General features: G+C 42.8%; 13 protein-coding genes, 3 long non-coding RNA genes, 1 other non-coding gene and 2 pseudogenes across 38 annotated transcripts in view; 10 read left to right on the top strand and 9 right to left on the bottom strand.

Annotated features, from left to right (window-relative positions):
* The window catches only part of kmt2ca (lysine (K)-specific methyltransferase 2Ca), a 297,312-nt gene extending 266,836 nt beyond the window's left edge, over positions 1 to 30,476 (bottom strand). The window contains exons 1-2 of the mRNA XM_052484247.1: positions 29,798 to 30,476; positions 8,536 to 8,712 (exon numbers count right to left, since the gene is read on the bottom strand). Of these exons, the coding sequence (XP_052340207.1) occupies positions 8,536 to 8,711 (176 nt within the window). The 5' untranslated portion in view covers position 8,712; positions 29,798 to 30,476. The remainder of the gene's footprint in view (positions 1 to 8,535; positions 8,713 to 29,797) is intronic.
* A 6,992-nt stretch (positions 30,477 to 37,468) lies between these two features.
* Positions 37,469 to 39,282, bottom strand: xrcc2 (X-ray repair complementing defective repair in Chinese hamster cells 2). 2 transcript variants are annotated; one of them, XM_035739778.1, is made up of 3 exons: positions 39,146 to 39,282; positions 38,567 to 38,648; positions 37,469 to 38,467 (listed from the first exon to the last, which is right to left on the bottom strand). In XM_035739778.1, the coding sequence occupies exons 1-3, from the start codon at positions 39,182 to 39,184 to the stop codon at positions 37,662 to 37,664; spliced, it is 927 nt and encodes a 308-aa protein (XP_035595671.1). In that variant the 5' UTR covers positions 39,185 to 39,282; the 3' UTR covers positions 37,469 to 37,661. The 2 variants fall into 2 exon arrangements, with proteins under 2 accessions (XP_035595671.1, XP_035595672.1); XM_035739779.1 differs by lacking the exon at positions 39,146 to 39,282 and adding an exon at positions 38,769 to 39,100.
* A 12,035-nt stretch (positions 39,283 to 51,317) lies between these two features.
* On the top strand, positions 51,318 to 61,806 carry LOC118361191 (actin-related protein 3-like; annotated as a pseudogene).
* A 78,876-nt stretch (positions 61,807 to 140,682) lies between these two features.
* Positions 140,683 to 493,319, top strand: dpp6a (dipeptidyl-peptidase 6a). Of its 6 annotated transcripts, none has more exons than XM_052483757.1 (27): positions 140,683 to 141,382; positions 141,489 to 141,563; positions 395,747 to 395,861; positions 433,343 to 433,441; positions 447,586 to 447,680; positions 448,091 to 448,165; positions 449,490 to 449,542; positions 450,039 to 450,120; positions 453,358 to 453,478; positions 468,580 to 468,734; positions 469,019 to 469,116; positions 470,061 to 470,184; positions 470,296 to 470,334; positions 471,170 to 471,277; positions 471,765 to 471,856; positions 472,649 to 472,696; positions 472,912 to 473,030; positions 479,907 to 479,954; positions 481,407 to 481,505; positions 481,667 to 481,736; positions 483,921 to 484,115; positions 484,960 to 485,014; positions 489,054 to 489,153; positions 489,757 to 489,815; positions 489,915 to 489,987; positions 490,085 to 490,158; positions 490,311 to 490,899. In XM_052483757.1, the coding sequence occupies exons 2-27, from the start codon at positions 141,507 to 141,509 to the stop codon at positions 490,311 to 490,313; spliced, it is 2,256 nt and encodes a 751-aa protein (XP_052339717.1). In that variant the 5' UTR covers positions 140,683 to 141,382; positions 141,489 to 141,506; the 3' UTR covers positions 490,314 to 490,899. The 6 variants fall into 6 exon arrangements, with proteins under 6 accessions (XP_052339717.1, XP_052339713.1, XP_052339712.1 ...); XM_052483753.1 differs by having other exon boundaries at positions 140,684 to 140,917; positions 490,776 to 493,319; XM_052483752.1 differs by having other exon boundaries at positions 140,684 to 141,382; positions 490,776 to 493,319.
* On the top strand, positions 412,091 to 412,147 carry LOC118361810 (U7 small nuclear RNA). The gene has a single exon (XR_004821073.1). It is a non-coding gene; the product is annotated as a U7 small nuclear RNA (small nuclear RNA).
* Positions 493,320 to 493,442: 123 nt separating the features above from the next.
* On the bottom strand, positions 493,443 to 496,254 carry LOC118361749 (gamma-glutamyl hydrolase-like; annotated as a pseudogene).
* A 1,641-nt stretch (positions 496,255 to 497,895) lies between these two features.
* Positions 497,896 to 503,359, bottom strand: LOC118360534 (thioredoxin domain-containing protein 6-like). 2 transcript variants are annotated; one of them, XM_035739775.2, is made up of 16 exons: positions 503,167 to 503,359; positions 502,751 to 502,783; positions 502,540 to 502,597; positions 502,285 to 502,388; positions 501,848 to 501,919; positions 501,433 to 501,552; positions 501,261 to 501,342; positions 501,040 to 501,116; positions 500,829 to 500,921; positions 500,456 to 500,598; positions 500,035 to 500,216; positions 499,635 to 499,779; positions 499,185 to 499,292; positions 498,924 to 499,075; positions 498,551 to 498,695; positions 497,897 to 498,269 (listed from the first exon to the last, which is right to left on the bottom strand). In XM_035739775.2, exons 2-16 carry the CDS (start codon positions 502,778 to 502,780, stop codon positions 498,050 to 498,052), a joined length of 1,731 nt encoding a protein of 576 aa, XP_035595668.1. In that variant the 5' UTR covers positions 502,781 to 502,783; positions 503,167 to 503,359; the 3' UTR covers positions 497,897 to 498,049. The 2 variants fall into 2 exon arrangements, with proteins under 2 accessions (XP_052340163.1, XP_035595668.1); XM_052484203.1 differs by lacking the exon at positions 503,167 to 503,359 and having other exon boundaries at positions 497,896 to 498,269; positions 502,751 to 503,153.
* A 9,749-nt stretch (positions 503,360 to 513,108) lies between these two features.
* LOC118361747 (neutrophil cytosol factor 2-like) lies at positions 513,109 to 548,296 on the bottom strand. 4 transcript variants are annotated; one of them, XM_035741929.2, is made up of 15 exons: positions 548,057 to 548,296; positions 547,740 to 547,822; positions 547,253 to 547,361; positions 546,884 to 547,018; positions 546,508 to 546,615; positions 546,208 to 546,267; positions 546,034 to 546,077; positions 545,459 to 545,600; positions 545,238 to 545,303; positions 544,975 to 545,047; positions 544,815 to 544,858; positions 544,521 to 544,681; positions 544,318 to 544,429; positions 544,042 to 544,159; positions 513,109 to 514,226 (listed from the first exon to the last, which is right to left on the bottom strand). In XM_035741929.2, the coding sequence occupies exons 1-15, from the start codon at positions 548,228 to 548,230 to the stop codon at positions 513,817 to 513,819; spliced, it is 1,839 nt and encodes a 612-aa protein (XP_035597822.1). In that variant the 5' UTR covers positions 548,231 to 548,296; the 3' UTR covers positions 513,109 to 513,816. The 4 variants fall into 4 exon arrangements, with proteins under 4 accessions (XP_035597822.1, XP_035597821.1, XP_035597825.1 ...); XM_035741928.2 differs by having other exon boundaries at positions 513,117 to 514,226; positions 544,815 to 544,861; positions 548,057 to 548,294; XM_035741932.2 differs by lacking the exon at positions 513,109 to 514,226 and adding an exon at positions 541,512 to 543,384 and having other exon boundaries at positions 548,057 to 548,288.
* Positions 522,988 to 536,831, top strand: mcur1 (mitochondrial calcium uniporter regulator 1). 3 transcript variants are annotated; one of them, XM_052483749.1, is made up of 9 exons: positions 522,991 to 523,365; positions 523,915 to 524,025; positions 524,125 to 524,228; positions 531,952 to 532,053; positions 532,790 to 532,831; positions 533,369 to 533,440; positions 533,593 to 533,646; positions 533,831 to 533,945; positions 534,351 to 536,831. In XM_052483749.1, the coding sequence occupies exons 1-9, from the start codon at positions 523,062 to 523,064 to the stop codon at positions 534,404 to 534,406; spliced, it is 960 nt and encodes a 319-aa protein (XP_052339709.1). In that variant the 5' UTR covers positions 522,991 to 523,061; the 3' UTR covers positions 534,407 to 536,831. The 3 variants fall into 3 exon arrangements, with proteins under 3 accessions (XP_052339710.1, XP_052339709.1, XP_052339711.1); XM_052483751.1 differs by having other exon boundaries at positions 523,004 to 523,053; XM_052483750.1 differs by lacking the exons at positions 532,790 to 532,831; positions 533,369 to 533,440; positions 533,593 to 533,646; positions 533,831 to 533,945; positions 534,351 to 536,831 and adding an exon at positions 532,313 to 532,761 and having other exon boundaries at positions 522,988 to 523,365.
* A 7,494-nt stretch (positions 548,297 to 555,790) lies between the features above and the next one.
* Positions 555,791 to 562,749, top strand: LOC118361745 (GRB2-associated and regulator of MAPK protein 1-like). Of its 3 annotated transcripts, none has more exons than XM_035741926.2 (6): positions 555,791 to 556,204; positions 557,210 to 557,350; positions 558,209 to 558,339; positions 558,526 to 559,698; positions 559,964 to 560,124; positions 560,461 to 562,749. In XM_035741926.2, the coding sequence occupies exons 1-6, from the start codon at positions 556,084 to 556,086 to the stop codon at positions 561,314 to 561,316; spliced, it is 2,583 nt and encodes an 860-aa protein (XP_035597819.1). In that variant the 5' UTR covers positions 555,791 to 556,083; the 3' UTR covers positions 561,317 to 562,749. The 3 variants fall into 3 exon arrangements, with proteins under 3 accessions (XP_035597819.1, XP_035597818.1, XP_035597820.1); XM_035741925.2 differs by having other exon boundaries at positions 555,792 to 556,204; positions 560,458 to 562,749; XM_035741927.1 differs by lacking the exons at positions 555,791 to 556,204; positions 557,210 to 557,350 and having other exon boundaries at positions 558,488 to 559,698; positions 560,458 to 562,749.
* A 39-nt stretch (positions 562,750 to 562,788) lies between these two features.
* Positions 562,789 to 607,334, bottom strand: prkdc (protein kinase, DNA-activated, catalytic subunit). Its single transcript, XM_035741924.2, has 86 exons — positions 607,057 to 607,334; positions 606,035 to 606,111; positions 605,815 to 605,919; positions 605,636 to 605,710; positions 605,422 to 605,530; positions 605,044 to 605,156; positions 603,899 to 603,998; positions 603,675 to 603,730; positions 603,523 to 603,553; positions 603,218 to 603,375; positions 602,054 to 602,200; positions 601,687 to 601,851; positions 601,309 to 601,477; positions 600,904 to 600,953; positions 600,465 to 600,608; positions 599,888 to 600,037; positions 599,593 to 599,711; positions 599,184 to 599,343; positions 598,538 to 598,603; positions 598,313 to 598,432; positions 597,990 to 598,149; positions 597,717 to 597,823; positions 597,537 to 597,627; positions 596,993 to 597,156; positions 596,584 to 596,736; positions 594,493 to 594,600; positions 594,046 to 594,272; positions 593,818 to 593,912; positions 593,506 to 593,608; positions 593,247 to 593,380; positions 591,764 to 591,994; positions 591,362 to 591,588; positions 590,799 to 591,007; positions 590,443 to 590,575; positions 590,083 to 590,241; positions 589,561 to 589,764; positions 589,193 to 589,381; positions 588,950 to 589,054; positions 588,421 to 588,588; positions 586,704 to 586,831; positions 586,403 to 586,610; positions 585,845 to 586,026; positions 585,481 to 585,649; positions 584,787 to 584,852; positions 584,628 to 584,691; positions 584,350 to 584,498; positions 583,909 to 584,046; positions 583,471 to 583,590; positions 583,157 to 583,300; positions 580,305 to 580,456; positions 580,039 to 580,173; positions 579,416 to 579,527; positions 579,190 to 579,317; positions 578,479 to 578,628; positions 578,130 to 578,303; positions 577,841 to 577,939; positions 577,547 to 577,757; positions 577,052 to 577,235; positions 576,651 to 576,845; positions 576,300 to 576,415; positions 575,493 to 575,624; positions 575,109 to 575,291; positions 573,095 to 573,306; positions 572,779 to 572,917; positions 572,244 to 572,429; positions 570,874 to 571,098; positions 570,571 to 570,679; positions 570,283 to 570,385; positions 570,003 to 570,168; positions 569,666 to 569,840; positions 569,247 to 569,440; positions 568,972 to 569,152; positions 568,520 to 568,680; positions 568,193 to 568,404; positions 567,770 to 567,857; positions 567,500 to 567,643; positions 566,776 to 566,986; positions 566,580 to 566,647; positions 566,160 to 566,380; positions 565,861 to 565,953; positions 565,657 to 565,749; positions 565,403 to 565,474; positions 564,807 to 565,008; positions 564,256 to 564,444; positions 564,031 to 564,170; positions 562,789 to 563,594 (listed from the first exon to the last, which is right to left on the bottom strand). The coding sequence occupies exons 1-86, from the start codon at positions 607,223 to 607,225 to the stop codon at positions 563,390 to 563,392; spliced, it is 12,378 nt and encodes a 4,125-aa protein (XP_035597817.1). The 5' UTR covers positions 607,226 to 607,334; the 3' UTR covers positions 562,789 to 563,389.
* A 1,505-nt stretch (positions 607,335 to 608,839) lies between these two features.
* LOC118360532 (uncharacterized) lies at positions 608,840 to 624,863 on the top strand. The gene is made up of 3 exons (XR_004820887.2): positions 608,840 to 608,974; positions 624,265 to 624,358; positions 624,810 to 624,863. It is a non-coding gene; the product is annotated as an uncharacterized LOC118360532 (long non-coding RNA).
* A 67,035-nt stretch (positions 624,864 to 691,898) lies between these two features.
* On the bottom strand, positions 691,899 to 694,536 carry LOC127912885 (uncharacterized). The gene is made up of 3 exons (XR_008083915.1): positions 694,234 to 694,536; positions 692,163 to 692,695; positions 691,899 to 692,059 (listed from the first exon to the last, which is right to left on the bottom strand). It is a non-coding gene; the product is annotated as an uncharacterized LOC127912885 (long non-coding RNA).
* Positions 694,537 to 760,785: 66,249 nt separating this feature from the next.
* LOC118361743 (receptor activity-modifying protein 3-like) lies at positions 760,786 to 798,008 on the bottom strand. 2 transcript variants are annotated; one of them, XM_052483746.1, is made up of 4 exons: positions 797,718 to 798,008; positions 774,067 to 774,096; positions 773,545 to 773,707; positions 760,786 to 762,140 (listed from the first exon to the last, which is right to left on the bottom strand). In XM_052483746.1, exons 1-4 carry the CDS (start codon positions 797,767 to 797,769, stop codon positions 761,885 to 761,887), a joined length of 501 nt encoding a protein of 166 aa, XP_052339706.1. In that variant the 5' UTR covers positions 797,770 to 798,008; the 3' UTR covers positions 760,786 to 761,884. The 2 variants fall into 2 exon arrangements, with proteins under 2 accessions (XP_052339706.1, XP_035597816.1); XM_035741923.2 differs by lacking the exon at positions 797,718 to 798,008 and having other exon boundaries at positions 774,067 to 774,145.
* Positions 798,009 to 810,929: 12,921 nt separating this feature from the next.
* Positions 810,930 to 891,093, top strand: LOC118371119 (LIM zinc-binding domain-containing Nebulette-like). The gene is made up of 8 exons (XM_035756440.2): positions 810,930 to 810,966; positions 811,637 to 811,999; positions 813,597 to 813,691; positions 840,809 to 840,893; positions 852,778 to 852,885; positions 886,915 to 887,092; positions 888,534 to 888,685; positions 888,893 to 891,093. Exons 2-8 carry the CDS (start codon positions 811,931 to 811,933, stop codon positions 889,067 to 889,069), a joined length of 864 nt encoding a protein of 287 aa, XP_035612333.1. The 5' UTR covers positions 810,930 to 810,966; positions 811,637 to 811,930; the 3' UTR covers positions 889,070 to 891,093.
* On the top strand, positions 852,906 to 886,906 carry LOC118371120 (nebulette-like). 4 transcript variants are annotated; one of them, XR_008083913.1, is made up of 10 exons: positions 852,906 to 855,189; positions 860,571 to 861,112; positions 864,521 to 864,623; positions 866,036 to 866,140; positions 866,579 to 866,689; positions 866,898 to 867,004; positions 868,826 to 868,936; positions 879,392 to 879,490; positions 884,926 to 885,379; positions 885,691 to 886,906. XR_008083913.1 is itself a non-coding variant. In XM_052483745.1 (9 exons), exons 5-9 carry the CDS (start codon positions 866,629 to 866,631, stop codon positions 885,025 to 885,027), a joined length of 480 nt encoding a protein of 159 aa, XP_052339705.1. In that variant the 5' UTR covers positions 852,906 to 855,189; positions 860,571 to 861,112; positions 864,521 to 864,623; positions 866,036 to 866,140; positions 866,579 to 866,628; the 3' UTR covers positions 885,028 to 886,906. The 4 variants fall into 4 exon arrangements, 2 of the variants coding, with proteins under 2 accessions (XP_052339705.1, XP_035612335.1); XR_008083914.1 differs by lacking the exon at positions 885,691 to 886,906 and adding an exon at positions 884,176 to 884,374 and having other exon boundaries at positions 884,511 to 885,063; XM_052483745.1 differs by having other exon boundaries at positions 884,926 to 886,906.
* Positions 891,094 to 896,063: 4,970 nt separating the features above from the next.
* On the top strand, positions 896,064 to 904,210 carry LOC118371118 (translocon-associated protein subunit alpha-like). Of its 2 annotated transcripts, XM_035756438.2 has the most exons (9): positions 896,064 to 896,312; positions 898,823 to 898,956; positions 899,045 to 899,141; positions 899,479 to 899,741; positions 900,037 to 900,113; positions 900,254 to 900,332; positions 901,408 to 901,501; positions 902,434 to 902,448; positions 902,892 to 904,210. In XM_035756438.2, the coding sequence occupies exons 1-9, from the start codon at positions 896,243 to 896,245 to the stop codon at positions 902,957 to 902,959; spliced, it is 897 nt and encodes a 298-aa protein (XP_035612331.1). In that variant the 5' UTR covers positions 896,064 to 896,242; the 3' UTR covers positions 902,960 to 904,210. The 2 variants fall into 2 exon arrangements, with proteins under 2 accessions (XP_035612331.1, XP_035612332.1); XM_035756439.2 differs by lacking the exon at positions 902,434 to 902,448 and having other exon boundaries at positions 896,073 to 896,312.
* An 8,307-nt stretch (positions 904,211 to 912,517) lies between these two features.
* The window catches only part of LOC118371121 (ras-responsive element-binding protein 1-like), a 79,400-nt gene continuing 31,917 nt past the window's right edge, over positions 912,518 to 960,000 (bottom strand). The window contains exons 2-13 of one of the 3 annotated variants that reach the window (XM_052483742.1): positions 954,097 to 954,200; positions 937,801 to 937,917; positions 937,305 to 937,540; positions 935,016 to 935,105; positions 934,767 to 934,930; positions 927,728 to 927,872; positions 927,450 to 927,592; positions 921,761 to 921,950; positions 918,871 to 921,586; positions 918,403 to 918,594; positions 917,502 to 918,284; positions 912,518 to 916,239 (exon numbers count right to left, since the gene is read on the bottom strand). In XM_052483742.1, coding sequence (XP_052339702.1) covers positions 915,545 to 916,239; positions 917,502 to 918,284; positions 918,403 to 918,594; positions 918,871 to 921,586; positions 921,761 to 921,950; positions 927,450 to 927,592; positions 927,728 to 927,872; positions 934,767 to 934,930; positions 935,016 to 935,105; positions 937,305 to 937,540; positions 937,801 to 937,915 — 5,469 coding nt within the window. In that variant the 5' untranslated portion in view covers positions 937,916 to 937,917; positions 954,097 to 954,200 and the 3' untranslated portion in view covers positions 912,518 to 915,544. The remainder of the gene's footprint in view (positions 916,240 to 917,501; positions 918,285 to 918,402; positions 918,595 to 918,870; positions 921,587 to 921,760; positions 921,951 to 927,449; positions 927,593 to 927,727; positions 927,873 to 934,766; positions 934,931 to 935,015; positions 935,106 to 937,304; positions 937,541 to 937,800; positions 937,918 to 954,096; positions 954,201 to 960,000) is intronic. The other 2 variants (XM_052483740.1, XM_052483741.1) reach the window with 2 other exon arrangements.
* On the top strand, positions 944,340 to 945,841 carry LOC127912884 (uncharacterized). Its single transcript, XR_008083912.1, has 3 exons — positions 944,340 to 944,572; positions 944,687 to 945,029; positions 945,372 to 945,841. It is a non-coding gene; the product is annotated as an uncharacterized LOC127912884 (long non-coding RNA).

Raw genomic sequence — 960,000 nt, 5'->3', positions numbered from 1 at the left:
CACCGTAGCATTGCTATGGTCGACATGGTCACTTTAGTGTTGATATGCTTGACTGCACAATGTATTCTCAGTTATACTCTGGAAAGTTGGCTCCCAAACAACTGAAGTAAAAGGACTTGACAGGTAAAAGTGGAATGGTGGAAGCCAGACCAGAAAAGTTATGATGAAGAGAAGGTTTCCTAGGGTACTGGGGAACCTGAAAACACTTCTAAACAGTGGCTTAGTTGAACAATATGTTGGCATGAATGTCAGTTTAGGTGATGGTGGAGCTGCGGCTGCCCCTAGAATAAATCAAGATTTCCACTTGACAGTTTATGTTATCGGTCACTGTGTTGTTTTTCCAACGGTGTTGGAAGAGTTGACCATAACCACCCCTGGATAGAACAACAACTATGTCGAGTAAGCCCGGTTTGCAAAAAGAATGCAAGGACTAATCTTAAGTCACAAGACAAACATATCAGTCAATGTATGCAACCTTGACGTTTACAACAAGATAAAACAACAGAGTCTCTCAAAGTCCTCGTAGGGATTCGTTGAGTAATCCATGCATGAAGCCAAACAATGCCGAACCCCATGAGACCTTGAAACAAACTAGAAGAAAGCCAGATGTACGGTGATGCTCACTGTTAGACAGGCACTGCATAATACATGCGTCATGCCCATCTGACTACCCACAGTCCTCGGGTTTTGCCAAGCCGGGACAACCAAATGGATTTTACGTGTACCCGTCGTACCTACTTTGCAGAACAGAGGTTAACAAGTGATGAAATGTGGGCTAATGAGTAACCCAAAGGCAGATAAAACACCCGCTAGCCAAAGCCAGAGTGACAAGAGCAAACCACTGGGACCTGTGTAGCTTCCCTCTCTCCCTCCCTGTGATGTCATCTGGAACTCTTGGGAAACTCTGGTGTACAGTCTCACAGGGGTAGGCTGGTCCTAATCACAAGCCACCTCTGGTACAATAGAAGGTTCATAAAGTAAGAGTCATTATGACAAGTTATGAGCCCAAGTTCCAGGTTCAGGCTCCCGTTAGACTGATTCTGAAAAAAAATTGAATCACTGGTTCACATAAAAAGTTTCTCGTCACCAAACACCAAGCTAAATGCTGCATCTCGTCCTGATGATCCCAATTCTATGCATGATCTTTCACTTTAGAATCACTAAAAATCATGTGGTACTGAACACAACCAGTCACAAAAAACATCCAGTGAGTTGGTCTCTACTACAGTGAGACACACAGTGAGACACACAGTGAGACACACAGTGAGACACACAGTGAGACACACAGTGAGACACACAGTGAGACACACAGTGAGACACACAGTGAGACACACAGTGGTAGTGGGGGAGTGAGAGAGGGAGAAAGAAAAAAAATTATAAACTGCTGTTGCAAGTAGTTCCACCTCCCAAGGCAGTGACGAAATCCTGGAATGGGTACACTGGCTGGGCTGAGGCACACCACCTTCTCTTGTAGCTACTTCCATGCATGCCATTTAACCATTACCTCTCCGGTTTTACATTTCCAGCTTACAGAGCAAGCTTCTTACAAGCAATTGGTTAACAGCTTCAACAACAATCCCAATGTTAGAGGCTAGAAACCTCTGAAATGCTGACTCAACACAGGACATACCTTCCCTCCAACCAAAAGCAAACAAGGGTCAATGAAATGAACCGTTAACCCATCCAGAACGTGCAAGAGACCCCTTAGAAATACGTAGACCTAGGACTTTAGTTGAAACTCCTCCACAGAAAACAGTGGTATGGTTATTACTGTCCTAGGTTGGGCTTTGGGCGTGAGTACTGGCAACCAGAAAAACTACTATAATGCACTACTGCAACACAGAGACACAAAGCTCACGTGGGTCAGTGGGAGTTTGTCAGACCGATAAAGTACAACACCGACGAGGATATCTGTGTTTGTGAGAGAGTACTGGTGTTATTTTAGGCCAAATCAATAGGAACTAGTCTGACCACAAAAAAAAAAAAGGGGGCACCCATTTCACAGATGACATCAATCACATTTCACATAACATCCTGCACTGCTATAGCTTAATAAGGATCCATATTACATTTAGAAACGTCTCATTAGAATTTGTAAAACACTCATGATTGACAGCTGTTCCCAGAACGAACCAGGCCGGCCATTTAGATGGTCAGGTAACAGTCAGTGATTCATTGCCCTGACCCCTTGGGCATAGCCTACACAGGAGACATTTCCACATGCAGCAGCCATTGGGTTATGCAAGCCACTCAGAAGAGGTACTCCAAGCTTTTGCACTCTTTGTAAACAAATAAATCAAATAAAAACAGCCTGGCTTGCTGCTGGCAGAGAGACACTTCAGTGACATAGTGGGTCTAGGGACAAACTTGCCTTCAGAACAAAATGAGGGACAGGAGGAAAAGGGAACAGTACCCTTGACAGCAAATGGTGCAATATCCTTTATTTTTTAGTAGGTTGATCAGCTTTAATATTGCAGATAGATTGTGGCTTCAATGTTATTGTCTGCATCATTGCCAAAAAAATTAAATAATTAAAATAGACAGACGTTTCTCAAATTAGACACTAATGTACTTGTCTTCCTGCTCAGTTGTGCACCGGGACCTCCCACTCCTCTATCTATTCTGGTTAGAGACAGTTTGCGCTGTTCTGTGAAGGGAGTAGAACAAAGTTGTACCAGATCTTCAGTTCCTTGGCAATTTCTCGCATGGAATAGCCTTCTTCTCTCAAAACAAGAAGACTGACGAGTTTCAGAAGAAAGTTCTTAGTTTCTGGCCATTTTGAGCCTGTAATCAAACCCACAAATGCTGATGCTCCAGATACTCAACTAGTCTAAAGAAAGCCAGTTTATTGCTTCTTTAAATCAGTACAACAGTTTTCAGCTGTGCTAACAGAATTGCAAAACGGTTTCTAATAATCAATTAGCCTTTTAAAATTAGACTTGGATTAGATAACACAACGTGTCATTGGAACACAGGAGTGATGGTTTCTGATAATGGGCCTTTCTACGCCTATGTAATATCTGCCTTTCCATCTACAATAGTCATTTGCAACGTCTACACTGCATTTCTGATCAATGTTGATGTTATTTTAATTGCCCACATTATTTTTGCTTTTCTTTTAAAAAAAAGGACATTTCTAAGTGACCCCAAACTTTTGAACGGTGTGTATATAGTATGTGTATATAAACTCAGCAAAAGAAGAAATGTCCCTTTTTCAGGACCCTGTCGTTCAAAGATAATTCGTAAAAATCCAAATAACTTCACAGATCTTCATTGTAAAGGGTTTAAACACTGTTTCCCATGCTTGTTCAATGAACCATAAACAATTTATGAAGAAGCACCCGTGGAACGGTTGTTAAGACACTAACTGCTTACAGATGGTTGGCGATTAAGGCCACAGTTATGAAAGGACACTAAAGAGGCCTTTCTACTGACTCAAAAACACCAAAAGAAAGATGCCCAGGGTCCCTGCTCATCTGCGTGAACGTGCCTTAGGCATGTGGCAAGGAGGCATGAGGACTGCAGATGTGGCCAGGGCAATAAATTGAAATGTCCGTACTGCGAGACGCCTAAGACAGTGCTACAGGGAGACAGGACGCACAGCTGACCGTCCTCGCAGTGGCAGACCACGTGTAACAACACCTGCACAGGATCGGTACATCTGAACATCACACCTGCGGGACAGGTACAGGATGGCAACAACTGCCTGAGTTACACCAGGAATGCCAAATCCCTCCATCAGTGCTAAGAATGTGCGCAATAGACAGAGGCTGGACTGAGGGCTTGTAGGCCTGTTGTAGTAAGGCAGGACCTCACCAGACATCACCCGCAACAACATCGCCTACGGGCACAAACCCACCGTCGCTTGACCAGACAGGACTGGCAAAAAGTGCTCTTCACTTAAGAGTCGTGGTTTTGTTTTACCAGGTGTGATGGTCGGATTCACGTTTATCGTTGAATGAATGAGCGTTACACCGAGGCCTGTACTCTGGAATGGGATCAATTTGGAGGTGGAGGGTCCGTCATGGTCTGGGGCAGTGTGTCACAGCATCATCTGACTGAGCTTGTTGTCATTGCAGGCAATCTCAAAGCTGTGCATCATGTCAACCTGACATGACCCTCCAGCATGACAATGCCACCAGCCATACTGCTCGTATTGTGAGTGATTTCCTGCAAGACAAGAATGTCAGTGTTCTGCCATGGCCAGCGAAGAGCCCGGATCTCAATCTCATTGAGCACGTCTAGGACCTGTTGGTTCGGAGGGTGAGGACCATTCCCCTCAGAAATGTCCGGGAACCTGCAGGTGCCTTGATGGAAGAATGGGGTAACATCTCACAGCAAGAACTTGCAACTCTGGTGCAGTCCATGAGGAGGAAATGCACTGCAGTACTTAATGCAGCTGGTGGCCACACCAGATACTAAATGTTACTTTTGATTTTGACCCCACCCTTTGTTCAGGGACATTTTATTCCATTTCTGGTCGTCACGTCTGTGGGACTTGTTCAGTTTATGTCTCAGTTGTTGATTCTTGTTATGTTCATACAAATATTTACACAAGTTTACACACACACACACACACACACACACACACACTCAGAAGAATACTACTAGACAAACAGACCAGGAGCACACAGCATCACCCATATACACATTTTCCTAGGAAGTCAGTGGTGACATCATTTTAACACCAGTCATGTGTTTATGGTCCATAATCAGCCCAGGTGACATTTTGTCTAGGCCAGCCAAGCTGTTACGAGTTTTCAATACCACTAAGTTGCACCCAGGAGTTTTAAGACAATCTGGGACATTTTGGAATGTCCAATGGCCTTGTCAAATAATAATAATAATAATAATAATAATAATAATAATAATAATAATAATAATATAGGCCTACATAAATACCTTATACAGTCATTCCGAAAGTATTCAGATATTGACTTTCCCACTTTGTTACTTTAGACTTATTTTAAAAAATATATTCTTCATTTTTCTCTTCAATCAAAACACAATACCCAATATTTAAAATAAAAAACAGAAATACCTCATTTACATAAGTATTCAGACCCTTTGCTATGAGAGTAAATGTAGCTCAGGTGCATCCTGTTTCCATTGATCATCCTTGAGCTGTTTCTTCAACTTGATTGGAGTCCACCTGTGGTAAATTCAATTGATTGGACATGATTTGCGAAGGCACACACCTGTCTATATAAAGGTCCCACAATTGACAGAAATATCCGTAGAGCTCCGAGACAGGATTGAGCCTAGGCACAGATCTGGGGAAGGGTACCAAAAAATATCTGCAGCACTGACAGAGCTCTAGAGTTCCTCTGTGGAGATGGGAGAAACTTCCAGACCCTCAGACTATGAGACACAACATTCTCTGGTCTGATGAAACTAAGATTGAACACTTTGGCCTGAATGCCAAGCGTCACGTCTGGAGTAAACCTGCCACCATCCCTACAGTGTAGCATGGTGGTGGCAACATCATGCTGTGGGGATGTTTTTCAGCAGCAGGGACTGGGAGACTAGTCAGGATCGAGGGAAATATTAACGGAGCTAAGTACAGAGAGATTCTTGATGAAAACCTGTTCCAGAGCGCTCAGGACCTCAGACTGGGGTGAATGTTCACCTTCCAACAGGACAATGACACTAAGCACACAGCCAAGACAACGCAGGAGTGGATTTGCGACAAGTTTCTGAATGTCCTTGAGTGGCCCAGCCAGAACCCGGAATTTAATCCGAGCTAACATCTCTGGAGAGACCTGAAAGACAGGTGTGCCAAGCTTGTAGCGTCATACCCAATAAGACTCGAGGCTGTAATCGCTGCCAAAGATGCTTCAACAAAGTACTGAGTAAAGGGTCTGAATAATTATGCAAATTTTTTTAAACCTGTTTTTACTTTGCCATTATGGGGTATTGTGTGTAGATTGATGAGGACAACAAAAACTATCAATTTTTGAATAAGGCTGTAACGTAACAAAATGTGGAAAAGTCAAGAAGACCGAATACTTCCCGAATGCACTGTACATACGCGTACACACACACACACACACACACACACACCTCATTAGCTTAGTACAGCTGTCGTAGCCAATCATATGACTGTTGGTTGCATCCATAGCGCATGAATTTGAATGGTTACATTTCTCTAGCCTCATCCCTTTATACCAAACCAAGTGGCGGGGCTGTCAAAAAGGACCTCAGGATTGTGGGTTCTCAGTTGCCGTTTCTATCCAATACTATTTATATGAAGGGCAACAAACTGGAAATACACAAAGGCCGCTTGTTAGGCAGTCGCCCCCAAGGCAGAGTACATACGGTACTGTGACAGTGTTAGCGTGCAAAGCGCCATCAGCTATTCAGCCCCATGGCGTTTCTACCTGCAGTGTCAGGTGCCATGCTAACCAAACTCAAATCAAATTTTATTTGTCACACGCGCCGAATACAACAGGTGTAGTAGACCTTACTGTGAAATGTTAACTTGCAAGAACCTTAACTCTATTTCTTGAAGTGCGTTGTTGGTTAAGAAAATATTTACTAAATAAACTAAAGCATACAATAACAATAACAAGGCTATATACAGGGGGTAGCAGTACCGAGTCAACGTTCGGGGGTACGGGTTAGTCGAGGTAATATGTACATGTAGGTAGGGGTGAAGTGACTATGCATAGATTATAAACAGTGAGTAGCAGCGGTGTGAAAAACACCTAGCATTTAGGTCCAGGATGGCAGGAGGCTAGGCCCCAGTGATGTACTGGGCCATACGCACTACCATCTGTGGAGCCTTACGGTCGAATGCCTAGCAGTTTCCATACCAGGAAGTGATGCAACTGGTCAGGATGCTCTCGATGGCGCAGCTGTAGAACATTGAGTATCTGGGGACTGGGGTCTCCTGAGGGGGAAAAGGGGTTGTCGTGCTCTCTTCACGACTGTCTTGTGTTTGGACCATCATAGTTTGTAGGTGATGTGGACACCAAGGAACTTGAAACTCTCGACCAGCTCCACTTCAGTCCCATCGACGTTAATGGGGGCCTGTTCGGCGTGGCTTTTCCTGTAATCCACGATCATCTCCTTTGTCTTGATCACATTGAAAGAGAGGTTGTTGTCCTGCCACCACACTGCCAGATCTCTGACCTCCCTATAGGCTGTCTTTTCGTTGTTGGTGATCAGGCCTAAAACTGTTGTGTCGTCAGCAAACTTAATGATGGTGTTGGAGTCAGGAAGTCCAGGATCCAGTTGGATCCAGTTGCAGAGGGAGGTGTTTAGTCCCACAGTCCTTAGCTTAGTGATGAGCTTAATGGGCACTATGGTGTTGAACGCTGAGCTGTCGTCAATGAACATCATTCTCACATAGGTGTTCATTTTGTCCAGGTGGGAAAAGGCCTATGATGTGGCCGATATAAGCGTGGTGCGTATGAGGAACATTACTCTATCTATAAAGAGGAGGCCCCAATGTTCCCCTGTGCAGCTATCTTAGCTAACAAAGGCTTGTTGCACGTCACTCAGTGGATGTCACATTAGTAGGAAGTAACCAAGCACACCCTCCATCTGAAGATCAAACCCCCTCCCCACAAAATCACAATGTACTCCTTCTCCATGTCATTTGAACAGTCCATCTCCTACAGTTCTTCCGAGTTGGTTTTGTTGTACACTGATAGAAGGTAGCTACATAGGAATGACAGACAAATAAGACACCAGGATGAAAGCAATACTTTCTCTCCTTTACAAGTCTTGCCACGTGAAAAGATGAAAGTGGGGATATCTCGGAGACATAGATGTAACAACCAAAAGAGAAAAACATTAATAGCCGCCCGCGTACATTGTTTGTTTCTAGGCAGCATCTCCTTGTGTGCCTCGCGGGCGCTCAGCTTCCTCAGTGCTAATGCACCTCGAAACACTTGAGTGGCTCCTCGAGGTGGAATCTGTGCATAGCTTAGATCCACGTCACGCTTCGTGATTCTCCTTCCCTCTCCAAACACACACACACACACACACAAATCCCCATCCCCACGTGTAATGTTCGGGGTTAACTTGGGTTATCCCTGCAGTCACATCAGCTCACATGCCCTTCCATGCACTCGTATGATTCATTTGGGAAGCCTAGTAGGGAGTAGCAGATTTAATAATTCATGGTACTTAATAAATTGATTTAGTGGACCTATGGGGTTGTGGGGATGAGGCAGGGCGATTATTACCAATTGAAGAAAAAAAAAATGATTTGAAAGAAATGGCAAGATTGAGCTTGAACCAGCCACAGAGAGATCAGTCGGTAGACTTAATGGTGTTTTTATCCTCTACAATATGAATTAAACCTTTACATCTCACTTCCACCAAAAACAAAGACCCCCTACAGAACAACGAAACTGCTTCGTAAAATACACCAAAAAGGATAACATAAGACTGGCCAAATGCCACACGGCCCAGTGAAACCATGGAGGGCGACACCATCAGCAAAGCAGTCAAACCCAAACCCAAGCACAGGCACAGGCACCCCCCACTAAGCGTCACACCAAGGTTAGAGCGAATGGGACCTACTTCTTTTGTGTGGGTACTCGCGTGGGCGCGCCTGCATCCTTACGAGGCCGGCCACGGGGGCGCCTGTCTGTGGAGGCAGGGGAGGGGCTGTCTGAAGGGGAGCCCCCCCCAGTGCTGCTCAGGGGAGGAGACGGTCCGTGGTCAGAGGGATCCAGACTCTTGTACTCTGATGACATTCTGTGGACCGAGATGGAGAGCATAGGGAAGAGGAGAGAGAGATTATTTATTAAACCATGGACAAAAGATATGCAAAATGTGTCTTGCTAGTGAAGATGACGAACTGTATTGTCAATGTGACCTATTTGAGTATACTATGAGACAGTGGACTTCTGAAATCCCAACAACCACCAATGTCTGTCATCTGTGTCCACCAGTTAGACACATGGATAATGGCAATGAATGCCAATATTTCATACCATAGGGATCTTTCAATGCAACATATTCCATTTCCAAACCTGCTTGGACCAGTGCCCAGGCTAGTTCAGCAAATGAATGTTTGTTCCATTCCCCCACCAGCCAATCTAATTGAACTAATCAAGAGCATGATGATTAGTTCACTAGGTGAATCAGGTGTACTGGTTCAAAAGTTAGAGAAGTTTCTTTCAGTTGACATATGTTAACCTTAAGATAAGAAACAAAAACACACAAATAAAAGGGGCCAGGATGTAAGTCACCGTCACATCACTCCTACTCCTAACTTTGACTAGCAAATTTGCTGAGGTTACCGCCACCTCGCTAGCCCACTAACAACTGGTTTCAAGTTCATGTCACATGCACAAGTACAGTGAAATTATTTTTTTGCAAGCTCTAACTCAAACAATGAAATAATCCAGAACAATATATACAGAACAAAACAAACAAACAAAACAATGCACATTTAAGATTTTAAAGAGTTAAAGTTCATATGAATAAATCAGTAAATTGAAATAAATAAAGTAGGCCCAAATCAATAGATTTCACAACTGGGAATACAGATTTGATGATCACAGAATGCTTTATTTTTTTAATGTATGGGCCTCACAATGTGTCTCAAATTGCCATTAATAAAATGCAATTGTGTTCATTGTCAGTAGCTTATGCCTGCCCATACCACAACCCCATCATGGGGCACTTTGTTCACGTTGACATCAGCAAACCACTGGCCCACACAATGCTATACATATGGTCTGCGGTTGGGAGGCCAGTTGGACGAACTGCCAAATTCCCTACAACGACGTTGAAGGCATCTTATGATAAAGAAATAAACATTCAATTCAGCCCTCATTTACCTGTAGTCCTCGATTATCTCCATTGTCTTGCTCACCTCACAACTTGAGACATCTATGTGACAAAACTGCACATTTTAGTGGCCTTTATAGTCCCCGACAGAAGGTGCACCTGTGTAATGATCATGCTGTTTAATCAACTTCTTGATATGCCCCACCTGTCAGGTAGATGGATAATCTTGGTAAAGGATGGATGCTCACCAACAGGGATGTAAACAAACTTCAGCAAAAAAAAATGGAGAAAAATAAGCTTTTTGTGCGTCCGATGGTTTAAATAATGCAAAAGTGTTGGAGAAGAAAGTAAAAGTACAATATGTCCCATGTAAAAAAGCTAACATTTAAATTCCTTTCTCAGAACATGAGAACATATGAAAGCTGGTGGTTCAATATTTGCAGTTCTTCAATATTCCCAGTCAAGAAGTTTTAGGTTGTAGTTAATATCGGAATTATGACGCGTCAACTATTTCTCTCTATACCATTTGTATTTCATATACCTTTGACTATTGGATGTTCTTACAGGCACTTTAATATTTCTAATCTCGGGAGTACACAGGCTTGAAGTCATAAACAGTGCTATGCATCAAGCATTGCTAAGAGCTGCTGGCAAACGCAGTAAAGTGATGTTTGAATGAATGCTTATGAGCCTGTTGCTGCCTACCACTGCTCAGTCAGACTGCTCTATCAAATCATAGACTTAATTATAATAAACACAGAAATACGAGCCTTTGACAATTAAGATGGTCAGATCCGGAAACTATCATTTTGAAAATAAAACATTTATTCTTCCAGTGAAATACGGAGCCGTTCCATATTGTATCTAACAGGTGGCATCCATAAGTCTAAATATTGCTGTAACATTGTACAACCTTCAATGTTATGTCATAATTAGTTAAAATTCGGACAAATTTATTACGGTCTTTCTTAGGGTGAAATGGTCTTCAAACAGTTTGCAACGAGCCAGGCGGCACAAACTGTTGCATATACCCTGACTCTGCTTGCACAGAACGCAAGAGAAGTGACACAATTTCCCTAGTTAATATTGCCTGCTAACACGCATTTCTTTTAACAAAATATGCAGGTTTAAAAAAAATATATACTGATCATTTTAAAATCAATCACCCATTTGGCGAAGTAGGCTGTGATTCGATGATAAATTAACAAGCACCGCATTGATTATATGCAACACAGGACAAGCTAGTTAACCTAGTAATATCATCAACCATGTGTAGTTAACTAGTGATTGTGTTAAGATAGATTTTTTTGATAAAGATAAGTTTAATGCTAGCTAGCAATTTACCTTGGCTCCTTGCAGCCACAAGGTCCTTTTGACGCTACACTTGCGTAACAGGTGGTCAAGCCTGCCACGCCATTTCCTCGTGGATTACAATGTAATCAGCATCCAAAAAGGCTGATTACGATTGCTATGAAAACTTGAAAATCGGCCCATAATTTAAAAAATTGACCGTGCCGATTAAGTCGGTCGACCTCTAATTCAGAAACTTGTCCTGAAGCCACTCCTGCATTGTCTTGGCTGTGTGCTCAGGTTCGTTGTCTTGTTGGAAGGTGAACATTCGCCCCTAGTCTGAGATCCTGAAAGCCCTGGAGCAGCTTTTCATCAAGATTCTCTCTGTACTTTGCTCCATTCCGCTTTCCTCGATCCTGACTAGTCTCCCAGTCCCTGCCGCTGAAAAACATCCCCACAGCATCATGCTTCCACCACCATGCTTTGCTGCAGGGACGATGCCAGGTTTCCTCCAGACATGACAATTGGAATTCAGGCCAAAAAGTTCAATCTTGGTTTCATCAGACCAGAGAATCTTGTTTCTCATGGTCTGAGAGTCCTTTAGGCTGTCAAGCGGGCTGTCATGTGCCTTTTACTAAGGAGTGGCTTCCATCTGGCCACTCTACCATAAAGGCCTAATTGGTGGAGTGTGGCATAGATGGTTGTCCTTCTGAAAGGTTCTCCACAGAGGACATCTAGAGCGCTGTCAGAGTGACCAACGGTTTCTTGATCACATTCCTGACCAAGGTCCTTCTCTCCCGATTTCTCAGTTTGGCTGGTCGGCCAGCTCTAGGAAGAGACTTTGTGGTTCTAAACTTCTATTTAAGAATGATGGAGGCCACCGTGTTCTTCAATGCTGCAGAAATGTTTTGGTACACTTCCCCAGATCTGTGCCTCGAAACAATCCTGTCTTGGAGCTCTACGGACAATTCCTTCGACCTCATGGCTTTTGCTCTGACATGCACGGTCATCTGTGGGACCTTATATAGACAGGTGTGTACTTTTCCAAACGTTTTTTTTTTTTACTTTTCGTTTCGTCATTATGGGGAATTGTGTTTAGATTGTGCTATTGCCATTTGGGGCGGCAGGGTAGCCTAGTGGTTGGAGCGTTGGGCTAATAACCGGAAGGTTGCAAGTTCAAATCCCCGAGCTGACAAGGTACAAATCTGTCGTTCTGCCCCTGAACAGGCAGTTAACCCACTGTTCCTAGGCCGTCATTGAAAATAGGAATTTGTTCTTAACTGACTTGCCTAGTTAAATAAAGGTAAAATAAAAAATACCAAGCAGTGATACAGTCAGACAAGATGCTCTCAAATGGTACAGCTAAGGATTTGAGGGCCCTTGACAAATAGTTAACCTCCTGAGGGGGAAGAGACGCCGTTTCACCTTCTTCACAACTGTGCGGTTGAAGGGACCTTTTTAAGGTTAGTGACTTGGACACAAGAACTTGAAGCGCTCCACCTGCTCAACTGCAGCCTCCCCCGTAGTACACAATCAGCTCCTTGGGGTTGTTGTTCTAGCCCCACACTGCCAGGTCACTGAGACGACTGACCTCCTCCCGGTCGTCTCATCGACGCCAGTGATCAGGCCTACCACCATTGTGTCGTCACAGTGGTGACGTCATGGGTGAAGCACACGCCCCTGTGTTGAGGGTCAGTGTGGCGAAGGTGATGTTGCCTAAATTCACCACCTGGGGTCGGCCCGTCAGGAAGTCCAGGATCCAGTTGCAGAGGGAGATGTTCAGTCCCAGGGTCCTCAGCTCGGTGACAAGCTTGCAGGGGACAATTGTGCTGAACACTGAGCTGTAGTCAATGAAAAGCATTCCCACATAGGCATTGCTCTCATCTAGGTGGATGAGGGTAGTGTGGAGATTGTGAGATTGCATCGTCTATGGATTTGTTGGGGCGGTATGCAAATTAGAGCTGGTCTAGGGTGATTGAGTTGATGTGCGCCATAACCAGCCACTCAAAGCACTTCATGATTACAGATGTTAGTGCTACAGGGTGGGAGTCAGTGGCATGAAGCTTTAAGAGTTAATAGAAACAGGAATGATGATGGTCATCTTAAAACATGTTGGGATTATAGACTGGGACAAGGAGAAGTTGAAAATTACCATGAATATACCTGCCAGCTGTTCCGCTCTGAGAACGCGCCCTGGAATACCCATCTGGCCCCCCGACTCTGCGGGTATTGACCTGATTGAAGACTTTTAGTACGTCGGCCTCAGGAGAGCAAGATCACCCAATCTTCTGGGTTAGTGGCGGCCCTCACACCCGGCACAATGTTGTTACTGTCAAAGCGTGCATAAAATGTATTGAGTTTGTCTAGTAGAAAGGCATCGGTTGGGCAGATCACGTCTGGGTCTTCCTTTTTAACCGATAATGGGCTGTAGCACCTGACAAAAGTGGCAGGTGTCAGAGCCTGTGTAATATGATTCCACCGTATTCCTATATTGTCCTTCTTGTTAGATGACTCTGGAGGTCATAGTGGGACTTCTTGTATTTGTTCCTGTCCTCGGCCGTAGCGTCAGGGTTGTCTGCAATAGCCCTGTGTGCGGTAGACCTACCCTTTAGTTTTAACGCCAACCTCAGTTTTAATCCAGGACTTTTGAGTGGGGAAGCAGCAAACCTTAACTGTGGGGACGTCGTCGATGCATTTCCTAATGAAGCCGGTGACAGAGGTGGTTAGCTCGATGTTATCGACAGAGTCCAACGCCAGCGAAGAGGTCCTGGAGACTATTTCTCAACTGAGCGAGTCATGGGTGATTCCTGTTTGAGCTACTTATTGTAAACAGGAAGCAGGAGTACGGAGTCATGATCTGATTTGCTTGTGGGTAGAATAACAGTAGTCTTTATTGCCCCTAGTGGCGAGGGAGACGTGTTGATGGAAGTTAGGCATCACGTTTCCTAATGACACAGAATTTAATTAGGCGGCAACCAGAAAAGAAGCCTCAATGTATGTTTTCCTGCTTGGTTATAACATTGTACAACTTGTTAAGTGCCAGCTTGTTATTTTTCTTGTCCTGAGGTGAAATGCATACAACAGTCACGATAACAGCTGAAAACTCCCTCGGGAGGTGAAAGTGTTGGAATATCTGATGGCATTTAACCAAGACGGGTGAACAATGGGTCGACACTAACAAGTTGATGTAGAGGCAAACCCACCCATCCCCTCGTTTTCCTCGACTACGCAGTCCTATCGTTATGGTGAGTGACGAATCCATTGAGTTGGACAGCCATGAGGGGGTGATCTTGTCCGAGACCAATGTTTCAGAAAAGCAGAGAATATTGCAGTTGAGTGTCTCTCCGGTAGCAAATCTGCAATCGGAAGTCATCCATCTTATCATCATCAAGTGGCCAGTAGAATGGAGGGAAGAGGTGACCGGTTCTCCTGTCGCCTTAATCTAAACCCGGAATTGAGTTAAGCAGCTGCCAATCTGACGTTCAAAAGTTCTTGTCAGTTGTAAGAAATGATAGCTGATAATTCCTCTAAATGTAAGGTAAAAAATAAACAACAAAAGATCAAGTTGGGTCAGCGCTTGCAAAACGGCCACCATCCAGTACGGTGCCATTTCTGTATTTTTAACCACAGAACACAGCCACCACTATTAGTAATTGAGAAAATTGACAGTAGCAACTGCAACAACTGCTCGGTGAAAGGCACAACTGGAAGAGCTCTTCCACAAGAAAGAGGGAAAGAAGGAAAACCTTACAACAACAAAAAGACAACGAGGTGAGGGCAGCGTTACCGAGACCAGCTGTGCAAAGCCTCGTGTTGGTGGACTTCTACAGGGACTGCTTCAGAAAGGATTCATAACCATTGACTTATTACATATTTTGTTGTGAATTCAAAAATATTGTGTTTTAGAAAAAAACTAAACCCCATTATTACAAAGTTCTTTAGGAAATGTATTGAAAAACGAATTTACGTAAGTATTCACACCCGTGTTAATACTTTGTAGAAGCACCTTTGACAACGCTTACAGCTGTGAGTCTTTCTGGGTAAGTCTTAAATCTTTCCGCACCTGGATTGTGCAACATTTGCCCATTATTCTGTTTCAGAATTCTTCAAGCTCTGCCATATTGGCTGTTGATCATATACAGACAACCATTTTTAGGTCTTGCCATAGAATTTCAAGTAGATCAAAGTCAAAACTGTAACATTGCCACTCAGAAGCATCCACTGTCTTCTTGGTAAACAACTCCAGTGTAGATTTGGCCTTGTGTTCTAGGTTATTGTCCTGCTGAAAGGAATTAATCTCCCAGTGTCTTTTTATCCAGAAATACTCCCCAGGCCTCAATGATTATAAGCATACCTATAACATGATGCAGTAATGTATTGGATTTGCCCCAAAACATACATTTGTGTCCTGAATTTTTAAAAAGTGTTAATTGCTATGGCACATTTTTTTTGCAGTATTTGCCTAGTGCCTTGCTGCAAGCAGGATGCATGTTTTGGAATAAAACAAATCTGTACAGGCTTCCTTTTTTCAATTGTCAATTAGGTTAGCATTGTGGAGTAACTACAGTGTTATTGATCCGTCCACAGTTTTATCCTAAACTAGCCAATAAAAAAAAACTCAAACTGTTTCAAATTCACCAGCAGCCTCAGTGAAATCCCTGAGCAGTTTTCTTCCTCTCCGGCAACCGAGTTAGGAAGGACACCTGTATCTTTGTAGTGACTGGGTGTATTGATACACCATCCAGACCATAATGATTAACTTCATCATGCTCAAAGGGATATTCAAAATGATTGCTTTTCAATCTTTTAACCCATCTACCAATAGGTGCCCTTCTTTGCAAGACATTGGAAAACCTCCCTGGTCTTTCTGGTGGAATCTGTGTTTGAAATTCACTGCTCGACTGAGGGACCTTACAGGTAATTGTATGTGTGGGGTACAGAGATGAGGCAGTCGTTTAAAAAAATCCTGTTAAAACACTTATTGCACACAGAGCGAGTCCATGCAACTGATGTGATATATTTAGCACATTTTTACACCTGGACTTATTTAGGCCAAAACAAAGGGGTTGAATCCTTATTGACTGAAGACATTTCAGCTGTTCATTTTTTATTAACTAAAAAAAAAATTCCACTGACATTAAGGGTATTATGTCTAGGCCAGAGACAAAGAATCTCAATTGAATCCATTTGAAATTCAGGCTGTAACAACAAAAAGAGGAAAAAGTCAATGGGTGGAAATACTTTTTGAAGGCACTGTACGTGCTCTACTGAGCACTGCTGAAATTAATTTAGCCATTTAGTTCAGCACAGTCATCCTGGGGTGGAGAATGAAAATCAGAAAGAGAGAAGAAATAGAAGGGCGCCCCGCTGTGCGTATGTACCGGCGCTTATTTTAATATTGATTTAACACGAGGGTTAACAGGTTTCGAATGCACTGCTAGAGCCAAGTGGCTGCTCAGCCTCACACTGTCGCTGGGCAGACCACAAACACCCTAAGACATGAGCATGCTGGTTTGTTTGAAACGCAGGCCTATGTGCCTATGTGCCAACGGAAGTTGGTTCGTACACGTCTAACACATCACAGACCCAATCACACCCCCCACCCCTCCCCCCTCAGCATGTTCTTTTGGGACATCACTGAGCATATTAGCATGGGTTCCCACATTTAAGGACAGATGTGGTAGTTTGTGACATGTGGCTGCCCTGGCCCTGCTAGTTTGCTATTGCAGAACACACCCTCTTCCCTTCTTTTCTCCCCCTCGCTAGACTCTCAGCCAATCAGAGTAAAGAAATGTTGCTCTTGTTCAGTCCCTCCTTGGCTCAGTCTGCACAGATCTTATCTGAGGTAGTGTTGTAGATTTGGACAACAGAAGAGGCCGGTGCTAGAGATAGTAATCTATTCCAAAAAGGGAGAAGGATATTCCACAAACTTGGGGAAAAAAATGTTATTAAAGATAGATGAAAAAGTGATATTTCCTAAAGACGTATAAAACATAAGATGTAGTGTAACAAACATTTGGTGTAAATCACGCACCATAAAGGCCTATCGTGGCACTAAGCCCCTTGAAATTGTATGAGTAAACAAAAATATTAACATCTTGGATGTATAGGTATTTGATGTAGAGGACCAGAAGAAAGTTTGGACACACCTACTAATTCAAGAGTTTCTCTTTATTTGTATTATTTTCTACATTTTAGAATAATAGTGAAGATAGCAAAACTATGAAATAAGACATATTGAATTATATAGTAACCAAAAGTGTTAAATCAAAATATATTACATGATATTCTTCAAAGTAGCAACCCTTTGCCTTGACATACTCATGGCATTCTCTCAACCAGCTTCTCCTGGAATAATTTTCCAACAGTCTTGAAGGAGTTCCAACATATGCTGGGAACATGTTGGCTGCTTGTCCTTCACTCTGCAGTCCAACTCGTCGTTGGAACCAAAAAAAAAAACATTTGGACTAATCAGACCAAAAAGGACAGATTTCCACCGGTCTAGTGTCCAATGCTTGCGTTTCTTGGCCAAAGCAAGTATCTCCTTATTATTGGTGTCCTTTAGTAGTGGTTTCTTTGCAGCAATTTGACAATGAAGGTCTGATTTACACTCTTCTGAACAGATGATGTTGAGATGTGTCTGTTACATGAACTCTGAAGCATTTATTTGAGCTGCAATTTCTGAGGCTGATAACTGAGGATAATGAACTTATCCTCTGCAACAGAGGTAACTCTGGGTCTTCCTTTCCTGTGGCGGTGCTCATGAGAGCCAGTTTCATCATATCGCTTGATGGTTTTTGCGACTGCACTTGAAGTTCTTGAAATTTTCCAGATTGACTGACCTTCATGTCTTAAAGTAATGATGGACTGTCATTTTGCTTTGGTTATTTGAGCTGTTCTTGCCATAATTTGGACTTGGTCTTTTACCAAATAGGGTTATCTTCTGTATACCATCCCTACCTTGTCACAACACAACTGATTGGCTAAAACGCAAATGAACTTTTAACAAAGCACACCTGTTAATTGAAATGCATTCCAGGTGACTACCTCATGAAGCTGGTTGAGAGAATCCCAAGAGTGTGCAAAGCTGTCATCAAGGCAAAGGAAGGCTATTTTGAAAAATCTCAAATATAGTGTGATTTGTGAAACCCTTTTTTGGTTACTACATGATTCTGTGTGTTACTAATCTTGACGTCTTCACTTTTATTCTACAATGTAGGAAATAGTAAAGAATAAAGAAAAACCCTGCAATGAGTAGGTGTGTCCAAACTTTTGAATGGTACTGTATATGTATTTGATGCGTGTGTGTGGTCTGCCAGGTTGCATGTCTCACTCGTGAACGAGATCATCCCATCGAACACAATCTGTTGTGTTTGGCAATTTGTCCTGAAGGATGGTCAGGAAGTGTGTTGCATTAGTTGAACCCGAAAAAGGCAAACATTATAAATAGAAAAACACATTTCTTAAGAGTCATTCTGGGGTGTATTCAGCAAGGTGAAACAATTTCATAAACATAAATGTAATGAAATGAACTATTTTACGTTACAAACCAGAACCCCTATTCTACACTATAGGCCTACCGTTCTTCCTCAACGTATTGTAACGTTGCACTCTTAAAACAGGCACCTCAAACTACACATTTCTTCTTACTGAATGCAGCAAAGGTTGCACAAGCATTGGTAGGAGGGGCCTGCAAGCAGCAAGGTGGGTGCGGACAGTTCTCTCAGCTAATTTAACAAGCACGACCATCACTGCAAGCAGCAAGGTGGGTGCGGACAGTTCTCTCAGCTAATTTAACATGCACGACCATCACTGCAAGCAGCAAGGTGGGTGAGGACAGTTCTCTCAGCTAATTTAACATGCACGACCATCACTGCAAGCAGCAAGGTGGGTGCGGACAGTTCTCTCAGCTAATTTAACATGCACGACCATCACTGCAAGCAGCAAGGTGGGTGCAGACAGTTCTCTAATTTAACGACCATCACTGACACCACCGCTTGCAGACCGCTCTTGCAACGATAGCTTTTCAGAGTGGAAGACCAAAGTGCACATTTTAAAACTCAAGGCTTTCCTGAATGTAATTTTGTCTTTCAAAGACTTGTTGGAAACCACTGCAAAGCCTACATTTAAGTTAGCAATTTGACACCCTAAGGATGACACATTTCGCCAACTTCGCCATTAAGGGTACAGTGGGGAGAACAAGTATTTGATACACTGCCGATTTTGCAAGTTTTCCTACTTACAAAGCATGTAGAGGTCTATAATGTTTATCATAGGTACACTTCAACTGTGAGAGACGGAATCAAAAACAAAAATCCAGAAAATCACATTGTATGATTTTTAAGTAATTAATTTGCATTTTATTGCATGACATAAGTATTTGATCACCTACCAACCAGTAAGAATTCAGGCTCTCACAGACCTGTTAGTTTTTCTTTAAGAAGCCCTCCTGTTCTCCACTCATTACTTGTTTTAACTGCACCTGTTTGAACTCGTTACCTGTATAAAAGACACCTGTCCACAAACTCAAAACAGACTCCAACCTCTCCACAATGGCCAAGACCAGAGAGCTGTATAAGGACATCAGGACTAAAAATTGTAGACCTGCACAAGGCTGGGATGGGCTACAGGACAATAGGCAAGCAGCTGGGAGAGATGACAACAACTGTTGGCACAATTATTAGAAAATGGAAGAAGATCAAGATGATGGTCAATCACCCTCGGTCTGGGGCTCCATGCAAGATCTCACCTCGTGGGGCATCAATGATCATGAGGAAGGTGAGGGATCAGCCCGGAACTACACGGCAGGACCTGGTCAATGACCTGAAGAGAGCTGAGACCACAGTCTCAAAGAAAACCCATTAGTAACACACTACGCCATCATGGATTAAAATCCTGCAGCGCATGCAAGGTCCCCCTGCTCAAGCCAGCGCATGTCCAGGCCCATCTGAAGTTTGCCAATGACCATCTGGATGATCCAGAGGAGGAATGGGAGAAGGTCATGTGGTCTGATGAGACAAAAATAGAGCTTTTTGGTCTAAACTCCACTCGCTGTTTTTGGAGGAAGAAGGAGGACGAGTACAACCCCAAGAACACCATCCAAACCGTGAAGCATGGAGGTGGAAACATCACTCTTTGGGTTTGCTTTTCTGCAAAGGGGACAGGACGACTGCACCGTATTGAGGGGAGGATGGATGGGGCCATGTATCACGAGATCTTGGCCAACAACCTCCTTCCTTCAGTAAGAGCATTGAAGATGGGTCGTGGCTGGGTCTTCCAGCATGACAACGACCCAAAACACACAGCCAGGGCAACTAAGGAGTGGCTCCATAAGAAGCATCTCAAGGTCCTGGAGTGGCCTTGCCAGACTCCAGACCTGACCCAATAGTACATCTTTGGAGGGAGCTGAAAGTCCGTATTGCCCAGCGACAGCCCCGAAACCTGAAGGATCTGGAGAAGGTCTGTATGGAGGAGTGGGCCAAAATCCCTGCTGCAGTGTGTGCAAACCTGGTCAAAAACTACAGGAAACATATGTCTGTAATTGCAAACAAAGGTTTCTGTACCAAATATTAAGTTCTGCTTTTCTGATGTATCAAATACTTATGTCATGCAATAAAATGCTAATTAATTACTTTTAAAAAATCATACAATGTGATTTTCTGGATTTTTGTTTTAGATTCCGTCTCTCACAGTTGAAGTGTACCTATGATAACAAAATTACAGACCTCTACATGCTTTGTAAGTAGGAAAACTTGCAAAATCGGCAGTGTGTCAAATACTTGTTCTCCCCACTGTATATATTGTTATTGTTTTTTTGTAATAAACATTCAGATCGGTTCCATCAGCCTCATTAATTGATACGGCATATACCTCCACTACACTACTTTGATAAACATCGTGGGGATTAAGTGAGTATACATCATGCCCAATGAAAAATAAGTGGGTATACAACGTATACCCCTCAACCACTGGAAACCACAGTTGGGTTTACAAGATTGGACAGCACAGTACACAGTAGAGCACACAAATACAGTTCAAGTCGGAAGTTTACATACATTTAGTTTGGAGTCATTAAACCTGTTTTTCAACCGCTCTACAAATTTCACACAGATAATTCTTAGGTGGTAATAAACATCTTCAAAACTGCCATACTGTAGGGGAAATATCAAACGAATTTATGAAATAGGAACAAATATATAGAACATTTGTATTTGTTTCTGTAGACCACTGTAGGCCATGCAGCAAAATGATACAATACAGAAACACATTTGGTCTTCAGACAAGCTCCCTCAAAGAAACACGTACAGTTGAAGTCGGAAGTTTACATACACTTAGGTTGGAGTCATTAAAAACGAATTATTCAACCAGTCCACAAATTTCTAGTAAACAAACATTAGTTTTGGCAAGTCGGTTACGGCATCTACTTTGTGCATGACACAAATAATTTCTCCAACAATTATTTACAGACAGATTATTTCATTGTATCTCAATTCCAGTGGGTCAGAAGTTTACATACACTAAGTTGACTGTGCCTTTAAACAGCTAGGAAAATTCCAGAAAATTATGTCATGGCTTTAGAAGCTTCTGATAGGCTAATTGACATCATTTGAGTCAATTGTAGGTGTACCTGCGGATGTATTTCAAGGCCTACCTTCAAACTTAGTGCCTCTTTGCTTGACATCATGGGAAAATAAAAAGAAATCAGTCAAGACCTCAGTAAAAATAATTGTCGACCTCCACAAGTCTGGTTCATCCTTGGGAGCAATTTCCAAACGCCTGAAGGTACCACATTTATCTGTACAAACAAAAGTATGCAAGTATAAACACCACGGGACCACACAGATGTCATACCGCTCAGGAAGGAGACGTGTTCTGTCTCCTATTAACGTACTTTCGTGAGTGCAAATCAATCCCAGAACAGCAAAGGACCTTGTGAAGATGCTAGAGGAAACAGGTACAAAAGAATCTACATCCACAATAAAACAAGTACTATATCGTCATAACCTGGAAGACCGCTCAGCAAGGAAGAAGCCACGGCTCCAAAACCACCATAAGAAGCCAGACTACGGTTTGCAACTGCACATGGGGACAAAGATCCTAATTTTTGGATTAATGTCCTCTGGTCTGATGAAACAAAAATAGAACTGTTTGGCCATAATGACCATCGTCATGATTGGAGGAAAAAGGGGGATGCTTGCAAGCCGAAGAACACCATCCCAACCTGAAGCACGGGGGTGGCAGCATCATGTTGTGGGGGTGCTTTGCTGCAGGAGGGACTGGTGCACCTCACAAAATAGATGGCAACATGAGGTAGGAAAATTAGGTGGATATATTGAAGCAACATCGCAAGACATCAGTCAGGAAGTTAAAGCTTGGTTGCAAATGGGTCTTCCAAATGGATAATGAACCCACGTATACTTCCAAAGTTGTAGCAAAATGGCTTAAAAACAACAAAGTAAAGGTATTGGAGTGGCCATCGCAAAGCCCTGACCTCAATCCCATAGAAAAATTTGTGGTCAGAACTAGAGGTCGACCGATTAATTGGGAATGACCGATTAATTAGGGGCAATTACAAGTTTTCATTAACAATCGGAAATCGGTATTTTTGGACACAAATTTTTTTTTTTACCTTTATTTAACTAGTTAAGTCAGTTAAGAACATTCTTATTTTCAATGACAGACTAGGAACGGTGGGTTAACTGCCTTGTTCAGGGGCAGAACGACAGATTTTTACCTTGTCAGCTCGGGGATTCAATCTTGCAACCTTACGGTTAACTAGTCCAACGCTCAAATCACCTGCCTCACGAGGAGCCTGCCTGTTACACGAATGCAGTAAGAAGCCAAGGTAAGTTGCTAGCTAGCATTAAACTTATCTTATAAAAAACGATCAATCATAATCACTAGTTAACTACACATGGTTGATGATATTACTAGTTTATCTAGCGTGTCCTGCGTTGCATATAATCAATGCGGTGCGCATTCGCAAAAAAAGGACTGTCGTTGCTCCAACGTGTACGTAACCATAAACATCAATGCCTTTCTTAAAATCAATACACAGAAGTATATATTTTTAAACCTGCATATTTAGCTAATATTGCCTGCCAACTTTTTTTAACTAGGGAAAATGTGTCACTTCTCTTGCAACAGAGTCAGGGTATATGCAGCAGTTTGAGCCGCCTGGCTCGTGGCGAACTTTGTGAAGACTATTTCTTCCTAACAAAGACAGCCAACTTTGCCAAACGGGGAATGATTTAACAAAAGCGCATTTGCGAAAAAAGCACAATCGTTGCACGACTGTACCTAACCATAAACATCAATGCCTTTCTTAAAATCAAGACACAGAAGTACATTTTTAAACCTGCATGTATAGCTAAAAGAAATCCAGGTTTGCAGGCAACATTAACCAGGTGAAATTGTGTCACTTCTCTTGCGTTCATTGCACGCAGAGTCAGGGTATATACAACAGTTTGGGTCGCCTGGCTCGTTGCGAACTAATTTGCCAGAATTTTACGTAATTATGACATAACATTGAAGGTTGTGCAATGTAATAGGAATATTTAGACTTATGCATGCCACCCGATAGATAAAATGCAGAACGGTTCCGTCACTGAAAGAATAAACATTTTGTTTTCTAAATGATAGTTTTAATGTTAATGTTTAATATTAATGACCAAAGGCTCATATTTCTGTGTGTTATGTTATAATTAAGTCTATGATTTGATATAGAAGTCTGACTGAGCGATGGTAGGCAGCAGCAGGCTCGTACGCATTCATTCAAACAGCACTTACATGCGTTTTGCCAGCAGCTCTTCGCAATGCTTCAAGCATTGAGCTGTTTATGACTTCAAGCCTATCAACTCCCGAGATTAGGCTGGTGTAACAGATGTGAAATGGCTGGCTTGTTAGCGGGGTGAGCGCTAATAGCGTTTCAATCGGTGACGTCACTCGCTCTGAGAACTTGAAGTAGTTGTTCCCCGCCGCGGCTTTTGTGGAGCGATGGGTAACGATGCTTCGAGGGTGGCTGTTGTCATTGTGTTCCTGGTTCAAGCCCAGATAGCTTCCGTCCCTCTCCTCGCCCCTATCCTGTTACACTGGCAATACTAAAGTGCCTATAAGAACATCCAATAGTCAAAGGTATATGAAATACAAATGGTATAGAGAGAGAAATAGTCCTATAATTCCTATAATAACTACAACCTAAAACTTCTTACCTGGGAATATTGAAGACATGTTAAAAGGAACCACCAGCTTTCACATGTTCTCATGTTCTGAGCAAGGAACTTAAACGTCAGCTTTCTTACATGGCACATATTGCACTTACTTTCTTCTCCAACACGTTTTGCATTATTTAAACCAAATTGAACATTTCATTTATTTGAGGCTACATTTATTATATTGATGTATTATATGAAGTTAAAATAAGTGTTAATTCAGTATTGTTGTACTTGTTTTTGTTCCTCCAATAATCGGTATCGGCGTTGAAAAATCCTCATCAGTCGACCTCTAGTCAGAACTGAAATGGCGTGTGCGAGCAAGGAGGCCTACAAACCTGACTCAGTTACACCAGCTCTGTCAGGAGGAATGGCCCAACAGTCACCCAACTTATTGTGGGAAGATTGTAGAAGGTTACCCGAAACATGTGACCCAAGTTAAACCATTTAAAAGGCAATGCTACCAAATACTAATTGAGTGTATGTAAACTTCCGACCCACTGGGAATGTGATGAAAGAAATAAAAGCTGAAATAAATAATTCTCTCTACTATTATTCTGACAATTCACATTCTTAAAATAAAATGGTGATCCTAACTGACATAAGATAGGGAATCTTTACTAGGATTAAATGTCAAGAATTGTGAAAAACTGAGTTTAAATGTATTTGGCTAAGCTGTATGTAAACTTCCAACATCAACTTTAGGTTAAGCACATTAAAGAAAAGTAGAGTACAGTAGAGCACAATAGAGTTGAGTACACTAATGTACTGTACTGAACTACTGTTCTGTGTTGTTCTCCACTGAGCTCTACTGTGCTGTACGTTGAGGTCAAAACATGTTAAACATAGACATCTATGGTTCAGATTTGCTCTGGACCAGACCAACCAAATTTGGTCTGGTTTTGGGGGCAGAGTTCAATAAAATATTAGACAGTGTGTAGAATAATACCCAAATATGCAAAGGAGGATATTGCATATTTATACCTACAGTGGGGCTGAACAAGTATTTGATACACTGCCGATTTTGCAGGTTTTCCTAATTACAAAGCATGTAGAGGTCTGTCATTTTTATCATAGGTACACTTCAACTGTGAGAGACGGAATCTAAAATATGTATGTATGATTGTATGATTTTAAGTAATTAATTAGCATTTTATTGCATGACATACAGTGGGGCAAAAAAGTATTTAGTCAGCCACCAATTGTGCAAGTTCTCCCACTTAAAAAGATGAGGCCTGTAATTTTCATCATAGGTACACTTCAACTATGACAGACAAAATGAGGAGAGAAAAAAATCCAGAAAATCACATTATAGGATTTTTAATGAATTTATTTGCAGATTATGGTGGAAAATACGTATTTGGTCAATAACAAAAGTTTCTCAATACTTTGTTATATACCCTTTGATGGGCAATGACAACAAGGTTTTCACACACTGTTGCTGGTATTTTGGCCCATTCCTCCATGCAGATCTCCTCTAGAGCAGTGATGTTTTGGGGCTGTTGCTGGACAACACGGACTTTCAACTCCCTCCAAAGATTTTCTGCTGATGGAAGGAGTTTTCACTCAAAATCTCACGATACATGGCCCCATCCATTCTTTCCTTTACACGGTTCAGTCGTCCTGCTCCCTTTGCAGAAAAACAGCCCCAAAGCATGATGTTTCCACCCCCATGCTTCACAGTAGGTATGGTGTTCTTTGGATGCAACTCAGCATTCTTTGTCCTCCAAACACAACGAGTTGAGTTTTTACCAACAAGTTCTATTTTGGTTTCATCTGACCATATGACATTCTCCCAATCTTCTTCTGGATCATCCAAATTGTCTCTAGCAAACTTCAGACGGGCCTGGACATGTCTGGCACTGCAGGATTTGAGTCCCAGTGGTCTTGTATGTCTTCCATCTCCTAATAATTGCTCCCACAGTTGATTTCATCAAACCGAGCTGCTTACCTATTGCAGATTCAGTCTTCCCAGCCTGGTGCAGGTCTACAATTTTGTTTCTGGTGTCCTTTGACAGCTCTTTGGTCTTGGCCATAGTGGAGTTTGGAGTGTGACTGTGAGGTTGTGGACAGGTGTCTTTTATACTGATAAGTTCAAACAGGTGCCATTAATACAGGTAACGAGTGGAGGACAAAAGAGCCTCTTAAAGATGTTACAGGTCTGTGAGAGCCAGAAATCTTGCTTGTTTTTAGGTGACAAAATACATATTTTCCACCATAATTTGCAAATAATTTCATAAAAATTCCTACAATGTGATTTTCTGGATTTTTTTTCTAATTTTGTCTGTCATAGTTGAAGTGTACCTATGATGACAATTAGAGGCCTCATCTTTTTAAGTGGGAGAACTTGCACAATTGGTGGCTGACAAAATACTTTTTTGCCCCACTGTAAGTATTTGAATACCTACCAACCAGTAAGAATTCCGGCTCTCACAACCTGTTAGTTTTTCTTTAAGAGGCCCTCCTGTTCTCTACTAATTACCTGTATGAACTGCACCTGTTTGAACTCGTTACCTGTATAAAAGACACCTGTCCACACACACAATCAAACAGACTCCAACCTCACACAGCTCTCTGGTCTTGCCCATTGTGGAAAGGACATGAGGTCTAAAAATTGTAGACCTGCACAAGGCAGGGATGGGCTACAGGACAGTAGGCAAGCAGCTTGGTGAGAAGGCATCAACTGTTGGTGCAATTATTATAAAATGAAAGAAGTTAAAGATGACGGTCAATCACCTGATCACCCCTCGTGGGGCATCAATGATCATGAGGAAGGTGAGGGATCAGCCCAGAACGACATGGCAGGACCTGGTCAGTGACCTGAAGAGAGCTGGGACCACGGTCTCAAAGAAAACCATTAGGAACACACTACGCCGTCATGGATTAAAATCATGCAGCGCACGCAAGCTCCCCCTGCTCAAGCCAGCGCATGTCCAGGCCCGTCTGAAGTTTGCCAATGACCATCTGGATAATCCAGAGGAGGAATGGGAGAAGGTCATGTGGTATGATGAGACAAAAATAGAGTTTTTTGGTCTAAACTCCACTCGCCGTTTTTGGAGGAAGAAAAAGCATGAGTAGAACCCCAAGAACACCATCCCAACCGTGAATCATGGAGGTGGAAACATCATTCTTTGGGGATGCTTTTCTGTAACGGGGACAGGGCGACTGCACCGTATTGAGGGGAGGATGGATGGGGCCATGTATCGCGAGATCTTGGCCAACAACCTCCTTCCCACAGTAAGAACATTGAAGATGGGTCGTGGCTGGGTCTTCCAGCATGACCACGACCCGAAACACACAGCCAGGGCAACTAAGGAGTGGCTCCGTAAGAAGCATCTCAAGATCCTGGAGTGGCCTAGCCAGTCTCCAGACCTGAACCCAATAGAACATCTTTGGAGAGAGCCAAAAGTCCATATTGCCCAGTGACAGCCCAGAAACCTGAAGGATCTGGAGAAGGTATGTATGGAGGAGTGGGCCAAAATCCCTGCTGCAGTGTGTGTAAACCTGGTCAAGAACTACAGGAAACGTATGATCTCTGTAATTGCAAACAAAGGTTTCTGTACCAAATATTAGGTTCTGCTTTTCTGATGTATCAAATACTCATGTCATACAATAAAATGCTAATTAATTACTTAAAAATCATACAAAGTGATTTTCTGTATTTTTGTTTTAGATTCCATCTCTCACAGTTGAAGTACCTATGATAAAAATTACAGACCTCTACATGCTTTGTAAGTCGGAAAACCTACACAATCGGCAGTGTATCAAATACTTGTTCTCCCCACCTTATTTAGGATACATCACCATGAAGAGAATGACATTCATATCCCTAATTATGCATTTCTCTGTAGTAGAGACCAGGGACCCATGATGAAATTCTGTTTCTGGGTGTAAATCCACTTCACTTACTGTAGTTCAATAAGAGAAATCAATTTTTTTCCCCCAAAGTCAATGTGTCATGTCATAGCTCGCACCCCATTCTTTCTGCAGACATCATTGACTTGTATACTTTGTTAAACTTCGACATCAATGGCTTTTGTTTGGCATACATTTTAAGTGAAAAATCAGATTCAATGCAATTCCATTACCTTGGAATTGCCCTCCGTTTATGTGGAGCCTAGTCAGAATTTGCACTGAAAGTGCCAAGACACAGGAATATGGGTTATGAAGGTGGTATGAAGTGCTTACATATTAGGAACCCTTCAAACAGTGAAAATAGTGATATTGAATAATCCTCCTTGACGTTTTGCTCTCCTTTCAGCTTGGCAAAACATCTTGCTAAAAACCAACACTTCAACTATGTAGCCCAATTGGCTGTGCTTTAATGTGCAAGGTCTCCAAAACAAATATTAAAGGTATTACAAGTGGGGTGGTGAGACCCATCCTTTGAGAGAGGCTTGACTTTTTTTGGCAACACTCATCTTCGCTAGGATCTTAGTATGCACTACAGGACCACGACATGTATCAGACTGATGGAGATTAATTGAGCATTTCTATGTCCTATATTCAAGGATCCGCTCATTCTTTCACATGACTTATAAAAGCTTCAGGGTCAGTTTCCCAAACACAGATTAAGCCTAATCTCAATTGAAACAACTTTTTAGTCCAGGTCTAGGCTTAATCTAAATCCAATAAAACTCCTACCCGTCTACAGCATTTGGTCTCAATCTTCATTCACTGAACAACATGATGCACATAGATTCTCATAACATTTTCCTGTTCTTTGCTCACATAACGCTGTGGTCCAATGACAAATTTTGTTCAAAATTAAATGAGACATCATATGATAGCAACTGGATTCCTTGGTTGTCAATGGAAGGACCTGAAAGCAGTGTTGGCTTTAAAGTCACACCAAGAGTTATGCATAGTTATTGAGGAAAGATAACAACAACACTGGGCTCACCTCATGTCATACCAATAGCCATAGGAAATGTGTGGTTCTCCAATTTAGGTCCTGGAGACCTTACATTACATGGGTGATCAGGGATTTATTCCAGCCCATTACCTGACCTGATTCAAATAGTCATCCAAACATGCATCTTCAGTCTGGGACGTAATTTGTAAAGTCAGGTGTGTTACTGAAAGGCTGAATACTGTACACCGAATATAGTGGACTAGCGTTTGAGACCTCTGGTTTAAAACGTCCAGGCTCTGTGATCTGCTTATGTCAATTCCATTTGTACAGTTCAAGAGTGGGCATTGGGGTTGAACGTATGTTGTTCAAAGCTCTGTAAACACACACACAAAATAAGTTTTTGACCGCATCATTAGTTGATAGTCATAACCATGCCAAACACTGACATTGATTGCCTCTTCTTGCGTGAGTAGCCTAACCATAGCGTTAAAGTCTCATATTAAAAAATGAAATTAAGTTCAATTTAAGCAGTATGAGGCCATATATTAGCATCGAAATAATAACAGAAACCGAGCGCTCTACACTACGGTGACATGAGTGGCCACACGGAAATCTTGAGGGTGGCTGGTTCTCGATGCGCAAGAAACAAAACTACGAGTAAAATGTCGAGATATACATTACAACTTACCTTTTAAACCCTAGAAGTGTAGATGAATTTCCTTCATGACCTTTAAAGCCATATGAGAAATGTAATACTTTCGTTTATTATAAGTGGGGTGGGGGGGTATCGTTGACTCGATCTTCCACCAATTCAAAAATATGGGGAAACGACCGGTGCACTTTCGGCGCCTCAAAACCATACATGAACTGATATATTCCTTTATGTATTCTTCGGTTCTTGGCTTATAAAAGTACGTCAACCAGTTAACACAAACGTTACTTCTCTCCTTTCGACCACCAAGATTCACTTTCCACTGGAAAACGCATCAAAATGATATTATACATCCCAATCGTTTCTTGAATTCTTCACAGTAAAATGATTGCAATAATGATATATCCACAACTTGTAAATTCCCACAAAAGGTTTGTTAAAGCTTTAAAACTATCGAGAGAAAAGAAAACGCTTACGGAATTGATGCAATTCTTTTTTTTCCTTTCCAGCTTCCAGCCAACTTAAACCAGTATTAAATCCAACAAGAAACTTTCTTCAAATATTTCATATGGATTATGTTTGACATAATGTCTTCCGTTGGAACATTCCTGTTAGAATACAGAAAATTAAGTTTTCTTCTGAAAATGTGAAATTTAAAGTTGAAGCATTTACTCCATCATGGTGGCCATGTTTAGGAGAGACCTAAGCACTGCCTGTCAACGTTAGGCGCGGAAATAGGTCCAATGAAATGTTAAATTACACGTATTATATAAAATGATGGTCCAGGAGGAATAAACCATTTATAAAAAAAATAAGCTTATGCAAAGGCTCAAATACAAATATATGTCAATTGCAGCGTTTTGGGTCAGATCGCGTAATACATGTTTTGAAAAAAAAGTCTCACTGACCCTGCGGAGTGATACATTGGAGCACTATCCAGGTAAAGAGACTTCTCAGTCATCAGCCAAGAACTCTCAAACCATGGACCTGGAGTTTTTACGTAGAGTGGATGGGATTCTGTTCGCGTGGCCATGCATTCTCTCTATTTTGATTAATATCCGCTGGTTTTATTCAAGAGAACCCAGTGGCAAAATACCTATTATTTTGTGATTAGTTATTATGGTTGCAAATAAGTTTTTAAAAATGTGTTTTATTTCTGTTGCTATAAAAGTCATTATTCTCAGAGTTATCACATAAGAATATTATACTAGCTGGCAGAAGTGCATAACATCATGAATTACATTTTGCCTTTCGCTGCAGAAAATGATTAAGGTAATTGTGGGAGTTCTAATAGAGTTATGAATTGTGTACTTTGCTAAACATATTATGAGTTGATTATTAAACATTAAGGTATCAAACACACTTAAAGCACATCCTAATGCATCCATTTCTTTTTTGTCAAAGGGAGTCACAAATTACATTTAAACACCAGGCATCAACTTCCTTGAGGGGGCAAATAAGACACCCATACATTCACTTACATCCGCCTATCATAGTGTTACTTTATCTATTGATTCTGCTCAGCTCTTTTCTTTAGATTTCTTTTTCTCATTGATCAGTGGGATGCACTCTGGGGGTCAAGGAGGGGATGGAGGAAGTCCAGACTGGTCCAGGTGCAGGAGGAAATGAGCTTCATGGGTTGAAAGAGGCTCCACTGTCTCATAGGACAGTGCTTCACTGATTCACTGAGTGCTCAGACCTCACATATATCCTCCTCTTGTGTCCTTAGTTCTGTGTGCGTTTGTGTCAATGAAAGTGTGCTTCTTCTCTGCCCTGAAGTGATTTGAGTAGGGGTAGGACTCGTATAAATATAGTCTGCACTACTATGTTTCCCTACCCACCATCAGCACACTAAGCCATCACTGTATATGACAATAATGTTAGATTTTTTTTAAATAATCTATGAATAACCTTCCCCAAAATGCATCCAGTATATATTCACATCCATATAACAGACATTGGGACTTGTTCTGATGGATGACACATGGATACAGTTAGATGATATCCCTCTTCACTCATATGGTATACCACAATAACACACAAAGCTTTTGTTGCAATTATACAGCCTAAATCAAGCTAAAGGTTCATTCAAATGTTACCTTTTGTCATCCCAAATCCTTTCTAATTAATTCAAGGAGGTCTTATTTTGAGACAATATTGGATTCATTTTGAATTGCTAATTGCAGGACCTTTCTCTTTCAAGCCCAATTGTATATACCTTGAAAGGGACTGCACCACTCTCTTCCCTGTCATATTATATAATCCTCATGGAGCCCCCTCTCCCTAACCCAAGCCCTTTGAAACTTTAGAATTCAAAATAACAAAATAATAATAATTGAATTTGCACCAATCTATATAATTGGTCTGAATTAGCCCTTCATTTTCTCACGTCATGCAGTGGTTTAACATTGAGAGACTTGGGCAATACATTTACAAATGACTCCAGCTGGAGGTCTCCTGTTGAAGCAACCCAGTGGCTACCACTGTTTCACACCCGTAACATAGGCTACCTTAGGCAGTGGCAAGTAGAAAATACTGATTCTATCCCCTATGTATCCTCTTTTACTCTAATATTTGATGATACAACATGACTGGAGTGAGGTTTTATTCATAAACCTCTAACACCATGGTAACTTTGCTTTTTTTTTTAACCAGGACAATAATTATAGAGATGGAATGGAATGACAAATGCATGCCACATACGAGACTAGTTAAGACCATTCACTCTGGATTTCATGGAGTTAGGTTAAATGGCAACTTCCATTATGTTTTACCTTACAGTATATATATCACAATTTCTCAAAGCTTAAATACAATACACACACACATCTGTTTAACACCTAAACACATAGCGAAATAACAAACTAAGAATCATTGGTCTCATGTCTTCTAATTAAGGATATGTTGTTGAACACACTGCTTCTTCACCCCAGGCTTGGACTACAAAATGGTATCATTCAGAGCCATAAGTCCTCCCCAGGCGTCAAGCCTTTTGCTAACTGCTGAAGAACACAAAGAAAAAATCAACAGCAATAAACAGATCAATTAAGAAGAACTGTCTTTCTTTTGTGCTGCTTGGCATCCATTTGGTTTTCTGGGCCAAAGTTAAAGGCTACTGTGCTGTCTTGGTCTTGAAGTCTGTCGGTTGAATGTGGGCAAGGAGACCCAGTTAAAATCAGTAAGTAAGCAAATTCATAATAAAATAATATTGAGCCTGTGTGTCATCATGTAACGTGCATTACATTGATTGATCGTTTGTGCTGACTAAATTAAATCTAGTGTTTGAGCTATCCGGCCTCTGAGTGGGAAATAGTATGGTTGCTGGTGCTTCAGCAAGCTAGAATCAAGGTGATGCCTTTACAGCCAAGATCAACACCTTGTCAATGTGGATTATGAAGGAGAGTATGGGTTAGTATTGATTATCAAACATGACAGAGGATATTAATATGCATAATTGTATCCTCATGCTGAGAGAGACATTCAAATTGGTTTTGACTAAATGGGATGCAGATCAAATCAGAACTTCGTAGCAGCTTAGAAGAATTAACGTAGCAGGTTAGGAGAATTAACATAGCAGGTTAGGAGAATTAACGTAGCAGGTTAGGAGAATTAACGTAGCAGGTTAGGAGAATTAACATAGCAGGTTAGGATAATTAACATAGCAGTTGGGATAATTAACGTAGCAGGTTAGGATAATTAATGTAGCAAGTTAGGCGAATTAGGTTAAAGTTAGAAATTGGGATTAGGGTTAGCTAAAATGCAAAACAATTGCAACTTTTGAGGTGACTTTGACATCAGCTGCATCCCTTTTAACCATGATCATTCAAGGTGATTGCCAGTGTATCTATCTATAAGGCAGCCAATTCTGAAGAACAACACAGTTGTGCCCTTGACCACACTTGCTTGTATAGAAAATCTAAATTGCTACATCAAAAATCTTCAAATCCAACCTTTTTGGCAGAGTAAGGGTGAGTCGGAGAGATCAGAATTTTGCTTTGCTCTTTCTATGATAGAAGGGAATTGATCTGAACATTTTCAAGAAAATAGGAGCCTTAAGCCATATCGACCAGGAGCAAAGCTTAAAGGGAGAGCACAAAGAATACAATGTGAAATGACTTGGCAACTGCTGGGCGATCAGCACAGACTTGTACTGCCATGAGGCCATTGTGGTTAATGCTTATCGACTGAAACCAACTGCACACTCCAAATACAAAGGATGTCATCATTATAGGTGGGCTATTTATCCCGAACTGAGGACATCCAGAACTGAGGACACAATATAGTTTCCTCGGTTCTGGATGTCAGTTCATTCTAATGAGAAAAATGTGTATTTTTACAGATTTCACCTTTAATATTCATATTTCTTCTTACTGTTGAGAATTTTAATTAAACAAGCCCAGCTGTCACTCAACAGAGGTCTGAAGTTGAATGTACCTTTCAAACACAACACACAACAGATTTTCACAGCTCATCTACGCAGCAATTTGTCCTAAAGTTGGATCGGTTGGGGGATACATACAGTATGTGCAACAGTCCCTGTCCTTGTGGGCTATTTAGTTAATACCCTGAGGGATAAATCACATGACATGGGACAATGGTGGACCAGAGTGAACAGCTGCTGGTGGGGTGGGTACTTTTACCATCTCCTCTTAGAGTAATAACAAACCATTCAGTGCCTAATTACTCAGTAAGGCTTGCCTTATAGAACAGAGAGCCGTGAAACAATACAGGGATCCACAGGGAGGGAACAAAACCCTGCTATTATGTACAGTACAGCTGGTCTCCGTCAATGAGCTACGAGCAGTCTGGGTTCCACAGGACGCGTGACTGATAGATAATTACTGTGTAATTAGTTGTGTTTCTCCAGGGCATCGCTATGGGATGCTGGCTGGGTGTCAAAAGTCAAAGGATAATTGGGTAGGGTGAGAGTAGTCCTGCTTGAACATGAAGACCCCATTTAAATAGTAGTGCTTGCCAGCTTGACCAAGCACTCCCCATATTACAAGCTAGGTAATAACCGAGGAATGAATGAGGCTCAACAGTCCATGAAACTGTTTTAAACTATCACCCTAAACATTTACTAGAATAGAGATTAAGGAAGTCCTATAGAGGGCGAGTTTGGATTGACAGTTATCCCAGACTGTACATGAATCTGGATGACTGACATACAGAGGCTCTGCTCCATCCACTCTACCCTTGAACTGTCTGTGAAATATACTCTACAAGAGTGTTAACAGACATACACACAGACATATTTCTACACGCAATCTATTGATGGCTTATTTTATAGAAAACTCTCTCTTTCTAACTGTCATACAGTATATCCTCTTTTCCAAAATACTTTAGACTTAAGAAGATCTGTCATATGAAGGGTAATTTCCATTTTTAGAGTCTACAGTATTCACACCCCACATTTTGTTGTGTTACAGCCTGAATTTAAAATGGAGTCAATTTAGATTGTTTTGTAACTGGCCTACACATAACATCCCATAATGTAAAAGTGGAATTATACTTTTCTACATTTTTGAAAATTAATAAAAAATGAAAAGCTGAAACTTCTTGAGTCAATAAGTATTCAACCCCTTTCTAATAGCAAGCCTAAGTAAGTTCAATAATATACAATTCTTAACAAGTCACATAATAAGTTGCATGGCCTCACTCTGTGTGCAATAATAGTGTTTAACATGATTTTTGAATGACTACCTCATCTCTGTACCACACACATACTATTATCTGTAAGGTCCCTCAGTTGAGCAGTGAATTTAAAAACAGATCCACCACAAAGACCAGGGAGGTTTTCCAATGCCTCGCAAAGAAGGGCACCTATTGGTAGATAGGAAAAAAATAAAAACATCAGACATTGAATATCCGTTTGAGCATGGTGAAGTTATTAATTCAACTTTGGATGTTGCTTCAATACACCCAGTCACTACAAAAATACAGGCATCCTTCCTAACTCAGTTGCAGGAGAAGAAGGAAACCATTCCGGGATTTCACCATGAGGCCAATGGAGACTTTAAAACAGTTAGAGTTTAATGGCTGTGATTGGAGAAAAATTAGGATGGATCAACAACGTTTTTTTTTTAACCTTTATTTTACTAGGCAAGTCAGTTAAGAACAAATTCGACGGCCTAGGAACAGTGGGTTAACTGCCTGTTCGGGGGCAGAACGACAGATTTGTACCTTGTCAGCTCTGGGATTCGAACTTGCAACCTTTCGGTTACTAGTCCAACGCTCTATTCCACAATAGTAACCTAATTGAAAGAGTGAAAAGAAGGAAGCCTGTACAGAATAAAACCATTCAAAAACATGCATTCTGTTTGCAACAAGGCACTAAAGTAATACTGCAAAAAATGTGCAACGCAATTATCTTTTGTCCTGAATATAAAGTTTATGTTTGGGGCAAATTCAATACAACACATTACTGAGTACCACTCTCCATATTTTCAAGCACAGTGGTGGCTGCATTATGTTATGGGTATGCCTCTAATCGTTAAGGACTGGGGAGTTTTTCAGAATAAAAAGGAAACGGAATGGAGCTAAGCACAGATAAAATCCTAGAGGAAAACCTGATTGTGTGCTTTATACCAGACAGGGGAGATGAAATCCCCTTTTCAGCAGGACAATAAACTAAAACACAAGGGAAAATGTACACTGGAGTTGGTTTCCGAGATAGTGAATGTTCCTGGCCGAGTTACAGTTTTGACTTAAGTCTTCTTAAATCGTCATGCCCCCCGCCCTCCTTATTGTACACTGCTGCTACACGTTGTTTATGATCTATATGCATAGTCACTTCATGTACAAATTACCTCACCTCACCTGTACACTGACTCGGTACCCGTACCCCATGTATATAGTCTCGTTATTCTTGTGTTATTTTTCAGTATTATTTTTTACTTTAGTCTACTCTTCTTGAACTGCACTGTTGGTTACGGGCTTATAAGTAAGCATTTCACAGTAAGGTCTACACTTGCTGTATTTGGCACGTGACAAATAAAGTTTGATTTAGGCTGGGTTTCTATATAGCACTTTGTGACATCAGCTCATGTAAGAAGGGCTTTATAAATAAATTTGATTGATTGATTTGATATTCTATTGCAAGACCTGAAAATGTTTGTCTAGCAATGAGATCAACAACCAATATAAGAGACCTTGAAGAAATTTGAAAAGAATAAATAGGCAAATGTTACACAATCCAGCTGTGGAAATATCTTAAGAGACTTACCCAGAAAGACTAATCGCTGCCAATGGTGCTTCTACAAAGTATTGACTCAGGGGTGTGAATACTTATGTAAATTAAATATTTCTGTATTTAATTTTCAATACATTTGCCAGAATTTCAACAAATATGTTTTCACTTTGTCATTATGGGGTATTGTGTGTGGATGGGTGAGATTTTTGTAAATCTTAAATTCAGGCTGTAACACAACATGTGGAATAAGTCAAGGGGTGTGAATACTTTCTGAAGACACTGAATGTGCAGTGTATGAAAGTATTGAGACCCCTTGACTTTTTCCTAATTTTGTTAAGTTACAACGTATTCTAAAATGTATTAAATAGTTTTTTCCCCCTCATCAACCATCACAAAATTCCCCATAATGACAAAGCAAAAACAGGGTTTTAGAATGTTTTCTTCTAAAGCATACAGTTATTCAAAAGTATTCAGTGTTCCAAAACATTTGCAACCTCTGTGACAGTTGCTCTATCTTACTTATTTCGTATTGATTTATTATTTTACAAATGACACAAACATAAAACATAATAGCATCCACATTTGGTTGATTAAAATAATCCAACAAATGTAAGAAATAAAATCACTAAAAGTTGCTGTAGCATCTAATATCAGTTTAACACATCCAGAATCAGAATAGAATTCAATCAATTGAGTTCAACAACATCTTCATAAAAACTGAACACCCCCTTCCATAACACAAAAAGATGAGCATTTAGTGCCTCTTGTACTTGTGGTGGTGCATGCAGCTGAAAACACCTGCTTTCTGTCCTTGGTCACCTCTCCTTTGGAGAACAGCACTCTGTGTGTCACTAGCCTCTGCCAGGCCCTGCTGAGGTAGGCCTTGTCAAAGTTTGAGGCATGAGAGGAGGACCACTGTCTCCAGGAGGAAGACGATGAGGATGGCTCAGAGGGCCCAGGTGTCATGGCCGCCAAGTCAGCCTGAGCCGAGTGCCCGTAGTTCCTCATGATGGCGTGCGTGGTGGCGAACACCACTATACGGTAGTCTCTCAGCAGCCGATCCAGGAGCTCTGAACACTTCCTGAGGTTGGCTTCCTGCTTTGCCACGCTCTCCCCTCCCCCACTTCGGTCCACCCAATAGAAGGCTGAGATGCTGTCGATGACCAATAGGCACAGAGTGGGCCGGCTGCAGAAGGTATTCTCCAGGTAGTGCAGTGTGAGAAGCAGCTGGACTGAGCTGGAGCAGTGAACCACAAAGAGTCGGCCTAGGCAGGCTCGCACCCTCTCCTCAGGCTCTACCGCCGCACCACTATCCTCTCCTTTTGCGTCCTCCCCCAGGCGCTGCTCCAGTACTGTCACCAGCCTCAGCATGTCAAAGTGGTAGTTGGTGTCCACGTACATGACTTCCACTTCCAGGCCCCCCCGGTCGGCTGGGAGGATGCAGTGGGTCACCAGATGGTACATGGTCTCAGTCTTTCCACTTCCCTCGGTGCCATGGAACTCCACTACGTCACCTGGAGAATGAATGTAAAAGAAATGTCAACTATGTGACTACTGTAATAATTTCTTTATATGGCCTGATGATGCCATGTTTATACACCAGGGCAAACTACCTTGAATAGGTCCAGCACCATCAGGAAAGATGTGAGGTTCAATGTCCCTCAATGACCGTCTCCCCTCCAACCTAGCAAACAACTGAAATAAAATACATACTCATTTAGAAAACAACATAATATATTCATGACCCTTAAGCTACTTCTGATTTTACTTTGATAACAAAGTACTACTAGCTGCTAACTTGAAGTTCTGGTTTACCTTCGGTATTCATATCTGGCCCAAAGCAGGAAAACAGCTGATCAGAACCAGGAAGTGACTGTAAAATGTTTGTTAGAACTAAGCTAACTGCGATGTGTCTCTGTGGTTACTAGATCGTTGTATGGAAGTGCGTAAGTGTTAACAATGTTAGTTATCGGGTACATACTCGTTAACCTGTATGGAGTGTGTGTCGAAAGCGACAGAAAAGCACGAAAGGGTTATAAAAGAGCACATACAAAGAAAAGGTTAGTTAGCTAAGCACATGGGGATATACTTGATGGAAAGGTGCACATCGACATATACATAATGTTACTTTATTAAAAACCTTTCGTTAGATACTTATTACACTTATAGTTTAACGTTAATTTGCAACATACTTGTGCACCGTTCTCTGTCATTTTGGCAGTAGTTGTCATCCCCTGTGTCTGTCAGGAAAAAAAGAACGCGCTTTTTCAAATCGACTTCCTGCTTTTGGTATTTTACCGTAATATCTGACACAGAGGAGCTATATGCATTGTTACCCAATCTTTGGTACACATAATGAAAACTAGTTAAGCATAATTGCTATTAATCCTAACTTTATAAATAATAAAGTATATTAGCTCGTGTGACATAATATTATTTTCCTGCTTTTCATTGGGCGCGTGAGGAATGGTTACAGCATAACAAGGTTGCCAAAATTTCGCGTCCAGAGAGGAAACAGTAGAGTTCAGATGCCACCTTGCGTTGTTTATATTGAGATACATTGGTGGTGTTCTGGCAGCGTTTTACAGGCAGCCCAATTCTGATATTTTTTTCCCACTTCAGATGATTTTAAGAGCTGATCTGATTGGCCAAAATATAAATTAGTGAAACAAATATCAGAATTGGGCTGCCTGTCTAAAATCATACTTAGATGTTTTTACGGCTTCTTCATTTAGGCTACCGAGTGGCGCAGCCATTTAAAGCACTTCATCTCCGTGTTAGTGTAACCGATGTGAAATGCCTAGCTAGTTAGCGGGGTGCACACAAATAACGTTTCAATTGGTGACGTCGCTCGCTCTGAGACCTAGAAGTAGTAGTTCCCCTTGCTCTGCAAATATTTTGTGGCGCGATGGTTAACGATGCTTCGTGTGTGTGTCAGTTGTCTATGTGTACAGAGGGTCCCTGGTTCGAGCCCAGGTAGGTGCGATGAGAGCAATACTGTTACACTAGAGACGTCAGACCTTGTTTCGATCCCGGGCTGTATCACAACCGTCCGTGATCGGGAGTCACATATGGTGGCGAGGGTTAGGCCATCATTGTAAAATAAGAAGTTGTTCTTAAACTGACTGGTTATTTCATGTTGTGTTATAAGAAAATACATTTCACAGGTTTCAATAAAGTATTTTTTTCTGTAACAGCTGATTTATTCAGCAACCATTCTACATAACAGAGCATTTTGGTATGAGAAACTGAGTCACGGTCAGGTGTGCGAGTTCCCATTACTACGCTCGAGTGGGGAACGGAGCCAGCGCGTTTAAATTTTTTCCATCTTCCCTTTGACTCTTCCCTTTGACAATGGAAATACGCTCGCTGTCAAACTACTAGGAATATAAATAACGGTAGAGGGAAATAAGCGAGCACGGGGCAGAGCAATCAGCCTTCCACCCAACCTTCAATAATACACTGTATTTAAACGAACTTTTTGATACAGTTGTTGCAAATAATCTATGGTGTTTTGGGGACATTCTTTCGTCATCATGAGCAACTGGCAAGTCCACCCACCACTTTGCGTGATAGATTGTGGGATTGGGTGAGTTTGTTTGCTCGAAAAAGCTGAGCTTGCATTGAAGGTATGTGATCTGTCTCGAAAATGACAGTTACTAAGGTTATGTTGCCAGGTCGCAGTTGTAAATGAGAACTTGTTCTCAACTGGCCTACCCGGTTAATTAAAGGTGAAATAAATAAAACATGTTATGCCACCAATCGACACAACCTTTTGCCATCCGACTCTGTTCCACTCTGCAAGTGGAAAGCACCTTCTCAGTTAATGGTAACATAATAATAAGATTAATAATATATTATGACAATATATTATAAATAACAAGAGTTTAGGTTAGGTATGCTTTTAATGTAAATACAGTGCCAGTGCCTAACTGTAGTGGGCTCCTCGATTGAGATAGTAATACTGTAGGACAGAATAGTCTAAACTAGTTTTGAAAAAGTTAAGCTGAAGTTTGTTATTATTGGTTCATGCAGGACACATGACTAAGGAGTAAATAGGTCAAATAGCATGTCAGTTGGGGGGGGGGACCCCATCAGAGATGGGTTATGGTGGTATGATTTTGCTGTGGCTTTGCTACATGGGTTGTTCAAATTCTCTTTCAGGGTGAAAATACATTACTTTTTTACATTTTATAGCAAGGCTACACATAATTTAAAATGGATTAACATTAAATCGAATCCAGGCTTGTTGCAAAAACATTACATCTATTAGTGGTATGAGCCTGCAGTAAATTACAGTATAGAATCAAACAAATTAAAAATGTTGCAGACCTTCAGCATTCTGAATCTGAAGGCTAGGCCTGTACACTCACAGGTGTGATTAACTTGATGAATAACTCAGCCAGTAGGCAGTACATTAGTTAAGGACTCTATTAATTAAACCACTGCATGTTTTGAGTAACAATATCAATTTTAGAGGAGATTACTTTTTCCTCCAAGATGAATTAGAATGGTTAAACAGGAAGCTATACTCAATCAGAAAGGCTGGGATTGAGACACAATCTGGTGTTGTGAATATATAATAGGGAACTAATTACAAAATGTTTCAGTTGTTTCTGAAATATTTATTGCAAATTGATTGGGGTAGAAAATATTGCCAAATGCATTCTGCTTTGTCTGTGGTACAGACCATAAATACAGTGCCTTCAGAAAGCATTCATACCCCTTGACTTTTGCACATGTTGTTGCCTGAATTTAAAATGGATTAAATTAAGATTTTGTGTCACTGGCCTACAATACCCCATAAAGTCAAAGTGGAATTATGTCTTTAGAACTGTTTTTGCATGGACTCACTGTGTGCAATAGTAGTGTTTAACATGATTTTGGGATTTTTGGACTACCTCATCTCTGTACCACACACATACAAGTATCTGTAAGGTCCCTCAGTCGAGCAGTGAATTTCAAACACAGATTCAACTACAAAGACCAGTGAGATTTTTCAATGCCTCCCAAAGAAGGGCACCTATTGGTAGATGGGTAAAAAGAAAAATAGCAGACATTTAATATCCCTTTGAGCATGATAAAGTTATTAATTAAACTCTGGGTGGTGTATCAATACACCCAGTCTCTATATACAGTGGGGCAAAAAAGTATTTAGTCAGCCACCAATTGTGCAAGTTCTCCCACTTAAAAAGATGAGAGGCCTGTAATTTTCATCATAGGTACACTTCAACTATGACAGACAAAATTAGGGAAAAAATCCAGAAAATCACATTGTAGGATTTTTAATGAATTTATTTGCTAATTATGGTGGAAAATAAGTAGCTGCTAGCTAGCTGCCTATCAAGCCAGCAAAGTTTTCTTGAGGGCTTGAATGCAGCCCCTGACACGGTTAGCCATTGTGGCTGGGACCAAGGATTGTCCCGGGCTTGTGCTGTCTAGACCCCTGCTGTTTGTTGTTGTTGTTGTTGTTTTCAATCTTCCCTGCGATCTGCCCTGTCTGGAACTGCAAGGAGTAACAGTGTAACCTACGTTGTTACCGTGACAAAGACCAAAGCCGGCAGGAGTACCGTTGAAGACAGCGGTGTCTCTCTGTCACAGGTGAAGGATCTTTTAAACAAACAAAAATAAGCAACTGTTACAACAACAAGAAAATAGCTTCAAGTGTGTTGTGGAAAATCTACACTCAAAGTTGATCTTAAATGAATCAATGTTTATTAACAGCAAGCTGGAGAGATCACAGTCAAACTTAGATGCATAAAGTACCGGTATTCTGCTTACACAGACAAGTTACATAGGGTTGGTTCCTGTATGTGTCTGTCACCGTCTCCTATCTTAACTTATAGAACATATTCTGAGAGTTCTGCCAGATGGTCCTAAGGTGAGGGAAATCAGGTCCTCCAGCATTCTGGTGCCCAGAAGGTGATTCTCATCCTCGACCAGGAGATGGTGGGGTTATGATATTGAAGGGAGATCGAAGATGTCTTTGTGCGTAGGTGCAGTGAAGATAAGGAAGGGAAAGCTTTCCTGATGCATACAGTGCCTTCGGAAAGTATTCAGACCCCTTGACTTTTTCCACATTTTGTTACGTTACAGCCTTATTCTAAAATGTATTAAATTGTTTTTACCCCTCATGAATCTACACACAATACCCCATAACGACAAAGCAAAAACAGGTTGTTAAAAGTTTTGGGCTAATTTATTTAAAAAACTTAAATATTACATTTACATAAGTATTCATACCATTTACTCAGTACTTTGTTGAAGCACCTTTGGCAGCGATTACAGCCTCGAGTCTTCTTGGGTATGATTCTACAAGCCATCCAACGCTTGAACCGGAAATTGAGAGGAGAGTATGCAGAGATGTTTAGTGAGGAGGCAAGGGCCTGGTCAAGGAAATTCCCTGTGGCACCGGAGTCCACTAGAGCTGTAGATACAACATATGAGGGACATCCAGCTAGTGATATAGAGACTAGAAAGGGACATCCGTCTACTCACGCCAAACCCTGGAGACGGATGATCACGGGACCGTCCCTCTGCTCTTGTGAACCGCAGGTTGGGACATAGCGGACACTGCTGAAGCTGGTGCCCCTCCTGTCCGCAATAGGGATAGATGACAATGTCGAAATGTCCTTGTTATGTATGCTTAGCTAGCCAGTCTAATAGAGATCAATACAATGTGGGGTGGTTAAATTGTGTATTGTTCTGTATTTTGTTGTAGGTGGTACAGAATCTGATTCCACCAACATGCGCTTCCAAGCTTAGCACTGTACTGTACACATTTCAGGTAAGACCCAGATGCAGACAGTGTCAAAGTAACAAAGTGTATTACTTATACAGGGGCAGGCAAAACAACAGGTCAAGGGCAGGCAGAGGTCAGTAATCCAGATAGGGTTTAAAAGGTCCAGAGCAACAGGCAGTCTCAGGGTCAGGGCAGGCAGAAAGGTCCAAACTAGAAAACAGGAACTAGAACTATGCTGGTAGGTGTCACAAAACAAAAGAAACCGGCCACAGACAAACAGAGAACACAGGTAAATACATTGGGGATAATGGGGAAGATTGGCGACACCTGGAAGGGTGTGGAGACAAGCACAAAGACAGGTGAAACAGATCAGGGTGTGACAGTACCCCCCTCCTCTAGGGGCGCCACCTGGCGTCCCACCTGGGTGCATACCTGGTTGACCGGGGTGCTGGCATTGGAAATCAGCAATGAGATCTGGGTCCAGGATATCTCTAGCACCTCTCCTCCGGACCATAACCCTCCCAGTCAACCAGGTACTGGAACCACCTGCCCCGAGGTTGAACCTTCAGGAGACGCCTCACTGTGTATGCCAGTTGGCCATCGATGACACCGGGAAGAGGGGTAGGATTGGAAACAGGAGACAAAGGGCTGTGAGACATGGGTTTAATTCTGGACACATGAAAAGTGGGATGTATATGGAGGGTACAGGACAAAAGATAATGATCAGCAGAGGGGCTTGGAGATGGGGAGAGGGCCGATAAACCAGGGGGAGAGTTTGCGGGATTCCTCCTGGAGGGGCAGATTCCGTGTGGACAGCCATACCTTCTGCCTGAGACGATACCGGTGAGATAGTGTCGATACCTGGGGGTGGTCTTGAGAAGGGCCGACCGGGCTCTCTTCCAGGTACGATAAGAGAGGTGGACAAACATCTGGGCCGAAGGTATGCCGACCTCTTCTGCTCAGGGAAGAGAGGGGGCTGATACCCCAGGGTAGAAAGGGGGCTGATACCCCAGGGAACAATCGAAGGGTGATAGACCCGTGGCAGAGCAAGGAAGGGTGTTGCGGGCGTATTCGACCCACACTACTTAATGGCTCCAGGTGGTGGGGTTGGTGGGGACCAACCAGGCAGCGCAGAGTCGTCTCAAGTTCTTGGTTGACTCGCTCCGACTGGCCATTGGACTGGGAGTGGAACCCGGAAGACAGGCTGACCGACTACCCAATCAGTGTGCAGAACGAACTTCCAGAACCAGGACGAGAACTGAGGAGCCCGGTCAGAGACCATGTCCACTGGCAGTCCATGGATCTAGAAGACTTGCCACACCATGAGCTGGGCCATCATTTTGGCAGAGGGTAGCTTGGGGAGAGGAATAAAGTGGGCGGATTTGGAAAACCGATCCACTACGGTCAGGATGGCAGTGTTGCCATCAGACGGCAGGAGACCCTTGACAGAGTCCAGGGATATGTGAGACCAGGGACGATGAGGGACAGGCAGAGGTTGAAGTTGGGGCTTGCAGAGGAGTCTTGTTCTGTGCACAGATCGTGCATGCGGCGACGAACAAGAAGACATCAGGAACCATGGTAGGCCACTAGAAGCGTTGTCACACAAAGGCCCCGGTGGCAGGCAAACCTAGAGGAGTGGGCCCACTCAAGGACCGAGGAGTGGACCGCATTAGGAACGAACATCAGTTTATCTGGCTCCCCCTGAGATTCTTTTTTACCCCCTTTTCTCCCCAATTTCGTGGTATCCAATTGTTAGTAGTTACTAACTTGTCTCATCGCTACAACTCCCATACGGGCTCGGGAGAGACAAAGGTCGAAAGCCATGCATCCTCCGAAACACAACCCAACCAAGCCGCATTGCTTCTTAACACAGCGCGCATCCAACCCGGAAGCCAGCCACACCAATGTGTTGGAGAAAACACTGTGCAACTGGCGACCTGGCTAGCGTGCACTGCGCCAGGCTCTCACAGGAGTCGCTAGTGCGCGATGAGACAAGGATATACCTACCGGCCAAACCCTCCCTAACCCAGACGATGCTAGGGACCTCCCGATCACGGCCGGCTGCGACAGAGCCTGGGAGCGAACCCAGAGTTTCTGGTGGCACAGCTAGCACTGCGATGCAGTGCCCTAGACCACCGTGCTACACACAACAACAATGTTTTATGGTAAAAGTAACATGCAAAAAAAATGCATGAACAGTGTTCAGTGTATCCAAATGTGTCTCAGGTGTAGAGACACAGAAGTGCAGAGAACTGTAGCTACAGATTGTTACACCAGATAATTTACCCAAAGATTTTTGCAGACATCTTTTTAATTTCAAGCCTTCTTTCATTGATCGAGACAGGTGGGTGTCCACCCCAAAGTGCTGCATGTCATGATGACAAAGACCTGTCTCGATCAATGTGTGAGAAGACTTGAACTAGACGCGATGGCGGCACACATATTGTTGGATTACTTTATGGAGCAAAAAATGTATTTATTTTATTAACAGATCATTTTCTAAATTCGAACTGACCCCCTACAAATGGACACTGACATGTTATGAGACTCGTGTTTCTCAAAATTGAGGACAAAGATGGCATCGCTAAGGTTGGTCAAATTCTCTGTGCTACACCAAACAGTACCTACCATGTAACTCCCAGTCATGGATACCAAACATCTTTGGTTAAGAAAACTGTCTCCGACATGGAACAAAGCTTGTCAAGATGCTCAGGCGACACGCCTAAGCTGCAAACCACAATTAAGAAGCTCGAAACTGATGGGGCTAGCCTTGAGGACCAATGCATACCTTTACAAGCTTATATGTGAAGATCCAATATCAGGATCTTCGTCAGTCTCAAAGTTATTGAAGGAGGCCCTCAGATTGGATAAAGACGTCCTTGTAGACCACTCACGTTGGGGCTCACAAGCAAGAAAGCCTGGCGGAAACCCTCTCGTCGTTGTTGCTAAACTACACTACTATCAGGATTGTATTGATGTTCTTCCGTGTGCCAGAGAATTTGGCCCACTTCGATGCAACGGAGTTCCCATTTCTTTCTTGCCAGACTATGCCGACTGCGTTGCTCGTGACCGTGCCGCTTTCAACGATATCAAGAGTCTTCTACGTGGACGGACCTACGTTCGGTATGGTGTGGCTTTTTCTGCCTGGCTTCGTATAACATACTGTATGTTCCAAGACATCCATAAGGCAATGGCCTTCGCAAAGGTGAACATTCTACAGAGGTTGGACGAAGCAAATGGCTGAATGTTCACCTATTTGGCGATAAGGGTAATGGACGAATGTGTCTACCACTGCAGACTGTCTCTCTTTTGTAGATACTGTATAGCTTTGCCAGTGCTATCAGTTGATACTGTTATTATTAGGTAACGTTCGTGCCTTAGTTCTGGTGCGATAATTCTCTTTTTTGGTTTATCATTCTATTTTATAACCATGAAGTGGCTCGTTTCTATTTATCGATGATACCCATATCCAGGGTAGATACAGCTCAGTTCTATTATTAGTTTACGTCATTTCTTTAAACACGTTGCTGCTAACTTAGTGGTATTGCTGTAAGATGTGAAATATAATATGTTTTATACTTTCTTTTAAAACAGCCTAGTTTTGAGTTGTAAGTATTTATTATTTATTATGTGCAACTTTTTTTTAAAATCCTTCACTATTTCAGCAGGACTCTCTACTCGATAGGTATAGTGTTCCCCACTACAAGCACAATGTGTGGATATTGTGAGCGGACCCAGTACTTTGAGGTTGCTCTAAAGCGGAAAGGTAGAATAAACGAGTCAGGAGCAGGTTTTCTTAATTGAACAATGTTCTCTTTTGAGGTATTTCTTTCATCTTAAACACTCCAACATAATCGAGGATGCTTTCCCAAGGAAAACATTTTTTTTTCTCAAGAACAAGGAACATAAGGAGAGTGTCTTTAAACTATATCATAAATCACGGGTGTGTCACCGCCTTCACTATCCGTCCGTGGAGAGCTCCCTTCGAGTGGTCATACAGATCCATGGTGACCATTCCCAAGAGGTGGTGTCCCCTTCTTCTCCCTTCCAAAAGGTATGTCCTCTCCTTTGTAGAAGCAAACACTCTTTTCCTTCTTCCTCTTCTGCTGGTTCCCTCCTCTCTCTTGTTGGGGAAAGAGAATAGCTCAGCTGTGCTTAATTGCCTCTGATCACCTTGACTTACATGCCGGGCTGGGCTACTGTTCGTGGGAGCAGCCTGCCCTCTGGTGGTCCTTCCACAATATCTTTTCATGGGGATTAGCGTTTACCTTGTTTTATTAGGTGACCAGGGTGGGTTTTCTTTTTCATACCAGACTTCAGAGTATTGTTTGTTTATGTTTTCTATTTTTCTTCAACTTTTGTTTTTATTTATTTGTTATTTTTGGAAAAATGTTTAATGGATCAGTTGTTGTAATCTGGGATCTATCCTTTTCTCACCTGAATTACATGGCTAGGCCTAATATCATGAGGGACAGCTGCTTGCTTGATCACTTTTACTAGCTGGAATGTTAAATCTTTAAATCATCCAGTGAAACGTAAAAGGGTTCTTTATCATTTAAATCACCTTAAAGTAGATATTGGCTTTTTTCAGGAGACACATCTCTGCACTTTCAACCACTCATTTAAAAGGAGGTTAGATCGGTCAATCATATCGTTCCAGTGTTCATTCTAAAACTAGAGGAGCAGCCATTTTAATTAGTAAAAACATACCGCTCGCAATGTCAAGTGTAGAGGCAGACTCAGCAGGCCGTTTCATTATTGTAGTAGGGTGACTGTATAATACACCTGTTATCTTAGCTAACATTTATGCACCAAATTGGGATAACAATGTATTTTCTTGATTACCAAATATGGACACACACCACCTAATACTAGATGGTTATATGAACTGTGTACTGGCTAGAAGGTCGGTGACTTCGAACGCTGCCCGAACAAGGAGAGGGACCAACTTTGGCGGAAGTCATGACGCTTATACCAAATACACAGTCCCGTTAAAGCCCTTGACGGCTTAACTCACTACTGATATCAGAAGAAACCTTTAGCTTTTTATCATCTCAAATTTAACTATTTCTAAAGCTTAATCAAACCCCTGCTATGTCTCCTACAACAGTATGGGAATCTCATGGAAGGCTTATCTAAGGGGCCACATTTTCTTGTACAGAGGAAGATTAAGGAACTGAGTGTAATATTCAACATCTAGGGGAATTTAATCTTGGATATGGCTTTTTCACTTACTAAAACATTTGGCTTATTCATTTACTAAAACATTTGACTCTTCAGTTTGCTCTTCTTTCAACTCGACAATCTGAACATCTTATTAGTAAATTTCAATACAAAGGTTACTATAGTGTTGAATGCTGAACCGTAGTCAATGAACAGCATTCTTACATAGGTATTCCTCTTGTCCAGATGGGATAGGGCAGTGTGATGGCGATTGCATCGTCTGTGGACCTATTGGGCAGGTATGCAAATTGCAGTGGATCTAGGGTGACGGGAAAGGTGGAGGTGATATGATCCTTGACTAGTCTCTCAAAGCACTTCATGATGACAAGTGAGTAGTACAGGGCGATTGTCATTTAGTAAAGTTGCCATATGCCTTCTTGGGTACGGGAACAATGGTGGCCATCTTGAAGCATGTGGGGACAGCAGACTGGGATAGGGATAGATTGAATATGTCCGTAAACACACCAGCCAGCTGGTCTGCGCATGCTCTGAGGACGGACGAGGGATGCCGTCTGGGCCGGCAGCCTTGCGAGGGTTAACATGTTTAAATGTCTTACATCGGCCATGGAGAGTGGGCTGCATCGGTGTTACTATATTATCCTCAAAGTGGGCAAAGAAGGTGTTTAGTTTTTCTGGAAGCAAGACATTGTTGTCTGTGACGTGGCTGGTTTTCTTTATGTAGTCCAAGATTGTCTGTAGACCTTGCTACGTACCTCTTGTGTCTGAGCCGTTGAACTGCGACTCCCTTTTGTCCCTATACTGACATTTCTTTTGTTTGATTGCCTTGGAGGGAATAACTACACTGTTTGTATTTGGTCGTATTCCCGGTCACCTTTCCATGGTAAATGCCGTGGTTCGCGCTTTCAGTTTTGCGCGAATGCTGCCATCAATCCACAGTTTCTGGTTAGGGTAGGTTTTAAATGCACTTTCTTATAAACTCACTCACTGAATATGTGTGTAAATCCGGGATGGTAACTGTGGGGTTATAGCTGCGAGACAGGGCATCTGGCTTGACGTTCTTGGACCCCGGCCGGCAGGAGAGGGAAAAATTTAACCAGGTAAACAGCAGGGCCCATCTCGCTTGCCTGGAGTTGAGGTGCTTGGGGGTGCGGAGATACTCCAGGTTTTTGTGGTCGGTCCACACAACGAACGGATGTTCCACCCCTTCTAGCCAGTGCCTCCATTCCTCCATTCGCTCTCGTCGGCCCCAGAGTCAATGAGGACCCAGACAGATTTGGACTGGTTTCCCCACAGCAGAATGACATGAAAATGGGTGCAAGTAAAGGAAGCAGGAAAGTTCTCCATATGACCCACCAGAGTACTTGCTCCTACCGGTGAGCCTGATCTTATACAAGGGCAAGAGGACACAAAATGATCAAAAGTCCTGCAATACAGACAGCTCCATGTGTTGATCCTGTGTTGCCGTTCCGCTTGTTGAATGTTTTATCCTTTTAAGCTTGGAAAAGAGACCCTTGCACCCAGATTTGGACCACACACCCACTCCACTGAATAGCAGGCTAGTGATTGCTTTGCAATGCTTGCAGTTAGTTACCGATTCCTTCCAAACCAGTCATTGTTGAATTTTCGATTTCCAACTTCTTGTGTAATGTTTTTGTCCAATATTTTTTTATATATTTATTTTAACCTTTATTTAACTAGGCAAGTCAGTTAAGAACAAATTCTTATTTTCAATGACGGCCTAGGAACAATGGCTGATGAGCACCGATGCATTTTGTCTATAATTTCTCTCTTCATTATTTCTCTTCAAATGACAAGGATTGAAAAGGACTTGCCAGTAGATTGTCAACTTGATTCATGATGATGACTGCTAGCTTGCTAGCTAAGATTTTGAAAGTATGATGTTGACATGATCAGTCTAATCAAAGCTACGGTAGATATAATATAATGTGATTTGACGTCATTTTATCTGTGGCCAAAGACCTTGAGCCTTCTTGGATAGGCACTTCTAATGTAACTCTATGGCAGCACCCAAGGGGCTTGAATTTTCGAGCTCTACCTGTAGATTTTGCGGTGACGTAGTGTCTCATGAGTGACAGAACACTTAGCCAATCACGGCGCAACTAGAGAACATTACCAACACCTACGCTCCGTATTTTCTGCTGGCTGCCCCACCACCACAGACAAAGCACTGAGCTAGGCTGAAATACCTGCATTTTGGAGCTGCCTTACTCAAGAAAGCAAAAGAGACCAAGTTTGTATGTGGCTTTATGAACTCAATGCTAATTTTTTTTTTTTACATTGTTTGTAAACTGATACGTGACAGGTATTAATGCCCAAATAACATGCAAAACAGGCACAATTTTGTTTTTTTATGACGAGTCGTCACTGAAGGGGACGATTTATAACCATCCCTTCCCTGATAGAAACAGCCCTGTACCATGGGTTTGTTTACCCAAGTGAGGTACTGCTACATCAGTCCAGACATTGTGAAGGAATTCACCAAACATGACAAGGACCCTGGGAAATGGACAAAGTGGTACAAAGGCATAAATGCCATCAGTAAATCTGAATCCAACATAGAAAGCGTTAATTTCCAACGTCTATGTCCAGAAATATTATTTAATCCAGATCTATTTATTGATATTCTGATTTCTGAATATTGGATTGCATTTATTTTACACTACACTATTCATAAGTATCTAGTGAGAACTAACATGACAACAGTTATCAACTAATGTTGTTACCCAACAATGATCACATTTTTTATAAATCGCTCATTTGAAATAAGTATTTTCGAAGAAACACCAGTTGTTATCATGTTAGTTATCAGCAAAAAAAACAGAAATGATTGTTATGCAGAATGAAAATGTTCGATTATTCTCATTTAAACATTCCCTTTTAATACCCACTAAATCTGCTCCTGTGTTTTACAGTTGCCAACCCCGATTTCATGCAGCCCATCTCAGAAATAGTCGATGAGGTTATAATGAACTGTCCAATAGATGTCAGAAGACCTCCATGTAATGTACGATTTCAACACAGCGCATTCGACAGAGTGGTTAAATAGGGAAATGCATATCTTTCAAGTTTAACCATTCGAGAAGGAATATATATATTTTTTTTATATGTCAGACTTGCTCTACAATACATTTAGTACAATCATTTATTGAATGTCGTGTTGAATTTAAGTGTGAATTGAGAATAGTTTTTCATATTTTGTCCACCAGGCGTCAGTGTGTACCTTGTTGACTTACTGGCAGATGCCTGTTGGCCTTGGTTAGAACTAAGGAAGGCTCCCAGACTTGAACACGCAAGCTGACTTAGTCAATGACCATTTCAGTTCAATTTCTACTCTTCATGATAACTTAATATCTTGGCATTTAGCTTGGATAATACCAACACAACATAAAACTCTTCTAACACAGAATGAGTGAAAATTATCTTGCTCTCATGTATTGTACATTTTTATGACCCTGTGCCACTCATTTGCATATCAAATTAAAACATAATTTACAAGAGGAAGATCTGTGTTATAATACTAGAACAGTCACTGCATCTCTGCAAGGCAACGAAAACAAACAAATATAAAAATCAACAAAAATAGGGATTATATCTTATGATCAAACCTGGTAAACAAACCATTATGCAAAAACGAACACTAGAAAATAAAACATTTACAAAAAAACACTGAAACATTGAGACAAGTTAATGAACTTGTAATAGCCCAGTGAGCTAACTGCCTGAATGAAAATCCTGATAATCGTCTGGACAATTTAGTACATTTAACAATTCATTGACCATCCTAGCTAACAAGCAGCAGAGTCATAACATCTGAGGTGGACTATAAGCCCAAATTGAAAGGAGGTAATCTGCAGTAAAACGTTCTGCTGCTGGGCTTTCATCTCCTCTGACACTGGTAGTTAATGGCTTCAGAAAGGCAAAAACATGATTGGAAAGAGGGATGAAGGAAGGAGAAGGATGAAAAATAATGGGAGAGAGGAACTTTTTTTATTCCAACCCATCTCAATCTAAACAACAGGATACACTTCCTCCCAAAGCCTCCAAAGTTCGTTAACAAAGGATTTAACCTCTCGACCTGTAATGACGAAGGATCGCTGGTCGATCCCCTATTATCGCTGGGCGTTAAATATTTCATTTGGGTCAAATGAGCAGGTCCGGTTATCCCTGAGCCTTGTCATCTCTCTCTCTCTCTGTCTCTCTCTGTCTCTGTGTTTGATTAATGACCACATTCTGAGACCTGACTTGCATAGCCTTTAAACATGATATCAGAAACTTTTTTCTTCACTTCTGTCTCTTGATTATTGTGTGTTTAGCAGGGTTGGGATCAATTCCATTTCAATTCAGAAAGTAAACCCAATTCCACATTTTCCTAATTGAAAAGCATTTGAGAATTGTAATTGTAATTTCACTATACTTCGTGAACTGGAATTTAAATAGATTTTGACTGCAACCCTGGTGAAGCCAGATTGAATAGTTCCTGGTGAATGAAGGGGTTGTCATTGTTTTGATGTGCTAGAAAACTGCTGCCCTATAATAGTGCTGTACCTGACACATAGCAGAATATTGTCCTGTCCGGCGGTTCCACCATGTTCAGAGACTTTGGCCGGCGGCTGCAGAGGGACCTGAAGTAGTCGGTAGAGGACCGGTCAAACTGACTGAGGAGCTCAGTGGAGAAAGGATAAAGGTGTGTGTATCTGTTTGGAAGGATAAAGGTGTGTGTGTGCTTTCCCTCCAACTCCTATGGTCTTTGTCATGTTTGGCTTAACAATGAGTTGGCAATACAGATCTGACATTGTCCAAGCTATTGGGATGCAGGGTAGAAACTGGGCTCAGGGGATGGATGGTAATCTGTATTCTTTCATGTTGTTTTCAGCCCATGGAGGCCTGGGTGGTTACACACGCTGCACTGCGCCATGTGGTTTGGAGGATTCATGCTGGCCTCCACAGTAAGACTACACACAGTCTACATGCGCACACACACACAAACACACACACACACACACACACACACACACACACACACACACACACACACACACACACACACACACACACACACACACACACACACACACACACACACACACACACACACACACACACACACACACACACACACACACACACACACACACACACACACACACACACACACACACACACAGAGAGTACGCAACCACACATGTACGCATGCACACAGATAGACACTACATTTTTTACATGGTCATAATCATTCATTTGATTTGGGAGTGAGTTTATTGGAAAGTTAACAAGTTTAACAAAACTGTTTTTATTATCATATTTACTATTACAATTGTCTACTGTAGTAATGTCTGTATTGAACCTCTGTCTAATGTAGTAATGTCTGTATAGAACCCCTGACTAGTGTAGTAACATTGCTCGTCCATGCATAACATTGATCTAAAATTGACCCTAGAAATAGTACTGTTGGGAGATCTGGAGAGACCGGGTCAGTCAATTACTAATATACTAATACTCTTAGTAAAATAATTTATCTTCAACTCGCAATCTGTGGATTGTATTCGATTAGATAGATTGAAATTGTATGTTAAACATCACAGCATAGTTGAAAGATATATGGTGTGTAGAAATCTGAAGAGGGTGGCCAGCAGAAATAGGTGGGATGGGCTGAGGGAAGCTGAGGGTTGTGGAGCTGGAGACAAGTGGGAGTGGAGTTACTGGGCGGGGGATAGAATGACGGTCAAATATAAAAGTATAAAAAATAAAGTTAAAACTTAACAAAAAAGTACGTTTGAATGACCCATGACCCAATACCCATCTTAAATAAGCATGCCCCATTCAAGAAATTTAGAACCAGGAACAGATATATCCCTTGGTTCTCTCCAGACTTGACTGCCCTTAACCAACACAAAAACATCCTATGGCGTTCTACATTAGCATCGAATAGCCCCCGTGATATGCAACTTTTCAGGGAAGCAATATACACAGGCAGTTAGAAAAGCCAAGGCTAGATTTTTCAAGCAGAAATTTGCTTCCTGCAACACAAACTCAAAAAAGTTATGGGACACTGTAAAGTCCATGGAGAATAAGAACACCTTCTCCCAGCTGCCCACTGCACTGAGGATAGGAAACACAGTCACCACCGATAAATCCACTATAATTGAGAATTTCAATAAGCATTTAAAAAAATATTTTTTTACAACTGGCCATGCTTTCCAGCTGGCTACCCCTGCCCCGGTCAACAGCACTGTACCCCCCCACAGCAACTCGCCCAAGCCTTCCCCATTTCTCCTTCTCCCTAATCCAGTCAACTGATGTTCTGAAAGAGCTGCTAAATCTGGACCCCTACAAATCAGCCGGGCTAGACAATCTGGAACCTTTCTAAAATCATCTGCCGAAATTGTTGCGACCCCAATTACTAGCCTGTTCAACCTCTCTTTCGTGTCGTCAGAGATTCCCAAAGATTGGAAAGCAGCTGAGGCCATCCCCCTCTTCAAAGGGGGGGACACTCTTGACACAAACTGCTACAGACCTACGGTATATCTATCCTACCCTGCATTTCTAAGGTCTTCGAAAGCCAAGTCAATAAACAGATTACAGACCATTTGGAATCCCACCATACCTTCTCCGCTATGAAATGTGGTTTCAGAGCTGGTCATGGGTACACCTCACCCACGCTCAAGATCCTAAACGATATCTTAACCGCCATCGATGATAAACAATACTGTACGGCCGTATTCATTGATGTGGCCAAGGCTTTCGACTCTGTCAATCACCACATCCTCATCGGTAGACTCGATAGCCTTGGTTTCTCAAATGATTGCTTCGCCTGGTTCACCAACTACTTATCTGATAGAGTTCAGTGTGTCAAATCGGAGGGCCTGTTGACCGGGCCTCTGGCAGACTCTATGGGGGTGCCTCAGGGTTCAATTCTTGGACCGACTCTCTTCTCTGTATACATCAATGATGTCGCTCTTGCTGCTGGTGAGTCTCTGATCCACCTCTTCGCAGACGACACCATTCGGTATACTTCTGGCCCTTCTTTGGACACTGTGTTAACAACCCTCCAGATGAGCTTCAATGCCATACAACTCTCCTTCCGTGGCCCCCAATTGCTCTTCAATACAAGTAAAACGAAATGCGTGCTCTTCAACTGATCGCTGCCTGCACCTGCCCGCCTGTCCAACATCACTACTCTGGACGGTTCTGACTTAGCATATGTGGTCAACTACAAATACCTAGGTGTCTGTTTAAACTGTAAACTCTCCTTCCAGACTCACATCAAACATCTCCAATCCAAAGTTAAATCTAGAATTGGCTTCCTATTTCGCAACAAAGCATCCTTCACTCATGCTGCCAAACATACCCTTGTAAAACTGACCATCCTACCGATCCTCAACTTCGGCGAGGTCATTTACAAAATAGCCTCCAATACCCTACTCAATAAATTGGATGCAGTCTATCACAGTGCCATCCGCTTTGTCACCAAAGCCCCATATACTACCCACCACTGCGACCTGTACACTCTTGTTGGCTGTCCCTCGCTTCATACACGTCGCCAAACCCACTAGCTCTAGGTCATCTACAAGACCCTGCTAGGTAAAGTCCCCCCTTATCTCAGCTCGCTGGTCACCATAGCAGCAGGTATATCTCTCTAGTCACCCCCAAAACAAATTATTCCTTTGGCCGCCTCTCCTTCCAGTTCTCTGCTGCCAATGACTTGAACGAACTACAAAAATCTCTGAAACTGGAAACACTTATCTCCCTCACTTGCTTAAAGCACCAGCTGTCAGAGCAGCTCACAGATTACTGCACCTGTACATTGCCCATCTATAATTTAGCCCAAACAACTACCTCTCCCCCTACTGTATTTATTTATTTTGCTCCTTTGCACCCCATTATTTCTATCTCTACTTTGCACATTCTTCCACTGCAAATCTACCATTCCAGTGTTTTACTTGCTATATTGTATTTACTTCGCCACCATGGTCTTTTTTGCCTTTACCTCCCTTATCTCACCTCATTTGCTCACATTGTATATAGACTTATTTTCTAGTGTATTATTGACTGTATGTCTGTTTTACTCCATGTGTAACTCTGTGTCGTTGTGTGTCGAACTGCTTTGCTTTATCTTGGCCAGGTTCCAAATGTAAATGAGAACTTGTTCTCAACTTGCCTACCTGGTTAAATAAAGTTGAATAAAACATTTTTTTTTAAATGACACTGAGGGACAGTGTTTTTACAGCTAATGCTGGTTTGCCTGAGGATGATGCTGTGCAGGTGTTTGTACACATGCATATACACACAAAGTCATTAAAATGAAATACACGGACACACACACACACACACACACACACACACACACACACACACACGTAAATAGTGCCATACATGCACTCAAACATATTCAGTTGATCTTGCTGTTATGATTTTTGTTGTACTTCATGTGTTTTGTTTTTTGCATTGTTTTCTGTTTGGGCCGGTGGCTGATGGATCGCTGGTTCGGGTCCCTGTTTGCTCGTCTATGTTTACATATTCTTAGTTCCATTCCTTTACTAGATTTGTGTGTATTGGGTATACTGTATGTTGTGTAAGTGTTATATATTACTGCACTGTTGGAGCTAGAAGCATTTTGCTACACCCACAATAACACGTGTTAAACACGTATATGTGACCAATAAAATTGGATGTGATTTGATTTTATAGAATCGCTGTCTACTGTAGTAATGTCTGTATAGTGCCACTGTCTAATGTAGTAATGTCTGCATAGAACCACTGTCCACTGTAGTAATGTCTGCATAGAACCACTGTCCACTGTAGTAATGTCTGCATAGAACCACTTTCTACTATAATGCCTGCATAGAACCACTGTCCACTGTAGTAATGTCTGCATAGAACCACTGTCTACTGTAATGTCTGCATAGAACCACTGTCCACTGTAGTAATGTCTGCATAGAACCACTGTCCACTGTAGTAATGTCTGCATAGAACCACTGTCTACTGTAATGTCTGCATAGAACCACTGTCCACTGTAGTAATGTATGCATAGAACCACTGTCTACTATAATGTCTGCATAGAACCACTGTCCACTGTAGTAATGTCTGCATAGAACCACTGTCCACTGTAGTAATGTCTGCATAGAACCACTGTCTACTGTAATGTCTGCATAGAACCACTGTCCACTGTAGTAATGTATGCATAGAACCACTGTCTACTATAATGTCTGCATAGAACCACTGTCCACTGTAGTAATGTCTGCATAGAACCACTGTCCACTGTAGTAATGTCTGCATAGAACCACTGTCTACTGTAGAAATGACTGTATAGTGGTTCTATACTGTCATATCTTTTAAATTGCCCTGTTGTACACTAATACGCAGTTGTGGTTCCTGAGTTAAACAATTAACATAATGCATTGCACTAATCTCCCAGACTATCACAGATCAAACACTATATCCTTCAAAGTGATCATCTAGTATTTGAGCAGGCTTTTGACAAAGTTCCACCATCAGTGTGGTATGTACCCTGAAAAAGAGGAATCGCTATCCATGATGACATCTTTTCTTGGCAGTTCATTGTATAAAAAAAAGTCTATCTGAAATGACATGGTGGATGGAAGTTGCAGAGGGAAGCCGGGTGCTGATGCCAGACAAGAGGGATGTAGCCCTGGCCATTGAGCAATGTGTCAAACTGAACTGTCATTTGTCTATGCTGTGAAACCAGTGGACAGAAAAATGTGGGGCTTTGTCAAATAACATGGTGAGTTCCAATGAGTTACGGCTATTACAGTATAACTGTTAAAAGTGCCGGTAAGCTCTTGATACCTGACTAAATAACAGCCATTTTGATTCAGTTGAACATTTACTGAGCTGCTCCTGACATACCTTGGAGAAACGCTAAGTATACAGATGTAGGATCTCAATTTGAGCCAGGAAACAGCAGGAAACTAGTTCTGAAGCAACAGTAAAATTTGAATTACTTCAGAAGCCTTTTTAAACCTCTAATACACTACTAAGTTACTAAGTTTAAAATGTTCTGCATTGCAGGAAAGTTCTCCTGCAACAGGGCGATCAAATTAAGATCCTACATCTGTAGCAGTCTAATGTTGCAGACCAGGCTGTACAGAGACATACCATTATTCTATGCCTTACAATAAGACACCATAACAAGCTTCCAATAGGTAATAAAGTATTATTCCTGTGATCTTTAAGTAAAGTGTCCCCAAAGTTTTTCCATTATTTTGTTTCCCCTTCCTTCACTGATTAACTTTGTCCTCCTTTATCAGGCCTGGCTATTATTTCTCTCCTCCTATTAGAGGTGTGGAATCTGGATGCTCCAGTCCAGTCCAGTGGGACTCATTACAGAAGAGAAAGTCTGGGTGGATGTCACCCTAGGTTTGGAGCTCATATCTAATTAGAATTAGTACATAATCAGACCCTAACAACATACTGTTACCCTGAACGCAGGGGGGAAATGGTGGCCAATGAATCCCCATACAGTCAAACACTGGCCTAAACGGTATCTGGAAACATTTCCTTGTTTGAATCATTTATTACATTTTGTCCATATTTTCTTTACTTGTTTATTGGGACATTTTTAAGGGCAAAAAAAATAGTGATTCTCAACAAAAATAGTGCCTGTCTGTCTGTCTGTCTGTCTGTCTGTCTGTCTGTCTGTCTGTCTGTCTGTCTGTCTGTCTGTCTGTCTGTCTGTCTGTCGTGATTGCACACGTGCATATGTGTGTGCTTCCATGTACTGTCAGTCTGTGTGTGTGTGTGTGTAGCGATTAGTCTGTCATATCTTCTCTCCTCCCACACCAATAAATCTGGTTATTATATTCTGCACAAATTACCTCACATCAGCAGAAATGTTGTTGGTAGCAGAGCAATTTCATGACCTGCACGGTCCACAGGGAATCATTAAATCAGTGTGACAAATATTTAAATCAAATGTTTTTTGAGAAGGAAAGGAGTCTCTGTGAAATGGCCAAACTCAGCAGAATGTTCATTGTTTTAATACAGATATATTGTGGGACAGCTGTCCCCGAAAGCTCATGGATATCTTTACATTAATATATATATGGGTATATACTGTACGTGCAAGGTGCAGGCTGTCGCAAGATTGTCATGCATCATGACATATTATGCAAATAATAGAGTGGGACATTCAGATAAGATGTGATGTGTTTCAGCAGTAATATGCCATGTTAGGTAATCATTTGAATTTAAAAGTATAGGAAGATTCATATGTAAAATGAACCAAGACATGATATGAATCGAAACAGACAACGTGTTTGTGTAGCCTATTCCCCACAACACTGATTAGCAGACAAACTCACTTTATCTGCATTTCAAATACAATGGGGGAAACCATGGCCGTGTGTTGCTCATCAGACGTGTGCATCAGACGTGTGCTGCTGAGGCTATTATTTAATAGCCAATTATTTAATTACATGTGAATATATTTAGTATAGTTTTATCTAAAAAGGATCAATATATACATATATTTTTATATTCAGTGAGGAGGATGGTCCTCCCCTTCCTCCTCTGAGGAGCCTCCATTGCTGTAATTGAAGTGATCGATTTAGGCTTTCAGTCAGTGGGACAAATATTTAGACTCTCAGCCACAAGCTAACCTCACATAATCGTAATCACATAAAGAGCCAATCCGCGGTTGAAACAATAACAAGCACACGCACCGCCTCTGTTTTGGTAAAGAGCTGAGGGATGGGGCAGGAGAAATGTAACAATTCTCAAATTCATAGACCGAGCTATGGATGCAAGGACTGACCATCCATGAAATCAACAATTATAATTTTAAACATTTAAAGCTAAACCGTGTTTGTTTACATTTACATTGTTTACAGACATTGGGGTAAACCAAGTTTAGAGTATATGTTTGCATCAAGGCACTGAAGTAATACTCATAAAAATGAGGCAAAGCAATTCAATTTTTGTTACGTTTGGGGCAAATCCAACACAACACATTAGGGTGTAAGGTAGTCTACTGGTTAGAGCGTTGGGACATAATCAAAAGGTTGCTTGTTCAAATCCTGCAGCCAGCAATGTAAACAAATATGCCCTTGCGTAAGGCAATTAACCCCCACAACTGCTCCCTGGGTGCTGATGATGTGGACATTGATTAAGTTGTTTGGTTAAATGCAGAAGACACATTTCAGTTGAATGCATTCAGTTGTGCAACTGACTAGTTATTCCCATTAATGAGTACCACTTTCCATATTTTCAAGCATAGTGGTGGCTGCATCGGGTTATGGGTATGCTTGTAATTGTTATGGACTGAGGTGTTTTTCAGGATGAAAAATAAATTGAATGGCAAAATCCTAAAGGAAAACCTGGTTCAGTCCAAAAAATGCTTCTACAAAGTATTGACTCAGATACTTCTTTATTTCATTTTCAATACATTTGCAAACATGTCTTAAAATATGTTTTCGCTTTGTCATTATGGGATATTGTGTGTAGATGGGTGAGAAATAAAATATATTGAATCCATTTTGAATCCAGGCTGTAACACAACAAAATGTGGAAGGGGGTATATTTTCGTTTTTATGGTATAATTATGGTATAATTGTTTTCAGGGTATGTTTTCATACATCTTGAAGTAAAGGGATATGTGTTGTACTCTCCCATGAGGGAAGTTTAATAACAGGACTGAGCCAACATATGCTGTGGTTTTGAGATTTGTCTTAATGTTTTTAAAGCTTACAGCCTATGGGTTTCTGATCCCTGGATCATTAGTTAACTATTTTGTTCCCGTATGTAAAATGATTCCAAAAAGATTGTATCAAACATTATATCATCTGATTAGTTTCTATGTGGTCCTCATCTCTTGCATATTTCTAGGACACGTGGTTTGAAGGAGATGCCAGAGAGGATCAGTGCAGTAGTGGGAAGGACATTAGGTGAGTATCTGAGATGTATGCTCCCAAAGGGGGATCATATTTGGCTGTGAGACTTCCCCTACCTACGCTACAGTAGTAATCCTCCCAAGACCCACATGGGCATGCTACAGTATGTGGAATGTTAACCTAACATTTTCTTTGTCCTACATGGCCAGTTATGGATACCCACCCTTTCCGAGCACACATCTATGACATGGTCCTATTGGACAGGAGTTGGTGCCATGATACATTAGTCAACATGACATATGTCAATTAGATGCATGTCCCTCAAATTGGCAAATGGGAAGTAGTGTACACAGAAGAGACATATTATTCTCAACAGATCTGGAATGAGGCCAAATTATTTGATAATTTTATTCATGTATTCTATAAATGTAATTTATTATGCAAGGAAATTGTTCTGTTTGCAATCATGCCACTGAGGAATGCCCAATACCGAGAGTACTCTGTTACAGTAGTTATTCTAATCTGTCAGTGATGCTTTCTTCCTGTTTGAAGAAGCAACTTCATCCATACACACACATTGTCAAGTTGACTGATCCTTTTAGAGTCTATTTTTGGCCCAGTGCAGTCAAAAACATGATTTAACTGTGGTTTTATATATGTTTCCACAATACGAGGTTGGAATAATGATTATAATTCTCTTTTAGTGTAAGAGCTGTTTGAAAAGACTGCCTGAAATTTCAGCGTGTTTTGGTGCGATGGAGTTTTTGCCTGCCTGGTGACATCAAGAAAGACAGTTCAAAACCTCTCTGCCAATAAAAGCTCGTTTTCAGTTTTCCTCCCCACTCAGACCACTCCCAGACAGTCCTAGCAAAATTCTTGCTTGAGAAATTGTTCTTTGCTAAGAAGATATTTTTTAAAATTATTTTTGACAGTTTTAATTGAAAACAACCATAGTAACGTATTTAATTGTTACCTAAATTTGATTATATGATATTGAGATAAAAAAAAAATGCATTGGACCTTTAAGCATTAGGGTGGCCTCTTATCAAACAACTAAGTTCAACAACCCAGTTTTGAGCTTAATGAAAGACATCTAAAATGACTATCAAATGTTCCTCAACTGAACTTTGGTTTAAGGCCTCGAAAATTACATTCTCAGCACTCATGTGTCATCAGGCCCAGACAGAAGGGGGGTGATAGGCAGGTTCTTTCTTGGCAGAATGATAAAGCTCCATTTGAATTGCAGATTCAGAAAGGGCATCAATCGTTGCAAAAGCCTGTTTGATTACATGGCTGTGCATTGATCAGGATTTAGAGATGGGCTATCTGGACTCACGGGGCTTACTGAGACTCTGTCTGTCTGTGTCTCTCAGTGCCGGTGTTAGATACTCGTTACAGTGTTTAAATGCCTGGGTCTGTGTTATTAACAGTAACAGTCGGGTTCTTCACAAAGCTACTTGGGTCATTTAATGAAGGCATTTGGGTAATTTGTCTGAAAGGCAGCAGAAATGGTTTTTAAATGATCTGCCGGCTAAATGCCTCAGGCACTGTTTTAGACTCTCGACACCGTCCAAGACTCTGTGGGGAGAAGAATCAATTCAAAATAATGGAGGACAATAATAAGCACTCACAGAATTTTGTTTCCAAACTTGATCATGTTTAGTCTTACAGCAATGCACACTTTTAAAATGGTTACAGATGAATTTGGGGCAGTGGAGAAAATGTTTTCCTATTATACTGTTAGTCAAGCCCCAATTTGACAGGACAAGGTTGTGTCTTTATGTGTGCAGAGTGGAGTTTTCCTTATTACATCTCGCTGTAAGGGCGTGAACAGAAAAAAATGATTGGATAAATTTGGGCATAAAATGTGATTGGTTAATTTATGGCAAGTCATTCCAATTGGTATGATTAGAGTTTGGGTTATGTTTAGGTGACTAGTTAAGATTCGGGGATGGGGTGGGACTTGAACCAGCAACCTTGTGTATAACAATCCATGTGTTGCGAGCTCTACCAGCAAGCCTTTCATTTATTTCACTCTCACCAGGTGTTGTAATCTCAGCCACTGACTGTATTGAGCTTTCATCCAACCAATCACATTCATTCTACCCTCGAGGCACAGCTGTCCTCAAAACAAGTTTGAGTGAGGAAAACACCACTGAGTTTATATGCACAACCAAACAAGTCCCGACTCATGCTAAACCTATGAAAAATACAGTTAATGGTATTTGCTGTGCACTCAGTCACCAGGTTTTTGAACCCAAATACATCACCAACATATTAACATTCACTTCCTCTGCCTTCAACTGTGCTTGAATGGTGTTTCATCAAATCCTCTGTATTCAAACAAACACTTCCGCACGGTTATGACATGCCCTTTTATTCCATATGCGACTAACTTGGCGCTTTAGAAAGCATAACAACACAATGCTGATTATCCGCTCATGGCCGTGTCTCGCTCATGTTTCGCCACACACATTCATCACGCCACAGTGTAGAAAACATCACCTGAAGGAAACAGTCTTTTCAAGACGAGGACACACATCTGTCACCCACTCTTTCTTCAATGTTATTTAGATTCCTACTTAGCAAGATGAGCCTTCTTCCATCACTTCTTTGACATTAAACAGCCCAAGGGTTGCCTTGGTATCTGGTATCCATGTAGGTCTACATATGTTTTTGCCTTGGTATCTGGTATCCATGTAGTATACCTGTCACCTGAATGCTCTCTAGATATGCAGGTAGCCGAGCGTTTAAGAGCCATGGGCCAGTAACTGAACGGTCGCGGGTTTGAATCCCTGAGCCGCCTCGGTGAAAAATCAGTCGATGTGATTTTGAGCAAGGCACCTAACCTTAATTGGTCCTGTAAGTCACTCTGGATGAGAGTATCTACATATGCTAAATGTAAAATATGAGCGAAGTAACACTCAGGTACTGTATGTGTGTCACGCCTTGGTCATTGTATTTTGTGTTTTCGTTATATATTTGGTCAGGCCAGGGTGTGACATGGGTTTATGTTATTGTATTTTCGTATTGGGGTTTGTAGTATTTGGGATCGCGGCTGATTAGGGGTGTTGTATAGGCTTGGCTGCCTGAGGCGGTTCTCAATCAGAGTCAGGTGATTCTCGTTGTCTCTGATTGGGAACCGTATTTAGGTAGCCTGGTTTCGCTTTGTATTTCGTGGGTGATTGTTCCTGTCTCTGTGTAGTTTCACCAGATAGGCTGTAATTAGGTTTCACGTTCCGTTTGTTGTTTTTGTATTGAGTTATTTCATGTATCGTTCCGTTTTCCTTCATTAAAGATCATGAGTAACAAACACGCTGCATTTCGGTCCAACTCTCTTTCGACAAACGAAGAACGCCGTTACAAAGTGGTTGGTGACATTGAGAGTGAAGTGGTTATTGAGAGGGAAGTGGTTGGTGGCATTGACAGGGAAGCAGTTATTGAGAGGGAAGTGGTTGGTGCCATTCACAGGGAAGTTGTTGGTTGTAACGATCTTCGTTGGAGGGAGAAAGTGAGGACCAAGGTGCAGCGTGGTAACTGTTCATGATGTTTAAGGAAATAAACAGAACACTAAATGACCAAAAACAACAAAGAGCGTGAATGACACGAAACAGTTCTGTATGGTAAACACAGACAGAAAACAACTACCCACAACTGAAGTGGGAAAAACAGGCTGCCTAAGTATGGTTCTCAATCAGAGACAACGATTGCCAGCTGCATCTGATTGAGAACCATACCAGGACAAACACATAGAAATGGAAAACATAGAATGCCCACCCCAACTCACGCCCTGACCAAACTAAAACAGAGACATAAAAAATGAACTAAGGTCAGGATGTGACATTGGTTCCATTGACAGGGAAGTGGTTGGTGACATTGAGAGGGAAGTGGTTGGTGACATTGAGAGGGAAGTGGTTGGTGACTTTGAGAGGGTAGTGGTTGGTGACTTTGAGAGGGTAGTGGTTGGTGCCATTGAGAGGGAAGTGGTTGGTGACATTGAGAGGGAAGTGGTTGGTGACATTGAGAGGGAAGTGGTTGGTGCCATTGAGAGGGTAGTGGTTGGTGACTTTGAGAGGGTAGTGGTTGGTGACATTGACAGGGAAGTGGTTGGTGACATTGAGAGGGAAGTGGTTGGTGCCATTGAGAGGGTAGTGGTTGGTGACTTTGAGAGGGTAGTGGTTGGTGCCATTGAGAGGGAAGTGGTTGGTGACATTGAGAGGGAAGTGGTTGGTGACATTGAGAGGGAAGTGGTTGGTGCCATTGAGAGGGTAGTGGTTGGTGACTTTGAGAGGGTAGTGGTTGCTGACATTGACAGGGAAGTGGTTGGTGACATTGACATTCCCCTCTAGCGAACACTCTGAGTTATGTTTCCTATAATACTTAATTTCACTTCTGGTTTGTTAGGGTTGATCCTCAACTAACCAAATAAATAGTTGAATCAACTACTAACACTTGACTTTAGGTCACTGTCATAAGACTGCATTATGATATAGCGCCTATCATAAGACACAATTACAAATACTTTTACTCATTATAGTGATATTGTTTGTCATGGTCTATTTTAAAACAGCAGATATTACCGTCTTCACGACATAATGCCATCGCAACATTTTCAGCTTAAAGAACTGCAACTTAGCCACACATGAAGATGCAATAATAAACATTCAACTTTTTAGGACAGGCAATTTTTCTGTTGCTATTGAAGCCTGTAAAGGCTCCTGTCTCATCATATTCTGTATAATGACACTTGTGATATTTCTGTGACATTTATGGTGATACCTTTTTCACATTGCGATCCCTGTGTCCCATTTTCAATTACAACTCTGTGTATCTGTAGACAGCAGCATAGAGGGACAAGCCATTTTTTTTTTTTTTTTTTTTTTTTTACCTTTATTTAACCAGGCAAGTCAGTTAAGAACATATTCTTATTTTCAATGACGGCCTGGAAATAGTCGGTTAACTGCCTGTTCAGGGGCAGAACGACAGATTTCTACCTTGTCAGCTCGGGGGTTTGAACTCACAACCTTCCGGTTACTAGTCCATTGGCTTCATTTGTTGGCAGACAACCTATTAATTCAGGAAATCAGTTTGTCATGGTGAATGAGGGCTAATAAAACTCACAGGGATTAAAGGACATTTTAATCACGTCTCTTTAAAATAAAACAGATAAATCCTAATTATTTGCAGGCAAGTCTTGAGATTGTCCATTGGGAAAAGTAGCTGATCAAAAATGTGGAACATTTCTCAAATATGATGATCAATTATGTTATGGTATACACACATGAACAAAGAAGAAACATTGACAAACTAATAATATATTTAAAAAATACTCTCTATTGATGTCAATTTTGTAGTTTTTCTTTTAGGTTCAGTGTATTGTAATCTCAACCAATTTGATTAGTAACCAAGCCAAGGGTTAAATCGATAGTATACCTTCTTGTTGTTACGCTTTAATGTCCTTCTGTATTTTGTTAAAATTCCTCAAAAGGTCCGTATCTGTAGGAGGCTCAGTGAAATATTAGTTGGCACATACCCAGGACTCTATGAGGCAAGCAAAACTTTACTACTCCTAGAATACAAATTGAGGCGTCCTAGCCTTGAGCAACTGTAGCTAGGTAATTGTACTAGGTTATGTGGGTAGGGTCACTGGTTCAAGGCTATCTATCTGCAATTTTTCCACAACATACTGAATACAGTTAACCTACATGCATTGTCTGGAGTTTAGTCCTAACTTCGAATAACGTCACGTTTAAGTTCGAGCTAGACATGGCACAACCATAAATAAGCGCTCGCTGAAAGCCTCAGCCTAAATCCCTTGCACAGAATACGGTGGCAATATCTTCCCCTCGAAAGCATTACCTTCAGGCAAAGCTTTTAAAATGTCCCATCCCTCGTGCTTTGCTTTCAGACTAAAAATAAAAAGTCAATTTGAGAGCGAATCTATTGTATATAAGTGAGCGGTTAGTGCTGGTTACATGAGTTCTTATTTTATGATATCAAATATGGACAGCTTGTGCCCTAAACTTGACTTCCCTGGCAATGGCAAAAAAAAACATCCTGTAATCTCTTCAGTTGCGTGATGTTCCACAGTGAGTGAAAGTGATGCACTGGGGTCCACTGCATAACCCCCCCACCCCAAACAAATGACAGAGAGAGAATTCAGATTTGATCTTTCAATAGTAGCAGGGACAGTTTGTGTATTATTGTACTGTACTGTGTCCCTCCAATTTGTACAACTCAGAGGTGCCTCTGAGTGTGACGTATAGAATAACAAGTCATCCGTCAGTGAAGACAGGTTGCCGTGGAATTTTTACAATCACATTATATAGTAAATATAACGTAAGTGCTCATGCATAAATCTTTTAGCCTATGCATTAGTGGCTATACATCTTCTCAGAAACTCTTTATTATGCTCACCATTTTAAATTGAACAGAATATGACCTTTACACAAATACAATTGTTATAATAACAGGAAGGGGCCGGGTTTCTTTTCAACTCTCTCTCCATTGACTTTTTAAAAGCTTCATGACCCACAAATCTAATCGTGACAGATTAGGTTGCCATGGAATATCAATCCGTACCATAAGTGTCTTCAGGAAGCACACAAACCCTTCAAATCAATTAGACCGTAATGATTTGTGCTAATTTTCCTAACTGTAAAGAATGGACTGATGTGCCGTTATGGTTTACAACCATTTTAATTAAGAAGAAAATCGATATGTTCATCAATGGTGTGATATTTCTCATAGAAACTGTTGTTAAGTGCGGTATTGGAATGAGGCAGCGTGTTGACCAATAAGCTATTATAGGTTATTATATGGGAGAGACTGTAAAACCAATACAACAGGTAGGTAGGTAGCCTAGTGTTTAGAGCGTTGGACTTAAGTAACCGAAAGGTTGCAAGATTGAATCCCAGAGCTGACAAGGTAAAAATCTGTTGTTCTGCCCCTGAACAAGGCAGTTAACCCACTGTTCCTAGGCTGTAATTGAAAATAAGAATTTGTTCTTAACTGACTTGCCTAGTTAAATAAATTAAATCTGTTTTTGATCATTCCAACCCTCTTTATGCTTTACCTGTTTTAAGTGCAGGGTTGGATAGTAACTGATTACATCTGATTACATCATCTGATTACAAAAAATGAACTGTAATTAGATTTTAACAGCAAAAATATTGTAATCAGATTAAAACTAGATGATTACGTCTTGGATTACTTAAAAAATATAAATAACAATATGACACCTTTCTGTTTTCTCAATTACATTCAATTCAGTATTGAAAAAAGGTGCAAGTTTACTGTAAGTTTGTTCCACCTGAGCGAGTCGGACCAAACGTCAGAGACCACTATGACACACAAAATGCGTTTGATGGATCCTTTGTCTTCTTCTAATCCCTTTTATGGTGAAAATAATCCAAAAAAGTAACTGAAAGTAATCCGATTACATTGCTAAGTTTGGGTTATCCAAAAGTTACGTTATTGATAGAAATGTTGTATAGGTAACTAGTAACTGTAATGGATTACATTTAGAAAGTAACTTACCCAACCCAAGTGCATGAGAATTACCATTGTAAATGACAATGTGACCATTTTAATGGCTTTACCGTAAATACCATAACACTGTGTAAACACATATTCACTCACAAAGGCTGACATAACAAAATGGCTTTGAGGTTTGCACTTCAGAATCCCATTCTTCACACCCTCAGAACTCCATGTATCTGTCACTATGAATTCCTAACGTGTCATGGTCAAAAATAAATATATTTCCGCAGTGTTTCTTTTCCTAGCACTCGGAACGATATTAGGCAAACCAGTTGACTCTTTTCAATACACGTGCTCATTAGTTGTTATTTATTTAACCTTTATTTACAATGACAGCCTACCCCGGCCAAACCCTAACGATAGTGGGCCAATTGTGCGCCGCCGTATGGGACTCCCAATCACGGCCGGTTGTGATGCAGCCTGGAATCAAACCAGGGTCTGTATTGACGCCTCTCGCACTGATATGCAGTGCCTTAGACCGTTGTGCCACTTGGGAGCCCATTGATGGCTTTCCTAAGCCATAGAATCTCAAACTTTATTATTATTAAAAGGAAGAAATGGACTATGGAAAAACCACCATTTTCATTTAATTGAATACAGTCTTGCCATATTCTTTAAAAAAATTTTTTACCCCCATTTCTCCCCAATTTCATGGTATTCAATTGTTAGTAGTTACTATCTTCCTCTGAAACACAACCAAGCCGCACTGCTTCTTAACACAGCGTGCATCTAACCCGGAAGCCAGCCGCACCAATGTGTCGGAGGAGACACTGTGCACCTGGTGACCTGGTTAGCACGCACTGCGCCCGGCCCGCCACAGGAGTCGCTAGTGCACGATGAGACAAGGATATCCCTACCGGCCAAAACCAGGTGACGCTGGGCCAATTGTGCATCGCCCCATGGACTTCCCGGTCGTGGCCGGCTGTGACAGAGCCTGGGCTCAAACCCAGAGTCTCTGGTGGCACAGCTAGCACGGCGATGCAGTGCCCTAGACCACTGCGCCACCCGGTAGATCCTGTCTTGCCAAATTCTATTGTTGGACAGTCTTGATAGGTCTGATTTGACGTTTGCTGTTTGCCACTGACTGACAGTTTCTCTTCCACCTGCCCTCTCAAATAACACACGAAAGACGGTGTGTGTCTACTCTGCTCTATGGTCTGAGAGGTCTGATATTTGCATGAAGGTCTGAAAGTCTGGAAATGTGGATCCCTAGGCCCCTGACATCAGGCTCTTCACCCTCATTATAACTGGAGTTGTGTGAGAGGAATGTGAGTTATGGACTGCAGTGTGTGTGTGTGTGTGTGTGTGTGTGTGTGTGTGTGTGTGTGTGTGTGTGTGTGTGTGTGTGTGTGTGTGTGTGTGTGTGTGTGTGTGTGTGTGTGTGTGTGTGTGTGTGTGTGTGTGTGTGTGTGTGTGTGTGTGTGTGTGTGAGAGAGAACGAGAGAGCGAGAGTAAAAATTAGAGAAATAAGGTGGGATAGGGAGAGAGGGCTCTGATAAAATGAAAGCACTCTTTAGACTGTGAATCTGTGAACAGTGGGATAAAAGGCTTGAGCAAGAGAATCGACTACCTGTTTCTGTCTCCTCATGTGTTTCTGAAGGATGACTTTGTATCAGAGGTCAGTGTATGTCAGAATTCATAACCATTAATGTAATGTCTGTCAATGTGGGAGTAGCGATGTTCTTGTTAGAGTATACTAAGGTCGCGTAACTTTGACATTGTACACGAACGGTAGACTAGACTGAAATATTTCCCCTTTCCCTCCCTCTCCTACTTCCTTGTTTTTGAAGAGCATACTCCATAGTAGGGTGTACATGGTAAATCACTGTGTTCAATTACCACAGGCAGATTTACATGAAATAGATACGAGGACATGTGTAGTGCTCAGATAAGAGAGGCCCTTAAGTAACATATCATAAGTTTAAAAAAAAAAATGTTTTTTAAACATAGATTCCAATCTGGTAGCCTCAGCGCTAGAACGCCAGTGTGTTAATCTTAAGGATCTGCCCCTTTTTTCCATGTTCACCTTAAATGACCCAAATCTAACTCCCTGTCAATGTAATAGTCCAGTGGCCATTTGATTAACTGTTCAACAGTCTTACAGCTTGGGGATAGAAGCTGTTAAGGAGCCTTTTGGTCCTAGACTTGGCGCTCCGGTCCCGCTTGCCGTGCGGTAGCAGAGAAAACAGTCTATGACTTGGATGACTGGAGTCTCTGCCAGTTTTATGGGCTTGGTATATAGGTCCTGCTTGGTATATAGGTCCTGCTTGGTATATAGGTCCTGGATGACAGGAAGCTTGACCCCGGTGGTGTACTGGGCTGTACGTACTACCCTCTGTAGCCCCTTACGGTCAGATGCCGAGCAGTTGCCATACCAGGTGGTGATGCAACCATTCAGGATGCTCTCGATGGTGCAACTGTAGAACTTTTTGAGGATCTGGGGACCCATGCCAAATCTTTTCAGCCTCCTGAGGTGGAAAAGGTTTTGTCATGCCCTCTTCATGACTGTCTTGGTGTGTTTGGACCATGATAGATCGTTGGTGATGTGGACACCAAGGAACTTGAAACTCTCGACCCGCTTCACTACAGCCCCATTGATGTTAATGGAGGCCTGCTCGGCCCGCCTTTTCAGGTAGTCCACGATCAGCTCCTTTGTCTTGCTCACATTGAGGGAGAGGTTGTTCTCCTAGCACCACACTGCCAGTTCTCTGAATAGCGACAATGTTTAGTACAATCTGGAATATATTTGATTTCAACAGTTTTAGAACTGGAACAAATATATAGAACATTTGTATTTGTTTCTGTAGACCACTGTAGGCCATGCAGCAAAATGATACAATACAGAAACACATTTGGTCTTCAGACAAGCTCCCTCAAACAAACACGTACAGTTGAAGTCGGAAGTTTACATACACTTAGGTTGGAGTCATTAAAACGTTTTTCAACCACTCCACAAATTTCTTGTTAACAAACCATAGTTTTGGAAAGTCGGTTAGGGCATCTACTTTGCGCATGACACAAGTAATTTTTCCAACAATTGTTTACAGACAGATTATTTCACACCTCTTTGCTTGACATCATGGGTAAATCAAAAGAAATCAGCCAAGACCTGGTTCATCCTTGGGAGCAATTTCCAAACGCCTGAAGGTACCACGTTCATCTGTACAAACAATAGTACGCAAGTATAAACACCATGGGACCACACAGCCGTCATACCGCTCAGGAAGGAGACGCCTAGAGATTAAAGTACTTTGGTGCGAAAATTGCAAATCAATCCCAGAACAACAGCAAAGGACCTTGTGAAGATGCTGGAGGAAATGGGTATAAAATGATCTATATCCACAGGAAAACGAGTCCTCTATCAACATAACCTGAAAGGCCGCTCAGCAAGGAAGAAGCCACTGCTGCAAAACCGCCATAAAAAAGCCAGACTACGGTTTGCAACTGCACATGAGGACATCGAACCTGGTTCTGTAGTGACACCTCAAGCACTTACTGAAGAAAACACAAGATTACAAACTGCATGATGTATCGCAAAAACAGCTACATGTAGGACGACATTTTGAAGCCCCACATTAGATTCCAGCATTACCACACAGGATTACCTGGTTTCATAAACAATCCAAATATGCTGTTATGATGATTGTCTGGAGTGAAAGAACAGTGTTAAAACTAGGACATCGCCCCATTCGGCATTCTCCGGGGACCGATCTTCCCCAGTGTGACAGTGACAGACTGGGGAAAACAAACACCCCCACAGGGCTTGCATACCGCAGTGTTTCGACTACTGACAAAGATACAGTATACTGAGGACACATTCACTCTCCTAATTCTCTCTCCTACGGTGTACATTTTAGGACAACAAAGGGTGAGACTGTGGGTGTCCTAAAATATACATCGCTCTTCCCACCAAAAAATAATCTCCCCTTAAATTCCTTCAGAAGAAGCCATGGGTTCAAATAGTCATTTGTGTCTTTCAAATATGTTAGCGGTGCTTGATTGAGCTTCTCCGAAGCGACGGAACCAATGGAATAGTCCCAAAAGTGCAAATCCCGCCATATCTGAAACTCTAGACTAGGCTTTAGCAGACTCTCAAAGTATTTGAAAGAAAACAAATACTATTTGAACCCAGGTTTGCTCAGAAGGCCTATAGTATCACAGAAGGCTTCTAGTATCCATTGATCCAGGTTAATTCGACAAAAGCAATGTCGCAAAAATAATCATTGCGACATGTGTGATGAAAACGGCAGATATAAGAGAAATGTTCTACACATCTGTAACATTTATATCCGTTCGACAGGGGTGGATTTTTTTCTCTTTATTGAGTCAAATTATGATTGAAACTGTGTTTTTCAAATAAATTGTTATTGGTGAATACTTTTGAAGGTACACTAGGCACGTGATGTCATGTCATAACTTTCACGCCACATTTAATTCTAAATGCCTACTGTTTGCAAAATAAAAAAATGGAACTATAAAAACAATGTTTCTTTGCAGCACAATGATTGTCCTGACTTTCAAGAATGTCTGAATTGCTTCACCGAGCTTTTCTGGTTGACTGGCAGGTTTCATCGTCCAATCATTTTTTGAGTGCAAGTCTCACCATGGCACGGACTAGCCTAGGGAACCTACTTTCGCGGGCTACCTTGGGTTTCGCGGGCTACCTGAGACATGAAACAGATAAGTGGGAGGGCAAACAGACTGTTTCCAATTTATTCACACTCAATGTGCCTAAATGCGTAATGGAAACACTACATTTTTATTCAACACTAGGTGTGTAGTCATTACGTCCTGACGTTTTTATCAAACATTTTACTAGGCAAGTCAGTTAAGAACAAATACTTATTTACAATGACGGCATACCCCAGACAACACTGGGCAAATTGTGCGCTGCCCTATGGGACTCCCAATCATGGCCTGATATGTTACAGCCTGGATTCGATCCAGGGACTGTAGTGACATCTCTTGCACTAAGATGCAGTGCCTTAGACCACTGCACCACTCGGACACAAGATAGTTAAAATGGAAACGCACATTGGCAGGCAATTGTCACATTTAGTTTATCTAAATGTCCACATAAAAATCACTGGACAAGTTAATGGAAACATAGCTAGAGCCTTTGTTTTGTGTTTTCAACTGATGTTCTCATCTTCCTAATGAGAAGGGTTTCATTCAGTAGCTGCAGAAAGAAAGAGAGCCCTAAAGCCACACCATTTGATTACACAACAAACACCAGTCCATTTTGCAGTCCCTCTATCTCATGTTGAATGTCAATGAAGCACTCTATAGCGCGTTGTTCAAGGCCATCACATCAGTTCAAGTCTGAGTCTCTTGTGTCACTTTGATTTGGCGTTATAACATGTTGGGAACTGTTTGTGTGAAACCGATTGGGTCTCATTTTGAAGAGGCTCGTCTGAAATGTAGCAAAGGTATTTCAAAGACTATACCCACCTTTGTTCTTGGAACCTTCCATCAGACACCAAATATAGACAAAAGGTGTCCTTTTAAAGAACCACACACAGATTTGAAATCATGCCTCAGTCATGTCCCGAGGTATTCAATGAAGAGTGATAAGATTTCAGAGTATAAATGAGAGTCGTTAGAGCCTCGCTGTGTGAAAGCAGTTAGTTCATGTTAACTATAGCACTGTATATTGGTGTCACATTATCGAATAAGCCATTTGTGAGCATGTCTGCTGTAAAAAGGTTAGTGTTAGGAGCAGGGGCGCAACTTTGGTTTTAGAAGAGGGGGGACATTATTTGTATTCATTTTTCATCTAGTCGGATGAACACTCCAAACAGCCTACCGGACCACTCGGCGGTGTCCGCATGGTTCTAAAGCACACTGTTGCCTTGTTGTGTATCACATTCCAATGAAAAAACTGGGGGGGATGCAATTTCCTAACCCCTGGTTAGGTGTTTAGTAAAGATCAACTGTAACTTAGAGAAGCGTCCTCTAGAAGGGGTGCATTCAAGGCCGACATTGTAGAATTGTTAGTGTTGTTGTGTGTGTGTGTGTGTGTGTGCGTGCGTGCGCCTGCCTGCGTGCGTGCGCCTGCGTGCGTGCGTGTGTGCGTGTGCGTGTGCGTGTGCGTGTGTGTGTGCGTGCGTGCGTGTGTGTGTGTGTGTGTGTGCGTGCGTGCGTGCACACCTGTGGATGAACAGTTTGACTGAAGACCCTGAAGTAATATACAAAATCCTCTTGTTCTGAAGCCTCAATTCCCTCCACCACCATCCAAATAATATTCTTCCTTCATTTAGATGCATCCCACAGTCAGGTGAGCTTTCATAGTGTGACAATCCTAAACAAATGTTCTTCTTCAGGAATGTTTACAATCTCATCAGACCATGTTATGATAGCGTGGGAGGATATAGATATGTATTAAGGACCCTCTGGTGGATAGAACAGAAACAAGCATCTGCAGATCCAAGGCCTTTGGTTATGATAAATCAACAATCCCAATCATCTGAAGAGTATTGTCATGGTTAACGTCGTTTTGAGCCTTGAAATACGAGCGGCTTCTAGCCAAAAGCTAAAAGAATTGGATAATAGTTTGATAAGTATATTTGTTCATGTACAGTATATGCCTTGGGAGAGATTCTGAGTTTGAAATATTAAGTATTTCCCTTTGATTCATTTGGTGGGACAGTATGAAAACATATTTCTCTAATTCTGCACACCCACAATCATTTCAAGATAGGCATATTAAAGTGAAATGTAATTTAAGCTTGAGACAAATATATTTTCATAACATTCCTCCGATGATTAAACATAATCACATAAACAACAACAAGAGAAGACTCGAAACCATATCTGAGTGATGAAAGCGGTGGGTTGTTTTGCATTTCTAAAACATTCCCGGACACCATATTCTATTGATGACAACTGTGCATACAATTCCCAAAGACCCTGGCGTGACAGCTTTTATTTCACGGCTGATAAATCTCAACCTGTACACGTTGCAGTAGAAAAAGCAATATGGCACTACAGAAAGGCATCTCCATAAAGTCGTTTTTTTTGCTGGCAGGATTTGTGTTATATAGTAATAAAAGTAGTAGAGTGTGTTATTTATACACATTAGCATTGATATTCAACCACCACACAGCAAGGACAATGCTTTGTAACAGAGACAAAGTAACAGAATGGAGCTTGTACTACACATTAAATCAGTCCAATGGGTCTTTGGGTATGAATCTAAAGGCATAAAGGTGTGAGTGAAATGATCCACAATGTTTTCCACTCACAACAAGTATGAGTTCAACCAAACTTTTTTGTTTTGTTAAATTACCTTTGTAGCCATGTAATTAGCAAAGTACTTATTATGGTCATGAAGCTTGAATAAGGTTTTAATGTCATTAAGTATGATTCATGTTATTGGAGTATGATCAAATTTTAAATTAAGGACATAGTCCCAGAGGCGTAATTCCATGTTGGGATTATTTATATTTCTCCAATGCTGTTTGCATATAACAACTGGGACGCCATCAAGCCCATCCCAACGGGTACACATTTTAATATATCTCTTGACATCAAATAAATAGGATATTATGTGCTTTCAATAATAATACATGTGCTGGAGGTTTGTTTCATAATACAACCTTAAGACATGTGGAGTCAGGTGAAAGCTTGCTGCTACACAGACATATTAGAAGTCAGCCTGGAATGGCTAAAAGGGCAGGGTTTGAACTTTTGGGGACATTTTATTGGTTCCAATGCAACAGACAAGCTCAACCAAGCACAGCTAAAGTATTGAAATGATTTAATTTGCACCCAGATCCGGAATTCTTAAACATTTCATATAATACATCCTACAACTTGTCTTCAGAATGCATCACACTGCTATTATGAGAGGATATAATGAAACATACAGACCTGACCTTATTATTATATATTATTATTCCATTACAATATTATTACACTTAGGGGAATAAGGAATGGGATTTAATGTCACCCACTGAGGAACATATATTTTGAAACACCCTGTGGAAAAAACAAACCTTCAAAACAGAAGCAGAATGAAACAGCTCTATTTGAAACTAAAATCCCTGGCCTTAGGCTAGCAGACAGACAGACAGACAGGCAGACAGGCAGGCAGGGTGCGAGAGAGAGATTCACTACATGGCCAAAGGTATGCCTGCCTGCCTGCCTGCCTGCCTGCCTGCCTGCGATTCACTACATGGCCAAAGGTATGTGGACACCCCTTAAAATGAGTGGATTAGGCTATTTCAGCCACACTCATTGCTGACAGGTGTATAAAATCGAGCACACAGGCATTAGATTTCCATAGACAAACATTGGCAGTAGAATGTCCTGTACTGAAGAGCTCAGTGACTTTAAACGTGGCACCGTCATAGGATGCCACCTTGCCAACAAGTCAGTTCATCTAATTTCTAGAACTGCCCCGGTCAACTGTAAGTCCTGTTATTGTGAAGAGGAAACGTCTAGGAACAACAACGTCTCACAAGCTCACAGAACGGGACCGTCAAGTGCTGAAGCGCGTAGAGGGTAAAAATCGTCTGTCCTCGGTTGCAACACTCACTACCGAGTTACAAACTGCATCTGGAAGCAATGTCAGCACAATAACTGTTTGTCGGGAGCTTCAGGAAATGGGTTTCCATGGCGGAGTAGCCGCACACAATCCTAAGATCACCATGCGCAATGCCAAGTGTCGGCTAGAGTGGTGTACAGCTCGCCGCCACTGGACTCTGGAGCAGTGGAAATGCGTTCTCTGGAGTGATGAATCAAGCTTCACCATCATTCACCATTTTCTTGGAGAACCCTACCTGCCCGAATGCATAGTGCCAACTGTAAAGTTTGGTGGAGGAGGAATAATGGTGTGAGGCTATTTTTCATGGGAAATATTAACGCTACAGCAGACAATGACATTCTTGATGATTCTGTTATCCCAACTTTGTGGCAACAGTTTGGGGAAAGCTCTTTCCCGTTTCAGCATGACAATGCCCCGTGCACAAAGCGAGGTCCATACAGAAATTGTTTGTCGAGATCGGTTTTGAAGAATTTGACTAGCTTGCACAGAGTCATGATCTCAACCCCTTCAAAAACCTTTGGGATGAATTGGAACGTCGACTATGAGCCAAGCCTAATCGCCCAATATCAGTGCCCAACCTCACTAACGCTCTAGTGGCTGAATGGAAGCAAGTCCCCGCAGCAATGTCCCAACATCTAGTGGAAAGCCTTCCCAGAAGAGTGGAGGCTGTAACAGCAGCAAAGGGGGGGACCAACTCCATATGAATACCCATGATTTTGGAATGAGATGTTCGACGAGCAGGTATCCACATACTTTTGGTCAAGTGGTGTAAATAACAATGTCTTTTTCTGTTTTGTGTATGTATACAGTTGTAGTTGTCCTATTTTGAGCCAGTCTCCTACAGCAGGAAAATAATCCCGCAGCAACAGGAAATTATGTGGATTATAATTAATGGACATTTTTGTAACGGTTGATAGATTTTTCGTAAGGGAAAATTAAGTCTGAAATTTCCAAGTGGAAATTAGGAACTTTACAACTCTTTTTAAACCTCAAATACACAACTACACGTTTCAAATATCCTGATCTCCTGCAACAGGGTGATCAAATTTAGATTCTACATCTGTAGATGTGTTCTAGTCACCCTCTACAGCTGTTGTTTCTTAATGTCTGGCAAAGGCCAATCTGTTCCCGAACTCGGTCTCGTAATTGCCGGAGGAAAGACATTTGGTTTCATGGAGCGTAGGATAGAAGGTAGAATGAGATCGTACATACAGTTGTGGCCAAAAGTTTTGAGAGAGACTCAAATATAAATTTCCACAAAGTTTGCTGCTTCAGGGTCTTTAGATATTTTTGCCAGGTGTTACTATGGAATACTGAAGAATAATTACAAGCATTTCATAAGTGTCAAAGGCTTTTATTGACAATTACATGAAGTTGATGCAAAGAGTCAATATTTGCAGTGTTGACCCTTCTTTTTCAAGACCTCTGTAATCCGCCCTGGCATGCTGTCAATTAACTTCTGGGCCACATCCTAACTGATGGCAGCCCATTCTTGCATAATCAATGCTTGGAGTTTGTCAGAATTGTGTTGGTGCCGTTCTTTATTCATGTCTGTGTTCCTAGGCAAAATTGTGAGTGAGCCCACTCCCTTGGCTGAGAAGCAACCCCACACATGAATGGTCTCAGGATGCTTTACTGTTGGCATGACACAGGACTGATGGTAGAGCTCACCTAATCTTCTTCGGACAAACTTTTTTCCGGATATCCCAAACAATCGGAAAGGGGATTTATCAGAGAAAATGACTATACCCCAGTCCTCAGCAGTCCAATCCCTGTACCTTTTGCAGAATATCAGTATGTCCCTGATATTTTTCATGGAGAGAAGTTGCTTGTTTGCTGCTGTTCTTGACACCAGGCCATCCTCCAAAAGTCTTCCCCTCACACCTACCTGCTGCCATTCCTGAGCAAACTCTGTACTGGTGTTGCCCCGATCCCGCAGCTGAATCAACTTTAGGAGATGGTTGAGTTAGTTGCAATCTTTCTGGCAGCAATATCCTTGCCCGTGAAGCCCTTTTTGTGCAAAGCAAGGATGACGGCACGTGTTTCCTTGCAGGTAACCATGGTTGACAGAGAAAGAACAATGATTCCAAGCACCACACTCCTTTTGAAGCTTCTAGTCTGTTATTCAAACTCAATCAGCATGACAGAGTGATCTCCCACCTTGTCCTCATCAACACTCACACATGTGTTAATGAGAGAATCACTGACATGATGTCAGCTGGTCCTTTTGTGGCAGGGCTGAAATGCAGTGGAAATGTTTTTGGGGGATTCAGATAATTTGCATGGCAAAGAGGGACTTTGAAATTAATTGCAATTCATCTGATCACTCTTCATAACATTCTGGAGTATATGCAAATTGCCATTATACAAACTGAGACAGCAGACTTTGTGAAAATTAAAATTTGTGTAATTCTCAAAACTTTTGCCCATGACTGTAGAGAAAGAAAGAGAGGTGTAAATCTACCTTCATTGTATTCCGTCCAAGAACCAAATCACAAGTTGTGTTTCCAAATCAGTATCAAGGATAAGTGATAAAAATGACTAGAATAGAAAGAGGAAAAGGGCTAATTTAGAAAGCACATGTACACTTTCATTAATCAGACACAAACACAAGCTATCAAAAATCAATTAAGGAATGTAAAGAACATGGAAAACATTCTAGTTTCTGCCTTGCTGTAAGAGAAATGAAGAGCCATCCACTTCTTTCTCATGGTGTGCTGTGACAATGTGACAATGTCATCTACGTCTGACACTGAAAATAAAGAGGTTCTGGAAAGAAACAGTATTGAAGGAAAGAGGTCTGCATTAGAGGTCGACGATTAATCGGAATGGCTGATTAATTAGGGCCGATTTCAAGTTTTCATAACAATCGGAAATCGGTATTTTTGGACACCGATTTGAAATGGTTTTAATAAAATAAAATAAAGTCTTTATTTAATCTTTATTTAACTAGGCAAATAAGTTAAGAACATTCTTATTTTCAATGACGGCATAGGAACGGTGGGTTAACTGCCTTGTTCAGGGGCAGAACGCCAGATTTTTTACTTGTCAGCTCTGGGATTCAATCTTGTAACCTTACAGTTAATAACTAGTCCAACGCTCTAACCACCTGATTACATTGCACTCCACGAGGAGCCTGCATGTTACGCGAATGCAGTAAGCCAAGGTAAGTTGTTAGCTAGCATTAAACTTATCTTATAAAAAACAATCAATCAATCATAATCACTAGTTAACTACACATGGTTGATGATATTACTAGTTTGTCTAGCGTGTCCTGCGTTGCATATAATTGATGCGGTGCGTATTCGCGAAAAAGGACTGTCGTTGCTCCAATGTGTACCTAACCATAAACATCAATGCCTTTCTTAAAATCAATACACAGAAGTATATATTTTTAAACCTGCATATTTAGCTTAAAGAAATCCAGGTTAGCAGGAAATATTAACCAGGTGAAATTGTGTCACTTCTCTTGCGTTCATTGCACGCAGAGTCAGTGTATATGCAATAGTTTGGCAGCCTAATTTGCCTGAATTTTACGTAATTTGACATAACATTGAAGGTTGTGCAATGTAACAGGAATATTTAGACTTATGGATGCCACCCGTTAGATAAAATACGGAACCGTTCCGTATTTCACTGAAAGAATAAACCTCTTGTTTTCGAGATTATCGTTTCCCGGATTCGACCATATTTATGACCTAAGGCTCATATTTCTGTGTGTTATTATGTTATAACTAAGTCTATGATTTGATAGAGCAGTCTGACTGAGCGGTGGTAGGCACCAGCAGGCTTGTAAGAATTCATTCAAACAGCACCTTTGTGCGTTTGACAGCAGCTCTGAAACATTGCGCTGTTTATGACTTCAAGCCTATCAACTCCCAAGATTAGGCTGGTGTAACCGATGTGAAATGGCTAGCTAGTTAGCGGGGTGCGCACTAATAGCATTTCAATCGGTGACTTCACTCGCTCTGAGACTTGGAGTGGTTGTTCCCCTTGCTCTGCATGGGTAAAGCTGCTTCGAGGGTGGCTGTTGTCGATGTGTTCCTAGTTCGAGCCTAGGTAGGAGCGAGGAGAGGGACGGAAGCTATACTGTTACACTGGCAATACTAAAGTGCCTATAAGAACATTCAATAGTCAAAGGTATATGAAATACAAAAGGTATAGAGAGAAATAGTCTTATAATTCCTATAATAACTACAACCTAAAACTTCTTACCTGGGAATATTGAAGACCCATGTTAAAAGGAACCACCAGCTTTCATATGTTCTCATGTTCTGAGCAAGGAACTTAAAAACGTTAGCTTTCTTACATAGCACATATTGCATTTTTACTTTCTTCTCCAACCAAATTGGTTTAAAATAATGTTTTTGCATTATTTAAACCAATGTTTCATTATTTATTTGAGGCTAAATTGATTTTATTGATGTATTATATCAAGTTAAAATAAGTGTTCATTCAGTATTGTTGTAATTGTCATTATTACAAATAAATAAAAAAATAGTCCAAATAATCGGTATCAGCTTTTTTTGGGTCCTCCTATAATCGGTATCGGCATTGAAAAATCATAATTGGTCGACCTCTAGTCTGCATGGTTCATTTCAGCCCCCAAAGAGACATGAAGAGTCAAAGTGGTATCCATTTGAAACTGCCGGTCACATATACACATCTTAATTTCACAAATGAACTTATAACAAGGCTCACCTGTTAATTGAAATGCAGTCCTGGTGACTACCACATGAAGCTGGTTGAGAGAATGCCAAGAGTGTGCAAAGCTGTCATCAAGGCAAAGGGTGGCAACTTTGAAGAATTCTTGTAACACTTTTTTTGGTTACTACATGATTCCATATGTGTTATTTTACAGTGTTGATGTCTTCACTATTTGTCTACAATGTAGAAAATAGTAAAAATAAAGAAAAACCCTTGAATTACTAGGTGTGTCCAAGCTTTTGACTGGTACTGTACATTCAGCCATGCATGTGAGCACACGTAAACACCCACGACCACTCCTTCATCTAATCTCTGGTTCCCTGGAAAATCACCATCATTGTTGTATTTGTCGACTCACCAAGCTTGAAATCCAATGACAGGATAACAAATTTCTTGATTTTGCACACCCCTGGCCTTCTTCACCAGTAGATGAAAGCCACCCTACTGTATGTCTCTCGTGAATAAAGAAAGTTGTTGGACAGGTAACCAAAAAGTTGCTGGTTTGAATCCCCGAACCAACTAGGTGAAACATCTGATGATGTGCTCTTGAGCAAAGCACTTAACCCTACTTTCTCATGTAACTCACTCTGGATAAGAGTGTCTGCTAAATAGTTTTTAAAAAATGTATTTCACCTTTATTTAACCAGGTAGGCCAGTTGAGAACAAGTTCTCAAATGACTAACATTTTAAAATGGATTTCGATGAGTGACAGTTGAGTGACAGACCTACAACCTTTATGCGTTTTGGTAATGGAATGTGAATTTGCTATCGAGAAAAATGGTTTTGATCTAGTATTAAAATGCTGTCAGCCAGGTCAGATGGTTCCCAGGAAGATTGATGGTAATGTTTATTACTACATCCTGTCATATGTTATTCCAAAGTGTAAACATTTTCCTAACGACCCCTTGTTCCACCAACAGAAAGTAAGTCCTGAAAGCAAAAACTGTGGTCATCATAAAAAATTGACTGGAGGTTGGTGCCACCTTAGTTGGGGAGAACGGACTCAACCTAATGACTGGAGCGGAATCAGTGGAATGGTATTAAATATATCAAACACAGGGTTTCCAGGTGTTTGATTCCATTCCATTTGCTCCGTTCCGGCCATTATTATGAGCCGTTCTCCCGTCAGCATCCTCCACTGGATTATACAGTATATGATGGTGATCATCTATAATTGATAACCTTTCCATAGGCCTCAGACCGCATAGCGCTCCATACATATTTTAGCAACCCCTTAAGGTGATATGTCAGGTTCTAATGTTCTAATAATATATAATAATAATAATAATATAATAATATAATATAATAATATATGCCATTTAGCAGACGCTTTCTAACCCCTGGGACCTCTAAATGGCTTATTCCTCAACATCAAACCGATCAGGAAAACCTGTTTTTTTTTCTATGCACTGCACTGCTTGAATAAGCTATACATTTAAAATTATTTATTTTTAGTTTGAAGTCAAGTACTTGAGCTGCTATCTCTTGAAGATAATTGTCAAGTAGTGGACACACTGTAAACTCTCCTTCCAGACTCACATTAAGCATTTCCAATCCAAAGTTTAATCTAGAATTGGCTTCCTATTTCGCAACAAAGCCTCCTTCACTCATGTCGCCAAACATACCTTCGTAAAACGGAATATCCTGCCGATCCTTGACTTTGGCGATGTCATTTACAAAATAGCCTCCAACACTCTACTCAGCAAATTGGATGCAGTCTATCACAGTGTCATCCGTTTTGTCACCAAAGCCCCATATACTATCCACCATTGCGACCTGTATGCTCTCATTGGCTGGTCCTTGCTACATATTCGTGGCCAAACCCACTGGCTCCAGGTCATCTATAAGTCTTAGCTAGGTAAAGCTCCGCCTTATCTCAGCTCACTGATCACCATAGCAACTCCCACCCATAGCACCGGCTCCAGCAGGTATATTTCACTGGTCTTCCCCCCAAAGCCAACACCTCCTTTGGCCGCCATTCCTTCCAGTTCTCTGCTGCCAATGACTGGAACAAATTGCAAAAATCACTGAAGTTGGAGGCTTATATCTCCCTCACTAACTTCAAGCATCGGTTGTCAGAGCAGCTTACTGATCACTGCAGCTGTACACAGCCCATCTGTAAATAGCCCATCCAACCAACTACCTACCTCATCCCCATATTAAAAAAATAAATAATAATTACTGCTCTTTTGCACACCAGTATTTCTACTTGCACATCCTCATCTGCACATCTATCACTCCAGTGTAAATTGCTAAATTGTAATTACTTCTCCACAATGGCCTTTATTGCCTTACCTCCTTACTTCATTTGCACACACTGTATACAGATTTTCTATTGTGTTATTGACTGAATGTTTGTTTATCCCATGTGTAACTCTGTTGTTGTTTTGGTAGCACTGCTTTGCTTTATCTTGGCCCGGTCGCAGTTATAAATGAGAACTTATTTTCAACTGGCCTACCTGGTTAAATAAAGGTTTTGCTTTTCTGGAAAAACTGGTCAAATGACATTTACCCCTGGTTGATTTACTGTATATTGCCAAGTGCTGTGGTAGCTCTTTTCCCAAGATTCTCTCTTTCTCTCTCTCTCTCAAAACATCTAGTGCTCTTGAGAATCCTTCATCCACACTCTTTCATAGCAACTTCTCCAACAGTGGAGTCAACGACCCAAGGAGCTGAAATTTAGTCCCACGTGGACCTCCAATCCATTCACCTAAACACCAGTGCAAAGCTTGGTCTGGCTTGTCTGATCAGCATGCTGTGCCTTGAACTCACAAGGTCAGAACTGGCACAACTGTTGTGCACATTTAGAAGCACACATCTCTTCATCTTTCTAGTGTGAAAACAGAGTCCATCTGTTTAGTTGTGTGGAGAGGACACATTTTAAAAAATGGGGTATCCACAATCCAGTAAAAATTGAGTGTTCTACATTATAAAGACACTAACCTCCGCTAAAGTGCCTCTTCAAGTTTGCCTGGAGTTTTGGCAAACGAGTTGTGGTCAGTGCGAGGTCGTTTCTATACAGGGCCATTTTTAAAACAAGCTTTATGAGCTCTCCAAGGTCTAATTACATACCCTCTGCAGGTCTGATGTTATGGGTGGTTTTCTGATGTGCAGTGTTCCATTATAATTGGTAACATGGATTACATGAAGTCCAGGTCATTAATGTTTCATCTCACTTTTTCTAACTTTTTACTTTGAAGTTGCTTTTAATGTTGCTCTAGCCATACTGTGATAGCTTTAAGTTAAAAGGTAGACCTTAAGTGGCTTAATTATCACTGGGGTTTGCCTTTTCAAGTATTTTTCAGCATCTAACCAATGAGGTCTCTAATAAGCTGATCATCGTTTCTGCCTCGTCAATATCATTAGACTTAGAAAAACAGGTGCTATCTAGAACCTAAAAGGGTTATTTGGCTGTCCCCATAGGAGCACAATTGGAAGAACCCTTTTGGTTCCAGGTAGAACCCTTTCCGCAGAAGGTTCTACACGAAACCCAAAAGGGATATACCTGGAACCAAAAAGGGTTCTCTTATGGGGACAGCTGAAGAGCCCTTTTGGAGTCCTGATCCTCACTACTAAGCTACAGAGGCCATAACCTTGTTCAAACAACTTTTGGTTTGCTTACAGTATAGGTAGAAACATGTGCTCTGTACTCCAAGAAACATGGTCATAATCTAATTATATGTAACTTGACCACTTCTTTGACCTAATTTTAAGAAGTTGAACATCTCCTTATCTTCACAACACCTACAGTACTTGCACAGAGGCAATTCAATGTTACCAGCATATTGCACCATTGTCATATTGGTACCAAGAAGCTGTGCCTTTAGTATCAACAGATTCATCTTTGAGTGGCCGTGATGTGCAGCTCTACGCTACGAAGACCACATCTAGATTAAAACCTCTCTGGGATAGGGTCTAGTTTCCTGAATTTCCGCCTGACTGATGTGCCCAAAGTAAACTGCCTGTTTCTCAGGCCCAGAAGCCAGGATATGCATATAATAGCATTGGATAGGAAACACTTTAAAGTTTCTAAAACAATGTCTGAGACTATAATAGAATCGATATAGCAGGCAAAAATCCGAAGAGGTCCCAGGCTCTTATAATGGAAACCTATTGTTCCTATGAAATTCCGTCTCCCAGATTACAATTCCTATGGCTTCCACTAGATGTCAACAGTCTTTATTCAAGGTTTCAGGCTTGTTTTTTTAAACAAGCAAGAATTTTGAGTTTTGGTGCGGAGATCACCGAACAATATCAGTTTTTCGGCGCACGAGGGAGAGGGCGCGCGTTTACTAGTTTTACTTTCCTATTGAACATACTACTTCCCGTATGAAATATTATAGTTCATTTACATTTTAGACTACCTATGGATTAACTAGAAATGTTGTTTGACTTGCTTGGACGAAGTTTATCGGTAGCTTTTTGGACTCCTTTGTCTGCATGTTGAACGAGTGGATTACTGAAATTGATGGCGTCAACTAAACAGATCTTTTGGTATATAAAGAAGGATTTTATCTAACAAAATTACCATTCATGTTGTAGCTTGTACCCTTGGGATTGCAAACAGAGGAAGATCTTCAAATGTAAGTGATTTATTTAATCGCTATTTGTGATTTTATGAAGCCTGTGCTGGTTGAAAAATATGTTGATCTGGGATGCCGTCAATCGCATGGTATGCTTTCGCCGTAAAGCCTATTTGTAAATCAGGCAACGTAGTTAGATTACCAAGAATTTAAGCTTTTAAATGATATAAGATACTTGTATGTTCATGATGTTTATGTTTAATATTATGATTATTTATTTGAATTGCGTGCCCTCCAATTTCATCGGATGTTGTCGGCTATCTCTATCAATCAAAATATCAGTATCAGGACACGATAAAAGTAAAATTATACTCACATGTAGAAAAGTAATGCAGAAGTACAATGTAGAACTTTATATACTCATCTCAATGCTCAAGGCTGCCCATCTTTAATGCTAATTTTTATGATTAAAAAAGATGACGGTATTATTTGATCAAATTGAATTAATCGGACCAGAAGAAGATCAAATTAAATGCATAAACAAGGCAGGCGTTTTATATATGCAGAGATTTATATTTAGAGTGCAATAGTCTTGAATTGCCAAATTACATCGAAGAGATAGTTCAGAATACCCTATACTGGCATGCTCACTTCACAAGAATTTCTGTACAGCTCGTGCAACGGTCATCGACTCATGTTAGCATCAAACCTCAATGGTTCAAACTAAAGATGTGTGAATGAATACAAACAGACTCAGGCTTCAAGGGCATCCATCTTGTACGTTGCTCAATTGTGTGTTCTCCAGAATGCCTCTACAACTCCCCCAGAGTGCCTTTCTGGCTTAGTACTGCAGCCAAAGACTGGTCATTGATCAAAGGGACAGAAAAAGGCCCCGAGCCCCACTCAGCTTCAATGCCTTGTTATTCCTCCAACACAAACCAGCTACGGCAAAAAAAGCTAATATCATGACCACAATTGAGACTGGCCAGTCATTCTTTCAGCTGTTTTCTGTATAAACATTTGATTAAAGGCTCAGAGTTCGTTTTCTGTCATTTCTACATGAGTACAGATTTCATGGAGACATTAGACTCTGCATGCCTCAAATAATGAACACCTCCAATGGTCTTTCGTTTAACCATATTCATTCCTTGCAGAATATTGAATTCATTTTTTTCAAATCCCCCTGTAATATTTATGCCCATGTCTTTCGAGGCTAGTCCCACAGCATCTCAGATTCCTCTGCCAGCGATGGCATGAATTTGATAAGGTTTTATTTGAATTATTTATATGTTGCATTTGGAATGAACAGAGTATTGGCTTCTGATTGCTGGATCAGAAGTCATTGGATTTTTTCAATGTTAAACCAATGATGGGAAAGATTAAGACAGAGAACCCAGATGACTGATGGGATTATTCTGCGTTGTCATTCAATGCCTCATTTCACCAAATGGGCGTGCGTTCATTCGGTTAAATCAGTTGATGAGTGACGGAGTAAGTAAATGTAACTTATTGAGGGAAGCCGTTGTCAAATCAAATCAAAATCAAATCAAATACAATTTTATTTGTCACATACACATGGTTAGCAGATGTTAATGCGAGTGTAGCGATGCAACAATGCAGTAATAACCAACAAGTAATCTAACCTAACAATTTCACAACAGCTACCTTATACACACAAGTGTAAAGGGATGAAGAATATGTACATAAAGATATATGAATGAGTGATGGTACAGAACGGCATAGGCAAGATGCAGTAGATGGTATAGAGTACAGTATATACATATGAGATGAGTAATGTAGGGTATGTAAACATTATATTCAGTGGCATTGTTTAAAGTGGCTAGAGATACATATATTACATAAAGATGGCAAGATGCAGTAGGTGGTATAGAGTACAGTATATGGCTAGTGATATTTCTTTTTACATGTATGGCAGCAGCCACTCAATGTTAGTGGCTGGAGTTGAGTCAGTGTGTTGCCAGCAGGCACTCAATGTTAGTGGTGGCTGTTTAACAGTCTGATGGCCTTGAGATAGAAGCTGTTTTTCAGTCTCTCGGTCCCTGCTTTGATGCACCTGTACTGACCTCGCCTTCTGGATGATAGCGGGGTGAACAGGCAGTGGCTCGGGTAGTTTTGTCCTTGATGATCTTTATGGCCTTCCTGTGACATCGGGTGGTGTAGGTGTCCTGGAGGGCAGGTAGTTTGCCCTCCGGTGATGCGTTGTGCAGACCTCACTACCCTCTGGAGATCCTTACAGTTGTGGGCGGAGCAGTTGCTGTACCAGACGGTGATACAGCCCAACAGGATGCTCTCGATTGTGCATCTGTAAAAGTTTGTGAGTGCTTTTGGTGACAAGCCAAATTTCTCCAGCCTCCTGAGGTTGAAGACGCGCTGTTGTGTCTTCTTCACCATGCTGTCTATGTGGGTGAACCAATTCAGTTTGTCCGTGATGTGTACGCCGAGGAACTTAAAACTTACTACCCTCTCCACTACTGTCCCGTGCTGTTTCTTGAAGTCCACGATCATCTCCTTTGTTTTGTTGACGTTGAATGTGAGGTTATTTTTCTGACACCACACTCTGAGGGCCCTCACCTCCTTCCTGTAGGCCGTATCGTTGTTGTTGGTAATCAAGCCTACCACTGTGGTGTCGTCTGCAAACTTGATGATTGAGTTGGAGGCGTGCATGGCCACGCAGTCGTGGGTGAATAGGGAGTACAGGAGAGGGCTCAGAATGCACCCTTGTGGGGCCCCAGTGTTGAGGATCAGGGGGTGGAGATGTTGTTACCTACCCTCACCACCTGGGGGCGGTCCGTCAGGAAGTCCAGTACCCAGTTGTACAGGGCGGGTTCGAGACCCAGGGTCTCGAGCTTGATGACGAGTTTGGAGGGTACTATGGTGTTAAATGCTGAGCTGTAGTCGATGAACAGCATTCTCACATAGGTATTCCTCTTGTCCAGATGGGTTAGGGCAGTGTGGTTGCGATTGCGTCATCTGTGGACCTATTGGGGCAGTAAGCAAATTGGAGTGGGTCTAGGGTGTCAGGTAGGGTGGAGGTGCTATGGCCCTTGACTAGTCGCTCAAAGCACTTCATGATGACGGAAGTGAGTGCTACGGGGCTGTAGTCATTTAGCTCAGTTACCTTAGCTTTCTTGGGAACAGGAACAATGGTGGCCCTCTTGAACATAGAACGAACATTGTCACGTCTACTCCTGCTCCCCCTCACCGGTGCTCAACTTCGCTGGTCTACTAACCACCGGTCCTGGCAACCCATCATTACGCACACCTGCGTCTCATCATCAGTTTTTTTATTTTATTTTATTTCACCTTTATTTAACCAGGTAGGCTAGTTGAGAACAAGTTCTCATTTGCAACTGCGACCTGGCCAAGATAAAGCATAGCAGTGTGAACAGACAACACAGAGTTACACATGGAGTAAAACAATTAGCAAGTCAATAACACAGTATCACACCTGGACTTCATTACTCCCTGATTACTTACCCTTTATAGGCACTATTTTGTTATCAGTTATCAGGTAGTATTGGTTATGTTTCCTTGTCAGACGTTGCTCTTGTTTTGTATCGTTCTATATTCGTTATAATTAAACTCACTAACTGCACCTGCTTCCTGACTACCTGCATCGACTTTAACGCCTTGTTCACCCCAAACCTATAACATGGTGTGTTTCTCAACAAACTGAATCAATGAGTGAGCAAGATTACTTTAACGTTTCATTTTCAAGAGTTGTGAGATACAGTATTATTCACACTTACGCAACTTTGAGAACACATTTAGTTCAGTCTTGCTTTCATTCCCTATCTTGCTAATAATGTGTCAATACTGATCCATCTTCAAATACAGAATCCGCCCCTGAAAGTAAACAAATTGAATGTTCATTAGATTGTGCCTCTTTTCCTGCGTATGCAGACTGCATTCATACTTTGTAAATAAGGGTTGTGATTAAGTCAGTTATCACACGTCCCTTATTAATGTCTATTCAGATTGTAATCACTGGACTGTTTACCCTGAGGCTTCACAAGGTAGGGCGATAAACAGCAGTGAGCGCACAATCCCAATTAGTTTGACTGATCAGCAGTACATTAATTTGAATTCAATAAAAACCACTGTGTCGGAAAAAACATAGTCCCTGCATTACAAAATGATGTTACAATTTTAGGTAATCTGACAAAATGTATTGGAAGAAACAGTTCTAAACTACCAAAACTATCACTCTCTATTTTGTTTTAATCGACTGTGTTTTGTATCTTAATGTGTATTTAAAATAAAATCAAATGTTGTGTCACATGAGCCGAATACAACAGGTGTACTTACCGTAAAATGCTTACTTACAAGCCTTTAACCAACAATGCAGCTTTTAAGAAAAATACGTGTTATGGAAAATATTGACTGAATAAACTAAAGTAAAAAATATAAGAGCAACATTAAAATAACAATAACGAGGCTATATACAGGGGGTACAGGTTAGTTGAGGTAATTGAGGTAATATATACATGTAGATAGGGGTAAAGTGACTATGCATAGATAATAAACAGTGAGTAGCAGCAGAGTAAAAAAGGGGGGGGCTGTCAAAGCAAATAGTCCGGGTGGCCATTTTATTAGCTGTTCAGCAGTATTTCTATTTATTATGGATCCCCATTAGCTGCTTGGGTCCAGCAAAATTAAGGCAGTTATACAATTTTAAAAACATTACAATACATTCACAGATTTCACCACACACTGTGTGCCCTCAGGCCCCTACTCTACCACTACCACATGTCTACAACACAAAATGTATGTGTACGTGTGTGTATAGTGCGTATGTTATCGTGTGTGTGTATACATGTGTCTGTGCCTATTTTTGTGTTCCTTCACAGTCCCCACTGTTCCGTGTTTTTTTAATCTGTTTTTTAAACCAGTTACTTGCTGTGGAATTGAGTTCCAAGGAGTCCTGGCTCTATGTAGTACTGTGCGGCTCCCATAGTCTGTTCTGGACTTGGGGACTGTGAAGAGACCTCTGGTGGCATGTCTTGTGGCATATGCATGGGTGTCCAAGCTGTGTGCTAGTAGTTTAAACAGACTGCCATAAAATGTCAATACCTCTCAAACATAAAAGTAGTCATCAAGTCAATCTCTCCTCCACGTTGAGCCAGGAGAGATTGACATGCATAGTATTAATGTTAGCTCTCTGTATACATCCAAGGGCCGGCCGTGCTGCACTGTTCTGAGCCAAATGCAATTTTCCTAAGTCCCTTTTTGTGGCACCTGACCACGCGACTGAACAGTAGTCCAGGTGCGACAAAACTAGTGCCTGTAGGACCTGCCTTGTTGATACTGCTGTTAAGAAGGTAGTGCAACGCTTTATTATGGACAGACTTCTCCCCATCTTAGCTACTGTTGTATGAATATGTTTGACAATGACCGTTTACAATCCAGGGTTACTCCAAGCAGTTTAGTCATCTCAACCTGCTCAATTTCCACATTATTTATTACAATATATAGTTGAGGTTTAAGCTTTAGTGAATGATTTGTCCCAAATACAATGCTTTTAGTTGAATACATATTTAGGACTAATTTATTTAGTGCCACCCACTCTGAAACTAACTGCAGCTCTTTGTTAAGTGTTGGAGTCATTTCAGTCACTGTAGTAGCTGACGTGTATAGAGTTGAGTCATCCGCATACATAAACACATTGGCTTTACTCAATGTCGTTAGTAAAGATTGAAAAAAGTAAGGGGTCTAGACAGTTGCCCTGGGGAATTCCTGATTCTTCCTGGATTATGTTGGAGAGGCTTCCATTAAATAATTCCATTAAATGTTCTGTTAGACAGGTAACTCTTTTCCCCCAATATAGCAGGGGGTGTAAAGCCATAACACAAATGTAAATGCTATGCTTTGTCACGCATCCCCCCAGCTCATTTCGTTCACCGGCTCCAGAGGTCCATGTCACCAGCCTTCTAGATGTCACTGAACTGGATCATTACCACCAACCCTGGACTCTCTTGTCTCATTACGCACACCTGGTTCCCATTCCCCCTGATTAGTATGTGTATATATGTGCCCTCTGTTCTCCATTGTCCTTGTCGATTATTATTACATGTCCATTGGTCTTGTGAGTACCAGTGCTTCCGTGCTACGTTTTATTGTGCACTTGTTATTACGGGTCTCGTCCCGTGTATTATTTAGAGGTTTACACCTCACTCTTTTGTTTGCTTTACATCCCTATGTTTTATATATATATATATATATATATATATATATATATATATATATATATATATATATATATATATATATATATATATATATATATATGTGTGTATATATATATATATGTGTGTATATATATATATATGTATATGTATATATATATATGTGTGTATATATATATATGTGTGTATATGTATATATATATATGTGTGTATATATATATATGTGTGTATATATATATATGTATATATATATATATATGTGTGTATATATATATATATGTGTGTATATATATATATATATATGTGTGTATATATATATATGTGTGTGTATATATATATGTGTGTGTATATATATATGTGTGATATATATATATATATATATATATATGTGTGTATATATAGACACGTGTTTGTTTTGGGCTTCGTCCCCGTCGTTTTCATGACGTACTTTATTTTGGGTGGAGAAAGACAAAACCCTATTACGTATTCCTGAGCCTGTCTCCTATCATTATACAGCGTGACATTCTTGTTGAGTGTCCTTCCCTATAAGCATGCTGAAAGTCTGTTGTCAATTTGTTTACTGTAAAATAGCATTGTATCTGGCCAACTTTGAATATTTGTATTTAACCTTTATTTAACTAGGCAAGTCATTTAAGAACAAATTCTTATTTACAATGACGGCAAACCCGGACAACACTGGGCCAATTGTGCACCGCCCTATGGGACTCCCAATCACGGTCAGTTGTGGTACAGCCTGGAATCAAACCAGAGTGTCTGTAGTGACGCCTCTTGCACTAAGATGCAGTGCCTTTGAAAGCTGCGCCACTCGGGAGCCCTAACACAATTTTTTCCAAAAGTTTACTAAGGGTTGGTAACCGGCTGATTGGTCGGCTATTTGTGCCAGTAAAGGGGGGTTTACTATTCTTAGGTAGCGGAATTACTGGAGGAAAGCAGAATTGCTTTCCTTCAGGCCTGGTGGCACACACTTTCTAGCAGGCTTAAATTGAAAATATGGCAAATAGGAGCGGCAGTATCGTCCTCTATTTTCCTAGTAATTTTCCATCCAACTTGTCAGACCCCAGTGGCTTGTCATTGTTGATAGACAACAATTTTTTTTCACCTCTTCCACAATCCCTTTACGGAATTCAAAATGACAATGCTTGTCTTTCATAATTTGGATGTGTCGTGTCAGTGTTTGTTGCTGGCATGTCATGCCTAAGTTTGCTAATCTTGCCATTGTAAAAATCATTAAAGTAGTTGGCAATATCAGTCGGTTTTGCAGCTGTAGAGCTTTTTCAGGATCTGAGGAACCATGACAAATCTTTTCAGTCTCCTGAGGGGGAATAGGCATTGTCTTGCTGTGTTTGAACCATGGTAGTTTGTTGGTGATGTGGACACCAAGGAACTTGAAGCTCTCAACCTGCTCCACTACAGGCCTGTCGATGAGAATGGGGGCGTGTAATGTTTATATTGTCTATATTTATGTTTAGCTATACTTGCCTGTTGATGTGCTGTTTTGTATTGCGCAAGGCTCATTTGCAAAATATACTTTAGTCTCAATATGACTTCCCTGTTTAAATAAAGGTCAAATAAAACAAATAAGTACAGACTCGTGTGAATCATTTTGGGGCTTGTCTGTGATCTGTGCTGAATTATTAGTCCCAAGCTGCTATCAAACTTGCGACATTTGGCTTCCAAGGCTAGTATACTATGATTGATTAGATGTTTATTTTATTTCAGTGCCATACACACACACACAGAAATAAAACAACACATAGCCACACGGATGGTTAACTTGGTGTTCTTAACACTTTGGTCACATTCCTGTAGCCCAAGAAACAAACACTTAGCTTCGTAGTACATAAAGAGGTTGAGAAAATACTTTTTGGGGGTTACTGTCAAAATGATTCTGAAAAAAAGTAATAAATAGGCTGTGGGCGTGTCCGGTAAGCCAGTGACTGAACAACATCTGTTAGCCCATGGATGTGCATCTTGGCTCTCATTCCCTCGATGGACTGTCAGTCTCCTGTTTGTTTGTTTTGTTTGTCTCTCTGTGATTGGCACAAATCCACTCAGCCGCACATTACAATGATCACCCTCTGCAAAGCATCTTGGGAAATGTCTGGATTCGCACCCGTTCGCACCCAAAAGGAACTATTGAACAACACTTGTTATTCTGTAATTATTTAAACATATTTAAAGGTATTCCATTTTATTCCATGTTAGTTTTATGAGATGGTGTTACAGCCACACTCTAAAGTTGTGATGTTTGACAAGTAGTCTCATAACAGATTTTAATGACCCACTCATCTCAGTGGACATGGTCCCTAAACCTTTTAAATTCGAAATGAGTGTTTGAATTGTCAACATCTGTCACTTTTCTGCTCTCCAAGGATAGGTGGTTCAATTCGAATGTGAATGAATGAGAACAGATTTCTCTTGGAATGCAAATTAAGGATCTAAACACAAGCAAAGGTATCAATCATGCGTGTTTCATTATGTGGAATAGATGTTGAAATTATGTCTGTGCTCAGTGGGAAGGCACATTATGTCAAAACCCATTGTTGAAGGAATCATAGAATTTCTTACACATTTATATGGTGGCAGTACCGTCTTATGCAATCCACCACATCACAACAGCCTGGCTAAGAGCTGCTTTCCTCCTCTTTTCACCACAGACCAAACCGGTATTTGTTTTGCTGCAGACAGCAGCTATCTCCTATTTTCAGTGAACCAAATAGAAGAGGGAAGGCATCAAATGGGAACTATATGCCTTCTCACCACCTCCCATTTAACTCTCATCATGCTTCTTCTCACACTTGAGCAGTTTACAACGATGCAAGTCATGTAATTGCAGTTTTGCTGGCTGGTGTTTCTACCACAGAGGTCGATTGGTCAGTGGCAGTGCACATTTGCTTTTCTGAGGTATGGATTAATATGATCAGGGCCAGTGGTGTGTAAAAAGTTTGCCAATACATCAATTTAGTAACACCTCAATTATCGTCTATTTGCCCAGTAGACATTTTCCATGTAATAGTGTGCCCAGGAAGAAAATATAGGAAAGGTGGTGCAGGAACATTTACACCAAGTTTACATTTTAGTCAATCTGCAGAAAATCTTTTTTTTTGTGGTACTTTTACCCCTTTTTCTCCCCAATTGGTAGTTACATTCTTGTCCCATCGCTGCAACTCCCCTACAAACTCGGGAGAGGCAAAAGTCAAGAGCCATGCTTGCTTAACTCAGAAGCACCAATATGTCGAAGGAAACACCATCCAGCTGGTGACCGAAGTCAGCTTGCAGGCGCCCGGTCCAACACAAGAGCACCATGGGACAAGGAAATCCAGGCCAGCCAAACCCTGCCCTAACCCAGACAAACCCTCCCCTAACCCATGAGTCTCGGCCGGCTGTGACACAGCCTGGGATCGAACCCGGGTCTGTAGTGAACCCTCAAGCACTGCTGCACCACTCGGGAGGCCAATTTAGCAGGCACTCTTATCCAGAGCGCATACATTTTCATACTTTCTTTATACTGGTTTCCCGTGGGAATAAAACCCACAATCCTGGTGTTGCAAACACCATGATCAACCAACTGAGCTACACGGGACTGTCTTGGTTTATGATGCACTCTGAGAGACAAGTCACATCTCTGTGGTCAAAAGGAGAAGTACCTACAACACCAATACAGGACACTAATGGTGCACCTCAGGCATTCAAGAAGACATGAGGATCTTTTGTGAATTAATCAGGTTGGATGGTGAAGTGTGAAATTACTTCAAAGGCATTACATCATAGCTAAGGCACCGATACAGCTGCACCATCGAGAGCATTCTGACGGGTTGCATCACTGCCTGGTATGGCAACTGCTCGGCCTCCGACCGCAATGCACTACAGAGGGTAGTGCGAACGGCCCAATACATCACCGGGACCAAGCTTGCTGCCATCCAGGACCTCTATACCAGGTGGTGTCTGAGGAAGGTCCTAAAAATTGTCAAAGACTCCAGTCACCCAAGTCATAGACTGTTCTCTCAGCTACCACATGGCTAGCGGTACCGGAGCGCCGAGTCTAGGTCCAAGAGGCTTCTTAACAGCTTCTACCCCCAAGCCAAAAGATTACTGAACAGCTAATCAAATGGCTACTCAGACCATTTGCATTGCCCCCCTGTCTGTCTGTTACTTGTATGAAAACACTTAATAAGTCCCCAAGTCAAGAGAAACGTGAACTAAAGTAGCCGACTGAATATCGGGAAGAGGGATTATAATGAAATAGACAAAACTGAAAGCATTGCAGAAATTAGCATCATGGCACATACTGTCATATTTTTGTGCTAGCTTTAAGGATCTATTTTAGTTTAAAATGAGAGAAAGTGTCAACAAAGCCCAAAGCTGAATGAAATATTCATTTCATTGTTGAAAAAATAACAAATGTGAATCCAAGCCTCCACAGTGCAGTCACTGCATGTCGGTTGTGACAAACAAACACCAAAAAGTTCATTTTCCCACCCTGTATATCAGAAATGTATGGAATTTTATTTGAATCAAGGCTGTTTCCAGCTGGGCTCTCACTAAATGGTTGCTAATGGTAGGGTAGGAAACGTTTGGAAATGAACGAGGTACAATTAATTACAGTGCCTTGCGAAAGTATTCGGCCCCCTTGAACTTTGCGACCTTTTTCCACATTTCAGGCTTCAAACATAAATATATAAAACTGTATTTTTTTGTGAAGAATCAACAACAAGTGAGACACAATCATGAAGTGGAACGACATTTATTGGATATTTCAAACTTTTTTAACAAAGCAAAAACCAAAAATTGGGCGTGCAAAATTATTCAGCCCCCTTAAGTTAATACTTTGTAGCGCCACCTTTTGCTGCGATTACAGCTGTAAGTCGCTTGGGGTATGTCTCTATCAGTTTTGCACATCGAGAGACTGACATTTTTTCCCATTCCTCCTTGCAAAACAGCTCGAGCTCAGTGAGGTTGGATGGAGAGCATTTGTGAACAGCAGTTTTCAGTTCTTTCGACAGATTCTCGATTGGATTCAGGTCTGGACTTTGACTTGGCCATTCTAACACCTGGATATGTTTCTTTTTTAACCATTCCATTGTAGATGTTGCTTTATGTTTTGGATCATTGTCTTGTTGGAAGACAAATCTCTGTCCCAGTCTCAGGTCTTTCGCAGACTCCATCAGGTTTTCTTCCAGAATGGTCCTGTATTTGGCTCCATCCATCTTCCCATCAATTTTAACCATCTTCCCTGTCCCTGCTGAAGAAAAGCAGGCCCAAACCATGATGCTGCCACCACCATGTTTGACAGTGGGGATGGTGTGTTCAGGGTGATGAGCTGTGTTGCTTTTACGCCAAACATAACGTTTTGCATTGTTGCCAAAAAGTTCAATTTTGGTTTCATCTGACCAGAGCACCTTCTTCCACATGTTTGGTGTATCTCCCAGGTGGTTTGTGGCAAACTTTAAACAACACTTTTTATGGATATCTTTAAGAAATGGCTTTCTTCTTGCCACTCTTCCATAAAGGCCAGATTTGTGCAATATACGACTGATTGTTGTCCTATGGACAGAGTCTCCCACCTCAGCTGTAGATCTCTGCAGTTCATCCAGAGTGATCATGGGCCTCTTGGCTGCATCTCTGATCAGTCTTCTCCTTGTATGAGCTGAAAGTTTAGAGGGACGGCCAGGTCTTGGTAGATTTGCAGTGGTCTGATACTCTTTCCATTTCAATATTATCGCTTGCACAGTGCTCCTTGGGATGTTTAAAGCTTGGGAAATCTTTTTGTATCCAAATCCGGCTTTAAACTTCTTCACAACAGTATCTCGGACCTGCCTGGCGTGTTCCTTGTTCTTCATGATGCTCTCTGCGCTTTTAACGGACCTCTGAGACTATCACAGTGCAGGTGCATTTATACGGAGACTTGATTACACACAGGTGGATTGTATTTATCATCATTAGTCATTTAGGTCAACATTGGATCATTCAGAGATCCTCACTGAACTTATGGAGAGAGTTTGCTGCACTGAAAGTAAAGGGGCTGAATAATTTTGCACGCCCACTTTTTCGGTTTTTGATTTGTTAAAAAAGTTTGAAATATCCAATAAATGTCATTCCACTTCATGATTGTGTCCCACTTGTTGTTGATTCTTCACAAAAAAATACAGTTTTATATCTTTATGTTTGAAGCCTGAAATGTGGCAAAAGGTCGCAAAGTTCAAGGGGGCCGAATACTTTCGCAAGGCACTGTACCTCTTATATTTCCGCCTTTGTGAACATTGGACGAAATAGAGAGGAAGCTGCCATCTCACTACTCAAAGACATGATGGATTCCTCCTACCTATTGCATGATGGCCACCTTCCTTCATCCAGACCGGGCATTGGGAGTTCATTGCAAAAATTCCCTGCTTTCTAGTCTCTAGTCCACCTACCATCTCCAATAATACTGTATATTCTACTATCAGACAGCAAAGAAATTATAGAAGACGAGGCTTGGATGTTTTGTGTTTATTTATGTACTGTGTGATGTATTTTTGTACAGTACTTGACAGCGTAACTGTGTGTGTGTGTGTGTGTGTGTGTGTGTGTGTGTATATGTGTGTGTGTGTGTGTGTGTGTGTGTGTGTGTGTGTGTGTGTGTGTGTGTGTGTGTGTGTGTGTGTGTGTGTGTGTGTGTGTGTGTGTGTGTGTGTGTGTGTGTGTGTGTGTGTGCACCTGACTATCCTAGCAGTGTGTCATAGGTAAGTGTGTGAGGGGTCGCAGGGACTGCCTGGTCTGGGACGTCATGGTTTTTGGAACCGGTCACCTGACCAGGGAAACAGGAAGTAATCATTTATCTCTATCCTTACCGCTCATAGAAACTACAACTCTGCCACCCTACACCCCAGAAAACGTTTGGCGAAACCATATTTCAAAATCCAAAAAAACTTGAAGGAATGAAATCTGAACAAATTGTAAGAATATATAATCTTGTTTGTGAGATAAGCTGTAAGTACTTACTGGTGTGTTCTTCAGGACAATGACGTAGCTAGAATCTCTGGGTTGTACTTTGTAGTGCCTTAGAACTGGTCCCACCACTAAAACAAGAGCAGGACAACAACACAGGCTTAAGAGTGTGTGTGTGTGTGTGTGTGTGTGTGTGTGTACTAACCTGGAGCCTGTGTGCCTGACAGTCAGGGCATAACTGTTGCTCTCTGTTGCTGGGCGCAGGATGATCTGCTAGGGATGAAATGGAATGGCAAGAAAATACTTACCTGTAAATTGATATTCTGGTCGGGAAGGGAGAGGGTGGGAGAGAGAGAGGGAGGGAAGAAGATGAGAGAGGGAGGTAAGAGAGGGAGGAGAGAGATGGGAGGGAGGGGAGAAGGTGAGAGAGGGAGGGGAGAGAGGGAGGAAAGAGATGGGAGGGAGGGGAGAAGGTGAGAGAGGGAGGGGAGAGAGGGATGAGAGAGATGGGAGGGAGGGAGGGGAGAAGGTGAGAGGGGGAGGGGAGGGAGGAGAGGGAGGCAAGTTATGACTAGAGAAAAAGAGAGAAGTAGAGAGATTTAAAGCAGGTAACTTAGGGGGAAAAGCTGAGAAATAGTTAGTAGAACATTTTGGGTAACAGATAAGACCATGTAGAGCACTACTGTCAAAATGAAGATGAGAGAGGGAGGTGAGAGAGGGAGGAGAGAGATGGGAGGGAGGGGAGAAGGTGAGAGAGGGAGGGGAGAGAGGGAGGAAAGAGATGGGAGGGAGGGGAGAAGGTGAGAGAGGGAGGGGAGAGAGGGAGGAGAGGGATGGGAGGGAGGGGAGAAGGTGAGAGAGGGAGGGGAGAGAGGGAGGAGAGAGATGGGAGGGATGGGAGAAGGTGAGAGAGGGAGGGGAGAGAGGGTGGAGAGAGATGGGAGGGAGGGGAGAAGGTGAGAGAGAGAGGGAGGAGAGAGATGGGAGGGAGGGGAGAAGGTGAGAGAAGGAGGGGAGAGAGAGAGGGGAGAGAGGGAGGAGAGAGATGGGAGGGAGGGGAACAGGTAAGAGGGGGAGGGGAGAGAGAGGGGGGAGAGAGATGAGAGGGACGGAGGGTGGGAGAGAGGGAGGGGAGAGATGGGAGGGAGGGAGGGGAGAAGGTGAGAGGGGGAGGGGAGAGAGAGGGGAGAGATGGGAGGAAGGAAGGGAGGGGAGAAGGTGAGAGGGGGAGGGGAGAGAGCGAGGGGAGAGATGGGAGGGAGGGAGGGGAGAAGGTGAGAGAGGGAGGGGAGAGAGGGTGGGAGAGAGATGGGAGGGAGGGGAGAAGGTGAGAGAGGGAGGGGAGAGAGGGAGGAGAGAGATGGGAGGGAGGGGAGAAGGTGAGAGGGGAGGGGAGAGAGGGAGGAGAGAGATGGGAGGGAGGGGAGAAGGTGAGAGGGGGAGGGGAGAGAGGGAGGAGAGAGATGGGAGGGAGGGGAGAAGGTGAGAGAGGGAGGGGAGAGAGGGATGAGAGAGATGGGAGGGAGGGAGGGGAGAAGGTGAGAGGGGGAGGGGAGGGAGGAGAGGGAGGCAAGTTATGACTAGAGAAAAAGAGAGAAGTAGAGAGATTTAAAGCAGGTAACTTAGGGGGAAAAGCTGAGAAATAGTTAGTAGAACATTTTGGGTAACAGATAAGACCATGTAGAGCACTACTGTCAAAATACCCTGCAACTACCTGAACACAACAATTCTCTCTCACTACACTCTGGAGTGACTTCCTCCAAGCAATGCCATGGAAATCCCCAGAACCCAACCCTCTAACTGAACAACACTGCTACCAACATATTATGCTCGTCTTGACACACGGAACAACACTGCTAGCAACCAACCATTACACCTCTACCTGGCTACATTTTATTCTGCTCCACCACCCTGGTATAGTTTGGTCCCTGTAATAAGAGATGTGCCAGGGGCTTATGGACTAACTGTAAGAGTAATATATGTAAACACACATACACACACAAGCAAGCATGCACACACACACAACACACACACATTCCTAACATCCACATCCACGTTCATTCCTAACATCCATAGCTCAGTTTATGAATTTGAGCGTGGTGGTTACATAAGCACTAAGAGCGCACTCAATGAGCTGTATAAGGGACATAAGCAAAATATAAAATGCTCATCGGTGTAATGGGTGTCGTCGTCGGATGAGGAGGAATCGGACCAAAGCACAGCGTGGTGAGTGTTCATGAATTTTGTTGATCTGAACACATAAACAAAAATAACAAAGTGAATACACGAAACCAAAACAGTCCTGTCAGGTGAAGAACACTAAACAGAAAACAACTACCCACAAAACATAGGTGGGAAAAAGCTACCTAAGTATGGTTCCCAATCAGAGACAACGATAGTCAGCTGTCCCTGATTGAGAACCATACCGGGCAAAACAAAGAAATACAAAACGTGCCCACCCAAATCACACCCTGACCAAACCAAAATAGAGACATAAAAAGCTCTCTAAGGTCAGGGCGTGACAATCGGTGAATGGTGTTTTTAATGCAAGATAATTTAAATCTATTTTACCTAACTTCTACATGTCACCTAGAGGCCAAAAAACTCCAGATCACCTAGCCTAGTGGTTGGAGCGTTGGGCCAGTAACCGGAAGGTTGCAAATCTGACCATAACTCTGTCCTCCTGATTCCTGCTTGCAAGCAAAAATAAACAGGATGTAACAGTGATGCGCTCAATACGGAAGTGGGCTGATGAATATGGCTGAATATAAACAGTGTAGTTATTCCCTCCGCAAGGCAATCAAACAAGCAAAGTGTCGGTACAGGGATAAGGTGGAGTTGCAATTCAACGGCTCAGACACGAGACGTATGTGGCAGGGTCTACAAGAAATCACGGACTACAAAAACAAAAACAGCCACGTCACAGATACCGACATCACGCTTCCAGACAAACTAAACACCTTCTTTGCCCGCTTTGAGGATAATACAGTGCCACCATTTCGGCTCGCTAACAAAGTCTGCGCCCCCCTCTTCTTCTCAATGGCTGACGTGAGTAAAGCATTTAAACGTATTAACCCTTGCAAGGCTGCTGGCCCAGACGGCATCCCTAGCCGTGTTCTCAGAGCATGCGCAGACCAGCTGGCTAGTGTGTTCACAGACATATTTAATCACCCCCTATCCCAGGAAGTTGTCCCACATGCTTCAAGATGACTACCATTGTTCCTGTACCCAAGAAATCAAAGGTAACTGAACTAAATGACTACCGCCCCGTAGCACTCACTTCTGTCATCATGAAGTGCTTTGAGAGACTAGTCAAGGATTATATCACCACCACCTTACCGGCCACCCTAGACCCACTTCAGTTTGCATACTGCAACAACAGGTCCACAGATGACGCAATCGCCATCAAACTGCACACTGCGGTATCCCACCTGGACAAAAATAATACCTATGTAAGAATGCTGTTCATTGACTACAGCTCAGCATTCAACACCATAGTACCCTCCAAACTTATCATCAAGCTGGAGGCCCTGAGTCTCAACCCCTCCCTGTGCAACTGGGTCCTGGACTTCTGACGGGCCTCCCCCAGGTGGTAAAGGTAGGAAACAAAATCTCCACTTCACTGACCCTCAACACTGGGGCCCCTAAAGGATGTGTGCTCAGCCCGCTCCTGTACTCCCTGTTCACCTCCGACTGTATGGCCATGTACGCCTCCAACTCAATATATCAGAGGTTCTGATACCACGGGTCGTCACAGTGAGCCAGTCCCCCAGCCTACCCAGCCGTCCGCCCAGGTCAGTGATGCCCTACTGTCCCTTTCGGAGAAGTATAACGGTACTCCATCGAAATACCATGGCTTCCTACTCCAGTGCTCCCTCTATTTTGCCCATCAGATGGGAGCCCCAACCACCGAAAGGTTCAAGGTTGCCACAGTCATTTCCCTTCTGACCGGGCGGGCGTTGGAGTGGACTACGGCCTTCTGGGAGAGAGGAGAGGAGGAGCTGGGTTCCTATGAGAGGTTCATGGCTCTGTTCAGGGCGGTCTTCGACCATCCTCCAGAGGTCAGAGAGGAAAGTTAGAATTCTCAGACTCCAGCAGGGTGCCCAGACCGCTGCGGAGTACGCTCTCACCTTTTGGACTGTGACAGCCTCCAGCGAATGGAATAAGCAAGCGCTCCACACTCTCTTCCAGAGAGGACTGCATGAAGAGGTCCAGACGGGTTTGGCGTGTCTAGATGACAATCTATCCTTGGATCTGTTGTTGTGGACAGATTTTCCAAATACTGCCATTTTATCCCTCTCTCTAATCTCCCTACCTCTCTCCAGGTCGCTGAGGCACTGTTCCAGCAGATTTTCCGGCACTATGGCCTTCCGGAGGACATTGTCTCCAACCCTGGCCCCCAATTCATGTTGCAGATATGGAGAGCCTTCATGGAGAAACTGGGGACCACCGCCAGCCTCACATCTAGGTACCGGCCTCAGTCCAACAGGCAGGTGGAGAGGAACAACCAGGAGCTGGGAAGGCTCCTCAGGAGTCACTGCCAGGGGAGTGGGCTTGGTTCCAGAACTCACTTAGTCACTTCTCCACTGGGCTGACTCCCTTCCAGTGCGTTCTGGGATATCAGCCAGCCCTGGCTCCATGGACTCCAAGCCACACTGAGGCCCCTGCAGTGGATGAGTAGCGCCGTCCTGGTCCCCTGGATGCGACCTATGCCGTCAGGTCCCTACTGGACTCCTGACGTCGTGGGGGTCGGCTTCAGTACCTGGTGGACTGGAAGAGGTATGGCCTAGAGGAGCGCTGTAGGGTTCCGGCGGACGACATTCTGGACCCTAACATTGTCCGGGATTTCCATCTCCACCGTCCAACCTGTCCGCTCTGAGCCCTCGGAGTCATCCTCCTAGCAGGTGTCATCCTGCGACTGGAGCCGCGCATAAGGACAGGGGTACTGTCACTCCTACTCTTGCTCCCTCTCTCCAGTACTCAATATAGCAGGTCTACCACCGGTCCTGGCAACCATCATTACACACACCTGGACTTCATCATCACCTTCCCTTTATTTAGCCCTCAGTAGCCTCAGTTATCAGGTAGTATTGGTTTGTTTTCATATTCAGTACGCATCCCTTGTTTTGTTCATTTGTCTTCCATCATTGTTATTAAACTCTCCTTCTGAACCTGCTTCCTGACTCCCTGCATATACGTGACAGTCGGTAAGTAAGGATTTCACTGTTAGTTAGTTCACACCTGTTTTTTATTTACAAAGCATGTGACAAATATATATATTTTTTTACATTTCTCCAGAGCGATCCCTAAGCTGTTTAGCAAAACTAGTGATGGGGCAGCCATTGTGTTGTTTTTCAAGTCCCTGACTGTACCTTTAAGAATATTCTAAGACGCTTCATACATATGGGCCCAGATGGCACTAAATCAAATCAAATCAAATGTATTTGTCACATACACATGGTTAGCAGATATTAATGCGAGTGTAACGAAATGCTTGTGCTTCTAGTTCTGACAATACAGTAATAACCAACGAGTAATCTAACCTAACAATTCCAGAACTACTACCTTATACACACAAGTGTAAAGGGATAAAGAATATGTACATTAAGATATATGAATGAGTGATGGTACAGAACAGCATAGGCAAGATGCAGTAGATGGTATCGAGTACAGTATATTACATGAGTAATGTAGGGTATGTAAACATTATATTAAGTAGCATTGTTTAAAGTGGCTAGTGATATATTTTACATCAATTTCCATCAATTCCCATTATTAAAGTGGCTGGAGTTGAGTCAGTGTGTTGGCAGCAGCCACTCAATGTTAGTGGTGGCTGTTTAACAGTCTGATGGCCTTGAGATAGAAGCTGTTTTTTAGTCTCTCGGTCCCTGCTTTGATGCACCTGTACTGACCTCGCCTTCTGGATGATAGCGGGGTGAACAGGCAGTGGCTCGGGTGGTTGTTGTCCTTGATGATCTTTATGGCCTTCCTGTGACATCTGATGGTGTAGGTGTCCTGGAGGGCAGGTAGTTTGCCCCAGGTGATGCGTTGTGCAGACCTCACTACACTCTGGAGAGCCTTACGGTTGTGGGTGGAGCAGTTGCCGTACCAGGCGGTGATACAGCCCGACAGGATGCTCTCGATTGTGCATCTGTAGAAGTTTGTGAGTGCTTTTGGTGAAACTTACTACCCTCTCCACTACTGTTCCATCGATGTGGATAGGGGGGTGCTCCCTCTGCTGTTTCCTGAAGTCCACAATCATCTCCTTTGTTTTGTTGACGTTGAGTGAGAGGTTGTTTTCCAGACACCACACTCTGAGGGCCCTCACCTCGTCGCTGTAGGCCGTCTCGCCGTTGTTGGTAATCAAGCCTACCACTGTAGTGTCATAAATGGACTTGTGCATGCTACAATATGCCCTAAGGAGTTGGGTGGGCAGTAACATGAAGTAAGTCATGAACACTTGTGCAGATATAGACAGATTGGGTTTAATTAAGCAACTGATTCAGGGTTTTATGCGTTTGGTCTCAGGTCAGAGGCCAGTGCATAACATGCAATATCAAAGTATTGTTAGCATCAGCCTAGCGTGCTAACCTCTAATGCTAAATATTGTTGACATCAGCCTAGCATGCTAACCGCTAATACTAACGCTAACTAAAATATGATGAATCAGAGGTAAGGTTTGCATACAATTTATCACACTCAAATGTTTGTTTATTTTTGCTCTTTTGATAAATGAGAGACCTTGATCGTAAGGCTCTGATTTAAGTGCTCTTCAGTGTTAAATAGGAATGTGGTAGTAACATCTTTGATGCAAGGAAATTGGTCATGCCATACCATAGGTCCTCAGGGAAACAGGCCCACTCCCCATCTAAATGTAGGTCACCTAGTCTAAAAATACATCTGGTACACAGCCATTTAAGTGTTCAGCTGTAGGCTTAGACAGGGAAAAATATGTTTTAAAAAAAGGTTTTCCTTTTATTTTGAGCACAAAGTCATAGGACAAGAAATAACATTTTAAAATGGGCTAAAGCATCTAGTCCCATATTAAATTAATTTTTTATGGGACATACAGGAATATTTGTCAAAACGAGTTGGTTTCAGAGCTGGGAGGGACTCTCTAGATATAATTTATGCAAGTTTATTTGTGCCAAGTGTCTCATTGACCTATTGAAAAGCCATACTCCTACTTCATTTATTTCCTGTTTAACAAAGTCATTGGCTGGGTGTTTATTATGAATGCTAATTAATTAGGTAAGTTAGGGTTTCCCTCCTTTACAATGTGTGCTTTGGAGCACTGGGATGTTTGGTCTTCCTCCTCTAGAGATAAGAATGCACTGTGCACAGGTTTGTCTGCGGGTACCATTTCATTTAATCCAATTGGTCCAATGTTGTTCGAGAGTCAGTTTCAGATTCATGAAAATGATCTTGTCTGCTGCATTTTAAATGTTTGCTGAGCTTCTCAAATCTGTTTCCTTGTCTACTTCCATCTAGTTTCTCAATTAACAACATATTTTACCCACCCCCTAATTTGGTTTCGTAAAACATCCAGAATACACTCATGTTGTCTTACAAGGAGTCAAGTTTCAAACTGATTTAAAAATTCCAACATCTTACAAAATGGATTGTCTTTGAACCTGGACTGTTACAACATAAAACAGTAATAAACATGCACACAGTATTGGCACATCTCTTCGTACTCTTCTTTGAAAAGAAAGGCAGTGCACCAAAGAGAAATATTTAAGTCCAAGTTTTCATGTATGCCAAACACTACTGGTCGCCGCTTTGAAGTCTATGACCTGTGGGCTATTTACACTCCAAATAAAGCTACAGTATTTTCTCTCAGCTAGGATTTAGATTGGCTGTGGGTCCACTGGGTATAGGTTAAGGCATTGAAGATAACAAGCCAGATAAGGATATCCACATAATCTAGTCAGTCATCAAACAGTAGAGAATGAATTGGAATAGATTTTCATGATCGTGACTTGAAACCACAGAGCAGACTGTTTTGTTTGAGCAAAACGAGCCTGAATGGTTGACAACAAAGACTAAAAGTACACTTACAGGATGCATGACAAGTTCTAATATCTGCCATGGATTGGCTACAACTACAAGTCTTGTAGTACTACACGCATGCAACAATTGTCCAGGTATATGTCACGCCCTGACCATAGAGAGCCCTTGTTTCTCTATGGTGTAGTTGGTCAGGGCGTGACAAGGGGCATTCTAGCTTATAATTTCTATGGTGTGTTTTAGTTTATATTTTCTATGTTAATGTTTTGTATGATTCCCAATTAGAGGCAGCTGGTAATCATTGTCTCTAATTGGGGATCATATTTAAGCAGATATTTTTCCCACCTGTGTTTGTGGGATATTAATTTGTGTTTGTGCATGTGCACCACGTAGTCACGTTCCGTTGATCGTTTATTTGATTTATTGCTTTGGCTTATGTTTCACTTTGGAATAAATATGTGGAATTCACTATCCACTGCGCCTTGGTCCCGTTCTTACGACAACAGTGACAGTATAGTACAAAAATGTCAAATAAACACCTGAATACTGCTGTTACTTATTTAAAAAATGCAAACCCGAAGCATATATAAAGGTGTGTCAATAACTACAGTGCCTTGAAAAAGTATTCACACCCCTTGACTTTTTCCACATTTTGTTGTGTTACAAAGTGGGATTGAAATGAATTGAATTGTCATTTTTTGTCAACGATCTACACAAAATACTATGTAATGTCAAAGTGTAAGAAAAATTCTAACATTTAAAAAAAAAAATAATAATCATATCTTGATTAGATACAGTTGAAGTTGGAAGTTTACATACACCTTAGCCAGATACATTTAAACTCAGTTTTTTACAATTCCTGATATTTAATTCTAGTAAAAATTCCCTGTTTTAGGTCAGTTAGGGATCACCACTTTATTTTGAGAATGTGAAATAGTAGAGAGAATGATTTTATTTCAGCTTTTATTTCTTTCATCACATTCCCAGTGGGTCAGAAGCTTTCAACACCTTGATTGAGCAACATTTGCCCATTATTCTTTTCAAAATTCTTAAAGCTCAAAATGGTTGTTAATCATTACTCAACAACCATTTTCAGGTCTTGCCATAGATTTCCAAGCAGATTTAAGTCAAAACTGTAACTCGGACACTCAGGAACATTCACTGTCTGCTTGGTAAGCAGCTCTAGTCCAGATTTGTCCTTTTGCTTTAGGTTATTGTCCTGCTGAAAGGTGCATTATCTCCCAGTGTCTGGTAGAAAGCAGACTGAACCAGGTGTTCATCTTGGATTTCACTTGTGCTTAGATCCATTCCATTACTTTTTCATTGTGAAATACTCCCCAGTCCTCAATGACTGCAAGCATACCCATAACATGATGCAGCCAACACTATGCTTTCCAATATGGAGAGTGGTACTCAGCAATGTTCTCTATTTGATTTGCCCCAAACATAACAATTTGTATTCAGGAAAAAAAGTTTTTTTTTTTACCCATCTACCAATAGGTGCCCTTCTTTGCGAATTACTGGGAACTCTCCCTGGTCCTTGTGGTTGAATCTGTGTTTGAAATGCAGTGCTCGACTGAGGTACCTTACAGATAATTGTATGTGTAGGTAGTCATTCAGAATTCATGTTAATCCCTATTATTGCACACAGAGTTGAGTCCATGCAACTTATTATGTAACTTATTATTGTCACGTTCTGACCTTTATTTTTTGTGTTTTGTATTTAGTTAGTATGGTCAGGGCGTGAGTTGGGTGGGCAGTCTATGTTTGTTTTTCTATGTTTTGGTTATTTCTATGTTTCGGCCTAGTATGGTTCTCAATCAGAGGCAGGTGTCATTAGTTGTCTCTGATTGAGAATCATATTTAGGTGGCCTGGGTTTCACTGTGTGTTTGTGGGTGATTGTTCCTGTCTCTGTGTGTGCACCAGATAGGACTGTTTTGAGTTTTCACATTTTCTTGTTTTTGTTAGTTTGTTCATGTGTACCTTCACGTATTAAAAAGTACCATGGACAATTACCACGCCGCGTATTGGTCCTCTGATCCGTTTCGCCTCTCCTCTTCGGAAGAAGAGGAGGAAATTCATTACAATTATGGTCATTTTTACTCCTAAATGTATTTAGACTTGCCATAACAAAGGAGTTGAGTACTTGACTCAAGACATTTCAGCTTTTTATTAATTTGTAAAAATCATAATTCTATTTTGACATTATGGGGTATTGTGTGTAGGCAGGCCAGTGACGAAAAACTCAATTTAATCCATTTACAATTCAGGTTGTAACAACAAAATGTGGAAAAAGTCAAGGCGTGTGAATACTTTCAGAATGGCACTGTATATTCTTTTCATTTCTCATAATTTGTCATTATGGAGAGATTCTCTGTGACGGTAAATTGATTATTGCAATGTTTGCCATTTAAATCTCTACCCATAAATCAAACCAATATCATGACTTCAACTCTATATGCTCAAGTATACAAGAGACAGTTAGGCTAAAGATTACTTTTATAGACTGTCATTGAAGTGCAATGAGTCTCTCGCCCAGACAGATGTTCCAGTGGGGTTGCACATTTCCCTTCCGTATCTACACTGTCACTTCCCATAACTATGTGGGAGATTAGTGTATGAGGAGGCGACTGCTCATCCAGGAAGCCATTATGATTCCCTAGGGTGTAATAACGAATATAGGAAAGGAACTGCAGTGGAGAGGAGGATGGCCGTTACCAGAGCCATATACAGTACCAGTCAAAAGTTTGGACACACCTACTCATTCAAGGGTTTTACTTTATTTTTACTATTTTCTACAATGTAACATCATACCTATGAAATAACACATATGGGATCGTGTAGTAACCAAAAAAGTGTTAAACAAATCAAAATATATTTTATATTTGAGAGTCTTCAAAGTAGCCACCCTTTGCTTATAAGACAGCTTTGCACACACTTGGCATTCTCTCAACCAGCTTCATGAGGTAGTCACCCGGAATGCAGATAGCCCTATTTGGTAAATGACCAAGTCCATATTATGGCAAGAAGTGCTCAAATAAGCAAAGCGAAACAACAGTCCATAATGACTTCAAGACATGAAAGCCAGTTAGTCCGGAAAATGTCAATAACTTTTAAAATTTCTTAAAACCATCAAGTGATTTGATGAAACTGGCTCTCCTGAGGATCACCACAGGAAAGGAAAACCCCGAGTTAACTTTGATGCAGAGGATAAGTTAATTAGAGTTAGCTGCACCTCAGATTGCAGCCCAAATAAATACTTCAGAGGTCAAGTAACAGATACATCTCAACATAAATTGTTCAGAGGAGACTATGTGAATCAGGCCTTCATGGTCAAATTGCTGCAAAGAAACCACTACTAAAGGACACCAATAAGAAGAAAAGACTTGCTTGGGCCAAGAAATATCAACAATGGGCGTTAGACCAGTGGATATCTTTCCTTTGGTCTGATGAGTCCAAATTTGAGATTTTTGGTTCCAACCGCCGTGTCTTTGTGAGACACAGAGTAGGTGAATGGAGGATGTCCGCATGTGTGGTTCCCACCGTGAAGCATGGAGGAGGAGGTTTAATGGTGTGGGGTGCTTTGATGCTGACACTGTCTGTGATTTATTTAGAATTCAAGGCACACTTAACCAGTATGGCTACCACAGCATTCTGCAGGGATACGCCAGCCCATCTGGTTTGTGCTTAGTGGGACTATCATTTGTTTTTCAACATGACAATGACCCAAACACACATCCAGGCTGTGTTAGGACTATTTGACCAAGGAGAGTGATGGAGTGCTCCATCAGATGACCTGGCCTCCACAATCACCTGACCTCAACCCAAGATTGTTTGGGATGAGTTGGACTGCAGAGTGAAGGAAAAGCAGCCAACAAGTGCTCAGCATATATGGAAACACCTTCAAGAATGTTGAAAAGCATTCCTCATTAAGCTGGTTGAGAGAATCCCAAGAGTGTGCAAAGCTGTCATCAAGGTAAAAGGTGGCTATTTTGAAGAATATAAAATATAAAATAGATTTAGATTTGTTTAACCCTTTCTTGTTACTACTCTTGTTTTTTTTAAATGGTTGAATGAGTAGGTGTGTCCAAACGTTTGACTGGTACTGTATTTAGAGCGTTAAGCGAACTTTTAGAATTTGGAATATTGTTCTAAATCAAGACATTCAGCTACATAGCTAGCATTGTTTAAATATTCTCCATGTGATGTTAATGGGGAGCTAACATCGCTGCCATAGAATGTTGAAGTGTCATGTAAATATGTCCTAATGTATTTTTTAAAACATTTTAGTAGACATTGGTAGGCCGTCATTGTAAAATAAGAATTTGTTCTTCACTGACTTGCCTAGTTAAATAAAGGTTAAAGAAAAAAGAAAAAAGCCTCCTTATCCAGAGCAACTTACAGTAGAGTGCATATATTGTCATACTGGGTCCCCTGTGGCAGTCAAACCCACAACCCTGGGATTGGTAGTGTCATGCTCTACCAACTGAGCAAGGTGGGACAATCATAGAAACTGAATTGGCCCAACTCTCTTAATATATGTCTGGTCTTGTCTCAACTTGAAGATGACATCACCGACTAATAAGTGAAGAGCATCAAATTATTCTGATGAGAGATGAGTTGTTCTGAATGTATTTCCAAATAGGTACACCTGATGAGTGTAGATTGTAAATCCGTCCATGATTATTCAGATAATGAGATTTACAACATAACAGAGTTGTGCATAAAAATGCACGTTCAGGATTATGATTGTACCTGCTGTTTTGTAATGCAATCCAATTTACCTTAGAAAGACATCATACCGTAGCAATGGCTGCTTTATTAATTTGCATACTCAACACTACGCTTTCAGTTTCTTAATCCAGTTTAGAAGATATGGTCAATTAGACTTGTTGTGGTAAAACAATGTTGTCCTGTGGGATATGAACATGCAGAGCTACAGTGAACAGTAATTTGAGGTCCAATTTATGTCCCCCTCTCAAAGCTACTGTCTATTGTAGCACTATGATACAAATCATATTCTCCATATGTTTATAGAGCAGGGGTGGCCAATCCTCCTCCTGTTAGCTTAGCACTGTGGCTAGTTGCCCCCCTCCTCCTATTAGCCTAGCGCTGTGGTTAGCTGTCCCCCCTCCTCCTGTAAGCCTAGCGCTGTGGCTAGCTGTCCACTCCTCCTGTTAGCCTAGTGTCGTGGCTAGCTGTCCCCCCTCCTCCTGTAAGCCTAGCGCTGTGGCTAGCTGTCCACTCCTCCTATTAGCCTAGCGCTGTGGTTAGCTGTCCCCCCTCCTCCTGTAAGCCTAGCGCTGTGGCTAGCTGTCCACTCCTCCTGTTAGCCTAGTGTCGTGGCTAGCTGTCCCCCCTCCTTCTGTTAGCCTATCGCTGTGGCACTAGGTGTCCCCCCTCCTGTTAGTATAGCGCTGTTGCTAGGTGCCCCCTCTTCCTGTTAGCCTAGCACTGTGGCTAGGTGCCCCACCTCCTCCTGTTAGCCTAGCACTGTGGCTAGGTGTCCCTCCTTCTCCTGTTAGCCTAGGGCTGTGGCTAGGCGTCCCTCCTTCTCTTGTTAGCCTAGCCCTGTGGCTAGGTGTCCCCCCTAGCTGTCCCCCCTCCTACTCTAACACACCTGATTCAGGATGTTGCTCTAGCCCTACTCTAAAGCCTTGTTCACATTGGCAGTTTGAAGTGACTCAAATCCTTTTTTTTTCATGTCCAATTAGAATCTGTTATTTTTCCTGCAGTCTGAACAGTTAAAAAGCACATGGAATTGGATATTTCAAGCCACATTTCAAATCACCTTCGTAAGGGGGTTCTAAATCAGATACAAATCTTATTCCTGGTGATGCAACTTGTGTCTGACTGGTCAAATCTAATTTATTTACACTCAAGTGGTTTTTACAGTGTTACGTGGCATATCTTGTTGCTTGCTAGCTACTCTGTTGACAGTTTGACAAGAACATGTGGTCGCTAACTACAATGAACAAAAATATAAACACAACATGTAAAGTGTTGGTCCCATGTTTCATGAGTTGAAATTAAAGATCCCAGAAATGTTCCAAATACACGAAAAGCTTAATTCTGTTGTGCACAAATTTGTTTACATCCCTGTTTAGTGAGCATTTCTCCTTTGCCAAGATAATCCATCCACCTGACAGGTGTGGCATATCAAGAATCTGATTAAACTACATGATCATTACACATGTGCAGGTGCTGGGGACAATAAAAGCTTACTCTAAAATGTGTTGTTTTGTCACACAACACAATGCCACAGACGACTTGAAGAAGTTTGCATTTTGAATGCTGACTTAAGGAATAAGAGCTGTTGCCAGAGATGTGAATGTTAATTCAATGTCAATGTTGTTTCAGAGAATTTGGCAGTACGTCCAACCAGCCTCACAACCGCAGACCACGTGTATGTTGTTGTGTGGGCGTGTGATTTGCAAGTGCGATTTGAGAGTGCCCCATGGTGGCGGTGGAGTTATGGTATGGGCAGGCATATTCTACGGACAACGAACCCAATTGCATTTTATCTATGGCAATTTGAATGCCAAAAATACAGTGATGAGATCCTGAGGCCCATTGTGAGGCCCATTTGTTTAAGGTATCTGTGACCAACCGATGCATATCTGTATTCCCAGTCATGTGAAATCCATAGATTAGAGTCTAATGAATGTATTTAAATTGACTGATTTCCTCGTATAAACTGTAACTCAGTAAAATAAATGAAATTGTTAAATGTTGCGTTTATATTTTTGTTCAGTATAGCTTGTTAATTGTTCACAAACAAATTAGTGAATGTGCTAGAAAGTGAAACCGCTACCTAATTAGCTAGCTGACTGCGGTGGCTAGCCAAAAAATACTTGTTTTCAAAGTTTGAACATCTTATCATTTGAGACTTTAAAAGTGTTCTAACACTATTATTTTGAACATTAAAGGCAACTTGGAAACGTCCATGGCAGGCATTGTTGTAACCTTAGCTTGCTACATAATTTCTGCATGATAGGAAGCACAAGCACCACCACCTGTCTGGCTAAACCACCATGCACACACCGTTGTTACTATGACAACTAGCATTGCCATATTAGCACATTACTGCTGTCTGAACACACCCACATCTGATTTGGTCACTTGTAACTTGCTGTTTGGACAGTCAGTATTCCAAAACTAATTTGAAAAACAAAACTGATTTGAGCATTATGGCCTGCAGTGTGAACAAGGCACAACACACCTGATTCTACTTATCAGCTACACCACATGATGAAAGTATGTGGATACCTGCTGGTTGAACATCTCTTTCCAAATAATGCAGGGGGGGGGGGACTTGCTTCAATTCAGCCAAAAGAGCATTCGTGCTCTTGTGGCAGAAATGTGATGAACTGACTTGTTGGAAAGGTGGCATCCTATGAAAGTCACTGAGCTCTTCAGTAAGGCCATTCTACTGCCAATGTCTGTCTATGGAGATTTCATGGCTGTGTGCTCGATGTTATACACTTGTCAGCTGAAATAGCTGAATCCACTAATTTGTATATATAGTGTACTTTTGAGGGCCTTGATAAAGCTGTATTAGGTGTGTTAGAAATGGGCTGGAGCAAAATCCTGCATACTATAAGTAGCTCCCTTGGAGGACGGTTGACCACCCCTTGTGGTTAACCGTCCTAGGAACAATTTCCCTCCCGGAGGACCTGGGACAATTTTTATTTTATCTTTATTTAACTAGGCAAGTCAGTTAAGAACAAATTCTTATTTTCATTGACAGCCTAGGAACAGTGGGTTAACTGGTCTAGGAACAGTGGGTTAACTGGTCTAGGAACAGTGGGTTAACTGCCTTGTTCAGGGGCAGAATGACAGATTTGTACCTTGTCAGCTCAGGGATTTGATCTTGCAACCTTTTGGTTGGTAGTCCAACATTCTTACCACTAGGTTACGCTGCCACCCAAGGACTGCCTGGCCTGATGACTCCTTGCTGTCCCCAGTCCTCCTGGTCATGCTGCTGCTCTGACCTGTTTACCGGAGGTGCTACCTTGTCCTGGACCTGCTGTTTTTGACTCTCTCTACTGCACCTGCTGTCTCTAACACTGAATGTTCGGTTATGAAAAGCCAACTGACATTTACTCCTGAGGTGCCGACCTGTTGCACCCTCTACAACCACTGTGATTATTATTATTTGACCCTGCTGGTCATCTATGAACGTTTGAACATCTTGGCCATGTACTGTAATCTCCACCCGGCACAGCCAGAAGAGGACTGGCCACCCCTTAGAGCCTGGTTCCTCTCTTGGTTTCTTCCTAGGTTCCTGCCCTTATAGGGAGTTTTCCTAGCCACCGTGCTTCTACATCTGCATTGCTTGCTGTTTGGGGTTTTAGGCTGGGTTTCTGTATAGCATTGTGTGACATTGGCTGATGTAAAAGGGCTTTATAAATACCTTTGATTGAATTAGCTGGAAGACCAACCAGGAGATTTGAATACACATGCTTATGATGCCAATGATTGATCACTGCCAAGTGAACCACTGCCAGGTAAAGCACAATCTGAATGAGTGACTAATTGTGTTATTACACTTGCCTGAATAGTTACCTTTGGATAGTCTAGATGTTAGCCAATTAAACCCTATGGCCTAATATCTGGTAGTATGAGCTGAGTCTTTCATCCACCCACCTACACCCACCTTCATCCACCCACCTACAAAGGCAGCTATGAGGAGTGTCCTGGGAGGCAACAGATTCCGGGGGACATGAAAGGAGTTCAGGGAAGAGAGTCCTGAATAATTTCAGGTCAGTTCTAAGGCCTCATGTTAAATTAAGAGGGTTATCGGATATAAGAAAGCTCCTGAAATGTAAAACCAGAAATGTAAATAAACCTTTATCGGCTTCTGGCGAAGTCATGGGAATTGAAATATATACTGAATGTACAAAACATTAAGACCACCTTCCTAATATTGAGTTGCACCCCCCTTTTCTGTCAGAACAGCCTCAATTCGTCGGGGCATGGACTCTTCAAGGAGTCGAAAGCGTTCCACCGGGATGCTGGCTTGCTTCCTACAGTGTCCTTTGGGTGGTGGACCATTCTTGATACACACAGGAAACGTTTTACTTTTAATAAAAACTTTTTACTTTGAAATTTATCATAGTCTTAGTTTTGTCCTCGCTCAACTTATTTCGTTCAACTTTTTCACCCAGGACGCTTTATCTGGACATGGTTCTACAGGACCTTCACGAGCCGAAAAAGCTAAATAGTAACATGAACGCTATGCCCTCTAATTTCAGCTGCTGTATTAGAGTTAAAAATGATCTTCCAGCGATCATACACTGTTAACCAGGGGGCTAGGCTACCGAAGATGGTGCTGGCTGAGGCGAAAACCGGCGAGTGTTGAAAGTATAGGGATTTTGTTTTCTACAGTACGTTGGCACCAACAATGTTAGGATGAAAAAGTCAGCAGTCACCAAGCGCACACATAGCTTCAGCATGTAAATTCGCCAGAAAGATGTGTTGGCATTGAGTAATTGTGTCTGGCCCCTTCCCAGTTAAGGGTAGTGATGAGAACTACAGCACAGTCTCACAACTCAATTGCTTGTGGAAACCTGTTTCTGCCCCTCCTAAAAGATTGAATCTGAAGATAATTGTCCCTCTATCTGGGACTCACCCACAAACAAGCCCACGCCTGGCCTGCTGAGAAGTGACAGACTCCATCCTAGGGGTTCTCTCATGGTGCTCTCATCTTATAAATCAACATAGACAGGGCTCTAACTTCTCTAGCTCCACATTGAGATAGGGTGCTGGCCAGGCCGCAAGCTGTTAGCTAGCCTGTGAGTCTTCCTCTAGCACAGTCAGTGTAGTCAGCTTAGTTTTCCCAATTGAGACCATGTCTGTGCCTTGATCTAGGTTGGGAAAATCTAAACATTGCGATGTTCGCCTTAGAAATCACCTTGGAAGAAAGACCTCCTCCATCCCTGTCATTTTTTAAATAGATTGTGATAATACCTCACATCTCAAAATAGGACTTTGATTGATTGATTGATATAGCATACAAATGATTGAATTAGCCGGAAGACCAACCAGGAGATTTGAATACACATGCTTATTTCTTCTGCCAATGATGGATCACTGCCAGGTGAACCACTGCCAGGTAAAGCACAATCTGAATGAGTGACTAATTGTGTTATTACACTTGCCTGAATAGTTACCTTTGGATATTCTAGATGTTAGCCAATTAAACCCTATGGCCTAATATCTGGTAGTATGAGCTGAGTCTTTCATCCACCCACCCACATAAAGGAAGCTGTGAGGAGTGTCCTGGGAGGCAACAGATGCCGGGGGACATGAAAGGAGTTCAGTGCTGAGAAGTGACAGACTCCATCCAAGCTAGAGGGGTTCTCTCATGGTGCTCTTATCTTATAAATCAACAGGGCTTAGACAGGGCTTTAACTTCTCTAGCTCCACAATGAGATGCTGTGCTGAACAGATAGGGTGCTGGCCACATCTCAAAATAGGATTCCTGATGAATTTACTGAGTTAAATGAGGCCTCTCCACCTGGTTACACTAGTGACCATATCCCCCGCGCATCCCGCATAGGCAGAGGTGTTGGTTACATTTTTGACAGCAAATAAAAAATAGCTGTTTCATCTTTTGAGTCATGAAATCCACGCAGCATACCCAATTACTTTTTAAAGCTACTGTTTACAGGTCTCCTGGTCCGTATAAAGTGTTCCTCACTGAGTTCTCTTGATTCCTATCGGATCTTGTAGTCATGGCAGATAATATTTACATTTTCCCACATTCCACAGGCTTTTAGCACCATCATCGACTCAGTGGGTTTTATCCAACATGTCTCGGGACCTACACATTGCCACCATCATACTCTTGGTATAGTTTTGTCCCGCGGAATAGATATTGTGGATCTAAATGTTTTTCCTCATAATTCTGGACTATCGGACCACCATCTTATTACTTTTCAATCACAACAAATCCTTTGCTTAGATCCTAACCAAGGATTATCAAAAGTCATGCTAGAAATTCTTGGACAACCCAAAGATTATTTGATGCCCTTCCAGACTCCCTCCACCTACCCAAGGACGTTGGAGTACAAAAATCAGTTAACCACCTAACCAAGGATCTGAACTTAACCTTACCATAATACCCTAGATGGAGTCGCACCGATAAAAACAAAAACAATGTGTCACAAGAAACTAGCTCCCTGGTATACAGAAAATACCGTGCAATATCGAAAAGCCCTCACTGTTGCCCGATCAGCCTATTTTTCCAACCTGATTGAGAATAAAAACTGTTGCAAAGCTAACTAAAAAGCAGCATCAAACAAGTGAGTTTGGCCTTCACTTCAGCAGTCAACGAAAAAAATCATGATCATTAGAAAACTAATTACGGACTCCTCCTTGAATAGGGCAATTTCTCCAGTTCCTGAGTCTGCACAGAACTGCCAGGAACTCGGATCAATGGAAACACTCAAGTTTTTAAGATCGCGTATCTCTCGAAACATTCACAAAAATAGTAATGACCACTCAACCTTCCAGCTGTCTACTGGACACTATGCCAACCAAACTACTGAAAGAGCTACTTCCTGTGCTTGCCCCCCCCCTCCCCCTATGTTGAACATAATAAACGGCTCCCAATTTTTATGGAATGGTCTGCCAATCCATGTGAGAGATGCAGACTCAGTCTCAACCATTAAGTCTTTACTGGAGACTGATTGAGTCTAATCTGGCCCAGGGGTGCGAAGGCGAATGGCAAGGCACTGGAGTCAGTCAGTCTGTTATATTTGGTGTAATTCCCCTGTCTTACCTGGTGTCCTGTGTGATCTCGGATATGCTCCATCCAATTCTCTCATCTCTCTCTCTCACCTCTTGGAGAACCTGAGCCCTAGGACCATGCCTCAGGACTACCTGGACGGACGACTCCTGGATGTCCCCGTCCCTAGTCCACTTGGTTGTGCTGCTGCCCCAGTTTATTCTGTTCTGCATGCGGCCATAGACCCTGATCACCCCCCCCCTGCCCGCACATGTTGTCTCAACTTCTAAATGCTCAGCTATGAAAGCTAACTGACATTAACTCCCGAGGTGCTAACCTCTTGCACCCTCTACAACCACTGTGATTATTTGAACTTGCTGGTCTTCAATGAATGTTTGAACATCTTGAAGAACAATCTGGCCTTAATGGCCATGTACCTGGCACAGCCAGAAGAGGACTGGCCACTTGATTCCTCTCTAGGTTTCTTCCTATGTTCGTGCCTTTCTAGTTTTTTTTTCCTTTTTGCCTCTTTTAATGGATTGCTTACTCTCTGGGGTTTTAAACTGGGTTTCTGTATAAGCACTTTTTACATCTGCTGATGTAAAAAGGGCTTTATAAATACATTTCATTGATTGATTGATTGAGTGTGAAAAACTCAGTAGCGTTGCAGTTCTTGACACAAACCGGTGTGCCTGGCACCTACTACTATACCCTGTTCCAAGGCACTTAAATATTTTGCCTTGACCATTCACCCTTTCAATAGCACACATACACAATCCATGTCTCAATTGTCTCAAGGCTTAGAAATCCTTATTCAACCTGTGGATACATCACTCCTCATCTTCAAGAGTCCATGATCTGTGACATACAGTATCATCATAATACCCACACGAAACACAAAACTAATTTCAGTCAGAACAAAATATCAACTAAAGACAAAATACAATCCCCCAGATCAACAGAAATCTCACAGTAACCTTTTCACAACGTACACACTGAATATATTAAACCTTTTCAATACAGCTTTTCTGTGACAGCCATCCTATTTCTGGAAAAACTGGAATTTATTAAGACAAAAGATTAGATATAATTCCAGACACTGCTAACTTCTAACAGAAATGTAGTATTTATCCCGTTTTAGCTGCCCTGTTAGAATGTTAAGATTAACTTTCAAAACATCTTAAGGAAGTTTGGCCATTACATTGACAACTGTTACCATAGGTATGCATTCCCCTCTTGACCAATTACATTTGAGTTATTTACAGACATTCTCATCCAAAGCAACTTACAGTTGTGGGCACATACATTTTTGTATTTTCTTGTACTGGTCCCCCATGGGAATTCAACCCATGATCTGGGGTTGCAAGTGACAAGCTCTACCAATTCAGCCACACAGGACCCAACAGGGATTGGTTAAAACCCTGGATAGAGCCTCCCGAGTAGTGCAGTGGTTTAAGACACTGCATCGCAGCGCTAGCTGTGCCACTAGAGATCCTGATCCAAGTCCAGGCTATGTTGCAGCTGGCCCGCAACCAGGAAACCCATGGGGTGGCGCACAATTGGCCCAGTGTCGTTAGGGGAGGGTTTGGCTGGTAGCGATGAAGTTGTCCCATCGTGCTCTAACAACTCCAGTGGCGGGCCAGGTGCATGCACGCTGACATGTTTGCCAGGTATACAGTGTTACCTCTGACATATTGGTATGACTGGCTTCCAGGTTAAGTGGGCATTGTGTCAAGAAGCAGTGCGGCTTGGTTGGGTTGTGTTTCAGCGGACTGCTGTTGACCTTTGCCCCCCCTGAATCCATACAGGGGTTGCAGTGATGAGACAAGACTGTAAATACCAATTAGTATGGAAGACCAAAGGGACAGCTGTAGATAGATACATATAGATAATGTTGAAGATCTGAAATTGTTTCAAAGATTTTATACAATGTTTGTATTTGTTGATGTTATAATCCTATTGTTGAAATTTCAACTTCAAAACAATAGTTTGCATTGATTCCATGTCACAATACATTGACAACTTGCATAGAATCAACGTTGATTCAACCAGTTTGTTCCCAGTGGATGGATCACAGACCTACAGTTGAAGTCGGAAGTTTACATACACTTCGGTTGGAGTCATTAAACTTGTTTTTCAACCACTCCAAAAATGTATTTTAAACAAATTATAGTTTTGACAAGTCGGTTAGAACATCTACTTTGTGCATGACACAAGTAATTTTTCCAACAATTGTTTACAGACAGATTATTTCACTTATAATTCACTGTGTCACAATTCCAGTGGGTCAGACATTTACATACACTAAGTTGACTGTGCCTTTAAACAGCTTGGAAAATTCCAGAAAATGGTGTCATGGCTTTTGAAGCTTCTGATAGGCTAATTGACATAATTTGAGACAATTGGAGGTCTACCTGGGGATCTATTTAAAGGCCTACCTTCACACTCAGTACCTCTTTGCTTGACATCATGGGAAAATCGAAATAAATCAGCCAAGACCTCAGAAAGAGATTGTACACCTCCACAAGTATGGTTCATCCTTGAGAGCAATTTCCAAATGCCTGAAGGTACCACGTTCATCTGTACAAACAACAGTACTCAAGTATAAACACCATGGGACCACGCAGCTGTCATACCGCTCAGGAAGGAGATGTGTTCTGTCTCCTAGAGATGAACGTACTTTGGTGCGAAAAGTGCAAATCAATCCCAGAACAACAGCAAAGGACCTTGTGAAGATACTGGAGGAAACAGGTACAAACAAATCTTTATCCACTGTAAAACGAGTCCTATATTGATATAAACTGAAAGGCCGCTCAGCACGGAAGAAGCCACTGCTCCAAAACCGCCATAAAAAAGCCAGACTACGGTTTGCAACTGCACATGGGGACAAAGATGATTCTTTTTCGGGAAATGTACTCTGGTCTGATGAGAAAAAATTTGAACTGTTTGGCCATAATGACCATCGTTATGTTCGGAGGAAAAAGGGGGATGCTTGCAAGCCAAAGAACACCCTCCCAACCTTGAGGCACGGGGATGGCAGCATCATGTTGTTTGGGTGTTTTGCTGCAGGACGAACTGGTGCACTTCACAAAATAGATGGCATCATGAGGCTGGAAAATTATGTGGATATATATTGAAGCAACATCTCAAGACATTAGTCAGGAAGTTAAAGCTTGCTCGCAAATGGGTCTTCCAAATGGACAATGACCCCAAGCATACTTCCAAAGTTGTAATAAAGTGGTGATCCTAGATGACCCAAGACCAGGAATTTTTACTAGGATTAAATGTCGGGAATTGTGAAAACTGAGTTTTAATATATTTGGCTAAGGTGTATGTAAACTTCAGACTTCTACTGTACACAAAGTACCCTTTGATGTCAAAGTGGAATATTTGTTTAAAAAATGAGAAGCTGAAATGTCTTGAGTCAATAAGTGTTCAACCCCTTTGTTAAGACAAGCCTAAATAAGTTCAGGAGTAGGAAATTGCTTAACAAGTCACATAATAAGTTGCATGGACTCAATAATAGTGTACAACATGATTTTTTAATTACTACCTCATCTCTGTACCCCACACCTACAATTATCTGCAAGGTCTCTCAGATGAGTGGTGATTTTCAAACACTTTCAACTACAAAGACCAGGGAGGTTTTCCAATGCCTTGCAAAGAAGGAAGCTGTTGGTAGATTTAAAAAAAAACATTGAATATCAGACATTGAATATCTTAGCATGGTGTAGTTATTAATTACACTTTGGATGGTGTAGCAGTGCACCCAGTGACAACAAGATACAGGTGTCATTCCTAACTCAGTTGTCGGAGAGGAAGGACACTGCTCAGGGATTTCACCATGAGGCCATTGGTGACTTTAAAACAGTTACAGAGTTTAATGGCTGTAATAGGAGAAAACTGAGGATGGATCAACAACATTGTAGTTCCTCCACAATACTAACCTAAATGAGTGAATAGAAGCCTGTACAGAATAAAAATATTCCAAAACATGCATCCTGTTTGCAACAAGGCACTAAAGTAATACTGCAACAAAATATGGTAAAGCAAGTGTTGTGTTTGGGGCAAATCCAATATAACACATTACTGAGTACCACTCTCCATATTTTCAAGCATAGTGGTGGCTGCATCATGTTATGGGTATGCTTGTCAAACTGGGGAGTTTTTCAGGATAAAAATAAACTAAATGGACCTAAGCACAGGCAAAATCCTAGAGGAAAATCTGGTTGTCTGCTTTCCACTAGACACTGGGAGATGAATTCACCATTAAACAGGACAATAACCTAAAACACAAGAGTATATCTACACTGGAATTGCTTACCAACAACAGTGAATGTTCCTGAGTGGCCGAGTTACAGTTTTGACTTAAATCTGCTTGAAAATATATGGCAAGACTTGAAAATGGTTGTCTAACAACCGATTTGACAGAGCTTGAAGAATTTTGAAAAGAATGGGCAAATGTTACTCAATCCAGGTGTGGAAAGCTCTTAGAGACTTACCCAGAAAGACACACCGCTGTAATTGCTGCCAAAGGTGCTTCTACAAAGTATTGACTCAAAGTTGTGAAAATTAGATATTTTATGTTCAATGCATTTGCATTATGGGGTATTGTGCGTAGATGGATGTGGAAAAAATATTTAATACATTTTGAAGTTGGGCTGTAACACAACAAATAGTGGAATAAGTCAAGGGATATGAATATATTCTGTAGGCACTGTAGGGCACATTATACAGTACATCCTACATCTATACCAATGCTCATAATGAGCAGTATCATTATTAGTGATAGTGATCTGCTTAATTGATTTTGCATTTAATCTTGACCACATTCAAAGTGAAATACATGGCCAATTTAGGTCCACACACCACTGAAATAAATCTGATTTCCCAAAAGACCAGCTCCTACCGCCCACCACATGCATGTACGCCATCAGGTGAAGAAATGGTCTGACTGTTTTGGTTGTTTTCTTTCAGCAGAGAACAATAACCTTCAGGCAGTGTTTGTTCATCCCCTGTGTGTAAAGCAGGCTAGTGTTAGCCTGCCATGGAAAACCCAGATCTGAGCCTCCCTCTGGGGATAGGGATTCAGGACCATGAAGATTTCCATTTGATATTCCCCAGGCTGTATGATGCTCTGCCTGTTTTCCCACACTGTGAATATATTACAGGACAACAAAAAGAAAGGGAGTTGAATTGTTGTGTGTGTGGGGGGGAAGGGGGGGGGGGCAGTGCAGTGCAGTGGAGGCTTCTGTAGGGAGGACAGCTCATAATAATGGAATGGAGTCAAAGGAATGGTATCAACCACATACTGTAGAAACCATGTGTTTGATGTGTTTGATAGCATTCCATTGACTCCATTCCAGCCATAATTATGAGCCGTCCTCCCCTCGGCAGCCTCCACTGGTCACAGCCCACTAATAGACCACTACAGCCCCCACTGGTTACTGGCCATTACTAGACCACTACAGCCTCCACTGGTCACTACTAGACCACTACAGCCTCCACTGGTCACTGGCCACTGGCCACTACTAGACCACTACAGACTCCACTGGTTACTGGCCATTACTAGACCACTACAGCCTCCACTGGTCACTACTAGACCACTACAGCCTCCACTGGTCACTGGCCACTACTAGACCACTACAGCCTCCACTGGTCACTGGCCACTACTAGACCACTACAGCCCACTGGCCACTACTAGACCAGTACAGCCTCCACTGGTCACAGGCCACTACTAGACCACTACAGCCTCCACTGGTCACTGGCCACTACTAGACCACTACAGCCCACTGGTCACTACTAGACCACTACAGCCTCCACTGGTCACTGGCCACTACTAGACCACTACAGCCTCCACTGGTCACTACTTGACCACTACAGCCTCCACTGGTCACTGGCCACTACTAGACCACTACAGCCTCCACTGGTCACAGGCCACTACTAGACCACTACAGCCTCCAATGGGTGAGTGGTGGTAAGAAATAAGGATGATAAAAATGCCAATAGAATGCAATGGTATCATTTCCAACGCTTTAACTGTGCTTGATTGTGCTTGCCTGGCACAGTGCATCAAATAGAGCAGATTCAACCAATCAAAATAATTGGAATATACTATTTGAAGAAAATTCTATTTGAACACAGGTCTGGTATTAACATACATCACTATTGATAACTTGTTTTAACAATTCTCTTTAAAAACTGGTCTGGGACAGTCTGATCTTAGAAGGAAACTAGAAAGCGAATGCATTGCTACTAGTTATTAATGAGCATTCTTATTGTAAATAATGTGTTTTGCCACATCGGCAAACAGTTGTTTGCATGCATCACAATGAGTGGTGTAACCACCCACCATAAGGATTATTTTCAGACATATCGTGAAATGTAAAAATGTTCTTGTAAACATAACTCAAGCTCCCACACGTTATGGCTCACACATTGTTTTTTATTATGGATATCCTCCATGTAAAGGACATCTCCCAGTTTCTGCCCACAGCTGCACTGCAATCCTGTAGAAGGGAGTGTGACCGTGTTGTTTCCATGGCAATGATGTTATGAAAAATGGACCAACAGTGTTAGAGGAGCAGTAAGCATCACTGATGTTTTTGCTTACAAAGCACACACATACTTTATGTTTATTGTTACAAAATGCTGCAGTGTTTGGATGTGAGACGTTCGTTCTTTAAAGTAAGCAACTAAACCTGTGTGATAGCCCTAAATTGATGATGGATGGAGGATCCCTATATGAATAAATGCAGGTACTGTAAAAATGACAGGGTGAAAATGAGTACAGATGGTTTCTTTGAGTTTAGGCCACACAGATTCATGAGATGTCTAGTTTCAGGCCATGTCTCAATATTCTCTGCAGCACAGGGCAATTCAATGGACAATGTCAAACTACAGTATGAGGTTGCTATTAAAGTTGTGTCTTTAAAAAGTCTTCTTCTTTTTATATATACACAACATAATGTAACTAAAGGATTCATCAAAAGCTGAGAAGAAATCACATGAAAGCCATCAGCCCTCCTGGGACATAAGAAGTGTAGGTATAGGAAATTGTGTGGGTGGATGAGGTTTGCATAAACCAATTTTCACACTTTCGGCCCTAATCTTGTTGGGCTCCTGTGTGGGCTCCCTTTGAATAACCTCCCAGATTGACAGCTTTCTATGCAATAGATTAGTCCCACTGCGGATATTATGAACAGTAGCTATGTGTTGCCAAACTATACTGAACAAAAATATAAACGCAACATGCAACAATTTCAAAGATTTTACTGAGCTACAGTTAATTTAAGGAAATCAGTCAATTAAAATAAATTCATTATGGATTTCATGACTAGGTATACAGATATGTATTTGTTGATCACAGATACCTTCAAAAAAAGAGGCAAGGGTGTGGTTCAGAAAACCAGTCAGTATCTGGTGTGACCACCATTTTCCTCATGCAGCGCAGCACTCTCCTTCACATAGCGTTGATGAGGCTGTTGATTGTGGCCTGTGGAATGTTGTCCCACTCCTCTCCAATGGCTGTGCGAAGTTGCTGGATATTGGCGGGAACTGGAACATGCTCTCGTGCGCGTCGATCCAGAGCATCCCAAACATGCTCAATGGGTGACATGTCTGGTAAGTATGCAGGCCATGGAAGACCTTGTCCATTTTCAGCTTCCAGGAATTGTGTACAGATCCTTGTGACATAGGGCTGTGCATTATCATTCTGAAACATGAGCTAACGGCAACGGATGAATCTAATCACGGTATCTCAGTCTTCGATAAAATGCAATCGATAAAATTAAATTGTGTTCATTGTCCGTAGTTTATACGTGCCCATTCCATAACTCCACCGCCACCATGGCCGGTTGAACGTACTGTCAAATTCTCCAAAATAACGTTGGAGGTGGCTTATGGTAAATCAAATCAAATGTATTTATATAGCCCTTCTTACATCAGCTGATATATCAAAGTGCTGTACAGAAACCCAGCCTAAAACCCCAAACAGCAAGCAATGCAGGTGTAGAAGCACGGTGGCTAGGAAAAACTCCCTAGAAAGGCCAACACCTAGGAATAAACCTAGAGAGGAACCAGGCTATGAGGGGTGGCCAGTCCTCTTCTGGCTGTGCCGGGTGGAGATTATAACAGAACATGGGCAAAATGTTCAAATGTTCATAAATGACCAGCATGGTCAAATAATAATAATCACAGTAGTTGTCGAGGGTGCAACAAGTCAGCACCTCAGGAGTAAATGTCATAGCCGATCAGGGGCGGCAGGGTAGCCTAGTGGTTAGAGCGTTGGACTAGTAACCGGAAGGTTGTGAGTTCAAACCCCCGAGCTGACAAGGGGGTTCTGCCCCTGAACAGGCAGTTAACCCACTGTTCCTAGGCCGTCATTGAAAATAAGAATTTGTTCTTAACTGACTTGCCTGGTTAAATAAAGGTAAAAAATTGAGAGTATCTCTACCGCTCCGGCTGTCTCTAGAGAGTTGAAAACAGCAGGTCTGGGACAGGTAGCACATCCGGTGAACAGGTCAGGGTTCCATAGCCACAGGCAGAACAATTGAAACTGGAGCAGCAGCGTGGCCAGGTGGACTGGGGACAGCAAGGAGTCATCATGCCAGGTAGTCCTGAGGCCCCTAGGGCTCAGGTCCTCCGAGAGATAGAGAAAGAAAGAGAGAATTAGCGAGAGCATACTTAAATTCACACAGGACACTGGATAAGACAGGAGAAATACCCCAAATATAACAGACTGACCCTAGCCCCCGACACAAACTACTGCAGCATAAATACTAGAGGCTGAGACAGGAGGGGTCAGGAGACACTGTGGTACCATCCAATGATACCTCCAGGCAGGATATAACCCCACCCACACAGCCCCCACACCCCTAGAGGGATATCTTCAACCAACAACTTACCATCCTGAGACAAGGCCGAGTATAGCCCACAAAGATCTCCGCCACGGCACAACCCAAGGGGGGGCGCCAACCCAGACGGGAAGACCACTTCAGCGACTCAACCCACTCATGTGACGCACCCCTCTTAGGGACGGCATGGAAGAGCACCAGTAAACCAGTGACTCAGCCCCTGTAATAGGGTTAGAGGCAGAGAATCCTAGTGGAGAGAGGGGAACCGGCCAGGCAGAGACAGCAAGGGCGGTTCGTTGCTCCAGAGCCTTTCCGTTCACCTTCACACTCCTGGGCCAGACTACACTCAATCAAATGATCTACTGAAGGGATGAGTCTTCAGTAAAGCCTTAAAGGTTGAGACCGAGTCTGCGTCTCTCACATGGGTAGGCAGACCATTCCATAAAAATAGAGCTCTATAGGAGAAAGCCCTGCTTCCAGCTCTTTGCTTAGAAATTCTAGGGACAATTAGGAGGCCTGTGTCTTGTGACCATAGTGTACGTGTAGGTATGTACGGCAGGACCAAATCGGAAAGATAGGTAGGAGCAAGCCCATGTAATGCTTTGTAGGTTAGCAGTAAAACCTTGAAATCAGCCCTTGCTGTCACGTCCTGACCTTAGTTCCTTTTTTATGTCTCTATTTTGGTTTGGTCAGGGTGTGAGTTGGGGTGGGCATTCTATGTTTTGTGTTTTGTATTTCTGTGTTTGGCCTGGTATGGTTCCCAATCAGAGGCAGCTGTCTATCGTTGTGCTAGCGGCTATAAACAGTAGCGTGGCTACGTACAGACACCGGTTAGTCAGGCTGATTGAGGTAGTATGTGCATGTAGATATGGTTAAAGTGACTATGCATATATGATGAACAGAGAGTAGCAGTAGCGTAAAGATGGGTTGGCGGGTGGTGGGACACAATGCAGACACAATGCAGGGTAAATACTGTTGAGATGCCTTTTTGTCCTAGACTTGGCACTCCTGTACCGCTTGCCATGCGGTAGTGGAGAGAACAGTCTATGGCTGGGGTCTTTGACAATTTTTAGGTCTTCCTCTGACACCGCCTGGTGTAGCGGTCCTGGATGGCAGGCAGCTTAGCCCCAGTGATGTACTGGGCCGTACGCACTACCCTCTGTAGTGTCTTGCGGTCAAAAGCCGAGCAATTGCCGTACCAGGCAGTGAATGCAACCAGCCAGGATGTTCTCGATGTTGCAGCTGTAGAACCTTTTGAGGATCTCAGGACACATGACCAATCTTTTAGTTTCCTGAGGGGGAATATGCTTTGTCGTGCCCTCTTCACAAACCAGGCCAAAGATCCCTCAGAGACACCAATACTCCTTAGCCGGCCCACAAGAATGAAATGGTCTACCGTATCAAAAGCTTTGGCCAAGTCAATAAAAATAGCAGCACAACATTGCTTAGAATCAAGGGCAATGGTGCACACATCCATAACCTGAGCGGAAACCAGATTGCGTACCCGAGAGAATACTATAGATGTCAAGAAAGCCAAAAACATTTGCCTCCACCCTATGGCAAAACGTGTAGAATTGCTGGAAATTAGCTGTAAAACTGAAAAATCCTCTCTGGCCAATGGAAATACATATAGAATAGTAGGAAATTAACTTTTAAACAACAAAAAAAGTATATTCTGGGAAGGTGGTGGGGGATGGGGTTAGATGTGGTTATTCAGACCGACCAGCCGCTGCGGCCCCTCGTGAGTTCCGTTTTTTGTGGTCCCCACCCCCGTCAAAGTTGCCCATCCCTGAGCTACAGTATACAATAAATTTGACACTTTTGGATGATTTGGACATGGAACTTGAAAATACTTATACAAATCTGGGATATCTACTTGCATTGGTTTTGTGCTATAAATACTAAACAAAACCAAAGCATGGATTGCTATCTTACAGGGTAAGGAAACCAATGTAATTTTGTAATGTGGGAAAACTATTCACATAACACTACTTTTTAAAACTGGCCTTCTTTGGACTAGTATCTGGAGCATCAGCATTTGTGGGTTTGATTACAGGCTCAAAATGGCCAGAAACAAAGCACTTCGTCAGTCTATTTTTGTTCTGAGAAAAGAAGGCTATTCCATGCAAGAAACTGCCAAGAAACTGAAGATCTCGTACAATGCTGTGTACTACTCCCTTCACAGAACAGCGCAAACTGGCCCTAACCAGAAGAGAAAGAGGAGAAAGAGCACAACTGAGCAAGATGACAAGTACATTAGAGTGTCTAGTTTGAGAAACAGACGCCTCACAAGTCCTCAACTGGAAGCTTCATTAAATAGTACCTGCAAAACACCAGTCTCAACGTCAACAGTGAAGAGGAAGCTGGCCTTCTAGGTAGAGTTGCCAAGAGTAAGCCATGTCTCAGACTGGCCAATAAAAAGAAAAGGTTAAGATGGGCAAAAGAACACAGACACTGGGCAGAGGAACTCTGCCTAGAAGGCCAGCATCCCGGAGTCGCCTCTTCACTGTTGACGTTTCCAGCTACAATAGTCATTTACAATATTTCTGATCAATTTGATGTTATTTTAATGGACCATTTTTTTTATTTTCTTTCACAAACAAAGACATTTCTAAGTGACCCCAAACTTTTGGATGTTAGTGTATGTCATATTGCTGAGTCTACCTTTAACAGAATATTAACTTTTAAAAGTGATATTTTCACTGAACAGTAACTTTAAGTTTAAGGTTTGTGTTAGAAACTACAAGCTTTACAAGCTTTTTTTTAAAGAAAAATGTTTCATAGTTCCGGCTTTTAAACTTGTCTTGATAGTGACAACCCCCCACCACCCAACCAACTGCCTTGCAAAGCATTTCCAGTTATAATTATTTCTCACCACATAACCACTCTCAGCTGCATGAGGGCTCAGCATCACAAAAACAGGTTCATAATTAGACGTACAATTAATTGGTATTTTGTTATGCCTCAATTTGATAATCGTCCGACCCTGATCAAACTTTAATGGCATTGCAATCAATACACATGGCAAAGTAAAAGCTTTACTTCCAAGCTGCACTAATGCGGACATTTTGTAAACAAGACTTTCTAATTATGGCTTTATGATTTCCTCTTAAAACCCAATAATCAACAGAGTTCACTGGTTTCTATCACTGGGAAACATGCTGTGTCATCCACATCATGCATCACAGGCCGACTGCGGTAATCAGAAAAGTGGGTACAATTTAGAAGTAGACAAGACCCATGCTGTGTGATCCTCTCCAATGAGGGTTCTCATGAAGGGCTGCCTGCACTGTCGGTTCAGGATGTTTTGGTAAACATGAACAACATAACAGGATACAGGAAGTAGCCTCTAAATTGATTTTCGGATTTATTTCTAAAAGAGAGAAGTCGTTTTACAGACTTCACACCGTTTATCTGGCATTTTAGTCTAAGGAAAAATGCTTTTGAAGTAGATTCATTTATTTATTTATTTAAATATCCCTTGATCTCCTACTGTAGGTCAGAATCAGTCAATAGGATCATTTCTAAAACAGTATGGACTCAGATTCAAAGAATTCACCCTTATGTTGAGCTAATCTAAAATTGCATGAAGTGCAAGTGACGTCCTCTCTAATCGAAATGAACTCTATGCATTTCTAATGACTTTCAGTGCGGTTGTGGTTAAACATTGGTAGACATGGCCTCCCGGGTAGCGCAGTGGTTAAGGGCACTGTACTGCAGCGCCACCTGTGCCACCAGAGACCCTGGGATCGCGCCCAGGCTCTGCCTCGACCAGGAGGTCCGTGGGGCGATGCACAATTGGCCCAGCGTCATCCAGGTTAGGGAGGGATTGGCCGGATTGACTCATCGCGCACCAGCGACTCCTGTGGCGGGCCGGGCGCAGTGCACACTAACCAAGATTGCCAGGTACACGGTGTTTCCTCTGACACATTGGTGCGGCTGGCTTCCGGGTTGGATGCGCGCTGTGTTAAGAAGCAGTGCGGCTTGGTTGGGTTGTGTATCGGAGGACACATGACTTTCAACCTTCGTCTCTCGTACAGTTCCCGTACAGTTGTAGAGATACTAAACAATTGGAAACTATGAAATTGGGGAGAAAAAGGGGTTTAACATTTCATTTAAAAAATATATAAAAAAAACATTGATAGACATTTAGGGCTGATATTTGTAGAGAAATTGAAATCTTGTCCTTACTCACCTCTCAGATTATGGGTATGTATGTAAAAGTTATATACAATAAGAAGTGTTGTTACACTCGGCCACACCAGCTCGTTAACTCTCCTCATTATCACACTGCCTACAAGATAAGGTATCATGGAGCTTCAAAGCCAATACCAAACCAGATAGAAATTCAGCTGCTCCATCTTCATGCATATACTCTCTAACTGAGTGTGAAGGTGGTTATCTCAGGGTCAAATCAAAAGGAGCATGTGTTGACAGTTGGCCTGGTACCAGTTTCACTCAGCATGCTCAGCTGCAGGGGAATAGGCTAGTTGGGCGCTGTCCAAGGTCCTGAATAGACAAGATGAGGGCTCTAATTTCCCAGATGCACGTTTTGGTAATCTGGACCTAATGCTAATTTTCCATTCTAATATCAACTTGTTTGTATTGACATGGGAAGGGTAGCATTAATGGAGTTAGCTATGTTTTTGATAATTGCCTCATAAAAGACAGCTATCTTAAAAAGAGCATGTCAGAGAGGCAACATGGACCCTATCTTTTTTTTTAAAGAGACCAGTTTGAAAGTCTAACACAAAGACCAGCACTCTGCAGCAGCAGCAGCAGTCTGATGTTCCCAGAAGCACAGTCCAGAAGCCCAGACTAGAAGCACAGTCCAGAAGCACAGTCAGTATCAGCCTCAGCCAGCCTCAGCCAGCCACACTCCCTATGGAAAACCCTGGTGAGTGCAGTTTCAGTTGGTGTGCAGTGCAATCAACAAACCAGAGGGAGACAGACAGAACAATCAAATAAAAAAGGACATTGTCATCAGAATTTAAAGTTGTGATTGCCCATAGGTGATACAGGGGGCAGTGTTATTAAATGAATGTAATCTAATTGTGTATGCAGAGCAGATGTATGCCGTGCACGGGAGGCTGGTGAGCGGAGAAGGGCTCATAATAATGTCTGGAATGGAGTGAATGGAATAGAATCAAACACATGGTAACTATTGTTTGATACCATTCCATTTACTCCATTCCAGCCATTACTATGAATCCGTCGATTGCACTCCACACCAACTGAAACAGCCACTCCATTCCATCCCCAATTAAGGTTCCACCAGCCACTTGTGAGGCCAAGTAATCGTAAAAAGAAATCAACCTCCATCAAAAGCCTATTATGGTAAATGAATCATAATGGGTTAAACATATTAAAAAAGTGTTAGGTATGGTAATCATTGCGTTTCATATTGCTGCTGGTCTCAAATGGATTGTAAATAGCAGTGCAGCTAGGAAGGCTCCAAAGTACACTGGATCAGTTGCAACATTGAAAGCATGGTTATAGCTTTGGAACATAAAGCCTGACATTATAGATGGAAACAAATTCAATGGTCGGCAATGGTAATTACTTTACTGTGAGGAAAGACCTACTGTTGGAGGTTTGCTTGTGAGCAGGGAAATTCCAAAATTCCAAACAATAGCAACTCTACTTTCAGTTTGGTTTCAGATCCATTTCCACAAAAGTTTGTCCGTTTTCCAAGACATTTTCTTATATATACAGAAAAGTATGGGGACACCCCTTCAAATGAGTGGATTTGGTCATTTCAGCCACACCCGTTGCTAACAGGTGTATAAAATCGAGCACACAGCCATGCAATCTCCACAGACAAACATTGGCAGTAGAATGGCCTTTCTGAATAGCTCAGTGACTTTCAACGTGGCACTGTCATAGGATGCCACCTTTCCAACTAGTCAGTTCATCAAATTTCTGCCCTGCTAGAGCTGCCCCGGACAATTGTACATGCTGTTATTGTGAATTGGAAACTTCTAGGAGCAGCAACGGCTCAGCTGTGAAGTGGTAGGCCACACAAGCTCACAGAACAGGACCACTGAGTGTTGAAGCACGTAACTTGTGAAAATTGGCTGTCCTCGGATGCAACACTCACTACCGAGTTCCAAACTGCCTCTGGAAGCAATGTCAGCACAATAACTGCTTGTCGGGAGCTTCATGAAATGGGTTTCATGGCTGAGCAGCCGCACACAAGCCTTAGATCACCATGCACAATGCCAAGCGTCGGCTGGAGTGGTGTAAAGCTCGCTGCATTGGACTTTGGAGCAGTGGAAACGAGTTCTCTGGAGTGATGAATAAAGCTTCACCATCTGGCAGTCGGATGGACGAATCTGGGTTTTGGCAGATGCAAGGAGAACGCTACCTGCCTGAATGCATAGCGGTAACTGTAAAGTTTGGTGGAGGAGGAAGAATGGTCGAGGGCTGTTTTTCATGGTTCGGGCTAGGCCCTTCCAGTGAAGGGAAATATTAACGTTACAGCATACAATGACATTCTAGACAATTCTGTGCTTCCCACTTTGTGGCTACAGTTTGGGGAAGGCCCTTTCCTGTTTCAGCATTACAATACCACAGTGCCCAAAGCGAAGTACAGAAATGGTTTGTCGAGATCGATGTGGAAGAACTTGACTGGCATGCACAGAGCCCGGCATACAATGACATTTCACTTCATCAACCCTGTCTCACCGTTGGGATTAATTGGAACACCGACTGCGAGCCAGGCCTAATCACCCAACATTAGTGCCCGACCTCACTAATGCTCTTGTAGCTAAATGCAAGCAAGTTCCAGCAGCAATGTTCCAACATCTAGTGGAAAGCCTTCCCAGAAGAGTGGAGGATGTTATAGCAGCAAAGGGAGGACCAACTCACCACATATTAATGCCCATCATTTTGGAATGAGATGTTTGACAAGAAGGTGTTCACATACTTTTGATCATATTGTGTATTTCTGTACATTAAAAACATACAACAAGGTAGGTCAACCTATTATAACATAGCAAAACATTTTAATAATTTAGTTGAATTTGAGTTTAACCCTCATTGCATGAAGTGAAATCAGACTGAAACAAGTGTTCCACAACTCAGCAGTGAACTAAATTGAAAATAGAAATCCCTTTTTGATACGAGTTACAACCTTCTGCAATGGATGCCATTACTGAGCATTACCATGGCCACAATAACACACTTATAAGTCGGAAGGTTGACTTTGATAACTTCTGTAAATCGGCCCAAAAAACAACTCATGGATTGCTAATGCAGAATCAAAACATTATAATTTGCATCAGTTGTTTATTGCCTCCACACTATCATCACTGGGTGGTGGTAGCCCAAAATTGAATGAACAAATATAATGACCTCTAAAGTCATTCATTTTTGGACTTGGTTTGCTGCAAAGCCTTCATCTTTGCTGCGGAAATTGCAGTGAAATAGCTTTGCACAAACTCTCACTGAGAGGAGAATGGGGTTCTTCTTCTCCTTTGTATGCCAGACGCCTGATCGGAATAAGATCACATACCTTATTTCCATATGTTGTGGTATTGGGGCCTGGCAGTCTGAGCATCTCCATATCACTCACTCTCCAGTCACCACCATTCTCTAGCAGCAGATACTGTATCCAATACTAATTAATGCCAAGTTGTTTTATAAATCAACTGAACCGTTTTGATACTAACAAATGGAACATCTTCATTTAAAGTAGAATTATATATTATTACTTATTGACTACAAATGAGATCAGATTGCCACTATCTATGTAAAACTATCTGAAATAAAGTATATGAATATATAATGTGAAATAAGTCCTGTTTCATGAGGATATCATTATAACTCTTAAAGGACAATATTTTACATTTAGAGCAGAGATGAGGATTTTCACTTGCATGTAAAATACTTAATTTTCTGCAAAGTGTACTGTATGTACTTTGAGTTGTGATTGAAAACTTGAATGACTGACAAAAATAATGAAACTAATAAAAATGTTATCTGCTTTGGCATACACCCTTATCATACCCTATAATGGTTTTATTAGTATGTAATTGCTACAAAGCTGCATTGCTTGCCTTTTATATGAGGCTAAGCTTGACAGTACTGCTTAATAAGGCGGATCATATAAAGGTAACTGCCAAAATAAAGGAAACACTTGAGTAAATGAGGAATACAAAGCATATTAAAAGCAGGTGCTTCCACATAGGTGTGGTTCCTTAGTTAATTAAGCAATTAACATCCCATCATGCTTAGGGTCATGTATAAAAATGCCTGGTTGCCATTATTTTGGGTACCATGGCTAGAAGAAGAGATCTCAGTGACTTTGAAAGAGGGTTCTCAAAGGAGCATCGGGAGTTTAAAGTGTGTGTGTGTGTTGGGTTTCTTATTCACCAATTCTCAACTCAATTGAACACTTGTGGGAGATTCTGGAGCGGAGCGTTGTTCCACCACAATCAACAAAACACCACACAATGGAATTTCTCATGGAAGAATGGTGTCGCATCCCTCCAGTAAAGTTCCAGACACTTGTAGAATCTATGCCAAGGTGCATTGAAGCTGTTCTGGCTGCTTGTGGTGGCACAACACCCAATTAGGCTACTTTATGTTGGTGTTTCCTTTATTTTGGCAGTTACTTGTAGATGACTTGAGATTTGCATGTGGTTTGCATACCCTGAGTGTTCCAGCATTGTCTGGATGTCAAGCATAAAAACATACATGCAGTGCACACATCCACTCAGGTCCCATCCTGGGACTGGCTAAATATACATGCAAAGCAGTTGGCAAAGAGGTTCAGGATTATTTGGCCATCCTGTAGGTTGCTGTGCAACCAGAGGTAGAGGGATGCAGAAAACAGCTTTGCGAATGGGGATTCTCCCACCCAGCATCTGGTACTATATTCTGCCATAAGTGGTGCAGGTTGTAAGGATCACCTGCCATCTGTTCCGAATCAGAAGGACACACCTTTGTTGAAGATTCTAATGCAAACATGCACCCTGACAAAATGTCAAACTGGAGCCAACAAGTGGCTTCTCTCAATTCCATATGGGCATCTTTCTTCCTACATAATGTTTGTATGTGTGTGTGTGTGTGTGTGTGTGTGTGTGTGTGTGTGTGTGTGTGTGTGTGTGTGTGTGTGTGTGTGTGTGTGTGTGTGTGTGTGTGTCGAGGCATCATGTTAACCATTGCCCTTACAATACCATGACTGGGGTAACTTGGGGGTAACAATACTTCAAGTCACAGTGCAGGTGAAGTCACTGCACAATGGTTCCTAGCACTCACTAGCCAGCTTGTTCACACATACCATTGCTACACAATAACTTGTCTTAGTACATTTCCAAATCAACCTCATGAGATGTTGTTGTTACAAAAAATCCAAGTCTTTCACATCAACTTAGAGAGTCTAGAGAGTTTGGAGGAACAGAAAAAGTCTCTGAAATAACATTCTAATACTATCAGGGACAAGACCAGGCTCTAAAATGAGATTATACCCAGGAAGCATTATTATGCATAAATCCATCATCTGGTTACAGGGACATAGTGAGAGGAGATTCGCATTAACATTCCCAATATAGGAGTGAAAAGCGCAGAGAATTATCCAAGGACTTGCTTACCTAAAGGTTAGCAAATCAAGACAATCTCTGCTGTGCAGATACAGTACAGGGACTTTGGGGAATTAGGTGTCCTTTACACAAACGTCCCATGTTTACTGAATTTAACTTTTGGCTTTTAAAACTTCATCCACTTATTTTTGTATTTCCTGATCGGTTATGCACTTTTGAATGTTTGGTCTCAATAGACCTATATTATATTTTCAGAGAGATATTGTAGCTCTAGGAAATAACATTTTTTATAATATGATTTTAGATTCTGACAGTCAATATCATCATTATGAGGAAAACACTGTTTTTGGCCTGAAAGCTAGTTCTATGGCTGCTGCCCAGGGTCCAGATTTGGATGTCGAGTCAATTCCCAGATGCAGGAAAGACATTTGGAGAAGTGACAGTGGCAGTTGCTCCAGCAGAAGCTACTTCAGAAAGTCAGTTTCAAGTGAAAAGTTTGGCCCAAAGTTTTCATCAAGTGTCAAATTCAAAAGGAACCTAGATCTTCTGCCTTCCAAAAAAAATGTGTCTCTCAAATTTAGTGTGGATCAGAGATCACACATTTGAGAAGATAATGATGCGGAAAAAAGTGCTTACCTTCCCTTGAAAGAAACCTTTAGAAAAGACTGCAAGGAAGGAAATGAGATAAACAAAATGAGTGTGATCCTAATGAAAAGTGTTTTCAAAAGAAATCAGCCGTCTACTGCTATCTAAAGTATTTAGCAAATGCATGTAGAGTCAGTTCGTGATACTATTTGTGTAACCTCTTGGTTTACTATGGCCTGGAAATCTTGTGGGGACGTTTGTTGGTGCAAATCTGTCTAAAACAGGTGTTCACAATCCCTGGAGTCTCAACATAGCCTTTTTAAGATAGTTTGGAATTTAGCCAAAATGTATAGATGCTGTTATTTGGGAATAGATTGGTCCTCTCGTCTGATTAATTGGTTCCATACAGCACCTGCTGATTTGACAGTAAATTCTGCACACAGGAAAAACATCATGAACTCAGCAATCAATAGTGTGTTAATGGTAGGAGGGTTGAGATCCTGTCTAGAATGAAAATCCTCGGCGGGCAGAGTGGGAGGCTGTTCAAATGCAGTTAAAATCCAGCTTCTCAGTGTGACCTGGGATACTTGTCTGATGTTATGCTGATTTAACCTCAGTTAACTTACATACTTTTAAAACTTCTCATTCATGAAAATGAAAATGGTGTTTTCATGCTCTGTGTCAAATGTGAAGAAAAGGATTAGGATATTCTGATGCTCATGCATGTGTCCCTGGCGATGACAGCGAGGCTTATGGGTGATGTGTGTGTGCCTGCCCTAAGTCTCCCTGCCCTTGGCTGTCAACACGCTCTCCTCTTCCTTTCTGAAAAGTAGCTCCAAGGGCTCACTGTGTAACTTATCTGGGTTCTCACAAGACAGGGAGAGTTTTGAAATGTGGCTTTGCTCATATAAAATCCATGGTATAGTCCAATACAAAACACAGAACTTTCCTTTCTGAAATGCTCCAGATGAAAATAGAGCGTACTAGTGCCAGGAGAGCAGATATAACATTGCGTTTCAATTATTTAAAATGTAACTTTAGTCATTCAGCAGACGCTGGTATCCAGAGTGCATACATTTTCATACTGGTCCCCCATGGCAATCGAACCCAGAACCCTGGCGTTGCAAGAACCATGCTCTTACTCTGGTCTAATGCTTAATAATGAATGACTCATTGGCAAGCATGGAATGCTCTGGCTGGGTTGCTGACAGACGTGAGTGACAGCAACAGCGGCACACCTGTCCTGACCCTTTATTAGTTACTTCTCAGTAGTCCAACATTCTTTCCTTCCAACATTCGTTACACTTCATTGCTATTGTTATGCTCTAACATAGCATCCCATTAATTAATTAATCACTGGAGATTTCAGATATGCCTTATAATAGATTCCCCTCAGCTCATCTACACTATGCCAATCAGAAGGCAAGAGGCAAAAAAGGTCACTCATGAGTTCCCATTCAAACTATATCTATTTGTTTTAACACTTCTAAGATTGCTGGGATGCTAGGCTTACAATACAAATACCATTACTATCACCACTAAACGGAAACGGACATGTTTTTTTATTTTTTATTTTTACAAATACATTGGTAAAAAACGGTTGTCATTGGTGTGCAACCATTTAAGACAGTACAGTTTCCAAATTACTACGTTTGTCGAGATACAGTACGTAGCCTACATATGTGGTTACAAACACAATAGTAGACTTCCTTATACATGGAATGTCTATCATTACTATAGGCTACATCAGCAGCGCAGTAATCTGTCCCCTCCGGTTTATACCGTAGTTTCGCGTGCCACCTCTCGACAGAACAGCGAGTAGAATGGAAAAGTATAGACAGTAGCATTTCCCAGCCCATGCGTTACAAACCAAGGCTGGTGTCAGCACAACGTCCATCCTTCTTCGATGATATTTTCGTATAGCGGTCACACCATTGACTGTAGCCTATATAAAGGGTCACGCAGGTAACTAATTTTTAAAAAACATTTGTATAGCACTTTTCATGCGCGTCCGCTTCAGGTGCAGACCTGCACATGATGATATTCCAGGCATCTAAGTTTGGGATCTCATTTCGTCAAATGAAAAGTGGAGTATATAAATAATTCCAGCTCTACAAGGATAAACATAGGAAAGTAAAGCCATATTGTGGTTTTCGTTATATTTGTTGGCTTGATAGGCTATTGGATGGAGTTTGTTTCCAACGAAAGACGTAGAGGGAGCTTTTGCCGCCAAAGAAACGCTTGAGCTGTTTTTAACAACTGCGCAAGGTTGTCTAACCACTCCTGTAAATATTGTGGAATACATTTGGGAAAACTTTGTCTCTGAAACGAAATAACTTACTAGCTTAGGCTATACCGAAAACTTTTTCAAACCAAGGAGACGCCAATTTAGGGAGATAACCTAAAGCGGCCAATCAGCCTATATCTACTGTAGGTATAGTATGTTTTAATTACCTGAATTGTCCACAGTGAAAATTACCTCCAACTTGTAGCCTAACGTTACTTTTTAGACAACAGCTTCTCTTTCATTTCACAGGAGTTTTACTTGTCAACCATGAACCAAACCGCAGGAGTAACACAGACATACCGGAGGTGTTCTAAAGCAGGAAAGGTAAGTCTTTGTTAAATTATTGGAAGCGGGTTTGGGGTTTTGCGATGTAGGCTATCAAATAATCAACCACCAACTGAACTGAGAATGTGACGTTGTTTCTATATTTCCCTATGCTAGCACTTTACTGCTTGTTTTGTTGCGGGGATAACTACCAGCTAGCACATTTGGCACCTTGGAAGTTGTGGGAACGTTTTTGGTTTTCCATTAGTTCTGGGAATGAAGCCATACGTTTCCTGATAGGTAAAAAATAACTTAATGTCGCCTTTTCTGAGAATTTAAATGTTTTAAGTTGCAGGAAGTTTCTGAGAACGTTTTACTATGGTTCCCTGAAAGTTTTTCTGGGAGATTTTATTAACGTTCTGAAAACAGAAACTATGGGTATTTGTAGGTAAGTAAGTAACACCCGTGGTGGAAACTGTATCTAATTGCCATGCTTGCGTAAAAGTAAAGATACCTTAATAGAAAATGACTCAAGTAAAAGTGAAAGTCACCCAGTCAAATAATACTTTAGTATTATTATATTTTTTTTTAACATATAGACAGTGGCACACTCCAACACTCAGACATAATTTACAAATTAAGCATTTGTGTTTAGTGAGTCTGCCAGATCAGAGGAGTAAGGGTGACCATGGATGTTCTCTTGATAAGTGTGTGAATTGGACCATGTTCTGTCCTGTTAAGCATTCAAAATGTAACAAGTACTTTTTGGTGTCAGGGAAAATGTATGGAGTAAAAAGTACATGCATTTCTTTAGGAATTTAGTGAAGTAAAAGTAACAGTTGTCAAACATATTAATACCCCCCAAAACTAGTTAAGTATTAGTTAACCTGTTAAGGTATAGGGGGCAGCATTTTCACTTTTGGATAAATAGCGTGCCCAATTTCAACTTCCTGCTACTCATGCCAGGAATATAAGATATGCATATTATTAGTAGATGTGGATAGAAAACACTCTGACATTTCTAAAACTGTTTGAATCATGTCTGTGAGTATAACAGAAGTTATGTAGCAGGCAAAACCCAGAGGACTAACTGTTCAGAATTGTTTTTTTTGTTGCTTCTGACTGTTCCCTGAGTTGTCATTGCCATGGAACATTTCTTAGGAACCTGTTTTCAGTTCCTACCGCTTCTACTGGATGTCACCAGTCTTGAAAACAGATTGCGCCGTCTACAATTTGATCGATTATTAATGTTTAAAAATACCTAAAGTTGAATTACAAAAGTAGTTTGAATTATTTTGGCACAGTTTATAGGCAACTTTTGAAATATTTTGTAGTGACGTTGTGTTTTTTGGAAGCTGTTTTTTTCTGGATCAAACGCTTCAAATAAACGGACATTTGGATATATATGGACGGAATTAATCGAACAAAAGAACCAATTGTGATGTTTATGGGACATATTGGAGTGCCAACAAAAGAAGCTCGTCAAAGGTAATGCATGTTTTATATTTTATTTCAGCGTTTTGTGTAGCGCCTGCAGGGTTGAAATATGCAGCTCTCTTTGTTGATATTGTGCTGTCATCAGATAATAGCTTCTTATGCTTTCGCCGAAAAGCCTTTTAAAAATCTGACATGTTGGCTGGATTCACAACGAGTGTAGCATTAATTGAGTATCTTACATGAGTGATTTAATGATAGTTTGATTTTTACATAATATTTTGAATTTGCCGCGCTGCATTTTCCCTGTTTTTTTCCCCAAGTGGGACGCAACCGTCCCCTATACCGTAAGAAATTAAGTATTAGTTAAAACTAGTTAAGTAACTATATAGTATTTTTACTTAAGCGCTTTACACCACTGGGAACATGTTTCAATTAGATTTTCAATAAAACTGCTAGCTTATTTTGGGTTAACTGCAAAGGAAACAAGCACTCATTAAGGTCAGGTGTGGCCTAGTGGGAACGGCCAACACACCTAAACACACTTAATAAGGTAGAGGATAGATAAGAAATGTGTTGTTGCTGAGAAGGGAATGTATATGTTTTTAAATAACATTCTTATAACTTTCTTTGAACATTACAGGACTTTAAATAGAACCATGGGGAAACCTGCAGAAAATGTTTTACTGAAATTTCAACAGAAGAAAGTTGTTTCTTAACGTACTCTGAACATTCTGAGAACATGATTTTAAAAAGAACCACAAGGAAACCTGTATAAAACATTATGTGGAAGTACTGAAATTCCCATAGAAGAATGTTGTTATTTAACATTCTCTGAACATTTTGAGAACATTACTTTAAAAAGAACCACGAGGAAACTTGTAGGAAATGTTATACAGAAGTACTGAAATTCCCATCTAATGTACATGCAGTGCATTCGGAAAGTATTACACACAATACCCCATAATGTTAAAGAAACAGGTTTTTAGACATTTTTGCAAATATATTAAAAAGAAAAAATGTAAAATATCACATATACATAAGTATTCATACCTTTTACTCAGTTCTTTGTTGAAGCACCTTTGGCGGCGATTACAGCCTTGACTCTGATTCGCTACAAGCTTGGCACACCAGTATTTGGGGAGCTTCTCTCCTTCTCTGTAGATCCTCTCAAGCTTTTTCAGGTTGGATGGGGAGTATCGCATCACAGTTATTTTCAGGTCTCTCCAGAGATGTTAGATCGGGTTCAAGTCCGGGCTCTGGCTGGGCCACTCAAGGTAGCCTAGTGGTTAGAGCGTTGGACTAGTAACCGGAAGGTTGCACGTTCAAACCCCCAAGCTGACAAGGTACAAATCTGTCGTTCTGCCCCTGAATAGGCAGTTAACCCACTGTTCCTAGGCCGTCATTGAAAATAATAATTTGTTCTTAACTGACTTGCCTAGTTAAATAAAGGTAAAATAAAAATACATTTGCCCCAAAGCCACTCCTGTGTTGTCTTGTCTGTTTGCTTAAGGTCATTGTTCTGTTGGAAGGTGAACCTTTGCTCCTGTCTGAGGTCCTGAGCACTCTGGAGCAGGTTTTCGTCAAACTCTCTGTACTTTGCTTCATTCATCTTTCCCTCGATCCTGACTAGTCTGTCAGTCCCTGCCACTGAAAAACATCCCCAAAGCATAATGTTGTCACCACCATGCTTCACCGTAGGTATGGTGCCAGGTTTCCGCCAGATGTGACTCTTGGCATGCAGGGGAAAGAGTTTAATCTTGGTTTCATCAGACCAGGGAAGCTTGTTTATCATGGTCTGAGAGTCTTTAGGTGCCTTCTGGCAAACTCCAAACGGGCTGTCATGTGCCTTTTTACTGAGGAGTGGCTTCCATCTGGCCACTCTACCACAAAGGCCTGATTGGTGGAGTGCTGCTGAGATGGTTGTTCTTCTTTAAGTTTCTCCCATCTCTACAGATGAATTCTGGAGCTCTGTCAAAGTGACCATCAGGTTCTTGGTCATCTTGCTGACCAAGGCCCTTCTCCCCCGATTGCTCAGTTTGCCTGGTCAGCCAGCTCTAGGAGGAGTCTTAGTGGTTCCAAACTTCTTCCATTTAAGAATGACGGAGGCCACTGTGTTCTTGGGGACCTTCAATGCTGCAGACATTTTTTGGAACCCTTCTCCAGATCTGTGCCTCGACACAATCCTGTCTCGTAGCTCTACGGACAATTCCTTCGACTTCAAGGCTTGGTTTTTGCTCCACATAATATGTGGAAACGTCAAAGGGTCTGAATACTTTCCGAATCCACTGTGTGTGTGTGTGTGTATATATATATATATATAATAACATTAAGTTGATCAGAAATACAGTGTAGACCTAGTTAGTTGTAAATGACTATTGTAGCTGGAAACTGATGATTTTTAATGGAATATCTACATAGGCTTACAGAGGCCCATTATCAGCAACCATCAATGGCACACTAATCCAATTTATCATTTTAAAAGGCTAATTGATCATTAGAAAACCCTTTTGCAATTATGTTAGCATAGCTGAAAACTGTTGTCTGATTAAAGAAGCAATAAAACTGCCCTTTAGACTAGTTGAGTATCTAGAGCGTTAGCATTTGTGGGCTCGATTACAGGCTCAAAATGGCCAGAAACAAAGCACTTTCTTCTGAAACTCGTCAGTCTATTCTTGTTCTGAGAAATTAAGGCTATTCCAGGCAAGAAATTGCCAAGAAACTGAAGATCTCGTACAACACTGTGAACTACTCCCTTCACAGAACAGCTCAAACTGGCTCTATCCAGAATAGAAAGAGGAGTGGGAGGCCCCGGTGCACAACTGAGCAAGAGGACAAGTACATTAGTGTCTAGATTGATAAACAGACACCTCACAAGTCCTCAACTGGAACCTTCATTAAATAGTACCCGCAAAACACCAGTCTCAACGTCAACAGTGAAGAGGCAACTCTGGGATGCTGGCCTTCTAGGCAGAGTTCCTCTGTCCAGTGTCTGTGTTCTTTTGCCCATCTTAATCTTTTCTTTTTATTGGCCTGAGATATGGCTTTTTCTTTGCAACTCTGCCTAGAAGGCCAGCATCCTGGAGTCACCTCTTCACTGTTGACGATGAGAGAGCCAGTCCTCATGAGAGACAGTTTCCAGGCCTACAAACCTGACTCAGTTACACCAGCTCTATCGGAGTAATTGGCCAAAATTTACCCAACTTATTGTGGGAAGCTTGTGGAAGGCTGCCCGAAACTTTTGACCCAAGTTAAATCATTTTAAAGGAAATGCTACTAAATACTAATTGAGTGTATGTAAACTTCTGACCCACTGGGAATGTGATGAAAGAAATAAAAGCTGAAATAAATCATTCTCTCTACTATTCTGACATTTCACATTCTTAAAATAAAGTGGTGATCCTAATTGACCGAAGACAGGGGATTTTTACTAGGATTAAATGTCAGGAATTGTGAAAAACTGAGTTTAAATGTATTTGGCTAAGGTAAACTGTAAACTTCCGACTTCAACTGTATATATTGTTGTAAACCGTGGGGTGTTGGGTTGAGCGTGCAGAGATTGACACAGAGACAGGGAGGTTTTAGTCCGCAAAAACAACTTTACTAAGACAGAAAATAAACATAACAAAGAAAATCACTGAGATTTGGCTCTGTCCTTCTTCTCTTCTTTCGCTTGGTGTCAGTCTCTCCCCGTTCCCTCTCGCGGTGTGCCACCGGGCTCCTTTTATTTGGCCTGCCCGGCTGGTTGACACTTAACTCTAATTACCTCCACTTAGAGCTGTCTGTGTCGGGGTGCCCAGCTCCCATATTCCGAGCATAGGGAGTCAACGTCTCCTCACGTACCTCCCCTCTATTACCATCCCCCGGGGTAGACCTCGTGGGATACCACATATATATAATTCCTGACATTTAACCCTAGTAAAAATTCCCTGTCTTAGGTCAGTTCTATTTTTGTTTCATCAGACCAGAGGACATTTCTCCAAAAAGTATGATCTTTGTCCCCATGTGCAGTTGCAAACCATAGTCTTGATTTTTAATGGCGGTTTTGGAGCAAGGGCTTCTTCCTTGCTGAGCAGCCTTTAAGGTTATGTCGATATAGGACTCGTTTTACTGTGGATATAGATACTTTTGTACCTGTTTCCTCCAGCATCTTCACAAGTTCCTTTGCTGTTGTTCTTGGATTCATTTGCACTTTTCGCACCAAAGTACGTTCATCTTTCGGAGACAGAATGCGTCTCCTTCCTGAGCGGTATGACGGCTACGTGGTCCAATGGTGTTTATACTTGCATACTATTGTTTGTACAGATGAACGTGGTACCTTTAGGAGTTTGGAAATTGCTCCCAAGGATGAACCAGACTTGTGGAGGTCTACAATTTTTTTCTGAGGTCTTGGCTGATTTATTTGGATCTTCCCACGATGTCAAGGAAAGAGGCACTGAGTTTGAAGATAGGCCTTGAAATACATCGACAAGTACACCTTCAATTATCTCAAATTATGTCAATTAGCCTATTAGAAGCTTCTAAAGCCATGACATCATTTTCTGGAATTTTCCAAGCTGTTTAAAGGCACAGTCAACTTAGTGTATGTACACTTCTGACCCACTGGAATTGTGATACAGTGAATTATAAGTGAAATAATCTGTCTGTAAAACCCCTACTGTGACGGTTTAAAATGGATATTGGATAACGACAACCTCGTTAGATAATGGTGCTTCGCATGAGTTACTTATTTGAGCGGCCTTTGCAATTAATGGCTGTTTTTTTATAGATTGTATGTTACGATGCAAGTCATGCGGCCATGCAAGCTCTTTTGTCCCCTGGTTTGCTGCAGCATTCATTAAGATGTTTATTGATCTGATGCATCCATGCGTAATGTGTAAAGCCTCCAAGTGACATTTCTTGCTTATTTCTGCTTATCTTGTCACTGTTGAGCTTGTTAACTGTCATTACTGAAGTGTAAAATTGTTGTAGACTAGTGCACTTGTATTATTTTACTAGCGTGAATATTAAGTCTCCTTGATGCAAATAAAAACCCTTAAGCACTCTCCATACCCTTCATCAGTAACAGTAAATGTGTGCAATCACCTGGCCTTGCTATTCTACCTACCTGCAGCCATTCTCTTTGTAAAGTAGGCTAACAACTTTAGTCATCTGTTGTTTTTCATGTTTTGAAATGTTCTTTGCATTGAGAGTTTTCTGATGCAGTGATTTCCTAGTAGCCTAATGTTTTCATTATATGCTATCTCTACAGATATTTTTCTCCAGCTTGTGACCCACATTATGGGTCTGTGGGACTGAGTCACAAGGGAAAGGGAGAGGAGAGAAAGAAGGATGGTGTATGGGGTGGAGAAGGGGAAGGGCAGCTGATTAAGTCTGTGCTTAATGAGACCATTAGGGGGGGCAGACGCTTGGGTGAGAAGGGGCCCCTCCAACTCCCTCCACATATGCTACAATGTCAACACACAGGATTCACATTAACTTATTCCAGCAGGAGGGGAATAAGAGCTGACTATCCCTCTCCAGACACGACTGTCGTCAGCCAACAGTATCTATCTTAGCCCACGGTATCATATGTTAATGGTACTCAGATTGTTTTGATTCCTATTATGTCTATTTAAAACTCCAAAGCTCTGGAGGCTTTCTGTTTGGTCAATCTCTCTGTAGCCATTCTATTTTCAGACTGTTGAAAGCCACAGATTGATCCGAGATGAAAGATACACTGATTGCAGTAGGACCGCTGAGTTTGTAAGACTCTTTAAAGCAGGGGTGTCAAAGTCAAATGGACGGAGGGCCAAATAAAAATGTAGCTACAAGCCGAGGGCCGGACTGTTCGAATGTTCATTGAAACATTTTTAAATGACGCATATAGTCTAGTGAACCTAATTGAACCTACTGAAAACCTAACAAATATATTCCAATATGATCAGATAAATAAAGCAATATTTTCTTATGGCTCTGTCAGTAATCTTTAATTTTCAACAGACACAAAAGACAAATTTCCTTTATATAAAAATCCCCATAACATGAACATTAAATGAAAGAAACCGGTATTCAAGGCACCATCAGTAGCCTATATTTTCTATTTTAGCAAAAGTGGGCTAAATTTACTTCAAAGAAAAAAACAATAATAGCAATTTTCTATCATCCACTCAACTGAAATATTTTTAAAATATAATTGGATTGAAATACAATAAAATAAAGTGCAAAAATCTATTAATCAAAAACAACACTTTGTTTAAGGAGAAGTAACATGCAGTGAAAACAAATATTAAACTTTAACTTTTAAACTTGAACTGAGTAAAAACTCTAAATATGTGATTGCACAGTAATGTTCACTTGTTTGAGGTTGAGGGTGATACTTGGTGGTGTCCCATCTTTTCCACAAGTTCATCAATGTTCGGGGTAAGGCTCTGAGCTGAGGAAATCCTCAGAATTGAGTGGAGGTGTTCAGCAGTAAGTCGACTTCTGTGTGATGTTTTGTTCAAGTTCATCAAAGAAAACAGTTGTTCACACAGGTATGTGCTGCCAAACATAGACAACGTTTGAGCAGCCTGGATGCGCAGCTGGGGCATTGTGTCGGGAGGAAACGGGCGAACTCCGCAGCACCCACTGCCGCATATTTTGCCCTCAGTGCATCATTGCATTGGAGGTCAATCAACTCCATTTGGAGGTTTGGTGGTGAGCTTTCCACGTCAACAGCAAATGGGTTACCGAGCAGTTCCAACCTGCTTTTTGTGCTTCAAAGTCAGCAAATCGGCGTCGAAAGTCAGCGGCAAGCATACCTATTTTATCAGCCAACTGTGCGCTCGGGAACGCACTGGTAGAGAGCTTCTCTTTCATGGTCTGGCAGCTGGGAAAGTGGCTCAAATTTTCTTTCCGCATCTGCGTCTCCCACAGAGTCAGTTTGGTTTTAAATGCCTTCACTGTACTGTACATATCAGAGATGACACGATCCCGACCCTGCAGCTGCAAGTTCATTGCATTCAGATGACTCGTAATGTCACACAGAAAAGCCATTTCACACAGAAACATTTCGTCTCGGAGTTGTGTTGTGTCTTTCCCTTTGCTGTCCAAGAACAGACAAATCTCCTCACGAAGCTCGAAACATCTTTGAAGCACCTTTCCCTGGCTTAGCCATCGCACCTCTGTGTGATAAGGCAAATCACCATGCTCCGTTTCTAACTCCGTCAGAAATGCCTTGAACTGGCGGTGATTCAAACCTTTGGCTCTGATAAAGTTAACTGTGCGCGTGATGATGCTCATTACATGCTCCATTTTCAAGGCTTTACCGCACAACGCTTCCTGGTGTATGATACAATGATAAGCTGTCAGCTCACCTGTCGCGTTTTCCTCTTGCATCTTTTCCCGTATCTTCGCCACCAGTCCGCTCCTGTGTCCACACATTGCTCCGTCGGTTGTCAAACCCACGAGTTTTTCCCAAGGCAGCTCCATCTCATTTACACATCTTGACACCTCTTCATACAAATCATGCCCCGTAGTTGTGCCATGCATAGGACGTAAAGCCAAAAACTCCTCTGTCACGCTTAGGCTGGAGTCCACTCCGCGGATGAAAATTGACAACTGGGCAATGTCAGAAATGTCGGTGCTCTCATCCACAGCCAAGGAATATGCAATGAAATCTTTTCCCTTTTTCACAAGCTGCTCTTTTAGATTGATGGACAACTGGTCTACTCTCTCGGCAATGGTGTTTCTGCTCAGACTCACATTTAAAAAGAGTTGCCTTTTTCTGGGCAAACTTCGTCACAAACTTTAATCATGCAGTTTTTGATGAAATCCCCCTCCGTAAATGGCCGGGCTGATTTAGCGATCTCTTCTGCCAAAATAAAACTGGCCTTGACAGCAGCCTGGCCTTGTGATTTGGCTTTTTTGAACAGAGCCTGTCGAGATTTGAGGCCTCGTTTTAATTCCTCTGCCTTTTGTAGCCTTTGTTCCATGTCCATATTCTTGTTTTTGTCCGCGTGTTTCGTTTCATAATGTCGTCTCAGATTATACTCTTTCAGTACCGCCACACTTTCTCCACACAGAAGACACACAGGTTTTCCAGCTACCTCCGTGAACAAATACTCCGACTCCCACCTTGTTTGAAACCCCGGTTCTCAGTGTCCACCTTCCGTTTTGCCATTTTTGATGGGTATCTGAAAGTTAATTTTACTGTGATGCTGACAACTGCTGTGCCAATAAATATTGAAATGAAGCAGCCTACTGCTCGGTGCGTCACCGTTGCATTGTGGGAAATGTAGTATTGGTGCGTGTAAAAGATCTGCGGGCTGCCGGCTTGCTGCGGTCTGCGGGCCGGTTCTAATAATAAATCAAGATCATCCCAGGGGCCGTAAAAAACCTTCTCGCGGGCCGGATGTGGCCCGCGGGCCTTGACTCTGACATATGTGCTTTAAAGGAAACACATCTCATTGCAGGTCATTATCTTATGACATGCTTAACTTTGACGATTGTAGGAACACCTGGAAATATGATAAAATGTTTTATTAATTAGCTGTTCTGTTCCTTAGAGAAGGGATTGTGTTGTGCTTACTTTGTGGTGTACTTTAACCCTTAGAAAACTGGACCCAGTTCTCCTTGCATGAAAACATGTAGTGATTAGGACTGTCCAAGGAGACCCCAAATAACATATTTCTTAAGTAACAAGACATTGACATGATTTGACTAACAAAAAATCTATGCAAATGTGTGGTTTGCATCACTTAGGCTGTGTTTACACAGGCAGCCCAATTCTGATATTTTTTTCACTAATTGGTCTTTTGACCAATCAGATCAGCTCTGAAAAAGATCTGGGAAAAGACATGATGCGATGGGTCAGAAGACCAATTAGTGGAAAAATATCAGAATTGGGCTGTCTGTGTGCACGCAGCCATAATGTCGATGCCTTATATACATCACAAACATTTGAAGTGACTATACTTCGGCAAAAATTAAGTTATTTAATCGAAAATTTACTCTGACATCTTGTGAGCATTTTATATGCATTGAATTTCTGAAACTCTTTTTGACAACGCACAAACCATTCAGAGGAGCAGAATTCCGTTTTTACAGGCTGGTGAGATCAGACATTTTCTGGTGTATTGTTTGATGGTGTAATTGCAAAGATCAGCCAACAGGTGGTTTATTTTATGTATTGTTTGTGTACAGACACTTTACCAGTTGTTTAAAGACACTAACCAGGTTTCCGTTCAACCATTTAATGCGGAAAAAGTACCTGACGCATGAAAATAGTCACGACCGGGCTGATGGAAACAGGAAATGCTGGTACTATATTATAAATCTTAACAGACAATTGGTTTGTTCGACATGAGGGGATCTTTTTGTGTCTGTTAAAGTAATTATGCCTTTATGAAAAAATGATGAAATGCCTTTCTGTGCAAATATTGGTATTAATAACCATCATATCGAAAGTAAACTTGGTCACGTGATATGTTGTGTGTTTCTTCACAGATTGTGGAATTTTGGGTATCGATTCATTGTCATGCAAACTTTTAGTTCACCGTTATTGTCCATAATTGTCGGTAACACAATTATACGATAATTGTGCCAAGCCTAGTTGTCCCACTAGGACTCGGGAAAGCATGCAGTTCATTAGGCTACAGATTAAATAAGTTATGATAAACTTCACAGGGTGGTGAAAGTACACAGTGGCGTGCTTGATGCTCCTTTCCAATAATTATCGAGGGCATTATTCTGGTGACATGATGATCAATGCTTGGCTGCCATTTGACAAATTTATTGATCCGTTATTTTACCAGGTAAGTTGACTGAGAACACATTCTCATTTGCAGCAATGACCTGGGGAATAGTTACAGGGGAGAGGAGGGGGATGAATGAGCCAATTGTAAACTGGGTATTATTAGGTGATCGTGATGGTTTGAGGGCTAGATTTGGGAATTTAGCAAAGACAACTTGTTATGGCTGCAATGTTAATTGTCATCAACAACCGCTGAATTGCATAGCGCTACATTCAATTAATATTACTAAAAATATATTTATTCATGAAATCACAAGTGCAATGTAGGAAAACACAGCTTAGCCTTTTGTTAATAATCCACCTGTCGTGTCAGATTTTGAAAATGTGCTTTACAGCAAAAGCAATCCAAGCGTTTGTGTAAGTTTATCGAATGCTCAACAAAACATTAAGTACACTTAGCATCAAGTAGCTTGGTCATGAAAATCAGAAAAGCAATCAAATTAATTGTTTACCTTTGATGATCTTCAGATATTTTCACTCATGAGACCCCCAGTTACACAATAAATGTTCCTTTTGTTCCATAAAGATTATAATTATATCCAAAATACCTCCGTTTGTTTGGCGCGTTATGTTCAGAAATCCACAGGAAAGAGCGGTCACGACAACGCAGACAAATTCCAAATAGTTTCCGTAATGTCCACAGAAACATGTCAAACGTTTTTTATAATCAATCCTCAGATTGTTTTTAAAATATATAATCAACAAGATATCAACCGCTATCAACCGCAAATGTCTTGATAAAAGCAATGGCTGTCCAAACTCTGTTGCGCGAGCAAAACTCATGCGACCACTTGACGCGATGTTATCTTTCTGGCTCATTAAAAAAAATAAAAGCCTGAAACTATGTCTGAAGACTGTTGACGCCTTGAGGAAGCGATAGGAAAAGGAATCTGTTTGATATGCCTTTAAATGGAGCAAAGGGAGCCTATGGAACATGGGAGTTTTCAAAATAGAAGCCACTTCCTGGTTTGATTTTCCTCAGGGTTTTGTTATACTCACAGACACCATAATTTGCAAATAAATTCATAAAAAATCCTACAATGTGATTTTCAGGATTTTTTTTCTTGTTTTGTATGTCATAGTTGAAGAGAAATGATGAGGGAACAGCAATATGTTATAAGCTCCACCTACAATTTTGATTGACCAGGAAGAGTTTACACCATTTTGCTACTATGACCTATCCAATCATATATTGACTGTATGAAATAAAATGCATTGGCTTTTGAAAGTGTCATGATATTCTCCCAAGTGACTGTGAGTAGCGTGTTCAATTATGTTGCACTGGCAATTGTGGATAGGCGGCAGAGACCTTTAAGTCTGATAGATTTAGGCCTTATTCTGTAGAGCTGAGCATTGGTTGGACTCATTAAACTTGTTAGATAGTAACAATTTAAGTAGTAGAGCTGACTATTTCATTTGCATGACCTTCATCAGAAGACATGGCATCTCCTCAGATCCACTGTGACATTTTGTCCAGGGGCCTCACCTCCTGTTTTGACAGAGCTCAGCTGACGTGACCTTTTGTGTCGATCAGCATGTTCCCTCATCATTTCTCTTCCACACTCCCATCACTTGCTTATCAAATAGTGGATATCATTACACCTTCATCATTCTCATCTCTACCTGTCCTGCATTGTCTGCCCTTTAAGAATATCTTCCACCCAATAGTGCCCTGAACCCTGTTGAATAGACATTGTGTGTCCTAGGGGTGCTGAATGTATTTCACTGACCAACAGAAACAACCACCAGAGGTCCCCATTGTAATATGTACCAGCATGTATTGAGGCAAGCTACTGTACTTTAAACTGGTGAAAATTATTTGTTGTGCTCTGTGAAGATGTCCTTGCATTTTCCATCCTATTGATTTAATTGTATGATATAACCTTTTATAGTAAATGGGTATAGGCCTAATCTGAATTTGTGCTTGTTTGCAGTATTTAGTTGTCTGGTCATAAATATGCAGAAGGTAGGTTGTCAGGTCAGAAATATGTAGAAGGCACGGTGTCGGATCAGAAATTCCCTGCGCTGTGATGAAACTGGCTGGTAGTGTTTTTCTGAGCATATTGACTCGTTGTCACTGCTGGACGTACAGTACTAGTCAAAAGTTTGGACACACCTACTCATTTCAGAGTTTTCTTTATTTGAACTATTTTCTACATTGTAGAATAGTAGTGAATACATCAAAATGATGAAATAACACATGGAATCTTCAGTTCACTCCTGTCGAGGACATGTTTTGCATAGAGTTCTACCTGTGATTAGCCATAGTTTTACATTTGTGTGCCCAGAGCTCAAGTCAGAAAAGTGCAGGGTGACAGACATTGACTTGTTATACAGAAACATTTTTGCTTATACACATTCACACAGTACATTTGACTGATATAATATTATCCAATACTATTGAGAGGGCCCACGTACACATAAAGTATCATTATTCAAATAGTGGATTTAAAGCATTATCTTTTAACATCAGACAGCCATGCACTCCTGTGTGAACTCCAAAGTTGTAATTAGCTGACTTAGTTTGAGTCATTTTAGAGCTACGCTAATCTTCCCATCTGCAAAGATCTCAAAGCTTAGAAGGCCCTTTTTTCTCCCTAATTACAATGTTATAATGAGATAATAAAAGTTAAATTTTGTCTCTCAGCTGGCACACACAAAAACAGAAATTATTAGCCTCTCGTAATGAATATGTATGAACTGCTGTTGTCCAAAGAAAGATCACCAAGCAAAGTCTTCATCTGCTGAAAGCACATATTGAACTTTTATCAATTAAATTATTTGAAAATGCCCCAGGCCTATTATCGGTCTCTTTCAATACTATCATTACATATTGAATTATAAAAAGTCATTTGTTTCTGGAATTATCGAATTCACATTAGAATATACAGATGCATTGCTTTGGAATCCAGTTGAACAAGGAGTTATTTGTAATAAATAATCTTCCAAGGAGCACAAAAGTGAAACTGAAGAGGTATTAAGGGTTGAGAGTGTACTTCTTAATTACAGAGGGTTTGTTGGCCAACAACGAGGCATAACACCCACAGAACTGTGCCAGATATCGATCCATTTCTCATTACGAAGTTGGCCCATTGTAATTTTCTAGTTATCACTCAAAAGTTCCACACTGGAGTCTATGGAAATGACCATTGATTTTTTAAATTATTTTTGTGAGTGCAGACAGATGAGGTAGTTAGGCGTGAGTCGCCCATCTCCATCTTTCCACTTCTAAAGCGGACCTTTTTTTACAATGAGTACGTGTGCGCCTAAGTTGAAAAATGTAGGCGCACAAGGAAATTTAGGAGCACAATGAAGAATATTTGATGCAGTATAGCTAGAATCCACATTTTTCAAGGCAGACTTGTGCTTCTAAATTAATTTCAGGTCACACAACAAAATATTTAGCTGCATATATGAGTAAAATGGTTGCCTTGTGGAGCCCTGCATCAGCAGTCCTCTCGTTCTCGTGAGCCCTACCCTTTTTCTGCTCATGATGGGATTAGTGGGAGCTGTGCCATTGGCTAAATGGAGTTAACGGCCCAGATGTCCTAGTTACCTTGTCTTTGATGGTGATCTTCTAAATTAACACAATGTTATTTTTTTTTTAAATTCAGTCATCTTTCAGGGTTACATAAATTAGATATCTTAGGGGGTGTTTTTAGCCCACATAAACCTAAGCACTAACAGGGTATGTTAGATTATATTACTTGCATGCAGAGAGAGGTGCCAATAAAAGTAATCCATTGATCGATATACTGTATAAAGTGATACTTTTATTATGACTCTGTTGTGTTGTTGTCCAGCTACACCAGTGTTACACCTAATGCACTTGGCATTAGTTGGCAACAGAGACTGGTTGAAAGGGGCTAACAATCTTAGGTTGAGTGGATGCAGGGATTTACAGTTGAAGTCGGAAGTTTACATACACTTAGGTTGGAGTCATTAAAACTCGTTTTTCAACCACTCCACAAATGTATTTTTAACAAACTATAGTTTTGGCAAGTCGGTTAGGACATCTACTTTGTGCATGAATCAAAATCAAATCAAATTTATTTATATAGCCCTTCGTACATAAGCTGATATCTCAAAGTGCTGTACAGAAACCCAGCCTAAAACCTCAAACAGCAAGCAATGCAGGTGTAGAAGCATGGTGGCTAGGAAAAACTCCCTGGAAAGGCCAACACCTAGGAAGAAACCTAGAGAGGAACTAGGCTATGTGGGGTGGCCAGTCCTCTTCTGGCTGTGCTGGGTGGAGATTATAACAGAACATGGCCAAGATGTTCAAATGTTCATAAATGACCAGCATGGTCAAATAATAATAATCACAGGCAGAACAATTGAAACTGGATCAGCAGCACAGCCAGGTGGACTGGGGACAGCAAGGAGTCATCATGCCCGGTAGTCCTGAGGCATGGTCCTAGGTGCGCAGGTCCTCCGAGAGAGAGAAAGAGAGAATTAGAGAGAGCATACTTAAATTCACACAGGACACCGGATAGGACAGGAGAAGTACTCCAGATATAACAAACTGACCCTAGCCCCCCGACACATAAACTACTGCAGCATAAATACTGGAGGCTGAGACAGGAGGGGTCAGGAGACACTGTGGCCCCATCCGATGACACCCCCGGACAGGGCCAAACAGGAAGGATATAACCCCACCCACTTTGCCAAAGCACAGCCCCCACACCACGAGAGGGATATCTTCAACCACCAACTTACCATCCTGAGACAAGGATGAGTATAGCCCACAAAGATCTCAGCCACGGCACAACCCAAGGGGGGGGCGCCAACCCAGACAGGAAGATCACATCAGTGACTCAACCCACGCAAGTGACGCACCCCCCCTAGGGACGGTATGAAAGAGCGCGAGTAAGCCAGTGACTCAGCCCCTGTAATAGGGTTAGAGGCAGAGAATCCCAGTGGAAAGAGGGGAACCGGCCAGGCAGAGACATCACGGGCGGTTCGTTGCTCCAGAGCCTTTCCGTTCACCTTCACACTCCTGGGCCAGACTACACTCAATCATATGACCCACTGAAGATATGAGTCTTCAGTAAAGACTTAAAGGTTGAGACCGAGTTTGCGTCTCTCACATGGGTAGGCAGACCATTCCATAAAAATGGAGCTCTATAGGAGAAAGCCCTGCCTCCAGCTCTTTGCTTAGAAATTCTAGGGACAATTAGGAGGCCTGCGTCTTGTGACCGTAGCGTACATGTAGATATGTACGGCAGGACCAAATGAGAGAGATATGTAGGAGCAAGCCCATGTAATGCTTTGTAGGTTAGCAGTAAAACCTTGAAATCAGCCCTTGCCTTGACAGGAAGCCAGTGTAGGGAGGCTAGCACTGGAGTAATATGATCAAATTTTTGGGTTCTAGTCAGGATTCTAGCAGCCGTATTTAGCACTAACTGAAGTTAGTGACAAGTAATTTTTCCAACAATTGTTTACAGACAGATTGTTTCACTTATAATTGACTGTATCACAATTCCAGTGGGTCAGAAGTTTACATACACTAAATTGACTGTGCCTTTAAACAGCTTGGAACATTCCAGAAAATGTTGTCATGGCTTTAGAAGATTCTGATAGGCTAATTGACATCATTTGAGTCAATTGGAGGTGTACCTTTGGATGTATTTCAAGGCCTACCTTCAAACTCATTGCCTCTTTGCTTGACATCATGGGGAAATCAAAAGCAATCAGCTAAGACCTCAGAAAAAAATGTGGTTCTCCACACATCTGGTTCATCCTTGGGAGCAATTTCCAAATGCCTGAAGGTACCACGTTCATCTGTACAAACAATAGTAAGAAAGTACAAACACCATGGGTACCACACAGCTGGCATACCGCTCAGGAAGGAGACGTGTTCTGTCTCCTAGAGATTAATGTACTTTGGTGCGAAAAGTGCAAATCAATCCCAGAAAAACCGCCATAAAAAAGCCAGACTATGGTTGGCAACTGCACATGGGGACAAAGATCGAACATTTTGGAGAAATGTCCTCTGGTCTGATGAAACAAAAATAGAATTGTTTGGCCATAATGACCATCGTTTTGTTTGGAGGAAAAAGGGGGAGGCTTGCAAGCTGAAGAACACCATCCCAACCGTGAAGCACGGGGGTGGCAGCATCATGCTGTGGGGGTGCTTTGCTGCAGGAGGGACTGGTGCACTTCACAAAATAGATGTCATCATGAGGCTGGAAAATTATGTGGATATATTGAAGCAACATCTCAAGACATCTGTCAGGAAGTTAAAGCTTGGTCACAAATGGGTCTTCCAAATGGACAATGACCCCAAGCATACCTCCAAAGTTGTGGCAAAATGGCTTAAGGACAACAAAGTCAAGGTATTGGAGTGGCCATAAAACCTCAATCCCATAGAAAATGTGTCGGCAGAACGGAAAAGCGTGTGCAAGCAAGCAGCTCTATAAACCTGACTCAGTTACACCAGCTCTGTCACCCAACTTATTGTGGGAACGTTTGACCCAAGTTAAACAATTTAAAGGCAATGCTACCAAATACTAATTGAGTGTACGTAAACTTCTGACCCACTGGGAATGTGATGAAAGAAATAAAAGCTGAAATAAATCACTACAATTATTCTGACATTTCACATTCTTAAAATAAAGTGGTGATCCTAACTGTCTTTAGACAGGAAATTGTTACTAGGATTAAATGTCAGGAATTGTGAAAAACTGAGTTTAAATGTACTTGGCTAAGGTGTATGTAAACTTCAGACTTCAGCTGTATATGCATAGCTGACTGCTAAATGTGCTGTACCAGCACTCCAGTATAACACTACCCCATACACTTCATCATCGGTGGCTACTGCCGTATTTTGCTTTGTGCATCGAGGCTTGTTAAAAACGTCTGTGTCAAGTTTGGTCTCTGAAGTAAAGGGAACATTATATTGTTATCATTATGTTTTGACAAGAACATGCATACATCGAGCAGCTGTCAGAGCAGTTGTTTAGAAGAATGACCTGTTAAGGTCTACATCGGTTTTAGTTTATTTAATTAAAACAGCAAACACTACACATTGCAAACACACACATTACAGTACTCACACACACTGCTCAGACACACTCACTAACTGAATGGCCGTTAGCGCTGGTGGTCCCTGTGTTCATGTCACTTGGCTCCTCCAACTTCAAATGGACTTGTATCCTTTGCTTGAATGACACCACTGGGAGTGTAATCGTATGAGCCACTGAGACCTGCTGACCCTCTGAGTGAACGGCTGCCTCCAAAACGCTTAGGTCATGATAGCCCGTCTGGCGGCGTATCAAAACCAGTCAACAAGGCCTCGGAGACAAATGGAGCTTCTACAGTAAACAGCTGTGATGGAATGAGGGGGAGAGAGAATAGACACGCACTGGAGCAGAAAACCAGTCGGGTCCATTCTCTCTCAAGAACTCAACACCAGTTATAACAGAGCTAAAGCAACTATGAAGCACCTCCCCTGTGGCAGGAAGTCAACCCAGACATTTCATCTGCCAAATTGCTTTAACGTTAGCACAACAATTCTTCAAACCCTGGATGTCACAGAACACACTTTATTCAGTTGCAGAGTTGCCAACATTTTGAACTGTTGCCTGCATGCAGAAGTTTTGTACTGCAAAAATTTGGATCCACAGTACACAAATCTGATGTGAAGAGCTTGTGCTGTTTGGAGACTAAGGGTGTTCAGGTCAGAGTAAGCTTGCCCTCTGCTGGTAAAATGGACACACCAGCTGAAGAGTTTGACAAACACCTCTTAATAGTAGTGATGGGGGGGGTGATCTATACAGTTATATATCGGGATATTATTTTTGACGATACATCGTATAGTATCATTTTGACAATATCTACACTACCGTTCAAAAGTTTGGAGTCGCTTAGAAATGTCCTTGTTTTTGAAAGAACATTTTAAAAAGTCAGTTAAAACATCAAATTGATCAGCAATACAGTGTAGACATAGTTAATGTTGTAAATGACTATTGTAGCTGGAAACTGATGATTTTTTAATGGAATATGTACATAGGTGAACAGAGGCCCATATCAGCAACCAGCTAATCCAAGTTTATCATTTTAAAAGGCAAATATTTATTTTTAAAATTTTTACCTTTTATTTAACTTGGCAAGTCAATCAAGAACAAATTCTTATTTTCAATGAAGAGTGGGTTAACTGCCTTGTTCAGGGGCAGAATGATTTTTTTTGCCCTGTCAGCTCGGGAATTCAATCTTGCAACACACTAACCACTAGGCTACCTGCCACCCCCAACTGAAGACAACGCTGTGTACTACTCCCTTCACACAACGCAAAACTGTCTCTAACCAGAATATGAAATATACATTAGTGTCTAGTTTGAGAAAAAGATGCATCAAGTCCTCAACTGGCAGCTTCATTAAATAGTACCCGCAAAACACCAGTCTCAACGTCAACAGTGAAGACGCGACTCCGGGATGCACGGTTTCTAGGCAGAGTTGCAAAGACAAAGCCATATCTGACTGGCCAATAAAAATAAAAGATTAAGATGGGCAAAATGACAGACACTGGACAGAGGAACGCAGCCTAGAAGGCCAGCATCCCGGCGTCTTCACTGTTGACGTTGAGATTGGTGTTTTGCGGGTTCTATTTGTTGTTATGTTAATTGACAAAAAATGAGCTTTTCTTTCAAAAACAAGGACAATTCTAAGAGAACCCGAACTTTTGAACAGTAGTGTACATATCATTTTGCCCCATCTTTTTAAATAGCAAATTTGTTTTCAGCACTTTTATTTCCATGACTGATCCAAGCTTGTTTTCTCATGACTCTCTCTTGTCGCTCTGCAGCGGAGATATAAAGTAGTGAGCAATATGTTTGAATCGCCATAAATTCACAGTATGAATCGCAATACATAATATTATAGAATTGTGAGAATCTCATATAAAATTGCAATTCCCAGCCCTACTTAATATGTTTACCCTGTTCTTTATCAAATATTCTTTATAGTTACCGACATGTTCTGCAGTTGGTCTGGAAATGCTGAAAAGATGATTCACAAAAACTTGGATTTCATAATTAAGCAATAAGGCCCGAGGAGGTGTGGTATATGGCCAATATACCACGGCTAAGGACTCTTCTTATTTACGACGCAACACGGAGTGCCTGGATACAGCCCTTAGCCGTGGTATATTGGCAATATATCACAAACCCCTGAGGTGCCTTATTGCTATTATATACTGGTTACCAACTTAATTAGAACAATAAAAATAAACGTTTTGTCATACCCATGTATTACGGTCTGATATACCATGGTTGTCAGCCAATCCGCATTAAGGGCACGAGCCACCCAGTTAAAATGCCAAATATTCTCTGACCCATTTAATATTTTATGGAAGATCCTTTGATGATCTGTATTATTTCTTAGGAACTAGCTTTATCTTTACAGTGATTGTTGAATTCAATATAGTTTTGTGTAGCAATATAGGGCAATATTTGTGAGTTCTCAAATTTCTATGTAGTTAATAAAAAACGACAGAACATACCTATCATGATGCTGTGTAGTGTAATTCAGATAGTGAGGCAAAACAAATGTATTTCTTAGGAAGAGGGTACTCACCAGATCCAATCAAGGTCTTAATAATATTTAATGAATTCAGTCTTTGTTTTTATCTCTCATTTTAAAGGCTAAATACAAAATGGAGATGAAAGATCTGCTCTTTCGCTCATGCTTTTAATCCTCATATCGCAAGACGTCATGGCCAACGTAATTAACCTGATTTTGAAAACACTGATAAACAACAAGCCAGCAGAAAGAACCACAAGCTTTAGTATTGTACAAGTTGGAAGCAGCACAGAATCTCAGCTGTCTGTTTGACAATTCTGACTGTATGGATGTAATGTATTCACTTACCTGTTATAATGGGTGTAACGGCCACTGTTGGTGGAAGAAGGTGAGGACCAAGGTGCAGGGTGGTATGTGTCCATATTTATTAAAATGAACACGGAAATAACAAAAATACCAAAGAGAAACGACCGAAAACAGTTCTGGCTGGTGCGTGGACACTAAACAGAAAATAGAAAATAATCACCCATGAAATACAATAGAAAACCGGCTACCTAAATATGGTTCTCAATCAGGGACAACGATAGACAGCTGCCTCTGAGAACCATACCAGGCCAAACATAGAAATAGCAAATCATAGAAATACTAACATAGACAACCCACCCAACTCACACCCTGACCGTACTAAAACAAAGACATAACAAAAGAACTAAGGTCAGAACGTGACAGTACGCCCCCCCCCTCCCCCCTCCAAAAGGTGCGGACTCCGGCCGCAAAACCTGAACCTATAGGGGATGGTCTGGGTGGGCGTCTGTCCGCGGTGGCGGCTCTGGCGCGGGACATAGACCCCACTCCACCATAGTCTTTCTCCGCCTCTTTTACCCGCCTCCGTGGCCTCTTAAGAGCGGCAACCCTCGCCGCCGACCTCGGACTGGGGACCCAAGCCATGGGTCCCGACTGGACGGGAGACTCCGGCAGCTCCGGACGGACGGGAGACTCTGGCAGCACTGGACAGGCGGGAGCACCTGTAGGGAGGAGACGGAAAGACAGCCTGGTGCGGAGGGCTGCCACCGGAGGGCTGGTGCGTGGAGGTGGCACCGGATAGACCGGACCGTGAAGGCGCACTGGAGCTCTCGAGCACCGAGCCTGCCCAACCTTACCTGGTTGAATGCTCCCCGTAGCCAGGTCAGTGCGGCGAGGTGGAATAACCCGCACTGGGCTGTGCTGGCGAACCAGGGACACCATGTGTAAGGCTGGTGCCTTTTACCCCGGCCCGAGGAGACGCACTGGAGACCAGATGCGCTGAGCCAGCTTCATGGGACCTGGCTCGATGCCCACTCTAGCCCGGCCGATACGAGGCTCTGCTATGCATCGCACCGGGCTATGCCTGCTCACCGGGGATACCGTGCGCCTCACGGCATAACATGGTGCTTGCCCGGTCTCTCTCTCTCCGTGGGAAGCACGGGGAGTTGGCTCAGGTCTCCTACCTGACTTAGCCACACTCCCCGTGTGCTCCCCCCAATAAATGTTTGAGGCTGCCTCTCGGGCTTCCTTGCCAGCCGTGTTCCCTCAAAGCGCTGGCTCCTTTTAGCTACTGCCTCCGCTCTCCTGGCTGCCTCCACCTGTTCCCATGGGAGGCAATCCCTTCCAGCCAGAATCTCCTCCCATGTGTAGCAACCCTTGCCATCCAGAATGTCCTCCCATGTCCATTCCTCCTTATAGCGCTGCTCCTGATGCTGCTGCCCGTTACCACGCTGCTTGGTCCTTTGGTGGTGGGTGATTCTGTAACGGCCGTTGTTGGTGAAAGGTGAGGACCAAGGTGCAGCGTGGTATGTGTCCATATTTATTAAAATGAACACGGAAATAACAAAAATCCCAAAGAGAAACGGCCGAAAACAGTTCTGGCTGGTGCGTGGACACTAAACAGAAAATAGAAAATAATCACCCACGAAATACAATAGAAAACCGGCTACCTAAATATGGTTCTCAATCAGGGACAACGATAGACAGCTGCCTCTGATTGAGAACCATACCAGGCCAAACATAGAAATAGCAAATCATAGAAAAACTAACATAGACAACCCACCCAACTCATGCCCTGACCATACTAAAACAAAGACATAACAAAAGAACTAAGGTCAGAATGTTACAATGGGTTTTAAACTATATGGCAAAAAACATTTTTATTGGGAAATCTGATGAATGTATTTGCATAAAACATTCTCATTTAAATACTAATTTAATCTGTGCCCACACCGAAGTGTGTGTGTAATCACTTGCAATACGGAGGTGTCCAGAGACTGGTATGCATGTCCTCTGGGCATGACTCTACATATTGTTTTGTGGAGATGCGTCCTCATCCCATTGCACTCGCAATCTGTAGCCTTTAATTGAAATGCATTGCATGGCCCCACAGAATACCCATCTTCATATAACTGCTGCCGAGAATTTTATTGACTTATTGCGAAATCACTGATGTATAACTGTACACGGTTAGGCTGCCCGCATGACCCTGCCCGTTAACAGATTTGTGGTGTATTATGCTTAACTCTGCTGATGTTCTACACAACCCCAAATGAGCGGCTGTTCCACTTGACAATGAACGCTCGCGCCCGAACATAAACAACTATTTTTATTGTCCCGGAGGCAGTGTTCTCCCAGTCAATGTGTTGTAAATCATCTGCAAGCATGCAAACATACCTTGATAATTTGTCTTGTAGTCGAACCTATGTGACCAAACCCAAATCAGCCCCTCCACCAGTTAGGGAGGGCCCAGCAGAGTCCCATCCTGGTAACAGTATCACAGGTTACTGTCAGAGAAGAGGTTTTATAGGAGGGCATCAATTACCTGTCAACCGGGCGCCGAAGACGTGGATGTCGATCTAAGGCAGCCCCCCGTACCTCTCTGATTCAGAGGGGTAGGGTTAAATGCGGTAGACACATTTCAGTTGAAGGCATTCAGATGTACAACTGACGAGGTATCCCCCTTTCCCTTTTTCCTTTCCACTTGAAATACACTCCTACATTCTGCCATGCAGTTCATGGTCAAAACATGAATTTAAAAAAACTAAAATCCCTAATTAATCTCTCGCTAACATATTCCCCTAAACCAAAGTGTGCAGGTGTAGCATAGATGGTTCTGTGAACTATGCTCTTTTAATGAGCAAACTTGCCTGAGACCTGAAGACTCGTTATCTTGCCAAGCTAATGTCTAGGCTTCACCACAACAGGTTAACAGAGTCGTGTGACGTGTAGACAACCCAGGTTGAAACTCAGTCCTCACACTATCTATCGCTCAACGTGTTCTTTTGGCATACTGTTTGTCTTTAGTCTGCATACTCTGTGGCTACCTTGGCATTAAATAAGTGCCTTCAATTTGTCCCTCAATGATTTTCACCCCCTCAGCTTTGGGACACTCTTGAAAATGGTGGAGGATACGTGACATTAGGAGATGGGTAGGGAAAGTAGAGCCTGGTTTGGGATTGGCCAAAGATCTCAAATAAACCTGTAAATTCTCACACAGAAAGTAGAACAGGTATGTAGGTGAGACTTGGAAAACAACTTAATTCTCTCTGTCCTTTGGGATAAACCATTCACTATTTTATTTAATCTAGGCCTGCATGTTCAAGCTCAAAGCCTAAGATCACTGTGCCCTGCAATCACACCTGCAACCTTGTACCTGTGACTTTTAAGCACTCTGAATCTCTGAACTAATTTATTCATGAAGCTGGACTCCTACAGATGTAGGATCTTAATTTGAGGCAGTTTGCTACAGCTGAAAAATAATCTGTCAGCAACAGGAAATGAGAATTATTATGTGGATTACAAACTTTAGAAGCCTTTTTTAACCTTGAATACACTACAAGTTTGCATTTCTTGCCGTGCAGGAAAGTTCTCAGTAATAAAAGAACGATCGAATTAAGGTTCTTCATCTGTACCAACAACAGCACAGCCTGTATGGTTTTGAACAGCTGTATCATTATTTCCTGCCCACTACCAACCCACTGAGGGAGACACATTAAGGTTGAGCTGTATCTTTCTTTTCTAAAACGAATATTATGTACCATCTTTATATGGTAGGCACAGCAGTGATGTAACTAGTAGTTTGGGGAATTCACAAAGAAGATATAGGAGATCAAGATAGAAAACTCCTGTTGTCCATCAATCTCGTCTTGATTTATGATTTGCATCTAGGAATACAGCCAAATGCTTTGATGTTAGACTCTAGCCTTTGATTTCCAGAAACGCTATACAATTTAACGTTGGGCCATTCTTAGATATGAAGCCACTCTCTTTTTATCTTGGCATATTGGTTGACTTTGTACTGCATTTGTGTTATGATATCCGTGAGGGTTTTACACATACACATCCTTGCTGATCATTCAGTTTTGTCCTACGATGCCCCACCTGTAGACTTTTAATTATTTATGAGACATTTTGCAATAAGTGTGCGGTGTGTTAGGGCACGTGCTCCGGTGTCACTAATTTACATGCTGAAAGCGATTCTCTGATTGTTGGCCACCCTGTTGCCCCAGAAACCACCTTGGGGAATATGATATGATTTGTGTGTCTCTCCCGGTAAGACAGTAAACATAATACTTGTACTCAATCATTCCAAATGGGGTGTTTACAAGAGGTATCCGGCATCCGCAGGCTGTGACACTTGTCCCAGCGGTAAAGTAATGTAATGACCTATCTGAATGCAGCCTGTTTCAAATTAGCACCGCTGGGACTGGTTCTCAATCGGCCAAAAAACAACTCAAATATTTTCTGCTGAATACATTCCACAACATTGTGTTAGCTCACTGAACTGAAGCCAAAGCATTAGCTTGGGAAGCTAATGTGAGTCTTCAGGTCTCCAGAAAGGTTACTCATCACATTACCACGGTTCACCAAAACTCAGCCACCCCTGTTATAAGGTAATTGTCAACAACAACAAAAAACATTTCTACTACCGCATCTATTTTTGTTTACACTGAACTCTGGTTTTAAGATTTTGAGAAAGGATCTAAAGAAAAACAGCTACTGTGCCAGGAATGTCCTGTTAGACACTGTGTTCCCAGTTACAGTATGAGAGTACCTGGGGCCTCATTTATAACCGTTGTGCCAGGAATGTCCTGTTAGACACTGTGTTCCCAGTTACAGTATGAGAGTACCTGGGGCCTCATTTATAACCGTTGTGCCAGGAATGTCCTGTTAGACACTGTGTTCCCAGTTATGAGAGTACCTGGGGCCTCATTTATAACCATTGTGCCAGGAATGTCCTGTTAGACACTGTTCCCAGTTATGAGAGTACCTGGGGCCTCATTTATAACCGTTGTGCCAGGAATGTCCTGTTAGACACTGTGTTCCCAGTTACAGTATGAGAGTACCTGGGGCCTCATTTATAACCGTTGTGCCAGGAATGTCCTGTTAGACACTGTGTTCCCAGTTATGAGAGTACCTGGGGCCTCATTTATAACCATTGTGCCAGGAATGTCCTGTTAGACACTGTTCCCAGTTATGAGAGTACCTGGGGCCTCATTTATAACCGTTGTGCCAGGAATGTCCTGTTAGACACTGTGTTCCCAGTTATGAGAGTACCTGGGGCCTCATTTATAACCGTTGTGCCAGAAATGTCCTGTTAGACACTGTGTTCCCAGTTATGAGAGTACCTGGGGCCTCATTTATAACCGTTGTGCCAGGAATGTCCTGTTAGACACTGTGTTCCCAGTTATGAGTTAGTAGCTGGGGCCTCATTTATAACCATTGTGCCAGGAATGTCCTGTTAGAGACTGTTCCCAGTTATGAGAGTACCTGGGGCCTCATTTATAACCGTTGTGCCAGGAATGTCCTGTTAGACACTGTGTTCCCAGTTACAGTATGAGAGTACCTGGGGCCTCATTTATAACCGTTGTGCCAGGAATGTCCTGTTAGACACTGTGTTCCCAGTTACAGTATGAGAGTACCTGGGGCCTCATTTATAACCGTTGTGCCAGGAATGTCCTGTTAGACACTGTTCCCAGTTATGAGAGTACCTGGGGCCTCATTTATAACCGTTGTGCCAGGAATGTCCTGTTAGACACTGTGTTCCCAGTTACAGTATGAGAGTACCTGGGGCCTCATTTATAACCGTTGTGCCAGGAATGTCCTGTTAGACACTGTGTTCCCAGTTATGAGAGTACCTGGGGCCTCATTTATAACCGTTGTGCCAGAAATGTCCTGTTAGACACTGTGTTCCCAGTTATGAGAGTACCTGGGGCCTCATTTATAACCATTGTGCCAGGAATGTCCTGTTAGACACTGTGTTCCCAGTTATGAGAGTACCTGGGGCCTCATTTATAACCATTGTCCTGTTACAGTATGAGAGTACCTGGGGCCTCATTTATAACCGTTGTGCCAGGAATGTCCTGTTAGACACTGTGTTCCCAGTTACAGTATGAGAGTACCTGGGGCCTCATTTATAACCGTTGTCACAGGAATGTCCTGTTAGACACTGTGTTCCCAGTTATGAGAGTACCTGGGGCCTCATTTATAACCATTGTGCCAGGAATGTCCTGTTAGACACTGTGTTCCCAGTTATGAGAGTACCTGGGGCCTCATTTATAACCATTGTGCCAGGAATGTCCTGTTAGACACTGTGTTCCCAGTTACAGTATGAGAGTACCTGGGGCCTCATTTATAACCGTTGTGCCAGGAATGTCCTGTTAGACACTGTGTTCCCAGTTACAGTATGAGAGTACCTGGGGCCTCATTTATAACCGTTGTGCCAGGAATGTCCTGTTAGACACTGTGTTCCCAGTTACAGTATGAGAGTACCTGGGGCCTCATATATAACCGTTGTGCCAGGAATGTCCTGTTAGACACTGTGTTCCCAGTTACAGTATGGGAGTACCTGGGGCCTCATTTATAACCGTTGTGCCAGGAATGTCCTGTTAGACACTGTGTTCCCAGTTATGAGAGTACCTGGGGCCTCATTTATAACCGTTGTGCCAGGAATGTCCTGTTAGACACTGTGTTCCCAGTTATGAGAGTACCTGGGGCCTCATTTATAACCATTGTGCCAGGAATGTCCTGTTAGACACTGTGTTCCCAGTTATGAGAGTACCTGGGGCCTCATTTATAACCGTTGTGCCAGGAATGTCCTGTTAGACACTGTGTTCCCAGTTACAGTATGGGAGTACCTGGGGCCTCATTTATAACCGTTGTGCCAGGAATGTCCTGTTAGACACTGTGTTCCCAGTTATGAGAGTACCTGGGGCCTCATTTATAACCGTTGTGCCAGGAATGTCCTGTTAGACACTGTGTTCCCAGTTACAGTATGGGAGTACCTGGGGCCTCATTTATAACCGTTGTGCCAGGAATGTCCTGTTAGACACTGTGTTCCCAGTTATGAGAGTACCTGGGGCCTCATTTATAACTGTTGCTTTAATTTCACACTAAATAACTGCGTGCACCATATCTGGGAAGACTGCGCACAAAAATATTGAGATTTCTAAATTTGTCACGTGCCATAGATACACATTCCCATTTTAAATCAGACCTTTCCTAAAACTGTGCACTCGTGTACGAGCATTAAAACGTCCCTGAAACTATGGTGACAACGCCCTTATTTGTTGTATACTTTGGAAATATTGTAATTAGAATTAAAAAACAACTCTTTACAGGTCCACAACAATTCAGAAACGGTCAGGTACAACAAATGGCACTGCAAAAGAAAACATACTGCTAACACCTCCAAAGACATTTGATCTAGTTTGCCATTGCTATTTCCTTTAGATACTGTCTGGACCTCAATAATGTTTTGCATGAATTTTTCCCCCGAATATACATAAATATGCTGCATTGTCTTCTCTGATAAAAAAGACCTGCAGTAGGCCTACACACTTCAATGCAAAATATCAACGGTCTGTTCACCTACCTACCTACCTGTGTGTTATTTACCACACTCCCTTTTAGATGCATAGAGCAACAACTTGAAATTATAATAGCCTTAATAGGCCCAATTAAATGAGAGATGGTCATTTGTTATATGGCTACTTCAGAAATATGAACTCATCATGGCCAGTCTGCAATGGTTATGATATATATATACAGTTGAAGTAGGAAGTTTACATATACCGTAGCCAAATACATTTAAACTCAGTTTTCCACAATTCCTCATATTTAATCCTAGTAAAAATGGGTCAGAAGTGTACATACACTCAATTACTATTTCGTAGCATGGCCTTTAAATTGTTTAACTTGGTTCAAACTTTTCAGGTAGCCTTCCACATCCTTCCCACAACAAGTTGGGTGAATTTTGGCCCATTCCTCCTGACAGAGCTGGTTTAACTGGGTCAGGTTTGTAGGCCTCCTTGCTCGCACACGCTTTTTCAGTTCTGCCCACAAATTTTCTATAGGATTGAGGTCAGGGCTTTCTGATGCCACTCCAATACCTTGCAGGGGAGCAGCAACTCTGTTTTTCATTGTTTGGGAACATGACAATTCTGTGCCTAAACCCAAGGAGGTCTCCACCACAAAATCTCCTTCTGGAGGAACTTGTGTGGTCCCTCAGTTACAGAAAGAAGGGACTGAAACATCAGTAGCAAATACACAGTGGAGAACCTATGAATCTTTGCTCTCAGGCCAACAGCCATGGGGGATTCAATGGCAGATAGACAATCAAAAATAGCAGTTAGTGTCCACGACTGCATTAATGGACCGCAGCTGGCATGCCCAGCGAGTGTTTGAGAACTGTACAAATTCACCTGATGCTATTCCAAGTTTGGACTGAGCTTCTTTGAACTTGTGGTGGTTAACTAGGGATGTACTGAAAAATGAATACACATTTTCCAAGAAACTGAAAACCCAGCAGCCTCCGGAATAGCCCTGCAAGTATGACACAACACCAAATTAAGCACATGAGCAAAGCAATGTTTATAAATTGCCTCCGGATGCAGCACTCTGGTATGTGCTTGCACACCTCCTTTGGACCCACTCATGACAGCTGCACCATCATAGGTCTGTGCAACGCACTTAAGGCCTGCTACCCCTCTCATTTGGAGCTACTGTTGCAACTCATTTGCAATTGATTGGCCGTCAAATGACTTGATTTCTGCGAGTGCTAGTAAACGCTCCTTAACTGTCCCCTCTGTTACATACCTAACACACAGTGCCAACTGTTCAGACTGGGCATCCCTGGCCTCATCTGCCATAATGGAAAACATTCCAGACATTGACATCTCAGAGACGAAGGTGTCCGTAACCTCTTGAGCACAGCAATCGATCATGTCCTTCTGAGATTCTGGAGAGAGATACGTCGCATTTGATGGAGTATTGTACCTTTGCAGGAAAGGGTCAAACTCCTTCAAAAGCTCCATAGATTCAAGAAAGTTCCCTCTATTTGTGCTTTCACTAGATTCATCATTGGCACGGAAGGAGAGTCCCTGTCTTCCTAAAATCGAGGTGACCGCAACAATTCTCCTCAGATATTCCCTTCTCTCTGCATTATCACTAGCATGGGCAGATGTTAAAATCTGAGCAATGTTCCCATGATTGCTTATTGCCTGGTAGCTTTGCCATGCCACAACACTGTTTCTGTGTTTGTGCCATCTTATTTTTCAGCCATTACTTACAAAATAATCAAATGTACTGTTTTTGCCAAAAACTATACATGGAAAGCAGAAAGCTGTGTTTTTGTGGAAAGAGTACTCTACCCAATTGTATTTCTCAAACCAGCAGTGCTGAAATACCCTTTTCTGGGTTCCAAAACTTTCGTGTGGGTAGCTATTCAGCTTCACTTGTCTGGGCCCAGTGTCTTTGTCACCTAAATTGCTCTAATTTTTGGAAGGAGTTGCTGCAGCGGCTTGATTACTTTCTTTCACTGGATCTGTTTGTTGTCCCTCCCTCTCTGGATCTGTTTGTTGTCCCTCCCTCTCTGGATCTGTTTGTTGTCCCTCCCTCTCTGGATCTGTTTGTTGTCCCTCCCTCTCTGGATCTGTTTCTTGTCCCTCTTTCACTGGATCTGTTTGTTGTCCCTCCCTCTCTGGACCCGTTTCTTGTCCCTCTTTCTCTGGATCTGTTTGTTGTCCCTCCCTCTCTGGACCCGTTTCTTGTCCCTCTTTCTCTGGATCTGTTTGTTGTCCCTCCCTCTCTGGACCCGTTTCTTGTCCCTCCCTCTCTGGATCTGTTTGTTGTCCCTCCCTCTCTGGACCCGTTTGTTGTCCCTCCCTCTCTGGACCCGTTTCTTGTCCCTCTTTCTCTGGGCATGCTTGCTCTCGCTCACTTACACAGCTCGCATGTTGTGCTCTGCCTTGCACAGAAGCCTCTTTCTGTATGACCCTAGGCATAAATAAAATGAGGTTCAACAAAAGTAAGACATATGGTGCCCAGCCGATTGTGTTTTTTTGTTTGTTGATTTGCGTTGTTTGAAAATATTTTTTAAAACTTATTTTGCACATAATGTTACAGCTAGCTACCATGTCTTATGACCAAAAATAACTTCTAGACATCAGGACTGCGATTACTCACCATGGACTAGCAGAATCCTTTTTTTTCCCTTTCACGACTCTGACGAGCCCGATGCGAAGGATATACTGCTTCCTCGGGAAGAGGCCCTGATCCCCATGATCTGCATGAAGAGGTGGTGGAAAAAGAGGGGCCGAGGGGCGGGATGCCTTTTGAGAATTCGTAGGCGATCAAATAAATCCTCACTTCCCTCCATTCTGCTAGCAAACGTGCAATCCTTGGAGAATAAAATCACAGTTATGCGGAAGATTAAACTACCAACGGGACAATAAAAACTGTAACATCTTATGCTTCACGGAGTCTTGGCTGAATGACGACAATATCAACATACAGCTGACTGGTTATACGATGTACCAGCAGGATAGAACAGCTGCGTCTGGTAAGACAAGGGGTAGCGAACTATGTATTTTTGTAAACAACAGCTGGTGCACGATATCTAAGGAAGTCTTGAGCTATTGCTCGCCTGAGGTAGAGTATCTCATGATAAGCTGTAGACCAGATGGTTTCATCTGTATTCTTTGTAGCTGTTTGCATACCACCACAGTCAGAGGCTGGCACTAAGACAACATAGAATGAGCTGTATTCCGCCATAAGCAAACAAGAAAACACTCACCCAGAGGCGGCGCTCCTAGTAGCCGGGGACTTTAATGCAGGGAAACTAAAAATCAGTTTTACCAAATTTCTGTCAGGATGTTAAACATGCAACCAGAGGAAAAAGAACTCTGGACCAACTATACTCCACACACAGAGATGCATAAAAGCTCTCCCTCGCTCTCCCTTTGGCATATCGGACCATAATTCTATCCTCCTGATTCCTGCTTACAAGCAAAACATTTTAAGCAGGACTAGATCAATAAAAAAAAGTGGTCAGATGAAGCAGATGCTAAGCTACAGGACTGTTTTGCTAGCTAAGACTGGAATATGTTCTGGGATTCCTCCGATGGCATTGAGGAGTACACCACATTAGTCATTGGCTTCATCAATAAGTGCATCGATGACGTAGTCACCACTGTGACTGTACGTACATACTCCAACCAGAAGCCAAAAGCTAAAGCCCCCCTAAAATAGGCCTAGCGACGTTCCTGATGTTGTGTGTATATATAGTGTTTAGTAGTAGCTTTGTGCAGGAATAGTCTACTGTTGCCTTCTTGCAATGCAATACTTCAACCACTAGAACTGTCCGTACGCATGGTCTAAAGTTTGCGCGAGGATAAGCACAGTCTCACGTCAAGTTCAGTTTTGATAAATACCTACTTTTGAATGAAAACTGGCACATGCATGTTTTGGGGCATCTTTTGTGCGTATGCAACTTTTATAAATGAGGCCCATGGTCCTATGAGCAGTAACTACTAAACTAAGTCAGTGTTTTTTCTGTTTTGAATCAAAATTCTCTTTGCCCCATACTAAGCAGATAAAGTTTTAACTGATGAGCTGGTGAATGCATTAGCCAGGTAGGCAGAGTTCCTCTGGCCAATGTCTGTGTTCTTTTGCCCATCTTTTATTTTTATTCGCCAGTCTGAGATATGGCTTTTTATTTGCAACTCTGCATAGAAGGCCAGCATCCCGGAGTCGCCTCTTCACTGTTGACGTTGAGACTGGTGTTTTGCGGGTACAATTTAATGATGCTGCCAGTTGAGGACTTGTGAGGTGTCTGTTTCTCAAAGAAGACACTCTAATGTACTTGTCCTCTTGCTCAGTTGTGCACCGGGGCCTCCCACTCCTCTTTCTATTCTGGTTAGAGCCAGTTTGCGCTGTTCTGGGAAAAGAGTAGTACACAGTGTTGTACGAGATCTTCTGTTTCTTGGCAATTTCTCACATGGAATAGCCTTCATTTCTCAGAAAAAGAATAGACTGCCGAGTTTCAGAATAAAGTCTTTGTTTCTGGCAATTTTGTGCCTGTAATCGAACCCACAAATGCTGATGCTCCAGATACTCAACTAGTCTAAAGAAGGCCAGTTGTATTGTCACTTTAATCAGGACAACAGTTTTCAGCTGTGCTAACATAATTGCAGGAGGGTTTTCTAATGATCAATTAGCCTTTTAAAATCATAAACTTGGATTAGCTAACACAATGTACCATTGGAACACAGGAGTGATGGTTGCTGATAATGAGCCTCGGTATGCCTTCTCCAGATATTCCATAATAATTCTGCCGTTTCCAGCTACAATAGTCATTTACAACATTAACAATGTCTACACTGTATTTCTGATCAATTTTATATTGTAATGGGCAATTTTTCTTTCTTCTTAAAAAACAAGGACATTTCTAAATGACCGCAAACTTTTGAACGGTTGTGTGTGTGTATGTGTGTGTATTTATAAAGTTAGAAGTTTACATACACCTTAGCCAAATACATTTAAACTCAGTTTTTCACAATTCCTGACATTTTAATCCTAGTAACAATTCCCTGTTTTAAGACAGTTAGGATCACCACTTTTATTTTAAGATTGTGAAATGTCAGAATAATAGTAGAGTAATTTATTTCAGATTTGATTTCTTTCATCACATTCCCAGTGGGTCAGAAGTTTACGTACACTCAATTAGAATTTGGTAGCATTGCATTTAAATTGTTTAACTTGGGTCAAAAGTTTCAGGTAGCCTGCTACAAGCTTCCCACAATAAATTGGGTGAATTTTGGCCCAGACAGAACTGGTATAACTGAGTCAGGTTTGTTGGTCTCCTTGCTTGCACACGCTTCTTCAGTTCTGCTGACACATTTTCTATAGGATTGAGGTCAGGGCTTTGTGATGGCCACTCCAATACCTTGACTTTGTTGTCGTTAAGCCATTTTGCCACAACTTTGGAAGTATGCTTGGGGTCATTGTCCATTTGGAAGACCCGTTTGCGACCAAGCTTTAACTTCCTGTCTGATGTCGCGAGATGTTGCTTCAATATATCCACATTTGCCTTTCTTGTGGTGCCATCTACTTTGTGAAGTGCACCAGTCTCTCCTGCAGCAAAGCACCCCCACAACACGATGCTGCAACCTCTGTGCTTCACGGTTAGGATGATGTTCTTCGACTTGCAAGCCTCCCCCTTTTTCCTCCAAACATAACGATGGTCATTATGGCCAAACAGTTCTATTTTAGTATCATCAGACCGAGGACATTTCTCCAAAAAGTACGATCTTTGTCCCCATGTGCAGTTTCAAACTGTAGTCAGACTTTTTTATGGCGGTTTTGGAGCAGTGGCTTCTTCCTTGCTGAGAGGCCTTTCAGGTTATGTCGATATAGGACTTGTTTTACTGTGAATATAGATACTTTTGTACCTGTTTCCTCCAGCATCTTCACAAGGTCCTTTGTTGTTGTTCTGGAATTGATTTTCACTTTTCGTACCAAAGTACGTTCATCACCGAACGTGTCTACTTCCTGAGCGGTATGACAGCTGCGTGGTCCCATGTTGTTTATACTTGCGTACTATTGTTTGTACAGATTAACGTGGTGCCTTCAGGTGTTTGGATATTGCTCCCAAGGATGAACCAGACTTGTGGAGGTCTAAAAATAAATTCTGAGGTCTTTTGATTTATTTTGGTTTTCCCATGATGTCAAGCAAAGAGGCTCTGAGTTTGAAGGTAGGCCTTGAAAAACATCCACAAGTTCACCTCCAATTGACTCAAATGATGTAAATTAACCTATCTTAAGCTTCTAAAGCCATGACATAATTTTCTGGAATTTTCCAAGCTGTTTAAAGGCACAGTCAATTTAGTGTAAACTTCTGACCCACTGGAATTGTGATGAGTGAAATGGTCTGTCTGTAAACAATTGTTGGAAAAATTACTTGTGTCATGCACAAAGTAGATGTCCTAACCGACTTGCCAAAACTATAGTTTGTTAACAAGAAATTTGTGGAGTGGTTGAAAAACTAGTTTTAATGACTTTAATGACCAACCTAAGTGTATGTAAACTTCCGATTTAAACTGTAAATATGTGTGTATATATGTGTATGTATGTTTGTATATATGTGTTTATTTATATACACTGCTCAAAAAAATAAAGGGAACACTAAAATAACACATCCTAGATCTGAATGAATGAAATACTTTTTTCTTTACATAGTTGAATGTGCTGACAACAAAATCACACAAAAATTATCAATGGAAATCAAATGTATCAACCCATGGAGGTCTGGATTTGGAGTTACACTCAGAATTAAAGTGGAAAACCACACTACAGGCTGATCCAACTTTGATGTAATGTCCTTAAAACAAGTCAAAATGAGGCTCAGTAGTGTGTGTGGCCTCCACGTGCCTGTATGACCTCCCTACAACGCCTGGGCATGCTCCTGATGAGGAGGCGGATGGTCTCCCGAGGGATCTCCTCCCAGACCTGGTCTAAAAGCATCCGCCAACTCCTGGACAGTCTGTGGTACAACGTGGCATCGGTGGATGGAGCGAGACATGATGTCCCAGATGTGCTCATTGGATTCAGGTCTGGGGAACGGGCGGGCCAGTCCATAGCATCAATGCCTTCCTCTTGCAGGAACTGCTGACACACTCCAGCCACATGAGGTCTAACATTGTCTTGCATTAGGAGGAAACCAGGGCCAAACGCACCAGCATATGGTCTCACAAGGGGTCTGAGGATCTCATCTCGGTACCTAATGGCAGTCAGGCTACCTCTGGCGAGCACATGGAGGGCTGAGCGGCCCCCCAAAGAAATGCCACCCCACACCATGACTGACCCACCGCCAAACCGGTCATGCTGGAGGATGTTGCAGCCAGCAGAACGTTCTCCATGGCGTCTCCAGATTCTGTCACGTCTGTCACGTGCTCAGTGTGAACCTGCTTTCATCTGTGAAGAGCACAGGGCGCCAGTGGCGAATTTGCCAATCTTGGTGTTCTCTGGCAAATGCCAAACGTCCTGCACGGTGTTGGGCTTTAACCACAACTCCCACCTGTGGACATCGGGCCCTCATACCACCCTCATGGAGTCTGTTTCTGACCGTTTGAGCAGACACATGCACATTTGTGGCTTGCTGGAGGTCATTTTGCAGGGCTCTGGCAGTGCTCCTCCTGCTCCTCCTTGCACAAAGGCGGAGGTAGCGGTCCTGCTGCTGGGTTGTTGCCCTCCTACGGCCTTTTCCACATCTCCTGATGTCTCCTGATGTACTGGCCTGTCTCCTGGTAGCGCCTCCATGCTCTGGACACTACGCTGACAGACACAGCAAACCTTCTTGCCACAGCTCGCATTGATGTGCCATCCTGGATGAGCTGCACTACCTGAGCCACTTGTGTTGGTTGTAGACTCACGTCTCATGAAAGCACCGCCAGCATTTAAAAGTGACCAAAACATCAGCCAGGAAGCATAGGAACTGAGAAGTGGTATGTGGTCCCCACCTGCCTGAACCACTCCTTTATTGGGGGTGTCTTGCTAATTTCCTACAATTTCCACCTGTTGTCTATTCCATTTGCACAACAGCATGTGAAATTTATTTTCAATCAGTCAGTGTTGCTTCCTAAGTGGACAGTTTGATTTCACAAGTGTGATTGACTTGGAGTTACATTGTGTTGTTTAAGTGTTCCCTTACATTTTTTGAGTGTATATACAGTGGGGCAAAAAAGGGATTTAGTCAGCCACCAATTGTGCAAGTTCTCCCACTTAAAAAGATGAGAGGCCTGTAATTTTCATCATAGTCACACTTCAACTATGACAGACAAAATGAGAGAAAAAAAAATTCCAGAAAATCACATTGTAGGATTTTTAATGAATGTATTGCAAATTATGGTGGAAAATAAGTATTTGGTCAATAACAAAAGTTTACCTCAATACTTTGTTATATACCCTTTGTTGGCAATGACAGAGGTCAAACGTTTTCTGTAAGTCTTCACAAGGTTTTCACACACTGTTGCTGGTATTTTGGCCCATTCCTCCTTGCAGATCTCCTCTTGAGCAGTGATGTTTTGGGGCTGTTGCTGGGCAACACAGACTTTCAACTCCCTCCAAAGATTTTCTATGGGGTTGAGATCTGGAGACTGGCTAGGCCACTCCAGGACCTTGAAATGCTTCTTACGAAGCAACTCCTTCGTTGCCCGGGCTGTGTGTTTGGGATCATTGTCATGCTGAAAGACCCAGCCACGTTTCATCTTCAATGCCCTTGCTGATGGAAAGAGTTTTCACTCAAAATGTCACGATACATGGCCCCATTCATTCTTTCCTTTACACAGATCAGTCGTCCTGGTCCCTTTGCAGAAAAACTGCTCCAAAGCATGATGTTTCCACCCCCGTGCTTCACAGTAGGTATGGTGTTCTTTGGATGCAACTCAGCATTCTTTGTCCTCCAAACACGACAAATTTAGTTTTTACCAAAAAGTTATATTTTTGTTTCATCTGACCATATGACATTCTCAATCTTCTTCTGGATCATCCAAATGATCTCTAGCAAACTTCAGATGGGCCTGGACATGTACTGGCTTAAGCAGGGGGACACGTCTGGCACTGCAGGATTTGAGTCCCTGGCGGCGTAGTGTGTTACTGATGGTAGGCTTTGTTACTTTGGTCCCAGCTCTCTGCAGGTCATTCACTAGGTCCCCCCGTGTGGTTCTGGGATTTTTGCTCACCGTTCTTGTGTTCATTTTGAACCCACGGGGTGAGATCTTGCGTGGAGCCCCAGATCGAGGGAGATTATCAGTGGTCGTGTATTTCTTCCATTTCCTAATAATTGCAACCACAGTTGATTTCTTCAAACCAAGCTGCTTACCTATTGCAGAATCAGTCTTCCTAGCCTGGTGCAGGTCTACAATTTTGTTTCTGGTGTCCTTTGACAGCTCTTTGGTCTTGGCCATAGTGGAGTTTGGAGTGTGACTGTTTTGAGGTTGTGGACATGTATTGTTTATACTGATAACAAGTTCAAAAAGGTGCCATTAATACAGGTAATGAGTGGAGGACAGAGGAGCCCCTTAAAGGTCTGTGAGAGACAGAAATCTTGCTTGTTTGTAGGAGACCAAATATTTATTTTCCACCATAATTTGTAAATAAATTCATTAAAAAGCCTACAATGTGATTTTCTGGATTTTTTTTCTCATTTTTTCTGTCATAGTTGAAGTGTACCTATGATGAAAAGTACAGGCCTCTCATCTTTTTAAGTGCGAGAACTTGCACAATTGGTGGCTGACTAAATACTTTTTTCCCCCACTGTGTGTGTGTGTGTGTGTGTGTGTGTGTGTGTGTGTGTACACACAGTACCAGTCCAATGTTTGGACACACCTACTTATTCAAGGGTTTTTCTTTATTTGTATTAAGTTCTACATTGTAGAATAATTGTAAGGACATCAAAACTATGAAACAACACATTTGGAATCATGTAGTAACCAAAAAAGTGTTAAACAAATCTAAATATATTTTAGATTCTTCAAAGAATCCACCCTTTGCCTTGATGACAGCTTTGCACACTTTTGGCATTCTCTCAACCAGCTTCACCTGGAATGCTTTTCCAACAATTTTTTGAAGGAGTTCCCACAAAAGCTGAGCACTTGTTGGCTGCTTTTCCTTCGCTCTGCGCTCCAACTCATCATAAACCATCTCAATTGGGTTGAGGTCTGGAGATTGTGGAGGCCAGGACATCTGATGCAGCACACCAACACTCTCCTTCTTGGTCAAATAACCCTTAGTCAGCCTGGAGGTGTGTTTGATCATTGTCCTGTTGAAAAGCAAATGACAGTCCCACGAAGCGCAAAGCAAATGGGTGGGCGTATATCGCTGCAGAATTCTGTGGTAGCCATGCTGGTTAAGTATGCCTTGAATTCTAAATAAATTACTGACAGTGTCACCAGCAAAGCACCCACACACCATCACACCTCCTCCAGGCTTCATGGTGGGAACCACACATGTGGAGATCATCAGTTCATCTACTCTGCGTCTCACAAAGACACGGCTGTTGCAGCCAAAAATCTTCTCTTCTTCTTATTGGTGTCCTGTTAGTAGTGGTTTCTTTGCAGTTGATGTCGAGCTGTGTCTGTTACTTGACCTCTGTGAAGCATTCATTTGGCTGTAATTTCTGAGGCTGGTAACGCTAATGAACTTATCCTCTGTGGCAGAGGTAACTCTTGGTCTTCCTTTCCTGTGGCGGTCCTCATGAGAGCCAATTTCATCATTGCGCTTGATAGTTTTTGTGACTGCACTTGAAGGAACGTTCAAGCTTTTAATGTTTTCCGGATTGGCTGTCCTTCATATCTTAAAGTAATGGACTGTCATTTGTCTTTGCATAATTGAGCTTTTCTTGCCATAATATGGACTTTATCTTTTACCAAATAGGGTAAAATGTATACCAACCCTACCTTGTCACAACACAACCGATTGGCTCAAACGCATTAAGAAGGAAAGAAATTCCACGGATTTAGTTTTGACAATTGAAATGCATTCCAGGTGACTAGCTCATGAAGCTGGTTGAGAGAATGCCAAGAGTGTTCAAAGCTGTCATCGAGGCTAAGGGTGGCTACTTTGAAGAATCTCAGACAAAGTTTATTTAGATTTGTTTAACACTTTTTTTGGTTGTTACATGATTCCATATGTGTTATTTCATAGTTGATGTCTTCACTATTATTCTTCAATGTAGAGAATAGTAAAAATAAAGAATCCCTTGAATGAGTAGGTGGGTCCATACTTTTGACTGGCACTGTACATACAAGCACACATCCACATTAAGTCTTGAATTGTGAGAGAAAAAGCTAAGCAGCTGCTGTGCTCCAGAAACTCAGCACTACTCGCAGAGCAACATTCACTGAGCAGAGCAGGTTTAAGTGATGAATCTGATCCAGACTCCTGACAGACGCCTGCTGTTCATGGAAACAGTTCCATTAATATTTAGATGTGCTCAAAAGATCCTTCAGGAAACAAAAAGGTGTCCTTAAGGAGAAAATTAATTACGATAACTTTGCTGCCAGGGAACAGCTTCTGTTAAATCTGTAGTGTAAAGGACATTTTTCAATTTAGCCCGTTTGTGTTGTTGACAACCAAATGCAAAATGTAATCTCCCTCTAATAACATACGTATTTTATATAGTCATTTTCATTACAAGGAGAATCTCAAAGACACTGTAAATTAAGCAAAACAAATGTCTTGTGCGGTGGTCTTCCACAGTTTCAGATGATAAGATGTTGTTCAGCCAGGCAGTACCGAAAGGCTGGGCAGTAGCTTAAACTTTGGGAGCTTCGATGGCACAGAGGACGCAGCATCAGTCAGTTAGAAAAACCCGGAGATTTTCCATCAAACACCTCGTTCGTGTTCTCCTCCTCTGTAGGTAGGCTGGGCAGTCCACCACTGAAATGTAGCAACCACCTCGCTGATGCTTTGGCGGCAGCTATAAGTGGCAGAAAGACCACCGCACCTCGGCGGTAGTAGTCAGGAAACATTCCCCTCACACCGCTGTCCACATTGTTCATTCAATTAGGGTAGGGGGGAAAAAGCTGGTGCTGTTGCATCATTCAAATGATCGCATAGCCAGCTAGCAAGCTAACTATCTAGCCAAGCCAAACAAACTGACTAGCCATTAGTTCAGCAACTCCATGGGTCAAAATCACCAGTCACTGTAGCTCAGAATCACTCAAGAAGTCATGAAAAATAAAATACTTAAAACAACAACATTTTTACAGTCAGTAGTTGGCCAAATAAAACAGATAGAACAACCACAATATACCCCCCCCAATTGGTAGTTACACTCTTGTCCCATTTTGCAACTTCCATACAGAGTCGGGAAAGGTCAAGGTCGAGAGCCATGCATCCTCTGAAACACGACCCTGCCTAGCTTAACCTGGAAGCCAGCCGCACCTATGTGTCAGAGGAAACACCATACAACTGGTGACCGAAGTCCCCATGCATGCGCCCTGCCCGCCGCAAAGAGTCGCAAGAGTTCGAGACAAGGACATCCCGGCCAGCCAATCACTCCCCTAACCCAGACGGCACTGGGCCAATTGTGCGCCGCCTCATGGGCCCCCTGGTCGCTGCCGGCTGCAACACAGCCTGGGATCGAACCCGGGTCTGTAGTGACGCCTCTAGCACTGCGATGCAGTGCCTTAGACCGCTGTACCACTCGTGAGGCCACCACAATAAACTTCTGTGAATGAGAAAAAGCTATATATTTTTTTATCAAACTGTGTGGAATGGCAGCACATTTTTATATATAAAGCCATAATACACAATCCTTAGATCTTTATCCTCTTATGTAGTAGCCTACTGCTATACTGACAGACCTCATATAACCATCAATTTGGAGTCCAAACATTAGATGAAGGAAGTTTTACACTGCTCTGTGCCATTTAGGCTATCTGCTGCTAAATTCATTAGGATAATAATGATCTGTTGCCTTGACATGATGGGAAGGTCAGATGTAGTGTCTTGTCAAAATACCACTCCTACATGACTTTCCCCTCTTCTTCAACTCTGTGGCCTCGGGCTTCTCAAAGGGGTAAATCTCACAGTTTAGCATTTTTTCATCATGAATCTTGTTCTGTAATAGATAAAGTCATAAAATCTGATTTTAAACCTAATCTTAACCCTAATGCCTAAACATAACCTTCAATTAAAACCAAAAATCAAATTTTTGTTTTCATGAATTTTTTGCTTACCAGACCGCACGCGTGCATGTTAATAAAAAGATGAAAGGGTAAAAGTTTGTTTTCAAGTAATCTCTTCTCCTTCAGGCTTCTTCTTGTTTGGACTTTATATGGTGGTTGGCAACCAACTTTAAGGTGGATTCCCACAACCAACTGGACTGGAGTGTGGACCTCAGTTCATCTTTCAATCACCCATGTGGGTATATGCTTCTGCAAACCAATGAGGAGATGGGAGGGGCAGGACTTGCAGTGCGTAGAGCACCACAAATAGAACCAAGTACTATTTTAGCGCCTAGCTACACAGACTCTCGTTGACACGCACGAGCAGTGTGTGTGCAATGATTGAATAACATGTGTGTGTAAATTTATTTTGCAAGCTCGCGCACAAGACATGAGCTGGACAGCATGTAAGGGGAGAATCGTACAGTGCTGCTTCCAGGACAAGACTCCTGACAATAAACATCAACCTGCGTAACTCTAATTGAGCTGGTAATGAGAAAAACAATAACATCTCCCCTCTGATGTTTTGTAGTGGGTCAGCCAGGGCTGCAGTTGGAGGTCTATTGAGTGTCACGAGTTGTACCCTCTATTATTTTAGAGAATGGTAACAGACAGAGGTTTCCAATCCATGTTGCTGATAGTCTCTATAATAAGTTAAATACATTTGCATTTGTAGCCTATACGAATAAATCTGCTCCGAAGAAAGCTGTTAAATGGTCCAGGATTAGATGTTTTGAAATGATAGAACACTACAATCCAATCGTGCCAGGTGGGGACCACTGGCAGGTTGATTAGATTCTGGTTAGAGACAACAGTAAATCACTTTTAATAAATTCCAGCATCTTGAAATGAGTTCAATATCCTTTAAGGTGTGTCGGGGAGAGAGAGTGAGAAAGACCGAGTGGGTGATATTATTGGCTTGAGTAATGCAGTTAATAATGAAGCTATTGATTTCACTTCTGCGTGTCCCAGTTTAGTTTATTGTGCTGGATGAGTGCTGTCACCAGAATGAACCTTGACTTTACTAATTCCACTGGGAATCTAGGCTGATCAATTCAGGCTTTTGGTACTTTAAAATCACTTTAGGCTTTAAGGCTTTTCTTTTGCTGAGTCTGCCTCCATATGTTGTCTTGAAATGGCCATAGTGTTTGTTTCTTCTGAGTCTGCCTCCATATGCTGTCTTAACATGGCCGTGGTGTTTGTCTGTGCTCATGCTTGGACAGGGGCACCTAGAGACGGAGGACATACACACATACATTCACACTCTTTGAAGGTGTAGATTCAACATTACTCAGTTCAGCCATCTCTTTGGTGTTATTCTGGATGTGTTCAGGGCTATCATGTCAACACAGCACCTCCTTTCATAATTGCACAACTGCACACAGTCACGGACAGAGACTCCATCAGAAAGACTTGGTTGGTGTCTTGGATTTGTAACCAGGATCTATGTCAACAACACCTTCTTGTGTCACTGAAAATACATATACACAACCACATGCATGCGCACACACACAGGTGGCCACCACAATATCGTTGTGACAGATTTCTTCTGTAGACATGTACCTCAGTGGCATGAGCATAGAACTGTGCCTTACGTGGAAATAAACGAAACTTTGGGGATGAGATGAGCCCATTATTGCACAATTAAGGCACCGATTTAAAAAGTTACAGGTTTTGGGGTCGAGATCAGTTCATAACGTGTCCCAAAGTAATACATATAGCATGCATCCCACAAACATTTGGTTGCCTGAAGCATGGCTTACTATTCATCATTGTCATTAAAGATGTTGTCTGCAGTAGTGGAAACAATGCCACTGTCCGCCCCACTTCTGTTATTGACAGTGTGACAAAATAACATTACTATTTTAGAGCCCCAATGGATGTTCATTGAAGATTTTCATACAGCAAAGTGGCAGTGCCGTCTCCTACAGTATCTGTCTATTTACTAAGTGTTCCCTTAGCACTAATGGCTTGGCTGACCTGGACAGACTTCTTATTAGGTTGCTGTGGTAGCAGCACCCCTCTTGTGTAATTAATGGAGGGGAGTTTGAAGTCTGATTTGTATGAGACATGGTGTTTTCTCTACCCAGCAGGTAAAACGTTCTGTCAGGAAGACGCTGCTGTGAGCTTCAGACGGTGAATCCATCGACTTGCTGTCGTGGAAATGAGTATGGTCAACACTGGGGGGTGTTCACACTTTACACTTTGGCTGGGACTTCAAAGAAACCATGGAGAGGTCTATTTCCGTTTAGTTGCATTTTTACCCCTATCAATTTAGAGTTCTAAAGGTTTGTTTGGATAAGTAAATGTGGCTGAAAACAGGCTATCGAACCATTCAAGGGACACGTATTCTCCCAGGCTTCAAAGCTTTTTTCTTCCTGGTTAGGCCTTACTGGATTTATGTTCTCCCAGTGGGGATGGCTGTACCTAAGACTTTCAATGTCAAATCAAATCAAATGCTATTGGTCACATACACATGGTTAGCAGATGTTAATGTGAGTGTAGCAAAATGCTTGTGCTTCTAGTTGACAATGTAGTAATATCTAACAAGTAATCTTGTAACAAATTCACAACAACTATCTTATACACTCAAATGTAAAGGAATGAATAAGAGAAGGTACATATAAATATATGGATGAGCGATGGCCGTGCGGCATAGGCAAGATGCAGTAGATGGTATAGAATATAGTATATACATATGAGATGAGTAATGTAGGATATATAAAAATTATTAAAGTGGCATTATTTAAAGTGACTAGTGATACCTTTATTAAGTCAATTTATTAAAGTGACCAGAGATTTGAGTCTGTATATTGGCAGCAGCCTCTCTATGGTAGTGATGGCTGTTTAACAGTCTGATGGCCTTGAGGTAGAAGCTGTTTTTCAGTCTCTCGGTCCCAGCTTTGATACACCTGTACTGACCTCACCTTCTGTATGATAGCGGTGTGAACAGGCAGTGGCTCGGGTGGTTGTTGTCCTTGATGATCTTTTTGGCCTTCCTGTGACATCGGGGGTTGTAGGTGTCCTGGAGGGCAGGTAGTTTGTCCCCGGTGATGCATTGTGCAGACCACACTACCCCCTGGAGAGCCTTGCAGTTGAAGGAGGTGAAGTTGCCGTATCAGGCGGTGATACAGCCCGACAGGATGCTCTCGATTGTGCATCTGTAAAAGTTTGAGTGTTTTAGGTGAGAAGCCAAATTCCAAATTTCTTCAGCCTCCTGAGGTTGAATAGGCGCTGTTGCGTCTTCCTCACCACGCTGTCTATGTGGGTGGACCGTTTCAGTTTGTCCGTGATGTGTACGCCAAGGACCTTAAAACTTTCCACCTTCTCCACTACTGTCCCATCGATGTGGATGGAGGGGTGCTCCCTCTGCTGTTTCCCGAAGGTTATTTTCCTGAGACCACACTCCAAGGGCCCTCACCTCCTCCCTGTAGGCCGTCTCATCATAGTCGGTAGTCAAGCCTACCACTGTAGTGTCGTCTGCAAACTTGATGATTGAGTTGGAAGCGTGCATGGCTACGCAGTCATGGGTGAACAGGGAATACAGGAGAGGGCTGAGAACGCACCCTTGTGGGGCCCCAGTGTTGAGGATCAGCCGGGTGGCGATGTTGTTTCCTACTTTCACCACCTGGGGGACGGCCCGTCAAAGTCCAGTACCCAGTTGCACAGGACGGGGTGTCTCGAGCTTAAGGATGAGTTTGGAGGGTACTATGATGTTAAATACTGAGCTGTAGTAAATGAACAGCATTTTTACATAGGTATTCCTCTTGTCCAGATGAGATAGGGCAGTGTGCAGTGTGATGGCGATTGCATCGTCAGTGACCTATTGGGGCGGCAAGCAAATTGGAGTGGGACTAAGGGTATCAGGTAGGGTGGAGGTGATATGATCTAGTCTCTCAAAGCACTTAATGATGACAAGTGAGTGCAACGGGCGATAGTCATTTAGTTCAGTTACCTTAGCTTTCTTTGGAACAGGAACAATGGTGGCCATCTTGAAGCAAATGGGGACAGTAGACTGGGATAGGGATTGATTGAATATATCCGTAAACACACCAGCCAGCTGGTCTGCGCATGCTCTGAGGACGCAGCTAGGGATGCTGTCTGGGCCGGCAGCCCTGCGAGGGTTAACACATTTCAATATTTTACTCACGGCTATCCGGAACATATCCCAGTCCACGTGATCAAAGCAATCTTGAAGCGTGGAATCCGATTGGTCAGACCAGCGTTGGATAGACCTGAGCACGGACGTTTTTCCTATTTTAGTTTCTGTCTATAGGCTGGGAGCAACAAAATGGAGTAATGGTCAGCTTTGCCGAAGGCAGGTCGGGGGAGGGCTTTGTGTGCATCACGGAAGTGAGAGAAGCAATCATTCAGAATGCAACCAGCTCGTGGTGCGCATTCGATATGCTGATAGAATTTAGGAAGTCTTGTTTTCAGGTTAGTGTTGTTAAAATTCCCAGCTACAATAAATGCAACCTCAGGATGTATGGTTTCCAGTTTACAAAGAGTCCAGTGAAATTTTTTCAGGGCCGACAAGGTATCTGCTTGAGGGGTGATTTACACGGCTGTGACTATAATCATAGAGAATCCTCTTGGAAGATAATGCGGTCGGCATTTAACTGTAAAGAATTCTAGGTCAGGTGAACAAAAGGACTTGAGTTCCTGTATGTTAAGGCATACACCTCCGCCCTTCTTACCACAGAGATGTTTGTTTCTGTCGGCGCGATGCATGAAGAAACCGGGTGACTTTACCGACTCTGACATCATATACAGAGTGAGCCATGTTTCCATGAAACAGAGAATGTTACAATCTCTGATGTCTCTCTGGAAGGCAACTTGTGCCCTAATTTCATCCACCTTGTTATCTAGAGATTGGACATTGGCGAGTAATATGCTCGGAAGCGGTGGATGGTGTGCTCACCTTCTAAGTCTTACCAGTAGGCCACTCCGTTTGCCTCTCCTCTGGTGACCACGTTGTTTTGGGTCGGCCTCTAGGATTAGATCCAGGGTGTAGGTCCGAATAAAGGATCCGCTTCGGGAAAGACGTATTCCTGGTCATAATGTTGGTCATAATGTTGGTAAGTTGACATCGCTTTTATATCCAATAGTGTTTCCTGGCTGTATGTATTAACACTTCCGATTTTCTGGGCTAACAATGTAAGAAGTAATACATTAAAAAAACAGTTTCCTAAGGACCTGAAGCGAGGCGACCATCTATGTCAGCACCATCTTGCGTCCACTGGCATGGGGTGCTGGGGGGAAAAAAAGCATTGTGTTTGGTTTAAAGCATTCTCTTAGACCTAAACTTCAACAGCTTTCGACTCTGTCAATCACCATATTCTTATCGGCAGACTCAGTAGCCTCGGTTTTTCGGATGACTGCCTTGCCTGGTTCACTAATTACTTTGCAGACAGAGTTCAGTGTGTCAAATCGGAGGGCATGCTGTCCGGTCCTCTGGGAGTCTCTATGGGGGTGCCACAGGGTTCAATTCTCGGGCCGACTCTTTTCTCTGTATATATCAATGATGTTGCTCTTGCAGCGGGCGATTCCCTGATCCACCTCTACGCAGACGACACCATTCTATATACTTTCGGCCCGTCATTGGACACTGCTATCTAACCTCCAAACGAGCTTCAATGCCATACAGCACTCCTTCCGTGGCCTCCAACTGCTCTTAAACGCTAGTAAAACCAAATGCATGCTTTTCAACCGATCGCTGCCTGCACCCGCATGCCCGACTAGCATCACCACCCTGGATGGTTCCGACCTTGAATATGTGGACATCTATAAGTACCGAGGTATCTGGCTAGACTGCAAACTCTCCTTCCAGACTCCTATCAAACATCTCCAATCGAAAATCAAATCAAGAGTTGGCTTTCTATTCCGCAACAAAGCCTCCTTCACTCACGCCGCCAAGCTTACCCTAGTAAAACTGACTATCCTACCGATCCTCGACTTCGGCGATGTCATCTACAAAATTGCTTCCAACACTCTACTCAGCAAACTGGATGCAGTTTATCACAGTGCCATCCGTTTTGTCACTAAAGCACCTTATACCACCCACCACTGCGACTTGTATGCTCTAGTCGGCTGGCCCTCGCTACATATTCGTCGCCAGACCCACTGGCTCCAGGTCATCTACAAGTCCATGCTAGGTAAAGCTCCGCCTTATCTCAGTTCACTGGTCACAATGGCAACACCCATCCGTAGCACGCGCTCCAGCAGGTGTATCTCACTGATCATCCCTAAAGCCAACACCTCATTTGGCCGCCTTTCGTTCCAGTACTCTGCTGCCTGTGACTAGAACGAATTGCAAAAATCGCTGAAGTTGGAGACTTTCATCTCCCTCACCAACTTCAAACATCAGCTATCTGAGCAGCTAACCGGTCGCTGCAGCTGTACATAGTCTATTGGTAAATAGCCCTCCCATTTTCACCTACCTCATCCCCACACTGTTTTTATTTATTTACTTTTCTGCTCTTTTGCACACCAATATCTCTACCTGTACATGACCATCTGATCATTTATCACTCCAGTGTTAATCTGCAAAATTGTAATTATTCGCCTACCTCCTCATGCCTTTTGCACACATTGTATATAGACTCCCCTTTTTTCTACTGTGTTATTGACTTGTTAATTGTTTACTCCATGTGTAACTCTGTGTTGTCTGTTCACACTGCTATGCTTTATCTTGGCCAGGTCGCAGTTGCAAATGAGAACTTGTTCTCTCAACTAGCCTACCTGGTTAAATAAAGGTGAAATAAATAAAATAAAATAAAAACTAGAGTTGTACATAAAGGGTGTGACCTTTGAACAAGTTAAAGAAGCTGAACTCAGTAAGTAACATTGGATGGTCAGTTATCATGGTCAAGTCCTATTGACAAAGTTGTTGTGAAGATGGGGAGGTATGTGTTGTTATAAAAAGATGTTCTGCATTTTGGACACATTTCAACTGTACTAGTTTTTCAGGCTTTGATGTAGTCCCATCTTGATTGCTGTCCGGTAATATAGTCAGATGCAGCAAAGAAGACCTAGAAAAGCTGCAGCTGTCTCAAAGCAAAGCAGCATGCCTTGCCCCCAACTGCACACAGCGAACTAACATCAACAACATGCATGATAGCCTTTCATGGTTGAGGAGAAACCACTTGTATAATATATTTGCATACACTTAACAGACATACATACCCCACCAGACACGCCGTTATGGGTTTCTTCACGGTACCCAAACCAAAAACAGATTTAATGAGTCACTCAGTTATGTATAGAGCCATGTCATTATGGAATGCTCTGCCACCAGAGGTTACTCAGGCAAAAAGTTAGTTTTGCTTAAAAAACAGTTCAAAAAACATAATGTATCACAGCTCCTCTTTCTAAAAATATAATTTAACTGTACTGAATATAAGAATATCTATATATGAAGTGTGTAAACAGAATTTTTGTTTTCTCTTGGTGTCCTATATATACGGTACCAGTCAAAAGTTTGCACACACCTACTCATTCAAGGGTTTTTCTTTATTTGTACTATTTTCTACATTGTAGAACAATATTAGAGACATCAAAACTGTGAAATGACACAAATGGAATCATGTCTTAACCAAAAAAGTGTTAAACAAATCCAAGTATATTTTAGATTATTCAAAGTAGCCACCCTTTGCCGTTGATGACAGCATTGCACACTCTTGACATTCTCTCAACCAGCTTCACCTGGAATGCTTTTCCAACTGTCTTGAAGGAGGTCCCACATATGCTGAGCACTTGTTGGCTGCTTTTCTTTCACTCTGTGGTCCAACTCATCCCAAACCATCTCAATGGGGCGGCAGCGTAGCCTAGTGGTTAGAGCATTGGACTAGTAACCGGAAGGTTGCGAGTTCAAACCCCCGAGCTGACAAGGTCGTTCTGCCCCTGAACAGGCAGTTAACCCACTGTTCCCAGGCCGTCATTGAAAATAAGAATGTGTTCTTAACTGACTTGCCTGGTTAAATAAAAGGTAAAAAAATAAAATTATTATTATTTTTTTAAAACGGGGTTGAGGTCAGGTGATTGTGGATTGTGGATGCCAGGTCATCTGATGCAGCACTCCATCACGCTCCTTCTTGGTCAAATAGCCCTTACACAGCCTGGAGGTGTGTTTTTTGGATCATTGTCCATTTCAAAAACAAATGATAGTCCCACTAAGCCCAAACCAGATGGGATGGTGTATCGCTGCAGAATGCTGTGGTAACCATGCTTGTTAAGTGTGCCTTGAATTCTAAATAAATCACTCATGCGGAAATCATCTGTTCAACTACTCCTTCTCACAAAGACACGGCGGTTGGAACCGAAAATCTCAAATTTAGACTCATCAGACAAAAGGACAGGGACAGGTGCGTCTCTTCTTCTTATTGGTGTCCTTTAGTAGTGGTTTCTTTGCAGCAATTCGACAATGAAGGCCTGATTCACACAGTCTCCTCTGAACAGTTGGTGGTTTCTTTGCAGCAATTCGACCATGAAGGCCTGATTCACGCAGTCTCTTCTGAACAATTGCTGCTGAGATGTGTCTGTTACTTGAACTATGTGAAGCATTTATTTGGACTGCAATCTGAGGTGCAGTTAACTCTAATAAACGTATCCTCTGCAGCAGAGGTAACTCTGGGTCTTCCTTTCTTGTGGCGGTCCTCATGAGAGCCAATTTCATCATAGCGCTTGATGGGTTTTTCCGACTGCACTTAAAGAAACTTTAACATTTCTTGACATTTTACGGATTGACTGACATTCATATCTTAAAGTAATGATGGACTGTAATTGCTCTTTGCTTATTTGAGCTGTTCTTGCCATAATATGGACTTGGTATTTGACCAAATAGGGCTATCTTCTGTATACCAACCCTACCTTGTCATAACACAAATGATTGGCCCAAAGGCATTAAGAAGGAAAGAAATCCACAAATGAACTTTTAACAATTGAAATGCATTCCAGGTGACTAGCTCATGAAGCTGGTTGAGAGAATGCCAAGAGTGTGCAAAGCTGTCAAGGCAAAGAGTGGCTACTTTAAGGAATCTCAAATATAAAATACATTTTGATTTGTCTAACACTTTTTTGGTTTCTACATTATTCCATATGTGCTATTTCATAGTTTTGATGTCTTCGCTATTCTATAATGTAGAAAATGGTTTTAAAAAAAGCCTTGAATGAGTAGCTGTGTCCAAACTTTTGACTGGTACTGTAACACTTCAAACACACTGACAGCATCATTGCGCAAAATAGTATGCAGCATCATCTGGATATGTATGCATCTCCTACTACCATTTCTGTCAAGCCGTCTATGCGTAGAGTTTGATGCATACGTTCGATAAATCTAACGTATGCACCACACCGAACACATTGCAACTGCCTATGCAACACAAAGCTGTAAGGCAAATGCAGCATTTCATTGGAAATGAATGTAATTCTGGTGTACCAAAATGCAATGACGCTGTCGGTGTGTTTGAAGCGAAACTCTTATTTAATTTGTATTTCTTAATTTAATTTTAATGTATTATCTTATATTCTAGTCCATTACTGTGCTATACTTCGTAATGTATTTGTATGTTTTATGTGGACCCCAGGAAGAGTAGCTGCTGCATTTGCAGTAGCTAGTAGGGAGCCTAATACACTAAACTTCAGAATTCAAATTAGTTTATGTCGTTGTCCACTACCGGGGGCTGAATCTGATTGAGGCTTTTGCAGTTTGTTAGTTTGGAGCTTGTTTTATAGTTCCATACAGTGGGTGCTCCCCGTTGGTCGATAGCTAGGCGTTGACCACTTACTTTGCATTCTGTGAGTCACAGTTCTTCATTGCAGGTGGTTTTTCCCTGTGAGAAAGCAACAACGGGCACCAACATGGGTTTGTGAATGCTGGCCACAGATAGAAGGGACTACCGTCTCATGGCAGAGGAAGAATCAGTAAAAATGGCAGGCTGACAGCCATTGGCCATGTGGCAGATCTTAAGCCTTTGGTTGGATGTCCACTTGAAGGTTTCTGAAATTGGTTGGACTCCATAATGAGATTTGGATTTTATGTTTCTGTGGTAGGTTTTGGGGAGTTGGGTAAAGTAAGTTTCCCTTGTAAGCTAACCCTCAACGTAAGTCAAGTCTAGTTCTTATTTAATGACATTGTAGATTCACAGTATTGTTTTGATGCTGCAATATTGGATGGTGCAATTGCTACATTTTCTATGTAATGTGGCAAATGCCTGTGGTAGCCCAAGGGAGTCCCTCTGACTGATGGGGTCTCTGAACTTCAGTCCAATAGGCTACCCAAGCCCATCTTTATTAGCCAATAGAGATCCTAATCAACGTGTGTGTGTTCAGGGGCATTGAATGTAGAAGACATTTGGCTTCATTTCAGTCAGCTGACATTTCAGTCAGCTTGGCCTCATAGCTATACAAAACATGCTATACGTATTTCTGAGCACCTCTAAGACGTATGATATGTACTAATGGTCTAGTTACTTTAGACAGAAACTAAAGTAGGGAGGTTGGTAGGGGGAGGATGGGGGGGGCAATAGCTTGACCATCTAGAAATCCAAAGGTTGCATGTTCGAGTCGTGTCTGGGACAACTGTAGCATTTTAGCTAACCCTTATTCTTACCGTAACCCAATTTACCTAACCTGCAGTGTATAAATTCTCCTAAACTTTGTCTTTTTAGTTCTCTTAACCTTTTACATAAATAATCTTAACCTTTGTCATTAGCTATCCTAACCACCAATGAATACTGAAACAAATATATAAATGCAACATGCAAAAATTTCTACAATTTTACTGAGTTACAGTTCATATAAGGAAATCAGTGAATTTAAATCAATTCATTAGGTCCTAATCTATGGGGTTCACATAACTGGGCAGGGGCGCAGCCATGGGTGGGCCTGTGAGTGCATAGGCCCACCCACTTGGGAACCAGGGCCACCCACTGGGTAACCAGGCCCAGACAACCAGACTGAGTTTTTCCTCACAAACTGGCTTCATTACGGACAAAAAAATACTCCTCAGGGTGGCTGGTCTCAGACGATCCCGCAGGTGAAGAAGCCGGATGTCGAGGTCCTTGGTTGCCGTGGTAACATGTGGTCTGCGGTTGTGAGGCCGGTTAGACATACTGCCAAATTCTCTAATTGGACGCAGACCATGGCTTTTGGTAGAAAAATTAACATTCAATTATTTGGCAACAGCTCTGGTTGACATCCCTGCAGTCAGCATGCCAATTGCATGCACCCTCAACTTGTGGCATTGTGTTGTGTGACAAAACTGCACATTTTTGTGTGGCCTTTTATTGTCCCCAGCGCAAGGTGCACCTGTGTAATGATCATGCTGTTTAATCAGCTTCTTGATATGCCACACCTGTCAGGTGGATGGATTATCTTGACAAAGGATAAAATGCTCACTAACAGGGGTGTAAACAAATTTGTGCACAACATTTGATATTAATAAGCATTTTTGTGCATCTGGGACACATGGGACCAACACTTTACATGTTGCGTTTATATTTTTTGTTCAGTATAAATTACAAATCAACCTGGTCTTAGATAAATATTTTATGCCTGCTAAAGACTTGAACAAGGTTAAACTATGAACCAATGGGTCCACACAGATGTGTTGCTATTCATCATGTGGTTGGGAATGTATTGCTATTGTTACACCAACATGAATAGACGTTAGATGTTGCCATCATTGACCCAATACTATGTTGCTGCCTCAAAATTGTGTTTGTTACAATTTCTCCAGTGGCCATCAAACGTTTGTTATTAAACAAATATATCATAAACTAATTTATTGTGACAGGGGGCCAATGGTGTATTCTCATTAGGTTTACTTTTGTCTCTGGGGAAATGTGTGTATGTGACTCATTAACATTTTTGCGGCAATGTCTCCATGTGTTTACAGATAGCAATTGTAGGCTATAAATGAAGCCGAGGAAATGTATTGAAATGAAAAATATTATGAGTCAAAGCCTCAGCGAACATAAATTAACATGCAGTCCATGGGAAATTGAATGTTATCTTCATTCCGGTGGCAGCACGCACAACACGCGCTGACTGTCAACTATGGGTAGCTGTGCGAGGCTGGGAGCGGATTCTTATGTTCCGTTCAAACAAATAGGACCCGGAGCAGCCGGAGTGAACGTGGTGGTGTCCCATATTATGGAGATTATATATGATAGCCTTTGTGTACAACTCACGGCTACATATTTTACTTCGTAGTAAAAGACAGGCACTGACTCAGCCATCAATCAATAGGATATTTAAGAAAAATCAACGCATGTGCCTCACCAATGCGTAGTAAGCCCACCCACTGGTGAATTAGAAGCCAAACCCAGGGTCTCACAGAACCGGCGTAGACCGTGGAAGAAGCGGTCCAAAACTAGTCTAACGACGATAATATCCTGAACAGAGGATCCTTTCTACAGAAAAAATGAAGGAAAAGAACCTAATAGAGACTGCCAAAATGCAAGGGAACGTAATGGTAAGAAATACGTGTTTTGTTGAATTCGAAAGGTGAGATTTAAACGACGTGTTCGCTTATAAACAATCCCGTCTTTTTAAAGTATTGTTTTCAACGTGCGTTTTTAGCGTTTGAATAACTGCGGAATAGTAAATGCATTGGAAACCGAATCGAATACTTTTTTCTATAACTGGATTATACCCTGCTGTTGTAGGCAAGCTGTTGAGATTACATTATTTAATGACAGATCACACCCATGCAAGGGGATATGTTTTCAAATTATTCCTCCTCTCTCGTCTACCATGTGCTTTGCAGTTGTATAGCCTGCAGCACTGAGTATGGAGCCTAGTGTTATCATGAAAAAAAGCATATTATTAGTGAATGAAAGTTTTTCTAGGTGTCTTTTTCCATAGGGCACTGATTGATATTAATGCTGGGTTCAATTATAAGCCTTGGTTTCTATCTTATGTTGTCCTTATTAAGCTTTGAGGGCAAAACTGGCCTTTTGATCTGTTAGCTCTTGGAAGGGCTCATGAAATTTTAACCTCTCCTAAAGCTATGAATCTCAGGATATTACTGATATTTCGTGGGGACTGGGGAACCGCTGGGTTGGATTTCCAATCTCCATGTGTCAGGCGTCACTGGCTCCCTTTACTGAATACTCATTCAGAAAGTTCTCTGGGACCCCTGTGTGAAAGCCATACCTGGTGTCTTGATGTTATGATGATTTGGGCTTGGCTTCAAAACCGTAGAGGTTTCTAGTCTACCTTGCACCGTTGATTCGCAGTGTCATATTTCTCATTCTGCTGGAGAGGAGGCGTCTCTTTACTGAAAAATGCTTGTAGTATACCCATTACAGAGGTGTTAACACTTTAAAGGTGTGTCCGGTTGTATTTATAAGTATTAAGGAAAAGCAAATCAATGCTGTCTGCAAAGCAAACCCTAGCCTAGACCCGTATGAGCCCTACTTCTGAATGACACTTGCTCAGTTGGTAGAGCATGGTATTGCAACTTTTGGGCTGTGGGTGTTGCTGTAGCCATCGATGCATGCACTACTGTGATTTGGATAAAAGCATCTGCTAAATGGAATAAAATTGGGGCTATATTACTATGTTATTATTATTACTCATAAAGGTCTCATTGTGGGGCTAAGCAAAATCATTCTACCTTGTGTGTTATGGTATAATATAGCTGGCTTTGCAAATGGTGGCTTTATTCATGTTCAACATGCCCTGCAGCTGTGCTCTACAAAACACTCAATACTGCAAGGTGATTGAGAACACAGCTGTTGAATCCGTTTTGAGAATATGGTTCCACTGTAGTACACTTTTATTCTCTAAATCCCATCATGCACAGCGGTTGAAAAGGGCCTTGTTTTCCCTCAGTATAGTTAAAAGTCTACCGATAAAAGTTTGTATAGGTTATGACTTAATTTCTTACCTTACCAAATAACATTTAAGTAAGCAAATCGGGAACTAACAGATTACTCTTGATGTGTTATGTGAATATATTCATATTATACTTTTCTTACTATGAAAGATGACATTACATTTCCATTAAATCGTAACATTGAAAAGAGCAGAGGAAGTGTACACCACCAAAGCAACATCAGTAGTCAACATGTATTATTTTATCCTTGGATCTGTTTCCATTAAATAGTGTGATGGTAGACAGATTGAGCTTTAATTCCAGGTTTGCCGACAGTAAGTTTTCCCTGACAACCTGTCCTTTCCACCTTACCCCTCCCTGACATCCTGTCCTTTTCACTTTACCCCTCCCTGACAACCTGTCCTTTTAACTTTACCCCTCCCTGACATCCTGTCCTTTTCACTTTACCCCTCCCTGACATCCTGTCCTTTCCACTTTACCCCTCCCTGACAACCTGTCCTTTCCACTTTATCCCTCCCTGACATCCTGTCCATTTTCACTTTACCCCTCAAAATCTGCTGTGGATTGTATGTATTCTGTGAAATCCAACTGTCACGTTCTGACCTTTATTTCCTTTGTTTTGTCGTTATTTAGTATGGTCAGGGCGTGAGTTGGGGTGGGCAGTCTGTTTTTCTATGATTTTGGGATTTCTATGTTTCGGCCTAGTATGGTTCTCAATCAGAGGCAGGTGTCGTTAGTTGTCTCTGATTGAGAATCATACTTAGGTAGCCTGGTTTCACTGTTTGTGGGTGTTTGTTTCCGTGTCTGTGTTTTTCACCACACGGTACTGTTTCGATTTTGTCATTTCACGTATTCGTTTATTGTTTTTGTATTTCATAGTGTTCAGTGTTTTTGTTATTAAAAAATATATGGACACTTACCACGCTGCGTTTTGATCCGATCCCTGCTTACACCTCCTCTTCAGACGAAGAGGAGGAAATCAACCCTTAGAGAAACAGCCTTACATTGGAGTCATCGCGATCCTTCACTTAAAATAACTTGAACATTGAGTTGTGCCAATTGACAGCCTCTCACCTTTCCAACATTGTCCTGTGGATTGAAATATTGATTGACACGATTGATTGATTTATCTACCTGTAAAATTGTTAGACCTCGAGGGTCCCTCAACTAGGTGGCGGCCAGATGGAAAATCTACACTCCATAGGGGGACATTAGGCCATCAGGCCTCAAACTACAATTGACAGGTTGACTGTTTTGCACTGACACATAAATCTGTTAAATGCCTGGACTCTAGGGAGGACAGATAGTGGTATATAGGGAATCATGCTGCGTTCAAGTCTGTCATAACAGGGTAAACCTGCACAGTATGATCGCTGACCATCTCACATGCATGTTGAACTACCATAATGCTCACCAGGGGATCTATCTGCCTCTAGTGAAATAGCGAACACTTCTAAAAGTATTAACTAATCAAGCACCACACAATGGATGCTGACCTTTTATAAAATGTTTATTTTGTCTAAATCTGGTCTATACACAGTGACCAAATGAGCACTAGCATACCATTCCTGCAGTCTGAAGTGTTGCCCTGATAGCTAGAGTAACAAACATACTGTCTCTACCATAATAACAATAATAATAATGTATACCATTTAGCACATGCTGACCTTTTTTACCACGACCACATTTGCAGCTAAGTTGAAAAATGTATGAGCACAAAAATAAATGTAGGAGCACAAAGAAAACTATTTGATATAACAAACCATTTTCTTTGTGGCAATGGTGCAAGCATGACAGTCATGTATTCTTCTTGACACTCAGCGGCTGTGGTAGAGTGAAGTAATCATTGCAACAATTATCTGGGTGATTATTTAGATTTTTTTTTCTAGGCGCACTGGTGCATGGCACAGCTAAATATTTAGCCACATATGCAAGTAAAATGGTCGCACTGTAAACTAGAGCCCTGATTTAGCAGACAATTTTACCCAGAGTCACTTAGTCATGCATGCATACATTTTTAGATATGAGTGGTCCTGGAAATCGAACCCACTATCCTGGTGTTACAACCCACTATCCTGGTGCTATCAACTGAACTACAGAGGACCTACCATGTCATTCTGGTAGCCCATTAACCATCCCCCTATATGGCCCCAACTATGTCTCTCCTTGGCTAGTGGCTCTGAGTGGAAGTCAGTGGCCGTGCATCCCTTTTTAACCAGCTAAGTTGGTCATCCTCCAGCACTTTCCTCTGTTTACTGCTGTTTGCTCTCTGCCACCACAAACAGGCCTTCAAGGGCACAGTGGGCAGTGTTGTCGAACCACTAATGATTTGCTGTCGTTGGCTGAAATGAAATGCATTTGTATCCACGGCGTTATCTCTCTAAAGAGGATAAATACCAACCGCTAACTACGTGTAGCTCTGTCTCCCTCCCTGGCCCGTCTGTTGAAGTTATTATTTAAGAACAAACAACTGAGATTGCACTGACGATGATGGGCCATCTTGTCTCTGCAATGACTTCAAACTTTGTGAGCATGCAGTTGTGTTCTGATGCATGTGTTCAGATTCCTTCCTTCAGCTCATGCGATAGATGTGGTTGTTTAGTTTGTTCTAAAGAATCATATTCAATTTAAACTTAAACGTTTCCTAGAAATCTACCCTTTAACTAAATGCACTATTTGAAATACCAAAGAAGGCCTAATTTTTATTTTTGGCCCCACAGATAACCGTTTGGTTTATTACGCTTCTTGTGTCCCCTTGGGGCTGATGAGGAGAATCCTGATGGAGAACCACTAACGTTACAGACTTAATGCGTTCAGCATTGATCTCATGCCATTTCTGGGGAGCTATGGGCATGTCCCAACAGTCTGAAGTGGCTTTGCCTGTCTATTTTCCTTCATCTGCACAGTATCTGAAAACACTGGTGAGCTACGGGTGTCCCAACAGTCTGATGTGGCTTCCTTACTACCCTTGACTCCTTTCCTTCATCTGCAAAGGATCTGAAAACACTGGATAGGTGAATGCAATACACAAGTAGCCTAACTGACTTGGTGAACTCTTCTTTCAGTGTGGATGAAGGAAAGGACATGAGTTAAGGGGGCAGATAGAGAATACTTAGGACCACGACCACAGTGGCTAGGCACCAGCAATAAAAGCCATTGGAACAGTGGCCCCTCCTTTTAAGTGGGCAGCCTGCATTTAGACTGTTTGTTTATTTGATTGGGGTCGATTTTATTGTGACCTTTTTAAGTGGGCCACCGTTCCTCAATGCTGTTACCGTGCAAATGCTGAGTTTCATCAGGCACACTGGAATCCATCATATACAATGTTTCTGTCAATGGCCGTGCATGTGGACTGGAGCGAGCCACCACTGTACATGAACACATATTCGTACAGGCCGGCTGATGGCTTGACAGCACAACAGTTAGTTTAAAATTGGTCAGAAATCTTATCTTATAAGGACAGTTTACAGTATTTAAAAAATATAAGAAATTGTTATGTACCGTACATTCATTGTATTTTGGGGATTATCCATCCATTGTCAAATTCTGGGCGCTCAATTCCTATGAGATGAGTTTCATTTTCACAAGGATACTTTATTGCAGGGTTCCCCAACTGGCGGTCCTCCGAATTTGGCCCGCATGTGGTTTTATTTGCCCCCTCCCCCATTTTTTAAGTGATTTTAAGTTTGGAAATCTGTGATTTTAATTTTGGAAATCTGTTCCTAAGTATTCCCACGTATAATAGAGAGACACGTGATTGTATACAAACGTAAGCAAGGTTTGAAATGATTGCTTTAGTCACATTATATCTGTTTGGGGTTCTTGTGGTCAATTTGCAGTCTGTAAATTAATACTAAACAAAAAAATAAATGCAACATGCAACAATTTCAAAGATTTTACTGAGTTACAGTTCATGTAAGAAAATCAGTCAATTGAAATAAATTCATTAGGCCCTAATCTATGGATTTCACATGCCTGGGAATAGATATGCATCTGTTGGCCACAGATACAAAAAAAAAACAGGTAGAGGTGAGGATCAGAAAACCAGTTAGTATCTGATGTGATCACCATTTGCCTCATGCAGCTCGGCACATCTTCTTCGTATAGAGTTGATCAGGCTCTGGCAACAGCTCTGGTGAAACATTCCTGCAGTCAGCATGCCAATTGCGTGCTCCCTAAACTTGTGGCATTGTGTTGTGTGACAACTGCACATTTTAGAGTGGCATTTTATTTTCCCCCAGCACAAGGTGCATCTGTGTAATAGGAGAAATACCAACTAACAGGGATGTAAACAAATTTGTGGTCAAATAAATAAGCTTTTTGTTCATATGGAACATTTCTGGGATCCTTTATTTCAGCTCATGAAACATGGGACCAACACTTTACATGTTGCGTTTATATTTTTGTTCAGTGTAGTAACAGTCAGTTACTCTAGATAGACAAGGTTTGGTCTGTTAGCGGCGTTGTAATTAAAGATAATCCTCAGCTGTTTACATAATTAAAACACTTTCTTTGAAGTTTTGTCAGATAGGTCGATTTGTATCTCCAGGGATGTTCCCCCATTCCTTTTTCATAATCCAAATGAATAAATGTGAGATTAGGGTATTTGTTTTTTTGTTTATTTGCCTGACATCACATGGAAGCTGTCTATTGATACTGCCTGAATGAATATTGTTTTTTTTATCTGCTTCATTATCAATGTTTTGTACACTAACCTATACAGTATTGTTCTGTATTGAAATTGACCGGAGTGGTTGATAATGAAGACACTAGATTCCTACTTTGCTGCTGTGGAAATGGTGCCCTACATGAAACCTCAGACACACGCAGGAGCATTTTCTCCCCCCACACACACACACACACACACACACACACACACACACACACACACACACACACACACACACACACACACACACACACACACACACACACACACACACACACACACACCCCTACCTGTAGCGTTTCTGGCTGTTGCACACTCTCCACAGTCCAAAGCAATCAATCACCACTTAGCCAGGCAAGACTGTGCGGGTGCTCCCAGCAACATAATGAGTTTACAATAGATTAATATTTCATGGTGCCTTTTTGCGGCTCCTCCTGTCTCCGTGTTTTCAGCTCATGATAGGGACTGTGGGAATAGCCATAGATTTAGCTAATTGTTCAAATGATAGGAGAGCTTTGCTATGGAAACCAGTGTTTTTCCTAGACAGTTACAGGTGGTGTTCAAATGCGGTGCAACAGCGATTCTCTGGGCTTGTTGATATTAAGATTTGCAAACCAATTGAAGCCAAAGCTGTAGGTGAGTGTACACCAGGAAGGTCATACCCACCTAGGCAAGAGTAGGAGAAACACTGCAAGCGTATTTCAGCTTTTAGAATGTCACAAATATAAGAGGAGAAACGACAGCCAATAAGGTTGGTGAATGCATGCGTTATGACGAGCAGCAGGCAGATGTACTGTTGGGCCCAGAGACTGTTTCTCATTGTGGACGAGACACATTTACAACCTCGGCTAACAGTGGGTTCAAGGAAATGATGTTGAGGTGGTCTCTGGAGTACCAGTGGTCACATAACAAATGGGGAGATGTGTAATTAGAGGATCATTTGGCAGTCTGTGTAAGGGATGCCGATGAGGGAGGGATATGGACATACTGTAGATTGATGGCAAGTCTACATGGAACAATGCCAAAACGGGTAAGAGAAAAAGGAGGGATGCTGTGTTCTGAGCAAATCCAAAGAAAATATCTACACACTGACATATATGTTTGTCTGCGTGCATGCCATGTGTGCATGCGTGTGCGTGCACATGCTCTTGTGTCTGTGCCTCTGCGTGTGAGTGTAGTGCGCAGATACGATCCTCATCACATGGTTAGTCACAGCAGTTTGGGTTTAATCCAAAGTTATCAGCATAACCCACAATTAGCAGAGGAGGATTATATTATTAAAATAAGGGGAGAAGTGGTTTCTTTGGCAACAGCCCCCCTCCCTTTTCCAGAGAAGATTGTCTTCCTTTGTGCTCAGCATTAATGATGATTTCCTTTAGCAGCACTCATTAGGACTCAGCCATCACAATCTGGCCTCCAACACTTAGGCCTACTCATACCATTAAGTGTAATTATTGTGTTTCATAGCCTGGCCTATGTGTGAATGGAATGAGCAAGCTGTAGGAGACGGGCATTTTCTGGAGTGGTTCAGCGTAACCATGGGATCACGGGCTCTTGAGTAACTGTCTGACTTGGAGTAATGAAGTAGGTCCCGGTCCACACTGATGAATGCTCCGCCGAAATATAATACCTTTTATTAAACTAGACCAGTGTTTTGTTCCAACGGTGGATCTTTGTCAGGTCAGGATGACTCGGCGCCCACTAACAAGTAATGTGTGTTTGACTTTACAGACGAGATGGGTTGAAAGATGGAGTTTATGAATGAGAGACTACTAAGAGTGAGACACACACTGAAACTCAGAGGGGGAGACGGAGACAGACCATCAGAGAGGGAGACTCATTGAGACACACACACACTGGGAGAGACACAACCCTGAAAAATAGATACTCAGAGACATATAGAGACTGAGAGACACACACTGAGAAAGAGTGACCCACTCAGCAAGAGAGAAAGACACTTAGAGAGAGGTTTAATGTGAGATGTTGACTGAAAGAAATGGTCTGGTAACAAGTTTGAGAATTTTCAAATACTTTTGACGTTCAAATTCAACAATAGGAGAAAAGTTTAAAAAATATATTTCATCAAAGCTTTGCTCACTGAAATGAACTTGGGCAAAATGCTGACAAAATATCTTTAGAGCATTGTCACTTACATTATCAGCAAATTAGCCACATTGTTCCAATTAGCAATACATGACATGTCCAGTGGGCGCTCTCAGATGTCTACTTTGTTCCACAAAGCAGAGAAAGTAACAAAAAAATTTAAAAAATAAAATAATAAAAATCATTAAGAAACTCCATTATTGTATCTACTGCGCTCGGCTTTGTAGAAGCCTCTTAGACTAATCAGGTAACGTGATGTTTATTGGCGGCTGCATGGATTTCTGGCATTTTCTTAATAACCTTCAGCAGGCATTGGCGAAGTTGTGTTTTCTCATCCGTTGTTGGATGAGTTGTTTGTTGTGGTACTGGTATTTTCTTTTAGAATGTTCAGTTTTCTTCCATATATATTGAACACAAATATAAACGGGAAAGGTAAGTGTTGCTGCTGTGTTTCATGAGCTGAAATAAAAGGACATCCGGCCTTTTTACCTCCGGGATTGTCTGAGATCAGTCACCCGGACAGCTGGTGAAACTGAGGAGTATTTCTGTCTGTAATAAAGCCCTTTTTGTGGAGAAAAACTCATTCTGATTGGCTGGGCCTGGCTCCAAGTGGGTGGCCATGGCCCATGCATAAATGAAGGCCTAATTAATTAATTTAAGTTGACTGATTTCCTTATGAACAGTAACGCAGTGAAATTGTTGCATGTTGCGCTTATATCTTTGTTCAGTTATAGCAGTGCTTACTGCCAGTGTCATCACTATTGCTCTATTTCTAATGGAAATACTTCAGAGAATTGTTTCGTGAAGAGTATTCAAAACCTATATCACAAACCTGATGTCAGTCCTCCAGCAGCTTCACAGTATGAATCTTGCAAAAACCTTTAATGACTTTGAATACTGACAACCCACCTGGGCTGTTGTTGATCAACCTTGACATTTTTTTTTTTACTGTCTGCATGTGGTTATGTGTTGCACAGTGAAGGTTTATGATGTCTCAGCAAGGCTTAAATCCATTCTCCCTCTTGCCATCTGAGGCACCATGATTCATACAGGCCATTTTGTTTCTGGCCCGAGGAATTTGGGGAACTGAAGGCTGGAATTCTGGGTGATGTATAATTCCTTTTAAAAGACCAATGCAGCCGTTTTTAATCGCAATATCATTTCTGGGTGACAATTAACTAACTGTGATTGTTTTCTATTCAAATGGTCAAAAAGAAAAAAATATTTTCTTGACAAAGAGCAATTTCTCAAGCAAGACTTTTGCTAGGACTTTTGCTAGGACTGTCTGTGAGTGGTCTGAGGGGGAGGTTCTTATTGATCTATTAACTAATTTACCAGACAGGCCAAAACTACATTCCACCAAAACATTTCAGGCAGTCTTTTGAAACAGCTCTTACACTAAAAAGGGCATTATAATAATTTCACAGTATTATTCCAAATTAGTGTGGAAATGTATATAAAACAAAGGAAAATCACATTTTTGACTACACTGGACCTTTTGATGAGACTCTTGGCTCTCCAGACTCCCTGTAGCAAGACATTGTGCATCTCAAAGTATCCTCAATTTTGTGTGTGTGTGTGTGTGTGTGTGTGTGTGTGTGTGTGTGTGTGTGTGTGTGTGTGTGTGTGTGTGTGTGTGTGTGTGTGTGTGTGTGTGTGTGTGTGTGTGTGTGTGTGTGTGTGTGTGTGTGTGTGTATACAGTCGTGACCAAAAGTTTTGAGAATGACACAAATATCAATTTTCAAACGTCTGCTGCCTCAGTTTGTATGATGGCGATTTGCGTATACTCCAGAATATTATGAAAAGTGTTCAGATGAATTGCAATTAATTGCAAAGTCACCTCTTTGCCATGCAAATGAACTGAATCCCCCAAAAACATTTCCACTGCATTTCAGCCCTGCCACAAAAGGACCAGCTAACATCATGTCAGTGATTCTCTCGTTAACACAGGTGTAAGGCTGGAGATCACTCTGTCATAATGATGTAGTTCGAATAACAGACTGGAAGCTTCAAAAGGAGGGTTGTGCTTGGAATCATTGTTCTTCCCCTGTCAGTCATGGTTACCTGCAAGGAAACACGTGCGGTCATCATTGCTTTGCACAAAAAGGGCTTCACAGGCAAGGATATTGCTGCCAGTCAGATTGCACCTAAATCAACCATTTATCGGATCATCAAGAACTTCAAGGAGAGCGGTTCAATTGTTGTGAAGAAGGCTTCAGGGCACCCAAGAAAGTCCAGTAAGTGCCAGGACCATCTCCTAAAGTTGATTCAGCTGCGGGATCAGGGCACCACCAGTACAGAGCTTGCTCAGGAATGGCAGCAGGCAGGTGTGAGTGCATCTGTACGCACAGTGAGGCGAAGACTTTTGGAGGATGGCCTGGTGTCAAGAAGGGCAGCAAAGAAGCCACTTCTCTCAAGGAAAAACATCAGGGACAGACTGATATTCTGCAGAAGGTACAGGGATTGGACTGCTGAGGACTGGGGTAAAGTAATTTTCTCTGATGAATGCCCTTTCCGATTGTTTGGGTTAACTGGAAAAAAGCTTGTCCGGAGAAGACTATGTGAGAGCTACCATCAGTCAAGTGTCATGCCAACAGTAAAGCGTCCTGAGGCCATTCATGTGTGGGTTTGCTTCTCAGCCAAGGGAGTGGGATCACTCACACTTTTGCCTAAGAACACAGCCATGAATAAAGAATGGTACCAACACATGGTATAAATAAAGAATGGTACCACAGCAACTTCTCCTAACCATCCAAGAACAGTTTGGTGACGAACCATGTCTTTTCCAGCATGATGGACCACCTTGCCATAAAGCAAAAGTGATAACTAAGTGGTTCGGGGAACAAAACATATATATTTTGGGTCCATGGCCAGGAAACTCCCCAGACTTAATCCCATTGAGAACTTGTGATCAATCCTCAAGAGGCAGGTGGACAAACAAAAACCCACAAATTCTGACAAACTCCAAGCATTGATTATGCAAGAATGGGCTGCCATCAGTCAGGATGTGGCCCAGAAGTTAATTGACAGCATGCCAGGGCAGATTGCAGAGGTCTTGAAAAAGAAGGGTCAACACTGCAAATATTGACTCTTTGCATCAACTTCATGTAATGGTCAATAAAAGCCTTTGACACTTATGAAATGCTTGTAATTATACTTCAGTATTCCATAGTAACATCTGACAAAAATATCTAAAGACACTGAAGCAGCAAACGTTGTGGAAATTAATATTTGTGTCATTCTCAAAACTTTTGGCCACGACTGTACACACCACTTGCTGAGGTGTCACTATGCTTTAGCCAAGAAAGATAACTGAATCGTTGTTGTTTTACAATGAAGATATCTTGCTATGTCCTCTTTTTTCATTTTATTACTGGTAATACGCTGTTCTCTATCGAAGGAATACCATTTTAATGAGATCCTTATAGGGAGCCAGACAGAACATTAAATAACACCTGTTAGAAAAGGAACCATATATTAGTTTCCTATGGCAGGAGAATGATAACTTTTTAAGTATAACAAGGTCTAGTATACATCTTTTGGGGTTGTATGACAAATCTATTTGGACTTACTGGCCATGCAATGACTATGACAGCCTCTCTCTGGACTCATTTTGAGAATGGGACATCCTAGCCTGGTCCCAGATCTGTTCATGCTGTATAGCATGTTCATGTTCATTGTCATTAATGGATTAAGATCACTTTATTGGTCAATTGTCCAAACCAAAATTTGTCTTCTGCTTTTAACCCAACCCATCTGAAAGACATGCAAATATAGGTATTGGAAAGGCCCGGGGAGCTTTTGTGGGGGTGTAAGGGCACACCTAGGATTCGAAATAGCAACCCTCCTGGTATAAGGACAATTTATAGCTTGAATATTCTTTAAGTCAAGATTTGACTTATTGTTTTGCCTGTAGGCATTTCTCTGCCCAATACACCTGAATCTGCCTTCACATCAGTCAGATTTTTGTAACTGGTAAAAAGGCGCCGTTTAGAGATTCTGAGTTTAAGCTCCATTCGAAGGCAGAGCATCATATCAATGCTATGTATGCTTGGAGTCAGCATGAAAGGGCTATTGACAGCAACTCGTCAATGTTAGATGCCATAAATGAGGACTGGAAACAGAAAGTGGGGGGAAAACTGTACTTACATTAAAACAACTGCAGATGTGCTCCCATTAACTACCACTCAAAATATCGGGCACAGAGGTTGTCGAGAGTCTGACTATCACAACAATAGTATTTTTTTGACAGTCTTAGACAAATAGCAAAGCATGACCATCTCATAGAGAAAAGGATGAATGCATGTGGCAATGGTAAGTACACAAGCCACCAAATCCAGAACAATGTTCTTGAGGGCTTAGCTGAGAAGGTACAAAGTGAAATAATAAGAGAAGTAAAAGAAAGTTAAGTTTTTGGTGTAATTGCAGATTTAAATAAAAAATAACAAATGTCTTCAGTTGTGAGGTACCATTACAGCGTGTCCTTCCACGAAAGCTTTTTACACTTTCAAGTCAACTGAAAGCTTAGATGCAGCAGGTCTCACAAACATGATAATTGATTGCCTTAAAAAACATGGCCTGGACTACAGAAATAATCTTGTGGGGCAGGGCTATGACCGTGCTTGCGTCATGAGCAGAAAGTATTCTGGTGTGTCTGCACGGATTAAAAACAGTGCAAGATTTGCATTTTATGTGCACCGACACATTGTTTGAATTTAGTTCTTGTCGATGCTGTAAAATCGGTGCCTGAGGCAGCTAACTTTTTTACTCTCCTGCAAAAGCTTTATAACTTTGTATCTGGCTGATACGTTCATCTCAAGTGGCTTGCAGTTCAGAATGCACAGTAGCAGCCCAGTGAACTACGGAGACTTATGGGTGTAAGGTAGGCATGCAGATACATGGCATGCCGTAATCTGAGGGACAGGCTTCCAGCAGTTCTGAGAGTGCTACAGGGTATCACACTTGAAAATAATGGTGATAGATCAGTGGAGGCAAAGGACCTTCTTTCTCAGATTTACATCTCATAGAGCTTTTAGTTACCTTTTGTAAAGTGCTTGGTGATGCCAAATATCTTTCTGGCATGCTCCAATCAAGCTCTCTTGACCTAGCAAGGGCTGTGGATCTCGTAGGTGCCCTTATAGACGTATTACAGGAACTATGGAAAGAGGTTGAAGAGATTGCAGAGCACTGCAAAATAAGTGTACAAACGGTGTGTAATAGACAGCCTAAAACAAGTTTAAGATTTCACGACTCATTGATGATGAGCACTGTAGGACAGAAAAATTGTGACCAAAGTGATGGTGAGAGCTTCCAAAGAGCTATCTTTTATCAGGTGCTTGGCAGTCTCACAGCTGAGCTGCAGAGCTGTTTTTCAAAGAAGAATTGCAAGTGCAAGGGGTCCAGTCTCACAACCCAAAGAGCCTCTGTTTGTCTTGCTCAGACCTTTTGAGTTAGATTACATACCACACCACCACTGTAGATGTGGTATGTAGGTATGTGGCAGGGTCTACAGTCAATCACGGACTACAAAAAGATAACCAGCCCCGTTGCGGACCCCGATGTCTTGCTCCCAGACAAACTAAACAACTTCTTTGCTCACTTTGAGGACAATACAGTGCCACCAAAACCTGCGGGCTCTCCTTCACCGCAGCCAAAGTGAGTAAAACATTTAAACGTGTTAACCCTTGCAAGGCTGCCGGCCCAGACGCATCCCTAGCCACGTCCTGAGAGCATGCGCAGAACAGCTGGCTGGTGTGTTTCCGGACATATTCAATCAATTCCTATTCCAGTCGGCTGTTCCCACATGCTTCAATATGTCCACCATTGTTCCTGTTCCCAAGAAAGCTAAGGTAACTGAGCTAAATGACTATCGCCCCGTAGCACTCACTTCCGTCATCATGAAGTGCTTTGAGAGACTAGTCAAGGATCATATCACCTCCACCCTACCTGACACCGCCCCAATAGGTCCACAGATTATGCAATTGCAATCACACTGCACACTGCTCTAATCCATCTGAACAATACCTATGTAAGAATGCTGTTCATCGACTACAGCTCAGCATTTAACACCATAGTACCATCCAAACTCGTCATCAAGCTCGAGACCCTGGGTCTCGACCCCGCCCTGTGCAACTGAGTCCTGGACTTTCTGACGGGACGCCTCCAGGTGGTGAGGGTAGGAAACATCTCCACCCCGCTGATCCTCAACACTGGGGCCCCACAAGGGTGCGTTCTCAGCCCTCTCCTGTACTCCCTGTTCACCCATGACTGTGTGGCCATGCACGCCTCCAACTCAATCATCAAGTTAGCAGACGACACTACAGTGGTAGGCTTGATTACCAACAACGACGAGACGGCCTACAGGGAGGAGGTAAGGGCCCTCGGTGTGTGGTGTCAGGAAAATAACCTCACATGAGATGATCGTGGACTTCAGGGAAGAGCAGAGGGAGCACCCCCCTATCCACATCGACGGAACAGTAGTGGAGAAGGTGGAAAGTTTTAAGTTCCTGGGCGTACACATCACGGACAATCTGAAATGGTCCACCCACACAGACAGCGTGGTGAAGAAGGTGCAACAGTGCCTCTTCAACCTCACGAGGCTGAAGAAATTTGGCTTGTCAACAAAAACACAAACTTTTACAGATGCACAATCGAGAGCATCCTGTCGTATTACCGCCTGATACGGCAACTGCACCGCCCACAACCGTAAGGCTCTCCAGAGGTCTGAGGTCTGCACAACGCATCCCCGGCGGCAAACTACCTGCCCTCCAGGACACCTATACCACCCGATGTCACAGGAAGGCCAAAAATATAATCAAGGACAACAACCACCCGAGCCACTGCCTGTTCACCCCGCTATCAGTACAGGTGCATCAAAGCTGGGACCGAGAGACTGAAAAACAGCTTCTATCCCAAGGCCATCAGACTGTTAAACAGCCATCACTAACATTGAGTGTCTGCTGCCAACATACTGACTCATCTCTAGCCACTTTAATAATGAAAAATTGGATGTAATAATGTATCACTGGTCACTTTAAAAAATGCCACTTTATATAATGTTTGCATACCCTACATTACTCATCTCATATGTATATACTGTACCCTATACCATCTACTGCATCTTGCATATGCCGTTTGGCCATTGCTCATCCATATATTTATATGTACATATTCTTATTCATTCCTTTTACACTTGTGTGTAAAAGTTAGTTGTGAAATTGTTAGATTACATGTTAAATATTACTGCATGGTCAGAACTAGAAGCTAGAACTAGAAGCACAAGCATTTCGCTACACTCGCATATGTGACCAATAAAATTGGATTTGATTTAGAGGACCTCAAACATGAGGTTCATCAAACCAAGCAGCTTCTTGATAGGAGAGAGAAAAGTGGAAGGGACAGACCGTCTACTCTCCTTGACTTTGTTGTGTTTCTAGAACATTATTAACATTATCCATGAGCATCTTCCATGAGTTATTTCGACTTTGTAAGATTTCTGTTGTTACACCAGTCAGCAGTTCTTGTTGCGAGAGAAGCTTCTCAGCTTTAAAACTGATTTTAAAACCTTCCTTAGGACAACAATGTTTGATGACAGGTTAAGTCACCTCGGAATTCTCAGTGTTGAGTCAAGGAAGGCACGCTCCCTTAACATGGATGAGTTTGTGAAACATTTTGCCAGTTCTCACCAGAACTGAATTATGCTGCTTTTAATCTACCTAGGATAAATTGGCAGTTAGGCTGTCCCTCCGGTCATGATTAAAACCTGCACTGTGTACTAGCTAGTACACTGACATTCTAAAATGATCAATTCAAGGGGTATCATGTCACACAGATTTAATTTGGTCTTGATTAGGCCAATTCCAAAACGTAACATAATAAATATGAGCCTAAATATGATACTGTATGTTTGTTATATTGATGGGCACCAAAATAATTTTTAAACTCCATTTCTGCTTGATACCTGGTATGTCAAATTGCAGTGTTTTTTTGTAAATACATTTATTTGTAAATAAACTATGCAATTTGTGAAACAGACAAATGCTATCTGATCTCCTTGGTGCTTGAGCTTTATTTTATGTGTGTGTGAGCAAGAGAAATTGAGCTGCAGTTCCGAGGTAGAGACACTGACTGTTCGTAGTATGTTAAAGAATTCTAGTGAAGTAACCCTTTTGGACCACACCATCTGCCACTCCGGGTTAAGTGAAATATCACTTCTACATTTTAATCAGCAATCATAGAATTCATTCATGCTCCTTAGATGCCAGGTTAGGGTTACACACTAATTTTCTGTCATGGTCTATGGACCCCCTGAAGTAGCCTTGGCCACCACATGTATAAAACTCCAGTTCCGCCACTGCACTAGCAGAGAGCATCGGCCATATCCCCAGTGAGTGCTCACTGCACATATTCACTCTATCATGGTTGGATTAGTGCCACTTCTGTTTGTTTTTAGACAATTTCCTCCTCCAGTTTAGATGGACATCATATTCTATTTGTCTCCCCTAACCGCAGGCCTATTAAATGGACAACGTTTTTATCGATTTTGTTTCAATGTCAGCAGAGTAGGCTACCCTGTAATTTGTCGTATTAAAAAAGATTCTGCTAATGTCTCCAGTCATATAAAGTGTAGTAGAATTGCATGAAATGTGTTTTTCCTGTGCAAGGAAAGAAGAAACATATCTGATATAGTGTCACGTTCTGTCCTTAGTTCTTTTGTTATGTCTTTGTTTTAGTATGGTCAGGGGGTGGGTTGTCCATGTTCGTTTTTCTATGTTGTGTTTTGTGTTTGGCCTGGTATGGTTCTCAATCAGAGGCAGGTGTCGTTTGTTGTCTCTGACTGAGAATCATACTTCATCATCAGCCTTTTCCCACCTGTGTGGTGTGGGTGATTGTTTCCTGTTTTGTTTGTGTCACCATTCAGGACTGTTTCGGTTTTCGTTTTCATTCACTTTGTTATTTTTGTATTTTGTCGTGTTCAGTGAGTATTAAAGTATCATGGACACTTACCACGCTGCGTATTGGTCCTCACCTCATTCCAATGACGAGCGTTACATATAGCCTAGGCCTCTACGCACTCAGACATGCATTGAACGGTCTTTTTTGCTAACAATGATTGAGTTCAATTATTTGCCTAAATCATGACTTTCCAATCTACTCATCACATAAGGAATAGTAGGCTATCTTACATAAGTCTACACACGCAATGATGAATATGGAATGCTTTATTATAAAGGTGCATTTTTATGGTAAAAATGTTCTTCCTCAAACTTGACTCGCGCGCTGCCTGAGTATAGGCTCTTGATTTTGAGGTTTGTTGCTCATCTTTTTGGCTGAGGAAAAGTAAAATGTGGACAGTTCTAACATATTCAAAGGGCGCGGTACGGACATGTGTCATTGCATCCTCGGATTGCATGTTCTGTTAATCTTAATTAACATGATCTACATTTTATTTCTGTCATCCTGCGCACCGTGGGTGGACGCCCTAATCAGGTTACGGTAAATTTCTCAAATGTCCGGTATATTAAAATGCTGCCGGTCAAATGTCTGGCGCCACATTTTCATAATGGAAATCCTGGTGTGTGTTTGTCTGACCAGTGTGTCTGTGTGTCTAAATCTGCCACCTTAATGCAGTACATTTTTAACTGTATTTATCTGCCTTAATTTTGCTGGACCCCAGGAAGAGTAGCTGCTGCCTTGGCAGGAACTAATGGACCCCAGGAAGAGTAGCTGCTGCCTTGGCAGGAACTAATGGACCCCAGGAAGAGTAGCTGCTGCCTTGGTAGGAACTAATGGGGATCCTTAATAAATACAAATCCTGCGAATGTGTTTGTCATGTCCATCCTCTCGGAGCGTGTCCCCCATTTCAGTTGCTGCTGAGTTCCGCTCAGTTGGCAGCAGAGATGTTATAATGTATGGCTAATTGTATGCACATAATGAGGTTGGGTTGAAGGTGAGTCTTGGCCACCGTACATCCTCGGTCCCCCTCTTTTGTCTGCCTCGTTAGGGATGTGGCATATTAACTAGAGTCAAGCCTAATAGATGTTCCCACTTAGGAACCTCTCCAATGATGCCTTGCTGCTATACTACAAAGAAAGCCGAGTAGGATGTTTTATTCCATGCTCAGATTGATATGTAAATAGTAGCAGGTTATTTGAAGTAATTTCCATGGAGGGGAATGTAAGTAACCCCCACACAATGGATTAAAGGCCTTACTTACATCAGTGCCGTATACATGCTGTGAAAAATCAAATTACGGGAGTTGCAGTCGCTCACTGATTTGTATCCTCCCCCTTCTCCACCACAAAGAAATACCCAAACACATCTGCTTGACCCAATCTTGTCATAAATATTTTTTACCCAACCCGCGGGCACATCACTGCTGTTGTAAATTGCATACCATGGCATCTCTCATTCTTATGACTAGTGTTGTTCTACAGATGTAGCAGGGAAGACTCACCTGGCTTTGAGGGAAGGGAGATCATATTCTGAGCAAATACAAAGGAAACCAGGAAAGAGTAACACTGACTTGCTTTGTGTCTGTGTCGATACACATCTGATCCTCTCATCAAACTGCTACTCTCAGCAGTTGATTTTTTAAAATTTATCAGCACGACCCATAATTTTCAGATGCAAATTCTACCTGATCAAATCAAATCAAATGTTATTTGTCACATACACATGGTTAGCAGATGTTAATGCGAGTGTAGCGAAATGCTTGTGCTTCTAGTTCCGACAATGCAGTGATAACCAACAAGTAATCTAACTAACAATTCCAAAACTACTGTCTTATACACAGTGTAAGGGGATAAAGAATATGTACATAAGGATGGATATATGACTGAGTGATGGTACAGAGCAGCATACAGTAGATGGTATCGAGTACAGTATATACATATGAGATGAGTATGTAGACAAAGTAAACAAAGTGGCATAGTTAAAGTGGCTAGTGATACATGTATTACATAAGGATGCAGTCGATGATGTAGAGTACAGTATATACGTATGCATATGAGATGAATAATGTAGGGTAAGTAACATTATATAAGGTAGCATTGTTTAAAGTGGCTAGTGATATATTTACATCATTTCCCATCAATTCCCATTATTAAAGTGGCTGGAGTTGGGTCAGTGTCAATGACAGTGTGTTGGCAGCAGCCACTCAATGTTAGTGGTGGCTGTTTAACAGTCTGATGGCCTTGAGATAGAAGCTGTTTTTCAGTCTCTCGGTCCCAGCTTTGATGCACCTGTACTGACCTCGCCTTCTGGATGATAGCGGGGTGAACAGGCAGTGGTTCGGGTGGTTGATGTCCTTGATGATCTTTATGGCCTTCCTGTAACATCGGGTGGTGTAGGTGTCCTGGAGGGCAGGTAGTTTGCCCCCGGTGATGCGTTGTGCAGACCTCACTACCCTCTGGAGAGCCTTACGGTTGAGGGCGGAGCAGTTGCCGTACCAGGCGGTGATACAGCCCGCCAGGATGCTCTCGATTGTGCATCTGTAGAAGTTTGTGAGTGATTTTGGTGACAAGCCGAATTTCTTCAGCCTCCTGAGGTTGAAGAGGCGCTGCTGCGCCTTCTTCACGACGCTGTCAGTGTGAGTGGACCAATTCAGTTTGTCTGTGATGTGTATGCCGAGGAACTTAAAACTTGCTACTCTCTCCACTACTGTTCCATCGATGTGGATAGGGGGGTGTTCCCTCTGCTGTTTCCTGAAGTCCACAATCATCTCCATCTCCTCCTCCTAACACTAGGTGTGCCGACCTCTTGCTCAGGGAAGAGCGGGGGCAAGAGATCCGTGGCAGAGCAATGAAGGGTGTTGTAGGCGTATTCGACAGTGGTTGAAGAAGACCAGCTGAAGCTTGCTGGGGAGTCATGTTCTGCACACAGACCGTGCAAGTGGCAACGATCGCGGAGACGTCCGGAACCATGGTAGGCCACCAAAAGCATTGTCGCACAAAGGCCAGGGTCCAACGGGAGCCCGGATGGCATGCAAGTCTGAAGGAGTGGGCCCACTCCAGGACCGAGGAGTGGACAGGGTCAGGCACAAACATCTGCCCCCCCAGGGTTCAGCTGGGAATGCTGCGCCTCACGGACCTGCTTCCCTATTCCCCAGCTGATTATCGTCGACCAGACACGAGTTGGCGTGTTGGAGTGGTCTCGGGGTCCGAGGGTGTAGCCGCGGGGCTATAGCGGTGTGACAGTGCATCCGGCTTGTTCTTGAATCCTGGTCGGTAGGAGAGGGAGACGTTAAACCGTGTGAACAGCAGGGCCCACCTAGCTTGTCTGGAATTGAGTCGTTTGGCGGTGAGGAGATATTCCAGGTTCTTGTGGTCAGTCCACACAATGAACAGATGTTCCGTCCCCTCCTGCCAGTTCCTCCAATGCCATCTTCACCGCGAGAAGCTCACGATTCCTCTCCGTGCCGTTAAGGCAATGGGAAAAGGCGAAAGGATGTAACTTGAGGTACAGGGCAGAACTCATGGACAGGACAGCCCCCACTCCGACATCTGAAGCATCGGCCTCCACCACAAACTGGCAGGACGGGTCAAAATGAACCAAGATGGGATCTGTGGTGAAACGGTGTTTGAGATCTCGGAACGCATGGTCAGCAGCTGGGGACCACGTGAACGAAGAGAAGTGAGTGCAGACAGGGGAAGCCAGGGTGCTGTAACCCCGGGTAACGTGGAGATAAAAGTTGCCGATTCCCAGGTTACGTTGCAGCTGCACCCTGGATGTAGGCTGGGGCCAATCCACCACTGCTCTCACCTTCCCGGGATCCATCTGTACACTCCCTGCAGCGATGATGTAACCAAGGAAGGGGATGGTGGAGCAATGGAATTCGCACTTCTCTCCTTTAACATAAAGCTGATTCTCCAGAAGGCGTTGGGTACAGCGAGAGACGACAAAGATGTCGTCGAGGTAGACGAAGATGAACCAGTTCAACATGTTGCGGAGATCATCATTAACCAGAGCCTGGAACACTGCTGGGGCGTTCGTAAGGCCAAATGGCATGACCAGATACTCCTATTGACCGCTGGCCGTGTTGAAGGCAGCCTTCCCATATCCACACCAGGTGGTAGGCGCTCCGTAGGTCCAGCTTAGAGACCAAGGTGGCCCCCTGGAGCGGCTTGAAGGCCGAGGAGATGAGTGGTAGCGGGTTGCGATTCTTCACTGTGATATCATTGCATCCCCGGTAGTCGATTCATGGGCACAGGGTTTTGTCCTTCTCCACAAAGAAGAACCCTGCACTGGCGGGGAAGGCAGAAGGACAGATGAACCCAGCTGCTAGGGAGTTCTTAATGTAGGTCTCCATAGCCTTGGTCTCCGGACCGGACAGAGAGTACAGTTGTCCCCGGTGCGGAGTGGTGCCTGGGAGAAAGTCAATCCCACAGTCATAGGGTCGGTGCGGCAGAAGCGAAGTGGCTCGGGCCTAACTGAACACCTCCCGGAGGTCCTGGTACTCCGCGGGAATGACGGAGAGGTCCGGGGCAACTTCCGAGCCCACAGGAAGATGTCCCGGGGCAGGCTGCACTGACTTCAGACAATGGGTGCAGCTGAACGGGCTTCAGCCCATAATGGCACCAGCAGTCCAGTCTATGATGGGATTGTGTCGCTGGGGCTTTGAGAATCCAAATTCCATGGCAACCTGATTGCCTCACTGTGGTTCCCTGACACTCGTAGGTTGATGTGAGTGACCTGGCCTATAGAGCGCCCGTCCAGCACTCTAACGTCCATGGGAATGGAAAGGGGCTGAGTAGGGATGCCCAGCTCGGTCACTAGCGTAGCGCCCAAAAAGACTCTCATCGCCCCAGAGTCAGAGTACCCGGAGAGATTTTGACTGGTTTTCTCTCAGCAGGATGGCATGGAAAGGGGTGTGAGTAAGGGAAGAGGAAAAGTTCTCCATAGGGCCCACCAAAGTACTCGCCCCTTCTTGATGAGCCTGGCTTTTTAATGGGCAGGTAGCTACGAAATGTCCCGTAGCTCCACAATATAGACAACTCTGGGTGTGGAGTCGGCATAGGCGCTCAGCTGAGTCAATCTAGCCCTGCCCCGGTGTCTGGACTCCGAAGGAGGCGAGTCGGGAGCCCTATGTGATTCCCGAGAGAACTTGGGTGACGTTAGGTTCACTCGGACATGTGGACTTCGGGGGTCTCCGGGACTCTTCGGAGGCGAGGTAGGAATCAAGGGCGACAGGGCACAGATTTCCTCTCCCTCCTATATCCTGCCAGTTTATGGATTCCCTCCATAAGACATTGCAGTAACTCCTCGTGTTGTCCAATGTTCGCTCCTTGCAGGGAGACAGCATTGTGGAGCTGGTCGGCTGGGTCGGTCATGGCCAGTTCGTACTCCCACATGTTTGGAAAGACCCAGATGCAGACAGTGTCGAAGTAACAAAAGTTTATTACTAGTAATCCAGATCAGAGTCCCAAATGTACAGAATGGCAGGGTCATGGCAGGCAGAGGTCAATAATCCAGTGTGGTGGGACAAGGCACAGGACGGCAGGCAGGCTCAGGGTCAGGGCAATCAGAATGGTCAAAACTGGGTAATCTAGAAAACAGGAACTTTAGAAAAGACAGGAGCAAGGGGGAAAATGCTGGTAGGCTTGACGAATAAAACGAACCAGCAACAGACAAAGAACACAGGTATAAAAACACAGGGGAAAATTAGTTGAACTGGGAGACACCTGGTGAGGCGTGGAGACGAGCACAAAGACAGGTGAAAAAGATCAGGGTGGGACAATTTTAAGTTTATTATGTTACTAGTCTTCGCTTAGTAGCCAGAGCAATACTGCAGTGCGAGTAGTCATGTGATGAAAGCTTGGACAGCGTAGATATTAATGAAAAAAGTGAAATTTAGAAATAGAGGTTCTCATCTTGAATTCTGAGAGTTATTTGATAAAGGTAAGTGTCATAGAAACTGCAGAATATGCTCTTTCTGCTACTGTATGTCAATCAAAACATTTTACCTGCATGTGACTCTGAAGGAGGATTTGATAAAGTGAATCTTCTTTCGCTGCATCTGTCAATTACAAGCTTCATGTACAATTTGACAACTAATAATATTGTCAGTCATTAGACTATTGTCAATTTATTATTGTCTTTAGGCTAACTTTTATTGAGTGAAATTAGTATTGGTATTGTTTTGATGGGCCGGCTGTGTAGGCTGAATGGCATTGTTTGTTTCCCATTGCTCATCAACTTTGAAATGTTTAGCATTATTCTAAAGGCCTACTACTGCAAGAGGTAACATGTTTTCATTTCCCTTACAATAAGTAATATATTTAAAATAAATAAAGAAGTCCCATAACAGCTTATTTTTACAAAGGAGAACATAAAAGAGAATGGTATCAACCTGCAAGGGACGGTCAAATTATTAACATGAGCGCCAACGCTGATAAATAGGCATAACACAAATTCATTATTACACTATCGTTGTTCTAAATTAAATCAATCTTCCTTATCATTCTGTTAGGCCAAATTTAATAAAATTGTTAAGTAATGTGCACAATTTTTCCCCATTCATCCATTTGTCATTCATTCAGTGGGCTGGCATCAGATATATTTAAGGATATGTTGTGAATTATTCTGAAGGCATCCTTTTGTCATTCATTCAGTGATGAGAGATGGTCTTGGCGGGTTAATTTGGGAAAAGGTTTGAGGGGGAGAAAAACAGGTAAAAAGGCTCAAAACACTTTTCTGTTTGTGATTAAAAAATTAGGACAAAGTAGCAAGGTAAAATGCAAACATTTAGGAAAAGCCAGTCAAGGAGCAGGATGTGGGGGGTGGGGTGATTTTGTAACTGTATTTACAAAATCAAACATCAGTAGCCATTGGCCTCTGGCGGTTCTCGTGTTAAAAGGTGCTTGGCTGACTTCCACTGATATTCATTTCATTGGACCAGGCCATTGCTCTCTCTCTCTGTCGCTTTGTCTGTCTGTCCACTGTGATGAGTGACGTGACTACAGTCTTTGATATAGTGTGCCTATAGTGTGTATTGTCTATGTGCAGTTCTCCTCCTCAACAACCGAGGCAGTTTTTCTCCTTCACACACAGTGCAAGGTGGACACAGAGCTCAGTGAGGCTGACTTAATGGATGACTGTGGCGTCCAAGGCCACAATCTCCAGATCCCACCGTTTGGGCAGATGCTCCCTGGCAGATACCCATACTCAGGCACAGGCACACAGCCCTATTAATTAGGCCCCGTACAGAACAGGTTTTAGACGTAGGTTCTGGAACGGTGCTGCACAATATTGGAATGACGCTACTGAAGTGAAATTAGTTTATAGTTTGTAAAAAATAAAAAATAAAAAATATTTATATATATATAAAGCTGGGTTTGGTTCAATTTCTTTTCAAATATAATTGAAAAACATACAGTAGTAATACAGTGGTAGTGAATATTATTAAATGTTTTATTAACGTGTGAATTGGTGCTAACATATAAGCACAGACACTAGTATTAGCTTAAATAACTGTAACTGCCAAAATAAAGGAAATACAAACATATAGTGTCTTAAAGGAATACTTCATAGCATAATAATTCAGTAGTAGTGAATAGTAATTTACATTTATTTTAGATTAATGAGTAAACGACTTCTAATATACTAACACAGATGCAGTGTAGGCTGCTTTGTGAATCCAGTTTCAGAAACGTCGGGCATTAAGAGCTAAACATTGCCAATCTCCATATGGATCGCATGGAAATTACCCCAAATTTGATTAATCAAAACATGAAGTCACATAATTTGTCAGTATGATAGGTGAAAACATACACACATACTCACCATATTGACTTGCTCCAGATTTTTCTTCCCATTGATTATAGCCACTGGTTAAGGTATCAACTCTGTGTTGGGTTTAATATGGAAGTTAGTCAGGAACTGGTAGACAGGGGCTTTTGGTAATAGACTAGCAGTGATGAATGTGTGTAGTTAGTCCCTCACAGGGAGAAATTATCCACAATCTCTCCAGATGAGTCACATTTCACACTCAGAGGGCCCTGTTGGAGGCTAATTGGAGAGTCAATGACCAAGTCCCATCACTTTGGACACTCATGCTGCTTTCTTGGAAAACTCTTTTCATTTCAAATAGTGCTACTAAAACACTTTTTTCACTGACTGGGAGCAAGTTGCGATATATAGGTGTACGTAAATACATATTTATTTATATTTCTGTTAATAAACAGATAACAGGACCCGCTCTCACAGCTCGATGGTGGATAGATTATATAAGGCTATGCTGTAGCCTATACGTGAGTCAAGATCTAATACTGGATTTAGACTACATGCTTATGCTAACTGTTTCAGATCAGTGATAGATAAGCAAACGGATAAATGAGCTACCACCTCCAGAGATTAATTAACCAAATATACAGACAGATTCAGTGAAACAAAATCACATTGATTGATTATCAGACAAGTCACAGGCTTTTGGTCTGGAGTAGGACCGGCTACTACACGAGTGAAGTGCAAAATCCACTTGTTAAGTTACATAAAATGCTAGCAAAATATACTGATCAGCTAATGTATGAGCAAACTAGAATGAAGATGATCATGAAAACTCACCTTAATTTAGCTAACATTTTCCCAGCCTAATTGTTACCAAATATCCAAACGGAGATTCAGTGAACTAAAAGGTCTGACATGGATTTATCAAGATGAGTCCCTCAAACATGTCGTGAAGCAGCTTGATGGCTCTGCCTCATTTAACGGTTGTTTCCTCGTTTCCGCTGCGACTGGCCTCCTCCGCATTGTTCTCAACTCCTGTTTAAATCAATGTACGGTTTTCTAAAATGAAACTTTTTTTTCCCAGGTTCGGGCTCATTACATTTCAGACCCGGTCTGGGGGGGGGGTGACAATTCTCCATGGCAACCAACTATATTATTACAATTTCTAAGCAGCATGTCTCAAAAGATGTTTAATGACTACTGATGTGTCCTCATGCACACAGCGTCTCTGCTGGTGGTCAGTTGCTACTGCCCTGTGAAGTAACGAGGGCACCCAGAGTGAGGCTACCACTCACACATTTCCCCCAGACAACATAGCAGCATCTCCTTCAAATAACATCGCCCTTCAGGTATTAATGCAGATGTATCCGAAAAACTCTTGACATTTAATTTTCCTAGAATCCTCAACTGAGCGAGAGAGAAGATCCCGAGTGAGGATTGATAGATGGGCCATAATGGGAAGAGGCTCTGCTCGTATGCTGTCAGCGCACTCAGGTGAAGTCGTATCTCAGTTGCCCCCTGGAGCCTCCTAAAGGTCGACCTGCCACTTAATCAAACATCAGGCCGCCCACCCTGGTGTCAGCTGGACATGGCCTTCACTACCCCGCAGAGCTTAAAGTTCAACCAATCTGCTCACTGGAATTTACCGTTTGCCAGAAAATAGCTGACATTATGCCCACATAAAGCTGTCATAAGGTTGATATAATATCCATTAGAAGAGGTCAAGATAATGAACAGACCTAAAGCTCAAAATATGGCCATAATACATGTAAAATGGTTTGACCAAGATCCTAAAGAAAAAGTGCTAATCTTATTGTCCAAACGTCACTCTTTTATCTGCATGCAATATCTGTTGAAATCACTTTGTCACCATGTGTAACACATTGCAGTGACATTTCTGTAGTGGTTAAATAGTGTTCCTGAGGAAAAAAGTAACCCCCCCCCCTCCAAATGTTGGATGTCAGGCAAAATTACATGTTAGATAAGAGAAGAAGATGGCATTTAGGATGTGTATCGGTTTTTAAAGGAGTTACAATGTGGATGCTACCATTATTACAGATAATCCTGAATTAACTGTGAATAATGAGTGAGAACAGAGGCATAAATATCATACCCCCCCAAAAAGGCTAACCTCCACTGTTATTGTAATGGTGATAGGTTAGCATGTCTTATGGGTATGATATTGTGCGTCAATAACTTTCCCACTTATCATTGTTCATAATTCATTCAGGAATCTCCGTAATCGTGGTAGCATCCACATTAATGAAGAAGTGTTTAGAAAAATATGTAATTCTTATTTAGAATAAATGTGACTCCAAAATGACAATATATTGTTTACCATTCATTTCTATTGGGCACAGAATAAACTGAAACGCAACCAAAACAAACGGCAAATGCATCCAACAAGATTGTATAGTGACAAGCGTGATGTTATTTTATTTTGTATTTTGTAACCTTTATTTAACTAGGCAAGTCAGTAAAGAACTAATTCTTATTTACAATGACGGCCTACCCCGGCCAAACCCTAACCCGGACAACGCTGGGCCAAGTGTGCACCGCCCTATGGGACTCCCAATCACGGCCGGTTGTGATACAGCCTGGAATCGGACCAGGGTCTGTAGTGACGCCTCGAGCACTGAGATGCAGTGCCTTAAACTGCTGCTCCACTCAGGAGCCCCACAATGGAACAATTGTGGGTTAGGAATATGGGACCAAATACTAAACTTATGACTATTTTAATACACATATATAAGTGAATTCGTCCCAATACATTTGGTCCCTAAAATGGGGTGGGTGGGGCGGGGGAGAGTGCTGTAATTTCTAAATAGTTAACCCGATATAGATGGAAATACACTGAAAATAAATCTGACAGTCTGCCCTTTAACCTCATAGTCATTGTAACATTTTAAATCTGAAGTGCTGGAGTACAACTGTCCCAATACCTTTTGAGCTCTTACGTTAGCCTTGAGACATGTTGTCAGTGAATGGGCACTTGGAAGTTCACAAAGACTAATTACTTTGCATTATCCCTCTGTCAAGATTCACTCTTCCTTGTGAGTTCATGATCTCATCTCATCTCAGTTGCCTATAAGTTACTCAAATTCCAATGCTGCTTTTCCAAAAGTCATTACTGTGTGTTGGGTGTCACAATGGACAAAGCTCTTGTCAAAGAGCTTTCCAAATGAGTCCAGTCTAGTTTTCAACCTTTAAGGATGCTCTGTTCTGTCGCAAGGGACTCTGGTATCCATCTTACAGGCCGGGGCAGAAGATAGTGGTGATAATGATAATGGTAATGTGTGGCCTAATAGAGTTTGATGTGTTTTTTTTATTTTCCTTAGGCCATTGCATAACGCCTCTATCTTCAATGGCAAATTGGTTGTGAGGATGATCTCGCCCTAATGGTCGGTACTTCTAATGCAAAGCTAATATATTGGTTATCAAAGCCTGCCTCTTGAATTTAAATTGTGTGTGTGCGTGTGTGTGGGCTTTTGTGCACGCACACACACAATTTTACATAGGATTAATGAACAATGTTGCTTTCAAAGTTAGAATCTTTAGAAAGTCTTTGTCCTTAGAGCAAAATTAATTGTCCTACATTTTCAGCCAGTAGCAGGTGCCATAGTACATTCTACAGGATCGTCTGCCTCAATAAATGCTTTTCATACACTGGAGAACTAGAATAAGTGGACTAATTTGATGTTTCTCTCAGGAGAACTCTGTGACAATCGTTCTGTGGCTGAATGTCACTCTTCCCCCTCCCTGTAAGTTTCAGAGAGCTGTGTCAGCAGGGACAGCGGCCATACTGCTCAGCTGGGAGTGAGGCCAGAGCAGGGAAATGAATTATTGCCAAACCTCACCCTCTCCCGCTCTACCCCTCCTCGCTACCCAACCTCACCCTCTCCTTCTACCTCTCCCCCATGCCAAACCTCACCACTGTAGTAAGTTAGGTCTTTATACCCTTTCCTCTCTACCACCTTTGCGCAATATGTCTCTGAGGCCAGTACTCAGATTATCTGAATATAATGATATTCAGTCCACCCATCACATTGGCACTGCAGCTTGAAAGAACAATAATATATTGGCTAGGGCTCACGTGCCTTAGGATACAGATGATGTAAATGGTACAGTGAAATGGTTACTTGCATATTTGCACAGTCGCAATATCAAAAACAGAAAGTGTCCAGATAAAAATATTGTATAAATATGTTCTAATTATTAGATGATGCTTACCCAGACACATTTATCTAAATTGATGGGTCATGTGAAAGAAATGCTTAAACTACCCCCCCCAGCCACATCTAGCTATGTGGAATGGTCACTACTGTCTAGACATTTACACACCATGAAGTAAAATAGATGGCCGTCATCACCCCCAGACACACCAGGTTAACTTGATGGGTCATCTGATCATCTGGCGAAGTGAAGTCTATTGTTTATACTTGTAGCTGGCTAGCTAAACAATGAACCATAATCTCAACCCATACTACTAGCAATACAAACTGATTATCATGGCTGAATTTACTGTTAGCTAAAGCTAACCAACTACTGTAGGTTCAATGTTAGCTCGCTAACATTAGGCTATAACAAGCAATGCAAATGGTTTTCTGATATGAATAATATTACTACATAGATCATACACGTCACGTTAGCTAACAAGCCTGCAAGCTAACGAGATAACAGTACGCTTTAACTTGCAATGAAAATGACTTTCTGACAAATGTAGAAACGTATAATAACTGATAACGGCGCTATAGGCATGGATGAACGCAAAATGGAGCAAGACTCTTACTCATATTCATGGATGAATGCTTCACGGCAGACAAGAATCCTTTAACTCTGTTTTGTTTGTAACTAGCTACATCTTGTATGGTCCGCATTGTCAAGTCATTCCGGTTTACACTGACCGTGTGCAGAATGTAGCCCATCACAACTTTTTCCCACTGATCTGATAGCGCCTTCTAAATTCAGGGCAGCAATGTTGTTGAGAGCAGTATTAACAGTTCTTCATGGCTAATGTTATATATTTCAAAAAAGCTGCAGTAGCAAGGATTATCTACACACACTGAGCAGCCCACTTTATAGACAGATGGGGGGTTAAATTTGTTTGATTTCTTGTCATTTAGCAGACGCTCTTATCCAGAGTGACTTACGTTAGGGAGTGCATTTTCATACTTTGTCCCTACTGACCCCCCGTGGGAATCGAACCCACAACCTTCACGTTGCCAGCACCATGCTCTACCAACTGAGCAACACAGGACCACATGGCAGACCAATCGGAACTCATCTCCCAGCCCATCCATTATCTCAGCCAATCATGGTTAGCAGGAAGGTTTCTGACTTTTCCATGGCTAAACCAACTAGGCTCATAATTTTAACAAATGGCATACACGTTTATTTAGGCACATGAAAGTTCACATGTTCCAGAAGGAATTTCTGAAAAAAAAAACACATTTTGATTTAAAAAAATAAGTTCATATGCCTCTCCTGTGAAGAAGTGATGTGCAACATACACATAGCTTCATGAAACGGGCCACAAATAAGCTTTGTTGCACAATTAAATGTAAATACACTGCATTTCAAACATTCAGGAATAATATAATGAATTCACTGCTTGTAAAATTATACCTATGCAAAATATTTTACCAGGTAAGATTGGGATATCTTTTAGACCAGAGGAAAGAGTGCCTCCTACTGGCCCTCCAAGAACACTTTTAGCAGCATCTGGTCTCCCATCCAGGGACTGACCAGGACCAACCCTGCGTAGCTTCAGAAGCAAGCCAGCAGTGGGATGCAGGGCAAACGGAGCGGCCTCCTAGTCAGACTTAGAAGGCGAGCACCCCACCCACCGCTTCCAAGGATATTAGTCACCAATGTCCAGTCTAGACAACAAGGTGGATGAAATTAGGGCACGTGTTGCCTTCCAGAGAGACATCAGAGATTGTAACATTCTCTATTTCATGGAAACATGGCTCACTCGGGATATGTTGTCAGAGTCAGCCACCGTGTTTCTTCATGCGTTGCGCCGACAGAAACAAACATCTCTCTGGTAAGAAGAAGGACGGGGGTGTATGCCTCATGATTAACGACTCATGGTGTCACAATAACATACAGAAACTCGAGTTGTTTTGTTCACCTGACCTAGAATTCCTTACAATCACATGCCGACCGCATTATCTCCCAAGAGAATTCTCTTCGATCATAATCACAGTCGTGTATATCCCCCCAAGCAGACACATCTACGACCCTGAAATAATTTCACTGGACTCTTTGTAAACTGGAAACCATACATCCTGAGGCTGCATTTATTGTAGCTGGGGATTTTAACAAAGCTAATTTGAGAACAAGGCTACCTAAATTCAACCAGCACATTGACTGTAGTACCCGCTCGAGCAAAACCCTGGATCATTGCTACTCTAACTTCCGTGTTGCGTACAAGGCCCTCCCCCACCCTCCCTTTGGCAAATCCGACCACGACTCCATCTTGTTCGTACCGTCCTTTAGGCAGAAATTCAAACAGGATGTACCCCTGACTAGAACCATTCAACGCTGGTCTGACCAATCGGAATCCACACTTTTGATTGTTTTGATTACGTGGACTGGAAAATGTTCCGGTAAGCCTCAGACAATGACATCTATTTAAATGCTGACTCTGTGAGTGAGTTTATTAGGAGGTGCATTGTTGCTGTTGTACCCACTGTAACTATTAAAACCTACCCCAACCAGAAACCATGGATAGACGGCAAACCACCGCATTCATCATTGAAAGAGGTCGGGGAATATGGCCGAATATGAACCGTGTAGTTATTCCCTCCGCTAGGCAATCAAACAAGCAAAATGACGGTATAGTGCCAAAATGGAGTTGCAATTCCACAGCCCAGACACAAGACGTATGTGGCAGGGTCTATAGGCAATTACGGACTACAAAAAGAAAACCAGCCACGTCAGACACCAACGTCTTGCTTCCAGACAAGCTAAACAACTTCTTAGCCCACTTTGAGGATAATACAGTGCCACCGACACGGCTCACACCAAGGACTGCGGACACCCACTCTCCTTCTCCGTGGCTGATATAAGACATTTAAACGAGTCAACCCTCGCAAGGCTGCTGGCTGCGTCCTCAGAGCATGTGCAGACCAGCTGGCTGGTGTGTTTACGGACATATTCAATTGCACCCTATCCCAATCTGCTGTTCCCACATGCTTCAAGATGGCCACCATTGTTCCTGTACCAAAGAAGGCAAAGATAACTGAACTAAATGACTATTGCCCTGTAGCACTCACTTCTGTCATCATGAAGTGTATTGAGAGATTAGTCAAGGATCATATCACCTCCAACTTACCTGCCACCCTAGACCCGCTTCAGTTTGCATACCGCCCGAACAGGTCCACAGACGATGCAATCGCCATCCCACTGCACACTGCCATATCCCAACTGGACAAGAGGAATACCTATGTAAGAATGCTGTTCATTGAATACAGCTCAGCATTCAACACCATAGTACCCTCCAAGCTTATCATCAAGCTGGAGGCCCTAGGTCTCAACCCCGCCCTGTGCTATTGGGTCCTCAACTTTCTGACTGCGAGGCCATGCATGCCTCCAACTCAATCATCAAGTTTGCAGACGACACAACAGTAGTGGGCTTGATTACCAACAACGACGAGACAGACCGGGAGGAGGTGAGAGCACTCAGTGTGGTGTCAGGAAAACAACCTTTCACTCAGCGTCAACAAAACGATCACACACCCTTGTGCAACAGCGCCGCTTCAACCTCAGGAAGCTGAAAAAATTGGGCTTGTCACCTAAATCCCTCACAGACCTTTACAGATGCACAATCGAGAGCATCCTGTCGGGCTGTAACATCACCTGATGTATCCCCGCCTGATACGGCAACTGCACTGCCCTCAACCGCAAGGCTCTCCAGAGGGTAATGCGGTCTGCACAACGCATAACCGGGGGCAAACTACCTGCCCTCCAGGACTCCTACAGCACCTGATGTCACAGGAATGCCAAAAAGATCATCAAGGACAACAACCATCGAGCCACTGCCTATTCACCCCACTATCATCCAGAAGGCGAGGTCAGTACAGGTGCATCAACGCTGGGACCGAGAGACTGAAAAACAGCTTCTATCTCAAGACCATCAGATTGTTAAACAGCCATCACTAACATAGAGAGGCTGCAGCCAACATACAGACCCAAAGCACTGACCACTTTAATTAATGCATTTAATAAAGGTATCACTAGTCTCTTTAAATAATGCCACTTTAATCATGTTTACATATCCTACACTACCCATCGCATATGTGTATATACTGTATTTTATACCATCTACTGCATCTTGCCTATGCAGTACCGCCATCGCTCATCCATATACACTCCTCAAAAAAATAAAGGGAACACTTAAACAACACAATGTAACTCCAAGTCAATCACACTTCTGTGAAATCAAACTGTCCACTTAGGAAGCAATACTGATTGACAATACATTTCACATGCTGTTGTGCAAATGGAATAGACAACAGGTGGAAATTATAGGCATTTAGCAAGACACCCCCAATAAAGGAGTGGTTCTGCAGGTGGGGACCACATACCACTTCTCAGTTCCTATGCTTCCTGGCTGATGTTTTGGTCACTTTTGAATGCTGGCGGTGCTTTCACTCTAGTGGTAGCATGAGATGGAGTCTACAACCCACACAAGTGGCTCAGGTAGTGCAGCTCATCCAGGATGGCACATCAATCGAGATGTGGCAAGAAGGCTTGCTGTGTCTGTCAGCGTAGTGTCCAGAGCATGGAGGCGCTACCAGGAGACAGGCCAGTACATCAGGAGACGTGGAGGAGGCCGTAGGAGGGCAACAACCCAGCAGCAGGACCGCTACCTCCGTCTTTGTGCAAGTAGGAGCAGGAGGAGAACTACAAGAGCTCTGCAAAATTACCTCCAGCAGGCCACAAATGTGCATGTGTCTGCTCAAACGGTCAGAAACAGACTCCATGAGGGTGGTATGAGGGCCCGACGTCCACAGGTGGGGGTTGTGCTTACAGCCCAACACCGTGCAGGACGTTTGGCATTTGCCAGAGAACACCAAGATTGGCAAATTCGCCACTGGCGCCCTGTGCTCTTCACAGATGAAAGCAGGTTCACACTGAGCACGTGACAAACGTGACCGTCTGGAGACGCCGTGGAGAACGTTCTGCTGCCTGCAGCATGACCGGTTTGGCGGTGGGTCAGTCAGGGTGTATGGTGGCATTTCTTTGGGGGGCCGCACAGCCCTCCATGTGCTCGCCAGAGGTAGCCTGACTGCCATTAGGTACCGAGATGAGATCCTCAGACCCCTTGTGAGACCATATGCTGGTGTGGTTGACCCTGGGTTCCTCCTAATGCAAGACAATGTTAGACCTCATGTGGCTGGAGTGTGTCAGCAGTTTCTGCAAGAGGAAGGCATTGATGCTATGGACTGGCCTGCCCGTTCTCCAGACCTGAATCCAATTGAGCACATCTGGGACATCATGTCTCGCTCCATCCACCGATGCCACGTTGTACCACAGACTGTCCAGGAGTTGGCGGATGCTTTTAGACCAGGTCTGGGAGGAGATCCCTCGGGAGACCATCCGCCACCTCATCAGGAGCATGCCCAGGCGTTGTAGGGAGGTCATACAGGCACGTGGAGGCCACACACACTACTGAGCCTCATTTGGACTTGTTTTAAGGACATTACATCAAAGTTGGATCAGCCTGTAGTGTGGTTTGTCCACTTTAATTTTGAGTGTGACTCCAAATCCAGACCTCCAATCGGTTGATACATTTGATTTCCATTGATCATTCTTGTGTGATTTTGTTGTCAGCACATTCAACTATGTAAAGAAAAAAGTATTTAATAAGAATATTTAATTCATTCAGATCTAGGATGTTATTTTTGTGTTCCCTTTTTTTTGAGCAGTGTATTTATATGTACATATTCTTATTCCATCCCTTTACATTTGTGTTATATAAGGTAGTTTGTTGTGAATTTGTTAATTACTTGTTAGATATTACTTCCCTGTCGGAACTAGAAGTGCAAGCATATCGCTACACTCGCATTAACATCTGCTAACAATGTGTTTGTGACAAATAATAATTGATTTGTATTTGAGATTCAACAACCACAGAAATTGATTCAAAATTAACTAGATGAAAGAACAGAAACCAGTGGAATGTTCTATTTACCTCAGCAGTGGCTGGCCATACTCCAGGATACATTTCTGCTCTCATCATGGAAAAGCTACCTTTGCAATAAACAGCTAGTCACTAAAAATATTGATATTGAACATGAACTTGCATTTCAATTCATGCTCAAATGTCAATGGTCCTGTTTACCATGCAGCTAGTAAATAAGCCACTCATATCCTTTCTCCAACACACAGTGGAGAACGACTTGGCTCAGCCCCTGGATTCTCAATTCAATGCTAAATTGCTAAAAATGTGTTTGCTGAAAGGATTTGTAGTACAGAAAGCGTGCTCTATCCCACAGGAAACATATCAGCATTTATGTGATGTAGCTCCTAGTTAAAATGACTGTGGCCCATTAGCCACCACTCCTAGCCTTGCCATGGCTCTCTTGTGAAATTCAGCTGACGATAATGGCAGCTAGAGACCGATTATTCGTTGACAATTTGCATGTGTCGTACAAATGAATACAAATGAATGCAGCTGCTTTGAGATGCTAGTATTTCTCTCCTGATGACTGGTAGCTAAGGAGTTTTTCTTTGGCTGTCCCTTATCACCAGTGCTGTAAGCCTTTTTTGTTGGTTCTGTGTATTCATTATTCATTCATGCCAAAGAGTTCAATCTTGTTTTTCATGGTCTGCGAGTCCAGTTGGTTGTCCTTCTGGTAGGTTCTGCCATCCCCACAGAGGAATTCTGGAGCTTTGTCAGAGTGATGATCGGGTTCTTGGTCACCTTCCTAACCAAGGCCCTTCTCCCCCGATTGCTCAGTTTGGCCGGGCGGCCAGCTCTAGGAAGAGTCTTGGTGGTTCCAAATTTCTTCCATTTAAGAATGATGGAGGCCACTGTGTTCCTGGGGAGACATTCAATGCTGCAGAAATTGTTTGATACCCTTCTCCAGATCTGTGCCTCGACACAATCCTGTCTCTGAGCTCTATGGACAATTCCTTCAACTTCATGGCTTCGTTTTTGGTCTGAAATGCGCTGTCAATTGTGAGACCCTATATTGATAGGTGTGTCCATTTCCAAATCATGTCCAGTCAACTGAATTTATGACTCGTGGATTCCAATCAAGTTTTAGAAACATCTCAAGGATGATTAACGGAAACCGGATGCACCTGAGCTCAATTTAGAGTTTCATAGCAAATAAATAAGGTATTTCTGTTTTTTGCTTTTATAAAATTTTCTAAAATGTCAAAAATCTGTTTTTCGCTTTGTCCTTATGTGGTATTGTGTGTAGATTGATGAGGGGGAAAAAATATATTGTATCCATTTCAGAATAAATCTGTAACATAACATTCTTTTATGTTACAGATTTATTTTGAAATGGATACAATATTTGCTTTCCCCTCTTCAATTTCCCCTCAAAATGTTTTGTTATGTCTGAATACTTTCTGAATGCACTATAGATTTGCTGTAATTCTAAGCTTATCGTTCTTAAGTTTCCTTTTTGCGTCTTTTTGCTTCGGCTTTTTACACCAGCTAAAAATACAATATATTTGGTTATGAAAAGTAAATTTTACAGCTGTTTAAAAGTTACAGTGATTCTATACACAATAGTTCCTTGTTTTGTCACATAAACTGAAATTAGGCAAACTAGAGTTTTAGGAACCAGGAAATGATGGAGCGATTTCTACATAATGCATCTTGAAATAATTCTATGTTTTATTGTCACATACACCAGATAGGGGCAGTGAAATGTGTTGTTTTATAGGGTCAGCCATAGTAGGGAAGCGTTAGGGAAAGGGGATACCTAGTCAGTTGCACAACTGAATCGATTCAACTGAAATGTGTCTTCCGCATTTAACCCAACCCCTCTTAATCAGAGAGGTTTCGGGCTCCGGGGTATTGTGTGTAGGTTCCTATTAGGGATATATCGGTAAGCATATCAGAATCGGATATTATCTAAAAATGGCAACATTGGCTCTATATGCAACGTTTGTGTTGCTATTATTTCCCGAGGAGGGGAGAAAGTGATATCTTTCAATACCACAAGCCTAATTACTCATTCAGACTTTCAGCGACTAAGAGCACACTTCCAACAGCTGTCGAGCAGCCATTTGAAAGAATAAGAACATTTCAGCGAGACAAATCAAAGGCGAAATCCATTTACGCCAAGATGAGGAAATTAATTTTCCTTAACAATCAACCGTTCTCTGTCGTGGATGATGTTGAATGGTCGAGCCCCGGCATACACTACCAAGTAGGTGCTATTTTGCAGATGTTGCCCTACCAGAGATACACAGTATTGCACATTCATGAGCTACTTGCTATGGTCGTTACTGCCATTAGCTTCACGATTGACTGACATTTGGACCAGCGATGTCAGCCCATGAGCATGCTGAGTCTGACAGCACAGTGGGTCAACAAGGATTTTGTACTGAGGAAAGCTGTATTGCATGCTCAAGAATGTGCTGGTTCTCATACTGCTGCTGCCATTTCAAAGACATTTGAGAACGTGTTTAAAACTTGGAAAATCACCAAGAACAAAGTACACGTTGTGCTACGTGATAATGCATGTAACATGACAAAGGCTTTGGAAGAATGCGGAGTCGCCAGTTTGCCGTGCTCAGCACACACACTGCAACTGGCTGTGAACAAGGGTGTTTTGGCCCAACACATCATATCTGACACAGTGGCAACAGGTAGGAAGATAGTGGGTCATTTTAAACACTCACAGCTAGCACACAGCCACCTGCAAGCAATACTGGAGCAGCTTGGAATGAAAACAAGAAGGCTTAAGCAAGATGTTTCCACCAGATGGAACAGTACTTTTTACATGATGGAGACCCTGCTGGAACAAAGATGAGTGCTTGGCGTGTACGCAGCTGACTATGAGTTACCTGCAACAATCAGTACAAACCAGTGGACTCTCATTTGAAACATGAACACACTCCTAGCTCCATTCAAACTACTGACTCGAAATAAGCTCATCAACTGCGTCTGCAGCAGACGTGATACATCAAATCAAATCAAATTTTATTTGTACTCGACTAGAGGCTGTGAACAAGCGATTCTGGAGGATTCTCTCTGAGCCTCTTTGCTGTGTCACCGCCATGCTCAATGCTAGGTACACGGGCCGCTACTTTGATGCAGACAGAAACAGGGTTTACGTGAAATGTTAGACACAGCTGGACAAGATGGAAATGGACACCGTGACCGTGCACACCGAGGAAGAGAACCCACGACAGAAGAGGCCACGGACAGACAGAGCTGAAACTTCACTGCTTGACATGTATGATGAATCCTGGTTGAGAATGAAACGACTGAACAAATGAACGAAACAGCACAGCAAGTAAATTAAATAAATAGGTTTTGATTATGTTTTACTGGTAAGTGGGACATAAATGCCAACAAAATAACTTTTTGGTGTGTGTGTGTTTCAGCATTTACTAGAATGCTTAAAAGGCCGCCATTTTTAAAAATATCGGTTATCAGTATCGGTGTCAGGTTTTTTTGGCAAGGAAAATATTGGATATCGGTATCGACCCAAAAAGTAATATCGGTGCATCCCTAGTTCCATTAGCTGCAGATCCTTCCTCATCCAAGTGGGTGTTATTATCAAAATATAAGATATCCAAACACAGGATTGAAAATGAACAGGGAGAGCCATTGCGCTGGCACATTTACATCTAGCACCTTACAATGTGTGAATAATGAGCAATATCTACGACATCACCAGGGTCACACGTCTGTAAATGAAGCACATTGCCCCAACGGTTCTGTGAAATGGAATATACAGAGAAGAACTAGAAGAGCTCTCAAGGGAAATTGTTTGTTAGGGGCTTAGACACGGGAATACATGAGTGTAAAACTCTTTATGACTTTGCAAAGCTCCGTGTAGCTGGCAAGGATCGGGAGCAGAGCTGTTGTTTGCTAAGGCCTTAGCAGTGTTATGGGGTTGTTAGTGTTTTCTAACAACTGTAGCTATTGTGAACCCTGTCCACGTATACCCTGGGTGTGTGCCTGACTGAATTGGCACTTTCATCCCGGACCAAGATGTCTGTCTCAATATCCCCATGGTGTTCAGGTTATGTGAGTACAGGAGGGTGGTAGGGGACCGCCAGCTATTCCCCCATCATGGCCCAGTAAACCTGGGGGGGATAGGAAGGCTGCAATCAGGAGGATAGGGAAACATTTGGTGGCGTTGTCTGCCAGGAGACAAGGGGACGGTTGAGTGGCACTAACCCCCCCCAGTTTTTCACCCACCTTTTTCCAACCGTGTTGGTCTATATGTGTTAGGGTTGTGAGAGTCATTGAGACCTCCTGCAGTGTTCACAGCAACTATCTGGTTTTCTCCACATCCCCCTACATCTTCTTGGATTTTGGACCCATGTTTTTGAACAGGCCTTTTGAATTGAATGGAATTTAAATCAGTACATTTTATTTTTTTGCCGTTGTGTCTGAGGTTTTGTCACACATATAACAACAGATTAAATTAGTTAAGTAAAGTATGATGGGGAGAATGGGTGAGTTGATGCGTGAGGGGAAGCGAACAATGCATAATTATGTAATCACCAATTGTAAATGAAGGGCAGGGCGGGCCATTCTATTGTATTGATCCAGTCAAATTGTAATCTTAAAATGGTACAGTATGAATCCTATATCAGTCCACCTACTGTAATCAAAGCAGTCTTATCAGTCTACCCTGGCCTACTTGGAGTAAGCTACACAGTGAGAACGTATGTAATTGTACATGCTGAACAATTACATATGTCTGGGAAGAGATTCACATTGGGCAGCAGGTGAGCGAGTGTTGGAGAATGTGGTGATGAGGCTTGTGGAACTTTACGTTGGTAAGGGGAGAAATGTCATCATGGACAATTTATTCACAACACTGTCATTGTCGAACAAGTTGCTTGCAAAGAAGACAAGTCTGGCCGGCATCATGAACGGTATTACGGGAGCCCCCTCCCTCTGTGCAAAATAAGGCACCTGTTCTCCACAACTGTGCTGAAGAATGAGACAACAGGACACAATAAAGAGAAAACTGGAGACTATTACGCACTACAACCAGACAAAGATATGTCAAAGTGTGTCAAGCAAGTAGACGTTATGAAAATGGTCTCAACTGTTAGGACAAGGGATAACAGCTAAATTAAATCCAACTGATGCCATTGCGTGAAGACGCACACAAGTACGTTTCACTATTTACAGTGCAATCGGAAACTATTCGGACCCTTGACTTTTTCCACATTTTGTTACGTTACAGCCTTATTTTAAAATGGATTACATAAATTAAAAAAACATAAATCTGCAAACATTACCCCATAACAACAAAGTGAAAACAGGTTTTTTGACATTTTTGCAAATGTATTAAAAATTCTAAACAGAAATACCTTATTTGCATATCTATTCAGACCCTTTGCTATGAGACTCCACATTGAGCTCAGGTACATCCTGTTTCCATTAATCATCCTTGAAATGTTTCTACAACTTGATTGGAATCCATGAGTCGTAAATTCAATTGATTGGACATTATTTGTAAAGGCACACACCTGTCTATATAAGGTCCCACAGTTGACAGTGCATGTCAGAGCAAAAACCAAGCCATGAGGTCAAAGGAATTGTCCGTAGAGCTCCAAGGAAGGATTGTGATGGTGCCTCAATGCCAGGCGTCACGTCTGGAGGAAACTTGGCATGATCCCTACAGTGAAGCATGGTGGTAACATCATGCCGTGGGGATGTTTTTCAACGGCAGAGACTGGGAGACTAGTCAGGCTTGAGGGAAAAATGAACGGAGCAAATGACAGAGATCCTTGATGAAAACCTGCTCCAGAGCGCTCAGGATCTCAGACTGAGAAGAACATGACACCGACCCTAAGCACAGCCAAGACAATGCAGGAGTGACCTCTAAATGTCCTTGAGTGGCCCAGCCAGAGCCTGGACTTGAACCCCATCGAACATCTCTGGAGAGACCTGAAAATAACTGTGTACCGACGCTCCCTATCCAACCTGACAGAGCTTGAGAGGATCTGCAGAGAAGAATGGAAGAAACTCTACAAATACAGGTGTGCCAAGCTTGTAACATCATACTGAAGAAGACTCAAGGCTGTAATCACTGCCAAAGGTTCTTCAACAAAGTACTGAGTAAAGGGTCTGAATACTTATTTAAATGTGAGATTTCTGTTTTATTTCTCATTCATTTGCAAAAGTGTTTAAAAAGCAGTTTTTGCCTTGTCATTATGGGGTATTGTGTTTAGACTGATGAGGAGAAAGAAAATGTAATCCATTTAACATAAAGGCTGTAACATAACAACATTTGGAAAAAGTCAAGGCGTCTGAATACTTTCCGAATGCACCGTATCAAGTTTACTTTCCGCTTATAAGCTACTAATGTTTTCATCATTTGACTGCACGTCTTGACCGTGCGTATTGATTGTTGGGGTGTTTTTTATTTTATTTTGACATTAGAAACATTTTGACAACACATATGTTTTCTGTTTCATAGTTGTAACAAAGGCACTGCACGAAGAAAATTGATTGAACACTTAAATGTGTTTTGTGTTTTTTTTATTTATTTTAACTTACAGTAACATAAACTAATAAATGCTAATGTGTTATTTGAAATAAAATAGAGTATTCTAATGTTACCCAAGGCCTTCATCAACAAAACAAAATTATTATTTTTGCAGATCATATATGGAATGCATTAATTACACTGTTAGAATGTTGCAGTCAGACTGCTCATTAGCTTGAAGGTGGGGGGGTCCATCAAGGCCCAGCCGTTCTGGTGTTAATCGGAATAATGAATGCACAGACACATTGATGATAAGACAGATGTATTTTTGTGCTGGACAGAGAAAAGTAATTGGCAGAAGTCTGCTCATCATTTGATAGAACAACATTGTAATTACCCATAACCCTCCTGTACTGTATGTTGCTGATTCGTTGATCCTTATGTGACCTACAGTACAACAATCTGATAAGCCAGCACACACGTTCTTTCAACTGCACCCGTTATCAGACTACAGGTGCACCCTGTTAAAAGTGTACCCCTACAAATCTGTTTCAAGGTTGCTTTCTCAGAGAACAAACATGATATTTGAGGGGGAATACACTCTGAGGAAAATCTATAATGCATGTCAAAATATTGAAACTAATAGCAAATGGGGTATAGACTATTCTCTCTCTGTGAGCGTGATGTATATAGATTGAAGATGAAAAGATGACTGCTTCCATTGGGAGACCGTAGACGGCTGTGTAGAGTGCTGTGAGGAAGGGACTTAATAATAAGTTTGCTGCCAACATTTTTATTTATTTTGTAATCCTACATCTATCAGTCAGTTTGTTTTATCTGTATGGCGGTGAAACAAAGAACTACATTTGAGTTTTTCTTCTTATCTCCTAGTAGTGATAATTTAGCCCAACAACTATAATTGGATGTTGTAGTTGGCTGTGATTGGCTTCGGCTGGATCACAATCGACCAGTGGAAAACCATGATTGAAAGGCAGTCACCATCAGGCTTTGTAACAAGAAGGTCATGGCTATCATGAGGAGACGAGTCATTAAAGCATTTCCAATGAATAATCCTGTATCTTTTTGGGTGAAGTGATATGGGCTCCATTTAACTGTAGCTGGATGTGTTTGACTATGAACCCACAATGACAATCAGAAGTAATAGGCATATAATGCTGTGTAAAATATAGCCTTAATTGGTGTACATGTACACCAGTTTTTCTTAGGTCCATGATGGAGAATCGTTGATTTACAATGTCAATTTGAATCAATCACTGTCTTGTGAAATCCTAATTAATAACTTGACATTCAGCATGTGATTCTATGCTATTTAGATAAATGATGGTCCTTCTTTGAACACTCGCATGGTTTTCAGGCCAAATTGCTCCATTCAATAAACTACTCAAGTGGGGATGATTCATTGAAACATAAACCCAGCGTACGCACTGGTTACCTGAGGTTTGCTGAATCAGGAGAGGCCTCTGGAAGCCCAAAAAGTGGAGTCTTCCGTCATTTACTTTGTGTGTCGGTATGAAAGGTCTTTATATTATTCAACACAGCACATGCTCCCCCCATCTGTCACCATTTTATCCCGGTCTCTCCTCTCCGCATATCACCTGATTGGTTGGCGGTGCCGTCAGTAAACCTTGGGTGAATTAGCTTTGTCATTTATATCAATGGCATGGCTGTGGAATGCCCCTGACCTTCATCCTGCCCCCTTCTGATTAAACAGAGCTTTACAGAAGGCCCAGAGAAGAATTCAACCAATTTAATAGATCAGTATTTATGAGTGCTGTAGGGTCCTCTACCATTTACTCCCTCACTCACTCCCTCTCTCCGTCCTTCTCAGCATTGTCTCAAATTAAAGATGCACTCTCAAACTTTTGTATAATTTCAGCCAGTAGTTTTGAAAGTGATACTCACAAGCCAAAGGTGGTCCCCGTTTTTGTTAGGAATGTGTTGTGATTAAGATCCCGGAGTGCATCTTTAAGTATGTGCTATAAGAGAAGGCTTTTTTCTCTCTTCACTTTGCCTCTTGACAAGCTGGGGAAATTGGAGGAGGTGTCGTAGTTACACTTAGTGTTTTGGTTAATATGTCCTCTTAGCTGAGTGATTGGCACTGTTATTTGTCAATGTCATTGAAGTACTCTGCAGGAAGTATGTTTTAAAAGGTGCCTGCGCTACCTCTTCCAGGACGTTATGTACATGTATTTAACTGCCTATGAATTCATCGTTTTGTGAAATGTTTTCATGTATCGTATAAAATATGCATATAGGATATGTAAGCCAAGCCAGCTGGGTTCTGCTTGTGATGTTTATTTTTCAAGGATTCTTTATGAAAATGTGTTATTGACACATAACAGTATGAAAGCATCCTATAGACAGAGACTAGTCTATATACCATGGGGGACTTTCTGTTGAGTGTCAATCAGTGTCTTCTCATAGATAACAGGTTTTCCTTCTTCGGGCATCACACATCGACAGATTGCTTCAAATGTAATTACTCATTCTGTTCTCCTCAAAACAGCCTCTTTGGTAATTGAAATGAGGCACCAGAGAGGAGCAACTTGGAGCCAAGTGAAAACAAAATTTCACAACAAAATGTCTTATTCACAAGACATGGCATGAATGTTTCCCCTACCTACCCCTCTCTTTTTTTCTCAGTTTGTTTTCTGTAGGGGCCCAGCATAGGTTTATGATGGACTTACTAATAACAATTCCAATACAATATAATAGCGGTGACTCTTTCAAACAAAAGTGTTATGAGAAATGGAGCAAATTGGCATGAAAACCATGTGAGTGGCCCATCACTTATCTAAATAGCATAAAATCACATGCTGAATGTCAAGTCATTAACTAAGGCTGTAATACAAATTCAATTCGGAGGCCAGATTTTAAATGAGATAAATATTGAACTGCTCGCTAATCCAAAAAATGTGAAGCTATTTTGAAGTGGTTTTGTATTTTGTCATCATCATTTTTCATAAAGATGGCTTAATGTTTGTCTTGCTGTATTTTTCCAAATGTTTTTTTTATATGTAAGAGTACCATTCAAGTATTGATATATTGTTCCATTCCTCCTTTTTGAATCACACACACACTTTTACTGCTGTTGCTGTTTAGATCTAGATTAATATGCTCATATTAACAACGGCATGATTATATTCACTTATCCTAGCTGTCTATGGAGTGACAGTTCGCTCTTCGGTGCCTTTTTTGGAAGAATGTTCTAGGGATAGATGAGTCAAAAGTATAACTTTTTGGACGACGTGGGTCCCATGTGAAAACCTGGTGAAAAGCAAACACTGCATTCCACAGTAACAACCTTATGCCAATGGTCGAGCATGGTGGTGGTAGTGTGATAGTTGGGGATGCTTAGCTGCCTCAGGGCCTGGATGACTTCCCTTAATAGAAGGAACCATGAATTCTGCTCTGTATCAGAGAATTCTGCAGGAGAATGTCAGGCCATCCATCTGTGAGCTGAAGCACAGCTGGGTCATACGGCAAGACAATGATCCAAAACACACAATCAAGTCTACATGAAAATGTTGAAAAAGCAACAAGTTTGAAGTTTTGGAATGGCCTAGTCAAAGACCTGACCTAATACCAATTGAGATTTGTGGCAGTTCGTGCTTGAAAACCCACAAATGTCGCTGAGTTAAAGCAGCTCGGCATGGAAGAGTGGGTCAAAATTCCTCTCCCTCAACATGAGAGACTGATCAACAACTACAGGAAGCGTTTGGTTGTCATTGCAGCTAGGAAGCGTTTGGAGTCATTGCAGCTAAAGGTGGCAAAAACAGTTGAGTGTAAGGGAGCAATTACTTTTTTACACATGGGCATTATGAAATAATTCAAATAAGTATAATTTTTGTGGTTTGTTTGTGAACTCAGGCCCCCTTTATCTAATATTAGGTTTTGATTGAAGATCTGATAACATTCAGTATCAAAAATATCCAAAAATAGAGAAAATTAGAAAGGGGGCAAATACTTTTTCATGGCAATATACAGTACCAGTCAAAAGTTTAGACACACCTACTCATTCAACGGTTTTTCTTTATTTTTACTATTTTCTACATTTTAGAATAATAGTGAAGACATCAAAACTATGAAATAACACATATGGAATCATGTAGTAATAAAAACATATCAAAATATATTGATATACTTTAAAGTAGCCATCCATTGCCTTGATGCACACTCTTGGCATTCTCTCGACAAGCTGCATAATGAATGCTTTTCCAACATTCTTGAAGGAGTTCCCACATATGCTGAGCACTTGTTGGCTGATTTTCCTTCACTCTGCAGTCCAACTCATCCCAAACCATCTCAATTGGGTTGAGGCCGGGTGATTGTGGAGGCCAGGTCGTCTGATGCAGCACTCCATCGTTCTCCTTGGTCAAATAGCCCTTACACAGCCTGGAGGTGTGTTTTGGGTTGTTTTCCTGTTGAAAAACAAATGATAGTCCCACAAAGTGCAAACGAGATGGGATGGCGTATCACTGCAGAATGCTGTGGTAGCCATGCTGGTTAAGTGTGCCTTGAATTATAAATAAATCACTGACAGTGTCACCAGCAAAGCATACCCATACCATCACACCTCCCCCTCCATGCTTCACGCTGGGAACCACACATGCAGAGATCATCTTTGTCTCACAAAGACATGGCGATTGGAACCAAAAATCTCAAATTTGGACTCATCAAACCAAAGGACAGATTTCCACCGGTATAATGTCCATTGCTTCTGTTTCTTGGCCCAAACAAGTCTCTTTTTATTGGTGTCCTTTAGTAGTGGTTTCTTGCAGCAATTTAACCATGAAGGCCTGACTCAGACAGTCTCCTATGAACAGTTGATGTTGAGATGTGTCTGTTACTTGAAAGCATTTATTTGAACTGCAATTTATGAGGCTGGTAACTCCAATGACCTTATCCTCTGCAGCAGAGGTAACTCTGGCTCTTTCTGTCCTGTGGCAGTCCTCATGAGAGCCAGTTTCATCATAGCACTTGGTTTTTGCGAAGAAACTTTCAAAGTTCTTGAAATGTTCCGTACAGTCTTGCCATAGTATGGACTTGGTATTTTACCAAATAAGGTTATCTTCTGTATACCACTCCAACCTTGTCACAACACAACTGATTGGCTCAAACACATTAAGAAGGAAAGACATTTCACAAATTACAACTTCATGAAGCTGGTTAAGAGAATGCCAAGAGTGTGCAAAGCTGTCATCAAGGCAAAGGGGGGCTACTTTGAAGAATCTAAAATATATTTATATTCGATTCCATATATGTTATTTCATAGTAGAAAATGTGTATAAATGTGTGTATAAATGATAATGGAGCTACATTCATACAGTTTGTTGACTGTGTCTAGCTCACTAATAATCACAGCAATGAAAGTTAGACAGTCAGGGAGCATCAAATTAAAAAACGATGGAGAGAGGACAATTGTTTGCACACCTTCGTCAGAGCACTCAGTGATGTTCAATATATGTTGCTCTGCAATAAAGAATTCAGTGAATGATGATAATTGACTGATCAGTTGGAGCAGACGTAAGCGTTGAACGTTGAAGTGAGAACATTAAACATTTGCACAACACTTTAATAGTCATGGTGGATAATTATAAGGGGTGTGTGTTTGCCTACACACAATAGCCAAGCTGTTGTCATTTGCTGGATACAAGAATACAAACTCAACAAAATTACATTTCTCAATTCAACTATTCTCAATTGATGTTTGACTACGACTATGAATACTCATATTTGTCATTCACAGGGACCTGAGCTATTCTTAAATATTTTCCTTTCGTTTTTCAAGTGCCGTTTCCTGTACTAGCTATTGGCTGTGTCAACCTCCGAAACGCAGACCTCCCAGAGAAATGTGCTGGGCTTGCATCTGTGTCAGTCTCCCAGATGGACCTGCTGAGATTGTGCTGCAGGTTTTCTCCAAATCTCTCAAAGATCCAACCCTCGGGCGTAATACCTGAATATCCATAATTGCTGTGGATATTAGCCGAAAATGCTGTGTTTCCATACATTATTGATGAGCCACTTCCACTTAAAACCTTTCAGAATATAGATGTAGGCTCTTAATTTGATCAATCTTTTGTTGCTGATCATTTTTTCTGCAAAGCAGGAAAAGCAAACTTGTAGTGTATTTGGGTTTTTAAAAGGCTTCTAAAGTTTGTCATTTCCATTTAGATATTTCAGACTTGATTTGCCCAAATAAAGTATTTATCAACCTCTACAAAAATGTCCATTAATTATAATCCACATAATAATTCACATTTCCTATTGCTGTAGGATTATTTTACTACTGTAGCAAACTGGCTCAAATTAAGATCCTACATCTGTATGTGTGGTGTTCTGTGATTTATTTCTGTTTTGTTCTCCAGATGTTATTTGCCACTGCTGTCTGTTGGTCTTTTTATCAATCACTTCACACTTCTGTATTTATGCACTGTATGTGTCATCATAAGCCTCTAGTCTTACCCTTGTCAATGGTGACTTGTAAATTACTTGAAGTTAACTCAATCCTTCATATTTTAGTTTATATCAGAGTAACATCAAGGTTGTGTGATGTATTGGGTGACCACATGTCCCGGGACAGTCCCGCATTTTGTACCTTTGTCCCTTAACCAAACAATCAAGTCCCGTATTTTGCAGTCACGTTGCGCTTAGGACAAGATATACCCAGAGTGTACAAAACATTAAGAACACCGGCTCTTCCCATGACATAGACTGACCAGGTGAATCCAGGTGTAAGCTATGATCCCTTATTGATGTCACTTGTTAAATCCACTTCAATCAATGTAGATGAAGGGGAGGCGACATGTCAAATAAATATTTTTAAGCCTTGAGACAATTCAGACATGGATTGTGTATGTGTGCCATTCAACGGGTGACTGGGTAAGACAAAATGTTCAAGTGCCTATGGTAGTAGGTGCCAGGCTCACCGGTTTGTGTCAAGAACTGCAACGCTGCTGGGTTATTCACGCTCAACAGTTTCCTGTGTGTATCAAGAATGGTTCTCCAACCAAAGGACATCCAGCCAAGTTGACAACTGTGTGAAGTTGTTGTAGTCAATGTGGGCCAGCATCCCTGTGCAACGCTTTTGACACCTTGTAGTATCCATGCCCTGATGAATTGAGCCTGTTCTGAGGGCAAAAGGGGGGAAAACTCAATATTAGGAAGGTGTTCTTAATGTTTTGTACCCTCAGTGTATATCATCAGGATGTGGTACAGGTGATGTAATCCAATCGTTGATAAGATCTGATATTCTGCTAATCGTAATCCGAGAAGTAGGCCATTGCCATATCATTAACCAATCACATTTGTCAAATCCTTTTGCCTAAATTCCAGCAATCCTTGCATAGGACAGTAAACCACTTTCAAAAAGCGTGCTTCTAAGGAAGAGCTACGTATTAGTAAATAGCTGTATTAGACTGAAAGATACATCTTCTGCGAAATTACCTTATAACATGTTTATTATTAGCTAATTCAACATATGTGTTGCAAATTCACTCAGTTATGTTTTAAAGATCTCCCTTTGTAACTGTTTACATTGCCTGAGAACAACCAGAAATGTTTCCTTGGCCAAATATTCCCTGATTTTCATAACAAAAGACACACGTGGTCTCTCTTTTCTGCTTCACCAAATTTCGCACGAGCTCGGCAAGAGTCCTACACTACATGCGCTTCAATTAGCTTGCAGAGGGAAGGAGATGTGTAGGGCTACACTCTCCCTAGATTGTCCCCGAAAATCATCCCGTGTCCATAATTTTGGTATTTTAAATGTGGTCACCCTAGTGATGTTCAACCAGTCTCCATGGATAGGTCTCTGTGTTGTGTGGAATGATAAACAGCATTTATAGAAAGCTGAGATTACTTGTTACAGACACGTATGCTTCACTCATCTTTTGGAAGAAACTCAATCTTTTTCCAAGCCCACCTTTCTACCCCCTCTCTCATCCCCAGTCCTCCTCGTGCCCCTCATTTAGTGGAAGCGCCTTTGCTGAGGCTGCCAGTGTTGTGCCAGCATAAATTGGTTGCTTTTTTCCCTTTTGGCACTTTGACTCGCAATGCCCCTGCCTAAAGTGCTACATAAATAAATCTGCATCTCGTATTACGCCAGGGACCTATCCTCGGAGGAGGCGGCGTAATTTCAGACTTGCAACGCAGCGTACATAAATATCACTGGCGCTTTATCACAGCCTAACACTGGGACTGATTTAAAATGATCAATTTGAATTGATCCATTGTTTGGCAGGCAGCAACAGATATGTGAATGGAGACACATAGAAACACGCACACAGCCACCATCTTCCTCTTCAGTTAAATACTCTGACACTCTCTCTCTCACATGATCATACAATCCCTTTCATTCGCTGAGTCAATCGTACACACATACATGCTAGCACACACACCCACACACTTTAAAAGAAAAGCCTAATACTTTTATCTCACTAATGTTGCTATAGTACACTCTTGGCTCTGCATTCTGACAGATGCCTCCCCTATACCTAGCCTACAGCTTAGGCTCAAAGCTCCAATTTAGCTCAGGTGCTGAACCCACCGAAAAATACCGCTGTGGGAAAGAGATTAACAGGGAGAGTGGGGAGAAGAGTGAGGAAAAAGAGGGTGGGAGTCAAGAGTTGAAAGAAAGAACGGATAAACCAAACAAAGGAATCGAGAGTCAATAACAAGGATCGAGAGACTTGGGGAGAGAGTTAAAGAGGGATAGAGAAATAACTATAGAGGGAGCGAGATAAAGGGGGAGCAAGAAAGACGACTAGAAGTGAGAGGCTGAAACGCATTCCAAACCCATCCCTCCTTGGGAACGGATCGCACAACCCTGAAGACAGGAACCTTGTCGCTGGAGAGAGAAAGTACAGCTTGGAGTGTGTGTGAGAGAGAGAGGGCTACGCTAATCCTCCCACTCCACACTAAAGACTTTCCTGGAGGGGGAGGCAGAGGAGTGCGTTTTGAAGAGTCCTGTGTCGATTCAGCCATGCTAATAGTCACCCAGATGCAACCGAATACCACCTGCTCCAAATCAGAAAAGGTAAGGGCTCGCCCCAACCGTCAATGCTCTTTAAATGTGGAATTGTAAGTTATTGCATATTGAAATGAATTTGGTTGCTAAATGCTTTGGTGAAGTTCACTGTCCCTGTTCTCTGTATGAAGACTACATTCAAATGATTTGCACAATGATACCTTTATTTATGACTGCATTATAAGTAGTAGTTGTTCTTGGAAGTTGTTGCTGTATTCCCGCTAGGTGTGTGCATTGCCACTCCCGGCACCCACAAAGGCGATGGAGTTCGCAGGGGTGATGTTGCCCATTGGCATAGCCTGGAAAGGAGTCGGCAGCGCTTCAATAAGTTGAGGTGCAGCCCAAAAAAAAATCACAAGAACATCCAAGAGAATGGAGCGCAACGCTCACTCACTATTAAACGCTATTTTATTATACTTTTCTAGTTAAATGATATTCAGCTTTTAATTATGAACGAGAGTCACACATTGATGCATTTGGCATAGGAGTGTGATGCAGGAGCTTTTTGCATCGGGCACAGTCATGGGCAGGTGGTTTGTTGATGGGATAGCGGCCCCCTTAATGCTAGCCTTCCAAACTCTCCTTCTCTCAAGGCTGGGAGTTAAATCAGGGGCTAGAGCTGCCTTGTGAAATCCTCCCCAGTCTAGTTATACACTGGACAAAACATTAAGAACACCTGCTCTTTTCATGACATAAACTGACCAGGTGAAAGCTATGATCCCTTATTGATGGTACATGTTAAATCCACATAAAATCAAACTTTATTTGTCACATGCGCTGAATACAAGTGTAGACCTTACCTTGAAATGCTTACTTACAAGCCCTTAACCAACAGTGCATTTCAAGAAGAGTTAAGAAAATATTTACCAAATAAACTAAAGCAACACAATTAAATAATAATACAAAGTAACACAATAAATAACAATAACGAGGCTATATACAGGGGGTACCGGTACCGAGTCAGTGTGCGGGGGTACAGGTTAGTTGAGGTAATTTGTACATGTAGGTAGGGGTTAAGTGACTATGCATTCATAGGGGGGGGTCAATGTTATAGTCCGGGTGGCCATTTGATTAATTGTTCAGCATTGTTATGGCTTGGGGGTGGAAGTTGTAAAGGAACCTTTCCATAGATGGCGCTATGGATGCAAAGACGGACAGATCATGAGATTCAATTGTGGTTTTAATTTTAAACAAAAGTTCCAATGTAGTTGGAATTTTATACATGGTGTGTTTTCAAAGAATCCAGGCCCAGAGTGGTGCGGTATGTTCCACACTCCAGAACAGAGCTTAGGCATTTAGATATTTTAAGATGGGCCAACACTACAGGGTCAGAAAAGAAACAATTCACCTGTCCCAATTTGGCTCTCTACCCCTATCCCTTAAAGGGAAATGGAAATACTAGGCTTTAGAACACCAGTTAACTGTAACATAATCCTAGAAATAGAGATCTTTCTCTGTTAAATCCACATTAGTATTAGTGGATTGAATACATATCTTTGCTTAGCTATACTTCCTGAAGTGTTTCCATTTCCTTTAACCTCAAACATTATGCTGTGGGATTATTTAACATACTCTTTGAAGAGGTAGGGTTTTAGATGTTTTCTGAAGATGGGCAGGGACTCCGCTGTCCTGGCTTCAGGGGGAAGCTGGTTCTACCGTTGGGGTGCCAGGACAGAGAAGAGCTTGGAGTTGGGCTGAGCGGGAGGTGGCAGAATGGAGTGCTTGGGTTGGGGTGTAGGGTTTTAGCATAGCCTGAAAGTAGGCAGGGGCTCATCACTAATGTGATCAACCAGGATCTACTGTCATCCCTTGTCAAATCAAATCAAATGTTATTTCTCACATGCGCCGAATACAACATACCGTAAAATACTTACAAACCCTTAACCAACAACGCAGTTCAAGCAATAGAGTTAATAAAATATTTACTAAATAAGCAAGGGTAAAAAAATAAATCTAATCAATCAAAAAGTAACACTAAATGTACATAACAATAACGAGGCTCTATACAGGGGGTACCGGTACCTAGTTAGTCAGGGGGCACAGGTTAGTTAGTCCTTAAACCTGAGGTCACCTCTACTAAGATCAGATGACGCAGAGCTCAGCGGCAGCCATAATGTAATACGGAGAGACTTGTAGGTTATTGATGTGCAAGCTTTAATATAAGGCTTCACATTCCCACCTCATACCTCCCCCGAGCATGTAACATCACTCCTTTTCGTTAAGACGTATCATTTCCCAGCTTAATGCATCTAATTCCACTCTGTCTCTCTCACACTACAGTACTCCCATGAAATATAGTGCCCCAGCTTGGACCGAGCTGATCTTTGTACAATGACCATGCTGCAACTCTGAGGTGGGGAGATAAGTCCCAGGTTTAGAGATGCTGGTTGGTGGTTTATTTGGGAGTGGAACGTGGTGATTTATTCTAGGAGGATGAACTGTGTTTGTAATGTAGTCATTTGGAAGTGAGATGGTTTCTGCTAGTATAGAGAGGTGCAGGACTAGCTGTGGCTATTGAGGGCCAGTGTCGTAGGGCAGCATTTCCCAAACGTTAGTGCAATCCGGGATCCTTGGGACGTCCTTACCCTAACTTAACCATGACCCTCACCTAACCCCAACCTTAACCCTTATCTTAACCATTTAAATGTCAAGGATCCCAGATAGCAAGGACCTTTCTCAAACCTCTCCTCAGGGACCCCAAGCCTTTACATGATCCATTTCAGAACTAACTGGTTCAACGTGTCAACTAATCATCATCAAACCCTTGACTAGTTGAATCGGGTGTAGTGCTAGCCAGGTGTGATAGTTCAGGGCAACAACAAAATTGTGAAACATCTGAATGTGCCAGAAGCGAAGTTTGAGAAACACTGCTATAGGGATCCTTCTGTTTAGTTTAGACCTGTATTCCATCCAGAAATGGTCTGTACAGAAATGCAAGATTGTGAAGAGAATTACTGGGGAGTGGAAAACACAAAAACAAATTGTCATTTCATCATTTTCTCTCATTACAAAATGTAAAATGTAAGACATATCAACGGATGGAATAAGAATAAGGGGGTTTTCTTAGAGAACATTCGTCTCCCGGGCAGATTCCTCCTGGCCTTTATAGTCATAATTCTCCACAAACAAATCGATAATGACTTTAGGCCTGTTGCTTTTGTTGTCACTCACACCACCTTTTCCTTCTCCTGGCCTGAATACCAAATGAAAAAGCAAGGCATAAAAATGAATAATGTGGAATTAAATGCATAGATTTTTCCAAAGTAAAGCATTAGCTAAAGTTTTTTAGGTCAATTGAATCGGCCCTGACTCAAGAATTTGACGGGACTTGCTACCACAACAAATTAAAAAGCTGTCAAATAATGGAGGAAGTTTTGGGTAGTAATTGAAGCTTTGCACAAGCAAGGATCGTTACGCTGCGGTTAGACATGCTTCTAGCATGCAGAGGTGTATATCTGTGCGTGTGAAGAATTTAATTTCATAGATTTATTAGAGGGTTCCTTGTAAGGTACTGGGGAAAATATGTAAATGCTGTAAATATTTATCTACAAATATTGTGTTCCATTCTTTGATAATGGAAGCAAAGGGGGACTCTGAACTTCTGAAATAATTTATATGATCTTGTTTCTTCCACTATAGCCTCTACTTTTATACTGTCTCCCTCTCCTCCTTCTCCCCAATCTCTACCTCTCCACCTCTCCTCCTTCTCCCACTCTACCTTGCCTCCCACTCTACCTCTCCACCTCTCCCCATTCTACTTTGATCCTACTCGACCTCGCACCGCTCTCTACCTCTCCACCTCTCCCCACTCCACCTTGCCTCCCACTCTATCTCTCCCCGCTCTGCTCTCTACTTCTCCACCTCTCCCTGCTCTCCACCTCTCTACTCCTCCCATTCTCTACATCTCCACCTCACCAACTCATATTTTCAGGACATCTGGAGGTACTAATAAAATGAGTTTTGGGTGTTAAAAACAAAAAATTAACCAGGGAGGTGCAGCCAGGCAGGCAGCTTCCTGGTCTGACTGCTAATCTACATGTCCTGCAGGCTCCCGGTGACATTGCTACACAAGGATATACCATGACATTTGAAATTCTTAATTTAATATAATAACAATATAATAACATATATTTTTAATGTAGCTTTTATGATGTGTGCCCCATAAAGACATAGTGTGTAGCCTACATAGGTTTCACGCGTGTAGCTTGTTATTGGCACCAGTCAGGGGCTCCATGTGTAGCAATGAGAAGTGGGAGGTCTCTAATTAATGTAAAATGGAATTAAAATGATGGAATTAAGTTAGCTAAATGAGAAGGAGTAGGCTACAATGAGCAACCGACAGGTAGGCTGTTGTTTAATCTGAATGGAGTTGTTGTAGACAAGGACGGGAGCTCAGCAAAATAGCCTCAAATAGCCTAGTTTTTTATTTTTTATTTTTTTATTTCACCTTTATTTAACCAGGTAGGCAAGTTGAGAACAAGTTCTCATTTACAATTGCGACCTGGCCAAGATAAAGCAAAGCAGTTCGACAGATATAACAACACAGAGTTACACATGGAGTAAAACAAACATACAGTCAATAATACAGTATAAACAAGTCTATATACAATGTGAGCAATTTAGGTGAGAAGGGAGGTAAAGGCAAAAAAAGGCCATGGTGGCAAAGTAAATACAATATAGCAAGTAAAACACTGGAATGGTAGTTTTGCAATGGAAGAATGTGCAAAGTAGAAATAAAAATAATGGGGTGCAAAGGAGCAAAATAAATAAATTAAATACAGTTGGGAAAGAGGTAGTTGTTTGGGCTAAATTATAGGTGGGCTATGTACAGGTGCAGTAATCTGTAAGATGCTCTGACAGTTAGTGCTTAAAGCTAGTGAGGGAGATAAGTGTTTCCAGTTTCAGAGATTTTTGTAGTTGGAAGGAGAGGCGGCCAAAGACATAATTGGTTTTGGGGGTGACTAGAGAGATATACCTGCTGGAGCGTGTGCTACAGGTGGGAGATGCTATGGTGACCAGCGAGCTGAGATAAGGGGGGACTTTACCTAGCAGGGTCTTGTAGATGACATGGAGCCAGTGGGTTTGGCGACGAGTATGAAGCGAGGGCCAGCCAACGAGAGCGTACAGGTCGCAATGGTGGGTAGTATATGGGGCTTTGGTGACAAAACGGAGTGCACTGTGATAGACTGCATCCAATTTGTTGAGTAGGGTATTGGAGGCTATTTTGTAAATGACATCGCCAAAGTCGAGGATTGGTAGGATGGTCAGTTTTACAAGGGTATGTTTGGCAGCATGAGTGAAGGATGCTTTGTTGCGAAATAGGAAGCCAATTCTAGATTTAACTTTGGATTGGAGATGTTTGATATGGGTCTGGAAGGAGAGTTTACAGTCTAACCAGACACCTAAGTATTTGTAGTTGTCCACGTATTCTAAGTCAGAGCCGTCCAGAGTAGTGATGTTGGACAGGCGGGTAGGTGCAGGTAGCGATCGGTTGAAGAGCATGCATTTAGTTTTACTTGTATTTAAGAGCAATTGGAGGCCACGGAAGGAGAGTTGTATGGCATTGAAGCTTGCCTGGAGGGTTGTTAACACAGTGTCCAAAGAAGGGCCGGAAGTATACAGAATGGTGTCGTCTGCGTAGAGGTGGATCAGGGACTCACCAGCAGCAAGAGCGACCTCATTGATGTATACAGAGAAGAGAGTCGGTCCAAGAATTGAACCCTGTGGCACCCCCATAGAGACTGCCATAGGTCCGGACAGCAGACCCTCCGATTTGACACACTGAACTCTATCAGAGAAGTAGTTGGTGAACCAGGCGAGGAAATCATTTGAGAAACCAAGCCTGTCGAGTCTGCCGATGAGGATGTGGTGGTTGACAGAGTCGAAAGCCTTGGCCAGATCAATGAATACGGCTGCACAGTAATGTTTCTTATCGATGGCGGTTAAGATATCGTTTAGGACCTTGAGCGTGGCTGAGGTGCACCCATGACCAGCTCTGAAACCAGATTGCATAGCAGAGAAGGTATGGTGAGATTCAAAATGGTCGGTAATCTGTTTGTTGACTTGGCTTTCGAAGACCTTAGAAAGGCATGGTAGGATAGATATAGGTCTGTAGCAGTTTGGGTCAAGAGTGTCCCCCCCTTTGAAGAGGGGGATGACCGCAGCTGCTTTCCAATCTTTGGGAATCTCAGACGACACGAAAGAGAGGTTGAACAGGCTAGTAATAGGGGTAGCAACAATTTCGGCAGATAATTTTAGAAAGAAAGGGTCCAGATTGTCTAGCCCGGCTGATTTGTAGGGGTCCAGATTTTTCAGCTCTTTCAGAACATCAGCTGAATGGATTTGGGAGAAGGAGAATTGGGGAAGGCTTGGGCGAGTTGCTGTTGGGGGTGCAGTGCTGTTGACCGGGGTAGGAGTAGCCAGGTGGAAAGCATGGCCAGCCGTAGAAAAATGCATGTTGAAATTCTCAATTATGGTGGATTTATCAGTGGTGACAGTGTTTCCTATCTTCAGTGCAGTGGGCAGCTGGGAGGAGGTGTTCTTATTCTCCATGGACTTTACAGTGTCCCAGAACTTTTTTAAGTTAGTGTTGCAGGAAGCAAATTTCTGCTTGAAAAAGCTAGCCTTGGCTTTTCTAACTGCCTGTGTATAACGGTTTCTAGCTTCCCTGAACAGCTGCATATCACGGGGGCTGTTCGATGCTAATGCAGACCCCCATAGGATGTTTTTGTGTTGGTTAAGGGCAGTCAGGTCTGGGGAGAACCAAGGGCTATATCTGTTCCTGGTTCTAAATTTCTTGAATGGGGCATGTTTATTTAAGATGGTTAGGAAGGCATTTTTTAAAAATATCCAGGCATCCTCTACTGACGGGATGAGATCAATATCCTTCCAGGATACCCCGGCCAGGTCGATTAGAAACTAGTTAGCTACCTAGCTAACATCTGGCTAATAAAGATAGCTTCTTTACATCTTTACATTGATTTGATGCAGTAAAGGCAGGCACTGCCAGATGGGATGATATATAACCTATTGCATTTACACATTTGTCTCGTTAGTGACTACTTTTCTCTCTCCCACCTGTGTCACACCCACCACCAGGGTTCCTGGGTATAGCCCAATTATTATTATGTTTGCTGTAAGAAAGAAGTTACCACATGAGGGAGAAGTAAGCAACTAGCTAGTGCTGTTAGTCCATTGTTCAACGTCTCACATCACACAGGGGCGGCAGGGTAGCCTAGTGGTTAGAGCGTTGGACGTTGGAGAAACCGCAAGGTTGCAAGTTCAAACCCCTGAGCTGACAAGGTACAAATCTGTCGTTCTGCCCCTGAACAGGCAGTTAACCCACTGTTCCTAGGCTGTCATTGAAAATAATAATTTGTTCTTAACTAACTTGCCTGGTTAAATAAAGGTCAAATAATAAAAATAAAAAAAACTTGTGATGCAGTGGTAAAAATATAGGTGGGTAAACTGGGAATCAAACCCAGTACCCTGCCGTTGCAAGCACCATGCTCTTCCAATTGAGCTACAGAGGACCATAACAAAAAGAACTGAGTCTGGCTTTTCAATTTACTCTTGAAAGTTATAATGCACAAGCTGACATTTCAAAATTGGGTAGTGCTATATCAGTTTTCCTCGTCATGGAAAAGTCATTTCATATCTTAGAGAGCTATTTATAACTTGTCTAGATCAACTAGCCCATGTCAGCTAATGTTTTTTAGCTCGTTTTTTTAGCTCATAGATTTTGTAGAAATGTTCGAGTCACTCTTATATCACATGAATACACATTAGACATGGCAAAATGTTTCAAATTGAAAGTAGATGAGCTTTAAGACTGCACATTTTCTCTGCACCCCATGACAAAATGTGGATAATTGAAGGAAATGAGAGGTGTGAACAGTTTGCACCAGGAACAGTGCTTGTGCCCAAAGAAATAGATGTGGCACTCACTCGCATGGGGCCACGGGATGCTCCCCAATGCTGGAAGGGGAGGCTGAGTGAAAAAGTTTTGGAACCCCTTACACCACACCATTGTTTGTCATGACGTGTTCGCGTGCTGCTCTCCTCTCCTCTCACTCACTCACTCACTCACTCACTCACTCACTCACTCACTCACTCACTCACTCACTCACTCACTCAGCTGCCTGCAGTGCTCTATCAACACCCCTCAAGCCCTCCCTTCTCACCACTCACCCAGCAGCCTGCCTCATTGCCTGCAGGTATCAGTGAAATGAATTATTAATATATAAAAAATAAAATAAGAGAGAAATGCCATTGCGGCCGTAGTGCAATTTAGAAGTAGCCCGAAAACTGCAACCCGCGACCAATACATTTCTACCCGTAACACAATTTGCTGGGAAAACCGCGACACAGCACAGGCCCCTGCCCATCCCCCGCCCTGGCGCAGCTTGCACCTTATCTCCCGAGTTGTGCAGGCTGCACAGCAGTTTCAACAAAGGAAACATAATAATAACGCTTTTCGACTATCCAGGTATCTGAAAAATGTCATGATATTATTAAAATAGTGAAATTGTTTCAAATGCCCATCCCTAATTGCTAGCAAACAAACCTATCCCCAGCCATGGACAACCAAGGTCCCGAAAGGACATTGGCCCCATAGAAATATAATAAATTTCTATGATTTACCCATCCCCAAACTAGTTTCCAAAATGAGGGGTGTATTCATGAGTTAGATTCTGTTGTTAAACGTTTTGTCTGTTGCAAAACATTTTGCCAACAGAAACCATTACCCAAAACGAAAATGAAAGTTATTATTGGAAAAATGTATGTAGGTCCCTCCCCGTTTCGTTTTGTTTGTTCTGTTTACTTCCGTTTAGTTCCTAGAGTAAATGGTAAACTAATTCTGTTGCAAAACGTTTTGCAAGATACAAAACATTTCGCAATTGAATCCGACTAATGAATAAATCCCAGGGTTGGGCACCCCTCACATATATTCACTATGGCAATCTGAACAAAGCACCTTTGAAAAATGTAAACCATATGTGTACACTTATTTAAGTGGCTATATTTTGGAAACATTTTAGTTAGTTTATAGAATAGTGGGAGATAACGGAGAAGAATAGTGGGAGATAACATAACTGTATTTTTCTCCCATCCTTGTGCTTGCACATAGCCTACATCTCGCTCTCCAATGTTTTCCCACACACACAATCCCTCCCTCCTCACCCCCTACCCTCTCTGTCCCTCTAAATTTCCCAGGGACTTTATCTTGCCCATTTCGAATAGGATTGGGACTCAATTTGCCATGCTTCATGTCAGTGTGCTACAGAATTCCACAGTTGATTCCGACACATCATAAAACTGCACAGTGGGCAAAATGGTTTATTGAAACTTTTCCCCCATTTGTCATTTATAAAATTTTGTTTACTTCATGATGGATGTACTGTTTTTTTCCCCATTAGAGTGCTGGTATTGGGCATAATAGAGGTGTCAATCACCATATGTGTTGTATTTTGATTGGTGTAGGTCAGTGGGTGTTGTGGTGAAACCAATGACGGGACCTATTAATTTCACCTTTTGGCTTTAAGACCGACACGGTCAAGCTCTGGCACCTTCAATCTCTATCTGTCAATCAAACCAGCCGCTACTGGTGGCCAAACACACTCTCTGAAAAACACACACACACACACACACACACACACACACACACACACACACACACACACACACACACACACACACACACACACACACTCACATCATGCTTTATACTTAAGGATTGCCACCTCATGAGGAGATAAGCGTAGCCATCTTTGTGTCAGATACATTTTCTAGACCATGTCACGTTCATGAAACATCGCAGGCGCTTCCAGGGGGGTTACATGTAACAGCCAGTATTATGGGAGTTAAGTTTCTACCCTTTAACTCGGGGTGTCCAGCAGTCCCAAATATCCTGGGTAATGGCAGTATTGATCCTCAACATCTGAAGCCAAGGAATAAAGGTTGAGGTGTGTGACAGAATTCTGAGTGAGATATGGGGCGCAGAGAGAAATGGGACAAGAGAGGATAAATTCATGGGCTTTTTCTCTCTCGATCCCTCGCTCCATCGCTCTCCCCTGCTGAGACAGTCTGCTCCATTCCCTTTCTAAGAGTTTTTTTCTTCTTTTCCCCCTGATATTCTGATACTTTCCCTCCTCAAAAGTCTCAACTTCCTTTAAACTTCGTATGAGGGAATTTCACTTTTATGACTTCTACCTAGTTGCCAATCATTTACATGGTGCTGCTGTCATTGCTACCATAAAGACATTGTTACTCACTGTACATACTGCTACTGTAAAGACACTAATACTCACTGTACCCACTGAAGCAATCAAATGAGTCTGTCACTGGTGATGGAGGAAAGGAGCATTCTGAAACACATTGTTGGCAGTGTTCTAATTCTGTCCCATCAATCTTTGACTCATTTAACCCAATAGAAGAGTTTTACTGAGGACAGAAGAGAGCATCCATTGGGAGAAAAAGTGTTTAAGAGACTTATTTTCAGCATCAGGCAGTAGAAGAGTAGATTAGGAGTTTTAGTAATTGTTTGGATACACAGTTTATTGTGTTAGGCTGATAACATTTGGCATTTACCATGTTTTAATGCAGAGTTAATGGAATCAGTAGACCGATCCCAGTTTCTGATTACCAATTTAGGACAGAACTTGCGTTATGAATTTAATTTTGGATTGAAAGAAATTCCTCTGTCTCACAGTAATGACCCTTTTCAATTGTTGTTGCAGGGTCAGTGTATACTGAATGCATCGTCTTGCTATTGTTGATAGTCATATATGATATGTTGTTCAATGTCACCCATCTCTCATTTAGCCTAACTTTTGGGCTTCTTCGTTGGCCTGTCATTTAAGGTAACAGGGTGATGGACCACCCTGAGTACTGTGTGTGTGTGTGTGTGTGTGTGTGTGTGTGTGTGTGTGTGTGTGTGTGTGTGTGTGTGTGTGTGTGTGTGTGTGTGTGTGTGTGTGTGTGTGTGTGTGTGTGTGTGTGTGTGTGTGTGACCGACTGTCAGTCTGCCAGTCGCTGTCAGAGAGCTGCCGCTGCACCACACCTCCTCCCTAGGAGCCAGGCTCTTATCCCCCATGTCCCCAGTTTGGGAGACATGGATCCACAATCTGCTTCTGTCTGGAAAAGCTGAGTTCCTTTGGGAGACGGTAGATTAGATATGTGTAGCTCACATAATGCAGAGCGGAATTAGATAACATCCATCATATAGAATGGAGATGGACAATACCTTACCGGGCCTAAATCGGCAAGGATTGTCTCTGAGAGGAATCTCAGAAAGCATTTCTGATTCGAGAGACTCATAGGAATAAGGGATGTATTGGAGAGATTTTGTTTTATTGAACTAGTAAATTTTTCCCCAATGTATGTATTTCTGTATCAGATTGGAATGTAGTGCACTGACTGATAGGTGATACATTGAGTAACACATTAGGAAAGGACATGGGTTGGTATAGGAAATATCCACCATGAATGTATCCTCTCTTGTCCTATTTCTCTCTGCGCCCCATATCTCACTCAGAATGCTGTCACACACCTCAGCCATTATTCCTTGGCTTCAGATGTCGAGGATCAATACTGCCATTACCCAGGATAGTTGGGACTGCTGTACACCCCGAGTTAAAGGGGATGTGGGAAATATATTACAACCGGGGGGAAAAAGTAAGAATAAATGTAAATGTGCATAAACACATAAATACACCATTATCCATCCACTAGGTGCCAGTGTTGATTTGTTTTGGGGAAACGGCTTCATGTGTCCAGTCCACTCGGCTGCAACGAAGTTGAATGTGTCGTGTTTGCCCAGGCAATGGGCAAGTGTACATAGAATAGGTTAAGCTGTTGTCTGAGGCAAATATGCTTCATGATGGGACAGTTCGGGTTCCACTGACAGCGGCAGCATCCCTGTCATATGCATGTTTCTGATCCTGTACCACAGACAGCGACATCACTACTTTACCTTGTGGTGCCTTTACTAACTGCAGTTATTTGTACTGCTCTATATCTACACATGAACATGGAAAATGCCATCAATGGATAGTTGTAGACATTTGCACTCAACAGTAATCTAAAGAATAAAGGGTTGGGCCTACAGTTGCTTTTACTCAGTGTAGATGATAACTAGGCACAAGTCTTACTGCAGAGGAATCCCTACAGTTCTAGGACTGTAAGTACCATGCCCCTGTTCTGCACCTGGACTTGGCTCATGTTCTCTGTCTGCTATTGAGATGTGAGATGGCACTCTAGAGCACACCAGATAGGCCAATTCCTTCTCCCCCGATAACCACCCTGCCTGGGATGCAGCGATGCCTTCTTTTTAAGCTCTGTGGTTGAATCCATTCCCCACAGCGCCAGGTTTAGTGAAAGAAGCTAGATCCACCTTTAGCTACTGCACCGCAGGGGACTGCTGCTCAAATGAAATCACATTTACTGTGTATTCTATCCACATCTCCTAGCCTAGCACTTTATAGGTTTGGTGGGGGAGATGGGGAAGGAAAGGAAATGAGGTGAGGAGGTGAGATATAGTGAGAGTGAGAGAGAATTTGAAAGTTGTTGGTTGAAGGCTTGTAAGTAAGCGCATGTGACAGCTAGCTAGCAAGCAAACGTAGCTACACACAATAATGCCAAAGACAATATCAGCATGTGAAGTAACTAGTTAGCTGTAAAATCGGCTAAACAAACTAGGAGTCTACAATCTCACCATGTTCACCCCTGCAGATCGATGTGCCTCAGAGTGGATCTGACATTCGCAATGGCAGATATACTTTTGAGGAGATGGGAAACGTTGCCTATGCTACGTCAATGGGCCTCACAGTGCATTCTGGGCAATTCTGAGACAAGTAGCACTCTCCTTCATGGAGTGAATGGTAGTCTACTGGGCGCTAGGTCAAAAACCCAACATTAGCACAAATTTCGTCAGCAAAAGTTACAACATTACAAATCTTTTCCGAGATGTAAGATAATTAACTTGATATTTGTAGTATCGTATAGCTTTGAAATCGTGACATGATGTACTTTTGAGGAAAATAGGCAAGTTTCTCAACATTTATACTGACTTTGAGAAGGGATTGCGGTTACGATAAGCTTAGCAACCGCGTGACGCAGCATGACAACGTGAACGCGATTGGTCGACAGTATGCTGGGTGGGGGGTTATATGTTCCTTTATTCTTTGAATTCCTCATTTCTATAATATCTCTGGCAACAGCACCATGCAATGCACCCTGGACTAAAGAAGCAGACAAATAGGGGAAATGTGTTAAACCCTCAGTTAAATTAAATTCCAAATTTCTCAAGGTTGGAATATCGCAAAAATATGATCAATGGCTCATTTGAGAGAAGACATTCTCCTGAGTTATGACATTGGCCAGTATTGAAATCTGACATGTATGATAGACGTTTTCACCATCTAAACGTCTTACTAGGAGTAAGCTATTAGAACTACCCATCCCGGATCTGGTATATTTGTCATCAGCAACCGCTTAATAGCATAGCACAACAGTCAAAAAATATTACTAGAAAATATTCATATTCATGAAATCACAAGTGAAATATAGCGAAACACAGCTTAGCCTTTTGTTAATCACCCTGTCGTCTCAGATTTTGAAATTATGCTTTACAGCGAAAGCAATACAAGCGTTTGTAAGATTATCGATAGCCTAGCATAGCATTATGTACACTTAGCATCAGGAAGCTTGGTCACGAAAATCAGAAAAGCAATCAAATTAACCGTTTACCTTTGATGATCTTCAGATGTTTTCACTCACGAGACTCCCAGTTAGACAGCAAATGTTCCTTTTGTTCCATAAAGATATGTTTTTTATATCCAAATACCTCCATTAGTTTGGTGCATTATGCCCAGGAATCCACCGGAAATAGCGGTCACGACAACGCAGACACAAATTCCAAATTATATCCATAATGTCGACAGAAACATGGCAAACGTTTTTTATACTCAATCCTCAAGGTGTTTTTCAAATATCTATTCAATAATACACTGCTCAAAAAAATAAAGGGAACACTTAAACAACACAATGTAACTCCAAGTCAATCACACTTCTGTGAAATCAAACTGTCCACTTAGGAAGCAACACTGATTGACAATAAATTTCACATGCTGTTGTGCAAATGGAATAGAGAACAGGTGGAAATTATAGGCAATTAGCAAGACACCCCCAATAAAGGAGTGGTTCTGCAGGTGGGGACCACAGACCACTTCTCAGTTCCTATGCTTCCTGGCTGATGTTTTGGTCACTTTTGAATGCTGGCGATGCTTTCACTCTAGTGGTAGCATGAGACGGAGTCTACAACCCACACAAGTGGCTCAGGTAATGCAGCTCATCCAGGATGGAACATCAATGCGAGCTGTGGCAAGAAGGTTTGCTGTGTCTGTCAACGTAGTGTCCAGAGCATGGAGGCGCTACCAGGAGACAGGCCAGTACATCAGGAGACGTGGAGGAGGCCGTAGGAGGGCAACAACCCAGCAGCAGGACCGCTACCTCCGCCTTTGTGCAAGGAGGAGCAGGAGGAGCACTGCCAGCGCCCTACAAAATGACCTCCAGCAGGCCACAAATGTGCATGTGTCTGCTCAAATGGTCAGAAACAGACTCCATGAGGGTGGTATGAGGGCCCGACGTCCACAGGTGGGGGTTGTGCTTACAGCCCAACACCGTGCAGGACGTTTGGCATTTGCCAGAGAACACCAAGATTGGCAAATTCGCCACTGGCGCCCTGTGCTCTTCGCAGATGAAAGCAGGTTCACACTGAGCACATGTGACAGACGTGACAGAGTCTGGAGACGCCATAGAGAACGTTCTGCTGCCTGCAACGTCCTCCAGCATGACCGGTTTGGCGGTGGGTCAGTCATGGTGTGGGGGGCATTTCTTTGGGGGGCCGCACAGACCTCCATGTGCTCGCCAGAGGTAGCCTGACTACCATTAGGTACCGAGATGAGATCCTCAGACCCCTTGTGAGACCATATGCTGGTGCGGTTGGCCCTGGGTTCCTCCTAATGCAAGACAATGCTAGACCTCATGTGGCTGGAGTGTGTCAGCAGTTCCTGCAAGAGGAAGGCATTGATGCTATGGACTGGCCCGCCCGTTCCCCAGACCTGAATCCAATTGAGCACATCTGGGACATCATGTCTCGCTCCACCCACCAACGCCACGTTGCACCACAGACTGTCCAGGAGTTGGCGGATGCTTTAGTCCAGGTCTGGGAGGAGATCCCTCAGGAGACCATCCGCCACCTCATCAGGAGCATGCCCAGGCGTTGTAGGGAGGTCATACAGGCACGTGGAGGCCACACACACTACTGAGCCTCATTTTGACTTGTTTTAAGGACATTACATCAAAGTTGGATCAGCCTGTAGTGTGGTTTTCCACTTTAATTCTGAGTGTAACTCCAAATCCAGACCTCCATGGGTTGATACATTTGATTTCCATTGATAATTTTTGTGTGATTTTGTTGTCAGCACATTCAACTATGTAAAGAAAAAAGTACAGCAGATGTCCTTATTCTAGGAACTCCTCTACCTGGAGTGTTCTGTATGCCATAGAGACAGCCAGGATTAGTTTTAGATTATTATGCTCTCTCCCAGGTACCTGCTGGAAAATAGATCCTTTACACCATGCAGATGGGAGAGAGAGATTTTGATTTGGGTATCCAATTACTCCTTGAGGCAATACAAGTCAAAATCATCTCAGAAACTCTGCTCAGAAAATAGTTTTTTCGATATCACATTAGACACGCAAAAGCATACCTAACACTTGTTTTTTTTCTTCAGTTCATAACAGAATAGCAGTTTAAGCTTCCCAGCTACAAAATGATGCTCCATGCTATGGTGCAGCTGCTTGCCGTGTAGATTTCTTAGGGTGGTATCTCAATAGTTGATAGTACCCCAGTCCCACTCCCAATAGTTAAGAAAGGCTGACTTTTACTATTAAAGTGAAGTTATTGTAACTCAGCCAAAAAAAAATGTATTTGATTTCTTTGGCCTTTGTCTGATGTGGTGTAAAATAAATGTCATTGTGGCACACAGATATTTTTTTCACTTGATTTAACCTTTATTTATTTATAATATCAAGTGTTTGACCAACATTCTGTGTCTTTTTACTGTCCCTATGACTGGGTTTTAATCGTTTTAAAATAAGTAGTTTACCCAGTAATATAACTTTAACTGAATCGAGTGACAATACAACGGTCTTATAAATGTTGGTGATTTTCATACACTTTATTATCTCACCTGCCGCTTCGCCACATGGGGGCAGTCTTATACTATGGCACCTGCAGCGCCGGTGGAGACTGTTGGGAAAATATCATAAACTCGGAATACAGATTTCATGCACCCATGCAATCAATCTGCAAAGCACTGATAATTCCTTTTTTTGCTGACACAGCTTCGGTGTGTGTTTCTTTTTTATATGCTGTCGCTTGGATAAATGGGACAGAACTCGAGGGTTCCGTTTATTTGAGAGGTAATGAGTGATGTGGTATTTAAGTATTTCAACAGTTCTCTATCAGCGCCGGTCAGTAATGCAAAGAGAGGTAAGGGGGGCGGAGGGGAGGGGAGGAGCATTGCAGCTTATCTCTTTCAGCTTCGGATAACCATCGCTTTGTATGCTGTAAATGATTCATTCATTTTTGCAAACCTTCATCCATTTTGGTTCAAGTTTGGAGTGCGCAGAAACCCGATTGCTGCGGCATCGAATAGGATGGGAAGGATCCATATTTCCCAAACGGTTAGAAGGATGAAACTACGTGCTGTGAATTCAGAGTAAGAACTCAACTAATTGTGGCTCGTTCTTCTTGGACCTTCCTGTCTAATTTATTATCCTAAAAACCTGAAATGGGACAATATATTATCGAAAATATAATTAGACAATAATTGTGTTTGCTTGTTCAGGGCACCGATTCCGACCGTAAAAAGGACTCCCGTGCCTAAATCCAAGTTTTAAACAGCGTTAATAAGACTACATCCCTACTTTACATTTTCCCTCTTGACATGCTGTAGGGTTGTCTCCATAAACAATTATGGCTTCGATGTATCAGAGGTTCACGGGCAAGGTCAACACCAACAGATCTTTCCCCAACCCACCTGAGTCGAGCCATCTACTCAGCGGGCAAATCGTTGAAGACGAGAACGTGGTGAAGACTCCGCGACCGGGTCAAGACTTACGGCCCCGTTTCCAATACCAACAACAGAGGCGCGCATGCGAGGACGAGGAGGAGGATGTAAGAATACACATTTCGCCCTTCTTCATTCCTCCCTCTCTAGCCAGGTTCCCTTGTGCCCATCTAGTTAATCTGGTTGAAACCAGCTGATAATAAATTAGCCTTTTATCCCTGCGTACATAACCCTCTGCCATCATGAAATGTTAATTCACAACTTACCCTATAAGAAAAACTTAGTGGTTTTACACGACTTTCTTATTTGTGTATTTTGAATAGGCTACATGTATACATTACTGCGTTCATACGTTATAATTTTAAAGGAAACTTGAAAGTGTGGAAAAGTTATGATTAATTATCGGAGGACGGAGTCTCCTTAGCGGTTTATCGGTGTGGTCACAACCCAGTTCAAAGTTACTGTCTCAGTGGAAATATTGTTACTGTCTGTTCTACCGGTAATCAGTAATTGATCAATTAACACGTGCACTAATCACTGACTTTTCACTGTCATAATGATGAACCATTGAGGAGCCAAATCCAGTCAATATTCTTCAGCTGTTTGTGGGCGAGTATCTCCCTCCAAAATACAAAGCGGACAGATGGCGCGCCAGATGTTAACCCGGGGTTTGTGTTATTAGATTCTAGGGGATTTTATTTGCGGAAATGGCAGGACAGTTTCAGAATTATTTAGTGGACCCTGTTAAATTTTGCGTCTCGTCGTGATTATGTGATGTTGAGATGTGATGGAAACTTCGTAATGATAGGAAAGAAATTCCCAGAAACGGTATGGAAGATACATAAATGAGTAGGCCTATGCTTATTACATTTGACTGTCTTCTTGATGTAGAACACCAGGGGTGTAATCATTAGTCTAAAACTAGAGTTTCTATAGGACAAATTCAGATAGGTCCCTCCCAGTTGATTTCCTTTTGCTTCCATTTACGGAGTATTTAGCAACTGAATCGGCGTAATGAATACACCCTAGGCTTTGTGATATGAATCAAATGTTATGTGTCACATGCTTCGTAAACAACCGGTGTTGACTAACGATGAAATGCTTATTTCCGGGTCCTATTCCAACAAGGCAGAGATAAAATAATAATAATATAAATAGTGACACGAGGAATAAATACACAGTGAATAACAATAACGGGTCAAAATAACATGACTATATACAAGGAGTACCAGTACCGATGTCTGTCAACAGGGGTTGATTGAGCTCATGGGAATTCTTTTAAATACAACTTTTCACAATTGATCAACTTGTCAAAGTAAACTAAATAAAAGCCATGTGCATCCTATAAAGCATCTTATCTGCAAGAACCGCTCTGTTTCACTGCCCATGTTTCTCGATATCCCCATCTGGCTGCATTGTGTGCTCCAGACTCCAGTCCAGTGTTGCTGTCCATTGTGCTGAAATCTTTATTCAGAGGCGTGCGCAATACTCTCAGCTGCTGTTCGGGGTGCTGGATACTTTATTCCGAGGCGCGCGACCTATGCTGGGGTGCTGAAATGTTGGTCATGGAGCATAGAACGAATGTTTAATTATAGCCCAATGCATCTAAAACTCTTAAACAGCCAACTTAACTATAAGCTATATAATCAGGTTGATAAGATATACACTGCACTACTTTATTTATTTAGTACTTCATTCACAAACTGCAATCCCAACAAGATATGTCAACATTTTGCTGTTGATGTTGTTGATGTCCCTTAATATCATTTTGCATGGTCCATGCTGTTTTGCATACAGTACAAGTCAAACCGTTTGGACACACCTACTCATTCAAGGGTTTTTATTTATTCTGACTATTTTCCACATTGTAGAAAAATAGTGAAGACATCAGAACTATGAAATAACACGTGGAATCATGTAGTAACCAAAAAAGTGTTAAATAAATCACAATATATTTTAGATTCCTCAAAGTAGCCACCCTTTGCCTTGATGACAGCTTTGCACATTCTTGGCATTCTCTCAGCCAGCTTCATGTGGAATGCTTTTCCAACAGTCTTGAAGGAGTTCCCACATATGCTGAGCACTTGTTGGCTGCTTTTCCTTCACCCTGTGGTCCAACACATCCCAAACAATCTCAATTGGGTTGAGGTCGGGTGATTGTGGAGGGCACTCCATCACTGTCCTTCTTGGTCAAATAACTCATACACAGCCAGGAGGTGTGTTTTGGGTCATTGTCCTGTTGAAAAACAAATGATAGTCCCTAGTGTTGCACATTTTGGGGAATATTCAGAGGTGAAAACTTTCCGTGGGAATTAACAGGAATAACGGAAGTATATGCTAATTAATATTACTTCCATTTAAATGTAGATGTTATTTGCATTGGATATATTTACCATATATGATTTTCCTTATCATAAGTAGACATAATTGCAAATTATTAAATACTTCAAATAGAAATAACAAAAAAACAAAAATTGAACTTTAATTAAATGAGTGTACTTTTCACGTGGGATGATTTCACAACAAGACAATAAACTGACAAAATGAACGAAGCCGAAACAGTCCCGTACCGTGAACAAACGAACACTGGAAACAGGAACAATAACCCACACCCCACAATACAAAACAGGCTACCTAAATATGGTTCCCAATCAGAGACAACGACAAACACCTGCCTCTGATTGAGAACCATATCAGGCCAAAACACATAGAAACAGACAAACTAGACATACAACATAGAATGCCTACTCATATCACACCCTAACCAAACAAAACAAACAACGCAAACCATGGTCAGAGTGTGACACATACACTAAGATGACTGTGCCTTTAAACAGCTTGGAAAATTTCAGAAAATAATGTCATGGCCTTAGAAGCTTCTGATAGGCTCATTTACATAATTTGAGTCAATTGGAGGTGTACTTGTGGATGTTTTTCAAGGCCTACCTTCAAACTCAGTGCCTCTTGCTTGACATCATGGGAAAATCAAAAGAAATCAGCCAAGACCTCCACAAGTAGACCTCCACAAGTCTGGTTCATCCTTGGGAACAATTTCCAAATGCCTGAAGGCACCACATTCATCTGTACAAACAATAGTACGCAAGTATAAACACCATGGGACCACTCAGGAAGAAGATGCGTTCTGTCTCCTATAGATGAATGTACTTTGGTGAGAAAAGTGCAAATCAATCCTAGAACAACAGCAAAGGACCCTGTGAAGATGCTGGAGGAAACGGGTAGAAAACTATCTATATCCACAGTAAAACGAGTCCTATATCGACATAACCTGAAAGGCCGCTCAGCAAGGAAGAAGCCACAGCTCCAAAACCGCCATAAAAAAGCCAGACTACGGTTTGCCACTGCACATGGGGACAAAGATCATACTTTTTGGAGAAATGTCCTCTGGTCTGATGAAACAAAAATATAACTGTTTTGCCATAATTACCATTGTTATGTTTGGAGGGAAAAGGGGTAGCCGAAGAACACCATCCCAACCGTGAAGCACTTGGGTGGCAGCATCATGTTGTGGGGGTGCTTTGCTGCAGAAAGGGACTTGTACACTTCACAATATAGATGGCATCATGAGGCAGGAAAATTATGTGGCTGTATTGAAGCAACATCTCAAGACATCAGTCAGGAAGTTAAAGCTTGGTCGCAAATGGGTCTTCCAAATGGACAATGACCCCAAGCCTACTTCCAAAGATGAGGCAAAATGGCTTTAAGAACAACAAAGTCAAGGTATTGGAGTGGCCATCACAAAGCCCTGACCTCAATCCAAAAGGTTGCAAGTTCAAATCCCCCAGCTGACAAGGTACAAATCTCTCGTTCTGCCCCTCGTTCTGCCCCTGAACAGGCAGTTAACCCACTGTTCCTAGGCCGTCATTGAAAATAATAATTTGTTCTTAACTGACTTGCCTAGTTAAATAAAGTTTTTTTTTAAATCCCATAGAAAATTTCTGGGCAGAAGTGAAAAAGTGTGTGTGAGCAAGGAGGCCTACAAACCCAACTCAGTTACACCAGCTCTGTCAGGAGGAATGGGCCAAAATTCACCCATCTTATTGTGGGAAGCTTGTGGAAGGCTACCAGAAATGTTTTACCCAAGTTAAAACATTTGAAGGCAATGCTACCAAACGCTAATGGTGTGTATGTAAACTTCTGACCCACTGGGAATGTGATTAAATAAATAAATATTCTGACATTTCACATTCTTAAAATAAAGTGGTGATCCTAACTGACATAAGACAGGGATTTTTTACTGGAATTAAATGTCAGGATTTGTGAAATACTGAGTTTGATTGTATTTGGCTAAGGTGTATGTAAACTTCCGACTTTAACTGTACATCAGTAAAATTATAGAAACTAAAGCTTTGGTTGTCTTCCTCTCAGGCTTACGTGTATTCTCCCTTTTCAATGTCCACCTCTTGAACCTCAGACTCTGAGGCCTCATCTTCACTGTCACTTTCCAACCTTGTTGAGGATGACTCGTTGTCAGGCTCAAAAAGCTTCAAATTTGTCCGGATGGCCACCAATTTTTCAACCCCTGTATTATGTAGGCTGTTGCGTACTTTGGTGTGTGTGTTCCCAAACAAGGACCAGTTGCGCTCTGAGGCGGCTGATGTCCGTGGGATTTGGAGGATGATGGAGGAAACAGGGGAAAGAGCCTCAGATCCACAAAGTCCCTTCCACCAGGTGGCTGATGAGATATGTTGACACGACTGTCATATTGCATCTCCATCCCAAAGCCCTTGCTTGGAAGTGTACTTCGCCAGACTGCCAAGAACCTTGCCCTCATCCAGGCCAAGGTGGCGAGACAGTAGTGATGACACCATAGTCCTTGTTGATCTCTGCACCAGACAGGATGCTCTTGCCAGCATACTTGGTGTCCAACATGTACACTTCAGCGTTTATGGGTTTCAGGCAGAAGTCTTCACGCTTTTTGATGTGTTTCAGAACTGCAGTTTCCTCTGCTTGGAGCAACAGTGAAGTGGGCAGGGCAGTACGGATTTATTCTCTTACATTTGCAAGCAGTCAGAACATCAGACAGGATGGTATTGTCTCCCTCAATCCGTGCTACTGCTATAGGTTTCAGTAGTTTCAGACTGCTTCAGACCACTCTCTCCCAAAATACATCAACCAGGAGGATCCTCTTGATGGGGCTGTCCATATCAGCAGACTGTGATATGGCCATTTCTTGGAGAGACTCCTTCCCCTCCAGGAGTGTTGTCAAACATGATGACAACACCACCCCAACGGGTGTTGCTGGGCAGCTTCAATGTGGTGCTCTTATTCTTCTCACTTTGCTTGGTGAGGTAGATTACTGCTATAGCCTGATGACCCTTCACATACCTAACCATTTCCTGCCATGATGTCCTTGAGGAGCAGATTCAACTCATTAGCAGCACAGCCAATGTGTGTGATGTGAAGGTAGGACTCCTCCACTTTAGACCAAGCAGCCTTCATGTTTGCAGCATTGTCTGACACCAGTGCAAATACCTTCTGTGGTCCAAGGTCATTGATGACTGACTTCAGCTCATCTGCAATATCTGTTGTCCCTTGTGTCTGTGCTCTTGTCGAATACTGGTTGAGGGGTGGAGATGATGTAGTTAATTATTCCTTATCCACGAACATTTGACCACACCATCAGAGATGATTGCAATACAGTCTGCTTTCTCTATGATTTGCTTGACCTTCACTTGAACTCTGTTGAACTCTGCATCCAGCAAATGAGTAGATAAAGCATCTCTGGTTGGAGGGGTATATGCTGGGAGAAGAACATTCAGAAATCTCTTCCAATACACATTGCCTGTGAGCATCAGAGGTGAACCAGTTGCATACACATACGCAAGACATTCTTCAGAATTTCTCTGACTACGTTCCTCCATTGAGTCAAAAAACTTCTGAATCCAGAAGGACCATGAGCTGTTGCTATTGATAGGGTGTCTGATTCATCATTTTCACATCTAATAGAAGTAGAGGGACTTTTGTCAGAGGTTGCTTGTTGTGAGCGCTGAGGGAACTTTATGCACTTGGCCTGATGATTCTGTATCTTTGTTGCATTCTTCACATATTATTTGGCACAGTATTTGCAAATGTACACAGCGTTTCCTTCTACATTAGCTGCAGTGAATTGTCTCCACACATCAGATAGTGCCCTGGCATTTTCCTGTAAAGATAAGAAAAAAATTAGGGAAAAAACTTACACAATTCCATGTACAGATAAATAGTTCAGCAGTTAGATTAAACAACTCCTTTGTAAGATTAATGTTTTTAAATGAAACATGTATGGAAACAGGTGAATTTACACTCCTCATTTAGCAGGCTCAAGCAAGCTAAAACCCACATGGTAGCAAAAACTAACTAGCAGAAATTGTTAACAAGTTAGACATTATTTAAACACAATTTGCTGGAGGCTACTATTTACTAGTTATCAAAACATCATGTATGTCATTAAAATATATTCACTCCACCCAGCATTGTAATTAAAACTTACCAGAATAGTCCTAGGCTCAATAGAATCTCATTAGTGTGCAAGATCTTCAGATGGAAGAGTGCACTGCACATGTGCTGGAAGATTGCACTGTACATACAGAGGGTTGCAATTCCATTGAATTGGGGACAGTTTAACCAAAATATGCCACAAGACCTAGAATTGCCTTATGTGTATCCCACAAAAAAAGTTTCACTGTTATGAATTTAAGCAAACTTCCCAGGCTTAACTTCCCATAGAACATTTCTGGAAAGATTCCAGAAATTTACCGGAAAGTTTCCAACCCTTTGCAACCATAATAGTAATAAATAAACCAGATGGGATGTTGTATCGCTGCAGAATGTTGTGGTAACCATGCTGGTTAAGTGTGCCTTGAATTCTAAATAAATTACAGACATTATTATCAACTAAGCACCCCCATACATCACACCTACTCCTCTATGCTTCACACTGGGAACCATACATGCGGAGATCACCCGTTCACCTACTCTGAGGCTCACAAAGACATAGAGGTTGGAATCAAATGTCTCAAATTTGGACTCATCAGACCAAAGGACAGCTTTCCACAGGTCTAATGTCCATTGCTCGTGTTTCTTGGCCCAGGTGCATCTCTTCTTCTTATTGGTGTCCTTTAGTATTGGTTTCTTTGCAGCAATTTGACCCTGAAGGCCTGATTTCATGCAGTCTCATCTGAACACTTGATGTTGAGATGTCTGTTACTTGAACTCTGTGAAGCATTTATTTGGGCTTCAACTCTAATGAACTTATCCTCTGCTGCAGAAGTAACTCTGGGTCTTCCTTTCCTGTGGTGGTCCTTATGAGAGCCAGTTTCATCATAGCGCTTGATGATTTTTGCGACTGCGCTTGAAGAAACTTTCAAAGTTCTTGAAATTTTACGGATTGATTGACCTTCGTGTCATGATGAACTGTCGTTGTTCTTTACTTATTTGAGCTGATTGGCTGTCCTTCATATCTTAAAGTAATGGACTGTCGTTTCTCTTTGCATAATTGAGCATTTTCTTGCCTTAATATGAACTTGGTCTTTTACCAAATAGGACTATCTTCTGTATACCACCCCTACCTTGTCACAACACAAATGATTGGCTCAAACGCATTAACAAGGAAATAAATTCCACAAATTAACTTATAACAAGGCACACCTGTTAATTGAAATGCATTGCAGGTGACTACCTCATGAAGCTGGTTGAGAGAATGCCAAGGGTATGCAAAGCTGTCATCAAGGCAAAGTGTGGCTATTTTGAAGAATCTAAAATATACATTATATTTTGATTTGTTTAACACTTCTTTTGTTACTACATAATTCCATGTGTTATTTCATAGTTGTGATGTCTTCACTATTATTTTCTAGTGTAGAAAATATACATATTTTTTAAAACTGTAATGAATAGGGTGTCCAAACTTTTGACTGGTACTGTATATACAAGAGCTTTTTCACACCACGTCCTCCAATGGATCATGCTGTTAGCGGTAGTGTGTTCTGCTGAATTATTCATGTAATTAAACCATTGGCCTCCCTTGACAAAACCGCTAACTCAGACCACATTAAATGACACTATCATCTCACCAGGGCCGAACCTGTGTTCACATTCTTTACCACCATGGCGTGTGGTTTTGTTGAGATAATCACTATTTACAGCTAGTCATTAAACATTTCCATGTCAGGTTTGTGAGTGGCTGGCCATACAATCTGACTATACAAATGAGTGGAGTGCTGTGTAAAACATGACTTGAGGTTGAGTGGTGAGTACCTTGTTCAGCAAAACACGGTTAAGGTTTGCATGCATATTTCATGAGATTGATTCATTGACCAATGGGGGTCTCTTTGTTTGTTGACACAGGTAGTTCTACTGTGATCTGAAGTCAATACACACATTGATGAATGGTGGGCTATGGATAGAAGTGGTAGACTAGCGTGTTCAAGCCTCTCTAATAATGCACGGATATTTCTATGGACATTCATAGATCAGAACCCTTTTGAAAAGTGACATTTCTGAAAGTGAAATATGCTCCAGAAGCTGATCTATGGTCAGAGTTGAACTTTTACCTTCTAATGATGACTTAGGACTCTAGTCAGAACAGCTGATCCTAGATCTGTGCTCGTGTATGACCTTTAGTTCTATGACATCATTTCTCTCTGCCCTGGCAGGAGTCCAGTTATGTAAGTTTAATGCCCCTACAGCATCCATGACATTCAGATCAAGCTTGGCTAATGATTAGGACTAATCCATGCGTGATGAGAAGCATATCGACTGGCCTTCCTATTGAGCCACATTGTGCATTGCCCTGACACTATTCTTCTCCTGGGTCCCGTTCAGTACGGCACACTGCAACTAAACATTTTGCTACAGAACAAAAATCTGTATTTTTCTGTGCCTCTCTCATTCACTCTGTATTCTTCTCATCCTACTTTGTCTTCTCATCTCTTGCTGGCCACATAACCTGAACTAATGCCAAGACATAGCAATTCATCATGTGAGGATGGTCATAATGTGAGGATGGTCAACTGGCCTTAATGAAACTATTGATTTATGGTATTGGCTGCATCACTGCCAGAAGTCCATACTGAGGAATTAGTCTCTGGGGGGAAAAAGGCAATGCATTTAAAACGATTAATTATGTCATTATTGGGCTCCAGCTTATCCTCTGTGGTGAGGAAAGTCCTATTGTCGATACATAATACTGCTTTCAAACTGTAATCCTCTCTGATGCTGATCATTCTCTGTGTGGTGAAGGCTCATTAAAATCCAATCTCATTCTGGCCTTATCCCTTAGGATCTCCGGTGCGTTTTCCTACTGTGTGTACGTTCTTTAGTATGGGCATCAACTGGTAACACAGTCAAAAGGTCTGGGGGAAAACATCTCCTGACCCTACTCATCAGATGAGGTCCTTGAAAAATGTGTTTCTGAAAGTCTACATACGTTCTAGTCTTTTCCTACACTTTCTAAAATGACTAAATACACACACAAACAATTAAAGGGAGATATTTCCCTCAGTTTATAAAATATCTGCACTCAAGCCCTTTGCATGCCCTCTGAAAACCTCAAAAAATTAGGATCTCAGTAGTCAGAATGTGAATGAGCGCCCTTTATCAATTTTGACTTGACTGAGTTCAAATGGAATTGATCCCAAGTTCCAAGCTTGATGTCTTTTCAGGAGCCCACCATATGGAAGACTAATTGTCAATCTACTCATATGAAGAACTAGAGTTGTATAGTTGCAGTGATGTCTCTTCGACATAAGACCGATGACTTCACTGGAATGATAGTCATCTGGCTGTAGACAGGAAGTTGAGCTGGCTCCAGGCAGCCAGGATTGTTGCAGCATCTGTCACATCATCATGGGCTTTGTGTGTGTGTTTGTGTGTGAAGCGCTCTAGGATCTCCCTGTACGCAGGATGGAGGATATAAAGTGCAACACAGCTGGCAGTGGCACTGAGGAATGGTGGGCACTGGGTACGTTCAACTAGAAAGCTTCACATTTGAGTTCTTCACACCCTGTATTTTAGAATTGGACCTATGCAGAGTACTGCAGCAATGTAAATGTCAAGTCATAGTATGATGAGCAGGCTGTGTTGCAAAAAGCTTGCCTGGCACAAATTAACAAATGGAATAATCCCAAAAGTGAAAAGTTGTATTTGTATTTATTATGAATCCCCATTCAGCAGCTACTCTTCCTGGGGTCCGGCAAAATTTAAGCAGTTATACGATTTAAAAAACATTACAACACATTCATAACAGATTTCACAACACACAAAGTGTGTGCCCTCAGGCCCCTACTCCACTACCACATATCTACAACACAAAATCCATGTGTACGTGTGTGTATAATTGGAAAATGAAAGGTAGATTGGCAATGGCTAGAAGAACGGGGACGTCGACCGCCAAACGCCGCCCGGACAAGGAGAGGGACAGTACCCCGGCTGGTACTCCAGTACGCACTGGAAGGGGGAGAGGTTAGTGGAGGAGTGGCAGAGCGAGTTCTGAGCCATCTCGGCCCAGGGCACGAACGCCGCCCACTCCCCTGGCCGGTCCTGGCAATAAGACTGCAGAAACCTGCCCACATCCTGGTTTCACTCTCTCCACCTGCCCATTACTCTCGGGGTTATCGAGACCCCCAGGCGTTCCATGAACGCCCTCCAGACCCTTGAAGTGAACTGGGGACCTCGATCAGACACTATATCCTCAGGCACCCGATGTGCCAGAAGACGTGTGTACACAAGGCCTCCGCAGTCTGTAGGGCCGTAGGGAGAGGGCAGAGGGAGGAGGCGGCAGGACTTAGAGAAACGGTCCACAATGACCAGGATCGTGGTGTTACCCTGTGAGGGGGGAGATCTGTAAAAAAAATCAATCGACAGGTGCGACCAAGGCCGTTGTGGAACGGGTAAGGGATGTAGCTTCCCTCTGGGCAGGTGCCTAGGAGCCTTACGCTGGGTGCAAACCGAGCAGGAGGAAACATAAACCCTCATGTCCTTAGCCAAGGTGGACCACCAGTACTTCCCACTCAAACAGCGCACTGTCCGACCGATCCCTGGATGACCAGAGGAGGGGTACGTGTGAGCCCAATAGATCAGCCGGTCACGGACAGCAGATGGAACGTACAGACGCCCACGGAACACTGGAGGGGAGCGGGCTCTGCACGTAACGCCTGCTCAATGTCCACGTCAAGCTCCCATACTACCAGTGCCACCAGGCAGGAGGCCGGGAGTATGGAGGTAGGATCCATGGGCCACTCCTCTGTGTCATACAGCCGGGACAGTGCGTCTGCCTTCACATTCTGGGAACCTGGTCTGTAAGAAAGGGTGAAAACAAAGTGGGAGAAAAACATGGCCCACCTTGCCTAAAGAGGATTCAGTCTCCTCGCTGCCCGGATGTACTCCAGGTTGCGGTGGTTAGTCCAGATGAGAAAAGGGTGTTTAGCCCCCTTAAGCCAATGTCTCCACGTCTTCAACGCTTTGACGACAGCCAACAGCTCCCTGTCCCCCACATCATAGTTTTGCTCCGCCGAGCAGAGCTTCTTCGAAAAGAAAGTACAGGGGCGGAGCTTCGGTGGTGTGCCCGAGCGCTGAGAGAGCACGGCTCCTATCCCAGCCTCGAAGGCGTCCACCTCCACCGTGAACCCCAAAGAGGGATCTGGATGGGCCAGCACGGGTGCCGAGGTAAACAGAGCCCTTAGGTGACCAAAAGCCCTACCCGCCTCAGCTGACCACTGCAACCAAACCGGACCCCCCTTTAGCAGTGAGGTAATGGGAGCCACTACCTGACCAAAACTCTGGATAAACCTCCGTTAGGAATTGGCAAACCCTAGAAACCGCTGCACCTCCTTTACCGTGGTGGGAGTCGGCCAATTACGCCCGTCTCCCTGAACGTAGCACCTCCCAGCTCCATGGGTATCGGAGCAGTGGTGCTGGGGGATGGAACCGACAGATCCCGATATGGACATCCGCAGATAGCCAGCAGGTTATCCAGCCGAATGGACAGGTCCACCAGCTGGTCAAAGGTGAGGGTGGTGTCCCTGCAGGCCAACTCCCGACGGACGTCCTTGCGCAAACTGCAGCTATAGTGGTCGATCAGGGCCCTGTCGTTCCATCCCATGCCGGCGGCCAGGGTCCGAAAGTCCATCACGAACTCCTGGGCGCTCCTTGTCCCCTGCCTCAGGTGGAAGAGACGTTCAGCTGACATCCTCAAAGTGCTCCAGCGCCGCATCTCCTTCTCCCCACACAGCGTTGGCCCACTCCAGAGCTTTCCCCGAGAGGCACGAGACGAGGGCGGACACCCTCTCACGGCCTGAGGGAGCCGGTTGAACGGTCGCCAGGTATAAATCCAGTTGCAGCAAGAAACCCTGGCAGCGTGCGGCGTCCCATCGTACTCCCTGGGAAGTGCGAGACGAATCCCACTGGAACCGGGTGCGGAGGGGGTGAGTAGTGGAGACCCCTGTTGTGCTGGTGGGGGCGCTGGGGGAATGCAAACCAGGTGTGCGGGAAAACAAGACCAAACAAATGGAAAATGAATGGTGGTTCGGCGATGGCTGGAAGACCGGTGACGTCGACCCCCAAATGCTGCCCGAACAAGGAGAGGGACCGACCTCGGCGGAAGTCGTGACAATCGTGCGCATGTTATCATGTGTGTGTATGTGTCTGTGCCTATGATTGAGTTGTTTCACAGTCCCCGCTGTTCCATAAAGTGTATTCTTATCTGTTTTTTAAAATCTGATTCTACTGCCTGCGTCAGTTACCTGATGTGGAGTAGAGTTCTATCATTCCAAGATCAGTGGATCCCAACAGTTTTTTAAGATAACAAATTATTCAGTGCATGAATTTACTTGTGATCAAAGTTTTGATATGTCAAAATGTTAACAAATTTAAATAGTTATTTATTTGTTTATTTGGATCCCATTAGTGTTTGTAGAAGCAGCAGCTACTCTTCCTGGGGTACTCAAAAAACACCAAACACTGATACAAGGAACGTCACACATTTAAACTGGACCTATATGCAAACAATGCAACTAAAGAATAATTCAAACAATACAACTTTAAAAGAATGTGTGTGTGTGTTAGTCTGTGTGTGTGTTGTCGTGGAAATTTCCTCTATTTACCAAATCATGGGAGCAAACCCTCAACACAAGTCAGAGTTAGTTATCAAAGTCCATCTGTAATTATATGAGCTCTATCACAACCCTGTGACTCTCAGAGAAATCAATTCAGTGTCTATCCATGAATTCTCTGAGAGCCCCCTTACACATTGCAACTGAGATCCTTTAATAGCAAAGAACACACATAGTCAGACAGCATAGACATAATAAATCGTTCAGCTTTGTCTCCTTACTCAAACCCTAGAACCATAAACCAACCCTCCAAATCAACAGGCATATATCAAATTGTCATTTAGATACAACCAATTCTAAATACAACCAATCCTGGACAAGCTCACGGAGAGCATAGAATGATTCCAGACACTGCCATCCTCCTCTCCCCAATGGGAAAAGTAGGGAGTGACTGGCACACAGACACAGTGGAGCAAAATATATGTTTACACATGATGTCTCCCCTCTCTGCGGCCCATGCAACTTAGTCTTGACATAGAACAGATAACTGCAACCCGCCACAGTATTATACAAAAAATAACATTCTGATGAGAAGTAACTTACAAACATATGATGAATATAAAACATCTTACCTATGTTACCAACCAATTCTGATTATTCCCCAACAGTGTCCCCACAGTCCCTGCAATTTCATGAGTAGTTTTTAAATCTGTTTCTTAAAGGTAATTTTGCTATTCTCTTGAGCAATTGGAGATGGAAGGGAGTTCCATGTGATCATGGCTCTGTATAATAATGTGCGTTGCCGGGAATTCGTTTTGGACTTGGGGACTGTGAAGAGACTGGTGGCATGTATGGGGTATGTATGGGGTATGTAATAGGGTATGTATGGGGTATGTATAGGGTATGTATGGGTGTCTGAGCTGAATGTTATTTGATTATGGAGACAATCTGGAATTTCCATCAGTAATATTTCTCATAAAAACTAGAAGAATAATCCAATAAAATCAAATGTATTTATATAGCCCTTCGTACATCAGCTGATATCTCAAAGTGTTGTACAGAAACCCAGCCTAAATCCCCAAACAGCAAGCAATGCAGGTGTAGAAGCACGGTGGCTAGGAAAAACTCACTAGAAAGGCCAAAACCTAGGAAGAAATCTAGAGAGGAACCAGGCTATGTGGGGTGGCCAGTCCTCTTCTGGCTGTGACAGGTGGAGATTATAACAGAACATGGCCAAGATGTTCAAATGTTCATAAATGACCAGCATGGTCAAATAATAATAATCACAGGTAGAACAGTTGAAACTGGAGCAGCAGCACGGCCAGGTGGACTGGGAACAGCAAGTAGTCATCATGCCCGGTAGTCCTGAGGCATGGTCCTAGGGCTCAGGTCCTCCGAGAGAGAGAAAGAAAGAGAGAATTAGAGAGAGCATTCTTAAATTCACACAGGACACCGGATAGGACAGAAGTACTCCAGATATAACAAACTGACCCTAGCCCCTCGACACATAAAACTACTGCAGCATAAATACTGGAGGCTGAGACAGGAGGGGTCAGGAGACACTGTGGCCCCATCTGATGACACCCCCGGACAGGGCCAAACAGGAAGGATATAACCCCACCCACTTTGCCAAAGCACGGCCCCCACACCACTAGAGGGATATCTTCAACCACCAACTTACCATCCTGAGACACGGCCGAGTATAGCCCACAAAGATCTCCGCCACGGCACAACCCAAGGGGGGGCGCCAACCCAGACAGGAAGATCACATCAGTGACTCAACCCACTCAAATGACGCACCCCTCCTAGGGACGGTATGAAAGAGCCCTAGTAAGCCAGTAACTCAGCCCCTGTAATAGGGTTAGAGGCAGAGAATCCCAGTGGAAAGAGGGGATACGGCCAGGCAGAGACAGCAAGGGCGGTTCGTTGCTCCAGAGCCTTTCCGTTCACCTTCACACTCCTGGGCCAGACTACACTCATCACTAAAGAGATGAGTCTTCAGTAAAGACGTAAAGGTTGAGACCGAGTTTGCGTCTCTCACATGGGTAGGCAGACCATTCCATAAAAATGGAGCTCTATAGGAGAAAGCCCTGCCTCCAGCTGTTTGCTTAGAAATTCTAGGGACAATTAGGAGGTCTGCGTCTTGTGACCGTAGCGTACGTGTAGGTATGTACGGCAGAACAAGAAGAACAGTTAATCTCTCAACTCTCAACCAGGAAAGACTGGTATGCATGTTGTTGACATTAGTTCTGTATGTGCAGTTAAGGGCAAGCCGTGCTGGTCTATTTTGAGCAAGCTGCAACTTTGCTACGTCTGTCTTTGTTGCACTTGACCATATTACCAGTAATCAAGATGGGTCAAGACCAGAGCCTGAACAACTAGTACAGTTGATTTTTGTGTCAAAAACGCAGAACATCTTTTTAAAATACATACCCCTCCCCATCTTCACAACAACTTTGCCAATATGACTTGTCCATGACAATTGACCATCCAATGTTATACATAGGAGTTTAGCTTCCACAACTTGCTCAATGGTCACACACTTTATGTACAATTCTGTTGGGGTTTAGGTCTAAGAGAATGTTTTGAAACCAAATACAATGCTTTCAGTTTTAGATGTATTTAAGACCAGTTTATTATTAATCATCCATTCTGATACTGACTGTAACTCTTTATTTTGAATTTCAGTGAGCTCACTGGCTTTGGGTGCTGCCATGTAGCGTGTAAGACCAGTCACAAATAATTCGTAAAAATAGATACGAGTAATGGCCCAAGGTAACTGCCATGAGGGACACCGCACTGTACATATCTGATGTTAGAGAAGCTTCCATTGAACACTCTCTGGGTTCTATTGGATAATTATCCAAACTTGGTGGCAGGTGATGTACAGTAAAGCCAGAGCAAGTGAGTTTTTTCAATAGCAATTTATGATCAATAACATCAAAGGCTGCACTGAAATCTAACAATACAGCTCCAACTCATCTTATTATCCATGTATTTTAACCAATCATCAGTCATCTGAGACAGTGCAGTACAAGTTGAGTGCCCTTCTCTATATGCATGCTGAAAGTCAGCAGTTAGCATGTTCTCTGAAAAAATAGCATTGAATTTGGTCAAACACCATCTTCTCCGTCAGTTTATTAAGAACAGGCAGCAAACTGATTGGACGGCTGTTCGAGCCAGCAAAGGATGCTTTATTGTACTGAACAAAAATATGAACACAACATGCAACAATTTCAAAGATTTTCTTAAGTTTTTCAGATTCAGAGTGTTTATTAGTCACGTACAGGGTACAGTGAAAATCTTAGGCTCAGAGCTCCAACATGCAGGACTAAGTGAAATAACATATTTTTAAAGTTACAGTTCATATGATGTTGAATTTATTATTGATAAATGAATAAACAATATCCCCATTTTAAATAGAATTGTATCTAGGTAAACTTATACATTGTTTTATAAGTGATAGACAATATGAGTTCATAAGAAGGAATTGTGTGACAGGACAAGTTAATGAACACCATTTCAACTAGGCAGGAACAAATGGGTTGTGGACTGTGTAAACACATAAGGTCATTAGCCTATGGTTGACCCAACTGAAACTTAGCTCTGGTTTTTTTAGATAAGGCAGTGAGTGCATTCCTAGGTTTTCAGTTCAGTGGTGATCGATAATGTTGAGGGGTCAAAAGTTATCTGGGAGTGTGGTAGTAAGTTAGAATGAACTTTTCACCTTACTTTGTCCCGGTCGAGAGGAGGAGTGAAATGACGTCATGATCTGTATATAAACTGATGCATGTGTTTAAGTGGTAGCGCGCTCCGAGAATAAATTCTATTACCTATTATTTAAAGACTGGTCTGCGTCTATTTTATGCAAACAAGAAATCTTGCAAATTCTCATAAAATAGATTAAGGGCGTTCAATTGATGCAAGCACATTGTCATAATTAAATTATACTAACATATGAGGAAATCAGTCAATTGAAATAAATTCATTAGACAATAATAAATGGATTTCACATGACTGGAATACAGATATGCATCTGTTGGTCACAGATACCTTAAAAAAAAGGTAGAGGCGTGGATCAGAAAAACAGTCAGTATCTGGTGTGACCACCATTTGCCTCATGCAGCACAACACATCTCTTTTGTCTAGAGTTGATCAGGCTGTTGATCGTGGACTGTGGAATGTTGTTCCACTCCTCCTTCAATGGCTGTGTGAAGTTGCTGGATATTGGCTGGACCTGGAACACGCTGTCGTACACGTTGATCCAGAGCATCCCAAACTTTCATAATGGATGACATGTATGGTGAGTATGCAGGCCGTGGAAGAACTGGGACATTTTCAGCTTCCAGGCATTGTGTACAGATCCTTGTGACGTGCGGCTGTGTATTATCATTCTGAAACATGAGGTATTGGCGGCAGGTAAATGGCAAGGCAATAGGCCTCAGAATCTCGTCACGGTATCTCTGCGCATTCCAATTGCCATCGATAAAATGCAATTGTGTTTGTTGTCCATAGCTTATACCTGCCCATACCATAACCCCTCTGCCACCATGTGACACTCTGTTGGCAACGTTGACATCAGCACAGCCCTCCCCCAAACGACACAGTACACCTGGTCTGCGGTTGTGAGTCCGGTTAGAGGTACTGCCAAATTCTCCAAAACGACATTTGACATTGGTCTTATGGACATTCCTGCAGTCAGCATGCCAATTTCACGCTGCCTCAAAACTTGAGACATCTGTGGCTGTCACGCCCTGACCTTAGAGAGACGTTTTATTTCTCTATTTGGTGAGGTCAGGGTGCGATGTGGGGTGGGAATTCTAGGTTTTGTATTCCTTTGGTTTTGGCCGAGTGTGGTTCCCAATCAGAGGCAGCTGTCTATCGTTGTCTCTGATTGGGAATTATACTTAGGCAGCCTGTTTTCCCACCTATGTTGTGGGATCTTGTTTTTTGTTAGCTCTGTGAAGCCGGCAGAACGTGACGTTAGTTATTCCTTTTGTTGTTTTTGTTTGGTGTTCTGTGCATTAAAGATGATGAACACCTACTTCTTCAGACGAACGTTACAGTGGCATTGTGTTGTGTGACAAAACTGCACATTTTAGTGTCCTTTTATTAACCCCAGCACAAGGTGCTCTTGTGTAATGATCATGCCGTTTAATCAGCTTCTTGATCTGCCACAGCTGTCAGGTGTATGGATTATCTTGGCAAAGGAGAAATGTTCACGAACATATAGATGCAAAAAATGTGTGCACAACATTTGAGAGAAATAAGCTTTTTGTACATATGGAACATTTCTGTGATCTTTTATTTCAGCTCATGAAACATGGGACCAACACTTTACATGTTGTGTTTATATTTTTGTTCTGTAAATATTCATTATAATGCCATTATTGCTTTTGTGCTGTTTTTTTACTATTACTATTTTCCTGACACCACACTCCGAGGGCCCTCACCTCCTCCCTGTAGCCCGTCTTGTCATTGTTGGTAATCAAGCCTACCGCTGTAGTGTCGTCTGCAAACTTGATGATTGAGTTGGAGGCGTGCATGGCCACACAGTCGTGGGGGTACAGGAGAGGGCTGAGAGCGCACCCTTGTGGGGCCCCAGTGTTGAGGATCATCGGGGTGGAGATGTTACCTACCCTCACCACCTGGGGGCGGCCCGTCAGGAAGTCCAGTACCCAGTTGCATAGGGCAGGGGTTGAGACCCAGGGTCTCGAGCTTGATGATGCGTTTGGAGGGTACTATGGTGTTGAATGCTGAGCTGTAGTTGATGAACAGCATTCTCACATAGGTATTCCTCTTGTCCAGATGGGTTAGGACAGTGTGCAGTGTGATTGCGATTGCATCGTCCGTGGACCTGTTGGGGCGGTAAGCAAATTGGATTGGGTCTAGGGTGTCAGGTAGGGTGGAGGTGATATGGTCCTTGACTAGTGGGCTGTGTCAGTGGCACTGTAGTGTCCTCAAAGCGAGCAAATAAGTTGTTTAGTCTGTCTGGGAGCAAGACATCTTGGTCTGCGACGGGACTGGTTTTCCGTTTATAGTCCATGATTGACTGTAGACCTTGACACATACCTCTTGTGTTTAAGCCATTGAATTGCGACTCTACTTTGTCTCTATACTGATGCTTAGCTTGTTTGATTGCCTTGCGGAGGGAATAGCTACACTGTTTGTATTCGGTCATGTTTCCGGTTACCTTGCCCTGATTAAAAGCAGTGGTCGCGCTTTCAGTTTTGCACGAATGCTGCCATCAATCCACGGTTTCTGTTTTGGGAATGTTTTAATAGGCGCTAGGGTACAACATCGCCGATGCACTTGCTAATAAACCCTCTCACCGAATCAGCGTATACATCAATGTTGTTCGCTGCAATGCGGAACATATCCCAGTCCACGTAATCGAAGCAATCTTGAAGCGTGGAATCCGATTGGTCGGACCAGCGATGGACAGACCTGAGCGTGGGAGCTTCCTGTTTTAGTTTCTATCTATAGGCAGGGAGCAAGAAAATTGAGTTGTGGTCCTCTTTTCCGAAAAGGAGGGCGGGGGAGGGCCTTATTTATGTCGCGGAAGTTAGAATAACAATGATCTAGGATTTTGCCAGCCCTGGTTGCACAATCAATATGCTGATAGATTTTAGGGAGCCTTGTTTTCAGATTATTGATGAAGCCGGTGACTGAGGTGGTATACTCCTCAATGCCATTGGATGAATCACAGAACATATTCCAGTCTGTGCTAGCAAAACAGTCCTGTAGCATCAGCATCATCTGACCACTTCCGTATTGAGCGAGTTACTGGTACTCCTGCTTTTGTTTTTGCTTGTAAGCAGTAATCAAGAGGATATAATTCTGGTCAGATTTGCCAAATGGAGGGCAAAGGAGAGCTTTGTATGCATCTCTGTGTGTGGCGTAAAGGTGGTCTAGAATTAGTTTCCCCCTCTGGTTGCACTTATGAGACGCTTATAGAATTGAGTCAAAACAGATTTAAGTTTACCTGCATTAAAGTCCCCGGCCACCAGGAGTGCTGCTTCTGGATGAGCACATGTTCTGTTTACTAATCAGGTTAATGCTCCATCACAGCACACTTCTCACTTAGCAAGGTTTAGGACCAATCAAGGTGGAATGTGGCAGTCACGTGACCAACAAAACATGGAGAGGAGTTGATGTTGGTGTTTTCATGTTCATAATGTATTTAAGAGCAGGTAGAGAGGACAGAAATAGACCCTTCTGTTGTTTTTTCATTCACTGTGGGAAAAAGTGTGTGTTTCATACAACGTTCATCCAACTAGATATTTTCCATTCCTCTTATGCAGTCCTTCCTGATGAAGACTAAATATTTAAAGCACAGCATGTAATCCATACTCCATAGTAATGATTGCAAATCTAAGTTAAGATAGACGACTATTAGAGGAGGAGTGGTTCCTTACTGAACAGCATTGTGGTCAGGCATAGAAATATAATTCTAGACTATAGATATATACCAAATAACTTGACTATAGATCTAGATGGTAAATCTACTTCTATGTGGTCAGGTCCCAGTAGGCCGGAGCAGCCTTCCTTACCTCAGAGGCGTAGGTCCTCGCTGCTCTTTCAACTGCTACCGTGCCACCACGGACCTGTCTCTCAGTTGCCATGGTTTCAGAGGCGGAGAGGTCATGTCCGTTGGCACTGGTTCTTCCTGAGCATCTGACTTGAGTCGAGGACATAGATTGGCCGTGGGGCGACAGGCCTTATTAGCATAAGACTGTCACTGCGCTTCATTGATTGGTTATACTAGGTTTCAAGACAAACATGCAGGAAAATCCTAATTGAAGGAAAGGATTAAACGGTTTGCATTTACTGGAGTAGACAATTTGTCATTCCCAGCCTAATGCTTAAGACAACATCCATGTATTGACTTTCTACGTTGAACATTCAAATATCTATATGTTCTATATCCAGTCAATTGACATTGCTGATGTTGGTTGAGGTAAACTGTCAAATTACAATAGCCCATATATACAGAAATCAAGGCCAACTGTCAAGTAGAAGTGCCGTTATGTATGTCTGAAGCTCTCCAGTTTTGTGTTGCAAAATGTGTTTTTTGGCCTTCGTCTGGCGTAGGGATGGACATGAATATCCGAACGGACATTCGTATTTGATTAATTGGGAGAGTATTCATAAATAAAATATATACTGTATATAGCCCTATTTTAACAATGAAAAGACTTTGTCTAAAATGAAATAAAATTATCTATGTGACATTGCTACATAGCCTACAAGTATAGACCATTACTTGAAAACGTTTTAATAAAACAACAGTTTTATGAAAGTTTTTGTACACGCAGGGGTACAGGGGGACACTCAATTGGAGAACCAAGAATCCTCATCCTTTCCGCCATGATGCCGAATGTATTCTCTAGGACTCTCCCACAGCAAGAGTGGCAATAGTTGTATGTACACCCAGGTTATGAGTTGCGAGGTAAAACTAATACTTTTTCTCACCAGTTAAGTGTCTCTCTCTGTGTACTCTTATTTTATTTTCCCACGTGTCTTCCTTGTTAGTGTGTCGTCGCATCCTTGTTTGGCCGTACCAGTTCATCGCCCTCTACTGTCTCGCTAGCCGAACCGAAGCATGCTGATACCTTAACAGCACCGGTTCACATCTCCCAGACACACACACACTAAATGGGCACACACACATGCAAACTAGACACACACCATTTTAAGAACTGTGCTGTGCTACACTTTCATGGGTCAGGAGATTGAAGTGCTATGTCAGTGAAGTTTCACACTGTCGGACATCAAAAGGAGTTTGAGCATGGAGATGGTTTTAATATATTTCAGCATCGCCCTGATTGACCTATCTGGGTAGTAACCTCCTCCAGGACCCCTGAAAACTCCTCTCCTTTTCCCTGAAGGAATGAATTTACTGGATGTAGCTGCCTGCCTGTGTTTACTCTCCGAGCCTAAATTTAGTCCATCGGGTTGTTTACCACGTCATTTTCTTCAGATATTTTCAAGGTGTGCATTGATGTGTTCTTGGCTTTGAGCCGCTTGGCATTGTATACTTTTAACTTTGAAGTAGCAGGTCTTTTTACAGATTGGAAAATGTACTTTGATGGCAGTGGTTTGAGATGTTATGATGTTGAGGGGAGGACAGCTCATTATAATAGCTGGAACGGAGCAAATGGAATGACATCATTGTTCCTGTTCCCAAGAAAGCTAAGGTAACTGAGATAAATGACTACCGCCCCGTAGCACTCACTTCCGTCATCATGAAGTGCTTTGAGAGACTAGTCAAGGACCATATTACCTCCACCCTACCTGACATCCTAGACCCACTCCAATTTGTTTACCGCCCCAATAGGTCCAAAGACGACGCAATCGCAACCACACTGCACACTGCCCTAACCCATCTGGACAAGAGGAATACCTATGTGAGATTGCTGTTCATCGACTACAGCTCAGCATTCAACACTATAGTACCCTCCAAACTCTGGGTCTCGACCCCGCCCTGTGCAACTGGGTACTGGACTTCCTGACGGGCCGCCCCCAGGTGGTGAGGGTAGGTAACCACATCTCCACCCCGCTGATCCTCAACATCTCCACCCCACAAGGGTGTATTCTCAGCCCCCTCCTGTACTCCCTGTTCACCCACGACTGCGTGGCCATACACGCCTCCAACTCAATCATCAAGTTTGCAGACGACAGTACAGTGGTAGGCTTGATTACCAACAACGACGAGACGGCCTACAGGGAGGAGGTGAGGGCCCTCTGAGTGTGGTGTCAGAAAAATAACCTCACACTCAACGTCAACAAAACAAAGGAGATGATCGTGGACTTCAGGAAACAGCAGAGGGAGCACCCCCCTATCCACATTGACGGGACAGTAGTGGAGAGGGTAGTAAGTTTTAAGTTCCTCGGCGTACACATCACGGACAAACTGAAATGGTCCACCCACACAGACAGCTTGGTGAAGAAGGCGCAACAGCGCCTCTTCAACCTCAGGAGGCTGAAGAAATTTGGCTTGTCACTAAAAGCACTCACAAACGTTTACAGATGCGCAATCGAGAGCATCCTGTCGGGCTGTATCACCGCCTGGTACGGTAACTGCTCCGCCCAAAAACGTAAGGCTCTTCAGAGGGTAGTGAGGTCTGCACAACGCATCACCGGGGGCAAACTACCTGCCCCCCAGGACACCTACACCACCCGATGTCACAGGAAAGCCATAAAGATCATCAAGGACATCAACCACCCGAGCCACTGCCTGTTCACCCCGCTATCATCCAGAAGGCGAGGTCAGTACAGGTGCATCAAAGCAGGGACCGAGAGACTGAAAAACAGCTTCTATCTCAAGGCCATCAGACTGTCAGCCAACACTAACATTGAGTGGCTGCTGCCAACACACTGACTCAACTCCAGCCACTTTAATAATGTAAAAATGTATGTAAAAATGTATCACTAGCCACTTTAAACAATGCCGCTTAATATAATGTTTACATACCCTACATTACTCATCTCATATCTGTATACTGTACTCTATACCATCTACTGCATCTTGCCTATACCGTTCTGTACCATCACTCATTCATATATTTGTATGTACATATTCTTCATCCCTTTATACTTGTGTGTATAAGGTAGTTGTTGTGAAATTGTTAGGTTAGATTACTCGTTTGTTATTACTGCATTGTCTGAACTAGAAGCACAAGCATTTCGCTACACTCACATTAACATCTGCTAACCATGTGCATGTGACAAATACATTTTGTTTTGATTTAACATCAAACACATTTGATGTATTTGATACCATTCCTCTGATTCCGCTCCAGCCATTACCACCAGCCCGTCCTCACAAATTAAGGTGCCACCAATCTCCTGTACATGGCATAATGTCAGATAACTGGCATACTGAAATTACATTACAGTTTTATTTCCAACACTGTGATTTAAACTATTTTTTTTGTGGGGGGGGTAAGATTTGATTAGATTTTCTTTCAACAATACAAAACATCCACATATAAACGACAACATTCAGATGCACACAACATCACCCCTACCCGGGCCCACCTGTTCACACCTCCATTTCCAGCGCCTGCATCACTCTCCGCCACATGGCCTCAAACTGCACCATTTTGTTTCTCTCTGTCGCCCCACACACTTTAAACATTTAGATAATGAAGCATTTGACTTAAACTATTCATGAGAACTATAATAGTCCGCTTGTAGTAAAACTGCTAAGTTCTGCCCGTGGTTAGCTGATTCAGTACTCCTCTCCATTTGTGGCACAGTGAAGTGGTGGCAATACAGCCATGGCACCACTAGATGCTGTCCTGCTCCTGTCCCAGACCTAAGCACATTTCTGAGGCGCATGTCAGAGAACTGAAACACAGATATCTGTTCCGTAATGCAGTCGTTGGGGATGACAGACCAGACAGACCTGACTGAATGGCCCAGAAGGAGGGACACTGAGAGAGCATGTGAATAGGCTCATGTAGAAAGAGAGTGAGGGATGTAGAAGAACAGAGATGGTGAGATATAGTAAACAGAGTGAAGACCACATTGAAAGAAAGAATGACTGAATAATATTCAGAGTCAATAATGATGTGTGACTTCTTTTTAAATAAATCATTTAACAAAAAAGTAAACATCGAAAATGTGATATATTTATACAGATTAATATAAGGGAAAAGGCTGACACAAAAATTGAGCAGGAGACGGGAAGGGAGAGAACCAGGGATTTGAGAAGCTCAAGGGCGAGCGTGAAGCAGCCAGTCTCATCAGCGGCATCCCGCAGTGGGATCAGATGGGTGGGTCAGGGGCAGGGCACAGAGAGCAGACGGTAATCCAGCCCTTGGCCACCACTCAAACCAGAGCAACAACTGGATCTAGTTCTTTAGGCACCAAACTGAAGGAAAACGGACTGGAACAGGGAGGGACTACCTGAACTTGTTCAATAAGAAATGCACATTTTATTTTTCAGTTGCACAAAGTTTTGCTACATTGTACCCTAATGAACACGACCCAGCTCTCAAAGAAAAACACAGAAAACCCCAAAAATCAAACATGAGTTATTTATCAGATAAGAATCTCTTATCAGAGCAACTAGACAACAAAAACATGCATCATGTTGAAACTGATGAATGAGATGAATGATCAACTGGTTTTAGAAACCCCATTAGTAAAGTAGATTTTAATACATGAGAACTGAGAAAGTGCTTTATATTCTATGCATTTATTTATAATGTATTTTTCGAAGGAACCTTCGACTGTCTCTCAGCATTGCACAAAACAGACTATAGAGGGCAGAATTCCCTCCCAGGATACGACTGAACAAACTGCATAGAACGATTGCACTAGTTCATCTTATAAAGCTACCGTATACATTTTTTAACTGTGAAACGCTATAGGGCCTCATACGGGCTGCTCTAAAGCACTTCCATTATTCCATAACCTATTTATACAGAACCACCTTACCATCATTTATGCATTGATGTTTTTATTTTTGGGAGCTCTCAGACAATACCAACAGACAACAAAGTCCAACCTCTTTCCTCTCTCCTGTGTCCTACACCCTTTATTTTAAAATGTTATTTTGGGGTTGGCTAATCTTGGCAGGTACTGTATACTCTGTACTCTGTTGTGTTAAGATGCTTTTAGCAACCTCTTCATGATCTGGGATTTCTCTAGGGACTCTGCTGTTTGTTTCTAGAATCAAAATAGAAGCAGACTTGATGTATCTTAGAGTCCAGCCAGAGATTGAGGAGGAGTAAGGAGAGGGTTCTGGTTCTCTTGGAGTGAGAGGTTGGTGTTAGTACTGAGAGGAAGTTGCACCGAACGCCCTTCCATTACACATGCATGCACACACACACCTCAGCAATCAACTGTAAGGGCCCTGCACCTTAATTGGGTGAGGTCCTTAGGCCTGTTCTCTTGTTTCAACCTGTGAGAACCCTCGTGCAGAAGACTATTTTAAGCTTTAATTGAACCTACGCAACTGTCTCGAGCATCTCTCAAGCTTTGCCTTCTGAATTTATTTCCTGCCTTTGATGAAGACGTTGGTATTTCGCCACTGTCAGCTGAACTTTCCCTTTTCACCCAGTCTGCATCTCTCTCAAAGCTCATTTCTTTAAAATCACAGCGGTATAGTATTATAATGTAGCTAGATCTAGCTAGAGAAGCTTATAGATATCAGAAATAGGCTTTCTGTTTGGGACTTATCAGAGAACCCAACTTTCCGTTTCTCTCAAGGGAAAACTTTTATATGAATGGTATTGTTAACAGTGGTAGTGGTATTTAATTGCTTGTTCTCGTTGACAGATCAAATCCATCTCTCCACCCTCCCCATCCTTTATTCAAAAATTCTATATTCATCCCTCCATTTCCTCATTGTCTAGTCACAGCAAAACTCTCAAAACACACCAAAATATCCAATTAGAGACTTGTCTCCGTCCCTTAATTAGTTGCTTTGAAGGCTTTTAGAAAGAGAAGAGAGATTTAAATTACTTCAATGTTTGGGCCTTTGGGATAGCTTTGAAGATTCATCGGGAGAATGAGAATGTCCCTGGGGCTAAGTGGGGACTTTGGTTTCAGACCCCCTGATTCTGTTTGTCAATTTATTCAATTTAAGAACTTAATGTGGAAGTTTCCTAGTCTGACAATTACCTACTTTTCTCCTCCAAATTATTTTGTTATACAAATATTAGCTATCACCTTTAAAATCTGTATAGTGCCACTATTCTCAAAGACACTGTAGGTATCCATATCTGCCAACATATTTGCTAACATACATTGATGGCGTATGTGTGCAACTGTGGTTATGAAATGACATCCATCTTCTATAGATTGTTCTTTGCTCCGATGCAAACTTTGAATTAGACCCACGCTGCACGAACTTGAATCCCTCTATCTTCCCTACCTTCCCCTCCGGTCTTATTTCCTTTGTATTTCCTCGCTCGCCTTCTCAACCTCGTCTTGAAAATGGTGTTGGCTCGCTGAAGCAGAACATTACACTGTCTCCGTCTCTGCTCACAGAGGCTGGCACAGGTCATAGCAGAGCAGGTAACACAACTTTTCATTTCTATGCAGCTGAGCTACCTTTGCTACCACACTGCTGTTTAAATGAGGTGAAGCTGAGTGTTTTCAAGAACGACCTGGGTGGGTTGTTGTCTTAATATTGCCTCCATGCAACAATAGACTGTTAAAAAGATCATCTGTGTAAAACAATAGTATGTATGGGTTTGAAATGTGTTGAACTTACGCACACACAAAGGCACACACACACATGCACACACAGACACAGACACATGCACACACACACACAGACACATGCGCACACACAAATAAAGCAATGCTATTTTCCAAACTGCCTCTGTCATAGATCAATGTCCTAAATCACAGATAGATTTTTTAATCTATTTTTTTTCTCCTCTGTTCACTCCTTCTAAAACAACAGATGATTACAGCACTTTATATTGAAGTGTGTTTTCCCTATGTTGTTTACAGAGTTGGACTCTCCCTCTTGCTTTTTTTCTCTCTATCTTTGTGTTTTCCCTATGTTGTTTACAGAGTTGGACTCTCTCTCTTGGACTCTTTGTCTCGCCCTCCCACCCTCTCAATCATTTCTCTCTCTCTTTCCCTCCCACCCTCTGTTTCTATTGAAGGGCCTGTGAGTCGTGTCCCAGCACATCTATCTAGAGCCACTGCTCTTTATTAGTTTAGCTTTCATTTAACCATTATGGGACCGTTTCAGGCCACGGCTGCACTTTCCGTAAATGTGCTTCTCCCCGTTTGAAGAATTACCTTTAGATATGAACTGAAAGGGAATGGAAAATGTTCTTTAATTTCCATCTGAGAAAATCTTTTTTTTGTGGCTTGGGAGAAAGGTACTGTATGATTTATGTCTCTAGGAAAGAACTTGCATTGAATGAATGGATATTGGATAGATATAATAGTGCAATATAGTAATGAGAGGAAATTGACTTCACATTAACACAGATGTACAATACCAGTCAAAAGTTTGGACACACCTACTCATTCAAGGGTTTTTCTTTATTTGTTAAACTATTTTCTACATGGTAGTATAATAGTGAAGACATCAAAACGATGAAATAACAAATAATGGAATCATGTAGTAACCAAAAAAGTATAACACAAATCAAAATATATTTTAGATTCTTCAAAGTAGGCACCCTTTGCCTTGATTACAGCTTTGCACACTCTTGGCATTCTGTCAACCAGCTTCATGAAGAATGCTTTTCCAACCGTCTCAAAGGAGTTCCCGCATATGCTGAGCACTAGTTAGCTGCTTTTCCTTCACTCATCCCAAACCATCTCAATTGGGTTGAGGTCGGGTGATTATTGAGGCCACGTCATCTGATGCAGCACTCCATCACTCTCCTTGGTCAAATGTGTTTTGGGTCATTGTCCTGTTGAAAAACAAATGATAGTCCCATAGTCTTCCCTTCCTGTGGCGGGTCTCATGAGAGCCAGTTTCATCATAGCACTTGATGTTTTTTGCGACTGCACTTGATTGGCTCAAACACATTAAGAAGGAAATTCCACCAATTAATATTGAACAAGGCACATCTGTTAATTGAGATGCATTCCAGGTGTCTACCTCATGAAGCTGGTTGAGAGAATGCCAAGAGTGTGTAAAGTTGTCATCAATGCAATGTGTGTCTACTTTGAATAATCTCAAATATAAAATATATTTGTATTTGTTTAACACTTTTTTTGGTTACTACATGATTATATGTGTTATTTCATAGTTTTGATGTCTTCACAATTATTCTACAATGTAGAAAATAGTAAAAATAAAGAAAAACCCTTGAATGAGTAGGTGTGTCCAAACTTTTGACTGGGACCATATCTTCTGAAGAGGACTATTGGAGGATGTTGGTTGACGAGGTCAATGAAAGTGTCATAGTCTGGACGTTTTCATACGGCAAGACTTCCCACACCAGGTCTCAAAGAATCCTCAAGTAATTTATACTTTTACATTTTCTTATAATTAAAGCACGCAAGTAGTCATAATTAATTTGACTAGGGATTGATAATGGTCAAGTGTATGAGTGTGATCGAATACTATAATGAGCTCAACCAGCCTCCATCCTGTGTTGGTTGGAGCCCTACGGCAGATTCTGTCAAGTGATGGGCATTTTGGTCTGTTAGCACAATTTGCAGCCTCCCAGGCGACACTCACACACTCACACAGACACCGCCCTGAGTTAGGCCTTGGGAATGCAGTTACCAAGTCACCTCTGATTAAAATACATTTAAACAAATCAAATTGTATTTGTCACACGCACCGAATACAACACCTTACCGTGAAATGCTTACATACAAGCCCTTAACCAACAATGCAGTTCAAGAAATAGAGTTAAATAAACTAAAGTATAAAATAAAAAGTAGCACAATAAAATAACAACGAGGCTATATACAGGGGGTACCGTTTCTTTTAATGTGTAGGTAGGGAATTTTTATGTGTAGGTAGGGATAAAGTGACTATGCATAGATGATAAACAGCGAGTAGCAGCAGTGTAAAAACAAAAGGGGGGGTTCAATGTAAATAGTGCTGGTTGCCATTTCATTTGATGAATTGTTCAGCAGTCTTATGGCTTGGAAGGTAGACTCTGTTAAGGAGCCTATTGGTCCTAGACTTGGCTCTCCGGTACTGCTTGCCGTGCGGTAGAAGAGAGAACAGTCTATGACTTGGGTGACGGGAGTCTTTGACAATCTTTTGGGTCTTCTTCTGACAGGATCTCTAAATAGTTTTTCAACTTCATTCATTTGAAAACATAGTTTAACCACTTTCTTCTGACCCTTAATGAAGTGTTTAAGTTGTAGGTACTTAAAACATATCATATTTGTTGTGTAAGTCAAAATCAGTATTTATTAAATAAAGGTGTTAAGGTCAGCAATCCCCTTTGTCTTCCAGTCCAGAAGTCCAATACTCTTTATTTGGGGGAGAGACAGGAATAATGGTAATCGGTGACCAGATTGATGATCTGGAATCTGCAAGTATCTCCTTGCATCTTTCCAAGCTAAGAGTGTATTATGTGTTGTCGAATTGTCAGATGAGGCCTGGATCTTTTCAAAGCTATTAATAAATGGTAAGTTAGCTATTGCTCTTGGATGACATGCTATTGATTTCATCCCAATCCACAGTGAGTGGTGTCTGTCTAGGCACCAACTAAGCATGTGTTTGATTTGACCAGACCAATAATCTAGTTGCAGATTTGGTAAAGAGACCCCTCCTAAATCCTTAGTCTTAATTTGCTTGGTAAATGTGGTTCTAGGTTTCTTATTGTTCCAAATATATTTAGAGATATTGGCATGTAGCCTAGCGGTGAGGGTGTTGGGCCAGTAACCAAAAGGTACTGGTTCAAATACCCGAGCCGACAAGGTGAAAAAAATCTGTCGATGTGCCCTTGAGCAAGGCACTTAACTCTAGTTTACTCCAGGGGCGCAGTACTTCTATGACTGATCCTGTAAAATACATTTCACTGCACCTACCCAGTGTATGTGACAATAAAACTTCATTCGTTTTCTGAAAAAAGGACTGAGATAGATTCTGGAATACATAATTTAGCGGTGGAAGGATATTCATCCTGACTGCAAAAAGAGAGTTTAGTAGGGCAGACCAGTTAACCAGGTCCTGTTTAATCTTTGTGAGCAAAGGCATATCATTTGAAGTGAACAGGTCTTTAAGATTTGGACTAACATACAGTGCCTTCAGAAAGTATTCAGACCCCTTGACTTTTTCCACATTTTGTAAGGTTACAGCCTTATTCTAAAATTTATTAAATTGGGTTTTTCCTTATCAATCTACACTCAATACCCCATAATGACAAAGCACCAACAGGATTTTAGAAATGTTTGCTTATTTAAAAAAGAAGCCTTGAGTCTTCTTGGGTATGACGCTACAAGCTTGGCACACCTGTATTTGGGGAGTTTCTCCATTCTTCTCTGCAGTTCCTCTCAAGCTCTGTCAGGTTCGATGGGGAGCGTTGCTGCATAGCTATTTTCAGGCCTCTCCAGAGATGTTTGATCAGGTTTAAGTCCAGGCTCTGGCAGGGCCACTCAAGGACATTCAGAGACTTATCCAGAAGCTATTCCTGTGTTGTTTTGTCTGTGTGCTTAGGGTCATTGTCCTATTAGACTGCGAAGTTTCACCTTCTGAGGTCCTGAGCGCTCTGGAGCAGGTTTTCATCAAGGATCTCTCTGTACTTTGCTCCATACATCAGTGCCTCAATCCTGAGTAGTCTCCTAGTCCCTGCCGCTGAAAAACATCCCTACAGCATGATGCTACCACCACCATAGGGATGGTGCCAGGTTTCCTCCAGAAGTGACACTTGAGTCTTGTTTCTCATGGGCTGAGAGACTTTAGGTGCCTTTTGGCAAACTCCAAGCGGGCTGTCATGTGCCTTTTCCTGAGGAGTGGCTTCCTTCTGGCCACTCTACCATAAAGGCCTGATTGGTGGAGTACTGCAGAGATGGTTGTCCTTCTGGAAGATTCTCCCATCTCCACAGAGGAATTCTAGAGCTGTTGTCAAAGTGACCATCAGGTTCTTGGTCACCTCCCTGACCAAGGCCCTTCTCCCTTGATTACATTTTAAAAAATGTAACCTTTATTTAACTAGGCAAGTCAGTTAAGAACAAATTCTTACTTACAATGCCCTCCCTCCGGTCTATTTACACCGGCCAAACCCGGACGATGCTGGGCCAATTGTATGCCGCCCTATGGGACTCCCAATCACGGCCGGTTGTGATACATCCTGCATTCGAACTAGGGTGTCTGTAGTGACGCCTCTAGCACTGAGATGCAGTGCTTTAGACTGCTGAGCCACTCGGGAGCCCGATTGCTAAGAATAGTCTTTGTGGTTCCAAACTTCTTCCATTTAAGAATGATGGAGGCTGCTGTGTTCTTTGAGACTTTCAGTGCTGCAGAATTGTTTTGGTACCCTTCCCCAGATCTGTGCCTCAACACAATCCTGTTTCAGAGGTCTGTGGACAATTCCTTTGACTTCATGGCTTGGTTTTTGCTCCTGACATGCACTGTCAACTGTGGGACCTTATGTAGACAGTTGTGTAAATTTACCACAGGTGGACTCCAATCAAATTGTAGAAACATCTCAAGGATGATCAATGAAAACAGGATGCACCTGAGCTCAATTTCATGTCTCATAGCAAAGGGTCTGAATACTTATGTAAGTAAGGTATCTGTTTTTTCTCTATAATACATTTGAAAAAAAATCTAAAAACCTGTTTAAGTTTTTTTTTATGATGGGTTATTCTGTCTAGATCTCTGAGGATTTCTTTTGATTTAATCCATTGTAGAATAAGGCTGTAACGTAAGAAAATGTGGGAAAAGTATATGTATATAAGCACTATATATTCCCAAGTATTTATAGCCTGTTTCAGTCAATTGGAATGGAGATATCATTTCTAAGTTGATTGTAGAGGGGACATTCAAAGGTAAAGCCATGGATTTATTCACGTTAATGTTGCGCCCTGACAGGTTACCATATTCAGATATGATGTCCATTACTGCAGCGACAGAGGTCTCTGGTTTAGACATGTATAAAAGCACATCATCAGTAAATAATGAGATTCCATGCTCTTCGTCACCCATAGAGATGCCCCTTTCCTTTTTTTATTCTTAATAGCTCCCTCTCTTCCTCCTTCAGTTTCTATTCCTCTCTCGAGCTTTATGCTATTTTTTTTGCTCCTTCTTTTCTCTCTGTGCTTCCCTCTCTCCCTCCTTTCTCCCTCCTCTCTCTCTCTCTCTGATGGGTCGGTAGCTAGCTGCCTCCACGGTTGTCACCCTCCCGCTGCAGTTTGTCTTCTGCTCTATCTGATCCATTAGCCAGGCATTTCAGGGGCTGTCTGGCGCGGCAGGAAGGCAGACAGAGAACAGAGGCTTTAGGCTTTATCTATAGCTGTTCATCAGGCCTGAACTGAGCTCTGAAGCCTTGAGATGGATCAGCAACGACACTAGGCCACAGTCAGAGTAATAAACTGATCTCCTCCATGGCTATTCCTCCTCCTGCTTCCATGGAGCTCTTTGGATAGAATAGGCTAGCCTAATGCCGTTACCACGGTTGGCTAAGCCAATACAAATTGGTCTGAAACTAGAGATGCAAACATCCGGATTCCACACAGCACTAACTCTCCTACTTGAGCCTCCAAAGTGGGTCATTTGTGATGAAATACGGAGCTTGGAGGGAGTGTGGGCAGTTAATGTAAATGCTAGCCAGCCAAAAGAGAAAATGCGTGGGGTTTCGTCTTTAGCTGTAATCCAGCTGCTCCCAAGTGGGCATTTGATGCCACGTTCACGTAATCTCCCTCTCGTCACTTAACCATGCGCTCTGGATCTCCAGGGGATCCCGCTAAAACATCAGAGCTAAAACATTAGACGCGTGGGCAGAAGATCAAAAGAAGCATAATAGCTTTTACAGTGAAGAAACCGTTCATAATATATGTGCTCTGCCACTGTGAGGGATTTGCTCCTGACAAGCGATCAGTAGTACTGCTTTAGCTTGGGAAAAGATTCATTATTTGTTCCCTGAATGTATGGGTGTGAGGTGAAGGTGGATGTGATGTGTTTGGGTGTGTCCTTAAATGTACTGAATTGTGCGTTTGGTGCTAATCTCTGTGTATATCTGTTTTGGACTACCAGTTAGCCTTAGTAAACAAACAGCAGCCAGCCACTCACCATCCCATCATTGCAGCCCATAGATCTGTGGCGCTAATGGCTGAATAAACAGTTTAGTAGCGATCGGTTCCCTCACTACAGAGCTGCAGGTCTCCAGTCGAGGTGTAGAATGACATGGGAGCACTCTAGACAGCCATCAGATACAGAGCTCAGAGCAGTTGGGCTATCTCATTAGCGTTAGCATGCTAATTCCATTTGCCACAGTATAGATATGATGCACTGCATTGAAATTTGAAGGAGGCGATGATAAGTGGGAGTGTTTGTAGTTTTGGGAAAGACCTGCCTCTCTTCCCTTTTTCCAACCATGCAGCTGAACACAGCCACCTGGTTGGTCATCAGTGAAAAGTTGCCCCAGAGGCCGTTGTCTCCCTCCTCCATTAGGGGTGGTTAATGTGTTATCCCTAGAGGTGGACTGGGAGACAGAAAGGGTTGTTGTTGATGTGGTTGATGGGAACTGAGCTTGTTAATGTCTGGAGTGTGGCGGCTGAGGCTCAATAAAGAGCTGGCCCCTGCAGCGTGCTGTTGTTTAGCCAGGCTAACACTGGCGCTGGCATACTCCAGGATGCTGTTTGACCACAGACCTATGCCGAGGGGACTGCACGGCAGGAAGCTGTCCAGAGTGGAGATGGCAATAAAGTTCTGGAGGGTGAGTGGGATGTGTTGTGATTAGCTGTGTTAGTTGGTCTGTAGGCACTATGTATGTGCAATATGGTGTACTTGGCTCAATATTTGCTCTTTATGTAGGCTGTTTGAACATAATGGGTTTGAAATGTGTTGTGTCAGCATTATCTATCAGTCAATGAAGATGCTCCACAAGATCACTATTCTCTCTGATGTCTAGGATAGACAATGTAGCACATGGAGCTCATTGTTCCATCCTTCATTGTTCCATCCTTATGTTCTCTAACTCTTTACAGTTCTCTTGAAAGGAATTCCCATTTGCCTAGAGAGGACTGCCCTGTTTATTTGATAAAGCTGTGCCTTTATGGTCGTGTCTGTACAGTAAATCAGCACTAATGAGGCTGTAAAACGTGAACAGGCAGGGGCTTGAGAAGGTTTACTGTCTGCAGGAACCACTTCCTCCCCTGGTAGTGAGAGTAGTGACTGAGACAGTTTGTCTACTTCTTCAAAGGTGTATATGCCATGGGGGGTTGCAACTTAATGAACTTTCTGTGGCATCTTGGATAGTCAATCGAATGCTACTACCATAACTTAAAGGGTCGCTGAACTTCCTGATCTGGTCTCGTTTTTTTGGCTTTGGCATGAAGAAATGCAGCGGCCATGACTGAAGCCAAATGAGATTTGGGTGGCTGGTCTTGGACGATCCCGCAGGTGAAGAAGCCGGATGTGGAGTTCCTGGGTTGGCGTGGTTCCACGTGTTGTGTGGTTGTGAGGACTGTTGGATGTAATGCCAAATTCTCTAAAACTGCTCATGGTAGAGAAATGAACATTAAATTCTCTTGCAACAGTTCTGGTGAACATTCCTGCCGTCAGCATCCCAATTGCACACTCCCTAAACATTTAAGACATCTGTGGCATTGTGTTGTGTGACAAAACTGCACATTTTATAGTAGGCTTTTATTGTCTCCACCACAAGGTGCACCTGTGTAATGATCATGCTGTTTAATAAGCTTTTTGATATGCCACACCTGTCAGGTGAATGGATTATCTTGGCAAAGAATAAATGCTCACTAACAAGGATGTATAACATTTGAGAGAAATGCGTTTTTTGTGCGTATGGAACATTTCGGGGATCTTTCATTTCAGCTGATGAAACATAGGACCAACACTTTACATGTTGCGTTTACATTTTTGGTCAGTGGAACTTCAGCCAGCTGGTCAGAACCATGAGAAAATTGGTTTGACATTGGACAGCCTATCTCTTAAGGACCGTCAAGGAATTACACAAAGTAAATGGGCCAATATTTTCATTATGCACATATTTTGTTTCTTCTCATTAAATGCTTTCAATATTTGTATATGAATTTCTACAATTTATAGTTGGTCTAAGGTTTTTAAGTAATTGAAATTGGGAGCTATTAACATTTAAAAATATTGTCCCATGTACATTGGGTAATTTATTGATGGTCCCTAACTTGCCGCATAGAGATATCAAATGTCAAACCAAATTGGCCATGCAGCTGTGCTCCGACTTTGGACTGAAATAAACCCAACCCAAGGAAAACTGTTACGGTACCCCTAATTCCATGACATACCATTTTTTAAGATCATCTCACAAATCTCAATCTCGACGAGACGGACTTTATGACGGGAATGATCTTATTTACGCTTCCCACTGAGCAGAAACTGGTTGAATCAGTGTTGTTTCCTTGTCATTTCAACAACAAAAAATCTATGTGATGGCGTTGAATCAACGATGAAAACTGATTCAAATGTAGAAAAAGTAATCACCATAAGGGCATTTTCATATTTTTTTTATTTTTTTGTTGATTTTAATTTAGTTGACAACTCAACCAAATTTAAATCAAAACTAGACGTTGAACTGATGTCTGTGGGTTTGTAGTCAATTTTGAATCTAAATGACATGGGTATTCAACTCTTACCCTACGAGGTCCGGAGCCTGTTGGTTTCCTGTTCTACCTGATAATGAATTGCACCCACCTAGTTTCCTCAGGTCTAAAACAGTCCCTGATTAGATGGGAACAATGAAGAAATGCAGTGGCTCCAAGGTTCAGAGTTGAATTTGAGAGAACTAGAATACATGTTTCTGACTGATAGCGATGCAAATATAGGTGTTTTCTTTGGGCTTTTTGTTTTGGAAGTCCCTTTTTAAATCATCCGCTGTGGCCAGACAATATCGCATTCACTAAAAGAATGAGACTTAAAAGGACGAAGACGGGAGTTCGGAGAAGTTGCTGTACACTATGCTGAGCGTTGAATACAGATGTCTGACGGTTTTTGACGGTCGACCAAGCTCAGGTGTTTGGAGAACGAGTTTTGGTGTGGAATGAAGAATGTTTCTTAAGTCTCTCTTCTTGTTTTTGTTTTTTTCCAGGCCTGTATCAATCTTCCCTTGTTCGACTACATCAGGGTCCTCCTTCCCTTCAATCCTATCCCCATCACTGACCCAGTCTAAACTCTCTCTCCATCTCTCTCTCTGTTCACCTTTGACCTTGATTTGATCTGCTGCATGTACCACCCTCTTAACTCTGTATAGCAATGCACCAATCACAGGGGGCTCTTTGTGAGAAGGCCGTTTTATGTCTGCTCAGAGAAAAGGAAAAGAAGACAAGCTCATTTTTACAAACCCTTCTGTCGGGTTAGAAGGCAGAATCTTGTGCTGTATTGATATGTGCATTGGCCACCTCTGCCTTCTAAAAGGGAACTCCTTCCTGAAAGGGATTCATTTCATCTATAGGGGACGTGCGAAGTGACTGCTTGGTCTGTTTTTAATAGTTAGAGTGTGTGGCATCGCCACAATAACAATTAGCCTTCATTGGACTTCTCAATAAAGTTGACTAAACCAAACACTTGATGACCTTACATGCATTTTTGTTACCTTCCTGGTAAATTCACTTGCTACTTCTGCCTTGAATGCCACCCTGTCTCGTTTGTTATCAACAATCAGAGTAGTCCTTCCCTGTGTACGGTAGGAACCACATTTCTGTCTGATTCCTTAAAATCAAATCCACAGCTAATAGCGTTATTCGTTATGTGCTAATCATGGTCATTTTCTTGGTTAAAGATCCAATGCAGTCAAAAAGAAACAAAAATAACCTCTTAGCGAAGAGACTTTTCTCAATCAAGAATTTATCTTGGACTGTTTGAATGGGGAGGGAAAAACAGAAAACTAGCTGTTATTGGAAGAGAGGTTTGGAACTCTCATATTTGTCTATGAACTAATTTACCGACTGGTGATGTCCCCAGGTAGGCCAAAACTCCATCCCACCAAAACAGGCTGATATTTCATGCAGCATTTTCAAACAGCTCTTACACTAAAGGGGAATTATCACCATTTTCACAATTTCACAGTATTATTCCAACATCATAGTGTGGAAATATATATATATATAAAACACAGGAAAATCAAGGTTTTGACTGCACTAGGACCTTTAATGCACAGCATAGTAAATGCATGTGGAAAATTAACACATTTCACCAATTACGTGAATGTTAACTGGGTGGAATGAAAACGAAGCTTGGTGCAACATTTTGGTGAATTGAGTTCTACACCCTTGATAGAGACAAAGGTTGAAGGAAATTCAGCAGACTGACTCTCACTCTCCAGCATTCCCGGTAACCCACTCTCTCCCTCTTTTTGGTTAATGGATGTTTTGTCCTCCCATCCCAGTAATTCACGACAGAGCTGCTCTCCTTGTCTCTTTTTAATCTCTAGCAGCGCTGCTCTGCCATCCATTCTTCATGTCATGCTCCCCTCCCACCAGCATCCTCCTTAAATCCAAAAGCTGAATTAGCAAAGTGATCAGTGTCATTTCCTCCCGGCCTAGTTCCTTTACTCAGGGTATTTATGAGGTGAGGCTGCTTTGAGTCTCTGATGTGAAAGGCACAGTTCAGACAGGGATCTTATCTTTTCCTCTAAATGCTGTAATGCTTCTTGTCGCATCATGAAGGCTTTGCAGTTGCACCAAGTTAGAAGAAAAGTAGTAACGATATTTCAGGGTTGAGTACAAGCCGTAACTTTGCTTGACATAGTTTTGCCTTAATTGCAAATCAAATGCAGTACATGCGTAACTCAAGTGCACTACTAGTTATCACTTAGGCCTGGGAAACTTGAAGTGCACTCTGGCCAATCAGTGCCAATTATGTACTACTTAAGAGGAAGACAACAACTAGCATTGGACTGTTGTGCCTCCATATTCTCTTGAAAAACATTACCACCCATATCTTACAGGCCTGAGGCAATAAACTCACCTCTCTTACCTTACTACCCTGAGGCAGTAAACTCACCTATCATACCTTACTGCCCAGGTCTTGTGAATATCAGATGAGTGTCACCATGGCCACCCCGGGCAGCAGCAGCAGTGTCAGTCCCAGCGGAGGTGACATCCATCATGTCGTTGGAGCCTGGGGCTGTCTGCGCTCACAGGCGGGCCTGGCCTCCTCTGTTTACCATGACCACCATTCATCAGGTGAACAAACAGGAGCCCAGGGACACATTGTGGTTTCAGCACAGTACATCACCTCACCGACCCACTGGAGTTACTGCACTATGTAGCAACCTCCTGCCATTTATAATTAGGAGGTGTATTACTTTCTGGATTTGAATCTTGTTTAGATACCTTAGATGTTAAGTCTTCATTAGGAATGGAGTGGTACGATCCTGGCAAATGTATTGATTTAAGTCAAATTTTCTTAATATTCACACAGTTTGCATCAGGGCTGGAAATTGCCAGGGACCTCAAGATACGATATTATCACATTACTTTGGCGCCGATACGATATGTATTGTGATTCTCACTTTTCTCATGATTCTATATGATTGCGATTTGATACTGTGATTTTATTGTGATTCGATGTTCCAAACATATGTCTGCTGCAGAGGGACGAGAGAGTCATGAGGACATTTGTCCTTTTTAAAAAGAAGATGGATAACAAGCTATGAAGAGTTTTGGTGCAAGTACAGCCAACTAGTGCCAAAATAATATTGCGATATTGTCAAAATGATACACTATATCGTCAAAAACAATATCCCGATATGTAACTATCGATCCCCCCCATCACTAGTGTGTATGTGTTCCAATCCATGCTACCATGGCAACGTGTTTCTTGTCATCTTGAGACCTATTATCCGGATGACCTCTGCTGACACCATGGACTCACACTCAGGTCTAAGACACTTACATTAGCTGCTTCCACCATCACCCCTGACACCCAAGCCCACTCCACTCCTCACACGTGCAAGTCAGAGCAGAACGATCCTACAGACTAAGTGCAGATCTGTTCCAGCTATGTGACATAATAGACACATTGTCATGCCCTGATCGTAGAGATTCTTTTAATTCTCTATTTGGTTAGGTCAGGGTGTGACTAGGGTGGGCAATCTATGTTTTCTATTTATTTGTTGGACGGGTATGGTTCCCAATCAGAGGCAGCTGTCTATCGTTGTCTCTGATTGGGGATCATACTTAGGCAGCCTTTTTCCACCTGTAGTTTGTGGGATCTTGTTTTTGGTACTGTGCTGTTTAGCCCTGCTAGACGTTACGTTTCGTATTTGTTGTTTTTTCGACGTTCATTTAATAAATTAAAATGTACGCCTACCACGCTGCACCTTGGTTTGATACTTCCATCGACGAACGTAACAGAAGATCCCACCACAACTGGACCAAGCAGCGTGCCCGGGAGGAGATGGCATCCTGGTCTTTGGAGGAGGTTGAGGAGAGAATATCCTGGACTTGGGAGGAAGTCTTGGAGAGATACGGCCTGCCGTGGAAGCAGACGGAAGCAGCGAAGGAGCAACGACAACACCGGGGTTCGCGACCACGACGGAAGTCCGAGAGGGGGGGGGCACACGGGGTGGTTGGCGAAGCCAGGGTTTAAACCAGAGCCAACTCCCCGTACTCACTGTGGGGAGCGTGTAACCGGGCAGGCACCATGTTTTGCGGTGATACGCACTGTGTCTCCAGTGCTCATCCACAGCCCGATGCGTGCTGTGCCAGCTCCCCGCACTTGCCGTGCGAAAGTGGGCTTCTGTCCAGGATGGGTGGTGCCGGCTCAGCGAGCCTGGTCTCCAGTGCGCCTCCTCGGTCCAGAATATCCTGCGCCGGCTCTATGCGCTGTATCTCCGGTGCGCCTTCACAGCCCAGTGTGTCCTGTGCCAGCTCCCTGCACGTGCCGTGTGAAGGTGGTCCTTTGTCCAGGAGGCGTTGTGCCAGCTCCATGTACCCGGCCTCCAGTGCGTGTCTCCAGCTTGATACGTCCCGTGCCTGCTCCACACACGAAGCCTCCAGTGATGATCCATGGCACGAAGCCTCCAGTGATGATCACGCCCTGACCGTAGAGATCCTTTTAATTCTCTATTTGGTTAGGTCAGGGTGTGACTAGGGAGGGCAATCTGTGTTTTCTATTTCTTTGTTGGCCGGGTATGGTTCCCAATCAGAGGCAGCTGTCTATCGTTGTCTCTGATTGGGGATCATACTTAGGCAGCCTTTTTCCACCTGTAGTTTGTGGGATCTTGTTTTTGGTACTGTGCTGTTTAGCCCTGCTAGACGTTACGTTTCGTATTTGTTGTTTTTTCGACGTTCATTTAATAAATTAAAATGTACGCCTACCACGCTGCACCTTGGTCCGATCTTTCCATTGACGAACGTAACACATGTATATTCAAATCAGTTTAAAGCTTACAAAAGAGTTTCCATTGGGTTAGATAGACAGAGTACTCTCTACCATCACAGGCTAAATTGCCCTTTCAGTGCTGCCAATACAATGAATAGGGCCTACTAGCTTAGATAACCTGCATTTTTTTCAAAAACAAAAGGTAGTTTGTGTAGCATTTTGCAGAATCTCTCTCGTTCTTTTGGTCTACCACTCTTTGTGTGATTTCTGATGTTTCAGGTCCCCAACGTAACTGTTCCCTCCTCTTATCATTCCTGTACCTCTGATAATGTGTTTCATGCCTGGCTGCTCTCTGTAATTTGAAGATAATTCGGCATACTCCACCTTTCCCGTCTTCTCTTCATCAAGACAAGAATCTGCATATTTTTCCAGGGTCCCATTCTGCCTAATCTTCTGTTTCTTTCTCTCCCTATGGAGCGAGCAACCATGTATTGTATTGTGTTCTACAATACACAATCTGTCTTACACATGTATAATCAAGATACGCATAGTCATCCAGTCAAATGCTAGTTAGCATTTGCTCGTGAAATTACTTCTAACTTCCTTCATACTGGAAACAAAGACATACACATGTTATCCACAAGTTCATCTCACTCTGAGGAAGTACAGTACTGTATATTGCTAAAATCCTGAAAATATCCCTTTAATGTTGCTTGTTTTTGTAATGAGTTTTCAATTGATTTCCATATGCTTTGTGCCATCATGGCCTTTAACTTGGGCCTAGTCTTGTATTCTATCATGGATCTTCTCATTGGTACTCAAGAGGTTCTGTACTCACAGCTGCATGGTTACTGAATGCCAAAGTCATTTTTGGGGTTCATGCTTTATCAAAGAACGGTGACTCTTATCTGTCATGAGTGATATTAAACCCATTGGAGAATGAAATTGAATTTGGCTACACTATTGGGATGTTCCAACGCTTCTACAGATTAAGTACTGTTTGGTTGAGAACTGCTCTTGCTGGCATCTTGTTGAAATACTATTGATCTTGAACAGTCAAACAATCACTGTTTCTGTATGGTTTTGTGCAGCACTATCACTGACTGACCGCTCACTTCAACTAGGCTCAAATGTTCCTGTTATGTATTACAGGATTTAGCAATAACATTATGAATATTTCAATGAACACCACAAACAGTGGTTTAATGGTAATCGCATTTCTTTGACCTATTGTACCATTATGCCATTGTGCTAAACACCCCTTTGTATGCATGGCAAACGCTAATTTAACCAAGAGATCTTTTATGTTGTCATCAAATATTTATATTCAAATGGTTTAGATGACAAGAGCTCTTTCTCTCTGTAGATTCAATAGTGCATTTGTGTTTTCTCTGACCCTTGTGTGAAAATTATGCAAGCAATTGAAAGCCAGGGGAAAACAGTATGTATCAGTGCACTAGCACACTAATGGAGCAGTTTACACTGGCACCATGCTGGCTGGATGTGAACCGTACTTTAGTGACTGGAAGGGATACTGCTATAGGCAGTGTATTCTCTCCAACGCAAGCTCCCTAGACCTAAAAAGAATGGTCCAATTTGTAGCAAGGCAGTTATTGTTGCAAGGCAGTTATTGTTACATGAATTAGCATACATTCTTGGGTTGCTCAAGCCCACAATGCTTATGTCAACAACTTTTTCCACTTTAAGCTCAGTTGGGCTATTTTTGATCCCATAGCTAATGTTTTAGTATCCACTGCTGCAACCAAGCCATATCCAGCAAGCGTTACCTTTTGCCCACTCACTAATGTGTGTGTAGAAGGTGTTTGGCCCTGACTGGCAGCTTCTGACTCTGCACCAGTAGATAACAGCAGAGTTACTGAGAGCAGACAGCTGTGCCGACCTGTTGATGAAACCATCCTGAGGTGATAAGACTCACAGCCACGCACTGACCTAATGAACAAGGGAGAGAGACAGATCTGGCCGATGGGGAGGGGCGCCCGCCATCCCACCCGCCAATGCTCGCTTCTCTTTGGTGACAACAGGCTACGTTGTTGCACATTCACACGGGTTGGTTGGCTGGTTAGTAGAGGAAATGTACATAATGTTCATGGTGTTGGTTGTTTGGCTGGGTTGCAGTGATAAGGATGGATTGTCAATGCCCAGGGTTGTTTGATGAACTGATTTCACACTCTGTTATGGAAAACAAACTAGCTAGGTCAACATGAAATTGTGCTACTTTATCAAGCTGTTTTTCATAGTGTGTGTGTTGATTTCTGTTTATTTGTGCTTTCATTCCATTAAATTATCTGTTGACTTCTGATTCTAAGGGAAATAATTGGAGGCTATCTTCTCCATAGGGGATAATGTCAAAATGTTTGTAATCCACATCTGATTACTTCAATCCGCTTCCTATTGTTTACTCTATCAATCTTTATTTATTGTGATCCTATATCGCAGCAGTACCCTATAAAGACCATGGTTCCCTTTGCATAAAGCCTCCTGGGTTAGTTCCTTTTGCACATTGAATAACTTGTTCATTAGCTAGCTACCTATTCCCACTGTGTTGTCGCACCATGTCGGCCACATTTCCACCATATGGCTCACGAGCACTAATTAGAGTTATCACTCATTCTACTGTTAATTGCTTCCATGAAATCCTGGCGGGAGAGAAAGTGAGACTTTGAATGGTGGAGATGGAAAGATTAACGTACTGCTTCCATTCTCAGCAGTTTCTCTAAACTCACCAATCACTACAAGCTGTCATACTTTTCCCTTAGTTGCAGGAGGGATCGTTTTCTTAATTGCAGTATCAAAGTTGCCTAATGGCTGTTTTCTAATTACACTGAGTGTACGAACATTAGGAACATGACATAGAATGACCAGGTGAATCCAGGTGAAAGCTATGATCCCTTTTTGATGTCACTTGTTAAATCCACTTCAATCAGTGACAGGTTAAAGAAGGATTTTTAAGCCTTGAGACATGATTTGTGTATGTGTGCTTTTCAGATGGTGAGTGGGCAAGACAAAAGGTTTAAATGCCTTTGAACGGTAGTAGGTGCCAGGCACACCAGTTTGAGTGTGTCAAGAACTGCAACGCTGCTGTTTTTTTTACTCTCAACAGTTTCTCATGTGTATCAAGAATGGTCCACCACCCAAAGGACATTCAGCCAACTTGACACAACTGTGGGAAACATTGGAGTTAACATGGGCCAGCATTCCTGTGCCAAGCTTTCAACACCTTGTAGAGTCCATGCCCTGACGAATTGAGGCTGTTCTGAGGGCAAAATGGGGTGCAACTCAATATTATTGTCACGACTTCCGCCGAAGTCGGTCCCTCTCCTTGTTCGGGCAGCGTTCGGCGGGCGACATCACCGGCCTTCTAGCCATCGCCGATCCACTTCTAATTTTCCATTTGTTTTGTCTTTGTTTTAAACACCTGGTTTCAATTCCCCAATTACATGTTCATTATTTAGCCTGAGGGTAGAGCGGCGGGTGAACGTCTGTTCCACTTGAGGCAGGGCACAAGGAGCACACAGGAGTTCGCCTTGGACTTCCGGACCCTGGCCAGCAGTGTGGGATGGAACGACAGGGCCCTGATCGATGCAGTCTGCGCGCTGACGTCCGTCGGGAGTTGGCCTGCAGGGATACCACTTTGATGTTTGACCAGCTGGTGGACCTGTCCATCCGGCTGGATAACCTGCTGGCTACCCGCGGACGTCTGGATCGGGGCCTGTCAGTTCCATCCCCCAGCACCACCGCTCCGACGCCCATGGAGCTGGGAGGTGCTGCACTTAGGGCAACCGGAGGAGGGGCAGTTCCCTGTACCATCTGTGGCCTCAGAGGGCACACTGCTGGTTGGTGCTGGGGAGGTTCCTCTGGGAGTCGAGACAGCAGGCAGGGCACTCTTGTGTCACCCCAAATGAGTCGGCACCAGGCTCACTCAGAGCCCCCTGTTGCTCACATGTATTTGTTTATACATTTTCCTTAGTTTTCCCTGCATTCCCAGCATAAGGCGCTCGTAGATTCAGGTGCAGCTGGGAATTTTATTGTCAGAGCATTTGCCCATAGTCTAGGGATCCCCATTGTTCCTGTGGATATGCCCTTCCCGGTGCACGCCCTAGATAGTCGACCATTAGGGTCAGGGCTAATTCGGGAGGCCACCACTCCACTGGGCATTGTAACGCAGGAGGGTCACAGGGAGAGAATTTGTTTTTTCCTTATTGATTATCTTGCGTTTTCCGTGGTGCTGGGCCTACCCTGGTTGGCCTGTCATGATCCCACTATTTCGTGGCAACAGAGAGCTCTCAAGGGGTTGTCACGAAAGTGCTCGGTGAGGTGTTAAGGGGTTTCCGTCGGTGCTACTACGGTGGAAAGTCCAGATCAGGTCTCCACCGTGCGTATCCCCTCTGAATATGTCGATTTGGCTCTCGCCTTCTGTAAGAAGAAGGTGACTCAATTACCACCCCATCGACGGGAGGATTGTGCGATACATCTCCTGGAAGAGGCAGCACTTCCAGGAGTCACGTGTATCCCCTGTCACGTGAGGAGACGGCGGCTATGGAAACATATGTCTCCGAATCCCTGGGGCAGGGGTACATTCGGCCCTCCATTTCACCTGTCTCCCAGAGTTTCATTTTTGTGAAGAAGGATAGAGGTCTGTGCCCGTGCATTGACTATTGAGGTATCAACCAAATCACTGTGAGGTACAGCTACCCGCTACCTCTCATAGCCAGTGTGATAGAGTCAATGCACGGGGCGCGCTTCTTCACAAAATTGGATCTCAGGAGTGCTTACAACCTGGTGCGTATCCGGGAGGGGGACGAGTGGGAGACGGCATTTAGTACCACCTCAGGGCACTAATGAGTACCTCGTCATGCCGTACGGGTTGATGAATTCTCCATCAGTCTTCCAGGCATTTGTAGACAAGATTTTCCGGGACCTGCATGGGCAGGGTGTAGTGGTGTATATCGACGACATTCTGATATACTCCGCTACACGTGCCGAGCATGTGTCCCTGGTGCGCAGGGGGCTTGGTCGACTGTTGGAGCATGGCCTGTACGTCAAGGCTGAGAAATGTCTGTTCTTCCAACAGTCCGTCTCCTTCCTAGGGTACCGCATTTCCACTTCAGTGGTGGAGATGGAGAGTGACCGCATTTCAGCCGTGGGTAATTGGCCGACTCCTACCATGGTAAAGGAAGTGCAGCGGTTCTTAGCGTTTGCCAACTACTACCGGAGGTTTATCCAGGGTTTTGGTCAGGTAGCGGCTCCCATTACCTCACTGCTGAAGGGGGGACCGGTGTGACTGCAGTGGTCGGCTGAGGCGGATAGGGCTTTTGGTCACCTGAAGGCTCTGTTTACCTCGACTCCCGTACTCGCTCATCCGGATCCCTCGTTGGCGTTCATAGTGGAGGTGGACGCATCCGAGGCAGGGATAGGAGCCGTGCTCTTTCAGCGCTCAGGTATGCCAGCAAAGCTCCGCCCCTGTGCTTTCTTTTCGAAGAATCTCAGCCCGGTGAAGCAAAACTATGATGTGGGGGACCGGTAGATGTTGGCTGTTGTCAAGGCTCAGAATGCGTGGAGACATTGGCTTGAGGGGGCTAAACACCCCTTTCTCATCTGGACTGACCACCGCAATTTGGAGTACATCCGGGCGACGAGGAGACTGAACCCTCGCCAGGCAAGGTGGGCCATGTTCTTTACCCGTTTTTTTTTCACCCTGTCCTATAGACCAGTTTCCCAGAACACTAAGGCAGATGCACTGTCCCGGATGTATGACACAGAGGAGCATTCCATGAATCACACTCCCATACTTCCGGCCTCTTGCCTGGTGGCACCGGTGGTGTAGGAGCTGGACGAGGACATCGAGTGGGCGTTACGCACAGAGCCCACTCCCCCCCAGTGTCCAGCTGGGCGTCTGTACATTTCGTCTGCTGTCCACGACCGTTTGATTTATTGGGCCCACACGTCACCTCCTCTGGTCATCTTGGCATTGGTCGAAGAGTGCATTGTTTTAGTGGGAAGGACGTGAGGGTTTATGTTTCCTCCTGCTCAGTGTGCGCCCAGTGCAAGGCCCCTAGGCACCTGCTCAGAGGGAAGTTACAGCCCTTACCCGTTCCACAACGGCCGTGGTCGCACCTATCGGTGGAATTCCTCATGGATCTTCCTCCCTCACAGGGTAACACCACGATCCTGGACGTTGTGGATCAGTTCTCTAAGTCCTGCTGTCTCCTTCCTTTCCCTGGTCTCCCTACGGCCCTACAGACTGTGGAGGCTCTGTTTACACACATCTTCCGGCACTACGGGGTGCCTGAGGATATAGTGTCTGATCGAGGTCCCTAGTTCACGTCAAGGTTCTGGAGGGTGTTCATGGAACGTCTGGGGGTCTCAGTCAGCCTTTCCTCAGGCTTTCACCCCGAGAGTAACGGGCAGGTGGAGAGAGTAAACCAGGATGTGCGTAGGTTTCTGCGGTCTTATTGCCATGACCGGCCGGGGGAGTGGACGGCGTTCATCCCCTGGACAGGGCTGGACCAAAAGTCGCTCCGCCACTCCTCCATTAACCTCTCCCCTTTCCAGTGTGTACTGGGGTATCAGCCGGTTCTGACACCTTGGCATCAGAGCCTGATCGAGGCTCCTGCGGTGTATGAATGGTTTAAGCGCTCGGAGGAGACCTGGGACGCCGCTCATGTGCACCTGCAACGGGCCGTGAGGTGTCAGAAGGCGAGCGCCGATCGCCACCGCAGTGAGGCACACCGGGGGACCGGGTCTGGCTCTCGACCCGAAACCTGCCCCTCCGCCTGCCCTGCCGGAAGCTTGGCCCTCTGTTTGTGGGGCCATTTAAAGTCCTGAGGAGACTGAGGTTTGAGGTTTGCTACAGGTTACAGCTTCCCCCAGATTACCGTATTAACCCCTCGTTCCATGTGCCTCTCCTCAGGCCGGTGGTGGCTGGTCCACTCCAGGAGTCTGAGGTTCCTCCACCCGCTCTGGACATCGAGGGGGCCCCGGCGTATGCTGTTCGAGCAATACTGGACTCGAGGCGTTTTGTGAAGGGCCGTCAGTACCTTGTGGAGTGGGAGGGGTACGGTCCGGAGGAGAGGTGCTGGGTGCCGGTGGAGGATGTTTTGGACCCTTCATTGCTGTAGGAGTTCCACCGTCTCCATCCGGATCGCCTTGCGCCTCGTCCTCCGTGTCGTCCCAAAGGTCGGTGTCGACACGCTGCTGGATCATCGGGGGGTGGGTACTGTCCCTCTCCTTGTTCGGACGGCGGTCGACATCACCAGCCTTTTAGCCATCGCAGTTCCACTTTTCATTTTCCATTTGTTTTGTCTTTGTTTTACACACCTGGTTTCAATTCCCAAATTACATGTTCACTATTTAACCCTCTGTTTTCCCCATAGGTTTTGTGCGTGTTTGTTTATTGTAAGTTCGGTCCGATGTTTGTGGGCCTGGTGTTACTTAATGTATTTTGATATTTTGAGTAAAGTTCCTTGTGTTACTCATCTCTGCTGTCCTGCGCCTGACTCCTCTGCACCAGCTACACCCAGAGCCTTACAATTAGGAACGTGTTCCTAATGTTTTGTACATTTAGTGTGTATGAATTATAAATTGTCATTGTCGAAACAATCAAGAGTAGCATTGGAAAACTGACACCGTGTTACATTTTAATTTGCTTTTTTATTTGTAACGTAGTTAAATATGGCTGTCGTGTTCGCCTACATTAAGCCTTGCCAAGCCTAGGGCCAGGCGATATGGCCTAAAAATCATCTCTCTATTTTTTTCAAACTTAAGGGTGATTCACAATTTATAATGATATTTTTGTCATTTGGCTAAATTAGCTTTTTTTGTGTAATTAAATGTACATACACTGCATTTCAAACAGTCAGGATTAATCGGATGAATTCAGGGCATTTAAAATAATACCTAAGCTAAATATAAGCCTACGTATAACCATACGACCAACTAATTATTTATTTATTTTATCAAAATAGTTTTACCTGCTTTTTTGCAATAATCACTGATCTGGCTTTCAAGTCTGTTTATGTAAATGACCTTTTTGTTACAAATGTAACCAGCACCATGTACAGTGCACATCCACTAATAATGACCACATTTTATTGGTCACATACACATGGTTAGCAGATGTTACTGCGAGTTTAGCGAAATGCTTGTGCTTCTAGTTCCGACAATGCAGTAATATCTAACAAGTAATCTAACAAATTCACAACAACTACCTTATACTCACCAATGTAAGGGATGAATAAGAATATGTACATATTAATATATGGATGAGCGATGGCCATGCGGCATAGGCAAGATGCAGTAGATGGTATATAACAGTATATACATGTGAGCTAAGTAATGATTAATCTCTGAAGCACAAGCCCGCCTCTAGTGAGTAGCCAGCTGATCTTTATATTTAAAGTCTTACCAACTTGGACCTATTTGCTTTCTAAAGGTAGAACAGTTGAACTGTTTATAAATACACCCTCCTGTCTGTCTCCAACTGTTATAAATACACCCTCCTGTCTGTCTCCAACTGTTATAAATACACCCTCCTGTCTGTCTCCAACTGTTATAAATACACCCTCCTGTCTGTCTCCAACTGTTATAAATACACCCTCCTGTCTGTCTCCAACTGTTATAAATACACCCTCCTGTCTGTCTCCAACTGTTTGAACAATATACCCTGTTCACTTTGTTTAGATATTGAAATCAAGTGGCCTACCTGGATAAGATGATGCTTATTTCTCAGAATGTGAACGAGTTATATATTCCTTATAAATGTGTCTTTTTATGCTCATTGCACATTTATAAAACACAGACTAGACAGCTAGCACATAGTCTGCGTAAAAATGTTGCTAGCGGTACCGCAATGCCACGCGCAACAGAAACAGAGCATTCATTTTCCAGAATCATGTTCAATAAATAAATGTGATTCTGGCTGACAACATAATGATGTTTGTTTCCAACATTTTCCTAAAGAAGTTAAATCTGCATCGTGTTTTGTTCTTTGCCACGATACTAATGAGTATCGGGATACTGGTAACATCACGACCCTAATACAGTGTGTTAATGAGTTCTTTTGAAACAATGTCAAACTTTTTGCAGACCTCAAAGTGTGTTTTGAATTCATGATGATGTCGTCATACAGAATAGAACACACAAACATTTGTACTCAACAGGGAGTCTCGTCCCTCCGGTCCTCTTCAACCCTGCTCATTTAGCCATGCCTTGTTCTGATTTGACAGTCTCATGCTCAATGTTCCCCTGCTGTCACAAGCCTCCCCAAACAACAACTTTCTCACTGACACACGGTGTACCTTGGCATTTCCAGATCATCGCCAGCAGAGAATCGGCCACTGAGCCACAAATGTCATGTGATGTTTTCAAATGCACTCTTGAATTATGGATGGCATTTGTTTAGAAATAGAAAGGCCTGTCAATCCTGGCTGTGAACTGTACTAGGCCTATATCATTCTGTCAACAGTCCAGCCCAGGTGAGTATAGCACCTCATCTGACTTACACTATTGAAACAAGAATGTGCAAACAGTGTAAAGTTTTGCAATATGGCTTGGACAGTATACTTGCCACTGTGGTGCTGTTAAGATGCCTCATAAGGGTTTATTTTGGGGTCATATGATTCCATATTAAATGTATTATACCCCGTCTACCAGAACACAGACCATGTTTATCATATAGCCTGGGATGTTTCCCTTTAGTGTTTTCATCTGCACATAAAATAAATCCAGCAAAATGGATGCCTCCTTTCTCTTTTGTTTTCAGGCAATCAACGTGATTCATTTAATTTCATTGGAGGACATATGCTCTTTAATGCGACCCAGCAGCTGTAATACAGGGCCAAAGTGGCATTCATTACCTGTAACTCAATAAGGAGAGATTCTACAGACTCACACATGCTGGGGAGAGAGGGAGGAGTGGCGAGGGGGTGGGGGGAAGCTGCCACTCCGAATTTCCCCCATCTAATCGATTTAACCTTCACTCTGTCATGTCACGCCTTCAGGGTAAATATTTGTCACCAGGTGTATTTACTTGCAAATTGTTTCGAATAAATTAGTGAGGCAGGCGTTTACCCCGCCAATCGAATCACCCGCCGCAGTCGGCATTCCTCCCCGGGAAACATGGGGAGGTCAAGTCCTCCAAGCCAAAGCAATTGAGCATCTGGCCGGTTGCCTGAGCGGAGGAGCTAGGATAGCCAGCTAGATAAAGAAAAAGAGTCTGCTTAACACCCTGTTTCTGTTCTCTCCTGCCAGGAACAAGGCAGGTCGTTTCCCACCACTTAAAGCAACTACAGCAATTACCATTACAGAGTAAATTTACCTGAACACTCATCTCGCCAAGTTCACCGTCTCTTACACACACACACACACACACACACCACAGGTGGCCGGTGGCACCTTAATTGGGGAGGATGGGCTCATAGTAATGGCTGGAACGTCATAAGTGGAATGGTATCGAACACATCAAGCACATTGTTTCCATCTGTTTGTTACTATTCCATTTTCTCCATTCCAGCCATTATTATGAGCCGTCCTCCCCTCACCAGCCTCATGTGACACACACAAACACACACACACTCCATCTAGCATTGGCCAAAATTACCTCGCAGACCTGTTTCCCTGCTTTCATCTTTTGAGTCGGCACTGCAGTTCCCTGATGAGTTGAGTGCACTTGACAGAATATTTGGTTCTTTTTGTCAGACTGTCTACATTATTCACTGCAGTCCACCGTCAATTTGTCGAGCGGATCTACAGGTTATAGCATTGTCTACTCAATTCGACAGATAGAAGCACTTTCAAAATGAATGCAATTCAGAATGTGCTCTGGCACACCTTCCCTTCATCATTGCCCATTTTGTCAGCTCCATAAGAGCTCATCTGGGCTAAGTAAAAAAGCATTTGTAATGCTGATATGCACAGGCTTTGACATCGAATCAGGAAGTTAGATTTATTTTAAAAGGGCAGATTTTGATAATGACTACCAGAAGTCTGGGTTATTTGCTTTGTCTTTCAGAATCCAAAGTCCCTCTCCCTCTTCTGTCTAAGGAGACGGGGAGTTTTTAATGAGGTGTTTTATTGCCTGCTCTTCAGAGGTATCCCCTGCTGGCAATCTCACCTTTAATATTTAAAATCATCCTCATACAAAATAATACTCTACGGGAGCAAGCGGCTGCTTATCTTCAGCTCTGAAATGCATAATTACTTCCCAGGTCCGGGGTACGTTCTTTGGAAGTTCTTCCTAAGCTGTGAGCACTTGTTTAATTCAGTAGATTTGCAATTCAAAGATAGGTTCGTATGGGACCCTATAAAATCGGTTTTATATTTTGCCTGATTCCGTTCCATTTAGTTTGTCCAGGTTTCCCTTTTTTCTCTCTTTTTTTCAGGCTTTCACCCTCAAAATCTTTTTTTTTATATAGAAAAACAACCAAATTGGATGTTCTAAGTCCACAACAATGCTTAAACCACATCAGGAGACCACTTAATGAAGTCTGGGAAAAATCTAAGATTTTAATGCGTGTGCACACTAGCCACTGACTATTGTTTGGTTAGCAGTGTTTCTGTGATTGCAGAATTTGAAAAACAAATGGTGACTGGATTGATGCAAATAATCATGATATCATTCTGCCAAGTAGGCATAGGCTACTTTGTAGTAAACATTTCATTGAGAAGGTTTTTGGGAAAGCCTTTCCATCTACCAGAAGAAGATTATCTTTAGCAGTATGGCTTAAGGTTACACACCTCCTTGGTGCACAGTTTGGTTTTTGCCCAGGCACTACACAGCTAATTCAAATAATCAACTCATCATCAGCTGTGTAGTGCTAAGGCAAAAACCAAAACGTGCACCCAGGGGGGACCCCAGGACCGAGTTTGGAAGACCCTGGATTAGACATACATGCACACTGCACACAACACACACAGACAGTGGCATTCCTGTGCCGTTTCAGAAAGTTGCAGGAAAATTTGATTCACTGATGCATTTTGTTCATGTCTTGTGATTTGATTGGGCAAATTAATGCATTTTCTAATAAGTTCAATACATTTAGTTGTTTTCCTACTAAGTTCAATACATTTTGGACAATTGTTGAATTCTGTTTTAATGTCTGGATTCTGTGATCTAGCCGCGTTTTCCGCAACGCAGATTTTATATGGCCCTACTCGTAGTTATCGTGATGGTAACCAACATTTTACTGCCACCTGTTAAATACATTAAAGGTTTAATGCATGCATCTGTTTTTATCTAAAATTTTCTGGGTAAAGAATTAAGTATCTTACTGTGATTATTTTATTATAATTTTAATTGAAAACAAACAAAAATAGCCTCTTAGCAAAGAGCAATTTCTCAAGATAGAATTTTGCGAGGACTGTCTGGGAGTGGTCTGAGTGGGGAAGAGGAAATTAGCTGTTAGTGACAGAGACGTTTGGAACTCTCTTTGTTATTGGTATATTAATTCAATTGGTGATGTCACCAGGCATGCCAAAACTCCATCTCAGGCCGTTTTTTCAAACAGCGGTTACACTATAAAAGGGAATAATTTTCAAAATTTTACAGTACTATTCCAACCTCATAGTGTGGATATATATATAAAACACGTTTTTGACAGCAATGGGTCTACAGCACAGTGGCATCGTCGGTGAAACATTCTGAACATAGAAATAGAATATATGCCTCACATTCCTTTCAGATAGAAATAGAATGAATAGACCGGACACCATTCCATATTCTACACGACAAAAAAAAATATATTCTACACGATACATTTCTATCTGAACGTTCTGTATCATTGCATCCTCTTAAACAGGCCCCATGATATAATAATAATAATATAATAATATAATAATATGTTCCTTATGGTGAAGGTAAGGTCTTTGTGGCCGACCCTATTGAAGTGTTTCAACAGTGGGTTCAGGATACACTATAAACCCAGTGATGAATCATCACCCTTCTATTCAACCTTCTGCTCTGTCCCTTCACCTCCTTGTGACCCCTTCCTCTCCTCCTTTTCATCCCACACAGGCCTGTAATGAAAGAGATTACTGCCATTCTATAGTGGCCTCTACAGTGTGTTTCCTCCTCTCTGTCCCTCATCTTGAACATTCTCACTGCTTCTTTCTGTAGAGTGGATATGGATATTCTGCCTCGCTCCCGTCGCAGTTGCTTTTATGTTTATTTCCTGGGCCTCCCCTTGTCTGATTTTGAATGGCACCCGGTCCTCTGCATTAACTCACTTAACCATAGGAAGCTCAGCTTGTTTCCCCCATGCTAAGTTTCCCCCTTAAGGCTCTGAGCAGGAGACCACCAACATGTACTCCTGTCATGACACCACTGACTGTGTAATACAAGCCCAGGGTTATATTCTACAACACAGGGAGGTTTAATGATAAATTCACAGCAAAGTCTTTTGAGGGATTAACCACACATTCAGGCTGAAAAGAAGCCCAGTGTTATGGGGAAAAAACAAGCCCCCTCTATGAAATATGCTGTCCCCACATGTGATTGATCACGGCAGAGAGAGCCACACATACAGCCCCCCCCTGCCCTACGCTAAACCTATGGATATGCATGACTTACTCATAAATGGGAGATTATAAAAATCCAATGCGTTCCTTTTTTTGTTTGTTGGTGCTTCGAGATGGTATTCTGTGGCCATAACACAGAGAGACTTGGTTGCACATGCACACACACACACCCGCACACACACACATCTGAAAGTCCTAACCATTAAGGAAATGGGTCGTTTGGAAGGCAACTTGCATCACCTAAATGTGATAGAAAGAGATAAAGGCGGCACTCAACATCCATTTGGCTATTGCTATGTCGTCGAAACGCTTTGATGTCCATTTCCTTTAAGCTTGCTTGTGTGAAGATGCTAATTAGTAAAGTAATTGTGTGTTGCTAGCTTTCCCGTAATTTGCAGAAGCCTGTGACCCATGGAGAGGCTCAGTATAATATAGCATCTTTAATAGAAGGGAAGTGGTGTCATCACTGGCCTTGGCACTTTGAACAGCAGCAATTATCTGATATCAGTACACTACGGGCCTAGCTTTGCTAGAGCTCAGTGCACAAATATGCTAGTTATAACCTAAGACAAATGACTCATTACATGTCATTGAATGATGCTGATGATTCATATTTAGCTGCCAAGGATGTGCACTTAACAGTAGATGGGTCATTTCTTGGAAAGGGAGTGATTATAACCACATATAATGTCGCCTTTAGTTTACTGAGGATAAACTGGCTTGACTCACGATGGAAGAATGAAGATGGCAGGACTAATCATGTTTAATGACTTTCCAGGGAAAGAATGCAAATGTAGGAACATGTGTATGAGCACTCTCTCTCTTTACCCGTTTTCCTTTATCTACCTACAGTAAGATCCAATCTCTATCTAGACTAGTGGTTCTAGAAAGGAAACAAACACGTCAGCCTGACCCACCACAACAGAGAGGTGGGTGTCTTCTAAATGCCAACTCAGACCTGTTCCATTCCTTATAGATTAATCATAGCTTTGAAGCAGAGTGGATGTTCTGTGATATTACCAAGGTCTCTCCTTTTGTTCTCCTCTTGTAATGACATGGAGCAGTGGACATCGGTGCTGTTTTATGAGCATGACCTTATTTCTGTTACAGCATATTGGATGACTAATTTATATTCAATTCACCCACCTCAATGTAACATCGATAGGTCTAGGCTACAACATGATGCTCAAATTTTCTGTATTACCAATCATGATGTTGCTACAACCTAGCCTATGAATGTTTAAAATGTTTATAACACATCTACGCGCTCTCCCCACCAAATATCTTAGTTAGTTATAAAATTGCGTGACTAAGATCTCCTCTGCAAAAATGTCAAAATGAATGACCGATTTCTTGAGTTATCTTAGATTAATTCTGACTATTTTGAGGAGGTGTATACTGGCTATGGCGTCTCAAACTATACAAACAGTACTATTGCCCCTTTTTTCTTGTTTTTCAAGCAAAGGTCTTTTAAGGGAGTATGTGAGCACACTCATTTGGTTCACTTAGCCGACTTCAGCCAGTGAGCTGAAGCATGCTGATGCCAGCTAGCTAACATAATTGAATTAGTTCAAAACTGTACAACTATGATCTTTTACTCTCTGAGTCAACTAGTGCTAGCTAGCTGTAGGTTATGCTTTCAGTACTAGATTAATTTTCTGATCCTTTGATTGGGTGGACAACATGTCAGTTCATGCTGCAAGAGTTCTGATAAATTGGAGGACGTCCTCCGGAAGTAGTCATAATAAAGTCTATGGAATGGGGTGAGATCCATTGTGTTTTCTATTGAAGTCAATGTATCCAGAGGAGAACAGAAAATAGCTGTTGTCCTGCTACATCATGGTGCTACCCCAGAGAGTGCTGTTGACGCTACTGTAGACCTTCATTGCAAAACAGTGTGTTTTAATAAGTTATTTGGTAACATGTAAATATATTTAGTATAGTTTGGGCTCCCGAGTGGCGCAATAATCTAAGGCACTGCATCTCAGTGCAAGAGGCATCACTACAGGCCCTGGTTTGAATCCTTGCAGTATCACATCTGCCCGTGATTGGAAGTTCCATAGGGTGGCACACAATTGGCCCAGCGTCATCTGGGTTTGGCCGGTGTAGGCTGTCTTTGTAATAAGAATGTATTATTAACTCACTTGCCTTGTTAAATTGAATAAAATCACTATTTTTATTTTTATGAAAATCACTGAGTGCGATGGTCCTCCCCTTCCTCCTCTGAGGACCTTTCACTGCCATGGATGTTATGTTGCAGGAGTATCAGTGACTCAGCATTGTAAAATGTTTGAAATGGAGAAGACTGATATTCTAGCTGGTGAGTAATACACTGGCAATAGAACTGGATTTAATGTAGAAACTGATTTTTACAGAGACTTCATTGGTGTTTTGTTGTATTTGAATAATGGTTTTACTTTTGAAGGGGGTACAGAAGTATACATAACAATATGCTATCGGGTGCTGAAATGTGCTAATGGGTCAGGTGCTGAAATGTGCTATTAGGAGTGACAAGTATTATCTATATGCTGGTACTAGTTATGCTGAGGAAGACCCTTTACTATTAAAATAATACACTGCTCAAAAAAATAAAGGGAACACCAAAATAACACATCCTAGATCTGAATGAATGAAATATTCTTATTAAATACGTTTTTCTTTACATAGTTAAATGTGCTGACAACAAAATCACACAAAAATGATCAATGGAAATCAAATTTATCAACCCATGGAGGTCTGGATTTGGAGTCACACTCAAAATTAAAGTGGAAAACCACACTACAGGCTGATCCAACTTTGATGTAATGTCCTTAAAACAAGTCCAAATGAGGCTCAGTAGTGTGTGTGGCCTCCACGTGCCTGTATGACCTCCCTACAACACCTGGGCCTGCTCCTGATGAGGTGGCGGATGGTCTCCTGAGGGATCTCCTCCCAGACCTGGACTAATGCATCCGCCAACTCCTGGACTCCTGGACAGTCTTTGGTGCAACAGGCCCTGTCCAGGAGTTGGCGGCATGTGCTCATTGTGAACCTGCTTTCATCTGTGAAGAGCACAGGGCGCCAGTGGCGAATTTGCCAATCTTGGTGTTCTCTGGCAAATGCCAAACGTCCTGCACGTCGGGCCCTCATACCACCCTCGTGGAGTCTGTTTCTGACCGTTTGAGCAGACACATGCACACTTTTGGCCTGCTGGAGGTCATTTTGCAGGGCTCTGGCAGTCCTCCTCCTGCTCCTCCATGCACAAAGGTGGAGGTAGCGGTCCTGCTGCTGGGTTGTTGCCCTCCTACACGTCTCCTGATGTACTGGCCTGTCTCCTGGTAGCGCCTCCATGCTCTGGACACTACGTTGACAGACACAGCAAACCTTCTTTGCCACAGCTCGCATTGATGTTCCATCCCGGATGAGCTTCACTACCTGAGCCACTTGTGTGGGTTGTAGACTCCGTCTAGAGTGAAAGCACCGCCAGCATTCAAAAGTGACCAAGCCAAGCACTGAGAAGTGGTCTGTGGTCACCACCTGCAGAACCACTCCTTTATTAGCGGTGTCTTGCTAATTGCCTATAATTTCCACCTGTTGTCTATTCCATTTGCACAACAGCATGTGACATTTATTGTCAATCAGTGTTGCTTCCTAAGTGGACAGTTTGATTTCACAGAAGTGTGATTGACTTGGAGTTACATTGTGTTGTTTCAATGTTCCCTTTAATTTTTTGAGCAGTGTATATACCATTTAGCAGACGCTTTTATTCAAAGTAATGCACGCACATACATTTTACTTACGCGTGACCCTGGGAATCGAACCCACTATCCTGGCATTGCAAGTACCACTCTATACCAACTAAGCTACAGAGGACCACACTGTGCCACTGTTCAATGCTGTTCTTCCAATGCTGCACTATGATGTTTCAATGACAGCCGACTGGCTATTTAACTTCTGATCTAGTGTCCAGTGATCAACACTGATTTTCACTATAACCTATTAGTTATTTTTCCTTTCACAAAATCACAAATAAAATTTCAGCTCAGGGGATTCTACAGTAACAATGCCTTGGCAAGACAACGGTTAGCAAGCACTTGAGGTTCCACCGAAGAAGAAAACAAACAATGCCTCACCGACCAACCACAAACCATGTCGGTGCATCTGCACTTAGTTGTCATGACAACAATTCATTTAAAAAAAATGTAAATAAAGATGATGCCATTCCAGTGCCTTTGAAATGTTATTAGCATTTCAAGCTCTCTGGAGAAAACAGGATGCTTATGAATGGTGGCCATTGGCTATGTTCTCCTAAACCTGCAGGTTAGAAGGTAGAGGTCATTAGCGGACTGATTAGCATCAGTCCCACTCTCAACCAATAGGGAAGGTTTGTGGGCAGAGTATCAGTCAGTCCCCCGGCCAGCCTGATGCTTCTAATACAGACCATGGCCTCTAGGTCCTGCTCTGTTTGTGATTTCACGTCTGAGTGGTCAGAGGCCTGATACGTAGTATCCACATGCCCAGTGTATGTTACAGTTGTCTTGCCCAGGGGAGAGCAGCGTGTCCTTCATCCTCCCTGAGACAAGATGAAGGGCCAGAGGAGCCCTGTTAATGTGGGGAGTTTTTGTACACACACACACACACACACACACACACACACACACACACACACACACACACACACACACACACACACACACACACACAGAGTCACCTGGTCAGACATCTGTGTTACTTTTTCTTAAACATATCTTGATGCCTACTATTGTGGGTCAGGCAAATAACAACAGGGGCTACATGTGTATGATGAAACCTTGCAGCATTCTACTAAAATGGGATTTGTGTGAATAAGACACTTTGGTATTATATGTGAACTCTAGAACACTATTACTATTCATATACTAGAAATCTGTTGAAGGCTTTAGGATTTTCAAAAGACCCTGGGACAAGCACACTATCATTTCCATCACATACTTAGATTTACATAGGACCTGTTTTGTAATTCATGGATAGAATAATGCACGACACAACGCAGAGAGCCTGGATACAGCCCTTAGCCATGGTATATTGGCCATATTCCACAACCCCCTGAGGTGCCTTAATGCTATTAAAAGCTGGTTCCCAATGTAATTAGGGCAGTAAATGTTTTGCCATGCGAGTGGTATACGGCCTGTCAGCCAATCAGCATTCAGGGCTTGAACCACCCAGTTTATAATACAGTTTTATTTATTTATGTTATTTTATTTTATTTAACCTTTATTTAACTAGGCAAGTCAGTTAAGAACAAATTCTTATTTACAATGATGGCCTACCCAGGCCAAACCCGGATGACGCGGGGCCAATTGTGCGCTGCCCTATGGGACTCCCAATCACGGCCGGTTGTAATACAACCTGGATACAGGCTGTAACGTAACAGTTTGCGACACAGAAGGAGAAGTCTGGCCTTTACAACAGCTTTTGCTCTCCCTGCTGATACTTAAATAAAACCAATAAAACCACGAGGAAAATGCACTCTGCCTGCCTTTGTTTTTAGTGCTTTTAGCCAATAGCCATTAGGGCTTTCTTCCCATGTTCACCACCCCCTTAACGGAGATAACAATTATAGATCAAAGTGGACTCTCCCTCTAGGGTTGTAATGTAATTGACTGTTTGGCTGTTGTTTTTTGCCTCCTCTGTTCTTCTTTTATCCACTAAAGTAGCAACAAACACTGCAGGTAGTGTATGTACTGAAGAGCACTGGCTATCGATATGAATATGAGCTTGTGGGAGACTGCTGGGTCATTTTATACAATTTTACTTGAGAAAAACCGAACTTATTTGAATAAAACACTAAATGTGTTGCTGTAGTTTGTCCATAAATCATACAAATTGCATACTAGTTGAAGTTTACATTCAACTTTAATATTTATTACGTACAAACACAGTGTCTGTGGATGTGTCTCATTACAATAACTATTTTTCAAGTTCCTGTAAAAACACCAATCACTTTTTAAATAGTTTTATTCACCCCATAATGCATCATCTCGAGGAGTAGTAGAAGTTAAGTAAGTAAATGTATTTACTTATGTCAATGTGATATTTCAGTTTTACATTTTTAATACATTTGCAAAAATGTCTGAACATGTTTTTGCTTCGTCATTATTGGGTATTGTGTGTAGATTGATGCGTGAAAAGAAAAACATTTTAATCAATTTTAGAATAAGGCTGTATTGTAACAAAATGTGGAACATTTCAAGGCGTCTGAATACTTTCCAAATTATAAATTGCAGACCTCCACAAGTCTGGTTCATCCTTGGGAGCAATTTCCAAATGCCTGAAGGTTCATCTGTACAAACAATAGTACGCAAGTATAAACACCATAGGAACATGCAGCCGTCATACCGCTCAGGAAGAAAACGCGTTCTGTCTCCTAGAGATTAACGTACTTTGGTGAGAGTAGAGTCATTATAATGCCCAGCCATGTACCATAGTCATTATCCTGTACCATAGAGTCATTATCCTGTACTTTAGGGTCATTATAATGTCTAGCCATGTACCATAGAGTCATTATAATGCCCAGCCCTGTACCATAGAGTCATTGTAAAGCACAGCCTGGTACTATAGAGTCATTATAATGCCCAGCATGGTTGCTATATTGTCATTATAATGCACAGCCCTGTACCATAGAGTCATTATAATGCCCTGCCCTGTACTATAGAGTAATTATCCTTTACTATAGAGTCATTATCCTGTACCATAGAGTCATTATAATGCCCTTCCCTGTACCATAGAGTCATTATAATGCCCTGCCCTGTACTATAGAGTAATTATCCTGTACCATAGAGTCATTATCCTGTACTTTAGGGTCATTATAATGTCCAGCCATGTACCATATAGTCATTATAATGCCCAGCCCTGTACCATAGAGTCATTATAATGCCCTGCCCTGTACCATAGAGTCATTATAATGCCCTGCACTGTACTATAGAGTCATTATAATGCCCTGCCCTGTACCATAGAGTCATTATAATGCCCTGCCCTGTAACATAGAGTCATTATAATGCCCAGCCCTGTACCATAGAGTCATTATAATGCCCTGCCCTGTACCATAGAGTCATTATAATGCCCTGCACTGTACTATAGAGTCATTATAATGCCCTGCCCTGTACCATAGAGTCATTATAATGCCCTGCCCTGTAACATAGAGTCATTATAATGCCCAGCCCTGTACTATAGAGTAATTATCCTGTACCATAGAGTCATTATCCTGTACCATAGAGTCATTATCCTGTACCATATAGTTATTATTCTCTACGATAGCGTCATATTAATGCCCAGCCCGGTTGCTATAGAGTCATTATCCTGTACTATATAGTCATTATAATACCCAGCCCGGAGTTATTATAATGCCAAGACCTGTACTATAGAGTCATTATACTGCCCAGCACTATACTATAACATCATTATAATGCCCAGCCCTGCACTACAGAGTCATTATCCTGTACTACAGAGTCATTATAATGTACTATAGAATCATTATCCTGTACTATAGAGTCATTATCTATAGATTATATTGCCCAGTCCTGAACCATAGAGTCATTATAATGCCCGGCCCTGTATCATATGGTCATTATCGTGTACCATAGCATCATTATCCTGTATTATAGAGTCATTATCATGTAATGCAGAGGCATTACCCTGTTCCATAGAGTCATTATTGTGTACTATAGATCCATTATCCTGTATCGTAGAGTTATTGTCCTGTACTATAGAGTCATTATCCTGTACTACAGAGTCATTATAATGTACTATAGAATCATTATCCTGTACTATAGAGTCATTATCTATAGATTATATTGCCCAGTCCTGAACCATAGAGTCATTATAATGCCCGGCCCTGTATCATATGTATCATATGGAGTCATTATCATGTAATGCAGAGGCATTACCCTGTTCCATAGAGTCATTATTGTGTACTATAGATCCATTATCCTGTATCGTAGAGTTATTGTTCTGTACTATAGTCATTACCCTGTATCGTAGCATCATTATCCTGTATCACAGTCATTATCCTGTACTATAGAGTCATTATCCTGTACTATATATCCATTTTCCTGTATCGTAGAGTTATTGTCCCGTACTATAGAGTCATTGCCCTGTATCGTAGCGTCATTATCCTGTATCACAGCATCATTATTCTGTACTGTAGAGTCATTATCCAGTACTCCATAGTCATTATCATGTTCCATATAGTCCTTATCCTGTATCATACATTCATTATCCTGTACCATAAAGTCATTATAATGTCCAGTCCTGTACCATACAATAGTCATTATAATGTCCAGCCCTGTTACATCCTGTACCATAGTCATTATAATGTCCAGCCCTGTACCATACAATAGTCATTATAATGTCCAGCCCAGTTACATCCTGTACCATAGTCATTATAATGTCCAGCCCTGTTACATCATGTACCATAGTCATTATGATGTCCAGCCCTGTTACATCCTGTACCATAGTCATTATGATGTCCAGCCCTGTTACATCCTGTACCATAGTCATTATAATTTCCAGCCCTGTTACATCCTGTACCATAGTCATTTTAATGTCCAGCCCTGTTACATCCTGTACCATAGTCATTATAATGTCCAGCCCTGTTACATCCTGTACCATAGTTTTTATAATGTCCAGTCCTGTACCATACAATAGTCATTATAATGTCCAGCCCAGTTACATCCTGTACCATAGTCATTATAATGTCCAGCCCTGTTACATCCTGTACCATAGTCATTATAATGTCCAGCCCTGTTACATCCTGTACCATAGTCATTATAATGTCCAGCCCTGTACCATACAATAGTCATTATAATGTCCAGTCCTGTACCATACAATAGTCATTATAATGTCCAGCCCTGTACCATACAATAGTCATTATAATGTCCAGCCCTGTAACATACAATAGTCATTATAATGTCCAGTCCTGTACCATACAATAGTCATGATAATGTCCAGTCCTGTACCATACAATAGTCATTATAATGTCCAGCCCAGTTACATCCTGTACCATAGTCATTATAATGTCCAGCCCTGTTACATCATGTACCATAGTCATTATGATGTCCAGCCCTGTTACATCCTGTACCATAGTCATTATGATGTCCAGCCCTGTTACATCCTGTACCATAGTCATTATAATTTCCAGCCCTGTTACATCCTGTACCATAGTCATTTTAATGTCCAGCCCTGTTACATCCTGTACCATAGTCATTATAATGTCCAGCCCTGTTACATCCTGTACCATAGTTATTATAATGTCCAGTCCTGTACCATACAATAGTCATTATAATGTCCAGCCCAGTTACATCCTGTACCATAGTCATTATAATGTCCAGCCCTGTTACATCCTGTACCATAGTCATTATAATGTCCAGCCCTGTTACATCCTGTACCATAGTCATTATAATGTCCAGCCCTGTTACATCCTGTACCATACAATAGTCATTATAATGTCCAGTCCTGTACCATACAATAGTCATTATAATGTCCAGTCCTGTACCATACAATAGTCATTATAATGTCCAGCCCTGTACCATACAATAGTCATTATAATGTCCAGCCCTGTACCATACAATAGTCATTATAATGTCCAGTCCTGTACCATACAATAGTCATGATAATGTCCAGTCCTGTACCATACAATAGTCATTATAATGTCCAGCCCTGTTACATCCTGTACCATAGTCATTATAATGTCCAGCCCTGTTACCTCCTGTACCATAGTCATTATAATGTCCAGCCCTGTACCATACAATAGTCATTATAATGTCCAGCCCTGTTACATCCTGTACCATAGTCATTATAATGTCCAGCCCTGTTACATCCTGTACCATAGTCATTATAATGTCCAGCCCTGTTACATCCTGTACCATAGTCATTTTAATGTCCAGCCCTGTTACATCCTGTACCATAGTCATTATAATGTCCAGCCCTGTTACATCCTGTACCATAGTCATTATAATGTCCAGCCCTGTTACATCCTGTACCATAGTCATTTTAATGTCCAGCCCTGTTACATCCTGTACCATAGTCATTTTAATGTCCAGCCCTGTTACATCCTGTACCATAGTCATTATAATGTCCAGCCCTGTTACATCCTGTACCATAGTCATTTTAATGTCCAGCCCTGTTACATCCTGTACCATAGTCATTATAATGTCCAGCCCTGTTACATCCTGTACCATAGTCATTTTAATGTCCAGCCCTGTTACATCCTGTACCATAGTCATTATAATGTCCAGCCCTGTTACATCCTGTACCATAGTCATTTTAATGTCCAGCCCTGTTACATCCTGTACCATAGTCATTATAATGTCCAGTCCTGTTACATCCTGTACCATAGTCATTATAATGTCCAGCCCTGTTACACCCTGTACCATAGTCATTATGATGTCCAGCCCTGTACCATACAATAGTCATTTTAATGTCCAGCCCTGTTACATCCTGTACCATAGTCATTTTAATGTCCAGCCCTGTTACATCCTGTACCATAGTCATTATAATGTCCAGCCCTGTTACATCCTGTACCATAGTCATTATAATGTCCAGCCCTGTTACATCCTGTACCATAGTCATTTTAATGTCCAGCCCTGTTACATCCTGTACCATAGTCATTTTAATGTCCAGCCCTGTTACATCCTGTACCATAGTCATTATAATGTCCAGCCCTGTTACATCCTGTACCATAGTCATTTTAATGTCCAGCCCTGTTACATCCTGTACCATAGTCATTATAATGTCCAGCCCTGTTACATCCTGTACCATAGTCATTTTAATGTCCAGCCCTGTTACATCCTGTACCATAGTCATTATAATGTCCAGCCCTGTTACATCCTGTACCATAGTCATTTTAATGTCCAGCCCTGTTACATCCTGTACCATAGTCATTATAATGTCCAGTCCTGTTACATCCTGTACCATAGTCATTATAATGTCCAGCCCTGTTACACCCTGTACCATAGTCATTATGATGTCCAGCCCTGTACCATACAATAGTCATTTTAATGTCCAGCCCTGTTACATCCTGTACCATAGTCATTTTAATGTCCAGCCCTGTTACATCCTGTACCATAGTCATTATAATGTCCAGCCCTGTTACATCCTGTACCATAGTCATTATAATGTCCAGCCCTAGTACCATAGTCATTTTAATGTCCAGCCCTGTTACATCCTGTACCATAGTCATTTTAATGTCCAGCCCTGTTACATCCTGTACCATAGTCATTATAATGTCCAGCCCTGTTACATCCTGTACCATAGTCATTTTAATGTCCAGCCCTGTTACATCCTGTACCATAGTCATTATAATGTCCAGCCCTGTTACATCCTGTACCATAGTCATTTTAATGTCCAGCCCTGTTACATCCTGTACCATAGTCATTATAATGTCCAGCCCTGTTACATCCTGTACCATAGTCATTTTAATGTCCAGCCCTGTTACATCCTGTACCATATCATTATAATGTCCAGTCCTGTTACATCCTGTACCATAGTCATTATAATGTCCAGCCCTGTTACACCCTGTACCATAGTCATTATGATGTCCAGCCCTGTACCATACAATAGTCATTTTAATGTCCAACCCTGTTACATCCTGTACCATAGTCATTATAATGTCCAGCCCATCCTGTTACATCCAGCCCTGTTACATCCTGTATAGTCATTATAATGTCCAGCCCTGTTACATCCTGTACCATAGTCATTATAATGTCCAGCCCTGTTACATCCTGTACCATAGTCATTATAATGTCCAGCCCTTTTACATCCTGTACCATAGTCATTATAATGTCCAGCCCTGTTACATCCTGTACCATAGTCATTTTAATGTCCAGCCCTGTTACATCCTGTACCATAGTCATTATAATGTCCAGCCCTTTTACATCCTGTACCATAGTCATTATAATGTCCAGCCCTGTTACATCCTGTACCATAGTCATTATAATGTCCAGCCCTGTTACATCCTGTACCATAGTCATTATAATGTCCAGCCCTGTTACATCATGTACCATAGTCATTATAATGTCCAGCCCTGTTACACCCTGTACCATAGTCATTTTAATGTCCAGCCCTGTTACATCCTGTACCATAGTCATTATAATGTCCAGTCCTGTTACATCCTGTACCATAGTCATTATGATGTCCAGCCCTGTTACACCCTGTACCATAGTCATTATGATGTCCAGCCCTGTTACACCCTGTACCATAGTCATTATAATGTCCAGCCCTGTTACATCCTGTACCATACAATAGTCATTATAATGTCCAGCCCTGTTACATCCTGTACCATAGTCATTATAATGTCCAGCCCTGTTCCACCCTGTACCATACATAGTCATTATAATGTCCAGCCCTGTGACATCCTGTACCATAGTCATTTTAATGTCCAGCCCTGTACCATACAATAGTCATTATAATGTCCAGCCCTGTTACATCCTGTACCATACAATAGTCATTATAATGTCCAGCCCTGTGACATCCTGTACCATAGTCATTATAATGTCCAGCCCTGTTACCTCCTGTACCATAGTCATTATAATGTCCAGCCCTGTACCATACAATAGTCATTATAATGTCCAGCCCTGTTACATCCTGTACCATAGTCATTATAATGTCCAGCCCTGTTACCTCCTGTACCATAGTCATTATAATGTCCAGCCCTGTACCATACAATAGTCATTATAATGTCCAGCCCTGTTACATCCTGTACCATAGTCATTATAATGTCCAGCCCTGTTACATCCTGTACCATAGTCATTATAATGTCCAGCCCTGTGACATCCTGTACCATAGTCATTTTAATGTCCAGCCCTGTTACATCCTGTACCATAGTCATTATAATGTCCAGCCCTGTGACATCCTGTACCATAGTCATTATAATGTCCAGCCCTGTTACATCCTGTACCATAGTCATTATAATGTCCAGCCCTGTTACATCCTGTACCATAGTCATTATAATGTCCTGTCCTGTACCATACAATAGTCATTATAATGTCCAGCCCTGTACCATACAATAGTCATTATAATGTCCAGCCGGGTTGCTATTCTTGCCCTTTAATTAAGTATCAAAAATGACTCTGTAAGACTGAGTCCCAATCAAGACAACAACAGATGTGCACGTGTAGAGAAGGAACCCTCTTTTCCCTAGTGGTGGGATTTTAAGCTTCTTCCCAAAAATCTCAATAAAAAAATGTATTTGAGTCAGCCAGGAACATATAATACAGTTTGCTTCACGGAATCAGAAGTCTGGCTTTACAACAGTCCCATGTTCACCACACACTTAACGGTGATGGCAATTATATACCGAACACAAATATAAACGGAACATGGAAAGAGTTGATCCCATGTTTCATGAGCTGAAATAAAAGATACCAGAAATGTTCCATAGGCACACAAAGCGTATTTCTCTCAAATTTTGTGCACAAATGTGTTTGTATCCCTGTTAGTGAGCGTTTCTCCTTTGCCAAGATAATCCATCCACCTGACAGGTGTGACATATCAAGAATCTGATTAAACAGCATGATTATTACACAGGTCCATCTTGTGCTAGGGACAACAAAAGGCCACTCTAAAATTAGCAGTTTTGTCACACAACACAATACCACCGATGTCTCAAGGTTTGAGGGAGCGTGCAATTGTCATGTTGACTGCAGGAATGTCCACCAGAGCTATTACCAGATAATGTAATGTTAATTTCCCTACCATAATGTTGTTTTAGAGAATTTGGCAGTATGTCCAACCGGCCTCAAAACAGCAAACCACGTGTAACCACGCCAACCTACGACCTCCACATTCGGCATTTTCACCTGCGGAATAATCTGAGACCAGCCACCCGGACAGCTGATGAAACTGTGGGTTTGCACAAATGAATAATTTCTGCAGAAACTGTCAGCAACCGTCTCAGGGAAGCACAGCTGCGTGCTCGTCAGCCTCGCCCGAACCTGACTGCCGTTCAGCGTCGTAACCGACTTCAGTGGACAAATGTTCACCTTCCATGGCCATTGACATGCTGGAGAAGTGTGCTTTTCATGGAACAATCCCAGTTTTAACTGTACCGGGAAGATGGTTGACAGTGTTTATGGCGCTGTGTGAGCGAGCGGTTTGCTGATGTCAACGTTGTGAACAGAGTGCTTCACAGTTTTTCACAATTTCTGACATTTAAGCCTAGTAACAATTCCCTGTCTTAGGTCAGTTAGGATCACCACTTCATTTTAAGGATGTGAAATGTCAGAATAATAGTAGAGAGAATTATTTATTTCAGATTTAATTTCTTTCATCACATTCCCAGTGGGTCAGAAGTGTACATACACTCAATTAGTATTTGGTAGTATTACCTTTAAATTGTTTAACTTGGGTCAAACGTTTTGGGTAGCCTTCCACAAGCTTACCACAATAAGTTGGGTAAATTTTGGCCCATTCCTCCTGACAGAGCTGGTGTAACTGAGTCAGGTTTGTAGGCCTCCTTGCTCGCACAAGCTTTTTCAGTTCTGCCCACAAATTGTCTATGGGATTTAGGTCAGGGCTGTGTTGTTGGCCACATCAATACCTTTACTTTGTTGTCCTTAAGCCATTCTGGTATTAATTTACACTTTTATCACCAAAGTACATTCATCTCTAGGAGACAGAACGCGTCGTCTTTCTGAGCGGTATGACGGCTGCATGTTCCTATGGTGTTTATACTTGCGTACTATTGTTTGTACAGATGAACGTGGCACCTTCAGGCGTTTGGAAATTTCTCCCAAGGATGAACCAGACTTGTGGAGGTTTACAATTTTTTTCTGAGGTCTTGGCTGATTTCTTTGATTTTCCCATAATGTCAAGAAGAGGCACTGAGTTTGAAGGTAGGCCTTGAAATACATTCACTAGGTACACCTCCAATTGACTCAAATTATATCACTTAGCCTATCAGAAGCTTCTAAAGCCATGACTTAATTTCCTGTAATTTTCCAAGCTGTTTAAATGCACTGTCAACTTAGTGTATGTAAACTTCTGACCCACTGGAATTATGATGCAGTGAAATAATCTGTCTGTAAACAATTGTTGGAAAAAGTACTTGTGACATGCACAAAGTAGATGTCCTAACCAAGAAATTTGTGGAGTGGTTGAAAAACAAGTTTTAATGAAGTGAAACCTAAGTGTATATAAACTTCCAACTTCAACTGTATAACCTACCTTTCGTAATATTTCCCCTAATTTTATTAGCCTACCTCCTCTTTCTCTCTCTATTGTTGCTTGATTCCTTCCCTGCTTTCAACAGTTCAGTGAAATAAGTTTTGTTGTCCTTATCTTCATCCTTCTAATGACATCCTTGAATAATATTCTGTCGGACTAGAATTAGATACGGAAGGCTTTCACTTCTCTTCACAACGATTGAATGGTTATGGGTCCGAATAATTAACTTCTATAGCCTTCCGCCATCACGCATTCGCTCTTCTTTCAAACTTCCCATGAGTTCTGTTGGCTGCTGTATTTGACATTCAGCAAAAAAAAATAGGTTGTGTGCCTCTTCGAATAGTCTATTGGTATAAGAAATGCTAAACAAATTATGTCCAGCAAGCTGTTCTAGTCTAGCTTTTCCTGCATGGGACTCCAAGAGCTATGGGGCGTTTTTTAAGGAGAGAGGCCAACATTTATATTTTTTGGTTCAGTGTAGATCAAAGTGGACTCTCCCTCTAGGGTTGTAATGTAATTTGGCTGCTGTTTTTTGCCTCCTCTGTTCTTCTTTTATCCACTAAAGTAGCAACAAACACTGCAGGTAGTGTATGTACTGAAGAGCACTGGCTATCGATATCCAATTTGTCATAAGCGCCGAATACAACAGGTGTAGGCATTACTGTTAAATGCTTACGTGCTCCTTCCAAACAATACAGATTTCAAAAGTAAGAAAAATGTGCAAAAAAATTAAAAGGTGTACTGGTACCGAGTCAATGTGCAGGGCTACGAGGTAGTTAAGGTTTCTAGGGAGAAATCTCAACTCAATATGAGCTTGTGGGAGACTTCTCAGTCTTCTTTGTAAACCCAGAGAACACACTTTTTTAAATCTACAATATCAGCATTGACTGAAAAGTCAAACAGAACATTCCCATTTCTCATGTTAAGCATTGCTTCGACATTCACAGAATTATAGATCCACATACATAATTGTCATCCTTGTTGTGATGATGAGTCATTACAAGGCTATTACCAGTGCCATAGCAATCAATCGGCACAGTGTTTTGAGGTTGCATTGGTATTGATTTGTAGGCAACATCTCATCAGTCTTGAGCACTTCTTCCAGTTCATTAGGTTGGCAGCCATAAGGGCCTCCATTTGTTCCGGGAGGTTGGCACCGCCACTCAATTAATCTGTAACTTCTAAGGAATCTGTGTTTAAACAGAGCCAAGGCCACAGGCATCCCTCATCCTCTCCTTGTCCATTTGTCAACATCACAGGGGTTGAGGTTTGGAGGTTTGTGTACAGGCTCCCCCACCGCAGCACAATGGGCATTTGTTATGTTGCAGCCACAGCGACTGAGTAGCACTGTATCCGCCATCAGCCAATCGGGGCATCTGGTCCAGAGTGGGCATCATTAGTTTGGAGTTGATTGATTCGCCCAGCAACAACCCTTTTAGTTTTATAAGTCATGCTGTTGATGTTAATTGCAATAGGAGCGGTAGAGAAGGGCCGGTTGTGTGGTAGTGGAGTGTTTGGTTGTGCGCGATGACATGCTGTGTAGTGCCTCAGTAGTGCTTTTACTAGTGTCAACTTATCTATGTTTGTGTGAGTTTGATTGTCTATGTGTGTGGAGGTTTGTTTTGTATACTGTGCTGTGTACAAATCCTACTCTATTCAGTGGTTTTGGGATACTTTGGGTTCACTTGGACAGGGATGCAATTGTTTTTGCAACGTTTTTAAGCAGGCAGGCAAGGGGTCTAAAAGTAGGGACTCTGTTTGAAGGACATAGCTTTCCTTCCACTGTGCAGCAGTGTGCTTATCATGCAGGCCCGACACTGCCGACACCCATCTGGGATTTCATAGTAATTTACCTCACCAAAACACAGTGCCCACAATTAATTAACAAAGCAGCATGTGTATATTAAAAATCCTGCTAAGACAGAGAGGGGAATGGAAGAATAGAACAGGTATCATTACCATGTAGAATGTCTCTGAGTATAAGTAACTCATTTATATACCGTGTTTGGATATTGAATGCAATGGTTCTTCCTAGAAATGTTTAATTAACACAGCGCTTCAATACATTACATTTGGTTTAATTTGAGGGATAACCAAAAGTGGCTTGTGTGAACATTAGTGCATTGCTTGAGAGCCCCTAAAGTGTAAGATATTAAATAAATGGTATTATGTTAATAATACTTGCGCTACGTGTACGTTTGCAGTGTGAGCAATCGTAGTTTCACTTCATTGTACCTTTGAAAAAAGGGTGGTTATTTTCTTACACTTTAGTGTCGCTCATTTGGATTTCAGTGTCCAAATGTCTTAAGTGTACCTTTAGTTTTTTCGAAGGCCACAGTAATTCCATTAAGTGTTTCTATCAAAAGTATTTTACCATGCCATCATTATAATAACACAACGGAACAGAGGTTAGGAAAAGTCACGATAGCTGATAGCTGAAAAGTCATGGTAACTGACATGTATAGTCATGTTAATTGCGTCTTAGTCACCTTGTGCTCAATATCTCATACACTTCTGTCAGAATTCTTGTTTCGTTTTAATGGTGTTACTCAGAGACTTTAAATTCAAGGAAGAACATTTTGGTTGGATACACCCTGCTTCCCCTAGCACCAATTTAGACTTGTTTGCTCGTTCTATTTCGCTGAAGCTCTGTCTGCTGCATACATTAGCCCTAAAGAGATATATTAAAATATACTTATACATGATACAACTATATATCTTCTAACCGAGCAACTTGGATGCCTCTTCTTACTGGTTTATTAGTTACATTTCAAGTATTTGTTTCAATATATTTCCTGTCATGCCATCAGGGGTGCTGCAATCTCCGGCTATGGATTTTCTACACTTTACTGTCCAATGGTACAGATCTCGCTCTTGAAGCAAAAAAATGTTTTATTCTGTATTTAGAAGAGTTGAAAATCATTGACGTCAAAAAAACATATTGCATAACATTATGTGTGAGTGTGTCAGCGCAGAGCTCTGTAGAGACTGTCAATGTGACCTATTTCATTGAATGTATGAAATACACATGTTTCAGTGATAGCTTTGATGTCATTAAACTATTCATTATATTTTACTGTTATCTGAATTGAATGGTCCAGATAACAGGTAGGAGGATTGTAGTGCCTAAATTACCTCTACAATTATTATCAATGATATCACCATTTTAGTAGTGTCTGTGTCTCTTAGCGGGTGCATGCGTGAAAATCTGATACGTGCGACGTGGTGGGGGACAAGAATCGCTGTTCGCCTCCCCCCATCTCAGTCGCCCGTTGGTGGTTGCCAGGCATTTATCGAAGTGGCGCGGTCGGTATCAATTGCAGTAGCTGTCTTTGCCTCAGCTCTTATCTCTACCTCTCTCCCTCCCACTTTCTTCCATGCACAAGGTTACAATTGAGTATCATCTGCGTTGTCTCAGATTAAGACTCGTTTTGCCGGGATTTTGCTCCCAACTCCTTATTGCTTACATCAAGCTCTCTCTCAACTTTAAACATCACGACTGAAATTGAATGTATTTTTCTCGGTGGTACTTTGCCGGCTCCGGTCACCTCTCAAAGTCACCTGTGATTGTGTTGTGGTGTAGCAGCTGGTTGATCTGACTGTAGGGCATCATGACTACTGTGAAGGAGACAAACGCACCGAAAACGTCTCAACAGCAAGAGCAGGTAATGATGTGCTTTCCTTCATTCAACCGATGTCATTACTCCCTGTACTGAAAATGTAAATTGCTGTGATTTTTTTTCTCCAATTTTGTGTGAAGCCTGCAATTCTTTACTATAACGCCACATGAAGCATTATCATAATAGCAGAGACTATTTTGTATACAATTCTCCATCATTTTAAACATTTGGAATTGTTGCAGCGTTCGGCAAGACAACCGGCTCTAACACCAATGTCAGTCACTCTTCTCTGTAATTCAAGGTGATTGCTGTGAGTGAGCATCACTACCCCCACCTTAGCCTAGACTCCATTTAGCCTATTTCAAATCAATTATCGCCATAACGGACACGTGTTACACCGGCTGTGTCGCGTTGATACAACCTTAACTTGGCCAGTGCACCGCGATTTACATTAAGCTGGATATGACGTTGAAAAGGCGGGAAATCCTTAGGTAAAATACTTCGAAGTAGTTTATTGCAGGCCACGTTATCAAACAATTGTCATTTTGTCGTCTGAGTAATAAGGCCCACATAAACAATACAAGACAAGATGATTTGTACAGGCAGTTGTGTTTATAGTAGATAACTAACCCAGCATTCAAATGTGATGTGATGGTTTATGTGACGGTTTATGTGTGACCTCTAGCTCAAACAACTAAAGTGTATCTTATTTTTGGCTAGTGAATTGAACCTTTTCAGATAATCCACAGTCAAATAAAGTGACGGTGTTGCAACAGGTGATTTGATTTGCCTTTGGAGATATACATTGAATAAATCATTGGATGCATTTTAAAGGCTGATGTATAATGATCTTGCTTTCCACTGAAATGTGTGCTGTAGCCTATCTCAATGCAAAAGATTTCAGCACCACTAAAAGGACAGCACCCAATACCCATTTCTGGACCATCAGAGGAAGAGCCTGGGTGGCAGATTTCAGCACCATTCAATGGGCAGCTCCACCAGCACATACTGATCATGGTGCTGTCAACTAGGAATACGTTGCTATGTAAAGAGTGGGAATCATAATTTGGTGATACAGGCCTAGAATGATACTGTTCCATTAGAGCAGGCACTGTAACAGGGGGGAGCTTTGGACAGCATCTGTCATTGTCTGGAGTCCTGTCTGTACAAAGTACATCTTCTAATATGACAGAAAAGGTGAGAAGGACTCATGGCTGTGTCCCGTAGAGCAGCCAACCTTCACTTGAGCCTCTCACTGCTTTACTCATGTGTAGCATATGACTGTCAAGCTCTGCTAGGGAGGCAATGAAAGACATCGCACACTCAAAGCACACACCTGTCAAACATATACACATAAAACGCAGAAATACACACACTTGTCAAATATGTACATGTGTCGTGCACACAATACACATGCTGACGTGTGTGTGTGTGTGCGGGCAGTTGCATTCACGGACAGTGTCATGGTGCTGAAATTATTTGAGCCATAGAGACCAGCCGTAGAGACTGGTTAACCCTTGCTCATGTGTTTTCCATTAGCGCCGGCTGTTGGCTAATCAGCTGGTTAGAGACTCATTTTCAGCCGGCTACATATTCCACTTCATAGTAACTTACCTACTTTTCATTTAAAAGTTTTAATTCGCTAGTGCGTTGAGCCCTCTCCCGCTTGAATGAACGATATGCATCTTCTAGTGCAATCTATTGATAGAATAGGCGCCTGTCAGTCACAAAACGATCGATTTCGGGGTAGCGCAGCAGAGAGGAGGTTTCACTCTCGCCAAAAACATTGGGCTTATTTTGGGCCTAAACTTGTCGCCTGCCTTCCAGTCTTTTGGACGACTAGCATTGTTAGGGCAGAGATATGAGCATCTCGTCATTATATACAGATCTCTGGTTGCAGTCGTATTTCTTTACACAGAGGAGGGAGATATCATGATGCTCGTGAATTTGCACTTCCCATGTAATGTAAGTGGTCACAATGAGTCGAAATCCACGATTTATCTTAATTATTTTCTAACACATTTCACATAGCCAGCAACGCAGAGTCGTGGCCCATAGTAGGCTATTTACTGTGTGTTGATTTGACAACTGAGGACGGCACAGTGACACTGAGGAAGGCACAGTGATGCCAAAACGTTGGTAAATACCCATTAAATTGCTGGGAGATTACACATGGAGTGTGCAACTTTCTTTATTTTGATAGTTTGTTGATTTGACAACTGAACAGCAACTGTTGACTAGTTTATAATAGGTGTCGAACTGACTGAATAAAGTCGATCTCTTTGCCATTCATAAATCATGCAACGTGGTTATATGTCCATGAAATCGTATAGGAAGAAGTAAACCAAAGGATTTCCGAGGTTTCTTTTCCTAGGATGTCGGGGATTTCCAGACGGACTCTAAAATGAGTGAGTCTCGTCTCCTCAGTCAGTGTAGCTTACCAAATGGCATTGGTGAGAGAACTGTTCATTTGGCTCTTTAATTTGCGTACAGTACGCTACTTGTAGGCCTATGCGTTTTGCTGAGGATCTGCAGATAAATGATGAAAACATTAGATGAAGATGGGGAATCTTCACTGCCGGAACAATAGGTGGTGGAGAGCCTCATTCTGGTCCAAATATGATAAATTAGGGCCCTCACAAAATCCAGGCAGAACAGAATTAAATAATGTTCAAAAATGTATTGACCTGTAGTAGGGAATCAACTAAATGTATTGAAAATGTATTCGTGTGTGTGTGTGTGTGTGTGTGTGTGTGTGTGTGTGTGTGTGTGTGTCTAATAAAAACAGGCTTTCCCAAAGGCTTTCCCAAAAATCTTCTCAATTAAATTGAATTATTGGGGCTCCAGAGTGGCGCAGCGGTCTAAGGCGTCACTACAGACCCTGGTTCGATGCCAGGCTTTATCACAACCGGCCGTGATTATGAGTTCTATAGGGCGGCGCACAATAGGCCCAGGTCAGTGACCTGACAGTGTGGTGCCTGAGCAACAACCTCTCCCTCAACATCAGCAAGACCAAGGATCTGATCATGGACTACAGGAAAGGGGGGGGTGAGCACGCCCCATCCACATTGATGGAGCGGCAGTGGAGCAGGTAGACAGCTTCAAGTTCCTCAATATCCAAACCACTAGACTTAAAATGGTCCAAAAACACACTCACAGTTGTGAAGAAGGCACGACAGTGCCACTTCCCCCAGGAGGTTGAAAAAGTTTGACATGTGCCGTCAAATCCTGAAACGGTTCTATAGTTGTACCATTGAGAACTTATTAATTGGCTGCATCACTGCTTGGTATGGCAATAGCACTGTCCTCGATCGCATGGCGTTACAGAGTGTTGTGCCGGAAAGCCCAGTACATTACTGGGGCAGAGCTGCCAGCCATCCAGGACCTCTATATCAGACAGGGTGTAAAGAAGGCCCGGGAAAAAAATCGCCAAATACCCCAACCACCCTATTTTCTCTGCTGCCTCACGACAAGAGGTACCGGTGCTTCAAGTCTGACACCAACAGGATCTTGAACAGCTTCTATCCCCAAGCAATACGACTGATAAGTAGCTAACAAAATAGCTACATGGACCGAGTTTACCTTGTATCTTTATTTACCTTTCATTTCAGTATTTGCACTGTCTCTGCATACTCACAGGGCCCTACACACTCACACACACACAATCACTCACTCCATCATCTGCTCACTCACACATATGCACATACATTTATACCTACTCTACACACACACACACCCACTCACTTACAAGCTGCTGCTACTCTGTTTATCTTATATCCTGTTGCCTAGTCACCTTACCTCTAAACATATCTACCTCTATCACTGTAGTATCTCTGCACATGTAAATATGGTATTGTAAATGACTTTTTAAATATTTTCTGAATATAGTATGCTTGCTTACTTACTTTTATTGTGTATTTCTTATTCTCATTTCTCGTGTTTTTTTGTGTTTTTGGCTTTCTAGAAAAACATTGTTTTTCATTTTTGCATTGTTGGGTTTTGAGTTTGGAAGAAAGCTATTTCACTGTACTTGTGCATGTGATATTAAAACTTGAAACTACACCCCAAAATCTACATGTCTCATATTTTTTCACAGACCTCAAAGTGGTCTCCTGATGTGGTTTAAGCATTGTTGTGGACATCCAATTTAGTTGTTTTATCTTCTTTTTTTTAAGTGTGATTTTGGGAGCAGAAACCTGCAACCTACTTCATTTTTGTTTTGTTTTAATAAAATACATAATTTAAAGAATAAACATATTTTTGGCAATGTATATCTTGCAGTAAAGCTATAAATAAGACTTTAATCTCAAGAGAAGTCATGTTAAATGTTGAAAAATATTTCATGTTCTCTTACTTAGAAAATAGCCCTGATCATATAGGCTTAGAACTTAACAATATCCAAAACAACTAACACGACAAGGAATTCATACATTTCCAGTCCTTTACATTGTAAAGTCATGTCTTTCTACATAATACCACAACTCATTATGTAATCTGTGAGGTAAACTCGATAAAAGTATTCAATCATTTCTTTCTGTATTTCTGAATCAAGGCATTAGAATGTACCAGAGGACACCAACATAGAGTTTCTGAGGCCTGTGGGTTGTGTGTATGGCCTTGGGGTCTTCTCTAGGGGTGGGATTGGTGTGTATATAAAAACAAACAGGAGAATGAAGACAAGACTAGCCATCACTCAAAAAACAGATGGCAAATATATTGGGAAGGGGAGAGGAAGGTAGAGTAGAAAATTGTCCTTGATGATGGGTTTTGTCTGAAAAGGAATTTTGTTTCTAGAATGGTAACATAGTGTTAGGCATGTGAGCGTTCCCAGATGCGCTTCAGCCCAGCTTAAATAAAAATGGCAAAGTTTTATGCTTGTGTTTCTGGTCACTAGAATCCCCAAGGCCCTAGTGGAGACAGAGTGTTGCTTCAGTGCCTCGCTGATGAAGAACTGGAATGATGACCTCTTACATCGATGTAAATTAACTTTACTTAAAACATAAACACACAGGAGAATGAACACTTTAGGGACTGTAAAGCCACCTTCAGGTCAAGGGACCTGCTTTGCTTGGTGGTTTTCCATAAACTTGCATCATTTGCATTATAATTAACATAAATACATTAGACAACAGGTTACAACAGCCCAACCATGCTACGTCAATTCAGCCTCCTCAGTTAGTATTCTGTTCAAGTCCACTTGGCGTTAATCTTCAACCTGAAATGATGTAGCATGCTTAGAAACCAACATACAGATGATCATCGTGGGAAAAATCAAAAGAAATCAGCCAAGACCTCAGAAAAAAAATTGGAGACCTCCACAAGTCTGGTTCATCCTTGGAAGCAACTTTCAAACGCCTGAAGGTACCACATTCATTTGTACAAACAATAGTGCGCAAGTATGAACACCATGGGACCATGCAGCCTTCATACCGCTCAAGAAGAAGACGCGTTCTGTCTCCTCGAGATGGACGTACTTTGGTTCAAAAAGTGCAAATCAATCCCGGAACAACAGCAAAGGACCTTGTGAAGATGCTGGAGGAAATGGGTACAAAGGTATCTATATCCACAGTAAAACAAGTCCTATGTCGACATAATCTGAAAGGCCGCTTAGCAAGGAAGAAGCCCCTGCTCCAAAACCGCCATAAAATAGCCAGACTACGGTTTGCAACTGCACATGGGGACAAAGATCGTACTTTTTGGAGAAATATCCTCTGGTCTGATGGAAAAAAATAGAATTGTTTGGCCATAATGACCATCGTTATATTTGGAGGAAAAAGGGGGATGCTTGCAAGCCGAACAACATCCCAACTGTGAAGCACAGAGGGGGGCAGATTCATGTTTTGTGGGTGCTTTGCTACAGGAGGGACTGGTGCACTTCAAAAAATACATGGCATCATGAGGTAGGAAAATTATGTGGATATATTGAAGCAACATCTCAAGACATCAGTCAGGGGCGGCAGGGTAGCCTAGTGGGTAGAGCGTTGGACTAGTAACCGAAAGGTTGCAAGTTCAAATCCCCGTGCTGACAAGGTACAAATCTGTCGTTCTGCCCCTGAACAGGCAGTTAACCCACTGTTCCTAGACTGGACAATGACCCCAATCATACTCCCAAAAGTTGTGGCAAAATGGCTTAAGGACAAAAGAGTCAAAGCCCTGACCTCAATCCTATAGAAAATGTGTGGGCAGAACTGAAAAAGCATGCGTGAGCAAGGAGGCCTACAAACCTGACTCAGTTACACCAACTCTGGCAGGAGGAATAGGTCAAAATTCACCCATGTGATGAAAGAAATAAAAGCTGAAATAAAGCATTCTCTCTACTATTATTCTGACATTTCACATTCTTAAAACAAAGTGATGATCTTAACTTACCTAAAACAGGGATTTTTTTTTTACCAGCATTAAATGTCAGGAATTGTGAAAATCTGAGTTTAAATGTATTTGGCAAAGGTTTATGTACACTTCTGACTTCAAATGTAACTAGGAGCCTAGAGTAGCCCAACCCGCAGTTTCTGCACCTAATTAGGCAGAAGGCAGTAGCAGCAGGGATGTAGTATAACATACTTTTGAAAGGTACTTGATTTGGGCCCCTGGAATTCACACCTATAAGGATGTGGCTCTATAAAAGTATATGGAACCTGCAGAATGGCTGTTGATAGTTATCGCATTTTGTTAAAGAGATCCATTACTCTTCGTTTCAGACAATACAAGATGTGAGGATCATTGCATCTGCTTAAAGATGTTTTAATCCGATTATTCCTTGAAACTTAAGCTGAGCGATACGGACAAAAATCCATATTGCGAAAATACCTGAATTTATGCGATAACGATAAATAGAACGATAAGTTTATAACATTAATGTACAACATAGTTTTATTTATTTGTTATCTTTTAAACTACTATTACTAGTTTGATGGTCGTAGCCATCAATTGTCCCAATAACAATCACCCCATATTAGCAAACGTATTTAATTTCAAACACATTTCTCTAGTATAGGCAAAATGCCTGCGATAAGTGATCTGTATGATCGGTGTCGATAATTTTTGGTTTGTCATCCCAGCTCTACTTGAAACCATACAGTATGTCACTGTGTACTTAATCCAAGCACTCACTCAATATGTGTATTCATTGCCACACCTTCACATATTGGTGCATTGTGGAATGTGGTGCTACAGTACCACGGCATTATGCATTCTAGCATTAGTGTGTACCCTTGAGCTTCTTATTCTGCATTTTCTTCCTCGCTGGTTGTACCTATTCAGCAGAACAGCTCCTTAATGGGACTGATAAGCAGCATGGCTAAATGAACATTTTAAGAGAGAACGAAGCCCGGATTTGACTGCCTCTGGAATAAATAAAAATATATCCCTCCTTTTTTTCCAAGTGCCCCCAAGCTGATAAGTAAAGAGATTATGGATTTAGGAGGGAATTTGTTTCTTGATTTCCCCCACTGTTGTTTGTGCCATAGTTCATAGTAAGGGCAATTAGGAACAATTGAGCCGTGATGTTTGGGGCTAGAGCGGAGATTAGACAGTAGATTGGAATGTGGCCACCACGGCAATGCATCATGATTGTTGTCGTGATATAAACACTTCTGGCTGGGGACGCAAGTAAAGCTCAATAGCTTCAAGGGGGACTTTAATAAAGCCATAAATATGAAATGCTTTGACCGCATCGCTCCTTTCTTTCTGCTTCTCTGTGTCCCTGCAGATAAACTAAATGCGACAGCAAGCAGCTTCAAATCTTACTAATAGTTGTCTGAGGCAGAGTATGTGGGTGTGTGTGGGTGGGTGTTTGTGTTAGTGTTTTTCTCTCACACATCCTCCTGCAGTACTGCATCTCTGGAGTAATACTGATCTTGTTTAAAACCTCCCCAACAAAGAGGTCAAGCATTTCCTGTCAGGTGTGAGGAAAATATATTTTTGTTATGTTCTAATTGTGTCTCTGGGCTATGTGAAGCATCAGTGATATGCTTATGAAGCCTATTAATCACAATTCAGTGTTTTCATTTAAACCTTCAAGGCCCATGGCATCATATTGTGGGTAATTCCATTGGAGAAAATTGTGCTACAATTGCAAGTGTTCTTTAGGTATTTAAAAGAGAAACGTAATGACAGGTATCTGTGACGTAAGATGCCTTGTGTGGGGATAAAATTGTTTTGTTTTGCTAATACTGTTGGTCCAACTGAAGAAATATATTACAGCGTGCGTTCTGAGCCCTCTCCTGTACTCCCTGTTCACCCACGACTGCGTGGCCATGCACGCCTCCAACTCAATCATCAAGTTTGCAGACGACACTAGTGGTAGGCATGATTACCAACAACGACGAGACGGCCTACAGGGTGGAGGTGAGGGCCCTCGGAGTGTGGTGTCAGGAAAATAACCTCACACTCAACGTCAACAAAACAAAGGAGATAATTGTGGACTTCAGAGAACAGCAGAGGGAGCACCCCCCTATCCACATCGACGGGACAGTAGTGGAGAGGGTAGTAAGTTTTAAGTTCCTCGGCGTATACATCACGGACAAACTGAATTGGTCCACCCACACAGACAGCGTCGTGAAGAAGGCACAGCAGCGCCTCTTCAACCTCAGGAGGCTGAAGAAATTTGGCTTGTCACCAAAAGCACTCACAAACTTCTACAGATGTACAATCGAGAGCATCCTGTTGGGCTGTATCACCGCCTGGTACGGCAACTGCTCCGCCCACAACCGTAAGACTCTCCAGAGGGTAGTGAGGTCTGCACAACGTATCACCGGGGGCAAATTACCTGCCCTCCAGGACACCTACACCACCCGATGTCACAGGAAGGCCATAAAGATCATCAAGGACAACAACCACCCGAGCCACTGCCTGTTCACCCCGCTATCATCCAGAAGGCGAGGTCAGTACAGGTGCATCAAAGGAGGGACCGAGAGACTGAAAAACAGCTTCTATCTCAAGGCCATCAGACTGTTAAACAGCCACTACTAACATTGAGTGGCTGCTGCCAACACACTGACTCAACTCCAGCCACTTTAATAATGGAAAATGATGGAAATTGATGTAAAAATATATCACTAGCCACTTTAAACAATGCTACTTAAAATAATGTATGTTTGCATAACCTACATTACTCATCTCATATGTACAGTGGGGCAAAAGAGTATTTAGTCAGTCACCAATTGTGCAAGTTCTCCCACTTAAAAAGATGAGAGAGGCCTGTAATTTTCATCATAGGTACACTTCAACTATGACAGACAAAATGAGAGAAAAAAATCCAGAAAATCACATTGTAGGATTTTTATGAATTTATTTGCAAATTATGGTGGAAAATAAGTATTTGGTCACCTACAAACAAGCAAGATTTCTGGCTCTCACAGACCTGTAACTTCTTATTTAAGAGGCTCCTCTGTCCTCCACTCGTTACCTGTATTAATGGCACCTGTTTGAACTTGTTATCAGTATAAAAAGACACCTGTCCACAACCTCAAACAGTCACACTCCAAACTCCACTATGGCCAAGACCAAAGAGCTGTCAAAGGACACCGGAAACAAAATTGTAGACCAGCACCAGGCTGGGAAGACTGAATCTGCAATAGGTAAGCAGCTTGGTTTGAAGAAATCAACTGTGGGAGCAATTATTAGGAAATGGAAGACATACAAGACCACTAATAATCTCCCTCGATCTGGGGCTCTACGCAAGATCTCACCCCATGGGGTCAAAATGATCACAAGAACGGTGAGCAAAAATCCCAGAACCACACAGGGGGACCTAGTGAATGAGCTGCAGAAAGGTAAAAAAAACAAAGCCTACCATCAGTAACACACTACGCCGCCAGGGACTCAAATCCTGCAGTGCCAGACGTGTCCCCCTGCTTAAGCCAGTACATGTCCAGGCCCGTCTGAAGTTTGCTAGAGAGCATTTGTATGATCCAGAAGAAGATTGGGAGAATGTCATATGGTCAGATGAAACCAAAATAGAACGTTTTGGTAAAAACTCAACTCGTCGTGTTTAGAGGACAAAGAATGCTGAGTTGCATCCAAAGAACACCATACCTACTGTGAAGCATGGGAGTGGAAACATAATGCTTTGGGGCTGTTTTTCTGCAAAGGGACCAGGACGACTGATCCGTGTAAAGGAAAGAATGAATGGGGCCATGTATCGTGAGATTTTGAGTGAAAACCTCCTTCCATCAGCAAGGGCATTGAAGATGAAATGTGGCTGGGTCTTTCAGCATGACAATGATACCAAACACACCGCCCGGGCAACGAAGGAGTGGCTTCGTAAGAAGCATTTCAAGGTCCTGGAGTGGCCTAGCCAGTCTCCAGATCTCAACCCCATAGAAACTCTTTGGAGGGAGTTGAAAGTCCGTGTTGGCCAGCAACCGCCCCAAAACATCACTGCTCTAGAGGAGATCTGCATGGAGGAATGGGCCAAAATACCACAAACGGTGTGTGAAAACCTTGTGAAGATTTACAGAAAACATTTGACCTCTGTCATTGCCAACAAAGGGTATATAACAAAGTATTGAGATAAACTTTGTTATTGACCAAATACTTATTTTCCACCATATTTTCCACCAAATAAATTCATAAAAAATCCTACAATGTGATTTTCAGGATTTTTTTTTCTAATTTTGTCTGTCATAGTTGAAGTGTACCTATGATGAAAATTACAGGCCTCTCTCATCTTTTTAAGTGGGAGAACTTGCACAATTGGTGGCTGACTAACTACTTTTTTGCCCCACTGTATATGTATATACTGTACTCTATATCATCTACTGCATCTTTATGTAATACATGTATCACTAGCCACTTTAAACTATGCTACTTTGTTTACATACCCTACACTACTCATCTCACATGTATATACTGTACAGACGCTCGATACCATCTACATCCAGTGGAACATCTTGCTTATGCCGTTCTCTACCATCACTCATTCATATATCTTTATGTCCATAGTCTTTATCCCTTTACACTTGTGTGTGTATAAGGTAGTAGTTTTGGAATTGTTAGGTTAGATTACTCGTTTGTTATTACTGCATTGTCGGAACTAGAAGCACAAGCATTTCGCTACACTCACATTAACATCTGCTAACCATGTGTATGTGACGAATAAAATGTGATTTGATTTAGAAAGAAAATAAGATGATAACCGCATTCTGTTATTTCGCTTTTGTATAATTTCATAAACTGCATTTTTTAAATTTGGGAAATATTCAAACTGATTCTTAAAGGGTAAAGGAAAAAGTTTCAGCTTTAGTTTTGATCACTCTTTTATACCCTTTTCACATTACTTATCTGAGCTGTGATGGTCTAGTCACGCATCCACAATGGCGCGTATGTGTGTCTCATGTCTCTGTTTGTTTGTCTGGCTGTCTGTGAATGTCTGCGGCTTTGTAAAAAAGTGTGTGTGTTTATCAATGCCTGACAGACTTCACCTCAGTTGAGATGCTTTTGTCTGGGCTTATCGACCTCCTGCAATTAAAGCCCAGAGCTGCAGAGGAGGGGTAGCCATGTTCCACAGAACCTCTAATTGGAACGTTGAGTGTTCAGGAGTTAGCCACCAACCCCAGGTTTCCAGTTGTGACCTTCACACCTCACAGGCAGCACTGACAAACAGGGATAAGAGTGAATACTAGTCACTAGCGATAAGCATGTAATTGCTTGTACCAGCAAATGCGAATAAGACAATTGTGCTATTCCTGTTCTGACTTCATTGAAGAGGTTGCCAGGGACTGTTTCTATGTGTTTTCTATGTGTTGCCAGGGACTGTTTCTATGTGTTTTCTATGTGTTGCCGGGGACTGTTTCTATGTGTTTTCTATGTGTTGCCAGGGACTGTTTCTATGTGTTTTCTATGTGTTGCCGGGGACTGTTTCTATGTGTTTTCTATGTGTTGCCAGGGACTGTTTCTATGTGTTTTCTATGTGTTGCCGGGGACTGTTTCTATGTGTTTTCTATGTGTTGCCAGGGACTGTTTCTATATGATGCCAAAAGTCAATTGGAGATCAAATGTTATTTACCGGTTCTATTTTTACCAACATTTACCATATAGTTCACCTTGGATTATTGTTGGGAGAACAAAGTAGGCCTAGTTACGGTATGCACTTTTCTCCGTCATTATGTATTGACTAACTATTTAGGATTTTAGAGGCTGATGCCAGTCCACAGGTGCCACTGTACCTGCATGGCTGCATCTGGCTTAGAAGCAGTAGAATTAGCCTAACATGTCATTCAAACCCCACTGCACATTCTGATGTTTATCGCCCTCCTAACTTTATGGTGTTATTGTCATGACCGCCCAGGGATACCGTTATGACTCCAAATTGACATGCTGCATTGTTAAGGAGACATTGGCAGATTTCGGCAAAGGGAGCGTGATGTGAAGTGTTACGCATCATCATCATTTCCCCTTTTAGGAGCGTGCTTTCCTTTTATCAATCACAGATCATTAGATGTTCATTGGCAAGCCACTACTGATTAATTCTCCTGGAAGCCACAACAAAACCAGCGTCTTGGCGGACAGGATTTGGCCAAGTCAAAACATCTCAAACCCCCTTTACTTTTTTCTTAGTCAAAATATTGGCAGCTATATTATTTGCTTGCATGGGATATGCTGGTGATCACGCCTGAAATACTGACTTTCATCATGACATTGCCTTGGTTCACTCCAAACCCCCCCAGCAAACTAGCTTCTATAACGATGCTGTAGCTCACAGAATGGTGTTGTATAGACACACGCACACACATGTAAAAACAGAAGACACACACACACACACACACACACAGGGAAGAAAATCATGGACTTTTAATTGAGTCTTCCCAATGTTTTATGTGTTACCTCGTTAGATGGTATTGCAAATTAAATAATGCACTCCTCATTCCAGAAAATTAACATTCAGCTTTGTTCTAGCATCAAACGGCATAGAACGCTTGATTTGGGCTTTTGATTTAACAGTTGTTCAACTGATATAAAAATGTAGTACAGTGTAATGAACACTGAAAACTGGCTCACCACGCCAATATGCTAATTAGTACCTCACGTCTTATTTTCATGTTAGTTTTTTTAAACGTTTTTTTTTGTCTTGGCATAGATTTTGAAGTTCACTACCCTGTCTTGCATATTATGAGCTGTATCACTGTCACGTTCTGACCTTAGTTCCTTTGTGATGTCTTTGTTTTAGTATGGTCAGGGCGTGAGTTGGGTGGGCAGTCTGTTCTTTTTTCTATGATTTGGTATTTCTGTGTTTGGCCTGGTAAGGTTCTCAATCAGAGGCAGCTGTCAATTGTTGTCCCTGATTGAGAACCATACTTAGGCAGCCTGTTTTCACCCTTGAGTTATGGGTGATTATTTTCTGTTGAGTGTTTGTATTCTGCACCAGACAGAACTATTTCAGTTTTGTTCGTTCACTTTGTTGTTTTTGTTCAGTGTTCAATTTCTTTATTAAAAATATGGACACTTGCCACGCTGTGCATTGGTCCTCACCTTCCATCAACATGACCATTACAATCACTCTGTTTCTGCATTCCTGGATTGTGTGCAGTGGGTAGCGATGGGTAGGAGAGAGAAATCACTCAAATGGAATATTAGCTTAATAGAGAGGGCTTGCCATTTTCCTGAGAGTTGTGACATGAAACCTCAATGTGGAATCCTGCAAATAGCACAAATCTTAATGCTTGTGGTTCACATTTAATTTGTGTGGGAATGATGCCTACAGTAACTGCAGCAGAGCAATGCATTTCTTTTGATATGTGGGTGGTGTTCATTAGGGCACAACGTAGCAAAACGTTTTGCAGCATAAAACAAATTAAATAGTACCAACCTATTTCCTTAAGTTTCAGAGTTTTCTTCCACTCCGTGTCTACTGAACACAACTCTGGGCTTTCTTCTTGCTGATAGCCAGGGAAGCTTACTCTGTCCCATTTCCCGCGTTCTCTCCCCTCCCTGGTTGTGTGTTAATAAACTTTTGATACTCAAGTATTTTCTCACAGGTCCTCGGGCTGCTGTCAGTATACAGCTTAATTATAGTGTGACTCTGTACCAAATGAAAAATAGGATTTCTGAGCAAGAGGTGCTCTGATATGAACCTATGTCGTTTCAAATAAGCTGTAAATGTTGTAGAAAAAAAAGACTGACAGCCCTGCCTCTATGTCCAGGTTGTCTCCTTTCCTTCCACCCCCTCATGAGCACTGCATGATTGCCACCTATCCAATCCACACCTGTCAGTGGAAAGATAAATCATTTTTGTTGTTTTGATAAGAGGTCCTCTGAGACGCTACAATAAGGCTATTACATGCATCTATCCCCAAGGATTTACTCAAGAGTAGTAAAAAATATATAATCTTGATTTGGGTGGTAGCTTTACTTCCAGACTTTTGCGCTAAAGCGTCCCTGGCAAATTATGTTTAATTTTATGTTTTGTTTACCTCAAAACATTTTTGCAGAGATACAGTACATATCAAGTCCCCAAAACAGGAGGAGGAAAAGGTGGGTTGGGGTTTTATCTTCACCTGGTCTTCCCACACTCAATGGCAAGTAGAAATAGACAATAGAAAATAGAGCCCGCTACCTCAGTATGGTGTGGAATTATGGGAGGCTTTGAATGAAGTGAAGTACAGTAGGCGTACACATGGAAGAGAGAATAGGGTGTTGGAACCTTGTTGATATCATTCTGTCAATAGAAGATGGAAGAATGTGAGCAGTAAATCCATAGTGCGTGTTCAGACCTGTGATAGGAGAGTGAACTAAACCCTATTAGTGCATTAAGTGTATTGAACAGGGACAATGTCATTGTCTTCACACGCGCTAGGTGTCAAGAGAGAGCTTTTAAGTATGGAGTACACTGATTGGCAAGCGAGACATATTTTAGGCATCACAGTGTTTGTGTGTGTGTGTGGTCTAACTTTCTATTCGTTTGAGTCACCAAAAAAATCAAATTTCGCCGGTTCCCAAAAGGAAATAGGCTATTTTAGGCATAGGGGTTAGGTTTATGGTTAGGGTTAATTTTAGGGTTTAGGGTTAGGTTTAGAGTTAGGAATTAGGTCATGGGAATACATTTTTTTTAGTCACAACGTGTGTGTTTGTGTCGCGTGCGTGTGTGTGTCTCAGTGTGAGTCACAACTTCCCTAATGTCAAGTTTTAATGATTTCTTTCCGTCTCAGTTGCTGGAGGGAGTTTGGAGCATGACACCATTTGACACAGGCGCGGAGGCGGAGCGTGACGTCTAGACCCAAGTGACAAATGTGCACCCTTCCACTTATCAGTCTCCTCTGCTGCTCTCACTTGCCTTCAAAAGCCATCTCTCCAGCTACATGGTGATTCAGCAATCAGACTGATTCCAACATGATATAAAATACCACCACCCCTTTTCTGACGATGCTTTTATCACTTCCATTCTGTTAGATTAGCATGTCTCTAATTAGCTCGTCGTCTCTGCTCTTTCCTGATAACGGCTTTGCTCCTCCTATTCACAGCTTTGCTCCTCCTACACTATGTTAAAATCAGCGTATTTTAACAACACAGCATTTGAACAGATGATTGAAGGCACCTACGCTCAGCATACATTCACCTTGATTTCTGTCCAGAGTGAAACGGCCATCTTGAACAGCCTATTCTTGATAGCTCCAATATTTTCTGTCCCCTCTACAGTGCATTTGCTGGCCAGCTATTGCTTTACACAACCCGAATCTGTGTCTAGTAACACTAGGAAGGCCCCATGGACCTCCCCCTCCCCTTCCAGACAACATTCGAACAGTTTAATAAATATATTTCATATATGCTATTGGAATCGCGGCTGGCCCGCTCATTAAGCAGAGTTAGGTGTTCGCCTATGGCGTCAGATTGATGAGGGCGGCATTTTCTGAGCTAAACTGACCAAGACGCACCTCCAACAACAACACATAAAACCTCACATAATTCTGCTCCAAAAAGGGCTTTTTAGGTGAGCGTTGATGCCGCCCTGTGATAAGCAGTGCCCACTTTGTCAAAGACAGGGGCACAAAATATTTTGCTGGTCCATTCCTAGCGTTCCTACAGGGTGCTGTTGGAGAGACTCCTCACTGCGGCGCTCCACCAACGTTCCGTCCAAAAAATAATCCAACATAAACCATGTAACAGATATAAAATATGGAAGAAAGATTGTGGCCTTTTCTGTAGCCTACAGGCGAGAGATAAAATGTGTTTTTTTTTTTTTTTTATTTAACCAGGCAAGTCAGTTCAGATCAAATTCTTATTTTCAATGACGGCCTAGGAACAGTGGGTTAACTGCCTGTTCAGGGGCAGAACGACAGATTTGTAGTTTGTCAGCTTTGTACTTTGTAACCTTCCGGTTACTAGTCCAACGCTCTAACCACTAGGCTACCCTGTCGTATGACAATGTAATGAGACGATTTCTCCTATCAAATAGTCAAACACTATCAAACATCGGACAAGTTTTCAGATGGCGCCCAATCAAATAAAACATGTGCTGTCATATTAGCAAACAACATACAGTATCCTAAAAACAACATACAGTATCCTAAAAACAATATACAGTATCCTAAAAACAACATACAGTATCCTAAAAACAACATACAGTATCCTAAAAACAACATACAGTATCCTAAAAACAACATACAGTATCCTAAAAACAGCATACAGTATCCTAAAAACAACATACAGTATCCTAAAAACAACATACAGTATCCTAAAAACAGCATACAGTATCCTAAAAACAACATACAGTATCCTAAAAACAACATACAGTATCCTAAAAACAGGACAGTTGAAAGTAAAATGGAAAGTAAAACTATATGGACAATCACAACTGTTTCAGGAGTTTCACTCCATTGTCATGATCACTGGTTTCAATTTTGTATCTGTCATTTTTTTACAAGCTGATCATAGTGAAAAAGGGTCAGGGTTACTTCTGCATTTCCCGCTTTGTAAACACATTGTAAATAGGCTCACGGTAACTCCTGATAAAGTTGGGGAGCTGATATTCAGAGCTTAAATAGCCAAATTGATTAGTCACAGGAATCAGGACAAAAAAGCTAATGGTGGTCCTACCACATGGATGGGCATTCATAAAATGTACTTTCAGGCCGACGTGGTAGGCTACACCCCAGTAAGCATGAGTTGACGTCTTTTGGATGTCTTTTTTTGGTCCCGTCCAGACCAGACATCTCTTTTTGGCGTTTTACAAATGGTAGGCTTACCACATAGATGGGCATTCATAACATGTAATTTCAGGCAACACTGTAGGCTACACCTCAGTAAGCACGGACCGACGCCGACACCTTTTAGACATATTTGCCGACCGGCCGTTATTTCAACTTCATGGATATTGATTTTTGGTCCATTCTGGAGCAAAACTGAACCAATCATAGACGTTTATGTTTGGTTCAGATTTTGTCCGGTCTGGACCAGCCTTGATTTAACCCAAACATAGACTTCTATAAATTACGTATTTTCAACTTTCATTCAGAACCAAAAATAAGCCTGATTTCAACATCCAGAAAATATGTATTTTCAAAATCCAGAAAAGATGCCTTTTCAACATCCTGGAAAATATATATTTCAAAACGTATGGAAAATATGTATTTTCACCTTTCATTCAGAACCTAAATTGAACCTAACCTCAATGTCTGTTAAATATTTTCTTACTGGGACTATTCTAGTTTTGCAGGGATGCATTTTTTGGTCTTGCCTAGGGCGGCAGAACGGCAAGGCCCTGTTTGGAATAATATGCTTTTGGTTGTGTTTATGAAGGTCTTAGGTATCATTAGAATACAAAAATAGTTATTATTTGAAATATAATTTGTATTACTCTATGTTAGTATAAATTAGTATATCTGTTGCCGCATGGTCGTGTGGAGCGCATGGAACAGTGGTTATTCTTGGAAAAAGTGATATTTTGAAATAGAGCTCATCTCTTCAATTTTGTGTTATATGGTAAGTGTTTTGGAAACCTCAGAATGCTCTTAAAATGTCTTACCTGCATGTGACTCTGTAGGAGGATTTGAAGAAGTCACTTGTTGGCTCTCCGCTCCTCTTAAAACTGCTTGTAACACAAATTCTGTTAGTGATTTGAAAATTATAGCAACATAATTTAATAATTAAGTATACTTATTTAGGAAAACTCAAGGATGGGGTGGAGGGCATGACTTTAAACATTTTGAGTCAAAATGACTCACTCTGCCTTTCTATACTGAACAAAAATATAAACGTGACATGCAACAATTTCAAAGATTTTACTCAGTTATAGTTTATATAAGGAAATCAGTCAATTGAAATCAATTCATTAGGTCCTAATTTATGGAATTCACATGACTAGAATACAGATATTCATCTGATACATTCAAAAAAGATAGGGGAGAGGATCAGAAAACCAGTCAGTATCTGGTGTGACCACCATTTGCCTCATGCAACACGACACACTCCTTCGCATAGAGTTGATCAGGCTGTTGATTGTGTCCTGTGGAATGTTGTCCCACTCTTCATTAATGGCTGTGCGAAGTAGCTTGATATTAACGAGAACTGGAACACGCTGTCGTACACGTCGATCCAGATCATCCAAAACATACTCAGTAAGTGACATGTCTGGTGAGTATGCAGACAATGGAAGAACTGGGACATTTTCCGCTTCCAGGAATTGTGTACAAATCCTTGAGACATGGGGCCATGCATTATCATGCTGAAACATGGGTTGGTGGCAGTGGATGAATGGCATTACAATGGGCCTCAGGATCTCGTCACGGTATCTCTGTGCATTCAAAAGTTGGCATTGACTAAATGCAATTATGTTCTTTGTCCGTAGCTTATACCTGCCCATACCATAACCCCACCACCACCATGTGACACTCTGTTCACAACGTTGACATCAGCAAACCGCTCGCCCACTTGACTCCATACACGTGGTCTGCGGTTGTGAGGCCTGTTGGAGGTACTGCCAAATTCTCTATAATGACATTGGAGGAAACTTATGGTAGAGAAATTAACATTAAATTCTCTGGCAACAGTTCTGGTGGACATTCCTGCAGTCAGCATGCCAATTGCACGCTCCCTCAAAACTTGAGACATCTGTGGCATTGTGTTGTGTGACAAAACTGCACATTTTAGAGTGGCCTTTTATTGCCTCAGTACAAGGTGCACTTGTGTAATAATCATGCTGTTTAATCAGCTTCCTGATCTGCCACACCTGTCAGGTGGATGGAATATCTTGGCAAATGAGAAATGTTCATTAACAGGGATGTAATCAAATTTGTGCAAAACATTTTAGAGAATGAAGCTTTTTGTACATATGGAACATTTCTGGGATCTTTTATTTCAGCTCATGAAACATGGGACCAAATTTTACATGTTGCATTTATATTTTTGTTCAGTGTAGATGAATTCTACTCCTCTCTACTGTAAATGTTCATGTGTTCTTGTAATAGGGTCCATCTAGGGAGTTTCAAGAGTAGCTGTTGAGTTTTTCCAAACAGTTTTCCTCAGCCGACATCATTAGCCTATATGTGGAAAATGGCTTCTAGTCACTTACAGATGCAGGATCTTAAGTTTAGCATTTTCTCACAGCAGGAAAACAATCCTGCAGAAAAAGGAGATGAATTATTATTGTGTTAATTATAATTAATGGACATGTTTGTAGGGGTTGATTAATGTTTAGTTAGGACAAATCAAGTCTGACATTTTAAACTGGAAATTACAAATTCAGAATCCTTTTTAAAAATGACACAGTACAAATTAGCTTTTCTTGCTGTGAATGGACATTTCCTGCTACAACAGGGAGATCAAATTAAGATCCTACATCTGTAGCGTCCCTGAGCGTGCCACTTCTGATAGCCAAGTGAAGAGGAATACTAGGAGGGTGGCATACATATTTATTGAAGAGCTTTCATGAGGTTCACATGAAATTAAAAGGCTTAGAGTCATGTTCTGAATTGAGAATGAATGAATAAATTATATTAATGACTGAAATATGTTCCAACCATGGATAAGTGAAATACCGAAACAAATATTTGAAAGAGACCTTGAATAGGTTTTTGGACATGATCTCATTTTGAATTAATCCATTCCAAAGCAGTCTGTTCTTTCTTTGTGCCTTATTAAGAACATGCCATTGCATTTGAAACACTGTAAAGAAATGCACATTTCTCAAACTGCCTTCTACAGCACTTCAAGCAATATTTCCCACAGCACAGATGATAGATGTTTTACATTTGACCAACTTGCCCTTCTGGCACGAGTCCAGGCTTTGTTTTGGATGTGCATTTTATGGGGAGAGGATGGAGAGAGATGGACAGAGAGATGGAAGGGAGCAATAAAGAATGAATAGACCGACCCAATGAAGAAGTAGAGGAAGTATTTCTGAACTCTGTTGTTAATTATTGATATGCTTATAGTCTACTTCCTGGTCACTTGACACCAAAGATTTTCTCAGCCCTCCTCCTGAAGTTCACTTGGTCCGCAGTGCTAAAAGCCTCACTATGCCTTGCTTCGACTGCCCAGCTCACCAGATTAGGTTTTCTTCTCTCAGCTATGGCTGTCAGGCCCACACACTCCAGACGGATCACACTTGGAATGAACTTTGCTTTGAAATATCGTTATTTTCCAATGGGAATGAATGCTGTGCGTATACTCTGGTTTATTTCAGTATTGGTGCAGTATACAGATAGTGGAATAAAGGACTAGGTGTCACCATAGGCATTGCAGATTTACTGAACTGACTGTGATGAGCAGTGTTTGCAAATGCTCTAGTGTTTTCAAGTACCCCTTTGTATGCTGGTTTATGCATCAGTTCAATGGTTTACGTGCATTTCAAGGACCACAATTTATCAACGTGAACACTCTTATGGTAAAGTTCTGTGGAAACGGTACAATAGCAGTTCAGGATTTTGAACCAATAACAGGGTTGATTAACATTGTTTATTTGCCCACTCATCTAAGAATATTGTAGCAAACAGTGACAGTGCAACACCCCGTGTCTCCCGGCCTGTAACCACTGCGCCAATAGGGTTATCTATTAGGGGAGAACATAACTTGCTTACTACCTAGGCAAGGGGTTGCTTTAACAGTTGGGTGAGCTAAGTATTTCCAAAAGGAGATATTGTAGGTCTCCATAGCAAAGTGACTCATCCTTCCTGCGACGCCCACAGATCACAGCAGGGTTAACTCGCTCCCAGGACCCGCTCGATTCTTATTGGATGGTAATGGTGTCTGAGATACTCAGCAGGTGGCTCAATAAACTCCGGTAATAGAGCAATTATTCTCAAACAAAAGGTCACCTCAGGCGTGACGACATCCCTGGCAATCAATAAACCCCCCAATTATGATGGAACAGGGCTTGACATTAACTTTTTTAGCCACTTGTCCTCTGGACAGGTAGGACTGATGTGTACTTGTCCAAAAGCTCAAGTCAAAAAATGGTGTTGTATGATCCCAGTGGTGGGAAACCTACCCAGTAAAATACTACTTGAATAAAAGTCTTTAGTTTTAAATATACTTACAGTTGAAGTCGGAAGTTTACATACGCCTTAGCCAAATACATTTAAGCTCAGTTTTTCACAATTCCTGACATTTAATCCTCGTAAAAATTCCCTGTTTTAGGTCAGTTAGGATCACCACTTTATTTTAAGAATGTGAAATGTCAGAATAATAGTAGAGAGAATGATTTATTTCAGCTTTTATTTCTTTCATCACATGGGTGAATTTTGACCTATTCTTCCTGACAGAGTTGGTGTAACTGAGTCAGGTTTGTAGGCCTCCTTGCTCGCGCATGCTTTTTCAGTTCTGCCCACACATCAGAAGTTTACATACACTCAATTAGTATTTGGTAGCATTGCCTTTGAATTGTTTAACTTGAGTCAAACGTTTCGGTAGCCTTCCACAAGCTTCCCACAATAAGTTGGGTGAATTTTGGCCCATTCCTCCTGACAGAGCTGGTGTAACTGAGTCAGGTTTGTAGTCCTCCTTGCTCGCACACACTTTTTTTCCGTTCTCAAATGTTCTATAGGATTGAGGTCAAGGCTTTGTGATGGCCACTCCAATACCTTGGCTTTGTTGACCTTAAGCTATTTTGCCACAACTTTGGAAGTATGCTTGGGGTCATTGTCCATTTGGAAGACCCATTTGCGACCAAGCTTTAACTTCCTGAATGATGTCTTTAGATTTTGCTTTAATATATATATATATCCATTTCATTTTCCTTACTCATGAAGCCATCTATATTGTACAGTGCACGAGTCCCTCCTGCAGCAAAGCACCCCCACAACATGATGCTGCCACACCTGTGCTTCACGGTTCGGAGGATGTTTATCAGCTTGCAAGCCATCATCCTTTTCCCTCTAAACAGAACTATGGTCATTATGGCCAAGCAGTTCTATTTTTGTTTCATCAGACCAGAAGAAATTTCTCCAAAAAGTATGTTCTTTGCCCCCATGTGCAATTGTAAACCGTAGTCTGGCTTTTTTTGTGGCGGTTTTGGAGCAGTGACTTCTTCTTTGCTGAGCAGCCTTTCAGGTTATATCGATATAGGACTTGTTTTACTGTGGATATAGATAATTTTGTACCTGTTTTTTCCAGCATCTTCACAAGGTCCTTTGCTGTTGTTCTGGGATTGATTTGCACTTTTCTCAAGCATTCTCAAGTTTCCAAAACACTTACCATATCTCAAGTACGTTCATCTCTTGGAGACAGAACGTGTCTCCTTCCTGAGCGGTATGATGGCTGCATGGTCCCATGGTGTAGATACTTGCGTACTATTGTTTGTACAGATGAAGGTGGTACCTTCAGGCATTTGAAAATAGCTCCCGAGGATGAACCAGACTTTTCTTGGCTAATTTCTTTTGATTTTCCCATGATGTCAAGCAAGGAAGCACTGACTTTGAAGGTAGGCCTTGAAATACATCCACAGGTAAACCTCCAATTGACTCAAATGATGTCAATTAGCCTATCAGAAGCTTCTAAAGTTATGACATAATTTTATGGAATTTTCCAAGCTGTTTAAAGGCACAGTCAACTTCTGACCCACTGGAATTGCGATACAAATTACTAATTTGTAAATTATGTCTGAGTTAAATAATTATGTCTAAGTGAAATAATCTGTCTGTAAACAATTGTTGGAAAAATGACTTGTGTCATACACAAATACTCCCAATTTTTCAGTTTTTGATTTGTTAAAAAAGTTTGAAATGTCCAATAAATGTCGTTCCACTTCATGATTGTGTCCCACTTGTTGTTGATTCTTCACAAAAAAATACAGTTTTATATCTTTATGTTTGAAGCCTGAAACGTGGCAAAAGGTCGCAAAGTTCAAGGGGGCCGAATACTTTCGCAAGGCACTTTAAGTAGTTCTTTAAATTATTTTTACATAAGTATTTTATACCACTGCCTAGTAAGTATTTGGTATTTTAAGACCAGCATCCCGGAGTTGCCTCTTCACTGTTTACGCTGCGACTGGTGTTTTGTGGGTACTATTTAATGAAGTTGCCAGTTGAGGACTTCTAAAGCATCTGTTTCTCAAACTAGACACTAATGTAATTGTCCTCTTGCTCAGTTGTGCACCGGGGCCTCCCACTCCTCTTTCTATTTTCTATACTTCATTAGCCAGTTTGCGCTGTTCTGTGAAGGGTGTAGTACTTAGTGCTGTACGAGATCTTCAGTTTCTTGGAAATTTCTCACATGGAATAGCCTTCATTTCTCAGAACAAGAATAGACTGATGAGTTTCAGAAGAAAGGTCTTTGTTTCTGGACATTTTGAGCCTGTAATTGAACCCACAAATGCTCCAGATACTCAACTAGTCTAAAGAAGGCCAATTGTATTGCTTCTTTAATCAGGGCAACAGTTTTCAGCTGTGGTAACATAATTGCAAAAGTGTTTTGTAATGATCAATTAGCCTTTTAAAATGATAAACTTGGATTAGCTAAAACAACGTTCCATTGGAACACAGGAGTGATGGTTGCTGAAAATGGGCCTCTTTACACCTATGTAGATATTCCATAAAAATCTGCCGTTTCCAACTACAATAGTCATTTACAACTTTAACAATGTGTAACGGTTTTCGTCCTCCTCTTCTGAGAAGGAGTAGGAAGGATCGGACCAATGCGCAGCGTCGTAGGTGTCCATAATATAATTTTAATGAAATATAACTGAACACAGAAAACAAAGGAATAAGACCAAACTAACACAAAGACATAATAAAGGAACTAAGGTCAGAATGTGACACAATGTGTACACTGTATTTCTGATCAATTTGATGTTATTTTAATGGCCGAAATATTTGCTATTCTTTCAAAAACAAGTACATTTCTAAATGACCCCAAACGTTTGACCTCCTCAACTCTTAGCCAAGAGAGACTGGCATGCATAGTATTTATATGAGCCCTCTGATTACAATGAAGAGCAAGATTTGCTGCTCTGTTCTGGGCCAGCTGCAGCTTAACTACCTACGTCTTTCTTTGCAGATCTCGACCACGCGTTGGGGCAATAATCAAGATAAGACAAAACTAAAGCCTCCAGGACTTGCTTTTGGAGTGTGGTGTCAAAAAAGCAGATGATCTCTTTATTATGGACAGACCTCTCCCCATCTTAACAACCATTGAATCTATATGTTTTGACCATGACAGTTTACAACCTAAGGTAACACAAAATAAAGTAATGTAGTCTCCTCAACTTGTTCAACAGCTACACCATTCATGACCAGATTCAGCTGAGGTCTAGAACTTAGGGAATGATTTGTACCAAATACAATGCTCTTAGTTTTAGAGATGTTCAGGACCAGTTTATTACTGGCCACCTATTCCAAAACAGACTGCAACTCTTTAAGGGTTTCAATGACTTCATTAGCGGTGGTTGGTGATGCATATGTGGTTGAATCATCAGCATACATGGACACACATGCTTTGTTTAACCTGTTTGGGATAGGGGGCAGCATTTTCACGTTTGGATGAAAAGCGTGCCCAGAGTAAACTGCCTGCTCCTCAGTCCCAGTTGCTAATATATGCATATTATTAGTATATTTGGATAGAAAACACTCTGAAGTTTCTAAAACTGTTTGAACAGAACTCATATCGCAGGCGAAAACCTGAGAAAAATCCAACCAGGAAGTGGGAAATCTGAGGCTTGTAGTTTTTCAACTCTTGGCCTATTGAAAACACAGTGTCTATGGGGTCAAATTGCATATTAACTACAACCTAAAACCTCTTACATTGGAATATTGAAGTCTCATGTTAAAAGGAACCACCAACTTGCATATGTTCTCACGTTCTGAGCAAGGAACTTAAACGTTAGCTTTCTTACATGGCACATATTGCACTTTTACTTTCTTCTCCAACACTTTGTTTTTGCATTATTTAAACCAAATTGAAAATGTTTCATTATTTATTTGAGGCTGAATTGATTTTTATTGATGTATTATATTAAGTTAAAATAAGTGTTCATTCAGTATTGTTGTAATTGCCATTATTACAAATACATTTTTTTTAAATCGGACGATTATTCGGTCTCAGCTTTTTTTGGCCCTCCAACAATCGGTATCGGAGTTGAAAAATCATAATCGGTCGACCTCTAATATAAATATGCACATTATCGAACAAAACATACATGTATTGTGTAACATAATGTCCTATGAGTGTCATCTGATGAAGATCATCAAAAGTCAATGATTAATTGTATCTATATTTCTGCTTTTTGTGACTCCACTCTTTGGCTGGAAAAATGGCTGTGTGTGTTTTTATGACTTGGCTTGACCTAACATAATCATATGTTGTGCTATCGCTGTAAAGCCTTTTTGAAATCTGACATGATCGGTAGATTAACAAGAAGTTTCTTTAATTTGGTGTATTGCACTTGTTAATGTATGAAAGTTACATATTTCAAAAAAATACTTTTGAATTTCGCACACTGTCTTTTCAGCGGAATGTTGTCGATGGGTGCTGCTAGGCCGTAAGAAGTTAATGCCAGTGGCAGGTCATTGTTAAAAATAGAAAAGAGTAGAGGGCCTAGAGAGCTGCCCTGCGGTACACCACACTTTACATGTTTGACATTGGAGAAGCTTCCATTAAAGAAAACCCTCTGAGTTCCATTAGATAGATATCTCTGAATCCACGATATGGTCGCGGTTGTAAAGCAATACCACATACGTTTTCTCAACAACAGGTTATGGTCAATAATACAAAGGCTGCACTGAAATCTAACAATACAGCTCCCACAATCTTCTTATTATCAATTTCTTTCAACCAATCATCGGTAATTTGTGTCAGTGAATGACATGTTGAGTGCCCTTCTCTATAAGCATGCTGAAAGTCTGTTGTTAATTTGTTTACAGAGAAATAGTATTGTATTTGGTCAGACACATGCGTACACACACATGATAACATGCGTACTATACACACAATGATATTGTGTTGTGGATATGTGGTCGTCGAGTAGGAGCCTGAATGCACACACTTAGTGTGTTGTGAAATCTGTTATGAATGTAAGGTTTTTAAAATTGTATAACTGCCTTCATTTTGCTGGACACCAGGAAGAGTAGCTGCTGCCTTACCAGCAGATAATGAGGATCCATAATAAATACAAATACAAATTTGGTCAAACACATTCTTTTCCAACAGTTCGCTAAGAGCTGGCAGCAAGCTGATAGGTCTGCTGTTAGAACCCGTAAATGTCGCTCTACCACACTTGGGTAGCGGAATTACTTTGGCTTCCCTCTAGGTTCAGATTAAAGATATGACAGATAGGAGTGGCTATAGTCAGCTGCCCTCCTCAGTAGCTTTCATTAGAAGTTGTCAATGCCAGGAGATTCAACATTATTGATCGCTAATAATATTTTTACACCTCTCCCACACTAACTTTACAAAATTCTACCTTGCAATGCTTTTCTTTCATTATTAGTTTTTTTATGCATGAGTAAGAATGATCACTGTTTGTTTTTGGCAATTCCTGCCTATGTTTTCCCACTTTGCTAATTAAATAACCATTCAAATAATTAGCAACATCAAATGGTTTTGTGAGAAATAAGCCATCTGATTTGATGAAAGATGGAGTTGAATTCAAGTTGTTTCAATCATTCTTTATATAATTGATCTTGGCTGCATAATACAGTTTCTTCTACTTTTTGTTGAGTTTAGTCAAATAAATCAGCCAGTCAGATTTATTAGGCAATCTTTTTGCCCCATCTCTTTCAACCATACAGTTTTTCAATTCCTCATCAACCCATGGAGCCTTAACAGTTCTAACAGTCTATTTCTTAACAGGTGCTTGTTTATCAATTATTGGAGGAAGCAATGTCATAAATTCATCAAGTGCTGCTTCTAGATGCTCCTTATTAATCATATCAGACCAACAAAGATTTTTTTTACATCATCCACATAAGAGTCACAGCAAAATATTTTGTGTGATTTCTTATACACTATTTTAGGCCCAGATTTTGGAACTTTGGCTTTCCTGTTTATAGCCAATGTATTGTGATCACTGCATCCAATGGGTATGGATACTGCTTTAGAACAAACTTCTACAGTATTAGTAAAAATGTGATTGATAATTGTGGATGGTGTTGTTCCTGTAGTGTTTGCAAACACCCTGGTAGGTTGATTAATAATCTGAACCAGATTACAGGTACTGGTTACAGTGAGAAGCTTCCTCTTGAGTGGACAGCTTGATGCAAACCAGTCAATATTCAGGTCCCCAAGAAAGTAGACCTCTCTGTTTACATCACATATGCTATCAAGCATTTCACACATATTATTTAGATACTGACTGTTAGCACTTGGTGGCCTATAGCAACACCCCAAAAGAAAAGCCTCTAGAAGTGTCAGGTGTACCTGCAACCCCAACACTTCAATGACACTTGAGTTGTGGATGTGAAGTCAGGCGCAGGAAACAGAGGGTAAAGGACAATTGTTTTTTATTCCGGCGCAGGAAAACGGTCACGTCAAAACACCAGGCGCATAACAAAGACCGGCCCAAAAACATGACCCAACCAGTCCGGAGAAAAACAAGAAAATTGCACAACCATAAACATGAACAGAGAAAATAAGCCCGCACAAATGCAGGCGGGCATCTCCGGCTTAAATAACCCAACTGAAACCTAAACAAGAAACAGGTGTAACCAATAAAACAAAACCAACAGAAAAGGGAAAAGGGATCGGTGGCAGCTAGTAGACCGGTGACGACGACTGCCAAGCGCAGCCCGAACAGTAAGAGGAGCCACCTTCGGTGGGAGTCTTGACACCATGGTCCCAGCCACAATGGCTAACCGCATCGCTGGCTGCGTTTAAGTCCTCATGAAAACCCCGCTAGCTTTATAGGCAGCTAGCTAGCTGCTAGGCTAACTGCTCCGCCAAATAGCTCCTCAGACCCGGCCTTGGTCAGCAGGATCACTGGACAGAAAGTAGCAGTCCCAGCAACTGATGCCAACTGCATCACGGGATCCAAACTACTGTGTAGCCTAGGCCTACTTTGTTTATGTTTGTACATTTTTGAAGCATGTGTCAAGAGGACCACAATGGAAATATGTTTCCAAACATTGTTGTGTCAATTTCGATGATTTTAAATGCATTATCCACGTTGTTGTATTGTGTTTTAAATTGTCCAAAAAATCTATTTATATATCTATAACTAAGCTAAGCACTTGTGACTGTTGAGTCAGTGATTAAGCTCACTGGCTCAACAGTCACAGGTTTATTTTCTCTCGTGTGCTCTGTCAATATAGTTAAATTGGATGTGTATGGATGTGTAACAATATGCTTGTGCAAGTTGAAATTGGATAGCTGAGCAGTGCAGCACACATCATATCAACATAATAACAGTTCTGTCACTGAGATGTGTTTTCAGGTCTGTACCCCTCTCTCTTTCCCATTTTGATAAAAGGTGCATCACAACCTGTTGATGACGTGTCATCTCACTGAACGTACTCAAGTCTACTGTGGATATGGATCCACTTGCGGCCAAGTGAGCAGAAATGAACATGAGCAGAAAAGAACCCCATACATACTGTAAAATATGGTGGTGGATTTTTGATATTATGAGGCTATTTTGCTTCCACTGGCCCTGGGGCGATTGTTAAGGTCAACGACGTCATTAACTTTACCCAGTACCACAACATTCTAGTCAAAAACTAAAGGAGGCTGAAAGTTGGCCACAAGTGGATCTTCCAGATAAACAATAACCCCAATCACACATTAAAATCCACAAAGAAATGATTAATTGGCCACAAAGTCCGGTATTTGCAATGGCCATCTCAGTCTCCGGAGGACTTGAAACCCATTACAAACCTGTAGTTTGAATTGAAGAGGGCAGTCTAAGCACAGACTAAGGATATCAAGGATCTGGAAGGATTCAAGATCCTTCCCAATGTGTTCTCCAACTCATAAAAGATTTTACACAAAAGGCTCCGTGCCGTTATCCTCGCAAGGTGAGGTAGTGAAAGGTATATAAAACAGGGGTGTCAATCATTTTGACCCTTACTTTTTTTTCTCAAATAGCTATTAATTGTTAAACAAAATAAAAACAATTCTGAGCAAATGTATTAGTATTTCTCATATTTTTTTTTGTTGTTGCATACAATATTTCTCATCTTTATCAAGGATGTCAATTATTTCGGACCCCACTGTTTATGTAGTATAACATAACCATATTCAATTAAACTCAACTCTTTTCTGTTTGAAAATCAATACTATATGGCTCTGCTTTAATTGTTCTGAACTGACAAGCCAACATTGTCTTATTTCCACCACATCAAGGTTAGGGTACATTTCTTCCTTCATCTCTGTCAAACATGGGATAGAGCATGTATGCTATTTATATTCTATTTGTCAGAACAAGCGCAAGTTAATTATCGAAAGACAAATAGGGGAAATATGTTAGACCCTCTGTTACATTACAAATTCCTCGAGGTAGGAATATCGGAAAAATATGCTCAGTGGCTCATTTGAGAGAAGACATCCTCCTGAGTCATGACATCGGCCAGAATTGAAATCTGACATGAATGATAGACATTTTCACCATCTAAAAGACATTACTCCTATTAACTTCCAGTGTAGTGAGAGAGACTTTATCACAGTGCTACGTCATACTGGCTGGCTGCTTGACTTCTGCCTGCTTGATTGGCAATATCTCGGATACACATGAAAACGTGAATTGATCCAGGGAATCGATAGAACGTCGCTCAGAGATGCACGAAAACAATATAACATTCAAAATGGGTGAATCTTTACTTTAAGTGATGCTAGTCAGTCTTATAGCATTGTCTTCTACAATGCAGGTGTTACTGTATAATTTTCACTTCTCCATCTGTCAATGTCCAAACATCAAGACACACTCAGTCCGAAGTGACAGTGGGCTTGTGCATCTGTAGTAAACAAATCATTAAATTTGGTCAGCATGTGCCTATCTCTTCCCTAGTAGGTAAATGATAGCATTGTGCTTGTATGCTTGTGGCACCATCAAATCAGATGGCTTTGGCTTGGATTAAATCCCTCCCCGTCCCCTGATACATCAGTCTTTCCCTTCTTTGAGCCCACCCCTCTCTTTATTCATGTTTTTGTTTACTCTGATGCTTTGTTTTTCTTTTAGTTTCTACAATTGTTAAGCGATGTTGGGTCCTTGAAAAGTGCTATATACCTCCCACCTATTATTATTATTATCTTTAACAGCTGGATGAACAAACTGTCAAATACATGGAATTGTTTTCTCAAATGAATTTACTCCATATAAAATCCACTTTATAAGATGACAAGAATCGACCTTTCGTGTGCCATTGCACGTTCAGCGTCTGACACCGGGTGAAAATGAAAAAGGGGAGAAAACATGGATTACTGGGAAATAGTTTGGAGTATCAGGGTTTCAATTTCAAAGTCTCCCGTCTATCCCTAGTCAGAGTGGGAGAGAGAGGGGTGAACCCTTATCCTAGGTTCTGCTGGCATAGTGCCACAAACCAATCTCGTGTGCATTTGTCAATAAGGTGAACTACATGAGAGTGCTTTTCTCTGCCTTTTCGAGAAGTAATGATGAAGTCTAACATGGTCAGCAATATAGCTCACCTCAGCCAACCCCCTAGAACACCTCTTTAGTCTCTTTTCCATCAAAACAATGTTGAAATATCACCAAAGTATTAAAAAACAAATTCACAGCCACACACTGCTCGGTGGACGGATTCTATTCTATATTTATTTTTTATTTCACCTTTATTTAACCAGGTAGGCTAGTTGACCAAGTTCTCATTTACAACTGTGACCTGGCCAAGATAAAGCAAAGCAGTGCAATAGAAACAACAACACAGAATTACACATGGAATGAACAAGCGTATACAGTCAATAACACAATAGGGGGGAAAAGTCAATATACAGTGTGTGCAAATGGTGTGAGCAGCTAAGGCAATAACTAGGCAATAGTAGCAATTACAATTTAGCAAATGAACACTGGAGTGATAGATGAGCAGATGATGATGTGCAAGTAGAAATACTGGAGCTTTATCCGAAGTCGAGGATCGGTAGGATAGTCCGTTTTACGAGGGTATGTTCGGCGGCGTGAGTGAAGGAGCCTTTTTTGCGAAATAGGAAGCCAATTCTAGATATAATTTTTGATTGGAAATGTTTAGTATGAGTCTGGAAGGAGAGTTTACAGTCTAGCCAGACACCTAGGTATTTGTAGTTGTCCACATATTCTAAGTCAGAACCGTCCAGAGTAGTGATGCTAGTCGGGCGGGCGGGTGCGAGCGGCGAATGGCTGAAAAGCATGCATTTAGTTTTACTAGCGTTTAAGAGCAGTTGGGGGCCACGGAAGGAGTGTTGTATGGTATTGAAGCTCGTTTGGAGGTTTGTTAACACAGTGTCCAATGAAGGGCCAGATGTATACAGAATGGTGTCTTCTGCGTAGAGGTGGATAAGGGAATCACTCCCAGCAAGTGCGAAATCGTTGATATATACAGAGAAAAGAGTCAGCCCGAGACTTGAACCCTGTTGTACCCCCATAGAGACTGCCAGAGGTCTGGACAACAGGCCCTCCGATTTGACACACTGTCTGAGAAGTAGTTGGTGAACCAGGCGAGGCAGTCATTTGAGAAACCAAGGTTGTTGAGTCTGCCGATAAGAATATGGTGATTGACTTTCAGTAGAAAGCCTTGGCCAGGTTGATGAAGACGGCTGCTCAGTAAAATCTTTTATCGATGGCGGTTATGATATCATTTAGTACCTTGAGCGTGGCTGAGGTGCACCCATGACCAGCTCGGAGACTGGATTGCACAGCGGAGAAGGTACGGTGGGATTCGAAATGGTCAGTGATCTGTTTTTTTAACTTTCAAACACTTTAGAAAGGCAGGGCAGGATGGATATAGGTCTGTAACATTTTGGGTCTAGAGTGTCACCCCCTTTGAAGAGGGGGACGACCGCGGCAGCTTTCCAATCTTTAGGGATCTCGGACGATACAAAAGAGAGGTTGAACAGACTGGTAATAGGGGTTACAACAATGGCGACGGATAATTTTAGAAAGAGAGGGTCCAGATTGTCTAGCCCAGCTGATTTGTACGGGTCCAGGTTTTGCAGAACATCTGCTATCTGAATTTAGGTGAAGGAGAAGCTGGGGAGGCTTGGGCAAGTAGCTGCGGGGGGTGCGGAGCTGTTGGCCGGGGTTAGGGTAGCCAGGAGGAAAGCATGGCCAGCCTGCTCTTGTTCACCATGGACTTTACAGTGTCCCAAAATGCTTTGGAGTTAGTGCTACAGGATGCAAATCTCTGTTTGAAAAAACTAGCCTTTGCTTTCCTGACTGACTGCTTGTATTGGTCCCTGACTTTCCTGAACAGTTGCATATCGCGGGGACTATTCAATGCTATTGCAGTCCGCCACAGGATGTTTTTGTGCTGGTCGAGGGCAGTCAGGTCTGGAGTGAACCAAGGGCTATATCTGTTCTTAGTTCTACATTTTTTGAAAGGGGCATGCTTATTTAATATAATACACTCTTATCGACTACTGAACCAAATCCATACACAAAACCTTGTTAAATATTTTCTCTACATTCATTGATGTACATATGTGTCATGGCATGTGTTTTACAAAAGCCTGGTAATTGAAAGTATTGTGCACAATCCATCTTTTAGTTTTTTCAGCAATTTAAGAATGAGATGGCTCCCCATTAAACCTATCCTCAACCTATTTCTAACTTCCTGCTCCTTGGAAACCGGGGCTGTGCCCTCAGAGGAGATGTGCTCCCTACATGTGTGTGTCGCTGAAGGGGGAGCCTCCACCGAGTTGGCAGCACTTTGAAAGAAAGGAGGTGACAGTAAATAGGAGAGGAAGAGAAAGAGTGGGGTGGCTCACTACCTAATTTCTTAGCCTACAGTAAATAGCTTTTACTTGACATATACCTACAGAATACACAGTCCTTGGAAAGGAAAGTGTACTCCATATCAACAATAGTCAACAAAATATAAGTTTACAGAACTATCTTAATTTGATAACTTTGTTGTTGCAGAGAATTGTCAAATTAAGATAGCTCATCTCTACATCCATAGTACACTGTATATTGTAACAGTACAGTTCTACACAGTGTAATCTTTTTAGACTAAAAAGTTGTTTTTGTGTTTTTATGAAGTGATTGTTGCTGTGCTTTCATCTGTCCTTTTATTGGGCTTTTGTCACCATTTGTCTTCCCCCTCTTGTTGAGCTGTGCCTTTCTCAATTTGCTTTTTCAATCTTCAGATTTAATACACACACCCACACAGTCCGACGCACAAGCACACAACCACAGAGACAGTAATACATACATTTATTTTCTCGCTCTCATGGGAGGCCCAGAATAAACCTTTTTTTCACCATTGTATCTTCTTAACAGGAGTGCAAACTGCTTCTTTTTTGGCCTTCCTACCTGTCACCTGGGAAAGCACTTTCTCTGGGATATTTTCAGGAGAAGATTGGAAAGGAAAATGGAGAGGAAGAAGAGGAGGAGGAAGATTGTATAAAAGAGAGAGGGAATAGGTGTAGGTCTCTCAATGAAGTACACGCTTAGAAAACAGGGTTCCAAAAGGGTTCTTTGGCTGTCCCCATAGGATAACCCTTTTGAGTTCCAGGTAGAACCCTTTTGGGTTCCTTGTCGAACCCTCTGTAGAAAGAACACTTGTAACCAAAAGGGTTTTTCAAAGGGTTTTCCTATGGGGACAACCGAAGAACCTTTTCGTGTTCTAGATAGCACCTTTTTTGTGTGAAACACACAGTACGTTTATTGTTGAATTTAATGTTGCCTAAGTACTTGTAATCGTTAACAAAACTTTTAAAAATCCCTTTTCATTTGACAGTATGTGTGTGTGTGGATGCATATTCAACAAATCCATTCACACCATTACCAGTTATGCACCTACTAAACCCCATCACTGGGGTCACTGGCTACAGATCAGTAGAGCACTGTAAATCCATTGACCTTTCCTCGTTTTCCTTCCCTCGCAGACGTCTCGGATGGTGTCTGACACTGTGTCTTCTTACCCTGTCTGGGCAGTTCCACTGACTCTGAGCTGTGCTCTACCAGCCTTGTCCGTCAAACCCGATTGGGTCCTCCATTGCTTGGATTGTAGGGGTATTTTGTTGGGCCTCTACACTAGGGAAGAATTCAGGATCACTGCACAGATGAATGACTGTTTTGGAGCCAAGATGATGCTCGCTTGACTGTCTTGTGTTTTCAGTGCTACTATATTAGATTAAAGGCGATAATTGTGCTCGTTGTGTATAATAATATTTGAAATCATGTCAAATAGTGTATCTGTGCTTGACTGAGCTTGAGCCCAGCTTTGCCTTCGAGTCAAAACAAAAGAAACGGTTGAGTAAAGTGAGGACTGTTTATAAGTGACTTTAAAATTGTGGTTTGAGCTTGGATGTGGACATGTGTATAAATTATGAAATAGGACAAATATAAGCACCCACTTATTATTTTTCTTATTGTTATTGATATTCTTATTGTTATTATATACATCTTATTATCGTAATTGCATTTCAAGGAGGCCAATAGTCACTATGATGATAAGCCAACTGTGGTGCATCAATGAAGACCTACTTTCTAACTCTCAACCAGGCCTGTTTCTGGAAAATAGTTTTTTTTAAATTGTGTGTTGTGTTTTTGAGAAGTGGGGAGAGATTTTAAGGGTTGATCGGGCCCCTTAAAGGGCCCCTGTCAACACCCCAGAGAAGAGCTGAAAGCAGTCCCAGTCCGAGTGTCATCACTATGAATAATGACAGAACAGTGGATAGTAGATTTATTTTGATCCTTTCTTTATTTCTGTTTTTGTTATTCGTTTCGGCTGCAATGGCTCGCCTCTCCACGTCAACTGATTATGTGTGTCTACACTAATGTAATGAAGTGTGTGTGTGTGTGTGGGTGGGTGGGGGGGTTATCCACTAGCTCGAGTTGAGTATGTGGGGAGTGGGGATGAGTGTCCTGTGAATATGTGTATGTATTCGCTTCATTGACTTTAATGAAGTTTATCAAAATGTAGATGGATTTGTTTAGGACAATGTAGACTCTCTAGCCATTTTTAATATTCCATGTGGACTTTGCAGAGGATTGAATTATCCATAGATATCGATTTAATATTTTTCAGTGGCTACTTTAAAAGGCAGGCTGTGCTCTCATATTCTCAGGTGACTGTGGAACATGATTAATATGAATAAATCAACAACGACAGGTGGCGCGATAGAAAGCCTTTGTCAAACTACTTGTTGCTTCACCAGGGTTCCCATGAGAACATAACAAACAAACTGACTAATTGAAAATAATTCAATTCAGAGTGAATACTAAATAGTCCCAGCAGGCACCCTGTGTACTCCTAGGGCAGAAAACTCTTTATAAATGTGTGTATATACAGGGCCTTCAGAATGTATTCATACCCAGGTACTTATTCCACATTTTGTTGTGTTACAGCCGGAATTCAAAATCAATTAAATAGATTTTTTTTCTCACCCATCTACACACAATACCCCATGATGACAAGTGAAAACATATTTTTAGAAATGATAGCAAATGTATTGAAACTTAAATACCGAAATGTCTCATTTACATAAGTATTCACACACTTGTCAATATGTGTTAGAATCACCTTTGGCAGTGATTGATTTGGGGAGGCAGGGTAGCCTAGTGGTTAGAGCATTGGACTAGTAACTGGAAGGTTGCAAGTTCAAAACCCCCAATCTGACAAGGTACAAATCTGTCAATCTGCCCCTGAACAGGCAGTTAACCCACTGTTCCTAGGCTGTCATTGAAAATAAGAATTTGTTCTTAACTGACTTGCCTGGTTAAATAAAGGTTAAAAAAAATAAAAATGACAGCTGTGAGTCTTTCTGGGTAAAGCTCTAAGAGCTTTTCACACCTGGATTGTACAATATTAGCACATTATTTTATTTGTTATTCTTCAAACCCTGTCATGTTGGTTGTTGATCATTGCTACACAGCCATTTTCAAGTCTTGCCATAGATTTTCATGCCAATTTAAGTCAAAACTGTAACTAGGCCACTCAGGAACATTCAATATCGTTATCGTAAGCCCCTCCAGTGAATATTTGACCTTGTGTTTTAGGTTAAATCATGTTAAACACTATTATTGCACACAGTGAGTCCATGCAATTTATTATGTGACTTGTGAAGAATCTTTTATATTTGTGTACTTTTTACCCACTTTTTCGTGATATCCAATTGGTAGTTACAGTCTTGTCCCATCGCTGCAACTCCCGTGCGGACTTGAAAGAGGTAAAAATTGAGAGAGATGCGTCCTCCGAAACACGACCCTGCCAAGCACTGCTTCTTGACACTGCTCGCTTTAACCCAGAAGCCAGCTGCACCAATGTGATGGAGGAAACAACGTACAGCTGGCGTCCGAAGTCGGTTGGCAGGCACCTGCCCGCCACATGGAGTCACTGGAGCGCGATGGGACATGAAATCCCGGCCGGCTAAACCCTCCCCTAACCCGGACGACGCTAGGCAAATTGTGCACCGCCTCATGGGTCTCTCGGTCACGGCCGACTTTGACAAAGATTGTGATCGAACCCAGGGCTGTAGTGACCCCTCAGGCACGGGAAGCCCGTTAAGCACATTTTTACTCCTAAACTTATTTAGGCTTGCCATAACAAAGGGGTTGAAGACCCAAGACATTTCAGAATTTTATTTCTAATTAAATTTGTAAAAAATTTAAAAACATCATTCCAATTTGACATTATGAGTTATTGTGTGTAGGCCAGTGACAAAAAATCTCACTTTAATCCATTTTAAATTCAGGCTGTAACACAATTTTGAATAAATCAAGGGGTGTAAATACTTTCTGAAGGCACTGTATGTTTATATATTCAATAGAAAACTATGGGATTTCAAAGTTAGGCCACATCCATCTTGGCCAAATAATACATTACAGGAGCCTTGGTTATTACATTTAAAAATGTATTCATATTGAAAAATATAAACATGAATATTGAAAATATACATTTAAAATATATATATTTTTAAACAAAATATACTCTATGTGCATATCAAAGTTCCAGAGTGGGATCTCTGCTACTTTTGGAGTTATGATCCAATTTGAAGGATTTCCAACAGAGTGAATGTGAAAATGGATTCAATTTGCAATGATACAAGTAAAAGGAGGGCTGTGATTGGTTACATTGCCGACTATGCATCTTTCTCTGCATAAAAGGGGTAATTACTTTAAAATTAGCAGAGAGTATATTATGTTCAACAATATATTGAAAAATGTGCCTAATCAAAAATTGTATATTTTCAATATTCATAAATTAATATAAGAAAATGGTTGTTTAAATACAAATACTACTCATATTACAGAGCAAGCAGTAAAGCTTCATATAATGCCAATGTTTGTAGCACCTACAAATGAAACATTATGGAGTCTTAAATGAGACCTGGTTAAAGCCAAAATGTCACAAATGTTCCAACTTCAATTCATTATCTTTCAATAATGCTTTAAGACACAAATGTCAAGTACATATTAACAGTCCTTCCTCCAAAAGACTGGATTACATTTTTATGAAAATCCCCAGAATCATGTTATTTTTTTGTTGCAATTTGTGTTTCCGATTGTGGCACACCACATAACCACTTCCATCAAAGAATTCAGAATATGATCACATACAGTGCATTCGGAAAGTCTGCTTGCTCTGTAATATGAGTAGGATTTGTATTTAAACAACAATTTTCTTATATTAATTTATGAATATTGAAAATATACCATTTTTGATTAGGCACATTTTGTTACATTACAGCCTTACTGTATTTTAAAATGGATTAAATAACACATTTTCCTCATCAATCACACACAATACCCCATAATGACAAAGTATAAACAGGTTTTTAGGAATGTTTGCACATTTATTAAAAATTAAAAACAGAAAACCTTGTATCCGTAAGCATTCCGACCCTTTGCTATGAGACTTGAAATCGAGCTCAGTTGCATCCTGTTCCCATTGATCATCCTTGAGATGTTTCTACAACTTGATTGGAGTCCACCTGTGGTAAATTCAATTGATTGGACCTGATTTGTAAAGGCACACACCTGTCTATATAAGGTTCCACTGTTCACAGTGCATGTCAGAGTAAAAACCAAGCCATGAGGTTGAAAGAATTGTCTGTAGAGCTCCGAGGCAGGATTGTGTTGAGGCACAAATCTGAGGAAGGGTACCATAAAATGTCTGCATCACTGAAGGTCCCCAAGAGCACAGTGGCCTCCATCATTCTTAAATGGAATAAGTTTGGAACCACCAAGACTCTTCCTAGAGCTGTCCGTCTAGTCAAACTGAGCTATTGGGGGAGAAGAGCCTTGGTCAGGGAGGTGACCAAGAACCCGATGGTCACTCTGACAGAGCTCCAGAGTTTATCTGTGGACATGGAAGAACCTTCCAGAAGGACAACCATTTCTGCAGCACTCCCCCAATCAGGCATTTATGGTAGTGGCCAGACGGAAGCCACTACTCAGTAAAAGGCACATGACAACCAACTTGGTATTTGCAAAATAAAACACCTAAAGGACTCTGACCATGAGAAAAAAGATTCTCTGGTCTAAGGAAACCAAGATTGATCTCTTTGGTCTAAATGCCAAGCGTCACGTCTGGAGGAAACCTGGCACCATCCCTACGGTGAAACATGGTGGTGGCAGCATCAATCAATGCTTTTCAGAGGCAGAAACTGGGAGACTAGTCAGGAAGGAAAGATGAACAGAGCAAAGTACATAGTGATCATTGATGAAAACCTGCTCCAGAGCTCTCAGAGAACCTCAGACTGGGGCGAAGGTTCACCTTCCAACAGGACAACAACCGTAAGCACACAGCCAAGACAACGCAGGAATGGCTTCGGGACAAGTCTCTGAATGTCCTTGAGTTGCCCAGCCAGAGCCGGTCGAACATCTCTGCAGAGACCTGAATATAGCTGTGCATCGACACTCCCCCTCCAACCTGACAGAGTTTGAGAGAATCTGCTTAGAAGAATGGGAGAAAGTCCCCAAATACAGGTGTGCCAAGCTTTTAATGTCATACCCAAGAAGACTCGCGGCTGTAATCACTGCTAAAGGTGCTTCAACAAGTACCTAGTAATGAATCTGAATACTATATTTCAGTTTTTCAAAATACCAGTTTTCTTTGTCATTATAGGGTATGGTGTGTAGATGGATGAGGGAAAAAAACGATTTAATACATTTTAGAGTAAGTCTGTGGATAAAGGGAATGGGTCTAAATACTGTCCTAATACACTGTATATCTCAATTCCACCTAAAGGTAGCAGAGATATTAGACTATTGGGTTTATATTTACTGCATATTTAAAGTAGCATATTCCCAATTTTGTCCAATTTTCTTTTCTCATTTGTTGGTCTTGTGTTGATATATCCTGGAAAGATATTGATGAGACGGGAAATGGAGATGAGCTTCTGTTCTATTACAGCCTTGCGGAAGACTTGTTTTATTTTTTCTGGATCTCTACCATCCTGGACACACTGATGGAGTGTGATGAAACAAAATGAAACTGTAGACACATTGATGATCCATCTTGCATGACTGATCTTAGTGTTCTAGATTTTTTTCAAGAAATATTTGAAGCGTTGCACTCCCAACGAACAACAGAAGAACACAGATATCTATTCATCCATTATACATGAGTTCTTTCACACAAGTTTTTAATCAGTATAGACGTGGCGTCTACCTCATGTGCACCAAGCAGATGAACGTCACAGAAGATTTTGCCATGTATATCAATACCATTCAACCACTGTTTCCATGGTGATGTGCGCAAGGAACTCTCTGAGCTGTAGTATTGATGTCGAGCATGATTATTATATACTGCTAAACATTTAGCTGCCCCTAAACTATTGAAAACTTGTGGTGTCCCACATCAGAGTTGCCATTGGTTGAAATCTGTTTTATCACCCCACCCCGCCACATGCTTCAGAAGTTTCATTTCCATCCTTTGCCAACTGTTCAGCTTCTGGTTTTAGGATGGACAACTTTTATGAGCATCCAGCATAGGCCTATCCCATGATAGGGGATGTATAACTCCATTCTCCTGTAACTAACTTTGGCAGGTGTCAGAGAACAGCACACACTGTTTCTTTTCATATAGATTTGATTTACTCTGAACCCAACAGCAAGAGATCCGTTTGCTGTCACACCCTCCGAGGCTCTCTATAATGGATTGGAAATGAATCACTCGCAAATCAAACAATCCAAGCAAAATGAGGCAGAGGATTCTGGGCACAAAGCTTTACATTTCCTGACCAGTAAAACTGAACGTTCTGAGAACGGAAGTTAACATTTTGCCTGTTCTCGGAATGTACATTTTTAGGTTGCAGGGAGGTTCTGTGAACCTTTTCCTATGGTTCTCTGAACGTTTTCCTGGTAGGTTTTGATAACGTTCTGAGAACAGAAAAAGTTGGATTATTTTAAGGCAATTAAATAACGTTCTGAGAACATGTTTCAATAAGAACTTTAATAACACTGCTATCTTATGTGAATGGATTTAAATGCCAAGCACAGGTAGGACACATGGAAATTAATTTACTTCGGCATTAATCATGCAAAAACTTCTTTATTGTGGCACATCATCAGTGAGACTTGAACTTGTGATCTTCTGTTCCCATTCAATGGAATTAGTCCACTGCACCACCAGCAAGGACATACATAGCATGCCATGTTTTTTTAACTCATACAAAGCTGTTCATTTTAGTCTATTCAAACAGACATTTCAAAGGAAACGAGCACTCATTAAGATCAGGTGTGGCAAATTAGTGTGCACAGCCAACACACCTGAACACACTTAACAAGATAGGGGATAGAGAAAGTTTTGTTGACGCAGAGATAGGAATGCATATGTTTTTAAATAACATTCTGAAACGTTTTTTGAACATTACTAATGTTTTCTTTTGTTTTTTTTTATGGAAAGTTTTCTTTATGTTCTGAGAGCATGACTTTATATAGTACTGTCAAAAAACCTGCAGAAAACATTATGATGAAGCACTGAAATTCCTACGGAAGAACATTGTTTCTTAACATTATCTGAACATTCTGAGAACATGACATTAAATAGAACCATGAGAAAACCTGTAGGAAATGTTAGGCTGAAGTACTGAAATTCCCACAGTAGAATGTTGTTTCTTAATGTTCTCTGAACTATTTTAGAACATTCCCACTGTCAAACCAGTTGGAGAATGTTCCTAGAACATTATCAAAAATGTAATTAAATGTAGCCATGTTTGAACTTTTAGGAAATGTTATGTTAAAGTAATGAAATGTCAACAATCTTTTGTCAAGTTCCTTAAATGTGCAAAGAATGTTCCAAAGCCAAGCAACTATCCTGTACCATTACCAGAATGTTGTAGGAAGGTTGTATGTAAAATAACCATCGGAGAACCACGCTCTCACCAAGCTCTAAGAAATATATGGTGCTCAGTAGAGAACGACGAATATGGATTCTTTAGGGCCGTTGCCATACCGATTTTTGGTGGTCAAGGAGGCGGATGGCCGATATTTTAGGCCGATATTCAATATCATTAAATCAGAAAATGTTGGTGAAAAAGAGAGCCATATTTTAAAATCAAACAATACATGTGACTTTGTTTTTACCAATGTAACTGCAGTGGCTTGCAAAAGTATTCACCCCCCTTGGCATTTTCCTATTTCGTCGCCTTACAACCTGGAATTAAAATAGATTTTGGGGGGTTTGTTTCAATTGATTTAAAAAATATGCCTACCACTTTGAAGATGCAAAATATTTTTAATTGTGAAACAAACAAGAAATAAAACAGAAAACTTGGGCGTGCATAACTATTCACCCCCCCCAAAGTCAGTATTTGTTGAGCCACCTTTTGCAGCAATTACAGCTGCAAGTCTCTTGGGGTATGTCTCTATAAGCTTGGCACATCTATCCACTGGGATTGTTGCCCATTCTTCAAGGCAAAACTGCTCCAGCTCCTTCAAGTTAAACATCTTGAGTGTTGCTTTAGCAGTATGCTTAGGGTCATTGTCTTGCTGAAAGGTGAACCTCTGTCCCAGTCTCAAATCTCTGGAAGACTGAAACAGGTTTCCCTCAAGAATTTCCCTGTATTTAGCGCCATCCATCATTTCTTCAATTCTGACCAGTTTCCCAGTCCCTGCCGATGAAAAACATCCCCACAGCATGATGCTGCCACCAACATGCTTCACTGTGGGGAGGGTGTTCTCGGGTGATGAGAGGTGTTGTGTTTGTGCCAGACATAGCATTTACCTTGATGGCCAAAAAGTTAAATTTTAGTCTCATCTGACCAGAGTACTTTCTTACATATGTTTGGGGAGTCTCCCACATGCCTTTTGGCGAACACCAAACATGTTTGCTTATTTTTTTCTGAACACTCTTCTGTAAAGCCCAGCTATGTGGAGTGTACGGCTTAAAGTGATCCTATGGACAGATACCCCAATCTCAGCTGTTGTCACGTCCTGATCTTAGTTCCTTTTTCATGTCTCTATTTTAGTTCAGGTCATGGCGTGAGTTGGGGTGGACATTCTATGTTTTGTTCTGTGTGTTATATTTCTAGGTGTTTGGCCTGGTATGGTTCCCAATCAGAGGCAGCTGTCAATCGTTGTCTCTGATTGAGAACCATACTTAGGCAGCCTGTTTTCCCACTATGGGTTGTGGGTAGTTATTTTCTGTTTAGTGTGTTTTTCTCCTGACGGAGCTGTTTCGCTTGTTCTTTAGTTGCTTGTTTGATAGTGTTCAGTTTTACCATTAAAATGATGAACACTTACCACGCTGCACCTTGGTTCTCACCTTCTTCCACCAACGGTCGTTACAGCTGTTGAGCTTTGCCGCTCCTTCAGGGTTATCTTTTGTCTCTTTGTTGCCTCTCTGATTAATGCCCTCCTTGCCTGGTCCTTGAGTTTTGGTGGGCGGCCCTCTTGACAGGTTTGTTGTGGTGCCATTTCCTTTCCATTTTTTAAATAATGGATTTAATGGTGCTCCGTGGGATGTTCAAAGTTTCTGATAGTTTTTATAACCCAACCCTGAACTGTACTTCTCCACAACTTTGTCTCTGACCTGTTTGGAGAGCTCCTTGGTCTTCATAGTACCGCTTGTTTCGTGGTGCCCCTTGCTTAGTGGTGTTACAGACTCTCGGACCTTTCAGAACAGGTGTATATATACTGAGATCATGTGACACTTAGATTGCACATAGGTGGACTTTATTTAGCTAATTATGTGACTTCTGAAGGTAATTGGTTGCACCAGATCTTATTTAGGGGCTTCATAGCAAAGGGGGTGAATACATATGCAGGCACCACTTTTTCGTTTTGTTTTTTTACATTTTTGAAACACAAATTCTTTTTCATTTCACTTCACCAATTTGGACTATTTTGTGTATGTCCATTACATGAAATCCAAATAAAAATCCATTAAAATTTAAATACAGGTTGTAATGCAACAAAATAGGAAAAATGCCAAGGGGGGTGAATACTTTTGCAAGGCACTGTACATGACAACATAATGGTAATTCTTAGTAATTATTTGAATGGTCAGTCTCTTGATAAACTGGGTAAATTAAGATGGCATAGGCCTACTCACAATACAGGTGAATGCATATTCAATAGGAGTGTGTGCATGCAACGAGTTACTGCGCTTGTTTTGGCTGATCAGTGGAGTCTATGGTGCTACAGATGACAATCTGTTTGCCTTCCATGTGGAACTTATATTAGCTTACTGATCAACAACATTTACTTAGAAGCATCACTCCAGCATGTCAAGCCTGTATGGAAGATCATATAGGCACCACTGTTAGTTAGAGAATCTAAAATAACATCTATTCATTGCAAAAGGGTCCAACGTAACATCATGACTTGATAGTAGATGCTTATGAAACTAGCATTTTCCAGGATCGGGATTTTTTGGTTTGTTTTCAGATGTCAGGACTAGAGGAAAACCGATTATGATTTCTCCACGCCGATACCAATACCGATTATTGGAGGACCAAAAAAAGCTGATAGTGATTAATCGGACAATTTTTATATATATATATTTGTAATAATGACAATTACAACAATACCTAATGAACAATGAACACTTATTTTAACATAAAGATTTTATTTATGTACTATATTTAGCCTCAAATAAATAATGAAACATGTTCAATTTGGTTTAAATCATGCAAAAACAGTGTTGGAGAAGAAAGTAAAAGGGCATTATGTGCCATGTAAGAAAGCTAACGTTTAAGTTCCTTGCTCAGAACATGAGAACATATGAAAGATGGTGGTTCCTTTTAACATGAGTCTTCAATATTCCCAGTTAAGAAGTTTTAGGTTGTAGTTATTATAGGAATTATGACACGTTGGCTATTTTTCTCTATACCATTTGTATTTCATATACCTTTGACTATTGGATGTTCTTACAGGCACTTTAGTATTGCCAGCCTAATCTCGGGCATTCATAGGCTTGAAGTCATAAAATGCATCCAGCATTGCTAAGAGCTGCTGGCAAACGCAGTAAAGTGCTGTTTGAATGAATGCTTACGAGCCTGCTGCTGCCTACCACCGCTCAGTCAGACTGCTCTATCAAATATCAAATCATAGACTTAGTTATAATAAACACACAGAAATACCAGCCTTTGGTCATTATTGTGGTCAAATCCGAAACTATCATTTTGAAAACAAAACGTTTATTCTTTCAGTTAAATACGGAACCTTTCCGTATTTGATCAAATGGGTGGCAACGCCAAGTTTAAATATTGCTGTTACATTGCACAACCTTCAATGTTATGTCAAAATCATGTAAAATTCTGGAAAGTTAATTACTGTCTTTGTTAGGAAGAAATGGTCTTCACACAGTTCGCAACGAGCCAGGCGCCGCAAACTGTTGCATACACCCTGAATCTGCTTGCACTGAACGCTAGGGGAGAAGTGACACAATTTCACTAGTTAATATTGCCTGCTAACATGCATTTCGTTTTACTAAATATGCAGGTTTAAAAAATATATACTTCTGTGTTTTGATTTTAAGAAAGGCATTGATGTTTTGCTTTTGTGCGATTGTGCTTTTTTCGCAAATGTGCTTTTGTTAAATCATCACCCGTTTTGCGAAGTTGACGTAGGCTGTGATTCGATGATAAATTAACATGCACCGCTTTGATTATATGCAACGCAGGACAAGCTAGTTAACCTAGTAATATCATCAACCATGTGTAGTTAACTAGTGATTATGTGACGAATGATTGTTTTTAGAAGATACGTTTAATGCTAGCTAGCAACTCACCTTGGCTCCTTGCAGCCAACAGGTGGTCAGCCTGCCATGCAGTCTCCTCATGGATTGCAATCTAATCGGCCATAATCTGCGTCCAAAAAGTCAGAATCCCGATTGTTATGAAAACTTTAAATTGGCCCTAATTAATCGGCCATGCCGAATAATCGTCTGCCCTCTCGATTATAGACAATTGGCATGTTCAGCTATCTGTCAAGAAATTGTCGGGTTGTAACTTGATCCTACTGCTACGATTGGATAGAGCGAGATTGTAACTCCGCTCCCTTTCACATCTCCTCACATCTCTCTCCGTCGCTCATATCACGTGGTGCTGTTTACTGCTATTATGAGAACTAGCTCAATGGCGATGACATTTACTAACAAGGAGAGCGAGCGTAGGGAAAAAAATGAAACGTCAATGCACATCTAAATGATTCAAATTTGCCCATGGTTTGAGAAGTGAGAATGCACACATGTGTGCTGATCTACAGCTTTTTTGGTTCATAAACATGCTGGAAGATTCTTAGGTAGCTAAACCTTTATGTAGGCATTTTAAAACACTTTCTTATTGCCAAAATAATGTAATCTGACTATCAATTGTCAATTTACAGATAAGATTGCAGCTGGTGAGATCAGCACACCAGTAAATAGCTAACGTTACACCGCAAGTCAGATGGCTCGTTGACGAAAATGGTGCATGTTTAAAATGATAACCAGCTAACGTTAGCTAGCTACATTGGCTATTAGCTCCTATCTGATATCTTAGCACTATTTTTGTCTAGCCAGCTATCCTAATATAGCTAGCTAGCTAACTAACACCACAGACGAAAGCGTTAACTTTGTGACCTGTTAGCAAAGATTAAGATAATTATCTGCTAAAATACATTGTTTATTGCATGCATTTCTGGGCAAGTCGACACAAGCCTTATTATTAGTGTATTGACTAAACTACTATTTGCAACAGGAGTTTGATTTTGGTCACTGTGTCAATTCATCCATTTCTCAATACTGCAGCTTTCTGCATGAGAATGAGCTAGCTTGCTACTTGCTATTGCTGATTTTACCCAGTTAAACATTCCTCTGCAATATGCAGTGCTCGTGGCTCAGCCGGTGAGTGGCGGCTGGCATAGCAGCAGCTTTGCTATGTAGAGGGATTATCGTCAAAGCCGATAGAGAAAGGCCAATAGCCAAAAGACTAGAAAAGGACAATATTGTCACAATATATCGGCTTGTTCTCAGAATGTTATGTGCTAGCTGCGCAGGTCTGAGAAAGCTGAAATGGGAAGAAAACAATGCGTCTGTTTTTGAGGATAAGTTCCCTTGCCTGAACTGTGAAACACAAGGATGCAGGGGGACTGCATATTGCACCTCTCCTCTTGCTCAGGCACTGCAAAACCTGAATATTGATATGGACAAACTGCTGTGTGGCGATAAGGTCTACACAGAAAGCACTGTTCTTTGTATTGATATTACACTGCCAATGGTACTGACACTTATCACTGCACCGCTCTGCTTTGCCAAATGTAAATACTACCTTTCATCGGCCATAACATTAATCATCGCCGATACCAAAAGATGTCATATCTTCCCTTTTCACTACTACACTTCACTATTAACCTGTTGTACACTGTTAATGCTACTTTCTCTCTCCTCTAACTTTATGTACCTCACTTGTTATTTGGTCACTAACTTTGTTTACTGGCTCTTACATGACTGCAGATACTTTTATTTTTTTGTCACTTTGCCCAGCTGCTACCAGCAATATCACGCAACATTAAATTAGGCCTGATTCAGAGCTTATGCCAATGTAAGGACCGACGCCGGAGATGAGAAGCAGGTACGGGGAGTCAACATTTAATCAGGAAACAGACAAAGACCAAGACAAGAACAGCGCCAGCACACAGGTACAAAATGCCAAACAATTAATGCTGAAGCAGGGAACAGAGCTGGGAACCAGACAGATATAGGGGAGGTAATGACAGAGATGATTGAGTCCAGGTGAGTCCAATAATCACTGATGCGCGTGACAGGGTAAGGCAGGTGTGAGTAATAATGGTGTCAGTGGTGCGTAATGCTCGGGAACCTGGCGCCTTCGAGCGCCATGGAGGGGGAGTGGGAGCAGGCGTGATAGCTAAGCTACAGTAGCAGGAGTGGTTGTAGTAGCTAACTCCAAACTGCTGCAGGCCCTGCCACTGACGTAATTACTACTGGCTTCATGGAACCACTCGTCCACTGCCATTATTCCCAATGATACTGTTTCAAATTAAGACACACTTGCTGTATACCTACCCTTGAAGATATTGTTAGGCTGAGGAAGTCCTTGATTAACGTAACCAACATTTGTAAAGTTAATAACCCTGGTAGATATTATGGAGGGTGTACTTTAGGTTTGCCACAGTTTTGGCAAAATATTTTGATGATGAACAGCAGATGACCTGGGTTTGCTTACCCGATTGGTTACACTCTAAATTTGAAGCATACTGTCAATCTTGTGCTAGTGTTTTATTTGTTTGGGATTTTGGGTTCCTCTGATGGTGCAAAGGATCTTGGATAGCTTCTAGCGCTTGATCTCTCTCTCTCTCTCTCTCTCTCTCTCTCTCTCTCTCTCTCTCTCTCTCTCTCTCTCTCTCTCTCTCTCTCTCTCTCTCTCTCCTTTGACATACTGTGTAATCCCAATAATATCTATTCGTACAATGTCTCTCTCAATAGGGTTCCTGTAGTCCTCTCCCTCCTACAGCTTCTCCATGCCCACCAGCCACCTACATAACAGCTATTTCCATGCATTATTTGAGCGTTCATTATGAGTTACCTCTTTATTCCATCGGAGGATTGAAATGGGCTTTAGGATGATTTGGTATTCTAATCACACAGGAGAGAGCACACACCCGCACAAACACACACACATCACTCCTAGGTAGGGTTGCAAAATTCTGCTAACTTTCTACAAATGTGCTTGTTTTCTAAAAATCCTGGTTAAAGGATTTCTGGGGGGGGGGGGCGCAATGTCCTTACCCACCCAGGAGAGGGAGTGAGGCTGAGGCAGACCCCCAGAAGTCATAGCACCAACCCAACTTAATATTCTATGAAAATATATATATTTTTTCCATGACAAGTGCAAAGCTCCCCAGATTTAAGATATGCTTCAGTTTGAGAGCTAACCACTCACTGCTGATGTACAGTTGAAGTCGGATGTTTACATACACTTAGGTTGGAGTCATTAAAACTCGCTTTTCAACCACTCCACAAATTTCTTGTTAACAAACTATAGTTTTGGCAGGTTGGTTAGGATATCTACTTTGTGCATGACACAAGTAATATTCCCAACAATTGTTTACAGACAGATTATTTCACTTATAATTCACTGTATCACAATTCCAGTGGGTCAGAAGTTTACATACACTAAGTTGACTGTGCCTTGAAACAGCTTGGAAAATTCCAGAAAATTATGTCATGGCTTTAGAAGTTTCTGATAGGCTAATTGGCATCATTTGAGTCAATTGGAGGTGTACCTGTGGATGTATTTCAAGGCCTACCTTCAAACTCAGTGCCGCTTTGCTTGACATCATGGGAAAATCAAGAAATCAGCCAAGACCCCAGAAAAAAAATTCTGGTTCATCCTTGGGAGCAATTTCCAAACACCTGAAGGTACCACGTTCATCTGTACAAACAATAGTACGCAAGTATAAACACCATGGGACCACGCAGCCATCAAACCGCTCAGGAAGGAGACGCGTTCTGTCTCCTAGAGATGAATGTACTTTGGTGAGAAAAGTGCAAATCAATCCTCATCCACCTCTGGCCTGCTCACCTCCCTACCACTGAGGAAGTACAGTTCCCGCTCAGCCCAGTCAAAACTGTTCGCTGCTCTGGCCCCCCAATGGTGGAACAAACTCCCTCACGACGCCAGGACAGCGGAGTCAATCACCACCTTCCGGAGACACCTGAAACCCCACCTCTTTATGGAATACCTAGGATAGGATAAGTAATCCTTCTCACCCCCCTAAAAGATTTAGATGCACTATTGTAAAGTGGCTGTTCCACTGGATGTCATAAGGTGAATGCACCAATTTGTAAGTCGCTCTGGATAAGAGCGTCTGCTAAATGACTTAAATGTAAATGTAAATGTTGTGAAGATGCTGGAGGAAACAGGCACAAAAATATCTATATCCACAGTATAACGAGTCCTATATCGACATAACCTGAGCAAGGAAGAAGTCACTGCTCCAAAACGGCCATAAAAAAGCCAGACTACGTTTTGCAACTGTACATGGGGGAAAAGATTGTACTTTTTGGAGAAATGTCCTCTGGTCTGATGAAACAAAAATAGAACTGTTTGGCCATAATGACCATCGTTATGTTTGGAGGAAAAAGTGGGATGATTGCAAGCCGAAGAACACCATCCCAACCGTGAAGCACGGGTGTGGCAGCATCATGTTGTGGGGGTGCTTTGCTGCAGGAGGGACTGGTGCACTTCACAAAATAGATGGCTTCATGAGGTAGGAAAATTACGTGGATCTATTGAAGCAACATCTCAAGACATCAGTCAGGAACTTAAAGCTTGGTCGCAAATGGGTCTTCCAAATGGACAATGACCTCAAGCATACTTCCAAAGTTGTGGCAAAATGGCTTACGTACAACAAAGTCAAGGTATTGGAGTGGCCATCACAAGTCCTGACCTCAATCCCATAGAAAATGTGTGGGCAGAACGGAAAAAGGCCTACAAGCATGACTCAGTTACACCAGCTCTGTCAAGAAGAATGGGCCAAAATTCACCCAACTTATTGTGGGAAGCTTGTGGAAGGCTACCTGAAACATTTAACCCAAGTAAAAACATTTAAAGGCAATGCTACCAAGTACTAATTGAGTGTATGTAAACTTCTGACCCACTGGGAATGTGATAAAAGAAATAAAAACTGAAAGAAATAATTCTCTCTGCTATTATTCTGACATTTCAAATTCTTAAAATAAAGTGGTGATCCTAACTGACCTAAAACAGGGAATTTTTACTAGGAATAAATGTCAGGAATTGTGAAAAACTGAGTTTAAATGTATTTGGCTGAGGTGTATGTAAACTTCCGACTTCAACTGTATATCAATCACCCCAGTATCCTTTTTTAAACTTCTAAAGAAGTTAGTTGCCGTTGTATATGGTCTGCATTCAGGTCTCAATTCAATACACTGCTTTGTTTGCTCCCTCTTCATGTCCTTGCATTGATTTCTTCACAGCATTTAAATGTTTGTTTACATAACCTTCTGTCAAGAACATAGTCGACTTGACTTGTCTCTTCTCTACTCAACACAGTCACCTCCGTCACCTCTAATCACCTCCTCATTAACCCAGTGCAGATGGACTCCCAGATAATTGTGCTAATCATTATCATAATTGCAGATATCAGAGGAACGATCAGGAAGGTTTGCCGCCATGCTGCGGGAGCTCACAAGGTCTTGGGCACTCATAGTGTTATTGCCTTATGTTGTGTAACGACCCTGGGTTTATAAGCACGGAAATCGACGAGTTGCACAAGCATGCTTTTGCGGCGGACCTTGGGCTCGAAGGTCGAGGGTTCGAGACCTGCTCCCTGCCTGTTTCATTACATTGGTGTCGGAAGTGATCGGACTTTCTAGAGACTGAGAAATTTGCTGAACTGTCTCAAGAGTCCCAGGAGTTTGTGAGATTTGTGAAAAGATTAGGTAACCAGTAAATGAAAAAGGGGACACTGTGTATTGATCACTAAGGGAGGGTTCCAGAGGCCCTGTTGGAAATGGCTGGTCAGGGCTTAATACTCTTTGTGTTGCCTGCACCCACCTAATGAGACACATCTATGGATCGTCACATTCAGAGAAATCGAAGCCAAAGGCTCCATTTATCAGCCTTGAAGGGGACCACTATCTTTTGCAAGTTTATTTCTGTTCGTCCTTAATGGCAAATCATTTCAGACAGCGCCTGTTGAAATCAGATATAGCATTATAGATATTCTACATATAAGAATCTTTCCATACTGGAAATGGCAGAATTATAGTGCATTTGGAAAGTACTCCTTGACTTTTTCCACATTTTGTTACGTTACAGCCTTATACTAACATGGATTTTTTTAAATCCCTCATCAATCTACACACAATACCCCATATTGACAAGGCAAAAATGTTTTTTTTTAATATTTTTTATTAGCAAAGTTTTTTTTTTTAAATGGAAAAAAAAATGAAACATAACATTTACATAAGTATTCAAACCCTTTACTCTGTACTTTGTTGATGCACTTTTGGCAGTGATTACAACCTTGAGTCTTCTTGCGTATGACGCTACAAGCTTGGCACACCTGTATTTGGGTGGTTTGAGAATCCTTTGGTTGCCTTTTGGCAAACTCCAAGCGCGCTGTCATGTGCTTTTTACTAAGAAGTGGCTTCCATCAGGCCACTCTACCATAAAGGCCTGATTGGTGGAGTGCTGATGGTTGTCCTTCTGGAAGGTTCTCCCATCTCCAGAGAGGAACTCTGGAGCTCTGTCAGAGTGAGCATCGGTTCTTGGTCACCTCCCTGACCAAGGCCCTTCTCCCCCGATTGCTCAGTTTGTGCCGGTGGCCAGCTCTAGGAAGAGTCTTGGTGGATCCAAACTTCATCCATTTAAGAATGATGGAGGCCACTGTGTTCTTGGGGACCTTGAATGCTGTAGAAATCTTTTGCCTCGACACAATCCTGTCTCAGAACTCTATGGACAATTCCTTTAACCTCATGGCTTGGTTTTTGCTCTGACATGCACTGTCAACTGTGAGACCTTATATAGACAGGTGTGTACCTTTCCAAATCATGTCCAATCAATTGAATTTACCACAGGTGGACTCCAATCAAGTTGTAGAAACATCTCAAGGATGATCAATGGGAACAGGATGCAACTGAGCTCAATTTCAAGTCTCATAGCAAAGGGTCGGAATGCTTACGGATACAAGGTTTTCTGTTTTAAAAAATGTGAAAACATTCCTAAAAACCTGTTTTTGCTTTGTCATTATGGGGTATTGTGTGTAGATAGATAAAGAAAATGTGTTATTTAATCCATTTTAAAATACAGTAAGGCTGTAACGTAACAAAATGCAGAAATGTCAAGGGGTCTGAAGACTTTTCGAGTGCACTGTATGTGATCATATTCTGAATTCTTTGATGGAAGTGGTTATGTGGTGTGCCACAATCGGAAATACAAATTGCAACAAAAAAAGAACATGATTCTGGGGATTTTCATAAAAATGTAATCCAGAGCAAGGACTGTTAGTATGTAGCTCCATTTTGAGTCTCATAGTAAGGGGTCTGAATACATTGTGTAAATAAGGTATTTCTGTTTTCTTTTTTATACATTTGCACAAAAAATAAATTCAAACCTGTGTTTTCTTTGTCATTATGGGGTTTTGTGTGTAGATTGATGAGGATTTTTATTTATTTAATACATTATAGAATAAGGCTGTAACGTAACAAAATGTGGGGGAAAGGAAGGGGTCTAAATACATTTCGAATGCACTGTTTAGTTGTAAGCCTTTCTTAAGAAACATTTTATTTCATTAGATGATGATCTTATTGAAAATACTTTGATGGTTGACAATAAGAAACAGGAAACCATTCACTTTGAGCAAATCATTTTCATGTGGGTTATTTATGCATACGCTGACTCTCTAAATAGAGCTTTGGATGTGTTACACCATTTCCTTTGCTATTTCTGTTTTGAACTTCAGTATGTCTGTTCTGTAGCATAAAATACAACCATTTAGGGGCTAAAGGTTCAGGGTAATGTTTCTACTCATGGGAGCCCTCTGATGAAGTCCACATGCTAACCGATGAACAGGAGAATGAAGGGATCGAGCAAATGGACTGAAAATGGGATTTTTCTCCAGGAGGTGACTGAAAGGCAGGCTCAAAACGACTGCTATTTTGTCCAATTCCAGCCTTAGAATGAATGTGGGATCTTATTTTCCAACTAAATGGAAAATTGCCACCAAATTGCATGCTCTTTGAGATGGACGACACAGCTTATCTTCACAAAATCATTTTCTGGTCCTTCCCAGGCTGTTCACAGGGTTTTGCTAAGTATTTACGACCTGCTTCGCAGATACCTTTGAACATCGTTTTCAGACACACAGGAGTGCAACAGGAATAAATTGTGCCCCTCCTCTCCCACAGATAGATGGGGAAATAGACTGAGCTAGTGAAGTTATGTCTTTCTTTGATGCTTTGAGATCACAAAGCCCGAGGCGGCGACTGTGAAGTGTGAATTCCATTGAGTGTAAATGACTTTGAATGTATAAAGAAATTGGTGTGTTCGGTTGCATGAACAAATCTGTGACGTGTGACACAAGGACAATAAGACATTGGTGCATTGGTGTATTTTTGGTTTATTGCATTGGTGTATTTTTGGTTTATTGCATTGACTCTGGCATTTGTGTCAAGGAAACACTGTACATTTCCTATTTCTTTGCAAAGGCATTCCAGACACAGTAGTTCTGGTTTGGCCTAGGTAGCGGTTAGGAACTAGGTTACGTAGCTTGTTTTATGTTATTTGACAAGGAGATGAACTGATATTGGTTATTGGCTATAGGCTATCGGCTTTTTTTTTCACCTTTATTTAACCAGGTAGGTTAGTTGAGAACAAGTTCTCATTTGCAACTGCGACCTGGCCAAGATAAAGCATAGCAGTGTGAACAGACAACACAGAGTTTCACATGGAATAAACAATAAACAAGTCAATAACACAGTAGAAAAAAAAGAGAGTCTATATACATTGTGTGCAAAAGGCATGAGGAGGTAGGCGAATAATTACAATTTTGCAGATTAACACTGGAGTGATAAATGATCAGATGGTCATGTACAGGTAGAGATATTGGTGTGCAAAAGAGCAGAAAAGTAAATAAATAAAAACAGTATGGGGATGAGGTAGGTAAAAATGGTTGGGCTATTTACCGATAGACTATGCAGATAGCAGATGTTTGAAGTTGGTGAGGGAGATAAAAGTCTCCAACTTCAGCGATTTTTGCAATTCGTTCCAGTCACAGGCAGCAGAGAACTGGAACGAAAGGCGGCCAAATGAGGTGTTGGGTTTATGGATGATTAGTGAGATACACCTGCTGGAGCGCGTGCTACGGATGGGTGTTGCCATCGTGACCAGTGAACTGAGATAAGGCGGAGCTTTACCTAGCATGGACATGTAGATGACCTGGAGCCAGTGGGTCTGGCGACGAATATGTAGCGAGGGCCAGCCGACTAGAGCATACAGGTCACAGTGGTGGGTGGTATAAGGTGCTTTAGTGACAAAACGGATGGCACTGTGATAAACTGCATCCAGTTTGCTGAGTAGAGTGTTGGAAGCTATTTTGTAGATGACATTGCCAAAGTCGAGGATCGGTAGGATAGTCAGTTTTACTAGGGTAAGTTTGGCGGCGTGAGTGAAGGAGACTTTGTTGCGGAATAGAAAGCCGACTCTAGATTTGATTTTCGATTGGAGATGTTTGATATGAGTATGGAAGGAGAGTTTACAGTCTAGCCAAACACCTAGGTACTTATAGATGTCCACATATTAATTAGCCTAGGCCTACAACATGTCAGTGAAGTCCCTTGATCATAGTTAACTAATGCTGGGATGGTACACTACATGACTAAAAGTATGTGGACACCCCTTCAAATGATTGGATTCAGCTATTTCAATAACACCCGTTACTGACAGGTGTATAAAATAGAGCACACAGCCATGCAATCTCCATAGACAAAGACTGGAAGTAGAGTGGCCGTACTGAAGAGTTCAGTGACTCTCAATGTGGCACCGTCATAGGATGCCACCTTTCCAACAAGTCAGTTTGTCAAATTTCTACCCTGCTAGAGGTGCCACGGTCAATTGTAAGTGATGTTATTGTGAAGTGTAAACATCTAGAAGCAACAACAGCTCAGCCGCGAAATGGTAGGTCACACAAGCTCATTCTGTGAGCTTGTTGCAACCAAGTGCTGTCCTCGGTTGCAACACTCATTACCGAGTTCCAAACTACCTCTGGAAGTAACGTCAGCACAATAACTGTTTGTCAGGAGCTTCATGAAATGGGTTTCCATGACCAAGCAGCCACACACAAGCCTAAGATCACCATGCGCAATGCCAAGTGTCGGCTGGAGGGGTGTAAAGCTCGCTGACATTGGACTCTGGAGAAGTGGAAATGCTTTCTCTGGCGTTATGAATCACACTTCACCATCTGGCAGTCCGACAGACGAATCTGAGTTTGGCGGATGCCAGGAGAACGCTACCTGCCGCAATGCATAGTGCCAACTATAAAGTTTGGTGGAGAAGGAATAATGGTCTGAGGCTGTTTTTCATGGTTGGGGTTAGGCCCTTTAGTTCCAGTGAAGGGACATCTTAACGCTTGAGCATACAATGACATTCTAGTCGATTCTGTGCTTCTAACTTTGTGGGAACAATTTTGGAATGCTGTTCCAGCATGACAATGCCCGTGCACAAAGTAAAGATCCATACAGAAATGGTTTGTTTAGATCGATGTGGAAGAAGTCGACTGCCCAGCACAGAGCCCTGACCTCAACCCCATCAAACACCTTTGGGATGAATTGGAATGCCAACTGCGAGACATGCCAAATCGCCCAACATCAGTGCCTGACCTCACTAATGCTCTTGTGGCAGAATAGAAGCAAGTCCCCACAGCGATGTTCCAACATCTTGTCAAAAGCCTTCCCAGAAGAGTGGAGGCTGTTATAGCAGCAAGTGGGGACCAACTCCATATTAATGTCCATGATTTTGGAAGGAGATGTTCGATGAGCAGGTGTCCACATACATTTCACCATGTTAGAGTATGTATTCCTTTACCTATTTTATTTGATTGGATGTTAATTAGATTGCATGAATGCCATACACATATAAATATGACAAAAAAAACACTCACTACTAATCAGAGATGAACATATGTTTCTTCTTTCAGATAACCTTGCTGATCAATATCTTCAAGCAATTAAAAATGTTACTCTGTTTTGGCTGTTATCGCTTGGCACTGAAACACAATTAAACCTAATGACAGTCACATGTTGACTCAAGCGTGCAAAAGTGATGCGCTTGACAAATATATTTGCAAGTTAAATGAGGTTCTATCAATCAGCAACTTGTGGACAACTTCCACAAGAGAGCATACCCATGGAAACATTATACTAGGGGATCTACTCCACGCAGCAGTCATGATCATGATTAAAAACATCAATAAATGTCCTTGCAGCGTCAGAGCATCGTAGCCCCACTAGCATTTTGTATATTGATGTGTTTGGTTAGTCAGCTGTGACTTCCCGCTGGCTGTTTACAATACAATGTGTGTGTGTGTGTGTGTGTGTGTGTGTGTGTGTGTGTGTGTGTGTGTGTGTGTGTGTGTGTGTGTGTGTGTGTGTGTGTGTGTGTGTGTGTGTGTGTGTGTGTGTGTGTGTGTGTGTGTGTGTGTTACAATTGTGTGTTACAATTGAGTGCTACTGTGTAGGTGTTACAATGAGTGCAGGTCTATTATATTGGGTATTATGTAAAATCACGAATCTGTTGTGGACACTCCAAAAGAGACTGATGTTTGTCCTCTCATGCTGGCACAAAGTGGCCGATGTTATTGTTTAAAAGAGCCTCACTGAGCCTCAGTTGTTTGTTCTCCCTGCATGACACTCACCCAACCAAACATATTGGACTATATAGCTCATGATTATTGTTATTTTGCAGGATTGCCAGGCAAATGATTCACTAGTAGGCTACACCATTTGTATGAACTTGTTGATAAGGGATGTGTCTGGCTCTGTTTGTGGGGTTGTTTACGTCACAGCCCACTAACTCTCCTCCCGCCTGCTGTGACCAGCCCTCGGCAGTGACCCCTGTGAAAGCACCCCCGTTTCGCCGGAGCACCGCCAGGGATTGTGGGAAAACAGGTTGTTGGTTTTAATGAGGGTGTGTACTGGGCGGTGTGGTAAAAAGCCCCTGCTGCTCTTATCTAATGATGTCTGCCGCTCCATTCAATTGAGCAAAAGAGGTCACTAGAAGGCTTACCTCTTATTATTATTATTTTATTTAGACCAGACCACTCTATTCCATTAGAGCGTGTGTGTGTGTGGTTTGTAGTTTCTCTTAATTAAGACCTTAGCCAAAGGTACTAGCTACATACCATCTTCTCAGGTCTTTTTGCCCACCCCCACTGTAAACAAATGTAAAAGTTATTAATCCAGCTATTTTGATGTTTTAGGCTTTCAATATCCTTTTCAAATAATTACTCCTAGCTTGGATGTTGTGTTTGTTGGAGCTGAACTGTAGAAATGTCCAACTTTCTTTCATCTTTGAGTGCGATTTTTGACAGGTGTGGTTGATGTAGGCCTTGTTGTTGTTGTTGTTGCTGCTGTTCTAAAGTAAAATAGGGGGTTCTTATATGTGAGGTGTGAAATGGAAATGGGTTTTTGACTCCCCCTGAGACACCCTCAGAGAGTGGGGACTCGTTGTGGCTGCTGCTGCTGCAGCATAAGTCTACTGGTGAAATACATTTCTTCACCAAATCCTCAATAATATGGGTTGTATAGTCTTTTGTGACAAAAAGGAAAAGGTTGAAAACCCTCTTCTCATTCAACTCACTCCATACCCTGCAGAGACCATTTATCAAATTCGATATTGATTACTTTTCTATTTAATTTTGCACTTAAAACAATATTAAACCTACTGTGTAACTTTACTTGTTTCAATGTTTCAAGTTTTCTCCTAAAACACAACTAATTTGAAATCATTTTTCTAGCAAAAAGCCTCTTGGCGCCATTCCCCCACCAAAGTCACCAATGATCCAAAAGCTCAATTTTTATCTGTCACATTCATTTGCCAGTGATGGCTGCTGACTCCTTGCCTCATTAATAATCCCCCCCTCCTCCACTCCTCCTCCTGCCTTTTGCTTGTGGCAATTCTCCTTGAGAATTCATGTTGTTGTTTCTGTAGTTCACACTCGTCCTTGACAGACCCATCAATTTGAGTTCTCTACCTTTCTTTCCTACTCCTTCCATTTATTTTATTCATTCTTCCATTGTTCTCTCTCACTTTCTGTCATTTTCTTCCCCCCTACTCTTTATACTAGCAGACAGTATCACTCCATTATCTCTCTCCCTTACCCCTTACCCACGTCTCGTTTATTTTTCCCATTCCTTCTTTTACTCTCCATCTTACGACTACAACCTTTCTCTTGTTCACTCTCCTCTCCTATTTTTCTCTCTCCTTTCTTTCTCTGTCTCTGACCATGTGTTTCTCTCTGTCTGTTTTGTGTTTCCAGGAGCTGGTGGGGAGTAACCCTCCTCAGAGGAACTGGAAGGGTATTGCGATCGCCCTGCTTGTCATTCTGGTCATCTGCTCCCTGATCGTCACCTCGGTCATCCTGCTGACACCAGGTACATGGAGAGGAGAGAGGAGTGGAGGGGAATGGAGAGGATAATAGAGAGGGGAATGGAGAGGAGATGAGAATGGAGAGGAGATGAGAATGGAGAGGAGATGGGAATGGAGAGGAGATGGGAATGGAGAGGAGATGGGAATGGAGAGGAGAGGAGATGGGAATGGAGAGGAGAGGAGATGGGAATGGAGAGGAGAGGAGATGGGAATGGAGAGGAGATGGGAATGGAGAGGAGAGGAGAATGGAGAGGATATTGGAATGGAGAGGAGATGGGAATGGAGAGGAGATGGGAATGGAGAGGAGATGGGAATGGAGAGGAGAGGAGATGAGAATGGAGAGGAGATGAGAATGGAGAGGAGATGGGAATGGAGAGGAGATGGGAATGGAGAGGAGATGGGAATGGAGAGGAGATGGGAATGGAGAGGAGATGAGATGGGAATGGAGAGGAGAGGAGATGAGAATGGAGAGGAGATGGGAATGGAGAGGAGATGGGAATGGAGAGGAGATGGGAATGGAGAGGAGAGGAGATGGGAATGGAGAGGAGATGAGAATGGAGAGGAGAGGAGATGGGAATGGAGAGGAGATGAGAATGGAGAGGAGATGAGATGGGAATGGAGAGGAGAATGGAGAGGAGATGGGAATGGAGAGGGGAATGGAGAGGAGAGGAGATGGGAATGGAGAGGAGAGGAGATGGGAATGGAGAGGAGAGGAGATGGGAATGGAGAGGAGATGAGAATGGAGAGGAGAATGGAGAGGGGAATGGAGAGGAGATGGGAATGGAGAGGAGAGGAGATGGGAATGGAGAGGAGAGGAGATGGGAATGGAGAGGAGAGGAGAATGGAGAGGAGATGAGAATGGAGAGGAGAATGGAGAGAATATGGGAATGGAGAGGAGATGGGAATGGAGAGGAGAGAGGAGTGGAGGGGAATGGAGAGGAGATGGGAATGGAGAGGAGATGGGAATGGAGAGGAGAGGAGATGGGAATGGAGAGGAGATGAGAATGGAGAGGATATGGGAATGGAGAGGAGATGGGAATGGGAATGGAGAGGAGAAGAGGAGATGAGAATGGAGAGGAGATGAGAATGGAGAGGAGAGGAGATGGGAATGGAGAGGAGATGGGAATGGAGAGGAGAGGAGATGGGAATGGAGAGGAGATGGAGATGGGAATGGAGAGGAGATGGGAATGGAGAGGAGAGGAGAATGGAGAGGAGATGGGAATGGAGAGGAGATGGGAATGGAGAGGAGATGGGAATGGAGAGGAGATGGGAATGGAGAGGAGATGAGATGGGAATGGAGAGGAGAGGAGATGAGAATGGAGAGGAGATGAGAATGGAGAGGAGATGGGAATGGAGAGGAGAGGAGATGGGAATGGAGAGGAGATGAGAATGGAGAGGAGAGGAGATGGGAATGGAGAGGAGATGAGAATGGAGAGGAGATGAGATGGGAATGGAGAGGAGATGGGAATGGAGAGGAGAATGGAGAGGGGAATGGAGAGGAGATGGGAATGGAGAGGAGAATGGAGAGGAGATGGGAATGGAGAGGAGAGGAGATGGGAATGGAGAGGAGAGGAGATGGGAATGGAGAGGAGAGGAGAATGGAGAGGAGAATGGAGAGGGGAATGGAGAGGAGATGGGAATGGAGAGGAGAGGAGATGGGAATGGAGAGGAGATGGGAATGGAGAGGAGAGGAGATGAGAATGGAGAGGAGAATGGAGAGAATATGGGAATGGAGAGGAGATGGGAATGGAGAGGAGAGAGGAGTGGAGGGGAATGGAGAGGGGAATGGAGAGGAGATGGGAATGGAGAGGAGAGGAGATGGGAATGGAGAGGAGATGAGAATGGAGATATGGGAATGGAGAGGAGATGGGAATGGAGAGGAGAATGGAGAGGATATGGGAATGGAGAGGAGATGAGAATGGAGAGGAGATGGGAATGGAGAGGAGAGGAGATGAGAATGGAGAGGAGATGAGAATGGAGAGGAGATGGGAATGGAGAGGAGATGGGAATGGAGAGGAGATGGGAATGGAGAGGAGATGGGAATGGAGAGGAGAATGGAGAGGATATGGGAATGGAGAGGAGATGAGAATGGAGAGGAGATGGGAATGGAGAGGAGATGGGAATGGAGAGGAGATGGGAATGGAGAGGAGAGGAGATGAGAATGGAGAGGAGATGAGAATGGAGAGGAGATGGGAATGGAGAGGAGATGGGAATGGAGAGGAGATGAGAATGGAGAGGAGAGGAGATGGGAATGGAGAGGAGATGAGAATGGAGAGGAGATGAGATGGGAATGGAGAGGAGAATGGAGAGGGGAATGGAGAGGAGATGGGAATGGAGAGGAGAATGGAGAGGGGAATGGAGAGGAGATGGGAATGGAGAGGAGAGGAGATGGGAATGGAGAGGAGAGGAGATGGGAATGGAGAGGAGAGGAGAATGGAGAGGAGATGAGAATGGAGAGGGGAATGGAGAGGAGATGGGAATGGAGAGGAGATGGGAATGGAGAGGAGAGGAGAATGGAGAGGAGATGGGAATGGAGAGGAGAGGAGATGGGAATGGAGAGGAGATGAGAATGGAGAGGAGAGGAGATGGGAATGGAGAGGAGATGAGAATGGAGAGGAGATGAGATGGGAATGGAGAGGAGATGGGAATGGAGAGGAGAATGGAGAGGGGAATGGAGAGGAGATGGGAATGGAGAGGAGAATGGAGAGAGGAGATGGGAATGGAGAGGAGATGGGAATGGAGAGGAGAGGAGATGGGAATGGAGAGGAGAGGAGAATGGAGAGGAGAATGGAGAGGGGAATGGAGAGGAGATGGGAATGGAGAGGAGAGGAGATGGGAATGGAGAGGAGATGGGAATGGAGAGGAGAGATGAGAATGGAGAGGAGAATGGAGAGAATATGGGAATGGAGAGGAGATGGGAATGGAGAGGAGAGAGGAGTGGAGGGAATGGAGAGGGAATGGAGAGGAGATGGGAATGGAGAGGAGATGGGAATGGAGAGGAGATGAGAATGGAGAGGAGAGGAGATGGGAATGGAGAGGAGAGGAGAATGGAGAGGAGATGAGATGGGAATGGAGAGGAGATGGGAATGGAGAGGAGAATGGAGAGGGGAATGGAGAGGAGATGGGAATGGAGAGGAGAATGGAGAGGAGATGGGAATGGAGAGGAGAGGAGATGGGAATGGAGAGGAGAGGAGATGGGAATGGAGAGGAGAGGAGAATGGAGAGGAGAATGGAGAGGGGAATGGAGAGGAGATGGGAATGGAGAGGAGAGGAGATGGGAATGGAGAGGAGATGGGAATGGAGAGGAGAGGAGATGAGAATGGAGAGGAGAATGGAGAGAATATGGGAGTGGAGAGGAGATGGGAATGGAGAGGAGAGAGGAGAGGGGAATGGAGAGGGAATGGAGAGGAGATGGGAATGGAGAGGAGAGGAGATGGGAATGGAGAGGAGATGAGAATGGAGAGGATATGGGAATGGAGAGGAGATGGGAATGGAGAGGAGAATGGAGAGGATATGGGAATGGAGAGGAGATGAGAATGGAGAGGAGATGGGAATGGAGAGGAGAGGAGATGAGAATGGAGAGGAGATGAGAATGGAGAGGAGATGGGAATGGAGAGGAGATGGGAATGGAGAGGAGATGGGAATGGAGAGGAGATGGGAATGGAGAGGAGAATGGAGAGGATATGGGAATGGAGAGGAGATGAGAATGGAGAGGAGATGGGAATGGAGAGGAGATGGGAATGGAGAGGAGATGGGAATGGAGAGGAGAGGAGATGAGAATGGAGAGGAGATGGGAATGGAGAGGAGATGGGAATGGAGAGGAGATGAGAATGGAGGGAGAGGAGATGGGAATGGAGAGGAGATGAGAATGGAGAGGAGATGAGATGGGAATGGAGAGGAGAATGGAGAGGGGAATGGAGAGGAGATGGGAATGGAGAGGAGAATGGAGAGGGGAATGGAGAGGAGATGGGAATGGAGAGGAGAGGAGATGGGAATGGAGAGGAGAGGAGATGGGAATGGAGAATGGAGAGGAGATGAGAATGGAGAGGGGAATGGAGAGGAGATGGGAATGGAGAGGAGAGGAGATGGGAATGGAGAGGAGAGGAGAATGGAGAGGAGATGAGAATGGAGAGGAGAATGGAGAGGGGAATATGGGAATGGAGAGGAGATGGGAATGGAGAGGAGAGAGGAGTGGAGGGGAATGGAGAGGGGAATGGAGAGGAGATGGGAATGGAGAGGAGAGGAGATGGGAATGGAGAGGAGATGAGAATGGAGAGGAGATGAGAATGGAGAGGAGAATGGAGAGGATATGGGAATGGAGAGGAGATGGGAATGGAGAGGAGAGGAGATGGGAATGGAGAGGAGATGAGAATGGAGAGGAGAATGGAGAGGGGAATGGAGAGGAGATGGGAATGGAGAGGAGAGGAGATGGGAATGGAGAGGAGAGGAGAATGGAGAGGAGATGAGAATGGAGAGGAGAATGGAGAGGGGAATATGGGAATGGAGAGGAGATGGGAATGGAGAGGAGAGAGGAGTGGAGGGGAATGGAGAGGGGAATGGAGAGGAGATGGGAATGGAGAGGAGAGGAGATGGGAATGGAGAGGAGATGGGAATGGAGAGGAGATGAGAATGGAGAGGAGAATGGAGAGGATATGGGAATGGAGAGGAGATGGGAATGGAGAGGAGAGGAGATGGGAATGGAGAGGAGATGAGAATGGAGAGGAGATGGGAATGGAGAGGAGATGGGAATGGAGAGGAGAGGAGATGGGAATGGAGAGGAGATGGGAATGGAGAGGAGATGAGATGGGAATGGAGAGGAGAATGGAGTGGAATGGAAAGGAAAGGAGAATGGAGAGGAGAATGGAATGGAATGGAGAGGAGAGGGGATGAGGCTGACACCAGGTACAAGGAGAGGGGAGGGAAGGGGAGGACAGGTTTGACACCAGGTGCGTGGAGAGGGGAGGGGCCAGGGTTGACACCAGGTATGTGGAGAGGAGAGAGGATGGGAGAAGAGGAGAGAGGGTTGACACCAGGTGTGTGTGACTGAGAGGAAAGGGGAAGGGACAGGGTTGACCACGCACAAACAGGTTTAACATGCAGCGTGTGTCACATTATCTTCCAATGTCACAGAGTAGTGCACTCGTAGCTGCAGTGCAGTGGGCTTGTACTCTACCGCAAACACGAAACATGTTCACTGCATGTAGATGGAGTCTTTTTTTCTGTTATGTGTTCTCACATGGGGCTCCCGAGTGGCACAGCGGAAATGTTTACTTATAAGCCCTTAACCAACGCAATAACAATAACACAATAACAATAACCATGCTATATACAGGGGGTACCGGTACCAGTACTGAGTCAGTGTGCGGGGTACTGGTTAGTTGAGGTCATTTGTACATGTTGGTAGGGGTGAAGTGACTATGCATAGATAATAAACAACGAGTAGCAGCAGTGTACATGTTGGTAGGGGTGAAGTGACTATGCATAGATAATAAACAACGAGTAGCAGCAGTGTACAAAAGGGGGGAGGCAAATGTAAATAGTCCGGTGGCGATTTTATTAATTGTTCAGCGTGGCTTGGGGGTAGAAGCTGTTAAGGAGCCTTTTGGTCCTAGACTTGGCGCTCCGGTACCGCTTGCTGTGCGTTAGAAGGGAAAACAGTCTATAATTTGGGTGACTGGAGTCTCTGACAATTTTATGGGCTTTCCTATGACACCACCTATTACACAGGTGCTGGAAAGAAGTTTGGCTCCAGTTATGTACTGGGCCATTAGCACTAACCTCTGTATCTCCTTACGGTCAGATGCCGAGCAGGTGCCATACCAGGCGGTGATGCAACCGGTCAGGATGCTCTCGATGGTGCAGCTGTAGAACCTTTTGAGGATCTGGGGACCCATGCCAAATCTTTTCAGTCTCCTTAGGGGGAAAAGGTTTTGTCGTGCCCTCTTCACGACTATCTTGGTGTGTTTGGACCATGATAGGTCGTTGGTGACACCAGGTAACTTGAAACTCTTGACCTGCTCCACTACAGCCCCATCAATGTTAATGGGGGCCTGTTCGGCCCTCCTTTTCCTGTGGTCCACGATCACCTCCTTTGTCTTGCTCACATTGAGGGAGAGATTGTTGTCCTGGAAACACACTGCCTGTTCTCTGACCTCCTCCCTATATGCCGTCTCATCGTTGTCTGTGATCAGGCCTACCACTGTTGTGTCGTCAGCAAACTTAATGATAGTGTTGGAGACGTGTTTGGCCACGCAGATGTGGGTGAAGAGGGAGTACAGGAGGGGACTAAGTACACACCACTGAGGGGCCCCAGTGTTAAGGATCAGCGTGGCAGACATGCTGTTGCCTACTCTTACCACCTGGGGGCAGCCTGTCAGGATGTCCAGGATCCAGTTGCAGAGGGAGGTGTTTAGTCCCAGGGTCCTTAGCTTAGTGATGAGCTTTGTGGGCACTATGGTGTTGAACGCTGATCTGTAGTCAATGAACAGCATTCTCACATAGGTGTTCCTTTTGTCCAGGTGGGAAAGGGCAGTGTGGAGTGTGATTGAGATTGCGTCATCGGTGGATCTGTTGGGGCGTTATGCGAATTGGAGTGGGTCTAGGATGGATGCTGTTGATGTGAGCCATGACCAGCCTTTCAAAGCACTTCATGGCTACCGACGTGAGTGCTACGGGGCGATAATTATTTAAGCAGGTTACCTTCGCTTCCTTGGGCACAGGGACTATGGTGGTCTGCTTGAAACATGTAGGTATTACAGACTACGTCTGTGAGAGATTGAAAATACAGTGAAGACACTTGACAGTTGGTCTGCGCATGCTTTTAGTACCATTTCTGGTCATCTGTCTTGCCCAACGGCTTTGTGAATGTCATCCAGAACAGCTGGTTCTCTCGTGCATGTTTCAGTGTTGCTTGCCTCGAAGCGAGCATGAAAGGCACAAAGCTCGTGTGGTAGGCTCGCATCACTGGGCAGCTCGCGTCTGGGTTTCCCTTTGTAGTCTGTAATAGTTTTCAAGCCCTGCCACATCCGACGAGTGTCAGAGCCGGTGTAGTAGGATTCAATCTTAACCACTCTAGGGTATGTGGGACGCTGGCTTCCCACCTGGCCAACATCTAGTGAGATTGCAGAGCGGCAAATTCAAATACAGAAATAGTCATTATAAAAATTCAGAAAATATACAACTATTTTACATAGGTTTAAAGATGAACTTCTAGGGCCTCCCGAATGGCGCAGTGGTTAAGGGCGCTGTACTGCAGCGCCCAGGCTCTGTCGTAACCGGCTCTGTCGTAACCGGCCGCGACTGGGAGGTCCGTGGGGCAACGCACAATTGGCCTAGCGTCATCCGGGTTAGGGAGGGCTTAGTCGGTAGGGATGTCCTTGTCTCATCGCGCACCAGCAACTCCTGTGGCGGGCCGGGCGCAGTGTGCGCTAACCAAGGTTGCCAGGTACACAGTGTTTCCTCTGACACATTGGTGCGGCTGGCTTCCGGGTTGGATGCGCGCTGTGTTAAGAAGCAGTGCAGCTTGGTTGGGTTGTGTATCGGAGGACACATGACTTTCAGCCTTCGTCTCTCCCGTACGGGAGTTGTAGCGATGAGACAAGATAGTAGCTACTAAAAACAATTGGATACCATGAAATTGGGGAGAAAAAGGGGTAAAATAAAAAAAATATTAACTTCTTGTGAATCCAACCACGGAGTCAGATTTCAAAAATGCTTTACGGCGAAAGCATACCTTACAATGATTTGAGAACATAGCCCAGCAGACAAATCACGTCAGAAATAGAGATAAAATTAATAATTTACCTTTGATGAACTTCATATGTTTGCACTCAGAAGACATTCATTTATTCAATAAATGTTCCTTTTGTTCGATAAAGTCTCTCTTTATATACCCGAAAACCTCCATTTTGTTTGCGCGTTTTCTTCAGTAATCCACAGGCTCAAACGCAGTCAAAACAGGCAGACAAAAAAAGTCTAAATTGTATCCGTAAAGTTCATAGAAACATGTCAAACGATGTTTATATTCAATCCTCGGGTTGTTTTTAGCCTAAATAATTGATCAAATTTCAACCGGACAATAACGTCGTCAATATAAAAGGTAAACTCTGTAGGTCTCGCGCATGAAAAAGCTCTGTGACACAGCAGGGTCCACTCATTCAGACTGCTCTTAGTCCCTAATTTTTCAGAATACAAGCCTGAAACAATTTCTAAAGATCCTACTTCCTGAATGGATTTTTCTCAGGTTTCCGCCTGCCAAATCAGTTCTGTTATACTCACGGACATTATTTGAACAGTTTTGGAAACTTTAGAGTGTTTTATATCCAAATCTACTAATTATATGAGCCTTCTGAGCCTGAGTAGAAGGCAGTTTAATTTGGGCATGCTTTTCATCCCAAATTCCATGCTGCCCCCCAACCCTAGAGAAGTTAATCCTGTATTGACGCTTTGCTTGTTTGATGGTTTGTCTAAGGCCATTGCAGGATTTCTTATAAGCGTCTGGGTTAGTCTCCCACTCCTTGAAAGTGGCAGTTCTAGCCTTTAGCTCGATGCGGATGTTGCCTGTAATCCATGGCTTTTGGTTGGGATATGTACGTACGGTCACTGTGGGGATGACGTCGTCGATGCACTTATTGATGAAGCCGGTGACTGAGGTGGTGTACTCCTCAATGCCATTGGATGAATCCTGGAACATCTTCCAGTCTGTGCTTGCAAAACAGTCCTGTAGTGTAGCATCAGTGTCATCTGATCACTTCCATATTGAGCGAGTCACAGGTACTTCCTGCTTTAGTTTTTGCTTGTAGGGATCAGGAGGATAGAATTATGGTCAGATTTTCCAAATGGAGGGCGGTGGAGAGCTTTGTATGCATCTCTGTGTGTTGAATGAAGGTGGTCTAGGATTTTCTTTCCTTTGGTTGCACATGAGACATGCTGGTAAAGATTTGGTAAAACTGATTTACGTTTGCCTGCATGAAAGTCCCCAGAAACTCGGACCGCCGCTTCTGGGTGAGCAATAATATAGATGAGAACTCTCTTGGTAGAGAGTGTGGTCTACAGCTTATCATAAGGTACTCTCTGTCAGGTGAGCAATACCTCAAGACTTCTTTAATATTAGACATGGCCCACCAGCTGTTATTGACAAATATGCACACACCCCCACCCATCATCTTACCAGACGTAGCTTCTCTGTTCTGCTGGTGCATGGGAAATCCCGCCAGGTCTATGTTATCCGTATCAACGTTCAGCCACGTCTCTATGAAACATAAGATATTACAGTTTTTTATGTGCCGTTGATAGGATAATCTTAATCGTAGGTCGTTTTCGTTTTCCAATGATTGCACGTTAGCAAGAAGAACGGATGGCAGCCTATCGATAATTCTCTTATATTACGGCATACACGACATTACAGCTGGAACTTAATTTGGCCAAGGAAAATGGCTCAACAGAATGAAATCCTCAAAAACAGTTTTGAACAGGCCTATATTGCAGCTACAATCAACAAAGTTGATTGCCTACCGTAGACCTACCCAACAAATGACAGCAATAGGCAAATGCTATTTATTTTACAACAGGCCTATAATAATAATAATTTTTTACTATTAATGACTAAACAGTTCCTAATAAATACGAAAATAAATAAATGAAAGGTTGAAAATTGCATCAAACCTGAACAGTGACTTGCACACAGTCCATTTGGCTGTGCAATATTGTTGGCCATTACAATATTCTTCCTTAACTTTAGTTTTACTTCAATGAAAATAACTCCATCTTCACAATCAACAGTATCCTAGGACAAGGCTCCTATTACTTGCTCTCTCTCTCTTTCTCTCTCCTCAGCAGCAGATGCACGTGAGTTGAGCAGCTGGAACCAGTGTCAGCTGGACATGAGCTATACGTTTTATTGAGTTGCAATTAGCTGACATAGATAACAAGCTTGCACAGTTCTCATCAAACAAACATTAAATGATCAGAGAACAGGTCCAATTGGCTCATGTCTGTAAATCCATTTTAATTGCACATAACCGAGACTGTGGAAATTATATCAGAACAGACCCAGAGCCGAGATAAAAGTCCAAATTTAGGATCTTGGAATTTCGGGTCAGTTGGACCCGTGAAGACATTTAACACAGACACACATAGTGGCATTTATTTTCCATAGAACTCTTTCTTCTGAAGCTAGTCAGAATGTCCTTCAGATTGCAGTGCTAGCTGTGCCACTAGAGATTCTGGGTTCGCGTCCAGGCTCTGTTGCAGCTGGCCGCGACTGGGAGACCCATGGCGCAGCACACAATTGGTACAGCGTCGTCCGGGTTTGGGAAGGTTTTGGCTGGCTGGGATATCCTTGTCCCATCAAGCACTAGTGACCCCTGTGGCATGCCGGGCACAGTGCACGCTGACACGGTCGCCAGGTGCACGTAGTTTCCTCCTACACATTGGTGTGCGGTATCCACTTGGTAGTTACAGTCTTGTCTCATCTCTGCAACTCCCGTACGGACTCGGGAGTGGCGAAGGTTGAGAGCCATGCATCCCCTGAAACACAACCCAACCAAGCTGCACTGCTTCTTGACACAATGCCCATTTAACCTGGAAGCCAGCCAATAAAATAAAACATTTAAACAATTTAAAAATCGGGGGATCACGTGACCCTTGAACGAGATGGCCGCATGAACTAAGAGCTCCGCACAAGTAGTTTCCTTACCTCCACTTCAAGTTTAACCTCTAGCGTCGAGCAATCCTGTATCCGGGAGCGTAATCATAGCCTCAAGCACATTACATTAACGCAATGTTAACTATTCATGAAAATCGCAAATGAAATGAAATAAATATATTGGCTCACAAGCTTAGCCTTTTGTTAACAACACTGTCATCTCAGATTTTCAAAATATGCTTTTCAACCATAGCTACACAAGCATTTCTGTAAGAGTATTGATAGCTAGCATAGCATTAAGCCTAGCATTCAGCAGGCAACATTTTCACAAAAACAAGAAAAGCATTCAAATAAAATCATTTACCTTTGAAGAACTTCGGATGTTTTCAATGAGGAGACTCTCAAGAAGATAGCAAATGTTCAGTTTTTCCAAAAAGATGACTTGTGTAGGAGAAATCGCTCCGTTTTGTTCATCACGTTTGGCTAAGAAAAAAATCCGTAAAATGCAGTCTCTACAACGCCAAACTTTTTACCAAATTAACTCCATAATATCGACAGAAACATGGCAAACGTTGTTTAGAATCAATGCTCAAGGTGTTTTTCACATATCTATTCGATGATAAATAATTCGTGGCAGCTGTGTTTCTTCTCGAAGCAATGGAAAAATACACGCAGCTGGAGATTACGCAATAATTGCAACGGAGGACACCAAGCGGCCACCTGGTAGATGTAGTCTCTTAAGGTCAATCTTCCAATGATTTGCCTACAAATACGTCACAATGCTGTCGACACCTTGGGGAAACGACAGAAAGTCTAAGCTCATTCGTGACCCATACACAGCCATATAAGGAGACATTGGAACACAGCACATTCAAAATCTGGGGCACTTCCTGTATGAAATTTGATCTTGGTTTCGCCTGTAGCATTAGTTCTGTGGCACTCACAGACAATATCGTTTGCAGTTTTGGAAACGTCAGAGTGTTTTCTTTCCAAATCTGTCAATTATATGCATAGTCGAGCATCTTTTCGTGACAAAATATCTTGTTTAAAACGGGAACGTTTTTTATCCATAAATTAAAAGAGCGCCCCCTATATCCAAGAAGTTAAACTCCTTTAGCTTTTGTCAAAAAGACAACCTCGCACTCTGTCGAAGGCATCATTTCTGAGCTGAGATCCCAACGTACAGAACTCAACATCAAATTAGATGGCATTAACTCTCAGCTCAGTGCGATAGGGGGCAAGGTGACAACCCTGGAAAATGCTTTGCCTGACATCAACAACAAGAGAACCGTCAACGCGGGGCGCCTGGATGAGAATGAATGAAAACAGAATGAAAACAGACATTTCTCCGAACTGTAAAAGATGTACCTCTGAAAGTGGAACCTATATGCATGTATTTTGGAGCTGTAGAGAGATTGCCAGATTTTGGCAATCTATACAAACTGCTGCACAGAAAATACTAGATGTACAGTTTGATATGACCCCATGTCTCTATCTTCTTAATGCCCAGCAGGACTTTGTTCTTGATCCTGACAGAGAAAATGGGTTTATGACTATTACATACTTTGCTAAGAAATGTATTCTCCTATTGTGGGCCTCTATTGTGGGCCTCTAATACTTCTAAAATGTGGATTGACCAGATTGTTGACTTTCTCCTTCTTGAAAAGCTCACTTATGACCTCCGCAAGAGACAGCCCAAGTTTGATAGACTCTGGTCTCCACTACTCAACTATATTTCAAATTGGACAGAGTGAATGTGGTGATTAAGGAAATGAGCAGATACATGTTTTGTAAGGTTCTGTAAAAACTAATTATTTGCTCGTCATCTCAACTAAGGCTGGAAATAGCTAATAAGAACCTTGATATTGCTGCTGCAAGTTTTTATATATATAAATATATATTATTTTTTATCATGTTTATTATATTTTTATTATTTTTTTATTAAGTCTGTCACATCTGTGAATGTGGAATGTGTTTTGTTGGTTGATTGAAAAACAAGAACTTTAAATTGGAAAAAATATATATTTTTCTTTTTACAAAAAATAAGAAATGAATGACCTTCAAGCTCTGTTTGGGAAGATTTACATGAAAAGCTAATCAATAGGCCATTAGTTTATAGTTTAGCTCACAGATCCCCTTGATGTGTTTTATATTAAGGAGGAGCCATATCGAACAATATAAATACCAATATATATTATTACAAGTTACTTTTGAAGGTTTTGCTTGAACTCGATGAAAGATTACTTTTGACATTCAACCAGATGCTTAAGTCATTTTCTTTATTTTTTGGTGGTGGGGGGGGGGGGGTTACCCCCTTTTCTCCCCAATTTCATGGTATCCAATTGTTAGTAGTTACTATCTTGTCTCATCGCCATGCGTCCTCCGAAACACAACCCAACCAAGCCGCACTGGAGTCGCTGGTGCGCGATGAGACAAGGATATCCCTACCAGCCAAACCCTCCCTAACCCGGACGGCACTAGGTCAATTGTGCGTTGCCCCACAGACCTCCCGGTCGCAGCCGGCTGCGACAGAGCCTGGGCGCGAACCCAGAGTCTCTGGTGGCACAGCTAGCACTGCAATGCAGTGCCCTAGACCACTGCACCACCCGGGAAGCTTAAGTAATTTTCTTAACCGTGTGAAGAAAATGGATGCATTTAATCCATTACTTTCATTTTTTATATGTCTGTTATCAAATGTACATAATCAAAACAGGAAGCTTTCCCCCCACATTTCAATCTACTGTGTATTCAGTGTCTCGGATCATTTAGCTGTCTTGTCCTGATAAATCTGTATGAAAATCTGTATTATTTGGATGTGAAATCCAATGTGGAAGTGACTAATGGCATTTTTATCACTAATACTCATTAGGCTTGAAAAAGGGCAGGTATATTACTGGAAAACTTCCAAGTTTACCACTAAACTTATCAAGGCACAAGGCGAGATCCAGATGCTGACACAGGAGGCAATTGGTTGGAGTCTTACAATGTTTATTAATCCAAAGGGGTAGGCAAGAGAATGGTCATGGACAGGCAAAAAGGTCAAAACCAGATCCAGAGTCCAATATGTACCGAAGGGCAGGCAGAATCAAGGTCAGGGCAGGCAGGCAGGAAAGTAGTCCAGAGTCAGGCAGGGGTCAGAACCGGGAGGACTATAAGAAGAGAATAGAAAAGGACTACGGAAAAACACACTGGTTGACTTGACTAAACATACAAGACGAACTGGCACAGAGAGACAGGAAACACAGGGATAAATACACTGGGGAAAATAAGCGACACCTGGAGGGGGTGGAGACAATCACAGGAACAGGTGAAACAGGTCAGGGCGTGACAAAACTACCAGAATTTTGGGATATTTCAAAATATCTAGTAGCCCTTTTGGGTACTTCAGATTATCACAGGTGTCTGTAATTATCTCTCGTGGCCTTATCATAACAAATAAATGAAATTAATTAAAAATGGGATTTTCCCCCAAAAATGAATGACAAAGCTGTAAAACATTATTCCAAATATAAACCATCAACTTAATGAATACCATTGGTGTTTAATATGAAGGTTTTAGCATGAAATATCCTTTATATAAATGTACACACTTTTGTATTTATTTTACTATCTCAGTTGTCAGTGTTTTGGCGTCAAACTGGAGGCAATTGTGAAAAAAGTCAATAGTTGGCAGAATTGCAGAGTTAATAAAAAATCATGCAATTGTTGATCAGATTATTTTTTATTATTAATAGGATATTTTCTCTTGAACCATAAGGCCTATCTACTAGACACTCATGGGCAATATGGACGCAGATATAAACAATTAAAACTATACATTAATACATTTTTGAATAATTATTCAAGTATATATTATCAAAGTTATAAATTACCAAAGTTCTGATAGATTGCCACAGATTTTCTGTTAATTACCAAAATTACGGAAGATCCGGTAACTTTGGTAAATTACCGGTAGCTTTGCAACCTTAAACATTACCATGTAGGCTTGCTTTGTTGTTTTTATTAATGTTTTGTCCATGTCGGCATATTTTCTACCAGAGATTTATCTGGTTTAGTATCCTGAAATACAGTAGTTCTTCAGTTCCCCCTCACCAGTTTTCATCTGATGCATGGGCCCACCAAACCAACTGTATCCAAGAGAAAGTGTGCATGAGTTATATGGCCTACCATAAGGCATAAAACACACAAGACATTCACCTTCCATTAGCACAAATTTTATTCCATAGTAGTTTGCAGGTAACTGAGTCTGTAGTGACTTACCCAGTGGTAGATACAATAGACCAATTTAGGCTTCAGCACTAGAGTACTGTTCCAGATGCCAAAGGGTATCATCACCTTGTCAGCTCCTACTGTAGGTGTGAAATGTTCCCCCCTTTCTCTTAATTTCTCTTTTCATATTTTAGAGACAGCTGTGAGGGGAAATGTAGAGGTGAAAGTGACAGCCATCAGGGCAGACCTGAGGCTTGAACCTCCGTCTGGGGCAATGTGTTTTCCTGAGTTGGCAGCGCTAAACCAGATTCTGACACAAACTGTTCCCCTCTGCCGTTGCCTCTTCTGGTCTTAGACTCCCTCCCATTGTCTGTCCATTTGGGTTGCCAGTACCGGCCTGACTTCTAATTCCCCATTGCCTCCCTCCAAACTCCTACACAGTGTGCCCAATCATAACTTTTCACAAAGGGAATCCCACTTGGCTTTCACAGACTGCTCATTACTGGGAGTTTGGAGGGCTATTTGATCAAATGGTAAAAATTTGATAAAATAAAAAAATCCATTGGTTAATAAAAATAGGCTTAAGGAGATTTAGTGGATTAATTAGCTATCCACAACAACACAAAACAACAATTGGATGATGGGGCTGAGTGATTTCTCCGCTTTTTCTAATCTGCTTCTGGCTTCTTTAAAGTGATTCCTTGAAGACCAATACATGTGTGTTTGCTTTAACTGAGTTTGGTGTGTTTATTAAGGATTAGGTTTTTCCAGGAGATAGGAGTCCAACTCCCTGGACATATTACACAACCTGCAGTCCAGTTGTGCAAATAATCCTGCAGCAAAATCACTACTTCCACCTCTTAACCTACCCCTCGTGATTCTGACACCATTCTGTACTGCTCAATGCAGTATATAGTCATTTAAACAAGACATGTGGATCCATCTGTACACCTGACCCACATAAAAAAATACTACAGCTGACTATAGAATCCTACAGTACTTACTATAGTATTCTGTAGTAAACTGTAGAAGACTGTAGCATACGCAACTGTAGTATTCCTGTAACATGTGTAGTACTTACTATATAATATTGTAGTATACTGTAGAATACTATAGTAAATACTACAGTATTATCCACACAAAAAACATTGTAGTAAATATGAATGTAATGTCCGCAAAAACACAACACTTTTAAAATTATAGTAAACACTACAGTATTTAATTTGCATATACCCTGCCCATTCTCCTCCCCCATATCCCAGTTTGCCCAACATAGAAACCTACATGCCAAGTTTAGACCATATATCTCTACAGGCATTAGACTAGAGCAAAACCTCTGAACTATCCGTTCAGACCCAAGTCCTACCTACCTACAGGTTAAGGAAGTTGCGCTTTTTTAGTATTTCTCTAGTAGGTTTTCTCAAGGAGAAAGCCTCCACATCTATCAAATACAGTAAAACACAAATACTACAGTAATGTCCGCAAAAACACTACAGTAAATACTACAGTATTGTCCTCAAAAACACTACAGTAAATACTACATTATACTACAGTCCACCAAAACACTACAATAAATACTACAGTCCACCAAAACTCTACAGTAAATACTACAATATACCACAGTCTGCAAAAACACTACATTAATTACTATAGTATCACGCCTGCTCCCGCTCTCCCTCTTTGGTGCTCAAGGGCGCCAGGCTGCCCTTCATAACGCATACCTGTCACCATCATTACGTGCAGCTGCGCAATATTGAACTCACCTGGACTCCATTACCTTGTTGATTACACCCTCTATATCTGTGTGCTCCTCAGTTTGTTCCATGTCAGCATTGATTTTTCCCCTGTCCAGACGCTATTCCTGTTCTGTATTCTGTCTACCAGCGTCGATCCTTACATATATTATATACTACAGTTTTCTTTTGCTACAATATTTGTACTATAGTTAACTGTAAACGCTATGGTATAGTACTACAGTATACTACAGCAAATAGTACAGTATTCACTGTAGTGTTTTTTCGGACATTAGACTTTCGTCTGCAAAAACACTACTGTGAATGTTATAGTATTTATACCATAGTGAACTATAGTATTTTTTCATGTGGGGAGTTTCCATAGAAGACATTATGAATGCTGTTATGACTTGAGCTGGCAGGTCTCCTCCCACTCACTAACAGAAGGTTGTTGATGAATGTTACCCTGCCAAACATCAGGGCAAAAAACTCTGGGTCCTGACAATCACTTATTTTTCACTTTCTCAACTTCTCTCTTTACTCACAATGACTAGCTGCTTGCTCTTGTAGCTAAGTCACAGATGGATCCATCACTGGGATGGCACATTCTCCACATCAATACAAGTGGGATGGGGGGGGTTCTGTGACTGAGGAGTGACATGCTGACTGACTGATATGCTCACTGACTAACATTCTGACTGACTGACATGCTGACTGACTGACATGCTGACTGATTGATATTTTGACTGACTGACTGACATGCTGACTGAATTACATGCTGACTGACTGACTGACTGACTGACAGCTCATTGAGGTCATCATAGGAGGAACTAGACCCCTTCCGTCACTGACTATAGCACTTATATACCTTTGTCTCTGCCTCCAACTCTGTGAAATACAACTACCGGCCTATAATAGGTACTGTACTTCTTTCTGTCCCTGAACACTGACCCCTGCAATCATACAGAACTCAAGTGGCAGGCTGGCAAGATTGCCCATAAGGTGTTATTCTTTATGTTTGAAGGGAGGGAAATACATGGGTTTTCTGTGGTTTCAGTTGCCTTCCGTTTGTTAAAATGATTGGTGTGCAGTAATCGACAATCTAGAATGTCATTTAAGCCTTGTTGTATCATTTTTGAATCCCAATATAGCTACAAGTTTTATTTCCTATCAAAGGAAAGCAGAATGTTTCTCTGACTCTTATAACACGATTAGCAACCCAAATCCCAACAGACCTCCAGTCTAAACCTTGAGAGGGCACACACACACACACACACACACACAAATGTTTGCACACACACAATAAACAGGCACACACATTGACATACACAGCGTACAATTTATGTACTATTTTACAATCCATGAACATTCTGCCACAGATGCAGTATGATTGGATTACAAGGACAACATTTTCCTTTTGTGTTGGTGTGACTGCGCGTTGGTGTGTGTTAATGAGGCAATATGCTTCTGAAATCCTCAGAGAGGGAACATGTGTGGCACAGAGTGTTGTGTTCAGATTGGGTGTAACAGGCAGCCACGCCACGTTAGTTGTTGCCTCTCCAGAGACAACAGTGACTTTTAGAGGACTCACGTGTACATTGTCTCGGAACCTCCGTCCGCTGTCTTAGGGTGTTTTCACACTTGGTCCCTTTCAGCCAATTTTTGAGAACTCAGTGCGGTTTGCGTAATTTTTTGTGCAGTGTGAACAGGAACTCAGACCCCTCAAAAGACCCCATGAAGCGAACCCGAAATGAGACCATCTCGAGAGCAGTGGTGGTCGGTGCTGCTTAAGATGAGGGAGGATTATTTTTTTACATGATCAGCATGGCCTTATTTCTATTACACCATAATGGATGACTGTCATTCATATTCCATTCACCCAGCTCAATGTAACATTGATAGGTTTAGGCGACTACATGATACTCAAATTTGACCTGTACCCATCATGAGGTTGCAACAACCTAGCCTATAAATTAAGGTTTACAACGTAGGTGCACAGGTCCAGAGAATTTTGAGTAAGGTGACATACAGTGACACATACTGCCTTGCACACCCTTGCCTGCATCTAGCTTATCTAGGGTGTAATCATTAGTCCATTAGTCCAACAATTGCAAATGAGAGTTTCTATTGGACAAATTCCGTTTGCTTCCGTTTAAGAAAGGTTTTTCAACAGAATCCGTGGAATGAATACACCCCTGATCACACGCAAACAGTTCACTTTCATAGCAGCCACATAAAAACTGCATGATCACTTTGCTCGTTGTATAATTCCTTCTCGCAACTGTCTACGTGCTCTCCTCCTCTCACCTTTTCCCTTCGCTTGTGGACTTCAGTGCACCACACATCAGCTGTCTATGACCAGGCGAAGTAACATTTCCAAGCCATCATGACTGCTAACCGCTACACACAGCCTACATCGTTGTCACATCATAGTCAACTAGAACCACTAGAACTAACTTGTTAGTAAGCCCTCTACAATCATGCAGTACAGTGTACAGTCAGCAAGCAGTTTAGCAGTTACACCGGCAGGCCCCAGTGACAATAAATTAATAAAACCAAAAGCTACCTTGACTTGGAAGAGTTCCAGTGTTAGATAGCCCCAGCCAGTTAGCTAACATAGTATCCCTCTCTGTTTGAGCCGGGTGTATGAGTAAGCTAAACTAGCTAGCGGCATTTGCTAGCTAAGTGAATGTAAAATAAAAAAAAATCAAATACAGCTCTCTCTTTCTCTTGCTTCTCCTTAATTTTGGAAGAATTTAATTTGTTCAAAACTGTTCATCTATTGTCTTTCCTCTCTGAGTCAACTACTCACCACATTTTATACACTGCAGTGCTAGTTAGATGTAGCTTGTTCTTTCAGTATTAGATTCATTCTCTTATCCTTTGATTGGATGGACAACATGTCAGTTCATGCTGCAAGGGCTCTGATAGGTTGGAGGATGTCCTCTGGAAGTTGTCATAATTACTGTGTAAGTATATGGAAGGGAGTGAGAACCATGAGCCTCCTAGGTTTTGTATTGAAGTCAATGTATCCGGAGGAGGACAGAAGCTAGCTGTTCTCCAGGTACACAATGGTGCTACCCTATAGAGTGCTTCTGAGGCTGCTGTATATCTTCCTTACAAATCAGCATGTTTTAATAACTTATTTGGTGACATTGATATATTAAGTATAGTTTTATCTAAAAATTATACATTTTTGAATGTTTCAGTATTTGTATGTAATTCACTGAGGGGGATGGTCCTCCTCTGAGGAGCCTCCACTACTCAAGAGGTGGTCTGACATCGATTAGCCTGAATTTCGTGGTCCGGTTCCATTTTTTTAAGGCAACGTGAAAAGTAAACTCCCCAGGTTCGCTTGTCATTATTCCCTCGCCACACACTAGACTACTGCAACACAGTTTCCCCTGCCATAACCCCTCACACTAGACTACTGCAACACAGTTTCCCCTGCCATAATCCCTCACACTAGACTACTGCAACACAGTTTCCCCTGCCATAATCCCTCACACTAGACTACTGCAACACAGTTTCCCCTGCCATAATCCCTCACACTAGACTACTGCAACACAGGTTCCCCTGCTATAACCCCTCACACTAGACTACTGCAACACAGTTTCCCCTTCCATAACCCCTCACACTAGACTACTGCAACACCGTTTCCCCTGCCATAATCCCTCACACTAGACTACTGCAACACAGTTTCCCCTGCCATAATCCCTCACACTAGACTACTGCAACACAGTTTCCCCTTCCATAACCCCTCACACTAGACTACTGCAACACAGTTTCCCCTGCTATAACCCCTCACACTAGACTACTGCAACACAGTTTCCCCTTCCATAACCCCTCACACTAGACTACTGCAACACAGTTTCCCCTTCCATAACCCCTCACACTAGACTACTGCAACACAGTTTCCCCTGCTATAACCCCTCACACTAGACTACTGCAACACAGTTTCCCCTTCCATAACCCCTCACACTAGACTACTGCAACACAGTTTCCCCTGCCATAATCCCTCACACTAGACTACTGCAACACAGTTTCCCCTGCCATAATCCCTCACACTAGACTACTGCAACACAGTTTCCCCTGCCATAACCCCTCACACTAGACTACTGCAACACAGTTTCCCCTGCCATAATCCCTCACACTAGACTACTGCAACACAGTTTCCCCTGCCATAATCCCTCACACTAGACTACTGACATAACCCCTCACACTAGACTACTGCAACACTGTTTCCCCTGCCATAATCCCTCACACTAGACTACTGACATAACCCCTCACTCTAGACTACTGCAACACCGTTTCCCCTGCCATAACCCCTCACACTAGACTACTGACATAACCCCTCACTCTAGACTACTGCAACACTGTTTCCCCTGCCATAACCCCTCACACTAGACTACTGCAACACCGTTTCCCCTGCCATAATCCCTCACTCTAGACTACTGCAACACCGTTTCCCCTGCCACAACCCCTCACACTAGACTACTGCAACACTGTTTCCCCTGCCATAATCCCTCACACTAGACTACTGACATAACCCCTCACTCTAGACTACTGCAACACCGTTTCCCCTGCCACAACCCTTCACACTAGACTACTGCAACACTGTTTCCCCTGCCATAATCCCTCACACTAGACTACTGCAACACCGTTTCCCCTGCCACAACCCCTCACACTAGACTACTGCAACACTGTTTCCCCTGCCATAACCCCTCACACTAGACTACTGCAACACTGTTTCCCCTGCCATAATCCCTCACACCAGACTACTGCAACACTGTTTCCCCTGCCACAACCCTTCACACTAGACTACTGCAACACTGTTTCCCCTGCCACAACCCTTCACACTAGACTACTGCAACACTGTTTCCCCTGCCATAATCCCTCACACCAGACTACTGCAACACTGTTTCCCCTGCCACAACCCTTCACACTAGACTACTGCAACACTGTTTCCCCTGCCACAACCCCTCACACCAGACTACTGCAACACTGTTTCCCCTGCCATAATCCCTCACACCAGACTACTGCAACACAGTTTCCCCTGCCACAACCCCTCACACTAGACTACTGCAACACTGTTTCCCCTGCCATAATCCCTCACACTAGACTACTGCAACACTGTTTCCCCTTCCATAACCCCTCACGCTAGACTACTGCAACACTGTTTCCCCTGCTATAACCCTTCACACTAGACTACTGCAACACTGTTTCCCCTGCCATAACCCCTCACACTAGACTACTGACATAACCCCTCACTCTAGACTACTGCAACACCGTTTCCCCTGCCACAACCCCTCACACTAGACTACTGCAACACTGTTTCCCCTGCCATAATCCCTCACACTAGACTACTGCAACACTGTTTCCCCTGCCACAACCCCTCACACTAGACTACTGCAACACTGTTTCCCCTGCCACAACCCCTCACACCAGACTACTGCAACACTGTTTCCCCTGCCACAACCCTTCACACTAGACTACTGCAACACTGTTTCCCCTGCCACAACCCTTCACACTAGACTACTGCAACACTGTTTCCCCTGCCATAATCCCTCACACCAGACTACTGCAACACTGTTTCCCCTGCCACAACCCTTCACACTAGACTACTGCAACACTGTTTCCCCTGCCACAACCCCTCACACCAGACTACTGCAACACTGTTTCCCCTGCCATAATCCCTCACACCAGACTACTGCAACACAGTTTCCCCTGCCATAATCCCTCACACCAGACTACTGCAACACAGTTTCCCTGCCATAACCCCTCACACCAGACTACTGCAACACTGTTTCCCCTGCCATAATCCCTCACACCAGACTACTGCAACACAGTTTCCCCTGCCATAACCCCTCACACCAGACTACTGCAACACTGTTTCCCCTGCCATAATCCCTCACACCAGACTACTGCAACACAGTTTCCCCTGCCACAACCCCTCACACTAGACTACTGACATAACCCCTCACGCTAGACTACTGCAACACAGGTTCCCCTGCCATAACCCCTCACACTAGACTACTGCAACACTGTTTCCCCTGCTATAAACCCTTCACACTAGACTACTGCAACACAGGTTCCCCTGCCATAACCCCTCACACTAGACTACTGCAACACAGGTTCCCCTGCCATAACCCCTCACACTAGACTACTGCAACACAGGTTCCCCTGCCATAACCCCTCACACTAGACTACTGCAACACTGTTTCCCCTGCCATAATCCCTCACACTAGACTACTGCAACACTGTTTCCCCTGCCATAATCCCTCACACCAGACTACTGCAACACTGTTTCCCCTGCCATAATCCCTCACACCAGACTACTGCAACACAGTTTCCCCTGCCACAACCCCTCACACTAGACTACTGACATAACCCCTCACGCTAGACTACTGCAACACAGGTTCCCCTGCCATAACCCCTCACGCTAGACTACTGCAACACTGTTTCCCCTGCTATAAACCCTTCACACTAGACTACTGCAACACAGGTTCCCCTGCCATAACCCCTCACACTAGACTACTGCAACACAGGTTCCCCTGCCATAACCCCTCACACTAGACTACTGCAACACAGGTTCCCCTGCCATAACCCCTCACACTAGACTACTGCAACACTGTTTCCCCTGCCATAATCCCTCACACTAGACTACTGCAACACTGTTTCCCTGCTATAAACCCTTCACACTAGACTACTGCAACACAGGTTCCCCTGCCATAATCCCTCACACCAGACTACTGCAACACTGTTTCCCCTGCTATAAACCCTTCACACTAGACTACTGCAACACAGGTTCCCCTGCCATAACCCCTCACACTAGACTACTGCAACACAGGTTCCCCTGCCATAACCCCTCACACTAGACTACTGCAACACTGTTTCCCCTGCCATAATCCCTCACACCAGACTACTGCAACACAGTTTCCCCTGCCATAATCCCTCACACCAGACTACTGCAACACAGTTTCCCCTGCCATAACCCCTCACACCAGACTACTGCAACACTGTTTCCCCTGCCATAATCCCTCACACCAGACTACTGCAACACAGTTTCCCCTGCCATAACCCCTCACACCAGACTACTGCAACACTGTTTCCCCTGCCATAATCCCTCACACCAGACTACTGCAACACAGTTTCCCCTGCCACAACCCCTCACACTAGACTACTGACATAACCCCTCACGCTAGACTACTGCAACACAGGTTCCCCTGCCATAACCCCTCACACTAGACTACTGACATAACCCTTCACGCTAGACTACTGCAACACAGGTTCCCCTGCCATAACCCCTCACGCTAGACTACTGCAACACAGGTTCCCCTGCCATAACCCCTCACGCTAGACTACTGCAACACAGGTTCCCCTGCCATAACCCCTCACACTAGACTACTGCAACACAGGTTCCCCTGCCATAACCCCTCACACTAGACTACTGCAACACAGGTTCCCCTGCCATAACCCCTCACATTGGTGCCACAAAAGAGAGAAGATGATGTGCAGGTTGTGGAAGAAACGTGCTGTTTTTGGATATTGATTAGCAATTGTCAATAATGCACAGAAATTCCAAAATATGTGTGGAGTTTTATACAGGCACGAGGTTCAGATTATTTGTTTGCAATATGTGATCTATAGGCTAAGAGAGCTTCATAAGCGTTTAATTCGATTGTGGGGTATGAATAGTGTGAGAAGACAACAACATATTTGGTGAGAATCACAACATAGGGTACAAAGTCCTTGCTATCTGGTATCCTTGGGACGTCACCCCATTGAAGTTGACGTTTAAAATAGTTAAGGTAAGGGTTAAGGTTTGGGAAGGGTTATGGTTATTTCACATTTTTTCTGTGAAACTGGGGTGTAATCATCAGCCAAACAGTCAACTAAAACGAGAGTTTCTCTTGGACAAATTCAGGTAGGTTCCTCCCCTTTTTCGTTCCATCTGCTTCTGTCTAAGAAACGTTTTGCAACAGAATCTGCGTAATGAATACACCCCTGCACATCATCATCATCATCTCTCTTTTGTGGCACCAATGTGAGAGGTTATGGGAAACAGTGTTGCAGTAGTCTAGTGTGTGGTGCTGGAATAATGACAAGTGAACCTGCCGAGCTTTGTGTTCACATTGCCCTAAAAAAGTGAACCAAACTCAGACCACCTCTGGAGATGTTCTCAGTTCGGTTGTGGAGTGTTCATACTGTACAAAAAGAGTTCACAAAAATTGGCTGAAACGGACCAAGTGTGAAAACCCTAAATCGGTTCACCCTCTAGGCCTCGAGCGCCCCACCCCTTCAAGCTAATGAGCAGTCATTATGACTGCAAAATTCTAACAGTGTAATTATTACATTTCATAAATGCCATCGCAAAAATAATAATTTGGTTGTGTTTATGAAGGTCTTAGGTAACATTAGAATACGAAAGTAACACAATAACATTTTCATTCATTTTCATTTCATTCATTCGTTTACTGTAGCCTATGTGTAAAAACAAAAAACACAAACACTAACACCAAGACGCATGGACGATGCGCAGTCAAATGATAAAAACATCATTATAAGCGCCATGTGTGCTTTGTAAATAGTGAAAATCTGCACAAAAGCAATAATGACATTATAACGAATGTAAGTGTCGATATGACAGCAGTCAAAAATAGTCAATTATTGTCAGCTCGTGCTTACATGGTGTGTGTCTTCACGCAATGGCATCAGTTGGAGCATGTCCTTTGTCACATAAACAACAAAAGCTGGTGAGTGTGTTGCTGATGTAGTTTTTTGCTTGAGATGTAGGGCCTGCTCTCTCAGGGATGACATTTAGTGCTAATAAGCAGTCTCACCGTTTAATTTGGTGGTAGCCCAGACACCTGCTCAGTGCGCACCGTTCTGGCTTTTTTGTGCTTAGGCATCGGAGGTTTAGGTTTAGGCTGAGGCTCAGAATACACAGAATAAACATCAGAGATTTCATGATTAATTTCTTCCCCACCATCTGTGTAGTTTTCATTCAGATATTCTCAATTACGCATGCTCTCACTATGTACTCCAAGTAGGCCAGAGTAGACTGCTTGGACTGCTGTTCTTCATTCACCTGGTGATTACATAATGTTTGTTTCCCCTCGCTCATGAACTCACCCACTCTCCACCTTTCTCCCTCCCATCATACTTCATTTATTTAACCTGTTTGTCACGCCTTGGTCATAGTATTTTGTGTTTTCGTTATATATTTGGTCAGGCCAGGGTGTGACATGGGTTTAAATGTTATGTGGATTATCCCAGGACGCGAAGGGGAGGAACTATGACATTAATGGAGTGGGGTCCACGTCCCGAACCGGAGCCGCCACCATGGACAGACGCCCACCCGGACCCTCCCTATGGTTTTGAGGTGCGTCCGGGAGTCCGCACCTTAGGGGGGGTTCTGTCACGCCTTGGTCATAGTATTTTGTGTTTTCGTTATATATTTGGTCAGGCCAGGGTGTGACATGGGTTTAAATGTTGTGTTTCGTATTGGGGTTTTGTAGGCATTAGGATTGCGGCTGAGTAGGGGTTTGGCTGCCTGAGGCGGTTCTCAATCAGAGTCAGGTGATTCTCGTTGTCTCTGATTGGGAACCATATTTAGGTAGCCGGGGTTTCACTGTGTATTTCATGGGTGATTGTTCCTGTCTCTGTGTAGTGTTCACCAGATAGGCTGTAATTAGGTTTTCACGTTCCGTTTGTTGTTTTGTATATTTATAAGTTATTTCATGTATCGTCATTAGTTTCATTAAAGACATGAGTAACCACCACGCTGCATTTTGGTCCGACTCTCCTTCGACAGACGTACGCCGTTACACTGTTGTTATAGGTGTGAAATTAGCTTCGGTTCAGTTTCGACACAATTATCTGGGTGATTATCAACTGGGCACAGCACTTTCAACTGTCAGGAGAAGGAGCGGAGGTCGAGAGCCGCTAAAGCAGTCACCCCATGTGTCTCCCGGTCGTGGCCGGCTGCAACAGAGCCTGTACTCGAACCTAGAATCTCTTGTGGCACAGCTAGCACTGCAATGCAGTGTCTTGGACCACTGCGCCACCCGGGAGGCCGGAAGGAAGCATTTCTGAAGTATTCAAACAGGGCCACTGTCGTCGGGGAAAGAGTTGACATAAGAGACCCTCTGGGGACATTTGTCCTCAGACCCAGCTGTGTGACGACATTTGTGGGGTGCACCTGATTGAAGAGGTGTGTGGCTCATAATGTATTAATTGGTTAAAGTGTGCATGTGTTGAACGATGATGAAGATAATGAATATTTATTTATCTGTGTACATGCTCCTCTCTGTGTGCATTATCCACCTCCCTCACCCTACCCTCATATATTCCCATGCACACCTTTATGGCGCCACACTCCCGTCAGTCTTTCACACATCTTAAATGGTTATTAAGCTCCAGCACATTTGTGAATTTAAGAACCCAGAAATATTTATCCTAATGCGGGTAAATGGTGGATGGTGGAGGAAGGATGCGATCGAAACAGTCACGGAAAGAAGCCCAAACATTTAATAGACCATCCCGAACCGTTAGCCAGACCCCCATGCTGGCTTCATCTCCTTCTTCATCTCTTCGCCTCATCTCTTCTCCCGCTCTGCACATGGCGGGGCACATGAGCTTGGTAGACTGGCACAGGTTTAAGGCCGACAAATCACTTTAACAGTTTCTGCCAAACTAAATGAAATTTAGCACCGAACACCGTTACTTTAAACACCCAACTGAACGCCGTTTCTTTGAAAACACAACTGAACGCCGTTACTTTAAAACCCAACCGAACGCGGTTTCTTTTAAAACCCAACTGAACGCCGTTACTTTAAAACCCAACCGAACGCCGTTTCTTTTAAAACCCAACTGAACGCCGTTACTTTAAAACCCAACCGAGCGCCGTTTCTTTAAAACCCAACTGAACACTGATACTTTAAAACCCAACTGAACACTGTTACTTTAAAACCCAACTGAACACTGTTACTTTAAAACCCAACTGAACGCCGTTACTTTAAAACCCAACCGAACACCGTTACTTTGAAAACCCAACCGAACACGGTTTCTTTGAAAACCAAACCCAACCGAACACTGTTACTTTAAAACCCAACCGAACACTGTTTCCTTAAAACCCAACTGAACACTGTTACTTTAAAACCCAACTGAACACTGTTTATTTAAAACAAAACTGAACACCTTTACTTTAAAACCCAACTGAACACCGTTACTTTAAAACCCAACTGAACACCTTTACTTTAAAACCCAACTGAACACGGTTACTTTAAAACCCAACTGAACACGGTTACTTTAAAACCCAACTGAACACGGTTTATTTAAAACAAAACTGAACACCTTTACTTTAAAACCCAACTGAACACCGTTACTTTAAAACAAAACTGAACACTGTTACTTTAAAACCTAACTGAACACTGTTACTTTAAAACCCAACTGAACACCGTTACTTTAAAACCCAACTGAACACCGTTACTTTAAAACCCAACTGAACACCTTTACTTTAAAACCCAACTGAACACCGTTACTTTAAAACCCAGGGGAACAGCTTAACTGGATTTACCATCTTATCTCTGACTTTGTCTTTGGACACAATGATGAAAAGTTTAGATTTTCTGACCTAACATTGTTATCTGTTTTGAAGTGATACTACTGTGGAATGAAAGGGCAGAAAATATTGCTTCTACTATTGCAACCTGTGAGAGAGCATCAAGTAATGGGCTTATAGTACTGAAAATTCAATTTTACCTCTGGTTGCTTCTTAACTTACTGTGTCACTTTCACTGGGCAATAAGCTGACCTCAAAACTTCCTTGATTAAGTGAATCATGAAGAAAATATTTGATGATTCCTTTAAACATGTATGTTGTACTTGATATGACCCCATTGGCATTATGTTGGTCTTCATCAGACGTCCATGTATTACAATAGACTACTAATTTAAATATCCCCTCCAAGTTTTAGCTACAATTCCCTCTACAATCCCTACTCCTCATTTCCTCCAAATGACTGAATATCTCTGCTACAGAAACCAAATCAAACAAATCAGATATTGCATTTAGCTTTTTTTTTCATGCCTAGTATGAATATCTGAAAAGAGTCACACGGCAGACAGAGAGCTTGTACGATCACATCTGATGGTTTGAATTACGAGGAAATGAATCTGGTTATCCCAGACATCTGGTGTAAAGACACCAGCCCATTTCACTGATCAGATATTCTATCGGTCTTAACCAGAGTGTAGAGCGAAAGATGATTGTGTTTTGCTACATTACACACTTTGTCTTCTGTTGTTTTCTTCCCCCCTCATTGCTATAGTCATACTGTTCATGTCTTCAGTGTAAATAGAAATCGTAAAGATGTAATTGAAGATCACAATGTGTTGAAAATACGAATTAATTTTGTCAGTGTTTATGAAAGAAATTGTCACTCCATGGAATCGATGCAGATGTGTCACTAGTCACAACACCCTTCCCTGTTCTTAAGGTTTTCCCCCCATTAATCGTATATTCACAACTCCTGTTGTCTGAGCATATATGTTCAAAGGCTCAGTGACGTCCAGCAAATGTGCCATATGAAAGAGTGCATTACCCAGTGTTGCTTCTTGTTCTCCACCATAGAGTTATAAACACTATAGGAAATGTAGAGTTATAAACATTACAGGAAATGTAGAGTTATAAACATTACAGGAAATGTAGAGTTATAAACATTACAGGAAACATAGAGTTATAAACACTATAGGAAACATAGAGTTATAAACATTACAGGAAACATAGAGTTATAAACACTACAGGAAACAGAGTTATAAACATTACAGGAAACAGAGTTATAAACATTACAGGAAACATAGAGTTATAAACACTACAGGAAACATAGAGTTATAAACATTACAGGAAACATAGAGTTATAAACATTACAGGAAACATAGAGTTATAAACATTACAGGAAACATAGAGTTATAAACATTACAGGAAACATAGAGTTATAAACATTACAGGAAACAGAGTTATAAACATTACAGAAAACAGAGTTATAAACACTATAGGAAACGTAGAGTTATAAACATTACAGGAAACATAGAGTTATAAACACTATAGGGGGGTAAATGTCCTCCACACAGCCTTCTCAGGGAGATAATAAGCTTGCTTGCTTGGCTTGAGGCCTTACTGGCATAGTAGTTTGTTGGGAGAAAAATGTTGGTTATGGCCTCAAGCTGAGCATGGCCTCAACTGCCATCCAGACATTGACACAAAAATGATCAATATGCTGACTTTCCCCAACATTACTTCAATAGCATGTGGTGTTTCTGCAATTAATTAAAGTCCCAGTGCAGTCAAAAACATGATTAGTAGTAGTTGTGTATATATACTTCCAAACTATGAGGCTGGAATAGTACCCTGCAAAACACCAGTCTCAACGTCAACAGTGAAGAGGCGACTCCGGGATGCTGGCCTCCTTGCAGTGTTGCAAAGAAAAAGCTATATCTCAGACTGGCCAATAAAAATAAAAGATTAAGATGGGCAAAAGAACACAGACACTGGACAGAGAAACTCTGCCTAGAAGGCCAGCATCCCGGAGATGCCTCTACACTGTTGACGTTGAGACTGGTGTTTTGCGGGTTCTATTTAATGAAGCTGCCAGTTGAGGACTTGTGAGGCGTCTGTTTCTCAAACTAGACACTCTAATGTACTTGTTCTCTTGCTTAGTTGTGCACCGGGGCATCCCACTCCTCTTTCTATTCTGGTTAGAGCAAGTTTGCACTGTTCTGTGAAGGGAGTAGTACACAGCGTTGTACGAGATCTTCAGTTCCTTGGCAATTTCTCAGATTTCTCAGAACAAGAATAGACTGAGTTTCAGAAGAAAGGTCTTTGTTTCTGGCCATTTTGTGCCTGTAATCGAGGAGACAAATGCTGATGCTCCAGATACTCAACTAGTCAAAAGAAGGGCAGTTTTATTGCTTCTTTAATCAGAACAACAGTTTTCATCTGTGCTAACATAATTGCAAAAAGGTTTTCGAATGATCAATTAGTCTTTTAAAATGATAAACTTGGATTAGCTAACACAACGTGCCATTGGAACACAGGAGTGATGGTTGCTGATAATGGGCCTCTATACACATATGTAGATATTCCATAAATAATCTGCTGTTTCCAGCTACAATAGTCATTTACAACATTAACAATGTCTACACTGTAATTCTGATCAATTTGATATTATTTTAATGGACAGAAAAAGTGTTTTTCTTTCAAAAACAAGGACAATTGTAAGTGACCACAAACTTTTGAATGGTAGTTTATATATTCCAGACTCTGACATTGTTCATTCTGATAATTCTTAATTATTATTATTATTAAAAATATATATTTTGGGGTTATTGTATTGATAGATATTACTGCACTGTTGGAGCTATAAACATAAGCATTGCGCTGCACCTGCGATAACATCTGCAAATCTGTATGTGCCCAATAAACTTTGATGTGATTTGATTAATACTGTGAAATTGTTAAAATTAGTATAATGCCATTTTAGTGTAAGAGCTATTTGAAAAGACTGGCAGAAAGACTGTTTTGGTGGGATGGAGTTTTGGCCTGCCTGGTGATATCACCCAGCGGTAAATTGGTTAATAGACCAATAAGAAAGAGAGTTCCAAACCTGTCAATAACAGCTATTTTTCAGTTTTCCACTCCCCACTCAAACCACTCCCAGACAGTGTAAGCAACATTCTTGCTTGAGAAATTGTTCTTTTTTAAATTGTCCTTTTATCTTCGAAGGACAGATATCTTTTTTTGATTTTTGTACAGCTTTTCTGCTACATATACATTTTACAAATACATTTTACATATACATTTTGCAAACACATTTTACATACATGGTACTTTTATATAAAGCAGTCACCTAACAATAACACATTACCAAACATAAACTCTTTAATCCCACCTGTCAGCCACTCTCAGCCCATCCCACCTATCACTGTAGACCTCAGCTCTTTAATCCCACCTCTCAGCCACTCTCAGCCCATCCCACCTATCACTGTAGACCTCAGCTCTTTAATCCCACCTCTCAGCCACTCTCAGCCCATCCCACCTATCACTGTAGACCTCAGCTCTTTAATCCCACCTCTCAGCCACTCTCAGCCCATCCCACCTATCACTGTAGACCTCAGCTCTTTAATCCCACCTCTCAGCCACTCTCAGCCCATCCCACCTATCACTGTAGACCTCAGCTCTTTAATCCCACCTCTCAGCCACTCTCAGCCCATCCCACCTATCACTGTAGACCTCAGCTCTTTAATCCCACCTCTCAGCCACTCTCAGCCCATCCCACCTATCACTGTAGACCTCAGCTCTTTAATCCCACCTCTCAGCCACTCTCAGCCCATCCCACCTATCACTGTAGACCTCAGCTCTTTAATCCCACCTCTCAGCCACTCTCAGCCCATCCCACCTATCACTGTAGACCTCAGCTCTTTAATCCCACCTGTCAGCCACTCTCAGCCCATCCCACCTATCACTGTAGACCTCAGCTCTTTAATCCCACCTCTCAGCCACTCTCAGCCCATCCCACCTATCACTGTAGACCTCAGCTCTTTAATCCCACCTCTCAGCCACTCTCAGCCCATCCCACCTATCACTGTAGACCTCAGCTCTTTAATCCCACCTCTCAGCCACTCTCAGCCCATCCCACCTATCACTGTAGACCTCAGCTCTTTAATCCCACCTCTCAGCCACTCTCAGCCCATCCCACCTATCACTGTAGACCTCAGCTCTTTAATCCCACCTCTCAGCCACTCTCAGCCCATCCCACCTATCACTGTAGACCACCCCCGTTTGGTTTCCATGTGCCATATATTTTTCAATTGTGCTGTAATTTTTTACCTTTCTAATCGTATAGTGTCCACAGATTGTGAGCTAAAGATGAAAACCTTTCCTATGAGTATTATTATATTATTTATTGACTGTGTCACGCCCTGACCTGAATATTCTTTGTTTTCTTTATATATTTTGGTTAGGTCAGGGTGTGACATGGGTAATGTATGTGTTTTGTACTATAGATACTTTTGTACTTGTGTCCTCCAACATCTTCACAAGGTTCTTTGCTGTTGTTCTGGGATTGATTTGCACTTTTCGCACCAAAGTATTTTAATCTCTAGGAGACAGAACGCGTCTCCTTCCTGAGTGGTATGACGGCTGCATGGTCCTATGGTGTTTATACTTACGTACTATTGTTTGTACAAATGCATGTGGTACCTTCAGGCGTTTGGAAATTGCTCCCAAGGATGAGCCAGATTTGGCTGATTTCTTTTGATTCTCCCATGATATCAAGCAAAGAGGCACTGAGTTTAGGCTTTGAAATACATCCACAGGTACACCTCCAATTGACTCAAATGACGTCCATTATCCTATCAGAAGCTTCTAAAGCCATGACATAATTTTCTGGAATTTTCCAAGCTGTTTAAAGGTACAGTCAACTTAGTGTATGTAAACTTCTGGCCCACTGGAATTGTGATAGAGTGAAATAATCTGTCTGTAAACAATTGTTGGAAAAATTACTTGTGTCATGCACAAAGTAGATGACCTAACCGACTTGCCAAAACTAGAGTTTGTTTTAGCAAGAAATTTGTGGAGTGGTTGAAAACCATTTTTAATGACTCCAATCTAAGTGTATGTAAACTTCTGAAATTCAACTGTATGTACCATGCTGTTGGTGGCAATAGTTTGATGTAATAATTTAACTTGAAAATCATGCAAGTGTTGAATCAAGTGTTGTTTTTTGTACCCGTTCATAAACCATGTGCCATGGAATTGGTACATCGAAAATCTATTCCCATGTATGTTGCAACCTGTATGGCGCAGCTGTCAACATCTTTGTCCTCAAATTAAACTGGTATATTTTTCTATTTCTGCCAATTCCTTTCAGACAATTTGTAACTTTAATATTGGGCAGGCAAACAAGTTCCCTACCTTTCTCCCTTTTCCACTTGCCTCCTCCATTTTTGTGGTAATGCTGCAATCAGTTGGTTGTCCATTTGGATTATGCAGATATTCCCATATATTTTCGATGCATATCATTCACAAATATATATATATATTTTTAAAATGTAAATCATAAAGAATGTTATTTTATTAGTCAATAGATTTTAGTTTAACCATAACATTTGTAGTAATATTTGTTTGATCTTTTCTGGAGGATAAAACTGAAATTGTAACTAGCTTTGTATGGCTTGTTTAAGAAAGGGCGATACTTTAAACAAAATTTCATTTTCAATTAGTCGGAAATGAGAAGTTGTCATTTTTTAACAAAGGATGAGCTTATGTATGAGTGAAGCTCATAAAAATCTTGAGTCATCGGCATACATTGACACTTTGGTTTTTATCCCCTGGATTTCTAACCCCTTGACGTTCTTGTTGGATCTAATTTTAATAGCTAGTATTTCAATGGCCATAATAAATAGATATGGAGACAACGGACAGCCTTGTTTTACTCCTCTTAAAAGCTCAATACTTTCTGAGAAGTAACTATTGTTTATTATTTTATATCTGGGGATGCTGTACATAACTTTAACCCATTGTATAAGAGAGTCATCGAAATTAAAGTAATCCAGGCATTTATGTATAAATTCAAGTCGTACTTTATCAAACGCCTTTTCAAAATCTGCTATGAAGACCAGGCCTGGTTTCTTTGATGTTTCATAATGTTCAATTGTTTCAATTAATTGTCATATATTATCTTCAATATATTGTCCATGTAAAAAACATGTCTTATCAGGATGAATATCTGGTAAAATCTTTTTTTATTCTATGCTATGCATTTCACCAGAATATTCGCATCACAAGATTGAAATGTAAGAGGCCTCCAGTTTTTTTTAAATGGACTGGATCTTTATACTTACCACCTGGGTCCTGTTGTCGTAGCAATGAAATTTGACCTTCTTGTTGAATACCTGAAAGTCTACAATTTTTATAGGAGTAATTAAAACATGCTAATAATGGATCTATGAGTACTTAAAAATAGGTCTGATATACCTCTACTGGTATACCATCAACCATCAAATTCTTTGCTAAGAAGCTATTTCTATTTCTTTTTGACCATTTTATTTGAAAATAATCACAGTAAGGTACTTAATTGTTTCCCAGAAATGATTTGATATCGAGATAGAAACGACTGCATTGGACTGTTAAAGCAAACACAATGCATTCGGAAATGATTCAAACCCCTTGACTTTTTCCACATTTTGTTACGTTACGTAGTTTTTTTCCCCACACATCAATCTACACACAATACCCCATAATGACAAAGCAAAAACAGGTTTTTAGACATTTTTGCAGATGTATATAAAATGAAAACTGATATTACATTTGCATAAGTATTCAGACCCTTTACTCAGTACTTTTTTAAAGCACCTTTGGCAGCGATTACAGCATTGAGTCTTCTTGGGTATGACGCTACAAGCTTGGCACACCTGTATTTGGGGAGTTTCTCCCGTTCTTCTTGGCAGATCCTCTCAAGCTCTGTCAGGTTGGATGGGGAGCGTCGCTGCACAGCTATTTTCAGGTCTCTTCAGAGATGTTCGATCGGGTTCAAGTTCGGGCTCTAGCTGGGTCACTCAAGGACATTCAGAGACTTGTCCTGAAGCCACTCCTGCATTGTCTTGGCTGTATGATTTTATATATTTTTATTTAACCTTTATTTAAATAGGCAAGTCAGTTAAGAACAAATTCTTATTTACAATGACGGCCAAGGAACTGCCTTGAACAGGGGAATAACAACACATTTTTTGCTTGTCAGCTCGGGGATTCGATCTAGCAACCTTTCGGTTACTGGCCCAACACTCAAACAACTAGGCTACCTGCCGCCCCAGGGCTGTTGTCCTGTTGGAAGGTGAACCTTTGTCCCAGTCTGAGGTCCTGAGTGTTCTGGAGCAGGTTTTCATCAAGGATCTCTCTACACTTTGCTCCGTTCATCTTTCCCTCGATCCTGACTAGTCTCCCAGTCCCTGCCTCTGAAAAACATCCCCACAGCATGATGCTGCCACCACCATGCTTCACCGTAGGGATGGTGGCAGGTTTCTTCCAGACATGATGCTTGGCATTCAGGCCAAGGAAATCAATATTGTTTTAATCTCGCTGACCAAGGCCCTTCTCCCACAATTTCTCAGTTTGGCCAGGAGGCCAGCTCTAGGAAGAGTCTTGGTGGTTCCAAACTTCTTCCGTTTAAGAATGATGGAGGCCATTGTGTTCTTGGGGACCTTCAATGCTGCAGACACAATCCTGTCTCGGAGCTCTACGGACAATTCCTTCGACCTCATGGCTTTGTTTTTGCTCTGACATGCACTATCACCTGTTGACCTTATATCGACAGGTACAGTGGGGAGAACAAGTATTTCATACACTGCCGATTTTGCAGGTTTTCCTACTTACAAAGCATGTAGAGGTCTGTAATTTTTATCAGGTACACTTCAACTGTGAGAGACAGAATCTAAAACAAAAATCCATAAAATCACATTGTATGATTTTTAAGTAATTAATTTGTATTTTATTGCATGACATAAGTATTTGATACATCAGAAAATCAGAACTTAATATTAGGTACAGAAACCTTTGTTTGCAATTACAGAGATCATACGTTCCCTGTAGTTCTTGACCAGGTTTGCACACACTGCAGCAGGGATTTTGGCCCACTCCTCCATACAGACCTTCTCCAGATCCTTCAGATGTTGGGGCTGTCGCTGGGCAATACGGACTTTCAGTTCCCTCCAAAGATGTACTATTGGGTCAGGTCTGGAGACTGGCTAGGCCACTCCAGGACCCTGAGATGCTTCTTACGGAGCCACTCCTTAGTTGCCCTGGCTGTGTGTTTCGGGTCGTTGTCATGCTGGAAGACGCAGCCATGACCCATCTTCAATGCTCTTACTGAGGGAAGAAGGTTGTTGGCCAAGATCTCGCGATACATGGCCCCATCCATCCTCCCCTCAATACGGTGAAGTCGTCCTGTCCCCTTTGCAGAACAGCATCCCCAAAGAATGATGTGCTGCAGGATTTTATTCCATTCTTTGAGACTGTGGTCCCAGCTCTCTTCAGGTCATTGACCAGGTCCTGCCGTATAGTTCTGGGCTGATCCCTCACCTTCCTCATGATCATTGATGCCCCACGAGGTGAGATCTTGCATGGAGCCCCAGACCGAGGGTGATTGACCATCATCTTGAACTTCTTCCATTTTCTAATAATTGCGCAAACAGTTGTTGCCTTCTCACCAAGCTGCTTGCCTATTGTCCTGTAGCCCATCCCAGCCTTGTGCAGGTCTACAATTTTATCCCTGATGTCCTTACACAGCTCTCTGGTCTTGGCCATTGTGGAGAGGTTGGAGTTTGTTTGATTGAGTGTGTGGACAGGTGTCTTTTATACAGGTAACGAGTTCAAACAGGTGCAGTTCATACAGGTAATGAGTGGAGAACAGGAGGGATTCTTAAAGAAAAACTAACAGGTCTGTGAGAGCTGGAATTCTTACTGGTTGGTAGGTGATCAAATACTTATGTCATGCAATAAAATGCAAATTAATTACTTAAAAATCATACAATGTGATTTTCTGGATTTTTGTTTTAGATTCCGTCTCTCACAGTTGAAGTGTACCTATAATAAAAATGACAGACCTCTACATGCTTTGTAAGTAGGAAAAACTGCAAAATCGGCAGTGTATCAAATACTTGTTCTCCCCACTGTATGTGCATTTCCAAGTCATGTCCAATCAATTGAAAAGGGTTCTGAATACTTTATGAATGCACTGTATGTTATCATCCTGGAATGACTCGCTGCTAATCATTAGTTCTAATAATGCTCAAAATTGTATATTGATTTAAAATTGTATTTTAACTTGTTCCCTTGCAGGCGAGGATGACAGCTTGGCCCTCAAGGGGAAACTGACCGTGGGGGACATCTTCAGGAAGGACTTCAAGGTTCACGACCCTGAGGCCAAGTGGATCAACAGTGAGTACTCTATTGATGTTGTAGAGGGGTTGGCGTGGGACATTCATATCGGTGACACTCATGTATTCACTGTGGACATTCAAACAGAGTTATACATTTCCAACCAACAGGTACACATGCTGGATTTGAATTTGAGCCAGTTTTCTACAGCAGGAAAATAACCCTGCAACAACAGGAAATGTGAATTATTACGTGGATTATAATTATTTTCACGAGGGAAAATGTATACATTTTTCAAAATTGAAATTACACATTTCAGAAGCCTTTTTAAACCTAAAATAAAAAAGGTTTTCCTGCAACATCCAGGCTGTGTCACAACCGTCCGTGATTAGGAGTCCCATAGGGTGGCGCACAATTGGCCGAGCGGCATCCGGGTTTGGCCGGTGTAGGCCGTCATTGTAAATAATAATTTGTTCTTAACTGACTTGCCAAGTTAAATAAAGCTTAAATAAAAATAAAAAATTATAATAATTATAATAATAAAACAGGGTGATCAAATTAAGATCCATAAAGCTCTTTTGTAATGGTAACAAACCTGAGTTACGGTAGGAACACTAAAGTTTTAATTTGAAGACATGAACTTGAAGACATTTTCAGCACTGCTTTCTATTGAATGTAATGGGGTACTTCGGCTTCCTACCCAGCTAGCATTGATTTAGAATCATTATGACCATGGTGTGAATAACATGGATTGATCACTTTGTTCCACTAACAACAACTTCTGCACCAATGATCTCATTGCCCGTCATTGAATCAGCTCAACTGTATATGTTAGCAATGACAGTGTAATGAGTGTGTGTTGAATCAATGTCAAGTGAAACGGTGTGCATGCCTGCTGGCGTGCGCTGCAATCATCTGTCAAATCCAATATACACCTAAACCACATAACCTGTTACCTTGGATCTTGTTTTTATAAGAGGAGCTACAGCTAATATTTTTGCATTAATATTGCTGCAATCATCATTATGAACTGTCACGGTGTGGGCCAGCATGTACACTACTGTACTAAACATACACAGTCCAGAGAATATCACAATTATTGAAGAGAACACAGTCAATTTGGGAACTACAATGATGGGAACTGCTAAAACGGGTGAAGGCACATGATTGGCTCAATTCTATCCTCTTGTGTAAAACAGTGAAAGGGTGCTTGAAGCTAACCATCGATCACACCAAAATAAAATATTTATTCTAGTTGGACATGTTGCCCGGAAAATCAAATCAAAACAAACCTTAAATTGCTGTTGAAACAGGCTAGACACCCATTATCTTACTGCTGGGTTGAAAATGATCAGAGCCCGACTCCGAGAGGTACTTTACAGCCAAAGGATTAATGAAGCAGTTTTGATTTAACTTATGCCTAATGAAGCCATCTTCTCCTACCAGCCACTAGACTCTCCAAGAGAGGGTGCAGATGGGCGAGTACACAGAGTAGAGTACGTCAAGGACTGTTCAAGTACTATAGAGCTTCCTTTCTTCATTCCTTCCTTCCCCTCCTTGATATAATTACTAATCTGACTCATTTAGATGGTTGAAAGCAAGGTCTCTAAACATACTGCTTTCACCAATTCAGTCATATCTGATTAGTAGTGACTCTCTTGTTCCTGGTGTTTCTCATGACCCACAAAATAGTCAACAAAACAATTAAAGTCAATGAGTTGCAGGAAACTGTACTAGAACAGGGGTAATATGCATTGTCTGGATGTGACCATCGGTGCCTCTTTAAAAGTATTTTTTCTCACTGCATGAAACCAAGAATAAATACTGTAGTATTTTTCTTTTTTAATAGAATGATGCATTCTGTCACTTTGATAAGCTGATTAATATGTTCATCCATACATCTTCCAGGCTGTATGCAGCCACTGTGAAATGAGTTGTGACCTTAAAGACATGCCTTTCTACTGCAGCTGTTTTTGGCCTGCGAAGAAAGTCTTCTTAGGGAGCCTGTAGATGCAGCTGCCATAGAAGGAAAGAGTGCTTTGTTAGTATGTCATATTCGTTTAGCGTTCGTGATGTGCAGAACGGCGAGCTTTCAGAACTGTCGGGAACATTTGCAATTATTGGCTTCCGAGGACAGGACTGAAATTGATGTTTTTATTGTAAAACTAATTTTTCCCTGAATTATATATTTTCGCCATCCCTGTTTTCCTTAAGCGATAAATCAATTTCCTGGGAAACATTTGTGATGAAACCTCAATAATTGTTTATGAATAGATAATGTTATTTTGTCATTGATAAGTCCAGATCCTTTTTGGGGTCTTTTATGGGAGTATAAGGCTGTGCTCATTTTTATTTAATTTTACCTTTATTTAACTAGGCAAGTCAGTTAGGAACAAATTCTTATTTTCAATGACGGCCTAGGAACAGTGGGTTAACTGCCTTGTTCAGGGGCAAAATTACTGATTTTTACCTTGTCAGCTCGGGGATTCGATTTTGCAACCTTTCGGTCTCTCGTCCAATGATCTAACCACTAGGCTACCTGCCGCCCCATCATTGAATTCATACAACACAAGCGACTCATGAAGGTGTTGAGATTTTAATAACCCTTCGGCCTTGTTTCATCACAATCTATAACAGGAACCTTGCAGCACTGTGTGCCTCCATGGAACTCTCCTACATTGGCCTTGTCCCAGATCTGTTTGTGCTGTCTTGCCAACTCCTATGTTTATTGTCATGTCACAATGACCACAGAATTTGGCAACATTGATATCCTGTGTATGCCCACCCCGATGTAAAATCACAATCAAATGCACCCAGCAACAACATCATTTTCATCCAACAATGATACATTCAAGCCTGGTTAATGTTATGGCATGAGTTCTAGCAGCTGCTGTATGTCTGAATGAAGCAGCTCTCCGTGTCCGCCTATAATGACTCCTACACTCTGGTTGACCCCCTCGGTCCTGATGGCTGATGTATGCTAAACATGTAGGGAGAAGTGATTTGCTGAACGGCATCAAGCAAACAGACGCATGATTGGCCAGATAAGTATATTTTAACCTTGATCCGAGCTGATGGCTGACCTGGTGGTGATTTGCATTAGAGGAGCACCACAAGTAAAGTAGTGCCCCCTAGTGTTTACAGCTTAATTTTTATAGAGAGTGCCAGTCATTCATAAAATTCAGATTACTGGTATGATTGTAATGAGCTAGCAGGTCAGTCTAAAAGTCCTCATGTTTTTGAATGGAATTAAGTAATTAATGCACCTGGCCTTTGGCCACCATAGTCTGTTCTGGTAAGTCCCCCTCTTCAAAAAAAAGACTGCAATTTCAAAAATGAGCAGTGTGTTGGTAAAATCCCTGGGGATGCCAAGTCAGGGGGAAAAAGCCATATTACAACCTATGTGTTGTGATAATTGCATTGTTTGCTCTATAACCAACTGCTCTTAAACGCTAGTAAAACTAAATGCATGCTCTTCAACCGATAGTGGGGGCACCAGCCTGCCCGCCTAGCATCACTACTCTGGACGGTTCTGACCTAGAATATGTGGACAACTATAAATACCTAGGTGTCTGTATAGACTGTAAATTCTCCTTCCAGACTCATACTAAGCTTCTCCAATCGAAAATTAAATCTAGAATCGGCTACCTATTTCGCAACAAAGCCTCCTTCACTCATGCTGCCAACCATACCCTCGTAAAACTGACTATCCTACCGATCCTTGACTTTGGCGATGTCATTTGCAAAATAGCCTCCAACACTCTACTCAGCAAATTGGATGCATTCTATCACAGTGCCATCCGTTTTGTCACCAAAGCCCCATATACTACCCACCACTGCGACCTGTATGCTCTCGTTGGCTGGTCCTCGCTACATATTCGTCGCCATACCCACTGGCTCCAGGTCATCTATAAGTCTTTGCTAGGTAAAGCCCTGCCTTATCTCAGCTCACTGGTCTCCATAACAACAACCACCTGTAGCACGCGCTCCAGCAGGTATATTTCACTGGTCATCCCCAAAGCCAACACCAGGTGAAAGCTATGATCCCTTATTGATGTCACTTGTTAAATCTACTTCAATCAGTGTGGATGTAAGGGGAGGAGACAGGTTAAATAAGTATTTTTAAACCTTGAGACAACTGAGACATGGATTGTGTATGTCAGAGGGTGAATGGGCAAGACATTCACCCTATAGGACTACGTGCCAGGCGAGAGTTGGCCTCTGGGTTAAGTGGGCGGGTGTTAAGGAGTTTGGCGTGTTATGTTTTGGAGGACGCATGACTCAACCTTCGCCTCTCCAGAGCCCATTGGGGAGTTGCGGATCGGACCAAGATGCAGCACTGTTAGTGTTCATCACGATTTTAATATGAAACACACTGAACACTATGAAATACAAACCCGTGAAATAACCAAACCGAAACAGTACCATGTGGCAACAAACACCCACAAACCAACAGTGAAACCCAGGCTACCTAAATATGGTTCTCAATCAGGGACAACGATAAACAGCTGCCTCTGATTGACAACCATTTCAGGCCAAACACAGAAATAGAAAAACATAGAAACACAAACATAGATTGCCCACCACAAGTCACGCCCTGACCATACTAAATAAAGACAAAACAAAGGAAATAAAGGTCAGAACGTGACAGTAAGTGTCACACCCTTACCTTAGAGATCCTTTTTTTTCTCTATTTGGTTAGGTCAGGGTGTGATTTGGGTGGGCATTCTAGTTTTTATATTTCTATCTACTTTGTTGGCCGGGTATGGTTCCCAATCAGAGGCAGCTGTCTATCGTTGTCTCTGATTGGGGATCATACTTAGGCAGCCTTTTCCCCCACCTTTAGTGTGTGGGATCTTGACTATGTTTGTGTGTAGTTGCTTTCTGCACTGCATGTAGCGTTACGGTCGTGTTTGTATTGTTGTTTTTTTCGGTGACATTTAAATAAAAGTCAAATGTACGCCGACCATGCTGCACCTTGGTCCAATCCATCTCTAAATGATTGTGACAGTAAGAGACCTATGAAAGAGTGATATTGATCAATATACATCAGTAGGATGGTTTGGTAGTGCTAATGCTATTTAATCGAAAGAACCCATCTATATACACATCATTGGTTTTACTCTGGATATTTTAGTAAATGGCAGTGTGTTGTAGTGTAACATACAGTAGGCTAAGCATTATACCATATGAAATTCACAGCACATCCCTAGAGATGTCTTTATAGGCCTATGAATTCTCACTGTCCTGAATAAGAATCTTACATATCTCACAATGCCGACGTGTATTAACCTTTCCCTCCCAGCAGGTATTTGCAGTCAATATTTCTGTTAAACCAAAACCACATTCTATTCATGTTTAATGTAATTTACTCAAGTCTGCCCTATGCAAATGTTATGTACTCTTGCTTGTTGTGTTCTGTGGCTCTGAGGCAGAAAAAAAAAAATTTTAAGAACGTGAAAGCCATGATAAGGAGGTTTAATGTTGCAATTATGGGTCTGGTTTGATGCCGTCCGGTGGACTCATACGAATCAACAAATGGGCCAGCGGTGAAAAATGTATTGGTGTTGCTGATAACCGTAAATCAACGTAAAACTCCCATCCAGCCCACCGGACAGGAGCCATCAGCAGCTCATACACTTCTATTCACCTCCTACTTTGGGGAATGTGTTCATGCAATACACTATAGAGATATGGCAAAGCTCTCTGTTGTGTAATTGTATTGTTGTATGAGGGAGGCTTGTCTATGGCCCCTTTCAGAGATAAGGTTGAAAGGGGGATACCTAGTCAATTGTACAATTGAATGCATTCAACTGAAATGTGTCTTCCGCATTTAACCCAACCCCTCTGAATCAGAGAGTTGCGGGGGGCTGCCTTAATCATCGGCGCCATCAGTGTAGAGTGTGAAATAAAGGCATGGCCATGGGGGAAAGTTTATGTATAGACGTCCTCAAGAGGACTGAACTCAATAGAAAGTAAACTTCCCTCCATGTATACAAAGACATGCGTGAGTATTATTCACACAACTCCATCATAAAAAATCGATCATAATTGTACAAGCAAACATTTTTTTTTTTTTTTACTCTTATTTTACCAGGTAAAACGTTCTAATTTACAGCAACGACCTGGGGAATAGTTACAGAGGGGGGAAGAATGAGCCAATTAGAAGCTGGGGGTGATTAGGTGGCCATGATGGTATGGGCCAGATTGGGAAGTAAGCTGCATACATAAGACCATATAAATGTCTCTGTCACCTGCTGCTTACTCCTGCCTGACCACCCTATGACCTGACATGCTAACGGAAAGATTGAACCGCGAGTGGCAAACACCATGCCACACACAAAGCCACCTGAAAGTATTCCCCCCACTCTGAAAATATTTTTAATTGGAGTTGTTTTAGAAACCCATTTAGTTTTATAGCCCATCTGATCCAAAGGGCATCGGAGATTTAAGACTGTATACGGTGGAAGGAGAGAGACACCCTTTTATTTTGTCCCAGACAGGCCCCTATAACTCTCTCCCAGCTGCGTTTTTTTTAGCAGCCTAACCATCGTCCTCTTAGCCTTCAGGAGGACAGATGACCTGGAACAGGAAAGTAAAATACATTTCACACCTAGCTTTACATTGTAGCCTCCGCTCACCTGTTGTTTAATGATACAAACCTGTTCAGGTTGTAAACTGGTTTTAATGTCACCATGTCAACGAGCTCAGCCCCACTGGGAAGCTTTATCGAAGGGGAGACATCTCTCTGCTCAATGATCGGGTTATATATTTGGATAAACGTATGAGTATTCTTTGGTGGCGTGTTCCGTGTTGGCACTCAGAGGTAGTATAAAGCAAGCAGTGGTACATTGTATGAGTTTTGCGGCATAGTGCCAGAACTCAGGCGTTACAAAGGAAATATTGAGAGGCCTGAACAGAATGAATGGGCTGCTGCGTCTCCCTGAAGAAGAATGGAGAGAATGGGACAAGTAAATGGAAGCAGAGGGAGAGAATAAGGTCCTTCACATGGTTGGTTAAGTGCGGTGACTATAATATCATCATATTCAGCAAGACAGATGGGCCTGGGAAACTAGTGTTTCTGATGGCAATCATTTGCCATCAAAAACACTTTTTGGACAGATTGGCTATGTGTTTGCAGATTGAACCGGTTTGTTTTTAAGGGAATTAAACCTGCGAAATGAGGGTGAGGAGAAGGTACAATTTGAGGAATAGAGAGTTATATTTTAGCTTTGTCCTTGGTGTTTTATCCCTTACTGAAAAAAACTGGTGCAAATGCATAAAATATGTAGATATGTTTGACTAATAGTCCATGGATTGGGAAGTAAAGTTTCACGTCGTTTTCCTAGAAGCTAGCCTGGTGGCCAGAGCTGCACTGACTGTGGATATGCATGTTATTCTCTCATTCTAATGAAGCTGTCATCTTCAGTTAGTGCAGGGAACAGCTTGCCTGAAGCCTCAATGAGGCACACCGGTACAAAGCATACAGTCAAATGAAAGCTGTAGGGTTCAGAGGAGGGGATGGTAGAGTTCTAGTGTGAGATCATAGAAGCCATTAGAGTTCAAGTGGGAATATTCACAAGGTACTTGGTCTTTGAAGTGATGTGTTGTTGGAAAGGGGAATGTCTATGGCACTTTAACTAATTTTACAGTACATATTATTTATTTATTTCTCTCTCTCTTTCGCACACACACACACACACACACACACACACACACACACACACACACACACACACACACACACACACTGTCCTCCTGTGATCTGTAGTGAGTGAGGGAGGTTGCCCAGAGCAGGAGACTGAATGAATAAGACATGTTGCAGGAGCAGAGGTGAAGATCACAGGGGGAAGCCAATGCCCTGGGCTAACGCCGAGCCGGTCAAGGGAGCCCTGATGAAGACCTAGTGGAAGGAGAAGGAGGGCAAGATGGAGTGAAGGAGAATGTCAGAGAGCAAGACTGAGAATTCCCTTGGTGGTGTGAAACAGGGATGAATAGATGGCAATGGTCTGAGCGGAAGCCCTGGTGTCTTTGAAAGGAAAAGAAAGACTGGAGACTGTATGGCGACAGAGAGGGATAGTGGTGGAGAAGAGGACAGGGTGAAGGCTGAAATTATGGGCTCTGTTGGGGTGCATGGTTGGCATGGAAAGAACGAGTGATCTCAGATGACTGGAAGGGTGGTAAATGGATAAATACAAACTACATACACAATAAAGATTGGACTCGGAGGGAGGGAAAGAGACAGGCGGAATGACAGTTGAAAAATATGGCCAGCCAAGTGTATGTTTAGGATGAAGTTCAGAGATAACATATCTAAAGGGGGAGGAGAAGAGAGGGAAAGATGATAGGAGGAGAAGAGATGGAAAGAGGATAGTAGCTTACCTTAGCTTTAGCTTTACGTGGATACAAAACAGGAAAAAGGAATAGCATATTAGAAGATATAATGGATTGATGGACTTCTTTCCCAGATGCTCTCAAGTGCTTTACATTGATATGTTGGACATGTGCTAATTCAAAGGATAGAAAAATAAAAAGTGAGTACTTAGGATTCAGGATGAGATTCAGTGAGACAGGATGAGCAATCAGGATGCACTATATTTTAATCTTTACTCCTGATACGAAGCTGTTAATATATTCCAGTAAACTGGAGAGCTGTTGATTGCATAATTTGCATTCATTATTTGACCAGTGCAATCTAAAAACCCAGAATTGTCAATCATAATTTTATGAATGAATGTCATTGTGATGGACAATTAGTTATCCCAGCAGATATAGAATGCTCCCCATAACAATCTGTAGTCCCCGATTAACACTCTAAACCAGAGCTGTTTGCTCGGCCCTTATTGGCTCTTGACTGAAACAACATTCAGAAATAGGCTTTTATCGTCCTTGTCTGGTAAAGGGCAAAGTCATTGTGAAGATAGGAAAACTAAATTCACTTTCATCTCTTTGTTGCAATTGTTTACTCACTCTGGAGACGGTCTTTGTGATTGCAGGTGTAACTGTTGATTGTTTCCACTTGCCACTGCAGAAATATGTATTTAATGATTATGTATTTCTATTGGTTGGTTGAATTTACATATCAATAAGGTGTTATGCCATTGGTTAAGCTTGCAGATAGGGGGAGATTGCGAATGTCAATTCTTCCTAGTCTGATCTTGACCTGCAAGCTGTAGGTCACGTTCTGAAATACTGGATTCTATTTTCAGATTTACAATATGTAGGAGTTCATGTCCTGATGTGTGTGTGTGTATATACTTTATATGCAGTACCAGTCACAAGTTTGGACACACCTACTCATTCAAGGGTTTTTCTTTTTGTAAATTATTTTCTACATTGTAGAATAATAGTGAAGACATCAAAACTATGAAATAACACATACGGAATAATGTATTAACCAAAAGAATGTTAAACAAATTAAAATATATTTTAGTTTCTTCAAAGTATCCACCATTTGCCTTGATAACAGCTTTGCAACCTCTCCTCTTTTTAAAAATGTTTTATTGAACCTTTATTTAACCTTTATTTAACCAGGCAAGTCAGTTAAGCACAAATTCTTATTTAAAATGACGGCCTACCAAAAGGCAAAAGGCCTCCTGTGGGGACGGGGGCCTGGGATAAAAAATAAATATAGGACACACATCACAACAAGAGAGACAACACAACAAGAGAGACAACACTACATAAAGAGACAGCAACATAGCAAAGCAGCAACACATGACAACACAGCATGTTAGCAACACAACATAACAACAACATGTTAGCAACACAACATGGTAGCTGCACAAAACATGGTACAAACATTATTGGGCACAGACAACAGCACAAAGGGTAAGAAGGTGGAGACAACAATACATCACACAAAGCAGCCACAACTGTCAGTAAGAGTGTCCATGATTGAGTCTTTGAATGAAGAGATTACTTATCACCCCAGTACATTCCTCTATAGCCCCAGTACATTCTCTATAGCCCTAGTACATTCTCTATAGCCCCAGTACATTCTCTATAGCCCCAGTACATTCTCTATATTGCCCCAGTACATTCTCTATAGCCCCAGTACATTCTCTATAGCCCCAGTACATTCTCTATAGCCCCAGTACATTACTCTATAGCCCCAGTACATTACTCTTGAGCCCCAGTACATTACTCTATAGCCCCAGTACATTCTCTATAGCAACAGTACATTCCTCTATAGCCCCAGTACATTCCTCTATAACAGGGTTTCACAAAGTCGGTCCACCCCATCCCCGGTGCACTTTTTTATGTTTTTACCATAGCACTACACAGCTGATTTAAATAACTAACTCGTCATCAAGCTTTGAATATTTAAATCAGCTGTGTAGTGCTAGGGTAAAAAAACAAAACGTGCACCCAGGGGGGCCCCGGGTCTTACTTTGGGAAACCCTGCTCTCCTCTATAGCCCCAGTACATTCTCTATAACCCCAGTACATTCCTCTATAGCCCCAACACATTCCTCTATAACCCCAGTACATTCTCTATAACCCCAGTACATTCCTCTATAGCCCCAGTACATTCTCTATAACCCCAGTACATTCCTCTATAGCCCCAACACATGCCTCTATAGCCCCAGTGCATTCCTCTATAGCCCCAACGCATTCCTCTATAGCCCCAGTGCATTCCTCTATAGCCCCAACACATTCCTCTATAGCCCCAACACATTCCTCTATAGGCCCAGTGCATTCCTCTATAGCCCCAACGCATTCCTCTATAGCCCCAGTGCATTCCTCTATAGCCCCAACACATTCCTCTATAGCCCCAGTGCATTCCTCTATAGCCCCAACGCATTCCTCTATAGCCCCAGTGCATTCCTCTATAGCCCCAACGCATTCCTCTATAGCCCCAGTGCATTCCTCTATAGCCCCAACGCATTCCTCTATAGCCCCAGTGCATTCCTCTATAGCCCCAGTGCATTCCTATATAGCCCCAACGCATTCCTCTATAGCCCCAACGCATTCCCCTATAGCCCCAGTGCATTCCTCTATAGCCCCAACGCATTCCTCTATAGCCCCAGTGCATTCCTCTATAGCCCCAACACATTCCTCTATAGCCCCAACACATTCCTCTATAGGCCCAGTGCATTCCTCTATAGCCCCAACACATTCCTCTATAGCCCCAGTGCATTCCTCTATAGCCCCAACACATTCCTCTATAGCCCCAACACATTCCTCTATAGGCCCAGTGCATTCCTCTATAGCCCCAACGCATTCCTCTATAGCCCCAGTGCATTCCTCTATAGCCCCAACGCATTCCTCTATAGCCCCAGTGCATTCCTCTATAGCCCCAACGCATTCCTCTATAGCCCCAGTGCATTCCTCTATAGCCCCAGTGCATTCCTCTATAGCCCCAACGCATTCCTCTATAGCCCCAACGCATTCCTCTATAGCCCCAGTGCATTCCTCTATAGCCCCAACACATTCCTCTATAGCCCCAACGTATTCCTCTATAGCCCCAGTGCATTCCTCTATAGCCCCAACACATTCCTCTATAGCCCCAACACATTCCTCTATAGCCCCAGTGCATTCCTCTATAGCCCCAACACATTCCTCTATAGCCCCAGTGCATTCCTCTATAGCCCCAACACATTCCTCTATAGCCCCAACACATTCCTCTACAGCCCCAACGCATTCCTCTATAGCCCCAACACATTCCTCTATAGCCCCAACACATTCCTCTATAGGCCCAGTGCATTCCTCTATAGCCCCAACACATTCCTCTATAGCCCCAGTGCATTCCTCTATAGCCCCAACACATTCCTCTATAGCCCCAACACATTCCTCTACAGCCCCAACGCATTCCTCTATAGCCCCAACACATTCCTCTATAGCCCCAGCACATTCCTCTATAGGCCCAGTGCATTCCTCTATAGCCCCAGCACATTCCTCTATAGCCCCAGCGCATTCCTCTATAGCCCCAATGCATTCCTCTATAGCCCCAACGCATTCCTCTATAGCCCCAACACATTCCTCTATAGCCCCAGTGCATTCCTCTATAGCCCCAACGCATTCCTCTATAGCTCCAACACATTCCTCTATAGCCCCAGTGCATTCCTCTATAGCCCCAACGCATTCCTCTATAGCCCCAACACATTCCTCTATAGCCCCAGTGCATTCCTCTATAGCCCCAACGCATTCCTCTATAGCCCCAACACATTCCTCTATAGCCCCAGTGCATTCCTCTATAGCCCCAGTGCATTCCTCTATAGCCCTAACACATTCCTCTATAGCCCCAGTGCATTCCTCTATAGCCCCAACGCATTCCTCTATAGCCCCAACACATTCCTCTATAGCCCCAACACATTCCTCTATAGCCCCAACGCATTCCTCTATAGCCCCAACACATTCCTCTATAGCCCCAGTGCATTCCTCTATAGCCCCAACACATTCCTCTATAGCCCCAACGTATCCCTCTATAGCCCCAGTGCATTCCTCTATAACCCCAACACATTCCTCTATAGCCCCAACACATTCCTCTATAGCCCCAGTGCATTCCTCTATAGCCCCAACGCATTCCTCTATAGCCCCAACACATTCCTCTATAGCCCCAACACATTCCTCTATAGCCCCAGCACATTCCTCTATAGCTCCAACACATTCCTCTATAGCCCCAGTGCATTCCTCTATAGCCCCAACACATTCCTCTATAGCCCCAGTGCATTCCTCTATAGCCCCAACACATTCCTCTATAGCCCCAACGTATTCCTCTATAGCCCCAGTGCATTCCTCTATAGCCCCAACACATTCCTCTATAGCCCCAACACATTCCTCTATAGCCCCAGTGCATTCCTCTATAGCCCCAACGCATTCCTCTATAGCCCCAACACATTCCTCTATAGCCCCAACACATTCCTCTATAGCTCCAACACATTCCTCTACAGCCCCAACACATTCCTCTATAGCCCCAACACATTCCTCTATAGCCCCAGTGCATTCCTCTATAGCCCCAGTGCATTCCTCTATAGCCCCAACACATTCCTCTATAGCCCCAGCACATTCCTCTATAGCCCCAGTGCATTCCTCTATAGCCCCAACGCATTCCTCTATAGCCCCAACACATTCCTCTATAGCCCCAGTACATTCCTCTATAGCCCCAGCGCATTCCTCTATAGCCCCAACACATTCCTCTATAGCCCCAGTGCATTCCTCTATAGCCCCAGCACATTCCTCTATAGCCCCAACGCATTCCTCTATAGCCCCAGCACATTCCTCTATAGCCCCAGTGCATTCCTCCCACTGTAAATTCCATATTTAACACAAATGTAGAGAATCCCACTTCTGACACTAATGTAGAGAATCCCACTTCTGACAGAAATGTAGAGAATCTCACTTCTGACAGAAATGTAGAGAATCTCACTTCTGACAGAAATGTAGAGAATCTCACTTCTGACACCAATGTAGGAAATCCCACTTCTGACACAAATGTAGACAATCCCACTTCTGACACCAATGTAGAGAATCATCTGACATCAATGTAGGGAATCCCACTTCTGACACCAATTTAGAGAATCCCACTTCTGACACCAATTTAGAGAATCCCACTTCTGACACCAATTTAGAGAATCCCACTTCTGACACCAATGTAGAGAATCCCACTTCTGACACCAATTCAGAGAATCCCACTTCTGACACCAATTTAGAGAATCCCACTTCTGACACCAATTCAGAGAATCCCACTTCTGACACCAATTTAGAGAATCCCACTTCTGACACCAATTTAGAGAATCCCACTTCTGACACCAATTCAGAGAATCCCACTTCTGACACCAATTTAGAGAATCCCACTTCTGACACCAATGTAGAGAATCCCACTTCTGACACCAATTCAGAGAATCCCACTTCTGACACCAATTTAGAGAATCCCACTTCTGACACCAATTTAGAGAATCCCACTTCTGACACCAATTCAGAGAATCCCACTTCTGACACCAATTTAGAGAATCCCACTTCTGACACCAATGTAGAGAGCTCAGGGACCAGCTGTCAGTGTATGGATCCAAGATACACTGCAAATGCACCAACTGGCCACTCTGCATCCAAACACTTTGCTCTCTGATATTAAGTGTCCAAATTACAGACGATTGCAAGGATATTGCACATAGGACTATTATCAGACATTATGAAAAGTTTGATAGCCTTTGTGAAGTAATATTTCTTGCTCTGTGTCTTTGCTCTATCTCTGTTCAACAGGTAATGAGCTACTGTATCGCACACGTGAGGGGGATGTTGTCAGGCTCAACATGGAGACGTATGAGAGGACGGTACTGGTGCACAACAAAAAGTTTGTGAGTCTCTACAACTATCTCTTTTTTTCCGTAGTGTTATTTATTAAATGTTTTATTATTAGACATTTCCAGCATATCACAGCACCCAAAGTGTAGTGAAACAATCCATCATTACCACATCATTTGATCAGGGGTCAGTGTTGAAACGGCCACGTTGACGACACACAACATTATGTCTCTCTGAAATCAGAAAGAGCCTCAAGAAGATTAATGCCTCTCCCGCCCATGCCCTGCACTGAGCAATCCGTCAAACGCAGTCATTCTAGGATTACCTTAATGAAAAACACTACGCATGGTTAAATGTAATCTTTTTGTATTATTTCTCTCTCTCCCTCTCTCCTCTCTCTCTCTCTCTCTCTCTCTCTCTCTCTCTCTCTCTCTCTCTCTCTCTCTCTCTCTGTGCTTTTCAGGAAATGTACAAAGCCAGCAAGTATGAAGTGTCTCCTGACATGAAGCATGTGCTGCTCGCCTACAACGTGGCACCGGTGAGCTCTTTCATTTGTTTGGTGTTTTTGGAATTAGCGGAATGACAGGCAAATATGTCATCGGTCTTTGAAGGGAAATGTGGCGAGACGGTGGGGGAGAAAAAGTAATCATGGTGTCCGGGTAGAGGCATGTCGTACCCCACTGCCTCTCAGCCACCGTAGAGAGAAACCAGCTTAGTGGAACTGTACTCTTCAGAGAGTGGCCAAAACACAAACAAACCTCACAACACAGCCGGGACAGAGGGATAAGGAGGAAAATGGAGGGGTGCAGGGCATGGGGAAAACAAAGGGAGGCAATTGGGCAAGCAGGAGAGTAGAGAGTGAGAGAATAGGAGGAAAGGGAATGAGATGGGAGGTTTTTCTGCTACAACGGTTACTGCATTATGTAATGGCTCAGGTAGCTAACTACTGCAATGTGAGATCCATGACACAGTCTGAAAAATAATTAGTATGTCAGGGAATAGAAGCCCATTGAGACAACAGGGAGGCCCTGGTGGATGGAGTGTGTGTGCGTGTGTGTGTGTGTTAGACAGTGAATTTGTTATTTCATAATCGTCCTCCAGAGCCCTGGTAGATGACGGCTCCGTCCCCCAGCTGTCATTGCACAGGCACACACACACACACACACACACACACACACACACACACACACACACACACACACACACACACACACACACACACACACACACACACACACATACATCATGCTGCTGCTTGCCCTTCACAGAGAATTTCTCTCTCTCTCTCCCCCAACTCTTCTCATTTTCCAATTAAGAACATTCAAAACAAAAGTAAAAAGATATTAGACAACGATAGGACAAAGTAACAGTAACAGACGAGCGTAACAAAAAAATAAAAATAATTATAATTATATATACAAACATACAATAAGAAAATAATAATAATAATGAGACATTGGATCACCTGCCGTAGGCTACATATTATACATTACGTGTGAAACATTATGTGAGGATTATATAGCGATTCAATCAATGAGATGTGGGGGGAGATTCTCCATATAGTCAATAAAATGTTGCCAAATTCTGTAAAATGTCTTTAACTTATTCCTCAAGCAGTAACTGATTTTCTCCAAAGGGATACAACTATTAACTTCCGATAGCCACATTGCAACTGGCAGGGAGGAATCCAATTTCCATTTCAAGCGGTTCAGAATTTACTGAACGTGACTAATTACTGAGTAGAATACAATGTAATCTCCCATCATATGTACTTCCATTCTGATGGTAATTACTAAAACATGTTTTTAATGGCCAAGTCAATCACTCTTCTTTATGACAGTCTCCAACCCTTCTTCTTCCAGGTGTACCAGCACTCCTTCACTGCCTTCTACATCATCTGCAGCCTGGAGACTCCGTAAGTGGCTGAAACCAACCAATGCTTCCCCTCCCCTCCTGTCTCCTGTCCGAAGCCTAGTCAGTCATGTCTCTGCACTGCCACCCGCTGGAGACAAGGAGAACTGCAAGCCAGGGGCCTTGATGACCTCATCCATCCTCACCTCCAGACAAAGACACAGGGCCTGTGACACCTCTAATTCTCTGCCCTACAGCTCACAGCACTTCTAAAGGCACAAAAAGTGTCTGTGGTATATAAAGCACCTGTATTTCTAGCTGTTCTTGAACATTTTGGACTGGGATGTATAACACTGGTACTTCTGGGCAGGAGCAGCGAAGGCTACTTGTGCAGTGGAGTGTTTTTTTTAGGCTTTGTTTTGTTGATGATCAACTAAGAGTATTTTTTTAAGAAGGTGCTCTGTCATTTACTGAGGGGCAGTTCAATGTGTGTGTCGGTGTGTAGTATGGATGTGTGTGTGTATGTGTGTTCAAATTGTTGTCTCGCCTCTCTGCTGCAGGGAGACATGGAACCTGAATCCTCCAGAGGTACGGAATGCCCAACTGCAGTACGCAGGCTGGGGACCCAGGGGCCAGCAGCTGGTAAGAACTACAACTCCCGGCAGCACCCTCTGTCTTATCCGTACTCCATACCCCTATGTCACTGCTATTTGACAGAATCGTGTGTGTGTGTCCGTGTCTGGTTCTCAATGGATAGTACAATATGAATGGACTTTATCTCCATATTAGCTATTACTAGGGTTGCAAGCCCATTGTAATTTACCATAGTTACCAGAATCTTCAGTATTTTGGTAAATAACAGAAAATATATGGCAATCTATTGTAAAATTGGTAATATATACTTGAATAACTTAAAAAATATATATCTATATTCCATTCTGTATTCATTTTCTATATTGGTGTCCATATTGTCAATGGGTTTATTGTAGATAAACTATATGGTTCCAGAGAAAACAGCCTAATTAATAAAGAAAAAGCATCTAATCAACAAATGCATCATTTTTTATTCACTCTGCAAATCTTTGAACTATCAAATGTTTTCACAACTGACATGTTAAATACATATGAAGAATATTTAATTCAGAAACCCTCATATTAAACACTGGTATTCACTAAGTTGATGGTTTATATTTAAGATAATGTTGTATAGCTTTGTCATTCTGTTTCATTTGAAAGTCATCTTATTTAATTATTATTTTATATATGATGTGGCAAGGCCACACAGAAGCCACACGCCTGTGATAATCTGAAGTACCCAAAAGGGCCACTAGATGTCTTGAGATACAATCCTTGAAAGATACCAAAATTCTGGTAGTTTATTGGTAAACTTAGAAAGTTTCCGGTAATATACCGTCCCTTTGCAACCCTAGCTGTGACCTTTCCTATAGCTATTTATGTTAAACTATCACAAGCTACCAGGCAGTCTAGCCTTAGAAAGAACATTAATAAGCATTAGTCTACTAGTACTCAGAGCAGACTATCCTCTGGCACAATGCAATTAATTACCTGTAATCTCCCCAGTGGATTAATTGGCAAAGTCAATTGATTGATATCACACAGTCTCTCCTATCATTACTCATTAAACAGCCCTGATTCCAACAGTCACTTTCGTTTAAAGGAGCTTTTCTCCCAGCAACAGATTCTTGCCGTTTGGGCTATGATACTTGTTGTCAACAATAAAATGATTAGGTGGGAGAGGAAGGTGTCTGCCAATGTGAGTTCACATATACTTGCATGCATGCACACACACTCACACACATCCACACACACTAACATCAGTCCATCTGTTGTCACATTTCTCAAGCCAGCTGACAGCTTAGTCCTACACTGGCCTCTTGATCTGCTCTTTAAACACACACACACATGTGCACACACACACACACGCACAGCTGTCTTTTCCCATGTTGAAAGCGGTGGAATTAGGTTAAATACACAGTGTCCTTTGATGCACCAGAGGGGAGGACGGGCAGCTGTGTCTGAGTCTGTGTCTGTGGATGAACACTGTTCATTTAACTCCATCTTTAGCAGTAACTTTAATCATGTTTACATACTGCTTTACTAATTTCATACTAATTTATACTGTATTCTATTGTACTGTATTTTAGTCAATTGCTCATCCTAATATTTATATATTTCTTAATTCCATTCTTTTACTTTTAGATGTGTGTATATTGCTGTGAATTATATATATTACTGCACTGTTGGAGCTAGGAACACAAGTATTTCGCTACACCTGCAATAACATCTACTAAATATGTGTATGTGAACAATAACATTTGATTTGATTTAATAAGTGGTCCTCATTAAAGGTGTTTTTCTCCTCTTCTTTTAAATCGGAGACGGATCCTTCACTGAGACGCTGAGCTTTGCTTGCTCTCTCTATCTTCCTCTCCCTCCCTTTCTCTCTAGAGGGTCTGACATGGTACATCTTTCTCTCCTGCTGTTGTCAGCCTGCCCACAATATGACCTCACATCTCCCCAGACTCTGTGTGTGAATAGCATATAGGAGGTAGCTTGGTTAGTACCTCCTTCAGAAGTGGGCCAAGCTCACTGTGTGACTCTCTGCACTGGCCTAGATCCAGTTGTTAAACTGGGCCTCAGTCAGTCTGCATCGAGGAGAACTCAAACACACCGGGGTCCCCCCTGGCCTACCTTGCCACACGAGCAACAGAAGTTTTAATTAGGAAGGATGGAGCTGACCATGAACTGCCCAGCAGGTAGTCAACACTTCTCCCAACAGTGGACAGAGAGGACGGCAATGCTGTACACCATTAAAGGATTAATCTGCAATTAGGATTTATATTGATATACAATATTGGTGTCCACTGTGTTGAGGAAGGGATTCATTATTCATTACGTTCTCTCTGTATTCTCGTTCACCTTTGTTTTCCCACACACAACCTTTAGTCTTTTGTTTTCTCACACAACCTTTAGTCTTTTGTTTTCTCACACACAACCTTTAGTATTTTGTTTTCTCACACACAACCTTTAGTATTTTGTTTTCTCACACACAACCTTTAGTATTTTGTTTTCTCACACACAACCTTTAGTCTTTTGTTTTCTCACACACAACCTTTAGTCTTTTGTTTTCTCACACACAACCTTTAGTCTTTTGTTTTCTCACACACAACCTTTAGTCTTTTGTTTTCTCACACACAACCTTTAGTCTTTTGTTTTCTCACACACAACCTTTAGTCTTTTGTTTTCTCACACACAACCTTTAGTCTTTTGTTTTCTCACACACAACCTTTAGTCTTTTGTTTTCTCACACACAACCTTTAGTCTTTTGTTTTCTCACACACAACCTTTAGTCTTTTGTTTTCTCACGCACAACCTTTAGTCTTTTGTTTTCTCACACACAACCTTTAGTCTTTTGTTTTCTCACACACAACCTTTAGTCTTTTGCATACAAAACTCTCGGTTTCCCTCGCTCTCTCTCCTGTTGTCTCTCTTTCTCTCCCTCTCTCTCCTGCTTTCTCCCTCTTTCTCTCTCCTGTTCCAGAGTTATCCATCAATACTTAGACCTACAGTACTACGGAGATGTAAACAAGCTGGCAGTAGCAGAATCAGAGCCGACCAGTCAGCCAACACTACTGCTAAATGTTTTACAATTCAAGTTGTGCAGTGAATAGGAAAGTATCTACACTATGGATAGAAACTTTTTATCTCATATTGGCTCTATATTTCTCATGGTTAAAGCATCCTTCTGTCAACCTACAGGTCAACAAGTTTAGTAATGCAGAGGTTACATCTTCCTGTATCATAGGTTATTTATTCCACATCCTTCCTTTCTTTATTTCTTTCTTTCTTTCCCCTTAGATTTTTATTTTTGAGAACAACATCTACTACCGTTCGACGGTGGAGAGCCGATCGATCCGTCTGGTTTCCACCGGCAAGGAGGGGGTCATCTTCAATGGGCTCAGCGATTGGCTGTACGAAGGTGAGATTGGCTGATGTGAATACTGTCTTATTGGTGTTCTGGGTGGTGATGTCTATCCCATTGCATTGTCGACCCCAAAGAATGTGGCACTTGAATAAAAATTATGGAGTTATTATTTAGGCTAGTCAGAGGTGCAGTGAACAAGTGATTTAGAATCATACCAAAATGCCGTTAAAAACAGGAAACCTGCCAATTTGCTCCAATTTCCCAGAGTTTTCACCACTGCTGTTCTACATGAGTGAATTAGCATTAATTAGCATTAATTCAGCAGAATTAATATTCACCGTCTGTTCTCTACTCTGATACAGATGTCAGGTTTTCTCAACGTTGTTTTGTCTGTTTTGACTCGACTGATCAAAGCTCACCTGAGTCCACCTCAGTGCCTCCGCCTCGTCCCCTGAGGACCAGCCTGCCTCTCAACTCTTCTTCTGTTCCTCGTGTTTTATTCTCTCTTTTCTTCTCTTTTAATAACACGGAGAAAGAGAGAGATGGAGAACTGTCAGGAAGGGATAGAAATTGCTGTCTTTTATTTAGGGCCTCGTGTAGTGCTCAATGGGTGGACTGGCACTTGGGTCTCTACTAACTAGGTCTCTTGTGACTAGGGTTGCAAAATCTGTGGGACTTTCAATAAATTCCCTGGTTTTCCAGAAATCCTGGTTTGAGGATTCCAGATTTCTTGCTTATTCCCTTCTGATTTTGGGAATCCCAGGTAATTGAAAGTTCCCTACTTGTGACAGACTGTGACAGTCTCTAGTCTCTTGAGCAAGCAAGATTCCAAGATTTTACAATGACAAATATAAATGTGTGTGCGGCGTGCATTTAAAAAGTGTCTGCATATAAGTGTGTGTGCCTGCGAGGTTGCTTGCACTAAATATTGCTTCTACACTCAAACTTTGTGTTAATGTGTGTAGTCTGTGTATGTAGTATGTGTGTTACAGTGTGTTTGTAGTATGTGTGTGTTACAGTGTGTATGTAGTATGTGTGTGTGTCACAATGTGTATGTGACACACACTTTTATTCCTTGTCCCCAACGCTCTAGGCGACCAGTTTTGATAGCCTTTAGCCGCACCCTCATCCTACTCCTCCTCTGTTCCTCGGGTGATGTGGAGGTAAACCCAGGCCCTGCATGTCCCCAGGCACCCTCATTTGTTGACTTCTGTGATCGAAAATGCCTTGGTTTCGTATATGTCAACATCAGAAGACTCCTCCCTAAGTTTGTTTTACTCACTGCTTTAGCACAGTCTGCCAACTCTGATGTCCCTACAGTGTCTGAATCCTAGCTTAGGAAGGCCACCAAAAATTCATAGATTTCCATACCCAACTATAACACTTTCCGTCAAGATAGAACTGCCAAAGGGGGAGGAGTTGCAATCTACTGCAGAGATAGCCTGCAAAGTTCTGTCATACTTTCCAGGTCTATGCCCAAACAGTTCGAACTTCTAATTTTAAAAATTAATCTCTCCAGAAATAAGTCTTTCACTGTTGCAGCCTGCTACCGACCCCCCTCAGCTCCCATGCAGAACTAAGAACAGATATAGCCCTTGGTTCACTCCAGACCTGACTGCCCTCGACCAGCACAAAAACATCCTGTGGCGGACTGCAATAGCATCGAATAGTCCCCGCGATATGCAACTGTTCAGGGAAGTCAGGAACCAATACACGCAGTCAGTCAGGAAAGAAGAGACCAGCTTTTTCAAGCAGAAATTTGCATCATGTAGCTCTAACTCCAGAAAGTTCCGGGACACTGTAAAGTCCATGGAGAACAAGAGCACCTCCTCCCAGCTGCCCACTGCACTGAGGCTAGGTAACACGGTCACCACCGATAAATCTGTGATAATCGAAAACTTCAACAAGCATTTCTCAACGGCTGGCCATGCCTTCCTCCTGGCTACTCCAACCTCGGCCAACAGCTCCGCACCCCCCTTAGCTACCTGCCCACGCCTCCCCAGCTTCTCCTTTACCCAAATCCAGATAGCAGATGTTCTGAAAGAGCTGCAAAACCTGGACCCATACAAATCAGCTGGGCTTGACAATCTGGACCCTCTATTTCTGAAACTGTCCGCCACCATTGTCGCAACCCCTATTACCAGCCTGTTCAACCTCTCCTTCATATCATCTGAGATCCCCAAGGATTGGAAAGCTGCCACGGTCTTCCTCCTCTTCAAAGGGGGAGACACCCTGGACCCAAACTGTTACAGACCTATATCCATCCTGCCCTGCCTATCTAAGGTCTTCGAAAGCCAAGTCAACAAACAGATAACTGACCATCTCGAATCCCACCGTACCTTCTCCGCTGTGCAATCCGGTTTCCGAGCCGTTTACGGGCCGTTTATCGATAAAAGACAGTACTGTGCAGCCGTCTTCATCGACCTGGCCAAGGCTTTCGACTCTGTCAATCACCATATTCTTATTGGCAGACTCAGTAGCCTCGGTTTTTCTAATGACTGCCTTGCCTGGTTCACCAACTACTTTGCAGACAGAGTTCAGTCTGTCAAATCGGAGGGCATGTTGTCCGGTCCTATGGCAGTCTCTATGGGGGTACCACAGGGTTCAATTCTCGGGCCGACTCTTTTCTCTGTATATATCAATGATGTTGCTCTTGCTGCGGGCGATTCCCTGATCCACCTCTACGCAGACGACACCATTCTGTATACTTCTGGCCCTTCCTTGGACACTGTGCTATCTAACCTCCAAACGTGCTTCAATGCCATACAACACTCCTTCCGTGGCCTCCAACTGCTCTTAAACGCTAGTAAAACCAAATGCATGCTTTTCAACCGTTCGCTGCCTGCACCTGCATGCCTGACTAGCATCACCACCTTGGATGGTTCCGACCTAGAATATGTGGCCATCTATAAGTACCTAGGTGTCTGGCTAGACTGCAAACTCTCCTTCCAGACTCATATCAAACATCTCCCATCCAAAATCAAATCTAGAGTCGGCTTTCTATTTCGCAACAAAGCCTCCTTCACTCACGCCGCAAAACTTACCCTAGTAAAACTGACTACCCTACCGATCCTCGACTTCGGCGATGTCATCTACAAAATAGCTCCCAATACTCTACTCAGCAAACCCGATGCAGTTTATCACAGTGCCATCCGTTTTGTTACTAAAGCACCTTGTACCACTCACCACTGCGACCTGTGTGCTCTAGTCGGCTGGCCTTTCTACATGTTCGTCGCCAGACCCACTGGCTCCAAGTCATCTACAACTCTATGCTAGGTAAAGCTCCGCCTTATCTCAGTTCACTGGTCACGATGGCAACACCCACCCGTAGCATGCGCTCCAGCAGTATCTCACTGATCATCCCTAAAGCCAAAACCTCGACTGGAACGAATTGCTAAAATCTCTGAAGTTGGAGACTTTTATCTCGCTCACCAACTTTAAACATCTGCTATCTGAGCAGCTAACCGATCGCTGCAGCTGTACATAGGTAAATTGGGTGGGATATATACCGATGTACTACCTCATCCCCACACTGTTTTTATTTTATTTACTTTTCTGCTCTTTTGCACATCAGTATCTCTACCTGCACATGTTCATCTGATCATTTATCACTCCAGTGTTAATCTGCTAAATTGTAATTATTCACTCCTATGGCCTATTTATTGCCTACCTCCTCATGCCTTTTGCACACAATGTATATAGATTCTTTTTTTTCTCTACTATGTTATTGACTTGTTTATTGTTTACTCCATGTGTAACTCTGTGTTGTTGTCTGTTCACACTGCTATGCTTTATCTTGGCCAGGTCGCAGTTGCAAATGAGAACTTGTTCTCAACTAGCCTACCTGGTTAAATAAAGGTGAAATAAAATAAATAAATAAATGTAGTCTGTGTGTGTGACAGTGTGTATGTAGTCTGTGTGTGTTACAGTGTGTATGTAGTAGGTTTGTGTCACAGTGTGTATGTAGTAGGTGTGTGTCACAGTGTGTATGTAGTCTGTGTGTGTCACAATTTGTATGTAGTCTGTGTGTGTTACAGTGTGTATGTAGTAGGTGTGTGTCAGTGTATATGTAGTCTGTGTGTAATCTGTGTATGTGTTTACTGTTGACTCATGACCCACTCCTACCCCCAGATTAGTTTGAATGAGATTTTAAGATACAGAGGAGCACTCCCAACAGCTATATTAGTCTAACTCCATTTAAACCCTGAAATAAACTTGTGAAGCGCTGAAGGCCTGGCAATTTACACTAATCATTTATGAAGGAAGATTAATCTTTCAACGAGACGGGAGGGAATTTAGCCTGAGCTTGACCTGCCTCACAATGTAGACCTGCTTCACATATCATGTCACTCAATGCAGATCTCTGACAGACTGTATTCATTCTGCAATAACACATCAAATGTGTGTGTGTTTAGTGGTGACATAACCCGCGAAGGGGAGAGAAAGCCCTTCCCAGGTTGTGTAACATCTGTTTAGATCTGGACCAGACGGCTGCAGGATCAGTGACAGTGTCAGACACAGAGAGGAAAGCTCTCCCTGGAGGAAAGCTCTCCCTGGAGGAAAACTCCACGCTTGCATTCTAGATGAGATTATCATTGTGTGTGCCCCGTGTCTGTGTTTATACCTACAGTTGAAGTCGGAAGTTTACATACACCTTAGCCAAATACATTTAAACTCTGTTTTTCACAATTCCTGAAATGTAATCCCAGTAAAAATTCCCTGTTTTAGGTCCGTTAGGATCACCACTTTATTTTAAGAATGTGAAATGTCAGAATAATAGTAGAAAAAATTATTTATTTCAGCTTTTATTTATTTCATCACATTCCCAATGGGTCAGAAGTTTACATACACTCAATTAGTATTCGGTAGCATGGCCTTTAAATTGTTTAACTTGGGTCAAAAGTTTCTGGTAGCCTTCCACAAGATTCCCACAATAAGTTGGGTGAATTTTGGCCCATTCCTCCTGACAGAGCTGGTGTAACTGAGTCAGGTTTTGTAGGTCTTCTTGCTCGCACACGCTTTTTCAGTTCTGCACACAAATGTTCTATAGGATTGAGGTGAGGGCTTTGAGATGGCCACTCCAATAGCTTGACTTTGTTGTCCTTAAGCCATTTTGCCACAACTTTGGAAGTATGATTGGGGTCATTGTCCATTTGGAAGACCCATTTGCGACCAAGCTTTAACTTCCTGACTGATGTCTTGAGATGTTGCTTCAATATATCCACATAATTTTCCAGCCACATGATGACATCTATTTTGTGAAGTGCACCAGTCCCTCCTGCAGCAAAGCACTCCAATTACATGATGCTGCCACACCCGTGCATCACGGTTGGGATGGTGTCCTTCGGCTTGCAAGCCTCCCCCTTTTATCTCCAAACATAAAGTTGGTAATTATGGCCAAACAGTTCTTTTTTTGTTTCATCAGACCAGAGGACATTTCTCCCAAAAATATGTTCTTTGTCCCCATGTGCAGTTGCAACTGCAGTCTTGTTTTTTTTATGGCGGTTTTGGAGCATTGGCTTCTTCCTTGCTGAGCGGCCTTTCAGGCTATGTCGATATAGGACTCGTTTTACTGTGGATACAGATACTTTTGTACCTCTTTCCTCCAGCATCTTCACAAGGTTCTTTGCTGTTGTTCTGGAATTGATTTGCACTTTTCGCACCAAAGTACATTCATCTCTAGGAGACAGAACGCATCTCCTTCCTGAGCAGTATGACGACTGCGTGGTCCCATGGTGTTTATACTTGCATACTATTGTTTGTTCAGATGAATGTGGTACCTTCAGGCATTTGGAAATGACTCCCAAGGATGAACCAGAATTGTGGAGGTTTACAAAAAAGATTCTGAGGTCTTGGCTGATTTCTTTTGATTTCCCCATGATGTCAAGCACTGAGTTTGAAGGCAGGCCTTGAAATACATCCACAGGTACACCTCCAATTGACTCAAATTATGTCAATAAGCCTATCAGAAGCTTACAAAGCCATAACATAATTTCCTGGAATTTTCCAAGCTTCCACCGAAGTCGGTCCCTCTCCTTGTTCGGGCGGTGTTCGGCGGTCGACGTCACCGACCTTCTAGCCGTCATTGATCAATTTTTCACTGGTTTTGTCTTGTCTTCCTTCACACTTGGTTCCAATCCCATCAATTACATGTTGTGTATTTAACCCTCTGTTTCCCCTCATGTTTTGTTGGAGATTGTTTTATTGTATGTTTGTGCTAGTCATGTGTCGGTGAGCGACGGGTTTTGTACCCACTTATGTTATTTTTTGTATATTTAGATTTTTGGAGTTGTGTGAGCACTTATTAAAAGACTCCGTTTATACCAAGTTCATTTTCCTGCGCCTGACGTCCCTGCCACCGACACACCCATTACAGAATCTCTGACCAATACTATGGATTCAGCAGGAGAGGGTACCCCAGCCATTGAGGTGGAGGAGCGCGTCCAGCAGCATGCAGTTTTACTTTACCATCTTGGAGCCGCCATGAACCGCGTTGTCCCGACAATTAACTTCCACCAGCACAACCTGGGTCTCCCCTGAGCGCCCCTTTCCCGCCTGAACCCAGTGGGATCCGTCTCTCCTTGCCACAGGAGTATGACGGGAGGGCTGCCAACTGTCAGGGGTTACTCCGTCAATGAAATCTCTATCTGGCCACGGTCCACCCAGCTCCATCGGACCGTGAGAGGGTGTCCGTCCTCTTCTCATGCCTCACCGGGAGAGCCCTGGAGTGGGCCTACGCCGTGTGGAGAGAAGGAGATACGGCGTTGGACCAGTTTAGGAGTTTACCCGTCGTTTCCGGGCAGTCTTCGACCACCCGCCCAGGGGTAGAGTGGCGGGTGAGTGCCTCTACCATCTGAGGCAGGAGACGAGGAGCGCCCAGGAGTTGGCTCTGGAGTTTAAGACCCTGGCTGCCAGCGCGGGATGGAACAACGGGGCCCTGATCGACCATTATCGTTGCAGTCTGCTCAACGATGTCCGTCAGGAGCTGGCCTGCAGAGACACCACCCTCACACTTGACCAGCTGGTGGACCTGTCCATCCGGCTGGACAACCTGCTGGCTACTCGCGGACGTTCAGATCGGGGTCTGGTGGTTCCATCCTCCCGCACCCCATCTCCAGTACCCATGGAGCTGGGAGGGGCGGTGCGCAGGGAGACCGGAGGGGGTTCCCGCTTGTGCACCATCTGTAGCCGCAGAGGTCACACTGCCGGTCAGTGCCGGGTTGGTTCCTCTGGGAATCGAGGCAGGGGCAGGACGCTCTGGTGTCACCCCAGGTGAGCCGGCACCATACTCACCCAGAGCCCTCTGTTGTACATATGTTTTGTCTGTTACGTTCCCTGAATTTTCCCCGCATTCCCAGAGTAAGGCGCTCGTCGATTCAGGTGCAGCTGGGAATTCTATTGATAGTGCTTTAGCCTATAGTTTAGGGATCTCTAATGTTCCCGTGGATGTGCCCTTCATACCTTCACGCCTTAGATAGCCGACCATTAGGGTCAGGGTTAATTAGGGAGGTCACCGCGCCATTGGGCATGGTGACGCCGGGGGGGTCATATGGAGAGAATAGTCTCTTCCTTATTGACTCTCCTGCGTTTCCCGTGGTGCTAGGCCTACCCTGGTTAGCTTGTCATAACCCCACTGTTTCTTGGCCACAAACGGCTCTCACAGGGTGGTTGCGAGAGTGCTCAGGTAGGTGTTTAGGGGTTTCCGTTGGTGCTACTACGGTGGAAAGTCCAGATCAGGTCTCCACCGTGCGCATTCCCCCTGAATATGCCGATTTGGCTCTTGCCTTCTCCAAAAAGACTCAATTACCACCTCATCGACAGTGCGATTGTGCGAAAGATCTCCTGGTAGACGCTGCACTTCCCAGGAGTCACATGTATCCCCTCTCACAGGAGGAGACGGAGGCTATGGAAACATATGTCTCCGAATCCCTGCGTCAGGGGTACATCCGGTCCTCCACTTCACCCGCCTCCTCGAGTTTCTTTTTTGTGAAGAAGACAGAGGGAGGTCTGCGCCCGTGTATTGACTATCAGGGTCTGAATCAGATCACTGTGAGGTATAGCTACCCGCTACCGCTCATAGCCACAGCGATAGAGTCAATAAACAGGGTGCGCTTCTTCACTAAAGGAGCGCTTACAACCTGGTGCGTAGCCGAGAGGGAGACGAGTGGAAGATGGCTTTCAGTACCAGCTCTGGGCACTATGAGTACCTCGTCATGCCGTACGGGTTGATGAATGCGCCATCAGTCTTCCAAGCCTTTGTAGACAAGATTTTCAGGGATCTGCACGGGTAGGGTGTAGTGGTGTATATTGATGACATTTTGATATACTCCGCTACACTCGCTGACCATGTGTCCCTGGTGTGCAGAGTGCTTGGTCGCCTGTTGGAGCATGACCCGTATGTCAAGGCTGAGAAATGCCTGTCCTTCCAACAGTTCTTCTCCTTCCTAGGTTATCGCATTTCCACTTCAGGGGTGGAGATGGAGAGTGACCACATTGCAGCCGTGCGTAATTGGCAGACTCCCACCACGGTAAAGGAGGTGCAGCTGTTCTTTGCCAACTACTACCGGAGGTTTATCTGGGGTTTTGGTCAGGTGGCTACTCCCATTACCTCACTACTGAAGGGGGTCAGGTGGTCAGCTGAGGCGGACAGGGCTTTTAGTCACCTGAGGGCTCTGTTTTCCTCGGCTCCCATGTTGGCCCATCCGGATCCCTCGTTGGCGTTCATAGTGGAGGTGGATGCATCCGAAGCTGGGATAGGAGCGGTGCTCTCTCAGCGCTCGGGTACACCACCTAAGCTCCACCCCTGTGCTTCCATTTCGAAGAAGCTCAGCCCGTTGGAGCGAAACTATGATGTGGGGGACCGGGAGCTGTTGGCTGTCGTCAAGGCCTTGAAGGCATGGAGACATTGGCTTGAGGGGGCTAAACACCCTTTTCTCATCTGGACTGACCACCACAATCTGGAGTACATCCGGGCAGCGAGGAGGCTGATCCTTCGCCAGGCAAGGTGGGCCATGTTTTTCACCCATTTTGTGTTTACCCTTTCCTACCGACCAGGCTCTCAGAACGTTAAGGCAGACACATTGTCCCGGCTGTATGACACAGAGGAGCGGCCCATGGATCCCACTCACATACCCCAGGCCTCTTGCCTGGTGGCACCGTTAGTGTGGGTGCTGGAGTCATTGAGCAGCCGTTGCGTACAGAGCCCGCTCCCCTCCAGTGTCCGGCTGGGCGTCTGTACGTTCAGTCTGCTGTCCGCGACCGGCTGATTTATCGGGCACATACGTCACTCTCTGGTCATCCTGGTATCGGTCGGACGGTGCGCTGTCTTAGTGGGAAGTACTGGTAGCCCACTTTAGCTAAGGATGTGAGGGTTTATGTTTCCTCCTGCTCTGTGTGTGCCCAGTGTAAGGCTCCTAGACACCTGCCCAGAGGTAAGTTACAACCCTTACCCGTTCCACAACGGCCATGGTCGCACCTGTCGGTGGATTTCCTGACTGATCTTCCTCCTTTACAGGGTAACACCACGATCCTGTAGTTGTGGATCATTTTTCTAAGTCCTGTCGTCTCCTCCCGCTGCCCGGTCTCCCTACGGCCCTACAGATGCGGAGGCTCTATTTATACACATCTCCCGGCACTACGGGGTGCCTGAGGATATAGTGTCTGATCGGGGTCTCCAGTTCATGTTGAGGGTCTGGAGGGCTTTCATGGAACGTCTCGGGGTCTCGGTCAGCCTTACCTCAGGTTTTCACCCCGAGAGTAATGTGCAGGTGGAGAGAGTTATTCAGGATGTGGGTAGGTTTATGAGGTCTTATTGCCAGGACCGGCCTGGGGAGTGGGCAGCGTTCGTGCCCTGGGCAGAGATGGCCCAGAACTCGCTCCACCACTCCTCCACTAACCTTTCTCCCTTCCAGTGTGTATTGGGGTAACAGCCAGTTCTGGCTCCTTGGCATCAGAGTCAGACCGAGGCTCCTGCGGTGGACGACTGGTTCCGGCGTGCGGAGGAAACATGCGGAGGCTGCCCATGTCCAACTTCAGCGCACCGTACTGCGCCAGAAAGTGGGCGCAGGCCGTCACCGCAGTGAGGCCCCGGTATTCTCACCGGGGGACCGGGCCTGGCTCTCGACCTGAGACCTGCACCTCCGCCTGCCCTGCCCCTCCGCCTCGGAAGCTGGGTCCGCGGTTTGTGGGGCCATTTAAAGTCCTGAGGAGAGTGAACGAGGTATGTTACAGGTTACAGCTTCCCCCCGATTACCACATTAACCCCTCATTCCATGTGTCTCTCCTCAGGCCGGTGGTGGCTGGCCCACTCCAGGAGTTTGAGTTACGGGAGGTTCCTCCGCCCCCTCTGGACATCAAGGGTGCCCCGGCGTACTCTGTACTTGATTGTTTTATTGTATGTTTGTGCAAGTCATGTGTCGGTGTGCGACGGGTTTTGTACCCACTTATGTTATTTTTTGTGTATTTTGGTTTTTGGAGTTGTGTGAGCACTTATTAAAAGACTCTGTTTATACCAAGTTCGTTTTCCTGCGCCTGACTTCCCTGCCACCGACACACACCCATTACAGTCATGCACAAAGTAGATGTCGTAACCGACTTGCCAAAACTATAGTTTGTTAACAAGAAATTTGTGGAGTGGTTGAAAAACAAGTTGTAATGACTCCAACCTAAGCGTATGTAAACCTCCACCTTAAACTGTATGCCTGACAGTGTGTGTGTGGAACACTGGCAGTGTGTGTGTGGAACACTGGCAGTGTGTGTGTGGAACACTGGCAGTGTGTGTGTGGAACACTGACAGTGTGTGTGTGGAACACTGGCAGTGTGTCTGTGGAACACTGGCAGTGTGTGTGTGGAACACTGACAGTGTGTGTGTGGGACACTGGCAGTGTGTGTGTGGGACACTGACAGTGTGCGTGTGGGACACTGACAGTGTGTGAGACACTTGTGTAAGGGGAGTCAGAAAGACAAAACACCCAAGGTGATTGTAGAACATTTGTCATATGTGGCCTGTCTGTCAGACTAACTGCTCCAGCAGCAGACAACATCCTGAAATATGATGTGGCCCAGGGACAGAGCCAGAGAAGTCTGGCACGGCACGATAATAGTCACACACACTGTTGATACGAGCTGTGTCTGCATACCCCATGGAGTCTTGGCTGGGATTGCACATTTCGCACACTGAGAAGCTTATGTTTGTTGATTTGTTTGTGGTTTTTTTGTGTTTACGGCAGTGTGGTTTATCGGCGCTGCAGCTGAATGTGTAAGCCTCTTTTCTGAGAAAGAAATAGTACAAGGACTTTATTTTTTACTATTTTCTACATTGTAGAATAGTAGTGAAGACATCAGAACTAGGAAATAACACATAGGGAATGACATAGTAACCAAAAAGTGTTAAACCAATCAAAATGTATTTTATATTTGAAATTCTTGAAATAGCCACCCTTTGCCTTGATGACAGCTTTGCACACTCTTGGCATTCTCTCAACCAGCTTCACCTGGAATGCTTTTCCAACAGTCTTGAAGGAGTTCCCACATATGCTGAGCACTTGTTGGCTGCTTTTTCTTAACTCTGTGGTCTGACTCATCCCAAACCATCTCAATTTGGTTGAGGTCAGGGGATTGTAGAGGACAGGTCATCTGATACAGCACACCATCACTCTCCTTCTTGGTCAAATAGCCCTTACACAGCCTGGAGGTGTGTTGGGTCATTGTCCTGTTGGGGAAAAAATGACAGTCCAACTAAGCGCAAACCAGATGGGATGGCGTATCGCTGCAGAATGGTGTGGTAGCCATGCTGGTTAAGTGTGCCTTGAATTCTAAATAAATCACAGACAGTGTCACCATCAAAGCACCCCCACACCATAACACATAACATGCGGAGATCATTTGTTCATCCATACCTTGTCTCACAAAGACACAGCGTTTGGAACCAATAATCTTACATTTGTTTCCAGCTGACTACCTCATGAAGCGGATTGAGAGAATGCCAAGAGTGTGCAAAGCTGTCATAAAGGCAAAGGGTGGCTATTTGAAGAACGTCAAATATAAAATACATTTTGATTGGTTTAACACTTTTTTGGTTCCTACATGATTCCATATGTGTTATTTCATAGTTGTTATGTCTTCACTATTATTCTACAATGTAGAAAGTAGTACAAATAAAGAAAAATCCTTGAATGAGTAAGTGTTCTAAAACTTTTGACCGATAGAGTACAGTACATTTTTTCCCTCATCAATCTACACACAATAACCCATAATGACAAAGTGAAAATAGGTTTGTAGAAATGTTTGCACATTTTTGCACAACGGAAATACCTTATTTCCATAAGTATTCAGACCCTTTGCTATGAGACTCGAAATTGAGCTCAGGTGCATCCTGTTTCCATTTCTCATCCTTCAGATGTTGCTACAACTTGATTGGAGTCCACCTATGGTAAATTCAAATGATTGGACATGATTTGGAAAGGCACGCTCCTGTCTATACAAGGTCACACAGTTGACAGGGCATGTCAGAGTAAAAACCAAGCCATGAGGTCAAAGGAATTGTCCGTACAGCTCCGAGAAGGAATTTTATCGAGGCACAGATCTGGTGAGGGTACCAAAACAATTTTGTAGCATTGAAGATCCCCAAGAACACAATGGCCTCCATCATTCTTAAATGGAATAAGTTTAGAACCACCAAGACTCTTCCTCGAGCTGGCCGACTGGCCAAACTGAACAATCGGGGAAGAAGGGCCTTGGTCAGGGAGGTGACAAGATTGTGTCAAGGCACAGATCTGGGGAAGGATACCAAAAAAATTATGTAGCTTTGAAGATTTCAAAGAACACAGTGGCTTCCATCATTCTCATGGCCGATGAGCACCGATACGTTTTATCTATAATTTCTCTTCATATGACAAGGATTGAAAAGGATTTTCCAGGAAATTGCCAACTTGATGCGTGACGATGACTGCTTGTCTAGTTTGCAAGCTAAGATTTTGAAAGTATGATGTTGACATGATCAGTCCAATCAAAGCTACGGTGTATATATAACAACATTTGGTGTCATTTTATCTGTGGCCAATGACCTTGAGCCTTCTTGGATGGGCACTTCTAATGTAAGTCTATGACACATCACCCAAGGGTCTTGAATTTTTGAGCCATACCCGTAGATTTTGCGGTGACATAGTGCCCCCATGAGTGACAGAACACCGAGCCAATCATGGCGCAACTAGGAAAGATGACCAACCCCTCAACTCCGTTTTTCCACTGGCTGCCCCAACCACCACAGAAATAACTGAGCTAGGCTGAAACACCTACATTTTGGAGCTGACTTACTCAAGAAAGCAAAAAAAAGACAATGTTTGTATGCGGCTTTATTAACTCAATGATTCATTTATCGATTTGCAAACTGATATGTGACAGGTATTAATGCCAAAATAACATGCAAGACACACATTTTTAATATATATATTTTTTAGATTAACAGGTGGGGCTCTGTCTTGGAACAGAAATATGACTCTCCGTCTCATTAGTTTGGCCCACCTGATTCTGTCACATTACATTCAGTAGCTTCTATTGCCCACCTGCCTCAGTAACAGGCCGCTCATGCATAAGTAATGTGTGTGTTAGGCAGTGAGTCATTTAGGTCCAGAGAGTGTGTGAACCAGGGTGAATAGATGAGTGAGAGACTGCTCACCTGGGTAATCATAGTTGTGGAGATAGAACAGCTCAAAGGAACAGCTCATGGAAACAAAGGCAGGTTCAAACACACACACACACACACAGTGTTTTTATGCATGTGTGCATGTGGACGTGCCTGTGTGTGTATCTTCACCTGGCACTACCTATCAATAGAGTCCCCTCAGGGATGTGAGTGTGTTTCATATGATCCATATCACCCTGAATAATTTCAAACACATACACAGGCTCTGTAGTGACCACAAGATGTCACAGGTTTTTGATGAAGTAAGCCAAGCTCCAACAGGACACTTTCTGTGTACCTCAGCATCAGAAAAGGGGTCTCTCACTCACACACACACACACACACACACACACACACACACACACACAAAATGTCCTTGCTTACACCACCCTACAATGTTGCACCTGACTGGGAAATTACTTTTTCTGTTCCCTTCTCTGGTATGGTTCTCTTGAGTGGTTGGTCGATGTTCCTCTCCAGTGGTTGGTCGATGTTGCTCTCCGGTGGTTGGTCGATGTTTCTCTCTTGTGAGATTAAAAGCAGTGTTTTGATTTATGACCAGAACATACTTCAGCATTTTTATGAAATTTACGACAGCATTGATCCAAACCGACTATGCATCGCAAATTATGTTTGTGTCAGTTGTCGTGGAAATATCCTCTATTTACCAAATCATGGGAGCAAACTACACACACACGTCAGAGTTAGTTATAAAAATCCATCTTTAATTATATGATGAGCTCTATCACAATCCTGTGACTCTCAGATAAATCCAGTGTCTCCCAGTGGATTCTCTGAGAGCCCCCTTACAATGCAACTGAGTTCCTTTTAATAGCAAAGACACACATATCTCAGACAGCATAGACATAATTCATCGTTCAGCTTTGTCTTCTTTCCCAAACCCCAGAACCATAAACCAAATCCTCCATATCAACAGGCATATATCAAATTGTCATTTATATACAACCCACTCTAAATACAAACTCCTGGACAAACTCACGGAGAGGAGGGTGAGGCTATAGGTTAACTTCTTGCGTCGAGCCAACCCGGATCCGGGTTCATGACTACAGCCTCAAGCCCATTACCATAACGCAACGTTAACTATTCATGAAAATCGCAAATGAAATTAAATCAATATGCTTGCTCTCATGCTTAGCCTTTTGTTAACAACACATAGAATTGACATAGACATAGAACAGATAACTGCAACCTCACCACAGAATTACACAAAAATACCATTCTGATGAGAAGTAACTTACACACATTTGATGAATATTAAACAGTTTACAAATGTTACCAACAAATTCTGATCCTTCCACGACACAGTATTTAACATGACTGATGTATCTGACGCACGTCAGCACTGGGTATTGTAATGTAGTTCTATTCAAACACATAATGGGTTTCTCTTAGAGTTTCAACACCTTTATTATTACTGAAAACTAAAGGATATTTCTCTCCTGTCCTTTTCCAGAGGAGATCTTCCAGACCCATATTGCCCATTGGTGGTCTCCGGATGGTGCCCGGCTGGCATATGCCACCATCAATGACACTATGGTGCCCAGGATGGAGATCCCTATGTTCACAGGAACTACTTACCCTACTGGGAGGGAGTATCACTACCCTAAGGTTAGAACAGTATAATTACTAACCTATTACCAACAAAACATTTTCTACTACAACGCTACACCACGGTAAATTGTACCACCGCTCAAAGGTCATGAAACACACAAAAAGTTTTTAAAAAGTACAACCAATCTTGGGAAATGGGAAACTACTCCAGCATGGAGTTAGTTCTGTCTTCAGGCGTGTCCTTCATGAGGCAGATGCACTTAAAATGTCCAATAAGAACAGTTGTTTTAATAATGGCATTTGCAATCATAGTGTCTCTCTGCTGTCTGTCCTCCGTGCAGGCTGGGGAGGAAAATCCAGTCATCTCTTTGTATGTGGTCAACCTGAACGGGCCCCTGCACACCATCGAGATGAGGAGACCTGAAGACCCGAGGATGGGGTACACCACCCCACACAACCACACTACCCTTACTAATCCAACCTCCGTACACAACCACACTACCCTTACTAATCTAACCTCCATTTACAACCACACTACCCTTACTAATCTAACCTCCAAATACAACTACACTACCCTTACTAATCTAACCTCCATTTACAACCACACTACCCTTACTAATCTAACCTCCGTACACAACCACACTACCCTTACTAATCTAACCTCCATGTACAACCACACTACCCTTACTAATCCAACCTCCGTACACAACCACACTACCCTTACTAATCTAACCTCCATTTACAACCACACTACCCTTACTAATCTAACCTCCAAATACAACTACACTACCCTTACTAATCTAACCTCCGTCCAACCACACTACCCTACAACTAACCTCCAAATACAACTACCCTTACTAATCTAACCTCCATTTACAACCACACTACCCTTACTAATCTAACCTCCGTACACAACCACACTACCCTTACTAATCTAACCTCCATGTACAACCACACTACCCTTACTAATCTAACCTCCATACACAACCACACTACCCTTACTAATCTAACCTCCAAATACAACTACACTACCCTTACTAATCTAACCTCCATTTACAACCACACTACCCTTACTAATCTAACCTCCGTACACAACCACACTACCCTTACTAATCTAACCTCCAAATACAACCACACTACCCTTACTAATCTAGCCTCCATTTACAACCACACTACCCTTACTAACCTAACCTCCAAATACAATACTACTCAAATTCTAATAGCACATAGGCCTACTATATATAGTATATATAGCATGGCTATATATCCTTGTGGATTTTAAAGGGGTGAAAACATGCAATATGTCAGTAGAATGTTCCTAGTCCTTTATCCTAGATGTTGAATATACATTAATAAACACTCTTATTTCTGTTTGTGTTACAGAGAATACTATGTCACCATGGTGAAATGGGCGACTACCACCAAACTGGCAGTGAATTGGTTAAACAGAGCCCAGAACATATCCATGCTGACGTTGTGTCAGGCCACCACCGGCGTCTGCACGAAGGTGTGTGTGTGTGCATCATCTTTAGCTACAAACACAGCTGTTTTTCAGCCTACTTTGTTAGCTTTTCTTAAACGTATGATTGACTTTTCTTTCAAATTATGTATGTTTTAGAAACATGAGGATGAAAGTGAAAGTTGGCTACACAGACAGGTAAGAAAGAAACATCAACATGATTCAAGTACAAATCATTTATTTTTAGGGCTGTTAATCTGTCTTTTTTATAGTACTTCAGAGTGGAATGTCAATCCATCATTTCTAGATATGTTATAATTAAGCAATAAGGCACGGGGCACGGTGTAGTATATGGCCAAAGGATTCTTCAAAGTAGCCACCCTTTGCCTTGATGACAGCTTTGCACACTCTTGGCATTCTCTCAACCAGCTTCATGAGGTAGTCATCTAGAATGCATTTCAATTAACAGGTGTACCTTAATAAAAGTTAATTTGTGGAATTTCTTTCCTTCTTAATGAGTTTGAGCCAATCAGTTGTGTTGTGACAAGGTAAGGGTGGTATAAAGAAGATAGCCCTATTTAGTAAAAGACCAAGTCCATATTACGGCAATGACAGCTCAAATAAGTAAAGAGAAATGACAGTTCATCATTACTTTAAGACATGAAGGTCAGTCAATCCGGAAAATGTCAAGAACTTTGAAAGTTTCTTCAAGCGCAGTCGCAAAAACCATCAAGCGCTACCATGAAACTGGCTCTCATGAGGACCGCCACAGGAAAGGAAGACCCAGAGTTAACTCTGCTGCAGAGGATAAGTTCATTAACTGCACCTCAGATTGCAGCCAAGGCAAAGGGTGGCTACTTTGAAGAATATAAAATATATTTAGATTTGTTTAACACTTTTTTGGTTACTACATGACTTCATATGTGTTATTTCATAGTTTATATGTCTTCACTATTATTCTACAATGTAGAAAATTGTAAAAAAAAAAATAGGATGAGTAGGTATGTCCAAACATTTGTCATATGACTGTTAGAATGAGGAGCCGCTGTTCTCCAAAGACGGTCTGAAGTTGTTCTTCACCAGAGCCATCCCACAGGGAGGCAGGGGCAAATTCTTCCACATCTCCATGTCCATCACACAGGTACTGTACACTCCCTTTCTACACTCTCTATTCTGTGTTCTGCATGTGGGCTTCCATACGTTACAATTGCTTCCTACAGCAATGTACAGCATTGCATAGACAACACCACTTCAGAAGGTGAATGGGCAAGACCAAAAATGTACAGTAAGTGCCTTTGAACGGGATATGGTAGTAGGTGCCAGGCGCACCGGTTTGTGTCAAGAACTGCAACGCTGCTGGGTTTTTCATGCTCAACAGTTTCCCGTGTGTATTAAGAATGGTTCACCACCCAAAGGACATTCAGCCAACTTGACACAACTGTGGCGAGCATTGGAGGTCACATGGGCCAGCATCCCTGTGGAACACTTTCGACACCTTGTAAAGTCCATTGTCCCGAATTGAGGCTGTTCTGAGGGAAAAAAGGGTCGGGGTGCAACTCCATATTAGGAAGGCGTTCTTAATGCTTGCTTTACTCAGTGTGTCTATCTCTTCCTCCTTCCCTCTCCAGCCCAACACCAGCACAGACACGCTGCAGTCCATCACGTCTGGAGACTGGGACGTCACCCAGGTCCTGGCCTACAACGAGAACATCCAGCTAATGTGAGATCCTGATGCAGCTGGGCCACACACACACACACACACACACACACACACACACACTTACATGCCTTCACATGTAGTATACAAACATTCTTTGCTGTGATTATAACACAAACACCCATCCACAACAAAATTATCTCTCTCCCCCTCACTGTCCCTCTCTCCGGAGTAGAGTAGAGTATTTTTGATCCTCAGGGGGCATGTAGTAAAAACACATTGGATACATGTCAGTAAAGTAAATAGGCAGTTAACGTCATAGATTTAGCCGGTGGTAACTTGTGGAATAGACACCAACTGGAATGCGGTTTTAACCAATCAGCATTTTGGATTAGACCCAACCAATGTATAAATGACAATAAATATACTTGGGGAGCCGCTCTGAGAGAAGCAACCCAAATTCATCAAACAAGAGATGCTGGGATCCCTTCAGAATGAATTGCGCCTTACGTATGACCCCCCCGTCAAATTTGTTCCTGGCCTACTTAAGTTTCAAAAAACATCCTCACCTCATATTTAATTTATGTTACATCTCTTCCAATGTCAAGACCTGCTGTTGGAACTGTTGGTACTCTTGCTGCTTATATCTAGCCAACAAGTTTCTGTTCAACTGTACCGCTGGAGTCCGCTGCACTCTTTACACTAACCTACTTTTCTCACTTCGTAGACTCCTTACATTTGTGACTACGGAAATGCTTCAATGACGTAATGTTGTGTGCACCCTTGCATTTGTTATATTATGTATTAGTTGAACATATGTCCAACTTGAAATGTTTATTATTATGTATCTTGCAGATACTTCTTGAGCACAGAGGATGATCCAAAACGCAGGCACCTCTACAGGTAACACATACATAGCTCTGAATAACTGTCTCTAATTCTGTCCTCTTCTGTTGTGCCTAGCTATGTTGCACCCACCCACCCAAAATAGTTATTTTCGTTTCACTTGGTTACAATTTAGGTGCCAGTTGTCCTGGATGCTTTGAGGGGCTTTGCTCTCAGTCTGAAAAAGATCTAGGAGAAAGACTTGGCTCAGTGTCTTCTTGTTGTGTTTGCAGTGCGGACACCGTGGGCCCTTTCAACAGACGCTGTCTCTCCTGTGACTTCTACGAAGGTTGTGGCTACGTCACAGGCTCCTTCAGCCACAGCATGAGCCTCTTCCTGCTTAGCTGCAAAGGTGGGAGCCACCGGTTGATTGGTCTGTCTCTCTCCCCAAGTGATCTATTTTTTCAGTCATATGAACCTTTGGTCCCTCACATCTGAGAGACATTCTGAGACAATGAATTCAATGTATATGTTGGGGCGGCAGCGTAGCCTAGTGGCTAGAGTGTTGGACTAGTAACCGGAAGGTTGCGAGTTCAAACCCCCTGAACAGGCAGTTAACCCACTGTTCCCAGGCCGTCATTGAAAATAAGAATGTGTTCTTAACTGACTTGCCTCGTTAAATAAAGGTAAAATTTAAAAATAAAATATATATATATATTTGGTCACAAACACAATCATTTGTTCAGTGTATTTCAACCAAGTTTTGTGACACTGTTAAGTTCATGGAGAATAAGCTGCCCACTACACTGAGTATGGTAACACTGTCACCACAGATAAATCTACGGTAATCGAGAATTTCATTTTTCTACGGCTGGCCATGCTTTCCACCTGGCTACCCCTACCCCGAGCGAACCCATGTCCAGATAGCTAATGTTCTGAAAGAGCTGCAAGATCTGGACCCCAACAAATCAGCTGGGCTAGACAATCTGGGCCCTCTTTCTAAAATTATCCGCAGCAATTGTTGCAACCACTAGCCTGTTCAACCTCTCTTTTGTATCGTCTGAGATCCCTAAAGATTGTAAAGCTGCTGCGGTCATCCCCCTCTTCAAAGAGGGAGACACTCGACCCAAACTGTTACAGACCTATATCTATCCTGCCCTGCCTTTCTAAAGTCTTCGAAAACCAAGTTAACAAACAGATCACCGTCCATTTCAAATCCCACCGTACCTTCTCCTCTATGCAATCTGGTTTCCGAGCTGGTCATGGGTGCACCTCATCTATGCTCAAGGTCCTAAACGATATCATAACCACCATCGATAAAAGACAACACTGTGCAGCCATCGTCATCAACCTGGCCAAGGCCTTCGACTCTGTCAATCACCGCATTCTTATTGGCAGACTCAACAGCCTTGGTTTCTCAAATGACTGCCTCGCCTGGTTCACCAACTACTTCTCAGATAGAGTTCAGCGTGTAAAATCGGAGGGCCTGTTGACCGGACCTCTGGCAGTCTCTATGGGGGTGCCACACGGTTCAATTCTCTGGCTGACTCTTTTCTCTGTATATATCAATGATGTCGCTCTTGCTGCTGGTGATTCTCTGATCCATCTCCACACAGACGACACCATTCTGTATACTTTTGGCCCTTCATTGGACACTGTGTTAACAAACCTCCACCATCTGCACACACCCGCCCGCCCTTCTTGCATCACTACTCTGGACGGTTCTGACCTAGAATATGTGGACAACTACAAATACCTAGGTGTCTGGTTAGACTGCAAACTCTCCTTCCAGACTCACATTAAGCATCTCCAATCCAAAGTTTAATCTAGAATCTGCTTCCTATTTCGCAAACAAAGCATCCTTCACTCACGCTGCCATACATACCCTCGTAAAACTGACTGTCCTACCCATCCTTGACTTCGGCGATGTCATTTACAAAATAGTTAAACACTCTACTCAGGAAATTGGATGTAGTCTATCACAGTGCCATCTGTTTTGTCAACAAGGCCCAATATACTACCCACCACTGCGACCTGTATGGTCTCGTTGGCTGGCCCTCGCTTCATATTCATCGCCAAACCCACTGTCCCCAGGTCATCTATAAGTCTTTGCTAGGCAAAGCCCCGCCTTATCTCAGCTCACTGGTCACCATAGCAGCACCCACCCGTAGCATGTGTTCCAGCAGGTATATTTCACTGGTCATCCCCAAAGAAAACTCCTCCTTTGGCCACATTTCCTTCCAATTCTCTGCTGCCAATGACTGGAACGAATTGCAAAAATCACTGAAGCTGGAGTCTTATATCTCCCTCACTAACTTTAAGCATCAGCTGTCAGAGCAGCTTACCACTCATTGCACCTGTACACAGCCCATCTGTAAATAGCCCACCCAACTACCTCATCCCCATTTTGTTATTTATTTGTTTGCTCCTTTGCACCCCAGTATCTCTACTTGCACATTCATCTTCTGCACATCTATCACTCCAGTGTTAATTGCTTAATTGTAATTATTTCGCCACTATGGCCTATTTATTGCCTTACCTCTCTAATCTTACTACATTTGCACACACTGTACATAGATTTTTCTATTGTGTTATTGACTGTACATTATTGACTTGTTTATCCCATGTGTAACTCTGTGTTGTTTGTGTCGCACTGCTTTGCTTTATCTTGGCCAGGTCGCAGTTGTAAATGAGAACTTGTTCTTAACATGCCTACCAGGTTAAATAGAGGTAAAATAAAAAATGAACTGTTGCAGCATAATTACTGGAGGCTGAGACAGGAGGGGTCGGGAGACACTGTGAACCTGTCCGGCTATACTGGAGATGCAGCGGGCAGACTTCATTGAGCCCTCAGACAGTCCCTGGGTGACGCCAGTCGTCATGGTTCCTAAGAAGTGGGGCAAGCTGAGGTTCTGTGTGGACTACAGGTGGCTGAATGAGGTAACCAGGAAGGACTCATACCCCATAACTTGTATCAATGAGTCGCTGGACCTGGTTAGGGGGTCCTCCTGGTTCCCCTCACTCGACCTCCAAAGCCAATACTGCATTCTCCACTAACAGAGGACACTGGCAGTTCAAGGTCCTGTGCTTCGGCCTGTGCAACGCTCCAGCTACTCCCCTGACAGCAGTGTCTGGTATACCTCAATGACATCCTGGCCCATGGCTGCTCCTTCCAATCAGATCTGGGACCGCTACAGTGTGTGTCGGAGAGGGTGGCTGCAGCAGGCCTGAAACTCCACCCCAAGAAGTGCCACTTCATGAGAAGAGAGGTGTCCTTCATGTGCCACTGAGTGGGGAAGGAGGGTATCAACACCATGGAGGACAAGGTGGGGGCTGTCAGAGACTGGTACACCCCCACCGACCAGCATCAGCTGAAGAGCTTCCTGGGCCTGTCCTCGTACTATAGGAGGTTTGTACAGGGCTTCTCAAGTGTTGCTGCTACCCTGAACCGCCTGCTGCCGAAGGACAAGGCCTTCACTTGGACAGTGGAGGGTGCCTTCAACACCCTCAAACGTGCACTGATTGAGGCCACCTTGTTCGCCCCCCTGAGCTCTCTCGTCAGAGTGAGGGACTTGAGAGAGAGCTGTGTGCAGAGGAGGGGTCTGTGCCACAGTGTTTCGGGCGAGCGGGCATGTCTGCTGTGAGCTGCAGACTGTCGCAGTGGCAGCAGCAGGGAGGGGACACAGACCTACAGCCGGTGCTACAGTGGGTAGAGACGCAGCTGAGGCCACTGTGGGAAGAGGTGGCAGCGTTCGCACTCATGACCAAAGGTTGTGGTCAAAGTTTGAGAGACTGCGGCTGGCTGATGGCGTGCTACAGTGGGCTTGGAAGGAGTCAGCTACTGGAGAGGAGAGTTGGCAGGTGGTGGTCCCAAAAGCATTGGGTGAGGCTGTGCCCCAGAGCACTCATGGGGACTGGACACTTTGGGGTCACAAAAACACTCCGCCGCCTCCGTCAGGGATTTTACTGGGGGCAGCACAAGAGGGATGTGGAGGACTATTTCTGCCGCTGTGACAACTGCACAGCGAGAAAGGGCCCTCCAGGCCGCTCTCATGCTCAGCTCCAACAGTACCCAGTTGGGGCTCCCATGGAGAGGTTGGGGGTGGATGTAGTTGGGCCGTTACCCACCACATACAGTGGAAAATGCTGAGTGCTCAAGGCCATGGACTATTTCACAAAATGGCCCGAGGCCTATGCTCTGCCTGACCAGGAGGCAGAGACCATCGTCAATGCCCTGACAGCAGAGATGTTCAGCAGGTTTGGAGCTGCAGAGTCCATTCACAGAGACCAAGGCAGAAACTTTAAGTCCTGTGTGTTTGCCACCATGTGTGAGAGGCTGGGTATGCACAAGACCCGCACTACTCCTATCCTCAAAGTGATGGCCTTGTGGAGCACTTCAACAAAACGCTTGGACAGCAGCTGGCCATAGTCTCTGCCAAACACCAGCGTGACTGGGACAGACACCTGCCTATGATCCTCATAGCATGCCACTCCGCTGTCCAAGACTCCACCTCCTGCACGCCTGTCCTCCTCATACTGGGGAGAGAATTCCGCACCCCTGCAGAGATGGCATTTAGTCGGCCACTGGATAGCCCTCCTGTTCCCCCGGGGCCGGAGTATGCCCGGAGACTCCAGGTACGCCTGGAGACAGCCCACACTTTCGCCAGAGAGCAGGTGAATGGTGAATGCAGGTGTGAGGCAGAAGAGGAACTATGATGTGCACACCCGGGGAAGGCACTTTGTGGCTGGGGAGCTGGTCTGGGTCTACAGCCTCCTCAGAAAGAAAGGCAGATGCCTGGAAGGATGGCGGAGAAGTAATGCCGAACTGAATGAAGTTATGTAGAGCAACTCAAGATAAAACGTAATATTCAATATCGGCAAGTTAGACTAAAATATTGGCACTACACAATCTGGTAGGTGATAACCTTCAATCTGGATAATAACACAAAACAAATCTTAAGACTAGAGACATTTATCGACAAATATTATGAAAACAAGCAACACCCAAACATGACGGAGAGTAAGACAAGGGAACCAATTCCAAAATGAAAACGTGACTCTTCTACTGACACAGACGATTTAATACTTTCACCACCGGGAATGGTAAAGGTCGAAACCGATCTGTTAAAATCAATAAATGACAAACTGGGTATACTTGAATTAGTTAGTAAGGATATAAAAGAGTTGAAGGCAAGCCTCGAGATGAGTGATGAAAAAGCTGCGACATTGGAGAAGTAAACAAACAAGCTAAAAGGGACAGGCCTCTCTCATCTTTTTAAGTGCGATAACTTGCACAATTGGTGGCTGACTAAATACTTTTTTGCCCCACTGTATATGTATGAAAAAAGCATCTATACACTTCCTGATAAACTCAGTCACCGTATTCATTGATGTTATTCTCAGAGGCTACACGGAACATATCCCAGTCCGCGTGATCAAAACAATCTTGAAGCATGGATTCCGATTGGTCAGACCAGCGTTGACTAGACCATAGCAAGGTTACTTCCTGTTTGAGTTTCTGCATATAGGAAGGGAGGAGCAAAACGGAGTCGTGATCAGATTTGCAGAGGGCAGGGCCTTATAGGCATTTTGAAAAGTTGAGTAGCAGTGATCCAGTGTTTTTCCAGAACGAGTACTACAGTCAATATGTTAGTAGAACTTCAGTAGCATTTTCCTCAAATTTGCTTTAAAATCCCCAGTTACAATGAATGCGGCCTCAGGACATGTGGTTTCCAGTTTACATAAAGTCCAGTGTAGTTCTTTGAGGAACCTCAAGGTATTGGCTTGAGGGGAATATTTACGACTGTGAATATAACCAAAAATAATTATCTTGGGAGGTAATATGGTCGGTATTTGATTGTGAGGTTTTCTAGGTCGGGTGAACAAAAGGACTTGAGTTTCTGTATGTTATCACAATCACACCATGAGTAGTTAGTCATGAAACATACACTCCTGCCTTTCTTCTTCCCGAAGAGTTCTTTATTCCTGTCTGCGCGATGTACTGAGAACCCAGCCGGCTGTATGGACGTGGACTGTATATCCCGAGAGAGCCATGTTTCTGTGAATCCCTGATCTGTCTCTGAGCTAGTCAATCCCTGATCCTCACACTGAGCTAGTCTACTTTATTATCCAGAGACTGAACATTACATTCTGGGCTAATGTAAGAAATAACCCACAAAAAAAAACAAAATACTGCAATGTTGCATAGGAGCTAGAAGCAGAGCTGCCATGTCTGTCAGCGCCATCTTCTTCCATCCTGCCTCTTGGCCACTTTCATTTATTTGACATGGTTGTGATATCATTACAAAGCTGACAAAGATTGCCTGGCCTACTTTGCAGAGGCACAAATGTTTCTTTCTAGCATGTTCTCAATTTGCTAAGTGCATCGATCATTTAATTATGTTTCCCCTCCAAGTGCAGTGATGTGGTTTAGGAGACAGAGAGAGTATATTTCTACAGGGGCTTGTTTGTTTGCAAGCTAGCTCCAGAACACTCCAGAAACTATTTTGGCTGTGTTAAATTAATTGAATAAGCTAACAATAGCCTCCCCAACAATAGCAAGAAAGTCTGGAACGGATCTGTTGTGCTTGTAGAAAAACATGTTTAGCAACGTCAGGCTTTCAGACTTTGATCAATGATGTTTTGATTTTGTGTCTGAACTTTGAGGCTCAACTATGTTGTGTCTCAGTCTTCTATCGACAAGGTGTAATTTTAAATTACAGATTCTAAAGGAAAACATTTATTGAGTTCAGATGATTTGATTTGATTTTCTTAAGTCTTTCTAGAAATGGATAACTAAATAACCCGTTCCCATCCTCTTGCTTCCCCAGAACTATGGACAGTGGGGACACATTTTGAACCATGCAGTCACTGTTGTACAGATGTATGATTTTAATTTGATCACCCTGCTGCATGAGAACTGTCCTACAATGCAGGAAATGTCAAATGTGTAGTGTATTTGCAGTTTAAAAAGACTTCTGATGTTTGTAATTTTCACTTTGAAATTTCACACTTATGAAAAATGTATCAACCCCTACAATAATGTAAATTATTTATAATCAACATAATAATTCACATTTCCGGTTGCTGCAGGATTATTTTCTTGCTGTAGCAAACTGGCTCAAATTAAGATCCCAAGTCTGTACATGACAAGGAGCCACAGAATGTACTATTAAACCGAGACAAGACCGAGACGAACCAGAGTAGTGCCACCACAAACTAATGGGCATGATGTCTGATGTTGATGTCTTATTTGGTCACATTTGGTTCTGTTTTGGTCTTTCTCCAGGCCCTGATGTCCCGTTTGTAGCAGTGTACAGCACACAGGACAGACAGAGTGAGTCTTCTAGTTAAGATTCTATTTGGATTCTGTTGCATGAAAACATAGGTTAGGGGTACTCAACTCTTACCCTAAGTCCCGGAGCCTGCTGGTTTTCTGTTTTACCTCATAATTGATTGCACCCACCTAGTGTCCCAGGTTTAAATCAGTACCTGATTAGAACAATGAAAAAAGGCAGTGGAACTGGCTTTCAGGTCCAGAGTTGAAGGTCATGGGTCATAAGAGGAATACATCACACAGAAAAATAGACCACCCAGACACACAATGCAGGATCTTTATTTCCTCTGTCTTCAATATGCCTTTTTCTCTTGACACACACACACACACACACACACACACACACACACACACACACACACACACACACACACACACACACACACACACACACACACACACACACACACACACACACACACACACACACACACTCTAACTCCATTATACTCAGTTCTGATTGCTGACTTGCCATGTAACTGTCAGGGAGAAGATGATTCATGTCAGGAGGCAGATGATTTGAGGATCACTATGCACACACAAACGCGCACACACACCTGTAGGACATCCACTCCTCTCCATGAGTAGAACATTCAGCATCACCCCTGAAATATAACTCTTTAACACCATCGAGATAAAACAACTGTATCTATCTCTGTGTTTACAGAATAAAAGCCCTGCCCTCCACCCCTGATTCACAAAATAACCACCCACAACTGTGTGACCTCATCAAACAGGGACAGCATACTAAGATTTACCATTGACAGCACAACAGGGCCAGTCTGCTTTCTGCTGTCACTGTTTGCAGCCTCAGCCCAGTCGGTTGGCAGACACTGATTACATTACCTAACTGGGTGGATGCCCTCATAACAACATGACCTTCCCACTGTAATGAAAGACGTTCCCTGTCTTTGTTTACGGTTAATTACAGACAGCATGTACACTTGGAGGAATAGCAATGTGTACAAAGTGCACTCTGTAGTCATATTTTAGTGCATATTGTAGTAAACAAACAACTAAACAAGCTACTTTTGGCAGGAACTCTGCTTTCTAACTGGAACCATTAAAGTAGTTCTGAAATTAGAATTTAATTGCTGATGTGGCGGGGATAAAAACCATGCTGCATTACTGGATTTGTTGTGTACTCTGTGGAGACCACACGCACCCACACACATACACCCACACACACACACACACACACACACACACACACACACACACACACACACCCACACACACACACACACACACACACACACACACACACACACACACACCACACACACACACACACACAGTCAGTCAGTCAGGAGAGAGCACTCTTCACAACTTCCAGCCCAACGTTCTACCACAACACCTATGCCCTTTGAACATCTACAGTATTTGCCCTTAGACCATGGTAGCCATAGCAACCTTAGCCATAAACTAAGGCCATGATGTTTATCACTGCAGAGGTGTTTGACCTAGAGACCAATGAGAATCTGAGGATGAGGCTGGACTCCATGCAGATGCCCCGCGTGGAATACAAGGAGATCAACATTGAGGATTACAGTACGTTATGTTCTAAAAATAATGGGAATGACATTTCAGCAGCACATTTTACATAATGAAAATGTATCTGCTAAAGTCTGTTTTCTTCAGATGAACAGATAATGAAGCCATAGTGCTTGTGTACAACATGCGTACTGATCACTCTTTCTCTTGTTGTGTAGCACTAACGATGCAGATCCTCAAACCTGCCAGCTTTGTGGACTCATCGCACTATCCTCTGCTCCTCCTTGTGTGAGTATACAGACCCTAACACACACACACGCGCGCGCGCACACACACACACAGACCAAAAATTTATTCTACCCTAACCCTTGACCTAACACGTAACCTTAATTCTAACCCTAATTATAAACCTAAACCTAACCCCTATGTCTAAAATAGCCATTTCCTTGTTTTACGATCCTTGTGAGGACTTCAGGTACCCACAATGATAGAAAAACCAACCCACCCACACACAACTGCTCTAGCGACTATGGTGTTGTATACAATGTAGCTATCCATCTCCATTGTCAGCTCTTGACACACAGAGACCTTCAGCTACTCCATACCAAGTGCTGCTTCATCAGGAAAGATACAGTGCATTCAGAAAGTATTCAGATCCCTTTACTTTTTTCACATTTTGTTATGTTACTGCCTTATCCTAAAATGATTCAATTGTATTTTTTCCTCATAAATCTACACACAATAGCCCATAATGACAAAGCAAATATTACATTTAGGTAAGTATTCAGTCCCTTTACTCAGTACTTTGTTGAAGCACCTTTGGCAGCAATTTCAGCCTCGTGTCTTGTTGGGTATGAAGCTACAAGCTTGACACACCTGTATTTGGGGAGTTTCTCCCATTCTTCTCTACAGATCCTCTCAAGCTGGATAGGGCACGCCACTGCACAGCTATTTTCAGCTCTCTCCAGAGATGTTCGATCGGGTTCAAGTCTGGTCTCTGTCTGTGCCACTCAAGGACATTCAGAGACTTGTCCTGAAGCGTCTCCAGTGTTGTCTTGGCTGTGTGCTTAGAGTTCACCCCCCCAGTCTGAGGTCCTGAGTGCTCTGGAGCAGGTTTTCATAAAATATCTCTCTGTACTTTGCTTCGTTCATCTTTCCCTTGATCCTGACTAGTCTCCCAGTCCCTGCCGCTAAAAAACATCCCCACAGCATGATGCTACCACCACTGTGGTTCACCGTGGGAATGGTGCCAGGTGTGACGCTTAGCATTAAGGACAAAAATTTCAATCTTGTTTCTCATGGTCTGAGAGTCCTCTAGGTGCTTTTTAGCAAACTGCAAGCGGGCTGTCATGTGCCTTTTACAGAGGAGTGGCTTGCGTCTGGCTACTCTACCATAAAGGCCTGATTGGGGGAGTGCTGCAGAGATGGTTGTCCTTCTGGAAGGTTCTCCCATCTCCATAGGGGAACTCTGGATCTCTGTCAGAGTGAGCATCGGGTTCTTGTTCACCTCCCTGACCAAGGTCCTTCTCCCCCAATTGCTCAGTTTGACTGGGCGGACAGCTCTTGGAAGAGTCTTGGTGGTTCCCAACTTCTTCCATTTAAGAATGATGGAGGCCACTGTGTTCTTGGGGACCTTCAATGCTGCAGACATTTTTTGGTATCCTTCTCCAGATCTGTGCCTCGACACAATTCTGTCTCGGAGCTCTATGGACAATTCCTTCAACCTCAGGCTTGGTTTTTGCTCCAAATCATGTCCAATCAATTGAATGTAGGATGTTCAATGGAAACAGGATGCACCTGAGCTCAATTTCAAGTCTCATAACAAGGGTCTAAATACTTATTTAAATAAGGTATTTCTGTTTTGAATCTTTAACACATTTGCAAAAATGTCTAAAAACGTGTTTTTGCTTTGTCATTATGGGGTATGGTGTGTTATTGAATCAATTTTAGAATAAGGCTGTAGCGTAACAAAATGTGGAAAAAGGGAAGGGGTCTGAATACTTTCCAAATCCACTGTAATCACCCTCCAACTCTGAGTTTTAATCAGGGCTATTAATCTAAGGCAGAGAAGTGGCAACTCATTCTCCTCCGCACTTCCGGTAATTACACTGCAAATGAGATCTCCATCCCCCTTTAATTAACCCTCCTATCCTCCACTATCACACCATCTCTCCATGCCCTTGCCTGCAGGTTGGAGAAACATACACTAGACTATAACTTTTAGTTTTTTCACCCTGGTTTATCTCTGGATGGAGTGGCACGACTATAAAGACAATGAGTGGCACTACTATAAAGACAATAAGTGGCACTAAAAAAAATCAATGTATAACACAATGATACTGTAAACTTAGTGTCTAACGCCATAATTAAATCTGAACCATATTTAGATCTTGCTAAATAAGAGAGAGAGAGAGAGCCATAGATTAGTGAGTAAACATGCCTTCCCGAGTAAACATGCCTTCTCGTATCCAGCGATGGCACCCCCGGTGGCCAGATGGTGTCAGAGCAATTCCACATAGACTGGGCCACGGTGCTGGTGAGCAGCTTCGGGGCAATGGTGGTTCGCTTTGACGGGCGGGGCAGTGGCTTCCAGGGGACCAACCTGCTGCACCGCGTTCAGAGGAAGCTGGGCGTGTTTGAGGAGAAGGACCAGCTGGAGGCCCTCAGGTAGGTACCTTCAACCTTGGTTGTGTCCTGATTCTCCACCCTTCTACTAAACTGTGCACTTGCACACTTCCAGTCATGGATTTAAAAGCATTGGAATGGTGTAATAATTGGCTGGAGGGAGTTTTCACCATTCTTTAATCCATGTGCACACTTTGGGAAAAGGGTGGAGAATCGGGACACAACCTTAGACTTCTTTCACAAGACTGTCCTAACACTGTCATATGGCCAGCTAACTAACGAGCTATGACATGGCCAGCTAGCTAACGAGCTATGACATGGACAGCTAGTTAACGAGCTATGACATGGCCAGCTGACTAACGAGCTATGACATGGACAGCTAGCTAATAAGCTATGACATGGCCAGCTAGCTAATAAGCTATGACATGGCCAGCTAGCTAATGAGCTATGACATGGCCAGCTAGCTAACGAGCTATGACATGGCCAGCTAGCTAACGAGCTATGACATGGCCAGCAAGCTAACCAGCTATGACATGGACAGCTAGCTAATAAGCTATGACATGGCCAGCTAGCTAACGAGCTATGACATGGCCAGCTAGCTAACGAGCTATGACATGGCCAGCTAGCTAACGAGCTATGACATGGACAGCTAGCTAATCAGCTATGACATGGCCAGCTAGCTAATGATCTATGAAATGGCCAGCTAGCTAACGAGCTATGACATGGCCAGCTAGCTAACGAGCTATAACATGGCCAGCAAGCTAACCAGCTATGACATGGACAGCTAGCTAAATAACTGAGAAGACACACTTGAAAGGGGTCGTCAAAGACCAGGAAGTCTTCATTCTGAGATTAACTAATCCAAATCTAATCTCTTCCATTTCAGTATTATATCTAAAGAGCCATATGTTGACAAGACCAGGATTGGAGTTTATGGCAAGGTAAGAGCTGTTTTCTCCTGATAATTTATGAGGTTCATAGGTTGAATGTAGTAGTATCTGAATTGGATGGAATTCCCTTGAACCCCTTGTATTGTGCATTATCATTCTGCATACTGACTTGATGTGCTAATCACCCTGCATTCCAATATAGAAATCACAATGGAGGCTCTTTGAATCTCTGCTTTCTCAATGGAATTTATTGAGGGTTATTTTAAATTAGCTAGCTGCACTCTTCAATTTCAGTGCAAGCTGTCAGTGTTCATGCTGACCTGTGTTTTTTCCAATCCAAGGTGTTGCAAGTCAATTTAAAATAGACATATTAGATGTGTGCTGCTAGTTTATCAGTTACCTTTGGATCAAATAGATGTAGTGTTGATAGATTCGGACACCTCTGAAATAGATGTAGTATTGATAGATTCTGACACCTCTGAAATAGATAGTGTTCATAGATTTTGACACCTCTGAAATACACATTTTTTGAAACCCAAGATGACGTAGCAGTCGGACGTGTGTTTTTGTCTTGTCCTGTCCCCTATATATATAATTTTCTTCGTAAATATTTCGTATATATTTTAATATCACTTTCCATCTACGGACTGAATATACTCTCCTGCAACCCGCCTCACCCAATGTGGTACGGATCTACTATTTTTATACTCTAGAACCGGAACCCCCATCGGAAGCTAGCTAGTAGTCAGTTAGCCACTGCTAGCGGTCTTCACCGATAACTTGGACATCAGCCAGCCCCAACCCGGTCAATTCCTGCCAGTCTGCACAGCGCGATATCAACCCAGAGCATATCGGACTGCTTTTTCTCCACCACATCTCCGGATTCCTACCGCAAGCTCTGAACCTTTATACCGGATCATCGCAGCTAGCTAGCTGCTATCCGAGTGCCCACCCCTGGCTAACGTCTCTGTCCTGAAGCAAGCACCAGTTAGCCTGGAGCTAGCTAGCCCTGCTAGCCAAAGAGGTCCACCAGCCAATTCTTGGGCTACAATACCTCTTTTGCCAATTGACCTGGTTGCTTTACTGCTGACACGGAGCCCCGCCGATCCATCACGACGATTTCAACAAGCTCTTCCTTTGCGACGTCGTCGGAAGCCCATCTACTTGCCCTGGCCCACAAGCTGTCTGAATCACTGTGTCTCCAGCTCACCTAGCGTAGCAGCGACTAAGGAATTAGCTACCTGACTCATCTAGTGCTACTCATTGGACCCTATGATCACTCGGCTACACATGCCTCTCCCTAATGTCAATTTGCCTTTTCTATAGCTATTTTGGTTTGTGATTATTGTCCTATTTCACTGTAGAGCCCCCAATATGCCTTAAATAGCCCTTTTGTTCCACCCCTCACATCTCACCTGGCTTAACTGGTGCCTCTAGAGATAAAACCTCTCTCATCGTTACTCAATGCCTAGGTTTACCTCCACCGTGCTGTTGACTTCTGTAACCGAAAAAGCCTTGGTTTTATGCATGTTAACATTAGAAGCCTCCTCCCCAAATGTGTTTTATTCACTGCTTTAGCACACTCCACCAACCCTAATATCCTAGCCATGTCTGAATCATGGCTTAGGAAGGCCACCAAAAATCCAGAAATGTCCATACCTAACTATAACATCTTCCGACATGATAGAACTGCCAAAGGGGGCGGAGTTGCAATCTACTGCAGAGATAGCCTGCAGAGTTCTGTCATACTATCCAGGTCTGTGCCCAAACAATTTGAGCTTCTACTTTTAAAAATCCACCTCTCCAGAAACAAGTCTCTCACTGTTGCCGCTTGTTATAGACCCCTTCAGCCCCCAGCTGTGCCCTGGACACCATATGTGAATTGATTGCCCCCGATCTATCTTCAGAGTTCGTACTGTGGGTGACCTAAACTGGGATATGCCTAACACCCCGACCGTCCTATAGTCTAAACTAGATGCCCTCAATCTCACACAAATTATTAAGGAACCTACCAGGTACAACCCTAAATCCATAACCATGGGCACCCACTTAGATATCTTCCTGACCAACTTTCCCTCTAAATACACCTCTGCTGTCTTCAACCAGGATCTCAGCGATCACTGCCTCATTGCCTGCGTGCGTGATGGTTCCGCGGTCAAACGACCACCCCTCATCACTGTCAAACGCTCCCTAAAACACTTCAGCGAGCAGGCCTTTCTAATCGACCTGGAAAGATTTTGACCTCATTCCGTCAGTAGAGGATGCCTGATTGCTCTTAAAAAGTGCTTTCTTTTCCATCTTAAATAAGCATACCCAATTCAAAAAATGGAAAACCAAGAACAGATATAGCCCTTGGTTCACTCCAGACTTGACTGCCCTTGACTAGCACAAAAACATCCTGTGGCGTACTGCATTAGCATCGAATAGCCCCCGCAATATGCAACTTTTCAGGAAAGTTAGGAACCAATATACTCAGTCAGTTAGGAAAGCTAAGTCTAGCTTTTTCAAACAGAAATTTGCATCCTGTAGCACTAATTCCAAAAGGTTTTGTGACACTGTAAAGTTCATGGAGAATAAGAGCACCTCCTCCCAGCTGCCCACTGCACTGAGGCTAGGAAACACTGTCACTGATAAATCTATGATAATCAATCATTTCAATAAGCATTTTCCTACGGCTGGCCATGCTTTCCACCTGGCTACCATTACCCCGGCCAACAGCTCTGCACCCCCTGCAGCAATTTGCCCAAGCCCCCCCAAGCCCTGCTGCCAATGACTGGAACGAATTGCAAAGATCACTGAAGCTGGAGTCTTATTTCTCCCTCTCTAACTTGAAGCATCCGCTGTCAGAGCAGCTTTCCGATCACTGTACCTGTACACAGCCAATCTGTGAATAGCACACCCAACTACCTCATCCCCATATTGTTATTTATGCTTTGCTCTTTTGCACCCAAGTATCTCTCCTTACGCATCATCATCCGCACATCTATCACATCACTCCACTGTTAATGCTAAATTGTAATTATTTCGCCTCTATGGCCTATTTATTGCTTTACCTCCCTAATCTTACTTCATTTACACACACTGTACATAGATTTTTCTATTGTGTTATTGACTGTACGTTTGTTTATGTGTAACTCTGTGTTGTTGTTTTTGTCGCACTGCTTTACTTTATCTTGACCAGGTCGCAGTTGTAAATGAGAACTTGTTCTCAACTGGCCTACCTGATTAAATAAAGGTGAAATAAAAAATAAAAATGTAGCGTTGATAGATTTTGACACATGAAATAGATGTAGTGTTGGTAGATTCTGACACCTCTGAAATAGATGTAGTGTTGGTAGATTCTGACACCTCTGAAATAGATGTAGTGTTAGTAGATTCTGACACCTCTGAAATAGATGTAGTGTTGGTAGATTCTGACACCTGAAATAGATGTAGTGTTGGTAGATTCTGACACCTCTGAAATAGATGTAGTGTTGGTAGATTCTGACACCTGAAATAGATGTAGTGTTGGTAGATTCTGACACCTCTGAAATAGATGTAATGCTGGTAGATTCTGACACCTCTGAAATAGATGCAGTGTTGGTAGATTCTGACACCTCTGAAATAGATGTAGTGTTGATAGATTCTGACACCTCTGTAGGATGTTCATAGAGGGAAGCATAATTATGTTACCTCTGGCCAAGTCCATGTGTCTTACTGGGAAAAAGACAGCTGATGTATTAGAGCATGTCCACATAGGCTTAGCTTCATACTGAACTAATCATCCACAATGAGGAACCTAAACTATGGAGGAAGCTGCAACTTTCAGTAATGGTCTTGGGACATTTTGCATTATTCATGAGCGACTAGCCTGGTCCCAGATCTGTTTGTGCTCAATGTGCTGTATAGCATGACAATGACCATAGGAAGATGTCACAAACAGATCTGGGACCAGGCTAATGATCTACTGCTCTTGGGTCTCCAGACTCAGTCTTCAAACTGAGCTTGAAATAAACCCAAAGGTTATCTGTCTATAAGCATCGGTTACAGTAGCCTGTGGAGAAGCTTGATATTGATGGAGGATCTCTGTTTCTATCTGCCTGTCTGTCAGGTGTATGGAGGCTACGTGACCAGCTTGTTACTCAGTGCCGAGGATTCCCTGGTGAAATGTGGTGCGGCTCTCTCACCCATCACGGACTTTGACCTATATGGTAAGATTTGTGTGCCACTATGGTGCCAGACAGATGCTGTCAGTGTTAAATACACCAGCACCATCCTGCCATGGTATCAGCATCACCTCACCTAAAAGAGGAAGAGAGATGTGTGTGTGTGTGTGTGTGTGTGTGTGTGTGTGTGTGTGTGTGTGTGTGTGTGTGTGTGTGTGTGTGTGTGTGTGTGTGTGTGTGTGTGTGTGTGTGTGTGTGTGTGTGTGTGTGTGTGTGTGTGTGTGTGTGTGTGTGTGTGTGACAGCATGTGTATGAGAAAGAGAGACTTGGGAGGGAAGTGTGAATTAAAGCAGGTGTGGGTGTCAGACTGTGGTTTCTATCTGAAAAGCTCCTAGAGAGAGTGAAAGGTGGTGTCTGGTGCTGGATGTGTTTGAGTGCTCACCTGTCATGAATGAATACTCGTCACTAAGAAGTTCTTAAAATAAGAACAGCTACACATGACATCATCTGTAGTCTTTTCTGCTGTTTATGATGTATTTAGGTATATGAGGTATAACACGCTATATGGTGTTGTTAGAGCTAGCTTTTACCACTACATCCCTTGGTGTGAGCTATTGAATTCATTCCTTTTGACGACCTCTCTTCCAGCATCAGCGTTTTCAGAGAGATACCTGGGACAGCCCAAGCCTGACCCAAGAGCATATGCGGTATGCCTTCTTTATTCAGCCTTAACTTGGACTCCATATGTATGACCTCTGTGTTTTTCTATTGGGTTGTTAAATAATATTGTTGGCATTCATCCACAGATGGCCAATCTAGCACACAGGGCATCTCAGTTCTTGGACAAGAAGTTTCTGATTGTTCACCCAACAGCAGATGGTACGAGAACCTTGAAATCAAACATTTCTAGCCCAATAAAATCATTTGTGTTTTTAACAATAAGATGATATGTGTTGGTTTCCTTTTCTCTCACCAGAAAAAGTGCATTTCCAGCACACAGCGAAATTCATCGCCCAGCTGATCAATGAAAACGCCAACTACACTCTGCAGGTGGGGGCTACTTCCCAGAATTACACACATATAAATTAGATGTATAGAATGGCTACCATCAATAAGGTGCACCAATTTAACTGTAACTCTCAAGACAATGTGTCATGGGAAGCAGAGACATTGCTCATATGCTAAATCAAAATTCTTCACAGTGATTTGTCCTGTTCGATTTCTATGGAGGTATCTTTTGGGCTGGAGCTGTTGTACAGAGACACCACTGAGGAGTTCTGTAATCCCACGCCAGACCGCTGAGGAGTTCTGTAATCCCACGCCAGCAGAAGGATTACACCACACAATGCCCCCCCCCATCTCACTTAATGGGATTATATTCCCCTCTTATGATGCTTGCTTACACAGGGTCATCTAATCCCATTAAGATATGGAGCATTTAGAAGTCAGTGTTTAGTTTATCTCTGCCCTATAGGTCCCCTTATATGCCCCGCTGTGTGTTGACTGACTAAGCCTCATCAGTAATTCAGCCACTGGGAGTTGTCTGATACTTTAAATTAAGGGGCTTGATTGATGATGTTAATCATAATATGTTTATATGGCCTAGATGTGCATCCAGAGAAATGTGATTGGATGTGTGGTGACCAGTGTGCTGTGTTCCCCCTCAGATCTACCCAGACGAGGGCCACTTCATCCACACCGAGGCCACGCGGCAGCACCTCAGCCAGTCACTGGTCAACTTCTTCGAGGAGTGTTTCCGGCTACCGGACAACGTGTTCGAGGAGATACTGGAGGAGGAGATCGAAGAAGAGGGTTAGCCTGGGCAAAACCAATCCCCCCAAACCAGAGCTCCAGTCCGCGCCCAAGCACAATGCCAGCCCCCATACCTGGTTTCCACAATCCACATGATATGCAAGCTCCTCTTGGTTTAAACTTTCTTTGGCCTTTTTTTGTTTTGTTTTCACCTTATGTGATTCCCCTGCATTTCAGCATGATCATCCCTGAGACTGACATGTTGCAGATCAACCCTGAGACTGCCACGTTGCAAATCAACACTGAGACTGCCGCGTTGCAGATCATCCCTGAGACTGCCGCGTTGCAGATCATCCCTGAGACTGCCGCGTTGCAGATCATCCCTGAGACTGCCGCGTTGCAGATCATCCCTGAGACTGCCGCGTTGCAGATCATCCCTGAGACTGCCGCGTTGCAGATCAACCCTGAGACTTGTGTTGCAGATCATCCCTGAGACTGCCGCGCTGCAGATCATCCCTGAGACTGCCGTGTTGCAGATGCTTGCTTATCTCCTCATCCCGTTTTTGTCCTCCTACTCCTCCTCTTCTTCACCTTTTGAGTCACCACGACTCCACCAGAGACCATCTGCAGCCATTTTGTTTACATCGACACAATGAATACAACTTTATGATGAAGGGATCATTAGCTGACGTCATATCTGGAACAGCGGTCGTGTCAGGAATAGGCGTGCTCCTCGGATTCCAAATGACTGGTGAGAGGGAGGGAACATCAAACTCCACACGCAAACTTTACCAGTCAGTGAGGAGAGGAAAGACTTATAGCACAAACTTTGGGGTCAAAGTTACAGGTGCCACATGGGATTTTATGGGTCAAACTGGTTCCAGCCCAGTGTCTGTGGGTCGAGGGTAGGGTGTCTGCTCCTATTTTTAAAATCGTGAAAATAGATTTTCATGTTGAACTGTGCTTGTGTATGTTATTCCTCTGTAAAGTAGCACATGAAAAACATTCCCTTCTTTGGGTATTGATACTTCGTTTTTTCAGTGTTCAAGTTTGTCCTGATCTTGGAATCTTCTTGTAGCCGCAATTATATATTTAAATGGTGTAGACTCCATGTCATGAAAAGAAGAGAAGGATGTGAACAGAATCACCGGTTTGTTTTGTTACAAAATGTTCTCCTCATTCTTTGCTTATTGTATAATACTCCCACCAGTCCTTTGGAAATTGAAGCATATATATTATATTTTAGTCACTGTGCCTTACTTTGGGAGTGAGCAGTCCTTTTTATGGACTCCTTTTGTGAAAACTAAATACAACATGGCTCATTGTAAATAAATGTTCTGCTGATCATGGCACTAACTACTGTTGGTTAAACCTTCACTCTAATCTGTGAACACTTTGTAATGTTGTCATAGAGTAGTAGGTATGGCATTATATCAACAGTCAAGTAAGAAATGGTCTTCTTCAGTTCCAAATATACCCAATTGCCAAAATAGATGTAAACAGTAGCTGCATGTATCTGCACATTATTTTACAGATGTTCAAATGGTAATGAAATGGTTTGTCAAGCTAACAACCACATAAAATGATGTTTTAGTAAATGGCTATTGAAGTGCCATTACAACCGCTCTCAGTATTAAGTCAATTGGTGGGTTTGAGGTGCCACTGTAAAATTGGTGTTGTTTTATGGCAAAAAGTAATACATTTGTCTATAAGGTAATTAATAGCTTAGAATCATTATCTCAATCTTTACAGGATGAAATACAAAGGATTATTATTATTTTTTTTTAGGTTTAACTGCTATCTAAAAACGTGAATTCTTGAGGCACAAATCTGCATTTTATCTGAACGATCATTCTGTTACTTTGTCAATGCATGTTATCAAGTTATTTGCAACTCAATGCGATCTGTGATAGCTCTGTTTCAAAATAGTATTTTTTACATCTTGAATGTTCCGTACTGGGTTGAATTACATTTACAGTAGTATCATGATTGAGATCCCAGTCTCTTCAGCTTGATGTGTAAATGTTACTCAAATATCATTTGTCTTTTAATAGCTGAGTGTTATTTGTGCATAAATGCATTTTGAAAGTTACATTTAAATATACATTTCCCCCTTTCTGTTTCAGTCCTTGGGTTGAGTTTAAAGTGGACTTTGCGATGGTGACATTTCTGACACTGCGATTGAACGTGAAGATGGACTTTTGTCAAGTAATCCAAAATAGTACAAGAGACAACGTGGCAGTATGTGGCATGGGGGTAAATGTTAGAATAAAACGTATTTTATCATTGTACTCTGTAGTTTATCTATTTTGGTTGTTATTGTAAAATTGTGAATGTTCTCTACTTCATGTTAATTTATCCACTTTATTGTAAAAGACAAAAAAAAATGCATCCTCAAGCGTTTACTCAAATCAACCAAATGTCTTGTTGTATAATAAAACAATAAGATGAGAAATCAAGCTGCCAAAACAAAGCTTGTGGGTTCTATTACTGAACAAGTCACAAATACTGAATATGTTGGCCGGTTTCCTGTACACAGATTAAGGCTAGTCCTGGATTAAAAATCTCCATTGAAAGTGCATTTAGTTCATGTGGGTCCTCATTACCTTGCCAGTCTGGATAGATTGTGAAATGCTTTTAGGTTTGTTAAAAAACATAGACGTGGTACATAGTCATTCGAACAACTTAATTGTCATCAGTTACTTTAATCTTTGTAAAACCATTACCAAAACATACAAATCAAACGTTTAATTTACAGAAATGTACAGCACTAAGTGTTGCTTATATTGATTGAACGAAATTTGTTGAATGACACTCACTCCATTCAAAAACAATACTCAAAAGTAATATGTTTGTTCAAAGGCAAAAATGTTTCCAGTGTACACAGGATTGTAGTTGTATATCAGTGCTCTCTTCTTCACCTCTTCATCCTCAAATTTGTGAAAATTCTTTCTAGCTGTTAATGAAAAAAATGATCGGCATAGATTAGAGTGATTAAAACATTAACATGTGGAGTTTGATCTTGAACGCACCCTTCATGGCACAGCCAAGGGGGGTGCATTCAATAACTCTCCCCATTACAATAACGTCACGCTACATATTGAGATGAATACAATAGATTCAGTGATATTTTGCCACACAGTACTGTAATAGCTACCTTCATTGACCACGAAATCAGCCAAAAAGAAAGTGGTCTTAACAGCCGATGGCGAGTGTGGAATGTACGGCCTTGTACATTCAAATGCATTCTTTTCAGGGTGCCACTGGGTTCCATAGATGGGGAAACCGTATGCTACAGAAGAAACATTGAACCTATCAATGTCATCTTATGTAAGTACATGTTCCAGTTTAATTTACTGTATATACTCTAGTGTTTGCTAAGTTAAAACAATGAATGTGCTTTACCTTCCATAGTTGACACAAACTCTGTTTTCCCATCACTGTTTGTAGTCAAGACTTTGTAGAACTTCCTAAGGTCTGTATTGTTGTTATAACTCTGGAATGCAATGTTGAATGACTAGTTCACAATTAATGCTACAGAGGATACAGAAAAGCCTATGACTTGTGACATTTGGTGATTGTTCAGACACTGCACATGGTCATACCTCCAGAGTGAGACTCAATTCATGAGAGTTTTCAGTGATTGGCTCAGAGGCCAAGGCATCCAGGACCTCTGCTGGAAAGCCCTTGAACAGCTTAATCTCTCTGGATCCTGAAAGTGTAATAACTTCACATTACTCCAAGTTAGAGATTGTTGTTTTGGTGTGACTGTGAGTGCATTTGTTCAGCATTTAGATAAATGTACATGTTCCATTTGTGATCAATTGGAAAATGCGATTCTGGTACAATCTGATGAGTTATGTTTTTCTGTATGTGAACAGGTACAACATACCGTTAGTGAAAACCAGTGGCAACATCACACCACTGGTGTTGGTTTTGGATAGAAGCTTCTTTCCGCTGGTCAGGTATGTCAATTCCTCAAATCCAAGACAGGTACCCCATACAGGGAAATAGTCCCCCCTCTGGTCCAGATTTTTATATATCACCTTTTCCATTTAGAACAGGTTTTTCTCCCACATATCGATGAAGCATAGACTATGTGAAAGTATCAAAAGGAACATGTCATACCTCTATGGCAAGCTCGTAAAAGATTCTAGCAGCGTTCACATACCCAGATGAAACAATGCTAGCATCACCACCAGGTGGTGGGGGGTATATAGATCATTTTATAGAAGACAAAAACAACATGACAGTGGGTCTTGTACAGCAAATAGCATAGTTGACACCTACCCTTTAATGGAGTTAAACAGTGTTTTGTACTCTTCCAGTGTCTGATTTATCCTGTAGAAATCACAGGAACGAGGTATATATAACGTACTTGGAAAATGAATATTAGGCCTATCAAAGAGAATATTCAATCCACTTTTAATAGATATGGTAATTCATAACCACATTTGAAAGGCTGTTGAGTCCTCAACTACATTACCAATCTAATACATACACCTTACATCACAGGGACGACTCTAGCTCCTGCAGACTCCAGGAACTTGACATACGATGCAGCTATATAAGAGGCCTTCTGTGGTTGAGGTGAGTCTACCTCCTGAGCCAAGACACCTAGGAAATCACAGATACATTTTAGAAAGTGAATTACAGCGAGTTTAAAGTTCATGTATTTTCAGTAAAGCCACAATCCGTAAGATTTCCAATTATTTCAAGTAATTAAATACCCCTTGATTTTGAAGAATAGCCTGTGCTGTAGGCCTACTCTGAATGGGATACATTAATAATAGAGAATAGTATCATTCTAAGGACTGACTATAGCTTCACCGTGGTTTGTTTTGGTTGTCAAAGAGGAATTTGAAAAGGGCTACAATGCAAATGTTCAATTCACACATAATAATCTATTGTTTAGAAGGAAGTGTTAATATGTGTTAGCTAGATCTTTATTGGTATAGGGTATATTTTATAATAAATATACACTGAACAAAAACATAAATGCAACGTGTAAAGTGTTGGGGGGTGTTGAGGAGTATTTATTTCTGTTAAAAAGCCCTTTTGTGGGGAAAAAATGAATTCCGATTGGCTGGATCTGGCTCCCCAAGTGCCAAGTGGGTGGACCTATACCCTCCATGTCTCATACCCATCCATCATGTGAAATTCATAGATTTACAGCCTAATGAATGTATTGACATTGACTGATTTCCTTATATGAACTGTAACACAGTAAACTCTTTGAAATTGTTGCGTTTATATTTTTGTTCAGTATACATGATGTAACACTGTAGTTTCATGCAATCAGTCAGTCATGTGATGCAGAAAATTGACCGATTATCGGCATGTCGTTCCTCTTCTTGAAAAGGCGAAACAAAACAGTCGGGCGAAACTGCTCATTCTCTAAACGTGTTTCCGCAATGACTGGATCAAATATTTATTCTTAAAAATGTGATATCTCCGTCTAAAGAGGTCTCGATTGTGACAGTGCAAACAATGACTAAATAGCACAGGCACAAAGTTAAAATTGGCATATCGTAAAAATGTATGAAAACAAAAATTCTTTATGGTCTTAATTTGGGGTTAGGCATAAGGTTAGCAGTGTGTTGAGGTTAGGTTTAAGATCACGTAGAAATGAGTTTATAACTTGTGGCTAACCTGTTTTTACAAAATGCGTGAATGGCACATCCGGTTTTTAGCCTTCAAAATAAAAGTACAAATTGTATTGTATCTATAATATCTTTGATAAAAGTCCTGAACCTTGACCCTATTGAAATGTAAATAACATTTAAAAATAACCATATATTTAAGTGATAGCAAGTGATATTGTTCTAAATAGCTAACATTTTTTGATTAATCAAAAATTCAGATATGACCACCAAAACTACTTTACAAGGACTTTATGTTGGACTGTATGTATCAGATACAGTATTTCTAATATGAAGGCCTGCTATGCCATGGAATAGCTGCAAGTTTAACTTAAAATGGTGGCAGGTACACTGTTTCATGTCCTCTCTTTCTGTACAATGTAACTGCATGTACAAAGTACAATGTACAATGCAGACCAGCGTCCAACATGTTATGAGGAACATAAAGGAAATAAAACTTTTTTTGCATGCATACATCCACAATGCTGAGAGGGATTAGATTAATTCATCCATTCCTCATCCATTAATATTCACTGACTGTACAAATTATTAGGAACACCACCTTCCTACTATTGAGTTGCACCCCCCTTTTGCCCTCAGAACAGTCTCAATTCGTCCGGACATGGACTCTACATGATGTTCCACAGGGATGCTGTCCCATGCTGATTCCAAAGTTAAAAAAAAAAAAAAATTAAGTAGTTCTACAATTCCAGACGGAAAAATGAATGGTGCAAAAATATTTGAACCATTACCAGGTTTTACCGCTAGGTTTTATGTGCCGCAGTATTCGTCTGACATAGGGATGCTTGCCCATGTTAACTCCAATTATTTCCCTCAGTTGTCAAGTTTGCTGAATGCCCTTTGGGTGGTGGACCATTCTTGATACACACTGGAAACAGTTGAGCGTGAAATACCCAGCAGCGTTGCAGTTCTTGACACTCAAACCGGTGCACCTGGCACCTACTACCATACCCCGTTCAAAGGCACTTCAATCTTTTGCCTTGCCCATTTACCCTTTGAATGGCACCCATAAACAAGCCATGTCTCAATTGTCTCAAGGCTTAAAAATCCTTATTTAACCTGTCTCCTTCCCTTCATCTACACTGACTGAAGTAGATTTAACAAGTGACATCAATAAGGGATCATAGCTTTCCCCTGGATTCCCCTGATTCCCCATGTTTTGTACATATATATACTGTATGAAAATATCAGAAGGGTTTGTCGGACAAGTATTTGGCGCCCTCAGGTGTTCATTTCCTAGAGGTGCGTAGAGCGGGATACATAAAGCTCATGATGGAAATACAGATTAAAAGTCTACCGCGACACAAAATCTGTAGTACATGAAAACACATAAAAATGTCCATGGGGAAAACATGACTGCTGAAATCTGTAGTAAATTCAATTTGTATTTTATTATTGGAAACATCTAAAACAATAGTCTACCTATACAGTAGGTTCCCTCCAACTCCCCATTCAATACAATCTTCAAGTCTACTCACATGTAGGCATTATTAAACCTATGTGTGGGGTTATCGGTTTTCCAGTGTTTATGACGGTATATCCCCAAAAATGAACTTGATATTGTCCATGGCGTGCTGGACATTGGACGAGCCGTGCACGGCGTTCTCCAAGATGCTTTTGGCAAACTGTGCACGTAGAGAGTCGGGTTTGACTTGCATGGCCTGTTCAGGATCGGCAGGCCCCATCATCTCTCTCCATTCTGCGATAGCGTTTTCTTTGCTCAGGATCATCATGATAGATGGACCTCTACAAAAGATAAATCAAATCGTCCGTTAAAGCTGATGCAATGTCAAGACCTGGGTTGGGGTCAGTTCAATTTAAATCTGATACATTTAGGAAGTTAATCAAAATTCCAATTTCTCATTGAAAAGAAATTGCACTTTTCAATTGTTGAATAAGTATTTGAATAAATCTCCTGAAATGGAAAAGAATAAATCCAAACCCTGGTCAAGACTAAAGTTTCATTCCAGCAAACTATAAACTCAAATGATTGCAGGTCTTGAATGTTAAAGAACATGTCAACTCACTGTGACATGTAATCAACCAGGTTATTAAAGAAGTCCTTCCCTTTGTGATCTTTGTAGAACTCCTCTGCCATCTCTCGTGTCAGTTTGGTTTCTTTCACTTGTGAAATACTAAACCCAGCCTCTTTAATTTGATTCATAATGGTATCTGAAATAAAGATCAACAACCACAATTTTCATTGACATTCAATGTCATGATAGAAACAATACTTGTCTCTTTAAAACAACAATTTGCAAGTTTATTTGTTGTAAGAGTGCTTTAAATACATAAAAACTGAAACAACCTATAACAACCATCTATCCATAATGAGGCAAACATATTAACATTGCCTGGATAAATAACCATGAAGTTAGGACAGAGACCCAGGTACTGTACCTTTGTGTTCTTGTGTAGAGTCAGGTTTGATCACGGCCAGTGTGTGCTCTGTGGGGAAAAAGCGGTTGAGATCTCTCTGAGCCTCCTCGGGAGTAGAGCTGCCATGAATCTGGTTGATGGTCACATTGTCGATTGCAAACTGGGCTCGCAGACTAGGAATGAAGCACAATTACAGTGGCAAGATGAGACAGTTAATTGAACATACATAAATAATATGAAATGAACTAGGACTATCCAAATGAAGTGTTCCCCAGTTGCTGCCTTTCAGGGAATCTTTCTTTGGCCTCATCCAAGACTTTTGGACCCAGTAAACCTCTCCAGTGTTGGATTGCATCATCTCGAGTTAAAGCCAAAGCCAACACGGGGCCACTGCGATACAACAAGGGAAACAAAACACTTCTGTCAGAAAGTTCAAGCTGTCGATTCCCCACAATCAGTAGCCAATCATTTACATTACATTTGGTCACTGTAAACTGTGCATATTAGATCATCTATCAATCTTATTTTGCCACATGGGGCGGCAGGGTAGCCTAGTGGTTAGAGCGTTGGACTAGTAACCGAAAGGTTGCAAGTTCAAATCCCCGAGCTGACAAGGTAGAATTTGTTCTTAACTGACTTGCCTAGTAAAATAAAGGTAAAATTTTAATTTAAAAAATTAAAAATTCAGCACACCACATCACTACGAAGCAAATTATTGTGGGAGTTTGTCACCTGGTCATATGGTTAATTAGACATGGGAAAAAGTCAGTGCCCTCATGCTCCTTGTAGAACTCTTTGGCCTGGTCCTCTGTGAGGGTTACCTCCCTCTGCATCGCTATCTGGAAGCCAGAGTCATGGATAGTCTTCAAGATCTCATCTTGTCATGTTGAAAAGCAAACCAGAATCTCAGTCAGTAAGTACAGAAATGAACAGGTGGAGCAACAAGGTACACATTGGCATGACTAGTATTACTAAACAATAATAATAAGACATGCATATTTTTGGTTTTGACTTTAGAACATGTTCACTGAAAAATGCAACTCTAAGAAGATTTGAACCACTTTGAACCACTCATAAAAGGAGCTAGGACTTACTTCTGGCATAAAATGTAAAACATAAAAGTAGAAGATACCTTTTTTCTCCCTGAGAAGACTTGGACGAATAAGAGCAAGAGTCTTTTCAATCCTTGCATTGGATCCAGCATGCATCTCTAAAGAAAAATCAAAGGTGGGAAAGAAGTATGCCAGTTGCCTGCTAGCCACCTCAGTGCTGCTTTCTGACATGCCTAGATCCACGTCCTGTACAACCTTTGACCTAAGACAAATCACCCAAAACACACATACTTTGTATTAATTTTGCTTGCCATTTTTGTTGTTGTAAGATTTTACAAAAACAATATTCACGTTTAAGAGAAAGAAACAAGGAAATGTTAACTGATTTCTGGAACGTTTGATCAAACCTCTCAAATCTGCAATCGGTTGCATGATGTGGTACGATTGTGCATCAGGCATGTGTGTTTAATCTACTCAGCAAACTGCACTGAGAACCCAAACCTTTTCTTTGGTTGGATGAGCTCAGCGTGTTCAGGATCTATGATGGCTGTCAATGAATGAGACTCTCCTTCACCCAGCTCGTCTCCCTTAGACAGAATCAAGGCGTGGACAGGCCCACTAGACATGACCTTCACAAACGCTGGCTAGAAAATAAAAAATCACTCTAGTCAGATTGAGAAAATTGTCATGTATATATATATTTGTTTATTTAAATAAATTGTGTTTTTTTTATGTTGTTAAACGAAAACTCCTGCTCTAAGTTATCTGGATGCAATTGGGTGATATGATACTGATACAATTGTGTTACTGAACCCTCCTTGTCACAAGTGCAGCATAGTAAGAAGTAATGTTCTTCTGTCTTGCTTTCACCCACCTCTTTGGCTTTCTCCTTATAGAAAGCATGAATTTGCTCTTCATCCAACACTCTTTCCTCCTCCGCAACAATTGAAAAACCAGCATCTAAAGCCTATGCACAATACATTTGTGAGTTAAATGCAGCCATTATATTCAAGTAAAATGCAATAACATGAACAAGGATAGACTATAAGAATTTAATGTCAAGCATTTAGAAGTAAACACCTTACTTTTTGTATGATTCCTTCCACTTGACCTCCTACTACAGCATCTGGCTTTATGATGACCACATGGTATGTTCCATGATCTAATGGCACACACAAGACTTCCTCAAATCCCCTCCATTTAAACTTACCCAAACCATTTAATATCAACAAAATGTTAAACGAAAATATATGCATACAGTAAGAAACGATGTAGCAGTATTCTAGCAGTGAAATTGGTGACATACCGCCAATTTCTATGTTGGCATTTTGGGTCGTCGGAGGCTTTTTTCTTGCTTGATGATTGTCCTCTAAGAAAAGCTTGTGGACCTATTTGAAAGATTGACGGTAGGTTCAAAATGCTACTCAGTATACCAGTCTGTAGACCCCTTACAGGTGACAATGTTAGGAACCTCTTACTTCAGGTACATATTTTGAGCCCAGTTCTTGCTTCTTCTTCTCTTGATCCACCAGTTCCAACATAGTTTTTTGTAGAAGAGGTCCATTGACTCCTCTTACTATTGACACCAATGTACCACCCTGAAACAGCAGAGCACACCACGGTGCCAAATGAAAGGTTTACTCTTAGCACAAATGTCAAAATAGTTTATTACACCAACTAAAAACAGTATATTTTTGGACAATTCTCATGGTTATGACACAATTATCATAGGTGTGATAACACAGACTCGTGTTAGTGAGTAAGTTACATATCATATGTCATAACACCTGTCAAACTATTCTGATGCATAACAAATTACACTGTCTGTAACTTGACATTCAGTGATATAAGATCATGACAATATTATGGTGCTGTTATAAGCTCACTACTTACAGAGTAGAAAAGGAAGACTGGTTGACATTTCCCTTTAAGTGAACTTAACTCAAGTAAACTGCTGGCCTCCCCCTGAAAGTGAGTTAAACAGAGCACTTATGACAATTTACAGCAGTTTCTTTTTCAAAAAGGGTATGGATTTCCAGAGGCCCAGATGGAAGTTGTGTTCAATTCACAACAAAAATAAGAAAAAAGACTGAAGGGACCTGTTGCAAAACTTTCTAGAACATTTTCTGTTGCATGCCTTAATAAACACGACCCAGGTGTTGACATTGGACCTCCACCCTGGCAAATGGTCTGGTAGGGTCTGGATCATGGACCTCCCACACACAGACAGGTACTGGAATTAGTTTGGCTAGGTTTTAATGCGCAGGGTTACCAGAAGTGTACCAGGATCAGAATCTGACGTGATGATAGCTGAAAATGCCTTAACTTACCACAGCAAAGCGCAACAGGTCATCTCCATATTCACTCCTCAATTTTCTGAAGATGTTCTGCACAGCCTTGCATGGCCCACACCATCTCTGGTAGACTTCTATTACTACAATCATGGATATCAGCATATTACTCCTCCTATCAAAACTACAGCAGTCTGACAGCTTCTTAGTTCATTATCTGACAGCATGACCACTCATTAAAGAAAACTCAACCAACTCATATTTACTACGTGACAACCTTTGAAAGCTGCCTACCAAGAAGTCCCGGGCCTGACAATGCTTCCTCCCATTGTTCTTCAGAAGATATTTCAATCTGTAAAATGATATTTAAAAAGGACAATGTAAAGTACTTTAGACACATGTATTTATTTAAAAGAATGACTTGTGGCTACTGTTACTGTACTGCTGATGAACAACAATAAATATGTGTTGGGAGTTAACGTTAGCTAGTTGTAGACAAACTTACTTGAATTTGGACGTCCTTTTTCCTTGACATTTTCTAAATGTAAATATATTAAAATAATAATTGATTCATTCACATGGCTGTTTTTGTTATCACAACTTGTGGGGGAAAAAGCAACGGGCGAACGTTAGATTGCTAGCCAGTTAAACCGTCAATTGTTGCCAGTGATACTGTAAGCAGAAGGCTAAACAGCTGGCAGCAATAATACTGTTAACGTTACCGTAACAACAGTCACTCTTTCAAACATTCTTACTGTTTGAAAGTATGCAATTGCTATGACTTAGGACTTCATAACTAGCTAGAAATATGTCATTGGCCACACCTTGCTTTGATAAATTAAAATGTAGCTAGCTAGTAAGAAATATACGTTTGGAACAGCCATCTCTGCCTTACAAGTACGTGTGTACAGTGTACTGTACCTATTCGGCGCCCGAAAGGGTCGACTAGAAACTCTGTGGGTCGGTCGTTGATCATATTGGGCTATGTTTGGAATAACAAAGTTATTTCTTGGGAAATAATTGGTTGGTAATACTCTGTTATCATGCTATGTGAGCCTGGTCAGTGTTTATGAATCCATGATTCGCCGATGTGTTACCAATTGGCGATGTCAGTCACAAAACGTTGGCCTGTTATTACTTGCTTAAAACCTTTTTGGGATAGGGGACAGCATTTTCACTTTTGGATGAATAGCGTGCCCAGAGTGAACTACCTCCTACTTTGTCCCAGATGCAAATATATTAGGGTGACCAGACGTCCCCGTTTTCCGGGGACAGTCCCCGTTTTTGGTGGCCTGTCCCCGGAAATGTCCCCATTTATAGTTTATAACTGTGCGCTAAAAACAGATCGCAAAGTGAAATATTTTACTTGGCAAGAAAGACTGGGCAGCAGAGCCTACCGGTTGACGTCTCAATCACGCTGTGCTTGTTTAGGCCAACAGAGGGGGCTGCTCGCTATAGCAGCTTCATTCACTCTTCTTCTTCTACTAACTACTTGCTCGCGATAGTTTTAGAGAAAACTGCAGTGGAAAATTCGGCCAGAAGCTAGCAAGTGTCAAGTGAATCCACAACATCACCACAAATGTATTTTCAAGTCAGGTAAGATACAATCGATTGAGATACAAGTTAGTGATGTTATAATGTCACAATATATTATATAGATAGATGATCTGCTCTATAAGGTTTTAAATAGGTTAAGTTAGCTAGCTAAGTTAGCTAGCTATTGTTATGGTAGCTAGGTTAAAAAAACGTTCACATGTAAACATGCAGTGGACGGGCTATTTTGAAAATATATTAAGATTATATTATATGAATGCACAATTCATTTGGAGAATATTTTTGTAGATTACAATTTTAATGGTTTGGCATTATAAGTAGTGTGAAAATATGGATAACATTAGCAGTGGAGAGGAAGGAGAGAAGGAGAGAAGGAAGACTGGATAGGAAGAAGAGTGAAGGAGACAGAGGAGGAAAAGTAAAGATATGGTTACAGAGCCTGCCAATTTATTATTCCTGTTTCAAATATTTTTGATTAAACACACACAAGAATGGTGTATAGGTATACAAGACAGGTATACAATCCTTATCTAAACATAAAAGAGCATTCAGGAACAACAAGACCCAGAGCCCTGGGTGCAAAACAAATAATACAAAACACGACATACAAAACAAGGACATGTAGAAAGAAAGAGGGAAGATGCCCCCCACCCACACTTATCCCCCCCAACTGCTCGGGTGGCAGGGCCAGCATATGCTGCCCAAAGGTAGATTCAAATATTACAATTGAGAGTGCGTTAATAAGTACAAATTCATAGCGCCGACTCGTCCAAGTAGGAGAGGAAAGGCTGCCAGATTTGATCAAATGTTGATAATTTATTGTTCAGAATATATCTAATTCTTTCTAAGTGTACAGTGTTTGCCAATTCACTGAGCCATAATTTGTTAGAGGGCGCTTCCCTCCTTTTCCAAAACAACAAGATTATTTTTTTGGCCGAAATGAGACCGTACGAGATTAGTTGTTTTTGGGGGTTGGTTAATCCGTTTAGGGACTCAGATACTCCCAGGATTATCAGATGCGGGTCTGGATCTATTGAAGTCTCCAAAACTTCAGAGAGGATCCCAAAAATTCCACACCAATAACCATGGAAGCTAGAGCATAGGGCAAAGCAGTGGAGTAGTGTACCCTGCGCAGCCTGACATTTATCACATGTAGGGCATGTATCAGGAAATATCCTATGTAGTTTAGTTTTGGAATAGTGTAATCTGTGTAATACCTTGAATTGTATGAGACGATGTATGGAGTTAATGGAGCATGTGTGGATATACTCCAAGCTCTCTTCCCAGTCTGCCACAGAAATGTCAGTCCCTAGTTCTTCCTCCCATTTTGCCTTGATGGCATCTGTAGAAGGTGTGCTAACAGATTGAAAAGCATCATATAGACGCGATATCAGTTTATCTGGGGTGGGGTATATTTTTATGCATCCGTCAAACCTTCCACGCATTCCCAAATGTTGGGAGGTGTTTTCTAACGTAGTCTCTTGTTTGTAGGTATCTGAAAAAATTACTTCTGGGAAGATTATAAGTTTCCCTTAGCAACTCAAAGGAAGCAAAGGTCCCTTCTATGTATAAATCCCCTATGGTACTTATCCCCAGCTCTCCCCATCGCTCAAAGGTGTTATCAAGGTTAGAAGGGGCAAAGGAGGGATTCCTGGCGACAGGGAGCATGAATGACATTGGTCTAAGCTCAAAGTGGACTTTAATTTGCTTCCAGATTCGGACCGTGCTATGTGTAATAGGATTGTTACAATAAAGTGACATCTCCAGATTGACAGGCGACAAAATCACAGCGCCAATAGAGAAGGGGTGACACTCCTCACGCTCCATACTAAGCCAGCTGGATGCCGGAAGTGCGTCATCCAGCAGAAACGTAACAACGTTTATATTATTATTATATTATTATATTAACAACGGAGGTTAGCGGCCCAGTAATAAAATATAAGATTTGGGAGAGACAATCCTCCTTCCATCTTGGATTTACAGAGGTGTTTTTTACCTATCCTGTGTGTTTTATAATCCCAGATGAAAGGATTGACAATTGAGTCCAGTTGTTTATGAAAGGATTTAGGTATGAATACTGGGATGTTCTGATATAGGTAGAGCAGTTGTGGGAGGAAGACCATTTTAATGGCATTAATTCTTCCGAGCAGAGAAATTGGGAGAGTTCTCCAAAATAGTATGTTTGCTTTGAGTTTTTGTATCAGAGAGGGGAAATTCTCTTTAAATAGTAAGGAGTATTGTTTGGTAACTACAATTCCTAGGTAGGTACATTTTTCTGAAGATAACTTAAATGGGAGATGTTCTGGCCAGGAGGTGTTTTGCGACCGTATGGGCATTAATTCACTCTTGTTCCAATTTATTCTATATCCCGAGAAGGTACCAAACAAATTGATCACATCAAGAATAGCTGGGATACTAGCCTGGGGTTCTGTTACATAGAGGAGAATGTCATCTGCGTATAGGGAACTTTTATTTAGAGTATCTTTAGTATTATAGCCGTGTATTGCTGCATGAGATCTAATCGTCTGAGCGAGGGGTTCGATAATTAGGGCGAAGAGCATAGGCTACAGCGCACAACCCTGCCTTGTCCCCCTGTTAAGGTTAAATCAGGGCGACAATGATTGGTTAGTGAGTATTCTGGCACAGGGGTTCCTATATAAAAGCTGGATCCAATTTATGAACTCATCTCCAATATTACATTTCTGTAGGACCTTGAATAGATAGGGCCACTCAACTTGGTCAAAGGCCTTTTCAGTGTCAAGAGATATGATGGTAAGGTCCACGTTGGGTAACCTCTGAGAATACATAATATTGAAGAGGCGCCTGAGATTGAAGAATGAGTTTCTGTTAGGGATAAAGCCAGTCTGATCCAAATGGACCAATTTGTCAATTAAAGTGCTAAGCCTGTTAGCCAGAGTTTTTGCTAAAATCTTTTGGTCTGTATTAAGTAGAGATATTGGTCTGTATGACCCTACCTCTTCTGGATCTTTACCCTTCTTATGTATAACTGTAATGAACGCTTCGTCCAAAGTGGATCGGAGAGTTCCATCCTCATTGGCCTGAAACAACATTTTGTGCAGATAGGGAGAGAGCATGTTGCTGAATGTTTTATAGAATTCACCAGGGTATCCATCTGGGCCCGGGGTCTTGCCACTCTTTAGAGATTTAATTGTTTCTCGAATTTCATCAAGAGATATTTCCTTATTCAGGAAGTTAGAATCTTCCTGGTTCAAAAATGTTTGCATAATTAAGGATCCACGTTTAGATGTATATAGAGTCTCATAAAACTGCCGGAATCTGTAATTGATGTCTTTGGGGGAAGAGAGTAATTCCCCAGATGCAGATTTAACTTTGTGAATCATTCGGTCACTCACATTTTTTCGAAGTTGTCTGGCGAGTAATTTGTGTGGTTTGTCACCAAACTCAAATTATTTTTGCTTGGCATAGAGAAAAGATTTAGCAATTTTAGCTGAGAGAGTCTGATTATATTCAAATTTTAAAGAGGTAATTTTTTTAATGTTTCTCCATAGATGGGTGGCTAGCATTCTCCCTATCCAGTAAGTGAATTTGTCCCTCCAGTTCTTCCAGTTTTCCTCTGTTTCGACTACTCCTGGCAGCCTGAAAGGAGATGATACAGCCTCTCAGATAAGCCTTCAGTGTTTCCCACAATAATGCTGGGGAGGTCTCTGTTTTGTCGTTGGTATCAAAGAAAATTTTAATTTGGTCTTTAAGATATTCACAGAATGTTGGTTCTGTGAGGAGCTGAGGATCCAGACCCTCTCGTTTGGTACAATGTCACCCAATCTCAGGGAGAAGTTGAGTGGGCTGTGGTCCGAGATTATAATATCATGATACCTCACATTACAGGTATAGGGGAGTAGTCTAGCATCCAACAAAAAGTAGTCAATTCGAGTGTAAACATTGTGAACATGAGAGTAAAAGGAGTATTCCCTACCCGTAGGGTTAGCGATCCTCCATATATCAAATAAGTTTGAATTTTTTATGTAGGTATTCAAGAGGTAGGGGTTCGCCGGGTAGGGGATCTATCAAAATAGTGGTCTAGCAAACAGTTAAGCTCCCCTCCAATGACCAGGTTAGTATGGGAGATATCTGGAATCAGGGCAAGGACTCTTTTGAAAAAAGAGGGGTTATCAATGTTTGGCCCATAGATATTTAGTAGAGTTACTGAGGTAGAGTAACGATCACATACCGGCCCTCTTTATCCGCAAGGGTGGTTTTATGTAGAAAGGGAATTCCTTTCCGTACCAGAATCGCTGTGCCTCTCGTTTTGGCAGAGAAGTTAGAGTGATACACTTGCCCCACCCACCTACACTTAAGTCTGCTATGAGAGTTATTCTTCAGATGGGTTTCTTGCAAAAATATAATATCAGACAAGAGTGCTTTCAGGTGGGCTAGGACCTTGCCCCTCTTAATTGGTTTGTTTAAACCCTTGACATTCATTCTTCACTACGGCTGTGAACTACTTGCAAGCATGGGGAAAGCACACAGATAATCTAAAAGATTTACATTGTCTCCTTTTAAAAAGGCAACCTCAGCATGAAGAGATCCAGAAGGCAGCAGGCACACTGCAGGAAAAATGCCCCAATGTGACCATCAATGAGGATGCATTGTGTGATGAGGTTACTGGCCTGCAAGGGTTCCTAAAGGGGGGATCGCTTGAAGAATGGAAAACATCTGAGACACCGCTTAGTCAGAGATGGAGCACGGTGGTTACCCACTTCAAAGAGAATGACATCCCACACACTAACCTGGCTAGATTAGCTTCTGTTGTCATGTGCTTACCTGGAAGTAATGCATCAGTCCAGAGAGTGTTCTCCCAAATTAATGCTCTATGGACAGCAGCAAGAAATAGGTTCACTGTTCCTACCATCAAGGCTGTGCTTATTGTGAAGACAAACTTCAACCTCCCCTGCCAGGAGTTCATGGAGAAGCTGGCCAAAGACAGAACAATCCTGAAGAAAATACATTCTTTTGAGAAATATACAGATTAGGTTGGTATAAGTATATTATGTAGTTACCAATCTCATCAGCATCTTATTTATTTATGATGTTGTTATGTATTTCACGTATACTATTGTCTGTTCTTTCAATTTTGCTCATGTTCTCTTCTGCTCTTATTGTAGCAGGACCACTGAATGGCTGTTCAGATCGGACAGTTCTGTCTTGTCTATAGTGTTTCTGTAGTATAGTTGTTTTCTTTGCCTATCACAATGTGCCTGTTAGACTAAATACATGATACAGCAATTGTCCCCCTTTTTTATTTAATAGATAATAACATTGGATATTTTAATTATATATTGGCCTGCCGAACTGGAAATGTCCCCGGTTTTCATTTCAGAAATCTGGTCACCTTATAATATATGTATATTATTATTATTATTGGATAGAAAACACTCTGACGTTTCTAAAACTGTTTGAATGATGTCTGTGAGTATAACATAACTCATATGGCAGGCGAAAACCTGAGACAAATCCAACCAGGAAGTGGGAAATCTGAGATTTGGAGTCAAGTCGCACTTCCTACGGCTTCCACTAGATGTCAACCGTCTTTAGAAACTGGTTTAAGGATTCTACTATAAAGGAGGGGCTCATGAGACCTGTTTGAGTCAGTGGTCTGGCAGAGTGTCTCAGGCTCGTGACGCTAGCTCCCGACAGAGTTAGCTCTTGTCACAGTGCTTTTCATCAGACATAGGAATTCTCCGGTTGGAACATTATTGATGTTTTATGTTAAAAACATCCTAAAGATTGATTCCATACATCGTTTGACTTGTTTCTACGACCTGTAACGGAACCTTTTGAGTTTTTGTCTGGACGAAGTGCTCTCGCCTCATGAAGATGGATTGCTGGGCTGAACACGCTAATTGGATATAAATGATGGACTTTATGGAACAAATCAGTAATTTATTGTCGAACTGGGATTCCTTGGAGTGCCTTCTGATGAAGATCATCAAAGGTAAGTGAATATTTAAAGTGTTATTTCTCATTTCTGTTGACTCCAACATGACGGATATTTCTCTGGCAGGATTTGGCTCTGAGCGCCGTTCTCAGATTATGCTTTTTCCATAAAGTTTTTTTAAAAATCTGACACAGCGGTTGCATTAAGGAGAAGTCTGTCTTTAATTCTTTGAATAACACTTGTATATTTTATCAATGTTTATTATGAGTATTTCTGCAAAATCACTGGATGTGTTGGAATCAAAACATTACTACACGTAATGCGGCCAATGTAAACTGAGATTTTTGGATATAAATATGCACATTATCGAACAAAACATACATGTATTGTGTAACATGATGTCCTATGAGTGTCATCTGATGAAGATCATCAAAGGTTAGTGATTAATTTTATCTATATTTCTGCTGTTTGTGACTCCTATCTTTGGCTGGAAAAATGGCTGTGTGTTTTTTTTGACTTGACGGTGATCGAACATAATCATATGTGGTGCTTTCGCTGTAAAGCATTTTTGAAATCGGACACGATGGGGAGATTAACAAGAAGTTTATCTTTCATTTGCTGTATTGGACTTGAATTTTGCTCGCTGCCTTTTCAGCGGAATGTTGTCGAGGGGTTCTGCTAGCGGAACGCCTGCGCTAAAATGGTTAAACCAGCAGGCGGCTCCAGTGACCTAAACATAAGTAACCGGACAGTTCCAATCAAGTAAAATCTGATTTAAATTATTTATATGTTTTGACCAGTGGCGACCCGTCATTCAGGGCAGCTCTTTTGAGCCCCACATTTTTAGGTTGCTTGTTTTGCTTGTTGTTTTTGCATTAATACATGTCACATATCAGTTTGCAAACAATGTAAAAAAAAAAATCAAACCAAATCATTGAGTTAATAAAGCCAGGTACCACCAATATGGTCTCTTTTTTGCTTTCTTGGGTAAAGGCAGCTCCAAAAGGCAGATGTTTCGGCCTAGCTCAGTGCTTTCAGTGGTGGTGGGACAAGCCAGCAAAAAATACAGAGCGTTGCGCCGTGTTTGGCTCAGTGTTCTGTCACTCATGGGGACACTACTTTACCGCCAAGTCTTATTGGTAGAGCTGAAAACTTTTTGCCCTTTGGGTTCTGCCATAGAGTTAAATTAGAAGTGCCCATCCCAGCAGGCTCAAGGTCATTGGCCACAGATAGAATGAAATCAAATCACATTATATCTACAGTAACTTTGATTGGACTGATCATGTCAACATCATACTTTCAAAATCTTATCTAGCAAGCTAGCAGTCATCATCATGAATCAAATCGACAATCTACTGGCAAATCATTTTCAAACCTTGTCATATGAAGAGAAATGAGAGATAAAATATATTGGTGTTTATCGGCCATTATTCAGCAATGAGAGGTTTGGAAGGAAGCATTTCTGCAACTCCTCGAGTTCTTTTCCTTTGTCATGGCAGAGGTGTCATGCCTGCTGCCGCTCTCCCTCTCTCGAGATCGAGAACGTCAGGCTGCCCTTCATTACGCACACCTGTCAACATCATTACGCGCATCTGCACAATACTGGACTCAACTGGACTCCATTACTTCGTTGATTACCCCCTCTATATCTGTCTGCTCCTCAGTTTGTTCCCTGTGTCAGCATTGATGTCGTTATTTTTCCCCTGTCCAGACACTGTTCCTGTTCTGTTTAATATCAGTGTTTCATTAAATGTTCACTCCCCGTCTCCAGCGTCGATCCTTACAAGTGGTGGATGTTTTGTACAACATAATGCAGACATGAACCATTGATGCAGCAGGAATCACCGGAGCAATCAACAACTTCAAGGTAAACGTTCAAAACATTTGCGAGCAAACTAAATGCACTGGCCAAAGGACATGTTGATGCCACTAAACCAAGGCAGAGAGAACTTAACACTGCACCCGTGATAAAGGAGACATGCGATATGTCTAGTATGCTGCTGCATAAGTGATGTAATATGCCAGAGAGATATGTATACTGTAGCTAAGAAAGTAATACTAAGTGCATTTTGCATAGTAAGCAGTTAGTAGCCTATGTGTATCACCCTAAGAATGTGGCTCCTTTCACTCTTAGAACTTACCTTACTGTTCTGACTTGGTATTGGTATTTTGGGGATTTTATTAGGATCCCCATTAGCTATTGCAAAAGCAGCAGCTACTCTTCCTGGGGTCCACACAAAACATGAAACATAACATAATACAGAACATTAATAGACGAGAACAGCTCAAGAACAGCTCCACTTGATGATGCATACAGTATGTAGCCTATAGCCTGTTTTAGAGTAATGTCATCATCGAATATTGTAATAGCTTTCATTGCCTGCTTACCTTCCCCCATTGTAAGAGCTTTCATTGTCTGCTTATGTGCCCCTGTTAATTTAGCCTACTGTTCGGACTTGGTATAAAGCGAGAATACTGTAAGAACGGCCCATGTTCTGAATTATGTCACTGTCCATTTCTAAATTGCTGAACGAATAAGCATATAGCCTACTGTTTTGACATGGTAGTGCACATGTAGCCTTTAGCCTGTTTTAGATAAATGTAATGATAAAATATTGTAAGAGCTTTCATTGTCTGCTTATATGCCCCCGTTATTTATCTTACAGTTCTGACTTGGTGTACAGGGAGAATACTGTAAGAATGGCACATGTTCTGAATTATGTCGCTGTCAATTTCAAAAGTGCTGAACAAATAGGCAGCATATAGGTTACATCTGTCTCAGCTCGCTCATGTCTTAATCAAAATGACGTCTTGCCTCTTAACCGCTTATCGTCATATATACCATTATCATAGTTTGTACATCTGCATTGTTATATTGCTTATATAGGTCTATCTCATTAGTATCTTATTAATAATTGTAGGCAATGCTATAATGATGCATTTAATTGTTTTTCTTACTTTGTGTGTTATAATTAGCTAGGGTGCTTTTCTCCACGAGGAGGGTGTTAAATTACAGACCCAACAACAATATATTATAGTATCCCCTCCTCGTAACCATGTTTGCCAGTGACAGTCTCTTCCCATTTAAATATTTTTGTTCAACAAGAAGTTCAGTAATAGACCCATGTAATTCCAGTTCATATTGCGAGGGTTGTTTTGTTTGCACAATTCTGTCAGTGCGTCTGTAGATTGTCTATAAAAGTGGATCCTCTTGATTGTATTATCCTTCCTTTTTAGACCACATAGGACTAATAAAATACTTAGAATGGTAGGCTAACCGTTGAGTCTGGGTCTCTCTCGCTCTCGTGACATAAAGAAGAGTAAAATGAAGGCCTCAACATCTTGCTGAATTTATCTGAACTTATTTATTGAATTTATTTCTGTCACTGTCCATTTCGATACTGCTGAACGAATAGGCCTACCTCATCTCAGCTCATTTGCTTGCACTTGCTTATACTTAGAGCTAAGTGTTATTTATATAAGAATAAACATTGTGAATTCACTGAACATTAATGTAATAATGTTTGTGTATGGTTCAAAAGTCATCAACTGGTTGTGTGAAGGTGATGTGACAGTCACTATCCATTAAACATGTGTATTTATTAAATACCCTCTGGGCATCAACTGGTTGTGTGAAGGTGATGTGACAGTCACTATCCATTAAACATGTGTATTTATTAAATACCCTCTGGGCATCAACTGGTTGAATCAACGCTGGTTCCACGTCATTTCAACTAAATAAATGCGATGACGTTGAATCAACATTGGGGAAAAATTATAGGATTTGCAAAAAGTCAATGTAAGGACTTTTTTTTAAAATCATCTTTTAAATCGAAATCTAATGGCAGAGTGACATTTTTTGTTGATTTCACATTTGTTGACAACTCAACCAAATTGAAATCAAAACTAAATATTGACATGATGTCTTTTGCCCAATGACATTTTGTTCATAATATATGTTATGGTTAGTGGTAGGCCTATGCTTCTATCCACATTTTTAACAACATTCATTGGTTTTGGCCAAGCTGGTGTGGCTTTCTGCTGTCTTTCATTTTAACTCAGTTTTTGTTTAATAGCATTTACATATTTTGGAACAGATTTCAGAAGTGTGACAAAATGTTGAACAAAATCATTGTACAGTTTCTATTCTCTATAATAACACCTAAAAGCAAGAGATCGCTATGTGCACAGGTAAGATCAGGGATATTGTCTCTGCATATTAAAACAGGTGTCACGTGGAGCAGAACAGGTGAACCCAAGAGCAGACTCAGATGAGGTAACCAAGGTATTTTTTTAAACATGGGGAAGATGGGGTGCAGGCCAGGGGAAGCTCGGGCGGGTTGCAGGAAGCCCATTGCGGAGGCTGAGGCTGGAGCAAGGGGAGTTGGGACTGAGTAAGCAGGTCCGGAGAGGAATCCAAGGACGCAGTGGAGTGGGGGGTCCAGGATAGAGTAGCAGGACTGATGAGACGTGGGACTGGAGACAGAGGCCAAAGTCAGAGCGGGCAGAACTGTAGCGGGGAGGAAAACAGCATCAGGCAATGGAAACCAGGCATAACACGAAACAGAATCTAAGCAGGAACAAACTGCAAAAAAATGCAGACTGACTAACGCATATAATATAAATGTTTAAGGGTTTTGTCTGTTGTGCCCACATTAAATAAATCATAAATCTGTGTAGGCAACTATTTACTGTTTATATTCAGTATTTCATTTCTTCATACATACATGAATATACAGAAATCTATTCTCCTAAACTATGACCTTTATCGTTATCAGTACCAATATCTTGACAATTTGAATGATGACATGATATAAAAAATACTTAAAGAATATATGCGTGGATATCAGTGTGTAGTTCCGGGGCCATGCCGGCTGTCCTATTTTACATCTTGTGTAAAGATGTCAGGCACTTACAAACAAATGACCAACACATAACAACCTGCTTTCACCCTGTGGGTCAAAAAGCACTCGCTGAAAATATGTTTCTTATATTTCAGCGCATTACTAGTTCTATAACAGCGGATTTAATGCATTACTAGGTCTATAACAGCAGCTTTAATGCATTACTAGTTCTACTATAAGAGTAGCTTGAATGCATTACCTAGTCTATAACAGCAGCTTCAGTGCATTACCTGGTCTACTAAGAGCCACTTTGTAGGAAAATGGTGCTTGGGAGGGTCAGCAACCAAGATTCCTTTCTTTTTAAAATAGATCAAATGATAACATTATTGCAGAATGTTTTATTTAATTCTATTAGTTGTGATAATTATTAGGCACTTTCCTAAGGTTGCTAAGACCTTTCTGGATTAAGATTGTAGTTTAGCCAAGCAATACTGTATGTTAAGTTATTGTGATAAAGGTAATATGTCCTATAACAGTGGTTCCCAAACTCTTTATTGTCCCATACCCCTTCAAACATTCAACCTCCAGCTGCGTACCCCCTCTAGCACCAGGATCAGCACACTCTCAAAATGTTTTTTTTTTTACCATCATTGTAAGCCTGCCCCACACACACTATACAATACATGCTCGTGGGAAGTGACAAAGAACTCTTTTTGGACCAGGGCACAAATAATAATATAATAATAATCAATATTTTTGCTCTTTACTTAACCATCTTGCATATAAAACCTTATTTGTTAATTGAAAATTGTGAATAACTCACCACAGGTTAATGAGAAGGGTGTGCTTGAAAGGATGCACATAACTCTGGAATGTTGGGTTGTATTGGAGAGAGTCTCAGTCTTAAATAATTTTCCACACAGTCTGTGCCTGTATTTAGTTTTCAAGCTAGTGAGGGCTGAGAATCCACTCTCACATAGGTACGTGATTGCAAAGGGCATCAGTGTCATAACAGTGTGATTTGCCAAGGCAGGATACACTGAGCACAGCCCAATCCAGAAATCTGGCAGTGGCTTTTGATTTAAATGACATTTTCACAGAACCGCTTGTTGCAATTTCAATGAGGCTCTCTTGTTCAGATATCGGTAAATAGACGGAGGCATGAAAGGGACAACGAATCCAGTTGTTTGTGTCATCTGTTTCGGAAAAGCACCTGCTTAATTGCGCACGTAACTCACTCAGGTGCTTCGGTATATCACATTTGACATTGTCTGTAAGCTTGAGTTCAAATGCGCAAAAAAAATCTATGATGGAAGACCTGTGTGTTGTCCTTGTTAATGCAGAAAGAGAAGATCTTCAACTTCTTAATCATAGCCTCAATTTTGTCCCGCACATTGAATATAGTTGCTGTAATCCTAGATTCAGATCATTTAGGTGAGAAAAAACATCACCCAGATAGGCCAGCCGCGTGAGAAACTCGTCATCATGAAAGCGGTCCGGCAAGTGACAATTATGGTCAATAAAGAAAACTTTAAGCTCATCTCTCAATTTAAAATAAATGTGTCAATACTTTGCCCCTTGATAACCAGTGTATTTCTGTATGTTGTAAAAACGTTATATGGTCGCTGCCCATAGCATTGCATAGTGCAGAAAATACACAAGAGTTCAGGGGCCTTGTTTTAACAAAGTTAACCATTTTCACTGTAGTGTTCAAAATGTCTTTCAAGCTGTCAGGCATTCCCTTGGCAGCAAGAGCCTCTCGGTGGATGCTGCAGTGTACCCAAGAGGCATCGGGAGCAACTGCTTGCACGCGCGTTACCACTTCACTATGTCTCCCTGTCATGGCTTTTGCGCCATCAGTACAGATACCAACACATCTTGACCACCAAAGTCCATTTGATGTCACTAAGCTGTCCAGTGCTTTAAAAATATCCTCTCCTGTTGTCCTGGTTTCCAGAAGAGGATGTCTTCCTTAATTGATCCCCCATAAATGTAGCGAACATACCAAGAGCTGTGCCTGCCACCTCTGTTGACTCATCCAGCTGTAACGCATAGAATTCACTGGCTTGTATACGGAGCAGTAATTGTTTCTAAACATCTCCGGCCATGTCACTGATGTGTCGTGAAACAGTGTTGTTTGATGAAGACATTGTTTTTTGGGCCTTTCCCCCAGCATTGTTCCAGCAATATCCGCGGCAGCAGGAAGAATTAAGTCCCCCACAATAGTATGGGGCTTACCTGTCCTAGCCACTCGGTAGCTCACCATATAAGATGCTTCTAGCCCCTTCTTATTAATGGTATCTGTTGCAATTATATTATATTATCTTATTTATATTCAAATGTAATCTTAATTGCGCAAGAGTGAAGGTTTCATCGAGTTGTGAGTACTTTTGCACATATAATACACTGTGGCTGAGGAAAGGCACTACTCCCAATATAACTGAACCCCAAATCAATGTAGTTCTTATCATATTTGCACCTCTTCGATGGTCCAAGGTCCCTGTCTGTTGTTCGGTGCTTTGCTGGGTAAGTTTGGGAATACCTGTCCTATACCCTAAGGATGGAAAATCTAAAGTGTATTTGGAACTCATTATATTGACCTCAGGATGTTATGTGATACAGTGATTGCATTAATACCTTGTTATATGGATACAGACTAACTCAAAATACTAACACAATACACATTTGTTTGTTTAGCATATGCTCATTGTTTATTTGGAACATTACAGTAAATCATTTACCATGATCAGTCTTTGCATTGCAAACAGTACGAGAATGTCATTTTCACCTCTGACGAATTCACCTAAAGCAGAACGTGTGTGTGTGTAATTGAAGAGTTACAGAGTGCCAGAAATGCACAGTGCGGTAGTAGGTTTACCTTTGCTGCACACCTGCCACTCTCCCATCCACAGCCTGTGAAATGTCCAGTCCAGCTCTACCTACCTGACTAGACTAGCCCCCTATACAAGGTTCTTAGGCTTATCCAAAAATAGATCTGTGGCAATAAGATCATTAGCCATAGCTGTAATACATGATAATCTTCCAGGCCGAGCTCCAAGGCCTTATTAATAACCACCCGTATCATGATTTGGATCAATGAAACTGCGTCATAATTTGTTGCAATCTGTCTAACCTGGTGTCGGGCTTCAAGTTAGTTAGGAGATTCTGATTCTTTTTAAAGTTACATTAGGTAACTAATAATGACCTCAGCGTGTAGTTGTTATTTAAAAAATGTTCAGCCTTTGGTTATCGCAAATTGCGGAGAAATTGCACCTCCTGATGCCCCAAAAATAAATGACGGTACTCACAGAAAGTATCCTGGCCACTAGCTACATTATTTTCACACATCTGAGAGGGAGATGAATAGCTGCTGAACCAATGATTGCTGACATAGTCCTCTCAAATATGCTAAATTACCGGAACATTGTGTCGAGGACAACTAATGAACTATCATGTTCCAGGCATTACTACTGGCCTAAGTGTGCTAATGGAGCTCAGGGAGAAATCACAGACATGACAGCATACATTCAAATTAGATCATTTATTTAAAGTCACAGTTCAGAATTTGTGTTTGAGATAAACGGTAGCCCAGCCTCTGAAGCTGGGGGAAAAGGTTGGAGAAATGTGTGTTGTATGGCATAATCTCAAGGAGGGAGAGAGAGAGGGAGGAAGTGAATTGTTTACCGGTATTTAATAGTAGTCTCTGTTTACATACCTGTGCCAATCTTAAGCATCATGTTGGTCAAACAACCAACCTACAACTTATGTGTGGAAATGTATTAGAATAAGGGGCTAAGTTTTACTGGGCTGGCTACTTTTTTGTTGTTGCAATCAGAGAAGATATACATACAGCTTGTTTCAGGTTCCAAGCTGAAACCCTCACACTTTAACACAATCCATGTTCCAACTGTCTCTCCCACACCAAAAAAGGTTTGTAAATCCATACATGTAACCTAAGACCATATCCAAACCAGTGGTGTTTACAAAACACAGTTATGTCAGCAGCAGATCTCAACAAAGGCAATAATTCACCCCCATTGCCCCGCTATCTCCTACAGTCCTGGCTACAATAATGTATTGCTCTTATCATCTGCTCCTATTCTCACAAATCTAGACAATACCAAAATATTCTGTCTAATCAGTCAACCCTTTTCACACTACTGAGCCTCCTGAGCTGTGCTGTACTCGCTAGCCTGGCTGCACATCCACCATAGCTGTTGGAACAATGATAAGATGAGATGAAAATAACACCAAAGATCTGAGCCAGCACAGTGTGATTAGGGTTGGCAAAATACTCTGAAAATGGTGACCCCTTCTGTAAATTATCATGTCCAATAGGTTGATAGATGCTACGGGATAACACACAGTCCCAGGAGGAGAGACAGGAGATGGATACTGGATAAGACACTACCACAGGAGGAGAGACAGGAGATGGCTAAGATGGCTACAAGATAACACACAGTCCCAGGAGGAGAGACAGGAGATGGATACTGGATAAGACACTACCACAGGAGGAGAGACAGGAGATGGATACTGGATAAGACACTACCACAGGAGGAGAGACAGGAGATGGCTACACCTTGCGGCGCCGACAGAGATGGCCAACTCGCTTCGCTTTCCTAGGAAACTATGCAGTATTTGTTTTTTTTACGTGTTATTTCTTACATTGGTACCCCAGGTAATCTTAGGTTTTATTACATACAGTCGGGAGGAACTACTGGATATAAGAGCAACGTCAACTCACCATCATTACGACCAGGAATACGACTTTCCCGAAGCGGATCCTGTGTTTTGCCCAACACCCAGGACAATGGATCGGATCCCAGCCGGCGAACCAAAACAACGTTGCCGTAAAAGGGGAAGACGATGCGGTCTTCTGGTCAGGCTCCGGAGACGGGCACATTGCGCACCTCTCCCGAGCATACTACTCGCCAATGTCCAGTCTCTTGACAACAAGGTTGATGAAATCAGACCAAGGGTAGCATTCCAGAGAGACATAAGCGACTGTAACGTTCTTTGCTTCACAGAAAGATGGCTGACTCGAGACACGCTATCGGAGTTAGTAGAGGCAGCTGGTTTCTTCACGCATCCCGACAGCAACAAGCATCTTTCTGGTAAGAAGAGGGGTGGGGGGGGGGGTATGCCTTATGATTAACAAGACGTGGTGTGATCATAACAACATACAGGAACTCAAGTCCTTCTGTTCACCTGACTTAGAATTCCTCACAATCAAATGTCGACCGCATTATCTACCAAAATAATTATCTTCGATTATCATCACAGCCGCATATATTCCCCCCCAAGCAGACACATCGACGGCCCTGAACAAACTTTGTTTGACTCTATGTAAACTGGAAACCACATATCCTGAGGCCACATTAATTGTAGCCGGGGATTTTAACAAGGCTAATCTGAAACCAAAACTCCCTCAATTCTATCAGCATATTGATTGTGCAACCAGGGCTGGTAAAACCCTGGATCATTGTTATTCTAACTTCCATAACGCATATAAGGCCCTCCCCGCCCTCCTTTTGGAAAAGCTGTCCACGACTCCATTGTGTTGCTCCCAGCCTAAAGACAGAGACTAAAACAGGAAGCTCCCGCACTCAGGTCTGTTCAACGCTGGTCCGACTAATCTGATTCCACGCTTCAAGATTGCTTCGATCACGTGGATTGGGATATGTTCCGCATTGCGTCAAACAACAACATTGACGAATACGCTGATTCGGTGACTGAGTTCATTAGCAGGTGCATTGAAGATGTCATACCCACAGCAACTAAAACATTCCCCAACCAAAAACCGTGGATTGATGGCAGCATTCGCGCGAAACTGAAAGCGCGAACCACTGCTTTTAACCAGGGCAAGGTGACCGGAAACATGACCGAATATAAACAGTGTAGCTATTCCCTCCGCAAGGCAATCAAACAAGCTAATCGTCAGTATAGAGACAAAGTAGAGTCGCAATTCAACGGCTCAGACACAAGAGGTATGTGGCAGGATCTACAGTCTATCACGGATTACGAAAAGAAAACCATCCCCCTCGTGGACCAGGATGTCTTGCTCCCAGACAGACTAAACAACTTCTTTGCTCGCTTTGAGGACAATACAGTGCCACTAACACGGCCTGCTACCAAAACCTGTGGACTCTCCTTCACTGCAACCGACGTGAGTAAAACATTTAAACGTGTTAACCCTCGCAAGGCTGCAGGCCGAGACGGCATCCCCAGCCGTGTCCTCAGAGCATGCGCAGACCAGCTGGCTGGTGTGTTTAGCTTGAGACCCTGGGTCTCGACCCCGCCCCGTGCAACTAGGTACTGGACTTCCTGACGGGCAGCCCCCAGGTGGTGAGGGTAGGTAACAACATCTCCACCCCGATGATCCTCAACACTGGGGCCCCACAAGGGTGCGTTCTGAGCCCTCTCCTGTCCTCCCTGTTCACCCACGACTGCGTGGCCATGCACGCCTCCAACTCAATCATCAAGTTTGCAGACGACACCACAGTGGTTGGCTTGATTACAAACAATGACGAGACGGCCTACAGGGAGGAGGTGAGGGCCCTCGGAGTGTGGTGTCAGGAAAATAACCTCACACTCAACGTCAACAAAACAAAGGAGATGATCGTGGACTTCAGGAAACAGCAGAGGGAGCACCCCCCTATCCACATCGCCAGGACAGTAGTAGAGAGGGTAGTAAGTTTTAAGTTCCTCGGCGTACACATCACGGACAAACTGAATTGGTCCACCCACACAGACAGCGTGGTGAAGAAGGCGCAGCAGCGCCTCTTCAACCTCAGGAGGCGGAAGAAATTTGGCTTGTCACCAAAAGCACTGACATACTTTTACAGATGCACAATAAAGAGCATCCTGTCGGGCTGTATCACCGCCTGGTATGGCAACTGCTCCGCCCACAACCGTAAGGCTCTCCAGAGAGTAGTGAGGTCTGCACAACGCATCACCGGGGGCAAACTACCTGCCCTCCAGGACACCTACACCACCCGATGTCACAGGAAAGCCATAAAGATCATCAAGGACATCAACCACCCGAGCCACTGCCAGTTCACCCCACTATCATCCAGAAGGCGAGGTCAGTACAGGTGCATCAAAGCAGGGACCGAGAGACTGAAAAACAGCTTCTATCTCAAGGCCATCAGACTGTTAAACAACCACCACTAACATTGAGTGGCTGCTGCCAACACACTGACTCAACTCCAGCCACTTTAATAATGGGAATTGATGGAAATTGATGGAAAAGATATCACTAGCCACTTTAGACAATGTTTACATACCCTACATTATTCATCTCACATGTATATGTATATACTGTACTCTATCATCTACTGCATCTTTATGTAATACATGTATCACTTGCCACTTTAAACTATGCCACTTTGTTTACATACCCTACATTACTCATCTCATATGTATATACTGTACTTGATACCATCTACTGCATCTTGCCTATGCCGTTCTGTACCATCACTCATTCATATATCTTTATGTACATATTCTTTATCCCTTTACACTTGCGTGTATAAGGTAGTAGTTTTGGAATTGTTAGATTACTCGTTGGTTATTACTGCATTGTCTGCATTGTCTGAACTAGAAGCACAATTCATTTCGCTACACTCGCATTAACATCTGCTAACCATGTGTATGTGACAAATAAATTTGATTTTGATTTGATTTTTAACTTCATCCAATAGGATAGCCTACTGTCACAGATATTGTGTCCAGGCTTTCACAATACAGTCATTTTTGAAAAATATGTATTCTATCATTTGTGTAGTATTCTGTTTATATTCTGTCTTCAGAGTCCTCCCGAACCCGAATACCTGAGATGGTACAGAGGGTACGGAACTGGTTCTACATTAAATCAAATGGAACAAGGGTGGTCTCCATGTTGCTGTCCACAGCTTTATAGTCAGGCTAGCAGTTGTGCCAGCAATTTAAGCAAACCGGGAGACTTCCACTTAGGCATATGACAAATACAAACATTGCAAGTGATGTAGATAAGAATATGTTGCCCAAACACAGTGGACGGCCTGTGCACCATTTCAGGGAGTAGGGGCGTGCTCTGCTCTCTGAGGAGCTGCCTTCCAATCTTGTATCCAGTCCCAATGTAAATTAAACATCACTTTTAAGGCTTAAAGAGCATTCATAAACCCAATATTAGGCCTGTAGGTGCTTTAGAAATCATGCATAAGGCACAGCTCATCCTTGTCAGTCCCACACCCCAAAAGGATGCTTTTGATACAGTAAAATAAGAATGTGTAACATCCATATGCAAGAATAAACAATGCATATTTTTTTCATATCAATTTGAACAAATACAGTAAAGATTGACAAACGCATCAGGACTTAATTAGCGTAGTAAGAAAATATAGTAAACTGTTGCTTTAAAACAAAACCCTCCTCGTTATGTCAACGTAGGGTCAACGTGGTGACGTATTTATGGGAACTCGGGCAGGAAACTCCAGTGAAAGTGAACTAAAGGTTTGACAATGTCATTGAAACAAAGAATTGCATTTCACTCGCGGTTGAATAAATCTACTTTAAACTCGGACTATTGGTATAGTAAGCAAGAAAAGAGGACACGCGGGGACAGAGCAAGTTTCACTACAGTTGCGCTCCAACCTAACAGTTCCTCTCTGAACACAATTTTGACGAGCAGCATCCATTCGCGCTGTAAGCAATGTAACACCGATTCGGGCTCTTGCAACCTTGACAAACGAACATGGAGAATGAGACTATTTACGGGAGTGAGAGCAACTAAGGTTTTTAAACGGAGCTTTTTATTTGTCAGAGGTATGTATGTACACTGTCTGAGCAAAGAAGACAACAAACGACACTATCAAAAATAAGTTTGCCAGCTCGGGTTCAGATTGCAACGGTCGTCACTAGTTACCACAGCCACAACGTAATAAACCACGCCCATTTCTGCAATTTCCTATCTTAAAAGTGTGATTTTAAACCTAACCCTACATCTAACCGTAACCTTAAATTAAGACCATATTTTTGTTTTAATTCTTACAATATAGCACTTTGTGGCTGTGGTGACTAGTAGAAATCGATTGCAACCGGGGTTTGAGTGACCTCGTGAGGTTGGATGAATATTTCGGAGCAGATTTAAAAAAGAAAAAGGCCCAGTGTTAATGCATTCAACACCAGGACAGATATGCCACTACAATACATTAAATACATGACATGTATCTCTTCATATCACCCTCTGAGTGCTGTACATTTGCATAACATTTTCTAAATTTGATGCAGGATCCTATGGTGGTTATAAATAAATAATTTGTCATGTAATGATCTGTACGCTACATCTAACTTTTCCTTTTATGTGGATATCAGAGCTGAGCACCTCTATACTTCAGTATGAATTGAAAACAGATATGACAAAGTCTGGAAACCGACGGCTGTATTTTGATACCCATGCATTGGTTCGACTCCTCGAAGACAATGGTTAGAAAATGTTTTTTATTTGTGTAATTTGAAGTAACCCCCATACATTTAATTCAGTGGTTGGTTTGCAACCAGTTAGTGTTTTGTTTTCATCAACAGGATTCACCACTCAGCAAGCTGAAGTAATTGTCAGGATGATGGTCAGGACAACACACTCCAACATGGATCTAATCTATAATGACATGGTAACCAAAGTGCAGCAGGTGAGGCTTGACTTTTTCATATCAACATACAGTATATGACCAAAGGTATGTGGACACCTGCTTGTTGAACATCTCATTCCAAAGTCATGGGCATTAATATGGAGTTGGTCCCCCCTTTGCTGCTATAAACCTATTCCCCCTCAAACTGAAAAGAGAGTGAAAAGATATGACATGGGTCCTCAGATCCAAACCAAACAATTTTATTTGTCACATACACATGGTTAGCAGATGTTAATGCGAGTGTAGCGAAATGCTTGTGCTTCTAGTTCCGACAATGCAGTAATAACCAATGAGTAATGTAACCGAACTATTCCAAAACTACTACCTTATACACACAAGTGTAAAGGGATAAAGATATATGAATGAGTGATGGTACAGAACGTCATAGGCAAAATGCAGTAGATGGTATCGAGTACAGTATATCCATATGAGAAATGTAGGGTATGTAAACATAGAAGTGGCATAGTTTAAAGTGGCTAGTGATACAAGTATTACATAAATATGGCAAGATACAGTAGATGGTATAGGGTACAGTATATACATATGAGATGAGTAATGTAGGGTATGTAAACATATTAAGTGGCATTGTTTGAAGTGGCTAGTGATACATTTTTTACATCAATTTCCATTATTAAATTGGCTGGAGTTGAGTCAGTATGTTGGCAGCAGCCACTGAATGTTAGTGGTGGCTGTTTAACAGTATGATGACCTTGAGATAGAAATGAAATCCGAGCAAGGGCAGCATTCCAGAGAGACATCAGAGACTGTAACGTTCTTTGCTTCACGGAAACATGGCTCACTCGAGAGACGCTATCGGAGTTGGTGCAGCCAGCTGTTTTCCTCACGCATCGCCGACAGAAACAAGCATCTTTCTGGTAAGAAGAGGGGCGGGGGGTATGGCTTATGATTAACGGGACGTGGTGTGATCATAACAACATACAGGAACTCAAGTCCTTCTGTTCACCTGACTTAGAATTCCTCACAATCAAATGTCGACCGCATTATCTACCGAGAGAATTCTCTTCGATTATAATCACAGCCATATATATCCCCCCCCGAGCAGATACATCGATGGCCCTGAACAAACTTTATTTGACTCTATGTGAACTGGAAACCACATATCCTGAGGCTGCATTCATTGTAGCTGGGGATTTTAACGATTGGGATATGTTCCGCATTGCGTCCAACATCAACGAATAAGCTGATTCGGTGAGCGAGTTTATTAGAAAGTGCATCGGCAATGTTATACTCACAACAACGATTAAAACATTCCCAAACCAGAAACCGTGGATTGATGGCAGCATTCGCGTGAAACTGAAAGCGCGGACCACTGCTTTTAACCAGGGCAAGGTGACCGGAAACATAACCGAATACAAACAGTGTTGCTATTCCCTCCGCAAGGCAATCAAACAAGCTAGGCGTCAGTATAGAGACAAAGTAGAGTTGCAATTCAACGGCTCAGACACGAGGTATGTGGCAGGGTCTACAGTCAATTACGGATTACAAAAAGAAAACCAGCCCCGTCGCGGACCAGGATGTCTTGCTCCCAGACAGACTAAATAACTTCTTTGCTCACTGACACGGCCCTCTACCAAAACCTGCGGACTCTCCTTCACTGCAGCCGACGTGAATAAACATTTAAACGTGTTAACCCTCGCAAGGCTGCAGGCCCAGACGGCATCCCCAGCCGTGTCCTCAGGGCATGCGCAGACCAGCTGGCTGGTGTGTTTACGGACATATTCAATCAATCCTTATCCCAGTCTGCTGTTCCCACATGCTTCAAGAGGGCCACCATTGTTCCTGTTCCCAAGAAAGCTAAGGTAACTGAGGTAAACGACTACCGCCCCGTAGCACTCACTTCCGTCATCATGAAGTGCTTTGAGAGACTAGTCAAGGACCATATCACCTCCACCCTGCCTGACACCCTAGATCCACTCCAATTTGATCCTCAAAAGATTCTACAGCTGCACCATCGTGAGCATCACTGGTTGCATCACTGCCTGGTATGGCAACTGCTCGGCCTCCAACTGCAAGGCACTACAGAGGGTAGTGCGTACGGCCCTGTACATCACTGGGGCCAAGCTTCCTGCCATCCAAGACCTCTTTACCAGGTGGTGTCAGAGGAAGGCCCCAAAAACTGTTTAAGACTCCAGCCCGAGTCATAGATTGTTTTCTCTGCAACCGCACGGCAAGCGGTACTGGAGCGCCAAGTCTAGGTCCAAGAGGCTTCTAAACAGCTTCTATCTCCAAGCCATAAGACTACTGAACATCTAATCAAATGGCTACCCAGACTGCTTGCATTGCACCCCCACCCCCCCTTCATGCTGCTGCTACTCTCTGTTATTATCTATACATCACTTTAATAACTACCCACATGTATACTACCGTTCAAAAGTTTGGGGTCACTTAGAAATGTCCTTGTTTTTCATGAAAATGAGTAGCAAAATTAATATAAAATATAGTGAAGATGTTGGCAAGGTTATCAATAATGATTCATTTAAATAATAATTGTCCTTCAAACTTTGCTTTCGTCAATAAATCCTCCATTTGCAGCAATGGAGGCATCCTTATGTAATACATGTATCACTAGCCACTTTAACTATGCCACTTTGTTTACATACTCATCTCATATGTATATACTGTACTCGATACCATCTACTGTATCTTGCCTATGCTGCTCTGTACCATCACTCATTCATATATCCTTATGTACATATTCTTTATCCCCTTACACTGTGTATAAGAGTAGTTTTGGAATTGTTGGTTATTACTGCATTGTCGGAACTAGAAGCACAAGCATTTCGCTACACTCGCATTAACATCTGCTAACCATGTGTATGTGACAAATACATTTGATTTGATTTGATTTTTTCAGACCTTTGGCATTCTAGTATTTGACTAAGGTGTATGTACAGTGCCTTGCGAAAGTATTCGGCCCCCTTGAACTTTGCGACCTTTTGCCACATTTCAGGCTTCAAACATAAAGATATAAAACTGTATTTTTTTGTGAGAATCAACAACAAGTGGGACACAATCATGAAGTGGAACGACATTTATTGGATATTTCAAACTTTTTTAACAAATCAAAAACTGAAAAATTGGGGTGCAAAATTATTCAGCCCCCTTTAAGTTAATACTTTGTAGCGCCACCTTTTACTGCGATTACACCTGAAAGTCGCTTGGGGTATGTCTCTATCAGTTTTGCACATCGAGAGACTGACATTTCTTCCCATTCCTCCTTGCAAAACAGCTCGAGCTCAGTGAGGTTGGATGGAGAGCATTTGTGAACAGCAGTTTTCAGTTCTTTCCACAGATTCTCGATTGGATTCAGGTCTGGACTTTGACTTGGCCATTCTAACACCTGGATATGTTTATTTTTGAACCATTCCATTGTAGATTTTGCTTTATGTTTTGGATCATTGTCTTGTTGGAAGACAAATCTACGTCCCAGTCTCAGGTCTTTTGCAGACTCCAGGTTTTCTTCCAGAATGGTCCTGTATTTGGCTCCATCCATCTTCCCATCAATTTTAACCATATTCCCTGTCCCTGATGATGAAAAGCAGGCCCAAACCATGATGCTGCCACCACCATGTTTGACAGTGGGGATGGTGTATTCAGGGTGATGAGCTGTGTTACTTTTACGCCAAACATAACGTTTTGCATTGTTGCCAAAAAGTTCAATTTTGGTTTCATCTGACCAGAGCACCTTCTTCCACATGTTTGGTGTGTCTCCCAGGTGGCTTGTGGCAAACTTTAAACAACACTTTTTATGGATATCTTTAAGAAATGGATTTCTTCTTGCCACTCTTCCATAAAGGCCAGATTTGTGCAATATATATTATATTTGTGCAATATATATTGTTGTCCTATGGACAGAGTCTCCCACCTCAGCTGTAGATCTCTGCAGTTCATCCAGAGTGATCATGGGCCTCTTGGCTGCATCTCTGATCAGTCTTCTCCTTGTATGAGCTGAAAGTTTAGAGGGACGGCCAGGTCTTGGTAGATTTGCAGTGGTCTGATACTCCTTCCATTTCAATATTATCGCTTGCACAGTGCTCTTTGGGATGTTTAAAGCTTCGGAAATCTTTTTGTATCCAAATCCGGCTTTAAACTTTTTCACAACAGTATCTCGGACCTGCCTGGTGTGTTCCTTGTTCTTCATGATTCTCTCGATTCTCTCAAATATCCAATAAATGTCGTTCCACTTCATGATTGTGTCCCACTTGTTGTTGATTCTCACAAAAAAATACAGTTTTATATCGTTATGTTTGAAGCCTGAAATGTGGCAAAAGGTCGCAAAGTTCAAGGGGGCCGAATACTTTCGCAAGGCACTGTAAACTTCCGACTTCAACTATAGATATTCCATTAAAAATCAGCCGTTTCCAGCTACAATAGTCATTCACAACATTAACAATGTCTACACTGTATTTCTGATCAATTTGATGTTATTTTAATGGACACAAAACAAGGACATTTCTTAGTCACCCCAAACTTTTGAATGGTAGTGTGTATATATTGCCTCAATTACCTTAACCAACCGGTGCCCCCGCACATTGACTCTATACCGGTACCCCCTTTATATAGCATTGCTATTGTTATTTTACTTTTATGTGGCTTCACCACATTTTACTGCTGCTCTTTAATTATTTGTTACTTTATTTATTTATGTATTTATTTTATGTATTTTTCTTGGAACTGCATTGTTGAGTAAGGGCTTGTGAGTAAGCATTTAACTGTAAGGTTGTATTCAGCGCATGTGACAAATACAATTTTATTAGATTTATAACAGCCTCCACTCTGTTGGGTAGGCTTTCCACTAGATGGTTGAACATTGCTGCTGGGACTTGCTTCCATTCAGCCACAAGAGCATTAGTGAGGTCGGGCACTGATGTTGGGTGATCTGGCCTGGCTCGGAGTCGGAGTTCCAATTCATCCCAAAGGTGTTTGATGGGGTGGAGGTCAGGGCTCTGTGCAGGCCAGTCAAGTTCTTCCACACCAATCTCGACAAACCATTTCTGTATGGATCTCGCTTTGTGCACAGGGGCATTGTCATGCTGAAACGGGAAAGAGCTTTCCCCAAACTGTTGCCACAAAGTTGGAAGCACAGAATTGTCTAGAATCTCATTGAATGCTGTAGTGTCAAGATCTCACTTCACTGGAACTAAGGGGTCTAGCCCATACCATGAAAATCAGCCCCAGACCATTATTCCACCTCCACCAAACATTATAGTTGGTACTCTGCATTCGAGCAGGTAGCGTTCTCCTGGCATCCGCCAAACCCAGATTCTTCCGCCGGACTGCCAGATGGTGGAGCGTGATTTCATCACTCCAGAGAAGGTGTTTCTACTGTTTCACAGTCCCAATGGCGGCAAAGCTTTACACCACTCCAGTCAACGCTTGGCATTGTGCACGTTTCCACTTCACAATAACAGCACTTACCGAGGCAGCTCTAGCAGGGCAGAAATTTGATTAACTGACTTGTTGGAAAGGTCTCATCCTATGATGGTGCTACGCTGAAAGTCATCTTTCTCCTTTACCCAAATCTAGATAGCAGATGTTCTGAAAGAGCTGCAAAACCTGGACCCGTATAAATCAGCTTGGCTTGACAATCTGGACCCTCTATTTCTGAAACTATCCGCCGCCATTGTCGCAACCCCTATTACCAGCCTGTTCAACCTCTCTTTCATATCGTCTGAGATCCCCAAGGATTGGAAAGCTGCCGCAGTCATCCCCCTCTTCAAAGGGGGAGACACCCTGGACCCAAACTGTTACAGACCTATATCCATCCTGCCCTGCCTATCTAAGGTCTTCGAAAGCCAAGTCAACAAACAGGTCACTGACCATCTCGAATCCCACCGTACCTTCTCCGCTGTGCAATCTGGTTTCCGAGCCGGTCACGGGTGCACCTCAGCCACACTCAAGGTACTAAACGATATCATAATTGATAAAAGACAGTACTGTGCAGCCGTCTTCATCGACCTTGCCGAGGCTTTCGACTCTGTCAATCACCATATTCTTATCGGCAGACTCAGTAGCCTCGGTTTTTCGGATGACTGCCTTGCCTGGTTCACCAATTACTTTGCAGACCGAGTTCAGTGTGTCAAATCGGAGGGCATGCTGTCCGGTCCTCTGGCAGTCTCTATGGGAGTGCCACAGGGTTCAATTCTCGGGCCGACTCTTTTCTCTGTATATATCAATGATGTTGCTCTTGCTGCGGGCGATTCCCTGATCCATCTCTACGCAGACGACACCATTCTATATACTTTCGGCCCGTCATTGGACGCTGTGCTATCTAACCTCCAAACGAGCTTCAATGCCATACAACACTCCTTCCGTGGCCTCCAACTGCTCTTAAACGCTAGTAAAACCAAATGCATGCTTTTCAACCGATCGCTGCCTGCACCCGCATGCCCGACTAGCATCACCACCCTGGATGGTTCAGACCTTGAATATGTGGACTATAAGTACCTAGGTGTCTGGCTAGACTGCAAACTCTCCTTCCAGACTCATATCAAACATCTCCAATCGAAAATCAAATCAAGAGTCGGCTTTCTATTCCGCAACAAAGCCTCCTTCACTCACGCCGCCAAGCTTACCCTAGTAAAACTGACTATCCTAACCGATCCTCGACTTCGGCGATGTCGTCTACAAAATTGCTTCCAACACTCTACTCAGCAAACTGGATGCAGTTTATCACAGTGCCATCCGTTTTGTCACTAAAGCACCTTATACCACCCACCACTGCGACTTGTATGCTCTAGTCGGCTGGCCCTCGCTACATATTCGTCGCCAGACCCACTGGCTCCAGGTCATCTACAAGTCCATGCTAGGTAAAGCTCCGCCTTATCTCAGTTCACTGGTCACGATGGCAACACCCATCCGTAGCACGCGCTCCAGCAGGTGTATCTCACTGATCATCCCTAAAGCCAACACCTCATTTGGCCGCCTTTCGTTCCAGTACTCTGCTGCCTGTGACTGGAACGAATTGCAAAAATCGCTGAAGTTGGAGACTTTTATCTCCCTCACCAACTTCAAACATCAGCTATCTGAGCAGCTAACCGATCGCTGCAGCTGTACATAGTCTACTGGTAAATAGCCCACCCATTTTCACCTACCTCATCCCCACACTGTTTTTATTTATTTACTTTTCTGCTCTTTTGCACACCAATATCTCTACCTGTACATGACCATCTGATCATTTATCACTCCAGTGTTAATCTGCAAAATTGTAATTATTCGCCTACCTCATGCCTTTTGCACACATTGTATATAGACTCCCCTTTTTTTCTACTGTGTTATTGACTTGTTAATTGTTTACTCCATGTGTAACTCTGGGTTGTCTGTTCACACTGCTATGCTTTATCTTGGCCAGGTCGCAGTTGCAAATGAGAACTTGTTCTCAACTAGCCTACCTGGTTAAATAAAGGTGAAAATAAATAAAAAGAAAAAGAAAAAGTGAGCTCTTCAGTAAGGCCATTCTACTGCCAATGTTTGTCTATGGAAATTGCATGACTGTGTGTGTGTGCTCGATTTTATACACTTGTCAGCAACGGGTGTGGCTGAAATAGCCAAATCCACTAATTTGAAGGGGTGTCCCACATACTTTTGCGTGTGTGTGTATATATATATATGTATATATATATATATATATATATATTAGTCAAATATTGATAATACATGTAAGTAAATAATGAGACTGACTCGCTGTGGCCATGAATTGCAGGAGATCATGTTGCAGAGGGTGTTTTCCCAAATTGCATCGGTGAAAAAGGACATGATTATCCTTGAAAAGAGTGAGTTCTCTACTTTGCTGGCAGAGAATGAGGTGAGTATTAATTTGTAGGAGTTCTCCAATCCACAGGAGGCTGCTGAGGGGAGGACGGGCTCGTAATAATGGCCGGAACGGTGCAAATGGAATGGCATCAAATACCTGGAACCATGTATTTGATACCATTCCACTGACTCCGTTCCAGTCATTATCACGAGCCCGTCCTCCCCAATTAAGGCACCACCAACCTCCTGTGCTCTAATCCTATCATCACTTGAAGCACATCAGGGAGCCTTTTATGTCTACTCCTTTACAGGTGTCATTTCAACATCTATTCAACGCTGGTTCAACATAATTTAATTGAATTGATGAGGAAATATTGATTCAACCAGTGTGTGCCCAGTGGGAAGAGGGTCCCGTGATGTGACACATGAGGGTTAGGATTACCTTATATATATTCCTTGTTACTTATTTTCCAGTGGTAGTCAGTGTTCTTCCTTGTCATTTGAACAGTGACGGTGTGTGGACTCTGTCCAATCACTGACATCAAGTACATCCTATGGAGAGTCCACACATGTGGTGTCCCAGGTCATACTGGTTGCATGTCAATAGTTTAAAGTTGTCTCTTCACCTTGCATCTTCTCTTTCACTTGATCTGAACTGAAAACATAGGATTGCTCCCTCTGTGGTCACATGACTGATACAGTGGATGGAATTTTTGGGGGGGCCATGTTATTTCCTTAAAGTCAGGCATTTGAAGTAGATCAATGAATTGATTAATCTTTTCTTACAGAAAGTCAAGGTAGAGCTACTGCAACTGAAGGTGCAACTGGCTGTAAGTTGTTTTAAGGTGGTTTAATTTCTGTGTTGAATAAAAATCACGAGCTGGGGCTGACTAACGGCGAATAAACTATAACCCTGAAGAAGGCACAGTGATGCCGAAATTATTTACCAAATAAATTATAATTTTTTTAGCTTCTGGTTTAATTTCTGTGAAAATGTCTGCAGATCACCCACATGTTGCTGCCAACATTTCATCTGTTTGTGATGATTGTAATATATAATAATAATATATGCCATTTAGCAGACGCTTTTATCCAAAGCGACTTACAGTCATGTGTGCATACATTCTACGTATGGGTGGTCCCGGGAATCGAACCCACTACCCTGGCGTTACAAGCGCCATGCTCTACCAACTGAGCTACAGAAGGACCTATTGCGCGTGTACACCGTGTATAGATATAGAAAACTTTACAAAGTATGACTCTTTGTGAAACAGAGCGATGATCAGTTTGGATTGCAGCCTTTAACAGCACTTCAGAACCATTGAGAGTGTTTGAATGACGGAATGCCTCCTTTTTCTCTGTTGCAGGATGTGATGAATAAAGTCCGCTTTGACAATATCTTGGATATGAATTCGGAAAAAAGCAGCATGAAAGAAATGGTAAATGTCTTACAATGATGTTTTTTACATTAGTATTCATAGGATGAAGGTGTGATGCTTTGCTTATTACATACAGTATATCTTGCTCTTATCAATATTTAATGCAAATTTGACAGCACAGTTTCGACTCTGATAGACTATTTGACTTTCAGAAATCAGAGCATGAGAAGAGACTCATGGAAAGTCAGACCGAGATAATGGAAATGGTCTGTATACTGTACATTATGATTAAACCATTCTACTTTAGAGCTCTTAACGGGTTACTTCATTCACCTTGCATGTTTAACACCCATCTCAATGATGTCTTTTCACCTTGTATTTGTTATTTAGTTGTTATGATGAGAATATTGTCTGTGGTTTGTGAATAATAGCCAAATCTGTCTGCTGTAGAATGCTGAGCAAAATTGTCATTTGACTCGGTCCAATATGAAAATCGACACTGAAGTGGCAGGATTGAAAACCATGTTGGAAGCTCACAAACTTGATACTATCAAATACCTTGCAGGTAAGAAGTGTCATTCATGTATCCATGCATTAGTCTTATTTGTTCAATATTTAAAAAGCACTCGCACATCTGAGCTATCTTTGTGGCAGATTCATGGCAAGATGAATAAGATGAGAAAAAATAAGAAATCCGCACACTGCTCTTGCTAGCATCACTGCTCTTTATTAAGCTTTGCATTGGCCTCAAGACCTTCGTCAGAGCTTTTTCTGACTGAGGAAATCTCTGACGAATGCCTCGAGGCCAATACGTAAAGATTATTTGCTCAATAATAATACTATAAATGATGGATAACATTATGTTCCTCAAATGAAATAGATACACAATTAGTATCTCTGGTTCTGGTCAACTAAACGTCACTTTTGTCCATAAACAAGTTCTGACTGACGGACTCCTCATGTCTTTCAGGTTCAGTCTTCACTTGTCTCACTGTGGTTCTCGGATTCTATCGCATCTGGATGTGACTCCGGGGTGTACAGGAAGAGCTGGTCATCTGGACCACTGTAGCTCAAAAGTAACCCATTTGAACTGCCACCATTTTGTGTTTGATAAATAGTCAATTGCTATAGGAACAAACAACCACTGGCTGATGGCATGAAGACAGATCAAATGCTTTGATGTTGATTGACATTGATATTTCTGAGGACCAATAACTTGATTTAGAAGATGAACCCAGCAAACCATGAAATGCGAAAGGCTGCACTTGTAAAGCACTATCCAACATTTTTTATAGGGTTTTTAATTGGTTGTGTTTTCATAGAGTACCCTACAAATTAATGACATGTAATTTAAAGATAGAATCCTGACATATGTATTTGTTTGTACATGCACTGTTAGGCAAGGAACCTGTGTATGTTGTGTTTGAGAAGTATGTTGTAAAAATGCATCGATATATACTGTAATTGCCATGCTGTCCAAAGTGCATTTCCGGCTATGTAACCAGTAAGATGCAAGTCTGTATATTTTAACTGTTGTAGACACTACGGGACTCGTGAGTCATTGGAACACACATTCCATCAGTCTAATGAACTATTTTTTATGACCATAGTAGATATTGTAAAACTGTATAAAAGGAAAGCAGCACATACAATGGGCAGAACAAGTACTTGATAACTTGCAAAATCGGCAGTGTTTCCTACTTACAAAGCATGTAGAGGTCTGTAATTTGTATCATATGTACACTTCAACTGTGAGAGACGGACTCTAAAACAAAGATCCAGAAAATCACATTTGTATGATTTAAGTAATTAATTAGCATTTTATTGCATGACATAAGTATTTGATACATCAGAAAAGCAGAACTTAATATTTGGTATAGAAACCTTTGTTTTCAATTACAGAGATCATACGTTTCCTGTAGCTCTTGACCAGGTTTGCACACACTGTAGCAGGGATTTTGGCCCACTCCTCCATACAGACCTTCTCCAGATCCTTCAGGTTTCGGGGCTGTCGCTGGGCAATACGGAATTTCAGCTCCCTCCAAAGATTTTCTATTGGGTTCAGGTCTGGAGACTGGCTCGGCCACTCCAGGACCTTGAGATGCTTCTTACGGAGCCACTCCTTAGTTGCCCTGGCTGTGTGTTTCGGGGCGTTGTCATGCTGGAAGACCCAGCCATGACCCATCTTCAATGTTCTTACTGAGGGAAGGAGATTGTTGGCCAAGATCTCGCGATACATGGCCCCATCCATCCTCCCTCAATACGGTGCAGTCGTCCTGTCCCCTTTGCAGAAAAGCATCCCCAAAGAATGATGTTTCCACCTCCATGCTTCACGGTTAGGATGGTGTTCTTGGGGGTTGTACTCATCTTTCTTCTTCCTCCAAACATGGCAAGTGTTTGGAGGAACTTCAGACGGGCCTGGACATGCGCTGGCTTGAGCAGGGGGACCTTGCGTGCGCTGCAGGATTTTAATCCATGACGGCGTAGTGTTTTACTAATGGTTTTCTTTGAAACTGTGGTCCCAGCTCTTTTCAGGTCATTAACCAGGTCCTGCCGTGTAGTTCTGGGCTGATCCCTCACCTTCCTCATGATGATCATTGATGCCCCACGAGGTGAGATCTTGCATGGAGCCCCAGACTGAGGGTGATTGACCGTAATCTTGAACTTCTTCCATTTTCTAATAATTGCGCCAACAGTTGTTGCCTTCTCACCAAGCTGCTTGCCTATTGTCCTGTAGCCCAGCCTTGTGCAGGTCTACAATTTTATCCCTGAGGTCCTTACACCCTCTGGTCTTGTCCATTGTGGAGAGGTTGGAGTCTGTTTGAGTGTGTGGACAGGTGTCTTTTATACATGTAACGAGTTCAAACAGGTGCAGTTAATACAGGTAGAGTGGAGAACGGGAGGGCTTCTTAAAGAAAAACTAACAGATCTGTGAGAGCTGGAATTCTTACTAGTTGGTAGATGATCAAATACTTATGTCATGGAATAAAATGCAAATGAATTACTTAAAAATCATACAATGTGATTTTCTGGATTTTTGTTTTAGATTCAGTCTCTCACAGTTGAAGTGTACCTATGATAAAAAATGACAGACCTCTACATGCTTTGTAAGTAGGAAAACCTGCAAAATCGGCAGTGTATCAAATACTTGTTCTCCTCCCTGTATGTATGACTAAACACAAAGCTATAATATAGGATAATTTGACCATAATGTTTTTTATATTTACTTGACCCTAATAACATTTGCATAGGATACCTTTATTGTGAAGGAAACAAGCCAGAAGTTATTTCCCGTGGTCCTACACGTGCTTATATTTGTAAACTTCCCCTGTTAGAAATAATGCAATTCATCATGTTTGAATTATTTATACTGGTGGTCGTGTTTTAATGAGAAACTTGCTTTCGATAGATACCATCTATGCCTGGGTCACCTCTAAATGATTTGATTTGACATCAAGTTGTGTCGTCATTTACGAGCTAGGTATCTAGCTGTACTGTAGTCTATATTGACATGATACATTGCAGATACCCAGCAGAAACTCCATGTTCTGTAGGAGCAGCATTTATCATAGGTGAGGAATAGAACAGTGAGCCTTCATTATCAACTTGCTACATTTGATTGTGGTGCTGGGTCCTTGGGATGAAACACTAATTCAACTTTGTTCTATTAATATATATTACAATGACTGAAGCATTCAGCAGCAACAGAAAGAGCTCCTCTCGATTCCCAGAGTGAACACTCAGATCTTTGAGACATGCCACTTAAAAAAAACACATTTATTTCACCTTTATTTAACCAGGTAAGCTAGTTGAGAACAAGTTCTTATTTACAACTGCGACTTGGCCAAGATAAAGCAGAGCAGTGCAACACAAACAACAGTGTTACACATGGAATAAACAAGCGTACAGTCAACACAATAGGGGGGTCTATATAAAGTGTGTGCAAATGGCGTGAGGTGGTAAGGTAATAAATAGGCCATAGTAGCAAAGTAATTACAATTTAGCAAATAAACACGAGTGATAGATGAGCCAGTAGAAATACTGGTGTGCAAAAGAGCAGAAAAGTACATAAAAACAATATGGGGATGAGGTAGGTAGATTGGGTGGGCAATTTACAGCTGCAGCGATCCGTTAGCTGCTCACATAGCTGATGTTTAAAGTTAGTGAGGGAAATTTAAGACTCCAGCGATCTTTGCAATTCGTTCCAGTCATTGGCAGCAGAGAACTGGAAGGAAAGGCGGAAAAGTAGGTGTTGGCTTTGGGGATGACCAGTGAGATATACCTGCTGGAGTGCGTGCTATGGGTGGGTGTTATCGTGACCAGTGAGCTGAGATAAGGCGGAGCTTTACCTAGCATTAGGTAGGATTGTCAGTTTTACGAAGATATGTTTGGCGGTGTGAGTGAAGGAGGCTTTGTTGCGAAATAGGAAGCCAATTATAGATTTCATTTTGGATTGGAGATGTTTAATATGAGTCTGGAAAAGAGTTTACAGTCGAGCCAGACACCTAGGTATTTGTAGTTGTCCACATATTCTAAGTCAGAGCCGTACAGAGTAGTGATGCTAGTCGGGCGGGTGCGGACAGCGAACGGTTGAAAAGCATGCATTTGGTTTTACAAGCGTTTAAGAGCAGTTGTAGGCCACAGAATGAGTGGTGTATGGCATTGAAGCTCATTTGGAGGTTAGTTAACACAGTGCCCAAAGAAGGGCCAAATGTATACAGAATGGTGTCGTCTGCGTAGAGGTGGATCAGGGAATCACCCGCAGCAAGAGCGACATTCTTGATATATACAGAGAAATTGAACGGCCCGAGAATTGAACGATGTGGTACCCACAGAGACTGCCAGAGGTCCAGACAACAGGCCCTCCGATTTTACACACTGAACTCTGAGAAGTAGTTGGTGAACCAGGCGAGGCAGTCATTTGAGAAACCAAGGCTGTCGAGTCTGACGATAAGAATATGGTGATTGACAGAGTCGAATGCCTTGGCCAGGTCGATGAAGATGGCTGCACAGTACTGTCTTTTAACCGATGGAGGTTATTATATCGTTTAGTACCTTGAGCGTGGCTGAGGTGCACCCACTTCATCAATGATCATCAGTTCAAAAATGTATACGGATTGTTATCCCTTAAAGCAGTTGCTAACAAGATAGCTACACAAATTGTCACTTGAATAACAGTTTGTGAGAGTGTAGGCCAATTATGATTTCAGTATTTGTTATTGAATGAGACTAGTGAATTTGTAAGCATTAGTTTACCATTTTAAAAAAGGTCCAAAGCCCTTTTAATCTTGATATCAAATAATTTCTGAGTAACAATGCAGTACACTACTGTGACTATTTTTTTGACCATTTTAAATTGTCAAACAAAATAAAACATGTTTAGCATTAATTTTGCTACAACTGTCCAGGAGTGGTCTTGACTCTTTGTCATTGGACTATTAACTGTGTTACCGGGCAGGACAAAACTCCATCCTACAAAAAACAGGCTGAAATGTCAAACAGCTCTTACACTAAAAAGGGCATAATAATAATTTTCACAATTATTATTAACAGAATTATTCCAACCTCAGTGTGAAAATATATATAAAATACAGAAATCTAGTTGTTGACTGCACTGGGCCTGTAATAATCTGAAGAGATTTATCACTATAATCTTATTGTCAATACTCCAGATATTTCCAGTTGTTGTGTAGATGAAGTTGCAGCGGAGCATGTAGGAGTGGACTGCATCATGCACTACGGGAGGGCTTGCCTCAGCCAGTCCAGAAGACTCCCTGTGATGTACGTGTTTGAGAGGAGACGTGTGCCTCCTCCAGAAAGCTGTACCCCGACAGACAGAGTCACATCATCCTGTACAAAGTCAACTATTCTCACATTATTGGTAATGTCTCACACTGACTTATGTCCCATTGTCTGAACTTCTTTTAGGACTCGGAAACGTTCAGTTTGTGATATACTTCAAACAGGAATGTGAGCGATTAATACTATTTTAGTGACAGTTTTATAAATGTATTAAAACAAGATTGGCCATTTAACACCTTTTAGCAATGTATTTAATACTGGTTTAAAGCATGATAATGTCTGTCCTCAGATGATCTTCTGGAACACCTTTCCTCTGAGTATCCGAACATTGCCGCCTCAACCCTTCATGTGGACAGAGAACTTTGCTACAGTCACACAGACAACACAATGACAGCAGTTCTCCGTGTCAAAACGGTGATCAAGCCGTTTATCAGTTTGGTAGGCAGTTTGTTTTGAAATGTGGACAGACCGTTGAGGACTACAGTGTGTTCGTTATTGGGCACAAAGGTGCAACCATGACAAACTTCATGATGACTTGGACTCATAGCTCAACAGATTCCAATTCAAGAAATCAATCTTCTGAGACATTTAAGACCAGTATTATAGCATAACTAAGCTAACTGACGAAATAAAAGAAACACCAACATAAGTCGCCATAAGAGCTTCAATGTGCCTTGGCATAGAATCTACAAGTGTCTGGAACTCTATTGGATGGATGCGACACCATTCTACCATGAGAAATTCCATCATTTTGTGGTTTGTTGGTGGAAAATGCTGTCTCGTGCGTGTTCAATTGGGTTGAGATCTGGTGACTGATTCTCTTTTGGGACCCCTCTTTCAAAGTCAATGAAAACTCTTCTAGCCATGGTAGCCAAAATAATGGGGAACTGGGCATTTTTATACATGGCTAAGCATGATGGGATGTTAATTGCTTAACTAAAGACATGATCCGGAGCTTTGGCGACTAGTAAGTATTTTTTTAAACCTCCCGCTTTGGGCTGGATGTGACCATGTGTAGCGGCTGCTCCAGTTTCAACTGTTCTGCCTGCAGCTATGGAACCCTGACCTGTTCACCGGATGTGCTACCTGTCCCAGACCTGCTGTTTTCAACTCTCCAAAGACAGCAGGAGCGGTAGAGATACTCAATGATCGGCTATGAAAAGTCAACTGACATTTACTCCTGAGGTGCTGACCTGTTGCACCCTCGACAACTACTGTGATTATTATTATTTGACCATGATGGTCATTTATGAACATATGAACATCTTGGCCATGTTCTGTTATAATCTCCACCCGGCAAAACCAGAAGAGGACTGGTCACCCCTCATAGCCTGGTTCCTCTCTAGGTTTCTTCCTAGGTTTTGGCCTTTCTAGAGAGTTTTTCCTATCCACCGTGCTTCTACACCTGCATTGCTCGCTGTTTGGGGTTTTAGGCTGGGTTTCTGTACAGCACTTTGAGATATCAGCTGATGTAAGAAGGGCTATATAAATACATTTGATTTGATTTAGTTCATACATAATCTATGAGTGGAATAATGGTCTTACCTCAATTAGCCATGAAATCCCAAGTTTTAAAAGCGACTGTTTACAGCCCATCGCCATTTTATTGACAGCTAGCAACATGCACACACAGCAGAGTGCGAGAGAGACGTGAACGAGAATGACGTGGTGCACATAGGATGCAATTTTTGGGAAACACTTTTAGCTCGTGAGCGCTACTTTCAGAATTACTGGCTAAAAAGTAAACAGAAGTACCAGAAAATGTCTTTAACTCACACATTTACTCAAGTGTATCCAAATCTCTTTGTAAGAAGTGTGCATATATAAAGGTTTACACAGTTCTTCCACGTTATGTTACAAAAGAGGTCTGAATACTTTCCGAATGCACTGTATATGAGTCTTCAAAAAGAACAGAACCAGAACTGTTCAAATGTAACAGATGAAACTTTGAAAATGCGAGACCACATACTTGGACTTAAAGGAAAATTCCACCCAAAAGTTTAAGGTCTCATACCGGCTGTATTTTAAAAGTTAAATATCTTGAAAACTTGATTTCTGACAGGCAAAACATTTTGGGACTATATCAACAATGGATTCATGAAACTGATAACAAATAATTATTTTTGGGTGAAGTTTTCCTTAAATGCACTCATCGCTGTTGTTATTATTTAATCACCAACAGTTTGCTCCATGTACTGTAAATCACAATTGAGATATGAAAAGAGTTATGTATGATTTTGTCATTCAAAATCTTTAATATAGGCTGCTGGATAAGTCATATTTGCAGACATGAAATGTTCTATGAAAGCTATTTTCATATACACACACACACACACACACACACACACCAAAAGGTCCTGAAACTGCAATTCAGAATAGTCTGTGTCCATGCTATACCCAATGTTTAATTTGTTTAACAATGACATAAAAATAACTTAGGTATAGCAGATTGGTCCTGAGGGAACCATTTGTGGTGTCAGATACATACAAGCACATACAGTTGAAGTCAGAAGTTTAAATACACCTTAGACAAATTCATTTAAACTCAGTTTTTCACAATTCCTGACATTTAATCCTAGTAAAAATCATGATGCCATCTATTTTGTGAAGTGCACCAGTCCATCCTGCAGCAAAGCACCCACACAACATGATGCTGCCACCCCCGTGCTTCGTGGTTGGGACGGTGTTCTTCGGCTTGCAAGCCATCCCCTTTTTCCTCCAAACATAACGATGGTCATTATGGCTAAACAGTTCTATTTTTGTTTCATCAGACCAGAGGACAATTCTCCAAAAAGTACCATCTTTGTCCCCATGTGCAGTTGCAAACCATAGTCTGGCTTTTTTATGGCAGTTTTGGAGCAGTGGCTTCTTCCTTGCTGGGCGGGCTTTCAGGTGATGTCGATATAGGACTTGTTTTACTGTGGATATAAATACCTTTGTACCTGTTTCCTCCAGCATCTTGACAAGGGCCTTTGCTGTTGTTCTGGGATTGATTTAGCACTTTTCGGAACCAAAGTACGTTCATCTCTAGGAGACAGAACGCATCTCCTTCCTGAGCGGTGTGACGGCTGCATGATCCCATGGTGTTTATACTTGCGTACTATTGTTTGTACAGCTAAACGTGGTACCTTCAGGTGTTTGAAAATTTCTCCCAACGATGAACCAGACTTGTGGAGGTCTACGATTTTTTTTCCTGGGGTCTTGGCTGATTTCTTTTGATTTTCCCATGATGTCAAGCAAAGATGCATGGGGTTTGAAGGTAGGCCTTGAAATACATCCAGAGGTACACCTCCAATTGACTCAAATGATGTCAATTAGCCTATCAGAAGCTTTTAAAGCTTTGACATTTTCTTGAATTTTCCAAGCTGTTTAAAGGCAGAGTCAACTTAGTGTATGTAAACTTCTGACCAACTGGAATTGTGATACAGTGAATTAAAAGTTAAATAATCTGTCTGTAAACAATTGTTGAGAAAAATGACTTGTGTCATGCACAAAGTAGATGTCCTAACCGAATTGCTAAAACTATAGTTTGTTAACAAGAAATATGTGGAGTGGTTGAAAAACGAGTTAATGACTCCAACCTAAGTGTATGTAAACTCAGTGTATGTATGTGAATTCAACTGTAAAAAGAAGGTAAAACAAAATAATGCATTTCTATTCAAATATGTAGAAAACCTGGGCATGCTTGATTTGTGCTGGCCAAAAAGGTTATTAAAACTTATAACACACTAACAATAACATGAAATAAATGGGTAAATATCAGCCCAATGAAGAAAAGTGCTTGCTTAGGTAATGACGTTTCGGACCTACATTCCTTCCCCTCAACATAAATATTGAAATCTGACTGTTTTTCTTTGATGATGTTTGTTTGGTGGTTTCCAGATTAGAAGACAAAGGCCAGGATTCAATCCCATATTGAGCTGAGTCAGCCGACATATGCAGTGTGGACCATAAATGTAGTTTCCACGAATGTGGGAACATTGCCTTTAAAAGGTGCATAGCTGCCAAAGCGTGATCGGATAGAATCCCAGACCTCATGCTCAAAGTAGAAATAACAAATCCCACAATCTCTATGAAGTCATTGTTCCTTATCCTGACATTCCTTTTACATTATGTATCTTTCATAGGAACTTCTTCCACAAAGGATGCTGGGAATATGCCAATCTTTCCGTTGCACTGTCCCTCAAACCAGTCTTCATTGACTGAAAAGAAAGTAATGAAAATGGGAATTTACTTTTGCTTCTGTATTTTAAAGGGAAAAAAATCCACTCCAAAACGGTTTAATGATTTTTTTCTCTCACTGTTTTACAGTCCCAACAATATTTCGCATGTCAGCAGTCAAGTTTTCGAGATATCACTTGCCACATCATCATGATGATGCCAATTGCATCAAGGGATTAAAAACGCATCATTGTGATGTGACAAGTGACACTTTGCTTCTTGAAAATACTATATCTTCAAAACTTGACTGCTGACATGCAAAACATTTTGGGACAATATCAACAGACAACAAATTAAATAAATACCAAAATGTTGTTTTTGGGTGGGGGGTTTAAGGAAACATTAGTTTGAGGCTTTTTCAAATAACAATAAGTCAATGTACGCCTCTACAGCTATCAGAGAAAATACAGTTAGTCTCTTGACACAAATTATTTTCCCAATGTCGAACTGGGGGCCCACATGAGAAAATAATGAAAATGGGAATGTACTATTGCTTCTGTAACCCTAATTCTGTGTTCTGTAAGACAACAGCAGGTTTCCATCTCTTCCAGGATATCATATAACAGAATAAAACACTGACACAACCAATTTTTGCATTGTGGAAATGGTGCCCCGCATGAGAGAAATATGTAGCTCACCTTTGGAGAGAAGTAAGATGGTATCTCCTTGATGGAACTCAAGATCCTCTGGAGTTGAAGACTCATAAGAATGAAGCGCCATCAGGTGAGTCTGGCTTTGTAGCTGCTCACTCACTCCCTGTAGTGTAGATTACATGAAACAAGGGACATTAGTACACACATGATGACATCTGTCAGAACAAAGTTTTGATGACTATTACATTTGTAAATTAAAAATCCACATAGCAAAAGACTATTATGACATCAAATACTGTATACAGTCCATGACCATATTACCTCTTTGAGATCACACCACAGTGTTAAACGACCATTGTGGACACAGCTCCAAACATCTTCCATCCTTGTGTTCTCATCAATCACTTTTTTACCCGAATCTATTTGGGCATAGCTTGAGAAAAATCACAAAAACACTGAGCTTAGTTTTGTAATAGTAATGATTGTTGAAATAAATTGACGCCAATGTTTAAACAGTGCCATACCTCAAGGTGATTGCTGTGGCAGGGAGGCCCAGTTTGTGACTGATTTTCTCCAGAGTGGTTGTGTAGGGAAGTCCAGGCACCATGCAGATTGCTATGGTGTACGTGAAGTGTACTTTCACTACACAGAGTGAAGGGTCACTAAACTCTTCACTCTGGCAAGACTAGGGAATGAAATAAACTTACAATGATATTTAAAATGTATAAGCGTAGAGTACTGATAAACAATTGATATTTGCTTTGGATATTGCATGCTGTGAAACATGTCTTGAACTTGATTTTCAATTATTCTCATACCTCTGTTTTTGTGTCCCCAATGCTCTGATTTTCAGTAGCAGAAGCTGCTGCAATAATACCCCCAAAAGTTACGTCATTTGTAATAGGTGATGTTGCATTGCCAATAATTAAAATGTTTACTATACAACTTCCATTCCATTTTTACATAAAATATCTTTACCAGAATTTCTCTGAGGTCTATTCGGTGGTTCTCGTCTAGGTGGCCCTGGAATGTCATCCTTGTCTGTCCCATCCTACAAGAAAGCAATCAACCCATGGGGGAATCAATTAACATAGCAATTGAGGGGTAAACTATATTTACCAGTATTTTGGGGATTCAACCTTTAAAGATGTCCAATTTGTTATAGCTCAGCATTGACACACGTTAGAGTCAATGCCATCTTGTCATGAGGAATAAACACTATATTGACAGTAGAAATGTACCTGATCTTGCTTAGATGATAAGGTTATTTCCAAACGCTCCAGGAAATTATAAGGAACAAGCCCCCTCTAAAAATGTAAAGTTTAAATTAATTCACTGCACACATATCATTTGTTTAATACAGATGCTCATAATCAACCAAGTATGTTTGAGCATAATGAGTACAATAGATCCACATTTTTCATGCATAAAGCATTTTTAAGTGTAATGTTTGTACTCATACTCGCTCATTGAAGATGACAGAGGCCCAGTTGTCAGATCCTTTGTTCAGCACAAAGACAATGTTGCCAGGCACCACAGCTAACTCATCACTTGTCTCAGGGACAAACTCAAAGAGGACAGTGTGAGGCTCTCCCTCCAGAGCCCTGCGGGGGGCGACAGAGATATCCTACTTTAACTCATACCCAAATAATGCTGTTGAATCATTCTATGCTAGTATGTGGCCAAAGCATAAATTGTAGGAAAAAAAACCCCACCTCAAACTTGTATCTCAAATAGACAGTTTTAAAAATGCTTGCTATTTCCTCATAGAACATGATGTCATTTTGGCACACTGGCTAAGCTGGCCAATCAGTGGTCTACTTGTGTGAATTAATATTTGTAATGACTGGTATAAGCCCAAACCATTCTGTTTTTGGGGTACGGCCAAACCAGATATTGGAAGGAAAATTCTCACTTATATTGTAAGTAAATATAGGTCATATTTCATAGAAATCTGGAAACACTGGACCGTTACTTTAAGTGTCAAACCACCCCCAGTGTCCCCTACAATTAACATTGAGATCACATGAACTTTACCTCAGAACTTCAGGCGCTTTTGGTCTGGTAGGAATATCTTCAACCTACTCTTACCGTCAAAAGAAAAATGGCACATCACATTACACTGAATATTCCTCCTCAATCAATTTCTTATTTTAATTGTTGACAGTTTTTAAAGACACTATTAAAACATCAAATCATATGAAACTTCACCTGTGGCTGTAACGGAGCAAAGCCAGAGAACTCATCCTGGAAGACGATGGAAGAAACTACCTGAGGATAGAGAATAAAACTGGTTCAACATGAAACAATACTTTATGACATGCCTACTTACTAATAACTTGCCAAATAGCTATCCTAAAGAAAGACCCAAGGCTATTCACAACTCATTTAAATTGCACATCTCAAACAAAGTAGGTACTAGACATGCATGTTGTAAACACATTTAAAAAGTTGCAACATTTTGGCTGGTTAATATGCATGTTATGTTTTTAGAGCGAGATGATAGGATACCTTAGCCTTGCCCAGGTAGTCCTTCTTCTCCAGTTCAGCCACATAGTTCTTGTTTGGCTTGAACAGCACTTTCGCCGGGACCTTAACTGGCTCAAACAGCTTCTGCTTCTATAAGGATTAACAGGGGACTTACATCTCCAACTTTGTTGAACAGTCAGACGCCGTGAAAATGCATAATAAATACACGTTGAAACACTTCTCACACTACTGAGATGAGCCGCCTGGCCTGGTTACTCATCCACTATAGCTGCTGGAGCAAAAATTTAAAAAAAATAATAATAATAATACAAAAAAAGTACATATCTAAGCCAGCACAGTATGGTTGAGGTCGACATGATAGTGTGAAAAAGGCTTGAGAGAGAGAAGGGCCACTGACCAGGATGCACTCCAGACCTCTGTCGATGTGGCTGAGTTTGGCCTCAGTCCTGAGATTCAGAGCAGTCAGGAGGTTCTCCTTGGCTTTCTCCCACTGACCCAGCTGAGCATGGGCCAGCGCCATGTTGTGCAGTACCTGTGGGAGTGATACCACTCAGACATTTGTTGATGTAAAATTACAGCTATACAGCACTTCCTGCCCAGGTCTCAAAGTGCTTTACATTGTAGCATCCACCTATGCACTTTTTTGCTGTGTATACATACTGTGATGTTTTTTGGGATAGGTTGCTGTTGATAGGTTGCTAAAATACACGTAACATATTCGATATCCAATCATTGTTACAAAGGCAAGACTTTCATCATATCTCACCTCACAAGCATATAATTTGTATCTCAGACCAAGAGGTTTGTAGTCGATCAGCTGGTTCCCCCTCAACTCCTTGAAGGCATGTTGGAAATCAGCAAAAGACTCCTCAAACCTGCAGGCAAAGTGAGGAGGTATCCAAGTAATTTACTATCGGGCTATAGGTAAAACACATATACAGCTGAATAATGTAGAATAAATATGCTACATTTAATTGTACAAAACTATTATCAATTTTAAGAGACATTTCACAATTTAACTTCACACCAGATGATGTCAAATGTTTCCAGATGAAGTCATCGGAAACACTTATCTTCTATAAAAATCATAGAAACTCACTGTTTTCACATGCGGATGTTGGAGTGGTCCTGATGATGAATATGAACAATTGTGAAATGTCCCTTTAACACACCATTCAAAAGAATGGAATTCTATTTTTAAGCAATTATAATGCATCTAATCACTCATCCCTAATATGATAGATTTGTCTTGCCTTTCTTTTTTGTAGAATGTCAACCCCCTTTGAAAGAATGCAACAGCCAAGTGTTCATCCTTTCCGATACATCTGTCCAAAGCCTGTGTGATATTCAGAAAAACTCAGTGACTTCCTTCCAATCAAATGGTACCACAAGCATTGTGTACTCAAACTAAACTTCCCCTTTTTCTGTGACTTGCATTTTTGAAGTGTAAAATAACATTGAATTACAATGTGATAGTAACTTTAACCCTTAGATGTATTGATTTGGTAAAAACAGGGAAAGAGAGAATTGTCTTTTAATTAATGATGAAATTTGGTTAAAACTGCCATACCTTTTCAGCTGCATCTAGATTCTTATTGATCAAATGTAGGCAGCCAATGTTGAAAAAGATTTTGGAGTTCTTTTCCTGGATGACCAGAAACGTTCCAAGGGCAGCTGCGGAATCCCCGCGTTCGAAACAGGCCACTGCCTCATCCCACTGTTTGAGAGTGTTCACAAATGTCATGGTTCCAAATAGTGTCGAGGCGCTGAGCTACAGTGATATGACGAGAGAAAAGTGAAACCACTCTTCTTATACTGACACATTTCCCCCACAGAGGTAGGAAGGAAGTGTAATGATTACACAGAATCACAGTTCCTTTTTTCTCTCTAGTCCATTTAGTGTTGTAACAGTACGCTAGGGTTGAGGGTTCAATTCCTACGATGGACCAGGTATGAAAAATGACACCATTTTTTTTTTAAAATCACTCTGGATAAGATTGTCTGTTAAAATGTGAAATGTGTTGGCTGCAACAGTGCATATAAAGAGGCTAAACATAGTGCTTGAAATAAACATGCATTTGCAGGGTTGCCAATTTTTAAAGAAAGCTTAGCGGGAATTTTTGCCTAAACGGTGGTCTGCATCTGTTTTAAAGCTAATCTCCAGCAATTCTATGGATTTTTACATGGTTTAGGCCCCATGACCAGGGTGGGGGGAAAATACAGGCCAGCTGTATTTCGAATGCTTTGAACATTAAATGAACACTCAAAATTCTACGACTTTGTTACTATTGGGGGATGACATTTGAAGTATGCTCATATTTTTAAAAAACATTAAACATTTTATTTAGGTGGTTTGAGACTTTATTCAGACTGTAATGAAATTAGATGGGAAAACAGGCAAATGTGAGGAACAGTGGGAAGGTCAGTGGGAAGGTCAGTGGGAAGGTCAGTGGGAATGTCAGTGGGAAGGTCAGTGGGAAGGTCAGTGGGAATGCTCCGCACAGGAAATACTCATATTAAATGGTTGGTGGCAGTGGGTAACCAAATCATAGATTGCAGTCTCCTTGTCCATATACTGCTTTCAAGGTAAAGACAAACATTTTGTATTTTATAACTTTGGTGAACTCTTTAAAATAGGGCTGGAAGAAAATCCTGCTTGCTCTCCAGGAATCAAACTTAAACTTTTGGGTTGTTTGACCAAATTATTTGTCTTTATCTATGTTTTCTAAACAGACTGCTAGGTTATTGAAAATGTTCTTGTTTTAAAAGGCTGCAATACATTTCTCAATCACCAAATCTTGTTTTAGAGCATTGTTTCTGTATAAACTCAAACGGAGAACGTTTAAAAATGCACATCCAATCCCCTTGGTTCCTTACATAACCAATCATATCCTTCAATGTGCCGCTGTTCACAGTCCTGTGGCAAGAGGTTCCGCTTGCTGTTAAATTGCAGTTTCCGATTTCAAAACTATTTGAAGCAAGGTTGAAAAGTTAACGCACTACACAATGGATAAAATAAAAAATAAAAGCAGTACTTTTCAATGCGTGAGATATACGACGTAAGGGGTGTGAGCGTGAGAATAGGGTCAAATCAAATTGTATTTGCCACATGCGCCGAAAACAACAGGTGCGCCGAATACAGCCTTACAGTGAAATGCTTACTTACAAGCCCTTAACCAACAATGCAGTTTTTAAAAAATCTACTTGATTAGCTGTTCAAGAGTCTTATTGCTTGGGGGTAGAAGCTGATTTGAAGCCTCTTTGACCTAGACTTGGCGCATGGCAAGCAGTACCAGTCTATGACTAGGGTGGCTGGAGTCTGACAATTTTTAGGGCCTTCCTCTGACACTGCCTGGTATAGAGGATCTGGATGGCAGGAAGCTTGACCCCAGTGATGTACTGGGCAGTACGCACTACGCTCTGTAGTGCCTTGCGGTCAGAGGCCGGGCAGTTGCCAAACCAGGCAGTGATGCAACTGTAAAACCTTTTGTCGTGCTCTCTTCACAACTGTCTTGGTGTGCTTGGACCATGCGTGTGTCTCACGGCCAATGCGTGAGAGTTGGCAGCTCTTAAGTTTGATGTCCATGTAAAACTCCTGTGGGCCCTAAACAAATCTATCCTGGGTTTGGCTAATTTCTTTATTAGCAAATATTTCAGCTTATTTTTTTCGGGGGGGGTGGGGTACGAAGGGTTGTCAACTTTCTCACTACCAAATAAGGGACAAAAGGTGGTGTGCCATTCCATGGCGGTGTGGGTATTTAAAAAATACAATTTAACTAGGCAAGTCAGTTAAGAACAAATTCTTATTTTCAATGACAGATTTGTACCTTGTCAGCTCAGGGATTTGAACTTGCAACCTTTCGGTTACTAGTCCAACTCTAGTCCAACTCTCTAACCACTAGGCTAACCTGCCTGTTGTGTGACAGTGTATATTCAATTGGGAAGGCAAAACATTTTTTATATTCCATTTAGTCTATAGCTTTACTAAAACTGTATCATTATGTAAACTTGTGAATAAACCTCAAAATAAATGAACAAAGAAATCACAATTTTGACCTTTACAGCAAAAAATAAACAATTTCAAAAGAGGAAAAGAGGGGCATGAGTCACTCACCAAATCTCATTTTTCCATGGATATTTTTTGCTGCTCGACTGATTCAAGCAGTCCTTTTGCATAGCCAGAGAGAAGTCCTTACATGACAAGTCACAGGTCACAGATATCTAGAGTTCATTTTTGATCAGCTCTGTCACAGAGCTTCTGTGCTGCATCTGTTTGAGTCTGACCATTTAGTGGTCATCAGAGAAAAGCCTCTCTACAAAGGCATTTGACCCTGGCACACTGAGGACAAATGAGACAATCCTGAACATGTTGATCAAGTTGGCTTTCCCTAGGTTTTGAAAAACTGCCACCCACTTCTCACTGGTGGATTTTGTGGTATCCTGTCTGTATTTCCTCCCGGCTAGCACAAAAAAAACCTCTTCATTTTGGGGCAACCACCACCTGCTCCAGGTCAGTGAAGGTGAGATACTCATAGAAGCCGGTCTGTTTCACCATTACATTATCTGGTAAGAAATCAAACCACTTGTCAATGTATGTAATGACAGTGTCATAGAACTTCAAATCATGTTGCTGCTTGGACCTTTGTGATGACAATTGTTTGTTCATCAGCTGCTCGGTCTGGTATCCAAAAAAAGCTGTCCTGTTTCCGCTGAAGCATCTTCATTGTGAACTTTTGGACTTCCTCGTAAACATCTGATGCGGAGCGTTGTTTCCTTCAGTTTTCTTACGAGTTGGTCAAAAACACAGCCAACGTTGTGGAAAAAGCACATATCTCAGCAGCTTCCGTTTTATCTTCATACTCAAAAATACTCTTCAGTGCCACAGGACAGGTCTCCCCAAGGGACCTGAAGAATGAAGTAAGAGCTGGCCAGCTTTGCAGGAGATGATCGACAGCTGGATGAAGAGAGAATGTTGCAGAATTTCACGCCACTCAAAGTTTAAAAAAATACTCGCAGTTCCTTTCTTCGGGAAGCAGACATGGCTGTAGATCTTTAAAACAACTGTCTCAATATCCAATGACAGCTGATCGCAGGCATTATGAGCACTGAGGTAAAGACAGTTTCAGGTTGGATATTTGACAGATATTCACCTGTAGTTTTCCTTACGTCCACCAACAGCAGTGAGGGACAAATCTAATTTCAATAGCTCTTTAACCATTACTCCTACAACGTTCAAAAGTGGTTGTCGCTAACCCGATGGCATAGACACACATTGCACACTTTTTTATTTTTTTATTTACATCTCGCACTATTTTAAATGTATTAACATTTTTGAATTTCAACAGCTCCTTGGTCATATGCGACCTACTGACTTAACACACTTTGGTGCTTACAATTCATTCTCGATTGTCAGATTTGGTGGGCGTCTGTGATATGACTTTCTTTAAGGACGTACTGATGAAAAACTGTCAATATTTAAATAAACTACATTTATTCACTCTGATAGGGTTGGATCCTATATGCTACATTTACATTTAAGTCATTTAGCAGACGCTCTTATCCAGAGCGACTTACAAATTGGTGCATTCACCTTATGACATCCAGTGGAACAGCCACTTTACAATAGTGCATCTAAATCTTTTAAGGGGGGGTGAGAAGGATTACTTTATCCTATCCTAGGTATTCCTTAAAGAGGTGGGGTTTCAGGTGTCTCCGGAAGGTGGTGATTGACTCCGCTGTCCTGGCGTCGTGAGGGAGTTTGTTCCACCATTGGGGGGTCAGAGCAGCGAACAGTTTTGACTGGGCTGAGCGGGAACTGTACTTCCTCAGTGGTAGGGAGGTGAGCAGGCCAGAGGTGGATGAACGCAGTGCCCTTGTTTGGGTGTAGGGCCTGATCAGAGCCTGGAGGTACCGAGGTGCCGTTCCCCTCACAGCTCCGTAGGCAAGCACCATGGTCTTGTAGCGGATGCGAGCTTCAACTGGAAGCCAGTGGAGAGAGCGGAGGAGCGGGGTGACGTCAGAGAACTTGGGAAGGTTGAACACCAGACGGGCTGCGGCGTTCTGGATGAGTGGTAGGGGTATAATGGCACAGGCAGGGAGCCCAGCCAACAGCGAGTTGCAGTAATCCAGACGGGAGATGACAAGTGCCTGGACTAGGACCTGCGCCGCTTCCTGTGTGAGGCAGGGTCGTACTCTACGGATGTTGTAGAGCATGAACCTACAGGAACGGGCCACCGCCTTGATGTTAGTTGAGAACGACAGGGTGTTGTCCAGGATCACGCCAAGGTTCTTAGCGCTCTGGGAGGAGGACACAATGGAGTTGTGATGGCGAGATCATGGAACGGGCAGTCCTTCCCCGGGAGGAAGAGCAGCTCCGTCTTGCCGAGGTTCAGCTTGAGGTGGTGATCCGTCATCCACACTGATATGTCTGCCAGACATGCAGAGATGCGATTCGCCACCTGGTCATCAGAAGGTGGAAAGGAGAAGATTAATTGTGTGTCGTCTGCATAGCAATGATAGGAGAGACCATGTGAGGTTATGACAGAGCCAAGTGACTTGGTGTATAGCGAGAATAGGAGAGGGCCTAGAACAGAGCCCTGGGGGACACCAGTGGTGAGAGCGCGTGGTGAGGAGACAGATTCTCGCCACGCCACCTGGTAGGAGCGACCTGTCAGGTAGGACGCAATCCAAGCGTGGGCCGCGCCGGAGATGCCCAACTCGGAGAGGGTGGAGAGGAGGATCTGATGGTTCACAGTATCGAAGGCAGCCGATAGGTCTAGAAGGATGAGATGCTACTTTTATTATTGCCTGTAAATGGTTCAGTGCCTATAATTTAGGCTGTGTGTATTGGAGGGTGACTGATTATGATTTTTCAATGCCGATACCGGCATGTTTATAATCTTTTTACAAAAGTGACGGCATGACAATTTATGATTTAACACAATGGATGGCTAATTTGTCATACTGCTTTGATATTATTTATAGGGTCTTATGCTTTGTTTTAGATTGAATGTTTTGCATGCCAATGGTGGTTCCATGTGCTGTGCCTAGGAATGAAGATGAAAGAGTTATACAGAGTAAAGAACAGAAACTGGAAGTGCTGTCTTTGATGTAGAAAATGTATGCTTATACCCCATCCACACTGAAGAGGCTCTGAAATGTACACCAACCAGGGATAAAGAGAAAGTTAACACTGAAATGTTTCGTAATTACTTGCAGTAAAGTGTCTGTTGACATGTTGGAAAAGATTCAAGGTCTAAAATGTGTTTAATTTGTCAATATTAAATTTCTATTCATTGATTTACTGGCCATCATTACTGTGGTTACATGTTCAGTATATGTATTGGCCAGTAAACCCACTGCAGCCTACCTTACTAGCTCACTCTCCATCCCTGCTTTGGACAATTCATAACATAACTCTCGTACTTTGCCCTTTATTGTTGATATTAACGATGAAAGGAGATATTATCTGTCTCTCTACTATTGTGTACTGTTAAATACTGTGGCAAAAAAAAACAGGGAAGTACATAGAACTACCAATTATTATAGATAAATATTAAAGAAAAAGGGTAAACACTGGACTGAAACCCTAATTGTCAAACTATTATTAATGTACAACAATATAGAAGAAACAGGACTAGAGGTTATGCAATATGGGTGTATATCCACTGCAAGCTTCTTAGGTGTGTAATTGACATGACCAAGGAGCTATTGAAATTCAAATGTAAAAAAAAAAGTTTGTACTTTGTTTACCCTCCCTAACTAATTAAACGTGATGCTGCTCACATTTCCACGTTTATTTGCGTTGGAAAGCGAATTAACGTCCAAATCGTGAAAATAAGACCTGTGCAATTTTTCCAACATCATGACACCTATTTGGAGTCTGTGGCTCAAATGTTTTGAAAGCGCTAATATCCAACTTGAAACTGTCTTTACCTCGGTATTAACGAGCTATGTGAGCTGGGCAATTAGCTTACAGAATACGATTGTTGGCACTGCTCAATAACTGGTAAACGGAGTGGTGTTTTTCAAAGTTGACATTGGCATTATCTACTGCATAGGCTGTGATGTGTCTAATATCCAGTTCATCAGTTTGATGTAATGCCATTTGCAGTTTCATCACTGTCTTCATAAAAGTCAAGTAACTTGCACTGCACTTCATCATACACAGAGCAATATCTCACGCACACTGAAATTAAGACAGTCGGTGCTGTTGTAGGTCAGTGTTTAACCGTATGGTACACATACGAGTGTAGAAGCATACCTTGTGTTGTGCATGCATGCCAACCAGGTAAGAATCACCTACATTAATTGATGAATCAGGTCTTCTCTGCTGCTTTATTTAGCACTTGTTGAATAGCCTGCAAGCACATTTGCACGCGCTTATTTGTTTAGTTTTGGCGTTAATTTAGCGCCTGCACCTGTTTACTTTACACACGTAGCATAAAACATGTCGCGTTTTGACCACGTACTTTAAGACCCAAACGGGGTTCCATATGTAGTCTTCTTGATCTATTTACGTGACAGAGAGTATTGATCTGAGAAAACGCTGTTCGTGTTCCTTTCAAAGAGGCAACAGCTGGCTTTGTTAAGACTTATCTCTGACTTGGACCAAGAGAAAGGCTATCCACAAAATCAAGTACGCCACCTATATGCTCATAGCTTGATAGATATAAAGTACTGTATCTCTAGATACAGAAGGACTGTGGAAAACGACAGAGTCTGTGTGACCTTCTCTAAAAAAAACAAGCATGGTTTAATAACATTGACCAACAGGTCACACTCACCTACAAGTATAGCATTACAAATGTATGCATGAATGGTGCTGGAGTAGCCTAGGCATATACGGTTGAAAGTGGACTCAAGAAGGATATTGGCTGTTTTGATCTCCCACCTTGCAGGCACCGATCTTCTTCAGCTCCCACTTTTAAGTCATTTAACTAGTTTATTTCTCGTGTGGATAAATAATATGCATAACATTTAAAGCACAATATATGCGTTTATATATTTTATATGCGTAACATATTTGTCAGCCTGATAGTTGTTCGAGTAGGACACAAAGTAAAATAAAGACCTGAATTAACTCATGATATTCTCCCTTGGATTCCCCAGTTTGTGTTGAATCTCAAGCTTGGCCTTGCGGTGAATTCAACATCTGACTGGCAGGCCATAGTAAAAACCGGCTATATCGTACAAACGAATGGAAACAAAAATGTGCTTTTTTGTCTTTAAGGTTAGGGTTAGGCATAAGGTTAGTAGTGTAACATTTTAGAAATAGGCGGGGTTTATGGCTGTGGTAACTAGTGACGACCCAGACAAGGGAATAGTTTGAGAAGTAGGCGTCTGGCATGTGCAGATATCTATGGTTTCAATACACAGCATTTCCTGTCAATTTAGGTGCAACTAGCATACTAGCTATTACGGAGCTAACATGGCTGTGCGACAATTCATGAAAAAAAATAGCTAGCTAACCTCAAAATAAACTAAACCGAACCAAAAGAAAGGTGTAGGTTACATGACTGAAAACAATGCAAAGCTAGCAGCAACGCCGGGAAGTGGTGCGTTCATGCTACGCATGTCGTCTGTTTACAAGCTAACATGGACCTTGGATCAATGCTGTACAACAATTTGAAAGATGTATCATGGAGCACGACGTCTTTACCCTTAGATCGACTTGTCAGTGTTTATAGATTGCCCCAAATTGTGAAGTTGGACAGTGGTAGGTACATTTTGAGCAATTTGTTTTTAGTAAGGGTTAACGAGTTAATACGCTGCTTAAAATGGCAATAAGCCAATTAAGTTAGCTATAGCCTCATACCTAACTATCTAGGTTAGCTAGCTAAGATGCATAGCCATCTAATGTTAGCTAGTTAATGGTTGCTAGCCAATTGAACTAACAGTTATCTACTCTGTCATTGTTGACAACGTAGCTAACGTTAGTCAACAAAGTTGCAAAAGCTTACCTAGCTTTTTAGTAACATTTGAAAAGATAGAAATGTATAAACGCTTGTAGCTAGCTAGATTCATTGCTTGATTGTTAAGTTCCCGGCACTGCATCTCAGTGCTAGAGGCGTCATACTGACCCTGGTTCGATTCCAGGCTGTATCACAACCGGCCGTGATTGGGAGTCCCATAGGGCAGCGTACAATTGGCCCAGTTTCGTTAGGGTTTAGCCGGGGTAGGCCATCATTGTAAATAATAATTTGTTATTAACTGACTTTCCTAGTTAAATAAAAACATAACGCTATATTTGTAATTGAAAGAGGAATGCATTGCAATAGTTTTTTTTCTGTCGCATGCCCTCCTTAGTTTGCTTGGTATAATGCATGTATGCATACAGAAAATATACTGTGAAATGCAGTCCGAGTGGGCTACCAACAAAAACGTAGCTAAACAATAGAGCAAATGTCATTTGGTTTAGGCCATGATGATAGCCATATCTACAGTTCTATTTAAAGCGTTAGCTACATAGCCATTTAAAACTATTATTTTCATTTTAGCCTACAGTTATAAGTCTAGATTAATGCTTAGTCTACATTCAACGAGGTGATACGCTAACGTTAATAATGTAAAATATACCATTCACGAGGGACTGATAACTAGTTATACATTTAAATGATTGATATGACTGTATTCAAATCAATCTGTGAAATTGTGCCTCGTTTTTTTAATGACTGACGTTTGCCACTTGTGTAATTTGAATGAAAGTGTCTCTCTTCTCCAGGTGAGTTGGTGGACGTCTTACGAGACAATGACTACCTCTTGATTCATTCCTGTCGTCAATGGACTACAATCACTGCACACAGTCTGGAGGAAGGCCATTATGTCATTGGGCCCAAAATAGAGATCCCGGTACATTATGAAGGTTAGTCAAATCACTGTTCCGTTTTTAAATCTACTTTGTCAGTGGTTCACGTGGCAATGTTTATTCAGATGTATGTGAATGCCTTCGAGTAATATTAATCAGTAAACTAAACCCACTCAACCTTTACAACATTCACTATGACTCTCCCTTGCCACAGTCTAGCATATCATTTAAGCAACCTATTTTACATCACACTTCACATGGACTGATTAGACACATCTTTGCTAAAAGCTTATTTTATTGTTAACAAGCTTTTCAATGCCTTTCTAAAGCCATTGAAGTTAATCAAGGAAAAATACATTGATTTGTACAACCAGTACATTTTAAATCCTGTGCTAGAATCAAATATGCAACATGCACATTGTACTGTTTGCTCAGGGTTTAGAACAGGCACAGTCCCATTTCACTAATCTTAAAAGCCTCCCAGGTTTGAATCAATGATTACACAGACGGTACCCTTTTCACATCACTGACTCTCTGCTGCGCCTGCGCCAATCCAACTGATCTGTCCGATGGGACCTCAGACTGACATATGATCAATGCTCTCGCCTCACAGCATATGGGAAGTGTACTTAGCCAGACTGTAAAACTGATTCACGGAAACACTGTACATAACTGGAACATTGAGGTTGCAATGAAAGCTTGGCCTGGTGCAGGCTGAGGCTACTGCTGGGAACCAGGGTTATTCAGATAGCAATGTTCCCAAAGGGTCTTTGTTGTGTGTTCACTGAAATATTTCAGAGAGATTTCCTTTTGAAGCACAGACTAAACTAAAAGGGCCTATCCTATCCAGTAACATAAACAAAGGTAACATGCAGCCAGGCTATCCTGTCTGATTCTGTCCACCCCTTCCTGTAGGTCAGTTTAAGCTGTTGGAGCAGGACAGAGATGTCAAGGAGCCGGTGCAGTACTTCAACAGTGTGGAGGAGGTAGCCAAAGCATTTCCCGAACGGGTGTATGTCATGGAGGAAATTACGTTCAATGTGAAGGTCAGTTGCTATTGGTTGATAGTTAATTATAAGTTGATTTTAGCCTTTGACTTTTACGTTATGTACATTTCCAAAATCTACAGATGTGACATTGTCATAAGGAGGTCAATTGGAGTGTTTTTAGGGGTTATAGTTATGTGATCTTTAGGCTATGAGACTACAATCCAACACGTCCTCGTCTCACAGATGGCTTCGGGCGAATGCAACGAGGACACGGAGGTGTACAACATCACACTAAGCACCGGTGATGAGCTCACCCTCATGGGCCAGGCAGAGATCCTGTACGCCAAGGCGTCCAAGGAGAAGTCTCGCTTCAACACCATCTTCAAGAAAATCGGCAAGCTCAACTCCATCAGCAAGATCGCGAGCCGTGGCAAGATGCCCTGCCTCATCTGCATGAACCACCGGACCAACGAGAGTGTCAGCCTGCCCTTCCAGTGTAAGGGTCGCTTCAGCACCTGCAGCCCCCTAGAGCTTCAGATGCAGGAGGGGGAGCACACCATCCGCAACATCGTGGAGAAGACCCGGCTGCCCGTCAACGTCAGCGTGCCTGGCAGCCCGCCGCGCAACCAGCATGACGTCCACCTGATCCGCGAGAGTCACCGCTACAAGTTGGTCAACATCCAGACCAAGACGGTGGTGGTGGGCTGCGTGCTGCGCAGTAACAAGATCATCCCCATCCACTTCCCGCTCCACATGGCCTCCATGCCCAAGTTCATCATTCCTGAAGGGTTGCTTCAGAACGAGCTGTGGCTGGACACCATGGTGCACCGCTGGTTCACCTACTGCCAGGAGCAGTTTGACATTGACGACTATTCCCGTGCTGTGCGTGATGTCAGGACCGACTGGAATGACGTTGATGGGAGGAGCCCCAAGAAGAGTAGTAGTGGTGGTAGTAGCAACGGTTGCCCCTCGCACATGCCCAGCTCTCTCACGTACGCCCGTGACGAGCTTACCCAGTCATTCCACCGGCTCTCGGTGTGTGTCTATGGCAACAACCTGCACAGCAACAGCGAGGTCAACCTGCAGGGCTGCATGACGCTGTGCGGCGACTGGGTGCTCCTGCCATCCGAGGGCGTGCTGGCTGATTCAGTTGACACAGAGTACCTCTTCCCTGAGCTGCTGGAGGACATAAGCAAGTCAGATGTTCCCTACGAGGAGCTGTGGCTGGACCACTTGAGATCAAGTCGGGGAAGAGGAGGGCACAGTGTAGGCGGCGAGGATCCAAGAGGCACCAGCAACACCATCGCCACCTCCACAGCTGTCATATCATACCCCGCCTCCTCCTGTCATATGGGTCCAATGGTCAGCTCTGAAATCTGTCTAGCTCCGCCCCCAGTCCCACCAAAGTCTGAAGCTGTGAGTACACATGAATTCTATCATCATGGCTACATTTAACAACTAATATTCCAGTATTACTACCAAGCAAATTGGAGAAAATATTGATGTTATATATATTTGAGACATTACATTGTAAAAATGTAATATTCTTTACTGGTGTAAACATCCTCACAGCTAAAAACAAACCATCTCCCAAATTACCTAGCAGTTGTTCGTTGCTTGTTTTCACTGGCTGTTTTGGAATGGTTTGAGCTTTCTGATTTACCTTCACCTTCCTCTCCAGGTGAAGGTAGAATGCCGTCATTTGAACGCCCCTCCCATTCCCCCCCGAAGTTCCAAGCAGATGATGTCCACCCCAACGCCGGCTGTAGCTAAGGCTCGGCAGACAGAAACGCGCTCTCCAAGCCCCACTCTCTCCTATTATTCCTCAGGCCTACACAGCATGTAAAATCCCAATGTGTAGCCTCATTTGCGCATACCTTTTGACTTCAATGCATGTTTCACACACACCACTCAATTTAGGATTTGGTCTTGCACGGTCTATGGATTTGATTCTGATCCTAGATGATACATTGAAATTACCATAAAAAACAACTTATGTACACACTTCCTTACACATTGCTGACTAGTCAATAGCCCTAGTTTCCCTCCCAATGGTCTGAAGTGTTGGGCTACATTTAGCCCTATGTGACATTATTTCAGAATATTTTAGCAGTGTTTAGACTCAACTTGTACCTAGTTCTTTTACTAACTTTGGTATTTTTGTTTTGCTCGCAGCAGTGGAGGAGAGAATGAAGTGACCGAGGCAGACGAGCAGAACCACGTATGTTACCCCTGTAACCGGGTCAAGGGCAACAAGGAGTGCCTGACAGCATCCCACGTGAGCCCACCTCTCGACGGTGTACTCTCCTGCCCTTCTAGACTATCGTGGCCCAACGACTTCTGTGGAGGGGATTCTCAAAGCATGGAGGAGTTCCTGCCCATCCCCTGTCGAAGTTACTACAGCTATCCTAGAAAAAGACCCTCTGGCACCCCCAAGTCGCCATGCCTTTTGGACTTTGATAGAAAAGAGCAGAAGGGCGGTAGCGCCATCCCCTTGAAATCCCACAAAGCCTCATACACTAATCAGTTTTGCACCAAGTCGTTGAGCTACACCCTGGAAATGTACAGAGACAATATGATAGACGAATGTAACACTAAACAAAGCCTATCGTCCCCCATCTTGCCACCGAGGACGCCCAAATCAAACGAGACATGTAAAGATTCTGTCGAAGATACGGCACAGGACACTCTAAAGTGCCTGGTCAGCCAACAACACGACCAGGTCACAACGACAGAAATATTCTCCATCTCCTATCCCCCCCTATCGCCACTGTCCTCCCCCTCCCTGCCAGCCCCCGGAGGACAATGGCAACCACCCACCAACCTCTCTGGACTTTCCATCGAAGAGGTGTCCAAATCGTTACGGTTCATCGGCATTTCCGGTGACATTGTGTCTTCGTTTGTGACAGAGAAAATCGATGGGAATCTACTTCTGCAGCTTACGGAGGAGATTCTGACGGAGGACTTCAAGTTAAGCAAACTCCAAGTGAAGAAACTCATGCAGTTTATTAAAGGTTGGAGGCCTAAAATATAGCCAAACCCTTTAACAAAATGTTTTGTACTCAAATGCTATGCACATCCAGAAATGATTCTGGGGGTTATTTCATATAGCAGAAGTTGGCCAGATGAAACAACTCTGCACATTCAAGTTCTTTGAGAAGGATAACACATGAATTGGGCATAGTATATGAATGACTATATACCCTCAATGACCCACACTCAACGTTAAGCTTTCTTGTTAAACCAGAAAACCAAGGGCAGTCGAAGGTGGCTGCCTAACTTGTCAATCCAGCTCTCCGAAGTCCAACCCTGGTAATCATTACAGTTGTCTATGTAACAGGGATGTGTTTGTTGTTAACTCATCATTATATCGGTTTGTCCTCTTTAGGGACATTCCCTCAACTCCGTTACTATTTGCTTTAACCCAAAGCCTTAACAGAAGTAATGAGGTTATTCATGAAAGTTTGCGATCCAAGCGATGGCATTTAACTAATTTATACGTGTGTGTGTGCGCTTCTTGTAATGCTGAATTAATATGCAAGTAATAACCACCAATACAATAACTTCATATTCCACATAATGAAATGCACTTGAGTAAAACCGCCGTTGCCAGTACAAATAGACTGTGAATCAACTCATGACAAGTGTCCTTAAATCTATTTCATTTTTTTTAACCAACGTTGACCTTGTAATGGTTAGAGGAAGCATTGGGGTTCAAGAAACAACTACCAGGATGTACCGTTGCTAAAGGACAATGGTTTGACAAATTAAACAGAGAACTTGCTATTTAAACTAAGGATTTAATTTTTTTTTTTTTTTAAATGTTACCTTTATTTAACCAGGCAAGTCAGTTAAGAACATATTCTTATTTTCAATGACGGCCTGGGAACAGTGGGTTAACTGCCTGTTCAGGGGCAGAACGACAGCTCGGGGGTTTGAACTCTAGTCCAACGCTCTAACCACTAGGCTACGCTGCCGCCCCAATATGTTACATGGGTTTTAAAGAGTATTTAATAACTACTAGCCATGGATTAATTTGATATAATCTGGGATAACAATATCTTCCCTTATTGTACAGATTCTCTGACTTCAGACTAATCTGCCTGAACCCACCATAGACCATTAACGATACTACATTTAGCTGGGGTTCAAGGTGGTGAAGCGTAACAAAACGTTCAGATACATGCTTTGTATAGCACAGTTATGATTCATGTATAGAAACATGAAATCATGGTACGACTATAGCTATCTGCAACATTTCACCTTACTGAATACACCTTGTCATTTTTCCAGTGTTTGTGTCAAATTACTGTACTGTTATGACAGTAAATGATCAGTAGCACAGGACCATGAACTGGAAAATGCATCTACAAACTGTCATGGGAAAACGTACTTATGAACCCCCATTATGTTTTGACCTAACTCTTTCTATGGTTGTCTATGATCAATAAACATGGACACGTCTTATCTTTTGGCTGAACTACAATGACGACAACCTTGCAAATGCACAGCGAAGGACTGCCGTTTTATTCAATGATTCACCATGCAGTGCCTTCCAAACAAACAAAAAGACAGTTAAACTGAAGTGTTTAATTTGAGTGTGTTAGAATTCATTTAAGCATTTTTTTTAAACAATCATAAAAAGACTGAAGACAGGACTTCATAATCTATATAAGGAACAACATCCGCACTATCGTGGGCAACAGTCCATTGGTCCTGTTTGAATACTATAGGAACACATGCTTCCTCGTTCCCTTGAAGAAATCTCTGATCCTTAAAGGAAAATTCCACCCTATAATTTGGTATTTGTTTCATTAGTCCATTGTTGATGTAGTCCCAAAATGTATGTCAGCAATTATGTTTAAGATATACAACTTTCAAAATACAGCAGTACAGCCGGGTTTCATGCATTTTACTTTGTATGACGCAACAGGCGTCATACCGGCTGTATTTATGTATTTAGAAAGTGATATTAAACTTGATTGCTGACATGCAAAACATTTTTGTTGAATCAGTGATTACTTCAGGGAAGGATGTGTTTTTAAACTATTCAAACATAGTTAAGTTGTGTCTCGGAAGGGGCCTCATTGGGAGAGATGTGTGCATTTCAGATCCAGGGCTCCCAGCCCACCCAGACCCTCCCTAGAATGTTGGGGTCCATGGCCTGGTCCAAAAGACAGTCCACCTGGCTCTCTACCGACAGGCCGTCGGGCCCCAGCCGGGCACGCACATTATGCTCCTCATTTCCCAATGCCACAGACTGCATGGCCTTGAAGGCAGAGTCCTTCTCAAAGCCCAGCTTCAGCTCCTCACTAAAAACAAACAAGAGAGACTAAGAGCCAGATTCAGCCATCCTACCAAAGAAATGTTTAAGGCCGGGATTCAAACAAGCGCTAATAAATTACTAGTGCACTGCGATTAACTGATCAGGGATTTCTGCTTTAGCCAACATCCGTGGAGTTCACAGCAAATTTATCTCCGTAAATGTTGGGGAAATTGCCTTTTTAAACAAAATAATTGTGCACAGGTCGTTAATCTGCGTTAGACTGAATCCCGGGTCAAAGTTCTCATTTACTTTGCGCTGATCTCTTCACCGTGGTCAAAACAGAGATACTGCAATGCGGATTTGATTGAATCGAGCTCTTAAGACATATACACAAGTTAACACCATGACTTTGTGAAAACCAAATTCAAAACTCCCTGGACACAAAATCAATTAAAGTTATCCACTGAGGAAATATTGCCTACCTGGTTATGGTGGCAGGGTTTACTCCTTCTAGTTTTCTTCTGGCAAAGTTGACTTTCTGTAGAGGGTACCAGTTAATTTCTTTTATGTTGACGCTCTCAGTCCAAGTGCCTCCCTTCTTCAGCTGTTTCAGCTCAAAGTTCTGAGGGTTAGTGAAAACCAGTTAGTAACATTGTCATAATGTACACACATCACATTAAAGTACTCTAGACCTCGTGCACTACTACCTTCCAGTCCAGAGATGGCTCTTTGACAAACACATCCATGGTGTTGAGCAGCAGCTCAGGGTTGGCCCTGTAGGCTCTCAACGAATACACCATCACACTCTGGATCAGGCCCGACTGTTTCATAGGTTGCATCAGATTCACAAACTGCCTCGTCAAGCGGAATGGCATCAGCTCTGGCACGGGGAGGAACTGTGCAAGAAAAAAATATTTGTTCAGATTTTCTTGGGTAGAGAGATGTGAACTTGTACAAATATCATTCGAAAAGAAACGATGCTTATATACCCAATGTAATAAATAGCTGCTTGCACATTCAACTCACGAGGCTGTACTATGCACTAAACCAGTTAGTCTTAATCCTGGTCCTGGAAGCCCAAATGGGTGAAAATATTTATTTTGTCCTACCACTGTACAGTTGATTCAAATGATCAACTCATAAATTGCTTTGATGGTTTAAATCACGTGTGTAGTACAAAGACACAAATGTGCCAGAATTAATAAACACTGCTCAACACTATCCCTGCCCTCAAAACAAAAACGTCAGGGGTGCCCACCTGTGTGGCAGAACCAAAGGCGTGGCCAAAGTCGATTCCGATCATACCACCGGTCTCCATGTTGATCATGAAGTTGGAGAGGTGACGGTCGCCGATGCCCAGGAGCCATTGGCTGATACAGAGCAAAGCATGGGAGCTGGTGAAGTGGGAGCGCAGAGAGAGGAAGGCTTCGGGGGTGGTGCTCATCCTGACAAACGCTCTCCTGGGAAAAAGATTGACAACGGCCCTTTTTGAATTTGCAGAAGAATGTATGGCCGGCACACGCTGGATTAATCTTCTATTACGTGTACAGAAACTTTTCATGACATGGCTTGTCCCTCGGTATTGGACTGAAGACTGCTCCACTTCAGTGTGCTCTAATGATAATTGATAGGATCAATGCTTTGGGCCCTGTTAATAAACATCCTTCATCCCTTTCTTGAAGTAAGCACTGATCAAAAACAAATTGATAGGTGTAAACCGTTCTATCACAAACAGTAGCTTTCAGGGATTTCTTCAAGAAAATGAGGAAGGAAAGGTTTGTTTACTAAATGTAACGGCTGTATAGCTGCATCTATATACAATGGTGTAGGTCATTATAGAAATTAGAAACCCACCTCAGCAGATCGCCCGGTACAAGCTGTTCCATCTTCATGAAATTATTAACTGTTTCATTGCGATTTGCCATCCTGTAATAGATGGCATAAATACATTTAAATGGAAAGTTATCTGGAACGGTTATAAAAACAAAGTCATAAATAGGATTTATTACAGTACAACACCCAGGATACATATTTACTAGATAAATGCATAATAACAGGGTCAGTGAGTTTATTATGTTTAAGTATAACACACAGTTCAGTTGACTTACTTGTAAGACTCAGCATAGCGTCCGATACCTTGTATTTGACGAGCATCTGACTTGGTGACTTTGGTGAGCCAGTTTTCATAGACTTCATTCGGTCTACAGTGAACGAAGACAAAAGGATACATTTGTTTTGTCTAGATCGTCAGTGAGATCAGTTGTAGATTTTTGGCATATCTGCTACTACTGGCATATCTGCTACTACTGTACCTAGTTAGAGTCTGCTGCTCCTCCTCAGTCCTGGTGCGGAGTAGCAGGTCTTTTAGCGTGCAGGTATTCTCCATCCACTCAATCAGTCCAATTCTGTAAGGATACATCAAAAACATACTGAAAAGTACAGGAGCTGTCTGCTTGGTAAACAGAAAATAACTTCATGACCCCCTGACACTACAATACCAGCTGTTAATTTTAAACTGCCACATTTACACAATGATGATTAGTAGTTGAATCACTTGTGCTAGTGATGGATAAAATATTTTGGCCCTGAGGACTGGGTCGGGAAAAGCTACCTGGTGGTTATGGGCACCACCTGGTAGGTTCGGAGCTGCATGCTGCTGTGGGCGCAGGTGGTATTCTGGGCCAGGAGGATGTTCATGACGGTGAAGAGCTGTTCGATGCGCTGGTCCTGACGGAGGTCCTCTCCGCCCTTCACCAAAAATGGGTACTCCCGCTCGTCGTCCCCGCGCACGATCAGACGCTTGGGCCGCCGGATGGAGTTCATCACCTTTACCTGGGGACGGATGAACGCATACACACAGAAGTTAAATGAAGTGCTACTACTATTTCCCCTAGATTATATCCATGCCTAGATATAAAAAAGGGCCCGAAGTAACATTCAACATTGCAAACAGCAACACATTCAATTGAAAGAGGCTAAAGTGATGGTCAAGAGAACAACAGGAAGTGGAAATAACGGCTTTGGATCATACCCTTTCATCAAATCCTGTAATTTTTGCATGATACTCTGGCAAAGGTTTGGATCTGCTGTTATATTGCCCTAAAAGACAAGAGGAGATAAATAACATACTATTGGTGATCATATATTATACATAAAGTGACGTCTGGAAAGCAAAATGGCATCACCTGCGTAGAACTTGACATGAGAAACGTTGCATCCCTACTGACCTGGGACTTCCAGCTCGTTCCGGAGTGAGTCGGCTTTGAAGCCGCTCAGCCAGGGGGAGTATTCCTTCAGGTTCCCTGGCTCTTTCCGGGACTCGCGCATGGAGCTGATCAGGTCTGTGTCCACCTGCCTCAGGAAGGCCTTGTCTCTCCGCTTCTCAAAAAGCTTGGCACCACCACGGCCCAACCACTTCTCCACTTCCTTGGCAAATTTCTAGAGTGCACCGAAATGAGTGATTTCAGTGGAATATCATAACATATATGATATACGCGGAGTATACAAAACATTAGGAACACCTTCCTAATACTGAGTTGCACCCCCTTTTGCACTCAGAACAGCCTCAATTCGTCAGGGCATGGACTCTACAAGGTGTCGAAAGTGTTCTACAGGGATGCTGGCCCATGTTGACTCCAATGCTTCCCACAGTTGTGAAACATCTCAAGGGTGATCAATGGAAACAGGATACACACAAGCTCAATTTTGAGTCTCATAGCAAAGGGTCTGAATACTAAGGTATCTGTTTAAAAAAATATTTATAATACATTTTGAAACATTTCTATGGGGTATTGTGTGTAGGTTGATGAGAATAAAAATATATAACAATTAGAATAAGGCTGAAACATAACAAAATGTGGAAAAAGTAAAGGGGTCTGAATTATTACCGAATGTACTGTATATGACAAGTATACCTGTATCTGTGTTTTTATGATATGTGAAGATGCCAACCTGTATAAACCTCTGGCGGAATGCGCCAAGGCCTTGTGACTTCTGATCGCAGAGGGAAGAATACATTTCTTCATACATGTTCCTCATCCTCTTCTTATCGAAACTCGTTTTCTCACATTCAGTTTTTACATCGTCCCACCAATCCTGTGACAATCACATGAAAATGTTATCAGAATCTACACCTCAAAATTAACTGAGAAGAATCATCAACCACTGATGACCGCAATAAGAAAATGGTTCACTTGTTTCAATGTTGTAATCATCAACCACCTTGAAAAGCATTTCAGGGTTTGTTAGCTGCTGGAGGGCATCAACAAAGTCCCGCACAGCACCGCCTTTATCCAATAGGGACTTGAGCCTGTCCAACACACACATCACCCATAGCAGTTATTATACAGTTAGTATGAAATACCAATTATTCTTAGTGGAGCTTGTTTCAATGAATCCCAAAGGTATAGGCTAGGTTATGAGCAGATGTAATTTTTGAATACATTTCATACAGGTAAATAGCGGACTGTAATACAAAGCGTAATAAAATACACTGTAGTGAACACTGAACTGTTCAGCATTGCTTGATACTGGATCCATGTCTAGTAACACAATTTGTTACTATGTGATAGTATGATCCAGAATTCAGCATCCATGGTCTTTTGGCGAGCTGAGTAGACAGCCAGGGTGGAAGCAGTACAGTACCTGTCGACAAACTCCTGGTGTTTGTGTCCACTGGCCGAGTCCTCAAAGTGGTAGCTCTCACTGCTGATCATGTAGGGGTAGACCAGTGCCTGGGGGTAGCACTCGGCAATCTGACCAATCATATGCTGCACCGCCACAGCCTCGGGCTTGTCCAACAAGGCCATCATCTGACTGATCCAGCCAATCAACAGCCAGCAGGGCACAGTCACCATCTGTCAACCACAACATGGGAACTTTGAGCTGCTAATTCTAAACAAAGCTATAGTATTTTGAGGAAAAGCTTTCTTATGGAAATGGAATGGACTCAGACCCTGGTAGGCTCCCTACCTCTTTGGTCATGAGGTCCAGAGTCTCAGCAGGGTAGAGCTCGATGATCTGCAGGAGACGGGGGAACCTGAGCCGGGCCTCTTCTGAGTTCAGCTTCAGGGCTTTGAGCATGCTCTCTACCACGTGAACAGGCAGGGTGGCCAGCTCAGGGAAATCACTAACTACAAGACAACATCCAGATAGACACGTTAGTAGTGATTAGACGATTAGTCACTGCCTAAACAGCAATAAGGGTACATTACTGTGTCTAATAGTTGGTTTCCCTAACTAAATGTCAGTCCTATTTCAGCTGGAATCTACTAAAGACATTATACAATGACAACTGATACTGTCTGGTGCTTAACAAAATTCAGCGTAACAATTACATCTCACCAGGGACCAAATCGTACATAGTGATACACTCATCTTTCCAGGAAACTAGGGCTAAAGTCAGAGGTGCTGGAGGGACTCACTGTTACTGCTTTGCTCCTCTTCGCGCAATCTTTGGTCACAGAAGTTGGCCAGAGCCATGTAGGCCTCGACGATGCCGCTGGTGTTTAAACACTCCTGAGTGTAGGACTGGACTTCCTCATCCGCCCTCCTCACGGCACCACTGAACAACTCCAGAGCTCGCATCTGCAGCCCTACCACCGCCTGCACAAAGGGTTAGAAATGTTCTTATGTGGCACGGAATTCATCTTTTTGAAAAAATACAGCAGGTTACAAACGATGCCCCATAATTGTATACCTTCTGCTGACTAGCTGTTGAGGAAGACCCAGCTAGCTGCAGAACTCTGTCTGCCTTCTCTCTCCCGATGCTCTCCAGAACTGAGGGGCTCCTGCTCACAGCCGAGGCCATGATGTGGTAGGACGTTCCCAACAGGATCCTCTGGTCTCTGAAAACATGGCCTCTGGCACTCTGGCACTCGGCCTGAAGGTCATCTATAGAGGACAAGACTGAACGTAAGGGCTGCACCATATCACTTTGAGGGAACATGCACCCATTTTTCTTAACAAACTTGCTCACTGAATAAAATGAAGATTTATATAGTCCTTTTTACAACACTTGAGGAGCTTAATCAAACTCAGGCAAATGGTTTGGACACTATTGATCCCAGGACAGTCCATAACTGGCCATAACAAACCTCCAAGTATCCATGATCTTACCCAGCAGTGGGATAGCCTTCAGCATGGTGGCGATCTGCTCCACGGGCCCCTGACCCAGGCTGCGTTTGTGGCTGAAGCGACTGAAGCTGTGGACCCAACGCAGCAGCCAGCCTCTCTGAGTCTTGGCCTCTCGGTGGAGCTCCTTCAGCAGCTTGGTGGCTACAGGGAAGTTGCTCTGGAATGACAAAGCATTTTAAAAAGGTGCAATGTGTCACTTCCTGTGTGGCCACGGGAGGACATCCACAATGGACAATGATCAAACAAAAACACATGGCCTCGGCTGTGAGCAGGAGCCCCTCGGTTCTGGAGAGCATCGGGAGACAGACTAAGATCTCACCTGTTTCCAAGCGCTGTCAGCCATGCATAGCTTCATGCTAAACTTGCAGTCCTTGACAATAGTGTCGAGGTCCTGGGCTTGGTCCAGCTCTGCCCCGTCCACCTCCATGGTGTCACTAGTGGCCTGGTTGCTGAGCTTCTCGCATATCTTGTCCAGGAAGAAACATCTGGACCATGGGCAGGTAGAAGGGGATATTTTGACAGTACAAAGAAACCACACACCCTGCATTATATAGACACATTTTCTTCTTCTTCAAAAAAAAAAAGAAACAACCTCTTACCGAGACGTAATGATATCATCCCATACATTCATTGGATCCATTTTGGCGTCAGGGTAGCGGTCAATCCATCGTCTAATGAGGTTTTGTAGGGAGTTAATGGAAACTACGACAAAAAGAGATAAATAGAACATATATTTTGTCACCTATGCAGGATATTATGGTGAATCAAAACAGCGAGATAGCTCAGTGGACTAACACCGGTAACCCGGGTTCGAACCCCAGTTGGTCACGAATTGCAAGATGATATGGTGCCTCAGATCAAAATTAGCGCGATTGGGGGGCACTCACCCTCTCCAGTGATGAACTGGAGGAAGTCCTGGATCTCTGTCAAAGCCTGCACCGACTGCAGAATGGTCAACCGGCTGCGGTTCAGCAGAGAGTCCACACTAGAGTAGTTCTTCACAGAGACATGAGAGAGGAAATGTACAAGTGAGTGAGTGATTGAGTGTGATCAGGCACCTCCATATTTAAATGACAACTGACTTTGTCTGCACTACTCCATCGACATTAACCACGTTTCCTACAATCCTTCCCCCCTCGCACACTAGCAGTAACTACAGTAGCAGTATGTCATCTTGTGGTGCCACTGACCTGCATGAAGACCTGCAAGCAGTTGTTGGCGTAATACTTGGCGCGGTCGTAGTCCTCCTGCAGGATGTAGAGCAGGCTGAGTTCCTGGCTGTAGTGGCTCTCCAGCAGGGCCTTGCGCTCTTCCACCTTCATGGCACTGTCCACGAAGCTGAGCAGAGCCTGGTCCCTCTCCCCCAGCTGCAGCTGCTTCAACATACTGCGCATCATATACTGCAGGTATGTTTCCTGTCAAAAGCCAACACACACATTCATGAATACTGGGGCGGCAGCGTATGTGGTTAGAGCGTTGGACTAGTAACTGGAAGGTTGCGAAGTTCAAACAGCTGACAAGGTACAAATCTGTCGTTCTGCCCCTGAACAGGCAGTTAACCCACTGTTCCCAGGCCGTCATAAAATAAGAATATGTTCTTAACTGACTTGCCTGGTTAAATAAAGGTTAAAAAAAAAAAAAAAAAAAAAAAAAAATACAATCCATCGTGCAAGTCAAAAGCCAACTGATATGGGAATTTATATGTTTAAGGTAATGACTAAAGAATTCCACCTTGAAACATAATTATTAGATTATGTAACACGTATAAGAATAATTAGACTAACGTAATTATTAGACATGTAAAATGTATAAAGAATAATTAGACTAAAGTCCAATAAGGTTTGGTCAAGACAAGTAAGGGAGAGAAATGTGTGTGTGACTAAGAAAACAGAGGACAATTAAACTATACATGACCTGACCTGGTTGGAACTTTGAAAAACTTACGACAGGAAAGAGACGCTGTCAAGGTCCCTCTAATCTCGGGAGGGAGGGAACGGTAAACGAGGAATGTGAACTGTGGGGAAAGATACATCCCACCTACTGTTTGTGTGTCTGTGTGTGTAATCCCCGTACTGTTTGTGTGTCGGTGTGTGCGTGTAAGTAGGTAGGGGGGGGTGAGAGTTATAAAATGACATGTCTTTGTATTATGGACTTCAGAACATTCTCGTGAATAAAGAACCAACCTTTGCCTAATTATTATTAAACCCAGGGTCTTACAAACCTCAGGGATTGGTCAAAGCTTAAATAATTGTTTAGTTATCATCATTGGGATTGAAAATTCTTGTGACACCAACACACACATTCCTGAATACAATCCATCGTGCAAGACAAAAGCAAACTGCTACGGTAGATAGCTTTGATATAGTACATACATACTATAAATAGACTAAATAAAAGCAAATACCTAATTTTGTGGCTTGTCATTTATTCTATGATCCCTCCTTACCCCATAGGAAGTCCCACCCAGTTGACTACTTTAAAAATGGTGAAAGGCTTCAATGGCACAACTCATGCAGGCCTTGTGTCAAGCCCTCTATCCAACTCTGTGGGATGGGATTACCTGATAGAAGGGTTCTGCCCACATCTTGTCCAGGTTGACTGGCTGTTCCTGGTCGATGTTGACGATAGAGCAGTACTGCAGAGACTTCCACTCTGTCAGATGGCTGTATGCCTCCAGGGCCGCCATTTCCCAGAAGTCCTTCTCTGTGTCTGTGGGCTCGCCGTCACTCCACTCCGTGTTGAGCGCCTGCCGCGTTGAGGAACATCAACGTTAAAAGGTGTTACATTTGGTAACACTTTTTATAAACCACCTGTGTGTAATGCAATATGACTGCATGTATAACCTTTAATGCAGTTACGATGACTGTTGTAAGGAGCGGTGAGCTGTTATGAATGCTGTTATGAATGCTTATAAGTCTTATAATACACTATGGGGTGATAGAGTAACAGGAGTACCATCTTCTCCAGGACCAGCAAACTTAAAAACATTGATTTGTTGGATGTCGGTGTTGTATCTGTATTCCTTTTATACACATGTACTTGCACAAATAATCACATCTCAATGAGGCAATTGAATTGAATTCTCAATGCATTACCTCGTTGTAGAGCCTCACTGCCTCAGCATAGTTGCTGCTGGCTTCCGCTTGCAGAGCAGTGCATGTGATGGACTTGGTCCCAATCTTGCCGCCAAAGATCCCCCGAACGACATCGTAGTCGCCTAGAGATCTGTAGAGTCTGGAGGAGATAAAAAGGAAAAACAATACCACAAATTCAAATGTATAGTACTATATTAGATGAGGTGTGTGTGTACAGCTAAAGCATGTTTAGCACTTGAAAAAGGGCTCTGCAGAAATAAATCCAACCTATAATTATGATTCCCTTTTATTAGATCCTCAAACTACCGTTACATACTTTGCCAGATGAATCCATTTCTCTGTGTCTGCAGGGACCTCTTTGCGTCCGCCGCGGGCCCGTTTGGCAGGGGGCTCTTCGGGGCTGCAGCCCTGGACCAAGCCCTCCTCCAGCAACAGGATGCCAGTGGGCTGCTGGAGGCTGGCCAGGCAGCTGGAGCTCACTGCTGCAGGCTGCATCTGGAGCAGATCCTTGTTCTGGTAGCTCATGTCCTGCAAAAACACACACCAGTCATCTTGCAAATCATCTTGTTCACTGGGTATTTCTGTGAATGCATCACATTTTTTCTTTCTGTATGCAATGAATAATACATGCACGCCCACAACATACAGTTGAAGTTTACATACACCATAGCCAAATACATTTAAACTCAGATTCACGATTCCAAAAATTGAATCCTAGTAATAATTCCCTGTCTTAGGTCAGTTAGGCTCACCACTTTATTTTAAAAATGTGAAATGTCAGAATAATAGAAGAGAGAATGATTTATTTCAGCTTTTATTTCTTTCATCACATTCCCAGTGGGTCACATGTTTACATACACTCAATTAGTACTTGGTAGCATTTCCTTTAAATTGTTTAACTTGGGTCAAACATTTCAGGTAGCCTTCCACATACTTCCCTCAATAAGTTGGGTGAATTTTGGCCCATTCCTCCTGACAGAGCTGGTGTAACTGAGTCAGGTTTGTAGGCCTCCTTGCTCGCACACGCATTTTCAGTTCTGCCCTCACATTTTCTATAGCATTGAGGTCAGGGCTTTGTGGTGGCCACTCCAATACCTTGACTTTGTTGTCCTTAAGCCATTTTGCCACAACTTTGGAGGTGTGCTTAAGGTCATTGTTCATTTGGAAGATCCATTTGCGACCAAGCTTTAACTTCCTGACTGATGTCTTGTGATGTTGCTTCCATATATCCACATCATTTTCCTGCCTCATGGTGCCATCTATTTTGTGAAGTGCATCAGTCCCTCCTGCAGCAAAGCACCCCCGTAACATGATGCTGCCACCCCTGTGCTTCACGGTTGTGATGGTGTTCCCTCAGCTTGCAAGCCTCCCCCTTTTTCCTCTAAACATAATGATGGTCATTATGGTCAAACAGTTCTATTTTTGTTTCATCAGACCTGAGGACATTTCTCCAAAAAGTATGATCTTTGTCCCCATGTGCAGTTGCAAACTGTAGTCTGGCTTTTTTTATGGCGGGTTTGGAGCAGTGGCTTCTTACTTTTAGAGCGGCCTTTCAGGTTGTGTCGATGTAGGACTTGTTTTACTGTGGATACAGATATTTTGCACCCGTTTCCTCCAGCATCTTCACAAGGTCTTTTGTTGTTGTTCTGGGATTGATTTGCACAGAATGCGTCTACTTCCTGAACGGTATGACGGCTGCGTGGTCCCATGGTGTTTATACTTGCTTACTATTGTTTGTACAGATGAACGTGGTACCTTCAGGCGTTTGGAAATTGCTCTCAAGGATGAACCAGACTTGTGGAGGTCCACCATTTTTTTTTGAGATCTTGACTGATTTCTTTTGATTTTCCCATGATGTCAAGCAAAGAGGCACTGAGTTTTGAAGGCAGGCCTTGAAATACATCCACATGTACACCTCCAATTGACTCAAATAATGTCAATTAGCCTATCAGAAGCTTCTAAAGCCATGACATCGTTTTCTGTCATTTTCCAAGCTGGTTAAAGGCACAGTCAACTTAGTGTATGTAAACTTCTGACCCACTGGAATTGTTAAATAATCTGTCTGTAAACAATTGTTGGAAAAATTACTTGTGTCATGCACAAAGTGGATGTCCTAACCGACTTGCCAAAACTATAGTTTGTTAACAAGACATTTGTGGTGTGGTTGAAAAACAAGTTAATGACTCAAATCAGAGATGGCAAAGATTCAAGTGTTACAAATGCAGATGCCAACATATGAGAAATATTCCACAATAATACCAAAATAACTGACCTAAAAACAACTGAACCATCCTCTACACACAGTGAAAAAAACGTGAGAAGTCTCGAACCTGCACACATGCAACAAAAGGAGGAAAGTAAAGGGTACTCTTGCTTAGGAACCCGTTCATATCCCTCAGTAGCTCCTCCTTGATCCTCTTCTTCTCCTCATTAGACTTCTCCAAGCCGTCCATTTCTTGCAGGACACCAGCAAACAGAGAGCTGAACAGCTGCTTGGCCAGAGTGGGATCTCTCTGGGGAAAGAAATTTAGAATAAAATGAAGTAGAGGAGAACTTGAGTCCAGCAATGATGAGATGGAAATGTGTGTTCTGCTCTCCCACAACACAGAGGACTACTTTTTACTACCCAAAGTGAAATGTTAAACAAAAGTAAAGTGAGTATAGTAAATGAAAGTGACGTAACAGTGGGGTGGCCATCCAGAGGTGGGACAGACCTGTGCCAGAGCCTGCAGGGGAGCGATGAGGCTACTGTGCTGGATCTGGATATCAGGCAAGTCTCCGGATCTGTAGCTGCGGTACAGAGTGACCTGGGCCTCCTTTCTTAGCCTCTGGTCGGCCATCTTGTCCTAAGTTAACACATAACCCGGCCAGTTAGAAGACAAAATGGCAGCATAAAACTCAAGCAAAAAAAGATTGAAATGCAGATAACTACAAATACAGAACAAATATGGATTTGATCTACACTGAGTGTACAAAACATTAGGAACACCTGCTCTTTCAGGCTGACCAGATAATAGCTATGATCACTTATTGAAGTCACCTGTTAAATCCACGTCAAAATCAGTGTAGATGAAGAGAAGTTAAAGACAGTTAAGACAGGTTAAAGAAGCATGTTTAAGCCTTGAGACATGGATTGTGTGCCATTCAGAGGGTGAATGGCAAGACAAAATATTTAAGTGCCTTTGAACAGGGTATGGTAGTAGATGCCAGGCGCACTGGTTTGAGTGCAACGCTACAGTGTTTCTCACGCTCAACACTTTCCCCATGTGTATCAAGAATGGTCCATCACCCAAAACACATCCAGCCAACTTGACACAACTGTGGGAAACAGTCGGGTCAACATGGGCAAGCAACCCTGTGGAATGTTTTTGACACCTTGTAGAGTCCATTCCCCGATGAATTTAGGCTGTTCTGAAGGCAAAGGGAGGGGGGTGCAACTCAATATTAGGAAGGTTTTCCTAGTGTTTTGTACACTCTGTGTATAACTCCTTCCCTTAAAAAGGGGCTTTCTTGACGCTTGCCTTCTCCTGTCTTTGGTGGCGTATTTCCTTCTTGGCGAAGCCCAAGCTGACTTTCTCTTGGTCCTTGAGGAAGCGTCTCCTCAGCCTCAGGATGTCGGCGCGTTGTTCACTCTGAGCTGTTGAAGGGAAGCAGACAAACAGGACATTGATAGCTGATAGACATACAGTATCCATAAGTGCACACAACGGAAAACATTTGTAGAAAAATGTTTTCTTTGCAATGAAAAAAATAAATAAATCTGTTTCTTATTCTTTATGTCCTGGTCCATGTTCATTCTGAGACTACTGTGTTATCATTTTTAAAACAAAAGGAATAACATCAAATGGTGGTATGAAACTTGAGAGACTAGCCTTTGCTGCGGCTGTCACCCTCGTCAGAAGGCGAGGCGAGGCGCCTGGTGCCAAAGCCGTCCCCGGTGGGCCTCCAAGCAGCCGGCTTCTTCTTGTCGAACACGAGTAGAGCGGAAAGGGACTCAGAGGACAGCGAGTACTCAGCCAGAGTGTCCACGCTGCTGCCGGTCAACCAGTTATAGGCGGAGCGCCGGCCTGAAATACAGGGAAACAAAACAATGTATAACGCACGTAACCACACAAAAAACACAAGCATGCTAAACACTATCAGAGTTAACTCAAATGCATAGCAAACAATTAGTTAGTTACAGCTGGTTAGTCATAGCTAACTCACACCCATACCCCAACCAACTGAATATCTCAGTTTCAAAGGCTTTTTGAAGGAAAGGGGACATACATACCTGGAGCTTGAGTCTGGCTGAACTCCAGTGAGCCTTGTGTTGCTCGGAGCTGGTTCCTCACGGTCCCTGGTTGAGACGTGGAGCTCTCCAGGCCCTGCGTGGCTCCCTGTGTGGCTTGAGTTTCCACAAACATCGGGGTTAGGACGGTGCTCCTGAGACGCCAGTTCGAATCAATCACATAGTCCTTGAAGAGAGAGAAAACGTCATCAAAACGTTGCTCTACAGTCTTATTGCAGATTTCCCCACAGTAGTAGATGTCTGTGTCTTTTGTGATCATGTGTGGAATTCACATTTAAATGTAACAAACCTGAAAAGACACATTTTAATGTACTTTTCTGTCACATTGTTTTGTTAAAGTACATCTATCAAAATGTGCATTCTTTGCATGCTGAAACCTATATTAGTCACTTCAAAGAAATAAAATGTTCTAACAATCTTGAAAGAATGATCTAGAAATAAATTATTTGATTTCTACGGTGGTCACAGTCTCCTGACCTGGAACTTGCACTCGGACAGCGGGTACTCAAACATGTTGCGTGTGTAGTCTGGACTCTGGCTGGTCATCTCCAGGAGCAGGTTAGTGGCCAGACTGAGGAAGTGTTCCTCGATGCGACTAGAGTATAGAGAGTGCAGCAACACCAGCATGCGCTCCAGGGTGGCTTTGGGCAGGCGCTTCTCGTGGCTCCAGAAGTTACGCACGTACAGCCTGCAGATTGAGGGGAGGCAGAATGCTACAGACACTACTTTGTGAGAAATTACTTTTATGCCACATGTAAGATAAGTACTTACTGCAGCCCTTGGTTTCCATCGGTAAGTCCCTGAAGCAGGGTTTCCTTTGCCTCGTTGAACACTTCCACCGAAACACTGTCAGACTGACTCTCTACATCACTGAAAACAAATGACTTCGTTAGCCTTTCACAATCATTCTATCCGTAATTTCCCGAGCATCAACATTAGAGCAATTATAGGGGGCATAGTGGTGGGGCCCAAATATGAACAAAACCGTTGTTGTGTAAGGGTGAGGCATGGTGATTGAATCAATGCGGTGAGGCTGTCCTAAAATGAGCACTGTACCAACCTGTAGTTATCCTGAATCCACATGAGGATGTCGTACATCCTCTCTCTGCAGGCCGGCGAGGGGTGGGAGATGAATGCTGTGACGGCTCCCAAGACTTCCTGGAGCTCCGCTGGCTTCAGCTTGGCCAGGATCTTGTGGATGATGTCCAGACACACTCTCTGTCTCACCTCATCCCTAGGAGAACGGCAACAACGGCATGTGGTTTCTACCGGAGTTTATGTCTGACACTGATTAAGGCTGGTCCTGGACTAAAAAGCGATTACACTGGAGATTCTCCAATTGACCATGCTTTTTAGTCCAGGCCTCATATATATGTGTGTGTGTGTGTGTGTGTGTGTAGGGTGCAAACCTGTGGGCCATGATCTGGGTGAATCCCTTGGTCTTCAGCAGCAGGTAGATGTCTGGGATGACTTCGGCCCGGCTGAAAACACACTCCAGACAGTGGGTCTTCAACATGCCGTGCAGCTTCGGCAGCAGGTAGAACACTACGTTGACAAACCTAATATAGACACACAAGTGTGCGAGCACACACACACAAACACACATTATTGTAAGTCAAATCAAAATCAACTTTATTTGCCATGTGAACAGGATACAATAGGTGTAAACAGTACAGCAAAAATGTTTACAAACTCTCATAAAGCTGCTTTGTGTATTTAGAAAGTAGCCTTGCGTATCAAAATAACTGGGTAAATTGCCCAGATTTGATTAGAGCAAACCAGCCAGGAAGTCTTCCTCCAGAATCCATTCTTATCGAGGTGACCCGATGTTTATCTACAAATATTTGTAAATCTTTGCCATTTCCTAACAAAAGGAGCATTATCAAAGTAATTCGGAAATGTATGACAGTGAAGGAGTGCAGCTTCACTTTTAGCCCAGGTATTTTGTATCCAGTGAATTAGCTAAATTATTTACTTCAGTTTTAGCGCCTAAGGCACTGATGGATCTGGGCTGAACTAGCTTACTAGATCATGGTGTTTCAGGAAGTTACCAGATAAAAACACTACTCTTACCGGTCCATAAAGGGAGGAAAGTTACAAGATAAAAACACTACTCTTACCGGTCCATAAAGGGAGGAAAGTGTTTGGAAACTTTGCTCAAGCAGATAATGAATTTGTCATCCAGGTCTTTTTTCTTCAGATCTTTTAATTTATTTACAGTGAGACTGAGCAGCGATGCATCAGGTTGCTGAAAGAAAGAAAAAACATGTTGAATCATGTTCAAATAAAAAGTAAATAAAGTCCATCATTTGGGTTTAGGATTATCAAGAGGACAAATTAACATACACTGTCCTTTTCAGTCATGTTCTTCAAGATAAGACCGATGATCTCAGCGGCTGCAGAGTAGACCTCCTTATATCTGGTGAAGGCCAGGTTGTTGGTCAGGGACTGGATATACCTGCAACACATTTCACATAGTCAGGGCTTCTTCACTGAAACACTCAGAACCTTCATTCAATGCAACACTCACAATGGAGGAATGGGTTTTCAATCACGTTTACCAGGTAAAATAAGGTCAACAATAGTAAGGTAAATAATGCCATAATACTACTACTAATACTAACAGGCATCATCATCATCATCATAACAATCATCATCACCACCATAATAATCTTCTTCATCATAACCACAATCATCATCACCACAATCACAATCATGCTCATCATCATCATAACCACAATCATTATCACCACAATCATCATCACCATAATAATCTTCTTCATCATCATCATCACCACAATCATGCTCATCATCATAACCACAATCATCATCACCATAACCACAATCATCACCACAATCATAATAATCTTCTTCATCATCACCACAATCATGCTCATCATCAATCTAATCAGCTGATGCATTTGTTTACTTTCTCGACAGACAGACAGACACACAGGTTGCCCATTTACCTGTCGTACTCGATATCACACTTCCTGGCATCGTAGGCAGGGAGGCTGTTGGCCAGAACGATGCCCAGCAGCTGGAGTCCTACTGAGTTATCTTTACTGTTTGGGTCTGTGCCGCAGAAACGCTCGTAGATCAGGCTGCACAACAAAGAAGAAAGAGGACGCATGTTGATATTAAAAGGATAGTTCACTTTTTTGAGAAGGTTTTCAAAAGCTTGGGGAAATCAGTGGGAAAGGAAATGAAATGCTTGTACTAGGGTCATTCTCACTTGTAGGGCACATCCAGACAGTCCTTCCAGCACTCCACCACAGTGCGAATGATCTCCAGGTTGTGTCTGAAGACTGGTCTCTTGGGGTGGAAGCTGTTCCTCATCAGGAACTCCAGCAGACGATTGGCCAGGACTTCATCTCTGGTGTTGCCCTAGGATACCAAAAAAAAAAAGAGACTGTACTGCAACATTTCCCCCATGGGGGGGCACAATCATAGTAGGAGAAACAATGCTGTATTGGAAGTGCACTACATGACCAAAAGTATGTGGACAACTGCTCATCGAACATCTCATTCCAATATCATGGTCATTAATATGGAGTTGGTCAATATTTTGCTGCTATAACAGCCTCCACTCTTCTGGGAAGGCTTTCCACTAGATGTTGGAACATTGCTGCGGGGACTTGCTTCCATTCAGCCACAAGAGCATTAGTGAGGTCGGGGCACTGATGTTGGGCGATTAGGCCTGGCTCGCATTCCAATTCATCCCAAAGGTGTTCGATGGCGTTGAGGTCAATGTTCCCTCTAAGCTGAGCATTAGCGTGCAGTAGCCCAAGACTGCCGCGCTGGGAACACCGCACAGAGCTCAGAAGAAATATCAGCCCACGTAGAGGAGCACGAGATTGAACTTCTCAACTTTCTAGACTTTTCCCTGTTAGTTAACACTATCAACGTTTCCCTTTACTGTGGCAATTGTGAGCGAATCAATACAATATTAGACACTTTCAATGTAACATACCGAAACAAAACTAAACTATGCAAGAGATGTTGTAGGTAGAACGCGTCGAAGTAGGATTCTATTGTGCACGACTCAGCCCGTACTCTACACAGACCGGTGCGGCATAACCAATCAGAGCATGCAGAATGCCTATATGCAAATAGACCATTGCCATATGAATTTATGCCATTTACTTTAAACTGGACTGTGTTTACAGCTGTGGTCATGAGTAGATGTGGTTGTTTTGAGATCAAAGCAAGAGCTGCATGTAGCCAGTGAGTTAATAGCCTAGTTATAGATAATGTGTAGACAGCAATAGGGGAGTGATTGCTTCCTACATGAGCACAAAATGTGTACATTTCTCTTTGAAATGAGAGTCAGGTAGAGGGGTTTTTTTGTCTTAAAGGGGCAGTGTTGTATTTTGAGACAGGCTTGAATAAGTACCAAATAGGCAGAAGGTAGGATAATTTGTCTGATTCTCTGTAATAATGGTATGGGCATAATAATGCATTTTATTTTATAAAGTGGTTTCTAGCATCAAAACAACATTTCCAGCCACCTCCTTGTCTGAAGGGCAAGTGGATAAACAGGTTAAGCCCTGTACTGTATGTTTTTTTGTCAAAAGTCTCATGGAATGTTGGCCTACATTGAACACCACACATTGGCTGCTACTATAGACTGAATGATAGAACAGCTATTTCCATCTTAAATCGTTATGGGATGCATTTTCTCCATAGTCGTTTTTATTGTAGGCCCCTCTGGTGGGCCTACATTATGATCAAACAGAAAACAAAAGCCTACTTGGCCACTGTTAAAACTGTAACTTAAAGCTGGTACAGCCTCAGTGTTCACAGTAAACGCATGCCGAGATGAGATTGGAGATGTTGGTTAAAGCTGCCTGGCCCTATAAAAGACACTCACAAAATGTGAGTTTGCTATTCACAAGAAGCATTGCCTGATGTGAACCATGCCTCAAACAACAGAGATCTCAGAAGACCTAAGATTAAGAATTGTTGACTTGCGTAAAGCTGGAAAGAGTTACAAAAGTATCTCTAAAAGCCTTGATGTTCATCAGTCCACGGTAAGACAAATTGTCTATAAATGGAGAAAGTTCAGCTCTGTTGCTACTCTCTCTAGGAATGGCCGTCCTGCAAAGATGACTGCAAGAGCACAGCGCAGAATGCTCAATGAGGATAAGAAGAATCTGAGAATTTCAGCTAAAGAAATCTCTGGAACATGCAAACATCTCTGTTGATGAGTCTACGATACGTAAAACACTAAATAAGAATGGTGTTCATAGGACACCACGGAAGAAGTCACTGCTGTCCAAAAAACATTGCTGCATGTCTGAAGTTTGTAAAAGTACACCTGGATGTTCCACAGCGCTACTGGCAAAATATTATGTGGACAGATTAAACTACAGTTGAGTTGTTTGGAAGGAACACAACACTATGTGTGGAGAAAAAAAGGCACAGCACACCAACATCAAAACCTCATCCCAACTGTAAAGTATGGTGGAGGGAGCATCATGGTTTGGGGCTGCTTTGCTGTCTCAGGGCCTGGACAGCTGGCTATCGTCGACAGAAAAATTCATTCCAAAGTTTGTCGACATTTTGCAGGAGAATGTTACGCTATCTGTCTGCCAATTGAAGCTCAGAGGTTGGGTGATGCAACAGGACAATGACCCAAAACACAGAAGTAAATCAACAACAGAATGTCTTCAACAGAAGAAATATTGCTAAACTGAAACAGCTTTATAAAAAGGAATGGTCCAAAATTACAGAAAACATTTGGTTGAGGTTATTGCTGCCAAAGGAGGGTCAACCAGTTATTAAATCCCATAATTTTCCCACCCTGCACTGTGTTTACACAGTGTTTTCAATAAAGACATGAAAATTTATAATTGTTTGTGTGTTATTAGTTTAAGCAAACTGTGTGTGTGTCTATTGTTGTGACTTAGATGAAGATCAGATCAAATGTGATGACCAATTTATGCAGAAATCCAGGTAATTCCAAAGGGTTCACATACTTTTTTTGATACTGTACCAGAAAAATTGGAAGGGGTGTCCACATATGTTTGTATATAGAGTGTAGCTCAATGAGAAAAGGGGTGACAAGAAGACACGGGAAAGAACCTTGGGGGTGGCCAGGCCAATCCAGGAGAGCACTGTGACCACTATGTCCACCACCATGAAGTGGATCCCTTCACCCCCGTTGTTCCCAGAGACCACCAGCTGTAGGAGCGGCCCCAGCCACAGCCTGGCGTATGGACGGAAAACCTGCAGAACAACAGCGTCAGAACCATCAGAAATATCAGGAACAGTATGTTGGAACCACACCTGCCAATCTTGATTTGAAATACAAATGGGAAAAAACAGGAACGACGAAGGGTAAACACAGGGAGAAAATATATTGTTGGCAGATATTGTTAGAGGATGGGTGGCCTCACCTCCTCTGTGTTGATTATCAGCTTTGCGATGAAAAGTCGGATATTTAGTGGTGTGGCTGGATTTGCCAACTTTCCTTGCAGGAACTTCATCCAGGGTGGGAGTTCACTGGGTACGCTTCCCTAGACCACACAGAAGACAAGACAACATGTTGGAATGGGTCCCAATCCCCAAAATATACTATCAACCTTTCTCCAACTGCAATAGACAGACTTGTGCAGAATTCCAAATCCACCCCTAGCCCCTACTCCCTAGCCCCTACTCCCTGTAGATCTGATGAGGGCTGGATATGTGGAATCAATATTGCAAAAAGCCGACCAGAGGGCAAGATTAAGCCATAATAATGCTTATATCTATCAAATCCTCTCAGATCTACAAGAGTGCCTGGGGTTTAGGGGCTAAGTGGTCAGTGTGGAATGGAGCAGTGGAATGGAGCAGACCTGTTCAACTCTGGGAGTGATGTTGTTCCTCTGCATGTGGCCCACCAGAGACGTCATGGCCGCCATGCACTCGTGTTGGTTCAGTTCATCCATCTCCAGGTCCACAGTCTCCTCCTGAGCCGAAATGGTCTCGGCTCTCTGAGGTAACAGTCAAACATTTACCAATAAAAAGATACAACAGTGCAAATGAGTTTGTAGGCTCTTTGTGTATATTTATATCCAAAGAGACACACAGCTGTTCCTTCTGCTAAAGGTGCTTCCACTAAGTATTGACTCAGTATATCTTTAGGATATCTTAAATATTGTATATGTACTTATGCAATGTGTATAATAAAGGTAAGGGGCCTGTTAAGGGATGGGACAAGAGTCTCTCCCATGGATACACTCTAACCCATGTAAAAGCAACCCTGGAGCATGGAGAGAGACAGCGGTCGGACTGACCCGCTTCCTGACTGTGCGACTTTGCCCCGCAGGATTCTGAGAATTGTAGGAGAAGCTCTGGACTCCGGTTGAGAAGTCAAACTGACTCATCTCCTCACTCAGACTGCTGTCAGCCATGTAGGACTGAGAGGAGAGGTATACTGGCTCCTCTGATGGGCAGAGACAGACAACACGGATAGAAAGGTTAAATAGAGACAACTGTTACTTCCAACAATGTAACGTGAAGTATACTAAGGAACCTCAACTGAATGTCAGGTGGAGATGCAGATTCATCCTACCTCCGTTCTCCTCGCTCACTTCTTTCCGAATCATGACGTATTTCTTCTTCCTCTCCATAGGAACCTATAGGGAGAATGAGAAGGCTATGCTCAGATTACTGACATCACCGATTACTCACCGACGTCGTCTCATCAGTGGGAGAAAAAAAAACAATATACCTCAATTTCAATGGGGAATCTGTACGTCCTTTGGGTATCAATGAGATTCTCGAATATGAATTGATTCTGGGGGAAAGAACAGAAGAACATACATTATTGACTTGGATTGTAGAATTGATCATGTGAGATGAGCCTGGTACTTCTATACCCATACCATTTAGCAATTTTATTTCACCACAGGAAAAAAGTACATAGTTTATATGTTTTTATAAACTGAGTGTATATATTATAATGCACACTCTAAAATGCCCTTCATGCCAATCAGAAACAAGTATTCAACAATGCCATGGTATAACTTGTATTATAAACTGGGTGGTTCGAGCCCTGAATGCTGATTATATCTGTGGTATATCAGACCGTATACCACGGGTATGACAAAACACTTATTTTTACTGCTCTAATTACATTGGTAACCAGTTTATAACAGCAATAAGGTACCTCGTGGGTTTATGATATATGGCCAATATACCACGGCTAAGGGCTGTGTACAGGCACTCCACGTTGTGTCGTGCTAACAAACAGCCCTTAGCTGTGGTTGGCCATAAACCACACACCCTCGGGCCTTACTGCTTAAAATATACAACTGGATAAAATCTGCAATGCAGTTTGGTTGAATTAACCCTTTAGTATGGCATGACAATAGGAGTTGGCAATACAGCACAAACAGATCTGGGACCAGGCGACTTTGTATCACCTTCTCAGGTTTCTCTGTGAAGAGGAAGCCTTGGTAGAACTTGGTCTCGTTGAAGCTACAGCTGATGACTGCGATGGCACAGTTATACCCAGCACAATGGTACTGCCTCCTGATCTCCAAGAGCTGAGTTTCTCCTGTCATGTTCTCCGTGAAGGCTTCAAAGCATGACCTAAAGGGAAATTACAACTGGATTTAGCAACACAAACAGATTAAACTAGACGACTGGAGAAATTGATTGAGTAGCATTTTATTTATTTTTTACCCCTTGACAAGGTTAGGGGTGAATATATATTTAATGGATGACTATATTGGAAAATTTTATGGATGGAACCTTTAAAAAGATACAACTTCTCGGTGGACTTACTTGATGAGAGTCTTTGACAGTTCGTTGCCCTCTGTTTTGACTGTGGTTCCACAGTAGGCCTGGTTGATCTGGGAGTCTTTGGAGTAAACCTCCTCTTTAGGCAGACGAGAGTAGAGCAACTCCATCAGTTTGTAGCAGCCATTCTTCTTAATCAACTGGGCCTCATAAGCCGCTTCGTTGGACTGAAAAAAAAGTCAGAAATATTTTTTTCAACTGATTTAAATGTTTTTCAACTCTATGAGAACATTAGAAAAAGCTCAGTTGGGATTAAGTTTATCTGCAAAAACAAAATTAATTTTCTAATTAGGCTAAGTCAAATAACACTTCAAGCCTTACACGTGACAGCAGATCTACACCAAAACACTAAGTTCTCTATGTTATTTTAAAATGTTTTCAGACCTTTTCAGTAAAGCACACGCCCCGTCATATAACAGATTAAAGCAATGAACCTTGTAGATTCCACAAAAGCCAAAGCTCTTTACACTTGTCATTAATGTTCCACCACGGTAAAAGACTGCAGAATATTAAATACAGATAACAAGAAAGCAACCAACAGACCTTGGTAAAGCGAGCGAGCAGCGCCGCCATGATGTCACCGACGTTAGCGCTGAAGAATTCAGCCAGGGCTTTTGGACTGCAGTAAGAGGCTAATGGTAGCAGCACTCTCTCCAGCATGGCTTGGAGCATGGAGGGGACAGGCACGTCACCCTGCTGGATGGTCTTGTACACAGCACATAACAGCTGCACCATTCGCTCACCACTGGACCTGCTCACACACATAACAGTTTTCTATCCACCTTACACTTGGAGAAACCAACACTGATCTAAACACGGTGGGGGAAATAAGTGCCTCACTCACCGTCTAGCAATTCTCTGGAAACACGTTTGGAACAAGTCCTCCATAATGTGCTTTGTATCGCGGCACAGAACTCCGGCCATTAATTTCAGCAGAAGAGGACTTTGAGAGAGTTCTAGGGCATCCAAAAACTGAAAAGGAGTGACATTCATGATAATGTACAAGAATAATTCAAGATATCATTAAATATATGTGGCGGGAATCAAACCCAGAACCCGGATGTTGCAAGAACTATGCGCCCACCACCTGAGCCATTAGAACACTACTGGTCTACCGAAGTGTCCACTTCTCCACCCCCTTATGGATTTAAAGTGGACTGGTGTAAGAACAATGTTGGAGGGACTTAGGTCTTAACTATTAAAGTTGATGGCAGACCAGAGCTCAAATACAGGTGTATTTGAGTATTTCTTTTTAAAATTGCTATGCAGACGACACACAATTAATCTTCTCCTTTCCCCCTTCTGATGACCAGGTGGCGAATCGCATCTCTGCATGTCTGGCAGACATATCAGTGTGGATGACGGATCACCACCTCAAGCTGAACCTCGGCAAGACGGAGCTGCTCTTCCTCCCGGGGAAGGACTGCCCGTTCCATGATCTCGCCATCACGGTTGACAACTCCATTGTGTCCTCCTCCCAGAGCGCTAAGAACCTTGGCGTGATCCTGGACAACACCCTGTCGTTCTCAACTAACATCAAGGCGGTGGCCCGTTCCTGTAGGTTCATGCTCTACAACATCCGCAGAGTACGACCCTGCCTCACACAGGAAGCGGCGCAGGTCCTAATCCAGGCACTTGTCATCTCCCCCGTCTGGATTACTGCAACTCGCTGTTGGCTGGGCTCCCTGCCTGTGCCATTAAACCCCTACAACTCATCCAGAACGCCGCAGCCCGTCTGGTGTTCAACCTTCCCAAGTTCTCTCACGTCACCCCGCTCCTCCGCTCTCTCCACTGGCTTCCAGTTGAAGCTCGCATCCGCTACAAGACCATGGTGCTTGCCTACGGAGCTGTGAGGGGAACGGCACCTCAGTACCTCCAGGCTCTGATCAGGCCCTACACCCAAACAAGGGCACTGCGTTCATCCACCTCTGGCCTGCTCGCCTCCCTACCACTGAGGAAGTACAGTTCCCGCTCAGCCCAGTCAAAACTGTTCGCTGCTCTGGCCCCCAATGGTGGAACAAACTCCCCACGACGCCAGGACAGCGGAGTCAATCACCACCTTCCGGAGACACCTGAAACCCCACCTCTTTAAGGAATACCTAGGATAGGATAAAGTAATCCTTCTCACCCCCTTAAAAGATTTAGATGCACTATTGTAAAGTGGCTGTTCCACTGGATGTCATAAGGTGAATGCACCAATTTGTAAGTCGCTCTGGATAAGAGCGTCTGCTAAATGACTTAAATGTAAATGTAAAATTATTATTTTTCTTTGTAGTGAGTATGTTCAAATAATGTGTCCCGAATCAACTACTTCTATTGGAAGTATTTTTAAGTATTTTTAATACTTATGTTAAATACTATTTTTAAATACCTAGGTTAAATGCATGGGAGTGTATTTGAGTATTTTCAAATAATTTCCAAGTGTATTTACAAATACATTCCAATATTCAACGACTTGTATTTTCAATTAAATAATATTGAAATACTTACTTCCAAATGTCTTTGAAAGTAATTGAAATACCCTAAATACTATTTTTGAACCCAGGTCTGGTTGACCTTACCTTTCGAAGACAGTCCATGTAGTTGTTGCGGTGCAGGGAGCCACGGGGGAACTCGTCTGACTGCATCGGGAAGTGGGATGCCACCAGTGCCTCCAGGGACGTCTGCAGCTGGGCCAGGGGCTCCTCCGGCAGGGTGGTGAAGAATGGCAGCATGATCAGTGCCTGGCTCTGAAAAGTGGTGGGGTTAAAGCGATAGTTCCCTCAAAACAGTGATTAACATTTTTCCTCTTCCCTTGACTAAAGGTAAGACAGTTTTCCATGACTATGAGTCAATCCCATAGCACTTGTTAACAAGATTAAGGACTTAGTATTGTAGTGTGGCTTATGTTCCCAACCTGGCCATCCATGCTACCACAGCCAGTTAATTATCCACAGCTACCAAATGACCCCTCTCCCATCCCCATCAACTCAGTTTTCAGTGAACATACCTTATAAAATAGGGCTTAAAAATAATAAAAAATAAACATTTTAGATACCAAGAAAAAAAACCAGGAAGATTAAATTGATTAAAACGACCTTAATGTTTTACCTTGAGATTTAACGGCAGGGCCATGTCAACGATGAGAGTAGTGAACGTGGAGAACACCAGTTGGAATGCTTGGTGGCCGGCATTGGAGCACACAGATGAATCAATCTGCACAGAATTAGATATACATATAGTTAGATAAACTCATATAGGTTAAACACAAGCTAAAAACCTGGGTACAAAAATACAATGAAAACATGTTTAAAAAGATGAAAAGAAGCCTATATATATCTGGCTATGCTGCACCTGTAGAACCTTGGAGAGCAATGTGAGGGTGGCGGTTTTACTTTCTGACGTGGAGGCGTTGTTGCCCCACCACGGCCTCAGCAGCTCCCACCTCTGCAGTATCCACTCCACCAGCCGACTGCCCTGGCTCTTCCTCATCGAGCGCTCCCGGAAACTGTGGTCCAGCATGCCGTTCAGCAGCACGCTAACCTGTTGCAAGGACACCAAAGAAATGTACAAATGTATTCTACAACACTTTTTGGTCATCTTACTTTGTCCATTTTCTTGGTAGGTCATGGAAATGTGTATTTTGCTTTCAACCCAATCCCTGACATTTGAACGAAGGTTTGATTCTAAATAATTTATTAGATGAGACCACTACTACTCACCATGCTAGGGTTTTGGGTGGCGGCTTTCATGAGCAGCGTTACGGTGGTATCCAGGTTGCTGAGCAGCTCTGCATTGAGTGTCATCTGGAAGAGGCTGTAGAAGTACTCTCCATGAGAGAAGCTGAGGAAGTTCTGCTTGCGGCTGCCCGCCAGAGGCACAGACAGCATGATGGTGTTCAAAAGCAGCTCTACCAGCTGCTCACTCTGCCAGAATGACGACAGAACACTAACAGGTAAGCGTAGCAGAGACTGAGTTTGATGAAGTACTTGAGTCAAGCCGCAATCTGTGACCACTCTCAAATTCATAGCTGGAGCTATGAATACAATCACTGACTATCTACGAGATTAAAGTTTTAAACATATTTGGAAGCTATACATTGTTTACAAAAAGATTAAAAAAAACAGAAGTCTGCCATGTAAGCAGCAAACTGCCAGAGGGCATGGATGTTGCTCTGTTGGCCTTAGCACTCCGCCTGCAAAACAATCTAGGGGAAAGACTGTATTAGGCTAGGTGTTTCCAACCTGTCCACCCAGAGAGAAGGACAGCTGCACCAGTCCGTCGGCTAGCCTCCTGCTGCTCACGTCCATGGAAGGGAGGGCCTTCCTCTCCTCTCCGGGGGCGATGCCTTTGTATACCGCCAGGAGGAGTTTGGATCCCAGGGACTGTGAGTAACTGAGATCCTTTAACACACAGTAGAGAGAACAGTCACATAGTGAAGAGATTTCAACAAGAGGGAAGGTGTGTAACATTTACTATTTGTGCACTACAAGACAACAATTGAACTCTGGCCTAAGTAAAGCTGGGCCTAAATGTTTCAGCAGCATCAGGTAGATCAGTAAGACAGGGGTAAGGAGAGAAAGAAAGAAAGAAAGAAAGAGTACCTGGCTGTGCAGAAGGGAGCTGAGGAAGCCTGCTTTGTGAATCTGTTTGCAGGCAGAGAGAAGCATCTCCATATTGGCATGGCTGGTACAAGTGTCTGGATGGTAAAGGTCCACGCTACACAAGTTCCCCACACTGAAGACAACACAAACCCATCATTAATCATCATTCCTACACTATGATTTACTCTGTGCTCTGATGATTTCCTGAAGAAAATTAATGATAGAACTCCTATAAAGCCCATAGTTGTCTACCTAACATGTTTAAAGGGCTACTTAAAAACGACAATGGTCTAGGGGTTGGTTTGGGACTGAACTGATCTTAACCTAAACAAAGGACTAATCAACACCATACAGACCTTTGCTGGGATATCCTCTTCCTGAGGCTGTCCTCCAGATCCTCTCTGTAGGGTGAGACCAGCAGGGCCTTCAGCAGGGGAACACACACCTCTGGCAGGTGCTTCATCACTTCCAGGTCAGCCATGTTGAAGCCAATAGACGAGGGTTCACAGACAGTCAGAGCCACCAGCTCCAAAAAGGCAGAGTCAAACAGATCCTTCTCCAGTAGCTAGGGACAGGGTTAAAATGGGTATTTATCTGTTTATTTCTACAAGTAAACAATCTTGCAAGTTTCCAGAAGGCAGCAAACGAAGACCCGTGATATCATACCTAATTAACAATACAGCGAGACAGTGGGCATTAAATTGATAAAGGGATACATTTTACACTTTTCTGACACTTTATCCTCCCCCAAAAATACATGCAGCTTGTGATTGCATGGGGGAATTGTCAGCGATTTAGAGGTTATGTACATACATTTTCCAGGAAGTACTGAGAGTTTTGTCTTGTTGGACACTAGCACAGAAACGAGGTGCCCATAAATGTCTACAAAGCCAAAAATATACATAAAGTAATCCTTCACCTTCCAAAAGTCCTGTTGGCATTTGACCAGTACCACCGTGGCAAACTCCATGAGTCGTACGATGATGGTGCACTTGCTGTAGTTGTACTGGTCTCTCTCTCTGGGACTGAAAAGGGAGATTCTCTGGCCTGCTCTGAAACAGCCCTCTGCTGCCTCCAGCTCCTTGGTGGCCAGTTCAGCAAGGAAGAAGCCCAAGGCATTCAAAAAGCTGGATTTCTCATCAGAGCCTTCCAATAAAGAAAAAAACTTGTGACTGAAATGCAAGTGTGACCATATTGGATTCAAACCCTGGTCTCCTGTGCGTCACGCTACTTTGTTAGCCCTCTGAGCTAAAAGCGAGTCCTCATGTCTCAGGCAACGTCCCTCATCATACGAGTGTGGCTCACCAGTGAGTTTACTCACCTAGTATCTGCTGGGGCTTGATGATGTGTAGGCCGATGAATGTGTTGTAGCAGTCGAGGGCGGCCAGCAACAGGTCCATCCACTGCAGCGCGGCCCTGACGGTGAAGGGGCCGGCCAGGTGCCTGAGGGTGGGCTGGGAGAGCAGCCCTCCACCCTCCAGCCTGGAGATGAGGAAGCCCACACCACGCTGCTGCAACAGCTCCTGCAACCATTGGGACGGAGACCTCTCTCCTAAAGACAAGAAAAGTCCCATTATGATCTTTGTGAGCTATACTAAGCCTTGTCTCAGGGTAGTAAGTTGGTGGTCTGTTGATAGCCCTCTAGCCGTGTGGGGGCTGTGCTTTGGCAAGGTGGGTCTAGTTATATCCTGCAAACCAAACAGCAACATTTTCTTGTTTTTATTTTATTTACGGATAGCCAGGGGCACGGTTCAACACTCATATACAAACAAAGCATTCGTGTTTAGTGAGTCCGCCAGATCAGAGGCAGTAGGGATGACCTCTTAAGAAGTGTGTGAATTGAACCATTTTCCTGTTAAAATGTAATGAGTACTTTTGGGTGTCAGAGAAAATGTATGGAGTAGAAAGTACACTAGATTCCTAAAGAAAATAATGAAGTAAAAGTAGCCAAAACTATAAATAGTAGAGTAAAGCACAGATACCGCCAAAAACTACGTAAGTAGTACTTTAAAGTGTTTTCACTTAAGTACTTTACACCACTGGTCAGTGTCACCCAACCCCCCCGTCTCAGCCTCCAGTATCTATGTCCCGGGGGGCTAGGCCCAGTCTGTTATATCTGGTGTAATTCTCCTGTCTTAACTGGTGTCCCCCCCCCTAGCCCTAGTACCATGCCTCAGGACTACCTGACCTGATGACTCCTGGCTGTCCCCAGTCTGATGACTCCTGGCTGTCCCCAGTCTGATGACTCCTGGCTGTCCCCAGACCCTGCTGGTCATCTATGAACATTTGAACATCTTGAAGAACAATCTGGCCTTAATGGCCATGTACTCTTATAATCTCCACCCGGCACTGCCAGAAGAGGACTGACCACCCCTCAGGGCCTAGTTCATCTCTAGGTTTCTTCCTAGGTTCCTGCCTTTCTAGAGAGTTTTTCCTAGCCACCATGCTTCTACATCTATATTGCTTGCTGTTTTATTTTAAACTTCTATTTATTAAGACATTTAAATTAAAAAGGTAAAATATTTAAATGTGCAATGTGGTGTGGTGCCAGGGCTTTATAATTTCATTGATTGACTGATTGAATAATATTGCAGTAAATAAACAACTTTTTCAGGTCAATTGTGTTTGACCTTTGTCTCAGAGCCATAGAATTGCACATTTAAATATTTTACCTTTTTTATTTAAATGTGTCTTAATAAATAGAAGTTTAAAATAAAATGTTTAAACATACTATAGTTAGAATGTGTTGTCACATTTGTCTTTTTTTTTTTTTTACAGAGGAACAGATACAAAGTACAGTTCACCTGGTAGCAGGGGCACAAGCTCGTAGAAAAGCTCCATGCACTTGTGACGGCACTCGGTTTGAGGTCGCCCACACTGCTCCAGAAGCCACATAACAACATCGGACAAACACACATTTTCATCAGGGGGAAAGCCCCTGGTGGAAAAGAGAGAACATTTAGTAAATGATACAAGTAAAAAATGCTTTAAAACGGAGTTGCGTGTACTTGAAGTCGAAATTGCAACCATCCCAAAAGAGCGCCAGCCTAGTACATTGCTAACCTTGGAATCCGCCTCTTGGTGTTCTGCTGATTGAGGTTGGAAGCCTTGTATTTGATGATCCTCTTCAGGTGGTCAATAGCACTTCCACACTGTTGCAAGGTTCCTAAGGAAGTAGAAGGATTTTATTCATCTTTATGGCGATATATGGATTTGCGTGATGATGCATATTGTTGGATTTCAGCACCTCAAGATCTTAAATGTATATTATGACCTCTCTGGACACACGTAAAACCTAATTATTTTGTGGACTTTTGTTCATATTGAACATCATGATTAACAGAGCACCAACAGGAATTTAGTGACAATCCTTACCCAAGGATCTCTCGTCTGAATGGGCCAATCCCAGGCTTTCAACAAATACCACCAGTGCTTCAAAGACAAACTGCTCCACCAGGGAATTCTCTTCTCTGCACAGACAAAGCAAACAAAAACAAATTGCAGTCTGTAGTGTAGGCAATCTAGCCACATTTCCTTTATTTCCTAGTATGAGTGTCCCGTTTACTGCACTAACACGCTTCACAAAATCAAATAAGACCTTACCTGAATAGTCGGTAGATACTGTTGAAAGCCAGAGCAGCACCCAGCCTCTTAAAACCATTAGGATGCAGGGCCAGGCTGTAGATGCGCTTGAACAGAGACTTGATGTTGGCTGGGCTCTTCTCTTGTTGCTTGGGGGTGGTCTGTTTAATGGACCACTTGATGAACTCGTGAATGCAGCGGCCACAGAAGTCTCGAAGTGTGCTATCCACAGGGTCTATCACGCCATCCTGAAGAAAAACTATATCGTCAGCAACCTTTCATAACAACTGCTGTAGAATTAGTACATTTCAGTTTTACACATTCACTCCTGGTTGAAATACATTTGTGACAAATTGTGGCAACATGGGACCAAAAGCATGGAAGAACATTGCAGTTGCAACTACTTTTGCTATCAGTTTCATTCTATTAAAAATAAATAGTATTTGAAATTCAGTAGGGGAGAATGACCATAATAGCCTCCAAAACAGCAACTGTGTCCTGACTTTCAAATTTCTTGTTGTTGGTGAACCAGTGGATGAGCTGCATCACCAGTGGTTCGAAGAGCTGCCTTGTTACCTGAAAACAAAAAGTTGAGGTTCAAATACATGATTTCTGTAGCATCTACAGTGTATTCGGAAACTCTTCAGACTCTTGACTTTTTCCACTTGGTTACATTATAGCCTTATTCTAAAATAGATAAAGAAAAAATCTGCAATCTAACCACAATACCCCATAATGACAAAGCAAAAACTGTTAATTTATTGAGCAAATAAAAAAAATACTGAAATACCACATTTATATAAGTATTCAGACCCTTTACTCAGAACTATGTTAAAGCACCTTTGGTAGCGATTACAGCCTTGAGTCTTTTTGCGTATGACACTACAAGCATGGCACACCTGTATTTGGGGAGTTCTTCTCTGCAGATCCTCTCAAGCTCTGTCAGGTTGGATGGGGAGCATCGCTGCACAGCTATTTTTAGGTCTCTCCAGAGATGTTTGATTGGGTTCAAGTCCAGGCTCTGGCTGATCCACTCAAGGACATTCAGAGACTTGTCCCGAAGCCACTCCTGCTTTGTCTTGGATGTGTGCTTAGGGTCGTTGTCCTGTTGGAAGGTGAACCTTGGCCTGAGGTCTTGAGGGCTTTGGAGCAGGTTTTCATCAAGGATCCCTCGGTACTTTGCTCCATTCATCTTTCCCTCGATCCTGACTAGTCGCCCAGTCCCTGCCGCTGAAAAACATCCCCAAAGCACGATGCTGCCACCAACATGATTCACCGTAGGGATGGTGCCAGGTTTCCTCCAGACGTGACGCTTGGCATTCTTGGTTTCATTAGACAAGAGAATCTTGTTTCTCATGGTCAGAGTCCTTTATGTGCCTTTTGGCTAACTCCAAGTGGGCTGTCATGTGCCTTTTACTGAGGAGTGGCTTCCGTCTGGCCAATCTACCATAAAGGAGTGGTGAAGAGATGGTTGTCCATCGGGTTCTTGGGCACCTCCCTGACCAAGGCCCTTCTCCCCCGATTGCTTAGTTTGGCCAGGCAGGCCAGCCCTAGGAAGAGTCTTGGTGGTTACAAACATCTTACATTTAAGAATGATGGAGGCCACGGTGTTCTTGGGGACCTTGAATGCTGCAGAAATGTTTTGGTACCCTTCCCCAGGTCTGTGCCTCAACACAATCCTGTCTCGGAGCTCTACGAACAATTCCTTAATTCTCATGGCTTGGTTTTTGCTCTGACATGCACTGTCAACTGTGGACTCTTATATAGACAGGTGTGTGCCTTTCCAAATTATGTCCAATCAATTGAATTTACCACAGGTAGACTCCAATCAAGTTGTAGAAACATCTCAAGGATGATCAATGGAAACAGGATGCACCTGAGCTCAATTTCGAGTCTCATCGCAAAGAGTCTGAATACTTATGTAAATAAAGTATCTTTAAAAATATATATATTTTATACATTTGCAATCATTTAAAAAAAACAGTTTTTGCTTTGTCATTATGGGGTATTGTGTGTAGATTGCTGAGGATTTGTTTTTATTTAATCCATTTTAGAATAAGGCTGAAACGTAACAAAATGTGGAAAAAGAGAAGGGGTCTGAATACCTTCCAAATGCGCTGTATATATAGGCCTTACAAAGTGGTCATGAAGGCTACATCAAGCCTAGCGGTTAAGAGCATTAGGCCAGTAACCGAAAGGTTGCTGGTTCGAATCCCTGAGCTGATAGGTGAAAAATCTGCCGATGTGTCCTTGAGCAAGATACTTCACTCAGATTGCTCCTGTAAGTTGCTCTGGATAAGAGTGTCTGCTAAATGACTGAAATATACAAATATATCAAGGCTACATTAAGCCTTAAGCTGATGTTTTGTCTAAAGTCCATCAGGCACAGCTAGAGCCTAGGTCCTCTCTAGGTTTCTTCCTAGGTTCCTGCCTTTCTAGGGAGTTTTTCCTAGCCACTTTTTGGGGGCTTAGGCTGGGTATCTGTATAGCCCTTTGTGACAACTGCTAATGTAACAAGGGCTTTATTAAAATACATTTAATTAATTGAGTTGGACTAACCTGGTCCACGTCGCAGGCGAGCCGGAGCAGCACAGGAAACAGGCGTTTGTGCAGGTTGTACATAGGAAGGCTGCCCTTCTTCCCTTCCACCATCTGAGAACCCTTGCCCACCATGTATACCACCAAGCTATGGAGCAACTCACAGGCTGCCACCTGAACACAGCACATACACACAGTAACAACTTTAAATACAACTCTTGAGAAGTGCACATTGGATAAGTGCTGGCTCTATTCAACTCAATGCCGTGTATAGAGCTATATTCTTTTTACTTATTTCAGGGATCTGCACACATTCACAACAGTCCCAAACTATTAGGTCTATCAGATATATACTTAATCAGATTTTTTGGGCCGTCTAGCTTCCTTGTAAAAATATATATGTTTGTTTACAAAGTTTGAGGGGCCATACTTTGGTTTGCCTGTCACTTGTTGACAGCGCCAGCTCTGTGATGCGAGGTAGAAAGGGGTCGAGGTAGATGACGGGCTTCATGTCAGTGAAAGGCACAGCGAAGCTCAGTCTTTTCTCAGAGTCCCAGGCCACAAACTTCTTCATCATCTCCTCGGCTGAGGTCGCTGGTGAGAGAATAAGATCCTATATAAGCTATAGAAACATACCAAAGGTGATATATAAAGATATGAGGGTATGGTCGACATACAATTAGCTGATATGCAGACGTTCAAACACATCACAGGAGGTTGGTGACACCTTAATTGGGGAGGGTGGGCTCGTGGTAATGGCTGGAGCGGAATCAGTGGAATGGTATCAAATACATCAAACACATGTGGTTGATACCATTCCATTCACTCCGTTCTAGCCATTATTATGAGTCATTCTCCCCTCAGCAGCCTCATGTGATGCACATATTAGGTATACATACAGTACACACACACACACACATTTGTTTATCGTGTTTAATCAAAGTGGTAGTTGTAAAATACATCTAGATCCTCACCGGTCACCAGATTCCTGTTCAGCTGCCCTCCCAGGTGTCCCAGCAACCGCACCACCCTCTTCCTCACCATGGCAATGGGAGAAGCTTCCTCCTGACAAACAAAACATCATGTAATTAATATTTGAGAAACTTATGCTTCGGTTACTTATAGCCAGGAAAATGACTCCTACTAGTTATTACCATGGCAACCTTCTTGGATCTCTTCAGGAGCTTAGCCATCACTTTGCTGTATCCTTTTTCTTTTCCCGTGGATAGAGACGTCACCTCCCAGGGGCTCTCATCCTTGTCTGCAACCAAGACAAAAGGGGAACAGAATTATAGCATACCGAACAAACAAGTAGGTCAGATTCCCTGAGGGAAGTACAGCCAAATAGAACAAAGATATTCTTTGTAATTTCCTTTCCAGACTGAAAGTAAGCAAGAATGGATGGATGGACAGCGAGGTCAAATCACCGTCAGCAGCGGCTGTTTTCAGGTATCCGTGGAGGTGGGGCAGGATCTCCCTATAGTATGGCTGCATGGTGTCTCGGGGAATACGTGACGACCACGACTCTAGAGCGTCCAGCGCTGCATTGGCCAGTGGGGCATGGCTCAGGCCCAGCTTCAGAGCCACCTGGGGTACACCAATCCCAGAGAGCGGTTACGTCATCAATTGGGATGAATTGAAAACAGCACCTATACATGTACATGACTTCGTACCAGGTAGGTAGTTATATGTTGAGTTGAAATGTTTTAGGTAAACCAGTAATAAACCCTCATGAGAGGAAGCTCCCCACCTGAAGTGGGGAGATGTATGCCTTGATGTCCAGAGCAACTATGTCATGATGAAGGGAGAGAACGAAGGTCAAGCAGGAGGCCAGGAGCTCATCTTTATACTGCTTCATTCTCACAGCCACCTAAGGAGACAGTGACATTCCAGTACATCACTCTGACCAAACAATCTGGCCTTTAACACCGCTCTTCTCGTTCTAGAGTGGATTCAAAAAGTAGTCGTGCTGTACCTCTTTTCCAAACTTTGAGAAGAGTGCAAAGCAGGCGCTGCTTTGAGCGCTTTTGGATCCGACACCCTGTTAAAGAAAGTATAGTGTACATCAGCCATCATGTACATCACATCACATGTACATCAGCCATCATGTACATCACATCACATCACATGTACATCACATCACATCACATGTACATCAGCCATCATGTATATCACATCACATGTACATCACATCACATGTACATCACATCACATGTACATCAGCCATCATGTACATCAGCCATCATATGTACATCACATGTACATCAGCCATCATATGTACATCAGCCATCATATCACATCACATGTACATCAGCCATCATGTACATCACATCACATGTACATCACATGTACATCAGCCATCATGTACATCACATGTAAATCACATATGTACATCACATGTACATCAGCCATCAAGTTGTAGAACATACAGCTGTGTCTACGTGGCATATATAACCTTTAGTTCTAAACTTTTATCCAGTGCAGTGACTGAATAGATAGTGCATATGACCCAAGAGGGAATCAAACCCACGACGCTGGAGTTGCAAGTGCATACAGCGCAAATTATATCAAACATCTTTTCAAAGAATAGTAATGGGATGGAATTGATGAACACGGTTTACCTGGAAGTACTTGATTCTCTTGGCTACTTCCATGGAGACAGAGAGTAGCTTGTAGAAGCCACTGACAAGCGGGGCTCTTATGGACTGAAGGATCAGCTCGTGGCTCAAAGGGTACACCCACTGCCCAAAATAGTCCAGACGCTTCTTCAGGAGCAACTCACTACAAGGACAAACAGATAGAGGCCTCATAATGTAACTAGAGGTACGGACTCAGGTGCCAAACTGACATACAAATACTTGGCTTGAAAGCACTGGATGATTTAGGCTGCATTGAAGATTCCTCCCATTCACTAAATAAAAAACTAAGTCACAGATCTGTGCTGTATAGCCGCTTTCTATAGTTGTTGTTATGCCAGACAGCACACAGAGATCTGGGACCAGGCTAGTGGATGGGGACTGGTACTGGTACCTGCAGAAATCAACCAGGTTGATGAAGGCAGTGAAGTCCTTGGGTTTGTTGGGAAGGAGGTGGGCTGTTGGATCAGAGGACGGCAGAACCATACTGCTGCTGACCTGGTCATCCTGACCCTATGACAACACAAACCACATATTGATCAATGAGAGATTCTCATTTGTTTACAATATCAATTATTTTCACGCGTGGCACATCTTTATTCATCGGCTAAAGCCGGGACACATCAGTGGTGACCGTTTAAAAAAATGATTCACCACAAATCAAAAGTTATTATCAGAAGAGGTCTCACCTCCTTCTCTGTGTTGACATTCTGAACTGAGAGGTCCAGCTTCTCCACAATCCTCAGGATGGATTTCACCAGTTCATCATAAAGCAGGCGGCTCAAAGACCTCAGGGTAGCGTTCTGGGTTTCAAACCCCGTGTCGAGAAACCCAGTGTCCTACAGCAGAGGACATTTTGAGTCATTGATAGCAAGGAACACTTCATCAACCAACACTGTATGAGGAGGACTAATCTCTCATGGACAGACTACGTAAGCATAAATGGTAGCGTCTAACCAAATTATGCACAATTTAAGTTCTGGGTTAACCGAGATTAGTTGAGGACTAACTAGGCTAAGAGAACCAAACTGAGCAAGGAAGATTAAAAACATCTTTCCCCTTAGAACCAGACATGGGTTCAAATAGTATTTGTTATCTTTGATAGAGCCTGCCTGCAGAGCTAAATGAGTGGCGTTTACACTTGTAGGACTATTCTACTGCGCCAGGCCAAGCTTAATCAAGTCAGTTAAAGTATCTGAAAGAGAAAAATCCTATTTTAACCAGGATCTGCTTCGAACAGCACCCTAACTGGTCACACACACACACCTTTAGATGATCACAGTCCAAGAGACCCCTGAATAGATCCAGGTAGTCGCGACAAGAGGGAACCCTCCATTTCCCAGTCTGCATTTGAGAAGCCTCTGCAGACTCCCCACCAGTCCCGGTGACACTCTGAGCGTTCTCCCCCTCCTAACAGAACAGTTACCACCATTAACAAGTTCCCAATGACAACAACTGATCCCGCCAACTGACAATATCCCATCCTCCCAACTGACTGACAATACACTATCCTGCCAATTTTCAATCATGGTTAAAGAAAATATACATTTAAAGTATACATTTAAATAACAAAACTATGCAACTAAGTAGAGTTGATGAAAACAAGGTCAACAACGCATAGATCACAGTCCATGTAAGGAATGTATGATATTCTCATATTAGAGCATTAAAACAGTGGCATAATGTAGGGCCAAAATGACCTTACCTCAGGAAGGACAACTGGCTTCGAACAAACACGAATCAAGCCCTGGTGCACTGAAAGGAGAAAAATAAAACAATTCTGGCATAGTGATGCATCAGAAGTTACGATAACAACAACTTTGACGACTTAATGAGGCCTTCATAAACCCTTTATAAGGTCGATATAGATTTTATTAATACTATACACGTACAACAAAGGCTTTAGAAAAATGTCCTTACATCTGGCACTTTGGCGATTGTGTCAAAAGCCTTTGCAGCCTCTACCTAGCATGGCATTTGTTTACAGCCTAAATGATTGTAGCTTAAATGGTTTGTGAAGCAACTATGATGGCTTTATAAATGGTTTTTGAAGGCCTCCATAAATGGCATATATTATAGGCCAGAGTCTGACTCAGTTTCTTCAACTCACCCACAGAACTGATGAAGCTCCAGAATACTGGACCCTTGGATGCCATGGCGACAAGCACCTTGACGATGGCACGAGTGCAGGTGGGCTGCATTCTCACGCTGTACTGAGGGAAGCTGTCGATCTGTACCACCAGGAGGCGCTCTAGCACAGGTGTGTAGACCTCAGGGATCTGTGGGTGAACGATAAACAGTGATATGGTAATGCTAGTCTCATTACCATCTGTAACTAAAGTTACATCGGTTGGAACATAGGAACAATTATTGCGGTGCGCTAGATTTAGCATCACTGATTATTTGGACAAATCACGATTTCGCGGGGGTAAGTATTTTTCAGATTTCGGAAGGGGAGGGGTTCATTTGGACTGGGTTCTGGGGTTACCTTGTCTAGGTGGATGATGACACTGGCAATGGAGTCCAAGAAGCTGGGGAGCTGGTAAACTTTGTCCTCCTCTCCGTCGGACTCCGTGAGGTACATCTGTTTGCAGCGTTGAATCAGCTCTGTGTACATCAGGTCCACGTCTTGAGGGCAAACCACTTTACATGGCTGCAACAGCAACAATTATACAATAAATGGTTCAGTAATGCAAAATAAACAGTGCACTGGATAAATTAAATATATCACAACTCCAAATGCATGTACATATCAGTGACTAACTGTAGCATACTTACAACATAACAACAAACCAGTCAGTGGCTTTTCCAGCAGGACAAGCCCAAAGGGATGAGGGGAGAAAGTAGAAACGTACCGCTGCAAAGAACCCATAGCCACGGATAGCAATGGAGAGCTCCTTGTGAGTAGAGTCCATGGTCTTGATTATGGCACAGAACTTCTGCATGAAGAACTTGAGCTTGCCTTTGTGCTCCTCAACATTCTCTGCCACCTGGAGAGCAACCTAAAGCGATAATCCAACAAACAGTTATATTTCTCAGGGCAAAAAGGAAACACACTATTCCTTGCAAAACAAAGGAATAGAAATACGGTTATTCATAAAAATCCTCTCAAGTGAAACATGACCTATATCTTATGAAACAATAAGTATAGGGGACAAATGAACGGACGCCCTTTTGTGTAGCAACTGCTAGAAAAAAAGGTCAACAAATAAAACGCCACCATTAATTTGTCTGTCGGCAGTTCCACGGTAACAGAATGACACAGAGACTCCGATTTTTCCATTTCAAAATGTAGGTCAAACAAAAACCAATGATTTCAAAGTTAAACCAACCATACAACTCGATGCACAAGGAATACTTTTAACAATTTCCATGGAAAACTATACAGAAACACATTTACTTGAAGAACCGTGCAGATTGAGAATTTTTAGGGCTCATAGACTCTAGCCACCCTCGTCATAGACTGTGCTCTCTGCTTCCTAATGGCAAGCGATACCGGAGCGCCAAGTCTAGGACTAAAAAACAATTTATCAAATGGCCACCCGGACTATTTACATTGACCCCCCTTTGTTTTTACACTGCTGCTACTCGCTGTTTATTATCTATGCAGAGTCACTTTACCCCGACCTACATGTACAAATTACCTCGACTAACCTGTACCCCCGCACTCTGACTCGGTACCGGTACCCCCTGTATATAGCCTCATTGTTGTTATTTTATTGTGTTACTTTTTATTACATTTTTTACTTCAGTTTACTTAGTAAACATTTTCTTAACTTTATTTATTGAACTGCATTACGGTTTGTTCTGTCATTCGGTTACCAAACTTTGCATCTGCACTGTTCTTCAAGTAAATGTGTTTCTGTCAAATGTTCAGTAGACATTGTTTTGTAGACATTGTTTTTCATTGGTTTGCTTTAAATACATTTTAAAGTGAAATATCGGAGTATCAGCATCATTCTGTTACCATGGAATTGCCCCTAACTACATACTGGCTTTCAGGGATGTGGTAAGCCCACCTGTTTGAGGAAGGACTCCAAGGCATAGTAACTGGTCTTCTTCATCTCCTGGTTGATGTGTCCACACAGCTTGGACATGACATCAAACAAGGCTCTGTAGTGGTCCATCAGCAAGTGGCTGAATTGAGCTGCATGCTTTGCTAACAATCGCAGTCCAGCTACAAAGTGTAAAAAAATGGCTTATTGTCAAGCTCAAACAATGCTGCATTTGATTGAGATTGCCTGGTGCAATGGAAACAAAGGAGTAGTCATGAAAGTGAAAATTATTTAGCAAATAATTTGGCACTCAATGCAGTAAATCTTACCAAAGGTGACAGCATAACGGCACATCTCCACCTGTTGAAAAGAGAGGACGTGAAATAAACGGAGGGAGGAACAGTCCTATTGCTCACATTAGACAACCTGTACGCTACCACGTAGGATATTGAGAGCACTAATTGTACAACATTTTACCAACCTGAGGACTAATTGTCTTCAAGGCATACTCAAATATTTCCTTTGAGGTTCCTGGGTCTAAAGAAAAAATAAAAAAAATTAAATATGGAAAATACAGGATGACCTGAAGACAAAGTCACTTTATTGGTGCTGAGAAATCAGAAGATTTACGACTGGAAAAAAAGCTTTCCATACAGGAGCAACACATTCAGTTAAGTAAAGGCAATAAACACAAAACACACACACCGTCTTCCACTGACTTGGTGAAATTAACCATTAGTGCCGTAATCCCTCTCAAACATCCAGCCACAACAGTAAGCTTTGGCTCCTTTGTCGATGAAGTCATCTAAAAATGGTTTCAACATTGCAACCAAAAGAAAATTAAATTCAATACACACAACAAAATCGATTGGAATTGAACTGTAGGCCTAAATATTGCACAATGAACACGGCTCAAATACCACACAGTCTACTGCAGGGATAGGCAACTAGATTCAGCCGGGGGACGATTTTTGTCGGACCGGATGTTTACGGTACAGAATTATAATACTTTGTACACTGAAAATTGACCAACTTGATACTTGAAAATAACAATTATTTAATATCTTGATTACAATGAGACACGATCACATAAAGTTGTGGCCAAATAGATAGACACCCTTGCACATTTCTTAAATAATTCTCCACAACCTGTTATGGATTTTCAAAAATGCAGAACCAATTTTATTTTTGTAAACTTAAGTTTAAAATTGTAATTTAGAAAATAAAGACAAATTTGACATGGACAAAATTAAAAAGTATATATTATTTTTTTTTACCCAATTTTAATCGTCTTATCGCTGCAACTCCCCAAAGTGCTCGGGACAGGCGATGGTCGAGTCATGCGTCTTCCGAAACATGACCCGCCAAACCGCACTTCTTAACTCCTGCCCGCTTAACCCGGAAGCCAGCTGCAACAATGTGTCAGAGGAAATATCATTCAACTTATGACCAAAGTCAGCCTGCAGGCACCCAGCCCGCCACCAGGAGTCGCTAGTGCGTGATGAACCAAGTAATGGCCCCTCCGGCCAGCCTCTCTGGCCAAACCCTCCCCTAACCCGGACGACGCTGGGCCAATTGTGCGCCGCCCTATGGGACTCCCGGTCACGGCCGGTTGTGACACACCCTGGGATCGATCCCGGGTCTGTAGTGACGACTTTGACCGCTGTGTCTTTATATTTGTCCACAACTGTATGTCTCTTTTTTTATTCATGGAAATACTTGGGAACAGATTTACTAAATAAAACTCATTTTAGCTGAATTCCTGGTGAATTTACAGTTGTTTTGAGGGGACGGTTTTGGCCTGCGGGCCACCTGTTGCTGACCCCTAGTCTACTTTATATGGGATGTACCTGAAGTTTCAGCTCTCCTAAATAGGCTCTGTAGAGTTTATCTGAGTGGTTGACCATTTCGCTGGGATGGACCTCACCCAAAACTCCTAAGAGCTCATAGATTTTACTGAGAACTTTTGAAAAAATAAGACAAATCAGAAACACAAATCAGTGTCAATAGGACTTACAGGTAAACTAGTGTTATAGTATACTGCATTATAGAGAGAGCAGACAGAGTGATTCCTATGCCACTGGAAACATTGGAATTACAAGGTAGGTCAGTAAACATGGATGAATATGTGGGGCCCTATTGAAAGCTATTCTGCGACACCTACTTGAAGGTGCCTGCTTTTTCACACTGTCAATATGACCCCCATCAAGAAGGAAATTAACACTCACCTGTATCTGCGATTTTGTTCTTGTAGGAGAGCTCGAAATAGAATTTGTCGAATATTTTACCAACTTTTAAATCCTGAGCAATGCTGGAGTCCTTAGTTAAATAGAGAACCTATAACAGTTAGGAAATGGAAAACTGACATTTAGTAAAAAGATGGTGTCATTTAACCAGTTTTCAATAAAAACATTATCACATGAATGCATGTTAATCATTAACCTTGATCAGGAGATCTAATGTTGGTGTCTTGCATTTTGCAGCTTTGTCCTTTGTGTACACAACCAAGCATATGTCCTACGAACAGAGGAAGGATGGAGTTAATACTGAGGAGTCCAAGGTGTCAAATAAAAATAACTTCAAAATGTATAAATACAAATTTAAAAAAATAGACAACATACCTTGATCTCAATGGCATAAGTCTTCTCCCAACCCTTGACGCTTGTAGATATCCTCTGCAAGAACTTGTCCAGTAGATTGATGGTCTCAACTCTTGTATCCCGGAGCTGCATTTAAATATGAACCAGTCATCATGGCAACAACAACAAAATAGAACGGGACTGTACTTCTACATTTCAATTGGGGAACAGATTTTCATTGACTTCATTCATTTGCACTAACCTCTTCCCATGCCAGTGATTTTCGAAGAAAGTTGAGCAACCCATCTTCATTTGAGAACAACAGGGATGCATGTAAAGCTTCAAGAGAAAACAAATCAATCAATTACTTGATGTCACTCACTCACCACTTCATAAACAAACAGGTAATTCTATATTTTACAAAAACACTATGTTGTATAGTCCCTACAGAATTAGAATAGCATCATAGATCAGCGTAGACTTGCCTCCCTGACCCCAACGGATTGTTGAAAGCTAGGGAAGATCTCAATTGCTAGTCCTCCTGTCCTCTCCTTTCACCTCCTTCTCAAAACCCATTGGAGGAGATCAGAAATGAGAGACTTCTGGCTCTCATCCAATGGGTTTTGAGAAGGAGACTAGGAGAGTACGTGAGTATGCAACTGAGATCTTCCCATAGTGTGGACAAGCATGCAATGCTGCTGACCAGAGCCTCAGGTGTAGCAGGCCTGCTAGTCAAGAGTTACAAAAAAGTAAGGACCTCTTTAGTCCTTAGAATGAAACAACATTGAGAAACACGCTAATTTAGGGTCTTAAATCACTATTACCTACATAGTTAATCTCAAATGACATGTGAATGGGGACGTCTGGAATCATTCAAGATGGATGCAATGCGCATGTGTAACTGATTATTAGCATCTCAAAAAATGCCTCTGGCCATTGTCTCAAACAGGTGCCCAGTCTGTGCCAGTATTCGTTCATTAGGAAGGTATGTAATCATTACGCCAATTATGTAGCAAAACGTTTTGCAACAGAAACCGTTTCCTCCAAACGAAAACGAGAGTTTATATTAGACAAATTCAGATAGGTCCCTTCCCGTTTAAGAAACGTTTTGCAACAGAATAGGCTACATGAATACCCCCCAGCATTAGCAAGCCAAGGCGCAAATCTATACTTGCTAGCTAAATTGCTATGATATCTACATAGCTAGTTAACGTTATGCTGTTTGGGTCTGACAATTGAAGTTAATATATTGCACACCTTATATAGACCAACAGTGAACCTTACCCAGCTCGTTCTCGCTGTTCGTTAGCATGCATTCTTGCCCCAAGTCCCCGATAATGTCATGACATCTTAGCGCTGCATCTCTTGTGTCGCCATCTGAGAGAGCTGCATGAAGTTTCAGAAGATGCCCTTGAATCCCTCCAACAACCTCAACTTTGTTGTCGGAGGACATGTTAAACCAATCTAGCCACTGCTAGGTATCCTTAGAACACATCAACAACATTCATACGCGCGCGACCAGAAATACATCTAGAAGTTTAAACACTCCCATCAAAAGTGTATTCACGACCAAGCATGATGTTCAAAAACGTTACAAACCCGGAAATCAGATGTCAATTGTTTAAAATGTAGCAATCTCAATCAAATTCTAATTTATATTGCAATAATATTTCATTCTAGCATAGATTATCCTTTCAACAGGCAGCGATTGTGTCACAAGTCTAATAAGTAACCTTAAATGTATCGTCGTTTTCAAATGCTCAAGCAACGCTGAAAAGATCCTGAATATACCCCTGTAGTCGTCAACGCTAAACGCATGCAACTGTAAACAGCGTAATCTACTGGCATGGAGTATCGATTCTATTCCTATGGGGAAATATTGTTTTTATTTATTTATTTTGGAAGCCAAAAACCATGACACAGAAAGTTGAGTTAGTGTGCACTCTACAGTCTGTAGAGAGCAATGTGTAGGTTGGCAGTAATCTGAATACTAACAAAAGAAGATCACTGTCCATCTTTTCGTAAGGTTTAATAATGGCAGTTCAGCCAGTTACGACATTCATCATCAGACTAAACCCCACTTTGTTTACACACACAAATCACTAGACTTAGTACAGTAACGAGTAACAACACTTACAATAGTGAAATAGCCAAAACGAATGTGGAAAAAGAAAGAGGCTGAAAAAAACAGAAAAATCAGACATAAATCTAAAAATGAGGACATACATCTAAAAATGAGGACAATCTTCCCTCTCATCATTCTGGCAAACCAGAATTCCTCTAATCACTTACATCATCAGTGTGCAACAATCTTAATTCCAGCCTTTTAAACCTTTATCTCCCACATTCATTAAGACATTACGGGCCAGTTTCCCAGGTACAGATTAAGACTAGTCTTGGATTTAGAAGCATGTTCAATAGAGACTCTCAATTGGATGTACTTTTTAGTCCAGGACTAGACATAATCTGTATCTAGGGAACTGGGCCTGATCGTACATCATCAGCGCTTGTCGCAACAGTCTCAATCTCAGCCTAAAGGCTTTCATCTCCCACAACCATTAAGGCATAACTCGACATTTTCTTTCCTAGTACCCGCTCACTCCCTCTACTGTATCTCCCCTATGACAGCCCTATTGCCATGGCAATAAAGGATGGCTGCATGTCACGTTGTGCTATGTCGGTAAGCAGCAGACCACCTCCCAGTTGTGGGTCATGGGGTCCCTTCAGTGGGTTCTTTGCTGCAGCGTTCTCCCCCACTGGGAGTGTTCTGTAACACTGGTGTCCAGAAGAGTCTCCTCACACCTGGGTTATAGGGTCAACTCTGACTTCCTTTACGGTTGGTCTTCAATCGGAGTGTCATGCCTGTTACCTCTTGTTAGAGGTGCGCACATGGTGTCGGACCTAGTCTGTAGCTACAGAACAGACTGATTATCATATATGCCTACTAATTACAGTCAGGCTGTGAATGCAATTTAAGGAAGTGATGGAGACATAGGTTTATAGGTGGGATTTTAACATGTGTAATATTGGATTCAGACACCATGTGTCCTGCATCCTGGTTAGGGATTTGTGATGTCATAACACTCACAGCGTGGATGTCCTGGTGGTCTGGGGTTACTGGTACTGCTGCCAAAGGAGGACTGGATGTTGTGGATGGTCTACTGCAAAATCTGCCTCTCTCTCCCCTGCAGCAACAATTCAGGTGAATAATAATAATTTCTATATTTTCATTGGATGTATCAAGGTGTAAACCCTCTTTGGTAACTAAACACAATATAAATAAAACAAATAGATAGGCAGGGAACACAGAAAGGGGGTTTAGTTAAGAATGAAAATGACCTTCCCAGCAGCGAGTTCAGAAATTGCTGCCAGTATTTGATACCTTGGCCCATCTGTCTTAATCCCCAATTCCTTTAAATCTCCATCTGTCAGAGTAAAGAAAGCCTCCATATCCACCTGTAGTGGATGCACACTGACTGACTGACAGTGGATTAAATCAGGGTTGCGGTCAATTCCATTCAATTAAAAAAGTAAACCAAGTTCCAATTCCACATTTTCCTCATTAAGGTAAATTTGATTTTCAGTATATTTCCTAAATTGACTAGAATTGAAATGGATTTGACCCCAACCCTGGATGAAATGACATGTAAGCGATGCACATTTTATAATGGGTAGCAAATACAACTTGGCTTATGATATAGTGTGAATGACACATACCTCTTGCTCTTCGAATATGGGCTGGATAGTTCATCAGGATACTGGATAGTTCATCTTTTTGTAGTAAGAGACAAGCAGAAATCAGCAGAGGAAGGGCGTGTTTTTAAAGTATTCATACCAACCACAGATGCCCAGGCTCACCCTCGTCGGTGATGGTGCCACTACTGGAGCTGCCGCTGCTCTTGGAGCGTGGGTGGGAGGAGGCAGAGGACAGGTAGTCCCCCAGGGCAGGCTTGTGGGTGGGGGATAGAGATGGGGTCAGGGTGGGAGAGGTGCTCTTGGAGGTGGAGTTCCCAGACTGAGGTCTCTTCTTCTGGTCTATCTTCTTGCATCTTTTGCTAGTAATACTGACATTTTGTAAGCATGCATGATCGTTTATAATGTCTTATAATAAGGCTAGTATATTTTATGTCAGACCCGTCTGGAGTAGAGGTCGACCGATTAATCGGAATGGCCGATTTCAAGTTTTCATAACAATCGGAAATCGATTTTTTTGGGCGGCGATTTTCAATTTTTTTAAATATCTTTTATTTAACTAGGCAAGTCAGTTAAGAACACATTCTTCTTTTCAATGACGGCCTAGGAACAGTGGGTCAACTGCCTTGTTCAGGGGCAGAACGAGAGATTTTCACCTTGTCAGCTCTGGGGATCCAATTCTGCAACCGTACAGTTAACTCGTCCAACACTCTAACCATTGCACTCCACGAGTAGCCTGCCTGTTACGCGAATGCAGTAGAAGCCAATGTAAATTGCTAGCTAGCATTAAACGTATTTTATAAAAAACAATCATAATCACTAGTTAAAACTACTAATCCAGTTTAGCAGGCAATATTAACCAGGTGAAATTGTGTCATTTCTCTTGCATTCATTGCACGCAGAGTCAGGGTATATGCAACAGTTTGGGCTGCCAGGCTCATTGCAAACTAATTTGCCAGAATTTAAGTAATTATGAAATAACATTGAAGGTTGTGCAATGTGACAAGAATATTTAGACTTAGGGAAGCCACCCGTTAGATAAAATACCGAACGGTTCCGTATTTCGCTGAAATAATAAACGTTTTTGTTTTTGAAATGATCGTTTCTGGATTCAACCATATTAATGACCAAAGGCTCGTATTTCTGTGTGTTATGTTATAATTAAGTCTGATTTGATAGAGCAGTCTGACTGAGCAGCAGCAGGCCCGTAATCATTCATTCAAACAGCACTTTCGTGCGTTTTGCCAGCAGCTCTTCGCAACAACACCGCTGTTTATGACATCAAGTCTATCAGCCTAATGGCTGGTGTAACTAATGTGAAATGGCTAGCTAGTTAGCTGGGTGTGCGTTAATGCCGTTTCAAACATCACTCGCTTTTAGATTTGGAGTAGTTATTCCCCTTGTGCTGCAAGGGCCGCGGATTTCGTGGAGCGATGGGTAACGATGCTTCGAGTGTGGCTGTTGTCGACGTCTTCCTGGTTCGAGCCCAGGTAGGGGCGAGGAGGGGGACGGAAGCTATACTGTTACACTGGCAATACTATAGTGCCTATAAGAACATCCAATTGTCAAAGGTATATGAAATACAAATATATTAACTCCAACCTAAAACCTCTTGGTTGGAATATTGAAGTCTCATGGAACCACCGACTTTCATATGTTCCCATGTTCAGAGCAAGGAACTTAAACGTTATCTTTTTTACATGGCACATATTTTACATGGCACACATTTTTACATGCCACATATTGCATATTGGCACATATTACTTTCTTCTCCAACACTTTTTGCATTATTTAAACCAAATTGAACATGTTTCATTATTTATTTGTGGCTAAATTGATTTTATTGATCTATTATATTAAGTTCAAATAAGTGTTAATTCAGTATTGTTGTAATTGTCATTATTACAAATAAATAAAAATAAAATAAATCTGCACATTAATCGGTATCTGCTTCTTTGGTCCTCCAATAATCGGTATCAGCGTTGAAAAATCATAATCGGTTATGATTTTTACCTGTGGTCCATATAGCTTTTTCCAGGAGAGCATAATGGTTCTTACCGTTAAAGATTACCTTTGTTTTTGGGAAAAGCACCCCTGCTAGTAAGGATTGTTTTATTTTGTTGTGCATATTATAATATTATAATTATAATATTATAATTATAACATTTTAATCGGTGACACACCCATTTAACATCTGTATACGTTTTTTGACCAATGAGCACATAAATTGGTAGCGACCACGTGAGAGGCGTCCAGCCATAGTTGTTAGTTGGGGCGGTAGCCTAGTGGTTAGAGCGTTGGACTAGTAACCGGAAGGTTGCGAGTTCAAACCCTCAAACCCCCTCTATCGTTCTGCCCCTGAACAGGCAGTTAACCCACTGTTCCCAGGCCGTCATTGAAAATAAGAATATGTTCTTAACTGACTTGCCTGGTTAAATAAAGGTCAAATTTTTTAAAAAAATACGAAGCCCCCTTTCGCAGTAGAAATCAGACCAGATTATCATGTGCACTATCTCAAGAATCCCTCGAGTAGTTTCGTAGTCGCCTTAATCACAAGCACGAAACGACAACAGTGCGTTTCCCGGAACATTAATCTCTAAGGTTAGTTAGAGTTCCAGTTGTGATGCACTAACAAGTGTAAAGTTCACTCCTCGAGTAATACGCAGGTTTGGTTTGTACTATTTTTAAATATATATATTTTTTAAATTCTACTGTAAATCATATAGCAACCGGTGTTACCATCCCATCTCAACCTCTGGAAATCATTGTTCCCTGTTGACAAAATGAATAAAACATAATAGCGGTCTTTTCGGGCCACACAGCACAGCACCACAAGTACAATGAAATGCTTAACTCACAAGCTCTAACCAACAGTGCAGTAATTAAAATCGTTCAACACATTCATTTTTCAGTATAGCAACTTAATATTCATATATTAATGGTCAACTTTAATATTCACTAGGCATGACATTGGATATGGGCCTACTGTTCTCTAGGCTTCTAAATTAGAGATCACTGGACATTTTTGTTGTTGTAGGAAATGTGAAACATATTAATGCTGCTTTACACCACTATTGTTTTATCTTGCTTTTTATGAATTGGACTTGTGGTTGTTAATTGAATTGACAATTGTATTTTATAAATGCATTCCAGTGGAGGCTGCTAAGTGTCTGGAACGGGGCTAATGGGATGGAATCAAACACATGGAAACCATGAAGTATTTAATACCATCCCACCTATAGCCCTCCAGTCATTACCACAAGCCTGTTCTCCCCAATTAAGGTGCCACCAATCTCCTGTGAAATGGCTGCAGTCAGATTCTCTACCCTTCTCCCATAGTGTGTACTCGTTCACTCCCCCTCATCAATTAAAACCACTCTATGGGTTAGACACCCCAAGCATGGGCTAGAGGTAGTCTCCACCATATTTTTCTTACACCAATCCATTCCTTTTAAAACCATGGGAGGTATGGAGTGGAATGAAATAGTTACACTTTGGGGAGATGAATTTTGGACCCTAATACTTTGATCAGGATTCAATACTTCATTGATTCTGTAGTGCTGCAACCTCCGTATAGCAGTGCATTCGGAAACTATTCAGACCCCTTCACTTTTTCCACATTTTGTTATGTTACAGCCTTACTCTAAAATTGATTAAATAAAACAATTACCTCATCAAATCTACACACAATACCCCACAATGACAAAGTGAAAACAAGTTTTTAGAACTTTTAGAGAAAACCCCCAGAAGTACCTTATTTACGGAAGTATTCAAACCCTTTGCTATGAGACAAGAAATTTAAATTGAGCTCCTGTTTCCATTGAATATCCTTGAGATGTTTCTACAACTTGATTGGAGTCCACTTGTGGTAAATTCAATTGATTGGACATGATTTGGAAAAACACACACCTATATAAGGTCCCACAGTTGACAGTGCATGTCAGAGAAAAGAACCAAGCCATGAGGTCGAAGGAATTATCTGTAGAGCTCCGAGACAGGATTGTGTTGAGGCACAGATCTGGGGAAGGGTACCAAAACATTTCTGCAGCATTGAAGGTCCCCAAGAACACAGTGGCCTCCATCATTCTTAAATGGAAGAAGTTTCCAACAACCAAGACTCTCCCTAGAGCTGGCCGCCCGGCCAAACTGAGCAATCGGCGGAGAAGGGCCTTCAGGGAGGTGACCAAGAACCCGATCGTCACTCTGACAGAGCTCCAGAATTCCTCTGTGGAGCAAAGTACAGAGACATCCTTGACAGAGCTTGAAAGGATATGCAAAGAAGAATGGGAGAAACTCCCCAAATACAGGTGTGCCAAGTTTGTAGCGTAATACCCAAAAAGACGAGGCTGTAATTGCTGCCAAAAGTGCTTCAACAAAGTACTGAGTAAAGGGTCGGAATACTTATGCAAATGTCATATTTCCATTTTTTACTTTGTCGTCATGGGGTATTGTGTGTAGATTGATGAGGAAAAGTAACAATTGAATACATTTTAGAATAAGGCTGTAACGTAACAAAATGTGGAATAAGTCAAGGGGTCTGAATACTTTCCGAATGCACTGTACCACAACCCACCAACAGCAGATGGAGTCATTCTCCTGTCAACTGCATTGTGTGTAGTCGACTACCAATTAATTTGAGGGTCACATTCTCCTCTCATAACGCCACTTCACACACAGTTTATGAGCCTAAATGTAAGGATACTGAATGAGTAATGTTCTTTTCAACCTGTGGCAACCGGCCAAGAACAACAACTATGGCCTGTACATCAACCATTTCCAATTACCCTGTCAAACACTGATATAGAGCTCAATGTCGTCAGCAACTAAATAAAGAGCCGGAAGGGCACTTTTTTTTATAGAAACACGGCTATAAATAAAAGGATTTGACAAGTCTTAAAGTAGGAGTCACTTTGTCTGTCCTTACTGCTAATAGGTCTACATTGGCCAGTAGGATGTATAAAACATTAAGCTTTTTTCTCCTTAGTTCCTGTTTGTTACTGTAAAGTAATATCATAGCTCACTGATCCCTAGACATCAGCACTCTTCTGGGAAATGGGATCGTCAATCATCAACTCAGTGCCATCATATTGGCCCTTCAATATGGTTGCAGCCAGGTTCCACTATGTTTGTTAACATTTATTATGGTTTTGATATTCAACAGTGTAATTCATGCACTTCAAATACATTTAGATGAACAATTGGGCAACACTTAAAGCATGCATGTATGAGGCTTTTTAATGTCTTGTAGTAAGGCGTATTACCTTATGTGTTGTCTCTCTATGTATCAACATTTCAGATGATCGAAATGGCTGCCATTTTGTCAAGATTTGAGATGAAGAGAATAAGACTTTATAAGGGTCATACATGCTCATGACAAGTCATAATGCATTATACAGCAGGCTTTAAAGAAGGTGTTATCAACATTCTTAGTATATTATTGCCTTATTGCTATATGCAAGAGTTAAAGGAAAATTCCATCCAAAAACTATATTTTGATATTTGTTTAGTCCATTGTTGATATAGTCCCAAAGTGTTTTGCTTTGTCAGCAATCATGTTTTCAAGATATGTAACTGTCTGACGCAAAACGCAGCATCATATGATGCAAAATCCATCATACTGGGATGTATCTGTATTTTGAAAATGACTTATCTTAATCTGATTGCTGATAAGCAAAATATTTTTGGGACTATGTGAACCATGGACTAAAGAAACAAATACTAAAATATTGTTTTTGGGTGGAGTTTTCCTTTAAGTGTTTGTTTGTGCCAGAAGGCAGGTATAAAATAGTATATGTGGCTAAATTGCTGACTAGAGCTGTTATAGCTCATTATGTAAATCTAAACACACCACAGTCACTTCAAATAAATCATGAAGGGCTATTTCAGTAAAACTGGTTTTAATTCCTCGGGTTCATATTAATTCTAACGGAAATTAAACTTCCTGTAGACTACTAATGCACATGTCCAGAAGGGATGCATAATTGGAATGTATCCCGAGGATATGTTCAAAAACTGAAAGGTCAGTCTTAATTCCACCCCTATTCCCATACCTTTAACCGCATGGGATATTACACTGTCTGAGTCATAAGCTGTTTTAATGGAATCCGGGAACTGAAGGAAACAACGTTGTGAGGCCATTACCTCATACACTGAATCTGCGTAAGCTTTTAATGTGCAGGGACCTTAGGGGGAAAAAACACAACAGATGTCCCCAAATTATTCATCAGAACTGAAATATTCAGTTGAAAAGGTTTGAACATAATTTCCCTTTAAGACATGTCACCAAAAAGAGACTCTCTAAATCAATGTGCTTTTGTTCTCACTGCCCTGTCATTCTCTGAGTATTCAAAGCCCATTTTGAAGCTCTGTGTGTCATGGCCGTTAAAAGAAGAGGACCAAGGTGCAGCGTGGTGAGTGTAAATTTTCTCTTTATTTGGAAAAGGACGCCGAACAAAACAATAAACACTACAAAACGAAACCGTGACGCCAACCTCTATGTACCCTAAACAAAGTCAACTTCCCACAAAGACAGGTGGGAAAAGGGCTACCTAAGAATGGTTCTCAATCAGAGACAACGATAGACAGCTGTCCCTGATTGAGAACCATACCCGGCCAAAACATAGAAATACAAAATCATAGATAACAAAACATAGAATCACACCCTGACCAAACCAAATAGAGACATTAAAAGGCTCTCTAAGGTCAGGGCGTGAGACTGTGGGGGATCAGTTCATACACTTTGTGAGAAAAAGAGAGAGAGACAGAGAGAGAGGGAGAACCTTTTTCTCCCACTCACTCTCTCTCTCTCTCTCTCTCTTTACCTCTCTACCTCTCTCTCTCTCTTTACCTCTCTCTCTCTTTTCTCTCTACCTCTCTCTCTCTCTTTTACCTCTCTACCTCTCTCTCTCTTTACCTCTCTACCTCTCTCTCTCTCTCTTTACCTCTCTACCTCTCTCTCTCTCTCTCTTTACCTCTCTACCTCTCTCTCTCTCTTTACCTCTCTACCTCTCTCTCTCTCTCTTTACCTCTCTACCTCTCTCTCTCTCTACCTCTCTACCTCTCTCTCTCTTTACCTCTCTACCTCTCTCTCTCTCTTTACCTCTCTACCTCTCTCTCGCTTTACCTCTCTACCTCTCTCTCTCTCTTTACCTCTCTACCTCTCTCTCTCTCTTTACCTCTCTACCTCTCTCTCTCTTTACCTCTCTACCTCTCTCTCTCTTTTACCTCTATACCTCTCTCTCTCTCTTTACCTCTCTCTCTCTCTCTCTCTTTACCTCTCTACCTCTCTCTACCTCTTTACCTCTCTACCTCTCTCTCTCTTTACCTCTCTACCTCTCTCTCTCGCTCTCTTTACCTCTCTACCTCTCTCTCTCTCTCTCTTTACCTCTCTACCTCTCTCTCTTTACCTCTCTACCTCTCTCTCTCGCTCTCTCTCTTTACCTCTCTACCTCTCTCTCTTTACCTCTCTACCTCTCTCTCTCTCTACCTCTCTCTCTCTTTACCTCTCTACCTCTCTCTCTCTCTTTACCTCTCTACCTCTCTCTCTCTTTACCTCTCTACCTCTCTCTCTCTCTCTCTCTCTCTCTCTCTCTCTCTCTCTCTCTCTCTCTCTCTCTCTCTCTCTCTCTCTCTCTCTTTACCTCTCTCTCCCTCTCTTTACCTCTCTACCTCTCTCTACCTCTTTACCTCTCTACCTCTCTCTCTCGCTCTCTTTACCTCTCTACCTCTCTCTCTTTACCTCTCTACCTCTCTCTCTCTCTCTTTACCTCTCTACCTCTCTCTCTCTCTCTTTACCTCTCCACCCCTCTCTCTCTCTTTACCTCTCTACCTCTCTCTCTCTCTTTACCTCTCTACCTCTCTCTCTCTCTCTCTCTCTTTACCTCTCTACCTCTCTCTCTCTCTTTACCTCTCTACCTCTCTCTCTCTCTCTCTCTCTCTCTCTTTACCTCTCTCTCTCTTTACCTCTCTACCTCTCTCTACCTCTTTACCTCTCTACCTCTCTCTCTCTTTACCTCTCTACCTCTCTCTCTCGCTCTCTCTCTTTACCTCTCTACCTCTCTCTCTCTCGCTCTCTCTCTTTACCACTCTACCTCTCGCTCTCTCTCTTTACCTCTCTCTCTCTCTACCTCTCTTTACCTCTCTACCTCTCTCTCTCGCTCTCTTTACCTCTCTACCTCTCTCTCTCTCTCTCTTTACCTCTTTACCTCTCTCTCTCGCTCTCTTTACCTCTCTCTCTCGCTCTCTTTACCTCTCTACCTCTCTCTCTCGCTCTATGAAAAACAGGGAAGGCTGTTAGTCTGTTTCCCACTTCACACTTTAGTTGACTCTGATTTAAATGACTGAATCACTGCGCTGTTCATTTTGGAGAGGGTGAAATTAGTGTTTCCTCATTAGATTAATTTCACAACATGTTGATTATTTTGTTCCTGGGAGTATGAGAAAGCACAGCCATGCATGTTGGTTATAATGTTATTATAAGGTTATAATGAGTATTATTTGCAAACTAAATTAAACTAATTTGAAAACAAAAACAAATCAAAACTCTTCATTTGACATTCATGGGAATATGACTTCGACAATGTGTGTGGCTTTAGACCTGAAGTTGATTCAGCCTTTTGTTGACTGTAAATCAAGACTTGGATCTGACAACAGGCGGTGATGACAAATCAATCATGGACAACAGTGTTCTTGAGAATCCCTTATCTAAAGTATTGGTTTTAAGAGAAAGGAAAGAGGTGCTTACCATCCATGTTTCACAATTTAATATGTTGTTTACCATCACCCCTCTAAACGAGTATTGCTTTGTGTGTGTGTGAGATATAGAACTGGTGTTGAAATGTCTCTAAGCCTCCGTCATATTCTGAGTTAGACAATATATGTCAACTGTGCATATATTACCATTCTCCTCCACGCTAAGCTAAAGGGGTGTATCAATCACTGGTGTGCTGGCTTCTGTGCTGCCACCTTGCTGTAGCAGCCCAGCCACATCTGTCACTGCTGCAAGCAAAGCCCCAAGATTATTTATGGAATCGTAAAGACTTGGTTTTGCACAGTAGGAAAAACAAAATAAAGCTTTATCTACAAGATCTTGGTCATTTCATACTCCGTGGCTCTAGAGAATGTTCCTCATCCCTGATCACAGTTTCATCTTAGTCGGTATGCATTTCCATATACATTTTGGGATAAATGACTTGCTTCAGTAAGTACGGGATTTGGCTACGGCTTTGAGAACATTAGTGAACATCTTTTGCTTGGTGTCAGATTTTCTTATCATTACAGATATTGTCATTTACACAGGAAGTTATATCTCTGGGTATTTCACTCACTTACCATCAGGATAACATTGAGATAGATGTGGACAACAGGAAGTTTCTAGACATTGCTGACATTTATTTGACCTTTATTTAATATGAGGAAGGCTATGAAATTGTTGCTTTTAAAGTTATACACTATAACACAAGTGATACTTCTCCAGCAATTATTTTCAAAACTTTGCTTTTAAAATGTTACAACAAGATTTCCGCTGTTTTGTATGAATGTAGACTCTCGCTACAAAAAGGCAAATGGTAAATTCACACAAAGAACAGTAGAGGGCAGTATAGTACTGACATTTTCACAGCAGGGTAGCCTCTGGAAATCCATGGGAAGTCACTGATGTCCAAGACTCAGGAATGACAGATTATCAAATCCAAATCAAATTTTATTAGTCACATGCGCTCAATACAACAGCTATAGACCTTACAGTGAAATGCTTACACATGAGCCCCTTACCAAAAATGTAGTTTAAAAAAAATATGGATAAGAATAAGAAATAAAAGTAACAAGTAATTAAAGAGCAGCAGTAAAATAACAATGGCAAGACTATTTATAGTCGGGTACCGGTACAGAGTCAATGTTCTGGGGCACCAATTTGCATACCGCACAAACAGATCCACAGATGATGCAATCTCTATTGCACCTCACACTGCCCTCTCCCACTACTTAGCAAATGGAACACCTATGTGAGAATGCTATTCATTGACTACAGCTCAGCAATCAACACCATAGTGCCCGCAAAGCTCATCAATAAGCTAAGGACCCTGGATCTAAACACCTCCCTCTGCAACTGGATCCTGGACATCCTGACGGGCCACCCCCAGGTGGTAAGGGTAGGTAACAACACATCTGCCACGCTGATCCTCAACACAAGGTCCCCAAGGGGTGCGTGCTCAGTCCCCTCCTGTACTCCCTGTTCACTCATAACTGCACAGCCAGGCACGATTCCAACACCATCATTAAGTTTGCCAATGATACAACAGTAATAGGCCTGATCACTGACAAGACAGCCTACAGGGAGGAGGTCAGAGACCTGGCTGTGTGGTGCCAGGACATCAACCTCTCCCTCAAAGCGATCAAGACAAAGGAGATGATTGTGGACTATAGGAAAAACAGGACCGAGCACACCCCCATTCTCATCGACGGGGCTGTAGTGGAGCAGGTTGAGAACTTCAAGTTCCTTGGTGTCCACATCAACAACAAACTAGAATGGTCCAAACACACCAAGACAGTCATGAAGAGGGCATGACAAAACCTATTCCCCCTTAGGAAACTAAAAAGATTTGGCATGTGTCCTGAGATCCTCAAAAGGTTCTACAGCTGCAACATCGAGAGCATCCTGACTGGTTGCATCACTGCCTGGTACGGCAATTGCTCGGCCTCTGACCGCAAGGCACTACAGAGGGTAGTGTGTACGGCGCAGTAAATCACTGGGGCTAAGCTGCCTGCCATCCAGGACCTCTACACCAGGCGGTGTCAGAGGAAGGCCCTGAAAATTGTCAAAGACCTCAGCCACCCCAGTCATAGACTGTTTCCTCTACTAACGCATGGCAAGCGGTACCGGATTGCCAAGTCTAGGACAAAAAGGCTTCTCAACAGTTTTTACCCCCAAGTCATATGACTCCTGAACAGGTAATCAAATGGCTACCCAGACTATTTGCATTGTGTCCCCCCTCCCCCAACCCCTCTTTTACGCTGCTGCTACTCTCTGTTTATCATATATGTATAGTCACTTTACCTATACATTCATGTACATACTACCTCAATTGGGCCGACCAACCAGTGCTCCTTCACATTGGCTAACCGGGCTATCTGCATTGTGTCCCGCCTCCCACCACGCGCCAACCCCTCTTTTACCCCACTGCTACTCTCTGTTCATCATATATGCATAGTAACTTTAACCATGTCCACATGTACATACGACCTCAATCAGCCTGACTAACCGGTGTCTGTACGTAGCCTCGCTACTTTTATTACCTCGCTACTGTATATAGCCTGTCTTTTTACTGTTGCTTGATTTCTTTACTTACCTATTGTTCACCTAACACCTTTTTTGGAATATTGGTTAGAGCCTGTAAGCATTTCACTGTAAGGTCTACTAAACCTGTTGTATTCTGCGCACGAGACAAATGAACTTGATATGAGAAGGTGGCGCTAACATTATGTACAAAATAAGTAAAAATATAAGTTGCAAATAAACAAACAAAAAACACAATCAGTTGGGGACACGTAAAACATCTGCCTTCTTCCTCTGTGCCATTTTAATCTAAACTACCCCTCATCTTTGACTATAAGAAGGCATGTTTTATCAGTGAAGGCACGCAGGCTTTGGAAGCATGCATGCACTAACCTACTATGTAATTTCACCTTCCGTATAATGAAGTAAAGTATCTATTGACTATCACATTGAAATTATTGTAACCCATATTGTAAAGCTATTTCTTACTAATCTCCATACAGTCTAACAGTGATTGTCAAGAAACTTCCTTTATAATCAGAGCTTGTTTACAATATTATTTTAGTACACAACTCGAGGCAATCTGTGATTACTACATTCATTTTTGGACTTTTAAATGAATGGTATATACCCATTGATTCTTAAAGATATACAGTATAACTTGTAAATGTATCAGGAGCTTTGTTCAACTGTCCTACCCCATCAGAACCCAAAATATAAAGCTTATTTTACTCTATTGTTTGTAAACAAAGCAAATGTAAACGAACACTCTATAGCCTCAAAACGTGGTTAAAAATAAAAATAAATGTTAATGGATAATGTAACGTCCGTTGGTGGAAGAAGGTGAGGACCAAAGCACAGCACGTGTTTGTCATTTTAATGGTAAAGCTGAACACTATACAACAAGCAACAACAGAAACAGCTCCGTCAGTTGCAAGCCACACTAAAACAGAAATTAACTACCCACAACACACAGGTGGAAAAAGGCTTCCTAAGTATGGTTCTCAATCAGAGACAACGATAGACAGCTGCCTCTGATTGAGAACCACACTGGCCAAACAACACAGAAATCCAAAACATAGAAAATGAACATAGAATGCCCACCCTAGTCACACCCTGGCCTAATCAAAATAGAGAATAAAAGCCTCTTTATGGCCAGGGCCTGACAGATAATCAGTCCTTACATCCATAGCTCTTTCTATGGCTCTTTTCTTCATCCCTCAGCTTTTTACCAAAACAGAGGCGGGGTTGACCACGTTATTTTTCGAACTGCAGATTGCCCCTTTAAAGTTCGGAGGCTCATTCATCTTTAATTAGCTTCGGTCCTGAGACATTCTTCAAGATCAGCTCTGAATTTTAAGAACCCTCGGAATGAAATCATTCACCATCCTACAGAACACCATTTCAGTTATGTGACTGATTATGAAGCAAAAAATACACAGTTGATGCTAAATGTTACTCCTAAGTTCAATTAAAGGAGATGTTAATATACATCTTTGTTGTATTGACAGGTTATCCCATTAAACAATAAATTGTCTCATGTTCAGCTTGATCATGAGTAAGCATGATTGCTTTCCATTTTACTCGGTCATGTCTAGTAAATCCTGAGAAGTGCAATCATTTGCTTGTAAAAGAGAATACGAAGTGCTACTCAATTAAATTATAATGGTATCACAATGGATCAAAAATGGTAGTCATTGGATGCAAGGGGCTAAATCATGAGATATAATGGCTGTTGCTTGTGTCTTGAATTAAGGATAACATGTTCAATATACACGCCATAACCATGATCTTTCTCATTGGTTAGCTTGCCTTTGTTGGGATACTGTATCAGGATATGTTTTCAATGGATGACTTTTGTTTTTAGCCCTCAGGAAAGAGTGTCTGTGTAGCCAGGGCATTCAGCCGGGCCTACATTTCATCTGATTTAAACAGTTAGGCCCAACCAAGCCTCTGTCTTTATCAACTCTACCATCAGAGATGGAGTTAGGAGATAACACTGTGGGACTATATTGAGGTGACTTTCTAGCAGAGCATGCAGAGAAGATCAATGGAAAAGAAGAGGGAACACCTCCTGGATGTGATTAGAATTCATTGAATAGCGATCAAAACAGAGACAGAGTAGAGTGTTGGATTACTTGACATTAAGATTGTTAGATTGAGACATGGTTGGGGGGGAATGGGATGGAAGGTTGGGGGTGGAGGGCCACTCTTTATATTGCATTTATTATCACTTACTCTGAATTTTTCTTTCTTTATTTTTGAGTGGCAGCCTATGTGTACATGTTTTATAAACATATAATTTGAAATTAATAATGTACCTGTAACCCCAAAAAAATAACATAACATTTTATCCCAAAAAAAGGTGAGGTTTCACCTTGGAGATGAGGGCCACCAGAGAGACGTAGGAGTAGTCAAAAACGCACTTTTAGACCCCAGCAATATCACCAGTCTCTGAGGCCAAGGCTCCTAGACCCCAGCAATATCACTATAAAAAGCCATTTAGAAAATTAAAAACTCACATTGATTGATCGGTTAGATACTACTGTATCTCGAAGCCTTCACTAAAGGCATAGAGCGCTCCTGTTCTTTTCCAGATAGGGTCTTTTTACTTGTATCAGTAAGAACTAATGGCAACCATCATCACTCCTCTATTATGTTTGTTTTGCCATGGTCCCTGACATCAGCGTCCATCCCTCTCTCGGATTATAAACACACCTGCAAACCTTATGTGGCGAGGCCCAGTACAGTGTCATGTTCATTAAAGCAACAGCATACCACTGCTGGCTTGCTTCTGAAGCTAAGCAGGGTTGGGCCTGGTCAGTCCCAGATGCTACTGGAAGTGGTATTGGAGGGCCAGTAGGAGGCACTCTTTCCTCTGGTCTAAAAAATATCCCAATTCCCCAGGGCAGTGAATGGGGACACTGTTTTTCGGATGGGAAGTTAAACGGGCCCCTCAGGGATATGTGCTTTGTTCTCTCCTGTGCTCCCTATTCACCCACAACTGTGTGGCCGTGCACGACTCCAGCACTATCATTAAGTTTGCTGACGACACGACGCCCCCATCGACGGAGCTGGTCGAGAGCCTCAAGTTCCTCGGTGTCCACTTCACTAAGGAATTAACATGGTTCATACACACCGACACAGTCATGAAGAAGGCACGGCAATACTTCTTCCCCCTCAGGAGGCTGATAAGATTTGTCATGGGCCCTCAGATCCTCAAAAAGTTCTACAGCTGCTTGGTATGGAAACTGCTTGTCATCCGTCCGCAAGGCGCAACAGAGGGTAGTGCGTACGGCCCAGTACATCACTGGGTCCGAGCTCTCTGCCATCCAGGACCTCTATACCAGGCGGTGTCAGGAAGGTCCTAGAAATTCAAAGACTCCAGTCACCCAAACGTGACTCTAAACTGATAGTGTTAGCTAGCAAGAGTGGGTAAGTTAGCTGGTCCTGCTGTTGGACGTATCACCACGCAGACTATGTTTTCTACTGTGATTGGTCAACAACTACACTTTTCTCCTCCTCAGCTGAGCGGCTTCCACTGCACATGCACCGCCGACCGCTCTGCCTGGATAGAATTTCGCCATTGCACATCAACTCTGTACTGGTACCACAGCTATGGTATACAACCAAGTTATCATTACTCATTGTGTATTTATTCCTTGTGTTATAATTTTTTATATAATTTTTCACTCTGCATTGTTGTGAAGGGCCCATAGGTAAGTGTTTCACTGTTAGCCTATACCAGGGCTCTCCAACCCTGTTCCTGGAGAGCTAACGTCCTGTAGGTTTTCGCTCCAACCCCAATCTAAAGATTCTAATAATTAGCTGGCTGATAAACTAAATCAGGTTAGTTACAAAACGTACTGGAGGGTAGCTCTCTAGAGACAGGGTTGGAGAGCCCTGCTCTATACCTGTTGTTTATGAAGTGTATGACATATACAATCTGATTTGAACAGAAAACATTTTACTGAAACATGGAGGCACTACCATTTTAGTTCCCCGTTGCAAAATACTTTGACATGTTTTCTGTTGCGAGTCTAATGAACATGACCCAGCTCTGTGCTGTCAGAATAAAGGAGGAAGAGTTACGTGGTGGTGGAGTTCGCCCAGAGGTCACTGAAGCATGTCAGGTGTGACCAGGGGAGAGGTGCCAGCCAATTGGACAGGTCTGTTACTACTAAGACCCTTGGGACGGTGTGACATGACACCAGAGTCTCTGTGATCAGTCTAGTAGAGTGTACAGCACAGTCCATTTGGAAGGTATTCAGCCTTATACCCAATAAGACTTGAGTCTGCCAAAGGTGCTTCAACAAAGTACTGAGTAAAGGGTCTGAATACTTATGTAAATGTATTATGTCAGTTTTTTATTTGTTCTAAATTAGCAAAAATGTCTAAACCTGTTTTTGTTTCATCATTATGGGGTATTGTGTGTAGATTGATCAGGGGAAAAAACAGTTGAATCAATTTTAGAATAAGGCTGTAACTTATCAAAATGTGGAAAAAGTCAATGGGTCTGAATACTTTCCGTATGCACTGTATCTTGGGTAATTTGTTTTCTTTACTGTTCTCTGACTGCTCTGTTCTTTGGGTCACATTGCAACCTCCAGAACACCAGAAGCACAGCCTCAGTCGCTATATATCATAATGGCAGATTTGTGCAGTAGTCTTCTCAATCTCACCTCTAGCAGTTCGATTTTCTTTTTGGTAGGCACAGAGGCCAAAAGAAAGACTGATTCAAATGAGTTCACAAGCCCAAGGAAAAAGAGTTAGGCCTTAATCAATACCTAGCACAATAAACATGCCTCAACCCAATAAACATACCTCAACCTAATAGAGTGCTCTCGCACTGTCTCTGCTCAAACTTTTCAGGCATCTGAAAGTCATGGCGGGGTGGGTGGTGGTGTTGCTGGGAATGGTGTGATCTGATTCCTGGGACAAAGGTTTCTGCTAATGAAACTGTCGTAATGAGTGGAATATAGTGCTTCATTTTCAACCCTTTGCTGCTGTGCCCATCTCTCACACTCTCTCTCTCTGTCTCTTTCATTTATTCATCTGGTATATACATATAGATTGCATTTGGATTACTGTTACAGTGCTATTTGGGTTGTTATTTGGATTCGTTCCGACATTTTTTTGTTTTGTTATTTTTTGTGTAAATATTTGTGTGCTTGTTTGACATTTTACTGCATTGTTAGGAGCTGGTAACATACGCATTTCACTGCACCCGCTATGACATCTGCTAAACTGTGTATGTCACCAATAGGATTTGATCTCTTTTTTTCTTTCTTCTTTACCAGTCTGTGCCCTACTTTCTCCTGAACTCTGTGGCAAGGTGTCCTGAATGTCACAGACAGAAGTTCTGTTGTCTTAAAGCGACATCACAAACCAAAGTCAACATCCCTGGTCATCTATTCTGTTGCTCCGGCTATATACCACAATAGAAAAAGAGTGGAAAAGAGCACCATATAATTTCCAGATTTGCGGTGATAATCTTTAATATCATTTTGGGGATGAGCCAACACACATTTGAGTGAGAATCCAATTTACATTTGAGGGAGAATCCAACTCACCTTTGAGGGAGAATCCAACTCACCTTTGAGGGAGAATCCAACTCACCTTTGAGGGAGAATCCAACTCACCTTTGTTCATGTGTTTTTTCTATGCACTTATTTGATTGTCACAAAGCTAATTCCTTTCCTTTGGTAGAGAAGACTCTGAAGGTGGAAATAGAAGCACATGTTGAATGCATCTCCTTCCTCTGATAGATTCTGCGAATAGACAAAATCAACAAGAGAACTCACTAGCAGCACTTTACGATGTGCGTTTCAACTTCTAGCACTCTGGCTCATCAAAACAAAAATAAACTCACTGAAATGAACAATGCACAGCGCAAGCAATTTTGAACAAATGAACTGTTATATATTCACTGGCATTGTGACAGATTGAATGTATTTGATGCATTTTCTTTGCTAAACAGAACATTTATTATCAGCACGTTGTCTTAGATAAATGAGTTTGAGTAGGAGGAAAAACAACATAAAAAGGGCTTTTGTTTTTCTATAAGTAGTCATTGGACCTAATGTATTATAACAGATAGTGGGCAGCAGATAATAGTTTGACAGTAGTCTTCAACACTGCCAAGAATTCTGTGTCCTAAATTGAACCTTTGCTGAGGATTTTGAGTAGAACGGAGACGTGAAGCCGGGGGGAATCGGGGTCTGGATCCTAAAAGCCCACTGAGGCTCTCTGTTTTTCTGGCTGCGATGTGACAGTCAGGAACAGGTGCAGGAGCTTTCAAATGTATTATTGGGGAAATTCCCTTGTCTTTGTGATCATGGCTTTTTCACTGAGGGACAGATATTCTCCCAAGGTTTATGTTGAGTTGATTGGGGCTCATGAGAAAAAGTGGAAAGTATTATCACACATAGCAATCATCACTGATATGTGATTAACCTCCAGCATCTGCAACATCGATGACACGTTCTGTTTCTGTAATTTCCTCCCCCTCTTTCCCCCTCGTCCCGTCACAACATTCAGGAGACACCGTGCCCAGGATACGGATGCAGAATTACTGTCAATACGTTGGCTCCCACAGCTCATTCTGACATTGGTTGCGGCATAATTATGTCCTTCTGTATCTGTCATCCAACCCTGGCATAAAGTATCGACATCCACATGGCTCCGTATGAGAACAGCGTCCATTTTAGGTCAGCATCACATAGAAGTTGTGTTGAACTCATACAAACATCTCTCATCCAGAGTTGGCTTCACTGGACTTTGTGTAAAAATCAGACAAACATGGTGTCAACAGTTGAATCATTGGGTCTATAGCTGGCTACGTCAGTCATAGTGAGTAACTTGCTAACAATAATCATATCTAAATATTATAACCAAACACACTATGCTTTGAATTAGGTCATCCTCTGATTGGTTGAAGGTGATCCAATTGCTGACAAATCAATATTAAATAATGCACTTCATTAGAGATGTATGCTCAAGCAGTTTGAATGAATAGGAAAGCCAGACTGATACGTGAAGTGGAACAGGAATAGTAAACAACGATCAGGCAAATCTTTACAAGGCCCCTGAAGCCTTTAAACCTCATCTCTAAAGTCAACAGAAAATAATATTTCCCTTCATGTTCAGCTCAGCAAGTCACAGGAACAGAAAACTGTTAGGTGGCAAGACAGTCAGTCTGAACCTGTAATTCAAACATAATTCACCGTTTGACTAATGTTCTCAGTTGTTCTCTCACTGCTGTCCCATAACACTTTCCATCTAATTTCACCTCACGGAGACGGCAAAAAACGAAAGGGAGGAGATTTGTACTTAGCTCTTGAGGGAATCTGTGATTTTTTTACCAACTGCCTTCATTGTGTTTACATTGCCAGCTTTCAAGAAACTGACAAGATTGGAAAGTTGGAAAGGAAGTGACAAGAAACACAAAACACAATATGAAGCTCAGTCTGCCACAATCTGTTCCATTGTCGGTTGCAAACATTTAGGCTACTCCCCTGGACATGCGCCATTAATTACAAAACTGAACCATTTTCTCCAGTCTGTCAGTCATTTGATTTAGTTTCCCCACAGACAAATATAAATGAGTTGAAGTAATTATGCTAAATGGTTGTATCAGAGGACTACTGTCAACAGAGCAACACTGAAAGCTCCTCTGTCTCTTGTTGCTCTGGCTGGCTAGCAGATAATAATACATGTTGATATTTCAGTGTCTCCAGTGTCTGTCATTCTGTTCGGACCTGTGTGCTGTGCAGCTTGTTGGGGAAACTTGGCGGCTTTAATTATGTCTACATGACAGATGTTACAGAATTGCAGAGCTCCTTGTCACAGAAACTTCAGCAGGAGGGACTAGGGTGTCAAAGAGAGGTGGCAGACTTGTGAAAAAATCTGCCAGATGTTATGTCATGGAAATAAAATAAATAAATAACTTGATTTTCAGAAGCCAATTTACCAGCATCTGAAGTGCAGCCTTTGCTTGCAGCAAATTCTTTAATTACATATTTATACATAGACTTAATTCAACAAAATGATTAAATGAGAAATAGGCTGGGTAATAACAACACACCATTGCATTAAAAACTAGGGGTTTTAAAGGTCATGGCAAGAATGTTCCCTGTCTATAAATGTACGATCATTTACTCTACAAAAAACGGAAGCAAAACCCCAGGATGCTTCAGAGCTGAGTGTGACGGTGAAGGGCAGTGTGTAGTTAATATAAAAACAAAATGAGGTATGATATAAAGAATATCATATTTTCCACCACTTTTCTCACAAAATTACATTTTTTGCTAAAACAGAACATTAGAGTGCATTCTGAAAGTATTCAGACTACTTTACTTATTTCACATTTTGATGTGTTTGATGCGTTCCATGTTGATACGATACCCTTATCCTAGAATGTCATTTAAAAAAATGTTCTTATCACTCTACACACAATACCCCATAATGACAAAGCTAAAACAGGTTTTTAGAATTTGTTGCAAATTTATTTAAAAAAATAAACATTCCCTTCAATACTTTTTTTTAACACATTAAATCTGATGTTTCTATGTCAAACTGTTTTGTTATATTTCAGTCTTCTGTGATGTGCATATAAAGTGTAATGCAAACTATAAATGTAATACATTTCAACTCTATATCTGAGTACAGGTGTCTTCTTCTTTTTAAGCCCATTACCATGTGTGTGAGGTGTATACAGTCATGGCCAAAAGTTTTGAGAATGACACATATATTAATTTTCACAAAGTCTGCAGCCTCAGTGTCCTTAGGTATTTTTTTGTCAGATGTTACTATGGAATACTGAAGTAAAATTAGAAGCATTTCATAGGTGTCAAAGGCTTTTATTGACAATTACATGAAGTTGATGCAAATAGTCAATATTTGCAGTGTTGACCCTTCTTTTTCAAGACCTCTGCAATCCGCCCTGGCATGCTGTCAATGAACTTCTGGGCCACATCCTGACTGATGGCAGCCCATTCTTGCATAATCAATGCTTGGAGTTTGTCAGAATTTGTGGGGTTTTGTTTTTCCACCCTCCTCTTGAGGATTGATCGCAAGTTCTCAATGCGATTGAGGTCTGGGGAGTTTCCTGGCCATGGACCCAAAATATTGATGTTTTGTTCTCCGAGCCACTAAGTTATCACTTTTGTCTTACATTTACATTTACATTTAAGTCATTTAGCAGACGCTCTTATCCAGAGCGACTTACAAATTGGTGCATTCACCTTATGACATCGAGTGGAACAGCCACTTTACAATAGTGCATCTAAATCTTTTAAGGGGGGTGAGAAGGATTACTTTATCCTATCCTAGGTATTCCTTAAAGAGGTGGGGTTTCAGGTGTCTCCGGAAGGTGGTGATTGACTCCGCTGTCCTGGCGTCGTGAGGGAGTTTGTTCCACCATTGGGGGGCCAGAGCAGCAAACAGTTTCGACTGGGCTGAGCGGGAACTGTACTTCCTCAGTGGTAGGGAGGCGAGCAGGCCAGAGGTGGATGAACGCAGTGCCCTTGTTTGGGTGTAGGGCCTGATCAGAGCCTGGAGGTACTGAGGTGCCATTCCCCTCACAGCTCCGTAGGCAAGCACCATGGTCTTGTAGCGGATGCGAGCTTCAACTGGAAGCCAGTGGAGAGAGCGGAGGAGCGGGGTGACGTGAGAGAACTTGGGAAGGTTGAACACCAGACGGGCTGCGGCGTTCTGGATGAGTTGTAGGGGTTTAATGGCACAGGCAGGGAGCCCAGCCAACAGCGAGTTGCAGTAATCCAGACGGGAGATGACAAGTGCCTGGATTAGGACCTGCGCCGCTTCCTGTGTGAGGCAGGGTCGTACTCTGCGGATGTTGTAGAGCATGTCTTACGGCAAGGTGCATCATGCTGGAAAATGAATTGTTTCGTCACCAAACTGTTCCTGGATGGTTGGGAGAAGTTGCTCTCGGAGGATGTGTTGGTAACATTCTTTATTCATGGCTGTGTTCTAAGGCAAAATTGTGAGTGAGCCCACTCCCTTGGCTGAGAAGCAACCCCACACATGAATGGTCTCAGGATGCTTTACTGTTGGCATGACACAGGACTGATGGTAGCGCTCACCTTGTCTTCTCCGGACAAGCTCTTTTTCCGGATGCCCCAAACAATCAGAAAGGGAATTCATCAGAGAAAATGACTTTACCCCAGTCCTCAGCAGTCCAATCCCTGTACCTTTTGCACAATATCGGTCTGTCCCTGATGTTTTTCCTGGAGAGAAGTGGGTTCTTTGCTGCCCTTCTTGACACCAGGCCATACTCCAAAATTCTTCGCCTCACTGTGCATGCAGATGCACTCACACCTGCCTGCTGCCATTCCTGAGCAAGCTCTGTACTGGTGGTGCCCCGATCCCGCAGCTGAATCAACTTTAGGAGACGCTACTGGCGCTTGCTGGACTTTTTTGGGCGCCCTGAAGCCTTCTTCACAACAATTGAACCGCTCTCCTTGAAGTTCTTGATGATCCGAGAAATGGTTGATTTAGGTGCAATCTTACTGGCAGCAATATCCTTGCCTGTGAAGCCCTTTTTGTGCAAAGCAATGATGACGGCACGTGTTTCCTTGCAGGAAACCATGGTTGACAGAGGAAGAACAACGATTCCAATCACCACCCTCCTTTTGAAGCTTCCAGTCTGTTATTCGAACTCAATCAGCATGACAGAGTGATCTCCACCCTTGTCCTCGTCAACACTCACACCTGTGTTAACGAGAGAATCACTGACATGATGTCAGCTGGTTCTTTTGTGGCAGGGCTGAAATTCAGTGGAAATGTTTTTCGTGGATTCAGTTAATTTGCATGGCAAAGAGGGACTTTGTAATGAATTGCAATTCATCTGATCACTCTTCATAACATTCTGGAATATATGAAAATTGCCATCATACAAACTGAGGCAGCAGACTTTGAAAATTAATATTTGTGTCATCCTCAAAACTTTTGGCCACGACTGTACTTTTGTTTCAAAGTAGATTAGTTTACGACTACCAAGAAACACTCCGTTTGACCCGGATTTAGCCCATTGCAGTAGATTGTATTAGGCTATACGTTATTGCTGTATTTGTCTTATGCCATGTAGAAATAAAATACCATGTGTCATTACAATTGGTCAATAGGCCAACCAATATGAATGTGTGTTGCAGAAAAGGTTAAGTAGGGTTAGCCTGCTAATATTAGTCTCACTACTCATGTGTATGCTGTCCACCAATAATTAGGATTTCAATCCAAAGTTGGATATTTGCGCATGCATACAGCGTCAGACTTATTTTAAAGTTTAATTAGCTACTAATTGTTTACCTCAAATGTCAGCTTCAATATTTGCCATAGTTAATATGCATACATGAAATGTCATTATTATTATGGGGAGGTGTGTTTGCCTGACGACTGATCCTGAATTGAATTCCGCTGCTCTATCGATCGCCCTAAACATTGCCTGAAACTGCCATCCTAGAAATGTTTTTTTTACTGACGTCAAAATGAGGGGCATTGTCCAAAACAATTTAATCAGCGATTGGATAATCTCAAATCAGTCGGATTATCAAAGCTAATGAAAAAGCCAAAGCCAAACCTAGGGCTGTGGCGGTCATGAAATTTTGACAGACGGTTATTGTCATGCAAAATATTGCCGGTCTCACAGTAATTAACTGTTAATTAACAAAACACATTTAGCATCTCCAGGCCTCCACACATACAAGCCTCTGATGCGCTCTTTAAGAACATGTACACTTTAAAAAGTCGAATAAATCAATTGAATATACACCATCACAATAAATCCATTATTTATTTTAGGCGGGTCTAAAGAAACATGATATGAAGAAAATGTATTTCAGAAGAACAGAATATGGGTTGGCCTACTGTATGTTCGGTCTATGCTCCCTGCCATAGGCTGCAGGTTTGTTCATTTAGCTGACAATATTTGCTTTTAACTTCCTGCCATTATTTTATATTATGTGATTTTATAGTAAGAATAGTATTGAATATAGTAGAAAGGTTATTTTTCCCATTCTGGAGCGAGAGTGCGCATATGAAGTGGCTATGTTGAGCATAAATCATGATCATTTGAAACAGGTCCTATATGCTAGATTTAGAGTTATTTGGCAACTTGAGTTGTGAATGATACAACCCATATAATTCCTTAGAAAAAGATAGATGGGCTGCGTGATGTGACTATAGGCTGTTGATCATTTGAGAAAGTCGGGGGAAAAGCTTGTGCTCTATTCCTTGCCTCAGGCTGCACACGTTGTTCTCTCATCAAGTGATCATATTTTCACCCATCAGACTATTCAAATCAAATTGTATTTGTCACATGCACCAAATATGACCTTACATTCTCTATTTAATTTAGAATGGCACATTATCAAATGGGCAAGATAATATATATATATATATATATATATATATATATAAATATATTTTTAAATGGCATTCGTATGCAATTGAATAGCGTGACAGGTGATATTCCGCCCAAACTCTGTATGCCATGGGCTCTCTAACCCTTTTCCTGCAGCTACCCAGTGCTTAATTTTTGAAACCAAGTTAAATCTTTTGGGGAATTTGGATAGTAACATGCTTTCACAACGATATTTCACAACATATTTCATGAAACTGTTGACAGGCCCTCTCTCTGTGCACTTGAGAAAGGAATGAAGGAGAGAGGGGAGGAGATGGAAACATATGGTGGTGAGATATTCTGTAGCTAAAGGTTATGTGTCAGCCTATTAATTATGAAAATATACAAAATGCCCTATTACTAGGCTATTCAAAATAAAAAAAGTACAAATTCACTATAATTGTAGGCTAAAATCTGAATTTGTTTAATTTAGGCTAGACTAATTATGTACCAAAGATATCTTAAATCTGTATTTTTTCTTCTTTTTTTCTGCCATGTAATATGTGGTAGGCTATGTATTGTATAACGCACAACCATTATTTTAATTCCGTTTTCTTTTTTGTGCTTGGGCTCATATAGCCCTATGTATAAGCTCTAATATGCATATGGGTGTTTTGCATTAATCATCACCTTAGAAAGCGCTATCCATTTCACTGTGTTAGGCTTTGAAACAACATCCACAACGACCATGTTTTACGCTGTTTCGACCTGTTGAATTTCTTTCTTCAAATTGATCTATTACAGTGAGGTGACTTTTAAAAGCAAGATACTGCTTTGATGAGAAGTGTTTGATGTGATTTTCAATTGCATTTGCATTGATGGCAGAGTGGCTAGAGGGACAGTAGATCCTTGAGTAGATCCCAGGCCATTAGCTACTAACACATGTCCAGAGTGCCTACGAGGAGATTACCGTGACTCAATGGTCAAGTAGAATTTTACTGCGGTCATGACTCATGACTGCTTTACAATGACAGATTTTCCTATTTGAATGTGAGAAAAATGTTATGCTGCCTTCACGTGCTCATGGGAAATGGGAAACTGGGAAGTGGGATGCCATAAGTCCGACATGATTGTGTTCAATTGCTTTTGAAGTCGGAAACAATTTTTCAACCTGTACGATTTTAGTTTGATATATAGCCAACAATGCTCATGATAAAGTTAGCTATATTGCTTTGCATTGACAATATGGCGAAACTAGCTACATTTTTCATATTGATTGTAATTGTCAAAAACTGATTTGTCATCTTTTGGTTGAAAAGGTCAATGGTGAAAGGTCGCAACTCTGGTAACAATATTTACTCAGAGCTTCCCATTTGTAGTTCTGACTTGGAGGGTCATTCAAGGGAAATTTCCCACTAGGAACTAGGAGCTGCCCATAACTCTGATAGCAAGTGAACACAGCATGTAACTCTGTCGGGACACAACAATCATGTCATGCATAACCTGTACAGGAACTGCACAGCTCGATAAGTTGCTTGAACGCCCCCCCCCCCCTTTCTAGCGTTGACTCTACTGACAGCTACTTTATTGAGGAAAATTGTACTTTCTATGCCTGTGATATGTGGTTGTTCCACGTAGCTATCTTATGATGAATACACTTACTGTAAGTCGCTCAGGATAAGAGCGTCTGCTAAATGACTAAAATGTTAAAAATAATGGGTCAAATGAAGGGTTGGCTAGTTTAAATGAGGAGTCGGCTAGCTGGCTAGCTAGAAAGGTCCATTTTAATGCAATGTGGATCCTGAATGACAAACAATTTAGTTTATGCATTTATTGAGAGGAATGGATCACAGACCACTGCCTTAGCTATAGCCAACCAACCATAGCAGCAGATGGGAACTTGCTTGGCTATCACCAGAATTCTAATCACCTGTTCACACACCTACATGTCATCATCCCACACTATTTAGTTCAGTTCCTTGCACTCTATCACTGTGAGGTATTGTTTGTTTTTGAGACATGTTTTTTGAGTGCTGTTTCCCCCCCCCCCATCCTTCTCGCCTCCTGTGTATGATAGTTTTTGCCTGCCTCACTCACATTTAACATTTTACATTTAAGTCATTTAGCAGACGCTCTTATCCAGAGCGACTTACAAATTGGTGCATTCACCGTATGACATCCAGTAGAATAGTCACTTTACAATAGTGCATCTAAATCTTAAAGGGGGGTGAGAAGGATTACTTATCCTATCCTAGGTATTCCTAGGTACTCACAACGCCTTTTGCCTGTTACCTGCCTGTACTGTTGCCATTTTTGGACCTACCATGTATGACTTTCTGCCTGCCCCTGTACCCAGCTACCTGCCTCCTCCTATGGTCCCTTGCATTAAACATCTGCTACGCTCTGCACTTGAAACCAGCTCCCTCGTCTCCCTCGTGTTCATTACAGAACCCAGGAGCATTGACTTCACTCATGAATAAATGTGCCGCTCATGTGTCCCTTTGAGTGTGTGCAATGCTACCGTTGTTTTCACCTCTATCTCTTATTCACATATCTTGTGTCTACCTTTTGTACATTTGTAAGGAATATTTTTAATCCAAAGAGCATGTTAATAGAAAAGAATGATGTAAAAAAATGTAATCGGTAGGGCTGGTTGGCTTTGGACAAAATGGTGGGTGTTGTATGAAGGCGTTAACTCTTCTCTCCGTTATTCATGGTTATGTGAACTTATTGAAGGGTTACTATACCAGACTGATGTTACATGGTTGTGAATTCAAAGTCTCCGGTATACCTGGGGAGATTCCATTTACAGCATAATGAACGGGTGAAATATACAATGTGTTCAATCTCTTTCAAAAGGTCTCGCTGTGCTGTCTACCAAGACCTAAATGATTAATGTGTATCAGTAGAGGGATGAGGAGGAGGAGGAGACATACAGCTTTCTATCTTTATCCTCTATTGACCTGCGGTTATGGCGAGAGATGTGAGCGGCAAGCTGAATGTTTTCCATATAGGCTACATACTTGCTGATATTCAGGATTTTATCATATTGTAAAATCACCTTAAATGTATTTAGATTTTTAATTGATCCACTATTAAATTATTTTAATCCAGCCACTGTGTCAGATTTCAAAAAGGCTTTACAGCGAAAGCAGACCATGCGATTATCTAAGGACAGCGCCCTGCATACAAACACATGAAAATAATTTTTCAACCAGGAAGGTGCGACACAAAAGTCAGAAATAACGATATAATAAATGCCTTACCTTTGAAGACATTTTCCTTTTTTTTTCTTTTTGCAATCCCAAGTGTCTCAGTGAATGGTCGTTTTGTTCGATAAATTCCTTCTTTATATCCCCAAAATGTCCATTTATTTGTCGCTTTTTATTCAGAAATACTACAAAGTATCTAATAAGTTACCTGTAAACTTGGTCCAAACATTTCAAACAACGTTCCTAATCCAACCTCAGGTATCCTAAAATGTAAATAATCGATAAAATTTAAGAGGTGTTTCCAATACTGAAGAAAAATAACAGGGAGCGCACTCCTGTTCACGCGCACAAGAATAGTAGAGACCTTCAGAGTGACACATGGAATGAATAGCACTACTTCTTAATTTCTCAAAAGAAAAACATTGACCAATTTCTAAAGATAGTTGACATCTAGTGGAAGCCATAGGAACACTAACCAGGTTCCTAATTAATAAGGGTATCCCATAGAAAATCATTGGGAAATCCCATGACCTCAATTTCCCTGGATGGTTTGTCCTCTGGGTTTCGGCTGCCAAATCAGGTCTGTTATACTCACCGACATTATTATATATGCATATCCTAGCTTCTGGGCCTGAGTAACAGGCAGTTTACTTTGGGAACGCTTTTCATCCGGACGTCAAAATACTGCCCCCTATCCTTTTAAATGACATTCTCATAGCATTGTCCTCTAAAACTTTTCATTGTACTCTGTTTTTATTTCTTTGCTCAACACCACTTTATGAAAAGACTTGGGGCATTGATAACATTGCTGTCTAATTTCAGTTGTCTGTTCGGTCTTGGACTCATTCATCATGGAGACAGGCTACTGACGGAGCTAGTCTACCACAAAGCCTTCTACAGCACAGATATCGATCTGGTCATAGCCTCAATGCAGGTCTAGATGAGTAACCGCCTCAGTATTCTGTGCGTCTTCAGTGTCGCAGGTCTTTGTTCCACACGGAGCAGATGTGTAAACCAATCAATCAAATGTATTCAAAGTCCTTTGCAACAATAAGCCGGCCTAGACCACAAGGAGCAAGTAGAAGTGTCAACATTGGAACGTTAGAATGGAGTGTAAACTTGTCAATATTGGAACGTTAGAATGGAGCGTTTGTGTCAATATCATCACTTTAGAATGGAACACTTGTGTCCATATTGGAACGTTGGGATGGAGCGTTTGTTTCAATATTGGAATGTTAGAATGGAGCTTAAATGTCAATATTGGAACATTAGAATGGAGCGTAAACGTGTCAATATTGGAATGTTAGAATGGATCTTAAATGTCAATATTGGAACGTTAGAATGGAGCTTAAATGCGTCAATATTGGAATGTTAGAATGGAGCGTAAATGCGTCAATATTGGAATGTTAGAATGGAGCGTAAATGCGTCAATATTGGAATGTTAGAATGGAGCGTAAATGCGTCAATATTGGAACGTTAGAATGGAGCGTAAATGTCAATATTGGAACGTTAGAATGGATCGTAAACATGTCAATATTGGAACGTTAGAATGGATCGTAAACATGTCAATATTGGAACGTTAGAATGGATCGTAAACATGTCAATATTGGAACTTTAGAATGGAGCTTAAATGTAAATATTGGAACATTAGAATGGAGCGTAAATGCGTCAATATTGGAACGTTAGAATGGATTGTAAATGTCAATATTGGAACGTTAGAATGGAGCTTAAATGTCAATATTGGAATGCTAGAATGGAGCTTAAATGTCAATATTGGAATGTTAGAATGGAGCTTAAATGTCAATATTGGAACGTTAGAATGGAGCTTAAATGTCAATATTGGAATGCTAGAATGGAGCTTAAATGTCAATATTGGAATGTTAGAATGGAGCTTAAATGTCAATATTGGAACGTTAGAATGGAGCTTAAATGTCAATATTGGAATGCTAGAATGGAGCTTAAATGTCAATATTGGAATGTTAGAATGGAGCTTAAATGTCAATATTGGAATGTTAGAATGGAGCTTAAATGTCAATATTGGAACGTTAGAATGGAGCTTAAATGTCAATATTGGAACGTTAGAATGGAGCGTAAATGCGTCAATATTGGAACGTTAGAATGGAGCGTAAATGAGTCAATAATGGAATGTTAGAATGGAGCTTAAATGTCAATATTGGAACGTTAGAATGGATTGTAAATGTCAATATTGGAACGTTAGAATAGAACTTAAATGTCAATATTGGAATGCTAGAATGGAGCTTAAATGTCAATATTGGAATGTTAGAATGGAGCTTAAATGTCAATATTGGAATGTTAGAATGGATTGTAAATGTCAATATTGGAACGTTAGAATGGAACTTAAATGTCAATATTGGAATGCTAGAATGGAGCTTAAATGTCAATATTGGAATGTTAGAATGGAGCTTAAATGTCAATATTGGAACGTTAGAATGGAGCTTAAATGTCAATATTGGAATGTTAGAATGGAGCTTAAATGTCAATATTGGAACGTTAGAATGGAGCGTAAATGCGTCAATATTGGAACGTTGGAATGAAGAGCTTGTGTCGTTATTCAGGATGTGTACAGAAGATAATAACTCAGAGGGCCTGTCACTGGGCCTTCTAGGAATTCAGCTCTTGTTCGATATCCTAGGCAAAGTGATAAGTAAAACAAATGTAGGTTGATCTACCCCTCACCCCCACCTCAAGATCCAATCAAATAAACAAGCACTGAATCACCTCCAGTTTATAACCAGTTTAAACTATTTGTAGCTTCATCCTTGACATTCATGCCGTTTGAAAATCAATGTAGCTGTAGCTTACTGAATTTGGCAGCTCCACAATCTATCTCCAATTTTTAACTAATCTACGGAACATTTCCAATGAGTGTCTTGTTGCCACAGCATTTTAGGAGCAAAACAGAGTTACACCTATTAATTTGAATGGTGCACATTCACATTTCATATTTGGATGTGAGCTACATTGAGCTTTCCGCATTGAGTCAATCCTCTGAAACAGGAAGCCCCTAATTCCGGTAATTAATTCAAATGTGAGGAATAATAAGGGACGCTGTGGACGTCTTGTTTCACCAACAGAAACAAGAGGGTGCAGAGTTGATTTCCAATTAGGGGCCATTTAACAGCTATTCTAATAAGCTCTCAGACAGACAATGAGGACAATTGGGGCGATGTCTGACAGATACTTCCTGGGAAACATTTTCATTGGGCACTATTCCTTCACATGAATTGTTCAGGAAGCCTTATCGCAGACTGTGTCATCACTAAATGTCATCAGCCATGTCTCGAAATGGAGAAACCGCTTTTTAAACTATTTTTATGTTGTTGTTTTTTTAACTGCACCTGCACCTGCACATTGATGTTTGTACTGGTCTGAAAATTTGATTTGATTTGAGATTAGAGGTAGAACATAACCCATGTTCGCTTGATTAAGGACCTAAGAGAATTGTTGTTCTCTAAAGCAATTATTCTGAAGACAAGTAATGATTCGCAATATACAATTGTACAATAAACCCATATCAAATCTCACAGGCACAGTATATTGCAATTAGTGTAAGATTTTGTATTTGTAGCGGCAGGTAGCCTAGTGGATAAGAGTGTTAGGCCAGCAACTGAAAGGTTGCTGGTTCAAATCCCCAAACGAATTATCTGTTGAAGTGCCCTTGAGCAGGGGACTTAAAGGAAAACTCCACCCAAAAACTATCTTTTGGTGTTTGTTTTTGCCAAATTCTCTAAAATGACTTTCGAGGCTGCTTATGGTAGAGACAAGTTAACAGCTCTGATGCCTTTTGCACACTCCCTCAGAACTTGAGACATCTGTGGCATTGTGTTGTGTGACAACTGCACATTTTAGTGGCCTTTTATTGTCACCAGCACAAGGTGCACCTGTGTAATGATCATGCTTTTTAATCAGAGTCTTGATATGTCACACCTGTCAGGTGGATGGATTATCTTGGCAAAGGAGAAATGTTCACTTACAGTGATGTAAACAAATTTCTGCATAACATTTTGGAGAAATTAGCTTTTTGTGTGTATGGAACATTTCTGAGATCTTCTATTTCAGCTCAGGAAACATGGGACCAATACATTACATGTTGTGTTTATATGTTTGCTCAGTAGTCAATTAGGATATAGGACACATGGAAAGCAATAATGCAGAGATCTTTTTGGTTGCACAATATCAGCAATTTGGTGAATTTCAAATAAGTAGCCATCTAGTTAAACATATCTCACTAAATTACATTCAGAGTGCGTTCTGTAAACACCCACAGTAATTACTTGAACCACTAGTTGGCTCTCCGTTTGTTTGGCCCCTTGCCCAATAAATATTGCTGACAGAATCAACAGCATAAACTGATATGAGTTTTATAGATTCATTTCCTCAACAGCACACAAAGGACAGAATCACTGTCCTAAAAATAGCCTGTGCTTTGTATGTCTCTGAATACACGAAAGCCCTCCAATATTTTTGCCTAAACCCACCTTCTGAAAAGTGTGTTTATCATATGAATTAGTCAAAAGTATCCTGTGTAATGAGTTATACAATGACCTAATCATCAATTCACCCACATACACTATTGTATTGGGCTTATATTGTCGTTAACTAGTATTTGAATGTAATACACTTGTAATACACTTGTGTGCTTTTCATTATTTTAATATCGTTGTGTGTCGTTGTGCTTTTATTAAGCTTTACGTATTGGCCTCGTAAAAGCTCTGACGTAGGCCTTGAGGATAAGTTAAGCTTAATAAAAATCAGTGATCCTAGCAAGAGCAGTGATCCTAGCAAGAGCAGTGGTCTTAGCAAGAGCAGTGATCCTAGCAAGAGCAGTGATCCTAGCAAGAGCAGTGATACTAGCAAGAGCAGTGATCCTAGCAAGAGCAGTGATCCTAGCAAGAGCAGTGATACTAGCAAGAGCAGTGATACTAGCAAGAGCAGTGATACTTGCAAGAGCAGTGATACTAGCAAGAGCAGTGACCTTAGCAAGAGCAGTGACCTTAGCAAGAGCAGTGGTCTTAGCAAGAGCAGTGATACTAGCAAGAGCAGTGATACTAGCAAGAGCAGTGATACTAGTAAGAGCAGTGATACTAGCAAGAGCAGTGTGTGGGTTTCTTCTTTTTCTCATCTTATTCAACTGTTACCATGCACCTGCAACAAAGATAGCTCAGATGTGCGATTGCCTTTTGAATTTTGAATGTCCTTGTATGTGCCACGACATCACAAAGTACCCCCAGGAAGAATAAGTACAAGTCTCATGGGTTTTACCACCTCCTTTAGTACTTCTCCATGGCAAGGGAATTGTTTTGTTCTTATTACCACAATGAAATCCACTTGGATTAATACATGGTTTAGTATTAGTGAACAAGAACAGGGCTCAATATAGCCAGCTGCTATTTGCACTTCTTAAAAGTGCAACGGTGCCTTGTTTTTAATGAGCATAATTCATCTCAACAAGGGCACAACACAAAGAAGGACAGTCATTAAGCTAGCCCTTTATGCTTCCGACTATAATGAATTGAATCCAAACAAATCCCACATTTTCACTGAAGTGGCCGTTACACAGCTATTATTTGTAGAGTGATTAAAACGGGGAAGAAACAGGTACAGCTCTCACTCTCGAAGTCCAAAACTCCTCTACTTTGAAGAGAAAATAATCGATGACTTTTCAGTTATCTTGGCCTTCATCAGAATACATTGATAAGAGTGCATCAAAAATCTCTCCACGATTTCATCACAACAGTTTCCGATTCAATATCTCCCAGACCATGCGTCTCCTGAAGTAGGGCATGTGTTTTTGTGTGAATTCTCTCTTGAAAAAAACATTGTCTGTGATTGTGTGATGCAAACCAGTAAAGCCACCATGGTAGGCTATATGGTGTACGAATATATTATCCTGAATGATTGATTAGATATCCATCCCCAAGTCTGTCTAGCTAAGATTAAGATGTGGAGTACCGCAGTTTTGCGGGGCCCCCCGCTAGGTCTGAGCTCTCCAAAGCTGTTGTCTAAATAAAGGGGCTACTCAGTGATGATTAAAGTGGTGGGAAGCAGTGATTTGGAGTGGTAGTCGGTGCACCAGCGACACGAGGAACAGATGCTTCTTCTTCCCACTACAGCTGGGTCTGATTACAGTGTCCATATTAGGACAGTTTGACAACCTCCATGGCTGTGTGACTCCTAATATGAAGTCCTAATATTGACTATACACCACGGGCTCCCGAGTGGCGCAGTGGTCTATGGCACTGCATCTCAGTGCTAGAGGCGTCACTACAGACCCTGGTTCAATTCCAGGCTGTATCACAACCAGCTGTGATTGGGAGTCCCATAGGGCGGCGCAAAATTGGCCCAGTGTCGTCCGGGTTAGGGTTTGGCCGAGGTAGGCTGTCATTGTTCTTAACCTAGTTAAATATAAAATAAATACTGGAGTGGCTTTATCCTGGAATGCTCCACCTTTGGCATGGAACCCATATCAAAGGTCCTTCATTGTTCCATATGAAGGACATCCATGTGGTTTGATATGTTGATTAATGGTTTGATTAATAACACCCCATTGTTTGGATTTTGCATGCTCTTTCAATGTTGTGTTATTTCTGCAATACTGGTAGACTATTTCTTCTCCGACTATGATATGAAGTTATTTTTGGGTTTATTATTCTTCGGCATTATAGCCCGTCCATGTATAATTTAATGACTAGTATTTTTACTCTATTTTGACCAAGAAGTCATTGATAGTCAGAACACGGGGATCATTATTAAGATAATTATTGCGTGAAATTTTTTATTTTGCAATTTAATGTAGGCCTTACTTTGCCTTACTTATAAAATATCTCGCTATTTTATAACTTTAGAAGAGAAAAAAGTGACTTTTCATACTGTATACCATCTCTAATATCTCAAGGTTGAATTAAAAACTTTTGTAATAGGGCACCACCCAAGTCTGGGAACCATCCAAGTGAAGGCACCACCCATTTGAGGGCACCACCCAAGCGAGGGCACCACCCAAGTGAGAGGCACCAGACACATGCCAAGATGGGTCTCTACCTGTTCAGAGCACACGCCCCTTTGTCCTTCCAGTCTGCAAAGTGCCCTTTTCGGAGGTAGTATCATTCCCCCCAAAATATGTTTTAGTTATTAAATTCTCATCTATGCTTCAGAACCCAAAGGTGGGAGCGCATATCCAGATTAGTGACCAGAAAGAACTTGTTTACTTTCCCCCAGTTTTGCCAGGCGAAAACAGAGTAGGCCTACATTTATCCTCCATATTAAATACAGTTCTACCACTGACTTATCTTTGCCAGAAAAATAACAGGCAACCTGGCAATTTGATTGATTATTTTCACATTTCAGATAGGCCTAGTTTGTGTGCCTACTGGCTATGTGTCTAAAGATAAGCAGCTGTAACATCGCGCTCCCTTCAGTGTTATGGAATGAAGATGTAACATATTTTGGCAAATTTATTACGATATTTATTAAGAAGAACAGGGCTACCTGGCTAGCAACGAGCACTCTCCAGCCAGGCTGCCCTCAAAATTGATGGTGTGGTGCAGACAGAACATACGTTCTTGCAACCTCTGCTCCAAGTAGGTTGTATGATTTAGCTTGCTCTGGACTCCAGAGAAGTGACATGATATATCCCTAGACAATATTATTGGCAGACTTTCAGCTCCAAATACAGGTGTATTGTATTTTCTTGTATTTTGAAAATGCATCATCATTTATGGCTATAATGACCGACTACTGTACATTTACGCAGCGATTGTGCGTGCATGTTCGTGGCAAGTTTTGTACCACTCCTCTTTGGGTGTTGTGGGTCAAAAAGTTTGCAAACCACTGGGATACATGCTAGTGGAAACATTGAGTTGGGTTGGATTAGCAGGATTACTATTGCAACAACACATCATCAGTAGGGTAAAACTAACCTGTCTCACGATGGTCTAAACCCAGCTCACGTTCCCTATTAGTGGGTGAACAATCCAAATGCTCACCTTCGATGGCCACTGGCAACTGTACCGGACAGATGGCAGACAGCATGTATGGCATCATGTGGGCAAGCGGTTTGCTGATGTCAACGTTGTGAACAGAGTGCCCCATGGTTATGGTATGAGTTACGGACAAAAAACACAATTGCATTTTATCGATGGCAGTTTGAATGCACAGAGATACCGTGATGAGGTCCTAGGGCCCATTGTCATGCCATTTAACCACCGCCATCACCTCACGTTTCAGCATGATAATGCATGGCCCCATATCGCAAGGATCTGTACATAATTCCTGGAAGCTGAAAATGTCCAAGTTCTTCCATGGCCTGCATACTCACCAGACATGTCACCCATTTGAGCATGTTTTGGATGCTTTGCATCGGCATGTACGACAAGACAGTGTGTTCCAGTTCCCACTAATATCCAGCAACTTCACCCAGCTATTGAAGAGTGGGACAACATTCCACAGATCACAATCAACAGCCTGATCAACTCTGTGAAGGAGAGGTGTTGCGCTGCATGAGCCAAATGGTGGTCACACCAGATACTGACTGGTTTTCTGATCCACACTCCTATTTTTGTTGAGATATCTGTGACCAACGGATGCATATCTGTATTCCCAGTCAAGTGAAATCTATAGATTAGGGCCTAATGAATTTATTTAAAAGGACCGATATCCTTATATGAACTATAACTCAGTAAAATCTTTGTAATTTTTTGCAAGTTGCGTTTATATTTTTGTTCAGTGTAATTGCTCAAGGAGCCTGTGACCATTTGAGGTGCCTTTTTTTTGTTTGAGCACAGCCCCAATAAGAGCCATAGCTGTGAAATCTGCGTATATTTGATGAAGCAACGGGCAATTTACAGGCTTACAATTTCCATCTCCATGACTTGGATGGTGCTTCAAATGTAAATTGCCTCGACAGTGCTCTTAAAATCCTGCATTACTAATGTGAAGCTGATGAAACAGCCATCCATTCAAGCTGACTGCAGTCTCTACATTCAGGAGATGAGCCGTTCACTAGATACTACACCTACTTTCACATGATTCATGATGTCAACAGGTCACTTTGCTTTCTGCTGTATCCTCACTGTGATTTCCTGTAAACATACAGTCAGAGATCCTGGAAGTTATAGCTGCAACATCTAAATGTCTTGGAAGTTTATGATATGTTAAGGACTGAAGCAGTTTTATACACAGTAGTCTGAAATAAAATAAAAAGTACATTAAAGTACAAAACTGACGATGCCCAGAGCTTAGCCATGATGCTGCACAATAAGTCATAGTTATAATCAAAGTATGATATATTTGGGCTTGTAATGGGAAATCTGTGGAAATCAGTGTCAATGCTGTATGTTTCCTTATGAGACGACGTGCAAATAATTTTCTGGATAAGCTTCTTCTTCTTCGGTACTATGGTGGTCCCCAAACAAGCGTTAGAGGTGTATGTCACCACCTACTGTAAACTTATCCATTATCCAAATGGGGAAAAACCAACATCATACAAAATACAAAAATAGACACATACACAAAAAAACATCCCACTTACATTCTAATTCAAATCACATTCTAATTCAAATCACATTCCTACACAGGCTCAGGGGCCTGTGAGAGCAGAACATTCTTTGACAGGATTTCTTGGACTCAGTGAGTCCCAAAAAGTGTTGGTGCTGTGTTGTTTATGACCATTGCAATAAATGCTACAAAGTCCATCTTCTTCGCATATAATATATCAGGATCCCCTGGTTGCCGAGAAACATTCACTTGTGCAGGCTCTATTTCTGTCACGGCTGGCTGAAGGACTGGACCAAGGTGCAGCATGGTAAGCGTACATTTTCTTTTTATTAAAAATGACGCCGACAAAACAAAACCAAGAAGCTTTGGACTATGTGCCCTGAACAAAGTCAAAGTTAACTTCCCACAAAACAGGTGGGGGAAAAGGGTACCTAAGTATGGTTCTCAATCAGAGACAACGATAGACAGCTGCCTCTGATTGAGAACCACACCCGGCCAAACACATAGAAATAGAAAATCATAGAAAAAAGGACATAGAATGCCCACCCTAGTTACATTTACATTTAAGTCACAGGGCGTAACAATTTCAGGGCTGGGTTTTAATGTTACCCAAAAGCATGGCAATGTTAATTAATCAGAAACAGATGCAATGTTCTTCCTCTTCATTGCTAATCTGAGCCAAACAGCCTTGTCCCCAGATGGATTACCAAGACGTGTACTCAGAGTATGCGCGGACCAAATGGCAAGTGTCTTCACTGACATTTTCGACCTCTCCCTTATCGAGTCTAATATCAACATGCTTCAAGTAGACCACCATAGTCCTTGTGTCCAAGAAAGCCAGGGTAACCTGTCTAAATGACTACTGCCACGTAGCACTCATGTCTGTAACCATGAAGTGCTTTGAAAGGCTGGTCATGGCTCACATCAACACAATCATTCCGGAAACCCCAGACTCACTCCAATTCGCATACCACCCAAACAGATCCACAGATGATGCAATCTCAATTGCACTCAACACTGCCCTTTCCCACCTGGACAAAAGAAACACATATGTGAGAATAATATTAATTGACTACAGCTCAGGGTTCAACACCATAGTGCCCACAAAGCTCATTGCTAAGTTAAGGACCCAGGGACTAAACACCTCCTTCTGCAACTGGATCCTGGACTTCCTGACGGGCCACCCCTAGGTTGTAAGGGTAGGCAAGAGCACATCTGCCATGCTGATCCTCAACACGGGGACCCCTCAGAGGTACGTGCTTAGTCCCCTCCTGTACTCCCTGTTCACCCACGACTGCGTGGCCAAGCACGACTCCAGCACCATCATTACATTTGCTGACGAACTTGCGTCCATTCACATCAACAGGGCTGTAATGGAGCGGGTCGAAAGCTTCAAGTTCCTTGGTGTCCACATCACCAACAAACAATCATGGTCCAAACACACCGAGACAGTTGTGGAGAGGGCACTACAACGCCTTTTCCCCAACAGGGAACTTGGCATGTGTCCCCAGATCCTCAAAATTCAACATCTGCACCATCAAGAGCATCCTGACAGGTTGTATCACCACCTGGTATGGCAACTGCTCGGCATCCGACTGCAAGGCACAGAGGGTAGTGCATACGACCCAGTACATCACTGGGCCCAAGCTTCCTGTCATCCAGGATCTCTATACTAGGCGGTGTCAGAGGAAGGCCCTAAAAATGGTCATAGACTCCAGACAAACAAGTCATAGTATGTTCTCTCTGCTACCGCACGGCAAATGGTACCAGAGCACTTAGTCTAAAAGGCTCCTTAACAGCTTCTACCCCCAAGCCATAAAACTGCTGAACAATTAATAAAATGGCTACCCAGACTATTTGCATTGATCCCCCCCCTTTTTCTTTTACATTGTTGCTACTTGCTGTTTATTATCAAATCACATTTATTTATATAGCCCTTCTTACATCAGCTGATATCTCAAAGTGCTGTACAGAAACCCAGCCTAAAACCCCAAACAGCAAGCAATTCAAGTGTAGAAGCACGGTGGCTAGGAAAAACTCCCTAGAAAGGCCAAAACCTAGGAAGAAACCTAGAGAGGAACCAGGCTAATGAGGGGTGGCCAGTCCTCTTCTGGCTGTGCCGAGTGGAGATTATAACAGAACATGGCCAAGATGTTCGAATGTTCATAATTGACCAGCATGGTCAAATAATAATAATCACAGTAGTTGTCGAGAGTGCAACAAGTCAGCACCCCAGGAGTAAATGTCAGTTGGCTTTTCATAGCCGATCATTAAGAGTATCTCTACTGCTCCTGCTGTCTCTAGAGAGTTGAAAACAGCAGGTCTGGAACAGGTAGCACATCCGGTGAACAGGTCAGGGTTCCATAGCCGCAGGCAGAATAGTTGAAACTGGAGCAGCAGCACGGCCAGGTGGACTGGGGACAGCAAGGAGTCATCATGCCAGGTAGTCCTGAGGCATGGTCCTAGGGCTCAGGTCCTCCAAGAGAGAGAAAGAAAGAGAGAAAGAGAGAATTAGAGAGAGCATAATTAAATTCACACAGGACACCGGATAAGACAGGAAAGTACTCTAGATATAACCGACTGACCCTAGCTCCCCGACACATAAAACTACTGCAGCATAAATACTGTAGGTTGAGACAGGAGGGGTTAGGATGATAACCCCCGGACAGGGCCAAACAGGCAGGATATAACCCCACCCACTTTGCCAAAGCACAGCCCCCACACCACTAGAGGGATATCTTCAAACACCAACTTAACATCCTGAGACAAGGCCGAGTATTGCCCAGAAAGATCTCCGCCAAGGCACAACCCAAGGGGGGGCGCCAACCCAGACAGGAAGATCACATCAGTGACTCAACCCACTCAAGTGACGCACCCCTCCTAGGGACGGCATGGAAGAGCACCAGTAAGCCAGTGACTCAGCCCCTTTAATAGGGTTAGAGGCGGAGAATCCCAGTGGAGAGAGGGGACCGGCCAGGCAGAGACAGCAAGGGCAGTTCGTTGCTCCACAGCCTTTCCGTTCACCTTCACACTCCTGGAACAGACACTACACTCAATCATATGACCCACTGAAGAGGTCTTCAGTAAAGACTTAAAGGTTGAGACCAAGCCTGCATCTCTCACATGGGTAGGCAGACCATTCCATAAAAATGGAGCTCTATAGGATAAAGCCCTGCCTCCAGCTGTTGTCTAGGGACAATTAGGAGGCCTGCGTCTTGTGACCATAGTGTACGTGTAGGTATGTACGGCAGGACCAAATCGTAAAGATAGGTAGGAGCAAGCCCATGTAATGCTTTGTAGGTTAGCAGTAAAACCTTGAAATCAGGCCTTGCCTTAACAGGAAGCCAGTGAAGGTAGGCTAGCACTGGAGTAATATTATCAAATGTTTTGGTTCTAATCAGGATTCTAGCAGCTGTATTTAGCACTAACTGAAGTTTATTTAGTGCTTTATCCGGGTAGCCGGAAAGTAGACCATTGCAGTAATCTAACCTAGAAGTAACAAAAGCATGGATACATTTTTCTGCATCATTTTTGGACAGAAAATTTCAGATTTTTGAAATGTTACGTAGATGGAAAAAAGTGTTCCTTGAAACAGACTTGATATGTTCTTCAAAAGAGAGATCAGGGTCCAGAGTAACGCCGAGGTCCTTCACAGTTTTATTTTAGACGACTGTACAACCATCAAGATTAATTGTCAGATTTAAAAGAAGATCTATTTGTTTCTTGGGACCTAGCACAAACATCTCTGTTTTGTCCGAGTTTAAAAGTAAAACTTTTGCAGCCATCCACTTATGTCTGAAACACAGTCTTCTAGCGAGGGAAATTTTGGGGCTTCCCCATGTTTCATTGAGATATACAGCTGTGTGTCATCTGCATAGCTGTGAAAGTTAACATTATGTTTTCGAATGACATCCAAGAGTTAAAATATATAGTGAAAACAATAGTGGTCCTAAAATGGAACTTTGAGGAACACTGAAATTTTCAGTTGATTTGTCAGAGAACAATCTATTCACAGACAAACTGATATCTGTCCGACAGATAAGATCTAAACCAGGCCAGAACTTGTCCGTGTAGACCAATTTGGTTTTCCAATCTCTCCAAAAGAATGTGGTGATCGATGGTATCAAAAGCAGCACTAAGGTCTAGGAGCACGAGGACAGATGCAGAGCCTCAGTCTGACGCCATTAAAAGGTCATTTACCATCGTCACAAGTGCAGTCTCAGTGCAATGATGTGGTCTAAAACCAGACTGAAGCATTTCGTATACATGGTTTGTCTTCAGGAAGGCAGTGAGTTGCTGCGCAACTGCTTTTTCTACAATGTTTGAGAGGAATGGTAGATTCGATATAGGCCGATAGTTTTTTTTATTTTTTCTGGGTCAAGGTTTGGCTTTATCAAGAGAGGCTTTATTACTGCCACTTTTAGTGAGTTTGGTACACATACGGTGGATAGAGAGCCGTTTATTATGTTCAACATAGGAGGGGCAAGCACAGGAAGCAGCTCTTTCAGTAGTTTAGTTGGAATAGGGTCCAGTATGTAGTGTGAAGGTTTAGAGGCCATGATTATTTTCATAATTGTGTCAAGAGATATAGTACTAAAACACTTGAGTGTCTCTCTTGATCATGGGTCCTGACAGAGTTTTGCAGACTCAGGACAACTGAGCTTTGGAGGAATACACAGATTTAAATAGTAGTCCGTAATTTCCTTACTAATGATCATGATCTTTTCCTCAAAGAAGTTCATTAATTTATTACTGCTGAAGTGATAGCCATCCTCTCTTAGGGAATGCTGCTTTTTAGTTAGCTTTGCGACAGTATCAAAAATACATTTTGGGTTGTTCTTATTTTCCTCAATTAAGTTGGAAAAATAGGATGATCGAGCAGCAGTGAGGGGTCTTCGATACTGCACGGTACTGTCTTTCCAAGCTAGTCGGAAGACTTCCAGTTTGGTGTGGCGCCATTCCGTTCCAATTTTCTGGAAGCTTGCTTCAGAGCTCGGCTATTTCCTGTATACCAGGGAGCTAGTTTCTTATGACAAACGTTTTTAGTTTTTAGGGGTGCAACTGCATCTAGGGTATCGCGCAATGTTAAATTGAGTTCCTCAGTTAGGTGGTTAACTGATTTTTGTCCTCTGACGCCCTTGGGTAGGCAGAGGGTGTCTGGAAGGGCATCAAGGAATCTTTGAGTTGTCTGAGAATTTATAACACGACTTTTGATGCTCCTTGGTTGGGGTCTGAGCAGATTATTTGTTGCGATTGCAAACGTAATAAAATGGTGGTCCGATAGTCCAGGATTATGAGGAAAAACATTAAGATCCACAACATTTATTCCATGGGACAAAACTAGGTCCAGAGTATGACTGTGACAGTGAGTAGGTCCAAAGACATGTTGGACAAAACCCACTGAGTCGATGATGGCTACGAAAGCCTTTTGGAGAGGGTCTGTGGACTTTTCCATGTGAATATTAAAATCACCCAAAATGTGAATATTACCTGCTATGACTACAAGGTCCGATAGGAATTCAGGGAACTCAGTGAGGAACATTGAATATGGCCCAGGAGGCCTGTGAACAGTAGCTATAAAAAGTGATTGAGTAGGCTGCATAGATTTCATGACTAGAAGCTCAAAAGACAAAAACGTCATTTTTGTTTTTGTAAATTGAAATTTGCTATCGTAAATGTTAGCAACACCTCCGCCTTTGCGGGATGCACGGGGGATATGGTCTATATTGAAACCAGGAGGTAAGGCCTCATTTAACACATTAAATTCATCAGGCTTAAGCCATGTTTCAGTCAGGCCAATCAAATCAAGATTATGATCAGTGATTAGTTCATTCACTATAACTGCCTTTGAAGTGAGGGATCTAACAGTAAGTAGCCCTATTGTAGCCCTATTTTGAGATGTGAGGTATCACGATCTCTTTCAATAATGGCAGGAATGAAGGTCTTTATCCTAATGAGATTGCTAAGGCGAACACCGCCATGTTTAGTTTTGCTGAGCTGAGCTGACGACACTTACTGTGCTAGTGGCAGAGTCCACTAAGCTGGCAGGCTGGCTAACAGCCTGCTGCCTGGCATGCATCCTATTTCATTGTGGAGCTAGAGGAGTTAGAGCCCTGTCTATGTTGGTAGATAAGATGAGAGCACCACTCCAGCTAGGATGGAATCCGTCACTCCTCAGCAGGCCAGGCTTGGTCCTGTGTGATGGGTGAGTCCCAGAAAGAGGTCCAATTATCTACAAATTCTATCTTTTGGGAGGGGCAGAAAACAGTTTTCAACCAGCGATTGAGTTGTGGGACTCTGCTGTAGAGCTCATCACTCCCCCTAACTGGGAGGGGGCCAGAGACAATTACTAGATGCCGACATCTTTCTAGCTGATTTACACACTGAAGCTTTGTTGTGCTTTTATCTATGCATAGTCACTTTACCCCTACCTACATGTACATATTACCTCAACTAACCTGTACCTCTGACCATTGACTTGGTACCTGTACCCAAACAGTGCATTCAAGAAAGTATTCAGACCCCTTGACTTTTTCCACATTTTGTTACGTTACAGCCTTAATTCTAAAATGGATTACATTTTTTTTTTACCATCTACAGTGCCTTGCGAAAGTATTCGGCCCCCTTGAACTTTGCGACCTTTTGCCACATTTCAGGCTTCAAACATAAAGATATAAAACTGTATTTTTTTGTGAAGAATCAACAACAAGTGGGACACAATCATGAAGTGGAACGACATTTATTGGATATTTCAAACAAATCAAAAACTGAAAAATTGGGCGTGCAAAATTATTCAGCCCCTTTACTTTCAGTGCAGCTAACTCTCTCCAGAAGTTCAGTGAGGATCTCTGAATGATCCAATGTTGACCTAAATGACTAATGATGATAAATACAATCCACCTGTGTGTAATCAAGTCTCCGTATAAATGCACCTGCACTGTGATAGTCTCAGAGGTCCGTTAAAAGCGCAGAGAGCATCATGAAGAACAAGGAACACACCAGGCAGGTCCGAGATACTGTTGTGAAGAAGTTTTAAGCCGGATTTGGATACAAAAAGATTTCCCAAGCTTTAAACATCCCAAGGAGCACTGTGCAAGCGATAATATTGAAATGGAAGGAGTATCAGACCACTGCAAATCTACCAAGACCTGGCCGTCCCTCTAAACTTTCAGCTCATACAAGGAGAAGACTGATCAGAGATGCAGCCAAGAGGCCCATGATCACTCTGGATGAACTGCAGAGATCTACAGCTGAGGTGGGAGACTCTGTCCATAGGACAACAATCAGTCGTATATTGCACAAATCTGGCCTTTATGGAAGAGTGGCAAGAAGAAAGCCATTTCTTAAAGATATCCATAAAAAGTGTCGTTTAAAGTAAAGCCACAAGCCACCTGGGAGACACATCAAACATGTGGAAGAAGGTGCTCTGGTCAGATGAAACCAAAATTGAACTTTTTGGCAACAATGCAAAACGTTATGTTTGCCGTAAAAGCAACACAGCTCATCACCCTGAACACACCACCCCCACTGTCAAACATGGTGGTGGCAGCATCATGGTTTGGGCCTGCTTTTCTTCAGCAGGGACAGGGAAGATGGTTAAAATTGATGGGAAGATGGATGGAGCCAAATACAGGACCATTCTGGAAGAAAACCTGATGGAGTCTGCAAAAGACCTGAGACTGGGACGGAGATTTGTCTTCCAACAAGACAATGATCCAAAACATAAAGCAAAATCTACAATGGAATGGTTCAAAAATAAACATATCCAGGTGTTAGAATGGCCAAGTCAAAGTCCAGACCTGAATCCAATCGAGAATCTGTGGAAAGAACTGAATACTGCTGTTTACAAATGCTCTCCATCCAACCTCACTGACCTCGAGCTGTTTTGCAAGGAGGAATTGGAAAAAAATTCAGTCTCTCGATGTGCAACACTGATAGAGACATACCCCAAGCGACTTACAGCTGTAATCACAGCAAAAGGTGGCGCTACAAAGTATTAACTTAAGGGGGCTGAATAATTTTGCACGCCCAATTTTTCCGTTTTTGATTTGTTAAAAAAGTTTGAAATATCCAATAAATGTCGTTCCACTTCATGATTGTGTCCCACTTGTTGTTGATTCCTCACAAAAAATACAGTTTTATATCTTTATGTTTGAAGCCTGAAATGTGGCAAAAGGTCGCAAAGTTCAACGGGGCCGAATACTTTCGCAAGGCACTGTATCTATACACAAGACCCCATAATACAAAGAAAAATGTGTTTATAGATTTTTAGCAATTTATTTAAAAAAACAACATTTACTTAAGTATTCAGACCCTTTACTCAGTACTTTGTTGAAGCGCCTTTGACAGCTATTAAGGCCTCGTGTCTTCTTGGGTATGACGCTACCCGTTTGGCACACCAGTGTTTGGAAAGTTTCTCCCATTTTTCTCAGCAGATCCTCTCAAACTCTGTCAGGTTGGATGGGGTGCGTCGTTGCACAGCTATTTTCAGGTCTCTCCAGAGATGTTCGATTGGGTTCAAGTCCGGGTTCTGGCCGGCCACTCAAAGACTTGTCCCGAAGCCACTCCTGCGTTGTCTTGGCTGAGTGCTTAGGGTTGTAGTCCTGTTGTGCCACATTCAGACTGTAGTCCCAGTCAGACTGTTGTCACCACATTCAGACTGTTGTCCCAGTCTGAGGTCCTGAGGGCTCTGGAGCAGGTTTTCATCAAGGATCTCCCTGTACTTTTCTCTGTTCATCTTTTCCTCGATCTTGACTAGTTTCTCAGTCCCTGATGCTGTAAATATCCCCACAGCATGATTCTGCCACCACCATGCTTCACCGTAGGTTTCCTCCAGAGGTGATGCTTGGCATTCAGGCCAAAGAGTTCAATCTTGGTTTCATCAGACCAGAGAATCTTGTTTCTCATGGCCAGAGTCCTTTAGGTGCCTTTTGGCAAACTCCAAGCGTGCTGTCATGTTCCTTTTACTGAGGAGTATCTTCCGTTTGGCCACTTTACCATAAAGGCCTGATTGGTCAAGTGCTGCAGAGATGGTTGTCCTTCTATAAGGTTCTCCCATCTCCACAGAGGAACTCTTGGTCACCTCCCTGACCAAGGCCCTTCTCCCCCGATTGCTCAGTTTGATTGGGCGGCTAGCTCTATGAAGAGTCTTGGTGGTTCCAAACTGCTTCCATTTAAGAATGATGGAGGCCATCATTCTTGTTGGGGACCTTCAATGACCTTCTTATATAGACAGGTGTGTGCCTTTCCAAATCATGTCCAATCATTTGAATTTACCACAGGTGGACTCCAATCGAGTTGTAGAAACCTCTCAAGGATGATGAATGGAAACAGGATGTGCCTGAGCTCAATTTCGTGTCATAGCAAAGGGTCTGAATACTTCTTTCTGTTATAAGGTATTTCTGTTATTTATTTGTTCAATAATTTGCAAAAAAGCTCTTTTGACAGTCGTAAATACCAAAACTCCTTTCCCCACGCTGCCAAAATGAAAGTTGAGAATCCCTTTGTTACCACAGAGAAAAACTTTACAGTATGATAACCTCAAAAGGTTGAATAATGTAACAATATTTCTGTATTCCAACCAGTTGGAGATGTCCGTGGGTATTTAAAGATCAATCCTGTTGAATTTGTTAATAATTTGTGATGTAACTAAAGATGGTAGGACAACATAACGTTTCTGTATCTCTTAATGTATATATCAGTCAGTGGCCACGCCCCCGTAAGCACAGATATTTACATCGGCATCATGGAACGCCCCCTTCTAATTTACATTAGATCAGAAAACATGGAGCTTTCGAACATGTTGAAATGGTTGGTAATTTAAATATAGTCAAGAGAACACAGGGATGTGGTCCCCACGTTGAAATGGCTAACACTCTATGGACCAAACAACTCTACAAAAGGAACAGACCAGAGAACGTGGAGATCATCTGCACTCTGAAATTGTGAAGAAATCTACAAACTAAAGACCAATTATTCAGGATGCAGCTGTTTCAATACTTTAGTCTGGTAAACACATCCGATGTAAGAATATTTCAGAATGGAACTCTATCCATTAGGCAACCTACAACTACCAGAGACTCTCTGATGAACTATTATCCAGCAGACAGACCAGTGATCACAGAGATGGACAACAAAGGTATACACTTGTAAATATGTAAATTGCTATTTATTTTCTAATGTGAGGCTGTTCATGTTCAAAGTATTAGCATTTACATGAGTGTAATTATGAACTTATTACAGTGGGTCCACTCTGAGTTTCCCGCTCTTGAGCTGTCCTCACCCCTTTCCTTTGTCTACCAAGCCGTCATATCGGTTTCATCCACTAGGGACTTTTCTTGGTATCATGTTAGTAACCAATGTATGACCTATTGTGTGTGTGTGTTTATGTAATTCTATGACTGATTAGTTAGTTAGTAAATCAATAATTAAGCCAATTTGTATTTAGCTGATTCATGATTTGATGCTAGAGTTCGTGCAGATATCCAAGGGTTTGCGACATTCAGGAATGAGACTGATGAGGTAATAATACATTAATAGAAGACTGTAATCGATAAGATGTGAGTTCATTTGGGAAATAGAGACTCTACAAAGAATTTCCCGTGGTGCCACGACTTCCTAGTTAATTAAATGTACATGATTTAGTTGAATCACGTAAGGAATAATTACACATAGATAATTGATTTGATAATATAACAGTCTTCACATGTAATGACAGTCAACGCTACGACAGTCGCTGTAGTGTAGCTTCACTTCTTCCAGTGGTAAGTAACTGGTAGCTTGGTAAAATATATCTTCAGAGTATCTTCCCCTGATTCACGACAAAGCACATTCTAATATTTCTACAACAGTACATTGCATTTTAGTTATAATGTTTATACGCAGCACATATTTATTTATATACTGGATTCTTGACACAGCACATATGTACAGTACATATCATTCTTAGTACTCTATGTCCTGTGTAAAGTCCTCTGGTGTATTTACATATAGATTGTGTAGCTCAGTTGGTAGAACATGGTGCTTGCAACTCCAGGGTTGTGGGTTCAATTCCAACAGGGGAACAGTATGAAAATGTATTCACTTACTACTGTAAGTGTCTCTGGATAAGAGCGTCTGTTAAATAACTCAAATGTCATTGCATTTGGAATACTGTTATGGTGCTATTTGGGTTGTTACTTGGAAATGACATTTTCTCATGTATTTATTATTTGTGTGCTTGTTTGACATTTTACTGCATTTTTAGGAGCTGGTAACATAAGCATTTTGCTGCACCCGCTATAACATCTGCTAGACTGTGTATGCGACCAATAAACTTTGAATTGATTTGATTCGCTCACTTCTTATTGGTCACTGATCATGTCACTCAGAACCAGGCAGACCAATCCATTCTCACTGCTTGTCCATTACCACAGGTGCACTGTGGGACCGGGCGTGGCAGTAACAGTGTATCTGTCTGCTTACTCTAGCTCCGGCCCTTTGACACAGGTGGAAGTTTCCCCAGGAAGGGTGAATCAACTCCGACACGTTATTGCAGCTCCGGTCCCATCCTAATGACTGTAAGGTATGCAGCACCAGGAACCGTCAGAACCACGCAAGTACACATTGTTTCATGTTGCTGTTTGGAATATTCTTCTTCGTTGGGGGTATTCTGACTTGAGATCTGCTCACTTGAAACCCTAACTGTAGTAACAGTGGTTGCTATGGAGCAGATCAGACTGAGTTAGTACACATTCATCTCCTGTCATTGAACAGACAATTGATGTATTCCTTTCCATCTGTTTTGGCAATGTTGTGTATTTAACATAATCTTGGCTTTGTCCCAAATGACCACTCACTATAAACCAATAGGGGCCCGAGTCATTTCTAATATTGATTATTGGATTGTGTGTCCACTCAGCTGTCCTCTGGCATCTTGCTAAACGCCAAGTTATTTCCTTTAAACAGCTACTTCCTTCTATACTCTCAATAAGTGGGTTATAGACCACATTAGCTTTGGACCAGAGATGGACTAATAAGAAAATCCCTTCTGGGGAAAGACAGACCTCTCCACTCCTCCTAATAAAGAACACGGCATGAACAACTGTGACATATTGAGGCAGCTAATGTGTTCATTACCAGTCATCATTACTGTGTTGGCAAATTGACTGCAAGACTTTTTACTGCTCCGACTGAGTTAGCTACTTAAAACAATCTAATATAGGACTCCCGAATGGCGCAGCAATCTAAGGTACTGCTAGAGACCCTGGTTCGATTCCAGGCTGTATCACAGCCAGCTGTGATTGGGAGTCCCATAGGGCGGCACACCATTGGCCCAGTGTTGACCAGGTCAGGGTTTGGCCGGGGTAGCCTGTCATTGTTGGGGTAGCCTAGCGGAAAGAGCGTTGGACTAGTAATTTGCAACCAAAAGGTTGTAAGTTCAAATCCCTGAGCTGACAAGGTGAAAATCTGTTGTTCTTCCACTGTTCCTAGGCCATCATTGAAAATAAGAATTAGTTCTTAACTGACTTGCCTAGTTAATTAATTGTAAATAAGAATTTGTTCTTAACTGACTTGCCTAGTTACATAAAAAACAGTTATTTAATACACAGAAGTTCAATTTGTTCCTGATAGAACCGGGGCACTTGTCCGGGGCAGTAATTCATCGCTGATGGCGGGGAACTGTGCTCGCGTTCATTAGGCACATAACAGGCAGCCGATTACTACCAATTCCAGGAAGCATTTATCATTTGACTGTTTTTTCACGGGCTGTGATGTTATTTTTTAAGTTTCTTCCTCTATCTGGCGATGCTGGCCTGGCCCAAAGAAACGTTCATGTGTTTAGCTCTGAGGGCCCCTCCATCACTCCACCCCACCCCACATCAGACAAGGTCCTATCCCAGACGTGATGATAGGGGGAACAGATATGAGGTCAGACTCCTCCGGTGACTGGTGGTGGAGTGGTGGAGAGGAGAAACCTGCTGTGGTTCAGTACTCTTTAGGGGAATCTCAATTGCATTTCATTGATTCCTTGCGTACTCTCTCCTCACCTCCTTCTCAAAACCCATTGAATGAGAAGCTCAGAGTTTTGTTTTACAGCTGCACCATCGAGAGCATCCTGACGGGTTGCATCACTGCCTGGGATGGCAACTGTACGGCCTCTGACCACAATGCACTACAGAGGGTAGTGCGAACGGCCCAGTACATCACCGGGGCCAAGCTTCCTGTCATCCAGGATCTCTATACTAGGTGGTGTCAGAGGAAGGCCCCGGTGTCAGAGCCACCCTAGTCATAGACTGTTCTCTCTGCTACCACAAGGCAAGCGATACCGGAGCACTATGTCTAGGACCAAGAGGCTCCTAAATAGCTTCTACCCCCAAGCCATAAGACTCCTGAACAGCTAATCAAATGCCCCCCTGTAAAGTCTACAGCTGTTGTATTTGTCGCATGTGACAAATAACATTTGATTTGAATTAAGATTCTTTGCACTTTGCTAGTAAAAACAAAAGACACATTCGGCCCAAAACAGAAGAACAATGAAAAAAAGAGGAAACCTACACTTGAAATTCCATTAAAAAAATGCTTGTGTTTGTTCTCCGTTGTTCTCTCTTTGTTCTCTGCAACAACCTAATCATTAGTTACTTTGAACATAGTGTGTTTTACAGTTGCTAATTCTCTGGGTTTTGAAGTCTATATTCTTCAGCCAGCCATACATACCAGGACCATCAGTGACACCGCAGGGCCCACAGCCCGCCTCACAGTCTTTAAACGCCTGATATATGTGTTAATGATGGTCCTCTTTTCCCATCAGTACACAAGGTCTGTGAAGGACTTCAAAGAGAAGGCCAACTTTCATGTCTGAGTAATTTGCCATCATAGTTAATGTAGGCATATTCAAACATGGCCAAAAAGGTCTTCTGAGCCTTGATATCATTGTTTCATGGCAGAAGCTGTTTAGATCTCACTTAGATTGTCATTTGGTTAAAGAGTGTGTGTCACTGTCCCTCTGTTACCATGGTGTGAAATATTTAATTTACTTCATCCTTTAATTCTATACAATAATAATCCTGATATACCGTATATCTTTCTTTTCTATATGTCACATTGGTGTCCATGGCTTTTTAAGAGTTAATTGGCATTATCATGTCATCGCACCATGGGATGAAAGAACACAAAGAACACCAAACATCCAAACGTCAAGTGTCAATTCAACAGAGGCCTTTGAAGTACATTGACGATCTGTCAGTATCTTTGACACACAATCTGGGGATAACAAACTGGCACAAAGTTTTACTGTTGAAATATTGTTTAGTTTAACAAATATAGAAATTCAGTGAATGAATTGGTAATATGGATGGAGAAGCCCATTGGATTGCATGTATAATTATATGGTCTCTGTAGAAGAGCCTATGTAATTATTACAAGATTAATGAGCACTGCACTGCAAAATGTCAGCAGTGTGGTTTATCTGTGAACAGCTGCTAGATGGGTAGTTCAGTTTTTACTCTGTTTTTACAGCAATTGTGTCATGCCTTGGTCTTAGTATTTTGTGTTTTCGTTATTTTTTTGGTCAGGCCAGGGTGTGACATGGGTTTATTTTGTGGTGTGTTTTTGTATTGGGGTTTTAGTAGGTATTGGGATTGTGGCTGAGTAGGGTTGTCTAAGAAAGTCTATGGTTGCCTGAGGCGGTTCTTAATCAGAGGCAGGTGATTTTCGTTGTCTCTGATTGGGAACCATATTTAGGCAGCCATATTCTTTGAGTGTTTCCTGGGTGATTGTTCCTGTCTCTGTGTTTGTAGTCACCAGATAGGCTGTATAGGTTTTCACGTTCCGTTAGTTGTTTTGTACATTTACATTTACATTTAAGTCATTTAGCAGACGCTCTTATCCAGAGCGACTTACAAATTGGTGCATTCACCTTATGACATCCAGTGGAACAGCCACTTTACAATAGTGCATCTAAATCTTTTAAGGGGGGGGGGGGTGAGAAGGATTACTTTATCCTATCCTAGGTATTCCTTAAAGAGGTGGGGTTTCAGGTGTCTCCGGAAGGTGGTGATTGACTCCGCTGTCCTGGCGTCGTGAGGGAGTTTGTTCCACCATTGGGGGGCCAGAGCAGCGAACAGTTTTGACTGGGCTGAGCGGGAACTGTAGTTCCTCAGTGGTAGGGAGGCGAGCAGGCCAGAGGTGGATGAACGCAGTGCCCTTGTTTGGGTGTAGGGCCTGATCAGAGCCTGGAGGTACTGAGGTGCCGTTCCCCTCACAGCTCCGTAGGCAAGCACCATGGTCTTGTAGCGGATGCGAGCTTCAACTGGAAGCCAGTGGAGAGAGAGGAGGAGCGGGGTGACGTGAGAGAACTTGGGAAGGTTGAACACCAGACGGGCTGCGGCGTTCTGGATGAGTTGTAGGGGTTTAATGACACAGGCAGGGAGCCCCGCCAACAGCGAGTTGCAGTAATCCAGACGGGAGATGACAAGTGCCTGGATTAGGACCTGCGCCGCTTCCTGTGTGAGGCAGGGTCGTACTCTGCGGATGTTGTAGAGCATGAACCTACAGGAACGGGCCACCGCCTTGATGTTAGTTGAGAACGACAGGGTGTTGTACAGGATCACGCCAAGGTTCTTAGCGCTCTGGGAGGAGGACACAATGGAGTTGTCAACCGTGATGGCGAGATCATGGAACGGGCAGTCCTTCCCCGAGAGGAAGAGCAGCTCCGTCTTGCCGAGGTTCAGCTTGAGGTGGTGATCCGTCATCCACACTGATATGTCTGCCAGACATGCAGAGATGCGATTCGCCACCTGGTCATCAGAAGGGGGAAAGGAGAAGATTAATTGTGTGTCGTCTGCATAGCAATGATAGGAGAGACCATGTGAGGTTATGACAGAGCCAAGTGACTTGGTGTATAGCGAGAATAGGAGAGGGCCTAGAACAGAGCCCTGGGGGACACCAGTGGTGAGAGCGCGTGGTGAGGAGACAGATTCTCGCCACGCCACCTGGTAGGAGCTACCTGTCAGGTAGGACGCAATCCAAGCGTGGGCCGCGCCGGAGATGCCCAACTCGGAGAGGGTGGAGAGGAGGATCTGATGGTTCACAGTATCGAAGGCAGCCGATAGGTCTAGAAGGATGAGAGCAGAGGAGAGAGAGTTAGCTTTAGCGGTGCGGAGCGCCTCCGTGATACAGAGAAGAGCAGTCTCAGTTGAATGACTAGTCTTGAAACCTGACTGATTTGGATCAAGAAGGTCATTCTGAGAGAGATAGCGGGAGAGCTGGCCAAGGACGGCACGTTCAAGAGTTTTGGAGAGAAAAGAAAGAAGGGATACTGGTCTGTAGTTGTTGACATCGGAGGGATCGAGTGTAGGTATTTGTATTGTTCGTGTTTTTGTCGTTCAATAAACATGTATAGAAATTACCACGCTGCATTTTGGTCTGACTCTACTTCGACGAAGAAAACCGTAACAAATTGTGTAGACTTTATTGCCTCAATGCTTGTGCTACTTAAGAACAAATTCTTATTGACAACGATGCCTTGGTGAGGGCCAAGTACAGCACTGAATAATAACAAATGTTCTATATAGTCTAACCAAGAGCTTAAAATGCATTGGATCTGAAACACATCTGAAATACTAACTCACTTTCCATTTTGCAGAAGAGACGGTGTCTTTTTCCAGTATAATAGAGTGTGTAAAATATGTTCTACAGCTCACATCAATACTAAAATGAATGGAGCTAAGAGAGATGTAGACGTTACAAGCGCCAAAGCTCTACCAACTGAGCTACAGAGGGCTGTATGTTATGCATTGTTGCTTACTCCTCTTGTTCACTGTGGAACATAAGGCTGCTAAAAGCCCACACTATGCTGGATGCCACGGTCCTTTACAGCTTCTTACGCATCACCCGCTGACCCCCTGGTCATCTCCCTTGTAGTATCCACTGATGGTCAGTCTCTGCTACAGCTTCTAATTCCATCTTAAGAACAAGTAGCTTCTTCTTCTTTTTTTATATGTTGGTTGTTATGCTTTTTGATCTGACCCTGGTGTAGAGATCTCTATTTATAAAGCAAGTAGGAGTCAGTGCTGATCTAGGATCAGTTTAGCCTTTTAGATCATAATTAATTTGATTGCATGGACAGTACAGATCTGATCCTCATGATTCTGAGCTTCACAGTAAAACATATGACAGTGCATGAGTAAACAAGATAAAAAATTTAGTAAAATTCTCTCTCTCTCACTCTCTCTCTCGCTCTCTCTCTCTCTACCCTTGTGTAAAACCGGTTAACAGAAACACCCCCTGAAAGCATTGTTAGCGTGTCTGGGAAGAGGTTATGACAGTGGGAGTGGGAGTAGACAAACCAACATTAGACAGAGACTAATTCTCATCCAGACAGCCTTGGCGCTTCACTCTGCCAAGGGGGCGAGCACAGCCAGAGCTATAGATAGGCTAGACTCCGTTGTCTGCATAATGAAACAATCCCTAGTTAGCTATTGTTTTGACTGTGGACTTATTGTCTTATTTGGCATTAATAGATAGACTGGTTTTATGCGGTACAAACATTCTATCCAAGATGTGAGAGAGTGTGAGGATGGTTAAGGCAGGCTATAGGCCTTACAGGAGAGTTGTGTGTGTTTATATAATCAATCTACAATGTTTGAATCTCCACTTTAACTATTAAACAAGTAAATATATTATTGCTGCCAGCCAGCATTCTAAATAGCAGTATTGCGACACCGTAGGCCTGTAGCTTAACATGAGAAAATGACGACCAAATAAAAATTAACATATGTCCATTAAAGCAAAGTCATAGGCTACTACCACATAATCTGATAGCCTAGCAACAGACAGCTGCATAGACGTTGACATTTCAGAACCATGGACAGCGATCGGTAGTCCATGTTTTGTGAGCGGCTGAAGCAATAGATTTTATTTTAGGGAGGGGGGTAAACTCAGACTTTGCAGAGGGGGGGTCCAAAGACACTGCGCTACGCCAGTGCCTCCCACCCTCACAAGATCTAGAGGGGCGTACATGGCCAGGGCTTGTACGCCAATTAGATAGCCAATTAGATGAGGAGGTGATATTGTCTGACCTACTCACCATGTAGGTGTGAAATGACGTGCACAAGGACCCTCAGAGCCCCCCCCCCCCCCTAACCCCCCCCCCTGATAATAGGCTGTGGGGATTTCCGCTGCTCCAGTGGCAGGGGGTTGGGGTATTCCTGCACCGCTCATGCCCTACATTCATCTACATTCCTCTGACATGAGGGAACAAAGAAAGGATATCCCGTACCCTGTGCATGCAGCCTAATTCTCCTGAAATCTTCTAACTGAACGAAGAGACTCTGTTGATTACATTTATAAGAGGGATGACATAAAGGTATTTGGGGATGGGACTAAAAAAAGGGATGCTCAATGAAAAGGGTGGTATCCTGAAAGGACGTTGTCTACCAAGAGGGAGAGTAAAAAGCTTTGATGCTCGAGACCAAAATATGGTCCGCCACAGTGGAAGTTGATGAAGCACTCTGCCCCTTGAAATCGTAATCTGCCCCTTGAAATCGTAATCATATGCTGCTGGTAGAAGCAATCCCCTGGTGTTTCAGCTGAATCTGTCTTGCCCTCTAGTCTGTACCCCCAATGACACCCCTCGGGGTCAAATCTCAGTATGGAGCAGCGAAGGTCATACGGGGGACCTTGAATAACCTTTACAAATCAAACCATGATAATCTGTCAGCCTCTGCAAATGACCCGCCACAACATCCCAGGGAGGGAAGATATAATCTGTCTAGCCCTTTGTCATTTCATTTGTATCTGCAGCATTTCCTTGGGTGTGTGAGCTAGTTGCAGACAGACTCTGTGCATATGGCTATTAATATCATAAATCAAATTAAAGACTGAAAAATCATCACTGCTCCCTTTTAATGAGTCATTGTGGGCCTTTATGTAACTGAAGAATGCATTGTATTTAAAGGATCCCCAGAAAGCATGATCAACAGTCGAGCAATATGTGCAGACTAAGTCGACAGTTTAGATTTAGCTACGAGAGTTTTCTGTTGACTGGGCTTCTCCGAATGCTGAGGTGTTGATTTTCTAAATTTCGATGTGACTGATGCCTGATGAAACTGCACATTTTCACACAATGACACAGATGTCCCACTGAGCTGGCTCAGATGTGAACAATGTACTCTAGTCTTTGGAACAGAGTCCAAGAGAATTATGGGGCCATGTAGATTCCCAAGGCTGTCTGAAGGAATTTGTGTGTGTGTGTGTGTCTGAGTGAGTAAGATATAGAGGCAGTGTGAGAATGTGGGGGAGAGAGCATGAATCAATTAATGTATTCAATTTTCTCATTATTCAATGAGCGAAGACTTGTTCTTTGAAATATCACAATCACTTTTGGGGCATTGAATCAAGATGTGGCATTGAATTAAAGATGCACTCTGGAACTTTTGTATCATTTCAGCCAGTAGTTTTGAAAGTGGTGCTCACAAGCCAAAAGTGGTCCCTGTTTTTTGTGTGCTACTTTATAAAATTGTGTACTATGTCATCCATTTCGTATGATATGTTACACCCTCTTTTGGCGGGGAATTCATATGATATGGAATCCAATTTGAATTCGTACTAAATGTTATGAATTTGTTGTGCTTATTAAGATCTTGGATGTTGATTAAGGCAGCCCTCCGCACCTCTCTGATTCGGAGGGGTTGGGTTAAATGCTTCAGGATGACACCATTTCAGTTGAATGCATTCAGTTGTACAACTGACTAGGTCTCCCCTTTCCTCTTTCCTTCTTTGCAATATTCAGCTGTAGATGCTTATCATTTTGCACAACCTTGGATTCTGTTCCATGGGAGTAAAATTCTCCTGACATGCATGGTACGATAATCACCACTCTGCCTGTGGATAACGAATAATTTATAATAATAACAATAATAAATAATATAACAAATTACTCTTGCCCCCAAAATAATGCACTTTTGATTTCATGTGCTACAGCATATCAATTCAAATTATTTAACTGTAATTCATAACTTGCCCTTCTTCGAACTCCTGAGTCAAACTCTCACTGCCGTAGCATGAAAGAGGCCCCGTCCGTTCTCTTTCTTGTCCTTCCTCCTGGAGTTCTGAGTGAGGGATGCACAGCAGTCGGCTAGGACCTAGTCCACTTGTCTATTCTTTAGTCCAATTATCCAACTCCGTATGTTATCGTCCTCCGAGGCCCAAAGCAAGAAAAAAAGCAATTGAACGCTTGGAGAAATAAACCAGAAATATAATTGGGAAGGTACTGGTGTTAATGTATTGTTGCATTTACAGTAGCTCAAGTACAACTCCTTAAGGCCAGGCAAGAATCTATTGATTTCATCAATATCGGCTATATTTTGGTCAGTGGATGTTTGATTGTCTATGAAGTATTTTCTTATTCAAGTTGCATAAAAGCTCTTAACCACAGGAGTTTTTCAGGTGTGAAGATGTGAAGGTGCTGATGTGAAACACAATGCAGGGAACTGTAGTTTTAAATATGGAAACCAAAGAACATTTCAGCTTTATGATAACATGTGTTCTTACCAAACATGAATACATACATTTCTAATGTACTGTGTGTCAACTCTAGAATTGTACTGTATTAGACTGGGCTGTACAAAATGTTTCTGGTGCTATGGAGTTTGACTTTTATCGAACAAACTCTGTGTGTGTGTGTGTGTGTGTGTGTGTGTGTGTGTGTGTGTGTGTGTGTGTGTGTGTGTGTGTGTGTGTGTGTGTGTGTGTGTGTGTGTGTGTGTGTGTGTGTGTGTGTGTGTGTGTGCGTGTGTGTACATGTTTGCGCCCCCCCTTGGGTTGTGCCGTGGCGGAGATCTTTGTGGGCTATACTCGGCCTTGTCTCTGGATGGTAAGTTGGTGGTTGAAGATATCCCTCCAGTGGTGTGGAGGCTGTGCTTTGGCAAAGTGGGTGGGGTTATATTCTTCCTGTTTGGTCCTGTCCCTGTCATCGGATGGGGCCACAGTGTCTCCTGACCCCTCCTGTCTCAGCCTCCAGTATTTATGCTGCAGTAGTTTATGTGTCAGGGGGCTAGGGTCAGTTTGTTAAATCTGGAGTACTTCTCCTGTCTTATCCGGTGTCCTGTGTGAATTTAAGTATGCTCTCTCTAATTCTCTCTTTCTCTCTTTCTTTCTCTCTCTCGGAGGACCTGAGCCCTAGGACCATGCCTCAGGACTACCTGGAATGATGACTCCTTGCTGTCCCAAGTCCACCTGGCCGTGCTGCTGCTCCAGTTTCAACTGTTCTGCCTGTGATTATTATTATTTGACCATGCTGGTCATTTATGAACATTTGAACATCTTGGCCATGTTCTGTTATAATCTCCATCCGGCACAGCCAGAAGAGGACTGGCCACCCCTCATAGCCTGGTTCCTCTCTAGGTTTCTTCCTAGGTTTTGGCCTTTCTAGGGAGTTTTTCCTAGCCACCGTGCTTCTACACCTGCATTGCTTGCTGCTGGGTTTCTGTACAGCACTTTGAGATATCAGCTGATGTACAAAGGGCTGTATAAATACATTTGATTTGATTTGCATGCCTGTGACTGTCTGTCTGCGTGTGGGTGTGCGGGCATGCACATGTGAGTGTGTGTGAGTGAAGTCTTCTCGGGGAGACTAATGGAAGAGAGGCGAAGCAAGCATGGGGCGAGATAAAAATGACTGCCATAGGAATATGGCCTATTTGACAATCCCTGTACGTAAATCATGGATGGGATATTATCCTTGAGTTAGAGAGTGGGAGGCAAGACCGTGTTTGTGTTGAATAATGGAAAACCTGTGACTCAATTGTATTAGGATTTATATTGCGAAACATAAGTCATCGTGATTATGTTTGAATGCAGTGGATGTAGAGCAAACCATATCTTTCTGTGGGTCTGAATCAAATTCTCTATGGTGTGTGTGTTTGGTGTCCATTACTAACGAAGGTGACATATGGTGTGTGGCATTTGCTTGCTGTTTCTCGATATCATAGAATATAAACTATTTGGATATTTGTTTCTTTACCTTGAAAGCAGTCAATGGACGTTGGAGTGGCTGAATTCCACACTTTGGTTTTGTTAAACTAGCCACTGCAAACAATTGACAACATGAGCGGTAAGCAACGTTCAGTGTATGCTTATTAACAATCCTTTCAACATATTTGATCAATTCCATATTACCCCAGCACATAATTTCTCTATTTGTTGACAATTACATACAGTTGAAGTCGGAAATTTACATACACCTTAGCCAAATACATTTAAACTCAGTTTTTCACAATTCCTGACATTTAATCCTAGTAAACATTCCCTGTCTTAGGTCAGTTAGGATCACCACTCTATTTTAAGAATGTGAAATGTCAGAATAATAGTAGAGAGAGTGATTTATTTCAGCTTTTATTTCTTTCATCACATTCCCAATGGGTCAGAAGTTTTCATACACCCAATTAGTATTTGGTAGCATTGCCTTTAAATTGTTTAACTTGGGTCAAATGTTTCAGGTAGCCTTCCACAAGATGAATTTTGGGCCATTCCTCCTGACAGAGCTGGTGTAACTGAGTCAGGTTTGTAGGCCTCCTTTCTCGCACACGCTTTTTCAATTCTGCCCACAAATGTTCTATAGGATTGGGGTCAGGGCTTTGTGATGGCCACTCTAATACCTTGACTTTGTTGTCCTTAAGCCATTTTGCCACAACTTTTCCACATAATTTTCCTACCTCATCATTGTTGGGAAGGGTCAACAGTCAACTTATTGTATGTAAACTTCTAACCTACTGGAATTGTGATACAGTGAATCATAAGTGAAATAATCTGTCTGTAAACAATTGTTGGAAAAATTACTTGTGTCATGCACAAAGTAGATGTCCTAATTGACTTGCCAAAACTATAGTTTATTAACAAGAAATGTGTGGAGAGGTTGACATTTTTTTTTAATGACTCCTACTTAATTAAGTATTTGTAAACTTCCAACTTCAACTGTATGTTTATGAGATTAAATAGTGTATCGTGGATCATAAATAACATGAAAGCCTGGTAATGAGAACCTAGGAGAGATGATTATTTACAACATCGGAGAAAGGATCTCCCCCAATGAGGTTGGTACCTACTGCCTATGGGTAAAGGAGTTTATTACAGATGAAAGATTCATCAGCACACCCCAATACCACGCTATTGCATTCGAGAGGTGCCAGAGAGACGTACAGCATAGTGTCTTTCTAGTCAACAGTGTGCCACTAGAGATAGCTTGGTCACAGAGCTCAGTTTGCTCTGTGTGAGTCACAATGCTTGAGGCAGTTGTCTGCATAGAAAGATTCTATTTGTATGCTTGTCTACATCTTCCTCGAGTCGACACAGAACTAATTTCCTGGGTGCCAGTCACAGTGGTAGGGTGTGGAGATCTGACGGAGGTTCCTGACCTGACCAATTCTGCTGTTTAGTGTGTTTTCTATGCTGAGTTTAACTTTTTTTGTACATATTGTCTATGCTATCACTTCCTTTGACCGAGAAATCGATCCTGTTGCCTAGTCACCTTACGCGTACCTATATGTACATATCTACCTCAATATCTTCATACCCTTGCACATCAACTCTGTACTGGTACCCCGTGTAATATAACCAAATTATCGTTACTCATTGTAAATTTATTCCTTGTGTTATTATTTTTCTGTTATTTTTTATTTTTTCCCTGCGTTGTTGGGAAGGGCCTGTAAGTAAGCATGTCACTGTTAGTCTACACCTGGTGTTTACGAAACGTGTGACAAATAAAATGTGCTTTTGATATCAATTACTGCCAATAGGACTAGCCAGCATATGGTGACCTCTAGACCAACTACCTGCATTCATCCAATCATTTTTTGTTGTTGTAGGAAAATGAAAACAGTGTGCCCTAATGAACACAACCTTGCTATAGTATAGAAACAAGCCCTGAATGGCATTATCCAGTGTCATTGGTGAGAGAAATGGCCACAGGAAGTGTCACTGGTCCAAATAGATAATAGGTAACCAATGAATTGCCTTTAACCGGAGAGACAGGTTGACCTCAAATCTATGATGAACCATTCTTTTAGTGCCAAGAGATGACCTGTCAGGTTGTCAGTACAAATACTAATCTGTTCTTAATTTATTTACCCGTACAAATAAAGGTTAAATAAATATGAATCATTCCAAATAAAGTGTTAGGCTTAATTAAATACTCACAACATGTTTTTTCTGGCCACATTAAGCAAGTTTACATAAGCCAGCCCTTAGTTTGATGATTGAGGATGTTTGAACATGGATAAAATGCTTTTTAAGAGGTATTTGATTATGTTTGTTATCATTCTTTGCCCCCCTTTCAGACTGTTCTCAGTCAGTTCTCAGTCTCACTCAGTCAGACTGTTCTCAGTCAATGTTGACTGTCATGTTTCCAAACCGCTTGGTTTGAGAGAGTAAAATTTGTCTCACATCAACCATAATGGTATTCAGAAGTGTCTGAATCTGGGGCATCCCGGGTGTTGCAGCGTTCTAAGGTACTGCATTGCATTGGTAAAGGCGTCACTACAGACCCGGGTTTGATCCGGGGCTGTATCACATGTATCACATGATCGGGAGTCCCATAGGGAAGCGCACAATTGGCCCAGTGTCGTCCGGGTTCGGGGAGGGTTTTGCTGGGGCGGCTTTACTTCACTCATCAGACTCCAGTGACTCCTTGTGGCAGGCCGGGCACCTGCAGGCTGACCTCAGTCGTCAGGTGAACAGTGTTTCCTCCGACACATTGGTGCAACTGGCTTCCGGGTTAAGCGGGCGTATGTTAAGAAGCGTAGTTTGGCAGGTCATGTTTCGGAGGATGCACTCGACCTTTGCCTCCCGAGCACATTTGGGGAGTTGCAGCAATGAGACAAGATCGAAATTGGGGTTAAAAACCACACCTACATGTAGGGCGTTAATACGGTGACCGTATTAACGCCACACCAGTGGTCAAGACATGACAGCAGTCAAATTCCACTTGACCGTTTAATCACGGAAATTAGGCTTATCCAAGCTCTCCAAGCTCATTAGTAGCCTACCAAACTTTCTAACTACCTGGTACTCAGCACTCTATTGTCCATCTAATCACCCTGACGTCAATGCAAATGTATTCAAAAATCAAATAAAACACTTCATGAGTGCCCATGAGCTAATGTTGCGCAACATTTCTATGCAAATGTGTGAGAAAACTGACTGATTAAAAAGAGGACGATCCCATCAGCTTTCTATAAGCGAGGCCTACTATATTTATTTCCCAACTTTCCTAATATTAAGCACGTTGCGTCTCTTTACAACAGGAGCAGCATGAACCATGGAAAAAGCATCCTCCCTTCGCTTTTTAAGTGTATAGATGACATGTATTTTTCAAGAAAGGTGCATAATGGTCCATTCTAAATCAAAACAATTTTCACACATATTATTTAGTATATGTAAAGACAAGATAAATCAATTCAGTCTGATGGGTGACAATATTAGCTTATCACTTGTGAATGATGCCCAGCTGAAGGCAAGAAATAGTGCATGCTTTTTTTTGCGACTTTTACAAATCATAGTCACACACCTCATGTGACCTAGCCCATGGGCCTATATGCTTTGATAAGGTTTGTATCACAATTAAAGTGTCCAAATAACTTTTAAAATTAAGCACATTAATCCACTTTACAACGGGTGTAGAGCCTAATTGCATACGTACGCTGCGTGTGATTTTCAAGTTTAGGGAAGATCATTTTCACCATACAAATGCACCTTTATGATAAAAGCATAACATGCATAATTGCATTTGTGGTCACTTTTGATAATGGTGTTTTCCTACTAATGGAACACACCATAATGTGAAGAAATGGCCTAATAGTTTATCAACATTTTAAGCTAAACATTCTCATCTGAAATGCTTAACACCCCGGCCATCCTACAATCTAAGCTTGATGCCCTCAATCTCACACAATTTATCAATGAACCTACCAGATATAACCCCAAATACGTAAACACGGGCACCCTCATAGATATCATCCTAACTAACTCACCCTCCAAATACACCTCTACTGTTTTCAACCAAGATCTCAGCGATCACTGCCTCATTGCTTGCATCCGTAATGGGTCTGCGAGCAAACGACCACCCCTCATCACTGTCAAACGCTCCCTAAAACACTTCTGCAAGCAGGCCTTTCTAATCAACCTTATCCTGGAACAACGTTGACCTCATCCCGACAGTAGAGGATGCCTGGTTATTCTTTAAAAGCTCACCATCTTAAATAGGCATGCCCCATTCAAAAAATGTAGAACCAGGAATAGATATAGCCCTTGGTTCACTCCAGACCTGTCTGCCCTTGACCAGCACAAAAACATCCTGTGGCGTTAGCATCGAATAGCCCCTGTGATATGCAACTTTTCAGGGAAGTTAGGAACGAATATACACAGGAAGTTAGGAAAGCTAAGGCTAGCTTTTTTAAGCAGAAATTTGCATCCTGCAGTACAAACTCAAAAAAGTTCCTGGACACTGTAAAGTCCATGGAGAATAAGAGCACCTCCTCCCAGCTACTCACTGCTCTGAGGCTAGGAAACACTGTTACAACCGACAAATCCACTATAATTGAGAATTTCAGTAAGCATTTATCTAAGGCTGGCCATGCTTTCCACCCGGCTACCCCTACCCCGTTCAACTGCCAGGCACCCTCCACAGCAACCCACCCATGGCCCCACCATTTCTCCTTCACCCATATCCAGATAGCTGATGTTCTGAAAGAGCTGCAAAATCTGGACCCCTACAAATCAGCTGGGCTAGACAATCTGGATCCTCTCTTTCTTAAATTATCTGCCGAAATTGTTGCAACCCCTATTACTAGCCTGTTCAACCTCTCTTTTGTATCGTCTGAGATTCCCAATGATTGGAAAGCTACCGCGGTCATCCCCCTCTTCAAAGGGGGAAACACTCTAGACCCAAACTGCTACAGACCTATATCTATCCTACCCTGCATCTCTAAGGTCTTCGAAAGCCAAGTTAACAAACAGATTACTGAACATTTTGAATCACATCGTACCTTCTCCGCTATGCAATCTGGTTTCCGAGCTGGTCATGGGTGCACCTCAGCCACGCTCAAAGTCCTTAACGATATCATAACCGCCATCGATAAGAGACATTACTGTGCAGCTGTATTCATCGACGTGGCCAATGCTTTCGACTCTGTCAATCACCACATTCTTATTGGCAGACTCAACAGCCTCGGTTTCTCAAACGATTGCCTCGCCTGGTTCACCAACTACTTCTCTGATAGAGCTCAGTGTGTCAAATCGGAGGGCCTGTTGTCCGGACCTCTGGCAGTCTCTATGGGGGTGCCACAGGGTTCAATTCTCGGGCCGACTCTCTTCGCTGTATACATCAATGATGTCGCTCTTGCTGCAGACGACACCATTCTGTATACTTCTAGCCCTTCTTTGGACACTGTGTTAACTAACCTCCAGACGAGCTTCAATGCCAAACAACTCTCCTTCCGTGGCCTCCAACTGCTCTTAAACGCAAATAAAACTAAATGCATGCTATTCAACTATTGCATGCTATTGCCCCCACCTGTCCACCCATCCAGCATCACTACTCTGGACGGCTCTGACTTAGAATACGTGGATAACTACAAATACCTAGGTATCTGGCTAGACTGTAAACTCTCCTTCCAGACTCACATTAAGCATCTCCAATCAAAAATTAAATCTAGAATCGGCTTCCTATTTCGCAAACAAAGCTTCCTTCATTCATGCTGCCAACCTTACCCTCGTAAAACTGACCATCCTACCGATCCTTGACTTCGGCGATGTCATCTATAGAATAGCCTCCAACACTCTACTCAGCAAACTGTATGTAGTCTATCACAGTGCCATCTGTTTTGTCACCAAAGCCCCATATACTACCCACCACTGCAACCTGTTCAATCTCGTTGGCTGACCCTCGCTTCATACTCATCGTCAAACCCACTGGCTACAGGTTATCTGCAAGTCTCTACAAGGTAACGCCCCACCATATCTCAGCTCGCTGGTCACCATAGCAGCACCCACTCGCAGCACACGCTCCAGCAGGTATATCTCACTGGTCACCCCCAAAGCCAATTCCTCCTTTGGTCGCCTTTCCTTCCAGTTCTCTGCTGCCACTGACTGGAACAAACTGCAAAAATCACTGAAGCTGGAGATTCCCATCTCCCTCACTAGCTTTAAGAACCAGCTGTCAGAGCATCTCACAGATCACTGCACCTGTTTATAGCCCATCTGTATACAGCCCATCTATCTACCTCATTCCCATACTGTATTTATTTATTTTGCTCCTTTTGCACCACAGTATATCTACTTGCACATCCATATTTTGCACATCAACCATTCCAGTGTTTAATTGCCATATTGTAATTACTTTGCCACCATGGCCTATTTATTGCCTTAACTCCCTTATTTGACCTTATTTGTACTCACTGTATATAGACTTTGTTTTCTTTTTTTCTACTGTATTATTGACTGTATGTTTTGTTCATCCCATGTGGAACTCTGTGTTGTTGTATGTGTCGAACTGCTATGCTTTATCTTGGCCAGGTCGCAGTTGCAAATGAGAATTTGTTCTCAACTAGCTTACCTGGTTAAATAAAGATGAAATAAATACAAATAAAAATAAAAATCTGTTGCAACAGGCTCATTGCTTAAAACAGTTTTTTTGATGCTAGTGGTTGTATTAATTTGGGATTTATCACATCCCACATCCCACATCTTGTTGAGTAACAGAAGGTGCACCTGTGTAATGATCATGCTGTTTAATAATCTTCTTGGTATGCCGCAGAGGAAGAGAGAGGAGGATAAAAGCAGAGTGGAGAGGAAGAGGGGATGTAGCACAGAGCACCATCTGCTACCTTAGTAGTCCTGATTAGGCTTACATACTCGCCTGGTTTCATTGTGTTACCTCTTGATAAGCTCTGACTCAGACAGGAAGTAGATTGACGTTTACTTCCAGCATGTGCTTAGTTTTGAAAACCAACACTAGGAAACAGTGACTAGGGTCTGGTTTCAATTATACTCTTTCGACATAGAGGAACTACGCCACTGTCTACGCCACTACCTTATCTGCTTGAATAAAATACTAAATAGTAGCTCACTAAATAGTAGCTCAGATCACTGAGGTTACTTTTAATGAGTTAATTTTGCAAGCGGCTTGTTTGCATCAACTAATTGTTTTATTTATTTATATTGAACCTTTATTGAACTTAATTTAATTTAACAAAAACCACTGTGAAGGACTTGCCTGGTTTCGATTCGCGATGATCTGGCATGTCTGCCTCCTGATTTGTTGGGAGAGTTGTCTGTCTGAAGAGGACCCAGCTCGGAATTTTATTTTTCCTTGTTGCAGTTGCCAACTAGAGTCACTGTTGCCTAGGGTCAGGTTTTCAAGACTAGTACAGTATATGCTGGGAGTGCTGTGACTCTTGATTAATCAAAGTCATTCCATGGAAGGAAGGTCAGGGTTAGCTAAATGCTTACTTGCAAGCTTCCTCAACAGTCCAGTGCAATATCAGTAATAATCAAGAATAACAAGTAAGTCCGGATTTAACACATTACATATTAGGTCAGGAGTAACTGACTGATTTATCTTCGCAGTGACGGCTGTGCTTGTAACCACACATGACTGGGTTCAATGTTTAGGTCACCCGGCTAGCAGGAAAAGTAACTCCAGCTAAAGTCAAACTGATATGGAAAAGCGCCAGACCGTTCTTCACACGGATACACATAACTCTCCACCGGTGGGAGGAAAATGTCTGAAAAATATGAGTTGCGTTGAGAAACCTTTATGAGGTGTTGAAGAGATGATTAGCCTAAAAAAAATACTAGCCCGAAAGCCTTATCCTAAATCACGGCATTTCTCGCCCACTTTCCCGGAAAACTGGGCAAATATTGAAGAAAGAAACATCTTTATCCCCCGAGAGCCCTCACTCCTTCGTGGGTCGTTTCTGTTGAATTTGCTATTGTTCCGAGGAGAAATGAGCTTGCGGAGCTCATATGAGAATTACAGTGTTAGACCTCCCTATTTTCAAATTCAATTACTTTATCTCCGGCACTCATCACATACAGCCTGTCCCCCAATACATCATAATGATTGTGTCAAGAGCACTTGAGATGATGATCCAAGAAAAGTTTGTGGAGTTTCCTGATTTATTCCTCTCCATCTTCCCTGTAGTAGCAGAATATCTTTTTTTTTTGGGGGGGGGACTATTTGCCAAAGAAGCATTAAGCCATGCAGAGCTTTGGCATGGTTTTTAGACTGGGGGTGGAACTACATTACGTACAAACGATACATTTAAAATGTGTTCCTCTGTCGTTGAATCCAGTAGCTTGCAGTATAAGATTGTTGTATGCTTCTATATATGATAATGTATTGTGAATCATGTTCACAAATTAAAACATTTAATCTATGTTCATCTCATTGTCAAGCAACGTGAAGGGGGAATACGCACGCACGCACGCACGCACGCACGCACGCACGCACGCACGCACGCACGCACGCACGCACGCACGCACGCACGCACGCACGCACACACCCACACACACACACACACACACACACACACACACACACACACACACACACACACACACACACACACACACACACAAAGGTCTCTCATTTCACAGTAGGAGGAATGTACAATTAAAGTCAGGGTAAACTCAGACTCATTACTGTGCATTCACTTCACGTACCGGATGACTGGCACTGCATGGCTGGATGACACCACTGAGAGCTTTCACAGTTGCACTGAAGGTGAAGGGATCCTGACCTGTAGACCAATGTGATCAGCCTTGTGCATCATCATTGGTGTCACTGCTCCTCACATCACTTGTTAGCTTGGCACTCATTCAGTTTTGCTAATCATTTTGTCGTTCCAGTGAACTTGACATTCATAGTTACGTCAGATAGGGATTCAAGGAATGGTAGGTTGACATACAGTAGTTGATTACTTTGTCAGAATGCATGCAACCAAGACATTTTTGTATGTTTATAAACCAACTTCAAAATTGTCTTGTCATGTACAGTATTATCTCCGGACACATGTTCTTCTGTAACTTCCGTTCATTTTACAAAAAGTGCTCTCAATCGGGTGTTTGTGAAGAGTTCAAGGACACACTACAAGAATCTAGCATCCAACAAGCGGCCATAGGAGATAAGCCCCCCTTCACCTCCTCTTCAACTTTTCACACTAGCAAAATGAGCCTGAAGAGGAAAGAGCTCATTATCCTCTAACTGGTTTAATGAAATGGAAGCGGTGACATGTAGACGGAGAGTTTGTGAAGCGCTACACTGTTCTGTGAACATCCACTGTCCTGTTCAAGGCAGGTAGACATGCTGATGAATCATCTTTGTGTTGCTGCTGTAGTGCAGCGGACCTTTGCCTCCACAGGTCCCCTGGGAACCTGGGAGCAAGGAGACGTCTTGGCGAATCCAATTGAAAACACTAGGGGGGAGTGGGGGGTAGTAAGCTAACGTATGGAGTTGTTTTAAGATGTCATACTCATGATCATTTAGCTATTTTATTTTGAATTTTAGGTATAAAAAAATTATATATATTTTTTTTAGGAAAGACATTGAATTTGGCTTTCTATTAGCCCATAGAAACACATTGAATAACAGATTCATACATGGAAAAACAGTGTCTGTCCTATATCTGAGCGATAGCAGAAAGATCAGAACATTTTTTGGGACGCTACAGACATCTCATGGTCTGACAAACACCGCTGTAGCTCGGCCAAATTCCACCGCAGATATACCATTGGCGGATGCGGTGGATATAGACGTAGCCCACAGACATCTCTAGCTTTATCAGACACATTTTGATGGGGATTTTCTTTTTATGCTAATTTGATTTCCTCTGGGTGAGGACATCGACTCTAGGGAGTTTATGTTAAAGTAATATTAACGTAGACTTTAAAAACTTGAGAGACATGAAAAATACATTTGCAAGGGAAATATTGCTGTTATGTTAATATGTTTTAAACAAATTAGTTATTTCCCAACTAAAATAATTGTATACTTCTGTTGGACTGGATGCTCATGTTAAACCTTTATTACCATTTATGAGAAAAAAGATGTGGCTTAGGAAAGTTGCATTCCACTTCTTGTGTGTAAAAGCCTACAGTAATATTTAAATATAAGAATCTGCCTCAGCACAGATGGCTAGCTATTTGGCACTAGCATCCAATCAGATATTTCCATTATTTATACAAAAGAATGAATACCGCATCAACAAGCTCAAATATAGCATGCCTGTCTGTTCGTTGAAGATAAGAGATGTGAATGTCCCTCTAACATTTTTACTTGCAACACATACTAAATGCATAGATTTTACCACAGAGAAATATAGTAAAGGAGCACTTTCAGAAAGTATTCATACCCATTCACTTTCAGAAATTATTCATACCCATTCACTTTCAGAAAGTATTCATACACATTCACTTGTGCAAATCACTGAAATACAGAAATAGCTCATTTGCATAATCATTCACATCCCTGAGTCAAAAATTTGTAGAAGCACCTTCAGCCGTGATTACAGAGTCTTTCTGGGTAAATCTTCTTGGTAAGCAACTCCAGTGAACATTTGCTCTTGTGTTTTAGGTTATTGTCCTGCTAAAAGATCAATTAATCTCCCAGTGTCTGGTGGAAAGCAGACTGAACCAGGTTTTCCTCTAGGATTTTGCCTATGCATAGCTCCATTCCATTTATTTTTTATCCTGAAAAACTCCCCAGTCCTTAACAATTACAAGCATATCCATAACATGATGCAGCCCCCATTATGCTTCATAAGTCTTACTCATTAATGTGTTGAATTGGATTTGTGATTTTGTTACCTTTGTGATTGAATTTGTGTTTGGAATTCACCGCTTGACTGAGGGACCTTACAGAAAATGGTACTGTATGTGTGGAGTACAGAGATGAGGTAGTCATTCAAAAATCATGTCCATGCAATTTATTATGCGACTTGTCAAGCAAATTTTTACCCTTGAATGTATTTAGGCTTGCCATAACAAAGGGTTGAATACTTATTGACTCAAGACTTTTCAGCTGTTCATGTTTAATTCATTTGTAAAATTTCAAAAAAATATAATTCTACTTTGACATTGTGAGGTACTGTTGTAACATAACAAAATGTGGAAAAGGTCAAGGGGTGTGAATACTTTCTGAAGGCACTGTGTCATGGTTTACCTGAAAGCATACTCTGTGAAATTGGGATAGCCTGAGGGGTTGCTGCTTGCATCTGGTATTCCATTTGCTGTAGACTAGCCTCTGTGACTAAATTGGTGGTTTATTGAGGGGACAGACCGTTTTTACAGGCCCATTAGAGGAGAGAATTAGCCGGAAGATTTTAGTGGCCTCCAAAAAAAATGTTTTATGTACCGTAGCATTTGATGAGCTGCGAGCTGTGTTGGTGTGGTTGGTGGCCAGATCCACCATAGAAGCCTACAATATATATTATATGAATAGATAAAAAATGAGGAGAATTAGGCCTACAAACCAAAAGTGTTTTAAAACTATTTGCATTTAAATCGGTCTGTCATTCAATTATTGCACGGAGTAGAGAAGATTTATCATCGTAGACCCTGTCTACTCAATTAAAAGTGTATATATTTCTGATCATCAAGAGTGAGACTTCTCGTTTCACATGTAGTGAGTTTAGACTGATTCACCATTTACAAGTTGCCAGTAGCCTACTAGCAGCCACAGCACAATGATTAGTATCTAAATTATTCATAATACCCATTTTAACTGACCGGCTACACAATTGTTTTACATTATGTGACAATACTTGTTAGTTATAATCAAGGAAGGGTAAATTGACATACAGTAAACATGAACATAACAGGCCATGAGCAGAAGCAGCATTTCATCATTCCACACCATTGCCAGATTTTTCAACTAACCTGGTATAGGCAATACTATCTTCGTTCTCGATTCTGGAAAATAGTCCACTAATTAAAACATTTCATTCATGTTATAAATGTCTGTGTTCAGTTGCAAGGGTCCGTTTGAATTTAGAAAATGTGCCGTTATTCAAATAAATCATTGTTTTGGTCCATGAAGTAATCCAACAATGTGTACAGCACCATCTTGTCTATTTCAAGTCTTCTCTCATTGATTGAGAAGATAGTGTTGCCAATACCAGGTTAGTTGAAAATATTTCTGGCAATGTTTTGTATTGCCAAACCTGTAACTCCCAGTAATGAATACCAAAAATGTTAGGTTAAATAACATTTTCTGGTATTACAATCAGTAGCTAGTGGTGCATCCACAGTCTCTCATCTGAATGGTTAGGTAAACAATGTGACACACTTATCAATGAATTCATATATTTACAACCAACAACGCTCATATGAAATTTGTTTACCCCACTGTATCAAAGAATCCTAGTCCTAGACTGCTTGTGTTTCTCTGTGGAATAACAGAGCTCTCACCACAGGCTTTTTCAATTCAACAGACAAAATGTTTTGATTCATTCCCCCACTTGATGCTTTTGCTGTGATAACAGTACACAGGAAATTGCTGTCATTCGTCTGGTTGCGTCCCCAGAGGGTAAGATATCAAAAGCTCAAAAAGTAACTTTTTAAAACAGACAGGCTCATTTCCCCACCATTAATTTTATTGTTTTGAGATCACGTTCTAGTCGTTCATCATTTATTTAACAGTTTCTCCCCCACAGGATTAATGTTGCTATAACACACACACGCACACGCACACACACACACACACACACACACACACACACACACACGCACACGCACACGCACACACGCACGCACGCACGCACACAGGCACACGCACATGCACACAGACGCACACACGCACACACGCACACACACAGACACACACGCGCACACACACCCACACGCACACACGCACATGCACACAGACGCACACACGCACACACACACACACACACGCACATGCACACAGACGCACACACGCACACACACACACACACACACACACACACACACACACACACACACACACACACACACACACACACACACACACACACACACACACACACACACACACACACACACACACACACACACACACATATGCATGAGTGTCCACTGTCAGTAGCTTGGTATATGGCTTATGTGTTACAACATGGATAATCCATCTAGTGATACCCATGGTTTGATTTACAGTTTATTCTGATTGCTTAGGCACTATCTTTGAAACTATAGGCTATTTTTTCAAAACTCTACACACTAACCACAAAACCTTATTTATTGTTTTTGTGTCAATACAGTACACACAAACCCTCATTTGAATAAGCACACGAAGCACCAACTACGCACTGATAGTATAAATGAAAAACACGTTTCATGCTTTATGCTTTTTCAGTGTGCAGGGCATAGCATTCCAATAAAGTACATTGTCATACATGTAGTAAACACACATACACACATACATATGTGTAAAGTATGGATGTGTATTCCAAACATAACGCACTATCAATACAAATAAGTAGAAAACTTTTTCTTTTTTTTCTCAAAACACTCAAATAACAAAAGTGCAGTATAAGAAAACAAAAACATTTGTGCTAGAAAAAAAAAAGAAGAGAATAGTTTTTTGATAACGTACCTGGGCTGCTCTGGCCCCTGGTCATCAGTGATTAGTCTGTTGTGGAGAGTGTCCAGAAATGTGATAATGTGTGCGGTGTTGTATGGGCCTAGGATTGCATGATGGTGAAGGACGCCGTTTTGACTAATAACTGTACACATTGTTATGTTGCCACCACGTTGTCCCGGGACGTTGATGATGGCGCGGTGTCCGGTGATATTTCTGCTGTTTTTCTGTTCTGTTTTTGCAAGGTTGAAACCTGCCTCGTCCACATATATTAGCTCATGATGCACTGCATCTGCTTCTAGCTCTATGACTCTCTCAAAGAGACAAGACAAAACAATGTAGCACATTAGGAAAAGACAGGGATCAGTTAATATGATGTAGCACCATACACTTCCAGATCCAGTACCAATGATAGGATTGTATAGCTTACCTGCACATATTCATATCTCAGTTGATTCACACAGTCTGAGTTTCTTTCGAAAGGGGACTCTGTACAGCTGCTTCATCCTAATTCTATTGCGTTTCAGTAGACGAGACAGTGCAGCGAGACTCACTCTGTTTCAGTAGACGAAACTCTGTGCAGAGAGACTCACTCTGTTTCAGTAGACGAGACTGTGCAGCGAGACTCACTCTGTTTCAGTAGACGAGACTGTGCAGAGACTCACTCTGTTTCAGTAGACGAGACTGTGCAGAGAGACTCACTCTGTTTCAGTAGACGAGACTGTGCAGCGAGACTCACTCTGTTTCAGTAGACGAGACTGTGCAGCGAGACTCACTCTGTTTCAGTAGACGAGACTGTGCAGAGACTCACTCTGTTTCAGTAGACGAGACTGTGCAGCGAGACTCACTCTGTTTCAGTAGACGAGACTGTGCAGCGAGACTCACTCTGTTTCAGTAGACGAGACTCTGTGCAGAGAGACTCACTCTGTTTCAGTAGACGAGACTGTGCAGCGAGACTCACTCTGTTTCAGTAGACGAGACTGTGCAGCGAGACTCACTCTGTTTCAGTAGACGAGACTGTGCAGAGACTCACTCTGTTTCAGTAGACGAGACTGTGCAGCGAGACTCACTCTGTTTCAGTAGACGAGACTGTGCAGCGAGACTCACTCTGTTTCAGTAGACGAGACTGTGCAGCGAGACTCACTCTGTTTCAGTAGACGAGACTGTGCAGCGAGACTCACTCTGTTTCAGTAGACGAGACTGTGCAGAGACTCACTCTGTTTCAGTAGACGAGACTGTGCAGCGAGACTCACTCTGTTTCAGTAGACGAGACAGTGCAGAGACTCACTCTGTTTCAGTAGACGAGACTGTGCAGAGACTCACTCTGTTGACGTTTAGGAATATGGTGTTATCTGTCATTATGGGGTCCTGTAGCTCTCTTAGTCTGATGCAGTTATTTGCAATGACCATCTTTACAACGTGGGTCTCCTGCTCTGTCGACCTCTTCCACCAGATACGGGTTTTCTTGCAGTTCTGTAAAACAACTTGGTCAACCACAGCCGCTCTGATTTCATCAGTTATTGTGTTCCTGACTTCCCTTCCTCTTCTCCGTCGTCTCCTTCTGCCCGTCCAACTTCACCTCTTCCTTCTCCTCCTCCTCTTACTTACTCACCTCCTCGTCCTCTTCATCCTCCTCTAGTTTTCACCCCTCTTACTCTCTGTCCAGTATTGGCCTCCATTGTTGTTCAAACTAAATGTATACCTGTGGCCTATTTATAGTGCTCAAGCTGTGATTTGTAAGCTCTGATTTGTAACTCATTATCTGAAAGTGTTTTAACATGTGTCAATGTGGAAAGGCAATTGGCGAAATAGTGTAGCAATGTAGAGACCAATGTTTACAGTTTTGCTAGAAGTGTGTTATTAAATTGCAAACTGAGTGTAAAACAGTGAGTTGTGTTTACAGTTTTGCAGAAAGTGTAAAGCAGAGAACGTGCATTCAGTTTGGCAACACTTGGTAAATGCATTGGCTACAAGTGTTAATGGTTTCAGAGATAGTGCTTCAAGAATCACTGTTAGTGTTTAAGTATTCAGAATAAACTGCAATAGAGAGACTTCCTTTAGGAACAAGACACAGAGCCAAGTCCTGCCCTCTGTAGAACCCCCAGAGGCTCTTCCCATAGCAATACTGGCCACTATTTGCAATCAAGTAATAAAAAAAAGGATGTACAAAGAGAAACTAAAATTAGTCCCCCCCGATGAGCCCCTTGAACATGAAGCCTTTGCAGTCATCTAAACTGTGGAAAGAAATGACAGGGAACGGCACAAAATTTACCCCATTGGGGATCCGCCACACAGTGGGGTGGGTGTTTATCCATGTTGTGTTACCGGAATGGATTAGATTATCTCCTCTCCCCCCTCCCACACTGTCCAGTAGTTTGTTCTGTTTTTTTGTTTTCCCCATGGTGGAGGCCAGGTTCATGGTTGAATAGAATCCACCTGGCAGGGTTGTGGGAGGTGATGATGATGATGATAACTTTGTCCACTGACATTTTCAGATCTCAAACCTATTTTCAATACGTACATTTGCTCCCACCAGGCCTACAGTACTTTTGACAGTTTGGTAGATGCTCTGACAGCTCCTCTCCTCACCATTTACATGGTCTGAGATTTCACACATACACACGCACAAATCACACTGCTTTATGTCTCCATGGGAACCCCATCTGGTAGCTGCCAGACTGGCTTCCTGCTTCCCAAGAGACTGAGTAACTTAATCATATGCAGGACAGTGCTCCTTCCTCTCATAGCATGGGAGGTTATGAGGGTCTTATTTACTTTACAAGCTGAGTAAAAAGCATGATTTGTTATGCGGGCGGGAGGTCAGGGATGAGGGGAGTACCAGTATCGTGCTGGAGCTGAGACGATGGGAGACAGTAGAAATCCCACTATGTTTTATGAATCAAACAGAGCGAGAGCATGTTAGAACCTGGGTAAATAAGCACCAGATGGTGTATCATTAACCTCTTTTCCAATCACCTCTTCGTAGCCATTTCCTTTGAGATCAACACTAAGCAGGCCATCATATTGTGGCAACTTTTTCACTTTAAAGTGAGAATCAGTCTTGGAGTAGTAATGGATTGGGTCTTTTAACCTTAACCCTATTCTGCTATTAATGGGGAAGAACTTAATAATAATTTAATAAGCAATGCATTGAGAATGAATATCAATTTCAGTGTATGGACCAGGGAATGTCTCATAGGGCACTCTGGCATGCATTGGAATATCAAAGACGTGCTATAATTACACATAACTAAAGCCAAAGAAATAGAAATACCGCTGGTCTACCCATCATAGAACATTAATCTGCGTGGGAATAGTCATCCTACAGATGTAGGATCTTCATTTGATCACTCTGTTTCTGAAAATGTTTCTGCATAGAAAACATTTCCTCAGTGCAAACTTGTAGTGTCAAGGTTTTAAAAGGCTTCTGAAGTGTATAAATTCCACTTTAAAATGTCAGACTTGATTTGCCCTAATGAAAAATCTATTAAACCGTACAAAAATGTCCATTGATTATAATCCACATAATAATTCACATTTCCTGACAATTGAGGATTATTTTCCTGCCGTAGCAAGCTGGCTCAAATGAATCTCCTACATCTGTTGTAATTATATTTATTTAACCACAGCATCCCAATGATGGAGGAAGATAAAACACCAACCATATATTTTCTGTCACCTGGTTTTCCCTGATAACTAGAATCCCATTATTCTTTATTATCTTCCTTTCCATGCAGGACCAGACTGGGTGGTACTTCATACATAATGATGATCCCATCACTGCCACACGACAGCTCTGTGATATTCCGCAAACTCGATTCCATTCCAGCCATTACAATAGCTCCTTCCACCAGCCTCCTCTGCTCTATAAGTTATTGTCATGGACATGAAGACAGAGGAGATTATATATTTTCTTTATTTAACCAGGTCAGTTATTGAGAACAAGTTCTCTTTAAAAGACAATAAAGACCAAAAGGGAGCAAAGATACAGCTGCCCTCCTTCATTCCGTGACTGATGGTAGCTAGGAATGGCAAAGGACCAATGGAAGAGACGTCAGGCAAGGTTGTTGTTCAGAGCATGGCAAATGTCCTAGCTTTTAGGGGTTAGTATCGGGAAGAGGATTTGTGTTACGATTTTCGTTGGTGGAAGGAGAGGAGGACCAAAATGCAGCGTGCTAGGTATCCATAATACCTTTTAATCAACAATGAATACAAAATACAAAAGAACAAGAGAATAAATGAAAACCGAAACAGTCCCGTATGGTGCAAACATTGAAACGGAAAATAACTACCCACAAACCATAGTGGGAAAACAGGCTGCCAAAGTATGGTTCTCAATCAGAGACAACGATTGACAGCTGCCTCTGATTGGGAACCATACCAGGCTAAACACATAGAACTACAAAACATAGAACAAAACATAGAATACCCACCCACATCACACCCTGACCAAACTACAACTAGAAACATACAAAGCAATCTACGGTCAGGGCGTGACAGTGCCCCCCCGAAAGGTGCGGACTCCGGACGCAAAACCTAAACCCATAGGGGAGGGTCTGGGTGGGCATCTGTCCGCGGTGGTGGCTCTGGGGCGGGACGTGGACCCCACTCCACCATAGTCTTGGCCCACTTAAGTGGTGCCTTTGGAGCGGCGACCCTCGCTGCCGACTGGGACTGGGGACCCTTGCGGTGGGCCCCAGATAGACGGGAGACAGGCGGGAGACTCCGGCAGCGCCGGCGTGAAGGGCGACTCCGGCAGCGCCGGTGTGAAGGGCGACTCCGGCAGCCCCTGAGTGACGGGCGGCTCCTGCAGCTCCTGACTGACGGGCGGCTCCGGCAGCTCCTGACTGATGGGCGGCTCTGGCAGCGCCGGACAGGAGGGAGACTCTGGAAGCGCTTGACAGGCGGGAGCACCTGGAGGGAGGAGATGGAGAGACAGCCTGGTGCGTGGGGCTGTCACAGGAGGCCTGGTGCGTGGAGGAGGCACCGGATGTACCGGACCGTGGAGGCGCACTGGAGGTCTCGAGCACAACCTGTCCTGGCTGGATACCCCCTGTAGCCCGGCAAGTGCGGCGGGGTGGAACAGACCGCACTGGGCTGTGCTGGCGAACCGGGGACACCGTGCGTAGGGCTGGTGCCATATAACCCGGGCCGAGGAGACGCACTGGAGACCAGATGCGCTGAGCCGGCTTCCTTCCTCCTGGCTCGATGCCCACTCTAGCCCGGCCAATACGAGGAGCTGAGATGTAGCGCACCGGGGACACCGTGAGCCTCACCGCATAACACGGTGCCTGCACGGTCCCTCTCTCGCCACGGTAAGCACGGGGAGTTTAGCCACACTCCCCGTGTGCCCCCCTCAATACATTTTTGGGGCTGCCTCTCGGGATTCCTTGCCATCCGTGTTCCCTCAAAGCGCTGGCTCCCTTTACCTGCTGCCTCCGCTCTCCTGGCTGCCTCCACCTGTTCCCATGGGAGGCGATCCCTTCCAGCCAGGATCTCCTCCCAGGTGTAGGAACCCTTCCCGTCCAGAATGTCCTCCCATGTCCATGAGTCCAGTCCACGCTGCTCCTGGTTACCACGCTGCTTGGTCCTTCTTTGGTGGGTAGTTCTGTAACGGCTGTTGGAAGGAGAGGACCAAGGTGCAGCGTGCAGTCCATATTTATTTAATGAACACTGAAATCACAAAAATAACAAAGCGAACGACCAAAACAGTTCTGGCTGGTGCAGACACACAACACAGAAAACAACTACCCTCACCCATAGTGGGAAAACAGGCTGCCAAAGTATGGTTCTCAATCAGAGACAATGATTGACAGCTGACTCTGATTGGGAACCATACCAGGCCAAACACATAGAACTACAAAACATAGAACAAAACATAGAATACCCATACACATCACAACCTGACCAAACTACAACTAGAAACATACAAAGCAATCTATGGTCAGGGCGTGACAATTTGGTCCCATTTTGTATGGATTGTCCACCATTTCAGACAATCTGTAGATTCTGTGTCAACAAACGACTTTGGTCAACTGCTTTTCCTCTACTACTGTCCGTTTTTTATATCTTCAATCAGTGACCACCAAAACTACATTGACTAGATTTACACAGCTTAAAGATATTTGTTTAGGAGACGATCCAAATAAAATGTAATATTTTCTTTTTCGATCAGTCATAGTATTTGAGTGCTTTTTGAATGGGCAATGTCCATTTATGCATGGGCAAAAACAGCCGTCCCGTACCATCGACTTAACAACGTCCTGCATCTCAATATACCCCTCCATTCTCCCCCTCCAACACAGAGACTGTATACACTTTCAAGTGACATCCGAGTGCATTGCCTCCTTCAAAACAAATTAATTTGTCCATTGTCGCTTTTTCCCAACACCTCGGATACCATACATACTGTATATTCACATTAGAGGCTGGAAACACTGGTTAGTGGTTAAATGCCTTACTCAATGGCACAATAGTAGGTTGTACCATGAGTTTCTCACTACCACCAAATTTCAGTCCCTGGGATTCAAACCGGCAACCCTTCGGTTAATGGCCCAGTGATCTAACCTCAAGGCTACCACTGCCCCTGTGAATGGACCCCTTGACCTTTTCCACATTTTGTTACGTTACAGCCTTATTCTAAAAAGGATTAAATAAAACATTTTCCTCGTCAATCTACGCACAAGACCCCATAATGACAAAGCATAAACAGGTTTTTAGACATTTTTGCAAATGTATAAAAAAAAAACAGAAATACAATTTACATAAGTATTCAGACCCTTTGCTATGATACTCAAAATTGAGCTCAGGTGCATCCTGTTTCCATTGAGGATCCTTGCGATGTTATACAACTTGATTGGAGTTCACCTGTGGTAAATTCAATTGATTGGACATGATTTGGAAAGGCACACACTTGTCTATATAAGGTCCCACAGTTGACGGTGCATGTCAGAACAAAAACCAAGCCATGAGGTCAAAGGAATTGTTTGTAGAGCTCAGAGACAGGATTGCCTTCTAGGCAGAGTTGCAATGAAAAATCCATCTCAGACTGGCCAACAAAAAGAAAAGATTAAGATAGGCAAAATAACACAGACACTGGACAGAGGTACTCTGCCTAGAAGGCGAGCATCCCGGAGTCGCCTCTTCACTGTTAACATTGAGACTGGTGTTTTGCGGGTACTTTTTAATGAAGCTGCCAGTTGAGGACTTGTGAGGCTCTGTTTCTCAAACTAGACACACTAATGTACTTGTCCTCTTGCTCAGTTGTGCACCGGGGCCTCATACTCCTCTTTCTATTCTGGTTAGAGCCAGTTTGCGCTGTTCTGTGAAGAGAGTAGTACATAGCGTTGTACGAGATCTTCAGTTTCTTGGCAATTTCTCACATGGAATAGCCTTCATTTCTCAGAACAAGAATAGACCGACAAGTTTCAGAAGAAAGTTATTTGTTTCTGGCCATTTCGAACCCACAAATGCTGATGCTCCAGATACTCAACTAGGCTAAAGAAGGCCAGTTTTATTGCTTCTTTATTCAGAACAACATTTTTCAGCTGTGCTAACATAACGTGCCATTGGAGTGATTGTTGCTGATAATGAGCCTCTGTTACGCCTATGTAGATATTCCGTTAAAAGTCAGCCGATTCCAGCTACAATTGTCATTTACAACATTAACAATGTCTACATTGTATTTCTGATCAATTTGATGTTGTTTTAATGGACAAAAAATATCTATTTTCTTTCATAAACAAGGACATTTCGAAGTGGCCCCAAACTCTTGAACGGAAGTGTACATGTGATCAAGATCTTACTATTTAAGTCAGGAATAGCCTTCTATGTTCACCCCCTAGAGTCGATGTCAGCGACCACGCTGGAATCTAATTAGCATAATAAAGAGAAAAGCATACAAATCTGTCTGTTTAAACTAGAGATGTGTTGGCATGGGCTGTGTCTCAATACACAGCATCTGCCAATGGCGGCCTTCCGCATCTGCGGTGGAAGGTGGCCGAGCTACAGCGCTGTTTGTCAGACCATGAGACATCCCAAAAATTGTTTTTCTCCCGAAAACATCTGTAGCGTCTGAACGGTTTGGCCTGCAAACTAATCCTTTTTCTGCTATGACACCCACAAGCATCACGGGACTCGACTGAAGTCAGTAATGCCGATCTACCAAATTCAATCTGTAGTGTCAGAACAGTTTGACATATAAGAAAGGGGAGACTCTCACGAACACGTACATGTTGGTTGTTTTACTCTAGGATGCCCACAAGCCTCACAAGACTCATCTGAAGGTAGCACAGAACTAGTTTGAAATGAATGGCAGTACAGTGCCTTCAGAAAGTATTTACACCCCATGACTTTTTTCACATTTTGTTGTGTCACAGCCTTAATTTAAAAACTTTTTTTTTTTAAATGATCCACTGGAATTGTTCATCTAAGTTTTAAAAATGAAAAGCTGAAATGTATTGAGTCAATAAGCATTATAGCCCTTTGCTATGGCAAGCCTAAATAAGTTCAGGAGTAAAATCTTGCTTATTAACAAGTCACATGTTGGTCGTAAACTTTCTCTCTTTGGCTCTTTGGCTGCAGTATTGAGAATGGAATGGCTGAGTGTTACAGAAGAGAGACTCTTGCTAAAAACTTTAACATCAAAAGATTGGTTATTAGAACATTAGTTTTGGAATCCAAACGTCTGGAATGGTCGGTGGGATTCCAAACAATAATCATGTCATGTAATTTTGTATTTTGTGACAAAATAACTATCTCTAAGAGCTTCACAATGTAGATATCAGATTTAAATCATGTTGTAAAACATATATGATTAAACTATTTGTAAAAAGATACTGTAGCAATGTGAGTGTAGCCTTCTAAATGAGATGATTGTTTTTCATATAAACTTTTGCCAAGTCAATAACCACGCCCAAGTGAGCACAGACATTGTGGCAACATGATGGAACTGCCTTCCAAGGCGAGTGATTAAAAGGACTCACTGAGGAATTAACGTATTAGACAAGAGAACGTGAGGACCATCCACAGGTTGAAATGGTTGGAATTTACATGAGACCAGACAGTGTGGAGTGGTAGCTACATGGCTGACAAATGGTTTAAATCTACAAGACCAGAAAATATTAACACCCTGTGATACTCTTGACAAGTGGTGAAGACTAGACGACACATTCACAGTCTGCAGCTATATATGTAAAATAGTCAAGGAAACTCGACAAAAGACCAGGCCGGAAGAACAGATTCCTCTCACCCCCGTGTGGTACTCTGATGTATCCATTCTAACGAACACTCCGAGACAAGGAAGTATACAACTAAGAAAGACAGTGTGACCTCTGGTGGACAACCAAAGACTTACATCAAACTACTCACCATAGACGGATAGAGTGGTTTCAACTGAGAGACGACAGAGAAAGACACCGCGTAATTATATCTTGCATTTCTAATCTGAATGAATTGTTGGGGTGCTAAATATTAATATTTATGGTCAGCGTAATTTCCACTACCTTTGCCTCTCCCGCTATTTATCTTTCCCCAACCCTTTCCATTTTGTAACAAGCCATCATAACATGTTAGTCCACTAGGGACTTTTCATATGCATTATGTTAGTAATCATTAACCTATATCGTGTGTGTGTTTGTATTTCTGTGTGATTATTTAGATAGTAAATAAATAAGGCAATTTGTGTATTGCTGATTCATCACTTAGGCAAGGGTTTGTGCAGATTTACAGAGTCAACAATGTTCAGAATGAGACTGATATGAGAAAATGATTGATTGATGACTGGTATGTCGATATATATTCTTGCGTTCATTTGGGAAACAGTAACTCATTAAATAACTTTTCCCGTGGTCGCTCAAATTACTATTGAATTAATTGTTACATTAATAATTTAATAGAGTAATAAACGTAGTAGGTAATTATTTGATAAATAGCAGTCATCACATTAATGATAGTCACATCACGACACACATAATAAGTTGAAAGACTACCTCATCTCTGTACCCCACATATACAATTATCTCTCAGGTCCCTCAGTCGAGCAATTAATTTCAAACACGGGTTCAAGCACAAAGACCAAGGAAGTTTGTCAATGCCTCGCAAAGAGCACCTATTGATAGATTGGTAACAAAAAAAATACATTGAATATCCCTTTGAGCATAGGGAAGTTAGTAATTACACTTTGAAAGGTGTGTACAAAGATACAGGCATCCTTCCTAGCTTAGTTGCCGGAGAGAAAGGAAACCGCTCAGGGATTTCAACATGAGGCCAAGAAACAGTTACAGAGTTTAACGGCTGTGATAGGAGAAAACTGAGGATGGATCAACAATATTGTAGTTACTCCACAATACTAACCTAAATGACAGACTGAAAGAAGGAAGCCTGTACAAAATACATGCATCCTGTTTGCAACAAGGCACTAAAGTAATTGTTACGTTCTTTCAAAATCGAACCCAGAAGCAGACCAGGACAAGGAGAGTAGGAAGAAGGTGAGTATTTATTTACAAGTGAATGTGAATGGGTAGATATATCCAGGTGGCGTAGCGGGCAGCGGTGGTGAGTTGATGGGAGTAATTAGGTGGATCCAATGGGGTAGCGGAATCCTCCTCCGACCAGGCGGGAATGGGGTAAATGATCCGGGTGAGTAACTGAAGACAGAACAAACGGAGGTAAGTTTAAGGCAAGCAATACGTAAAAAAAAAACAAAACAAATTCTATCCAACTTGAGGGTGATACTATGGCACAACATACTGTTCATGGCTAACGATCCGGCAGGGAATGGATGTCAGGTCCGGGCTTATGAAGAGGAGAGATGATGATCAGGACCAGGTGAGCAGATAGCTGATGGGATACAGGTGCGGGTAATCAGAACTCCCAACTGGCTACATTGCCCGGCAACCAGACAGGGTGCGTTCCAGGACGCCGGAAAAAACACTCCAGGACAGAACACAGGCAAAAAACAGACTCAGGAAACGGGATTCGTGACAGTAATACTGTAAAAAATGTGACAAAGCAATTCACTTTTTGTCCTGAATACAAAGTGTTACATTTGGAGCAAATCCAATACAACACATTGCTGAGTATCACTCTCCATATTTTGAAGCATAGTGGTGGCTGCATCATGTTATTTGTATGCTTGTAATCTTTAAGGACTATGGAGTTTTTCAGGATAAAAGAATAAAAGGAATGGAGCTAAGCACAGACCAATCTTAGAGGAAATCCTGGTTCAGTCTTCTTTTCACTAGACACTGGGAGACGAATTCACCTTTCAGTAGGACAATACCCTAAAACACAATGCCAAAACTATAATGGAGTTGCTTATCAAGAAGACAGTGAATGTTCCTGAGTGACCGAGTTACAGTTTTGACTTAAACCTGCTGGAAAATCTATGGCAAGACTTGAAATTTGTTGTCCAGAAATGATTAGCAAGCATTTTGACAGAGCTTGAATAATTTAAAAAAGACTAATGGGCAAATATTGTACAATCCAGGTGCGCAAAGCTCTTAGAGACTTATCCAGAAAGACTCACAGCTGTAATCGCTGCCAAAAGTAATTCTAACATGTATTCACTCAGGGGTGTGAATACTTATGTAAATGAGATATTTCTGTATTTCATTTTCAATAAATTAGCAACAATTTCTAAAAACATGTTTTCACCTTGTCATTATGGGATACTGTGTGCAGATGTGTGAGAAAAAAAAATTGGAATTCATTTTTAATTCAGGCTGTGAAACGACAAAATGTGGAATAAGTCAAGGGGTATGAATACTTTCTGAAGGCACTATGGAAATAGCTTAGTGCCAAAAAAGGGCTTAGATATGGGTAGAAAAATACAAATAATTTCCTGATCTTTCTTATATCTCTCTGATAAAGGACAGACACTTCAAAACAAACTTTTGATGTCTTTTTTTACTGTCTGTTTTTCCATGTATGAAACTGTTATTCAATGTGTTTCTATGGGCTAATAGCAGTAAGGCAAAATTAAATGTTTTATCAAAGAATGTGTTTATATATATCTTATGATACCTAAATTCAAAATAAAATAGCTAAATGATCCTTGGTATGACATTTTAAAACAATTCCACAGTGAAAAGTGAAATCGCTTTCTACGGATGCTAGAAGGGATGGCATATGGACAGCCAGCTCTGAAGTGCACTACTGTTTTCTGTCAAAATGGCATGCCAAGTTATCAAGGGCGTTTTCTCACAGCCTCACAAATGTTTACTTATGTGAAGTGCTGAGCACTTGACTAAAGAAACCAACAGTGTGATTTATACATGTCAAACTTGAAAACATGCAATTTACTTGGATGTTGCTCAGTTTTTGTGATTTATAAATGGAACATGCTTATTTGTTATGTACACAGCCTTATACATGTTTGCATTTTCTAAATTGTCCCTAAATTGTGTTTATATTCTGACATTTGAAGAACAGATCATATACTAAAATGTTGCACAAGAACTAAACACATTTTTGAAATATTGGCCCAGATGCCCAAACCTCATTATGCAATCTCTCGTAGCCCATTCCTGCAGTCAACGACCATATCTGACATGGTACATATATATTTTTTAAGCCCATAACCATGTGTGAGGTGTATACTTTTGTTTCAAAGTAGATTTGTTTAAGACTACCAAGAATCCCTCTGAGTGACACGGATTTAGCCCACTGCAGTAAAAGACATAAGCCACAGGTGCCCAAACCTCATTATCCTACTTCTCTCCTAAAGAAGCTATAGGTCAATCTTCTAGTCTGTTTACTATTTATCTATTCATCTCCCATAATACACTTGTCCTTACTCATTTGTGAATACTGTACAAACCTTTTGCTGTTTTCCTCTCCGCTATAGTTCTGCCCGCTCTGACTCTGGTCCCTGTCTCCAGTCCCACGTCTCGTCATCCTGCTACTTTGTCCTGGAATCCCCACTCTACTACTCCCTTGGATTCCCTTCCGGACCTGCTTACCCTGTCTCAACCCCTCTCGCTCAAGCCTCTGCACCTGGTTTCCAGCAACCCGCCCGAGCTTCCCCTGACCTGCACTCAGTCTCCCCCCGTGTGTCAATAAATATCTTGGTTACTTCATCCTAGTCTCCTCGGCTGAGTCTGCTCTTGGGTCCCCCAGTTCCACTCCGCGTAACATTGGACCAATGAGAACGTGCCACACGTAGCTATAAGTTCAGGACTGACATTCCTAACAGATGTTGAACTGAATTACAAACTACTTCCATTGATAATTCCCTATTACAGAAAAAGCACTATTTCCCTTGATCGTTATTACACTATTGATGTACGTCCTGTCTTGTGTATTTATCTTCAAAATATTCTTGTATTATGTGCATTTCTTGTTATTTTTTGATTAATTCGATTTTTTAAAATGCTAGTTCATTCATTAAATATTTTTAACTCTTTCTTGAACTGCATTATTGGTTAATGGCTTGTAAGTAAGCATTTCACAGTATTCGGTGCATGTGACAAATAACATTTGATTTGATTCAATTTTTTGACTCAAGGCTGTAATCTCTGCCAAAAGGTGCTTCAACAAAGTACTGAGTAAAGGGTCTCAATACATATGTAAATGTGCTGTTAAAGTTTTTATTTAATTTAATTATTTTGCAAACATTTCTAAAAACCTGTTTTTGATTTGTCATTATGGGTATTGGATGTAGATTGGGAAGAAAAACAACAACATTTGAATCAATTTTAGAGGCTGTAACGTAGCAAAATGCTGAAGAAGTCAAGGGGTCTGAATACTTTTCGAATGTACTGTTTATGTTCATGTTTGACAAGTATGCATAATGAATATGGTACAAATGATGGATGTGAGTGTTCTGATAGTTTTGTGAACATAAGTGAACATAAGATGTCATCTATAAAGTGCCATACAAATTTAGAACCCCCCATTTTACATAACTTTCTTACGACCTTTTAGAATTATGCATCTTATTCATCCAATTTAATGATGTAAGGAAAGTTAAACACCACATAAAATGATCATGTCACATGCTGATTGTATATGTCAAGCCTTTTCTTAATAGTCGTTGCCTCCATGAAACAATGTTTGTTGATTACATGGTCTTAGAGAAGTAATAATGTACTGTACAGTAAGTAGGCCTCAGTTGAAGGAGCCACATGTAGTAGGACCCCCTCTTCAGGACATCTTTGTGATTATGTCATGTATTCCCCAATGTTTACAACTATTCTAGCCAAAGCAACAAGATCACATAACAAACCTATTAAAGAAATGGTCACATACATTGACGAGTACGATGGTTTCAGAATTGCTTGATGTTTGTGGAGTTCTCTTCTGAAATGAAACACTCCTCAGCAACTAGCCAGTCTATTCTCCATGACGCTTTCAGCAGCCTCGAGAGTCCCTTTCTGAGCCCCTCGCAGTCTTTGTACACCTTGCACGGAATGCCATTAGGCCCTGGCACCGATCTTCCCCTGGTCTTCTTGAGAAAGTCATTCATCTCCCTGTCAGCTGGGTGCCGACACCTCAAAGGGGATGTTGGTTTGATGAGTTTTGCAATCTCCTCTAGCTTCTCTTCACACCTGGGGTGGCTGTGGACTCTACAGGTGTTCCTCCACCTCTTGGATTTGCAAAATGTCATCAACCTACAGGATCTAAAAAAAAATTCACCCAACTTTTAACATAAATCCAATGACACGGTGAAATGTTTTGTTGATTTCACATTCAATTCAAGTTAGTTGACAACTCGACCAAATGTAAATCAAAACTTGACATTAAACTGACGTCTGTGCCCAGTGGGTTCCCTCTCCTGTTGGTCCTCTGTCTCCCCTGGTGCATCAGTGATGTTGCAAGCGCTACCCCTTTCGTTATGCACATGGGGATTCTGTGGACTGAGATTCTATGGACATCCTGCCCCGGCCTCTCCTCTGTCTCACCAGGTTGCACATCGCTATTGGGTAGTGTACACTTCATCTCTGCCTGATGTATCTTCAGACCCCTCTTGTTTTTGTAGATCTTCCCACATCTGCAGAACCTAGATTAATTGTTTAACTGTTCCATTGTCAGTTGTCCATCATGGTTGGTCATAACAGTGGTCTGTCCTTTAGGTCGATCATCCTCCCCCGCTCTCGCCAACCTAAGGGGTATTTTATTATGTATCTTTCCATAGCTATTGATAGTGGGTACCTCCTTGGGAAGGTTGTGCTAAAGCCTGCCAAGCCCCCACACCCCATCTCTGGTCTTTCCCAGACATCAGCAGTCTTTCCTAGCTATCGCCACTGGGTCTCCAGAAGGTAATATCCAAAATACGATGGGGGTCCTCTCTGTCGGCTCACCCGATGGCACCACAATCGCTACGTCTTCGTCCTCCAAGTCACTTATCCTCAAACCACATTTGCATTTACAGGAATTTCATTCTGTGAAATGGTGCCGCCACAATAAACAAAATATACAGACAGGCAATAAATAAACTGTATATACATCCAAGATACTGTATATAGATGCAACATTTACAGAATACACATACAGTATGTACACAATGAATGCCAGGCAAAGAATACGGACTCGGCCTATATTATAAACATCACTCAGTCCACCACTTCGATCCGCCACTCAACCCTGCCTCCCCTACTGCCTACTTGGCGCTCAAAACCAATTATGTGGGACACTTGGAGTTTATAAACAAGATTTATAAGCAGTCTCTCGCAGTGAAACCAAATGAGTCACCCTAGATGTAATAAAGGGACCGAGTTCAGAAAGCACCAGAGAGACCGACGCAGAGCCTCTTCTGCTAAGACATTCTCGTAATCTACTATTGCTCTAAAGGTGGTCGTTGCAAAATGACTCCTATGAAATTCTTCAGACTTGAGTGACATAACAACATGCTTGGGAACTTCCACTGAAGATTGATAAGAGAATACAGTTCATCCGTCAGATAAGATCGTCAGAGTCGTGTGTATAGGTGGCAGGGAAGTTAGGCGCAGGAGAATCAAACTAAGTGTAATGGAGTTATTTAATAACAACAGACGAAAAAATAACTCCAACACTAAATGTAACAAATAAAAGAAAGTGGGTATGAGGACCTGATCGCGCACCAATACAAAACAACACTGAAATAACATACAATCTCTGACAAAGACATGAGGGGAAACAGAGGGTTAAATACACAACAGGTAATGAATGGGATTGAAACCAGGTGTGTAGGAAGACAAGACAAAACCAATGGAAAATTAAAAATGGATCAATGATGGCTAGAAGACCAGTGATGTCGACCGCGAGCACCGCCCGAACAAGGAGAGGCTTCAACTTCGGTAGAAATCGTGACAACGATATATCTATCTGCTTATTATTACATAATCACATTCACCAGGGTTGGGGACAATTCAGGAAGTACACTGAAATTCTAATTATCTTCGATGCTTTTCAATGAGGAACATTGGAATTTGGTTTACTTTAATACTTTGTGATATTCACACATTGGTAACAACATGTTTCTCAAGTCTAGTCTACTTAAATTTAGTCCGCTTCATGACGTAAATAAGTAATACATGCCTCATTAACTTTAATGATATTAGCCCAGCAGCAAAATCTAGGTATAGACTACTGCATCTGAAAACAGTAGTCAGATGTTTGGTGCTGCATCCAAGTCAACAGAGTTAATGTAACTGTGTATGAAACTCCATGAGCTCTCTCCTCATCTTTGCCTTACCCAGTCTCTCTCAAAATGTCTCCAGAAAGGTCAATGCTTTGAATAGCATGCACAGTTTGAGTTCGCCACAGAATTGCATTTTTACTGGTGCTTTTATCTATTTATATCTCTAACTTCCCATGATTTAATATTCTAGTGAAAAAAGTCATGTTTGCAATTATGTAATGCTTTCTTGTGGTTTATTGAGGTGCACACAAGACAATGTTTCAACTGGATCGAAGTTAGATCATTAACCTAGAACTTGAAAAAAATTGACTTTCAATTTAGTCTTTTTTGTTGTTGCATTTTTTTTGTCCAGAACTATAGGCTTAATCTAGTTTTGTCCAGAACTATAGGCTTAATCTGGTTTTGTCCAGAACTATAGGCTTAATCTGGTTTTGTCCAGAACTATAGGCTTAATCTAGTTTTGTCCAGAACTATAGGCTTAATCTGGTTTTGTCCAGAACTATAGGCTTAATCTAGTTTTGTCCAGAACTATAGGCTTAATCTAGTTTTGTCCAGAACTATAGGCTTAATCTAGTTTTGTCCAGAACTATAGGCTTAATCTAGTTTTGTCCAGAACTATAGGCTTAATCTAGTTTTGTAAAGCTGGCCCCTTATTGTCGGCCAAAACATTTTTACCATAGATGAACTTAAGGTAGTGTTCTGTTCAGTCAACAAAAACCCAGCACAAGTCTTCGTTTGACCAAAATGTCACCCTTAGATCCACTGACAGCCTCAGTGTCTTTTCCTCAGAACAGAGCCAGAGGAGTCTTCTCATGGAAATGTGGATACATCAAAAAGAGGTTCAGTGGATTCCGTTTATGTACATAGGTTTTTCTATAAATCATTTTGAAATGGTTTGAAACAAAAATAAAAACGATTTTCATGTTATTGCACATGTTTACTTAAAGGGATAAACGTGAATGTATACAAATTGGCCCATAACTCCATCTAGAAAATAGGCCTAGGATTATACATCCTTTAAGCAGGGTTCATACAGACATTGGCAAGTCAAATGCAAGGACATTCAAGGACTTTTTCAAGCATTTTATTGTGATTTTATGGACCTTAATGTTATACAATTGTATAATTTATATAATAGTACATATGGGGCCTAATATAACCCCCCCCCCCGATGAATCATGCAAAAAGTGACATAAAAGTAGGCAATTACCACTTTAAGAATACATACTTTTTTAGTCCTTGCCAATACATTGATATTGATATTGAAATTATTATTATGTTCTAAAATATGTGAGAATAATGTGGACTTGCCTGACTAAATAAATTGGATGCATGGCTAACGCAGGCACACATGTTAAAGCCATGAATATCGGAAGTATTAATCTCACCATTTGAATCTCACCATGATTTTATAATGAGAAAGTTACCAAAAATAAGGTTAATTATTTTATGTAAGGATTTGTATGGAAGGTGAAGTCAACGTTAGATGTTGTCGTCCTCGTAATAACTGGAGGTGGTTTTACCACAACACAGTAAGTAGCGCAACACTCTTCAATTAAAGTGCAGAAATACACCATCCCATCTGGGACTATCATTTGTTTTTCAACAGATCCCACTAACGGGATCGATATGACAACAGCCAGTGAAAGTGCAGGGAACCAAATTCAAACAAACAGAAGTATTTCACACCATTTAAAGATACACTTCTTGTTAATCCCACCACAGTGTCCGATTTCAAATAGGCTTTACAGCGAAAGAACCACAAATGATTGTTAGGTCAGAGTCAAGTCACAAAAATCAGAAATAGAGATTGATTAATTCTCTAACCTTTGATGATCTTCATCAGATGACACTCATAGAACTTCATGTTACACAATACATGTATGTTTTGTTCGATAAAGTTCATATTTATATAACAAAAATCTCAGTATACATTGGCGCGTTATGTTCAGTAGTTCCAAAAACATCCAGTGATTTTGCAGAGAGCCACATCAATTTACAGAAATACTCATCATAAATGTTGATGAAAATACATACATATATTATTATATTATTATATTATATTATTATATTAAAATACAAATGTTATACATGGAACTTTAGATACTTCTCCTTCATAATGCAACCTCTGTGTCAGATTTCAAAAAAACTTTACGGAAAAAGCAACCCATGCAATAATCTGAGTACGGCACTCAGAGACCAAAATAACCCAAACAGATATCCACCATGTTGGAGTCAACAGAAGTCAGAAATAGCATTATAAATATTCACTTACCTTTGATGATCTTCATCAGAATGCACTCCCAGGAATCCCAGTTTCACAATAAATGTTTGTTTTGTTCGATAATGTCCATCATTTATGTCCAAGTACCTCCTTTTGTTAGCGCGTTCAGTTCACAAATCAAATTTCATGACGCGCATTCACTAGGAGCAGACGAAAAGTCAAAAAGTTCCGTTACAGTCCGTAGAAACTAAGTATAGAAGCAATCTTTAGGATGTTTTTAACATAAATCTTCAACAATGATCCAACCAGAGAATTCCTTTCTCTGTAGAAATGCAATGGAACAGAGCTCGCTCTCACGTGAACAAGTGTCATGAGCTCATGGCTCTCTGCCAGAGCCCTGACTCATTCCCCTGTCATTCGCCCCCACTTCACAGGAGAAGCATTAAACAAGATTCTAAAGACTGTTGACTTCTAGTGGAAGCCTTAGGAAGTGCAAAATGACCAATATCCTACTGTATCTTCAATAGGGAATGAGGTGAAAAATGACCAACCTCAGATTTCCCACTTCCTGGTTGGATTTCTCAGGTTTTTTCCTGCCATATGAGTTCTGTTATACTCACAGACATCATTCAAACAGTTTTAAAAACTTCATTGTGTTTTCTATCCAAATATACGAATCATATGCATGTCTTCACTTCTGGGATTGAGTAGCAGGCAGTTTACTCTGGGCACCTTATTCATCCAAGCTACTCAATACTGCCCCTAGCCATAAGAAGTTAACTTAGACAAGCATTTTAGCTCAAACTATACATTCCAAAAAATGACCATATGGTCTTGTTTTCTCAAGTTCTAGATCACTTCTTGGGACTGCGACCCCTCTGTGAGATTGAATGGCTTGATTAAAACAAAGGAATGTCCAATGTGCTCTGTGTTGAAAATATCATTAGGCATATCAAGTTTAGGAAAAAAAAATGGAGGCTGTCCCCTAGGTCGCTTACAGCATCCCAGCACTAATTCATGGCTGTCTCTTTCTGGTTGTGTGGTCAGGTTACAGCTGTCAAAACAGAGAGAGAATCGTCACGTCAAGGTCACTTGGAGGTCATGGAAGGATATACTGTAAGCTATGGGGTGTTTTGTTTGTTTGCGCTCTTGTCTACGGCACCATTTCCAACGCAGATACGTTCAACGACTTTCAAATGTCACTTCAGAGGACTGAAATGATCTCCATATGCATGTAGTCTGAAATACGGGTGATGTTATGGATGTATTGGACAGCAACACAATGCGTCTTATCTGACGATAGTTCCTGCCTGTCTTATATTCAGGTTGACAGACTGGGTTACATAACACATTAATTAACATCAAATGCATTTGAGTCATCCAAGATTTAACAATAATCCTGCACTTTGAATGTATATATTGCTGTGTGTCAGAGGAAAAATAATGAAGGAGTAATAATAATAAGAAATGCAATTTGTATAATGCTTTTCATTAGTTATCTCAAAGCTATACTTAGATTTTTTTTAAAGAAAATAATATATACAGTACCTGTCAAAGGTTTGGAGACACCTATTCATTAAAGGGTTTTTCTTGATTTTTACTATTTTCTGCATTGTTGAATAACAGTGAAGACATCAAAACTATGAAATAGTGCACATGGAATCATGTAGTAACCAAAAAAAGTGTTAAACAAATAAAAATATATTTTAGATTCTTCAAATTGCCAACCTTTGTCTTGATGGCAGCTTTGCACACTCTTGGCATTCTCTCAACCAGCTTCATGATTTTGGAATGATTTTCCAACAGTCTTGAAGGAGTTCTCACATATGCTGAGCACTTGTTGGCTGCTTTTCCTTCACCCTGCGGTCCAACACATCCCAAACCGTCTCAATTCGGTAGAGGTCTGGTGATTGTGGAGGCCAAGTCATCTGATGCAACACTCCATCACTCTCCTTCTTGGTCAAATAGCCTGGAAGTGTGTTTTGGGTCACTGTCCTGTTGAAAAACAAATGATAGTCCCACTAAGCGCAACCCAAATGGGATGGCATATCGCTGCAGAATGCTCTCCTGCCATGTAAAATTGACTGACATGACAGATTCGGACAATACAAAAATGACAGATGTGGTGCTCGGATGGGATTAGTTTTACCAAACTGCTCCTGTAAACATTATTTTTTTCTCTTTCAAAATGTACCGTTATGACAGAGGCCTGGAGGCTCTACTATGAGCATGATGGTCTTCAGTTCAGAGAAAGTCATAATAATAATGCATATCACTAAGAACCATGAACTGTAACGTACGCAGACACTTAATTACCTGACGGATCTGGCAATTTATCTTTTCATTGGCACAATATCATCCACTTCATTTAAAAGAGAAGTATGACTCTGGGAAAGTTGATTTGTGGAGAAAAAAACTGTTCATTCACCTGTAGGCTACGTGCATATCATTTTGTTTTAACACATCAATTTGTCACTAAATTCTTACCCACACTGGGCGCAGTACCTGTTTAACTCAAAACACACGGATGACGATTCACACGGGATTAGTATTATCAGAGGACCTGGGAGTTTTCTGAAAAACAGTAGGTTTTTAGGGGCTGGGATAATAACTTTCCTGCCAAGTAAAAATGACTGACATGGCAGATTAGGATGGGATTAAAATTACGGATGTGTTGATTTGTGCTCGTGCAAGTAATTGCATTACCGGAGCTCCCCCAGTAAAACTTATCCCATCCCGATAAGGCTTTAAGGTTCATTCACTGACAAAGAGTCATACAATTATCTGGTGTGTTCTCATGAGGAACAAAAACACCACAACATGCAGTCACCACAAGAATACTAATAGCCATAAATTTAAAGCATATTATAATTAATGACTACGGTATTAATGTGGTTTTGCTTCATCTGCATTAATTATCCCACTACTTTCCTGGCCCCAGTCACATTGGCTTAGCTTTTCATAAACTGATGCAGAGACTACAATTACAAAACAGGCTGTTGGTATTAAAGATGCAAAATGCATTGATTACCTGCTTCTCCAACATGTTTAACTGAGTTTATCTCCTGGAATTTCCCTATATGCTCACTGACACATTTTCTGATGCGACTATATTTTGGGCCCTAGTTACAGTATAGCGCAGCTATCATGTTCCTCAAACAGGGAGGGTGATTAAACCATCTCATGGCTTTTCCTAAATTTGTCAAGGTACGTTCAGGGTAGTCTTGTGTGAAAGTTCTGCCTGAGTGTTATTGCTACGTTGCTTTCCAACCAGGCTGCATTGGAGCAGAGCCGCTGATATTCAACATCAGCAATACAGTCACAGTGAACTAACAGGAATGAGCTCTTGAATGCAGCCTAATGGCCTGTTAGCACAGGTGCTCCTAATTGTTAATTAAGGGCATGCCCTCTAGTTTGGCCATTCTTTTCAGTCAGGGGATCCTATTTACCATGTTGTGGTTGGTGGGCCTTGGGAGGAAAGTCGGCAGTATGCCACGGCCGAAACATACTAATTTCGGTGCATTCAAGACAACTGGGAATTCCAAAACAAAATGAGCTCAGATTGGAGAAAAAAATCTAGATTTCATGATCTTCAGGTTGAAGTTGGAGCACTCGGATAATGCCCGAGTTTGAGACTTGTAATTCTGAGTTGGATGACCGTTCAAAACTATTTTTCCCAGTCGGAGCAGGTTTTTTATTCAGAGTTCCCTGTTGTCTTGAATGCACCATCAGTTAAAGCTTCATACGAACTGGAAAGGATTGTCTGTAGTCCCCAACCAGAGACCTTTTGTGTTGTTGTTCTCGGCTAATGTTTAGTTAAATAAAATTAAAATACATTAGCTAAGTTTTACTTTACATTTTACTTTAGTATTGTTTAGTTGTATTTAGTTATTTACCAGAGGACCTCACCTTTATAAACCAGGTGGTATAGATAGAGCTACTTAAGAGCTTAAGTTGAGCAGTTGGCTGATATTGGAACTCTACTCACTCAGGAGCAAAACACTTTTACTACATGGAGTTTTTGAAAAGCAAGTGCGATTACTTTTAAAGATGGCACCGCTATCACTCGGACAAAGCTCCAAATAAGGGAACAGTGTGATTGTGGATAAAACCAACAACTCTGTCAGACGTTTACACTGCTTTTGTTTTGGTAGTAGACTGGTGTGTAATACTGCATCTCAAAGTTATAGATCCGTGGGCATACTGCTAACTGCGCTAAGCTGTCTGAGGGGAAGGGTTGTCATGTTTTGACTTAGCTAGATCTCTTGCTGTTGCCAAGTGTCTCAGCCTGCAGCTTTGGAGGAGGATGTTTGACAGAGCATGAGGACATTGTTGTAACTGCGAGGTGTGCTGCTGGTGTAAGTGCAAGGCATTATGGCCAAAATAACACCTGATATGATGAAGAGGAAGACCTAAGACCTTTTATTTATTTTTTTTACACACATTTACGCTGTCACATTTTAAAATGGGAAAAGGGGATTTACCCTGCCCATGGACAAATAAGGCATGGAGTATGTCGACTCTTGCTGTGGATTTGAAATTAGCAATGATATACTAAATACCTTTTGCAAGATTATACTGTAGTGATCAATACAAGTTACTGTGGGAAAGGAAATCAAGCTGTCTGTCTCTCTCACTGCAATTGAATGGTTACCATGTTCCACATGTTGTTATTTCACTAAAACCCTGCACCGCAAATTCTCCTTAAACACAGAGTATATCTGCTATCAGATGAAAGTTGCCAAAATGACACTTCAACAAGAAAAAGGGATTGCACAAGAGCTACCAGACCATTTCAGCTCAGATGACTGTCATTGACTATGGGGGACACACTGACTACACCTAAAGCCTTTTTCTGGTTGGAAGATGTCAGTGGTGTGAAATACTTCAATAGTACTTGAAAGTATTTTTGCTTATCTGTACTTTTACTCTACTACATTCCTAAAGAAAATAATGTACTTTTTACATTTTCCCTGACACCCAAAAGCACTCGTTACATTTCTAATGCTTAACAGGATAGGAAAATGGTCCAATTCACACACTTCCTTCAAGAACATTCCTGGTCATCCCTAATTTCACTGATCTGCAAGACTCACTAAACAGAAGTGGTTAATTTGTCAATTATGTCTGGGTATTGGAGTGCGCACCTGGCTATCTGTAAATATTTTTTGTGCCATTTGGTTTGCCTAATATAAAGAAAGTGAAATGATTTACACTTTTACCAGTGATACTTAAGTATATTTAAAACTTACAAAATCATTTTAAACTTACTCAAATAGTATTTTTCTGGGTGACTTTCACTTGAGTAATTTTCTATTAAAGTAACTTTACTTTTACTCGAGTATAAAAATGTGGTATTTTTTCCAAGACTGGATGATGTAATGATGTTAAGTACCACTTGATATGGTTCAAACTCTGAAGAAGATGTTTATATTGTCACCAGATGGGTGCAGTGAAATGTGTTGTTTTACAGGGTCAGCCATAGTAGTACGGGGCCTTTGGAGGAAATGATAGTTAAGTGCCTTGCTCAAGGACACATCGACAGACCTTGTCGGCTCAAGTATTCCAACCAGCGACCTTTTGGTTACTGGCGTAACGCTCTAACCACTAGGCTACCAGCCGTCCTTAATAGAACACAGCATTTCCCAAAGCCTGTGCATGTTTTGTTTTTTTCCCTAACACTACACAGCTAATCAAAACTTGATGATTAGTTGATTTATTTGAATCAGCTGCACCCCTTGGGGTCCCGAGGACCAGGTTTGGGAAACCCTGCAAATCCTCTGACACAGACGGACTCAAGATCCCTAAAGAACAAAATGTAAAAATGTCATCTTTTGAGTGGAATTTCATGTAACCTGCCTGGATTTAAGGTGATATATGAATACAAGTATATGCCTCTAGACGTTAGCAAAAGACAATTCCGCCTTGGAAGGAGTTGAGTCAACGGACACTGTGCTGACATTGTCAAGGCAGGTTTGACTGAATCCGTCTTTTTTGTCTTCTTCCTCTAATCCATTTTGTCTCACTCCCACTCTCTGTCTGTCCACCTCTGTCCACCTTTTCCTTGTATGTTTTTCAGATGTCTGTCTGAGTTATTATCAAACTATTGAATGGGATGGGATCCTTTCTATTCCCCCAGTATTTACAGCTCTATCACAACATGTTTTTATGAGTGACAGGCTTTGAGGAAATCATAAAAGGAAGCATTAGTGAAGAAAGTGTTTTGATCCAACCATTTTGGCATAGATCCATCCATTCAGTATTTCACAAAACAAACATTTAGTTTTTTGTTGAGGGAAGCTTGAGCATCTTACTTTGTTGAAGGTTGGGCACATTTAGCTTATCTCTAAGAAGCGTTTGGGATGTTGGCTATGTGTCACCTGGTGATGAAGAGCTTTCCTTTTTCTTCTCACATTTGCTGTGTTTACATTTTTCTAAATAAGTTTGCTGTGCCGACCTATAATGAGTGCTGTGTGCTCAATAATGGAAGTCTCACGTGTGCTACCAATGAAGGAGTTTGATTAAGTGCACTGGGCTATGGCCTGTGACATGAACGGACAAAAGCGACGAGGGAAGAGTGCCTAGGGCTATGGTGGTGACTGTATCACCGCCACACCAGCAGTCATAAGTCATGACCACAGTCGAATTCCATGTGACCGTTGAGTCACGGTAATCTCCTATGTGCTCTATACATGAGTGGCGCTGATGCAGTACGCAACTTACTAACCACCATCAGATTACTCAATGGTTTTGCCTAGTTTCATAATTAATAGGCTGACATTACTTTCATCTACAGAACATGTTGGTTGCCACTAAAAAGAGTATCCCAGAATTCTACTGCTAATATATTTACTTCTCAGCTGCTTATATTCAGCACATAGCTCCGCTGTAAAATCAGAGCAGCCTACCTGGCGTGATTGAAAAAGGAATCACTATTCTGTTCCTCTGAAATATATTTTCTTCATATTATAATGTTTCTTTAGACCTGTCTAAAAAGAATAATGGATTTATTGTGATGGCGTACTGTACATTAAATTGATTTAGACTTTTATATGTAGATGTTCTGTAAGGGTTTTCTTCTGGTGAAAGAGAGGCGGACCAAAATGCAGCGTGGTGGTTATTCATGTTTTTAATAAAGACGACTATACATGAACAGACTATACAAAACAAGAAAAGTGCAAACCTAAACAGTCCTATCTGGTGCAAACACAGAGACAGGAACAATCACCCACAAAACCCAACACAAAACAGGTTACCTAAATATGGTTCCCAATCAAAGACAATGACTAACACCTGCCTCTGATTGAGAACCATATCAGGCCAAACATAGAAATAGACAAACCAGACATACAACATAGAATGCCCACCCAGCTCACGTCCTGACCAACACTAAAACAAGGAAAACACATACGAACGATGGACAGAACGTGACATGTTCCAAAGGCGCGAATTAGCGACTTGTATGTGTGGGGGCCTGGAGATTTTAAACGTGTTTGTTAATTAACTGTCAATTACCGTGAGACCGGCAGTAATTTGCATGACAGCTATTGTCTGACAAAATGTCACGATCGCTACAATCCTAGGAGCGCCCAAATCGAACAGTAGTCTACGCTGCTCGGTCATGTTGTCAACAAGACATCATGTTGCATTGTTCAGAAACATTCATCTCTTTTACATAAAATATATGTTTGAATTCTCAAACGACTGTAGATTTCATTGGGAAGGCAGATAGTATTTTTTTATCAACAGCAATCACTTCATGTGAAAACAGAATCTCGTCACTCCATTTGCTTAACCTACGTCACTTGTGTTTTGAGCAGACTTAGCCGTCAGCCAAAACAGGGCACCTGGCTCACATAGGGAGGCAGCTGGTCACAAAACTAATGCAATCAATGCTAACCCGGTTCACCAGGATCTTTTTGCAGAGACATTATTCAAAATAAAGTATTGTTCATTGTGAGACTTACCTGGTTGTCAGTCATCCTTCCTGAAATTGTACTGGGTCACAAAATAACCTGAGGTTTACTACATCCACAATGTATTTTGTAATAAATTGTAAATAAAGAAATAAGATGAAAGAACACAAATTGAGGGAGACATTGTGAAACGAGCTTTGATCACGACAAATTTGTAGGTGCAATTTACTCACCATCAAACCCCCAAGTAGTACTACAAACAAAAGTTAAATAAAAAAGTTTGCTACCAGGATGTGTGTAGAATAGTCGTTGCACAAAGGGCCTTTGTTTTCTCAGCACCCTTTTTTTTCTCCCTCTTTCAGCAATTGAGTAATGTGCTCATAACCCAATTTCCACCAGGAAATGGAGCGGAGGCTCTCCCAGCATTCAAATGAGCTGCAGGGATTGGTTTACTTCTAACCCCTACGCAAAGGCCCTAATTATCACCCCCTACACTGAAACCCCAATGGTTTAGCTGCATTGAAGGAATCACATGGTGTAACAGGCCCATATAACACTCTACTGGACCTTATCTTTCCATTTAAAGGTTGGAGGAATGAAGGTAATGGAAAAGGGAGTATGATTGTTTAACTTTGTGGAGGGATTTTCTTTTTACGATAAAGATTCATCTTCATTTGTGGAATCACCACTGTTAGTCAAAACTGTAGGGTTAGAATTGTAAGTCTACCACCTTCTCTAATACCATCCACTGGGATGGACATATTTTTCTGTTATTACAATGTCAATACAATGTTATAACGGTGCTATTACATGTATAATTTTTTCATGTTGAATGAGGGAGTAATGGAACATTGTGTCTGAATTTATGAAAATACGCTACAGTAAATGACCTTCATTGGAATGTCAAAACCATGACGAGTTTAGTAGAGTTTCGTCCCTCTTCTCGCCCCCCTTTTCCCAGAAGGAAACACCAACATAAACAGAGGAGGTCAAGGGGCAGTAGGGAGGGGAGCTGGAAGGCACACAGTGTGCGCTGCTCTGTGGGGGCAGGCCCCAGGAGGAGATGGCTGGCGGAGCAGACAGCTCGCCGCTGTCTCCCACCGCAGAAGCCTGTCCCTGGGCTTAGTGGGGACCAAGGGCTGGACCTGCTTGTACAAACGTCACACATGCACACACGTTTTGAGTACTTCATTTGGACACAAACATACTGTACATACACAGCTCATACCCCAATCCCTCTCCCCATGGGCAGAAATGGAGGTCAAGGGAAAAAGTCCATCCATTTTCAGATGCCCCCAAAGAGACAAGCTTCTCATTTAGTGTAGACCACTTCCTCTCATATCTTGCTTTTGGTATTGGACCGAAGTAGTTATAGAAAGGTGGTATTAGATTACACAAACCTGGGTTGGCAGAAGTCACTTTTGAATTTCCATGCAATCCATCTATCATCTTTGACTGACACCTGGTACAGTGTAAAGTTAACATGACCTCCTCTCACATGTGAGGCATGAGCTAAACATCTAACAGAGTACTGACTATGAAACCTTGTTACTCATTCGAGACAGGCCTTATCACCACCAGATCCATGCACTACTGTAGCTAGCTAGCCAGTAACTGCCCACTGGGCAACAACTGGATCAATCCACGTTGTTTCCACTTCATTTCAACATAAAAAAAAAATATATGTGATGTTGAATCAACATGGAAAACGTAAGGATATTTATATATTTTTTCTTCACCTAACTTTCAACCTAAATCCAATGACAGGTGTCATTGAATTTACGTTAGTTCACATTGCACTGAAGTCTGTGCCCAGTGGGTGCTAGTTAGCAAATTGGTAGCTAGCTTGTGAGCAGCAGCGTAACGTTGGAGACCCTCTGGACCAGCTGTGGGGCTATTGTGTTTTATTGCGCGCTACGCAACAGAAGCAGGATGCGGGTCAAACAAAACAGATTTCTTTCTGTATACAGAGCAAATCTCCACAGGCTAAAAGCCCAAACACTAGATAAGAGCGGCACATCCTTCCCAGGGCCTACCAGCAGATATGTACAAGGAGTTAAATAAAGCCTCATTGTGTAACTCACAGCCAGGCAACCACTTTCTCTGTTTGTCTAAGGGAGTGAACATTGTTTATAAGGGTTACATGGAGAAAATCGGACGTCCTCTGAAATGAAAATGGATGGCCTTCCTTTCAGCGAAATATATTTTTTACCTAAACCCTCCCTGAACACTTGAAAAAAAAAAGTGACCCTCACTTATACTCAAAACAATAATTAAAACATAGTGGATAGCAGAGAACATGCCTACTACCATTTACCCTCACTTCATGGACAGACCAGAGTCTTACACAGAACCGAAACCGGTTGCGCGCGTGCGCCATCGTGCATACATTTATTTTGTCCCCCTACACCAAACGAGATCACAACACTCAGGTTAAAATATCAAAACAAGCTCTGAATCAATTACATTAATTTGGGAACAGGTCGAAAAGCATTAAACATTTATGGCAATTTAGCTAGTTAGCTTGCTAGCTAATTTGTCCTATTTAGCTAGCTTGCTGTTGCTAGCTAATTTGTCCTGGGAATTAAACATTGAGTTGTTATTTTACCTGAAATGCACAAGGTCCTCTACTCTGACAACTGAATCGTTTCTAGTCATCTCTCCTCCTTCCAGGCTTTTTCATCTTTGAACTTACATGGTGATTTGGCATCTAAACGTTCATAGTATTACTACAACGACCGGCAACACAGATTGTCTTTCCATCACCCATGTCGGTATAACCAATAAGGAAATGGCACGTGGGGAGCTGTGTCTATAAACCAATGGGGAGATGGGAGAGGCAGGACCTGCAGTGCGATCTGATTCAGAAGTAGAAAGGAGTTCTATTTTAGATCTTGGCAACGCAGAAGCTCTGACATGCGCGAGTAGTGTGGGTGCAATAATTGAATAACAGATTTCTACATTTATTTTGCAACGCTCGCAGCCTATAATAGGCTAACCACACCACTCGCGTCGTGTGCACGAACGTTGCGAAATAAATTAGCTAGCAAAAAAGATTAAGCTTTAACTGCTGGCTCCTCTTCTTCCGTGCCATAAGTCAAATAAGGGAAGGTGTTTCCCTAAAAGTTGTCTGGGTTTAAACATTGTGCAGAAAGTGTACAGCAAGCTAGCTTAATCAATTGATAGTGACATTATATTACGTCCCAAGCAACGTCTCCTCGGCTACAGAAGGTTGTAGCTCAGCCTCTGAATGGCATAAAAACTCAATGGTATCCCCACACGCGTCGGAGTAATGTCTTGCCTAGTTAAATAAAGGTTACAATGTCTTTCCCGGGTATTTTACAGCTTGTTTCTAGCATAAAGCATCGCAGACCAAAGCGCTGTTATAGATTGTGTTATATAATCGGATCTATTTTATTTCCTTCAAAATGTTAAGCCAACTACGGGTAGGCCTGTGCTTTTCGCCATTTTCTTTTATGAAAATGTAGTCCTATGGCATACCCTCTCATACCTCTTCAATTCAAATCCTGGTTTTAACTTAACAGCCCTTCACTGACACTATTTAAAGAGTACATAGTGGGTGGAGGAATTGGCCAACAAATCAATGGGTACAGTGTATATCAGCATTTAGCCTAATTTTGCCTGTCAAACAGGTAGGCCTACCTCTTATTTCTTAAATAGGAAGAAATAGGCTCCAACAAAGTAATTTTGTTGTTAGTAAAGTTTTATTAAAATGAAGACTTGAAATTATGCCTACTCTAATTTGCCTACGTTCAGCAACATGAGCTGTCCATGAGCTGCTTCAAGTTTCAGTACCACAATGTAAGCAAAACTGACATGTCAGTTACGCTGATAAATACATAATGGGCAAGAAACTGTCTTTGTTCAAATCAATTATTCTGGGCGGCAACATAGCCTAGTGGTTAGAGTGTTGGACTAGCAACTGAAAAGTTGCAAGATCAAATCCCCGATCTGACAAGGTACAAATTTGTCATTCTGCCCCTAAACAAGGCAGTTAACTCACTGTTCCTAGGCTGTCATTTAAAATCAGAATTTGTTCTTAACTGACTTGCCTAGTTAAATAAAAAGGTATAAAATCATAGTAGTAGTAGCAAGCTATCAAAATTGACTTCCAGTCCTCATCTTTGTGCTCTCCTTCTCAAGCTGAACAGAATAGTCTATAGGCAAGATCTAGATTTTTTGGAATAGGCCTAATCCAAAAATTATTTTCTGAAGAATTTTGACTCTCCTCCTGAACTGCCACTCTAGGCCTTCGCAGCACAGCATTGGGTAGGGACTGTACGTTATTCATGAGGGATACCTGAAATGAAAATGTCCCTCCCTTCAGTAAAATATCAAATATATTTTTACCTGACCCTCCCTGAACGCTTGAAAAAAGAAGTAGTGACTCTCCCCTATACCGCAAATAATAATTGAAACAAAGTGGATAGCAGAGAACCCCTACCCTCTCCCCTGTTCTTTGTTGTTATACAAGCATTACATGGAAAAGTCGTGAAAAGATCTCCATTATAATAAAAACATGAATTTATATTGTGGTCTGAGAAAAACAATGCGTTTTAGACGCATTTATGCATCATTTTACATGACTGTAGACAAGTATTTTTTTTACCACAGAGCATGAGAACAAATGAGCGCATGCTGCAACACTGGAAGCGTTGTGATTTCTATACAGCCCATTGTTAAAGAGGATAGTTTGGAACAGTGCTAAAGTTGACTATCAACAACAACAAAAATTAGCCGAAGTATCTGATCAATGAATTCAAGAAAAAAAAACAGTTGCTTAACACAGCAGCTTCATATCAGGTAGGCCTATGTACTTGTAACTTGTTTTCACTTGGAAACCCTTTTCTAACTTATTATAGTCCATGATATTGTTAGAAAATAGATGTGTTGACTGATTGGGTCATGGAATATAAGAGCATCTGCTAGGTTTAATTAACAAACTCAACATGCATAGCTCACCCGAATGATCCTCAAACCAAAGACTGGCCAAACCCATGTTTCTAAAAGTGAATTCAAAAAGCACTGTAAAAAAGACGAGCCTAATAAGGCATTTTGTGTTTCATTAATCCTTGAACATTTTATATAGCCTAAATGCAAAATGTACAGGCATGTTGTGCTGCTGAAATGCTGAGCGCTTCACAATTGATTTCTTAAGGCAGGCTATAGCCGTGAAATAATATATTTGTTCCTTGGTCTAACTGGCTTGCTCCTGACTGATTTAGAGTTCATGTTTAATAGCCTGTTGAACGTCAATTGATAGCAGAATCACATTACTTCCAAGCAAATTGTAAAAAATGTCCTCCTATGCTGTATAAGGTTGTAGCGTCGCTTCAATGTCAGACAAACCCAAGATATCCCATATGCATCACGTCTTTCCCCAGCATGTTACAGCTAGTTTCTAGCATAAAGCATTGGACTAACGCATCATTATAGATTGCTTTATATAATTCGGTACATAAAAAAATTACAAAAATAAAAAAGGGTTAGGCCCATGCTTTGTCATTTTCTCTAACAAAAGCCACAATACCCTTAATTCAAGCCCTGGTTACCTTAACACACCAATACCTTCACCAACAGATATTTAAGAAGTGCATGGTGACTGAAGGAATTAGCTGATAAATGCTATGGATAGTAGACTAATGTCATCTGTCAAACAGGTAGGCCTACTGCTTGAACAAGAAGAAATAGGCTCCAACACAAAGCCCTCATTTAGTAGCCTTAAATGAAAATGAAAACCGTTTAAGTGAATTAGGCCTTCTCAAGTTAGCCTACTTTCAGCACCCATGTGCTGCCCATCACCATGGTTGCCTCTTCATAGTGAGCCAAGATATGTAAATGACCCAAATGGCTTATTGTGAGGTCAACTGACAAATAGCTTAATGGGCAATGAAACATTGCTTTTATTAAAATGATACCAGTGCCAAGCTTACCCCCAGACCTGTCAGTTTAGTGTGAACCCCTTTTTACTCCACTCAACAGGATGCAATGTTCTCCAGCACACAACCAGGACAGGTTCATATGCACGTTTCCCCACAATAGGCTGAATAATTTCCTCGACACAATAGAGCCTCCCCTCAGGTAGGTTACCTTCCCCCTGACTGCCTCGGGTAAATAGCATGCAAAAGTGACACTGCACACTGAATTATTCTGATATTGCGCTGCTAACAATATGGTGAAAGGTACTACATTCTCACTCTGGTTCGGCACACAATGTAGGACCTGCTCTACCAAACCCTCTACTGCTATGGGACAACATAAGGAGGGGAAAAACAATGTATAGAAAGGGTGTGGGGATAGGTTCTCGGTTTCTAGGGCTTGACAAAAACCATATCCCCACAAATAAAATAAACATCTCTGTATGGCGATATCCAGATCCACTCGCCGTCCCAGAACGCACCCAGTCAGACCCTGCTTGGCGAGGTCACCGATGGCCCCGCCTCCAGTGCTAAACCAGGGGAAGACAGATGGCAAGGAAACATGCCGACAATAGTGGCTTTCAGCGGTGTGGCAAAACGGCCCAGAGAGAAAGAAAAGTGTAAGGGAAACACAGGAAGAATCACATCCCTTACTTGGCTAAAGCTCCTAGATGTGCGCTGTACCAATGCCTTGCTCTGTCTTCTGCTCTCGGATCAACATTCAGCTCCACAGCCCCAGTTTGTCATCAGCACAGCCACCCACTTCCTCATTCAAATTCACCAGTAAGACTTCTCATCCCAGAGACACTGGTCCAGTGTAAACACCCAATACATGTCCATTTGCATGGGGCCCAATCCCAAACGCATTACCCTCCCCCCTTTTCATCCAGGTAACAATTGTGAACATTTCAACTGTTCCCTTAGGCAGCACAAGAAGAAGAAAAAGTATCTGCAAGGGCAGATTAGGCCGGGACTCAGGGTAGGAATATCCATTGCAGTCTATAATGCAGCTTAGTTTTATACTAAACAAAAACATAAATGCAACATGCAACAATTACCAAGATTTTACTGAGTTACAGTTCATAGAACAAAAATAGTAAATTAAAATAAATTCATTAGGCCCAAATCTATGGATTTCACATGACTGGGCATGTGGGGGTGCAGCCATGGGTGGGCCTGGAAGGGCCTAGGCCCATCCACTTGCGAGCCAGGCCAAGCCAATCAGAATGAGTTTTTCCCCACAAAAGGGCTTCATTACAGACAGAAATACTCCTCAGAAAATCCCGCAGGTGAAAGAAGCCGGATGTGGAGGTCCTGGGCTGGCGTTGTTACACGTGGCCTGTGGTTGTGAGGCCGGTTGGATGTACTGCCAAATTCTCTAAAACAAGATTGAAGTCGACTTAAGGTAGAAAAATGAACATTAAATGAACTGGCAACAGGTCTGCTGGACATTCCTACAGTCAGCATTCCAATTGCACCCTCCCTCAAAACTTGAGATATCTATGGCATTGTGTTGTGTGACAAAACTGCACCCTTTTAGAGTTGCCTTTTATTGTCCCCAGCACAAGGTCCACCTGTGTAATGATCAAGCTGTTTAATCATCTTCTTGATATGCCACACCTGTCAACTGGATGGATTATTTTGGCAAAGGAGAAATGCTCACTAACAGGGATGTAAACAAATTTGTGCACAACATTTTTGTTCAGTGTATATATACAGTGCCTTTGGAAAGTATTCAGACCCTTTGACTTTTTCCACAATTTATTACGTAACAGTCTTATTCTAAAATATATATATTTTTTAAGTCCTCAGCAATCTACACAAATTACCCCATAATGACAAAGCAAAAATGTTTTTTAATATTCAAAATGATAAAAAAAAAAAAATTAAATTAGCTTTTTACACAAATATTCAGACTCTTTGCTATTAGACTTGAAATTGAGCTCAGGTGCATCCTGTTTCCACTGATCATCCTTGAGATGTTTCTACAACTTGATTAGAGTCCACCTGTAGTAAATTCAATTGGTTGGACATGATTTGGAAAGGCACACACCTGTCACAGTTGACAGTGCATGTCACAGCAAAAACCAAGCCATGAGGTCGAAGGAATTGTCTGTTACGTGCCGAGACAGCATTGTGACGAGCACAGATCTGGGGAAGGGTACCAAAACATTTCTGCAGCATTCGTGCCCAAGAACACAGTGGCCTCCATCATTCTTAAATTGAAAAAGTTTGGAACCCCCAAGACTCTTCCTAGAGCTGTCCGCCCAGCCAAACTGAGCAATCAGGGGAGAAGGGCCTTGGTCAGGGAGGTGACCAAGAACCCAATGTTCACTCTGAAAGAGCCCTAGTGTTCCTGTGTGGAGATGGGAGAACCTTCCAGAAGAAACAACTATCTCTTCAGCACTCCACCAATTAGGCCTTTATGGTAGAGTTGGCCGAGAGAAGCCACGCCTCAGTAAAAGGTATATGACAGCCCGCTTGAAGTTTCCCAAAAGCACCTAAAGACTCTCAGACCATGAGAAACCAGATTCTCTGGTGTGATCAAATCAAGATGGGACTTTTTGCCCTGAATGCCAAGCGTCACTTCTGGAGGAAACCAGGCACCATCCATACGGTGAAGCATGGTGGTGGCAGCATCATGCTGTGGGGATGTTTTTCAGCGGCAGGGACTGGGAGACTAGTCAGGATCGAGGCAAAGATGAACGGAGCAACTGTGCCATGTAGATTGAAAAATAGTTGGGAAGAGATTTTTCATGTACCGATTGCATGGCACATGGTTTATGTATGAACTGATACACAAAATGACACCGGACTCAAAAAAATGTTCTATTTCAATTATTATACAGAATGCTTGCAACCAAAATAATGTAATTTATATGGGGGATACAACCTTCCCAGCTATGGAAAATATTGTGCCTGTAAAACGTATACAGGTTAGGAACTTTTTTGAAAGAGTTCAGTTTGAAAGATAAGGCAAGTGGAAATCAAACTGGATGGACATCATACATATATGGGAGAGGTTGAGGGTAGAGGAAGGACGGCAGTTGGCCGTTTCTGTAGAGTGTTTTGCTCTGAAGCCAAACTGCATGTGATGGGGCTGATGTTGTGTAATGTGTGTAGTGTGATAGGGCTGTTGTTGAGGTGGGCAATCAGTTGTTCTGCTACAGACCTGATTTAAAGATGGCCGTTATTATGGCCAATCTTCCAGACCCTTGGAAACACCCCCTGACCAATAGATGTGTTGGTGACTTTAGTAATGGGGCCAATGAGTGAGTCTTTGTAGTTTTTAAGAAAAGTCCAGCCCAAACACATATTTGGCTTTAGAGGTCTTTAGTGAGCTAATCACCTTGTTCACCTCTGACTCAGAAACCTCCGTTATGATGAAGACAGGTTGAGTGTCATTGACTTGCACTGAGCCCAAGAAACCAGTGGAGGAGTTCTGTGTCAGTACCCTGACAGTCAACAAAGTAGAAATTGAAGGCTATTTCTATTTTGACTGCATCCTGTGTTAGATTGTCATTCACCATGATTTCTAGTCTTTTTGCAGTGTTACTATGGTCTTTCCCTGTTAACTTCTCCCAGATCAATTTATGTTAATAAAAAAGTTTTCCTTGGCCTGTCTGATTACTTTCATCACCTTATTTCTAAACATGGTAAACCTACGTCTGTCATGCTCAAATTGGGATTTTAGGGCTGTTTTTAGAGCATAATCTTGTTCTTTCATCAGTTTCCAGATGTCTTCATTTAGCCAAGGAAGAGTGCTCTTTTGGCCAGGTTTGGATTAGATTTTCTTTAGGAAGCCATTTATTGTAGTCTGAATTGTGGATAGAAAAACCTGAATATCAGATTCCACATCTGTATAGGACACAAGATCATTCCAATTAATTCCCTTAATTGTGTTTTTAAAATAATTTAATTCACTCGTAGGTATTCTGAGTTGATCAGGCTTTCTAACAGTAGAGGTTAAACCTGTTCTTACAAAACGTTCTGGCTACAAGTGTCAGATTATGATCAGATAGCCCAGTAACCATATTAAATGATTTAGTCATTCTCTCTGGTTTACAACTGAACACCAGATAAATCTGTGTTTTAGAGCCACAAGTCACCCTGGTTGGCCCTTTAACTAGCTGTGTAAGGTCAAAGGTATTAGTGATCTGTTTGAGGGTTTTCCTACAAGACTTCATACTTAATGTTAATCTCCCATTAAGATAATCTCTTTCCCAAAATCACATTCCCTAAACATGTTATTAAACTGATCAGTGTCAAATTCCATATTGGAGCCGGTTGACTCGAGAGAGAGAAATCATGGGGCCATAGCACTCACCCACTTCCACTGCAGCAACGATCAGTGGACGAGGCCATCCACCGCTTTCCACTCCGGTGAGTATCGCTGGCTCGGTGATGTTAGGCCCAGGGTTGAGTTGTACATCCCCAGAGAGCAGGAGGGTAGTTTAACAGTTTCCAATAAATGTTGTACTTGTGTTTGTTAGTCCTAAGCGGTACAGTGGAATAGGGAGCGAGGTATACTTGGCCATTATTCAGAATATTATGGTGTACTGTTTGCTCCGGTGGAACGGTGAACCAGTGTGTTTGTTAGTCCTAAGCGGTACAGTGGAATAGGGAGCGAGGTATACTTGGCCATTATTCAGAACATTATGGTGTACTGTTTGCTCCGGTGGAACGGTGAACCAGTGTGTTTGTTAGTCCTAAGCGGTACAGTGGAATAGGGAGCGAGGTATACTTGGCCATTATTCAGAACATTATGGTGTACTGTTTGCTCCGGTGGAACGGTGAACCAGTGTGTTTGTTAGTCCTAAGCGGTACAGTGGAATAGGGAGCGAGGTATACTTGGCCATTATTCAGAACATTATGGTGTACTGTTTGCTCCGGTGGAACGGTGAACCAGTGTGTTTGTTAGTCCTAAGCGGTACAGTGGAATAGGGAGCGAGGTATACTTGGCCATTATTCAGAACATTATGGTGTACTGTTTGCTCCGGTGGAATGGTGAACCAGTGTGTTTGTTAGTCCTAAGCGGTACAGTGGAATAGGGAGCGAGGTATACTTGGCCATTATTCAGAACATTATGGTGTACTGTTTGCTCCGGTGGAATGGTGGAACGGTGAACCAGTGTGTTTGTTAAATAGGGAGCAGGTATACTGTTATTCAGAACATTATGGTGTACTGTTTGCTCCGGTGGAACGGTGAACCAGTGTGTTTGTTAATACAGTGGAATAGGGAGCGAGGTATACTTGGCCATTATTCAGAACATTATGGTGTACTGTTTGCTCCGGTGGAACGGTGAACCAGTGTGTTTGTTAGTCCTAAGCGGTACAGTGGAATAGGGAGCGAGGTATACTTGGCCATTATTCAGAACATTATGGTGTACTGTTTGCTCCGGTGGAATGGTGAACCAGTGTGTTTGTTAGTCCTAAGCGGTACAGTGGAATAGGGAGCGAGGTATACTTGGCCATTATTCAGAACATTATGGTGTACTGTTTGCTCCGGTGGAACGGTGAACCAGTGTGTTTGTTGTTCGTATTCACCGGCTGTAGATTGATTGTGACATCCCAGCAAGGACGCACTGAGACTATCAGTAAAGCAGCTACATAACACTGACAATCGTGGCATTTGTTATATATATATATGTAAACATTCATATACATAGTTCATATATTATACAGCGCCAAGCCAAACCGCCTGACACAAGTCATCTTACGTACCCCTGCTAAAACAGGAACTAGCTTACACAGCCAGCAATAAAACTACCCCCCTAAAACTACCCCCCTCAGCTCTGTTGTCTCACCACCCCAGGAAACAAAGATCTTCCATCGCAAGAACACATACACCCAGCCATAAAACTGACCCCCTCTGCTCTCTTGTATCAGATTTCCTGACACACAAATACCTTCTTGAATGAACACACACACCTTACTCCCCCTCTACTGGTCGGGTGCACAGAACAAGAAGACTCTGATGTGCACAAATGGGGCTCCTGCTCTGGCAAGAGCAGGTCCGCCTCCAACCCTTTCGGGACCATTCAGAAGGCGTCACGACAAGACTCTGCCTACTTTATTCTATGTATAAAAATGAATGTAACCTTTGTATAAGTCCTCTTTTTCACCTGACTCCTTATCGGGTTATATGAACTAGATCCGTGCACGTAAAACTGCAGGACAAGATATCTTTGACCAATAAACGGCCTTTTTGATACACCTGATTCCACTCTGTCCAGCGTCGTTGATTTGCATTCCCTCTCCAGTATTGAGAACACTAACACAATGTAATAGAAATAAAACGCATAATTGCGCTTTAAATCTTTGCATGACATACATAGCTGGGGTCGGCGTACACCTGATGTTTTAGATAAAAATAACAGCATCTGTAGGAGAAGCGGCACCTGCCCCACCACCCTCCCTTCCATCTGCCATCTTCCACATCATGTTGGAGGGTAATAAAGAAAATATATATATATATTTTTTTTGTGTGTGTGTGTGTGTGTGTGTGTGTGTGTGTGTGTGTGTGTGTGTGTGTGTGTGTGTGTATTATGTGGGATTGTAAGGGAGACAGACAACTACATTGGAAGCTACAATCTACAATATTAAAGCTGATATAGATGAACGGAGGAAATTACAGAGAGATCATTGATGACAACCTGCTGCAGAGCACTCAGGACCTCAGACTGGGGCCAAGGTTCACCTTCCAACAGGACAACGATTGTAAGCACACAGCCAAGACAACGAAGGAATGGCTTCAGGACAAGTCTCTGAATGCCGTCCCTGCAGGGGGTGCGTCACCTGAGTGGGTTGATTCACTGTTGTGGTCATCCTGTCTGGGTTGGCGCCCCCCCCTTTGGTTGTGCAGTGGCGGAGATCTTTGTGGGCTATACTCAGCCTTTTCTCAGGATGGTAAGTTGGTGGTTGAAGATATCCCTCTAGTGGTGTGGGGGCTGTGCTTTGGCAAAGTTGGTGGGGTTATATCCTTCCTATTTGGCCCTGTCCCAGGGTGTCCTCGGATGGGGCCACAGTGTCTCCTGACCCCTCCTGTCTCAGTCTCCAGTATTTATGCTGCAGTAGTTTGTGTCGGGGGGCTAGGGTCAGTTTGTTATATCTGGAGTACTTCTCCTGTCCTATTCGGTGTCCTGTGTGAATCTAAGTGTGCGTTCTCTAATTCTCTCCTTCTTTCTTTCTCTCTCTCGGAGGACCTGAGCCCTAGGACCATGCCCCAGGACTACCTGACATGATGACTCCTTGCTGTCCCCAGTCCACCTGGCCATGCTGCTGCTCCAGTTTCAACTGACCTGAGCCCTAGGACCATGCCCCAGGACTACCTGACATGATGAGTCCTTGCTGTCCCCAGTCCACCTGGCCATGCTGCTGCTCCAGTTTCAACTGACCTGAGCCCTAGGACCATGCCCCAGGACTACCTGACATGATGACTCCTTGCTGTCCCCAGTCCACCTGGCCATGCTGCTGCTCCAGTTTCAACTGTTCTGCCTTACTATAATGAACATATGAACATTTGAACATTTGAACATCTTGGCCATGTTCTGTTATAATCTCCACCCGGCACAGCCAGAAGAGGACTGAACACCCAACATATGCTCTCTCTAATTCCCTCTTTCTTTCTCTCTCTCTCTCTCGGAGGACCTGAGCCCAAGGACCGTGCCCCAGGACGACCTGACATGATGACTCCTTGCTGTCCCCAGTCCACCTGACTGTGCTGCTGCTCCAGTTTCAACTGTTCTGCCTTGTTATTATTCGACCATGCTGGTCATTTATGAACATTTGAACATCTTGGCCATGTTCTGTTATAATCTCCACCCGGCACAGCCAGAAGAGGACTGGCCACACCTCATAGCCTGGTTCCTCTCTAGGTTTTGGCCTTTCTAGGGAGTTTTTCCTATCCACCGTGCTTCTACACCTGCATTGCTTGCTGTTTGGGGTTTTAGGCTGGGTTTCTGTACAGCACTTTGAGATATCAGCTGATGTACGAAGGGCTATATAAATACAATTTGATTTGATTTGATTTTGAATGTCCTTGAGTGGATCAGCCAGAGCCCGGACTTGAACCCAATCAAACATCTCTGGAGAGACCTCAAAATAGCTGTGCAGCGACGCTCCCCGTCCAACCTGACAGAGCTTGAGAGGATCTGCAGAGAAGAATGGGAGAAACTCCCCAAATACAGGTGTGCCAAGCTTGTAGCATCACCTCAAGACTTGAGGCTGAAATCGCTCCCAAAGGTGCTTCTACAAATTACTGAGTAAAGGGTCTGAATACATACTTAAATGTTTTATTAGCAAACATTTCTAAAAAACAGTTTTTGCTTCGTCGTTATGGGGTATTGTGTATAGATTGATGAGAAAAAATACTATTTAATCAACGTTAGAATAAGGCTGTACCCTAACAAAATGTGGAAAAAGTCAAGGGGTCTGAATACTTTCAGAAGGTTGACTGCTCTGGATGTCTAGTTGCATACCCAACTGCAGTGCCAACCCGTCTATCTGGGACTGTGTTCAGGCTTAGGGTGAATGCCACTTCATGAACAGTGGCTCTCACTCTGGACCAAGAGTGTGTGTGTGGGAGACAAAAACGAATTTAACAAATGAGCAGTTTACTTGTCATCAGCTGGCTCTCAAAGTATTACTCTACTTCTTTCAGTCAAAATGTATGAGGAACAGGAATTCTAGAAGCCATAATATTTGTCCAATGATCAGTGACCCCCCTTTATCTGCAGTCATTCTTAAATGGCTGTGTCTGCTACTTGGCGCCCCAGACTGCTACTACTTAGACATAAAGCTGATATGTTCTGAGCCTCAAGAGAACGACCTAACAGCTTCTGTCTTTCATTATTATTATTAAATCCCCATGCCCTTTTGGAGTTTTTTTTTTCCAATGCTCAGTCCAGTGAAACAACCCCAAATACGAGTTAGTTTGGTAAGAGGCAGTGATGATTTTCCTTTTAATTAAATGTCAACTGGGTTTTGACGTTAGTTCAGACATAGAAAATGAAATTGCATTCATGTCAAACAAGTTTTCATAATGTCATCTGTCTCCTGGGTTGCATGTTCTCTACGTGGAAATGTATGTACAGTTGAAATTGGAAGTTTACATATACTTAGGTTGGAGTCAATTAACTCGTTTTTCATACACTCCACACATTTCTTGTTAACAAACTATAGCTTTGGAGAGTCGGTTAGGACATCTACTTTGTGCATGACACAAGTCATTTTTCCAACAATTGTTTACAGGCAGATTATTTCACTGTATCACAATTCCAGTGGGTCAGAAGTTTACATACACTAAGTTGACTGTGCCTTTAAACAGCTTGGAAAATTCCAGAAAATTATGTCATGGCTGAAGAAGCTTCTGATAGGCTAATTGACATAATTTGAGTCAATTGTGGATGTTGTTCAAGGCCTGCCTTCAAACTTAGTGCCTCTTTGCTTGACATCATGGGAAAATCTAAATAAATCAGCCAAGATCTCAGAAAATAAATTGTAGACCTCCACAAGTCTGATTCATCCTTGGGAGCAATTTACAAAACGCCTGAAGGTACCAAATTCATCTGTACTAATAATAGTATGCAAGTATAAACACCATGGGACCACACAGCCGTCATACCACGCATTCTGTCTCCAAGAGATGAACGTGCTTTGGTGCAAAAAGTGCAAATCAATCCCAGAACAGCAAAGGCCCTTGTGAAGATGCTGGAGGAAACGGTACAAAAGTATCTATGTCCACAGTAAAACGAGTCCTATATTGACATAACCTGAAAGGCCGCTCAGCAAGGAAAAAGCCACTGCTCCAAAACTGCCATAAAAAAAGCCAGACTATGGTTTGCAACTTAATATGGGGACAAAGATCATACTTTTTGGAGAAATGTCCTCTGGTCTGATGAAACAAAAATAGAACTGTTTGGCCATAATGACCATTGTTATGTTTGGAGGAAAAATGTTTAGGCTTGCAAGCCGAAGAACACCATCCAAAGGGTGTAACATGGGGGTGAAAGCATCAAGTTGTGGGGGTGCTTTGCTGCAGGGGGTACTGGTGCACTTCACAAAATAGATGGCATCATGAGGATGGAAAATTACGTGGATATATTGAAGCAACATCTCAAGACATGAGTCAGGAAGTTAAAGCTTGGTTGCAAATGACCCCAAGCATACTTCCAAAGTTGTGGCAAAATGGCAGTCAAGGTATTGGAGTGGCCATCACAAAGCCTTGGCCTCAATCCTATAGAAAGTTTGGTTAGGGTGTATGTAAACTTCTGACTTCATCTGTAATTGTGTGTCCTGTCTAAGAGACATAACTATCCTATTATTCACACCTTGGTCAATTACATGTGAAATACTTAAAAATACTTGAGCTGCATTTGGTTTATCTTGAGTATAATTTGCACTTTTGGGACTATTCCAATGGTTCTATTGTATTGGGAAAGCTAAATGAAGCGCACCTCGACTGCAGCGCCCTTTAATTATCGGGACAGTGAATGTTTCTCTACTTTTGACTCTGTACTCAAAGTTTGGATTTGAAATCAAGCAATGACTATGAGGTTAAAGTGCAGACTGTCGGCTTTAATTTGAAGTAATTTTCATACACTTCGGGCGAACCCGTTTAGGAATCACTGCACTTCGTACATTGTCCTCCCATTTTGGGGGAGCAAAAGTATTGGGGCAAATTCACTTATACCTTTTTACTAATTTAATATATGTAAGTATTTATTCCCATATTCATAGCACACAATGACTGCATCCAGCTACATCTAGCTTGTAACCTTGTTTTGGGTGTGTTTGAGATGATTTTGTGCACAATAGAAATTAGAAATGTATTAGAAATAGAAATTGTAAATAATGTATTGTGTCATTTGAGTCACTTTTATTGTAAATAACAATAATGTTTCTAAGCATTTCTACATCCATGGGGTATCTACCATGATTATAGATAATCCTTAGTGAATAATGATGAGTGAGAAAGTTAGACACACAAAAATCATACCCCCAAGACATGCTAACCTCTCACCATAACAATAACAGGGGAGGTTAGCATTTTTGGGGGATATGATATTTTTGCATCTATTTCTCATCCATCATCATTCACGATTCATTCAGGATTATACGTAATGATGGTAGCATCCAAATTCATGTAGAAGTGTCTAGAAACATGGCTCCAAAATGACAATCCGTTTATTTACCATTAACTTCTACTGGACACAAAATCAACTGAAGCACAACCAAAAAACAAACAGAAAACGCATCCAACAAAGTTGTTGTCACAAGCTTGATGTAGTCATTCCGTGCTAGGAGTATGGGCCCAAATACTTTTGCTCCCCCAGAATGGGGGCAGACTATGTACAAAAAGTACTGTCATTTCCAAACAGTCTGCGCTGTTATCTCATAGTCATTGTTTGATTTCAAATCCAAACTGTTGAAGTGTAGAGCCAAAATAAATATGCTGTCCTAATAATTACGGAGGGCACTGCATTTGAAAGTATTTGCCATATTTTACCAAGGTCTGGTTCAATGTAGCAGTATGGGTTGACTCTCACTCAGGTTTTGCCGTTAATTCTTCCTCCGCTCTTGGAGAACTGAGAATAAGGGATGGACACACAAGTGGTTATGACAAAGGTCAATGGTAATCTAAGTGCCTGGGACTTAAGAAACTGTCATGCGGATACTGTACACATCGTTATTCACAGATGGGAGTTCTCCAAACAAGGGTCTTTTACAAAGAACATGTTTATGATACTGTCACGACTCTTGTCGTCGGTGGAAGAAGTTGACCTGATAAGTGTTCATGATTTATTTTCAAAAACACTTGAACAAAATAACAAAGAGCAAAACGACAACGAACAGTTCTGTCATGTGCAGAAACACAAAACAGAAAACAATCACCCACAAACACAGGTGGGAAAAGGCTGCCTAAGTATGATTCTCAATCAGAGACAACGATAGACAGCTGTCCCTGATTGAGAACCATACACGGCCAAAACATAGAAATACAAAACATAGAAATAAAGAACATAGACGGCCCACCCAAATCACACCTTGACCAAACCAAATAGAGACATAAAAAGGCTCTCTAAGGTCAGGGCGTGACAGATATGCTTCTGGCCTTCCCGCTTCTGGCCCTCCCTCTCTGCCTCTGATCGGAACCAAGGATGATGGCTTTCCGGCACCTTGCAACCCTTCCCTGTGAATTTCACTGTGACGGAGCTACTTCAACTGTGACGCTTTTAAAAGCAGGCCAAGAAAGTAATTTCCCCCTCTGTCGCTAGTGTCACCACAGCTATGCTTTAAAGGATTTCTGTGAAACTAAGCCGGACAATAGGGAAAAGGGTTAGACTTTTACATCATTATATTTTTCCATACAATCGAGTCAATTGTCCATGCACACGTCATAATAGGCAAGGCCAATGGTGCATATATACTATATTTATAACACTGAGTATGTTTAAACATAGAGATCAGATGAAATCGATAATCTGTTGACCATATATTGACTGACCCCATAATCTCAAACAAGGCAATGTACTGTAGCATCTGCATTTTGTTTTTCGTGAGCTCAACCAAGCTTTCAAACAGTGGAAAATTGAATTAAAATTACAGACGAAAGAAAGAACACTGTCAGCCTGCCCTCGCAGATGAATCTCTTTGTTGAGCCACAGATGGTGCCTTCAGCACTACATTGTCAAACTCTCCCATCTCATGTAGGATTTTTAGTCCCTTTTGTGATGGAGAATATCCCAGCTGTCAGCCTGCTAGCTAAAGCCCCGCATTATCTCTTTTGACGAACATATCAAGACTGCTTCAAGGACAGTTTTTTTCCATCTACGTAACATTGCAAAAATCAGAAACTTTCTGTCCAAAAATGATGCAGAAAAATGTATCCATGCTTTTGTTACTTCTAGGTTAGACTACTGCAATGCTCTACTTTCCGGATACCCGGATAAAGCACTAAATAAACTTCGGGTTAGTGCTAAATACGGCTGCTAGAATCCTGACTAGAACCAAAAGATTTGATCATATTACTCCAGTGCTAACCTCCATACTGGCTTCCTGTTAAGGCAAGGGCTGATTTTAAAGGCTCCTACCTATCTTTCCGATTTGGTCCTGCCGTACATACCTACACGTACGCTACGGTCACAAGACGCAGGCCTCCTAATTGTCCCTAGAATTTCTAAGCAAACAGCTGGAGGCAGGGCTTTCTCCTATAGAGCTCCATTTTTATGGAATGGTCTGCCTACCCATGTGAGAGATGCAGACTCAGTCTCAACCTTTAAGTCTTTACTGAAGACTCATCTCTTCAGTAGGTCATATGATTGAGTGTAGTCTATCCCAGGAGTGTGAAGGTGAACGGAAAGGCTCTGGAGCAACGAACCGCCCTTGCTGTCTCTGCCTGGCCGGTTCCCCGCTCTCCACTGGGATTCTCTGCCTCTAACCCTATTACAGGGGATGAGTCACTGGTTTACTGGTGCTCTTCCATGCCGTCCCTAGGAGGGGTGCATCACTTGAGTGGGTTGAGTCACTGACGTGATCTTCCTTTCTGGGTTGGCGCCCCCCCTTGGGTTGTGCAGTGGCAGAGATCTTTGTGGGCTATACTCAGCCTTGTCTCAGGATGGTAAGTTGGTGGTTGAAGATATCCCTCTAGTGGTGTGGGGGCTGTGCTTTGGCAAAGTGGGTGGGGTTATATCCTTCCTGTTTGGCCCTGTCCGGGGGTATGATCGGATGGGGCCACAGTGTCTCCTGACGCCTCCTGTCTCAACCTCCAGTATTTATGCTGCAGTAGTTTGTTGGGGAGCTAGGGTCAGTCTGTTATATCTGGAGTACTTCTCCTGCCTTATCCGGTGTCCTGTGTGAATTTAAGTATGCTCTCTCTAATTCTCTCTTTCTCTCTTTCTTTCTCTCTCTCTCTCGGGCGACCTGAGCCCTAGGACCATGCCTCGGGACTACCTGGCATGATTACTCCTTGCTGTCCCCAGTCCACCTGGCCGTGCTGCTGCTCCAGTTTCAACTGTTCTGCCAGCGGCTATGGAACCGTGACCTGTTCACCGGACGTGCTCCCTGTCCCAGACCTGCTGTTTTCAACTCTTTAGAGACAGCATGACCGGTAGAGATACTCTCAATGATCAGCTATGAAAAGCCAACTGACATTTACTCCTGAGGTGCTGACCTGTTGCATCCTCGACAACTGCTATGATTATTCTTATTTGACCACGCTGGTCATTTATGAATATTTGAACATCTTGGCCATGTTCTGTTATAATCTCCATCCGGCACATCCAGAAGAGGACTGGCCACACCTCATAGCCTGGTTCCTCTCTAGGTTTCGGCCTTTCTAGGGAGTTTTTCCTAGACACCGTGCTTCTACACCTGCATTGCTTGCTGTTTGGGGTTTTAGGCTGGGTTTCTGTACAGCACTTTGAGATATCAGCTGATGTAAAAAAGGGCTATATAAATACATTTGATTTTATTTGATCTCAGCTCACTGGTTATCATAGCAGCACCCACCCGTAGCACGCGCTCCAGAATATATATCTCAATGGTCACCCCCAAAGCCAATTCTTCCTTTGGCCGCCTTTTCTTCCAGTTCTCTGCCGCCAATGACTGCAACAAACTGCAAAAATCACTGAAGCTGGAGACTCATATCTCCCTCACTAGCTTTAACTTCTTAACGCACCCATCCCTTTAGCAGGATCATTTTCATCAACACCCGCTGAATTGCAGCGCGCCAAATTCAAATTAAATTACTACAAATATTTAATTTTCATGAAATTACAAGTAGCAAATGTAGCAAAACACAGCTTACCTTGTTGTTAATCCACCTGGCGTGTCAGATTTCAATACAGCTTTTCAGCGAAAGCATAACAAGCGTTTATGTAAGAACATCTCTCTCAGTAGACAAAATATTAAACACTAGCAGCCAAGTAAATTGCTCACGAAAGTCAGAAAAGCAATAGATTAAATCGCTTACCTTTGATCTTCGGATGTTTGCACTCACGAGACTCCCAGTTACACAATAAATGTTCATTTTGTTCCATAAAGATTTTTTTATATCCAAAATACCTCCATTTGTTTGGTGCGTTATGTTCAGAAATCCACAGGAAAGAGCGGTCACGACATCGCAGACGAAAATTCCAAATAGTATCCGTAATGTCCACAGAAACATGTCAAACGTTTTTATATATATAAAGTGGGGCAAAAAAGTATTTAGTCAGCCACCAATTGTGCAAGTTCTCCCACTTAAAAAGATGAGAGAGGCCTGTACTTTTCATCATAGGTACACTTCAACTATGACAGACAAAATGAGAAAAAAAATCCAGAAAATCACATTGTAGGATTTTTTATGAATTTATTTGCAAATTATGGTGGAAAATAAGTATTTGGTCACCTACAAACAAGCAAGATTTCTGGCTCTCACAGACCTGTAACTTCTTCCTTAAGAGGCTCCTCTGTCCTCCACTTGTTACCTGTATTAATGGCACCTGTTTGAACTTGTTATCAGTATAAAAGACACCTGTCCACAACCTCAAACAGTCACACTCCAAACTCCAATATGGCCAAGACCAAAGAGCTGTCAAAGGACACCAGAAACAAAATTCTAGACCTGCACCAGGCTGTGAAGACTGAATCTGCAATAGGTAAGCAGCTTGGTTTGAAGAAATCAACTGTGGGAGCAATTATTAGGAAATGGAAGACATACAAGACCACAGGTAATCTCCCTCGATCTGGGGCTCCACGCAAGATCTCACCCCGTGGGGTCAAAATTATCACAAGAACGGTGAGCAAAAATCCCAGAACCCCACGGGGGGACCTAGTGAATGACCTGACTCCTTGAGTGGCCCAGCCAGAGCCCGACTTGAACCCCATCACTCATCTCTGGAGAGGCCTGAAAATAGCTGTGCAGCGAAGCTCCCCATCCAACCTGACAGAGCTTGAGAGGATCTGCAGAGAAGAATTATAGAAACTCCCCAAATACATGTGTACCAATCTTGTAGCATCATACCCAAGAAGACTCACGTCTGAAATCGCTGCCAAAGTTGCTTCAACAAAATGTGGAAAAAGTCTAGTGCTCTGAATACTTTCCGAATGAGCTGTAAATCCATTAGGCCCTAATCTATGTATTTCACAGGACTTGGAATACAGATATGCACTTTAATAATGTTTACATACTGCTTTACTCATTTCATATGAATATAATGTATTCTCTACTACTGTCTTTAAGTCAGTGCCACTCCGACATCGTTTGTCCTAATATTCATACATTTCTTAATCCGTTCTTTTACTTTTCGATTTTTTGTGTATTGTTGTGAATTGTTTGGATACTACTGCACTGTTGGAGCTAGGAACACAAGCATTTTGCTACACCCTCAATAACATCTGCTAAACATGTGTATGTGACCAATAAAATTTGTTTTGGTCACAGATACATTAAAATAAAAGGTAGGGGCATGGATCAGAAAACCAGTCAGTATCTGATGTGACCACCATTTGCCTCATGCAACACAACACATCTCCTTTGCATAGAGTTGATCAGGCTGTTGATTGTGATCTGTGGAATATTGTCCCACTCCTCTTCAATGGCTGTGCGAAGTTGCTGGATTTTGGCGGGAACTGGAACACGCTGTCGTACATGTCGATCCAGAGCCTCCCAAACATGCTCAATGGGTGACATGTCTGGTGAGGATGCAGGCCATGGAAGAACTGAATTTTCAGCTTCCAGGAATTGTGTGCAGATCCTTGCGACATGGGGCTGTGTATAATTATGCTGAAACATGAAGTGATGCCAGTGGATGAATGGTATGACAATGGGCCTCAGGATCTCATCACGGTGCCTCTGTTCATTCAAATTGTCATCGATAAAATGCAATTGTGTTCGTTGTCTATAGCTTATGCCTGCCCATACCATAACCCCACCAACACCATGGTGCACTCTGTTCACAATGTTGACATCAGCAAACCGTTTACCCACACGACACCATACTCACTGTCTGCTATCTGCCCGGTACAGTTGAAACCAGGATTCATCTGTCAAGAGCGTGCCAGTGGCCATCGAAGGTTAACGTTTGCCCACTGAAGTCGGTTACAACGTCGAACTGCAGACAGGCCAAGACCCTGGTGAGAACAAGGAGCACACAGATGAGCTTTGCAGAGACGTTTCCTGACAGTTTGTGCAGAAATTCTTTGATTGTGCAAACCCACAGTTTCATCAGATGTCCGGGTGGCTGGTCTCAGACGATAATTTTTTTTCAGTGTAACAATTTACTATTTTTTTAATGTGAACTGTTTGTGAACTCGTTCTTGCCATTGGGCCTGGGCATCAGACTGCAGAGCCATTTATGGCATAGATACAGTATGTCACTGAGGTGGCCGGTTTTAATTTGGCTAACACTTATCACATGGTTAGTGCAGGCTGAAATGTGTAAGCTGATATATGGTGTGTTGAGATATACAATGTCTAAAGAAAGTATTCACACCCCTTGACCCCTTTCCACATTTTGGTGTTACAGCCTAAATGTTAAATGGATTCAATAGCGAGGGGGGATCACCCCATAATGTCAAAGTGGAATTATGTTTTTCAAAATGTTTACAAATAAATTCAAAGCTGAAATGTCCACCCCTTTTGTTATGGGAATCCTAAATAAGTTCAGGAGAAAAAAATGTGCTTAACAAGTCACATAATACATTGCATGGCAATAATAAAAAAATATGTATGACTACCTCCTCTCTGTACCTTATCTCTGTACATAGATATAATTGTATAAGGTCTCTCAGTCGAGCAGTGAATTTCAACCACAAAGAACAGGGAACCTCAATGAACGACAGATATTGGTAGATGGGTAGTTATTAAGCGTGAAGACGTTCTTAATGACACTTTGGATGGTGTATCAATACACCCAGTCACCACAAAGATACAGACGTCCTTCTTAACTCTGTTGCCGGAGAGGAAACAAACCGCTCAGGAAATTCACCATGAGGCCTTTAAAATGGTGACTTTAAACCAGTTACAGAGTTTAATGGCTGTTCTTGGAGAAAAGTGAGGATGGACCAACATTGTAGTTACTCCACAATACTAACCGAATTGACAGAGTAAAAAGAAGGAAGCCTGTACAGAATAAACATATTCCAAAACTTGAATCCGGTTTGCAACAAGGCGCTAAAGTAATGTGGCACAGCAATTACCACTTTGTATTCAAGACAAAAAGTTATGTTTGGGGCAAATCTAATACAACACATTTTTCTGAATACCACTCCATATTTTCAAGCATAGTTGTGGCTGCATCATGTTATTGGGATGCTTGTAATCGTTAAGGACTGGGGAGTTTTCGGTATAAGACAGAAACAGAATGGAGCTAAGCACAGATAAAATCTTAGAGGAAAACCTGGTTCAGTCTAATTTCCACCAGACACTGGGGGATGAATTCACCTTTCAGTAGGACAATAACCTAAAACACAAGGCCAAATCTACACTGGAGTTGTTTACCAAGAAGACAGAGAATGTTGACGTTACAGTTTTGACTTAAATTTATTTGAAAATCTATGGCAAGACCTGAAAATGCTTGTCTAGCAATGATCAACAATGAATTTGACAGAATTTTGTTTTAGGAATAATGGGCAAATGTCACCTAGAAACACTCACAGTTACAATCGCTGCCGAAGGTGTGTCACGACTCCTACCGCAGGTGACTCCCCTTCCTGTTCGGGTGGCGCTCGGAGGTCGTCGTCACCGGTCTACGAGCTGCCACTGATCCTTTTTTTCCCCTAGTCTGTTTATTAGTTACACCTGTGTTTAGTTAGGTTAATTGGTTGGGCTTTATTATCCAGCCGGCCCGCCTGCTGGGGGTGCGTGATTGTTTTCTGTGTACTATTGTGCACGACTGTAAGACACGGTTGTCTGTGTATGTATGTTTTTCTGGACTGTTTAGTTCTCCGTGTTTTGGGGCATTTGTTTTGGGTGGCGTCGTTTTCACCGGTGTGGTGAATTAAAAGTATCGCTACCTTGAACTCTCTGTTTCCTGCGCCTGACTTCTTCCTCCACTACACCCCGGGCATTACAAGGTGCTTCTACAAAGTGTTAACTCGGGCGTGAATACTTACTGTATGTTAATGAGATATTCCTGTAATTAAATTTCAATACATTTGCAAAAAAGTCCAATTTTGTTTTCAATTTCTCATTATGGGGTACTGTATGTAAAATCTATTTAATCCATTTTGAATTCAGGCTGTAACACAATAAAATGTGCAATAAGTCAAGGGGTATGAATACTTTCTGAAAGCATCCCAACCATACTGTGCCATCGGAAACAAGCATGGTAACAAGCGTTCATTGTTACCCCTCTGTAATTACAGACTGCAGTTACCATCAGATACACCTTATTACAGTGTAACTATGTATTATTACAATTGTACAATACTTGTTAATGTAATTACATATGTAATAAACTGTAATAAGGACCCCTTAAATGAAGGGTTACTCTTTCGAATTATAGAAAGATCCGTCCTAAAACAGCTTTGCAACGCATACAGTAGATACAAATAACTCTGAGTGAAAGCCTCGTTCTCTCAGAAACCCACAGTACGGCAGCTAGGTGAAGTGCTGACACTGTTCATGTATGTGTCTGTTTGGAGGAGACTGATGCAGGAGCTACAGATGCTCTCGCTTGTCTTTCAAAGATGATAAGCGGCCAGGCAGCGCTTTCCCTCTTAGTGAATGCAGAATGGCGTCCGGGTCACGGTGTGAGCCTGACGTGTTGTGGGTATATGGGGGGTGACAGATGACAGAGTCGGTTGCCACTGACTGCAGCACCATCTCGGACAGTATTTATCTCCACCTCAATGTCCTAGATGGAGAGGGATCTGGACAGAATTTGACTTGGCATCAAATAGAAGTGTGTAAGTTAATATGCATGTATCACACTACAATGCTACCCCATGATATTGACCTGTCAAAGTTTAAGATGTTCGATCATAACAATACAGATTACACTTGGACAAAATATGTTGCTTCATCGGCGTCACTTTAATTAATTTATGTTAATCTTTCATTTCCATTCAGTTCCCAGCTATAATTGAACTATGAGTAAACATTGTTCAAACGCACGCACACACACACACACACACACACACATATATTAAAACTATTATAGAAACTTTAAATAACTGACTAGTCCAAACGATAAGGATGATACAGCACATATGGCCAGAACATTATCTCTCCTGTTCATGACACAAACACTTCTCCTGTTGATGCAGGTTTAAAGCTTATTTCCTGCAATTCTACACATTTTGTCATGGGTGTAGTTTAGACAATGTTTGTCACGTTCGTCGTATAGAGGAGACCAAGGCGCACCGTGATGAGAATACATTCTTCTTTTAATGAACGGAGAACACTTCACAAACTATACAAAACAACAAAACTAACGTGAAGCTATGAACAACGAGTGCCGACACAGGCGACGACACATAGACAATAACCCACAAACTATCCAAGGTATATGGCTATCTAAATATGGTTCCCAATCAGAGACAACGATAAACAGCTGCCTCTGATTGAGAACCAATCTAGGCAACCATAGATATAAAAACAAACGAAACTAGAAAAAAAACATAAACATACAAAAACCCTAGAAAACCCTAAACACATACCACCCTCGTCACACCCTGACCTAACCAAAATAATAAAGAAAACAAAGATAACTAAGGTCAGGGCGTGACAATGTTGCATTTTTAAAGCAAATTTGATTGCAATTCAATACATTTTGACATTTAATCCAAGTAAAAATTCCCTGTTTTAGGTCAGTTAGGATCACCACTTTATTTTAAGAATGTGAAATGTCAGAAAAATAGTAGAGAGTGATATTTGGTAGCATTGCCTTTAAATTGTTTAACTTGAGTCAAACGTTTTGGGTAGCCATCCACAAGCTTCCCACATTAAATTGGGTGAATTTTGGCTCATTCTTCCTGACAGAGCTGGTGTAACTGAATCAGGTTTGTAGGCCTCCTTGCTCGCACACGCTTTATCAGTTCTGCCCACAAATTTTCTATAGGATTGAGGTCAGGACTTTGTGATGGCCACTCCAATACCTTTACTTTGTTGTCCTTAAGCCATTTTGCCTCAACTCAACCCTCAACCCTCCTGCAGCAAAGCATCCCCACAACATGATACTGACATCCCCGTTTTACGGTGGAGATGGTGTTCTTTGGCTTGCAAGCCTCCCCCTTTTTCCTCCATACATAACGATGGTCATTATGGCCAAACAGTTTTATTTTAGTTTCATAATAATATAATAATATATGCCATTTAGCTGACGCTTTTTATCCAAGCAGCGACTTCAGACCAGATATAGGACATTTCTCCAAAACACCTGTACGATCTTTGTCCCCATATGCAGTTGCAAACTGTAATCTGGCTTTTATGTCTATGGCGGTTTTGGAGCAGTGGCTTCATATTTAGGTAGCCATATTCCTTGGGTATTTTGTGGGTTATTGTCTATGCGTAGTTGCACGTCAGCACTTGTGTTATAGCGTCACGTTCGTTTTGATTTGCAGTTTTTGCACCAAAGTACTTTCAGTGTGGTAAGTGTTAATGTTATTTTATTGGAACAGAAACATTAAACAAAATAAGAGTGAACCAAAACTAAACAGTCCTGTAAGGTGCAGCAACACAAAACAGAACTACCCACAACCCATCGTGGGAAAACAGGCTGCCTAAGTATGGTTCTCAATCAGAGACAATGATAAACAGCTGCCTCTGATTGGGAACCATACCAGGCAAAACACAGAAATACAAAAACATAGATCAGCACATAGAATGCCCACCCCAACTCACGCCCTGACCAAACTAAAATGGAGACAAAAAAGGAACTAAGGTTAGGACATGACATTATGCTTCACACATGACTCTGCCCTTGTGCTGTAGAATTGGTGAATTTTGTCTCTTGTATAATCAATTCTATGCATTAATTAATACTGGATTAAGCGTCAATTTTAATTTCGTTAGTTATTTTCCAACAGTCCTTCCATCTTGTGCCAATACCAGTTATTTTCAAGTCTTGGTTCCAATAGTTTATCATTTTTTCCAAGAGATTGTCAGTTGGATAGACGTTTTGTATATCTTACCTATTATATGAAAACCATTTCGGACTCAAATAGGATTCCCTCAAGATTGCTCTGATATAAATATAGAAAATATTTCAAATCGTAATTTCGAGACCTGAAACTTTTTATGAATTAAAAAATATCTACATTGGTCATTCCAAAATTGCTAAGTAAATCTGTCATGGGAATTTTTTGTTTCCTATTACCATGTCACACCCTTATCTGTTTCCCTTGTGCTTGTCTCCCCCCTCCAGGTGTCACCCATCTTCCCCATTATCCCCTGGGGGTATTTATACCTGTGTTTTCTCTCTGTCTGTGACAGTTCTTGTTTTGTCAAGTCGACCAGCGTGTTACTCCTGCTCCTGCTTTTTCTTTCAGTTCCTTGCCTGCCTTGACTCTGAACCCGCCTGCCTGACCATACTGCCTGCCCTGACCTCCAGCTTGCCTGCCACTGTACCTCCTGGACTCTGACCTTGTTATGAACTTTTGCCTGTCCACAACCATTCTCTTGCCTGCCCCTTGGATACTAATAAATATCAGAGATTCAAACCATCTGCCTCCCATGTCTGCATCTAGGTCTCGCCCTGTGCCCTTAATGTATTAACCAAGATTTACAGTTTCTATGCCTTCAGTTTTCCATGTGGACCAATTTATCAGTGAATTCTGAAAAGCTATCCAAGGATAGCTTAGTTATCCAATTAGTTATTGTATAAAATGTTTCATTTTCGTCCATATTGTTATAGTGTTCTTGACTATGAAGTTGTTAATGTTCTTAGCTTTATCCTTTTGAAAATAGACATGTAAAAAGATTCCTGGGATAAACATACACATGCTCAGTATGTACCCATTCTTCCTCTTTAGTACATTTAATTATATGTCACAAGTAAAATCCCTGGGTAGCGAGTTGATACAATTCCAAGTCTGGAAGATTAAAACCACCCTCAGACTTAAGAAAATGTAAAACTTTCCTTTTTATTCTGTTTTATATGCCCATATCAAGTCGGCTATGACCACAAGTATACTTTTGTAAAGAATGTCTTTTGGTCGGGTAATTGTTATTACCGAGAATAAATATACAATCTTTCGGAGCCATGCCATTTTTTTTTCTTCAAAAAATAACTTTTTCTCCACAATTTCGTGGTATCCATGTCACGTTCTGACCTTTTATTTCCTTTGTTTTGTATTTATTTTAGTATGGTCAGGGTGTGAGTTGGGTGGGCAGTCTGTTTGTTTTTCTATGTTTTGGGGTATTTCTATGTTTCGGCCTAGTATGGTTCTCAATCAGAGGCAGGTGTCATTAGTTGTCTCTGATTGAGAATCATACTTAGGTAGCCTGGGTTTCACTGTGTGTTTGTGGGTGATTGTTCCTGTCTCTGTGTTTTGCACCAGATAGGACTGTTTTGGGTTTTCACGTTTCTTGTTTTTGTTAGTTTGTTCATGTGAAGTGCTTTATTAAACATGAATCAAAATAACCACCCGGGGGGCGAGAGAGACCGGGCAGGCACCGTGTTAGGCTGTGAAGGCACGGTGTCCCCAGTGCAGGTGCATAGCCCGGTGCAGTACATTCCAGCTGTGTATCGGCTGGGCTAGAGTGGGCATCGAGCCAAGTGCCATGAAGCCGGCTCTACGCATCTGGTCTCCAGTGCGTCTCCTTGGGCCGGCTTACATGGCACCAGCCTTGCGCACGGTGTCCCCGGTTCGCCTGCATAGCCCAGCGCACTGGCAGGGCGACTGGGACCATTCAACCGGGTAAGGTTGGGCAGGCTCGGTGCTCAAGAGCTCCAGTGCGCCTGCACGGTCCGGTCTATCCGTCACCACCTCCACGCACCAGCCGTCCAGTGGCAGCCCCTCGCACCAGGCTGTCTCTCCAGCTCATCCTTACAGAGGCTCCCGCCTCTCCAGCGCTGCCGGAGCCTTCCTCCTCTCCAGCGCTGCCAGAGCCTTCCTCCTCTCCAGCGCTGCCAGAGCCTTCCTCCTCTCCAGCGCCGCCTGAGCCACCCGTCTGCCCAGCGCCGCCTGAGCCACCCGTCTGCCCAGCGCCGCCTGAGCCGCCCGTCTGCCCAGCACCGCCAGTCTGCAAGGGGCCGCCTGTGCTGCCAGTCTGCAAGGGGCCGCCTGTGCCGCCAGTCTGCAAGGGGCCGCCTGTGCCGCCAGTCTGCAAGGGGCCGCCAGTGCCGCCAGTCTGCAAGGGGCCGCCAGTGCCGCCAGTCTGCAAGGGGCCGCCCTGAGCCGCCAGGCCGCCAGTGCCGCCAGTCTGCAAGGGGCCACCTGTGCCGCCAGTCTGCAAGGGGCCGCCAGTGCCGCCAGTCTGCAAGGGGCCGCCAGTGCCGCCAGTCTGCAAGGGGCCGCCAGTGCCGCCAGTCTGCAAGGGGCCGCCAGTGCCGCCAGTCTGCAAGGGGCCGCCAGTGCCGCCAGTCTGCAAGGGGCCGCCAGTGCCGCCAGTCTGCAAGGGGCCGCCAGTGCCGCCAGTCTGCAAGGGGCCGCCAGTCAGCCAGGGGCCGCCAGTGGCCCTCAGCCAAGTGCCCCTGCCCCTCAGCCAAGAGCCCTTCAGCCCAGAGCCGCCAGAGCCCCTCAGCCCAGAGCCGCCAGAGCCCCTCAGCCCAGAGCCGCCAGAGCCCCTCAGCCCAGAGCCGCCAGAGCCCCTCAGCCCAGAGCCGCCAGAGCCCCTCAGCCCAGAGCCGCCAGAGCCCCTCAGCCCAGAGCCGCCAGAGCCCCTCAGCCCAGAGCCGCCAGAGCCCCTCAGCCCAGAGCCGCCAGAGCCCCTCAGCCCAGAGCCGCCAGAGCCCCTCAGCCCAGAGCCGCCAGAGCCCCTCAGCCCAGAGCCGCCAGAGCCCCTCTGTCCAGAGCTTCCGCCCCTCTGTCCCGAGCTGCCCCTCAGTCCATTGGGGAGGCACACAGGAACTATGGCGAAGCCAGGTAGGAGACCTGAGGCAACTCCCTGTGCTTACCGGGGGACGTGTTATGCTGTCGCGTCGCCACAACTCCCATACGGGCTCAGGAGAGACGACGGTCGTAAGATTTATGGGGAAATGTTTCCATTTAATTAGATCTGCTTTCATATTGTTGAATAATGGGATAAAGTTATCTTCATATATTTGTGGTTTGTTGTCACTTATTAAGCTTCCTTCTTTATTTAAAGGGGAGATCAAGCTGATCTTAGCTGTTAGGCCTATTTCTATTTTGTACTGTTTATCAAAAGTTTTGGGAAAAATCAACTGACTGGCTTTCTTGATGTCTATAGTATTCTCTCTGGTATGCAATCTGGTTTCCACTCAGGTTATGGATGTGTCACTGCAACCTTAAAGGTCCTCAATGATGTCACCATTGCCCTTGATTCTGAGCAATGTTGTACTGCTATTTTTATTGACTTGGCCAAAGCTTTTGATTCGGTAGACCATTCCATTCTTGTGGGCCGGCAAAGGAGTATTGGTGTCTCTGAGGGGTCTTTGGCCTGGTTTGCTAACTACCTATCTCAAAGAGTGCAGTGTATAAAGTCAGAACAGAGGACATCCAAAGGACTGGTGCCCCTTTCTAAAGCAATTTCATCAGATAATGTATTATTTGTGTATTTTTGCTTTAGGACATACAATACCAGTCAAAAGTTTGGACACTTACTCACTCAAGGGTTTTTATTTTGACTATTTTCTACATTGTAGAATAATAGTGAATACATCAAAACTATGAAATATCACATAGAATCAAAGTGTTAAACAAATCAAAATACATTATATTTTTCAAAGTAGCCACCCTTTGCCTTGACAGCTTTCCACACTTTTGGCATTCTCTCAACCAGCTTCATGAGGAATGTATTTCCAACAGAGTTTCCACATATGCTGAGCACTTGTTTAGCTGCTTTTCCTTGCTTTCACTCTGCGGTCCTACTCATCCCAAACCATCTCAATTGGGTTGAGATTGGGTAATGGTAGAGTTCAGGTCATCTGATGCAGCACTCCATCACTTTCCTTCTTGGTCAAATAGCCCTTGCACAGACTGGAGGTGTGTTTGGGTCATTGTACTGTTGAAAACAAATGATAGTCCCACTAAGCACAAACCAGATGGGATGGCGTTGATTTACGCCATCCCATCTGGTTTGTGCTTCGTGGGACTATGTTAACACCCAAAATTAACACACAAGAAATAAGGTAAATATGTACAGAGATAAGGTCCTTCTGTAGCTCAGTTGGTAGAGCATGGCGCTTGTAACGCCAGGGTAGTGGGTTCGATTCCCGGGACCACCCATACGTAGAATGTATGCACACATGATTGTAAGTCGCTTTGGATAAAAGCGTCTGCTAAATGGCATATATTATTATATTATTATTATATTATAGGTGACTAGGCATCAGGATATATGATAAACGGAGTAGCTGCAGCATATATGATGATTGTATGTGAGTGCATGTGTGTAGAGTCAGTATAAATGTATGTGCATATTTTGCATGTGAGCAAATGATGTAGTAAGTGTGAGTGTGCATAGAGACAGTGTAAAAATAAAATACAAGGGTCAACTCAGAGTCCGTATAGCCGTTTTGTTAGCTATTTATATAGTTAGCTATTTAGTAGCCGCATGACTTGCGGATAGAAGATGTTCAGGAATCTGTTGGTGTCAGACTTGATGCCTGCTGTGCTCCAGAGTTCCTTTGTGGAGATGGGAGAACCTTCCAAAAGAACAAACATATCTGCAGAACTCCACCAATCAGGCCTTTATAGTAGAGTGGCCAAATGGAAGCCACTCCTAAGTGAAAGGCATATGACAGCCCGCTTGGAGTTTGGCACCTAAAGACTCTCACACAGTGAAAAACAAGATTCTCTGGTCTGAAACCAAGATTTACCTCTTTGGTCTGAATGCCAAGTGTCACGTCTGGAGGAAACCTAGCACCATCCCTACGGTGAAGCATAGAGGTGGCAGCATCATGCTGTGGGGATGTTTTTCAGCAGCAGGGACTGGGAGACTAGTCAGGATCGAGGGAAAGATGAACGGAGCAAAGTACAGAGAAATCCTTGATGAAAACCTGCTCCAGAGTGCCCAGGACCTCAGGCTGGGGCAAAGGTTCACCTTCCAACAGAATGATGAACCTAAACCAAAAGTGCTTCAACAAAGTACTGAGTAAAGGGTCTGAATACTTATGTAAATGTCATATTTCAGCTTTTCCTTTTTTATTTTTAATACATTTGCAAAGGGAAAAAAACAATGTAATTCATTTTAGAATAAGGCTGTAACGTAACAAAATGTGGAAAAAGTCAAGGGGTCTGAATACTTTACGAATGCATTATATTGCGCCACTGGCCTGAGATGATTGAAGTTAAATATGTAGCCTAAATCTAGCCTAGTAGGCTCACGTTAACTGGCTAGCTAACTCAGCTGGTTCATTGTTGTACATGAGAGGAAGTTAGGCTAGCAAGCATTTTATCTAGGTAGCTTATGATAACAAAAACTAAAAGCGTGCTGTATGACAGTTCCACAGACCATTTTGCCAACATGAACGAGAGGAGGATGGCAATGGTGTTCTACTTGTCTACAAATAGGGTGAACTTACTTACGCACACACAGATGGAAATCAGTACCATGGACAAACATATGATGTTAGGCAACATTGAATGGACTAAATTGTTTTTGTTATCTTTAAGTTTGTTTTCAATGTATTAAACTAAGCATGTATAGTTCATTTGATGATGTTTAAATGTTTAAATTGAAATGGTGCTGGAATAGAAGAGGCAGTGATTCTGTTGTCCTTGTGCTGACTTGCAGTAACTCCGTGGTTCTAAATCAGTAGTTGTTTAGTAAACTGTCTGAAACATTAACTTGCTTGACCATGCTGCAACATAGCTTCAGCGTATACATTTTTTTATTTTTTTATTTCACCTTTATTTAACCAGGTAGGCTCGTTGAGAACAAGTTCTCATTTGCAACTGCGACCTGGCCAAGATAAAGCATAGCAGTGTGAACAGACAACACAGAGTTACACATGGAGTAAACAATTAACAAGTCAATAACACAGTAGAAAAAAAAGGGGAGTCTATATACAATGTGTGCAAAAGGCATGAGGAGGTAGGCGAATAATTACAATTTTGCAGATTAACACTGGAGTGATAAATGATCAGGTAGAGATATTGGTGTGCAAAAGAGCAGAGAAGTAAATACATAAAAACAGTATGGGGATGAGGTAGGTGAAAATGGGTGGGCTATTTACCAATAGACTATGTACAGCTGCAGCGATCGGTTAGCTGCTCAGATAGCTGATGTTTGAAGTTGGTGAGGGAGATAAAAGTCTCCAACTTCAGCGATTTTTGCAATTCGTTCCAGTCACATGCAGCAGAGTACTGGAACGAAAGGCGGCCAAATGAGGTGTTGGCTTTAGGGATGATCAGTGAGATACACCTGCTGGAGCGCGTGCTACGGATGGGTGTTGCCATCGTGACCAGTGAACTGAGATAAGGCGGAGCTTTACCTAGCATGGACTTGTAGATGACCTGGAGCCAGTGGGTCTGGCGACGAATATGTAGCGAGGGCCAGCCGACTAGAGCATACAAGTCGCAGTGGTGGGTGGTATAAGGTGCTTTAGTGACAAAACGGATGGCACTGTGATAAACTGCATCCAGTTTGCTGAGTAGAGTGTTGGAAGCCATTTTGTAGATGAAATCGCCGAAGTCGAGGATCGGTAGGATAGTCAGTTTTACTAGGGTAAGCTTGGCGGCGTGAGTGAAGGAGGCTTTGTTGCGGAATAGAAAGCCAACTCTTGATTTGTTTTTCGATTGGAGATGTTTGATATGAGTCTGGAAGGAGAGTTTGCAGTGTAGCCAGACACCTAGGTACTTATAGATGTCCACATATTCAAGGTCGGAACCATCCAGGGTGGTGATGCTAGTCGGGCATGCGGGTGCAGGCAGCGATCGGTTGAAAAGCATGCATTTGGTTTTACTAGCGTTTAAGAGCAGTTGGAGGCCACGGAAGGAGTGTTGTATGGCATTGAAGCTCGTTTGAGGTTAGATAGCACAGTGTCCAATGACGGGCCGAAAGTATATAGAATGGTGTCGTCTGCGTAGAGGTGGATCAGGAATCGCCCGCAGCAAGAGCAACATCATTGATATATACAGAGAAAAGAGTCGGCCCGAGAATTGAACCCTGTGGCACCCCCATAGAGACTGCCAGAGGACCGGACAGCATGCCCTCCGATTTGACACACTGAACTCTGTCTGCAAAGTAATTGGTGAACCAGGCAAGGCAGTCATCCGAAAAACCGAGGCTACTGAGTCTGCCGATAAGAATATGGTGATTGACAGAGTCGAAAGCCTTGGCAAGGTCGATGAAGACGGCTGCACAGTACTGTCTTTTATCGATGGCGGTTATGATATCGTTTAGTACCTTGAGTGTGGCTGAGGTGCACCCGTGACCGGCTCGGAAACCAGATTGCACAGCGGAGAAGGTATGGTGGGATTCGAGATGGTCAGTGACCTGTTTGTTGACTTGGCTTTCGAAGACCTTAGATAGGCAGGGCAGGATGGATATAGGTCTGTAACAGTTTGGGTCCAGGGTGTCTCCCCCTTTGAAGAGGGGGATGACTGCGGCAGCTTTCCAATCCTTGGGGATCTCAGACGATATGAAAGAGAGGTTGAACAGGCTGGTAATAGGGGTTGCGACAATGGCTGCAGATAGTTTCAGAAATAGAGGGTCCAGATTGTCAAGCCCAGCTGATTTGTACGGGTCCAGGTTTTGCAGCTCTTTCAGAACATCTGCTATCTGGATTTGGGTAAAGGAGAACCTGGAGAGGCTTGGGCGAGGAGCTGCGGGGGGGGGGGGGCGGAGCTGTTGGCCGAGGTTGGAGTAGCCAGGCGGAAGGCATGGCCAGCCGTTGAGAAATGCTTGTTGACGTTTTCGATAATCATGGATTTATCGGTGGTGACCGTGTTACCTAGCCTCAGTGCAGTGGGCAGCTGGGAGGAGGTGCTCTTGTTCTCCATGGACTTCACAGTGTCCCAGAACTTTTTGGAGTTGGAGCTACAGGACGCAAACTTCTGCCTGAAGAAGCTGGCCTTAGCTTTCCTGACTGACTGCGTGTATTGGTTCCTGACTTCCCTGAACAGTTGCATATTGCGGGGACTATTCGATGCTATTGCAGTCCGCCACAGGATGTTTTTGTGCTGGTCGAGGGCAGTCAGGTCTGGAGTGAACCAAGGGCTGTATCTGTTCTTAGTTCTGCATTTTTTGAACGGAGCATGCTTATCTAAAATGGTGAGGAAGTTACTTTTAAAGAATGACCAGGCATCCTCAACTGACGGGATGAGGTCAATGTCCTTCCAGGATACCCGGGCCAGGTCGATTAGAAAGGCCTGCTCACAGAAGTGTTTTAGGGAGCGTTTGACAGTGATGAGGGGTGGTCGTTTGACTGCGGCTCCGTAGCGGATACAGGCAATGAGGCAGTGATCGCTGAGATCCTGGTTGAAGACAGCGGAGGTGTATTTGGAGGGCCAGTTGGTCAGGATGACGTCTATGAGGGTGCCCTTGTTTACAGAGTTAGGGTTGTACCTGGTGGGTTCTTGATGATTTGTGTGAGATTGAGGGCATCTAGCTTAGATTGTAGGACTGCCGGGGTGTTAAGCATATCCCAGTTTAGGTCACCTAACAGAACAAACTCTGAAGCTAGATGGGGGGCGATCAATTCCCAAATGGTGTCCAGGGCACAGCTGGGAGCTGAGGGGGGTCGGTAGCAGGCGGCAACAGTGAGAGACTTATTTCTGGAGAGAGTCATTTTCAAAATGAGTAGTTCGAACTGTTTGGGTATGGACCTGGAAAGTATGACATTACTTTGCAGGCTATCTCTGCAGTAGACTGCAACTCCTCCCCCTTTGGCAGTTCTATCTTGATGGAAGATGTTATAGTTGGGTATGGAAATCTCTGAATTTTTGGTGGCCTTCCTGAGCCAGGATTCAGACACGGCAAGGACATCAGGGTTAGCAGAGTGTGCTAAAGCAGTGAGTAAAACAAACTTAGGGAGGAGGCTTCTGATGTTGACATGCATGAAACCAAGGCTTTTTCGATCACAGAAGTCAACAAATGAGGGTGCCTGGGGACATGCAGGGCCTGGGTTTACCTCCACATCACCCGCGGAACAGTAGGAGTAGAATGAGGGTGCGGCTAAAGGCTATCAAAACTGGTCGCCTAGAGCGTTGGGGACAGAGAATAAGAGGAGCAGGTTTCTGGGCATGGTAGAATATATTCAGGGCATAATGCGCAGACAGGGGTATGGTGGGGTGCAGGTACAGCGGAGGTAAGCCCAGGCACTGGGTGATGATGAGAGAGGTTGTATCTCTGGACATGCTGGTTGTAATGGGTGAGGTCACCGCATGTGTGGGAGGTGGGACATAGGAGGTATCAGGGGTATGAAGAGTGGAACTAGGGGCTCCATTGTGAACTAAAACAATGATAACTAACCTGAACAACAGTATACAAGGCATATTGACATTTGAGAGAGACATACAGCGAGGCATACAGTAATCACAGGTGTTGAATTGGGAAAGCTAGCTGAAACAGTAGGTGAGACAACAACAGCTAATCAGCTAGCACAACAACAGCAGGTAAAATGGCGTTGACTAGGCAGCGGGGCCGACAGATAAAACAAACAAGCAGAATGGAGTACCGTGATTAATGGACAGTCTAGCGTGCATCAGCTATGTAGCCAAGAGATCAGTGTCCAGGGGGCAGCGGTGGATGGGGGCAGGGAAGCTGGACTGGCGAGTGTTATCCAGGTAAAAAAAAAACTAACAATGACTAAATAGCTTGTAGCTAGTTAGCTGATTAGCTTCTGGAGGTTCTTGAGTGTGTTCTAAAAATTAAAAATAATAGCGATTCCGTATCACATTGGGTGAGGCAGGTTTCCGGAAGGTATAAACAAATTAAAAATGGAAAAGAGATAGAGTGTAAATATGGGTCCAGTGAGTGTTTGGGACGCGGCGATTCAGACGGTTAGCAGACCTGTGCTAACAAGCTAACAGTTCGTAGGCCGGGGCTATACAAGGTAGCAGTTAGCGGACCGGAGCTAAACAAGCTAGCAGTTAGCAGGCCGAATTAGCAAGCAAGGAGATAGCAAGGGCTAGAGAGTTAGCCTTTGGGGGGCGTTGCGGTGGGGTGAGTCTGTTTATTCCTCTTCATGCGGTGACATCGATAGACCGGTCGTGGGCCCGGGTATTGTAGCCCAGGAGTATGCTACGGTGGTAGCACAGGTGCTCTGGCCGGGCTAGCTTCAAGCTAAGTGGGTGGAAACGCTAGCCAGGACTAATCATCCGGGGTTGCGGTTTAGCTAGGTAGCTAGTTGTGAAGATCCAGCTGAAAAATGTTCTGTTTGCGGTGGGAATCCGGGGATGAAAAATAAATAGGTCCGTTATGCTCTGGTTAGAGTCGCGTTGTTCGAACTGGCGAGAGCTTTCCGAGCTAAAGGTTAGCTGATGACCGGTTAGCATAGCTGGTGGTTAGCTGGCTAGCTTCAGTTGAGGGGTTCCGGTTCCGAAGTAAATATAAATACTTCAGGAAAAATAGCTACATTGGGTGAGGCGGGTTGCAGGAGAGTATTTGGAAGCTTAGGTTTAGCAAAATGTTTTTAAAGAGATATGCGAAGAAAAATATGTAAAAACGAAAAATAAACGATATATACAAGGGACACGACACGACAGGACGACATACTGCTACGCCATCTTGGAATGGAAACTAGTAGTGACCGCTAGCATAGCTGGTGGTCACATCAGCTAGAAAGATGTGCCGGCATCGAGTAATTGTCTCTGGCCCCCTCCCAGTTAGGGGGAGTGATGAGCTCTACAGCAGAGTCCCACAACTCAATCGCTGGTTGAAAACTGTTTTCTGCCCCTCCCAAAAGATAGAATTTGTAGATAATTGGACCTCTTTCTGGGACTCACACATCACACAGGACCAAGCCTGGCCTGCTGAGGAGTGACGGATTCCATCCTAGCTGGAGCGGTGCTCTCATCTTATCTACCAACTTAGACATGGCTCTCCACAATGAAATAGGGTGCTGGCCAGACAGCAGGCTGTTGGCCAGCCTGCCAGTTTAGTGGAGTCTGCCACTAGCACAGTCAGTGTAGTCAGCTCAGCTATCCCCATTGAGGCCGTGTCTGTGCCTCGACCTAGGTTGGGCAAAACTAAACATGGTGGTGTTCGCCTTAGCAATCTCACTAGGATAAAGACCTCCTCCATTCCTGCCATTATTGACAAAGATCGTGATACCCCACATCTCAAAATAGATTTTAATAATCACATGGAAAAGTCCACAGACCCACTCCAAGAGGCTTTCGGAGCCATCATCGACTCAGTGGATTTTGTCTCTGGACCTACTCACTGTTACAGTAATACTCTGGACCTAGTTTTGTCCCATGGAATAAATGTTGTGGATCTTAATGTTTTTCCTCATAATCCTGGACTATCGGACCACCATTTTATTACGTTTGCAATTGCAACAAATAATCTGCTCAGACCCCAACCAAAGAGCGTGCTATAAATTCTCAGACAACACAAAGATTCCTTGATGCCCTTCCAGACTCCCTCTGCCTACCCAAGGACATCAGAGGACAAAAATCAGTTAACCACCTAACTGAGGAACTCAATTTAACCCTGCGCAATATCCTAGATGCAGTTGCACCCCTAAAAACTAAAGACATTTGTCATAAGAATCTAGCTCCCTGGTATACAGAAAATACCCGAGCTCTGAAGCAAGCTTCCAGAAAATTGGAACGGAAATAGCGCCACACCAAACTGGAAGTCTTCCGACTAGCTTGGAAAGACAGTACCGTGCAGTATCGAAGAGCCCTCACTGCTGCTCGATCATTCTATTTTTCCAACTTAATTGAGGAAAATAAGAACAATCCGAAATGTATTTTTGATACTGTTGCAAAGCTAACTAAAAAGCAGTATTCCCCAAGTGAGGATGGCTTTCACTTCAGCAGTAATAAATTCATGAACTTCTGTGAGGAAAAGATCATGATCATGAGAAAGCAAATTACGGACTCCTCTTTAAATCTACGTATTCCTCCAAAGCTCAGTTGTCCTGAGTCTGCATATCTCTGCCAGGACCTAGGATCAAGAGAGACACTCAAGTGTTTCAGACATAAGGAAGTGGATGGCTGCAAACTTCCTACTTTTAAACTCGGACAAAACAGAGATCCTTGTACTAGGTCCCAAGAAACAAAGAGATCTTCTGTTGAATCTGACAATTAATCTTGGTTGCACAGTCATCATAAATAAAACTGTGAAGGATCTTGGCGTTACTATGGACCCTGATCTCTCTTTTGACGAACATATCAAGACTGTATCAAGGACAGCTTTTTTCCATCTACGTAACATTGCACAAATCAGAACATTTCTGTCCAAAAATGATGCAGAAAAATGAATCCATGCATTTGTTACTTCTAGGTTAGATTACTGCAATGCTCTACTTTCCGGCTACCCGGATAAAGCATTAAATAAACTTCAGTTAGTGCTAAATACGGCAGCTAGAATCCTGACTAGAACCAAAAAATTTGATCATATTACTCCAGTGCTTGCCTCCTTACACTGGCTTGCTGTTATGGCTAGGGCTGATTTCAAGGTTTTACTGCTAAACTGCAAAGCATTACATGGGCTTGCTCCTTCCTACCTATCTTTACGATTTGGTCCTGCCGTACATACCTACACACACGCTACGATCACAAGACGCAGGCCTCCTAATTGTCCCTAGACAACAGCTGGAGGCAGGGCTTTCTCCTATAGAGCTCCATTTTTATGGAATGGTCTGCCTACCCATGTGAGAGACGCAGATTCAGTCTCAACCTTTAAGTCTTTACTGAAGACTCATCTCTTCAGTGGGTCATATGATTGAGTGTAGTCTGCCCCAGGGGTGTGAAGGTGAACGGAAAGGCTCTGGAGCAACAAACCGCCCTTGCTGTCTCTGCCTGGCCGGTTCCCCTCTCTCCACTGGGATTCTCTGTCTCTAACCCTATTACAGGGGCTGACTCACTGGTTTACTGGTGCTCTTTCATGCCGTCCCTAGGAGGGGTGCGTCACTTGAGTGGGTTGAGTCACTGACGTGATCTTCCTGTCTGGGTTGGCGCCCCCACTTGGGTTGTGCTGTGGCGGAGATCTTTGTGGGCTATACTCAGCCTTGTCTCAGTTGGTGGTTGAAGATATCCCTCTAGTGGTGTGGGGGCTGTGCTTTGGCAAAGTGGGTGAGGCTATATCCTTCCTGTTTGGCCCTGTCCAGGGGGTATCATCGGATGGGGCCACAGTGTCTCCTGACCCCTCCTGTCTCAGCCTCCCATATTTATGCTGCAGTAGTTTATTTGTTGGAGGGCCAGGGTCAGTCTGTTATATCTGGAGTACTTCTCCTATCTTATCCGGTGTCCTGTGTGATTTTAAGTATGCTCTCTCTAATTCTCTCTTTCTCTCTTTCTTTCTCTCTCTCGGAGGACCTAAGCCCTAGGACCATGCCTCAGGACTACCTGGCATGATGACTCCTTGCTGTCCCCAGTACACCTGGCCGTGCTGCTGCTCCAGTTTCAACTGTTCTGCCTGCGGCTATGGAACCCTGACCTGTTCACTGGACGTGCTACCAGTCCAGACTTGCTGTTTTCAATTCTAGAGACAGCAGGAGCGGTAGAGATACTCTCAATGATTGGCCATGGCCATGTTCTGTTATAATCTCCATACGGCACAGCCAGAAGAGGACTGTCCACCCCTCATAGCCTGGTTCCTCTCTAGGTTTCTTCCAAGGTTTTGACCTTTCTAGGGAGTTTTTCCTAGCCACCGTGCTTCAACACCTGCATTGCTTGCTGTTTGGAGATTTAGGCTGGGTTTCTGTACAGCACTTTGAGATATCAGCTGATGTAAGAAGGGCTTTATAAATACATTTGATTTGATTTGATATACCCGTTTGTTACATGCAATATTTGCTTTGTGGACTTCGCCGGACAGATGTTGCTCTCTCGTTTTGGGATGACACAAACGTATGCGTAGTTGAATTTATTCGGCCAGTGTGTGACTTGTCTTATTGTTGTCATGGCCTTATTGTACTTCACGGTGGCGTATGAACGAATGGGTTATTGAGCAAACAATGCAATTATCACAACATAGGTTGTAATCTGGCTTTTTTACTGGCTTGGCCTCCTCAGTGATATTACCCACACACCTCTACTGCTTCTGTCTTTGGGGCTCCCGAGTGTCACAGTGGTCTAAGGCACTGCGTCTCAATGCAAGAGGCATCAATACAGTCCCTGGTTCAGTTCCAGGCTAGATCACATCAGGTTGTGATTGGGAGTCCCGTAGAGCGGCGCACAGTTGGCTGGGTTTGGCTGGGGTCGGGCGTCATTGTAAATAAGAATCTGTTCTTAACTTACTTGCCTAGTTAAAAATATATATATATATATAGCCCTACACAAGAGAAAAACGATCAAATGTCACAGCTACACACATTTTGCAATAACACCTGACTTAATCTGTCTCAGTGCATACAAGCTACTGCATCTTCTACCACAACACCAAATATCAAATCTGCAGTGTGATCTGTTAAGGAAAGCTGTTTTCTCTGTGTCCATGCTTGTAAAAAATGAACGTGGGCTTAGCGTCAGTGTGAACTCACATGCAGAAATGTGGGACAGGCTGGGTAAACAGGATGATAACATTAGTGCTCGAAGACATTCTGCTTTTAGAAAATGCTAATTTGAATCTCGCCCCTTTTGTGGGCTACTTGGATTGAAACACTGAAAATACAAATGTACACCACAGTTGGTCACAAGTCGTCCACATACAATATTCCATGCAGCTTCATGAAATAACTCAACTATACTAGTAACTCATGATATTCGGTCAGTTTTTCTCTCACTACCCAATTTAATCATCACCTTATCTACAGTTGTCATCATTTTATATGCAGTTGAGTCATTGTTTTCTAAGATCTATGTAGGTATATGAAATTAAAGTAATTGCATGGCATGAGGGCAAATTTCATGTAAAGCTTGATAGTGATGAAAGCAATCCAGAGACTACAATCCAGTACTGTTGAAATGAATTGCATAAATCATTGAGAGCCTTGTCCTGATGAGGATTTCACACTCAATAAATTATGTAAATACTCCCACAATCACGTGAGTGTGTGCGTGTGTGTATAAATCACCCAGAAGGAAGAAAAGCTCTGCAACTCAAACTTCAGTACTTTTCAATCACTACACAATGCCATTAGGAACGCAATCACAAAATGAAGCAAGTCATTGCAAAATCCCCAAATCCCCCAAAAAGCCCAGCTGCCTAGCAGAGCGAGCTGTGGTAACAAACCAACCCCCCAAAAAACGGCTCATGAATTTCATTATGAAATGAGCTCTGGAGACTTCCTGTGGACTGGCCAGTATGTCTCTGAGGATGATTTTGAGCTTTGTAAGCCATGTTAGTATCTGTAGCCAACTTATCAGTGACAGATGAAATACTACAGTCCTCCTGGGGGGCTGCAGAAGGATGGGTGAGGGTGAGCGGCTGAGAGAGGAGTGAGGGGAGGGGATGTCCTGTTTAGGTCATGTGCACTGGAGCACGTTAGTGTGGGAAAGGGGAGCGCCTCAGTGGTTTGGGTGAAGGGAGAGAAAGAGACTGAGAAGCAAGGCCTCACTGTTGTGACTGAGTCTGTTGGAGGACTCAGGGAGTTTTGAATGTTATGGGGACTCTGTGAGAATAGGGAACTTAAGCACACTTGCACACACATGCATATTTTCCTGCAGTTGGCAGCTTTTGGGCTCTCTTCCTCCCTATGGTTCACTCTCTCTCTTTCCCTCTCTATTTCTCTCTCTTTCTCTCTCTCTTCCCTTCTTTCTCTCTCATGGAACACACTTGACATTTGCATGAATCATGACTGTAACCTTTAGTAATTCATATTCTACACATTATAAACAAGGATTGGGGGGTGGAGTGTGTGTGTGTGTGGGGGGGGGGGTGTTGCTGGATACCGTTAAACTCTCTGAGCTGAACAGTGCCGTTGGCAGACCCAGTCATAACAATGCATGTATGGGGAAGTATGGCACTCTTTGTAGTTCCTGTACCTCTTTTGGTTAAAATCATAGCCAGCCCATTTCCTTTAATTCTTTGCCTACTCTGGGAAACAATTTTATATCCTTCCTGCAGTCCAACTTTTGTGCTGCGGAGGCACTGGGAAGTCATCCTTGAGGGCATAATGCAAGACGGCTTCTCAGAATGAACTATTGTCTTTTTGTTTGTGTTTTAAACCCTTAATACAATGCCGAGCTGTTTCTTGTAGTGTAAATAACGCCCGTTGTCTTGCTCTTCTTTGTTTATACCCGAAAACAATGCTAACAATAATCACTTCTCATTGTATATTACTCCGTTTGCCATCCTGATGATCAGAGCAGTCGCATTGTCAACATCAATTATCTTGTCTTTTCATATGTTTGTTTTCATTTCATAATAATGGCAAATGCTCCCAATTTTCAAAAGTGACTCTGTTTTGTCTTTACTGATTTACGCAGAGGAATATGAACTCATTCATAAGGCCTAGTTAGTATCAATGCCCATATGGGACTGTGTCAATCAACAATGTTGAGTTTTACCTTGAAATTCACCTCATTTTCAGAACAACATACTTTTAGTTATGTAGTGTATGTGGACACCTGTTTGTCGAACATCTTATTCCAAAATCATGGGTCTTGGTCCCCCCTTTGCTGCTATAACAGCCTCCAGTCTTCTGGGAAGGCTTTCCACTAGATATTGGCACATTGCTGCAGGGACTTGCTTCCATTCAGCCACAAGAGCATTACTGAGGTCAGACACTGATGTAGGGCGATTTCGCCTGGCTCGCAGTCGGCATTCCAATTAATCCCCAAGGTTTTCTATGGGGTTGAGGTCAGGGGTACGCGCAATGCCAGTCCATTTAGATTTTCCGACGGGGCTATACATTTTGGTGACATTTTTCTTTCTCTCACCTGAGAAGCCTCATTTCACTGCCAAAAATAAAATGAAACCATCTTGTGTTCAGCGAAATTACAACACAATATCAAATACAGGTAGCCTAGTCAAATAATTAACATTCAATCACATTAACAGTTACTCTCTCGCAGGAATTCCACTAACAGTCCATATGTAGCCAAACGTAGCTGCTGCTCATTCCGTTTGCTCGAAAATAGATAAATGGTTAAAAAAGCAAGGCATGTGTCCATAGAGACACACATATCAGCTTAACTGGGCTCCCGAGTGGCACAGGGGTCTAAGGCACTGCATCTCAGTGCAAGAGGTGTCACTGCAGTTCCTGGTTCGAATCCAGGCTGCTTCACATCTGGCCGTGATTCAGAGTCCCATAGGGCTGTGCATAATTGGCCCCAGCATCGTCTGGCTGGGGTAGGCTGTCATTGTAAATACGAATTTGTTCTTAAAATAGAACATGTAGTGCTGCTACTACCAGCAGTACTGCACCTGCTGACGACACATGCTGTCCTGCTTCAAGGAGCACATCCAATGCTAACATCAGTAATTCTACATTTGTTGTTAGCCCAGCTAGCATGGACACTGACAGCTGTGAATCTGATGCAGCTGAAGAGCTACTGCCCCCTTACCCGGGAAAACACAGAACAACAGACAGGGATGCTGGACCATGGAAGAGGTGTAAATATGATGAGAACTACATTTGGGGTTCACTTATATTGGAAGTAGTGTGTTATATGTGCCATAGTACTATATCACAACTCGATGAAACCTTCACTCTTGTGCAAACATGCCAATTTGAACTTGAACTTTGCGACCTTTTGCCACATTTCAGGCTTCAAACATAAAGATATAAAACCGTATTTTTTTGTGAAGAATCAACAACAAGTGGGACACAATCATGAAGTGGAACGACATTTATTGGATATTTCAAACTTTTTTAACAAATCAAAAACTGAAAAATTGGGCGTGCAAAATTATTCAGCCCCCTTAAGTTAATACTTTGTAGCACCACCTTTTGCTGAGATTACAGCTGTAAGTCGCTTGGGGTATGTCTCTATCAGTTTTGCACATCGAGAGACTGACATTTTTTCCCATTCCCCCTTGCAAAACAGCTTGAGCTCAGTGAGGTTGGATGGAGAGCATTTGTGAACAGCAGTTTTCAGTTCTTTCCACAGATTCTCAATTGGATTCAGGTCTGGACTTTGACTTGGCCATTCGAACACCTGGATATGTTTATTTTTGAACCATTCCATTGTAGATTTTGCTTTATGTTTTGGATCATTGTCTTGTTGGAAGACAAATCTCCGTCGCAGTCTCAGGTCTTTTGCAGACTCCATCAGGTTTTCTTCCAGAATGGTCCTGTATTTGACTCCATCCATCGTCCAATCAATTTTAACAATCTTCCCTGTCCCTGCTGAAGAAAAGCAGGCCCAAACCATGATGCTGCCACCACCATGTTTGACAGTGGGGATGGTGTGTTCAGGGTGATGAGCTGTGTTGCTTTTACGCCAAACATAACGTTTTGCATTGTTGCCAAAAAGTTCCATTTTGGTTTCATCTGACCAGAGCACCTTCTTCCACATGTTTGGTGTGTCTCCCAGGTGGCTTGTGGCAAACTTCTTGCCACTCTTCCACAAAGGCCAGATTTGTGCAATATACGACTGATTGTTGTCCTATGGACAGAGTGTCCCACCTCAGCTGTAGATCTCTGCAGTTCATCCAGAGTGATCATGGGCCTCTTGGCTGCATCTCTGATCAGTCTTCTCCTTGTATGAGCTGAAAGTTTAGAGGGACGGCCAGGTCTTGGTAGATTTGCAGTGGTCTGATACTCCTTCCATTTCAATATTATCGCTTGTACAGTGCTCCTTGGGATGTTTAAAGCTTGGGAAATCTTTTTGTATCCAAATCCGGCTTTAAACTTCTTCACAACAGTATCTCGGACCTGCCTGGTGTGTTCCTTGTTCTTCATGATGCTCTCTGCACTTTTAACGGACCTCTGAGACTATCACAGTGCATGTGCATTTATACGGAGACTTGATTACACACAGGTGGATTGTATTTATCATCATTAGTCATTTAGGTCAACATTGGATCATTCAGAGATCCTCACTGAACTTCTGGAGAGAGTTTGCTGCACTGAAAGTAAAGGGGCTGAATAATTTTGCACGCCCGATTTTTCAGTTTTTGATTTGTTAAAAATGTTTGAAATATCCAATAAATGTCGTTCCACTTCATGATTGTGTCCCACTTGTTGTTGATTCTTCACAAAAAAATTTAGTTTTATATCTTTATGTTTGAAGCCTGAAATGTGGCAAAAGGTCGCAAAGTTCAAGGGGGCCGAATACTTTCGCAAGGCACTGTATATATCCATTAATAAGAAGGGGCTAGAAGCGTCTTATATGGTGAGCTACCGAGTGGCTAGGACAGGCAAACCCTATACTATTGTGGAGGACTTAATTCTTCCTGCTGCCGCGGATATGGCTGGAACAATGCTGGGGGAAAAGGACAAAAAACTATACAGACAATGTCTTCATCAAACAACACTGTTTCACGACGCATCAGTGACATGGCAGGATATTATTTTAAACAATTACAGTTTTGCATACAAGCCAGTGAATTCTATGCATTACAGCTGGATGAGTCAACAGACGGACTCAGGGCCTGGCAAAGCTCCTGGTATGTCTGTTCTGTTTATGGGGAGTCAATTAAGGAAGACATCCTCCTCTGCAAATCACTGGAAACCAGGACAACAGGAGAGGATATTTTTAAAGTACTGGACAGCTTTGTGGCATTAAATGGACTTTGGTGGTCAAGACGCGTTGGTATCTGTACTGATAGCGCAAAAGCCATGACAAGGAAACATAGTGGAGTGGTAACGCACATGCAAGCAGTTGCTCCCGACGGCACTGAGGTACACTGCAGCATCTGCCAAGGGAATGCCTGACAGCTTGAAATACGTTTTGGACACTACAGTGAAAATGGTTAACTTAGAAAGCAGGGCCCCTGAAATCTTGTGTATTTTCTGCATTATGCTATGATATGGGCAGTGACCATGTAACGTTTTTACAACATACAGAAATACACTGGTTATCAAGGGGCAAAGTATTGACACATTTTTTAAAATTGAGCGATGAGCTTAAAGTTTTCTTTACTGACCATCATTTTCATGTCTGTCCCCTTGCATGATGACGAGTTTCTCACACGACTGTCCTATCTGGGTGATGTATTTTCTCGCTTGAATGATCTGAATCTAGGATTACAGAGACTCTGCAACTATATTCAATGTGCAGTACAAATTTGAGGCTATGATTAAGAAGTTGGAGCTCTTTTCTACCTGCATTAACAAGGACAACACATCCATCATTGTATGATTTTTTTGTGTGCAAATGAACTCAAGCTTACGGACAATGTCAAATGTGATATGGTGAAGTACCTGAGTGAGTTGGGTGCGCAATTAAGCAGGTACTTTCCCAAAATGGACGACACAAACAACTAGATTCGTTATCCCTTTCATGCCCTGCCTCCAGTCCGATATCTGAACTAGAGAGCCTCATCAAAATTGCAACAAGCGGTTCTGTGAATATAAAAAAATAATCAGAAGTCATTGACAGATTTCTGGATAGTGCTGCGCTCCTGCCTTGGCAGAGCACACTGTTAAGATGGCCTTTAAACCACATACCTATGTGAGAGTGGATTCTCAGCCTTCACTAGCATAACAACTATATACAGGCACAGACTGTGTATGGAAAATTATATAAGACTGAGACTCTCTCCAATACAACAAAACAATGAAGAATTATGTGCATCTTTTCAAGCAAACCCTTCTCATTACCCTGTGGTGAGTTATTCACGATTTTTGATGAACAAATAAGGTTTTATATGTAAGATGGCTAAATAAAGAGCAACATTGTTGATTATTATCATGATATTATTATTTGTGCCCTGGTCCTATAAGAGCTCTTTGTCACTTCCCAAAAAACTCACACTCATTCTTATGTTGAATAAATGTATCGTGTAGTGTGTGTGGTAGGCTTACAATGATGGCAAAAAACAACATTTGAGAGTGCGTTGACCCTGGTGCCCTGGTGTTTGAAGGGGTACGGGACGATAAAAAGTTTGGGAATGTGACGACCCTCCCACTCTGTCTGCTGTATTCTCTCTCTTTGCTCTTATTTCCCTATTCGGATGCCGGCGGGCGGAGCCGGGAGGGTCATCAGCGACATGGGAAACACCTGGGCCCGGGTGTGTCCCAGGATAAATAGACCTCTTCCACATTCACTGGGAGACTCTCTCCATGCAGACAAACTATTGTTTATTTGTATATAGGGTACCTTAGTTAATAAATATAATACTAGTGTTGTTGGGCTTACTAGTATGTGTGTTGTGTTTGGGAGAAAACGTGGAGTTAATGTTAAATTCTGTAGGTGCTTTGCATCTTTTGTTAGTTTGAGTTTGGTAGGCCCAGTATTGGTTGCCTTTGTTTGTTTGGTAAACTTGCCACTGCGGTGGATAGTTGGAGAGAGTACATTGGTTAGTTTCCAGGCCCATGCCCAGCCTGGAAACTCTTGCTCTACTCAGTGTTGGGACATTGGTCTCAGGTGGGTACAATCGGCTGTGTACTTCAGTGGGAGATTTGGGTAGGGTAGTGAAACTTGCTACCCGGAGCTATAGCCTTTTTCCCCTGTTAGGCTTAGCAACGTGTTTCACTTTGGAATATGTTGGGCATTATTGTTTGTGTGGTGTCTGTGGATTGAGCAGTTGTCTCGGGGGCACATCTGTGGCTTGGGGGAATCTGCCAGCGTGCTGGGTGGTTTATTTCCTTGCCAGCGAGCTAAAGTGCGTAATTACCCACCGCAAATCTGCACGAAGACTAGGGTTGAGTTTCTGTAGGTTTTGGGGAAGCTCCTTATCTCTTCTGTGGTGCCCTATGTGATTGTCATTTCTCTGGTTGTGGTCTGGTGTTCTCAGCAGAGGGGTTGAGCAAGATTATTTTTTAGTATTTACTTCTGACTATGGCGTCTAATGTAGATGAGCTTGTACACTTTCCAGAGCAATTAAGAATTATGTTCTGAACAGCTGTTGAACATTATGATTGAAATTAGTCAATTATGTTGATGTTGCCAAAAGTTAAAGAGAAAATGTAATGAGTAGGAAGGAACCTGAGTTCTTTTCATTGGAGCTTGTTGAAGCTTGTAGCTGACGCGGTCTCTTGTGTGCCCTGTTCCTGAATGTTTACGTGACAGAACCTGACAATACCAAACAATGGTCATTCTCTCCTGTCTGTTCCCTCCTGGTCTCGTTTTCTTTCCTCTTAAATGTTAGTTCCTGTGCGCAAAGGTTGCTAAGGTCTGGGGAGAAGGAGGTTGGCTGGGGCAAGTAGAAGTGTGAACATGTAAACCCTTGTCAATTTGTGGTGCAGAGGCTGTGTAAATTTGGGGCGCAGAGGCCGGTATGTTGTTCCGGGGTCCTTGTTGGTCCCCGGTTTTATGGGGGGAGGGGTGACGACCCTCCCATTCTGTCTGCCGTATTCTCTTTGCTCTTGTTTCCTTATTAGGATGCTGGTGGGTGGAGCCGGGAGGGTCGTCAGCGACATGGGAAACACCTGGGCCTTGGTATGTCCCAGGATAAATAGACCTTTTCCACATTCATTGGGAGACTCTCTCCATGCAGACACACTATTGTTGATTTGTATATAGGTTACCTTAGTTAATAAGTATATTTAGTTTTTCTTTATCTCCACGTTGTCTCCCTTTTGTTACTGGCTTTGAGCCGGTTCATGACAGGAACCAGTGGTCTAGAATGTCATTGTATGCTGTAGCGTTAAGATTTCCCTTCACTGGAACTATGGGGCCGAAGGGGCATTATTCCTCCTCCAATCTTTACGGTTGGCACTATGCATTGGGGCAGGTAGCGTTCTCCTGGCATCCAGATTTGTCTGTCGGACTGCCAGATGGTGAAGCGTGATTCATCACTCCAGAGAACATGTTTCCACTGCTCCAGAGTCCAATGGCGGCGAGCTTTACACCACTCAGGCCGATGCTTGGCATTGCACATGGTGATCTTAGGCTTGAGTGTGGCTACTCGGCCATGGCAGCCCATTTCATGAAGCTCCCGACAAACAGTTCTTGTACTGATGTTGCTTCCAGAGATGGTTTGGATTGAGTGTTGCAACCGAGGAGAGATTATTTTTACGTGCTTCAGCACTCTGCGTTCTCGTTCTGTGAGCTTGTGTGGCCTGCCACTTCAAAGCTGAGACGTTGTTGCTCCTAGACGTTTTCACTTCACAACAGCACTTACGGCACTTACTGGCTCTAGCAAGGCATGAATTTGACGAACTGACTTGTTGGAAAGGTGGCATCTTATGATGGATTAAATAATAAAAGTTCCTCAGCCATCTACACACTAACTCATAATGACAAAGCAAAAGTGTTTTTTTATTTTACGTTTTGCGAATTTAGTAAAAATAAAAAGGTATACATTTTGCTATGAGACTTGAAATGGAGCTCATGTACATCCTGTTTCCATTGATCATCATTGAGTTTCTAAAACCTGATTGGAGTCTACCTGTCACTCTGACAGAGCTCTAGAGTTCCTTGGTGGAGATGGGAGAACCTTCCAGAAGGACAACGGTCTCTGCAGCATGCCACCAATCTGGCCTTTATGGTAGTTGCTGGACTAAAGCAGCTCCTCAGTAAAAGGCACATACCAGCCCGCTTGGAGTTTGCCAAAAGGCACCAAAGGACTTTCCGACCATGAGAAACAAGGTTCTCTGGTCTGATGAAACCAAGATTGAACTCTTTGGCCTGAATGGCAAATCTGGCATCATCCCAACGGTGAAGCATGGTGGTGGCAGCATCATGCTCTGGAGATGTTTTTCAGCAGCAGGGACTGGGAGACTATTCAGGATTGAGGCAAAGATGAACAGGGCAAAGTACAGAGATCCTTCATGAAAACCAGCTCAGAGCTCTCAGGACCTCAGACTGGGGTGAATGTTCACCTTCCAACAGGACAACGACCCTAAGCACACAGACAAGACAATGCAGGAGTGGCTTAGTGACAAGTTTCTGAATATCCTTGAGTGGCAAAGCCAGAGCCTGGACTTGAACCCGACCTAATGTCTCTGGGGATACCTGAAAATAGCTTTGGGCTCCCAAGTGGCACAGAAGTCTAAGGAACTGCATCACTCGACGCTGTAGTTGCTGCCAAAGGTACTAAGGGTCTGAATACGTATGTAAATGTAATATTTCTTGTTTTTTTGGGGGGGGGGGGGAATAATCTAAACCTGTTTTTGCTTTGTCATTATGGGGATTGTGTGTAGAGATAGGGGGGGGGGACAAAATGTGGAAAAAGTCAAGGTGTCTGAATACTTTGACGGCACTGTATAGTGTAGTTTTAAGCGTAATTGATCGTGTTTACACTTGAAATGTCAAAACAATATTTTTATGACCGCTAGAAACCTTTCTAATACATTTTCAGAGTTTCATAGGAGTTTTGCTTCGACCTGGTAAAGACATGTACTACATCTCAAAGATGAATGCAATTTGTAGAAGTAGGAATTGTTTGGAAAGAAAGAGGCAGAACATTTCACCGTGGACATGTTGATTAATAACCAAAGCAGGGACCTATTCTAAGTCATTTAATTAAAACATTAAATAGCAGTACAGTAAATAATCCAATAGCTCCTCAATACCAAAAGTTTACTTCTGGCAAAATGAAATTCTCAAAATGAGATCCTAATCTTGACAGTGATTTACGTTCCTACTTCCCCGGAATGATTAAACAGCAGAATTAAATACAAGTTAGCGTGAGCAGAATTCCTGCTGATGTTACACCAAATAAGCAGTGCAATCAGTGATAACTTCTGCGGTATTGCCACGACAACCCAGACACAAGAAATAATGAAGGTAGATTCAGTGTGTGCTCTCCGGCGCCCCACAAACACTGCAAGAGAACAACTGCTCTATTATAAGGTACAGATATAGGGCTTGTTCACACTCAATGGCCAAGTTCACACTCAATTTCTGTATATCACGAACATGTATGAACATGAAAATATACTTTTTTTTTGTTGTCTGAATTTAAGCTTTGGGTTAGGGATGTGGTTAAGTTTTGGGCAAAATTAAATCAGGGATAGGGTAAAATCCCTTTTTTTCTTTTTTTTTATCCATCTGTGCAGCTTGACCCGATAGTGACAACACATAACAGGTGAGGAAGAAACAGTACTGTACAGAAAGCATGGCGGCAATACGGGACCAAAATGTAGTTTCTATACAGTAGACGGCACTGGTACAGAAAAGTACTGTACATATTTAGGTCTCAGCTTGTCCATATTGTCATCTTCATGAGAATATATTTAAAAGTTTAACCATGTCTTATAAATTATCATATTGAAGCAGTCCCTGGGCCTCAGTCCCATTTCATACAAAGGATCAACAATCCTAAATGTCTCGTATGTGTCTTGGGTCCTTGGGTACAGTATATCTATCAAAAGGCCTTGGACAGTCCCGAACTCGGAAAATTGAGTTTGGATGCATCTCCTTCAAAGGCGGCGGCTTCTTTTAATCCCTTCAATCCACCATAATCCTGAAATGACACAATGAACAAACAAAAGTTCCCTCTGTAGGTTCCCTAACCCAATTCCTCATCTAAGGTTCAATAAAGATGTTTATGGGTCTCTGGACATGCTGGACAGTCACATGGGAACCAAACCAACCAAGATCCTAAGCCAGGATGTCGCTGCGCTTGCTGCACCACACCACCAGCGCGATCATAGCCAGGGTGAGGAAGACAGGGATGAGGATGAGGATGGTGAGTGTGTCGTCTGGTGGGTCCACCAGGATCACCCTCTCCAGGGTGCAGTTGGAGAAGAAGTGCTTGTGGATCCGGATGATGTAGCTCTCCACCAGTGGGTTTGGCCAGTAGCAGTTGATGCGCTCGGCGTTGGTCTCTGTGCACAGCGAGAAAAGGTGGTACTCACTACAGAGAGAGCAGAGGAACACAAAGGGTTAAAACAAAATGGGAATACAGGCTTTTGTTCCTGCCTTGCTCTAACAGCCTATGAGCAGCTGATCAGTAGATTCAGGTGTGTTAAGGCAGGGCTGGAACAAAAGCTTGCCCTCCCAGTAGCTCTCCAGGAGGGTGGTTGGCCAATCCCTGGTCCAAAGGGCTAAGGAACACAAACTGTTTAGTCGATCATAGGGCAGAGGAACACAAAGTGATTAGCCAATCAGAAGGCAGGGTGAGGGGAATCTGGGGCCATGGATTAGACTGCAAATCATGTTCTCTGTATCTCAAAATGTATTCTCCATTTCAGGGGATAAGAAGAGTTAAGGGGTATATTTAGCAGTATAGATGTTACGATATGCTCAGCTACTTAGGTAAAAATCAAATCAAATCAAATCCAAATTTATTTGTCACATACACATGGTTAGCAGATGTTAATGCGAGTGTAGCGAAATGTTTGTGCTTCTAGTTCCGACAGTGCAGTAATAACCAACAAATAATCTAGCTAACAATTCCAAAACTACTACCTTATAGACACAAGTGTAAGGGGATAAGAATATGTACATAAAGATATATGAGTGAGTGATGGTACAGAGCGGCACAGGCAAGATGCAGTAGATGGTATTGAGTGCAGTATATACATATGAGATGAGTATGTAAAAAAAGTGGCATAGTTAAAGTGGCTAGTGATACATGTATTACATAAAGATGCAGTAGATGATATAGAGTACAGTATATACATATACATATGAGACGAGTAATGTAGAGTATGTAAACATTATATTAGGTAGCATTGTTTAAAGTGGCTAGTGATATATTTTACATTTCCCATCAATTCCCATTATTAAAGTGGCTGGAGTTGAGTCAGTGTGTTGGCAGCAGCCACTCAATGTTAGTGGTGGCTGTTTAACAGTCTGATGGCCTTGAGATAGAAGCTGTTTTTCAGTCTCTCGGTCCCAGCTTTGATGCACCTGTACTGACCTCGCCTTCTGGATGATAGCGGGGGGAACAGGCAGTGGCTCGGGTGGTTGTTGTCCTTGATGATCTTTATGGCCTTCCTGTGACATCGGGTGGTGTAGGTGTCCTGGAGGGCAGGTAGTTTGCCCTCGGTGATGCGTTGTGCAGACCTCACTCTGGAGAGCCTTACGGTTGTGGGCGGAGCAGTTGCCGTACCAGGCGGTGATACAGCCCGACAGGATGCTCTCGATTGTGCATCTGTAGAAGTTTGTGAGTGCTTTTGGTGACAAGCCAAATTTCTTCAGCCTGCTGAGGTTGAAGAGGCGCTGCTGCGCCTTCTTCGCGATGCTGTCTGTGTGGGTGGACCAATTCAGTTTGTCTGTGATGTGTATGCCGAGGAACTTAAAACTTACTACCCTCTCCACTACTGTCCTATCAATGTGGATAGGGGGGTGTTCCCTCTGCTGTTTCCTGAAGTCCACAATCATCTCCTCCCTGTAGGCCCTGTATTTTCCTGACACCACACTCCGAGGGCCCTCACCTCATCCCTGTAGGCCGTCTCGTCGTTGTTGGTAATCAAGCCTACCACTGTTGTGTCGTCAGCAAACTTGATGATTGAGTTGGAGGCGTGCATGGCCACGCAGTCGTGGGTGAAAAGGGAGTACAGGAGAGGGCTCAGAACGCACCCTTGTGGGGCCCCAGTGTTAAGGATCAGTGGGGTGGAAATGTTGTTGCCTACCCTCACCACCTGGGGGCGGCCCGTCAGGAAGTCCAGTACCCAGTTGCACAGGGCGGGGTCGAGACCCAGGTTCTCGAGCTTGATGACGAGCTTGGAGGGCACTATGGTGTTAAATGCCGAGCTGTAGTCGATGAACAGCATTCTCACATAGGTATTCCTCTTGTCCAGATGGGTTAGGGGAGTGTGCAGTGTGGTTGAGATTGCATCGTCTGTGGACCTTTTAGGGCGGTAAGCAAATTGGAGTGGGTCTAGGGTGTCAGGTAGGTGGAGGTGATATGGTCCTTGACTAGTCTCTCAAAGCACTTCATGATGACGGAAGTGAGTGTCTACGTGGCGGTAGTCGTTTAGCTCAGTTACCTTAGCTTTCTTGGGAACAGGAACAATGGTGGCCCTCTTGAAGCATGTGGGAACAACAGACTGGGATAGGGATTGATTGAATATGTCCGTAAACACACCAGCCAGCCGTCTGGGCCTGCAGCCTTGCGAGGGTTGACACGTTTAAATGTTTTCCTCACGTCGGCTTCAGTGAAGGAGAGTCCGCATGTTTTAGTTGCGGGCCGTGTCAGTGGCACTGTATTGTCCTCAAAGCGGGCAAAAAAGTTATTTAGTCTGCCTGGGAGCAGGACATCCTGGTCCGTGACTGGGCTGGTTTTCTATTTGTAATCCGTGAATGACTGTAGACCCTGCCACATACCTCTTGTGTCTGAGCCGTTGAATTGAGATTCTACTTTGTCTCTATACTGACGCTTAGCTTGTTTGATTGCCTTGCTGAGGGAATAGTTACACTGTTTGTATTCGGTCATGTTTCCGGTCACCTTGCCCTGATTAAAAGCAGTGGTTCGGGCTTTCAGTTTCACGCGAATGCTACCATCAATCCATGGTTTCTGGTTTGGGAATGTTTTAGTCGTTGCTATGGGAACGACATCTTCAACGCACGTTCTAATGAACTCACTCACCGAATCAGCGTATTCGTCAATGTTGTTGTCTGACGCAATACGAAACATATCCCAGTCCACGTGATGGAAGCAGTCTTGGAGTGTGGAATCAGATTGGTCGGACCAGCGTTGAACAGACCTCAGCGCCTGAGCTTGTTTTAGTTTCTGTCTGTAGGCAGGGATAAAAAAAATGGAGTCGTGGTCAGCTTTTCCGAAAGGAGGGCGGGGCAGGGCCTTATATGTGTCGCTGAAGTTAGAATAGCAATGATCCAAGGTTTTTCCCGTCCTGGTTGCGCAATCGATATGCTGATAAAATTTAGGGAGTCTTGTTTTCAGATTAGCCTTGTTAAAATCCCCAGCTGCAATGAATGCAGCCTCCGGATAAATGGATTCCAGTTTGCAAAGATAGGTAGGATGTGTTTCAACTGAGAAATAGGGAGGGTTTATCCCTCAAATTCTTACTCTGCAAAAAAAGTTCTCTCTATAGATAGACGCTAAAGTCCTGCATCTTGTTTCATAATACTCTATCGGAGACTGGTTTGTGGTCTCACGTGATCGTTACATCAATCTGGTCAACAGACAAATAGGCTGGTCCCACTTTAAATTAACAACATATAGAGCATTCATAAAGCCTTCATAAGCACTACTTAGATACATGAGACATAGTCCACTACGTGGGACAAATGGGACAAATGTGTTTATTTCACTGTGGAAAATTATGGAGTAGCCATATGCCTAGGAAACTAATGACACAGACCCTGTGGCCAGATGTGTGTCCTCCTCGTTGTTTACTTCATTAGCTACTAGTTGTACCCAGGCTGCCTCATTAGGGTCAATTTCTGTGTGTCTTACAAAGTGCACTAAAAGCAACCCATTCGAACATAAACATGACACAAATGAGCTGCACTTTCAAGGCTTGGTATAGTACAGGTTTAGGAGTTAATTGGGTGATTCGAGCCGAGATAATAGCCATCTAGGTGACATGGGGTCCCAGCCATGATGCTCACCTAGCAAAACAGATCATATCAGCCCCTGTTCGATGAAACTAGTCAAGACAAGTGGTTAGTTCTATATTTATCTTCAGTTTCCCCTCCAATGCCTTTCACACTAGCGGTGTGGTTTGACGTCAGCCAATCCCCGTCATTGCTTTCAGACGACCTCCACCTAAGTGCTGCAAATCGAATGAGCCTCGATCAAACGTATAAATTGTGTCTCCATATGGACATAAGCTACCTGATTGCCGAGATAAGGGAGGCTGCTGTAAAGTCAATGGATTGGTTGTATGGTAACTCTGGAATAGCTTTTTGGCTTTTGGATATTATTGTAAAAACTATGGTAAAACACATTGACCCCAGACTGAAAAGTGATGGAATATGTCAAATTAGGATTTATGTTTACCAAGAATTTGAGGCTGTGTGCTGTATTGTCTTTTATAATTTAAAACCGGCAAAATCTTACCTATCATTAAAAAACCTAATGAATTCTTATAAAAGCTGATATTGACTCTTTCGTAACAATTTTATTTTTATTTATTTTACCTTTATTTAAGTAGACAAGTCAGTTAAGAAAATATTCTTATTTACAATAACAGCCTACCCCGGCCAAACTCTAACCCGGACGACGCTGGGCCAATTGTGCGCCGCCCTATGCTACTCCCAATCACGGCCGGTTGTGATACAGCCTGGAATTGAACCAGGGTCTGTAGTGAAGTCTCTAGCACTGAGATGCAGTGCCTTAGACTGCTGCGCCACTCGGGAGTCCAACAAGGGTCACATTTTGAAAGAATGTCGTTTTTCCATCCACAAGGAGCATTCAAGAGGCAACTCATTAAGGAATGGATCGAAATGTACAGGATGGTTACCTGGAGGAAAATGAGGAAGTCTCATGCTTTTTAAATTTCAGTCTATTCCAAGGGAGGGTCATGCGATTTGTAATTGATTACATTTCTATATATCTCAGAATTTGTTGCTTATTTGGCTATATATCAACGTGTGCCTGATGCCGCCCCCATCTCTAATTCTCAGCTGAGCGCGTAATATCAAGTGTGCCTATAGGCTATTTAATGTGGTCTCAATCAAATGATCCATAGCCTATAGACTATAACCTAGGAAGTGTATGATCAGAGAAGCACAGCACCAAGTTATATTTCGAAGATCGCCTATGTTCTGTTCAGAACAGGTTCTGATTATATACTATATACTATAACAGTATTTCCAGCAGCCCTTTACATTTGTTGTAAGAGAAGACCAGAGGAGACTGTTATTCAGATTCAGATGTATTTCTCCTGTAAGGAAAGCGAACAAGTTCCACGCTTCCTACTCGCAGTGCCAGAACAAAACCAACCCTCAATGACAACATTACATGTCAAATTCACTGCCAAACATTGCCTGGACAAATATTATTGAAAAAATTACCTTAAAGCCTTTTGGGTCAGTTTTTAAATTAGCAGTGGCTTTTGAAATGCATCTGAACCATGGAGCACAGTCTCCCCTGGCCACATAGAATACTTTCAGGGTGTCACACCGTGATCTGTTTCACCTGTCCTTATGATTGTCTCCGCCCCCCTCCAGGTGTAGCCCATCTTCCCCTGTGTATTTATACCTGTGTTCTTTGTTTGTCCGTTGCCAGTTCATCTTGTTTGTCAGGAAAATAACCTCACACTCAACGTCAACAAAACTAAGGAGATGATTGTGGACTTCAGGAAACAGCAGAGGGAACACCCCCCTATCCACATCGATGGAACAGTAGTGGAGAGGGTAGTACGTTTTAAGTTCCTCGGCGTACACATCACAGACAAACTGAATTGGTCCACCCACACAGACAGCATCGTGAAGAAGGCACAGCAGCGCCTCTTCAACCTCAGGAAGCTGAAGAAATTTGGCTTGTCACCAAAAGCACTCAAACTTCTACAGATGCACAATCGAGAGCATCCTGTCGGGCTGTATCACCGCCTGGTACGGCAACTGCTCCGCCCACAACCGTAAGGCTCTCCAGAGGGTAGTGAGGTCTGCACAACGCATCACCGGGGGCAAACTACCTGCCCTCCAGGACACCTACACCACCCGAAGTCACAGGAAGGCCATAAAGATCATCAAGGACAACAACCACCCGAGCCACTGCCTGTTCACCCCGCTATCATCCAGAAGGTGAGGTCAGTACAGGTGCATCAAAGCTGGGACCGAGAGACTGAATAACAGCTTCTATCTCAAGGCCATCAGACTGCTAAACAGCCACCACTAACATTGAGTGGCTGCTGCCACTTTGTTTACATACTCATCTCATATGTATATACTGCACTCAATACCATCTACTGTATCTTGCCTATGCCGCTCTGTACCATCACTCATTCATATATCTTTATGTACATATTCTTTATCCCCTTACACTTGTGTCTATAAGGTAGTAGTTTTGGAATTGTTAGCTAGATTACTTGTTGGTTATTACTGCATTGTCGGAACTAGAAGCACAAGCATTTCGCTACACTCGCACTAACATCTGCTAACCATGTGTATGTGACAAATAAAATTAGATTTGATTTGTCAAGTCAACCAGCGGTATTCTCAGCTCCCGCTTTTTCCCAGTCTCACATTTCTCACCCCCCTGGTTTTGACCTTTGCCTGTCCTGTCTCTGAGGCCGCCTGCCCGACTACTCTGCCCGACTCTGAGCGTGCCTGCCGTCCTGTACCTTTACCCCACCTCTGAATTATTGACCTCTGCCTGACCTGACCCTGCCTGCCATCCTGTATCTTTGCCCATTTACTCTGGATTATTGACCCCTGCCTGCCTTGACCTGTTGTTGCCTGCCTTGACCTGTTGTTGCCTGCCCCGTTGCTATAATAAACATTGTTACTTCGACAGTCTGCATCTGGGTCTTACCTTGATCCCTGATACAGGTGAAGTAAAGTAAAAAATATTGGAAAGTGAAAATATTATTTTTTTATTATTATTTTTCTTTTTTAAATGATTTATTACAAAAAACACAAGGAAGGGGTAACATTAATGTATTAGAACATGAAGGACAAACAATACAGCATCAAGACACTATCAAACATGTATCAGTTTCCGCAACAGAGCCATCCTTATGTTTGAGGGTGCGTGTGTATGATAGTGATATAAAATGTATATCATAGTTTCCTTTTTCATGATCACGATCTTGTGAAACCAGAACCCTCCAAGATCCCCCCACAGTTCCCCAATAGCTGTCCCTCAACCAATCAAGATCACTCCCACAGTCTACCCCCGAAGAAAATAAAATAAATACAATTAATTCCATTCCCCACCCCCAAGAACCCCCCCAATGCACCAACAACCAAGAGAATGAACTAATGAGAAAAAAGGAAAAGACAGAAGACAGAAAACAACAATGCAATTAAAACACATATATAATAATACATTTAAAACAAAGGACATCAAGGACAACTGAAATCATAACAGCAATGCCTACTTCATATGTTTGTGTGTATGTCTGGCACTATTACATGTATGTGTCCTTGTATGTGTTTATTTGAATGAGAGTGTGTGCATATGCATGTGTACAAACACCTGCAAGTGAAGATATTCTTTGCTGAAGCCATATAATATCCTCTTTATAAGGTCTAGAAAGATGCTTCAGAAATCGATGACGTCTTTATGCATGTTCTTCTGTAGAAAGCCTTGATAAAGTTTGTTTCAAATGATACCCTGTTATGAAGTGTTGAGTCCAGCTTGTAAAATACATAACCAAACATAATTGTCTGATTGTGTAGAGTCAATCAGGTTGTCAAAAGAATCTGTGCTGCTGACAAATTTATCATAGTCTGCATTTGCCCTTTTTTTTTTAACTACATGTTTAGAGAGGGATACTTGATGGAGGAGAGACTTTATCACTCACATTTTAGATGCATTATTGCAAGATTGTTTTGGATTATGGTTGTTTAGGCCAATGTTTTATCCCAGGAGATCAACCTGGGGCATGGGGGGGAAAAAACTGTTCTCTTCAAGTGATACATTTCATTTATTTCCAACTCCTCTCCCCATCTGCCCTCTCTGACTGGTTCTGTACTGACTTCATTAAATGTTTTACTAAATCACACAGACAGTAAATTCTCATTGTGTTTGCAAATGGCTGCCAGGATGCCATTTAAGGCCACTCTAACATGCATGCACTGATGACCTTGGAGCATCTGTTAGTTGGAAGACAGACCAGGCCTGCTGATGATAATGTCCCTGTGTTAATATTCATTAGGAGGGGATGGCACCGTACCTGACAATGGCATTCAGTCTCTGTGGGTGTTCTGCAGTTGGACCTGGCCTGCTCAGCTGTCCCATTTGCTTGAATATGTACCCGTGGTTCAGATTTGCTCATTTGAATCAATATAGCTGGCCATACATTTTAGAGAGCGTTCACTCTAACATGTACCGACACCTCACTGACATGGCCACATGCTTTGTTTCTCTCAGCGCGGAAGCACTGGTGTTTAGTCATGGATGCCAAGGGATGCCATGCTTTCCATTCAATTTGCAAGATGCTGAATGTATCTCACCGGAGAAAGCATCCGAGCGAGCGAAACAGCGCCCCTCTGTCTCTGTATGTGTAGGCCATATATCTGATGCTGTCTGGTCAAAAAGAGTATAACATTGTTGCCACCTGTAGCATTGAATGCAATGGAAACCAGTGAGAATTTTGCCTCACTTGATTAAAAAAAAGTATAAAATAATAGCCAATTAGCCTTGAGCTCAACTGTGAACGGTCCTGTCGCACCAAAAAACAGTGTCAATGGAATTGGCTTCAATCACATCGAGAGCCAAAAGTCATTGACAGAAACAACTGAAATTGTTGCCTCTCATTGTGTTGTTGTCCTCCGGTGACTAGCTAGCTAAAATGGGCCCTTTCCTAAATTACCCATGGATGGAGATAGGGATTTGGACTTGTGGTTTTACTTCATTCTCAGTACTGGCCAATGATTAACAGTGATTCTGATCCAACCATGAATTCATACATTGTACCCCTGGCCTGAGAGGAAGGAAGTTCAAATGTAGCTAGATGTAGAAGGCTAACGCTAACTAGCTCGCTCATTGTTGCCAATGAAAGCAAGTTAGGCAAGCAAGCAAGCATTTTAGCCAGGTAGCCTAGGACAACAAAAAATAAAAATGTGTACTGTATGACAGCCATAGAGCGTTTCATCAACATGAGAGGATGGCATTGGATTTCTTTACAAGTAGCGTAAGTCAACATGTTTTTTCTACTTGCGTGAATGCACACGCACGCTCACACACTCACAGAAATCAGAACCATGGACAGCCACATCATATTTAGCTTACGTTGATTGGATAATTAAAAATATATATTTTAGTTTTCACCGTATTAGACTGAGCATAGGTGATGTTGAGATGGTGCTGGAATAGTGGAGGCAGCTCCTGTTTTCTTTGAGACTTGAGGTAACTCTCCGTGGTGCTAAATCAATAGTTGTTTAGTAGTCCGACAATGTCGGAAACATTAACTTGCTTGACAAGGCTGTAGGTCATGCAACTGTTATATGCAATATGCTTTGTGGACTTCACCGACAGGTTGCTCTCTGGTTTTGTAATGAAACAAAGGTGAGGTTTAAGTTATTCTACCACTGTGTCTTCTTATTGTCTCAGCCTTAGGCCTACATATCAAGGTTGGCATATTAATTAACAGGTTATAGAGCAAATGACACAAATATCACAATACATAGGTTGTAATATGTCTCTTTTGGGGGGGCTTGTCTTCAACGGTGATTTATTAAAAACATTTAAAATAAATGTTTTACCCACGCACCACTACTGCACGGAACATAAACGAGGACCACTGTTTACATCAATCCAGAATCACAGATTATTGTGAAATAGACACATATCTTATTGGAAATTCATGAAAAGGCACACAAAAAATATATATTTTTTGTTTTCAGTGAATTTTAATCACAGATAAAGACAGTAGGTTACTTAAGACAGAAACGATATGAGGGAGGTTGGTGGACGAGGATGAATAGGTGGATGGGCATATAACATCTAGCAACCCAAAGATTGCATGTTCAAATCTCATCACTGATGACTTTAGCATTTTAGATAATTAGCAACTTTGCAACTACTTCCTACTTTTTAGCTACTTAGCATGTTAGCTAACCCTTCCCCTAACCCTAACCTTAACCCTTTACCTCCTTAGCTAGCATGTTAGCTAACCCTAACTTTAACCCCTAAACCTAACCTTAACCCCTAACTTGATACTGTGTTGGTTTACATAAAGGTCCTTCACTTTCTCCCTTTTTCAATGTCTGTGTCTCTCTCGCTCTCTTTCATCAGAGTGCCACAGGCTCCCTGGAGATGTCCATGAGAATACATATCTCATGAATAACACATTAACAAATACTGTAAACATCATTCTCAAATGCTCCTCATGAAAAAGCTGATATGTATGGTAATGGCTGTCTCACGGAGAGAGAAATGTCTTGACAATATAAAGCTACTGGACAATATTATTAGAGGTATTGTACTAGGTACAATATACGTGTATTCTTCCTAGAATTCCTTATGTAAAGCTTCAAGTGTATCATGTATTCTTCACAGATAAAGCACAGTGTAAACAGCATCAAATAAAGCTTGTGCCCTGCTGAAATAAACAGATTGGAACTTTCAATGGCTGGTTATTACAAAAGGCCTTATGGTTCAACTTCTGTCGAAACCCTGTCTGTGGAAGATGGGGTTTACATGTATATTTTCCTTAGATCCAATATTTGTAAATGTCTTGTCTGACTACAACATGGAATGTTGATCTCCCGATCGGGACTCCCCACGGAGAAGTAATAGAGAAAGTGAATTTCCCCAGAAACCATGTGTGAGATGCCCACAAAGCTACTCGCAATGTTTTGATGGACTAAAGAACAATGTCCATGAACACATTGATTCTAGGAACGGAGCAGGCTTTGATGACACTAGGGGAAAGAGGGAAGGGTTCTTAGAAATGTCTGTTTCATCCCTATAACATTATGTCATTCATGCTGAATTCTATTGAGGCTTAATCAAATCAAATAGGGGGAAAATCAGGCTTCTGAATCCCCAGCACAATTATTTACACAGCACTGACATTTACAGAGGGACATTTTTCTAGTGTTGATTTGCCTGTGTATGTGTGTTTGCGTGTGTGAACGGTTGAAGGGTGTTTGAGAACCATGCTGGGTCAGCCAGCAGGTGCAGGTGCCGCTCATTGGCCAGGGGGGAATTAACACTGAGCAGGTCCAGCCAGGCAAATGGCCCCCTGGATCTACTGTGCCAACAGGCATCTGGATTCCAATCGCCTGTTCACACACAAACAGCCAGATAGTGGGTTCAGAATATTGGCACGTTTTATTTAATTTTTTACTAGCCTACCTACACTGCAATACAGTATTCCTTGATTCCTCCTACTGTGTGTCTTAATTGTTCTATTTAAAAAAAATACTTTTAGCAATTTATGTTTTGAACTTCCCCAAAATGTTGTATAACAATGTTAGTGCATTTCATCATTTTAATGGAAATGTGTTTTATTTTGGCTTCAAGTTCCAAATCTTAGACTGCATCCAAAAGCTAAAAGTTTACCAACTGGTGTAGTGGGATTACACAGGTTTTGCTTGCCGGATGTAATCCTACCTTTGCATTCTGACATGGATTAATATAACAGTTATACTGAGTGCCCTTAAGAACTGGGGCAGTGCATTTGATAGACGGACTCTTTGGCTTATTCTGATAAGACTGAAAGGGCTTTTACCTGATGAAGTGTGTTAAGTTGCACCAGTTCTGGGGATCCACGTGGTCCATCTTTCGCTTGAATTCCTCCCCACACACCTCCATCTCCCACAGTAGCTGGGTCTCGTTGCACAGAGCCACACTAGGCCTTCGTGGTATAGACTCAACATTGATATTCTCTGTGGCTGCAAGACATAAAAAGGTCAAAGTTAGAAGAATAAAAACACCACCTTTAATGTTCCACAGTAGTATTAGGGCTGTCTTCATTAGGGAACGCAACAGGAAAAAGTACTACACCTGAAAATGGGGTGTTTCTTAATGGGAGCCTAATGAACATACTGTAACTGAATCTATTGTTATTACAAATAGTGGCTATAACTTCTGGCACAGGGTAAGTCAGAAGTAAGGATTTTACATTTGACCAATTTTGCCTATTATTATTGGCACAAGTTTAAAGATGTAATTGTAAAAAGTAGAGCATTTGTAAGCCATGCTGCACAGTGTTTCATGTCTTCAGAAGGAGATGTAAGCTAAGCTTCCTTACCTGACGATCCTCTTGTCATCCAAGAGTTCACTGTCAAAGACAAAATCACACAGAAACATGAAACAGAGTTACTAGTCATGACAAGTCTCAGTGAAGCTTGATTACATTTAGAACCATCATTAAATGCTGTTGACAAAACACAACTGAAACCTATGTGGAACTTTTAACATAAAACTTACCATTTTGACCAGGTGGCCATTAAATGTACAATTCCAAACACATCCTGACAACAACAAAAAATAAATGAATCCTCAGTTCATGTAACTGTGGTTTGAGCATGGCTGACTAAAATGATGCTGAGAATAACAGTCATTAAGGAGTTTTCTGGTACAAATGCCAAGCTGTCAGATGTTGTTGCTGCTGGGTTATTATAATGTTGAAGCTGAGGAGAGGTCAATCGCTAGTACTCTTTTCACATTATTGTGTCGACCTGAACCAAACCGTGCTGGTAAAGATATTTAGAACTTAAAGGGAACACTAAAATAACACATCCTAGATCTGAATGAATGAAATATTCTTATTAAATACTTTATCTTTACATAGTTGAATGTGCTGACAACAAAATCACACACAAATTATCAGTGGGAATCAAATTTATCAACCCATGGAGGTCTGGATTTGGAGTCACACTCAAAATTAAAGTGGAAAACCACACTACAGGCTGATCCAAATTTGATGTAATGTCCTTAAAACAAGTCAAAATTAGGCTCAGTAGTGTGTGTGGCTTCCACGTGCCTGTATGACCTCCCTACAACGCCTGGGCATGCTTCTGATGAGGTGGAGGATGGTCTCCTGAGGGATCTCCTCCCAGACCTGGACTAAAGCATCCGCCAACTCCTGGACAGTCTGTGGTGCAATGTGGCGTTGGTGGATGGAGCGAGACATGATGTCCCAGATGTGCTCAATTGAATTCAGGTCTGGGGAACAGGCAGGCCAGTCCATTAACATCAATGCCTTTTTCTTGCAGGAACTGATGACACACTCCAGCCACATGAGGTCTAGCATTGTCTTGCATTAGGAGGAACCCAGGGCCAACCACACCAGCATATGGTCTCACAAGGGGTCTAAGGATCTCATCTCGGTACCTAATGGCAGTCAGGCTACCTCTGGTGAGCACATGGAGGGCTGTGCGGCCCCCCCAAAGAAATGCCACCCCACAACCGCCAAACCGGTCATGCTGGAGGATGTTGCACGCAGCAGAACGTTCTCCACAGCATCTCCAGACTCTGTCACGTCTGTCACATGTGCTCAGTGTGAACCTGCTTTCATCTGTGAAGAGCACAGGGCGCCAGTGGCGAATTTGCCAATCTTGGTGTTCTCTGGCAAATGCCAAACGTCCTGCACGGTGTTGGGCTGTAAGCACAACCCCCACCTGTGGACTTCGAGCCCTCATACCACCCTCATGGAATCTGTTTCTGACCGTTTGAGCAGACACATGCACATTTGTGGCCTGCTGAAGGTCATTTTGCAGGGCTTTGGCAGTGCTCCTCCTGCTCCTCCTTGCACAAAGGCGGAGGTAGCGGTCCTGCTGCTGGGTTGTTGCCCTCCTACGGCCTCCTCCACGTCTCCTGATGTACTGGCCTGTCTCCTGGTAGCGTCTCCATGCTCTGGACACTACGCTGACAGACACAGCAAACCTTATTGCCACAGCTCGCATTGATGTTCCATCCTGGATGAGCTGCACTACCTGAGCCACTTGTGTGGGTTGTAGACTCCGTCTCATGCTACCACTAGAGTGAAAGCACCGCCAGCATTCAAAAGTGACCAAAACATCAGCCAGGAAGCATAGGAACTGAGAAGTGGTCTGTGTTCACCACCTGCAGAATCACTCCTTTATTGGGGGTGTCTTGCTAATTGCCAATCATTTCCACCTGTGGTCTATTCCATTTGCACAACAGAATGTGAAATGTATTGTCAATCAGTGTTGCTTCCCAAGTGTACAGTTTGATTTCACAGAAGTGTGATTGACTTGGAGTTACATTGTGTTGTTTAAGTGTTCCCTTTATTTTTTTGAGCAGTGTAGATACTGTGAGTTTGCCCACAATTCGTCAATTTCTCCCTTAAGCGATTGGACATTGGAGAGCAGGATAGTTGGAAGCGGAATCTTTGTTTTGTTCCTTCTCAACCTCTCCCGCACCTCGCCTTTCCTGCCCCTCTTCCTCTTCCTACTTAATAGTCCTTCACCTAGGTTGTTTTGTCTCAGGATCTCTGCAGGTATGTCCCCTTTGATCTGTTCTCCCCAATGTGAGTTATTAAATTGTAAGAGTTTCTTCTGTAGCGGATGTGTGGTGCCGCCGACTTTCTCATAGATTCGCATCCTGTTTCAGATACCAGCAAAGGGAATCCAAGTAGGAGAATAATCCTCTGTACGCACTTCATGCCACTCTACCGTAGCCTAATCGGTAATCCGATGCAACATAAAACATTATTAAACTACTTAAAGCAAAGCAACAAAAACGGACAAGTTTAAACATAGAACAAGGACGCAGCAGGGCACAATTGGACAGGATAGGACAGGATAAGATAGGAACTTTTCTCTGAGCTTTTAGTGCAGTGTTTCTCAAACATCTCCTTGGGGAGCCTCAGATGTTTCACAATTCTGTTGTAACCCTGAACTAGCCCACATGATTTAACTAGACAAGGGCTTGATGATTAGCTGACATGTTTAATTAGGTGACAAAGTGGAAATCCACAACCCTCTGCACCATCAGACAACATACTCCAGAAGCACCTTCTGGTTGTGGGGAGATGGTACTTGTAGGACTCAGGAAGACCATAGCATTTCCCTTAGCCATCCTCTACACTAGCTCTGGGAATAGATCAAATACATGTGGCGGGAATCCCTGAGGAGAGGTTTGAGAAATGCTGCTTTCTACCACAGCACAGCACAGAGAGACAGAGAGGGAGGCAAGTCGATATGGCGCAGCGTGAAAACCCCAGTCCGACTCCATGCAGTGTCTGTTGTTTGGCGCTGGTGCTGGCACTGCCAAGTGTGGGACACACATAATCAATCTTCCATCCTCCGCCCTGACCCAGCTGCTTGTTTGCTTCAATAAGCCTGTGTAGCAATCCTGTTAAGTGGGACAGCTGTCCAAAACTGAAACACCACTGAAGGGCCTACTAGAGAATACACACGTAAACACACACACACTCACACTCTCGACTCATTCGTTTAATTTTCACCTCCGTCTTTCCTTGTCTCACTCTCCCACCATTATCTCCCTATTATAATTACAGTACCTTCATGATACCAGGCAGTAAAATGTTTGTTCTTGTTTTTTTCCAGTCTTAAGCCCCAATTCAAACAATCACAGATAATGGTAAACCTCACTGCAGGTTCACTTAGAATATATATGTTGTACCAGAGCTGCTAAGCACATTAAAACAGATATCTTCGTAGACTTTGTCATTGTTCTATATTGAATCGTAACCACAACTGTCCTTAATAAGAAACAGTCTAAGTATTCTGAGTGAACACACAGTTTTGATTTTTTCTTCATATGTGATTACAAAATCCATCCTGTTCAGTTCAGTCTCAACCAGGGGAGAACTGTTGTTGAGCAGCCAAGTTAAATTTAGCAATTTCTTCCTGCAGGATATGTGTTCAAAGCATAGAGGTCTGTGATTGCTAAGCCTGATAACTTCAAACAGTAGCAGGGCATGACGCGAATACAGGGTTGCGTCACATTTGTTTTTAATGCCAAACCTTCAATATTACCCCCCCCCCCCTTCCCCTTCCCCCTGCCAAACCTTTAATACTATTTGCATTCCCAGCCTGACATCAACGCCATGCTAAATATACTTTAGGTATTTCTGAGCACCTCCAAGTATCATGGTCTAATCCGCAACAATCTAGAAATCCAAAGGCTGCATTTTCGTGTCGCGTCGGGGACAACTGTAGCATTTTAGCTAACCTTCCCTAACCATTATTCTAAACATTACCCAATTCACCTAACCTGCTACATAAACTCATCTAACCATTTGTCGTTTAAGATCTTCCCTAACCGCCACCGTAAATGATCCCCTTAATTCTCCTGCAAGAGTCAACCTGGTCTGAGATAAATACGTGCACTACTATACGTCCGCCAAGAAGGCCTCCAAAATGTATGAAAAGTTATTTCATCCAATTCACATGCTATTGTACAACCAGGTAAGGCGTATCATATACTTTTCTCTCTGCTACCGCACGGCAAGTTGTACCGATGGACCAAGTCTGGAACCAACAGGACCCTGAACAGCTTCTACCCCCAAGCCATAAGACAGTTAAATAGCTACCCCGACTAACTATTTAGCAATCTGCATTGACCGTTTTTGCACTCATTACATGCGCTGCTGCTACTGTTTATTATACCTAGTTAGAGTGCCTTTAGAAAGTATACAGCCTGAATTCAAAATTGATTAAATATAGTTTTTTTCTCACCCATCTATGCACAATACCTCATAATGATGAGGTGAAAACATGTTTAAAGAAAATGTTGCACATTTATTGAAAATGAAGTTCAGAAATATAAGTATTCACAACCCTGAGTCAGTCATTTGTAGAAGCACCTTTGGCAGTGATTACAGTATTGGGTCTTTCTCGGTAAGTCTAAGAGCTTTCCACACCTGGATTGTGCAACATTTGCCCATTATACTTTTCAAAATTCTTCAAGATCTGTCAAATTGGTTGTTGAGCATTGCTAGACAAACATTTTCAGGTCTTGCCATAGATTTAAGTCAAAACTGTAACTCGGCCTCTCAGGAATATTCACTGTCTTCTTGGTAAGCAGCTCCAGTGTAGATTTGGCCTTGTGTTTTAGGTTATTATCCTTCTGAAAGGTAAATTAATCTCCCATTAATATCCCAGTGGTGGAAAGCTGAACACTGTTTTCCTGTGCTTAGCTCCAGTCAGTTTCATTTTTATGCTGAAAAACTCCCCAGTCCTTAACAATTATAAGCAGACCCATAACATGATGCAGCTATCAGTGTGCTTGAAAATATGGAGAGTGATACTCAGCAATGTGTTGTATTGAATTTGCCCCAAACATAACACGTTGTATTCAGAACAAAAAGGGAATTGCTTTGCCACATTTTTTTGCAGTATTGCTTTAGTGCCTTACTGCAAACCGGATGCATGTTTTTTAAATATTTTATTCTGTACAGGTTTCCTTCTTTTCACTCTGTCAATTAGGTTAGTATTGGAGTATCTGCAATGTTGTTGATCCATCCTCAGATTTCTCCTATCACAGCCATTAAACTCTGTAACTGTTTTAAAGTCACCATTGACCTCGTGGTGAAATCACTGAGTGGTTTCCTTCTTCTCTGACAACTGAGTTAGAATGGACGCCTGTATCTTTGTAGTGGCTGGGTGTATTGATACACCATTCAAAGTGTAGGTTATAACTTCACCATGCTCAAAGGGATATTCAATGTATGCTTTTTTTTATTTTTTACCCATCTACCAATAGGTGCAAGGCATTGGAAAACATCCATGGTCTTTTTGGTTTAATCTGTGTTAGAAATTCAGTGCTTGACTGAGGGACCTTACAGATAATTGTATGTGTGGGTTACAGAGATGAGGTAGTCATTCAAAAATCATGTTAAACACTATTATTAATGTGACTTGTTAAGCAAATCTTTACCTGAACTTATTTAGTCTTGCCATAACAAAGGGGTTGAATACTTATTGACAAGACATTTCAGCTTTAAATGTTTAATTAATTTGCAAACATTTCAAAATCATAATTCCACTTTGACATTGTGGGATATTGTGTGCAGGACAGTGATAAAAAAAATCTAAATTGGATCCATTTTAAATTCAAGCTGTAACACAACAAAATGTGGAAGAAGTCAAGGGGTGTGAATACTTTCCAAAGGCACTGCATACAGTATGTACATATCTACAGTACCTCAATTACCTTGTACTCCTGCACATCAACTCGGTACTGGTACACAGTGTATATAGCCAAGTTATCATTACTCATTGTGCATTTATTAGTTATTTATTACTACTTTATTATCATTACATGTTATTACCTTTCTATTATTTCTCTATTTGATTTCTTTCTGCATTGTTGGAAAGGACCTGTAAGTAAGCATTTAACTGTCAGTTTATGAAGTTTGTCACAAATAACATTTGATTTGAAATTTTATTTGATACTATATGTCCTCTAATTCGTATGATATTGTACGACCACTATTCCACTCATAATGCAGCCTAACGTAACGGAACGGAACATATCATACTAATGGAGTGTATAGATTTACGTACAGAATAATACAAATTGTCCATGAGACCATGTTGGCATCTAAAGACAAAAGGGCATTCGGCATCCCTTACACAGTACATCCCTTACACAGTACATCCCTTACACAGTACATCCCTTACACAGTGCATCCCTTACACAGTGCATCCCTTACACAGTGCATCCCTTACACAGTGCATCCCTTACACAGTGCATCCCTTACACAGTGCATCCCTTTCACAGTGCATCCCTTTCACAGTGCATCCCTTACACAGTGCATCCCTTACACAGTGCATCCCTTACACAGTGCATCCCTTACACAGTGCATCCCTTACACAGTGCATCCCTTACACAGTGCATCCCTTACACAGTGCATCCCTTACACAGTGCATCCCTTACACAGTGCATCCCTTACACAGTGCATCCCTTACACAGTGCATCCCTTTCACAGTGCATCCCTTTCACAGTGCATCCCTTTCCCATCCCTTACACAGTGCATCCCTTACACAGTGCATCCCTTACACAGTGCATCCCTTACACAGTGCATCCCTTTCACAGTGCATCCCTTTCACAGTGCATCCCTTACACAGTGCATCCCTTACACAGTGCATCCCTTACACAGTGCATCCCTTACACAGTGCATCCCTTACACAGTGCATCCCTTTCACAGTGCATCCCTTTCACAGTGCATCCCTTTCACAGTGCATCCCTTACACAGTGCATCCCTTACACAGTGCATCCCTTACACAGTGCATCCCTTTCACAGTGCATCCCTTACACAGTGCATCCCTTACACAGTGCATCCCTTACACAGTGCATCCCTTTCACAGTGCATCCCTTACACAGTGCATCCCTTACACAGTGCATCCCTTACACAGTGCATCCCTTACACAGTGCATCCCTTACACAGTGCATCCCTTACACAGTGCATCCCTTACACAGTGCATCCCTTACACAGTGCATCCCTTACACAGTGCATCCCTTACACAGTGCATCCCTTTCACAGTGCATCCCTTTCACAGTGCATCCCTTACACAGTGCATCCCTTACACAGTGCATCCCTTTCACAGTGCATCCCTTACACAGTGCATCCCTTACACAGTGCATCCCTTTCACAGTGCATCCCTTTCACAGTGCATCCCTTTCACAGTGCATCCCTTACACAGTGCATCCCTTACACAGTGCATCCCTTTCACAGTGCATCCCTTTCACAGTGCATCCCTTACACAGTGCATCCCTTACACAGTGCATCCCTTACACAGTGCATCCCTTACACAGTGCATCCCTTACACAGTGCATCCCTTTCACAGTGCATCCCTTACACAGTGCATCCCTTACACAGTGCATCCCTTTCACAGTGCATCCCTTACACAGTGCATCCCTTTCACAGTGCATCCCTTTCACAGTGCATCCCTTACACAGTGCATCCCTTACACAGTGCATCCCTTACACAGTGCATCCCTTACACAGTGCATCCCTTACACAGTGCATCCCTTTCACAGTGCATCCCTTACACAGTGCATCCCTTACACAGTGCATCCCTTACACAGTGCATCCCTTTCACAGTGCATCCCTTTCACAGTGCTCCCCCCACCATTGTATAGGTGGCTGACGGCTCTCTTTCCCCCTACCTGAAAGAGTTTCAATTGACAGATTTGGTTTCCAATTGGTCTGGAAATTGCTTTGGGGGCCTTTGCACCTCCCCTGAAATGTCTGGAAGGGAAACACGAATGACACTCAATGTCATGGAAACCACTGTAGCCCAAAAGTTTGGGAAAGCGAGACCCTTCTGAATTGATGTGCTATTTCACTCTTTCTCTCATGTGTCACACTTCAGTGATGTTTTTGCAAAGATACGTCAGGACCAAAATACAATCCAACAGTCGATCCAGTACGAGGTAGCTCTGAGTACACACCATGAAAAGGAAGTCTCTCTGATAAACCTACACTGCCACACTGAATCGTTGACGGCTGTTCTTGTGGAAAGTAGAAAAACAGTCTTATGGTGCCACTTTAAACCAACAAGTTATAAAGTCTTTATAGAGCATTCATAAGCACTTTATGGCCATTAAATATATGTTTCACATTAGGACAAGTCATACTACATAAAGGGTGATACATAAGGTCCTTACGTCTAGTGTTTTCCAAATGTGGCATAACCTATTTGCTACTTTGGCTGCATTCATCTTTACTGTAGCCTTGTATCCTCTCACTTGGCAATAGGATGACATGGTTTATGAGAAGCAGCAACTATAAAGCTGAAGTCTCACACTAAATAATAGGCGTCTCTTGATATTCATGGTTTACATTTCCACAGCAGTCACAGTGCCAAATATATCCATTAATTAATGGAGAAATTAGGCTTTTTTAAGCCTCCAGCTAGCAAGCCTTGTCTGTCTCTCTTCCACACTACAGGGATATCAGAAAGCTGAGAAATTCATTTGCATCCTGTCTCGAAAGAAAATAAACATTATTCTAGGGCAGGAAAAACTAAAATAGATATGGGCTATAAAAGAAGAGGCTGTTTTCAAATGGTAGAAACAGTATCGTAATTAGTTTCTTCCTAGCAACCACATAATCCATTTACAGTACCAGCAGTCTAAGAGAAGCCATGGAAGCCACTCCTCCAAGACCTAAAACATGCCAGGTTCAGCTAAAAATAGAATACAGCATAATGCCAAGTGCAGGGCCATCAAGCATAACACTTCCCATTAGGTTTCATCTTCATGGGGACATTGTTGAGACTCCGAAGTCTTGTCAATACCTCCCCACACCTCCATGTGCCTAATATAGTCCTGTGGTTGAAACACTTAAGACCTTGAAGGTAGAGAATGTCGACTAAAGCAGGAAATACAAAGGCTTCACCTTGTCGCATTGCCATGTTCATGAATTGCAAACCTGTCTGGCATATACATATTCATATTCTTTTACACAGATATCCACTTAAAGCTGAGTGTACGAGTGTGATGAAGTGGGGTGAAAAATGTAGCTACTGCAAAAATTGAGTACGTACTTTACATTTACATTTAAGTCATTTAGCAGACGCTCTTATCCAGAGCGACTTACAAATTGGTGCATTCACCTTATGACATCCAGTGGAACAGCCACTTTACAATAGTGCATCTAAATCTTTTAAAGGGGGGGGGGGGTGAGAAGGATTACTTTATCCTATCCTAGGTATTCCTTAAAGAGGTGGGGTTTCAGGTGTCTCCGGAAGGTGGTGATTGACTCAGCTGTCCTGGCGTCGTGAGGGAGTTTGTTCCACCATTGGGGGCCAGAGCAGCGAACAGTTTTGACTGGGCTGAGCGGGAACTGTACTTCCTCAGTGGTAGGGAGGCGAGCAGGCCAGAGGTGGATGAACGCAGTGCCCTTGTTTGGGTGTAGGGCCTGATCAGAGCCTGGAGGTACTGAGGTGCCGTTCCCCTCACAGCTCCGTAGGCAAGCACCATGGTCTTGTAGCGGATGCGAGCTTCAACTGGAAGCCAGTGGAGAGAGCGGAGGAGCGGGGTGACGTGAGAGAACTTGGGAAGGTTGAACACCAGACGGGCTGCGGCGTTCTGGATGAGTTGTAGGGGTTTAATGGCACAGGCAGGGAGCCCAGCCAACAGCGAGTTGCAGTAATCCAGACGGGAGATGACAAGTGCCTGGATTAGGACCTGCGCCGCTTCCTGTGTGAGGCAGGGTCGTACTCTGCGGATGTTGTAGAGCATGAACCTACAGGAACGGGCCACCGCCTTGATGTTAGTTGAGAACGACAGGGTGTTGTCCAGGATCACGCCAAGGTTCTTAGCGCTCTGGGAGGAGGACACAATGGAGTTGTCAACCGTGATGGCGAGATCATGGAACGGGCAGTCCTTCCCCGGGAGGAAGAGCAGCTCCGTCTTGCCGAGGTTCAGCTTGAGGTGGTGATCCGTCATCCACACTGATATGTCTGCCAGACATGCAAGATGCGATTCGCCACCTGGTCATCAGAAGGGGGAAAGGAGAAGATTAATTGTGTGTCGTCTGCATAGCAATGATAGGAGAGACCATGTGAGGTTATGACAGAGCCAAGTGACTTGGTGTATAGCGAGAATAGGAGAGGGCCTAGAACAGAGCCCTGGGGGACACCAGTGGTGAGAGCGCGTGGTGAGGAGACAGATTCTCGCCACGCCACCTGGTAGGAGCGACCTGTCAGGTAGGAAGCAATCCAAGCGTGGGCCGCGCCGGAGATGCCCAACTCGGAGAGGGTGGAGAGGAGGATCTGATGGTTCACAGTATCGAAGGCAGCCGATAGGTCTAGAAGGATGAGAGCAGAGGAGAGAGAGTTAGCTTTAGCAGTGCGGAGCGCCTCCGTGATACAGAGAAGAGCAGTCTCAGTTGAATGACTAGTCTTGAAACCTGACTGATTTGGATCAAGAAGGTCATTCTGAGAGAGATAGCGGGAGAGCTGGCCAAGGACGGCACGTTCAAGAGTTTTGGAGAGAAAAGAAAGAAGGGATACTGGTCTGTAGTTGTTGAAGGAGGGATCGAGTGTAGGTTTTTTCAGAAGGGGTGCAACTCTCGCGAAGACGGAAGGGATGAGTTGAGTGATGAGCGAGGTGAGGTAAGGGAGAAGGTCTCCGGAAATGGTCTGGAGAAGAGAGGAGGGGATAGGGTCAAGCGGGCAGGTTGTTGGGCGGCCCGCCGTCACAAGACGCGAGATTTCATCTGGAGAGAGAGGGGAGAAAGAGGTCAGAGCACAGGGTAGGGCAGTGTGAGCAGAACCAGCGGTGTCGTTTGACTTAGCAAACGAGGATCGGATGTCGTCGACCTTCTTTTCAAAATGGTTGACAAAGTCATCTGCAGAGAGGGAGGAGGGGGAGGGGAGGAGGATTCAGGAGGGAGGAGAAGGTGGCAAAGAGCTTCCTAGGGTTAGAGGCAGATGCTTGAAATTTAGAGTGGTAGAAAGTGGCTTTAGCAGCAGAGACAGAGGAGGAAAATGTAGAGAGGAGGGAGTGAAAGGATGCCAGGTCCGCAGGGAGGCGAGTTTTCCTCCATTACCGCTCGGCTGCCCGGAGCCCTGTTCTGTGAGCTCGCAATGAGTCGTCGAGCCACGGAGCGGGAGGGGAGGCCGCGGCCACGCGGTGTGGAGCGTTTGTATGGTCTGTGCAGAGAGGAGAGAACAGGGATAGACAGACACATAGTTGACAGGCTACAGAAGAGGCTACGCTAATGCAAGGAGATTGGAATGACAAGTGGACTACACGTCTCGAATGTTCAGAAAGTTAAGCTTACGTAGCAAGAATCTTATTGACTAAAATGATTAAAATGATACAGTACTGCTGAAGTAGGCTAGCTGGCAGTGGCTGCGTTGTTGACTTTGTAGGCTAGCTGCCAGTGGCTGCGTTGTTGACACTACACTAATCAAGTCGTTCCGTTGAGTGTAATAGTTTCTACAGTGCTGCTATTCGGGGGCTAGCTGGCTAGCTAGCAGTGTTGATTACGTTACGTTGCGTTAAAAGAACGACAATAGCTGGCTAGCTAACCTAGAAAATCGCTCTAGACTACACAATTATCTTTGATACACAGACGGCTATGTAGCTAGCTATGTAGCTAGCTACGATCAAACAAATCAAACCGTTGTGCTGTAATGAAATGAAATGAAAATGTGATACTACCTGTGGAGCGAAGCGGAATGCGACCGGGTTGTTGAGTGCGGAAGTTCTATTCAGCAGACGTTGGCTAGCTGTTGGCTAGCTAGCAGTGTCTCCTACGTTAAGGACGACAAATAGCTGGCTAGCTAACCTCGGTAAATTAAGATAATCACTCTAAGACTACACGCTCTAAACTACACAATTATCTTGGATACGAAGACAGCAAAGACAACTATGTAGCTAGCTAACACTACACTAATCAAGTCGTTCAGTTGAGTGTAATAGTTTCTACAGTGCTGCTATTCGGTAGACGGTGGACGTTTGCTAGCTGGCTAGCTGCTGGGCAGATAGCAGTGTAGACTACGTTAGGACGACGAAATACGAAGTTGCAATAGAAGTGCTGACTGTTTCACTTTGTTGTCCTCTTTCTTTTCCTTTTTCTTCTGTCCTTCTTTTGTCACTTCTTTTGCCACTACGTACTGTAGTGGGGCTTAGGCGGGCTAACTGTTTGAGCTTCCGATCATCTTTATGTGAAGTAATATGATGTAATGGGTCTGTGTTCGGAAAATGGGAGGCAAGGAAAGAACAGATACTGTAGATTCTAGCACATTCACGTTGACTGACAAACCAGAAGGGATCCCATTAGAAATACCTCATAATATTTGCCTGCCCTGTTACTACTAATACACTATACATCTAGAAAAACAGTAATGGGCACATTACAGATGGAGGGGGGGGGGGTTGTGACATGACATGACGTCATTATGGTATGTTTGTCTCCATCCTTCTTGATTAGCTTCCTTGTTAAAAGCCGAGGAACGTTAAATTGGAGACATTTCCCAGAGACCATGACCAGGCTTAATTAAAAGTGCTAATTTCTCAAATGTGATAGTTCTAATCTCCCAGCCATTTCATTGAGGCTGCTTGAGGTTAACACAGGGCCAGACCCCGAATGTAATCAGAAAAGTACCAGTCTGTACTCTGCCATCTACTGTATCTGTACGGGTCAAGACGTCATTCTTCGCTGGGCCCTGGAGTCGAGGACACTTACTCACCCTGCCAAGTACAGCTCCGGCTGTTTAAAAAAGAAAAAAGGACAACACCACTGCTGCTCCTTCCCTTGGCTGTATGGCTGTTTGTCTGCAGAGAGGAAGGCTCTTTGGCTCCATCTCAACTCACTGTATGCTTCTGTTGGTGCTTAACGACATCACTACTAATGTTGACCTATCGCTTTTCTATTACTCTGAAGTTGAGCTGGAGAATTGTGCATTTGTTTTTGCTCAAGCTCTGTGGCTGAACAACAAATCTAAAGATCAATGAATACAAACTGTCTACTGGGATACATGGGGAGATGTCATAGCGAGAGAGAGAGAGAGAGAGAGAGAGACATATACTGTAGACCTATTTTCTTAAGATAGATGTGGGTGTATAGTAGGACTACATGGTTATAATCTTCTCTCTTTAACAATCCTTCACATTCAAACCAGTCTTCTGGTTCCACAATGAATACACGAGGCCAGTAGAATGAGCTCATTGAAGTTCATTTCCAACGGGAGCCTTTATTTAAACAGATATCATATTAGAATACAGATGGTCCGGGTATATAATAATTAAAGGGTACGTCTAGCGATTTATTTTGGTTGGTAATATTGACATTGCGGCCCTCAAAGCCTTCATCCAAAGCATAGAAGCCATTACTGCAGGAAAAACTGAAGTAGTCTGATCTCAACAATGCTATTGTCCAAATATCTGTCATTAACTGTGATTTTATAAATTGACTCTCACCACAAGGGCAGAAATAAGCATGTTCCACTTGTCACAGCGACAATTGGAGGATGTAAGTGTGATACTAACAACTGGCCAAGGTTCCCCAAGGTTCTTCTACTATCTATTTGAAGCTTGTCTGTCACTTCTTAAAGTACAAACCGCCTCCTGCTAAGGCTGTACTATAAAGGTTAAAAAGGCAGCCATCTAGTGCTGGCCATGTTGGGATAGATAGAGAAACTCTATATTGCTGTGTTTACACAGGCAGCCCAATTCTGATCTTTTTACATTTACATTTACATTTAAGTCATTTAGCAGACGCTCTTATCCAGAGCGACTTACAAATTGGTGCATTCACCTTATGACATCCAGTGGAACAGCCACTTTACAATAGTGCATCTAAATCTTTTATATTATTTTTATTATTGTCAAAAGATCTGATCTAATCGGTCAAAATACTAGTTAGTGGCAAAAAGTCTGAATTGGGCTGCTTGTGTAAATGCACCCTTTGTGGATCAGGATTGAAATCTCTTGCAATCCATGTATCAATCATTACTGAGAATGAGGGGGGGATCTGATGGGGGAAAAAACAAATGGCACTAGCTTGCGTTTCGCATATCTGATACCTATCAGATTTTTCCAGAATATGTAAGAAAGTTCCACATTTCTTCTCATGTGGTTCTCCATCCTGAAGTGTTTTTTTGTGTGTGTGGCTATTTTAGAGGCTATATCAGTGTGGTCAAGCAAATCTGATAAGGGTCACATGTAAAACTGCGTGTGGACAGTGGCTGCGTTTACACAGGCAGCCCAATTCTCATATTTTGCCCAATATTGCAAAACATCTTATTTATGTTATGTACTTAGCTTTCTGTTGCCTTACTAAGCTGAATACTTTGGATAAAAAGTGTCATACAATATTATTATCATCATCATCATGAGGTTGATACATTTTTGAAGTCGAAAAATTTCAAAGTGGAAATTACAAACTTCAGAAGCCTTTTTTAAAACTCAAATACACTACAGATATCATGCAGCAAGGTGATCAAATTAAGATCCTACATCTGTATGTAGACACTGGTATTGTGACACTGGTATTGTGACACTGGTATTGTGCTGGAGATAATGAAAATGAGATTGAAGAGTGGTGGAGTTGCCCTTTAAGTACTTTTCTGTGTCTAAAGTCACATACTTTAAAAAGCAATACATTTTCATTGCCACGGTATTGTGTATGGAGCCCTAATGGGGGAGTATTACAAAAAAAAGAATACGCTACCAGAGTGGTGTAGCAATGTTACCAGGCCTGTCTTAGTTATTGCACTTGGGAGAATGAGGGCTGGATCCCGTCAAGAGAACGTTGACATTATTTCTGCTAAGATGTTTTTTTAAATTGTGGGTTATTTGCCACATAACTAGATTAGAACAATCTGGTCTCTGTTACAACCAGGTAAAGATGCTTTTCCCATGGTGAGATGAAGACATCATGGTAAATACATATGTTGTTTTATCCTTATACAAGCAGTATATAACCTGACCTTAAAAGACATCATAAAGACATCATTGCAACCAGTTTTGCCCACTGATTAGATACAAAACCCATTGCTGCAAAAGATTATATAACTAATTAAAGACAAACAGTAAAAAAAAAACTCCAACAGGCAATGTGATCATCATCTTCTTAGATGATCTTACACCTAAAACAGGATTGGATCAAAGCACTTTGATTATTTTTCTCAGACACAACGAATCCCTTCGACAACATAATTCATATGGGGGAAGACAGGCATCAGCCCAAATAGAAAATGTACCTCTGAGCATGGTGGGCGTGATCTTTGAAGTCAACGCAATCAAATTTACTAAAATGAAACTGGGCAGACATGACCACATGTAATGACTTAACACCAAATTCCCTTGAAGGCCCCCAGTCATTCGTCTAAAACTCAGTCACCTAAATAATGAACAGAATTACATTTTTTAAATATAATTCTTAGTTGCTAACTGCTAATACATACATCCCATTTATCCCAGAAGCTCTGAAATATTTGCCCACCTTGTGCCTGACTTCAGCTTAGACTGGGGGGATGAAACACTAAGTGGACCAATGGACAAAAGCTCAAGATTACATTGATGTTGTGGTGACTTGGCACAACACTCTCAATCCGAGGTCTGAGGGGAAGGTTCCATGTGGGATTGTGACACTGGCCCTGGGGGATTGGACAAAAAAAGGAGGGGAAAAGGCGACTGAGGAAAAGCGGACAAGGCACTCCGCACTTGGCAAACAAAAGCAGGAAGGGGTTGTCATGGGTGGCCAAGATGAAGAGAGACAGAAATAAATGCTGCATAGCCTGAGGAAAGAGAGAACCTGAATTAAATCATGTGAGGGATGGTCACTCCATGGAGGGACTTTCCAAAGAGGCTATAGCATTAACCCATTCCAACGGTTCGGAGAGGAAAGTTACTGTGGGGAGTGTGGACAACGGGACACGTGTAAACAGATGTCTCAATCTAAATCTGACAAAATATTTGATGTGTTTTTTCTCTATTTTAGCTTAAAAGCATGTTTTTATTCACATAATGATCATTTCCCTCTAACATCTAGTACTTGTCTGGGTTGGAAGTGTTCTGAGAATGTTCCATTTGTCAAAGTTGCTTGAACGTGATGAGGATATTTCTGGAACATAATACTGGACAATCACTGCTGAAGATACAATGGGCATGTGTCATCACTAGGGACAGTCAATATTACCAATGCAGACTGTTAGTTACAGATAACGAATCTTAAGATGACGACGTGGTGAATTGGCTGGAGCTGAAGCGTCTGAGCCATGAAATTCCAATACGGGGAAAGAAAGAAAAAACAGTGGGGAAAAGTCACTGAGGCATTTCGTTGATTGTCCCTGCTCACAACTTCAAGCCAACTATTTAATTCATGAAAAAAATGAAAGAATATCCTGCAGCCTCTTTCTTCCTTCAGTTCTCTCAAAACACATACAATTTAGGACAGATATTTTTACAAACACTGGCATTGCATGGCAGTCTATTGGCACATGATCTTCAGTAAGTTGATTAATACATTTAATACCATTGGCATTCTAGCAGTTGCATTAAATCCAGCAACAAGGGGCCGAAAGAAACTACTAATAATTAAAACAGTTTAGCTTGGCAAGGTTATGGTTTCCCTGAGAACCAGCATCAATATACACTCATTTGGCAGTTTATTAGGTACGCCACCCCGTTCACAAAAAAATGGTTAGCTCCTACAGACAGTGTGTCACGTGGCCGTGGCTTACAATATAAAGCAGGCAGACAGGCATCGAAAGATTCAGTTACTGTTTGATTGAACGTTAGAATGGGAAAAACGATGGACCTAAGCGACTTTGAGCGTGGTATGATTGTCGGTGCCAGGCGCGCCGGTTCCAGTATCTCAGAAACGGCCGGCCTCTGGGATTTTCATACAGGACATTGTCTAGGGTTTACCGAGAATGGAGCGACAACCAACCAAAAAACATCACATCAGCGGCAGTTCTGTGGGAAAAAACAGCTCGTGGATGAGAGGTCAAAGGACTGTCTCATCAGAGGTCGACCAACTATGATACCGACGTCATTTCCGGTCACAACTTGCAGGCTTGTTTTCGAGTTGCTGTGCGTTTTGTTGCCAACCTATTTTGCTGCCTGACAACTTTACGGTTTTCACTTTTTAATTACCGTTCTTATATTTATTTATTTTTTCCTCAACTTTTTCACTCCGGACGCTTTATCTGGACACGATTCGTCAGGACCTCCAACAGCCGAAGCTAAGTAGTAACATTAACATGATGCCTTCTAATTGTAGTCGCTGTACTCGCCTTACGGCGAGGATAGCTGTGCTACAAGCCCAGCTTCAGACGCAATCGTTAGGCAAGGGTAATTTCAGCGTAGGAAAGGATGAAACAGCGTCTGTGCCACCAGTAAGTACAGATAGTAGTATAAATCCCGTGGCACGGTCCCCGCAGCCGGACAACTTTCTCACGGTTTCTGGAAGGAAATGCTGTAGGAAAGCTCAACCGGTGTCGCTCATTCAGCCGACAGAAACTTTCAACCGGTTTTCCCCATTAAGCAGCAGGTCGGAGTCAGAGGCCGAGTCTTCTCTGGTCTCTACTCCTCCCGTTACGGGGTCTGAGACGCCGAAGCTTCCCACCATTAGCTCTGACAAATTGAAAACTCTAGTCATTGGCGACTCCATTACCCTCAGTATTAGACTTAAAACGAATCATCCAGCGATCATACACTGTTTACCAGGGGGCAGGGCTACCGACGTTAAGGCTAATCTGAAGATGAGATATGGGACCAGGGACGATGAGGTACCGGTAGTGGCTGAAGAAAGCCAGAAAGAGCTTGCCTTGGAGTCTTGTTCTCAGCACACGCTGTGCACGCGGTGGTGAAGGCAGAGACGTCAGGAACCATTGTGGGCCACCAGAAACGTTGTCAGAGGAATGCTAGGGTCCAGCGGGAACCTGGATGACAGGTCAGCTTGGAGGAATGAGCCCATTCCAGGACCCGGGGACGGACTGAGTTAGAGACAAATAGCCGGTTAGTCGGGCCCCCTTCAGGTCCATGCTGGGAACATTGTGCCTTGCAAACCAGGGTCTTAATCCCCCAACCCACTGAGGCTGCAAGGCATGAGGTAGGGAGAATGCTTTCGGAGACTGAGGGTGTGGCAGAGGAACTGTATAGGAGGGAGAGGGTGACTCGATTCACATTTTTTGGACCTTGGGCGGTAGGAAATGGTGAAGTTGACTCTTGTAAACAAGAGAGCCCACCGGGCCTGCCTGGAGTTAAGGCGCTTGGCTGTATGAAGATATTCCACAGTTTTATGGTTGATCCAGACCAATAATGGCTGTTCTACTCCTTCCAGCCAGTGCCTCCACTCTTCCAACACCATCTTGACCGCCAGGAGTTCTCGGTTGTCTACGCCGTAGTTCCTCTCTGCAGGATTTAGACGATGGGGCAGGAAGGCACAGGGAGGAAGCTTTTGGTCCTGGGCAGATCGCTGGGACAGGATGGCCCCCACTCCAATGTCAGAAGCGTCAACCTATATCACAAATTGACGGAACAGGTCCGGATGGATGAGGGTGGGTGCTGTGGTGAACCAATGCTTCAGGTCCACAAAGGCTCTGTTGACAGCTGGAGACCACGTGAATGGTACTTTGGGAGAGGTGAGTGCAGAGAGAGGGGTCACCAGGGCCCCAAATGAAACGGCAGTAGAAGTTAGTGAAACCCAGGAAACATTGTAACTGCACCCTGGATATAGGTTGAGACCAATCTACCACTGCTTTCACTTTTCCAGGATCATTTGGACATTTCCCTCAGCGATGACATATCCCAGAAAGGAGATTGTCGAGCGGTGGAACTCACACTTCTCGGCTTTCATGAACAATTGGTTCTCCAGGAGGTTCTGAAGGACCTGTCTGACATGAAGAACATGTTCTTGGGCAGACCGGGAAAACAAACAGGATGTCCTCAAGGTAGACAAACCCAAAACGGTTTAGCATGCCTCGGAGCACATCGTTTACCAGAGCCTGGAAGACAGCAGAGGCGTTGGTGAGCCCAAACGTCATGACCTGGTACTCATAATGTCCGCTGGCTGTGTTGAATGCTGTCTTCCACTCATCTCCTTCGTGTATCCGAACCAGATGATAGGCATTCCAAAGATCTAGCTTGCAAAAAATGGTGGCCCCTGGATAGGTTCAAATGCTGAGGAGAGGTAGGGGGTAACGATTCTTAATCGTAATGTCATTCAGACCTCGGTAGTCAATGCATGGATGCAGTGTCTTGTCCTTCTTCTCCACAAAGAAAAACCCTGCGCCGGCAAGAGATGCAGACGGACAGACGCCTCCAGTAGCCAAAGAATCCTCAATGTACTCCTCCATGGCCTTGGTCTCCGGCCCAGATAGAGAATACAGCCAACCATGAGGTGGTGTGGTGCCTGGGAGGAGATCAATGGCCCAATCATAAGGACGGTGCGGGGGAAGAGAAGTAGCATGTGCCTTACTGAAAACTTCCAGGAGGTCATGGTATTCAGTGGGAATGGCACCGACATCCAAAGCCTTGCAAAATGGGCTCAAACCCAGGACGGAGCTCATGGTCCAGTCAATAACAGGGTTGTGTTTTTGAGCCAGGAAAATCCCAAGACATCAGGAACATGGGGAGATGCAATGAGGAGGAACTGTATGGTCTCCCTGTGGTTTCCTGAAATCCATATATGAACGGGCACTGTACTATAGGTGACTCTTCCAATTGAACGGCCGTCCACTGCCCTTGCATCCATGGGGACAGAGAGGGATTGAGTGGGAATGCTAAGTTCAGAAACAATAATTAGCATCCATAAAACTTTCAGCCGCAGAGTCAGTCCATGGAGGAAGGTGTCGAACAGAGCCCCCGGATTCCAGGAACTCTCGGCGATCAATGTGCGGAAATCTACTGTGTAGTCTGCCACACTACGGGAGTTCTGATGTACCTGCAGTAGTTTGAACCGCCTACCTCCCGGGCAGCATAAACCAGGTCAGAGTCCAAACAGTACCAGAGTACTAGAAACAAACTGGGAAAGATAGGAGAATGAAAAAACCGCTGGCTGACTTGGCAAACAAGACGAACTGGAACAGAGAGACTGGAAACAGGGATATATACACCGGGGATAATAAGCGACACCTGGAGGGGGTGGAGACAATCACAAGGACAGGTGAACCAGATCAGGGTGTGAATGACTTCCTGCTTACAAACATCAACTATACTCCTTGAGGTATGCCTAGCATTGCCTACATTGAGAAGGCGGAAATCCTGGTTGATTTGAATGTTGTTCTTGGTTTCTGTGAGCAGGCAGTCATCCCACTGTCAATGATGACATCATATTGCTGAGTGCCTACCTATCGTCAACACAGCACTTCTGCTTTCATACTTACTTTTCGCAATGCATCTAGGATAAGTTCAGAAGAGGGGAGAGTCATGGATAAAGCTTCACTGACTGTGAAAAGCATTCATTCACACCAGTTTCATAGGATTTGTTGTTAGGGTAGTGGCAAATTGAAGTTGCTAGGATTTCTTGTTAAATTAAGGTTTTATTTAGATTTTCTCCCAATCTTATTTCTAAGACATTCAATTCCAGAAACATATTATTATTTATTATTTTGTTCTACCTTGTTATTTTTTGTTTTACGTTGTTATTGATTAGGGCATTGTGCGGAGCTTGTAATAAAGGAATTTCACTGTACTTGAGCACGTGACACTAAAACTTGAACTTGAAACTAGTAAATCACAGCACAAGAGTTAAGTAATGGAAAGTTATGAATCTGTCAACTGTGCTCATTTGCCAAATCTGTCTCAGTGCCAATTACCCTTGCCATACAGGAGGGCGACCCACTGCCAAAGATAACCTTTGCCATGCAGGAGAGCAGCCCACTGCCAAAGATGACCTTTGCCATGCAGGAGAGCAGCCCACTGCCAAAGTGTCTCTGTGACCTGCTGTGTGTAGGCAGAGAAACAGATAGAAGTGTGTGCGTGTGTGCGTGTGTGTGTGTGAGAGAGAGTGAGAGACAGAGAGATAACGTGAGAGAAGAGTTTGAAATCAGGCAGAGAAAACACTGCATGCCTTTCCATAGGAACTCAACGTTCAACTTGCATGAAAACGTACTCAGCACAGCACCCCATTTAAGTACTTAAAACCCATATGGAGGTGTGAAAGATGGCATTGAGGGTTCACCTCAGTTTCAAATCATACTGACAGTACTCTTCCAGACACCCACATAATCCAAGAAAGCATACCCCACTACCACATTACACAGACACACTCCATTTAAGCAAAACCTGGATTTATTCCTGGCCTACATATTCAAACTACTGTATCAGTAAGCAGACAACAATAATGCTAAACGTGTCTGCTTATTGAGAGATATGAGAACAGTATGTGTTCCTTGCTTATTTTCAGGAGTGCGAGAGGAAAGCCACGGCAGAGCTGTTGCGCACACACACGCAGACAGGCAGGTAGGCAAAAACACACACACACACACACAGCACTCTGCTTTCTACACTATCCTTGGCTGATCTACAACACTGTTCAAACTCTGCTCTCTTGCAGTGACAGTGGGAAGCCAAGCCAGAGGCCTGGATTCCTACTCTGCCCTCTTGCTGTAACAGTGGGAAGCCAAGCCAGAGGCCTGAGTTCCAACTGGGGGTTTGACTCATCAGCACTATTACATTATCGGAGGCGGTGACCCATTAACAGTGCACGATCTCAGCACTATTACATTATCGGAGGCAGTGACCCACTAACAGAGCATGATATTGATTGAGTGCCTACTCAAGATGGAAGACACTGCTCATGCAAAATACAGGAGCCATTTTGAAAACCTGGACAACCTACAGAACTGAGATTTAGGTAGAGTACGTTGACAATGTGGTACTTTGCCTCAGTACCGGCATGAGTCTATATACAGCTCCAGCTGGGGACTTCATAACTTTCCAGGGGCCAAGTTCATGAGCCCACGGAGTGTATGAAAATGTTACGAGGTCAATGAAAGATGAATACAGCTTTGTACAGGGTTTTCACAGCTGTTGAGAGGGCAGCTAAAAGAAGAGGCCTTTTAGTGAATCCACATAAGGAAACATACAAGACTTCTGAAACATATAACTACTAGCAAGTCTCTATTACCACTGGTCTGGCTGCTAGTACCAACCAAATGTAGACGTATAGCAGTAGAATTGTATTACAGAGATGTTTTTGAGCACTATACTGGAAGCAGCTGTGGCTGATGAGCCCAAGGCATTTTCCTTGGTTATGGAATTCCGATGCCCCTTTATCACCATTATTATCTGCTAATTCAAGTAGACCGACCTTACTCAGTGGAGCAGTGCTGCTTGTACTTCAGCTCTGATCTAATTACATAATCTTCCTAAAATACATTTTACAACAAATAAATCATAGCTCCCCCTGTGCTCCAGACAGTTGTTGAGGATATTATGTGTGCATGTAAGATGTTCCATTTGGGTTGTAAATCTCAGAACCTTTGCATTTTCCACTGGCCACTGGCTATTTCGCTGTGCACATAGCCTACATGGCAGTTATCCAGGAGAGTTCTGGACAGTTTTGGGGACTTTAGTATATCCCTCATCCATAATCTTTGGGCCTCAGCTCTCTCTTAATCTCTTGGGTATTCTGAGATGGGGTTCCTGCCTCTTCCTGATGAGAGAACCAGAAAAAAATCCTCCCTAAAAAGAAATCATCTTGGGTCCGGGACAATAAAGTCCGATTTTTCATTGCACATTCTATAGGGTCCAAGTCCATGTAGACGATATGTTACCAAAAATAAACATGAACTTGGGATAAGTGAAGATATCATTTTGAAAAGATAATAAAAAATGTTAATGATTGCATATCATTATAGACAATCATAACGCTGAATACCCCCTTACAATGACAGGTAGGCCATCATTGTAAATAAGAATTTGTTTTTAACTGACTTGCCTAGTTAAAGGTTAAATAAAACATAAAAATGTAAATACATTTCATTTCAATGGACATCCAACATCATCATCCCTTTAAGACCCACGTTTTCATGAATTTACATGAAAAGCATACTGGTATGGAGATTCTTACATTGTTTTATAAATTCTTATGGTATTTTAGCATACAGTCTTTTACTTAGCCACCAGGGTAAATAGACAGTGGTGTTCATTTGGCGATTGACTATATGTTATCAAATATATTATGAAATCATATCGAATTGTGGAAGTCATTGATCAAGATGGATTTGATTTCATATTTTTATTAGCCTTTTTAAAGATGATAGGCCATGCAACTTAAATATCTTATTGGCTATGGAATGAACACTGAAGCAAAAGGATCTGAGAATTATTGAGAGTGTTAATAATATGTTGTTATGCATTTTTTCGATTATAAGATTCAATTTCAGACAGTACAACACAAAAAAAATCATTAATAAATAATATATTTGAATAATCTAGAACACTATCCAATCGACTACTAATAGCCTATACAATAAAACACAAAAATACTCACCCAAAATTCCAACCACTAAAAGTTTAAACACAGCCAACGCATTTGTATCCATCACGTTGAGAATAACAATCCCCCACACGATTCGGATTCTTTCAATGAAATCTCAACTGGGTGATAAATGTCTGTAGCAAACCATTATTATCCAAACTCAATTAAAGCACGCGCGCGCGCAACTTCTTTCATAGTTCATGAGTCAAATTTAGAACTCCGCAATACGTCCTCAAATCAGGCACTGAACCTCCACATTGGATGCGCGTCCTCGGTGTTCTTGCCTCACTGTCCTTGTGCAAGCTTGCCTGCACATCTCGTTGCTAAAATGACTTCTGCGCTCTAGCATCCTATCAGAGGGGGGAGAAAGGAGGGGAGATAGAGCGTCCCCTTCGTCTCCGTTCCTATCTCCTTCCATATGCAGGAAACCATTATGAAATGGACAATTTAATATGAATGATAACGATGTTATTGAATGACACGTGCATATTAAAGGTCCAATGCAGTCGTTTTTATCAAAATATCAAATAATATCTGTGTAACAATTAAGTACCTTACTGTGATTGTTTTCTATTCAAATTGTCAAAAAGAATCAAAAGTAGCATCTTAGCAAAGAGCAATTTCTCAAGCAAGAATTGTGCTAGTCAGGGAGTAGGGAGGGGAAGACTGAAAACTTGCTGTTATTGGCAGAGAGGTTTGGAACTCTCTTTCTTATTGTTCTCTTAACTAATTTACTACCAGGTGATGTCACCAAGCAGGCCAATACTCCATCCCACCCAAACAGGCTGAAATTTCAGGCAGTCTTTTCAAACAGCTCTTGCACTAAAAGGGCATTATCATAATTTTCAAAATGTCTCAGTATTATTCCAACCTCATAGTGTGGAAATATATATATAATAAAGGAAAATCACGTTTTTTTGCACTGGTCCTTAACATGTCTACTAGACTATTTGTTTAGCTGTATACTTTACAGATTTTGCATTAAACAATCTAAATAACCTATATCTATTTGTTACATTTTTTAAATAGCTTTCAAGAATAAGCCATTGTAAAATGTTATGTGTTATAGATTATTACATTTTATGTTGGACTTCATTCTTATGCAATATTTTTGAATGGTTTAATATTCCTATACATATCCATAAATTGTAACAAAGAATGAAATACTTGTTTATTAATAGGCCTATTATGTAAGCCTACTCTAGGCTATAAATATGCCTAGATTTTTCATGAAAGTTATTATAAAGTGTTACCACCTACCTAAAACATGACAGAGGAAAAGTGGGCAAGCCACAAGTAGGATTGATACAAATATAAATTGATGATGCTGTTTGTGATTTTAGGCCTAGCAAAATTGTATTCAATCTAGGCCATTCTCTACATTATTATCCAAACATTTTAACCTGTCAAATGCTGCAATTCAAAGAAATGGGTGCAAAATAAAATCCATATTTGGAATATCCAAAAACGTACTCTGAACGGTATCAAATTGTATACAATTTATGTATTCCTTTTCATGCAGATGCTTTATTTGACTCATGGATTCCTTTCTGGAAGAAAAACAACCGGGCGCTATCTTGAGGATTTACTGAGAATGTCAGTGCTGCCAAATGAAAGCAGAACTAAAAAGGCAAAACACTTGTTTCTCAGGGGACGTATAATGAAGACGAACCATCGGTTTGGTGGGCCAAATTGAACGTCGCAACTAAATATTTATGACAGTTTGAATAACATTGAAGATGAGGTTCCGAGCAAAAATGAATGATGTTGGTTGCCTTAATCATTTCACACGTAAGTAATTAGTAATGTTGCTCTTGTATGTGGTTGTTTTTGTGTAGCTAACTAGATACGGATAATCCACCCCCAAAATATGGTTCGGTTCGGCACCAAGGTAAAGTTAGTTTTATATTGGATATTCAGATTTCTCTCTTCCATAGCAAAACAGGGAAAGGGGAATACCTTGTCGGTTGTACAACAAGTGTGTATATTCTGAATCAGAGGAGGATGGAAAATATTCACACTTTTTTTGTGTGAATTTCAAAAAAAATTCTATCTTCAATTTGTTTTTAAATAAAAGTGTGGATTGTTCTCCATCTTCAGCTGATTCAGAATACACCTTTGTTTTTCTATTGATTCTACCAAATATCAACATTTAAAACTAAGAGCACAAACTTTTTTGTGACTATCAAATCATCAATAGCCTATAGTCACATCATGCTAGCCATATACACTAGATATACAAATGTATTTGGACACCCCTTCAAATGAGTGGATTCGGCTATTTCAGCCACACCCGTTGCTGACAGGTATATAAAAATCAAGCACACAGCCAGGCAATCTCCATAAACAAACATTGGCAGTATAATGGCCTTACTGAAGAGCTCAGTGACATTCAACATGGCACTGTCATAGGATGCCACCTTTCCAGCAAGTCAGTTCATAAAATTTCAGCCCTACTAGAGCTGCCGGAACTGTAGCGGAGAGGAAAACAGCATCAGGCAAGGATAACAGGATCTAATCGTAACAAACGGCTAGACACGTAGACTGACTGAGCAATGATTACAATCTAGCAGTGTGGAGGCAGGGCTGAGTATTTGTAGAGGTCTTGATTATGGAACAGGTTGCAGCTGGTGGGGATCTGCTCTGACTCCAGTACACATGTCTCCACCCACACAATCACACACACACACACACAGAGATAGGGAGAGCGTACTGGGGGAGTGGCGGCAGGTCAAGGAGACACAGGATGAGCAGTAGAGGGCATTGCAGGAACAAACTTATGGCATGGCGCATAGCCAGATAACATACAATAGGCCAACTCATATTCTGTTATTCTGAAATACATGTTCTTCATATCATGTTTCTTTAGACCTGCCTAAAATAAATAATGGATTTATTGTGATGTTGTATATTCAATTGATTTATTAGACTTTTGTAAATATAGATGTTCCAAAGGAGCGCATCAGAGGTTTCTATATGGCTTGTATACCTGGAGCCTGGAGATGCTAAACGTGTTTATGTTAATTCATGTTCAATTATTGTGAGCCGGCAGGCTTTTGCATGTCAATAACCTGCTAACAAAATTTCATGACCGCAACAGCCCTACCCAGACACATCAAAGATACAGACGTCCTTCTGAACTGAGCTGCAAGACAGGAATGAAACTGCTCAGAGATGTTACCATGAGGCCATTGGTGATTTTTAAAACAGTTACAGAGTTCAATTGATGGATGATTAATGTGCAGGTAGAGATACTAGGGTGCAAAGGAGCAAAAATAAATAACTGTATAGGGATGAGGTAGGTGGATGGACTATGTAGAGGTGTAGTGATTTGTGAGCTGCTCTGACAGCTGGTGCTTAAAGTTAGTGAATGAGATATGTCTCCAGCTTCAGAGTCTCCAGCTTCAGTGATTTTTGCAATTCATTCCAGTCATTGGCAGCAGAGAACTGGAAGGAAAGGCGGCCAAAGGAGGAATTGGCTTTGGGGTGACCAGTGAAATATACCTGCTGGAGCGTGTGCTACGGGTGGGTGCTGCTATGGTGACCAGTGAGCTGAGATGAGGCGGGGCTTTATCATGGTTGCATCATGGTATGGGTATGCTTGACATCGGCAAATACTGGGAAGTTTTTACAGGATAAAAATAAATGGGATGGAGATAAGCACAGGCAAAATTCTAGAGGAAAACCTGCTTCAGTCTGCTTTACACCAGACACTGAGTGGGGAATTGACCTTTCAGCAGGACAAAAACCTACAACACAAGGCCAAATCTACACTGGAGTTGCTTACCAAGAAGACAGTGAATGTTCCTCAGTGGCCAAGTAACAGTTTTGACTTAAATCTGCTTGAATATCCATGGAAACACTTGAAACTTATCTAACCATGATCCCCAACACCTTGACAGAGCTTGAAGAATTATGAAAATACATTGAACAAAAATATAAACACAATATGCAAAAATGTCAAAGATTTTACTGAGTTACAGTTCATATAAGGAAATCAGTCAATTGAAATTAATCCATTAGGCCCAAATCTATGTATTTCACATGACTGGGAATGCAGATATGCAAAGAAACCTTAAAAAAAAAACATCTGAAAAAGTTGGCAAAAAGTGTGGCATGGGCCCTCAAATACCTTTTGTTTATCCCATGTGTGTGTTGTTTTTGTCTCACTGCTAGGTTTTATCTTGGCCAGATCGCAGTTGTAAATGAGAACTTGTTCTCATCTGGCCTACCTGGTGAAATAAAAAATCCTCAAAGTTCTACAACTGTACCATTGTGAGCATTTTGACTGGCTACATCAGTGCCTGGTATGGCCCTCGATCACATGGTGCTACGGAGGGTGGTGCGGACAGCTCAGTACATCACTGGGGTTGAGCTCCCTGCCATCCAGGACATCTATATGAGGTGGTGTGGTAGGAAAATCGTTAAAGACTCCAACCAGCCAAGCCATAGACTTTTTTTCTCTGCTTTCGCACGGCAAGCGATACCAGTGCATCAAGTCTGGCATCAACAGGCTCTTGAGCAGCTTCTGTCCCCAAGCAATGAGACAGATGAATAGCTAACAAAATAGCTACATGGACTGTGTTAACCTTGTAACTTTCTTGACCTTTTTATTTTTTGCACTGTCTCTATGCACACACACAATCATTTGATCACTCACACATAATATGCACATACATTTATACTGACTGTACACACACACACACACACACACACACACACACACACACACACACACACACACACACACACACACACACACTGCTGCCACTCTGTTTATCTTAAATCCTGTTGCCTAGTCACCTCACCCCTATACATATCTACCTCCATCATTCCAGTATCCCTGCACATTGTAAATATTGTATTGGAACTGACCCTGTATATAGTATGCTTACTTACATATTGTGTTCTTATTTCTTGTGGGTTTTTGCTTCTTCTAGTATAACGTTATTGATTATTGAATTGTTGGGTTTTGAGTTTGCTAGAAAGGCATTTCACTGTACTTGTGCATGTGACATAAGAACTTGAAACTTGACCACAATTGGACTTTTGCAGTGTGACATCTCCTTCGCATAGAGTTGATCAGGCTGTTGATTGTGGCCTGTGGAATGTTGTCTCACCCCTCTTCAATGGCTGTGCGGAGTTGCTGGATATTGGTGGGAACTGGAACACGCTGTCGTACACGTCGAACCAAAGCATCCCAAACATGCTCAATGGGTGACATGTCTGGTGAGTATGCAGGCCATGGAAGAACTGGGACATTTTTAGCTTCAAGGAATTGTGGACAGGTCCTTGTGACATGGGGCCTTGCATTATCATGCTGAAAAGTGAGGTGATGGATGAATGGCATGACAATGGGCCTCAGGGTCTTGTAACGGTCTCTCTATGACAGTTTCTGACAGTTTCTGCAGAAAGTATTTGGTTTTGCAAACCCACAGTTTCATCAGCTGTCTGGGTGGCTGGTCTCAGACAATCCAGCAGGGGAAGAAGCTGGATGTGGAGGTCCTAGGCTGGCGTGGTTACACTGTGCCTAAAATGACGTTGGAGGCGGTTTATGGTAGATAAATTAACATTAAATTATCTGGCAACAGCATGCCATTTTCACACTCCCTTAGAAATTGAGATATCTGTGGCATTGTGTGTTATGTGATAAAACTGCACATTTTAGAGTGGTCTTTTATTGTCCCCAGCACAAGGTGCACCTCTGTAATGATCATGCTGCTTAATCAATTTCTTGATATGCCACACCTGGCAGGTGGATGGATTATCTTGGCAACGGTAAAATGCTCACTAATAGGGATGTAAACATATTTGTGCACAACATATTTGTGCATATGGAACATTTCTGGGATCTTTTAATTTAGCTCATGAAACATGGGACCAACACTTTACACGCTTTGTTTATATTTCTGTAATGAACTAATGTTGCACAACACAGTTGTATAAAGCTTTTAGGGTGGGTTGCACCCACATGGTTTAAATTAATCTATGATTAGAGCTAATGTAGGTTTTGTAAATCTAGGTTTAGAATTAAGCAGAGATTTGTTGTACCACTTAATTTTTATGAATTTAAATTCCTCAGGTATGTCCTCCTTAGTCTCCTGCCAAAGTTATACAGAACTGCTAATGCAATAATGATTGTCAGTTTAGTGTCCATCTTTGTGCGGAGCCCCTCCTGTAGGCACTGTAATAAAGAAAAAAAATCCACACTCCAAAAACTCTAAGACATCTTGCCAGGATATGAGATGTGTTGTATTCTCTCTCTTCAGATGTCTGGCTGGTTAAACAGGGAAGGCTAAGGTACCACACGACAGGCATATCCATTGTCACGGAATAGTTCTCCATTCTCGCCACCAGGGTTGGGAATAGGAATGTGTGTACAGTCTATTGCCCCTAGTACACCTGGGAATCTAGCTGTCTTGTAAAATCCAGCTGCTGTTTCTTCTGTAGGATTGAACCTTATGTACTGATTCTTCAGACTGGCAATAGCACTGGACACTGATTACAATCCTCCAGACAGTTGATTTGTGGAATCCAAAAAGGTCTCCATCCACCATCTGGAAACATCCAGTTGCATAGAACCGTAGGGCCCCCAGTAGAGCTGAAGTAGTGGGGGTACAGCTGCTTTCCTATCACTCCCATGCTTAATAGTTGATCCAACCTTTCTTTCCAGTTGCATTACAGAGTCCTTGGAGAAGCAGTATCTCCTTGAAAACTCATCATTATCATAAAATTCAACAGGATTTAACCTGCTTCTAAATATTCTCTGAGGAACTCTGTCGTTTTGGTCTCTCTGCAGTAGATATGCTGCCATTTTAGCAGTTAAACCATATAAAGTGGCAGTTTAGAATTAATCTCCAATCTAAATGTATATTCATTTTTTATGATTGAGCATTAGGTGTAAAATCTATCTTGGTTTAAAGTGAAAACAACTTATATTAGAGGAAGGATTTAATTTAACTATCATTAATTTAAAACTATAAGTTTAACATTTGGTACAACATGATTAATAGATTAACCTTGATTTAACCCAGTTTAAGAGTTAATCCATGTTGGTGCAACCCACCTTTAGAGATTTACCTAAGAAGGCTCACAGCTGTAATTGCTGCCAAAGATGTTTCTGACATGTATTGACTCAGGGACCTGATTACTTATTCAACGACTATATGTTATTTATTTATTTATTTATATATATATATGTTATTTAATTCTATTCATCTTTCAAAATATATATATATATTTTTAAAGTCTTCCACTTTAACATTAAATACTATTTTATGAAGATTGTTGACAATTAAATAAAGTTTAATCCTGCTTTGTAACAATAAAATGTGACAATCCAAGTGTTATGAATACATTTGCAAGGCACTGTACACGCTTCGCCTTTGTACACACAGTACATTGTTTTTCATTTGACAATAACTTTTGTCTTGTTATGTTAGTAGTATTGTTGATCACTTGTTGTGTTAAATGTAGTGAAACATTGATTCAACTCATTATATATGGTAATAGAGGGAGATTGGGGGATAAGGACACTTTGCCCCTTGTAAAAGATGAGCTACCTGCCCGTCAAATGCATGTTATCTTGTAATAGCAAAGACATTCTTTTTAATTAGTACGCACAGTTGGTGCTGGACAGACCAAAGGACCTTAGATATAGAAGAAGAGACAAAGAAGGCAAAATATTGGATAATGATCCTAGTATGAGTAAATACGCTTTTCATACGCTATTTAATGTGTTTTTATAGTGGTAATGTAACAATAATTATTGCCCAAGCAAAAGGCTAGTCAAGGTCTACAGTGCGAGGGGGCAGAGAAGAAACAAGGATTTCTGTAACTGACTGAACCAATCAAGTGTAATACCCACTGCGTTCGGACCAGCCAGGATGCAGGTGTCATCTTATCCTATTTATACCGTTCTACAGCGTTCACGTTTTGAATAATGGTTAGGGACTGTACATTTCGCACATTGTGTGTAGAATTGGATATTTTCACATTTTACTTTTACGCTCTTACGTAATTTATGGTTAATGCATGTTAGGAATGCATTTGCAAACACAACCATACAGCCGCGTAGCATGCTGGGAATAAAGTTGAATATTCATGAGCTGAAAAAATACAAGCGTTTGCATTGGCTAGTAAAGTAAATTAGCGAAATACAAATTCGGTTTCGTTGTTAGTGGGGATAAATTGACGGCTTGACCTATACATATGGTTCTGGGTTTAGTTCGTTTTTGGGAGATTTAATGCAGGTAAATATTTGAGTATATATTGTTTTCTGAGGTTACAACTATTAAGTATTACAAGGTGTGTGATAATATACATATCCGTCTATGCAAGTTACGTGAAACCGGTTACTTATATTTTCCAAAAGACCAAATCAAATTCTGTAGAGAGCGGATTGGGGTCACTATCAAGCACTCCTGACTGACAATTATCAATCGTATGAACCCACTGCAATCTGACCAGTTGAGAGTCCAATGCTGTGCCATGCATATTTATAAATGGACATGGGACGCATATAGTTCGTTTTTCGTCATGGTTGGTGAAATTGTAAAAACCTGTATGGAAACTACATATTTGTTCCACCATTGCATTTGGTACAATTATTGCTGGCTGAAATTGGTACAATATTCTTTTGAAATATGTGTGATCTATTATTTGGAGAACTTGGCAGTGCATTAGAAATAAGCCCCTACCATAGACAGCCGGGACATCATAAGGCACACGTTGAATATAATAGCAGAACAGACTTCGTGAACTATCACAATGAATTCCCAACTTTTTTGATGCAATTTTTCCGAGATATATAAATAAGAAGGTGCCGTATTTGAGTTGTTGAACGAAACAGATAATGTAACCGACTGACGTATACGATGTATCAGACTCAATTATTTTACCATTATCAGCCACTCGGGAGCGCACCATTACCGTGTTATTTCTGAGAACACTTGTTTCTAGCGTCTCTGGCATTATCACTATCATGGGCTACAGTGCTGTGTCATGAGTGATGAGTCAAATGACAAATTAAAATTTTAGGAACAGGTGGCTTAAAATAATATAGGGATAGACTTTGCTTTGCCTTGATTTTCAATAGGTTATAATATAACATCTTAGTAGGCCCTTGCCATGCTGCATCCTCTTCCATGGCTTGGATCCTGCTGCCTGTTACAATCAATAGGCCTATCTATTCCTCAATAACCTCTATTCACCATAACACTTCATGGATTGACTTCTGCTCTTATATCACTTTAGGACCTCACAGGATTAATCTTGTACAGCTCTCTCTGTCGAACTGTCTGGTTTCTCCACTACTATTAACCATGTTGACCAATCAATCAGCTCTGGTCCCAGAGACCCACAAGGTGTTGAAGGCTTTTTTTCCAGCCCTAAAATAACAGATTTTCCGCAAAAAGGCCTGCATGTCACGTATTTTTGTAGGACCAGGGTTGGGGAACACTGGATTATACAATCTGATGACAAACAGCGAGCTTTTACTGTACCAGTGAGTTACGGTGACCTCATCTTCTGTGATGCTTTATTGGATGCATCACTATATTATGAGCTGTGACGTGGACATAAATTGGAGTTGCGTGACATTGTATGGTTGGACTAGTGTCATAAGAAAGATCCAATGTAAATTCCATGATTGCAGATCACTGATGAGCATTTTATTATCCCCACCAGACACTGTCCACAAAAGGATCATTAATTTGATTCTGCAGCACGAAGACGTGTCCCTGCAATGCTTCATCCCAGCGATGGAGTTTGTTTTTCTTCTGGATCCTGCTGGAGAGCTACTGGGTAGGTAAGCTTTTGCTTCAACCCCATCATTACACACCTCGTTAATGTTAATCAAGGTTCTAATGAGCAGTAGAATCATGTGTCCTAGCTAAGGGTTGGGGAGAAAGCTTGCAGGAGGGTACCTCTTCAGAAGGAGGGATGGGTAAACCTAGACTACACATTTCCTTCATCTGAGAAGTTGTGGTGTAGGCTTATTAAGATTATATGAAAAGGTGTTCAAATCTTATAAATCGACACCACTTTCATGCAAGTCCGAATTAATCACTGTGATTTTATTTTCTCAGTGGAAGCTAATGAATTTCATGCTTAAAGATAAGGGTGACTTCATCTGCTCGTGGGAAATGGGGAAGTGGGAAGTCCGACATGAATGTGTTCACCTTCCATTGAAGTCCGAAAAATAAGATTGTAGCAAGATAGCTAATACTAAAGTTAGCTAGCTTGCTTAAACAAGCAACATTCTCCACATTGATACGGTTGCAATTGTCAAAAAAGTATTTGTTGTCATCTTTTGGTTTAAAGGGTAAAGGTCAGTGGTGAAACGTCACAACTCTGCAACTTGAGTAGGGTAACAACATTTTCTCAGAGGTTCTCACTTGGAGGGTCGTTCAAGTGAAATGATCCGCTGGGAACAGTCCTTGCTATCTGGGATTCTTGGGACATCCCTACCCCATTGAAGTAGAAATTGAAAATGGTTAAGTACGGGTTATGATTAAGGTTAGGTTTAGGGTTGGAGTTGGGACATCCCAGTGAACTACGAGCTTCCGATAACACGTGAACGTGGAATATAGACCTGGAACAAAGTTTGTATATTCTTTATAGTTTACTCTTTTATTTAATATGGTTATAAACTTCTATGTAGTTGCTACTCTATTGCTGTTTTGCTGTAGGATACATAGTTTAATAATTCCACTCAAGATGTAGCTTTTGTACACACAGTACGTTGTTTTCATTTGACAATAACTTTTCTCCAGATATAGGCTATAAAAAATATATATTCTCCTTGTAGATATCTTGTGTGATTTCTAGTGAAAAATTGGTTAAACAAGTCAATGTATATGGCAATAGAGGAGGGAGATTGAAGGATAAGGACACTTTAGATAAACTTAAATAACACCTACCTATCTGTCTAGTGCGTTATGATAAGGTGCTCTTTACTGACGAGTCGCGGATTTGTCTCACCAGGGGTGATGGTCGGATTCGCGTTTATCATCGAAGGAATGAGCATTACACTGAGGCCTGTACTCTGGAGAGGGATTGATTTGGAGGTGGAGGGTCCGTCATGGTCTGGGGTGGTGTGTAACAGCATAATCTGACTGAGCTTATTGTCATTGCAGGCAATCTCAACGCTGTGCATTATAGGGAAGAAATCCTCCTTCCTCATGTGGTACCCTCATCCTGACATGACCCTCCAGCATAATGCTACCTGCCATACTGCTCGTTCTGTGTGTGATTTCCTGCAAGACAGGAATATCAGTGTTCTGCCATGGCCAGTGAAGACCCCGGATCTCAATCCCATTGAGCACGTCTGAGACCTGTTGGATCGGAGGGTGAGGGCCATTCCCCCCAGAAATGTCCAGGAACTTGCAGGTGCCTTGGAAGAGTGGGGTAACATCTCACAGCAAGAACTGGCAAATCTGGTGCAGTCCATGAGGAGGAGATGCACTGCAGTACTTAATGCAGCTGGTGGCCACACCAGATACTGACTGCTACTTTGGATTTTGACCCCCCTTTGTTCAGGGACACATTATTCCATTTCCGTTAGTCACATGTCTGTGGAACTTGTTCAGTTTATGTCTCAGTTGTTAAATCTTGTTATGTTCATACAAATATTTACACATGACAGTGAGAGGACGTTTCTTTTTTTGCTGCAGTTTGTGTGTGTGTATACCATCCCTACCTTGTCACAACACAACTCATTGGCTCAAATGCATTAAGAAGGAAAGAAATTCCACAAATTAATTTTTAACAAGGCACACCTGTGCATTGAAATCCATTCCTGGCGACGACCTCAAGAAGTTGGTTGAGAGAATGCCAATAGTGTGCAAAGCTGTCATCAAGGCAAAAGGTGGCTGCTTAGAAGAATCTCAAATATAAAATATATTTTGATTTGTTTAACACTTTTTTTGGTTACTTCGTGATTCTGTTATTTCATAGTTTTGATGTCTTCACTATTCACTATACTTCTACAATGTAGAAAATAGTCAAAGAAAGAAAAACCCTGGAATGAGTAGGTGTGTCCAAAGTTTTGACTGGTACTGATAGTATTCAGACGCTTTGCTATGAGACTCGAAATTGAGCTCAGGTGCACAGGTGGACTCCAACTTGATTGGAGTCCACCTGGGGTAAATTCAGTTGATTGGACATGATTGTGTCGAGTCACAGATCTGGGGAAGGGTACCAAAACATTTCTGAAGCATTGAAGGTCCTCAAGAACACAGGGGCCTCCATCATTCTTAAATGGAAAAAGTTTGGAACCACCAAGACTCTTCCTAGAGCTGGCCACCTGGCTGAACTGAGCAAACAGGGAGGTGGTCAGGGAGGTGACCAAGAGGTGGTCAGGGAGGTGACCAAGAACCCGATGGTCACTCTAACAGAGCCCTAGAGTTCCTCTGTGGAGATGGGAGAAACCTCCAGAAGGACAACCATCTCTGCAGCATGCCACAAATTAGGCCTTTATGGTAGTGTGATCAGACGGAAGCCAGTCCTCAGTAAAAGGTACATGACAGCCTGCTTGGAGTTTGCCAAAAGGCACCTAAAGACTCTCAGACCATGAGAAACAAGATTCTCTGGCCTGATGAAACCAAGGTTGGATGTGCAGCAACACTCCCCATCCAACCTGACAGAGCTTGAGAGGATTTGCAGAGAATAATGGGAGAAACTCCCCAAATACACATGTACCAAGCTTGTAGCGTCATACCCAAGAGGAATTGATGCTCTAACCGCTGCCAAAGGTGCTTCAACAAAGTACTGAGTAAAGGGTCTGAATACTTATGTAAATGTAATATTTCCGTATTTTTATTTGATTTATTTTTAAAACCCTCCTTTTGCTTTTTTGCTATGGGATATTGTGTATAGATTGATGAGCAAAAAAACCCCAAATATAATCCATTTCAGAATAAGGCTGTAACAAATTGTGGGGAAAGTCAAGGGTTCTGAATACTTTCCGAAGCCACTGTGGGTGTTCCTCTTGCCCAGATGTGTTACTGCCGTGTGAACAGTGATGGAAATGGCATCTTCCGTGGATCTGTTGGAGCGGGAGGGAAATTGGAGTGGGTCCAGTGTGCCTGGCATGCACTCCCCAAATGATTGAAACACAGGTCAGCCTGTTACAATCAATGGGCCTCTCTATTCCTCAAGATCCTCTATTTCCCATAACACTTTATTGACTGCTGCTGTTATGTCACTTCAGGACAGACCTGTGGGGTGGAAATGGCTTGCAGTCGACCATAATGAGAGAGTGAGTAATTTGGTATGGGTATTGTACTGAAAATGTTTTTAAAATGGGAAATTATTGCAAATTACAAATGCACATGGGGATGCACACCCACTTTTTCAAGTGGTTTGTTGTGAATGGGATTTCTAGATCTGTTGTGTATGTGGTCGTGCGTATATTTCGTGACTAACTTGCACACATACAAACAAAAGCCTCAGTATGGGATCCTTTGATCTTCTTCCCACTGAATTTGTTATGTAATGCTGCCAGTCTCTTTGTCTTCACACGAATTACCATGGGACATTTTCTGCCTGTGCTCATCTTTCAGTTGTGCTGCTGGTCCACAGATTTAGGATTGTCATGGATGATGTAAACAAAAAAAGGATGGTTCTACAGAGAATTATGAGTCTTTTTTAAATGAAAAGATTGCAAAGTAAAATATATAGAATGAAGGATTGTAAAGATAACCGTTCATGTGATGCTTGGTCATTGACACTACATAAACAAGTCAAAATTGCTTATCTTTGGTTGCCTACGACAACAATTTTAGCCTACCCATCAGCTTTCAACAGTACATTAAATGGAATAGGCTTATGTTGAATTTCATTTGCTGCCTGGTTTGGTCTCTGTCTGTCTCTCTCTCTCTCTCTCTCTCTCTCTCTCTCTCTCTCTCTCTCTCTCTCTCTCTCATAAGGAACGCAGGAACATCATGTGTTCCTGGCTTGGCGCTGTCGCTGAATCAAGCAGCTTGGATCGTGGTAGGTGCTGTGTCACACAAGCAGCCACAGTTTACGTCTGTTCAATTGTAATGCGGCATACACTCAGGACAGGATAGTGACTGTGCGAACTCTGAGAGACGCGCTACTTTGTTTATTTCTACCGACTTGACCTCGGGATGTGAAGTAAAGCTGTTACCAGATTTCAAATAACTATTTTCACACTAATACATTTGATTTATTGTCGAGGGGAATAAGACGCATATTTGAAAATGAACCCTCCGTGTGCGCGCTGTGGGAAAATTGTCTATCCGACGGAGAAAGTCAACTGCCTTGATAAGGTGAGATAATCATATGAGTGCATTGAAATTGTGATAATGTCTATATCAGAATTGACTACAGTGTATTTCAGCAGCCTGTTGGTGGATTTTTTCAAACTTTGATTCAAACTTCTCTTTGGCCACATAGTCTAATTATACAGAACAACGAGTGCACTGCCAAGCACGAAACCAGAATGAATAGCCTACATTTGACTATACCAAAAGTTTTTTAGTGTGGTTTTGCTTAGCTTGTGTTACTCTCATGATATGCGTATTATAATAGCATATCTATTGTAGTATACACTCTCAGAAAAAGGGTTCCATCTCCTATGGGGAAAGCTGAAGAACCATTTTAGGTTCTAGATAGCACCTTTTTTCTCCTAAGAGTGTTGGAGGATATTGAGCATCATATTGACATGACAAGGGGATGGGGTAGCCTACAAGTTGACCCTTTATCCCCTGAAGGACATATTCTCAGATTTGCTCAATAGGGAATGACTGGGATTGTCTTGCATCTGATCCTTTAATTTCTTTTTACCTGCTCTTCCTTTTTGTGCACTTGAACAAAATATGAATTCTGGTTTATGGTTGAATGTGGCCTACAACTAGTTAATGATCGATTTAATAGCCACTTTGCATTACTTGCACTTTGCATTATTTTTGTCTATGTCAAACCTAGGTCTGTCTATACTACCACCACTACTACTACTACTACTACTACTACTACTACTACTACTACTACTACTATTACAGTTTAATAATAGAAAGGTCCTTTAGGACTGAGGGTCTTATGTCGAAGTTGTCAAACCCAACCCCTTTATCTTGACCCCTTTTGTAAACCATCAACCCTTGGCTCTACTTTTTCCGCAGGCCTGCCCATTACCTAAACCCCAAACCCTTGTCCTGGCCATATGGCCCTATGGAACCCATGTGGCCCACTTTCTGAGGACGTCACACACACATTACATCACGCACATGCAATCCACGTGAACACATCATGGGCACTGAATACTGTATGGCACCCATCCAAACAAATCCATGGCGGAAACGCCAGTGGACAGTCGTAGCACCGGTATATCTGCAACCAAATGCATGTCCTATTGTAGGCTATTGCAGGCTCAGAACCCTATACACCAGAGACATATATTCTTAGTAAAATTATTTACTCAATTTAGAATCAGTAATTTCCTCAGAATGAGTTGAAATAGATAACCTTTGTTTAGTTAATAAACCTTTCTTCTTGCGGACCTTATTAATTCACAAACTGGTCATTTCTGTTTAGAACCACTTATTTGTGATAATAGAAATCTGGAATATCGGTCATCTCTGCGCCTCCCAACTAATTGAGGGGTGGCAGGTAGCCTAGTGGTTAGAGCGTTGAGCCGATAACCAAAACGTTTCTAGATCAAATCCCGAGCTGACAAGGTACAAATCTGTCATTCTGCCCTTGAACAAGGCAGTTAACCCACTGTTCCTAGGCGGTCTTTGTAAATAAGAATTTGTTCTGAACTGACTTGCCTAGTTAAAATAAAAGCCATTATTCATTCACAATGATCAGATTTGAGCACCAGTGCAAGGTCAAATTGACTTGAAATATAATTTGTGTTTTCTTTTCCAGAATTGGCATAAAGGATGCTTCCACTGCGAGGTGTGTAAGATGACTCTGAACATGAAGAACTACAAAGGCTACGATAAGAAGCCCTACTGCAATGCGTGAGTGTCGTTGCTATAGCTAATTATTTGCTTTGGTTTTAGGGCTTGTCAGGGGTCTTAAATAGTTTTGTTGATTAAGTGGTAGATGTAGCGTATGGACACATGGGAATTAATGGGCAATGCATGTATAGTGTAGGTGATTTGGAATCATGCTCTCGGAATGAGGTGGGCCTGCCTGACACTTTGTTGCCCTCAGATGCTGAGGGTGTCCTCTTGGTCTAATAGTTAAGGCGTTGGGTTGGTGAGCTTGAAACCCAGATTCAATTCCCACACATGAACATAGAAAATGGAGGTGAGTCCAGATGAGAATTTCCTAAAAAAAAAAAATTCTGTGTTACAGTACAGGAGAGAGAGTTCATGCATGTGAGAGAAAAGGCCCTGTCCTCGTCTCCAAAGCCTGGGTGATCTACCAGTAATCTCAGGCTTGTTACATCTGAAGCACACACATGATGTGTCTGGTTTTCCCTGGCTCTACGTTAGGGCAAAGCTCTCAGATGAGAAATAAAGGAGTAGGCTGGAGACTGGCCTGTTGCATAGAACAACATGGAAACTAGGTCCTTCTATCAGAGAGCACAACAAGTCTATTTCAGTCCCCCAGCATGAAAGGAGATGGAGAGCCAATGCTTCTGCCTAGTTTTCTGCTTTGTGTTTCTCTTTACCATTCAGAAAAACAGCCCTTGACTTATAACAGGCTCTTGTAGCAGGCTCTTGTAGCACACGATTCATACACAGGGAGGGAGAGAGGGATGGATGGAGGGAGGGGTGGAGGCAAGAAAGGGAGGGATAGATGGAGGGAGGGATAGATGGATGGTAGGGAGGGAAAGAGGGATGGATGGATGGATATACACACAATTACAGGAGTGCAATTACTGTTTCTTCTTTCTATATAAAGCACAGCCCATGTGCTTGGTTACCTCTACCAAGCTCTTGTTCAGAACTGCAAGGTTACCTCTACCAAGCTCTTGTTCAGAACTGCAAGGTTACCTCTACCAAGCTCTTGTTCAGAACTGCAGGGTTACCTCTACCAAGCTCTTGTTCAGAACTGCAGGGTTACCTCTACCAAGCTCTTGTTCAGAACTGTAGGATTACCTCTACCAAGCTCTTGTTCAGAACTGCAGGTTTACCTCTACCAAGCTCTTGTTCAGAACTGCAGGGTTACCTCTACCAAGCTGTGGTTCAGACATGCAGGGTTACCTCTACCAAGCTCTTGTTCAGAACTGTAGGGTTACCTCTACCAAGCTCTTGTTCAGAACTGCAGGGTTACCTCTACCAAGCTGTGGTTCAGAACTGCAGGGTTACCTCTACCAAGCTCTTGTTCAGAACTGTAGGGTTACCTCTACCAAGCTCTTGTTCAGAACTGTAGGGTTACCTCTACCAAGCTCTTGTTCAGAACTGCAGGGTTCCCTCTACCAAGCTCTTGTTCAGAACTGTAGGGTTACCTCTACCAAGCTCTTGTTCAGAACTGCAGGGTTCCCTCTACCAAGCTCTTGTTCAGAACTGTAGGGTTACCTCTACCAAGCTGTGGTTCAGAACTGCAGGGTTACCTCTACCAAGCTGTGGTTCAGAACTGTAGGGTTACCTCTACCAAGCTCTTGTTCAGAACCGCAGGGTTCCCTCTACCAAGCTCTTGTTCAGAACTGTAGGGTTACCTCTACCAAGCTCTTGTTCAGAACTGCAGGGTTACCTCTACCAAGCTGTGGTTCAGAACTGCAGGGTTACCTCTACCAAGCTGTGGTTCAGAACTGCAGGGTTACCTCTACAAAGCTGTGGTTCAGAACTGCAGGGTTACCTCTACCAAGCTGTGGTTCAGAACTGCAGGGTTCCCTCTACCAAGTTGTGGTTCAGAACTGCAGGTTTACCTCTACCAAGCTGTGGTTCAGAACTGTAGGATTACCTCTACCAAGCTCTTGTTCAGAACTGCAGGTTTACCTCCACCAAGCTGTGGTTCAGAACTGTAGGGTTACATCTACCAAGCTCTTGTTCAGAACTGCAGGTTTACCTCTACCAAGCTGTGGTTCAGAACTGCAGGGTTACCTCTACCAAGCTCTTGTTCAGAACTGTAGGGTTACCTCTACCAAGCTGTGGTTCAGAACTGCAGGGAAGGGGAGTATGCACGCCCACTTAGCTGAACAAGTGTGGGTGAGATTAAGGGTCAGATTCTGGTGCTTGTGTGGAAGTGTGGATGTATAGTGCAGTTTCTTCAAGAAGAACACCTCCAGCATTTCAATAATAACATTTTAAAGTGAATTGAATCTGCTATCCTTGTGTTGCTATTGATAGGGTTGTGTGTAAAGGTGGTCCATACCACTCTTGCCAATGAGCAGATTCATTGTAGCCTTCATTTGAAGAATATATACGGCATAGACAATATATATTTGCTGCATTAGAAATGCCCAAACAGTTTTTCATCAAAGTCTTGTTTTATGTAATTTCAACATATTTGTTTAGAGAAGTCCCCAAGAAAATACTGTGTTATAGAGCCATACAGGTGAGTGTACTGAAACACAGCCTCTACGTCTGCAAACAGAACACACTTTGTCCTACCCTCCTCACACACCCAATAGCATTTACTTTATGGCTGCTTTGGGTGAAAATGACTCTGACTTTTAGGGCCATAAAGCTGTTTCTTCTCCCAGTGGGGGAGACTATAATACTTTGTTTCACCCAAGCCCACCTATTGAATACTATACCTCTCCATAGCCTCTAGAAGCCTTTAGTGTTCTGAATCAGAATCATAAAACACGGGACGAGATGTTAAAAACTGTCCATTGTGCCAATAGATGGAATGCACTCGCATGAGATTTGCCGTGATGTTGACAGAGTGGCATGGGAGGATTATTTCTTAGACTGGGGTAAGATGTCAATTTTTGGGACACATCCTCAGTAGTGTGCCTTCGCATCAGTGGGTGTTTCGGCCTTTAATCACTAAACACCCTCATCAAAGGTGGCCAGCTAAAGGGTGATCAAGCCTTAGCTTGTGTCCCATGCCCAATTAAGATGTCCCATGGGACTATGCAAGGCAGGGGCGTCCTCTTCCCTGAGCCAGCCATACAGCTGACTGCATACCTCATATACCCTCCTCAAGTTGGAGGGATCTGAATTGGGTTCTCAGGTGGGGGTGGGGGGTCATGAAGTTATAGCCCAGCAAGGGTCCTTCCGTTTGACCCAGATCCACTGGCTGCCTCTTTCAGCTGCTTGAGAAACTGCTCTGACGGTCTGCCGCAGAGCCTGTCCATGGATTCCAAGTTCTTTCAGCAACCTGATGATGGAAGAAGCCACGAATCCTCTGCATCCCACTTCAACTGGCCAGACTTTTGCATTCCAGCCACGCTGAGTTGCGTCTGCTGCCAACTCTGTGTAACGCAGTTTCTTACGCTCGTAGGCCTCTTCAACAGAGTTTTCCCACGGGACTGTGAGCTCTATGATGTACACAGCCTTTCGTGAAGGGGACCAGAGTACCATGTCTTGCCTAAGGTTGATAGAAGCAATCTCAGGTGGAAAAATGAGTTGCTGGCCAATATCGACAAGCATCTTCCAGTCCCGGGCCATGGCTAGGTGTCCAGTTTCTGGCTTTGTAGGAGGATACTTGGGCCTTTTCTGTCCCTCCCGGATGAATGTTGTTGTTTTGACGGGATTGCTTGTTTTTGGAGGTAATGAATTGGTTGCACTGCTCTAGGTCTCAAGTGCTGCAGCCAGGCTCTTGAGGACCTGATTGTGCCTCCAGGTGTAGCGGCCTTGTGAGAGGCTGGTCTTGCAACCTGTCATTATATGCCTGAGAGTCGCTGGAGCTGGGCAGAGAGGGCAGGTCGAGTCCTCGCCATACCATTGATGTAGATTTTTTGGTGATGGAAGCACATCATAAACAGCTCTTATGATGAAGCTGATGTTGCTTGCCTCCATTTGCCAAAGCTCACTCCAGTTGATCTTTCTCCTCTCCAGGCCTTCCCACCGCGTCCATTGCCCTTGTTTAGCAAGAGAGACAGCCTTTGCACTTCTTGCAGTCTCCTCCTGTCTGCGCACCTCCTCGACCACCAGCTTCCTGCGTTCAGATGTTGTTGCCTTATGGAACGTTGGTTTGCTTGCTGCCAGGCCAAAGCCTCCTCTTCCATTCTGGATATTCCCCACAATGTCTTGGTGTCTCAGGGCTGATGTTGCTTGCTGCACAGCCTTGGATGATGTCCATTTCTGTCCAGTTTGTAGGGGAGGTGCAGCCTTGCTAATGGTCTGGTCTTTGGAGTCCTTCAATGTCATCTGAAGTCTTACTTTGGAGCACTTGTACTCCTCCGTTAGACTTGTAAGAGGTAGTTCAAGGACCCCTTTGCCATAGAGGCCGATGTTACTCAGGCATCGTGGGACACCCAGCCATTTCTTCACGTATGAGGTAATGGTTCGCTCCATCTTCTCCACTGTTGTTATTGGGACCTCATAGACGGTGAGTGGCCACAATACCCGGGGGAGAAGTCCAAACTGTAGGCACCAAAGCTTGAGCCTCCCAGGCAGTAGGGTCTTGTTGATGTTCTCAAGACCGTTGGCGATGTCCTGCCTTACTTGCTGCACTTGATCTTTATCCCGGAGGCTTTCGTTGTACCATCTACCCAGGCTCTTGATGGGTTGCTCAGACACCGTTGGTATCGGGTCATCTCCAATGCAGAACCTCACATCTTTAAGCTGTCCCTTGACTATGGAGATGCTTCGAGATTTGCTTGGCTTGATTTTCATCCGGGCCCACTTGATGTTATCCTGCAGTTTTGCAAGTAGCCGCCTGGTGCATGCTGCAGTGGTGGTCAGTGTAGTCATGTCATCCATGTATGCTCGGATAGGTGGGAGACGGAGCCCTTCCTTAGTTCTCTCACCGCCGACCACCCATCTCGATGCCCTGATGATGACTTCCATGGCCATAGTGAAGGCCAGAGGAGAAATTGTACAGCCTGCCATTATGCCTACTTCCAAGCGCTGCCGTGTTGTTGTGAAGTCAGGTGTTGTGAAACACAATTGCAGGTCTTGGAAATAGGCCTTTACCAGTGTAGTGATGGGTTCTGGTACGTGGAAAATGTTGAAGGATTCCCAGAGGAGTTCATGGGGAACTGAGCCAAAGGCATTGGCCAGGTCGAGGAAGATGACATGGAGGTCTCTCTTGTCCTTCTTAGCTGTTTGGATCTGGTGCCAAATCATACTAGTATGTTCCAGGCAACCAGAGAAACCAGGAATGCCTGCTTTCTGTACAGATGTATCAATGTACTTGTTCCTTTCCAGATAAGTGGACAGCCTCTGTGCTATTATACTGAAAAAGATATTCCCTTCGACGTTGAGAAGGGAGATTGGTCGGAATTGACTGATGTCTGTCTATATTCCCTACGTGACGGGGCCAATAGAAAGATCATAGCAACGGATGTTGAACTGTGCCTGAAAACAAACAAATGTTGTGAATGTCTGTGCATGACACACTTTGTCATGGTGATTAGTGTCAGTGAAATGAAGCTGTTACTCAATATGTTGGAGTGGTTCACTCTTTTAAGCATCACCTCCATGGTTTCCAAACCTTGGGTCAGTACCTTAAAGGTTCTTATAATAGCCAAGGTTCTTGGGACTCTCGCTCTCTCTCTCTCTTTCTCTCTCTTTCACTCTCTCTCAAACTTTTGGGAAAAAGTAATGCTACTTAGCCTTTGACGTCCAGGGTAAAGCTTCTCTTCCAGAGTCTCGGGACAGAATCTACGAAATTGCAAGAATGGATGCTTTTCCCACTGTCTTCCTCTTTGTCTAGGTATTATAAGCCCTTGGTTTCTCTAGTATCTCCCTATATGCATGCATCTGTTTGTCGCGTTTTAGGTCATGATGGGTTGTAATAAACTCTCAAATCTTACAGGTTGTGCATTGCATTTACATTTTCGGCATATTTTAGTCTCATACCGAGTGACTAACAGTCAGTCCTGGGTTGGTATGAGACCCAGGAGTCACTCACTCCAACGTTCACCTCCGCTTAAGCGTAGGTCAAGGAATACTGCGAGGTTAATTACATGTCAGGGGATGAGAAAATATATCATCTGCCATTCCTGGCTCTTTTAAATGAAGCTGTGTGACACTGAGTTCCCAGTTCATCATTCATATTTAAGCATCCACTCCTGCATAGCATTATTGCAGTGTAGAGGAAGGCTTATGTTCAGTCATGCCAATTCCATCTTTTAAATGCAAATTTCTCTATAAAATATTTACATTTAATTAACATCTCTTTTTAAGTTAGAATAATTAGATCATGTTATGTAATCTGACTTCTCAATAGAAAGTGGTGATGCAAAGATGAATCCCTTTTCCGAGTCTGTCTGGTGTACTGTGCCTTGTAGTTTTAAACCAAACCAAATATTGTATTTCCATAATATATTTTTATTTAATGCCTACAGTACACCATAACTCTACCATATGAGCCAGTGATAATTGAATATCAATTGTATGAGAATGGTGATGATGACTTTAGTGATTTTCAACTACTCCCATTGAGGGATATGACAAATGCCCCAAAAGTAGCATTTCAAATGTCATTGTTCACCACACATACAGGAGTTGACAATGCCATTTGTCATGCAGACAAGAGATATGAGGGAAACTTATGTAACTCTCTGACTATTCTTTTATGAGAGAATCCAGAAATGAAAAGCTGTGAAAAGGCAGAGATCTGATTATCTTTTAGAGAAGATACGCTCCAGAATGTTATGCATGAATAGTTGAACAAATGAAAGCAAAGCCATTAGTTATATGTTGCATCAAAGTATGTGATTTTGACCCAATTAGGTATTTGATCAAATACAGCCAAGTTGCTCTTTATTTATTTGATATTATCCCCCCAATCTCTGTCACAAAGCTTTCCTGCTGCACAAGGGGTGCATCTCAATAGTCAAAAGAGTCATCCTCACCTCACTTTTCCTCTACTTATTAAACTAACATGCTGCTAAATGGAATATATATTATTATTATATATTATAACATCAAAGAATGAGACAGGTGAAAGCGATTTCCAGGTCATTCCATTCTCGCATCCTCCATATTGCTATACAACTATCTTTTCAGATCAGCAAAGATGAAGGAAAGGAGACGAGGAGAGAAAGCCACTTAAGACAATTGAGAAACACCTGGGGACTAAAAGACGTACCAGTGAAGTGGCTCTCTTGATGGCTGAGCTCAATGATCAGAGAGTCTATATAATAGAGTGCTGTATCGTGTTCATTTGGATTACTGAGGCCTGAGCTCATTAAAGCAACACCTAACGCAAAACCATCCAACAGCCCAGAAAACATCAGAGACGCAGGCTCAGCGCTCTCCTATCTGTGTGAAATTCGAGAAAACAGGTGACCAGCGAGCCATTGAAAAGGAAGGCACGGGGCTTTGCCGCAAGGGTTTGAAAATTAGTTTTTTTTTATCTACATATGTAGAATCTTAATTTGACTAGTTTCTCACAGCATGAAAATAATCCTGCAGTGTCAGGAAATGTGAATTATTTTGTGGATAATAATGGACATTTTTGTATTGGTTGATTATATTTTTTGTTTGGGCAAATCAAGTCTGACATTTAAAAGTGGAAATTACAAACGGCAGGTAGCCAAGTGGTTAGAGCGTTGGACTAGTAACCGGAAGTTTGCAAGATTGAATCCCTGAGCTGACAAGGTAAAAAAAAAAAAATCTGTCGTTCTGCCCCTGAACAAGGTAGTTAACCCACTGTTCCTAGGCCGTCATTGAAAATAAGAATTTGTTCTTAACTGACTTACCTAGTAAAATAAAATGTAAACATTTAGAAGCTGTTTTGAACCTTGAATACAGTACAAGGTTGCATTTCTTGCTGTGCAGGAAATGTCCTTCAACAACAGGGTGATCAAATTAAGATACTACAACTGTATGATGGGATTTAACATTGCAGCTTGTTTCTGATGGGAAAGATTAGTTCATTTAATGTTATGTTAATTTTATTCTGCTGACCGCAGGTCTAAATGTCTATGCTAATGTCTTAAAAAGGGAGAAGGAACCGAATGTCAAACTTGCAGGTAAATCTTGCATTAATGGCAGTGAGAGTTGTTTTTATTTATGATATTTCTTCTTCTTTTTTTTACCCTTTTTCTCCCCAACTTCGTGGTATCCAATTGGTAGTTACAGTCTTGTCTCATTGCTGCAACTCCCGTACGGACTCGGGAGAGGTGAAGGTCGAGAGCTGTGCGTACTCCGAAACACAACCCAACCAAGCCGCACTACTTCTTGACACAATGCCCACTTAACCCTGAAGCCAGCCGCACCAATGTGACAGAGAGAACTCTGCACACCTGGCCACCAAGCCAGCGTGCACTGTGCCCAGCCCGCTACAGTGGGACAAGGACATTCCTGCCAGCCAAACCCTCCCCTAACCCGGACAACGCTGGCTAATTGTGTGCCGCCCCATGGGTCTCCCAGGCGCGGCCGGCTGCAACAGAGCCTGGACTCAAACCCAAAATCTCTAGTGGCAAAGCTCGCACTGCGATGCAGTGCCTTAGACCACTGCACCACTCGGGAGGCCCCGGCAGTAAGAGTTGTGTGCCAATGAATTAAGTAAGTGCAGATCTCAACCTCGCAAGGCTGCCGGTCCAGACGGCATCCCTAGCCGCGTCCTCAGAGCATGCCCAGACCAGCTGGCTGGTGTGTTCACGGACATATTCAATCAATCCTTATCCCAGTCTGCTGTGCTCACATGTTTTAAGATGGCCACCATTGTTCCTATTCCCAAGATAGCTTAGGTAACTGAACTAAATGACTATCACCCCGTAGAAGTCACTTCTGTCATCATGAAGTGCTTTGAGAGACTAGTCAAGGACCATGTCACCTCCACCCTACCTGACACCTTAGACCCACTCCAATTTTATTATCGCCCCAATAGGTCCACAGACGACACAATCGCCTGCACACTGCACAATCCCATCTGGACAAGAGGAATAACTATGTAAGAATGCTGTTCATTGACTACAGCTCAGCATTTAATACCATAGTACCCTCCAAACTCGTAATTAACCTCGAGACCCTGGATCTCGATCCCACCCTATGCAACTGGGTCCTGGACTTTCTGACGGGCCGCCCCCAGGTGGTGAGGGTAGGAAACAACATCTCCACCCCACTGATCCTCAACACTGGGACCCCACAAGGGTGCGTTTTCAGCCCTCTTCTGTACTCCCTGTTCACCCATGACTTTGTGGCCATGCACGCCTCCAACTCAATCATCGTTTTCAGACGAAACTACTGTGGTAGGCTTGATTACCATCAACGACGAGACGGCCTACAGGGAGGAGGTGAGGGGAAGGTGGTGTCAGGAAAATAACCTCTCACTCAAAATCAACAAAACAAAGGAGATGATCGTGGACTTCAGGAAACAGCAGAGGGAGCATCCCCCCCATCCACATCGACGAGACAGTAGTGAAGAAGGTGGAAAGTTTTAAGTTCCTCGGCATACATATCACAGACAAACTGTAATGGTCCACCCACACAGACAGCGTGGTGAAGAAGGACAACCTCAGGAGGCTGAATAAATTTGGCTTGTCACCTAAAACACTCACAAACCTTTAAAGATGCACAATCGAGAGCATCCTGTCGGGCTGTATGACCGCCTGGTACGGCAACTGCACCGCCCACAACCTCAATGCTCTCCAGAGGGTTGTGTGTTCTGCACAACGCATCACCGGGGGGCAAACTAACTGCCCTCCAGGACACCCACAGCACTCGATGTCACAGGAAGGCCCAAAGAGATCATCAAGGACAACAAGCACTCGAGCCACTGCCTGTTCACCCCGCTATCATCCAGAAGGCAAGGTCAGTTCAGGTGCATCAAAGCTCAGATCGAGAGACTGAAAAACAACTTCTATCTCAAGGCCATCAGACTGTTAAACAGCCACACTAACATTGAGTGGCTGCTGCTAACATGCAGACTCAAATCTCTGGCCACTTAAATACCTTTTTTAAATCAATTTATTACATTTATCACTAGTCATTTTAAATAACGCCACAATAATGTCTACATATCCTACATTACTTATGTCAACAGTATATATTGTATTCTATACCATCTACTACATCTTGCCTATGCCACACTGGCCTATGCCACACCCTTTACATTTGTGTGTGTAAGGTCGTGTAATGAACACGATGGGAGACAGAGAGCTGGTTTCAAGACAGGGCGCAGCAGATGTTTATTGTAAAGGATCACAGGAGGAGGCAGGTAGCTGGGTCCAGGGGCAGGCAGAAGGTCATACACAGGGGGTCCAAAAAGGCAACAGTAGAGGCAGGGAAAAGGCTAGTAACGTTGTCCGAGAGGCAATAGGTTGATAACAGGAAATCTGATAAAGTACAGGCAGGAAATAGGCAAAAGGCGTATTAGTGAGGCAGGCAGAAACTATCATACACAGGAGGAATAAATTGCGGGGAAACCAGATCTCAGAATAGAAGTGTGTCACAAAACAAACAATTCCTCACAATGATGGGGTGCAAAGAACTGAACTAAATAGTGTGTGATAATGACATACAGGTGTGTGAACAGGTGATCAGAATTGCGTTACAGGTAGTCGTTCTGAATGTGTTAGATCACTTGTTAGATATTACTGCACTATCGGAACTAGAAGCACAAGCATTTCGCTACACTCACATTAACATCTGCTAACCATGTGTATGTGACCAATACAATTTGATTTGATTTGAAGATTTGGCCCAGAATGTCCAAGATAATGTCATGTCACCACCCTTACTGGCTGCTCCAGTAGGCCTAGTAGTGTCATTTAGAATAAGCCTCTCGGCTAAGCCTATATGAATAGCGAACGTCCTTCTCTGTGGCTTTCAAAGGGGAACACTGGCAAACATGTACAGAATCTGGAATATTAAATCCCATCATATAGAAAGTATATATCATATTTTATTTTGTTTAATATTAATTTATTCAAATCAACTAAGTCTCAGTTAACAGTATTAGCTAAGGTGTCTTTAATGATGATGATGATGCAGTCTTAACAATGAATAGCCAACCCAGTATCACAGATTTTTGTGAAATATACTCAAATTGGTTATTAGAAATTTGTGACAGGCACACGAAAATATACTTTCTTTGTGTGCAGTACACGATTTTGTATACAGTGAATTTCAATCACAGATAAATACCAACTCAATAAAAGACCAATTTAATTTGACCCTTTTTAAAATAGATTTCTTAAATAATTTCCATCAGTGTAAGTGATAAGAACCCTATTTAGAACCCCCCTGTCACGTTCTGACCTTTATTTCCTTTGTTTTGTCATTATTTAGTATGTTTGTTTTTCTATGATTTGGGGATTTCTATATTTCGGCCTAGTATGGTTCTCAATCAGAGGCAGGTGTCATTAGTTGTCTCTGATTGAGAATCATACTTCGGTAGCCTGGGTTGCACTGTTTGTTGTTGGGTGATTGTCTATGTTGATGGCTTGTTTCAGCGCAGTTCGCATTAGCTTCACGGTTGTTATTTCGTTTATTGTTTTTGTATAGGGTTTCAGTGTTCAGTGTTTTCTTTATTAAAATGAATGATGAACACATACCACGCCGCATTTTGTTCCTCCGATCCATCTCGCCTCTCCTCTTCAGATGAAGAGGAGGACGGACGTGCTGTAAGGGAAAGGATGTACTCAGCAGGCACCAAGGGCAAGTTGGATTATTCGGTGAAAGTCTTCATTTTAACCTCTTATCTCAGAGTAAATCATCCCAAAACAGCTTTTAATCACCTCGGCAGCCGTGTAGATAATAATACGTCTCTCTGGCTCCCCAAAGCTTTTCTGTAAAGTAATTACATTCAACTGTTTTTATCCTTTTGGGTACGTTACTGTACCTGGTTAGCCTCGAGAAGAGAGCCTGTCTATGCACCACAGGTTCTCATTTTATCTGTGGGAATACATGGTTTTTGAAATGGCCATAAATCTACTCTATAGATGGAGTAGGGATATTTAAGGGGAAGTTCATACCCTGATGAAGGCTCTTTAGCAAACAACTTGGTCAAATAGAAACTCACATCAAGAAGAAATTAGTGTTTGCAACTTTCTTATTCATTTGTAAATGTGGAGGTCCTGAGATGTGTCTGTTTTGGGGGTCATCGCCGGGATGAGATTCTGTTGTAGAACATATGGACCAGCACAGAGTAACTATAGCTCCAGAGTAGACCTGTCCTGTCAGGGGGAATAAAGCCCAGCTTCAACAGCTCCGTTGTGGGGGAAAGGACACAGGGGCCATGGATTCACCCTTTGGGGGACACACGTTTGCTGGCTATAAGCCTGATGGGATATAATACATGTTATATGTAATGTACAGTCTACAGAGTGGCTGAGGCATAGTCCTCCCTTAGTCCATTCTATCTACTATGTACCCTATACAGTACCAGACAATGTAGGGTTTTATAGAGTTGAGATTTGAGTTTGCATCTCAATGTTACTCTTCCTATACATCACAGAAGAAAAACTGTTGGACATAGAAACACCGGATTTTCGGCGGGTTAAAAAATCAATCATATTAGAATTATAAATAGTAATAATATTATTTGTGACAAACATGAAAAATATGATTCATATTCCACCCATGAGGCAACTAGGTCATGTGACGGCGGGAAAGGGCTACAAGTCCTTGTCGATAGCTGATGAGAGGAAAGACGATGCTCTGGTCTTTCTATGCTTTTTGCAGCAACCAGCATAACGACACTTGGAGCTGACCCCATGTTTAGTCCGCTTGGCTGAGCATCGCACAACTGACGAGGGGTTCACTTGTAAGAGGAGAAGAAAGAGAGCATCTTGAACGGGCGGAGTAAACCACACGTCCTTGGGACGTTTTATTTCAGCCGCCGGAAGCATACAGAGGGTGACTGGTCAGGATGGATGTGAAAGTCCTATTCCATACATGTGATAACAGCATTAAGATCGTAATAAGCTGTTTCAGCGTGCACAGTCACAGAACAGCCAAGAGAGAGAGAGAGAGCACAGATTTAGCCTGTTTGTGATTCAATTCATTCAGCATTGCTTAACAAGGTATGGATGATGGTTTTGGTGTACATGCATTTATTTGTGTGTGTGTGTTCAAAAATGAACATTAAGAGGGATGGCTGTCTGTCGCTTCCTCTGTTATCTCCCAGCAGGCCAAGGGAACAGGAAGTTGGAACCCCCACCCCTAGACATCAAAGCAACCATTGTTTCTCTTTCACACAGGAAAACAAAACAAAACATCCAAGAATAGGACCAACCTTGTGCTGCTGCAGACTGGGAGGGTCACCCACAGACAGCATGATAATGCCGCAGTAACATTTAAACAATGTCCTCCACATCGGTCATCACAATCCGGCAGCCTCGGAGCATTGTAAATCTCGGCCGTTTCACCGGAAGGACAAAGAAACTTTCAACGTGAACAGGATGTCTCCGAGTGTGTTATTGGAAACATTGTTTGGAAATACATGGGGGTTATATTTAGGCCTGACGCGCATGTGAGAACCAAATGTTTCAGTCATGTAAACCAAGCGGTTTCTGTCTTACCAGGGGGGATGCAAAGACCCATTTAGCCTTTTCTCATTTACTCAGTGTTGATTTGATTTATTTATTTACCAGGGATTATGAGTGCAAGCATTGAAGTCTAAATGTATAACATTATCCGATTGAAGCGGTGCGTTTTGTGCAATTAGCTGAAACACCCCTCCAGTGCCAATTATCAACCAGAGTAATGAACTTGTAGATTATGATGCAGTTTTTACATGTTGGAGATGAGAAATACACTGAGTATAGAAAACATTAAGAACACCCGTATGTATCAAGAATGATCCATCACCCAAAGGACATCCAGCCAACTTGACACAACTATGGGAAGCATTGGAGTCAATGTGGGCCAGCATCCCTGTGGAAACTTTTGGACACCTTGTAGAGTCCATGCCCTGATGAATTGAGGCTGTTCTAAGGGGAAGGGGGAGACGTTGGGTTCTGGGCAGAGGTAGACGGGTTGCCCGATTTGGTTTATATCGAGGAGCAGGCTTATTCATGACTGCAGCTTGACACTACTGCCCTCACACACACACATAGAGTTGATTAATGAGTCAGCCCTGATAGATGGATGACCTCGAGACAGAGGAAAAGACAGACACTAGGAGAGAGTGACTCTGGAGTGAGCAGCACCCAGTCAACAGCAGCCCACATTGATCCAACCCCCCCCCCCCCCCCACACACACACACACCTGCGTCTAGGTTTCATTCTTGTCAACCCTATCCAGCTTTTGTGCAGGTTAAGAATAGGAGGCCCATTTGGACAGTAAAATAAAATAGACTATTTTGAATGTGAAGGGAATGGCTTTCTGATACTCTCCTGGCTGGCAGCCATGTTTTTCTGCCCTGCTGAGAGGAGCAAATATTGTATTGTGTGTGGAGAGGTACAAGAGAGACTTAGAACCCCCCACCTAATCCACTCCACCCCTAACCTGCCCAATAAACTTGCTTCTAAAATAGTCCCTTTCAGGATACACTCTAATTCTCAGGGTTGAAAGAGACTTGAGCGTGTGCGTGTGCATGTGTGTGTGTGTGTGCCGTTGCTACGGAGACCACTTTCATCCCGATCATTCTTCACTTAGTGTTCATTTGAGAAGTATACTTTAGTTCTGAACTATCTACAACGGCAATCAACAATCAATTGTACTGTATGCCTCTTGATACAAATTCACATCTGGACCATTGATTGGGTTGGTAAGTGACCCTGATAATAAGCTCTCTTTTGAGGACCTTTTTACTTCCATTGTCAGGATTATCAATCAATCGCTATTTGTGACTGTTCTCCTGAAGGTCTGATGATCCATTTTGAATGTCCAGCTCTGGTTTGCAGATGTATTGCAGAGTCCAATATTGAACACTAAGCATCATACAGCCTGGCTTCTAACACCATAAATAAGACCCTGGGAATAATTACATTTTAATGCCTTGTTGACTTCCACATCTGCCCTTGTGGATAAGCAATATAATGCAGGCTGCAGCACTCAGAATAATACTGTGTGTGTGTGTCAATTTCTGATAGAGGACATGCTAGTTAGTGCATATTTGTATGGTTATATAGTAAGCAATATGTCTGTGCTTAAGCCAGCATGAAATGTGTGTGTGCCCTTGTGCTTCAATTGAACTGACTAGCTGTTTCCTGGGGTGGTTAAGAAACTCTCCCACAGTAAAGGGCAGCAAGCCAAGTCATCGTATCTTTCCATACGCTGCAACCATCCCATTTCTCTGAATCTGTCCTGAGCCAACATAGTATGCATTAGACATTATTTGACAAGGTCAGTTGATTGAGAACAGTTATTTTCTCTTTTTAAAGAACAACCTGGGCAACAGTCACAGTGGAGAGGAGAGGGGTGGAAGGAGACAATTGGAAGCTTGCGTTTAGAATTATGATTTTGTTATTGAAAGACCTCTATTAGATACTGTAGCATTTCCCAACCTTCCCCAGTAAACCCTGTTGTTACACTTGTTTGATCTAGGACTTGGTCATCAAGCCCTGAATGATTTGAATCAGGTGTCCTAGGACTGAAATATGTCAAATACGGGAAATTACGGAGGAGCTTTGGTTTGGTGTTCTTTCCTCTATTGGACAAGCTTGGTAAACCTGTCCCTCGACATAACACTCCCCCCAATGTACAGAGTGCAATTTAGAGATTCACTGAGTTAGAGCTATGGCTGTTGCGGTGACGCCATTACCGCCACACCGTCGGTCACGAGCCATGAAGGCAGCCAAATTCCATGTGACCGTTTAGTCACCATAATTAGGCTTCTCCAAGCTCTGATGCTGCTGATGGTCATTAGTAGCCTACAAAGCCTTCTAACTGCCTGGTACTCAGCAGTCTATTGTCCCTCTACTCACTCTGACATCAATGCAAATGTAATCAAAAATTGAATCAAACACTTCATGAGAACCCATGAGCTCATGTTGCTCAACATTGCTATAGGCTATGCAAATGTGTGAGAACTGACTGATGGCCTCTAATAAAAAGAGGAGGATCCCATCAGCTTTCTATAGGCTAGGCCTAGTATATTTATTTCTCAACCTTCCTAATATTAAGCACATTGCTTATATTTACAATAGCCTACCTGGCTGGCATGAAAACGAACCACGGGGAAAGTATCCTCCATTCGCTATTTAAGTGCATAGATGGTATGTATTTTTTTCCCGCTGGCCCTGTGCATGATAATGGTCCATTCAAAAACAAAACAAATATCACATATATGTATTATTTAGTATATGTAAAGACCAGATTAAATCAAGAATAGTCTGATGAGTGAAAATATTAGCCTATCACTTGTGAATGATGCCCAGCATTAGAAACTATGCCTTTTTTTGCGACTTGTTCTAATCATAGTCACACACCTCATGTAGCCTAGCCCATAGGCCTATATGTTTTAATAAGGTTTGTATCACAACTAAAGTGGCCAAATAACTTTAAGCACATTCATCTGCTTTACAAGGGGTGTAGAGCCTGACCGTACGGTAAGCAGTACCGGAGCGCCAAGTCTAGAACCAAATAGGCTCTTTAACAGCTACCCCCAAGCCATAAGACTGCTGAACAATTAATCAAATAGCCACCAGACTATTTACATTGACCCCCCGCCCCCCCTTCCATTTGTACACTGCTGCTACTCGCTGTTGATTATCACCCCTACCTACATGCACAAATGACCTCAACTAACCTGTACCACCGCACACGGACTCGGTACTGGTACCCCCTGTATATAGCCTCATTACTAACCTGTACCACCGCACACTGACTCGGTACTGGTACCCCCTGTATATAGCCTCATTACTAACCTGTACCACCGCACACTGACTTGGTACTGGTACCCCCTGTATATAGCCTCATTACTAACCTGTACCACCGCACACTGACTCGGTACTGGTACCCCCTGTATATAGCCTGATTATTTATTTATATTTTTTATTTAACTAGGCAAATCAGTGAAGAACAAAATCTTATTTTCAATGACAGCGGGTTAACTGCCTTGTTCAGGGGCAGAACAGCCTATTTTTACCTTGTCAGCTCGGAGATTCGATCTAGCAACCTTTTGGTTACTGGCCCAACGCTCAAACCATTCGGCTACCTGCAGTTATTGTTATGCTATTATGTTACTTCTTATTATATTTTACTTCAATATTTTCTTAACTCTTCTTGAACGGCACTGTTGGTCAAGGGCTTGTAAGTAAGCGTTTCACAGTAAGGTCTACACTTGTTGTATTCGCCGCATGTGACAAAGTATCATTTGTTTTTTTAGGGTGCATTATGGCCACAAAGGGAATGGCTCCCTGAAATTCGAGGCATTATCAAGTGCTTGTCAAATTGTGAATGAGAGACTGATGAAGTGTGAACAGCCTGCGCAAAAAAACGAAGCAGAGCTCATGCCTTTCAAATTACTTTTTTCAAATCATCATTAGTCTCATCATGCAACCTAACAATGTATTACACATCAAAACATATAGCCCAACGTTTGTAGAACAAATAAGTTACATTAATAACTCTAAATTAAGCATATAGGAGAACCTGTTTCCTTGTTAACCACACTACACAGAAGATTTGCATGTGTGCACTCCCTCAAATCATTTGGAGAAAATATCCTTTCTATTTTATTCAGCTTTGTTCAATTGTATTCTTCATACTATAAAATAATACAAAATAATGCCACGGAATTATAAGCAAATATTTTCTGCTATTGAACTAGTGTAGGCCACAGCCATTTGGCATAGCCACATCTGAACCTAACATAAGGACAACTCAGAGTATCAGAGTATGCTATTCTTTTCTTCTGAAATAGACTACATTTTCTTCATATCATGCTTGTTTAGAACTGTCTAAAGTAAATAATGGATTTATTCTGAAGGTGTAGGTTATATTACATGGATTTATTATAATTTTTAAAATGGCTTGTAAGCTATGTCTGGAAGCCAGGAGTTGCTAAATGTGGTTGTTAATTAACGGTCTATTACGATGAGATCGACAGTTATTTGCTTGACAATCACCAGCTGATGACATTTTGTGACCGCCACAGCCCTAGTTGAAGCAAACAAGGAGCAAATGTTCAATTCCTACTATGATATTTTGTATAGAGAGCATGCAGTTGATGTTGAAATCCACACCTTGCTCCCGAGACAGCGGCTATGCTGGGAGGTTTAACGACAAGTCTGGTTGGAACGTGTGGTTGGAACTGGGCACACACTGGCTGAATCAATGTTGTTTCCACGTCATTTCAATGAAATTACGTGGAATAGACGTTGAATTGACGTCTGTGCCCATTGGGTGCTGAAGTAAAAACAGTGTTACCATTGTGAGTGGATGTGCTTTGTGCTTGTATGTTGCTGTCCGTATATCCAGTTTGTTCCTTCAACAGAGGTGATTTGTGCTCAGCTGCAATCCAGACTATATTTTGTTGTGCCAACACGTATTTCTTTGTCTCCATTCTGCTCCAATAAAGCAATATCACCACCAGATGGGGAGAAAACATACATTTTCAGAACCTCGAAGTAGATGAAAACGAGGGACTTCACATTTCAGGAGTCTTTTTAGTGTTCTTTTAATGGTGTAGTCCAGGGATAAACAGCGTATTGTAGGCCTACCTCTCATTTTTATTCTGGCTGAGGAAGAGGTACCTTGGCTGCTGAATGAGTGTATGACATCCCACAGAGTGGGCCTTTGTTTCAGGGGATTGGGTTCCACCGCCCGAACAAAGTGTCCAGAGTTGCCAATGGAGACTGGGGCCACTGAAGTGTAACTCTAGGCCTGGAAAGGGGGAGGTAGGGACAGAGCCCACTCTCTCACACACACACACACTGCCCCTCTCTCCTCTCCCCAGGGCTTTTAGCTAAACTAGCCCAAGAGACGGTAACCAAAGCCCCACATGAAACCTTTCTCTGAGCCTCTGCTCCTGTGACAGAGAGAGAATGCTTGTTTTGAAGGTACTCTAGCTACAAGTTCGGTTTTCCGGAATAGTTCCACTTGGGCCAAGTTGTTTACTGTGGTTTACCTGTCTTTCTTGCCATCTTCTAGATGCCCCATGGCAGGGCTATTCAACTCCACTTGGGACACCAACTGGTGGTAGAAAAGAGAGCCAGTAGAATATTGACCCTCCAGGCCTGGAGTTGAATAGCCAGGGATGGAACAATACTGAATTCTCATGCGCAGTACCAGTGGTGCAAATGGTATGGGAATAGAGGATGAGTCATAGATACACTTCCTGGTCCTCTTGTTCCTGCTCCTCCCCCTATATTGTTTAGCATTGTTTACAGGAAGTAATTGCTGTGGGGATAGTGAGGCTACATACCGACATACTATTGGCATCAGCCCAAAAAAAGTGACAACACCTGGGGTGTTTCATTACAACACAAGTTGCCTCTTGCTGAGTGAGTGTTCTGTGTGGTCGTTAAGGTCATACTTAGGTCATTTGATCATGTGATCAGAAGGGTCTAGAATTTTAGACAGGTAGCAGGACAACACATCCATGTTGAGGAAGGCACATCCATCAAATTCTATATTGTGTAAGATGGAAAAACACAAAAAAAGGATTATGTGGCTACTTTGAAGAATCTCAAAATGATTCCACATGTATTATTTCATAGTTTTGATGTCGTCACTATTATTCTGCAATGTACTGTATATCGGCAGCATCACCCTTTGAGAGAGATGGCAGGGAATGAGACTGAAAGAGAGTGGGAAGGAGCACCCCTCAAACATCTAGAGCTCCGGTTGAAAAGAGTGGTCAAATATCCTCCGATCTTGCTAAAAACCTTTGCCATCTGTCCAACACTGCACACTGTAGCGTCCAGAGTCTGAATGAGTGAGATTCTGGATCCAGGGAGATAAAGTAGTCGGCCCCGTAGTCCTGCAGCCAGGGGGGAATTCTCAGGCTCCACAGCAGCAAGCTCTCTTCAGCTGTCGAACTGAATAACAAACGGTAGTCTTTTTTATGATGAATAATGTCAAAGGTATATTGTTTCCCTGGTGCTTCAAAATGAAACGTATCGGTATGTAAGGTCCTGACTAGAATAGCCAGTAGAATGCTGAGCTTTATGACCGACGTCATTCTAGATATCTGTCGGCTGCTGTCTCTGCTTCTGTCGGCACACAATCAAGCCAGTGATCTTATATCAGTGATTTCTGTTATAGACTGAAAAAAATCTATAAACGCAAACATGTAAAGTGTTGGTCCCGTGTTTCATGAGCTGAGATCCCAGGAATGTTCCATATGCACAAAAAGCTTATTTCTCAAAAATGTTGTGCACAAATGTATTTACATCCCTGTTAGTGGTTATTTCTCATTTGCCAAAATAATCAATCCACCTGTCAGGTGTGGCATATCAAGAAGCTGATTAAACAGCATGATCATTACACAAGTTCACCTTGTGCTGGGGATAATAAAAGGTCACTCTAAAATGTGCAATTTTGTCACACAACACAATGCCACTGTCATGCCCTGATCTGTTTCACCTGTCTTTGTGCTTGTCTCCACCCCCCTCCAGGTGTCGCCCATCTTCCCCATTATCCCTTGTGTATTTCAAATCAAATCAAATTTATTTATATAGCCCTTCGTACATCAGCTGATATCTCAAAGTGCTGTACAGAAACCCAGCCTATAACCCCAAACAGCAAGCAATGCAGGTGTAGAAGCACGGTGGCTAGGAAAAAACTCCCTAGAAAGGCCAAAACCTAAGAAGACACCTAGAGAGGAACCAGGCTATGTGGGGTGGCCAGTCCTCTTCATATTCCTGTGTTCTCTGTTTTGTATGTTGCCAGTTCGTCTTGTTTGTCAAGCTTACCAGCGTTCGTCCTGTCAGCTCCTGCCTTTTCCCCTGCCTCTCTCTTTTTTGTCTTCCTAGTTTTTGACCCTTGCCTGTCCTGACCTTGTACCCACCCGTCTGACCAATCTGCCTGTCCCTGACCCTGAGCCTGCCGTCCTGTACCTTTGCTCCCCCTCTGGGTTACTGAACTCTGCCTGTCCCTGACCCTGAGTCTGCCTGCTGTCCTGTACCTTTGCTCCCCCTCTGGGTTACTGAACTCTGCCTGTCCCTGACCCTGAGTCTGCCTGCTGTCCTGTACCTTTGCTCCCCCTCTGGGTTACTGAACTCTGCCTGTCCCTGACCCTGAGTCTGCCTGCTGTCCTGTACCTTTGCTCCCCCTCTGGGTTACTGAACTCTGCCTGTCCCTGACACTGAGTCTGCCTGCTGTCCGGTACCTTTGCTCCGCCTCTGGGTCACTGAACTCTCCCTGACCCTGAGCCTGCCTGCCTTGACCTGTCGTTTGCCTGACCCTGGTGTTACAATAAACATTGTTACTTCACACGGTCTGCACTTGGGTCTTACCTTAATTCCTGATAGCCACAGATGTTTTGAGGGAGTGTGCAATTGGCATGCTGACTGTCCAACAGAGCTGTTGCCAGATAATTTAATGTTAATTTCTTTACCATAAGCCACCTCCAACATTGTTTTAGAGGATTTGGCAATACGTCCAACCGGCCTCACAACCGCAGACCACGTGTAACCACACCAGCCCAGGACCTACACATCCGGCTTCTTCACCTGTGCAATGTTTGTGACCAGCCACTTGGACAGATGATGAAACTGAGGAGTATATTATTGTGTAATAAAGCCCTTTTGTTGGGGAAAAACAAATTCTAATTGGCTGAGCCTGGCTCCCCAGTGGGTGGGCCTGGCTCCCTTCCAGGCCCCCCCACGCTGGTCCCCTGCCCAGTCATGTGAAATCCTAATTAATTCATTTAAATGTACTAATTTCCTAATATGAACTGCAACTCAGTAAATTAATTGAAATTGTTGCATGTTGTGTTTATATTTTTGTCCAGTATATTTGACTGTCGTCACAAGACTTTTAGTTGATCATATCTATTTATCTCTTGAGTTTCTGAGATCAGGGCGTGTCAGAGTACAGTTTGTAGTCATGGTGAATGCCAGAAATGAAAACATGCTGATAATCATGATGCAGGTGGGTTTTTTAAACTTTGTGTTCTGAAGATTCTGCATCTTTTTCATTTCCCTCCTGAGATAATCTTGCCTTGCCTGCGTACAATATGCACACACAACAGTGTTGCTTGGTATGTCCTTGAATCAGAGTTCATCTGTGTTTCTCTGAAACTTCACAAAGAAACATTTGGCATTTGCCAGGGTAGGGAGGCCCGTGACATATTTGCACCGGGTTCCATGTTATTAGCTCCGCCCCTGTGTTCTATACACGTTTTATCATCTCTCTCTCTGTCTCTCTCTCTCTCTGTCTCTCTCTCTGTCTCTCTGTCTCTCTCACTTTTCTCTCTCGTCTCTGTCTCTGTCTCTGTCTCTGTCATCTACAACTGTCTCTCACTCTCTGTCCCTCTCTTCCCGTCTCTCTCTCCCCAACCAGTTCCCCTGACATCCTCTTTACTCCCCAACCAGCTCCCCTGACATCCTCTTCACAGTCCCCAACCAGCTCCCCCTGACATCCTCATTCTGTCCCCTGACATCCTCATTCACAGCACGACCAGGTCCCCAACCAGCTCCCCCTGACATCCTCATTCTGCTCAACCAGTTCCCCTGACATCCTCATTAACAGCACGACCAGGTCTCAACCAGTTCCCCTGACATCTCATTTACTCCCCAACCAGTTCCCCCTGACATCTCATTCACAGCACGACCAGGTCCCCAACCAGCTCCCCCTGACATCCTCATTCACAGCACGACCAGGTGCTCAACCAGTTCCCCCTGACATCCTCATTCACAGCACGACCAGGTGCTCAACCAGTTCCCCCTGACATCCTCATTCACAGCACGACCAGGTGCTCAACCAGTTCCCCCTGACATCCTCATTCACAGCACGACCAGGTGCTCAACCAGTTCCCCCTGACATCCTCATTCACAGCACGACCAGGTCCCCAACCAGTTCCCCTCATCCTCTGTCCCCAACCAGTTCCCCTGGCTCTCATTCACAGTCTCAACCAGTTCCCCCTGGCATCCTCATTCACAGCACGACCAGGTCCCCAACCAGTTCCCCCTGGCATCCTCTTCTCTGCTCTTCCCCCTGACATCCTCATTCACAGTCGACCAGGTCCCCAACCAGGTCCCCAACCAGTTCCCCTCTGTCTCTCCAGTTCCCCTGGCATCCTCATTCACAGCACTGCTCTCCCCCTGGCATCTCTCATTCACAGCACGACCAGGTCCCCAACCAGCTCCCCTGACATCCTCTGTCTCAGGTCCCCAACCAGTTCCCCTGACATCCTCATTCACAGCACGACCAGGTCCCCAACCAGTTCTCTGACATCCTCTGTCCCCAACCAGTTCACCCTGGCATCTCTTCACAGCACGACCAGGTGCTCAACCAGTTCCCCTGGCATCCTCATTCACAGTCAGGTCCCCAACCAGTTCCCCTGGCATCCTCATTCACAGCACGACCAGGTGCTCTTCCCCTGACATCCTCATTCACAGTCTCCAGGTCCCCAACCAGGTCCCCAACCAGTTCCCCCTGACATCTCATTCTCCCCAACCAGTTCCCCTGGCATCCTCATTCTGCTCAACCAGTTCTGGCATCCTCATTCACAGCACGACCAGGTCCCCAACCAGCTCCCCCTGACATCCGCATTCACAGCACGACCAGGTCCCCAACCAGTTCCCCTGACATCCTCATTCACAGCACGACCAGGTCCCCAACCAGGTCCCCAACCAGTCCCCTGACATCCTCATTCACAGCACGACCAGGTCCCCAACCAGTTCCCCCTGGCATCTCATTCACAGCTGCTCAACCAGTTCCCCTGGCATCCTCATTCACAGCACGACCAGGTCCCCAACCAGCTCCCCTAACATCCTCATTCACAGTCCCCAACCAGGTCTTCTGACATCCTCATTCTCCCCAACCAGTTCTGGCATCCTCATTCACAGCACGACCAGGTGCTCAACCAGTTCCCCCTGGCATCCTCATTCACAGCACGACCAGGTCCCCAACCAGCTCCCCTGACATCCTCATTCACAGCACGACCAGGTCCCCAACCAGTTCCCCCTGACATCCTCATTCACAGCACGACCAGGTCCCCAACCAGTTCCCCTGACATCCTCATTCACAGCACGACCAGGTCCCCAACCAGCTCCCCTGACATCCTCATTCTGCTCTTCCCCTGGCATCCTCTGTGCTCTTCCCCTGGCATCCTCATTCACAGTCCCCAACCAGTTCCCCCTGGCATCCTGTGCTCTGACATCCTCTCCCCAACCAGTCCCCAACCAGTCCCCCTGACATCCTCATTCACAGTCCCCAACCAGTTCCCCTGGCATCCTCATTCACAGCACGACCAGGTGCTCAACCAGTTCCCCCTGGCATCCTCATTCACAGCACGACCAGGTCCCCAACCAGCTCCCCATGACATCCTCATTCACAGCACGACCAGGTCCCCAACCAGTTCCCCTGACATCCTCATTCACAGCACGACCAGGTCCCCAACCAGTTCCCCCTGACATCCTCATTCAAAACACGACCAGGTCCCCAACCAGTTCTCCTGGCATCCTCATTCACAGCACGACCAGGTGCTCAACCAGTTCCCCCTGGCATCCTCATTCACAGCACGACCAGGTCCCCTCCAGTTCTGGCATCCTCATTCACAGCACGACCAGGTGCTCAACCAGTTCCCCTGACATCCTCATTCACAGCACGACCAGGTCCCCAACCAGGTCCCCAACCAGTTCCCCCTGACATCCTCATTCACAGCACGACCAGGTCCCCAACCAGTTCCCCCTGGCATCCTCATTCACAGCACGACCAGGTGCTCTGTTCCCCTGGCATCCTCATTCACAGTCCAGGTCCCCAACCAGCTCCCCTGACATCCGCATTCACAGCACGACCAGGTCCCCAACCAGTTCCCCCTGACATCCTCATTCACAGCACGACCAGGTCCCCAACCAGGTCCCCAACCAGTTCCCCTGACATCCTCATTCACAGCACGACCAGGTCCCCAACCAGTTCCCCTGGCATCCTCATTCACAGCACGACCAGGTGCTCAACCAGTTCCCCCTGGCATCCTCATTCACAGCACGACCAGGTCCCCAACCAGCTCCCCCTCATCCTCATTCACAGCTACCAGGTCCCCAACCAGGTCCCCAACCAGTCCCCTGACATCCTCATTCACAGCCATCCCCAACCAGTTCCCCCTGGCATCCTCATTCACAGCACGACCAGGTGCTCAACCAGTTCCCCCTGACATCCTCATTCACAGCACGACCAGGTCCCCAACCAGCTCCCCCTGACATCCTCATTCACAGCACCACCAGGTCCCCAACCAGTTCCCCCTGACATCCTCATTCACAGCACGACCAGGTGCTCAACCAGTTCCCCCTGACATCCTCATTCACAGCACGACCAGGTCCCCAACCAGCTCCCCCTGACATCCTCATTCACAGCACGACCAGGTGCTCAACCAGTTCCCCCTGACATCCTCATTCACAGCACCACCAGGTGCTCAACCAGTTCCCCCTGACATCCTCATTCACAGCACCACCAGGTGCTCAACCAGTTCCCCCTGACATCCTCATTCACAGCACGACCAGGTGCTCAACCAGTTCCCCCTGACATCCTCATTCACAGCACGACCAGGTGCTCAACCAGTTCCCCCTGACATCCTCATTCACAGCACGACCAGGTCCCCAACCAGGTCCCCAACCAGTTCCCCTGACATCCTCATTCACAGCACGACCAGGTCCCCAACCAGTTCCCCCTGGCATCCTCATTCACAGCACGACCAGGTGCTCACATCCCCCTCATTCATTCACAGCACGACCAGGTCCCCAACCAGCTCCCCTAACATCCTCATTCACAGCACGACCAGGTCCCCAACCAGTTCCCCCTGACATCCTCATTCACAGGTGCTCAACCAGTTCCCCCTGACATCCTCATTCACAGCACGACCAGGTGCTCAACCAGTTCCCCCTGACATCCTCATTCACAGCACGACCAGGTCCCCAACCAGCTCCCCCTGACATCCTCATTCACAGCACGACCAGGTCCCCAACCAGCTCCCCCTGACATCCTCATTCACAGCACGACCAGGTGCTCAACCAGTTCCCCCTGACATCCTCATTCACAGCACGACCAGGTGCTCAACCAGTTCCCCCTGACATCCTCATTCACAGCACGACCAGGTGCTCAACCAGCTCCCCCTGACATCCTCATTCACAGCACGACCAGGTGCTCAACCAGTTCCCCCTGACATCCTCATTCACAGCACGACCAGGTGCTCAACCAGTTCCCCCTGACATCCTCATTCACAGCACGACCAGGTGCTCAACCAGTTCCCCCTGACATCCTCATTATATTTGCATTATACATTTGTTTTAAAATAATCTTTATTCAACCAATTTGCACTTTACATAGACCAACTAAAACATTTTAATGAACCAAACTTGCAATCTTGAAGTGCAAGAAGACTGATATTTTGTGTGTGTGTATAGTTTGCTTAGTTGTTGTCTTTCCATAATTCATATCAAAAGGTTGTGGGAAGAACCTATAGTGTTTCCCAGGAAACAGGGATATGTTTGTCACTGTTGTTCAATTCATTCAATGGCTCCTTTGTCAATGTTTTATGAGATAAACGTCATTGGGTCATAGCTGAACTTTCCTGAGGTTTTGTTTAGTCCTTTTCAATAGGCCATTGTTTTAGGAAGTTTCATCGGCACCTAATACGTTCCATTCCCATTCTGTTCTCAAAACGGGGGGGTTGTTCCATGGGAGCATTTTTTTATAATTGTTTCTAAAAGTTGGCCATATGCCAATAGGACTCAGTTGTTGTCATTTCTTGGTCTGACAAGCTATAGATTATTGTGAATAACCAAAATGTAAGAGACACCCTTGCACTCAATAGACATGGTACCTTGACTCTTGGAAATCAATTCGGTGACTTCCTACTTGAATATCAGGACGGTAAACATTAAATTGTCTCCATTCTTTGCCATTAGATTATAAGAGTGAATAATCTATGCAGAGGTGAGGAAAAGTGTTATGTTAGCAGTCATTTGTTTTCATTTAGCTGCTTTTGGTGTTGCTCTTACTTTTCAGGGCTGTAAAAACTAATGATGACGATGATACAATGACTCTCTCTCTCACTCCAGGCATTACCCGAAGCAGTCCTTCACCATTGTGACTGACACCCCAGAGAACCTGAGGTTGAGACATCAGAGTGAGTTACAGAGCCAGGTGAGACTCCCTGCATTTTGGTACATGTCGTCAAATGCGCAACACTTTTGAGGGGTTGGATACATTGTGTAATAATGAAGGGACTAGGATCCAGACTTTGTCATCACAGAAGTGTAATATGTACAGGATCTTAATTTGATCACTCTTTTGTTCCTGATAATGTTCTTGCAGAGTAGCTTGGTATTTACATAAATTCACTGAAAACCCACACTAACACACAGTTATACTAACAGTATTTCACTTTTCATGTAGCCTACATTTAACCACCGATTAAGAAACATTATGCACTAAACATTCAAATCCTGTTGTGCTATGACAACAGGTCAAAATAGATCCTACATCTGTAGCCACACCAGTGAAAAGCCACACATATGTTTTGTTCCTTTGTTATCCCTCCCTTCCTCCATGTATTGGGCAGTCAGAGCCCACATTACCTGTACAGGGACATGCAGCCAGCGCCCATCTGTCAAGAGACACACACACTCCACACACACACACACACACACACACACCACACACACACACACACACACACACACACACACACACACACACACACACACACAGGGTGTCCACATGCTGGGCCTCTGGGCAGCACACAGCCTAGTGCAGGAGACAGGAACGTCAAAGAGAGTGAGGAGTAGGAGTGCTGCATAGAGGAGGAGAGCTCACTCACAGAATCTGTTTGGTTTGCTTTACCCTGAATCTCTGGTGTACAGAGAGCTGTATATCTTTCATTCTACAGTCATATACACTGTGCCTGGATCCACAGATAGATAGCTTTACATTTATTCATTCACCTTTAAGTTTCATCACTGATCACAAACAAGGCTCTCAGCGATTCCTCTGTAATGATTAGTCTTCTGACTGTCAGAATCATCAAGGCACTCTCATCATCCTCTTCACACAGACTAAGTATCACTTTTCTAAATCATCAATGGCTTTCATTTCCCCACTCTCATATGGGCTCGTATTCATAGCTGCTGATCAAATGATGTCATCTATAGCTGCAGATGATGATTGTTAGTTACTAATATGTACAAAAGCTGAAGAAAACACACACATCCAAGTAATATTTTGCAGGTACTGCAGGTATTGCATATACATATAAATAGGAATGAAAACGCTGCACACTGCTGTTCATGCTCCCATATGATTTTATTGATACAGCGTTTCGGCCCTTAGGTTTTCATAATTGATTTATACAATGGGTGGGTCTCATCCTGAATGCTGATTGGTTAAAACCACATTCCAGCCAGTGTCTATTCCACAAGTTACCACCAACTAAATCTATGATGTTAAAATACTGTACCTATTTACTCTGTTCCATCTGACTGAGCAATCCACGGTCTCATCAGCCCAGCCAGGCAAGTTATAAACTTGATCTCCACTATAAAAAGCATCTAGACATTATCTCACATTTCTTATAGACTAACATTTAGTTTTCAACAGCAGAGATTTGTATAAACCTTGATGTCTGTCTCTTCGACATTTGCAACATTGTTTCAATATTCAAATTCGATCTCCAGCTGTCCCTTAGTAATAAACATATCGGGACGAGACAGACAGGCAATCAGCGTTTCTCAGGCAGTCGAAATCATGAATCAGCATAATTGTTATGGATATATAGAAAGAAATGTCAATTGAAAAAATATAGAACAAAACGTGCAGCTAGTTTGCAGTCTTTCTAGCTTCAGTTTGAAGTGATTGTGTTAGCTGGCTAGCTCTCGACCAACAGTGTCCTGACGAGAGAGCACATTTTCAATGCCAGGTGAAATCACGCATCATTAGATCATTGTTATGGATGTGTCCAAATAAATGTCACTAGAAAACAGCAAATGGAGCTACTTGTAACGCTCGTCTTCTTCCTCTGAGGAGGAGTAGGAGAGATCGGACCAATGCACAGCGTGGTAAGTGTTCATAGCTTTTAATGACGTACTAGAACACTGAACAAAACAATAAATTACAAACCAACAGTCCTGTAAGGTGAAAGACAAAAACACTAAACAGGAAATAACCACCCACAACTCAAAAGTGAAACCAGGCTACCTAAGTATGGTTCTCAATCAGGGACAACGATTGACAGCTGCCTCTGATTGAGAACCATACCAGGCCAAACACAGAAATCCCAAATCATAGAAAAAAGAACATAGACAACCCACCCAACTCACGCCCTGATCATACTTAAAACAAAGACATAACAAAAGAACTAAGGTCAGACCGTGACACTTCTGCTGTTATTCTGGCTGCCCTTTGACATGACTGTAATTTAGCTGTAGTAGGCTAGCTAGCAAGCAAGAGATAAGAGCGATGCCAGCCAGTATGGCAATGGAACATTTAGAACAAACGACTGGCTCAAGTCCGTAGATACAGATCAAAAAGACTGAACAACTGGGTCGCGACTCTGGCAATCAAACCGATAGAACGAACGACCACCCGGCTTGGGTTGCAACCCTAGATTTGTGTCGGGACTATATTTTGTGGAAGGACGAAATAGTTTGAATAAATTAATCAAAAAACGTTTTTAATGAAAATATGTAAATCATTGGTAACCTGTTGTATAAAAGTGATAATGCCCTCGAAGCCGGTGCTTGGAGAATATATTGGATATATTGGCACAACACCGTTATCACTTAAATGGATGCCGACGAAGACCAACACGTCAAAACATTGTGTCAATTAAATAACCTGGGAGCATACGTCTTACTGTTTTACTAATATGTGTCATTTAGCAGAGGCTTTTATCCTAAGCGTCTTATAGTGCCTGCATACATTTTCATATAGGTGGCCCAGAGGGAATCTAACCCACAATCCTGACGTTGCAATTACCATGCATCTGAGCCATACACAGCCCCTTCACTGTTTGTCAACATTCATCCAACTTTATCAGTAGATCAGGGTTTACAATGTGCTGTGCACACACACACACACACACACACACACACACTGTGTGGATGGGAAAAGAACACCTTGTCTCTGCTTTGCACACCAGCAATTCATTCTTTGACCTGTTTTTCGGAGCACATTCTCAATGGCAGCGGCACGTCAGTAATGAGGTCATTTAAGCTTGAGGTAACTCATCTGAGGGGCCAATAGGGTCTCTGGCTCCGCTGGAGATTTCCCTGAGTAACGTATGGCTCTATTTACATGGCCCCAAAGTGTAAAGAGAGATGATCATGTTGAAAATAAAAAGTTGTTGAAGAAAGGAGTATGTCTTTTTATCCTTCTGCTTCTAGCTATAGATGGGCATACTGGATACACATCTAGTCTTATACATCACATTCTAATCTTTGAATGTCGTTTCTACGCCAACCTTTGTCGCTGGATACACCTGTTTCTTTCTCTGTTTAAAGGTTAACGGAATTACGACAGGATAGGAGTAGGACTAGGGAGACAGAGTAGAAGGAGCACGAAGTGCGTAGGGCTCACAGTGGATCGAACCAGGATCCCCACTACAATATTGTGAGAGACCGTCTACAATCAATCATCTTCTACCAATAGGTTTTCTCAACCTTCATTTGGTAACAAAAATGTGGTATAATATTTGCTGTATCTTGGGCCTACATTAGAACATCAGACAGCCTATTAAGGGCAGGTTGGGAGATTATGTAGTATAGAGGACATTGTCAGAACAAGTTTTTGTCTTCTATGTCAGGGGGCAGTCATACAGCACTCACTCCCTCTAAGCTGGACTCTCTAGGTGTCTCTGTTAGCTGACTGTTAGCTTTTAGCCTGAAATAAGATAGGTTCTCTGGGTGTGACCGTTAGCTGACTGTTAGCTTTTAGCCTGAAATAAGCTGGGCTCTTTGGGTGTGACCGTGAGCTGACTGTTAGCGTTTAGCCTGAAATAAGCCGGGGTCGCTGGGTGTGACCGTTAGCTAACTGTTAGCTTTTAGCCTGAAATAAACTGGGCTCTCTGGGTGTTGATCGTTATCTGACTGTTAGCTTTTAGCCTGAAATAAGATAGGCTCTCTGGGTGTGACCGCTAGCTGAAAAAATTCACCAAAACAGCCTGTCCTGTGGTGCATCACTGTGGCCAAGCTTCCTGCCATCCATGACCTCTATACCAGGCGGTGTCAGAAGAAGGCCCTAAAAATTGCCACAGACTTCAGCCACCCTAGTCATAGACTGTTCTAGTCATAGACTGTTCTCTCTGTTATCGCACGGCAAGCAGTGCTGGAGCACCAAGTCTAGGTCCAAAAGGCTCCTTTACAGCTTCTACCCCCCCCAGTTCATCAAATGGCTGCCCGGACTATTTGCATTTATTTTACGCTGCTGCTACTTGCTGTTATTATCTATGCATAGTAACTTTAACACTTCTTACTGTACATTTATACTACCGTTCAAAAGTTTGGGGTCATTTAGAAATGTCCTTGTTTTTGAAAGAAAAACACATTTTTGGTCCATTAAAATAACATCAAATTTATCAGAAATACAGTGTAGACATTGTTAATGTTGTAAATGACTATTGTAGCTGGAAACGGCAGCATAGGGGTACAGAGGCCCATTATCAGCAACCATCACTCCTGTGTTCCAAAACTGGCCTTCTTTAGACTAGTTGTGTATCTGGAGCATCAGCATTTGTGGGTTCGATTACAGGCTCAAAATGGCCAGAAGAAACAACAAAAAATGTATTCTAAAACTCGTCGGTCTATTTTTGTTCTGAGAAATGAAGGCTATTCCATGAGAGAAATTGCCAAGAAACCTGAAGATTTGCCAAGAAACCTTTGCGCATGGAATAACCATCATTTCTCAGAACAAGAATAGACTCAGGAGTTTCAGAAGAAAGTCCTTTGTTAGGAGTTTCAGAAGAAAGTCCTTTGTTTCTGACCATTTTGAGCCTGTAATCCTACCCACAAATGCTGATGCTCGAGATACTCAACTTGTCTAAAGAATGAGAGTTTTTTTTTTGCTTCTTTAAGCAGAACAACAATTTTCAGCTGTGCTAACATAATTTCAAAAGGGTTTCTAATGATCAATTAGCCTTGTAAAATTATAAACTTGGATTAGCTAACACAATGTGCCATTGGAACACAGGAGTGATGGTTGCTGATAATGGGCCTCTGTACGCCTATGTAGATATTCCATAAAAAGCCGTTTCCAGCTACAATAGTCATTTACAACATTAACAATGTCTACAGTGTATTTCTGATCAATTCAATACTATTTTAATGGACAAAAATTTAGCTTTTCTTTCAAAAACAAGGACATTTCAAAGTCACCCCAAACTTTTGAACGGTAGTGTACAAATTACCTAAATTACCTCAATTAACCTGTACCTCTGCACATTTACTCAATACCGGTACCGATGTATATATAGCCCCGTTATTCTTATTTTATTGCTTTACTTTTTCAACTTTATTTGGTGAATATTTTCTTAACCCTTATTTTTCTTAAAAATGCATTTTTGGTTAATTAAGGGCTTGTCAGTAAGCATGGGGTGACACGGTGGCCTAGTGGTTAGAGCTTTGGACTAGTAACCGGAAGATTGCAAGTTCAAATCCCCAAGCTGACAAGGTACAAATCTGTCGTTCTGCCTCTGAACAAGGCAGTTAACCCACTGTTCCTAGGCCGTCATTGAAAATAAGAATTTGTTCTTAACTGACTTGCCTAGTTAAATAAAGGTAAAAACATTATTTATTTTTTAATTTAATTTTTTTTAATCACGGTTTGGCCTGTTGTATTCGGTGTGTGTGACAAATACGATTTGATTTGACACCGTTAATTGTATGAAGAACTAGGATAATGGAAGTGACTCACTGACAGACTAGCGCCTTTTTGTATGTGTTTGACATGTTTGTGTTTGGTAACATGTTTGGGCATCAGATTATTGGCTTACGGGAGGGACAGAAGGACGCACGCACGCACGCACGCACGCACGCACGCACGCACGCACGCACGCACGCACGCACGCACGCACGCACGCACGCACGCACGCACGCACACGCACGCACGCACGCACGCACACACACACACACACACACACACACACACACACACACACACACACACACACACACACACACACACACACACACACACACACACACACACACACACACACACACACACACAGAGACACAGAGAGAGAGAGTTCCACTAAGTGGTTTCCTAAAGGAGTCAAGCTATGTCACAGACCAGGGAGAGGGGCATCACACACTCACACACACACACACTAGTACGTGAAATACAGATGTCTATCAATCACTCCAGTCTCTCACTTTCAGAACTAGCTATTGCACGTTGAGTGTTCATCTGTCATTGATTCATCTTCATGTGTGTTTTGTCCTATGAGTGTGTCTGTTAAATACGCTCGTTTCTCTCTCCATGTGAGAGAGGAGACACTGTCCTGGCATCGTGCCTGATGCACTTTCAGCTTTTGTCCGTTAACTGGCCGAGGACAATACTCCCTCTCTGTCCCCTAGCTGGATGAGTGACCCTGACACAGTCACTGAGCGCATATTTGCCCCTGCTCATATTGTCTGGTGACCAAGCACCCCCCACAATGGCTGTGTAGACCACTCTGTGTGACCAGATGATCTGAAATACTATGAGTCAGAGAAACCATGTGAGGTAGCCATCCACCCCTCTAAAATCAGCCCACAATTCTTTGCAAACCCAGTCAGTGTCACCAACTTATACTGATCCCAGTCCATAAAACCAACCGAGCGCATCCTCAGTGTAGAGAAGCATCCTCAGTGGAGAGCAGCATCCACAGTATAAAACAGCATTCTCTGTGGAGAGCAGCATCCTCTGTGGAGAGCAGCATCCTCTGTGGAGAGCAGCATCCACAGTATAAAACAGCATCCTCTGTGGAGAGCAGCATCCTCTGTGGAGAGCAGCATCCTCTGTGGAGAGCAGCATCCTCTGTGGAGAGCAGCATCCTCTGTGGAGAGCAGCATCCTCTGTGGAGAGCAGCATCCTCAGCAGCCATGTCTTTGTTTGTTATTGCTGTCTCTATCGGTGCTGTCCACAGTTGCAGTAATAAAAGAGACCGTTAATTACCCAACATTGGCATTTACCGGCCAGTGTCTGGTAATAACGGACTCTTTCTCTCTTCCTCCCTCCCTCTCTCTCATTCTCTGTTCCTCCCTCCCTCTCTCTCATTCTCTCTTTCTCCCTCCCTCTCTCTCTTTCTCTCTTCCTCCCTCCCTCTCTCTCTTTCTCTCTTCCTCCCTCCCTTAAAATTAACAGTAAACATTATACTCACAACAGTTCCATTTCAAATGTCATATTATATCTATATGCAGTGTTGTAACAATGTGCAAATAGTTGAAGTACAAAAGGGAAAATAAATAAACATAAATATGGTTTGTATTTACAATGGGGTTTGTTCTTCACTGTTTGCCCTTTTATTGTGGCAACAGGTCACAAATCTTGCTACTGTGATGGCACAATATGGTATTTTCACCAAATAAATAATTATTTATGGGTTTGTGTAATCTAAAGGAAATAAACTCAGCAAAAAAAATAAATTCCTCTCACTGTCAACTGTGTTTATTTTCATCAAATTTAACGTGTAAATATTTGTATGAACATAGCAAGATTCAACAACTGAGACATAAACTGAACACGTTCCACAGACATGTGACTAACAGAAATGGAATAATGTGTCCCTGAACAAAGTGGGGTCAAAATCAAAAGTAACAGTCAGTATCTGGTGTGGCCACCAGCTGCATTAAGTACTGCAGTGCATCTCCTCCTCATGAACTGCACCAGATTTGCCAGTGCTTGCTGTGTGATGTTACCCCACTCTTCCACCAAGGCACCTGCAAATTCCTGGACATTTCTGGGGGGAATGGCCCTAGCCCTCCCCCTCCAATCCAACAGGTCCCACCCAGACGTGCTCAATGGGATTGAGATCCGGGTTCTTCGCTGGCCATGGCAGAACACTGATATTCCTGTCTTGCAGGAAATCACGCACAGAACGAGCAGTATGGCTGGTAGCATTGTCATGCTGGAGGGTCATGTCAGAATGAGCCTGCAGGAAGGGTACAACATGAGGGAGGAGGATGTCTTCCCTGTAACGCACAGCGTTGAGATTGCCTGCAATGACAACAAGCTCAGTCCGATGATGCTGTGACACACCACCCCAGACCATGACAGCCACTCTACCTCCAAATTGATCCCGTTCCAGAGTACAAGCCTCGGTGTAACGCTCATTCCTTCGACGATAAACGCAAATCCGACCATCACCCCTGGTGAGACAAAACCATGACACGTCAGTGAAGAACACTTTTTGCCAGTCCTGTCTGGTCCAGCGACGGTGGGATTGTGCCAATAGGCGATGTTGTTGCCAGTAATGTCTGGTGAGGACCTGCCTTACAACAAGCCTACAAGCCCTCAGTCCAGCCTCTCTCAGCCTATTGCGGACAATCTGAGCACTGATGAGGGATTGTGCATTCCTTGTGCGTTCCTGGTGTAACTCAGTTGTTGTTACCCTCCTGTACACCTGTCCCGCAGGTGTGATGTTTGGGTCTCATAGTACGGACATTGCAATTTATTGCCCTGGCCACATCTGCAGTCCTCATGCCTTCTTGCAGCATGCCTAAAGCATGTTCACGCAGATGAGCAGGGACCCTGGTCATCTTTCTTTTGGTGTTTTCAGTAGAAAGGCCTCTAGTGTCCTAAGTTTTCATAACTGTGACCTTAATTGCCTACCGTCCGTAACGACCGTTCCACAGATGCATGTTCATTAATTGTTTTTGGTTCATTGAACAAGCATGGGAAACAGTGTTTAAACCCTTTACAATGAAGATCTGTGAAGTTATTTTGACATTTTTACAAATTATCTTTGAAAGACAGGGTCCTGAAAAAGGGACCTTTTTTAACTGAGTTTGTGTCTCTGATATGGTCATACATTTGGCAGGAGGTTAGGAAGTGCAGCTCAGTTTCCACCTCATTTTGTGGGCAGTGTGCACATAGCCTGTCTTCTCTTGAGATCCAGGTCTGCCTACGGTGGCCTCTCTCAATAGCAAGGCTATCCTCACAGAATCTGTGCATAGCTTTCCTTAATTTTGGGTCATTCACAGTGGTCTGTTTAGGGCCAAATAGCTTCATCTCTCTGTAAGTGATTTGTTATGGAATGTTTGCAGTCCTGTTAAGTACTTAATTTAAAAAATGTAAGTCGTTTTTTGGGGTATCTGTACTCTACTAATTTATATTTTTGATTACTTTTACTCCACAACTTTTCTCTCTCTCTGTCTGTCTGTCACGACTTCCATCGAAGTTGGTCCCTCTACTTGTTCGGGCAGCGTTCGGCGGTCGACGTCACAGGTTTTCTAGCCGCCACCGATCCACTTTTCATTTTCCATTTGTTTTGTCTTTATTGTACACACCTGGTTTCCATTCCCATAATTATAGGTTCCTTATTTAACCCTCTGGCTCCCCAATGGTTTTGTGCGTGTTTGTTCATTTGTAAGTTAGTCTGTATTTGTGAACTTGATTATTTTCCTTCTTGGAATTTTGTTGTTTTGAGTAAAGTTACGTGAATTATTCATCTCTGTGTCCTGCGCCTGACTCCGCCTTACCTGCTACACCTAGACGCCTTACTCTGTTTGTCTGTTTGTCTTGTCTGTTTGTCTTGTCTTGTCTGTCTCGCTCTCTCGCTCTCTCGCTCTCTCGCTCTCTCGCTGTGCTTACTGACTGTAACAGGGGAGCAAAGCAGAGCATTTCTCATCACTACCCAATAGACACAAGCTTCTTCACACCAACTGAGATGCCCTGTTAGTGTCTATATCTATATATCTGTTTCCATCAAAGCACACTGGTACACTTTGAAGTGTCTGCATAATGGATGTATTACGCAATGTACGAGTTCTGTACATGTGACATTTTAATGTGTGTATCAGTGAGTCACCCAGCAGAAGCAAGCGCTGAGAAGACTGGGGGTGGCAGGTAGCCTAGTGATTAGAGGCATCAACTGGAGGGATGCCAGTTCAAATCTGGCGGGAAGTGAGCTGGCATCTGGAGGGTTGCTGGTATCAATTCCTAGATGACATTTTGCCCTTGAGCAAGGCACTTAACCTCCCACAGCAACAGCTCCCAGTGCGTGGCAGCTCCCGCACCTCTCCAAAACCTGTATGTGTATGTGAGAGGTTGGGTTAAAAACAGAAGTCAAATTTCGGTTGGACCTTGGGTGCAATTGACCAATAAAGGTATATTAATCTTATGAGAGGACCTGAGAACGTATTTCATTCATATGATGTGTAACATAGACCGTATTTATGTGAGCTTCTAGCTCCTGGTAGTCGGTATGCAGACTTTTGCTCCAGCCCTGCTGTGTGAAATCTCAGAGGAACGAACTGCCCCTTCGTCCCAGCTGTTTCCTTGTGCTGTCAGTATGACATGAACGCCGGGCATATTTATCAGCCCGTGTTTTTCAAGCTCTAATTTGATAGGCTAATGATATGAGTAATAACTCACTGGTTGAGCCTTACATAACGGTAGCAAAGCCCCTGGATAAAAGACTATTACTACTGAAGGACAGAATATCACCAATGATAGGCTACTTTGGGGTGAAATCCGTGAGAAAGTTACAGATGCACAAATATCGTGCCCCCAAAACATGCTAACCTTTCACCCTTACCAATAACAGAGGAGGTTAGCATTTTTGGGGGGTATGATATTTATTTCTCTCTAACTTTCTCACTAATGATTATTCATGATTTTATTCATGATTATACGTAACCATGGTAGCATCCACATTCATGTGGAAGTGTCCAGAAACATATTCTATTGTTATTTACAATAACAATTACTCCAAAATGACATAATACGTTATTTACCATTAATTTATATTGTGCACAACCTAACCCGAAACACAACCAAAACAAACTACTAATGCAGCCAACAAGTTTGTAGAGTAGTCATTGTGTGCTAGGAATATGGGACCAAATACTCAACTTTTGACTAAATGTAATACACTATAAGTGAATTTGTCCAAATATTCATGACACCTTCAAATGGGAGGACTAGATAGATAAATTGCTTTCATTTCTAAATGGTTAAACAGCTATGTATGAAAATACCCTCAAATAAAAGGTGACATTATGTACTGTCACTTCATAGAAATTATTTGATCTCACATCCAAAATGCTGCCGTATAAAGCAAAATGAAAGTTTTAGCTTCACTGTCAAAATATATACGTGGGGCAGTGTATGTCAAACGTTTTCATGTGTCCTGCACCACACCCAAATTGCCCTTCGGGGACAAAAAAAGTTCTAGTGAATTGAATTGAGCCTATATAATTATGTTAAGTTTCTTTACAATCCTATATAGCAGTCTAGTGATGTATAAATGATTCCTAGTGTAATTATTCTGCACATTAAGATAACGATCAGGTGTGAACATTAATACTTTATGTCAGAGCTTATGTGAGACTTCAAAGTGTTGGAGAATTAAAGCTCTTGAAACTCCAAGAGGCTAGTCAAGGATGAAGAGTGGTCTAATTTGTGTTTAATATGTTCCCTACAGAAAACTATTCTATAGCATGTGGGTTTCTACAACATGAAAGGCTTTGAATCAATAATCATTTTGTTGGAATTGTTGTCTTGCTCTTCAGTGATAAAAGGAACTGCAAAACAACTGGCACTTTCAATTCACCCCCTTTATCTTCTGTTTTTTTCAGAGAATAAATGGAACCAAGAACAAACTTAAATTGACCAGTTTATTTCCAAACAAAACATGTATTTTTCTTTAGACTAAGCTCTTTTTACCCCGGTATCTTCACTTCAGAACAGTAGGCTCTCCACTTTCCCATCACAACACTTGCCAGACTATTGTGCTGAAGTTTAGAATCACTGTTGAAAGGCAGCATTTTCAGATGGCAAAGTTTTACAAATAAGTACTGTTTTGAAACCTCATCCCTGTCTCTTGTTTCAGGTGAAATACAAAAAGGACTTTGAGGATAGCAAAGGCAGAGGCTTCAGCATTGTATCGGACACGCCAGAGCTGCAGAGACTGAGAAAGACACAGGAGCAGATCAGTAATGTATGCTTCGTGAGGTCACGTTCTCTATACCCCTTGGTCACCATGGTTACCCCTCCTTCCTCTTCCTATCCTTGTGTTACCTCATCAAACCCCTGACCTTATCCGGGTGTGGGTGTCCTGTTTGTATTGCTGTGGGGAGTCTGTTACAATGTTACATAATGTGGAGGAATGGAGGAGAGGAAAGTGTGTGTGTGTGTGTGTGTGTGTGTGTGTGTGTGTGTGTGTGTGTGTGTGTGTGTGTGTGTGTGTGTGTGTGTGTGTGTGTGTGTGTGTGTGTGTGTGTGCGTGTGTGTGTGTGGAACGAAAGCCTGCTGGGAAGTGGAGCCTGAAAGCTGGACCAGTGTGTGAATCAGAGGGTGTATTTTGGTCACTGAGCAAAATCACGGGTTTGCACCACATAAGCACTCAATATACACTGAGTGTACAAAACATTAGGATCACCGTCCAAATATTGAGTTGCACTCCCTTTTGCCCTCAGAACAACCTCAATTTGGGCCTCCCGAGTGGCGAACTGGTCTAAGGCACTGTATCACAGTGTTTGAGGCGTCACTACAGAACCAGGTTCGATCCCAGGCGGTGTCACATCCAGTCGTGACCAGGAGAACCATCAAGCGATGCACAATTGGCCCAGCGTCGTCCAGGTTAGGGGAGGGTTTGGCCGGCAGGGATTTCCTTTCGCGCTTTAGAGACTCCTTGTGGTGGGCTGAGCACCAGCAAGCTGACTTCGGTTGCCTACTGGATGGTGTTTCCTCCGACGCATTGGTGGGGCTGGCGTCCGGGTTAAGCGAGCAGTGTGTCAAGAAGCAGTGATGCTTGGCAGGGTCATGTTTCGGAGGACGCATGGCTCTCAACCTTCGGCTCTCCCGATGAGTGATGAGACAAGACTGTAACTACCAATTGGATATCACCACATTAGGGGGTAGAAGTTCAAAAAAGAAATTAATAAATAAAAAAAGAACAGCTTCAATTCATCGAGGCATGGCTACAAGCTGTTGAAAGTGATGCTGTTGACTCAAATGCTTCCCACAGTTGTGTCAAGTTGACTGGATGTTCTTTGGGTGGGGGACCATTCTTTATACAAATGGGAAACTGTTGAGCTTGAAAAACCCAGCATGGTTACAGTTCTTGACACACTCAAACCGGTGTGCCTGGCACCTACTACCATACCCCGTTCAAAGTCACTTAAATCCATGTCTCAATTGTCTCAAGGCTTAAAAATAATTTTTAACCTGTCTTCTCCTCTTCATTTATACTGATTGAAGTGGATTTAAATGGTGACATCAATAAGGATCATAGCTTTCACCTGGAGTCACCTGACCAGTCTGTCTTCGAAAGAGCAGGTTTACTTAATGTTTTGAACACTCAGTGTTTGCTCCTCTTTCTCCTATCTTCTCTTATCGGCTCCTATTGTCTCCTATCGACTCCTATATTCTCTTTACGACTCATATCGACTCTTATATTCTCTTAATGACTCCTATCGACTCCAACATTCTCTTAACAACTCCTAATCTCTCTTCTGTATTGCAGACTCTATTGAAATAATACAATAACATAATGTCTGTTTACCTTTTTCATAATGACACACACTACAGTATACACACACACACCCACAGTACACGCACACACTACAGTACTGGTAAGTGCACGAGGGGCCTTCATACGGCCTGTATCAGTTTATGTAGATGACACAAAACATGTAAGCGGTGCGAGTGAACATCCTTGTCCAATCCCTCCAATCAAGAGTGTGCTGAGACCAAATGTGTTGTTAAACGAATTCAACACTTCTATCAGGTGAGAAATCTCAAGTGCTTCAGTTACCTCAGGTGCATCTCAATAGTATAATGTGGCTTCCTCTTCGTCTCGTCTCCATCAGCTACATAAGATAGAGTGGGTGAATGCACACGGTGGATTCCTACCAGGGAGTTACTTTCTGCTGTTATGTGTTTTCACATCAGTGCAAAGGAAAGGAGAGGACACTGCTTTAAACTGATGATATGCACCGCTGGTCTTGGGTCGCTAGCGTACCTGTAGACGTCCAGTCATTGCACTAACGCTAGTTAGCATTGGCTCGCGAAACTGCCTCCAACTTCCTTCATACTGCAAGCAGACATAAAAACGCAGACACAAAATGAATTGCCAGAATGGTATAGTATCCCTTTAAATACAACACACTCTTAACCTTCCCCATACTGTATGTGCTCTCACTTATCTGATCTGATTTTAAGTGCACACAGGTCCTTCTGGGGGAAGAGAGTGTTACGGACGCCGTCGTCCCAGAGGCACATTGACCCACTGCTGAACCAGGTAAGCGAGCCCCACTCACTGCCCAGGGCCACCGTATTATTTACATTGACACCCCCCACCTCCCCTATTTCATTTTTACACTGCTGCTACTCACTGTTTATTATATATGCATAGTCACTTCACCCCTACCTACATGTACATATTACCTTGACTAACCTGTACCCCCGCACATTGACTCGGTACCGGTACCCCCTGTATATGTCCACGTTATTGTTATTTTATTGTGTTACTTTCTTAACTCTTCTTGAACTGCACTGTTGGTTAAGGGCTTGTAAATAAGCATTTCACGGTAAGGTGAAAGGTGACATTGTGTATTCGGCGCATGTGACAAGTCAAGTTTGATTTGAACTCTCCTGACTGCATGATCGCGTTATTCCACTGTGTAAACCCACCCGGAGGGTATTACCATAGCTACATCTACCTCCTTCATTAGCTAACACATCAGAGAGCGAGGAGGGCAATCTGAAACCTATGTGTGGTTCTGTTATTAGCCAGCCCTCTCACAAGGCTCACCTGACAGGGAGGTAAGGAACTAAAGGAAACGTGGATGGAGAGGAGGGAGGAAGATTGAAAGGAGGGAGGGAGTGGGGAGAGGTTTTTATCAGGCCCCTTTAGGTCAGTGAAGTGCTGGTTCATATAAGGACCATATCATAGACTCTGGTATGACGTCTGTGTTGTCTTCGGCTGCTTAGAAGAGAAATCAGTGAAGAGTGAGTCTTAAGGCCCTGCAGCACTACAGGCATCGTCCAGCATTGAAATCAATGAAAGCTGCTGTTTTTCTCTCATTGCGTCGACAGCGCCAAGCTCAAGAATCGCAGAGGTTCAGTTCTCGATGGCTGACGCTCGCGTTAATTTTATCTTGTGAATTGAAATAATGAGAAATACAGTTGATTTTGGTTGGTTTCTGTGTAGCAGGAGCGTCACATTGAATGAAATGTTAGTCTGCAGAGGTTTTTTTATTGTCAAAATGGCATTTTATTTTACGTTTCAAGGCAGTTTGGTTTGATTTTAATTAACTTTTTAAAATTTCATATTACCTCTGGAGGCTTTAGAAAATTCTGTTAGTTGTTCACTGATGAGATATCCTGAAAAGTGGTTTCAAATATGAGTATGTTAATGCTGCTGAACTTAAAAGCACGTCTTGGTTGTTACAGTCTGTGTTTAGAAGCACCACGCCTACCAGTCTTACCCTGTTATCAAATCCCAAACATCATGGGAAAACATGAATGTGGCTATTTATAAACCCCCCCCACACCCACACATGCAACAACAACTTCATCATACATACACATACATACAGTAGCTGTTATGAGTTATCCCTAATTTGAACATAACTGGATAGCAAGTTAGCAACTAAATCCTTCTCATGTTGCATTGAGTTTATGGGACTCCTTTTCCTTCAATGTAACCAGGATACAAAAACAGCTTTGGAATTGGTTGTTTATTGTGCTGCTGTCCATAGGATGGGTGCTAGTCTTACTAGTTGTCCCATCCCTGTTTCCCCCCTCAGTGATCTCTATGGCTACTCCTTTCCCATAACTCTCCTCTTACCCCCAGCAACTAGTTTGCAGTGTGGCATTTAGGACAGGTCTCCCTTCTAAAATATAATTTCAATCTCAATAGGATCACCTGTGTGAATACAGGATGAATCAATTATGAATAAAAATACATTTGAGCTGTTGTCCAAGTCCTATCAAGAAACAAACACAAGGTTAACTTTGGTTGCTGTAAATCCTTGCTTCTCATATGCAGGGCCATATTAACCCAGAGGCTTACAGAGGCTGAGAACTTGAAAAACATAAAGGTCCTTTAATGACAGTAGATGGCCTACTGCCGCTCTGCTGATCATCAGACAGGGAGAGGGGAGGAGGCAGGGGGCCCAAGTGGGTTCCACGAACCTGCTGCCTTGGTTGGGTGCATGATTTATTAGGGGGGAAAAAGAGAGAAAAAACATCATAGCTGTTAACCAACACAGATGTAAGTGTAACAGCAAAATAAATAGTGGGGTACCCCGTAGTCCTACCTGTGAAACATGAGTCTATCATAATCATTGAACATTAAAAAACATAATGGTCTTGTTCATGCCACATTAAAAGGTAATACATTTTTACATTTAATTGACATGTTTTTACGATAAGACTAGGCTCTAAAGCCCCGGGCCTATGATTTCTTAATCCGGCTCTTCTCATACGCCATCCCCAATGTACTGCTAACGGACCAAGGCAGTGCATTTACCATCAGTACTTAGTAAGTAGTACTGACGTGATCGAAAGCACAGACTTTTATGGTTCTGATGTTAAATGGGACTAAATGCAATGTGCAGCACTGACCACACGATCATCCCTAAGGGATTTTGTTTTGTTTTTCTCCAAATGATGTTGACAGAGCTTCAAATGAGACATAATGATGGGTCAAAACTTTTACATTTGATCTCTCGATTTTGGCTGTTTGTTGCCCCTATAAAATGGTTGAGTGAATGTTGCGGCCAGATGGTTAACCTATTTAGCCAACATCTGTCGCAGGAGAACCCAAACAGCACAGGAGAACCGAAACTCAGATCTATAAGGTTCCTCCTCTGCTAAGATGTTCTTTGCTCCATAGGACTACAGCCAATTAACTACAGGGATTGATGGTTGTATTGCCACTCAATTGGCTTCTCTGGGCCGGATGAATAACGGTCAATGACAGAGGGAGGTTTAGCCCACTCAACTGTAAATGAATATTGATGAACTTGCAATATCATCCCAGTTTACCTTTGTTGGAAGTTGTGGCAGAATTGTAAAAGTCTGTGATTGGCTGGCAATGACACTTGGCTGTCAGTGATGACGGTTTTCCACAGTAACGGCTTTGTCTGTGTTGAGTTGCCCAAAGCTTTTCCTGCTGTTTAGTACAATCTAGTGCTGATTGCAGAGTAGCAGTTGTGGTTAGGAGGGTGGACATGAGGTACTGATGGTGATGACGGATTTCAGTCAGAAAAACTTAACCCTTAACAGTATCCTATAAAATTGACAGTGAAAGCATGTGGTTGTATTAGATATGTTAGGTGTGTTATTTTTCTTAAAACTGCATTGTTGGTAAGTAAGCATTTCACTGTAATGACACCTGTTGTATTCGGCGCATGAGACAAATACAATTTGATTTGAATTGACCCCACTAATAGCCATTCTATGCTCGACAAATAGTGTCGCATTGTTTTGAGCCTTTTTGTGTCTTCTAAATCAGCTACCATAGCTCTGCTCAGTGCCTTTGAGATAAGAGTCGAGGCACATAGCCACACGCAGCAAGAATAGAGCCTCCTCTGACTGCCTATTGACTTTCATTTTGCCAATAGGGAGTGCAGACATTGTGCTAGAGCTATTGACTGGCTAAATGTTATGCCCACGGCATCTAGTTTTGAAACAATGGCATTCTTTCAGATTAGAATGTCCATGTGTTGTATTCGTTTGCCATCTCTTTCACTTTTCGGGGTAATTTAAATGGATGAAAGCAAGGGCACTGAGAACAATGCAGAACAACTTGATTTGTTTGTCTTTTTGAGAATTGTCATTGCTGACGACTTTACACCTACAAGTGGATTTCCTCATATTACATCTTGGCAGGATACATAATAACGACAAGTGTTGCTTGTTGCAACATGAGTCACTGGGCCAAATTGTATTTCCTCACTGTGATGTCAGGACTCCAAATACTGTAAGTCTGTCATCCAGTTAAATCTAGCTGCTGCTTTGTGCCATACAAACCCAATGCAACCCTATAGTAGTCAAGTCTAAATGAGGGATATTGAATGTTAATATCCATTATTCGTGTCCTGCTGCATCCAAACAGCTTATTTGGACACTTGAGTGGGAGGATGGGAGTCTGGTCATGTTCTTTTCATGCCAACTCCTCCAAATCTGCTTTTTTGACTTCAACAGTTCACTACCCTCCCCTGGTCTCTTCATGCTGTCATTGTTACCCAGCAAAAGCTGCTGAAGGTTAATGAGGGTGTTGCCTTTTTGGACTTGCACTTGTTATCTCAAATAATAAAAATACGTTAAAAAATGCTTTTGAGACCAAAAACTAGTGTGACGATTGACATTTTAGAGGGGTTGTCTGGATTGAGATATTCCTTCCAGTGTTCGACACCTTTTCTGAACTTCCTACCTTTAAGACTGGCCCTCTGATACACATGTACAGTATCACCAACAATAATGCCCCATGTGGGGTCTAAATCGGAAAAGCAGAGATGATAAAGGAGTACCCAACATCGAGTCGAGAGGGAGAATTGAGCAGGGATAAGGAGTACCCAACGTCGAGAGGGAGAGTTGAGCAGGGGTGATAAGGAGTACCCAACATTGAGTCGAGAGGGAGAGTTGAGCCAGAAAATAAAAGCGTTCTGACTCTTTTTTTTGTTATTATTTTTTAAAACATTTATTTCACCGTTATTTAACCAGGTAGGCCAGTTGAGAACAAGTTCTCATTTACAACTGCGACCTGGCCAATATAAAGCAAAGCAGTGCGACAAAAACAACAACAGAGTTACACATGGGATTAACAAACGTACAGTCAATAGAAATAGAAAAAAATATATGTAAATGTAGTAAGATTAGGCAAGAAGTAAATGTATGTAAATGTAGTAAGAAGGCAATAAATAGGCCATAGTGGCGAAATAATCACAATTTAGCATTAATACTGGAGTGATGGATGTGTAGATGATGATGTGCAAGTAGAGATACAGGGGCGCAAAAGAGCAAAACAAATATTATAATAATAACAATATGGGGATGAGGTAGTTGGGTGTGCTATTTACAGATGGGCTGTGTACAGGTGCAGTGATCGGTAAGCTGCTCTGACAGCTGATGCTTAAAGTTACTGAGGGAGATATAAGTCTCCAGCTTTTTTGCAATTCGTTCCAGTCACTGGCAGCAGAGAACTGGAAGGAAAGGCATCCAAAGTAGGTGTTGGCTTTGGGGATTACCAGTGAAATATACCTGCTGGAGCGCGTGCTACAGGTGGGTGTTGCTATGGTGACCAGTGAGCTGAGATAAGGCAGGGCTTTACCTAGCAAAGACTTATAGATGATCTGGAGCCAGTGGGTTTGGCGACGAATATGTAGCGAGGGCCAGCCAATGAGAGCATACAGGTCGCAGTGGTGGGTGGTATATGGGGCTTTGGTGACAAAATGGATGGCACTGTGATAGCTACATCCAATTTGCTGAGTAGAGTGTTGGAGTCTATTTTGTAAATGACATCGCCAAAGTCAAGGATCGGTAGGATAGTCAGTTTTACGAGGGTATGTTTGGCAGCATGAGTGAAGGAGGCTTTGAAGGAGGCTCTTAGGCTGGTCACGTCCATCACCTGCCTCAAAACCACCGCTTTTGTGTATTTTACTTTGTTTTCAGTCACCTGGATGGAAGGTACATCGGATGAAACGGTCACCTTGATGGAAGGAATGTCAGAGGAAACGGTCACCTTGATGGAAGTAATGTGAGAGGAACGATCACCTTGATGGAAGTAATGTGAGAGGAACGATCACCTTGATGGAAGTAATGTGAGAGGAACGATCACCTTGATGGAAGGAACGTCGGAGGAAATGGTCACCTTGATGGAAGGAACGTCTGAGGAAACGGACACCTGGATGGAAGGAACGTCTGAGGAAACGGACACCTGGATGGAAGGAACGTCTGAGGAAACGGACACCTGGATGGAAGGAACGTCTGAGGAAACGGACACCTGGATGGAAGGAACGTCTGAGGAAACGGACACCTGGATGGAAGGAACGTCTGAGGAAACGGACACCTGGATGGAAGGAACGTCTGAGGAAACGGACACCTGGATGGAAGGAACGTCTGAGGAAACGGACACCTGGATGGAAGGAACGTCTGAGGAAACGGACACCTGGATGGAAGGAACGTCTGAGGAAATATTGTCGGGAGATGCAGCGGTGAGTGAATGTGGCGCAGGTGGTGAAGCTGAGGTGAGAACGCCGGCTGGCATTGCCCCGGCCAGTGTGTCTTTCTGATGAAGCTGAGGTGAGACTGCCGGCTGGCATTGCCCCGGCCAGTGTGTCTTTCTGATGAAGCTGAGGTGAGAACGCCGGCTGGCATTGTCCCGGCCAGTGTGTCTTTCTGATGAAGCTGAGGTGAGAACGCCGGCTGGCATTGCCCCGGCCAGTGTGTCTTTCTGATGAAGCTGAGGTGAGAACGCCGGCTGGCATTGCCCCGGCCAGTGTGTCTTTCTGATGAAGCTGAGGTGAGACTGCCGGCTGGCATTGCCCCGGCCAGTGTGTCTTTCTGATGAAGCTGAAATTAGAACGCCGGCTGGCATTGCCCCGGCCAGTGTATCTTTCTGATGAGGCTGAGGTGGGAACGCCGGCTGGCATTGCCCCGGCCAGTGTGTCTTTCTGATGAAGCTGCGGGAGGAATTATACCTACTGTAGCTAAGTGCTTTGTTTTCCTGTCAGACCTCGGTTGCTAAGCACGTCTTGCGCAGACCCAGTGTGTACGTCTCCAGGAGGTGCCGTGTTCTGACAAGCGACATAAGTAGGATTCCTCCTCTGTGTTCTCTGATGCATCCTGTTGTTGTTGTGGGAGGCTGTGGCAGGATTCACTGCAGTGTCCAGTAATGAGATGTAGCCACCTGTAAAGGGTTTGGAGGAAAGCCCTTGAGGGATTTAGTCATGCCTACACCTCAGCACCACAGATGAAGAGGCGTGTGGCCTAATCTGGGGATAATTCATCTGGACTGAAATGAGTGTGAGCCCTATTTTGTGCTCAACACCACTAGGAGAGAGAGTTTATATTGGAAGGTAAACTCAAAGAGAGGTGTGTCTGGAGGCTGAAGGGGTCCTAAAATGTACACTGTAGGCAATACAGCCCACTGGACACAGACGTAATTTCAACATCTAGTTTAGATTAGCATTTGATTCAGTTGTGAACCAAAAAATATGGAGACGGCTACTTCGGTGCGCTCATACAGGAGTAGTAAAGGCCCAGTGCACTACTTTTGTAAAAATAAAAAAATGTAACATTCTGATTTATCAGGGGGTGCTGCAGCATCCTCAGCACCCCTACATGGAAATGACGTTGATTCAACCAGTGTTTGCCCAGTGGTAGAGGACTGTCTCTTCTATAGCTAGAGAGCAACTGTGAACCAGACGAGCATAGAAATGTGTAGATTAGATCATAATTCCATCCCTCTACTCCAAATCAGAAGGTCATTTTAGAGTAACTATGGTGATACGATGATTTAAATTATTTATGTTCTTTATGGCTGTCAAAGTGAAGGAGTGTGTGCTTCCCTCCCATTAAATAAGAAGAACGAGATCTAGAGAAGTATAACGTAGGCAGCTATTTTGGATTTCAGTTGCTTATCATTCAGAAGTCCCCACCCCCTCATTTTCCCTCTTAACTTATTGAGAAAAAAGTGTGTGTGTGGGGGGGAGGGCAGGATGGTTAGAAAGGTTTTGAATATTTCCTCGTTGTCTCTTAACATAATAGACCAATTAGTTTGCAACATGAATCTGTTTAATTACAAAGTGTCATTCTGTGATACAGAACAATTCCGACATGTCTCAACGTGCTCCCTAATTAAGACACCCACAACTAAGTGGAGATAAAACTTTTAGAAACTGCTGGCCATAAAATGTAACACCAGAGTGGAGAGGCACTCTGGCTTTTTGAATACTTTTGGCAGGATGGAAGACATGGTAGCAGGACATAAAGGATTAACACTATATTACTTCATTGTAACTTTATTCTGTTGCATGTTCAAGAGGGGTCTCTTTTCCTCTCTTCAGCTTCTGAGTTCCCTAGTTGAATAAATGGAAAGGCCATCTCTATTCCCCCTGTTCTGGAGACTTTTACTGTGCCAAGTAATGATGCTGACAAAATGCCACGGGTCAAATACTGTATATGCCTCCATTGTAATGCAATGCCAGTGGTTGGCGTCAGTGTCCATATGGAAAAGCACTGATAAGCAGTATCAGAATTGGCTAGCTGGGCTTTTGTCCCCTTTATGCTATAGCTACAATATACACTGTAACACAACCGGTACAGTCTGACAATGTGCCAAGTAGACCCATACGCTTAAATTACTGTATTCTTTAATTAATAATTAGCTCTTAGTGCGCGGTCACCTATAGAAATGGCCTTATTAGTAATTTGTCATTACCTAATTAGCTTACAATAAGCTTATCTGGAACCATTATGAAGCCAGACATATCAGCTGACACACTCCAGGTGTTTAACTGTTGGCAGACTGTAGCTACACTATGTGCTGTGTTCTTCTGTCAGGCTTCGGCTGCTTAAGCCCGCCTTGCACAAAACCTGTCTTTGCAAGTCAGTGCAGTGTTCTGGTAAGTGACGTAAGTAAGATTTATCCTCTTGTGTTCTCTGATACATACATCTTGTTGTTATTGTGAGAGGTTGTGGCAGGTTTCACTGCAGAGTCCAGTAATGAGATGTAGATTTATCCTCTTGTGTTCTCTGATACATACATCTTGTTGTTATTGTGAGAGGTTGTGGCAGGTTTCACTGTTAATGAGATGTAGATTTATCCTCTTGTGTTCTCTGATACATACAGAGTCTTGTGTGTTATCCTCTTGTGTTCTCTGATACATACATCTTGTTGTTATTGTGAGGTTGTGGCAGGTTTCACTGCAGAGTCCAGTAATGAGATGTAGATTTATCCTCTTGTGTTCTCTGATACATACATCTTGTTGTTATTGTGAGAGGTTGTGGCAGGTTTCACTGCAGAGTCCAGTAATGAGATGTAGATTTATCCTCTTGTGTTCTCTGATACATACATCTTGTTGTTATTGTGAGAGGTTGTGGCAGGTTTCACTGCAGGGTCCAGTAATGAGATGTAGATTTATCCTCTTGTGTTCTCTGATACATACATCTTGTTGTTATTGTGAGAGGTTGTGGCAGGTTTCACTGCAGGGTCCAGTAATGAGATGTAGATTTATCCTCTTGTGTTCTCTGATACATACATCTTGTTGTTATTGTGAGAGGTTGTGGCAGGTTTCACTGCAGGGTCCAGTAATGAGATGTAGATTTATCCTCTTGTGTTCTCTGATACATACATCTTGTTGTTATTGTGAGAGGTTGTGGCAGGTTTCACTGCAGGGTCCAGTAATGGATCGTAGGCACCTGTCAAGGGTTAGGAGAAAAGCAGCCTTTCTTCTGGCCTGTGTAGATATCTCTTATGTTGAAAACAATATGTTTGTATTGACCAGTATTTTACTGTTTGTCATGGCACCATGTTATTAAAATAATAAAGTTGTCCATCGAACTAGGTGGATGGTGGTGAGCCTAAGACAAAATAACAACTCTCTCCTGCTATCCTGTAGGTGAAGTACAAGGAGGTTTATGAGAAATCCAAAGGTCCAGAACCTCTTCATCCCTGATGTAGAGTTGCAGCATTCCAAGAACATCCTCGCTTTCATCTCTGAGGTGAGTTGGCATAATTCTCTGTCTCTCTGTCTCTCTGTCTCTCTCTCTTCTCTCTTCTCTCTTCTCTCTCTCCTCTCTCTCTCTCCTTTTCCTGGCACATTGTCACCTGGGCAAGCAATAGACACAATACATTCCTCAGCATAACAAAGGTACAGTCGTCCTTCTGAACTGAGCTACAGTACAGGAATGAAACTTCTCAGGGATGTCACCATGAGGCCGATGGTGATTTTGAAACAGCTACAGACTTCAATGGCCGTGATGGGAGAAAAACTGAGGATGGATTAACAACATTGTAGTTACTCCACAATACTAACCTAAATGACAGTGGAATAAAAAATATTCCAAAACATGCATCCTGTATGCAACAAGGCACTAAAGTTATACTACAAGGAAACACGGCAATTAAAGGAATAAACCTTTTGGCCTAAATGCAAAGCCTTATGGTTGGGTCAAATCCAACACAACACATCACTGAGTAACTGCCTCCTTATTTTCATGCATGGTGGTGACTGCGTCATGAAATGGGTATGCTTGTCATCGGCAAAGACTGGAGTTTCCAGGATAAAATGAAACGCGATGGAGCTAAGATGGAGCTAAGTACAGGAAAAATCCTAGAGGAAAACCTGCTTCAGTCTGCTTTACACCAGACACTGAGTGGGGAATTGACCTTTCAGCAGGACAAAAACCTACAACACAAGGCCAAATCTACACTGGAGTTGCTTACCAAGAAGACAGTGAATGTTCCTCAGTGGCCAAGTAACAGTTTTGACTTAAATCTGCTTGAATATCCATGGTAACACTTGAAAATTGCTGTCTAGCCATGATCCCCAACACCTTGACAGAGCTTGAAGCATTCTGAAAAGAATAATGGCAAATATTGTATAATCCAGGTGTGCAAAGCTCTTAGAGACTTACCCAAATCATTTCTAACATGTATTGATTCAGGGGAGTGAATACTTATCTAATCAAGGTATATCAAGGTATAATTAATTTGTAAGAAATGTTAGAATGTTTTTGACATTTTGACATTATAGATTATTTTGTGTAGATCGTTGACAAAAAATGACAGAATCCCAATTTTGTAACAAAATACTTATGATACCCACTGTAATTCAGAGGAAACGCTTCGTTACTGACAAATACATTCATTACATCAGTATTAAACGTCAGTGTACCTGTCCATCTAATGGAATAAAGTCTGAGCTTTCTAAAATGAAGCAAATCTCTGCCTTTGTTATCTGACTGATCCAAAGCTTTTTTTACCATGAATTAGTCCACTGTCAGAAGTTTATTTGGGTATGACTTATTTCTGGATTTCTCTTTCTGTTGTTGTGCAGCACTCCTCCTATTCTCCTTTGTTTGCTGAACCACAGAGGACGACCTCAACTCACATCCATTTCTTTGCTTTACAGTTCAAGTACAAAGGTGAGAAAGTCTCCTCTGGTTCGGCTTACTCTCAACTCCCTGAGACGATGGAGACAGAGAGAGCTCAAGAGCTCACAGAGACGCAGAGCAAGGTGAGTGCAAATTTTCCTCAGAGACATGAATATTAATGCCAATGGGAACATTGCAAGTTTTATATGACTAGTTATAAAATCTTTATGAATATATGACAGTATCCCCAAACACGCCAGACACATTTTTGCTTGTATAATTAAGCAATAAGGACCGAGGAGGTGTGGTATATGGCAAATATAGCACAGCTAAGGCCTGTCCTTATGCACGACGCGATGCGGAGTGCCTGGACACAGCCCTTAGCCGTGGTATTTTGGCGATTTATCACAAACCCCCGAGCAGCCTTATTGCTATTATAAACGTTTTGTCATACACGTGGTACATGGTCTGATATACCATGGCTTTTAGCCAATCAGAATTCAGGGCTTGAACCACCCAGTTTATAATATTAAGTATCCAAATCCATGATGTATTCATTGTCTTTTCTTCTACCCTCCAAGTACAAAGAGAGCGGGAAGAAAAATATCTCCCATCCGGTCTAGCTGATACCATGGATACCCAATCTGTCAGAAATGTGTCTGAACTGCAAAGTCAGGTGAAAAGAGCAGCAGGTATGCCATTCTCTTTTGGGGGATAGTTCACCCACAGTTCACACACATGTTCTTACTTTAATGACAATGTTAGCGAGACAAGCAGCTTACAGATTTTTACACTGTTAAGATGTTTACACCTCTGATACGGACTGAAGTCAATCGTAGTTTATGTAATTTATCTGTGTTGGTTTGAATCCCTACATTGGTTTCAATAATTGTCTTTCAGACGAAGTACAAGAAGGCAGTGAAGAAGAAGGCAAGGTCTCTCTACTCTGTGATGCAAAAGACTCTGGAGACCCAACATGCCAAGCGGTCTCCCAGCTCCAGAGCCAGGTACAATACAGTAGCCCTACAGCGCTGACCACCACTCATCACACTGAAAGGACATCTCTGTTTCATCAGTAGCGCCGCTAATGAAATAAGAGCTTGGATGTGAACCCTAACTTCTACTTATTTTCTGTAGTCATGCATTGATGTCAACAGCTACTGTACAGCCGTGGCCAAAGGTTTTGAGAATGACACAAATATTCATTTCCACAACGTTTGCTGCTTCAGTGTCTTTAGATATTTTTGTCAGACGTTACTATGGAATACTGAAGTATAATTACGAGTATTTCATAAGCGTCAAAGGCTTTTATTGACAATTACATGAAGTTGATGCAAAGAGTCAATATTTGTAGTGTTGACCCTTCTTTTTCAAGACCTCTGCAATCCGCCCTGACATGCTGTCAATTAACTTCTGGGCCACATCCTGACTGATGGCAGCCCATTCTTGCATAATCAATGCTTGGAGTTTGTCAGAATTTGTGGGGTTTTGATTGTCTACCCGCCTCTTGAGGATTGACTACAAGTTCTCAATGGGATTGAGGTCTGGGGAGTTTCCATGCCATGGACCCAAAATATCGATGTTTTGTTCCCCGAGCCACTTAGTTATCACTTTTGCCTTATGGCAAGGTGCTCCATCATGCTGGAAAAGGCATTGTTCGTCACTAAACCGTTCCTGGATGGTTGGGAGAAGTTGCTTTCGGAGAATGTGTTGGTACCATTCTTTATTCATGGCTGTGTTCTTAGGAAAAATTGTAAGTGAGCCCACTCCCTTGGCTGAGAAGCAACCCCACACATGAATGGTCTCAGGATGCTTTACTGTTGGCATGACACAGGACTGATGGTAGCGCTCACCTTGTCTTCTCCGGACAAGCTTTTTTCCGGATGCCCCAAACAATCAGAAAGTTAATTCATCAGAGAAAATGACTTTACCCCAGTCCTCAGCAGTCCAATCGCTGTACCTTTTGCAGTCTGTCCCTGATGTTTTTCTTGGAGAGAAGTGGCTTCTTTGCTGCCCTTCTTGACACCAGGCCATCCTCCAAAAGTCTTCGCCTCACTGTGCGTGCAGATGCACTCACACATGCCTGCTGCCATTCCTGAGCAAGCTCTGTACTGGTGGTGCCCCGATCCCTCAGCTGATTCAACTTTAGGAGATGGTCCTGGCGCTTGCTGTACTTTCTTGGGCGCCCTGAAGCCTTATTCACAACAATTGAACCGCTCTCCTTGAAGTTCTTGATGATCCGATAAATGGTTGATTTAGGTGCAATCTTACTGGCAGCAATATCCTTGCTGGTGAAGCCCTTTTTGTGCAAAGCAATGATGACTGCATGTGTTTCCATGCAGGTAACCACGGCTGACAGAGGAAGAACATTGATTCCAAGCACCACCCTCCTTTTGAAGCTTCCAGTCTGTTATTCGAACTCAATCAGCATGACAGAGTGATCTCCAGCCTTGTCCTTGTCAACACTCACACCTGTGTTAATGAGAGAATCACTGACATGATGTCAGCTGGTCCTTTTGTGGCAGGGCTGAAATGCAGTGGAAATTTTTGGGGGGGATTCAGTTCATTTGCATGGCAAAGAGGGACTTGGCAATTCATCTGATCACTCTTCATAACATTCTGGAGTATATGCAAATTTCCATCATACTAACTGAGGCAGCAGACTTTGAAAATGTATATTTGCGTCATTCTCAAAACTTTGGGCCACGACTGTAGGTTTCCATCCATTTGGTGACAGATTTTCATGTGAATATTTAAAAACTTCCGTTGCATTTTCAACTCTACTGGTTTTGTGTTTGTGTGGGTGTGGGCATGGGCGTGGGCGGCAGGCCAAGTACAAGGAGGCAGGGAAGCAGCGGTTCTCCACTCCTCTCTACTCAAAGCTTCCAGAGACTTTGGAGACTCAGCACGCCAAAGAGGCCTCCCAGCTACAGAGCGTGGTGAGTCATACGCACGCACGCACGCACGCACGCATGCACGCACGCACGCACGCACGCACACACACACACACACACACACACACACACACACACACACACACACACACACACAGTCAGGATTAACAGGATCTGTTTTCATATGATGTGTATTCGTAAGGTATTCAGACCCCTTTTCCACATTTTGTTACGTTACAGCCTTATTCTAAAATGTATTACAAAAATAATAGGTGCATCCTGTTTCCATTGATCATCCTTGAGATGTTTATACAATTTGATTGGAGTCCACCTGTGGTAAATTCAATTGATTGGACATGATTTGGAAAGGCACACACCTGTCTATATAAGGTCCCTCAGTTGACAGTTCATGTCAGAGCAAGAACCAAGCCATGAAGTCAAAGGAATTTTCCCTAGCGCTCCGAGACATGATTGTGTCGAGGCACAGATCTGGGGAAGGGTACCAAAACATTTCTGCAGCATTGAAGGTCCCCAAGAACACAGTGGCCTCCATCAGGTTTGGAACCATAAAGACTCTTCCTAGAGCTCACCGACCAGCCAAACTGAGCAATCGGGGGAGAAGGCCTTAGTCAGGGAACCCGATGGTTACTCTGACAGAGCTCTAGAGTTCATCTGTGGTGATGGGAAAACCTTCCAGAAGGACAACCATCTCTGCAGCACTCCACCAATCTGGCCTTTATGGTAGAGTGTGCAGACATAAGCCACGCCTCAGTAAAAGGTACATGACAGCCCGCTTAGAGTTTGCCAAAAAGGCACCTAAAGACTCTCAGACCATGAGAAATAAGATTCTCTAGACTGATGAAACCAAGATTGAACTCTTTGGCCTGAATTCCAAGCGTCACATCTGGAGGAAACCAGGTACCATCCCTACGGTGAAGCATGGTGGTGGCAGCATCATGCTTTGGGGATGTTTTTCAGCGTCAGGGACTCTGAGACTAGTCAGGATCGAGGGAAATGAATCTCGGAGCAAAGTACAGAGAGATCCTTGATGAAAACCTGCTCCAGAGCACTCAGGACCTCAGACTGGGGCGAAGGTTCACCTTCCAATAGGACAGCAACCCTAAGCATACAGCCAAGACAACGCAGGAGCACTGGGATATTTACAGTGAGGTAAGGCAGCATGACAAATTTATGCCACCAAACCTTTTGCAAAAAATGACAATTTAAAAGACACATTACCTGGATCCACAGAAATCAAAGAGATGTCCTTTTCAGGTGAAATACACAGAGGACGGTAAAAGGAAAGCTTTCCAGTAACCTTTATTCCTTGCTGCCAGAAACAGCGAACACACAATTTGCCAAGCAGCAATCACAATTCTGAAGTGAGGTGTTCTGCTCAGATTAATTTAGTTTGACTTTGACCGGTCTACAATATACCTCTTCCACACTTTGTCTATGTCATAAAGTACTCCATCTACTGTATAGCTCAAACAATATCTCATTATGTTGACATCAGTGTGTGTGTGAGCGTGTGCATGTGTGTCAGGACACACAAGGGCGGTATTGAAGCTATGGAACATTTTCTTCTGCAACGTGACCCTAATGAACTACCTTCCAGTGCATGCATTATAACATTGGCTGAAATAGTACTCACACATAACTATTTCATGTTTCTAAATTATTTCTTTATTCAGACGAAGGGTACTGCTATGGGATCCCCATAGCTCCTAACTATGCTCATTTGTATGTGGGTTATATGGAGAAACAGTTTTCAATCCTCTCAAAAATGTTTTCTTGCCTAACATCATTATTTGGAAACGGTATATTGATGATATTTTTGTTCTATAGAGGGGTGATGCAAAACAGCTCCAGGCGTTCCATACTTTTCTTAACTCCTGTTCTGATCATTTGAGATTTACTATGCAATCTGATACATGTCAAATCAGTTTTCTTGATCTTCTGATCTTGTGTGAAGATAATGATCTTTACAGGAAGCCTACTGATCGTAACAGTTTGTTGAGAGCTGATAGTTGTCACCCTCTTACCTTGAAAAATAGTTTGCCCTACAGCCAATTCTGTTGAATCAAAAGAATTTGCAAAAAACAATCAGATTTCGACAGAAATATGGCTGAGACGCAAAGAAAGTTCAGGGAGAGGTGCTACAAAAATGATCAGATTAATATTGCCATTGAGAAAATTCAAAACAAAACTAGACATGACCTTTTTCAAGGTCAGTCTCGCAAAAAGACGCATTCCTGTGTTCTAACTATCCGCTTTTCAAAGCGTCCTGAACAAATTAAGGGAATTTTTCACAAACATTGGCACATTCTAAAATCCGATGATAGTCTCGTCGTATTCTCGCGGGGCAGAAATCACAGAGACCAATTGGTACACTCAAACACTCTGTGTTTGTGATTATACCTTGGTAAAGACAGCTTGACTGTCAAAATGTTGGTAATTACATTTTTGCATCTGAGCTCCTAGAGTGTGTGGCTCTCTTTTATTTTCAAAGACATTGGTGGCACCTTAATTAGGGAGGAAGGGCTTGAGGTAATGACTGGAGCAGAATGGTGGAAGGGTATCAAATACATTAAACATGGTTTCCATGTGTTTGATGCCATTCCATTTGCTCCGTTCCAGCCATTATTTTGAGCCGTCCTCCCCTCAGCAGCCTCCACTGGTGTGTAGTTATTCATTTAGAATATGTTACTATAGGAATAATTTGTCTCTTTGAATTCACTCATCTTGATTTTCATATTGAAAAAACACTTCATTTTGTGGGGGGTTTTGCAAAACTTTAGCAAAATTACAAAAGTGACACGCAGGAACTGTCCATCTGCTTGTACGCACAACTCCCTGAAACCATCCTTACATGTTATGTTTCAACCTTTTCAGCACCCTTTATATAGCATAAGGTATGTCATGACATTGGCCTGGGGGTAGGTTTATGACAGTCATAAATACCTCTTCCCCCCTTTTTCCTCTCTCTACCCTACTGATGTTACATTTGCAAACACCTTGGTTAACATAGAGATTCTGGGAACATCAGAAGGTGGGGGGAAATTAACTATATTCTGGTAATCCGACCAATTGAACATATGCAGTGGTACTGCAGGGTTCACCAACTACGTCATTTCCGGTCACAACTTGCAGGCTTGTTTTCGAATTGCTGTGCGTTTGTTGCCAACCTATTTTGCTACCTGACAACTTTACGGGTTTCACTTTTTAATTACCGTTCATATATTTATTTACTTTTTCCTCAACTTTTTCACTCCGGACGCTTTATCTGGACACGATTCGTCAGGACCTCCAACAGCCGAAGCTAAGTAGTAACATTAACATGATGCCTTCTAATTGCAGCCGCTGTGCTCGCCTTACGGCGAGGATAGCTGTACTGCAAGCCCAGCTTCAGACGCAATCGTTAGGCAAGGGTAATTTCAGTGTAGGAAAGGATGAAACAGCGTCTGTGCCACCAGTAAGTACAGATAGTAGTATAAATCCCTGGCACAGTCCCCGCAGCCGGACAACTTTCTCACGGTTTCTGGAAGGAAATGCTGTAGGAACGCTCAACCGGTGTCGCTCATTCAGCAGACAGAAACTTTCAACCGGTTCTCCCCATTAAGCAGCGGGTCGGTGTCAGAGGCCGAGTCTTCTCTGGTCTCTACTCCTCCCGTTACGGGGTCTGAGACGCCGAAGCTTCCCACCATTAGCTCTGACAAATTGAAAACTCTAGTCATTGGCGACTCCATTACCCGCAGTATTAGACTTAAAGCGAATCATCCAGCGATCATACACTGTTTACCCGGGGCAGGGCTACCGACGTTAAGGCTAATCTGAAGATGGTGCTGGCTAAAGCTAAAACTGGCGAGTGTAGAGAGTATAGAGATATTGTTATCCACGTCGGCACCAACGATGTTAGGATGAAACAGTCAGAGATCACCAAGCGCAACATAGCTTCTGCGTGCATATCAGCTAGAAAGATGTGTCGGCATCGAGTAATTGTCTCTGGCCCCTCCCAGTTAGGGGAGTGATGAGCTCTACAGCAGAGTCTCACAACTCAATCGCTGGTTGAAAACTGTTTTCTGCCCCTCCCAAAAGATAGAATTTGTAGATAATTGGCCCTCTTTCTGGGACTCACCCACAAACAGGACCAAGCCTGACCTGCTGAGGAGTGACGGACTCCATCCTAGCTGGAGGGGTGCTCTCATCTTATCTGCCAACATAGACAGGGCTCTAACTCCTCTAGCTCCACAATGAAATAGGGTGCAGGCCAGGCAGCAGGCTATTAGCCAGCCTGCCAGCATAGTGGAGTCTGCCACTAGCATAGTCAGTGTAGTCAGCTCAGCTATCACCATTGAGACCGTGTCTGTGCCTCGACCTAGGTTGGGCAAAACTAAACATGGCGGTGTTCGCCTTAGCAATCTCACTAGGATAAAGACCACCTCCATTCCTGTCATTACTGAAAGAGATCATGATACCTCACATCTCAAAATAGGGCTACTTAATGTTAGATCCCTTACTTCAAAGGCAATTATAGTCAATGAACTAATCACTGATCATAATCTTGATGTGATTGGCCTGACTGAAACATGGCTTAAGCCTGATGAATTTACTGTGTTAAATGAGGCCTCACCTCCTGGCTACACTAGTGACCATATCCCCCGTGCATCCCGCAAAGGCGGAGGTGTTGCTAACATTTACGATAGCAAATTTCAATTTACAAAAAAAAAATGACGTTTTTCGTCTTTTGAGCTTCTAGTCATGAAATCTATGCAGCCTACTCAATCACTTTTTATAGCTACTGTTTACAGGCCTCCTGGGCCATATACAGCGTTTCTCACTGAGTTCCCTGAATTCCTATCAGACCGTGTAGTCATTGCAGATAATATTCTAATCTTTGGTGACTTTAATATTCACATGGAAAAGTCCACAGACCCACTCCAAAAGGCTTTTGGAGCCATCATCGACTCAGTGGGTTTTGTCCAACATGTCTCTGGACCCACTCACTGTCACAGTCATACGCTGGACCTAGTTTTGTCCCATGGAATAAATGTTGTGGATCTTAATGTTTTTCCTCATAATCCTGGACTATCGGACCACCATTTTATTACGTTTGCAATTGCAACAAATAATCTGCTCAGACCCCAACCAAGGAACATCAAAAGTCGTGCTATAAATTCACAGACAACACAAAGATTCCTTGATGCCCTTCCAGACTCCCTCTGCCTACCCAAGGACGCCAGAGGACAAAAATCCGTTAACCACCTAACTGAGGATCTCAATTTAACCTTGCGCAATACCCTAGATGCAGTTGCACCCCTAAAAACTAAAAAAATGTCTCATAAGAAACTAGCTCCCTGGTACACAGAAAATACCCGAGCTCTGAAGCAAGCTTCCAGAAAATTGGAACGGAAATGGCGCCACACCAAACTGGAAGTCTTCCGACTAGCTTGGAAGGACGGTACCCTGCAGTACCGAAGAGCCCTTACTGCTGCTCGATCGTCCTATTTTTCTAACTTAATTGAGGAAAATAAGAACAATCCGAAATTCCTTTTTGATACTGTGGCAAAGCTAACTAAAAAGCAGCATTCCCCAAGAGAGGATGACTTTCACTTTAGCAGTGATAAATTCATGAACTTCTTTGAGGAAAAGATTATGATTATTAGAAAGCAAATTACGGACTCCTCTTTAAACCTGCGTATTCCTCCAAACCTCAGTTGTCCTGAGTCTGCACAACTCTGCCAGGACCTAGGATCAAGAGAGACGCTCAAGTGTTTTAGTACTATATCTCTTGACACAATGATGAAAATAATCATGGCCTCTAAACCTTCAAGCTGTATACTGGACCCTATTCCAACTAAACTACTGAAAGAGCTGCTTCCTGTGCTTGGCCCTCCTATGTTGAACATAATAAACGGCTCTCTATCCACTGGATGTGTACCAAACTCACTAAAAGTGGCAGTAATAAAGCCTCTCTTGAAAAAGCCAAACCTTGACCCAGAAAATATAAAAAACTATCGGCCTATATCGAATCTTCCATTCCTCTCAAAGATTTTAGAGAAGGCTGTTGCGCAGCAACTCACTGCCTTCCTGAAGACAAACAATGTATACGAAATGCTTCAGTCTGGTTTTAGACCCCATCATAGCACTGAGACGGCACTTGTGAAGGTGGTAAATGACATTTTAATGGCATCGGACCGAGCTCTGCATCTGTCCTCGTGCTCCTAGACCTTAGTGCTGCTTTTGATACCATCGATCACCACATTCTTTTGGAGAGATTGGAAACCCAAATTGGTCTACACGGACATGTTCTGGCCTGGTTTAGGTCTTATCTGTCGGAAAGATATCAGTTTGTCTCTGTGAATGGTTTGTCCTCTGACAAATCAACTGTACATTTCGGTGTTCCTCAAGGTTCTGTTTTAGGACCACTATTGTTTTCACTATATATTTTACCTCTTGGGGATGTTATTCGAAAACATAATGTAAACTTTCACTGCTATGCGGATGACACACAGCTGTACATTTCAATGAAACATGGTGAAGCCCCAAAATTGCCCTCGCTAGAAGCATGTGTTTCAGACATAAGGAAGTGGATGGCTGCAAACTTTCTACTATTAAACTCGGACAAAACAGAGATGCTTGTTCTAGGTCCCAAGAAACAAAGAGATCTTCTGTTGAATCTGACAATTAATCTTAATGGTTGTACAGTCGTCTCAAATAAAACTGTGAAGGACCTCGGCGTTACTCTGGACCCTGATCTCTCTTTTGAAGAACATATCAAGACCATTTCGAGGACAGCTTTTTTCCATCTACGTAACATTGCAAAAATCAGAAACTTTCTGTCCAAAAATGATGCAGAAAAATTAATCCATGCTTTTGTCACTTCTAGGTTAGACTACTGCAATGCTCTATTTTCCGGCTACCCGGATAAAGCACTAAATAAACTTCAGTTAGTGCTAAATACGGCTGCTAGAATCCTGACTAGAACCAAAAAATTTGATCATATTACTCCAGTGCTAGCCTCTCTACACTGGCTTCCTGTCAAAGCAAGGGCTGATTTCAAGGTTTTACTGCTAACCTACAAAGCATTACATGGGCTTGCTCCTACCTACCTCTCTGATTTGGTCCTGCCGTACATACCTACACGTACGCTACGGTCACAAGACGCAGGCCTCCTAATTGTCCCTAGAATTTCTAAGCAAACAGCTGGAGGCAGGGCTTTCTCCTATAGAGCTCCATTTTTATGGAACGGTCTGCCTACCCATGTCAGAGACGCAAACTCGGTCTCAACCTTTAAGTCTTTACTGAAGACTCATCTCTTCAGTGGGTCATATGATTGAGTGTAGTCTGGCCCAGGAGTGGGAAGGTGAATGGAAAGGCTCTGGAGCAACGAACCGCCCTTGCTGTCTCTGCCTGGCCGGTTCCCCTCTTTCCACTGGGATTCTCTGCCTCTAACCCTGTTACGGGGCTGAGTCACTGGCTTGCTGGGGCTCTCTCGTGCCGTCCCTGGGGGTGCGTCACCTGGGTGGGTTGATTCACTGTTGTGGTCGGCCTGTCTGGGTTGCCCCCCTTGGGTTGTACCGTGGCGGAGATCTTTGTGGGCTATACTCGGCCTTGTCTCAGGATGGTGAGTTGGTGGTTGAAGATATCCCTCTAGTGGTGTGGGGGCTGTGCTTTGGCAAAGTGGGTGGGGTTATATCCTTCCTGTTTGGCCCTGTCCGGGGTGTCCTCGGATGGGGCCACAGTGTCTCCTGACCCCTCCTGTCTCAGCCTCCAGTATTTATGCTGCAGTAGTTTATGTGTCGGGGGGCTAGGGTCAGTTTGTTATATCTGGAGTACTTCTCCTGTCCTATTCGGTGTCCTGTGTGAATCTAAGTGTGCGTTCTCTAATTCTCTCCTTCTCTCTTTCTTTCTCTCTCTCGGAGGACCTGAGCCCTAGGACCATGCCCCAGGACTACCTGACATGATGACTCCTTGCTGTCCCCAGTCCACCTGGCCATGCTGCTGCTCCAGTTTTAACTGGCCTGGGCCCTAGGACCATGTCCCAGGACTACCTGACATGAGGACTCCTTGCTGTCCCCAGTCCACCTGGCCATGCTCCTGCTCCAGTTTCAACTGTTCTGCCTTACTATTATTCAACCATGCTGGGTCATTTATGAACATTTGAACATCTTGGCCACGTTCTGTTATAATCTCCACCCGGCACAGCCAAAAGAGGACTGGCCACCCCACATATGCTCTCTCTAATTCTCTCTTTCTTTCTCTCTCTCTCGGAGGACCTGAGCCCTAGGACAGTGCCCCAGGACTACCTGACATGATGGCTCCTTGCTGTCCCCATTCCACCTGACTGCTGCTGCTCCAGTTTCAACTGTTCTGCCTTATTATTATTCGACCATGCTGGTCATTTATGAACATTTGAACATCTTGGTCATGTTCTGTTATAATCTCTACCCGGCACAGCCAGAAGAGGACTGGCCACCCCACATAGCCCGGTTCCTCTCTAGGTTTCTTCCTAGGTTTTGGCCTTTCTAGGGAGTTTTCCTAGCCACCGTGCTTTTACACCTGCATTGTTTGCTGTTTGGGGTTTTAGGCTGGTTCTGTACAGCACTTTGAGATATCAGCTGATGTACGAAGGGCTATATAAATAAATTTGATTTGATTTTGATTTGATTTACTTAATGAATATGATGTCAGTTCGGTTGTCATCTGAGGCATTCTCATCAATGATAAGATGACATAAACTCTACAGTGGAAAGTCTACACATCAGAGTTATCGGATTCACATGGAATTGTTGTTCAATTGAAATGTTTGAATATTAAATTATTTGTGATGGGATGAAATGTGATTTTAGCTTCTAAAATGTGAGATTTGGGTTTTCATGAGTGAATTAGGTCCGACTCAGTGGTCCGCCCACGTGAAGAGACAGGTTGTAAACTATGAAACACCCCTTTTCTCCCTTCCTATATAAAGCCTTGATGACAATATAACCTCCTGTTCCGAGGATGTGAGGACGACGGTCCGATGTCAGAATGGTTCAGATAATAACTACAGAACGAAGCTAACATCAGCGTGAGCTTTGGTTGCGAATGGTATGAACTTTGAACTATTATTCACTACAGAAGTGATACCTCCTGGCTGTTGAGTTAGCAATAGCAGCTGCAAACGAGGGTTAGGAAGGAACAGACAGAGTATCCCGTCTATCACACAATAACGTTACTACAATGTATGCAATTGACAACCAGAGACATTCTTCAAAGGACTCGGTTTGGCAACACGGCCTTCCATCTACCACCAACCTACTGAAGCGCAGCTCAGAGTAAATATTTATTGCATTTTCCTTTTCCAAATGGGCGGTAATTTAGAATGCATAAGATATTGTATTTACGATAGCACAGCTTCTTCCTTTGGTTCTCAGTCTTCCCGCTCTTTCACTCAAACCCAGACCCTTTTCTTTTGTGTAACAAGCTGTCATATCTGCTAGGGACGTTTTCCTTTATGACGTCATTTGTAATCAAGTTATGATTAATTATGTGTATGTGTAATTCTGTGTGATTAGTTAGGTATTTAGTAAAGAAATAATTAAACACAATTTTGCATTGCTGATTCAACTTGTTAGCCAGGGTTCGTGAAGATAACCAAGAATTTACAACTTTCAGATGAGACTGAATTAAGGTGACGATTAATATTGACTGCTATTGATGTAAAATATTACTAGGTCTTTAAGAGTTTATTCGGAAGATAACAGCTCTATAAATATTATTTTGTGGTGCCCCGACTCTCTAGTTAATTACATTTACATGATTAGCTCAATCAGGTAATATTGATTACGGATAAATTATTTTAAAGAATAGCATGTGATATCACTTAATCTGGCATAGCCAAAGACACGACAGGTATTTGCTTGTTAATAATTTCTGTAGCATCTACAGTGAGGGAAAAAAGTATTTGATCCCCTGCTGATTTTGTACGTTTGCCCACTGACAAAGAAATGATCACTCTATGATTTTAATGGTAGGTTTATTTGAAGAGTGAGAGACAGAATAACAACAAAAAAATCCAGAAAAAAGCATGTCAAAAATGTTATAAATTGATTTGTATTTTAATGAGGGAAATAAGTAAGGGTTTATGAAGGCTTCATTAAGCCTTCAAAGTGGTAGTTAGTTTACAGTGGGACAGACAACTTTGCTGGTGGTGTGAAGGAGAGGGTGTGTGTGGGTAGTAACATTCATAAAACATTCAACACCACCACTACAACAACAGTCCCAGTCGCCAGCTGTGCTCTCTCTCTCTCTCACACACACACAATCTGCATCATTTAGAGGGAGGCCCATGTACATAACAGTATGTAGCAGAGAATAGAGCGAAGTTAGCCTTTTCATATATTGGGGACATGTTTTGATTGTGTGGTCTGTTGTTGATCTCTGTATGTGTCTGAGTGCCTGCGTGCATGCATATGTGTGCCTGTATACCTTTGCTTACCTTGTTTCTCTGTTTCACAGGTGGCCTATAGGAGTAAAACGAAGCATTACATCTACAATGATGTCCTGGGAAGGTTTGATATCGAGCATGCCAATGTGGCCTCCAAACTCACTAGCCAGGTAAGATGTCAACTACTGTTGTCTTTTTAAAACCAGGTATTCTACCATTGACTGGAGAATTAGCTTGTCTCCAACCATGAAGGAAATTAAATGAGGAAAGGAGACAATAGTAGGAGATGATTTACGAGTATTGGGACAAGACCATGCATCTCGATACTGTTCTGGCCTTCCCCTTTAGTCACTGTTAATGAAAAGGAGATTTAAAAAAATATATATATATTATTTAACTAGGTAGGCTAGTTGAGAACAAGTTCTCATTTGCAACTGCGACCTGGCCAAGATAAAGCATAGCAGTTCAACACATACAACAACACAGAGTTACACATGGAATAAACAAATCATACAGTCAATAATACAGTAGGAAAAAAAGGGGGAAAAAGCCTAAATACAGTGAGTGCAAATGAGGTAAGATAAGTGAGTTAAGGCAATAAATATGCCATGGTGGCGAAGTAATTACAATATAGCAATTAAACACTGGAATGGTAGATGTGCAAGTAGAGATACTGGGGTGCAAAGGAGCAAAATAAGTTGGATAGGCTGTTTACAGATTGGCTATGTACAGGTGCAGTGATCTGTGAGCTGCTCTGACTGCTCTAATAGACTGCATCCAATTTGCTGAGCAGAGTGTTGGAGGCTATTTTATAAATGACATCGCCAAAGTCGAGGATCGGTAGGATGGTCAGTTTTACGAGGGTATGTTTGGCGGCATGAGTGAAGTATGCTTTGTTGCGAAATAGGATGTCGATTCTAGATTTAATTTTGGATTGGAGATGCTTAATGTGAATCTGGAAGGAGAGTTTACAGTCTAACCAGACACCTAGGTATTTGTAGTCATATTCTAAGTCAGAGCCGTCCAGAGTGGTGATGCTGGAAGGGCAGGCAGGTGCGGGCAGTGATCGTTTGAAGAGCATGCATTTAGTTTTACTAGCATTTAAGAGCAGTTGGAGGCCACGGAAAGAGAGTTGTATGGCATTGAAGCTCGTCTGGAGGTTAGTTTACACAGTGTCCAATGAAGGGCCAGAAGTATACAGAATGGCGTCGTCTGCGTAGAGGTAGATTCAGAGAATCACCAGCAGCAAGAGCGACATCATTGATGTATACAGAGAAGAGAGTCGGCCCTAGATCCCTGTGGCACCCCCATAGAGACTTCCAGAGGTCCGAACAACAGGCCCTCCGATTTGACACACTGAACTCTATCAGAGAAGTAGTTGGTGAACCAGGCGAGGCAGTCATTAAAGAAACTAAGGCTGTTGAGTCTGCCAATAAGAATACGGTGATTGACAAGAGTCGAAAGCCTTGGCCAGGTCGCTGAATATGAGGCAGGGGAAGAAGGAATGGCTGCAGTACAATGATACATTTGAGAGGGAGTTTAAGGGTCAGAATCCCCAGTACAACCACTAGCGAATGTGTCCTTCTAACACACACAGGCTGACCCCCTCTCCAGCCAGGTGGGTCTCCAACATGTCCTGTCCATCCCCACCCCAGTCACGTGAACTTATTCCCTTTTCACACTATCGGACAGACCCAAACTGTAATGTGCTGGCTCCGATTTGTTCCCCACATTGTCCTTTCTAACACAGTTCCCCATTATGGTGGATGGGTTCAGCAGGACGTGTTGAGATAGAAGTATGCTATGTAGAACAATCATGTAGAATAAGGAATCACATCATTCTATTTGTGGCCTTTCTATCTGCAGCGTTCAACAACGTTTTGGCCAAGGAAAGTGGCCATAGCCACAGCTCAGCTCTGCTTGGCTCAGTAGTGGGGTATTACAGTGCACCCTCCTACAATGTCCCTACAAAACAACCTGTAAATGCTACACCCCCTCAACTCCTCTTCTGTCTCTGGGGTTTGTTCCATTGAGCTTCCTCTGTTTTATTTCTCTCAACGTGCACTTAGCTAAAAATTCAGGCTGCTGCGTTAGCAGTTACCATGGGAACCTTTTAAAGGCAAATTGAGGGTTTGGTGTAAACTAGAAAGAGTTGAAGCGGGGTCCTTTTGGATGAGAAGCACGTCAGACGTCTTAGGACTTGAGAACAAATCGCCAGTGTATTCACCAGGGTTGGGGTCAATTCCACATTTTTGTTCAGTCAATTCAGGAGGTGGATTGACATTGAACTTATTGAGTTGAAGATATCCACATTAACAACAAAGGACCATTTTTAATTGACATGAATTGAAAGGGGAGTCGACCCCAACCGTGTTGTACAACTGTGGGATGAGTGAGGTAAATGCCATATTTTTTTGTCTCCTAGAATCCTCACCTTGGGTTGAGGCTGAAATGGAACCAGACATATTTGTCATATTTTAAGTTCTCAGTACTTTAAATGTGACACACCGCTAAAGAATCACATCTGTTTTGTGAGAAAAACAAAATCATCTGAGAACACCCACTCTGTTTTACACTAATACTAATCAGCCCAGAGTCATTATAATCAGGCAAAATAACAGGCAGCAGATGGACTGTCAGGACCCGTTCAGCCTCAGGGCTCCATTACACAACAGCAACGCTCACAGACTACGTATGGCCCTCCATCATCACTTATAGATTGGCCCAAGATTCGCTTGTCTGCATCTCTCTCTTATGAAACCGCCTCATTAAACATTAATTTTAGAGTCTATAACGTGCCTGTCTATGTTCTGTCGAGGCCTTCATTTGAGACCTTGGTCAAGTTCATTAGGGCACACAGTAGCATGCAGTTTTTGTTCATTTTGTACTAACTGGACATTCTATTAGTTCTCTGAGACACATTGGAATAGAAATGGTCAAGGTGCCACGCAGGGGAGGAGACAATGAGAGGAAACTTCTACAAAGGGAATCTTTCTGGGTCCACAGGCTGAACACACTGCCTCCTCTTGGCCTTAACAAGGAGTTTGACTTGAAAATATTTTTATCGTTTCAAAATGTCCAAATGATTGTGTTTTTTATCCTAATTAAATATTGCATGTGTATGTACATACAGTTGGAGTCGGACGTTTACATACACTTAGGTTGAAGTCATTTAAACTCGTTTTTCAACCACTCCACAAATTTCTTGTTAACAAACTATAGTTTTGGCAAGTCTGTTATGACATCTACTTTGTACATGACACAAGTAATTTTTCCAACAATTGTTTATAGACAGATTGTTTCTCTTATTATTCACTGTATCACAATTCCAGTGAGTCAGAAGTTTACATACACTAAGTTGACTGTGCTTTTAAACAGCTTGGAAAATTACAGAAAATTATGTCATTGCTTTAGATGCTTCCGATAGGCTAATTTACATTTGTGTCAATTGAGATGTACCTGTGAGTGTATTTCAAGGCCTGCCTTCAAACTCAGTGCCTCTTCACTTGACATCATGGGGAAATCAAAAGAAATCAGCCAAGTCCTCAGAAAAAAAATTGTGGACCTCCACAAGTCTGGTTCATCCTTGGGAGCAATTTCCAAACGCCTGAAGGTACCACATTCATCTGTACAAACAATAGTACGCAAGTATAAACACCATGGGACCACACAGCCGTCAGACCGCTCAGGAAGGAGACTCATTCTGTCTCCTAGAGATGAACGTACTTTGGCGCAAAAAGTGCAAATCAATCCCAGAATAACAGCAAAGGACCTTGTGAAGATGCTGGAGGAAACAGGTACAAAAGTATCTATTTCCACAGTAAAAACGAGTCCTATATCGACATCACCTGAAAGGCCGCTCAGCAAGGAAGAAGCCACTGCTCCAAAACCGTCATAAAAAAAGCCAGACTATGGTTTGCAACTGCACATGGGGACAAAGATCATACTTTTTGGAGAAATGTCCTCTGGTCTGATGAAACAAAAATAGAACTGTTTGGTCATAATGACCATTGTTATGTTTGGAGGAAAAAGGGGGAGGCTTGCAAGCCGAAGAACACCATCCCAACCGTGATGCACGGGTGTGGCAGCATCATGTTGTGTGGGTGCTTTGCTGCAGGAGGGACTGGTGCACTTCACAAAATAGATGGCATCATGAGGATGGAAAATTATGAGGATATATTGAAGCAACATCTCAAGACATGGGTAAGGAAGTTAAAGCTTGGTCGCAAATGGGTCTTCCAAATGGACAATGACCTCAAGCATACTTCCAAAGTTGTGGCAAAATGGCTTAAGGACAGCAAAGTCAGGGTATTGGTGTCGCCATCACAAAGCCCTGACCTCAATCCTATAGAACATTTGTGGGAGGAACTGAAAAAGTGTGTGCGAGCAAGGAGGCCTACAAACCAGCTCTGTCAGGAGGAGTGGGCCAAAATTCACCCAACTTATTGTGGGAAGCTTGTGGAAGGCTACCTGAAACGTTTGACCCAAGTTAAACAATTTAAAGGCAATGCTACCAAATACTAATTGAGTGTATGTAAACTTCTGACCCACTGGGATGACAGAAATCAAACCTGAAATAAATAATTCACTATACTATTATTCTGACATTTCACATTCTTAAAATAAAGTGGTGATCCTAACTGACCCAAGACAGGGAATTTTTACTAGGATTAAATGTCTAGAATTGTAAAAAACTGAGTTTAAATGAATTTGGCTAAGGTGTATGTAAACTTCCGACTTCAACTGTATATTACTGTAAATATTGATCACATTCCTTGTGTATGATCATATATTTTGATACATTGAATGTTAATATTGTGAACCTATGTTATATATTTTTAACCTCCTTTTTCAGGAAGTGATGTCACTGAATATTGCCCCTATATATAGGACCTTCCACCAGCTGGGATATGGATGCCTGATGACGACCTAGACGTTGAAATGTTGTTGTAAATAAATATCACCTGGGAGAATGAGCAACAGTGTGCAGTGCTTTCCTTTCTGTTTTCCATGAGTTCGCCTACAATTCCAGCACCTGCAGAAAGTACCAGGATGTGAGTATGTTCTTCAGCTTTGGCACACAGTAGCAAAACGTTTTGCAACAGGGAACAAAAACAAGTATTTCTGTCATGATCCTTTTGATGTCTTGTTGTTGCCAAGCTGACCTGAGTCTGTCCGTGTACGTGTTAGTCTGTGTTTGACTCTTCCAGGCCTCCTGCAAGCAGACAGCCCTGCTGAGGGAGAACTCGTATTGAACAGTGTCCGAGACACATCAGAACTACTGCACGCCTCCTACCTAAAAGCTGTCTGCAGTCAGTTAGGGATAACTCTCAGTACAGCATCCCACCACGCATTGCACTTTATTTGACACCACAGAATGGGATATGTGCTTGGATGGTGTGTCAAACTCCCTCAACTTTATGCAGAGGAAGTACAAGGATGAGGCGGAGAAACTGAAGGGCTCATATGTGTTCGACACCCCTGAGATTGAGAGAGTGAAGAACAACCAGAGAAACAGCTCAGTGAGGGACACAGTACACACATACACACACTTTTATGCAGTATTATCTGTCAACACAGTTACTCTTTTGCTCTACCCCTCCAGTGTCAGTACACTTGGGACTCAAAGCTGCTGAAAAGCCTGATGTCTTCTGTCACCGACACTCCGGAAATCATCTTCACCAGGGAGAACAAAGGAAATCAGTGACATAAGATGTGATCCATTGTTCTACACAACCATGTACCGTACATGTAGTCGTTGGGCTGGATGAACTCCAGTATGTTGCTGTGAGGGTATTGTTCAGCCTCTAGCAGAAAAGGCTGTACCTAAATCTATTTACTTATTTTTCTTATCGTAACAAGGTCTTCAACTATCAACAAGAGGATGAGTGATGGTGTCAATTTTTACAATGAGCACGTAAACAGGGCCACTGTAATATTGTGTGACGGCTCTGTTCCATGTCCAGGTGAAATACAGAGACGGGCTGGGGAGCGAGACGGTAGTCATGGAAACTGTTGACATGGAGAGGGTCCGCAGAAACCAGGAGAACATCAGCTTGGTGAGAAGTTAAACCTTGTCTGACCTTTGACCTCACAGGAAGAGCTTGTTTTGAAAACAGGCCTCTTTGTTGTGTCTGCCTGTCCCTTTTCATCTGGGTTTGTTTGGATTTTCTACAGCTTCAATGGTGCTAACTAAAAATCACAAACCGCAGACACACTGAACAACCATTCAATCAAATCCTGGGTTGTTATTTAACAATTCAACATTTTAATTCACTCCATTCCATGTAAACTCCTGAAAGATACAAGCCCACAATGATTTTTGTACACTAATTTGGTCTGAAACTCTGTCCTGTCCTGCCTGACACAGACAGCCGTTCACACTGGCCCTGGTCCAGTCTAAGTCATTACAGCCATTAGTGGACCCTGCTGAACAATCCCCCATTGAGGGAGTGGAGCAGACTGAAGGGACACGGGGGCCCAGCCTAGCAGCCCAGGCAGAATCTCTGGCGCCATGGTGACTGAACCGGGACACTGTTTTCACCCAGATGCCAATCACTAATGATACCCAGCAAGCTAAATTTCTCATGGGACGTCATAATGATGTCATTTTCTGTTTGCAAACTGGTTTTCTGGTTGCAGAGACGGATAAACTCTGAGTTGTGAATGTTTTAATGTTGTGTGAATATTGTGTCCACAGGTGAAGCATAAAAAGCAGCTCCAGACCCCCAGTGTGGGAGTCACCTCAGAGTTGGAGAGAGTCAGTCAGAACCAGGAGAACATCAGCTCAGCAAGTCACATAGGATGCATCTTAAATGGCAACCTACAGTATATGTTAGCTCTGACCAAAAGTACTACCACTACTATGTAGTGGAAATGGCCTTGGTGGGAGTGTGCTAGTCAGTATGACCACCAATTACTTTTGAGCTATTTTAGATTATTGAGATGCAACCCGACCTACTTTTGTGCGTTGCAGGTGAAGTACCAGCGCGGGATGAAGGAGATGAAGGGGCGGTCCTGCGGCGAGTTGGACACGCCCGGACTGAGTAGTGTCAGGGAGTCACAGAACGACATCTAACACAACTGAAGCGCACCACATGTGGGACTGCTGCACTTTTAACCCACACAGCTAAAGCGTTAACAGCATGGCTGTTTCCTTGTTATGAGGGAGCCATAATGAATGTACTGTACTGTGTCTGTGAGCGTGTCTGTGTGCGTTACTAATAAAGTGATTTTTACATGGTTTCTTGTGATGAATTGTTTTGCATACTGACCAAAATACACCCGTTGCTCTCTGACCAACATGCACAAAGGGGGTGTGTGTGTGTGTGTGTGTGTGTGTGTGTGTGTGTGTGTGTGTGTGTGTGTGTGTGTGTGTGTGTGTGTGTGTGTGTGTGTGTGTGTGTGTGTGTGTGTGTGTGTGTGTGTGTGTGTGTGTGTGTGTGTGTGCTTGACAGCCGATTTGCCTGGTGTAACACAATTTCACAAATGTGTAAATGTACATAAATAATGTTCCTCTCATTAAGCTGCCACACACAACTCTTGAGTTGTTATCGCGATGCTGAAAGTGTACCACCCATTTTTGCTTGGGCAGGCAAAGTACCATGAGGACTTTGAGCGGACGAAGGGCCGAGGATGCACCCCAGTGATGGAGGACCAAAACATGGAGAGAATGCACCACCGGAACAACCTGATGATGAGCGAGGCAGCCTACAAGGGAGTACACCATCAGGTGGTAGAGATGGACAGGAGACCTGGAGGCATCATCGTAGGTGAGTGGCACACAAAATGGCGGGTACCACCCGTCCTCAAAAAGGATTTGACCTTAAAGTACGGGAAATTTGATAATTCATTCAACTCATCTTTTAAGAATTTGTGATGTCCTTCAAACAAAGTTGCAATGAAATTGCTGTCTAGTGTCTATCAATTATGGGTTGTTCAGTGTCAGTCAGGATACAAGCCACATGAGGTTGGTGGTACCTTAATTGGAGAGGACGAGCTCGTGGTAATCACTGGAGCAAGAATTAATGGAATGGTATCAAACACATGATTTCCATGTTCCGTTCCAGCCATTATTATGAGCCGTCCTCCTCTCAGCAGCCTCTACTGATACAAGCCCAGAACTAGTTGATTTGTTTTAATTTTTTTATGCTGATGCCCAGATAATTCAAATGGACACTTTACAATAACTATTTACCAAAGATAGTATTTGATATAAAAGGGAAATGTAGTTACATTTGTGGAAACAGAAAATATCCATTGTGACAGGTTTATCACTCTGCGGGCAGAAGTTCCAAGTTTGGACGTATGTAATCTACATGACTTCAGCGGTGTATTTCTGTTTTCCTTTCCTTTGTATTCCTGTTTTCCCTGCTGTCTTTCCTCTCTAAATGACCTTTCCCCTGTCAATGACCTTAAGGATCAGTGGACGGACCCAGGCTCCATCTTTGACCTTGTGCAGGGTAACGTTGAGTCTAAATGTTTTCAGAGACAGTCTGGTGCTACAAACTTTACGGGATGTTTTCATCTCCCCTCACACCTTATCTAGACAACTGTATGTCACCCTCCAACCAGACCTTTATTTCTCTACCTGAGTACGCCACTCATCTCTTCTACGTTCAGTTGAATTTCATCTTCCTCATGTTCTCTTTGTTCTTTCCATTGCCTCTGTTATTTTCCTGACTTTTATTTTTCCTAAGGTCTCTTTCGCCCTCTTGTGGCAGTGGCCGGCAGCAATCTCAGCAGTCGGTGCTCTCGCAGGCCCAGTCAGTTATCTCGCTGGCTTCTGCCTCTGGCCTGTGGGACAAAAGCCTGTCTGTTTGCAGCAGCAGCTCCTCACTGCAGTCCCAGGACAGAAGTAGTAAGCTCTGTCAGAAAAATAAAAACACACGGTGGAAAGAGAAGACATAATTTATTAATATATTCATTAATTCATCCATCACTATCAGTACCTTACTCTATCCCCGTCTCTCTACCACCTGACCTCTACCACCTGACCTTTACCACCTGACCTCTACCACCTGACCTGTGGTAGAATGGCATGGTTTCATTCTGATTCCTTTGTGATGTGATGTTCTATCTATCACCTAATATGCACAGTGAAACTCTAAGGATATGGTATTTCTGCTCAAAAACAGTTTGAGCACTAAATGAAAGGTCTTAAACATTTGTCATGAATGTCTTTGTATCTTCCTGTCTGTCTTTGACTACCAGCTCCTGTGCTACCTGGGGCGTACCATCAGAGTGCCCAGCCGCAACAGCCAGGGTACGGCTACATGCACCAGACAAGCATGTCCTCTGTGAGGTCTCAGCAGTCCCCCCCATCTGTCACCATGGTTCCAACGCAAACAGTCTATTCTTCTACAGTAGGTTTAGTTAATTCATACAGGATCGTATTTGTATGCCATGGCCAATTTAATTAGGAAACTATCCAAAATATGTCACTCTTTTGTTTACAATTGTTTTTGGGAATTCACACAATCAATGACGTGTGTCCCCTGATATTTATGTTGTACAACTAACTTTGTATACACAAACACACGATTAACATTGTTGCCATACCTCCCATTCAGAGAGTTTACCGGGCGCTCTACGACTACGCAGCGCAGGACCACGACGAGGTGTCCTTCCGCGACGGTGATGTAATCGTCAACGCTCAGCCCATCGATGAGGGCTGGATGTACGGCACCGTTCAGAGGACCGGCAAATCAGGCATGCTCCCTGCCAACTACGTGGAGTGCTTCAACTAAGGGCCGCATCTCAATAGTCTTTAAGCGATTTCCTTTCCTCTCTCCTTGTCTCCTCTCCTCCATCAGCACTGATGTGAAAACAAAAAGATTGGATAGGCAGAAGGGATAAGGCGGACTGGATGCCTACTGTGAAATTGATTCCACCAGTTCTTTTAATTTCAGTACAGTTGAAGGAGAGGAGATGAGGAAAGGAGGCCATTCTAGATTATTGAAATGCACCCAAGGGGCTAGCCTTACCATGGTTTGGTGGAGTCCTCTCCCCAAGTGTCTGTTTGAAGTCTGGTCCTGGAGGGCTACTGTACATGAGCAGAGATAAAGGAACTAGGTGGTGTTGTTCAGTTTACTCTGTCTAGACTACAGACCCAAACTATCATAGCTACTGTACATTACCCGCTGAAAATGGTCATGGAAAAGTGTATCATGTAATAATACGTTTTGCTTTTGATTTAATTTAAAGCATTGGTGGCTTGTCCCACGTGAACAGTTAATGAAAAAGTATATATCATTCAATCAGAGAATTGTAACCCTCAAATAGACAACATTTAGCCGACAAAAAATGACCTATTCAATGGAATACATTTACCACTTTCTGGGAGAGGTCGAAAACATCATGATTCCCACACTTCAAACCACATTTGAATTCGTTAAGCAGTTTCTAATTTTTTCACACAAATGTTGTGTTGACTTCATGATTCCAAACGTGCATTCTTGCAGCACAAGACCAATAATGTTTTTGACTTATCCTGGAAAAGTGGTTAGTGGGTTTGCTTGAATAGCGCCCAACCAGTCCTCCAGCACTGGAATAGGGAGGGACCCGCATTCTTCTTGTACTCCTTTGTATTTAAATTATTATATTTTGCATTTGGACATCAATACTAACTTTGTTTCATGTACAAATTAGGGGAGAGGGAGTGAAGGAGAAATGACATTTTCAGGACAATCCTGAGTGATTGCCAGACAGTCAGCTGTTTAACTTATGTTATATCATTAACACGCAGCTTCATTCTGTTTCAGTCTGATGACATAAAGGTTTAAACCAGCTCCACACGTAAATATAGTTGATACAAACTCTAATTGAGTCACACCATCTCACCTCTTGCTTTGAGTTCAGTGGAGTGTTTACATCTCAAATACCAGTTTAGCCTCACACAGGCTTTAATTAGATTATGTCCTCTTCGCGCTAACTAGCAACATAGTTGTCATATGTTGCCATCTAAACAGTGTCAAGTAAGAATGGTATATGAAGTTGGATTGTAAATCTTAAGATTTCTAAACTATTGTGAACACTTGATTCATAAGCTCCTATAAGAAAAACACTAATGACAGTACACGCTTGGAAAAAGGGCTCCAAAAGGGTTCTTCGGCTTTCCCAATAGGAGAACCCTTTTTTGGTTCCAGGTAGAACCCTTTTTGGTTCCAGGCAGAACTCTTTTGGGATCCGTGTAGAACCCTCTGTGAAAAGGGTTCTACCTGGAACCAAAAAGGGTTATTCAAAGGGTTCTCCTATGGGGACAGCCAAAGAACCCTTATTGGTTCTAGATAGCACATTTTCTTCTACGAGTATGCATGTTATAAATGGTTTATAATATCTTAAGGCAAAATCCATGCACACCATTGTGACCATTCAATGACTTTTCTGGGTACATGGTAGCTGGGGATTCTCTCTTTACTGTGGTTTTGTACATTACATTTTATTACTGAAAGTGGTAACAAATGAAAATGTTGTGAAATGCTAATATTTATTGGCCTTTAAGAGACAATAACGGAACAGCAAGAAACCTCAAGCTTGGTGTGTTGCTTATTCAAATCATAAAGCCTTTTTTGTCCAATGGTTTTTCTTCTAGTAGTTCCATTTTTTTTTTAAAATTGTATGTCTCTCTAAAAAATGTTTACTCAGTTTGTACGCCAACATTGAGTTTTATTGAGGTGTCACTTTTTCCTCAGTTAACCATTTGTTACATTTTTGGGGGGTCATTAATTGCAGTGTGTCACGAGAGAAAAATAAAAATCTTTGTCGACAATGATTTTGTAATTGGTTAATTTAAACACCTTTTGACAAGCTACGGAGGATTATACATACACAGTCAGTGTATTACATTTAACAATACCACAGTTTGTTTAAGGTTATTGTGCATAAATGTTGGTTGTAGCTTGACTTATTATATATCTTACTATGTCTAGTATATTGACAGCTAAGTGCAAAGATCACGGCAGGCACTGACGATGCATCATAATTGACGCATCACAATGACATCCATCCACATTGCATCATAATTGACGCATCACAATGACATCCATCCACATTGCATCATAATTTCTAGGCCATACATCTATGTACATGGGAGCAACAGGTAGGAAATGCACTACTACTGTAGAAAAATAGAGATGACAGTTATGATATCAAGTCAAGGATAGGCCAAGTTGTAAGGATTTATTATCCAAATAATGTACAACCTGAATTCATTACTTGTTAAGATGATTAAATACTGCATGTTTTATTTTCCATAAATATAGCACAACTCACCTGCCCCATTTGATCATCTCAGCAATAATTGTAATATTCACCTAATGTTTCAATCAATTCTGGTTTAAAAAATCCATACAAATGTTACATGAAAATATCCAGAATGAATCATGCCTTATGTATCAGGTAATTCTGGGTGCACTCTCATCAGGTCTGAAAGGACAGTGAGTGAGGGACTCAGTGTGTAATTGGACTAACACGAAAAATACCCTGATACACTTGTCATTGAACAGTATAACGGAATGGACCTAGACCAAACAGATCCTGTGGACTACCTAGGCCAGCACCTATCATCAGAGCACCTATCATCAGAGCACCTATCATCAGAGCACCTATCATCAGAGCACCTATCATCAGCACCTCCAAATGAACTAATCACAGACTCACAATGTGTCCACCGGGGGCGGAACATTCCAATAAATGGGAATCACGCTGTTACTACTCAAACACAACCTGAGATGGCTTCATCCTCACCCGTAAGTTTATAGGTTATATAGGAACCATATTGATTGTACCAGGATGTGGACATGGGGCTAGGGTGAGGGTTGAGGGTGAGTCACATGTACAGAAGCTATGAAGCTAGGTTGTGGTTAAGAGTTAGGGTTGTACCAGGATGTGGACCTGAAGCTAGGGTCAGGGTTGTGGTTGGAGCTAGGGTTAGCGTTGAACCAGTACGTGGACATGAAGCTAGGGTTGTGGATGGAGCTAGGGTTAGAGTTGTGGATGGAGTTAGAGTTCTGGATGGAGCTAGGGTTAGAGTTGAACCGGGATGTGGGCATGAAGTTAGGGTTAGGGTTGAACTGAGATGTGGACCGGGAGCTAGGGTTAGAGTTGTGGCTGAAGTTAGGGTTAGGGTTGGACCGGGATGTGGACCTGAAGCTAGGGTTAGTGGTATAATACACCCTGGTTGTGTTTAGGCGTCAAACAGAAGAAAACCTGAAACAGGGAGGAACTACCTTGACTTTTTCAATCGCAAAAGTTCCTTTTCGTTTTCTGTATGTACTCAGTCATTTTGTTTTCTCATCCGTCTAATCACCTGATTTACTTAATGAGCTAGAAAGTGATCATTCCTCAATAGCCTAGATAAGTAGGTCTTTATATCTTTCAACCCCATAAACTGTCCACAGATGCAAACGACTGTGACAGATTTGGTTTGCCATGCCCCTGCTCATGACCCCACCCCTGTCCCTGGCAATGACCAATCCAAACATTTTCTGTGGAGTGAGCTTCTGTACGTGTCGGACGAAATCGCCCACCTGCGCCAGGTGAGCCACTGTCTGGCCGAGTACGAACGGGTGCTGAGTCGGCTGGAGTTGGAGAACGCCCAGCTGAGGAACATGGAGTCGGACTTGCTAGAGAGGGCCGAGGTCAGCGAGAGAGGCCTCAGGCTGGCCAGGGAGAGCCGCCGCCACAAGGACCAGGAGATCCACGACCTGAGAGAGGCCAACTGGATCCTGGCTCTCACCACCGACAGGCTGAGAAAGGCCTGCCGGGAGAAGGATAGGTGTCTGGTGGATTGCCAGAACAAGCGGAGTAGGAGGCCTGGGAGAATGCTACCATTTGTGGAGGAAGGGGAGAGGAGGTCATTGCTGGGCCATGGAAATAAGGGAGGTGAGGAAAGTGAGGAAGGTGCTATGCAGCCTCCAAAATCGGTGGAGGAGAATGGCTCTCTGCATGAGAAGGGGGTGGATGAGAAGGTGAAGCTCTACAGCAACTCTATAGCAGACTACAGTCTTTACCTACATCTCAAAAGGAGCGGCGGGGATCCGTGCTTTGAGATGCAGCTTCCATTGAGTTCAGAGGGGCCAGGTGTGGCTCAAGTGTGCCTTCTTCTAAGACAACTAGAGACCAAAGTCGACAGTCCGGGTAAGACTGATGCAAGCAGAAACCAAGCCATCTGGAACTTTGGTGCCAGCCTGGAGAAATTGCATAAAACATTGAAAGGAGGAGAGATAGACGATGAAGTGGAATATGTGATTAAGGATGATCAGAAAGGCTCTCCATGCACTAAAGACAGTATGGAGGAAGAAGCAGAAGATCTTGAGGAGTCTGAATTCATTGAAGAGGACTTTGTTGAGGTCTGTAGGCATATTCATTCATTAATTATCCCTCCCATCATACATTTGAGCAAATGATCCATCTCTCACTACATCTTCTTTCTCCATAGGCTGTTTAATTTGACGACAGCTGTGAAACACTGTGACTGCAGAAATGACTTTTGAAGACATGCAGAGAAATATGTATTTCTTGACTCATTCTCCTTCGAACACCATCTTACTTCATTTCCACTTTACAACCCGGGAGTGTACTATAAAGGTCAAGTCACACATCTAAATGCCTCTGTGTACTATTTGATGGGAAATGTAATGTATTCATTCGTTTTAAAGAAATATAGGCTTACAAAATGAAGATATCTACCCACGTCCTCTCACAAAAAGTAAATTCAGGTAAATCCCTTCAGATGTGATGATGATGTGTTACAGATACAGTACCAGTCAAAAGTTTGGAAAAACCTACTCATTCAAGGGTTTTTCTTTATTTTAATATTATCCATATTGTAGAATAATGGTGAAGACATCAAAACTATGAAATAACACATATGGAATCATGTAATAACTAAAAAAAGTGTCAAACAAATATCTGAGATTCTTCAAAGTAGCCACCCTTTGCCTTGATGACAACTTTGCACACTCTTGGCATTCTCTCAAACCGCTTCCCCTGGAATGCTTTTCCAACAGTCTTGAAGGAGTTCCCACATATTCTGAGCACTTGTTGGCTGCTTTTCCTTCACTCTGCAGTCCAACTCCTCCAAAATCTCAATTGGGTTGAGGTTGGGTGATTGTGGAGGCCAGGTCATCTGATGCAGCACTCCAGCACTCTCCTTCTTGGTCAAATAACCCTTATACAACCTGGAGGTGTGTTGGGTCATTGTCCTGTTGAAAAATAAATGATAGTCCCACTAAGCGCAAACCAGCCGGGATGGTGTATCACTCAGAATACTGTGGTAGCCATGCAGTATGGCTGGTGGCATTGACATGCTGGAGGGTCATGTCAGGATGAGCCTGCAGGAAGGGTACCACATGAGGGAGGAGGATGTCTTCCCTGTAACGCACAGCATTGAGATTGCCTGCAATGACAACAAGCTCAGTCTGATGATGCTGTGACACACCGCCCCAGAAAATGATGGACCCTCCACCTCCAAATCGATCCCACTTCAGAGTACAGGCCTCGGTGTAACGGTCATTCCTTCGACGATAAACGTGGATCCGACCATCACCCCTGGTGAGACAAAACCGTGACTCATCAGTGAAGAGCACTGTTTTCCAGTCCTGTCGGGTCCAGCGACGGTGGGTTTGTGCCCATAGGCGACGTTGTTGCCAGAGATGTCTGGTGAGGACCTGCCTTACAACAGGCCTACAAGCCCTCAGTCCAGCCTCTCTCAGCCTATTGCACACAGTCTGAGCACTGATGGAGGGATTGTGCGTTCCTGGTGTAACTCGGGCAGTTTTTGTTGCCATCCTGTACCAGTTCCGCAGGTGTGATGTTCGGATGTACCGATCCTGTGCAGGTGTTGTTACACGTGGTCTGCCACAGTGAGGACGATCAGCTGTCCGTCCTGTCTCCCTGTAGTGCATCTCACAGTACAGACATAGCAATTTATTGCCCTGGCCACATCTGCAGTCCGAATGCCTCCTTGCAGCATGCCTAAATCACGTTCACGTAGATGAGCAGGGACCCTAGGCATCTTTCTTTTGGTGTTTTTCAGAGTCAGTAGAAAGGCCTCTTTAGTGTCCTAAGTTTTCATAACTGTGACCTTAATTGCCTACCGTCCGTAAGCTGTTAGTGTCTTAACGACCATTCCACAGATGCATGTTCATTAATTGTTTATGGTTCATTGAACAAGCATGGGAAACCGTGTTCAAAACCTTTACAATGAAGATCTGTGAAGTTATTTTTACATTTTTACAAATTATCTTTGAAAGACAGGGTCCTGAAAAAAGGACCTTTCTTTTTTTGCTGAGTTTATGTTTCAGTAAAATTTGATTTTTACCATTTGTAGCAATGGTTATCAACTGTACTGCAGGGATGGAACATAAGTCGCAGAAAATTGAGGTTGTGGTGGCAGCTGCAGAGAGGTATTTGGGTGTGCGAGACTTGACAGAGTTTTCTTTTTTTAACCAGGCAAGTCAGTTAAGAACAAATTCTTATTTACAATAATGGCCTACCCCAGCCAAACCCTAACCCGGACGACGCTGGGCCAATTGTGCGCCGCCCTATGGGACTCCCAATCCTGACTGGTTGTGATACAGCCTGGAATCAAACCAAGGTCTGTAGTGTCACCTCGAGCACTGAGATGCATTGCCTTAGACCACTGCGCCACTCGGTTGGCCTGAGGTGGGAATAAATATATTTAAATAGTGGAACATTTTTGGGGGGTGAGTGTAGTGTTAGATGGTAGGGTATTTGTTTGTTTATTTATTTTTTCAATAAAAGTGTAAGGGAGTTGTGCTCGAGTCTAGTAGGTGGCAGTAATGCAACGTTTATTGGATGCCAACCGCCGTTAAACCTAATCGAAGAAGAAGTAGCAGCTAGGCTTCAGGGAATCACTACGTTTCATAGTGAAGGAGGCTTACTGATTTTACATCAAAATGATGACATTTCTACCTAAACTGCTTTTGCTAGTATTACTAGCTTTCCCGGCAACGATTATCATGAAAGGTGAGTCTATCGAACTGGAATTAGGTTGACTAGCTGAATTGAAATAGCTTTGGCTATTACAGTTAACGTTAGCTTTATGGAAGGCCACTGTCTGACAGTGTCCCATGCGCATTTTGACATATGCAAATGTTATTTTCTGCTAGTACGGCATTGTAACTACTGTCCTCATAAGTTGTATCGGTTTCGATACTGGCTACATGTTTTAGTACCTATTCATTTCAAATGTAATTTAATAGATTCTTGCTCAGTCAAAAGTGGAAGCTACGGTAACTACAGTAGGTAGACTGACGTGTCCTTACCAGCCAGCTTGCTGCTAGCTGTCATTCATGTAGCCAGCTATCTAGGTTTACTAAACAAGTTGCTCATTTGTATCTACACCATCACCTAGTTAAATGTATTTCTGTTGTGCTGATTGTCCATTTAATCTAGCTAACTATCTGTACTTGTGCACTTTGGTGGAATGTCTAGCTATTACTACTAGCTAGCAGTTAACGTTGTCGATCATGAACCAAATGAGAAACGCAACATTTTTCAAAGGTTTCAATGAGTTAGTTCATATAAGGCAATAAATCAATTGAAATGCATTAATTAGGCCCTAATCTATGGATTTCACATGGAAATACCGATATGCATCCGTTGGTCACATATACCTTTTAAAAAAAAGTAGGGAGGGCATGGCTCTGAAAACCAGTGACCACCATTTGCCTCATGCAGCTCGACACATCTCCTTCACTTAGATTTGATCAGGCTGTTGATTTTGGCCTGTGGAATGTTGTCCCACTTCATTGGCTGTGCTAAGTTACTGGATATTGTTGGGAACTGGAACACTCGGTCTTAAATGTTGATACAGAGCATCCCAAACATGCTCAATGGGTGACATGTCTGAGTATGCAGGCCATGGAAGAACTGCAACATTTTCAGCTTCCAGGAATTGTGTACAGATCCTTGCGAAATGGGGTCCAGCGTTATCATTCTGAAACATGAGGTGATGGCGGCAGATGAATGGCATGACAATGGGCCTCAGGATCTCGTCACGGTATCTCTGTGCATTCAAATTGCCATCGATAAAATGCAATTGTGTTCGTTGTCCATAGCTTATGCCTGCCCATCCAATAACCATATTGCCACCAACATTCACATCGGCAAACTGCTTGCCCACGCAACACCACACACGTGATCTGCGGAGGCCAGTTGGACGTACTACCAAATTCTCTTAAACGACGGCTACGGCATATGGTAGAGCAATTAACAGTATGTTCTCTGGCGACAGCTCTGGTGGACATTCCTGCAGTCAGCATGCCAATTGCACACTCCCTTAACTTGAGACATCTGTGTCATTGGGTGACCCAACTGCACATTTTAGTTGCTTTTATTGTCGCAACGCAAGGTGTACCCGTGTAATGATTCTGCTGTTTAATGAGCTTCTTGATATGCCACACCTGACAAATGGATGGATTATCTTGGCAAAGGAGAAATGCTCATTAACAGGGATGTAAATCAATTTGTGCACCAAATTTGAGAGAAATTAGCTTTTTCTGCATTTGTGGACAAAAGTGGACCAACACTTTACATGTTGCATTTTTTTATATTTTTGTTCAGTATATTAATAGTCTGATTTAATCAACAAATTGGGTAGTCAGATTAAAAAGGTTAAAGGTACAAGACTTTGTACATATCTGGCTATGTTGACAAAATCACTATATATCCCATCGAGCCAAGAGGGGAAAGGCTGCCCGTTTTCAGTTCCAAGACCAGTCAGAAACGTCCAGCTAACCTGGCGCCGATGACGCTGGTGCATCTCCAAACTGAACTTAAGTAGCAATGATATCCTTCGCCACCATTGTCTGACGACACGACAGATGGCTTGAACCAGTCATGACTATTCCACAAACAAATCATTTCAGTTTCTTTCTAGAAAATGTCTTATTTACATGATTGTATAACTAGCAAAGGACTTTAAGTTGAGGGTGCAGTATTTCTGAAGTTTGGCAATGAGGATGAAAAACTAGCATAGTTCAGCTAGTTTATCCAGGGAAAACAAACTGTGACAGAATATAGCTGGACGCACATGAACATTAGACTAATTCAGGACACCGATTATAGTTTTTATGCCCTGATATCAGGATCTGGCAGCGAAGTTTTGATTGAACGATGGAAACTAATACATCAGATGACAAATATTTGAGAGCGAATCCATATATAAACCCAAAATCAGCTGTATTCGCCAATAGTAAAACTACTCTTAAAACAATGTTTGAGTGAACCTGAATCCCAAAAAATGTATAGTGAAGTCTCTTCTAGACACTGTAGACTCCTCCTCTTCACCATTCTATGCCTAGTCTTCATCTCCTGTCAATTCACATCAAAAACCTAGCTCGACGCCCTTGATACAGCCATAGTAGGTCTGGTGATGTGAACATATTAATAGGATTCATTTTTTCAAGTTAGTTTTCACAAAATTGGATTTTGTGAGATTTGAAGTTGGATGTATTTCCTTACAATCAATGCAGGGCCATTGGTGGCAGCCCAGGATGCTACTGAGGACGAGGAGGCGGCTGATGAAGATGCTGTGGATGATGTTGACGTGAACGCAGAGGATGAGGATGACGAGGCCGAAGTTGAAGATGATGAAAATACGGAATTGGTAAGAGATTAGGCTACTTTTGTCTACCTCCCTAGGCTTTTTTTGTGTAGAAATAAATAAACGTAATGTCTTTTTTTGTATATTTTAGACAGAAGAAAAAGAGGAAGAGGAGGAGGAAGCCGTAGGAGGAGATGTGAAAGCCTCCCCCAATGCTGACACCACCATCCTCTTCGTCAAGGGAGATGGTAGGAGTATGGGCACAGACTAGGGCTCGTCTCAACATATCTGCATGTTGAATTTTGCACATAATTTCCTCATGATTGTTTTGAACTGCTTGTTTTCACTTCAATTTTAAGACTGACTAGTATTTGTAGATGGGTTGACTTAGCTACGATGCTTAGGATATATGTTTCAACCTCATTTGTTGGTGCATTCATTGCACATTACACTGAACAAATGTCTGCTCAATTACTTGAATGAAAAGGAATTTATCTGATTCTGACAAGCCTGTGTGCTTCAAATTCACCTTAAAGCCACCACTCCTACTCTTCTGTTGCTCTTTCTCCTGTTTTTTGCCTTCAGACTTCCCAGCTAACGACATTGTGAAGTTCCTGATGGGCTTCACCAACAAAGGCAGCGACAACTTTGTGGTGGAGTCGCTGGACGCATCCTTCCGCTACCCGCAGGACTTCCAGTTTTACATCCAGAACTTCACAGCCCTGCAGCTGGGCATAGTGGTGCCTGCCGGGCGCCAGGCCACATTTGAGTACTCTTTCATCCCTGCCGAGCCCATGGGCGGGCGCCCCTTCGGCCTGGTTATCAACCTCAACTACAAGGACAGCAACGTAAGTGGGCCTTGGCTCTTGTCTGTGATTAGTCAGCCATTCTTGATAGGCAATCATTTGTGAAAAAGACTATCAAGAATGGTCATGGGTGTTGTTTTTCAGTTTCCTTTTTCTTGGCAAGTGTTGAGATATAACTTATAGCTGTGAAGCTTCTTTCATTCATTTTTTATAGTGGTGTGTGGCTGACATCTTTCCTTTGCTTGTGAGGTTGCACTTTCATATCAAATGGGGAAAGATGAATGATAGTTCACTAGCTGGACGTGATATCTGAGCCTCTCCCTTGTGCCTCTCTCAGGGTAACTTGTTCCAGGATGCTGTGTTCAACCAGACAGTGACCATCACCGAGAGAGAGGACGGACTGGATGGAGAGACGTAAGTGAGACTAGATGGGCTAGCCCTGTGTTGGAAGACTTTCAGAAGGGCTAAATGAAACCACTCTATTGGGGATGGCTGCCAAACAAACAGCTGCCACACCAGGTGTCTTAACTCCTCTCTGTCTTCTGTATCTCTAGGATCTTCATGTATGTGTTCCTGTCTGGTTTGGGTCTGCTGGTGGTGGTAGGCCTTCATCAGCTGCTAGAGTCCAGAAAGGTAAAGCTACAAAGCCGACGCCACTGAATGCAGGAGAATAATAGATTAAAGCTGCACTATGTAACTTTTTGGGTGACCTGACCAAATTCAGATAGAAATGAGTTGTAGTTCTGTCATTCTCATTAAAAGCAGGTCTAAGAAGCGGTAGATCTGTTGTATGTGCGCTTTTTCTATGCTTCCCATTCTTAAGTTTTGTTTTTGCGTCTTCTACTTTCTGTTTTGAACACCAGCTGAAAATACAATATTTTTGGTTATGGTCAATGTATTTCAGTGGTTTAGATGGTACAATGATTCTCAACACTGTACTTGCTTTTTTTGTCACTAACTGAAATTCCTTGAACTATTAGAATTTTAGCTACCATGAAGTTGCGGAGCGATTTCCGCGTAGTGCAACTTTTAAGCATATTTTTCCTTTGTGTGTGCTGTCCTCGTTTTTCCGAGAGTGATATGAAGACCGAAAGATATGTACTTTCGATAGCTTTGCTGAAGCAATGCACCATGGCCTGATTTACATAGAATGTTGGTAGATGAGCAGTCCAGAGAGAGAGGAATTAGGAGATGCCTCTTCACATTCATCAGTGGGATTCTCCCAGTTCAAATGATTGTCAGTTGATGAGTCAATGTCCTTTTTTCAGGTTGAACACAGTGAGAGTCAGAAAAGGATTCGAGCTAGTACCACTACTTTTCTGAGGAACATGGAGGTAGATAGGGAAAGAGGCTGGTTCGGTTTTAGCTATTTCGTTGAAAAGCAAGAATGAGGGCAAAATGTATGTATGCTCCACCATCACTACTACTACTACTACTACTACTACTACTACTAGGAAATGAATTAAAGTATAAGAACTAGGGGAACAATGTTGAAAAGGGTGTGGAAGATGGGTTTTGGAGATTGTGTTTCAATGTTGTATTAATAAAGTTCAAGTGTAACCCACACTAGAACATTTCAGAAGACTGAGGGGGATAAAGAGTTAAGACAATTTTAGGGTTTTGTTTATGTAGAAGTCGAGTGAAAGTATAAGTTTTGTGGCTTCCTCAACGGTTCGGTCACTCTTGTGTTCTCCCCCACCCGGTGCAGAGGAGGCGGCCAGCTGCCAAGGTGGAGATGGGCACTTCTAGCCACAACGATGTGGACATGAGCTGGATTCCCCAGGAGACCCTTAACCAGATCAGTAAGTCTTCACCACTCACTCATTCAACATTATGCTAGCTAGTAGCCACAGGGGAGCTAACTGTTTTATGCTAGCCATTAGCCACAGGACATTATGCTTGCTAGTAGCCATAGGGGAGCAAGCTGTTTATGCTAGCCATTAGCCACAGGTCATTATGCTTGCTAGTAACCATAGGGGAGCAAGCTGTTTATGCTAGCCATTAGCCACAGGTCATTATGCTAGCTAGTAACCATAGGGGAGCAAGCTGTTTATGCTAGCCATTAGCCACAGGTCATTATGCTAGCTAGTAACCATAAGGGAGCAAGCTGTTTATGCTAGCCATTAGCTACAGGTCATTATGCTAGCTAGTAACCATAGGGGAGCAAGCTGTTTATGCTAGCCATGACCTACAGGTCATTATGCTAGCTAGTAACCATAGGGGAGCAAGCTGTTTATGCTAGCCATTAGCCACAGGTCATTATGCTAGCTAGTAACCATAGGGGAGCAAGCTGTTTATGCTAGCCATTAGCCACCGGGGTGCCAGCACCTTCAACAGCTGCGCCTAGGTTACTAACAGTATAAAGTGAAATATATGGGTATATCTTAGATTGCGCTGCATGGATAAAAAAAAAAAAAAATTAAGCTAAAGTGTCAAATGAAATACTTTTAAGATGACTGAAGTGTAAGTACATCCTAGCTGCTATGCCCCGTCCTTGCTGTGGTCCTCTTTCTACAGCCTACATGCTCCTCTATTGTGCAATCCCCTCTAGTTCACCAACAGCTGTCAGCTTTGTAACGTTGCAATGTTTCCATAGATGCCTGTTGTCACCTTTGGGGATATTTAACTTTTCTAGAATTCTCTCTGTTTGTTTGGTGTTTCGAAACTACCTGTTCTCTCTCTGGGCATGGGTTCATTCTCTTTTCTCTCTCTCCCTCTTTCCTTGCGTCTTCAGTGCAGAGTCGGCGAGGTGAGGCTTCCCTTTCTATCAGGAGTGAGCGGTAGTAGTTTAGCTAAATGTTAAATTTTCTCTAGTTGTAGTCCTAAAGAACGCATCTTTTTGACTCAACTGTGAATTAAATTAGCATATTCAGAACCACTGATATCTCAATCATTGATTCATGTAATTCTCTGTTGTAGCATCTATGGTCAGTCAATTGGCTATGGTCACTGACGTCAGTCCCTAGAGACACTCCGCATAGGTCTGAAAGGGTCAATTTGATATAGACCTCATTGCCATATTTGCCTATGTGGAGTTTCTACCATAACTCATCCAATTCTTACAGATCTACAAGCTGCTAGGTGTTGATTGTAGAATGCACCTATGCAAAAAGAATCTGATGCAAAAAGAATGACATCTAAAAAGGACACCACCTGCAAACCTTCCCTAAACCTCTCCTGTCGTTTCCCCAGACAAGGCTTCCCCCAGACGATCTCCCCGCAAGCGGACACAGAAGCGCTCTGCTGGTTCGGACGAGTGATGGGCCCCCACCGCCCAGTTCTGCCAGTCGCGCCTGACGCAGCCATAGCGCCAACCTTGTCAGCCAGGGAGAGGCAACAGCCTTCTCTCACCACAAAATCTCTTCACAAGAGGCCGGTTTCTACCGCTAAACTAGACAATAAATCCCAAACGGACCCATTTTTATTTTGTTGAGGTGTTATCACAGGTATTGTGATGAAGAAATGGTTTTGAGTAAGTTTTTGTGAAGATTAAAGTCCTGAAAGATGGAGGGGATATTAGAGCTAGGGAAATGATAGTGGGCGATGATACACTTCATGTTTTTTCTTTTAGGTAATTTTTCGGTTGTGACTGTCTTTCATTTTTTTTACCTGTGGATATCTTTTTGAGGCAGAATAGTTTGTTTTTGGTATTCCGGAGAGCCATGATTACACACACCTGGTCTGTAAAAAAAAATATATATATGCACTGGTTAATATCTACACATTTGTGTTTCTGTCACATTGTTCTCTGCTGCTTCGTGGCACAGAGGATGGCTGGCTTCGAATCTTGTCATTTGAAGTGCACTGCAATGTTTGGCCATCTTTCACGGCTTGGATGATTCGGTGAAGACATGAGGACATGGTAAACGGTCTTCTTTTGTCCTCAATGTGCCTGTAAAAAAAACTTTTAAAAACGAACATGTTTTGTGTCATTTACTGTAAATGTGCATTGTTTATATTCCAAGGCTTGATTTATTTAATCTACACCTATGAATTAAGTATTTAATTTTTAAATCTGAGGAACTGAATACAGCACTGGTGTGTGTGTGTGTATACTGATGAGTGCCCTGCAATGCTAATTTAGTTTCTTGACTTGTCTGGGATAATTACTTGTGTGTTTTACAGGCATAGTACATTTACTACTACAGGCATAGTACATTTACTACTACTGTACCACAAGGCCCCCCCATTTCATAAACTTCTGAGAGGGGCTTTGGACTAACTGTTTGGCACTGACTGTCAAATTTTAAAAAACAAATGTTCGCCATTAAATCTTCCACTCCCCCTCCCCCCCAACCATCTTTCTTTTGTGTGATTCATGGAGCTTTTTAATGACCATTTGAGAATAGATGAATCCCAAATATTTTTTTCCCCCTCTGCATATGAACTTGTAATGAAACCATATTGTAGCAACAAAAAAAAAACATTTTTACGGCGCAGTATGAATGTGTTCATTTTGGACACTGGTGCAGCTTGATGTAGAAAACAGAATTAAAGTGGAGATGTATGTGCTATGTCTTTATTTACTGCAGTGTGAACTAATACATATTTTGTCTTCACTCTTGCTGAACACTCAATGAATTCATTAAGTAATTGATTCGTGTATAATGGGTAGAGCAATTGCATTTAGTCAAACATAACCTTTTTAAAAGTTAAATGTGATGTCTGTGCATTGTAGTTTGTTTGAATCCTGGGCCAGTATCTACAAAGCATCTCAGAGTAGGAGTACTGATCTAGGATCTGACCAGATAATCTTATTCATTATTATCTTTAGAGATACACTACATGACCAAAAGCATGTGGACACCTGCTCGTCGAACATCTCATTTCAAAATCATGGGCATTAATATGGAGTTGGTCGCCTCTTTACTGCTATAACAGCCTCCACTCTTCTGGGAAGGCTTTCCACTAGATGTTGGAACATTGTTGAGGGGACTTATGTCCCTTCAGCCACGAGCCTTAGTGAGGTCGGGCACTGATGTTGGTGTGCCAATTCATCCCAAAGTTGTTCGATGGGGTTGAAGTCAGGGCCATTTAAGTTCTTCCACACCATTACTATTGAAAGTCAACTTTGGGTACGAAAAACGGTGCCACTTCTTTCTACATTTTCTAACACAAATGGGGTTTCATTCTGGTCATGACTGAAATATCTAGTTTGTCAGCTAATGGTGCTTTCAATACAACTGGGAAAACTAATTCAAATCATGACGTCAATAATCTTCAGGTCGGAAAGTCGGGAGCTCTAGAAAGAAGACAACGTTTCCAACTTAGTATTCTGAGTTGGAACAAAAATGTTCCCGTATATTTTTTTTGTTTTTTTTTGCGTTCCCAGTTGTTTTGAACGCACAAGTCTGAAGTCGTTGATTTCCGAGTTCCCAGTAGTTTTGAACTCAGCATAAACTAGCCACTGTAGCTAGCCAGTAACATCTCCAGTAGCCCTGTGGATATCCCTTCAAATTAGTGGATACTGCTATTTCAGCCACACCCGTTGCTGACAGGTGTATAAAATTGAGCACACAGACATGCAATCTCCATAGACAAACATTGGCAGTAGAAATGCCTTACTTAAGAGCTCAGTGACTTTCAACGGTGAACAAGTCAGTTCGTCAACTTTCCGTCCTGCTAGAACTGCCCCGGTCAGCTGTAAACGCTGTTATTGTGACATGGAAATGTCTAGAAGCAACAATGGCTCAGCCACACACGCTCACAGAATGGGACTGCAGAGTTCTGAAGCGCGTAGCATGTAAAAATAATCTGTCCTCGGTTGCAACACTCTCTGCCGAGTCAGCACAAGAACTGTTTGTCGGGCCGAGCAGCCGCACACAAGCCTAAGATCACCATGCGCAAAGTCACACGTCGGCAGGAGTGGTATAAAGCTCGCCGGCATTGGACTCTGGAGCAGTGGAAACATGTTCTCTGGAGTGATGAATCAAGCTTCAACATCTGGCAGTCCAAATCTGGGTTTGGCGAATGCCAATAAAACGCTACCTGCCCCAATGCATAGTGCCAACTGTGAAGTTTGGTGGAGGAGGAATAATGGTCTGGGGCTGTGTTTCATGGTTCAGACTAGGCCCCTTAGTTCCAGTTAAGGGAAATCTTAACACTACAACATGAAATTACATTTTAGACAATTCTGTGCCTTTGTGGCAACAGTTTGTGGAAGGCCGTTTCCTTTTTCTGCATGTCTATGCCCCCGTGCACAAAGTGAGGTCCATACAGAAATGGTTTGTTGAGATCAGTGTGGAAGAACTTGACTGGCCTGCACATAGCCCTGAACTCAACCTCATCGAACACCTTTGGTATATATTGGCACACCAACTGCATACAAGGTCTAACCAGGCCTCTTGTGGCTGAATGGAAGCAAGTCCCCACAGCAATGTTCCAACATCTAGTGGAAAGCCTTCCCAGAAGATTGGAGGCTGACCAACTCCATATTAATACCCATGTTTTTGGAATGAGATGTTTGATAAGGTGTCCACATACTTTTGGTCATGTAGTGTATCTCTGGACTTGGAATGGTGTGCGTGTATGAAGTGAGGTGTATTTGCATATGTCTTGTCTGTATTTGAGAAATAAAGAGTCAATATGTACAACGTTTAATATACATTACATGACATCTAAACCACACAAGTATAAATGATGTATTCACAGGACCTGAGTTCGAGAACCTGGAGTATCCCTTTTTTTTATTTGATCGTCCGCAAGAAATCGTCCAAAGCTTCAGGTTAGAGGGTCGTTCCACGAAATGAGTTCCCTTCGCGTGCCTTTGATAGTTTAAGTAGAAATTGTGCCTGTTATATTACAGTGTTTTACAATCGCTCGAACCCATTTCTCAATACTTAGGTCACTTTTTCAAAACTCTTCACACAGTTCTAACCAACTTTCAGCTTGGCACAGCAGTTCATTTCACATCCAAAATGCACTAAAACTACCAAAACACTTCATACATGTCTCAAATCAACTCATTCTTCCATAACACTAGCAAAGGTTGTCACCCAACAAGCACACTTTGTCACTCATAAAACAATGACCTAAACAACAATAACAACAGGTAGCATTACACAATGTTTTCATGACAAAACAAAAATCAATCAATCAAATTTTATTTATATAGCCCTTCGTACATCAGCTGATATCTCAAAGTGCTGTACAGAAACCCAGCCTAAAACCCCAAACAGCAAGCAATGCAGGAGTAGAAGCACGGTGGCTAGGAAAAACTCCCTAGAAAGGCCAAAACCTAGGAAGAAACCTAGAGAGGAACCAGGCTATGTGGGGTGGCCAGTCCTCTTCTGGCTGTGCCGGGTGGAGATTATAACAGAACTTGGCCAAGATGTTCAAATGTTCATAAATGACCAGCATGGTCAAATAATAGTAAGGCAGAACAGTTGAAACTGGAGCAGCAGCATGGCCAGGTGGACTGGGGACAGCAAGGAGTCATCATGTCAGGTAGTCCTGGGGCATGGTCCTAGGGCTCAGGTCAGTTGAAACTGGAGCAGCAGCATGTCCAGGTGGACTGTGGACAGCAAGGAGCCATCATGTCAGGTAGTCCTGGGGCGTGGTCCTAGGGCTCAGGTCCTCCGAGAGAGAGAAAGAAAGAAGGAGATAATTAGAGAACGCACACTTAGATTCACACAGGACACCGAATAGGACAGGAGAAGTACTCCAGATATAACAAACTGACCCTAGCCCCCCGACACAAACTACTGCAGCATAAATACTGGATGCTGAGACAGGAGGGGTCAGGAGACACTGTGGCCCCATCCAAGGACACCCCCGGACAGGGCCAAACAGGAAGGATATAACCCCACCCACTTTGCCAAAGCACAGGCCCCACACCACTCGAGGGATATCTTCAACCACCAACTTACCATCCTGAGACAAGGCTGAGTATAGCCCACAAAGATCTCCGCCACGGCACAACCCAAGGGGGGCGCCAAACTCAGACAGGATGACCACAACAGTGAATCAACCCACTCAGGTTGACACCTCTCTACTGTTTAGAATTCACTGCAGTAGACGTAACAGGAATTAATCAGACATGATACAATATGTTTTGTAATTTTTTGTCATTGCGTGATTCCAAAATACAAGAATTTGTATATACACCATCTACAGATACAGTAGCAATGCTAGTCAACTCTGTCTTCTGCATTTATTTAGCCACAGGTTCTCATCCACATCACATCTTATGCCATCTTGGGCAATACACCTAGGAAATAATATTTTGGCATGCCTGGTCCATCCCTGGCTATCTTCTGTAGATATGTTCAGGCATCCAGCGTTCATTGCATCCAGGAGGGACATTTGATCATGTGGATGGTGGTCATAAACCTTAAATTCCTCTATGGGTTTGAGGAATGGAGAGTAAGGTGGAAGGAAAAGTGACACCATCCTGGGATGGGCTGAAAACCACTCTGTGACTGCATGGGAGTGGTGAAATGCCACATTGTCCCATAAAATTACAAACGTTGGCCGATTTCGCCTCACTGCAACCCTTTCCTCACCTGGCACAAGCAACTCAGGAACCGTTTGTAATTGCCTTCCATAAAGGTCATCCAGGAATGAAATGAGACGCTCGGTGTTGTATGGCCCAATTTGCGGTTTGTGTAACAGCAATCCATCAGAAGATATTGCTGCACACATTGTGATGTTGGCACCCCTCTGGCCCGGGACATCCACTATGGCTCTTTTCCCAATCACATTCCTTCCTCTCCGCCGTGTTTTGGCCAAGCTGAAACCAGCCTCATCCACAAAGATGTATATGTGGCGTTTTTGCCTGGCTTCAATCTCTATGACTCTCTAAAATAAGGCAACATAAGGCAATATAAGAGTTAGGCTATTACGGTAGTTTACATTATACCTAAAAACATGCCATTGTGTGCCTCTGCTCTGTTTGGTTTTGTTCAAAACCAGTTCTGTATTTTATAGTCATCTTACCTGGACTTAATGGTTTCTGAGTTGCTTGACTCGTTCAGAGTTCCTCTCAAAGGGGACAGTGTACAACTGCTTCATCCTGACTTTATGTTGTTTCAGGACTCTAGAAATAGTTGTTATTGTTACATTGTGAATATTTCTAAATGTAATGTTGTCTGCCAACACTCTGTCCCGAATCCCTGTGAGTTTTATGCCATTGCTTCTAATGATCATATATATATCAACGATTGCAGTTTCCTGCATAGCAGTGAAAATCCTACCTCTCCTGCCTGTGGGAGATAACTATTGGGTCCTAAGCAGAAATACAAAAACAATTACACCCAAGTGGGTTTGGAGGCTTTGCTCAATTTACTTCTGTAATGTGCAGTTCAGTCAGATGGCCTTGCAGAATGCACATCGTACCTGTTGTTTTGCTGGAAATGTCTTACAATAGATGGCACTGTTGAGCATTGCTGATTTGGCTGCACTCTCAGACCAGCCTCTCTCATTGATAGACCATGATTTATTACAGGATCAGTTATAGTGGCCCTAATCTCATCTGAGACTACAGCTCTTGATCTTCCTCTCAGTCTCCTTCCACCACGCATATGTACCTCTCTCCCTCTCCCAGCCACTCTTCTTCCTCTGTCAGCCACTCTTCTTCCTCTGTCAGCCACTCTTCTTCCTCTCCCAGCCACTCTTCTTCCTCTGTCAGCCACTTCTCTATCTCTGGCTGGGTCCATGTTTACATGACAGTACAGCATTATTCCTAAAATGTCCCCTTTTGTATAGATGGTAATGTAATTGAAAGACTAACACCTGGGTAGGTGTTCAGCTACAATGGGAATTAGCTGTGGTTGGTCGAATTGTTTTGATAGTATTTCATTTTTTAGATGTGGAATATATTTCAATACGGTATTACTGTAGAAATGTAGCAAATTGCTTTCTTATTCAATGTTGTGTTATGTTTAGGTTTTGAACTTAAGTTTAAGAGTTTTGAATTGAGTATGTAAACAACTGCAAATTGGCCTGTAGGTACATAGAGTTTTGGTGGCGGTTGTGTATTAGTGAGAACAGAATTATAGTCATTGAATGCAAAGATATAGTCATTGAATGCAAAGATATAGTCATTGAATGCAAAGATATAGTCATTGAATGCAAAGATATAGTCATTGAATGCAAAGATAGTCATTGAATGCAAAGATATAGTCATTGAATGCAAAGATATAGTCATTGAATGCAAAGATATAGTCATTGAATGCAAAGATAGTCATTGAATGCAAAGATATAGTCATTGAATGCAAAGATAGTCATTGAATGCAAAGATATAGTCATTGAATGCAAAGATATAGTCATTGAATGCAAAGATATAGTCATTGAATGCAAAGATAGTCATTGAATGCAAAGATATAGTCATTGAAAGATATAGTCATTGCAAAGATATAGTCATTGAATGCAAAGATAGTCATTGAATGCAAAGATATAGAAATGCAAAGATAGTCATTGAATGCAAAGATATAGTCATTGAATGCAAAGATATAGTCATTGAATGCAAAGATATAGTCATTGAATGCAAAGATAGTCATTGAATGCAAAGATATAGTCATTGAATGCAAAGATATAGTCATTGAATGCAAAGATATTGTCAAAGATTGAATGCAAAGATATAGTCATTGAATGCAAAGATATAGTCATTGAATGCAAAGATATAGTCATTGAATGCAAAGATATAGTCATTGAATGCAAAGATATAGTCATAATGCAAAGTCATTGAATGCAAAGATATAGTCATTGAATGCAAAGATATAGTCATTGAATGCAAAGATATAGTCATATAGTCATTGAATGCAAAGATATAGTCAAAGATATAGAATGCAAAGATATAGTCATTGAATGCAAAGATATAGTCATTGAATGCAAAGATATAGTCATTGAATGCAAAGATATAGTCATTGAATGCAAAGATATAGTCATTGAATGCAAAGATATAGTCATTGAATGCAAAGATATAGTCATTGAATGCAAAGATATAGTCATTGAATGCAAAGATATAGTCATTGAATGCAAAGATATAGTCATTGAATGCAAAGATATAGTCATTGAATGCAAAGATATAGTCATTGAATGCAAAGATAGTCATTGAATGCAAAGATATATTGTCAAAGATTGAATGCAAAGATAGTCATTGAATGCAAAGATATAGTCATTGAATGCAAAGCAAAGATATCATTGTCAAATATAGTCATTGAATGCAAAGAATGCAAAGATAGTCATTGTCAAAGATTGAATGCAAAGATAGTCATTGAATGCAAAGATAGTCATTGAATGCAAAGATAGTCATTGAATGCAAAGATAGTCATTGAATGCAAAGATAGTCATTGAATGCAAAGATAGTCATTGAATGCAAAGATATAGTCATTGAATGCAAAGATAGTCATTGAATGCAAAGATATAGTCATTGAATGCAAAGATAGTCATTGAATGCAAAGATATAGTCATTGAATGCAAAGATAGTCATTGAATGCAAAGATATAGTCATTGAATGCATTTTGTGCCAAAGCAATGTAAACATGATCCACAGATTAGCCCTCAGACTGCTGTTGTCCTCACTGTGTGCAGAGTTTTGAAAAAGTGACCTAAGTATTGAGAAATGAGTCCTAGCGATTGTAAAAAATTGTAAATTAAGTCTTTTAATATAGACCACATGGCAATTCCATAAATATGTTTTTTAATATGAATAAAGACTTGCTAAAGCATTTTGACATGTCTCTTAGTGCCTCTATGTGACTTCTCTGTGAATTAGAACCCCAAAATATATACATTTTCACCATTGTAATGCCACAGTGTTTAGTGATTCATTTTAAAGTTAAAAAACAACAACCTGTCCCTCAGTTTAAGGCCAAAACCCTGTTACATGAACTGAACTCTCATTTTAATATAGGAAAACTATCTTTTTCAAAAGGAACATTAAACATTATCAGTCAAATCATAGTCTAATAGCAGGTGACCTGCTTCTACTCCTTTTGGCCATTTTCTGGTGTTTTGTGTTGGAAAACTGAGTGGGTTGAACATAACACATCGTCAACCCTATAACCCATAGATAGACAGGCTAGAAAGTTATGACAATTACATTTTTGCATTCAATTGTCCCTCCCTGTTTGCACACAATAAGCTTCTATTCCCCCTGTCACAGGGGGATATATGGCTGATTTAAGATACTTATTTGGCACTTAATAGGCAATTACTATAGTAATTTCTTTAATTTCACCCATTGAGATTGGAAAATGTGTTTTTTATTAAGTTGATCAAGTTACACTACTCAAAAGGGGACTCATTTTATGGAAATGATCCTATAGTTAAAAAAAGGGGGCACCACATGGACATGGGTGAATTTTGAGTATGTTCACTTTTCACCCTACATTCATGGATTACAAGACACATGCTTGATTGATTCAAAGTTTATAGGATAGGGTTGCCCTGAACTGTAATATGCTGGCTTGGATATTTTCTTTTTACATTGTTTCACGCTTTCCAGCAGCTGTGGTGGACGTATAACCAGGGCAGCCCAGCATAGCTCAGGCTTGGCTCAGTTTGAACCTTGAGGCCACTTCCATGCTCAGGTTGCACAACTGATCTACACATATTGGACTCAATGGTTGTGATTCAACAGATATTTTTGCGCTACAACCGAGGGTTTATCTGCACAAGAACTTTAACACAATCAGTGTCTCCAAAACAGCTGTGTAAACATTTTTGTAAAGACAAACTCTGTTGTATCACAACTGTTGTGTCAAATGTGTTGTACAAACTGTGTATACAGGGCCATACATAGTGTAAAACACAATTCAAAGTACAGGTGATCAATGCAGGTTTGTGCCAGACAATAAAAGACACTACCAGGCCAGTTTGATTCACACCTTTCCTTAATATATCTTTATTGCTTTCATTTTTTCGACACAGAACAGCTTACATTTCTGATTCTGAAGCACTGTAATACCAGGAGGGAGGGGAGCAGTGTAGCTAACTATAAAGGTTCTGATCCAGGCCCATTTATGAGGTGAGTTCTGGTGTGGCCGTAGCAGCGACACAGAGGGCCAGAACGTTCCACAAAGGGCCAGAACGTCAGACAGTGACACAGCCACTTTCATTGGTTTTTTACAGAGTCACAATTTGATTTCCTCTTCAAATGAGAGAGGTTGAAACGAGAGGTGACTGCAATTTGAGGGAGGGGGTAAAAATGTATAATCAATCAAAAGCAGACAAAAAAATGGGTATAGTATTAAAACAAGAATCCTGCTGACAGCACGCACTCAACCACGAGGATTTTTTGCACAAGTTCATTTTCTCTGTTCTGCTGATTGCAGTTCACAGTCAAGTGCTAAATGTAGTGATTGACAGTTTTAATCGTAAAAAAAAAAGAACTTGTAAGAACTTCTTGCAACTCAGGAAAATGAAGTATTGAATTATGCATTTTATAAAGACCCTGAGAGCGAGATGGAGAGAAAAAATGAATCATCCATAATTGAACAAATTAGGGTTACATGCAAAACAAGCCTAAAACTCACCCATTATCTGAAACACAGAGAATTTCACAGTTTTATACGTATTTATATATCTGAGGATTTTTTTTTTGCCAAACTAAAAATAATAAACAAAACAAAAATAGACCCACAGTCTATAAACAAATACAAAGGTCGACATAAAGCTTTCAAATCAATAGTGATTATTGCTAATAGAAGTCCCGGGCCGATGCTGGGCGACCATTTTGTGGATTTGAATCCGGTATTCTCTGCAGCATCAATGTGGTAATAATACATGGCTTCTCCTCAAGTCACATCTATTCACCCCTCACCAGATTTCCAAATAAATACAATAAAACAGTCCATGTGCATTCTCATGTGACTCATAATCATACACCCACACGGGGTCAAAGGTATAATGAGATAAGCTGAGTGAGTCCCTTAACACAGTGTTTTTTTAGAACACAATTGCATTTAGCATTCTATTCTGACAATACTTTCCCAGTGCCTGAGAGCAGGATTGGGATGGGGGAGATACTGTGGTACGGCCACTAGAGGGCAGACTTCTTTCTGCATGGAGTACTTGCCTCGCCACCTGTCAATTTAATTTAATTTTACCTTTATTTAACTAGGCAAGTCAGTTAATGACAGCCTAGGAACAGTGGGTTAACTGCCTGTTCAGGAGCAGAACAATAGATTTGTACCTTGTCAGCTCAGGGGTTTGAACTTGCAACCTTCCGGTTACTAGTCCAACGCTCTTAACCACTAGGCTACCCTGCCCCCCCCCCTCAATGTGCCGCACCTCCTCCTCTCCCCTCCACTTAATACTCTGTGTTACGTTAAAGTTCCAAACACAGCTCAGAAATTCACTTCAGTTCATTCTCTCTGATTGCTTAGCTGTTTATTGTCGTAGTAGATTTGTTTGTAATTTGTTAGTGCCATATGGGCAGTTGCCTGGCAGAGGCTGACTAGTCCAGTGCTCTCTGCTCTCGGTCCGTCAGCCTCCAGCCAGCCGATGCTGCCTGCGTCTTACTGCGCCATGAGGTTTGATTTGTTTGCTTCTGAGTTTAAAAAAAATATCAAATGAGACGGGAGAAAAACACATACATTTAGACAAAATTCAACCCCACAAGGTGACATGATTGACATTTGAGTCCCACCTCGGAAAAGATGCTCTTGAGGGGGAAGGGGGGGCGAGTGGTGTGGTGGAAGGTGGCTGCCTGAATGGGAGGCAGAAGGGCTACAAAAGTTCAAGTAGACAAAACAGAGTAGTGTTCCACCTAGCGCACGAGGTGAGGTTCTGCATCAAAATAACCCAGCAGAACCACAGGTAGGCCTTTAAGAACACAGTGACGGTTGGTTCTGGAAGACATCTAAAGTAGCGGCAAGGAAATGAGTTGCCACCAAGGAGGAGGTGGACACAACACACGCTGGACACACGGGTGGTAGTACAGACACAGTACAAGTATCTAGGAACGCTAGAAAGTGAGTGAGAGATATGGGGGGGTACACATACCAAGCCCTTTTGTTCTGGAAAAGTACATTTCCTCAAACACCTTATATCCCCCAACCTCTCCTGAACGAATAACACACACACACACACACACACACACACACAACACTCCCACATGCAACATGGTCAACGCACATGAAATTAAATGAGAATGATTCGGGGAAATAACACACGTTTCAGGCAAATATTGCCCATATCAAGATAAAGATAAAGATAAAGAGAGCCTAGGGGAACGCAACAGCATAGATCTCAGATATGGTACGCTATCCATTGTCAGGTCTGTTTTCTTTGATTTGCCTCCTAACACCAAAATCATGTCACAGTTCATTCATGTATTCTCAATACAAACAGAGAGACTGTTGATGTTGGTTATCAGGGATCATGAGAGAGAGAGTAAATCAAGTCTTTTTTCAGGACACCTTTGTGACAGCCTGGCGGGTATCTGCTGTGCTTCCAGTTACATGAGTGACTTAATCCCCACTGCTGGGGAACTCAAGTCTTTTCTCAGCATTGTTTTTAAGGTACGACTGTGGTTTAAATATACAATAACAGTTATTTTTGTCTGTCACACACTTGATCATTTAATATAAATCGGTCATGGTAAATTTGATTTCATTTATTGCTTATTCAAAGTTCATCTCATAGAATCCAAAAACAATTATGTAATCATCATAAAACGCTATAAAAAATTAGATCCTCGGTAGATAAATGTAGATAAAGATATAGCAAAAAAACTAACAAAATAGAAGTAGTAAGGCACTTAGAAACAAGGTGTTTCTTCTTGATTTCATCGTCTTGCATTCTTTAGGAGTACTTCTATCTTATGGCACTGCGGCACATACAGCGGTCCACTGCATAAAGAGAACCAGAGACTGGGGGTAGGAAGGAGGGTGCCTCCCTCACTCAACGCCCACCAAGGGAGCCTCGCCAGCGGGAAGGATGTGCTCCAGGGAAGGCTTGGTGTGGATCTCCAGTAGGCCTTGGATGAAGCCTTCCGAGGGGCCATCGGGGTCTTTCTCTGGGGTAGTGGGCTGTGGGGCTGGGGACTCTGTGGAAGATTCTTTGGGGGTTTCTGTTGGCGTTTGAGTGGCTGCATTGCCATCTGTTTCTCTAGCCATTTCAGAGGCTGATACCTCAGCGTTTAGTTCTACATCTGTTTCAGAGGGTCCGTCTGAGGTTTGTTCTACAGGTGGGTCAGGAACTGATTCAGAGACTGCTTCCGAGACTGGCTCAACGAGCGGCTCAGCTATGGCCTCTGTAGCTGACTCTGACTGGGCTGGTTCAGTGGTGGACAGGGACTGGGCCAGGGATGTGGGGCCTGGCAGAGGGGCCTCTTTCTCAGTTCCCTCGCCTCCCTCCTCCCTGGCCCCTCCGGTGCCTTCGCTCTCGTTTTCGGAAGGGGGGCAGGTGCTGGTGGGGGTGCACTCTCCCTCCTCACTAGCTGAGTCTCCGGCCGGGGCCTCTGCCCCGTTGGCATCAGCTCCATCTGCCCCCTCGCTGCCCCGCGGCTTCAGGTGGATCCGCTGGTGCCTCACCAGGCTGTGCTTAAGGGTGAAGGTGCGTTCGCACGTCTGGCACTTGTAGGGCCTCTCACCTGAAGAAAAATATAAACATGTACAGAATTATTTACAGCAGAACAGGGTCAGGTAAAACATATCTTTAAAGAAGGTAAAGCAACAATAAATGCATCAAGAAATAGCTGGGGCCACAACCAGGGCCACAACTTGGGACGGGGGGACATGTCATCATCTCCCTCGGTTTTATCATTGGAATGTGATACAAAACGATGCAGCGGTGTACTTTAGGAGCACGCGGATGCCTCTGAGCAGTCCAGTAGGCTTTTTGGAGTGTTTATCCGACTGGATAATTAAAAAAAAAATGTATCCCGTTTTTATCCATATATATATAAAAAATATATACATAAATATATATATTTGCAAATAAATTCATTAAAAATCCTACAATATGATTTTCTGGATTTTTTTTCTCATTTTGTCTGTCATAGTTGAAGTGTACCTATGATGAAAATTACAGGCCTCTCTCATCTTTTTAAGTGGGAGAACTTGCACAATTGGTGGCTGACTAAATACTTTTTTGCCCCACTGTACATACATACACACGTATACATACATATATACATATACATACATACACATATATACATATGGGACTCTGTGGAAGTTGTTGCGACACATTGGTGTGGCTGGCTTCCTGGTTAAACGGGCAGGTGTTAAGAAGCGCGGTTTGGCGGGTCATGTTTCTCCTGACTCGACCTTAGCCTCTCGAGCCCGAGTTGCAGCAATGAGACAAGATCGAAATTGGGGAGAAAAAGGGGGTAAAAATAAAATCTATAAAGTGGGGGGCATATATATATATATACACATTTTATTTTCACCCCCTTTTCTCCCCAATTTCGATCTTGTCTCATCGCTGCAACTCCCCAACGGGCTCGAGAGGCTAAGGTCGAGTCAGGAGAAACATGACCCGCCAAACTGCGCTTCTTAACACCTGCCCGTTTAACCAGGAAGCCAGCCGCACCAATGTGTCGGAGGAAACGCCTTTCAACTGTTGACCGAGGTCAGCCTGCAGGTGCCCGGCCCGCCACAAGGAGTCGCTAGAGGGCGATGAGCCAAGTAAAGCCCCCCCCGGCCAAACCATCCCCACGAAGCTGGGCTAATTATGCACCGCCCTATGGGACTCTCGACTCCGGTTGTGATACAGCCTGGGATCGAACCCAGGCCTGTAGTGATGCCTCTAGCACTGCAATGCAATGAGTTAGACCGTTGAGCCACTCAGGAGGACCCCCCCCCATCCTGACTTTTAAAACCAAAGTTGCCCCCCGGTATCAACTAGTACCTGTGTGCGAACGCATGTGTCTTGTCAGATCCTGCAGTGACCAGAAGCGTTTGCTGCACACATTACAGATCTTCTTCCTCTTGTCCGCCTTGCTCCCCGACCCTCTGCCTGCCTCTCCTTCATTCTTTGGTTCTGCTGCTCCCTCCTCGTCACTTCTCTCCTCCTTCTTCTCCTCCTCCTCTGAACCACTGTCCATCACGCTGCCCACTCCCTCGCTTTCCGGAGCCTCCTTCTCTCCCTCTCCCTCCTCCTGATCCTCCTCCTCGGCGGTGGTTGTAGTAGTGTTGGGGAGATCCTCTGGGGCAGGCCCAGTCTCCTCTGTTCCACAAGCCTCTTCGGGGGGTGCAGTCTCACACAAGTGTGCCTTCTCGTGGCGAGCCAGGGTGGCGGCATAGCGGAAGTTTTTCTTGCACCTCTTGCAGGTGTACTTGGAGGGCTCTTGGTCCTGCTGCTGGGCGGCCGTCACTCTATCTGGCTCGGCCACCGCCACCCCCTTATCTCCAACCAGGGAGGTCTGGGGCTGCTGGCCTTCTGACGAGAACTTGAAGTCGATGAGCTTGCTGGCGAAGTTGAGGTCCAAGCTCTTGTTGCTCTGCGAATCGTCGTTGTCGTCATTTTCAATGTTGTTGTTGTTGGATTGTGGTTCCATCTCCCCTAGCAGCAGCTCAGCAGTGTCTGGTGTTTGGTCTGCGCTGGGCGACTCGGATGCAGAGCTTTTCTGATCGGGGTCCATGCTGCTCAGGTCCAGAGCCTCTCCTGCAGTCTGCTCATTCTCAGAACTCTCTGGAACACACACACAAAATGAACCGCCAGATTACAGATAGATAGGTACAGAATGGTAACCTATAGATCAGACCGTATATTACAGTACAATACAGTACATGACAGTACAGTTTCTTACCTGCGCTGTCGTGTGATCCCTCATCGCCATCCTTGTTCTTGGACATTTGGCCGTTGCGGCGCAGCGAGCGGTTTGTCACGCCATGCTTGCGCAGCAGGTGACGCTCACAGTTGGACTTGGTGGAGAAGAAGGCGTCACATTTGGGACAGGGGAAGGGCTTCTGACCTGTAGCCGACAGCACATTAGAGAAGACTGAACGTCACATTAGAAGTATTAGGGACATGTTGTGGACCCACAGCAAGTTGTAAATATGCTAAATGCAAGCAGTTAGACTCTTTAGAAAACCTGTCAAATTAAAAAACATCTTGAAATTGTTGTATAAAATATATGTTTTTCTTCATTACTGAACAGTATCTTTCAGGTATCATTGCATTGTTTCAACCAGGCTATTTACGCAGTATTTCAACATTACTGTGTGTTGGGTATTTAGGGAGTTATCCCATCTGTGTCTGTTTCCATATGGCTTACCAGTGTGTGTGAGCATGTGCCTCTGCAGGGAGCTGGCCCAGGGGAAGACCCGGGGGCAGAAGGGACAGGTCATCTTCTGCACTGAGTTGGAGTAGGCATTCTTCTTCCCTCCTTTGGACTGGGGAGGCACAGAATGAGGAGGCGACTCTTTCTCCTCTCCCTGGCTCTGTCTCCCCTCGTCCCTCCTTCCAAGCTCCACCGCACCCGTCCGCAGGTAGGTGCTGAACTTGTTAGCGTCGGTGGTGGCTAGCATCTTCTCCACGCTGGCAAACTCCCCACTGGACTCCAGGTCCATGCCGCTGTCTGTGTTTTGCTCAGGCGTGGGCACACGGGCAGGTGCTATAGTCTTGGCCTGGCTCGCTGGCTTCTTCCTAGTGCGCTTTCTGGATGAGCCCTCTAGGGGGAGCTCTTCCATCGAGGCTTCAGAGCTGTTGTCGCCCCCAACTAAACGCTCCGGTTCTGTCTGAAGGCCGTTGAGGCCGGCGCCAGCCTTGTTATCCGGCGTGGGCTCCCTCTTGAGCAAATCTGGAGCCGTTGAGACGGAGGAGATGATCTGGGCGATGGAAGCCAGAGGGGGAAGCTCTTTCAGGGAGGAGGAAGAAGAGGTCGGTTTGGGCAGCAGGGGCTTGAGACGGAGCGCCCGGCCTGTGGCAGTAGGGGTACTAATGAGAAGCGGGGAGATGGTCACTGGGGGGGGCTGGTAAGAGCCAGACTGGGGGGTCTTCAGATTCTCCTCATAGCTCTTGTCCAGCTGAATTGCTGAGGGGAGGTGGTCCAGTACACTGGGGAAGGGCAGCTCCTTTTTGATTTCTCGGCGCTCCACGCTCATTGTGTCAACAGCTGTAGCGTCTCTCTTCAGCCTCTTGTTGGGGTTCTTGGGGATGGACAAGTCAATAGGTTCCATGGAGCAGTCGTAGGCTATCAGGCTGACCGTCTCCAGTTTGATCCCAGGAGATCCGGCTAGGCTCCCTGAACCGCTGCTGGTTCCACCCCCCCCGCGGCTCTTATTGGAGAAGTCCAATGGCTGATCCAAGTCACCGGAGGAGGAGTAGATGCTGAAATCTTCCACCTTGACCGGCTGCATGGTGGCACTGGGGGTGGGCATAAGGCCATTGAGAGCCAGAGGGCTGCTGGAGCTGGCCCTGGAGGTGGTGGCTGTGATGGCGGGGAGAAGGGTGGCAATGTGCTCCTCGATCTCCCGCTCCTGCACCTCGGGATGTTGCTTGAGCATGTGGTGGATGCAGTTCCTCTTGGCCAAGAAAGCTGCCCCGCACCGCCGGCACTCAAAGGGCTTGCGCTGGCAGCCGTTATGGGTGCGTAGGTGGATCTGGAGAGCCCGGTAGCTCTTTAGATCCTCACCACAGAAACGGCAGGCGGTGTCGCCGGCGGAGGCCAGCTCCAAGGGATCCTGGGTTGTGGTCGACGAGACGTACTTGATGTTCTTCTCGATCTCTTTCCTTGTGTTCTTCATGTGCTTCTTGCGCAGGTGGCGCTCGCAGTTGGCCTTGACGGTGAAAGGGTAGTGGCAGACGCGGCAAACGTAGGGGCGCTCGCCGCTGTGCGTGCGCAGGTGGCGGATAAGGGTGGCCTTGTCGGGCGCCACGTAGTCGCAGATGTTGCACTGGTGCGGCAGGATGCCCAGGTGGAAGCGCATGTGCGCCTGCAGCACCCCGGAGTAAACAAACACCTGATCGCAAAAGCGGCAGGGGTAGGAAGCCTTGATGCCGCCGCGGTTGGAACCCCCTGCCCCCTTCTTCCCTCCGGCCGCCTGGCCCTCCTCTTGTTTGATTTGCAGCTCTATCGAGTCGTTGGGCATATGGGCATCGCCCATGCAGTCTGCCTCCATCTGCATCTTCTCCAGGGAGGCTTGGCTGCCCGAGGAAGAGGAGGACGATGACGAAGACTCTTGGGGCATATTGAGCAGCTGGCTGGCCGGTGGGGGCAGGCTGGGGCTGATGCAGCCCAGGGAGGCCTGCTGGGTGCTCTGGAGCGGCGGCAGCGTGGAGGCGGCCAGGCTGGAGCGTGGTGCCACCATGGGCTTTGGCTTCAGTGGGGGCATGAGCTTGCAGCCAGCCGCCTGGCCCTGGCTGGACACTCCCCAGTGGGGAGCCTTGGCCAGGGACGGCAGGAGGCCCATCTGACCGGGGGCGGTCGAGGCCACCTTCAGGATCTGCTGGATGTCAGCCAGCTCCATCAGGCCAGCCTCGCCACACACAGGCTTCATCGTAGAACCACCACCTGGGTGGAAGAGGAAGCCTGTGGGGAAAGGCTGCAGGGAGAGCAGCCTGAGGGCCTCCCTCTGGGACAGGCCCTGCAGGGACGAGGCCGCCACCAAGCCGAGGCCGCCGAGGGATTCCGCAGCCGCGGAATCGACCTCCTGGGGCAAGGTGGAGGCCAGAGGCTCCACCTGGATGACCCGGATGCTGTCCAGCTGGGCTTGCCGGACCTCATCCTCCGAAGGCTGAAGCTTGACCTGGGAGATGTGCTGCAGACCCAGGGTCTCCAGGAAGCTGGCCTGCTGAGGGGCCGGGGTTGCCGGCTTCTCCTGGGCTGCGGGGGGCTCCTGGGCGCTCCCTTTGGGTGACGGCTGCTGCTGATGAATGGTGGTCTTGTGCAGGACCAGGGCCGAGAGCAAGGGGAATCCTTTGTCGCAGGCTTCACACACGAAGCGGTGGAACTTGCTGGTGCACCGGCGGAGGTTGGTCTCACACCAGACCTGTTGGAGAGACAGACAGGGGGTTAGAGTGTGGAAGAGCAGACTGAGATCTCCTGTGATAGATGACCAACATACCACCAGTATCAGTTTCATAATCATAATAATGTGTGGTATCAGTATCAGTAGCATTGTGAGCATTAGCATCATGATTCTGTCCATCATTTCTCCTCTGACCTGGGCGATGTGGGGAAACTTGTGGCAGGAGAAGTCAATGAAGGCCAGGTCGTTGAAGCCAGAGGGGATGGAGGGGTTGTTCTGGATGAAGGGCTGTCCGACGGGGTCTATGGGCAGCTGCTTGTGGATGCCAGCGTTGTGCCGCAGCAGGCCGCGGTGGGTCCGGAAGGAGAGGCAGCACAGGTCACACCTAGAGACAAGACATAGAAAGATGATATATTTAAGCAATAAGGCCTGAGGAGGTGTGGTATATGGCCAACATACCACGGCTAAGGGCTGTTCTTACGCATGACGCAACGCGGAGGGCTGTTCTTACTCATGACGCAACGCGGAGGGCTGTTCTTATGCATGACGCAACGCGGAGGGCTGTTCTTACTCATGACGCAACGCGGAGGGCTGTTCTTATGCATGACGCAACGCGGAGGGCTGTTCTTATGCATGACGCAACGCGGAGGGCTGTTCTTATGCATGACGCAACGCGGATGGCTGTTCTTATGCATGACGCAATGCGGAGGGCTGTTCTTATGCATGACGCAACGCGGAGGGCTGTTCTTATGCATGACGCAACGCGGAGGGCTGTTCTTATGCATGACGCAACGCGGAGGGCTGTTCTTATGCATGACGCAACGCGGAGGGCTGTTCTTACTCATGACGCAACGCGGAGGGCTGTTCTTATGCATGACGCAACGCGGAGGGCTGTTCTTATGCATGACGCAACGCGGAGGGCTGTTCTTACGCATGACGCAACGCAGAGGGCTGTTCTTACTCATGACGCAACGCAGAGGGCTGTTCTTATGCATGACGCAACGCAGAGGGCTGTTCTTATGCATGACGCAACTGTTCTTATGCATGACGCAGGGCTGTTCTTATGCAACGCAGAGGGCTGTTCTTACGCATGACGCAATGCAGAGGGCTGTTCTTACGCATGACGCAGGGGGCTGTTCTTATGCATGACGCAACGCAGAGGGCTGTTCTTATGCATGACGCAACGCAGAGGGCTGTTCTTATGCATGACGCAACGCAGAGGGCTGTTCTTATGCATGACGCAACGCAGAGGGCTGTTCTTACGCATGACGCAACGCAGAGGGCTGTTCTTACGCATGACGCAACGCAGAGGGCTGTTCTTACGCATGACGCAACGCAGAGGGCTGTTCTTACGCATGACGCAACGCAGAGGGCTGTTCTTACGCATGACGCAACGCAGAGGGCTGTTCTTACGCATGACGCAACGCAGAGGGCTGTTCTTACGCATGACGCAACGCAGAGGGCTGTTCTTACGCATGACGCAACGCAGAGGGCTGTTCTTATGCATGACGCAACGCAGAGGGCTGTTCTTATGCATGACGCAACGCAGAGGGCTGTTCTTATGCATGACGCAACGCAGAGGGCTGTTCTTATGCATGACGCAACGCAGAGGGCTGTTCTTATGCATGACGCAACGCAGAGGGCTGTTCTTATGCATGACGCAACGCAGAGGGCTGTTCTTATGCATGACGCAACGCAGAGGGCTGTTCTTATGCATGACGCAACGCAGAGGGCTGTTCTTATGCATGACGCAACGAGGAGTGCCTGGATTACAGCCCTTAGCCGTGGTATATTGGCCATGTACCACAAACCCCCTTGGTGCCTTATTGTTATTATAAACTGGTTACCAACGTAATTAGAGCAGTAAAAATACATGTTTTGTCATACTTGTGATATCAGGGCTGATATACCATGGCTGTCAGCCAAATCAGCATTCAGAGCTCGAACCACCCAGCTTATAAAATATTATATATGATATAATATCTACTGTGTTGTTGTTTTTAACTGTACTTTTACTCATGTAGTGCTGCGTTGTTGTCTGGTGCAAGAAACACACTTTATAAATCAAATTGTTTGTGTGGATAACTCCCAGCGTGGCCTGTGGCAGTGCTGGCTCGGGATTCGTTAGCCGCTGAGAGGGACAGCTGCTCAGTGTCTCCCACGGCCAGCCCTCTTATCGGCCACCGTATGGCGAGGTGTCCAAGGGGATTGCACACAGCTTTATCAGGACGTGTATACAGAGACACACCTAAGGAAGGACCAAATGTGTCTGAGCGCCTCATGGCCCACCTTCCTCCCTGCCTAGACTCACCTCCCCTCATCCCACTCACGCTGCTCCCCTCCCCCAGCCCCTCCCCTCCCCCATCCCACTCACGCAGCTCCACCCATCCCACTCACACAGCTCCCCTCCCCTCATCCCACTCACACAGCTCCCCTCCCCCATCCCACTCACCCAGCCCCCCTCATCCCACTCACCCCTCATCCCACTCACCCAGCCCCCATCATCCCACTCACCCAGCCCCCATCATCCCACTCACCCAGCCCCCATCATCCCACTCACCCAGCCCCCATCATCCCACTCACCGACCCCCATCATCCCACTCACCCAGCCCCCATCATCCCACTCACCGACCCCCCATCATCCCACTCACCCAGCCCCCATCATCCCACTCACCCACCCCCAGTGGTGTAAAGTACTTAAGTTGTACTTTAAAGTATTTTTACTTAAGTAGTTTTTGGGGGTATCTATACATTACTATTTATATTTTTGACTACATTTACTTCATTACATTCCCATAAGAAAATATTGTACATTTTCCTTGACACTCAAAAGTACAGGTCACATGTGGAATGCTGAGCAGAACAGGAGAAAAGTCAAATTCACACACTGATCAACCAAACATCCCTGGTCATACCTACTGCTTTGTAAATTATGTCCCCCTGGATTTCCATAAATAAATACAAATCAAGAAAATGGTGCCATCTGGTTTGCTTAATATAAGGAATTTGAAATAATTTATACTTCTACTTTCGATACTTAAGTATGTTTTAAACCAAATACTTTTTTGACTTTTACCCCTCATCCCTCCCGTGGTTTCACACCTCTGTGTGCCTGCTACTGTGGGTGTGTGGTGGGTAACCTGTGTACACATTCATTGTGGGTGCCTGTGTGTGAGAAAAACTGTGTGTGTGTGTGTGTGTGTGTGTGTGTGTGTGTGTGTGTGTGTGTGTGTGTGTGTGTGTGTGTGTGTGTGTGTGTGTGTGTGTGTACATTTGTGGGAAAGCCTGTGTGTGTGTTTTTCTGTCTCTCACACAGGTCTGCAAGAGCCGTCTAATAGCACAGAGGTTGGCTCAAGCCCAGAGAATTACCCTCCTCCACTAGAATGGAGACGCTGCCACTATACGGTGTGTGTGTGTGTGTGTGTGTGTGTGTGTGTGTGTGTGTGTGTGTGTGTGTGTGTGTGTGTGTGTGTGTGTGTGTGTGTGTGTGTGTGTGTGTGTGTGCATCCGTGCGCGTTGCTGCAAGCCGAATTCTCAGATTCTTAGAAACCGTGTACAAAGAGGTACCCAAGCCAGCCAGTGCAACCATATCCTCTTACCTGGCCGTCTCAACTCTTGTGATTAACTGGGATTAGGGCTACATTTGCAGCACTTCCTACAATAAATAATGAGATTGCTGCTCAACTCAACTACAGAAAGGCTGCATCTGTCTTCTTTTCAGTTCAGACAAATACATTCCTATGTGTGAGTTATGATCCATTCAACCCAAGTTGCGGTTGGAGTTGAGTCGCTATGGTGATCTGGAGATTGTGATGCCTCCATGGAAACGGACCCACTCCCCCCTTCCGTTGTCGAGCTGACCACGTCCCGACGCTTCCCCTCTGTGACTCATTAAACCACCCCCCACCCTCACTCCTCCATCCTTGCTCCCTCCATCCCTCCCTTTCTGGGGAGAGCCTCCCTGCTGACTCCCCACTTTTTAACCCTCAGGGCCTTGCACCACAGCATCAGTGCCCCGAAGTTAATGTCTTCCAATGAGGAAGAGTGCACCGAGACAGGCTTTAGCAGTATGATGGACAGAGACCACCAGGTGCATAGGACCAGGGTAGAGGGAGGGCAAAGGTCATTCGGTCTGCATAGCATTGACCATAGCATTGACCCCTGATCCTGGTGGCCTTTATGACCACTACTGTCACCCTCATTTTAACTTGTTCATTAGCCTGTTCTGTTGTTGACACAGGCCTTTTGGTTGCTGTGGCAACATCATTTGGACAGAGCCAGAATGGATTTTGGGATTTATCACCCCACATTCTATCATCAATTCTAACTGTTGATTTGATTGTCACCAAAATACACTATATATGCAAAAGTATATGGACACCCCTTCATGAGTGGATTCGGCTATTTCAGCCACACCTGTTTCTATAAAATAGAGCAGACCGCCATGCAATCACCATAGACAAACACTGGCCAAAAAAAGGCCTGAAGAGCTCAGTGACTTTCAATGCGGCACTTTCAAAGGTTGCCACCATTCCAACAAGTCAGTTTGTCAAATTTCTGCCGTGCTAGAGCTGCCACGGTCAAATGTAAGTGCAGTTATTGTGGAAACGTCTATGAGCAACAACGGCTCAACCACACAAGCTCACAGAACGGGACCATCGAGTGCTGAAGCACGTAGCATGTAGAAATCATCTGTCCTCGGTTGCAACACACAACCGAGTTCCAAACTGCCTATGGAAGCAACGTCAGCACAATAACTGTTTGTCAGGAGCTTAATGAAATGGGTTTCCATGGCCGAGCAGCCGCACACAAGAAAAATATCACCATGTGCAATGCCAAGCATCAGTTGGAGTGGTGTAAAGCTCGCTGCCATTGGACTCTGGTGCAGTGGAAACATGTTCTCTGGAGTGATGAATAACTCTTCACCATTTGGCAGTCCGACGGACGAATTTGGGTTTGGAGGATGCCAGGAGAACGCTTCCTGACCTAATGCATAGTAATGACTGTAAAGTTTGGTGGAGAAGGAATAATGGTCTGAGGTTGTTTTTCATTGTTCAGGCTCCGTAGTTCCAGTGAAGGGAAATCTTAACTCTAGTGCATACAATGACATTCTAGACGATTCTGTGCTTCCAACTTTGTGGCAACAGTTTGGGGAAGGCCCTTTCCTGTTTCAGTATGACAATGCCCCTGTGCACAAAGCGAGGTCCATACAGAAATGGTTTGTTGAGATTGGTGTGGAAGAACTTGACTGGCCTGCACAGAGCCTTGACCTCAACCCCATCTAACACCTGAATTGGAAAGCTGACTGCGACCCAGACCTAATCACCCAACATCAGTGCCCAACCTCACTAATGCTCTTGTGGCTGAATGGAAGAGTGGAGGCTGTTATAGCAGCAATGTTCCAACATCTAGAGGAAAGCCTTCCCAGAAGAATGGAGGCTGTTATAGCAGCAATGTTCCAACATCTAGAGGAAAGCCTTCCCAGAAGAATGGAGGCTGTTATAGCAGCAATGTTCCAACATCTAGAGGAAAGCCTTCCCAGAAGAATGGAGGCTGTTATAGCAGCAATGTTCCAACATCTAGAGGAAAGTCTTCCCAGAAGAGTGGAGGCTGTTATAGCAGCAAAGGGAGGACCAACTCCATATTAATGTCCATGATTTTGGAATGAGATGTTCGACAAGCAGGTGTCCACATACTTTTAGTCATGTAGAGTTTCAATTTAGTAACACTGTGACATATCAGCTACCTGTTGAGACTTGTACTCCATTTATGCCATCAATGTATTTCCTGCATGTGTGTGTGTGTGTGTGTGTGTGTGTGTGTGTGTGTGTGTGTGTGTGTGTGTGTGTGTGTGTGTGTGTGTGTGTGTGTGTGGCTCCAGTACCTGAGCGTGGTGTCGGGGTGTGTGTCCATGTGGACTTCCAGGTCGTACTTGCAGCCAAAGGTCTTGAAGCAGATCGGGCACGGCAACACCTCATCATCCCCCTGGCCTGAACCCAACTTCTCCAACACACTCTCCTCTAGCACCTGGACACACACACACACACACAATATAGGTAACAATATTAATGACTTCAATGGAAATGTAATGCGGTGGACTAGAGGAGATGCACACATTTGACAGTGTGTTGAAGTATGTGTGTGATTTTCTGTGTGTGTTACCTTTTTTTTGTCCGGTTCGTCGCTTCGCTCCTTGTCCTCGTCCATGGCTGACCTCCTCTTGGCGGAGGGGCGGCGTCTCTTGGTGGGCAGGGGGGGGCTGGTGGGAACGACGCCAGCCGGGTCTTTGTCATGGATCTTCATATGTCTGCAGGGAGGAGACAGACAGGAAAATACGTCAGAACAGAACAAAACAAGCCAGGTACCGATCGGTTTGTGCTTTAGGCTACTTCCTTATCATGACAATGCAATCAGGAGTTGACAGGAGAGCAGAAATAGACTGGCTACTATGGTCGTTGAGGAAAAGTTTGCTGGCTGACTCAGTGATCCTGCTTTGTCACATGCTTGTAGTATCCTCTTAAAAAATGCTGGATTGATGTACACCACTGATTTCATTGCCTGTACTTTGCAGCGAGCCTCAGATCTACTGAAGAGACAGTGTGGATGGAGGGTTGCCAGGTTGGGAAGCTGGGCTCAACACACACACACACGCACACACACACACACACACACACACACACACACACACACACACACACACACACACACACACACACACACACACACACACACACACACACACACACACTTGGGAGGATGGAGAACAATGGTAGTAGTCTTTAAATTGCTCCAACTATCCAGCCGACTCAGCAGGCCCATATAAAGGCCTAACTCCGGACCAGGGAAAAGGGTCATGGGGGTACCATCAAGGGCAGTCATCTCCATTAGGGTAATGGCGGCTACAGTGAAGCCCTTTCCATATTATATACTGAACACCAATATAAACGCAACATGCAACAATTGCAACAGCCCTGGTGGACATTCCTGCAGTCAAAACTTGAGACATCTGTGTCATTGTGTTGTTTGACAAAACTGCACATTTTAGAGTGGCCTTTTATTGTCCCCAGTACAAGGTGGACCTGTATAATGATCAAGCTGTTTAATCAGATTCTTGATACGTCACACCTGTCAGGTGGATTATCTTGGCAAAGGAGAAATGCTCACTAACTGGGATACAAACACATTTGTGCACAAACTTTTTAGAGAAATAAGCTTTTTGTGCCTATGGAACATTTCTGGTATCTTTTATTTCAGCTCATGAAACATGGGACCAACTCTTTACATGTTGAGTTTATATTTTTGTTCAGTATATATGTCACATTGTCTTCTCTAGAAACATTTACAGGGATAGTTCAGCTATTTATTTTTCATATTTGTGTCATTCAGATATAGTTATGCAGTTGAACATAGATGATGTTTATTTGTACTGTGGTGGATGTTTGACCACAAAAATAGGCCTGTTTAGACAGAGGGTGTCCTCTGGAAGCCATTGTTGCTGCTGCTAACTTCCCTCCTCCAACACCACTTCACTACACAACATTTCAGCTGTCGGGCTATGTCACATAGAGGAGAGAGGGGGGAGGGAAGGAGAGAGGGAGCGAAGAGAAGGAGGGAGACAAGGAGGGGTGTACAGAGAGAGCAAGAGTGAAACAGGGAGAAAGACGAGCGGAAGGATAGAGATGTGCTTAGGGACAGCGAGACGGTAAGTGAGAGAAAGAGAAGAACTGTCACACGGGAGTTCTAAAAGACAGGCCTGACTATCAGCACAGGAAGTCATGTTATCTATGGGGGGGGTGGTGAGGGATGGGGGAGGAGGAAGGGAGGGTAGAGAGGGAGGAGGGGACAATGTATAGCTGGGGGATTGGGTTCAGGCAAAGTGAACTGTTAACTAACTCCATCAAGATAAATGTGACTTGAATGTGTTCTTCAGAAGCTGATGACATTAGTCTAAACTGAGAGAGGGGTCAAAGATAACTGCAGAGCTAGGAGAAGAGTGATGAATGGTGGTGGGGGGGGTCACTAAACCATACAGGAGTCCTTTTTCTCCCCCCTCCCCCTCTAATCTGTCTGGTGAAAGGTCAAATGCCATCGGTTGATTTAAGGAAATGTGTGTGCGAGTGTGTGTGTGCGTGTGTGAAGGGAGGGGGGACAGGAGGACTAAGACCCTGGCAAACACATCAGCACATCCCTGACGGGCCTAGCCCACAGAGCCCTGCATCAGTAACCAGTCATTGGGCCTCTGTATGCGTGCTAACATTTCAGTGAGTGCGCTAACATTTCAGTGAGTGCGCTAACATTTCAGTGAGTGGGCTAACATTTCAGTGAGTGGGCTAACATTTCAGTGTGTGTGCTAACATTTCAGTGAGTGTGCTAACATTTCAGTGTGTGTGCTAACATTTCAGTGCGTGTGCTAACATTTCAGTGCGTGTGCTAACATTTCAGTGTGTGTGCTAACATTTCAGTGTGTGTGCTAACATTTCAGTGTGTGTGCTAACATTTCAGTGCGTGTGCTAACATTTCAGTGAGTGTGCTAACATTTCAGTGAGTGTGCTAACATTTCAGTGTGTGTGCTAACATTTCAGTGTGTGTGCTAACATTTCAGTGCGTGTGCTAACATTTCAGTGAGTGTGCTAACATTTCAGTGCGTGTGCTAACATTTCAGTGTGTGTGCTAACATTTCAGTGCGTGTGCTAACATTTCAGTGTGTGTGCTAACATTTCAGTGTGTGTGCTAACATTTCAGTGAGTGTGACTGTGTACCCATACATCTGTGTTGGCAAGTTGCTGCTTGAATAAAGATGGGTGCATGATTGTGCAATTGTGTGGGCAAACCTTTTTGTAAGTAACTTTGAGTGTGTGGGCATGGATATGTGATATAGCTATGTCTGTGTATACGTGTGTTTGTGTAAGAGTGACTACGTACGTCTGAGTGTGTGCCAGTGTCAATAAGTGTGTTTGTCTGTGTAAAACTGTGTGTATTCGACAGCATCAGAGAGGAAAGGTCAGCCAGCGCAGGGTAGGCAGCACAGGTCTCGGCTTTCACTCTGCCGTCAGTGCCTGAGTTTATAAATAGCAGGCAGGCAGCGAGCTGGCCGCCCATGTGGGGACCTGACAGGCAGCAGCCGCATCCACCTGGACTCTGACCCCCGGCCACAGCCAATCCCGAGAGAGCCAAGCTTCCATGTCAGCACAGCGAGATTGGATGAAGCCAACTTGTCTTTGTGTCACCTCAGACACTACACTCTTCTCAATTCACCTGTCCTGCCTACAAGACATTTCCACAGTCTATCAAGTTGGTTGATGTTTGATCAGCACCTGAGGTTACCATGTGACAAAATACCTTGTTATCTATGCTGGAAGAAAATAATTTATTTTTTAAATAAAAAAATCTAAAGAAATGTGAAATTTGCATGAATCATCAGGACATTGTAGTGCTCTGAGGCACTCAGACCTCACATTACACCAAGAAATACACCACCTTATGAAGATGATTTATAGTGTTCTTATGAGAGAAAACAAAAAGAAGAGACAGAAAAAGAAAGACAGAACTCCTCAGACTGTGACAGTGGGGGTTGATGATTCAACAGGTCTCTTCTCATCCAAACTGAAAAATTCCACTGCACCAGCACAAAGGGTGGACAGGGGGCGCCGTAGCGTCAAAATGCTGCTCCCTGCTCTTGTGCAATGTCACACCAAGGGCATTCCTCCTTACCATCACAGCTTCTCTCTCTCTCCTTCTCTTCTAGCACACTTTAATTTCCTCACTGTTCTGTAAAGAGTTAAAGCAAGTGAAAGTGCACCATCCACTACTCACTGGCTCAGTCTATTCACCAGGCCCTTCATAGGGTTGGGGTGCATCTCCTTGGCAACCGGCTCACAACAGCAGACCCCATTTCATTTGATGCTCCGGCAACAAAATGGCTGCTCCACTGCCAGTCATATGGACAGCTCCATCACATCAGCCCAGAGCTGGATGGATTCAGTACCGTGGAACATTCACGAGGAAGGTGGCAGATAGAAATAGAATGAATAGAGCCCACTCCATCTCAGTGTGCTTCGAGTTTCTTAACCCAAAGCTTCTTTTTTCGGAGTGTTAAGAACATGCTAAATAGGGTGGTGAAAAATAACACTTACATGCAAAGTAACAACTTAGTATCGCCTAGTATTTTCTAAACAGAATTCATCCGCATCCTTTGACATCCTGTGACACTAGAGAGCACTGAGCTACCAACACACAAACGTCTTTCTGACAGTCGTTTTCTCTCAGATTGAGGCGGCCTACACTCATTGTTTCCTACCCACACCTCTTCATTCCATGTGCATGAGAGAGCTGCATCTACCGAGCAGGCAGACTACTGTCCTGGTGCATCCCTATCATGCAGACAGCAGACTTCAACATCCAGCCGTTTAGATTTCACGACAACACTCCTTCATCAGGAGAAGTTAACTGTGCAGCAGGGCAACTTCAGACGCTTATGTTGTAGAGCAGGTCAACTCAATGGGATGGCCCTTCTTGCATCAGCACGTCACATTCAAACCTCAAGCTCCAAATTCTAGTCAATTCAGTCAAATCCAGTCAAATCTAGTAAATTCAGTCTAGCATGCTGGGAGCAGATACCCCATCATCGGGTGTGTGTGTGTGTTGAAGTGGGGAGGGGGCCAACATCATCTTCCCACTTCCTGTGTTTTGCTCTGCCTAAACAGCAGCCCCTGATAACGCCCATACATTTATCTCTGTGCCACAGTCCTCTGAACTCCTAGCCCCTCACCCTTCCATGTAAATGGTCTGACAAACGTTAGCTTGAAGATAGGGGGTTTAAGCATCAGGCAGGAGCTTGAAAAGTCAACGGGTTCTTTCATTTATTCATTCAAACCCATTTTCCCCTCAAGGCCTTGTTGACCATTGGTGTGTGGGCATAACAGACCAAACTATGCCCACTGAATTATGTATGAATTGAAGATGAATCTGTATTCTTAATCATTTCTTGTAAAAAAAAAATCAATAAATATGAATAATAAAAAATGACCCGGCACCACTGAGGGGGAGAGTCTTTGCGACTGTACCGTGTGATGATGGCTTTGACTTTGTATTTGTATTTATGTGTATTGTGTTTTTGTTTGAGGAATTCAGACATTTTTTGGAAGAGAAAAAAACAATGCTTTCCCTCTGGGATTTGTTTGTTTACTGAGTATCGTGTTTTATACCAACTGCTAGGCTATTCTAAAGGGCGCGTTTGCAGTTGGCGACAGGTGCTAGCTAAGGCTGGGATTTGTGCTGGGTTTGTGTGGCGGGAGCAGGACTGCACATGTGTTTGGGTGGTGCTGCTGTCATAGCTGGGAAGGGTAGTGTTTACAGAGAGGCTTAAAGACCAAAACCTTAGTCTTTGTAATACTCTCAGCCTTCCTTGGCATACGACCTTTGAACATGGCATTTCTTGTGAGATGAATAGTACTTTTCTAAAGCTTGAAGGGAAGAAAAAAAATACCCCGGATAATGAAACGTCTACTGTACAGGTGAACTACCCTGGGTAATGAAACGTCTACTGTACAGGTGAACTACCCCGGGTAATGAAACGTCTACTGTACAGGTGAACTACCCCGGGTAATGAAAAGTCTACTGTAGAGGTGAACTACCCCGGGTAATGAAACGTCTACTGTACAGGTGAACTACCCCGGGTAATGAAACGTCTACTGTACAGGTGAACTACCCCGGGTAATGAAACGTCTACTGTAGAGGTGAACTACCCCGGGTAATGAAACGTCTACTGTAGAGGTGAACTACCCCGGGTAATGAAACGTCTACTGTAGAGGTGAACTACCCCGGGTAATGAAAAGTCTACTGTAGAGGTGAACTACCCCGGGTAATGAAACGTCTACTGTACAGGTGAACTACCCCGGGTAATGAAACGTCTACTGTAGAGGTGAACTACCCCGGGTAATGAAACGTCTACTGTAGAGGTGAACTACCCCGGGTAATGAAACGTCTACTGTAGAGGTGAACTACCCCGGGTAATGAAACGTCTACTGTAGAGGTGAACTACCCCGGGTAATGAAACGTCTACTGTACAGGTGAACTACCCCGGGTAATGAAAAGTCTACTGTAGAGGTGAACTACCCCGGGTAATGAAACGTCTACTGTACAGGTGAACTACCCCGGGTAATGAAACGTCTACTGTACAGGTGAACTACCCCGGGTAATGAAACGTCTACTGTAGAGGTGAACTACCCCGGATAATGAAACGTCTACTGTAGAGGTGAACTACCCTGGGTAATGAAACGTCTACTGTAGAGGTGAACTACCCCGGGTAATGAAACGTCTACTGTACAGGTGAACTACCCTGGGTAATGAAACGTCTACTGTACAGGTGAACTACCCCGGGTAATGAAACGTCTACTGTAGAGGTGAACTACCCCGGGTAATGAAACGTCTACTGTAGAGGTGAACTACCCCGGGTAATGAAACGTCTACTGTAGAGGTGAACTACCCCGGGTAATGAAACGTCTACTGTACAGGTGAACTACCCTGGGTAATGAAACGTCTACTGTACAGGTGAACTACCCCGGGTAATGAAACGTCTACTGTAGAGGTGAACTACCCCGGGTAATGAAACGTCTACTGTACAGGTGAACTACCCCGGGTAATGAAAAGTCTACTGTAGAGGTGAACTACCCCGGGTAATGAAACGTCTACTGTACAGGTGAACTACCCTGGGTAATGAAACGTCTACTGTAGAGGTGAACTACCCCGGGTAATGAAACGTCTACTGTACAGGTGAACTACCCTGGGTAATGAAACGTCTACTGTAGAGGTGAACTACCCCGGGTAATGAAACATCTACTGTACAGGTCAACTACCCCGGGTAATGAAACGTCTACTGTAGAGGTGAACTACCCCGGGTAATGAAACGTCTACTGTACAGGTGAACTACCCTGGGTAATGAAACGTCTACTGTAGAGGTGAACTACCCCGGGTAATGAAACGTCTACTGTACAGGTGAACTACCCTGGGTAATGAAACGTCTACTGTAGAGGTGAATACCATTAGCAATGAACGGTTTTCTACCACTTTCTGTGTTTGACACGCAAAACAGAAAACCATGTAGAAATCACACCAGGCCTGACCACAAAGACTAAACATCAGCAGGTAGTGATAGCCAATGAGAGTTAGAGTGAGTGTGAGTGAGAGTGGGTGGGTGTCTGACCTGTGCATGTTGCCGTTGGTGGTGAAGGTCTGTCCGCAGAAGGAGCACTTGTAGGGCCTCTCTCCGCTGTGCACTAGCATGTGGCGGTCCAGCGAGCTGGCTGAGCTCAGGGCCTTGCCACAGATGCTGCATGAATGGTCCGTAGCCCCGTTGTCCGAGTTGTGCTGAGAGAGAGATTATAGAGTATAATTACTACATGTTATGGTTATTACTTCCATGACTTCATGTACTTGTGAATAGTAGTGTTACCTGTCGGATGTGCATAGTGAGCTGGTGCTGGGTCATACAGTCCTTGTCACACAGGGGACAGATGAAATCTGTACTGAAGTCTTTGGCTTCCTGTAACACAGTCCCACACAGGAGGAGACGAGAGGTTAGAAACACACAGAGAGGCGACATGGGAATATACTGTGAGGTCCAATCCTGACCAGTGAAACCTATAGTAGCTTCATCTTTGAAATGGTTAAGATTTGATCATTGGGGTTGGTTATACGGCAAAAATACTTCCTCCTGGCTTTCATTACTATGCCGTAGATGGATGGACTGTGGTTGGTGGGGCCTGAAGCACTGATGTCTACTCCATTTACCATGGGGAAAATCCCACAGAGTCTGCTATCCTAGTCTGTGCAATACAACAATGTCATCCAATTTTATTATTTTGATGATAAAGAGCAGAATGCTGATGTCTCATCTTTCGTCATATCTGCAGAAGGCTGACTGTCTCTCTCTTGGATTTGATGCTCACATTAACCCTGTCACTCATTCGCCTGTAGCCCTGCTCAGTTACCCGTTGCTTGGTGTGTGTGTGTGTGTGTTTGCATGGTGAGGGGGATGTTTGGCGTTGAGCTCAGTGTAACCATACATCCCAGGGCCCACCTTCCTCTCTCTCTCTCTCTCTCTCTCCCTCTCCCTCTCTCCCCCTCTCTCTCTCCCTCTCCCTCTCTCCCTCTCCCTCTCTCCCTCTCTCTCTTTCTCTTTGCTGTTGACACTACAGCTGATCATTAACTGACTGACTGAACACTACAGTGCCATGGATCGCACACACACACACACACACACACACACACACACACACACACACACACACACACACACACACACACACACACACACACACACACACACACACACACACACACACACACACACACACACACACACACACTCTTCAAAAACAATCTCTAGGAAGCACTTCCTTTTCCTCTCTGCGAGGACTAGCATCGGTGTTGTTTAAACCCTGTGCACTGCTGGCTTCCACTCAAGTCTGTTTCACAGCCCAACATCTTGCTGGCTTCCACTCAAGTCTGTTTCACAGCCCAACATCTTGCTGGCTTCCACTCAAGTCTGTTTCACAGCCCAACATCTTGCTGGCTTCCACTCAAGTCTGTTTCACAGCCCAACATCTTGGTGGAGAGCGGTGGAGTTTCTGTTTCATACCTTCCGGTCTTTCATATAGTTCTGCTTTGACTATATCAACCAATGCCTTTCAAATGCAGTTAAAGTGAATTGAGTTTGAGGCTTGCAGCAGAAGATACATAACGACTGCTTGTTTAAAAGGGGAAAGCTCAGCCAGGCAGACAGACACAGTTTAGACACCATTTCCTTCTCTCTGATACTCTTTCTAAACCACAGCCCAGTGTGAACTCTGCAAGCTGGCCACTAGTGAAAACCTCTTCACCCGCTAGCAAGCATTGACCATACAGCTGTGTGCGGCCCATGCTAGAGCTGACATAATCTGGTGAATTACATAATCGTCTGTAAGCCGGTTTCCTCAAGTGGCGAGAGCCTGAGAATCAGGCCAGTCCTGCTAAAGGGAAGTGAAGTACACTGTGTATGACAAGGGAGGATGGGCCTAAAGCTCTGGTTCTGGATGGCTCTTGTTCCAGGCTGTGTGTGTGTGTGTGTGTGTGTGTGTGTGTGCTTCATAACTGACACCTGTTTGTCCTACACCCGAGCGCTACGGGCCCCAATCCCAGGCTTTAAAAGGAGCCAGGTGACCCAGGCCGGGGGAAGACAGAAGGGGAATTGAGACCATGTGACCCAGGCCGGGGGAAGACAGAAGGGGAATTGAGGGGCAAGGAGAGTTATGGACCATTTGTTGCTACTCGTTTGAAAACTGACACACACACACACACACACACACACACACACACACACACACACACACACACACACACACACACACACACACACACACACACACACACACACACACACACACACACACACACACACACCTGTACCTCACTGTTGGCGCCTAGTCAGAAACATCCGGTTTTACTTTATGTCGTGTTGTGTTTCTTGTTGTGATGTGTGTTTTGTCCTATATTTATATCGTATTTATTGTTAATCCCAGCTCCCGTCCCCGCAGGAGGCCTTTTGCTAGGCTGTCTTTTTAAGTAACAATTTGTTCGTAACTGATTTGCCTAGTTAAAGGTTAAATACATTTAAAAAAACACTTGATGAAAAAAAAATGTGATGCTAAACAGACTCAGCCTCTTCCCTGTTCATTTTGTGTGTGTGTGTGTGTGTGTGTACCGTGGTGTTCCTCCGGGCGTTGCGGTTGACACTAGGGGGTCTGGGCAGGGTGGTCTTGCTGATGGGGGTGGAGGGTGTGGAAGGCTCCAGGGCTCCGTTGAGCTGGCCTGCATTCATCACCGTCGACAACATGGTGTTGATTGATGACAAGTCCACACCTTCCTCCTCTGTCATATTCTCTCCATTTTCTCCAGCCATGCCTTCCTCCTCCTCTTCCTCCATCGCTCCGTTACTCCCTGGGAAGAGCGAGGAAACCGCCGTTAGCACACACACATACACGCAAACACACACACACATACACGCAAACACACACACACACACGCAAACACACACACACATAAACACACACACACATACATACACGCAAACACATACACACACACACGCAAACATACACACACACGCAAACACACACCCACACCCACACCCACACAGAAGCTAACAGACACATAAGAACACTGAAACACAGACACACAGGCACACACACCACCCTGACCTGTGTGTTTGTCCTGTGTGTGTATGGAGTCAGGGGTCTCCTGCTCCTCCGAGTGCTCGGTCTCTCCAGCGCTCAGCTCGACGCTCACTCCTCCCCCCGGAAGCGTGCTCTCCATCACTGCAACAACACAAACATACACACAAACTTAGTGACGTGGGACAGACACACAAACTTAGTGACATGGGACACACACACAAACTTAGTGACATGGGACAAACACACAAACTTAGTGACATGGGACAAACACACAAACTTAGTGACATGGGACACACACACAGACTTAGTGACATGGGACACACACACAAACTTAGTGACATGGGACACACACACAAACTTAGTGACATGGGACAAACACACAAACTTAGTGACATGGGACACACACACAAACTTAGTGACATGGGACACACACACAAACTTAGTGACATGGGACACACACACAAACTTAGTGACATGGGACAAACACACAAACTTAGTGACATGGGACAGACACACAAACTTAGTGACATGGGACACACACACAAAATTAGTGGCATGGGACACACACACAAACTTAGTGACATGGGACAGACACACAAACTTAGTGACATGGGGGACACACACAAACTTAGTGACATGGGACACACACACAAACTTAGTGACATGGGACAAACACACAAACTTAGTGACATGGGACACACACACAAACTTAGTGACATGGGACAAACACACAAACTTAGTGACATGGGACACACACACAAACTTAGTGACATGGGACAAACACACAAACTTAGTGACATGGGACAAACACACACACTTAGTGACATGGGACAAACACACAAGCTAGAAGGCTTTTTTTAGCTAGCTATTAGCATTTTCCCCTGCCCAAAGATTTTTAAGACACTGATGCCACACACACACACACACACACACACACACACACACACACACACACACACACACACACACACACACACACACACACACACACACACACACACACACACACACACACACACACACACACACACACACACACACGATCAAGAGCAGGAGTCAGAAGATGGTAAATTAAGTGAGTATGCAGTGCACTTCACAGTGTGCACTTGAGCATAGGGTGGCTTATGGAGTGGCAGGAGAATTTAGAGGGGTTGAGGGGGGGTTGAGGTTTACGCAGGGAGGAGGTGATGGAGGAAGAGGTGGAGGAAGAGGAGGTGTAGGGTGACCTTGTAATTGGGAGAGAGAGAATACTGACTCGATGCCCAGTGGAAAAGAGTTGAGGTCACTAGCTAGATACGATAGCCTGTGTTTTATGACACTCACACCTGTTTCGTATGACACAAGAGAGTGAGCGAGGGAGGGAGGGAGGGAGGCGGGGAGGGAGGGAGGGAGGGGGAGGGAGGGAGGGGGAGGGAGGGGGAGGGAGGGAGGGAGGGAGGGAGGGAGGGAGGGAGGGAGGGAGGGAGGGAGGGAGGGAGGGAGGGAGGGAGGGAGGGAGGGAGGGTAGAAACCGTATTTCTTTCCTTCCATCCTTAGCATTGCAAAACTACTTCTCTCTAGTAACAAACCAATCACAGCAGGCCACCAGGATTCAAGTAACCCCATAAGCCCCCACATCACTACCCACCACATGAGGTTGGTGGCACCTTAATGGGGAGGACAGGCTTGTGGTAATGGCTGGAGTGGAATGAGTGGAATGGTATCAATTACATCAAACACAAGGGTCCAAGGGTCCATTGGCTCCGTTCTAGACATTATTATGAGCCGTCCTCCCCTCGGCAGCCTCCACTGATACCCACTCACCCAAATACACACAGGTTCAATCCCTTGGTTTCCCCATCCTCTCTCCACACCCTGTTGCTTGGAGCGCCCAGTCCCCAATGGGAGGGTTTGGGGAGCTAATCTCTCCAACTCCATGCTGGACTGGTGCTTTCTGTACTACCCCCAGGCCCATCCTGTATCCTGCACACATCCCTAACTATGACTAAGGTAGTTAGTTGGCTATGGAGCCCCAACTAATACAGACAGTGACTGAGATACAGTTAAAGGACAGGGAGGGGAGGGGGAGGAGGGAGGGAGGGAGGGAGGGAGGGAGGGAGGGAGGGAGGGAGGGAGGGAGGGAGGGAGGGAGGGAGGGAGGGAGGGAGGGAGGGAGGGAGGGAGGGAGGGAGGGAGGGAGGGAGGATAGAGGAGAGGAGGATGCAAAAGAGGGGAAGGAAAGAAAGAAAAATGGGGTAGAGCGAGGGGGAAGAGATAAGGAGAGATACAACTGCAGAATAAGCAAAAAAGAGAAGAGGGAGGAGAGAAAGAGAGAGGTAGTCAGAAGTCCCCCCTCCTGTTAATTGCGGCTTTCCGTTCACAGCCCCACAGGAAGCTCCTCTACGGTCCAGGCCACTTCCTCCTCCTCATGGAGGGGTGGAGTACGTGTTCTAGTCTCTACATGTCTCGTTCCTCTACATGGGTTTAGTGTGAGTCACTCAGAAAACCAAAGTGGATGAAAAAGGGAGTGGGACAGAAATGGATGGAGGACAGGAGTTGGGATGATGAAGAGAAAAATAGATGAGAGAACAGAGAGGGAAGGAAAGGGAACCAGGGTCTGGGAAACAGACACTGGAGTAGCAGAGAGACAAATACAAGATGAGATGGAGGAGAGGAAGGGGGGCAAAAGGAGGAGAGGGGGAACGAGTGGGTGAGAGAGAGGTGAGCTGGTAAAGGCTGGTTATGTTTTTTAGTGACCCACGGGAGCGAGCAGTGACATGACATCACAGACGGTAACATGGCCTAAGCAGGTGCAGTGTGACGGTCCCCTCTGATAGGGTGAGAGGGGTGTGTGCGTGCCTCTCACTACATGTCTTGCTGTTACTGCATCCTATGTACAACATATTTGTCTTTTTTCATTGACACAAATGAGTCATGCAGGATATAACAAACACAACCCTCCCTGGTGTTGCAAGTAACACCATGCACAGACACAACCCTCCCTGGTGTTGTAAGTAACACCATGCACAGACACAACCCTCCCTGGTGTTGCAAGTAACACCATGCACAGACACAACCCTCCCTGGTGTTGCAAGTAACACCATGCACAGACACAACCCTCCCTGGTGTTGTAAGTAACACCATGCACAGACACAACCCTCCCTGGTGTTGTAAGTAACACCATGCACAGACACAACCCTCCCTGGTGTTGTAAGTAACACCATGCACAGACACAACCCTCCCTGGTGTTGCAAGTAACACCATGCACAGACACAACCCTCCCTGGTGTTGCAAGTAACACCATGCACAGACACAACCCTCCCTGGTGTTGTAAGTAACACCATGCACAGACACAACCCTCCCTGGTGTTGTAAGTAACACCATGCACAGACACAACCCTCCCTGGTGTTGTAAGTAACACCATGCACAGACACAACCCTCCCTGGTGTTGTAAGTAACACCATGCACAGACACAACCCTCCCTGGTGTTGTAAGTAACACCATGCACAGACACAACCCTCCCTGGTGTTGCAAGTAACACCATGCACAGACTTACTGAGCCCTTTCTCACTACAGTATTGCATCATGCATAAATGAATGAAAGCTACTGGACTAAAACCAGTATTGTGGAGTAAGTAGCCTTCAGTAGCCAACGGAGTAGCAGCACTAACTGGTAATACAAGTGGTCATATCAAATAGTGGGGGGTTGGTTGGCCATGGGGGGGCTAACCGCTAAACGCAGATCTCAAGCTTAGCCGTGGATTTGTTTTATTTCATTAGCCCGAGCATCACCCCCCTCCATCCCGCACTCTGATTGGTGGATCAAACACTTGGGCAGCACTTTTTATGGGCTGCTAAAATGAACTGCAACAGATGGTTGGAACAGGGAAGAAGGAAAGGCTTGAAAGAGAGGGATAGATGGAGGAATGAAAGAGAGGGAGAAGATAGAGGGAGGATAAGGAGAGAACGGAAGAGATACCAAGACATAGAAAGGGTAGTTGAAGAAATGAAAAAAGGCTGAGGGAGAGAGTAAAGCGAGAGAAAGAGAGATTGCACAACGGTTGGGCTAGGTTTCCAGATTTCTGTTGTGATGTTTTCAGAGCAGGCGATTGGGGCAGACTGTTGCACTTGTTTGGAGATTCCAACACACGCTCACAGAGAGAGTAGCGCATGTTACAGGAGAGGTGCACGTGCATGTGTGTGTGTGTGTGTGTGTGTGTGTGTGTGTGTGTGTGTGTGTGTGTGTGTGTGTGTGTGTGTGTGTGTGTGTGTGTGTGTGTGTGTGTGTGTGTGTGTGTGTGTGTGTGTGTGTGTGTGTGTGTGTGTGTGTGTGAGAGGACGGTTGAAGGGGGCAGCAGTGGCTGCTGTTACTACATCTGTTCCCAGCCATCACTCACTCCGGCTTTGACACCCCCTCCATATCCCCTATCCTACACACACAAACACACACACCGCGCTGCCCGACCCTGACATCCTGACATTCTTGCACATCCTTGTAAAAAAAAATAGCAGGGGAGGTCACAATGTGGGAGTCAAGAGAGAAACAACTTTGTGTGTGTGTATGCGCGTTCGTGCATGTGCGTGTGTGAGCGAGAGTGTGGAAGTTACACACAGCGATGGAAGAGTTGCCACACACACTGTGCCAAAGAGCGGCAAACAAGAATGCCTCTCCTCTTCTCTCCTCTCCTCTTGTCAAACCTTGGGCCCCCTCGTACTCCCTCCCTCTCGCAGACTCCTCCCACCTCCATTTGCTCTCCCCCTCTCCTTCCGTCTCTCTCCATCTTGTTTTGTCTGCCTGCCTGGCCGGGCCCCTCCCTCTTCCCTCCATCATCTCTCACACTCCCTCTCCTTTTACTCTTTTCTGTCACCTTCTGTCACTGGGTTTAACCTGAATCTGTAAACATCTGTATCGGTTGATGCATTATTTATATATTTATATTTTATCTTACTCGTGTAACAAGCTCAGTTCATGAAGTTGGATTGATTCATAGAAGTATTAGGTTATGCAATCAATTCTTCCCATTGATTGTTGGAAACTGTAGCAATTTGTTTTAGGTTTCAAGACTTATGTCAAAGTGCTCTCAATCAATCAACTTGCAGCAACCAAAGACGTTGACCTAAATATGACACCGCCACCACCTTCCACACACAGTCAGTCAGCCACCAATCTGGCAACAGCATCAGTCACATGACAAGGTCAGAGGGGTGGTGGGCTAGAGGGGACACCTGTGTGTGGACATAACGCTGGTGACAAATCACTTGTTCTAGAGTGGGTGGGTGACACGTGTCCACTGCCTTAAAGCCACCCTTCATTCTCCATGACATTATTCAAGTATTAAAATGTGTTAAAACCAGGGATAACTCTGCCTCACATTTATCAACTAAGCCATCCGCTCAGGCTACAGTTCAGTGACTAATACGTTATATAGATTGATAGACAATGGGCCGTGAGCCAAACTGCCAAAACTGACACATGCTCTTCAAAGCAAACAGTGGGGAGATTTGCTTCATCCCTGCACTAACAAAGCTGTACTGTTAATAATCCATTCACCTTTTGGCCCTTTTGGTCCTTCCAGACTAGCTAGCTAGATAAACTAGAGTAGAGAGAGAGAGAGAGCGAGAACCAGGCGCAGTAACCCAGTCCAGGCATTGTCAGATCAGTGATCAAATCAAGGATTGGAGGGAGATAAGAGGAAGGAAGCAACAAAGCATTTTCAAAGCATTCCAACAGGGTGTAGTGAAGAGTTATCTCGCGAGAGGATGTGTGTGTGTGTGTGTGTGTGTGTGTGTGTGTGTGTGTGTGTGTGTGTGTGTGTGTGTGTGTGTGTGTGTGTGTGTGTGTGTGTGTGTGTGTGTGTGTGTGTGTGTGTGTGTGTGTGTGTGTGTGTGTGTGTGCGTGCGTGCGTGTGTGTATGAGAGAGAGGGGGAATTCTATATCAAGGCTGGAGGGAGAAGAGAGGGAGTGAGGGAGGGAGAGGTGGAGGGATCCGTGACCATATGTTGGCTATTTATTACCTCCCCTCCTAACGGTCTCTCTCCTCCTGACACCATGAGAAGTCAACGTTCCCTCTTAAAGGTCTCTAACGGTCTCTCTCCTCCTAACACCATGAGAAGTCAACGTTCCCTCTTAAAGGTCTCTAACGGTCTCTCTCCTCATAACACCATGAGAAGTCAACGTTCCCTCTTAAAGGTCTCTAACGGTCTCTCTCCTCCTGACACCATGAGAAGTCAACGTTCCCTCTTAAAGGTCTCTAACGGTCTCTCTCCTCCTAACACCATGAGAAGTCAACGTTCCCTCTTAAAGGTCTCTAACGGTCTCTCTCCTCATAACACCATGAGAAGTCAACGTTCCCTCTTAAAGGTCTCTAACGGTCTCTCTCCTCATAACACCATGAGAAGTCAACGTTCCCTCTTAAAGGTCTCTAACGGTCTCTCTCCTCCTGACACCATGAGAAGTCAACGTTCCCTCTTAAAGGTCTCTAACGGTCTCTCTCCTCATAACACCATGAGAAGTCAACGTTCCCTCTTAAAGGTCTCTAACGGTCTCTCTCCTCATAACACCATGAGAAGTCAACGTTCCCTCTTAAAGGTCTCTAACGGTCTCTCTCCTCCTAACACCATGAGAAGTCAACGTTCCCTCTTAAAGGTCTCTAACGGTCTCTCTCCTCCTGACACCATGAGAAGTCAACGTTCCCTCTTAAAGGTCTCTAACGGTCTCTCTCCTCCTAACACCATGAGAAGTCAACGTTCCCTCTTAAAGGTCTCTAACGGTCTCTCTCCTCCTGACACCATGAGAAGTCAACGTTCCCTCTTAAAGGTCTCTAATGGTCTCTCTCCTCCTGACACCATGAGAAGTCAACGTTCCCTCTTAAAGGTCTCTAACAGTCTCTCTCCTCCTAACACCATGAGAAGTCAACGTTCCCTCTTAAAGGTCTCTAACGGTCTCTCTCCTCCTGACACCATGAGAAGTCAACGTTCCCTCTTAAAGGTCTCTAACGGTCTCTCTCCTCCTGACACCATGAGAAGTCAACGTTCCCTCTTAAAGGTCTCTAACGGTCTCTCTCCTCCTAACACCATGAGAAGTCAACGTTCCCTCTTAAAGGTCTCTAAACGGTCTCTCTCCTCCTAACACCATGAGAAGTCAACGTTCCCTCTTAAAGGTCTCTAACGGTCTCTCTCCTCCTGACACCATGAGAAGTCAACGTTCCCTCTTAAAGGTCTCTAACGGTCTCTCTCCTCCTGACACCATGAGAAGTCAACGTTCCCTCTTAAAGGTCTCTAACGGTCTCTCTCCTCATAACACCATGAGAAGTCAACGTTCCCTCTTAAAGGTCTCTAACGGTCTCTCTCCTCCTGACACCATGAGAAGTCAACGTTCCCTCTTAAAGGTCTCTAACGGTCTCTCTCCTCCTAACACCATGAGAAGTCAACGTTCCCTCTTAAAGGTCTCTAACGGTCTCTCTCCTCCTAACACCATGAGAAATCAACGTTCCCTCTTAAAGGTCTCTAACGGTCTCTCTCCTCCTAACACCATGAGAAGTCAACGTTCCCTCTTAAAGGTCTCTAACGGTCTCTCTCCTCATAACACCATGAGAAGTCAACGTTCCCTCTTAAAGGTCTCTAACGGTCTCTCTCCTCCTGACACCATGAGAAGTCAACGTTCCCTCTTAAAGGTCTCTAACGGTCTCTCTCCTCCTGACACCATGAGAAGTCAACGTTCCCTCTTAAAGGTCTCTAACGGTCTCTCTCCTCCTGACACCATGAGAAGTCAACGTTCCCTCTTAAAGGTCTCTAACGGTCTCTCTCCTCCTGACACCATGAGAAGTCAACGTTCCCTCTTAAAGGTCTCTAACGGTCTCTCTCCTCCTGACACCATGAGAAGTCAACGTTCCCTCTTAAAGGTCTCTAACGGTCTCTCTCCTCCTAACACCATGAGAAGTCAACGTTCCCTCTTAAAGGTCTCTAACGGTCTCTCTCTTCCTGACACCATGAGAAGTCAACGTTCCCTCTTAAAGGTCTCTAACGGTCTCTCTCCTCCTGACACCATGAGAAGTCAACGTTCCCTCTTAAAGGTCTCTAAACGGTCTCTCTCCTCCTGACACCATGAGAAGTCAACGTTCCCTCTTAAAGGTCTCTAACGGTCTCTCTCCTCCTGACACCATGAGAAGTCAACGTTCCCTCTTAAAGGTCTCTAACGGTCTCTCTCCTCCTAACACCATGAGAAGTCAACGTTCCCTCTTAAAGGTCTCTAACGGTCTCTCTCCTCCTGACACCATGAGAAGTCAACGTTCCCTCTTAAAGGTCTCTAACAGTCTCTCTCCTCCTAACACCATGAGAAGTCAACGTTCCCTATTTCTAGGGGGTTTATGGTTAAGGTTAGAATTGTGTGTGTGTGTGTGCGCGCACGTGCATCCGTGCGCGTCGCTGCAAGCCGAATGCGTCGTTTCTCAGCTTCCGTGTACAAAGAGGTACCCAAGCCCGTGTTTGTGAGTCTGATCGATGAAGAGTGTTCTCCCTCCCGCCCTACTGGCCCGTGTTTGTGAGTCTGATCGATGAAGAGTGTTCTCCCTCCCGCCCTACTGGCCCGTGTTTGTGAGTCTGATCGATGAAGAGTGTTCTCCCTCCCGCCCTACTGGCCCGTGTTTGTGAGTCTGATCGATGAAGAGTGTTCTCCCTCCCGCCCTACTGGCCCGTGTTTGTGAGTCTGATCGATGAAGAGTGTTCTCCCTCCCGCCCTACTGGCCCGTGTTTGTGTGTCTGATCGATGAAGAGTGTTCTCCCTCCCGCCCTACTGGCCCGTGTTTGTGAGTCTGATCGATGAAGAGTGTTCTCCCTCCCGCCCTACTGGCCCGTGTTTGTGAGTCTGATCGATGAAGAGTGTTCTCCCTCCCGCCCTACTGGCCCGTGTTTGTGTGTCTGATTGATGAAGAGTGTTCTCCCTCCCGCCCTACTGGCCCGTGTTTGTGTCTGATTGATGAAGAGTGTTCTCCCTCCCGCCCTACTGGCCCGTGTTTGTGTGTCTGATAGATGAAGAGTGTTCTCCCTCCCGCCCTACTGGCCCGTGTTTGTGTCTGATCGATGAAGAGTGTTCTCCCTCCCGCCCTACTGGCCCGTGTTTGTGTGTCTGATTGATGAAGAGTGTTCTCCCTCCCGCCCTACTGGCCCGTGTTTGTGTCTGATTGATGAAGAGTGTTCTCCCTCCCGCCCTACTGGCCCGTGTTTGTGTGTCTGATTGATGAAGAGCGTTCTCCCTCCCGCCCTACTGGCCCGTGTTTGTGTGTCTGATAGATGAAGAGTGTTCTCCCTCCCGCCCTACTGGCCCGTGTTTGTGAGTCTGATCGATGAAGAGTGTTCTCCCTCCCGCCCTACTGGCCCGTGTTTGTGTGTCTGATTGATGAAGAGCGTTCTCCCTCCCGCCCTACTGGCCCGTGTTTGTGTCTGATTGATGAAGAGTGTTCTCCCTCCCGCCCTACTGGCCCGTGTTTGTGTCTGATTGATGAAGAGTGTTCTCCCTCCCGCCCTACTGGCCCGTGTTTGTGTGTCTGATTGATGAAGAGTGTTCTCCCTCCCGCCCTACTGGCCCGTGTTTGTGTGTCTGATTGATGAAGAGTGTTCTCCCTCCCGCCCTACTGGCCCGTGTTTGTGTCTGATTGATGAAGAGTGTTCTCCCTCCCGCCCTACTGGCCCGTGTTTGTGTCTGATTGATGAAGAGTGTTCTCCCTCCCGCCCTACTGGCCCATGGTTGAGTCTGATTGATGAAGAGTGTTCTCCCTCCCGCCCTACTGGCCCGTGTTTGTGTGTCTGATCGATGAAGAGTGTTCTCCCTCCCGCCCTACTGGCCCGTGTTTGTGTGTCTGATCGATGAAGAGTGTTCTCCCTCCCGCCCTACTGGCCCGTGTTTGTGTGTCTGATCGATGAAGAGTGTTCTCCCTCCCGCCCTACTGGCCCGTGTTTGTGTCTGATCGATGAAGAGTGTTCTCCCTCCCGCCCTACTGGCCCGTGTTTGTGTCTGATTGATGAAGATTGTTCTCCCTCCCGCCCTACTGGCCCATGGTTGAGTCTGATTGATGAAGAGTGTTCTCCCTCCCGCCCTACTGGCCCGTGTTTGTGTCTGATTGATGAAGAGTGTTCTCCCTCCCGCCCTACTGGCCCGTGTTTGTGAGTGAGTTTTTAGAGGAACACCCTTCCCCCCGTCATCTGCTTTTCTCTCCTCCTCCGGTTCCCCCTCCTTCCCTCGCTCCCTCCCTCCCCTCCTTCCCTCACTCTCTCCCTCCTTCAGCTCACACTCAGCTGCCATTATCCATCTTCCCTGCTTCCCTTCCTCCTTCCCTACCTCCCTCGCTCCCCTCCCTCCCTCCCTCCCTCCCTCCCTCCCTCCCTCCCTCCCTCCCTCCCTCCCTCCCTCCCTCCCTCCCTCCCTCCCTACCCTTCCCTCGCTCCCTCCCCTCGCTCCCTCCCTCGCTCCCTCCCTCGCTCCCTCCCTTCCCCCCTCCCCCTCTCTCCCTCCCTCCCTCCCTCCCTCGCTCCTTCCCTTCCATCGCTCCCTCCCTTCCCCTCCCTTCCCTTCCCTCCCTCCCTTCCCTCCCTCGCTCCCTCCCATCTCTACCCTGACTTGTTGCTCTTACTCACCCAAACACAGATGCAACAAGTAAAGATAATTCACATGCACTTTCAACCACTCACAGCACATCCAGCTACTTGCCTCGAGCTCCCTCTCACAGTGCAAAGGTCAGTGTGTAGGTACAGTACAGTTTACATTACAGAGGTAAGGAAAGGGGTGAAGGCATTTAGGGACGGACAGACACTCTTTTCTTCATCTGCTTCCTCTTCCTCTCAATCCATGACCAATCCTCCTGTGGCTGTTTTCCCCTCCATCGTCTCCTGTCTACCTCTCTAGCTGTCTCTCTGCATCTCTCTTTCAGTTGCTTCCTCCTCTTTTTCTATTGGGTTACTATAATAGGGTAAGGTTAGCCTACAACCAGGGTTGAAATGCTAAACGAGCGCAAGGTTAGGCTATATGGCTGTGTTTAGGTAAACAATAATGTGTTCAAACTTTGACAGTATCTATCTTCCCATGTGCTGTGCTCAGGTCAATATATTACCTGTGTCTGGGACTCCAAAGAAGCAATGTGAGCTAGCTAAAAACATCAGTTAACTACTCAGAGTAGAGATCAGCTACCAGAGTGGTGTTGATGGGGCTGTGAGGTTAGGAGGGAGGGAGGGAGGGAGGGAGGGAGGGAGGGAGGGAGGGAGGGAGGGAGGGAGGGAGGGAGGGAGGGAGGGAGGGAGGGAGGGAGGGAGGGAGGGAGGGAGGGAGGGAGGGAGGAAGGGGCATCAGCCTCTGTAGAAAGGAAGCTGTCCCCTCAGGGACTATTACACACACAGCTAGCTCACTGTTTATCTTCATTTACAATCTGTAGAAACTATGAAAATAGAAAGGTTCAGAACGGTTGTGAAACATCACAGCACAGTTGAACATTATATGGCAAATACAAATCAAAAAGATAGATGTGAGGGGATGAGGGTAGCTGAACGATGGGACTAAAAACAAACAAAATACAACTATTGTAAAGTATTCTGTGTCTGTAAAATGTATATAGTATATAGTATGTGTAAGCTGGAAGTAGATGCCTAAGTGTTGTTGTCTATTAGTTTTGTCCAATTAGGGATGGAATTTTAGGGTTAGGGGAAGAAATATAAGGAAAATATACATTTTACTATTTAAAATAATATATACAGTGCATTTGGGAAGTATTCAGAGCAATTTACTTTTTCCATATTTTCTTACGTTACAGCCTTAATCTAAAATAAAAAATAAATAAAAAATGTTCCTCATCAATCTACACACACTACCCCATAATGACAAAGCAAAAACAGGTTTCTATACATTTTTGCAAATGTATATAAAAATAATATATTTGAAAAAAATACTTTATTTACTTAAGTATTCAGACCCTTTGCTGTTAGACTCAAAATTGAGCTCAGGTGCATCCTGTTTTTATTGATCATCCTTGAGATGTTTCTACAACTTGATTGGAAGCCACCTGTGGTAAATTCAATTGATTGTACGTAATTTGGAAAGGCACACACCTGCCAATATAAGGTCCCACAGTTGACAGTAAACCAAGCCATGGAGGTCGAATGAATTGTCCGTAGCGCCCCAAGACAGGATTGTGTTACGGCACAGATTTGGGGAAGGCTCCCAAAAATGTCTGCAGCATTGAATGTCCCTAAGAACACAGTGGCCTCCTTCATTTTTAAATGGAAGGAGTTTAGAACCACCAAGACCCTTTCTAGAGCTGGTCACCCGGCCAAACTGAGCAATCGGGGAAAGGGGCTTTGGTCAGGGAGGTGACCCGATGGTCACTCTGACTGAGCTCCAGAGTTCCTCTGTAGAGAACCTTACAGAAGGACAACCATCTCTGCAGAACTCCACCAATCAGGCCTTTGTGGCAGAGTGGCCAGACGGAAGCCACTCCTCAGTTAAAGGCACATGACAGCCCGCTTGGAGTTTGCCAAAAAGCACCTAAAGGGCTCTCAGACCGTGCAAAACAAGATTCTCTGGTCTGATGAAACCAAGAACTCTTTGGCCTGATTACCAAGCGCCACGTCTGGAGGAAACCTGGCACCATCCCTATGGTGAAGCATGGTGGCGACAGCATCATGCTGTGGGGATGTTTTTCAGCGGTAGGGATTTGGAGACTAGTCAGGATCAAGGGAAAGACGAACAGCGCAAAGTACAGAGAGATCCTTGATGAAAATCTGCTACAGAGTGCTCAGAACCTCAGACTGGAGAGACGGTTCACCTTCCAACAGGCCAACGATCCTCAGCACCCAGCCAAGACAATGCAGGAGTGGCTTCATGACAAGTCTCTGAATGTCCAGTCAGAGCCTGGACTAGAACCCGATCGAACATCTCTAGAGAGAACTGAAAATAGCTGTGCAGCGACGCTCTCCATTCAACCTGACAGAGCTTGAAAGAATCTGCAGAGAAGAATGGGAGAAACTCCCTAGACACAGGTGTGCCAAGTTTGTAGCGTCACACCAAAGAAGACTCGAGGCTGTAATCGCTGCCAAAGGTACTTCAACAAAGTACTTAGTAATGGGTCTGAATTCGTATGAAATGTGAAATTTCAGTGTTTATTTGTAATACATTTGCAAAAATGTATAAAAAACATTTGCTTTGTCATTATGGGATGTTGTGTTTAGATTGAGGGATTACTTTTTTTTTTTGTCCATTTTATTAACAAAATGTGGGAAAAGTCAAGGGGTATCAATACTTTCCAAATGCACTGTAATATAAACTCAACATAAAAAGAGACGGGACCCCAGGGATCCTGGGCATCTTTCTTTTGGTGTTTTTCAGAGTCAGTAGAAAGGCCTCTTTAGTGTCCTACATTTTCATAACTGTGACTTTAATTGCCTACTGTCTGTAAGCTGTTAGTGTCTTAACAACCGTTCCACAGATGCATGTTCATTAATTGTTTATGGTTCATTGAACAAGCATGGGAAACAGTGTTCAAACCCTTTACAATGAAGATCTGTGAAGTTAGTAGGGTTTTCATGAATTATCTTTGAAAGACAGCGTCCTGAAAAGGGGATGTTTCTTTTTTTGCTGAGTTTATATATTTTTGAAATATATGTGGGATTGGAAATGATACAATTACATTGATAGAAGCCACAATCTATTTGCAATATTAAAGCTGATCCACCCCCATAAAGAAATAAAGTAATGTGTAAAGTAAAGTAAAAGCTCCACTCAACAGCATTTCTCTCAAAGATCTGGATTCTGGTGTGAACAAGATGGGAGGAGGGAAGAGGGGGGGAATCAATCAACCACGAAAAATGTCTGACGTAACAGGCATAAGAGAAACGCCTGAGCTGAGTTTCCACATCTGGTTTTCAATGGAAAAGGAAGCGAGGTTGAAAATAGCTGTATCCCTGAAAACCGGAACATCCGGTTGTCGGTAACTCCTCTTTGGCTAGTCAGGACCAGCCAATTATCTCTCTCTCTCTGATGCAAAATTACTCTGTCTCTTCACACACATCAAGTGATTTCAAAATGCACCAACATTAATAATTGTAAGTCGCTCTGGATAAGAGCGTCTGCTAAATGACTTAAATGTAAATGTAAATGTATAGGCCCCTTTACAATTAAATTACTTACCTTTAAGTAATGTTGCAGCTGCATAAAATGTGTATATAAAATAACGTCAGTAGCCTATACCTAAGTCTAAATATGACACCTAACAGAACTGACAGATTAGTAAAACATGCAGGCAGAAGAAAAAAACACCCTCATCACTGATCAAATGGTCCAGTCTTGACTCCCATCGACTGATCAAATGGTCCAGTCTTGACTCCCATCGACTGATCAAATGGTCCAGTCTTGACTCCCATCGACTGATCAAATGGTCCAGTCTTGACTCCCATCGACTGATCAAATAGTCCAGTCTTGACTCCCATCGACTGATCAAATGGTCCAGTCTTGACTCCCATCGACTGATCAAATGGTCCAGTCTTGACTCCCATCGACTGATCAAATGGTCCAGTCTTGACTCCCATCGACTGATCAAATGGTCCAGTCTTGACTCCCATCGACTGATCAAATGGTCCAGTCTTGACTCCCATCGACTGATCAAATGGTCCAGTCTTGACTCCCATCGACTGATCAAATGGTCCAGTCTTGACTCCCATCGACTGATCAAATGGTCCAGTCTTGACTCCCATCGACTGATCAAATGGTCCAGTCTTGACTCCCATCGACTGATCAAATGGTCCAGTCTTGACTCCCATCGACTGATCAAATGGTCCAGTCTTGAGTCAAATGTGTCTTGACTCCCATCGACTGATCAAATGGTCAGTCTTGACTCCCATCGACTGATCAAATGGTCCAGTCTTGACTCCCATCGACTGATCAAATGGTCCAGTCTTGACTCCCTGATCAAATGACTTGATCAAATGGTTCAGTCTTGACTCCCATCGACTGATCAAATGGTCCAGTCTTGACTCCCATCGACTGATCAAATGGTCCAGTCTTGACTCCCATCGACTGATCAAATGGTCCAGTCTTGACTCCCATCGACTGATCAAATGGTCCAGTCTTGACTCCCATCGACTGATCAAATGGTCCAGTCTTGACTCCCATCGACTGATCAAATGGTCCAGTCAAATGGTGACTCCCATCGACTGATCAAATGGTCCAGTCTTGACTCCCATCGACTGATCAAATGGTCCAGTCTTGACTCCCATCGACTGATCAAATGGTCCAGTCTTGACTCCCATCGACTGATCAAATGGTCCAGTCTTGACTCCCATCGACTGATCAAATGGTCCAGTCTTGACTCCCATCGACTGATCAAATGGTCCAGTCTTGACTCCCATCGACTGATCAAATGGTCCAGTCTTGACTCCCATCGACTGATCAAATGGTCCAGTCTTGACTCCCATCGACTGATCAAATGGTTCAGTCTTGACTCCCATCGACTGATCAAATGGTCCAGTCTTGACTCCCATCGACTGATCAAATGGTCCAGTCTTGACTCCCATCGACTGATCAAATGGTCCAGTCTTGACTCCCATCGACTGATCAAATGGTCCAGTCTTGACTCCCATCGACTGATCAAATGGTCCAGTCTTGACTCCCATCGACTGATCAAATGGTTCAGTCTTGACTCCCATCGACTGATCAAATGGTCCAGTCTTGACTCCCACCGACACTGGGGGAGGTGCGAATAACATACTGCCGATAAGGCAAAGAGCGGTGACTGAAAGTAAGTTTGTGTGTGTGAAATCTGTGGGACTTACCTACACAGGTGTGGAGGTGGGGTGTTTGAGACCAAGAATTGAGAAAAAATGACTCCTCTTCACAACAATGGCACAGATAGATAAAGTGAGGGTTGATATGGTATGATAGCATGCCATGCACATAGCTCATACCTGAAAAACGTAAGGAAACTAAGGAAAACAATGGACTAAAAACAATGCCGATTTCATCCCAAATCGGTAATGAGGGCGAAATGAGTCTTTAGAATGCCTTAAACTTTTACTGTTCTCCATCTATATCTACAGAAAGCAGTTGCTTTATATCAATTGCTATTAAAAATTAAATAAAAAGAATGGAAGAAAAATTGCAAATGTCAAAAAGGATGATGATGATGATGATGCATCAAAGAAGAAGAAAAGTAGACATGCTGAATGAAGAATGAAGCTTAACATTCGGGGGGTTGAAAATGTGCAAGGACAGCCCTCAGTGTTTGGGGACTTAAGAGTTAAGAGGTGGGATGGAGGCAGGTAAAAGAGGAGGAGGTCAAGAGGGGGGAGAAACAGCCTTATATTTACCCTCGAGAGACCAGGGCAAAAAGGTGTCTGGGCTCGGAGCTCAGGGCTGGGGGGGAGACGACGGCCTGCCTGCCCACCTCGAGTGTCAGCACCCACTGATCACACTGCAGGGAGAGCACAGAGACCGCCGTCAATACACAGTCATGTCGTCTGCATGTACAAACACACACAACAACAAAAACAACAACAGCCTTCTAAGCATGCACTGATGGATTGTGTGTGTGTGTGTGTGTGTGTGTGTGTGTGTGTGTGTGTGTGTGTGTGTGTGTGTGTGTGTGTGTGTGTGTGTGTGTGTGTGTGTGTGTGTGTGTGTGTGTGTGTGTGTGTGTGGACTCAGAGCAGGTAGACTTTGGTTTCTGGTCTTGTTAAGCTGTAAATAAATCAAACAACGTCCCGTGTGCTGTTATCACACAATGTCACTGAGCACCAACACACACATCCTGCCCCACAGCTAAACCCGGAAACCATGGCCCCTTGACCTGATGGGATTCAGTCAAGTCATTCGAAAATAGGCCTACTGCGGGATGGCGAGGCAAAGCGGAGGCCCAACCAAGACACTCATTCTCATTAAGGCATGTATTATTTCCAACATGGCAGACTAACACTGAAGCCTGCTGACAGATGATTATTCTGGTAATAGGTGAGGTAAATACAAGGATGGGTGGACACAAGGAGAGGACATTACAGTGCCGAGCCACCGACAGATTATCTACTTTGTAAAAGAGGTTTGGGGGGGTGCTAAGATGAGGGAGCAGGGTAAAGTAGAGACAGAGAGAGAGAGACAGATGGAGACAGAGACAGAGAGAGACAGAGACAGAGAGAGAACAAAGGATGGATAAGAAGAGGAAAAGCTAGAGGGAGGAAGGAGAAGATGGCTAGCTAAAACAGGACAGATAGGACGAGTAAGTATGGATGAGAGACGGGGTTGAGAGAGGGAGAGAGGAAAGAGCTAGAGAGAGGGGGAGGGAGGGAGGGAGGGAGGTAGAAAGGGAGGGAACAGTGGGTAGAGAGAGAGAGAGAGAGAGAGAGAGAGAGAGAGAGAGAGAGAGAGAGAGAGAGAGAGAGAGGACAGGACAGAGATTATCAGATTAGTGGCTGATAAGAGCTCCTAATTAAGAGGCAGAAAGCGAGGCAGTTATCATGGGGCCGGGAGGAGATATTTTAGGTTCAAATTCCTTTTTAGCCACTGCACTGTGTGCAAGCATCTTAAACCCTGTTCACATCAAATGCTACAGGTGCGCCCTGGCCTGCATACATGCTCTCTTCCGAGGGGACCAACCGTGGCCTGGTGTCAGAGTGCAGTCCAGTAGAACGGTGTCAGGGTGCAGTTCAGCAGGACGGTGTCAGACTGCAGTTCAGTAGGACGGTGTCAGAGCGCAGTCCAGTAGGACGGTGTCAGAGAGCAGTCCAGTAGGACGGTGTCAGAGTGCAGTCCAGTAGGACGGTGTCAGAGTGCAGTCCAGTAGGCCGGTGTCAGAGTACAGTTCAGTAGGACGTTGTCAGAGTGCAGTCCAGTAGGACGGTGTCAGAGTGCAGTCCAGCAGGACGGTGTCAGAGTGCAGTTCAGTAGGACGGTGTCAGAGTGCAGTCCAGTAGGACAGTGTCAGATTGCAGTCCAGTAGGACGGTGTCAGAGTGCAGTCCAGTAGGACAGTGTCAGAGTGCAGTCCAGTAGGACGGTGTCAGAGTGCAGTCCAGTAGGACGGTGTCAGAGTGCAGTCCAGTAGGACGGTGTCAGAGTGCAGTCCAGTAGGACGGTGTCAGAGTGCAGTCCAGTAGGACAGTGTCAGAGTGCAGTTCAGTAGGACGGTGTCAGATTGCAGTCCAGTAGGACGGTGTCAGAGTGCAGTCCAGTAGGACGGTGTCAGAGTGCAGTCCAGTAGGACAGTGTCAGATTGCAGTCCAGTAGGACGGTGTGCAGTCCAGTAGGACGGTGTCAGAGTGCAGTCCAGCAGGACGGTGTCAGAGTGCAGTTCAGTAGGACGGTGTCAGAGTGCAGTCCAGTAGGACAGTGTCAGATTGCAGTCCAGTAGGACGGTGTCAGAGTGCAGTCCAGTAGGACGGTGTCAGAGTGCAGTCCAGTAGGACAGTGTCAGAGTCCAGTAGGATCACTGTGAAGTCCATGGAGAACAAGAGCACCTCCTCCCAGCTGCCCACTGCACTGAGGCTAGGAAACACGGTCTCCACCGATAAATCCATGATTATCGAAAACTTCAATAAGCACTTCTCAACGGCTGGCCATGCCTTCCGCCTGGCTACTCCAACCTCGGCCAACAGCTCCGCCCCGTAGTTCCTCACCCAAGCCTCTCCAGGTTCTCCTTTACCCAAATCCAGATAGCAGATGTTCTGAAAGAGCTGCAAAACCTGGACCAGTACAAATCAGCTGGGCTTGACAATCTGGACCCGCTATTTCTGAAACTATCTGCCGCCATTGTCGCAACCCCTATTACCAGCCTGTTCAACCTCTCTTTCATGCAGATCCCCAAGGATTGAAAGCTGCCGCAGTCATCCCCCTCTTCAAAGGAGGAGACACCCTGGACCCAAACTGCTATAGACCTATATCCATCCTGCCCTGCCTATCTAAGGTCTTCGAAAGCCAAGTCAACAAACAGGTCACTGACCATCTCGAATCCCACCGTACCTTCTCCGCTGTGCAATCTGGTTTCCGAGCCGGTCACGGGTGCACCTCAGCCACACTCAAGGTACTAAATGATATCATAACCGCCATCGATAAAGACAGTACTGTGCAGCCGTCTTCATCGACCTCGCCAGGCTTTCGACTCTGTCAATCACCAAATTCTTATCGGCAGACTCAACAGCCTCGGTTTTTCGGATGACTGCCTTGCCTGGTTCACCAATTACTTTGCAGACAGAGTTCAGTGTGTCAAATCAGAGGGCATGCTGTCCGGTCCTCTGGCAGTCTCTATGGGGGTGCCACAGGGTTCAATTCTCGGGCCGACTCTTTTCTCTGTATATATCAATGATGTTGCTCTTGCTGCGGGCGATTCCCTGATCCACCTCTACGCAGACGACACCATTCTATATACTTTCGGCCCGTCATTGGACACTGTGCTATCAAACCTCCAAACGAGCTTCAATGCCATACAGCACTCCTTCCGTGGCCTCCAACTGCTCTTAAACGCGAGTAAAACCAAATGCATGCTTTTCAACCGATCGCTGCCTGCACCCGCATGCCCGACTAGCATCACCACCCTGGATGGTTCCAACCTTGAATATGTGGACATCTATAAGTACCTAGGTGTCTGGCTAGACTGCAAACTCTCCTTCCAGACTCACATCAAACATCTCCAATCAAAAATCAAATCCAGAGTCGGCTTTCTATTCCGCAACAAAGCCTCCTTCACTCACGCTGCCAAGCTTACCCTAGTAAAACTGACTATCCTACCGATCCTCGACTTCGGCGACGTCATCTACAAAATGGCTTCCAACACTCTACTCAGCAAACTGGATGCAGTCTATCACAGTGCCATCCGTTTTGTCACTAAAGCACCTTATACCACCCACCACTGCGACTGTATGCTCTAGTCGGCTGGCCCTCACTACATATTCGTCGCCAGACCCACTGGCTCCAGGTCATTTACAAGTCCATGCTAGGTAAAGCTCCGCCTTATCTCAGTTCACTGGTCACGATGGCAACACCCATCCGTAGCACGCGCTCCAGCAGGTGTATCTCACTGATCATCCCTAAAGCCAACACCTCATTTGGCCGCCTTTCGTTCCAGTACTCTGCTGCCTGTGACTGGAACGAAAGTAAAAATCGCTGAAGTTGGAGACTTTTATCTCCCTCACCAACTTCAAACATCAGCTATCCGAGCAGCTAACCGATCGCTGCAGCTGTACATAGTCTATAGGTAAATAGCTCACCCTTTTTCACCTACCTCATTCCCATACTGTTTTTATACTGTTTTTATTTATTTACTTTTCTGCTCTTTTGCACACCAATATCTCTACCTGTACATGCCCATCTGATCATTTATCACTCCAGTGTTAATCTGCAAAATTGTATTATTCGCCTACCTCCTCATGCCTTTGCACACATTGTATATAGACTGCCCATTTTTTCTACTGTGTTATTGACTTGCTAATTGTTTACTCCATGTGTAACTCTGTGTTGTCTGTTCACACTGCTATGCTTTATCTTGGCCAGGTGCAGTTGCAAATGAGAACTTGTTCTCAACTAGCCTACCTGGTTAAATAAAGGTGAAATAAAATAAAATAAAAATGCAGCTGTCAGACAAAGTGACAAGGGGCCATTTCCTGTATCTGAATCTCACACTCACACCTCCTTGGCGAAGGGCACTGCTACTGTGGGGCAAAGAGTTGAAGAGGGGATTCACATAATAACTTACCCTACAAATGAAACCCATCACAGAAGCTTGGTATATAACATGCTACATTGCAAAGAAGTGCTGACAAAGTTATCGCTACAGACGATAATCCAATAACATAAGTCATTTAACAGACGTTTTATCCAAAAGCAACTTACAGCCATGCGTGTGTACATTTTTATGTGCGTGTGGTGCCAGGAATCGAACGCACTATCCTGGTGTTGGAAGCACCACACTCTACCAACTGAGCTACAGAGGACCCCAGAGATGACTAGCTACAGATCACTACAGAGGACCCCAGGGATGACTAGCTACAGATCACTACAGAGGACCCCAGAGATGACTAGCTACAGATCACTACAGAGGACCCCAGAGATGACTAGCTACAGATCACTACAGAGGACCCCAGAGATGACTAGCTACAGATCACTACAGAGGACCCCAGAGATGACTAGCTACAGATCACTACAGAGGACCCCAGAGATGACTAGCTACAGATCACTACAGAGGACCCCAGAGATGACTAGCTACAGATCACTACAGAGGACCCCAGAGATGACTAGCTACAGACCACTACAGAGGACCCCAGATGACTAGCTACAGATCACTACAGAGGACCCCAGGAATGACTAGCTGCAGATCACTACAGAGGACCCCAGAGATGACTAGCTACAGATCCCTACAGAGGACCCCAGAGATGACTAGCTACAGATCACTATAGAGGACCCCAGAGATGACTAGCTACAGATCACTACAGAGGACCCCAGAGATGACTAGCTACAGATAACTACAGAGGACCCCAGAGATGACTAGCTACAGACCACTACAGAGGACCCCAGAGATGACTAGCTACAGACCACTACAGAGGACCCCAGAGATGACTAGCTACAGATCACTACAGAGGACCCCAGAGATGACTAGCTACAGATCACTACAGAGGACCCCAGAGATGACTAGCTACAGATCACTACAGAGGACCCCAGAGATGACTAGCTACAGATCACTACAGAGGACCCCAGAGATGACTAGCTACAGATCACTACAGAGGACCCCAGAGATGACTAGCTACAGATCACTACAGAGGACCCCAGAGATGACTAGCTACAGATCACTACAGAGGACCCCAGAGATGACTAGCTACAGATCACTACAGAGGACCCCAGAGATGACTAGCTACAGATCACTATAGAGGACCCCAGAGATGACTAGCTACAGATCACTACAGAGGACCCCAGAGATGACTAGCTACAGACCACTACAGAGGACCCCAGATGACTAGCTACAGATCACTACAGAGGACCCCAGGAATGACTAGCTGCAGATCACTACAGAGGACCCCAGAGATGACTAGCTACAGATCCCTACAGAGGACCCCAGAGATGACTAGCTACAGATCACTATAGAGGACCCCGGGAATGACTAGCTGCAGATCACTACAGAGGACCCCAGAGATGACTAGCTACAGATCACTACAGAGGACCCCAGAGATGACTAGCTACAGATCACTACAGAGGACCCCAGAGATGACTAGCTACAGATCACTACAGAGGACCCCA

This window comes from Oncorhynchus keta, chromosome 28 (assembly GCF_023373465.1).
Source record: "Oncorhynchus keta strain PuntledgeMale-10-30-2019 chromosome 28, Oket_V2, whole genome shotgun sequence".
Lineage (NCBI taxonomy): Eukaryota > Metazoa > Chordata > Actinopteri > Salmoniformes > Salmonidae > Oncorhynchus > Oncorhynchus keta.
This window is presented reverse-complemented; position numbering and strand designations above follow the sequence as displayed.

What these genes read in the sequence shown, in the direction of transcription:
- xrcc2 (XM_035739778.1), bottom strand. Translation starts at nt 39,184, where the DNA reads ATGACAACTACTGCCAAAATGACAGAGAACGGTGCACAA. An exon ending in TGACAGAGAACGGTGCACAA is followed by an intron (nt 38,649 to 39,145) that starts GTATGTTGCAAA and finishes ATTTTATTTCAG; the next exon opens with TTGTTTGCTAGGTTGGAGGG. An exon ending in TGGTGCTGGACCTATTCAAG is followed by an intron (nt 38,468 to 38,566) that starts GTAGTTTGCCCT and finishes TTCATTCTCCAG; the next exon opens with GTGACGTAGTGGAGTTCCAT.
- dpp6a (XM_052483753.1), top strand. Translation starts at nt 141,507, where the DNA reads ATGAACCAAACCGCAGGAGTAACACAGACATACCGGAGGTGTTCTAAA. An exon ending in TGAGGCCAAGTGGATCAACA is followed by an intron (nt 433,442 to 447,585) that starts GTGAGTACTCTA and finishes TCTGTTCAACAG; the next exon opens with GTAATGAGCTACTGTATCGC. An exon ending in CAGCGATTGGCTGTACGAAG is followed by an intron (nt 453,479 to 468,579) that starts GTGAGATTGGCT and finishes GTCCTTTTCCAG; the next exon opens with AGGAGATCTTCCAGACCCAT.
- LOC118360534 (XM_035739775.2), bottom strand. Translation starts at nt 502,780, where the DNA reads ATGTCAAGGAAAAAGGACGTCCAAATTCAA. An exon ending in TCTTCTCAGGGAGAAAAAAG is followed by an intron (nt 499,780 to 500,034) that starts GTATCTTCTACT and finishes CAACATGACAAG; the next exon opens with ATGAGATCTTGAAGACTATC. An exon ending in AAAGAAAGATTCCCTGAAAG is followed by an intron (nt 499,076 to 499,184) that starts GCAGCAACTGGG and finishes CTTCATTCCTAG; the next exon opens with TCTGCGAGCCCAGTTTGCAA.
- mcur1 (XM_052483749.1), top strand. Translation starts at nt 523,062, where the DNA reads ATGTCATTGAAACAAAGAATTGCATTTCACTCGCGGTTGAATAAATCT. An exon ending in GAGCTTTTTATTTGTCAGAG is followed by an intron (nt 523,366 to 523,914) that starts GTATGTATGTAC and finishes TGTGGATATCAG; the next exon opens with AGCTGAGCACCTCTATACTT. An exon ending in AAAGCAGCATGAAAGAAATG is followed by an intron (nt 533,441 to 533,592) that starts GTAAATGTCTTA and finishes TTTGACTTTCAG; the next exon opens with AAATCAGAGCATGAGAAGAG.
- LOC118361747 (XM_035741928.2), bottom strand. Translation starts at nt 548,230, where the DNA reads ATGACATTTGTGAACACTCTCAAACAGTGGGATGAGGCAGTGGCCTGT. An exon ending in CTGTCATCTTCAATGAGCGA is followed by an intron (nt 545,304 to 545,458) that starts GTATGAGTACAA and finishes TTACATTTTTAG; the next exon opens with AGGGGGCTTGTTCCTTATAA. An exon ending in TAGACCTCAGAGAAATTCTG is followed by an intron (nt 544,862 to 544,974) that starts GTAAAGATATTT and finishes GTATTATTGCAG; the next exon opens with CAGCTTCTGCTACTGAAAAT.
- LOC118361745 (XM_035741925.2), top strand. Translation starts at nt 556,084, where the DNA reads ATGGACCTTGGATCAATGCTGTACAACAATTTGAAAGATGTATCATGG. An exon ending in AAATTACGTTCAATGTGAAG is followed by an intron (nt 558,340 to 558,525) that starts GTCAGTTGCTAT and finishes CTCGTCTCACAG; the next exon opens with ATGGCTTCGGGCGAATGCAA. An exon ending in TCCTCAGGCCTACACAGCAT is followed by an intron (nt 560,125 to 560,457) that starts GTAAAATCCCAA and finishes TTTTGCTCGCAG; the next exon opens with CAGTGGAGGAGAGAATGAAG.
- prkdc (XM_035741924.2), bottom strand. Translation starts at nt 607,225, where the DNA reads ATGTCCTCCGACAACAAAGTTGAGGTTGTTGGAGGGATTCAAGGGCAT. An exon ending in GAACAAAATCGCAGATACAG is followed by an intron (nt 605,157 to 605,421) that starts GTGAGTGTTAAT and finishes TTTTTTCAAAAG; the next exon opens with TTCTCAGTAAAATCTATGAG. An exon ending in TGGAGTCCTTCCTCAAACAG is followed by an intron (nt 602,201 to 603,217) that starts GTGGGCTTACCA and finishes TTATCGCTTTAG; the next exon opens with GTTGCTCTCCAGGTGGCAGA.
- LOC118361743 (XM_052483746.1), bottom strand. Translation starts at nt 797,769, where the DNA reads ATGGATACAAATGCGTTGGCTGTGTTTAAACTTTTAGTGGTTGGAATT. An exon ending in TTTAGTGGTTGGAATTTTGG is followed by an intron (nt 774,097 to 797,717) that starts GTGAGTATTTTT and finishes TGTCTTTGACAG; the next exon opens with TGAACTCTTGGATGACAAGA. An exon ending in GATGACAAGAGGATCGTCAG is followed by an intron (nt 773,708 to 774,066) that starts GTAAGGAAGCTT and finishes TATGTCTTGCAG; the next exon opens with CCACAGAGAATATCAATGTT.
- LOC118371119 (XM_035756440.2), top strand. Translation starts at nt 811,931, where the DNA reads ATGAACCCTCCGTGTGCGCGCTGTGGGAAAATTGTCTATCCGACGGAG. An exon ending in AAGAAGCCCTACTGCAATGC is followed by an intron (nt 813,692 to 840,808) that starts GTGAGTGTCGTT and finishes CTCTCACTCCAG; the next exon opens with GCATTACCCGAAGCAGTCCT. An exon ending in AGAGTGAGTTACAGAGCCAG is followed by an intron (nt 840,894 to 852,777) that starts GTGAGACTCCCT and finishes CTCTTGTTTCAG; the next exon opens with GTGAAATACAAAAAGGACTT.
- LOC118371120 (XM_035756442.2), top strand. Translation starts at nt 866,629, where the DNA reads ATGGATACCCAATCTGTCAGAAATGTGTCTGAACTGCAAAGTCAGGTG. An exon ending in TCAGGTGAAAAGAGCAGCAG is followed by an intron (nt 866,690 to 866,897) that starts GTATGCCATTCT and finishes ATTGTCTTTCAG; the next exon opens with ACGAAGTACAAGAAGGCAGT. An exon ending in CCTCCAAACTCACTAGCCAG is followed by an intron (nt 879,491 to 884,925) that starts GTAAGATGTCAA and finishes CTACCCCTCCAG; the next exon opens with TGTCAGTACACTTGGGACTC.
- LOC118371118 (XM_035756438.2), top strand. Translation starts at nt 896,243, where the DNA reads ATGATGACATTTCTACCTAAACTGCTTTTGCTAGTATTACTAGCTTTC. An exon ending in GGCAACGATTATCATGAAAG is followed by an intron (nt 896,313 to 898,822) that starts GTGAGTCTATCG and finishes CAATCAATGCAG; the next exon opens with GGCCATTGGTGGCAGCCCAG. An exon ending in CCTCTTCGTCAAGGGAGATG is followed by an intron (nt 899,142 to 899,478) that starts GTAGGAGTATGG and finishes TTTTGCCTTCAG; the next exon opens with ACTTCCCAGCTAACGACATT.